Raw genomic sequence first — 1,100,494 nt, forward strand, 5'->3', positions numbered from 1 at the left:
ACCAAAGAAATATTTGAAACCCTGTCAATGTCTGGACAATATTTTCTATTCATTTGCTACTCATTTGAAAAATAAAAGTGTGAGTTTTCATGGAAAACACAAAATTGTCTGGGTGACCCCAAACTTTTGAGCGCCAGTGTAAACTTCTCACTGACAGAAGACTTTTAGCTAGTGTATGGTGCACACCTGCTAATAGTCCCAAAACTGCTATCATTGTCCCATATTTTGAGCAAACTTTTCGTGGGCCTGGGCTGTGCACACACATTTTTAGTGCAACATAAGAAAATGTTATCATTAGTAAATGTTATTGTCCATTGGGACTGTTCCATAGGCCTCAATTATCAAGAAAAACAGTGTAGGCCTCATTGCACAAAGCGACCAATCACAGTGCTGCTTATACTGTTCAAGAGAAGTTTGAGAAATGACAGCAGAGCTCTGATTGGTTGCTATGAACATCAATGCCTGTTCTCGGTTACTATGGGCAGCTAAGGCCTTTCACGCTGATTTTTTTGAAGAAGGCCTCAAATGCGGAGTCCTGGTTGCTATGGAACATGAGGCCTTCTGCCCTGGGTTGTATTTTTGTGTTTCTCTTCATGTGGGATGTAAACAATATGGCCGCCACCACTGTTATTGTGGACAAGATCCCTTTAAAGAGGAGACTTTATCAATTTTTCTTATTTTTCAATTTCTCCCGCACTGATAACATAAAATAACAGAGGAGACAACATTATGGAAGCGTAAAGTTAATAACAATCGGGATACCAGTGATGAATGGCGGCCATTATTCTGCATAGTCATACTCGCTCTCATGTCTACATTTATCATGAGGCGCGCAGGATACAGCGATGCCCTCTGTATACGAGGTGCTGCACACAGGGCCCGGCTGCTAAATTGTGGTCCTCTCTCAATTTCCTCTGCATTTAACTAGTTTTACAGCATTTGGCTCCCGTTCTGACATTTACGGCGCAGGGTAATTTTCCCTTGAATTAGTTATGATGGGTTGTAAATGCCCGAAATTATTTAAAAAAAACTCCTGTATTTCCAACCCAGCAGGATAACAGGATGATATAGGAGCGGAGGAGAGAAACTCGTCCCAGCCTCAATGCAGCATCAACGCCTCGGAGCAAGGAGGAAATACGATAAACACCGACCAAACTGGCACAGGGGGCACAAAAGAGATTAGGGATGGCAACCACATACATAGTGCCAGGAACATCACTTATTACAGGGACCAAAGGGGACGATATTCCAAATATAACACTGTACAAGTAGGAATGATATTAAAAGTAGATCACTAATTGCGCATAGGGATCAGTATTATAATAGTTATATTCTTGTACATAGGGGCAGTATTATAGTAGTTATATTCTTGTACATAGGGGGCAGTATTATAGGAGTTATATTCTTGTACATATGGGGCAGTATTATAGTAGTTATATTCCTGTACATAGGGGGCAGTATTATAGTAGTTATATTCCTGTACATAGGGGGCAGTATTATAGTAGTTATATTCTTGTACTTAGGGGGCAGTATTATAGTAGTTATATTCCTGTACATGGGGGCAGTATTATAGTAGTTATATTCTTGTACATAGGAGGCAGTATTATAGTATTTATATTCCTGTACATAGGGGGCAGTATTATAGTAGTTATATTCTTGTACATAGGGGGCAGTATTATAGTAGTTATATTCCTGTACATAGGGGGCAGTATTATAGTAGTTATATTCCTGTACATAGGGAGCAGTATTATAGTAGTTATATTCTTGTACATAGGGGGCAGTATTTTAGTAGTTATATTCTTGTACATAGGGGGCAGTATTATAGTAGTTATATTCTTGTACATAGGGGGCAGTATTATAGTAGTTATATTCTTGTACATAGGGGGCAGTATTTTAGTAGTTATATTCTTGTACATAGGGGGCAGTATTTTAGTATAGGGAATCTCTTCTCATTTTTGAAGTATAATGGAAGGAGCTTTCTTGGATGATATGTATATGAATATAGAAAAAGCTTATTATTAGGTGTCTCTACCATTTGACTTGGAAACGTGTTGCTAATTTTAATATGAATAAGGAGCAGAATTGGCCTTTGATCCTGGTCTTTGTGTAGATGACAGGTCTCACCAGTACACGGGTTCCTCTTCATGACACTTCAGTATGTGGCGCTATGTTATGGGAGTATGGTTGGTGGTAATAATAGTACTGATAAGAGACTCGGATTCCTTATTGTATATTGGACAGGCCATTTAATATGATTGGGTGTGCAGCCGCATGAAATAGCCGGAGTTCATTTCCCTGGATAGGAAGGACGAGGATTAGCAGATTGCAAGTTTAGAGACGCTCCTCATAATTGAGAAACCACAAGCTTTTCTTGCAGTAATTGGAAATACTTTTAGCGAGATGAGTTTGGCTGGGCATTGCTATGACTTATATATACAGAGTCGATGTAAGACAATGCGACTCTCTGGTGCTCGTACACATCAGGTGATCTCCAGGAGATAGGCTGCAGTGTAAAGCATGGAGGAGACATCAATAACAAATGAGCAGCAGGAGGATAAGCTTAGATACACCGTCTTTCCACAGGGAACCTGTCTAGGTGATTTGGGACACAAAGCCGCTCTCAGGTCCTTATGGATTGGTGACTTAAGTGCCCAAAATTACCATATATTGCCACTGTCCAGAGATGGGTTATAAAAAGTTAACGGTACCTAAAGATGACTCGGATGAGCTGGTGCTCCCGATGTCTGCGCTGTAATACACATGCACCATAGGGCCGGCCATAGCCACATACTAAACCTCTGCTCCTTAGTTTATGGTTCAAAAGCCCTGACTGCTTTACTTTCAAGGGATTTTCCAAGAAATCTGGAACATCCTGTGGGGTCCAAGGTTTAAAAAAGGACCAGAGTGTATTTACCTTTTTTCTGGTTCCCACATTACTCTGATACTCATGGTCTTCTTCATCTCCTCCTAGTTGGACTTGTTTTGGCCAATCATTGGACCATCTCAGACCACAGGACATCATCTGACAAGAGGTAATGGGATCCGCTTCGGGTAAGTCAATGGGCACCACAGTCAAAAGTGGGTTACGTCACCCCCTGGTAGTTAAACCACGATAAGTACACACTGGGGCACATTTACTTACATTGTCACTCAACTTCACTAAAAGTGCATTGTCCATCTATAATGTGTGTGCGGTGATTCATTAAGACCGTGCACCAGAAATAATGAATAATGTTGCTTCTAAAATCAGGTCCAACAGAGTTCACCATCTTGGCTGCTTTCAATCTGCTGTTTCAGGACCTCTGGAAGACTTTCAAAAGTCCTGAAATGGCTCTTGTGTACACATGTATTGAAAGCAGAAAAAGATGTAGACGGATTTCATGGGTGAAGGTCCTTCTCAGTACAAAATTTGGTAGGAGTTTGTGTGGCCAAGGGCCCCCTAGAAGCCTTGGCTCCCTGGCTGCCGCTGAAAACAGCTTATATTATAATCTACTACTGCAGTGATGGCTAACCTATGGCACTGGTGCCAGAGGTGGCACTCAGAGCCCTTTCTGTGGGCACTCAGGCCATCACCAGAGATGACTCCAGGTATCTTCCTGCAGTCCCAGACAGCCCAGGACTTGCTGTGCACAGAGCTATATTAAAGTGACAGCTCTACCTGGGACTATTTTCTGCTTTATTGGTGCCTCAGGTGCTGGTATCAATGAAAACCGTGACAGAGCAGGGAGTATAAATCACAAATTAAATTTCTGTGTTGGCACTTTGCGATAAATAAGCGGGTCTTTGTTGTAGTTTGGGCACTCGGCCTCTAAAAGGTTTGCCATCACTGTACTACTGTTTGGCACATGGTGGCGCGGCGCATGACCAGGAATCGTAACAACACTAGAAAACTAGTGTACAAGCTCTGATTAATCTGCTCCTTGCAAGCCCGGAGGCGTATAGCCGTTGGGCTAATGACTGCACAAAGGTGTCTTGGTTAACTGGGTTATAAGTACAGGAATAGGCCCTCTTTGACTGAGGTGGTTTTTCCTTTCCTTTCTGTCTCCCTGCGTATCCGAGGGAGGTGGGGGATACGTGACTAGGGGCGGGCTTGTGTGTGGGTGGTACAGGAAGTGAGCATAGCTTAAATAGGGGCTGCAGACGTCACTCACCCTCTTTCCGGATTGCGTTTCCCACCCACCCTCCCTTGTGAAAGGTATTTTCGGCGTTACGATTGTCACAGCTGGCGGTTAGTTGGGTTATTTGGCCTACATGCCCATTGGCTGGCAGGCATAAAGGTGGGAGGGTTTGTTGCACTTTTGTTTTTTGTTATTTAAATTTGTTTACCTGTTCAAATTATGTTTTAAGATAATACAAAAAATATTATTAAAAAAGAAAGAAAAGAAATGTTTATATGATGGTTTAACCTATATAAAGCTGTGGCCGACCCTTATGTCAACCCATATGTTCAACTTAAATACAAGTCTCTGTGTCTTTTTTTTAACAGCGAATATTGGTTCAGGGTTAATGGGGCCTGTGCTCCCGGTGGTTTGTGGCTTAACTTTATTTGGGCAGTCAATGAGTTCCCTACAAACCGTTTCCTCCTGCAGGCCACGTATGGTGTCCTGTACCTTGTCCATACACCCCGGCTGTGGACGTATATTATGGAATTTATGTATCAAATCAAGTGCCCGCCCCAACAAAAAATTATAATTTTTTCCCCCATATTTTTGCACTTTCATTCTTTTTTTTTAAATTCTATATATATCGCACTAATTGAGCTGTTGACACCAACGAGATACTAAAGATGTCAAGATGTTAATGACAAGTGTGAGCAATATTCCGCTGGCTCTAAACGTGTCACAGTAGGTACGACCATTGTCTTCCGATTCATGTACTATGCAAAGAGGTGACGAGAGCGACAATGTATGAAGGGGTGAACACAATACTAATCAATGCCCTGGAGGGATCCCCCTCCCCTCCCCCCATGACTCCCCTCCCCATTCTAACTTTGGGTCCCCTCCTATTTCGCTTCCCTATTGTTGAATGATCGACACGGGCCGAGAGACTGGGACCGGGGAGCTGACATCTTCTTTTGTGTGAATCTTAGTAATTTACAGTGATTTTTTTTTTTCCTGACTCGTTTTTATGCAAATATTCCTGTGCTACAAATGACAGTCAGGAGGTGAGGAATAATTTTAGCGGAGAGAACGCGTCTCCTGACCCTCAGCCCTAAGTAAGCGTCTAGGATTTATAGAAATAGTCTTATCTGTTTGGAAAATTTTGGGCTCCCCACCGATGCCCACTCTCCGGACAATTAGTACTGGAGGTGGGGGAGGGGGGATTACAGATTTGCGGAGGGAATAAGTGGTCAGCGACGGATAAGAATTGATGGGAATAAAAAAAATCTATAATATAGAGAAAAAAAAAAAAATCCCTCCTCCGGATTCTCCGGCCACTGGAAGACTCTCATCCACTTCACTTAATGACTCCGGAGAAATGATTTTTAAAAACACATTTTCAAGGAGATAATTTGCATCCGCAATTTTCCGAGACCACGCCGTGTCAATTAGAGAATGGAGGGGGGGGGGGGGGGTAATGGTAAAAATATCAGGACGGATCTCGCGAACAAAGCGTTAAGAACGCGGACGCAGGAATCCACGGCGACAGCGGCTGCGAGAACATTTGTGGAGGAGTCATTACCGCTCATTGTAGGCCGCGGCGTTAGTAATGCCCATATTCCATCACTGAGCGCAAGAGGTCAAGTGCGAATTACAACCTGAGGGCAACAAGGACTCCGGGGAATTGTTGTATTCCATCGGTCGGCACATCGCTGGCGCTCAGGATTATACTTAGAATTTTCTCTCTGTATCGTCAGAGCAAACAATATGGCGGCGGAGATGTGACCTGTAGCAGAGGGGGGAGGGGTATAAAGGGTCACCCCGCTGTCATCTTCTACTTACTGAACGGCCACTTACAACTCTATTATTGATAGAAAACATCGGTAAGTGTCGCTTATCACCGAGAAAGTGGAGAAGGGAGAATAAAGCCGACACATTGTAACAAAGAGACACTTTAACTTCTGTCCTAGAAATGTTGTTTGAGAAAAGTGGTAATTATATCCACAAAAACATCAGCGCGATAAGACGGGAATATCGTGTCCAACACCTGGAAAAGGGACAGACATGGCCGACTTTTATAGCGGCAGTAATACAATAGTTATGTATTCTTGTACACAGGGGGCAGTATTATAGTAGTTATATTCTTGTACATAGGGGGCAGTATTATAGTAGTTATATTCTTGTACACAGGGGGCAGTATTATAGTAGTTATATTCTTGTACATAGGGGGCAGTATTATAGTAGTTATATTCTTGTACATAGGGGGCAGTATTATAGTAGTTATATTCTTGTACATAGGGGGCAGTATTATAGTAGTTATATTCCTGTACATAGGGGGCAGTATTATAGTAGTTATATTCCTGTACATAGGGAGCAGTATTATAGTAGTTATATTCCTGTACATAGGGAGCAGTATTATAGTAGTTATATTCCTGTACATAGGGGGCAGTATTATAGTAGTTATATTCCTGTACATAGGGTGCAGTGTTATAGTAGTTATATTCCTGTACATAGGGTGCAGTGTTATAGTAGTTATATTCCTGTACATAGGGGGCAGTGTTATAGTAGTTATATTCCTGTACATAGGGGGCAGTATTATAGTAGTTATATTCTTGTACATAGCGGGCAGTAGTATAGTAGTTATATTCTTGTACATAGCGGGCAGTATTATAGGAGTTATATTCTTGTACATAGGGGGCAGTATTATAGGAGTTATATTCCTGTACATAGCGGGCAGTATTATAGTAGTTATATTCTTGTACATAGGGGACAGTGTTATAGTAGTTATATTCTTGTACATAGGGGGCAGTATTATAGTAGTTATATTCTTGTACATAGGGGGCAGTATTATAGTAGTTATATTCTTGTACATAGGGGGCAGTATTATAGTAGTTATATTCTTGTACATAGGAGGCAGTATTATAGTAGTTATATTCTTGTACATAGGGGGCAGTGTTATAGTAGTTATATTCTTGTACATAGGGGGCAGTATTATAGTAGTTATATTCCTGTACATAGGGGGCAGTATTATAGTAGTTATATTCCTGTACATAGGGGGCAGTATTATAGTAGTTCTAGTCTTGTACATAGGGGGCAGTATTATAGTAGTTCTAGTCTTGTACATAGGGGGCAGTATTATAGTAGTTATATTCTTCTACATAGGGGGCAGTATTATAGTAGTTATATTCTTGTACATAGGGGGCAGTATTATAGTAGTTATATTCTTGTACATAGGGGGCAGTATTATAGTAGTTATATTCCTGTACATAGGGGGCAGTATTATAGTAGTTATATTCCTGCACATAGGAGGCAGTATTATAGTAGTTATATTCTTGTACATAGGGGGCAGTGTTATAGTAGTTATATTCTTGTACATAGGGGGCAGTATTATAGTAGTTATATTCCTGTACATAGGGGGCAGTATTATAGTAGTTATATTCTTGTACATGGGGGCAGTATTATAGTAGTTATATTCCTGTACATAGGGGGCAGTATTATAGTAGTTATATTCTTGTACATAGGGGGCAGTATTATAGTAGTTCTAGTCTTGTACATAGGGGGCAGTATTATAGTAGTTCTAGTCTTGTGCATATGATGTAGTGTTTGATCATGCTCTGTTAGCGATAGTTGTCACTACCCTCTCCCTACCTTTTACAACTTATTAACTGTACATTATTTTGATTTTGGCGGCCATAAGTACAATAAATCACATTTTGCCTGTAATGTTTTTGGATGATGATGGTGATTTGTTACTTGCATATAATAATAATACTCTATATAGTGCCATCATATTCTGCAGCGCTTTATAAATCAAATAGAGGGTCGTTATCACTTGTGACCCTTTTGTCTGTTCCTGCCTCTGGCTTTCGGGGGGTTAACACGACAATAACAAACAATCCTTCAGAAAACTAAACAAGATTTTCGCGGTGCGCTGCGGAGACGTATAATAGGCAGGTTTAATCCTCCATAATTCTGCTTTTTATCCAACCTGCACTTGTACGGCAGAAAACAAAACCCTGGCATTGTAACGAGCGTCAGACAAAGGCAGAAATAAATGAACCCCCCCCCCCTCGCCCTCTCCGCGCCACGCGCCCATTGTGTTGTTATCATCGCGCAAAACTGTTCTGGCGAAGAAAGGATTGAGCCTGGTACAACAAAATGTGACAAACGTCTATCCTCCATCCAGAGCGGGAAGGTTCGCAGACACGGGGGCCGGGGGGCCGCGGCTTAGCTGACCCCAGATCACGAGAACGAGATGAGAAAACTCAAGCCAGAAGATTATACGAGATGTCAGGACGGATTGGAAAAAAGTTAATCTCCCAGAAAACATCATTCCCCTTTAAATGAGTTAAAATCTGCAGGAAATTTCTGACCTTGACTTGTCCTCCACTAATTGAATGTCGCTATCTATGCTGAGTGACGTTCCCCAGAACTGAGATTGGAGCGGAAATACAGTTGTCATTGTTCCTAAATGTACCAAAAATTAGTAATTTGTAGTGAACATCACAAAGTTCCGCTCTAGTTACTTGCAATCAGAGTTTAGACCTGTAGATATTGCTTGTTGTGGTGTCCTCACACTGCTGTGTAGCTCTCTGCATCGATCTTCTCCACCCACAGCCCCGCCTACTCTAATTTATTACTGTAGCATCCAACCAGAAGCCTGCTGCAGTTGTCACTCAGCAGAGGGGAGGGGCTGAAAATCAGAGAGCACAGAGCTAAGAAGTGTGAGGACAAGAATTGGGGTCTTATAGTGGGTAAGCTGTACCCCTGAGCTATACCCCATCCCCTTTTGCTTCCTGGTGTTATTCCAGGTTCTGCTTAGTTATATTTCAGCCGCTATAGTTTTGAGAAAGTAAAGATTTTGCATTGACCCGGGGTCATCAATCACCTGCAGAGAACACGTCTCCAGTCTCAGCTGCTTCTCTGTTTCTGTGTATCGCTCTCCTCTCATAGATTTTCTATTACCGTGTTCCGAGCTGAAGTTGTTAAAACGCTTCTGATTCTTTATAATTAGTGAGTCCATGAGCGGCGCGGATCATTTTCCTATAATCCAAGGGCAATGAGTTATGTGCCCGGCGCTGGGGCGTCTATCACAATGTCCCTGGCAGCCAAGCGAGCAAAACAACAATATTAATATTTCACGCTGCATTTGTAGGGGACTGTACGTTCCGTTACATCTGGTTCTGGAAAAGTTGAGTGGTCACCAGCAAGAGCCATTGATACTTCGGGTCTCTCTTTATACTGGTTCTGCTCCACGCTTGAGAACATATGTCTGTATACAGAGTGTCCTAGCACATTGATATATATAGAATCTTCCACGCAATTTGGAAAAAATGGGGGGTTATATGGTGCTTTGACTTTGCACCAGTCTCTGTCACTCATCATTAGGATTGTCTCTTGTAATTCTTCCCTTAGTTGGTATTCTGAGGCTTCCTACGCAATTCGGCGTGCACAAGGTTAATCTCTATTGTGAGCCCTCTCCCTATAAATAACCGCGCTCTCATTACCAATTAATTAGCTTTCGCCGGTACCCGCCGTATTAATCATGATGGATTTGTTTGGTTTTCATGAGGACGGGACATTTGAATTCGATAAGAACTTCATTATCGTTTAACAGTTCATTATACCGCCATTATGACGATGACTTTCCCCCCCCTCGTTCTGCCGCAGCTGCTCTGACATGGCGACGCAGTAAATCATACTTATTTTCTATACAAACACTGGCTGGGTCCATGTGGCTGCCATATGCTGACGACACGGAAGACGCTACCTGTTAGCGATGAAGGATTTAGGCCCCGGGTGAAAATATCAATCAAGACAAAAACTGGTGGAATTTTGTGGTTGATAATGCAACGTCCTCGCACCGGGGCATGACCTAATGGCGCGGGGCAGCTGGATTCCCATGGTACCTGAGTGCCTTGCACTGGACTGGTCATGGTCGCTTGGTCCTGGTGGAACAGAACTTGTCCACACTGAGCAGATCCAGAAAGGGGATGCAAGAAGAGGGGGAGGTCACAATAAGATGCAAAGTTTTTTTCTCTGGGGTATATATGTGTGATGTAGGAATCCCCAGGTAGATAGGAGAGGGGGAGGCCCATGATATTAGTGGCAGCCAGGTAGCGCACATGGAGACAAGATGTAGAACATCAAACTTAGTCTACAAAACTTTAATGCGGCAAGCAGGCCCGGCGCCAGCACCCGGCCAACCCGGGCAAGTGCCGGGGCCCCGGGGTACTGGAGGGGCCCACTCGGGCCCCCGGATCAATTGTACCAGTGTCGCTATAAGACACTGGTACAATTGATCACCATCGGGATCGATCGCTTTTCTGCCTCTATGCTGCGCTGGTCGGGAGCGCAGCATAGAGGCACAATCTAAAACTCGCCTGTCCCGGTTCCCACGATGCAGCGCTCCGCAGGGTATGCGACGGCTTTGAAGCCGGCGCACATGATGGCGTCATCGGATCACGTTTGCCGGCTTCAGAGCCGGCGCGTACGGGAGGCCCAGGCCGAAGACGGCTGCAGGCGCTGCTCCGGGGGGACCAGGAAAGGTGAATTTTTTCTTTTCCGGAGGGGAGTCAGTGTGTATACGGGGGGGGGGGTGATAGTGTGTCAGCAGGGGGGGTCATTGTGTCCACAGGGGGAGGGGGGGGTTCAATGTGTCTGGAGGGGGTCATTGTGTCCGCAGGGGAAAGGGGGGTTTCGGTGTGTCCGCAGGGGGTGGGATCAGTGTATCCCCGGGGGGGGGGGTGGAGGGGGATCAGTGTGTCCCCAGGGTCAGTGTGTCCGCAGGGGGAGGGGGCGCAGTGTGGTCACTGGAGGGTGATCCAAGGAGGGGCCCACTAAGGCTCTGTCGCCCAGGGGCCCACTGAAACCTGGAGCCGGCCCTGATGGCAAGTGTGGTAGTGTCCTATCTGCCAACATCCGAGGTAGTCGGTTGGATGCAGTCTGGTGTAGGAAGCTCACAGTCCAGATTCAAAGCCTGGAAAAGGTCAGGCTCTGTAAGGTAGAGGCTTGCCAGCCTGAAGGAGGGAGATTATCCTCGGGTAGGAGATTATCCTGGGCTGCTGTTCTCTCAGAAGGATCTGGAGCTTCAGCCGGAGGGACACATACCAATCTAACAGGAGCAGAATATTTCGTAATGACCACATTTACGGAGCCATTACAAAACAACAAAAAAAAACAAAAAGTGGGAATGTCATTTGCACCAATTTTATAAGGTGTGTTAAAAATTAGAATAAAGGGTCGGAGCAAATAGATGAAAAATTATCTTATTATCTAATTATTATTATGACAGACATTATGCAAAATTCTAAAATCTAAAACAAAGAAAACGGTCAACCGGTGCAGCAGGAGAAGTATCAGACACATCTAACAAGTTCTACACAAATTTGCCCAAAATTGAGGATTTTTTAAACTTTAATTCTCTCCATAGAAACCAGATTTCTTTTTTTTGTCACATTGATACAATATATTATATTTTTATATTACACCTGAGCTCCAAAAACATCAGTGCAATATTCTCTGTTTTATAATTTATTCTCCGTCATACAACCTAAAATCTCGCAAATTTTCGCAATTTTATTTTCCAAAATTTAGTTTTTAGGTCATACGGTGGTACAAAGCCATAAAAGGACAACATAATAGGTAACGCCAAAGAAATATCATTGTAATAGCCTGATAAAAAAAACAATAATAGACACATTGGGGCACATTTACTTACCCGGTCCCATTGCGATATCTGCTGTGCGTTGTCCGTTTAGGATTCGGGTCTGCCGCAATTCACTAAGATCGTGCGTCCAATTTCCTGCATTTGTCGCTTCCCCACTCAGGTCCGCAGGAGTTCACCTTCTTCTTCCCGGTGCATGTAAGTGCTGATCTTGCAACACAATTTGCTTTTTAAATTCCGCAGTTTGTCCGAATTCAGTCGGGTTGTCCGACGTCCACGCTCCCGATTTGTGTCGCATGAAAGCCGACACCGATGCTCCACAATCCGATCGCGTGCGCCAAAAACCCGGGGCAATTTAACGAAAAACGGGAAAAAAATGCGAAACCCGACGAAAATGCGTCCGACGGACCCTTAGTAAATGAGCCCCATTGTAAGATACCACCTAAACTTGAGTTTCTTGAAGTTCAGAGTGCGGATGGCAACGTCTTATGGCGCCTCATTATATAATACCGCTATATCATACTCTGTTTACATCAGGTGCCCCATGACCTCTGCTATACAGGTGCCTAGGTCACTATTAAACATTGCATCATGGTAGGATGCTTCCCAGAGACCCAGCACCAAATATGGGATTAGAGATTTGGGTCCCCCTGTCCATCAGGACCATTGGCCCCCCATTACATCATTGGAGGCTCTGCCCTCTGTATTGTACACCTATACAATGAGTAGACCGTGTAATTCAAAATGGCCGCCCCATAGTCTGCCGCTAAGTCCGGAGCTAAGATTGTGATAGCTTGAAATAATGTTCACTTTTTCCCTCTTTTTATATTTTCTTATATAAATTTTTTTCACTTTTTCTAAATGAAGATGTTCTTGAATAATTACGGTTTAGACATCACAAGAATAATCAAGGAAGAGAAATCTCATTACATCTTAAGGCATAGGTTTAGATAATGAGTTTTGCAAATGAGGCTTTGCTACATAATTCTTGGGTTTCATATCACCCGGACCGCTGATTAAGATTCTGTTTCCCAGCCTATAACATACAGAGAAATGGCCAAGAGAGACCAACAGCTGAGATATATACTCTGTACACCTACCATACATGTAGTGCAGTCACTGTGTACATACATGACATTACTTATCCTGTACTGATCCTGAGTTACATCCTGTATTATACTCCAGAGCTGCACTCACTATTCTGCTGCTGGTGCAGTCACTGTGTACATACATGACATTACTTATCCTGTACTGATCCTGAGTTACATCCTGTATTATACACCAGAGCTGCACTCACTATTCTGCTGCTGGTGCAGTCACTGTGTACATACATGACATTACTTATCCTGTACTGATCCTGAGTTACATCCTGTATTATACCCCAGAGCTGCACTCACTATTCTGCTGCTGGTGCAGTCACTGTGTACATACATGACATTACTTATCCTGTACTGATCCTGAGTTACATCCTGTATTATACACCAGAGCTGCACTCACTATTCTGCTGCTGGTGCAGTCACTGTGTACATACATGACATTACTTATCCTGTACTGATCCTGAGTTACATCCTGTATTATACTCCAGAGCTGCACTCACTATTCTGCTGCTGGTGCAGTCACTGTGTACATACATGACATTACTTATCCTGTACTGATCCTGAGTTACATCCTGTATTATACTGCAGAGCTGCACTCACTATTCTGCTGCTGGTGCAGTCACTGTGTACATACATGACATTACTTATCCTGTACTGATCCTGAGTTACATCCTGTATTATACTCCAGAGCTGCACTCACTATTCTGCTGCTGGTGCAGTCACTGTGTACATACATGACATTACTTATCCTGTACTGACCCTGAGTTACATTCTGTATTATACCCCAGAGCTGCACTCACTATTCTGCTGCTGGTGTAGTCACTGTGTACATACATGACATTACTTATCCTGTACTGATCCTGAGTTACATCCTGTATTATACTCCAGAGCTGCACTCACTATTCTGCTGCTGGTGTAGTCACTGTGTACATACATGACATTACTTATCCTGTACTGATCCTGAGTTACATCCTGTATTATACCCCAGAGCTGCACTCCCTATTCTGCTGGTGTAGTCACTGTGTACATACATGACATTACTTATCCTGTACTGATCCTGAGTTACATCCTGTATTATACCCCAGAGCTGCACTCACTATTCTGCTGCTGGTGCAGTCACTGTGTACATACATGACATTACTTATCCTGTACTGATCCTGAGTTACATCCTGTATTATACTCCAGAGCTGCACTCACTATTCTGCTGCTGGTGCAGTCACTGTGTACATACATGACATTACTTATCCTGTACTGATCCTGAGTTACATCCTGTATTATACCCCAGAGCTACACTCACTATTCTGCTGCTGGTGCAGTCACTGTGTACATACATGACATTACTTATCCTGTACTGATCCTGAGTTACATCCTGTATTATACCCCAGAGCTGCACTCACTATTCTGCTGCTGGTGCAGTCACTGTGTACATACATGACGTTACTTATCCTGTACTGATCCTGAGTTACATCCTGTATTATACCCCAGATCTGCACTCACTATTCTGCTGCTGGTGCAGTCACTGTGTACATACATGACATTACTTATCCTGTACTGATCCTGAGTTACATCCTGTATTATACTCCAGAGCTGCACTCACTATTCTGCTGCTGGTGCAGTCACTGTGTACATACATGACATTACTTATCCTGTACTGATCCTGAGTTACATCCTGTATTATACCCCAGAGCTGCACTCACTATTCTGTTACTGGTGCAGTCACTGTGTACATGCATGACATTACTTATCCTGTACTGATCCTGAGTTACATCCTGTATTATACCCCAGAGCTGCACTCACTATTCTGCTGCTGGTGCAGTCACTGTGTACATACATGACATTACTTATCCTGTACTGATCCTGAGTTACATCCTGTATTATACTCCAGAGCTGCACTCACTATTCTGCTGCTGGTGCAGTCACTGTGTACATACATGACATTACTTATCCTGTACTGATCCTGAGTTACATCCTGTATTATACTCCAGAGCTGCACTCACTATTCTGCTGCTGGTGCAGTCACTGTGTACATACATGACATTACTTACCCTGTACTGATCCTGAGTTACATCCTGTGTTATACCCCAGAGCTGCACTCACTATTCTGCTGCTGGTGCAGTCACTGTGTACATACATGACATTACTTATCCTGTACTGATCCTGAGTTACATCCTGTATTATACCCCAGAGCTGCACTCACTATTCTGCTGCTGGTGCAGTCACTGTGTACATACATGACATTACTTATCCTGTAGTGATCCTGAGTTACATCCTGTATTATACTCCAGAGCTGCACTCACTATTTTGCTGCTGGTGCAGTCACTGTGTACATACATGACATTACTTATCCTGTACTGATCCTGAGTTACATCCTGTATTGTTCTCCAGAGCTGCACTCACTATTCTGCTGCTGGTGCAGTCACTGTGTACATACATGACATTACTTATCCAGTACTGATCCCGAGTTACATCCTGTATTATACCCCAGAGCTGCACTCACTATTCTTCTGCTGGTGATGTTACTGTGTACATACATGACATTACTTATTTTGTACTGATCTTGAGTTACATCCTGTATTATAGTCCAGAGCTGCACTCACTATTCTGCTGGTGTAGTCACTGTGTACATACATGACATTACTTATCCTGTACTGATCCTGAGTTACATCCTGTATTATACCCCAGAGCTGCACTCACTATTCTTCTGCTGGTGATGTTACTGTGTACATACATGACATTACTTATCCTGTACTGATCCTGAGTTACATCCTGTATTATACTCCAGAGCTGCACTCACTATTCTGCTGCTGGTGCAGTCACTGTGTACATACATGACATTACTTATCCTGTACTGATCCTGAGTTACATCCTGTATTATACCCCAGAGCTGCACTCACTATTCTGCTGCTGGTGCAGTCACTGTGTACATACATGACATTACTTATCCTGTACTGATCCTGAGTTACATCCTGTATTATACTCCAGAGCTGCACTCACTATTCTGCTGCTGGTGCAGTCACTGTGTACATACATGACATTACTTATCCTGTACTGATCCTGAGTTACATCCTGTATTATACCCCAGAGCTGCACTCACTATTCTGCTGCTGGTGCAGTCACTGTGTACATACATGACATTACTTATCCTGTACTGATCCTGAGTTACATCCTGTATTATACTCCAGAGCTGCACTCACTATTCTGCTGCTGGTGCAGTCACTGTGTACATACATGACATTACTTATCCTGTACTGATCCTGAGTTACATCCTGTATTGTTCTCCAGAGCTGCACTCACTATTCTGCTGCTGGTGCAGTCACTGTGTACATACATGACATTACTTATCCAGTACTGATCCCGAGTTACATCCTGTATTATACCCCAGAGCTGCACTCACTATTCTTCTGCTGGTGATGTTACTGTGTACATACATGACATTACTTATCCTGTACTGATCCTGAGTTACATCCTGTATTATACACCAGAGCTGCACTCACTATTCTTCTGCTGGTGATGTTACTGTGTACATACATGACATTACTTATCCTGTACTGATCCTGAGTTACATCCTGTATTATACTCCAGAGCTGCACTCACTATTCTGCTGCTGGTGCAGTCACTGTGTACATACATGACATTACTTATCCTGTACTGATCCTGAGTTACATCCTGTATTATAGTCCAGAGCTGCACTCACTATTCTGCTGGTGTAGTCATTGTTTTTCACACCGTACATGGTATAGACAGCTGTACGGTTTTTGCGGCCTGGCGGGGGATAAATGAGGGATATTATATGACCGCCAGACTTGCATTGTTCTTTTTTTTTTCTAGTTATTACAAAAATTCTTGTCCTATTTTATTCTTCCCATCTGTAAAGCACCAGAGTTCTGCTTTTTCAGATGCAAATCACTCCGTGTTATCCCCTGGTGACAGGAGGGTTTTTTTCCCTTGTAATATGGCGAGATCAATGGAAGATATTACCATGCGAATAAGTCACTCCTGACTGTGCATTGCTTCCCGAGCGGGAGTGGCAGGATTAGCCTTGACACCGCGATTCAGATATGTTCTAGTAGCTCAGCGTGCGCTGGAGATCTATGTATAGATCTGTATAGGCGGGAGGCTAAGTCTGCACTCAATCCTCCAAATCCATCTGTGAGACCGCCGCATAGAGCCACAGCCATGACGCGGGGGCTTGAAGATGGCCGCCCTTTTGGAAACGTCTTCTTTATTCATGATATCGGCCAGGGAAAGGGACGCAATTATGTCGCATCTAAAGAAGAAATGATATGTTAATGGGAAAGTATTGGTTCACTGGAGCGGGACGAGATTGAGGCCTTTAAGAGCCTTCAATGGCGAAGCGGATTCAGTCGTTGCGGCTCAGTACAATCGGGGCCTATAACGGAGCAAGGCGAGAATCAAGGTGAAGGGTTCTGGTTAGAGACAGATTATCAGTAATATTCTGAATAAACATAAACATTTATAATCATATTTTGTAACTGCATAATCCGTGCCACGACTGAGAGCGGGAGTCCCATATACCTGGGCAGGACAGAGAGCGGGAGTCCCATATACCTGGGCAGGACAGAGAGCGGGAGTCCCATATACCTGGGCAGGACAGAGAGAGCGGGAGTCCCCTATACCTGGGCAGGACAGAGAGAGCGGGAGTCCCCTACACCTGGGCAGGACAGAGAGAGCGGGAGTCCCCTACACCTGGGCAGGACAGAGAGAGCGGGAGTCCCCTACACCTGGGCAGGACAGAGAGAGCGGGAGTCCCCTACACCTGGGCAGGACAGAGAGAGCGGGAGTCCCCTACACCTGGGCAGGACAGAGAGAGCGGGAGTCCCCTACACCTGGGCAGGACAGAGAGAGCGGGAGTCCCCTACACCTGGGCAGGACGGAGAGAGCGGGAGTCCCCTACACCTGGGCAGGACGGAGAGAGCGGGAGTCCCATATACCCGGGCAGGACGGAGAGAGCGGGAGTCCCATATACCCGGGCAGGACGGAGAGAGCGGGGGTCCCATATACCCGGGCAGGACAGAGAGAGCGGGAGTCCCATATACCCGGGCAGGACAGAGAGAGCGGGAGTCCCATATACCTGGGCAGGACAGAGAGCGGGAGTCCCATATACCTGGGCAGGACAGAGAGAGCGGGAGTCCCATATACCCGGGCAGGACAGAGAGAGCGGGAGTCCCATATACCCGGGCAGGACAGAGAGAGCGGGAGTCCCATATACCTGGGCAGGACAGAGAGAGCGGGAGTCCCATATACCCGGGCAGGACAGAGAGAGCGGGAGTCCCATATACCCGGGCAGGACAGAGAGAGCGGGAGTCCCATATACCTGGGCAGGACAGAGAGAGCGGGAGTCCCATGTACCCGGGCAGGACAGAGAGAGCGGGAGTCACATGTACCCGGGCAGGACAGAGAGAGCGGGAGTCCCATGTACCCGGGCAGGACAGAGAGAGCGGGAGTCGCATGTACCCGGGCAGGACAGAGAGAGCGGAAGTCCCATGTACCCGGGCAGGACAGAGAGAGCGGGAGTCGCATGTACCCGGGCAGGACAGAGAGAGCGGAAGTCCCATATACCCGGGCAGGACAGAGAGAGCGGGGGTCCCGTATACCTGGGCAGGACAGAGAGCGGGAGACATTTAGATGGTCTGTGTCGCCTGTTTAGTCTTGGGACACGTTTCGCAAGGGACCTGACCCCTTCCTCAGGCCTCCATCAGCCAGGACATGGCTTTCCCTGTAGATGGTGAAGCTGTACATTACCTCCGGCGTCCATCCCCTGCCCCGTGCATCATCCTGATTGAAGCCGTCTGATCACGGAGACAGCCGAGTGTCAATGTGGCTTATTGTGTAGCGGAGCGGCCACCACTGAATGAGATATCTATTAACCTTCACTGTCAAACCAAACTCCAAAATCCTTCACGATTCATCAAAGTACAAATTCAAAGCTGTCAAAAAAGTCAAAATCTCAGACGTTTCACCGTTTTAAAATATGTCAAGGGATTTGCAGGGGAACAGGATGAGCGCGAGGGGGAAGGGGACGCGGTGGAGCGAGGTCACTGGCGGAAAGATCTAGAAGTGGCGAATGTTAATGTATACGCCGAGCGGCTCAGGGGGATGGAAATGACGCGTAATACAGGAGCAAAGATCTGGACGGAACTGAAATCCTAAATTTTCAAAAATAAACAGGATCCACGGTCCTACAGCACTACCCTCCATGAGATATAACACTGTATAATGCCTCCTCATCACACTCACATAACCCATTATTGACTCCTCCCCCTTGACTCGCAGCATGACTCCTACACTCTTAGCTGTCAGTATGGCAAATGATCCGGGCCAACTCTTTTACATGAATGACAGGAGTCGACTCCCTGCAATGAGCTGTTGGGTCACTTAGCCCCGCCCCTAATCGGGCAACCAAGTCCCCTTTAACCCGATGAAAAGTGGAGTGGGGGGACTGGCTGGACTGACACTCCCTATTATACATTTTATAGTGAGCCGTTCAGGAGCCACAAGAGCCTAATGATCCAGCTCACTAAGAAGAGCCGGACTTCCCATCACCAGTGAGCTGGTTCATGACACACATGTATTATTATTGACCTTTCAGGACCAGTGAGGGAGTCATCAACAGGTCCTGCTCGTGCAGTAATACTGAGGGGAGACTGAGCCTATGTAATTATAAGTTTTCTGTGTGTTTGCTCACTCTTTAGGCACAGAACGCTACTACTACCCCTATCATGTATACAAAGGCAAATCTTATTACTACTACTACTACCCTGTTTATATGGGCACAGATCAGTACTACTACTCCTATCCTGTATATATGGGCACAGCACAGTAGTACTACTCCTATCCTGTATATATGGGCACAGAACAGTACTACTACTCCTATCCTGTATATATGGGCACAGTACTACTACTCCTATCCTGTATATGGGCACAGCACAGTACTACTACTCCTATCCTGTATATATGGGCACAGCACAGTACTACTACTCCTATCCTGTATATATGGGCACAGTACAGTACTACTACTCCTATCCTGTATATAGGCACAGTACAGTACTACTACTCCTATCCTGTATATATGGGCACAGTACTACTACTCCTATCCTGTAATTATGGGCACAGTACTACTACTCCTATCCTGTATATATGGGCACAGTACTACTACTCCTATCCTGTATATATGGGCACAGTACTACTACTCCTATCCTGTATATATGGGCACAGTACTACTACTCTTATCCTGTATATATGGGCACAGTACTACTACTCCTATCCTGTATATATGGGCACAGCACAGTACTACTACTCCTATCCTGTATATATGGGCACAGCACAGTACTACTACTCCTATCCTGTATATATGGGCACAGTACTACTACTCCTATCCTGTATATATGGGCACAGCATAGTACTACTACTGCTATCCTGTATATATGGGCACAGCATAGTACTACTACTGCTATCCTGTATATATGGGCACAGCACAGTACTACTACTCCTATCCTGTATATATGGGCACAGCACAGTACTACTACTCCTATCCTGTATATATGGGCACAGCACAGTACTACTACTCCTATCCTGTATATATGGGCACAGCACAGTACTACCACTCCTATCCTGTATATATGGGCACAGCACAGTACTACCACTCCTATCCTGTATATATGGGCACAGCACAGTACTACCACTCCTATCCTGTATATATGGGCACAGTACTACTACTCCTATCCTGTATATATGGGCACAGCATAGTACTACTACTGCTATCCTGTATATATGGGCACAGCACAGTACTACTACTCCTATCCTGTATATATGGGCACAGTACTACTCCTATCCTGTATATATGGGCACAGCACAGTACTACTACTCCTATCCTGTGTATATGGGTACAGCACAGTACTACTACTCCTATCCTGTATATATGGGCACAGCACAGTACTACTACTCCTATCCTGCGTATATGGGTACAGTACTACTACTCCTATCCTGCGTATATGGGTACAGTACTACTACTCCTATCCTGTATATATGGACACAGCACAGTACTACTACTCCTATCCTGTATATGGGCACAGTACTATTTCCTGCAGACCAGCCACAGAGATCTCCCTTCCTCATCATTGGGCGACCTGGGGACATGCAGCCATCTGGTATTGTGGGTCGGCACCAGAATTCCTGTGCTGTCCTGACGAATTTGGGACATCGGAATTTATGGTTTAAAGGGTAAAAATAAGAGGAGCGCCTCACACAAAGTTGACCTAAAAAATTACAAAAGAGTAAAAAAAAATGCAATCCTGAACAAAATAACAATAAATATCAAAAATATCAAATTAAAAAAAACCCAGAACTTTTTATTTATTGTGAAAGCCTAAAACAGTCTTACATGGAGGTGATAATTGGAGGCACTTATGGAGCGGTAGCGCAGCCCCGGGGCAGGTGGTTGGGGGGGTCGGTGCCCCGGGGCGGGGGGTGTCGCGTGCTCCGGGGTCACGTCGCTCCGGGAATGTATAAAGTTTATTATTTATATATTTTACATAAAGATGCAGAATCCACACTTTCCTCTATGTGTGCTCTATTGTCTGCTGTTATCAGCCAACTCAGAATAGGAAGAGGCGTTGGTTGTTTTTTTGGGGGGGTCATAGTTTTCTAGCCCCCTTTCTAGGCTGAAGAGATTCCCCCAGTATTTGGGGTCCCGGGGGGTCACATTGTCACTAAGTTACAGCCAAGTCCTAGGATGTATGGATAGAATTGGGTCATCAGTGTGGGGGGTGTGACGGGGCCGGTCTGGGCCCCTCGTGGCCCCCGACGTCCTTGTTCCAGTCCTCTCCGTGTATCTCGCTCACCCTGGGAGCCCCATTATGGCTGCAGCTGTGATGTGACATCCGGTCCCCCAGGAGCCACTTATCTCTCGGATGGCCACAGGCATATTCCGGGGCCTCCCTCCGGAGGGGGCCCATGTCAGACTCCCCTATGGCCCCTCTCACTGTCAGCTCCAGAGGAAGAAGCCAAACTCTCCTCGTTATACTAATTGCCTGGAACTTGTCATCCAGGAGGAGATATTTTTACAATAACCCTTAACCCTTCCCCTGCTGCAGGGAACTGAGCAAATTCCCCTCCGCTCACCAAACTTATCCAATGTGTGGCTAATGGGGAGAAATAATGGACCGAACACGTGTTCTGTGCTCCTGCCAAACACCGGCATTAGCCTAAGACTCACAGGTGTCCTGACTGCAGAGTGATCTCTACAGGAAGGAAGCATCTGATACGTGGGTCACAGCCAACCTGACAGCAATTAGTCATTGTATCTGCACCCCAGTCCTGGTGTCTGCTACACAGGGATAATACACACAGTGATGTCACAGTACAGGGATAATACACACAGTGATGTCACAGTACAGGGATAATACACACAGTGATGTCACAGTACAGAGATAATACACACAGTGATGTCACAGTACAGGGATGATACACACAGTGATGTCACAGTACAGGTATAATACACACAGTGATGTCACAGTACAAGGATAATACACACAGTGATGTCCCAGTACAGGGATAATACACACAGTGATGTCACAGTACAGAGATAATACACACAGTGATGTCACAGTACAGAGATAATACACACAGTGATGTCACAGTACAGGGATAATACACACAGTGATGTCACAGTACAGGGATAATACACACAGTGATGTCACAGTACAGGGATAATACACACAGTGATGTCACAGTACAGGGATAAATACACACAGTGATGTCACAGTACAGGATAATACACACAGTGATGTCACAGTACAGGGATAATACACACAGTGATGTCACAGTACAGGGATAATACACACAGTGATGTCACAGTACAGGATAATACACACAGTGATGTCACAGTACAGGGATAATACACACAGTGATGTCACAGTACAGGGATAATACACACAGTAATGTCACAGTACAGGGATAATACACACAGTGATGTCACAGTACAGGGATAATACACACAGTGATGTCACAGTACAGGGATAATACACACAGTGATGTCACAGTACAGGGATAATACACACAGTGATGTCACAGTACAGAGATAATACACACAGTGATGTCACAGTACAGGGATAATACACACAGTGATGTCACAGTACAGGGATAATACACACAGTGATGTCACAGTACAGGGATAATACACACAGTGATGTCACAGTACAGGATAATGCACACAGCGATGTCACAGTACAGGGATAATGCACACAGTGATGTCACAGTACAGGGATAATGCACACAGTGATGTCACAGTACAGGGATAATACACACAGTGATGTCACAGTACAGGGATAATACACACAGTGATGTCCCAGTACAGGGATAATACACACAGTGATGTCACAGTACAGGGATAATAGGATAATACACATAGTGATGTCACAGTACAGGATAATACACACAGTGATGTCACAGTACAGGGATAATACACACAGTGATGTCCCAGTACAGGGATAATACACACAGTGATGTCACAGTACAGGGATAATAGGATAATACACATAGTGATGTCACAGTACAGGGATAATACACACAGTGATGTCACAGTACAGGGATAATACACACAGTGATGTCACAGTATAGGGATAATACACACAGTGATGTCACAGTATAGGGATAATACACACAGTGATGTCACAGTACAGGATAATACACACAGTGATGTCACAGTACAGGGATAATACACACAGTGATGTCACAGTACAGGGATAATACACACAGTGATGTCACAGTACAGGGATAATACACACAGTGATGTCACAGTACAGGGATAATACACACAGTGATGTCACAGTACAGAGATAATACACACAGTGATGTCACAGTACAGGGATAATACACACAGTGATGTCACAGTACAGGGATAATACACACAGTGATGTCACAGTACAGGATAATGCACACAGCGATGTCACAGTACAGGGATAATGCACACAGCGATGTCACAGTACAGGGATAATACACACAGTGATGTCACAGTACAGAAATAATACACACAGTGATGTCACAGTACAGGGATAATACACACAGCGATGTCACAGTACAGGGATCATACACACAGTGATGTCCCAGTACAGGGATAATACACACAGTGATGTCCCAGTACAGGGATAATAGGATAATACACATAGTGATGTCACAGTACAGGATAATACACACAGTGATGTCACAGTACAGGGATAATACACACAGTGATGTCCCAGTACAGGGATAATAGGATAATACACATAGTGATGTCACAGTACAGGATAATACACACAGTGATGTCACAGTACAGGGATAATACACACAGTGATGTCCCAGTACAGGGATAATAGGATAATACACACAGTGATGTCACAGTACAGGGATAATACACACAGTGATGTCACAGTACAGGGATAATACACACAGCGATGTCACAGTACAGGGATAATACACACAGCGATGTCACAGTACAGGGATAATACACACAGCGATGTCACAGTACAGGGATAATACACACAGCGATGTCACAGTACAGGGATAATACACACAGCGATGTCACAGTACAGGGATAATACACACAGCGATGTCACAGTACAGGGATAATACACACAGTGATGTCACAGTACAGGGATAATACACACAGTGATGTCACAGTACAGAGATAATACACACAGTGATGTCACAGTACAGGGATAATACACACAGTGATGTCACAGTACAGGGATAATACACACAGTGATGTCACAGTACAGGGATAATACATACAGTGATGTCACAGTACAGGGATAATACACACAGTGATGTCACAGTACAGGGATAACACACACAGTGATGTCACAGTACAGGGATAATACACACAGTGATGTCACAGTACAGGGATAATACACACAGTGATGTCACAGTACAGGGATAATACACACAGTGATGTCACAGTACAGGGATAATACACACAGTGATGTCACAGTACAGGAATAATACACACAGTGATGTCACAGTAGAGGGATAATTAATGTCTCCTTCCTTATGTCAGATGTTGAGCCCTGGTAGATGCACCACATTGCGTGTACCTCTCCTTATACTGGAGTCTTGTGCACCTGTGTCCTGATGTGCTATCACACCAATTTCTTCCATGCATGCACCAGGAGGCTCAGGATGAATATGTGTAGTTGTAAATGTGGGAAGACCATAAGATTAATATGAGAAGATGTACATCACACATGTGAATACTATTAGCAGCTGATGCTACATCTGTAAGTAAGATCTCGTGGAATTAGATTTCTTCCTCCATTATATTTAATGACTCTCACCCAATGTGAACTAAAAACATCTGCAGCAGAGGAGGGACCTCTAAAAGTAAGTGCCCCCCTGAGAGGGGTCCCGGGAATGAGGAAATCCTGGAAATCTTCTACTTGTAAGGCATTTCCTCTCTTATGGGAAGTTGTGTCTTCTCTCGTGCTGCACCTGTTCTCTAGGATGGTCATAAATATCCAAATCCAAACCTCCTGTCCTATAGGAGAGGTATGATCGGGGTTGGGATGGGGAAGGGGCTTAAATAACCCCTTAGCGGCCATATTGATTGTCAGATTACGGTTCATAGAAGGAGAAGATCTCAATTTTTGAGTAATTATATGAATGTGATTGTAAGCTCCTAGGATCATGAGACATGGCAGCTCAGGTTAGTGGAGGAACTGCTGGTACTTGTTGTCCCCCACATTTGTTCCGTGTCTTGAAGACTCTTTGAAGGCGCCAAGTTCCTGGTAAATATATTTATGTGTCTCTGTCAGATCATCGTCATTAATGATTAGTAATTAGATGTAGATTAATTTTCCCATTGGGAAGAGAAACGCAGGAATTCCTACTAAAAAAACTAAATAAATCCGCAGGGAATTGGCGACATATGTGGCGGTAATGAGCGGCACGTTACACTCTCCTGTGGCATCACTGTGATTAATTCATAAACCGCTCCTCCAGATATCAGGAGATTAGGATTTTAATTTTCCTTTTACAGTAAATATTTTTATTTCTATTTTCTTGATCTAATATGTAATTTATGTGCAACAAGTCACATGACCGATGGGTGACGAGCTACGAGCGTCAGGCTGGAAGATTACGGGCAACTGGGTGACTGTGCCAAGGGGCAGCCGGCGGCTATGGGAGGAGGGGAACATGGGGCTGTAGGAATGGGACTGGAAGCATAAAGGGAGCGGGCGTGGGGACGGCAACATGGGAGCGGGCTATGGGACCAGCATGAAGGGTGAGTACCTTGGGAATGGCACAAAAAGTGTGTGGTCATTTGGAAGGGCATGACGAGAGTTTGGGTTGTGTGGATGGCATGAAGGGTGCAGGCACTGGGGATAGCACGAAGAGTGTACCTTAGGGATGGCATGAAAGATGTGTGGTCATTGGGGATGGCAGGAAGGGTGTGGAGTTTGGGGTCAGCATGAAGGGTGCAGGTTTTGGGGGGGTGGCATGTATGATGTCTTGGCATTGAAGATGGCATGAAAGGTGCAGAGTTTGGGGATGGCATGATTGGTGTCTGGGCATTGGGGATTGCATGAAGGGTGAGGGCGTTGGAGAGGGCAAAAAGAGTGCAGGCGCTGGGGACAGTATGAAGGGTATGTGCCCCCGCCATCCATGTCTTGGATCGTAGGCACACCCCTGCCCCTCTCCGTGGAGCTGCCCCACCCCCACCCCCCCGGCTCTCAGCAGCAAACTCGCCTCTCCACACTCCTGCTCCCATCCGGCCTGGTTGTCACGCATATCCCCACTCCCTAGGGCCAGCGCATCTCTGATTTGGCGCTGGCTCTCCCGGGTTTCCTTAACCCCTTAAGGACGGAGGGTTTTCCGGCTAATTTCTCGCTCTCCAACTTCAAAAATCCATAACTTTTTCATTTTTCCGTGTACAGAGCTGTGTGAGGGCTTATTTTGTGCGTAACAAATTTTACTTTCCCGTAATGTTATTTATTTTAACATTCCGTGTACTGCGAAGCTGAAAAAAAATTCCAAATGTGGAAAAATTGAAAAAAAACCGCACGTGCGTCACGTTCTTGTGGGCTCAATTTTTACGACTTTCACTCTTCGCTCCAAATAACACGCCTACTTTATTCTTTGGTTCGGTGCGATCGCGGTGATACCAAATTTATATAGGTTTTATTGTGTTTTAATACATTTTCAAAAATTAAACGAATGTGTACAAAAAAGAAAAAAAAATTTTTGCCATCTTCTGACGCTAATAACTTTTTCATACTTTGGCGCACGGAAATGTGTGAGGGGTCATTTTTTGCGAAATGAGGCGACGTTTTCATTGCTACCATTTTGAGGTCTGTGCGACATTTTGATCATTTTTTATTTCATTTTTTATGTTATGTAAAAAGGTGTAAAAGTCGCATTTCGGACATTTGGGCGCCATTTCCCGCCTCGAAGGTCACCGCCGGCCGTAACCGTTTTTATATTTTGATAGATCGGGCATTTTGGGACGCGGCGATACCTAATATGTCTGTGATTTTTACTGTTTGTTATGTTTTATATCCGTTCTAGGGAAAGGGGGGTGATTTGAACTTTTAATATTTTATTAATTTTTTTTATTTTTTAAACTTTTTTTTTTCTTTTTTTTTTCACTATTTTTTAGACCATCTAGGGTACAATAACCCTAGATGATCAGATCGCTCCTACCATATACTGCAATACTACAGTATTGCAATATATGGCGTTTTTGCAGGTCTTACATTACAATGAGCCACTGGCTCATTGTAACGAACCTGCATAAACCATGTAGCCTCGTGTCAAGAGAAGACCCGAGGCTACCATGGTAACCGATCGCCGCCCCCCGATGACGTTCGGGGGCGTGGCGATCGAAAAAAAGATGGCGGCGCCCGCGCGCCGCCGTCTTTTAAACGCCGCCCGCAACTTTGCGGGTGGCGTTTAGAGGGTTAATAGCCGCGATCGGTGCAAGCACCGACCGCGGTTATTAGCGGTGGGGGTTTTGTGCAAAATGCAAAAACCCCCACCTCTGTATGAAGAGGACTCAGCCCGTGAGCCCTCTTCATACTTCCCTTATACCTCTGCGCCGTAGAGCTACGGCGCAGAGCGTTAAGGGGTTAAAGGATTCCCTGCTGGATCTTTGAGCTCTCTTGTGTTATTCCCGGCGTTCTTGTACCTGCCTGCCTTGATCTCCCGTTGCCGTTCCTGGACCTGACTTCTGCATCTCTGCCGCCTGCCCTGACTCCGTACCTATTCCTGACATTGAGCCTGGACTCCGAATTTGTTCCGCAACCTTGTCTGCCACCGTGGGCTAGTCGCACCTATAGAACGAACTGGTGGCTCCCCGCCGCAGCAAGGCCATCCCGCTCTGGTGAAGACCAGGTGCCACTTAGACTCCGGTCCCAGGTGTCGGCTCGTATCACCTCCCGCAGTGGTCCAGAGGGTCCACTGACCCTGAACCCTGACAATTGGAAAGGGGAATGAAGGGTGAGTGGGCTTTGGGGACAGCATGAAGGGTGCAGGTGATGGGGGATAGCATGAAGGGTCCCAAAGAGAATGAATAACATGGCGGCTGTTGACATTCGGGTAACACTGGAGACGCCATGGAGATTGTAGGCATTGTGGACACTCTGCATCCCCTTAAGTTATACCTTGGGGTATACCGAGGGGAGACCTCGGAGGCTGCCCCTGCTGCCCACCCCTGTACACTGTACAGATTCTTCTGGCTCCATGGACTCCCTGGTGTCTTGTCTCCTCATATTCCATCATTCTCCATGAGGTCCAGGGGTCACATCCTCCATAGTCCGGGTGCCCCCATAATGCCCCTGCCTCCTGCAGAGAGCCGCTGTCAATCACAGTTAATAATCAGAGACACAATGTAGCGAGGAGGCAGCTGTAAACAGGAAACGCTGAGGCGTTTAATAGGATATAGATTTTTATGGTCAAAACAAACACATTTCTTACAGTCGGATTCTCCGCTCTCGCACACACGGCATCGCCTCATTTACCAGCGCAGTCAGATATAGAGGGGAAGTCTAATCATGGCAGACCCCCGCTTGTCCCTGCAGGGGGCGCCCCGGAGCCTGAGTATGTCCTCACCTGGACCTGCTCACCCAGCGCTGGGCTTCATAATTATCCTCAAGACCATTCCATTCACTGTCAGCAAGCAGAGATGAAAATAACAATGCTCTCGGCTGTGTCTCAGCATAGCGCTGTTATTTGTTCACCGTATTATTACTATGCTATACAATCTATGGGTACAGGTTATAATAATAATAATAATAGTTCCTTTATTTATATAGCGCACAGATTATGCAGCGCTGCACAGAGCTTGTCACATTAGTCCCTGTGGCTCACTATCTAATCAATGGGGCTCAAAATCTAATCAACCTTCCAGTGTTTAGGAGTGTGGGAGGAAACCGGAGGACCCAGAGGAAACCCACACAAACACAGAGAGAACATACAAACTCTTTGCAGATGTTGACCCTGGGACTTGACCCAGGACCCCAGCGCTGCAAGGCTGTAATGCTAACCACTGAGCCACCATGCTGCCCCTCAGTTTGTCAGTAAATTGTACAGTACTATATAGCATAATTGTCTGAGCACTGTATGGCAGTTTTACATGTTTAGCATATGGCGGCATTATTAAGCTCTGTATGTCGGTGGACTGTTTCTCGGGGCTTTAGCTGAGCACCGTATGTACATATTACTAGGGATGGCGGTACTACTGGATAATACCTCCATTCAGTGCTTACTATTATGTAGGTGCGGTATAGTTAGGTAGCACTTTATGACGGTGTTATTTACAGTAAGTGCAGTACAGCAGTGTGTCTGGCTGGTATTACTATATGGGGGGTATTATTTACATGCAGTATAGTTAGTAATACAAATATTAGGCACTGTATAAGGGTATTATTGGCAGTACTATATAATAATAATAATCTTTATTTATATAGCGCACACATATTACGCAGCGCAGCACAAAGCATGTCAATATAACGGTATTATTGGCAGTACTATATGAGGGTATTATTGGCAGTACTATAGGAGGGTATTATTGGCAGTACTATAGGAGGGTATTATTGGCAGTACTATAGGAGGGTATTATTGGCAGTACTATAGGAGGGTATTATTGGCAGTACTATAGGAGGGTATTATTGGCAGTACTATATGAGGGTATTATTGGCAGTACTATAGGAGGGTATTATTGGCAGTACTATAGGAGGGTATTATTGGCAGTACTATAGGAGGGTATTATTGGCAGTACTATAGGAGGGTATTATTGGCAGTACTATAGGAGGGTATTATTGGCAGTACTATATGAGGGTATTATTGGCAGTACTATGGGAGGGTATTATTGGCAGTACTATAGGAGGGTATTATTGGCAGTACTATAGGAGGGTATTATTGGCAGTACTATAGGAGGGTATTATTGGCAGTACTATTTTTAAGCCTGCAGTAAATGTAATGTCTATATATGACTATGCTGTTATGTATGGCGGTATTATAGTCTCCATGAGGTTGCTGATGGACGCCAGTGCTTTTAGCTTGTGGATCCATAGGATTAGGGAACTTGTTGTCGGATCTGGAGGCAAGGAGTTTCCCAAGTATCACCCGGTGCCAGGAGGAAGAGCGGGCAGATTGTGCGAGCATATGTCTATATACCGGCCCTGAGTGACAGCCAGCATGGCTATTTGTTTTCACTAGCGATATGCAAATGCTGGGAGCCACGTGGCGTGTAACCTGCGCTCCTACAAGATGTAGGCAGCCATCAACCTGTCGTGTAACATCTCACATAGGGAGGGGGAGGGGGGTGTATGCAATTAGTGGTTCATCAGCCTCAATGACAGGTCCCTGCTGCAGCCTGCGCGGCCATCTGCTCCACGTGAACCAAACGCCGGCCCCGATCTGCGACCACAGGAGGCGTCCCACTCATCGCGGCTTAACCCCTAGTGTACCAAGGAAATAGTAATGAGGCAGAGCTGAGCTGCAGTCAGATGTTATCTCACCAACACGTCATATATCATTAGTCCATGGTGAAGCCCCTGGTGGTCTAGGACAATGGAAGGGTCCATGGTGAAGCCCCTGGTGGTCTAGGACAGTGGAATGGTCCATGGTGAAGTCTCTGGTAGTCTAGGACAATGGAAGGGTCCATGGTGAAGCACCTGGTGGTCTAGGACAGTGGAAGAGTCCATGGTTAAGTCCCTGGTTGTCTAGGACAGTGGAAGGGTCCATGGTGAAGCCCTTGGTGGTCTAGGACAGTGGAATGGTCCATGGTGAAGTCTTTGGTAGTCTAGGACAATGGAAGGGTCCATGGTGAAGCACCTGGTGGTCTAGGACAGTGGAAGAGTCCATGGTGAAGTCTCTGGTAGTCTAGGACAATGGAAGGGTCCATGGTGAAGCCCCCTGGTGGTCTAGGACAATGGAAGGGTCCATGGTGAAGCACCTGGTGGTCTAGGACAGTGGAAGAGTCCATGGTGAAGTCTCTGGTAGTCTGGGACAATGGAAGGGTCCATGGTTAAGTCCCTGGTTGTCTAGGACAGTGGAAGGGTTCATGGTGAAGTCTCTGGTAGTCTAGGACAATGGAAGGGTCCATGGTGAAGCCCCTGGTGGTCTAGGACAGTGGAAGAGTCCATGGTGTAGTCTCTGGTAGTCTAGGACAATGGAAGGGTCCATGGTGAAGTCCCTGGTTGTCTAAGATAGTGGAAGGGGTCCATGGTGAAGCCCCTGGTGGTCTAGGATAGTAAAAGGGCCCACGGTGAAGCCCCTGGTGGTCTAGGACAGTGGAAGAGTCCATGGTGTAGTCTCTGGTAGTCTAGGACAATGGAAGGGTCCATGGTGAAGTCCCTGGTTGTCTAAGATAGTGGAAGGGTCCATGGTGAAGCCCCTGGTGGTCTAGGATAGTAAAAGGGCCCACGGTGAAGCCCCTGGTGGTCTAGGATAGTGGAATGGTCCATGGTGAAGCCCCTGGTGGTCTAGGATAGTGGAATGGTCCATGGTGAAGCCCCCTGGTGGTCTAGGAGAGTGGAAGGGTCCATGGTGAAGCCCCTGGTGGTCTAGGAGAGTGGAAGGATCCATGGTGAAGCCCCTGGTGGTCTAGGACAAGTGATAAATGGTAAAGTGATTGGTGGTCCCAGGCAGTGGAGGTATTAATAATGGTCTTTCTGGTTCATGGTAAGTCACCTGGTAGTTCAGGGCAGTGGAGAGGTTATATGTAAATTCTGTGGTTCACAGCTTTAAAGGGATTTGTTGTTAAGTCCCTAGTGGTCTTGGGGAGGGAAAGAGTTTGTGTTAAAGTCCCTGAAGTTCTTGGGCAGTGGAGAAGTTTGTGGTGAAATCTCTGGTGATGGAGGGATTAATGATATAGCCACTGGTGGTTTTAGGGTGTATGTTAAAGTCCCTGGTGGTCTAGGGAAGTGAAAGAGTTCACAGTAATAGCACTTTTGGTAGTAGGGGAGCTTGTTGTAATCTCTTTGGTGGTCATGGGTAATAGAAGGTTTTATGATTAAGTTTCTGGTGCCCCAGGGTTTATGGTAATGTCCTTTGTGGTCTAGGGTTAGAAGAGGAGTTTTTGGTAGTGTCTCGGTGGTCTAGGGACAGAGGAGGAGTTTGTGGTAATGTCTCGGTGGTCTAGGGAAAGAGGAGGAGTTTGTGGTAATGTCTTGGTGGTCTAGGGAAAGAGGAGGAGTTTGTGGTAATGTCTTGGTGGTCTAGGGACAGAGGAGGAGTTTGTGGTAATGTCTTGGTGGTCTAGGGAAAGAGGAGGAGTTTGTGGTAATGTCTCGGTGGTCTGTGGACAGAGGAGGAGTTTGTGGTAATGTCTCGGTGGTCTGTGGAAAGAGGAGGAGTTTGTGGTAATGTCTCGGTGGTCTGTGGACAAAGGAGGAGTTTGTGGTAATGTCTCCGTGGTCTAGGGACAGAGGAGGAGTTTGTGGTAGTGTCTCAGTGGTCTAAGGACAGAGGAGGAGTTTGTGGTAATGTCTCAGTGGTCTGTGGAAAGAGGAGGAGTTTGTGGTAATGTCTCGGTGGTCTAGGGACAGAGGAGGAGTTTGTGGTAATGTCTCCGTGGTCTATGGACAGAGGAGGAGTTTGTGGTAATGTCTCGGTGCTCTGTGGACAGAGGAGGAGTTTGTGGTAGTGTCTCGGCGATTCTAGGGACAGAGGAAGAGTTTGTGGTAATGTCTCCGTGGTCTATGGACAGAGGAGGAGTTTGTGGTAGTGTCTCGGCGATTCTAGGGACAGAGGAGGAGTTTGTGGTAATGTCTTGGTGCTCTGTGGACAGAGGAGGAGTTTGTGGTAAAGTCTCGGTGGTCTAAGGACAGAGGAGGAGTTTGTGGTAATGTCTTGGTGGTCTAGGGACAGAGGAGGAGTTTGTGGTAATGTCTCCATGGTCTAGGGACAGAGGAGGAGTTTGTGGTAATGTCTTGGTGCTCTGTGGACAGAGGAGGAGTTTGTGGTAGTGTCTCAGTGGTCTAAGGACAGAGGAGGAGTTTGTGGTAATGTCTTGGTGGTCTAGGGACAGAGGAGGAGTTTGTGGTAATGTCTTGGTGGTCTAGGGACAGAGGAGGAGTTTGTGGTAATGTCTCAGTGGTCTGTGGAAAGAGGAGGAGTTTGTGGTAATGTCTTGGTGGTCTAGGGACAGAGGAGGAGTTTGTGGTAATGTCTCGGTGGTCTAGGGACAGAGGAGGAGTTTGTGGTAATGTCTCCGTGGTCTATGGACAGAGGAGGAGTTTGTGGTAATGTCTCGGTGGTCTAGGGACAGAGGAGGAGTTTGTGGTAATGTCTCCGTGGTCTATGGACAGAGGAGGAGTTTGTGGTAATGTCTCGGTGCTCTGTGGACAGAGGAGGAGTTTGTGGTAGTGTCTCGGCGATTCTAGGGACAGAGGAAGAGTTTGTGGTAATGTCTCCGTGGTCTATGGACAGAGGAGGAGTTTGTGGTAGTGTCTCGGCGATTCTAGGGACAGAGGAGGAGTTTGTGGTAATGTCTTGGTGGTCTAGGGACAGAGGAGGAGTTTGTGGTAATGTCTCCATGGTCTAGGGACAGAGGAGGAGTTTGTGGTAATGTCTTGGTGCTCTGTCGACAGAGGAGGAGTTTGTGGTAGTGTCTCAGTGGTCTAAGGACAGAGGAGGAGTTTGTGGTAATGTCTTGGTGGTCTAGGGACAGAGGAGGAGTTTGTGGTAATGTCTTGGTGGTCTAGGGACAGAGGAGGAGTTTGTGGTAATGTCTCAGTGGTCTGTGGAAAGAGGAGGAGTTTGTGGTAATGTCTTGGTGGTCTAGGGACAGAGGAGGAGTTTGTGGTAATGTCTCCGTGGTCTAGGGACAGAGGAGGAGTTTGTGGTAATGTCTCAGTGGTCTGTGGAAAGAGGAGGAGTTTGTGGTAATGTCTCGGTGGTCTAGGGACAGAGGAGGAGTTTGTGGTAATGTCTCCGTGGTCTATGGACAGAGGAGGAGTTTGTGGTAATGTCTCGGTGCTCTGTGGACAGAGGAGGAGTTTGTGGTAGTGTCTCGGCGATTCTAGGGACAGAGGAGGAGTTTGTGGTAATGTCTTGGTGCTCTGTGGACAGAGGAGGAGTTTGTGGTAAAGTCTCGGTGGTCTAAGGACAGAGGAGGAGTTTGTGGTAATGTCTTGGTGGTCTAGGGACAGAGGAGGAGTTTGTGGTAATGTCTCCATGGTCTAGGGACAGAGGAGGAGTTTGTGGTAATGTCACGGTGGTCTAGGGACAGAGGAGGAGTTTGTGGTAGTGTCTTGGTAGTCTGTGGACAGAGGAGGAGTTTGTGGTAATGTCTCGGTGGTCTGTGGACAGAGGAGGAGTTTGTGGTAGTGTCTCGGTGGTCTAAGGACAGAGGAGGAGTTTGTGGTAATGTCTTGGTGGTCTAGGGACAGAGGAGGAGTTTGTGGTAATGTCTTGGTGGTCTAGGGACAGAGGAGGAGTTTGTGGTAATGTCTCCATGGTCTAGGGACAGAGGAGGAGTTTGTGGTAATGTCACGGTGGTCTAGGGACAGAGGAGGAGTTTGTGGTAGTGTCTTGGTAGTCTGTGGACAGAGGAGGAGTTTGTGGTAATGTCTCGGTGGTCTGTGGACAGAGGAGGAGTTTGTGGTAAAGTCTCGGTGGTCTAGGGACAGAGGAGGAGTTTGTGGTAATGTCTCGTGGTCTGTGGACAGAGGAGGAGTTTGTGGTAATGTCTCGGTGGTCTAGGGAAAGAGGAGGAGTTTGTGGTAATGTCTCGGTGGTCTAGGGACAGAGGAGGAGTTTGTGGTAATGTCTCGATGGTCTAGGGACAGAGGAGGAGTTTGTGGTAGTGTCTTGGTGGTCTGTGGACAGAGGAGGAGTTTGTGGTAATGTCTCGGTGGTCTGTGGACAGAGGAGGAGTTTGTGGTAATGTCTTGGTGCTCTGTCGACAGAGGAGGAGTTTGTGGTAGTGTCTCAGTGGTCTAAGGACAGAGGAGGAGTTTGTGGTAATGTCTCGGTGGTCTAGGGACAGAGGAGGAGTTGGTGGTAATTTCTCGGTGGTCTAGGGACAGAGGCGGAGTTTGTGGTAATGTCTCGGTGGTCTGTGGACAGAGGAGGAGTTTGTGGTAATGTCTCGGTGGTCTGTGGACAGAGGAGGAGTTTGTGGTAATGTCTTGGTGGTCTAGGGACAGAGGAGGAGTTTGTGGTAATGTCTCGGTGGTCTAGGGACAGAGGAGGAGTTTGTGGTAATGTCTCGGTGGTCTAGGGACAGAGGAGGAGTTTGTGGTAATGTCTCGGTGGTCTGTTGACAGAGGAAGAGTTTGTGGTAATGTCTCGCTTGTCTAGGGACAGAGGAGGAGTTTGTGGTAATGTCTCGGTGGTCTAGGGACAGAGGAGGAGTTTATGGTAATGTCTCGGGGGTCTAGGGACAAAGCAGGAGTTTATGGTAATGTCTCGGGGGTCTACGATTGTAGTGGGTTTACGATGAAGCTTATTTGCTGAAATCTCACAGCATGCTCTTCTTGTTCAGTGTCTGCACAGACCAATGTTTGATGATTTGCATTTGGGAAGTCTTCTCCTTACATCATTCCTGCGATGTAGGGAAAATAAACTTCTTAGGGGAGTGTTTGGTCTACATGGCTGATGTACAGTGGTTTATATGAGTATAATAGTTGTATTGTAGTCTGGATTATTATTACCACCAGGGGCTTCTGTGTGAGGGCTACAGATCGGTTTTCTAAGCTTTAGGACCAGGGTCTTGCTGGATCTGATTCTTCTTCTGTGGGATCAGTAAATCTCCTGGTCCATATATACAGTAGGTGCAGGGAGCGAGGACATCCCCCCCCCCCCACCGTGTACCCGCTGCAGGGGGCTCTCGGGTGGGGACAGGTGGAGGAGAGGCTGATTATATGATCTCATTTTGGAGAAGCCACAGATTTCACTTGGTAATAATGGGATTTACTGGTTAATGAAGATTTCAAACTCATCAGCGGCTAAATCCCATTATTACCCCTGTAGTTCATCCTATTACAGCATTATCCCCCGAAAAGCATGTGGAGCAAGCGGATGGTAGAGAAGGACTGACTGATTCTGTGTATGGATTCATTACCCAGGAGATCCCCAGGTTATACCGACTGCACATATATATTATATACAGGAGATCCCCAGGTTATAGCGGCTGTACATATATCATTATATACAGGGGATCCCCAGGTTATACCGGCTGTACATATATCATTATATACAGGGGATCCCCAGGTTATACCGGCTGTACATATATCATTATATACAGGAGATCCCCAGGTTATACCGGCTGTACATATATCATTATATACAGGAGATCCCCAGGTTATAGCGGCTGTACATATATCATTATATACAGGAGATCCCCAGGTTATACCGGCTGTACATATATCATTATATACAGGAGATCCCCAGGTTATACCGGCTGTACATATATCATTATATACAGGGGATCCCCAGGTTATACCGGCTGTACATATATCATTATATACAGGAGATCCCCAGGTTATACCGGCTGTACATATATCATTATATACAGGAGATCCCCAGGTTACACCGGCTGTACATATATCATTATATACAGGAGATCCCCAGGTTATACCGGCTGTACATATATCATTATATACAGGAGATCCAGGTTATACCATCTGTACATATATCATTATATACAGGAGATCCCCAGGTTATACCGGCTGTACATATATCATTATATACAGGAGATCCCCAGGTTATACCGGCTGTACATATATCATTATATACAGGGGATCCCCAGGTTATACCAGCTGTACATATATCATTATATACAGGAGATCCCCAGGTTATACCGGCTGTACATATATCATTATATACAGGACATCCCCAGGTTATACCGGCTGTACATATATCATTATATACAGGAGATCCCCAGGTTATACCGGCTGTACATATATCATTATATACAGGGGATCCCCAGGTTATACCAGCTGTACATATATCATTATATACAGGAGATCCCCAGGTTATACCGGCTGTACATATATCATTATATACAGGAGATCCCCAGGTTATACCGGCTGTACATATATCATTATATACAGGGGATCCCCAGGTTATACCGGCTGTACATATATCATTATATACAGGAGATCCCCAGGTTACACCGGCTGTACATATATCATTATATACAGGAGATCCCCGGGTTATACCAGCTGTACATATATCATTATATACAGGAGATCCCCAGGTTATACCGGCTGTACATATATCATTACATACAGGAGATCCCCAGGTTATACCGGCTGTACATATATCATTATATACAGGAGATCCCCAGGTTATACCGGCTGTACATATATCATTATATACAGGAGATCCCCAGGTTATACCGGCTGTACATATATCATTATATACAGGAGATCCCCAGGTTATACCAGCTGTACATATATCATTATATACAGGAGATCCCCAGGTTATACCGGCTGTACATATATCACTATATACAGGAGATCCCCAGGTTATAGCAGGTAGCAGCACAGGGTCTTGTACATATATAGTGGGGGCTGTGATGTCTGGTTCTTGAATAGTTTCTGTTGTACATTTGGGGTCCAGGGGAGGAAATTATTAGCGGAAGCAGAATTCCCTTATGATCCAATTCACGTTAGGAGGGAAGTCGGAAATGGAGGCTTTGGGGCTGTGGGAGAAGCCTGTATGTAACATGTGGGGGTCCGTCCAGCAGCTGCAGGACCCCTATAGTGAGGGTCATGTCATACTATGAATATTATGTTGATATTCTCTGAGACTCCTCCACTGTTAAAATGATCTGGCAATTGCTTTCTTAGCAATTCCCCGCCATGCGATTGCCCCTGCTCTGCTGCAGTTCCCTGCCTCCACCACTAGGGCTTAATTGTTTCCATATTATTTTAGTTGCGATTCCCAGGACATTGTGCTCCTGCGTCTGCAGAGCGTCGCGCTTTGGCATTTCCTTGAAATATGTTTTTCATTAAGTGTGAATGAGCCTCTGCGCCAGTCCGTGCATCGCAACGCGGCGCATCCCATAACCCAGCCCCTGCATGTGCCCCCTCTGCCAGGATCTGGTGCCCCCCACCGCCTGGGCATGGTCCTGCTCTTCACCACTCAGGTTGTCGGCGCCATCTAGTGTCCACAGACGCCGGTGCCACCTGTCACCCCTTCACATTGGATGTTTGATCTGGTTTCTATGGAAACTGATTTTTCATAAAAAACCTCCCTTTTAGCACCGGAGACCTGAGCAGACACATTTTTATTATATTCCTTGTATCCGTGCATAGAAACGAAGCGCGCAGCTTTAACCCCTTCCTCGCCGCAGGGCCGCCGCAGACAATCGCCTTGTTCGTCGCCGCTGTCTTCTCATGCAGATGATGGACATTTTTCCTGCTGATTAAATTCCGATTTTTTTTTTCTCCCCCTCCGATCTGTAGCTGTAAAATAGATAAAGGGAGAACTCGGCCGCTCAATTATCCGCAGGAGCAGCTGCCGGCGGAGGCCGCAATCTATTAGACGCTGAATTTGAATATCTTTGGTGCCAGGATACAGATCGCTGCTTGGATTTGAGGAATAAGTGGAAGTTATTACGGTCAATATTATCTTCCTACAGGCAGCGGGTGACGCCGGTGCATAACCATCTTTTACCCGACTGTGATTGAGACCTGGCACCAGGGAGGGCAGCGCTGCGGGCACAGGAGGATGCCCATGTAATAATAACCATTGTGCCACCCATAGAGGGTCCTTCACACTCTGCCCCTATGACAGTTCCTGTATCTCTATATCATCCTCATCAGTCTCTTGTGCCACCTTATTGGGCACAGTGCTCCATGCCAGCCTGCTCCCCCTGGTGGTCAGCGCCGGAGGGACATTGGTCCTGCAGTCTAATGTCACACACATTCATGAGAATAAGAGGTGTAATGAATTGTACAATTTGGTGCATGTGTCACTCTCATCATTCTCGCTTGTGGGGCTCGTACTGGACAGTTTTGAGGTTTTGCTGGTCTTCTGTAGTGCAGCTGTGCGACTGTGCTGCTCAGTGGTGGGTTGTGTGGTCCTGCCGCTCAGTGGAGGGTTGTGTGGTCCTGCCGCTCAGTGGAGGGTTGTGTGGTCCTGCCGCTCAGTGGTGGGCTGTGCGGTCCTGCTGATCAGTGGTGGGCTGTGCGGTCCTGAAGGGTGCCCCCGACTGCATAAGGAGGGCGCCCACTGACTGGGGGTGTCCTAGTGTTGCAATTTATTACATGGGACGTTTGCACTTTAAATAGGGGTGGAATTTGCTTCCTTTCTCCTCCCATAGCTGAGCCTTTATAGGGCAGGCTCTGGGCCTGCACTTCCTCTTGCCCGCGCCATCTTCAAGCTGTCCCTCCCTCCCTCCCTACTGTTACTTGGTTTTTGTTTTTTGATGTTTTCGGTTTTCAGTGATCATTTCAAGTCCCAGCTGACGGAAAATGTGAATTGATGTGGATTTTGCCCGGAAGTCGAAGTGCTGATTCGGGAGTCCGGTTGAGCAAACCGCTTCGGGCAGCTATGGTTTACAAAGAGACGGACGGAGATTGTGGTTAATTTTGAGTATTAAAGTAATAATGGTTTTCGGTGATCATCTCAAGTCACAGCTGGCGGAAAAGAGAATTGATGTGGATTTTTTCGGAAGTCGAAGTGGTGGTTCGGGAGTCCGGATGAACAAACCACTTCGGCAGCGATGGTTTCCAAAGAAACGAACAGAGATTGCGGTTGATTTTGAGAATATTAAAATAATAATAATTGTGTTTATCAGCAATAAATAGCTGTGACCTTTTCTGCCCAACAGGAGCCTCGTGTCATCATTTCTTAGTTATGTTTAGTTATAACTGGTTTATGGGGTTAATGTTACGGGTAGGATTATGTATCTTTACTAAAGTGCCTTAATGTGGAGTTAAATGGGCAATGTTTACTACCTCCCAGTCTCTCTCTCAGTGGGGGGTTGTGTGGTGTTCTCTCTCAGTGGGGGGTTGTGTGGTCCTGCCGCTCAGTGGTGGGCTGTGCGGTCCTGCCGCTCAGTGGTGGGCTGTGCGGTCCTGCCGCTCAGTGGTGGGCTGTACGGTCCTGCTGATCAGTGGTGGGCTGTGTGGTGTTCTCTCTCAGTGGGGGGTTGTGTGGTCCTGCCTTTCAGTGGTGGGTTTTGTGACTGTGCCGCTCAGTGGTGGGTTGTGTGGTCTTGCCGCTCAGTGGTGGGTTGTGTGGTCCTGCTGATCAGTGGTGGGCTGTGTGGTCCTGTCTCTCTGTGGTGGGTTGTGTGGTCCTGCTGATCAGTGGTGGGCTGTGTGGTCCTGTCTCTCTGTGGTGGGTTGTGTGGTCCTGCTGATCAGTGGTGGGTTGTGTGGTCCTGTTGCTCAGTGGTGGGTTTTGTGGTCCTGCCGCTCAGTGGTGGGTTGTGTGGTCCTGTTGCTCAGTGGTGGGTTGTGTGGTCCTGCTGATCAGTGGTGGGTTGTGTGGTCCTGTTGCTCAGTGGTGGGTTGTGTGGTCCTGTTGCTCAGTGGTGGGTTGTGTGGTTCTGCTGATCAGTGGTGGGTTGTGTGGTCCTGCCGCTCAGTGGTGGGTTGTGTGGTCCTGATGCTCGGTGGTGGGTTGTGTGGTCCTGCTGATCAGTGGTGGGTTGTGTGGTCCTGCTGATCAGTGGTGGGTTGTGTGGTCCTGTTGCTCAGTGGTGGGTTGTGTGGTCCTGTTGCTCAGTGGTGGGTTTTGTGGTCCTGCCGCTCAGTGGTGGGTTTTGTGGTCCTGCCGCTCAGTGGTGGGTTGTGTGGTCCTGTTGCTCAGTGGTGGGTTGTGTGGTCCTGTTGCTCAGTGGTGGGTTGTGTGGTTCTGCTGATCAGTGGTGGGTTGTGTGGTCCTGCCGCTCAGTGGTGGGTTGTGTGGTCCTGCCCGCTCAGTGGTGGGTTGTGTGGTCCTGCCCGCTCAGTGGTGGGTTGTGTGGTCCTGTTGCTCAGTGGTGGGTTGTGTGGTCCTGTTGCTCAGTGGTGGGTTGTGTGGTCCTGTTGCTTAGTGGTGGGTTGTGTGGTCCTGCCGCTCAGTGGTGGGTTGTGTGGCCCTGTTGCTCAGTGGTGGGTTGTGTGGTTCTGTTGCTCAGTGGTGAGTTGTGTGGTCCTGCCGCTCAGTGGTGGGTTGTGTGGCCCTGCCGCTCAGTGGTGGGTTGTGTGGTCCTGCCGCTCAGTGGTGGGTTGTGTGGCCCTGTTGCTCAGTGGTGGGTTGTGTGGCCCTGTTGCTCAGTGGTGGGTTGTGTGGCCCTGCCGCTCAGTGGTGGGTTGTGTGGTCCTGCCGCTCAGTGGTGGGTTGTGTGGTCCTGCCGCTCAGTGGTGGGTTGTGTGGCCCTGTTGCTCAGTGGTGGGTTGTGTGGCCCTGTTGCTCAGTGGTGGGTTGTGTGGCCCTGTTGCTCAGTGGTGGGTTGTGTGGCCCTGCTGCTCGGTGGTGGGTTGTGTGGTCCTGCTGATCGGTGGTGGGTTGTGTGGTCCTGCTGATCGGTGGTGGGTTGTGTGGTCCTGTTGCTCAGTGGTGGGTTGTGTGGTCCTGTTGCTCAGTGGTGGGTTGTGTGGTCCTGTTGCTCAGTGGTGGGTTTTGTGGTCCTGCCGCTCAGTGGTGGGTTGTGTGGTCCTGTTGCTCAGTGGTGGGTTGTGTGGTCCTGTTGCTCAGTGGTGGGTTGTGTGGTTCTGCTGATCAGTGGTGGGTTGTGTGGTCCTGCCGCTCAGTGGTGGGTTGTGTGGTCCTGCCCGCTCAGTGGTGGGTTGTGTGGTCCTGCCCGCTCAGTGGTGGGTTGTGTGGTCCTGTTGCTCAGTGGTGGGTTGTGTGGTCCTGTTGCTCAGTGGTGGGTTGTGTGGTCCTGTTGCTCAGTGGTGGGTTGTGTGGTCCTGTTGCTCAGTGGTGGGTTGTGTGGTTCTGCTGATCAGTGGTGGGTTGTGTGGTCCTGCCGCTCAGTGGTGGGTTGTGTGGTCCTGCCCGCTCAGTGGTGGGTTGTGTGGTCCTGCCCGCTCAGTGGTGGGTTGTGTGGTCCTGTTGCTCAGTGGTGGGTTGTGTGGTCCTGTTGCTCAGTGGTGGGTTGTGTGGTCCTGTTGCTCAGTGGTGGGTTGTGTGGTCCTGTTGCTTAGTGGTGGGTTGTGTGGTCCTGCCGCTCAGTGGTGGGTTGTGTGGTCCTGTTGCTCAGTGGTGGGTTGTGTGGTCCTGTTGCTCAGTGGTGAGTTGTGTGGTCCTGCCGCTCAGTGGTGGGTTGTGTGGCCCTGTTGCTCAGTGGTGGGTTGTGTGGCCCTGTTGCTCAGTGGTGGGTTGTGTGGCCCTGCCGCTCAGTGGTGGGTTGTGTGGTCCTGCCGCTCAGTGGTGGGTTGTGTGGCCCTGTTGCTCAGTGGTGGGTTGTGTGGCCCTGTTGCTCAGTGGTGGGTTGTGTGGCCCTGTTGCTCAGTGGTGGGTTGTGTGGCCCTGCCGCTCAGTGGTGGGTTGTGTGGTCCTGCCGCTCAGTGGTGGGTTGTGTGGCCCTGTTGCTCAGTGGTGGGTTGTGTGGCCCTGTTGCTCAGTGGTGGGTTGTGTGGCCCTGTTGCTCAGTGGTGGGTTGTGTGGTTCTGACGCTCCTTGGTGGGTTCTGTGACTGTGCTGTCAGTGGTGGGCTGTGTGGTCCTGTTGCTCAGTGGTGGGTTGTGTGGTCCTGCCGCTCAGTGGTGGGTTGTGTGGTTCGGCTGATCAGTGGTGGGTTTTGTGGCATCTGGGGACTACCCCTCATATGAGACATCCGAATAAGCGGTCTCGGGCCTGGAGCGGCGGTCTCGTCCTCGGCGGAGCAGTCTCTCTCCCCTGGAAGATAAGCTGCTGGTAGATGTCACCGCAGCCTCAATCCTTGAAGTCAAAATTCTATCAAAATGTCATTTTTCTTGTCCAAAACGCTGAAATCTCGTCTCCGGGATGCAAAGACCTTGACAGTCGTACGTGCGGCGGCTTCTTCTCTGCCTCAGAACAAGGAAGGAAAATCTGAAGACGCTACAAAGGAAACAGAGATGCGCAGAGAATATCTATGAAAATCCAGGAAGCGCCCGGAATGAGGCTCCGAGGATTAACCCTCAGCGTCCCGCTCTCCACTTCTGTCACATAAAACGTTCTGCTTAAGATCTCTGCTTGCTTCCTTTAACTGCTCCTTTATAGAGGGGTATTCACACGCAGCAGATTTTTTCAGTTCCATTCATCTTCATGGAGAGGATTTAAAAGGCAGAAATTCTTGTAACGTGCGACTGTACCGTATACTACTCGCAGCTGGATGACTTCAGTATTTGCTACATTGTATCAGTGCAGGGAAATGTATCATTCTCAGTCTTCGGTTGGAGACAGAAATGCACAAATTCAATGACCGCAAGCAGAGTGATTGAAAACTGTAAAGAGTCCCCTGTGGATGATCCATTAATGAGTCCCCCATTATTAGCTTGTATGGAACTCTACATCATGGGGGGCACCCAGCCTGCAGATGTGGGTGGTCCTAGTCCCAGGCTGGTCTTCAGTCCCTGGGTGCCTTGTATGATGGGAGGGGGTCCTAGCCATGGGGGGCACCCAGCCTGTAGATGTGGGTGGTCCTAGCCCCAGGCTTGTTTTCAGTCCCTGGGTGTCTTGTATGATGGGAGGGTGTCCTAGCCATGGGGGGCACCCAGCCTGTAGATGTGGGTGGTCCTAGCCCCAGGCTTGTCTTCAGTCCCTGGGTGTCTTGTATGATGGGAGGGTGTCCTAGCCATGGGGGGCACCCAGCCTGTAGATGTAGGTGGTCCTAGCCCCAGGCTTGTCTTCAGTCCCAGGGTGCCTTGTATGATGGGAGGGGGTCCTAGCCATGGGGGGCACCCAGCCTGTAGATGTGGGTGGTCCTAGCCCCAGGCTTGTTTTCAGTCCCTGGGTGTCTTGTAGGATGGGAGGGGGTTCTAGCCATGGGGTGCACCCAGCCTGTAGATGTGGGTGGTCCTAGCCCCAGGCTTGTCTTCAGTCCCTGGGTGCCTTGTATGATGGGAGGGGGTCCTAGCCATGGGGGAACCCTCTGTATAGATGCATGTGTGCCCCCCCAGGAGCTGTCAATCAGGATTAGGAGGTGCCAGGTTAGCTCCTATGGGGAATACATAGCTGGAAGGTCATGGCGGAGCTGGTTAGAGCAGGTAGAGCGCAGGATAATTTGGGAATCGCTAATAGGAGCGCGGATATTAATGAATAGACCAAATGGCGTCTGCCTCGGCTCCATCTGCTGCATTGTGCGAGCGCTGGAAATCAAAGGCAGCCGCAGCAGAGATGAGGTTTTACTACCTCGCGGGATGTGACAATATCTGCGGCTCAGACAGCAGCTGCACCCCACTGATGGCACCCCAGAGATGAAAGCATGTACATTATGTCTATGAGTGCTGGCGCCGTGCCCAGCCTGGCACAAGCTGTGGGCAGAGCTGCCATTTAGATGGGATTTTTATTTTTTCCTTTTTTACTGAATTTCTCATCTACATTTATGGCCCGGTGCATCTTGGGAGTTGTAGTTATGGACTCATTAAGTTTGGGCAGTTACAATATATTGTACTTACCCCCCTGAGGAGGAAGTCTGGAGAAGGTGAGCGGGCGCCAACAACTTACCTGCATTATCCATTAACTCTTACAAGGGGAAAGAGTGTAGGAAAAGCACAATGATCTGCGCCTTCAGACCACTTTGACTTATATATGATTCCTCCACACCTGGCAACCATTTGTGAGCCCCCAGGACTTGTTACCATATATAAGACTTTAACCTTTTATCGATCACAGAAATATATTTGCACATGCACCATCAGACAACTTTAACTGCATTGGCATTTGGAAAAAAACTGATTTATCCAGGTCTGCAGAACTCGATTGGGAACCATACACTTACATGAATTAGCCATGTCCTCCTTGTAGGGCAAACAGTGTAGGAAAGGTATTTATGATCTGCACCTTCAGACCACTTTGACCCATATCTGATTGATTGACAGTCATGATATTCAGGGCTTGATAGAAATGAGGACTTGCCTTAACTAGTGAATAAAGCGTTAACTATTTATAAGGTAATCCATGTAGAAACATCTCTCTGATCTGCACCATCAGACGACATTAACTGTAATGACTTTTACCAAAAATCATATTTATCGGCCAACCTTGAGTGGGACCCATCTAGATGATTCCCAATCATGGTTGGCCGACTTTGATAAATATGATTTTTGGTAAAAGTCATTACAGTTAATGTTGTCTGGTGGTGCAGATCCTACAGAGCTTCCTACATAGTTCACCTTCAAAATAGATAATAGTTTTCACAAGTCAAGGTAAGTAATAATTTCTATCAAGCCCTGAGTATCATGAAGACTGTCGATGCATCGGATATCTGTTGAAGTAGTCTGATGGCGCAGATCATAAATACCTTTTCTACCTTTTCCCCTACAAGGAGGATATGGCTAACAGTGTACGAAAGGTATTTATGATCTGCACCTTCAGTCTACTTTGACTAACACCTGATTCATCAGCAGGCCGTTACTTAACTTGACTAGTGAATAAACAGTTATCTATTTAACCATGTAGAAACATCTCTTAGATCTGCACCATCCGACAACTTTAACTTTTACCAAAAACCTGATTTATCACTATCTACCTTCACAAGAGGCTATCTTCTTAAGTGTTTTAACCATCAACTTTTTTTAGTGTCGGAAAAGGTTATAAACTGCGCCTTCAGACCACTTTAACTGTGTAGACATTTCCCAGAATGCTGAGTAATTCAAATCAGCAACATTTAGTTATTTTTACGGTATGAGAACTATGTGCCAGAAGCAGGGAGGGTGTTACTAAAAATAAGTAGCCAAAATGTGATGGTCTGGGGCACGTTATGTGTATGGGTGGAGCTTTCGTCACTGTATTTACATCATGTGACTATGTTCTGCCCTGGGTCAAGCAGTTGTGCGCTTGTGTATGGGGTCACTGCACCTGATATTGCCCCCTGTAGGGTATATCTGTGGGGTATGTGGCATTGCAGAGGGTCCGGCCACCCCTGCGAGGGGGGATGTACACATGATGTGACTTTGTGCGGTCACCTCTTAGTTTGTGTCGCCTGTCAGCCCTCGCCGCTCCTCCGTCACTCATCTGTTTTGCCAAACCATTAAATTCTATTCCCATTAGCGAGGGAGCAGCGTGCGGCACGGGGGGCGCTCCTGATTGTGGCCCTGGCAGGGGAGCGGCGGTGCGCCCATGTGATTGATAAGACAAGGACATAGTCATCGCTCCTCACAGCAGCCATCATGTCCAACATGGAAGAGAGAATATACCGGAACTTCTGTATACAATGTATCCATCACCTAAGGATCCACGTGTGGGGGTCACTTACTTATCCTGCAGCTCCTTCTGTCCCATTCCCTCTCCTTCATCCGTGGCCGACTGTCCCATGAAATGTAAGTCCGTCCTCATCCTTAGCTAAGGCACCTTCCTCTATAGGGAACCCTAATGCTCAGGAACTTTCCCATCTTCCTTCATGGTTTTTCCCGTGTTTCTGACCTTTTTGGTTTGACTTTTTTTTTCAATGTGTCATTCTGACCAACTGACCTCCTGTGTTGACCCCTGGTTACTTCTGATCACAAATCTTTGTCACTAACCCCCATCTGTGACCTGACTCATGACCTTGGTTGCACTCTGCCTGCCCTTTCCTCAGCCTGACCCCACACCAATCTCCTTTGGCCGTAGTCTGGCAAGACCACTTCAGAAATGATCCCCCTGGAGTGAAGGGCAGATTCCTGTACAAGGATCATAGATTTAGGAGCAACAGGGTCAGAGCATGTCCAGAGCAGGTGAAACAGTAGGTTTCCTACTATAAGCACCCACTGATCTGTAACGATACAAAGTACCAAATCCCCTGCACAGACCTAAATAATGACTTCTCTCTGCCTGCAGTCACCACAAGGGGGAGCTCAGGAGCACGCCGCATACTGTGCATCTATGGAATTAGACAGTGAGCTCCTCCTAGTGGTGGGAGCCGGTATCACAAATTCCTTCCCATGTCTCAGTCTTCCCTTCCTAACACCTTCTGAATAAAGTTTCTCGGGGGAGACGGATTTAAAGTTCAGTTTCTAATTTTTCTCTGGTAATTGTCTCCTTTTCTATTATCTTTGGAGACTAATTGCCCTGAGATCATTAACCGCACACAACAACAAGAGGAAAATACTTCAGATGATAATAATCCCAGGAGACTGAAGATGCCGAAACTTCCAGAGTGACTTATCGGCCGCGGTGTACGGCTGTGCGGGGGCCCCGGGGGCGGCTGGATGTCACCCCCTGCGTTACGTCCTATATGTGGGGGATCCGCTGCCTCATCATTCTCCGAGGAAATCTTGTATCCCAGGAGAATTGATATTTCAGGCACAGTTATCCTAGTGACCATAGATGAATCCAGGGATAGTCATATCTCAGGGTGCACGGACCACCAGGACTGCTAGGAGGACTGTGCACAATGACAAGAAGAAGGAACCTGTCAGCAGGTGTGACCATACAGACTGCAGCCAGTGTTATGTAATGTCCCTGGAGAGATGTGTAATCAGACCTTTGTGTATGTTGTTAGTAGCAGCAGGACTGTGATATATAGATTTATATTCCAGGATTGTAGCTGCTACAAGTGTCCTCACACTGCTGTGCTCTGTGCAGTGAGCAGCTCCACGGCTCTCCCCATGCTGTAGCAGGCTTCTGGTTGACCTGCTATAGCCTCTGTTTAGACCAGTAGCAATCGACCAGAGGCCGCCTTTTACTCAGAGCTGGGGGTAAGAGCGGTAGAGCTGCGCCATGCAATCCATATATCACAGTCCTGCTGCTACTAATAAGATACACAAAGGTCAGATTACACACCTCTCCATATACAATACATAGCACTGGCTGCAGTCTGTATGGTCACAGCTGCTGACCGGTTCCCTTTAGATTACTTTTTCTCGGCAGTTCTATTCTTCTGGTATAGACGGCGGCTAGAATCGGAGTGTTAGGTTTGTGCATGGATTCTTCCCCCTGTAGCCCCCCGGGACGTGTTGTAAGGACCCCCGTCCTGTGGCTGGGTCACCTTGCTGCATCCTCAGTAGTTCCCTGCTGGGACCATGGCTGAGCCTGTGACATGAGATGGATGAGCGCTCGCTCTCCTCGCAGTCACCTGCAGCTGTAGAGGTGAGCGCCGCGTCCTTCTCCGGCTCATCATGTCCTCCCACCATCTGCGACCAGGAGACGAGGACACCGCCATCCGAAGACAACACAAGGGGCGGCCATGGTCTGTACCTCCGGAGACACCTAGAGGTCAGGACAGGAGCTGCAGGCACAGAGCGGGGGGAAGAACCTATGAGCAAATGTACTAATCTAGTACCAAGGTCACAGGATAGGAGTAGTAGTGCTGTGCCCATATATGCAGGATAGGAGTAGTAGTACTGTGCCCATATATACAGGATAGGAGTAGTAGTACTGTGCTGTGCCCATATATACAGGATAGGAGTAGTAGTACTGTGCTGTGCCCATATATACAGGATAGGAGTAGTAGTACTGTGCCCATATATACAGGATAAGAGTAGTAGTACTGTGCCCCTATATACAGGATAAGAGTAGTAGTGCTGTGCCCATATATACAGGATAAGAGTAGTAGTACTGTGCCCATATATACAGGATAGGAGTAGTAGTACTGTGCTGTGCCTATATATATACAGGATAGGAGTAGTAGTACTGTGCTGTGCCCATATATACAGGATAGGAGTAGTAGTACTGTGCTGTGCCTGTATATACAGGATAGGAGTAGTAGTACTGTGCTATGCCCATATATACAGGATAGGAGTAGTAGTACTGTGCTGTGCCCATATATACAGGATAGGAGTAGTAGTACCGTGCTGTATCCATATATACAGGATAGGAGTAGTAGTACCGTGCTGTGCCCATATATACAGGATAGGAGTAGTAGTACTGTGCTGTGCCCATATATACAGGATAAGAGTAGTAGTACTATGCTGTGCCCATATATACAGGATAGGAGTAGTAGTACTGTGCTGTGCCCATATATACAGGATAGGAGTAGTATTACTGTGCTGTGCCCATATATACAGGATAGGAGTAGTAGTAGTACTGTGCTGTGCCCATATATACAGGATAGGAGTAGTAGTACTGTGCCGTATCCATATATACAGGATAGGAGTAGTAGTACTGTGCCGTGCCCATATATACAGGATAGGAGTAGTAGTACTGTGCTGTGCCCATATATACAGGATAGGAGTAGTAGTACTGTCTGTGCCCATATATACAGGATAGGAGTAGTACTGTGCCTTATCCATATATACAGGATAGGAGTAGTAGTACTGTGCTGTGCCCATATATACAGGATAGGAGTAGTAGTACTGTGCTGTGCCCATGTATACAGGATAGGAGTAGTAGTACTGTGCTGTGCCCATATATACAGGATCGGAGTAGTAGTACTGTGCTGTGCCCATATAAACAGGATAGGAGTAGTAGTACTGTGCTGTGCCCATATATACAGGATAGGAGTAGTAGTACTGTGCTGTGCCCATATAAACAGGATAGGAGTAGTAGTACTGTGCTGTGCCCATATATCCAGGATAGGAGTAGTAGTACTATGCTGTGCCCATATATACAGGATAGGAGTGGTAGTACTGTGCTGTGCCCATATATACAGGATAGGAGTAGTGGTACTGTGCTGTGCTCATATATACAGGATAGGAGTAGTAGTACTGTGCTGTGCAAATATATACAGGATAGGAGTAGTAGTACTGTGCTGTGCCCATATATCCAGGATAGGAGTAGTAGTACTATGCTGTGCCCATATATACAGGATAGGAGTAGTAGTGTGCTGTGCCCATATATACAGGATAGGAGAAGTAGTACTGTGCTGTGCCCATATATACAGGATAGGAGTAGTAATACTGTGCCCATATATACAGGATAGAAGTAGTAGTACTGTGCTGTGCCCAGATATACAGAATAGGAGTAGAAGTACTGTGCTGTGCTCATATATACAGGATAGGAGTAGTAGTACTGTGCTGTGCCCAGATATATAGGATAGGAGTAGTAGTACTGTGTTGTGTCCATATATACAGGATAGGAGTAGTAGTACTGTGCTCATATATACAGGATAGGAGTAGTAGTACTGTGCCCATATATACAGGATAGGAGTAGTAGTACTGTGCTGTGTCCATATATACAGGATAGGAGTAGTAGTATTGTGCTGTGTCCATATATACAGGATAGGAGTAGTAGTATTGTGTTGAGCCCATATATACAGGATAGGAGTAGTAGTACTGTGCTGTGCTTATATATACAGGATAGGAGTAGTAGTACTGTGCTGCACCCATATATACAGGATAGGAGTGGTAGTACTGAGCTGTGCCCATATATACAGGATAGGAGTAGTAGTACTATGCTGTGCCCATATATACAGGATAGGAGTAGTAGTACTGTGCTGTGCCCATATATACAGGATAGGAGTAGTAGTACTGTGCTGTGCCCATATATACAGGATAGGAGTAGTAGTACTGTGCTGTGCCCATATATACAGGATAGGAGTAGTAGTACTGTGCTGTGCCCATATATATATACAGGATAGGAGTAGAAGTACTGTGCTGTGCCCATATATACAGGATAGGAGTAGTAGTACTGTGCCCATATATACAGGATAGGAGTAGAAGTACTGTGCTATGCCCATATATACAGGATAGGAGTAGTAGTACTGTGCTGTGCCCATATATACAGGATAGGAGTAGTAGTACTGTGCTGTGCACATATATACAGGATAGGAGTAGTAGTACTGTGCTCATATATACAGGATAGGAGTGGTAGTACTGTGCTGTGCCCATATATACAGGATAGGAGTAGTAGTACTGTGCTGTGCTCATATATACAGGATAGGAGTGGTAGTACTGTGCTGTGCCTATATATACAGGATAGGAGTAGTAGGACTGTGCTGTGCACATATATACAGGATAGGAGTAGTTGTACTGCGCTGTGCCCATATATACAGGATAGGAGTAGTAGTACTGTGCTGTGCCCATATATATATACAGGATAGGAGTAGAAGTACTGTGCTGTGCCCATATATACAGGATAGGAGTAGTAGTACTGTGCCCACATATACAGGATAGGAGTAGAAGTACTGTGCTATGCCGCATATACAGGATAGGAGTAGTAGTACTGTGCTGTGCACATATATACAGGATAGGAGTAGTTGTACTGTGCTGTGCCCATATATACAGGATAGGAGTAGTAGTACTGTGCTGTGTCCATATATACAGGATAGGAGTAGTAGTACTGTGCTGTGCCCATATATACAGGATAGGAGTAGTAGTACTGTGCTGTGCCCATATATACAGGATAGGAGTAGTAGTACTGTGCTGTGCCCATATATACAGGATAGGAGTAGTAGTACTGTGCTGTGCCCATATATACAGGATAGGAGTAGTAGTACTGTGCTGTGCCCATATATACAGGATAGGAGTAGTAGTACTGTGCTGTGCTCATATATAAGGGATAGGAATAGTTGTACTGTGCCCATATATACAGGATAGGAGTAGTAGTACTGTGCTGTGCCCATATATACAGGATAGGAGTAGTAGTACTGTGCCCATATATACAGGATAGGAGTAGTAGTACTGTGCCCATATATACAAGATAGGAGTAGTAGTACTGTGCCCATATATACAGGAAAGGAGTAGTAGTGCTGTGCCCAGATATACAGGATAGGAGTGGTAGTACTGTGCCCATATATACAGGATAGGAGTGGTAGTACTGTGCCCATATATACAGTATAGGAGTAATAGTACTGTGCTGTGCCCATATATACAGGATAGGAGTAGTAGTACTGTGCTGTGCCCAGATATACAGGATAGGAGTGGTAGTACTGTGCCCATATATACAGGATAGGAGTGGTAGTACTGTGCCCATATATACAGTATAGGAGTAATAGTACTGTGCTGTGCCCATATATACAGGATAGGAGTAGTAGTACTGTGCTGTGCCCATATATACAGTATAGGAGTAGTAGTACTGTGCCCATATATACAGGATAGGAGTAGTAGTACTGTGCTGTGCCCATATATATACAGGATAGGAGTAGTAGTGCTCTGCTGTGCCCATATATACAGGATAGGAGCAGTAGTACTGTGCTGTGCCCATATATACAGGATAGGAGTAGTAGTACTGTGCTGTGCCCATATATACAGGATAGGAGTAGTAGTACTGTGCTGTGCCCATATATACAGGATAGGAGTAGTAGTACTGTGCTGTGCTCATATATAAGGGATAGGAATAGTTGTACTGTGCCCATATATACAGGATAGGAGTAGTAGTACTGTGCTGTGCCCATATATACAGGATAGGAGTAGTAGTACTGTGCCCATATATACAGGATAGGAGTAGTAGTGCTGTGCCCATATATACAAGATAGGAGTAGTAGTACTGTGCCCATATATACAGGATAGGAGTAGTAGTGCTGTGCCCAGATATACAGGATAGGAGTGGTAGTACTGTGCCCATATATACAGGATAGGAGTGGTAGTACTGTGCCCATATATACAAGATAGGAGTAGTAGTACTGTGCCCATATATACAAGATAGGAGTAGTAGTACTGTGCCCATATATACAGGATAGGAGTAGTAGTGCTGTGCCCAGATATACAGGATAGGAGTGGTAGTACTGTGCCCATATATACAGGATAGGAGTGGTAGTACTGTGCCCATATATACAGTATAGGAGTAATAGTACTGTGCTGTGCCCATATATACAGGATAGGAGTAGTAGTACTGTGCTGTGCCCAGATATACAGGATAGGAGTGGTAGTACTGTGCCCATATATACAGGATAGGAGTGGTAGTACTGTGCCCATATATACAGTATAGGAGTAATAGTACTGTGCTGTGCCCATATATACAGGATAGGAGTAGTAGTACTGTGCTGTGCCCATATATACAGTATAGGAGTAGTAGTACTGTGCCCATATATACAGGATAGGAGTAGTAGTACTGTGCTGTGCCCATATATATACAGGATAGGAGTAGTAGTGCTCTGCTGTGCCCATATATACAGGATAGGAGCAGTAGTACTGTGCTGTGTCCATATACACAGTATAGGAGTAGTAGTACTGTGCTGTGCCCATATATACAGGATAGGAGTAGTAGTACTGTGCTGTGCCCATATATACAGGATAGGAGTGGTAGTACTGTGCCTATATATACAGGATAGGAGTAGTAGTACTGTACTGTGCCCATATATACAGTATAGGAGTGGTAGTACAGCACATGTAGATATAATGGACTTGTGTTATTCCTCCTGGCTCGGGTCGCTCCTCACGTTATATTTTGATGGGAAGACTACATGGAGCCTTCAGCTGTGAGAGAAAAAATTCCTAAGAAAAAAGAGGAAATTAAAAATTACTGATGCCTGGGCGAGTCTTTGGTGATCTGCGCTGGAGCAGCCCCTCTCCCTGCGCTCGTGTTGTTATTTTCCTTTGATTCCGCCGTATCCTTCCCTTAACAGATTTCACCCACCGCTGATTCTCATAAATAGCTGAGCGCCGCGCAGGTGACGGCGACCGCATCTCACACTCCGGAAACTTTGAAGATTTCAAAGGGAAGACGTTCAAAAGAATAAAATCCTCCAAATCAACTTTTTACACTTATTTTTATCGGAAAAAAAGTTCTGAGTCTAAAATTAAAACAGTAAAAAGACTGAAGAAGTTTATCAACTTTTCAAAAGAAAAAAAAAAATTTGCAGCGGCCAATTTCAGTGATTACAGGGTGTTATCACCTAAAGGGAACCTGTCAGAAGGAGTGGGGCTGCTTAACCTCCAGCATGACCTGGTGAACTTGGGATATAAAGGTCATTGTACAGGGAGGGGGAGGATATAAGCTGTGACATCATCTATTGTCAGTAGTGATGTAATGATGGGTCAGTGTTATCTATATAGAGGTCATTGTACAGGGAGGGGAGGAGATAAGCTGTGACATCATCTATTGTCAGTAGTGATGTAATGATGAGTCAGTGTTATCTATATAGAGGTCATTGTACAGGGAGGGGGAGGAGATAAGCTGTGACATCATCTATTGTCAGTAGTGATGTAATGATGGGTCAGTGTTCTCTATATAGAGGTCATTGTACAGGGAGGGGGAGGAGATAAGCTGTGACATCATCTATTGTCAGTAGTGATGTAATGATGAGTCAGTGTTATCTATATAGAGGTCATTGTACAGGGAGGGGGAGGAGATAAGCTGTGACATCATCTATTGTCAGTAGTGATGTAATGATGGGTCAGTGTTCTCTATATAGAGGTCATTGTACAGGGAGGGGGAGGAGATAAGCTGTGACATCATCTATTGTCAGTAGTGATGTAATGATGGGTCAGTGTTATGTATATAGAGGTCATTGTACAGGGAGGGGGAGGAGATAAGCTGTGACATCATCTATTGTCAGTAGTGATGTAATGATGAGTCAGTGTTATCTATATAGAGGTCATTGTACAGGGAGGGGGAGGAGATAAGCTGTGACATCATCTATTGTCAGTAGTGATGTAATGATGAGTCAGTGTTATCTATATAGAGGTCATTGTACAGGAGGGGGAGGAGATAAGCTGTGACATCATCTATTGTCAGTAGTGATGTAATGATGGGTCAGTGTTATGTATATAGAGGTCATTGTACAGGGAGGGGGAGGAGATAAGCTGTGACATCATCTATTGTCAGTAGTGATGTAATGATGAGTCAGTGTTATCTATATAGAGGTCATTGTACAGGGAGGGGGAGGAGATAAGCTGTGACATCATCTATTGTCAGTAGTGATGTAATGATGGGTCAGTGTTATGTATATAGAGGTCATTGTACAGGGAGGGGGAGGAGATAAGCTGTGACATCATCTATTGTCAGTAGTGATGTAATGATGAGTCAGTGTTATCTATATAGAGGTCATTGTACAGGGAGGGGGAGGAGATAAGCTGTGACATCATCTATTGTCAGTAGTGATGTAATGATGAGTCAGTGTTATCTATATAGAGGTCATTGTACAGGAGGGGGAGGAGATAAGCTGTGACATCATCTATTGTCAGTAGTGATGTAATGATGGGTCAGTGTTATGTATATAGAGGTCATTGTACAGGGAGGGGGAGGAGATAAGCTGTGACATCATCTATTGTCAGTAGTGATGTAATGATGAGTCAGTGTTATCTATATAGAGGTCATTGTACAGGGAGGGGAGGAGATAAGCTGTGACATCATCTATTGTCAGTAGTGATGTAATGATGGTTCAGTGTTATCTATATAGAGGTCATTGAACAGGGAGGGGGAGGAGATAAGCTGTGACATCATCTATTGTCAGTAGTGATGTAATGATGGTTCAGTGTTATCTATATAGAGGACATTGTACAGGGAGGGGGAGGGGATAAGCTGTGACATCATCTATTGCCAGTAGTGATCTAATGATGGGTCAGTGTTCTCTATATAGAGGTCATTGTACAGGGACGGGGAGGAGATAAGCTGTGACATCATCTATTGTCAGTAGTGATGTAATGATGGGTCAGTGTTATCTATATAGAGGTCATTGTACAGGGAGGGGGAGGAGATAAGCTGTGACATCATCTATTGTCAGTAGTGATGTAATGATGGGTCAGTGTTCTCTATATAGAGGTCATTGTACAGGGAGGGGGAGGAGATAAGCTGTGACATCATCTATTGTCAGTAGTGATGTAATGATGGTTCAGTGTTATCTATATAGAGGACATTGTACAGGGAGGGGGAGGGGATAAGCTGTGACATCATCTATTGCCAGTAGTGATGTAATGATGGGTCAGTGTTATCTATATAGAGGACATTGTACAGGGAGGGGGAGGAGATAAGCTGTGACATCATCTATTGTCAGTAGTGATGTAATGATGGTTCAGTGTTCTCTATATAGAGGACATTGTACAGGGAGGGGGAGGGGATAAGCTGTGACATCATCTATTGCCAGTAGTGATGTAATGATGGGTCAGTGTTATCTATATAGAGGTCATTGTACAGGGAGGGGGAGGAGATAAGCTGTGACATCATCTATTGTCAGTAGTGATGTAATGATGGTTCAGTGTTATCTATATAGAGGACATTGTACAGGGAGGGGGAGGGGATAAGCTGTGACATCATCTATTGCCAGTAGTGATGTAATGATGGGTCAGTGTTATCTATATAGAGGTCATTGTACAGGGAGGGGGAGGAGATAAGCTGTGACATCATCTATTGTCAGTAGTGATGTAATGATGGTTCAGTGTTATCTATATAGAGGACATTGTACAGGGAGGGGGAGGGGATAAGCTGTGACATCATCTATCGTCAGTAGTGATGTAATGATGGGTCAGTGGTATCTATATAGAGGTCATTGTAGAGGGAGGGGGAGGAGGTAAGCTGTGACATCATCTATTGTCAGTAGTGGTGTAATGATGGGTCAGTGTTATCTATATAGAGGTCATTGTACAGGGAGGGGGAGGAGATAAGCTGTGACACCATCTATTGTCAGTAGTGATGTAATGATGGTTCAGTGTTATCTATATAGAGGACATTGTACAGGGAGGTGGGAGGAGATAAGATGTGACATCATCTATTGTCAGTAGTTATGTAATGATGGGTCAGTGTTATCTATATAGAGGTCATTGTAAAGGGAGGGGGAGGGGATAAGCTGTGACATCATCTATTGCCAGTAGTGATGTAATGATGGGTCAGTGTTATCTATATAGAGGTCATTGTACAGGGAGGGGGAGGAGATAAGCTGTGACATCATCTATTGTCAGTAGTGATGTAATGATGGTTCAGTGTTATCTATATAGAGGACATTGTACAGGGAGGGGGAGGGGATAAGCTGTGACATCATCTATCGTCAGTAGTGATGTAATGATGGGTCAGTGGTATCTATATAGAGGTCATTGTAGAGGGAGGGGGAGGAGGTAAGCTGTGACATCATCTATTGTCAGTAGTGGTGTAATGATGGGTCAGTGTTATCTATATAGAGGTCATTGTACAGGGAGGGGGAGGAGATAAGCTGTGACACCATCTATTGTCAGTAGTGATGTAATGATGGTTCAGTGTTATCTATATAGAGGACATTGTACAGGGAGGTGGGAGGAGATAAGATGTGACATCATCTATTGTCAGTAGTTATGTAATGATGGGTCAGTGTTATCTATATAGAGGTCATTGTAAAGGGAGGGGGAGGAGATAAGCTGTGACATCATCTATTGTCAGTAGTTATGTAATGATGGGTCAGTGTTATCTATATAGAGGTCATTGTACAGGGAGGGGGAGGAGATAAGCTGTGACATCATCTATTGTCAGTAGTGATGTAATGATGGGTCAGTGTTCTCTATATAGAGGTCATTGTACAGGGAGGGGGAGGAGATAAGCTGTGACATCATCTATTGTCAGTAGTGATGTAATGATGAGTCAGTGTTATCTATATAGAGGTCATTGTACAGGGAGGGGGAGGAGATAAGCTGTGACATCATCTATTGTCAGTAGTGATGTAATGATGGGTCAGTGTTATGTATATAGAGGTCATTGTACAGGGAGGGGGAGGAGATAAGCTGTGACATCATCTATTGTCAGTAGTGATGTAATGATGGGTCAGTGTTATGTATATAGAGGTCATTGTACAGGGAGGGGGAGGAGATAAGCTGTGACATCATCTATTGTCAGTAGTGATGTAATGATGAGTCAGTGTTATCTATATAGAGGTCATTGTACAGGGAGGGGGAGGAGATAAGCTGTGACATCATCTATTGTCAGTAGTGATGTAATGATGAGTCAGTGTTATCTATATAGAGGTCATTGTACAGGAGGGGGAGGAGATAAGCTGTGACATCATCTATTGTCAGTAGTGATGTAATGATGGGTCAGTGTTATGTATATAGAGGTCATTGTACAGGGAGGGGGAGGAGATAAGCTGTGACATCATCTATTGTCAGTAGTGATGTAATGATGGGTCAGTGTTATCTATATAGAGGTCATTGTACAGGGAGGGGGAGGAGATAAGCTGTGACATCATCTATTGTCAGTAGTGATGTAATGATGAGTCAGTGTTATCTATATAGAGGTCATTGTACAGGGAGGGGAGGAGATAAGCTGTGACATCATCTATTGTCAGTAGTGATGTAATGATGGTTCAGTGTTATCTATATAGAGGTCATTGAACAGGGAGGGGGAGGAGATAAGCTGTGACATCATCTATTGTCAGTAGTGATGTAATGATGGGTCAGTGTTATCTATATAGAGGTCATTGTACAGGGAGGGGGAGGAGATAAGCTGTGACATCATCTATTGTCAGTAGTGATGTAATGATGGTTCAGTGTTATCTATATAGAGGACATTGTACAGGGAGGGGGAGGGGATAAGCTGTGACATCATCTATTGCCAGTAGTGATCTAATGATGGGTCAGTGTTCTCTATATAGAGGTCATTGTACAGGGACGGGGAGGAGATAAGCTGTGACATCATCTATTGTCAGTAGTGATGTAATGATGGGTCAGTGTTATCTATATAGAGGTCATTGTACAGGGAGGGGGAGGAGATAAGCTGTGACATCATCTATTGTCAGTAGTGATGTAATGATGGGTCAGTGTTCTCTATATAGAGGTCACTGTACAGGGAGGGGGAGGAGATAAGCTGTGACATCATCTATTGTCAGTAGTGATGTAATGATGGGTCAGTGTTCTCTATATATAGGTCATTGTACAGGGAGGGGGAGGAGATAAGCTGTGACATCATCTATTGTCAGTAGTGATGTAATGATGGTTCAGTGTTATCTATATAGAGGACATTGTACAGGGAGGGGGAGGGGATAAGCTGTGACATCATCTATTGCCAGTAGTGATGTAATGATGGTTCAGTGTTATCTATATAGAGGACATTGTACAGGGAGGTGGGAGGAGATAAGATGTGACATCATCTATTGTCAGTAGTTATGTAATGATGGGTCAGTGTTATCTATATAGAGGTCATTGTAAAGGGAGGGGGAGGAGATAAGCTGTGACATCATCTATTGTCAGTAGTTATGTAATGATGGGTCAGTGTTATCTATATAGAGGTCATTGTACAGGGAGGGGGAGGAGATAAGCTGTGACATCATCTATTGTCAGTAGTGATGTAATGATGGGTCAGTGTTATCTATATAGAGGTCATTGTACAGGGAGGGGAGGAGATAAGCTGTGACATCATCTGTTGTCAGTAGTGATGTAATGATGGGTCAGTGTTATCTATATAGAGGACATTGTACAGGGAGGGGAAGGAGATAAGCTGTGACATCATCTATTGTCAGTAGTGATGTAATGATGGGTCAGTGTTATCTATATAGAGGTCATTGTACAGGGAGGGGGAGGAGATAAGCTGTGACATCTATTGTCAGTAGTGATGTAATGATGGGTCAGTGTTATCTATATAGAGGTCATTGTACAGGGAGGGGGAGGAGATAAGCTGTGACATCATCTATTGTCAGTAGTGATCTAATGATGGGTCAGTGTTCTCTATATAGAGGTCATTGTACAGGGAGGGGGAGGAGATAAGCTGTGACATCATCTATTGTCAGTAGTGATGTAATGATGGGTCAGTGTTCTCTATATAGAGGTCATTGTACAGGGAGGGGGAGGAGATAATCTGTGACATCATCTATTGTCAGTAGTGATGTAATGATGGGTCAGTGTTCTCTATATAGAGGTCATTGTACAGGGAGGGGGAGGAGATAATCTGTGACATCATCTATTGTCAGTAGTGATGTAATGATGGGTCAGTGTTCTCTATATAGAGGTCATTGTACAGGGAGGGGGAGGAGATAAGCTGTGACATCATCTATTGTCAGTAGTGATGTAATGATGGTTCAGTGTTATCTATATAGAGGACATTGTACAGGGAGGGGGAGGGGATAAGCTGTGACATCATCTATTGTCAGTAGTGATGTAATGATGGGTCAGTGTTCTCTATATAGAGGACATTGTACAGGGAGGTGGGAGGAGATAAGATGTGACATCATCTATTGTCAGTAGTGATGTAATGATGGGTCAGTGTTATCTATATAGAGGTCATTGTAAAGGGAGGGGGAGGAGATAAGCTGTGACATCATCTATTGTCAGTAGTTATGTAATGATGGGTCAGTGTTATCTATATAGAGGTCATTGTACAGGGAGGGGGAGGAGATAAGCTGTGACATCATCTATTGTCAGTAGTGATGTAATGATGGGTCAGTGTTCTCTATATAGAGGTCATTGTACAGGGAGGGGGAGGAGATAAGCTGTGACATCATCTATTGTCAGTAGTGATGTAATGATGAGTCAGTGTTATCTATATAGAGGTCATTGTACAGGGAGGGGGAGGAGATAAGCTGTGACATCATCTATTGTCAGTAGTGATGTAATGATGGGTCAGTGTTATGTATATAGAGGTCATTGTACAGGGAGGGGGAGGAGATAAGCTGTGACATCATCTATTGTCAGTAGTGATGTAATGATGAGTCAGTGTTATCTATATAGAGGTCATTGTACAGGGAGGGGGAGGAGATAAGCTGTGACATCATCTATTGTCAGTAGTGATGTAATGATGAGTCAGTGTTATCTATATAGAGGTCATTGTACAGGAGGGGGAGGAGATAAGCTGTGACATCATCTATTGTCAGTAGTGATGTAATGATGGGTCAGTGTTATGTATATAGAGGTCATTGTACAGGGAGGGGGAGGAGATAAGCTGTGACATCATCTATTGTCAGTAGTGATGTAATGATGAGTCAGTGTTATGTATATAGAGGTCATTGTACAGGGAGGGGGAGGAGATAAGCTGTGACATCATCTATTGTCAGTAGTGATGTAATGATGGGTCAGTGTTATGTATATAGAGGTCATTGTACAGGGAGGGGGAGGAGATAAGCTGTGACATCATCTATTGTCAGTAGTGATGTAATGATGAGTCAGTGTTATCTATATAGAGGTCATTGTACAGGGAGGGGGAGGAGATAAGCTGTGACATCATCTATTGTCAGTAGTGATGTAATGATGAGTCAGTGTTATCTATATAGAGGTCATTGTACAGGAGGGGGAGGAGATAAGCTGTGACATCATCTATTGTCAGTAGTGATGTAATGATGGGTCAGTGTTATGTATATAGAGGTCATTGTACAGGGAGGGGGAGGAGATAAGCTGTGACATCATCTATTGTCAGTAGTGATGTAATGATGGGTCAGTGTTATGTATATAGAGGTCATTGTACAGGGAGGGGAGGAGATAAGCTGTGACATCATCTATTGTCAGTAGTGATGTAATGATGGTTCAGTGTTATCTATATAGAGGTCATTGAACAGGGAGGGGAAGGAGATAAGCTGTGACATCATCTATTGTCAGTAGTGATGTAATGATGGTTCAGTGTTATCTATATAGAGGACATTGTACAGGGAGGGGGAGGGGATAAGCTGTGACATCATCTATTGCCAGTAGTGATCTAATGATGGGTCAGTGTTCTCTATATAGAGGTCATTGTACAGGGACGGGGAGGAGATAAGCTGTGACATCATCTATTGTCAGTAGTGATGTAATGATGGGTCAGTGTTATCTATATAGAGGTCATTGTACAGGGAGGGGGAGGAGATAAGCTGTGACATCATCTATTGTCAGTAGTGATGTAATGATGGGTCAGTGTTCTCTATATAGAGGTCATTGTACAGGGAGGGGGAGGAGATAAGCTGTGACATCATCTATTGTCAGTAGTGATGTAATGATGGGTCAGTGTTCTCTATATAGAGGTCATTGTACAGGGAGGGGGAGGAGATAAGCTGTGACATCATCTATTGTCAGTAGTGATGTAATGATGGGTCAGTGTTATCTATATAGAGGACATTGTACAGGGAGGGGGAGGGGATAAGCTGTGACATCATCTATTGCCAGTAGTGATGTAATGATGGGTCAGTGTTATCTATATAGAGGACATTGTACAGGGAGGTGGGAGGAGATAAGATGTGACATCATCTATTGTCAGTAGTTATGTAATGATGGGTCAGTGTTATCTATATAGAGGTCATTGTAAAGGGAGGGGGAGGAGATAAGCTGTGACATCATCTATTGTCAGTAGTTATGTAATGATGGGTCAGTGTTATCTATATAGAGGTCATTGTACAGGGAGGGGGAGGAGATAAGCTGTGACATCATCTATTGTCAGTAGTGATGTAATGATGGGTCAGTGTTCTCTATATAGAGGTCATTGTACAGGGAGGGGGAGGAGATAAGCTGTGACATCATCTATTGTCAGTAGTGATGTAATGATGGTTCAGTGTTATCTATATAGAGGACATTGTACAGGGAGGGGGAGGGGATAAGCTGTGACATCATCTATTGCCAGTAGTGATGTAATGATGGGTCAGTGTTATCTATATAGAGGACATTGTACAGGGAGGTGGGAGGAGATAAGATGTGACATCATCTATTGTCAGTAGTTATGTAATGATGGGTCAGTGTTATCTATATAGAGGTCATTGTAAAGGGAGGGGGAGGAGATAAGCTGTGACATCATCTATTGTCAGTAGTTATGTAATGATGGGTCAGTGTTATCTATATAGAGGTCATTGTACAGGGAGGGGGAGGAGATAAGCTGTGACATCATCTATTGTCAGTAGTGATGTAATGATGGGTCAGTGTTCTCTATATAGAGGTCATTGTACAGGGAGGGGGAGGAGATAAGCTGTGACATCATCTATTGTCAGTAGTGATGTAATGATGGGTCAGTGTTCTCTATATAGAGGTCATTGTACAGGGAGGGGGAGGAGATAAGCTGTGACATCATCTATTGTCAGTAGTGATGTAATGATGGGTCAGTGTTATCTATATAGAGGACATTGTACAGGGAGGGGGAGGGGATAAGCTGTGACATCATCTATTGTCAGTAGTGATGTAATGATGGTTCAGTGTTATCTATATAGAGGACATTGTACAGGGAGGGGGAGGGGATAAGCTGTGACATCATCTATTGCCAGTAGTGATGTAATGATGGGTCAGTGTTATCTATATAGAGGACATTGTACAGGGAGGTGGGAGGAGATAAGATGTGACATCATCTATTGTCAGTAGTTATGTAATGATGGGTCAGTGTTATCTATATAGAGGTCATTGTAAAGGGAGGGGGAGGAGATAAGCTGTGACATCATCTATTGTCAGTAGTTATGTAATGATGGGTCAGTGTTATCTATATAGAGGTCATTGTACAGGGAGGGGGAGGAGATAAGCTGTGACATCATCTATTGTCAGTAGTGATGTAATGATGGGTCAGTGTTCTCTATATAGAGGTCATTGTACAGGGAGGGGGAGGAGATAAGCTGTGACATCATCTATTGTCAGTAGTGATGTAATGATGGGTCAGTGTTCTCTATATAGAGGTCATTGTACAGGGAGAGGGAGGAGATAAGCTGTGACATCATCTATTGTCAGTAGTGATGTAATGATGGGTCAGTGTTATCTATATAGAGGTCATTGTACAGGGAGGGGGAGGAGATAAGCTGTGACATCATCTATAGTCAGTAGTGATGTAATGATGGGTCAGTGTTCTCTATATAGAGGTCATTGTACAGGGAGGGGGAGGAGATAAGCTGTGACATCATCTATAGTCAGTAGTGATGTAATGATGGTGTTGTGTTCTTTTGTCATCCAGTCTCTGATGTAAATGATAGACCTTACAGCAGTGTCAGTCTAGTACTAAGCCTAGTGGCTAGAAGTGGAATTGCAGGATTTAGTATTTTTTATTTAATATAGTTGGAAACTGTTAAAGAATGAATGTTAAAAAATACTTGGTTAACAACTGGGTGACCCCTGGTGACCTCTTCCCTATCCTGGAGGTGTCATGAGTTTTGGGCATAGTGCTGGGGCGGAGGTCTGGGTCACTATACGGCGGTCGCCCCTGTGTCTTCCTGTAGATCTTTCTATACAGTCGCTGCTTCCTTATTACATGGAGATAACATTTTTTTAGGAGTATCTGAAATTGAACGTGCAGAGCCGGGGCCCCCGCCAGGCGTCCCCAATTATAGCTGCCTCCCGCTATATCATTGCGCTTGTTAGCTGAGCGGCCGGGGAGAGATATTGAACATTGATCCACAGCGGCTGGAGGTGCAGCCTTGTATCAGGAGCCGCGTGGGGAGCGTCTGATGTATCGGGGAAGAGTACACAGAGACAGACGCTGCGCTCCTCATATCAGCCGCGCTTAACCCCTCGACTGCTGTGTGCTTTACAACCCGGTGTCAAAGACGTGTACAAGACCCCCACCAGGACGCCTGATTAACAAGATTATTCTGTATGGAACAAGCCCGAGACAGCTCCGACCCAGACATGAAAGATACAGACAGATGGGCACAACTCATTACATGTACATAGGGGGCAGTATTATAGTAGTTATATTCTTGTACATAGGGGGCAGTATTATAGTAGTTATATTCTTGTACATAGGGGGCAGTATTATAGTAGTTATATTCTTGTACATAGGGGCAGTATTATAGTAGTTATATTCCTGTACATAGGGGCAGTATTATAGTAGTTATATCCCTGTACATATGGGGCAGTATTATAGTAATTATATTCTTGTACATAGGGGGCAGTATTATAGTAGTTATATTCCTGTACATAGGGGGCAGTATTATAGTAGTTATATTCCTGTACATAGGGGACAGTATTATAGTAGTTATATTCTTGTACATAGGGAGCAGTATTATAGTAGTTATATTCCTGTACATAGGGGACAGTATTATAGTAGTTATATTCTTGTACATAGGGGGCAGTATTATAGTAGTTATATTCTTGTACATAGGAGGCAGTATTATAGTAGTTATATTCTTGTACATAGGGGGCAGTATTATAGTAGTTATATTCTTGTACATAGGGGGCAGTATTATAGTAGTTATATTCTTGTACATAGGGGGCAGTATTATAGTAGTTATATTCCTGTACATAGGGGACAGTATTATAGTAGTTATATTCCTGTACATAGGGGACAGTATTATAGTAGTTATATTCCTGTACATAGGGGACAGTATTATAGTAGTTATATTCCTGTACATAGGGGGCAGTATTATAGTAGTTATATTCCTGTACATAGGGGGCAGTATTATAGTAGTTATATTCTTGTACATAGGGGGCAGTATTATAGTAGTTATATTCCTGTACATAGGGGGCAGTATTATAGTAGTTATATTCTTATACATAGGGGGCAGTATTATAGTAGTTATATTCTTGTACATAGGGAGCAGTATTATAGTAGTTATATTCTTGTACATAGGGGGCAGTATTATAGTAGTTATATACCTGTACATAGGGGGCAGTATTATAGGAGTTATATTCTTATACATAGGGGGCAGTATTATAGTAGTTATATTCCTGTACATAGGGGGCAGTATTATAGTAGTTATATTCTTGTACACAGGGGGCAGTATTATAGTAGTTATATTCTTGTACACAGGGGGCAGTATTATAGTAGTTATATTCTTGTACATAGGGGGCAGTATTATAGTAGTTATATTCTTGTACATAGGGGGCAGTATTATAGTAGTTATATTCTTGTACACAGGGGGCAGTATTATAGTAGTTATATTCTTGTACACAGGGGGCAGTATTATAGTAGTTATAGTCTTGTACATAGGGGGCAGTATTATAGTAGTTATATTCCTGTACATAGGGGGCAGTATTATAGTAGTTATATTCTTGTACATAGGGGGCAGTATTATAGTAGTTATATTCCTGTACATAGGGGGCAGTATTATAGTAGTTATATTCTTGTACATAGGGGGCAGTATTATAGTAGTTATATTCTTGTACATAGGGGGCAATTTTTATTAGTAAAAAACAAACAAAATACATTTTACATTCTTATCAGAATTTACAAGAAATCATACATCAAAATTCCATTTATAATAACTTAAATGTCCATCACTGGTTTAAGGGGGAAAAAAAATAAATAAATAAATAAATAAAAATTAAAAAAATCAGAAATAAACAGAATTACATGATGCATCAGTATAGACTTATGTTCCTCCATAACTTCCTATTCCCATCACTTTTCCCAATCTCTATGGATCTGATCCACCTGAGCTCAGACATGATCAGTGTGACTGCGGTCATGTGCTGGAAGGTCTCATTGTGGATGGAGACTCGGGTCCTGTTGTGCCAGTGGTAATACTTAATGATGGTGATAATGAGGTACATGGTCCCCCGGTCAATGTCCGTTATGTGTGATGTTACCCCATAGATGGTATCTGGGTATCTGAGAGACTGTAGACGTGGTATATTCAGCCTGCAGGACACCTCCTGCCATATCTGCCTCCCTCCCTGGCACTCGGTGGTAAAGTGCTCCATAGTCTCCTCCTGCTGACATCCTAAGGGGCACAAACGATCAGAAAGACTCAGGAATTTTACATTTCCTCTAACAAAAAGCTTCCCATGCAGAGACAACCAGGCGATGTCAAAGAATTTGGCTGGAAGCCTCGGTCCATTAAGGAGCTTCAGGCTCTCCTGCAGGGTGGCCGTTGTGCAGTCCCTCAGAGCTGGCTGTAACGAATAAAAGGTCCTACAGACACTGGTATAGAGGTCCTTCCTGGTCTTACTCTCCAATAATGTTTTGTCTAGCCTCCACTTTTTCATGCACCTGAGACCATACTCCAGATACTGGGGGAGGAAGCCAGGAGTCCATCGGCCCCTCTTGAGACTGCCGCCTCGCACCCAAGACTCTGCAAAAGGCAATATCCAGTCCCTGACACTACTTACCCACAGGAGACCATTGTTTGAGTCCAGGCAACCAAAATTAACTTTCAGAAACATGGAGTCAAAGAACACCCTTGGATTTAACATATCCAGTCCACCCTCTCTCCTCTGCAGGTAGGTGATCCCTCTTTTTACTGGGTTCAGCCTGTTCCCCCACAAAAGCTGGAAGAACAGGCTAAAGAGCCTAGCGGAGAAAGACTCTGGCAAAGGAAAGACGACAGAGACGTAGAGGAAGACAGGGACCAGGTAAGTCTTCATCAGAGTAACCCTTTCTCTATAGGTCAGCCTCCAGTTCTTCCATCGCTGAACCTTTGCATTTCCGGCTTCCAACTTCTCTTCCCAATTTAGCTTGGCATTATCTTCCCTCCCAAATTTCACCCCAAGGATCTTAATATGGGTGGAGGCCTTGGCGAACTGTGGCAGATCAAAGCCAGGAGTAGTATCCAATGTCCAGAAAGCTTGACTCTTCTCAAGGTTAACCAGAGACCCGGAGGCCTCTGAGTAACTTCTGATGGCTGCAGATAACATCTCCACCTCACGAGGTTCAGATATCACCACAGTCACATCATCCGCGTAGGCGACTACCTTCAAAGGCAAGCAATGGGGGACCGGCACCCCCCGAAAATCACACCGCTGCAGTGATCGCAGAAACAAGTCTATGGCAAACACATACAGCAGTGGACTCAGGGGGCAGCCCTGTCGCACCCCGGCCTCTACTTCAAAAGTGTCCCCCTGCCAACCATTGATCAGAGGAAAGCTCTTCGCCTCTCTGTACAAAGTTTTCAGCCAATCTATAAATTGTCCCGGAATACCGTACTTTGACAAAGTGGCCCATAGATAATCGTGGTCAACCCTGTCAAAGGCTTTAGCCTGGTCCAGACCTACAACATATCTCCCACACCTCAGAGCTTTACATCTCTCAAACATCTCTCTTATGGAGATGACTGCTCCAGAGATGTTCCGCCCTCTTACCGTGCCGTACTGAGAGCCTGCCAACAGTGCCGGGGACAAACAGACTAACCTAGAAAACAGAATCTTTGCCAGAATCTTCCTGTCGACATTCAAGAGGGCGATCGGCCTCCAGTTCTTGATGTCACTAGGCTCTTTCCCTTTGGACAGCAGAATAAGGGAGGACACTCTCATGGATGGAGGCATCAGGTGATTTTCTAGACAATTAGTAAACACATCCACAAGGATCGGGGCTAAGAGGTCTCTAAATTTCTTATAGAATTCACATGTTATACCATCAGGACCTGGTGCCTTCTTCAGATGTAACTTATCAATGGCCTCTTTAACCTCCTCCTCTGTTATTCCTGCTGTCAAAGGAGAAAAGTCCAAATCTTTAGTGTCAGGGCCCGGAGTTGCCTCCAAGAATTGAGCCATTTTCTCTTTATCCAAAACCTTCCTCTGAAATAACTCAGCATAGTAGGATCTCACCACCCCCAGGATACCCTCCCGAGATTCCTGTAAAACTCCCTGGGAGTCAGTGAGACCTGTGATCGATTTCTTGGCCACACGTTCCCGGCAATTTTCATACGGATCGGGAACACCCAGTTTTCCGTAATCTCTTTCTATTACCAGGGACGTGTAGCGGCTGTACTGATACTGCTTTATTTCAGACTTCAGTCGGTCAATCTTTTGTTTGTCATCCCCACCCGCCGAATACAGTGACTCCAATTCTTTCCGCAGCTTGAGATACTGGCTGTACTTACTCTTACCCTTCTTCACTGACAGTCTCTTTAAGAGGGACCTGATCTCCTCCTTGACGTTTTCCCACCAGTCAGATATGTTATCATAGAAGTCCTGTCTCTGGAGCTGGTCCTGAAAAAGGGAGTGGATACAATTCTGGACACAGACATCATCCAGGATGCTAGAATTGAGCCTCCATAACCCCCGACCAATGTCCGAGCGGTTAGAGGCTCCCATACAAAAAAATAACGCCAGGTGATCAGAATATGGGACGACTCTCTCGCTCATCCCACTAACAGTCTCCGAGGGACTCACAAAAGCCATATCGATCCTGCTGTGTCTGTCAGCACAGGAGTAGGTGTACTTGGGTGTCCTACCATCCAGGGTGAATACATCACATAAATGGGCCTGTGATATGATGCTCTTTAGGACTTTGGAGTCTCTGACCACTGCTCTGCCCGAGGACCTGTCACCTGATGTCATGGTAACATTGAAATCACCCGCCATTATCACAGGGATAGAGGTAAAAAGATACTGCTTCACCTCATTGAACAGCTGGATTCTCTCTGTCACTGTCTGTGGGCCATAGATGTTGATCAGCCGGAGCCGCCTACCATGGATGGTCACCTCTAGCACCAGGCACCTCCCCATAGCGACCTCCGTCAGCCTGTGCACCGTCACGTCTGTGGTGTTAAACAGTATGGCGACCCCGGCGTACGGCTCCACAGCCAGTGACCAGTAAGAAGGACCAGACCGCCACTCACGCTCAGCCTCACGGAGATGCCCTAAGGTGGTCAGACGGGTCTCCTGCAGGAAGATGACATCAGCGCCCAGATATCTTAGGTGGTCATATACAGCGTGTCTGGTCCTTCTTACTTTAATGCTGTTGACGTTGCTGGAAGCAACTTTTAGAGAGAACCCAGCCATCACAATGATAAAGAGCAGAGCAGCGACCCCCATCATCATATGTCAGAGTCATCCTCCCCCTGTCTTCCACCTGTCTCCATGTCTGACTCTACAGCGGTATCTTCAGGAGGGGGCTTCTTTTTAGTTGGGGGGTCCCCTATGTCCACCTCACACTCATTGTCAATACGTTCCAGCTCTCGCTCATAATCCCCATCTGACTCTGACAGAGCATCAAACCGGTTGCCAAGGACCATGACCCCGTTATCACCAATGGACTTTCTCCTGGTCTTAGGTTCCGCACCGTACTCCTCAGGCTTACGGGAGGATTTATCTTTTTTCTTTCTTTTTTTCTTCTTTACCTCCTCATAATCATCAGGTGCTACAGAGGTGGCTGCCTGAGGCTGCTCCTGGGTGACAACCTCCATACTCCCTGACCGCTGAGGTTCTTGAGCAGTTTTACCTGAGCCCTGTTGTACTTCCCGCCTAGTCAGAATTTGTCCTGACAGCATGGCCTCCTCCTCTAAGGCGTCTGCCTCCTGGACTATCTCATCATCTGAGAAGTCTCTAGCAATGTTATGCCAGGCCTCCGGGCAATCCTTGTGTGGGTGGCCCATCTCACCGCATAGATTACACTTGACCTTCTCACAGGTGGCACTGAGATGGCCGACCTCCCCGCACAGATTACATTTTACCACTGTACATATTTTAGCCACATGCCCGATCTTACCACATCTGAAGCACTTCCGTGGCTGCCCTGGGTAGAAACAGACGCCTTTCTCTCTACCAATGAAGAAGGAGTTGGGGAGGTGCAGGGTGATGTTATTGTACTGTCTCAGCTTTACTAGAACCTTCCACCCTCCAGTCCAGATACCGTCGGCGTCTCTATTCTTGATGAGGTCAGACACAAGATCACAATGGCGCCTGAGCCACACTAGAATGTCCTGGGGAGGAACCGACTCGTTCCAAAAGATGATATTCACCACTACAGTACCTGGCCTGGATATGGGGACAAACGTGAACTTACACCAGCCATCCTTGTCCCTGAACCGGGGGAGTTTATCCCAGAACCTGTCCAGACTAGACATGAGCTTGAAGCTGACATCATAGCCCTGTCTGTCTGGAAGGTTTATGACCGCCAGGATGTCATCTGGGGAGAACCCCATTTGGCCGCACAGGAGATCCCGGACCACAAACCTCCTATCCGGGAGATCTTCCTTAGCGCCTCTGATCTTAAAGCGCACCACGTTCCTCCTCTTAAACGCCTGCCCTGAGTATTGTGCGCCAGAGGTGAAGGAGGGAGCGCCGCGGCTCCAGGCGTTTTTAGGAGGCTCCTGACGGGGCTCACTCTGGGTATTGGGGGGAGGGTCTGAAGTAGAGGGACCTGACTCATCTGGGGGGCTCCATGTTAAAGGGGGGAAGTCACACACATCATCCTGTACAACCCCCTGCCCCCCATCCACCGGTGGCTGCACCTCCCAGATAGACTGAGGGTCCCCTCCATCCCCCAACCCCTCAGCCACATCAATACGTCCAGCAATGTCCCCAGTCTCTGTCACTACAGCACAATTCTGGGTCACCGCATCACCATGACGCATGGATGGAAGTCCACTGTCTTGCTGCACAGTCTCTGCTGGGACCTGTGGTACTACAGCATTTTTATTCAGGCCTGCTGCGGGGATCTGCGGCTGCTCTTGTGTCTGTCCCTTCTGGAAACTTGCAGGTTTCAATACTTGGGGTGACACTTTGTGGGGTGCATCAAGTCCTGCTTGTGCTGCAGGGGCCCGGGGTCCAGGGTTACAGCTCTGCTTCTGCTGGGCAAAGCGCTCCCTGTTCTTATAGGACTCGGCCAGTGGTCCCATCCTCTCCAGAACACAGTCCATGTCCCTGACCACCACCGCCAGCTCCTTACTTAGCGCCTGCAGCTTACTATTATACAGGGCGCTGCTCTCAGGGTGCGCAGTCCTCAGGCTATACATACAGTCTATCTGCATCTGCAGCATCTGCTTGTGGTGACTTAGCTCCCCCATCCTCCTTACCAGTGCCGGGATCTCCTCCGCCATCTGCAGCTCAGGTGCACGTGTGCTCTCCTTCAGCTGCCATGCTGGTCGCTGTAGTCCTCCAGGCTGCTTGGGTGTAACCATCTCCTGCCTTGGCTTCTCAGGTTTGCTGCCTGTAATGGCCGGGCCTGAGACTGAGGCTGAATCACTCTGTGCAGAGACACTCTGCGGCTTTGCTGCTGACCTGGTGCGGCCTGTAGCGGCCATGCTGGACACAACCTCTCTCTGCTGCAGGTTTTCTTGCAGGGTTTGTCTTTCCAGGGATCTTCTCCGCTGTCTGGGTGCAGGAGTGGGGGGCTGTGCACCTGCTGCCTGACCTGTACTCAGCTGCTTCATTATCTGTACTCCATGCTGTCCGGGCTGGGATCTGGCTTCACTTTCACTCAATTTCTTTTCTTCTTTCTTCATAACATTAACGTCACTCACAAACTGACTGCTGCTCTGCTGGCGGATAACTCTGGGATTTACATCCCCATCAGAATTAGTGAGGGAGATTTCTCCCGGTGTAGGCCTGGAAGCCTGGGCCTTGCTTGGGGAAGTTCCCCACCCAGGGTGGCCCCGCCCTGGGCTGTCTCCAGGCATCAGGAGACTCAGGAGCACAGCTCACACACAACCTCCCAGCAAGGGGGCAGTATTATTGTAGTTATATTCTTGTACATAGGGGGCAGTATTATAGTAGTTATATTCTTGTACATAGGGGGCAGTATTATAATAGTTATATTCCTGTACACAGGGGGCAGTATTATAGTAGTTATATTCTTGTACATAGGGTCAGTATTATAGTAGTTATATACTTGTACATAGGGGGCAGTATTATAGCAGTTATATTCCTGTACATAGGGGGCAGTATTATAGTAGTTATATTCCTGTACATAGGGGGCAGTATTATAGTAGTTATATTCCTGTACATAGGGGGCAGTATTATAGTAGTTATATTCCTGTACATAGGGGGCAGTATTATAGTAGTTATATTCCTGTACATATGGAGCAGTATTATAGTAGTTATATTCTTGTACATAGGGGGCAGTATTATAGTAGTCATATCCCTGTACATAGGGGGCAGTATTATAGTAGTTATATTCCTGTACATAGGGGGCAGTATTATAGTAGTTATATTCCTGTACATAGGGGAGCAGTATTATAGTAGTTATATTCTTGTACATAGGGGGCAGTATTATAGTAGTTATATTCCTGTACATAGGGGGCAGTATTATAGTAGTCATATCCCTGTACATAGGGGGCAGTATTATAGTAGTTATATTCCTGTACATAGGGAGCAGTATTATAGTAGTTATATTCTTGTACATAGGGGGCAGCATTATAGTAGTTATATTCTTGTACATAGGGGGCAGTATTATAGTAGTTATATTCTTGTACATAGGGGGCAGTATTATAGTAGTTATATCCCTGTACATAGGGGGCAGTATTATAGTAGTTATATTCTTGTACATAGGGAGCAGTATTATAGTAGTTATATTCTTGTACATAGGGGGCAGTATTATAGTAGTTATATTCTTGTACATAGGGGGCAGTATTATAGTAGTTATATTCCTGTACATAGGGGGCAGTATTATAGTAGTTATATTCCTGTACATAGGGGGCAGTATTATAGTAGTTATATTCCTGTACATAGGGGGCAGTATTATAGTAGTTATATTCCTGTACATAGGGGGCAGTATTATAGTAGTTATATTCCTGTACATATGGAGCAGTATTATAGTAGTTATATTCTTGTACATAGAGGGCAGTATTATAGTAGTTATATTCCTGTACATATGGAGCAGTATTATAGTAGTTATATTCTTGTACATAGAGGGCAGTATTATAGTAACCATCATATGTGATGTCTGTGTTTGGGGTCTTTCTCGTGGTCTGTGTTGTGCAGTGATGTATTTGCTGGTGTAGACCCCATTCAGGATTTGCTTCCTCTGAGACTCCGGCTGTTAAATGTTTCTGGCTGATTGAATGGAGACATTTCAGTCTCACATCTTTATGGTCTCGGGGCTTCCAGCCATTGCACTCGGTCACAGCAGGTCACAAAGGTACAAATTAATAAGAGAGTCGCATTCAGCGGGTTTAATGGGCTCGGCCCTTCTTAAAATAATTGCATTGATCTTGGGGGCCATTGACGGAGCGGTCTGTGGGGATTTGCTCCTGGGAAGTTATTGATTCCTGGTTGGATATTTGCAGTGAGTCACCGGTCTGAGAGCGCAGGAAATACACGGCTGAGGGGCAGCAGCGCAGCATATGGGGGGGGGGGGGGGGCTGGAGAGTAAATGACTGTCACTGGCCCATATAACAGGATGTCAATAGTCCTCATGGGTCCTGAGGAGCGACGGCAAAGCTACAGTCTCATGTGCATAATGGATAGAAAATGACGGGACCCGCTGACACTTGGGGGGACAGGACAGGGACACGCCGACACTTGGGGGGACAGGACAGGGGCATGCTGACACTTGGGGGGACAGGACAGGGACATGCCGACACTTGGGGGGACAGGACAGGGACACGCTGACACTTGGGGGGACAGGACAGGGACACGCCGACACTTGGGGGGACAGGACAGGGACACGCTGACACTTGGGGGGACAGGACAGGGACACGCCGACACTTGGGGGGACAGGACAGGGACACGCTGACACTTGGGGGACGGGACAGGGACACGCTGACACTTGGGGGGACGGGACAGGGACACGCTGACACTTGGGGGGACAGGACAGGGACACGCTGACACTTGGGGGACAGGACAGGGACACGCTGACACTTGGGGGACAGGACAGGGACACGCTGACACTTGGGGGGACAGGACAGGGACACGCTGACACTTGGGAGGGGACAGGACAGGGACACGCTGACACTTGGGGGGACAGGACAGGGACACGCTGACACTTGGGGGGACAGGAGAGGGACACGCTGACACTTGGGGGGACAGGACAGGGACACGCTGACATTTGGGGGACAGGACAGGGACACGCTGACACTTGGGGGGACAGGACAGGGACACGCTGACACTTGGGGGTACAGGACAGGGACACACTGACATTTGGGGGACAGGACAGGGACCCATAATACCTAGGCAGTGTACAGTCTCCCCTCGTAAGGTCAGAGGTTGTAGTGTTGAAGCCCTCGGTGTGTCCTGAACCTTCCCGCAGTCCGCCTCCTGCCTGCGCTATAACTACTGGCGGAACCTTCCAAAATCAATATCTGTCCGGCGGCGGCAGCGATCCTTCCTATAATGAGGCTCTATCCTTATTTCCCCTGTGGGTGCTTGTAGCAGCTATTGAGAGGTGAAGATTAATGTTGGGGTTCAGCACAGGGCGAGCGCTCCCCTGATCCAATTACCTGCGGTGTCTACATGTTTACATACAGCAGTTATCCTGGTGGGTATGTGAAGGGTTAAGGCCGCAGTGTAGCCAGATATACGGATGAGGTGTGTAGTACATAGAATTGTTACCTTGTAGTAACTCTGAGACATCTTACTATGAGATGTTGTGGTGTCCTCAGTTAATCACCCTGGAAATGCATCAATGCTGGCCAACACAGGGTTAAAGACTGTACACCAGGTATCCAGAATATACACAGGATGGGGAATAACATCCTGATAGGTGGGGGTCCCAGTGGTAAGACCCCCCTCTATGATCACCAGAATGTGAGGCCGGTTCTCCTACTGAATGGACCTGCAACAACACTATTCATTATCGGGGACAGAACCCACAATTTTTACATTGCTAAAAAGTCTGACTGCTAGAACCCACCTAGCTGCCAAAATGTGATGGGACCCAGGGCCGGTTCTAGACAAAGTGGGGCCCTGGGCAAAACTAAAAGTGGGGGCCCCAAAATAAAACTATTTTATGACCAGTCACAGTCAGCAAGAGGCTCCTTTAGTATGGTAAAACAAACTGTACTATGGGAGAATTTTATAGGAGATAGATAAATGATAGGGAGATTTATGGGCAGCATGGTGGCTCCGTGATTAGCACTATAGCCTTGCAGCGCTGGTCAACATCTGCAAAGATTTTGTATGTTCTCTCTGTGTCTGCGTGGGGTTCCTCCGGGTCCTCCGGTTTCCTCCCACACTCCAAAAAATTACTGGTAGGTTGATTAGACTGTGAGGCCCATTGGGGAGAGGGACCGATATTTTCTGAAAGCAGACACTTGCCCCATTTTCAAAATTGCATCAAAGAGTTTATAGACATAGGCGCCTTCATGCAATTTTGATTCCAATTGAAACATTTTATTAAAAATACTTAAAATTTGACTTTGATGGCAAAAAAATTGATCCAAACAGAAAATGTTTACCTTCGCATCTCCTAAATGTAATACATGGACATTTGTAGAGTTCACAAATGTGCCCTATTGTTCACATAAATAAATCCACATAATATCACTGCAACTGTAATAACTAGATATCTGCTTTTCAGCTAGAAATTTAAAGACAGTCAAAACCTGCAAAAATATATCAATAAATCTGAATAAAAAGTAAAGGCGCCATAAAACCTGTAGAATTTTGAAAGCAGACAACCAGGCAATGCATTTGGCAATTATCATTCAAAATTTCCTCTAAAATATGTACAAATCCAGATACTTATATAAAGAAAATCTACTTTCCTAAACCAGTAAGATGTGAGGAGATGATACAGACCCCACATGTGGATAGTCACCAAAATATGCAGCAAAGTGAACTGCAGAAAATTCACACAGATGTATCATTGTCTGTTCCTTACACAATGGTAACACAAATAAATAACTATATATCCATAAACCTCTCTAATGAGATAATAAAAGTCACGTTTAGATGTCGCCATTGTATTAGCTGCACAATAACAGAATCCTCTGCGCTTCATAAGAATGAGAGTGAGAACGTCATAACATGGGTGTAATTAATGGAGGATGATGGGAAATAAAAACTTTATTCCAGGACATGTGAGTGTTTTTGGTGTTACATATAACTTTATGGACTTGTCGCGGTGTAGTCAGATTAGGCGAAGAGGATTGAATGTTCATCGTATCAGTCAATTTTCCCAACAAAAAATAACTATCACAAAATAAAAGGGAATAAGAGAGAAAGGGCCACATTTATCACTTTTGTGCGCCTAAGTGTAGTAGTTGCGCCTAAATTCTGGCGCACTGTTTTCCAGAATTATCACAAGCTACAACCATGATAAGGTAATTTCCTGCCTCTTATTAATGACTTTACTTTAACACAGTTTAGACACAATTTTGGCGCAGTTTAGGCGCAATGTTAGATTCAGGCACTTACATGTCATCCTGCTACAAGCTCCTCTCTGCTTCTCCCACAGCCCAGAATGGAGATAACACTCACAGCAGCACCCAGGTGTGTGACACCCAGCACCCAGTGTTCTCCTCAACAGGGGCTTCTCCTGGAGGGGATCCCCCAGTGCTGGTCTCCTGCTGCACCCCTGTAATGCTGCACAGTATCCCCCTCAGATACACTGGTGATACTGTGCAGAATTACATGTGGGACACTTGTCAGCAGTATCTGCAACATTCTGTAATGTTCTCTTCTCTCTTGCTGTGAGCTCAGGATCTGCAAGAATGTTTTGTAAGTAGAAGGTGATGAACTGTAAATAGAGTCTGCAGCTCCTGTCTGTAATGTCTGTACTAGTGTCTGCAGTGTCTGTATTATCTGTTCTAGTGTCTGTATTATCTGTTCTAGTGTCTGCAGTGTCTGTATTATCTGTTCTAGCGTCTGCAGTGTCTGTATTATCTGCACTAGTGTCTGTAGTGTATGTAATGTCTGTATTATCTGTTCTAGTGTCTGGCTGAGCTTCGCTGCTAGAAATGAGCTGTTCTGCACAGGGGCTCAGTGCTTTCTTCTCAGTTAACGCCACCTTCGGGCTGGAGTGTTTTTGCGCCTAAACGAAAAATCGCAAGTGATGAATATCATTAGGCGCAGCAAAACATCTGGATTGCTAGGATAAATGAGGGAAAGCTGGTTATTTTTGCTGCGCAGCTAGTTTGGCGTTTAGTCACAAAAATTGCACAAAAATGGTGCGCCTGAATGTAAAGGTGCAAAAACAACAGAAAAAAATGATTGATATATGTGACCCAAGTGTGTTCTTAGATAGTTCTGCATAGAGAAGGGTTAAAAACATGAATATTAGTTGATATTATCCCTTCTCACAATGTAGTAACATATAAAGTGAATATTTCCATTATCTGTGAGGTGCAGCAGCTCCTGTGTGCAGCAAATGCTCCCGCAGCCTGATGGCTAAGAATCTGGATTGGGGGAGAGGGGGGGTTAATTTCAGGGGGCTGTATCACTGGCTCTGTGACACATAGAACCTCACTTCTTTTTTCCTATGAAAGAAGAGAGTCTCCTCTTTTATATGAATCTAAATTTGTGTTTCTAAAATGTAGGAAAACGGAGATATTAACTGTTAAACTGCCATTGGGAGTGATTTTTATATATAAAAATGGCACCTGATATTCTCACTTTAAACCTGAATATCTCTGGATCCATAGCACCTAGAAACAAAATTCAAGATTCCTTTGAAAGAAGAGATTCTCCCCTTTCTCCCAGGGGCCCTGGGCAATTGCCACCTTTGCCTACCCATAGCGCCGGCCCTGATGGGACCCCCCACCCACCAATGGCGACTCCCAGCTGTCCATGTAGATTAGCTCTCCTCTAGAAGGAAAAATCCTGCCTCTCTAGTGTCCCCTATAGGCAGCTAGGGGTCACTACCAGACACGGCTCTCCTCTAGAAGGAAGAAGCCTGCCGCTCTAGTGTCCCCTATAGGCAGCTAGGCGTCACTACCAGACACGGCTCTCCTCTAGAAGGAAGAAACCTGTCTCTCTAGTGTCCCCTATAGGCAGCTAGGAGTCACTACCAGACACGGCTCTCCTCTAGAAGGAAGAAACCTGCCGCTCTAGTGTCCCCTATAGGCAGCTAGGAGTCACTACCAGACACGGCTCTCCTCTAGAAGGAAGAAACCTGCCTCTCTAGTGTCCCCTATAGGCAGCTAGGCGTCACTACCAGACACGGCTCTCCTCTAGAAGGAAGAAGCCTGCATCTCTAGTGTCCCCTATAGGCAGCTAGGGGTCACTACCAGACACGGCTCTCCTCTAGAAGGAAGAAGCCTGCCGCTCTAGTGTCCCCTATAGGCAGCTAGGCGTCACTACCAGACACGGCTCTCCTCTAGAAGGAAGAAACCTGTCTCTCTAGTGTCCCCTATAGGCAGCTAGGGGTCACTACCAGACACGGCTCTCCTCTAGAAGGAAGAAACCTGCCTCTCTAGTGTCCCCTATAGGCAGCTAGGAGTCACTACCAGACACAGCTCTCCTCTAGAAGGAAGAAACCTGTCTCTCTAGTGTCCCCTATAGGCAGCTAGGGGTCACTACCAGACACGGCTCTCCTCTAGAAGGAAGAAACCTGTCTCTCTAGTGTCCCCTATAGGCAGCTAGGGGTCACTACCAGACACGGCTCTCCTCTAGAAGGAAGAAACCTGCCGCTCTAGTGTCCCCTATAGGCAGCTAGGAGTCACTACCAGACACGGCTCTCCTCTAGAAGGAAGAAACCTGCCGCTCTAGTGTCCCCTATAGGCAGCTAGGCGTCACTACCAGACACGGCTCTCCTCTAGAAGGAAGAAACCTGCCGCTCTAGTGTCCCCTATAGGCAGCTAGGAGTCACTACCAGACACGGCTCTCCTCTAGAAGGAAGAAACCTGCCTCTCTAGTGTCCCCTATAGGCAGCTAGGGGTCACTACCAGACACGGCTCTCCTCTAGAAGGAAGAAACCTGCCGCTCTAGTGTCCCCTATAGGCAGCTAGGCGTCACTACCAGACACGGCTCTCCTCTAGAAGGAAGAAACCTGCCGCTCTAGTGTCCCCTATAGGCAGCTAGGAGTCACTACCAGACACGGCTCTCCTCTAGAAGGAAGAAACCTGCCTCTCTAGTGTCCCCTATAGGCAGCTAGGGGTCACTACCAGACACGGCTCTCCTCTAGAAGGAAGAAACCTGCCGCTCTAGTGTCCCCTATAGGCAGCTAGGCGTCACTACCAGACAAGGCTCTCCTCTAGAAGGAAGAAACCTGTCTCTCTAGTGTCCCCTATAGGCAGCTAGGCGTCACTACCAGACACGGCTCTCCTCTAGAAGGAAGAAACCTGCCTCTCTAGTGTCCCCTATAGGCAGCTAGGCGTCACTACCAGACACGGCTCTCCTCTAGAAGGAAGAAACCTGCCGCTCTAGTGTCCCCTATAGGCAGCTAGGCGTCACTACCAGACACGGCTCTCCTCTAGAAGGAAGAAGCCTGCCTCTCTAGTGTCCCCTATAGGCAGCTAGGAGTCACTACCAGACACGGCTCTCCTCTAGAAGGAAGAAACCTGCCGCTCTAGTGTCCCCTATAGGCAGCTAGGCGTCACTACCAGAGACGGCTCTCCTCTAGAAGGAAGAAACCTGCCTCTCTAGTGTCCCCTATAGGCAGCTAGGAGTCACTACCAGACACGGCTCTCCTCTAGAAGGAAGAAACCTGCCTCTCTAGTGTCCCCTATAGGCAGCTAGGTGTAGACAGATACGGGTTGACGAAGCGCAGGAGTGCGCGAAACGGCCCGTCGCCGAAGTCTTTCTTGTGCTGCACCTCCCTGTCACATGCATAAAGCAGAATAAAGAAGATTCCTGGGTGAGTGCCGCTACCTCTTGTCTTTATTTGTATGGATCTTCTATCTGGTGTAAGAAGCAGTGCACCACTCACACAGTCTCATCTACCCGGCCCCAAGTATTGTGTCCGTGCCTCTCCATTAATTGATCGCGTCTTGGTCTGGCAGTGCCGACATTCTAATCGGGTGACTTGGTAGCCCCCGACATTCCATTTTTACAATTGACTAGGTGTAGACACAGCTTTCCTAAAGAAGGAAGAGAACTAATATGAATAAATTACCTTTAAGACTCCCTCTACCATCCAGATCTAAATTACATACAAGCCCGAGGAGCATGAACATGCAAATTCTGTCACTTTATTTCATTTTTAATAGTTATACAAAAAAAACCTGTGGCAACATTGTGGCAATGACGATATATGGTGGCGATATACAAGGCGGCTCAGGGAGAGGAAGCCATAATGACAACTACAATCCTTAGTCTTTGGCACATGCAGAACCCATCAGACGGAGGAAACTCCCTACACCCTAATGGATCAAGGATATGGGGTCACACGCAGGCCCGGAGCTGCAGCTCTGAGCAGTAATGGGCGAAGAATACGGGGATATGGGGTCACACACAGGCCCGGTGCTGCAGCTCTGAGCAGTAATGGGCGGAGAATACTGGGATATGGGGTCACACACAGGCCCGAAGCTGCAGCTCTGAGCAGTAATGGACGGAGAATACGGGGATATGGGGTCACACACAGGCCCGGAGCTGCAGCTCTGAGCAGTAATGGACGGAGAATACTGGGATATGGGGTCACACACAGGCCCGGAGCTGCAGCTCTGAGCAGTAATGGACGGAGAATACGGGGACATGGGGTCACACACAGGCCCAGAGCTGCAGCTCTGAGCAGTAATGGACGGAGAATACTGGGATATGGGGTCACACACAGGCCCGGAGCTGCAGCTCTGAGCAGTAATGGACGGAGAATACTGGGATATGGGGTCACACACAGGCCCGGAGCTGCAGCTCTGAGCAGTAATGGACGGAGAATACAGGGACATAGGGTCACACACAGGCCCGGAGCTGCAGCTCTGAGCAGTAATGGACGGAGAATACGGGGATATGGGGTCACACACAGGCCCGGAGCTGCAGCTCTGAGCAGTAATGGCGGAGAATACAGGGATATGGGGTCACACACAGGCCCGGAGCTGCAGCTCTGAGCAGTAATGGACGGAGAATACGGGGACATAGGGTCACACACAGGCCCGGGGTCATACATCATGTGACCGCAGAGATGACCCCAATCTGGCTGCCACAAGTACCACCCAGCTTTCCCAAGGTAAGAGTGGACTGCGGGAATGTATTAATAAGGCAGAACTACCATTCAGGACGCTGGGAAAGCTGGGTGAGGATGTGGTCTGCAGGACAGATATAACTAGTACAACATGTGAGGAGGCGGCCAGTGTGTGTGATACCCAAATATAAGGTGCAGAGATCAGGCTAGCCCTCATAAAGAGTCTGAGGGGCGGAGCATGACTCCTTTCGCTATAGTGTTCTCCTAATCCATGCGAGTGTCACACCTGGAGAGCTCCATGAATAGATGAGAACTGATGACATCACTGATACAAACCATGATGTCACCACTGCAGAAGCAAAGAGGGAAACCATCAGCAGGTGTGACCATACAGAGAGATGGAGAGACCATGGAGAGATGTGTAATGAGAACGCTGTGTATATCAGTAGCAGCAGGACTGTGATATATGGATTTATATTCCTGGATTGTACTGGGGTCGTGTCCTCACACTGCTGTGCTCTGTGCGCTCTGCAATGAGCTGCCCTGAGTGACTGCTGTGTAGTATTCAATGAGAAATATTCTACAGACTTTATGCAGAAGGAGCACAGCAGTGTGAGGACACATATCCCCAGAATCACAGTCCTGCTGCTAATAACAACACACACAAAGGTCTGATTACACATCTCTCCAGGGACAATACATAACACTGGCTACAGAGAGCACAGAGCACAGCCGTGTGAGGACACTCCCTTGGTATAATCCTGGAATGTAAATCCACATATCACAGTCCTGCTGCTACTAACACCATACACAGAGGTCTGATTACACGTATCTCCAGGGATAATACATAACACTGGCGGCAGCTGCTGACAGGTTCCCTATAAGTGACTTGCTCAGTCTCTGTAGTCTATATGGACCTCCACTACACAGTGGCCGCCTCCGGGGTTAATAATAGAATTCATATAATGCAGCGTTCCTGGTATATAATGTACATTAACCCTTGGAGAGCCTGCAGTCAGTCTTCGGGTCGTCCTCTCGCTCTCTCTGGGCCGCCGGCGCCGCTCACAATGGGAGAATTATCGGTGATTGAAGAGCAGGTTCTGTAAGAGACGGAGGAGAGTTGAGTCGTAACATTTCCACGTTAACAAGAATATAATTACAGCGGAGAAGTCATCTCCTGGAATCGCTCATTTACAAAGTTTCCTCGGGTTCGGATCCGTGTAATCAGCGGCTGTGGATACAGGAGCCATGACAACCGCAGCGGCTACATCCACCGGACTCATAGCCCGGAATACAACTAGGAAGTTACTGGATACATCCCCTTTAAGGCGGGTGGTCGATATCATGTCAGGGGATATGAAGCAGTGGCGTCCCCCCCCCCCCCCAATATCCCATCTATCAGTCACATGATCTGCTTATTATACCCTCCCATTCCAGTGACTCGGACTGAGCTGCACTACCAGACACGGCCACTACACAACACATGGCGCTGTGACTAGAGCAGTCCATAGGAGAGGTTATCAGTGTGCACATCCTGGAGGACCCCCCATAACATCATAACCACATGTAGCTTATTAAGGATTATATCCAGCCTGATGATCATTCATTCGCTATTCATACACATGGGGGTCCGGAGCAGATTAGTGGAGGTCCGACACTGCCGGAAACCCCCACAGATGTTCGGTGCTGCTCGCTGTGTACTGGTCAGACCAGGGTATCGCAGCTCAACTCTTTTATTTAAAAGGACACTCCAGTCACAGCTGATTCATTGCATTCTACCTCCCTGGAGTCCAGCTCCTCCCTCCAGGCCCTGCACAAGGTAGAATTCAATGAATCAGCTGTGGCTGGAGGATCCCTTTAATGGGAGTCAGGCTGCAATACTCAGTTCAGCCACTACACAGATAATGGCACTGTGTCTGATTAAACAGCTCAACCAACTCTCCCTTAGAGAGCGATAGTGGAGAAGTTCACTAGGGAACAGAGCACAGCAGTGTGAGGACACAGCTCAAGTACAATCCTGTAATCTAAATCCTGTAATGTGTCACAGTCCTGCTGCTACTAACAACATACACAAAGGTCTGATTACACATCTCTCCAGTGACAATACATAACTCTGGCTGCAAAGAGCACAGCAGTGTGAGGACACCGCCCCCAGTGTACTTGGAGGAGATACAATCCTGGAATATAAATCCGTATATCACAGTCCTGCTGCTACTAACAACATACACAAAGGTCTGATTACACATCTCTCCAGTGACAATACATAACTCTGGCTGCACAGAGCACAGCAGTGTGAGGACACCGCCCCCAGTGTACTTGGAGGAGATACAATCCTGGAATATAAATCCGTACATCACAGTCCTGCTGCTACTAACAACATACACAAAGGTCTGATTACACATCTCTCCAGGGACAATACATAACTCTGGCTGCACAGAGCACAGCAGTGTGAGGACACCGCCCCCAGTGTACTTGGAGGAGATACAATCCTGGAATATAAATCCGTATATCACAGTCCTGCTGCTACTAACAACATACACAAAGGTCTGATTACACATCTCTCCAGTGACAATACATAACTCTGGCTGCACAGAGCACAGCAGTGTGAGGACACCGCCCCCAGTGTACTTGGAGGAGATACAATCCTGGAATATAAATCCGTACATCACAGTCCTGCTGCTACTAACAACATACACAAAGGTCTGATTACACATCTCTCCAGGGACAATACATAACTCTGGCTGCACAGAGCACAGCAGTGTGAGGACATGCCCCCAGTGTACTTGGAGGAGATACAATCCTGGAATATAAATCCATATATCACAGTCCTGCTGCTACTAACAACTCACACAAAGGTCTGATTACACAACTCACATGTCCTGTGATATCACCGGTGCAGAACGTCTCAGACATCGCAGAAATGTGTAATATTAGAGGAATGTACAAATCTCTCCCAGCAAATCACTGACTCGGATCATTCCACAACGGATACAAACGTTCCGGCCGGCGGCTCCGGAAGGTTCTGCTTCATCTGATGTGCTGGGTTTATGCAGTGCACCAAGGAATATCAATGACCTTCATCCTGAGGGCCGGCTACCACCCGCCACAGGGGGAGAAACACACAGCAAAGGGTTAATAGTATTCTAGGCAGAGGTCTCCATGTGGGGGAACTACAACCCCCAGCATGCCTGAACACAGACCACAGGGGTGTACAGGCACTTCTTACCATATAGAAAAACCATGTAAAAATTTATATATCCACCTATTTAGACCATATATATCTATCCAAACCACAAAATCATTAATTGGAGGTGACCACCATGGTAGAGGGTGTGAATACTTATACAACCACGACATTATACTGCTCCCATACATCCACAATATAAAATGGAGAAACCCGCTCAATAATCCGGGCTTAAACATGTCTTCCATCACTTTGCGTCTACAGCTCCAGTACAGATCTAATGCGTTTCCATAGATACAGACTACAGCAAACACTGTGTAGTCTGATCCCGCCTCCATCTTTTTCTTTTCTTACTTGCTCTAACATAGTAGAAAAGTGGATGGAAGGAAGGAAGGAAGCAACGCATCCCAGCAGAATCTGTCAGAACCTGCACAGGAGCTGCATACATAAAACGAGAGACTTATTTTTTTTTTGTAGTTTAAAAAAAAAAAACACAGTAGAAAAATTCCGATATTTCATAAAGGAGACACTCTGATAGCAGAATCAGTGTCCTCTTACACCAAGGTCCATATAGTCAGGGGTAGAACAACCTACGTCCCAACTCTCTGGATGGAAGAGGATGGAGCAGGAAGCTGGTGGCACAACCATTAGTCGTGCAGGAATGTAGGACATACTGCATCTCTCACCTTCTACAGTCCTGCAGATTTCTAGCCACGTGCTGGGTGGTGGCAGGTAAGTAACTAGAGCGCGGTGGCTCAGTGGTTAGCATTACAGCCTTGCAGCGCTGGGGACCTGGGTTTAAATCCCAGGGTCAACATCTGTAAAGTGTTTGTATGTTCTCTCCGTGTTTACGTGGGTTTCCTCCGGTTTCCTCTCACACTCCAAAACATACTGGTATGACCTTTAGCTGCCGGGTATCACATGCGCTGAGGATGACACGTGTCGCTTTATATGGCGGTTTCTCCCGTAAGCGAGGACGCTGCGTCAGCGAAACAAATGGACGAATAAAAACCCCCAAAATTTGTAGTTATTCTACATCACACCTGGTGTACATTCACTGTATACAATCCGTACATATGGGATAAATGACCCGTGCTGCAGAGTCTTTCTATGAGCCCCTTACACGTGCGGCGACAGAAATGACAGATGTGCGCAGTTTAAGCCAAACACGACCCATTAAAACTAAACCTGATGTATACAAGTGAAATCTGTCACGCTTAAAATAGCAAAAACTGCCCCGGGGGGAAGCGCCATTGTAGTCCTAATAATACACCGCACTCACTGCCACCAAAGACCAGCCGCTTCCCTGCAGCAGGGTGTCCATGCATCGCCCCGGATCCGCTCACTGCCCCCACCAGAACACCTGACTCCAAGCTCAGCTGGGAGGGACCCCAAACCGTGGTGGAAAATTCACCCAAACTCCATGTCACGCAGAATGGCGGCATTACCCCTGCCAGGGAGCAACACAGTATCTATTGCAGAAACAGTCCAGTCTTGTGTTATGGAGCCAGATTTTGCCCATGTTCCTGCCTGTGCTGCTCCATGGTTACTCGATGTTGTGATACAGGAGATGGAGACGTCTCTGGATACATGTATAATAGCGGTATAAGTACCTGCGGTAGAGAGCTCCCACGGTGTAAATAACAGTGAATGGCTGGCGCCCTGCGGAGAGCACAGAGATGGAAGACGTTGTGTCTACCTCACAATAAAGGACATGGTAGCGGGTGGGGGGGGGATTCCTCCTGCATCGGGGGGGCTCGGGATAATAAAGTATGGAGAAGTGGTCACTCATTTAGTAAGATTGTGGATACATTGAGAGTGTTCAACTTGTCGCCTATTCAGACTGTGACCTCGCATTGGAGGCGGAATAGTAAGAATGTAACCGCCGCTGCTAATGTGCGAGAAAAAAGGCAAGAAATAAAGTCTTGGAGAACTTTCCTGGAGCTGCGGGTCTGGCCCGATTTCCGCAGCAGAAAGCTTTGAATGGGAGGCGCGCGGTGCGCCTGGTGACACTTCATAAAAGGGGCTTTGTTCTGTAAGACGCCAGTACCGTACACTTAGCTCCGGCACCACACGCCGCCATGTGTCACTCTCCGCGTTACAAGACGTTTTCAAGTGAGAGGACAAAAAAAATTAAAGCCGGACGCCATTGTCTCGCCGTCGTACGCCGCGGTCTGTAGTGGGGGCCGCACCGCTGCGAGGTACAAAGAGCCAGGAAACGATTCAAAAGGAGGAGAGCGCAGCCGTCTATCCTCGCCAATGATTTAAGTGTCGTTACTCTTAATTGCTCGGCTCCGGGGTGGGGGGGAAGGGGGGGGGGGGAAATGGACTCCGGAGAACCTGTTAATTCTTATTAAATTGAAAAGCGCCAGCGGGGGGGAGATTATACCAGAAAGAAGGAAACTTGTTACTATAACCACCGACAAGATGGAAGCCAAGTCTCTGCCCCCGCGCGGTGCTCAGGATTATGGGGATCAGTCACCGTGTCATGGAGGATGAGGCTCCTGTGCGCTGGAGACGTCACATGATGCTGTGATATCGACACGACGCAGGAAATGAATGTCAGACTATTGGGTGTTTCTCGGGGTGAATCTTCAGGGCTATGGAGGTCTATGGAGGCGACCACGGGGCTCCTGCAGGTGTGGCCCTAACATCATGCTGAGGGGGTCCGACATTGGACCCCAAAATCTCCTCCTGTGATCACCTAATGAAGTTAGGTTCAGCTTTTTACATCAGTGACTTGCTTACTTTGATAGGTGATTGCAGGAGGAGTCTGTGAATTGCGTTTAAAACGCCAAATACGAACACGTCCTATCCCTGGAGCTCATTTTTGCCCAAACACTGGAGGAGGTCAGGGCAGCCAGGGCGCAGGAGGAGGTCAGGGCAGCCAGGGCGCAGGAGGTGGTCAGGGCAGCCAGGGCGCAGGAGGTGGTCAGGGCAGCCAGGGCGCAGGAGGTGGTCAGGGCAGCCAGGGCGCAGGAGGAGGTCAGGGCAGCTAGGGCGCAGGAGGAGGTCAGGGCAGCCAGGGCGCAGGAGGAGGTCAGGGCAGGCAGGGCACAGGCAGAGGTCAGGGCAGCCAGGGCGCAGGAGGTGGTCAGGGCAGCCAGGGCGCAGGAGGAGGTCGGGGCAGCCAGGGCGCAGGAGGAGGCCGGGGCAGCCAGGGCGCAGGAGGAAGTCAGGGCAGGCAGGGCACAGGCAGAGGTCAGGGCAGCCAGGGCGCAGGAGGTGGTCAGGGCAGCCAGGGCGCAGGAGGTGGTCAGGGCAGCCAGGGCGCAGGAGGAGGTCAGGGCAGGCAGGGCGCAGGAGGAGGTCAGGGCAGCCAGGGCGCAGGAGGTGGTCAGGGCAGCCAGGGCGCAGGAGGAGGTCAGGGCAGGCAGGGCACAGGCAGAGGTCAGGGCAGCCAGGGCGCAGGAGGTGGTCAGGGCAGCCAGGGCGCAGGAGGTGGTCAGGGCAGCCAGGGCGCAGGAGGAGGTCAGGGCAGCCAGGGCGCAGGAGGAGGTCAGGGCAGGCAGGGCACAGGCAGAGGTCAGGGCAGCCAGGGCGCAGGAGGTGGTCAGGGCAGCCAGGGCGCAGGAGGTGGTCAGGGCAGCCAGGGCGCAGGAGGAGGTCAGGGCAGCCAGGGCGCAGGAGGAGGTCAGGGCAGGCAGGGCACAGGCAGAGGTCAGGGCAGCCAGGGCGCAGGAGGTGGTCAGGGCAGCCAGGGCGCAGGAGGAGGTCAGGGCAGCCAGGGAGCAGGAGGTGGTCAGGGCAGCCAGGGCGCAGGAGGTGGTCAGGGCAGCCAGGGCGCAGGAGGTGGTCAGCGCAGGGCACAGGAGGAGGTCAGTGCAGCCTCAGAATTTTACTCAAAAGCCGCCTTTATTTAACAATGATTTGTGATTTAAATTGATCTAACTTATGGGGCTAATCCTCAAGAGGTTATCAAAGCAATCACCTGGTGTTGGAATCTGGACAGTGCTACAGGGAGACCACCGAGTTGCTACCTCTTGGAATAGTCTCCATTGAGTGGCAGGTTGAGAGAGAGCGATGCAGGGAACCCGAGTGACAGGTGAAGATGTGGTCAGAAGACAAGCTGAGGTCAGAACAGGAGGCGGAGTGAGCAGTCACTCAGGCCGAGGTCAGGGCAGACTACACACAGGCCGGAAGGGTGCAACTCTGTTGGATACTATAGGGTTAGGAAGTTTTGCTCAGGAAAGTTCCTATGGAAACAAGGCGCCTTAACACTCCAGAGGTGCAGGTTCTTAAAGGGCCACTACACCCTGCTGATCCCTCTGTGCGTGGCCGAGGGGGGCGCTGCTCGGTCATTACCGCGCAGTCATGTGTTACCAGTCGTCTGTTAATGATACAATGTGTATTGTCGAGTAGATCCACGTCCTTCACGCTCGGCCTGCGGAACAATGTGCTCATGTGTGACACTCATTCTATATTTATAGATACAAGACGCGGATAAAACACACAAACAAACCGCTGATAAGGATTCAATTATGTATCATGCCCCGCGCCTCCTGACCTCTCGCCTGGGAAATGTGAGATGAGACTCATTTGGAGGTCGTTCTCCGCACGTTTCTCCCGGACCAGGGCGCTGTGCTCAGCAGGCGATTAGCGGCGGCCACAATACAGGAGATTACAAAATATGCAGTTTTCTATACATCTGCGCTTTCTAATGCTGGGCCATTTACTGGAGCAAAAATACAGAGAGTAACAACGGAGCAGAACCGCCGCCCCCTATATACTGTATATATATGTCACCGATCCAAACGGAGAACCATTGTAGCCTGATCACAGCGGGACCGGAGTGCTCTGTAATAGGAACTGGTGTCCAAGAGATGAGACCCCCCCCTCCAACGGATGTATTATAATACACAGTGATGTCACAGTACAGGGATAATACACACAGCGATGTCACAGTACAGGGATAATACACACAGTGGTGTCACAGTACAGGGATAATACACACAGTGGTGTCACAGTACATGGATAATACACACAGTGATGTCACAGTACAGGGATAATACACACAGTGATGTCACAGTACAGGGATAATACACACAGCGATGTCACAGTACAGGGATAATACACACAGCGATGTCACAGTACAGGGATAATACACACAGTGATGTCACAGTACAGGGATAATACACACAGTGATGTCACAGTACAGGGGATAATACACACAGTGATGTCACAGTACAGGGGATAATACACACAGTGATGTCACAATACAGGGATAATACACACAGCGATGTCACAGTACAGGGATAATACACACAGTGATGTCACAGTACAGAGGATAATACACAGTGATGTCACAGTACAGGGATAATACACACAGTGATGTCACAGTGCAGGGATAATACACACAGTGATGGCACAGTACAGGGATAATACACAGCGATGTCACAGTACAGGGAGAATACACACAGTGATGTCACAGTACAGAGATAATACACACAGTGATGTCACAGTACAGGGATAATACACACAGTGATGGCACAGTACAGGGATAATACACAGCGATGTCACAGTACAGGGATGATACACACAGCGATGTCACAGTACAGAGATAATACACACAGCGATGTCACAGTACAGGGATAATACACACAGCGATGTCACAGTACAGGGATCATACACACAGCGATGTCACAGTACAGGGATCATACACACAGCGATGTCACAGTACAGGGATAATACACACAGTGATGTCACAGTACAGAGATAATACACACAGTGATGTCACAGTACAGGGATAATACACACAGTGATGTCACAGTACAGGGATAATACACACAGTGATGTCACAGTACAGGGATAATACACACAGTGATGTCACAGTACAGGGATAATACACACAGTGATGTCACAGTACAGGGATAATACACACAGCGATGTCACAGTACAGGGATAATACACACAGCGATGTCACAGTACAGGGATAATACACACAGCGATGTCACAGTACAGGATAATACACACAGTGATGTCACAGTACAGGGATCATACACACAGTGATGTCACAGTACAGGATAATACACACAGTGATGTCACAGTACAGGGATCATACACACAGCGATGTCACAGTACAGAGATAATACACACAGCGATGTCACAGTACAGGGATAGTACACAAAGTGATGTCACAGTACAGAGATAATACACACAGTGATGTCACAGTACAGGGATAATACACACAGTGATGTCACAGTACAGGGATAATACACACAGTGATGTCACAGTACAGGGATAATACACACAGTGATGTCACAGTACAGGGATAATACACACAGTGATGTCCTAGTACAGGGATAATACACACAGTGATGTCCTAGTACAGGGATAATACACACAGTGATGTCACAGTACAGGGATCATACACACAGCGATGTCACAGTACAGAGATAATACACACAGCGATGTCACAGTACAGGGATAGTACACAAAGTGATGTCACAGTACAGAGATAATACACACAGTGATGTCACAGTACAGGGATAATACACACAGTGATGTCACAGTACAGGGATAATACACACAGTGATGTCACAGTACAGGGATAATACACACAGTGATGTCACAGTACAGGGATAATACACACAGTGATGTCCTAGTACAGGGATAATACACACAGTGATGTCACAGTACAGGGATAATACACACAGTGATGTCACGGTACAGGGATAATACACACAGTGATGTCACAGTACAGGGATAATACCCACAGTGATGTCACAGTACAGGGATAATACCCACAGTGATGTCACAGTACAGGGGACAATACACACAGTGATGTCACAGTACAGAGATAATACCCACAGTGATGTCACAGTACAGGGATAATACACACAGTGATGTCACGGTACAGGGATAATACACACAGTGATGTCACGGTACAGGGGTAATACACACAGCGATGTCACAGTACAGGGATAATACACACAGTGATGTCACAGTACAGAGATAATACACACAGTGATGTCACAGTACAGGTATAATACACACATTGATGTCACAGTACAGGGATAATACACACAGCGATGTCACGGTGCAGGGATAGTACACACAGCGATGTCACGGTGCAGGGATAATACACACAGTGATGTCACAGTACAGGGATAATACACACAGCGATGTCACAGTACAGGGATAATACACACAGCGATGTCACAGTACAGGATAATACACACAGTGATGTCACAGTACAGGGATCATACACACAGTGATGTCACAGTACAGGATAATACACACAGTGATGTCACAGTACAGGGATCATACACACAGCGATGTCACAGTACAGGGATAATACACACAGCGATGTCACAGTACAGGGATAATACACACAGTGATGTCACAGTACAGGGATAATACACACAGTGATGTCACAGTACAGGGATAATACACACAGCGATGTCACAGTACAGGGATAATACACACAGTGATGTCACAGTACAGGGATAATACACACAGTGATGTCACAGTACAGGGATAATACACACAGTGATGTCACAGTACAGGGATAATACACACAGTGATGTCACAGTACAGGGATAATACACACAGTGATGTCACAGTACAGGAATAATACACACAGTGATGTCCTAGTACAGGGATAATACACACAGTGATGTCACGGTACAGGGATAATACACATAGCGATGTCACAGTACAGGGATAATACACACAGCGATGTCACGGTACAGGGATAATACACACAGTGATGTCACAGTACAGGGATAATACCCACAGTGATGTCACAGTACAGGGGACAATACACACAGTGATGTCACAGTACAGAGATAATACCCACAGTGATGTCACAGTACAGGGATAATACACACAGTGATGTCACGGTACAGGGATAATACACACAGTGATGTCACGGTACAGGGGTAATACACACAGTGATGTCACAGTACAGGGATAATACACACAGTGATGTCACCGTACATAGATAATACACACAGTGATGTCACAGTACAGGGATAATACACACAGTGATGTCACAGTACAGGATATTACACACAGTGATGTCACAGTACAGAGATAATACACACGGTGATGTCACAGTACAGAGATAATACACACGGTGATGTCACAGTACAGGGATAATACACACAGTGATGTCACATTACAGGGATAATACACACAGTGATGTCACAGTACAGGGATAATACACACAGTGATGTCACACTACATAGATAATACACACAGTGATGTCACAGTACAGGGATAATACACACAGTGATGTCATTGCTCTGTCTGCTCTCCTGGTAGTTCGGCCCTTTAGTAAAACGGATGGATAGTAAAATGCTGTTTACTGGAACCTTACACCAGAAATCAGTCAGGTAAGTAGCATATGAGGCAGTGAGGATGAGGCAGTGAGGTAAGTAGCATATGAGGCAGTGAGGTAAGTAGCACATATGAGGCAGTGAGGTAAGTAGCATATGAGGCAGTGAGGTAAGTAGCACATATGAGGCAGTGAGGTACAAGGCTGCGCGGTGCGGTTGGTGGACGCAGCCGGATTGGTGCAGTGCGTCGCCAGGAAACTCGCAGTAACATCTTCGCCAGTGATCTGTGACTGATACACAAATAGTGGCGGAGCCGGAATATGAATAAGGTGAATAGCGGAGAGCGGCCGGAAGAGGAGCCGCAGCAGCTTTATTCAATCTTATAAGTAAATGAGATTTACAGTTTTCAGAACAACAAGGCGACCGGCGCTGAGCACACGTGATTACTAATACCCCGGGGTAACGAGTCCGGTGAGATCCATGGCCCCCGGCGCACACCTCCGCACCGGGACAGGTAATTGGCTAATAACCGCAGGTGGAGAAGGTCCATCTTCCGGCTGATTGGTGATTGTGAAGATATTGATTGCGGTGCTTACACCTAATAATCTGCAACAATGTGTCAATATTAAAAGGAAAGTAACAAAGGGAGAAGATACAAAGTGATAAACAAGTCACAACATCCGCTCCAACCAATCACTGACCGCCTGAGGCTGATGGGGCACGATGAGAGTTGTAGTACTGAAACAGTCTCATGAGAAACGTTACCATACAGACTGCAGCAGGACTGTGAAATATGGATTTATATTCCAGGATTGTAGCTGGGGGACGTCCTCACACTGCTGTGCTCTCTGCACTTGCCCGTCCCATACTACCTTCCTTCTAACTGATGTAGGGTTTAACTCAAAGCCTGAAACCTTTAGGGTGGTGGCACACGTCGCGTTTTGAACCCGTTTTTAGGTCGTTTTTAAGCAGACCGTTACAAACCGCATCCGTTTTTTGACCGTGTTAATTAAGATAATTGGGGAAAACTGTCAAAAACGGATGCGTTTTTTTAACGGAACGCTTACAAATGCAGAGTGCACAGAGCACAGCAGTGTGAGGACACCCTTCCCCCTTAGTGCACTTGAAATAGCTACAATCCTGGATGATAAATCCATATATCACAGTCCTTCTGCCGATAACATACACAAAGGTCTGATGACACATTTCACCAGGGACAATACATAACTGCAGTCTGCATGGTCACACCTGCTGACAGGTTCCCTTTAACCATTAGTCCTCACCCTGGCTATTGAGCCCCTTATCTACCCTGGACTTCTTTTTGTAACCTTTCTGTTTGCTCTTGCATCAATGTAGAAACAATCCCCCTATTGTTCCGGCCTCCTATGGACCCTCCAGTTATTCCTGCAGCACACGCGTTCCGTCACCCGACCAGGAGAACACGGGGAGTTTATTACTTTTGGCATCACATTTCCAATGACTCATTGTTTCTGAAAACGGCAAATCTCCAGAAGACGCCGATCCCTGGCAAACACCTTCCATTCTGCAGTAAACATTTTTTTTTTCCCGGAAATAATAAAAAATAATGAGGATGGATCTCGGCAGCGGATTATAACGCCGGCCCTTGTGTGTAATGAGGAAGTCAGTGATACATGGTGACGGAAAGCTGCTCTTAGCAGCCAATAGGAGTGAGCGGGGGCCCTGGGGTCTGTTATAACACCCCTGGATGATGACCTGTTTTTGTCATGCCACACATGGCGTTTTTGATCCGTTTTCAGTCCGTTTTTGACCTTTTACCATGCGTTTGGCTGCTTACAACCTGTTTATCTATTAAGATAATTGGGAAAAACGGACCAAAAACGCCATGTGTGGCATCACCCTTAAAGGTGAAATAAGAACATTTTAATAAAAGTGGCCGTTTCCTAGAGGGTTAAGGCGGAGCTTAACATTGTGCCGCGATGGAGTAGTCGTGTGCTGCAAAGACCTATATCATAAATGCGGGTCCTCGTCTGCAGAGACTTACCTCTACTGTGCAGGCCTATTATTAAGGCTCCTAATCACTTAAAGGGGTTTTCCAAACCCGACGCAGGTTCATATGGACCTAGACAATCTGGTATTCTGGGTCGCGCCACTTATATTGTGCAGGTGCCTCATCAGTTCCTTGCTGTTCATTAAGTTGTGACAAATGAGACCGATGATTTACTAAGCCATCACGTCTTCATGACGTCATCACTTAAAGGGGTTTTCCCACCATACAAGATAGGGCCCAACTTGCTGATCAGTGGGGGTTTCAGTGATGACACCCCCATAGATCACAAGAACGGGGGGTCTGAGTTATCTCCATCAAACCCCCGTTCTCGTGATCTGTGGGGTCTCATCACTGAGACCCCCACCGATCAGCAAGTTAGGCACTATCCAGGATAAGGCCTAACTTTAAGATCCAAAGGGAACAAAATCTGCAAAGGCCGGAATCACAAGCTCCCTCTGGACCTTTCTTCTCCTAGTGGTAAACACTGATCACTGCAGGTTCAGTCAAGATTCTAACTTACTTAAAGGGAGTCTCCACCACCTTCAACAAGCGTTATCATCTGCTGGCAGCTGGTTGTATAGTAATACATTGTGATCCCAAGATAGCATCATGTATTTAAATTATAAAGTTATTTGCAAAATATTCCCAGTTTAATCTGTATGCAAATGAGGCAGTTGGTGCACCCGAGTGTGTCCACAGCACCCGATGAAATGCTGTTCCTGCCTAGACTTTCCTCTCTCTTTCCAGTGTTGCCCCCATATGTCTCACAAATCTTCTGCTTATCTGTTGGAGAGGATGGTGGTCCAGGCAGGAACAGCAGTGTTATGGGTGCTAAGAACATGACCCAAGTGCACCAACTGCCTCATTAGCATATGGATTCAATTGGGAATTTCTTAGAGCAAAACAGACAGAAATAATAAAGATATTTCTGACATCGCAGGGCATTTCTCTACAACATGTTGGCAGCAGATTATAATAATTGGGGAGGTAGTAGACTCCCTTCAAGATAGACCCAAGATAGCACCGAAAGGAACACACAGGACAGGAGGGATATGCAGGACACCGCACGGTGGAAGTAATATTTAAAGGGATGTCCAGATGATCCCTGTGTACTGCTCGAAGCTGTTATACCAGAATCGCCTGTAGTGTTCCTTTAAGATGATTTACAACCCGAAAAATGAGCAACGTAGCCGCTCGTAGCGAGAGCCGAAAGATCAAACTTCAGAGACTCTGCTATTTTATGAACTGCTGCTTGGTGCTCGCTGATAAAGACACATCTGCTCTGCCTTCCCGCACTGTCCGCCGCGCCGTAATGGATACGACGAGGCCTCCGGGAGCATTTGTCATAAAACTGACAAATCCTGACGTGACTTTGGCATGAGGATAGCGGCAGATTGATGCCAAGGCAGGGAGGATCCGCCATTCTTCAGCGGGCGATGGGCACATCTTTCAGCAGGGTGTCCCTAATTAAAGGAAGGAAGGAAAAGACGGCCGCAGATTGATGGCTTTTGTGGGACGTCTTTTCACGCTCAATTTACGGGAGTATAAATCGTTCCGGGAACTTAAGAGGGGAAGAAGAGAGGAAGCAGAAAAGGCACTCAGAAGAGACTCTGAAAGTTTACGCACCCCCCCCCCCCCCCCTCTGCCGAGTGTTTGGTACATGAAGGGTCGCGGAGCGATCACAGAGCGGGCGTCAGCCGCCAGATGAAGGGGAGAGACGGATTCTAGGTGAGGCAAGGATCCGAGGCGAGATCTAGAGCGCTCCTGTCAGGAGGAACCACAAAAACGCCCAGAACTTCACAGAACTCGGAGGGAGAGAATAGAAGTAAAGATCGGATAGAGAATAGAGAATAACACGGGAGGAGAAGAAATGAGGAGTCTATGAATATAGGAGGGGGGACACTTATAGGGGGATTCTAAGGAAGAGAGAAACCCACCGGGAAAGGAATAAAATAATAAAACAAAACAACTTCCTAGCAAAGGTTTTTGGTTGCCTGTTCTTTCAGACCCGAAGCCATCCCTTTAGTCCCTGGGGGTCTCCTGGGGAAATTCCTTTGGTATCTGGGGGTCTCCCAGAGCCATCCCTTTTGGTCTCTGAGGAAGGGGGTCTCCAGGAACCATCCCTTTGGTCCCTGTGAGCCATCCCTTTGATCTCGGAAGGTCCGCGGGAACTATCCCTTTGGTCCCTTGGGGTCTCTCGGCCCATCCTTTGGTCCCTGGAGGTATTCAGGAGCCATCGCTTTGATCACTGGGGGTCTACTGGCCCATCCTTTGGTCCCTGGGCTATTCAGGAGCTATCCCTTTGGTCCCTTGGGGGTCTCCCGGCCCATCCTTTGGTCCCTGGGCATCTCCCGGCCCATCCTTTGGTCCCTGGGCGTCTCCTGGCACATCCTTTGGTCCCTGGGCATCTCCCGGACCATCCTTAGGGGTCTCCCGGACCATCCTTTGGTCCCTGGTGGTTTCCTGGCCCATCCTTTGGTCCCTGGGGGTCTCCCGGATTATCCTTTGGTTCCTGGGCGTCTCCCGGCCCATCCTTTGGTCCCTGGGCATCTCCCGGACCATCCTTAGGGGTCTCCCGGACCATCCTTTGGTCCCTGGTGGTTTCCTGGCCCATCCTTTGGTCCCTGGGGGTCTCCCGGATTATCCTTTGGTTCCTGGGCGTCTCCCGGCCCATCCTTTGGTCCCTGGGCGTCTCCCAGACCATCCTTTGGGGTCTCCCGGACCATCCTTTGGTCCTTGGTGGTTTCCTGGCCCATCCTTTGGTCCCTTGGGGGTCTCCTGGCCCATCCTTTGGTCCTTGGGCGTCTCCCGGCCCATCCTTTGGTCCTTGGGCGTCTCCCGGCCCATTCTTTGGTCCTTGGTGGCTTCCCGGCCCATCCTTTGGTCCCTGGGGGCAGCCTCCTATCTGTTACTACATACTACAGTCTCGTTGTGATAATGGACAGCGGTAGTTTTCAGGAACATTGGGCTTTATATTGTGTTTATCTTCACCTTCAGGATCAGATACACTCTGAGTAAGACACATTGACACGAGAGCCTCAGCTCTGCTGCTCCCCAGTCTCCAGATAAGAGGCGTCATTAAGCTTCTTAAGTAATAAAACCTGATAAATTGCTAATGTGCACACAACAAGCCGGGAAGTATGTGCCGAGAGGTTTTATCAGATCTCTTCACTTTTACCTGCTGCTAATCGTCATGTCCAGGAGAGAAACCTCAGCGGCCAATCAGATCACAGGACTGGTCACAGCAGCACAGAGTATTTCAGGAGGTTACAGAGCGAGTAGTGGGCTGATAGAGATACAGAACTCCTCCATCAAGGTTAATACATGCAACTTGTTTCAGATCAGTTTACACAATTAAAGGGATGTTCCTGACGGGTAGCGGCCCATTTGTCATTAGAATGAAGATGTAGCTGTCAGATCACAAGCTGCAATTGTAATTCCCCAGGTCCAATCGCCGGCGCCTGCTGAGCTTGTAATATCTCTCAGGTCCGCTTCCCTGCAAATGAATCCTGCAACAAGACAGTTTTGGCTAATCAGCTAAAATCTGTAACGAGAAAGATACGGAGCCTTAAAGGGAAAAGCCGCGCAAACAGATCGCAACTAATTACAATTATTTCTCTAGACAAACTTATTTGCATAGACCCGGAAAACTTGTAATGGAACATCTGCCAGAAAGTGAGACGTGTTCTGCTGCTCATTACCCTCCATTACCGGGATCTGCAGAGGAGGCCGCGCGGCTGTCACCCCAATGCTTCACCTTCTCACTATCTCATGGACCTGCACACTCAGCAGTGCATGCATGTCATTACCATAGGTAGTGGGGAATACACATATATATCCATCATTACATCACTACTGACAATAGATGATGTCACAGCTTATCTCCTCCCCCTCCTGTACAATGACCTCTATATAGATAACACTGACCCATCATTACATCACTACTGACAATAGATGATGTCACAGCTTATCTCCTCCTCCCTGTACAATGACCTCTATATAGATAACACTGACCCATCATTACATCACTACTGACAATAGATGATGTCACAGCTTATCTCCTCCTCCTCCCTGTACAATGACCTCTATATAGATAAGACTGACCCATCATTACATCACTACTGACAATAGATGATGTCACAGCTTATCTCCTCCTCCTCCCTGTACAATGTCCTCTATATAGATAACACTGACCCATCATTACATCACTACTGACAATAGATGATGTCACAGCTTATCTCCTCCCCCTCCCTGTACAATGACCTCTATATAGATAACACTGACCCATCATTACATCCCTACTGACAATAGATGATGTCACAGCTTATCTCCTCCCCCTCCTGTACAATGACCTCTATATAGATAACACTGACCCATCATTACATCACTACTGACAATAGATGATGTCACAGATTATCTCCTCCCCCTCCCTGTACAATGTCCTCTATATAGAAAACACTGACCCATCATTACATCACTACTGACAATAGATGATGTCACAGCTTATCTCCTCCCCCTCCTGTACAATGACCTCTATATAGATAACACTGACCCATCATTACATCACTACTGACAATAGATGATGTCACAGATTATCTCCTCCCCCTCCCTGTACAATGTCCTCTATATAGAAAACACTGACCCATCATTACATCACTACTGACAATAGATGATGTCACAGCTTATCACCTCCCCCTCCTGTATAATGACCTCTATATAGATAACACTGACCCATCATTACATCACTACTGACAATAGATGATGTCACAGATTATCTCCTCCCCCTCCCTGTACAATGACCTCTATATAGATAATACTAACCCATCATTACATCACTACTGACAATAGATGATGTCACAGATTATCTCCTCCCCCTCCCTGTACAATGTCCTCTATATAGAAAACACTGACCCATCATTACATCACTACTGACAATAGATGATGTCACAGCTTATCACCTCCCCCTCCTGTATAATGACCTCTATATAGATAACACTGACCCATCATTACATCACTACTGACAATAGATGATGTCACAGATTATCTCCTCCCCCTCCCTGTACAATGTCCTCTATATAGAAAACACTGACCCATCATTACATCACTACTGACAATAGATGATGTCACAGCTTATCACCTCCCCCTCCTGTATAATGACCTCTATATAGATAACACTGACCCATCATTACATCACTACTGACAATAGATGATGTCACAGATTATCTCCTCCCCCTCCCTGTACAATGACCTCTATATAGATAACACTGACCCATCATTACATCACTACTGACAATAGATGACGTCACAGCTTATCTCCTCCTCCTCCCTGTACAATGACCTCTATATAGATAACACTGACCCATCATTACATCACTACTGACAATAGATGATGTTACAGCTCATCTCCTCCTCCTCCCTGTACAATGACCTCTATATAGATAACACTGACCCATCATTACATCACTACTGACAATAGATGATGTCACAGCTTATCTCCTCCCCCTCCCTGTACAATGTCCTCTATATAGAAAACACTGACCCATCATTACATCACTACTGACAATAGATGATGTCACAGCTTATCTCCTCCCCCTCCCTGTACAATGACCTCTATATAGATAACACTGACCCATCATTACATCACTACTGACAATAGATGATGTCACAGCTTATCCCCTCCCCCTCCCTGTACAATGACCTCTATATAGATAACACTGACCCATCATTACATCACTACTGACAATAGATGATGTCACAGCTTATCTCCTCCCCCTCCCTGTACAATGACCTCTATATAGATAACACTGACCCATCATTACATCACTACTGACAATAGATGATGTCACAGCTTATCTCCTCCCCCTCCCTGTACAATGACCTCTATATAGATAACACTGACTCATCATTACATCACTACTGACAATAGATGATGTCACAGCTTATCTCCTCCCCCTCCCTGTACAATGACCTCTATATAGATAACACTCAGCCATCATTACATCACTACTGACAATAGATGATGTCACAGCTTATCTCCTCCCCCGCCCTGTACAATGACCTCTATATAGATAACACTGACCCATCATTACATCACTACTGACAATAGATGATGTCACAGCTTATCTCCTCCCCCTCCCTGTACAATGACCTCTATATAGATAACACTGACCCATCATTACATCCCTACTGACAATAGATGATGTCACAGCTTATCTCCTCCCCCTCTCTGTACAATGACCTCTATATAGATAACACTGACCCATCATTACATCACTACTGACAATAGATGATGTCACAGCTTATCTCCTCCCCCTCCCTGTACAATGACCTCTATATAGATAACACTGACCCATCATTACATCACTACTGACAATAGATGACGTCACAGCTTATCTCCTCCTCCTCCCTGTACAATGACCTCTATATAGATATCACTGACCCATCATTACATCACTACTGACAATAGGTGATGTCACAGCTTATCCCTTCCCCCTCCCTGTACAATGACCTCTATATATATATAACACTGACCCATCATTACATCACTACTGACAATAGATGATGTCACAGCTTATCTCCTCCCCCTCCCTGTACAATGACCTCTATATATATATAACACTGACCCATCATTACATCACTACTGACAATAGATGATGTCACAGCTTATCTCCTCCCCCTCCCTGTACAATGACCTCTATATATATATAACACTGACCCATCATTACATCACTACTGACAATAGATGATGTCACAGCTTATCATTACCATAATCTCAGACAGAAGGCAGTAGATTGTAGAGATAAGACCTGAATAGATCCGGTCACTGGAGAAAACTTCTGAGTTTTCAGCAGCCGATTTCAGACACACAACTTGTCCCCTACGCGGGGATCGGCTCGTGTTCTGCGCTTATGTAAATGAGGCCCCTGCTGAATTAATTAGCATTAAGAGTTTAATTAGGGGACCATTTCCGAAAGGTTAGACCTTAATTTATTGAATTATTTCATTATTATTGCGATTCTGCTTTAACCTCGGGGCTGCGGATACTTAACTACATAAAGATGGAGGATCCTGCTGGCGCCGCGTAATCTCTGCCTGCACCATAATTTACACCACTTTCTAGTTATAATTACTTTTACTTTACAATTTATGCTTTTATTGAATTATGTGCATTTTTTTCTTCCATCTATAGGGAGGAGCTTGTAGACTTGTCCATGGAGAACTTTGGCCAATCAGCTGTCGGCACCAACACGAAACGGTAGTAAAGGGGGTGGAGCTTCCATTAAATACGGAGATGGTCAGGGGCGTTGTTCGGTCTTATAAATTCCCGCCCAGTCATGATATATGGATATAATATTATGGGCTTGTCCTCACACTGCTGTGCTCTGTGCACATAGTGGAGTAATTTTTAGCAAGCTGGTAGCAGCAGGACTGTGATACAGCATTTATAACTGAAGACTGTAGACTCGGGAGTGTTTCACACTGCTGTGCACTTTGCTCAGCTATAGCTGGCTTTTGGCTGAATAGCAAAACTGCTATGCAGAGAGCACAGCAGTGTGAGGGCAAACCCCCAGTGCCCCCCCAAAAAGAAGCTACAATTCTGCTGCTACTATCAATATACACAGAGGTAGGGTTAGACATCTCTCCGGGGACAATACCTAGCACTGCACGCAGAGATCACAGAGAACAGCAGTGTGAGGACACATCCCCAGTACGCATGGAGAAGCTACAATCCTGAAATATGGATCTATATTTTAGAGTTCTGCTGCTAACAACATACCGAGAGGTAGGAATACACATCTCTCCAGGGACAATACCTAGCACTGAAAGAACACAGCAGTGTGAGGACACCCCCCCCCCTCCCTGTGCATTTGGAGAAGCTACAATCCTAGAATAAAAATCCATATTTCACAGTCCTGCTGCTACAGACAACATACACAAAGTTATTATTCCACATTTTTCCAGGGACAATACCAAACACTACCTGCAGAGAGGACAGAGCACAGCAGTGTGAGGACACAACTTGGAGAATTGGAGAGACTGTACTGGGGGTGTGTCCTCACAATTCTGTGCTCTCTACAATCCTCTACAAAACCATATTTCACAGTCCTGTTGCTACAAATCACATACACAAAAAGATATGATTACACATCTCTCCAGGGACAATACCTAACACTGGCTGCAGAGAGCACAGAGCACAGCAGTGTGAGGTCTGATTACACATCTCTCCAGGGACAATACAGAACACTGGCTGCAGAGAGCACAGAGCACAGCAGTGTGAGGACACAACCACAGTACAATCCTGGAATATAAATCCATATTTCACAGTCCTGCTGCTACAAACAACATAAACAATGGTCTGATTACACATCTAATAAGAATAATAATTCTTTATTTATAAAGCACCTACAGATTACGCAACGCTACACAGAACTTGCCAAAACAGTCCCTGTCCCCATGGGGCTCATAATCTAATCACCTACCAGTATGTTTTGGAGTGTGGGAGGAAACACGGAGAGAACATACAAACTCTTTGCAGATGTTGACCTGGATAGGACTTGAACCCAGGACTCCAGCACTGCAAGGCAGAAGTGCTAAACACTAAGCCACCGTGCTGCAGCGAGGGCCATCTCCCTAAGAACAATACCGATTATTGGCTGCAGAGCACAGCAGTGTGAGAATCCCTAGTACAATCCTGGAATATATTCATATTTCACAGTCCTGCTGCTACAAACATAAACAACGTTCTGATTACACATCTCTCTAGGGACAAAGCCTAACACTGGCTGCAGAGAGCACAGCAGTGTGAGAACACAACCCCCAGTACGCTTGGAGAAACCACAATCCTGAAATATAAATCCGTATATGACAGTCCTGCTGCTACTAACAACACACACAAAGCTCTGATTACACTGTCAAAACTGCTAACACATTCACTTACAGTAAAGCTGACATGCAGCAGGATAACAATGCAGGTTAATTGAAGTATAATACCGTCACGTGGTGCACAGGAATTATTGTTTAGTCTCAGTCTTCCTGAGAGAAGTAATGTATAGACGAGGCTGCGGGTCTCCCACGCATCGCACACCCACCAGGGATGTAAATCAGTGGGATCGGGGCTGATGTATATATCCACCACCTGTGACATCACCATCGCAGTATACAGCGGTCTGTACCACGAGCTTTCGCTCACCTTTCTGCAGTGACTTTGTTGCAATGTGTCAGTACGGAGATCAGATTTCCGGGCGTCACGTACAGAGCACTCACCTGCCGCCATATAACAATAATGTCACGCCATAAAAGTTTAAAGTGGCGAGAAGCGGCTCGTAATCTTCTCCGGCGGGAGGGTCAGCGGCGCTGGAGGACGGGTGATTTATGGCCGGGCCTCCGGCTTTCCTGCCACTCACGGGTTTATTAATGCACGACTTGACGGGATCCGTAATAGCGACGCGCGGTATGTTGTGATCCGATACGCCGCGTGACGGGGAGCAGTCACATACCGTCGTTAGCCTTTCTAATGCAAATGAGGAAGACGTATCCAAGGAGGGCGAGATTAATGAGGAGAATGACGGAGATTAAATATTATGTCAGATTTATTGGAGGCGTAAATACAAAGTAGCGGTATTATAAGTGCCCCATGGCTGCCATCTTCTGCCAAGCTACATCACGTAACATTTGCTGATCAACTAATGATGTATAACATTTGCAGGAAAAAAACTAGGAGGCAGCACTATCTGTACCATTTACATGGAGAGAATAGGAGGCAGCACTATCTGCACCATTTACAGGGAGAGAATAGGAGGCAGCACTATCTGCACCATTTACAGGGAGAGAATAGGAGGCAGCACTATCTGCACCATTTACAGGGAGAGAATAGGAGGCAGCACTATCTGTATCATTTACAGGGAGAGAATAGGAAGCAGCACTATCTGTATCATTTACAGAGAGAGAATAGGAGGCAGCACTATCTGTATCATTTACAGGGAGAGAATAGGAAGCAGCACTATCTGTATCATTTACAGAGAGAGAATAGGAGGCAGCACTATCTGTAACATTTACAGAGAGAGAATAGGAGGCAGCACTATCTGTTCCATTTACAGGGAGAGAATAGGAGGCAGCACTATCTGTACCATTTACAGGGATAGAATAGGAGGCAGCACTATCTGTACCATTTACAGGGATAGAATAGGAGGCAGCACTATCTGTACCATTTACAGGGATAGAATAGGAGGCAGCACTATCTGTTCCATTTACAGGGAGAGAATAGGAGGCAGCACTATCTGTACCATTTTCAGGGAGGACTAGGAGGAAGCACTATCTGTTCCATTAAAAGAGAGAGAATAGGAGACAGTACTATCTGTACCATTTACAGGGAGAGAATAGGAGGCAGCACTATCTGTTCCATTTAAAAAGAGAGAATAGGAGGAAGCACTATCTGTACCATTTGCAGGGAGGAGTAGGAGGAAACACTATTTGTACCTTTTACAGGGAGAGAATAGGAGGTAGTATTATCTGTTCCATTTAAAGATAGAGAATAGGCGGTGTTACTATCCTGCATGTGTCGCTTCACCGCTCAGGTCCGCCGGAGTTCACCTTTTTCTTGGTACAAGTAAGTGCACACAATTTGAATCTTAGATCCTGCACTCAGTCCGAATCAGTCGCATCGTCCGATCGCCACGCCCCCCGATTTCTGTCGCACGAAATCTGACCGTGTGCGACACAATCCCCTGCTAAATACCTGTCCCAGTGGCGCAAATCCTGAAAACTTTGAAAATCTGATGAACGTGTGATCCGCGTACCCTTAGTAAATAAGTCCCAGTATTTTCTGTGTGTACATGATTTGGATAGAGATAGGGAGGTAGCACTATCTGTGCCTACATTATTTCTAGAAACCAGGCAAGGGACAATACAATCCATGCCTAGACGATAGACAAATGGAGGTAACACTATTGGAGCCCACGCTATTTACAGGGATATACAATACTTTGTTTAGATTATTTCCAGGAAGAGACAGGGAGGCAGCACTATCTGTACCGTAAATAAAACTCGGCACAAGATTAATTCCCAATGGGAGCCTGACGTTTTTTGAGTAACGACTCGATACAATTTTGCTTGACAGATTAGCCTCTCCAGGCATCTCCCTGTATATATTGTAAGAACAGATATTACTTCTTCCCCTACTCTTTCACCCTCTTACATCATCTTAGCAATACTAGAACTGTACACTTTCAATCACTGTAAATTATGTCGCCACAGTATCATTTCCTTCCCTCTTCCTGTAAAATATAAAAGGCTCAGACAGTAATGTGTCCCTGTCTCTCATCTGAAATGGGACAGATAGTGCTGCCTCCTAGTTATACATATATATATCACACAGAGAGGGGTCTACATCATTAGCAGAGGGCTGTGACTGATGTCCTCTATTTGTTACCTTCCAGGCTGACACTGTACTGAAGATATGGGAATATTTCGGATCCTGGACTCCGGGGAGACTGTAAATGTCAGGAAACTGGGTCAGAGAAGAAGGTGTATGTGACATGTAAGGTGCAGGGAGACTTCTGTGGTCGCAGCGTGGGTGAGAGGAGGCAGCGGGTGTAATTATAGCGGGGTCATTAAAGACAATGAATATCATCCCCCATAAGACACTATGACCATAATAATAGCAGGACCGGGTCTGATAAGTCGTGACATCCACCTTCCACACCGCGCACAATCTGGACTCTTGGCCGCAGAGCTTGCGATCCACTAACGCGGTTTAATTCATTGCCTGGCAGACGATGGCCATCAGCAGATACAATAAGAAAACTCCCGGATAATTAATTAGATAAAGACTGTTAATGGCTCGCACCAGATGAAGGAGCCGCACAGATGGCTAAACATTTGGCTGAAGGAAGCGACACGAGAAGACTGTATCCGAGTATCCGAGCTTCTCAGACAGCGGAATAGGCAAATGGGGATGTGCGCAAGAATGTGTTGGAGGAAAATCTGCAGGAGGCAATAAAGTCAAATCTGACAAGTCGCAGGCAACAGGAGGAGCTGCCATTTATTCATTATCTGCTGAGACCCTACAACTCCCTCAATGCAGCAGATGTCCCCGACTATGAGAAACCCATGTCCTAACGAGCCGTAAGAATAGCCCTTTAAATTAGCAATAGGCAAGAAATATCTTGTATCTACACAATGACTGCACCAGCGGCAGAATAGTGAGTGCAGCTCTAGAGTATAATACAGGATGTAACTCAGGATCAGTACAGGATAAGTAATGTCATGTATGTACACAGTGACTGCACCAGCAGCAGAATAGTGAGTGCAGCTCTGGTGTATAATACAGGATGTAACTCAGGATCAGTACAGGATAAGTAATGTCATGTATGTACACAGTGACTGCACCAGCAGCAGAATAGTGAGTGCAGCTCTGGGGTATAATACAGGATGTAACTCAGGATCAGTACAGGATAAGTAATGTCATGTATGTACACAGTGACTGCACCAGCAGCAGAATAGTGAGTGCAGCTCTGGGGTATAATACAGGATGTAACTCAGGATCAGTACAGGATAAGTAATGTCATGTATGTACACAGTGACTGCACCAGCAGCAGAATAGTGAGTGCAGCTCTGGGGTATAATACAGGATGTAACTCAGGATTAGTACAGGATAAGTAATGTCATGTATGTAAACAGTGACTGCAGCAGCAGCAGAATAGTGAGTGCAGCTCTGGAGTATAATACAGGATGTAACTCAGGATCAGTACAGGATAAGTAATGTCATGTATCTACACAATGACTGCACCAGCGGCAGAATAGTGAGTGCAGCTCTGGAGTATAATACAGGATGTAACTCAGGATCAGTACAGGATAAGTAATGTCATGTATGTACACAGTGACTGCACCAGCAGCAGAATAGTGAGTGCAGCTCTGGGGTATAATACAGGATGTAACTCAGGATCAGTACAGGATAAGTAATGTCATGTATGTACACAGTGACTGCACCAGCAGCAGAATAGTGAGTGCAGCTCTGGGGTATAATACAGGATGTAACTCAGGATCAGTACATGATAAGTAATGTCATGTATGTACACAGTGACTGCACCAGCAGCAGAATAGTGAGTGCAGCTCTGGGGTATAATACAGGATGTAACTCAGGATCAGTACAGGATAAGTAATGTCATGTATGTACACAGTGACTGCCCCAGCAGCAGAATAGTGAGTGCAGCTCTGGAGTATAATACAGGATGTAACTCAGGATCAGTACAGGATAAGTAATGTCATGTATGTACCCAGTGACTGCACCAGCAGCAGAATAGTGAGTGCAGCTCTGGGGTATAATACAGGATGTAACTCAGGATCAGTACAGGATAAGTAATGTCATGTATGTACACAGTGACTGCACCAGCAGCAGAATAGTGAGTGCAGCTCTGGGGTATAATACAGGATGTAACTCAGGATCAGTACAGGATAAGTAATGTCATGTATGTACACAGTGACTGCACCAGCAGCAGAATAGTGAGTGCAGCTCTGGTGTATAATACAGGATGTAACTCAGGATCAGTACAGGATAAGTAATGTCATGTATGTACACAGTGACTGCACCAGCAGCAGAATAGTGAGTGCAGCTCTGGGGTATAATACAGGATGTAACTCAGGATCAGTACAGGATAAGTAATGTCATGTATGTACACAGTGACTGCACCAGCAGCAGAATAGTGAGTGCAGCTCTGGGGTATAATACAGGATGTAACTCAGGATCAGTACAGGATAAGTAATGTCATGTATGTACACAGTGACTGCACCAGCAGCAGAATAGTGAGTGCAGCTCTGGGGTATAATACAGGATGTAACTCAGGATCAGTACATGATAAGTAATGTCATGTATGTACACAGTGACTGCACCAGCAGCAGAATAGTGAGTGCAGCTCTGGGGTATAATACAGGATGTAACTCAGGATCAGTACAGGATAAGTAATGTCATGTATGTACACAGTGACTGCCCCAGCAGCAGAATAGTGAGTGCAGCTCTGGAGTATAATACAGGATGTAACTCAGGATCAGTACAGGATAAGTAATGTCATGTATGTATACAGTGACTGTACCAGCAGCAGAATAGTGAGTGCAGCTCTGGGGTATAATACAGGATGTAACTCAGGATCAGTACAGGATAAGTAATGTCATGTATGTACACAGTGACTGCACCAGCAGCAGAATAGTGAGTGCAGCTCTGGGGTATAATACAGGATGTAACTCAGGATCAGTACAGGATAAGTAATGTCATGTATGTACACAGTGACTGCACCAGCAGCAGAATAGTGAGTGCAGCTCTGGAGTATAATACAGGATGTAACTCAGGATCAGTACAGGATAAGTAATGTCATGTATGTACCCAGTGACTGCACCAGCAGCAGAATAGTGAGTGCAGCTCTGGTGTATAATACAGGATGTAACTCAGGATCAGTACAGGATAAGTAATGTCATGTATGTACACAGTGACTGCACCAGCAGCAGAATAGTGAGTGCAGCTCTGGGGTATAATACAGGATGTAACTCAGGATTAGTACAGGATAAGTAATGTCATGTATGTAAACAGTGACTGCAGCAGCAGCAGAATAGTGAGTGCAGCTCTGGAGTATAATACAGGATGTAACTCAGGATCAGTACAGGATAAGTAATGTCATGTATCTACACAATGACTGCACCAGCGGCAGAATAGTGAGTGCAGCTCTGGAGTATAATACAGGATGTAACTCAGGATCAGTACAGGATAAGTAATGTCATGTATGTACACAGTGACTGCACCAGCAGCAGAATAGTGAGTGCAGCTCTGGTGTATAATACAGGATGTAACTCAGGATCAGTACAGGATAAGTAATGTCATGTATGTACACAGTGACTGCACCAGCAGCAGAATAGTGAGTGCAGCTCTGGGGTATAATACAGGATGTAACTCAGGATCAGTACAGGATAAGTAATGTCATGTATGTAAACAGTGACTGCAGCAGCAGCAGAATAGTGAGTGCAGCTCTGGAGTATAATACAGGATGTAACTCAGGATCAGTACAGGATAAGTAATGTCATGTATGTACACAGTGACTGCACCAGCAGCAGAATAGTGAGTGGAGCTCTGGGGTATAATACAGGATGTAACTCAGGATCAGTACAGGATAAGTAATGTCATGTATCTACACAATGACTGCACCAGCAGCAGAATAGTGAGTGCAGCTCTGGGGTATAATACAGGATGTAACTCAGGATCAGTACAGGATAAGTAATGTCATGTATGTACACAGTGACTGCACCAGCAGCAGAATAGTGAGTGCAGCTCTGGAGTATAATACAGGATGTAACTCAGGATCAGTACAGGATAAGTAATGTCATGTATGTACACAGTGACTGCACCAGCAGCAGAATAGTGAGTGCAGCTCTGGGGTATAATACAGGATGTAACTCAGGATTAGTACAGGATAAGTAATGTCATGTATGTAAACAGTGACTGCAGCAGCAGCAGAATAGTGAGTGCAGCTCTGGAGTATAATACAGGATGTAACTCAGGATCAGTACAGGATAAGTAATGTCATGTATCTACACAATGACTGCACCAGCGGCAGAATAGTGAGTGCAGCTCTGGAGTATAATACAGGATGTAACTCAGGATCAGTACAGGATAAGTAATGTCATGTATGTACACAGTGACTGCACCAGCAGCAGAATAGTGAGTGCAGCTCTGGTGTATAATACAGGATGTAACTCAGGATCAGTACAGGATAAGTAATGTCATGTATGTACACAGTGACTGCACCAGCAGCAGAATAGTGAGTGCAGCTCTGGGGTATAATACAGGATGTAACTCAGGATTAGTACAGGATAAGTAATGTCATGTATCTACACAATGACTGCACCAGCAGCAGAATAGTGCGTGCAATCTCATTCTGCTGTGTGCTACTGAAGGGTGTGGTTGTTGCTGCTGAGCTCCTGCACCACCTGGTGGAAGACCAATCCACCCAGGCCTGCTCTCTCCTCCCCAGGGAGGGAGTGGGTTTTCTGGGATGAGTGAACCAGGCAAATCCCGGGCTTCTGCCTCTCGGACCAGGCCGGCGGGGGGCAGGAAAAGCCAGATACCGGCCAACATGGAGGGGGTGAGAATATCTGCCCGAACCCAAGGACGCAGTGATGTGACCTCGGCTGCCACCCCCAAGACCCAGGGAAGCCGCAAGGTCTCCGGTTCACAGAAGATCAAGGCAAGTAACATCAGCCTGAGTGCTCCTCCTGGAAAGCTGAGTGACTGTGCGGGAAAGTTGGGTGGTTCAGCTGGAAAGCTGGGTGCTCACGGAGGTGTGCAAAAAGCATGGGGACATCTAAAGGCCCGGGAGTCTGCTACCATCTATGGCTCCCGGATTGCTGAGCACCTCCGTGAGTACGAGGAAGCTGGCAAGGCGATGAATAGGCTCCAGGAGGAGATAAGGGAGACCTTGGCCCTAGCGGGGGTGGCTACACAGAAGAAAAAGTCTGATTTTCTTAACACCATTGACAGACTTAAAGCCGAGGTCACCGCTCTGCAGGAAAAGCGTCATCTTATCCGTGAGCACAGCGGTCCGTTCAGGGAAAAGTTGGAGAACGACGCCAGATTTGATGACATGCGCCAGGAGCAGCTGAGAAAGCTGAAGGGGCTTCAGACCCAGGCGGATGAAGGCGATGGCGATGATGAGGAGGATGAGGAAGACCTGCCGTGTCCGTCTGGTGGCCTGCACCAACACCAGCAGGCCTCGCACGACAGGCTGCCTGCAGAGCAAGCGCCATTACCATCAGGCTGCGGCTCTGCCAACCTGGAGGAGGAAAGTGATGACAGCGGCCAGGGGGGGGGGCGCTAATGGCTCAGATCCGTTAGCTTGAGTCCCCAGTTCACCTCCAAAACTTCTCCTTCGGCGATGATATGCCAGATGACGACCTAAAGAGAAAGAAGAGAGCCAAGAAGACCAAGGCGTCTCAGGAGGTGAATCTGGTGTTTCGTCCCCTCCCTGTTTCCTCCGGGCGGGCAGCAGTGTCAGCCTGTCGTGTAGGCCCCGTTACCCAGCCCAGCACGAATCCTGCAGTGGACTCGGTGCAAGGGTGCGGGGAGATTGCAAAGCCACGTTCCACCATGGCGCAGAGCACCAGCCTTGCTTGTAGTAGCAAGGATGGTGCAGGGAAGGCATCGGCCGAAAGGCCGGACAGTGAGGGCGATCCAGCAGGTCCTGGTACTGTGCGCTGCCCCCCAGTGGGAGGGGGGGGGTGGCCCGGTGCCAGGGGCAGTGGCGGTGGCTCCTGTGGCTCCTAGCGCTGTGGCTGCATCTAGCTCCGGTGGGCAGCGGCAGTGTGATGGGGCTGCTGGGGCTTGTGGTGCGGCGCCTCCCAAGCGTCCTGTGCAGCCTGTGGGAAAGGGCGCAGGAAAAGTTTTATTTTGTATCGGTGCATCTGACCCTGGAGATGACCATAAGAGACTGTCCGGAGTCAATAAGGACAAGCGGCCTCTTTCATCCAGCGAGCAGCGATGCTCAAACCTTAGAAAAACTGCGGGACAACAAGGGGTTAATGCCAATGAGGCAGAGGGCACAAGTAAGATCGGGGTTGGAGCTGCCTCTTCTCAGGCTGTATCAGCTATGGAGGTGGCTCTACCCCCAGTGCCCAGTGACGCCGAGGCAACCCCAGGTCCTCCTGGCCCAGCTGGTGTGAGTGATGCAAGGAAGCGAGGCAGTGATGCAAGGAAGCGAGGCAGTAATGTACATAGTGTGGTGAATGTGGGGGTGGTGAATGGTGATGGGGGGGATCCTGGTAGGAGTGCTGGTCCATCTGCACCCCCAGTGGTGGCCGCTCCCATAAGGAGCTATGCGAGTGTCACCGCTGGGGCAAGTGGGGTTAACTCCTTGTCTCCTGGCTCTGGGAATAGCGTTTTGCAAAGGCGTCTTCTGGAGGCTCTCAGGAGAGGGGAAAAGTCAATCACTGTAGAGGGGAGAGAGGTTGATCTGTCCTTCTGGACAGACAGGCATGGCCTGGCAGCCTTCCAAGAGCAAAGGGGGGGAGAGACTGTATGGTCTTTACCCACAACTGGGCCCGGAGCTGCCCGTAGGAATGTGGTTCGTCTTCGCTGGAGGGGCAGTGACGCATGCCCACCCAGGTCAAGGGTGGTGGAGCTCCTCCTGAAGATGAACTTCAGGGCTAGTGACATCTTTGCCCTGATACATCCTTATGGTACTCCGGAGTTCGACGTCAGCTTTGTCCGGCCGGAGGGCTTAGAGCTCTTCTGGTCGAATTATGAGCTGGCAAAGAACGAGCCCGCATGGCGAGACTTTGCTGTGCAAGCAGTGTCTCGCCAAAACACAGTCAAGAAGGTGACCGTTTTGACCCGTAACGAGTCACTTTCTTGCATGGACATCATGACTTGGCTCAGTCGTTATGGTGAGGTTGTACAGGTACCTCAGAAAAACCGCGATGAATTTGGCATTTGGTCTGGAGCTTGGACCTTCATGATGAAGTTGAAGTGTTCAGGCGGCACAGTCGCCCACATTCCCTCTTCAGCCTTTCTTGGACGGGACAGAATCCTGATTTTCTACCAGGGGCAGCCGAAGGTCTGTCACAGGTGCGGTGACCCCACACACTTTAGCGCCAGCTGCCAAGTGCAGAAGTGCGCTTTGTGTGGTGGGCTAGGTCATCTCGCTGCATCCTGTAAGGACATTAGGTGTAACCTGTGTGGTGAGCTCGGTCACCCTTTCAGCCATTGTCCTCGCTCCTTTGCCAATGCGGTTGTGACCCCAGTGGAGGAGAGCCATGAGGTTGCTTCTGCTGGGGAAGGTACCAGCAGAGGTGGAGGAGCTGAGGGGCCTGTGAAGAAAAGTAAGAATAAGTCACCTTCTCAGTTGAGGCGGCTTGAAGCCAGACAAAAAGGGAGAGAACTGGGGAAGCCTCAGGTTGCTGGGGTGACCCTTGGTCCTTCCTCAGAGGCTGGTCATGCTACTGAGGCCCTGAGGGATGATGAGTTGGATGAGGAGGTCAGGAGGATGGAGCGCGAGAAAGGTGCCATGTCCTCCACGTCCTCCCATTATGAGAGTATGGATGAGGATAACAGGATTTGGCTAGAAAATAAGCGCAAGCAGAAAAAGAAAAAACGCGGCGTATCTAAGGTACCTAAGGAAGGGAAAACTTCCTCCCCTCTGGTTGAGCTTTCCAACCAGTTCCTCACCCTCGATGAGATCGCCTCCTCGGGAAGAGAGGCTGAGGGTGGGGTTCTGGAGGTGGCAGCGGAGCAGCCTGCAGGGGGCGCCGAGTCTCTATCCTCTGGGGAAGCCGGGTCCTCAGAGTGGGAGACTGACTCAGAGTCAGGAGACAAGGACGAAGGAGAGGGTGGTCCGGGTGGGTCCTTGGGGGCCAGTAATAACATGGACACCACAATTTCATTAAAGAGAAGTTGCCCCAATTCTGAAGGGAAAAAAGAAAGGGGATCATCTTCAGAGGACAGTAGAGGGAAGGGAAATAGTAAGAAAAAAGCCGTCTAACTCAATCACTCATGATGGCGGCACCCACTCCGTTGACACTGGCGTCCATTAATGTCGCCAGCATTAAGTCTGATGCGGCTAGATTTGCGGCCTTTGATTTTCTCGGCCGTGTTGAAGCCGACATTTTATTTTTGCAGGAGACCAGGCTGCCAGATTTGGCGGCCGTGTTTAAAGCTAAGAGGGAATGGAGACACGGGCCTTCCTATTGGTCTCTTGCGGCCGAGCCGTATAGCGGAGTTGCGGTCCTTTTTACCGCACCGGTAGAATGCCGACGAGTTATTGAGTTAGAAATGGGGAGGTGCCTGATCCTGGATGTCCTCATGATGGGACAAGAACTTCGTCTTATTAACATCTATGGTCCCCAGTCCAAGTGGGACAGGAAGTGTCTCTTTATGAGGATCAAGCCCTACCTTTTTACAAGTCGGCAGGTGGTCTTTGGAGGGGACTTCAATGCTGTCACGAGGTCCCAGGATAGGGGGGGTTCCAGAGACAAGCTGACTTATGATAGCGTCGCTCTTAATAGCATAGCTAGTGAGGCTCGCCTGGTGGATGTCCACATCCGGCACACCCCAGGCCACGCGGGGTTCACCTATTATAGGGGTAGCTGTAGGTCTAGAATAGACAGGTTTTATTTAAAGGAGGAAGCCATTTCTTCACCAGTGTCCGTTGTTGAGGTGGAGTTCTCCGACCACTGTCTAATTTTGTTTTCTCTGAATGTTACAGAGACCCCCCGGATGGGAAGAGGCTACTGGAAGCTCAATTCGTCTCTCCTGGAAGAAGCGGAGATAAGACAATCCTTTGAGGACTTTCTTCAGAGCCAGGTACCATTGCTGGGCCTTTGTAGCAGTAAGTCAGAGTGGTGGGAGATGCTCAAGAAAAGGGTGGCGAGATTCTTCCGCCAGCTCTCGAGCCTCAGGAGCCTGGACAGGTACCGCCTGTATCAGGGCCTGAGGAGGAAACTCGAGCATCTCGTCTCGACTGGAGGTAGTCGTGAGGACATCTCCAGAGTGAAATCCTTGCTGAAGAGGTGTCAGTACGATAGACACGCATCTTTGGTTTTTGAGAGGGATTACGGGAAATACCGCTCGCCCGACCCTTACAGAAACTGCAAGATGTCAGTGAATGGTAAAGTTGTCACAGGACTGGTTGACAGTACGGGATCCCTGAAAAGGTCCAGATCAGGGATTCTGGAGGTCGTCAGATCCTTCTACTCGCACCTCTTGGGCAGGAAGGATCTAGATCGGGATGTGATGTCGGGTTTCCTGGCTGAAACTGTCCCTGAGCCAGGAGTAGACCCTTCTCTTGATGTTTTGACAGAGATGATTAGGGAAGAGGAAGTCAGCCGGGCGATTGAAGGGCTCGCCCTCAAGAAATCGCCGGGTCCGGATGGCTTAACATCCGAGTTTTATAAGACCTTTAAGGACGCCCTGGTTCCCCTCTTGACTGAGGTATTCAATGAGTGTCTTTCCTCGGGCGCTCTGCCGAAGTCAATGAGGAGGTCTGCCCTGATCATCCTGTCAAAGGGTAAGGACCGATCTCGTATTGAGAACTGGCGTCCCATAGCGCTTCTCAATACGGACAGAAAGGTTTTGGCAAAGGTGCTGTTTAATCGGCTGGTGCAGTTTGCAACCCGGCTCCTTTCGGGGACCCAGCACTGCTCTGTTCCAGGCCGCAGTACATTTAGTGCTGTGCTGTGTGTCCGGGAGGCAGTGGAGCAGGGCAGGGCTGGTAACTGGAAGGGGTACTTGCTGTCCTTGGATCAGGCAAAAGCGTTTGATCGGGTTAACCACGAGTACCTCTGGTCTGTCCTTCTGAGGTATGGCCTGCCGGGTGGGTTTGTCAATTGGCTGAAAGTTTTGTACGCAGGGGCAGAGAGTTTCCCGCTTGTGAACGGTTGGATTGGCCGCTCTTTTGAGGTTGGGTCTGGTGTTCGCCAGGGTTGTCCTCTGAGCCCACTACTGTACGTGTTCGCGATTGACCCATTCCTTAGGAGGGTTGATCGTGGGCCGTTGGTGGAAGTCGGGATGGACCGGGCAGCACCGGAAGCCACTCTAAGAGTGGTAGCGTATGCCGATGACGTCACTGTTTTTGTGTCCTCGAGAGGGGAGGCGCAATGGGTGATGTCAGAGGTTGACCGCTACTCAGAGGCTTCTGGGTCCAAGATCAACCGGGATAAGTGTGAGAGTCTCTGGCTGGGAGAGGGAGGTCCAGGCTTTGATCTCCCGGACACTCTTCCAGGGCCCCAAGACTCTGCCAAAGTTCTCGGCATCGAATTTGGCCAGGGGGATTACCCCATGCAAAACTGGGACGGCAGGCTTAAGATCGCCGCTCAGAGGGTGGACCAGTGGAAGGGTTGGTCTTTGACCCTCAGAGAAAGGGTTAATCTGATCAAAACTTACCTGCTCCCATTGCTGATATATCTGGGCAGTGTGTGCATGTTGCCAGAACCCCTCTGGACTCGGGTCTACAGTCTGTTCTTCCAGCTGTTATGGGGGAATAGGCTGAACCTTATCAAGAGGGAGGTTACTTACCGCACGAGGAGACAAGGAGGGTTGTGTATGGTCAACCCTGTGGTGTTCCTAGTGAATACCTTTCTTAAGATCAATGTAGCAAACCTCTGGAAAGAGAGGGCTCCTCCGTGGGTATACTCCTGCAGGGGATGGTTTCGGCCTTTCTTCCAGGAATGGGAGACAGGAGGACAAGTGAAGGATCTCCGTACACCACATGGGCATCTTCCGGCTTACGCTACCCCAGTTCTGAAGGTGATTCGCCGGTGGGGTCTGGGAATGTGGGAGATCAGGACCATGTCGAGGAAACTCCTTGACAAGAGGGTTCTGTTGACCCATTTCCAGAAGCCTCTGGCCCTCAGGGATTGCCCAAGTCGGGATCTTGGGGTGGGTTTGAGTTTATTGAATTCTATCCGGATCCCCTTGAAGTTTTGGGACGTGACTTGGCGCTGCTTCCATGGAAAGCTGTGTGTGAGGGACAATCTGAAGTGTAGGAGCTCTGAGGAAAGGGGTTGTCCCCGGGAGGAGTGCGGTGGCCTGCTGGAGAGCATGGACCACTTCCTGCTTCAGTGCCCCTTTAACACAGAGGTGGGCGCTTCCATCCATTGGCCCGGGTTGGCCGGTCTCTCCTATGCGGAGTGGGCCTATGGAGCATTCAGAGGCCTGGGTGGCCGGGACCGCTGCACGTTATTTCTAGTCAGTCTAGTGGTCAGGTACCACGCGTGGAACGCACGGTGCTTAGTTTCGACGCAGCGTAAAATCCTCCCGGTGGATGAGGTGGTTAGGAACATTCTGGGTGACCTGGTGAAGGTGCGCTCTCTGGAGTATGAGAGGCTGGGCACGGGGAGGGCCTCTCTCCTTTGGAGGGGGTTCTCCTTTAGTGTCCCTTAGTCTGTCATCTCCGCTCCTGGTGTTGGGCTGAAGCTGACACTGTAGATTTTTGTTTTGTGTTATGAACATATAGAGATGTAGGGGCTTGCAGGCGCCGAACCTGGGCTTTATGTGGTTTTGATATATGTTGATATGTTTAATGTGTTTGTATCTTATGTACAGTGTATATAGTTATATGTAGTTATAGTTCTTGTGTGTTTATAGGTTGGTTGGTTTTGGGGTGTTGGTGTTAGGGTGTTAGGTTGGGAGGGGGTGGACGGGACTTGGACTGTACGATCCTGGGCACTGGTCTGGACTATATAACGCGAACTTTGGACGTTAGACCAGTGTCTGGGTGGGAGGGTGATGGGCGTGGGATTTAGTTTAGTTATATTTAATGTTATTTTATGTTATTTAATGTTATTAATGTTATTTCCGTTATATTCATTGTTATTTCTGTGTTTATTTATTGTTTATTTATTTATGTGTATTTTGCTGTGTATTTCGATATTAAAAAAAAAAAAAAATAAATAAAATTTTAGGTGGTGGGACTGGGTGAAGGTTTTGTTTGTTCTCACGCTGAGTGTGTGGTGTGTGTGTGGCTGGGCCAGGAGGTTTTGTAAGTTTATTTTCGTTTATATTTGTTCTTTTGTAATTCTTTTGCCAGAAGTTATGGCTTTATTTATGTTTATTATTGTTATGTTTTTCACTTTTATATAAAATAAAAGATTTACAGGATGTAACTCAGGATCAGTACCGGATAAGTAATGTCATGTATGTACACAGTGACTGCACCAGCAGCAGAATAGTGAGTGCAGCTCTGGAGTATAATACAGGATGTAACTCAGGATCAGTACAGGATAAGTAATGTCATGTATGTACACAGTGACTGCACCAGCAGCAGAATAGTGAGTGCAGCTCTGGAGTATAATACAGGATGTAACTCAGGATCAGTACAGGATAAGTAATGTCATGTATGTACACAGTGACTGCACCAGAATAGTGAGTGCAGCTCTGGGTAATAATACAGGATGTAACTCAGGATCAGTACAGGATAAGTAATGTCATGTATGTACACAGTGACTGCACCAGCAGCAGAATAGTGAGTGCAGCTCTGGGTAATAATACAGGATGTAACTCAGGATCAGTACAGGATAAGTAATGTCATGTATGTACACAGTGACTGCACCAGCAGCAGAATAGTGAGTGCAGCTCTGGAGTATAATACAGGATGTAACTCAGGATCAGTACAGGATAAGTAATGTCATGTATGTACACAGTGACTGCACCAGCAGCAGAATAGTGAGTGCAGCTCTGGAGTATAATACAGGATGTAACTCAGGATCAGTACAGGATAAGTAATGTCATGTATGTACACAGTGACTGCACCAGAATAGTGAGTGCAGCTCTGGGTAATAATACAGGATGTAACTCAGGATCAGTACAGGATAAGTAATGTCATGTATGTACACAGTGACTGCACCAGCAGCAGAATAGTGAGTGCAGCTCTGGGTAATAATACAGGATGTAACTCAGGATCAGTACAGGATAAGTAATGTCATGTATGTGCACAGTGACTGCACCAGCAGCAGAATAGTGAGTGCAGCTCTGGGGTATAATACAGGATGTAACTCAGGATCAGTACAGGATAAGTAATGTCATGTATGTACACAGTGACTGCACCAGCAGCAGAATAGTGAGCGCAGCTCTGGAGTATAATACAGGATGTAACTCAGGATCAGTACAGGATAAGTAATGTCATGTATGTACACAGTGACTGCACCAGCAGCAGAATAGTGAGTGCAGCTCTGGGGTATAATACAGGATGTAACTCAGGATCAGTACAGGATAAGTAATGTCATGTATGTACACAGTGACTGCACCAGAATAGTGAGTGCAGCTCTGGGTAATAATACAGGATGTAACTCAGGATCAGTACAGGATAAGTAATGTCATGTATGTGCACAGTGACTGCACCAGCAGCAGAATAGTGAGTGCAGCTCTGGGGTATAATACAGGATGTAACTCAGGATCAGTACAGGATAAGTAATGTCATGTATGTACACAGTGACTGCACCAGCAGCAGAATAGTGAGTGCAGCTCTGGGGTATAATACAGGATGTAACTCAGGATCAGTACAGGATAAGTAATGTCATGTATGTACACAGTGACTGCACCAGCAGCAGAATAGTGAGCGCAGCTCTGGAGTATAATACAGGATGTAACTCAGGATCAGTACAGGATAAGTAATGTCATGTATGTACACAGTGACTGCACCAGCAGCAGAATAGTGAGTGCAGCTCTGGGGTATAATACAGGATGTAACTCAGGATCAGTACAGGATAAGTAATGTCATGTATGTACACAGGGACTGCACCAGCAGCAGAATAGTGAGTGCAGCTCCGGGGTATAATACAGGAGGTAACTCAGGATCAGTACAGGATAAGTAAATGTCATGCATATACACAGTGACTGTATCGGCTACTGTAGGACCCATGTGACTGTATTGGCTACTGCGGAGGCACTACTACTACATCACAGCTCTAATGTGCAGTGATTGTGGGATGCAAAATTACCAAGTCAGGGGTCTCCCAAATTCCTAGTGCTGTCCCTGGCTATGTCTATAAGTGGAAGCCTCGTTCTGTAACACAGCAGGTAAGTAGCCGCCTCCTGATTACCGGTTGCTCTTACCGTCTAAAAATTATAAAACCAAAATAAAAAAAACAATTTGTCCTGAGCGTTTCCCCAGTCACTGCCGCAGACTTTGGCGCAGGAGAACGCCCACCCCTTCTCCCGGGGAGCACAATTTCTACAGTTATTTCAGATTGCTATTTTCTGTGCTGTATAAAGGAGCGCGGCGCCCCCCGGGGGCGCGAGGTGAAAGCCCAATAGCGCCGGCATGAAGCACAAAGCAGCAAATGTTCCACCACGGGGGGGGGGGATTGATTAACATGAAAAGATATTTACAAACCTGACCCCCCGCAGATCATCGCAGCCACCGCGCACCCGCAGCGACAAAATTCACGTACAAAGAGTATTTTTGGAAGAGGAAAAAAAGTAAAAAGTTATTGTGTTATTTCTCATCTGTGATCAAACCCCGGGGTGTAACGAACGGGAAAAAACCCTCCTAATCATCAAAGGATCCAAACCCATAAATGTGAGTCTCCTGACGATCGGTAGTCAGGGGGCGGAGCAGTCGGGGGGCGGAGCAGTCAGGGGCGGAGCAGTCGGGAGCAGTCAGGGGCGGAGCAGTCGGGAGCAGTCAGGGGCGGGGCACAGCCGGATCGGCGGCTCTTCTGCAGATACAATGTATAGAACACTCAGAACCCACACACTGATTGTTACAATGTAACTTGATTGGGAGAGCGAAGAAAAGAAGTAAATTCCGTACAGGTGGTAGCCCCCTGAAGACGCCGCTCTTCTTAAAGGGGGTCTCTGGTTTTCCCCTGATGCTTATACATATTTTGCTGTAATCTCACACAGTGGGAGGGGGGAGGAGCTCCTGCAGAGTATAGCATAATGTGAAACTACAGTATGGAGGGGCTCTGGTAACACACCCTCTCATTAGCATGATTTTAAATGTTGATTTTAGAAGGCGGGAAGCCATGGATAATACATATAAGAAGACTGGATCTATGTGCCCCTGGTTTATCATGATGGATGTTTATGGTAAATTTCCTTTATGGTCCTTTCACAATGTAAAAAGTTGGTATCGAGATTCTGTTCCCACCATAATACCCCCGGGGGCTGCGGTCATGATACCCCCGGGGGCTGCGGTCATGATACCCCCGGGGGCTGCGGTCATGATACCCCCGGGGGCTGCGGTCATGATACCCCCGGGGGCTGCGGTCATGATACCCCCGGGGGCTGCGGTCATGATACCCCCGGGGGCTGCGGTCATGATACCCCCGGGGGCTGCGGTCATGATACCCCCGGGGGCTGCGGTCATGATACCCCCGGGGGCTGCGGTCATGATACCCCCGGGGGCTGCGGTCATGGTGCTCCCGGGTGATTTCCTGCCTCCTTTCTTTGTATCTCACGTACTTCGCCATTAGATGCGGTCAGTGATGTACAGAGGGTGATGGGTGCTTACACTGCTGTGTTCTGTGCTCTCTGCAGCCAGTGTTATGTATTGTTCCTGGAGAGATGTGTAATCAGACCTTTGTGTATGTTGTTAGTAGCAGCAGGACTGTGATATATGGATTTATATTCCAGGATTGTAACTTCTCCGACTGCACTGGGGGCGTGTCCTCACACTGCTGTGCTCTGTGCTTTCTGCAGCCAGTATTAGGTATTGACCCTGGGGAGATGTGTAATCAGCCCTTTGCGTATGTTATTAGTAGCAGCAGGTCTGTGATATATTTATTTATATTCCAGGATTGTTGTTTTTCTGAGTGCACTAGGGGAGTGTCCTCACACTGCTGTGCTCTTCAGCTCTTAGTAAAATATACACCAGGCTTCCGGTTGAATGCTACAGCAGTATCTAAATATGCTCTAAAACAGCTTAATGCAGCGATCAGGGCACAGCAGTGATGGGAAGACAATTCATGGAATACAAAACCATATATCACAGTCCTGCTGCTACTAACAACACACACAAAACTCCCATTATACATCTCTCCAGGAATGAAACACAACACTGACTGCAGACAGTAGTGTTAAGGACATGCCCTAGTCTACTTTACTATAAATTTATATCTCACAGTCCTGCTGCTACTAACAAACCCAAAAGTACAATTACACATTGGACAATGCTTAACATTATCTGCAGTGAGCACAGAGCACAGCAGTGTGAGGACACAAACTCAGTACAATCCTGGAATAAACATCCATATATCACAGTCCTGCTGCCACCACCCCCACACACACACAAAGGTCCGACCACACACCTCACCAGGGACAATACATAACACTGGCTGCAGTCTGTATGGTCACACCTGCTGACAGGTGTAAACTTATTTATAATGGGAACAGGATAGTAGTCTAGGAATCTGCATGTTTTTACCTAGAGGTAAACGCGGTTCATCCTGAGCCTCCTGGTTCATGAACGGAATTCCAGAAGTAAAAGTGATGACTAGACAGAGAACATTAATATTTCCGAGCAGTAAAATGTAAGATTTTGGGGAAATTCATCTGCAGAAAGTTGTGTTTCTGTCCTGGAGTGAAGCCGGGAGTAATTAGTGAGGTAACGATGCGTCAGCCTCATTGATCTGAGTCATCGCTATAATTACCATCGTCCTGTAATAACGTTTTCACACGTCTGAGTATGAATAGCGCACTGACCCGCTCCTCTGAGGAGTCCGTGCTGTCATCCCCACCATTAGTCAGACGTGACGCGGTCCGCCATCCGCAGAGCGGCCTGACCCTGTGCGCGGGGTGAGGATGAAGCTGAGCTGGCGGGGGGCGACATGTCACTACACAGGATCTACTACACGTGGGTGTCATGGTGGGACCCGGAAACTGCAGCGATATATATAATAGCAGCAGGTCAGTATACAGTCACGTCATTGAGGCTGATCCCAAATCTGCAGCTGGAAGGGTTACACTATTCTCCTACTACATTCAGTAGTATAGCTGTATCTAAGCTGCCATTATATATAGGCATCTACCTACATAGAGCTTAGCTGCTGTATCTAAGCTGCCATTATATATAGGTATTTAGCTTACATAGAACCAAGCTGCTGTATCTAAGCTTCCATTATATATAGGCATCTACCTACATAGAACTGAGCTGCTGTATCTAAGCTTCCATTATATATAGGCATCTACCTACATAGAGCTGAGGTGCTGTATCTAAGCTTCCATTATATATAGGCATCTACCTACATAGAACTGAGCTGCTGTATCTAAGCTTCCATTGTATATAGGCATCTACCTTACATAGTACCAAGCTACTGTATCTAAGCCACCATTATATAGGCACCCTCCTTACAAAGAATTGAGCTACTGTATCTAAGCTGCCATTATAGAGTTATGATCTCACATTATGCTGAGCTGCTGTATCTAAGCTGACTCCTTAGAAAAGAGCTATTATTGATATCCTAACTTTTAGAACCCTAGGCTGGCGCTGTATCCCCGGGTCGGGAGCATTGCTGAAAGGTCCTGATGGGTTTGGGGGACCCGTGTGCCCAACTACTACAATGTTAGTAAGTTGCGTTGGTCTAGGAAGCGGTACCTGTGCCCTGCAGCGTCCCGGGGACGCGGTATAGACGCAGCGGTACCTGTGCCCTGCAGCGTCCCGGGGATGCGGTATAGACGCAGCGGTACCTGTGCCCTGTAGCGTCCTGGGGGCGCGGTATAGACGCAGCGGTACCTGTGCCCTGCAGCGTCCCGGGGACGCGGTATAGACGCAGCGGTACCTGTGGCCTGTAGCGTCCTGGGGGCGCGGTATAGACGCAGCGGTACCTGTGCCCTGCAGCATCTCGGGGACGCGGTATAGACGCAGCGGCACCTGCGCCCTGCAGCATCTCGGGGACGCGGTATAGACGCAGTGGTACCTTTGCCCTGCAGCGTCCCGGGGATGCGGTATAGACGCAGCGGTACCTGTGCCCTGCAGCATCTCGGGGACGCGGTATAGACGCAGCGGCACCTGCGCCCTGCAGCATCTCGGGGACGCGGTATAGACGCAGCAGTACCTGTGCCCTGCAGCATCTCGGGGACGCGGTATAGACGCAGCGGTACCTGTGCCCTGCAGCGTCCCGGGGATGCGGTATAGACGCAGCGGTACCTGTGCCCTGTAGCGTCCTGGGGGCGCGGTATAGACGCAGCGGTACCTGTGCCCTGCAGCATCTCGGGGACGCGGTATAGACGCAGCGGCACCTGCGCCCTGCAGCATCTCGGGGACGCGGTATAGACGCAGTGGTACCTGTGCCCTGCAGCGTCCCGGGGATGCGGTATAGACGCAGCGGTACCTGTGCCCTGCAGCATCTCGGGGACGCGGTATAGACGCAGCGGCACCTGCGCCCTGCAGCATCTCGGGGACGCGGTATAGACGCAGCAGTACCTGTGCCCTGCAGCATCTCGGGGACGCGGTATAGACGCAGCGGTACCTGTGCCCTGCAGCGTCCCGGGGATGCGGTATAGACGCAGCGGTACCTGTGCCCTGCAGCATCTCGGGGACGCGGTATAGATGCAGCGGTACCTGTGCCCTGTAGCATCTCGGGGACGCGGTATAGACGCAGCGGTACCTGTGCCCTGCAGCGTCTCGGGGACGCGGTATAGACGCAGCGGTACCTGTGCCCTGCAGCGTCTCGGGGACGCGGTATACACGCAGCGGTACCTGTGCCCTGCAGCGTCTCGGAGGCGCGGTATAGACGCAGCGGTACCTGTGCCCTGCAGCGTCTCGGGGATGCGGTATAGACGCAGCGGTACCTGTGCCCTGCAGCATCTCGGGGACGCGGTATAGACGCAGCGGTACCTGTGCCCTGCAGCATCCCGGGGACGCGGTATAGACGCAGCGGTACCTGTGCCCTGCAGCATCTCGGGGACGCGTATGAACGCAGCGGTACCTGTGCCCTGCAGCATCCCGGGGATGCGGTATAGACGCAGCGGTACCTGTGCCCTGCAGCATCTCGGGGACGCGGAGTAGACGCAGCGGTACCTGTGCCCTGTAGCGTCTCGGGGACGCGGTATACACGCAGCGGTACCTGTGCCCTGTAGCGTCTCGGGGACGCGGTATAGACGCAGCGGTACCTGTGCCCTGTAGCGTCTCGGGGACGCGGTATAGACGCAGCGGTACCTGTGCCCTGTAGCGTCTCGGGGACGCGGTATACACGCAGCGGTACCTGTGCCCTGTAGCGTCTCGGGGACGCGGTATACACGCAGTGGTACCTGTGCCCTGCAGCGTCTCGGGGACGCGGTATACACGCAGCGGTACCTGTGCCCTGCAGCGTCTCGGGGACGCGGTATAGACGCAGCGGTACCTGTGCCCTGCAGCGTCTCGGGGAAGCGGTATAGACGCAGCGGTACCTGTGCCCTGTAGCGTCTCGGGGACGCGGTATAGACGCAGCGGTACCTGTGCCCTGCAGCATCTCGGGGACGCGGAGTAGACGCAGCGGTACCTGTGCCCTGTAGCGTCTCGGGGACGCGGTATAGACGCAGCGGTACCTGTGCCCTGCAGCGTCTCGGGGACGCGGTATACACGCAGCGGTACCTGTGCCCTGCAGCGTCTCGGAGGCGCGGTATAGACGCAGCGGTACCTGTGCCCTGCAGTGTCTCGGGGATGCGGTATAGACGCAGCGGTACCTGTGCCCTGCAGCGTCTCGGGGATGCGGTATAGACGCAGCGGTACCTGTGCCCTGCAGCATCTCGGGGACGCGGTATAGACGCAGCGGTACCTGTGCCCTGCAGCATCCCGGGGACGCGGTATAGACGCAGCGGTACCTGTGCCCTGCAGCATCTCGGGGACGCGTATGAACGCAGCGGTACCTGTGCCCTGCAGCATCCCGGGGATGCGGTATAGACGCAGCGGTACCTGTGCCCTGCAGCATCTCGGGGACGCGGAGTAGACGCAGCGGTACCTGTGCCCTGTAGCGTCTCGGGGACGCGGTATACACGCAGCGGTACCTGTGCCCTGTAGCGTCTCGGGGACGCGGTATAGACGCAGCGGTACCTGTGCCCTGTAGCGTCTCGGGGACGCGGTATAGACGCAGCGGTACCTGTGCCCTGTAGCGTCTCGGGGACGCGGTATACACGCAGCGGTACCTGTGCCCTGTAGCGTCTCGGGGACGCGGTATACACGCAGTGGTACCTGTGCCCTGCAGCGTCTCGGGGACGCGGTATACACGCAGCGGTACCTGTGCCCTGCAGCGTCTCGGGGACGCGGTATAGACGCAGCGGTACCTGTGCCCTGCAGCGTCTCGGGGAAGCGGTATAGACGCAGCGGTACCTGTGCCCTGTAGCGTCTCGGGGACGCGGTATAGACGCAGCGGGCACCGGTACAGCACACTCATCGATTGGCGCTTTCCTACCACACTTTATTTTCATCTGAAGTGACAACCGAGATGAAAACAAAGTGAAAATAATGAATCAGAGATGTAAATATCAGGAGTCTCCGTGCGCTCGCTCCCGTATGTTACCCGTCTGCTTGCAGTCACTCAGCGCTGGCACGGGGGTGGGCACGGGACCAAAACTCCTCGCTGCAGGCGTTAGGTAAGAGATCCGGCACATGTACCGGAGACGGCGCCCGCTGACAGGTGAAACGCGTCCGTGCTCAGCGTCCGCAGCGCAGAAAAATTATATATATATAATAATAATAATAAAATAAACGGAGGAAGTGTCGCCGCTGTCAGGACCCGTCAGACTAATTGCCGGCCTCTGCAGAGCCCCACAGACTGCATTACCCTCTGCCACCTCCCGGCGCCTCGCACCGCCGCTGCCTTGTGGGTGAGTGGAGACTTCAGATCTGGCAGGTACCACACAAAAGCCGCGCTTGAGGTAATTGCCGAAACCGATTACCGTGAAAGATGATTGGAGGGGAGAGGGTTAATAACAATAGGGTCCTGATTATAATCTCCGAAATGGACAGTGTGTGAGTGCTGGGGAGCAGGGGGATAACAGTGTTATGTATTGTCCCTGGAGAGACGTGTAATGAGACTTTTGTGTATGTTGTTAGGAGCAGCAGGACTGTGATATATGGATTTATATTCTAGGACTGTAACTTCTTCAAGTTCATTGAGAGTGTGTCCTCACACTGCTGTGCTCTGTGGAGCCAGTGTTATGTACTGTCATTGGAGAGATGTGTAATCAGACCTTTGTGTATGTTGTTAGTAGCAGCAGGACTGTGATATATGGAATTATATTCCAGGATTGTAGCTTCTCTCAGCTGTGTTCTCTGCATCCAGTGTTATACATTGTTCCTGGAGAGAGGTGTAATCAGTGTATGTTGTTGGTAGCAGCAGAACTGTGAAATATGGATTTATATTCTAGGATTGCAATTTCTCCAAGTGTAGTAGGGTCATATACTCACACTGCTGTGCTCTGTGCACTCTGGAACTAGTGTTTTGTATTATCCCTGGAGAGATGTATAATCATATCTTTGTATATGTTTTTAGTAGCAGCAGGACTGTGATATATATTCTAGAATTGTAGTCTAAACTAAAGCATCTTGCTCCGAGTGACTGCTGTATGCAGTTTCTGGTTAGGGCGGCCGGGATAGCATGCAGAGCGGTGACATGTATCAGAGATCCTGCCCTTAACCCCTTCTCCGCAGCCCCTGCCCTCTGCTCAGAGCGATTGCTGCAGTATCTAACTAGAAATAGAGCAGTCACGCTGTGGAACATCAGAAAGCAGAGAGCTAAGTGCCTAACAGTGTGAGGACACAACCCCCCTACCCCACCCAGTGCACTTGGAGAAGCCAAATCCAGCAACATAACTTCATTTTTCACAGTCCTGCTGCTACATCAACATACACCAATGTATGATTACACATCCGACCAAGACAATATCTAACACTGGCAGCACAGAGCACAGCAGTGTGAGGACAAGTCCCAATTGCACTTAGAGAAACAATCTGGGAACGCAAGTCATTATTCCACAGTCCTGCAGCTACTAATAACATAGACAAAGGTTTGACCACACTTCTCTCCAGGGACAATACATAGCACTGGCTGCACTAATAACTGGACTCAGGAGTAGCTGGACTAATCATGACAGCTCCAGGGCAGGAGGCAGCGGACCCTCCCTCAACAGCGCCCCCCAGTGCACACCCCCAGCAGTACCAGCAAGGACCGTACAGTAAGACTGCAGCAAAGAATTGGCTCCGACAAGCAGAAAACAGCTCCGGCGCCAGCGGATCGGGCCAGATGGAAAATGTGGGTGCAGTGGAGCCTACAGAACCGAGCAGCTGCCAGAACTCTGCCTACAGGCCCACCTCTGAGTGTGCTGGGATTTAACCCCCTCATCACCTGATGAAGAATCCGAGTAATATGACTGGAGTATTCACTCTTCTATAAACCAGCAGATTCCTACTCCAGTCACATACAAAGCTGCAATCACATTTCACAGGAAAGCAGGAAAGCTTTGATAAGCATCAGATCACTTCACATTGTCTGGGAGTATAAAAGTGATGTCACAGTACAGGGATAATACACACAGTGATGTCACAGTACAGAGATAATACACACAGTGATGTCACAGTACAGGGATAATACACACAGTGATGTCACAGTACAGGATAATACACACAGTGATGTCACAGTACAGTACAGGGATAATACACACAGTGATGTCACAGTACAGGGATAATACACACAGTGATGTCACAGTACAGGGGATAATACACACAGTGATGTCACAGTACAGAGATAATACACACAGTGATGTCACAGTACAGGGATAATACACACAGTGATGTCACAGCACAGGGAAAATACACACAGCGATGTCACAGTACAGGGATAATACACACAGTGATGTCACAGTACAGGGGATAATACACACAGCAATGTCACAGTACAGGGATAATACACACAGTGATGTCACAGTACAGGGATAATACACACAGTGATGTCACAGTACACAGATAATACACACAGTGATGTCACAGTACAGAGATAATACACACAGTGTTGTCACAGTACAGGGATAATACACACAGTGATGTCACAGTACAGGAATAATACACACAGCGATGTCACAGTACAGAGATAATACACACAGTGATGTCACAGTACAGGGATAATACACACAGTGATGTCACAGTACAGGGATAATACACACAGTGATGTCACAGTACAGGAATAATACACACAGCGATGTCACAGTACAGGGATAATACACACAGTGATGTCACAGTACAGGGATAATACACACAGTGATGTCACAGTACAGGGATAATACACACAGTGATGTCACAGTACAGGGATAATGCACACAGTGATGTCACAGTACAGGGGATAATACACACAGTGATGTCACAGTACAGGGATAGTACACACAGTGATGTCACAGTACAGGGATAATACACACAGTGATGTCACAGTACAGGGATAATACACACAGTGATGTCACAGTACAGGTGATAATACACACAGCGATGTCACATTACAGGGATAATGCACACAGTGATGTCACAGTACAGGGATAATGCACACAGTGATGTCACAGTACAGGGATAATACACACAGTGATGTCACAGTACAGAGATAATACTTACAGCGATGTCACAGTACAGGGATAATACACACAGTGATGTCACAGTACAGGGGATAATACACACAGCGATGTCACAGTACAGGGATAATACACACAGCGATGTCACAGTACAGGGATAATACACACAGTGATGTCACAGTACAGGGATAGTACACACAGTGATGTCACAGTACAGGGAGAATACACACAGTGATGTCACAGTACAGGGATAATACACACAGCGATGTCACAGTACAGAGATAACACACACAGTGATGTCACAGTACAGGGAGAATACACACAGTGATGTCACAGTACAGGGATAATACACACAGCGATGTCACAGTACAGAGATAACACACACAGTGATGTCACAGTACAGGGACAATACACACAGTGATGTCACAGCACAGGGATAATACACACAGTGATGTCACAGTACAGAGATAATACTTACAGCGATGTCACAGTACAGGGGATAATACACACAGTGATGTCACAGTACAGGGGATAATACACACAGTGATGTCACAGTACAGGGAGAATACACACAGTGATGTCACAGTACAGGGAGAATACACACAGCGATGTCACAGTACAGGAATAATACACACAGTGATGTCACAGTACAGGAATAATACACACAGTGATGTCACAGTACAGGGGTAATACGCACAGTGATGTCACAGTACAGGGATAATACACACAGTGATGTCACAGTACAGGGGTAATACACACAGTGATGTCACAGTACAGGGATAATACACACAGTGATGTCACAGTACAGGGATAATACACACAGTGATGTCACAGTACAGGAATAATACACACAGTGATGTCACAGTACAGAATAATACACACAGTGATGTCACAGTACAGAGATAATACACACAGTGATGTCACAGTACAGAGATAATACACACAGTGATGTCACAGTACAGAGATAATACACACAGTGATGTCACAGTACAGGGATAATACACACAGTGATGTCACAGTACAGGGATAATACACACAGCGATGTCACAGTACAGGATAATACACACAGTGATGTCACAGTACAGAGATAATACACACAGTGATGTCACAGTACAGTATCGGATACTGATGACATTTCCTAATGACAGCCCTCAATATGAAATCCCAGACAACCCCTTTACACGTCCTATTCCCGGCTGTTACACTCCAGGGACGTCGCCCTCCATCCCGTCCTGTGCACATCACATAACGCCTTATAATATACGACCCAGGAAGAAGAAGGGGATAAAAGAGAAGTAGCAGAGCCACACATTACAAGCAGCGCTGCAGCAGACACGGCCGCCGGGCTGAGGAATGGCAGAGACATCTTATAGACGCTCCAGAAAAATATTCTACACGCAAAATCCTCCGAAACTAAAGCGACCGGAGAACGGGATGAGGCTGGAAGGGAAGTGCTGGTCCATGTAGTGCACCCCATAACACAGCCCTAATATACAGGGAGAGGGATAATATACAGGACGTCTCTATAATATACAGGGAGGGGGGGATAATATACAGGACGTCTCTATAATATACAGGGAGAGGGGGGGATAATATACAGGACGTCTCTATAATATACAGGGAGAGGGGATAATATACAGGACGTCTCTATAATATACAGGGAGGGGGGGATAATATACAGGACGTCTCTATAATATACAGGGAGAGGGGGGGATAATATACAGGACGTCTCTATAATATACAGGGAGAGGGGATAATATACAGGACGTCTCTATAATATACAGGGAGAGGGGGGGATAATATACAGGACGTCTCTATAATATACAGGGAGAGGGGATAATATACAGGACGTCTCTATAATATACAGGGAGAGGGGGGGATAATATACAGGACGTCTCTATAATATACAGGGAGAGGGGATAATATACAGGACGTCTCTATAATATACAGGGAGAGGGGATAATATACAGGACGTCTCTATAATATACAGGGAGAGGGGATAATATACAGGACGTCTCTATAATATACAGGGAGAGGGGATAATATACAGGACGTCTCTATAATATACAGGGAGAGGGGATAATATACAGGACGTCTCTATAATATACAGGACGTCTCTATAATATACAGGGAGGGGGGGATAATATACAGGACGTCTCTATAATATACAGGGAGAGGGGGGGATAATATACAGGACGTCTCTATAATATACAGGGAGAGGGGATAATATACAGGACGTCTCTATAATATACAGGGAGGGGGGGATAATATACAGGACGTCTCTATAATATACAGGGAGAGGGGGGATAATATACAGGACGTCTCTATAATATACAGGGAGGGGGGGGATAATATACAGGATGTCTCTATAATATACAGAGAGAGGGGATAATATACAGGACGTCTCTATAATATACAGGGAGAGGGGGGATAATATACAGGACGTCTCTATAATATACAGGGAGAGGGGGGGATAATATACAGGACGTCTCTATAATATACAGGGAGGGGGGGGATAATATACAGGATGTCTCTATAATATACAGGGAGAGGGGATAATATACAGGACGTCTCTATAATGTACAGGGAGGGGGGGATAATATACAGGACGTCTCTATAATATACAGGGAGAGGGGGATAATATACAGGACGTCTCTATAATATACAGGGAGAGGGGATAATATACAGGACGTCTCTATAATATACAGGGTGGGGGGATAATATACAGGACGTCTCTATAATATACAGGACGTCTCTATAATATACAGGGAGAGGGGATAATATACAGGACGTCTCTATAATATACAGGGAGAGGGGATAATATACAGGACGTCTCTATAATATACAGGACGTCTCTATAATATACAGGGAGAGGGGATAATATACAGGACGTCTCTATAATATACAGGGAGGGGGGGATAATATACAGGACGTCTCTATAATATACAGGGAGAGGGGGGATAATATACAGGACGTCTCTATAATATACAGGGAGAGGGGGGGATAATATACAGGACGTCTCTATAATATACAGGGAGAGGGGGGATAATATACAGGACGTCTATATTATAATATACAGGGAGAGGGGGGATAATATACAGGACGTCTCTATAATATACAGGGAGAGGGGGATAATATACAGGACGTCTCTATAATATACAAGGAGAGGGGATAATATACAGGACGTCTCTATAATATACAGGGAGGGGGGATAATATACAGGACGTCTCTATAATATACAGGGAGAGGGGATAATATACAGGACGTCTCTATAATATACAGGGAGAGGGGATAATATACAGAGAGGGGGGATAATATACAGGACGTCTCTATAATATACAGGGAGAGGGGGGGATAATATACAGGATGTCTCTATAATATACAGGGAGAGGGGATAATATACAGGACGTCTCTATAATATACAGGGAGAGGGGGGGATAATATACAGGACGTCTCTATAATATACAGGGAGAGGGGGGGATAATATACAGGACGTCTCTATAATATACAGGGAGGGGGGGGATAATATACAGGATGTCTCTATAATATACAGGGAGAGGGGATAATATACAGGACGTCTCTATAATATACAGGGAGGGGGGGGGATAATATACAGGACGTCTCTATAATATACAGGGAGGGGGGGGGATAATATACAGGACGTCTCTATAATATACAGGGAGAGGGGGATAATATACAGGACGTCTCTATAATGTACAGGGAGGGGGGGATAATATACAGGACGTCTCTATAATATACAGGGAGAGGGGATAATATACAGGACGTCTCTATAATATACAGGGTGGGGGGATAATATACAGGACGTCTCTATAATATACAGGACGTCTCTATAATATACAGGGAGAGGGGATAATATACAGGACGTCTCTATAATATACAGGGAGAGGGGATAATATACAGGACGTCTCTATAATATACAGGGTGGGGGGATAATATACAGGACGTCTCTATAATATACAGGACGTCTCTATAATATACAGGGAGAGGGGATAATATACAGGACGTCTCTATAATATACAGGGAGAGGGGATAATATACAGGACGTCTCTATAATATACAGGACGTCTCTATAATATACAGGGAGAGGGGATAATATACAGGACGTCTCTATAATATACAGGGAGGGGGGGATAATATACAGGACGTCTCTATAATATACAGGGAGAGGGGGGATAATATACAGGACGTCTCTATAATATACAGGGAGAGGGGGGGATAATATACAGGACGTCTCTATAATATACAGGGAGAGGGGGGATAATATACAGGACGTCTATATTATAATATACAGGGAGAGGGGGGATAATATACAGGACGTCTCTATAATATACAGGGAGAGGGGATAATATACAGAGAGGGGGGATAATATACAGGACGTCTCTATAATATACAGGGAGGGGGGGGATAATATACAGGATGTCTCTATAATATACAGGGAGAGGGGATAATATACAGGACGTCTCTATAATATACAGGGAGAGGGGGGGATAATATACAGGACGTCTCTATAATATACAGGGAGAGGGGGGGATAATATACAGGACGTCTCTATAATATACAGGGAGGGGGGGGATAATATACAGGATGTCTCTATAATATACAGGGAGAGGGGATAATATACAGGACGTCTCTATAATGTACAGGGAGGGGGGATAATATACAGGACGTCTCTATAATGTACAGGGAGAGGGGATAATATACAGGACGTCTCTATAATATACAGGGAGAGGGGGATAATATACAGGACGTCTCTATAATATACAGGGAGAGGGGATAATATACAGGACGTCTCTATAATATACAGGGAGGGAGGGATAATATACAGGACGTCTCTATAATATACAGGGAGAGGGGGATAATATACAGGACGTCTCTATAATATACAGGACGTCTCTATAATATACAGGGAGAGGGGATAATATACAGGACGTCTCTATAATATACAGGGAGAGGGGATAATATACAGGACGTCTCTATAATATACAGGACGTCTCTATAATATACAGGGAGAGGGGATAATATACAGGACGTCTCTATAATATACAGGGAGGGGGGGATAATATACAGGACGTCTCTATAATATACAGGGAGAGGGGGGATAATATACAGGACGTCTCTATAATATACAGGGAGAGGGGGGGATAATATACAGGACGTCTCTATAATATACAGGGAGAGGGGGGATAATATACAGGACGTCTCTATAATATACAGGGAGAGGGGATAATATACAGGACGTCTATATTATAATATACAGGGAGAGGGGGGATAATATACAGGACGTCTCTATAATATACAGGGAGAGGGGGATAATATACAGGACGTCTCTATAATATACAAGGAGAGGGGATAATATACAGGACGTCTCTATAATATACAGGGAGGGGGGATAATATACAGGACGTCTCTATAATATACAGGGAGAGGGGATAATATACAGGACGTCTCTATAATATACAGGGAGAGGGGATAATATACAGGACGTCTCTATAATATACAGGGAGGGGGGGATAATATACAGGACGTCTCTATAATATACAGGGAGAGGGGGATAATATACAGGACGTCTCTATAATATACAGGGAGAGGGGATAATATACAGGACGTCTCTATAATATACAGGGTGGGGGGGATAATATACAGGACGTCTCTATAATATACAGGGAGAGGGGATAATATACAGGACGTCTCTATAATATACAGGGAGAGGGGATAATATACAGGACGTCTCTATAATATACAGGGAGAGGGGATAATATACAGGACGTCTCTATAATATACAGGGAGAGGGGATAATATACAGGACGTCTCTATAATATACAGGGAGGGGGGGATAATATACAGGACGTCTCTATAATATACAGGGAGGGGGGGATAATATACAGGACGTCTCTATAATATACAGGGAGAGGGGATAATATACAGGACGTCTCTATAATGTACAGGGGGAGGGGGGGATAATATACAGGACGTCTCTATAATATACAGGGAGGGGGATAATATACAGGACGTCTCTATAATATACAGGGAGGGGGGGATAATATACAGGACGTCTCTATAATATACAGGGAGGGGGGGATAATATACAGGACGTCTCTATAATATACAGGGAGGGGGGATAATATACAGGACGTCTCTATAATATACAGGGGGAGGGGGGGATAATATACAGGACGTCTCTATAATATACAGGGAGGGGGATAATATACAGGACGTCTCTATAATATACAGGGAGGGGGGGATAATATACAGGACGTCTCTATAATATACAGGGAGGGGGGGATAATATACAGGACGTCTCTATAATATACAGGGAGGGGGGGATAATATACAGGACGTCTCTATAATATACAGGGTGGGGGGGATAATATACAGGACGTCTCTATAATATACAGGGAGGGGGGGATAATATACAGGACGTCTCTATAATATACAGGGAGAGGGGATAATATACAGGACGTCTCTATAATATACAGGGAGGGGGGGATAATATACAGGACGTCTCTATAATATACAGGGAGGGGGGATAATATACAGGACGTCTCTATAATATACAGGGAGAGGGGATAATATACAGGACGTCTCTATAATATACAGGGAGGGGGGGGATAATATACAGGACGTCTCTATAATATACAGGGAGAGGGATAATATACAGGACGTCTCTATAATATACAGGGAGGGGGGGGATAATATACAGGACGTCTCTATAATATACAGGGAGGGGGGGATAATATACAGGACGTCTCTATAATATACAGGGAGGGGGGGATAATATACAGGGAGAGGGGATAATATACAGGGAGGGGGGATAATATACAGGACGTCTCTATAATGTACAGGGAGAGGGATAATATACAGGACGTCTCTATTATATACAGGGAGGGGGGGATAATATACAGGGAGAGGGGATAATATACAGGGAGGGGGGATAATATACAGGACGTCTCTATAATATACAGGGAGAGGGGATAATATACAGGACGTCTCTATAATATACAGGGAGAGGGGATAATATACAGGACGTCTCTATAATATACAGGGAGAGGGGGGGATAATATACAGGACGTCTCTATAATATACAGGGAGGGGGGGATAATATACAGGACGTCTCTATAATATACAGGGAGAGGGGATAATATACAGGACATCTCTATAATATACAGGGAGAGGGGATAATATACAGGACGTCTCTATAATGTACAGGGAGAGGGGGATAATATACAGGGAGAGGGGATAATATACAGGACGTCTCTATAATATACAGGGAGAGGGGATAATATACAGGACGTCTCTATAATATACAGGGAGAGGGGATAATATACAGGATGTCTCTATAATATACAGGGAGAGGGGATAATATACAGGACGTCTCTATAATATACAGGGAGAGGGGATAATATACAGGACGTCTCTATAATATACAGGGAGAGGGGATAATATACAGGACGTCTCTATAATATACAGGGAGAGGGGATAATATACAGGACATCTCTATAATATACAGGGAGAGGGGGGGATAATATACAGGACGTCTCTATAATGTACAGGGAGAGGGGGATAATATACAGGACGTCTCTATAATGTACAGGGAGAGGGGATAATATACAGGACGTCTCTATAATGTACAGGGAGAGGGGATAATATACAGGACGTCTCTATAATATACAGGGAGAGGGGATAATATACAGGACGTCTCTATAATATACAGGGAGGGGGGGGATAATATACAGGACGTCTCTATAATATACAGGGAGAGGGGATAATATACAGGACGTCTCTATAATATACAGGGAGGGGGGGATAATATACAGGACGTCTCTATAATGTACAGGGAGAGGGGATAATATACAGGACGTCTCTATAATATACAGGGAGGGGGGGATAATATACAGGACGTCTCTATAATATACAGGGAGAGGGGGGGATAATATACAGGACGTCTCTATAATATACAGGGGGAGGGGATAATATACAGGACGTCTCTATAATATACAGGGAGAGGGGATAATATACAGGACGTCTCTATAATATACAGGGAGAGGGGATAATATACAGGACGTCTCTATAATATACAGGGAGAGGGGATAATATACAGGACGTCTCTATAATATACAGGGAGAGGGGATAATATACAGGACGTCTCTATAATATACAGGGAGGGGGGGATAATATACAGGACGTCTCTATAATATACAGGGAGAGGGGGGGATAATATACAGGACGTCTCTATAATATACAGGGGGAGGGGGGATAATATACAGGACGTCTATATTATAATATACAGGGAGAGGGGGGATAATATACAGGACGTCTCTATAATATACAGGGGGAGGGGATAATATACAGGACGTCTCTATAATATACAGGGAGAGGGGATAATATACAGGACGTCTCTATAATATACAGGGAGAGGGGGATAATATACAGGACGTCTCTATAATATACAGGGAGAGGGGGGGATAATATACAGGACGTCTCTATAATATACAGGGGGAGGGGATAATATATAGGACGTCTCTATAATATACAGGGAGAGGGGGGATAATATACAGGACGTCTCTATAATATACAGGGAGAGGGGGGATAATATACAGGACGTCTCTATAATATACAGGGAGAGGGGATAATATACAGGACGTCTCTATAATATACAGGGAGAGGGGATAATATACAGGACGTCTCTATAATATACAGGGAGAGGGGATAATATACAGGACGTCTCTATAATATACAGGGAGGGGGGGATAATATACGAGGACGCGCCGGCCCCCCAGGATATGGATGTCTCTCCCTCTGGGAAGATTTGTCGGAGGTTTCCGCAGCTTCCAGCTCTGCTTAACTAACATGACACGTGTTATATATGATGGGGCCCCCGGCGCCGTCCGCACACGATTAATTGCTCTGCGCGCGCAGAAGGTGAGGCGATACAGGTAACTGGAGCAGCGCTGATAATGCCAGGGATCTAGGACACCCCCAGGATATCCCTGCAGGACCCCGCTCCACACTCCGGGATTCCTGCAGACGTGCGCAGAGCGCTATCCAGGCGGTACGCTTCCGGGACAGTGACATTATCATGGGCTTCGTATAAATATATTTTAGGCGATTATGTTCTGAAATGATAAATCCAGGGGGCGCCACTACAGAACAAGGACCCTTCCCCCTCTGCCACATGTGATCTCCTCTCATTATGAACAGAATGCAAGAATCCGAAGTCAAGACCGACACAAGGGGGAAGAAAGAGAGCAAGATAATCCTAATACTTCTCACAGCTGAGGGTTTGTTACAATTGTATCCACTAACAAGGATCACATTCTGATAGTGTTACAATGTTATAATGTGCGATTTTGCTTTCTGGACTGCAGAGATCATACTATTTAACCTGGAGACAATAGTAACAAACCCTCAGCTGTGATAAGAAACGCACAAATGTGTTCAATTCAGCTCACGACATTGTAAAAAAAACTGTAACGAATCCTCAGCTGTGATAAGTACCATATTAGGAGAGGGAGGAGAGATGTATCCTCACACCATTGCCTAAATTGGAAACAAATGTAACGGACCCTCAGCTGTAAGAACAACCAGATGTGGAGAGAGAAGTATACCGCTGATTGCTTAGACTGGAAACAACTGTAACAAACCTGCAGCTTTAGGAAGCGCCGTCACAGAAAGAAGAGGATTCTGTTCACATGACATTGTTTCTGTTTGATACAAATGTAGCAAATCTTCAGCGTTTAAAAGGCCGATCTCAAAATAGGAGAGACATAAGGAAATTTAAAGGGGCGTTACATCTTATAACCAGTCTTAAAGGGATATTCTTATCTTATAAATAGAGCAAATAAACATGAGCTTCACCAATGTTAATCCTCACAAATAGATCTGCAACAAACACGACATCCTGATGAATTCATGTAATGACTTTACAGAGCAGCGCCGGCTCCCGGCTACACAGAGGTGAGCGCCGCAGTGTACACACAGTCCTCTGCGTCGGGCCTGCGTACTCACAGCTATTAGTCACAGGTAATCCCATTGTGCTAGAGAGTAATAAAGATATATGGTCACAGGAAGATGTACGAGCGCCACAGCCACAACAACATTAAGAGACACAAAGTAACCGCGCTAATTGGTCCTGGCAACATGTAACACGTCCACAATCCCATCATCCCACACATCACCGGATCCACCAGGGACAGCAATGCTACACTGACAAACACATACTGCCCCCTATATACAAGAATATAACTACTATAATACTGCCCCCTATATACAAGAATATAACTACTATAATACTGCCCCCTATGTACAGGAATATAACTACTATAATACTGCCCCCTATGTACAGAAATATAACTACTATAATACTGCCCCCTATGTACAGAAATATAACTACTATAATACTGCCCCCTATGTACAGAAATATAACTACTATAATACTGCCTCCTATGTACAAGAATATAACTGCTATAATACTGCCCCCTATGTACAAGAATATAACTACTATAATACTGCCCCCTATGTACAAGAATATAACTACTATAATACTGCCCCCTATGTACAAGAATATAATTACTATAATACTGCCCCCTGTGTACAAGAATATAACTACTATAATACTGCCCCCTATGTACAAGAATATAACTACTATAATACTGCCCCCTGTCTACAGGAATATAACTACTATAATACTGCCCCCTATGTACAAGAATAGAACTACTATAATACTGCCCCTATGTACAGTAATATAACTACTATAATACTGCCCCCTATGTACAAGAATATAACTACTATAATACTGCCCCCTATGTACAAGAATATAACTACTATAATACTGCCCCCTATGTACAGGAATATAACTACTATAATACTGCCCCTATGTACAGGAATATAACTACTATAATACTGCCCCCTATGTACAGGAATATAACTACTATAATACTGCCCCCTATGTACAGGAATATAACTACTATAATACTGCCCCCTATGTACAAGAATATAACTACTATAATACTGCCCACTATGTACAGGAATATAACTACTATAATACTGCCCCCTGTGTACAGGAATATAACTACTATAATACTGCCCCCTATATACAGGAATATAACTACTATAATACTGCCCCCTATGTACAGGAATATTACTACTATAATACTCCCCCCTATGTACAAGAATATAACTACTATAATACTGCCCCCTATGTACAAGAATATAACTACTATAATACTGCCCCCTATGTACAGGAATATAACTACTATAATACTGCCCCCTATGTACAAGAATATAACTACTATAATACTGCCCCTATGTACAAGAATATAACTACTATAATACTGCCCCCTATGTACAAGAATATAACTACTATAATACTGCCCCCTATGTACAAGAATATAACTACTATAATACTGGCCCTATGTACAAGAATATAACTACTATAATACTGCCCCCTATGTACAAGAATATAACTACTATAATACTGCCCACTATGTACAGGAATATAACTACTATAATACTGCCCCTATGTACAAGAATATAACTACTATAATACTGCCCCTATGTACAAGAATATAACTACTATAATACTGCCCCCTATATACAAGAATATAACTACTATAATACTGCCCCCTATATACAAGAATATAACTACTATAATACTGCCCCCTATATACAAGAATATAACTACTATAATACTGCCCCCTATGTACAGGAATATAACTACTATAATACTGCCCACTATGTACAGTAATATAACTACTATAATACTGCCCCCTATATACAGGAATATAACTACTATAATACTGCCTCCTATGTACAAGAATATAACTACTATAATACTGCCCCCTGTGTACAGGAATATAACTACTATAATACTGCCCCCTATATACAGGAATATAACTACTATAATACTGCCCCCTGTGTACAGGAATATAACTACTATAATACTGCCCCCTATATACAGGAATATAACTACTATAATACTGCCTCCTATGTACAAGAATATAACTACTATAATACTGCCCCCTATGTTCAGGAATATAACTACTATAATACTGCCCACTATGTACAGGAATATAACTACTATAATACTGCCCCTTTATACAGGAATATAACTACTATAATACTGCCCCCTATGTACAAGAATATAACTACTATAAAGACTGTCCCCTATGTACAAGAATATAACTACTATAATACTGTCCCCTATGTACAAGAATATAACTACTATAATACTGCCCCCTATGTACAAGAATATAACTACTATAATACTGCCCCCTATGTACAGGAATATAACTACTATAATACTGCCCCCTATGTACAGGAATATAACTACTATAATACTGCCCCCTATGTACAAGAATATAACTACTATAATACTACTCCCTACGTACAAGAATATAACTACTATAATACTGCCCCCTACGTACAAGAATATAACTACTATAATACCGCCCCCTATGTACAGGAATATAACTACTATAATACTGCCCCCTATGTACAAAAATATAACTACTATAATACTGCCCCCTATGTACAGGAATATAACTACTATAATACTGCCCCCTATGTACAAGAATATAACTACTATAATACTGCCCCCTATGTACAAGAATATAACTACTAGAATACTGCCCCCTATGTACAAGAATATAACTACTATAATACTGCCCCCTATGTACAAGAATATAACTACTATAATACTGCCCCCTATGTACAAGAATATAACTACTATAATACTGCCCCCTATGTACAAGAATATAACTACTATAATACTGCCCCCTATGTACAAGAATATAACTACTATAATACTGCCCCCTATGTACAAGAATATAACTACTATAATACTGCCCCCTATGTACAAGAATATAACTACTAGAATACTGCCCCTATGTACAAGAATATAACTACTATAATAGTGCCCCCTATGTACAAGAATATAACTACTATAATAGTGCCCCCTATGTACAGGAAAATAACTACTATAATACTGCCCCAATGTACAAGAATATAACTATTATAATACTGCCCCTATGTACAAGAATATAACTACTATAATACTGCCCCCTATGTACAAGAATATAACTACTATAATACTGCCCCCTATGTACAGGAATATAACTACTATAATACTGCCCCAATGTACAAGAATATAACTATTATAATACTGCCCCTATGTACAAGAATATAACTACTATAATACTGCCTCCTATGTACAGGAATATAACTACTAAAATACTGCCCCTATGTACAAGAATATAACTACTATAATACTGCCCCCTATGTACAGGAATATAACTACTATAATACTGCCCCCTGTGTACAGGAATATAACTACTATAATACTGCCCCCTATGTACAGGAATATAACTACTATAATACTGCCCCCTATGTACAGGAATATAACTACTATAATACTGCCCCTATGTACAAGAATATAACTACTATAATACTGCCCCCTATGTACAAGAATATAACTACTATAATACTGCCCCCTATGTACAAGAATATAACTACTATAATACTGCCCCCTCTGTACAAGAATATAACTACTATAATACTGCCCCCAATGTACAAGAATATAACTACTATAATACTGCCCCCTATGTACAAGAATATAACTACTATAATACTGCCCCCAATGTACAGGAATATAACTACTATAATACTGCCCCCTATGTACAGGAATATAACTACTATAACACTGCCCCCTATGTACAGGAATATAACTACTATAATACTGTCCCCTATGTACAAGAATATAACTACTATAATACTGCCCCCTATGTACAGGAATATAACTACTATAATACTGCCCCCTATGTACAGGAATATAACTACTATAATACTGCCCCCTATGTACAGGAATATAACTACTATAATACTGCCCCTATGTACGAGAATATAACTACTATAATACTGCCCCCTATGCACAGGAATATAACTACTATAATACTGTCCCCTATGTACAAGAATATAACTACTATAATACAGTCCCCTATGTACAGGAATATAACTCCTATAATACTGCCCCCTATGTACAGGAATATAACTCCTATAATACTGCCCCCTATGTACAAGAATATAACTACTATAATACTGCCCCTATGTACAAGAATATAACTACTATAATACTGCCCCTATGTACAGGAATATAACTACTATAATACTGCCCCCTATGCACAGGAATATAACTACTATAATACTGCCCCCTATGTACAAGAATATAACTACTATAATACTGCCCCCTATGTACAAGAATATAACTACTATAATACTGCCCCCCTATGTACAGGAATATAACTACTATAATACTGCCCCCTATGTACAAGAATATAACTACTATAATACTGCCCCCTATGTACAAGAATATAACTACTATAATACTGCCCCCTATGTACATGTATATAACTGCTATAATACTGCCCCCTATGCACAGGAATATAACTACTATAATACTGCCCCCTATGTACATGTATATAACTGCTATAACACTGCCCCCTATGTACAAGAATATAACTACTATAATACTGCCCCCTATGTACAAGAATATAACTACTATAATACTGCCCCTATGTACAGGAATATAACTACTATAATACTGCCCCCTATGTACAGGAATATAACTACTATAATACTGCCCCCTATGCACAGGAATATAACTACTATAATACTGCCCCCTATGTACAAGAATATAACTACTATAATACTGCCCCCTATGTACAAGAATATAACTACTATAATACTGCCCCCTATGTACAGGAATATAACTGCTATAATACTGCCCCCTATGTACATGTATATAACTACTATAATACTGCCCCCTATGTACAGGAATATAACTGCTATAACACTGGACCTGTCTGGGTTTCCTCCCCTATGACCTTCCTTTCCTATAATTAGGAGGTTCCTCTGGATATTTGGGATATTACACAGATGACTTGTTACATGAAGATGAATATTATTAATCAACACTTCGTCTCGGTTACACTTTCTGTGTGAATAAAGTCTAACGGTAAAAATTTGGGTGCAAAACCTAAAATATGATGCACTAAATGTTTGTGCAAATTACTGCTGATCACACATGAGGCTTCGCGCATTTTGGGGACATATTGGTAATAACTTTACATTTCAGAAATGAGACATTTTGCAAGTTTTTCTAGCACTCGCTCGGAGTCTATCACTTCCACTGCTGCCGGAGTGACGCACATGTTCATCGCTGGTCCATAGGACAGATCATTGGGCAGTTACATTTTAAAGGGAACCTGTCAGCAGGTGTGACCATACAGACTGCAGCCAGCGTTATGTATTGTCCCTGGAGAGATGTGTAATCAGACCTTTGTGTATGTTGTTAGTAGCAGCAGGACTGTGATATATGGATTTATATTCCAGGATTGTATCTCCTCCAAGTACACTGGGGGCAATTCCTCACACTGCTGTGCTCTGTGCAGTCAGTGTTATGTATTATCACTAGAAAGATGTGTTAGCAGACCTTTGTGTGTGTTGTTAGTAGCAGCAGGACTCCGATAAATGGATTTATATTGCAGGATTGCAGCTTCTCCAAGTGCACTGTGCAGCTAGTTTTAGGTGTTGTCCCTGTAGAGATGTGTAATTATACTTTTTGTATGTTAGTAGCAGGACTGTGAGATATGGATTCATATTCCAGGATTGTAGCTTCTCCAAGTGCACTGGGGGGGTGTCCTCACACTGCTGTGCTCTTAGCATTCTGCATTGAATTGATCCAAAGCCACCCCCTCTTCCCTGAGTACAATCTATAGCAAACTACTCAGGGCTGTGGAGTAATTCAATGCATCAGCTTGGTGTTCAGTCTGTAAATACAGTGGTGCGATCCACCCTCACACTGCTGTGCTATAATCTCTCCACAGTAACCTGCTCCTCCGTACCCTCTTATCATATCCAATTTGCAGAAAGTTTATTGTTGGTAAACTACAGCAAGTGCAAAGAGGAGATGGGCTGCGAATTAGTGCAAAACAGAAACACAGAGCACAGCAGTGTGAGGACACAGCCACAGTGTTATGTTTGCAGATACCAGCGCAATGCTTTATTTAGTTGTGTTGATGCTACTGGGAAAATGGACATTCGCTGGCAATATAGTTAACACTTGCTGCACAGAGCACAGCAGTGTAAGGAGACCCCCCAGTGCACTTGGAGAAGCTACAATCCTGGAATAATAAATGCATTTTAACTGTTCTGCTGCTACTAAGAACATACATAAAGGACTAATTATAAATCTCTCCAGGGACAATATATGACAATGGCTGAAAAAAAAGCATAGAGCACAGCAGTGTGAGGACATCCTGGAATATACAGCCATGTTTCACAGTCCCGCTGCTACTAACAACATGCACAAATGTAGGATTACATAGTTTTTCAGGGACAATACATAACACTGAGCGCAGAGAGCACAGATCACAGCAGTGTGAGGCCATCCTGGAACACAAATCCATGTTTCACAGTCCTGCTTCTATTAACCACATGCACCAATGTAGGATTACATAGTTATGCAGGGACAATATATAACACTGAGTGCAGAGAGCACACATCACAGCAGTGAGAAGCCATCCTGGAACATAAAGCCATGTTTCACAGTCCCGCTGCTACTAACAACATGCACAAATGTAGGATTACATAGCTCTCCAGGGACAATACATAACACTGAGTGCAGAGAGCACAGATCACAGCAGTGTGAGGACATCCTGGAACACAAATTCATGTTTCACAGTCCTGCTTCTATTAACCACATGCACCAATGTAGGATTACATAGTTATGCAGGGACAATATATAACACTGAGTGCAGAGAGCACACATCACAGCAGTGAGAAGCCATCCTGGAACATAAAGCCATGTTTCACAGTCCCGCTGCTACTAACAACATGCACAAATGTAGGATTACATAGCTCTCCAGGGACAATACATAACACTGAGTGCAGAGAGCACAGATCACAGCAGTGTGAGGACATCCTGGAACACAAATTCTTGTTTCACAGTCCTGCTTCTATTAACCACATGCACCAATGTAGGATTACATAGTTATGCAGGGACAATATATAACACTGAGTGCAGAGAGCACACATCACAGCAGTGAGAAGCCATCCTGGAACATAAAGCCATGTTTCACAGTCCCGCTGCTACTAACAACATGCACAAATGTAGGATTACATAGCTCTCCAGGGACAATACATAACACTGAGTGCAGAGAGCACAGATCACAGCAGTGTGAGGACATCCTGGAACACAAATTCTTGTTTCACAGTCCTGCTTCTATTAACCACATGCACCAATGTAGGATTACATAGTTATGCAGGGACAATATATAACACTGAGTGCAGAGAGCACAGATCACAGCAGTGAGAAGCCATCCTGGAACATAAAGCCATGTTTCACAGTCCCGCTGCTACTAACAACATGCACAAATGTAGGATTACATAGCTCTCCAGGGACAATACATAACACTGAGTGCAGAGAGCACAGATCACAGCAGTGTGAGGACATCCTGGAACACAAATTCTTGTTTCACAGTCCTGCTTCTATTAACCACATGCACCAATGTAGGATTACATAGTTATGCAGGGACAATATATAACACTGAGTGCAGAGAGCACACATCACAGCAGTGAGAAGCCATCCTGGAACATAAAGCCATGTTTCACAGTCCCGCTGCTACTAACAACATGCACAAATGTAGGATTACATAGCTCTCCAGGGACAATACATAACACTGAGTGCAGAGAGCACAGATCACAGCAGTGTGAGGACATCCTGGAACACAAATTCTTGTTTCACAGTCCTGCTTCTATTAACCACATGCACCAATGTAGGATTACATAGTTATGCAGGGACAATATATAACACTGAGTGCAGAGAGCACACATCACAGCAGTGAGAAGCCATCCTGGAACATAAAGCCATGTTTCACAGTCCCGCTGCTACTAACAACATGCACAAATGTAGGATTACATAGCTCTCCAGGGACAACACATAACACTGAGCGCACAGATTACAGCAGTGTGAGGACACATCCCTAGTGCACTTGCAGAAGCTACAATCCTGTAATACGAATCCATGTTTCACAGTCCTGCAGCTACTAACAACATACACAGCGGTATGATTACACATCGCTCCAGGGACAATACATAACACTGTCTGCATTCTTTATGATTTATGCATTGCACACCTGCTGACAGGTTCCCTTCAGTGTTTAGTCTCCCATAAGAGCTCGCGGAGTAAGGGTTACCCTACTTGAAATCCCATTACTGTGAGTAGTAAGTCTGGAGGATGCAGCCTGTGATTGGCCTCTCTATGGTAAAGACATATCCCCCCTCCCTCCCCGCAGACTCTGACAGGGGAACATGTATTTTCTAAGTGGATGTTACAGTCTTCAAGATTTAAAGACAAGCAGTGACCTTCTCGGTAAACAGCAAATAGGAAGGGAAGAGAAGTAAGTTGTGTTCCCGTGGGGCGCGGGGCGAGCAGCGCCGCCGCTAACAGAAGCTGACAATTTTCTCATCTCATTTTTCGGAGCGTTTCTGCGGGGAGCGTCGCTGGCAGCTGGTCTCACGCAAGACTTTAATCATGGAAACGCGGCTTCTCTGGACATGCTAATGGAAATGAGAGATCCTCAGACATCAGACGAGATGGCAGGACCCCTCCAGGGACCCCCCCTCCTCTGTGATACCGTGTAGGGGCACCCGCTGCCCACCCCGCATCGTGTCAGCTCTCATTTACATATTCCTTCTACGAGTTACTTGTAGGGAGAATCAAAACCTTCTCAACACTCAAAGGAAAACAGATACATAATATAATATGTGTATAATAAAGCAAAATGGGGCTCATTTACTAAGGGTCAGAACCGCGCACTTTCGTTGGGTAACCCGACGATTTCTGTTTTGCGCCGAATTGCGGCGGGATTTTGGTGGACGCGATTGGATTTTGGCGCATCGCTGGCGGCTTGCACGCGAAAGAAATCGGGGGCCTGGACGTCCTTCCGACAACCCAACGGAATCAGACAAACCGCGGAATTTAAAAAAGGAATTGTGTAGCAAGATCAAGCATTCACATGCATCGGGAAGAAGAAGGTGAACTCCGGCGGACCTCAGCGCGGAAGCGACGGATGCAGGAACTCGGGCGCACGATCTTAGTGAATCGCGGCAGACCCGAATCCTCGTCGGAGAATGCATCGGGATCGCGACAGGATCGGGTAAGTAAATCTGCCCCAATGGGGGTCATTTACTAAGGGCCCGATTTGCGGTTTCCTGACGTGTTACCCGAATATTTCCGATTTGCGCCGATTTTCCCTGAATTGCCCCGGGATTTTGGTGCACGCGATCGGATTGTGGCGCATCGGCTCCGGCATGCACGTGACGGAAATCGGGGGGCGTGGCCGAACTATAACCCGACGGATTCGGAAAAACCGCCGCATTTAAAAAAAAAAAAAAGTGTCACGGGACTCGCGCTTACCTTCACTAGGAATAGGCCAGTGAATTTCAGGACATTCCGGCAGGCCTCGGGGGAACTTCAGCGCAGCAGCGCCACCTGGTGGACGTCGGAGGAACTACCTTAGTAAATCCGGAAGACCCGAATCCACCGCAGAGAACGCGCCGCTGGATCGTGAATGGGCCGGGTAAGTAAATCTACCCCAATGTGTCAATTCCAGTACACTATGGGCATGGCCCCGCTTTCTGGTGCGCCCGGCACCGCAGCCAGTGTCGTGCTCAGACTTTCTGTATTTTGTGTATACGGATTATATTTTGCTCCCCTGATCAACGCTACAAAATCTCAATTCCTCACTCGTCCACAGAACCCACGGATAGGACTCTGTACACACTGGATTTTTCGCCCTCCATGGCTGACAGATTGGACGGCAGATTCTATCACTCCTGCATTTATTTACTGCTGACATTAATGGGTGGGAAATACAACGGATCACGACTGATCATGATGGATCCGATTCCAAACCGCTGACAGAAGAATTTATGTTTTGGTTGGGGGGGGGGGCATTGATTTTTCTTTTCCCAAACAGAATGAGAAGGGATTAAATGTCTGATACAAAGTGATGTCACTCAATCATCCTTCATCCAATTCAATTTTTAAAAATACCAAAAAGTTGCAACATAAAAAAGGTCCAACCCAGACTTTATGTTACACAGTGTCAAATGGGAAATGAGTGTCTGATAAAGTCATTGGAGTATTCCTGGGGGTCCGTCCTCTAGGGTCTTCACCCATCCTAAAGATGGAGAGGACACAGAGCACTGGACGGTGGCAAGTCGTCTCATATTAATGATCTATTATTTTTGTACAAGTGTCTCCATGGTTACAGACTACAAACCACCCCGTGTAGTCTGACCTTGCAGTTATGTCTAGCTCCTCCCTCTCTCCGCCTCTTTTTTGATACTTTAGTTCGTAATATAAACTCCTTCTCACCAGGGTTGTTCTGGAGGTGGAAGGTCACATTGGGGACACCCTGGAAGTCCTTGGTGTTGAATCACCGCTAATACATAGACAAATGTAATGCATAGACTAATTCTGTATAAGGGAAGGGTCTTGCTGAATTCTGTACACAAAACAAGAGAAATAAAAATGTTGTGCTCAGAAATACACGGGTCTTATAGTCTGAGTGTAGCTGAATTGATGTGCAGCTTCGTATAGGACACAAGTTTAATTCAGCCTTACTTTAGTCACCACTAGGTGGAGCTCACAAGTTTCTTGCATACTTCATATCATCAGGTCAGATCACTACCCTTTCTGATTATGACTGGTCTGGTGAAGAAGAGTAGGACCATGTGGTCCCATCTTCTAGAATGATTGAGGTTCACCGAGGCTGAACAGCCACAAAGTTCTGAATTTCCCATTAGGCTCTTATTTACTTTAAAGGAATTTAAAAGGGGTTGGCCACTCTTTCATGTTCATCAAGCGATTCAGCAGTCCTGTTACTTACTTGTGTGCTGTGTGCAGACTCTCTGTGTATTTATGTTTACATGCCTGAGCTCTGCTGAATAGGAGGAGCTGTAGTTATGACCCATCCTGTTCCCTCCCACTCCCCTCTCCCTGTATCGGTCAGTGAGGGTGGACTGTGAAAAGAAAGATACAGTGGGAGAAGCCCATGAGGACGTCCCAGAGCAGTGAGAGAGGAAGCTGCGTATATATGGGCAGAGGGCAGCATGGGGAGATCAGGGAAAGGCTGCAGCTCTCAAAGGAGGCAAAGACACCAGTACATGCAGAGACATGTCTAATGGGAGAGATTTATTAAAAAGTGGCCAACCCCTTTAAGCTAAATTTACTTGGCCCGGGCCTTCAATATAAATCAGAGCTTTGCTTCTGGCCTCCTTTGCCAGAGGTCACAGGAATCATATGATCGGTGGGGGTCCGACACTCAGGACCCCCACCGATCTGATAATGATGATACTTGATCGGTCATCAAAGTCAATGAAGCCGGGAAACCCCTTTAAGAATCGTCACATTCTTATTCCATCCTTGTATCGCTGAGCTTTCTGATCCTGGTCTCCGTTCACTTTCACAGTATAAGAGTCAAAGAAAAGACTCCCGGGTGGCAATCTCAGATTTTCCAGAATAAAAAATAAAAATCTCCTTGAAGGAGGGAAGCGGCGGAAGACGTCTGCGGTGCAGGGAGGGCAGGAGAATTAGACGCACTCAATTGCACATGAAAACAACTCAAAGAGACGGAGCGAAGCCTCCAACAGATCCACTCAAGGAGGAATTGATCTACTGCCTATTGTATCCGCGGAGAACGGCAGTGACCGGAACAAGTCGGGAGACCTCCCCGGAGAGTGGGAGAAGGTGGCGGGATTATCCGTACACAGCGAGGGCGTAACTACAGGGGTAGCAGCCATAACAGCTGCTATGGGGCCCACAGTGTCAGGGGGCCCCGGCACCTAGAGTATTGGATGTGAGTATGCTGTATGGGGGTATTTGTGATATTTATATGCTCTAAATGAGTATGTTGTGTATATACTGGTATGTATGTGTGTATATGTTGTATTTATGTATATATGGTGTATATACTGTATGTATAGTTTTTTTTAAATGGGGCCCCATTCCAAAGTTCGCTATGGGGCCCTGCCTCTCCTTGTTACCCCACTGGTACACAGATACACGACTAACACCAGATATACAGGGGACCCTCAGTCAGTCTTATGGGCCTATAATCCAAGTTCTTCCTGGGCTTTTGTTACAGTGTAAAGAGTAGAGACTCTACAATGGACGCGCTGTACTACTGCCCTGCCAGGACCTTCCTCTTCAATGATATCATCCCCATCTCTCTGCATTATCACGATTATATAAATCACAAGTCTATAATGTGTACAGTGTACAAGAAGGAGCAAACACAGATATCTGGAGCCTCTGCATAAGTATGCAGGTAACTACTGCCCTGCCAGGACCTTCCTCTTCTATGATGTCATCACCATTATATAAATCACAAGTCTATAATGTGTACAGTGTACAGGAAGGAGCAAACACAGATATCTGGAGCCTCTCCATAGGGATGTATGTAACTACTGCCCTGCCAGGACCTTCCTCTTCTATGATGTCATCACCATCTCTCTGCATTATCACGATTATATAAATCACAAGTCTATAATGTGTACAGTGTACAAGAAGGAGCAAACACATATATCTGGAGCCTCTGCATAAGTATGCAGGTAACTACTGCCCTGCCAGGACCTTCCTCTTCTATGATGTCATCACCATTATATAAATCACAAGTCTATAATGTGTACAGTGTACAGGAAGGAGCAAACACAGATATCTGGAGCCTCTCCATAGGGATGTATGTAACTACTGCCCTGCCAGGACCTTCCTCTTCTATGATGTCATCACCATTATATAAATCACAAGTCTATAATGTGTACAGTGTACAGGAAGGAGCAAACACAGATATCTGGAGCCTCTCCATAGGGATGTATGTAACTACTGCCCTGCCAGGACCTTCCTCTTCTATGATGTCATCATGGAGCTGTTCAGGATGGATGCAGCCCTCTCCATGCGTCCAAGAGTGCGGCCCCCCCTGTATAATCCTGGGTGCGAGTAGGAAGTAGTTGGCGCACAGACCAGTCGCTAAGACCTCCAAAAACCTAATTGATAGTCCTGTGGCTTTCATAGCAGGATCTGCCAGATATATTAAATAAGTGATCAGACCCCCTAGAGTTCAATTAACCTAGAGGTCCTAAAAACATAGTAAATACATTTAAAAACACCCTTTCTGTAGAACGCATATGAAAATAAACAAACATAACCGTAAAAATGTTAGGTATCGTATTGTCCCAAAATGGCCAATCTATCGAAATACAACAATTATATCTGAATTTCGGAACAATTAAAAATCACACTGACACTAACGATGGAGGCCACGTGTAATTTGGGGCGCACTGTGAAAGTGGTGGAAGATGGCGCAAATGCGGTTTTCTCCGAAACAAGATGGAAACCAGGAGAGCGAAGTGTGGAAATCTTATACAGGATGCTGGTCTTGCATGTAGGATAATTTGGGAGCTGGCAGACCCCTATAACCCCATGGAGAGTGACCCTAGGAGTAGCTTACCTTCTGAGCCTCCCGCACGCAGCTCCGGTACTCTTTGGCGAGGTCGCTGCAGTTGAGAAGCTCCTGGCGGTTTTCTGTATAACACTTGAGAATATCGGACTGGAGGTTCATGCAGACCGGGTCATAACTTCTCTTCCTATAGAGATGAGAGAAGGCAATGAGTGACAGCACACAAAGGGTAAAGAGAGAACAAGATTCAGCACCATGGACAGCGCCTCGAAATCATCTCAGCACAACACAATGGGGCACAAGTACTTACCCGGTCCATTCGCGATCCAGCGGCGCGTTCTCTGCGGTGGATTCGGGTACGGCCGGGATTCATTAAGGTAGTTCCTCCGACATCCACCAGGTGGCGCTGCTGCGCTGAAGAGCATCGGAACGCACTCAAGTTCACCGGCCTATTCCTAGTGAAGGTAAGTGCAAGCTCCGCAACACTTTTTTTTTTTTAAATGCAGTGGTTTTTCTGAATCCGTCGGGTTTTCGTTCGGCCAATACAGGGAAAATCGGCGCAAATCGGAAATATTCGGGTAACACGTCGGGAAAATGCAAATCGGGCCCTTAGTAAATGACCCCCAATCTATTATAGGAAAATCCTGAATCAGATTAACCAATGTCCTGGATTTTAATATCAACTCTGGGAGGACCTGACGTGTTACTAATGAGCATGAATGCTGTGTAATGCTGTAGTCTGTCTGCGAGGGCGCTGCAGGGAGATGGATAACCATAGAGCACAGCTTCATGCTGGAGGTCTCAATATAGGACGACACATTACAATTAGCTTATTGTTAATAGATCCTTCATACAAATAGGTAATGTCCAAATACTGATTAGAAAGCAACACAATATCTAATTGGTTGGGGTCCAACACCCAGCACCCACTACAGGTTGAGAAAATGAGATGGAATAGGAAGCAGACAGCGCCGTTCTCTGTGTAGTGGCTGAACTGAGTCACTGCAACTTAGCTCAAAAGATTAGGAGGCGATATGTAGTAACCTGGTCTGACCACTACACGGAGAGCGGCGCTGTTGCCTCGTATTGAATGCAAGAAGCCTACAGAATAGATGGAGCCATGAACTTCTAGCTCAGCCAATCACATAGAAGTCTGTCATGACCCACCCCATCAGTCCCATATTCCACAGAAAGCCTGGAAACCCCCTTTAAGTACAACCCTAGACAAGAGCAACTGTTTCTAGGCAACAGTAGCTAGATTTTTTTAATTTTTTTTTTCGTGAAACTCTCCATGTTAGAAATACATTATGCCGTCTTCCGAAAACAGCGCCTCTTCTGTCCGCTGGTTCTATCTGGTATTGCAGCTCAGACTAGTGAAGTTAATATGATGTAACAGTTACACCAGACACGACCTGTAGACAGAGAAAAAAAGACAAGAGCTTGTCCAGGACTAAAAAAAAGCACGACCCCGCTCCTTCAGTAACAGCGCCACACTGCTCCGCAGGCTGTGAGCGGTACTGCAGCCAGTAAATAGGACTGACCTGCAATAGAAGACGCAATCTGTAGACTCATGTGGTGCTACACAACCCAACCCCAAAGCATTGCTGCGCCCCCGGAGAAAGTCGCCATATTACACAATACCGGTTGTAATGTACGACGTCTATTAACACGCAGTGAAATCCTTTTAGGTAAATCCTAGTATATTAGTGGTTACAAGGGAAAGAAGGATTTAGAAGGTGGATATTGTGTATTTGAGGAAACGCTGTTCGGATTAAAATCCCATCTAAATATAAGTCTTGTATTTCTCTCCTCTAATTTCTCTCTAAAACTCTGCCGCCGCGCCGAGAAATTGGCGGTTTTGTGTCAGTCTTCGAGCTCATTTCGCTCACAATGTGGATTGCCAGCGCACTGTGTAAATAAATCATGGTTCTCCTGCGGTTCTGTTCTGCCAGAGAGAAATAGATTTGATTGTTCATTTATTTCCTTTCTCAATTTATCAGCCGAGACTCGGAGCGAAGTGCGAAACCGGCAAACTGGGATCTCGCAGAAGAATTTACAAGGGGAAGGGAAGAAGCTGCAGATAAGAGAGCGGGGGGGGGGGGGGGGGGGGGCGCGGATATTTGGGCCAGGGGTTTTCTTTCCATAGCTGAACGCGTCCGGATTTTATAGGAAGATAATTTATCTTCATGATGATGACATTTATTAATTTACTGGAGGAAAAAAAGAAAAAACGGAAATAGCGATGAGGTGCGAGACGCGCGAGACGTGACTAGTGTCTCGGGGAGGAGTGTAGGACAGGACTTACTTTATAGCTTCAAGGGACTAAAAGCGATGATGTCCATAATCCTTGATAAGAATTTTATATAGACACTTGTCTCCATGGTTACAGACTACAAACCAACCATTGTAGTCAGACTGCTGCAGTCTCAGTTGAGGCCAGACAGCAGATCCCTATGTCAGATGACTACATACAGTACAAATAAAAGTACAAAAGAAACAATAAAGTTTAGACATTTCGTGGCTGAAAAATACATCGGTCTCATAGATTGAGTCCGGCAGTATTCATAAGATAAGTGTGCCTTTGTAATGATGATTGAAAAGGCTGTCAGGAAGAGGAACACAGCGTCCTCCGTAGGAGAGGGCGCAGGGGCCGGAACTGTGCATCCTCCGTAGGAGAGGGCCCAGGGGCCGGAACTGTGCGTCCTCCGTAGGAGAGGGCGAAGGGGCCGGAACTGTGCGTCCTCCGTAGGAGAGGGCGAAGGGGCCGGAACTGTGCGTCCTCCGTAGGAGAGGGCGAAGGGGCCGGCGCTATGCGTCCTCTGTAGGAGAGGGCGAGGGGCCGGAACTGTGCGTGCTCTGTAGGAGAGGGCCCAGGGGCCGGTGCTGTGCGTGCTCTGTAGGAGAGGGACCAGGGGCCGGCGCTGTGCGTGCTCTGTAGGAGAGGGACCAGGGGCCGGCGCTGTGCGTGCTCCGTAGGAGAGGGACCAGGGGCCGGCGCTATGCGTCCTCCGTAGGAGAGGGCCCAGGGGCCGGCGCTGTGCGTGCTCCGTAGGAGAGGGCGAAGGGGGTGGTGCTGTGCGTCCTCCGTAGGAGAGGGCCCAGGGACCGGCGCTGTGCGTGCTCCGTAGGAGAGGGCCCAGGGGCCGGCGCTGTGCGTGCTCCGTAGGAGAGGGCCCAGGGGCCGGCGCTCTGCTTCCTCCGTAGGAGAGGGCCCAGGGGCCGGCGCTGTGTGCGCTCCGTAGGAGAGGGCCCAGGGGCCGGCGCTGTGCGTGCTCCGTAGGAGAGGGCCCAGGGGCCGGCGCTGTGCGTGCTCTGTAGGAGAGGGCGCAGGGGCCAGCGCGGTGCGTCCTTCATAGTAGGGGGCACAGAGGCCGGCGGTGTGCGTCCTCCATAGTAGAGGGCCAGCCTCGTGCTCCGGGGGAATTAGTCATTCATCTTAGTCACAGCCGATCTCGGGATTCCAGGAAGATGTATCATTAACTCACGAGAGGCTGTTGAGCTTAGAGCAGTCGGGCAACAACAGAAAATCATAGTAGGATTTAGAGACTCCGACTAGAGGGGGAATGTCAAGACGCGGGCGGGATGAGCGGAGGGGAGCCACTCGCAGCCCTGTACACATGGATTTACAATAGGAGGGGTGTTTACTGTCATTATTCCCAGAAAGTGTCTCTTTTGGGATAATCCCAAAGCCCCGGATAAACTGAACTAAAAACATACATTACACAAGGACCCTGAAACGTGTAACATTCAGCGGAGCGCGGCGCGACATCAGGACTCATACAATAGTCACACACGCGGCTGCACTGGTCTCCTCTCACCCCCTGCTGGTTCAGTGTCTCCAAGCTGCAGGGGATAATTATAGGGGATGTGGGGCTGTGGAGTACAGGCACCAGTACTAGGGGATTCCAGGGTTTTGTTCATCGATTCATTGCTAAAATAATCCAGGAGTCACATACATGGTTGTGCCTGGCAGATTCCCATCTAGTATATAGATAGGGGGTCACTGGGGAGCAGCCACTTAGCATAAAGGAGCCTGTATAGGGGGGGGGGGTATATCATCTGTGTATGTTGTTAGTAGCAGCAGGACTGTGACATATGGATTTACATTCCAGGATTGTACCGGGGTGTATCCTCACACTGCTGAGCAGTTACATCTTTGATTTGCCCACTCCGTCAGTCCACTTGTAGAAGCTAAAAACCTGTAATATAAACCCTTACATCACTGTTCTGCTGCTGCTACTAACAACATACACAAAGGTCTGATTACACATCTCTCAAGGGACAATATATAACACTGCCTGTAGACAGCACAGAGCACAGCAGTGTGAGGATATGTCCCTAGTGCACTAGTAGAAGTTACAATCCCGGAATCTAAATCCATATTTCACAGTCCTGCTGCTACTAACAACATACACAAAGGTCTGATTACACATCTCTCAAGGGACAATATATAACACTTGCTGCAGGGAGCACAGCAGTGTGAGGACAACCCCCAGCACAGGTAGAGAAAATACTATCCTGGAATATAAACCCATATATCACAGTCCTGCTGCTACTAACAATATACAGAAAGGTCTGATTACACATCTATCCAGGGACAATATATAACACTGGTTGCTTTCTGTATGGTCAACTTTCCCATAGAGAGAAACTGCATTTGCTCTGCAGATTACAAGATCTCTGCTTGCTGAACAAATATATACTGGTTCTGGAGATTGTAAGGGTGCTGACACACGTCGTATTCTTGGACCGTTTTTAAACTGACTGAAAACACATGCTTTAAAATGGTCCAAGAACGCAACGTGTGGCAGCACCCTTAGTCTGCAAACTTCTAATCTTGCTTAAATTTTGCTACATTTGTATCCAGTCTTGACAATACGGATTGCAGACTGATACATGTAACTTCCAGGTTACTAGGATAGTGGAGAGCCTTGTACTAATGATGTGTCCGATACACTGCACAGAAGCTTCAGCTCTGCGAAAACCCTGATCTGACAGCAGAGATCAAAGAAATGATTTTTAAATGAATTTTGCACCTATGAGAGTCCATAATATCTGTGTAACTGGCCGTGCACCTTCTATAGCAGTCACAAGCTATTCCTCCAATTCCCCGCACACATGCACTCCTGGCCATCATGGATATTAGATGGTCAGGATACAGGGAGCAGGACACTCACCGATTGGCTCTGCATTTTCTGTTTGGTAAATAACATTGACGGTTATGTTATATATAAGTGTTTCCCCTAGATCCCTTCCTCATCCAATCCCTTCCCTTCCTTATCCAAACCCTTCCCTTCCTTATCCAATCCCTTCCCTTCAAAGTCTGATTCGTCAATTATTTAGATATATAGTGAGGATCCATCATCCTCCGGGACCTGCACCTTTATGGCTCATGTGTTAACAAACAAGAACGTAAAGAAATGATAAAAAAATAAACATAAATAGCAATTCCAGTATATACATCATGGTACCGGCCGCCCATCCATGGCTACCTATATTCTGATACATATGAAAGGAGGCAGCACAGAGGTGTAGGGCGAGCACTAGGGACACCCCCCAAATCCTGAAAGTCAGTATTGGGGGACTATCCCAGCAATTGTACAATCCGGTGTGAGCTAGCAATGTGCACCCTCAGCCAGGTCTATTAGATTGCCATGGAGCTGGTTGGTGGTCTGATATACTGCACAAGCCCCCCTATCCCATATACACACACACCTGGATCTGCTGAGCATGCACTTTCAATAGGAGAATAAAATATTGATTTACAGTGGGACATGCACTCTTGGCATCTGAAGCCTTCATCTCCTGCAGGTTAATAAGGTCACCATAGAGCAGTGATGGCGAACCTTTTAGAGCCTGAGTGCCCAAACTTAAACCAAAAGCCACTTATTTATTGCAAAGTGCCAGCACAGCAATTTAAGCAGTAATTTATTTCTCCTTGTTCTTTGACAACTTTCAATCGTTCAGCCTCCTAAAGACACCAATGCATTTAAAAGGAGGAGGGCAAATTCCCCTATCATTGTAGGAAGATTCTGTAGGAAGATTCTTTGAGTCCTGTCTGGTGAACTTCATGATGAGGTGATGGCCTGGGTGCCCACAGAGAGGGCTCAGAGTGCCGCCTCTGGCACCAGTGCCATAGGTTCGCCACCACTGCCATAGAGGGTATATATAAATATTATATATATACATACACATGCACCCCCGGCTCTGCTGAGCTTATATGCCCAAGAGGGGACCAAGCAGCAGACGTCTCTGGCATTGGCATAATCTTATGAGGATCAAAGGATTGACCATGTTGAAATACAACATGTCCAATCCTTCTTCCAATATGGGCCAGTTGGATCGCCATTCATCTCCGTATGGTCAGCTTTCCAGTATAGGAGATGAGATTGCCGGCGCCGAGATGTGTCTGTGGATTGATTTGGCGACATCCATTGCCAGGAGGAGCAATAGAGGAGAACTCACCTCTGACCTCTGTACGTTCTTCTACCTGCTGGCAATGGATAGAATAAAGTATATGTGATCTTTCTTAAAGGGGAAATGGCTTATGAATGGACTAGAGAGCACACAGGAGCGCGCAGCCGCCGTCTATCCGGATTATCCGCGTCTCAGGTACAGGCTTCGTCAAGTATAATCAGTTCTTAAATCCAAAAAAGCAGAACCCGATCCGGCTCCCAGAATGCAACGAGACGCGATCTTGCCTGGATGTGGAAACAGGACATTCATCTCATTAATCTTGTTACTGATTCAGGACAGTCCCCAGGGCAGAGGGAATCGCAGAGACTTCTCCTCTCAACCTGATTGTGTCACTCTGCACAAGAGAATGAGGAGAGGTAATAAAACAGATGGCGGCTACAGCGGGGGCAAAGAGGAGAGGAGTAAAATATCTCCAAGGAACCGCCAGGAAATGATGCTGCTCCGCAATCCTGAGAGTGCAACAATGTCACTACATGCAAGGGGAAGGGGAGATACAGGCAAAGGAATAACCAGAGTCTGCGGGAGGAGGGAGGGGGCAGGAGAATCCATTACATGAGAGAATATAGGAACAAAATAATCATATAACTCAGGATCAGTACAGGATAAGTAATGTCATGTATGTACACAGTGACTGCACCATCAGCAGAATAGTGAGTGCAGCTCTGGAGTATAATACAGGATGTAACTCAGGATCAGTACAGGATAAGTAATGTCATGTATGTACACAGTGACTGCACCAGCAGCAGAATAGCGAGTGCAGCTCTGGTGTATAATACAGGATGTAACTCAGGATCAGTACAAGATAAGTAATGTCATGTATGTACACAGTGACTGCACCAGCAGCAGAATAGTGAGTGCAGCTCTGGGGTATAATACAGGATGTAACTCAGGGTCAGTACAGGATAAGTAATGTCATGTATGTACACAGTGACTGCACTAGCAGCAGAATAGTGAGTGCAGCTCTGGGGTATAATACAGGATGTAACTCAGTATCAGTACAGGATAAGTAATGTCATGTATGTACACAGTGACTGCACCAGCAGCAGAATAGTGAGTGCAGCTCTGGGGTATAATACAGGATGTAACTCAGGATCAGTACAGGATAAGTAATGTCATGTATGTACACAGTGACTGCACCAGCAGCAGAATAGTGAGTGCAGCTCTGGGGTATAATACAGGATATAACTCAGGATCAGTACAGGATAAGTAATGTCATGTATGTACACAGTGACTGCACCAGCAGCAGAATAGTGAGTGTAGCTCTGGGGTATAATACAGGATGTAACTCGGTATCAGTACAGGATAAGTAATGTCATGTATGTACACAGTGACTGCACCAGCAGCAGAATAGTGAGTGCAGCTCTGGAGTATAACTGTTAGGCTACATTCACACACATGTATGGGGGACGTATATACGGGCGATATACGTTCCCCATACACTTCTATGGGCTCACGGCCCTGTACGGGAACGGTACGGTGCCGCACACGTGCGGCACCGTACCGCTCCGTAGCCCGGGGAAAGATAGGACATGTCCTATCTTTCCCCGTATTACGGCCCCGTGCGCCATTAATTCCTATGGAGAGGGGCGGGGGTGAGCGGCGCTCACCTCCTCCTCCTCTCCCCGCGCTGCCGTGTGCCCGCCGTGCTACGGTGCGGCGGGCTCACGGCAGTGTGAATTTAGCCTTAGAGTGGATTTATGATGTATAAATCCTGTAATATTAGGATATATGTAGACGGTATATTTGCCCCCTGGTATCACGGTATCGGCTCGTACATCTGAATGTTACTATGTTGCATCGTTACTGGCGACAAAACCCAGGCCTAATATCCTACAGAAAAGTAATGTTTTTCCCCGTACAACAAACTCTGCCCAACCCCCCAGCAATCAGTTTCTATTCTTAGTCCAGCCATTTCTCTCCGCTCTCGTAGACCCCTTTAAATATGTAAATGAGCGCTGGCGGATGTAAAAGGTCGCGGTGGATAAATAGGGAGAGATGAGTTGGAGTCGTCCGGATACGTTACATTTTCCTATTGCTTATTCCATCTACAAAACGGGGACAAAGGATTTAATGAGGCTGAATGCGATTGACTAATTGTTTTCCTCATTTTATATGCATAAAGGGAACGAGAAGTGAGGTTAATAATCAACTTCCAGTCCGCGGAGCGGGAGGCTCGCCATTAATTAAGTGTCGTGTGCTCCCAGTCCAATAAAAGAAGCCGGATCCGAGAGCGAGTAACATCACTCAGGGGCAACAGTGACACTACAAGTGCAGGCACGTACTTACAGCAGAGGCCGGGGGTGGGAGGTTATAATGGGGCCTATGCTGGGGGAACCTGTCAGCAGGAGTGACCATACAGACTGCAGCCAGTGTTAGGTATAATCCCTGGAGAAATGTGTAATCAGACCTTTGTGTATGTTGTTAGTAGCAGCAGGACTGTGATACATGGATTTATATTCCAGGATTGAACTGGGGGGGGGGGGGGTGTCCCTGTTGAGTTGTGTAATCAGACCTATGTGTATGTTATTAGTAGCAGCAGGACTGTGATACATGGATTGATATTCCAGGATTGTAGCTTCTCCAAGTGCGCTAGGGGGTTGTCCTCACACTGCTGTGCTCTCTACAGCCAGATTTATGTAGTGTCCCTGTTGAGATGTGTAATCAGACCTATGTGTATGTTATTAGTAGCAGCAGGACTGTGATATATGGATTTACATTCCATAATTGTACTGGGGGTGGGGGGTGTCCTCGCACTGCTGTGCTCTGTGCAGCCAGTGTTATGTATTGTCCCTGGAGAGATGTGTAATCAGAGATTTGTGTATGTTGTTAGTAGCAGCAGGACTGTGATATATGGAATTATATTCCAGGATTGCACTGGGGGGATGGGGTGTCCTCACACTGCTGTGTTCTGCCCTGTAGCATTCTAGGAATGCTCTTGATGCCTCCCATAGACCAAAAGTGACCAAAATTACATGTTGCTTTCTTCCGAAATGGTACCACAGCAGGTCACGTGTGGTAGTTTAGCTCTCATTAATCAGGTTGTAATACCAGATACAACCAATAGAGAGGTGTGGCGCCGTTTCCCCTAGACCGTAGTCACGTCTTACTGACCTCCTGCAGCCCCCACTCCTGTATATGCTCCATATAATGATTTCCTCTAATGGAAAGCCTCGATCCTCGCTGATGCCAATTCAACCTTCAAGAAATAAGTCAGAAGATTATTACCTCTACATAAAGTTGGCTAAATCTGAGTGAAATCCAGCAAAGCTGCCATTAGCCTGAGAAGCGGCAGCCGGCGCCCAGCACTTTATGTCTAACATTTAAAGAAGGGGCCATTTGGATTGGCGGAGTAATAAAGGGGCTTATGGATCTCCGGGACGGGCAACGAGGGCTTCGAGTTCAGGCAAATACTGGAATCAGACGCACTTGTCGGAGCTTCGAGACCCGGACAGTTAATGAAACCTCTATTAAGGCAAAGAAGCTCTCGGCATCTAATCATCGGGCCGAGGCTTCGGGGACTGGTAGAGCCAGACGAGCCATTAAGGGAGGCTGATGGGAAGTGGAAATGTGTGTAAGGTTGGCTGCAACATCAGATTTTCATTGACACCGCGGAGCATCTGCTCGGTTATTGAACGATGACAGATACAAAGGGAAGGAATGGCTGCTGTCCAGGGTGCTGGAGGAGGGAGGCGCGAGGTACAATGGGAGATGGAGGAGAAGAAGCAGCGTGATCATGGAGGTTCTGCAGAAATATGGCGGCTGTATACAACCTAATACAACGAGGATCCGGCACGTTTGGGTCGTAGTCTACAGCAATTTCTAGGATGAGATAGACAAACCTTCACGAGTCTTGGTTGACCATGGAACTGTCACAAGTTCACCAATGGTCCTTCCCTGGACCATTATCAGTAAATACTAACCATGAGAACACCCTACAAGGTCTGCTATTCTTCTTAAAGGTGACCTGTCAGTAGAGACTGACCTAATAAACCACCAGAAGTTTGTGGTCAAGGTAAATAACACCTTCCAGATGATATTTCATTTCAGAGCTGTGCTGTGAGGATGAGGAGCCAAAGACGGGGAAGCAATTTTTATTTTATTTTCAAGTCTAAATGTGTTTCCTATTTACACTAGAACTCAAAGAAATTTCCCTGTAAGGACACGAGAGCGGTGCCACGCCCTGCGCCACGTCCATGCCATCTGCCGCATTTCCTGATTCGGAATCTCATCTTTAGAGACCCAAGTAAATCTTCTCAAAATCATCGCAACCAACCGGAGAAACTTGACCAAGAACAGGCAGCAATTACTATTCCAGGGAGCAGGACAGCGCTGAATTAATGTCCTGATTGCCGGGAGAAGGAGCCCGGCCTCGCCTGGGGCGGGTAATTACCAATCAGGTCACTGCCGGCCATTGTAAACAAGTGATTTCTCAAGTGCTGCTTCTGATGGAGCCGGCCGACGAGGCGCTCAGATTGTTTCTCCTTCTGCAGAATCAGTGACTATTCTCCAAGACGTCGGTGGCCTGACAGGACATATTTAGGATTTGGCTCTACCCAAATATTATGGGATGCCGGAAAAAACTGCAACTCCAGGACACAACGGGGAAAACTTTTCATGTTGTAGATGGTAAGAGCAAAGGGCTTGTGCCTGATGAAGGTGAAGGGGAGCTGCCGGGCCACACCAAGAGAAGGGGAGCTGCCGGGCCACACCAAGAGAAGGGGAGCTGCCGGGCCACACCAAGAGAAGGGGAGCTGCCGGGCCACACCAAGAGAAGGGGAGCTGCCGGGCCACACCAAGAGAAGGGGAGCTGCCGGGCCACACCAAGAGAAGGGGAGCTGCCGGGCCACACCAAGAGAAGGGGAGCTGCCGGGCCACACCAAGAGAAGGGGAGCTGCCGGGCCACGCCAACAGAAGGGGAGCTGCCGGGCCACGCCAAGAGAAGGGGAGCTGCCGGGCCACGCCAAGAGAAGGGGAGCTGCCGGGCCACGCCAACAGAAGGGGAGCTGCCGGGCCACGCCAAGAGAAGGGGAGCTGCCGGGCCACGCCAAGAGAAGGGGAGGTGCCGGGCCACGCCAAGAGAAGGGGAGCTGCCGGGCCACACCAAGAGAAGGGGAGGTGCCGGGCCACACCAAGAGAAGGGGAGGTGCCGGGCCACACCAAGAGAAGGGGAGGTGCCGGGCCACACCAAGAGAAGGGGAGGTGCCGGGCCACACCAAGAGAAGGGGAGCTGCCGGGCCACGCCAAGAGAAGGGGAGCTGCCGGGCCACGCCAAGAGAAGGGGAGCTGCCGGGCCACGCCAAGAGAAGGGGAGCTGCCGGGCCACGCCAACAGAAGGGGAGCTGCCGGGCCACGCCAAGAGAAGGGGAGCTGCCGGGCCACACCAAGAGAAGGGGAGCTGCCGGGCCACACCAAGAGAAGGGGAGGTGCCGGGCCACACCAAGAGAAGGGGAGCTGCCGGGCCACACCAAGAGAAGGGGAGGTGCCGGGCCACACCAAGAGAAGGGGAGGTGCCGGGCCACACCAAGAGAAGGGGAGGTGCCGGGCCACGCCAAGAGAAGGGGAGCTGCCGGGCCACGCCAACAGAAGGGGAGCTGCCGGGCCACGCCAACAGAAGGGGAGCTGCCGGGCCACAACAACAGAAGGGGAGCTGCCGGGCAGTGGCTTAACTAGAAGCTGATGGGCCCCAGTGCAAGGTCTTTATGGTTTCTACAGAAGCCACAGTCTGAACTGGGAATCTGAAGCTCTGCCTGCCTCTCTCCCAGCGGGAAGTCACAGAAATATCTCTCAATAAGCAAGATGGCGTTGAGATATTCTTTAGGCCTGTTCACATCTCTGTTTAGTATTCAGTTGTTTGCCTCAGTTATTGTGAGTCAAATCCAGGTGAGACACCTAATAAGGTATAATGGAAAGACTCCCACCTACTCTACTTGTTTGACGACAACTAGTTTCGCCTCAAAGTACCCGAAGACGTGGACACTGTGTTTAAAAAGTAAGACATGTATAATATTAAAAAAGACGGGGGGTGTTTACACTTTGTGTTCGCTATCTCATTGTAAACGCATTCTGTAAACATCACACTGACACGACATGTACATCATGTTAACCTCAAATTTCACGTGAATGCGATGTTAATGTGTTGGTTAACGCGATGTAAACGCAACATGTGAACAAACCTTCCGGCTTACAAAGTTTTTGCGTTCAGTTTTCCACTGTAGGTTTTTATGCACACAGCTGTGCGCTCGCCCGGGAGAAGGAAAGTGCTCACCCCTCCTCTCTCCGAAAGTAAAGGATCCGACCCCGTAAAACGGCAAAATATAGAACATCTCCTGGTGCAGTCATCCGGCTCTGTGTGCCACAGACCTCTATGGTGCCGTGGTACGGCTGCATATTGTGCACTCATATCACGGACCCCCATGTGGTCATCTGCATGGGGCCTAACAGTGTATGCTTCTCTACAGCCATGAAACTGAGAATGCAAAGCTCTGCCTGTCTCTCTCCCAGCAGGAAGTCACAGCATCATCTCAACTACCAACCAGCATCACTAGTCACCAATCTTTCAGGACTATGCTTGGTAGTACTCAGATATTCTTGCGCTCAGAAGTACAGAACTAAAATACTAATAAAATAGTAATGTGTCTGGAATAGAACTTCAGATTTACCAGGTTTATTTAGTCAGTTTTACAGCGAATGGTTTCTACACAAAATCTAGACTGGGAATTGGAAGTTCTTCCCTGCCTCTCTCCCAGCAGGAAGTCTCAGCATAATCTCAGGCAACATTCGACAGCTCCAGTCTCTGTTCCATCATGCGTAGACAAGGTGACATATCCTTGTTCGCAAAATTGAGTTTTTTGGGGATTTTTGACAAACAGGACAGCATTTCAAAAACCCAAAAAATACCCCGTTACGATTAATAGTAAAATAACCAACTAAAACCTCCTCTGGTTGTGGCTGACAGCCGTTACCCAACGCGGCGGAGGCCTCTATATGCTCCAGCTCTGCGCACAATTAAAAAAAAGGAAAAAATAAATAAATTAAAGGAGAGGGAAAAAAAAAAAAAATAGCGCCTCTCGAAAGAAGGCTCAGCCATCCATTCATAATGAGACGCGAGGACGGAAAAACATAATTTAGCTCTGAATAATTTTATCGCTTAACAACTTCTTAATCCTCTCTCTGTACAGCGCTTTACCTTTTAGAAAAAAAGTAATAACGAAAGCATCGCACGGTAACACGTAGACGGCGAACCGCGCAAGCCCGGTGCAAGACGTGGAAAAGATAAGACGAGGGAAGGAGAAGAAGAAAAAAAACGTAGGTGGGGGGGGGGGGATAAAAAGCCGAGAGCACTTTAAGGGAAGGTTTTATATTTTTTCCGTAGCGTCTGCAATAAGCTCCGTCCTCTTCACTGATTTTATTTTACTGATTCAGCAGCGGTAATAAGGTTTAATCCGCGGCAAACTAATCTAAATGTAACACTCAAAAGGAGACAAAGGGGGACGCAAAACATTTGGCCGGAGCCTTTTGGGAGCCGTGCTTTATCCTCGGATCCGGCACATTAATAGAGCTGGAAATGAAATGGCATTTTATTCCCTGTGGCTGGGGGGGGATTAGAGAACTGTCCTTTCTGAAGCCCAGACTGAGTCATGGATCCCTGAGCACTGAGAATAGGCAGAGTGCATCGAGATTCACTCCATTTTGGGAGGGGGGGGGGACTGTTTATTGTCTGGACTGTTTTACCGGTGCCAGAGGCTGCGTCCAAAAGAGAGAGCGAAATGTATGTATTCATACAGCCGCGAGGATGACCCCCGGGGTCCCAGAGAGGAGACCAATCAGCCATTGTTACTGGAGATGGAACAAAAAGGGTTGTTGATTTTTTTTCTACTATTCCCAAATTATAAAAAGGTCATCTTTTTGCCCTACTTTCATCATTTGCCCAAATCCATCATCATAAACCAGGCCCCCAGTGACTGCGGTAATCTTCTTTTATTTGTTATATTTGCTTATCTTTTAAAATTATGCTAATGAGCCAGAAAGCCCTTCTGACTGATTAGCATAATTTTAAAATGATTGGCGGTGTGACCAGAGAACCTTTGTGCTGTAGCTCCACAGGCTGTTACACTGTCTAAAAGCACTTCCATTTCCCACTGTGCAGAGGGAGCAGAGTGGTAGGGTGAGACTGTGTTACAGCCTGGGAAACTGCAGCACAGAGGGGCTCTGGTAACACCCCCTGGTAATTAGCAAACATTTTTAAAAGATGATTTTAGAAGGAGGCCATGGATAACAAATATAAGAAGATACCACAGTCCCGGTGCCTGGATCTATGAGTAATGTCCCTGGTTTATCAGGATGGATTCGGATGATAGATTTCCATTAAAGGGTTTGTCCAGGCTTTACAAGACTGGGGGGGAGATACATATTGAAAGCGACGCTGTATTAGGTGTGTAGCAGAGGACGGACAGGAGCGTCCACCTCTGTAAGCAAACAGGGTCATGGCAGGACATTGGGAGTACTGGAGGAGGCAAAAATAAATTTTTTTACAGTTTTCATAGTTCACCCAAGTCTGCTACGCATTTTTTTTGTAAAGCTTTGACATCCCCTTTAAAATGCAATCACTGTCTGTAGACATATTAACTTCAGCTGTCCTGTAGATGTCAGAAGGGGAAGCAAAAGTTACACATAACTGCAGGGTCTGACTACACCGTTTTGTTTCTGTAGTCTGTTACCATGGTGATGTATAGTTCTGCATGGGGGATGCAGACAAAAAAATTACGGAAGGTTTCTTTTAGGTTTCTATTCACCCCATTTTACTGAAAAGTTTTTTGACTTGGCCCGAGGTTAACATTTAGTTGGTCTAGTATTAACTTTATGAAATTAGCCCAATATTAAGCTGTATTCCATACAGGGGAGCAGCGCAGCACATATAGAGACCTGGACTGTACCTATAGCCGTGACTCCAGTCCTTGACTATATTTCACTTCTGATGATCCCAGGACGCGGCGCTCCTGGTCCGGCTCCGCTGAGTGTTTGTATAGCATCCAGAGCCGCTCATCTCCGCACTAACCTTTCCTTCTAGGAAACGCTCTGCCCGCTCGCCTGACGCTCTCACAGCATTTACTTGGCCTTTTTACTTATAATGTGCAGCGCAAATTATCCGAACAAATAAAAACCTTGGTTTATGGCTTGGAGGTTAAGCGTCGCTGCCTTCCTGCACAATGTGAAGAACCGCTACACTTACCACTACAACAACAAGAACCTACCTAATACGGAAGACAATGGTAACCCATTCACAGGCTCCGAGGGGTGTATAACCCTGCACAGCCACCCCCTATGTTCACTCTCCCAAACTGAACGTCCATCCTCAAACACCCCTTATATGAGCCTAAGAGAGATGTCTCTTCCTATATGATGACAGTTACATATGGGGCGGGGGGTCAGGTATAGATGGTGAATTGGGGCCTTGTAACACTACTGCTACTATCCTGGTGTAATATGGGGGTGTAGTAAACCAAGAGTGCCCAAAAAGCTCTGGCCTCTCACATACACATCTTCATTACAGGAAATAAAGGGTTAAAGCCACTGCCAGACGCTTCTTGTGGCGGCCCATTTCCCTTTCAATGGATCGTTCATGTTGAAATCTGGTGTGCGTGGGGTCTTATAGAGGGAGGTCCGGTGACATCCATGTACCTCCTAACTCTAAGCATGCGGAATGGAGCGGGGCGTTACGGATCTTGGTTACACCTGTGCTTTCGAGGGTCTGTAGATGACTCAGGTCACCAGATCCCGGCTAACCAATCCCCTTCTGTAACTCAAGAGGTGCATAAAACTTGGGACATTGAGGGGGGCCCGCAGATGAACAAGGAATGGAATACCCCCCCTTCTAGGCCCAAACTAGTATCTGTGGTCTGTGTGATCACATGTGGTAATTGTATAACTTTATGGAATGCAGTTGACATCAGGTAGAGTTAGTAAACCTCGACCCGCTTCCCCATACCTGCGCCCCAAAGTGTGCGTAGACCTCGGGTGCCTTCTTCCATCTGTTGCCGTCCTGTCATGAGGGGATTTTTGGACCAGTTTCTCTTTGACAGTACGACCCCAAAAGTGCTTACTCCTGAACCCTGAATAGTTCTAGTCCACCTTGGAGAGGATCTTCCTTACGGAAACTGTGGTGAGGCTCTGGATGTCCAGCCACCCACCAGCCCTCCGCAACTGGATTAAGGTCAAAGCTACCCTTTCCCCTCAAAAAATGGATCTTTATTCATAGAGAGAAAGAGCGGCAAGAGGTTACATGCCGTATGGTACAGGTGCTACACGAATACATGTCCGTCTCTAGGACCTTCTTATAGCAGTAGGCCCGGAGTGGTGGGGCAGCAAAGGTGCATTGCTTGAGTTCGGTTTTATATTGTTTGAGTTCGGAAAAGCTGAATATAACACTTACACCTAACTCCAGAATCCTGCGGCTTCTAATGTTCTTGTTCTATGTCTATCCTGGTTCTACGGAGCGGACTCCGATTATACGCTGTGCCCATTTATCTGTACTTGGCCCTTTTGTACTCTTTGGATCTGTTTGGTGACCAACCTGTAGGTGCCTTTCTTCTTGTAGCACCTTACTTAATAAAGTTTACTGTTGATTTGAAGGGGAAAAAAAGTGCATAAAGGAAAGATGGTGACTTAGGGAACCCAGAACCCTAAGAAAGACCTGGACAGCCTTCACCTAAAAGTGAAAAGTAGGACAAGTTTTGGCTACGACATGTTAGGGTTTTGTCCATTGTACCAGCCAACGGGCATTGGTCTTGAAGGAATTTTTGCCTTCTGCTGGATCAGCACCTTAATATTGTAAAATGAATAAAGACACAAGTTGGTCAAGTCCAATCTAACGCTATAAAATGTCACAGTCTTTGGCCAGGAGGCATCTAGGGAGGCTCTTAGGAGCTGGACAATCTATATCTTAGAATAAGTCCTCTCTAATACACAAGGGCTCGCGTTGCGTGCGGGTACACAGCCTCGGATTAATAACTACTGCATTCCTCTCCATTTCTTGAAGATTTCAGTCTCAGAAGTAAAAAGAAGAAGGAAAACCACGTCAGGAAGCAACCTAGCAACGAAGCGCCTCCTCCGACCTGACCACCGGGAGCTGCGGCTCTGAAGTAAGGATCTCATTCTTTGAAATGACTTTGGAGCACCTCTTATGGCGCGCTTCCGCACAAGGGTTAAGATACAATTAACCACTAGCGGGGACGGCGGTCCATAAACCCGCTCTTCATTTGCTTCTATGACTACTGGAGTAACTTAGTTGCCTGGCAACCTCCTCTCCCGACGCTTTTTTTTGTGCAATGCGGTGGCATCGGGGGCATGGAGGGGGCTGCGGAGGATGGTGGGCACACAGGGGGTTAACCTGCAGGATACAAAGTCTCGAGGGTCTCAAAGGGACGAGGTTTTTGTGTTGAGCTCGGCTGCTTCTTCGCTATGTACATCTATTTATCTACGTGCCGTTACGATCGAGCCCCTCGCTGGGGTCAAGGGTTCTTAAGGGGCCGCAATTTGCCTGAATAGGAAAACATAAATTTGTGTTTCCTTTGTAATGGCTCGTGTGACTGAGAGGAAGGGAAAAGCACACAAGTAGATAATGTGACACGTACATCAGCCCGGGAGTGGTACATGCATCCTCGGATCATATAACCATAATGCCAAGTAATGAGCAAGGTACCAAAACAGGGAGAGGAGACGTCATTGGGGACTTATGATGTCACCAGAGCGTTGGAGGTCACCCTGTAAGGAAAAGTTTTAGAAGGTCACACACACAATCGCAACACGTAGGTAACTCGGAGGAGGGTCAATCTAATTGGCCGATGTATGAATGGGATAAACCAAATGTGTAAGAAAGTGCTATTCCCCGCTGGTCTTTATCCATGTGCTGTACATCCATGTGACTATTGTGGCAAATCACTGGCCTCAAAGGTCACGTCGGTGCCTCAGGGGTCACGCAGAGACCTCCCTCGTCACATGGAAGCTTATGACAAGTAACAGATGGAGCAGAGATGAATTGACAAGGCAAGAATCAACTGTTTTTTAACATCATCTCGGTTGGGGGAGACACTGGGGTCCTAGTGGCTAAATGGATCAACATGGAGAAATAGAAGAGACTGGTGCCATAAATGTCACAGTATAAAAGCCTCCGTGGTAGATTCTGGCTTAGCGGATCCATATTTTAGAATCCAAGGATGGAGGTATCAGCTGACAAATGAGACACATCATTCAGAGCGCAGCGCTGCTCAATGCACAGGGCCAAACGTAGTGCCGCACAATGCACAGGGACAAGCACAGTGCCGCACAACACGCAGAGCCAAGAGCAGTGCCACACAACACGCAGGGCCAAAGGCAGTGCCACACAACACGCAGGGCCAAGAGCAGTGCCACACAACACGCAGGGCCAAAGGCAGTGCCACACAACACGCAGGGCCAAGAGCAGTGCCACACAACACGCAGAGCCAAAGGCAGTGCCACACAACACGCAGGGCCAAGCGCAGTGCCACACAACACGCAGGGCCAAGCGCAGTGCCGCACAACACGCAGGGCCAAGCGCTGTGCCGCACAACGCACAGGGCCAAACGCAGTGCCGCACAATGCACAGGGACAAGTGCAGTGTCGCACAACACGCAGGGACAAGTGCAGTGCCGCACAACATGCAGAGCCAAGAGCAGTGCCACACAACACGCAGAGCCAAGCGCAGAGCCACATAACACGCAGGGCCAAAGGCAGAGCCGCCAAGTGCAGCGCTGTACAATGTGCAATGGTTGTGCAAACACCTGTGGGATGACTAATATGAGGGATTCTTCCAAGTCAGAATATCACATGTGTATAGGCAGCCTAAGAGGAGTCGCCTCCAAATAACTTGACCTGTGAGTCAATAAAGTTTTGTGAGACGGCCATGTGAAATCCCATCTCAGACGGTGAAATAAAAGCTTTATCCCCCTTACTCTATATGGGTCATGTTCCCTTTAAGCCACCTGCCTACATGAAGATTATCCCTTATGAATAGAGCGGCAGAGGAGAGGACGCGTCTGAATGCATCGCGCTCACGGACACCGGCCTCTACATTTATTACCTTTGATGGCGACTGCGAGGAGTACCACAGGAGAGTAATTAAACCTGTTACTGTACATCTCCTTTCATTATTATAAATAGGCAGAACACCTGAAGAGCGGAGCCTCGCGCACATCTACACCAAACGGGGGGAGACGCCAAACTCTGCAACTTATCACTGATTAAAAGGATGATGCATGTTTCTTAATCAAGGAAGCAGTCAATTATTACCGGCACATAATTATCTATCTGCATAATTACTAAGGAAACTGTACATTAAGGTGATTCCTACCAGGATCTCCCAGTCACTGGGCTACATGATCCCCAGCCCTGCAACACCTCCAGGCCAAAGGGGAAAGGAACATAAAGGGAGTCAGGGAAAATATGTACAAAAAATGTGTAACCTACTTGACTCTGAACTCGGCGTTGGTTGCAGCCGTATGGAACTGCTCAGCCGTCATCTTGTAGATTTCCAGGTTCTAGAAGAGAGTAAAACCAAAATTATTATGTTCCCTTCAACTGATCCTGAGTTACATCCTGTATTATACTGCAGAGCTGCACTCACTATTCTGCTGCTGGTGCAGTCACTGTGTACATACATGACATTACTTATCCTGTACTGATCCTGAGTTACATCCTGTATTATACCCCAGAGCTGCACTCACTATTCTGCTGCTGGTGCAGTCACTGTGTACATACATGACATTACTTATCCTGTACTGATCCTGAGTTACATCCTGTATTATACCCCAGAGCTGCACTCACTATTCTGCTGCTGGTGCAGTCACTGTGTACATACATGACATTACTTATCCTGTACTGATCCTGAGTTACATCCTGTATTATACTCCAGAGCTGCACTCACTATTCTGCTGCTGGTGCAGTCACTGTGTACATACATGACATTACTTATCCTGTACTGATCCTGAGTTACATCCTGTATTATACTCCAGAGCTGCACTCACTATTCTGCTGCTGGTGCAGTCACTGTGTACATACATGACATTACTTATCCTGTACTGATCCTGAGTTACATCCTGTATTATACCCCAGAGCTGCACTCACTATTCTGCTGCTGGTGCAGTCACTGTGTACATACATGACATTACTTATCCTGTACTGATCCTGAGTTACATCCTGTATTATACTCCAGAGCTGCACTCACTATTTTGCTGCTGGTGCAGTCACTGTGTACATACATGACATTACTTATCCTGTACTGATCCTGAGTTACATCCTGTATTATACTCCAGAGCTGCACTCACTATTCTGCTGCTGGTGCAGTCACTGTGTACATACATGACATTACTTATCCTGTACTGATCCTGAGTTACATCCTGTATTATACTCCAGAGCTGCACTCACTATTCTGCTGCTGGTGTAGTCACTGTGTACATACATGATATTACTTATCCCGTGCTGATCCTGAGTTACATGCTTTATTAAGCGGCACTCACTATTCTGCTGATGGAGAGGAGGATATTCCATGCAGAATGGCGAGTTTGGCTCCTGTCTATAACACTCCATGAAGATTATAATTCATCCTTGCTCATTTCTGAACACTGACCGAACCCAAAGACTAACCACTGTCTAGCAGAGAACAGGTTAGGCCTGTGAATGAAAGGTTAGAAGCTAGCTTTCTGTATGTTCTGCAGTGATCAGGGAGGCCGTGTAAGAAGGGATCATGTGGTCAGGTCACTAAAATATGGAAAGGGATCAGAGTCTCACGGAGGGGAAATGTGGTACTACACAAAGACCGGGTGACCATGTAATGCACACAAGACCATCTGAGCTGTTAGTATCTCATTAGGACCCAAGACCCTTCTATAATAAATCTTCAACCTGACACCTGTGACCTGTCACCATCTATACAGGCCCCAGCCCTATGGGGTAATAGTCTAATCACCCTTCCCTGGACCGCCCCACTCTTACCCTCCCTCCTCCGGAGCCTCTCCCCCTCCCTCCTTTGGAGCCTCTCCCCCTCCCTCCTCCGGAGCCTCTCACCCTCCCTCCTCCGGAGCCTCTCACCCTCCCTGCACCGACTCATTGTTAACCTCTCTCCTCTGGACCCTCTCACCCTCTGGAACGCCTCAATCTCACCCTACCTCCTGTCGCCCGTCTTATTATCAACCTTCCTCCTGTGACCCCTCCACCCTCCCTCCTCCGGACCGCCTACTCTCACCCTCCCTCCTCCGGACCGTCTCATTAGACCCTCCTCCGGACCGCCTACTCTCACCCTCCCTCCTCCGGACCATCTCAGACCCTCCTCTGGACCGCCTTACTCTCACCCTCCCTCCTCCGGACCGTCTCATTAGACCCTCCTCTGGACCGCCTTACTCTCACCCTCATCCAGACCGTCTCATTAGATCCTCCTCCGGACCGCCTCAGTGGATCCTCCCACCACAGGACTGTGACCCTCTCATTTAGACCCTTAAAACTGTTAATTAAAATTTGCCATTAAAAATTAAATGTTCATAGCGAGACTCCTCGTCTCCACCTCGAGATCCATAAATCAAATCGTTTTTTCTCTCTGTTACTTCCACAGGAGTTTCCATCCTTCATCCTGTCTGATTTCTCAAAGGAACCAAATTCAAGATAGAAAAAAAAGAGAGACAAGGAGAAGAATTAATTTATTTCCGAAAATTATTTTACTTCTTGACGAAGCTCAGAACAAGGGATGGTATATTCCACAGGCGGCAGAACACGGAGCGATAAAAGGATCAGGAAGAGGCTGCACATGAGGAAAACTAGCAGAGCTGCAGGAAGAGGCTGCACTACTGCAATATGAAGAAAACGAGCAGAGCTGCAGGAAGAGGCTGCACTACTGCAACATGAGGAAAACGAGCAGAGCTGCAGGAAGAGGCTGCACTACTGCAACATGAGGAAAACGAGCAGAGCTGCAGGAAGAGGCTGCACTACTGCAACATGAGGAAAACGAGCAGAGCTGCAGGAAGAGGCTGCGCTGCTGCAACATGAGGAAAACGAGCAGAGCTGCAGGAAGAGGCTGCACTACTGCAACATGAGGAAAACGAGCAGAGCTGCAGGAAGAGGCTGCACTACTGCAACATGAGGAAAACGAGCAGAGCTGCAGGAAGAGGCTGCACTACTGCAACATGAGGAAAACGAGCAGAGCTGCAGGAAGAGGCTGCACTACTGCAACATGAGGAAAACGAGCAGAGCTGCAGGAAGAGGCTGCGCTGCTGCAACATGAGGAAAACGAGCAGAGCTGCAGGAAGAGGCTGCACTACTGCAACATGAGGAAAACGAGCAGAGCTGCAGGAAGAGGCTGCGCTGCTGCAACATGAGGAAAACGAGCAGAGCTGCAGGAAGAGGCTGCACTACTGCAACATGAGGAAAACAAGCAGAGCTGCAGGAAGAGGCTGCACTACTGCAACATGAGGAAAACGAGCAGAGCTGCAGGAAGTGGCTGCACTACTGCAACATGAGGAAAACGAGCAGAGCTGCAGGAAGAGGCTGCACTACTGCAACATGAAGAAAACGAGCAGAGCTGCAGGAAGTGGCTGCACTACTGCAACATGAGGAAAACGAGCAGAGCTGCAGGAAGAGGCTGCACTACTGCAACATGAGGAAAACGAGCAGAGCTGCAGGAAGAGGCTGCACTACTGCAATATGAGGAAAACGAGCAGAGCTGCAGGAAGAGGCTGCACTACTGCAACATGAAGAAAACGAGCAGAGCTGCAGGAAGAGGCTGCACTACTGCAACATGAGGAAAACAAGCAGAGCTTCAGGAAGAGGCTGCACTACTGCAACATGAGGAAAATGAGCAGAGCTGCAGGAAGAGGCTGCGCTGCTGCAACATGAGGAAAACGAGCAGAGCTGCAGGAAGAGGCTGCACTACTGCAACATGAGGAAAACAAGCAGAGCTGCAGGAAGAGGCTGCACTACTGCAACATGAGGAAAACGAGCAGAGCTGCAGGAAGAGGCTGCACTACTGCAACATGAGGAAAACGAGCAAAGCTGCAGGAAGAGGCTGCACTACTGCAACATGAGGAAAACGAGCAGAGCTGCAGGAAGAGGCTGCACTACTGTAACATGAGGAAAACGAGCAGAGCTGCAGGAAGATGCTTCAGTACTGCAACATGAGGAAAACGAGCAGAGCTCCAGGAAGAGACTGCACTACTGCAACATGAAAAAAACGAGCAGAGCTGCAGGAAGAGGCTGCACTACTGCAACATGAAGAAAACGAGCAGAGCTGCAGGAAGAGGCTGCACTACTGCAACATGAAGAAAACGAGCAGAGCTGCAGGAAGAGGCTGCACTACTGCAACATGAAGAAAACGAGCAGAGCTGCAGGAAGAGGCTGCACTACTGCAACATGAAGAAAACGAGCAGAGCTGCAGGAAGAGGCTGCACTACTGCAATATGAGGAAAACGAGCAGAGCTGCAGGAAGAGGCTGCACTACTGCAACATGAGGAAAACGAGCAGAGCTGCAGGAAGAGGCTGCCCTACTGCAACATGAGGAAAACGAGCAGAGCTGCAGGAAGAGGCTGCACTACTGCAACATGAGGAAAACGAGCAAAGCTGCAGGAAGAGGCTTCAGTACTGCAACATGAGGAAAACGAGCAGAGCTGCAGTATAGAGTAAGGTATCAGGACAAAGGAGCAGCATGGTCTTCTAATTTAGGGGTCTAAGCATTAAGCCCCATGCCCTAAACAGGATGGAGGTGTCAAGCCCGCTATTCCCGTTATAGAAGTGACCAACCCCTGATACACTATGCAATGGGCAGTTTCTGTAGGTTTCTTAAGAAAATTACTTACAAACATTTCTAAATAACTGGTAGGATGCCTTTAAAAAAAACTGGCTGCTCACAATGGGGACTTACCCCTCCCTTTGCGATCCCTGAGGTGCGTTGTCCCACGAGGATTCGGTACTACCACGATTTACTAAGATCGTGTGTCCGATATCCTGCATGTGTCGCTACCCCGCTGAGGTCCGCGGGAGTTCACCATCTTCTTCCCGGTGCATGTAAGTGCATGTCTTGCGAAACAATGTTGAATGTTAAATCCCGCACTCAGTCCGATTCAGTCAGGTTGTCCGACAGCCAAGCCTACCCCGATTTGTGTCCCTTGAAAGTCAACGCGATAGTGCCAAAATCCGATTGCGTGCGCCAAAAACCCCATTTAAATGTGGCGCAAATCGGAAAAAGTCGAGAAACCCGACGAAGATGTGGTCCGTTTACCCTTAGTAAATGTGCCCTAATGTGTCCTGCTGAGACTTCCGAAGGATCAACTGTGATCTGTCAGGAAACAATAAAAATTTCATTTGCCTACAGTGCCTCCACAGGTGAAATGAGGTATTACACACGGTCAATTAGAATGAATGGATTTTCTGTACAATGCAGGACAGGGCAGGTCCTCCAGAGCCAAAGTTACTACTCCGTACAATAGAGGAGAATACTGAACACCTCCCCCTTTATTATCTAGTGCCTCCACAGGTTAAAGAAGGTACTACAGAGTGTCCATTCTAATCAATAGGTTGTCTATGATGTAAACAGGACAGGATAGATCCTCCAATGAAAGAGATGCATCCTGGGTAACCTTGGAGAATACTGAACAGTGCTCCCTTTATTATCCAGCGCCTCCTCAGGTGAATTAAGGTACTACAAAGCGCCCATTCTAAACAATGCATTGCCTATAATGTGCTGGACACAACAGGTCCTCCAAAGTGACACTAGGCAAGAGAGACTACTGATAAGGAGATCTCACAGACTGTATAGATATGGGTTGTGCTGGATATAATGGACCACTGCTCCTCCTGGGAGTTGTAGTGTCACCCGTTAGATGTCCTATATCTTTACCTATTACGGAGGCACCAGGGACATGATACGACTGTTCTCCGTGGACAGGCAGCGTGCGCCTCCTCAGGACCAGTTTGCATTTTGTGATTGCGGGTGGTGACTGTGACGTGCACGGTGGTGCGATCGATGTGGTGTGACAGGTACAGGTGCGCAGGCTGAGCACCAGGACAGCGCGGGATAACACAGAGCATCAGGACGTAGCCCGAGAGGAGCCCGAGGCAAGAGAGGAAACGCTTTCATTTTCTGACGTCTCTTCTCTCGGCTTTATTTCATCTTCTGCTGAGAAACACCAGGTCCAGCATTAACCGAAAATGCCCCGATCACTGCGAGGGGGACTGGCCGCGTGTATTAACCACTTCATCACTATATTTGTGTAGGCTGTGGTGTAAAGTTTTATCTGGATCTAGAAAAGCTGGGTAGCAACCAACATGCCTCATTTACACAAGCTGTAGACATCCCATCTACTGTGCACGGCTTATGTCTTGTGCCCAGAGTATAAACACCCGAACTTTCAGGTCTGTATGATGGGGACCAACTGCAGGACACATTTGTCCCATGAGATGCCAAAGATTATGGTCCGAGTGTGGCCAAAGACAAACATGACGAGCAGACAAACCACAGCCTGCAGTGATCTGCACCCACAAAGAGTCCACAGAAAACTCACCACTGCTGGCAAAGACATGAGGCAACACGGACATGACCGTGCTCCAGGATCCATCCCCAGGACCCAAGAATCTCCAAGGAGAGAAAATAGGAGGAAATAACAGGGAAACAAACTCTACTGCAGAAACCCGGGTACTACTGTACCTAACATCAATCATCATCCTACAAAGCACCAATAAGAGGTCAGTTTCCAAATCCCTGAAGGACAAGAAGAACAATTAGAGACAGGCAGATTTACATTGTATTCTGTATTATACTCCAGAGCTGCACTCACTATTCTGCTGCTGGTGCAGTCACTGTGTACATACATGACATTACTTATCCTGTACTGATCCTGAGTTACATCCTGTATTATACCCCAGAGCTGCACTCACTATTCTGCTGCTGGTGCAGTCACTGTGTACATACATGACATTACTTATCCTGTACTGATCCTGAGTTACATCCTGTATTGTACTCCAGAGCTGCACTCACTATTCTGCTGCTGGTGCAGTCACTGTGTACATACATGACATTACTTATCCTGTACTGATCCCGAGTTACATCTTGTATTATACTCCAGAGCTGCACTCACTATTCTGCTGCTGGTGCAGTCACTGTGTACATACATAACATTACTTATCCTGTACAGATCCTGAGTTACATCCTGTATTGTACTCCAGAGCTGCACTCACTATTCTGCTGCTGGTGCAGTCACTGTACATACATGACATCACTTATCCTGTACTGATCCTGAGTTACATCCTGCATTATACCCCAGAGCTGCACTCACTATTCTCCTGCTGGTGCAGTCACTGTGTACATACATGACATTACTTATCCTGTACTGATCCTGAGTTACATCCTGTATTATACCCCAGAGCTGCACTCACTATTCTGCTGCTGGTGCAGTCACTGTGTACATACATGACATTACGTATCCTGTACTGATCCTGAGTTACATCCTGTATTATACTCCAGAGCTGCACTCACTATTCTGCTGCTGGTGCAGTCACTGTGTACATACATGACATTACTTATCCTGTACTGATCCTGAGTTACATCCTGTATTATACCCCAGAGCTGCACTCACTATTCTGCTGCTGGTGCAGTCACTGTGTACATACATGACATTACTTATCCTGTACTGATCCTGAGTTACATCCTGTATTATACACCAGAGCTGCACTCACTATTCTGCTGCTGGTGCAGTCACTGTGTACATACATGACATTACTTATCCTGTACTGATCCTGAGTTACATCCTGTATTATACTCCAGAGCTGCACTCACTATTCTGCTGGTGCAGTCACTGTGTACATACATGACATTACTTATCCTGTACTGATCCTGAGTTACATCCTGTATTATACTCCAGAGCTGCACTCACTATTCTGCTGCTGCTGCTGGTGCAGTCACTGTGTACATACATGACATTACTTATCCTGTACTGATCCTGAGTTACATCCTGTATTATACCCCAGAGCTGCACTCACTATTCTGCTGCTGGTGCAGTCACTGTGTACATACATGACATTACTTATCCTGTACTGATCCTGAGTTACATCCTGTATTATACCCCAGAGCTGCACTCACTATTCTGCTGCTGGTGCAGTCACTGTGTACATACATGACATTACTTATCCTCTACTGATCCTGAGTTACATCCTGTATTATACTCCAGAGCTGCACTCACTATTCTGCTGCTGGTGCAGTCACTGTGTATATACATGACATTACTTATCCTGTACTGATCCTGAGTTACATCCTGTATTATACTCCAGAGCTGCACTCACTATTCTGCTGCTGGTGCAGTCACTGTGTACATACATGACATTACTTATCCTGTACTGATCCTGAGTTACATCCTGTATTATACTCCAGAGCTGCACTCACTATTCTGCTGCTGGTGCAGTCACTGTGTACATACATGACATTACTTATCCTGTACTGATCCTGAGTTACATCCTGTATTATACTCCAGAGCTGCACTCACTATTCTGCTGCTGGTGCAGTCACTGTGTACATACATGACATTACTTATCCTGTACTGATCCTGAGTTACATCCTGTATTATACCCCAGAGCTGCACTCACTATTCTGCTGCTGGTGCAGTCACTGTGTACATACATGACATTACTTATCCTGTACTGATCCTGAGTTACATCCTGTATTATACCCCAGAGCTGCACTCACTATTCTGCTGCTGGTGCAGTCACTGTGTACATACATGACATTACTTATCCTGTACTGATCCTGAGTTACATCCTGTATTATACTCCAGAGCTGCACTCACTATTCTGCTGCTGGTGCAGTCACTGTGTACATACATGACATTACTTATCCTGTACTGATCCTGAGTTACATCCTGTATTATACTCCAGAGCTGCACTCACTATTCTGCTGCTGGTGCAGTCACTGTGTACATATATGACATTACTTATCCTGTACTGATCCTGAGTTACATCCTGTATTATACCCCAGAGCTGCACTCACTATTCTGCTGCTGGTGCAGTCACTGTGTACATACATGACATTACTTATCCTGTACTGATCCTGAGTTACATCCTGTATTATCCTCCAGAGCTGCACTCACTATTCTGCCGCTGGTGCAGTCACTGTGTACATACATGACATTACTTATCCTGTACTGATCCTGAGTTACATCCTGTATTATACCCCAGAGCTGCACTCACTATTCTGCTGCTGGTGCAGTCACTGTGTACATACATGACATTACTTATCCTCTACTGATCCTGAGTTACATCCTGTATTATACCCCAGAGCTGCACTCACTATTCTGCTGCTGGTGCAGTCACTGTGTACATACATTACATTACTTATCCTGTACTGATCCTGAGTTACATCCTGTATTATACCCCAGAGCTGCACTCACTATTCTGCTGCTGGTGCAGTCACTGTGTACATGCATGACATTACTTATCCTGTACTGATCCTGAGTTACATCCTGTATTATACCCCAGAGCTGCACTCACTATTCTGCTGCTGGTGCAGTCACTGTGTATATACATGACATTACTTATCCTGTACTGATCCTGCTTATAATTTACACAACAAAAAGACAAATAAAGTATTTTTGCAAAAAAGTCCCCTGAAGGGTTAATCGGCAGTGACATAGGGGTGTATATGGACGATTCCTTCCACTCCGCTCTTTCTGATCCCTTGGGCTCTAGGCTGAGCAGGAACCATTGGCGTCTGCAGTTTGCGGCTGCTGGTAATTAGGAAGCTTAAACTCCTCATATTGGTGGAGCGATGGCTTTATGGGGAGGCTGTAAAAGAGGAGCCATAAAGGAGATCGGGAGAAGGGGGGGACTCAAGGAATGTATTTTACTCCAAGGACACAATTTAAGATAAAATAAAAGAGGAAATCCGGAGAATAAAGAGGCGAATGCTTAGCGGTTATTTGCATGCGAGCGCCATGTAATTTGATGTAATGTACTGTACATCAGTCAAGCAGGCACTTAGACGGGCAGATACGAGCCGAGCGCCATCTGACATCTGCCTCGTTTTATTTATCCTAATAGAAGCGTTTCTTGACTTCATCGAATTACCAGCCATTTTCTCTGCTAATGCTTTGAAAGCAAACGTGCCGCTCGTTCTCCCCACTTCCAACCAACTTTATGGCGCTCAGAAAAATATTTGCTAATGGCGGAATTAGGGAGATGGCGCCCTAAGCCGGAATTTTTTTTTTTTTTAATTCTGACCAATCATTGCCTGGCTCTTTAGCGGGACACGGAATCTAATAAAATATAAAAAGGTGCAAAAAAGAAAAAAAAATTGGTGAAATGACTATGAATTGCTCTGGAAATAAAGTAGCGAGAATATTACCGGATGATTAGTAACGCCTGGATGAGAAGATGGATGGAAGCGCCGGATGGCAACTTTGTAGTAAAAGCGATAGAAGCGGCAGGAAGAAGGCAGGAAGGACAAGTTAAGGATGAGCCCCGAAGCCAAGAACAATTCTCTACTTTCAATACCCGGCAATACGATTCTATGGGGACATAACTATACAGGCAGTACCCGGGTTACATACAAGATAGGGTCTGTAGGTTTGTTCTTAAGTTGAATTTGTATGTAAGTCGGAACTGTATATTTTATCATTGTAATCCCAGCCAGAACTTTTTTGGTCTTTGTGACAATTGGATTTAAAAATGTTGGGTTGTCATAAGAATCAGTATTAACACTAAAGCTTAATTGCTGACACATTTAATAACTGTTACAGCTGATTATTGTAGCCTAGGACTAAAGTACAATAAATTACCAACATCCATTGGTCCGTTTGTAACTACGGGTCGTATGTAAGTTGAGTGTTCTTAAGTAGGGGACCGCCGGTATGTAAAGAGAGGACGTCCATCTTTGAAAACTTTGTTGTTCCCCCTATTATGGCACAGCTGAAATTTTGGATGTAGCCTCCGACATTTCCATGCATTTGGTCCCATTAGTAGAGAGCCTAAGGGGTGATGAAACGGTCAGGTGGGAGGGCCTCTGCCCATGTAACATTAAAGGACCCAATTAGCATATTGGGTGCAAAAACGGACTGTAGTGATTGTAGCGACTAAGGAAAAAATTCTAACTGCACTGGAACCGGTGGAACAGCACCGATTAAAGGGCACAAAGCGTTGGAGCAGGTAAAAGATACATCTTAAAGGGGTTTTCCATATTAATGGGGAGCACTAGTTCCCGTTTCCTGTGTCACTCCAATACTTCCAGCATTTTCGGGTGTCAAAGGATTTGCTTCATTTCATGGGGCATGAGGCATCACTTTCTGTACTGTCCCCCGGTCTGGGATGGTCGGTCATTGACTCTCCAGATCTTCAGGTCGGGCTCAGAGCCTGAATGCTACGTGGGAAATCGGGAGCTGGAGCGGGGGCAAGTGTTATACTTCTTTCTTACCCCATGCGAGTAAGTTTTCAGACCAGGGATTGGCTACGATTACAATTCAATCATCGGTTTGATTGGCAAATTACTTGGATTTATCATCCGGGCCCTACTACGCTACGAGTATCCGATCTGGCTCTAGTGTGCCAAGGGCAGTGCCAGCCTTCGGAGGCCTTGGAGTGACTGTATCATCATACGATAGGAAAAAGATGGTATTTGACATTTATATATTAAGCCCCCTCTCAAATCCGTATGTATCCCCTATGTATCACTCTAATATCCAGTGCAAGAAGCCTTTGAAGAGACACGAAGGGCACGAGATCTCCATTATCCGGCGTCTTCCGCGGAGGGTCTAGGGAGCACCGCATGAATTTTCAATTAAGGATTTTCGATGACCACGAGGCAAGTCTCAGTGTGAACCTCTTCCAGCAGGATAATGATATCTCTATAGGAGGGGAACAAACGTGAATCCTAATTTTACCCTCCTCCCGAGACGGGAAAGAAATTATCATATCATTTCATCCCAAGGACAGGCCTCCGAGAAGATTTAGCGCTGGCATCCCTGAAGGCAAGTCTATACCAGAGATAGATCTTATAACCCCAGCACCAAGGCCCCGGCCCGCGCCTCTCCTCCGGCGTCATCCAGTAATGTCCACGACCTCCGAAGGAACCGAGAGGAAATGAAGGAATTGCTTAATTTATTGAAATTTGACATCCAGAGAGAGTTTTCAATTACGAGTCAGAATGTTCTGTATCATTTCCTGTAAGGAAGCGGCTCGGGTCATTTCCTCCATAAATGTGTATCCCGCTATCCGCCATCTATAGAGGCCTACTGGGAAATATCTCAAGTCCTCCACGTTATTAATCCAGGTGATTTCTCCCTTAAAGCAACGGCAAGAGAGTTTCATGAAACTGCTGGACTGTGAAGAGTTAGAGCAGGGGAAATTGTCACTCTTCCAAAAAGTTTCTAGGGAAAAATAAAAAACTTATAGTTCATTATGCTGATGTCGCTCGTAGGGCACTTTACAGGATACTATGTATCTATGCAAATGAGCCGCTTAGAGCAATGGAGGCGGGGCCATTGCGGCTGGGGCACTAATAACTTCTATGGGACCTCCTAGAAGCCTAGTCTATATGGGGTGGGATAGGGTCCAGGCTGACTCACCATAACCTCTCTGTACTTTTACTTTAATGCAAATTAGTAAAAATATTACAAACGATCGGCTTGTAGCGCAGTTACGGCGCTTGCAGAACTCTTCGGGAGAAGATGTCTGAGAGGAGAAGTCTATCAGTCACGGTGCTAACGTGCAGAACGGTGGAGGAAGCCAAGCCAGGGGTATGCGAGGGATGATAAGCAGGACGCCGCGCTGTAGCCAATGCCAAGTATCTGTAGACGCAACCGCGCTTCTAGGATTTTCAAACATTCAGGCGATAAGTTCCTCATTGTGCCGTAAATCATGTTATTGCATAATTCCATTATCAACCCAAAAAAGTTACAGTTTAAACTTTTCTTACGGTTGGAAAAGGAGCAAACCAATCTTGTTGCGTTCTCTGCAAAAAAGGAAACGTTTCTCTGGAATTGATTCGGAATGTTCAAAGTAAATTTCATTCTGCATCTGCTCTTCCTCCCCTCTCACAGCATACAGTCTCAGATACAGAGCTGCTGCAGTTACATCTCCCTCCTCCCTACCTTCTATGGTTTTACTCTAGAAGTATATTATGGCGACGAATGGGAAAGTGAACCTACAGGCTGCTGAGAGGGGATGAACAGTATACTACCCCCTGCAGGTTTCTTATGACATTGCTGACGTGTCAGACAAATCTTTATAGAGGCTGAAGGTGAGGCCATTTTTCTGCATCCAATATCCATAAAAAAAACTCCTGCTCTTATTCTGAAATCTGAAATGACAGGCTGGTGACAACACAGGAGGACTGCCAGAACCGGAAGTGGACTAGAATAAAGCCTCAATACTTTTTGTTTTGTGGTTGGACCTGAAAATCTTAAAGAATACTCCGGCACAGACAAGTTAGCTGACCCGCAAGCCGGAACCAGCCGCGTTGTTGTTTGAGCATAGGCCACTGTCTGGCTTACTATCGGTCTCCCTCCACTACATCCTATACGGGGAGGAGGAGACACTATTTGCCATCCTGTATATCTATGTATATCCCCTGATGACCCCCACTCACTGTGGGAGGAAACGTATTGGGATGTTATATTAGTTAGCCCCATACACGCTTTTTTCTATACTATAGGGACAGTGTAGTGATTAGGGTCAGTCTGGGACCACCCTTGTAAATGCAGGAGTTTCATACCGGGGACTAGGTACAGTCATAATAGGGACCTAGCGGGCATCTTTGTACTAGGAGCCTGACTGATATCCCCCTACCTGGACGGAAGCAACCGACACTACAGGAAACAGTGAGCTCCGAAATTATGGATGAAATATCCATGAACCAAGCAAAACAAAGTGTCTCTACCCAGTTACAGTATGTTTTATCATATGAGGCAACCTGAATACCCCAAAACCCTATGTCTAACTCCTGTCCCCAATTGGGGTCCTCACACTGGGACTGCAAAGCAATGGTGTAATGCTGTATAACCCTAGAGGAAATTCAGGATTACACCAAGCCCATGCAAGAGTGGGCAGGCTGAGACAGGCCAGAGGATGAGATACAAGTCAGGATTGTTACTAAGGAGAAATACCAGGAGAGTGGGCAGGCTGCAGCAGGCTAGAGGAAGACATAGGAGCGTAGTCAGGATTATAACATATTGTTATACCAGGAGAGAAGACAGTGTGCAACAAGCTGGAGTAGGAGCACTGTCAGGATTATCACTGGAGAGCGCCAAGGACACAACAAACCGGGTAAGAGACCCAAATACAGTCAGGAGCATAGTCTAAGTTTGTCCCCTGGATTCCAAAAAACATGCAAAATTAATCACTAAAAGACAGGTCAACATACCCAATACACAAGACGGGAGCGTAGTCAGGAATAGAAAGTAAAGCTCGTCATCAGGAGAGGGCTGGAGGCCACAGAAGTCCGAGTGTACTCGTCACCAGGAGAGGGCTGGAGGCCACAGAAGTGCGCGCGTCCTCATCACCAGGAGAGGGCTGGAGGCCACAGAAGTGCGCGCGTCCTCATCACAAGGAGAGGGCTGGAGGCCACAGAAGTCCGAGCGTACTCGTCACCAGGAGAGGGCTGGAGGCCACAGAAGTGCGCGCGTCCTCATCACAAGGAGAGGGCTGGAGGCCACAGAAGTGCGCACGTCCTCGTCACCAGGAGAGGGCTGGAAACCACAGAAGTGCGCGCGTCCTCGCCACCAGGAGAGGGCTGGAGGCCACAGAAGTGTGCGCGTCCTCGTCACCAGGAGAGGGCTGGAGGCCACAGAAGTGCGAGCGTCCTCGCCACCAGGAGAGGGCTGGAGGCCACAGAAGTGTGCGCGTCCTCGTCACAAGGAGAGGGCTGGAGGCCACAGAAGTGTGCGCGTCCTTGTCACAAGGAGAGGGCTGGAGGCCACAGAAGTGTGCGCGTCCTCCTCACCAGGAGAGGGCTGGAGGCCACAGAAGTGCAAGCGTCCTCGCCACCAGGAGAGGGCTGGAGGCCACAGAAGTCCGAGCGTCCTCGTCACCAGGAGAGGGCTGGAGGCCACAGAAGTGCACGCGTCCTCGTCATCAGGAGAGGGCTGGAGACCACAGAAGTGCGAGCGTACTCGTCACCAGGAGAGGGCTGGAGACCACAGAAGTGTGTGCGTCCTCGTCACCAGGAGAGGGCTGGAGGCCACAGAAGTGCGAGCGTCCTCGCAACCAGGAGAGGGCTGGAGGCCACAGAAGTGCGAGCGTCCTCGCCACCAGGAGAGGGCTGGAGGCCACAGAAGTGCGAGCGTCCTCGCCACCAGGAGAGGGCTGGAGGCCACAGAAGTCCGAGCGTACTCGTCACCAGGAGAGGGCTGGAGGCCACAGAAGTGTGTGCGTCCTCGTCACCAGGAGAGGGCTGGAGGCCACAGAAGTGCGCGCGTCCTCATCACAAGGAGAGGGCTGGAGACCACAGAAGTGTGCGCGTCCTCATCACAAGGAGAGGGCTGGAGGCCACAGAAGTGCGCACGTCCTCATCACAAGGAGAGGGCTGGAGACCACAGAAGTGTGCGCGTCCTCATCACAAGGAGAGGGCTGGAGGCCACAGAAGTGCGCGCGTCCTCGCCACCAGGAGAGGGCTGGAGGCCACAGAAGTGTGCGCGTCCTCGTCACAAGGAGAGGGCTGGAGGCCACAGAAGTGTGCGCGTCCTCGTCACCAGGAGAGGGCTGGAGGCCACATAAGTGCGTGCGTCCTCATCACAAGGAGAGGGCTGCAGACCACAGAAGTGTGCGCGTCCTCATCACAAGGAGAGGGCTGGAGGCCACAGAATTGCGCGCGTCCTCATCACCAGGAGAGGGCTGGAGGCCACAGAAGTGCGCGCTTCCTTGTCACCAGGAGAGGGCTGGAGGCCGCAGAAGTGTGCGAGTCCTCGTCACCAGGAGAGGGCTGGAGGCCACAGAAGTGCACGCGTCCTCGTCACAAGGAGAGGGCTGGAGGCCACAGAAGTCCGAGTGTACTCGTCACCAGGAGAGGGCTGGAGGCCACAGAAGTGCGCGCGTCCTCATCACAAGGAGAGGGCTGGAGGCCACAGAAGTGCGCACGTCCTCGTCACCAGGAGAGGGCTGGAGGCCACAGAAGTGCACGCGTCCTCGTCACAAGGAGAGGGCTGGAGGCCACAGAAGTCCGAGCGTACTCGTCACCAGGAGAGGGCTGGAGGCCACAGAAGTGCGCGCGTCCTCATCACAAGGAGAGGGCTGGAGGCCACAGAAGTGCGCACGTCCTCGTCACCAGGAGAGGGCTGGAAACCACAGAAGTGCGCGCGTCCTCGCCACCAGGAGAGGGCTGGAGGCCACAGAAGTGTGCGCGTCCTCGTCACCAGGAGAGGGCTGGAGGCCACAGAAGTGCGAGCGTCCTCGCCACCAGGAGAGGGCTGGAGGCCACAGAAGTGTGCGCGTCCTCGTCACAAGGAGAGGGCTGGAGGCCACAGAAGTGTGCGCGTCCTTGTCACCAGGAGAGGGCTGGAGGCCACAGAAGTGCGCGCGTCCTCATCACCAGGAGAGGGCTGGAGGCCACAGAAGTGCGCACGTCCTCGTCACCAGGAGAGGGCTGGAGGCCACAGAAGTGCACGCGTCCTCGTCACAAGGAGAGGGCTGGAGGCCACAGAAGTCCGAGCGTACTCGTCACCAGGAGAGGGCTGGAGGCCACAGAAGTGCGCGCGTCCTCATCACAAGGAGAGGGCTGGAGGCCACAGAAGTGCGCACGTCCTCGTCACCAGGAGAGGGCTGGAAACCACAGAAGTGCGCGCGTCCTCGCCACCAGGAGAGGGCTGGAGGCCACAGAAGTGTGCGCGTCCTCGTCACCAGGAGAGGGCTGGAGGCCACAGAAGTGCGAGCGTCCTCGCCACCAGGAGAGGGCTGGAGGCCACAGAAGTGTGCGCGTCCTCGTCACAAGGAGAGGGCTGGAGGCCACAGAAGTGTGCGCGTCCTTGTCACAAGGAGAGGGCTGGAGGCCACAGAAGTGTGCGCGTCCTCCTCACCAGGAGAGGGCTGGAGGCCACAGAAGTGCAAGCGTCCTCGCCACCAGGAGAGGGCTGGAGGCCACAGAAGTCCGAGCGTCCTCGTCACCAGGAGAGGGCTGGAGGCCACAGAAGTGCACGCGTCCTCGTCATCAGGAGAGGGCTGGAGACCACAGAAGTGCGAGCGTACTCGTCACCAGGAGAGGGCTGGAGACCACAGAAGTGTGTGCGTCCTCGTCACCAGGAGAGGGCTGGAGGCCACAGAAGTGCGAGCGTCCTCGCAACCAGGAGAGGGCTGGAGGCCACAGAAGTGCGAGCGTCCTCGCCACCAGGAGAGGGCTGGAGGCCACAGAAGTGCGAGCGTCCTCGCCACCAGGAGAGGGCTGGAGGCCACAGAAGTCCGAGCGTACTCGTCACCAGGAGAGGGCTGGAGGCCACAGAAGTGTGTGCGTCCTCGTCACCAGGAGAGGGCTGGAGGCCACAGAAGTGCGCGCGTCCTCATCACAAGGAGAGGGCTGGAGACCACAGAAGTGTGCGCGTCCTCATCACAAGGAGAGGGCTGGAGGCCACAGAAGTGCGCACGTCCTCATCACAAGGAGAGGGCTGGAGACCACAGAAGTGTGCGCGCCCTCATCACAAGGAGAGGGCTGGAGGCCACAGAAGTGCGCGCGTCCTCGCCACCAGGAGAGGGCTGGAGGCCACAGAAGTGTGCGCGTCCTCGTCACAAGGAGAGGGCTGGAGGCCACAGAAGTGTGCGCGTCCTCGTCACCAGGAGAGGGCTGGAGGCCACATAAGTGCGTGCGTCCTCATCACAAGGAGAGGGCTGCAGACCACAGAAGTGTGCGCGTCCTCATCACAAGGAGAGGGCTGGAGGCCACAGAATTGCGCGCGTCCTCATCACCAGGAGAGGGCTGGAGGCCACAGAAGTGCGCGCTTCCTTGTCACCAGGAGAGGGCTGGAGGCCGCAGAAGTGTGCGAGTCCTCGTCACCAGGAGAGGGCTGGAGGCCACAGAAGTGCACGCGTCCTCGTCACAAGGAGAGGGCTGGAGGCCACAGAAGTCCGAGTGTACTCGTCACCAGGAGAGGGCTGGAGGCCACAGAAGTGCGCGCGTCCTCATCACAAGGAGAGGGCTGGAGGCCACAGAAGTGCGCACGTCCTCGTCACCAGGAGAGGGCTGGAGGCCACAGAAGTGCACGCGTCCTCGTCACAAGGAGAGGGCTGGAGGCCACAGAAGTCCGAGCGTACTCGTCACCAGGAGAGGGCTGGAGGCCACAGAAGTGCGCGCGTCCTCATCACAAGGAGAGGGCTGGAGGCCACAGAAGTGCGCACGTCCTCGTCACCAGGAGAGGGCTGGAAACCACAGAAGTGCGCGCGTCCTCGCCACCAGGAGAGGGCTGGAGGCCACAGAAGTGTGCGCGTCCTCGTCACCAGGAGAGGGCTGGAGGCCACAGAAGTGCGAGCGTCCTCGCCACCAGGAGAGGGCTGGAGGCCACAGAAGTGTGCGCGTCCTCGTCACAAGGAGAGGGCTGGAGGCCACAGAAGTGTGCGCGTCCTTGTCACAAGGAGAGGGCTGGAGGCCACAGAAGTGCAAGCGTCCTCCTCACCAGGAGAGGGCTGGAGGCCACAGAAGTGCAAGCGTCCTCGCCACCAGGAGAGGGCTGGAGGCCACAGAAGTCCGAGCGTCCTCGTCACCAGGAGAGGGCTGGGGGCCACAGAAGTGCACGCGTCCTCGTCATCAGGAGAGGGCTGGAGACCACAGAAGTGCGAGCGTACTCGTCACCAGGAGAGGGCTGGAGACCACAGAAGTGTGTGCGTCCTCGTCACCAGGAGAGGGCTGGAGGCCACAGAAGTGCGAGCGTCCTCGCAACCAGGAGAGGGCTGGAGGCCACAGAAGTGCGAGCGTCCTCGCCACCAGGAGAGGGCTGGAGGCCACAGAAGTGCGAGCGTCCTCGCCACCAGGAGAGGGCTGGAGGCCACAGAAGTCCGAGCGTACTCGTCACCAGGAGAGGGCTGGAGGCCACAGAAGTGCGAGCGTCCTCGCAACCAGGAGAGGGCTGGAGGCCACAGAAGTGCGAGCGTCCTCGCCACCAGGAGAGGGCTGGAGGCCACAGAAGTGCGAGCGTCCTCGCCACCAGGAGAGGGCTGGAGGCCACAGAAGTCCGAGCGTACTCGTCACCAGGAGAGGGCTGGAGGCCACAGAAGTGTGTGCGTCCTCGTCACCAGGAGAGGGCTGGAGGCCACAGAAGTGCGCGCGTCCTCATCACAAGGAGAGGGCTGGAGACCACAGAAGTGTGCGCGTCCTCATCACAAGGAGAGGGCTGGAGGCCACAGAAGTGCGCACGTCCTCATCACAAGGAGAGGGCTGGAGACCACAGAAGTGTGTGCGTCCTCGTCACCAGGAGAGGGCTGGAGGCCACAGAAGTGTGTGCGTCCTCGTCACCAGGAGAGGGCTGGAGGCCACAGAAGTGTGTGCGTCCTCGTCACCAGGAGAGGGCTGGAGACCACAGAAGTCCGAGCGTCCTCGTCACCAGGAGAGGGCTGGAGGCCACAGAAGTCCGAGCGTCCTCGTCACCAGGAGAGGGCTGGAGGCCACAGAAGTGCGCGCGTCCTCATCACAAGGAGAGGGCTGGAGACCACAGAAGTGTGCGCGTCCTCATCACAAGGAGAGGGCTGGAGGCCACAGAAGTGCGCACGTCCTCATCACAAGGAGAGGGCTGGAGACCACAGAAGTGTGTGCGTCCTCGTCACCAGGAGAGGGCTGGAGGCCACAGAAGTGTGTGCGTCCTCGTCACCAGGAGAGGGCTGGAGGCCACAGAAGTGTGTGCGTCCTCGTCACCAGGAGAGGGCTGGAGACCACAGAAGTCCGAGCGTCCTCGTCACCAGGAGAGGGCTGGAGGCCACAGAAGTCCGAGCGTCCTCGTCACCAGGAGAGGGCTGGAGGCCACAGAAGTGCGCGCGTCCTCATCACAAGGAGAGGGCTGGAGACCACAAAAGTGTGCGCGTCCCCTCACAAGGAGAGGGCTGGAGGCCACAGAAGTGCGCACGTCCTCATCACAAGGAGAGGGCTGGAGGCCACAGAAGTGTGTGCGTCCTCGTCACCAGGAGAGGGCTGGAGGCCACAGAAGTGTGTGCGTCCTCGTCACCAGGAGAGGGCTGGAGGCCACAGAAGTGTGTGCGTCCTCGTCACCAGGAGAGGGCTGGAGACCACAGAAGTCCGAGCGTCCTCGTCACCAGGAGAGGGCTGGAGGCCACAGAAGTCCGAGCGTCCTCGTCACCAGGAGAGGGCTGGAGGCCACAGAAGTGCACGCGTCCTCGTCATCAGGAGAGGGCTGGAGGCCACAGAAGTGCGAGTGTCCTTGCCACCAGGAGAGGGCTGAAGACCACAGAAGTGCGCGCGTACTCGTCACCAGGAGAGGGCTGGAGGCCACAGAAGTGCGCGCGTCCTCGTCACCAGGAGAGGGCTGGAGGCCACAGAAGTGCGCGCGTCCTCGTCACCAGGAGAGGGCTGGAGGCCACAGAAGTGCGCGCGTCCTCGTCACCAGGAGAGGGCTGGAGGCCACAGAAGTGCGCGCGTCCTCGTCACCAGGAGAGGGCTGGAGGCCACAGAAGTGCGCGCATACTCGTCACCACCATCCGTTGGTCCTGGAGTTAAGGCCAACGGCTGAGTTACGACAACTTGCTCCATAGGGAAGACCAAAACCAGAGCTGATAAGGAGAAAAAGTTGTTAACGACCAGCACCGAGAATCAATCTCCACCCGAGGCTGAATGTGACCCGGTCCTGAACAATCCGATTCTGCCCCGTAACCAGAACGGCCCTTTCAACAAACTTTATCGAAACTTTTTCCAAAGATGACAAACCGCAGAATCATCACAGGAAGCAGACGCCATAAGGAAGACTATTATTCAGAATATATACGATCCGATTTAATCCTTGAACGCCCTTTCAATCAGCTGCACCTCCAGCCTCCCACTTACAGAGAAAGAACAAAATATAAATTAACATGCCAAAACGTATAGAATAACAGCATTAAGCCGCGAGCCTGAACGGTAATTAGCAAAAAGCCTTTTATAATGCGAAAAATTCTAGGGTGATTTTTTTTTTTTTTCTTTCACATTTTCCTTGAAAACAGCGAGTACTCGGGACTAGGATGAGATTGGGTTATGTTTACCACCACCAAGCCAAGTGCGAGGACACCGAGTAATGGCAGAGGAGGGGAGGGGGGAGGGGAACGGCAGAGGAAAAAGGGGAAAATACAATAAGGATTCGGAGAAGCTTTATGGTTGTGACTATAGAAACAGAAAATGTCAAGGTCTGTGTACACTCCGTAAATGAAAGTGAAATTATATAAAAGCAGCAGCTAATAAAAAAGAAAGACTGCGCTGTGTCTGACGCTTTCATTTAGAAGAATAAAAACCACAAAAAGAAAAAAGACGCTTGTTGTTTCTTTCGGGTTTTTTTTTTTTACAGAATTACACTTTATTGTAGGATTATGAGAAACGCCGTCTGGGTTTTTCATTTCCCCCTCACAGCCAACAGGCCCTTACCCCCGATTTACAGACCTTGTAAACTCACGTCTGGATTTCAGGAGTTAAGAACAAAGTTACCTGATAAACTGAACAGCCATCAACCTGCGGCTCCAAAATCACTGCACTGCAAGTCACAGGACGGATATAAATCACAGGGCACAGAGGCACGGGGAACAGAGGAAATTAAGTTTTAACAATTATTTCCGTGATCTCAGAGAAAGTAATACTGCCTCCTATGTACAAGAATATAACTAGTATAATACTGCCCCCTATGTACAAGAATATAACTACTATAATACTGCCCCTTATGTACAGGAATATAACTACTATAATACTGCCCCCTATGTACAGGATATAACTACTATAATACTGCCTCCTATGTACAAGAATATAACTACTATAATACTGCCCCCTATGTACAAGAATATAACTACTATAATACTGCCTCCTATGTACAGGAATATAACTACTATAATACTGTCCCCTATGTACAGGAATATAACTACTATAATACTGCCCCCTATGTACAGGAATATAACTACTATAATACTGCCCCCTATGTACAAGAATATAACTGCTATAATACTTCCCCCTATGTACAAGAATATAACTACTATAATACTGCCCCCTATGTACAGGAATATAACTACTATAATACTGCCCCCTATGTACAAGAATATAACTACTATAATACTGCCCCCTATGTACAGGAATATAACTACTATAATACTGCCCCTATGTACAAGAATATAACTACTATAATACTGCCTCCTATGTACAAGAATATAACTACTATAATACTGCCCCCTATGTACAAGAATATAACTACTATAATACTGCCTCCTATGTACAGGAATATAACTACTATAATACTGCCCCCTATGTACAAGAATATAACTACTATAATACTGCCCCCTATGTACAGGAATATAACTACTATAATACTGCCCCTATGTACAAGAATATAACTACTATTATACTGCCTCCTATGTACAAGAATATAACTACTATAATACTGCCCCCTATGTACAAGAATATAACTACTATAATACTGCCTCCTATGTACAGGAATATAACTACTATAATACTGCCCCCTATGTACAGGAATATAACTACTATAACACTGCCCCCTATGTACAAGAATATAACTACTATAATACTGCCCCCTATGTACAGGAATATAACTACTATAATACTGCCCCCTATGTACAAGAATATAACTACTATAATACTGCCCCCTATGTACAAGAATATAACTACTATAATACTGCCTCCTATGTACAAGAATATAACTAGTATAATACTGCCCCCTATGTACAAGAATATAACTACTATAATACTGCCTCCTATGTACAGGATTATAACTACTATAATACTGCCCCCTATGTACAAGAATATAACTACTATAATACTGCCCCCTATGTACAGGAATATAACTACTATAATACTGCCCCTATGTACAAGAATATAACTACTATAATACTGCCTCCTATGTACAAGAATATAACTACTATAATACTGCCCCCTATGTACAAGAATATAACTACTATAATACTGCCTCCTATGTACAGGAATATAACTACTATAATACTGCCCCCTATGTACAAGAATATAACTACTATAATACTGCCCCCTATGTACAAGAATATAACTACTATAATACTGCCCCCAATGTACAGGAATATATCTACTATAATACTGCCCCCTATGTACAAGAATATAACTACTATAATACTGCGCCCTATGTACAGGAATATAACTACTATAATACTGCCCCCTATGAACAAGAATATAACTACTATAATACTGCCCCCTATGTACAGGAATATAACTACTATAATATTGCCCCCTATGTACAAGAATGTAACTACTATAATACTGCCCCCCATGTACAAGAATATAACTACTATAATACTGCCCCCTATGTACAAGAATATAACTACTATAATACTGCCCCCTATGTACAAGAATATAACTACTATAATACTGCCCCCTATGTACAGGAATATAACTACTATAATACTGCCTCCTATGTACAAGAATATAACTACTATAATACTGCCCCCTATGTACAGGAATATAACTACTATAATACTGCCCTTAATGTACAGGAATATAACTACTATAATACTGCCCCCTATGTACAAGAACATAACTACTATAATACTGCCCCCTATGTACAAGAATATAACTACTATAATACTGCCCCCTATGTACAAGAATATAACTACTATAATACTGCCCCCTATGTACAGGAATATAACTACTATAATACTGCCCCCTATGTACAGGACTATAGCTACTATAAAACTGCCCCCTATGTACAAGAATGTAACTACTATAATACTGCCCCCTATGTACAAGAATATAACTACTATAATACTGCCCCCTATGTACAGGCATATAATTACTATAAAACTGCCCCCTATGTACAGGAATATAACTACTATAATACTACCCCCTATGTACAGGAATATAACTACTATAATACTGCCCCCTATGTACAGGAATATAACTACTATAATACTGCCCCCTATGTACAAGAATATAACTACTATAATACTGCCCCCTATGTACAAGAATATAACTACTATAATACCGCCCCCTATGTACAAGAATATAACTACTATAATACTGCCCCTATGTTCAAGAATGTAACTACTATAATACTGCCCCCTATGTACAAGAATGTAACTACTATAATACTGCCCCCTATGTACAAGAATATAACTACTATAATACTGCCCCCTTTGTACAGGAATATAACTACTATAATACTGCCCCCTATGTACAGGAATATAACTACTATAATACTGCCCCCTATGTACAGGAATATAACTACTATAATACTGCCCCCTATGTACAAGAATATAACTACTATAATACTGCTCCCTATGTACAGGAATATAACTACTATAATACTGCCCCCTATGTACAAGAATATAACTACTATAATACCGCCCCCTATGTACAAGAATATAACTACTATAATACTGCCCCTATGTACAGGAATATAACTACTATAATACTGCCCCCTATGTACAAGAATATAACTACTATAATACTGCCCCCTATGTACAAGAATATAACTACTATAATACCGCCCCCTATGTACAAGAATATAACTACTATAATACTGCCCCTATGTACAAGAATGTAACTACTATAATACTGCCCCCTATGTACAAGAATATAACTACTATAATACTGCCCCCTATGTACAAGAATATAACTACTATAATACTGCCCCCTTTGTACAGGAATATAACTACTATAATACTGCCCCCTATGTACAGGAATATAACTACTATAATACTGCCCCCTATGTACAGGAATATAACTACTATAATACTGCCCCCTATGTACAAGAATATAACTACTATAATACTGCTCCCTATGTACAGGAATATAACTACTATAATACTGCCCCCTATGTACAAGAATATAACTACTATAATACCGCCCCCTATGTACAAGAATATAACTACTATAATACTGCCCCTATGTACAGGAATATAACTACTATAATACTGCCCCCTATGTACAAGAATATAACTACTATAATACTGCCCCCTATGTACAAGAATATAACTACTATAATACTGCCCCTATATACTAAAGCCTTTCTCACATATATAATGTATATTAAAAGCTCTTTCCCTTACTGTACAGAATATATTGGATATGGGTGTGATGAGATACTAATGACTGGTGACATGTGTAGTGATGTATAATACATAAGAATAATCTTGCTCTCTGCGCTATTGTGCTCCATAAACAGCAGTGAGAATCATTCGCTGCATTTGTCCGTTTATACAACACTGGTGTATCCGTGGCGTTATCCGTGGCGGCCCTGAAGGCAGATACCAGCGTGTAGGTGTCACGGTTGTGGCTAAACTTTGATGCCTTTTTTTTTTCAGGGAAGGAATATATGGAAACAATAATGGGGCGCACCATTCAGATTCCACAACACCCTCATTCCAGGGCATGATACCCTCCGGATGGGGTAGACATCTTTGTAGCTCAAAAATCTCAAGGGGAAGGACTCAAAAAGAATAGCCAGAAAAGGAAGTGGAGGGGGCTCCATTGGGGGTGGCTCAGGGGTCGTCTTAACCTGGTAGATCTGCTCAAATTTTCTTCCAAAAACAGCGCCACTCCGCACTATGGTGCTTGCCGGTACTGCAGCTCAGCTGTATAAAGATAAATGGAGTCTAGTTGGAACTACCAACGGTCAGGTGTGTTGCGGTTTTAGGAAGAAAGCAGCCATGTTTCTCAGCCTCTGGACAACCCCTTTAAATAGTCAAGCGGACAGTGACTCACAGCAGCATAGGGGATCATGTGACTCCAGATCCCGGGCAGTGTTCAGTCTGGAAGTGGTAGGTGACGGGGCCAGAAGCAGGGCGCCATGTCGAGGCCTGGAAGCCATAACTGCACCCAGGTCTTGGTCACCCAGGGATCTAATATAATCCGGACACATTACAGCCTTGTAGACTCTCACCTTCTTCTCAATGCTAGACAGCTGCTCCTTGTGGAAAGCATCCAAGTTTTTAAGCTCTTCCTCCTTGCGTTGAAGTTCCTTGGCCTGAAAAAAAAGCAAAGAGACCAGTCACAACACGGGACAGAGCGGGATAGTCCATCATATTGCCATCCAATACTCCATCCTGATACAGTGCGTATAAGCAGCTGCCAGACGCAATACGACTACATGTATGTTCTGCCTCTCTGCAGGGGACAATGACCCCGGTACAATGGTGTTGCTAGATGATGATGCAACCTCTACATGGAATTTTCTCACTGAAGGGGTATTCCCATCATCTCTTTATGATCGGTGAGAGCCTGACCTCTAGGGCCCCCCACTGATCCTGAGAATAATGGGGCTGCAGAGCCGAACCTCCCCGACAGTGAATGGGGCCGCCCTACACGACGGAGTAGCAGGTAGCACTGCTGTGTGGGGAACAATAGCGAGGGGCCTCAGCACCGAATCCCAGGATCGATGGGGGGTCCTAGAGGTCAGACCACCACAAATTACACAGAGATGCCACAGCCTAGTGACAGGCATCGCAGAATGAGCTATGGCCATATGAGGGGAGGCGGAGGGGGAATGGGACTTCTGGAAGTTTAACAAGTTTAGGCCCCTTCAAGATTTTATCTTCTAAAATTGCAAACTTGTACACAGGGTAAGGTCACTTTCTCATTGACGTATGATGGCCCGGCCGTAGCCCTGCCGGCCCCAGGCTGTAAACACGGGAAAACATAGAGAATGTTCCATCTCTTCCCCATGCACGGTACAGAGCCATATGTGGAGGGGGCGCGCGGGAGCCAGGATCGTGGAAGGGGCACCCGGGAGCCAGGATCGTGGAGGGGGCACCCGGGAGCCAGGATCGTGGAAGGGGCACCCGGGAGCCAGGATCGTGGAGGGGGCACCCGGGAGCCAGGATCGTGGAGGGGGCACCCGGGAGCCAGGATCGTGGAGGGGGCACCCGGGAGCCAGGATCGTGGAGGGGAGCCCAGGAGCCAGGATTGTGGAGGGGGTTCCCGGTAGCCAGGATTGTGGAGGGGGTTCCCGGTAGCCAGGATTATGGAGGGGGCACCTGGGAGCCAGGATTGTGGAGGGGGTTCCCGGTAGCCAGGATTGTGGAGGGGGTTCCCGGTAGCCAGGATTGTGGAGGGGGCGCCCGGGAGCCAGGATTATGGAGGGGGCACCTGGGAGCCAGGATTGTGGAGGGGGTTCCCGGTAGCCAGGATCGTGGAGGGAGCGCCTGGGACCCAGGATTGTGGAGGGAGTGCCCAGGACCCAGGATCATGGAGCTTTGCTGTACATGGAGACGACACTGTGTATTAAATTTCTACAATACCCGGATTTACAGAAATGTCTTATGAGAAAGGCCTGCACCTCCGGCCTGAACTTTCAAAAACATTGAAGGCGTTGGGGTGAAAATGACATTGCAAAGTGATAAAGTGTCCTGGACGGTAGCGATCCCCGCGGGTCGGGAGCTGTCGTTCTAGGGCTGGCAGGGGTCGTTAGGAAGAAGGATTGGATCTGAAGGCTGACTGCTTCCCGTATCCTTCCCAGGAGCGGCGCACAATGGGTAAACTGGGACACTTGATGAAGTTTAGGCTGAGCGGATCTGGCAAGGACTGGAGCCCTGTCTGGCTCGCCGTATTTTAAATGTCAGCTTCATCTGACGCTCAATGAGCCTGACAGGATCCTGCAGAAGACCTGGAGGCCAGGCAGTGCTTCAGCGGGAAGGGACCCGAGTAAAGATCACTGGGGCTACCGGATGCCTTGTCTAATTCAGATCAAGATGCAGGGGTGCTCCGATCATCCCAAAATGATGGGGGCTCTAGTTCTCATCCTGCAGTCACAACCTGTGTGATAAGGAGAGGACCTTTAATTCGCTAGGATCGCTGCGATGCTCTGCAGTCACATGTCTGGGCTGATTATGATGAATAATGACTCTAGAAACTGCCTTCAACTGCCTGGAAACTATGATATGTGTGGAGACTGCGTCATTCAGATAAGCGCTTCACCCTGTACTGAGCGTAACGCCAAACATTCTACAGTGGCTGTGTCTGGTACTGCACCTCAGCCTCATCCACCATCAAGATCCATCCTGATAAACCAGGGACACTTCTTCTTACCTCCAGGCACTGTGACTGTGGGAATCTGTTGATTATCCACTGCATCCTTCCCTCTTCAATCTACTTTTAAAATTATGCTAATGAGCCTGAAGGGCTCCTGGGGAGGAGTTACCAGAACCCCTTTGTGCTGTAGCTTCACAGTATGTTATACTGTCTCCCCTCCCCCTGCTTGATGTAATCTCACACAGTGGGAGGGGAAATGCCCCTGCACAATGTAACAGCCGATGAAACGGCAGCTCGGGGGGGCTCTGGTAAAACCTCCAGAGCACGTCTGGCTCATTAGCATAATTTTAAAAGTAGATTTTAAAAGGAAGGAGGCCATGGATAACAAATATAATTGGATTACCACAATCACGATGCCTGGATCTATATATCCCGTCCCTGGTTTTTCATGATGGATTTTGATTATATTTCCTTTAAAGGGAACCTGTCATCAGTAATTGGCCTAATAAACCACTACCAATATATTTCCCTGCAGCGTAACACCTACTAGTTTTAGTTTTTTTCATGGTCCAGTGTGATGGAATCATCCAGAAAATCAACTTTGAAGTCAGATGTAAATTGATTGTATAAAGTCAAGGAGGAGGAGAGTTTTACACTGAAGTCAGGGTGTGGAGCTCTGATCCCCTCCTCCTCTGTGACTGAGGTCATGTATCAGACTTCAGGAGATCTGGTTAGTGATGTCTCTGGATGCAGGACCATCAATCACAGTGAAGGGGCTTCTAGAGGAAGAGAGAGCTTGACTTCAGTGTTAAACTCTCCGCCTCCTTGACTTTATACACGCAATTTACATCTCACTTCAGAGCAGATTTGCTGGTTGATGCCACCGCACTGGGCTAAGAAAGAAACACATGAAAGGAGTGTCAGCTGCTTCCCTTTAAATATTACCACCACTCCCAACTTACCGATTCAGATTTTTTATTAGGCCCCATCATTCTCATGTCATTATCTTAGACTAATTAGCATATTGGTAACTAAAACTCCTCTCACCAATGCTAATTAGGCTCTCTACAGTCAGATGGGTGGTCCTGAACTGAGGCAGACATCCTGGCTCCTCCTATCTGACAGTAGAGGGCCTAAAATAGTACCAAGCAGTGCATGAGAATGGCGGCGGTTGTGCCATATTGATAGAAAGGATAACTCTTATTTGGGAGTAAAGAGTTGGGGGTTGCTAAAGGAGGTGACCAGTCCGCTTTAATTAAAGGGAGTGACCTACGACAAAGTCATGTGACGTCATCGTAGGGTGATGACTTCTCAGTGGGGGTGTTGGATGGATATTGATCAAAAATGAGCAAATACTTGTATTTCCCATAGAGGGATGAGTCCGGTGAATCTGCTCCCCTATACAAGTGACCGGGATATCACAGGAGCGATCACTAAGCAATTATCCGGCACTAACGAGACAGGACGCTTGGAAAGCTTGGTGCCCACGGTCTCCCCCCTGGGTCCTGTATCGCAGCCCCTCTGGCACATAAAGGGTTGAGCCCAATAGTCGTTGCTGCTAATTAAGTCGCACGTGTGCATCTGCATATGGTTTTCCGGGCCGGTGCACATTTATGGGAGGGGGGGGGGGGGGGGGGATGTAAATATTTCTCTCTGCTAATGGTTAATAATAGGCACATGGGGCTTTCTCCGTTCCGTGTAATTGGGATGTGTATTTTTTACTTGTGCCAACAATAAATTTGTCGCAACAATGGGCGGAATGATTTATCACACCCCCTTCCAAACAAACGGCGGCGGCGAGGTTGTGACTGGCGCTGCGGCGGTAAGAGGTTGACGTCAGTGCGTGTAGCGGCGGATTTAAAGGGGGAGGACGAGATACGGGCGGTGACGTCGCTGACCGCGACAATGGAAGCCAGACGGCGTTTAACCTTTCCTGCCAGCGCCAGGCTTGATTGGGAAGAAAAGTAAAAATGCTGCCGGATTTAATGACGATTATGTATGCAGAAACTCGTTAGGGAGAGCGACCTGTGATCCGCAGCCGCAGACGCCGTCCAATAGGAAGGCGATTCCTGGTAAATCGCCGGCCGGTGCCAACAAGGGTGCGAAACCTGCGCCAGCAATTAACGAGCGCTCGTTTAGGAAGAGCTCGTCTGACTTTCATTATTCGCTCTTCAGCACTTAGAGAGTTTAGCCATGAGGAGGATCCGTAGGAGGTCAGGCTGCGGGGGTCTGGGGGCTATGCTATGGACCTACCAATGTATACTGTATATATATCATGCGACGGTCTGGGGGCTATGCTATAGACCTACCAATGTATACTGTATATATATCATGCGGGGGTCTGGGGGCTATGCTATGGACCTACCAATGTATACTGTATATATATATCATGCGGGGGTCTGGGGGCTATGCTATGGACCTACCAATGTATACTGTATATATATATCATGCGGGGTCTGGGGGCTATGCTATGGACCTACCAATGTATACTGTATATATATCATGCGGGGGTCTGGGGGCTATGCTATGGACCTACCAATGTATACTGTATATATATCATGCGGGGGTCTGGGGGCTATGCTATGGACCTACCAATGTATACTGTATATATATCATGCGGGGGTCTGGGGGCTACACTCTGGACCTACCAATGTATACTGTATATATATCATGCGGGGGTCTGGGGGCTATACTCTGGACCTACCAATGTATACTGTATATATATCATGCGGGGGTCTGGGGGCTATACTCTGGACCTACCAATGTATACTGTATATATATCATGCGGGGGTCTGGGGGCTATGCTATGGACCTACCAATGTATACTGTATATATATCATGCGAGGGTCTGGGGGCTATGCTATAGACCTATTAATGTATACTGTATATATATCATGCGGGGGTCTGGGGGCTATGCTATGGACCTACCAATGTATACTGTATATATATATCATGCGGGGTCTGGGGGCTATGCTATGGACCTACCAATGTATACTGTATATATATATCATGCGGGGTCTGGGGGCTATGCTATGGACCTACCAATGTATACTGTATATATATATCATGCGGGGTCTGGGGGCTATGCTATGGACCTACCAATGTATACTGTATATATATATCATGCGGGGGTCTGGGGGCTATGCTATGGACCTACCAATGTATACTGTATATATATATATCATGCGGGGTCTGGGGGCTATGCTATGGACCTACCAATGTATACTGTATATATATATCATGCGGGGTCTGGGGGCTATGCTATGGACCTACCAATGTATACTGTATATATATATATCATGCGGGGTCTGGGGGCTATGCTATGGACCTACCAATGTATACTGTATATATATATCATGCGGGGGTCTGGGGGCTATGCTATGGACCTACCAATGTATACTGTATATATATATCATGCGGGGGTCTGGGGGCTATGCTATGGACCTACCAATGTATACTGTATATATATATCATGCGGGGTCTGGGGGCTATGCTATGGACCTACCAATGTATACTGTATATATATATCATGCGGGGTCTGGGGGCTATGCTATGGACCTACCAATGTATACTGTATATATATCATGCGGGGTCTGGGGGCTATGCTATGGACCTACCAATGTATACTGTATATATATCATGCGGGGTCTGGGGGCTATGCTATGGACCTACCAATGTATACTGTATATATATATCATGCGGGGTCTGGGGGCTATGCTATGGACCTACCAATGTATATACATATATATTATGAGGGTAGTCACACAATGCATGTGCTGCACCGACCATTGAAGGTGTATTCCACATCTCATGAAGCGATGCTCTGTTGCTAGGATGCAATGTGCTGCAGTCCAAGTGTTTCCCTGCACCCGGCTGTGCAGGGACAGAATCAGTGCAGCAGGTCCCAGAGTGAGGAGAGCCTGGATGTGCAATTATTTTTTAAGGATTGGAACGCACCTTTAAAATGAAATTGCCAGTATTGGATATTTTCCCTGGAGAGATGTGTAATCAGACCTTTGTGTCTGTTGTTAGTAGCAGCAGGACTGTGATGTATGAATTTATAATCCAGAATTGTAGCTTCTCCAAGTGGATTGGGGGCATTTCCTCACACTGCTGTGCTCTGTGCTGTCTGCCTTCAGCCTCTTTTTGTAGAAGGTTTCTGGGTAAGAGCAGAGGGATTGTAGAGGTAAGAGCACAGCGGTGTGAGGGCAGATTAGGAGGCACTGTCCACATTGGACCCACGAATACAGACTGCAGCCAGTGTTATGTAATGTCCCTGTAGAGATGTGTGATCAGACCTTTGTGTATGTAGCAGCAGGACTGTGATATATGGACGGATTTGCGCTGCATAATCTTAGTGCGCAAAATATTATTATTATGGATTTATAATCCAGGATTGTGTCGTACACTGGGGGTGCGTCCTCACACTGCTGTGCTCTGTACAATGAGATGCTCCACAGCCCCTCCCCTATGCATTGTTATTTGTTAAATGCTACAACAATTACTTGTGAAAGAAAGGACAGGGGTGAATATTATGGCCCCTAAAAGTCTGCAATCAGTTCCTACATTTGGTACTAGAATCAGTTTCTTGGAAAATGGAGGATGTGCCCCTTTTGTCTGCTTGCAATCTGCAGTTTCAGGACCTTTGGAGGACCTTCACAGCTCCTAAAATGTGTACAAGTGTATTGAGAGCAGGAACAGATGTACAAGGATTCCATGGGTGAAGGTCCTTCCTAGCATAAAATTTGGTAGGTGGTTTGGGTGGCCATGGACATTAACATTTGCTTTTTGTCTCCTCTCCTCAGCTATTGAGTTTCGGAATGTAAATGGCGCATGTGAACGCAGCCTCATCATCCGCCCTCTCCTGTGCCCGGATTCTGGGTCTCTCTAGGGTCCTGTGTGACATTATATACCAGCAGCTTCTGACCGGCACAATGTGGACAGACCTACCTGTAGCTGCTAACATGATGGTGGACTATGGGGGAGGGGCGATGGGTCAAATAGAGGAATAATGTTATCATGCGGATGATGGGAGTGATGTCTGCTGGAGTCACAGATTTACGGATTACAGCCCTGTGCATATGGAGGCGAGAGTAACATGAATATGGCCGTGAAAGATGAAAGACTGAGGGTGCAGCCACACGTTGCGGTTAGCATCTTTAGGACAAAGCCCTTTTCCGTTTTTGACTTTTTCATACCCCACTTTCAAAAATCCATAACTTTTTAGTTTTTCTGTGTGAGGGCTTGTTTCCTGCATAAAAAAATTGTACTTCCTAATGATCTTGTGTCCCCCCTCATCCTCATAGACCGTAAGCTCTTGTGTCACCCCCTCATCCTCATAGACTGTAAGCTTGTGTGTCACCCCTCATCCTCATAGACTGTAAGCTCTTGTGTCCTCCCCTCATCCTCATAGACTGTAAGCTCTTGTGTCACCCCCTCATCCTCATAGACTGTAAGCTCTTGTGTCCCCCCTCATCCTCATAGACTGTAAGCTCTTGTGTCAACCCCTCATCCTCATAGACTGTAAGCTCTTGTGTCACCCCCTCATCCTCATAGACTGTAAGCTCTTGTGTCACCCCCTCATCCTCATAGACCGTAAGCTCTTGTGTCCCCCCTCATCCTCATAGACTGTAAGCTCTTGTGTCAACCCCTCATCCTCAGACTGTAAGCTCTTGTGTCACCCCCTCATCCTCATAGACTGTAAGCTCTTGTGTCAACCCCTCATCCTCAGACTGTAAGCTCTTGTGTCACCCCCTCATCCTCATAGACTGTAAGCTCTTGTGTCCCCCCTCATCCTCATAGACTGTAAGCTCTTGTGTCACCCCCTCATCCTCATAGACTGTAAGCTCTTGTGTCACCCCCTCATCCTCATAGACTGTAAGCTCTTGTGTCACCCCCTCATCCTCATAGACCGTAAGCTCTTGTTTCCCTCCTCATCCTCATAGACTGTAAGCTCTTGTGTCCCCCCTCATCCTCATAGACTGTAAGCTCTTGTGTCACCCCCTCATCCTCATAGACTGTAAGCTTGTGTGTCAATCCCTCATCCTCATAGACTGTAAGCTCTTGTGTCAATCCCTCATCCTCATAGACTGTAAGCTCTTGTGTCACCCCCTCATCCTCATAGACTGTAAGCTCTTGTGTCACCCCCTCATCCTCATAGACTGTAAGCTCTTGTGTCAACCCCTCATCCTCAGACTGTAAGCTCTTGTGTCACCCCCTCATCCTCATAGACTGTAAGCTCTTGTGTCCCCCCTCATCCTCATAGACTGTAAGCTCTTGTGTCACCCCCTCATCCTCATAGACTGTAAGCTCTTGTGTCACCCCCTCATCCTCATAGACTGTAAGCTCTTGTGTCACCCCCTCATCCTCATAGACCGTAAGCTCTTGTTTCCCTCCTCATCCTCATAGACTGTAAGCTCTTGTGTCCCCCCTCATCCTCATAGACTGTAAGCTCTTGTGTCACCCCCTCATCCTCATAGACTGTAAGCTTGTGTGTCAATCCCTCATCCTCATAGACTGTAAGCTCTTGTGTCACCCCTCATCCTCATAGACTGTAAGCTCTTGTGTCACCCTCTCATCCTCATAGACTGTAAGCTCGTGTCACCCCCTCATCCTCATAGACTGTAAGCTCTTGTATCACCCCCTCATCCTCATAGACTGTAAGCTCTTGTGCCACCCCCTCATCCTCATAGACTGTAAGCTCTTGTGTCACCCCCTCATCCTCATAGACTGTAAGCTCTTGTGTCCCCCCTCATCCTCATAGACGGTAAGCTCTTGTGCCACCCCCTCATCCTCATAGTGTAAGCTCTTGTGTCACCTCCTCATCCTCATAGACTGTAAGCTCTTGTGTCCCCCCTCATCCTCATAGACTGTAAGCTCTTGTGTCACCCCCTCATCCTCATAGACTGTAAGCTTGTGTGTCAATCCCTCATCCTCATAGACTGTAAGCTCTTGTGTCACCCCCTCATCCTCATAGACTGTAAGCTCTTGTGTCACCCCCTCATCCTCATAGACTGTAAGCTTGTGTCACCCCCTCATCCTCATAGACTGTAAGCTCTTGTGTCACCCCTCATCCTCATAGACTGTAAGCTCTTGTGTCACCCCCTCATCCTCATAGACTGTAAGCTCTTGTGTCATCCCCTCATCCTCATAGACTGTAAGCTCTTGTGTCACCTCCTCATCCTCATAGACTGTAAGCTCTTGTGTCACACCCTCATCCTCATAGACTGTAAGCTCTTGTGACACCCCCTCATCCTCATAGACTGTAAGCTCTTGTATCACCCCCTCATCCTCATAGACTGTAAGCTCTTGTATCACCCCCTCATCCTCATAGACTGTAAGCTCTTGTGTCACCCCCTCATCCTCATAGACTGTAAGCTCTTGTGTCACCCCCGCATCCTCATAGACTGTAAGCTCTTGTGTCCCCCTCATCCTCATAGACTGTAAGCTCTTGTGTCACCCCCTCATCCTCATAGACTGTAAGCTCTTGTGTCACCCCCTCATCCTCATAGACTGTAAGCTCTTGTATCACCCCCTCATCCTCATAGACTGTAAGCTCTTGTGCCACCCCCTCATCCTCATAGACTGTAAGCTCTTGTGTCACCCCCTCATCCTCATAGACTGTAAGCTCTTGTGTCACCCCCTCATCCTCATAGACTGTAAGCTCTTGTGTAAGACCCTCATCCTCATAGACTGTAAGCTCTTGTGTAAGACCCTCATCCTCATAGACTGTAAGCTCTTGTGTCACCCCCTCATCCTCATAGACTGTAAGCTCTTGTGTCACCCCCTCCTCCTCATAGACTGTAAGCTCTTGTGTCACCCCCTCATCCTCATAGACTGTAAGCTCTTGTGTCCCCCCCCTCATCCTCATAGACTGTAAGCTCTTGTGTCCACCCCCTCATCCTCATAGACTGTAAACTCTTGTGTCACCCCCTCATCCTCATAGACTGTAAGCTCTTGTGTCCCCCCCTCATCCTCATAGACTGTAAACTCTTGTGTCACCCCTCATCCTCATAGACTGTAAGCTCTTGTGTCACCCCCTCATCCTCATAGACTGTAAGCTCTTGTGTCCCCCCCTCATCCTCATAGACTGTAAGCTCTTGTGTCCACCCCCTCATCCTCATAGACTGTAAGCTCTTGTGTCACCCCCTCATCCTCATAGACTGTAAGTTCTTGTGTCACCCCCTCATCCTCATAGACTGTAAACTCTTGTGTCACCCCTCATCCTCATAGACTGTAAGCTCTTGTGTCACCCCCTCATCCTCATAGACTGTAAGTTCTTGTGTCACCCCCTCATCCTCATAGACTGTAAGCTCTTGTGTCACCCCCTCATCCTCATAAGCTCCTGTGATCAGGACAGTTTGTACTCTGTAATGCAATATTATATATGTCCCCTATGATTTGTAAACTACAGAATATGTGGGGCTTATTGCCAATTGCACACGTTTCAGTGGAAACAAATCTCTCCAAGCCTCTTTCCATCGTGTTTGAGTTCCTTTGTAGGATGCAACATGTGACCCCGGTCTTACAGTGTGACCCCGGTCTTACAGTGTGACCCCGGTCTTACAGTGTGACCCCGGTCTTACAGTGTGACCCCGATGAGGACACCATCAGTCCCTGGTTTTCCTAGTCCCTGCTGTAGTCAAAGCCGAGTGATCCCGATCTCTCCTCGGACTGTGTCTATGTGACTGTCCATGTAACCTCAGCGCTTCTTACGTAGCTTCAGTGAGATCCCACAGCGCACCCAGTGACCTCCGTGGCCTCTCCTCCAAACCCTTCCCAATGGAGGGAGAAAAAAAGATCCAAAATGTAAATGGAAGAGGAGATAGTGAAGGAAATGAAATAGACTACAATTTCCACAAACAATCCCCACACAGTGACAATATGACAAGCGAAATAAGCAGGAACACAAGCCAAACAGCGCTTACCCATTCATCCAAATCCTCCGGCTTTGCAAAATGAAAAAGGGGAGAGGGAAAGAAGAAAAGGAGGGGAAAGATAGAGAAAAAGGAAAATGTCAGTGATTTATTGAGGCAGCATTTCTACGGCACAAATCCTTGTGTTCATCCAATGTAGAGAGAAGCTTAAGGAATAGAAAAGAGCAAAGCGGCTGAGCGCACCACTCCTACAAAGCCTCCGACGCTGGCAACATGGCTGAGCGCACCTCTCCTACAAAGCCTCCGACGCTGGCAACATGGCTGAGCGCGCCGCTCCTACAAAGCCTCCGACGCTGGCAACATGGCTGAGCGCACCTCTCCTACAAAGCCTCCGACGCTGGCAACATGGCTGAGCGCGCCGCTCCTACAAAGCCTCCGACGCTGGCAACATGGCTGAGCGCACCTCTCCTACAAAGCTTCCGACGCTGGCAACATGGCTGAGCGCCGCTCCTACAAAGCCTCCGACGCTGGCAACATGGCTGAGCGCACCACTCCTACAAAGCTTCCGACGCTGGCAACATGGCTGAGCGCACCTCTCCTACAAAGCTTCCGACGCTGGCAACATGGCTGAGCGCCGCTCCTACAAAGCCTCCGACGCTGGCAACATGGCTGAGCGCGCCACTCCTACAAATCCTCCGACGCTGGCAACATGGCTGAGCGCGCCGCTCCTACAAAGCCTCCGACGCTGGCAATATGGCTGAGCGCGCCAATCCAACAAAGCCTCCGACGCTGGCAACATGGCTGAGCGCGCCACTCCTACAAAGCCTCCGACGCTGGCAACATGGCTGAGCGCACCTCTCCTACGAAGCCTCCGACGCTGGCAACATGGCTGAGCGCGCCACTCCTACAAAGCCTCCGACGCTGGCAACATGGCAGAGAGCGCCGCTCCTATAAAGCCTCCGACGCTGGCAACATGGCTGAGCGCGCCGCTCCTACAAAGCCTCCGACGCTGGCAACATGGCTGAGCGCGCCGCTCCTACAAAGCCTCCGACGCTGGCAACATGGCTGAGCGCCGCTCCTACAAAGCCTCCAACGCTGGCAACATGGCTGAGCGCCGCTCCTATAAAGCCTCCGACGCTGGCAACATGGCTGAGCGCACCTCTCCTACGAAGCCTCCGACGCTGGCAACATGGCTGAGCGCGCCACTCCTACAAAGCCTCCGACGCTGGCAACATGGCAGAGAGCGCCGCTCCTATAAAGCCTCCGATGCTGGCAACATGGCTGAGCATGCCGCTCCTACAAAGCCTCCGATGCTGGTAACATGGCTGAGTGCGCCGTTCCTGCAAAGCCTCCGATGCTGGTAACATGGCTGAGTGCGCCGTTCCTGCAAAGCCTCCGATGCTGGTAACATGGCTGAGTGCGCCGCTCCTACAAAGCCTCCGATGCTGGTAACATGGCTGAGTGCGCCGTTCCTGCAAAGCCTCCGATGCTGGTAACATGGCTGAGTGCGCCGCTCCTACAAAGCCTCCGATGCTGGTAACATGGCTGAGCATGCCGCTCCTACAAAGCCTCCGATGCTGGTAACATGGCTGAGTGCGCCGCTCCTACAAAGCCTCCAATGCTGGTAACATGGCTGAGTGTGCCTCTCCTACAAAGCCTCCAACATGGCTGAGTGTGCCGCTCCTACACAGCCCCCAACATAGCTGAGCACGCTGCAGCTACAAAGGTTGGAAACGCGTCGCACTGGAAGCCGCGTTGCGGGTGCTGGACCGGGCAAAGCGTCAGGGATTTATCTTATCGCCACATTCTTATTTATAGATAAAAGATACAAACTTTGAAGCATGAAAAAGCGACAAGAATAAAAAAAAATCTTTTCTAGAACATTTTTTTTGATCCAGTGTTGAGGAGGGGGCTGCAGGGAGTAATGTATTCAGAACCCGACCTAGAAATGATAGAAAGGGCCAGAAATATCAGCGGAGAAGAGCAGCGGTTACGGCTTCTGACAGAGTTTGCTGCGGAAGCTTCGTGGCGCGCTTAGACCTTTCGGATGAGGTTAGACGTCTAGTTCTCCATGAGCGCCGCTGTCCGACATTGCCAAGTGAAGCGGAAGGAAGAAACGTGGGGGGGGGGGGGGGATAATGAATATCCCACTAGGACACCGAACAAAAGCGGAAAAGTAAAAAAATGGAAGAAGAAACAAGTGAAGATTTTTGATCATTTCCACTTAACCTTAAAAGGGGCTGTCGGGGGCTTTAAAAAATTGCGCTGTTAAAAAGTAACAAAAGAAAACTCGATCCTTAACTCTCTCCTCCCGAATGATCCAGCAATGACCAGTCATGATGCTCAGCAACAACTGAGGTCTCCATGTAACGACCACAACGTCATCTCCACCAGTCACATAGTCCGAGCGAAGGCGACCGAGCTACAGTATCAGGCACAGCCGCCATGCAACGCACCGGCCATCTACCATCAGGGGCAATAACTCATAAATCAAGGCACCAAGACTGCAGGAATCTTCTTATATTTGTTATCCATGGCCTCCTTCCATCTAAAATCAACTTTGAAAATGTTGCATTACCAGAGCCCCTCCATACTGTGCAAGACTAAATCAGGCAGATGGAAGGGAGGTACTGATGGGGAAGTGGGAAACAGTGTAACAGCTTCGGAAGCTGAATCGTGGAGGGGCTCTGGTAACACCACCAGAAACCATTCTGGCTTATTAGCATAATTTTCAAAATTGATTTTAGAAGGAAGGAAGCCATGGCAGATTACCACAGTCACTGTGACTGGATCTATTAGTAAGTGTCCCTGGTTGATGTTAGATTTCTTTTATAAAAAAAGTTTCAAAACCCTTTTCAGAGGGCATGTCCACATTTAAAAGTTCAGTACCAGTTTTCTATGCCAACTCTTTCTATCATCAGTTGTTCACAGAGATCATTATCTAATCGTCTTATACATGACTTCACGCCCCTATGTAGATGACAACATTTTTCCTGCCTTCAGCCGCCACTAGGGGGGGCACAATGCATACAGATTTACGAATTTGATTTAAGATACATAAAATCAGTAATCAGTCTGCCAAACTCACTCACCATCCAATGTGTAAGAGGGACTCCCTATGGAAGGGTTAGTTTATTGAAAGTGAACACATGTGTTCCTTTGTTTTTTTTCTGGAAGATTGGCTAAGGATTGTGTCACATTCTCCCCATCCAGAAGACGTGCACACTCAGCCGAGCTCAGCATTTATGTGTATAGAGGAATGGCGATCGGTAAAACAAACTGACCACTAGGTAAGGGGTCACCCGCAGCTTATATAGCAAATACATGACCCGCGCTCTCTCTATAAGGTGTCAGGACCTTCAGTCTGCTATACAGTGGACTGCCTCTCCATTCTGCACACCAATATATCAGGAACGGGCATTCTAACGATATATTGATCAAGTCGTAAGGACCCGCCGGAGGGACTCCTCCAGCCCTAACTCCGCAGCAGATATTTATAACCGGTAACCGCATAAAACACGAAAACCTCCTCCCAATAAATCACACGTTTAACAAAATAAAACGGAATTTACACGACTTTCATAAATCAGCCCACCCCCCAAAAAAATCATCTAAGGAGGAGGAAGAGTGACGGAGCGTTGCGAGGTGCTGAAAACTATGAGAAATAACCCGAATCTGCATAAATCCTCCGCTACCTGCCCCGAATTTACTAACCCGGTTAATCAATCCTTAAAGTTAAAAGCTCCATTTATCAGAACCTGCCAGACGTGGGGGGAGGGGGGGCGCGAAGGAAGAGAAATGGCGAAAAAAAAAATTGTAATTACACAAATGGCGATGGGTGTGAAGTTCGGGACAAATGACGACACGGATGAAAGTGGTAAATCATCGCGCCGCCGCGTCGGATCCAGTCACATCCCACGACGACGGCTTAATTGCCCCCCTAGGGGGTGTCATGCAGAGCTGGGGGCGACCTATCTGCAGCACCTTTCCCGAATTACCATATCGGTGGCGTTCCAGGACATCAAAATTCATAATCCTTCACACCTTTCCACTCGGCGGAGACAATCTGCGCTGACAGTAGGCTCCTCGACCGCCCACCCACCTCCCACCCGGGACGTCTCTCCCTCGCTAATTCTCCGCTCAACTCTATCAAGCGCAAAATTACAGACATTTCAAATTAAAGAGGGAGAAAAAGCAAAGGAACCTTATCAAATCAGCATTAGCATCATCCCGGCTATGGAGGCAATAAGGCAGTGAGATATTACAAGCTAGGTTAAGCAAAAGGAGGTGGAATTAACCGAGAACGAGTCCGACTGCTGAAGACCAGCGCAACGCAACGCGTCCGCCATAGACGCCATCACCCAGACGAGAATAAGAAGTGCAGGGCTACAAAGTGTCAACACGTCTGGATACAATGGTCCACATTTATTATCGATGTATTTATCAAGTGTTTGCGCCAGTACTGCCTTGCTCAGACAACCCTGCACCTAAGGGGGCGCTCCGATGCGCATTCGCACCGCGCACCACGTTTATGCCAGTAAATCCGACATAAATGTGGCGCGTGCCTGTTAAAAAAAAAAAAAAAAAACAGGTTCACTCAGTTTATGCGATTTGTGCGCCAGATTCATTAGAAGCGTAGGGTGCAGACTGTGCGTAGTTCACACTGCGCCTCTAATAATAAATGCGGGTCCCCACATCCAATAGTGCAGGCAGTTACAGGGAATGTGTCACCAGTCCCAGACCTCAGGGACCTGCGCCAGTGTTCATTATTGCCACCAGGATTTGTGTATGTGATTGGTAGCAGCAGGGCTGTGAAATATGGATTTATATGTCCTCACACTACTGTGTTCTGTGCTCTCTGCAGCAAGTGTTAGATATTGTCCATGGAGAGAAGCAGGACTGTGAAATATGGATGTATAATGCAGGATTGTACTGGGGGCGTGTCCTCAAACTACTGTGTGTTAGGTACTGTCTCCTGGAGAGATGTGTAATCATACCTCACACTGCTGTGCTCTGTGCAGCCAGTGTTAGGTACTGTCCCTGGAGAGATGTGTAATCATACCTCACACTGCTGTGCTCTGTGCAGCCAGTGTTAGGTACTGTCCCTGGAGAGATGTGTAATCATACCTCACACTGCTGTGCTCTGTGCAGCCAGTGTTAGGTACTGTCCCTGGAGAGATGTGTAATCATGCCTTTGTTCATGTTGTTAGTGACAGCAGTACTGTGAAATATAGATTTATAGAAGGGCTGTGGAGCAGCTCAGTGCAAAGGACTAGGAGCACAGCAGTGTGAGGACATGTCTCCAGCACACCAAATCCAAGGCAGCTGCCTGGTACTTTGTGTAGTTTTAAAGTTTTGTGAAAATTGTTATATAAAAAGGTTTCACCAGTAAATTTGGTAAAAAATGATTGTGGACGCCGACATCTGCCTTTACAAGCTGTTACCTGCGCCACACACAGAGTGTTCTACATAATAGGGGCATCACCCAGGGCACCATCCTTGTAGCTGGCATATCAGGCTGCCACTCACAGTATACAGCGTATACCGGGACGATGCTCCTGCCAGCTCACCTCCCTGCAGATGCCCAGCATGAATCCAGCCCTGGCATCATCCTGGGCACCTTCCTTGTAGCTGACATATCAGGTTGCCACTCACTGTATACAGCGTATACCAGGACGATGCCCAGCATGAATCCAGTCCAGCCCTGGCACGTGACAAAGGGTTAAATGTCAGCCATATTTGCGGCAGGGATAGTGATGGATACAGATGGACAGATAATGGTGGTTTATCTTCTCCCAATCATTATACACGGATGCCCTAAGCTGTAATGAATGAGGCGCCGCAGCGGCCGCTCCAGGGGTTATCGCAGAAGCTTTCCGCAGATTTACACACTAGAGCAAACTGGATGATTACAGTGAGAAGTCATTCCCAAATGTTCCATTATTTCCACAATTGTTCCCCTTGATATCACTGCAGACATAATACAAGCACCACGCATGACTGCCAGCTGATATACAGGGCCCCAGCTTCACCAAACATCAAAGGGGCCCTGCGAGCTCCGCCAGACACCAGGGGTACCCTGCGAGCTCCGCCGCCCTGCGAGCTCCGCCCAACACCAGGGGTACCCTGCGAGCTCCGCCCAACACCAGGGGGCCCTGCGAGCTCCGCCAAACACCAGGGGTACCCTGCGAGCTCCGCCAAACACCAGGGGGCCCTGCGAGCTCCGCCAAACACCAGGGGGCCCTGCGAGCTCCGCCAAACACCAGGGGGCCCTGCGAGCTCCGCCAAACACCAGGGGGCCCTGCGAGCTCCGCCAAACACCAGGGGGCCCTGCGAGCTCCGCCAAACACCAGGGGGCCCTGCGAGCTCCGCCAAACACCAGGGGGCCCTGCGAGCTCCGCCAAACACCAGGGGGCCCTGCGAGCTCCGCCAAACACCAGGGGGCCCTGCGAGCTCCGCCAAACACCAGGGGGCCCTGCGAGCTCCGCCAAACACCAGGGGGCCCTGTGAGCTCCGCCAAACACCAGGGGGCCCTGCGAGCTCCGCCAAACACCAGGGGGCCCTGCGAGCTCCGCCAAACACCAGGGGGCCCTGCGAGCTCCGCCAAACACCAGGGGGCCCTGCGAGCTCCGCCAAACACCAGGGGGCCCTGCGAGCTCCGCCAAACACCAGGGGGCTCTGCGAGCTCTGCCAAACACCAGGGGGCCCTGCGAGCTCCGCCAAACACCAGGGGGCCCTGCGAGCTCCGCCAAACACCAGGGGGCCCTGCGAGCTCCGCCAAACACCAGGGGGCCCTGCGAGCTCCGCCAAACACCAGGGGGCCCTGCGAGCTCCGCCAAACACCAGGGGGCCCTGCGAGCTCCGCCAAACACCAGGGGGCCCTGCGAGCTCCGCCAAACACCAGGGGGCCCTGCGAGCTCCGCCAAACACCAGGGGGCCCTGCGAGCTCCGCAAAACACCAGGGGGTCCTATGATCTCCCCCAAACATCAGGGGGTCCTGCGAGCTCCGCAAAACACCAGGGAGTCCTATGATCTCCCCCAAACATCAGGGGGTCCTATGATCTCCCCCAAACATCAGGGGGTCCTATGATCTCCCCCAAACATCAGGGGGCCTTCGAGCTCCACCAAACACCAGGGGGCCCTGCGTGCTCCGCCAAAAATCAGAGGACCCTGCAAGGGGGCCCCGGGGATTACGCCATGAATCAGAGGGCACTGCGAGCTCAGCCAAACACCAGGGGGCTTTTCTTTCCTAAAATATTCTGTGCTGAAGACCTTGCACCTTTCACATAGGTCTGTACATGACCTCCCTTTTATCTTTCTCTCCTTTTCCTGTTGATTTGCACCCATCCTGGTCATCACATCCAACACATCCAGTTCATTTGCCTCCTGAAATACTCTGTGCTGCAGAAAACCATCTCAGTGTCAGATCTGTATGTTATGTCCATTCTCCTCCTCACCTGCTGACAGGTCAGTAACCTGCCTGACACCGGGTTCCCCTGAGAGGTCAGTGCTGCCAGGTATTCCCCCCTCCCTCTGGAAGCGACATGCATGCTCGGCTGCAAGTGTCAAAAATTGACACGGATAACAGCAACTTCCCGTCAAGGTCGGACGCTGCGCCTCTGACACGGTCAGAATAGATGTCCCTGAGCTGGAAGGGTTAACCCCAGCCTGGCCGCTCTGCCACCATAACGGCGCGGAGTGAAGGAGCGTCTTATGATTAATTGCCCTTTTTAAATTGCAATTATGTCATTCAACAGGAGCCATGAACAATCATTTACAATTTGCTGAGTGAATAATTGAATAATTACCGGCTCCCTGAATCCGCCGCACCCTCCGAGCCGCAAAAACACACAAAAGGGAAAAAAGGACGGAAATTATACAAAAGAAAAAAAGGTGAAAATTGCTGCTGGTTGCGTCTGCCTGGATGGGCGCTGATCCGGCACACACACACGGGTGCTGCCATGTAGAAGAGATTGTGCAGCGCCGTGTGAACACAGCCGTAACGCCAGAGCCGGGGGATAAACAGGACGCAACGTGTTAAGCCGCAGGATAAAAATAACACAAAAACACAATGCAACGAGGCGCAGGCGACCTAAGAGGGTGCTCCATGTCAACATACCCCAACAAGGGTGACTGTGGAGCACTGGAGGTGTCCTCACACTGCTGTGTCCTCTGCAAGGAACCACTCCCTTCTGGAGATATAGCAGGACACTAGGTGAATACTACTTAAAATCCATCATGCACAGAGATAAGAACACAGCAGTGTGAGGAAACATCCCTGGTTTATCCCAACTTTTAAAAAAATAGACAATAGTGCACTTGGGGTGTCCTCACACTTCTGTGCTCTCTGCACGGAGACGGTAATCTCTGCTCCAAGACGAAGTGGGACTCTAGGCGAGTACTACTAAATAGCTGCAATGGGGCCTTGGAACAGAGATAAGAACACAGCAGTGTGAGGAAACATCCCTGGTTTATCCCAGCTTTGTAAAATAGACAATAGTGCACTAGGGGTGTCCTCACACTGCTGTGCTCTCTGCAAGGAGCTGTTAAAACGTTGACTCAGAGCAGAAGTATAGAGGACACTAAATAGCCATCATGCAGAGTAAAGGGGCTCAATGCACAGAAATAAGAACACAGCAGTGTGAGGAACAATCCCAGCTTGGAAAAATGGACTATAGAGCACTGGGAGCTTCCTCACACTGCTGTGCTCTCTGCAAGGAGCTGGTAATCTCTGCTCCAAGATGAAGTGGGACTCTAGGCGAGTACTACTAAATAGCTGCAATGGGGCCTTGGAACATCTCAAGGCACAGAGATAAGAACACAGCAGTGTGAGGAAACAACCCCAGATGGGGAACACATTTTTTTTAAAGGGAGTAAGCAAAGTCAAAAATAGCTATAAAATTAATCATAGTGATGTGTAGAGGAGTAGAAACAAACCATTGAGGGCATTAACAGATGTAGCTATGCGGAGAATTTTTTAATGTATATGCAAATTGACCAATAAGTGCATCGGGGGCGGAGCTCCGTTCCCATATTGGGGTTCAGCAACGAGGACACGGGTAGAATCTCTAAAAAAGTTAATCATTTAGTCAATTATTCCAGAAGGGACCCAGGGCAATTTTCTATAGGCAGCTATGGCATGTTGGCTCCACCCACATTGCACTTGCAAGCAAATCATAAAGTAGTAAGCGCACAGATTATGGGTAATTAACCCCTGATTTCCAAAGGCAAAAATTAACCATAGTATCTAAGGTATTGGATTTAACTAGGGCAGTGGTTCTCAACCTGTGGGTCGGGACCCCAGCGGGGGTCGAACGACCAAAACCGGGGGTCGCCTAAAGCCATCGGAGCCGAAATTTTACTGTGTTTTTACTGCGAGTTGCATGGTTTGGGGTCACCACAGCATGAGGAACTGTATTGCGGGGTCACAGCATTAGAAAGGTTGAGAACCACTGAACTAGGGGTTTCCCCATAGGTGACCTGGAGTATCCTGGCACTTATAGGCACAGGAATGACAGGTATATACTGTATACGATATTCTACAGCTAGACGCAGTATTAACCCCGTATGTGCGAACAGCTGGCGCGCTTCTATACAGCACGGAACGCAAAGGGTCAGCACATCCTGAAAGGGGAATTCACGAAAAAATAAGGATAAAAATACACTGCACCCAGTGAAAAACTTGTCACAACATCAGCAGATGGGAAAGGTGACGGCAGGGACATCTCTCACATCCCACCAGCCACCAGGACTCATCAGTAGCACACAGACAGGGAAAAAACATACAAATTAAAAGAAAAAAAATAATAAAAAATAAATCAGACATCTCTGGAATCCCACAGCAGACGACAATCAGAAGCGAGACCGTTACATGACACATTAGTGGACTAATTATTAGGACGTATTAAAGATCCTTCTGGGAGATGCCGGGGGTTTTACACTCTCCCCCCAGGGACGGAGGACGTCACAGATCTCACACGAGACGCACAGACGGACGGTCTGAGGAATCATTAACAGATCAGCCCCATACTAGCACCTGCCAGGGGGGAACATGTACCCCGTGTATCTGATACATGTGTACACAGGGGGCAGTATTATAGTAGTTATATTCTTGTACATAGGAGGCAGTATTATAGTAGTTATATTCTTGTACATAGGGGCAGTATTATAGTAGTTATATTCCTGTACATAGGGGGGCAGTATTATAGTAGTTATATTCTTGTACATAGGGGGCAGTATTATAGTAGTTATATTCTTGTACATAGGGGGCAGTACTATAGTAGTTATATTCCTGTACATAGGGGGCAGTATTATAGTAGTTATATTCCTGTACATAGGGGGCAGTATTATAGTAGTTATATTCCTGTACATAGGGGGCAGTATTATAGTACTTATATTCTTGTACATAGGGGGCAGTATTATAGTAGTTATATTCCTGTACATAGGGGGCAGTATTATAGTACTTATATTCTTGTACATAGGGGGCAGTATTATAGTAGTTATATTCTTGTACATAGGGGGCAGTATTATAGTAGCTATATTCCTGTACATAGGGGGCAGTATTATAGTAGTTATATTCCTGTACATAGGGGGCAGTATTATAGTAGTTATATTCCTGTACATAGGGGGCAGTATTATAGTAGTTATATTCTTGTACATAGGGGGCAGTATTATAGTAGTTATATTCCTGTACATAGGGGGCAGTATTATAGTAGTTATATTCTTGTACATAGGGGGCAGTATTATAGTAGTTATATTCCTGTACATAGGGGGCAGTATTATAGTAGTTATATTCCTGTACATAGGGGCAGTTTTATAGTAGTTATATTCCTGTACATAGGGGGCAGTATTATAGTAGTTATATTCCTGTACATAGGGGAAGTTTTATAGTAGTTATATTCTTGTACATAGGGGGCAGTATTATAGTAGTTATATTCTTGTACATAGGGGGCAGTATTATAGTAGTTATATTCCTGTACATAGGGGGCAGTATTGTAGTAGTTATATTCCTGTACATAGGGGGCAGTATTATAGTAGTTATATTCCTGAGCATAGGGGGCAGTATTGTAGTAGTTATATTCCTGTACATAGGGGGCAGTATTATAGTAGTTATATTCCTGAACATAGGGGGCAGTATTGTAGTAGTTATATTCCTGTATATAGGGGGCAGTATTATAGTAGTTAAATTCTTGTACATAGGGAGCAGTATTATAGTAGTTATATTCTTGTACATAGGGGAGGTATTATAGTAGTTATATTCCTGTACATAGGGGCAAGTTTTATAGTAGTTATATTCTTGTACATAGGGGGCAGTATTATAGTAGTTATATTCTTGTACATAGGGGGCAGTATTATAGTAGTTATATTCTTGTACATAGGGGGCAGTATTATAGTAGTTATATTCCTGTACATAGGGGGCAGTATTATAGTAGTTATATTCCTGCACATAGGGGGCAGTATTGTAGTAGTTATATTCCTGTAAATAGGGAGCAGTATTATAGTAGTTATATTCTTGTACATAGGGGGCAGTATTATAGTAGTTATATTCTTGTACATAGGGGGCAGTATTATAGTAGTTATAGTCTTGTACATAGGGGGCAGTATTATAGTAGTTATATTCTTGTACATAGGGGGCAGTATTATAGTAGTTATATTCCTGTACATAGGGGGCAGTATTATAGTAGTTATATTCCTGTACATAGGGGGCAGTATTATAGTAGTTATATTCCTGTACATAGGGGGCAGTATTATAGTAGTTATATTCTTGTACATAGGGGGCAGTATTATAGTAGTTATATTCTTGTACATAGGGGGCAGTATTATAGTAGTTATATTCTTGTACATAGGGGGCATTATTATAGTAGTTATATTCTTGTACATAGGGGGCAGTATTATAATAGTTATATTCTTGTACATAGGGGGCAGTATTATAGTAGTTATATTCTTGTACATAGGGGGCAGTATTATAGTAGTTATATTCTTGTACATAGGGGGCAGTATTATAGTAGTTATATTCTTGTACATAGGGGGCAGTATTATAGTAGTTATATTCCTGTACATAGGGGGCAGTATTATAGTAGTTATATTCCTGTACATAGGGGGCAGTATTATAGTAGTTATATTCCTGTACATAGGGGGCAGTATTATAGTAGTTATATTCTTGTACATAGGGGGCAGTATTATAGTAGTTATATTCTTGTACATAGGGGGCAGTATTATAGTAGTTATATTCTTGTACATAGGGGGCAGTATTATAATAGTTATATTCTTGTACATAGGGGGCAGTATTATAGTAGTTATATTCTTGTACATAGGGGGCAGTATTATAGTAGTTATATTCTTGTACATAGGGGGCAGTATTATAGTAGTTATATTCCTGTACATAGGGGGCAGTATTATAGTAGTTATATTCTTGTACATAGGGGGCAGTATTATAGTAGTTATATTCTTGTACATAGGGGGCATTATTATAGTAGTTATATTCTTGTACATAGGGGGCAGTATTATAATAGTTATATTCTTGTACATAGGGGGCAGTATTATAGTAGTTATATTCTTGTACATAGGGGGCAGTATTATAGTAGTTATATTCCTGTACATAGGGGGCAGTATTATAGTAGTTATATTCTTGTACATAGGGGGCAGTATTATAGTAGTTATATTCTTGTACATAGGGGGCATTATTATAGTAGTTATATTCTTGTACATAGGGGGCAGTATTATAATAGTTATATTCTTGTACATAGGGGGCAGTATTATAGTAGTTATATTCTTGTACATAGGGGGCAGTATTATAGTAGTTATATTCTTGTACATAGGGGGCATTATTATAGTAGTTATATTCTTGTACATAGGGGGCAGTATTATAATAGTTATATTCTTGTACATAGGGGGCAGTATTATAGTAGTTATATTCTTGTACATTGGGGGTGGTATTATAGTAGTTATATTCCTGTACATAGGGGCAGTATTATAGTAGTTATATTCCTGTACATAGGGGGCAGTATTATAGTAGTTATATTCTTGTACATAGGGGGCAGTATTATAGTAGTTATATTCTTGTACATAGGGGGCAGTATTATAGTAGTTATATTCCTGTACATAGGGGGCAGTATTATAGTAGTTATATTCCTGTACATAGGGGGCAGTATTATAGTAGTTATATTCCTGTACATAGGGGGCAGTATTATAGTAGTTATATTCTTGTACATAGGGGGCAGTATTATAGTTAGTTATATACCTGTACATAAGGGGATGTATTATAGCAGTTATATTCCTGTACACAGACATCTTGTAGCTATAGGAGTATAATAGATCCCTATAGATTGTATGTGTAATTTAGGAACATATGATAATATTACCTGCAGTATGATGTCAGGTAACTGAATATGTTTTTACCTTCATCTCTTCACATTTCAATGACAAGGTTCCCGGGATCCTTTATAGTAACAATCAGGCGGCCGGCGTTTATTTCAGATGTGGCGCGGCCGGTGACGCTCCGTTTTCTGTGTGGAATTCTGGTCTTTGAAGTTGACATTCACTGAATTCACCTTAATCTTCCCGCTGAGCAGAACAGCCAATTATTAGCTCCGGCTCATGAATAAAAACACATTATTATTAAGAAGGGAGATTAATTACATTTTTAAAACATCCCTAATGTGAATGCCGGAGAATTCAGACAATATCTCGTTAATGAATGGGGAGCGAAAAACGACAGAAATATCCCGGCTTTTGGGATACACGGGGGGCGGCGCGGCCCCATTAGCCGGCAGTGGGGCTTTTATTTTACATGTGATGTCACTTAGACACCTACATGGACCCGGGCACAGGCGGAGGCTTATAGGAAGGCGGAACATCCATTTATAGAAAGAACAGGAATTAGTAACATGATGGTAATTATCTTGTTCTTTTAGTTAAGACACAATAACCTGGTAGGTACAACATATTGCTAAGGGGACTAGCAGCCCCCTAAGGTGGGGTATGAATTGTCCTTTCTAGAATTCCTTATTTTATGCGAAATCTCACCCTATAAAAAAAAAAATCTTCACCAAAGTCATGTGAAAATGAGCAGAAAAGAGTAATTTTTTTTCAGAGAGGAGTCAAATGTGGAGGCTGCAGGGGTAGTGTAACTTCAGATGCCTCTATCTTCAATTCTATACACTAGATATATGGGGCTGGTGTCGTAGTAAAGCTAAGAATTTCTGACCGCTACAGAATTCCATCAGGATACAGGCGATTAAAGACATAGCTGAAACATAAATTCACATGTGAACTGAAAGAGAAGATTCTTCTCTTTAATACGACACCAAAACTCTGATTCTAGATGCTATAAAACTGAATATAGGCAGATTTAGCAATTCAGCCTCTAAGATTGATTAATCTCTGGCAAATATGACTCTTCTCTGCTCATTTTCACATGATTTTGGAGGAGAGGGCGGAGGACAAAAAAAAACCATTCCCTTCTATAATCTCACGGTGCAGGTAAGTGGTTGGCACCAGACACCTGATAATCAGATAACGATCACATATTCTTTGTCTAGCAATCTAAGAAACCTGATATATTCATTTTAGGGGAACCTGTCATATTTTCACATATACAGCAAGCGACAGGTTCCCATAGAGCCCTATTAACTAAAAAATTTTAGCCCTTTAGCTAGAAATTGTTTCCTTCACATCTTAATAAATTTATCCTATATGCCATGGCATCAAAGGGGGCGTGTCCTGCTCAGCTGGCCCCTCCCGTCTACTTCTCCCTATGTCCCATGCCTCTTCTCTGGCACGTGAACAGGGTGCCATCATCGAAGATTCTTTTACATTTGCATTACATACATTTACTCCATGTATGTATCTGATCACATGAAATCACAGAAGCCTTTATGGATTTCTACTCCTCCCCATTCTCCATAGAGGCGATTTCATGTGATCACATACATACATGCAGATATAGTCATGTGACCTGGATGATGTCATTAAAGGTCCTGTTACAAGTGCCAAAAAATTTAACAGAGCTCCCCATACAGCAGAATATATATGTCAATCAGGAAGAAGGCGGGGCAATGCAAGTAAATTTAAATATACAGGACTCACTCACAGTATATGACTCCGTTGCATCTAAGATTACAAACTGATTTAACATTGCAGCCATGGAAAGGGATAAGTGCAATGATTTTTAATCATAGTTTTAATGAAGTTTTTATTTTGGGTAGGCTAATGTGTATGACAGGTTCTCTTTCGCAAAATCTTTAACAGCTCTCAACTATAAAGAATTTCTTATGGTACAGGTATCCTTTACCTTAACTATGCCCCCAAGGCTCGCATTACACCCCCTTAAAGGTGTCAGTCACTCTTTTACATAAGTTGCCCGTGTAGCTTTTCTGCCTTAATAACCATCGCCAAATTTTCATCAGGTGATTCAGCAGTCCTGCTACTTACATTTGTGCTGTGTGCAGACTCTCCGTGATTCTTTGCTTACATGTCTGACATCTGCTGAATAGGAGGAGCTGTAGCAGCAGAGTTATGATTCATCCTGCTCCACCCCCGCCCCTCCCCATTTCTGTCAGTGAGGACAGACATAGAGACACAGTGGGTGATGCCATGACAATGGGCAGGGACGGAGAGAGGAAGCTGTGTATACATGCAGGAGGCAGCATGGTGAGAACAGGGAAAGGCTGAACCTACGAAAGAGGCAAAGACATAGATACATATACATGCAGAGACCTGTCTAATGGAAGAGATTATTCAAAAAGTGGCCAACCCCTTTAAGCTCTTCTACCTATCTCTGGACTGCACTTGGGGCTAGAAGTAATGACATCACCATGTGCTGGATTGTGGCAGAGCCTCTTCTATGACTACTTTATACAGAGCGATGCCCACCGCTGGTTAACTACATCTCCCAGCATGCCCAGGGCACAGAGAGTGGTGACCCTGCCAGGGCCTTGCAAGGTGATTTGGACTGTAAGTTGCCGCTATCATTGCATTAAGGATCCGAATGCCCTTTAATAAGTGCAGAGACCCCTTGAGCAGCACGAGCGCTCTATATCCTACAGCGGAGGCTCGCAGCATTGAGACAATACAGAGAAATTCTCAATACCTGCAAATGTATATAGTCTGCGGACCTCGCTGACAGCCAAATGGTTAAGTACCGCGCCGAACAAAGCAGCTGCTTGAAGCCTTTGAAGTCAGGCGTGTAAATAGCAGAAGCCAGAGTCAACATTTCGGGGTCTCTCCCAGTTATTACTCTTCTCCAAATTAAAGCGGAATTGTCCCTTCAGCCGTGTCCTTGGGCTGCCATCTAGTGGCGAGAGGGGAGAAGCGCATCATGTAGCATCGGAATGCGTCACACATCAATGTCAGGACTTCAAAACTTCTATGGGGAAGCTGCACCCTATGAGCCCCTCTATGAGGGGAGGGGGGGTTGGCCATTTCTGGGGCCCCACTAATGCACAGCTCAGCTGATAATAGCAGATCAATGACTATACTGCTCCATAACTATATACTGGCCCCATGTGGACATAGCACAAGGTTATCCTCCTCACACAACCTGCGGGGCCCCTGGCACTGGCCCGAGTTGCATTATGGGTAAATCAACCCCATCACACACACAATATAGTGAATGGATCCGCACAGAAGCCCAGCAGGGTGACAGTCCTGATGTGGGTGACAGTCCTGATGTGGGTGACAGTCCTGATGTGGGTGACAGTCCTGATGTGGGTGACAGTCCTGATGTGGGTGACAGTTCTGATGTGGGTGACAGTCCTGATGTGGGTGACAGTCCTGATGTGGGTGACATCACATGACGAGATGACGCTATACCGGGGGAGAGCTCACATGGAGGAGATCTGCAGCAGAAGGTCTCTGACTGTTCCAGAATATGGAAATATTGGTTGGAATAAAAAAGGGAAAACTGCTCCTCCAGCGCCACCTATTGGAGAAATCCGTGTGTTTATCACCAAAGAAACTCATGAGGGTGATCGGAACTCAATTATGAAGAATTGTCTGCAAATAAATCCTTATTATAAGCAGATTATTCACAACAGTCAAGCCTCCTCCTCTATACAGGGGGTAAGTAAGTTTCTGACCGCCACTGGAGACCCCTGCAAATGACAGATGGGGGGACTTAAAGTCCCCTGATCCCTCTTATACTACTAAAGACTGCTACACACCCAAGGACTACTACAGAGGCCTTCAACATCCAAAAGACTATTACTAAAGTTCTGCTACATCAAAGGACTACTGTTAGGGTCTTCAATACCCAAGGACTACTACTAAATGTCTACTGCATGCAAGGACTACTACTGAAGGGGTATATCTACAAAGAGATTCTTAAATGTACGGTACTCAGGGTCACAAAATAACACTAATTCACTGTCATTAACAAAAATACAGCATTTCACAGATATAAGTGCAACCTGTCTCTATCAGTCCTGGTCTTTATATTTTGGTTGCCCTTAGATACGACCATAAACTCCTGACTATGGCCTCTGGCATGAATAGCTTCTCTTGTACTACAGACAGAGGCACTTCGTGTCCAGCAGCAGGTTTGCCTATTCTACTACTGGAGTCTTCTACATCCAAGGACTACTATCATGGTCTTCTACATCCAAGGACTACTACCATGGTCTTCTACATCCAAGCACTACTACCATGGTCTTCTACATCCAAGGACTACTATCATGGTCTTCTACATCCAAGGACTACTACCATGGTCTTCTACATCCAAGCACTACTACCATGGTCTTCTACATCCAAGCACTACTACCATGGTCTTCTACATCCAAGCACTACTACCATGGTCTTCTACATCCAAGCACTACTACCATGGTCTTCTACATCCAAGCACTACTACCATGGTCTTCTACATCCAAGCACTACTACCATGGTCTTCTATATCCAAGCACTACTACCATGGTCTTCTACATTCATGGACTGCTACAATGATCTTCCAAACCCTAGTCCTTGCCTTCTCAATTGATTGTTATGGCACTTCCAGGATGGCTGAAGGGCTGAAGTGATTACGGGCTTACGTTGCTACATTGTGCCAATCGCAGGGGGTCTCGGCTTTCAGACCCTCATGATACAAGGCCCCTTCTATATGATACAAGAATAAAGTCTAGCTATAGAAACAATGAAGATAACCCTAGCACCCTAGAAGCAGGAGGAGGATGGTGACCATTTAGGGAGCTCCTGCACCTTCTCACTCAACTGTTACATTGTAACAAAAAGCAGCACATTCCTTAACTCTTCCAGCACCAATTATTGACTCCCTACACTTCCTCTTCCGATTTATTGATCCTGGTAATATCACACCCTCAATTAAGTTACTGCATCACCCTGAGGTCCTGGAAACGGGCAGAGGTCAGGGGTCAAGTACTTCCGACTCGGAATAAACACTGAGTCAACACAAAACGGTTATTGCTATTCATTGGCTGAGAATCGCTCTGTGTACGAGGCTCATATAACACAATGTGATCTCTCTCATCTATTGGAACGAGGCCCAAACCACAGGGAAGGGGGGGGCTGCAAGCCGCGGACCCTTCTCTCTGCGAGTTAATATGTTGCTAGGAGACGGCGGTACCCCCACCGCCAAGTGACTGCCGCTTTAAGAGAATGGGGGCTGATGAACAAGATGCAGGATGAAAAGGCACGTTTTATTGTTTTGGGTTTGGGGTGGGGGGGGGTTGTATTTTAGATTAAATGCATTGCCAGAAATACATAGTGACCGTCATTTATCACGCGCGACATCCGGGGAATTCGGATACAATTTATGAGAATCGCGGAGATGACTGACACATTGTAACGAGAGCCATCCGGACTCTGGGGCTCAGTCTGGAGAGGGAGGAGGATGATGGGAGTCATATAAATTATGATAAGAGGTGTGGGAGCAGATTTAATATTCGCACGTTTAAAAGAGGAAAGTCCATATAAATAATTCAGGTGGAGGGAGGGGAACATTACAGGGGAAAGGCTCCGGATTCCGGGAAGAAATCCGAAGATTCCGACATTCTAAAAGAGAACAAACAAATGAAACATTCATGTCCTGAGAGAGATCCGACCGCTCCTGTATTAACCCCTTAGGACCGGAGCTGGTAAACATGGCCATATGATAATTAGGAAAAGGGGCGGAGCTTTAGACTACAAATAATAAGGCTTTGGGTTATTGTCAGAGATACAGAAGATCAATCATCCCCCCGTCACCAGCAGCTCCACCTCATACAAGGAGCGGGACAAAGCCAGAGATTCTGCTGACTTACACAACTTTATAATTACCCCAGAGATCTAATATATCTAATAGCGGAGAACTCGTTATAATCTTACATTGTCTAGACATTACCACGACAAATACACTCACTGCACCCCAGACTGACAAATAATAGAAACACAAGACTCACTTCTTATATTCTTGTACATAGGGGCAGTATTATAGTAGTTATATTCCTGTACATAGGGGGCAGTATTATAGTAGTTATATTCCTGTACATAGGGGGCAGTATTATAGTAGTTATATTCCTGTACATAGGGGACAGTATTATAGTAGTTATATTCTTGTACATAGGGGCAGTATTATAGTAGTTATATTCCTGTACATAGGGGCAGTATTATAGTAGTTATATTCTTGTACATAGGGGGCAGTATTATAGTAGTTATATTCCTGTACATAGGGGGCAGTATTATAGTAGTTATATTCCTGTACATAGGGGGCAGTATTATAGTAGTTATATTCCTGTACATAGGGGGCAGTATTATAGTAGTTATATTCCTGTACATAGGGAGCAGTATTATAGTAGTTATATTCTGGTACATAGGGGGCAGTATTATAGTAGTTATATTCTGGTACATAGGGGGCAGTATTATAGTAGTTATATTCCTGTACATAGGGGGCAGTATTATAGTAGTTATATTCTTGTACATAGGGGGCAGTATTATAGTAGTTATATTCTTGTACATAGGAGGCAGTATTATAGTAGTTATAATCTTGTACATAGGGGGCAGTATTATAGTAGTTATATTCCTGTACATAGGGGGCAGTATTATAGTAGTTATATTCCTGTACATAGGGGGCAGTATTATAGTAGTTATATTCCTGTACATAGAGAGCAGTATTATAGTAGTTATATTCTTGTACATAGGGAGCAGTATTATAGTAGTTATATTCCTGTACATAGGGGGCAGTATTATAGTAGTTATCGTCCTGTACATAGGGGGCAGTATTATAGTAGTTATATTCTTGTACATAGGGGGCAATATTATAGTAGTTATATTCTTGTACATAGGAGCAGTATTATAATAGTTATATTCCTGTACATAGGGGGCAGTATTATAGTAGTTATATTCTTGTACATAGGGGCAGTATTATAGTAGTTATATTCTTGTACATAAGGGGCAGTATTATAGTAGTTATATTCTTGTACATAGGGGGTAGTATTATAGTAGTTATATTCTTGTACGTAGGGGGCAGTATTAGAGTAGTTCTATTCTTGTACATAGGGGGCAGTATTATAGTAGTTATATTCTTGTACATAGGGGGCAGTATTATAGTAGTTATATTCCTGTATATAGGGGGCAGTGTTATAGTAGTTATATTCCTGTACATAGGGGGCAGTATTATAGTAGTTATATTCTTGTACATAGGAGGCAGTATTATAGTAGTTATATTCTTGTACATAGGGGGCAGTATTATAGTAGTTATATTCTTGCTTGTACATAGGGGGCAGTATTGTACTAGTCAGCACAGTATGAATGGTTATGACACAACCACTTTTGAGAGCTTGAAATGAATAGTGACGCTCTGTCATTATCTTGTCACATGACGTCATGACAACATACAATTCCTTATTCCTTACTATGATGTGATCCATGCTGATCTCTCTGCCAGGGATTACTCTGGATAATAGTTGTGCCAACATTTAATTTCTAATATTGTGATCCTGTGGGGAGATATTGTTAGGGGCCAGAGAAGCACTTTAATCTGTGGAACAATGAGAGATGGAATAGAAGAGGCAGCGGCGGAGCGCTATATGCGCCTATGTGTGACCGCGGCAAGATAAATGGCACACGATTAATCACACGCAGGAAATGTGAGCGTTTCAGGTGAAAAGAAAAAAGGACTAAAAATCTCATAAATGTGGGATTAATATCCTGCCCGAGTGAAATCTGTGAAAGTGATAAATCATTAAAAGTTTTCACAATGAGATTAAATTGTGACATTGTGTGACTTTACATGATAATCGCGCGCAAGGAGATTAAATATCTATTCTGTGTCAGATCATATAGAAAATAGTTTCAGTGTTACATAAACCAGGGACGGATTATGTAGAGAGTCCAGGTAATGCTGAGGGAGGCCAGATCGGGCCCTGTCTGAGGGCGGCCAAGGTGGTGTCAGCTTGGGTCCCACCTGGGGGCGGCCAAGGAAGCCAGCTCGGGCCTTGCCTGGGGCGGGGGGGGGGCAAGGAAGCCAGCTCGGGCCTTGCCTGGGGCGGGGGGGGGGGGGCAAGGAAGCCAGCTCGGGCCTTGCCTGGGGCGGGGGGGGGGGGGCAAGGAAGCCAGCTCGGGCCTTGCCTGGGGCGGGGGGGGGGGGGGGGCAAGGAAGCCAGCTCGGGCCTTGCCTGGGGCGGGGGGGGGGGCAAGGAAGCCAGCTCGGGCCTTGCCTGGGGCGGGGAGGGGGGCAAGGAAGCCAGCTCGGGCCTTGCCTGGGGCGGGGGGGGGGCAAGGAAGCCAGCTCGGGCCTTGCCTGGGGCAAGGGGGGACCCGAGCTCGGGTCCTGCCTGCGGGAGGTCAGCTCGGGTCCTGCCTGCGGGAGGTCAGCTCGGGTCCTGCCTGGGAGAGGTCAGCTCGGGTCCTGCCTGGGAGAGGTCAGCTCGGGTCCTGCCTGGGAGAGGTCAGCTCGGGTCCTGCATGGGAGAGGTCAGCTCGGGTCCTGCATGGGAGAGGTCAGCTCGGGTCCTGCATGGGAGAGGTCAGCTCGGGTCCTGCATGGGAGAGGTCAGCTCGGGTCCTGCATGGGAGAGGTCAGCTCGGGTCCTGCATGGGAGAGGTCAGCTCGGGTCCTGCATGGGAGAGGTCAGCTCGGGTCCTGCATGGGAGAGGTCAGCTCGGGTCCTGCATGGGAGAGGTCAGCTCGGGTCCTGCATGGGAGAGGTCAGCTCGGGTCCTGCATGGGAGAGGTCAGCTCGGGTCCTGCATGGGAGAGGTCAGCTCGGGTCCTGCATGGGAGAGGTCAGCTCGGGTCCTGCATGGGAGAGGTCAGCTCGGGTCCTGCATGGGAGAGGTCAGCTCGGGTCCTGCATGGGAGAGGTCAGCTCGGGTCCTGCATGGGAGAGGTCAGCTCGGGTCCTGCATGGGAGAGGTCAGCTCGGGTCCTGCATGGGAGAGGTCAGCTCGGGTCCTGCATGGGAGAGGTCAGCTCGGGTCCTGCATGGGAGAGGTCAGCTCGGGTCCTGCATGGGAGAGGTCAGCTCGGGTCCTGCATGGGAGAGGTCAGCTCGGGTCCTGCATGGGAGAGGTCAGCTCGGGTCCTGCCTGGGGGAGGTCAGCTCGGGTCCTGCCTGGGGGAGGTCAGCTCGGGTCCTGCCTGGGGGAGGTCAGCTCGGGTCCTGCCTGGGAGAGGTCAGCTCGGGTCCTGCCTGGGGGAGGTCAGCTCGGGTACTGCCTGGGGGAGGTCAGCTCGGGTCCTGCCTGGGAGAGGTCAGCTCGGGTCCTGCCTGGGAGAGGTCAGCTCGGGTCCTGCCTGGGAGAGGTCAGCTCGGGTCCTGCCTGGAGGAGGTCAGCTGGGATCCTGCCTGGGGGAGGTCAGCTGGGATCCTGCCTGGGGGAGGTCAGCTCGGGTCTTGCCTGGGGGAGGTCAGCTGGGGTCCTGCCTGGGGGAGGTCAGCTGGGGTCCTGCCTGGGGGAGGTCAGCTCGGGTGCTGCCTGGGGGAGGTCAGCTCGGGACCTGTCTGAGGGCTTCTAAGGTAGCCAGCTGGGGCCCCGCCTGTGGGCGGCCAAGGGGGGGGGGCGGCTCAGGCCCATCTGGGGGCGGCCAAGGAACCCTAATCAGACCCCACCTGGGAGCGGCCAAGGAACCGTAATTAGGCTCCACCTGGGGGGGGGGGGGGTCAGCTTGGGTCCAGCTTGAGAGGCGGCCAAGGGGGCCAGCTCGGGCCCCATGTGGGGGCGGCCAAGGCTAAGGCATCCAGCATTGAGATTGGGTACAGACAGGGCCAGGTCAGGTAGAGCGTTCGGCTGTTGTGTATTTGGGCGAGTCTGATGGGAAGCTAACATGGAGAGCCGCGGGGGAGATCATTCCTGTACATAGGTGAGTGACTTCTATGTTCTGCCATATACATCAGCGCTCTATAAAAATAGGTTAATAAATAGATGATGAGGTTGAGCCTCCGCATGAGAATCACTAGTGCGCAGCGTAAAATATAATCGTTACCCTCTTAGGGCCGTCCAATCATTGTCACCATTGTCTATTTCTCCATTTAATTATGTATACATTGTGAGAACCTCTTGACTGTTTCCACTTGACTCGGAGGAGATAGATCATCGCTCCTCGCTCTGACAGGAAACCTTCTCATGTGGTTTTAATTAGAACGTATACAAGACGGGTGTCAGGGTGTTGTGATCATCTATCAGAGGCAAATCACAGGCGGATAATATTTATAGACATATTACTGTATTATCAGTCAGCGGGAGGCGAGACCCAAGTCACCTCCACTACTCACCCCTGTATCCCCACATAGAGGAGGATGGGATACCCATCACCGCCATCACATGGTCATATAGTAGTTATATTCTTGTACATAGGGGCAGTATTATAGTAGTTATATTCCTGTACATAGGGGGCAGTATTATAGTAGTTATATTCCTGTACATAGGGGGCGGTATTATAGTAGTTATATTCTTGTACATAGGGGGCAGTATTATAGTAGTTATATTCTTGTACATAGGGGGCAGTATTATAGTAGTTATATTCTTGTACATAGGGGGAGTATTATAGTAGTTATATTCTTGTACATAGGGGGAGTATTATAGTAGTTATATTCTTGTACATAGGGGGCAGTATTATAGTAGTTATATTCTTGTACATAGGGGGCAGTATTATAGTAGTTATATTCTTGTACATAGGGGGAGTATTATAGTAGTTATATTCTTGTACATAGGGGGCAGTATTATAGTAGTTATATTCTTGTACATAGGGGGCAGTATTATAGTAGTTATATTCTTGTACATAGGGGGCAGTATTATAGTAGTTATATTCTTGTACATAGGGGGCAGTATTATAGTAGTTATATTCTTGTACATAGGGGGCAGTATTATAGTAGTTATATTCTTGTACATAGGGGGCGGTATCATAGTAGTTATATTCCTGTACATAGGGGGCGGTATCATAGTAGTTATATTCTTGTACATAGGGGGCAGTATTATAGTAGTTATATTCTTGTACATAGGGGGCAGTATCATAGTAGTTATATTCTTGTACATAGGGGGCAGTATTATAGTAGTTATATTCTTGTACATAGGGGGCAGTATTATAGTAGTTATATTCTTGTACATAGGGGACAGTATTATAGTAGTTATATTCTTGTACATAGGGGGCAGTATTATAGTAGTTATATTCCTGTACATAGGGGGCAGTATTATAGTAGTTATATTCTTGTACATAGGGGGCAGTATTATAGTAGTTATATTCTTGTACATAGGGGGCAGTATTATAGTAGTTATATTCTTGTACATAGGGGGCAGTATTATAGTAGTTATATTCTTGTACATAGGGGGCAGTATTATAGTAGTTATATTCTTGTACATAGGGGGCAGTAGTATAGTAGTTATATTCTTGTACATAGGGGGCAGTAGTATAGTAGTTATATTCTTGTACATAGGGGGCAGTATTATAGTAGTTATATTCTTGTACATAGGGGGCAGTATTATAGTAGTTATATTCTTGTACATGGGGGGCAGTATTATAGTAGTTATATTCTTGTACATGGGGGGCAGTATTATAGTAGTTATATTCCTGTACATAGGGGGCAGTATTATAGTAGTTATATTCTTGTACATAGGGGCAGTATTATAGTAGTTATATTCTTGTACATAGGGGCAGTATTATAGTAGTTATATTCTTGTACATAGGGGGCAGTATTATAGTAGTTATATTCCTGTACATAGGGGGCAGTATTATAGTAGTAATATTCTTGTACATGGGGGGCAGTATTATAGTAGTTATATTCCTGTACATAGGGGGCAGTATTATAGTAGTTATATTCCTGTACATAGGGGGCAGTATTATAGTAGTTATATTCCTGTACATAGGGGGCAGTATTATAGTAGTTATATTCCTGTACATAGGGGGCAGTATTATAGTAGTTATATTCCTGTACATAGGGGCAGTATTATAGTAGTTATATTCTTGTACATAGGGGGAAGTATTATAGTAGTTATATTCCTGTACATAGGGGGCAGTATTATAGTAGTTATATTCCTGTACATAGGGGGCAGTATTATAGTAGTTATATTCTTGTACATAGGGGGCAGTATTATAGTAGTTATATTCCTGTACATAGGGGGCAGTATTATAGTAGTTATATTCTTGTACATAGGAGGCAGTATTATAGCATTAATATTCTTGTACATAGGAGGCAGTATTATAGCAGTTATATTCTTGTACACGGGGGGCGGTATTATATTATATGATGTATATTGCTAATTAACAAATAAATAAACTCTACGTCATCCATTTTACTAGTAGCATTGTGTGAAGACTGGGGTCGGGAGACACTGAAGTCAGCACTTGACTGATCCGGTCTGTAGGAGAGAACCTCATTGAGATTCTGCACACAGCACGGACACATGTTTTTCTATTAATGTCCAATGTGTGTCAGCGCTCAGATAAGGCTCCTACATCGTGTCCGAGCAGTCATCTAGAGAATGGGACTCTGTGTAAGCCATTGCCCAGCACTTAAATCCCAAGGAAGAAGTCACTGAGCTATCTCCCGGACACACGTGCAGGTGGCCCCAGATAAGGCCTGTGAAGAGAGGGGCCGAGGGGGAAGGGGACAAAATTAATGATGTGACGGTTTTGGGGAGAGAAAGAGGAGAGAGACACAAATCAATGTCGTGGCCGGGCACAAGCGTGCGTTGTGTGTCACGCAGACCGTGGTCAGAGGAGCGCAGAACAGACGTCCGATAGTCCAGGAGTAACCTCCATATTGATCTATGGCATTGTGCACGGCCACACAAAGCGGCATAAATTCGGATGAATAATATTATTCGGGTTAAGCTTATCCCCCTTTTCATGTGCATCAGGCTATTAACCCTCTCAGGGGCATCAGGCGTTCTTATTATCTATTGTACGTGTATTAGGGCGATGGATGGAGAGAATACTAATAGCGATGATGGCGCGGCTACCACATCATTACATGACTGTATTCTGGGGTCTCCATACCAGTATAGTGGGGTCCATAAAGCAATGATTGGTCCATGAATGGAGAAGAGTAAAACTCAGCAACATTTTTTACATTTTAGATGTCTCCGATATTGGCTGTAGATGTCCGAAAATCACTTTCCGTACCATTATTGATCACCAGTGCAGACTGATGATGTTCCTCATTGGAGCGTCAGCCTTCTAAGTCAAAGCTTGGTGAAACCCGGGATCCTCTAAACTCAATTTAAGACTTCTCCCGTGCTGCACCTAGTCTCTGGATGATCCCGAAGGGTAATGAGCATCAGCTTGAGGGCCCACAAACTTGACTTTGGGTGTAATCTAGGGAACCATGTTGGTCAACATGGATATGGACATGGATGGGATCACTGGGTCGTTACGTCTCCGAAGAACCCTGGTATAGGTGGCTCGTGACTATGTGGGGCCTATCCACTGACTCCTAAATTCAGGGGAATCTACCTAATACCCAATATTTTAGATTTTGAGAAGATTCCCTTCAAATTTCACCCACCCAAGTAGACAAAGGCAGGCAATTTAGGCCAGTAACCATAGCCAAATGGCCAACAGCTTGTAGTAGGAGCAGCCAACCATCTAATGTGTATGGATGACTTCAAAGTCTCCGCCAGTGGCCAGCAATGAGGAGAAACACAAGGGTCACATTGAACTTCAACATTCTCAATCATTTTGCTGCTATTATCAACTAATTAATCAAACCCCAGGTCTATAAAGATTAACAATTTGGTCAGAACCCAAATTCCATCAAGACCCAGTTGACATGATTTATGCTACGTGCCAATTTAGTGGCTAGTTAGTCAAAATTGGTGACTCCCTTTTCTTGGTCAAGACCAGGATCTGAAAAGTTAATTTAAAAACTTCTCCCGTGCTGCAGTAAGTTACTGGAATGGGCTTCCTTAAACAAAGAGAACATCTTCAACACTTGCTCATTAAACAAATACAATTATTTTTTTGGAAACCTTCCACGTGCTGTGCTAGGTGGTACAGGCCACCGTTCTTTCATCTGTTCCCGTTAAAAGAGTGCGGCAAGTTTTCGGATATCTCTTATCTTCACGATTCCTTCAAGCGTGAGCAGTGTTCAAGTTCATCTGATGGCGCCTGAAAGTTGATAATTGACATCTTGAAGGTTGACGAGTCATTTCCTCACCAGCCCCGATTCTGCTTACGGTGAAGAAAGCGACGCGATTATTTTATGGAGGACACGACTACGCGCGACGCTTCCGCTTTGAAAAATCGGGATCTGAGCAGGGAGGATAAATTTCTGACTTCAAAGAAAGACAAAAGCTTTATTTTCACAGAGAGTGCAGGGTGCAACACAGCGAAGCGCGGACGGGGGGAGGGGGGGGTCCACAATAACTCGCGGAGCTCCACCAGTTATTAAAGTCACTGCAAGAACATCAGCTGCTGAAATCTGCAAAAACCCTCCACACGCAAATTAACCTTCAGAGCGACGAGATAACAGTCTGAGCCGAGCACAAACCGCTGCCGAGAGATTCTTGTAAATGTCTTAGACAAATCAACTGAAGCCGGATAGAAGAGAGGAAACGCACAGCGCCACTCCGCTCCTCCAGTGTTACGCTGGGTCACTTTCCGGTCATCTCCAAAAATCATAGGATTCTGGGTTTTTTGTACGTACAGGGTGGAGGAAAAGACAGAGATCCAACCTATAGGTACCATGTCCCTATTTATCCTGCAGTGGTTCCTGCCAACGGCCTGGTGTTACCCGGTGGGCTCTGTCAATGAACCCACTGTGGCAAGCTGGTTTCCTCAGCCGGTGGCCCCGGGGAACATCACATGACCGGCCTCTTCCGGGCCCTGGGGGACGTCACATGACCGGCCTCTTCCGGGCCCTGGGGGACGTCACTGGGCGGGCCTCAGCAGGGTCTTGGGGGCATCACTTGACAATCCTCATCTGAGCCTCCAGGGAGATCACTTCATAGGCTTCAGCAGGTCCTGTTTTTATTACCCCCGAAGAAGGGTTTCCAACAGAAGGAGCCATTTAAAGGGTTTTCCCAGAGCAGACAGCCATTACAAAGACCCTCTCCTTGACAGTCTTAGAGGGGGGTTGTTAGGTCCCAAATATTAACATGAATATTGCTGTGCAGGGAGTTTTAATCGGAGCAAAAACAAGTCCTCGTGGTCCCAAACCAATAATACATGGCACACACCATCATCTCTCTTTTTAGAGCCTCACTTTTTTCTTGCAGCCTCTTGAAGATATAACTGCACCATAAAGGGTGGACACCATGATAAAACAGAAACAAGTGACTGTAAATCATTTATAGGATATCCACGGCCTCCTTTGTTCTAAAATCTACTTTTAAAATTATGCTAATGAGCCTGAAGGGCTTAGGGTAGTATTACCATCTTGGTAGCAGAATGGCTCCTGGGGTGTTACCAGAGCCCTTCTGTGCTGCAGCTTCACAAGCTCATACACTATGCAGGAGCGCCGAGGGGGGAGACCTTGAAGCCGTTGAAGCTACAGCTCAGAGGGGCTCTGGTAACACCCCAGGAGCCATTCTGGCTCATTACCCTAATTGTAAAAGTTGATTTTAGAAGTAAGGAGGCCGTGGATAACAAATATAAGAAGAATTCCGGTGCCTGGATCTAGGAGTAAGTGATTTTCATGGTAGATTTCCTTTAATTTCCTCTTTTCCAGTCATTTCCCATTTACCTATTGAAAGCCCAGACCCTGCAACTTTCGGATGAAGGGAGATGGACCTGAGCAGCAGTACACAGATCTGTCCTTTACACGGTAGAGGGTCCACTCCATACTAACCCTTTAGTGCTGTACGTGACCTTCCCTCGCATCTTTTATCATTGATGGCAGAGACCCAGCTCTTCATGCAAATCCCGAGCTTCTCCCTTGGAGCGGCTGCCATATTTTTGGTTCTGTCCACATAAATATTTCCCATGAAAGCTTCTGGTGGCCAGACCTCCGGTCCGGGAAGATTCATTAGACCCCGATCTCCATCTGCCAAGTTCTGCCCGATACAACCTCATAAATGTATCAGCGCTGGACGCTCCTTAGTCTGCGGGATGCTCCTGCCTCCACCTCCCGGCCCGCAGCAGTAAATCCACCTCCTCACACATCCATCTCCCATATCCCCGCAGCATTTACCGCCCAGGATTTACTTCTTAATATTTCTTTTGTCTTTAGCTTTTTTATAACTTTTTGCTTGCACCTTATATCTCACCCGATTGTACGTGTACAGCCCCCAGCTATTTCACACCCCACATAAAAGAGCAACGTCTGCTGCCGCTAATATACAAGCTGATAATTACCTATTATAATGGTGAATATTAACACGACTCAGAACCATACTTATCAATTCTGTCACAAGGAGAGCGGCCATGAGATCCCCACCGGCTACAAACACAGACACAGGAAAAGAAATACATCCTGTATTATACTCCAGAGCTGCACTCACTATTCTGCTGCTGGTGCAGTCACTGTGTACATACATGACATTACTTATCCTGTACTGATCCTGAGTTACATCCTGTATTATACTCCAGAGCTGCACTCACTATTCTGCTGCTGGTGCAGTCACTGTGTACATACATGCCATTACTTATCCTGTACTGATCCTGAGTTACATCCTGTATTATACCCCAGAGCTGCACTCACTATTCTGCTGCTGGTGCAGTCACTGTGTACATACATGACATTACTTATCCTGTACTGATCCTGAGTTACATCCTGTATTATACCCCAGAGCTGCACTCACTATTCTGCTGCTGGTGCAGTCACTGTGTACATACATGACATTACTTATCCTGTACTGATCCTGAGTTACATCCTGTATTATACCCTAGAGCTGCACTCACTATTCTGCTGCTGGTGCAGTCACTGTGTACATACACGACATTACTTATCCTCTACTGATCCTGAGTTACATCCTGTATTATACCCCAGAGCTGCACTCACTATTCTGCTGCTGGTGCAGTCACTGTGTACATACATGACATTACTTATCCTCTACTGATCCTGAGTTACATCCTGTATTATACCCCAGAGCTGCACTCACTATTCTGCTGCTGGTGCAGTCACTGTACATACATGACATTACTTATCCTGTACTGATCCTGAGTTACATCCTGTATTATACTCCATAGCGGCACTCACTATTCTGCTGCTGATGCAGTCACTGTGTACATACATGACATTACTTATCCTCTACTGATCCTGAGTTACATCCTGTATTATACCCCAGAGCTGCACTCACTATTCTGCTGCTGGTGCAGTCACTGTGTACATACATGACATTACTTATCCTGTACTGATCCTGAGTTACATCCTGTATTATACTCCAGAGCTGCACTCACTATTCTGCTGCTGGTGCAGTCACTGTGTACATACATGACATTACTTATCCTGTACTGATCCTGAGTTACACCTTGTATTATACTCCAGAGCTGCACTCACTATTCTGCTGCTGGTGCAGTCACTGTGTACATACATGACATTACTTATCCTGTACTGATCCTGAGTTACATCCTGTATTATACTCCAGAGCTGCACTCACTATTCTGCTGCTGGTGCAGTCACTGTGTACATACATGACATTACTTATCCTGTACTGATCCTGAGTTACATCCTGTATTATACTCCAGAGCCTGGGGACTGCCTCCTCTCGCCATCGGCTCCTACAGCCGATATCCTTGTACCAATCACTTCCCATCATGCATTTCCCATGCCATATATTGAAGCGCCGGTATCTCCCCCCACGTCGGTACTCTACGAACCCTCACGCTTCTAGTAATCTCCTCCACAATCCTATCGCTGCTTAATCCCTGAAGTTTGACTTATTCATTAAAAAAAAAAAAAAAATTCAAAAAAATATACAAAAAAAAAAAAAAGTGTCCGAGTTCATAGAATTATTTATTTATTTTCCTGAAATCTAAGAATTGCATTTATCCGTTTGGGGATTAAACTCCTAGAGATAACCACCCAGCGCCCGTCTACAATCCTATTAGCTCCTCTGTAAATCCGGCACAAGGCCTCATCTCCCGGAATTAATTTCCATTGTTCTATTAGGTAGATACATTTCCGGATAAGATCTATCTTCAAAAGGGAAAGCGCTGTCAGCTCAACCAGCTGGAAATACATTACCCGGCCCGATTTCAAAGGGCCTAATCCTCGCTGTGTACATCTCAGAACCGCCGTGATTAGACGCGCTGGCGGCTCCCCTCTAATCATGGCGCACTTCAGTGGTGCCGTTACCCGTCCAAAGCGCCGGTACCGACGCCGAGTAATTATCGCAATTAAAAAAAAGAGAGACTGAATTTCTAAGCGACTGCGTTTTCCCCGTTTTGGAATTACATCCAAAAATTTAAAGCGACATCAAAAACGAAGACGGCTACGGGGCCGCCGATTGATGATGAAAGGAAATTTTTGTTGTAAGAAAAAGTCTGATTGGGGAGATGCCTAAAGAATATAAAAACCTCAGGAAATCAGAGGACTAGTTAAATAAAAGTTTATTTTACCGTGTCCATGTTTTAAACAAGATGGCCGCCATCATAGCCGCTACATTGTGCCGGAAGGTCCGCCATGGCGTTGTAGGGGGGGCCGAGACCTCAAGACCAAAGTCAGCATCATTCATCTGGTCAATAGGGTTCCTCATTGCGCCTGCATCAGAGCATTCAGAAAGGTTCCTTAAAGGGGAAGTCCAGCACCACTCTCTTCTTGGGACCGTGTCTATTATTTTTCCATGAACAAACCCTTAATTGAAAGGGTCTGTCAACCACAACAGACAACTTCCGTGGCCTATTGACACTATACCAAGCATGGTGCTATACTACGTATAGTGGCTGTTCTTGGCATTGCAGCTTATCCCCATTCACGTGAATTGGTCAGCAAAAAAGGCAATGATGCGATGATGTGACTGATGGTTGTCACAAAGTTCTCATGAGTGCAATGCTGGCAATTTAACCAGCTGGTTCTAGGAGGTTCTGGGTGTTGGACCATCTTCAACTGGATATGGATGACCAGTCATTAAAGGGGTTTTTCCATGAAGAAAAGTTAGGCCCTATCCACAGGATAGAGCCTAACTTGCTGATCAGTGGGGGTCTCAGTGCTGAGACCTCCGCAGATCGCAAGAATGAGGGGTCCGACCGACCCCTAATGGAGCAGACGGCTGCACATGACCGTTCTGCTTCATTAATCTCTTTGGAGCTGCCGGAATCTAAGGAGCGGCAAGTTAGGCCCTAAATTGCCTTTGTGGGAAAACCTCTTTAAGGATGTATATCTATATATATGTATTGACAGATAGATATGAGATAGGACACCCCGGGCCGGGGTTTGGACCATACGCGGCGTGTGATGTGCAAGCATATCATACAATCCCCCCATAGTTGGATAGGTTAGCTTCAGACTGGACCACCGCGGACGATGACACAAGGCGACACCTGGGACCGGAATCTAAGTGGTACCCGGTTTTCACCAGAGCCCGCCGCATAGCAGGTTGCTGTGGCGTGGTACCACCAGGTCGTTCCACAGGTGTAACTTTGTCCGCAGTGGCAGCCAAGGCGAAGTACAGTGACGTTGAGTAGAATCGTAGTCTGTGACAGGCAGGAGTCAGGACGGGTAGCACAGGATCAGAGTCGGGAACGGAACCGGGAAATCATTGTAATAGTGCAGAGCATGAGACTCTTTAAATTTTCTGATGGCGGCGCGCGCGCCCTAGGAGCCGGGGACGCGCGCGCGCGGCCGGAGGATCGGAACAGGGACAGGTAAGAGGCGAGAGCGCTTCGCTTGCAGGTACAGAGCGGCACGGGTGAGCCTGACATAAGGGTCGCAGGAGCACCCTTGCCTATTTTCAACTTCCTCCATCACTGGTTCTGTAGCTCAATGAACCACAAACCTGAGGCAATCTGAAAGATGAGATTCTTATCTTTAATATGTCACCAGCAGCATGTTACTAGGTGCTATAGGACTGACTCTCATCCTGAAACCTCTAAACTTGACTCATCTCAAGTGAAAATGAGGAGAGAAAAGTTTGTTGGACTTTGGAGTATGGGTAAACTGCCCTAGAGATCGGAGGCAGGGGGATAGTTATAAGATGGATAGACGGAAAGACATAAAGACAACTCTGGCAGAAATATAAATAGCACCTACTTCATGCGCCGCTGTCCCCGTTTCTGCCTGGTAAAATGATGACGCGCTTGGCCGCCGCTCAGCCATGTAAATATTAATCATGTCACAGGAACAGAAGAAAAAGTTGCATGGTTCAGCCAATTTTCTCCAGCTGCTGCTACAATCCGGGTCACGGAGACAAGACAGGTGAGAAATATGTATTAGCACAGCCGGCGCCGCCATCCGGGCATCTGACGCGGTATAATTCCAGCTAGACGCGCGGGGGTAAGTGATAATTACATGGAAGCTAATAACATTTAAGAAAGGAATAAGATTATCTCTACGAGCCGCAATTAATTTTTCAGACGGAGGTTGGAGGAGGCCGCGCTGACAGGCGGGGGGAGCGGTCCGTCCTTGGTGGAGGCGCGGGGGTCCCCATCCTGTGGGTGACGAGTGATAACGTGTGTCAGGTGAAATGAATAAATGATAATGTAAGAGCGGCCAGCGCTACTGACGACACGGAGACGGACCTGCTTACTAAGCAACACCCGGAGGAATATAGTGATCCGCATTAAAGGGATAGGGGATGAGTGCAAAGGCAAACTACAGTGGTAGCAGCCGCTATGGGGCCCGCAGTGTTAGGGGGCCCAACCATCTGACACACTAAAGAATGGAGGATGTGCACCATTATATACATAATATGCTACACATTGTACATCATAATATGTATATATATAGCATACATGTGACATATATATACTGCATATGTGTGTGTATCTGCGTGTGTATATATAGCACTGTATGTATGAGTTCCTGCAAGTGTGAACAACGCCCTATTCCCATCTAAGGGGCTTCCACAACAGAGAGAAGTGTCTGTAATCCTGTCATTAATTCATATATGATCATATAGGGGCAGATTTACTTACCCGGTCCATTTGCGATCCAGCGGCGCATTCTCTGCGCTGGATTCGGGTCCGGCCGGGATTTATTAAGGCAGTTCCTCCGCCGTCCACCAGGTGGCGCTGTTGCGCTGAAGAGCATCGGAACGCACTGGAATACACCGAGCCGGGCTGAGTGAAGGTAAGTGCAATTCGCGACACTTTTTTTTAAAAGCGGCGGTTTTACCGAATCCGTCGGGTTTTTGTTTGGCCACGCCTCCCCCCCCCCCCCCCGATTTCCGTCGCATGCATGCCGGCGCCGATGCGCCACAATCCGATCGCGTGCGCCAAAATCCCGGGGCATTTCAGGGAAAATCCGCGCAAATCGGAAATATTCGGGTAACACGTCGGGAAAACGCGAATCGGGCCCTTAGTAAATGACCCCCATTATCTTCATCTTTTGGAACATCATCCTAAATCTCCAAACCCTGAATTCCATTGGCAATTTCTTTTCACTCTATTGCTTTCAGAATCATTCGCCACAATTTCTCATGTCTAGTAATGACACTTTCCCTACACTCGCCCAAGTAGAGGTTTGTAGCCATTGTATCTGTCAGCTCCCTCTTCCCTGCAGCTCCCTCCTCCTCCTTCTCCATGCTGCCTTCAGCTTACAGGCTGGAGGAGGTCAGACTTCAGGCGGCTAGATCTTCGGAAACAAACCTAAAAACACTATTCTTGTGACATTTTAGGGTGGAGCCACACATTCAGGTTTTCAGATGGCATTTTTTAAGGGAAAAAGCAGGTGTGGATGATAATGAGTGGAGATAAATAATTGAAAGGTGATGGTTCTCCTCCTACTTCTACTTCATTCCAGGTTTGGGCATCAAAAACTGCATTTAAAAAACTTTTCCGTGAAAACTCACACTTTAATTTTTCATATGAGCTGCAAGATGAATAGAAAATATCGTCCAGACATTTCGAAGGTTTGAAATATTTGTTTTTTCATTTGAAATAATAATTTTCTCCTGCCCCTTTGCTCCTTTGCTGCAGTCCCAGTATTGCTGACCTTTGGCCTCTAGCTGGTAATTTGCTGAGGTCGTCTGCAGAAATCCGCCCCTTCTAGTAGCTCCTCCCACAAGATGAATCGGCTTGATGGACACATTTTTTCGGACATGCTACTCCCACAACAGCTCAATGGAGTAAGATCTGGTGACTGGGCCCCTCCATTACAGATAGATACCGGCTGCTGCTTCTTCCCTATATAGTTCTGCAGAATTTGGAGGCTTTGGAGCCAATTTCATCCTACAACAGGACAATGACCCAAACAATTGCTGTCCACAAGGTACGGCATGGCGCTGCCGAGTGATATCCTTCCTTATTCCAAATCCCTCTGACCTCATACCAATCTCCCACTTTACCCCCAGATTATCATGTGACCTCCACCATCACGTGACCGATCTTCGAGCATCTTTGCAGTTGTTCTGCGTCTCACAAATATTCTTCTGTGTGATCCAAACACCTCAAGCTTAGGTCTCTCTGTCCATAACACTTTTTTCCAATCTTCCTCTGTCCAGTGTATGTTCTTTATTAATCCTTTCCTTTTATTAGCCAGTCTCAGATTAGGCTTTTTCTTTGCCCCCCAGCCCTGAAACCTGCATCCAGGAGTCGTCTCTTCACTGTAGAGGGTTACACTGGCGTTTGGCGGGTGCTATATAATGGAGCTGCCAGTTAAGGACCTGTGAGGCGTCGGTTTCTCAAACTAGAGACTCTAATGTACCTATTTTGTTGCTTAGTTGTGCAGCGGGGCGTCCCACTTCTCTTTATACTCTGGTTAAAGCCTGTTTGTGCTCTCCTGTAATGGTTGTAGTACACACTGTTGTAGGAAATCTTCAGTTTCTTGGCAATCTGGAGCATGGAATGGCCTTCAGAACAAGAATACACTGTCGAGTTTCACATGAAAGTTATTTTTTTTCTGGCCATTGTGAGAGTTTCATAGGACAGAAATTTCTCAAGATTCTCAACCGGCTCAAAGGAAGGTCAGTTTTATAGCTTCTCTAATCAGCCAAACTGTTTTCAGCTGTGCTAGCATACTGGGACACAGCGATCAAACCCAATGTACCATTAAAACCACTGGATCGGTGGTTGTTGGAAATGGGTCTATATACATCTATGTAGATATTGCATTAAAAACCAGATGTTTGCAGCTAGAATCGTCATTTACCACATTAACAATGCGAAGAGTTTAGTTATGATTCATTCAATGTTTGCTTTATTGGAGGAAAATGTGCTTTTCTTTCAAAAATAAGGAAATTTCTAAGTGACCCCAAACTTTTGAGCAGCCGTGTATACATAGCTACATGCTCATCTGGGCGTGTGCCAGCACAAATCGTGGGTATTAACTCTAGGTGCTTGCTGCTATATGCGGCGCAGCAAACATCTTCTCTGTATGGAGAGGGATCAGTCCGTGGGCGTGGCCTCCTGGGGCTAAATCCAGCAGCTCCTCCCTAATGCTTTCTCTGCATGCAGCAGTAATGTCATATAACCAGGATGACATCATTGCAGGTCCTTTAGCCTCCAACATTAGCAAACTGTACACCAAGGATATGTCTCACAAAATGCTGTGATTTTTTATCTGGTCAGATATGTGCATGGGGTACAATTTGCTAATATTAATAGGCTAAAGGACCTGTGATGATGTCACCCTGGTCACATGACATTAGGCCACGCCCCAGACTCGCTCTATAGATCCCTAGATACCAGGAAAGTTTATAACTCTGACTTTATGGGGATGTCGGGGAAACAATTTTGAGCTAAAAGATGGGTGTCACATAGTTACTAGCAGGATCCAACCACTGGGACCCCCTGCTGCTCCATTCATTTTATAAGGCTGCCCCATAAATTGTGAACCACTGCACATGACTGATCCCACTACATTTATTAGGGGGAATAGGACCCTCGTTCAGTGGGGGCCCAACCGCTAACTAGCAAAACACTAGGGTGTCCTCCATGACCTCCACAGCACGCATGCTATGTATTTGGATGGTTCCATTTACCATTACACTAGTCAATGGAGTCTTCCTGGATATTGATGAGGTCAGAATAACTTCTGCTGATAGACAATATTCTCACATACAGGACATTTAGTACACAAACCCATCCCCCTCCCAAGCAGATATTTATTACTGAACCACAGAGCTCAGGCCATGGGGACTGATCATACCGTAATTCAGCTTGTCACCGCCCTGGCGTGTTTGTCTTTATAATAAATCCAAGGCGCCGAGTAATGATGGAGAGACCCAATCAACAAGGGGCTGCCGCACGAGGCTCGCATGTTAATATCTCCCAGGGCCCTGGGGCGGCTGCAATTACAAATCTGCACAAACCCAAGCGTTTACCAGCGCGACGCTCATCCCCAACATTACGTTATATTTATGTCTTTTGGAACGGAGACAGACATTGGCCCCAAACCAGACAACAAAAAGAAGATGGATATTTGTCAGTGTAAGTGGCAGATCCGTAATAGATGTCTGATCGCAGTCCTTCCAAGCGCATTATAGGTGTAATTAGAGGAGGTGGGATCAAGAAGTCCAATCAATGGGATAGAAGTAGGAAAAAATATCACAAGAAGTAATATTCTTTATAGCCAGCAGGCGTCACTGTACTTGGAGTAGCCGAGGGGAAACACTATCAGGGTGCATCCACACGTGGCGTCCTGGCGCGGGCGTTTTTCAGCTTTTAAAGGGTTTTTCTTCATTGCTGGAAGAGTGATCGGCTGTGTTGACTTTGGGATACAGCTCCTTAAACTTCACCAATGAAGGAAAAACATTTTCAAAGCTGGAAAACGCATAGCAACGTAAAAACGCACGCGTTTTAGAGGCAAGCGTCCGGAGGCCATATGAGAGGATTGTCTACATCAAATCCAGGAGAGATCTTATACTAAGAATTGGTCATCAATATTAGATGCAATGCAGGTCTCTAAATTCCACACCAAGAACAGCGCCATACAATGTATAATGGTTATTCTTGGTATTGCAGCTTTGTTTCACTCACTTAAAGTGGACAGAGCTGCAAGCAGGTCACATGTTGAAGGAACAAAACATCAGAAGCCTGAGATTTTGTAGCGCAGAAACTTTTGCAGGTACTCGCGACATCAGGTCAGGAATACAGAACTCTCACGCATCCAAACTGCCGTAGGCTGCGTTCACACGTTGTGTTTTTTTTTGCATTAACGCACGCATTTTCAAAGGCGTCAAGACAGCTGAGAAGAGGATATTTGCCTAAATACGTTGTTGTAAACATTGCGTTTACGTTACGCAAGCTTTAACATTCGTGTTTTGGAAATGCAACGTCGACAGCAATGTTATTAGGCAAATCTCTTATCAGCTGTTGTAACGCTTTTGAAAACGTATGCGTTAACGCAAACAAAACGCAACGTGTGAACGCAGCCTCAAAGATAGTACTTGTAAATACATCCGCTTCTGTATTCAAACTTCTAAGGCCTGCTAAACGTACTGCTTAAAAACGGCCCAAAAACTGGCGCCTCTAGCCTAAATCCACTTTGTGGGACCAGTAGAGTACACATTGGGGTGGGAGTGGGGTGGTTTACCCTCCTCCTGCTGCCCTGGAGGCTGGAGTATTCAGTATGTACTGCATTAAGCGACCGCTCACCAGTTGCTCTGCCCTTCTGCGTTCCTGGTTCGTGTAGTTCTTCTCGCGGAGTATGGCAGAGCTGTACCTCTCCTGAGCTGCGTCACGTTCCCTCTTGGCAAGGCGGGCCAGCTCCTCCTGGATGATGGCTTGCTCCTTCTCGTATCTGCACATATAGAGAGATATCTGTCAAACATTGCCGAGACGTATCAGATTTATAAAGTAATAAGTGCCCGGCCCAGCGTTACAGGGTCCGTGTCTGTGAATACGGAATGAAATCTCTCACACATTTCAAGTTAGGCTGCGGTCACATGTGGCGTTTCGAACCTGTTTTTGGACCATTTTTAAGCAGTCCGTTTAAAAACCCATGCGTTTTGGATAGGTTTTACCAATTATCTTAATTAAAGCTGGTCAAAAACGGATGCATTTTTTTGACGGACTGCTTAAAAATGGGCTAAAAACGGGTTCAAAACGCAACGGGTGACCGCAGCCTCACTCTCACGTTAACACTTTGTGTTCAGTAAGTAGATCTAAACTGGCAAAACATGCATTGCTACTCCCCAAACCCAAGTGTTTGGATGTAAAAGCATGTGCATTCTGGGAGTAACTTCTGATGCTCTTGAAATGAGTTTCTAAACACAATTCAAGCACATAAGGTGGAAGACCACCTCTTAGAGAGACTACCCCCCATATGCAGGTCTGCAGTGGCAGTTTTAATCTCCACCATATATTATGAAATACTGCTCATTTTCCTCACCCCTTCCATACCAGACAACTATACAATACAATTGTGGGTAGTCAGCTGGAAGAGGTTTCCTTCTCATTCCCATAAAGTTCTCAGTCTGTATCCTCCTCCCTCTGGCAGCTGTACATACTTCCCTGGCAGCTGTATAATCATTGCATAATGGAGTCCAGGGCAAAGAGATGGAATTGCAATGTCCATAAGCCAGACAAATCTTCTTATTTACCACCAGGTACTGCAGAGTCTCTGCTCCTCTCCTGACAAGCAGGGCAAGAAGCTATTCGTATTGGCTGCCCTGCTGTGTATAAAGCTCACTATGCAGTGACCTGGCTGTGGGGGGGAGTGACTGAGCATGTGCGACCACCAGCACTCAGATCAGGAGGTGCATGTGTACATAACATTTCTATAGACTGAACACTAGGGGGTGCTAAAAATGTCAAGAAAATATTCATAACTCTTCAATGGGTCATCCTTTTAATGTTAAAATGCAAATATTAATTCATTATGATCAATAAATTGGAAACAAGGCTACCCAGTAATTATAAATCCTCTAGACACCTACCTCCTGTATAGCTCATCCTCTGCATACGTGGACTGTCTGCTTCCATCTGAACTGGGTCGCTGAGAACCTTTAATTAAAGGGAAACTCATTACTCCATGAATCATACAGAAAGCCTCACTGGGTCCAGTGTTCAGATATCCCCTACCCTTAGCTCCGGATGCAGACTCTGCCCTAGGAGGGGACGTCTGAGCCGATGAGGTGGTCCCGGGCCCCTGTTCTGCTTTGTGTAGCGCGGACTCCTTCATACGCTTTACTATGTCATCTGACAGCTGCAAGGAAGAGAAGAGGAGACATTTGATCCCGGATTTTTTTTGGGGGGGGGGGGGGTGTCAGACCTTTTGGGCAGCAAACGTTCATGAGAATCGGGGTCCCCCAGAGTAAAGTAGCGGCGTGCATGTGTGACCACTATATTATTCAGAGTGTAGATTTGTACCGTGTTACAGATGGAGAGCAGAAGAAGAGTGAAGAAATCAGTCAATACCTTTTTGAGGCTGAACTGAGTATATTTGATGTTGAGCTTTAAACTAGTTCTCTCCGCCAGACACGATGTTATACTCAGCCTCAAAAAGGTATCGTCTGATTTCTTTACTCTTCTTCCACTACATTATTCCTTCTTTAGTGTAATACAATATACAACCTCTAGTAGGAGTGAGAAGACCTCCTATACACATTACCAGTCTATGCATCATCTCCATCCTGTCCTGACAGTTTGTTACAATGTATCAGTGCAAGTAAAGCATATATCTGAAGATATAATAAATATATTAGCCCTGTTTGGCCCAGACTGGATACAACGGTAACAATCCCTCCGCTATAAGTAACAGTCAGACATAGTAGTCAGACCTCAACCATTGCGTCGGCATATACAGTCCACTACGTATTTTCCGCAGGAGTGCGCGGTTCACCATCAGGCGCACCATTGTGCATGGTGATAATTTACTAAGCTCGCATACCACGCCCCCTTGTGCATCTCTGGCCGTCTGCCGGGAAGCCGCAGGGCGAAAACATTTTTGAGGGGGCTGCACAGGGGACATTACTTTTGGGGGCTGCAGAAAAGGGGGCATTTTAGATCGGGGTCTGTAGGAAATGACAATTTAAAGGGTTGGGGTTAGATATGGGGTATTTGCTGGGCACACTATTTTTTTTTCCCCAGCGACCATGGTTCTGGCCCTGGACACCACTGCACTAGAGACTATGGACTTAACGGTAATCAATGGGAGGATGTTCTCTCACTAGAGCTTAGGGTGATGTCACACATGTCGTTTTTGGTCCGTTTTTAGTCCATTTTTCCCAATTATCTTAATAGATAAACAGGTTGTAAGCAGCCAAATGCGTGGTAAACTGCCCAAAACGGATTGAAAACGGATGTTTAAAAACGGACCAAAAACGCCATGTGTGACATCACCCTTAGAGATAGACTGTGACACAAGCTCCATGCACTGGTACATAGAGATGGATCTGCTCTGTATATCATTAAATTATCTTATTTTTAAACATATAATTAAAGGGGTTGTCTGAGACCTCCCGGCGTCACACACTGCCGTTTCTCCGGTCCATGGTCCTGTTCGTTTACTACAGGTTCAACCGGCCGAGATGGCCGCCCACCCGTCCCTCAGCACATGATACAGTGCTGGGAATAGAGATCGGTGGGCGTGGCCAGAAGCCGAACTCAGCGGAACTTCTGTCCCCTGTAACCGAACGGTTAAATTGAATTCATAAAAATGTGCAAGACACAAAATAAACTATACATTTTGTATTATCATTCCCAGGGCGGCCTTCACAACACAAATAATAAACTGTCATAGAAAAACAAAACTCTCCACGCAAAATGCTGGTTATGTGATTGGGCTGAGCACTGGCCAGATGGTTGCAATGCGTTCGTATCGTGATACTTCTCCGGGGATCCGTATCGAGTGTCGTGATACTTCTCCGGGGATCCGTATCGAGTGTCGTGATACTTCTCCGGGGATCCGTATCGAGTGTCGTGATACTTCTCCGGGGATCCGTATCGAGTGTCGTGATACTTCTCCGGGGATCCGTATCGAGTGTCGTGATACTTCTCCGGGGATCCGTATCGAGTGTCGTGATACTTCTCCGGGGATCCGTATCGAGTGTCGTGATACTTCTCCGGGGATCCGTATCGAGTGTCGTGATACTTCTCCGGGGATCCGTATCGAGTGTCGTGATACTTCTCCGGGGATCCGTATCGAGTGTCGTGATACTTCTCCGGGGATCCGTATCGAGTGTCGTGATACTTCTCCGGGGATCCGTATCGAGTGTCGTGATACTTCTCCGGGGATCCGTATCGAGTGTCGTGATACTTCTCCGGGGATCCGTATCGAGTGTCGTGATACTTCTCCGGGGATCCGTATCGAGTGTCGTGATACTTCTCCGGGGATCCGTATCGAGTGTCGTGATACTTCTCCGGGGATCCGTATCGAGTGTCGTGATACTTCTCCGGGGATCCGTATCGAGTGTCGTGATACTTCTCCGGGGATCCGTATCGAGTGTCGTGATACTTCTCCGGGGATCCGTACCGAGTGTCGTGATACTTCTCCGGGGATCCGTACCGAGTGTCGTGATACTTCTCCGGGGATCCGTATCGAGTGTCGTGATACTTCTCCGGGGATCCGTACCGAGTGTCGTGATACTTCTCCGGGGATCCGTATCGAGTGTCGTGATACTTCTCCGGGGATCCGTATCGAGTGTCGTGATACTTCTCCGGGGATCCGTACCGAGTGTCGTGATACTTCTCCGCGGATCCGTACCGAGTGTCGTGATACTTCTCCGGGGATCCGTATCGAGTGTCGTGATACTTCTCCGGGGATCCGTATCGAGTGTCGTGATACTTCTCCGGGGATCCGTATCGAGTGTCGTGATACTTCTCCGGGGATCCGTATCGAGTGTCGTGATACTTCTCCGGGGATCCGTATCGAGTGTCGTGATACTTCTCCGGGGATCCGTATCGAGTGTCGTGATACTTCTCCGGGGATCCGTATCGAGTGTCGTGATACTTCTCCGGGGATCCGTATCGAGTGTCGTGATACTTCTCCGGGGATCCGTATCGAGTGTCGTGATACTTCTCCGCGGATCCGTACCGAGTGTCGTGATACTTCTCCGGGGATCCGTATCGAGTGTCGTGATACTTCTCCGGGGATCCGTATCGAGTGTCGTGATACTTCTCCGGGGATCCGTATCGAGTGTCGTGATACTTCTCCGGGGATCCGTATCGAGTGTCGTGATACTTCTCCGGGGATCCGTATCGAGTGTCGTGATACTTCTCCGGGGATCAGTATCGAGTGTCGTGCTTCTTCTCCGGGGATCCGTATCGAATACAAAATGCTAGTGTCGTATCGATGCATCGTACAATTACGAGTCCTCAGAAACTTTAGCAGGAGGCAGGAGAGGGACGTGTGGAGGATGATGGGGCGGCGCTGCGCCTTGTGGTGCCCCCTGCGCTTTGAATCCTGATATTCTGTGCATCTTATTTGGTAAATTTTAGAGTTTTACTGAAATTTGCAGTTTTTTTCATAAGATGCTCACACACGTCTCCCCCTCAGCATCCTCATGTGTGCACACCCGTCACATACATGTCATACATCACACATGTCTCACCCGGACTCCGCGCAGGACCCGCACCCTGTCCTCCTCATCCAGCCCGAAGGACACCCTCCGCCCGGTGCTCTCGCTTCCCCCCATTATTTTCTTATCACCAGGGTAACCACCGCCAGAAGTACCCCAGAAAGACAACCTTTCCGCATGCGCAGTAGGCCCGCTGTCCATTGGAAACCATGACAGGACGCCGGCCAATCAAGGCGCCGCGGCGCCCATCAGCCAATCACAACAGAGGAGGGGGAAGCGAGGCATGCCGGGAGATGTAGTTTCTGTAAGCTGTGGCTGGGTGAGGGTTATAATAGCTGTGTGGCTGGTTGTGACTCACAGGGAGAGAATAACAGTCATGGCGTGATACTATGTTCTTGCTGTTGTTCCCATTAACCTGTATTGTAAATGGTGTCAGATTAGAGGCTTATCACGATCCTAGTGGAAAACGTGTCCGATGGGAGATTTATGATATGAATTTGTTGCCTGTAGCAACATCGCATGATTTATTTTGCATTCTAAGCTTTAACCATTTCTGTCACTGTGTGCTCTATATATATATATATATATATATATATATATATATATGGCTGGTACATCCCAACCCTACACATACATATCTGGTACCCCCACCCCTCTACCCATACATATCTGGTACCCCCAACCCTCTACACATACATATCTGGTACCCCCACCCCTCTACCCATACATATCTGGTACCCCCAACCCTCTACACATACATATCTGGTACCCCCACCCCTCTACACATACATATCTGGGACCCCCACCCCTCTACACATACATATCTGGTACACCCACCCCTCTACACATACATATCTGGGACCCCCACCCCTCTACACATACATATCTGGGACCCCCAACCCTCTACACATACATATCTGGGACCCCCACCCCTCTACACATACATATCTGGTACACCCACCCCTCTACACATACATATCTGGTACCCCCACCCCTCTACACATACATATCTGGTACCCTCACCCCTCTACACATACATATCTGGTACCCCCACCCCTCTACACATACATATCTGGTACCCCCACCCCTCTACACATACATATCTGCTACCCCCAGCCCTCAACACACACATATCTGGTACCCCCACCCCTCTACACATACATATCTGGGACCCCCACCCCTCTACACATACATATCTGGTACACCCACCCCTCTACACATACATATCTGGGACCCCCACACCTCTACACATACATATCTGGTACCCCCAACCCTCTACACATACATATCTGGGACCCCCACCCCTCTACACATACATATCTGGTACACCCACCCCTCTACACATACATATCTGGTACCCTCACCCCTCTACACATACATATCTGGTACCCCCACCCCTCTACACATACATATCTGCTACCCCCAGCCCTCAACACACACATATCTGGTACCCCCACCCCTCTACACATACATATCTGGGACCCCCACCCCTCTACACATACATATCTGGTACCCCCACCCCTCTACACATACATATCTGGTACCCCCACCCCTCTACACATACATATCTGGTACCCCCACCCCTCTACACATACATATCTGGTACCCTCACCCCTCTACACATACATATCTGGTACCCCCAGCCCTCTACACATACATATCTGGTACCCCCACCCCTCTACACATACATATCTGGTACCCCCAGCCCTCTACACATACATATCTGGTACCCCCACCCCTCTACACATACATATCTGGTACCCCCACCCCTCTACACATACATATCTGGTACCCCCACCCCCCTACACATACATATCTGGTACCCCCAGCCCTCTACACATACATATCTGGGACCCCCACCCCTCTACACATACATATCTGGTACCCCCACCCCTCTACACATACATATCTGGTACCCCCAGCCCTCTACACATACATATCTGGGACCCCCACCCCTCTACACATACATATCTGGTACCCCCACCCCTCTACACATACATATCTGGTACCCCCACCCCTCTACACATACATATCTGGTACCCCCACCCCTCTACACATACATATCTGGTACCCCCACCCCTCTACACATACATATCTGGTACCCCCACCCCTCTACACATACATATCTGGGACCCCCACCCCTCTACACATACATATCTGGGACCCCCACCCCTCTACACATACATATCTGGTACCCCCACCCCTCTACACATACATATCTGGGACCCCCACCCCTCTACACATACATATCTGGGACCCCCACCCCTCTACACATGCATATCTGGTACCCCCACCCCTCTACACATACATATCTGGTACCCCCACCCCTCTACACAAACATATCTGGGACCCTCACCCCTCTACACATACATATCTGGGACCCTCACCCCTCTACACATACATATCTGGGACCCTCACCCCTCTACACATACATATCTGGGACCCTCACCCCTCTACACATACATATCTGGTACCCTCACCCCTCTACACATACATATCTGGTACCCTCACCCCTCTACACATACATATCTGGTACCCCCAGCCCTCTACACATACATATCTGGGACCCCCACCCCAGAGTTTAGGGATTACCTTAACCTGGTAGCTGTACACACATTCTTAGGGGTAGAAAACATGGTGGCTTTGTTCCAAACCAGCACCACCCCTGATGGCAATTCCACAAACTACCAATAGTGAGATGTGGAGCTGTTTTTGGAACATTTAATGGCTCCAGTAGAGAAAAAAAATAGTAGGACCCCAGGCAGCTGGCAACCTCAAATAAAGGCAATATGAAGCAGACACCCACCACCCCAAAACAACAGTCCTTATTCACTAACTGTTAACATAGACATAGAATTGTGGCACAAGCCACGCCCCCTGACTATTCTCACAACATTCAAAGACACGCCCCCTGACTATTCTCACAACATTCAAAGACACGCCCCCTGACTATTCTCACAACATTCAAAGACACGCCCCCTGACTATTCTCACAACATTCCAAGACACGCCCCCTGACTATTCTCACAACATTCCAAGACACGCCCCCTGACTATTCTCACAACATTCTAAGACACGCCCCCTGACTATTCTCACATTCTAAGACACGCCCCCTGACTATTCTCACAACATTCTAAGACACGCCCCCTGACTATTCTCACAACATTCCAAGACACGCCCCTTTTATGAGCTAATCTAAAGGAATAGAAGCCATATATAACACCTCGTTCTGGGTGCACCTTAGTAAATAAGTCCCAATTTATGGTCTCTTTCCTATGAGCACCCAGTTATCAGGAATGTTAGTCCTAGTCTGCTGGTAATTTCGATATGGACTTGATATCACCAGGACTCTATGAATATGAAACGCGGCAGTCCGCCTTCCTCTGCACATTTTGTGATTTGCCGTCATTAATTATCGGAGGAGGTGGCGGCAGACGGCAGCGAGATGAAGGGTTTGATTTACGGATGTAGCGAGATGAACATCTGTTAAATATGACTGTGATCTCCCGCTGGATTTTAACGCAATCCATTTTATTAATGCAAAGGCCAAAAGACGAAGCAAATCTACAGATGGAGGCGCGTTGCCTCTCCGCCGCGTGCAGACGCCATCTCTTTGATGCATGTGATGTAGAAACTGTGACAAATGGCTTTTTTTTTTTTTCTTTTCGGTCTTTTTTCGCCACTTTGGAGTCATAAAATGAGAAAGTCGTGTGACTTCTGCTTATCCCAGCAAGAAAATGTACAAGTAAACAGAAGCGCGTCTGCTCGTTACAGAGAGCGCCGCTATTGTACAACGCATGACAAATTAAAGGGATTTTCTGGAAATCGATCTAAACGCTTGTTATATAGAATCTTCTGCAGTTCTGTAATATCCATGGTGTCAATTACTATCTACTATAAGATCTCTGCTTGCTGCCAATTAATTCTGGTTAGCCAGGCCTTACAGTGTCGCATTTGTAAAGTGAATAAAAATGGGCGGAGTTTACCTGGTGGCTAACATATTTCCAATATCATCCCTTTAAATATTGCAAAAATCTAAGCGTATTCAACCTGCACCCCCTCTTTTTTGGCTATACCACCCGATTTTTCCTCTCCATTCTGCCATTCATTGAAGATAACATTCTCTGACCTCCCAGACTTTTCTCCTGCTGCACTAGTCCTTTGGATTGTGCTACCCTAAACATGACCACTGAAATCAACATCAAATCTATTGTGTCCCCCATCTTCTCTTATAGATTGTAAGCTCTTATGTGCAGGGCCATCGCTTCTTCTGTGTCCCTATCCCTTCATATATTGTTAGATCTTGTAATCAGGACCCTAAATGCTTACGTCCCCTTATCTCCTCCTAGATTGTAAGCTCTTGTGAGCAGAGACCACACTCCTCTTGTCCCTCCTCCCTTATCTCCTGCTAGATTGTAAGCTCTTGTGAGCAAGGCCTTTGCTACTCTGTATCCTCCTAGATTGTAAACTCTTGTGAGCAGAGACCTCACTCCTCTTGTCTCTCCTCCTAGATTGTAAGCTCTTGTGAGCAGAGACCTCACTCCTCTTGTCTCTCTTCCTAGATTGTAAGCTCTTGTGAGCAGAGACCTCACTCCTCTTGTCTCTCCTCCTAGATAGTAAGCAGAGACCTCACTCCTCTTGCCTCTCCTCCTAGATTGTAAGCTCTTGTGAGCAGAGACCTCACTCCTCTTGTCTCTCCTCCTAGATTGTAAGCTCTTGTGAGCAGAGACCTCGCTCCTCTTGTCTCTCCTCCTAGATTGTAAGCAGAGACCTCACTCCTCTTGCCTCTCCTCCTAGATTGTAAGCTCTTGTGAGCAGAGACCTCACTCCTCTTGTCTCTCTTCCTAGATTGTAAGCTCTTGTGAGCAGAGACCTCACTCCTCTTGTCTCTCCTCCTAGATAGTAAGCAGAGACCTCACTCCTCTTGCCTCTCCTCCTAGATTGTAAGCTCTTGTGAGCAGAGACCTCACTCCTCTTGTCTCTCCTCCTAGATTGTAAGCTCTTGTGAGCAGAGACCTCGCTCCTCTTGTCTCTCCTCCTAGATAGTAAGCTCTTGTGAGCAGAGACCTCACTCCTCTTGTCTCTCCTCCTAGATAGTAAGCTCTTGAGAGAAGGGACTTTTCTATTCTGTGTCCTCCCCATAGATTGTAAGCTCTTGTGAGCAGAGACCTCACTCCTCTTGTCTCTCCTCCTAGATTGTAAGCTCTTGTGAGCAGAGACCTCACTCCTCTTGTCTCTCCTCCTAGATTGTAAGCTCTTGTGAGCAGAGACCTCACTCCTCTTGTCTCTCCTCCTAGATTGTAAGCTCTTGTGAGCAGAGACCTCACTCCTCTTGTCTCTCCTCCTAGATTGTAAGCAGAGACCTCACTCCTCTTGCCTCTCCTCCTAGATTGTAAGCTCTTGTGAGCAGAGACCTCACTCCTCTTGTCTCTCCTCCTAGATTGTAAGCAGAGACCTCACTCCTCTTGCCTCTCCTCCTAGATTGTACGCTTTTGTGAGCAGAGACCTCACTCCTCTTGTCTCTCCTCCTAGATTGTAAGCTCTTGTGAGCAGAGACCTCACTCCTCTTGTCTCTCCTCCTAGATTGTAAGCAGAGACCTCACTCCTCTTGCCTCTCCTCCTAGATTGTAAGCTCTTGTGAGCAGAGACCTCACTCCTCTTGTCTCTCCTCCTAGATTGTAAGCAGAGACCTCACTCCTCTTGCCTCTCCTCCTAGATTGTAAGCTCTTGTGAGCAGAGACCTCACTCCTCTTGTCTCTCCTCCTAGATTGTAAGCTCTTGTGAGCAGAGACCTCGCTCCTCTTGTCTCTCCTCCTAGATAGTAAGCTCTTGTGAGCAGAGACCTCACTCCTCTTGTCTCTCCTCCTAGATAGTAAGCTCTTGAGAGAAGGGACTTTTCTATTCTGTGTCCTCCCCATAGATTGTAAGCTCTTGTGAGCAGAGACCTCACTCCTCTTGTCTCTCCTCCTAGATTGTAAGCTCTTGTGAGCAGAGACCTCACTCCTCTTGTCTCTCCTCCTAGATTGTAAGCTCTTGTGAGCAGAGACCTCACTCCTCTTGTCTCTCCTCCTAGATTGTAAGCTCTTGTGAGCAGAGACCTCACTCCTCTTGTCTCTCCTCCTAGATTGTAAGCAGAGACCTCACTCCTCTTGCCTCTCCTCCTAGATTGTAAGCTCTTGTGAGCAGAGACCTCACTCCTCTTGTCTCTCCTCCTAGATTGTAAGCAGAGACCTCACTCCTCTTGCCTCTCCTCCTAGATTGTACGCTTTTGTGAGCAGAGACCTCACTCCTCTTGTCTCTCCTCCTAGATTGTAAGCTCTTGTGAGCAGAGACCTCACTCCTCTTGTCTCTCCTCCTAGATTGTAAGCAGAGACCTCACTCCTCTTGCCTCTCCTCCTAGATTGTAAGCTCTTGTGAGCAGAGACCTCACTCCTCTTGTCTCTCCTCCTAGATTGTAAGCAGAGACCTCACTCCTCTTGCCTCTCCTCCTAGATTGTAAGCTCTTGTGAGCAGAGACCTCACTCCTCTTGTCTCTCCTCCTAGATTGTAAGCTCTTGTGAGCAGAGACCTCGCTCCTCTTGTCTCTCCTCCTAGATAGTAAGCTCTTGTGAGCAGAGACCTCACTCCTCTTGTCTCTCCTCCTAGATAGTAAGCTCTTGAGAGAAGGGACTTTTCTATTCTGTGTCCTCCCCATAGATTGTAAGCTCTTGTGAGCAGAGACCTCACTCCTCTTGTCTCTCCTCCTAGATTGTAAGCTCTTGTGAGCAGAGACCTCACTCCTCTTGTCTCTCCTCCTAGATAGTAAGCTCTTGTGAGCAGAGACCTCACTCCTCTTGTCTCTCCTCCTAGATAGTAAGCTCTTGAGAGAAGGGACTTTTCTATTCTGTGTCCTCCCCATAGATTGTAAGCTCTTGTGAGCAGAGACCTCACTCCTCTTGTCTCTCCTCCTAGATTGTAAGCAGAGACCTCACTCCTCTTGCCTCTCCTCCTAGATTGTAAGCTCTTGTGAGCAGAGACCTCACTCCTCTTGTCTCTCCTCCTAGATTGTAAGCAGAGACCTCACTCCTCTTGCCTCTCCTCCTAGATTGTAAGCTCTTGTGAGCAGAGACCTCACTCCTCTTGTCTCTCCTCCTAGATTGTAAGCTCTTGTGAGCAGAGACCTCGCTCCTCTTGTCTCTCCTCCTAGATAGTAAGCTCTTGTGAGCAGAGACCTCACTCCTCTTGTCTCTCCTCCTAGATAGTAAGCTCTTGAGAGAAGGGACTTTTCTATTCTGTGTCCTCCCCATAGATTGTAAGCTCTTGTGAGCAGAGACCTCACTCCTCTTGTCTCTCCTCCTAGATTGTAAGCTCTTGTGAGCAGAGACCTCACTCCTCTTGTCTCTCCTCCTAGATTGTAAGCAGAGACCTCACTCCTCTTGCCTCTCCTCCTAGATTGTAAGCTCTTGTGAGCAGAGACCTCACTCCTCTTGTCTCTCCTCCTAGATTGTAAGCAGAGACCTCACTCCTCTTGCCTCTCCTCCTAGATTGTACGCTTTTGTGAGCAGAGACCTCACTCCTCTTGTCTCTCCTCCTAGATTGTAAGCTCTTGTGAGCAGAGACCTCACTCCTCTTGTCTCTCCTCCTAGATTGTAAGCAGAGACCTCACTCCTCTTGCCTCTCCTCCTAGATTGTAAGCTCTTGTGAGCAGAGACCTCACTCCTCTTGTCTCTCCTCCTAGATTGTAAGCAGAGACCTCACTCCTCTTGCCTCTCCTCCTAGATTGTAAGCTCTTGTGAGCAGAGACCTCACTCCTCTTGTCTCTCCTCCTAGATTGTAAGCAGAGACCTCACTCCTCTTGCCTCTCCTCCTAGATTGTAAGCTCTTGTGAGCAGAGACCTCACTCCTCTTGCCTCTCCTCCTAGATTGTAAGCTCTTGTGAGCAGAGACCTCACTCCTCTTGTCTCTCCTCCTAGATAGTAAGCTCTTGTGAGCAGAGACCTCACTCCTCTTGTCTCTCCTAGATAGTAAGCTCTTGAGAGAAGGGACTTTTCTATTCTGTGTCCTCCCCATAGATTGTAAGCTCTTGTGAGCAGGGCTGTCACTCCTTCTGTGTCTCCACTATTAACCTGATATATTGTGAGTTCTTGTGATAAGGACCCTCTAGTGTTCTCCTCTCTCCTTATAGATTGTAAAGATTCTTCACCAAGATCTTGATTTTGAACACAGACACACATTACCTGCCCCCTCATCACCTGGATGTCTGTCTGTACAAAGTTGGGGGGGGGGGGGGGGGTCAGCTGTTCAGTACAGTGAGGATCAATAATAGATGGACTCCCTCAAAAATTTCATCAAAGCAGCTTTTATTTTTTTTAATCTTTTACAACCATAAAAATATATACTATTTACATTTCATAAAGTATCTTCATATTTACACTCACATCAATAGATTCTCTGTAATATCTCTGTGCAGCCTCAGGACAAAGAGCGACGAGCAGGATCCGAGCCATGTGATCCAAACGGAGAAGGAAAAAATCTACTCTACAGCAATTGCATCGTTTATACCAAAAGGGGAGGAGTTCGACGCTGAAACAAAGATGGCCGCCTCACGTTGGCGATTCTTATAAAAACGGCAAAAAAGCAACTTTGAAACAAATTTACACAAGAGGATGAAAAAAAATTTGCAACATCTGCCAAATTCACACAAGATACATTTTGCAACACATTAGACCAAAAATCAGAAACATAAACCAGATCCAGGATGTCCAAGATTTCACTATTTGGACCTTCATGGAGAGATGATGCCAAGGTCACGGGCTACCATGCAGGCAAAACTAAAAGGTCACATTATTGGGGTATACAAAAATAGACGAGGACCCGACCTGCTCCAAAAACGTCCAAGAGAGTAGAAGTTCTGGTGTGGTCCTCAGCTATGAGGTTATCGTGGGGCAAATAATGTGTCCTCCATTGCTACTTTCATTACAGTAAAGGTGGAATATGTCCAAATTTGGCCCAAAAATCCTAATTGTCACCTAAAAAACACCCAACTTTTATAGGGGTGGATACAGCAAAACATAAAATACATTTCTATGGCGGCAGAGGACAGTGAAGCCCTCGTAGTCGGGGGACTCTAATATTTTCTGTCTAGTTTTGACTTCCATACAGGAACCTGCAACGATTGTGACACTACAACTCCCATCATATCCTGGTTGCTATGGTTCCCAGACTTCTGCAGCTTTCAGATTATCATCGTTATACAATTTTGATGAGATGTCACTTAGTGTCCTCAATACAATAAAAATACAGCATAATACTAGATCCATCATATAAATGCTCAGATTATGATCTCCTCCTCCTCCAAGTGTAAACATTGCCTTTAAATACTGCAAACTGCAGACGATCCCCTTAAGGCCGAGTCCTCTGTGCACACATAATATTGCAGTAAGGAGAGACATCTGCACAGATCAGCCCATTATTACAACTACTACTCTCAACATGGAAGTTTAATTTATTCCCCCCCCCCCTTTCCCTGCTCCGGGGTCTTGTGGGGTTTTCCAGACTTTCACAATTTACGTAGATTAAACGCAATACTGTTCAGCGGTGACAGAGGCTGTGAGAAATATTAAGAAAAAAACCTTGATAAAGGCTTAAACATAATAATAAACACTAGTAAAATAATTTCATGATATTGCAGGGTCCTAAAGTTCTCATGTCATAATGTGGTGGCAGCTATTGGGCCATCACGTTCTGATCACTGGGGGGAGGGGGGGGGGGGGGAGAGGGGGTATTAAACCTCTAGGACGACAATCGTGAGAATACAGCGGCCACTGTGTCATTTGTCTCACAATGCAGCCCCCCGACCACCCGTCTGTCCATATAACCACAGCCACCCCATCCTGCATGGGTCCGGCTGCAGTTCCCCTGCACAGAGGGTGGCTGGTGCGCCACTATGGTGCAAAAATCAATTCAGCAGCCGCTTCATTCTTAGCAAAGAGGTCAGACCCCCAACTCGTAGTAAAACGATGGCATCTGCCCATCACTTTACAACATGAGATAACCCTTTAAGAAAAAAAATAAAAAAAAATCAGCAGTTCTGTCACTTCTCCAAAACAAAAATAATCTCCTACGTTATTTATAGACAATAATCTCAGCTCAGGAAGCAGGCGGCGACCAAGGCAGGAAGAGCGGCCAGGCGTGGGGTGACCTGACCTATCGCTAGTGGGAGGGAAGATTTACCTATATTCTGCCTCCGGGGTGAAGTAAAAAGTTTATTTTTAGGTCTAGAGAACAATTGTGGAACTTTATAAAAAATTTTTTCCCGATTCCCCATCTTTTATGCTTGCAGTCAGTGAATAGAACCATTACTTTATCCATTCTGGAGCTGAATACTTTGTGTCATACATTGATTACACTTTAAATATCTTTTAAATTTAAAAAGCGGAACTTTTTTTTTTTTAAACCTCAGTTATGCCGTGTTGCTGCCGGCTTTCAAGATACTTGTTCCTACAAAAGTTGATTGAATGTGAGGAGTCATAGTCAGTACAACCTGGCACAGCTTTGGGCCTCCTGTGCCATAGGTAGGGTCTCTTAGTCCAGCCAGGTGACAGCAATGACCTCTGCATGCTACCTGGCAGGCATTTGGATTTCTGAGCGGATAATGGTGGCACCTTTGATCCAAGATCAACATTTTTACTCCTCCTTAGAACTGTAAGAACTTAGCAGCATTAATGTCTCTGGTATAATCGGTCAGATTTCCATAGGAGATTCTACAAAAGAGCAAAGTTCATAGAGAAGGAAAAAAAATATACATATATATCTTCGAGATTTGGGCTCTGAAGAACTTCTGCATCTTTTACCGACATTTGTAAGTCCAGAGATTGGAGGCGGAGCCCCGGTGAGATGAGGTCAGACTGTGCAGGGGCTCAGGCGTTGATAGATTTCCAGCGGTCGCTGTCGATGCTGTTTATGCTCCCGATGTGCGGCATGGAGGCCACGTCGTCTAGGTAGGCCGCCGTGTCGATCTGAGTGCTGGAGTAAAATCCCGAGTCTGTGCCCTCTTTCCTCGCCACGGCATAGGGATGCGGCAGATGGACATCGGTGTCGTCCGGTTCGTCCACTTGGGATTTGTAGGAGAAGAGGATTTTGGGTTCGGAACTTGAAAATGAAAATAAAAAAATTAAAAGGTGAGACACACCGATTTAAAGGGATATTCCCACCTTGAGAAGTTATGGTATAGCATTAGTGAGAGTCTGACCTCTCGTTGTGCAGCGCTGCATAAGGGTGATGCCACACATGGCGTTTTGAAACCGTTTTTTGGTCTGTTTTTTAAGCACTCCGTTAAAAAACGCATGCGTTTTTGTCCTTTTTTTTATTGCCTAAATTCGGAAAACCTGTCAAAAACAGATGCGTTTTCACCCTTAGGTTCTTCTAAGGCGGTGGAGGGGACTGTACCTGACACCATTCACTTGTATGTGCCCTCACTGCAGTGTACGAGCCAAAAAATACTACCGCCAATTATCACTGCACCCCCCCTTCATTTTAGGATCAGAGATCATATACTGGTGGGACTCCTTCATATTAGAAAACAGTGGCAAGCCCTAATAATATAAGGATGTCCCTTATAGGGATATTCCCATTTTGGAAAATGAATGCTATTGTTTTTATGATAAAAAGTTATACAATTTTCCAATATACTTTCTGTATCAATTCCTCACGGTTTTCTAGATCTCTGCTTGCTGTCATTCTATGGGAAGCTTCTATGTTCACCACCAGTGGATAGAAATCTGGCCATGAACACAGAGGTGCACGGCTCGTTATATATCAGAGTACCGTATTTTTCGGATGATAAGGTGCACCGGACTATAAGGCGCATTATGAATAAAGGGCAGCTACGACGTCTAGGTGCATATATAAGGCGCACCGGACTATAAGGCACAGGTTCCGGGTGGCTGCTTGGGTTAGAAGGGGGTCCGGTGGCGTGATTTGGATGCAGAGCGGAGAGGTGCAAGCAGCTCTGGTAAAGCAATTCTCCACAGCAGTGACCCGGCAACTGTCAGCACCCCGAATAGCCGCGGACCGTATTCGGCACCATCCTCCCCAAGCAGCAGCAAGGACACAGGGAGCAGAGGTGAGCGGTCACACAAGGAGATATCACCGGGTTAGAAGGGGGTCCGTGCACGCGGCAGAAGTTGGTTCGCGCTATGGCGCCTATTGTTCGCCCCCTGCGTGGTCTGCAAGTAGGGTTCGCTGCCCTCCTCCGCCTTGCCTCCTCCAGAGTCACTGCCGAGTCCCCCTCTGGTACTGCCGGCCAGGCAGGGTCGCGGACGCGGCTCTGGTTTCTTCCTGCTACTGCCCTGCTCCGATGCACAGAGGGGCACGATGTTGTTATCGCGGTGCCAGGGCACCGATGTGGACTATTGTGCCAGTGTGCAGGGTGTTGGCAAAATATTGCTGGCGTGGCCCGGAACTTGTTTCATATATAAGGCGCACTTTGGATTTCTAAGAGAATCTTAGGTTTTTATGAGCGCCTTACAGTCCGAAAAATATGGTAATCAGCGCTGTGTGATATAACGAGCCGTGCACCTGTGTGACCATGGTCAGATTTCTGTCCACTTGTACTAAACATGGAAACTTTCTATAGAATGACAGCAAGCAGAGATCTAGACAACTCTGAGGAATTGATACGCAGTATATTGGAAAATTGTATAACTTTTGATAATACAAACAATAACATTAATTTGCTGTAATGGGAACACCCCTTTAAGAAGTCTTTGCAGGAGACTTGTCTTCCCTACTCTCAGAGCTTTCTTTCATATTTTCAAGTGTGAACAGAGCTTAAACCGTGTTAATGGTCCATTTAAAGGGATTGTCAAATCCAAACACACTGATGCCTGAATGCAGCTAAGTTTTCAGCAAATAGAAAAAAAAACCATGTACTTACCTACCTGTTACCCTATAGGTGCCCCAGTTACTGCTACAGCAACAATGGCTCACCTGCGGAGCAACAGGAGGTCTGTAGGAAGATCCCTTAAGGACCAATCACTGGCTTTAGAGGTGACCTACCCACAGAAATGGCGTGTGATTGGTTCAGCAGTGACGCACATTGCTCCACAATAGCACCTATGAAGTCGCAGTGGATGGACATGGCTTGAGATGGACAATCCCTTTAATGTTGATAGCTTTTCTTTAATACTCACCCAAAGAAGCTTTTCAGGAACGCCACATACATGAGAGGAGCAAACAGGCTGAAGTATAAAAATGTGGTGAGGTCGACAAGACTGCAGAAAGAAGAGATGGAGCGGTTAGTATCGAGAGGCAGATCTGTAAAATGAATTCCTGGACACTTAAAGTGAACCCGTCAGCAGGATTTACCCCACTAAACTACTGATCCTCAGTCAGGTATAAATTGTCCTTTCTAGATTTCCCTCTTTTATGTGGAATCTCATCATTTTAAGCTAAAATATAGCTTATATACATCTCCTCCAAAGTCAAGCAAATATGACTCTTCTCACTTCATTTTCCCATGAGATGAGTCAAGTTTTGTAGTTGCAGGAGAAGTATCACATCAGAAGATGAGGAATCTCATCTTTCAGATGCCATCAGGCTTATGGTTTTGCGAGCTACAGAACTGGAGATTCATACAGCTATAGACATAGAAATGATCATGGAAATGCAAACTGCAGATAAAGATCCAGGTCCCACCAATTTTTTACTTCATGTATGTCCAATTCACAGAACCATAAGCTATGTGCAATCTTAAAGATGAAATTCTTATCTTTAATGTGACACCAGCAGCACGCTTCTAGGTGCTATAGAACATAAAATAGGGGCTTCTGACTTGACACTACCACTATAATCAGAAAACTTGACTCATCTCATGTGAAAATAAGGTGAGAAGAGTCATATTTGCCCATTTTTTTTTTATAGGTAAACAGGTGAGATTTCACATAAAAAGAGAAAATTCTAGAAAGGACATTTCCTTACCAGAAGGGGCTAGTAGTTTGTGGGATAAAATTCGGTGACAAAATATCTGCAATAATAACTGATACAAAGTTGTCATTCGTCTTTATACTGTTCTGTGTACGCAGCTCCTGTGCAAAACTATGCTGCAGCAAACCCTATGCGATATTATTCTGCTGCGATGTGTCGCTCCACTCCCATTGACTAACTCTACGGACGGCAAACAAGAGAAAGATAGAAAAGTATCACATGTGACAGCCTGAGGTGTAGCCATTAAGATACATGGGTCTGCATAGGAGCTGTATACCCAAATAGGTAGAGATGTGCAAATCAAGACTATTCATTAAGTTTCTTTGTATGTAATAGTGTTCGCCCTCTCCCCCCAGTACAGATCTACAGTCACAGGTAACACTTTAGTATTTGTTCTGTAATTTGGAATAAACGTTGTGTCGGAGTCGCATTCATCATCAGATTACTTTCCCTCCCGCCGTCTTGTACACTTCCATTTACCGCTAACAGTCTGCGGCTGAGAATCTGATGACGGGGTGTCATATAATATTTGCGAGATGAATGTACTCGGCACAAGATATCACCAAGATGCCACCGCTGAGCAACGGCCCCATCCGAAATAATAACATGGCGTTAACCATTTGCTGCAATGCACAAAGTCTTAACACAAGGTGATGGATTATATATATGTATATATGTATAATTTACTCTTAAAGGGGTGATTCCACATTAGGCATTTTCAATATACCTGCAGGATAAATCATGAATACATACAAATCTTTTCACATTGATGCCTGATCTCCCATCACAATCCATCCTGATAAACCCAGGACATTACTCATAGATCCAGGCACCGGAAATGCGGTATCTTCTTATATTTGTTATTTATGACCTCAGGCCTTCTAAAATCATCCCATAAAATGATACTTCTGAGCTTTCTGAAGCCCCTCTATGCTGCTGCATCACAGGCTGTTACACTGATTCCCCCTGCTCCCTCAGCAGTTCCCCCCCTACCTCTTACTATAGAAAATGCCTTTCCAGCTCACCCAATTGGCCACTAGCCGTTTTGTAATGTAAAGTCCTCCAGCAGAACCCAATAGTGCATCAAAGAAAAAGGGTTGAAACATCCAGCTACATAAAACAGCTTGGTCCTTTATTGATCCATTTGTAGATACATAGAACACATCAAGTAAAAAGCTGACGCGGGGAGAAGTTTTCCTGCACAGTGTAACAGCCTGTGAAGCTACAGCACAGAGGGGCTTTTCTAACGACCCCACAAGAGCCCTTCTAACTTATTAGCATTATTATAAAAGTTGATTTTTAGAAGGGAGGAGGCCATGGATAACACATATAAGAAAATTCCCACAGTCCCGGTGCCTGGATCTATGAGTAATGTCCCTGGTTTATCAGGATGGATTGTGATGGGAGATTTCCTTAAACATACAAATCCCTTTTCCGTCACAGCCAGACTGGAAGTGGCGACATTTCTGTGTTAGTGTTGTAGATGCAGTCAATCACAGGTCCTAGTAGTCAGCTAAACCAAAATGGCAGCTGCCTAGCTGGCCTCAGCATCGTCAGGCTCTCACCGCTGAGGCCAGTGACTGCAGCAGTGACACATTATTAGCAAAGGACCAGAAAACATCAGGGACTGGGCTGTCAGACCAGGACCAGATCTGGCAAATTCCCATAACATTGTGCTTACCACAGTCCATTAATGACATCTGCGCACAGCAGAGCGCTTCCCACTCCTTGCACCAGGTTGAGCACAGCCAGGATTATTGCATACACATAAAAACTTTTCCTTGCTATGGGAGACATCATTGGAAACAAAGACAAGTAAATCAACCAGTGAGTGATAAATGCAATGCATGACTAGGACTATGCAAACCCCCAAATCTGACTGCAAGATCTGCTATTAATGCACATATGACTGCCAGAGCCTCCATGTATGTATTCAGGTACATTACCGCCCCCCACACCTGCCACTCACATGGTAAAGAGATGCGATCTTTCAGTGGGGTTTTAGGGAGTATAGAAACCAATGTATAAACCTGTAGAGAGAACAGGAGAAGGAAGTTACATACAGGTGTAGGGAATGCCATGCAACCTAATGATGATCATGGAAAACATATACAAGCATTTTTGTGCTTGTATATTTTTTGTTTTTTTGAACCAAAGTTTTTTTTAACCAAAGTGTGACCTTTATACATTGTACATGTAAAATTGTGATGAGTCGAGACCCCCTTTGATCTGTGACCTCTACTAACCCGCTCCTTACCAGTGGGACTTCCAGATATTGGACGTCCAGTAAATCGATCTCAAAGTCTCTTCCTAAACCTGACATTCCAATATGGATGAAGCTGGTTAGAGGGAACTTGTGATCCCCCTTCATGTACATTACATGAGCTGTCAGATTCCCTCCCCCGCAATCAATAGATATCGTTTGTGTAACAAAAAGTTATAAAATTTCCCAATATCCTTTCTGTATTAATTCCTCACAGTTTTCTAGATCTCTGCTTGCTGTCATGGAACAGGAAGCTTCATCGTTTACTTCCTGTAGGTAAACACCGGTCCATGTCATGTGATGTGTCACAGGTGAACGGCTCGTTATAACACACAGTGTAATCATAGCTGTGTGATACTAACGAGGCATACACCTGTGGGACATCACATGACCATGGACTGGTGTCTAGCTTACAGGAAGTAAAGATTGAAGTCTCCTATAGAAGGTCAACAAGCGGAGATCTAAAAACTGAGGAAATCGATTCAGAAAATAACTTTTCATTACACAAACTATGCACATTATTTGCTGTAATGTGGACAACCCCTTTAAAGGAAACCTACCACATCATGTGGTAGGTTTCCTTTAAGCCTGGATGAGCCTTGTAAAGATGGCTGAAGGATTGGTACAACTGTGTATTATACACATGGCTATTTCTGTTAATAGACGTCGGATACTTTTTCATTGATATACACCATTATCTGGCGAATGTATCTGACAGCGGGGGATACAACAACTGGACCTGCAGCTATAAGTAGGGGTCCTGCTGCGGAAACCTCCATGATCATTAACATTGCCCAGTTACTATTGGGGAAAATCACTGACTGATTATACTGTAACAGACGTCGGCAATACTGTCATTAATGGAAGATGACATAATGGATCATCTACATACCAAGAAGAAGAAGCAGGAGCTGGCCAGCCAGAAGTGGCGGCCGCCATGTCCGTAGATGTTGAAGTCCTCTGCTGAGAGATGGGCGTCTGGGTACAGGATTTCCAGAGTTCCCTGAATAAAGAAACACATAAGATACATATTTATCTACATAAGATACAACCAGAGGGACCTCGTCTTATTCTTCTAGAATTTCAGGACAACTTACCTGTGTTACAGAGTAACCAAGCGACAGGACGGCGGTGATCGCCAGCACTCGCTTTATACTGGATTTACTCTCGAGATGTCCTGCAAAACACAGCGATAGGATCATCTAATAATCCAAGGTTATTACCCGAGCTCCGGATAAAGATAACCTTGTATAAGGGGCAGTACAGAATGTATTTTCTTTTATATTTAATATCAAAGTTAGGCATCAGTATTGGATTGGCAGAGGGTGGGGACAACACCTTCTACACCTCCACGTGTACCGGTGCTGCTTATACATCGTATGTTATTCCCAATCCTGGAGGTAGGGGATGACATATCATCCTAGAACAATGACAAGGCACAAAGTAACTCACCAAATGCTATGCCAAGGATGATGACGCTCAGTTCTATGGCCAGAAGAAAGAACCTGGTGATTTCCCACAAAACCTTCAAAAAAACCCAAAAGTATAAGAACTTGGCTGAACACTGTGGACCCCTCTCCTCCATAGACGGGTAGATATACCGGATTTCACGAGGAGAGGCTCTTACCTTGTCTGTGACAGTGGCCGCACTGGACGAGCTGACTGTCATGGACACAATCGCTCGTGTAATACCCACGAAGGACACTACAAACACCTGCGTGATACATCACAGAATATCAGTTCTACCCACATTAACCTAAATACATTCAAAGATTTTATAGTGGTTATAGCAAAGGTTAAAAATCCTCTGCTATCCTCAACACACCCATAGAGATGAAGAATAAACATATTCTGTCTACCCACAGCCACCACTAGGGGGAGACTTACCAGGATATAGAAAGTGGTAAAGATGGGACTGGATGTGACTCGGATCTTTGCTCTGGCAGAGGGAAGCTTCCACAGCAGGAACACGAAGAATAGGACATTGGGGATTAGAAGTAAGAGGTCCCAATATCGCACCCTGAAAGGAAGGACTTTATATTAGACACACAGCCAAGGGTCAGCTAGTGAGCTTGGCTTTTCACATTGATAGTGTGGTTGCCATATGCTCATACATATTTCGTCACCGAATGGTTAACACACATACAGGTGCCCCCATGAACCAGGCAGTATTCAGGAGGCCAACATCTATTGAACTACAACCTTCTCTCCCTCACGCTGAAAGTCTTTACTTCTCACTGATATAGCACATATAGGAAGGTTTTCTGTTTTGGTATTTTAATAAATGAAATAACTAAATGAAGTTACCGTATTTTTCGGATTATAAGGAGCACCATCAATAAATGCCTGCAAAAAAGTCTAGATTCATATATAAGGCGCACCGGATCATAAGGCGCACCGGATCATAAGGCGCACCTGATCATAAGGCGCACCTGATCATAAGGCGCATCTGATCATAAGGATGAATGACCAGCAGGTGGCAGACCTGTGCATAGTTCAAGGCAGCTGTTGTCTGTAAGTACAGTTCATATCAAATCCAAGGATTTTTTGTGCGCCTTATAGTCCGAAAAATACAGTACTTTTTAGTGGTGCAAAAGGGTTAAATTTGCCTATTGGCATTTTTGTCTTCTATGTACATACCTCCCTATCAAGCCTAGACCTGCTCCCAGACCTGGATTAAAGCATCAGATCACTCCTGGACAGTCTGTGGTGTAAGGTGACGTTGGTTGATGGAACTAAACATGATGTCCCATTGTATTCAGGTCTGGGGAAGGGGTAGGTCAGTCCATAGCCTCAATGTCTTCATCATGCAAAAACCGCTGACACACTACGACCACATGAGGACTAGCATTGTCCTGCATCACAAGGAACCCACTGTCCCATCATAAGGCATCTCGGTGGGTCTGAGGACCTCATCCTGGTGCCTAATGACAGTCACAGGGTCGCTGGCGAGCACATGGAGGGGTGAACAGCCCACCAAGGAAAGGCCTCCCACTCTATCACTGACAGACCAGTTATGCTGCAGGATGTTGCAGGCAGCAGAACGTTCTCCATGGCATCACATCTGTCACATGTGCTCAGTGTGAACCTGCTCTTACCTGTGTAAAAGCACAGCGTGCTAATGTAGAATCTGCCAATCATGGTGTTCTCAGGCAAATGTGAGAATTGTGAGTACAGCTCTGTAATGTTATATGATGGAATGCATGTCCTGTACCTGGAGCTCCTTATGTCTTCATACAAGATGACGAGACACACATGGGGCACGGAGACGTTGGCGCCGCTCATTTCAGCCGTCGTTGGCTGCACTGATGTCACATTTGATGCTGCAGTGAAGGGCGAGGAGGTGACGTCAGGGACCGAGCTGTTCGGGGTCTCTGAAAACATCCTGAGGGAGGCCGGAGCGGGACACAAGTGTGAGCGCAGGCTGAGGGAGTCACACAACTTCACTTCCTGCAAAGATAACGGCAAACTGAAAATGTGTCCTCACAACCTAATCTTCCGACTAAAGAGCAACGGGTCAGTGCACAGCGAGGATAGCAGGAGCACAGGAGGCCATGCTGGGATGTCTTCATAGTTACATGGGGAAAGTGATGTTTACACAATAAAGATCATTTTTAACCCCTTACTTTATAGTTTTAGCTCCCATCACTCAGTGATGGTCAGTGTAAGGCTACATGCACACTGCCGTGTGCCCGCCGCCCTGTAGCACGGCGGGCACACAGCAGCGCGGGGAGAGGAGGTGAGCGCCCCTCTCCACAGGAAGTTATGGCACACGACGCCGTAATACGGGAAAAGATAGGAATGCAGCCTAAGATTGAGGTGTGAGCAGGGACTCTCTCAGCAGACACTTCATGATCCCTCTGTGCTATGAGATGCTGTGTTCTGACAATGTGATAAGATTATCAGCATAGAGGGTTTATCTACACTTTCATTTAGCTTTTGAACATTCACTAGTATCTAACACATAGAAAGAGAGATATGAGACAGATCAGAGATTATAAGATCCATATGACACTCTCAGCCCTGCTAACTCACCTATAACACACAGTCAGCACTGCTATATGCCTACCTACAGAATAAAGACCTTTTGTGTCTGTAGGTTGTAGAGTAAGTCTGACTCTGCTGCTTGCTGTCAGGAAGTGCCTGTGTCTGAGCTGGTCTTGTAATGCAGGGGGGGGGGGGGACGAGGCAGAGAACACTGCAGTGTGCAGACCAGAGAAGCTATTCATGAGAAGAATCTGATCATAATCAGAAGATTTACGGTTCGGATCCTAGGACAAACAAAATTGTAAACGCCAAAACCGATTGTGAAATGCTGTATTTTTGGTAAAAACAGTGAATTAGAGAATGTGTTATTTTGTTATCCGGAGGAGATATAAGAATCTTGTCTTTGTGGGAATACTCATTCAGAATTTTAGGGCACAGAGTAGAGCAGTGTGAGGACACGCCCCCAGTGCACTTGGAGAAGCTACAATCCTGGAATATAAATTCTGTTTGCCGTCAGTGAATGGATGCTATAACCATTTTCTAGTCGCAAGCTGAACAAGAAGTATTATTATCAGTGATTACTGTGATTACATCTTGGTTTATGTCGCTATAATGGTCCCAAACACCGAAAGTAAGCAGAGATCTGGGGAACAGCAAAGGCCTTGAAGCATAAAGTATATCAAAAAGTTACAATGTAACAGCTACATTTAAAGGCGGATTTACAGGTATGTAATCAATGGGGGGCCGGCTGCTAAGACCCCCAACCAACCGCTGTACCTACCTCCTGAGTCTGAGCCTTAATGTGAAATATTCTACAAGCTGGAAACCCCCACAGCCGGACTGTACAGACACAAAGCAACAACTGAAACTAAAACAGCGTCCCGCAGGGTTCTCAGGCTGCAGGAATGAGGAAATCACCTGATGAAACACTGAAGTGTCAGTAATTGTGTGCGGTGCAGGAGCACTGCTTATTACAGGACAGTAACCCATTAGAGACCAGTTTATGACTCAGTTTTACTTCCGTAAAACATACAGGTTAATTAGGGAGATATTTGGAGGATAAGTAAGGATCTCTAGTGTCTGTGACATCCTCTGCTGCCCAAACTAATATCATCTGTACTCACATCTCAGCTACATACTGCTCTACGCTCTGTCTCCTCTCTCAGACTCAAACTGCTCTACCTGCCCTCACCCCTAAACTGGTCACCTATGCTGTGCCCGTCTCTGTGTTCAGTCCCATACTGCTCCCCTCCTGACCGCAAACCGGACTCCTCCATGTCCCCTTATAATGCCCATAGGGACCATACTGGTACAGCCACAAACTACTCTCTTCTATACTCACTCTTCATCCCAAATCAATATTATCTGTGTCGCCTCTTCACATAGCCCTAATTGTTCTCTCTATCCAAACTGCTCTCTGTACCCGCTCCTCAGTTCCCTCCCAGTCCACTCCACCCCCCTTACTTCTGTACCAATTTTTCAGTCACCTCTGCACCCCCTCCTCATCCCTAAGTTCACCTGTATGTACCCTTTATTGGTCGCAAACTGGACTCAGCTCTGATTCCTCCTCTAGCCCCAAACCTGTCTCCTGTGTGACCCCTCCTCTAGCCCCAAACCTGTCTCCTGTGTGACCCCTCCTCTAGCCCCAAACCTGTCTCCTGTGTGACCCCTCCTCTAGCCCCAAACCTGTCTCCTGTGTGACCCCTCCTCTAGCCCCAAACCTGTCTCCTGTGTGACCCCTCCTCTAGCCCCAAACCTGTCTCCTGTGTGACCCCTCCTCTAGCCCCAAACCTGTCTCCTGTGTGACCCCTCCTCTAGCCCCAAACCTGTCTCCTGTGTGACCCCTCCTCTAGCCCCAAACCTGTCTCCTGTGTGACCCCTCCTCTAGCCCCAAACCTGTCTCCTGTGTGACCCCTCCTCTAGCCCCAAACCTGTCTCCTGTGTGACCCCTCCTCTAGCCCCAAACCTGTCTCCTGTGTGACCCCTCCTCTAGCCCCAAACCTGTCTCCTGTGTGACCCCTCCTCTAGCCCCAAACCTGTCTCCTGTGTGACCCCTCCTCTAGCCCCAAACCTGTCTCCTGTGTGACCCCTCCTCTAGCCCCAAACCTGTCTCCTGTGTGACCCCTCCTCTAGCCCCAAACCTGTCTCCTGTGTGACCCCTCCTCTAGCCCCAAACCTGTCTCCTGTGTGACCCCTCCTCTAGCCCCAAACCTGTCTCCTGTGTGACCCCTCCTCTAGTCCCAAACCTGTCTCCTGTGTGACCCCCTCCTCTAGCCCCAAACCTGTCTCCTGTGTGACCCCTCCTCTAGCCCCAAACCTGTCTCCTCTGTACCCGCTCTTCAGCATAAATCAATCTTCTCTGTGCCCCCTCATCAGCCCTAATGTAAAGGCACCTCCGCTGTACCGACCATTAGCCGCAAGCTGGTCTTATCCGTGCCCCAGACATGTCTCTGCTGCCCCCCGGCCTCCTCTGTGCCCCTCCCCCGGTTACCTCTCATGCGCACGGGGTCTCCTCGCCCCCTGTAATCCGGTGTACCCGGGATCCAGCACTCGGCACTCTGCTAGAAGCACTGTCCGCAGACTCAGTGCGGAGCGCCGAGCTATGGATGCAGCCGCTTCCGGATCACACGGCGGTCACGTGAGCCGCGGCTCCAGGAGAGGAGAATGAGTCACGTGCGCAGCCAGGGACAATGGAAAACTGCGATCATCCAGCAAAAACCCGGAGCGCACGTGACCCAGTATGGTGGAAATACAGAGGATGAGGCCTGTGCGGTGGCTACATAGGGCTGAGAGAGGGGTCAGGGGGAATATAAGAGGCCAAACTACTGAGGAAGATGGAAAGTTATAACATCCCACCCCAATATGTACACAAAACCGAACCCCATTCTCCATCCTGGAAGCTGTACTGCCCTTAGGGGTCAGTGCACACCCTGCAGATGCCGCAGTGACATATTCTGACACCCGTGACTTCTACCTCTGTGTAGGGAGCTGTGTGCGGCTGAGTGCGGGACGAGCTGACGTTTCCATTGCTTCCATTCTGGGGACTGCACAACTTTCATTTCAGTTTTCATTCAGATTATTAAATATGGCTAAATGGCAAAAAAACATGAGTGATTCCAGAAATGTGGAGGTTTTGCTCTGTTTTGGAGTAATGGTTGTTATAATTTGATACATCGGAGGATTATGGGACTCGCTGACACCTCACATGTTTATATAAAAGTTCTAAGGAAAGGAGGCGATTAGGATTTTTTTTAGATTATTTTCATTTTTGCCGTACATGAGCACTTCCCCCTTACACAGTGTGAGATTACATCACACAGAAGGAGAGGGAAGTGCTGAGAAGGAGACAGTGCAACAGTCTGTGAATCTGCAGCATGGAAGGGCTCTGTTCACACGCCTCAGGCCGGCGCCACACAGGGCGCTTTGTCTGCGCTTGCAAACGCAAACGCAGACAAAGTCGCGCCCACCGGGGCGGGCCTCGGCCCGATCGCATCGGCGTTTCTATGGAAACGCCTGCGATCGGGAACGAGCCGCCGGTGTTTTGCGTTAATTTAATTTAACGCGAAACACCGGCGACTCGTTCCCGATCGCAGGCGTTTCCATAGAAACGCCGATGCGATCGGGCCGAGGCCCGCCCCGATGGGCGCGACTTTGTCTGCGTTTGCGTTTGCAAGCGCAGACAAAGCGCCCTGTGTGGCGCCGGCCTCAGAGTCCTTAAGGCTCATTAGCATAATTATCAAAGTTGATTTTAGAAGGAAGGAGGCCATGGATAACAAATATAAGAAGATACCACAGTCCCGGGGCCCGGATGTATGAGTAAGGCCACATTGCAGATCACGTCAGCGTTTGATCAAAGAGCAATTAGGGCGGTTTCCCACGTGCCGTTTTCAACACGTTTTTAAGCGCATCCAAAACCACTTGCACTTTGGATGCGTTTAAAAACGTGACAACAGTATATTTGGTTCCATAATTGGCGTTCTTCCTAAAACAGCGCCTCCTCTGCCTGCTGGTTGTCTGCGGTATTGCAGTGCAGCTCTATTAAAGTGAATGAAGCTGAGCTGCAATTCCAAACGCAACCTGTAGGTGCCATTTAGAGAAGACAACTGCCCCGTTTTTGTAATTGTGGACAACCCCTTTAAGGGAGTAGGGCAGAGTTGTAGTACCACATACATCCTGCAGAGGGTTGTGGCGCTGTATCTGGTATATCACACTCTTGGTTTTCTTATCCTGTACAATCACTTTTTATAGGTCTGTACTGTACGTATCATAAGTCAGAAACCTGATGTAAAACTACAACTCCAACATCCGATCTCCTCCCCCCTCCTCTTATTACAATATCGCTTACTTATTCATGACCTGTCTAACTCCGCCTCCTCCTACAACCACCAACCGGAGATCTCCTACCAACGCGAGCACCGCCCATATCACCATGCAAACTAGTACGGAGCGGGCGGGGAATATGCAAACGAAGAGAATTTCGCGGGCTTGGACCGGTCACGTGGTAATTTTCGCGCCACACCGCGGGAAGGAGAAGGACTGAGCTGCGTGTGTACGGAGACTGTGGCTGCTGCAGCGTTATGGCGGTGAGAGCCGGGGATGGGGGTCACTGACAGCAGCGGGGCGGGATTCAGGGACTACAACTCCCATCGTGTTATGTTATTGTTAAGGGCGAGAAGAAAGATTATATGTATTTTGTGTAGAATTGTTACTTTTATAGTAAATAATTTAGTCTGTAGTTACATAAAAAGTTATGGATTACTACTCCCATCATCTGCTTAGTGTCTCTTATGTGATCCGGGTGTCATGTGAGCCACGCTTGCTGCGCTATGGTATAGGCTTCCGATACTTACAGTAGAGAATATCGCCACATACCTGTCACGCATACATGCGGTTTCTTTATACGTCTTTCTATAAACAAGCTATGTCCCTGTATTGGTCATCTGCAAGCTGTGGAACTACTACTCCCAGCATGCGCTGACCTGTTTCTGTGGTCTTGAGATTCCTGGCTGGGACTGTAAGGCTGCGTTCACTCGGGGCGTTTGCTTTGCACTTCAAAATGCAATGCACAGACACCTATAGGAGTAAGGTTGCATTTGCATAGCGATCTCCCACAATGCAATGGTAATTTCGGAGCATCGGTATAATAGATCTACCAGCACTGGATGTGTATCATGCAGTTCCCTCTTAATGACTGATGGGGGTCCTAAACACCCCCCCCCCCACCCCAGTAATCACATGACTGATCTGCCCATTATCAGGGAATGCTGGGAGTAGTAGTCCCGCAGCACTGAGAGATGCTCTTGTAGATGTTGGGGACCATGTTTTGTCCGTGCTATCTGCCATCGCTCTAGGCAGAAGTGTTCTGTGATGTCTTCTCCACCCTCCATATGGTAATCCACATCTACTGACCCGTTAACCCTTGTGCTGCAGGATTCCTCAGAATCATTCACTATTGCCACAAGTCCCAGGACGGGCTCCAGGCGCGGAGATGCCCTCACATCCAGCCCCGGGCGAGATCTTCCTCCCTTTGAGGACGAGTCTGAAGGCATCTTGGGAGATGAAGGTCTCCCGGTGGACGAGGAGGAAGATGGAGAGGAGCTGATTGGAGACGGAATGGAAAGGTACCAGGAAATCTCACGCTGACTGATGTGGTGATGGGACGGGTCAGACATGAAGTTCTGTCTAATCTCCTGTTCTGTGGATTTCAGGGATTATCGCCCGATATCTGAGCTGGACGTGTACGAGGCTGAAGGCTTGGATGATGAGGACGATGTGGACGATCTCACGGCCAGCCAGAGAGAAGCCGCTGAGCAGGCCATGAGGATGAGGGACCGAGAGACGGGCCGGGACATGGGGCGCATGCGCAGGGGACTGCTTTATGGTAGGTTTACTCATGTACATAAAGGGAACCATTCCCTTCAGACTGCAACCAGCTGTATATATTGATGTGTGTAATTAGAACTTTATGTAAATTGATAGTAGCAGCAGGACTGTGAAATATGCATTTAAAATTCCAGATTGTAATAACTTCAAGTGCACTGGTGGCCTGTCCTCACTGCTGTGCTCTTAAGTCATTATGTATTTTCCTTTGAGAGTAGTGTAATTATAGCTTTTGTGTATGTCTAGCAGCAGGACACTGAACTATGGATTTGGCTTCTCCAAGTGCATGCTCACACTGCTGTGCTCTTGGCACTGTGCATTCAACTGTCTGCTTTGAGGGCCTGCTGATGAATAGCTCTTAAATGAAGCCTTCAGGGCCTCATTTTATATTTCTAGGACTCTTGAGTAATGCTCCTTCCTGGTACAAGGAAGAAATTGATGAATCGGTTGTGACTGTAGTGTCCCTTTAAAGATGCACTTTACAAGTCCGGCTGATCTTAGTGGTTTTCTTTCCTGTGATTAGACAGCGATGAGGAGGAGGAGGATCGCCCCGCTCGTAAACGTAGACTGGCGGAGCGTGCCGCAGAGGGCGCCGCTGATGAGGACGAAGAAATGATCGAAAGTATTGAGAACCTGGAAGATATGAAGGGTCACTCTGTGAGAGAGTGGGTGTCTATGGCGGCCACACGCCTGGAGATCTACCATCGGTTCAAGAACTTCCTGCGGACCCACGTCGATGAGAATGGACACAACGTCTTCAAGGAGAAGATCAGTGACATGTGCAAAGGTAGGAGGGAGTCATAGTGGAATACGCACCTACACCTGAGGTCTATACCCTCTATAATGTACTGATGTGTGTTCTCTGCTCAGACAACAAGGAGAGTCTGGTGGTGAACTACGAGGACCTGGCCGCCCGGGAGCACGTCTTGGCTTATTTCCTCCCAGAAGCCCCTGCTGAAATGTTGAAAATCTTTGACGAGGCAGCTAAAGAGGTCGTCCTGGTCATGTACCCCAAGTACGACCGCATTGCCCGTGAAATCCACGTCCGTATCTCCCACCTCCCGCTGGTGGAGGAGCTGCGATCCCTCAGGTGAGTTTCTAGTACTAGCATTGGGTCAAAAGCTGGTGATGTATTGGTGCTGTGACCTGAGTTTGGGTCTTCTATGTCTCTTCTAGGCAGCTGCATCTGAACCAGCTGATCCGCACCAGCGGCGTGGTGACCTGCTGTACCGGGGTCCTGCCGCAGCTCAGTATGGTCAAGTACAACTGCAACAAGTGCAACTTCATCCTGGGGCCCTTCTTCCAGTCCCAGAACCAGGAGGTGAAGCCAGGGTCCTGTCCAGAGTGTCAGTCCCTGGGACCATTCGAAATCAACATGGAGGAGGTATGACGGTTTTCATTTTTTGTTGGAAAATGCTCAGCACTTGTAAAGAGTTCTCCTAAAATTCTAAATTTGTATCTATTGTTGCTCTTATCCTCAGACCGTGTACCAGAACTACCAGCGTATCACCATACAGGAGAGCCCTGGTAAAGTGGCAGCGGGCCGACTGCCTCGCTCCAAAGACGCCATCCTCCTCGCAGACCTGGTGGACAGCTGTAAACCCGGAGATGAAATAGTGAGTGCAGTCATTACCACAAAGTAGGAAGCAAGTAGTCTAATATCTGGGACCCCCACATCTGGAAGTGGATTATCTCTGTCCTCAAGACTGAGCTATGGAAGCCTTAAAGGAACACCCCAGTCAAAGCTGGTTCATTGAGTTCTACATGGCACATGCCCTGGAGGGAGGAGCATGACTCCAGGTTCTAGTAATTCAATGAAAATGAGTCCTGCTCCTCCCCTCAGGCCCTGCACCACATATTCATCAATGATCTAGCTTTCACAGGAGTGTTTCTTTAAAGGGGGAAGATACAGCAATGATCTAATACAGAATTCCCCTAATTTATGGGATTGATATCCGAGAAGTCAGACTTTTAGGGATTATTAATCCGCTTCTTGCCGGCACTAGTTGTGTAATATATTCTTGGGCTGTGATATGTAATATGTGGAGGTTGCACTTCCTTACTTTGTATATCTTATTACAGGAACTGACTGGTATTTACCATAACAACTACGATGGATCCCTCAACACGGCTAACGGCTTCCCGGTGTTTGCCACTGTGATTCTCGCCAATCACATCACCAAGAAAGACGACAAAGTGGCGGTGGGAGAGCTGACCGATGAGGATGTCAAAGCCATCGTGTCCCTTTCCAAGGATGAGCGGATTGGAGAGAGGGTAAGGGAGATAAATGGTTTGGGGGCTTTGACTGCTTGCTTTCTATATGGTTATCTTGTTAAAGAAGAGTGATATATCTGCTCCAGCACCATCTGTAATGGCTGTACCTGAAATGTTAATGACTCCCAGGCGTCTGGAGGACTTATCCTACTTGTGGTGTCATGGTTGTCTCTTTTACCAGGATCCAGTATCTAACATGTGCATTGGTTTGTGTTGCAGATTTTCGCTAGTATTGCTCCTTCCATCTATGGACATGAAGACATCAAGAGGGGCCTTGCGCTTGCTTTGTTCGGAGGAGAACCAAAGAACCCAGGTGGGTACACGGGACAAGGTCCTTGTATGCTTAATAATTGGAAATTGTGGAGACTAAGTTATTGGCTTTTAAAGGGGTTGTCCCGTAACCGAAACGGATCATTTGTCAGATTGCTGAGGGTCTAACTTGTTCTGATTCCCTGCACCCACACGAAAGGGGGTGCTCACGTATGGTCACTGCTCCCCATGTATTCTATAGATGTGTGTGTGGGACAAATCCTTTTAAAGCAGTCTACCTGCAAGTTTATTAGTGGCTATCCGTCTACGGGGACAAGAGCAGGGATCCCGTTCTTGCTAATGGCTGGTGAGACAGTACGAGCATGTGCCCTGTCACTCCATTCGGGCTCCCGATTTTATTGGTCCGGGTACCAGCATTCGAATACTTAGGTTGTTATCCCCTATCCTGTGGATAGCGTCTAAACTTGGGACATTTGGCAGATAATGTCAGATCATATTTCTTACCTGAATATCATGTAATGAGTGACTCTCCTCTTTCCAGGTGGAAAGCACAAAGTGCGTGGGGACATCAATGTCCTGTTATGTGGTGACCCTGGAACTGCAAAATCTCAATTCCTGAAGTATGTGGAGAAAGTGGCGAGCAGAGCCGTGTTCACTACCGGCCAGGGAGCTTCTGCCGTAGGTCTGACGGCTTATGTCCAGCGTCATCCAGTGACCAGGGAATGGACGCTAGAAGCAGGAGCTCTGGTCCTGGCCGATAGGGGAGTGTGTCTGATCGATGAGTTTGATAAGGTCAGTAATCGGTGGATGTAGACGGGGGCGAGGCTGGGGTGCAGAACAGGACTGAATGCTTCTTACTTACAGATGAATGACCAAGACAGGACAAGTATCCATGAAGCCATGGAGCAGCAGAGCATCTCCATCTCTAAGGCCGGCATAGTCACGTCCCTGCAGGCGCGCTGCACAGTCATCGCCGCCGCCAATCCCATTGGTAGCTAGTTTTTTTATTTTTAATATGTAATATAATTTGCACCGGACAAAACTTTCATTGAGTTTTATCAATTTTAATTCAGGAGGACGTTACGACCCATCATTAACGTTTTCTGAGAACGTGGATCTGACTGAGCCTATCGTGTCTCGATTTGACATCTTGTGTGTGGTGAGGGATACAGTGGACCCTGTCCAGGTAAGGAAGAATAACTTTGTGCAATTATGGGTTAATGCCTTCAGTATTACAGCATTGATCCCGTGGGCTCACCCCGAGGTGTAGTCCAGCTTCTGGGTGTATAGAAGTCATGGTAATCTGGGGGTTCTGTTATTTGTAGGATGAGATGTTGGCCAGGTTTGTGGTTGGCAGCCATATTAAGCATCATCCAAGCAACAAAGACGTTTTAAACGGAGATGGAGAAGAACACGTTTTACCGAATACGTTTGGCGTGGATCCTCTGCCTCAGGAAGTGCTGAAGAAGTACATCATCTATGCCAAGGAAAAGATCCGGCCAAAGCTGAACCAGATGGACCAGGACAAAGTGGCGAAGATGTACAGCGATCTCAGGAAAGAGTCCATGGTAAGACAATGCTTGGTGTACCAGTAATTTTATTGATGCTGCTGTATTCTTCTAATCCACCATCGGGTGGCACTGTTGTCCTCCCTATACTTCTAGTTCTTGGTGTTTTAGTATAGTTCTCCTCGATGACCTCTTCTGTCCCCTGCAGGCCACCGGCAGCATCCCCATCACCGTACGACACATCGAATCAATGATTCGTATGGCAGAAGCCCATGCGCGGATGCATCTGCGGGATTACGTGGTGGAGGATGATGTGAACATGGCCATACGAGTGATGCTGGAGAGTTTTATCGACACGCAGAAGTTCAGTGTTATGAGAAGCATGAGGAAGGTGCGTTGTACAATACACATGGGGTGGCTGGCATCTATGGGGTGTAGGGTCAGGCTGAGTGGGAATGTAATGTGATGATTATTATGTCCGCAGACGTTTGCCCGATACCTGGCATTCAGGAGAGACAACAACGAGCTACTACTCTTTATCCTGAAGCAGCTGGTGGCTGAACAGGTGACGTACCAGAGGAACAGATACGGCGCACAGCAGGACGCCATCGAGGTGTCTGAGAAAGATCTGGTAGACAAGGTGAGTGCGACCAGGGGGGTGTACAGGATTATTGTGCGATGGGCAAGTTCTTATCATAGGTGACACATCCTCTAAAGAGCAATGGCCGAACAAGCACGACAGTCCTCCATGCACTTCAGGAATATCCATCACCTCTAATCCTATAGACGTGACTGGAGCGGAGGCTTGGCATATGCACCAAGATTATAAGAAAGTATTATTGGAATATGCGTCCAACTACTGGGATTGGTGCTGTGCAGGGAAAACCTTTTAAAGATGCCACAATAACGAAATCTGCTTCACCCACTGATACTAAGGCTACATTCACACGACCGTATGATTTCTCCAGTCCCGTATTTACGGGCCGTATATACGTGACGTTTTTCATCCGTATGCAGCATGTATGTAACCCGTATTTTATACGTCCCCATAGACTTCTAGGGCATACGGAACTGAAATACGGGAGAAAATAGGACATGCTCTATGTTTTTATACGGCTAGTATACGGTACAGTACATAACGGAGTTAACAACGGCAATATAAATGGTCAGACGTATTGTCCATTGAAATGAATGTGGCCGTATGTAATCCGTAAAAAAACGGTACGGTACGGATACGGCTGTTTTCATACGTCCGTGTGAATGTAGCCTAAGAATGTTGGAGGTTGTAGCAATAACTCATGTATCCTGCATAAAGTAAAGCAATTTGCAGCTTCCATTACTAGTGTCGGCTGCAGTTCCCCTGTTCAGACACGAGAGGTGCTACTGAGCAGTAATAACTTGGCAGAGGATGCAGCTGTAGATTATAATCCTTCAAAGGATTTATTGGGGTTCTGGAATAAAGGACCCCCTAAAGAGTCATCAGTCTAGTCCTTGCTCCTATCTGCACAGTCATCCTCCACCTTTCCTTTCTAGGCTCGGCAGATCAATATCCACAACCTTTCAGCATTTTATGACAGCGACTTATTCAAGATGAACAGATTTGCACACGATGTGAAGAAGAAACTCATTATCCAGCAGTTCTGATCCGGCACGCTCTATGGAAAGGATGCGGGGCCCATGGACGCTTTCAGCTTATGTCAGCAGGAGCTCATGACTCCTCTACTTCTGCACCAGAGGGTAACACCTGGGGTGTGAGAACAAAGCCCAAACCAGAACTATCCTGCAGCCAATGCAAAGTATCTGCCACCATGTACCTGGCCTGGAGCCATCGCAGAGCATTGCGGCTATCCTCTTATCCATGACTGGGCCCTGGCGCGTCGCTGATCATCTCGCCTTAATGACTTTGGTTTCTCAGACATCGGGTTGCCTGCTCTGAGAAGTTGTCACTTCTACCTTTAGTACTTTTGTATATTTGAAATTGTTGCATTGTGTAATTTTGTAGTTAAATATAAATTTCTTTGCTACATGGTTTCTTGTTTCCTGGGTCTGCAGTGGGATCCCAACAATCTTGGGGGTGCACGTGTGACAGTATGATGGGTGCAGGTGGTTTTTGGGTTCATACTGAAACTTCATCCACAGAATTCTCATCCTTCCTCTTTACTGCTCTTATATTTGATACAGAGAGGCCTATAGTGTCCTATCTTTGTCAGGCTTACTATGTTCAGGAAGGAAACCTGCTGGGTCTTGCTGGACCGTCCTCTGAAAGCTCTCTGCCCTCCAGAACCTAAGGGATTTTTAGTTGCCACCACTTGACATGGGGCTGGCACACCTTACAATAGTCTATGCCCCTATAAATATGGTACTGCTGTATGTGTGACCCAGAAGTTATTTAGGTGCAAAGAGACTGAAAAATATCATTAGAAAAAGTCATATTTGTATTTTTTTTTTTTTAATATACTTCACATAAATGGTTAATACAAGTTAACAGTAGGACACAAGAAACCCAAAATTGCTATTAAAAACCTGTGATGGAATAGTAAAGTTCTAGCTTGTAGAAGGAAAGGATAAAAGGAAAAATACTGAAATAGCCTGGGCATTAATATGGAAAACAGGTTTGGAAATAAAGGGTTAAACAAATTGGGGCCGGGAGTCACCACTATAATAATGGGATAACAGAAATACAGGCGGTCCCCTACTTAAGGACACCCGACTTACAGACAACCCATAGTTACAGACAGACCCCTCTGACCTCTGATGAAGCTTTCTGAATGCTTTACTATAGTCCCAGGCTGCAATGATCAGCTGTAAGGTGTCTGTAATGAAGCTTTATTGATAATCCAGGGTCCCATTACAGCAAAAGATGTTGAAACTCCAATTGTCACTGGGGCCAAAAAAATTTTTGTCTGGATCTACAATTCTAAAATATACAGTTTCGACTTACATACAAATTCAACTTAAGAACAAACCTCCGGACCCTATCTTGTACATAACCCGGGGACTGCCTGTACAGGGAGATGGGTCTGCGATATAATATGGCAATGTCAGAACGTCAATAAAACATTAAGATAGAAAACCAACCTTGGATGAAAAGGTGGGGGGTGTCGGAAGGAGGCGGGGGGATTGATTTGAGTTGTTTCCTTGCACCCTACTACTTCTCATAATGGTTATACTTTTCATACACTTGTCACTGCATTTCACTATTCAATGCATAGTTTCTAAAATATGACCTATAGATCTAGATGCTAACCTACACACAGGTCTGTTTATACAGTGCCAATACTCTGCACAGAGCACAGCAGTGTGAGGACACCCCCCCCCCCAGTGTACTTAAAGAAGCTACAATCCTGGAATATAAATCTATATATCATAGTCCTGCTGCTACTAACATACACAAAGGTCTGATTACACATCACTCCTGGGACAATGTGATTTGGGTCACTAAACCACCCATAGCTTATGGACTGTTGGTTTAGAGTCCCAAAACGCCCTTTAGTTTGTCTCTCCATGGGCGCTGAAAAAAAAATATATATATATTTGCCTAGAGATGATTCCGATGAGATGCATTGGACCCATCACTTGTGATACCTATGCAGTACTTTTATGAAGCCGGAGCTGTACCCCCTCCACCCCCCACCCCCAGCTTCACTACACAACTGTGCAGGTAAGTATAAATGGTTTTTAATTTAATAGTGGGTACATAGGGATTTGCTTAAGGGCAATTTGGTCCTTATGGACCTGTGGGTGGTTTAATGTTCCAAATTGCCCTGATAGGTCCTATTTAAGACTGGCTGCACAGAGCACAGCAGTGTGAGGAGACGCCCAAGTGCACTTGGATAAGCTACAATACTGGAATATAAATCCATATATCACAGTCCTGCTGCTACTATCAGTATACACATAGGTCTGATTACACATCTCTCCAGGGACAATACATAGCACTGGCTGCAGTCTGTAGGGTCACATGTGTGTCCTGCGCTTGGTTCTGGTGTGTTACCCTGGGCTCTGTATTCGGGGTGTAGTACAGACTGTAGCGGTGATAACTGCTTTTCGGCAGGAGATTGATGTGAAGCTTAAGCTCTGAAGATTCTCCATAGCAGATGGGTAATTAGAGGTGAACTACTACAGGGATTTGTTAATGGGGTCAGGCGTCTGCTGGCGGTGACTGTGATCGTACAGTCTGCTTATTGGGACACGTTACATGGATCAGACTGCACCTAAAATACCAGTGATCAGTCCTGCTCACCCTGCCTTAAAGGGGCGGTTATGGCTCATGTAACACTGTGGCCTTAAAATATACGAGGTATACAGTGCTATTATGTAGCCCAACAATAATGATACATTGTAGCTAACTATCAATGTGTGTGTCAGTGCAGGTAAAAACATTTTGTCTTCCGAAGTAATAAAGTGTAAGATATAACTGTATAGAGTCCGGGCTGTTGGTTTGGAGACAACCTAAAACTTTCCTACCAGTCAATGTAAGAACCTTACATGTTACTCCAGGTCTGATAAGTGATATTTCTCATCTTCCAGTTTTAAAGGGCATCAACCACCAGCATGAAGGACTGTATGCAGATGAGCCTGAGGGGCTCCAGGCTCCGTAGGTGTTAATGGAGCCGGGAGCCCCTTAGGCTCATTTGCATACAGTCTTTCATCCTGGTGGTAGACGTCCTTTAAGACCTAGAACTGAGTTGCAATACTGTATCAATTTGCAGGGAAATCCTATAGGCAAGTGCATTACATCTAGAACTACAACTCCCAGCATTACCCTGTGCTGTGGATTTTCACCCCCATGAGAACTTGGAAGCCACATGTTGCAGAACACAAAGCCTTTATTTAGTACCGTAGATCAGCCAGCAGGTGGTGCTGCTGCACCTGATAATATTTACTATGGGCGATAAAATTGGGCAAATTCTACCAAAAAAAGTAACTGTGTATTAGGAAATATATACATGTAACTTACATGTGATATGATGGATGGATTAATAATATATTTTTCTAGCGTCCACCATCTAATATATAGTATTTTTATATATATATATATATATATATATATATATATATATATATATATATATATATACACACTGACACAATCAGGAGTATAAGTGACATCATCAATAGGTTTAACTAAAAGTTGCTTCAGTGACATCACACAGGACAGTAAGTCATGTGTCTGTGACATCACACGTGTCTGGTGTTGGGGTTCAATCAGGTCATCTGTTGTGACATCACTAGTACGTTACAGTTCGATACCACCTGCTAAGCAACTATGACATCACAAGTAAGGTTTAGTCCTCTTAGCTGCTGTGACATCAGAAGTAGATGACGTAACATCATAGATGGGATTCTACCAGGTAAATCCCTGTGACATCACATGTGGGTATCAGTCAGGTGTCCTGCTGTGACATCATTAGCAGGTAGATGTTAGCTCAGCATCAGTGACATCATATCTGTATTTCCATAAACTTTGCACAGTGACATCATAAATGTGTTTAGGTGAAGTTACTTAATGTGACATCATACGTGATTTTTTTTTATCTACATCGGCTTCTGTGACATCACAAGTAGATATTTAAGTCATCTGAAATGCAGTGACATCACTGTTAGGACATCACCAGTGTTTAAGTGACCTCCCATGACATCACAACTGGGTCGCTGTGACATCATTGGCCGGCTTCCATCATGTAGACAGCTATGACATCACAAGTTTCATTTCTTCTGGCTTTGATGACATCACAAGTTGATCTCGGTAATCTCAGGCTGTGTTCACACAATACATTTGCTTTGCATTTTAAACCGCATTGAGGAAAAACTGTAAATTTTTACAAAACCTGCGAAAACTCGCATGCATTTTTTTTTTTTAAAGGGGCGCATGTGATTTCCATCCCTTTAAGGTAATGATACTTAATAATCCATGTGTGTTTTAATGAACACACAAGAATTAATTAAATTTCATGAATGTTTTTTGGGCGCTGCAGCAGAAGCTCAGTGCCCCCCGCTGTAGTCAATGGGTTCAGGGCTCAGTTTGTGGCAGTTATTGCAGAACAACAGACTCAGGTGTGGGCTTATCCCCCCGTTGTCTCTATCTATAAACCCCGTATAGTGAGACATTACACAGTGGAGGTATAGGAGTTTCGGTGGCAGCCCCCCTCTCACAGAGAACTCCTTCCCTATTATTGGTGGAGGAGGAGCAGGATGCGGGCAGTAGGACCATGCGGGCGAGAGGAGATCTGCAGCCAGACACTGCGCCAGCCCTGCAGGGAGGAGGTGAGTGACTATGTATATGTGCTGTATACTATGTATCAGGGTAATGTATCAGTCACCCCTGAGCACTACAGAGCCTGTGCTTGGGCATGGGCACATTAGGTTATACCCTCACCCCCTGATCCTGGCATCCCTTATGCCAGAAGATATAGCAAGTGACTGGAGATCTGTCCATATACCCCCCCCCTCCGGCTAAGATCCTGACCCCTATACTAATGCCCGCATCTTCCACATCATGCCCGCTGTGAATGCCAGTGCTGCCAGTAAATGTCACCCACCCTGCTTCTTTCTCCACAGGAATCTGCAACGTGACACTTGGGAGGGGGCAGTCCTTGTGAGACACCTGTAGATTGGCTTCATCTCGCCCTGCAGAGAGACCTGGGTATAGGACAAGCTGGCATCACGGTGCCCTTCATCAAGTCGCCGGCTCTAGGGATGCCCTCTGCTGCCAGGTTGTACATTATCTACTGACGTGAACATGCTGCGAGCCTGGCACCTCTGGTTGGGTAAGATCTGCATTCTGCATGGCACAGGGGGGTACGGTGGTGCAGAGGCTGACACTGGGCAGACTGGTTTAAAAATTCATGCAGCAAAGGGAGGGCACATCTGACAATGGCACCTTGGGCAGAGTCCAGAGGAGGCCTGGCAGCCAGTACCGCACCTCGTCATCTGTGGACCTGATACATAGAACCGCTCCACAATACGAGGCTCACATAGGAGCCGATCCTGCAATGTCACACAGTATACCTAGATTGCAAGCTCTTCAGCCAAGAGACTGGCTGACATGGCAGAGGTGCCCACCCCCCGTCTATTAGGGAGACGACATTTGGCACACGTCCTTCTGTTTGGGAACAATCTCAGCCGTAATGAGATTAAGAATCTGTGGCGGCTGCGAGACATCACGCTAAACAGGCCCCCGAGGATCAGAGAATTAATTTAGTCATGTTTAGACGTGGCACTGGCGCGCCGTCTCCCATCACTCCCGTAATTGAGATGAGGAGCTCTATGGGACACAGATAGCTCATGCTGGTCTATTGTACTATATAGTATTGGGGACACTGTATGGCGGTAGTACAAATGCATGGTGTAGGTGAATGTGTGCACTGTATGTCAGTATTACAAATGCATGGTGTATCTGAATGTGTGTACTGTATGGCGGTATTACAAATGCATGGTGTAGGTGAATGTGTGCACGGTATGGCGGTATTACAAATGCATGGTGTAGGTGAATGTGTGCACTGTACGACTATTACAAATGCATGGTGTAGGTGAATGTGTGCACTGTATGTCAGTATTACAAATGCACGGTGTATCTGAATGTGTGCACTGTACAACTGTATTACAAATGCATGGTGTAGGTGAATGTGTGCACTTTACGGCGGTATTACAAATGCATTGTGTAGGGAAGTTTGTGCACTGTATGGCGGTATTACAAATGCATTGTGTAGGGAAATTTGTGCACTGTATGGCGGTATTACAAATGCATGGTGTATCTGAATGTGTGTACTGTATGGCGGTATTACAAATGCATGGTGTATCGGAATGTGTGTACTGTATGGCGGTATTACAAATGCATGGTATAGGTGAATGTGTGCACTGTACGACTGTATTACAAATGCATTGTGTAGGGAATTTTGTGCACTGTATGGCGGTATTGCAAATGCATTGTGTAGGTGAATGTGTGTAACTGTATGGCGGTATTATGTAAGCACCATATGGCAGTATGTGTATTCTGAATAATGATATTATATAAGTATTATATATTATGTGAGTGCTGTATTATTAACACTATACGCCATTATGAGTGCACTGAATGAACTACATAGTATTATGTGTGCACTGTATGGTGGTCTTATGGTGGTTTTATAAGGACTATATAGTATATGTCCACTGTGTGGCCCTATCATATGGATGCTATATAGCATTATGTGTGCACTGTATTGCGGTATTATGTAAGCTCTTTTATGATGTGCAGGAGTTGTTTTGTCTTGTTTGGTGTCTATCACTGACTTGCTCTCCCCCTGCAGGGTTCTCCTGCTTCCTTGTAGTCACCTGTGAGGACCCGCACTCAGAAGGCCTCTCCTCCACCATCTTGGAAGTGTCATCGCTTTCTAACCTAGAGAGTGCGGACTCCAGCGAGCGCGGCAGTGACAGCTACCCGGACCCCGACTATCAGCACTCCCTCATACATACCCCTCAGGGCTCCGGCTTCTCCAGCCAAGAGACAGAAGAAATCTCCATCTTCCAGTCACCAAAATACTACTGGGATGATGAAGCAAGGAAATCCAATGCAAGCAGTGAAGACGACAGAGCTCAGACAGGTGGGGGTGCTACTCTGAGCAGAATAGTGAGTGCAGCTCTGGGGTATAATACAGGATGTAACTCAGGATCAGTACAGGATAAGTAATGTCATGTATGTACACAGTGACTGCACCAGCAGCAGAATAGTGAGTGCAGCTCCGGAGTATAATACAGGATGTAACTCAGGATCAGTACAGGATAAGTAATGTCATGTATGTACACAGTGACTGCACCAGCAGCAGAATAGTGAGCGCAGCTGTGGAGTATAATACAGGATGTAACTCAGGATCAGTACAGGATAAGTAATGTCATGTATGTACACAGTGACTGCACCAGCAGCAGAATAGTGAGCGCAGCTGTGGAGTATAATACAGGATGTAACTCAGGATCAGTACATGATAAGTAATGTCATGTATGTACACAGTGACTGCACCAGCAGCAGAATAGTGAGTGCAGCTGTGGAGTATAATACAGGATGTAACTCAGGATCAGTACATGATAAGTAATGTCATGTATGTACACAGTGACTGCACCAGCAGCAGAATAGTGAGTGCAGCTCTGGGGTATAATACAGGATGTAACTCGGGATCAGTACAGGATAAGTAATGTCATGTATGTACACAGTGACTGCACCAGCAGCAGAATAGTGAGTGCAGCTCTGGAGTATAATACAGGATGTAACTCAGGATCAGTACAGGATAAGTAATGTCATGTATGTACACAGTGACTGCACCAGCAGCAGAATAGTGAGTGCAGATCTGGGGTATAATACAGGATGTAACTCAGGATCAGTACAGGATAAGTAACGTCATGTATGTACACAGTGACTGCACCAGCAGCAGAATAGTGAGTGCAGCTCTGGGGTATAATACAGGATGTAACTCAGGATCAGTACAGGATAAGTAATGTCATGTATGTACACAGTGACTGCACCAGCAGCAGAATAGTGAGTGCAGCTCTGGAGTATAATACAGGATGTAACTCAGGATCAGTACAGGATAAGTAATGTCATGTATGTACACAGTGTCTGCACCAGCAGCAGAATAGTGAGTGCAGCTCTGGAGTATAATACAGGATGTAACTCAGGATCAGTACAGGATAAGTAATATCATGTATGTACACAGTGACTGCACCAGCAGCAGAATAGTGAGTGCAGCTCTGGGGTATAATACAGGATGTAACTCAGGATCAGTACAGGATAAGTAATGTCATGTATGTACACAGAACATTAACCAATAGTAATGATAACATTTATTTCCCAGATGGAGCAGATACTACAAGTCATACAATCTATAGTGACAACCAAGAAGAGACTCCAGAGAGCAGCAGAAAGTTCCCTAAAGACCTCGTAGAAACATCTACAATATTGTGGCCTACAGATCCTGAAGAAACCTCCAGATGGTCTTCCCCGGCCTCTGAGGTCCCAGGAGGAGAAGATACAAGCCACACGACAGCACAAAATGAGAAGATAACCCCAAACACTGAGGAGAGGACACACCACAGAATGTCAGGCACTTCCACTATTCATCCAACAACCAAATCTCCCAGGAAGAACAGGAAGCACCCATGGTCCAAGAACCACCACGTGAGCCACGATCAGGTGTCAGACTCTCGGCCCGGACCTCCGGCTGATTCATGGGGGCTTCCCGCAGGACATGCCCATGGACCTGGGTACCATGAAGATGAAAGCCTATCCACCCAGTCATTGCACATTGCCAGTGAAGAAGGAAAGATCAGGTTCTCCACCCAACGAGATAATTACCCCACCAAGGCGGCGGCCCCCAGTGAGGTATCAGTGGCATCACATCAGGTATCAGCTACTTACTTATGTACTCTGAGAGAGCGCTAAAGTACTGCAATGTGTAAACTTTGTGTATGTTGTTAGTAGCAGCAGGACTGTGAAATAACAATTTCAGGATTGTAGTTTATCCAAGTGCACTGTGGGCTGCTGTGCTCTGTGATCTCTGCAGCCAGTGTTAGGTATTGTCCATGGAGAGATGGGTAATCAGACCTTTGTTAGTAGCAGCAGAACTGTGAAATATAGATTTATATGCAAGGATTGTAGCTTCTCCACGTGCACTGGCGGATGTACTTTCACTGCTGTGCTCTCAGCTCTGTGCTTTCAGCTGCTCCACAGTCCTTTAGTCTGAGTAAAAGCTGTAGCAGGCTCGTAGACGAAGTGAGCAGTTCTATTCAAAGATCACAGAGAAAAGCAGTGAGGTCACACCACAGCAACAATCCTGGAATATAAAATCCATATTTTACAGTCCTGCAGCTAATACCAACATAAACAAATGTATAATTACACAACTCTCCAGGAACATTATTTAAAGGGGCTGTCCGAGAGTAATGAAAAAAAAAACTAAAGGTAGCTGCTTAAAAAAATAAAGATCTACTCACCTTCCGGTGCACTCCGGTGTCCCGCACTGCTGTCGCTCTGGACCGGGCGCCATGTAAACAAACATGGCCGCCGGAGCAGCGCAGGACCCAGCTTCCTGCCGGGCGTGGCCAGCCACGCCTACCCGTCCCTATTCACAGCATTGTGTATGGGGGCCGGAAGGTTGTCGGGTCCGGCCGGAAGCTGAGTCCTGCACTGCTCCGGCGGCCATGTTTGTTTACATGGCGCCCGGACCGGAGCGACAGCAGCGCGTGACACCGGAAGGTGAGTAGATCTTTATTTTTTTAAGCAGCCCCCTCCGGCCACCTTGAGTTTTCTTTTCATTACTCTCAGACAACCCCTGTAACACTGTCTGTAGAGATCCAAGAGCACAGCAGTGTGAGGACATGCTGCACTTGTGGCACTTAGAGAAGAGGAAAGGGGCTGTGGAAAAGTAGAATGCGGATAGCAAAGAGCACAGCAGTGTGAGGAGTAGTTCTACCAACATACACAAATGCATGATTACCCATTTTAGCAGGGACATAACCCAGGCTGCAGAAAGGATAAAGCACAGCAGTGTGAGGACAAACACACAGCTCACTTGGAGATCCTGGAATATAAAACCAATTTTTCACAGTCCTGCAGCTACTAACAACATACACAAAGTTCTGATTACACATCTCTTCAGGAACAATACCTAACACTGGCTGCAGTCTGTATTGGCACACCTGCTGATGGGTTCCCTGCTGATGGTTTCCAGTGTGAAATACCACTTCAATGTCTGTAATTGCGTCATTTTTCTTTAGGTCATCTGCAAGGATTGGATCAATCTGGCTGGGAAGAACTATGTTATCCTGAACATGTCGGATGACATTGACTGTGTGAGTACCTATATGGGTGTTCACTTACCCCTCATTTTCCAAAATACTTAAAATGAAATCTACCCCCAGGATAAAGAATTGTAGACCAAGCGCACTGACATACTGGTGATTGCCCCCTCTGACAGGTTCTGCTTTCTTTTAGCTTCTTAGGACTTTGTTTTTCCAATAAAAATGTTTCAAGAATTATGCAAATGAGCCTTAGGGGCTCTCGGCTCAATAGATGTAAATGGAGTTTGGAGCACTGGAGGCTCATTTGCATAATTTGTAAAACCTAATTTTCAAAGACATATGAAGCTACAAGAAGAGCAGCTTCTGCCAGAGGGGGCACACACCAATATGTCAATGTGCTGGGTTTACAATCCTTCATCCTGGTGGTAGATTTCCTTTAACACCAGTGTAATGGCAGACCTTGTACCTAGTGATTTTAGGTCATACACCACCTGTATCCAGTCCATACTCCTCATATTGATCCCTACGAAATGGTTTCATATATATTTACTGTCTAATTTGATTCACATTTGCATAAACTCCGCCCCTTTTCATGATCCGTTTATCGGATCCATTTACTATATCCAATTCCGTAAAGGAGCAGTGGGACTGATCGGTTCCGAAACGCCAAAACAGGCAGATAACCGCCCTCAGAGATGACCCCCTATCCAACGAGGTGGCCAAACGCGGCCAATTCATCATCGATTCATTCATCATCGAGTCGATGTAAATGAAATAATTCACAAAATCACAATGATCTGACAGAAATCTGTGGTAGATTTATTTTTTGTTGCCGCCTGAGCTGCCGAGGACAGGATTTTGTAGCAAATTGTATTGTTGACAGAGCAGGCCGAAGCCTGCCCTGAGATTTAGCAGTCTCCATGACAACTGTCGGCTGTCTTTATTAACCATCTCCAGGGTTTCCACGTTACCATGGCAACAGCAGCTGGGATTAGAGGAATGTGGAAGCGCGGCGTGACCTTTCCATGAGGCATTGACTCTTTCATCACCACAGAGTGATGGCGCGCGCTGGTCACGTCTCATTAGCAGCCATGGAATAGCCGCCATTTACACTGACACAGCCGTTTAAATCATGTCATGTTACTGTTCACATCTGATTTATGCTCCAAATGTATGTGAACCCCCCTGTATGTGAATTTCCCTCTTTTAAGGCTGCATTTAGACGAACGCGTCTGGCGCGATGGCGAGGAAGAGGGGTGACTCCTCGCCTTTCCATAGAAATGTACGGTGTACGGGTTCTATCTTTTCCCCGTGTACGGAACGGTACAGTGACGCGCGTATTTGGCACCGTATGACTCCGTGCGGCCATTGCCATCTATGGGGGAGATATGTACGTCCTCAGGCTTACGGCCATACATACGTCCCCCATGAATGTGGCTCAAGTAAAATCTCTATAAAGAAAAAGTCTCCTCCAAAGTCACGTGAAATGAAGCTGACAAATTTTTGCGTCAGATGAGTCACTTTTAGGCATGGCTGAACATGCTGCGGATCGCCATGTGGGAAAATCTGGACCAAATATGTGCGTGTTTTATGTGCATTATTTTCCCCAGATTTAGGTTTCATTCACGCGGCCGTGGCCCGCCGTACCATAGCGCTGCTCACCCCCGCCCCTCTCCATAGGAATATATGGCGCGTGGCGCCGTATTCCGAAAATAATCTCTCTACGGGGTACGGAGCGGTACGGTGCTGCACCGTACCACTCCCGTTGGGCGCTGTGAGTCCATAGCGATGTATGGGGGATGTATATTGGCCATATATATGTTGGCTGTATATACATCCCCCATACATTCGTGTGAATATGGCCTTACATGTGGTTTTTTCCGTATGCTTTTTTTTTTTTTTTTTACCTCTTGTGATACAAAGTCATTTCAAGAAAAAATCTGCATCAAATCTGTACCTTGACGCAAATTTGATGCAGATTTCCATCCTTCCATAGACACTGCTAGAATGATGGTGATATACACTCACCGGCCACTTTATTAGGTACACCATGCCAGTAACGGGTTGGACCCCCTTTTGCCTTCAGAACTGCCTCAATTCTTTGTGGCATAGATACAACAAGGTGCTGGAAGCTCCTCAGAGATTTTGCTCCATAGTGACATGATGGCATCACACAGTTGCCGCAGATTTGTCGGCTGCACATCCATGATGCGAATCTCCCGTTCCACCACACCCCAAAGATGCTCTATTGGATTGAGATCTGGTGACTTTGGAGGCCATTTGTGTCCAGTGACCTCATTGTCATGTTCAAGAAACCAGTCTGAGATGCTTCCAGCTTTATGACATGGCGCATTATCCTGCTGAAAGTAGCCATCAGATGTTACAGGGTACATTGTGCTCATAAAGGGATGGACATGGGCAGCAACAATACTCCGGTAGGCTGTGGTGTTGTACCAAGGGGCCCAAAGAGTGCCAAGAAAATATTCCCCACACTATGACACCACCACCACCAGCCTGAGCCGCTAATACAAGGCAGGATGGATCCATGACACCACCACCACCAGCCTGAGCCGCTGATACAAGGCAGGATGGATCCATGCTTTCATGTTGTTGACGCCAAATTCTGACCCTACCATCCGAATGTCGCAGCAGAAATCGAGACTCATCAGACCAGGCAACGTTTTTCCAATCTTCTACTGTCCAATTTCGATGAGCTTGTGCAAATTGTAGCCTCAGTTTCCTGTTCTTAGCCGAAAGGAGTGGCACCCGGTGTGGTCTTCTGCTGCTGTAGCCCATCTGCCTCAAAGTTGGACGTACTGTGCGTTCAGAGATGCTCTTCTGCCTACCTTGGTTGTAACGGGTGGCGATTTGAGTCACTGTTGCCTTTCTATCAGCTCAAACCAGTCTGCCCATTCTCCTCTGACCTCTGGCATCAACAAGGCATTTCCGCCCACAGAACTGCCGCTCACTGGATGTTTTTTCTTTTTCGGACCATTCTCTGTAAACCCTAGAAATGGTTGTGCGTGAAAATCCCAGTAGATCAGCAGTTTCTGAAATACTCAGACCAGCCCTTCTGGCACCAACAACCATGCCACGTTCAAAGGCCCCAAATCACCTTTCTTCCCCATACTGATGCTCGGGAGAACTGCAGGAGATTGTCTTGACCATGTCTACATGCCTAAATGCACTGAGTTGCCGCCATGTGATTGGCTAATTAGAAATTAAGTGTTAACCAGCAGTTGGACAGGTGTACCTAATAAAGTGGCCGGTGAGTGTATATCTTACAAAGCCACACTCTCCACTACTCTGTGGACAACCCCTTTAAAGTGACACTATACAGGAAACTACATTTTCTAGGTGGAGGGTCTGGCCTCATAGTGACAACTAAGCCTCTAACCACCCTCATACACAATCTCCTGGACTGAGCATGCATGTGGTCTCAGGGAGTAGAGAGGCATTACTAATAGACTCCTTATCTCTTATAGGAAGAGTTCCGATGGCAGAGGGGGCAGCACCTACTGTCGCTGCTGGAGGGTGCACTAGCATGGAAAACAGACCCACCACAGAGGGACTGGGTGATCTTCCTGAGCAAACCTAACGAGAACGATAACCACTTACTAATGACAATCACAGATGAGGAACGTAAGTTATGCCCCCACTACGTGAGGCACCTATAAAAATGCCATGATGTGCCCACCAGCATGACCCCCATTGTAGTGCCCTATCCCGCTCAAAGGGTCTCAAGTACTTCTTCAAAATGTTTTGCAGTGTTATAATTTACACAGTGATCAAGATCTCTTCTTGCTGTCAGTGAACCAGTCCATTGTCGGTTATATTCAGAGGCGGAAAACTGCTACTTCTCACAACTGAGGCTTCGTTTCAATTGTATCAAGTCTAGACAAATCACTAATGTGCACCAGTGAATACCTATACAGGCTTTCCCCTACTTAAGGACACCCGACTTACAGACGACCCCTAGTTACAGACAGACCCCTCTACCCGCTGTGACCTCTGGTGAAGTCTCTGGATACTACTATAGTCCCAGACTGCACTGATCAGCTGTAATGTGTCTGATATGAAGCTTTATTGATAATCCTTGGTCCCATTACAGCAAAAAATTTTTAAACTCTGATTGTCACTGGGGCAAAAAAGATTTTTTGTCTGGATCTACAATTATAAAATATACAGTTTCGACTTGCATACAAATTCAACTTAAGAACAAACCTACGGAACCTATCTTGTATGTAACCCGGGGACTGCCTGTAGGTGCATACATACGATACAATATTACTTTATTGATCCCCTGGGGGTACAACCTCATATGTAAAACACATCAGTAGCAAACATCCCTGCGCTGATACATGTAACAATCTAGACTCCATATTATATCAAGAATAAGATGATGCCCAACCTTCTGCCTGACTGGGGTCCCTGGGGTAAATTTTGTGTGGCCCCCAGCTATGTACATGCAAAATTGCTTGTGTGTGCAGTTCTAGTCTACACTGAACAACTGTAACAAACCCTCTGCTGTGAGAAATGTATTATGCTATTATAAGGACTGGGGTAAATGTTTTAGATCTGCCTTAAATCTGCCTGCACCTAACAAAGTCACCTGCTTCTTAAAGGCGTGGTTCCTGTAAAAGACGTCTTCACAGCACTTGGAGACATAAAGAGGAGTCTTGCAGAGGTTAGTGCTATATATGACTGATGTATCTTAATATAAAACTTATTATAAATCTTTGGGATAGGTGTAGACATAATGTGGAGCTCCTCCATTTACCATCTTTTGTATGTAGATGTGACCAATTTGGAGAATGTATCACATGTTATAATAGTGGATGTCCACAAGAGGGCGGCAGTGTACAGACAGATGTGTAGTACCACTTCACACCATGTTGCATTGGTCTCTATTTTGCATACAGAGACATGCAACAGCGCCCCCGCCTGTATCCAGCGCTGTCAACAAGTAGTGAAGATCATAGGAATATAATTGAAACTTTATGAGGCACATGTATCATAAGTTCAGCTTTGTCCATCTGTTTTTTGTGTTTTTCCTCATCGATACATGTGGCGTTTAGTCTTAAGTGAATTTGCAACTTTTTAAACAAGTCGCAGTCAGACTTTCACATCTGGATTTAAGTAATAACTTAGGGAACAACACTGCAGAAAAATAGACAATGGCCAACGTCGGAGGGAGACTTTCTTAGGCGCAATAAAAGTCGCAAATGAGCACAAGCAAAATATAAAGTCTCAAAAATGAAAGAAAAAGTTAAGCCAAAACTTTGGTACATGTCCCCCTACATGTTGTCACCTTTATCTCTTTGCAGATTGGGATTGAAAGCTACTCCAGCACAGTCACCTGTCAGTCCAGGCCCAGCCCTCCCCGGAGCGACTACGGGAAACTCTTTATTGTTCTGGTGATTATTGGCTCCATCTGTGTCATGATCATCGTCGCAGGACTCATCTACATCTGCTGGCAGAGACGCCTACCCAAACTGAAAAACATGGTGAGAACCTACAACATCTATTACATCATAATGACCTATAGTAGTTATATTCTTGTACATAGGGGCAGTATTATAGTAGTTATATTCTTGTACATAGGGGGCAGTATTATAGTAGTTATATTCCTGTACATAGGGGGCAGTATTATAGTAGTTATATTCCTGTACATAGGGGGCAGTATTATAGTAGTTATATTCCTGTACATAGGGGGCAGTATTATAGTAGTTATATCCCTGTACATAGGAGGCAGTATTATAGTAGTTATATCCCTGTACATAGGGGGCAGTATTATAGTAGTTATATTCCTGTACATAGGGGGCAGTATTATAGTAGTTATATTCTTGTACATAGGGGGCAGTATTATAGTAGTTATATCCCTGTACATAGGGGGCAGTATTATAGTAGTTATATTCTTGTACATAGGGGGCAGTATTATAGTAGTTATATTCTTGTACATAGGGGGCAGTATTATAGTAGTTATATTCTTGTACATAGGGGCAGTATTATAGTAGTTATATTCCTGTACATAGGGGGCAGTATTATAGTAGTTATATTCCTGTACATAGGGGGCAGTATTATAGTAGTTATATTCTTGTACATAGGGGGCAGTATTATAGTAGTTATATTCCTGTACATAGGGGGCAGTATTATAGTAGTTATATTCTTGTACATAGGGGGCAGTATTATAGTAGTTATATTCCTGTACATAGGGGGCAGTATTATAGTAGTTATATTCCTATACATAGGGGGCAGTATTATAGTAGTTATATTCCTATACATAGGGGGCAGTATTATAGTAGTTATATTCCTGTACATAGGAGGCAGTATTATAGTAGTTATATTCTTATACATAGGGGGCAGTATTATAGTAGTTATATTCTTGTACATAGGGGGCAGTATTATAGTAGTTATATTCCTGTACATAGGGGGCAGTATTATAGTAGTTATATTCCTGTACATAGGGGGCAGTGTTATAGTAGTTATATTCTTATACATAGGGGGCAGTGTTATAGTAGTTATATTCCTGTACATAGGGGGCAGTGTTATAGTAGTTATATTCTTGTACATAGGGGGCAGTATTATAGTAGTTATATTCTTGTACATAGGGGGCAGTATTATAGTAGTTATATTCTTATACATAGGGGGCAGTATTATAGTAGTTATATTCCTGTACATAGGGGGCAGTATTATAGTAGTTATATTCTTATACATAGGGGGCAGTATTATAGTAGTTATATTCTTGTACATAGGGGGCAGTATTATAGTAGTTATATTCTTGTACATAGGGGGCAGTATTATAGTAGTTATATTCCCGTACATAGGGGGCAGTATTATAGTAGTTATATTCTTGTACATAGGGGGCAGTATTATAGTAGTTATATTCTTGTACATAGGGGGCAGTATTATAGTAGTTATATTCCTATACATAGGGGGCAGTATTATAGTAGTTATATTCCTGTACATAGGAGGCAGTATTATAGTAGTTATATTCTTATACATAGGGGGCAGTATTATAGTAGTTATATTCTTGTACATAGGGGGCAGTATTATAGTAGTTATATTCCTGTACATAGGGGGCAGTATTATAGTAGTTATATTCCTGTACATAGGGGGCAGTGTTATAGTAGTTATATTCTTATACATAGGGGGCAGTATTATAGTAGTTATATTCCTGTACATAGGGGGCAGTGTTATAGTAGTTATATTCTTGTACATAGGGGGCAGTGTTATAGTAGTTATATTCTTGTACATAGGGGGCAGTATTATAGTAGTTATATTCTTGTACATAGGGGGCAGTATTATAGTAGTTATATTCTTATACATAGGGGGCAGTATTATAGTAGTTATATTCCTGTACATAGGGGGCAGTATTATAGTAGTTATATTCTTGTGCATAGGGGGCAGTATTATAGTAGTAATATTCCTGTACATAGGGGGCAGTATTATAGTAGTTATATTCTTATACATAGGGGGCAGTATTATAGTAGTTATATTCCTGTACATAGGGAGCAGTATTATAGTAGTTATATTCCTGTACATAGGGGGCAGTATTATAGTAGTTATATTCCTGTACATAGGAGGCAGTATTATAGTAGTTATATTCTTATACATAGGGGGCAGTATTATAGTAGTTATATTCTTGTACATAGGGGGCAGTATTATAGTAGTTATATTCCTGTACATAGGGGGCAGTATTATAGTAGTTATATTCCTGTACATAGGGGGCAGTATTATAGTAGTTATATTCTTATACATAGGGGGCAGTATTATAGTAGTTATATTCCTGTACATAGGGGGCAGTGTTATAGTAGTTATATTCTTGTACATAGGGGGCAGTATTATAGTAGTTATATTCTTGTACATAGGGGGCAGTATTATAGTAGTTATATTCCTGTACATAGGGGGCAGTATTATAGTAGTTATATTCTTGTGCATAGGGGGCAGTATTATAGTAGTAATATTCCTGTACATAGGGGGCAGTATTATAGTAGTTATATTCTTATACATAGGGGGCAGTATTATAGTAGTTATATTCTTATACATAGGGGGCAGTATTATAGTAGTTACATTCTTATACATAGGGGGCAGTATTATAGTAGTTATATTCTTGTACATAGGGGGGCAGTATTATAGTAGTTATATTCTTGTACATAGGGGCAGTATTATAGTAGTTATATCCTTGTACATAGGGGGCAGTATTATAGTAGTTATATCCCTGTACATAGGGGGCAGTATTATAGTAGTTATATTCTTGTACATAGGGGGCAGTATTATAGTAGTTATATTCTTGTACATAGGGGGCAGTATTATAGTAGTTATATTCTTGTACATAGGGGCAGTATTATAGTAGTTATATTCCTGTACATAGGGGGCAGTATTATAGTAGTTATATTCCTGTACATAGGGGGCAGTATTATAGTAGTTATATTCTTGTACATAGGGGGCAGTATTATAGTAGTTATATTCCTGTACATAGGGGGCAGTATTATAGTAGTTATATTCTTGTACATAGGGGGCAGTATTATAGTAGTTATATTCTTGTACATAGGGGGCAGTATTATAGTAGTTATATTCTTATACATAGGGGGCAGTATTATAGTAGTTATATTCTTATACATAGGGGGCAGCATTATAGTAGTTATAGTCTTGTACATAGGGGGCAGTATTATAGTAGTTATATTCCTGTACATAGGGGGCAGTATTATAGTAGTTATATTCTTATACATAGGGGGCAGTATTATAGTAGTTATATTCTTATACATAGGGGGCAGTGTTATAGTAGTTATATTCCTGTACATAGGGGGCAGTGTTATAGTAGTTATATTCTTGTACATAGGGGGCAGTATTATAGTAGTTATATTCTTGTACATAGGGGGCAGTATTATAGTAGTTATATTCCTGTACATAGGGGGCAGTATTATAGTAGTTATATTCTTATACATAGGGGGCAGTATTATAGTAGTTATATTCTTGTGCATAGGGGGCAGTATTATAGTAGTAATATTCCTGTACATAGGGGGCAGTATTATAGTAGTTATATTCTTATACATAGGGGGCAGTATTATAGTAGTTATATTCTTGTGCATAGGGGGCAGTATTATAGTAGTTATATTCCTGTACATAGGGGGCAGTATTATAGTAGTTATATTCTTGTACATAGGGGGCAGTGTTATAGTAGTTATATTCTTATACATAGGGGGCAGTGTTATAGTAGTTATATTCCTGTACATAGGGGGCAGTATTATAGTAGTTATATTCCTGTACATAGGGGGCAGTATTATAGTAGTTATATTCTTATACATAGGGGGCAGTATTATAGTAGTTATATTCTTATACATAGGGGGCAGTGTTATAGTAGTTATATTCCTGTACATAGGGGGCAGTGTTATAGTAGTTATATTCTTGTACATAGGGGGCAGTATTATAGTAGTTATATTCTTGTACATAGGGGGCAGTATTATAGTAGTTATATTCTTATACATAGGGGGCAGTATTATAGTAGTTATATTCCTGTACATAGGGGGCAGTATTATAGTAGTTATATTCTTATACATAGGGGGCAGTATTATAGTAGTTATATTCTTGTACATAGGGGGCAGTATTATAGTAGTTATATTCCTGTACATAGGGGGCAGTATTATAGTAGTTATATTCTTATACATAGGGGGCAGTATTATAGTAGTTATATTCTTGTGCATAGGGGGCAGTATTATAGTAGTAATATTCCTGTACATAGGGGGCAGTATTATAGTAGTTATATTCTTATACATAGGGGGCAGTATTATAGTAGTTATATTCCTGTACATAGGGGGCAGTATTATAGTAGTTATATTCCTGTACATAGGAGGCAGTATTATAGTAGTTATATTCTTATACATAGGAGGCAGTATTATAGTAGTTATATTCTTGTACATAGGGGGCAGTATTATAGTAGTTATATTCCTGTACATAGGGGGCAGTATTATAGTAGTTATATTCCTGTACATAGGGGGCAGTGTTATAGTAGTTATATTCTTATACATAGGGGGCAGTATTATAGTAGTTATATTCCTGTACATAGGGGGCAGTGTTATAGTAGTTATATTCTTGTACATAGGGGTCAGTATTATAGTAGTTATATTCTTGTACATAGGGGGCAGTATTATAGTAGTTATATTCTTATACATAGGGGGCAGTATTATAGTAGTTATATTCCTGTACATAGGGAGCAGTATTATAGTAGTTATATTCCTGTACATAGGGGGCAGTATTATAGTAGTTATATTCCTGTACATAGGAGGCAGTATTATAGTAGTTATATTCTTGTACATAGGGGGCAGTATTATAGTAGTTATATTCTTATACATAGGGGGCAGTATTATAGTAGTTATATTCCTGTACATAGGGGGCAGTGTTATAGTAGTTATATTCTTGTACATAGGGGGCAGTATTATAGTAGTTATATTCTTGTACATAGGGGGCAGTATTATAGTAGTTATATTCTTATACATAGGGGGCAGTATTATAGTAGTTATATTCCTGTACATAGGGGGCAGTATTATAGTAGTTATATTCTTGTGCATAGGGGGCAGTATTATAGTAGTAATATTCCTGTACATAGGGGGCAGTATTATAGTAGTTATATTCTTATACATAGGGGGCAGTATTATAGTAGTTATATTCTTATACATAGGGGGCAGTATTATAGTAGTTATATTCTTATACATAGGGGGCAGTATTATAGTAGTTATATTCTTGTACATAGGGGGGCAGTATTATAGTAGTTATATTCTTGTACATAGGGGCAGTATTATAGTAGTTATATCCTTGTACATAGGGGGCAGTATTATAGTAGTTATATTCTTGTACATAGGGGCAGTATTATAGTAGTTATATCCTTGTACATAGGGGGCAGTATTATAGCAGTTATATTCCTGTACATAGGGGGCAGTATTATAGTAGTTATATTCCTGTACATAGGGGGCAGTATTATAGTAGTTATATTCTTGTACATAGGGGGCAGTATTATAGTAGTTATATTCCTGTACATAGGGGGAAGTATTATAGTAGTTATATTCCTGTACATAGGGGGCAGTATTATAGTAGTTATATTCCTGTACATAGGGGGCAGTGTTATAGTAGTTATATTCTTATACATAGGGGGCAGTATTATAGTAGTTATATTCCTGTACATAGGGGGCAGTGTTATAGTAGTTATATTCTTGTACATAGGGGGCAGTATTATAGCAGTTATATTCCTGTACATAGGGGGCAGTATTATAGTAGTTATATTCCTGTACATAGGGGGCAGTATTATAGTAGTTATATTCTTGTACATAGGGGGCAGTATTATAGTAGTTATATTCTTATACATAGGGGGGCAGTATTATAGTAGTTATATTCTTATACATAGGGGGCAGTATTATAGTAGTTATATTCTTATACATAGGGGGCAGTATTATAGTAGTTATAGTCTTGTACATAGGGGGCAGTATTATAGTAGTTATATTCTTATACATAGGGGGCAGTATTATAGTAGTTATATTCCTGTACATAGGGGGCAGTATTATAGTAGTTATATCCTTGTACATAGGGGGCAGTATTATAGTAGTTATATTCCTGTACATAGGGGGCAGTATTATAGTAGTTATATTCTTGTACATAGGGGGCAGTATTATAGTAGTTATATTCTTATACATAGGGGGGCAGTATTATAGTAGTTATATTCTTATACATAGGGGGCAGTATTATAGTAGTTATATTCTTATACATAGGGGGCAGTATTATAGTAGTTATAGTCTTGTACATAGGGGGCAGTATTATAGTAGTTATATTCTTATACATAGGGGGCAGTATTATAGTAGTTATATTCCTGTACATAGGGGGCAGTATTATAGTAGTTATATCCTTGTACATAGGGGGCAGTATTATAGTAGTTATATTCCTGTACATAGGGGGCAGTATTATAGTAGTTATATTCCTGTACATAGGGGGCAGTATTATAGTAGTTATATCCCTGTACATAGGGGGCAGTATTATAGTAGTTATATTCCTGTACATAGGGGGCAGTATTATAGTAGTTATATTCTTGTACATAGGGGGCAGTATTATAGTAGTTATATTCTTGTACATAGGGGGCAGTATTATAGTAGTTATATTCCTGTACATAGGGGGCAGTATTATAGTAGTTATATTCTTGTACTGTATTATATTAAATACGTTATTTCATGTTTTTTTGCAGGAGTTGCATTTTGTGGAGAACGGCTGCCATGATAACCCTACCCTGGACGTGGCAATGGACGGCCAATCAGAAATGCAGGAGAAGAAGACAAGCCTTAATGGCGGCACGTCTCACCGGGCGGATGGTTGGGAGACATTAATCAACAAGACGAACAAAGATGAAACAGAGACCATGGAAGAAGACACTCACCTGTAGAGAGCATAGGGGGTTATCCCTGAGGGCAGGGACGTTCCGGATTGTTGGGCACGTGGGGTATCAATGTCTTAGTTCACAGTCTTTACCTGTAACTAGATTGGGTGACACAGTTGGGTTGTTGGTCTGTAGCAGCACAGCAGTAATTAGCACACGGTATCGTTGGGTGCCCCCCGCCGCCGCCATCGCCCTCCGGCCGCTCTTCAGTTTACAACGTTTGATATGATTGCACTTTATTCTTCCAAAGATGACGTTCTGAGGCCGCGCTTGGCGCGAGGCCGGTACCTGCCGGTGCATTGGGCGGGCGCCATACAGTATTGTTGTATTTTTATTTTTTCCGCGTGTCGTGATGTAGGACCAGAATTTGTCGCCTCCTCCACTCGTCCGCTTCCCGATTCCACCCGCATGCAATGTGGATCGTTACCGCTTGACTCAATGAAAAAAAAAAAAAAATTCAAAGTAAAAACAAAACGAAAAAAAATAAAATAAAAGTAAGTAATAAAAAAAATAAAATTGAGCCAATAAATAAAGCACAAGGAGGAAGGGACGTGCACTGGGATTGTTTTGTATTACCGTAAAAACATAAAAAAGTTGTGTCTGAAAATTATGTGTTTTGATAAACAGCGCCGCATCCTTGTATGTGGCGGAGTCTGGTATTGCAGCTCAGTTTCATTGAAGTGTATGGGGTGAGCTGCAATACCAGACACAACCATAGACAAGGGTGGCGCCAACTGGAAATACATGAATGTACAGAAGAGTCCATATGCTGAGAGACTCCTGACCATGACGTAAAGGGGAAGTTCTTAAAGGGGCGTCTATCTATCCATCCATCTATGCAAGTCCTATCACTGTCCACAATAGCTGGACCCTCTGTAGTTCTGCTAGGTCGCCCCAATAACAGCACAGAACCCTGACAATAATTATGTAATGTGGGCGGAGCTCTTCTTAAAGGTGCAAATTTATGGTAAAAGCTGGAGACATTAAACATATCAATCGTCCTGAGGTCTGCGGTCGTTATTATAACCAGTGCAGGGTGAGGGACATCAGGCAGCAGGGGGCTCCCCGGGAGCCTACGGTCACATGTGGCGTTTACATCGGGTTTTCAAGGAGGAGAGGAGATTTGCCTAATTACATTGTGTTAACATTTGTGTTTACAAAATGCATTGTAAACACATTGCGTTAATATACCATTTTGTAAACACCACATGTGAACACAGCCTTAGGGTCAATTGAATCCAGTTGTGTTTACACAATAAAAACATTGTGTTAACAAGCCGTATGTAAAAACACGTGTTAACTTACTGTAAACGCAACCTAATGGCAACGCTTGAACGCATCTCTGGAAGTCCTGGATCCAGAGGGATAGTGCTAGTTTTTCGGGTGCTGTCTCACCGTCTTTCATGTAATCTGTGTCCTGATGAAGGAAGAGGCTATAGCGCCATCACCTGCCCCACCGGAGGAGACCTTCAGATGCCACCACTTCTCCAGGGGCCACTATATTATATGTGCACTAAGGGGCTTCACAATGTTTAGGGGGAGCACTTATTGTATACACGCTATAGTATGTGAGGGCCAGTGAATGAGGGGGGTCATTATGCAATGTATACTACCCAACAGTCCCGGATGAGTGTGACGATCCTGGAATTTGGGGTCTGTCCCCTGAATGAAGATGTGGGTGCAACGGTGACCAGACAAGGCACTTGTGTGTGTTAGAGACTGGCAGGCGCCATGTGATGATGTCATAGCACCGCAGCAGCGAGAGGAGAGGGGAGCACTGCTGCAGGGAAAGGCGAGTATTAGAGGTTTTCCCCCATCTTTTTATCTTTGAAAAAAAATAAGAGGGAGGCGGGGGTAACAAAACTGACAAAATAAAACGGCGGGGGCTACAGAGTAGAGGGAATTATACAGTGAGCGGGCACAGGAAGGGGGCAGGATACTTAGAGGCGGAACAGTATTTTCCATTTCCATGGGACGGGGACAGTATTTTGCTTATTCTTAGTGGGGGCCAGTAATTATACTAATACAAGAGGGCGGAGCCAGTAATTATGCTTATACAAGGGGGTGGGGTCAGTAAATATGCTGCTATGGGGGGGCAGTATAATACTTATACAAGGCTGTGAATCAGTTTAAAGGACATCTACCAATAGGATGAAAAACTGGGCTCCAGGCTCCATTTACACACAGTCCTTCATCCTGGTCGTAGATTCCCTTTACAAAATGTCTCCCATGTGAAGGGAACTCTAGATTCTAGTATGGAGCAGGCAACGTACTGTATGGGGAACTAAAAAATCATTGTATAGTGTGGGGACATTACATTATATAGGGGGCACATAGAGGGTGCATTACAATGTGCTACAGAATAGTGCCACAAAGGGTGTGGTTGGTGGGTGGCCAGGGTCAAGTGTGACCTGAGTAGGCTTAGGCTTCATGCACACGTGGCACATTTATCTTATAAACACAATGTTGACCGCAATGTTTTGTTAAGCGATGTTAACAAGTTGTTGACACATTGTGTTAACATTGCATTTTGTGAACTAATGTGGACAGCAATGTAATTAGGATAAATTTCCTCTTCTCAGCTGTTGTATTGTGATTCAAAATCCAATACAAACGCAGCTTTAAAGGGGTTGTCCAGTTTCTGTCACTTTCATACCATTCATACCTCTTAAAGCCCTGACCTCCCACACACAGACATCAGGTCCGGGAGCCCCCCGCGTGTTGTACGCCCCGCACAGCACAGTCTGTATTTACCTGCCGTACATTCACGTCCCTCGTGTTTACATTGCTGAGGTCACATGCAGGGGCGGAGCTAACACAGCCCCTCCTCTTTTATGTAAGTCTTCGCCGGAGGGCGGGCTATCATGTAACAGGGAGGAACCAGTGGGCGGAGTTAACGAAGCAGCTAAGGAGACGTCTCGCTATTCGTCCATGATTTGTATTGTGGGCGTAATTTGCAATCCAGGGGCGGGGTTGCGGTGACTGTGTCAGTGCGGCAGTCAGCTGTTGTTTGTATCCGCCGTGTGCGCCGCTTCCTCGGCCTCAGACCGGAGCCTCCGCCGCCCGCAGCCTCCCGGTGCTTCTAGTCTCTGCGTCCGAACCCGCCGGGTCAATGAGCCGTAAGCTCCGCCCAGCGCCGGGCCCGGGCCAATGGACACCAGCGACCTGTTCAGTAGCTGCAGGAAGGGAGACATCAGTAGAGTGCGGTAAGTGACAGCCCGGGGGCAGAGTGCACAGGAGGTCAGGGGTCACAGGGAGCAGAGGGGTCTCCCTTACTGAAGAACAGGGGCACACACTTGTTTTACTGATTCTGCAACTTCATAACGACACCAATATCTCACAGTCTATATTATACCCCAGAGCTGCACTCACTATTCTGCTGCTGGTGCAGTCACTGTGTACATACATGACATTACTTATCCTGTACCGATCCTGAGTTACATCCTGTATTATACCCCAGCGCTGCACTCACTATTCTGCTGCTGCTGCAGTCACTGTGTACATACATGACATTACTTATCCTGTACTGATCCTGAGTTACATCCTGTATTATACCCCAGAGCTGCACTCACTATTCTGCTGCTGGTGCAGTCACTGTGTACATACATGACATTACTTATCCTGTACCGATCCTGAGTTACATCCTGTATTATACCCCAGAGCTGCACTCACTGTTCTGCTGCTGGTGCAGTCACTGTGTACATACATGACATTACTTATCCTGTACTGATCCTGAGTTACATCCTGTATTATACCCCAGAACTGCACTCACTATTCTGCTGCTGGTGCAGTCACTGTGTACATACATGACATTACTTATCCTGTACTGATCCTGAGTTACATCCTGTATTATACCCCAGAGCTGCACTCACTATTCTGCTGCTGGTGCAGTCACTGTGTACATACATGACATTACTTATCCTGTACTGATCCTGAGTTACATCCTGTATTATACCCCAGAGCTGCACTCACTATTCTGCTGCTGGTGCAGTCACTGTACATACATGACATTACTTATCCTGTACTGATCCTGAGTTACATCCAGGGGCGCACCTACCATGAGGCGAGTTGAGAAACTCGCCTCAGGCGGCGCCTCCTGGTGGACGGTGGGGGCGGCATAAGGAGGTCACTTACTCCCAAGACGGCTCCATCCCCGGTCACTTGGGCTGCCCCTTCTGTATGCAGCCGCCTTCCGACCTGCTTCTCTTGGACCCCCGGCCCGCCTCTCCCGTCCGCGGCCCGCCTCTCCCGTCCGCGGCCCACCTCTCTCATTCATCGCCCGCCTCTCACATCTGCCCAACCCACATCTCCCATCCGAGTCCCGCCTCCCCTGTCCGCGTCCCGCCCGCCTCCCCTGTCCGCGTCCCGCCCGCCTCAGCCGTCCGCGTCCCGCCCGCCTCAGCCGTCCGCGGCCCTCCCGCCTCAGCCGTCCGCGGCCCTCCCGCCTCAGCCGTCCGCGGCCCTCCCGCCTCAGCCGTCCGCGGCCCTCCCGCCTCAGCCGTCCGCGGCCCTCCCGCCTCAGCCGTCCGCGGCCCTCCCGCCTCAGCCGTCCGCGGCCCTCCCGCCTCAGCCGTCCGCGGCCCTCCCGCCTCAGCCGTCCGCGGCCCTCCCGCCTCAGCCGTCCGCGGCCCGCCGTCATGGTAAGTATGTATATTGTATATATGTATATTTAGATCTCTGTGTACATGTATATACTGTATAGTGAGTGTGTGTGTATGTATACTGTATGACTGTATAAAAGTGTGTGTATACTGTATGTGTGGTGTGAGTGTGTATATATGCATGCTGCATGAGTGTATATGCTGTATATATGTGTACATGCTGTATGAGTGTGTATACTGTGTGTGTGTGTATGTGTATATATATATATATATATATATATATATACATACATACATAACGGCACGCTGTATGTATTATATGGTATATGGCGGCACGCTGTGTGTATTATATGGTATATGGGGGCACGCTGTGTGTATTATATGGTATATGGCGGCACGCTGTGTGTATTATATGGTATATGGGGGCACGCTGTATGTATTTTATGGTATACGCCGGCACACTGGATCTATTATATATTACATGAAGGACGCTGTATGTATTTTATAATATATGGTGGCATGATGTATTGATTTTATATTATATCGCGGATTGTTGTATGTATTTTGTTCTTTGTGGTAGCTTGCTTTGTTTATTATATAGTACATGGAGGGATGCTCTTATGTATTTTGCATTGCTTTATTTCCGAAGTAAACCAATATGATTTGGGTCTGGTTCTGACACTCCTTGATATATTACATATATGGAGTGGGGGGGGGGGGCGTCTTTCTATAGCTCGCCTCAGGCAGCAGAAAGGCTAGGTTCACCCCTGGTTACATCCTGTATTATACCGCAGAGCTGCACTCACTATTCTGCTGCTGGTGCAGTCACTGTGTACATACATGACATTACTTATCCTGTACTGATCCTGAGTTACATCCTGTATTATACTCCACAGCTGCACTCACTATTCTGCTGCTGGTGCAGTCACTGTGTACATACATGACATTACTTATCCTGTACTGATCCTGAGTTACATCCTGTATTATACCCCAGAGCTGCACTCACTATTCTGCTGCTGGTGCAGTCACTGTGTACATACATGACATTACTATTCCAGTACTGATCCTGAGTTACATCCTGTATTATACTCCAGAGCTGCACTCACTATTCTGCTGCTGGTGCAGTCACTGTGTACATACATGACATTACTTATCCTGTTCTGATACTTATATCAGTGGTTGGGAACCTGTGGCACAGGTGCATGTGGTGGCACTCAGAGCCTCTGCTGAGACAGGACACAAGGCGTCTTAATAATTCTTTATTTATGTAGCGCACACAGATTACGCAGCGCTGCATAAAGCATGTCAAAGTGGCCCCTGTCCCCATGGGGCGCACAATCTAAACAACCTAACAGTATGTTTTTGAGTGTGGGAGGAAACCGGAGTACCCGGAGGAAAAGCACTGCAAGGCAGAAGTGCTACTCACTCAGCACAGATCAGTACAGGATAAGTAATGTCATGTATGTACACAGTGACTGCACCTGCAGCAGAATAGTGAGTGCAGCTCTGGGGTATAATACAGGATGTAACTCAGGGTGAGTACAGGATAAGTAATGTCATGTATGTACACAGTGACTGCACCAGCAGCAGAATAGTGAGTGCAGCTCTGGGGTATAATACAGGATGTAACTCAGGATCAGTACAGGATAAGTAATGTCATGTATGTACACAGTGACTGCACCAGCAGCAGAATAGTGAGTGCAGCTCTGGGGTATAATACAGGATGTAACTCAGGATCAGTACAGGATAAGTAATATCATGTATGTACACAGTGACCGCACCTGCAGCAGAATAGTGAGTGCAGCTCTGGGGTATAATACAGGATGTAACTCAGGATCAGTACAGGATAAGTAATGTCATGTATGTACACAGTGACTGCACCAGCAGCAGAATAGTGAGTGCAGCTCTGGAGTATAATACAGGATGTAACTCAGGATCAGTACAGGATAAGTAATGTCATGTATGTACACAGTGACTGCACCAGCAGCAGAATAGTGAGTGCAGCTCTGGAGTATAATACAGGATGTAACTCAGGATCAGTACAGGATAAGTAATGTCATGTATGTACACAGTGACTGCACCAGCAGCAGAATAGTAAGTGCAGCTCTGGGGTATAATACAGGATGTAACTCAGGATCAGTACAGGATAAGTAATGTCATGTATGTACACAGTGACTGCACCAGCAGAATAGTGAGTGCAGCCGTGCCGCCCTTCTTCCTGGAGTCCTAGGCAGGCCAGGTCTTTTGAAATGATGTTCTGAATTAATCTTCATCATATTTGTGTCCTCAGGGCTCTTAAATGATTTAAAGGGAACCTGTCAGCAAGGAGCTAATGGCATTACAGCACATCTGCTTTTCTGCTTACTCTGAGCGTTTGCATTACAGTATAATTGTGTGTTATAACCTTACATCCTGACAGAATCCTCTGTTACGTCCCAAGAGGTTAGTGAAGGGTCATTTGTGAATGAGTCGGCATGGAGAGCCGACTCTGTCTGCTCTCTTAACTCTGTCCCTTTTAGGCTCACCATGCCCCCTTTAACCTGATAAAATCTGGATAGCAGTAGAGTGGGGTGCCTGGCCGGACTGAGGCTCCTAATTATGTATATAATAAGGAGCCAGAAGAGCCTAATGATCCAGCTCACTATAAAGAGCCGGACTTCCCATCACTATAGTGGTTGGGCTTTGGTTTGGATACATTTCAAAATACAACATGTGACTTGTCTGTGCTGCAGACTCCTCAGCTCTCAGCCCCCACCTTTGTGCTCCTGTACAGCTCCTCCCTCCTGCTCCTTCACAGAGGTCACAGCCTGGTGAGATTACATCAGTGGGGGAGGGAGGAGACTAGTGAGCTGACATCAGTGGGAGAGGGAGGAGCTGTACAGGAGCACATAGGTGGGGGCTGAGTGCTTAGGAGTATGCAGCACAGGCAAGTGATGTGTTGTTTTTGGGAATGTATCCAAACCAAAGCCCAACCCCTGGGACTACACAGAGGATTATGTCTGGGTGCAAGGTAAGTTATAACACACAATTATATTGTAATGCAAATGCTTAGAGAAAGCAGAAAGACAGATGTGTCATGGGCTTCTGTAACCTGTCTTTAGTGAAAATCAGGTCACTGCTGACAGGTTCCCTTTAAGGCTGAGGCAGCACAGTTAAAACCAGGTTACTGCTTAGATTGCCGTGGGTTTTGGCTGGAGTTTGGGCACTTGGGCTGTGAAGGGTTCACCGTCACTGTCCTATATTATACTTGGAAGCTGCGCTCTGAGTCTTGAGGTTCTTCATTGCTCTCTCTGGTGACGTGAGATCTCCTCTGTGCTGCACTGTGCACCTCCTCGCTGCTGTCTCCCCCTGCAGGTTGTGTTCTCCATCTGCAATGTCTTCTGTTTCTTCTTCCAGATACCTTGTGGAGCAGAGAGACGTGGAACTGAACGTGAGGGACAAGTGGGACAGCACCCCCCTGTAAGTGTCACCACCTGTCACCTATTCGAGGGGTTGTACCAAGATTCAGACATGTATCTCCAACTCGTACGACCCCCAGCAGAAGTCCCTCTCTCCATTTACTGCTGATGAATGAAAACATAATAATAAAACCAGTGTTATGTACTGTCCCAGGAGAGATGTGTAATCAGACCTTTGTGTATGTTGTTAGTAGCAGCAGGACTGTGAAATATGCATTTATATTGCAGGATTGGAGCTTCTCCAAATAAATTGGGGGCGTATCCTCGCACTGCTGTGCTCTGTACTCTCTGTATAATCCTCAGAGAGATATGTAACCATAGATTTGTGTATCGTTAGTAGCATTTGGACTGTGATACTTGACAGTCCTGCTGCTACTAACAACTCCTTGTTGGAGCAGAAGTTCCACCTCTATGTATATAGATGTATTCTCCATTTGGGGGTCCTGAGAAGGGGACCCCGCTACTGCCTTGTATGGAGATGTGTGATCTGATACTATTCCCTCTCTTCTAGATACTATGCCTGTCTTTGTGGACATGAAGAACTTGTCCGTTACCTTTTAGCTAATGGTAAGTCCACACAGTCGGTCTCAGAGCTCCCCCTAGTGGTGACTACTGCAGTGTATGAATGTATCAGTAGAGTATTTTACATTCCATTGATCAGCTCAGAATATGGGAGATGGAGAGTTAATACAATTTGTATCTGGAATTGATTGTTCTGTCCCCGGCGCAGGAGCTAAATGTGAGGTGAACACGTTTGATGGCGAGCGCTGTCTGTACGGAGCCCTGAGCGACACCATCCGCCGACTGCTGAAGGACTACAAGCAGATCACAGCCAAGTGCATGCAGAGGGATTACTACGATGACTTCCTGCAGAGGTGAGGGGGCCTCCCCTGATAATCCAGACACCCGACAGTCCAGACACCCGACAGTCCAGACACCCGACAGTCCAGACACCCGACAGTCCAGACACCCGACAGTCCAGACACCCGACAGTCCAGACACCCGACAGTCCAGACAGCCGACAGTCCAGACCAGCCGACAGTCCAGACCAGCCGACAGTCCAGACCAGCCGACAGTCCAGACCAGCCGACAGTCCAGACCAGCCGACAGTCCAGACCAGCCGACAGTCCAGACCAGCCGACAGTCCAGACCAGCCGACAGTCCAGACCAGCCGACAGTCCAGACCAGCCGACAGTCCAGACCAGCCGACAGTCCAGACCAGCCGACAGTCCAGACCAGCCGACAGTCCAGACCAGCCGACAGTCCAGACCAGCCGGGGATTGCTGAGATTGGGGCTGTCTTCTGCATGCTATGGTCATTACGTTGTCTAATCTTCCCTTCCGCTCTCTGCAGACTCCTGGAGCAAGGCTCCTATAGCGACACCACGTTTCTGGTCCACGGAGAGTCGTTCTGTGCCCACCGCTGCATCCTCAGTGCCCGCAGCCCCTACTTTGCTGAAATGTTTGAGACCAAGTGGAAGGGGAAGAAGATGATTGCTCTGAAGCATCCGCTGGTAGGATAGTGTCACAGCAGTATGTAATGGCATGTGTAGTACCGGATGTTGTCCACTAGGTGTCACCTGGAGCATTAGTTCTGCAGAGTCAGATAATATATGGATACAAGTAACAAACACTCAATACAGCGGGTGATACATGATAGGCTGGTATAGACTTTACTTCTAAAGGGAACCTGTCAGCAGCTGTAGACTGCAGACACTGTTATGTGTTGTCCCTGGGCAGATGTGTAATCAAACCTTTTTGTGTATGTTGTTGTTGGTAGCAGCAGGACTGTGAAATATGGATTTATATTCCAGGATTGTAGCTCTTCTAAGTGCACTAGTGGCATGTCCCCACACTGCTGTGGGCTGTGCCCTCTGTATTGAACTTTTCCACAACCTCTCTCCGCACTTATGAATAAAAGCTGTTGCTAAATTTTGGTTAGATCTCTGCAGGTCAGTACAGAGATCACAGAGTACAGCAGTGTGAGGGCGCCCCCTAGTGCAATATAAATCCATATATCACAGTCCTGCTGCTACCAACAATATACACAAAGGAATGATCACACACCTTTCCAAGGACAGTACATAACACTGGCTGCAGAGAGCACAGAGCACAGCAGTGTGAGGTCAGATTACACATCTCTCCAGGGACAATACATAACACTGGCTGCAGAGAGCACAGAGCACAGCAGTGTGAGGTCTGATTACACATCTCTCCAGGGACAATACATAACACTGGCTGCAGAGAGCACAGAGCACAGCAGTATGAGGTCAGATTACACATCTCTCCAGGGACAATACATAACACTGGCTGCAGAGAGCACAGAGCACAGCAGTGTGAGGTCTGATTACACATCTCTCCAGGGACAGTACATAACACTGGCTGCAGAGAGCACAGAGCACAGCAGTGTGAGGTCTGATTACACATCTCTCCAGGGACAATATAGAACACTGGCTACAGAGAGCACAGAGCACAGCAGTGTGAGGTCAGATTACACATCTCTCCAGGGACAATACATAACACTGGCTGCAGAGAGCACAGAGCACAGCAGTGTGAGGTCAGATTACACATCTCTCCAGGGACAATACATAACACTGGCTGCAGAGAGCACAGAGCACAGCAGTGTGAGGTCAGATTACACATCTCTCCAGGGACAATACATAACACTGGCTGCAGAGAGAACAGAGCACAGTAGTGTGAGGAAATATCCCCAGTATCCTCCTGGAATATAAATCCTGTACAGTTCCCGGACCAGTTTCCCGCTGTGAGGGGATATCCAGGACTGATGGCAAAAAATCCTGGGGCATGGACCCCGAATCATTAGACCTAGTGACGCCCCTGCTGGCTGCAGCTTGTATGGTCACGTCTGCTGATACATCCCTCTAAGTGAGATTGTAGATAATGGTCATTAATCTGTCAGTTCTGTCTCTACAGATAAATCCCGCTGCCTTTAGCTCCATTCTCCAGTACTTATACACAGGTAAGTGACCGTCCATGGGGGATTTGTTATACTTACACCCAATCTCCTGATGGCAAAGTGCCTGAAACTCCACATAGAGACACGTTCCCTCCGCTGATACACTGTAACGACCCATCAGTTCTCAGCTGTGACGCCCTCTGGTGTTTGTGCTGTGGATCTGATTGGATCCAGTTCTTGGTTTTGGGGTCTTTGAGGTTTTGTGCAGTAGTTGTGGGGTGTGAATACTTATCGCAGCCGTTGTCCTCCAGGTCGGATGGACATCGATGTGGAACACGTGGAGGATTGTAAGCGACTGGCCAAGCAATGCCGACTGCAGGACCTCATCGAGGAGCTGGAGGAGAAGTGCAAGAAAGTCTATGAGTTTGGTAGGTGGTCCGGGGTGAGGCCTTTAAGATGTGGTCCCTTTAAAAGGTTTTCCTTATTGCTGTGACTTGTCCTTTCTTTAGAATCAGGGGGGTCCAACCTTAGGCTCCTAATAATGAATGGGGGGCATTGTCCCCCCATGTTCTACATTGTAGCCTTCTCCGGATTATTGGGGGTCCTGCAGGTCGTATGCCCACCGATACATACCGGATAAAGTAGGGATGAGCCGATCCATACAAAATATCACTGTAACGTTCCATCTCCTCCTCAGTTTCATCCAAGCCTGGAACGTGTGTGAAGGTCCTGACCGTCGAGCCCTCAGGGAACGGGCGGCTGCACGAGGACCTGGCTATGCTCGCTGACTGCGCCCTGCCGCCTGAGCTCCGGGTAAGCCTCCTGCCTAAAAATTGAGTTTTCAATTTTCTATAGTCTTTTTAAGACCTCTGCTTGCTGTCAGTGACTGGGAAACCAATCCTGACTTAAAGGGGTCCTCCGTATATTGGTGCGTCTCCTACACCATGGTCATTTGCGAGGACCGAATCAGAAATCTGTTACAATGTATCAGTGTGTGTTAAGACATCCAGGAGGGGACAGAGATTATCTGGACTGATACATAGTGACTGTAGGTTACAAATGAGAGGGAAATTTACTGGAAACATGAATGTTTCCATATACTGACAGGCAGCAGAGATGTTGAAAGTGGCAAGAAATTATTGTCATAAAACTGGACCCTGCTGCGCTGGGGACTAACAAGGAGCCGTGGTATTAGGATTGGGATCAGGCTTTGTCCCGTTAGAGCCCTCACACAGCAGTGACGGGGTTAATGTGCGCCCCCTGTGTGTGTAGGAGTTGGTGCGCGGTGCCCCCCGCTGGCAGACGTTTGTGCACGGCGCACTCCGGTGATTGCCCTCTTACAGCATTTGGCAATTTAATGTAAAATAAAATCCCATTTTTTTGTTGTTGTTGTTTTCTCTGGGATTTTTTCGATTACAGGAGTTGTGTGTTTTCCCTCAGCGGGGGCCCAGTCCGCGGACGCTATTATTGGTTCCACTTGACCCGAGAGTCCCAGCTGCTAAATATAACACAGGGCGGAAAGATTAAGGAACAGAATGTTTTATAATTCTGAGGAAGGGGGGGGTGATGTTATTGTGCAGGGTCTGCGACCGTAGGGTCCATGTATTATGTGTATGGAGGAGGCCGTGCGTTACGTGTATGGAGGAGGACGTGCGTTACGTGTATGGAGGAGGACGTGCGTTGCGTGTATGGAGGAGGCCGTACGTTACATGTATGGGGGAGACCGTGCGTTACGTGTATGGAGGAGGCCGTGTATTATGTGTATGGAGGAGGCCGTGCGTTACGTGTATGGAGGAGGCCGTGTATTATGTGTATGGAGGAGGCCGTGTGTTACGTGTATGGAGGAGGCCGTGCGTTACGTGTATGCAGGAGGCCGTACATTACATGTATGGAGGAGGCCGTGCGTTACGTGTATGGAGGAGGCCGTGCGTTACGTGTATGGAGGAGGCCGTGCGTTACGTGTATGGAGGAGGCCGTGCGTTACGTGTATGGAGGAGGCCGTGCGTTACGTGTATGGAGGAGGCCGTGCGTTACGTGTATGGAGGAGGCCGTGCGTTACGTGTATGGAGGAGGACGTGCGTTGCGTGTATGGAGGAGGCCGTACGTTACATGTATGGAGGAGACCGTGCGTTACGTGTATGGAGGAGGCCGTGTATTATGTGTATGGAGGAGACCGTGCGTTACGTGTATGGAGGAGGCCGTGTATTATGTGTATGGAGGAGACCGTGCGTTACGTGTATGGAGGAGGCGGGATGTATTATGTGTATGGAGGAGGCCGTGTATTATGTGTATGGAGGAGGCCGCGCATTATGTGTATGGAGGAGGCCGCGCATTATGTGTATGGAGGAGGCCGCGCATTATGTGTATGGAGGAGGCCGCGCATTATGTGTATGGAGGAGGCCGCGCATTATGTGTATGGAGGAGGCCGCGCATTATGTGTATGGAGGAGGCCGCGCATTATGTGTATGGAGGAGGCCGCGCATTATGTGTATGGAGGAGGCCGCGCATTATGTGTATGGAGGAGGCCGCGCATTATGTGTATGGAGGAGGCCGCGCATTATGTGTATGGAGGAGGCCGCGCATTATGTGTATGGAGGAGGCCGCGCATTATGTGTATGGAGGAGGCCGCGCATTATGTGTATGGAGGAGGCCGCGCATTATGTGTATGGAGGAGGCCGCGCATTATGTGTATGGAGGAGGCCGCGCATTATGTGTATGGAGGAGGCCGCGCATTATGTGTATGGAGGAGGCCGCGCATTATGTGTATGGAGGAGGCCGCGCATTGTGTATGGAGGAGGCCGCGCATTATGTGTATGGAGGAGGCCGCGCATTATGTGTATGGAGGAGGCCGCGCATTATGTGTATGGAGGAGGCCGCGCATTATGTGTATGGAGGAGGCCGCGCATTATGTGTATGGAGGAGGCCCCGCATTATGTGTATGGAGGAGGCCGCGCATTATGTGTATGGAGGAGGCGGGATGTATTATGTGTATGGAGGAGGCCGCGCATTATGTGTACGGAGGAGGCCGCGCATTATGTGTACGGAGGAGGCCGCGCATTATGTGTACGGAGGAGGCCGCGCATTATGTGTACGGAGGAGGCCGCGCATTATGTGTACGGAGGAGGCCGCGCGCCGTGTGTACGGAGGAGGCCGCGCGCCGTGTGTACGGAGGAGGCCGCGCGCCGTGTGTACGGAGGAGGCCGCGCGCCGTGTGTACGGAGGAGGCCGCGCGCCGTGTGTACGGAGGAGGCCGCGCGCCGTGTGTATGGAGGAGGCCATAGATTCCATATGGAGGAGGCCGTGCACCGTGTGTATGGGGGGAGTGTCTTCTGCTTATGCAGAACATCTGCCTGCTGGGAGTTGTAGTTCTATACATGCACAGGATGGAGATATAAGGTGCCGCTCTGTGCTCGTGTTTCCAGCAGCACATCCCGGTGATTATTGAGGCGCTCTGTGTAATTACGGATGATGCGTCTCTCTTCTTGTCACACGTTGTGCTGTATAATATTGCGCTGCTTTTCTTCCTGTTCACGACACGTTTTTCCATAACAACTTATTTTCCTGAGAAGCCATGGAGCGCGCCGGATCATGTGTACATTTAAAGGAGTGCATGCCTATAAGTAAAGGTGTCCTCACACTCGGTGTATGTCATTAGTAGCAGCAGGACTGTGAAATTTGGAATATATATTCCAGGACTGTACTGGGGGTGTGTCCTCACACTGCTGTGCCCTGTGCTGTCTGCAGCCAGTGTTGGGTATTGTCCCTGGAGAGATGTGTAATCAGACCTTTGTGTATGTTGTTAGTAGCAGCAGGACTGTGATATACGGATTTATATTCCAGGCATATCCTTACACTGCTGTGCTTTAAACTAAACCACGGCTGCTCCTCTTTGCTTGGATTGCCTGCTGTAGCATCCGGCCAGAGTTCTGGTGTAGTCGTAAAGGAGGATGTTGTGGAGCAGTTGGTTGCATGGCTGGTTACGCTCCTCTGTGCTGCCTCGTATAACCTCCCCCTCTTTCTTGTAGGTTGGATTCGGGGAGCTCCCTTTCGACAGCACTGATAATTTCTCCAGTTACCCCGACGTCTGCTTCCAGATCACAGGCTGCAACTTCCTCTGTCACAAGGTAACAACTCCAGGGCATGATGGGAGTTGTAGTTTCCCCTACAGGCGGAGAGGTACAGATTGGATAACATGGCAGTAATAGTTGCAGCAGTGATGCCTCCTCTGGTACGGAGTGGTCCCAGATTAGTCCCATTGGTCCCTGATGGTTAACCCTTCCTTCCCCTGCTTTTCCAGTTGTTTTTCTGTGGCCGCAGCGACTACTTCAAGGCTCTGCTGCAGGATCACTTCTGTGAGAGCCAGGAGCTGCAGACACAGCCCAGCATCCCGGTCATCACCCTGCACAACATCAGCGAGGAGACCTTCACCCGGGTGCTCTACTACATGTACACGGATGACACAGAGGTGAGGCTTCTGTACTATGTGCAAGCGCAGATTCATAGGTCTTACTGCTAGAATGAAGGGACATAGGAAATACCTAAAGGGATTTTCCAACGCTGATAATTATTGTCTGGTCGTAAACTGGAGTCACCCAGACCCTACATAAAACAACTTTCCCTATAGAATTATTCCTATAGGTGACCTCCTTTCAAGGAAATCTACCATCAGAATCCATCCTGATAAACCTGGGGCACCGGGACTGTGGTATCTTCTTATATTAGTTATCCATGGTCTCCTTCGTTATAAAATCAAATTTTAAAATTATTGTAATGAGCCAGAAGAGCTCCTTGGTGGTGTTACCAGAGCCCCTCTGTGTTGTAGCTTCACAGGCTCTTACAATGAGCAGAGCAGGACTTGCTCCCTGCACTTCCTGCTTCTGCTAGATTACACAGGCAGAGGGAGGAGGGGACACGTGTTCTGCTCATTGTAATAACCTGTGAAGCTGCAGCATGGATGGGCTTTGGTAGCGCCCCCCAGAGCCCTTGAGACTCATTAGCAGAATTATAAAGGTTGATTTTCGAAGGAAGGAGGCCAAGGATAGCAAATATAAGATGATTACCACAGTCCCGGTGCCTGGATCTATGAGTCATGTCCCTGGTTTATCAGGATGGATGTTGATGATAGTTTTCCTTTAAGTTGGGGGGGGGGGGTCTATAACATTTGCATTCACACAATATTATTAAAACTAACAATTAGCTCCCCAAGGCCTCCTGGTGCTGAGAGGTGACATCTCATGTTATACCAGCAGGGGGCAGTAGTGATGAGGTCACCACGGTGATATTCATTGCCTTTAATATTCAGTGTCTCAGATGGAAAGTGGAATGTAACAAATCCCAAGCCGGAGTAGGGACATTACAGAGCACTGGCTGCAGTCTACATGAGCACAGCTGCTGACAGGTTCCCTTTAAGAGTCTCCAGTGACTGTGGTTTTCTCTTGTTTCCTCTGTGTCTGCTCTCGGACCCCACAGCTTTCTCCGGAGAACGCGTACGAGGTTCTGTGTGTAGCGGACATGTATCTGCTCCCGGGACTGAAGCGACTTTGTGGGAAGATTTTGGCGCAGATCCTGGATGAGGACAACGTGATCACGATCTGGAAGACGGCGAAGCTTTTCCAGCTGACGCGGCTGGAGGATCAGTGCACGGAGCACATGGCCCGGATTATCGAGAAGGTACGGACCCTGCCGGACACACCGGGGCCACCCCTGGCCATTATACTCCCTGCAGGAGACTGTTATAAGGTTCTGCTCAGCAATACATTGTATCAATATCTGTGTCACTAAATGGGAAGATTTACACTGGATACAACTGTAACAAAACCTCAGCTGTGACAAGTATTAGGTTAGTATAGGTGAGTAGCACAAGCATCTCTCCCCTCCTTCTAGTTTTGTTACTATGTATCAGTCTGGAATTCAGGCTCTTGCGCTCACTGAAGGTTATATAGACTGGTTACAATTGTTGCAAACCCTCAGCTGTGACAGGTATTAGGTTAGCATAGGTCAGTAGCACAAGTCTCTCTCCCCTCCGTCTAGTTTTGTTACTATGTATCAGTCTGGAATTCAGGTTCTTGCGCTCACTGAAGGTTATATAGACTGGATACAATTGTTGCAAACCCTCAGCTGTGAGGCTGAATTGGTTTTCATGGTACAATATTTTAATTCAATGACTGCAAGCAGAGATATTGGGGGTCATTTACTAAGGGCCCGAATCGCATTTTTACGGCGGGTTACACGAATTTTACCGTTTTGCGCCGATTTTCCCTGAATTGCTCCTGGTTTTTAGCGCATGCGATCGGATTGTGGCGCATCGGCGCCGGCTGGCACGCGACGAAAAAAGGGGGGCAAAAACCGAACGGATTCCGAAAAACCTCCGCATTTAAAAAAAAAAAAAGTGTCGCTGGACACGCGCTTACCTTCACCCAGCAACGGATTGTGAACTCCGGCGGACTTCAGCGCAGCAGCGACACCTGGTGGACGTTGGAGGAACTGCCTTAGTGAATCGCCGGAAGACCCGAATCCACTGCAGAGAACGCGCCGCTGGACCGGGTAAGTAAATCTGCCCCATTAAGTGTAATACAAAAGTTCCAAGCCTATTCTTGACACATTGATGACCTCTTAAAGTGACCTCACCCCTTTTTATCTGCCGCAGCTCGTGGATTCGGATGAGTTTGCTTCGGCGGTACAAGAAGACGCGGCGGCGGTAGAAGAACGCCAGGAGACGGACTCCATCCCGCTGATTGATGATATCCGCTTCCACATCACTAGCAACGTACAGACCTACAGCGCCATCGAGGAGGCCAACCAGCGGCTGGAGGCCCTAGAGCAACTGCTGGGCAGCCTGGGGCTAGAGTGCTGAGCACAGCAGAAGATCTGCTTCATTGTGTCACTCACCTACGTTTGTCATGGCATGCCGTGTACCTCCTGCCACTGCTGCAGAAATAAAGTTCTGGCACATCACTGCTCCTGTGCATTAGAGGGAACCTGTCAGCAGGCGTGGCCATAGAGACTGCAGCCAGTTATGTATTGTCCCTGAAGAGATGTGCAATCTTACCTTTTTACATATTGTTAGTAGCAGCAGGACTGTGATATTTGGATTTATATTCCAAAAGTGTGGTGTCATGCTGCTACTGTGCTGAAAGCTCCCTGTTGCATATAAAAGTTGTAGCATATAGCTGAATACCGGCAGCCACTGGCAGGGTCCGGGTTGTGGAACAACTCTATGCAGAGAGCACAGTGCACAGCAGTGTGAAGAAACACCCACAGTGAACTTGGAGAGATTACAATCCTGGAAAATAAATCCATGTTTCACAGTCCTGCTGCTACTAAGAACATACACAAAGCTATGATTACACATCTTTCTAGGCTGGCTGCACAGAACATAGCAGTGTGAGAACATGACCCCAGTGCATTTATACAAGCTACACTCCTGGAATATGAATCCACACATGACAGTCCTGCTGCTACTAACAACATACACAAAGGTCTGATTACACATCTCTCCAGTGACAATACATATCACTGGCTGCACAGAGCACAGCAGTGTGAGGACACGCCCCTAATGCACTTGGAGAAGCCACAATCCTGCAATATAAATCCATATATCACAGTCCTGCTGCTACTAACAGCATACACAAAGGTCTGATTACACCTCTCTCCAGGGACAATACATAACACTGGCTGCAGTCTGTATGGTCACACCTGCTGACAGGTTCCCTTATGTACTGATGAAACGGCTGCAGTAGTTTATAGGGTCTTCCATGATCCCTACTATTCCTTGTACAGCCTGGGGCCGAGCAGCCGTGTCCCTGCTCCATGTGACATCTGATGCCCGGCTAGAAGCTGCATTGCTTTACCTTTACCCATGATAGGGGGCGCTACGATTTCTGCAGATTATTCTTCACTATAATGAAAAACAATAGATTGACTGTATCAATTGTTCATTGTTTTCAAGACCTCTGCTTGCTGTCATTCAATAGCAGCCTTCATTGTAGGGGTAGAGTGGAGCACTGCAACAGTCCTTCTGTCCTGGGTAGGACTACATATTAACCACCGTGATGATTCCTTTTCAGTGACAGCAAGCAAAGATCTTGAAAGTCACATGATACAGAGATATATTGTGTAACTTTGTAGCACTTCTAATTATACAAAGTATCAGCTCCAACTGCTTGGAATCCCAGGACCCCTTAAAGGAAATCTAACACCAGGATGAAGGATTGAAAACCAAGCACACTGACATACTGGTGTGTGCCCAGTCTGCCAGAAGATACTCTTGTAGCTTTGTATGCCTTTGTTTTTTTTTAAGAAAAAGAGGTTTTAAAAATTATGCAGATGAGCCTTCGGGGCTCCATCTCCATTGACATCTATGGAATCTGGAGCCCCCGAGGCTCATTTGCATCATTTGTGAAACCTTTTTTTTTTTATTGTGAAAACAAAGAAGCTAAAAGAAAAGCAGAAAAAGTCCTACCAGAGGGGGGCGCACACCAGCATGTCAGTGTGCTTGGTTTACAATCCTTCGTCCTGGTGGTAGATTTCCTTTAAGCTGCTCCTATAGCGGTCACTATATAATGTGTATGGACGCTGCATGTACAGAGGTTTTTGTTGTACTTTTTATGTTGCTGTTTACATCTCGGAGAAGAAGCCGCAACCAGAGGACGCGCAGAATCTCCGAGAGATTAGCTGCTTTATTTTTTGGCCTTATAAATTCTGATGTCTCCATCACATTATAAGATTTCACTCCGTTTCTATTTGTTTCTGAATTATTTTATTCCACAAATCACTTTACTAACAGAAATATAACAACTCACAATCCTATAATATATCATCCATACACATCACTACTGACCTGTACTGATACATACACAATGGGGCTCATGTATCAAGCTGTCTAAAAGTAAGAAGGATTCTAAGTTACCGATGACAACCAATTACAACTCAACTTTCATTTTACCCTTACTAATGAATATTATAAAGGGGAGCTGTGTACATACATGACATTACTTATCCTGTACTGATCCCGAGTTACATCCTGTATTATACTCCAGAGCTGCACTCGCTATTCTGCTGCTGGTGCAGTCACTGTGTATATACATGACATTACTTATCCTGTACTGATCCTGAGTTACGTCCTGTATTATACCACAGAGCTGCACTCACTATTCTGCTGCTGGTGCAGTCACTGTGTACATACATGACATTACTTATCCTGTACTGATCCTGAGTTACATCCTGTATTATACCCCAGAGCTGCACTCACTATTCTGCTGCTGGTGCAGTCACTGTGTACATACATGACATTACTTATCCTGTACTGATCCTGAGTTACATCCTGTATTATACCCCAGAGCTGCACTCACTATTCTGCTGCTGGTGCAGTCACTGTGTACATACATGATATTACTTATCCTGTACTGATCCTGAGTTACATCCTGTATTATACTCCACAGCTGCACTCACTATTCTGCTACTGGTGCAGTCACTGTGTACATACATGACATTACTTATCCTGTACTGATCCTGAGTTACATCCTGTATTATACTGCAGAGCTGCGCTCACTATTCTGCTGCTGGTGCAGTCACTGTGTACATACATGACATTACTTATCCTGTACTGATCCTGAGTTACATCCTGTATTATACCCCAGAGCTGCACTCACTATTCTGCTGCTGGTGTAGTCACTGTGTACATACATGACATTACTTATCCTGTACTGATCCTGAGTTACATCCTGTATTATACCCCAGAGCTGCACTCACTATTCTGCTGCTGGTGCAGTCACTGTGTACATACATGACATTACTTATCCTGTACTGATCCTGAGTTACATCCTGTATTATACTCCACAGCTGCACTCCCTATTCTGCTACTGGTGCAGTCACTGTGTACATACATGACATTACTTATCCTGTACTGATCCTGAGTTACATCCTGTATTATACTGCAGAGCTGCGCTCACTATTCTGCTGCTGGTGCAGTCACTGTGTACATACATGGCATTACTTATCCTGTACTGATCCTGAGTTACATCCTGTATTATACCCCAGAGCTGCACTCACTATTCTGCTGCTGGTGTAGTCACTGTGTACATACATGACATTACTTATCCTGTACTGATCCTGAGTTACATCCTGTATTATACCCCAGAGCTGCACTCACTATTCTGCTGCTGGTGCAGTCACTGTGTACATACATGACATTACTTATCCTGTATTATACCCCAGAGCTGCACTCACTATTCTGCTGCTGGTGCAGTCACTGTGTACATACATGACATTACTTATCCTGTACTGATCCTGAGTTACATCCTGTATTATACCCCAGAGCTGCACTCACTATTCTGCTGCTGGTGCAGTCACTGTGTACATACATGACATTACTTATCCTGTACTGATCCTGAGTTACATCCTGTATTATACTCCAGAGCTGCACTCACTATTCTGCTGCTGGTGTCATTGTGTACAATGGTATTAGTAATCTCCTTGGTGCAGGCAGGGTTAAATATTAGCGCTGATGGAGTCCTATATCCCCTCCGGCGTTCTCATTCATTCCCGCCATGTCTTATTAATTCGTTAGGAAATGACTCGTTTGGTAACAGATTCTTTGCCTCTTCTCTGTGGATGCCCGTAGGAGGCGACGGCTCTTTCTCTCCTGGGGAGATGGGGGGCGGCGCCGCGTCTTCATTAAATCTACTACGTAAATGTTTAGAAGCGAGAAAAGCAAAAAGATCTTTAAAAATTCTTCCAAACCTTCCGCCACCTCTGCTGGTTTCTTCTCCGCTTTGCAGCCGGTCTGGCGTCTAATTAGCGCACGGCGAGGACGGCTATTTTTACAAGACTCGCGCGCTTCCCTGCGGTTCTTCTGTGCCGTGAGGAAACCTGTTTCGCTGTTTGACATCTCTGGGGAAAAATAATAATAATTTTTTTTCCTCCATTTTGCTTTATTTTGTATTTTTGTTCTGGCAGCGATGGAAAAAATATAAAAAAAAATTGAAAATATCACAAATTTTGTGATTTTTTTTTCTGTTTTAATGATGCTGCGTGCTACGGTCCATACATTATAGATGGTCCCTAAGGGAGAAGTTCACCTTGGATTATTCATGGAGGAGGGGGGCCGCTTATTAAGGGCTCCGCTGATTTGATTGACACTCCAAGGTCGGAGGCGTCACGGATCTGTAGACGGCGGCGCCATAGATTAGTCCGTTTGATGGGTACAGATGTCTCTATAATCTTCATGTATAAAACACAACTTGTGATACAAGGTTACATTCCGCTTGGTGGTTGTATCACAGCCGGTATTATACCTAGAATCCCTGGAAACCCCCTTTAAATAATACAGGATGTAATACAACCACCAAGCGTGATGTGTGTGGTCCACAGAAGTCATGACAATCCGTGCCCCAGGAAGAGTAAAGTCACCCATTCTCCATCAGCGGAGGTCACCGATTGCCCGTTGCGGTTCCCCTGACCGTGGGCGGCACAAGCAACAATCAAACCAGAACCAGAGGAGGGTAAGTATCTCTTATATTTGGTTACTTACTCCGGACTTAGCTCCCAGGAATTCTAGAAAACGCCTGTTTAAAATTCTGGTTGTTGTTGGAAACAGACTACAAGATTGTAGTCAGACACACCTCTCCGGATAGAATTTTTCTAATGTGTGGTAGTCATTTTTAGTTACATGAGGTCCATCAGTAACCAAATGGACCTCCGGGAATCGGAACAACCCATTTTATCTGCCATCTGACCCGGCCCACAGGAGTCTGTAAAGTACTGTAAAATTTGGCCCAACCACGGAAGGGAGAAATGCAGACGCCTCTCATTGATCACTGATTCACTTAGCTCATGTACAATGGTGAGAATGTATAGAAATTGCAGCCCTATGTCTCCAGGGTCTCCCGGTGCTGACCTGTGGACAATCCTTTATAATATTCACTCGGCTGATGTCCCTGATCCGCACCTTCCAGAACGTTGTATCAGATGCTGGATTTAGACTTTGAGTCCCTATTTCCTGCAATGAAACTGAGTTGTGAACCAGTCACAACCTGGAGACAGGGGGCAGCACCAGACACAACCTGGAGACAGGGGGCAGCACCAGACACAACCTGGAGACAGGGGGGCAGCACCAGACACAACCTGGAGACAGGGGGGCAGCACCAGGCATAACCTGGAGACAGGGGGGGGGGGAAACCAGCCACAACCTGGAGACAGGGGGGCAGCACCAGACACAACCTGGAGACGGGGGGGGGGGGGGGAGGGCAGCACCAGGCACAACCTGGAGACAGGGGGGCAGCACCAGACACAACCTGGAGACAGGGGGGCAGCACCAGACACAACCTGGAGACAGGGGGGCAGCACCAGGCACAACCTGGAGACCGGTGCAGCTGTTTTCTACTCCCCTGTAACTACTGTAGATGCGGGTATGTGAAGCAGACTGGTGAGACGTGGTGTGAACACGGCCTTACAAGTACCCAGCGCCAGCCTCAGCCCCAACACATACCGCTACTTAAAGTCTCTGCTCCTTTGTCTTATGTTCTCATTGTCACAAAGTGGTTGTGTTGTCCCCGCGGTTCTCATCCTACAGGGAACGGCTCCGTCTTTTATCCACCATCTCCGCAGAATCTTTCTGTTCTATTCTTCTTGCTGGAGTTTTGGCTGCAGACTCAGGAGACTCTTTGATCTTGTGTTACAAAAAAAAGAGAATCTGCAGGGAACGAGCCGCGAGACGAGAGGAGGATGTGGCCCTGCTGAGGAATCCGTGTCTCTGTATCCATGTGGGATCATCCGGCTTTATCCACCAGATAATGGGGTCAGGGGACAGGCAGCATTCCCTTTAACCCTTTCATGTCACAGGAATCCTTTACCACCTGAGGATGAACAATATCTATCTATCTATCTATCTATCTATCTATCTATCTATCTATCTATCTATCTATCTATCTATCTATCTCATATCTATCTATCTATCTATCTATCTATCTCATATGTATCTATCTCATATGTATCTATCTATCTATCTATCTATCTATCTATCTATCTATCTATCTATCTCCTATCTATCTATCTATCTATCTATCTATCTATCTCCTATCTATCTCATATCTATCTATCTATCTATCTATCTCCTATCTATCTATCTATCTATCTATCTATCTATCTATCTCATATCTATCTATCTATCTATCTATCTATCTATCTATCTATCTATCTATCTATCTTCTATCTCATATCTTTCTATCTATCTATCTATCTATCTGCAACATCCCCCACCGGGGCCTAGCCTTAAAGGGGAGGCCTGGAGACAGCCGGGGCCCGCTGTACCGGAGTGGCTGGCGGTTGCGGCCTAAGCACGCTATTGTCACGGTGCTTGGTACGGGGGAACCGGAGGGCTGTCCTACAGCCTGGCAGGTCTCCAGCAGGGTGGTGTTGGCAAGAAATGATGAGGGAGCGGCTGCTATAGCGGATCTCCCTGGGGCAACCCCTTAATGTCCCGAGTGTGAGTCTCTGTGTGATGGACAGGGTGCTGGTGATGAGGGTAGTTGTAGTAGCAGGGACCAGACGGAGACAGAGGTTGAAGAAAACAACTTACAGTTCGTTTATTGCAACCGGCAGGAACTGCAGAAAACGTGTCTTTAACAGGTGGAGTACTGGAGAGGTATTTGGAGGGAGCCACAGGATGTATTTCACCAGCCTGGATGTATAGGGCAGGCTGGGAGGCAGCTGTGTCCTTAGAGGAGGCTTCAGCTCGGTCCTGGATCTCTTCAGGTATCACCCTTGAAGGTAGGAGTGATACCCCTTTTCCTCACTACACTACCTCTAGTCTAATCTTCCACTTCAGGCAGGGGCTAGGCTCTTCCTGCACTGGTCTGGTATGCTAGAGACTCTGAGCTGCTGCTCAGCTAACTACTCTCTGCTTACGTCCTGCAGACCCAGAGGGCCTGACTAGGACCGGTCTCTCTCCTGAGAGAGATTTCTCTCTAAGACCTCATACTGGAATCCCCCAGAACATTCTGGGCTAGGGGGTTTTATTACCTCCCTTTGGTCAGGTGGTGGCTGCTCCTCCAATTACCTCTCAGTGCACAAAGACAGGATGTAACACAGACATTGGTTGACATAATTACATCACAGATTAACATCTGCCTTGCCAGGCAGGATTAACCACTGCAATTTCCCCTTGATCCTATAAGGACCATGTAGTGTAATGTGGTGTTACCTACAGGTGGGACGTATTCGCAAACCCTACCTCGCCATTGCATCGGCGAGGGTGTTGCATACCCCGGGGGCAATTGAAAGAGCCGCCCTAGGCTCGACTATAGATGTTTTGGGGCACAGAGGGGGCTAAAGGCACTTCTGGGAAGTGCAGGCTGTGTGAGGTGTAGGGACAAACCGCCCATGGTCCTGGAGGCAGGCACCTGGGTTGGTGTCGGACTAAGACAAAAATATGTAAGATCTGTATGACAGTTGGTCGCTGACGCCATTAAACCGAACTGTACAGTAGGAAAGGTGTGGTGTCATGTCCTGTAATCCACTCCTTGCACCAAGGCCTGTATATTTGTTTGATCAACGCTTCTTCCCTGGCGGCAATTATATGGTGTCTATCTGCATTGCATGAGCATATGCGACACGAGTACCTCCTGACTGACAACCTTACCCATGTATGAGTGGCATCCAGGTGCTATCTGTGTAACACCCCCGGTCCCCTAAAGACCCGCAGTTTACGGACTACCCCCATGTGCAAACCTCAGTTTGAGGGATCAGGTAGCGGTCAGTGTTTTACATAAAAAGACGGTCCGACACAGCCACACTACAACCTGAAAAGCCTATGAAAGGGTTAATGCAGACTACTGGCATATATGACAGTGTGCAACAGGTTAGCAAAATCACATTGGCTTAGCAGCCCAATGGGTACACATCTTATAACATAACGTTACAGATAGATAGGCTACTCAGAGTAGCACGGTAGCAAATGTCTCTTTTCCTGAAAAGGAAAGGCATAAAAAGTGCAAGCAGAATGTCCATACCTAAAAAAGGAAGGCATTAAGTGCAAAATAATAATCAATAGACATAGCAACTTTTCCCTGGTAGTATCTGGCAAAAGTCTCACAGAAGGTCTCTAATGACAAAGTCCATCTTCTGGGTACAGCCCTTGAGGTGGGGAAAAGTGCAATGAAGAAGCAAAGGGTCTCCTCTATGTGTAGAGGGACAGAGTCCTTTGAAGAAATCTCTGCTGTGGCAGAGGAAGGGTGCTATCATAGCACATGACAGTGTATAATCTCTTGACTGAGATAAATAAGGGTAAGAGTCTCAGGACTGTCTCTGGCTCTTTGGGGAAAGTGGAAAAATATACACAATATGTACAAAGTGCAGTACCTGAAGCGGGCTACAGCCCTTCAGGGATTAGTCTGTATCGCTGGGTTCAGCAAAGACAGGATCCAGCTCCTGCAGGGAATCCTGTGCATCCTCAGCGGGAGTAGGTGCCGGCTGGGGACACCCAGTGGCAGTAGTGGGTACTGCAGGTGCAGCAACATCCTCCGGACCTTCAGGGGGAGGAGCGCTGTCGCCCGGGGTGTCGGCTGTTCCAGCCGGGGGCTCAACTGAGCCAGGGACCACAGAGGGGTCCAGGAAAAAATAAACGGAGTCCAGCGGCCGTGCCGCGGCTCCTTCCAGCTCCGGTTCTTCCGGGGCCGGGTCATCACCCCATTGGTAACCGGCAAGGGGAGATGCGGGCCTAGATGGAACCTCCGGACAAGGTTCACTAGCCGGGATGTCCTCACCCACAGAAGAGCCGCGGGACCTGACAATACTCCCGGCAGGGGAACCGGTGGGGGTGGCGCCCTGTATCATGCCCGGCCCATGGATGGCAATGGGACCCGTACTCACAATTACTGTGGATGGGGCATTCACGTGGGTCACCGCCCGGGGACTTGCAGCCGAGGAGGAAGAGGTGTTCGGAGACTCCGGCCACTCATCGTCCTCATACCAGTCGTCCTGCGGGAAGTAACGGTCCTCGACGGAGTCGGGGATCCGGAGCACGCCAGCCGCCCAGGGTCCTCGGGGTCCTTCCTGCAGGGAGAACTCGATACACTCGCCTGGCTTGAGGTTGTGCAGGCTCTCCGGCAGATCAGGCCTCTTGACGGACCGGCGGGGTATAAATACTTCCCGTCCGGTGTAGTCCTGGGTAGCGAAGCCATAGCCCTTCCGCTTGTCGAAGAACCGGACCATGCCGGTGGTGCGATTCTTCTCGACCCAAGCTCCAGCTGTAGACCGGCCGGCCATGTACCGCTGGGCCTCCTTCTCTCTGCGTCGCTGGTCCGAGACAGCGTCTCGGAGTCGCCGGCGGGCGGCCTCACCTCGGCCTTGAGGCTGCGGAGGTGCCGGTGCTCGTGGCTCCGGTGCAGGCTCGGATCTCCTTGGGCGACAGGTAGGTGCCGGAACAGGAGCAGGAACCACCGGAGGGTCAGGAACCACCACCGCGGGGCTAGCAGGCCGCGCAGCAGGTGGAGCGGCAACACTAGGCCCAGGCGTTGGCTCAGCAGGAGTCGGGGCCTCCCCACGTGGCGCCTCCACGTGGACCCGCGGTACCGGGATGGTAGCCGGGACAGGGACGAGGAACCGCCCGGGTGGGATTTGATTTGCGTCACCGTTTGGTAGCATGTCCTGGTGACGAAGGCCCGAGTCAATCCTCGGTGCAGCCGATGTCCAGCGGAGGGTCTTCGGACAGGCTGCGCAGAGACCACCACCATAGTCTCTAGGACCTCGTAAAACTCCGGACGCTCCACAGGAGGGAAAGGCGGAGGACCCCACATGGCGTTGTCCTCGCTGTCCAAAGTCCACTCCAGTTCTGTCGCTTCTCTGAGGCAGGGCAGGAAGTCCGCCTCGAGCCAGTGGGAGGAGTCCAAGTCCTTCCCGCCAAGAGCTGTGGCGGGCTCTAATTTTTCCTGCGCCACAGGATGCGGGGTTCGCGCCCTTCGCGCGTGGGTGGAGCTTGATGCGTCATCTGGGTTTCCCGCCAGTGAAGGTTTTGGCGGGCTTGAATTATTTGCTGCGCCACAGTTCCTGAGGTAAAAATCTTCAGGCACGGCAGCACCGGATGTAGCAGAGCTGGTACAGTTCTTGCAGGGATTAACTTCTGGAGTGCGGGAGCGGCGCTCGACCGCACGTGGCAGCAGTATAACACAGTTCATTCCAGAAACACACAAGTCCTTGGGCCTAAACCCGGATGGCAGCTGGGTTAGGCAGCACAGTCTTTTAATAAAGGAAAGTCTTTAATGCCGTAATAAGGCACAGAAGTCTATATCCTGTTCGTGACGCCACTTGCAACATCCCCCACCGGGGCCTAGCCTTAAAGGGGAGGCCTGGAGACAGCCGGGGCCCGCTGTACCGGAGTGGCTGGCGGTTGCGGCCTAAGCACGCTATTGTCACGGTGCTTGGTACGGGGGAACCGGAGGGCTGTCCTACAGCCTGGCAGGTCTCCAGCAGGGTGGTGTTGGCAAGAAATGATGAGGGAGCGGCTGCTATAGCGGATCTCCCTGGGGCAACCCCTTAATGTCCCGAGTGTGAGTCTCTGGGTGATGGACAGGGTGCCGGTGATGGAGGCAGGGGTAGTAGAAGGGACCAGACGGAGGCAGAAGTTGAAGAAAACAACTTACAGTTCGTTTATTGCAACCGGCAGGAACTGCAGAAAACGATGCCTTTAACAGGTGGAGTACTGGAGAGGTATTTGGAGGGAGCCACAGGATGTAGTTCACCAGCCTGGATGTATAGTGCAGGCTGGGAGGCAGCTGTGTCCTAGAGGATGCTTCAGCTCGGTCCTGGATCTCTTCAGGTATCACCCTTGAAGGTAGGATGATACCCCTTTCCTCACTACACTAGCTCTAGTCTTATCTTCCACTTCAGGCAGGGGCTAGGCTCTTCCTGCACTGGTCTGGTATGCTAGAGACTCTGAGCTGCTGCTCAGCTAACTACTCTCTGCTTACGTCCTGCAGACCCAGAGGGCCTGACTAGGACCGGTCTCTCTCCTGAGAGAGATTTCTCTCTAAGAACCCCCCAGAACATTCTGGGCTAGGGGGTTTTATTACCTCCCTTTGGTCAGGTGGTGGCTGCTCCTCCAATTACCTCTCAGTGCACAAAGACAGGATGTAACACAGACATTGGTTGACATAATTACATCACAGATTAACATCTACCTTGCCAGGCAGGATTAACCACTGCAATTTCCCCTTGATCCTATAAGGACCATGTAGTGTAATGTGGTGTTACCTACAGGTGGGACGTATTCGCAAGCACTACCTCGCCATTGCATCGGCGAGGGTGTTGCATATCTCATATGTATCTATCTATCTCATATCTATCTATCTATCTATCTCCTATCTATCTATCTATCTATCTATCTCCTATCTATCTATCTATCTCCTATCTATCTATCTATCTATCTATCTATCTATCTATCTATCTATCTCCTATCTATCTATCTCCTATCTATCTATCTCCTATCTATCTATCTATATATCTCCTATCTATCTATCTATCTATCTCCTATCTATCTATCTCCTATCTATCTCCTATCTATCTATCTATCTATCTATCTATCTCCTATCTATCTATCTATCTATCTCCTATCTATCTATCTATCTATCTATCTGCATCACCTCTTCAGATGCAAAGGGTAAGGTAAGTGTCCCTCTCCATGTAAGTAATTAACCAATGAGTTGGCTGTATTGTAAACTGGGGTGTGATTGGAGCGGTGCCACCACCTGACCAGGGGGAGTATAAAACCCCTGTGCAGGGGGAGCACATGGTCCAGACCTCAGAGGGTCTCCTATGCCTGTCAGCAGTCCAAACCTCATGGTCTGAGTGAAGAGAGAGAGAGAGACAGTGCAGTGCACCTTCAGTGCTGCCACAGATACCAATCCCAGGGACTGAGTCAGGAGACCCTAACCCAGAGCTGCAGCTTCCACAGTTTCCACAAGACTCCTCTTGTTCGCCTGAAAGAGCCGGCACAAAGAGCGACTCATCACTAGTGATAACAAGGAAAGGCTGAAGCTCTCAAAGGAGGCAAAGGTGCAGGTATGTAAATGAGTTTCCATCTGGGGGTAGGTCCAGGACAGTCAGTGGCAGGCGCTATTACAGTGGAGATAAGAATCACTTCCATTGTCATTGACTTAATCATTTACTAAAGAAAAGGAGGTTCCTTAAAACTCAGAAACCAACCTGGTTTGGGCCAAACTGGTTCCATCCTGAAGGTCTCATGTAGCCGTGCAGAGTTGTAATATAAGGTCCAGGTATGAATTTGATGTGTCTTCCAGGTAGTTGGAGACACGCCTTAGATCATTGCATGGATTTTATTATTGTGTTGTTAAAGGGGTTGGCCGCTCTTTTACATAAGTTGCTCATGTGCCTTGTGGATAATCCCTGAGTGTTCATCAGGTGATTCAGTAGTCCTGCTACTTACTTTTATGCTGTGTACAGACGCTCTGTGATCATTTACATGTCTAAGCTCTTCTGAATATCCTGATCCTGCTCCATCCCCCTCCACTCTTCCTGTCTTTGTCATTGAGGACGGACTGTGAGAAGAGAGATGCAGCGGGAGACGCCATGAGGACGGTTTGGAGCAGGGAGAGAGGAAGCTGTATGTATGCAGAGGGGAGCATGTGGGAGACACAGGTGCATGTACATGCAGAGATGTATGGAAGAGATTTATTGAAAAGTGGACAACCCCTTTAAGCAGTTTGCTGCCGCTCCTGCTGACTGTGCTGTCATACACTTCTGTGTGTATGGGGCTATTACATCCAGTCTCTGCTCCAATCACGTAGATCATCTCTTATCCATCATCGCAGCAGTACAGGTAAATCAGCGCACTGTACACGTTATACAATGTAACAGGGGTTTCCTTATTCTGCAGAAACTTGTAATCCCCATCCAGGGAGTTGTAGTAGCAGCTCCATCCAGCAGGTGGTGCTCTGAGGCCTGGCAGCTTCTGGCCCTCGTCCTGTCACAGATGATATCATTGGCTTCTGCACTGTCCATTACCATCAGCACTTATCATTGGTCGGTGCAAAACCGTGGAGCCTAAAGGGTTACAACCAACCTGAACGTTCCTAACTTATTTACAGGCCACATCATATTTGATTGTTTGATTTAAAATGTCTAATAATTTTTTTTGAACACAGCTCTTGTGCACACCTATGTGTCTCCATGGTAACAGACTACAACACAGCTCTGTGTAGTCTGGGCTTGTATTCTACTATTATTTGGTTACACCTGTTACAAGGCTGAATACCACAAAGACACATGGCTGTGCATGGGAGCTGTGTACCGTATAAGGCGCACCAGATTAGAAGGCGCACCATCAATAAATGCCTGCTAAAACGTCTAGGTTCATATATAAGGCGCACCGGATTATAAGGAGCACCTGATTATAAGGATGAATGACCAGCAGGTGGCAGACCTGTGCACAGTTCAAGGCAGCTGTTGTCTGTAAGTACGGTTCATATATAAGGCGCACCGGATTATAAGGCGCACCTTTGATTTCTCAAAAAATCAAACTTTGAATAAGGAATTTATTTTGCATTTGTCAATGAAAACTAAAATGAATCATTGATAGGGAAGCGCGATTATAATATTTGAGATTTCTTGTTCTGTAACATTTAGTATCTATTGGTAACTGTAGAACCTTATGCTTGAAACAGCTGAAGTTTTGGCACAATTGCATCCATTTACATACTAACTTGTGGTTTTTGGCCCTGTCTCTTATTGGGCAAATTTACTTAAGTTTATTCACTGAAAATATGGGACTCATCATTCAATGTAGACAGATCTCATGTGGGTTTGTTACATTGTGTTAGTGCAGTTAATATAACTATATTGTTGATCCCAGCGGCTGTGACTGGATGCAACTGTAGCAAACCTTCTTCTGTATTAGATTAGAAGCATTAGATTTGTGCTGGTTTTCTGGATCTAATCAGGGCTGTTTCTATTTACTCACAGCAAGCAGAGATCTTGAATATCATCAGGAATTTGGAGATGTTCCTTTTATTCCAAGTGAAAAAGTGAAAAATCGAATATAAATAATGTGATATACAAAAATCAGGTGTCCACCCCCTATACCCACAGGACATTAGGCAGGTCCTGGAGACCACCACACCCCCCTGCAGAGGCCCAGAACACAGCGCCAGGGTGCTCCGGACTGAATGTCAGCTGCAAATTCTGAATGAATTGGGGGGAGGGGGGAGGGGTTAGATGCAGCTTCTCCTGAGAGGGAGGGGGCGCAGAGATTGTGCTGCTACACATAGAAAAATGGAAACATAGAAAAAAAAATATCGCTGAGGCAGCCACGGAGGAAAAAGAGGAAGATGATTAGCGGTAAACAGAGCGATGCACGGGATCAGGAGGAGAAATGCCTTATGAATTTCAAAAGGGAACGTTGTCATGCATCATAATATTCATATCATCCGCACAACAGCATTAACCCTACAGGGGAAAGATGTAATGTACAACCGTATTAACGTAGTTATATTCTTGTACATAGAGGGCAGTATTATAGTAGTTATATTCCTGTACATAGGGGGCAGTATTATAGTAGTTATATTCTTGTACATAGGGGGCAGTATTATAGTAGTTATATTCTTGTACATAGGAGGCAGTATTATAGTAGTTATATTCTTGTACATAGGGGGCAGTATTATAGTAGTTATATTCCTGTACATAGGGGGCAGTATTATAGTAGTTATATTCTTGTACATAGGGGGCAGTATTATAGTAGTTATATTCTTGTACATAGGGAGCAGTATTATAGTAGTTATATTCTTGTACATAGGGGGCAGTATTATAGTAGTTATAGTCTTGTACATAGAGGGCAGTATTATAGTAGTTATATCCCTGTACATAGGGGGCAGTATTATAGTAGTTATATTCCTGTACATAGGGGGCAGTATTATAGTAGTTATAGTCTTGTACATAGAGGGCAGTATTATAGTAGTTATATCCCTGTACATAGGGGGCAGTATTATAGTAGTTATATTCCTGTACATAGAGGGCAGTATTATAGTAGTTATATTCTTGTACATAGGGGGCAGTATTATAGTAGTTATATTCTTGTACATAGGGGGCAGTATTATAGTAGTTATAGTCTTGTACATAGAGGGCAGTATTATAGTAGTTATATCCCTGTACATAGGGGGCAGTATTATAGTAGTTATATTCCTGTACATAGGGGGCAGTATTATAGTAGTTATATTCTTGTACATAGGGGCAGTATTATAGTAGTTATATTCCTGTACATAGGGGGCAGTATTATAGTAGTTATATTCTTGTACATAGGGGGCAGTATTATAGTAGTTATATTCCTGTACATAGGGGCCAGTATTATAGTAGTTATATCCCTGTACATAGGGGGCAGTATTATAGTAGTTATATTCCTGTACATAGGGGGCAGTATTATAGTAGTTATATTCCTGTACATAGGGGGCAGTATTATAGTAGTTATATTCTTGTACATAGGGAGCAGTATTATAGTAGTTATATTCTTGTACATAGAGGGCAGTATTATAGTAGTTATATTCTTGTACATAGGGGGCAGTATTATAGTAGTTATTTTCTTGTACATAGGGGGCAGTATTATAGTAGTTATATTCCTGTACATAGGGGGCAGTATTATAGTAGTTATATTCTTGTACATAGGGGGCAGTATTATAGTAGTTATATTCCTGTACATAGGGGCCAGTATTATAGTAGTTATATCCCTGTACATAGGGGGCAGTATTATAGTAGTTATATTCCTGTACATAGGGGGCAGTATTATAGTAGTTATATTCCTGTACATAGGGGGCAGTATTATAGTAGTTATATTCCTGTACATAGGGAGCAGTATTATAGTAGTTATATTCCTGTACATAGGGGGCAGTATTATAGTTGTTATATTCTTGTACATAGGGGCCAGTATTATAGTAGTTATATCCCTGTACATAGGGGGCAGTATTATAGTAGTTATATTCTTGTACATAGAGGGGAGTATTATAGTAGTTATATTCTTGTACATAGGGGGCAGTATTATAGTAGTTATATTCTTGTACATAGGGGGCAGTATTATAGTAGTTATATTCTTGTACATAGAGGGCAGTATTATAGTAGTTATATTCCTGTACATAGGGGGCAGTATTATAGTAGTTATATTCTTGTACATAGGGAGCAGTATTATAGTAGTTATATTCTTGTACATAGGGGCAGTATTATAGTAGTTATATTCCTGTACATAGGGGACAGTATTATAGTAGTTATATTCCTGTACATAGGGGGCAGTATTATAGTAGTTATATTCTTGTACATAGGGGGCAGTATTATAGTAGTTATATTCTTGTACATAGGGAGCAGTATTATAGTAGTTATATTCTTGTACATAGAGGGCAGTATTATAGTAGTTATATTCTTGAACATAGGGGGCAGTATTATAGTAGTTATATTCTTGTACATAGGGGGCAGTATTATAGTAGTTATAGTCTTGTACATAGAGGGCAGTATTATAGTAGTTATATTCTTGTACATAGAGGGCAGTATTATAGTAGTTATATTCTTGTACATAGGGGGCAGTATTATAGTAGTTATATTCTTGTACATAGGGGCAGTATTATAGTAGTTATATTCTTGTACATAGAGGGCAGTATTATAGTAGTTATATTCTTGTACATAGGGGGCAGTATTATAGTAGTTATATTCTTGTACATAGGGGGCAGTATTATAGTAGTTATATTCCTGTACATAGGGGCAGTATTATAGTAGTTATATTCTTGTACATAGGGGCAGTATTATAGTAGTTATATTCCTGTACATAGGGGGCAGTATTATAGTAGTTATATTCTTGTACATAGGGGGCAGTATTATAGTAGTTATATTCCTGTACATAGGGGCCAGTATTATAGTAGTTATATCCCTGTACATAGGGGGCAGTATTATAGTAGTTATATTCCTGTACATAGGGGGCAGTATTATAGTAGTTATATTCCTGTACATAGGGGGCAGTATTATAGTAGTTATATTCTTGTACATAGGGTGCAGTATTATAGTAGTTATATTCTTGTACATAGAGGGCAGTATTATAGTAGTTATATTCTTGTACATAGGGGGCAGTATTATAGTAGTTATTTTCTTGTACATAGGGGGCAGTATTATAGTAGTTATATTCCTGTACATAGGGGGCAGTATTATAGTAGTTATATTCTTGTACATAGGGGGCAGTATTATAGTAGTTATATTCCTGTACATAGGGGCCAGTATTATAGTAGTTATATCCCTGTACATAGGGGGCAGTATTATAGTAGTTATATTCCTGTACATAGGGGGCAGTATTATAGTAGTTATATTCCTGTACATAGGGGGCAGTATTATAGTAGTTATATTCCTGTACATAGGGAGCAGTATTATAGTAGTTATATTCCTGTACATAGGGGGCAGTATTATAGTTGTTATATTCTTGTACATAGGGGCCAGTATTATAGTAGTTATATCCCTGTACATAGGGGGCAGTATTATAGTAGTTATATTCTTGTACATAGAGGGGAGTATTATAGTAGTTATATTCTTGTACATAGGGGGCAGTATTATAGTAGTTATATTCTTGTACATAGGGGGCAGTATTATAGTAGTTATATTCTTGTACATAGAGGGCAGTATTATAGTAGTTATATCCCTGTACATAGGGGGCAGTATTATAGTAGTTATATTCTTGTACATAGGGGGCAGTATTATAGTAGTTATATTCCTGTACATAGGGGCCAGTATTATAGTAGTTATATCCCTGTACATAGGGGGCAGTATTATAGTAGTTATATTCCTGTACATAGGGGGCAGTATTATAGTAGTTATATTCCTGTACATAGGGGGCAGTATTATAGTAGTTATATTCCTGTACATAGGGAGCAGTATTATAGTAGTTATATTCCTGTACATAGGGGGCAGTATTATAGTTGTTATATTCTTGTACATAGGGGCCAGTATTATAGTAGTTATATCCCTGTACATAGGGGGCAGTATTATAGTAGTTATATTCCTGTACATAGGGGGCAGTATTATAGTAGTTATATTCTTGTACATAGGGGGCAGTATTATAGTAGATATATTCTTGTACATAGGGGGCAGTATTATAGTAGTTATATTCTTGTACATAGGGGGCAGTATTATAGTAGTTATATTCTTGTACATAGGGGGCAGTATTATAGTAGTTATATTCTTGTACATAGGGGGCAGTATTATAGTAGTTATATTCCTGTACATAGGGAGCAGTATTATAGTAGTTATATTCTTGTACATAGGGGCAGTATTATAGTAGTTATATTCCTGTACATAGGGGGCAGTATTATAGTAGTTATATTCTTGTACATAGGGAGCAGTATTATAGTAGTTATATTCCTGTACATAGGGAGCAGTATTATAGTAGTAATATTCCTGTACATAGGGAGCAGTATTATAGTAGTAATATTCCTGTACATAGGGAGCAGTATTATAGTAGTTATATTCCTGTACATAGGGGCAGTATTATAGTAGTTATATTCTTGTACATAGGGAGCAGTATTATAGTAGTTATATTCTTGTACATAGGGGGCAGTATTATAGTAGTTATATTCTTGTACATAGGGGCAGTATTATAGTAGTTAAATTCCTGTACATAGGGGGCAGTATTATAGTAGTTATATTCTTGTACATAGGGAGCAGTATTATAGTAGTTATATTCCTGTACATAGGGAGCAGTATTATAGTAGTTATATTCCTGTACATAGGGGGCAGTATTATAGTAGTTATATTCTTGTACATAGGGGGCAGTATTTTAGAAGTTATATTCTTGTACATAGGGGGCAGTATTATAGTAGTTATATTCCTGTACATAGGGGGCAGTATTATAGTAGTTATATTCCTGTACATAGGGGGCAGTATTATAGTAGTTATATTCCTATACATAGAGGACAGTATTATAGTAGTTATATTCTTGTACATAGGGGCAGTATTATAGTAGGTATATTCCTGTACATAGGGGGCAGTATTATAGTAGTTATATTCTTGTACATAGGGGGCAGTATTATAGTAGTTATATTCCTGTACATAGGGGGGCAGTATTATAGTAGTTATATTCTTGTACATAGGGGCAGTATTATAGTAGTTATATTCCTGTACATAGGGGGCAGTATTATAGTAGTTATATTCCTGTACATAGGGAGCAGTATTATAGTAGTTATATTCTTGTACATAGGGGGCAGTATTATAGTACTTATATTTTTGTACATAGGGGCAGTATTATAGTAGTTATAGTCTTGTACATAGGGGGCAGTATTATAGTAGTTATATTCTTGTACATAGGGGGCAGTATTATAGTAGTTATATTCTTGTACATAGGGAGCAGTATTATAGTAGTTATATTCCTGTACATAGGGAGCAGTATTATAGTAGTTATATTCCTGTACATAGGGGGGCAGTATTATAGTAGTTATATTCTTGTACATAGGGGCAGTATTATAGTAGTTATATTCCTGTACATAGGGGGCAGTATTATAGTAGTTATATTCCTGTACATAGGGAGCAGTATTATAGTAGTTATATTCTTGTACATAGGGGGAAGTATTATAGTAGTTATATTCTTGTACATAGGGGCAGTATTATAGTAGTTATAGTCTTGTACATAGGGGGCAGTATTATAGTAGTTATATTCTTGTACATAGGGGGCAGTATTATAGTAGCTATATTCTTGTACATAGGGGCAGTATTATAGTAGTTATATTCCTGTACATAGGGGGGCAGTATTATAGTAGTTATATTCTTGTACATAGGGAGCAGTATTATAGTAGTTATATTCCTGTACATAGGGAGCAGTATTATAGTAGTTATATTCCTGTACATAGGGGGGCAGTATTATAGTAGTTATATTCTTGTACATAGGGGCAGTATTATAGGAGTTATATTCCTGTACATAGGGGGCAGTATTATAGTAGTTATATTCCTGTACATAGGGGGCAGTATTATAGTAGTTATATTCCTGTACATAGGGAGCAGTATTATAGTAGTTATATTCCTGTACATAGGGGGCAGTATTATAGTTGTTATATTCTTGTACATAGGGGGCAGTATTATAGTAGTTATATTCTTGTACATAGGGGCAGTATTATAGTAGTTATATTCCTGTACATAGGGGGCAGTATTATAGTAGTTATATTCTTGTACATAGGGGGGCAGTATTATAGTAGTTATATTCCTGTACATAGGGGGCAGTATTATAGCAGTTATATTCTTGTACATAGGGGGCAGTATTATAGCAGTTATATTCTTGTACATAGGGGGCCAGTATTATAGTAGTTATATTCTTGTACATAGGGGGCAGTATTATAGTAGTTATATTCTTGTACATAGGGGGCAGTATTATAGTAGTTATATTCTTGTACATATGGGGCCAGTATTATAGTAGTTATATTCTTGTACATAGGGGGCAGTATTATAGTAGTTATATTCTTGTACATAGGGGCCGTATTATAGCAGTTATATTCTTATACATAGGGGGCAGTATTATAGTAGTTATATTATTGTACATAAGGGGCAGTATTATAGTAGTTATATTCTTGTACATAGGGGCAGTATTATAGTAGTTATATTCTTGTACATAGGGAGCAGTATTATAGTAGTTATATTCTTGTACATAGGGAGCAGTATTATAGTAGTTATATTCTTGTACATAGGGAGCAGTATTATAGTAGTTATATTCTTGTACATAGGGGGCATTATTATAGTAGTTATATTCTTGTACATAGGGGGCATTATTATAGTAGTTATATTCCTGTACATAGGGGGCAGTATTATAGTAGTTATATTCCTGTACATAGGGGGCAGTATTATAGTAGTTATATTCTTGTACATAGGGGGCAGTATTATAGTAGCTATATTCCTGTACATAGGGGGCAGTATTATAGTAGTTATATTCCTGTACATAGGGGGCAGTATTATAGTAGTTATATTCTTGTACATAGGGGGCAGTATTATAGTAGTTATATTCCTGTACATAGGGGGCAGTATTATAGTAGTTATATTCCTGTACATAGGGGGCAGTATTATAGTAGTTATATTCTTGTACATAGGGGGCAGTATTATAGTAGTTATATTCCTGTACATAGGGGGCAGTATTATAGTAGTTATATTCCTGTACATAGGGGGCAGTATTATAGTAGTTATATTCTTGTACATAGGGGGCAGTATTATAGTACTTATATCCCTGTACATAGGGGACAGTATTATAGTAGTTATATTCCTGTACATAGGGGGCAGTATTATAGTAGTTATATTCCTGTACATAGGGGCAGTATTATAGTAGTGATATTCCTGTACATAGGGGGCAGTATTATAGTAGTTATATTCCTGTACATAGGGGGCAGTATTATAGTAGTTATATTCCTGTACATAGGGGGCAGTATTATAGTAGTTATATTCCTGTACATAGGGGGCAGTATTATAGTAGTTATATTCCTGTACATAGGGGGCAGTATTATAGTAGTTATATTCTTGTACATAGGGGGCAGTATTATAGTAGCTATATTCCTGTACATAGGGGGCAGTATTATAGTAGTTATATTCTTGTACATAGGGGGCAGTATTATAGTAGTTATATTCCTGTACATAGGGGGCAGTATTATAGTAGTTATATTCCTGTACATAGGGGCAGTATTATAGTAGTGATATTCCTGTACATAGGGGGCAGTATTATAGTAGTTATATTCTTGTACATAGGGGACAGTATTATAGTAGTTATATTCCTGTACATAGGGGGCAGTATTATAGTAGTTATATTCCTGTACATAGGGGGCAGTATTATAGTAGTTATATTCCTGTACATAGGGGGCAGTATTATAGTAGTTATATTCCTGTACATAGGGGGCAGTATTATAGTAGTTATATTCTTGTACATAGGGGGCAGTATTATAGTACTTATATCCCTGTACATAGGGGACAGTATTACAGTAGTTATATTCCTGTACATAGGGGGGCAGTATTATAGTAGTTATATTCCTGTACATAGGGGCACCATTTATTCTTGCCCATGGCTGCAGTATTACAGTAGTTTTTGTATCTCCTATTCCTTTATGTAGGTGATGCTATTCTTGTCCATGGAGATGACTCCTTTATCCTTCATGCATACAATCCTCCAGGTTCTGTCACCTGTCTCTCTCTCTCTCTCTCTCTCTCTCCCTCTCTTCGCTGTCACCAGGTGCCTTATAAATAAACATCACACGGTTGTCACCTGCGCTTCCAGATTTCACATCTGAACTTCTAAAAGCTCCACAATGACTGCATCCTGAAAGAGGCTTGAAGTAGATAATCCCTGTACAGAGATGTTCAGTAGAAGATTCTGGATAAAGTTATTAGTGTTAATGATTTCTTACAGATGTAACATGAATGGCAGACAGGGATCTTATAACTGGTATATGTGCAGCAACTGAGTGTTACCATTCCTCCTGTCACTAGGCTGTGTATAACCATAACCTACATCCCCTGGGCAGCGTGTGCCAGGAGCCTGGTATGGGGGGACACTTGTGCCAGGAGCCTGGTATGGGGGGCACTTGTGCCAGGAGCCTCGTATGGGGGGCACTTGTGCCAGGAGCCTCGTATGGGGGGCACTTGTGTCAGGAGCCTGGTATGGGGGGCGCTTGTGCCAGGAGCCTGGTATGGGGGCGCTTGTGCCAGGAGCCTGGTATGGAAGAGCCTGGTATGGGGGCGCTTGTGCCAGGAGCCTGGTATTGGGGGCGGTGTGTGCGAGGAGCCTGGTATGGGGGGCAGCGTGTGCCAGGAGCCTGGTATGGGGGGCAGCGTGTGCCAGGAGCCTGGTATGGATGGTGCTTGTGCCAGGAGCCTATTATTGGGGGCGGTGTGTGCGAGGAGCCTGGTATGGGGGGCAGCGTGTGCCAGGAGCCTGGTATGGGGGGCAGCCTGTGCCAGGAGCCTGGTATGGGGGGCAGCGTGTGCCAGGAGCCTGGTATGGAGGGTGCTTGTGCCCGGACACTGGTATGGGGGGCGGTGTGTGCCAGGAGCCTGGTATGGGGAGCGGCGTGTGCCAGGAGCCTGGTATGGGGAGCGGCGTGTGCCAGGAGCCTGGTATGGGGAGCGGCGTGTGCCAGGAGCCTGGTATGGGGGGCGGTGTGTGCCAGGAGCCTGGTATGGGGGGGCGCTTGTGCCAGGAGCCTGGTATGGGGAGTGGCGTGTGCCAGGAGCCTGGTATGGGGTGCAGTGTATGGAGGAGCCTGGTACAGGATGCGGTGTGTGCAGGAGCCCGGTCTGGGTGTAGTGCATGGCAGCGCCTGCAGATAGATGCCGCAGCTGTGCTGTTGTGTTCTGTGCAGGAGAAGATGATACTTTATAATAAAGACAATTTACATTATAACTGCTGCACTGAATACGTCTCATCGCTCCTACACAGAGAAAACCTCTAATAGAAACCGCAGCAGCTTCCCTGTAATCACACTGAGGTGAGAAGAGGCGCCTGCTAGAATCCGGGCCGGACCCAAACTTCAAGGAAAACTATAGCTAAGGAGAAGAAGATTCCCAGATAATACCAGAATAATATAATATACATACATATAGAGATGCCCGGGTTATACCAGCTGTACATATATCATTATATACAGGAGATCCCCAGGTTATACCGGCTGTACATATATCATTATATACAGGAGATCCCCAGGTTATACCGGCTGTACATATATCATTATATACAGGAGATCCCCAGGTTATACCGGCTGTACATATATCATTATATACAGGAGATCCCCAGGTTATAGCGGCTGTACATATATCATTATATACAGGAGATCCCCAGGTTATACCGGCTGTACATATATCATTATATACAGGAGATCTCCATGTTATACCGGCTGTACATATATCATTATATACAGGAGATCTCCAGGTTATACCAGCTGTACATATATCATTATATACAGGAGATCCCCAGGTTATACCGGCTGTACATATATCATTATATACAGGAGATCCCCAGGTTATACCGGCTGTACATATATCATTATATACAGGAGATCCCCAGGTTATACCGGCTGTACATATATCATTATATACAGGAGATCTCCAGGTTATACCGGCTGTACATATATCACTATATACAGGAGATCTCCAGGTTATACCAGCTGTACATATATCATTATATACAGGAGATCCCCAGGTTATACCAGCTGTACATATATCATTATATACAGGAGATCCCCAGGTTATACCAGCTGTACATATATCATTATATACAGGAGATCCCCAGGTTATACCGGCTGTACATATATCATTATATACAGGAGATCCCCAGGTTATACCAGCTGTACATATATCATTATATACAGGAGATCCCCAGGTTATACCGGCTGTACATATATCATTATATACAGGAGATCCCCAGGTTATACCGGCTGTATATATATCATTATATACAGGAGATCCCCAGGTTATACCGGCTGTACATATATCATTATATACAGGAGATCCCCAGGTTATACCGGCTGTATATATATCATTATATACAGGAGATCCCCAGGTTATACCGGCTGTACATATATCATTATATACAGGAGATCCCCAGGTTATACCGGCTGTATATATATCATTATATACAGGAGATCCCCAGGTTATACCGGCTGTACATATATCATTATATACAGGAGATCCCCAGGTTATACCGGCTGTATATATATCATTATATACAGGAGATCCCCAGGTTATACCGGCTGTACATATATCATTATACACAGGAGATCCCCAGGTTATACCAGCTGTACATATATCATTATATACAGGAGATCCCCAGGTTATACCGGCTGTACATATATCATTATATACAGGAGATCCCCAGGTTATACCGGCTGTACATATATCATTATATACAGGAGATCCCCAGGTTATACCGGCTGTACATATATCATTATATACAGGAGATCTCCAGGTTATACCGGCTGTACATATATCATTATATACAGGAGATCCCCAGGTTATACCGGCTGTACATATATCATTATATACAGGAGATCCCCAGGTTATACCGGCTGTACATATATCATTATATACAGGAGATCCCCAGGTTATACCGGCTGTACATATATCATTATATACAGGAGATCCCCAGGTTATACCGGCTGTACATATATCATTATATACAGGAGATCCCCAGGTTATAGCAGCTGTACATATATCATTATATACAGGAGATCCCCAGGTTATACCAGCTGTACATATATCATTATATACAGGAGATCCCCAGGTTATACCGGCTGTACATATATCATTATATACAGGATATACCCAGGTTATACCGGCTGTACATATATCATTATATACAGGAGATCCCCAGGTTATACCGGCTGTACATATATCATTATATATACAGGAGATCTCCAGGTTATACCAGCTGTACATATATCATTATATACAGGAGATCCCCAGGTTATACCAGCTGTGCATATATCATTATATACAGGAGATCCCCAGGTTATACCAGCTGTACATATATCATTATATACAGGAGATCCCCAGGTTATACCAGCTGTACATATATCATTATATACAGGAGATCCCCAGGTTATACCGGCTGTACATATATCATTATATACAGGAGATCCCCAGGTTATACCGGCTGTACATATATCACTATATACAGGAGATCCCCAGGTTATACCGGCTGTACATATATCACTATATACAGGAGATCCCCAGGTTATAGCGGCTGTACATATATCATTATATACAGGAGATCCCCAGGTTATAGCGGCTGTACATATATCATTATATACAGGAGATCCCCAGGTTATAGCGGCTGTACATATATCATTATATACAGGAGATCCCCAGGTTATACCGGCTGTACATATATCACTATATACAGGAGATCCCCAGGTTATACCGGCTGTACATATATCACTATATACAGGAGATCCCCAGGTTATACCGGCTGTACATATATCATTATATACAGGAGATCCCCAGGTTATACCGGCTGTACATATATCATTATATACAGGGGATCCCCAGGTTATACCGGCTGTACATATAACATTATATACAGGAGATCCCCTGGTTATACCGGCTGTACATATATCATTATATACAGGAGATCCCCAGGTTATACCGGCTGTACATATATCATTATATACAGGAGATCCCCAGGTTATACCGGCTGTACATATATCATTATATACAGGAGATCCCCAGGTTATACCAGCTGTACATATATCATTATATACAGGAGATCCCCAGGTTATACCGGCTGTACATATATCACTATATACAGGAGATCCCCAGGTTATACCGGCTGTACATATATCATTATATACAGGAGATCCCCAGGTTATACCGGCTATACATATATCATTATATACAGGGGATCCCCAGGTTATACCGGCTGTACATATAACATTATATACAGGAGATCCCCTGGTTATAGCGGCTGTACATATATCATTATATACAGGAGATCCCCATGTTATACCGGCTGTACATATATCATTATATACAGGAGATCCCCAGGTTATACCGGCTGTACATATATCATTATATACAGGAGATCCCCAGGTTATACCAGCTGTACATATATCACTATATACAGGAGATCCCCAGGTTATACCGGCTGTACATATATCACTATATACAGGAGATCCCCAGGTTATACCGGCTGTACATATATCATTATATACAGGAGATCCCCAGGTTATACCGGCTGTACATATATCATTATATACAGGGGATCCCCAGGTTATACCGGCTGTACATATAACATTATATACAGGAGATCCCCTGGTTATACCGGCTGTACATATATCATTATATACAGGAGATCCCCAGGTTATACCGGCTGTACATATATCATTATATACAGGAGATCCCCAGGTTATACCGGCTGTACATATATCATTATATACAGGAGATCCCCAGGTTATACCAGCTGTACATATATCATTATATACAGGAGATCCCCAGGTTATACCGGCTGTACATATATCACTATATACAGGAGATCCCCAGGTTATACCGGCTGTACATATATCATTATATACAGGAGATCCCCAGGTTATACCGGCTATACATATATCATTATATACAGGGGATCCCCAGGTTATACCGGCTGTACATATAACATTATATACAGGAGATCCCCTGGTTATAGCGGCTGTACATATATCATTATATACAGGAGATCCCCATGTTATACCGGCTGTACATATATCATTATATACAGGAGATCCCCAGGTTATACCGGCTGTACATATATCATTATATACAGGAGATCCCCAGGTTATACCAGCTGTACATATATCACTATATACAGGAGATCCCCAGGTTATACCGGCTGTACATATATCACTATATACAGGAGATCCCCAGGTTATACCGGCTGTACATATATCATTATATACAGGAGATCCCCAGGTTATACCGGCTGTACATATATCATTATATACAGGAGATCCCCAGGTTATACCGGCTGTACATATATCATTATATACAGGAGATCTCCAGGTTATACCGGCTGTACATATATCATTATATACAGGAGATCCCCAGGTTATACCGGCTGTACATATATCATTATATACAGGAGATCCCCAGGTTATACCGGCTGTACATATATCATTATATACAGGAGATCCCCAGGTTATACCGGCTGTACATATATCATTATATACAGGAGATCCCCAGGTTATACCGGCTGTACATATATCATTATATACAGGAGATCCCCAGGTTATACCGGCTGTACATATATCACTATATACAGGAGATCCCCAGGTTATAACGGCTGTACATATATCATTATATACAGGAGATCCCCAGGTTATACCGGCTGTACATATATCATTATATACAGGAGATCCCCAGGTTATACCGGCTGTACATATATCATTATATACAGGAGATCCCCAGGTTATACCGGCTGTACATATATCATTATATACAGGAGATAGTATATAGGTACTGTATATAGACTGTATATATATCACTATATAGAACACACATGGAGCAGGTGTAACAGTCAGAATTTATTAGACAGAGCTGCAGTGTTGCTTCTGTGTTACAGGTATAAAAGTTACATATATTGTGCCTTTTCTTGTTACAAAGTGCAATATCGGTTATAGAAATGTGCGGTTGGGGTACAGAGCGTTACTGAGACGTGTTTTTTCGGGGAGGCGATGTGTCCCCCCCGGTCCTATACAGAAAGGGTTCAGGTTCTCTCCATTTGTTTGTAGCTGGTGGGGAACTACAAGTCCCAGCGTGGTCCCTCATGCTTCACATTCCATGGAATGCTGGGACTTGTAGTCCCCTTTAATCCACATATCCAGACATTCTAGTTTTGCAGAGTTACATTCAAGACAAGATCTGCTTAAGTCTGGTATTAAAGGGAATGTGGCCTTGTTAAAGGGATGGAGCTGGACCAGGATCCCAAAATCACATAAAATGATGGGAGTGGATTCTCCCGGCCCCCGGAGGGCTGGATTGTTAACTACTTCATAGCAGAAGAGGAATGTTTCAGTGCATCCTTAAAGGGGCAGCTAATTTTTCATCTACTCTATTCACAGCCAAAGCTGCATACAAAATCCTGGTGGCTATGACCATACAAACTGCAGCCAGTGTTGTTGTATTGTCCCTGGAGAGATGTGTAATCACACCTTTGTGTATGAATTTAGCTTTTCCGAGTTTGTAGCTTTTCCAAGTGCACCGGGGGGGGGGGGGGGGGGGGGTTGTCCTCACACTTCTGTGCTCTGTGCTTTCTGCATTAAACCTCTCCACAACCTTTCCCCTCCTCTGAGTAACAGCTGTAGTAGATTTGTGACGACATAGTACATCAGTCCCTCGGAGCAGAGGAAAGAGGATCAGTACAGAGAGCACAGAGCACAGCAGTGTGAGGACAACCCGCCCCCAATGTATTTGTAGATTACAATCTAGGAATTTAAATTCATAAATCACAGTCATACACAGAGTTATGATTACACATCTTTCAAGAGACAACAGGTGCTGCAGTCTGTGCGGTCACACCTGCTGACAGTTTCCCTTTAATGCACAAAATATTTGCCTGTAACCAACACTAGGGGGAGCATACGACAGATTTAGCATTGACTATAATGTACAAACTGTATGCAGTAAGCTCCTGAGCTCCCCCTAGTGGTGGCCTCAGGTAGACAGAACCGTGTCATGTGATGCTATGGCCGTGTGAGGGGAAGCAGGGGTCTATAGTTTATCAGGTAGCAAAATTATGGCCCCCCCCCAAAAAAAAACTTTATAATATTACATTCACTGTGGTCATTCGCTTAGAGGATGTCGCTTTAATAGGATCATGGGCATCTATTCCTTGAAATGGTTCATGAAGTGGGTTGGGACTTGAACGCATTTGCATAAAGATGGGCGTGGTCAGACAGTGCTGGATAGGCTGGAGGCGGGGCTTAAAATTGGTTTTGGTTGGGAGGTATCTTTATAGTAGGGGTGATCTTCAATACTATAGGGGGGGTCGTACAGTGATCCTGACCCAGATACATTTGGGGGTCACATAATAAGATATCAGTAGTATAAATATTAGGTAGCAGTGGGTCAGGGGGGGTTCTGTTTCACATTTTACAAATATCTCTGTATTCCTACATCTCTGGCTTCTGCCAGGGACAAAGATGGCCGCCGGCTATCACTAAGGGGGGAAGGGGGGGGGGGTGCAGGAACTTTTTGTCTGTAGTTACACCTGTCACCACCGGGAACACACAGACATGAGAGGATAGAGGACACGTTACAGACCGTATATAATCAGGCAGAAAGGCCACAAAGTTCACATTTTCTAGAATGTAAAAAATAAGCTAAAAAAAACTACTGGAACCGATCCGGCAGTAAATATATTAAGATATTAAATATTGTATTATAATGTGTAATAAAATCTATTAAAACCGGAGGAGGAGGGTGGTATGTACAAGGGGTCCTTCACTCCTTACACCGAGTCGTTCAATTGGATCGTATTGCTTTGTGCTTGCCGGAGAAGAGTCCAGGAGGCGTGTCTTCTAGAAAGGTTCTGCTCCTCAGGGTCCAAAGCAGGAGCCAGAGTCAATCCTTCACTCATCAGGAACGTGGACGCAACTGGGAAAATTATTGCTGAGAACGGTTAATGCCCAAATCCTCCCTGGACAACAGTCTTCACCGCGCCAGGACCTCCGAAGGTCCTTGAGAAGGTCAATGCTTTTCTTGTGCTTTCTCTAAATTCTTAAAAAAAAAAAAAGTTACATTAGAAGTAAAAGGAAGTTCCTTCATCTCGAGAAGTTCTGCTGGAGGACACCGGGAAGGAGTCACACTTGGGGCTCGGTTGGGAAGAGTCAAGGACGGGTCAAGTTTGGGATGGGTCAAGGTGATCAGGAAGAAGACCACTCTGGCTGGAGGCTTATTCCGAGGGAGACTTGAGAGGACGTTCCTAGGTGCTATGGGTCGGAGACGCATTGGATGGAGCCGCTCCCGTAGCTTCTAACCTTTGAAGGATCCATCTCTCGATTTCTTGGAACACAGAAGTAGTCACCTCGGGAAGTTCTTTGTGCAGAGCGTGGAATCCTTGATCATAGATCTGCAAGAAGGACAAAAATACTTAAAGTACAATAATAGGTCGCTCACTGCTGTGCTCTTACCTCCAGTGCCCCCAGCTACTACCCTGGAATGTTTCACAGTCCTGCTGCTACAAACAACATATACAAAGATCTGATTAGAAATCTCTTTAGGGACAATACCTAACACTGGCAGCAGAGTGCACAGAGCACAGCAGTGTGTGGATATGCGCCCAAGTGCACTGGGAGAAGCTACAATCCTGGAGCATAAATATATTTTTCATAGTCCTGCTGCTACTAACAAACATATACAAAGGTCTGATTAGAAATCTCTTTAGGCCGGCGGCATACGTGGCGTTTTAAACCAGTTTTTTGACCATTTTTGTCCGTTTTCCAATTCCCCTCATTAAGATAATTGGAAAAAACTGTCAAAAACGGATGCAGTTTTTAACAGACTGCTTAAAAATGGACCAAAAACGGGTTCAAAACGCCACTCGTGGCGACGGCCTTAGGGGCAATACTGTACACTGGCAGCAGAGTGCACAGAACACAGCAGTGTGTGGATATGCGCCCAAGTGCACTGGGAGAAGCTACAATCCTGGAATATAAATATATTTTTCACAGTTCTGCAACACACACAAAGGTCTGATTACACATCTCTCCAGGGACAATACATAACACTGGCTGCAGAGAGCACAGAGCACAGCAGTGTGAGGTCTGATTACACATCTCTCCAGGGACAGTACATAACACTGGCTGCAGAGAGCACAGAGCACAGCAGTGTGAGGTCTGATTACACATCTCTCCAGGGACATTACATAACACTGGCTGCAGAGAGCACAGCAGTGTGAGGTCTGATTACACATCTCTCCAGGGACAATACATAACACTGGCTGCAGAGAGCACAGAGCAGAGCAGTGTGAGGTCTGATTACACATCTCTCCAGGGACAGTACATAACACTGGCTGCAGAGAGCACAGAGCACAGCAGTGTGAGGTCTGATTGCACATCTCTCCAGGGACATTACATAACACTGGCTGCAGAGAGCACAGAGCACAGCAGTGTGAGGTCTGATTACACATCTCTCCAGGGACAATACATAACACTGGCTGCAGAGAGCACAGAAGTGTGAGGACTTGAAGAAAGTTTCAATCCTGGAATATAAATATTTTTCCACCAGCAAGGATATATCTGACTCTGATAGGATAAAAAAACATACAAAGTCTGTAGTAAGGTAAGAAAAATAAGGGAAGGATAATGAACAACACAGAAACCTTCCCTGCAGGGCGAGAAAAAACAGACAGGTGTCAGGCTGCGAGGGCAGGGGGGGAGGGGACCTCGGCTTCTCTGCACCGCCGCTTATCAATCTACCTTCACAAGTGAGAATTCTACTGCAATCGTTGTGAATAGAAGGCCGGTGACATCTGTGGCGTTTTTGTTGCGTTTTCTTCATTGCGTGCCTGAAAATCGCATCATAATTGCATATTCGCTTTTTTCAATGGGTTCTAGGTTAAAGTGTCTTAACTTGGCGTTTTCTCCCATGCGTTTTATTTTGTCTGCGTTTTTGAGGTACACATCAAGCATTGTGTTTTTAAAAAACGCAAACACATGCAAACATTTGAAAAACGCATGCATTATCAATGCATTTGAAATTGCAGCAGAAACGCGACAAAAACGCCACGTGTGGTACCGGCCAAAGATAACATAAAAGTTTGGTGAATGCCCCCCGTGCTTTGCATGCACCAGCGCCCCCTACCTTTAGTGTCTTGTCCTCGCTGGGCACGGTGTCCATCATGAGCTGGGAGCCCCGGATGTCGCACAGCTTGTCCGCCGTGCCATGGAAAAGTAACAGAGGCAGCTTGAAATGAGGAAGAGCTTTCTCCACCCGCGATGTGGCATTGAGCAGCTGTACCCCGAAACAAACCTTCATGGATCCATGATAAACCAGAGGGTCCCGGGCATAAGACTCCACCTACAGGAAGAAACACGGTATTACCATTCATTAACTTTATTTTAGGAAAATCTGATTAATAAAGCCAGAAGGAGGCAGAAAGTCAATTATATATAATCATGGGGAACTATATTAGAGAGGCTAAGGGGGGCTCTACTCCACAGATGTCATCATTGAGGTACCCTGTGCCTCCTGCCTTTGTATAATAGAGGTCATAAAGGACTCGATTCAGATTTGGATTCAGGTCCATGGCGCGTGGCAGCACAGGTGAGAGCGGAACACAACGTCCACATCAACAGCTGTCACACTGGGTTAGTCCGAAAGCACAAGGGCTGTCAGCTGCTTCACAGCCGTGAAATGACTCCCCCCAGCATGTCAGACAGCTGCCGACTATGGACACAACCCACTTCAAAGTGACTCAGCCAAAAAGTTAACTCGTACGTGACCAAAACCACCCAGAGCATTCTGGAAGTTAAAAGATGACCCCCGACACACTGGACACACAGGCTGCGGTATAAGATGCATTGGAAACACTTCAAGGAAAAACGTTATCAGTGCATTTACACCAAGTACACACCGTGTGACAGCAGACTAAGGGTGAAGACACACGTGGCGTTTTGAACGCGTTTTTGGCCTGTTTTTAAACAGTCCGTCAAAAACCGCATGCATTAAAAAACGCATGTGTTTTTTAAAACGCATCCATTTTTGACCAGTTTGAATTTAGATAACTGGTCAAACCTGTCAAAAACGCATGCATTTCAAAAAATGCATGCGTTTTTTGACAGACTGCTTAAAAATGGGTTCAAAACGCCATGTGTGGCATCAACCTAAGGCCGGCGGCACATGTGGCGTTTTGAACCTGTTAATGGTCCGTTTTTAAGCAGTCCATTAAAAAACGCATGCAGTTTTTGAAAACACATCCATTGATTACCCGTTTTAATTAAGGTAATTGGTAAAACCGGTCAAAAACACATGCATTTTTAACGGACTGCTTAAAAACGGACCAAAAACGGGTTCAAAATGCCACATGTGCCGCCGGCCCAAGCCTATACTATGTGGGTCTGCCTTGTAAGTGTATCTAATGCCCTTTGTATCTAAGCCTGTTGTGATACTGTCCGCTGACCCCATGCATCAAAGCATCATAAAGGACAAGGTCTGTGGAGTTTGCTGGATACTGTATCCATAGCCAGTGGGGGACATTTACTTAAAGTGTCGGTGTCTGCATTGGCTTTGTAACCGACCTGCTCTGGGAAAGAAGATACACATTTAATATTGTAGAGATGTGCAGAGACATTTCTGGCGCCGAAACCATTTTCTGTCCCGGGACCAAAATCTGTCCCGAGCACCAGAAATGTGTCCAACAGTCCCTGCTAGACCAGTTTTCTTTTGGTCTACTTTCCGCCAGTTTACAGCGCCCAAAAAGGTCTGCGACGCATATTAATTGTGTCTGAGTTTCCACTCCGCCAAAGCCACGCCCCTTTTCGGAGAAGAGTCGGAGCAGACGGAAAAAGTCATTTTTTCTGGCGCCGCCAGCTAATAAATAGGTCTGAGAGCAGAACATGTGGTGAGAGCGCCACAAAACTGGCGGAAACGCCATAGTAAATGTCCCCCAGTGTATCTAACCCTACCATGAGTGATACTTTCCCATGACATACTCTTAGGGGGTGACACTGAGGAGGACAGGAGCCAGTAAGGGGTCCCCAGATCTGCATTTATACACAGAGAGGCGCAGCCGAAAGACAGACGCGCCATAATGAGCCGTCCACTCAGATCTGAGCCTGTAAAATATGGATGAGGATGTATAATTTACAGCCGCGTGACCTTTTTTACCCCTTGTATCCCCGGCTGCAGCAGAAAGTGATGGAGATAGCTCAGGTATAGGGTACATGTGCTGCTACATTAAATATGTGGGAGAAGTATAACAACTACTGCACAGGGAGGATGGGGGGAGTAGTCAGCACTATTCTCTTGTATCTGAGTACTGATGAGTGGCTTCAGACAGATGTCTCTGCTTTGGAAAATATCTAGTAAGAGAAGGTCAGGTCTCTGACTGCACATAGTGTTTTGTGGAAAGCTGTTTAAGTGCACTGGGGGCGTGTCCTCACACTGCAGTGCTCTTATCTCTCTCCACTGAGCTGCTATACAGCCCCTGTGCTCTAAGTGACTTCTGTAATAGGTTGCTGTTACTCAGAGCAGAGGGAAAGAGCTATTGCTATTTCTCTATTGCACAATAACGTAAGGACACGCCCCCAGTGCACGTGCACAGCTACAATTCTGGAATATAGATCCATCTGACTCTGAGAAGCTGTGCATTAAACTGCTCCACAGCTCCTGTAGCAAGTCTTTTGTTGGAGTCTCTTAGAGAAGAAGGAAGAGGCTTTTGGGCAATTCAAAACATAGACAACTATAACATAATAATTTTAAAAATTTTTAACAAAAAAAAACAGAGCAGTGTGAGTGAACTTGGAAAATATAAATCCATATTTCACAGTCCTGCTACTACTACAAACATACACAAAGTTATGAATAAACATATTTCTAGTGACAATACCTAACACTGGCTGCAGAGAGCACAGGGCCCAGCAGTGTGAGGAACCGCCCCCAGTAGAATCATGGAATATAAATCCGTATATCACAGTCCTGCTGCTACTAACAACATACACAGTGGTGCGATTACACATCTCTCCAGTGTCAGTCTGTATGGTCACAACTGCTGATCGGTTCCCTTTAATGGAGATTTAAAAAATAAACTAGCCCCTGACTAGTAAAGTACATTGTATACTCACCTCCTGCTTATTCCGCGTCACAGAGTTTGGGTCGATGCAGCCGAGAGAAAAGTTGGGCAGAACATGGTTGAGAATTTTTGCTGCAAAAACCTGTGAAGAACACAAATATATATACATGAAGGCGATGTGTTCACATTGTACATGGACCGACTGTTTTTTAAGTTGTCTTCTATCCACAGGATAGGGGATCCCTTTCTTTCTGGGGTCCACTATGCCCCCAAATCAATGCAGCACGTAATGGCACATGCACAGGGGGTCTGCTGGGGTGACAGACTCGCCACTCTGGTGGTCCTATAGATGTGAATGTGCCTTTCATTTTAAGAGCCCAATAAATCCCCAATTTGGTAATAAGGACCATAACGTCCCTTTAAGAACCATAAGAATCATCTATATCCAATATTTGTAGGAAGTATCCAAAAAGATCTGTATTCCAGGAAGTCTGGCCTGAAAAAGGGGTGTAGTTTAAACTATCACACCCCCAATTTTTTAATTTTTTTGGGGAGGGAGGGGGTGTCAGTTTTAGGTGGACCAGAAAAAATTATGTTTATTAGGAAAAATAGTTGAATTTGTATGAATCCCATCTTCATTGCCCACAGCATCCAATCACAGCGAGGCTTACATTTTGTAATCTGCTCTAGAAAAATTAACGCTATGCTGTGATTGGTTGCTAAGGGTAACAAAGATAGTTTAGAAATTTCTTTAAAAATCTACCCCAATAAGTGTAGGCCGCTGCTCCCATCACAGTAAATCCTTTAGGGCGCGGTCCCACGTTGCGTTTGCAAACGCAGACGCAGACCAAACCGCGCTCCACCGGGCGGTCCGCGGTCCAATCGCATCGGCGTTTTCAATAGAAACATAGAGAAACGCCGATGCGATTGGACCGCGGACCGCCCGGTGGGCGCGGTTTGGTCTGCGTCTGCGTTTGCAAACGCAACGTGGGACCGCGCCCTTAGGGTGAGGCCACACATGGCGTTTTTGGTCAGTTTTTAAACATCCGTTTTCAGTCCGTTTTTGGCTGTTTACCATGCATTTGGCTGCTTACAACCTGTTTATCTATTAGGATGACTGGGAAAAACGGACTAAAAACTGACCAAAAACGCCATGTGTGACATCACCCTTAGACCTCCACACGGTAACTCACCTTAAACGATGTGGCTGATTCGGGATTTGGTAAAACTAATGGGGAAATCAAGATGAGACCCGAAAATTCAGCCGGCCGCTCGTTAGCCATTAAAATGCTAATTGCTCCTCCCTGAAATAAGAAAAAAACATAGAAAAAAACACTATTATTTCTGGCGCAGATGTATAAAAATAAGTATATAGGAAAACCAGTCTTTGTTGTTCATATCAGCCAATCGCAGCGCCGCTTTCATAATCCTAGAGCATAATATGACATTGTAGCTGCGCTGTGATTGGTTGTTATGGGAATGGGAAACAAAGATGGCTTCCTGTCCTCTTAGAAGCGTTTGATGACTGCGAAAACGCCGCGTCTGTACCACGGGTCCACATGGGATCTCAGGTTCGGGTCGGCCTCAGCTAGGGCTCTACCCATAAAGTCCAAGACGTGTCTCACGCCTGATCACCCGCTCATCATTAATTAATGGTCACGTCTGAGCCTTCATGTTTAAAATTTCATTAGGCACCGCAGACATGATAATCCTCACAGGCCAGATGAAAGGGAATGCTGGGGAGCGGCCATGTTACCCCTTATTTCTAGTAAAGGGGGTCCCTGGTTTATTCACATATTAAAACTTTCATTTTTTGCTGTCTTCAAGCTTCAAGCTTCTGCTTGCTGTCAACACGTAAATATATTTCTTGAAGATTTAAGAAAAATGGCAACTTTTTCCCTGATTAGGGGCATGGTACTGTCTCCATTTATGTCAATAGGGCAATGCTGCAGTACCACACACAACCAATGGACAGGTGTGGCGTTTTTTCTAAAAGTTTCTCGTGGCAGATATGTTTTTCCAATCCTGTGTAACCCTTTAACTCATCGAATCCAGTGTAGACAGCACCAGGGTCTATATAGGTCTATGAGGGGAGGGGGGTCTTACCATGGAGTGTCCACAGATAAACATAGGAAGGTCCGGAAAGGTTTTCCTCACAATGTCCACGTGCTGCAGGCAGTCCCTTACGTAAATTTGGAAGTCGGACACGATCATCCTCTCCCCTTCGCTCTGACCATGGCCGACTGTATGGGAAAGAAAAACACAATGATTGTCATTCCATATAAAGATAAGAGATAACAATGTAGTAAACAGTAAATATATGACCTTGAGGCTGCGTTTTGTTTGCGTTAACGCATGCGTTTTAAAAAACGCATGTAAACAGCTGAGAAGAAATTTTCCTAATTACATTGCCATCAACAATGCGTTTACAAAACTCATGTGTTAATTAACAACATTGGGTCACATTTACTTACCCGTCCCGTCGCGATCCCTGATGTGCGTTGTCCTACAAGGATTCGGGTCTGCCGCGATTCATTAAGATTGTGCGTCCAATTTCCTGCATTTGTCGCTTCCCCGCTGAGGTCCGCCGGAGTTCACCTTCTTCCTCCTGGTGCATGTGAGTGCTGATCTTGTTACACAATTTGCTTTTTAAATTCCACGGTTTGTCTGAATCAATCGGGTTGTCCGACCACCACACCCCCGATTTGTGTCTCATGCAAGCCAGCGCCGATACGACAGTAAATGTGCCCCATTGTGTTAATGCATGTGTTAACACACTATGTTAACACCACGTTAACACTTGCGTTTGTTTTTAACATTGCGTTTACCAATGTCATTAGGCAATTCTCTTCTCAGCTGTTGTGATGCGTTTGAAAACGCAAGCACCACGCAACGTGTGAACGCAGCTTAAATATTCATTGTTTCTGGGAAAACTGAACCAATGGGGCTTATTTACTAAGGGTCCTGCGGAACGCACTTTCGTCGGATTTTCCGGGTTTCCCCTGTGACAGGTATTTAGAAGGGGATTGTGTCGCACGCGGTTTGTCTCGGATTTTGGCGCCACCGTGCAGGCTTTCATGCAATAGAAATTGGGGGGCGGGCTGTCGGATGATCCGACGGATTCGGACTGAGTGCGGGATTTAATATTCAGATTGTGTTGCAACCAATGCACTTACATGCACCAGGAAGAAGATGAACTCCGGCGGACCTGAGCGGGGAAGCGACATAAACGGAATGTTAAACCAGGTAAACACAACATGCAAACTAAACCCTCGGAAGACAATTCACAAGACTATTGGCCAGTATGGGGCTGGCACCAGGTGGTCACCCATGTAGGGTTCTAGCCATAATGGTTGCCACTCAGCTTTGCCAGGTGAAGGGGGATGGGTCACTACACAACCAGTCAGACACGGTGTTCAGAGTCTGATGGGAGTAGTTGTATAGCAGGATCAATCACTACATGCCCGTGTCATGCAGGTTTACATTGTATTTAAGTTAAAATTGTATTTACAACACATTTCCATCACGTTTACATAAACACAATGTTAACACAACATGTTATCACAGCCTGAGAGGTCCAGACTGGAACCATCGCACCAAGCCGAGCTGGCATGGAAGAGGCAAAGGAATTCTCCCAGGAACAGAGGGGAATTTCACAAGTTTCCAGATGTTGATAGCAAAACACTGAAGATGTTATAGAAACTGCAAAGACATCTAAAAATATGAATACACTGTATCTATAGGGGATGTATGGGTAGCAGTCACGCTCAGCGTGCAGGAGCCTAAAGACCCCCACATCACATAAGAAAACCCCCAAAACAGTCCCCTGGTCAGATCCCCTAAACAATCCTATAAATATATCCAGACCCCAAACCGGAAAAATGAAATACAGACAAAAGTAAGACCTCCCTAAATAAGCCGAGACCCCAAACCCCTGATGTAAACATAACAGACCCCAAAAAACACAAAACTTTGGGAGGTTTAAGGATGATAAAGTCGCACCCGCCCTGATACATAAGAGCTTAACAGTAAGTGAAACCGGTTACAGTGAATTTCCCATTTTTAGTTTTTGATGAAAGTTTTGACAACTTCTGTAAATATTCAGCGGTAAACCTTACACCTGCAAAATCTATAACGAGAGATGATAAGGACGTGCTAATTAATACGTGGCGCCCGCTCAGGGCCTAGACTGCAAATTAGCCAGAAGTTACCGCTCTACTGCTGGGAATAACGGTAAAAGAAATGACAGTGCAGATATCCGAGTCATGTGTCAATGTTATGTAAGTCACCCAGCTCTCCCAAACACTGAACGGCAAAATCAAGGGAAACTATCAGCATGAAGACAGCAGTCAGTACTAAGTATTATCCCTGGGGAGATGTATCATAATAGCTTTGGTGTATGATGTTAGTAGCAACAGGACTGTGAAATATGGAGTAATATACCAGAATTGTACTAAAGGCGTGTCCTCACACTGCTGTGCTCTCTGCAGGCAGTATTAGATATTGTCCCTGGAGATATGTGAAATCAGACCTTTGGGTATGTTTTCAATAGCAACAGGAATGATATATGGATTACTTTTCAGGGATTGTACTGGGGGTGTACTCACACTGCTTTGCTTTGTGCACTGCAGTGTGAGGAATCGCTACAATCAAGGTATGTAATTCCATATTTTACAGTCCTGCTGCAACAACATGTACAAAGGTCTTATTACACATCTCTCCAGGGACAATACCTAATAGCTCATTGGGGGTCATTTATTAAGGGCCCGATTCACGTTTTCCCGACGTGTTACCCAAATATTTCCGATTTTTGGCGATTTTCCCTGTATTGCCCCGGAATTTTGGCGCACGCGATCGGATTGTGCCGCATCGGCGCTGGCATGCACGCGACGGAAATCGGGGGGCGCGGCCGAACGCGAAACCCGACGGATTCGGAAAAAAAACGCTGCATTTAAAAAAAAAAAAAAAAGTCGCGCGACTCACGCTTACCTTCACCAGGTATAGGCCGGTGTACTTCAGTGCATTCCGGCGGGCCTCAGGGAACTTCAGCGCAGCAGCGCCACCTGGTGGAGGTCGGAGGAACTACCTTAGTGAATCCCGGCCGGACCCGAATCCACCGCAGAGAAGGTGTCGCTGGACCGCGAATGGACCGGGTAAGTAAATCTGCCCCATTGTCTTCAGAATGTGCTAGGTGGCACGCAACGGCCTGTCGCCAGGCCCCACACTAACCCTGTACAGCACCTACGTAATAAAGGATTTTGCACATATCTGTGAGTGCCTTTTTTTCTCATTCCGCTTGGACAATACCTAACATTGGCTGCAGAGCGAACAGAGCACAGCAGTGCATATGGAGAAGCTACTAACTTGGAATATACATCCATATATCACAGTCCTGCTGCTACTAACAACATACACAAAGATCTGATTACACATCTCTCCAGGGGAAATACATAACACTGCCTGCTGTCTGTATGGTCACACCTGCTGACAGGTTCCCTTTATATATAATATAGTCCTATTCCCTACTGAGCAGGAGATTAGCTTCTAAATGGCTAAGGCCGAAGTTGCAACTTAGCCCCGATATCATGAATTGTATATTTTAGGGGTGACGTTAAAAATGATCCAAAAGCTCATAATTTGGTTAAAATTTGGGAAAAATGTAGTAGTGAGAGAAATTGTGACACTAAAAAAAGCACCCGAAGAAACACCTTACACACCCACAGCCATGTCACAAAGGGTTAACACGTAATGGTTAAGAATAATGATCCCATTTGGTATAAAACAGCCGACAATGCACAAATGGCGTCCCGCTCGTTTAATGAGCTGCTGTAACGAGTCCGATCCTCCATGTTTAGTTCTCACTTGGTCAGCACCATCAACCGTAATTTACTGCCTGGCCGGAGCGTCCATCTCTGTAGAGACCGCGCAACTTTCTGTATTTTACTGCAGAAGCAGGAGACATACCGAACTCCAGAAAGTATTATATGCATCATGATAGACGTAGTCGAAAAGTGGACCCAATGGGGCACATGTACAAGGATTGCTGGAACCTGCAATAAATCTGCTCTTTCCGTGTATAATGATGGGTGCGCCCGATTCATTAAGACCGCGCACCAGAAATCATGAATCTGGCGCTTCCCTGCACTGGCCCAACAGAGTTCACCAACTATTTTGTGGTGCACCTTTAACATAGTGGGGCAGATTTACTTACCCGGTCCATTCGCGATCCAGCGGCGCTTTCTCTGCGGTGGATTCGGGTCCGGCCGGGATTCACTAAGGTAGTTCCTCCGACGTCCACCAGGTGGCGCTGCTGCGCTGAAGTTCCCCGAGGCCCGCTGGAACGCTCTGAAGTTCACTGTCCTATTCCTAGTGAAGGTAAGTGCAAGTCCCGCAACACTTTTTTTTTTTTTAAATGTGGCGGTTTTTCCGAATTCGTTCGGCCACGCCCCCCGATTTCCGTCGCGTGCATGCCAGCGGCGATGCGCCACAATCCGATCGCGTGCGCCAAAATCCCGGGGCAATACAGGGAAAATCGGCGCAAATCGGAAATATTTGGGTAACACGTTGGGAAAATGCGAATCGGGCCCTTAGTAAATGACCCCCACTGTATGGCGTGCGACACACTTTGTATGTAATATCCGACGCACGGTCCGACTTAACGCCCCCTAATTTGTGTTGCATGATGACTAGTGCAGTTGCGCCACAAAAGGAATGAATGCAACACAATAGCAGCGCAGACACTGCTTATAGTTGTGCAAGCAGTTTACACCTAAAAGAACGTGCAAAGTCCGTCATAAAACTGGCTCAAAGCCCTTAGTAAATGTGCCCCATTGTATAAGTAATTTATCTACACAGTGACTGCACCATCAGAATAATGAGTGCAGCTCTGGAGTATAATACAGGATGTAACTCAGGATCAGTACAGGATAAGTAATGTCATGTATGTACACAGTGACTGCACCAGCAGCAGAATAGTGAGTGCAGCTCTGGAGTATAATACAGGATGTAACTCAGGATCAGTACAGGATAAGTAATGTCATGTATGTACACAGTGACTGCACCAGCAGCAGAATAGTGACTGCAGCTCTGGAGTATAATACAGGATGTAACTCAGGATCAGTACAGGATAAGTAATGTCATGTATGTGCACAGTGACTGCACCAGCAGCAGAATAGTGAGTGCAGCTCTGGGGTATAATACTGGATGTAACTCAGGATCAGTACATGATAAGTAATGTCATGTATGTACACAGTGACTGCACCAGCAGCAGAATAGTGAGTGCAGCTCTGGGGTATAATATAGGATGTAACTCAGGATCAGTACAGGATAAGTAATGTCATGTATGTACACAGTGACTGCATCAGCAGCAGAATAGTGAGTGCAGCTCTGGGGTATAAAACAGGATGTAACTCAGGATCAGTACAGGATAAGTAATGTCATGTATGTACACAGTGACTGCACCAGCAGCAGAATAGTGAGTGCAGCTCTGGAGTATAATACAGGATGTAACTCAGGATCAGTACAGGATAAGTAATGTCATGTATGTACACAGTGACTGCACCAGCAGCAGAATAGTGAGTGCATCTCTGGAGTATAATACAGGATGTAACTCAGGATCAGTACAGGATAAGTAATGTCATGTATGTACACAGTGACTGCACCAGCAGCAGAATAGTGAGTGCAGCTCTGGACTATAATACAGGATGTAACTCGGGATCAGTACAGGATAAGTAATGTCATGTATGTACACAGTGACTGCACCAGCAGCAGAATAGTGACTGCAGCTCTGGAGTATAATACAGGATGTAACTCAGGATCAGTACAGGATAAGTAATGTCATGTATGTACACAGTGACTGCACCAGCAGCAGAATAGTGAGTGCAGCTCTGGAGTATAATACAGGATGTAACTCAGGATCAGTACAGGATAAGTGATGTCATGTATGTACACAGTGACTGCACCAGCAGAATAGTGAGTGCAGCTCTGGAGTGTAATACAGGATGTAACTCAGGATCAGTACAGGATAAGTAATGTCATGTATGTACACAGTGACTGCACCAGCAGCAGAATAGTGAGTGCAGCTCTGGGGTATAATACAGGATGTAACTCAGGATCAGTACAGGATAAGTAATGTCATGTATGTACACAGTGATTGCAGCAGCAGCAGAATAGTGAGTGCAGCTCTGGAGTATAATACAGGATGTAACTCAGGATCAGTACAGGATAAGTAATGTCATGTATGTACACAGTGACTGCACCAGTAGCAGAATAGTGAGTGCAGCTCTTGGGTATAATACGGGATGTAACTCAGGATCAGTACAGGATAAGTAATGTCATGTATGTACACAGTGACTGCACCAGCAGCAGAATAGTGAGTGCAGCTCTGGAGTATAATACAGGGTGTAACTCAGGATCAGTACAGGATAAGTAATGTCATGTATGTACACAGTGACTGCACCAGCAGAATAGTGAGTGCAGCTCTGTTATTTTTTACCGTACAATATTTGGGGTACTGAACGCAGACCTGAACCAGGATCTATCTGTTCTGTCTGTGTTTCCCCGTAGTAGACAATTTTCCTCCTGCACTCGGTGATAGGTTATTGAATTTCCATGAAAATGTCCGGCACGTGTATGGATGTATGAGCTGTAGAGATGTGACTGTAGGTGACAGGTTTGCTTGCAGCTTCTTCTAGGCTATGAGCCTGTATGACCAGGGGGGCTCAGCCACCATACAGTGTCCATACACACCAATGGCTTCGGTAAGGACCCTCAGGGCTATCGCCTAGTGAGTCACGCAGCTGGACCAGGGGAAACCCATTTCCTATAGCGCCAGTGATGGAGAACGTTGCTGATTCATCCTGGTTAATGGGGCCTCTGCTGAGTGACAGCGCTGGGGGTCCGCTCATAGTGTAAAGTGGGATGCGGTCTGCCAGTCGGAGGGGCAGGAGATGAACGATTGTCATCACATCAGAGAATGAGACTGTATGAGATGACAAGTCACACAGTGCAGTGTAAGGTGATAGGAGCCCTGGGTGCTGCACGTGGCACCCTGGGCACTGGCCGTCCTGGCCCGGGCATCAGTGTCTCATGAGGGAACATCAGTAGATACAGACACTCTTGATATTTGAACATGTTCTTGACTGGTATCTGTGCCCCTTCAGGAAACTGGCCAAAAACTTCTGTTGTGTGTAACACACCCCATGTCATACCTGGTGTATGGGCGATGGCTGGGGCATGACATGGGTGCTGCTCCATACCCTCAGGTTCTGCCTTAAAAGGAACCTGTCAAACCAATGACAGTGCGGGGTAGTGGTCAAGGGAGGCTGCACCAGAACTTGAAGCCACACCCACAGTGCACTGAAAGATGAATTTCCATATGAATACAAATAAAATTCGACTGCATTTCACTGCTCAATTAAGATATGTTTATGACACAGGGAGCTTCACCTCCAAGGACATACATTAAAGGGAACCTGTCAGCACATTTTCCCATAGAGCCTGGATAACTAAATGCCACCCTTCTTTTAGCTAAAAATTGTTTCCCTCATATCCCCATAAAATCAACTTTGTCATCTTACTTGGCATCAGCAGCGAGTCAGAGTGGGCGTGTCCTCCCATCCTCACTTCTTTCTACTCCTCCCCATGCCTCATTCATACATGTAATGTGACTAAAGTGATGTTATCTAAGGTCCTAACTAACTTTGCAAAATGGACCCCATGTATGTATCTGATCACATGAAATCACAGCAGCCTCCATGGAGCTGGGGAGGAGTAGAAGTCCATAAGGGTTGCTGTGATTTCATGTAATCAGATAGATTTTTCAAATATTAGTGGATAAAGGACCTTAAATCACATCACTCTGGTCACATGACACGAAGTGGTGAATGGGGAGGACACACCTCCTCTGCCTTGCTGCTGATACCAAGTAAGATGACAAAGTTGATTTTATGGGGATGTGAGAGATACAACTTTTAGATAAAAGAAGGGTGGCATTTAGTTAATAGAGCCCTATGGGAGCCTCTGTCACTAGCTGTACTGACAGGTTCCCTTCAAGTTAATGTGTGGCAGAACCCAAGATGAGCAGAACCAATGAGGCCTACAGCCTCCATGCCGCAGGGCCTGGTGTATCCACCACATCTGAAGGTACATTGGGGCAGTGCCGGGGCTATTACACCATCACGACTCCACCATCCAACCCCTTTCTGCAGCAATTTAGGAAAATTAAATCCCTCAGCAGCCGGCAGCATTGCAGCGCGCAAACTTCTGAACTTGACTTAATGTGATTACATTTAATTAGGGGTTTTAATAATATCCTCCAATTAACAAAGGGTCGTTTATCACCCGGCTCTGAGCTCCCCCATGGCTCCAGGCGCACACGCACCCGGGCCCCTGTCTCCCCACCAGGAGAGCGATCATGACAGAGGTCCCTGCGGGCCGAGTACAGAATCCTGCAATGCAATTACCCAGAAGATAGAAGAGACTTGTATGAGGCAGGGGACGCGTCAGAGGGAGGGGGGGGAGGAATCAATATTCATGCAAAAAGCCCCGAAAGAAATGGGATGTAAAACTCTGCAGCAAAATGTGACATTGAATGGTTAGGAATCACAGGGAATTAGTGCAAACTACTGATCGGATCAGGGCCCATAAGTGGTCATGTGTAAATTAGAGGGGTGCTGATGTCCAGTATGGGAGCAGGAATGTGTCAGATGCTTGGATCCTAAGTGGCACAGCCCCTTTAATAACATAATAATAATTATTTATTTATATAGCGCACACATATTCCGCAGCGCTGCACAGAGTTTGCCAAATCGGTCCCTGTCCCCAAAGGGGCTCACAACCTACCAGTATGTTTTGGAGTGTGGGAGGAAACCGGAGGACCCGGAGGAAACCCACACAAACGCAGAGAGAACATACAAACTCTTTGCAGATGTTGACCTGGGTGGGACATGAATCCAGGACCCCAGCACTGCAAGGCTGTAGTGCTACCCACTGAGCCACTGTGCTGCCCCAGCCCCTTGTGATGTAGCATATAGCTAATGGACTGTATGCAAGCATTTGGGCATAACTATAGGGTACAGGTTATACTTACAACCTACTCGTAGATGGTTACAAGAAACATCTACTCTACAGCAGCCATTGTGAGTAGCTATCTTTTAGCCCAAGCAACGCAAAATCTGACAGTGCCCCACTCTATCCTCTCCTTTCCATACTGTGCCATTAGGAATTTAGCTTGGTCCCTGATCTATAGCATACAGACAGTTCATGTTTGCACTAAAGTCAGACAGTGTAGAGGTAGATGGGGCATCAGGGGCGTAACTACAGGGGTAACAACCAAAGCAGCTGCTATGGGGCCCACAGTGTCAGGCGGCCCTGGCATCTGGGGCATTGCGTGTGAATATGCATATGTGATGTGTATATGATGCATGGAGACATAGGTCTACTATGGGGCCCTGCTTCCCCTAGTTATGGCACTGTCAGAGTGCCTAATGACGTCCAGCAGCCATAGGAAGACGCCAGTATTATCAATATCACATAACGGGTCCAAATTGGACTCATCTCACCTAATTTTCACATGAGATCAAGTTAAGTGGTGGCAGGGGTAGTGTCAATACAGAGGCCCCTATCTTGTGTCCTATAGCACCTAGAAACATGCTGCTGTTGTCATATTAAAGATAAGAATCTTACCTTTCAGACCACATCAGGCTTATGGCTACAAAAACCGGAGATACATACAACTAAAGACACAGTTGGATCCAAGCTGCATTTAGAGATTTGATTCCTGTCTATTTTTTAACTTGCCCGTATGTCCTGCTCTATAGCACTCAATATCATAAGCCTGATGGGATGTGAACGATGAGATTCTGATCTTTGACATGACACAAAAAGCCTGTTTCTAGGTACTAGAGAACAGGAGATTGGGGCTTCTAAAATGACGCTACTCTGCAACCTCTAAATTTGACTCATCTCATATGCAAATGAGTCATATTTACCTTACTTTAGGGGAGATTTTTTAAAGGTAGACAATGAGATTTCACATAATAGAGGGAATTCTAGCAATGACACTGTATACTGTACAGTAAAATCTGGTGACAAGTCCCCTTTAAAGGTGCACAATAGCATTGGGGAAGCAGTGACCCTATTACCAGATAAGGGGCCTTGGGGAGTCTGCTCCAGATTGTGTCAGGCTGTAGTACCAGGCTTCACGCTGGCACATTCTGACCCGTCTTCGCACCTTCTTTTCCCTTCTGAATTATGAGCAAAAAAAAAAAAAACCTCAAACGCAATCTTCCTTTAATAAGCAAGAATTATAATTGCAGGGGCACATCAAAGGAAGAGCCCTGTAATCACAATCCTTCAAAGGCGCGCTCCATCTTCTGTTATTTAGAGCGAAATGTTGCATTAGAGAGAATGTCATTGTGAAGGCAGGAGATTAGACTCCCCCTCTGCCGCTCAAGGGTTAATCCCCTAATACTCCCTTATGAATGTTCCTTTTTTTTTTTTCCCGGATGGTGTTGATGGATTATTATCCATCTGCCGCAGCAGTCGGAGTAGTTATTTTACATTTATTAGACGGCGGCTGTTTATGGAAACAGACCTGAGATTCTCATCTTGTGCCCGGAGAGATTGTATGAAGTGGAAGGCTCCCGGCCGTCACACAGCTGAGCTCACACTCTGCACTTCCACGGCTTTTAGAGCCCGAGAATAAACCCTACCACATCCCGGAGGGCGATTTAAAAGCTTCTACAGGCTCCTAGTAAACAAGGGAATGAGGTGGTAGAAGAGAAGTGTAATCAGACATTAGCTGTAGCTGTTAGTAGCAGCAGGACTGTGAAATATGGATTTACATTCCAGGATTGTAGCTACTCTAAGCGCGATGAAGGGGTATCCACACACTGCTGTGCTCTGTGCTCTCTGCTGCCAGTGTTATATATTGTCCCTGGAGAGATGTGTGATCAGACCTTTGTGTATGTTGTTAGTAGCAGCAGGACTGTGAAATATGGATATATATTCCAGGATTGGAGCTTCTCCAAGTGCACTCTGGAAGTGTCCTAACACTGTTGTGTTCTTTCCTCTCCGCAGCCAGTGTTATGTATTGTACCGTACTGTATATTCATACCTTTGTGTATTTTGTTAGTAGCAGCAGGACTGTGGAATATGCATTCATATTCCAGGAGTTTAGCTTCGGGGGGAGGGGTGTCCTCACGCTGCTGTGCTCTGTACAGCCAGTGTTAGGTATTGTCCCTGTAAAGATGTGTATTTATAGTGTTAGTAGCAGCAGAACTGTGAAATATAGTTTAATATTTCATGATTATACTGGGGGTGTGTCCTCACACTGCTGTGCTCTCTGCAGCCAGTGTTATGTAATATTCCTGAAGAGTGTGTCCTCACACTGCTGTGCTATTTGCAATGAACTTCAGTTCCTCTCCCCTTCTCTTTTTACAGAGGGGATGAGCTATCGAGTAGTACAATGCAGAGATCCCAGAGCACAGCAGTGTGAGGGAACACCCCCATATGCACTAGGAGAAGCTACAATCTTGGCCACCACCTATAATGTCTGTCTTCCTCTGTGGCAGAGGGATCTGTGTATGACTGCTACCTCAGTACCCCTATGACTGTAGACCCAATGACCGCATTGTACAGCCCTGCCCTATTATACCCCCAATAATTACTAAATCGGGGGGCTACATCATATATCTGACTGTGATGGGGTCCTTGTATAGAAGACCATCCCCTGCTTGGTCCTATTCCTTTATTACTTAGTTGTAGGATCCCTGTTCTATAGGGAGTGAATTGGAGGAATAACAATGGGGCCCCATTTAGCCCTTTGTTATGGGCCCCCTACACGTGTCCAGAGACTACAGGGTGGAATAGAAGCAATAAAGAGTTAAGCACAATGGCCCAGACACGGCTAGACCATATTAGCGCTCCTCTTCTTGGAAGGAAGCTGGCATGTCTGCGCCTGGCACCATCCTGGGATCCCGCGCCAAGCGATGTCAGATTAGTAAATACAGAACAGGGCGAGCGCCAGCAGGAACCTTCTCCCCGAAGGATCTGGATTCATACCTGCACCCGCACATGTACCAGGTCCACAGAGCCCGGCGCCATCTGTCAGCCCAGCTCATCTTCCCAGTGTGGCTTCCAGGACTTGGGGCTTACACGTTGACATCAGAGATCAGCGATTGCTGCCGGGTTCTCCCGAAAACTGTCATTTTATTGGCAGATTCTGGTGCAATGCAGAAATAGAGTGAAATATATCAACTCCCCCCGGAAGAACGAGGCAAAAATGACTATTTATTCCAGGGTAACAAGGTAACAGCCAAGCACCACGGGAGCCCGGTGATTGGTGCTGGTTCTTCCCATCACAACCCACCTGCCCCGACCACCATGACCATGGACTTTCACTTATTACTGCAATGATTACTATGACTACCTATGGGACCTCATTACTGAGGATCTGCCATGGGTAAGTGGCCGTAGTGTTGTAGGTATACAGGGTTCATAGGTAGCAATAACAGATGTCTAGACCCTTGCACAGGGATTTCTGGGGTACCAGGATATATCAGAATGGGTCCATCCAAATAGAAGAACAGGCAGTCAATTGGTAATATCTCTGTATTGCTTTAAAGCAGCGGTTCTCAACCTGTGGGTCGCGACCCCAGCGGGGGTCGAACGACCAAAACACAGGGGTCACCTAAAGCCATCAAAGGCCACAATTTTATTGCGTTTTTGTAGAGAATCACATGGTTTGGGGTCACTGCAACATGAGGAACTGTATTGCAGGGTCACAGTATCACAAAGGTTGAGAACCACTGCTTTAAAGGGAACCTGTCATCAGAAATTGACCTAATAAACTATTACCAGAATGTTGCCAAGCAGCTGAACATCCTGTTCCTTTCATGGCCTAGGTCGGTGCCATCATTCAGAAAATCAACTTTGTAATAAGATGTAAGTTGGATGTATAAAGTCAGGGAGGCGGAGAGTTTAACACTAAAGTCAAGCTCTCCCTGCCTTGGAACACCTCCACTTATGTGACTGACATCATGTGAATGCGGCATTCTGAGGCAGGGAGAGCTTGACTTTAGTGTTAAACTCTCCGCCTCCTTGACTTCACTAAACCAATTAACATCTCACCTCAAAGTTGATTTTCTGGATTCATGCCACCAAGATGGACCATGAAAGAAACATCTGGAAGGTGTCAGGCTGCTCGTCAACATACTGGTAGTGGTTTATTAGAGGAATTTCTGATGACAGGTTCCCTTTAAACTATATTGACATCCTGAGGCCGGTGATACAGTTCAAAACGATGCAAGGAAGCAATGCAGATCTGGATCCCACATTTTGATTTCCTAGTGGTTTGCATCCCACCACTATCGGGGGCCCCACCTGATCTAAAGGGGTCCATTCAGTTATGTTATGGGCAGCACTTTAAATAATAAATTGAATGTGCCCCTTTAAATCAGATGGGTCTCAGAGAGTGCTGGGTGCAATCCATTAGGAAATCAGAAAGTGGGATCCAGATCCCTATTCCTTTCTCTTTTGAGTTTGAAGGTCCTGCTCAGAATTTGTAAAATCCAGGCCCCCTATACCACCAGGACCTGGGTGCAACTGCAACCTCTCCATAACTGTGCCCCTAAATACACTACTGAACATTTCCAGACAATTTTTGGTCTTTGCTTTACTGCACGCTGCAAAACAGGCCAGGATCCGGGGTCAAGGATATTTCTAGGAAAAGTTAAAAAAAATTCTATAAAATCTCCGTCAGCTCAAAAACGGTTATAAAAACATAAGAATAGACGGGTAAGACGAGAAAATCAGAGAATGGATTCATAGTACGGAGCGAGGGAGTCACCGCGCTCATTTCCTGCCGCGCACCCACGATACGTTTACTTAGTGGAGCTCAGTCCCGACACTGGTGATTATAAGGGGAGTGGTCCGTAATTTCCTGCGCAATGTAATTATGAAAGTCTGGAGCTCGACGATTTAACCATAGAAAGTAAAAACTAGGAAAAGTTCTTGGATCTTCAGTGTAATACTGCCAAGTGCACGAGATTATAGAGACAGCGCCACTTTTGTCTGTAGGCTGTGTCTGGTATTGCAGCTTGAACTTACCTTAAAGCTTAGTATTCCAGCTCAGGCTGCAATACCAGACACAACCTGTGGGCAGGAGTGGTGCTGTTGTGTCAGTCTGTAGTTGAAACTTTAAGTTGTTGTCCTAACATTAATAGTTAACATGTATCCATGAGATCTCCCCCAATCTCAAGAATAGGGGTCCTGTTCCCCCGCTGCTCCGTTAATTACAAGATCGCTGCAGTTGGACCTGCACCAATCAGCCGTCGCTCTGATAATCGTTGGGGTAGTCCAGGAATCCACACATTATCGCCCATTCTGTGTATAGGGATAATATAAAGCATTGATACAACCCCTGCTAAGCTCCAATTCTGGACAAAGCTTATAGACAACAGCGCCACACCTGCAATACAGGTTCTGTCTGGTACTGCAGCTCTGCTTTAGTGAAGTGAATGGGTCTGAGCGGTAATATTAAACACAGTTTCCCATGTCACGTGTCCCATAAAATAAAACCGTAAACTGGCGACTGTTAAAAAACAAGTCATTATCGTATCAGGCGCTTTTTCCTTCAAGGGTGTGATGACTTAATTCACAAAACTGTCTCGAGTGATTCATGTGAGGCTCATTAACTAAAGGGGCATTCCAAAAATCCTGTAACAAAGTCACTTCAAAGTTTCCTCGAAGCTCCGAGCGTCCTGGACAGGAAGGAATTAAATCCCCATTTTATTGCGGAATCCTCCCTGCAAGACTGTAACCACAACATCTCATCCTGACAAGTAACATATTATGTTTTCTTACTATAATTGTAACCAGCCTCCGGGGCGGGGGTGTGAGTACTAAGACTAGTCATGGAGGGGACCCGCCTTATAGAACAATATACAAGGCAGTATTATAGTAGTTATATTCTTGTACATAGGGGGCAGTATTATATTAGTTATATTCTTGTACATAGAGAGCAGTATTATAGTAGTTATATTCTTGTACATAGGGGGCAGTATTATAGTAGTTATATTCTTGTACATAGGGGGCAGTATTATAGTAGTTATATTCCTGTACATAGGGGGCAGTATTATAGTAGTTATATTCTTGTACATAGGGGGCAGTATTATAGTAGTTATATTCTTGTACATAGGGGGCAGTATTATAGTAGTTTTATTCTTGTACATAGGGGGCAGTATTATAGTAGTTATATTCCTGTACATAGGGGGCAGTATTATAGTAGTTATATTCTTGTACATAGGGGGCAGTATTATAGTAGTTATATTCTTGTACATAGGGGGCAGTATTATAGTAGTTATATTCCTGTACATAGGGGGCAGTATTATAGTAGTTATATTCCTGTACATAGGGGGCAGTATTATAGTAGTTATATTCTTGTACATAGAGAGCAGTATTATAGTAGTTATATTCTTGTACATAGGGGGCAGTATTATAGTAGTTATATTCTTGTACATAGGGGGCAGTATTATAGTAGTTATATTCCTGTACATAGGGGGCAGTATTATAGTAGTTATATTCTTGTACATAGGGGGCAGTATTATAGTAGTTATATTCTTGTACATAGGGGGCAGTATTATAGTAGTTATATTCTTGTACATAGGGGGCAGTATTATAGTAGTTATATTCCTGTACATAGGGGGCAGTATTATAGTAGTTATATTCTTGTACATAGGGGGCAGTATTATAGTAGTTATATTCTTGTACATAGGGGGCAGTATTATAGTAGTTATATTCTTGTACATAGGGGGCAGTATTATAGTAGTTATATTCTTGTACATAGGGGGCAGTATTATAGTAGTTATATTCTTGTACATAGGGGGCAGTATTATAGTAGTTATATTCCTGTACATAGGGGGCAGTATTATAGTAGTTATATTCCTGTACATAGGGGGCAGTATTATAGTAGTTATATTCTTGTACATAGGGGGCAGTATTATAGTAGTTATATTCCTGTACATAGGGGGCAGTATTATAGTAGTTATATTCTTGTACATAGGGGGCAGTATTATAGTAGTTATATTCCTGTACATAGGGGGCAGTGTTATAGTAGTTATATTCTTGTACATAGGGGGCAGTATTATAGTAGTTATATTCCTGTACATAGGGGCAGTATTATAGTAGTTATATTCTTGTACATAGGGGGCAGTATTATAGTAGTTATATTCCTGTACACAGGGGGCAGTATTATAGTAGTTATATTCTTGTACATAGGGGGCAGTATTATAGTAGTTATATTCTTGTACATAGGGGGCAGTATTATAGTAGTTATATTCCTGTACATAGGGGGCAGTATTATAGTAGTTATATTCCTGTACACAGGGGGCAGTATTATAGTAGTTATATTCTTGTACATAAGGGGCAGTATTATAGTAGTTATATTCTTGTACATAGGAGGCAGTATTATAGTAGTTATATTCCTGTACATAGGGGCAGTATTATAGCAGTTATATTCCTGTACATAGGGGACAGTATTATAGTAGCTATATTCTTGTACATAGGGGGCAGTATTACAGTAGTTATATTCCTGTACATAGGGGGCAGTATTATAGTAGTTATATTCCTGTACATAAGGGGCAGTATTATAGTAGTTATATTCTTGTACATAGGGGGCAGTATTATAGTAGTTATATTCCTGTACATAGGGGGCAGTATTATAGTAGTTATATTCTTGTACATAGGGGGCAGTATTATAGTAGTTATATTCTTGTACATAGGAGGCAGTATTATAGTAGTTATATTCTTGTACATAGGGGGCAGTATTATAGTAGTTATATTCCTGTACATAGGGGGCAGTATTATAGTAGTTATATTCCTGTACATAGGGGGCAGTATTATAGTAGTTATATTCTTGTACATAAGGGGCAGTATTATAGTAGTTATATTCTTGTACATAGGGGGCAGTATTATAGTAGTTATATTCTTGTACATAAGGGGCAGTATTATAGTAGTTATATTCTTGTGCATAGGGGGCAGTGTTATTTTGTATATATTTTTGTCAATAAGGTTAAAGCTCCATCAAAGGGAAAGGGAATAACAATATGATTCACCTTCTACTATAAGTATATATATATATATATATATATATATATATATATATATACATATATGTAGTTATATTATCGAATAATAAACAATAATCGGCAAATTCCTTGTTTCCTCTATTAATGATTATAAAGCAGGTAGAGATATTACACTGGAGCGATGGGTTAAATATCAGGACGTACTGCGTTTCCATTTTAATTGATTCCAAGAATCTGATTCCCGGCAGTAACGCTGCGCTCGTCGCGGCAGGTTGAAAATAATTCTCTTGCCAACAAAATTGCATGGAGACGCAAACCGATGGCATTTCACTTAGCAACATAAACCGGACTCACAATACGAGCAAATGATTTCACCGGCTCCCCATTGATTCTCCCGGAGAAGAAAGACATTGCCAAAACTTAACCCCGTCACTACCAGCTGTGCACCTACCGTGGTCATGGGCGAATACAAAGAAGTTCAGGGCTGATAAGACCTGGGCCAGGTCATCATATCGGCAGCAATGCTCCCCGGCACCGTGCACCACAAACACCAGCGCCCTGTAGGGAAGATAGAAGCCAGGTAAATAACCAAAATCACACAGTCCTACACAATCCAAGTGAGAATCTATCAACAATACTATATGGTATCTACATATGTGTCCACGGGTGCAGACAACACCCCTTTAAAGGGAACCTATCAGCAGTTGTGACCATAGGGACTGCAGCCAGTGGGAGGTAATGTCCCTGGAGAGATGTGTAATCACACCTTTGTGGATGCTGTTAGTAGCAGCAGTACTGTGTAATGTGGATTTATATTCCAGGATTGTACTGGGGGGTGGGTCCTCACACTGCTGTGCTCTGTACTCTCTGCAGCCAGTGTTAGGTACTGTCCCTGGAGAGATGTGTAATCAGACCGTTGTGCATGCTGTTAGTAGCAGCAGTACTGTGTAATGTGGATTTATATTCCAGGATTGTACTGGCGGTGGGTCCTCACACTGCTGTGCTCTGTACTCTCTACAACCATTGTAATTTCCTGGAGCGCTGTATAATCATACCTTTGTGCATGTTGTCAACAGAAGCATGACTGTGATTTATATTCCAGGATTGTAGCCTCTTCAGGTGTACTGGGGGCATGTCCTCACACTGCTGTGCTCTGTTCTCAGTTACTACACAGTCCCTCCCCTCTGCTTTGAGGAAAACCTGTAGTATTTAACCAGAAGACTGTTGCAGCGGTTAAATAGGAGCAGAAAGGAGGTCTGCGGAACTAAGCTAAGAGCACAGCAGTGTGAGGACCATTCACAGTCAGAACCCTTCGATTCTCTTAGTAGATAGCAGAGACATCTTTATGTATATAGCTATATTGGGGTCTGGCCCTCTTCATTTTACAGTATAATCATTATGTCCTCACCCTGTTGTGCTCTTAGCTCTCTGCACTGCACTGTCATGTAATCTAAGAAAGTCAATGGTTAAGAGTCACTCAGAGCAGAGGGATGGGAATGTGTAAAAGCTTAGTGCAGTGAGCTAAGCGCACAGCAGTGTGAGGACACCCCCCCAGAGCACTTGGATAAGCGATTATCCTGCAATATAAATCTCTGATACCTGTTAGGGTGTGGCCCAATTATGGCAGAACCTTTGACCTCTCAGCGCATTCTTAATGTAGCTGACCTCCCAATGCGCAGTGTCATTTGTGTGATTGGAAATTCTTTTTGATGTCAGTAAAGTTATACAGAAACAAAAAGTTGCATCTTGTGTTGTCCCTTCCCTACCAGGACACAACGAGAGCCATTTATAAGGAGCAGATGTCCAGGTCCTGACCTCAGGCACCCGTGTTACCCCACATTGCCGGGTGCCCCCGCATCACACGACTCGATTATTTTGACCTTTTATCAAGAAGTTTAGTCATCCTCATCAAAACTCACGTTCAGTCGATTCTGGGAAAACAACCAACATGGCTGTTCCAGAGCTCGAAGGCTGTCACTGAGCTGTCTAGACTCCTGAATCCTAAGATAAATATCATATTGGGGGGTGTCCGACTCTCTGCACCCTGGGGGTCAGCTGTATAGACGACTATGGGAGAGCTGAAGGGTGACGGAGAAAGTGCTGCAGGTTCTAGTGCATAGATTAAGCTACATCCCTAACTCTTCCCCCATAGTTTAGTGCCCCCATACACTACAATGCCCTGTTTAATGCCCCCATACACTACAATGCCCTGTTTAATGCCCCCATACACTACAATGCCCTGTTTAATGCCCCCATACACTACAATGCCCTGTTTAATGCCCCCATATACACTACAATGCCCTGTTTAATGCCCCTATACACTACAATGCCCTGTTTAATGCCCCCATATACACTACAATGCCCTGTTTAATGCCCCCATACACTACAATGCCCTGTTTAATGCCCCCATACACTACAATGCCCTGTTTAATGCCCCCATACACTACAATGCCCTGTTTAATGCCCCCATACACTACAATGCCCTGTTTAATGCCCCCATACACTACAATGCCCTGTTTAATGCCCCCATACACTACAATGCCCTGTTTAATGGCCCCATACACTACAATGCCCTGTTTAATGCCCCCATACACTACAATGCCCTGTTTAATGCCCCCATACACTACAATGCCCTGTTTAATGCCCCCATACACTACAATGCCCTGTTTAATGCCCCCATACACTACAATGCCCTGTTTAATGCCCCCCATACACTACAATGCCCTGTTTAATGCCCCCATACACTACAATGCCCTGTTTAATGCCCCCATACACTACAATGCCCTGTTTAATGCCCCCATACACTACAATGCCCTGTTTAATGCCCCCATACACTACAATGCCCTGTTTAATGGCCCCATACACTACAATGCCCTGTTTAATGCCCCCATACACTACAATGCCCTATTAAGTGCCTCCATTCTCTACAATGCCCTGTTTAATGCCCCCATATACACTACAATGCCCTGTTTAATGCCCCTATACACTACAATGCCCTGTTTAATGCCCCCATATACACTACAATGCCCTGTTTAATGCCCCCATATACTACAATGCCATGTTTAATGCCCCCATACACTACAATGCCCTGTTTAATGCCCCCATACACTACAATGCCATGTTTAATGCCCCCATACACTACAATGCCATGTTTAATGCCCCCATACACTACAGTACCCTATTAAGTGCCCCCATACACTACAATACCCTATTAAGTGCCCCCATACACTACAATGCCATGTTTAATGCCCCCATATACACTACAATGCCCTGTTTAATGCCCCCATACACTACAATGCCCTGTTTAGTGTCCTGAGACAGTACAATGCCCTGTTTAGTAGTAGTGGAGGAGGGTACTACATTACAAATATTATGTCACATCCCTAATCCCTCCATACTGTTTATTGCCCCCATGCACACAATGCCACATGTAGAGCCCTAATACAGTACACTGCCCCGTATAGTGCCCCCATACAATACAGCGCCCTATTAAGTCCCCCCATACACTACAATGCTCTGTTTAGTGCCCCCATACAGTACACTGCCCCGTATAGTGCCCCCATACACTACAATGCTCTGTTTAGTGCCCCCATACAGTACACTGCCCCGTATAGTGCCCCCATACACTACAATGCTCTGTTTAGTGCCCCCATACAGTACACTGCCCCGTATAGTGCCCCCATACACTACAATGCTCTGTTTAGTGCCCCCATACAGTACACTGCCCCGTATAGTGCCCCCATACACTACAATGCTCTGTTTAGTGCCCCCATACAGTACACTGCCCCGTATAGTGCCCCCATACACTACAATGCTCTGTTTAGTGCCCCCATACAGTACACTGCCCCGTATAGTGCCCCCATACACTACAATGCTCTGTTTAGTGCCCCCATACAGTACACTGCCCCGTATAGTGCCCCCATACACTACAATGCTCTGTTTAGTGCCCCCATACAGTACACTGCCCTGTATAGTGCCCCCATACACTACAATGCTCTGTTTAGTGCCCCCATACAGTACACTGCCCCGTATAGTGCCCCCATACACTACAATGCTCTCTTTAGTGCCCCCATACAGTACACTGCCCCGTATAGTGCCCCCATACACTACAATGCTCTGTTTAGTGCCCCCATACAGTACACTGCCCTGTATAGTGCCCCCATACACTACAATGCTCTGTTTAGTGCCCCCATACAGTACACTGCCCCGTATAGTGCCCCCATACACTACAATGCTCTGTTTAGTGCCCCCATACAGTACACTGCCCCGTATAGTGCCCCCATACACTACAATGCTCTGTTTAGTGCCCCCATACAGTACACTGCCCCGTATAGTGCCCCCATACACTACAATGCTCTGTTTAGTGCCCCCATACACTACAATACTATCTTTAGTGTCCCCATACACTACACTGCCCTGTTTAGCTTCCCAATAATCAGACTCAAATGGATCACAATAATATAACGTCCCCTTGAAGCCACCACACTATACAATGCCCCTCCCATATGGCTCTATAATACCTGTCCTTATTGCTCCCCATACTTCATTTTGCCTCTCTTTTGACCCCCCATTCTATAATGATGAAGCGGGAAGCTGATGGCCTCCTGATTTTCAAATGTAGCTCAGTAAGTCAGTGATGGGACAGGACTAGAAATCCAGAACCGTCTTTGCTTAAGCTTGGATGGTTGCCAAGTATGGCCAAATGGAGGAAATTTTGGTACATGCAGTGCATACGGCAGACCGGTCCAATGTCCCCCTCAAATTGTAGGAGTGAAGAGAGTAGTGGCCATCATGTAATACCACATTTGCCCTGTAGTGGTCACTGCAGCGCTTCTACTCTGGAAAAATCAGTTGTGTGGCAGGAGGGAAGGAGGTTCTTAAGGAGCCCCTATATTAAAGGGAATGTGTATTAATAACTGTATATTCTCTAATAATGCCTAGTGATTAAATCTTGCATAATAATTTGTGATTTTTCTGTGCAGCCTTCTTTCTGATGGTAAAATTGGGAAATTATACTGCACTCCGTTTCATGATTGCACATTGTCCTATAAGCCTTTGGGTGTACAGAGTGTAATCCCATAGCGATACAGTAGGTACACTGCCGGCAGGGGTCCGCCACATGGTTTGGACTCTTGATGATTCTTGGTTTTGAGGAATATTTTAAAGAAAATGGTTTTTAAAAAGCCGAAAAAAAGGACGAAAAATGCTAATTCTTTAGCTGCTTCCGCATTGGAAAGGAAGGCAGAAGCCAATGGAGCCCAGGTGCTGGATGAACATTGCACAGCAGAGTGTTTAAAGCTGCATCACAATGGCGCGCTCCCTAATCTGACAGCTCCACAATGCAATTTAAACATCCATATTGATTTATCCAGCAGCCGGTGAACTACGGCGGAGGCACGTGCTAGGACTGAATGCCACGCTGACTTAACCCACTACATGCTGGATTGTCTAGAAACCACAGCGCTGCAAAGTACTGACTGATAATATCTAAAATGATACAATGTGTCCTGTAATAATCAACTTCTAAAACATCTTCCATTTGCATCTATCTATCTCTTATGTATCTATTTCTTATCTCTTTATCCCCAATCCCATCAAAATAAGTCCAGTCTCCCTGTAGTGGATGTTCCCTTAGTCCCCTGAATCCATCTGTACACAAATACTCAACTGTGGCCCCTCACTGCAATAACTACATAGACTTAAAGGAAAGCTACCATTTGATTTGATGCATTATGAAGCATACATTGAGAATGCTGTAGCTACACTGATGCAGAAACATATCTTGTTTTATCCCTGAGCTGAGTGGTTTTGCTGAAAAAACTATTATAACATTCAGGACCTTGGGAAAGCTGGGTCAGGCTGGCTGCCTAGATGAACACATTAGACACGGAGCTTGTAATTACTAATGGAGGTTAGTCAAGACATGACTAATCAATCTGAGCTGGATCACTCATACACAGCGCTGGGGGATGGTGCAGCAATTGATTATTCTGCCCTCAGGCACAACCCAGAGATTACATCATCCTCTCCTGCAGTGAATAACTCACATGCTAGGAGAAGCGCTGAACCAGCCATAGAAGGGACAGAGCTTCATTATCAGAATGTTATATCTGTTTTATCAGCAAAACCACTCAGAACAGGGATTAACCAAGATATGATCCTGCATCAGTGTAGCTACAGCAGTCTCAAGGTATGTTTGCTTCATCATGCATCACATCAAATGGTAGGTTTCCTTTAAGTATTACCCTAACATCCTGATTACCTCATTTTAGGATTTTCAGGGGTCCTCCAAAACAGCGACACATACAAACCTTAGTGCCTAGACTCCTATCCCTAAATTCTCAAATCCCTTCATCCTTGCTCCCCCAATGCTTACTCTAAACCCTTTTTTATCTGCATTCACACATCAGGGGTCTTCTAATTATCAAAGGAATTCCCTTGTATTGCACAGTTCCCATAAACTATTGTACTTAGAAACATGTCCCCAAATTCTCAATGGGGTGTCCTCAATCCCCTCTGATTCTTCCAGTACTGCATACTTTCTACAGTGCTTGTCCCCAGGAACTTTAATCATCTGGATCCACACACTTCTAGTTATTAAATGAGTTGCCTTTTTTTGCCTTCCCCATATACTTCTTACAAACTGTTGCACTTAGATCCATATCCCTAAATTCTCAATGGGGCACCATCAATAGCACATCGTCTTATTCCAAACCCTCATCCGCAGGAGTCTTCATCATCCACATATCAGATTCTCTTTATTCCCAGTGTCCCTCTCCTGCCTTCTATCTCCATGTACTAACTGCAACCTATAAATCAATGTCCTTGGATGAATATCCTAAAATTCACATGGGGTCTCCAGTACCACTCAAGCTTCCTCCAGTACAAAACGCAAGAAGCCTAAATAATTTTCATTCAAGCGTCGGAGCAGGAGGGGGTGTTCCGATTTAGGAGGAGTTCTCCCAAACCTCAACATTTGGGGGTTACATTGGCTTCCACATACTGGATGAGATCTGCTTCTGCACATAGGGGTCAGATTATCCCAAATGAAGCCCTTAGATTGCATTATACCTCCTTGTAGTGGATACCTTCTATAAACCATGGTAACTCCGATCCATATTCCTAAATTCTCAGTACCCTTTCTTCACTGGAACCTTAATTACCTGCACCCACCCATCGGGGGTCTCCTGAACCCTTATCTCCTTCTACTTGTTCCATATTATCTGTTGGGGATTCTTCGTTCTTATTTCATCATGTGGTTACTCCTGCACCCCAAAACCCTTTACCATTGTCATCCATGAATTGGGTTCCCCTTAATTTTAGAATGAATGTCCTCAAATTGCATCTACCTTCTAGCATTGGATCCTTTCTATGTACCCCTAGAAGATCCATCAATATCCTCCAGTCGTCGTGTACTGCACGCTTACTCCTGCACCCCAAAACCCTCTATCACTTGCGTCTACATTTCAGGGGTCACTTTATCCTCAAATAAATGCCCTCCTATGACATCTACCTCCCTGTATCGGACACTTTTCACACATTCCCTACATATTCTTCCTGTGTTCTTAATCTCCATCCGTTATTGGCACATCAGAGGACCCCTTTACGCCCCATCCAGCGCTCGTCTCTTCTTGGAATCCTTCTTCTATTTTTGTTTCAAATGACACTAAAAAGAGAAGAAGGATTACAGAGCTGTCATTATGTAACACCGCAGGCGGAAGTGGCTTCTCTGGGCTCCATAAACTAGTAATATTCCTGGAGAATTGGGTAGTGGGGGAGGGGAGAGGTGCCGTCAATTCATTTCTCCACACATATCAATTCTAGGGAAGCGGCAGGACGCGGCGGGTGATGGACAGCTCCGGTATTGAGTCTTTCCAACCGCTATCTCCATAAACATCTCTGTCACATCGCGGTGACTTGAAGCGACAGCTCCGCAGAACTGGCTCAGGCGTTTAGCCGTGACCTTGAGCGAGAACGGTGACCTTGCAGCGTCCAGCGAAGGTCATCACAGCCGACATTCCTCTGCTCCGAGTAAAATAAATGTTTTTTTTTCTCATAATCCTTTGATGAAGCTGCTGCTGATATATAAGGCACCTGTCATCTTCTACAAGGGATGAGGCCCATTATCCCATTATTCACAAACTGTCACAGGTTTACAGATCGGCACAAATAAAAGCTGATTCTGCACAAAAATCTTAACGCATGAAGTGAGCAACAAAGTACAGCTTTCTACGTGTTTATATAGGTAACAATATTACCCAGATGAATGCAGGATACAATGTCACAGAGTATCCAGATAGTTAGGGTACATATAATGTATAGGATGTCAGAGAGTATATAGATAGTAAGGACATATATAATGGATACGATGTCAGAGAGTATATAGATAGTAAGGACATATATAATGTATAGGATGTCAGAGAGTATATAGATAGTAAGGACACATATAATGGATACGATGTCAGAGAGTATATAGATAGTAAGCACATATATAATGGATACGATGTCAGAGAGTATATAGATAGTAAGGACATATATAATGGATACGATGTCAGAGAGTATATAGATAGTAAGGACATATATAATGTATAGGATGTCAGAGAGTATATAGATAGTAAGGACATATATAATGTATACGATGTCAGAGAGTATATAGATAGTAAGGACATATATAATGGATACGATGTCAGAGAGTATATAGATAGTAAGGACATATATAATGTATAGGATGTCAGAGAGTATATAGATAGTAAGGACATATATAATGTATACGATGTCAGAGAGTATATAGATAGTAAGGACATATATAATGGATACGATGTCAGAGAGTATATAGATAGTAAGGACATACATAATGTATAGGATGTCAGAGAGTATATAGATAGTAAGGACATATATAATGGATACGATGTCAGAGAGTATATAGATAGTAAGGACATATATAATGGATACGATGTCAGAGAGTATATAGATAGTAAGGACATATATAATGTATAGGATGTCAGAGAGTATATTGATAGTAAGGACATATATAAGACATATAGTACCGGGACTGCTCCTTATGCGCAGGTTCTGTTCTTCATAGTAAGTAACTGGCAAAGCTCCGGCGCAGGATCACAGAACATGAGTCACTATCAGGCAGTATCAGTCACTATCAGGCAGTATCAGTCACTATCAGGCAGTATCAGTCACTATCAGTCACTATCAGGCAGTATCAGTCACTATCAGACAGTATCAGACAGTATCAGTCACTATCAGACAGTATCAGGCAGTATCAGTCACTATCAGACAGTATCAGTCACTATCAGACAGTATCAGCCACTATCAGACAGTATCAGTCACTATGAGACAGTATCAGGCAGTATCAGTCACTATCAGACAGTATCAGTCACTATCAGACAGTATCAGACAGTATCAGTCAGTATCAGACAGTATCAGACAGTATCAGACAGTATTAGTCACTATCAGACAGTATCAGACAGTATCAGCCACTATCAGACAGTATCAGACAGTATCAGTCACTATCAGTCACTATCAGACAGTATCAGACAGTATCAGACAGTATCAGTCACTATCAGTCACTATCAGACAGTATCAGACAGTATCAGTCACTATCAGACAGTATCAGACAGTATCAGCCACTATCAGACAGTATCAGTCACTATGAGACAGTATCAGACAGTATCAGTCACTATCAGACAGTATCAGGCAGTATCAGGCGAACCCTAGACTGACATCATGTTTTGGAGGATCACATGACATTATTTTGCGGTGCTGAGGGCTGATGCAGCAGCTGTTACTGGAATGTGATCCCTTCATTTGTAACCCGCAAATATGCAGGTCTGGTTATTGTGTCCCATCTGGAGTCAGCGTGTAACATGTAACATGTAACGTGTCGCTCTGGAGCAGTCACCTAGAAATCAGGTGAGCATATGTTACAGGTACATCAGGGATGGAGTCTTGTTTAGAAACCCTATAAGTAAATGTATAGGGTACTTAGAGTTAAAGGGAACCTGTCAGCAAGTGTGACCACACAGACTGCAGTCAGTATTGGTATTGTCCCTGGAGAGATGTGTAATCATACCACTGTGCATGTTGTTAGTAGCAGCAGGACTGTGAAATATGGATTTATATTTAATGATTGAAGTTTCTCGCAAGTTCGCTGCGGGTGTGTCCTCACACTGCTGTGCTCTGTGCATAGAACTGCTTCACAGCTCCCCCTATCCAAGTGGCCGCTGTATTATCCAACCAGGAGCCTTCTGTAATTTTTACTAAGGGCTGAAGTGACCCTTTTGGTAAAGCTCAATTTAGAGATCTTGTCAGGACAGTGGTGTGAGATCACTTGCTAGAGTGCAGTAGAAGAAGCTACAATCCATCACAGTCCTGCTGCTACTAACAGCATTCACAAAGGTCTGATTACACACTTCTCTAGGGACAATACCTAACACAGGCTGCAGAGAGAACAGAGCACAGTAGTGTGAGGACACACTCGCCAGTGCCTTTAGAAAAGCAACAATCACGGAATATAAATCCATATTTCACAGTCCTGCTGCTACTAACAACATACACAAATTTATGATTACACATCTCTCCAGGGACAATACTGAACGCTGACTGTAGAGATTACAGAGCACAGCAGTGTGAGGACACACTCGCCAGTGCACTTGGAAAAGCAACAATCCTGGAATATAAATCCATATTTCACAGTCCTGCTGCTACTAACAGCATACACAAAGGTATGATTACACCTATCAAGGGACACTGGCTGCAGTCTGCAGGGTCACACCTGTTAGCACTTTCCCTTTAAGGCAGGGGGAAGGGCACAAATCCTCTCCTGGGAGGACCCAGCATGTACCTGCATTAAAGGGACAACATGTTCAGATCACGTGTCACCTAATTGCAGATATATTAATCCCTTGCAATCAGATCCATGCAAACTTTATCAGATCAAAAGAGGTTCTCTAAGAAAACCCTTTAAACCACACCCCCTTTTCTATTAAACCCCGCCCCTATTGCACACATCATCCCTACTATGAGCTGTGCTGAGGTCCTATGTAGCAGATAGTTACAGGACCCAATAACTTGGCTGCATCACACCCAGAGCTGTGGTCACAGGGTCAATGACCCTCTTACGCTGGGATTTTGGCGGTGACATTGTGTACACATTACAGTCCCATCACGCGGGGGTCACATCAACCTGCACAGGACTCTTCTATGGCCGGAGCTGAACTTTGACACACTGACCCCCTCTCCTACGGCAATGCAATCGCTAAAAACATTGACTCAGAACCTCAATGTAGCCAGAACAGAGTAATATATGTAACATCGACATCACTAGATTCAGATTTAAATACCTGGGCAGAATTTGTGCCCAAATTCCGAATTTAAAGGGAACCTGTCATCAGCAATCGGCCTAATAAACCACTATCAAGTGTAACACCTTCTAGTTTTTGTTTCTTTCATGACCCAGTGCGGTGACATCATCCAGAAAATCAACTTTGAAATGAGATGTAAATTGGTTGTATAAAGTCAAGGAGGCGGAGAGTTTAACATTGAAGTCAAGGTGGGGAGCTCTGAGCCCCCCCTCCTCCTCGACTGAGGTCATGTATAGGACTTTAGGAGATCTGGGTAGTGATGTCTCTGGATGCAGGACCATCAATTACAACGAAGGGACTTTCTGAGGAAGAGAGAGCTTGACTTCAGTGTTAAAGTCTCCGCCCTCTTGACTATATACAACCAATTTACATCTCACTTCACAGTAGATTTTCTGGATGATGCCACAACACTGGGTTATGAAAGAAACCGGATCTGGCAGGTGTTCAGCTGCTTTACAACATCCTGGTAGTGGTTTTTAGGTCAATTTCTGCTGACTGGTAGCTAAACATTAAAGAAAATTTATCATCAAAACCTATCATTATAAACCAGGGACATTACTCATAGATCCAGGCACCGGGACTGTGGTATCTTCTTATTTTTCTTATCCATGGCCTCCTTTATTCTAAAAAGCAACTCTGGAGGTGTTACCAGTGCCCCTCTGTGCTGTCACACTGTGCAGGAGCACTTCCCCCTATCCTTGTGTGAGATTACATCAGGCAGAGGGATTTGAAAAGTGCCAAAGGAGCTATGGAGAAAGTATAACAGCCTGTGAAGCTACAGCACTTAGGGGCTCTGGTAACACCCCCATGAGCCCTTCAAGTTCATTAGCATCATATTGTAAAGTTGCTTTTAGAAGGAAGGAAATATAAGAAGATTCCCACAGTCCCGGTGCCTGGAGCTATGATTTTGGTAGCAGATTGTGCATCCTATTGGATCATTATCTCATGTATAACAATATATCTATATAATGTGCAGTAGGTTTTACTGAGCGCAATTGGAAACCCTATAAGGACACAATTACATTCACACATTCACTAGATGTGGGGCCCCCAATAACCCCCCCCCCCCCCCCCCCCCGAGGACAGAAAATGAAAGACAGTCCATCCTGGAGAGACTCAGATGGCTGCCAGGTGTTGTAAGGGCTTGTGGTGGGGGTCCTGCTGCCGAGACCCCCTGAGATCAGCCGCAGTCAGTGGGGGACCTGCCTAATGTTATCAGGATGCTGAGAGGGGAATCAATGTCGCTGCCGATCCCCTCCCCGACTAATAGAGGGCAACCGGACCACTGCCCCCATTATTACCTCCATATGCTTTAACCCCTTACCAACCAGACCACTGCCCCCATTATTACCTCCATATGCTTTAACCCCTTACCAACCGGACCACTGCCTCCATTATTACCTCCATATGCTTTAACCCCTTACCAACCAGAATCCTCTATGGCTGCTGCTCTGTGCCATTTTACGGTTCTAAATTTTCTCTCTTTTCACTATTACGGGGTTTACAGTTTTTGCTGAATAATTAAAAAAAAATATATAATTATGTTTTAGTTCATTTATAAATATATATATATTTTTTTTTTTTTTTAATGCCTTAAAATAGATTTTTTTTTACTATTCGTGTGGATTAGACGTGTAACATGTATAGATCAGGTGACCTGTTTATGTGTTCCGTTTTTTTGTTGGTTTTTACTTTATTTTTGTAGATTTCTGAATAGTTTTTTTCTTTATTCTATAGAAAACTTTTTTTTTACGCTTTTGTAAAGCTGAAGTCACCCGTGGCGTTTACATTGCGTTTTCAAATGCAACACAACAGTTGAGGAGACTTACCTAATTACATTGCTGTTTACAAAACGCAATGTTAACATTGTGTTAACATTTGTGTTTTTTTAAAAGCAAACGCTACCAGCAATGTAATTAGGTAAATCTCCTCACCTCAGCCGTCATATTGGGGCTCATTTACTTACCCGTCCTGTGCGATCTCTGAAAGTGCATTGTCCGACCGGAATGCACATCTGCCGCGATTCACTACCCGCCCGATATCCTGCAAGTGTCGCTTCCCCACTCAGGTCCCCGGAGTTCACCTTCTTCTTCCTGGTGCATGTAAGTGCATTGTTCGTGTATAATGCGCTGTGCGGGGAGTCACTAAGATCCTGTGCCCGATATCCTGCATGTGTCGCTTCCCTGCTCAGGTCCCCGGAGTTCACCTTCTTCTTCCTGGTGCATGTAAGTGCATTGTCCGTGTATAATGCGCTGTGCGGGGAGTCACTAAGATTGTGCGCCCGATATTCTGCATGTGTCGCTTCCCCGCTCAGGTCCCCGGAGTTCACCTTCTTCTTCCTGGTGCGTGTAAGTGCATTGTCTTGCGACACAATTTGAATGTTATATCCTGCGCTCAGTCCGAATCAGTCAGGTTGTCCACATGAAAGCAGCGCAGTTGCACCAAAATCCGATCACGTGCAACAAAATCCCCTGTTAAATACCTGTCACAGCGGCGCAAATCCCAAAATTTCTAAAATCCGACGAAAGTGTGATCCGCGGACCCTTAGTAAATAAGCCCCATTTTGTTTCAACGTAAACGCCACATGTCAAAGCAACCTAAGCCTCTAACAACCAGGCCGATAACTTTAGTCATTGTGAGGCCCCTTTCACAAGAACATATTTGTGGTCCGTTTTTGAGGACCTGTACGTAGGATTCATTCTCACTAATATTTATATCCCTGCGCTGTATTTGTTTGGCCGTTATCTCAGGTCCTGTCCTATTTTTCGCTAAGTTTGCGTCTAGCGCCTTCTCCATTGAAGTCTACGGGTCTCACGTTTTTGCGGATTCCATTCAAGTTCATCATTTTTTTTTTCGATCCGTTGCTTAGATACAACACACCCGTCCAGAAAATTATCACACGACCAAGTTCAAGTTTGGCAAGAAGCCATCAGCTTTTGATTTTGCAGATCAGCAAAAAACGGATGACTTACGGATGGCGGCGAAGGTCGAAGAATGAGACAAAAGATGATTAAAAAAGGGCTGCAAAACACGATGTAAAAACAGACCTACAAGGGTGCGGACCATGGAAAGAAACGCTCTATATGGTGAGACAATCCCTTTAATTTAAAGGGGTTATCTTAGTTTTCCTGTGCATGCATTTCCCACCTAAGTGGATTTGCGTGACTCATGCGACTTCTGTGACCAATCTCTGGCCATGACAGTCACGGGGTGTATGATCTCACCATTCCTGGTCCTGTAACCACTGAGGTCACTGATTGGCACCTCTGTTCTGCCTGTGGGTGTTGAGGCTGAGGTCACACGTGGTGTTTTGAACGTGTTTTGGGCCCGTTATTAAGCAGTCCGTTAAAAAACGCATTCGTTTTTGACAGGTTTTACCAATTATCTTAATTAAAACTGGTCAAAAATGCATGCGTTTTTTAACTGACTGCTTTAAAACGGGTTCAAAACGCCATGTGTGACCGCAGCCTAACATGGGTGTAACGATGCTGGATCAGGGAGCAGGGGTAAGGTAGGTATGTGCTTGTAGGTTTTCTAGAGACCCCCTTTAATCTTCCTGTGTATCAGATATTTCTGTGGGTCTCGCTGGCGGCTTTCATGTGTTATCCTCGTAGTGTCCTAGCGCTGCAGGAGACCCGGCGTCCTCCATGTGCACGGCCAAACGAAATACTCCATTTCACGTGTGTTTATTTTGTCGCTGCACCTTCCAGTAACACCAGCTGATAATTTTCCATGTTGGATTTTCTCGCATGTCCGTCCTCTTTGTCCTTTTCCATCGCAAAACATACGGGCATCAACAGGTTAAAAGTGGCGTAACAGGCAAGTGCCCCAATCACTACTGATTAACCAGAGGGGTAGGAGACGTCGCCCGATGCCATTGTCGAGCCACATTCCAAGAGAGACAAATAAATACAATAACCGGCTCCACGAGTGCGGCCTGACAGGTGAGGGCACCTTGACATCTCCAGAATAGCCGCATTCCGCACGTCCGGCTCTGCTATGTATATACTACTCCTTCCAGCCGCCATCAATGTACCGGACCTCTACATGTACCCAGAGAGACGCCATCCAGCTCCTCCACCTGCGTCACTCATACAAGTCGTCTTAACGAGATTTAATTACAATCCTCATTAATTTCCAGCAGCAGAAATCATCTCATTCTCCAGCATTTCATTTACATAAGGAGCCCACTGTGTAATACCGCCATATAGTGAGCGCAGCACTACTGCAGCTGCTACCGGGGTGACGGAGAGGGGAGCTACCTGATAAACATCTGACTTAGAGGGGCTCTGCCTAACATAGAGGGGCTCTGCCTGACATAGAGGGGCTCCGCCTGACATAGAGGGGCTCCGCCTGACATAGAGAGCCTCTGCCTGATCTAGAGGGGCTCCGCCGAACATAGAGGGGCTCCGTCTGACACAGAGGGGCTCCGCCGAACATAGAGGGGCTCCGTCTGACACAGAGGGGCTCCACCAAACATAGAGAGCCTCTGCCTGATCTAGAGGGGCTCTGCCTAAAATAGAGGGGCTCTGCCTAACATAGAGGGGCTCTGTCTGATCTAGAGGGGCTCCGCCTAACATAGAGGGGCTCCGCCTAACATAGAGGGGCTCTGCCTGATATAGAGGGGCTCTGTCTGACATAGAGAGGCTCTCCCTGACACAGAGGGGCTCCACCAAATATAGAGGGGCTCTGCCTGATCTAGAGGGGCCCGGTCTGACACAGAGGGGCTCTGCCTGACATAGAAGAGCTCTGCCTGATACAGAAGAGCTCCACCTGACATAGAGAGGGTCCACATGATATATAGGGGCTCCGCCTGACATAGAAAGGGTCCACATGATGTAGAGGGGCTCCGCATCATATAGAGGGTCTCTGTCTGACATAGAGGGGCTCTCTATGAGTACATAGAATGCAGAGCACAGCAGTGTGAAGATATGCCCCATCGTGCAATCTACTATACGGAAACATAAAACTACGGTATATATCACAGTCCTGCTGCTACTAACAACATACACAAAGGTCTAATTACACATCTCTGCAGGGACGATACAGAACACTGGCTGCAATCTACAAGGTCGAAATGGCTGACCTAATGTCCAAACACCAGCTCATTTTACTTGCAGAGATTCTCATGAAATAATGCGCCTTATCAATGTGGGACTTATTCTGCCTTATAAGTTGCCATGAGACTTACCTGGGGTGACCTGTGGGTTTCCAGGCTTTGCAGTAGATTCGCTGTCCGTCCGCATTGGTGTAATGCTCCAGATCTGTGTGTGCGCCATCCTGCGGACTGACCCCGGGGGATCCGTCTTCAGGCATCATTGGGGTACTGCCCAAAAGGAGAGAAAATAAATCCAAATTAAGAACAGATTTCCAGGAACACGTCATAAACTTATTTCATGAAGCATCACTTGTAACAATGTGTAAACCAGTCAGGGGCTTGGGAAAGCTGGGTGTACATACCCTTTAAAGGGAAAATGCAGTAAGTAAGAGCTTGCAGACTGCAGCCAGTGTTATGTATTGTCCCTGGAGAGATGTGTAATCAGACCTTTGTGTTTGCTGTTAGTAGCAGCAGGACTGTGATATATGGATTTATATTCCAGGATTGTAGCTTCCCCTAGTGCACTGTGGGTGTGTCCTCACACTGCTGTGCTCTTAGGTCTCTTCACTGAACTGTTCTTTAGATCTTTTTCCTCTCCTTGGATTGACTACTATAGCTCCAATAGCTTCCTCCTGGTTCAATAATACAGAGGGACTGTGAAACCTTTCACTGCAGTAGGAACTAAGAGCACAGCAGTGTGAGGAGATGCCCCCAGTGCAATCCTGGAAAACAAAACCATATTTTGCAGTCCTGCTGATACTAACAAAATACACAAAGGTCTGATTACACATCTCTCCCGGGACAATACATAACACTGGCTGCAGAGAGCACAGAGCACAGCAGTGTGAGGACATGCCTCCAGTGCACTTTGTGAAGCTACAATCCTGGAATGTAAATCCATATATCACAGTCCTGCTGCTACTAACAATACACACAAAGGTCTGATTACACATCTCTCTGTGGGCATTACATAACACTGGCTGCAGAGAGCACAGAGCACAGCAGTGTGAGGTCTGATTACACATCTCTCCATGGACATTATATAACACTGGTTGCAGAGAGCACAGAGCACAGCAGTGTGAGGTCTGATTACACATCTCTCCATGGACATTACATAACACTGGTTGCAGAGAGCACAGAGCACAGCAGTGTGGGGACACGCTGACAGAACAATCCTGGATTATAAAACAATATTTCATAGTCCTGCTGATACTAACAAAATACACAAAGGTCTGATTACATATCTCAATGGATGTTACATAATACTAGCTAGAGAGAGCACCGAGCACAGCAGTGTGAGGACATGCAGCCAGTACAATCCTTGAATATCCTGCGGATACAAAGGTCTGGTTATACACCTCCTTAAGGATGATACATAACACTGGCTGCAGAGAGCACAGAGCACAGCAGTGTGAGGTCTGATTACACATCTCTCCAGGGACAATACATAACACTGGCTGCAGAGAGCTCAGAGCACAGCAGTGTGAGGACATGCTGCCAGCACAATCCTGGAATATCCTGCTGATACAATGGTCTGGTTATACACCTCCTTAAGGATGATACATAACTCGCAGCTTTGCATGATCACTGCCTGATTCCCTTTAAGGGTTTTATAATGAACTCCATTTGTAGCTGTCACCCGGCTGCGTTTAGTGTCTGCAGAACACATCAGGTAAATCCCCACTTGTGAACCCATTGCAGAATTACTCAAAAGCTTTCCATGTTTGTACATAGAAGCCAACGCCGCCTCTTAAAGGGATATACACACCCAAATACATTTAGCATTCACAATGCGGAAACAGCTGCAGGTGGCAGGACAGGGTTAAACTTTCCTGCGGTCGCACATAATAATCGGCCCATTAGCTCTCACAGTCATTCATTGAGGTCAGGAGTTCCTGCCTTTAACCAGAGATCCCTATGAAGAACACTAAGCGAGCGACCACAAGCTTTTATTAGAAAGCAGGCAGGGAGACGCTCTACAGGGACCGGGTGGCGGAGGAAAATGATTGCTACCGGCTGGCACTCATAGGGTTAAAACGCTATTCAGGCTATCCCTTTAAGAGAGAGTAGCATACACCCCAAAATCCTGGGACAGATAAACAGACAGCAGCCACGATACACCAATTATATATATATACTACAGTATACACCTGTGATACATGGGGTGTATACAATTATAGATTAGATACAGTATACAGCAGCTGTGATACATGGGGTGTATACAATTATAGATTAGATACAGTATACAGCAGCTGTGATACATGGGGCGTATACAATTATAGATTAGATACAGTATACAGCAGCTGTGATACATGGGGTGTATACAACTGCTGATTAGATACAGTATACCGCAACTGTGTTACATGGGGCGTATACAACTACTGATTAGATACAGTATGCAGCAGCTGTGATACATGGGGTGTATACAACTTCTGATTAGATACAGTATACAGCAGCTGTGATACATGGGGTGTATACAACTTCTGATTAGATACAGTATACAGCAGCTGTGATACATGGGGTGTATACAACTTCTGATTAGATACAGTATACTGCAGCTGTGATACATGGGGTGTATACAACTTCTGATTAGATACAGTATACAGCAGCTGTGATACATGGGGCGTATACAACTACTGATTAGATACAGTATACAGCGGCTGTGATACATGGGGCGTATACAACTACTGATTAGATACAGTATACAGCAACTGTGATACATGGGGCGTATACAACTTCTGATTAGATACAGTATACTGCAGCTGTGATACATGGGGTGTATACAACTTCTGATTAGATACAGTATACAGCAGCTGTGATACATGGGGCGTATACAACTACTGATTAGATACAGTATACAGCGGCTGTGATACATGGGGTGTATACAACTACTGATTAGATACAGTATACAGCAGCTGTGATACATGGGGCGTATACAACTACTGATTAGATACAGTATACAGCGGCTGTGATACATGGGGCGTATACAACTACTGATTAGATACAGTATACAGCAACTGTGATACATGGGGCGTATACAACTACTGATTAGATACAGTATACTGCAGCTGTGATACATGGGGTGTATACAATTATAGATTAGATACAGTATACAGCATCTGTGATACATGGGGCGTATACAACTTCTGATTAGATACAGTATGCAGCAGCTGTGATACATGGGGCATATACAACTTCTGATTAGATACAGTATACTGCAGCTGTGATACATGGGGCGTATACAACTACTGATTAGATACAGTGTGCAGCAGCTGTGTTACATGGGGCGTATACAACTACTGATTAGATACAGTATACAGCAGCTGTGATACATGGGACGTCTACAACTACTGATTAGATACAGTATACAGCAGCTGTGATACATGGGGCGTATACAACTACTGATTAGATACAGTATACAGCAGCTGTGATACATGGGGCGTATACAACTACTGATTAGATACAGTATACAGCGGCTGTGATACATGGGATGTATACAACTACTGATTAGATACAGTATACAGCAACCACTAATGCTTAGATACAGTACATAGCGCCTGTGACACATTGGATATATACGTGCACAAGCCTATAGATACAATGGCATCAGAGTACACTGGCACTACAACACCCAGCATGTACATGTGATGGGTCGTATGATGGGTGGTACACTGCTATTGCTTAGATACACTGTGTAGCTAGTGTGATACGTGAGATGTGCACACCTATGTAACGAGATACAAATAATATTATAGCATTAGAGTTGGGCACAGTGATGCAGCGGGTAAGTCAGAGCACTACAACACCCAGCAGGTACATGACGTAGCGGATATCATATAGAATATATGTGTGTTGTACACAGGTGAAGCACGTGGCATGTAGAGGGTGAGGGCACCAGGAGGCCACACCGTGGAGTAAAGAGAACATCACAGTCTGTGGTCAGATGCCGGTGATGCCACCTGGTAGTGCCACAAAAGCATAAAGACCATATAAAGTAGAGCTCCGACCCCTGAATGGCGAGAGGTAGAGCTGCACTCACTGCACTCAATAATCAATGCCACAAGCTGCCAAGTGATCAATATTAAAAACACACGCTCTGCCCTATCTGCTCCCACATCAATAACTGGCAGGATTATCCTGCGGATCATGGGAGGAATATGAGGAATGCAGGGCAGGAATGTACAGCCAGAGCCGCCGCTCAATACAGGCTCTGCTACAGGCTGCTGGCTTATATTATACGGAGAGTCAGCTCTGCAGCCAAGAGATAGCACGGACCTATAGAATATTATAAAAACAAGTATAACCACAAGAATGGGAAGAGAGAGTCAGCTCTGCAGACAAGAGAAGTCATAGACCGATAGACTATGATACCAAGAAATATAGGTACAAGCATGGGAATAGAGAGTCAGCTCTGCAGCCAAGAGATAGCACAGACCTATAGAATATTATAAAAACAAGTATAACCACAAGAATGGGAAGAGAGAGTCAGCTCTGCAGACAAGAGAAGTCATAGACCGATAGACTATGATACCAAGAAATATAGGTACAAGCATGGGAATAGAGAGTCAGCTCTGCAGCCAAGAGATAGCACAGACCTATAGAATATTATAAAAACAAGTATAACCACAAGAATGGGAAGAGAGAGTCAGCTCTGCAGACAAGAGAAGTCATAGACCGATAGACTATGATACCAAGAAATATAGGTACAAGCATGGGAATAGAGAGTCAGCTCTGCAGCCAAGAGATAGCACAGACCTATAGAATATTATAAAAACAAGTATAACCACAAGAATGGGAAGAGAGAGTCATCTCTGCAGACAAGAGAAGTCATAGACCGATAGACTATGATACCAAGAAATATAGGTACAAGCATGGGAATAGAGAGTCAGCTCTGCAGCCAAGAGATAGCACAGACCTATAGACTATGATAACAACAAGTATAACCACAAGAATGGGAAGAGAGAGTCAGCTCTGCAGACAAGAGAAGTCATAGACCGATAGACTATGATACCAAGAAATATAGGTACAAGCATGGGAATAGAGAGTCAGCTCTGCAGCCAAGAGATAGCACAGACCTATAGACTATGATAACAAAAGGTATAACCACAAGAATGGGGAGAGAGAGTCAGCTCTGCAGACAAGAGAAGTCATAGACCGATAGACTATGATACCAAGAAATATAGGTACAAGCATGGGAATAGAGAGTCAGCTCTGCAGCCAAGAGATAGCACAGATCTATAGACTATGATAACAAAAAGTATAACCACAAGAATGGGGAGAGAGAGTCAGCTCTGCAGACAAGACATGGTATAGACAGATAAACTACAATGCCCAGTAATATAAGCAAAAACATGAGAATAGAGAGTCAGCTCTGCAGACAAGAGAAGTCATAGACCGATAGACTATGATACCCAGAAATATCAGCACAATCATGGAAATAGAGAGTCAGCTCTTCAGACAAGACATGGTATAGGCCAATAGACTTTGATACACAGAAATATAAGCACAAGCAATGAAACAGAGAGTCAGCTCTGGAGACAATGGATGAAATACGCTCCATATACCGATACCAAACAATATATTTACAAGTACAGAAAGGGAATGTCAGCTCTGCAGCCAAGAGATGTTACATGTATATACACTACCAATAAAGGTACAGCCAATGGAAGGGAGTGTCAGCTTTGCAGACAAGGGATTGCACAAGCATATAGATTATCATACTAAGCACAAGGGAAGGAAGTGCCCTGCAGCCAAAGAGATATTCAAAGTGTATTTTCTATTCTGTCCCTCAGGTACAGTAAGGAAGTGTCAGCTCTGGAGCCAAGAAATATTACAAGTATGAACACTATGATACCCACAACCATAGGCAAAAGCATCAGAAGAAAGTAAGCTCTGCAGCCAAGTGATGGCACAAAGCTCTACTTTATGATTCCCACCAATATAGGCACAGGCATAGGAAGGGAGCGTCAGCTCTGCAGACTAGAGACTGAGGCGAGCATGTAGCTGGCGCAGCTGCAGAGGAGGGGGCAGGGGGTCCGCACTAACCACAGGGGGCTTTAAAACAAGTTGTCAGCAAACCCCCTCCTCTCACATTCCCCATAGACTGCACTACATCAGACCATTCAGAAAATTGGATTTTTGAGATATTACTATTTAACCCTTTCACCAGTGATGAAACCATTAACCCTTACTGTATCATAGACCGCAAGTTCTATTAACCCCTTCATTACCCAATGCTACCACTTTATATCTGGAGTGTAAAGAAAATCATTCTACAGCATGATTCAACATAGGCACATGCATGGGATAGGAATGTCAGCTCTGCAGCCAAGAGATGGTACAAACCCATAGACTATGATACTTGATCATATCTGGAGTGTCAGCTCTGCAGCCAAGTGGTGGTACAAACCTATAGACTACGATGCCCAATCATATATGGAGTGTCAGCTCTGCAGCCAAGAGATGGTAAGGACCTGTAGACTACAATACCCGATCATATCTGGAGTGTCAGCTCTGCAGCCAACAGATACTACAGACTTATAGACTACAATACCCAATCCTATCAGAGAGTCAGCTCTGCAGCCAAGAGATGGTACAAACCTATAGACCATGATACCAGATCATATCTCGAGTGTCAGCTCTGCAGCCAAGAGATGGTAAGGACCTGTAGACTACAATACCCGATCATATCTGGAGTGTCAGCTCTGCAGCCAACAGATACTACAGACTTATAGACTACAATACCCAATCCTATCAGAGAGTCAGCTCTGCAGCCAGGAGATGGTACAAACCTATAGACCATGATACCAGATCATATCTCGAGTGTCAGCTCTGCAGCCTAGGGACAGTACAAACCTATAGACTACAATACCCGATCATATCTGGAGTGTCAGCTCTTCAGCCAAGAGGTGGTACAAACCTATAGACTACAATACCCGATCATATCAGGAGTGTCAGCTCTGCAGCCAAGAGATGGTACAAACCTATAGACTACGATACCCGATCATATGTGGAGTGTCAGCTCTGCAGCCAAAAAAGGTACAAACCTATAGACTACGATACCCGATCATATCTGGAGTGTCAGCTCTGCAGCCAAGAGATGGTACAAACCTATAGACTACGATACCCGATCATATCTGGAGTGTCAGCTCTGCAGCCAAGAGATGGTACAAACCTATAGACTACAATACCCGATCATATCTGGAGAGTCAGCTCTGCAGCCAAGAGATGGTACAAACCTATAGACTATGATACCCGATCATATCTGGAGAGTCAGCTCTGCAACCAAGAAAAGATAGAAGCTGTCCTAATAATATGTGCACATGCCATACTGTTTGTCAATTTAGGCATGAAAATGAAGTATCAGCTCTGCAGCCAAGATATGTCACAAGTATATACACTATTGTCACCCATTATAATAGGAGTGTAAGCTCTGCAGTCAAAAGATGACAAAATCCATAGGTGCAGCAATGAGGAGGGAGTGTTAGTTCTGCAGCCAAAACTTGACACAATCCTTTACAATATGACACCCAGTATAATAAGTCCGGTCATAGAAATTGAGTGTCAGTTCTGCAGCCAAGATATGTCACAAGTAAATACACTATGATGCCCATTATAGTAGAAGTGTAAGCTCTGCGGCCAAGAGATTACAAAATCCTATACGCTACAATACCAATCAGAATAAGTGCCGTCAGAGAAATGGAGTGTAAGCTCTGTAGCCGAGAGATGTCACCTTTATATACACGATGATGCCCTTTATAATAGGAATAGGTTGTGGTGTAGCCATGGGGAGGGAGTGTCAGCTCCGCAGCCAAAATAACATCCGTTCACCCTCATGTACATGGGCACCTGCAGAGGGCAGGAGTGTCAGCTCCGCAGCCAAGAGCTACAATGTCATATTAGTCAGTGCCCTTCGCATAATGTAGTGTCAAGAGTGTCAGCTCCGCAGCCAAGAACTACAATGTCTCATTAGTCAGTGCCCTTCACATAAATGCCCACACCAACCTCTGCACCCACTGAGTGCTGCTGCCACTCTGCCAGCCTCCAATCTTCTCATCAAACAGATGATCAACTCTGCAGCCAAGACCCTGGCACAGTGTGTCAGCAGTGCCCTCTCATGCCAGTCACCAGCCTGCTGCCACCCTTCCATGCCCACCCACCCTATAGGTGCAGCATCTGTGGAGCTGTGCTGGCAGTGCCCATCAGCACAAGCAGAGGGTGCTGTGCCAAGCCCCTGCACTGATGCTGCTGCCACCCAGATGCCCAGCACCTGCCCGTGAAGATGTGATACCCACCAGCAGTGCGGGGTGAGGGTGGGCATCAGCCGCGGGGGGTCATGCTGTGCCCGCTCCTGCCCGTGTGCCCAGCGCCGGAGTCTGACAGCGAGTGCAGCCCGAGCAGATGATCAGGGGCGAGGGGGCGGCGCCGCGCACATCCTCGGGGCGGGGGCAGAGGCGTGTGCGGGGCGGTCAATGGGCGGGGGCAGCGCGGCGCTGGGTGGTCTGAGGCACGCCCACTTTTTCTCGAGCGAGACTGCGCGGCTCCTGTGCGAGGGGCGCTCAATGTTCTGCGAGGGTCTGGGGGTAGCCCTAAACCACGGGAAGACCCCCACACAAACAGTGGCGACTTATAATAGGGTCGCGTTATTTACCAGAATAAGGGTCTGTTCACACCTTCCATTAAAAATCACAAGAAAAAAAGTAATGGAGGACTTTTTTTGCCCTAAACTTGATGGGAGGCAGTAATTGCACGGGAGTCTTTACACCTAACTCAGGTTTAGCCATTAATGGGCACCTGGACAGTCCAGGTTCATAGTAAAATATGTGATCTGCTAATTTATTTAGTATGGTGCCACCTAATGTTCAGAGAGTATAGTAAGGTGAATGTCCACCTCCTGAGCTGAGTGCTGGTGGTCGCACATGCTCAGTCGCTCCCCCCACAGCCAGGTCTCTGCATAGTGATCAATAGGAATAGCTTCTTGCCCTGCTTGTCAGGAGAGGAGCAGAGCCTCTGCAGTACCTGGCGGTATACCTGAGAAGACTCCTCCTCCAGGGGAAGTACAAAGGGCAGTGTCGGACTGGGGTCCTTTGTACCCACCAGATATAATCCCCAAAGAAATTGACCCACTCAGCCTCCAATTTAAAGGAACCCTTCAGTCAAAGCTAATTCATTGAATAATTCATGAGCCTGAAGGGAGGAACAGGACTCATTCTCATTGTATTGCTAAAACTTAGAGTCAAGCTCCTCCCTTCAGGCCCTGCACAAGGTATCATTGAATGAATCGGCTGTAACTGGAGTGTTCCTTTCAGATGTCATCTTCTGTATCTATGGGTTCTATTATTATACTGCAGCCTGGGCCCACTGGAGGATCCTGTGTTTCTCTGGTGGACCAGTCTAACACTGCCAGAGGGGTAAGGAGACTGATTATGTCCATTGTTGATAAGTAGCAGAGTGGGAAAAAGGCCTTTGACCAAATTTAGAACTGCTATAATTTCAACTGGACTAAATCTGTCTCAAGCTCAAACTCAGCAGCTGTTAGGGGGGGACTGTATATGTCCCAGGTCCTACCTAGAAGCTGCCAGAGTGGGAAGAAGACATATTCTTCCTAAAGCCTTCACCTAGCAAGAAGAAAGCATGTGGAAGGAAGATACCCTCTGCATTATATGAAAAGTAAAACTGCCATGACTTCTGTAAGAGATCAAGGTTGGCCCATAGTGTCAGCTGCCAGTGGGGGAAGTAGATTGATTCTGCACAGAAACTCTGCAGTATTTGGCAGTATAGACTGCAGAAGAATTAGGTTGGGCAGCAAGGGCCATATTTTCAGCATCTATAGCTCACTACTGACAGCTGCCAGTGGGGGAAGGAGACTGATTCTGCACAGAGACTCTGCAGTCCATGGAAGTATAGACTATAGAATAAGTAGTTAGGGCAGCAAGGGTTATACTTTCAATTGCCATAGTGGAGAGCTAACTGAATCTGTCTGTAGCCCACTACCAAGATCTGCCAGTGGGGGAAGGAGACTGATTCTGTCCAAAGCCTCTGCAGTACATGGTAGTATAGACTGCAGGGGAAGTAGGTAGGACAGCAACGGTTATATTATCAACAGGCAGAGATGATAGGGCACTGATTATGTCCGGAGCCCACTCCCGGCAGCTGCCAGGGGGGGGGGTGAGACTGATTCTGCACAGAGCCTCTGCAGTACATGGCAGTATAGACTTCAGGGGAAGTAGGTAGGACAGCAATGGTTATATTATCAACAGGCAGAGATGATAGAGTACTGATTATGTCCGCAGCCCACTCCCGGCAGCTGCCAGGGGGGAAGGAGACTGATTCTGCACAAAGCCTATGTAGTACATGCCAGTATAGACTGCAGGGGAAGTATGTAAAGCTATATCTTTAGATGTCAGGGAGGGCAGAAAACTGGTAGTGCCTCAAACAGACCGAAGGGAAGTAGAAAGTGATGAAAATCTACATTTATGCCGAGGACACTTACCGTAACATATCTATGTACAGCCTTCTAGTATGAAATTGGCCGGGGGGAGAGCCCCTTTAAGCCAGCCAAGAAATCAGAAAATCAGTGTGACCATACAATGTCATCGCTTCCTATCCTTAGAGAAGAGGATGGAATCACGTGCACACTAACTGGAGCTTGAGATTCTTATGGAAAATTTCGCCAACTTGAATCCCATCATGTGACATAACGTGACTTTATTTTCCCAGTTCTCCGTGGCCGGGTTGTACTTGTCACTAGTGCAAAGGTGTCCTGACTACAGACCATATCAAGTATCTGCAGGGAATGTCCACATGCGCTGATATCCTATGGTGCAGCCGTGGGGTTCCGCGGGAATTCCAGATTCCTGATACTTATTGTGGGATCTGGGATGGATTCTAGTCCCTTGTCACAATGACTCACTGAATAACATGGAGACTCCTGTCATATGATAACTGGGTGTATATTACATAATAGATGGGTGTTCTCACTCTCGGTATAAGATGTCATAGGATTCTTAAATAACCTCACCCACAAATCACATCATTAATGGGATGGGACTACAACTCCCAGCATTGAACTTGATTTGAAGTTCTTCAACAGTTGTAAACCTAGAGACCCTTAAAATATGATCTCATCACAATGTATACCCCCTTATGGAAGGAGCTGCAGTACCAGGCTCAGCCTCATGGTTAAGGGTGGCGCTGTTTCTAACAACAACAAAAAAATAATAATATTGCAGTATTTCGAATCCCACTTCAAATTAATATATCCCAACTATTTAAGGTGACCCTGCAGGGCTATAGGAAAGTTGGGTCACACCTTTGTTATGAGTTTTTAAAGCCTTGTGTGCTTGGCAGTGAAGGGGTTAAGTTCCAGTGCTGTAATAATTGCATTACAAGCATTACCCATGACAAGAGCCATGTACAGTGTATATGACCTCAGCTAATGCATCTGTATCAGCACACAGCAGCCTGACAGCGCCTGGGGTGGAGGCCCAGGCACAGTATACATCACAGGGGTGTATTCTGCGGAAATGTGATATGGTTTATATGAAACATTTATATAGCATGTCAAGATTTAGGGCAGTTTCCGGAATCTTATGTAGATAAGTCGAGCAAGGTCTGTAATAGAGTCCCTATAGATCACTGTGTGTATTATCCCTGTACTGTGACATCACTGTGTGTATTATCCCTGTACTGTGACATCACTGTGTGTGTTATCCTGTACTGTGACATCACTGTGTGTATTAGCCCTGTACTGTGACATCACTGTGTGTATTATCCCTGTACTGTGACATCACTGTGTGTATTATCCCTGTACTGTGACATCACTGTGTGTATTATCCCTGTACTGTGACATCACTGTGTGTATTATCTCTGTACTGTGACATCACTGTGTGTATTCTCCCTGTACTGTGACATCACTGTGTGTATTATCCCTGTACTGTGACATCACTGTGTGTATTATCCCTGTACTGTGTGTATTATCCCTGTACTGTGACATCACTGTGTGTATTATCCCTGTACTGTGACATCACTGTGTGTATTATCCATGTACTGTGACACCACTGTGTGTATTATCCCTGTACTGTGACATCACTGTGTGCATTATACCTGTACTGTGACATCACTGTGTGTATTATCCCTGTACTGTGACATCACTGTGTGTATTATCTCTGTACTGTGACATCACTGTGTGTATTCTCCCTGTACTGTGACATCACTGTGTGTATTATCCCTGTACTGTGACATCACTGTGTGTATTATCCATGTACTGTGACACCACTGTGTGTATTATCCCTGTACTGTGACATCACTGTGTGTATTATCCCTGTACTGTGACATCACTGTGTGTATTATCCCTGTACTGTGACATCACTGTGTGTATTATCCCTGTACTGTGACATCACTGTGTGTATTATCCATGTACTGTGACACCACTGTGTGTATTATCCCTGTACTGTGACATCGCTGTGTGTATTATCCCTGTACTGTGACATCGCTGTGTGTATTATCCATGTACTGAGACATCACTGTGTGTATTATCCCTGTACTGTGACATCACTGTGTGTATTATCCCCTGTACTGTGACATCACTGTGTGTATTATCCCTGTACTGTGACATCTCTGTGTGTATTATCCCTGTACTGTGACATCACTGTGTGTATTATCCCTGTACTGTGACATCACTGTGTGTATTATCCCTGTACTGCGACATCACAGTGTGTATTATCCTTGTACTGTGACATCACTGTGTGTATTATCCCTGTACTGTGACACCACTGTGTGTATTATCCCTGTACTGTGACATCACTGTGTGTATTATCCCTGTACTGCGACATCACTGTGTGTACTATCCCTGTACTGTGACATCGCTGTGTGTATTATCCCTGTACTGTGACATCGCTGTGTGTATTATCCTTGTACTGTGACATCACAGTGTGTATTATCCTTGTACTGTGACATCACTGTGTGTATTATCCTCTGTACTGTGACACCACTGTGTGTATTATCCCTGTACTGTGACATCACTGTGTGTATTATCCCTGTACTGCAACATCACTGTGTGTGCTATCCCTGTCCTGTGACATCGCTGTGTGTATTATCCCTGTACTGTGACATCGCTGTGTGTATTATCCTTGTACTGTGACATCACTGTGTGTATTATCCCTGTACTGTGATATCACTGTGTGTATTATCCCTGTACTGTGACATCACTGTGTGTATTATCCTGTACTGTGACATCACTGTGTGTATTATCCCTGTACTGTGACATCACTGTGTGTATTATCTCTGTACTGTGACATCACTGTGTGTATTATCCCTGTACTGTGACATCACTGTGTGTATTATCCTGTACTGTGACATCGCTGTGTGTATTATCCCTGTACTGTGACATCACTGTGTGTATTATCCCTGTACTGTGACATCACTGTGTGTATTATCCCCTGTACTGTGACATCACTGTGTGTATTATCTCTGTACTGTGACATCGCTGTGTGTATTATCCCTGTACTGTGACATCACTGTGTGTATTATCCCTGTACTGTGACATCACTGTGTGTATTATCCCTGTACTGTGACATCACTGTGTGTACTATCCCTGTACTGTGACATCGCTGTGTGTATTATCCCTGTACTGTGACTTCGCTGTGTGTATTATCCCTGTACTGTGACATCGCTGTGTGTATTATCCCTGTACTGTGACATCACTGTGTGTATTATCTCTGTACTGTGACATCGCTGTGTGTATTATCTCTGTACTGTGACATCACTGTGTGTATTATCCCTGTACTATGACATCACTGTGTGTATTATCTCTGTACTGTGACATCACAGTGTGTATTATCCTGTACTGTGACATCACAGTGTGTATTATCCCTGTACTGTGACATCACAGTGTATATTATACCTATACATCGCTTCCATTGTATAATTCTTTGGGTTCCCCTTAGTAGGTGTCCTGGATTCTGTCTCCTCTTCCTACATTTGGTAACATGAAGCTGGTTTTGCGCTGCAGATAATCCGGTTTATGTTGTACATTAATTGTAGGAGCTGCCAAAGTACATGATGTTTACTAACAATACACTGCACATTCTAGCCCGCGATTTAACCCTTTCCTGCCCTTCCCTGCCTGATAAGAGCTGGAGCCTTCACTAGAGGTAATGATGTGGCGTCACTTCATTCTGCAGTTCTAGGAGAAATCATTTAGTCGTAGACCCTGGGGCTTAAAATATGAGATTTCTATGTAGTTATATGGAAGATTGAAAAAAAATTGAATTCACTCTCACGTGTGCTACAAGATTACAACAACCACAGAAACCTGCTCTGTATGGAAGGTGGTTACACACCTGTCAGCTCTGCACCTGCCCCTGACGCCTGCCCCAGCCGCCCACAAATACATCATGGCAGCCCATCACACAATGCACAATGAGTCCTGGTACATGGGGGGCATCTAACAGAATAGAGAAGGGTGCACTCATTTATATCACTGAAAAGAGCAGGGGGAGAAGGATGTCTAGTGAGACCAACAAGGCAAGGTCCAGTAAGAGCATTAGTAGGAGCAGAAGGGGGTCCAGAAAAAGCAAGAAAAGGTCCAGCAAGAGCAGCAGGAGAAGGTCCAGCAAGAGCAGCAGGAGAAGGTCTAGCAAGAGCAGCAGGAGAAGGTCCAGCAAGAGCAGCAGGAGAAGGTCCAGCAAGAGCAGCAGGAGAAGGTCTAGCAAGAGCAGCAGGAGAAGGTCTAGCAAGAGCAGTAGGAGAAGGTCAAGCAAGAGCAGCAGGGGAAGGTCAAGCAAGAGCAGCAGGGGAAGGTCAAGCAAGAGCAGCAGGGGAAGGTCAAGCAAGAGCAGCAGGGGAAGGTCCAGCAAGAGCAGCAGGGGAAGAGGAGAAGGTCTAGCAAGAGCAGCAGGATAAGTTCCAGCAAGAGCAGCAGGGGAAGGTCCAGAAAGAGCAGCAGGAGAAGGTCAAGCAAGAGCAGTAGGAGAAGGTCAAGCAAGAGCAGCAGGGGAAGGTCAAGCAAGAGCAGCAGGGGAAGGTCAAGCAAGAGCAGCAGGGGAAGGTCAAGCAAGAGCAGCAGGGGAAGGTCCAGCAAGAGCAGCAGGGGAAGAGGAGAAGGTCTAGCAAGAGCAGCAGGATAAGTTCCAGCAAGAGCAGCAGGGGAAGGTCCAGAAAGAGCAGCAGGAGAAGGTCAAGCAAGAGCAGTAGGAGAAGGTCAAGCAAGAGCAGCAGGGGAAGGTCAAGCAAGAGCAGCAGGGGAAGGTCAAGCAAGAGCAGCAGGGGAAGGTCAAGCAAGAGCAGCAGGGGAAGGTCAAGCAAGAGCAGCAGGGGAAGGTCAAGCAAGAGCAGTAGGAGAAGGTCAAGCAAGAGCAGCAGGGGAAGGTCAAGCAAGAGCAGCAGGGGAAGGTCAAGCAAGAGCAGTAGGAGAAGGTCAAGCAAGAGCAGCAGGAGAAGGTCTAGCAAGAGCAGCAGGAGAAGAGGAGAAGGTCTAGCAAGAGCAGCAGGATAAGTTCCAGCAAGAGCAGCAGGGGAAGGTCAAGCAAGAGCAGCAGGAGAAGGTCAAGTAGGAGCAGTCAAAGGGAGTACAGCAACCTGCAAGAAAAATAGTGGAAGGTCCAGCAAGAGCAGCATGATAAGGTCTGCCTAGAGCAGTAGGAAGAGTTTCATCAATAGTAGTAGGCTGAAGTCAAGCAAGAGTAGCAGCATTAGGTTCACCAAGAGCAGTAGGTCCAGAAAGATCAGTAGGAGAAGGTGAAGCAAGAACAGTAGAGAAAGGTCCAGCAAAAGCAGCAGGAGAAGGTCCAGCAAGAGCAGTAGCGGAAGGTCCAGCAAGAGCAGCAGGAGAAGGTCCAGCATGAGCAGTAGCGGAAGGTCCAGCAACAGCAGTAGCGAAAGGTCCAGTAAGAGCAGTAAGGCAGATCCAGCAAGAGCAGCAGGAGAAGGTCTAGCAAGGACAAAAGGAGAAGGTCAAGCAAGAGCAGGACATGATAAGGTCTGCCAAGAGCATTAGGAAGAGGTCCAGCAATAGTAGTAGCATTAGGTTCAGGAAGAGCAGTAGGAGCTGGTCCAGAAAGGGCAATAGGGGAAGGTCAAGCAATATGATGAGGTCCAGAAGGAGCAGTCAAAGGGAGTACGGCAAACTGCAAGACACTAGTGAAGGTCCAGCAAAAGCAGTAGTAAGAGGTCCAAGCCAGGGCAGTTGGAGGAAGTAAGGGGACTGACTGATTTCTTTAATGCATATTCTTGGTTTAAGAGATAAAATTGAACGACTCAATGAAAATATATAAGACAAGTACAGCAAACCATGTTTGCCCTTTGCATTTAAAGCCCTGGTGTCTGAGGGCCCTAAATTCCCTTTGTGATTATAGAACACCCTTGCTATACATGGCTCATGGTGGCTCCGCGCCTCTCTTACAGATTCTGCCTTGTGGTCCAGGATCTTCAGGTTCCACCTTTGGCAGTAGATGTAAACACACAGCAGAAGTTCCAAGCACTCATTATCCAGATCACAAAAAGTCCTCCCAAAACAATGGCAAAAACATGAAAGGCACAAACTGGCCAGGAAGGATGCTTACCTCATGAGCGGAGCGCAGCTCCTGGATACTGGGATTTCCTGTCTACTTCCTAAACCTGGACAATGGAAGACGTCAGTAGGTACGCTGTTATGTCTCCGCTCGGAAAGGTTACACAAAGACACACACGCAAACTGTACAGAAAATGGAAAATGAAGCCACTTTGTAAATAGTCCCGGTAAGGAATCTCCTACCGTTTTGTGTATGCAGCTGCCATGCAAACCAATGAGTCTCAATGGTAACAGACTACAAAGACAGAGTCCATCACATCCATCTGAAGACAGGAGGACACACAAATACCTGATACCCCCAAGGCACTAGATCATAAGGGGAGGCCACAGAAAAGGTTTGGATCCATCAGCTGTAATCCGCTCGCTGGTTCCCACCCATAGGTAGTGGAGGAGACACATCAGCAGATATGGATTTTTTTGGTTTTACTCTCTTCCTCTTCCATCATAAAAGGGAAGTGACAGAGGAAGTGAAACTTCTCTATGGGGCTGATTGTGTCACCTGACCTGTGTAACGTTAGGTGCCCCTGGATGTCACCAGTGGTTTGTGTTCAGTGTTTATGGAGGTCACTGGCGCAGGTCATATGAAGGAGGGCTTCCGATTTTTGGTAAATAAAGCATGATCATTGCGTCTTCATCATTTTACAAGAGCTTGTTGTCGGACAGGTTGACCTGACCATATCCACTCACTGTTACCTGATCTCTGATACAGACTCAAACCTCCGGAGACAGCCCTGGATAAAAATTTTCGACAGCATAATCTCCCTGCTTAATCTTCTGCATGGCAGTGAGGTCTGGGGTCCACATACATACAAAGACTGGTCTGAGCCGAAATTTTATGGAATTCTGCAAACACCTTTTCCAAGTCCATCGGAGCAGCTTAAACAGCGGCTGTGGAGGAGAACTGGGAAGATCCCCTTACATATTACAGTCCATAAGAGGGCGCTATCATTCCTGGCACCTACAGAACAGCAGTCCGGATTCCTTCCACCGTAAAGCAAAAGGGGAACACTGGGAACCCAAACCCAGCCAGACACAAACATGGAGCAACCACAACTGACCAAGGCCAAAATCACGGTGATGGTAAACAAGGTCCAGGAGGAACATGTCAGTGACTGGAGGACCACCATAGACTCATCCCAGAAGCTGACCGTCTACCAGAGAGACTACAGACTGGCCCCACTCCTGGAGAAACTTACGGACCCAAGATACCGTCAGAACATAAGCCGCTACAGACTGAGCGCACACAACCTGGCCATGGAGTCCGGGCGGCAAGGACAGACGGATGTGCCCAGGGAGAGCAGGCCATGCTCCGACTTTTCGGGGATCGCGCCGCCTGGACAAGCATTTAAAAGGGGATTGTGTTGCACTCGATCGGATTGTGTCGCAATCTCGGCGGCTTTCATAGGAACACAAATCTGGGGGACGGGCCGTCGGACGATCCCACGGATTTGGAAAGACTGCGGGATTTAACTTAAAAATTGTGTCGCAATCCAAGCACTTACATACACCGGGAGGAAGATGGTGAACTCCGGCGGACCTGAGCGGGGAAGCGACATATGCAGGAAATCGGGCACACAATCTTTGTGAAACGCTCCTGAGTGCATGATCGTCGGACACTCGGTAACTCCTGTGGCCGGGTAAGTAAATGTGCCCCATAGTGTTAGCTTTTGTCTCTGGAGAGATGTGTAATCATACTTTTGTGTATGTTGTTAGTAGCAGCAGGACTGTGAAATATAGATTTATTTTCCACAAATTTAGCTTCACCAAGGGCACTGGGGGCGTGTCCTCACACTGCTGTGCTCTCTGCTCTCTACAGATAGTGTTAAGTTTTGTCCCTGGAGATATGTGTAACCATACATTTGTGTATGTAGTTAGTAGCAGCAGGACTGTGAAATATGGTTTCATAATGCAGGATTGTAGCTTCTCCAAGTGCACTGTGGGAGTGTCTCTTATCTCTCTACATTGAACTGCTCCACAGCACCTCTCCTTAGATGAAGGACTGCTGTAATATTCATGAACCAGCCTGCTACCGCTCTCAGCATGGGAGAGAGCCTGTGGAGCCGCAGAAGGCAAAGAACTAAGAGCACAGCAGTGTGAGGAAATTCCCCCAGTGAACTATGGACTATAAATCCATATATCACAGTCCTGCTGCTACTAACAACATACACAAAGGTCTGATTACACATCTCTCCAGGGACAATATCCTACACTGGCTGCAGTCTGTATGGTCAGAACTACAGACAGATTGTTATGGCTTGCAATATCAGGCATTGGCCATGCACAGGGGGGGAGCTGTTTCCGAAAAAAGAATAAAATCTTACTTTATAGTTTCCGTCAATCCATTTCATATGGAGTGTGCAGATATTTGGGGGCTGATGCTCGGCCCCGCTGATCTTTGGGGTGTCCTGCCACAGCTATGGTGAGGGCTGGTAGGTAGACATACATGAGACGTGCCAATTTTAGTTGCTCTGATTGATTGGAGATGTGTTCTACCACAATCAGCGATAATGAACTCAGGAGGAGCAGCGTTAATGTCCCCCCACCCCACCCCTACTCCCCATTACAGCCATGCATGGGCAGAGCGGGCACAGTGGGCACATTTCTTCTCCTGCTGATGAGATTGTAAAATTAATCTCTGTTGAAAACACATTATTAAAGATTTTGCCTTTTTGCGCTTCTCTATGGTTGTAACGTTCGGTAATCGAGTTCTCCAGAGCTCGGAAAATCTCATTACTGACTGCAGCGGTTATCAGCGCTCTCACATCTGACTGCATTCACCTTCCTCTGCTGCCGCGGATCCAGAACTCATTGTATTATATCAGCCGCCTGGCGCTTCCCTTGTAACTGGTGTTATACAAGAAGATCCGGGCCACAAGTGTTGCTGCTGCTCCTTATTACTGGGTGTAATGTACGACATATGGCCTGTAACTATAAGGCCTGAGATCAGAGGCGTAACTACCGGGAGAACCGGAACCGGGGACCAACAACTAAAGAACTAATAACTATTACATATTAGTACTAATGAAATATTACATATCACTATTCTTCATTCCATCTTCATATCACTTCCATCGTTAAAATGTGTGTATTTTCGCTGCACTGAGAGATCAGTGTGTCTATTATTCTGTACTGTGACATCACTGTGTGTATTATCCCTGTACTGTGACATCACTGTGTGTATTATCTCTGTACTGTGACATCACTGTGTGTATTATCCCTGTACTGTGACATCACTGTGTGTATTATCTCTGTACTGTGACATCACTGTGTCTATTATTCTGTACTGTGACATCACTGTGTGTATTATCCCTGTACTGTGACATCACTGTGTGTATTATCCCTGTACTGTGACATCACTGTGTGTATTATCCCCTGTACTGTGACATCACTGTGTGTATTATCCCTGTACTGTGACATCACGGTGTGTATTATCCCTGTACTGTGACATCACTGTGTGTATTATCCCTGTACTGTGACATCTCTGTGTGTATTATCCCTGTACTGTGACATCACTGTGTGTATTATCTCTGTACTGTGACATCGCTGTGTGTATTATCTCTGTACTGTGACATCACTGTGTGTATTATCTCTGTACTGTGACATCGCTGTGTGTATTATCCCTGTACTGTGACATCGCTGTGTGTATTATCTCTGTACTGTGACATCTCTGTGTGTATTATCTCTGTACTGTGACATCACTGTGTGTATTATCCCTGTACTGTGACATCACTGTGTGTATTATCTCTGTACTGTGACATCACTGTGTCTATTATTCTGTACTGTGACATCACTGTGTGTATTATCCCTGTACTGTGACATCACTGTGTGTATTATCCCTGTACTGTGACATCGCTGTGTGTATTATCCCTGTACTGTGACATCACTGTGTGTATTATCCCTGTACTGTGACATCACGGTGTGTATTATCCCTGTACTGTGACATCACTGTGTGTATTATCCCTGTACTGTGACATCTCTGTGTGTATTATCCCTGTACTGTGACATCACTGTGTGTATTATCTCTGTACTGTGACATCGCTGTGTGTATTATCTCTGTACTGTGACATCACTGTGTGTATTATCTCTGTACTGTGACATCGCTGTGTGTATTATCCCTGTACTGTGACATCGCTGTGTGTATTATCTCTGTACTGTGACATCTCTGTGTGTATTATCTCTGTACTGTGACATCACTATGTGTATTATCTCTGTACTGTGACATCACTGTGTGTATTATCCCTGTACTGTGACATCGCTGTGTGTATTATCCCTGTACTGTGACATCACTGTGTGTATTATCCTGTACTGTGACATGACTGTGTGTATTATCCCTATACTGTGACATCACTGTGTGTATTATCCCTGTACTGTGACATCACTGTGTGTATTATCCCTTTACTGTGACATCGCTGTGTGTATTATCTCTGTACTGTGACATCGCTGTGTGTATTATCTCTGTACTGTGACATCACAGTATTATCCCTGTACTTTGACATCACTGTGTGTATTATCCCTGTACTGTGACATCACTGTGTGTATTATCCTGTACTGTGACATCACTGTGTGTATTATCCCTGTACTGTGACATCACTGTGTGTATTATCCCTGTACTGTGACATCACTGTGTGTATTATCTCTGTACTGTGACATCACTGTGTGTATTATCCCTGTACTGTGACATCACTGTGTGTATTACCCCTGTACTGTGACATCACTGTGTGTATTATCCCTGTACTGTGACATCACTGTATTACCCCTGTACTGTGACATCACTGTGTGTATTATCCCTGTACTGTGACATCACTGTGTGTATTATCTCTGTACTGTGACATCACTGTGTGTATTATCCCTGTACTGTGGCATCACTGTGTGTATTATCCCTGTACTGTGACATCACTGTGTGTATTATCTCTGTACTGTGACATCACTGTGTCTATTATTCTGTACTGTGACATCACTGTGTGTATTATCCCTGTACTGTGACATCACTGTGTGTATTATCCCTGTACTGTGACATCGCTGTGTGTATTATCCCTGTACTGTGACATCACTGTGTGTATTATCCCTGTACTGTGACATCACGGTGTGTATTATCCCTGTACTGTGACATCACTGTGTGTATTATCCCTGTACTGTGACATCTCTGTGTGTATTATCCCTGTACTGTGACATCACTGTGTGTATTATCTCTGTACTGTGACATCGCTGTGTGTATTATCTCTGTACTGTGACATCACTGTGTGTATTATCTCTGTACTGTGACATCGCTGTGTGTATTATCCCTGTACTGTGACATCGCTGTGTGTATTATCCCTGTACTGTGACATCGCTGTGTGTATTATCCCTGTACTGTGACATCGCTGTGTGTATTATCCCTGTACTGTGACATCGCTGTGTGTATTATCTCTGTACTGTGACATCTCTGTGTGTATTATCTCTGTACTGTGACATCACTGTGTGTATTATCCCTGTACTGTGACATCACTGTGTGTATTATCTCTGTACTGTGACATCACTGTGTCTATTATTCTGTACTGTGACATCACTGTGTGTATTATCCCTGTACTGTGACATCACTGTGTGTATTATCCCTGTACTGTGACATCGCTGTGTGTATTATCCCTGTACTGTGACATCACTGTGTGTATTATCCCTGTACTGTGACATCACGGTGTGTATTATCCCTGTACTGTGACATCACTGTGTGTATTATCCCTGTACTGTGACATCTCTGTGTGTATTATCCCTGTACTGTGACATCACTGTGTGTATTATCTCTGTACTGTGACATCGCTGTGTGTATTATCTCTGTACTGTGACATCACTGTGTGTATTATCTCTGTACTGTGACATCGCTGTGTGTATTATCCCTGTACTGTGACATCGCTGTGTGTATTATCTCTGTACTGTGACATCACTGTGTGTATTATCTCTGTACTGTGACATCACTGTGTGTATTATCCCTGTACTGTGACATCGCTGTGTGTATTATCCCTGTACTGTGACATCGCTGTGTGTATTATCCCTGTACTGTGACATCACTGTGTGTATTATCCTGTACTGTGACATGACTGTGTGTATTATCCCTATACTGTGACATCACTGTGTGTATTATCCCTGTACTGTGACATCACTGTGTGTATTATCCCTTTACTGTGACATCGCTGTGTGTATTATCTCTGTACTGTGACATCGCTGTGTGTATTATCTCTGTACTGTGACATCACAGTATTATCCCTGTACTTTGACATCACTGTGTGTATTATCCCTGTACTGTGACATCACTGTGTGTATTATCCTGTACTGTGACATCACTGTGTGTATTATCCCTGTACTGTGACATCACTGTGTGTATTATCCCTGTACTGTGACATCACTGTGTGTATTATCCCTGTACTGTGACATCACTGTGTGTATTATCTCTGTACTGTGACATCACTGTGTGTATTATCCCTGTACTGTGACATCACTGTGTGTATTACCCCTGTACTGTGACATCACTGTGTGTATTATCCCTGTACTGTGACATCACTGTATTACCCCTGTACTGTGACATCACTGTGTGTATTATCCCTGTACTGTGACATCACTGTATTACCCCTGTACTGTGACATCGCTCTGTGTATTACCCCTGTACTGTGACATCACTGTGTGTATTATCCCTGTACTGTGACATCACTGTGTGCATTATCCCTGTACTGTGACATCACTGTGTGTATTATCCCTGTACTGTGACATCACTGTATTACCCCTGTACTGTGACATCACTGTGTGTATTATCCCTGCACTGTGACATCACTGTGTGTATTATCCCTGTATTGTGACATCACTGTATTATCCCTGTACTGTGACATCACTGTGTATATTATCTCTGTACTGTGACATCGCTGTGTGTATTATCTCTGTACTGTGACATCACTGTGTGTATTATCCCTGTACTGTGACATCGCTCTGTGTATTACCCCTGTACTGTGACATCACTGTGTGTATTATCCCTGTACTGTGACATCACTGTGTGTATTATCCTGTACTGTGACATCACTGTTTTGTATTATCTATGTACTGTGACATCACTGTGTGTATTATCCCCTGTACTGTGACATCACTGTGTGTATTATCCCTGTACTGTGACATCACTGTGTGTATTATCCCTATACTGTGACATCGCTGTGTGTATTATCCCTGTACTGTGACATCACTGTGTGTATTATCCCTGTACTGTGACATCACTGTGTGTAATACCCCTGTACTGTGACATTACTGTGTGTATTATCCCTGTACTGTGACATCACTGTGTGTATTATCCCTGTACTGTGACATCACTGTGTGTATTATCCCTGTACTGTGACATCGCTGTGTGTATTATATCTGTACTGTGACATCGCTGTGTGTATTATCCCTGTACTGTGACATCACTGTGTGTATTATCCCTGTACTGTGACATCACTGTGTGTATTATCCTTGTACTGTGACATCACTGTGTGTATTATCCCTGTACTGTGACATCACTGTGTGTATTATCCCTGTACTGTGACATCACTGTGTGTATTATCCCTGTACTGTGACATCACTGTGTGTATTATCCCTGTACTGTGACATCACTGTGTGTATTATCCCTGTACTGTGACATCACTGTGTGTATTATCCCCTGTACTGTGACATCACTGTGTGTATTATCCCTGTACTGTGACATCACTGTGTGTATTATCTCTGTACTGTGACATCACTGTGTGTATTATCCCTGTACTGTGACATCACTGTGTGTATTATCCCTGTACTGTGACATCACTGTGTGTATTATCTCTGTACTGTGACATCGCTGTGTGTATTATCTCTGTACTGTGACATCACTGTGTGTATTATCCCTGTACTGTGACATCACTGTGTGTATTATCCCTGTACTGTGACATCACTGTGTGTATTATCCCTGTACTGTGACATCACTGTGTGTATTATCTCTGTACTGTGACATCACTGTGTGTATTATCCCTGTACTGTGACATCACTGTGTGTATTATCCCCTGTCCTGTGACATCGCTGTGTGTATTATCCCTGTCCTGTGACATCACTGTGTGTATTATCCCTGTACTGTGACATCACTGTGTGTATTATCCCTGTACTGTGACATCACTGTGTGTATTATCCCTGTACTGTGACATCACTGTGTGTATTATCCTTGTACTGTGACATCACTGTGTGTATTATCCCTGTACTGTGACATCACTGTGTGTATTATCCCTGTACTGTGACATCACTGTGTGTATTATCCCTGTACTGTGACATCACTGTGTGTATTATCTCTGCCCTGGGGTTCAGGAGCGGTAATCTACTCCTGGGGCCTCTGTTGCTGTGTTTAGCTTCTAGCTCCTCTATTACTGACTTTCTAATTTGCTTCAGCTACATTGTTATTTTATTATTTGCTCATTATTTCTCCCTCATTGTACATTAGAGGTAATAGGACGTGAAAGAGATGAGATAAGGAATGCAGGGATAATTGCACATAAGATAAAGTTATTATATAGAATAAGGTTTGGCACATTGGGGGTCATTTACTAAGGGCCCGATTCGCGTTTTCCCGACGTGTTACCCGAATATTTCCGATTTGCGCCGATTGTACCTGAATTGCCCCGGGATTGTGGCGCACGCGATCGGATTGTGGCGCATCGGCGCCGGCATGCGCGACGGAAATGGGGGGGCGTGGCCGAACGAAAACCCGACGTATTCGGAAAAACCGCCGCATTTAAAAACCGAAAAAGTGTCGCTTGGGGAGCGCTTACCTTCACCTGGTCCGAGGTGGTGCATTCCGGCGCGATGAGATGACTTTCAGCGCAGCATCGCCACCTGGTGGACGGCGGAGGAACTACCTTCTTAAATCCCGGTCGGACCCGAATCCAGAGCAGAGAATGCGCCGCTGGATCGCGAATGGGCCGGGTAAGTAAATTTGCCCCATTTACTTACCCGACCGCTGGAGTTCACCGAAAGTGCATTGTCCATGTATAATGCGCTGTGCGGCGATTTACTAGGATCGCGCGCCCGATATCCTGCATGTGTCACTTCCCCGCTCAGGTCCCCGGAGTTCACCTTCTTCTTCCTGGTGCATGTAAGTGCATTGTCCGTGTATAATGTGCTGTGCAGGGAGTCACTAAGATCCTGCGCCCGATATCCTGCATGTGTCGCTTCCCCGCTCAGGTCCCGGAGTTCACCTTCTTCTTCCTGGTGCATGTAAGTGCATTGTCCGTGTATAATGCGCTGTGCGGGGAGTCACTAAGATCGTGCGCCCGATATCCTGCATGTGTCGCTTCCCCGCTCAGGTCCCTGGAGTTCACCTTCTTCTTCCTGGTGCATGTAAGTGCATTGTCCGTGTATAATGCGCTGTGCAGGGAGTCACTAAGATCGTGCGCCCGATATTCTGCATGTGTCACTTCCCCGGTCAGGTCCCCGGAGTTCACCTTCTTCTTCCTGGTGTATGTAAGTGCATTGTCTTCCAACACAATTTGAATCTTAAATCCCGCGCTCAGTCAGAATCAGTCGCATCGTCTAACGGCGTCCCCCAATTTCAGCAAAAATTCCAAAAATGCAGAAAACCTAGAGAGGTTTAGATCCTGCAAAACCCCATTAAGATGGTCCTAGATATCAGTCAGATATGGAAGTAACGGCTATTAAAGGAACCAACATTTCTAGAGTAGAAAATGAGTTAAGCCCCTCCTCCTATTAGATACAAAATTATTATACAATGAGACATGATTTACTACTTTACTAGGAATCTGACTTAGACCCCACCATCTATTTCAAGCGATATGATTTAGCCCCCTCTTCCTATTCAATAAGATATCATTTAGGCCCCTCTTCTTTTTCAATAAGATATGGTTTAGGCTCCTCCTACAATTATCAGTAATATCTTCCTGGCCCCTCCTTCTGGTTAAAAATATGATTTAATATCCTCCACTTATTACCAGGCGTATGATATAGGCCCCTCCTCCCTTTACATGAGCTATGATTACGTCTCCTCCTCCACAAACAAGATATAGGCTCCTCCTATGATTTATATCACTCCTATTTCCTGGAATATGATTTAGGCTCCTCCTCTTATTCTCAGGAATATCATTTAGGCCCCTCCTCCTATTACATGTGTTATGATTTAGGCTCCTCTTATTCTCAGGAATATTATTTAGGCCCCTCCTCCTATCACATATGTTATGATTTAGGCTCCTCCTCTTATTCTCAGGAATATCATTTTGGCCCCTCCTCCTATTTCCTGGAATATGATTTAGGCTCCTCCTCTTATTCTCAGGAATATCATTTAGGCCCCTCCTCCTATTACATGTGTTATGATTTAGGCTCCTCTTATTCTCAGGAATATTATTTAGGCCCCTCCTCCTATCACATATGTTATGATTTAGGCTCCTCCTCTTATTCTCAGGAATATCATTTTGGCCCCTCCTCCTATTACATGTGTTATGATTTAGGCTCCTCCTCTTGTTAACAGGAATATTATTTAGGTCCCTCCTCCTATTACATGTGTTATGATTTAGGCTCCTCCTCTTATTAACAGGAATATTATTTAGGTCCCTCCTCCTATTACATGTGTTATGAATTAGGCTCCTCTTATTCTCAGGAATATTATTTAGGCCCCTCCTCCTATCACATATGTTAAGATTTAGGATCCTCCTCTTATTTTCAGGAATATTATTTAGGTCCCTCCTCCTATTACATGTGTTATGAATTAGGCTCGTCCTCTTATTCTCAGGAATATTATTTAGGCCCCTCCTCCTATTACATGTGTTATGATTTAGGCTACACCTACTTCCCCGGAATATGATTTAGACTTCTCCATTTTTTTTCCTCAGGAATATTATTTAGGCCCCTCCTCCTATTACATGTGTTATGATTTAGGCTCCTCCTCTTATTTTCAGGAATATTATTTAGACCCCTCCTCCTACTACACATGTTATGATTTAGGCTCCTCCTCTTATACTCAGGAATATTATTTAGGCCCCTCCTCCTATCACGTAAGTTATGATTTAGGCTCCTCCTATTCCCCTAGAATATGATGAAATCTCCTGATATTCCTTGGGAAATTATGATTTAGGCTCCTCCCCCTGTCTTCTTCCAGTCATCTGACCGCAGTTTCCCAGTATTTGATTATCCAGTATTTTTAGCGATTATTTACATAAATTTTCAGATCTTTGAGGAGATTATTTTTCAGCACTGATTAAGGTGACCTTAGTCATTAGTATTTGATTTGAGTTGCGCACTCCAATGTATTTCTAGTAAGAAGAAGTTTCCATCCCTCTTATTATGAATCCGGGAAATGTTATCACTCCTCATTTTTACACAGAAATAGAGAAACAGATTCAGGAAAACTAAACCAAACATTAAAGATTCATACCTCAGCACCGTCACTATTAAATAATGGATTTTTTTAGTGCTGCTAAATATTTTCATGTATTTTCTCCTATTGATGTGAATTCTCAGAATTTTTCGCTTCGTGTTTCTTCTCAAAACACATTTCTTGTGTTTTATTCTTGGTTCATCCCAAATTTTCATAGAAAACATGAGGATTGATCTTTATAATCTGTCTAAAAGTCATGTTTTCTTTGTTGCCCATTACAACCAATCAGCAGGCAGCTTTTATTTCACCAGAGCTATAATATAAATGAAAGCTGCACTCTGATTGGCTCTGATGGGCAACAGAGACAGTGTAAACAGTAGATTGAGGCCTAGTATAAATCTTGTCAAATTTAGGCCTTAAGAATCACAATTTCCTACTTTTTCAGTACAGGATAGTTAAGCACAGGGTCTTGCAAGCCCTGGTCAAGCCCCATTTTCAGGAAGTGTCTACCACACCCATCCATAATAAAAACCCAGGGACATTACTCATATATCCAGGCACTGTGACTGTGGTAATCTTCTTATATTTGTATATCTATGGCCTCCTTCCTTCTAAAATTAACTTTTAAAATTATGCTACTGAGTGAGAAAGTATCTGGGCGACATTATCCCTTTGTGCTGAAGGTTCACAGACTGTTATACTGTGCAGGAACACTTCTCCCAGCTTTTCCCTCAGCGCTCCGTGCCTACTGTAATCTCAAACAGTAGGAGGGAGGAAGTGCTCCAACACAGTGTGACAGCCTGTAAAGCTACAGCATGGAGGAGCTCTGGTAATGTGTCGATTGTGGCTCATTAGCTTCATTTTACAAGTTAATTTTAGAAGGAAGGTGACCATGAATGACAAATATAAGAAAATTACTGCAGTCACGGTGCCTGGATCTATGAGTAATGTCTTGGTTCATCATGATGGATTTTGATGGTAGATTTCCTTGCTACATTGTATAACAAAGATGACAGGGCTTAGGAAATTAGCTAAATTTTCCAGGTAATCGAGAGGTCTCCTCTTTTGTGGAAGCCTCCCAGCAATCCTGGGAGAGCTGTCAAATCTTCTTATAGTAGATGGCTGATTTAAAGGGTCACTCCATGTCATTAAATAAAATGGTGTTAAAAAATGTCCCCAAACCCATTTCAACCATAGGCTCTGAAAAAATCTATTTTTTTTAGATTTTTTTTTTAGAAAATTGAGTACAGTTCTGGCAATTTTATGATAAAAAGCTATGGTTTTAAAGCTTTGTTAGAAAAACAGAGTTCTACAGTGTGCTTAAACATGGTAGTGGTTCTGCTTACTATACCCACTTTAGTTTCCAGCGGGAAACCAATAAAGCAAAAATAAAAAGCAATAAATACTGTAAGGCCCAGATTTTTTCGAGCCGAGGGTCCTGGGAATCGAGAGTAAAGAATGCTGATGAAAAATATAATATAAACGGTTGATAACAATTATCATCAGAGACGCAGTAACTTCATGTTGCGCCAGAGTCAGGGGTGGAATGAGTTTATCTCTTATAATTAGGATTATAGGAAATTCTACAAAAACAAAGCAGAATAAATTTGGCTCCGGGGAGAAACTTTTTGTTTAGCCTATGCAAACTTAAGATGAGTTAAGAAATTTGGGGTAATGGTCATTCCAGGACACAGAAAAAGTCACCCAGCATCAGACAAGAGGTTCAGGTGCTTTACTGCACACTGTCACCCTAGATCACAGGGTTTGAGGCCCACTGTTTGGTGTTTAAACATAAATGTCTCCACGGTAACAGACTACAAACAATTCCTGTGTAGTCAGATCCTTTACTCACAATTATCCTTCCACTACTTCTTGCTAACCTTGAGCATATTGGTGCACATTTACTTACCTGGTCCCTGCGCGACCCCCGATCCGGACTGTCCGACGAGGTTGAACTCTGCCGCGATTCACTAAAACAGAGTATTCCTTCTCCTCTTATTTCTTCCTAAAAGACATTCACAGCTGGAAATGACCAGGCTTATCTGGATACATTTTTCACTTTCTGGAGTCCAGGAAAGCTGCAGTGACATGTTAAAAGATGCATTGATTGAGAGATTTTATGGCTTTTTGAAATCAGTATTGAATTTATCAATATTTCCTGTAGCCATAAGCGTCTTGAGAATGCTGAAAACACTAACAACGGAAAAAAAAAGTCAAAAAGTCATTGTAACCACGGCAACAAAACCTCCGGAATTGCCGGCCAGATTCAGATGAATGAAGTTTTATGATTGGCCCGTATCCAAAATTTATAGAGACAACCCATTCATATCACGCTGTTCTGCCAAGGTTCATGAAGATGTATTTAGTTGTATTGCCGATTGCTTAGCGCACTAAATAAAAATGTGGAGAAATATAGCGTAACTGCTGGTAACTGCATATTAATCAAATATAAACTCCAGTGTCTTAATAATATATTAATGTCCCCCATTCAGGAGCCTCTGTCACTATGGAGGACCACAAATATCTCTGCACTGCACAGCTAGCCCATTGATTTCAATCAGAAGTGTGTAATGCCTCGCTTCTCCTGTGGTGGCGCTGTGGCAGGATTTAACACTCTTTTTCAGCAATAAAAGTCCAGCAGAACCTAGGAAGCCAAGATATATTTCCATAAGGTCCTTTGTGTTGTTTAGTGTCCGAAAACTATCCCTTTAAGAAAATCTTTCTGAAATGAAAAATTGCACAACCCCCTTTTTAGGACGGCCCCTAAATTCTTTTCTTATTTAACATAATGAAGAAGTCGCTCTGTGATGGTTTATTTTAGTTTGATGAAGGAATTCTGTGTAGTTTATGTTACCCTTCTTGCAGTTTTATAAACTATTCTTCCATTTATCATCCTAGTTTCTTAGCCCTGTCATCTCTAAATTAAGTATAAGGCTGTGATACAATATTTCCGGACAACCAGGATTTACCAAACAAAAAATCCAGACCAGAAAAGAAATGGAAACTGTCTGTGAATTATATATTGTGTATGATGGCTGTTGAAATTAGAACATTTTGAACAGTCACCACCAGAGGGAGCTCAAAAGCTGACTGCATACTTTGTTACAATAGAGTTCTATGTAGAAACTGTTTGCAGTGATCGCCGGAGCTCCCTCTAGTGGTTGCAGCAGGCAGGCAGAATGTTTTTTAAATGAAGCTTGCCTGTAATAAATTGAAGTGCATTTCACAGCCTATTAAAATACCCATTTCTCTCTTCCAGGGCCCTATTGTTGTCGAAGTGGGTGCCTCTTTAGGTCCCCTTAATTAGCTTCGTATAGAACTGTGTTAAATTTGCATTGCTGCCTATGAAGAAAAGTTTTGAGGTTCCAGCTTCCATCAAAGTTTTATGCTTTGTTCTCCGATCTGATCCCTGAAGAGACGATAACTGGTGGCTGTCACTTGAGAGACATCATGCAGAGCGGTATACCCGTCTTGTGACACCATCTCCCATTCGTCTCCCTTGTCAGGGTCTATTTATATCCCAGCCTTGGCTCCGAGAGGTTTCCATATCTGGAGTAAGAAAGGAAAACACAGATCCAACAAAAAGAAGAGGTTTCCCCATGGTGGCAGCACAGGTACATGCCAAATTATGATGTGGGTGGGCGCGGACAGATATACTATACTACACTAGATCTTTGCTGTGCAGATGCAGCAGAGCTGGGTGTGTTATTCCGTACTGGTGATAATGTGGCTTTGGTTGTATTGTAGGTAATGGCATATACTGGAATATAATAAACCTTCTATAATCCTTACCCAATAATAAGCGCATTGCAGTGCCTGAGCCATAATTGACAAACTCGGCTCTGCTACATCTGTGTTTCTTAGTGCATTTTGTTGATTCTGTGCTACGATAATTACTTCTTGCAGTAAGGGAGCAGCGGCGTCTTGCATACAAATACACATCTGTGGGATTGTCTTGGATCTCGGGCCTGAAAAAGGGAGGATTGTGCAATTATGTCCGAAAATGGTTGTTTTGTAGCCAGTGTGTAGGTGTTTGGAGGGTGGTGCTTAGGTTCCCTCTTATATATTCTGGTCAGGAGCCTGTAAGAACACAGGGTCGTAAATCGCTAAGTATTTGGGATGTTAAGTGGAACATGTGGGTTTATGTCTCCATACATTCCAATGGCTCCCCACAGGAAAATCCGTCTAGCTATCCCTGGTGATTTGGCAAGGTGTTCTGGGGGTCACAGACCCTGCTGCAGCCTCCTTGGACCATGGAGCATCAACTCTTCCAACTCCACAAGTGACTTCCCATTGTCCAAGGCGGCCACTGACTGGTCAACGCCGGTCCCCAACCCCTATCACTTCTAGACGGAGGTGCTGAACCCTGGCAGTGCTGTGGAGGAACCACGAGTACACTTTCTTTTAAGGCTCCCCTAGCCCGGCCCCCAGAGGATTTTCCAAAATTAATGGATAACCAATTTAATTTCCATGCAGAATCGTTCTTATCTGTATGTAGAATCTGCAGCATTAGTTGTGGGAAAGACGTGGATTTACTTAAAACAAATCTACCATCAAAATCCATCAGATCATCTACTTATATTTGTTATCCATGGCCGCCTCCTTCTAAAATCAACTTTTGTAATTATGCTAATGAATATGAAAGGCTCTGAGGGTGTTTCCAGAGCAACTCAGTGCTGTAGCTTCACCAGCTGTTACAATGACCACAGCAGCTCTCCTATCCCAGGGGGAGTAGGATTTTAATGGTAGATTGGGGCGTTTTTACTAAGGGTGGTGGTTTGCACTTTTCACTGGACTTATCTCCGTTTTTGGGATTTGCACGCCGTTGATAGGTATTTAACAGGTGTCTGCGCTTGGGATTGTGTTGCACGCGATGGGTTTTTGGCGCAGATTTTGGCTTCCCTGCGACACAAATTGGGGGGCGTGGCGATGATCCGACTTTAACTTTAAGATTGTGTCGCAAGACAATGCACTTACATGCACCAGGAAGAAGCGACACATGTGGGATATCGGGAGCACGATCTTAGTGAATCGCGGCACAGTGCATTATTGTCGGACAATGTACATTCGCTGGACTCCGCGGACAGGGTAAGTAAATGAGCCCCATTATCTTTAAAGGGCATCTACCCAGGCTCCATAGGGGTTTATGGAGCCTGGAGCCTCTCAGGCTCATTTGCATACATTATTTCATCCTGGTGGTAGATGCCCTTTAATGTAACCCAACATTTCACCCACTTTACGACCACTGTAATTACATACTAAAATTCTGTATTGTTTCAATCTCGTGGGAACATACCCTTAAGGATTTTCCCAGATCCATTTAATAAAGTTTATTCTTTGTATGATGAAAAGCTGTACAGTTTTCCAAAATACTTTTTTTTTACCAAATTCTGAGTAATAAAAAAAAAAAAGGAATCAAAGCTCTCTGAAATTATAGTATTATGAACTGGGTTTGTAGATAAATAGACTGCACTCCGGATACCTCATGGGGCTCATTTCAGGAGAGGCGCAGCTTCCGCGGGTGAGTATAACCGCTCCGTTAGATTATAGCCGTCCACTGGGGCCGCTGCATCTCCTCGTTTTCTCCTTGTTTTGGTTGAGATTTATGTCTGCAGGATCTCATCGCATGAAGTTTATTACTTTCTGTACATTAGATACAATATAAAACCATAATGTGACAATTGCGAGGCTCCTGACGGCTCAGTCTACAGGCGGGAGCTGAATGTGGTCTCTTTAAAGCACAGGTAGAATAATCTTTCTTTGTAAGTATATCCCAGAATCTCAAGAAAAAGCCACATTACAAAAAAGGAACAATAGACAACAAAAGTGTTTTCAAATTGGTAAACAGAATGTCCTGGATGCTGATATGTATCATTATATTGGGGATTGGTGGCAGAGAGGGAGAAGATGAGAGGTTTGGAGGAGTCTGTTGGAGTCTGTAGGAAGAGGACAGAGGGGTCTGGAGGAGGAGGAGGAGGACAGAGGAGTCTGGAGGAGGGAGGACAGAGGAGTTTGGAGGAGGACAGAGGAGTCTGGAGGAGGAGGACAGAGGAGTCTGGAGGAGGAGGAGGAGGACAGAGGAGTCTGGAGGAGGAGGACAGAGGACTCTGGAGGAAGAGGACCCTGGAGGAAGAGGACATCAGGATCTGGAGGAGGAGGACAGGAGGGTCTGGAGAAGGACAGAGGAGTCTGGAGGAGGAGGATAGGAGGGTCTGGAGGAGGATAGAGGAGGATAGAGGAGTCTTGAGGAGGAGGACAGAGGAGTCTGGAGGAGGAGGACAGAGAGGTCTGGAGGAGGTCATAGGAGTCTGGAGGAGGAGGACAGAGGAGTCTGGAGGAGGAGGACAGAGGAGTCTGGAGGAGGAGGACAGAGGAATCTGGAAGGAGGAGTACAGAGGAGTCTGGAGGAGGAGGACAGAGGAGTCTGGTGGAGGAGGACAGAGGGGTCTGGTGGAGGAGGACAGAGGGGTCTGGAAGGAGGAGTACAGAGGAGTCTGGAGGAGGAGGACATAGGACTCTGGATGAGGAGGAAATAGAAGTTTGGAGGAGGAGGACAGAGGAATCTGGAAGGAGGAGTACAGAGGAGTCTTGAGGAGGAGGACAGAGGAGTCTGGTGGAGGAGGACAGAGGGGTCTGGTGGAGGAGGACAGAGGGGTCTGGAGGAGGAGCACAGAGGAATCTGGAAGGAGGAGTACAGAGGAGTCTGGAGGAGGAGGACAGAGAAGTCTGGAGAAGGAGGACAGAGGGGTCTGGTGGAGGAGGACAGAGGGGTCTAGAGGAGGAGGGCAGAGGAATCTGGAAGGAGGAGGACAGAGGAGTCTGGAGGAGGAGGACAGAGAAGTCTGGAGGAGGAGGACAGAGGGGTCTTGAATAGTCAAGGGGAGACAGAAGATACCGGAGAGGAACAGAGGAGTCTGAAGGGGACAGATGGGTCTGGGAGAGTGTACAAAGGAGTCAAAAGGAGAGCAGGGGATTATTGAGGAGAGCAGAGGAGTCAGGAGGAGACAGAGGAGTCTAAAGAGGGACAAAGAAGCTTGAAGGTGGCAGTGTAGTCTGGAGGAGAGCAGAGGTGTCTGGAAGTGAGGACAGAGTGGTCTGAGGGAGAGGGCAGAGGAATCTGGAGCGGCATATAGAGGTCTGGAAGAAAGGATAGAGGAGACAGGAGGGAACAGAATGGTGTGGGGAAGGACAGAGGAGTCTACAAGAGAGGACAGGTGGTTATGGAAAAGTACAGAGGAAACAGAAGGGGAAAGAAAAGGACAGAATATTCTGAGAGGTCTGGAGAGAAATTCTTCAAGTTTCACCCTGCTCTCAGTCCAATACACCTGCACACTGCTTTGCATGGCTGACTATGTGTGTGTATGGGGGAGTTGGGCCAGGACAACTGTTTATATAGTCATCTTAGATATTATCTGGGTAATTTGCACATTGTAAATGGAAAATACTTTAACCCATAGGACCTGACAAGATGTGTAATTTATCCTTGCATGGCTGTACATGACCCATATATATAGCTCATATATAGTCGCTCTTCATAAAGGTGTGACTGTACAGCTCATTGTCTGATTCCTCCATTATTGCCCTATTGAATTGGCTTCCATACAAGAATAACCACATCTGTAAACCTTAATAAGAGTTGCAGATGTTGTGATGTCCTCATCCTGCCTGAAGCCTAACCGTCTCATTCCTTATATACCGAGCTCTTTTATGTCAGATGAAACTGCGTCCCAGGTATTGTGGGGCCGTCTGGCCATGTAAAGAGTTAATTTTCAGCACTGGATTCATCATTCAATAACAACAAATTGCAAATAATGTTTCCGGTGACATTTTCCACATTTCTTCTAAATGTCAATGAATGGAGGCTCCAGGGGCTAAAACTTCTCCCAGCTCAGGGTTTGCTATAATTTTACCCTCTGTGTTCAGACACATCAGCAGCAGGACAAATGTTTGTTGAAAGTTTGCTACAATGTATCAACCTCTAGATACATTAGATCCCCTTTAAAATAATTTCCAACTTGGCATTGTAATTCTTCTCATTGTCTGTACTGTTTATGTTATTATTATCTTTATTTACGATGTGTGATGAGATATTTGATTTCAGGATCAACCTGTTTGATGTAAGGTGACCCTGTTGAGCCTCGCCCTATATTGGGACATTTGTAATCCTTCTCTATTACCCGAGTGACGTTGGCCCGTCACCACCTTGTTTAAATCAAACAAAATTGGTGTCAAATATTTGTGCTATGTTTGTGCTGGTTTGTGCAGCAGAAATTTTTGTTTGTGCCCCTATCGTTTTTAAGATATTAATAAAAGTTTCCAGTTGTCATCGGAGGTCAACCAGCCCCCACATTGCCTAAATCAAACAAAACTGGTGGCAATCAATTGTTCTACGTTTGTGCGGCTTTTGTTTTGAATATATTAACAAAATTGTAAAGGTCAAAAGGTCATCCATCTCCCCCCCTCCAACATTAACTTTCACGCGACAGAAATCGGGGGGGGGGGCATGGCCGTCGGAAAATCCATTGGATTCGGAAAACCCGCGGAATTTAAAAAAAATTTGTGTCACAAAAATAGCACTCACATACACCGAGACGGAGAAGGTAAATTCCGGCGGACTTCAGCGCAGCAGCGACACCTATTGGACATCAGGCGCACGACCTCAGTGAATCCCAGCAGAACCCGAATCAGCGTCGGAGAACGCGCCACTGAATCGTGACTGGACCGGGTATGTAAATCTGCCTCATTGTACTGTGGAAGGAATGAACTCTGCTGTCCTCTGGAAAAAAAATGAACATATTAAAAATGATAGCAGCACAAACAAAGATTTTTGCTGCACAAACCACCAAAAACTTAGAACAAACATTTGATTCGGTTAATGTGTGTGTGTGAGGGAGGGGGGCTCATTGACCTTTAAAATGTTGTTAATATATTCAAAACAAAAGCAGCACAAACAAAAATTTGAGCAGCACAAACTTAGAACAATTCATTGGCACCAGTTTTGTTTGATTTGGGTAATGTAGGGGGGCTGGTTGACCTCTGATGACCTCTGGAAACTTTTATTAATATCTTAAAAATGATAGTAGCACAAACCAAAATTTCTGCTGCACAAACCAGCACAAACATAGCACCAATGTAACACAAACGTGTGAATGGGGGGGGGGGGGGCAACTTAACTCAGGTTTCTGACCCAGAGAGCCATTGGTGTTAGGGTCCAGCACTAAGCTTCTCCCACTGCTTACCTTAACATCCTTTTAAAGGGGATGTCCATAATAGGACAAAATCTAGCCAAAACAGGGTAAATTAAAAAAATTAACAAAACAAATCCCCAAAGACTTGTGACCAATAATAATGACCTGTGCTAAGGAAAAGTCATCAGTATAAAGAATAAGTCCACAATTCCCCATTAATGTAATTGAGAGCACCGAGCGGCAGTCATGTGACTGTATAGTGTCCTGCTCCATCTGCAAGGGTTAAACTAGCGCATGACATGTCTCATATGAGCCTCAACATTCTCCGTACTGCAGAGCAGGATCTGGGAGTATTGAGGAAGAGGCATCCTACAACAGAAACCAAACCAATCATGACTTAAAGGGGATTTCCATTCTCATGTAATAAACGGGAATCATTGTCACTGGTAATAATAAACCTGGGTTTCAATTCCTCATCATTTACCTAATTTTAGAAATATTGAATCTCTAGACCGCACTCTCAACCTATTGGACATCACCATGGACAGGGGGCATCTTCTTTGTCTACAGGAGAGGCGGCTCTACCGTAGGATTCTTTACTGTAAGAGCAGTGAGACTATGGAGCTCTCTGCCGCAGGAGGTTGTTATGGAGGGCTCTATGTACATGTTCAAGAGAGGCCTGGATGTCTTCCTGGAGAGCAATCTATCTATCCATCCCATATCTATCTATCTATCTCATATCTATCTATCTATCTATCTATTTATCTATCTATCTCCTATCTATCTCCTATCTATCTATCTATCTATCTCCTATCTATCTATCTATCTATCCATCTATCTATCTATCTATCTATCTATCTATCTATCTCATATCTATCTATCTATCTATCTATCTATCTATCTATCTATCTATCTATCTCCTATATATCTATCTATCTATCTATCTATCTATCTATCTCCTATCTATCTATCTATCTATCTATCTATCTCCTATTAGTCCACTAATATATGTTTAAAACTAAAGTTAGGGGCTCCATTACACCCATGACACTAAGTCCTGCCCCCTGGACTCCTGCTACAATGGCTATGTAACTAGTCAATGAGCAGGAACATGTTACACTCTGTAATTTCCCCTTTCATTAGAAGTTTACCGCGGACATGGATATTCCATACGACTGCACATCTCTATCCTGTTATCTCAGTAGGGGGACGGGGCGACTGTGGAGCCTCATTAAAAACAACGTCTTCATTTATTCCAGAAACATAAGTGTAACGTTATAGCAATTATATCACAAAAACAAAGAGAGTAAAAAGTAACATCTCATGCGCGATCCGCCCGGGTGCACTGTCAGAAAGGAAGAAATAATCATCTCTCCTGAGGATTGTGAGGGGCTGAAACTGTGATGGGTTTATTAGCCGCTTGCCATATGTTTTTGCAGATTTCAGATCATAAAAAAAGAGAGATAATTGTTAGGTCAGGCACAGATACACAGATAAATCTGTTGTTATTATTATAACTGCATTGATACATATATATATATAGATGAGAGATAGATATGAGATAGATAGATAGATAGATAGATAGATAGATAGATAGATAGATAGATAGACAGATATGAGATAGATAGATAGATAGATATGACATAGATATGAGATAGAGAGATAGATATGAGATAGATAGATAGATAGATAGATAGATAGATAGATAGATAGATAGATAGATAGATAGATAGATATGAGATATATATGAGATAGATAGATATGACATAGATATGAGATAGAGAGATAGATATGAGATAGATAGATAGATAGATAGATATGAGATAGATATGAGATAGATAGATAGATAGATAGATAGATAGATAGATAGATAGATAGATAGATATGAGATATATATGAGATAGATATGACATAGATATGAGATATATATGAGATAGATATGACATAGATATGAGATATATATGAGATAGATATGACATAGATATGAGCTAGAGAGATAGATATGAGATAGATAGATAGATAGATAGATAGATAGATATATAGATAGATATGAGATATATATGAGATAGATAGATAGATAGATAGATAGATAGATAGATAGATAGATAGATAGATATGACATAGATATGAGATAGATAGATATGAGATAGATAGATAGATAGATAGATAGATAGATAGATAGATAGATAGATATGACATAGATATGAGATAGATAGATAGATAGGAGAGAGATAGGAGATAGATATGAGATAGATAGATAGATAGATAGATAGATAGATAGATAGATAGATAGATAGGAGATAGATAGGAGATAGATAGGAGGTAGATATGAGATAGATAGATATGAGATAGATAGATAGATAGATAGATATGAGATAGATAGTCCAGCTGCACCAGTTATATAAGAAGGGGCTCAGCCACAGATTGATTCGGTCCGTTGACAATATAGGAATAGAAAAATGGCGGCACTCCAAAAGTGACTGATTTGGCAAGGTCTGTGAAGCACTGTGTAATTGGTGTGCGCTATATAGTATAAAGGAATTATTAAAAGTTATTATTAAAAAAGGATTTAAAAAAAAAAGGGGGTTACTTTATTCCAGGGTGCAACGTTTCAGCTCTTGTTCAGAAGACTTTTTCAAGCAAAGTGAAAATGTATTTTAATTCCCCTTGTTTTATTGGTCAGAACAAAAAACGGACTTCGCATTTTGGAGATGAACCATCCCCTTCATCAGGTCCTAGAGCAGTGGTGGCGAACCTATGGCGCGGGTGCCAGAGCACCTTTCTGAGAGCACTTTCTGTGGGCACCCAGGTCTTCACCCTAGCACAGAATTTGCCAGACAGGACTCAAGGCTTCCTCCTGAAGTCCAAGGACTCGCCATGCTCAGCGCTATTTTAAAGCGACGCCTCCTTGGCTGCCAGGACTACAGGAGGAGAGGTGTGGATAGAGATGGATTATTGTTGGAGCTCCTGCTCTGGCTCTCCTGATTCTTCCTCTTCAGGAGGCCTTGGAGAGAAGCTACAATCCATATTTCTACATCTTCTTTCTATTGTATTGGTATCCTCAGGACGCCAATACGATTTAGCAGGAATCTATAGGTTACAATGTGGGCCAATGTATGTGCAAAATATGAGATAGACAAGATGGACAGATAGAAATGAGATAGATAGATAGATAGATAGATAGATATGAGATAGATAGATAGGAGATAGATAGATAGGAGATAGATAGATAGATAGATAGATAGGAGATAGATATGAGATAGACAGATAGAAAAAAGATAAATAGATAATTCTGACAATCTATATTGTTGCATATTATTATTATACACTTCTAACATTATATTGTATCCATATTCTAGGATCCAGATCACATGATCTTACACGTTATCTGAACAGGTTGTAATCTTCGTTTTTGGATGCGCCATTTCTCATCATGGAGACGGACTTTGATATTAGAAGTAAATATCAACACAGCAATAAACTGTTGGAACACATCAACCGGATGCGTGAATCTGCAGAGCTCATTGACATAGTCCTGGTCGCAGAGGGACAGAAGTTTCCGTGCCATCGGGTGGTGCTGGCCTCTTTCAGTCAATATTTCAGGGCCATGTTTACCTGCGGTTTGGTGGAATGTAACCAGACAGAAGTGACTCTCCATGACATCAATGCTGGAAGCGTCTCAATCATCTTGGAATATATGTACACGTCACAACTCTACATCAACAACCTAACTGTCCAGGGAGTGGCCACCGCCGCCTACTTCATGCAGATGGATGAGGTCTTCAAGATGTGTCAGACTTACATGATGGATCATATGGATGCCTCAAACTGCATTGGAATATTCTACTTTGCCAAGCAAATATGTGCAGATGACTTAGAAGAAAGGTCTAAAAAGTACTTATATCAACACTTCACGGAGGTTGGTCTCCACGAGGAGATCCTAGAAGTTCACTGTCAACAGTTGATGGACATGATTGTGTCCGATGACCTCAATGTTTCTCGAGAAGAAAGCATCCTAGACCTCGTTCTTAGATGGGTGAACCATGAGAAAAATCTAAGATCTCAACACCTCATAGATCTTTTGAAACAAGTTAGGTTACTACTCGTGAGTCCATCTTTCCTTCGAGAAGCTAGGAAGAGGAACACCATACTCTTGTGTAACGCCCAGTGCTATGACATGGTTGAACAGGCTCTAGAAACCATTGAGAAATCTAGTCAGGTCTCTCTAAGTCTCCGCTATGGGATGGAAACCACAAGTCTTCTCCTCTGTCTTGGCAATAATGCGTCTGGAATTAGGTTAAAATATGGGAATTATGGAGATGCCAGTTTTTGTTTTGCACCTTCAACTGGGAAAATATGTTACATACCCTCTCCAAAACAAGGAGAAGTGTTGGGCACAGTAATGACTGGCGTGGTGACCGAAAACAATGATATCATACTGGCCGGTGAAGCAACAGTGGTAAGGTTGTCCAGGCAGAAGAACACTTGTATCGAGATCTGCAGGTCAGTAGAAGCCAAATGGTCAGCAATACCATAAAAGTTGGTTCCAGCCCCAGCTGAGGTTGGACTTGTTTGTCTTGTGAAGCCCAGCTTATACCCCAAAAAAGGGGTTATCAATGGGAAATTGGGTCACATGACCTCCTCTCCTACAAAGGGGGGTCATTTACTAAGTGCCCGAATCGCGTTTTTCCGTCGCATTACCCGAATATTTCCGATTTGCGCCGATTTTCCCTGAATTGCCCCGGGATTTTGGCGCACGCGATCGGATTGTGGTGCATCGGCGCTGGCATGCATGCAACGGAAATCGGGGGGCGTGGCCATAAGAAAACACGACGGATTCAGAAAAAACGCCATATTTTTTTAAAATGTGTCGCTTGACACGCGTTTACCTGCACCCAGGGTAGGACGGTGAACTTCAGTGAACTCCGACGGAATTCAGCGCAGCAGCAACATTGGGCGCACTACCTTAGTGAATCGCCAGAAGACCCAAATCCTCCACTGGATCGCGCCGCTGGATCGCGACAGGGCCGGGTAAGTAAATCTGCCCCACAAACTCCATGTAAATGCTCCCCTGGCTAGATTCCAGCAGGAACATCTTCCCTGATATCCTATTAATTAGGGTATCATTACAATTAGATGCTTAGAAGATAAGAGAGCGAGGGGGGGGTGAGAGAAGGATGTTGGATGACTAGATGGGAATTACCCTAGCAGGACACATGGGAGCACTAAGCAAGCAAAACATCAGCGTTATAGGAGCAAGTTATGAGAACACGCTCAGCACTAAAAATAAAAAGCACCATAAATAATATTCAGTGATGGCAGCAAATCCTAAAGGAATAGGTTATATTCTTATTAATTTTTGTTATTCGCTAAAAATCGGCTGAAGGCAATTATTCCTCCCTCCATCTACGTGTGGGAATTGGTTATCTGTGTCTGGATCTTTCTAATATTCAGTTCAAGTTCATTTAAGCTATGAGAACAAATTTACCAGGAACAATCCATTATTTGCTTTTTATCTCACAATGACAATCAGAAGGGTCATCGTGCTTCTCATATGTCCCCATTATTTATTTCAGTACGGTCACCATCATTGCCTTCAATATGATCAATATTACTACTCCCAATATGGTTACATCGTAGTCTTTAGTATGGTCCTCATCAATGCTTCCAATATGGTCACCAATATTGCACCAACCCCAACATATCGGTGTCTCTATTATGGCTTCCATCAGATCACCACCATAAACTCCCACATGGTCACCATCATTGATCATGGCCACAATGATAGTTTCCTTCATAGTTTTATAATTGGTGTCAATATGGTAACATCGCCGATCCGGGATGTCCACCGAGGAATCAGAGCTGCCGCGATTCACTAAGATTGTGCGCCCGATATCCTGCATGTGTTGCTTCCCCGCTCAGGTCCGCCGGAGTTCACCTTCTTCTTCCTGGTGCATGTGAGTGCATTGTCTTGCGTCACAATTTGGTTTTTAAATTCCGCGGTTTGTCCGAATCAGTCAGGTTGTCCGACGTCCACACCCCCCGATTTGTGTCGCATGCAAGCCGGCGGTGATGCACCACAATCCGATCGCATGCAATTCAGGGCAATTCTCAAAAAAGTCGTGAAACCGACGAAAATGCGGTGTTCGGACCCTTAGTAAATGTGCCCCATTATCTCCTATATAGCCACCATCGTTGATATGGTCAATAGGATGGTATCTAATGTGGTCACTATTGCTTCCATAAGGCCACCAAGCTCCACTATGGTCACCATCTTTGTCAAACTCAAAATTATCACTTCCAATATAGTATTCATCATAGATTCTAATGTTCACCATCATAAGCTCCACTATGGTCACCATCTTCGGTATGGTCACAATCATGACTTCATAAAAGTTTCTAATGTGGTCACCATCATTGGTTCCTTTATCATATTCACCATTGTTACCTCCAATATAGTCACCATCCTTGATATGGTCACTATCATTGACATGGTCCCATTCATGGCTTCTCTTCTAGTCTCCATCATTGAATCTAATATGTTGACCACCATAAGCTCCAGTATGGTCATCATCTTTGGTATGGTCACAATCATGACTTCCATTATAGTTTTCATATTATGTACTAATCTGCTCACCAGCTTGTGTTATCATATTAACCATCATTATCTCTAATACGTATAATCATCATTGATATGGTCTCAATCTTGGCTCACCATCGTTGCTTCCAATATAATCAACATTGTGGCATCCATGATGGTCGCTTCCATTGCTACCATTGTCTCCAACATGATCATCATTGCTGCTTCTTCCAATGCTTCCATCACTATAGTCACCATCATAGAGCCACCATTTTCACACCTCTGATACGTCTACTCCAGATTTTGCAGGGTCATCTACCTAGTTTGGCACCATAATATCCATCATGGAAACATTAATTGCCAGTGGGAATGTGATAAATGCACTTGGATGAGCGTTGTAAAATATAATCTAATCTTTTCCCTAACCAGGTACCACAACCGAGGCAACTACTGCTGGGAGAAGCTCTGCACCGCTGAGTACCGGGAGCTGTATGCTTTGGGCACTGTTCAGAATGACCTGTACCTGATTGGAGGTCAAATGAAGCTGAAAAACCAATACGTCATTACCAACTGTGTGGAAAAATACTTTGCTGATAAGGGCACCTGGAGGAGCGTGGCGCCGCTGCCCCTTCCATTGGCCTGCCATGCCGTGGTCACCCTTAACAATAAGCTCTATGTGATGGGTGGCTGGACCCCACAGGTAAGTGAAAGGTACCTTCTATTTACTATACTGTGATGTAATCTCTCTTTTCTCCTGCAGGGGTGCTGCAGGAGACAAAAATATTGCTGCCGCGAGACCAGTGATTGACAAAATGAAGTTATTGGGATTCAGTGAACAATGGGGCTCATTTGCTAAGGGTCGGCGGACCACACAAACGTCGGATATTCCAACGTTTTTCCGATTTGTGCCGCATTCAAATCGGTGGGCAGGCTGTCGGACAATCCGACGGATTCGGACAAACCGCGGTATTTAACTTAAAAATTGTGTGGCAAGCCAAGCACTTCCATGCACCAGGAAGAAGAAGGGGAACTCCGGCAGACCTGATCGGGGAAGCGACACATGCAGGATATCGGGCGCATGAGCTTAGTGAATCGCGGCAGAGTTCATTATCGTCAGACAACGCACCTCGGGGATCGCGCAAGGGACAGGTAAGTAAATTTGCTCCAATATGTTACACAGAACGGAATATTCTCCTAGTATTAGAGTCGGACAATACACAGAGAGGGACGACACAAGTTTTAGTTTTTCTTAAAGTGACAGAACCAATAAATCGTTTCCTGCTTCTAGCCCAGACCTGTATGCAAACAATGTGAGTCCCAGCGTAGCATAACGTATATATATAAATCCTGACAGTAAAAGAAAGCAGATCGGAAGGAAGATCAATACGTCATGACAGCCTGGACCTAGGAGCTGGAAAGCTGCCTGCCTTGTGTATACTATAGACGTCACCCTATACATTCACTTCCAGGCTTATTATACATTCATTTGGTAAAATGATCGTTGGCTCCATCCGAGCTGCATTGAGCAGTGGAGTCCGTATTTTCCGTATGCTAGCCTTGAAAAAAATATTGCGCGATGGCCAGCAAATACGGTCCTGTGCACGTAATCTTAGGCTGTATTCACACCGCCAAAGGCATTTCGATTTGCAGTCCAAAGGCTCCAAACATGGTCAAGTGTTGCGGTAACATTGCGTTTCCATTACATTTACCAAATGCGATAGAAACGCTACGGTATCTCAACATGTGATCACTAGGGGAAGTGCTTTGGATTGTGTCTCAAAGCACACCGTGTGAATGTGGCCTAAGGCATTTTCTGGCTGTGTGTCGCAACGCAACGTTTTTTCAGGGCTAGCATTGTTTTCAATAAAAAATAAGTTTTGATTGACCATATTTCTGACTTAACTGTATTTCCGCCACGCTCATCTTTCTATGGAGAGGGGGAGGAACAAGTACAGGTTTCTCATTGAGTCAATCATAAGACAAATGGGGAGACCGTAGGTAACAATTATATGTGAACTGAGAGAGGGGCGATCTTGTAGAGGTTCTGCTCTAGTGCCCCCCGTTTCCATTGTTGGGGCTTATGATGGCAAGTGTAATGGGGCCAAGATATTTCTTATACCTACAGACATTTGTAACTAATGTGTCAAGATGTAACAATATGTGATAATACATAACAATACAGGAGAAGGAAATATATCACTGTATAACATGGGAGATGTATGGAAGGGTAACAGTTCTAACACGACTCTTAGGGGGTCATTTATCTTGGGATTTTTCCCCCTCTCTCTTATATTTGCACCAAGTTTTGTGACATTTTCAATTTCCTGGCAAAGTTAGCCGTGCCAGAAATTTTTCAGTGTTCAACCGTGAAATATATTTAAAATCCTGATGTGGACAGATGAAGAAGTTGCACTTTTGGGCCAAATTTGGTGCAACTCCAATTCCGAGCAGGTGAAGGAAAAAGTTTAAAAAGGGAAATAGGAGATTTAGCAATTTTTGTACGACGATAATGCACCCTTCTTCTTCCTGGTGCATGTCCGTGTATAATGCGCTGTGCGGGGAGTCACTAAGATCCTGCGCCCGATATCCTGCATGTTTCGCTTCACCGCTCAGGTCCCTGGAGTTCACCTTCTTCTTCCTGGTGCATGTAAGTGCTTTGTCTGTGTATAATGCGCTGTGCGGGGAGTCACTAAGATCCTGCGCCCGATATCCTGCATGTGTCGCTTCCCCGCTCAGGTCCCTGGAGTTCACCTTCTTCTTCCTGGTGCATGTAAGTGCATTGTCCGTGTATAATGCGCTGTGCGGGGAGTCACTAAGATCCTGCGCCCGATATCCTGCATGTTTCGCTTCACTGCTCAGGTCCCCGGAGTTCACCTTCTTCTTCCTGGTGCATGTAAGTGCATTGTCCGTGTATAATGCGCTGTGCGGGGAGTCACTAAGATCCTGCGCCCGATATCCTGCATGTTTCGCTTCACCGCTCAGGTCCCTGGAGTTCACCTTCTTCTTCCTGGTGCATGTAAGTGCTTTGTCTGTGTATAATGCGCTGTGCGGGGGGTCACTAAGATCCTGCGCCCGATATCCTGCATGTGTCGCTTCCCCGCTCAGGTCCCCAGAGTTCACCTTCTTCTTCCTGGTGCATGTAAGTGCATTGTCCGTGTATAATGCGTTGTGCGGGGAGTCACTAAGATTGTGCGCCCGATATCCTGCATGTGTCGCTTCCCCGCTCAGGTCCCTGGAGTTCACCTTCTTCTTCCTGGTGCATGTAAGTGCATTGTCCGTGTATAATGCGCTGTGCGGGGAGTCACTAAGATCGTGCGCCCGATATCCTGCATGTGTCGCTTCCCCGCTCAGGTCCCCGGAGTTGACCTTCTTCTTCCTGGTGCATGTAAGTGCATTGTCTGTGTATAATGCGCTGTGCAGGGAGTCACTAAGATCCTGCGCCCAATATCCTGCATGTGTCGCTTCCCCGCTCAGGTCCCTGGAGTTCACCTTCTTCTTCCTGGTGCATGTAAGTGCATTGTCCGTGTATAATGCGCTGTGCGGAGAGTCACTAAGATCCTGCGCCCGATATCCTGCATGTGTCGCTTCCCCGCTCAGGTCCCTGGAGTTCACCTTCTTCTTCCTGGTGCATGTAAGTGCATTGTCCGTGTATAATGTGCTGTGCGGGGAGTCACTAAGATCGTGCGCCCGATATCCTGCATGTGTTGCTTCCCCGCTCAGGTCCCTGGAGTTCACCTTCTTCTTCCTGGTGCATGTAAGTGCATTGTCCGTGTATAATGTGCTGTGCGGGGAGTCACTAAGATTGTGCGCCCGATATCCTGCATGTGTCGCTTCCCCGCTCAGGTCCCTGGAGTTCACCTTCTTCTTCCTGGTGCATGTAAGTGCATTGTCCGTGTATAATGCGCTGTGCAGGGAGTCACTAAGATCCTGCACCCTATATCCTGCATGTGTCACTTCCCCGCTCAGGTCCCCGGAGTTCACCTTCTTCTTCCTGGTGCATGTAAGTGCATTGTCCGTGTATAATGCGCTGTGCGGGGAGTCACTAAGATCCTGCACCCGATATCCTGCATGTGTCACTTCCCTGCTCAGGTCCCTGGAGTTCACCTTCTTGCTGGTGCATGTAAGTGCATTGTTCGTGTATAATGCGCTGTGCGGGGAGTCACTAAGATTGTGCGCCCGATATCCTGCATGTGTCGCTTCCCCGCTCAGGTCCCCGGAGTTCACCTTCTTCTTCCTGGTGCATGTAAGTGCTTGATCTTGCGACACAATTTGAAAGTTAAATCTCGCGCTAAATCCGAATCAGTCGGATCGTCAGACAGCACGCCCCCTGATTTTTGTCGCATGAAAGCCGGTGCCGCAGCACAATCCCCAGCTAAATACCTGTCACAGCCGTGCAAATCCCAAAGACATTGGAAAATCCGTCGAAAGTGCGTCCACGGACCCTTAGTAAAAAAGTCCCATTATGAGAGATGAAAGATAAGACACAATCCGGGAGTCGTCTCGGATATAATTTCATGAACACAACTACTGTACATGAGGAGTGTTCTCCTAGAAGCTTCCAGCACGCAGGGGGTTAAGGCATTACAATAAAGTGACAGCTTGTCAAGTGCCAGGAGTTATTTATACAGCAAGGAAAACAAGAAGGCGACAAACTCTGCCCACTCTTTACCTGCCAGAGGCAACATGGAGCAGGGCGGCCGGGGGGGCATTGGACCATCCGCACCCTCATGGGACCCTGCAGCTAAGCTGATAGACACTCAGGATAATGAGCTGGACAGTATCACCGGGTTCTGTACTGTTAACCCTTAATGGTATCAGCTGTCAACAGATGCAGTCACTTAATGGTCCATCTGCAACACAGGAAGACATCAGTGTTATAAATGGCACATGGCCGGTGTAGGACCCAATTGCAGATCTTGAATTATTGCCCAGAAGCTTAAAGGGGTTGTCCATGTTGTTTAGCAGCACCCCATTGATAATGAATGGAGGAGCAGACTACGTTAATTCGGTATGGTGCTGGTAGAGACCCCATAGAGAGGGAATGGAGAGGTGCGGCACATGCTCATTGTGCCGCTCGTGTCATTATGGGTAGCAGGACCCTCTTTCTAACCATCCTTGGAAATCCGAGTAGTCAGACCCCCAGGTTAATCTTATAGTTTAGGACAACCCTGTTAATGTTGCACCTATGGCTGTCCATGATGATGGTCTCCTACAAGCTTATGATAATACTGGTGGTGGTCTATGGTGCAGAGGGGTCTTCGAGCCCCAGAGCTGAGAAATGGTCCTCACCACTGCTCACTTCTCCATGCCCAAACCATAAGAGGCAGAGGGGCTTCCATCACATCCAGGTGGGCGTTTATTGATGAACCAAGACTGGCATTAATATTAGACATTCTGCTTTTGTCAGTCGCTACTCAAAACAGATGGCAGGAAGGAAGGCAGAGCTCCCCGGCTCCAGCGGCCGCTCCATCAGCTCCGCACACTCCGCCTGGTGCTTTGCAAATTGGTAGAACATGTTTTCCTTCAAGTAGGATAAAGATGATTTTCATTGTGTAGAAATGACTATTCTCTGCTGAAAGGTAAATGACAGACCTAAATTAGGAGAACAATAATACCGGTAGACGTGTGGGAGTGGAGGGGATCCTTAGAGTTATTCTGAGATAGCAGGGAGACCAGAATGGAAGTAAGACTAATATCCCATATTATACACTAGAGCTACACTCACTATTCTGCTGCTGTTGTAACTCAGGATCAGTACAGGATAAGTAATGTCATGTATGTACACAGTGACTGCACCAGCAGCAGAATAGTGAGTGCAGCTCTGGGTATAATACAGGATGTAACTCAGGATCAGTACAGGATAAGTAATGTCATGTATGTACACAGCGACTGCACCAGCAGCAGAATAGTGAGTGCAGCTCTGGAGTATAATACAGGATGTAACTCAGGATCAGTACAGGATTAGTAATGTCATGAATGTACACAGTGACTGCACCAGCAGCAGAATAGTGAGTGCAGCTCTGGAGTATAATACAGGATGCAACTCAGGATAAGTACAGGATAAGTAATGTCATGTATGTACACAGTGACTGCACCAGCAGCAGAATAGTGAGTGCAGCTCTGGAGTATAATACAGGATGTAACTCAGGATCAGTACATGATAAGTAATGTCATGTATGTACACAGTGACTGCACCAGCAGCAGAATAGTGAGTGCAGCTCTGGGGTATAATACAGGATGTAACTCAGGATCAGTGCAGGATAAGTAATGTCATGTATGTACACAGTGACTGCACCAGCAGCAGAATAGTGAGTGCAGCTCTGGAGTATAATACAGGATGTAACTCAGGATCAGTACAGGATAAGTAATGTCATGTATGTACACAGTGACTCCACCAGCAGCAGAATAGTGAGTGCAGCTCTGGGGTATAATACAGGATGTAACTCAGGATAAGTACAGGATAAGTAATGTCATGTATGTACACAGTGACTGCACCAGCAGCGGAATAGTGAGCACAGCTCTGGGGTATAATACAGGATGTAACTCAGGATCAGTGCAGGATAAGTAATGTCATGTATGTACACAGTGACTGCACCAGCAACAGAATAGTGAGTGCAGCTCTGGGGTATAATACAGGATGTAACTCAGGATCAGTACAGGATAAGTAATGTCATGTATGTACACAGTGACTGCACCAGCAACAGAATAGTGAGTGCAGCTCTGGAGTATAATACAGGATGTAACTCAGGATCAGTACAGGATAAGTAATGTCATGTATCTACAGTGACTGCACCAGCAGCAGAATAGTGAGTGCAGCTCTGGAGTATAATACAGGATGTAACTCAGGATCAGTGCAGGATAAGTAATGTCATGTATGTACACAGTGACTGCACCAGCAGCAGAATAGTGAGTGCAGCTCTGGTGTATAATACAGGATGTAACTCAGGATCAGTACAGGATAAGTAATGTCATGTATGTACACAGTGACTGCACCAGCAGCAGAATAGTGAGTGCAGCTCTGGGGTATAATACAGGATGTAACTCAGGATCAGTACAAGATAAGTAATGTCATATATGGACACAGTGACTGCACTAGCAGCAGAATAGTGAGTGCAGCTCTGGAGTATAATACAGGATGTAACTCAGGATCAGTACAGGATAAGTAATGTCATGTATGTACACAGTGACTGCACCAGCAGCAGAATAGTGAGTGCAGCTCTGGGGTATAATACAGGATGTAACTCAGGATCAGTACAGGATAAGTAATGTCATGTATGTACACAGTGACTGCACCAGCAGCAGAATAGTGAGTGCAGCTGTGGAGTAGTGTACAGGAAGTAATGACATCATTCTCTTATATATACACAGACTGATCACCCTGACGATGAACCCGATCGTTTGAGTAACCGATTATTACAATATGATCCCGTTACTGATAAATGGAAACAACTGACTCCGATGACGTTCTCCAAGTACCGATTCAGCGTCGCTGTGTTGAACAGTGAGATCTACGTCTTGGGTAAGTGAATGCGGGGCAGCGGGGATATTCAGTGCAATATGTTTGTTGGTTGAGCCGGCACCGGGTTCTTCTCCATCCTGGTGGACCTTTTAGTACTGAAGAAGGAGCCATGTTTTGTAACCTTGTACACCCCCTTTAAGTTCACAGGTAGATGCCGTATTCTTCCCTCCCCTTCCCCTCCCATCCTAAGACGTCTTGAGCAGGAGATTCATATCCGTAAGGAAAGTTCTACTTCTTCGGCATCCAAAAACATTTCAATTATTTACCAAAAAATGTTTCCCTTTAAGCGGTGACTGCGCTTAATTATGCAGCGACTGTACTATACATCCTTCCTCGCCGTTGTATCTCTGTCTGGGTATAAATAGCTGCTCAGTCACATCTACTGCTCCCAAACCATTAACACTACATAGCCGGCGCGCTGCTGGTGTCACGCATCAGCGAGCCTCCCAGGCAAGTGCACGCTGAAGGACGTTCTGCCAGCAGAGGCTCTAATGGAGCTGAATTTAACATGAGGTTCTGCTCGTACCGGGGCAGATTTGTTTTACCAGTCCGCCTGAGGGACGGATTCATTTGTAAAAAAAAACGTAAAGCGATTCCCTGCTTTTTATCATCGTGTCATTTTGAAGTCTATATTCTGCGCTGTGTTCATACATATTTATAGCACATGCCGTTCCATTTTCTCATGCAAAGCAACAAATTCCCTGCACAGACTTAGAAAATTACATGCTGACTTCTGACAGTCACCACTAGGGGGAGCTGAGAAGCCTAATGCATACATCAACCACTGAGTTCAACGTATGAACAGTACAAAGTGAGAGATCTTAAGTTCCTTCGAGGGGTAACTTCAAGTAGAATTATGTTATTCATGACAGAGGGGCCTATTTACTAAGGGTCCGCGGATCGGACTTTCGTCGGATTTTTGAAAATTTTGGGAATTTGCGCCACTGTGACAGCTATTTAGATGGGGATTGTGTAACACACGACCGGATTTTGGCGAAGCGGCGCTGGCTTACATGAGACAGAAATTAGGGGCCGTGTCGTCGGATGATCCGGGACGGCGCGGGATTTAAGATTCGATTTGTGACGCAAGCCATGCACTTACATGCACCGGGAAGAAGAAGGTGAACTCCGGGGACCTGAGCGGGGAAGCGACACATGCAGGATATCGGGCGCAGGATCTTAGTGACTCCCTGCACAGCTCATTATACACGGACAATGCACTTACATGCACCAGGAAGAAGAAGGAGAACTCCGGGGACCTGAGTGGGGAAGCGACACATGCAGGATATCGGGCGCACGATCTTAGTGACTCCCCGCACAGTGCATTATACACGGACAATGCACTTACATGCACCAGGAAGAAGAAGGTGAACTCCGCGGACCTGAGCGGGGAAGCGACACATGCAGGATATCGGACGCAGGATCTTAGTGACTCCCCGCACAGCGCATTATACATGGACAATGCACTTACATGCACCAGGAAGAAGAAGGTGAACTCCTGGGACCTGAGCGGGGAAGCGACACATGCAGGATATCGGGCACAGGATCTTAGTGACTCCCCGCACAGCGCATTATACACGGACAATGCACTTACATGCACCAGAAAGAAGAAGGTGAACTCCGGGGACCTGAGCGGGGAAGCGACACATGCAGGATATCGGGCACAGGATCTTAGTGACTCCCCGCACAGCGCATTATACACGGACAATGCACTTACATGCACCAGGAAGAAGAAGGTGAACTCCGGGGACCTGAGCGGGGAAGCGACACATGCAGGATATTGGGCGCAGGATCTTAGTGACTCCCAGCACAGCGCATTATACACGGACAATGCACTTACATGCACCAGGAAGAAGAAGGTGAACTCCGGGGACCTGAGCGGGGAAGCGACACATGCAGGATATTGGGCGCAGGATCTTAGTGACTCCCCGCACAGCACATTATACACGGACAATGCACTTACATGCACCAGGAAGAAGAAGGTGAACTCCGGGGACCTGAGCGGGGAAGCGACACATGCAGGATATTGGGCGCAGGATCTTAGTGACTCCCCGCACAGCACATTATACACGGACAATGCACTTTTGGGGATTGCGCAGGACGGGTAAGTAAATGTGCCCTAATATGTCTATGCATATAAATATATGTGTAATTATTGCAGAATATGAGACTTATTTAGATATTATTCACTTATACTGCAGCCAGTGCTATGTATTGTCCCTGGAGAGATGTGTAATCAGACCTTTGTGTATGTTGTTAGTAGCAGCAGGACTGTGAAATATGGATTTATATTCCAGGATTGTAGCTTCTTAAAGTGCACTGGAGGTGTGTCCTCACACTGCTGTTCTCTGTGATATAACAATTCCCCCCCCCCCCAACTCTAATAGGAGTTAAAAATACAACAATCTCACAGCAAGGTGAAGTGGCTGAGGAATTGTTTAATTCAGAGAGCTAATAACACAGCAGTGTGATACACTCCCTCAATGCACTCTCGGATACGAGTACATTTTTCACAGTGCTGCTGCTACTAACAACATATACAAAGGTATAATTACACTTCTCCCCAGGGACAAAAACTAATGCTGGCTGCAAATAGAACAGAGCACAGCAGTGTGAGGACAAGCCCCCAGTGCACCAGGAGAAACTACAATCCTGGAATACAAATTTATATTTCACAGTCCTGCTGCTGCTAACAACATATAGAAAGGTATAATTAGACTTCTCTCGGGGGACAATAACTAATTCTGGCTGCAAAGTGCGCAGAGTACAGCAGTGTGAGGACAAGCCCCCAGTGCACTTGGAGAAGATACAATCCTGGAATACAAATCCATATTTCACAGTCCTGCTGCTACTAACAACATATATAAAGGGACAATAGGTTTAGATCAGTATAAAAGCCACAAATGAAAAAAACATTCTCAAATACAAGGTACAGGCGGTCCCCTACTTAAGAACACCCAACTTACAGACGAACCCTAGTTACAAACGGTCCTCTGGATGTTGGTAATTTATTGTACTTTAGTCCTAGGCTACAATAAGCAGCTGTAACAGTTATCACAGGCGTCTGTAATGAAGATTTATTATTAATCCTGGTTCTTATGACAATCCAACATTTTTAAAATCCAATTGTCACAGAGACCAAAAAAATTTGGCTGGGGTTACAATGATAAAATATACAGTTCCGACTTACATACAAATTCAACTAAATATCAAACCCACAGAACCGATCCTGTACGTAACCCGGAGACTGCCTGTAATATGTCATTGTTCTCTGATTTCAGAGATGGAAACATTTTATTCCAACATTCTATCTAATCTCAAATCGGAAACTTCCCTCCTCAGGGACACTTAGGGACAATCTATGTCCCCTCACGACCCACCGTCCCCATCCCCCTCCTTCTCTCGCAGTCACTGGCCCCTATGACAACTCTTACGACCCTACAGTATGTCACACAGTCACAATCCCAATCCCGTCTTCTATTTATAAAAACCCACCCGGACCAAAATTCTTGGAGCGGAGATCAATTCCGTTTCCCAGAAGGATGCGAAAAAAAACGAAAATACACCCAAAATAAGAAGAGGAAGTTGATTTTTTTGCATAATGAAGAAGATTGTGTCTTAATTTGATTCTATTTAAGGACCAGAAGTTGTTTTTATACAAGAAAATGAAAAAAAAAACTCTTGGAGAAGAAGGAAATAAGACGGGACGAGAACAAGGCGGCTTTGATTCTCCGGGTAATAGGATCTCCCCCGTCAATAGACGCCTTTCACTTTTTTGTTTAGGCGCAGCGAGGATTAGGGGGCGCCAAAGACAATGGGGGTCTTATGTAGGTTTTAAAAAATGTCACGAGAATTAGGGTTTTTTTTTTTTTCATTTTCTTACAAGTTCTTCAATGCGTTTTGTTGCACAGCGAGTAAATAAGATGAAGGGGCCCCGTCTTTGGGATTAGGGTTGTGAGGCGTCTTTATTGAGCACATTCCATTCCCGTCCTCTCCGCCTCGGGTTTTGGGGCCCATCCAAGAGCCTTTGAATTGTCCCTCTCATTACCGGGACAATGGCGTTCCCAAATTAGAGCATTTCACTTGAAAACAATTCCAGCCTGAGAAAGGACGGAGATCAGGATGTGGATGGAGTCGAGGGCTTTAAACTTAGTGATATAACTTGACTGTTTAGAAGGACATGGCTGCTTTGTGCAAGAGACAGCGCCACACCTGTCAACAGGTTGTGTGTGGTAATGCAGCTCAGCTCCATTCACTTCAATGGAACTGAGCTGCAATACCAGTCATGACCTATACATAGACGTGGCGCTGTTTCTGCAGGGATATAGTCATCGAAGGACATTATCTGGACTTCCACTTATGTAGAAGCCCTGAAATAATCGCAACGCCTTGTGAACCGCCATTATTATCCCTTCTACTAAGGAGGCACGGCCGGCGGTGGAGTGGATAACCTAGACCATGCGAATGTTCACCTTGAGCGTTCGCATGGTTTTTACGCAAAACCCCTCCAGCTAGCTGCCTGAGGGGCAGGTTTTCTGTAATACATCGGCGCACAAGCGTACATTTGGCAGGGGGTATTGAAAAGTTGAAAAAGACCAATCACAGTGCAGCTTTCAAATGTTAAGAACATTACAAGAAATGAAAGCAGTGATCTGATTGGTTGCTTCCATTTATAAGTGTACATTTCCATCTCATGCAGGAGGCATCGGCTGCCTTGGCCCAGACAAAGGACAAGTCCGAAAGTGTCTTGATGCTGTGGAGATATATAATGTGGATGGGGATTTCTGGAGAGAAGGTCCCGCCATGCCCTACCCGCTCCTCTCCCTGAGAAGTAACGCGAGCAGTGCCGGAGCCGTGGACGGGAAGCTCTATGTCTGTGGAGGGTATCGGGGAGCAGGTATGAGACGTCTATTGTTACTCCTAAGGAATAACACAACTTTACACATGTCAGAAATCGGTCACAAAATCCATATTATTCACTGCTCGTATACATTTCTGTGTGCTGTATATTCACCACTGGTATATATTTCTGTGTGCTTTATATTCAACGCTGGTATATATTTCTGTGTGCTGTATATGCACTGCTGGGATATATTTCTGTGTGCTGTATACTCATCTCTGGTATATATTTCTGTGTGCTGTGTGCTCATCTCTGGTATATATTTCTGTGTGCTGTATGCTCATCTCTGGTATATATTTCTGTCTGCTGTACACTCATCTCTGGTATATATTTCTGTGTGCTTTATATTCAACGCTGGTATATATTTCTGTGTGCTGTATATGCACTGCTGGTATATATTTCTGTGTGCTATATATTCACTGCTGGTATATGTTTCTGTGTGCTGCATATTTATTGCTGATATATATTTGCATGTGGTTTATTCACTGCTGGTATATTTTTGTGTGCTGTATATTCACTTCAGGTATATATTTATGTGTGCAATATATTCACTGGTGTATATTAATGTGTACAGTATATTTAGTGCTGGTATATATATATATTTGTATGGCATATACTCTTGGTATATGTTTATGAGTTCTGTATATGGAGTATTTATTTTGTATCTGATAAATTCCTTTATTTGTGCAGCATATTCTTGCTAGTATATACTTGCTTGTAATACATTCACTGCAGGTATAGATTTATATATGGAGTATACGTCCTGCTGTTCTTTATTTATATGTTTAGTATAGTCAATGCTGGTATATGTCAATATCTTTTTATATAAATAATCCAATATTAGGATTGAAGCTGTTCCGATTTATTTCTGATTATTTCTTAGTAGAATGAGACGGCACCATTTCATTTTTCTCCTCCAGCAGCACAAAAGGTAAAATTGTCCCTGCTTCTTTCCCCTTGAAGTAGAGCCCCTTGTGCTATCGAGCCTCTATGACAAGGATCTTCAGAACTTCTTTAACAAATTCTAGAAACTTGCATTAAAACAGAGACGGCAGGGAAGGGATCTTTTCCAAGAAGGCTTTGGAATAGTAATTCCAGGTCTTTTATTAAGCAAAACCAAAGAACTTGTAGTGAGTGGCGGGTCCATTATTCTGCCCTGAATGGGTGAACTTTGTTGTGGGTTCATCCTCTATGACGATCCTATTGTGAATAAAAATGTTTTATTGCAATCTACGTAGCGCTGACGCATTCCATGTGTCCAGAGACAAGAAACGGATCATAGCAACTACATCCCCTTCATCCCATTGCTGACCACTGTATAGGAAACCTGGGTGGCAAGCAGTATGGCGGCTTCTATAGCTATGTGTTGCATAATTCTGCATCGTGAAAAAACTTAAAGGGAACCTGTCACCACATTTTCACATACACAGCTAGTGACAGGTTCTTATAGAGCCCTATTAACTAACTGATAGCCTTCTTTTAGCTCCAATTTTTTACTATACATCCCCATAAATCAACTTTATATCATATTTCATGGCATCAGAGGGGGCGTATCCTGCTTGGCTGTCCCCTCCCATCTACTCCTTCACATGTCCCATGCCTCTTCTCAGCAAGTCATAAGACCAGAGTAATCGCATCTAAGATCCTTTACCTAGTTACATTTGCAATGTGTACCCCATGTATGTATCTGATCGCATGAAGTCGCAGCAACGACGTCCATGGACTTCTACTCCTCTCTATCCTCCACGGAGGCTGCTGTGATTTCATGTAATCAGATACATACATGGGGTACACGTTGCAAATCAGACACTTACACGGGTTAGACTATGAAAATGTAACAGAACCTTAGATGACATCACCCTGGTCACATGACATGAAGTGCCCTATAATGTAACTAAGTTCTCTCAATGTTCCACATAGCAACAGTAACAGTGCGAGCAGTCAACCAGGAATAGGGAGGGCAGTGCAGTAACCACTGACTATGCAGGACCTCATCAGGTGAGTCTTAGGAGTGGGGGGTGGGGGACATAGACACAGTGTAACAGTCTGTGTAGGTGCAGCCTCTAGGGACTCTGATAGACCACTTCAGACTCATTAGCGTCATTTTGAAAGTTGATTTTATAAGGAAGGAGTGGGAGATTTTTAATTAAACATTCAAAACATCTGGAGCAAATTCTAATATTAAAATGAAGCATTAACTTTGATTTAATCCTGTCCCTTTAAGTAAATCCTCCCCTTGTATTACGGTATTAAATATGGATGATGACTACTACAATTATTCTGCTATAAACCTTCATTTATATTCAATTATTAATCACCATAATGGACACGTCTCCCAAACAATCCTCCTGTTATTCCTTTTGATTTAGTTTTATTTAACCTCCAATAATCCCCACCTCCCTCCTCCGAAATATTGTGATGTAGCTTCACCTCTCTGAAAGGGATTAAATCTGCACTCGCTGATAAAATTAGACTTTAATCCCTCGCTCTGCACATCTCTGCTATGATCGTGTCCGGCCAAAGAGATGTCTTGGTATAGAACAAATGTACGCAGGTAAAATAGACAACTGTTTTGCGTACACAGCTCCTATACAGACCAATGAGTCTCCATGGTTACAATAACTGGGTAACTCATAGCTTCTACCTTACACATCAAGAAGGAGAAGAGCAGCAGACAGCATGACAGCAGGATCAGACTACACAAAACACTTGTTTGTAGTCTGTAACCCTGGAAACACATAGGGACACATTTACTTATCCGTTCCTTGGAGTTTGCAAAAGTGCATTGTCTGACGATGATGCACTGTGCCGCAATTCACTAAGATCGTGCGCCCGATATCCTGCATGTGTCGCTTCCCCACTCGGGCCCGCCAGAGTTCACCTTCTTCTTCCTGGTGCATGTAAGTGAATTGTCTTGCGACACAATTTGAATTTTCAATCCTACGCTCAGTCCGAAGCAGTCTGTTGCCATGTCCCGGATCGCAGGTGCCCCTGTGCCCCTCTCTGTTCCCCAGTACCTCCGCAGCTGGATGACACACCTGACTGCGCTCCTGCGATGGCTCTGGCGGTCCGACACGCGCAGCCCCCTCTCCTAGGGTGCATGCGCCGGCTTCCGCAAATTTAAAGGGCCAACGCAGCTCTAATTGGTGCTGGTCACCTGCTAATTTAATAAATAGCCAGCCTCTTCCCACATTCCCCGTCGGATCTTTGTGCTCTCATGCCATTGAGAAAGCTGTGTCCCATAACTTGTGCGTTTAGACTGATTTCCCGTTGTGACCCCGACTTCGCTCCTCTGCTGCCAGCCCTGACCTTCTGCTTTGCTCATGACTTCAATCCTGTGCTGCCTGTCTTGCCTGACCTCCAGCCACGTCTCTGTCTCATGACTCTGCATCGTGCCCACAACAGGGGCAAAGTCGCACCAGTGGAGCAACCTGGTGGTACCACACCGCAGCAAGACCAACCCGCTTTGCTGCGGGCTCTGGTTAAAACCAGGTGCCACTTAGACTCTGGTCCCAGGTGTCGGCTTACGCCACCCTCCGCAGTGGTTCAGTGGGTCCACTACCCCTGATTCCTTAGAGTAAGATCCGGCCATGGATTCTTCCAAGATCTCAAGAAAAAACTAATGGGGTAACAAATGGAGGTAAATAAGCACATCCAATACGAAATTGTAAATTTAAAAAGAGAGAAAAGGCAGATGTGATGTGAAAATACAAATCTTTATTATGCGATCAAGTGTTAAAACCATTTAAAACATCCCATTAAAGGGAGAAACAAGCAAAGAAAATCCCCCTATCCCCATATGCATGGATGGATAAATAAATACAGAAAGATGTAAAAAAGTATATATGATGGCCACAACTCCCAGTGTAATGTAAACAACAATTATATTGCAAAAGACAAACCACCTGCGGTGAGGCAGGCAAATATAGATGCAAATATGAGCACAAATGCAGTGATTATAGAGAGGTATAAGACAACATTACCACCGGAGATGGGACCTGGGGGGAAGGCGGGATCACAGATGCCCCACGCGTATCGCCCGTCAAGCGGGCTTCCTCAGGGGATAACATGCGAGTGTAACTCGCACGCTTAAATGGAGTGTGTCTGTCCTGGCCGAGCGCGGACACCGAGCAAAGAAACGCCCACTTCCGGTTAGGCGGCCGGAAATGACGCCTGGATGGTGCGTTCCACCTGTATGTCAAAGGAGTCATCTATCTTTCTTCTATCAAGCCCTTCCTTTGCCTGTGGGACTTGTTCTATGACGCTTATGTATAATTTGTGTAACCTATGTCACCGCTTATGCTTACCATCTGTGGCTGTCCTTGCTGCTTACCCCACATCTTCTGGTCCTTTAGCCTTGTCCTATAATTGTATATATTCACACTGTACTATTTATTTGAAATTTTGCTTACATGGTCCATGGGACACACTTACTCTACTTATTGACTGATTATATGCTATCATATTTTGTCCTTATGTCGTGTGTCTGTTCTGGCGGGGCGTGGCCCTCGGCCCTTCGTCCTTTCCACCGTTCATTGTTCGCCAACCTGCAGTTTCACATTTGATTTTATCGTATATCCTACACCGGCATACTCTCTACTTCCTATGTGCGCACAGGCATGACTCATAATTGATTTTACTCGCGGCACTTTGATCATTTGATGTACCTTTTGACTCATTTTCTATAAATAAATGTATCTTAAAATTATTTCTTATGGTATCTGCCCTGTGCGCATCATTCGTCTATGCCTTGGCGCATCCAACATAATACCTGGATTTCATAATAGTGGGTGATATTCACATTTTTTGTATATTGATCTCCATTTATTGATATGATCTTGTGGGCCTTCACTTGTCCAATTATCGCATAATATCTCGGCTCTCTGGTAGTTCGTCTGATATTTATCCGGTCTATATGCAGCCTTTTGGTCTCATCGCTTTTGCACATAAAGTTTTTACTTACCATTTTATTGTTTATTTTCCAGGCGCCTCGATAGTTCGTCCGATACATTCTCTGTTTATGTTTATCATGCATGCTCGCCGTCTCTAGTTCTGATCGTCTGGTTCACTCATTCCCCAGCGCTTGATTTATTTCACTTACACCAGCTCGACCTGGTGGCACTACACCAGTTTTTGTTATATTTATTTCTTTGTACCATTTGGTTACTCACACTCTCTCCTTTGTTTGCCTCCACACACTTTTTGAACTCGAATTTGTGGACCACTTACTCGTTCTATGGTCCGTTTATTACAATGGACACTACTTTTGTGAACCTTACTTTATAATAAAATATTTCTTTAACACATCATATTTGTATTCGATCCGAATTATATAGCATTTGGGTTCATGTATATGTATGACACATTGTTTGATCACCTCTTTGGTAAAATCTCTGCAAGGGAAACTTAATAATTTTTCTAGTTTTCATCATTTTACTTTCTATGTTTATTATTTCTATCATACAGGCTTTCAGTAGAACTATGACATTTTATGTGGGCATTGTGTGCGCTTTTGTCATACATACTTTACCAGGGAATTTAGTCGCGTCCTGGAGCTCTTCTAAAATACAGGTGGAACGCACCATGTGACATTTAAATATCACTTCCGGCTCCTTTGACATACAGGTGGAACGCACCATCCAGGCGTCATTTCCGGCCGCCTAACCGGAAGTGGGCGTTTCTTTGCTCGGTGTCCGCGCTCGGCCAGGACAGACACACTCCATTTAAGCGTGCGAGTTACACTCGCATGTTATCCCCTGAGGAAGCCCGCTTGACGGGCGATACGCGTGGGGCATCTGTGATCCCGCCTTCCCCCCAGGTCCCATCTCCGGTGGTAATGTTGTCTTATACCTCTCTATAATCACTGCATTTGTGCTCATATTTGCATCTATATTTGCCTGCCTCACCGCAGGTGGTTTGTCTTTTGCAATATAATTGTTGTTTACATTACACTGGGAGTTGTGGCCATCATATATACTTTTTTACATCTTTCTGTATTTATTTATCCATCCATGCATATGGGGATAGGGGGATTTTCTTTGCTTGTTTCTCCCTTTAATGGGATGTTTTAAATGGTTTTAACACTTGATCGCATAATAAAGATTTGTATTTTCACATCACATCTGCCTTTTCTCTCTTTTTAAATTTACAATTCTTCCAAGATCTCACCACCATCGTGGCCCAGCAGTCTCAGCAGATTGCTGTGCAGGGTCAGCAACTCAGACAGTTCTTCGCCATCTTGCAGCAAGTGTTGCCTTTGCAGTTCGTCTATGAACACTCTTAAGTGGCTTTCATGATGAGTCTTCTCTACGGGAAAGCCCTGGCATGGGCTACCCCCCTCTGGGACAGGAGTGACCCGGTCATGGCTAATATCACCACCTTCCTCGCTGAATTTCGGCCAGTCTCCGAGGAATCTGCCCGGGCTTCCTCTGCTGAGACCTCCCTGCTTAACTTACGTTAAGGTGATTCCTCAGTAGGTGACTTCATGGTGCAGTTCCGCACTCTCACTTCCAAACTCGCATGGAATGAAGCGGCCTTGGTCGCCACATTTAAAAAAGGACTGTCTAGCCAGATCAAAGAGGCCCTGTCTGCATGGGACCTGCCGTCTTCCCTGAGCGCCCTGATCTACCTGGCCACTCGGATAGACATCCGCTTCTCTGAGCGCTCGGAGGAGCACGGAGTTGAACAAGCGCAAACCAGGATCTGACATTTACCCCACTTGGGCCCAGTGTTCCACAGATCACCTCAGCCGTGTCTGCTACCGAGGAACCTATGCTATAAAGCTGGGACCCCAACAGCGCTCCATGCAAAGACAGGAGAACCTCTGTCTCTATTACGCTAGCCCAGAACACTTTCTTCAGTCTTGTCCAGTCCGTAAGGGAAACACGTGCACCTAGGGTTTTTGGGAAAAGCGTAGGTGAAGGCAAAGCTTCTCTATGCCTAAACAAACTTATTCTACTCAGCTCGAGGACAGGTACCCAATTTCAAGTTTCACCCTTCCTGGATTCTAACCCTGCAGGAAACTTTGTGGATGCTGCCCTGGACTTTGACTTTGATCCCGAGCTGCCTGTCCTGTCCAAGACTCTGTCTCTGCCTCAGTAATCTGTACCTCGCCTTGGCCACCACCGCGGGCAAAGTCGCACCTGTGGAGCGACCTGGTGGTACCATGCCACAGCAAGTCCAACCTGCTTTGGGGCAGGCCTGGAGAAAACCGGGTACCACATAGACTCCGCTCCCAGGTGTCATCATCCGCGGTGGTTCAGTGGGTCCACTACCCCTGACTCCTGACATCTATTGGTATGTCAGGGGTTAATCCCCTTCTCTCCCCATCACAGAAGCCATTATGTGAATTAGACAAAGGGACATTATTGAGATCTCTGGGATTGTTAGATGTAAAGTATGACAGCGGATTACATTTAATAGGAATCTGCCACGTGGGATTAAGAGATTCAGGTTCTCTAACTCCCGGGGTAATTTTTGTTTTTGGTTCTCTTCCTCAGGGGACGCTGTGCACGTTTTAGACTTAACTCATCACAAATTAGATTTCCAAGAGGCTGACTATGAGAAAGATGCAATTATCCAAATCCAATTATTATATTCATATTTCATTTCATCCTTCTACATAAAAGAGTTACGGCTCCAGTCACCTCCAGAGCAGCATTCAAAACTAAAATGCACCAGGAGGGAGGGATGTAAAGTGTCATCTATGGGATGACTGGAGATCACTACAGGATGGAAAAATAAAAGTTACTGAAGATATTATGTATACTGTATATATATATATAACACACAGACAAAACATAACATGGTGGGCGTATAATAAAATCGTCTTTGTCCTGTAAGTGACCACTCAGGTTTAATTAAGGACTTTCAAGGAGAACAGACTCTTATAATACTGACAGTCAGCAGGTTATCTATCTAATGGAATTCTCCAAAGTAAATAAACTCAGCTGAGACAGTAATTCTTCTTAATTGAGAAGTTCCATATCACTTAATAATTTATATCCTCCTGTCTGTACCGAATTCACTTCCTTCACTTCCTTATAAAGTATATGCAAGAAAATAACTACTATAAAACGTATCTATATATCTACTATAATACTGCCCCCTATGCACAGGAATATAACTACTATAATACTGCCCCCTATGCACAGGAATATAACTACTATAATACTGCCCCCTATGTACAAGAATATAACTACTATAATACTGCCCCCTATGTACAGGAATATAACTACTATAATACTGCCCCCTATGCACAGGAATATAACTACTATAATACTGCCCCCTATGCACAGGAATATAACTACTATAATACTGCCCCCTATGTACAGGAATATAACTACTATAATACTGCCCCCTATGCACAGGAATATAACTACTATAATACTGCCCCCTATGCACAGGAATATAACTACTATAATACTGCCCCCTATGTACAAGAATATAACTACTATAATACTGCCCCCTATGTACAAGAATATAACTACTATAATACTGCCCCCTATGTACAGGAATATAACTACTATAATACTGCCCCCCTATGTACAGGAATATAACTACTATAATACTGCCCCCTATGTACAAGAATATAACTACTATAATACTGCCCCATATGTACAAGAATATAACTACTATAATACTGCCCCCTATGTACAGGAATATAACTACTATAATACTGCCCCCTATGTACAAGAATATAACTACTATAATACTGCTCCCTATGTACAGGAATATAACTACTATAATACTGCCCCCTATGTACAAGAATATAACTACTATAATACTGCCCCATATGTACAAGAATATAACTACTATAATACTGCCCCCTATGTACAGGAATATAACTACTATAATACCGCTCCCTATGTACAGGAATATAACTACTATAATACTGCCCCCTATGTACAGGAATATAACTACTATAATACTGCCCCCTATGTACAAGAATTTAACTACTATAATACCGCTCCCTATGTACAGGAATATAACTACTATAATACTGCCCCCTATGTACAAGAATATAACTACTATAATACCGCTCCCTATGTACAGGAATATAACTACTATAATACTGCCCCCTATGTACAAGAATATAACTACTATAATACCGCTCCCTATGTACAGGAATATAACTACTATAATACTGCCCCCTATGTACAGGAATATAACTACTATAATACTGCCCCCTATGTACAGGAATATAACTACTATAATACTGCCCCTATGTACAAGAATATAACTACTATAATACTGCCCCCTATGTACAAGAATATAACTACTATAATACTGCCCCCTATGTACAGGAATATAACTACTATAATACTCCCCCTATGTACAAGAATATAACTACTATAATACTGCCCCCTATGTACAAGAATATAACTACTATAATACTGCCCCCTATGTACAAGAATATAACTACTATAATACTGCCCCCTATGTACAAGAATATAACTACTATAATACTGACCCCTATGTACAGGAATATAACTACTATAATACTCCCCCTATGTACAGGAATATAACTACTATAATACTGCCCCCTATGTACAGGAATATAACTACTATAATACTGCCCCCTATGTACAGGAATATAACTACTATAATACTGCCCCCTATGTACAGGAATATAACTACTATAATACTGCCCCCTATGTACAAGAATATAACTGCTATAATACTGCCCCCTATGTACAAGAATATAACTACTATAATACTGCCCCCTATGTACAAGAATATAACTACTATAATACTGCCCCCTATGTACAAGAATATAACTACTATAATACTGCCCCCTATGTACAAGAATATAACTACTATAATACTGACCCCTATGTACAGGAATATAACTACTATAATACTCCCCCTATGTACAGGAATATAACTACTATAATACTGCCCCCTATGTACAGGAATATAACTACTATAATACTGCCCCCTATGTACAGGAATATAACTACTATAATACTGCCCCCTATGTACAGGAATATAACTACTATAATACTCCCCCTATGTACAGGAATATAACTACTATAATACTGCCCTCTATGTACAGGAATATAACTACTATAATACTGCCCCCTATGTACAAGAATATAACTACTATAATACTGCCCCCTATGTACAAGAATATCACTACTATAATACTGCCCCCCTATGTACAAGAATATAACTACTATAATACTGCCCCCCTATGTACAAGAATATAACTACTATAATACTGCCCCCTATGTACAGGAATATAACTACTATAATACTGCCCCCTATGTACAGGAATATAACTACTATAATACTGCCCCCTATGTACAAGGATATAACTACTATAATACTGCCCCCTATGTACAGGAATATAACTACTATAAATGAATGCAGGGTAATAGGTGTAGGGCCTAATGCCTCAGTAGGAGGAGGGGATGGAATAATAATGGGGTGACATTTGACTTAATTATTATATTGCAGATATAATGTCCCGTCGGCATCTTCCCAGAATGCTTTGCAGGGCGGTACGGCTTCTATTTGTCAGTGTCAGTCTGCGATGCGGTCGCTGGTTTCCCCAATGTCGACGCCTTCTCCTATTCTGAGTGTGTAATAAATCACAGAAATCTCCTTGTACATTATAGAAAACATGTAAAATGCTAATATTTCAATGTTCTGATTTTCTTTGCTGTAGTCAGTGTCCAGTATTAAAGGGACAGTCCCCTCTCCAATGGCTGCACTAGGGATTTTATAAATGCAGTATAAATATATATGTGATATTTTTAGACCTCACACACCCCCAGATTAAACCGTTTTGGGACCCGTAAAATGGTTTGTGGAGGGCGGGGGGTGACATATGATGCTATGAATATGGCGCTGGTCATAGGATTGCAGTATTATGTGGTGTGTGTTGAGGCACTAGATGGCGCCATTAATGGGGCACTGAATGGGGATAGTAATGCAGAATATTTGGTGTTGTATATTGAAGCTCTGCAGTATTGTGCACCGTATGGTCATATTATTGAAGTATTACGTTCCATGGCGGTATTCAGCCCTAATACGCTGATGAATATAAGTATAAATCTATGTTGTGATACAGTTGAAAGGAATTGATAGCACGGTGGCTCGGTGGTTAGCACTACAGCCTTGCAGCACGGTGGATCAGTGGTTAGCACTACAGCCTTGCAGCACGGTGGCTTAGTGGTTAGCACTACAGCCTTGCAGCACGGTGGCTTAGTGGTTAGCACTACAGCCTTGCAGCACGGTGGCTCAGTGGTCAGCACTACAGCCTTGCAGCACGGTGGCTCAGTGGTTAGCACTACAGCCTTGCAGCGCTGGGGTCCTGGGTTCGAGTCCCATCCATGTCAACATCTGCAAAGAGTTTGTATGTTCTCTCCGTGTTTGCATGGGTTTCCTCCGGGTCTTCCGGTTTCCTCCCACACTCCAAAACATACTGGTTGGTTGATTAGATTGTGAGCCCCATTGGGGACAGGGACCGATTTGTCAAGCTCTGTGCAGCGCTGTGTAATCTGTGTGCGCTATATAAATAAAAGTATTATTATTAGAAGGGAATCTAGACAGCAGAACTATGGAAAGATGGAGGACAGCCTCCTATACAGAGTCACCATCTAACTTTCCCAAGAACATAAGTTTTCACCGCGTCACCTATGATGAGGACTCAGGTGTTTGGATTTGTGGGGGATGTTTTTTTTTTTTACTTTGGGGCCTTTTTTTACATCATGCAGTAAGTTTTGATGGATCGCTACGCTCCATGGTAATCCCTATAATGCATGTGTTTATATAACCCGGATTAGGAGGCACCAGAGTGTCCCTATAGATGTATGTGACTATGAGCCGCGCATTGTGACCGGTATAAGCCATAGAGGAGACGCGGATCAGCTGCTCACATACCAGGAGGGTGCACTATGTAACCTTCTCCCTACATTCACAGGCTCCATCACCTCCTCACCCCATTAAGGTGGTAACTGATACAATCACAATGACCTTGAGAGAAGATTATAGACTCCAGTAATAGGGACAGAGAAGAGTCAGCCAGGAGACATGGACCTCCAGACATTGCAATCTACTGCAGAGAGACGTCTCAGCCCATCCGTCCATCGCCCTACACAGGAAAGAGAATTATAACAGCTGGAAACATGGGAACAGCACATCAACATTTCCAGCCGTCATAGAAGGTAGCACAGAGTGTACACACAAGCAACGCAACCAGAGCCGAGGGATCAGGACAGGGGACTGCACAAAGGACACGTACATACTAAAGGGAAAGTACACAAACACAATATAACTCATATAATACTGCCCCCTATGTACAGGAATATAACTACTATAATACTGCCCCTTATGTACAAGAATATAACTACTATAATACTGCCCCCTATGTACAAGAATATAACTACTATAATACCACCCCCTATGTACAAGAATATAACTACTATAATACTGCCCCTTATGTACAAGAATATAACTACTATAATACTGCCCCCTATGTACAGGAATATAACTACTATAATACTGCCCCCTATGTACAGGAATATAACTACTATAATACTGCCCCCTATGTACAAGAATATAACTACTATAATACTGCCCCCTATGTACAAGAATATAACTACTATAATACTGCCCCCTATGTACAAGAATATAACTACTATAATACTGCCCCTATGTACAAGAATATAACTACTATAATACTGCCCCCTATGTACAAGAATATAACTACTATAATACTGCCCCCTATGTACAAGAATATAACTACTATAATACTGCCCCCTATGTACAAGAATATAACTCCTATAATACTGTCCCCTATGTACAAGAATATAACTCCTATAATACTGTCCCCTATGTACAAGAATATAACTCCTATAATACTGGCACCTATGTACAAGAATATAACTCCTATGATACTGTCCCCTATGTACAAGAATATAACTCCTATAATACTGCCCCCTATGTACAGGAATATAACGACTATAATACTGGCACCTATGTACAGGAATATAACTACTATAATACTGCCCCTATATACAAGAATATAACTCCTATAATACTGCCCCTATGTACAAGAATATAATTCCTATAATACTGCCCCCTATGTACAGGAATATAACTACTATAATACTGCCCCCTATGTACAAGAATATAACTACTATAATACTGCCCCCTATGTACAAGAATATAACTACTATAATACTGCCCCCTATGTACAAGAATATAACTACTATAATACTGCCCCCTATGTACAGGAATATAACTACTATAATACTGCCCCTATATACGAGAATATAACTACTATAATACTGCCCCCTATGTACAAGAATATAACTACTATAATACTGCCCCCTATGTACAAGAATATAACTACTATAATACTGCCCCCTATGTACAGGAATATAACTACTATAATACTGCCCCCTATGTACAAGAATATAACTACTATAATACTGTCCCCTATGTACAAGAATATAACTACTATAATACTGCCCCCTATGTACAAGAATATAACTACTATAATACTGCCCCCTATGTACAGGAATATAACTACTATAATACTGCCCCCTATGTACAGGAATATAACTACTATAATACTGCCCCTATATACGAGAATATAACTACTATAATACTGCCCCCTATGTACAAGAATATAACTACTATAATACTGCCCCCTATGTACAAGAATATAACTACTATAATACTGCCCCCTATGTACAGGAATATAACTACTATAATACTGCCCCCTATGTACAAGAATATAACTACTATAATACTGTCCCCTATGTACAAGAATATAACTACTATAATACTGCCCCCTATGTACAAGAATATAACTACTATAATACTGCCCCCTATGTACAGGAATATAACTACTATAATACTGCCCCCTATGTACAGGAATATAACTACTATAATACTGCCCCCTATGTACAAGAATATCACTACTATAATACTGCCCCCTATGTACAGGAATATAACTACTATAATACTGCCCCCTATGTACAAGTATATAACTACTATAATACTGCCCCTATGTACAGGAATATAACTACTATAATACTGCTCCCTATGTACAGGAATATAACTACTATAATACTGCCCCCTATGTACAGGAATATAACTACTATAATACTGCCCCCTATGTACAAGACTATAACTACTATAATACTGCCCCCTATGTACAGGAATATAACTACTATAATACTGCCCCCTATGTACAAGAATATAACTACTATAATACTGCCCCTATGTACAGGAATATAACTACTATAATACTGCCCCCTATGTACAGGAATATAACTACTATAATACTGCCCCCTATGTACAAGAATATAACTACTATAATACTGCCCCCTATGTACAGGAATATAACTACTATAATACTGCCCCCTATGTACAGGAATATAACTACTATAATACTGCCCCCTATGTAAAGTTATACTGTCAGCTTTCTATACTGAATCTTGCATTTCAGATGACCCTTATGTATCTGCGCTATCAGTCACAGCTTGTAGGTAGAAGTGATCGTCCCACTATCCGCCCTTAAAAAAAAAAACTTTTGGATCTACTTTCATTATTTTTTCCCAGGAGCTCATCTTGCACATTGTGGGTCTAGTGCTTTGGCTGCAGAGGGGTTACTTGGCCAGAGCCGGAATCTGTTGTTTTGCTCACAATCCAGGCCTAGTAATAGCTTTGCAGGTAATTATATACTCGCTTCAGTGCACAATTAAATTCCCTGGAGACCTTCCATGCATTACACAGCCTGTTTCTGGGGAGAATTCAAAGCCAAAGCTGGACCAAAGGAAAAACAATCAATGGCTCTCCTGGTAGACCACCAGCCACATTGTGGTAGCCCTAACATCCTTAACCCAGTGACACCAGATCCATATACCACAATATATTAGTAAAAATGTAATTAAACGTGTTAATATTCACTTATTACATAGATGGTCATCTATGTCCGATACTGATCCGGAGTTACATCCTGTGTTATATTCCAGAGCTGCACTCACTATTCTGCTAAACCAGGATGTAACTCAGGATCAGTACAGGATAAGTAATGTCATGTATGTACACAGTGACTGCACCAGCAGCAGAATAGTGAGTGCAGCTCTGGGGTATAATACAGGATGTAACTCAGGATCAGTACAGGATAAGTAATGGCATGTATGTACACAGTGACTGCACCAGCAGCAGAATAGTGAGTGCAGCTCTGGGGTATAATACAGGATGTAACTCAGGATCAGGACAGGATAAGTAATGTCATGTATGTACACAGTGACTGCACCAGCAGCAGAATAGTGAGTGCAGCTCTGGGATATAATACAGGATGTAACTCAGGATCAGTACAGGATAAGTAATGTCATGTATGTACACAGTGACTGCACCAGCAGAATAGTGAGTGCAGCTCTGGGGTATAATACAGGATGTAACTCAGGATCAGTACAGGATAAGTAATGTCATGTATGTACACAGTGACTGCACCAGCAGCAGAATAGTGAGTGCAGCTCTGGGGTATAATACAGGATGTAACTCAGGATCAGGACAGGATAGGTAATGTCATGTATGTACACAGTGACTGCACCAGCAGCAGAATAGTGAGTGCAGCTCTGGGGTATAATACAGGATGTAACTCAGGATCAGTACAGGATAAGTAATGTCATGTATGTACACAGTGACTGCACCAGCAGCAGAATAGTGAGTGCAGCTCTGGGATATAATACAGGATGTAACTCAGGATCAGTACAGGATAAGTAATGTCATGTATGTACACAGTGACTGCACCAGCAGAATAGTGAGTGCAGCTCTGGGGTATAATACAGGATGTAACTCAGGATCAGTACAGGATAAGTAATGTCATGTATGTACACAGTGACTGCACCAGCAGCAGAATAGTGAGTGCAGCTCTGGGGTATAATACAGGATGTAACTCAGGATCAGGACAGGATAGGTAATGTCATGTATGTACACAGTGACTGCACCAGCAGCAGAATAGTGAGTGCAGCTCTGGGGTATAATACAGGATGTAACTCAGGATCAGGACAGGATAGGTAATGTCATGTATGTACACAGTGACTGCACCAGCAGCAGAATAGTGAGTGCAGCTCTGGGGTATAATACAGGATGTAACTCAGGATCAGTACAGGATAAGTAATGTCATGTATGTACACAGTGACTGCACCAGCAGCAGATAGTGAGTGCATCTCTGGAGCTCGTTACATCGTTAAGCTCTGTCTGTTGCTGTGAGAGGCTGTGTGCTGCTGCTGCTCTGAGCTCCAGGAATAATCCACCTCCACCTGGGGCCTGCTCTCTCCCTTCCCAGGGAGGGGGTGGGTTTCCAGGCATGAGCCAGAGCGGCAAGCCCCAGGCTTCTGCTTCCCGGGCCAGGCCGGCGGGGGGCAGGGGTAGCCAGCTACCGGCCAGCGCTATGGAGGACTCAGGGGTGAGACGATCCACCAGGAGTCGTAGTAATACAGCTCCTACTCCCCCTGAGTCTAGTGTTAAGAGGCAAACCCAGAAGCTGGATGTCCATGATGGTGCGGGTGAGAGCGGTCCTTCCGGGGCTGGAGCCATGAAGCGGAGTGCTCACAGAGGTAAGGCTGACCATGCGGGGGGAGGCTGGGCGGTGCAGGGGCCCCGGGAGTCTTTGTCCACCTATGCCTCCCGGGTCCAGAGCCACCTCTGTGAGTACGAAGAGGCGACCAAGACCATCAGGAGGCTCCGGGAGGAGCTGCGATGTGCCCGCGCCAGGGCGAACACAGCGCCAAAGAAGCGCAAGATGGAAATTAATGGAGAAATTAACCACCTGAAGGCAGAGATTGCTAAACTTGATAAAAGAAAAACTTTCATATTAGATAATAGCGGCCCGTTTAAAGAAAAACTTGTTAATGATGACCGATTTGCTCAGATGGCTGATAACAGAGAGCAAAGGCTGAGGGGGTTGCAGCCTGCGAGCCAGGTGGAGGAGGAGGATGATGATGATGATAACGAGCAGCAGTTCCCACCTGGCGGCCTGCAGGAAGATCAGCAGGCCTCGTGCAGTGGGCCCCCTGCAGGACAGCCAGCAGTAACACCTCGCTCGGGGGAGGACAGTGACACCGGCAGCCAGGGAGGGGCGCTCATGGCTGAGATCCGGCTGCTCGAGTCCCCAGTGTGCATGCAGAACTTTTCGTTTGGTGATGAACTCCCAGAGGAAGCCGCTGGGGGGAGCAGCCGGAGGAAGAGTAAGAAGACCAGGCCAAAGCAGCAAGAAGAGGTACGTTTCATCTTTACCCCCCTCCCTGTGCACCCCCCCGGGCAAAGCGCAGGGTCAGCTCACTGTGCAAGCCCTGCTACCCAAACCCCCCCGAGTTCTGCTGTGGACCCGGTGCAAAGGTGCAGGGAGATTACAGGTGTGACATCTGATGTGGCGATGGGCTCCGTCTCTGTTTGTGGTAACAGTGGGGGAGCAGAGGAGGCATCGGCCGCAAGGCCGGACAGTCAGGGCGGCTCGGATGTGGCGATACGATCAAAATCCAGTGCTGTGGTGCGTCCCCCAGTGGGAGGGGGGGATAGCCCGGCACTGGTGGCAGCTTCCGGTGCCTCGGCGCCTCTTCATGCTGTTGCTGCTGATCACCCAGTTGAGAGGCGGGGGCAGTGTGGAGGGGTCGCTGAGGCTGAGGGCTCCGGACCTCCCAGACAAAAAGTGTTATTCTGTGTCGGTGTTGGAGATAATGCACATTCTGTGGAGACTGAAAATCAGCGGCGCCTCACACCGGCTAAAGAGCACCGGCGAATGTTACCAAGTCCCAGAAAAAGCAAAATAACATCTGCTACCGATGATGCGGAGGGCACAAGTGCGACAAGAGTTGTGGTCCCCTTTGGGCGATGCTCTGCGAGGAGACCCCCGTCCCTTGTGCCCGAAGATGCGGAGGTGGTCATGTCCCCTGATGTTGGTGCTGGTCCAGCCAGTGTGAATGTTGTCAGTAATGTTGTGGTGGCTGGTGTGAATGGTGTGAGTGATGCAGAACCGTTACCAGTTATGGGAGTGAGTGATGGAGTGACTGGTGGTGCGGGTGGCATGGAGGTGGGTAGTGTTAATGTGGTGGGTGCAGGGGTTGGTCCGGTTGCTCCCCCAGTGGCGGACCCTGTTAAGAGCTATGCCAGTGTCGCTGCTGGGGGAAGTAGGGGTCCATCATCCTCGTCTCTGGGCTCTGGGGACGGCTTTTTGCAACGGCGCCTCCTGCAGGCCTTACAGAAGGGAGAAAGGACGATCAATGTAGCGGGGCAGGAGGTTGATTTGTCGTTTTGGATAGAGAGGCACGGCCTTTCTGCCTTCCGAGAGCAAAGAGGCAGGGAGACATCATGGTCGCTCCCGACAACCGGGCCGGGTGCTAACCGTAGGAATGTGGTCCGTCTTCGGTGGCGTGGCAGTGATGTGTGTCCCCCTCGGGCACGGGTAGTTGAGCTGCTGCTGAAGATGGACTTCAAGGCGGCTGACATCTTTGCCTTGATCCATCCCTATGGTACATCTGAGTTTGATATCAGCTTTGTTCGGCCGGAGGGGCTTGAGCTCTTCTGGTCCAACTATGAGCTGAAATACAACGAGCCCGAGTGGCGGGACTTTGCTGTGCAAGCAGTGTCCCGCCAGAGCGAAGTCAAGAAAGTGACCGTTCTTACCCGTAACGAATCACTATCTTGCTTTGACATCATGACCTGGATGAATCGTTATGGAGAGGTACTGGGAGTACCAGAGAAAAATAGAGACGAGTATGGTATCTGGTCAGGGGCCTGGACCTTCATGGTGAAGTTGAGACGTTCAGGTAACTCAGTCGCCCACATCCCTTCATCAGCCTTCCTGGGGAGGGATCGGATCCTGATCTTCTACCGGGGGCAGCCTAAGCTGTGTCACAGGTGCGGTGACCCCACACATTTCAGCGCAAACTGCACCGTGCAGAAGTGTGCGTTGTGTGGGGGTGTCGGCCATCTCGCTGCATCCTGTACGGGACAGATTAGGTGTAACCTGTGTGGTGATCTCGGTCACCCGTACAGTCGTTGTCCTCTTTCCTTCGCTAATGCAGGCTCAGCCTCAGCGGATGAAAGCCATGAGGCTGAATCTGCTGGGGAGGGGACTAGCAGAGGCGGAGGAATGGAGGGGCCAGGGAAGAAAGACAGGAAAAAGACGCCTGCCCAGCTAAGGCGTCTAGAGAAGCGTCAACAGGAGAGAGAGCGGGGGGAGTCTCGGGCCGCTGGGACAACCTCTGGCGCTATCCTGGAGACCACACCTGTCACTGAGGCCCCAGGGGATGATGAACTGGATGAGGAGGTCAGGAGGATCGAGAGAGAGGAAGGTGCCACGTCCTCAGACTCCTCCCATTATGAGAGTATGGATGAGGATAATAGGGCGTGGCTAGAGGAAAAGCGTAAGCGTGGCGCCAAAAAGAAGAAAAAGGGTAAAAAGAAAGGAGGTGTAAGATCTGCTCCCACCCTGACTAAGGTACCCAAGGAAGGTGCAACCAACCCCCTGCTGGTCGAACTTTCAAATCGATTCCTGGCCCTGGATGGAGCCTCTCCTGCCGATGGAGGGGCTGAGGGTGAAGGGCCAGAGGTGGCGGAGCTTGCAGGAGGTGCCGAGTCTCCCCCTGGGGAGTCAGGGTCCTCAGGAGGGGAGACTGGCCCAGAGTCTGGAGACGAGGATGAGGGGGCAGGTCCTGGATCTGCCCCTGAAGCATTAGAGGTGAGGGAGATGGACACCACAATATGCCTAAAAAGGGGGTGTTCATTTCCCGAGGGTGGTGGTAAGATGGGTAAAAAGAAAGCCGTCTAACTCAATCACTCATGATGGCGGCACCCACTCCGTTGACGCTGGCGTCCATTAATGTCGCCAGCATTAAGTCTGATGCGGCTAGATTTGCGGCCTTTGATTTTCTCGGCCGTGTTGAAGCCGACATTTTATTTTTGCAGGAGACCAGGCTGCCAGATTTGGCGGCCGTGTTTAAAGCTAAGAGGGAATGGAGACACGGGCCTTCCTATTGGTCTCTTGCGGCCGAGCCGTATAGCGGAGTGGCGGTACTTTTTACCGCACCGGTAGAATGCCGACGAGTTATTGAGTTAGAAATGGGGAGGTGCCTGATCCTGGATGTCCTCATGAAGGGACAAGAACTTCGCCTAATTAACATCTATGGTCCCCAGTCCAAGTGGGACAGGAAGTGTCTCTTTATGAGGATCAAGCCCTACCTTTTTACAAGTCGGCAGGTGGTCTTTGGAGGGGACTTCAATGCTGTCACGAGGTCCCAGGATAGGGGAGGTTCCAGAGACAAGCTGACTTATGATAGCGTCGCTCTTAATAGCATAGCTAGTGAGGCTCGCCTGGTGGATGTCCACATCCGGCACACCCCAGGCCACGCGGGGTTCACCTATTATAGGGGTAGCTGCAGGTCTAGAATAGACAGGTTTTATTTAAAGGAGGAAGCCATTTCTTCAGCAGTGTCCGTTGTTGAGGTGGAGTTCTCCGACCACTGTCTAATTTTGTTTTCTCTGAATGTTACAGAGACCCCCCGGATGGGAAGAGGCTACTGGAAGCTCAATTCGTCTCTCCTGGAGGAAGCGGAGATCAGACAATCCTTTGAGGACTTTCTTCAGAGCCAGGTACCTTTGCTGGGCCTTTGTAGCAGTAAGTCAGAGTGGTGGGAGATGCTCAAGAAAAGGGTGGCGAGATTCTTCCGCCAGCTCTCGAGCCTCAGGAGCCTGGACAGGTACCGCCTGTATCAGGGCCTGAGGAGGAAACTCGAGCATCTCGTCTCGACTGGAGGTAGTCGTGAGGACATCTCCAGAGTGAAATCCTTGCTGAAGAGGTGTCAGTACGATAGACACGCATCTTTGGTTTTTGAGAGGGATTACGGGAAATACCGCTCGCCCGACCCTTACAGAAACTGCAAGATGTCAGTGAATGGTAAAGTTGTCACGGGACTGGTTGATAGTACGGGATCCCTGAAAAGGTCCAGATCAGGGATTCTGGAGGTCGTCAGATCCTTCTACTCGCACCTCTTGGGCAGGAAGGATCTAGATCGGGATGTGATGTCGGCTTTCCTGGCTGAAACTGTCCCTGAGCCAGGAGTAGACCCCTCTCTTGATGTTTTGACAGAGATGATCAGGGAAGAGGAAGTCAGCCTGGCGATTGAAGGGCTCGCCCTCAAGAAATCGCCGGGTCCGGATGGCTTAACATCTGAGTTTTATAAGACCTTTAAGGACGCCTTGGTTCCCCTCTTGACTGAGGTATTCAATGAGTGTCTTTCCTCGGGCACTCTGCCAAAGTCAATGAGGAGGTCAGCCCTGATCATTCTGTCAAAGGGTAAGGACCGATCTCGTATTGAGAACTGGCGTCCCATAGCGCTTCTCAGTGCGGACAGAAAGGTTTTGGCAAAGGTGCTGTTTAATCGGCTGGTGCAGTTTGCGCCCCAGCTCCTTTCGGGGACCCAGCACTGCTCCGTTCCAGGCCGCAGTACATTTAGTGCTGTGCTTTGTGTTCGGGAGGCAGTGGAGCAGGGCAGGGCTGGTAACTGGAAGGGGTACTTGCTGTCCTTGGATCAGGCAAAAGCGTTTGATCGGGTTAACCACGAGTACCTCTGGTCTGTCCTTCTGAGGTATGGCCTGCCGGGGGAGTTTGTCAATTGGCTAAAGGTTTTGTACGCAGGGGCAGAGAGTTTCCCGCTTGTGAACGGTTGGATTGGCCGCTCTTTTGAGGTCGGGTCTGGTGTTCGCCAGGGTTGTCCTCTGAGCCCACTTTTATACGTGTTCGCGATCGACCCATTCCTTAGGAGGGTTGATCGTGGGCCGTTGGCGGGAGTCGGGATGGATCGGGCAGCACCGGAAGCCACTCTTAGAGTGGTAGCGTATGCCGATGATGTCACCGTTTTCGTGTCCTCGGGAGGGGAGGCGCAATGGGTGATGTCAGAGGTTGACCGCTACTCAGAGGCTTCTGGGTCCAAGATCAACCGGGATAAGTGTGAGAGTCTCTGGCTGGGAGAGGGGGATCCAGGCTTTGATCTCCCGGACACTCTTCCAGGGCCCCAAGACTCTGCCAAAGTTCTCGGCATCGAATTTGGCCAGGGGGATTACCCCATGCAAAACTGGGACGGCAGGCTTAAGATCGCCGCTCAGAAGGTGGACCAGTGGAAGGGTTGGTCTTTGACCCTCAGAGAAAGGGTTAACCTGATTAAAACTTACCTGCTCCCGTTGCTGATATATCTGGGCAGTGTGTGCATGTTGCCAGAACCCCTCTGGACTCGGGTCTACAGTCTGTTCTTCCAGCTGTTATGGGGGAATAGGCTGAACCTTATCAAGAGGGAGGTTACTTACCGCACGAGGAGACAAGGAGGGTTGTGTATGGTCAACCCTGTGGTGTTCCTAGTGAATACCTTTCTTAAGATCAATGTTGCCAACCTCTGGAAAGAGAGGGCTCCTCCGTGGGTATACTCCTGCAGGGGATGGTTTAGGCCTTTCTTCCAGGAATGGGAGACAGGAGGACAAGTGAAGGATCTTCGCACACCGCATGGGCATCTTCCGGCTTACGCTACCCCGGTTCTGAAGGTGATTCGCCGGTGGGGTCTGGGAATGTGGGAGATCAGGACCTTGTCGAGGAAAATCCTTGACAAAAGGGTTCTGTTGACCCATTTCCAGAAGCCTCTGGCCCTCAGGGATTGCCCAAGTCGGGATCTTGGGGTGGGTTTGAGTTTATTGAATTCCATCAGGATCCCCTTGAAGTTTTGGGACGTGACTTGGCGCAGCTTCCATGGAAAGCTGTGTGTGAGGGACAATCTGAAGTGTAGGAGCTCTGAGGAAAGGGGCTGTCCCCGGGAGGAGTGCGGTGGCCTGCTGGAGAGCATGGACCACTTCCTGCTTCAGTGCCCCTTTAACATAGAGGTGTACAACCGGGTGGGCGCTTCCATCCATTGGCCCGGGTTGGCCGGTCTCTTCTATGCGGAGTGGGCCTATGGAGCATTCAGAGGCCTGGGTGGCCGGGACCGCTGCACGTTATTCCTAGTTAGTCTAGTGGTCAGGTACCACACGTGGAACGCACGGTGTTTAGTTTCGACGCAGCGTAAAATCCTCCCGCTGGATGAGGTGGTTAGGAACATTCTGGGTGACCTGGTGAAGGTGCGCTCTCTGGAGTATGAGAGGCTGGGCACGGGGAGGGCCTCTCTCCTTTGGAGGGGGTTCTCCTTTAGTGTCCCTTAGTCTGTCATCTCCGCTCCTGGTGTTGGGCTGAAGCTGCACAGTAGATTTTTGTTTTGTATCTGAGCAAGAAGTGATGTAGGGCTTGCAGGCGCCGAACCTGGGCTTTATGTGGTTTGTATTTATGTTGTTCAAGTTTTATTTGTATTCTGTTTTCTTTATGTTATGTTGTAATCAGTGTATATATTGTATATATTGTATATAGTGGGGTTTGGGACATAGTGTTAGGTTGGGAGGGGGGTGATGGTGGTGGGATTTTGGGATTTATGAACTGACCTTGGACTCTATGACCCTGGGCACTGGTCTGGACTACTTAACGCAAACTTTGGACGTTAGACCAGTGTCTGGGGGGAAGGGGAGGGTGCGGGCGAGGGATCTAGTTTAGTGTAGTGATGTGTGTATTATGTGTTTGTTATTATATATTTATATTTATAAAAAAAAAAAAAAAATGGGTGTGGGATGTGATCTGTGTGGGGTGGTTTGTTATTAGAGGGTGTGGGGTGGGTTTATGTATATTTATAGTCATTTATGTTTATTTGTGGGTGTGGCTTGTCTTATTGTTTATTGGTTTGCTTGAGGATGTGACAATCGGTTGGGTGGGGGTTGTGATATTTGGTGTTTATTTATTTTTGGTGTATTTTAAATTATTGTTTTTGCTAGGAGTGAATGTGGCTGGACCAGCAGGTAAGACATTGTATATATTTTGTATATATTGTATATTATGTTTGGTTTGTATTGTTATGTTTTTTTATTTTTATATAAAATAAAAGATCTACAGGATGTAACTCAGGATCAGTACAGGATAAGTAATGTCATGTATGTACACAGTGATGGCACCAGCAGCAGAATAGTGAGTGCAGCTCTGGGGTATAATATAGGATGTAACTCAGGATCAGTACAGGATAAGTAATGTCATGTATGTACACAGTTACTGCACCAGCAGTAGAATAGTGAGTGCAGCTCTGGGGTATAATACAAGATGTAACTCAGGATCAGTACAGGATAAGTAATGTCATGTATGTACACAGTGACTGCACCAGCAGCAGAATAGTGAGTGCAGCTCTGGAGTATAATACAAGATGTAACTCAGGATCAGTACAGGATAAGTAATGTCATGTATGTACACAGTGACTGCACCAGCAGCAGAATAGTGAGTGCAGCTTTGTTTATGTATCTATACATAGATTGTAAATAATGCAGAAAGGTGGAAATAGAACCCAAGAAATATGATATGACATATTAAGGGACATTTACTAAGAATGTGGGAAACTGCAGTAAAAGTTCTCTGCCGTGTATAATGTTCATTAAGATCGTGCGGCAGAAATCATGAATTTGACGCTTCCCTGCACTGGCCGGACAGAGTTCTCCAACTTTTTTGTGGTGCACCTTTATCATAGGGCGACAGAAAACTGGCGCAAATCCCATTTTAAAGTAAATGTTCCCCATTTAGTTGCCGTGTGCGCAGGATGCTGCAGGTTTAGTGATGATACATCTACAATTCGCTGTTATAGGGAGACGATATTATTACCGCTATATGGTATAGAATGTAAATTTTAGGAAGTGTTGGTCCTGGATCAGGGAAGGATTCAGCATGTAATGAATTATGGCTTCTCCCATGCCGGCCTCTTCCCCCCCACAGACAGGTGATAGCAGTCATTTCTATTTTGGCGCCTGCTGTTATCGTGTCGTCTTTTATTAGAAGATTAGATGGCGGGGTTTTTTTATCATTGCTGAATGGAGGTGGCTCCACTATTGTCACTTGTGAATGAGCTTCTGCCTGAAAAGAACATTAATAAACGAGAAATAAGTCTTGATAAGAAAAAAAAGACATAATGGAGTGCAGGTATTCCCAGCATGCCCTGCTTCTGCAGAAATAAAAGGGCTCGCTGGCTACCTGCTGACACTGGGATGGATGATCAAAGGTCTAAAATGAAGAGGAAACTTATGGAAGTTACAAAGCTCAGTCCTGTTCCCTCTGACAGGGACTGGATACTTTGTATCTCACTGTAGATCTCCTGACAATTGTATCATGTGGGAGTAGACCACACTGGGGGCTCCGGCAGGGGCTACTGTTACAGGGGGGGTAACTATGTATCAGTTCTTCAGACATCCATTACTGTTAAGAACACAGTTATGAATGGATACAGTGGGGCACATTTACTAAGGGTCCGAATTGCGCAATTTTGCTGGGTTTCCTGAATATTTCCGGCTTTCACGTGACAGAAATCGGGGGAGTGGGCGTCGAACAACCCGACGGATTCGGAAAAACCGCAGAATTTTTTTTAAAAATTGTGTTGCAAGAATAGCACTCACATACATTGGGACGAAGAAGGTGAACTCCGGCGGACTTTAGCTCAGCAGCGACACCTAGTGGATATCGGGCGCACAAACTTATTGAATCCCGGCAAGCTCCGAATCAACGCCGGAAAACGCGCTGCTGGATCGTGAATGGACCGGGTAAGTAAATGAGCCCCAGTCTGTTTAGTTATTCTCCAATCTGGGAAAGTTGGGTGGCTACACTTGGCAAAGCATTGGCCTCTTAGACATCATTTGGGTCCCAGCAGCCATCAATATCAACATTGCAAAACTGTCTTGATGGGAAACTGTAAGCAAGTATGATCATACACACTGCAGCATTGTTAGTTATTGGTCCTGGAGAGAGGTGTAATCAGAGTTTTGTTTGTGTTAGTAGAAGCAGGACTGTGATACTTGGATTCATACTAAAGGTTTGTACTGGGGGCGTGTCCTCACACTGCTGTGCTCTGTGTTTTCAGCAGCCAGTGAGGTGTGCAATTATACCTTAATGTATGTTGTTAGTAGCAGCAGGACTGTGATATACAGATTTATATTACGGGATTGTAGCTTCTCCGTGTGCAATGTGGGGGAGGTATCCTCACACTTCTGTGCACCTCTAAACAGCTCCTTAGCCCCCCCCCCCCCCATCACTCAATGAAAAGTGTGAGGACACCTCCCCCAGTGCACTAAAAGTAGTTACAATCCTGGATTATAGATTCATATTTCAACAGTCCCACAGCTACTAATACCACATACAACGGTGTGATTAGACATTTCTCCAGGTACAATACAAAACACTAGTTCCAGAGAGCACAGAGCACAGCAGTGATGATATACCCCCAGTGCACTTGGAGAAGCTACAATACTGAAATTTAAATACATATATCACAGTCCTGCCTCTACTAACAACATACACAAAGGTCTGATTACACATCTCTACAGCGCCAATACCTAAACAGGCTGCAGAGAGCAAAGACCACAGCAGTGTGAGGAAGTACCCCGAGTGCACTTGGAGAAGCTACAATCCTGGAATATAAATTCATATTTCACAGTCCTGCAGCTACTAACATACACAAAGGTCTGATTAAACAGCTCTCCAGGGACAATACCCAACACTGCCTGAGGACTGCATGGTCAAACTTCTTGTTGACAATTTCCCTTAGAGGGATTGTTCAAATAAGAATCTGCTCTTCTTCTCTATTTAATTCATGTGAGCTGAGCTGCAGTACCCTATATAGCCAATGGATAACAGAGGCCCTATCTCTGAAGCATCTTTCGTTTCTCTTGTTTCTCCTCTTTGCTGCAGGGAACATCTCTCCTAACCCAGACCCACCTCATTATAACCCTGTGCTCATTTTTAATACTTCACACAGAAGCCCTGTTAACCTTAGATTCAGCGTATCCCCTCTTGTCTTTCTTCTCCACCCTTAACCCCTTTTAAATGTGCCCTCTGGAACGCCCCCGCTCTGTGTGCAATAAACTAGAATCTGTTCATTACCTCTTTCTTTCTAAATCCTTTGACCTGCTGGTCTTCACTGAAACATAGATCAAGCTGGATGACTCTGCCTCACCCACTGCTTTGTCTTATGGCGGCTTACACTTTTGTCACTGCTCCAGACCTAAAATAGGCACAGAGGCGCGGTAGGCATACTACTCTCTCCATGATGCACTTTTCATTCCTCCTGTACCCTCTTTCACTTTCTCATTTTTTGAGGTCCTCACCCTCAGTTCCTTGACCACTTTGCCTCTTAGCTCCCTCATTTTCTATCCTGTGAGATTCCAACCATCACCATGGGAGACTTTACCATCCCTATTAACACTCCTATTTCCCCTCCTGCCTCTCAGCTCTTATCACTAACTCCCTAGGTCAGTGATGGCGAACCTTTTAGAGACCAAGTGCCCAAACTTATTGCTCCCAGCTCTGTCACAGCTTTCAATCGTATTAGCATCCCGAGAACACTAATACAGTAGCTTGAGAAGAAGAATTGCAGGGGCTTGGAAAAGAAGATGTAGTGATAGTCTGCACTTCCTTCTTCCTCTTGTATTCCCAGGCAGCTGGGAATGAGGCACCTTAACTTGACTTCCTTGATTCTTTTTGGCGAATTCTGTGCTGGAGTCACAGCTCAAGTGCCCAAAGAGAGGGCTACGAGTGCCACCTTTGGCACGCGTGCCATAGGTTCGCCACCACTGCTCTATCTCTATCTCTAACTCTAGGGTTCTCCCACTCATATTGAGGGAAAAATCCAGGACTTGGTCTTCTCCTGACTTAATTCAATATCTAATTTTACCAAATCTTCCTTTCCACTTTCAGACCAATACTTTCTTTCTTCTACTTTTAACAATCCTTCACCTTCTCAGAATCCATCCATCCATCGCTTGTACCAGAACCCACGTGGCATTGATACTCACCAACTCATAGAAACCTTACAGCCATCACTGTCCCCAGTGAGGCACCACACTCAATCCCAAATTTTCATCACGGACGCAGGCAACCTTGTCACATGGACAAAACCTGTTTCCTTTGGCAGATTCCAGGATTTCCGGACGTCTGTGGAGAAAATCGTGCACATCTTCTGACTTTCTTCACTTCAAATTTATGCTCAGAACCTATAACTCTGCCCTTCACCTTCTATTTCACAAATCTAATATCCTTTCTTCCTAACTACCCCAAAAGGTTCTTCGTACTCTTCACTCCTTACCAACACCAAAGGTGCAGCCACCTGTCACAAACCTTGGGGATGAAGATCTGGCCGCCTACTTGATTGTATTAGCCAGGAAATAATTGCTCAGTCCTCTCACCCCACTAATCCCCTTCCCTCTGGTACCTCACCCTGTTAACTCTGATCCTTTGATCCAGTCACAGAGAAAGATGTGTCTAGGCTCCTTTCCTCTGCTCGCCCCACTACCTGCATCAGTGACCCCATGCCCTCACATCTCATACAGTCTCTCGCCCCAGCAGTCACTTCTCACCTTCCCTGGACCCATTCAGTACCAGCTACTGACCAGTCTCTAGTCTCCCTTTCATCTCCAAACTCCTGGTCTATTCTCTATAACCCGTGACCCGGCCGTAAACCAGGGAGACTCCTCTGCAGCTCCTGATAGTTGTGTTGGGGTTAGGATGGCAACACAGTCAGAGGCCACATTGTTGCTGCCTTGTGTGATGTCCCAGCAGCTGCCACCTCTACACTGACCAGCTCCAGAGCAGGGATGAGGGAGGACAACCACTCCCATCATACAGTAAGTAAGGTCAGTGCACTGTATGATAGAAGATAGTCATCAGGGCTTGTGTGTCAGTTTTGTGACGTACAAGCCCTGAAATAATCGTAACGCCTTGCAAATCACCAGACATTGCGATTATTTTGCTCCGCACACATTCTCCATGCCAAGAGGGCATAAGGGAGATGCAGACAGCGGCACCTGCGCCCTCGCTATAACCTGTGAACTTTCATGACTGAAAGTTTGCAGGTTACTAAGCATTTCCACACCTGTCTGATTGTATGGCAGTACATGGTAGGATCAATCAGACAATCCACGGTTAAAGTACCCTAGAAGTTAAATAGTATACATATTTGTTATTTAAACTATAAATATCACAAAAATATGTTTTTTTGTCAAGGTGACACACCACCCGAGTTATGCTCGGTTTTTTGGCGAATTTTGACACACCAAGCTCAAAAGGTTGCCCATCACTGTCATAGACTGTAAGCTCTTGTGTCACATCCTCATCCTCATAGACTGTAAGCTCTTGTGTCACCCCTTCATCCTCATAGACTGTAAGCTCTTGTGTCCCCCTCATCCTCATAGACTGTAAGCTCTTGTGTCCTCCCTCATCCTCATAGACTGTAAGCTCTTGTGTCCCCCTCATCCTCATAGACTGTAAGCTCTTGTGTCACCCCTCATCCTCATAGACTGTAAGCTCTTGTGTCACCTCCTCATCCTCATAGGCTGTAAGCTCTTGTGTCCCCCTCATCCTCATAGACTGTAAGCTCTTGTGTCACCCCCTCATCCTCATAGACTGTAAGCTCTTGTGTCACCCCCTCATCCTCATAGACTGTAAGCTCTTGTGTCCTCCCTCATCCTCATAGACTGTAAGCTCTTGTGTCACCCCCTCATCCTCATAGACTGTAAGCTCTTGTGTCCCCTTCATCCTCAGACTGTAAGCTCTTGTGTCACCCCCTCATCCTCATAGACTGTAAGCTCTTGTGTCGCCACCTCATCCTCATAGACTGTAAGCTCTTGTGTCACCCCCTCATCCTCATAGACTGTAAGCTCTTGTGTCGCCCCCTCATCCTCATAGACTGTAAGCTCTTGTGTCGCCCCCTCATCCTCATAGACTGTAAGCTCTTGTGTCGCCCCCTCATCCTCATAGACTGTAAGCTCTTGTGTCACCCCCTCATCCTCATAGACTGTAAGCTCTTGTGTCACCCCTCATCCTCATAGACTGTAAGCTCTTGTGTCACCCCCTCATCCTCATAGACTGTAAGTTCTTGTGTCACCCCCTCATCCTCATAGACTGTAAGCTCTTGTGTCACCCCTCATCCTCATAGACTGTAAGCTCTTGTGTCACCCCCTCATCCTCATAGACTGTAAGCTCTTGTGTCACCCCTCATCCTCATAGACTAAGCTCTTGTGTCACCCCTCATCCTCATAGACTGTAAGCTCTTGTGTCACCCCCTCATCCTCATAGACTGTAAGCTCTTGTGTCACCCCTCATCCTCATAGACTGTAAGCTCTTGTGTCACCTCCTCATCCTCATAGACTGTAAGCTCTTGTGTCGCCCCCCTCATCCTCATAGACTGTAAGCTCGTGTCACCCCCTCATCCACATAGACTGTAAGCTCTTGTGTCACCCCCTCATCCTCATAGACTGTAAACTCTTGTGTCACCCCCTCATCCTCATAGACTGTAAGCTCTTGTGTCACCCCCTCATCCTCATAGACTGTAAGCTCTTGTGTCGCCCCCCTCATCCTCATAGACTGTAAGCTCTTGTGTCACCCCCTCATCCTCATAGACTGTAAGCTCTTGTGTCACCCCCTCATCCTCATAGACTGTAAGCTCTTGTGTCACCCCCTCATCCTCATAGACTGTAAGCTCTTGTGTCATCCCCTCATCCTCATAGACTGTAAGCTCTTGTGTCACCTCCTCATCCTCATAGACTGTAAGCTCTTGTGTCCCCCCTCATCCTCATAGACTGTAAGCTCTTGTGTCCCCCTCATCCTCATAGACTGTAAGCTCTTGTGTCACCCCCTCATCCTCATAGACTGTAAGCTCTTGTGTCACCCCCTCATCCTCATAGACTGTAAGCTCTTGTGTCCCCCCTCATCCTCATAGACTGTAAGCTCTTGTGTCCCCCCTCATCCTCATAGACTGTAAGCTCTTGTGTCTCCCCCTCATCCTTATAGACTGTAAGCTCTTAGTCAGGGCTATAAGGGTAACTATGAGATACAGTGTATATACTTCTGCCCTAGGAGAGGAGTAAAGCGCCGGACACTATACACATATGATGAGTAGTGCGGCCCCCGATGTTTACACTGCAGTTATTTGCTCATAAACATGGCCGACTATCAGAATGTAACAGTCTAAACACTGACGTGTGATTGTGCCAAGTATGAAGTCGCGGGGCTTAAATGTTTGACATCTTCTCCTCTGTGTTTACTTAACACTGAATTAGTGATGTAAAAAATATTAGAGAAAATCCTCGTCCCACCAGATGTTTGTGCCGCCAGCGGTAACGTGAATCCACAACGTTCCTCGTCCGATATGTTTCTCTAATCCATCTCTTGTTATGTCTTTATAGTGATGGAGCTTCTCTTATACAGAGTATCAGATCCCCTGCACAGATAAAAAGATAATAGAAAAAAATTCTGGTGACCTGCAGCTGCCACTAGGGGGAGCTCTGAGGAGAGCTATGGCACCAGATTTCAGCTACAGGCAGACCCTGGGTTACGTACAAGATCGGTTCCAAAGGTTTGCTCTTAAGTTGAATTTATATGTAAGTCGGAACTGTAAATTTTATAATTGTAGTTCCAGACAAAAATTTTTTTTTTGGAGTTTCAAAATTTTTTGCTGTAATGCGACCAAGGATTATCAATAAAGCTTCATTACAGACACCTTACAGCTGATTAATGCAGCCTGGGAGTATAGTAACATCCAGAGAGCTTTACCATCATAAGGGGCAGAGGGGTCCCGTCTGTAACTAGGGGTCGTCTGTAAGTCGGGGACCGCCTGTAGTAGCATACATAGGGGGTCATTTACTAAGGGCCCGATTCGCGTTTTCCTGACGTGTTACCCGAATATTTCAGATTTGCGACGATTTTTCCTGTATTGCCCCGGGTTTTTGGTGCACGCGATCGGATTCTGGCGCATCGGCATGCACGCAACGGAAATCAGGGGGGCGTGGCCGAACAAAAACCCGATGGATTCGGAAAAACCGCCGCATTTAAAAAAAAGGGTCGCTGGACACGCGCTTACCTTCACCCAGCAATGGATCGTGGACTCCGGCGGACTTCAGCGCAGCAGCGACACCTGGTGGACGTCGGAGAAACTGCCTTAGTGAATCGCCGGAAGACCCGAATCCACCGCAGAGAACGCGCCGCTGGATCGTGAACGGACCGGGTAAGTAAATCTGCCCCATAGTATTCATACATTATTGCTAAGACACCTCAAGAAGCTCGTCCCAAGTTTGATTACCATCTGTGGTGTCACTCCAGGTGAAGATGTATCAAAAAAAGTTGCGAAAACGCTCAAATCTGTGGGGATCAGTTATAGATCAGACCCAAATTATCAGCAGTAATTGAGAGGACCTGTAAGCAAATCTCCCTACAGCTCCCCCGAAGGACAAATAAAGTATTACACCATTTCTACTACATCAATGGTTTATTTCAATGTAGAGGGTTTTATATAAAGTTTTTGTGTTCGTTTTTGGAATAGGTATAATGAGCACCAGCAGCGCCTGATACCATGGGCCAGGTAATTACTCCTGGGGGCAGGGCACTGGCAGATTCACACATTAGTTGGACATCAGGGATGACCTGTGTATCCTGCAGGATTTACCTTTCGTGTATGTTGATGTTTACAGATTTTGCTTCTGGTTCTCGGAAGATTTGGAGCATGTGGGAATTGCAGCTGCCCTCCTCTGTTGGGGTTTTATATCTAGGAACAGGCATTAATTAACCTCCAGCCTCTCGCTGACGACATCCCATGAAACACCCAACAGCTGTTGTCCAAGAGTTTTATATCACTGGATATTGTATAGTGGATATCACAACTGACTGGGAGCTACAGAGAAGCCCGATAGAAGCCTGGAGTCCAAAAGTGTGGTTTTTACTCCTATGTACAGGAATATAACTACTGTAATACTGCCCCCTATGTACAGGAATACAACTACTATAATACTGCCCTCTATGTACAAGAATATAACTACAATAATACTGCCCCCTATGTACAGGAATATAACTACTATAATACTGCCCCCTATGTACAGGAATATAACTACTATAATACTGCTCCCTATGTACAAGAATATAACTACTATAATACTGCCCCTATGTACAAGAATACAACTACTATAATACTGCCTCCTATGTACAGGAATATAACTACTATAATACTGCCCCCTATGTACAGGAATATAACTACTATAATACTGCCCCCTATGTACAAGAATATAACTACTATAATACTGCCCCCTATGTACAAGAATATAACTACTATAATACTGCCCCCTATGTACAAGAATATAACTACTATAATACTGCCCCCTATGTACAGGAATATTACTACTATAATACTGCCCCCTATGTACAAGAATATAACTACTATAATACTGCCCCCTATGTACAAGAATATAACTACTATAATACTGCCCCCTATGTACAGGAATATAACTACTATAATACTGCCCCTATGTACAAGAATATAACTACTATAATACTGCCCCCTATGTACAAGAATATAACTACTATAATACTGCCCCCTATGTACAGGAATATAACTACTATAATACTGCCCCCTATGTACAAGAATATAACTACTATAATACTGCCCCCTATGTACAGGAATATAACTACTATAATACTGCCCCCTATGTACAAGAATATAACTACTATAATACTGCCCCCTATGTACAGGAATATAACTACTATAATACTGCCCCCTATGTACAAGAATATAACTACTATAATACTGCCGCCTATGTACAGGAATATAACTACTATAATACTGCCCCCTATGTACAAGAATATAACTACTATAATACTGCCACTATGTACAGGAATATAACTACTATAATACTGCCCCCTATGTACAAGAATATAACTACTATAATACTGCCCCTATGTACAGGAATATAACTACTATAATACTGCCCCCTATGTACAAGAATATAACCACTATAATACTGCCCCCTATGTACAAGAATACTGCCCCCTATGTACAAGAATATAACCACTATAATACTGCCCCCTATGTACAGGAATATAACTACTATAATACTGCCCCCTGTGTACAGGAATATAACTACTATAATACTGCCCCTGTGTACAAGAATATAACTACTATAATACTGCCCCCTGTGTACAAGAATATAACTACTATAATACTGCCCCCTATGTACAAGAATATAACTACTATAATACTGCCCCCTATGTACAGGAATATAACTACTATAATACTGCCTCCTATGTACAAGAATATAACTACTATAATACTGCCCCCTATGTACAAGAATATAACTACTATAATACTGCCCCCTATGTACAAGAATATAACTACTATAATACTGCCCCTATGTACAAGAATATAACTACTATAATACTGCCCCCTATGTACAAGAATATAACTACTATAATACTGCCCCCTATGTACAAGAATATAACTACTATAATACTGCCCCCTATGTACAGGAATATAACTACTATAATACTGCCCCCTATGTACAGGAATATAACTACTATAATACTGCCCCCTATGTACAAGAATATAACTACTATAATACTGCCCCCTATGTACAAGAATATAACTACTATAATACTGCCCCCTATGTACAGGAATATAACTACTATAATACTGCCCCCTATGTACAGGAATATAACTACTATAATACTGCCCCCTATGTACAAGAATATAACTACTATAATACTGCCCCTATGTACAAGAATATAACTACTATAATACTGCCCCCTATGTACAAGAATATAACTACTATAATACTGCCCCCTATGTACAAGAATATAACTACTATAATACTGCCCCCTATGTACAGGAATATAACTACTATAATACTGCCCCCTATGTACAGGAATATAACTACTATAATACTGCCCCCTATGTACAAGAATATAACTACTATAATACTGCCCCTATGTACAAGAATATAACTACTATAATACTGCCCCCTATGTACAAGAATATAACTACTATAATACTGCCCCCTATGTACAAGAATATAACTACTGTAATACTGCCCCCTATGTACAGGAATATAACTACTGTAATACTGCCCCCTATGTACAGGAATATAACTACTATAATACTGCCCCCCATGTACAAGAATATAACTACTATAATACTGCCCCCTATGTACAGGAATATAACTACTATAATACTGCCCCCATGTACAAGAATATAACTACTATAATACTGCCCCCTATGTACAGGAATATAACTACTGTAATACTGCCCCCTATGTACAGGAATATAACTACTATAATACTGCCCCCTATGTACAGGAATATAACTACTATAATACTGCCCCTATGTACAAGAATATAACTACTATAATACTGCCCCCTATGTACAAGAATATAACTACTATAATACTGCCCCCTATGTACAGGAATATAACTACTATAATACTGCCCCCTATGTACAGGAATATAACTGCTACAACATATAGATGTCTGTGCAGGAGCAGAGCATTATGGGTGATGTAGTATTGTAGCCGCACTCTTTCCCCCTTGTTGTTCTGCAGTAAAGTAAACCTGTAATTTGAGGTTGATATAACCAGAGCGCTGAACATTCTAATCTTAGCGCAATTAAAATTTATTTTTCCAGTTTTATTTTTAACAAGCTCAGTAAGCACACCTGTCTGGATGTCTGCGCACATCTGCCTACACATTACCCAGAAAAGAATCTCCGATCTCTGCCAAGTAAAGAAGAAATTATTACTAGCGCAATTATCTATAGAATATAAACAATGTAACCGTTTAAGGGCCAGAAGGTAAAAAGTGACTTCTGTGAATCGGATACAATGGGGGTCATTTACTAAGGGCCCGATTCGCGTTTTCCCGGCGTGTTACACGAATATTTCCGATTTGCGCCGATTTCCCCTGAATTGCCGCATGATTTTGGCGCATGCGATCGGATTGTGGCGCATCGGCGCTGGCATGCACGTGATGGAAATTGGGGGGCGTGGCCGAACAAAATCCCCACGGATTCGGAAAAAACGCCGCATTTTAAAAAAAAATTGTTGCAGAGCTTGCACTTACCTTCACTCAGCCCGGCTCGGTGAACTCCAGTGCGTTCCGATGCTCTTCAGCGCCACCTGGTGGACGGCGGAGGAACTACCTTATTAAATCCTGGCCGGACCCGAATCCAGCGCAGAGAACGCGCCGCTGGATCGCGAATGGATCGGGTAAGTAAATCTGCCCCAATGTAACTAGGATCCGCCGTTGCTGTGATGCCAGGACCTCCTGCTGTGGTCACTATATACAGTATATGGATTCCTAATGTTTGATTATATATTACTATTATATCTTTATATTCTTTTTACAGATCGGCATGAGGTGATCACCAAGGAAATTTTGGAGTTGGACCCTTGGGAGAACCAGTGGAATGTGGCGTGTAGTAGGGCCCCTATGCACGACTCCTATGATGTCTGTCTGGTGGCAAGACTGAACCCCCGGGACCTGCTCCCACCACCACGGGACCTTCTGGAGAGGTGACATTTTATACAGACATATCTTAAATCCCCAGAAGTGGCTTTTTTATGGTTTTGGTGAAGCTGTGTCCTCAGTCATGGTGGCTTCAGCTGAGCATGAGATGTTGCTGTGAAGACTTTTTAATGGGTCGTTAACATGAAGATGCTGGATCCAAACTCCAAATCTCTAACCCGCTCCCCACCCGCCTTGTAGCATTTAGAATTGGTATAATCTTACATTACAGGGGGTCCATAGCGCCCAGGTGGGAGTGCTCGCTCTGTATACCCTATACCACTGATGGCGAACCTTATAGACATCAGATGCCCAAATTACAACCAAAACCTGCATATTTTTTTGCAAGGTGCCAATACAGCAATTTAAGCAATAACTTATCACACCTTGATTTACGTAGGCAACATTGACTTCATCCTTTCAGAGGAGAGGTAATATGCATACATTGGGGCTTATTTACTAAGGGTCAGATTGCTTCCATGCGACAGAAATCAGGGGGCGTGCCGTCGGACGATCCAACTGATTCGGACTGAGCGCGGGATTAAACTTTCAGATTGTGGCACAAGACAATGCACTTACATGCACCAGGAAGAAGAAGGTGAACTCCGGGGACCTGAGCGGGGAAGCGACACATGCAGGATATCGGGGCACGATCTTAGTGAATCGCGCCGGACTTCATGCTCGTCGGGACAGGACTGGGTAAGTAAATGTGCTTATTTAGTAAGGGTGATGCCACACATGGTGTTTTGAACCCGTTTTTGGTACGTTTTTAAGTAGTCCGTCCATGTTAACGCATTTTTTTGAAACCGCATCCGTTTTTGACCAGATTTAATTAAGATAATTGGTAAAACCTGTCAAAACGCATGCGTTTTTTAATGGACTGCTTAAAAACGGACCAAAAATGGGTTCAAAATGCCATGTGTGGCATCACCCTAAGGGTCGCGGATCACACCTTCGATCGGATTGTGGCGCATCGGCGCCGGCTTTCATGCTACAGAAATCAAGGCAGTGGGCCGGGGGTCGAAACCGACTGATTCGGTCTGAGCGCAGGATTTAAGATTCAAATTGTGTCGCAAGACAATGCACTTACATGCACCAGGAAGAAGAAGATGAACTCCGGGGATCTGAGCGGGGAAGCGACACATGCAGGATATCAGGTGCATGATCTTAGTGACTCCCCGCACAGCGCATTATACACGGACAATGCACTTACATGCACCAGGAAGAAGAAGGTGAACTCCGGGGACCTGAGCGGGGAAGCGACACATGCAGGATATCGGGGGCACAATCTTAGTGACTCCCCGCACAGCACATTGTACACAGACAATGCACTTACATGTACCAGGAAGAAGAAGGTGAACTCCAGGGACCTGAGCGGGGAAGCGACACATGCAGGATATCGGGGGCACAATCTTAGTGACTCCCCGCACAGCACATTGTACACAGACAATGCACTTACATGTACCAGGAAGAAGAAGGTGAACTCCGGGGACCTGAGCGGGGAAGCGACACATGCAGGATATCGGGGGCACAATCTTAGTGACTCCCCGCACAGCACATTGTACACAGACAATGCACTTACATGTACCAGGAAGAAGAAGGTGAACTCCAGGGACCTGAGCGGGGAAGTGACACATGCAGGATATCGGGGGCACAATCTTAGTGACTCCCCGCACAGCACATTGTACACGGACAATGCACTTACATGCACCAGGAAGAAGAAGGTGAACTCCGGGGACCTGAGCGGGGAAGCGACACATGCAGGATATCGGGGGCACAATCTTAGTGACTCCCCGCACAGCACATTGTACACAGACAATGCACTTACATGTACCAGGAAGAAGAAGGTGAACTCCAGGGACCTGAGCGGGGAAGCGACACATGCAGGATATCGGGGGCACAATCTTAGTGACTCCCCGCACAGCACATTGTACACAGACAATGCACTTACATGTACCAGGAAGAAGAAGGTGAACTCCAGGGACCTGAGCGGGGAAGCGACATATGCAGGATATCGGGGGCAGGATCTTAGTGACTCCCCGCACAGCGCATTATACACGGACAATGCACTTACATGCACCAGGAAGAAGAAGGTGAACTCCGGGGACCTGAGCGGGGAAGAGACACATGCAGGATATCGGGCGCACGATCTTAGTGACTCCCCGCACAGCGCATTATACACGGACAATGCACTTACATGCACCAGGAAGAAGGTGAACTCCGGGGACCTGAGCGGGGAAGCGACACATGCAGGATATCGGGCGCAGGATCTTAGTGACTCGCAGCACAGCGCATTATACACGGACAATGCACTTACATGCACCAGGAAGAAGGTGAACTCCGGGGACCTGAGCGGGGAAGCGACACATGCAGGATATCGGGGGCACGATCTTAGTGACTCCCCGAACAGCGCATTATACACGGACAATGCACTTACATGCACCAGGAAGAAGAAGGTGAACTCCGGGGACCTGAGCGGGGAAGCGACACATGCAGGATATCGGGCGCACGATCTTAGTGACTCCCCGCACAGCGCATTATACAGGGACAATGCACTTACATGCACCAGGAAGAAGAAGGTGAACTCCAGGGACCTGAGTGGGGAAGCGACACATGCAGGATATCGGGTGCAGGATCTTAGTGACTCCCCGCACAGCGCATTATACAGGGACAATGCACTTACATGCACCAGGAAGAAGAAGGTGAACTCCGGGGACCTGAGCGGGGAAGCGACACATGCAGGATATCGGGCGCAGGATCTTAGTGACTCCCCGCACAGCGCATTATACACGGACAATGCACTTACATGCACCAGGAAGAAGAAGGTGAACTCCGGGGACCTGAGCGGGGAAGCGACACATGCAGGATATCGGGCGCAGGATCTTAGTGACTCCCCGCACAGCGCATTATACACGGACAATGCACTTTCGGTGAACTCCGCCGGACGGGTAAGTAACTGTGCCCCTTTTCCCCCCATGTAACATTGCCTTTAAGACTCCATACACCAGCCGGATCTCTTGAAGAAAGCCTGGAGCAGTATTTTCAGGTCAGAATATTGCGATGGTTTTTATACAAGAAAAATGTAATATTAAAAATAACTCGAAACATAGAAGCCACAGAATGTCACCTCTCCTGAGATACAGAGACGTGTCCTGAATCTATCTCAGCCCACGACAGGAATATCTTACTATGTGCATTAAGTGAGCCGTCTCCTCAGGGGTTAAGTAGTCACATGCTGGTCATTCATCATTCCCGGCAGATGTGGTGGAGGCGATCATGTGGTCATTGTGATTACAGGCCTTGTGCACGGTCATTTCACATAAAATGGAAACATCTGCTGGAATCTGAGAAGAGACAATTCTGGAATATGGAGGAGATGGGTCTATGACAGGTTACTTCATTGTCCGTGTGTCTTCTTCCATAACCTCAATGTAGTTACAGGGAAGACAATACAACTGCTACATGTAGGAAGCTCTAGCCTTGATTTCATATGTACCAGTTACAGGTTCATGCTGGGTTCCCATAGCACAGGGGGACGTGCAGGTACCACCCAGCATCCATGGACCTGTACATCCCCTTGTAGGATGTGTCATTAATAGGTTCTTCTCATTCATACTATTACATTACGCTATAATATCCCCCAGTGCACGCGATTGATTCCACAAATAGGTTTGTCTTCTAGTGGACCTTGAAGGAGGCCAACTATAATGCGTCATATGTCCAGCTCAATGGAGGATCTTCTGGTGGGCCAGTACAAACCTGCCTGTGACAGGCTATAGAGGCTTTTATTGTAGAAGGAGGAAAGAGACTTCCCTATAACTGATATATAGCTTTCACAGTTGAGAAGATATCGATGTCCTCTCTAATTGATGAGAAGATAGCTACTTTCTCTCTCGTCCCGATGAGAAGATAGCTACTTCCTCTCTCGTCCCGATGAGAAGATAGCTACTTCCTCTCTCGTCCCGATGAGAAGATAGCTACTTCCTCTCTCGTCCCGATGAGAAGATAGCTACTTCCTCTCTCGTCCCGATGAGAAGATAGCTACTTCCTCTCTCGTCCCGATGAGAAGATAGCTACTTCCTCTCCCGTCCCGATGAGAAGATAGCTACTTCCTCTCCCGTCCCGATGAGAAGATAGCTACTTCCTCTCTCGTCCCGATGAGAAGATAGCTACTTCCTCTCTCGTCCCGATGAGAAGATAGCTACTTCCTCTCCCGTCCCGATGAGAAGATAGCTACTTGCTCTTTCCCTGATGAGACGATAGCTACTTCCTCTCTCCCCCCATTAAGAAGATACCTACTTCCTCTCTCTCCTCGTTGAGACGATAGCTACTTCCTCTCTCGTCCCGATGAGAAGATAGCTACTTCCTCTCTCTCCCTGATGAGACGATAGCTACTTCCTCTCTCTCCCTGATGAGACGATAGCTACTTCCTCGCTCCCTGATGAGCCAATAACTATCTTCTGATCAGTGTAAAAGTAGCTACTTCATATCTCCCTGAAGATAAGTTATCTCCTCATAAGGGAGAGGAAGTAGCCAACTACTTCCTCTCTCTCTGCAGAGAAGATAGCTACTTCCTCTTTCTCCCTGTGACTATAACTACTTCCTCTCTACGGTCTCTAACTGATGAGAAGACAGCTATTTCCCCTCTCACTTAAAACAGACAGCTCCTCACTCAATGATGAAAATGATAACTGTCCCCTCTCATTGATCTGACTAGTTACTTCCTCACTCACTGACAAGATACTTTTGGTCACTGATGAGAAGATGGCATTGAGAGAGGAAGAAGCTAATAATATAGCTACTTACTTTCTATGATGAGAATAATTACTTATTTGCTTACTGACAAGAAAGCCATGCCCACGCTCACTGACGAAAAGATAGCTACTTCCTCTCTCGCTGACAAGAAGTTCTCTACTTCCTCTATTACTTCCTCTCACTGATAAAAAGGCGTCTAGTGGGAAGGAAAAGTTAGCAGCAACCCCTCTCACTAACCAGGAGAAATGGGGGGGAAGAAGTAAAATTGATGGCAAATTTCTCAAAGTCTTGAATAGAAATTTCTTAAAGGGAACCTGTCACCTTAATCTACCCCACCAAACTCCCATCCTCCTCCTGTAGGAGGTGAAATGTCCTTTCTCGAATTCCCTTTATCAAGTGAAATCTCACCCGTTTACCTATTAAAAAAAAACTCTCCTCCAAAGTCATGCGGCAATGAGCAATAGTCATATTTTACCTCTTTAGTTCTATAGCACCTAGAAACATGCTGCTGGTGACATTTTTAAGATGAGACTCATCTTCCAGGCTTGAAGAAGTAATAGGATGAGATGTCATATAAAAGAGGAAATACTAGAATATCGAGCGCCGCGTTGGCAATCTCCAATGTGCGGCCATCTTTCTATTCATTACGGCACCCCCCCCCTGTTCTCGTAATCTGTGGGGGTCTCATCACTGAGACCTCCACCAGTCAGCAAGTTAGGTGGGAAAACCCCTTTTAAATGTGGTTAAATCTGGTAACAGGTTCCCCTTTACCCTGATAAGAAGCGACAAATTCTACTCCATCCGTATTTTTGATTCTTTGTATCTTCCATTTTCAGTGTACTTCCCCTTTAAGTGCCCTGTGTAATAATGACAGCTCGCGGATCTTCTTGGCGGGGTGCGCGCTATAGAAGCGTCTTGCCAGTTGATTCTTGAGAACTCTCCATACGCTGCTGCTATGTAATTAGGAGCGGAGAATATAGGTTCTGTTGTTTCACATAAACACGGAGACAGATGCAGCCTGGTGGGATACCGCCGCGATCATAATGGCGGACGCTCTAATGTCACGCCATTATTCCCGGAAAAAAATACACGTGTGACAGATCCGGAGGTCGCCAAGGAGCCCTGGGTTATTTCTGGGAATGTTAGAATTTACCAAAAATGTTGCAAATTTCAAATCTATTGGGCACAGCCCAAAGCAATCAATCAGATCAGCGATCACACTGATGGATGCTGCATCCCACTACTTATCAAAGGGGATGTATAGGGTTATACTGTATATGTGTAGGACCAGGACGCCATATTATAGGGGACACACTGCTAGACTGGATGTGGTATTACAGCCGACTCCATCCTCTACTCCTGCGTGGCCCCGGTTATGGAATAAAACAACTATTTTTCCTGATGGGGGATCTGATCCTGCACTAAAGTCCCCGTCCAAAAATTCCCCGGATTGTCGCTGTGTAGAAGATGACTCAAAGGGGTTGGTAAAGTATCATGGTCTTGTCATACAAGATGTCATTTACCATGAAAAGTGGGAAGTAAGAGGCAAACAGAGGTAAACCAAAAGCTATATCAAAAAGGATATCACAAGCCATGCACCTGTGTGACATCACATGACCAGGGATATAACGAGGCGTGCACCTGTGTGACATCACATGACCAGGGATATAACGAGGCGTGCACCTGTGTGACATCACATGACCAGGGATATAACGAGCCTTGCACCTGTGTGATATCACATGACAAGGGATATAACGAGCCGTGCACCTGTGTGACATCACAAGGCCAGGGATATAATGAGCTGTGCACCTGTGTGACATCACATGACCAGGGATATAACGAGCCGTGCACCAGTGTGACATTACATGACCAGGGATATAACGAGCCGTGCACCTGTGTGACATCACATGACCGGGGATATAACGAGCCGTGCACCTGTGTGACATCACATGACCAGGGATATAACGAGCCTTGCACCTGTGTGACATCACAAGGCCAGGGATATAACGAGCTGTGCACCTGTGTGACATCACAAGGCCAGGGATATAATGAGCTGTGCACCTGTGTGACATCACAAGGCCAAGGATATAATGAGCTGTGCACCTGTGTGACATTACATGACCAGGGATATAACAAGCCATGCACCCGTGTGACATCACATGACCAGGGATATAATGAGCCGTGCACCTGTGTCAAATCACATGACCAAGGATTTAATGAGCCGTGCACCTGTGTGACATCACATGACTAGGGATATAACGAGCCGTGCACCCCCGTGACATCACATGACCAGGGATATAACAAGCCGTGCACCTGTGTGACATCACATGACCGGGGATATAACGAGCCGTGCACCTGTGTGACATCACATGACCAGGGATATAACGAGCCTTGCACCTGTGTGACATCACAAGGCCAGGGATATAACGAGCTGTGCACCTGTGTGACATCACAAGGCCAGGGATATAATGAGCTGTGCACCTGTGTGACATCACAAGGCCAGGGATATAATGAGCTGTGCACCTGTGTGACATTACATGACCAGGGATATAACAAGCCATGCACCCGTGTGACATCACATGACCAGGGATGTAACGAGCCGTGCACCTGTGTGACGTCACATGACCAGGGATATAATGAGCCGTGCACCTGTGTCAAATCACATGACCAAGGATTTAATGAGCCGTGCACCTGTGTGACATCACATGACCAGGGATATAACGAGCCGTGCACCTGTGTCAAATCACATGACCAAGGATTTAATGAGCCGTGCACCTGTGTGACAAGACTGACTACAAGAGACTAATCTTTGATACAAGTTTTCTTTACAACTTAAAAAAGGCAGAGTCATAATGAAAAAGATTTGGGAATGTGCTTACAAGCGTCTATGGGGACATGGGGGGAATAATAAAGGGGTCGTGGGGACAGGTTCCTGTAAAAGTCTTGCGTGCCTCCTACAGGACCTCCCTATGACCTGCGACTCCTCTCCTGTGTAACACTGGGCACATTCAGGTGTTGTAGAAAGTTTAGTGAAACCCAAGATAGGACTGTGCTGCCATCTAGTGACTGCAGGGGATCACTACACCACACAGTGTGGATTTCTTCCTTCTGTCCAACACGTTAGAGATACTACAGCTAATTTGGGATAACGACGTAATATCAGATAATTAAAGGCCACCATCTCCATACCCTGACGCTGTGGTCTATACGTGGTGCTGATTATTTCTAATGCCCACATACAAAATGGGCCACAAATGTAGTCACCTGCATGAGGAATAACGTTGTCTAGTCATGCGGCGGTGTATATCACTCGTCATATTTCGGCACATTGTGGTCCAGGTTATTTGGTAGTATTGTAGATTGTGTGAGGATTCCATTCATTCCTATATGAAATATGCAGCGCCCCCTGTGGTCCCCAGATATAGCAGCATCACCAGAGCCGCCTGCACCCTGCATGTGACATATGAGCGTCCCGATGGCCCCACTGCATGTAATGCATCGCCCTCCATAGTAATTACATCTAATGAGCCAGAAGTGATTAATACAGACGCCGCATCCTCCATCATCCACCATGGAGAATTCCTCCAAATAGCTCTCAGTTATAATTAGTCTGGAGTTTCCACTGATTCCCCAATGGCCGCCGCTTCCATCTCCTTCCATTATTAACCACAGACGAAGCGTTTAATTATATCAACGGAGCCGCGGCGTCATTCACTTCAGTCATATCCCCAGGATCTCATGTCCATGGATGCAGCACTAGATCCTTAAAGGGGCGCTCTGTGCTATCTGAGGCCTGTAAGGAATACCAACAGTAAAGCAAGGGGTGAAACTGCTGCAAAATCAGCAGATGTTGCTGTAAATGCGCAGCCATATTCTCCAAATACCCCAATACTAAGGATAGGGGGTCAATATGTTACTCCCGACACTGTGGGGAGCACCACTTAAACTTCATAGGAGCATGTGATGTCACACAGGTGCGCGGCTCGTTATATCCCTGGTCATGTGATGTCACACAGGTGCATAGCTCGTTATATCCCCGGTCATGTGATGTCACACAGGTGCACAGCTCGTTATATCCCCGGTCATGTGATGTCACACAGGTGCACAGCTCGTTATATCCCTGGTCATGTGATGTCACACAGGTGCACGGCTCGTTATATCCCTGGTCATGTGATGTCACACAGGTGCACGGCTTGTTATATCCCTGGTCATGTGATGTCACGCAGGTGCACGGCTCGTTATATCCCTGGTCATGTGATGTCACGCAGGTGCACGGCTCGTTATATCCCTGGTTATGTGATGTCACGCAGGTGCACGGCTCGTTATATCCCTGGTCATGTGATGTCACACAGGTGCACGGCTCGTTGGATCCCTGGTCATGTGATGTCACACAGGTGCACGGCTCGTTATATCCCTGGTCATGTGATGTCACACAGGTGCACGGCTCGTTATATCCCTGGACATGTGATGTCACACAGGTGCACGGCTCATTATATCCCTGGTCATACAATGTCACACAGGTGCACGGCTCGCTATATCCCTGGCCATGTGATGTCACACAGGTGCACGGCTCGTTATATATCCCTGCTCATACGATGCCACAAAGTTGCAACGCTCTTTATACATCCCTTGTCATACAATGTTCAGGCAACGAGCTGTGACATCATGTGACCAGGGATATGAGCCGCGCACCTGTGTGACATCACATAATCGGGGTTATAACGAGCCGTTCACCTGTGTGACATCACATGACCAGTTATGACGAGCTGTGCACCTGTAAGACATCACATGACCAGGGATGACAAGCCGTGCACCTGTGTGACATCACATGACCAGTTTTATGACAAGCTGCACACCTGTGTGACATCACATGACCTGGGATATATAACGAGCCGTGCACCTGTGTGACATCACATGACCAGTTTTATGGCGAGCTGCGCACCTGTGTGACATCACATGAACAGGGATATAATGAGCCATGCACCTGTGAGACATCACATGAACAGGACCCTCACCCGTGTCGACCGGAGTAGGAGTATTTGGTCGTATGGTGCCGGGACGCTGTGCTCTTTCCACATTGAACAGGGATATAATGAGCCGTGCACCTGTGAGACATGACCAGGGATATAACGAGCAGTGCACCTGTGTGACATCACATGACCAGGGATATAACGAGCCGTGCACCTGTGTGACATCACATGCCCAGGCACCGCTTTTTATCCACAGGAAGTAAACAATGAAGTGTCCAATAGCAGGACAGCAAGCAGAGATCTAGAGAACTGTAAGGAACTGATACAAAAAGTATATTGGAAACTTACAGAACTTTCCATGAAAAAAAACATTATCCATTTTCAGAAAGTGGACAAACCATTTTAATGTTTAGGTTCTGAGCCTAACTGGTATAAACATGACAAAAGAGAACAGAACCTAAACCATACAGAATGTACGAGCGACAACCCACATACAGAGACTCCAGGATCCAAGAGGCAGGAATCAAGGTTCAAGGTTACCGGCTCAGAGAAGCTGCGGCTGTGCTCAGGTTATCGCTCTAGTGCTCTGCTCTACATAACACTTGTGTACAATATAGCACTAACACACAGAATGCTAGAATTACACATCTCTCCAGGGACTATACCGGATACTGGCTGCACAGAGCACAGCAGTGTGAGGACACCCCCCCCCCCCCAGTGCACTTGTAGAAGATGCAATCCTGGAATATAAATCCATATATCACAGTCCTGCTGCTACTAACAACATACAAAAAGGTCTGGTTACACATCTCTCCAGTCTGGGAGATGGTTGGAGTATGATATGGCTGCCATTACGTCTATAGGCTCCTAGCCAACGATTAGACAGGCACTACCCTATAATATCCAATCCCCGCATCCACAAAATACAATATAACCCAAAAAAGAAAGCAGAAGACCCGTATAATGGACTCGAAAAGGAAAATAAAACTTTATTAGAAATATACAACTACATACAATAAATGGGACACAATTAAAACCATCTAAAATTACACCACAGGGTGCAACAATGCCACCCAGGGCCTAGAGGCATGCATAGCCCCTGTACCCCTATAACCCTGCAGCCTAAATATACTAAAACAATGGCCCAAGGAGAACACAAAAAGACGGAATATGGAGGAAGTCCTACATACCAAGGAGCTAATAGATGTAACATAAACAAGTAACCAGGTATAGCCTGCAAATAAAATCCAAAAAGAAGAACACCCAAAGTTGGATGTACAGGCAGTCCCCGGGTTACATACAAGATCGGTTCTGTAGGTTTGTTCTTAAGTTGAATTTGTTTGTAAGTCGGAACTATATATTTTATCATTGTAATCCCAGCCAGAACTTTTTTGGTCTCTGTGACAATTGGATTTTAAAAATGTTGGGTTGTCATAAGAACCAGGAGTAACAATAAAGCTTCATTACAGACACCTGTGATAACTGTTACAGGTGATCATTGTAGCCCAGGGCTAAGTTAACAATATCCAGAGGTCCGTTTGTAGCTAGGGGTCGTCTGCAAGTCGGGTGTTCTTAAGTAGGGGACCGCCTTTATACACAAAATAGACCTAGTAAGAAGCTGTGAGGAGGGGGAGGCAAAGAAACCCTGAGCGACTTCCTCAGGGGTAAGGGGAAGGGCTACTTCCCTGTGACTCCATATTCCGTCTTTTTGTGTTCTCCTTGGGCCATTGTTTTAGTATATTTAGGCTGCGGGGTTATAGGGGTACAGGCCTGATGCATGACTCTAGGCCCTGGGTGGCATTTTTGCACCCTGTGGTGTAATATTAGATGGTTTTAATGGTGTCCCATTTATTGTATGTAGTTGTATATTTCTAATAAAGTTTATTTTTCTTTTCAAGTCCATTATACGGGTCTTCTGCTTTCTTTTTTGGGTTACATTGTATTTTGTGGATGCGGGGATTGGATATTATAGGGCAGTACCTGTCTAGTCGTTGGCTAGGAGCCTATAGACGTAGTGGCAGCCATATCATACTCCAACCTTCTCCAAGACTGTGTTATGTATTGTCCCTGGAGAGATGTGTAACCAGACCTTTTTGTATGTTGTTAGCAGCAGCAGGACTGTGATATATGGATTTATATTCCGGGATTGTAGCTTCTACAAGTGCACTGGGGGCGTGTCCTCACACTGCTGTGCTCTGTGCAGCCAGTATCCGGTATAGTCCCTGGAGAGATGTGTAATTCTAGCATTCTGTGTGTTAGTGCTATATTGTACACAAGTGTTATGTAGAGCAGAGCACTAGAGCGATAACCTGAGCACAGCCGCAGCTTCTCTGAGCTCATAACCTTGAACCTTGGTTCCTGCCTCTTAGATCCTGGCGAGTCTCTGTATGTGGGTTGTCGCTCGTACATTCTGTATGGTTTTGGTTCTGTTCTCTTTTGTCATGTTTATACCAGTTAGGCTCAGAACCTAAACATTTAAAGGGTTTGTCCACTTTCTGAAAATGGATAGTTTTTTTTTTCATGGAAAGTTCTGTAAGTTTCCAATATACTATTTGTATCAGTCTATAGGTTCTTATACATTGTACAGCATTTTGGGGGATTTTATTGGCAATACCAAGTATTGGGCCTGCGTCCTGACTGCTGCTGTCCTGTACATGCAGCGCATGTTCTTACTATTCCTTCGTATAGCGGGTACAGCCCAGCAATTAGTACACATGGCGCAGCGCCAGACCACAGGGTGTACGGACGCCCAACAGTGTTTACCATCCAAACTTCTCTACTTCTACCGGGAATCACACCAGCTAAGTGTGCACTCACACTCCACTTACAGTGCACTTTAGGACTGTGCTCCAGGGAGTCCGGGGTTTTGTTCCCCGGTGCCGTCTCAGTGCAAAGAAATGTCTGCATTTAGAATAACCAGAGACCTGAATGATACGGATTGTATACTGGGCCCTCACGATGTGTGATGGCGGGGGGGTCACGATGTGTGATGACGGGGGGTCACGATGTGTGATGGCGGGGGGTCACGATGTGTGATGGCGGGGGGTCACGATGTGTGATGGCGGGGGGTCACGATGTGTGATGGCGGGGGGTCACGATGTGTGATGGCGGGGGGTCACGATGTGTGATGGCGGGGGGTCACGATGTGTGATGGCGGGGGGTCACGATGTGTGATGGCGGGGGGTCACGATGTGTGATGGCGGGGGGTCACGATGTGTGATGGCGGGGGGTCACGATGTGTGATGGCGGGGGGGTCACGATGTGTGATGGCGGGGGGGTCACGATGTGTGATGGCGGGGGGGTCACGATGTGTGATGGCGGGGGGGTCACGATATGTTATCACATTGTGATCGCAGGGGATCCAGTCTCTGGGACCCCACGATCCGCAGACTGGAAGCGCTGCCATAGGATATAAGGTGACCAGCGTGTTATCTCACATAACACTGGCCACTATGAAGGGCCACGGATCCGTGGGTCGCACACATGTATTAATAGCAGCCTGCAATAGTAAGACTAGCGCTCCGCTCCATACAATGTGAACACGTCCCAAATGATCTGCTGCAAAAAAACTGCTGCGGACACCGATCTGGTGGATGCCCCCTCACAGCTTACACCACAGAGAGGAGATTTTACAGCTTTTCCATCTTTTCCGCAAGGTGTGAATAGAGTTTACAATAATCTCGTAGCTCTCCGTAATCTCCTCACTAATGCTGCAGGGAATATTACAATAATCACATAATATCTGACTTTATCCTCCCCCATCAGCTCCAGGGCCCCCTCCTCTAATACAGCACAACAGATACGTGTTCTTCCTGCAACTGCCCAAAACCAACATGGCCGCCCCGCTCCGGACGATGACGACTCTCTTCCAGCCAATCACAGAAGCGCTAGTCAGCGCTCTCCCCCTGCAACCTTTAAACTCGGGACGGAAATGACGTCAGAGGCTTCGAGCTGCACCCACCCGACATCTTAGAAGAGGGCACGTGGAAGGCGGGATTATTTCATAGACCTGCACTAATTCCCCTGTGCGTCACAATTTCAGAGCCGCCGTTCATTCCCGTTCACTGCACTTACCGAATGATTGGCATTTGTCTCCATACTCGTATTTATTAAGACTTATCCGATGTTAAATTGCCAGCACCTAAGATGGCCGCCCGAGCGTCCAGTCAGCGTCCTGCTGTGGAATGCCGCTAAGCGTGGCAGGAAGCGGAAGTGGCCGTGCTCGCTCTCTTCCGGTGACTGACGTGTGGGTGAGCGGTGTTCGGTGACGTGTCTAGGGAGCTTCTTCAGTGCTGAGAGCGGCGGCGGCCAGTCAGTCCGAAGAGAGAGCGCCGAGCATCCAGACCGCAGCACCCCGGCCCCTGCAGCCCCACACCCGCTCCGGCCATGGGCAGTGAGTATCCGCCGCGCCTCCAGGGGGGGAACCAGGGGGAGAGGAGCCTCCGAGCCGGGGGAAGGGACCGAGCTCATCCCGGGGAGCAGAGGAGTAATGGAGGCCACAGCCAGCGGGGAGTATACACAGCATTCACACATGTATATAGTATATACCGCACTGTACATGTATATACTGTATATATTACACATCTATTATACATGTATACAGTATATACTGTATATATTACACATCTATTATACATGTATACAGTATATACTGTATATATTACACATCTATTATACATGTATACAGTATATACTGTATATATTACACATCTATTGTACATGTATACAGTATATACTGTATATATTACACATCTATTGTACATGTATACAGTATATACTGGCACAGTACATATTTGCTGTATATACGCATCTATTATACATGTATACAGTATATACCGGCACTGTACACGTATATATTGTATATATTACACATCTATTGTACATGTATACAGTATATACCGCACTGTACATATTTGCTGTATATACGCATCTATTGTACATGTATACAGTATATACCGGCACTGTACACGTATATATTGTATATATTACACATCTATTATACATGTATACAGTATATACCGGCACTGTACACGTATATATTGTATATATTACACATCTATTGTACATGTATACAGTATATACCGCACTGTACATATTTGCTGTATATACGCATCTATTGTACATGTATACAGTATATACCGGCACTGTACACGTTTATATTGTATATATTACTCATCTATTGTACATGTATACAGTATATACCAGCACTGTACACATACTGTATTATATGTGTATGTAGATACACTTTTATACATTTTATACATATATACTGTACATATACATGTGTATATACACACATCTATGTATACGGTATATACTGGTACTATACATATACTGTATATACACACAGCTATTGTGTATATAGAACTGTTCACACAGATATAAATACTGCACATACTATACAAGTATATACTGTGTTCAGCTATAGGGTAATGTTATATATACACAGGGATAAAGGGCATCACCTATACATACTATATATTACATATACATAGGATACACTATTATCTACAGGTATGAATGGAGCCTATATATAGGTCATATAGAGCTTGTGTATATACGGCTCGTGTAGGACGTACAGCTTATCCTCTATACACACTACACACAGATTCCTCCTCAATATAAAGTTACTGAAGGGTGTGAATACTTTTTCAGTGATGACCATGGCTGTGTCACCCATTACCCTCAGGGACGCGTTTTGTATCCGCGTTTAGGGACAAGATAAGGTTGTATATGATGATGGGCAGGTTATTGCCCTCTGCTGTGTTAGGGATTCCTCTGTCTGTGTCCATGATGAACTAGAGAGGATTAATAACTCCCTGGGGTAATATGGAAGCATCTCCTGAGTCTCTGGTTTGCAGGGTCCGTCCATATGTCCCAGTGATGCTTATGGACTCTATAGAAGAAGATGTCCTACTACTAAGGGAATATTACATCATTGGGTTTCTGCCGTCTCTACAATTGATGCTGCACTGACTCCATGCACTAATAGATTAGAACTTTATTAATCACCCAAAAGGAAATTGTCATTTGTAAATTCCTTATTAAAAGAAATACACAAGACAACAACTAATGGCCAATGCCTGGCTCTCACCCTCTGGTCCCTGGACTATTAGTCTCCAGCAGCCCCTCACACCAGGACTAGATATAGTGTAGGTTATGCTGCATAGAGCTGTGACTCCTGTGTTCACAACATGCAAAGACGATGTAGAAATATGTGCATGTAGCCCCAGGCCGTGTAACGTCATCTAGTAGGGAGGATACTCGATAAATCTTATGTGATATTTTCCTTCCAAATCCTGATCCATTCCCTCATCACCTGCATAGTCTGCACCACCTATTTCACTACAACTCCTAGCTGCCACAAGCTCAAAGGACACCTATCTCTTTTTTCAGCCTCCTATGCCTTTGTTTTTAAGATAAAAAGCCTTTAAAATGTATGCAAATGAGCCTGAGGGTCTCCAGGATCCAGTAACGCTTACGGAGCCTGGGGTCCCTCAGGTTCATTTGCAGAATTTTAAAAGCCTTAAAAAGAAACATGGGGAATAAGAAGCTTAAATAAGAATAGAACCTGTTAAAGGGGCGTCACACCAGCATGTCAGTGTGCTGGGTTTACAATCCTTCATCCTGGTGGTAGATTTCCTTTAAAGAACACGCTGGCCATTTTGGGCTTGCAGAGTCATTGGAAGGAGCAGTGAGAATCTATGACCTGTCTTTAAAGGGGAGGTCAGAGTTGAACCATTTTTACCCAGTAGCAGGGTCAGCTCAAAAATAATGTAAGTTACACTTCTCTCCCATCACTACTGGTCTATGTGTAGATATGGAGGTTCCCGGAGGGACCTCACACCTGGTTATGTTTTTGATAGAAACAGCACTACAACTCTGCACAGGTTGTGCCTGGTATTGCAGGTCACCCCCATTCACTTGAATAGGGTTGTGCTGGAATATCACAAATTATAGATTTTTTTTTCAAAAACTGCCCCCCATATGTTCATAATAGTTTCCATTCCTGGACAACCCCACTAAATTGAATTCATATTGAAGTAAGTTGATGGATCAGCGACTATTGAATGAACAGGGATCTACAGATGCAGCAACATTATAGCCTATGTCATAGTCCTTCACATTGGTCAAGCAGGTTCTGCGACACTAGGCCAAAGGATGGACGATCTTTTTGGGATTGGTCATGGGTGAAATATCCAACAAATAGTAGAAAGTATCTATTGTCCTTAGGGCTATAATCCATGTCTGCGGTTGGTCAGTGAATCCTGTTATAAGGACCATCCCCGTACAGAGGCCAGAACTCTGAATTATACATGGAGTCCCATCCTCTGCCATATAACAGGACAAACTGCATGGACCGAAGACCACACTTGGTGTGACCACCTTTATATGGCTGTGGGCCGAGTGCTCTTTGGGCTGACATCTAACCATTTAATCTTTCCCTCAATATTAACATTGGGGTCGAGTTTGGACGCCCACACATCCAGATGTTTAGCAACGTTAGGTCTAATATGTATGACCTTAAAATGGTTGGCACTACATGTCTCCATGGGTTGTGGCGTCTCTTCAGGTATTGTAGGTCATCCCCATTCACTTCAGCCACAAACTGTGCTCAGGTTTAGTGCTGTTTCTGGAAAGAGCTCAGCCATGTTTTCTTAACATTGACAATCCCTTTAAATACAGTGATTGTCCTCTGCGGATATTGGCTGATCTGCTGGGTCGTTAATGGACGTGTACATACAGCAGTGAGCTATCTGCTATCACCGGGCACACGTCAGTCCTCAGGCCGCGCTTCTACAAATATTTGTTTCCTCTCTGATACGTCGGCTTATCAGCTGTATGTAATACAGTGCGGGAACGGAGCTTTATACCAGAGCTGTGTCCCTAAAGAGGGGGGCAGTGATATAAACATCAGCCCCAGACCTCCCGGGATTAATGCTTCCTGTGTCCTCATGTAAAATACTGCAGCAGATTTGTACGTAATCATAATCCGTTTATCGGAAAATGACTAAAACTCAATTTTCTTTCTCTCCCGACAGTCAAATTTCTTGAAGTAATTAAACCGTTCTGTGCAATCCTGCCAGAAATCCAAAAGCCAGAAAGAAAGGTACGTGACATTGTGTGGTGAGATAATACCATGTGATTCTTCTGTGTTACCATGTGGACTACAAGCCCCATCATCACCAGGGCTGACTAAGGACATCCCCAGGCACCTGCTGTCACTCTGTATGGGGGATTATTTAGTGCTGTAGGTGGCACCTGGATGTTCTTGTATATGGAACACAAAGTGCCACGTTGCCGCTTCTTATGTTTACATGAGATTTACTTATTTACTTTTGTACTTTCTCTCCAGATCCAATTTAAAGAAAAAGTATTATGGACGGCGATCACCCTGTTCATCTTCTTAGTATGCTGCCAGGTAAGGACAGCGGGGTGGTGTAGCATATTCCTCCTTCCACAGTGCGTCAGGGGGGTATTCCATGACCCTGTGACTCCTTAGGAGAGTCATAGGGTCCACACGCTGATAGATCAGCACAACCGTGGCGTTCCAGTAAGCGCTGCCTCCCATTCACAGGCCATTGACGTCACATCCGTGTGTTGCATATCGTGGTCATCGCATCCATCAGTTATATATCTAGCTCAGTCCCATTTAAGTTGATGCTTTTGAGATGCAATACCAAGCAAAGCCACTAAACGATGTACAGCACTGTGCTTTGAGATGGATGAGACCTCGTCAGACATATATCCAAATGATATAAGTGATCAGTAATAGTTTCCCTGTTAGGCAGTGAGTGGCACAATAGCCACGTCGCTGTGTCCAGTAGGGGGCAGTAGCGCTGCCTTGTCACAGCCAATAGAAATACATTCTTCATCTTTAATTAATTGTTTTGGGTTTGTTTGGTTTTTCTTTTTAGATTCCTCTCTTTGGTATAATGTCTTCAGACTCTGCAGATCCTTTTTATTGGATGAGAGTTATCCTGGCTTCCAACAGAGGTAAGTAACAGAGTCCGTACATTGTATGGGCAGTGAGATACTTGATGATGGCGTTGCCAGGTTCTTAGTGGGTACTGGATCAGCAGAACATGCAATGTTTTTGTAACATGGTCTTCCTTGTATCTTAGGTACATTGATGGAACTGGGTATCTCTCCCATCGTCACCTCTGGTCTGATCATGCAGCTCCTGGCTGGTGCTAAGATCATTGAGGTTGGAGACACACCAAAAGACAGAGCCCTCTTCAACGGAGCCCAGAAACGTAAGTCAGTCCTATAAGATATATGTCCAGGTACATATGATGTTAGATCTTTGTTTCATTGACTTGTTACTAAACCTATTTCTTCCTTCCCCCCCAGTGTTCGGTATGATCATCACTATCGGCCAAGCTATTGTGTACGTCATGACTGGCATGTATGGAGACCCCTCTGAGATGGGTGCTGGCATCTGTCTGCTCATCACTATCCAGGTAAACCAGCGTGTCCAACTTCTAACCTATATATAAATTCCTTATGTCCTTGGAATAACCCAAATGCATTTCTTCCCTCCAGCTTTTTGTTGCCGGTCTTATCGTTTTACTTCTGGATGAGCTTCTACAGAAGGGCTACGGTCTGGGCTCTGGTATCTCTCTCTTCATTGCTACTAATATCTGTGAGACCATTGTATGGAAAGCTTTCAGCCCCACCACAGTGAACACTGGCAGAGGTAAGAGATAGGACATACATAAGAACACATACAAGAGCCTTGATATAATACAATGGACTCCAAAGGTAGCAAAACTACTGTTCCCAGCATTCCCTGAGACACACTGGGAGTTGTAATTGTGCATTAGTCAGATGAGCCCTGTGTTTTATAAGATCATTGAAGTCCTCCTTCTGATCTGTGTTTATCTTCATTTTCCAGGCACAGAGTTTGAGGGAGCCATCATTGCTCTGTTCCATCTCCTCGCTACGCGTACTGATAAGGTCCGCGCCCTCCGGGAAGCCTTTTATCGCCAAAATCTGCCCAACCTGATGAATCTGATCGCCACAATCTTTGTCTTCGCTGTAGTGATATACTTCCAGGTGCGTTGGGTCACATAATGTGTAAGATTACAATTTCTGTGGGCGATCGCTGCTATAGGGGAATTAAATCCTATATCATGGGCATGTCCTATATATGACTCTAATGTATTTTGTGTATTCCAGGGCTTTAGAGTTGACCTCCCCATCAAGTCTGCACGTTACCGTGGACAGTACAACACTTACCCCATCAAGCTGTTCTACACCTCCAACATCCCCATCATCCTGCAGTCCGCCCTAGTCTCTAACCTGTACGTCATCTCTCAGATGCTCTCTGCACGTTTCAGTGGAAACCTCCTCGTCAACCTCCTGGGGACCTGGTCTGTAAGTATCCATAATAATAATACTTTTTAAATAGCGCCTACGGATCAGTACTCCTGCAACCTTAACTTATGCTTAAACCAAGTTAGGATTGCGCGTCTTCTGTAGCATATCTCAATCTTATCTAACCTCCCCTTTCAATGTTTAGGACACCTCAACCGGTGGACCGGCCAGAGCCTATCCTGTGGGTGGACTTTGCTATTACCTCTCTCCGCCGGAGTCGTTTGGTTCGGTACTGGATGATCCGGTTCATGCTGTAGTCTACATTGTGTTCATGCTGGGCTCCTGCGCTTTCTTCTCCAAGACCTGGATTGAAGTCTCCGGCTCATCTGCAAAGGACGTAAGTGCTGGCCTCCATTTATGGTGCAGGAGGATACATGGATATTAGGCTAAGCATATAAGCAGAATTAGTCACATATATATGCATACACATGCACCAGGGCACAGAGTACTCTGCTGTCTTAGACATGCTGTGGCTGGATCCTATACCTAGTGTTTAGGTCTATTATTGTGCATGTTCTACTATAATTGTCCTCTTCGGTCTCTTATGAATGGTTGTATTGACGCTGCTGTTGTCTGCAGGTTGCAAAGCAGCTTAAAGAGCAGCAGATGGTGATGAGAGGCCATCGGGAGACGTCCATGGTGCACGAGCTGAACAGGTGAGAGGCTGCCGCCAGCTATAGACAGTGACGAGAAGAAATCCTCATTAAAGGGAGATTTTATTTTAAAATGTATTTGTCCTTCTTAAACTATGCAGGACTCTAAGGATTGTTTTGATGGGGGTCACTTAAATGGACCGGAGGAGAAAATTGTCCAAGACTCTAGAAGTCTCTAGCTGTATATACCCACAGCTCCCCGTCCTGCTGTAGGGCAATATATAAATATTGCCCTATTAATAAAGCAGCTATTCCACGGTCCCAGGTCCCACTTAGTCTTCAATGATCTGTTACCCCAATCGGTCTTGGTATAAGCAGTGACTGGTCACATGATCCGTTGGATGCAGCAGTGAGGTCCAGTCTTTGTATTCCCTACCGTGTAATATCTGAACCCATTCCACTAGTTATCTTGTTTCTGATGTTTGTTTAGTAGCCAATAAAGTTGAGTCTGGGATGCAGTACTATCTGTGCCCATATAAATACACTGCTCCCCCTAGCAGGGGGTCTAAGTTCTGGATGTCACAGACCGTCTACATCTCTGCATTCGGATCAGTACATCCAGTAGTGATCGCCATCCTGGCACTATATGATCTGAATGTGTTGTACTGATTTGCATATTTTGCTCCTCCCTCTCTAGGTACATCCCCACAGCCGCTGCCTTTGGCGGTCTCTGTATCGGAGCGCTCTCCGTCCTCGCTGACTTCCTGGGTGCCATCGGTTCTGGAACCGGTATCCTGCTGGCCGTCACCATCATCTACCAGTACTTTGAGATCTTCGTCAAGGAGCAGAGCGAGGTCGGCAGCATGGGCGCCCTTCTCTTCTAAAAAAAAAATCCATTGCGTTGTGTTTTCTTTTATGCGGTCATTCTGCAGAGCCGAGATGTGCGCTGATCATGTGACTCAGAGGACTCGGTTCAGATTGCGGGGGTCAGGCACATCGAACGGTTGGTGTCCGTTCACCAGTGACGTCCTCACACAAACACTATCATGTTTTTTTTCTTTTTACCAGTTTCGGCCCATTTTTATAAAATTGTGGACAATGTGCAAGGACAGGTTTTTTTGGTTTTCTCTCCATCCCCCTCCCCCCACCCTCAGGAGGTATTTTAATTTTTTCCAATTACATGAGCATGAACACAAACAGGACATCTCCTCATAGACTGCAGTCATCGGTCGGGTAATACGTCTGTACAGTTTGGAGCAGAGCTGATGGGTATTATCATTTTTTTTTTCAATAAAACCTTTGAAAACTAATTCTGCCCCCAAGTTTTTATTTGCCCAGGACAACGGTTAGTGCGACCCTGAAAAACTGGAGAAATGTGTAGTAAGGCCTCTGTATGTAGGTAGCAGCAGGACTGTGAAATGGAGAAGCTAAAAACTTGGAACATAAATCCCTAAGTGTATCCTCACACTGCTGTGCTCTGTGTAGCCTTTGTTATGTATTGTCACTGGAGAGATGAATAATAAGATCTTTGTGTATGTTAGTAGCAGCAGGACTGTGATGAAGTAATGTAGTAATAATCTGCTACAGCAGTGTCTCGGGGGTAGGTGCTATGGAGCACTTCAGGGGCGATACATAACACGGGCTGCAGGGAGTACAACAGTGGATATGGATAACTATATGAAGGGATAAGAATAAGTCATTTTACTTGCTGACCACTAGAGGGCACAATTACACTGGTAACGACAACCAGACCGCTGTGATCCAGGGAAAGCGCTTTATACTGTGACAGAACATACAATTACTGAGGGAAGAAGAAAGTTATACAGGAGCAGGGTCTTATGTACAAGAATATAACTAGAATACTGCCCCCTGTGTACAAGAATATAACTACTATAATACTGCCCCCTATGTACAAGAATATAACTACTATAATACTGTCCCCTATGTACAGGAATATAACTACTATAATACTGCCCCCTATGTACAAGAATATAACTACTATAATACTGACCCATATGTACAGGAATATAACTACTATAATACCGCCCCCTATGTACAAGAATATAACTACTATAATACTGCCCCCTATGTACAGGAATATAACTACTATAATACTGCCCCCTATGTACAAGAATATAACTACTATAATACTGCCCCCTATGTACAAGAATATAACTACTAGAATACTGCCCCCTATGTACAGGAATATAACTACTATAATACTGCCCCCTATGTACAAGAATATAACTAGAATACTGCCCCCTGTGTACAAGAATATAACTACTATAATACTGCCCCCCTATGTACAGGAATATAACTACTATAATACTGCCCCCTATGTACAAGAATATAACTACTATAATACTGCCCCTATGTACAAGGATATAACTACTATAATACTGCCCCTATGTACAAGAATATAACTACTATAATACTGCCCCCTATGTACAAGAATATAACTACTAGAATACTGCCCCCTATGTACAGGAATATAACTACTATAATACTGCCCCCTATGTACAAGAATATAACTACTATAATACTGCCCCCTATGTACAAGAATATAACTACTAGAATACTGCCCCCTATGTACAAGAATATAACTACTAGAATACTGCCCCCTATGTACAAGAATATAACTACTAGAATACTGCCCCCTATGTACAAGAATATAACTACTAGAATACTGCCCCCTATGTACAGGAATATAACTACTATAATACTGCCCCCTATGTACAGGAATATAACTACTATAATACTGCCCCCTATGTACAAGAATATAACTACTATAATACTGCCCCCTATGTACAGGAATATAACTACTAGAATACTGCCCCCTATGTACAAGAATATAACTACTAGAATACTGCCCCCTATGTACAAGAATATAACTACTAGAATACTGCCCCCTATGTACAAGAATATAACTACTAGAATACTGCCCCCTATGTACAAGAATATAACTACTAGAATACTGCCCCCTATGTACAGGAATATAACTACTATAATACTGCCCCCTATGTACAGGAATATAACTACTATAATACTGCCCCCTATGTACAAGAATATAACTACTATAATACTGCCCCCTATGTACAAGAATATAACTACTATAATACTGCCCCCTATGTACAAGGATATAACTACTATAATACTGCCCCTATGTACAGGAATATAACTACTATAATACTGCCCCCATGTACAGGAATATAACTACTATAATACTGCCCCCTATGTACAGGAATATAACTACTATAATACTGCCCCCTATGTACAGGAATATAACTACTATAATACTGCCCCCTATGTACAAGAATATAACTACTATAATACTGTCCCCTATGTACAGGAATATATCTACTATAATACTGCCCCCTATGTACAGGAATATAACTACTATAATACTGCCCCCTATGTACAAGAATATAACTACTATAATACTGCCCCCTATGTACAGGAATATAACTACTATAATACCGCCCCCTATGTACAGGAATATAACTACTATAATACCGCCCCCTATGTACAGGAATATAACTACTATAATACTGACCCATATGTACAGGAATATAACTACTATAATACTGCCCCCTATGTACAAGAATATAACTACTATGATACTGCCCCCTATGTACAGGAATATAACTACTATGATACTGCCCCCTATGTACAAGAATATATCTACTATAATACTGCCCCCTATGTACAGGGATATAACTACTATAATACTGCCCCCTATGTACAGGAATATAACTACTATAATACTGCCCCCTATGTACAAGAATATAACTGCTATAATACTGCCCCCTATGTACAAGAATATAACTACTATAATACTGCCTCCTATGTACAGGAATATAACTACTATAATACTGCCCCCTATGTACAAGAATATAACTACTATAATACAGCCCCCTATGTACAAGAATATAACTGCTATATTACTGCCCCCTATGTACAGGAATATAACTACTATAATACTGCCCCCTATGTACAAGAATATAACTATAATACTGCCCCCTATGTATAAGAATATAACTACTATACTACTGGCCCCTATGTACAAGAATATAACTACTATAATACTGCCCCCTATGTACAGGAATATAACTACTATAATCCTGCCCCCTATGTACAAGAATATAACTACTATAATCCTGCCACCTATGTACAAGAATATAACTACTATAATCCTGCCCCCTATGTACAAGAATATAACTACTATAATACTGCCCCCTATGTACAAGAATATAACTACTATAATACTGCCCCCTATGTACAAGAATATAACTACTATAATACTGCTCCCTATGTACAGGAATATAACTACTATAATACTGCCCCCTATGTACAGGAATATAACTACTATAATACTGCCCCCTATGTACAGGAATATAACTACTATAATACTGCCCCCTATGTACAAGAATATAACTACTATAATACTGCCCCTATGTACAAGAATATAACTACTATAATACTGCCCCTATGTACAAGAATATAACTACTATAATACTGCCCCCTATGTACAAGTATATAACTACTATAATACTGCCCCCTATGTACAAGAATATAACTGCTATAATACTGCCCCCTATGTACAGGAATATAACTACTATAATACTGCCCCTATGTACAAGAATATAACTACTATAATACTGCCCCCTGTGTACAATAATATATCTACTATAATACTGCCCCCTATGTACAGGAATATAACTACTATAATACTACCCCCTATGTACAAGAATATAACTACTATAATACTGCTCCTATGTACAAGAATATAACTACTATAGTACTGCTCCCTATGTAAAAGAATATAACTACTATAATACTGCCCCTAAGTAAAATATATTGTAATACTGCCCCCTATGTACAAGAATATAACTACTATAATACTGCCCCTATGTACAAGAATATAACTACTATAATACTGCCCCCTGTGTACAATAATATATCTACTATAATACTGCCCCCTATGTACAGGAATATAACTACTATAATACTACCCCCTATGTACAAGAATATAACTACTATAATACTGCTCCTATGTACAAGAATATAACTACTATAGTACTGCTCCCTATGTAAAAGAATACAACTACTATAATACTGCCCCCTATGTACAAGAATATAACTACTATAATACTGCCCCCTATGTACAAGAATATAACTACTATAATCCTGCCCCCTATGTACAAGAATATAACTACTATAATACTGCCCCCTGTGTACAATAATATATCTACTATAATACTGCCCACTATGTACAGGAATATACTATAGTACTGCCCCCTATGTACAGGAATATAACTACTATAATACTGCCCCCTATGTACAAGAATATAACTACTATAATCCTGCCCCCTATGTACAAGAATATAACTACTATAATACTGCCCCCTATGTACAAGAATATAACTACTATAATACTGCCCCCTGTGTACAAGAATATAACTACTATAATACTGCCCCCTATGTACAAGAATATAACTGCTATAATACTGCCCCCTATGTACAGGAATATAACTACTATAATACTGCCCCCTATGTACAAGAATATAACTACTATAATACTGCCCCCTATGTACAGGAATATAACTACTATAATACTGCCTCCTATGTACAAGAATATAACTACTATAATACTGCCCCCCTATGTACAATAATATATCTACTATAATACTGCCCCCTATGTACAGGAATATACTATAGTACTGCCCCCTATGTACAGGAATATAACTACTATAATACTGCCCCCTATGTACAGGGATATAACTACTATAATACTGCCCCCTATGTACAAGGATATAACTACTATAATACTGCCCCTATGTACAAGAATATAACTACTATAATACTGCCCCCTATGTACAGGAATATACTATAGTACTGCCCCCTATGTACAGGAATATAACTACTATAATACTGCCCCCTATGTACAAGAATATAACTACTATAATACCGCCCCCTATGTACAAGAATATAACTACTATAATACTGCCCCCTATGTACAGGAATATAACTACTATAATACCGCCCCCTATGTACAAGAATATAACTACTATAATACTGCCCCCTATGTACAGGAATATAACTACTATAATACTGCCCCCTATGTACAGGTATATAACTACTATAATACTGCCCCTATGTACAGGAATATAACTACTATAATACTGCCCCCTATGTACAAGAATATAACTACTATAATACTGCCCCCTATGTACAAGAATATAACTACTATAATACTGCCCCCTATGTACAAGAATATAACTACTATAATACTGCCCCCTATGTACAAAAATATAACTACTATAATACTGCCCCCTATGTACAAGAATATAACTACTATAATACTGCCCCCTATGTACAAGAATATAACTACTATAATACTGCCCCCTATGTACAAGAATATAACTACTAGAATACTGCCCCCTATGTACAGGAATATAACTACTATAATACTGCCCCCTATGTACAAGAATATAACTACTATAATACTGCCCCCTATGTACAGGAATATAACTACTATAATACTGCCCTCTATGTACAAGAATATAACTACTATAATACTGCCCCCTATGTACAGGAATATAACTACTATAATACTGCCTCCTATGTACAAGAATATAACTACTATAATACTGCCCCTATGTACAGGAATATAACTACTATAATACTGCCCCCTATGTACAGGAATATAACTACTATAATACTGCCCCCTATGTACAGGAATATAACTACTATAATACTGCCCCCTATGTACAAGAATATAACTACTATAATACTGCCCCCTATGTACAGGAATATAACTACTATAATACTGCCCTCTATGTACAAGAATATAACTACTATAATACTGCCCCCTATGTACAGGAATATAACTACTATAATACTGCCCCCTATATACAAGAATATAACTACTATAATACTGCCCCCTATGTACAAGAATATAACTACTATAATACTGCCCCCTATGTACAAGAATATAACTACTATAATACTGCCCCCTATGTACAAGAATATAACTACTATAATACTGCCCCCTATGTACAAGAATATAACTACTATAATACTGCCCCCTATGTACAGGAATATAACTACTATAATACTGCCCTCTATGTACAAGAATATAACTACTATAATACTGCCCCCTATGTACAGGAATATAACTACTATAATACTGCCTCCTATGTACAAGAATATAACTACTATAATACTGCCCCTATGTACAGGAATATAACTACTATAATACTGCCCCCTATGTACAGGAATATAACTACTATAATACCGCCCCCTATGTACAAGAATATAACTACTATAATACTGCCCCCTATGTACAGGAATATAACTACTATAATACTGCCCCCTATGTACAGGTATATAACTACTATAATACTGCCCCTATGTACAGGAATATAACTACTATAATACTGCCCCCTATGTACAAGAATATAACTACTATAATACTGCCCCCTATGTACAAGAATATAACTACTATAATACTGCCCCCTATGTACAAGAATATAACTACTATAATACTGCCCCCTATGTACAAGAATATAACTACTATAATACTGCCCCCTATGTACAAGAATATAACTACTAGAATACTGCCCCCTATGTACAGGAATATAACTACTATAATACTGCCCCCTATGTACAAGAATATAACTACTATAATACTGCCCCCTATGTACAGGAATATAACTACTATAATACTGCCCTCTATGTACAAGAATATAACTACTATAATACTGCCCCCTATGTACAGGAATATAACTACTATAATACTGCCTCCTATGTACAAGAATATAACTACTATAATACTGCCCCTATGTACAGGAATATAACTACTATAATACTGCCCCCTATGTACAGGAATATAACTACTATAATACTGCCCCCTATGTACAGGAATATAACTACTATAATACTGCCCCCTATGTACAAGAATATAACTACTATAATACTGCCCCCTATGTACAGGAATATAACTACTATAATACTGCCCCCTATGTACAGGAATATAACTACTATAATACTGCCCTCTATGTACAAGAATATAACTACTATAATACTGCCCCCTATGTACAGGAATATAACTACTATAATACTGCCCCCTATATACAAGAATATAACTACTATAATACTGCCCCCTATGTACAAGAATATAACTACTATAATACTGCCCCCTATGTACAAGAATATAACTACTATAATACTGCCCCCTATGTACAGTAATATAACTACTATAATACTGCCCCCTATGTACAAGAATATAACTACTATAATACTGCCCCCTATGTACAGGAATATAACTACTATAATACTGCTCCCTATGTACAAGAATATAACTACTATAATACTGCCCCCTATGTACAGGAATATAACTACTATAACACTGCCCCCTATGTACAGGAATATAACTACTATAATACTGCCCCCTATGTACAAGAATATAACTACTATAATACTGCCCCCTATGTACAAGAATATAACTACTATAATACTTCCCCCTATGTACAGGAATATAACTACTATAATACTGCCCTCTATGTACAAAAATATAACTACTATAATACTGCCCCCTATGTACAGGAATATAACTACTATAATACTGCCTCCTATGTACAAGAATATAACTACTATAATACTGCCCCTATGTACAGGAATATAACTACTATAATACTGCCCCCTATGTACAGGAATATAACTACTATAATACTGCCCCCTATGTACAGGAATATAACTACTATAATACTGCCCCCTATGTACAAGAATATAACTACTATAATACTGCCCCCTATGTACAGGAATATAACTACTATAATACTGCCCTCTATGTACAAGAATATAACTACTATAATACTGCCCCCTATGTACAGGAATATAACTACTATAATACTGCCCCCTATATACAAGAATATAACTACTATAATACTGCCCCCTATGTACAAGAATATAACTACTATAATACTGCCCCCTATGTACAAGAATATAACTACTATAATACTGCCCCCTATGTACAAGAATATAACTACTATAATACTGCCCCCTATGTACAGGAATATAACTACTATAATACTGCCCTCTATGTACAAGAATATAACTACTATAATACTGCCCCCTATGTACAGGAATATAACTACTATAATACTGCCTCCTATGTACAAGAATATAACTACTATAATACTGCCCCTATGTACAGGAATATAACTACTATAATACTGCCCCCTATGTACAGGAATATAACTACTATAATACCGCCCCCTATGTACAAGAATATAACTACTATAATACTGCCCCCTATGTACAGGAATATAACTACTATAATACTGCCCCCTATGTACAGGTATATAACTACTATAATACTGCCCCTATGTACAGGAATATAACTACTATAATACTGCCCCCTATGTACAAGAATATAACTACTATAATACTGCCCCCTATGTACAAGAATATAACTACTATAATACTGCCCCCTATGTACAAGAATATAACTACTATAATACTGCCCCCTATGTACAAGAATATAACTACTATAATACTGCCCCCTATGTACAAGAATATAACTACTAGAATACTGCCCCCTATGTACAGGAATATAACTACTATAATACTGCCCCCTATGTACAAGAATATAACTACTATAATACTGCCCCCTATGTACAGGAATATAACTACTATAATACTGCCCTCTATGTACAAGAATATAACTACTATAATACTGCCCCCTATGTACAGGAATATAACTACTATAATACTGCCCCCTATGTACAGGAATATAACTACTATAATACTGCCCCCTATGTACAAGAATATAACTACTATAATACTGCCCCTATGTACAGGAATATAACTACTATAATACTGCCCCCTATGTACAGGAATATAACTACTATAATACTGCCCCCTATGTACAGGAATATAACTACTATAATACTGCCCCCTATGTACAAGAATATAACTACTATAATACTGCCCCCTATGTACAGGAATATAACTACTATAATACTGCCCTCTATGTACAAGAATATAACTACTATAATACTGCCCCCTATGTACAGGAATATAACTACTATAATACTGCCCCCTATATACAAGAATATAACTACTATAATACTGCCCCCTATGTACAAGAATATAACTACTATAATACTGCCCCCTATGTACAAGAATATAACTACTATAATACTGCCCCCTATGTACAGTAATATAACTACTATAATACTGCCCCCTATGTACAAGAATATAACTACTATAATACTGCCCCCTATGTACAAGAATATAACTACTATAATACTGCCCCCTATGTACAGGAATATAACTACTATAATACTGCCCCCTATGTACAGGAATATAACTACTATAATACTGCCCCCTATGTACAAGAATATAACTACTATAATACTGCCCCCTATGTACAAGAATATAACTACTATAATACTGCCCCCTATGTACAGGAATATAACTACTATAATACTGCCCCCTATGTACAAGAATATAACTACTATAATACTGCCCTCTATGTACAGGAATATAACTACTATAATACTGCCCCCTATGTACAGGAATATAACTACTATAATACTGCCCCCTATGTACAGGAATATAACTACTATAATACTCTCTTTAGTAGGGAATGGACCAGGGACCTAGTCTGTGTAAGTTACATAGTTACAACCTTCTTGAGAATCCTTTTGATGTCTAACTGATATATAATTAGTTAGTTTGGGTCTCTTCGTCAGGCCGGTATTACAGGCTTTTTGAATTGACAGATTTTCTACGCAAAAAGACAATAGCAATAATAACGCAGCCCCGAAAGCTTGTATCTTGTGTATATATCCGCTAGAAGCTGTCACCATCTCGAGAATGTGACTCTTTGACTTTTTTTTTGACCTTTCAAAAGCAACAGGAATTTCTTCATCTGGTTAAATCGATACAAAACCTTTTTTTTTTTTGTTACATAGTTGCTTATTGTGTATCTGATGCAGCACATATTGTGTGTCGTTGTTCTGGTTCTGGTGTCAGTACAAGGGCAGTCGGTGCTGATATGAGATCTATGATGAAGCGCACGAGGTGATACACGGCTCCGGCTGCCGGTGACCTCCACACTTTGTGCTGAAGTTTTCTATTACAGAATATATTTAGGAGCGCGGTGCTGACAGCCTCCTCCTAAATCATCTCTAACAGCGTCGTCCAGGTACAGGTTGTTGTGTTGGACATTAGGGGCCTCCTGCTGGTGATGGATGGAGGTCGGACAAGAAATGTTCTAATACTTTTGGTGCGGAGGAGATGGGTGCATGATATTACAGTACAAGGAACATTTAAAGGGGTCCCGACTTTAACCTTAAACTAATGAAGGGCATTTATCAATCTAGAACATTCTGCAACTTCCTATCATCAAGTCTAAAATCCCTGCTTTATGTCAGTGAATAGAAATCACTCACAGATCTCACGGCTGAGGGTTTGTTACAGTTCTAGTCATCCCATATTACGGTCCAGTTATCCGTACTGACACATTGTTACGAATACTCAGGAGAGAGATTTGAGCTGCCGCGGATTGCGCTACAAAATATAATGGGCTATATGAAGATAATAATAATTCCTTATTATAGCGCACACAGATTACTCAGCGCTGCACAGAGCTTGTCACATCCGTCCCTGTTCCCAATGGGGCTCACAATCTAATCAGCCTACCAGTATGTTTTGGAGTGTGGGAGGAAACCGGAGGACCCAGAAGAAACCCACACAAACACAGAGAACATGCAAACTCTTTGTAGATGTTAACCCTGGAACTTGAACCCAGGACCCCAGCGCTGCAAGGCTGTAATGCTCACCACTAAGCCACTATGCTCCAAGGCTGTAATGCTCACCACTGAGCCACTATGCAAGATTTATTATTTATTACAATAAAAAGAGCGTTTTTAGGGTAGTTCCATTATATAGGCCCTGGCACAGAGCTCCAAATCCCCTTCATAGCATATAATGCATAGATTCTGGATGACCAGTACTACCACTAGGGGGAGCTCAATGAATGAATATGTATACAGCTCCCAATGAACTCAACACATCTGTCAGTTAGCTCCAAAGTGCCCCCTAGTGTCGACTGTAGATTATTATACAAATGGCAGGTAATAAGTAGCAGATTTGACACATAAATACATGGATATGGGTCCCTTTTATAGAACTTCAAGATGAGGACCCAGAACATCTCCTCTTCTCTGTCTTATCAAATTAAATCCTGTAGCATCTTGTCTTATAAGTCTGCATTATGCTGGTCCTCAGTTATTCCTCTGGGAAATAAATGTATTACTGTATTTGTCAGAGGGGCGTGTCTATGCAGTCAGCACTGATAGGACCGTGTTACACCGTGTAGGGACACGCCCCATTGGTGAAACACACAGTTGTCAATCGCTTTGTGTATTGACATGAGGAATAACAGAGGGACAGCACAATGCAGGAGGATATCCATTCAGTGACTTCTCCGCAGAGTAACTGTAAGGGGTAAAATATTGAGGACTTATACATAAAATAAGTGAATGATGGGGACCCCGCGCCCCTAGACAGGAAGAAAATAGTGCCGTACTATCGGTAGTGGTCAGAGCAGGTCACTGCAGAACATCTTCTATTTATATGAAGGGGATCTAAGCTGCAGTCACTCAGAGCCGCTACACAGGGACCAATCTGCATTACACTACACCACATGGACCTCACGATCCTATGGCTAAGTCATCAATATCTGACCTGCAGAACCCCCAACACATCAGTTGCCGCACAGAAAATGGACCAGGAAGCAGCCAGCGCCGTTCTCCGTATAGTCGTGCAGTGCTGCATCTTAGTCTCCATTTATCGGAAATCTACCATCAGGATCCATCATGATAAACCAGTGATAATAATCTTATATTTGTTATCCATGGCCTCCTCCCTTCTGTATTCCAAATGTTTTCATTATGCTAATGACCCCGAAAGGCTCTAGGGGTGTTACCAGAGCCTCTCCGTGCTGTAGCTTCACAGGCCGTTACACTGTGCAGGAGCATTTTTCCCACCCACTGTGAGAGATTACATAAGTCAGCGGGGGAAAGTGGTGCAAAGGGTGGCAGAGACACTGTAACAACCTGCAAAGCTACAGCACGGAGGGGCTCTGGTATCACCTCCCAGTGCACTTCTGGCTCTGGAATCATTTTAAAAGTTGATTTTAGCACAGGAAGGAGGATAGGGATAATAAATATAAGGCTGGATGATGGATTCTGATGTTAGATTTCCTTTATTATGATTTGCCCTGCAGTGAGCGGGTTTGACCACTACACATGGAATGGCGCTGATCTGATGTGGAAGGGCCTATACCAAGGATAAGTTATCAGCCCGCGGCTATGAGTGTGTGTAACACCATCCATGTATCTGTAGGCAATGCAGTGAGCGCTTCCCCCCAGAGTCTCAGGAGAGGGAGGGGGGAGGATATTATAAGGAAGAGACAGTCCGGAGGAGGAGGTGACTGACAGATTAATAACTTGCTTGAGATGCATTTCTCCCCTAAACCCTCCTGCACCTTCGTGGATCCGCGTGGCAGGCGACCAGCGCAACGAAAATATTATCAGCCGTGTCCCCTTCAACAATGATTTATTATTAGCATTTAGTTATTACAATGTGGCAGCGCTCGGCTCCGTCGCCCCTGGAGTCATTTATATTTAGTCATGAGGCTAATATGATTGGGGGGTCCCGGGCAGCCCCCTCCCTCCTCCCGCAGCAGACGCTGTATTGTTGTGCTGCGCTGCTGACAGCCCTTGTAAAAGGGAAGAAAAAAAAGAAAGAGAGTACAGGAGTCGATCTTGCTTTGGCTTTTCACCATTAATCAAAGTGGCGGGGGATGGCGGAGTACCGGTGACAGGCTTTATCTGGCGGGGGGGAAGCGCTGGCAGATGGGTTTTATTAGAGACGAGACTTCCATTAGATGTGGTGCGCTGCGGCCGCGGTGGAGGGGGGATGGCGCAGGGACGATGCTGGGATGCTGAAGGTGGCGGTGGTGACGGTAGAAGGATGGAGGTGGGGAGCCGCAGATAGATAGATCAGTCACTCAGCCGGAGAGGTCCCGGCCGCTGGAAGCCATTGTGGGTGACAGTAAGACCAATCAAAGGAGGACGGAATCAAAAGGTACATCTTATCTGCTGCGGCCCAGCTGGACGTCCCCTGCTCCGCCAGGACCCTCCGAGGGCAACACGAATTAATCGTGCTGTCTAGCCGTGAGAAATTGTACCCGCTCAGGGGCTTCAAGTTCAAGTCAAGGCAGATATGATTAACCCCATCAACAGCGCCACAAAAGCCCCCCCCCCCACCGCCGTGGGCTGCGCCAGATAAGAGCCGCCGACTTGGCGAGCAACATGTTAAAATAGCGTCTCCTACCTGCAATTATTACCGGGTATAATACGGCTCTGTCAGGCAGGACGCCCCCCGCCCCCGCTGATGGAAAGATACATCCGTAATAAGGAAGACGACGGGGAAACGGGAGAAGTTTTTGAAGACCATTAATCAAAAAGTTGAGAGCGGCCGAGTGACAGCGCCATCAATACCGCACACCCCACCGGCCCCTCCGTGTGACGGCCCCCGGAGAGGAGCTTTATTATACTTATTTATGGGTTACCGGAGTCTTGTGCCGCTAATAACGATTTTATGGTAATTTGTGATTTTGATATCGATGAGTTTTAGGCTTTGCGGTGGTTTTTCGAGTCGATGATAAATGATGTAACCGGAGCGGGAAAGGATCAGGGATTTACGTTACGGATTAGGGAAGGGGCTGCACGGAATCTCCTATTATAAGGATTAGTAGAGGATGTGCAGTGACCTGGTCTGACCACTGCAAACGACGCGGCGCTGTCTGCTTCCTGCTCCATTCGCTATTTAATTGCTGCGGGAGCGCTGTGCCCCCTCCAATACCAGATTAAGGGCCTATTCTAAGGAGAAGGCCATTTTTTTTTTTTAGCCTTAAAACACCCTAATGATATAAGTGTCCCCTCCCCTCACATTTATTACTGTACGTCGCCTCCACTGTGTTCTCCAGTCACCGGGGCCCGTCAAAGTTCTCAGCGCCGGGGACTCCATAAGTTCCTAGAGGTCGGACAAAATATGGGGTCCCCTATTTAGCATTGGATTCATGTTCTTAAAGGGGTGAACACTGCTGATCCCCGGCGGCCGCCCCTCACTGACGGTATGCCCTCCCCGGCGGCCGCCCCTCACTGACGGTATGCCCTCCCCGGCGGCCGCCCCTCACTGACGGTATGCCCTCCCCGGCGGCCGCCCCTCACTGACTGCATGCCCTCCCCGGCGGCCGCCCCTCACTGACTGCATGCCCTCCCCGGCGGCCGCCCCTCACTGACTGCATGCCCTCCCCGGCGGCCGCCCCTCACTGACTGCATGCCCTCCCCGGCGGCCGCCCCTCACTGACTGCATGCCCTCCCCGGCGGCCGCCCCTCACTGACTGCATGCCCTCCCCGGCGGCCGCCCCTCACTGACTGCATGCCCTCCCCGGCGGCCGCCCCTCACTGACTGTATGCCCTCCCCGGCGGCCGCCCCTCACTGACTGTATGCCCTCCCCGGCGGCCGCCCCTCACTGACTGTATGCCCTCCCCGGCGGCCGCCCCTCACTGACTGTATGCCCTCCCCGGCGGCCGCCAGGGGCTCTTCATATCTGCCTCCAGAGCTGCAGTCCTCCCTAACTCACTGTATGCTTTATGTTGCAGCCGCCCCTCACTCACTCACCGTACGCCCACCCCAGCGGCTGCCCCTCACTCACCGTACGCCCACCCCAGCGGCCGCCCCTCACTCACCATACGCCCACCCCAGCGGACGCCCCTCACTCACCATACGCCCACCCCAGCGGACGCCCCTGCCTCTTCACCTCCGCCAACATCTTACCCTTCCTTGTTTTCCTACTTCTGTGAAATGTGAGAATATATGTGTCTGCTGTAATTGTTGCTAGATTAGGTGTCAGGCTGATAAGATGTAACAAATACTTGGATTTCGGCAGGGCCCGGCTCCCCGCACATAATGAATCGGGCGGCTTCTCACCAGCCTCAGCTATTTGGTTGTAAAAACTTCACGGCGGAGATGGATTTGATAACTGCACAGGTGCCGGGGAATAAACTCCGGAGAGAGGCGCCCGCACCCCATCCCTCTTCTGCTGCAGGTTGTGTCTGTGTGTTAGAGGGGCAGGAGACAGATGTGCCGCACCATTATCCATCTCCTCATTACTCCTTTACCTGCCTCATTGGATTTAAAGGGAATCTATTATCAAAGACCATCCTGATAAACCAGGGACACTACACATAGGATCCAGGCAGCGGGGCGGTGGTATCTTATATTTCTTATCCAAGGCCTCCTTTCTTCTTAAATCAACTTTTATAATTATGCTAATGAGATAGAAGGGATCTGGGGTGTTACCAGAGATCCTCCATGCTGCAGCTTCACAGGCTGTTATATTGATGTAATCTAACAGTGGGAGGGGTGGGAGTGCTCATGCAGGCAGAGGAGAGGGTGAAAGTGCTGAGGGAGCCAGTGTAGCAGCCTATGAACCTACAGCAAGGAAGGGCTCTGGTAATGCCCTAGTTAAAAGTGGATGTTGCCAAAGTCATGGTGCCTGGATCTATGAGCAAGTACCCCTGGTTTACCATGATGGTAGGATTCCTTTAGAAGGAAACTGTCAGCAGGTCTGTGGCTCAAACCTTCATGGAGTTGGCATTTAGTGTCCCTGATCTTTGTACCTTGTCTGTCTGCAGAAGGGAAGGCATTGGGTGTCCCTGGATAGAGTTCTCTTAAACCCCTCCCCCAGGGCATCCGCATCGCAGCCGTGGCCTGAACGTCTTCACAGCGCTTCCTCTGGAAACCAGGCGCATGCAGGGAGTGTCGGGCCCCCAAACCAACTGACAGGTTCCATTCCAGAAGAATCAAAACCAAACACTTTTTACTTTTCAATATAAAACATTTATGGCAGAAAAATTACAAATTAAATACGTTCAACCAAATCTCATTTCTTCCGTCGCAGCCGGAGGGGAAGAGGGGGCGGAGCCGCTGTACGTTCAGGTCAGGTCACAGATGATGGAGCGGGAAACACGTAACTTTCAGGTGTGACTCTCGCATTTCCTCATTTCATGTATTTTTCCTGCTGCTCCGCCAATATTTTAGCCGATGATTTTGCATCGTAGAACAGTTCATTGATCTCCTCCACGTGCTCCTTCTCGATGCTGTCTTTGCCGTTGATTTTGGCGAGGAGGTTGGCCGGGGTCAGCAGCTGCACCGAGTACCTGCCGGGGACAGAAGGTTAAAGGTCAGCTGTGAGCAGGGGGATTGATAGAGGTGTGATATTAAAGGAGCCTCCTGGTATATCATTACCAGGTCAGTGGGGGTCAGACACAGCTGCTGACCAATGGGGTGCTGGGGGTCAGGTCCTAACAATGTAATGCGAGCTGTACCGGCAGATAGCATACAGCCGCCATGGAAGCTGCAACACGCACACTCACCATCTTTTGCTGTATGTACGACCCGGCAGCATACCTGCCTATGGAGAGGGGCGCTCACACCCCCACCTCTCCAGCCAAATGTATACTGGTCCAGCCCAGGAATAGCATACGTTCGTGTGCAAGCCACCTAAGGCTACAAACTACAATCCCATGGACCGTTATCTGCAACATATTTAACGGACTACAACCAAGCGAACAGCTCATGCACGGGGATAAGAAATCAGGTTGTGAAATCCACATGTGCACGAGCCCATAGGAAAACATGGAGACGTGTGCGAGCTGCAGAAAATACAGCCAGCACATGACTGGCACATCTTAGTGTGGATGTAGCCTTGTAGTTCACGATCCGAAGGACGAATGGTCAACTGTTTAGATCGCCAAAATATTGACAAATAAATAACACTCGGGGTCTCCCACCATTGTGTGCAGGGGCCAGAGCCTAGAGTATTCAATCCAGACAGGCCACCACCATGGACATACTGGGCACTTACAATGCTGAGTGGTGCTCCTGGTGTGAGCGATACCTGTAGTAGGGGAATGCACACAGGTGCGATGAGCACTTCCCTAAACCTTTATAGCTCCGGAGGCAGTCATCAGCAGCCTCAGGGGGTCCCTCAAACCCCCCTGACCCACAAGTAGCCTCCCAACTTGCATATAAGTAATACAAAGAAATAACAGGTCACATTTTAGAAAATATTAAAAAGTGTACAGGGACAAGTTAGATTTGGGGAATCTGCTGCCTGGATGCATTAAGCAAGTAGATTCCCTCTAAAGAATTTCTTGGAGATGGAGTGGTGACGGATAAGGCAGTGACGGTAGGAAACATTAGGTTTAGGTCGGGGGGGAAAGAAAACACCATTTCATCAAGAACCAAGATGTAGCTGGTCCTTTCCTTAGGTTAAAGGATGATTGTGCGGCCCCGGTGCCATCACATATGGAGGGTAATGCACCTGAGCTGCTCACACACCTGACAGCCGCCATCCATCCCCCTGAGCGGTGAGGTCCAGCCTGGACGTTACTCAGCCGCTCCGTCCTTTAGTGCCCTCTCAGAGAGGAGAGCGATGACCGCCGGAGCCTGCACATCATTTACCTCAATGTTGTCTTGGTGCCGATCTCTCCCAGGTGATTTAAGGCTTCCTCGCTGATGTTAATCCCCTCCGTCTGTGCTCGGATCTTTATAATCTGGGAATCGGGAAATCAGAGGTCAAATAAGAAACCAATGGACACAAAACTAGCATCAATCTCACCTCCCAAACTATTCATCCATTTATCTTACCCCCCTGCTCTCCATGTGTGCAGGTGTATGGGAGAGTCAGGAGGAATAGCTGTGACCTGAACCATTGAATGTTTTTCTGACACCGTTTGCTCCAGTAAAATATCCAACCCACTTAGGTTCTGTTCATATTCTTTTCTGGATTGGAGCCACAACACAGATAGACCCTAGTGGTGGTGACATTAGATAATTATACTTCCAGCCACTGGCACCACCTCTAGATGTCCAATTATCATAAGACACTTCCATATTATTAAGTAATCAGATGGATTGAGGGTCCGGTGCCAGGCTTCGCCCATCTTCTGTAAGACACGGAGACGAGGTGCCGCACATAATAAGCGCGGAGCTGGCACCGGGCGCCATGAAGCCAGTCCTCAGCGCTGAGTGATAAGGGGGAGAGTCGGGATAATGCTATTGTGTGTGTTGTACTGCTGAGATAGCAAGTCTCATATAATACAGGTATTTTTCACTTTGGCAGCTCCGTAAACAAGATAGCAGGAGGCGCCTGCTTAAATTAAAACTGGGAATGTGCACAACAAGTAGACGGAGAGCGAGCGCCTGCAAACTTTACAGACGGGAGAATAAATGCCGGGGCTCTTATCCATTCCAGGATCTGAATCTCTTGCCTTAACCATTTGGTGCAGGGACCTTCATAACTGCAGAACCTCCCAGTGGTAATCCGGGACATGCAGGGGAATACAGGGGGTCTCATGACATGTAAGGGTTAATTCAGGTTCCCATTGAGACAGACTGTATGAAATCTCAGTAATGCCCCAAAAAACAGCCTCAGTCGTATAGAACGCTGGGAGTCCTAGCCTCCATGTAGTCTATGATGCAGGGACTCCCAGTGTCTTAGTCCTATATTATATTAGGAGTCTGTATCCTGTAGCCTGGGAGATACACCAGTTATATGGTCTGAACCTACAGAGGAAAAAGGATCCTACACTAGAAGTAGTAGTTCAGGTAATTTGTGAGCCATTTTCAGACCAAGGTCATCAATGTCAGACCGTCAAGCAGCCTCGCTGATCGCCTGTATGAAGGTCAATGACAGAATTGTGCACTGGCTGTATGTACACCGTTGCTTCAAGTACATCCATCTGTGCAGTAGCAGCTACTACATAGTCTGCGAGCATGTACATGACGCAGGCACTGGGTAAGCACAAGCCAAGCAGACCCTTAGGAGGTGCCAGGAGTCAATTTCCTGACCCCAAACCACCCATCCACAGATCTCACCTGCTTCATCTCCTGTGGGGTGTAGAGCATGGTGCGGATGATCATCACTCTGTCCAGGAGATCCAGAGGGATCCCATGAGGGGAGACCACATCTTCTGTGCCCCTGCAGTGAGACCATAGTATTAGAAGACCACACATTTAATGGCACAAGTCCCCGATACAAGCATCCGGAGCCACTCAGTACCTAATGACGCAGTTGCCTCGGTTAGTAGCGAAGATGACGATGGGGGCGAGAGATGATTCCAGGGCTCGATGGAGGTAAGTGAAACATTCAATATCCAGCATGTGAACCTCATCAATGAACAGCACCCCGGGCACCAGCTCTGCAATCCCCTGGTCAATGTATTTGTTCACCACTTTGTTGATTTCACCTCTCAGTTTATCTGAAAAATAGTAGTAAGATTATATTCTTATTCTACAAGCCTGATATTTACAGTCTCACCCCATGATCAGAGCAACTCCCGGCGCACCTACAGTCAGGACACTTACCTGTAATCTCCGTTTTCTTCGGCTTCATCAGTTGTCCCATCATGGACAGAATGTCTTGTCCTCCCTACAAAATAAGAGGAGTACAAATGTCTAGTAATCTGAATGATCTGAGATGTGAGGTCTGCGGTTGTGCCAATATTTAATGGCAGCCTCTATCTACAGGATAACACACAATGATGGGGGTTTCACTGCTACGACGCCCTAATTAAAGGAGTTGTAGTGTCAGTATACACACCGCTACTCCATTAAGGTGCACATTACTCGAGAAGGTAGTGAATGCTTCATTCATTCAGGTGAAGGGGACCTAGAGCGGAATCCCAGCAACATATTGGATGTCCCTTTAAAGAAATTAAGGGCTATAGGCCCTCATATCAAAGCGTATAAACACCCCTACTGCACCTGCAGCCGATACCATTGCCATTAATGTATAAAACGTCCAACACTTGTGGCGACTTCCAAGAAACCTTTTGGAAAACATAACTTAGAACGATTTTTTGGTTCTCAGCAAACCTCCTGTTCGGAGTTGCTAATCTACCTGCACAGCGATCAGAGGTAAGTCGTGCTATATATTATTCATGTAGAACTCTGTGGCGACATCTAGTGGCAGAAATAATAAATGCTCTGATCTCCTTCAGTATATTTTCCATATATGAAAGAGACCATAACGGAAGGAAGAAATAAAGGACCTCTAATGTAACGTCAGTGTCCGGGTAACTCACCTGAGGCCTGGCATTGGCCACATCCAGGTCGTGTAACGTGACGTCCTGAATCACCTCTTTCTTCTTGTGGACGTCGCCTTTGGGCAAGGGCACGTACTCCTCCGCTTCAAGGTCAAACTCTGTGGCGTAGGTGTCACACCTGCCCTGCCTCTGCACGGGGGGAACACAATCTGGGTTAGTGAGAGGACGGCAGGTGCATCGCCTCGGCCGCTGCCAAATCCCTGACTGACGGCCCGCTGATAGCAGGGAGAGGGCTCCATTCCTCCAATTTCAGTATCGCTGAAAGCTTCTCTTTTAAAGTAAAAGGTTTTCTTAAAAATGTTATATTTTAAAGATGCAACTTTTCCTTTACCCTTCCGAACAGACTCATAATTCAGGATGCAGAGACAGAACCCCCCAATCATCCGGGGACAATGTCATATACAGCATTGGGGACACTTACCTTTACTGCGCCGCTGTTTGCTTCAATGTAGATGACATCCCCAACTTCTACTCGCTCCTTCTGTAAACTTTCATAGATGCTGGGATCCAGCTAGAGGAGGGAAAGAAAAGAGAGTCCGGTGGATTTATGAAACAAGATTCTCCCCCCCCCCCCCCCGCAGAGTGACGGCTGCCATGTATACACATCACTGGCCCAAGGGGAGAGTAACATGAATTCTGAGAGTATTAACCTCCCCTTTAAGAGCCCTTTCACAAAATCCTATTGGGCCAAGAAATATCCACAGTCCATATCCCCAGCAGTGACACTATGCAGTCACAGATCTCATAGGAAACATGGCCGACGCGCACTAGTCCATTACTAGGTAACGCACCTTTAACTGTTTGGTCCCCTTGGCGGTTTTGAGGCCTATAATAACGTGGCTGATAGTTTTGCCGTAGCCTCCCATCGGATTCTCAGTCTCGCACGGGGTTAATTCGGTCACCTCTCCTTCATAGACTTCTTTTGTTTCACGAATTCGAAGACCTGCAGAAAACAAACAAAACAAAAACGGAAATATTCAGTAAAAAGGGACTGACCCCTAGAAGGAAAATAAAAACTATTACTTCAGATGCAGTGCTGCAGTGTAAAGCATCATCAGGAGGCCTTACTGACCATCACATGCTCAGGTGCAGATGTGACATCACGGATGAGCCGGGGAGAGGCGAGTAGATCACATCTATTCCCAGAAATCCCTTTAATTGCTTCCTCATCCAGCAGTGCATATTGTACAGTGGGGGAAGGTCCTCCGCACATAAACAACCAACCAGATGCTTCAGCCTCCATCACACCAACGGCGCCTTATTCAGCGAGTTTAGACAAACCTGATAACGTGCCGTGGGCCAAAGCGTCAGAGTTACGACTGCTGTAGAGCTTCTGAGGCTACACAAGATGGCCGCCAGTACACAACTCACCACCAGCGCAGGATAGCGGCTAAAATCACTGGCAAAGACTATTTTCGGCTGCCCTTGGGGAGGAGAAGAGAAAACACCTCCTGTAACTGAAGAACCCGGACAGGAAGGAACAAGATCTACACTTCTACAAGACGAGGACCGACAGAAATCCCTTCTCCGAATTATTTATATAGGCCACCATTCTTTCTGGCCCCCCACCATCATACTACCTGTCATAGTACCTCCCCCTCCCATAACACTGTGCCCCCTACCATCATTCTACCTACCACTGGCCGGCTGGGTGGAAAGAACAATAGCCAGGTAGTATGGAGGCCTAGGTAACAGGATGGTAGCTGGGACAATGGTGGAGGCCTAGATATAGCAATAGCCAGGTAGTATGGAGGCCTAGGTAGCAGGATGGTAGCTGGGACAATGGTGGGGGCCTAGATATAGCAATAGCCAGGTAGTATGATAGTAGAGGGCACAGTGATGGGGGGGCTAGAAAGAATGATGGCATAGTGGCATGATAGTAGATGGCCAGATCAATGGCGGAGGGCCAGAGAGAATGATGAGCAGGTGGTACGATGGTGGTTGGCACAGTGGTCATGTAGGACAATGTTCCTGTACTGCCCCTATACTTTACAGTGCAGCTCCGCTCTCTGTGTGTAGTACAGACCTTCTTATACCCATCTAGGAACTCAATAAATTGAGAGGTGTATCCACAGACACAGGGAGAGCACAGGACTATAATGACATCATTCAGCAGCGGGATGTACCCGAGCCCCGGACGCCCTCCTGCCATTGTCCGTGTGATGTAATCCCCCCATAATCCACACCATTACTTATGGAGCCCTCTCTATGCTCCGAGGAGCGACAGAAACATCTGCAATTAAATACGTTCCGCACCCGGCGCTGAAGGTGCTGCTAGAATTAGATGTGTAATTTAGGCCGGGTGAAGGAATCCTATTAGGATCTCTCCCCTAATCCCAATCCGTGGATGAAATTGAATTCCTTAAAGCCTCCCCCCCTCCCCCCGTGACACCCCCTCCTCCTGTCTTTCAGTAAATCCAATATTTGTTTCGCTCTTCCCCGTGCGCTGCTGACATATAAAGAATGTTCCCCGGTAACAAAAGCTGCGGCTGTTCCTGATGATTTCCCCCTCGCCTGTGATCCGGAGGGGGGTGGGGGGTGGGGGGGTGACACAGGTTTCATCTCTTGGTTCAAATTTCCAAATCCCTGACAGTCAACTTCATCACATCAAGGAAATATCGCAGACGCTTCTCTTTTCATTTCTGCTCCAGAGGTTTCGGCCGCGTTCCCTCCCCGGTTACATATAACAATCAATAAGAGGTCAGGGCTTCATTTGTCTCCGGGATTTGGGGATTTGTCTCGTCCGCCGCTCTGCAGATGATCGCGCTCCATTTTAATCACGGAGACGTCCTGCTGATCTTATTGATAGCGACGTCCCTGCAACGCCCGTTTGGCACCTCATCGCCCTTTATAGGTTTTTTTCCTTAACCGCTACATTCTCCACTGCGGTTTATACTGAGATTTTAGGATGTTAAGAAATAATTGGATGCATCAGTCTGTCTTTATTAGTAAATATAATGCGAGATAAGAATGTGGCCCCTGCAGCGATAATCTGACCCGCTCCAAGCACCAGGAGGTCACAGCCAATGAGGCATCTCCTCTACTGCGACCACTACAGGCGAAATGCAGTATTACATCCCACCACAAGGACAACTCACATTAAAGGAAACCTACCTCCAAAATCCATCATGATAAACCAGGGGCATTTACTCACTTACACTGTGACTGTGACACCATCTCATATTTATTATCCATGGCCTCCTTCATTCTAAAATCAACTTTGAAAATTATGCCCTTTCAGAAAGGCTCCTAGGGGTGAAACCAGAGCCTCCCATGCTTCAAAGGCTGTTACACTGTGCAGGAGCATATATCCTTCCCACTGCATGAGATTACATCAGGGATAGGGAGCATGTTAAACCATTGAGCAGTATTCAGCTTCCCCCACGTGGAGACACCTTGGTAAGGTCCACCGACAGCTGCATACACAGCAAGAAGCAGGATTTGTCACTTACCAATCGCCCTTCTGAAATTCTCCATTAACACTTCGGTCTTCTTGATCTCCGTGGAGTAGACTTCACTCCCGACCATGGGGCAGAACGGAACTTTACTGCCCAATTCCTGAGCGATGGCCAGAGCCAAAGCCGTCTGCAATACAATCATGTGATCACTATACAAGCGGAGGAAATTGGTGGAGTCCTTACAGATCGCTAGGGGGTCCCCAATGACTGAGAAAGAGAAACCCCTTAATACCACATCCCATAATTCCTTCATTAACATCTTCCTTACCCATTTCTTTCATTCACTTTTACCACCACCTAGTGGTCAGACAAAGTAATAGAATAAAGGGGTTCTCCAATATCACCAAGCGGGGGCCTGTACAAAGGGTCCACAGAGCCTCCATCAGCTGACTACAGCGTTGTTACCCCACCGCGGGCCCGTGGATCCCTCATTACAATGTGATGATGCAGCAGCAATTGAGCCGTATATTAATGTGGTAGCATCACAGACAGCAGTGCGGGAACGGGGAAGGAGAGTATTGGATTTTTTATTTTTTTTCGGCATGGAAAGGGGGAATTGGAAGTGGGGGGTGGGGGCAGCAACAGTAAAATGGACATGGGAGGGAGGTAGTTACAGAAAACCTCCTCCCCCACGTGTGCAACTACAGCTCAGCTCTTATTCAGATGAATGGGATGTGATGACGCAGCACAGCCACTGCAGTGTGTATGGAGCTGTCTGCTTGTAGCCCATGTACATCAGCTGACATCACAACCCTCTGATCTCCTACTCATTGATCAGTATTGGAGAACCCATATAAAGGACATTTACCACCAGATTCCTACACGTGTCCCAAATAGGCTGCTTGTTCAGTCTAGGGGGACAGTTTTTTATTGTTTTTTTTTTAAACATGTTTGCTGGCATCTTTAACAACGCAGTAATAACTTTGTAAAACAGCTAAAGGCGCCTGAGTGCCACTCTGCTTTTTAATTTATGCACGCGCCGTCCCCACCCCCCGCGAGCCTCCACCCGGCCAGGGAGAGCACGCGCCCGGCTCTGACATCACCGGATCCAGATTCCACAGGCGGCTTGGAGACAGGGAAGCTGAGAGGCACTCGGGCGCCTTCAGCCTGAGCGCCTCCAGCTAATTAAAAAAGTTATTACTGCGTTGTTAAAGATGCCAGAAAACTTGTTTAAAAAAATTTTTAAAAAAAAAATGTCCAAGCAGCCTATTTGGGACACTTGCAGGAATCTGTTAAGTTAATATTATTAAAGATGCCAGAAAACTTGTATAATAACAGTCAACCCCTCCCATAGACGGAACGAGCAGCCTAACTAGCACACTACCACCAGTAATATGGCAATAAATGTCCTTTAGAGTAAAGCTACCATCAAAATCCATCCTGATTAACCAGGGACATTCCTCATAGCTCCAGGCACTGGGATTGTGTTATCTGCTTATATTTGTTATCCATGGCCTCCTTCCTTCTAACATCAACATTATAAATTATGCTAATGAGTCTGAAAGGCTACTGGGGAGGTTTCCAGGGCTCCTCCATGCCGTAGCTTCACAGACTGTTACACTATGCAGGAGCACTTCCCACCTCCACTGTGTGAGATTTCATCAGACAGAAAAGTGCTGAGGAAGCAGGTAAACCGTGTAACAGCTTGTGAAGTTACAGCACAGAGAGGTTCTGCTAACCCCTCAGAGGCCTTCTGGCTCATTAACATAATTTTATAAGTTGATTTTTAAAAGGAACCACAAAAATGGTGCCTGTATCCATGAGTAAGTGTCCCTGGTTTATCAGAATAGATTCCTTTTAAACCACACAGCACATGCACATTCCCAGCTACTTCATCTTTTATCTTGTGGTTTAGTTCCCCAGATCCAGTTTATTTAGCGCTGGGTGATGGGAGGACCGGCTCAGCACTCGGGGGCACTGCCAGCTCCTGTACTTGTCGGGAACGCTCAGATTTTCGTGCCTAACATTTTCCACAGTTAAATAGGATGCAGGTGAAATCCAATGTACCTTGCCAGTCCCGGGAGGTCCGGCGAGCAGCACCGCGCGTCCTGCCATTTTCTTGCTTTTAATTAACTCTACGATTACTCCGCAGGCCTGCGATAAAAGAGAAAAACCTGTTATAGAGACTGACAGAGAGGAATGAGGCGACTAAAAAATGGAAACATAACAAGTACAAGATTCCCCCATCACCTTCCCATTACAAAACCTACTCGACTATTGTGTGTCCACCTCTGGGCGCAGCGCTAATGTGGGCTGGGAGTTACAGGGGTTCTCCAGCTACAGCTTCTCCCCATCGTGGGGAGATAACAGTGACCAATGAGGGTCACTGGTGGGACGCCCACAGATCATGGGAACAGGAGTCTATCCACAAATGAATGGACGAGCGTTCACACCACTGCTCCATTCACCGATCCCCCAATAAACACTTTGTTATGACCAGGGAAACCCTTTAAAGGTGGATCAAACCCAATAGATAGCTCTGAGCCAAAGATAATCCTCCAGAGCCTCTTCCAAGTGCGAATTCTCAATTGGAAGAGGGGAATAAAATATACCCCAAGGACATTGTATGGCCCCATTGGGGATGTAAGGTATTTCATGTATCCCCAGTGTATACATTAGGAGTGATCATACCCTGTATATGGGCAGCTATGAACTAACAATATAATAGGAGGGAGCAGAACGTGACAGTAGGACCCCAGGGGATGATGGACAACTGGGGCAGTTTCAATTTTAGGTTAGAATTAAGCTACCATTAAAAACCATCCTAATAATCCAGGGGCACTAAGCATAGCTCCAGGAACAGTGACTGTGCTAATCTCACACTTGTTATCCATGGCTTTCTTCTAAAATTAACTTTTATAATTATGCTAATGAACTACAAGGGCTCAGGGGGGTGTTACCAGAGTCCATTTGTGTTGCAGCTCATTTAAGCATAATTCTAAAAAGGCAATATTAGAAGGAAGGAGGCCATGGATAGCAAATATAAGAAGATACAACAGTCATGGTGCCTGGATCTACGAGTAACGTCCCTGGATGGATTTTAATGGTAGATTCCCTTTAACCCATGGTGGCCCGGTCACAGGTCCTCGCACGACTGTACAGCCCCTCATCACTCCCTGTGGTGTCGGTGGACGCCCATGAAAGCTTCTGCATAATGAACTTTCTCTTAATGGATAATTTACATAAATAAAATCTGAAATCCTATCCCAAGACTCCTTGGCTGTAATCATCGGAAAACTGAAATCTTTATTCCAGTAATTGGAGGTGATGGCCTCGGCCGTCTGCCCCCAATCCGACCGGCCCCCACATTTCCAGGCACTGCCAAGGAATACGGTTGAGTTGCATTTGCCGGGTAAGAACGGAACGCGCCTGGACGGCTTTGATCCTGCAATTTCTCCGTCTATAAATAAAAGCCCCAATCACTGGTTCACGGCACATTTTCTGCTGCCATCAGATAACCCCTCGGCTCAGCCCACACGGACCAGACTTGTCAGAGGACTTTCCAACTTGTGCATTGCTTCACTGCCAGCGCTCGCAAACATCTGAAAAACGGCTCCGGAATTAAAACCAGGCCGCTCCTAGGAAAATCCATCCGATACATGAGCCGCAAACAAATCAACTTCTGCAGCGACTGAAAAGTTTACAGTGTGATCCAATGCGGGAGGAAAAATGTGCAACGCAGGAGGCTGAGCCGAAAGTCATGGGAGAGCAGGGACACAACCCCACCTGCCGATGCTGCGCGCAGATTATGTTCTTTCCTTGTTCCCGGACAATTAGGACCAGGGCAAAGGTTGGGAACAGTCACACTACAGAGATGATGGGATGTGCAGAGACCGTGGGGAATAATCACCAGTGGTGCAAGAGAACCAAAGGCCCCGGAAAGTTGAAGTGACCTGACCAACCTATAGACTACTGAGGTTGGTTGCCCATAGTGACTCCGGTCTGAGAACCGCTCCGTGCACTGGTGGGAATTCCCTGACCAGACAGAACTCAGTAGGGCCGTTCAGTCCAGCAGTGGAAATCTCTCCAGTGCACAGAGCTTGGACCAACCTCACTCATCAGCAACCGGCCTAAGACTATAAGCCCACGACCATAGTTGGTGCATGAATCCCGGAACGTGCATGGGCAACGGACCAACCACAGCGCAGAGGATGGGACTCTAAGCATCATGGTGAGAAGTAATCATTGCAGAGAAGTAGGAGGGGCCTCCTTGTATCTTATACCATTATGATGCGCAGAGTCCCATCCTCCGCACCTTAGTTGTGAAATCCGGCACACGGTGCGTGATTAGAGGGGATTTTCCCACAAACACAAGTTAGGGCTTAACTTGGATGAGACCCCCACAGATCACAAAAACGAGGGGTCTCCGTCAGCTCCAAAGAATAATGGTGCGGAACGCTCATGCGCGGCCGTCTGCTCCATTAATCTGATGGAGCAAAGGGGTCCGACGGAGGTAAGTGGGGGGTCTAATCATTGAGTAAAGTACATGTGTCACCAGGGGCTCTCGAGGGAAGCCACCTACAATGTCCATTATGTGACAGCACAGCCTAGTGAACAAAAGAACATCCCTTAAAGGAGTTGTCCTCTTTCAGCCAATAATTGATGTTTATGTAATGAAGAGTCATATACAATTTTACAAAATACTTTCTGAATCAATTCCTCGCAGATCTCTGCTTGGTTTTTCTATAGGAGGATTCATTGTTTACTTCCTGTGGATAAAAACTGGTCCCTAGTTATGCGAGGTCACACGAGCCGTGCACCCGTGTGACATCAGACGACCAGGGGTATAACGAGCCGTGCACCCGTGTGACATCAGACGACCAGGGGTATAACGAGCCGTGCACCCGTGTGACATCAGACGACCAGGGGTATAACGAGCCGTGCACCCGTGTGACATCAGACGACCAGGGGTATAACGAGCCGTGCACCCGTGTGACATCAGACGACCAGGGGTATAACGAGCCGTGCACCCGTGTGACATCAGACGACCAGGGGTATAACGAGCCGTGCACCCGTGTGACATCAGACGACCAGGGGTATAACGAGCCGTGCACCCGTGTGACATCAGACGACCAGGGGTATAACGAGCCGTGCACCCGTGTGACATCAGACGACCAGGGGTATAACGAGCCGTGCACCCGTGTGACATCAGACGACCAGGGGTATAACGAGCCGTGCACCCGTGTGACATCAGACGACCAGGGGTATAACGAGCCGTGCACCCGTGTGACATCAGACGACCAGGGGTATAACGAGCCGTGCACCCGTGTGACATCAGACGACCAGGGGTATAACGAGCCGTGCACCCGTGTGACATCAGACGACCAGGGGTATAACGAGCCGTGCACCCGTGTGACATCAGACGACCACGGGTATAACGAGCCGTGCACCCGTGTGACATCAGACGACCACGGGTATAACGAGCCGTGCACCCGTGTGACATCAGACGACCGGGGATATAACGAGCCGTGCACCCGTGTGACATCACACGACCGGGGATATATCGAGCCGTGCACCCGTGTGACATCACATGGCCAGGGATATAACGAGCCGTGCACCTGTGTGACATCACATGGCCAGGGATATTACGAGCCGTGCACCTGTGTGACATCACACGGCCAGGGATATTACGAGCCGTGCACCTGTGTGACATCACACGGCCAGGGATAAATGACAGCAGGCAGAGATCGAGAAAACCATGAAGAAGCGATACAGAAAGTATATTGGAATATTGTACAACTTTACATTAGACAAACAATATATAATGTATAATAAGTTCTGATATACTATAGGCTTCATGTCCTAACAAATTTCCAAACCTCGGCTTGCTTATGGTGAATGGTTAAACATAAAAGAGCAGGATTTCTGTTACAACTGCATCAAGTGTAGAGGACTGGGGCACATTGCCTGTACTGATACATTGTAACAAACTGAGATTCAGGAGATTCATGCTGCTGCACCAACAGAAGATGCAATTGTAGCAAAACCACAGATGTGACAAATGTTTCCATTCACTGACAGGAAGCAGGAGTCATGAAGACAGGGACACGTGTGAATATGAAAGAGGACTCTGCAAAACGTTATATTAAAGGGGGTGTCCCTGGTTAGACGGTTATCCCCTATCCAGGGGCTTCTGGGGTGCACTAGGGGTTCCTAGCCATTACACCCATCATCCTGCAAATACTTGGGACCAGCCCTAACATAACAGCGCTGCAGACATCGAAGCAGTTGAAAAACAATCTACATGACAGGTTACTAACAGGCAGCGGATCACACTGGGAGTTGTTGTTCCACAATAAATACTGAGGAGTCCACTGTCTATTTGCAAGGAACTACAACTCCCAGCATGCCCAGGCACGGAAATCCCGACTCGTTCACAGCAGCCAATCACAGCGCAGTTTTCATTTGCGATTCTGTCAAGTAGAAATTAAATCCGTGCCGTGATTGGCTGCTCCGGGCATCAGTTTCCGGAGGGCTGCGCGCTGGGACTTGTAGTTCTCCTCCCCGTGCTGTGACATAGTCCTCACCTCCCGGGCGTTCTCCTGCCCCACCAGCCCCGCGGCCGCCTGCTTGGCCAGGCCGTTCTCATCCAGGCCCAGGCCTTTGACATGGCTGTGGGTGGCGATGCGCTGGGTCTTCGTGGTGCTCTTCACCTCCTCGATCTTCATGCTGACTGCCGGCTGCGTCTCCTTCCGCCGAACGTGAGCGGGAACGTCTTGCTCTACGGCCGTTTACCACGCGGTTACCAAGGCCGCGGGAGGACACGCCCACCTAACTGACACTTGCCTCGCGACTGGCGGCTGCCGGGCGCCGCGCGTACTGATTGGACAAGAGAACTGCCAATCTCCATTATGGGGGCGGCAGCTTCCGGTTGCGTCGCTATGAGGCTTTTCTACAGGGGCCCTAGCAACGAGGCCTGGAGGCCACAAACAAACGCGGAGGAGTCACGTGACGACCCGGATATAACGGACTTCGGCTTATAAGAAAACGTAGCTAAAATAATGGGGTTATTAACCCTTAGAAGACCAGCTTTATTCATATATGTCACTTCTTTTTATTTTATTTTTTAAAACAAGGTGTACTTATTTATTTTTATTTTGGGGGAGGGGGCGGGGCTATAATATATTGATTGGATTTTATTAACTCTTTTAATATAAGATTTTGTACCATTGGCTTTATTCTGCATGTCTGTAGGATTTGGATGGTACGACACACGGACAATGGCGCTATAGTGCGCTGTGGTTATACTGTCCTAGAAAAATCCAGCCAATACATGAGCCGCAAACAAATCAACTTCTGCAGCGACTGAAAAGTTTACAGTGTGATCCAATGCGGGAGGAAAAATGTGCAACGCGGGAGGCTGAGCCGAAAGTCATGGGAGAGCAGGGACACAATCCCACCTGCAGATGTCCTGGTGCTCGGGAGCAAAGGATATCCCGGGATATCCGGACAGCCAGGCTCCTGACACACAGCCGCAGAGGGAGTAATCAAAATATACCCCGTTTCCCTAGAGACGATAAATAATGTAGTCCCAAAAGTCATAAAATGTACACTGAAGTATGAAATAATTATTAGTATCAGAATATGGCAAGACTTTTGTATAAAAGTTTTACATTTTTTAAAATGTATTAGGGGAAGAGTCATTTGGAGAGCATAGTGACAGCCATAAACACAGAGATGACCAATTTCACGGAATAGTAAATACCATCACTAGGAAGTACAAGTTGTTACGACCTCCTATTGCTCCGTGCACTGAAAAATAAAGAGGTTAGGACTGATTTGGTTAAGTCTTAAAAATGCAAACACAAAATAAAAAATGGCTGTGGCATTGAGGGGTTAATATATACTTTTAAACTTCTTTTTACTTTTTTTTACATTTTGTCCCAGGAGGGGATTAGAAGGGGTGATACCTTAATCGCACCTTCAGTGCACTGCAATGTACACTCACTGGCCACTTTATTAGGTCCACCATGCTAGTAACGGGTTGGACCCCCTTTTGCCTTCAGATCTGCCTAAATTCTTCGTGGCATAGATACAACAAGGTGCTGGAAGCTCCTCAGAGATTTTGGTCCATATTGACATGATGGCATCACACAGTTGCCGCAGATTTGTCGGCTGCACATCCATGATGCGAATCTCCCGTTCCACCACATCCCAAAGATGCTCTATTGGATTGAGATCTGGTGACTGTGGAGGCCATTTGTGTCCAGTGACCTCATTGTCATGTTCAAGAAACCAGTCTGAGATGATTCCAGCTTTATGACATGGCGCATTATCCTGCTGAAAATAGCCATCAGATGTTACAGGGGACATTGTGCTCATAAAGGGATGGACATGGTCAGCAGCAATACTCAGGTAGGCTGTGGCGTTGTACCAAGGGGCCCAAAGACACCATGACACCACCACCACCAGCCTGACCCGCTGATACAAGGCAGGATGGATCCATGACACCACCACCACCAGCCTGAGCCGCTGATACAAGGCAGGATGGATCCATGCTTTCATGTTGTTGTACCAAATTCTGACCCTACCATCCGAATGTCGCAGCAGAAATCGAGACTCATCAGATCAGGCAACGTTTTTCCAATCTTCTACTGTCCAATTTCCATGAGCTTGTGCAAATTGTAGCCTCAGTTTCCTGTTCTTAGCTGAAAGGAGTGGCACCCGGTGTGGTCTTCTGCTGCTGTAGCCCATCTGCCTCAAAGTTGGACGTACTGTGTATTCAGAGATGCTCTTCTGCCTACCTTGGTTGTAACGGGTGGCGATTTGAGTCACTGTTGCCTTTCTATCAGCTCGAACCAGTCTGCCAATTCTCCTCTGACCTCTGGCATCAACAAGGCATTTCTGCCCACAGAACTGCCGCTCACTGGATGTTTTTTCTTTTTCGGACCATTCTCTCTAAACCCTAGAGATGGTTGTGCGTGAAAATCCCAGTAGATCAGCAGTTTGTGAAATACTCAGACCAGCCCTTCTGGCACCAACAACCATGCCACGTTCAAAGGCCTCAAATCACCTTTCTTCCCCATACTGATGCTCGGTCTGAACTGCAGGAGATTGTCTTGACCATGTCTACATGCCTGAATGCACTGAGTTATCGCCATGTGATTGGCTGGTTAGAAATTAAGTGTTAACGAGCAGTTGGACAGGTGTACCTAATAAAGTGGCCGGTGAGTGTATATTCACAGGACGTAATATACAGTTCACATGGGTTCATTGTTTGCATCTTGTGCTATGCACATCTTCTTCTACAATGACATCACTCCTATTAGACTCTGCCTCTTGCTGGGTCTAATAGGCTTCCATTCTTAGTGGAACCCGGAAGCAATGATTAGCCTCATGGTACCCCACAATTGCAATGGGGGTGGTGACCCACTGTCTCCCTTGATTGCAGCAGTTAACAAGTTAAATTGCCCCGAACTAAGCTTCAGGAGCAGGTTTTACACAACACATGGATTGGATTGACGTAAATCCCACCAATGATTCTGCTGCGGTTAAGGACTCTTTCACACTGGCGCTGTTTTTCACGTCTGTTGTTCAGTGATTTCAACGGATGCCTCACAAAGCCAATGATTTCTATGGAAGTTTTCACATTGGCTTGTATTTTCATTGATCCTATATTTTTCACGGATGTGGATCACGGAAAGCAATAGAAGTCTATGGGGCCGCAAAAAAACAGATGAAACATCCGTTTTTTTTTCACTGAAAAACCAGGTGTGATGTTTTCAAAGCAATGTTAAACCTTTAGTTTTTTATTTTTTTGCGGACACGGAGACAAAACGGATGCATCACGGAAACAAATGAGAAGAAAAACGGAGATACAACAAAGATACATAACGCAACAGATACACAACTGAAGCTGCGGAAGACGCCAATGTGAAAGAGCCCTAACCCTCAGCAATTGTGTTCCGTATGAAGGGTCCATTAAATACACAAAAGAAGAAATCTAAATTTCTTTCTAGTGCCTCTCAGCGCTACGTCTCCGTCCGCCCGTCATGAGATACCTGAGGGGGGCCAATGTGTTTATAGAATGGGAATAGCCGCGTCCGCAGAACGCGCTCATGTTCTCCTCCACCATTTAAATATCCTTGAAGTTTGATGGATTCAGACTGTCAAGAACATTGTTATTTTTGGAGCCTGTCCCCCTCAGTATAAATATGGAAGAATATGTGTGAGACCTGAACATTTAACCCCGACCATTCCTGGCAATATCACATCCTGCGCTTATTCTAGGATCGCTATAGGAATGAAAACAACGTCTCCATGATAAAGGAAATCTATTCTGCGGGTCGGTGTTGGGTTTCTCCGGGGTAAGTGCTTCATGCACTAAACATGTCGAATTTATTTGTAGTCGTGGATTGAATTTCGACAAAAGGGAAAGGTACAATCTATGGACACGGACCAAGGTCTTACACAGGACTCCTGAGTAATGAACGGCTTATTTATATGGGGGAAATTTATTTAGTTTGGACGCGGCTAATACTTATTTTACACTTAAGGTTTAGGTAGAAGCGCACACACGCATTAGAATTGGAGGAAATTATGCCTTCATTCCCACAGCAGAATAATCCTATTTATGGGAGTTCATTGAGATATTATTATGATTATAAACAGCTGGGGGTTAATATGATAATGTGGGGTTGTTAATCATCGGAGGATTGGAAGGCGTCTGCACACACTGGTAACGTTATGTATTGCAACTTGGCCTCAGACCTATACAGGGTAAATGTCACTTCTCAGACTATATGACACTTGTAGGGTTACCCGAGGAAATATATAGATATTAATGTGTGGTCCTCTTCTCCCAAGTCCTACACACCCCTAAGCATTGGATGGGGGTGACATCTAGATCGCTCAGACCACCCGATCTTGGGGCAGGAGACCTAAGCCTCTCTTTTCTAATGGAATGATGGTCGCACTAAACTTCATGTAAAGGAGAAGAGTTGATGGAATGGTGAAGATGGAATGGTGCAGCCTTGGGTGAGACTAAGTTTCATTGATATCCACTACCCGCAGGTTGGGGTCCGTTCTCGTAATCGGTGAGGGTTCCAAGAGTTGGACCTCAATAGATGATAACAGGGGTCCTGTGTGTCTTGCTGCTCCATTCAATACTCTGAGAATGTTGGAAATTACCAAGCTCAGCGCTTGGGTATCTCCATCATGTGTATAGACGAGGAATAGGAGTAACCAGAGGGCTGTGTTTGGCCATTTCCGACACTCTCATATAGCATGGAGTGTCAGCATGCATGCTCGATTCACTACTGGACCTCCATTCTCGTGATCGGTGAAAATCCCAGTCCTCGGAGATAACAATCAAACTTAGTACAACCCCTATAAAAGTCTAGATGTTCAGGTCTGTATGTATGGGCCTGCGCACCCAGGACCAGCCTCTACACATGTGATGGCGCCTTATTTCCAGATCTGTACAAGCTGCCAGGATCAGCTGATCAGCAGGGGTGACAGTATTGGCGTCATATCACTTTGATATTGATGAACTGTCTTATGGAAATGGTCAATTGTCATCTCAAAAATAAAAACAACAAACAAAATATATGTAAAGAAGTCCTGGGTTTGCTCTAGCTCATGTTTTCATCCCCTATTCACAGGAGTGGAAAGAGCGTCCGCCAATCAGGGGTGGATAAGACTGCCATGGGCCCTGGTCTGTATGAATGTTATGGCCCCTACAAGTCTGGAGTCACTTCCTGTATATGGTGCTAGAATCAGCTTCTTGGGGAATGGAGAATGTGTCCCTTTTGTCTGCTCTCAATCTGTGATTTAAATGGCTCTTGTGTACAAGTGTATTGAGAGCAAGAACAGATTACGAGGATCTCAGTATAAAATTTGGTGGGTGGTTTGGTGCCCATGGCCCCCTGGAAGGCTTAGGCCCCGGGCTGCCACCCAAACCCCCCATATTATAACCCACTACCGCCGGCTATGGCACAGGTAGCGCCAGTACATTCATGTATAGTGAAGATAGATAGTGCCAGAGATACCTGAGTGCTGTGCTTGGCAATTGTACCCATTGTATGCTTTACCTACTGCTACATCAATTAGAGAGAAAAGGACCCTCATTTCGGTGATTGCGGAGTCCCAGCATTCAGACCCTCACCATTCTGACGATTATCCTTATTCTGTAGCTAGGGGATAACAATCAAAGCAAATGCAACCCCTTTAATTCTGTGACCCCTAATAATTTACCCCTTCACCCTCCTCCTTGAATGGTCGCTCGGATTCTGACCATTAACATAAATTAGTTTATACATTGGATAATTTTACAGCTAATTATATCATGAATTATACACTGAGTTTATCGGAGTATTTGTTAGCGCCGGTACTTTTCTATATATGAGAAGAGCCACAAATGATTCTTATTCTCATGTATTTTTTTGCTGTAGCAGTGGATTTTCCCCACTTTCCTGCATTGAGGCGCCCACAACATGAAGTTTATGGCGCAGTCTCGGCCTGAACTTTATTAATATTTAATCATGAAGGTTTTTTAGTGATATTTTAACAGAAAACGTGAAATAAATCGCGTAATGTGAAGGATTTGGTGCCTTTTAGTCTCTGGGAACTGATTGGCTCCGTCTTTTGTTTCCTGTGGGGAGAGATTAGTGGCGCACAACGCGGAAGTAGAGCGTTTCATCGTGGAACGCATGCATGGCGGCCCCCATGGCTCCGGTTGGGGAGACTTTGAACTTTAATGTCGGGGTGCTGGGGCACATTGACAGCGGGAAGACCTCCCTGGCCAAGGCGCTCAGCACCACAGCGTCCACCGCTGCCTTTGACAAGAACCCGCAGAGCCGGGAGCGGGGCATCACCCTGGACCTGGGTTTTTCCTCCTTCACGGTCCCCCTGCCCGAGCAGCTGAGCCATACCGGCTACCGGAAGCTGCAGTTCACCCTGGTAGACTGTCCGGGCCATGCCTCCCTCATCAGGACCATCATAGGGGGTGAGTGGCTGCCGGGGAGGCTGAGGGTCGTAGTCCTATTCCTGACATATGGCTGCAAATTTCTTATAGACTTGTGTCTCTGCTTGCTGTCAGTGAATAGTAACACGGCTGTTTACAACCACAAGTTGAAAACTAGTCCTGACATAATGCCTTTCACAGCTGAGGGTTTGTTATAATCCTGAATGATTTTCTATGATCCAAACACACGATCTGCTGATCCTTTAAATCTCTATGAGAGGCCGGAGATCACTGAGCGCTGTGCTCAGCTATTTCCCACTCCCTAATTTAGACACTGAATGGAGCGGCGGGATTCATGCTGCTCCGCCAATTACATAATTCGCACTCCAACTGAACAGATTGCATCTCTTATCCTCACACTGCTGTGATCTTGGCTCTCTGCATTGAGCTGCCACACAGATCCCTTATGCTCTGATCTGAGGGAGACCTATCAGAATTTGTATGGTGAAAGAGCTTTTGGCTGTTGGCATTGCTGAGTGAGTTTAGAGCAAGTAGGTGCAGAGAGCAAAGAGCACTGCAGTGTGAGGACACGCCCCAAGTGCACTTGGCGCAGCTGCAATCCTGGAATATAAATCTCCTCTACTTACAACACACACAAAAGGTCTGATTATATATCTCTCCAGGGAAAAAACTGACACTAGCCACAGAGAGCACAGAGCACAGCAGTGTGAGGATTCGTCCCCGGTGCACTTGGAGAAGCTCAAATCCAACATATGTCATCCAAACAACATACACAAAGATATGATTACACATCTCTCCAGGGACAATACCTAACATGGTCTGCCCAGAGCACAGCAGTGTGAGGAGTAGGACACGCCTCCAGTGCACTTGAGAAGTTGCTATCCTGGAATATAAATCTATATTTCACAATCCTGCTGCTACTAACATACACACAAATATTAGTGATTCACTAATAAATCGCTATGTAGCCCCCAACATATGGAACTGATGCTACTGCTTTTTTTCCCCTCCCCAATCAGCTGCAGTTGTGGGTGGAAACTTGTGTCCTGAGGCATCAGAATCTCCCCTAAATTCATTGGGTTCTGTTCTTGGGTTGCAAAATATTGACCCGGCTCTTACACCGGGACATGGGAACGTGTGTGTGATCCCAATGAATAGTCTTTGTCCATCCCCTATCCGCTGACTCGGCATAGAGCGCACAGACAATCTCTATGTCTGTGGTAGCCTTAAAGGCAAAGGCTGTCAGACCGTGTACGGCGACCCCGTGTGCGGCGCTCTGGATAGTGCTGAAGACTTCTGCAATTTACATTCCACAGAGTTAAAGAGAATCTACCACCAGAAATCCATCATTTATTGACTCATAGATCCACGCACCGTAACTGTGAGGAGACCTCCAGCCTGTGAAGCTACAGCACTGAGGGGCTCTGGAAACACCCATCAGAGCCATTTGGGCTCATTAGCATAACTTTAAAAGTTGATTTTTAAAAAGGAGGAGGTCATGGATAACAGATATAAGAAGATCCCACAGTCCCAGTGCCTGTAGCTATGAGTAATGTCCCTGGTTTATCAGGAAGGATTTTGGAGGTTCCTTTAAAGGGATGATGTAATGTTGAATTTTCTGATGATATGACCTCATATAAACGGGGTCTCCCTTATACTAAAATGAATGCAACGACTGATCACACACGTGTAGCTGCTCTAGGACAACCATGAGCCTATGTGCAGTGCCCCCTCATCTCCACCATCACACATCCATGTTGCAGCGTCATTGTTGACTCGTCAGGTGTCATCATCATATTTAAAAAAATGCCCTCCAAATTTTATTTATTTTTCAATTTTGTTTTTCCCACGGAATAAAAAAATTCCGGGAGACAATAGTCCATTCTGTGAAGAAGCGAGTCTCTCCTGAGTGGGAGCAGGTCACGGTGACACATCAATGAATCCTTGGTGCCGCCTGGTTCCCTCCTTTGTTTCCCCGGCATGTCATGAATGTAATCAGCCGCCGCCATCGTGTTTCTCCATTATTATTTTCTTCTCAGTTTGTTCTTCCTGCCAACAACAGTTTAAATGTCCGCAGAAGGAGATGTGAACAGTCGCCACTGCCGAGAATGCGTGTCCCCCGTGTGTGTCGCCCATTGTTGGGTCCGGGTTCTCTCTTAATTTATACTAATTGTGACTGAAGACGGCGCTAGAACCTTCTGCATCTCGTTTCATCGTGTAAAATATCAAAGTATTAACAAGTTCCCTGTGTATGGGAATGTAACGTTCCCTTAAAGGGGTCTTCCAGCTCCCAAATTAGCCCCCAGTAAAATCAGCCTTGTGTAGAGCACCACATGAGCTTTCCACATGCATCTTTCTTGTTTTACAGCAATTTGTGGTTTTGAAGCTAATTTATGTTTTTATTTTTATGCAAATGAGCTCCTCAGTGCTCTAGGGGCGGGGCTGACACAGCCGTAATCTTCTTTCCACATCTTATTCCTATGGAAAGTGTAAAAAACTGAATAGAATAGATGGAAGAAAATGGGAGCACCAACCGGTATAGCTCAGCGAAAATGGAATTGTCTTTAAAATTTGTAGGAAACTGGAAAGGTCTGGAAAGTATATACAGTGTTCATCCGCTTCGCCCCCAGAGGGGGTGTTAGATGAGGACCCCCTCTATGATGATAGGGGATGGCTGTTATTAAGGTGACTGAACTGGTTGTGTCTTTACAACACTGCCTAAAAACGAAGCTCATTTGCAGCTCACATGCAGAGCTCTGTGTCTCCATGGCAACAGACCCCAAACATGTTGCTGGTATGGTATTAAATAAAAGGATCTCATCTTTCACATCACAACAGGCTTTTGGTTCTATGAACAGATACAGTTAAAGACATAGCGGGAAATAATAGCTGCAGATAAAGTTCTTGCATATTTTTTTTACCTGCCTGTATGTCCAGTGTTGTAGATCATAGAACAATATGCCTGAACTTCTATTTAATATGACACAAAAAGATTGTTTCTAGGTGCCATAGAACAGGGTCTTCTGAAGTGACACTATCCCTCCAATCACCAAACTTGACTCCTCTCATGTGAAAACGAGTCATATTTGCCTGACTTTGGGATTTCACATGAAAGAGGGACTCCTAGAAGGAACATTTCATCCTATATTTGAGGGGCTGGTAGTTTAGTGGTGTAAAACTTGCTGACAGGTTCCCTTTTAAGGTTCACATTATAGTAGATAGTCAGTGTCTTTATGTTGGTTTGTACGGACTCTTTAGGTGATCTCCCAGTAGAGCCCCCCAGGCCCCTCTGCGGAGGTCTCCAGCGATTCCTGCCCTCAGACTTGTCTCTTAAGCCGCCGCCTGCAACAAATTAAGATTTAAAGTGAATAGAGAAGGAACGAAGCATTGCCCCCGGTGATCTAATCTGTCATATCTCCTGACGCCTGCCTTTGCACCGGGCGCAGCTACTTTTTGGCTATGGATCAGAGAGGTCCCTCGATTAGGGCAAATGTCTTGGGGTAACTTAATTTCTAGGAGTTTTTGTTGTAGGTATTTGGTGTTTGCCTCTGGGCGGGATGTCTGAGCCTCTGCTTTATGTGATATCTTGTAGAGATGAGACATTGTATGCTATTCCTCATAGGGGCTTTGACTTTGTTGCAAAATTGATATGTTTCATAATTGTTACTACTTTAAACGAAACCTTGTCTTTAAAGGGGTGGTCCAAACCTTTTGTAGTGAGAGAGAGCTGAGCTGCAATACCCCAGTACAGCCACTACTTAGGGTACTGGCCGCTTAAAGGGAACCTGTCTGGGCGATTTGGGACACAAAAACCACCCACAGGTCCTGATGGTGTCCTCATTCGCCCTGTATGAGTTCCAGGGTGGGGACAGTAAAAAAAGAAAAAAACCAATAATACTTTGCTGCTCTGGAGCTCTCTGCTCCTGCGCGTTGCGGCAATGAAGCCGGAGTAGTACACCCCAGCTTCAATGCGCATGCTCTATGGGTACAGCGCATGCGCAATGAATAGGTGGTCGTCTCCCGGCATCACGAGAACTTCAGATGTGAGTCTCGAACTCGCATCTAGGTAAGTATATATGTTCATTTTTTTTATGTTGGCCCCCATCATGAGAGCTATTAAAGGTCGTTTTGGGACTGTAAACCACATACCATATGGACGTGTATTTGGTTTAAAGTCCCAGAACTGGTGACAGGTCCTCTTTAAGTCTCTAAGTGTCGGATTTTGGACCCCACCAATCGGATATTGCCATGACATGTCGCCTATGTATATGAATGGCGCCAGCAGGAGATGGATCAGTGTCAGCCATGAGGTCACACCCCTAAATTCTAGTGCAATGCTTTCACTTCATTATGTAGGAATATCACTACAAGTTTAGGGAAGAGGCTCTGCCACCACTAGTGCCTAAAGGTAGGGGATGAATTTCCCTTCTAGAAAAAAAAATGTGCACATGAGTTGAAAAGAGTCATATTTGCCAGTGGTGAGTCAGGTGTAGAAGTTGCAGGGGGAGTGTCAATTCAGACACCTCTATGTACAGATCTATCGATCCAAAAAACATGTAGTTGGTGACATTTAAAAGATAAGAATCTCCTCTTTCAGAACACATCAGGCTTGTGGTTCTGAGTGCTACAGAACAGGAGATACAGGCAGTTAAAAACATATGTGAGCTGCAGATAAAAATCAGATTCCTGCCTCCTTTTGTTCACCTGTCTGTGTCTTCACCTCTGTAGCTCCAAGGACCGCAAGTCTAATGTGACCTGAAAGATGAGATTCTTATCTTTAATATGACACAAGCTGCACATTTCTAGGTGTTATAGCTGAAGATAGAGGCTTGTAAAATGACGCTACCCCCAACCACTAAACTTGACTTTTCTCACCTTATTTTTACATGAAAAGGGAATTTTTGGTAAGGACATTTCATCCCCTAACTGGTAGTTTGGTGCGCTAAAATCAGCTGACAGGTTCCCTTTCGCATTAGCTCCTTGTTCTACTGGCTGCAGCCTATTCCAGCACGTTAAGGGTCAAAACGAAAATTTCCTTTTGTAAATTCCACAAATATTTGTCCCGTGTAGTTTTGATTCCTGTCCCCACATGATATCTGTGTGCGGAGTTGAGCGCTCGTATGTTTCCACTTTCCAGCGTCTCTTCTGTTAACTTAAAATTTTTTTTTTTGAACTCTTGTAAATGCCCGAGGGAGACAAGATTAGGGGCAGCGGGTGTATCCGACGCATCTGTGCCGAGGTATTCAACCAGGTGACGCAATGATGGAGGAAAACAGACGGAGCCCCAAGATCAAGGGATGAGTAACCTCATTAGTTGGGTTCAGGACCAGGCCAATATCGGAAGGGGATTATACAAGACGTTTCCTAATTCCGTAATGTTGTGGGGTCAGGAAAAAGACAAAGCTGCGCCGATCCCAGGATAAGGGCCGGGTTATTGAAAAATACACTGCGGGCCACATGTGCCGAGACCAAGTAGATACAATCTGGGTCCATTTTTCCAGGGATTCAAAAGCAACGATCTGGTTGGTTGATAGAAGCGGCGCCTCTGCTCCCCTCTTACATTACCCTAGTCTTACTGATTGTGCTGCTTAGTAGCAGCAGGACTGTGAAAATGGATGTATATTCCATAGTGTGCTGGTGGCAAGTCCTCACACTGCTGTGCTCTTGGCTCTGTGCTCCACACTGCTCCAAAGCTCCTTCCTTCTACTCTGAGTAACTGCTGTAGCAGGATTTGGGTTGAATGCTACAGTGGGCACTCGGAGCAGAAGAGAGGGACTATGAAGAAGCTTAAAAGGGATATTCCCATTTCGGCAAATTGATGTTATTGTTTGTATGATGATGGAATTATACAATTTTCCGATATACTTTATCAATTCCTCGCACCTTTCTAGATCTCTGCTTGCTGTCATTCTATAGAAAGCTTCTATGTTTACTTCCAGGAAACAGAAATCTGACCGTGGTCACACAGGTGCACGGCTTGTTATAACCTGCGGCTCTGATTACTCTCTATGGTACTAATGAGCCGTGCACCTGTGTGACCGTGGTCAGATATCTGTTCACTGGAAGTAAACATAGAAGCTTTCTATAGAATGACAGCAAGCAGAGATCCAGAAAACTGATACAGAATTTATATTGGAAAATTGTATAACTTGTCATTATACAAACAATAACATTTGTTTGCTGAAATGGGAGCAGAGAGCTCAGAGCACAGCAGTGTGAGGACACGCCCGCAGTGCAAAAGCGGTAATATAAATCCATATTTGACAGTCCTGCTGCTACTAACAACACACATAAAGATCTGATTATAGGTACAATAAAGCTCCAGGTACAATAACTAAGACTGGCTGCAGAGAGCACAGCAGTGTGAGGACACGCCCGCAGTGCACTTGAAGAAGCTTTAATCCTGTAATATCCATATATCACAGTCCTGCTGCTTCTAACAACACACACAAAGGTGTGACTACACATCTCTCCAGGGACAATACATAACACTGACTGCAGTCTGTAGGGTCACACCTGCTGACAGGTTCCCTTTTATTAAGGGGCATTCAACCATGAAGTTTAGACCATGTAAGAAATTGGCTGATAACAGGGATCAATAGATTGTATGCAGGAAAATACATGTAACCAGTATAATAATCGCTGCTGTGATTGCATTTGGGGGCACAAGGGGGCGTTGTGCCTTCCGCAATTTGACTCCTACCTGGAATTTCAGGGGTCAGAAGGTCGGGGATGATTATTTGACCCTTTCGTGGTGTTTAACCAAGTCCATGGTACATTGTGCACGGACAGCTCTGTCCTCTGACATGGCTTGGCCTCTAGATCAGAGTCCTGAGATGTGTCCAGACATCTGTGCGGTGGCGATGACGGCTCACCCCTTGACCAGGTCATAAATGGTCTCTGTAACCTCTTCCCCCACCACTAGTTCTCATATATCAGCTATGCCTTGGAAAGCTGGGTGATAACCCATATGGCCGCCTTTATAGCATTGTTATACAGCTTTCCTGGAGTCCTGGCTGGTGCTGACTACATAGGGGCTCCTGATGTGGGGAGGGGCAATGTATAGGGGTGACTAATGACTAATTACAGTCATTAGGAGGGAAGTAAGGTGATGGCTGCCCATCTCCCCGGGCCATAGACCTGTCAGCAGTGACTGCGGCTCTGCCCGGGTGCATGTAGCCAGGTCTGTGTCATCATGGGCAGAGTCGCCCCCCCCCCCGGCCTCGCACGGGCCGCAGATGAAATATCAGAAGCTGCTGAAATGTCAGTGACAGTAATTGTTTCCTCCCTTCATGTACATCAGACCCATCATCAAAGGCCCCTGTGGCAGCGAGGAATTCCCAGGCGGCGATGCAGGGGTCAGGGTGATTGACAGCCGGGAGCCAAAATGGGGGACTACCGCTCCCAGAATGGATCAGTGGTGCTTGATAAAATCCCTTCTGCTTGTTGGTGGCCTCCGTCTATGATAAAATCCCTTTTTCTGCCCTTCAGCAGCTTCGTGGGGCCTTGGTTTTTGTATGACATATCGTTATTTGTACCAGCTCAGAAAACACAGAAGAGAGTTCACATTTTTATTTTGCTTGTGTGGTTTTTGAGTTTGCTATCGATGACCTTAGATCCTTAGCCCCGGTCCTGTATGTCAGATCGTGGGGGGGTGTACTGGCTCCATAAACTGAATAATGAGCTCTTGGATCGGGCCCCTGTGATACGACTAGTCTTGGTCACAAGAGAAATGCATCACAGTATAACAGCTGATCACCAGCGGTGATGTGACTCAGACCCTCAATGATCCTAAGGGTAGGCCATCAATAGTTAAAGGGATCCTGTCACCAGGAATGTGATTTTCAGCTGGTGACAGGTTCCCCTGACAATCCCTTCCCCCTCACTGTGTATGATTACATCATGCAAAGAGAGGGGAAGTGCTGAGGGAGAAGGGTGAGGGTGCGATAGTGTAACAGCAGCATAGAGGGGCTCTGGTAACACCCCCCTGAGTCCTTCTGGCTCATAATTTTAGAAGGGAGGAGGCCATGGATAACAAATATAAGAAGATTCCCTCAGTCCCGTTGCCTGGATCTATGAGGGAGTGTCTCTGGTTTATCAGGATGGATTTTAATGGGAGATTTCCTTTAATGTGGTACTGAAAGGGTTAACTAGCATTTTTTATTTTTTCCTCAACCATGCCGGACTATAGTTTTGTCTCCAGTTGGGGATCACACAAGTGCGATGGCAGCGCCCGTTACCTGGATGTAGTAATCCTGCAAGGTGATGTGTGGTCCTGGTGTGAGAAGGGGTTAATCCTGGGTCAATGGGACTTCTAGAATGAGATAGATCAGTATTAGAGGAATAACGTCTCTCCAGTTTCTGGCTATGAAGGGCAGATGCCGGATCAGGAGACTTTTAGGGTTATTGCTGGATTGATGGAATTTCACTACATTACAAATCTTTGTGATATTTCCTGTGTTCCTGCTTCTGTCTTGTCAAATTAAGAGAATAATTCCACGGGGCACATGTATGACGAGTCCGGCTTTGTCCTTGTTTTTTGGGACTTTACTTGCCTTTTCTGGAGGTCAGATTTATTTTACGGCTTTTTCATTATTGATGCATGTGGCGTTTTGATCTTTAGCTAATTTGCAACTTTTTAAACCAAAAGTTTCCAAAAGTCGCAGTCAGTTCTAAGCTAAGATCTACGCCTGGTCAGGGGCAGCTGTAGACGTGCACCAAGCTTAAAACTTTTTTGCAACTTATAAGAAAAAAAAAAACTGTATGCAAACCAGCCTGAGGGGCTCCAGGCTCCATTGACACCTACGGTCAAAGGTTGCCAGATCTCTCCCTGTCCCCAATGGGGCTCACAATCTAATTAACCTACCAGTATGTTTTGGAGTGTGGGAGGAAACTGGAGGACCTGGAGGAAACCCACGGGAACACGGAGAGAAAATACAAACTTTGCAGATGTTGACCCTGGTACATGAACCCAGGACCCCAGCGCTGGAATGCTAACCACTGAGCCACCGTGCTCCAAGGCTGGAATGCTAACCACTGAGCCACCGTGCTCCAAGGCTGGAATGCTAACCACTGAGCCACCGTGCTCCAAGGCTGGAATGCTAACCACTGAGCCACCGTGCTCCAAGGCTGGAATGCTAACCACTGAGCCACCGTGCTCCAAGGCTGGAATGCTAACCACTGAGCCACCGTGCTCCAAGGCTGGAATGCTAACCACTGAGCCACCGTGCTCCAAGGCTGGAATGCTAACCACTGAGCCACCGTGCTCCAAGGCTGGAATGCTAACCACTGAGCCACCGTGCTCCAAGGCTGGAATGCTAACCACTGAGCCACCGTGCTCCAAGGCTGGAATGCTAACCACTGAGCCACCGTGCTCCAAGGCTGGAATGCTAACCACTGAGCCACCGTGCTCCAAGGCTGGAATGCTAACCACTGAGCCACCGTGCTCCAAGGCTGGAATGCTAACCACTGAGCCACCGTGCTCCAAGGCTGGAATGCTAACCACTGAGCCACCGTGCTCCAAGGCTGGAATGCTAACCACTGAGCCACCGTGCTCCAAGGCTGGAATGCTAACCACTGAGCCACCGTGCTCCAAGGCTGGAATGCTAACCACTGAGCCACCGTGCTCCAAGGCTGGAGTGCTAACCACTGAGCCACCGTGCTCCAAGGCTGGAGTGCTAACCACTGAGCCACCGTGCTCCAAGGCTGGAGTGCTAACCACTGAGCCACCGTGCTCCAAGGCTGGAGTGCTAACCACTGAGCCACCGTGCTCCAAGGCTGGAGTGCTAACCACTGAGCCACCGTGCTCCAAGGCTGGAGTGCTAACCACTGAGCCACCGTGCTCCAAGGCTGGAGTGCTAACCACTGAGCCACCGTGCTCCAAGGCTGGAGTGCTAACCACTGAGCCACCGTGCTCCAAGGCTGGAGTGCTAACCACTGAGCCACCGTGCTCCAAGGCTGGAGTGCTAACCACTGAGCCACCGTGCTCCAAGGCTGGAGTGCTAACCACTGAGCCACCGTGCTCCAAGGCTGGAGTGCTAACCACTGAGCCACCGTGCTCCAAGGCTGGAATGCTAACCACTGAGCCACCGTGCTCCAAGGCTGGAATGCTAACCACTGAGCCACCGTGCTGGCCATAAAAATTCTTTTTAGGAATTTTTCTAAAACATCAGGGCCTGATGTTATAGCCACCGCGTCGAATACCAACCACTTCATCCTGGTGGTAGATGTCCTTTAAAGAAAAAGGCAAAACAAAAGTTTGATACATGTGCTCCAATGAGTATCACTACCACTGCCCCTGGGCCTCACAGTCACCGGTCAGTGCTGTGGGTGACACGTCTGAGCCCCCCGGGATTGTCTAGGTCTGTCTGTTGTCTATAGCCCCATGTGTAAGGAGAGCACTGCGGGGCGATGGATGAGGGGGGGGGGGGGAATAAATAGTTACTTTTCTTGAATGTTCCAGTTATGTAAAACAGTGGCAACAAGTTCTGTAAATATGTTACAAAAAGTTATTAAAAGTTCATAGAAAAGTTTTTAAAAATGTTAAAATAAAAAAAAAAGCTTAACTTAATTTAAAAGCTAAATCGGTCACTAAAAAGTGAGATAAAATGTTTCTCTTTTTGTAAACTCTACAAATAGTCGTATAAATATTATCAAAAAGTTTTCTAAAAAGTTTCAAATGGCAAAATTCAGAGATGGAGCTGGAAGTCCTGGACACGTAGATGCCGGCGCTCCAGTGTAACGCGCTGTATCCCCCGGGTCGGTTCTGATCTGTATGTGTGTGAATGGGGCGGCCGCTGTGTCGCCAGCCTGTCCTGTCCCCCCGGCAGACCCCTCCCCACATAACAATGAGCACATTCAGGTCCCGGCTTGTGTTTTCAGTTATTAAGAAAACAGTCGCCTGTCTCTGCTCGTGACTTTAATCTTTAGGAGTCTGTATCACGGATCGGATGCCTTATCCTCCCCCCCCCCTTTATTTTTTTGTTTTATAAATTCTGTTGTTTGGTGAAAGTTCTGAAAAAAAAAAAGTTTATGGGGTTAACTCTTTATTTGCTTCTAAAGGTATTTCAGATTTTAATGCTATTGAATTTCCATTTGGGAGCCAAATGATGTTGTGAAATTGATCTGTGCAGCAATGGGGGAGGGGTGGAGGGAGCGGGGGGGCGGGTGGTTTACTGTGACTGAGGGGGTTTTGTTAATATATTATAAGATTATTATAATAGCTTATGGCCAGGAGATGTGATTGTGACCTCGAATTGAGAGACCTAATAATAATAATTCCTTTATTTATATAGCGCTCACAGATTACACAGCGCTGCACAGAGTTTGCCAAATCAGTCTCTCTCCCCAATGGGGCTCATGATCTAATCACCTACCAGTATGTTTTGGAGTGTGGGAGGAAACCGAAGGACCCGGAGGAAACGCACGCAAACATGGAGAGAACATACAAACTCTTTGCAGATGTTGATCCTGGGACAGGAACCTAGGACCCCAGCACTGCAAGACTGTAGTGCTAACCACTGAGCCACCGTGCTCCAAGGTTGTAATGCTAACCACTGAGCCACCGTGCTCCAAGGTTGTAATGCTAACCACTGAGCCACCGTGCTCCAGGGCTGTAATGCTAACCACTGAGCCACCGTGCTCCAGGGCTGTAATGCTAACCACTGAGCCACCGTGCTCCAGGGCTGTAATGCTAACCACTGAGCCACCATGCTCCAAGGCTGTAATGCTAACCACTGAGCCACCATGCTCCAAGGTTGTAATGCTAACCGCTGAGCCACTGTGCTGCCCATAAAAATTCTTCTTAGAAATTTTTCTAAATAGGGTCCGATGTTATAGCCACCGAATTGAATACCAACCTCAGCTGGACACTAATGAGGCCAGTGATAGGATGGGGTTACTATCTGTCATTACCCTGTTACATACATATAGAGATATATAGATATATACACTCACTGGCCACTTTATTAGGTACACCTGTCCAACTGTTCGTTAACACTTAATTTCTAATCAGCCAATCACATGGCGGCAGCTCAGTGCATTTAGGCATGTAGACATGGGCAAGACAATCTCCTGCAGTTCAGACCGAGCATCAGTATGGGGAAGAAAGGTGATTTGTGGCCTTTGAACGTGGCATGGTTGTTGGTGCCAGAAGGGCTGGTCTGAGTATTTCAGAAACTGCTGATCTACTGGGATTTTCACGCACAACCATCTCTAGGGTTTACAGAGAATGGTCCGAAAAAGAAAAAACATCCAGTGAGCGGCAGTTCTGTGGGCGGAAATGCCTTGTTGATGCCAGAGGTCAGAGGAGAATGGGCAGACTGGTTCGAGCTGATAGAAAGGCAACAGTGACTCAAATCGCCACCCGTTACAACCAAGGTAGGCAGAAGAGCATCTCTGAACGCACAGTACGTCCAACTTTGAGGCAGATGGGCTACAGCAGCAGAAGACCACACCGGGTGCCACTCCTTTCAGCTAAGAACAGGAAACTGAGGCTACAATTTGCACAAGCTCATGGAAATTGGACAGTAGAAGATTGGAAAAACGTTGCCTGGTCTGATGAGTCTCGATTTCTGCTGCGACATTCGGATGGTAGGGTCAGAATTTGGTACAACAACATGAAAGCGCGGATCCATCCTGCCTTGTATCAGCGGCTCAGGCTGGTGGTGGTGGTGTCATGGATCCATCCTGCCTTGTATCAGCGGCTCAGGCTGGTGGTGGTGGTGTCATGGATCCATCCTGCCTTGTATCAGCGGCTCAGGCTGGTGGTGGTGGTGTCATGGTGTGGGGAATATTTTCCTACCTGAGTATTGTTGCTGCCCATGTCCATCCCTTTATGACCACAATGTACCTAACATCTGATGGCTACTTTCAGCAGGATAATGCGCCATGTCATAAAGCTGGAATCATCTCAGACTGGTTTCTTGAACATGACAATGAGGTCACTGGACACAAATGGCTCCACAGTCACCAGATCTCAATCCAATAGAGCATCTTTGGGATGTGGTGGAACGGGAGATTGGCATCATGGATGTGCAGCCGACAAATCTGCGGCAACTGTGTGATGCCATCATGTCAATATGGAGCAAAATCTCTGAGGAGCTTCCAGCACCTTGTTGTATCTATGCCACGAAGAATTGAGGCAGTTCTGAAGGCAAAAGGGGGTCCAACCCGTTACTAGCATGGTGGACCTAATAAAGTGGCCGGTGAGTGTACAATAAATATATATGGACTGTTGCTTGAGCTGAACATAGGAGATGATAACTATGGCTTATTTGTTGTTCATTTACTTTACTGTAAATATAATGAATGATCCTGGACAACCCCTAAATTTCCTAGTTATGGCTTTAATCATTAATCTGTATTTTATTTATTTTGCCATATGAAATATCTACGTCTTAGTTACACCTATATAAATATACACTCCTACACACATGTCCAGCCAGTCGGGGGTTAAACAGTTTATTTTCCTATGTCATTACCCCAGGTAGATGGAGCCGCTGCAGCAAATAAACACAATAACCCAAGGATGTGCCTTTAATTCCTTCCCAAAGCATAAAATCTAATTACATCGATGGGGTGGAAAGGTCAGGGCCCCCTCGCCGTGTATCCCCGGGTAGGGATCAGCGCGGCTGCGGTTTGGCGTCCTGTCTGCCGGATCCCTAATTGCATCAATTCAAGTAAAAAAAGTTATAAAATCAGCCGCACGTTGATTGCAGAATTCTCCCAAGTCGTCAGTCGTCCTCCGGGAGCACCAAAACCCCCCCCAAAATATTCTCTGTTGTTCTAATTGTATCTGGTGATGGGAAAGCTGGGTGACGGCAGGCAGGGGGCGCCATCACGGATATTGTTCCCTCATGAATCCTCAGTTAATAAAAATTGTTAGACTCTTAAGAGTTCACCAGGGACAAGAACAGCACGAAATATAAAATAATCATCACTGCCGACCCAGGAAATGTCTCTCCGGTCCACTGCTGGCGCTGGCAGTACCAGCCGAGGGCGTAGATTGTTACATACCAGATCTGCACAGTCCCTGGTGGACCCACTGTGGTGGTGGTGGACAATGAGTGATGATTGTTGTGGGACCAGCCAACCGCCCAGCATGTAAGTCCAGACTCTTTCCTGGATGCAGATGGCAGGGGGTGTAGCATCAATTTTTTTTAGGATGCAAAACTGCAGCCAGCGTTGGGTATTCAAGTGCAATCAGGTCATGTCCTCACACTGCTGTGCTCACTGCAGCCAGTGTTGTGTATTGTCCCTGGAGAGATGTGTAATTATACCTTTCTGTATGTTGTTTGTAGCAGCAGGACTGTGATATATGGATTTAAATTCCAGGATTTATGCAGGGGGAGTTTCCTCACACTGCTGTGCTCCGTGCTCTCTGCAGCCAGTGTTGGGTATTGTTCTTGGAGAGATGTGTAATCATCTTTGTGTGTGTTGTTAGTAGCAGCAGAACTGTGATATTTGGATTTATATTCCAGGATTGTACTTGGGGTGTGTCCTCACACTGCTGTGCTCTGTGCAACCAGTCTTGTGTATTGTCCCTGGAGAGATGTGTAATCATTTTTATGTATGTTGACTGTAGTCGCAGGACTGTGAAATATGGATTTATATTCCAGGATTGTATCAGGGGTTGTTTCCTCACACTGCTGTGCTCTCTGCAGCCAGTGTTATGTATTGTCTCAGGAGAGAAGTGTAATCAGACCTTTGTGTATGTTAGGAGCAGCAGGACTGTGAAATATGGATTTATGTTCCAGGATTGTACCAGGGGGCATGTCCTCACACTGCTTTGCTCTGTGCTCTTTGCAGCCAGTGTTGGGTATTGTCCCTGAAGAGATGTGTATGTTGTTAGTAGTAGCAGCAGGACTTTGATTTATAGATCTACTTTCCAGGATTGTAGCGTTGGGGATCTTGTGCCCCGGAGGAATGGCTGCACCTTGTCCCACGGGGGTATGGCTAGACCTTGTGTTGTCCTGCGGGGGCATGGGCAGGTCTTGTCTTGCGGGGCCAGGTCTTGTTCTATGGGGGGGCGCGGCCAGGTCTTGTTCTATGGGGGGGCGCGGCCAGGTCTTGTTCTATGGGGGGGGGGCGCGGCCAGGTCTTGTTCTATGGGGGGGGCGCGGCCAGGTCTTGTTCTATGGGGGGGGGGCGCGGCCAGGTCTTGTTCTATGGGGGGGGGGCGCGGCCAGGCCTTGTTCTATGGGGGAGGGCGCGGCCAGGTCGTGTTCTATGGGGGTGGGGGAGCGGCAAGGTCTTGTTCTATGGGGGGGGGGGCGCGGACAGGTCTTGTTCTATGGCGGAGGGCGCGGCCAGGTCGTGTTCTATGGTGGTGGAGCGGCAAGGTCTTGTTCTATGGGGGGGGGGGGCGCGGCCAGGTCTTGTTCTATGGGGGGGGGGCGCGGCCAGGTCGTGTTCTATGGCGGAGGGCGCGGCCAGGTCGTGTTCTATGGCGGAGGGCGCGGCCAGGTCGTGTTCTATGGGGGGGGGGGGCGCGGCCAGGTCTTGTTCTATGGGGGGGAGCGGCCAGGTCTTGTTCTATGGGGGGGAGCGGCCAGGTCTTGTTCTATGGGGGGGGGGGCGCGGCCAGGTCTTGTTCTATGGGGGGGGGGGCGCGGCCAGGTCTTGTTCTATGGGGGGGGCGCGGCCAGGTCTTGTTCTATGGGGGGGGCGCGGCCAGGTCTTGTTCTATGGGGGGGCGCGGCCAGGTCTTGTTCTATGGGGGGGGGGGGCGCAGCCAGGTCTTGTTCTATGGGGGGGGGGGTGGCCAGGTCTTGTTCTATGGGGGGGCGGGGCCAGGTCTTGTTCTATGGGGGGGAGCGGCCAGGTCTTGTTCTATGGGGGCGTAGACGGATCCTGTTAGCAGGAAGCCCCTTTAAGTCTTAATGCAGATAACCCAGACCATGACTCGGCACAGGTCTCGCTCTCTGTTGTCTCTATCAGTCTCCCGGCAGCCGCCTGCGCTCATCCTCGCACAATGCCGGCGCCCAGTGAACCATAACTAAGTCTCGTAAACCGCATTGATTTCCCGCGTTGCGACTCGTAGATCCGTTAACCACAATAACTTCGAAGAGCATTTAGAAAAATGGAAGAAGAAAGAAAAAAAAGAAAAAGCATAAAGTCAAATCCTGGGATAATGGGAGAAGTATTACACCCAGCGCCTGCGCCAGGACGTCGCTAGTAAAGCGCGGTCTGTTCCCAATTCCCTCTCCGATCAAGGGGATTATCTTATTTCAAGGCTGGTAGTCATGGATAGTTGGGAAGCAATAGCCGCTCCCGAGCCTCTGCTTTCAATCAGCCGCGGTTTCTCTGTTTTGGAATTTTGTTTTGCTGCCCAAATTAACGGCAGCGCACCGCTAATAATCCTGCGCAAACGGCGGTCACATGACACCGAGCCAAAGCTGTAAGACCATGAGGAATTATCTGCTGTATGCTGAGTCAGGTATTCCTATGCCCTAGAAGGATCCAGTGTGTGGTCAGAGCGGCCACCAAAGACCACCAGGAGCATAATGCAATATACCGTGGATCGTAGCCCGTAGCTGGCACCTTACCATAAGATACGGGTCTAGCTGGCACCTTACCATAAGATACGGGTCTAGCTGGCACCTTACCATAAGATACGGGTCTAGCTGGCACCTTACCATAAGATACGGGTCTAGCTGGCACCTTACCATAAGATACGGGTCTAGCTGGCACCTTACCATAAGATACGGGTCTAGCTGGCACCTTACCATAAGATACGGGTCTAGCTGGCACCTTACCATAAGATACGGGTCTAGCTGGCACCTTACCATAAGATACGGGTCTACCTGACCTACCTGAGCAACGGCTGCCGAAATTTATTTTAAACCGTGGATCTACTTGGTGATCGGCTTTGATCACTTCGGGCGAGAAGCTGCTGATATAGCGGCCACTACAGGTGAAAGGTGGTATTGTTCAATCAAAGTCCTCCAAAGTTTTTTTTTGCTTTTGCCCTCCCTAAAAGGGCTCCATGACGTCCGTACGGCTCCTTTAACATTACTAGACTCTGACACAGCTGCAACATTTATAAGATTAGTATCTGTGCCCCATAGTATGGGGAGGTGCTATGTCTCTAAGGAGACAACCTACGCAGGTGTGTAGAGTCTTACAGGTCGCTTCACTAAGAATTCTGGGAAAGGGAATATGCAAGTCTTGGATTGCCTCTTACCACACTTTATGGAATACAGCACCATGTGGCTCAGTGCCGGGGACTTTGTAGTTAGACTAGAGGACGAGGACATATTTGAAAAGGAAAAATGCCTTGGGATATCCACAGAATAGGGGGTAACAATCTGAGCGGAGGGTGTCCCAGTGCTGGGACCCCTACCGTACACCAACAGTTCATGGTGGTCCCATTCTCAATAAGTGAACGAAGCGGGAGGTCAAACATGCGGTAGAGCCCTCCATTCACTGTATAGGGAAGTGCCGGAAGTTACTTGACCTAAGGACGGGACCTGCTGGGTTCTATTGTTTTGATCAATGGCGTCCTACCGAGCAGACCCAACCCCCTCACTGATAAGATTGTGAGATCAATTAGACTAAGGAGCACCCCTTTAAATCTGTTGATCTACATGAAGGGTTTTCCGCTTACCTGCTCTGCACTGATGAGGAGCAAAAAACGGCAGACTGCATTTAACTAGTTTGGGTCATCAACTTCCTAAAGACGTCACTAGGGACTCGGATTTCTCTAGCCATGACGGAAAACTGGATAACTCTCCTAGTATTTTTGGAGCTGGAGAAGACCCCCTTGGTGACTGACAAGGGACTTGACCTCATCCTGGGTGCTTGGGCAGGGTCTACATGACCTACTCTGGTTCCAAGGTCATGGCAATCTCCCAGTCTTCACCACTTAGTTGCGACGTCCAGGTGGTCGAGGCCGATCCATCGCCATTGGGTGATGACTTCTTCCCAAAATATTACTGAATAATCTGCAGATTGCCAGGATTTTCCGGCTATAATATATCACATTATTCGGTAATATTTTGATAATAATTTCATCACTCAATGGCGACGGATCGGCCACGACCACCTGAACGTCACAACTGGTGAAGACTGGGAGACCGCCACGAACGCTTGCGACCTAAAGGAACTCTAGCTTTTTTTAGGTCAACCTTGCCCCGGCTCCCAGGATTGGTGGAAAACCCCTTCTAAAAAAAATAGATCCCAAAAAAATTTTTTCAAAAAATTCCCCGACAATACATGAAATAATGTAATGTACATGGGATGACGTCTCCTGATAGGTCGGTTAGTCCGGTAAGTGAGTAGCCTTTGCAGATTCCCAACATTTTTCAGCTATAATATTCCGAGGGCTACTCACTTACCGGATTAACCTACCTAACATATATTATTTCATGTTTTGTCTGGGTATTTTTTTAATTTTTTTTTTTTATGGTGGTGTAAAACAAAGCTGTGCTGTGCGCACCCTCACCCCTTCTCCATCCCTTTCTCTGTTTCGGAGAAGGTCTGATTTCCGTGTAATCCTCGGAGTGCTGTTGTCAGCGCCGGCTGTAAGCGGGTCAGGAGAATGGGCCCCGGCTATTGGCCGTTATCTCTGTGGTCAGCAGTAAATGGCGAAGCTTAAGCCGCGGCTCCCCCGAGCCTTATCTCCTCATGACTCAGGCTCTTCCTCTATTATTCCTTATGATCTATCTCTGGAAATTTGGCAGAAGATCATTGAATGGGGAGACCAGAGGCCATTCACTAAATGCTGATTTTTTTTTTTTTATCGTTATTTTTACTTTTATTGACCCGTTTCTAAGGTTTTTACGAAACAAAATGTGATATCTGCTTCTGAACCGCAGACACATGACACCCGCAGGCCCGCCGGGCTCTAAGTGAGGCTTCATAGCAGCAGACACGAGACCCCGTAACTCTATCGGGCTCTGTGTTTCATTTTTTTTTTTTTTAGAGAAAAACAAAAATTTTTTAATAAATTACTTAAAAACTGTAAAAATGTGCTTTGTCCCTAATGATGCCCCTCTAGAAAACGAAGGAAACACCCCTGTCTAATTATCTGGGATCTCTGTATAACTGGGCATCAGGTGTTGAGTTTCCCTGCAGCGCCTCCGCAGGATGAGAGGAGTATTACACACTGCCAGGGAGCACAAGTCCTCCAAAGAGGTAACTGCCCATGAGATATACAGTAGATCCAGAACTTGTGGACCCCCTGGGGTGAGCTAGACTGCACAGACCCTTCAATTTTTGCTCTGTACTAGGAAATTATTAATAACTGGACGGTCAGACATTGGTAATTGTATAGATTTTTGGGAATTTCTCCCCCCTCTATATTGTGACTTATTTGTGTTCTCCCCCGGCAGGTGCCCAGATCATCGATCTCATGATGTTGGTGATCGACGTCACCAAAGGCATGCAGACCCAGTCCGCCGAGTGTCTGGTCATCGGGCAGATCGCGTGCAACAAGATGGTCGTCGTCTTAAACAAAACCGATTTGCTGGCGGAAAGCAAGAGGCAGGCGGCTATCGAGAGGATGACCAAGAAGATGCAGAAGACCCTCGAGAATACCAAGTGAGTGGTAGCAGGTGGGGGAGCTAAAAGATCCAATGAATTATTCACAGAAGAAGAACCTGTCAGCAGGTGTGACCCTACAGACTAAAGCCGTTGATATAGTGGGTGTTGTTAGTAGCAGCAGGACTGTGAAATATGTATGTATATTCCAGGATTGTACTGGGGGTGTGTCCTCACACTGCTGTGCTTTGTACACTCTGTAGCCGGTGGTAGGTATTCTCCCTGGAGTGTAATGTGCGATGTGTAATGTGATAGCTTTGTGTATAGTATTAGTATCAGCAGGACTGTGAAATATGGATTCCTATTTCAGGACTGTAACTTATCCAAGTGCACTGGGGTTGTATTGTCACACTGCTGTTCTCTATGCTCTCTGCAGCCAGTGTTTGGGTTTGTCCCTGAAGAGATGTGTAATCAGATCTTTCTGTATGTTAGTAGCAGCAGGACTGTGAAATATGGATTTAAATTCCATGGTTGTAGTTTCTCCAAGTGTACTGGGGACATATCCTCACACTGCTGTGCTCTGTACTCTCTGTTGTCAGTGTTCTATTTTGTCTCTGGAGAGAAGTGTAATAAGAACTTTGTGTATGTTCTTAGTAGCAGCAGGACTGTGATATATGGATTCATATTCCAGGATTGTAGCTTCTCCAAGTGCACTGGGAGCGTATACTCACACTGCTGTGTTCTGTGCATAGAACATTTCCACAACTCCTTCCCTCTACTGGATTATTTAATCGGAAAACTACTGAAGCTTTTACTAAAAGCAGAGGGGAGAAGCTGTGTAGCTGTGCAGTTTAATGCAGAGACCTAAGAGCACAGCAGTGTGAGGACATGATCCCAGTGTACTTTTAATGCTCTGTAGTTGAACCTTGTTGCTGCTACGTGAGCCATTCAGTGTCTGTGGGAGTACTGGTAGTCTAATAGACGAGCCAAAAGAGTCAGAGATACTGTAGCGCTGTGCTCGGCAACATTTGGCGCTCTTATAGCAATGAATAGAGCCTTGAGATGCTCCTTTAGTGAGTAATAATGGGTCCCAGTATTTGGAACCCCATTGATAATGTGAATAGGGGATTACTACATTATGGGGGATAACTGCTCTGGAATACCCCTTTAAGGACAGTCGTCACAATACGTGGGATCTGGGGCTTTGCGGCAGTCGCGCTCTCCACACTCCATTCACCGCTTTATTATTATTTAGTTAAAATGAATTCACCTGTTTCAACATTTGTTCCTGTTCCACGCAATGTTCATTTTTCGTGTGTTTGGATTAAGTGTAATTGAATTTCCCCGAGCTTTGTTGTTAATCTCTTTGACTCTCAGTACGAATGTTCCCAATCACAGCCGCGGGCGGGAGGATTACAGGCATTGCAAGGCTCTCTGTAACATCCAATATGTATCAGAAAGGCTGCAGCCCGGTGAGATTCTTCAGTAATCCATCTATGTTCTGCTTCTCCTGGAGCAATGGAGACCGGACCTCCTACCCCCGGGGGCAGGGAACAAGGAGCAGCCACTACACTGTCCCCTCCAGAGGAGAGATGATAATTTACCCTGGACACCAAAACTTATGAAATTGGTAAAAGATTAACATAATGTTCCTAACACCGGCATGTACAAGAATATAACTACTATAATACTGCCCCCTATGTACAGGAATATAACTACTATAATACTGCCCCCTATGTACAGGAATATAACTACTATAATACCGCCACCTATGTACAAGAATATAACTACTATAATACTGCCCCCTATGTACAAGAATATAACTACTATAATACTGCCTCCTATGTACAGGAATATAACTACTATAATACTGCCCCCTATGTACAAGAATATAACTACTATAATACTGCCCCCTATGTACAGGAATATAACTACTATAATACTGCCCCCTATGTACAAGAATATAACTACTATAATACTGCCCCCTATGTACAAGAATATAACTACTATAATACTGCCCCCTATGTACAAGAATATAACTACTATAATACTGCCTCCTATGTACAGGAATATAACTACTATAATACTGCCCCCTATGTACAAGAATATAACTACTATAATACTGCCCCCTATGTACAAGAATATAACTACTATAATACTACCCCCTATGTACAGGAATATAACTACTATAATACTGCCCCCTATGTACAAGAATATAACTACTATAATACTGCCCCCTATGTACAGGGATATAACTACTATAATACTGATCCCTATGTACAGGAATACAACTACTATAATACTGCCCCCTATGTACAGGAATATAACTACTATAATACTGCCTCCTATGTACAGGAATATAACTACTATAATACTGCCCCCTATGTACAAGAATATAACTACTATAATACTGCCTCCTATGTACAGGAATATAACTACTATAATACTGCCCCCTATGTACAAGAATATAACTACTATAATACTGCCCCCTATGTACAGGAATATAACTACTATAATACTGCCCCCTATGTACAAGAATATAACTACTATAATACTGCCCCCTATGTACAAGAATATAACTACTATAATACTGCCCCCTATGTACAAGAATATAACTACTATAATACTGCCTCCTATGTACAGGAATATAACTACTATAATACTGCCCCCTATGTACAAGAATATAACTACTATAATACTGCCCCCTATGTACAAGAATATAACTACTATAATACTACCCCCTATGTACAGGAATATAACTACTATAATACTGCCCCCTATGTACAAGAATATAACTACTATAATACTGCCCCCTATGTACAGGGATATAACTACTATAATACTGATCCCTATGTACAGGAATACAACTACTATAATACTGCCCCCTATGTACAGGAATATAACTGCTATAATACTGCCCCCTATGTACAAGAATATAACTACTATAATACTGCCCCCTATGTACAAGAATATAACTACTATAATACTGCCCCCTATGTATAAGAATATAACTACATAACTACTATAATACTGCCCCCCTATGTACAGGAATATAACTACTATAATACCGCCACCTATGTACAAGAATATAACTACTATAATACTGCCCCCTATGTACACGAATATAACTACTATAATACTGCCCCCTATGTACAAGAATATATCTACTATAATACTGCCCCCTATGTACAAGAATATAACTACTATAATACTGCCCTCTATGTACAAGAATATAACTACTATAATACTGCCCCCTGTCTTCAAGAATATAACTACTATAATACTGCCCCCTATGTACAGGAATATAACTACTATAATACTGCCCCCTATGTACAAGAATATAACTACTATAATACTGCCCCCTATGTACAGGAATATAACTACTATAATACTGCCCCCTATGTACAAGAATATAACTACTATAATACTGCCCCCCATGTACAGGAATATAACTACTATAATACTGTCCCCTATGTACAGGAATATAACTACTATAATACTGCCTCCTATGTACAGGAATATAACTACTATAATACTGCCCCCTATGTACAAGAATATAACTACTATAATACTGCCCCCCATGTACAGGAATATAACTACTATAATACTGCCCCCTATGTACAGGAATATAACTACTATAATACTGCCCCCCATGTACAGGAATATAACTACTATAATACTGCCCCCTATGTACAGGAATATAACTACTATAATACTGCCCCCCATGTACAGGAATATAACTACTATAATACTGCCCCCTATGTACAGGGAATATAACTACTATAATACTGCCTCCTATGTACAGGAATATAACTACTATAATACTGCCCCCCATGTACAGGAATATAACTACTATAATACTGCCCCCTATGTACAGGAATATAACTACTATAATACTGCCTCCTATGTACAGGAATATAACTACTATAATACTGCCCCCTATGTACAAGAATATAACTACTATAATACTGCCTCCTATGTACAGGAATATAACTACTATAATACTGCCCCCTATGTACAAGAATATAACTACTATAATACTGCCTCCTATGTACAGGAATATAACTACTATAATACTGCCCCCTATGTACAGGAATATAACTACTATAATACTGCCCCCTATGTACAGGAATATAACTACTATAATACTGCCCCCCATGTACAGGAATATAACTACTATAATACTGCCCCCTATGTACAGGAATATAACTACTATAATACTGCCTCCTATGTACAGGAATATAACTACTATAATACTGCCTCCTATGTACAGGAATATAACTACTATAATACTGCCCCCTATGTACAAGAATATAACTACTATAATACTGCCTCCTATGTACAGGAATATAACTACTATAATACTGCCCCCTATGTACAAGAATATAACTACTATAATACTGCCTCCTATGTACAGGAATATAACTACTATAATACTGCCCCCCATGTACAGGAATATAACTACTATAATACTGCCCCCTATGTACAGGAATATAACTACTATAATACTGGTGAGTAAAGTCTGTAAATTTGGCTTCTACAAGAAAATCGAATTCATCTTCTGATTCTTATAAAGAAACATTTTATATGTTACAATCTGTATATCCCGGGCCGCGTTCCCCAGGGTTTTCTCATAAGAAAACTGCATATGGAGTCAATAACATTTTGAAGCCTAATAACAATAAGATTTGGGGAGCGGGGGGGGGGGGGGCGGGGGGACATTGTCTTTACATTGGTCCTTATGTTAACCCCTGTGCTGCTGGTTAGTCTTCATGTTTGTCTTATAGTGCAGGGGTCGCAGGAACACAAAGAGCAGAACGCTGCATTATATGGAATTTTAAATATATTTATTTTTGTTTTATATTATTTTTACCTTTTTAACCCTTTAACTGTTTGTTTGACCTTGACATTTCTATCCTGAAGGTTGGAGATTTGCCCGGACGTGGTTCACCTCCTATGTCAATGTATTTTCTTTCTTTCTATAGATTCCACGGTTGTCCTATTATCTCTGTGGCGGCAAAACCGGGAGGACCTGAAGCCCCAGAGTCTGAGAGCGCTCAGGGAATCTCCGAATTAATAGAGGTGTGTACTGGGATACTTCATCTCGCTTTTCAGATTGATATTAGGCCTGCCGTCTGTCACCACTAGGGGGAGCTCACAGTATAGTAACATATACATGGAATGTAGAACTTTAAAAATTGATTGCTTATCCTCGGGGGAGGGACTTAGTATCAGATTGGTGACACCCATGTCCATTATGACTTCTACTTCACTAGCCAATGATGTCCTGTACCTGAGTCACATGACCTATTTGCAGCTCACTCCCATACAGATTATTGTGGCTTAGCTGCATTATCAAGTCCAGCCACTATGTGGCTTTATGGCTCTGTGCTCAGTAGGAAGTGAAGACCCTGCAATACTAAGACTAGGCAAATCTTGACTCCCACTATTTTTTAGTACCGCCTGTTGACAACAGCCAAAACTTTAGAATTTGACTTTCTATATCTTTGTTTTCACCGCAGGCTAGGACTATTATTATTATTATTATGATTATTATTATTATAATTTTTTTTTTTTTTTGACCTTGCCCTTTAAATGTATGATGTCACCATACGGGTCCGGGAGGGAGGGGATGCGTTTCTGCTTCTTTGTATTTAGCCTCCTGTAATATTCTGAAGGTTTAGGACTCTCCTTTTCCAGTAGGTGGCACTAGAGGAACAGCGTTTTGTTTGGAGGCAGAGTTGATTTGCATATTTTTTTCCCATGGGGCATTGGGCCCTCCCTAAGAGTAACAGTACTCCCATGATTGAAACTCAAAAATTCAATTTTATTTTTCTTTTTTTAAATTGGGGACTGAGAATTTTGTTAATCCACTTTTTTTTTCTCAATGGTAAATTTTATGTTTTGGGGATTTTTTTTTTTTTTTTGGACCATACAAATGTCATTGATTCTCTGCTGCCTACAGGAAGTCAGTAGAGAGCGAGTAGTTTGTGGGCTGCGGCACCTCATGCTGCTCCTACATCCTTCAGACACCCATCTGATATTTACTTCCCCTCTTCTGTTTTCCGCTTAAGATTTTAGATCTTACAAAGTGATTTGTGTCTCCCCTTGGAAAATCTTTTTTTTTTTTTTTTTTTTTTTTTTTTAATGACCTTTCTGATCCAAATTTCCTTAAATGAAATTTTAAGATGATCAAATTACATTTTTTTACATTTTCACATACTGTATAAATAAAGTTGCTTAATTAAATTGATTTAATTGATTTTATTTATTACTTTATTTTGTAATTTTTAACAAAATTTGGTGGAATTTTTTTTTTTACAAATTATAAACTTGACGACTTCATTCAGGTCTTCTAAAAAAAAAAAAACTTTTGACGGGGATATGTCTCAATTATTACCTTCTTTCACCTCTATGATGGCTTTGCGTTTTTTTTTTTTTTTTTTTTTTACATTGTTTTTTTTAGTCCCTCCCCCTTCACCTCCCAAAAACAGAGTCAGCTAAATTCTGAATATGATGCCCAGCAGCCATCAAATACATAGATGTAGAATGTCAAAAACCTAAAATGTGATAAAATATCAGTAAATTTTTACCCATTTTTTTTGTACAAGTTGCAGGAGGGTTCTGTAATTTGTGTCAGTTTAAACAGAATAAAAAAAAATTGTAAAAAAAGAAAATTTCAGCAATGATGAAATAATGTGAATGTAGTTTTCTTCTACTATTAGGAGTAGTTGTTCTAGCTTTGGTGGTATTAACCTCCTACGCATGGTCATACCCTCCATAGACGATCGCCTACTGCTCCTGGCGACACTGTATTTACTATGCTCGGCACTCTCAATGAACCTTTGTGTTTTTTGTCTTTTTTTTTCTTCCCCTCCCGATCCAGCTCTTGAAGTATCAGGCCTACTTGCCTCGCAGAGATCCCTCCGGGCCTTTCCTCATGGCTGTTGACCACTGTTTCTCCATCAGGGGTCAGGGCACGGTGATGACAGGCACCATCCTCTCTGGATCCGTCAGCCTCAATGACAACGTGGAGATCCCGGCTTTAAAGGTAACCAAATCCTCCACCACTAGGGGGCAGCCTTGTCCCAGCTGTACCGTCCCATGCAGATTACACCAGACGTGGTTTGTTGGGGGGGGGGGCGCATTTTTAAAGGATACTTATTCGGAGTGTTAAAAATGATTGAATATTACAAAATTAATTGTTCTGTTTTCGGTTGATGAATTATTTGCTCTTTGTATGTCGGCATTAAATTTTTTTTTTTTTTTTTTTAGATGCGTGAAATTTCTAAATTAGTTTAAACCCCCCCTAAAAATAGAAGTAAATACCTTCAGGAAAAAATTATTCGCTGCAGGCTTTTATAGAATGCGAGAAATTATACTTTTTTTTTTTTTTTTTGCTGTTTTAAAATGTATTTGTTTGTAAAAATTGCAGATTACAAAAAAAAAAAATTCTGTAAATTTTAAAAGTTTTTCCGTATTTTCCATTAACGAAAAAACAACAAAGATAAAGCCTAAATATCGAAGAGTAACAAGTGCAAATACAGGCCCATTCCTAGAACTTACAGAATTTACAATTCTAAATTTTACTTGCCCGGGGGGAAAAAAATCTCTTGTTGTGTGTGTTTTTTTTTTTTTTTTTTTTTTTTTTTTTAAGCTGTTTAAATGCCATTAGGTAATTTTAGAAATATTGGTCACTTTTTTTTTATTTTTTTTTTCTCCCAATCTATACACTTTTCAAACTTTTTGTATTTTCGAAAGGGAAATTTATTATTTTAGCTTAAAAAGCAAAAGTTATTCCGGAAGACTTGCATGTAATTAGGCAATTTTAATTTTTATTATTGTTCTCTTATTTACTTATCAGTTACAGGCGGTCCCCTACTTAAGGACACCCGACTTACAGACAACCCATAGTTACAGACAGACCCCTCTGACCTCTGGTGAAGCTTTCTGGATGCTTTACTATAGTCCCAGACTCCAATAATCAGCTGTAAGGTGTCTGTAATGAAGCTTTATTGATAATCCTTGGTCCCATTACAGCAAAGAATGTTTAAACTCCAATTGTCACTGGGGCCAAATTTTTTTTGTTTGGATCTACAATTATAAAATATACAGTTTCGACTTCCATACAAATTCAACTTAAGAACAAACCTCCGGATCCTATCTTGTACGTAACCCAGGGACTGCCTGTATTTATTAGAAATTTTTAGTATTGATACGCCTGTACTGTACTGTACCCAATTACCTTGTAGAGACGTTAAAAAAATTGAGAAAAAGTGAGTGATAAAATGTATCAAGTTTCTAAATCGCCTCCTAAAGTATAAAAATTACAGGAATGAACAAGATTCTGCATAAATGACACAAACATAAGAAATAAAATTGAGTTACATTTCTGAGAGGATGAAGTATTAAAACCTTAATGAAAATATTTTTTATTTTTAGAAAAATTTAATAGATCCCCCCCCCCTATTTAATTATATTTATTGTTATTATTATACTATTATATTTTATTTGTTCATATTTATATTATTACTGTGTTATTTTTTTTTATACTTGCATTAAAATAAATTCTCGATAATTTAACATTTACTAAATTAACCCCTCACTTATATTTAGAAATTTTTTTTTTTTAGTTATCTAATTAAAAGAAATGATATAAAAATCCCATCCCCGCTCCCTGCCTGGTTGTATAATGGTATAATATAAGATTTTGGGTAAGTTGTTGTGTGGATTAGAGTCTGGGATACATGATGGAATGGAGTTGACATCTTGGGAGGCTCCGTGGCCTCGGTGTGAGCCTCGGCTCTGACCCCAGTATTTACCCCGTACCCGGAGCCGTGACTGACAGGCCATGTCCACAGGGGACGGGACGTCGTGTTTAAAAAAAGAAACTATTCCTACAAGGAAAACAAATCGGCGACTTCTCTATGGAAAGTGTCTCTGCCGCCCTCAAGATCCACTAATAGATTGTGACACCAGTGACCGAATGAACCCGTGTATAGAGGGGTCACTCCATAGACCCCCACCCCAGCCCGCCACCTACTGTGTGATATACTAATGGCGGGGAATGGACACAGGTCATACATATTACATCTAATACTGACCCTACTGATCACACAAATACCACCAGAAATCCATCAGCTACTTATCCATCTCATGTATTTAAACTATCTATCTATCTATCTATCTATCTATCTATCTATCTATCTATCTATCTATCTATCTATCTGTGTATCTCCATCTATCTGTGTATCTATCAGTATGTCTATGTCTCTCTATCTGTGTATCTCTATCTATATGTGTATCTCTATCTATATGTGTATCTTTATCTATCTGTGTATCTCTATCTATCTGTGTATCTATCAGTATGTCTATGTCTCTCTATCTGTGTATCTCTATCTATATGTGTATCTCTATCTATATGTGTATCTTTATCTATCTGTGTATCTCTATCTATCTGTGTATCTCTATCTATCTGTGTATCTATCAGTATGTCTATGTCTCTCTATCTGTGTATCTCTATCTATCTGTGTATCTATCAGTATGTCTATGTCTCTCTATCTGTGTATCTCTATCTATCTGTGTATCTATCAGTATGTCTATGTCTCTCTATCTGTGTATGTGTATAGAAGTGTGAGAGTCCAAGGCCGCTCTGTGTGACCAATGAGGCTGGGTGCAGCTCTGTGGGTTTTCGGGCATAAACCTCTTCATGTAAAAACCGGAAAATAAATTTCACCTGAATTTTCACTGAAATCTGGGAGTGCTGCCTGTTTTTTTTTTTTTTTTTTCTATGTATTTATGGTATATCTCTAAGCTATCGATCTATCTGTATATCTATCTATATAACTATCTATATATCTGTATTTATATCTCTTAGGTAGTGATAGATATACAGATAGTGATCTGTAGCTCTACCTGTTTGTGTGTATCTTTCTGTATATCTATATCTCTATCTAAGTGTCCATCTGTATATCTTTCTATCTCTTAGCTATCTGTATATCTCTATCTGTTATCTATCTATCTCATATCTATTCATCTGTATATCTATCTCTTAGCTAATGATCTGTATGTATATCTATCTATCTATGTATCTATCTCTGTGTCCATCTGTATATCTACTGTATCTGTATATCCATCTCTTAGCTACTGATCTATATGTATATCTATCTATCTATCTATCTATCTATCTATCTATCTATCTATCTATGTATCTATCTCTGTGTCCATCTGTATATCTACTGTATCTGTATATCCATCTCTTAACCAATAGAGATATACAAATAGCTATCGATCTCCTATCTCGTATCTCCCTCGTATCTATCTCTTGGCTATCTGTTATCTATCTGTATATCTCTTATCCTGCACATACATTGTCTCTCTGAATACATGTTGTACAGTTCTGTGGATGTCTGTTTTGTCCTATACAGAGGTTCCCTATATATTACCCATGGGGGTCTATGTATGACGTGTACGGCTGCATAATATATCAGAGACCTCTGGATTATCGCCCTGTATTATGCAGAACGTTGGAGCTGTAGGATGACTCCATCATGTATCCATCACCCGGTGCTTCCATGTTGTGTGTATGATACATAGTAACGCTACTACTACTACGTGTAACCCTTCATCACTTCCCATAGACTATGACCCGGAGGAGGTCACGTTGGTGTCAGATCCCTGGACCCTTCTGACATCCCGGGAGATTTTCCGTCTTTTGAAGAAGAAAGTATCACGTAAAGTTATAAGGTTCTAGAATCTTGGGAACAGAATCTCGGAGACGAGATAAAAGCTGATGTGACCTGCTAATTGGTGTCATTAGCCAGAATAATGCCCCAAGTTTAGGGATTAGTCTGAGCGATGAACTCATGGGGACGATTATACCCTTCACATGTACGCGGGAGGTTGTGGCGGCGCTCTCCAGAAATTAAAATCGAGCTACGCAGAGAATGGGGTATTGTATGACGGAGCCGGACATGAAAGGCGGATACTCGGAGATACAATCACCAATGATGGGCGCTCTCTGAAAGATTGATTGTCCGTCTATGGGAGAGGATACGGAGGAGGCCGCTCGCTCTCACACCCTCCTTTGTGTCCGGCGCTGGGGTCAGACCGCAGGCTTTATCTGCTCATGTCCTGGCATTGGGATGATTTAACATCTACAATTGTCTTATGGGGGTCTTCTATGTCCCTCATCAATAATCCCGGATTGTTGCAGTGTAAATGCCGTTGTATTTTAGCCTCTGAAAACTGCATGAAAATAGTTTTTGCGTTCAGTTTATTTAAATTTTTAAAAATGACAAGCCCCCCCCCCCCCCCTCCAGAAAAGCCTTGGTCCCCGCACAGCAGTTAGTCAGCACCCATGGGTGACATGAAGCAGCTGGCGACCAGTAATGACCGCACTCATCCTGTATCATCGCATTTACTCATCTGCCTCAGTTTTTAGTTCCATCTTTAGATCCATTAAGTTCTACAAAGCACAAAGAGACAACATCAAAGTCCCTGTCATGGAGCTGAGCTCTGACTTATCGTCCCATTGAATTATGTTCCTCCCTGTCCAAGGAGGGAGAAGACACATTGCATGTTTAATAAAAATCTACAAGGACACCTGGATGGTGGGGTGCAGGACAGGGACACGCTGACACTTGGGGGGGACAGGACAGGGACACGCTGACACTTGGGGGGGGACAGGACAGGGACACGCTGACACTTGGGGGGGGACAGGACAGGGACACGCTGACACTTGGGGGGACGGGATAGTGACACGCTGACAATTGGGGGGACAGGACAGGGACACGCTGACACTTGGGGGGACAGGACAGGGACACGCTGACACTTGGGGGACAGGACAGGGACACGCTGACACTTGGGGGGGACAGGACAGGGACACGCTGACACTTGGGGGACAGGACAGGGACACGCTGACACTTGGGGGACAGGACAGGGACACGCTGACACTTGGGGGGACAGGACAGGGACACGCTGACACTTGGGGGACAGGACAGGGACACGCTGACACTTGGGGGGGACAGGACAGGGACACGCTGACACTTGGGGGGGACAGGACAGGGACACGCTGACACTTGGGGGACAGGACAGGGACACGCTGACACTTGGGGGGCAGGACAGGGACACGCTGACACTTGGGGGACAGGACAGGGACACGCTGACACTTGGGGGGACAGGACAGGGACACGCTGACACTTGGGGGGACAGGACAGGGACACGCTGACACTTGGGGGGACAGGACAGGGACACGCTGACACTTGGGGGGACAGGACAGGGACACGCTGACACTTGGGGGGACAGGACAGGGACACGCTGACACTTGGGGGACAGGACAGGGACACGCTGACACTTGGGGGACAGGACAGGGACACGCTGACACTAGGGGGCAGGACAGGGACACGCTGACACTTGGGGGACAGGACAGGGACACGCTGACACTTGGGGGGACAGGACAGGGACACGCTGACACTTGGGGGACAGGGCAATATCACTTTTGACCCACCTGAACTTTGAAGAACTTTTCTAACCCCTATTGCTTATTTTGTGTTTCTGGGACCATGACACCCTGGACTTGTTCATTCCCTCTACCTCTGTGTTGCTTCCATCACTCGGGCTGTGAACTCCCCCAGGGGCTCATAACCTTTTTTTTACTTGAACCCACCGACTATTACTGAAAATCCCAAGAATGTGAGAGAAACCTAAACAATTTGTGAGGAGGGCAGGGATGTGCTGTGAGGGGAGAGGGTTATACAGAGGTTGCCCTCACAGCTCTGTGCTGCCCCTGGGCAACCGTTGACCCAAACATCTAGAAAATCCCTTGTACAATTTTCGGGTTAAAGGTTGTCCAGCTGCTGAAGGAAAATACAATAATCTGTTATTCTAGAAAGTGAAGCGATGGTTGTCAGGTCATAGAGACTTATCCCTCATATTACCCTGAGCCCCGAGTTATAACAACATGTATGCATTATATTATTCCGGGGCACAGGATTATAGGTATGAAACACAAATACCCCTAATACTAAGGATGTATACAGTGACCAAATAGTGAGTGCAGCTCTGGGGTATAATACAGGATGTAACTCAGGATCAGTACAGGATAAGTAATGTCATGTATGTACACAGTGACTGCACCAGCAGCAGAATAGTGAGTGCAGCCCTGGGGTATAATACAGGATGTAACTCAGGATCAGTACAGGATAAGTAATGTCATGTATGTACACAGTGACTGCACCAGCAGCAGAATAGTGAGTGCAGCTCTGGGGTATAATACAGGATGTAACTCAGGATCAGTACAGGATAAGTAATGTCATGTATGTACACAGTGACTGCACCAGCAGCAGAATAGTGAGTGCAGCCCTGGGGTATAATACAGGATGTAACTCAGGATCAGTACAGGATAAGTAATGTCATGTATGTACACAGTGACTGCACCAGCAGCAGAATAGTGAGTGCAGCTCTGGGGTATAATACAGGATGTAACTCAGGATCAGTACAGGATAAGTAATGTCATGTATGTACACAGTGACTGCACCAGCAGCAGGATAGTGAGTGCAGCTCTGGGGTATAATACAGGATGTAACTCGGGATCAGTACAGGATAAGTAATGTCATGTATGTACACAGTGACTGCACCAGCAGCAGAATAGTGAGTGCAGCTCTGGGGTATAATACAGGATGTAACTCAGGATCAGTACAGGATAAGTAATGTCATGTATGTACACAGTGACTGCACCAGCAGCAGAATAGTGAGTGCAGCTCTGGAGTATAATACAGGATGTAACTCAGGATCAGTACAGGATAAGGAATATCATGTATGTACACAGTGACTGCACCAGCAGCAGAATAGTGAGTGCAGCTCTGGAGTATAATACAGGATCAGTGATGTCATGTATGTACACAGTAATATACATGGGACACTCTGTGGTGTAGAGGTCGGTCCCTCGTGTTGTCCTCAGGGGCTCCATCTCCCATGGTCCGGCACTCGCCTGTCTACATGTAATCGTGTTTTTGTATTAACACCACAAGGAAGGTCACGCGTTGTACAAGCTCTGTGACCAGGGCGAGCACGACCAAGAATTTGGGTGGTTGAAGGGGCTCAGGATGAAAGGTAACCAGGAGACTTTAGTTAAAGGGAATGGGGGGGGGGATAAGGGAAGAGAGCCAGAGGCGAAAAAGTCAAACACTAATGCAGACCATACGCTGGCTCTCTTCATCCCGTGTGGTATTGATGGGATATGAACTTCCAGGGATTCGGACTTGGTCGCTGCTGTTTTAAATAAACCAAAAAAAGTGCAGCCCTTTAGCTTTCAAAGCCACAAGTCTCTGCGCTCGCTGTATGATCCGGGTCCGGTAATGTGTGCGCAGCTTATTATGGATCCTGTAATTGGTTTCCATTATAGACTACAGTCCTGCCCGATTCCCTTTTGGGAGTAGTTTTTGATGTCCAAGATTGTGCAGTATTAATCCTTATAGGGGCTCCCCAGCTCCAGACCCCTCACCTTATACGCTTTCTGAAGATACAAGGTTCAGTCATGGGGGTGACTGATTCAGAGCGATATGTGAGTCTTTATTTTCCAGCAGTGGTTATCTGTGAGTTTGCAGTGCACTCTAAGCTGTGGATGGGGACCTAGCTGCTGTGACTCCCAGCTCCCCTACCGTCTCCATAGACTTCCATGTAATCTCCTAGCTGCTGTGTCTCCCAGGTCCCCTACCATCTCCATAGACTTCCATGTAATCTCCTAGCTCTCCCTCTCCATAGACATCTATGTAATCTCCTAGCTGCTGTGACTCATAGCTCTCCCTCTCCATAGACTTCCATGTAATCTCCTAACTGCTGTGACTCCTAGCCCCCCCTCTCCATGGGCATCTATGTAATCTCCTAGCTGCTGTGACTCATAGCTCTCCCTCTCCATGGACATCTATGTAATCTCCTAGCTGCTGCGACTCCTAGCTCTCCCTCTCCATAGACTTCCATGTAATCTCCTAGCTGCTGTGACTCCTAGCTCTCCCTCTCCATGGGCATCTATGTAATCTCCTAGCTGCTGTGACTCATAGCTCTCCCTCTCCATGGACATCTATGTAATCTCCTAGCTGCTGCGACTCCTAGATCTCCCTCTCCATAGACTTCCATGTAATCTCCTAGCTGCTGTGACTCCTAGCTCTCCCTCTCCACGGACATCTATGTAATCTCCTAGCTGCTGTGACTCCCCCCTCTCCCCTACCCTCTCCACAGACTTCCATGTAATATCTTTGCTGCTGTGACTCCTAGCTCTCCTTCCGCCCTTGTCATAGACTTCCATGTACTCTCCTAGTAGCTGACTCCCAGCTTCCCCCTACCCTCTCTATAGACTTTTATGTAATCTCCCAGCTGCTGTGACTCTGAGCCCCCTACCCTCTTCATAGACTTCTATGTAATCTTCTAGCTGCTGTGATTTCCAGCTCCCCCTACCCTCTCCATAGACCTCCATGTAATCTGATGCCTTGACCTGTACTATTGATTTTTTTTATATCAATATTAAAAAATACAAATTAAAAAATGTTTGTTAAAGGGAACCTGTCAGCAGGTGTCATCATATAGACTGCAGCCAGATTTATGTATTGTCCCTGGAGAGATGTGTAATCAGATCTTTGTGTATGTTGTTAGTAGCAGCAGGACTGTGATATATGGATTTATATTCCAGGATTGCAGCTTCTCCAAGTGTATCAGGGGTGTGTCCTCACACTGCTGTGCTCTGTGCAGCCCGGGTTATGTATGATCACTAGAGAGATGTGTAATCAGACCTTTGTGTGTGTTTTGAGTAGCAGCAGGACTGTGAAGATGGTTATGTTCCAGGATTGTAGCTTCTCCAAGTGCGCTCACACTGGGTCCTCACCCTGCTGTTCTCTCTGCATTCAGCTGTTCCACATCATCTCCTAAATGCTCCCAACTGCTTTGAGATTCAGCTAGATGTGGGATGTAGTTTCCACGGAGGGGAGGGGCTGTGGAACATCTCACTGCAGAGAGCTAAGAACACAGCAGTGTGAGGGCAAAACTCTAATGAACGCTGAGACTTATTGACCCTTTTTTAGGATCATGCAGCGTTGCCCTTAAAGGTAACATTGTATATTCGCTTCTTCCTTTGAATACTATGATAATAATCTTTACTTCTATATCGCCATCATATTCTGCAGCGCTGTTACTGAGTGATAAACTTCTCATGCGAAGGCTCCTGCTCACAAGAGCTTACAATCTAAGAGCTTCATCATGGACCGTCCCTTATTCCCAGGTAGAGGATGGGGGTGGTAGTATTTAGCCCCTGCTCATCCTCGCTGCTGTCTTTTTGGGTTGCAGATCTTATTGCTGAAATTATTATTCTCTAGAATTTTGTGAAATTCTGAAATTTGCTGAAATTTCTTGCATCGTTTTTTGTTTGTTTATAAGTGAGGACTTTCTTCTGTCTCTTTTTTCCCTCTATCCCGGCCCGTACTATACTTGTAGCCCTCTATACCAGGGGGCACATACTTTTGGCCCACAATGTATCTTATTGAGTCTTCTTCATGGATACATTTGTGTCCAGGCGCAGGGTTATGGGGCGGCCATGCACATATCGCTCAGCAGATGGCGCCACAGACCTGAGTGTAGAGCGGAGCTGTGTGGCACATGACGCAGGGCCGGGGGGGGGGGGGGAATCGCTTTGCCGTATTAATCATGTGCTTCACGCTTTATTGCCCCAGCACAATACTGTTTATACTGTTAGAAAAATACTGAGAAAATAATGAGAAATTAAATTTACCTCTTCATCTTTTTTCCAGGCTCGGTGCATGTTAATCAATGACAAGCACCCCCCTCCTCCCCCCCACTCTCTCGTCTGATTCTTATGTCAGTACAGAGGGGATTCGGTCCCCCCTGTCACCAGCCCCCCCTCTCCCCGACATCCGGCTTTATCATCAAATCCCCATAATGCAATGGTGGAGGTATTAGGGATATGTTGCATTAGGGGTCATGGTGATAAATGGCTCTGATGCCGCTTATCTCTGGGGGTAAAGGATTGTGGTCAAGGTCTCGCCCTCCCGCAATGACTGGGGCCCATACACATCAGACGGATGTTGGTGCAGGCTGATGGTTCTTCATGGACTGGCTGCCCATGCACTGGGTTTGGCGGATCACGGCAGATGTGGATCCAGCATATTGTATTTCATGTCCAGTGCCTGGGGGAGATGAGCAGCCACCAGTATATTTCACTAATTGATAGAATGTGCATGCTCAGCCGAGCCCAGAGTGCATGTATATAGGGGACAGAAGGTGTAGCTATGGGGCGCTGCTCTTTCATCTTTAACCATTGGAGGCCATGTGCATGCTCAGCCGAGCCCAGAGTGCATGTATGCAGGGGACAGAAGGTATAGCTATGGGAAGCTGCTTATTGATCTTCACTTATGGAGGCCGTGTGCATGCTCAGCCGAGCCCAGAGTGCATGTATATAGAGGGTCGGAAGATATAGCTATGGGGTGCCGCTCTTTCATCTTTACCTATGGAGGCCATGTGCATGCTCAGCTGAGCCCAGAGTGCAAGTATATAGGGGACAAAAGGTATAGCTGCTTATTGATCTTCACTTATGGAGGCCATGTGCATGCTCAGCTGAGCCCAGAGTGCATGTATGTAGGAAATTTGAAGATATAGCTATGGGGAGCTTCCCTTTTCATCTTCACTTATGGAGGGGATGTACATGATTAGCTGAGCCCAGAGTGCATGTATGTAGGGGGTCAGAAGGTATAGCTATGGGATGCCTCTATTCCATCTTCACTTTGCAGAATGCGTGCATGCTCAGCCGAGGCCTGAGTGCATGTATATAGGGGGTCATAGGGTATAGCAATGCGGCGCTGCTCTTTCATCTTCATTTATAATGGGGTTTCAGAAGGATCTGGAGCTTGATATTATTCTTCATTCATTGAGAATGTTTGCATGCTCATCTGAGCCCAGAGTGCGTGTCTATGGGAGGTCGGAAGGGATATCTATCGGGACCTGTGTCATTAGGTGTATGAGTGGCCTACGAGGAAACTTACATCCCGATATGCTGTAGATTTGGGTCCCAGTCTCCCCTTCTATCGCTATGTTCCGCGTGTGAAGACAGCAGTAGTTTTTGGATTCCTTCAAACTTTTTTGACATTGTGAATTCCCCAAAGCCCGAGCCTGGTTCTTGAGTGACCCTCCCCGGATCTGTCCCCCTGCTCTTCTTGTCTGCTCACCCTCTATCATTGCAGCGAGGTCCAGTTTGGGTGATTTTTCCATCTTGTCAGTCCCTCTCCTTTCCTGGTAGTGTCCTGGGAAATGAAGAGGAGATGAGAGACGAGCAGCTCTGTAGCGGTGGCCGCCGGGCTCCGTAGTGCTGGACCCTCCGTATTGGGCAGTGGGTCTGGTACTCGGTGATTCTGATCATACATTGTGTATAGTATTTAATTTTCTGCGATATTTGTGATAGTTTTCCCTTCCGGGGGGTAAGGGAAGGGATGTAAGATCTCCGGATTGATGCTGCGGAAATTGGGGAGATAAAATCCCATTGCACCCAGATTCTGCATCAATTTGGTGTTTATACAATTTGTGCTTCTTTCTCGATGAGCAGTTGTGTCTGCAACACTAGAGCAAGCACCAAAAATCATTTTTCTTCCAGTCTTCCATATGTTTTCTCTTTTACCTGTGTCCTGTCCTGTGTTCAGAAATCCTGCATCTCCACATGATATCGTGAATGGGGTCCGGGTCCTGTAAGTGAATGTTACGATAGGTTGAGCCTCTAGACCAGTGAAGGCAAACCTTTTAGAGACCGAGTGCCCAAACTTCAACAAAGACCCGCTTATTTATCGCAAAGTGCCAACACAGAAATTTAATTTGTGATTTATACTCCCTTCTCTGTCACAGATTTCATTGATACCAGCACCTGAGGACACAATAAAGCAGAAAATAGTCCCAGGTAGTCCTGTCACTTTAAAATAGCTCTTTGCACAGCAAGTCCTGGGCTGTCTGGGACTGCAGGAAGATACCTGGAGTCATCTCTGGTGATGGCCTGAGTGCCCGCAGAAAGGGCTCCGAGTGCCACCTCTGGCACCAGTGCCATAGGTTAGCCATCACTGCTCTACACGATCATAGTACCAGATTTACGGGTGCCTGGAGGGGCCGCGCCGTTGCGGGTGCCTGGAGGGGCCGCGCCGTTGCGGGTGCCTGGAGGGGCCGCGCCGTTGCGGGTGCCTGGAGGGGCCGCGCCGTTGCGGGTGCCTGGAGGGGCCGCGCCGTTGCGGGTGCCTGGAGGGGCCGCGCCGTTGCGGGTGCCTGGAGGGGCCGCGCCGTAGAGTCATGTGGTCATATGTACTCGACTTTGCCTTGTGCATTCAGGAGCGGCGGGTCGAGTACATGCACTGCCGTTCCATCATGATCATGGTTGGTCGCCGTATTCAGATCACGGTCAATCAGCCCAAACACTTTCTTTGCTCCCCAATGGCCGGGCACAGCCGGGTGTGCATGTATTCTGAATAGAGATTGGGGAATCATCTTCTGCTAGACAACATAAGCATTAAACATATTTATTTCCAGAAGCCGGCTCCTACCTCCCCACAAGTATCAGCCATTGGGATACATTCATAGGGTTGGCTTGGGGGCAGAGGATCACCCTCCTCCATAGTGCCCCCTTCTCATCCCTGGATCCCTGCATCTCCACTTTGTGACGCCATTAGGAAGTTCTCTGCCACCAGCGCCGGCCACTGCAAACACAATGTAATCCCCTGGTGCCTGCGAGGAGATGGCGGAGAGGCTTTTACTAGACAGCTGAAGCCCAGGCAGGACCCCCGCTCCCCCAGAGCCCCCTTTAATCAGGTTAATCCCTGACGCTGTGATCAACAAGGGACCCCCCAGCCTTAATAAGGTGTTAAGTGCAAGGTCACTGCATGTTACTCCATAAAGAGAAGACAATAACGAGGTGGAATGACGTGTTTATTGGAAAGGTATGGAAGCGATTATCCGCCGGCCGCTACAATGTTACAGCACAAGCCGCAGGTTCTATTATTAACCTGTGAATTTCCAGGACTATCACACAGGGCTATATTTCTGTTCACACGGACTAGAAGGACTTTCATTTTATTTGTTCCATTTTTTTTATAATGGAGGGGGGGATTAAAATAATTTATAAGAAAGTACAGGCAAAACCAGGACTGTGTTATATAGAATACGGCAGGCAGAGGGCGGGGCCATTGTGCTGCCATGTGTAAAGGGGGCGGAGCTAATGAATTTCTTATGTCATGTCATGCTCCACCTCTGCTATGGGAAGTGGACGGAGCTGATAGATTTGCTGTGTCTTGCTCCTCCTCTTCTATGTGAAGTGGGCGGAGCTGATGGATTTGCTGTGTCATGCTCCTCCTCTTCTATGTGAAGTGGGCGGAGCTGATGGATTTGCTTTGTCATGCTCCACCTCAGCTATGGGAAGTGGGCGGAGCTGATAGATTTGCTGTGTCATGCTCCTCCTCTTTTATGTGAAGTGGGTGGAGCTGATAGATTTGCTGTGTCATGCTCCTCCTCTTCTATGTGAAGTGGGCGGAGCTGATACATTTGCTGTGTCATGCTCCTCCTCTTCTATGTGAAGTGGGCGGAGCTGATGAATTTTCTATGTCATGCCCCTCCCTCTCTCTGAGCTGTCATTTCCTACAGATCAGATTGCACACGTCGCACCTTTATCCATCTCTTTGCGCTAAGACCCTCACCAAACCAGTCAGAGGGTGGAAAGAGCGATCCATAGTCTGTCACCTATGAATGAAGCGGGTCAGTGCTCGGCTCTGTGGTTCTGTCCATATGTGAAGGCCGCATCGTTATTGACCGCAGTGGTCTACAGCGCGTCTAGGGTTAATCCCTGTATAGACCCTTCACATCCCATGACCTCCCGCCCCTCCATAGACTTCATGTATTTGCTGTAATCTGTGACCTCGCGTTTCATTAGGCGACATACAGTAATAATTAGTTCAGCTACGATGATCCAGAACAAAAGCCGCCGCGCGCTCATTTTCAGCTCTTTTTGATCCATCTGAACACATCTGGGATCTTTGGGAAAAGCATCAAGAGAAAAGCAGACACGGCGGAGAGCGGCGAGGCGGGGAGCACAAATCTGATTTATCGTCTCCCATAATACATCACTGTCTGCTGCGGAGACCCTCAGCGCCCGGACCGGGGCAGCAGACCTTACATAGGCCTGGGGGAGTCACCCCCTGCTAATCCTCTCGTATCCAACATCTCCGCAGTGCTGACATACGCCATAGCGCCGCTCACACGGTTAATAACAGGATTGTGGAATGTGTGGGCTCCATCAGGATCAGGATAACGTTTTAGTCTTTCAATACAGACCTGTACCCTTCCATAGAAGGGTAAAGATGGAGGAGATGACGGCCTCCCTGAGTGGAATTTTTGGTAGATGTAGAGAGAATGATAATGACACTGTCCTCCCAGCAGGCAGAGATGCTAACTTCTTTCTGCCCATATGATTTTGTGTTGAAGCTTCATGGGATTGACAGCAGACAGCACAAAACTAGAGAAATCTGTCAGCAAGATGACAGCAGAGCGGGTGGCCAGGCTGCAGGCAGGTCCATATCTCTCACATTTTGTCCTGCTGCAGCCACTTAAGTGGTCATAACAATATGTCCTGCTGCAGCCAGTTTTCTTACAGTCAGACAGCATAAAGTGTAGGTTCTATATAATATAATTCTCAGTTTTGATTGTGAGACAGAACCGGGTCCTGTAAGAAGAGGAAATTATTGGAAGAAATTGTTTCAATCTTTTAGCCAGTTGTCTTTTTTGTGGGGCTTTTGGAGCCCTCCAGCTTGTACTTCGGAGGGCGCATTCACTTGCCTATGGCTCAGCTGCATTGCATTTGTAGCATTTTTCTCTGGAGTTTATTTTTCATATGTGATGTGTCAATAAAGTTGCATGAAGATGCTGCAAACACATCCCTAACAGGGGCATACCAGCTGGGGGAGGGGGGGGGGCCCAAAGAAGCGCACCTGATCTGGGTCCAGAGTCTCCATGATTGTGTAATCTCCCGATCCTCTTCCTCTATGGAAGTGTCGGGGGTCACAGGATCACATCTGGCTACTCCGTGGCCTCAGTGACTTCCTCTACGTCGCGTGCAAAGTTGTGAGCCGACCGAATGGCCAAAGCCGGTCACGTGACTCCTCTTCCGTCAAAGCAAACAGTTTCTCGAAAACCCCTTTAAGTGATCCTGGGTTGAAATTCCCTTTTGGGTTTGAATTTTAAATTTAGGGAATTTTTACTGTTTGGAATTTTCAACTTTGAACTCAACGTCTTAATCTTCATAGTGTCTCCTTGTAGCACATGGATTATAGGAGGGGACTACATGCTGCCCCCCCTTCTTCCGTGTTCTGCTCCGCACTGATAAATGCTCCGCAGTCCGGAATCGGCGTCTTTCATATTAATTAACTATTCGGGGATCAGCGACTGTAGACCAGGTATGGGCGGGATTGGCAGCTTCTCCTCATGTCTCACTACTGTCCCAGGTGGTAAAAATTCTTCATCAAACTTTCGTATCCAAGGATTATTGGTGCGGAATAAAATGGCCCATCAAAGTATAAAAGGATTTACTGATCGGTAGCTGCTTTCTTAAAGGGATATTCCAACATCATAAAATTATGGCAACTTTCTAATACACTTAAATCTGCAATGTACTGACCAGGAGCCAAAGGAATTGGTCCGTAATATAGATCATGTATTGTCCCTGTATTGTCCCTGGAGAGATGTGTAATCAGACCTTTGTGTATGTTGTTAGTAGCAGCAGGACTTTCATATGTAGATTTATATTAGAGGATTGTAGCTTCTCCAGGTGCACTGGGGAAGTGTCCTCACACTGCTGTGCTCTCAGCAACTACTGATAATTATTGGCCCTGGAGAGATGTGCCATTATACCGGTTAATCTACTCATTCCTGGAATATAAATCCATATATCACAGTCCTGCTGCTACTAACAACATACACAAAGGTCTGATTACACATCTCTCCAGGGGCAATGCATAACACGGTCTGTACAGAGCACAGCAGGGTTGGGACACGCCCCCAATGTACTTGGAATAGCTACAATAACAGCATACACAAAGGTCTGATTACACATCTCTTCAGGGACATAACATTACACTGGCTGCAGAGAGCACAGAACACAGCAGTGTTAGGACATGCCCCCAATGTACTTGGAATAGCTACAATCCTGAAATATAAATCCATATATCACAGTCCTGCTGCTACTAACAACATACACAAAGGTCTGATTACACATCTCTCCAGGGACATAACATTACACTGGCTGCAGAGAGCACAGAGCACAGCAGTGTGAGAACCCGCCCCCCAGTACTTCCATCGATTATTATATTCCAGGAACTTATCACAGTCCTGCTGCTACTAACAACATACACGCATAATTATACATCTCTCCAATGACAATAGCTAATGACATTTGTCTTAATGTGTGCAATGGAACTAAGACTACATACAATCCCTGCAGTAGGGGCAGAACAATGTCACCCAATGCCGTGTAACTGGATCAAAGATGCTGACAATTAAAGTTTCTGATTTTTTTTTTTTTTTTTTTAATTCTAAATACTAGTCCAACAAAAGAATTTGGTCAAAACATTAGCCCATTAATATCATCATAAATATTCGTACAGAATAGTGAAGGAAATGAATGAATGAATTACAAAATGAAGGTCCATAATACTAATATTAATGTCACCACCAGGGGGAGCTCCCACACATCAGAAATTGTATTTGTAGACATAGGACTGAGCTGCAGCCTGTAAACCATTGTTGATGTTTTACGCAATGGAAATGGAAACTTTGATGATTATTTTTTAACCTTTTACATAAGAAGTTATGAATCTCTTCTCCTCTGAATATCAATGAGCTGGTGTAACAATTAGCCTGATTTGCATGGATTCATTCCTCCCGCTGCGGGATGCGGAGCTGTGACCTTCCCCTGACCCACAGCTTCCAGTATAAAGTCCTCTTTGACCTCCCACAAAAAAACCATCCCCAGAATAGCGCGGCATACGGGGCGAGCAGATCACTTAATACCCGGGCGAGCGGGCGGCAGCCTCCGGGACGCTGCGCTTTAATCTCTCCATCCACACAGTCGCTCGTTTTTAATTTGCAAAATTGAAGCCAGGTTGAGTGCAGTAAAGCCGGCGCTGAGTAAATATTCATGCACCGCTGATCTAACATGTCTCCATTTCATTTCTGCGATTGCACGAATTACCTTCAGCAGGCCCGGCCGAGACTCTCAGGCTGATCCTATTTGAGATAGGCGAAGGCTCACACTCCGCTACGTGGCACTGGGCAAACAGGAATATATTTTTAGATCCCCCCCACCCCCCCCTTTTGTACCCCAGAGGGGAAGATCCATCACCCGGAGCCGTGATCCATCACTTTCCCTATATTATCCACATTACCGTATGGCTCTGATACAATGTAACAATTCGCTTGCACTCGGCTCTGATGCGGTTGCTACAGGTGACGCACCTTCTTCCATATTTAGTCCACGTCCGGCATAAGCGGCAGGACAGGTGCGCTGCTCCTCTTCTATATTAGACCTGTCACAGGATGGAGATGATCCCGCTTATCGCCGGGTGCCATCAGTTCCATTCGCAGAGGATATTGAATTGTATGAGTTTCTTCTGGAACCTTTCTTCATCTTCCTAATAGATCGGACAGAAGGAGGCGGCAGTGTCTGATCATATATAATCTCCAGCACTATATATAGTGAGTGCAGCTCTGGGGTATAATACAGGATGTAACTCAGGATCAGTACAGGATAAGTAATGTCATGTATGTACACAGTGACTGCACCAGCAGCAGAATAGTGAGTGCAGCTCTGGGGTATAATACAGGATGTAACTCAGGATCAGTACAGGATAAGTAATGTCATGTATGTACACAGTGACTGCACCAGCAGCAGAATAGTGAGTGCAGCTCTGGGGTATAATACAGGATGTAACTCAGGATCAGTACAGGATAAGTAATGTCATGTATGTACACAGTGACTGCACCAGCAGCAGAATAGTGAGTGCAGCTCTGGGGTATAATACAGGATGTAACTCAGGATCAGTACAGGATAAGTAATGTCATGTATGTACACAGTGACTGCACCAGCAGCAGAATAGTGAGTGCAGCTCTGGGGTATAATACAGGATGTAACTCAGGATCAGTACAGGATAAGTAATGTCATGTATGTACACAGTGACTGCACCAGCAGCAGAATAGTGAGTGCAGCTCTGGGGGTATAATACAGGATGTAACTCAGGATCAGTACAGGATAAGTAATGTCATGTATGTACACAGTGACTGCACCAGCAGAATAGTGAGTGCAGCTCTGAGGTATAATACAGGATGTAACTCAGGATCAGTACAGGATAAGTAATATCATGTATGTACACAGTGACTACACCAGCAGCAGAATAGTGAGTGCAGCTCTGGGGGTATAATACAGGATGTAACTCAGGATCAGTACAGGATAAGTAATGTCATGTATGTACACAGTGACTGCACCAGCAGCAGAATAGTGAGTGCAGCTCTGGAGTATGATACATGATGTAACTCAGGGTCAGTACAGGATAAGTAATGTCATGTATGTACACAGTGACTGCACCAACAGCAGAATAGTGAGTGCAGCTCTGGAGTATAATACAGGATGTAACTCCGGATCAGTACAGGATAAGTAATGTCATGTATGTACACAGTGACTGCACCAGCAGCAGAATACTGAGTGCAGCTCTGGAGTATAATACAGGATGTAACTCAGGATCAGTACAGGATAAGTAATGTCATGTATGTACAGTGACTGCACCAGCAGCAGAATAGTGAGTGCAGCTCTGGGGTATAATACAGGATGTAACTCAGGATCAGTACAGGATAAGTAATGTCATGTATGTACACAGTGACTGCACCAGCAGCAGAATAGTGAGTGCATCTCTGGAGTATGATACAGGATGTAACTCCGGATCAGTACAGGATAAGTAATGTCATGTATGTACACAGTGACTGCACCAGCAGCAGAATACTGAGTGCAGCTCTGGAGTATAATACAGGTTGTAACTCAGGATCAGTACAGGATAAGTAATGTCATGTATGTACACAGTGACTGCACCAGCAGCAGAATAGTGAGTGCAGCTCTGAGGTATAATACAGGATGTAACTCAGGGTCAGTACAGGATAAGTAATGTCATGTATGTACATAGTGACTGCACCAGCAGCAGAATAGTGAGTGCAGCTCTGGGGTATAATACAGGTTGTAACTCAGGATCAGTACAGGATAAGTAATGTCATGTATGTACACAGTGACTGCACCAGCAGCAGAATAGTGAGTGCAGCTCTGAGGTATAATACGGGATGTAACTCAGGGTCAGTACAGGATAAGTAATGTCATGTATGTACATAGTGACTGCACCAGCAGCAGAATAGTGAGTGCAGCTCTGGGGTATAATACAGGATGTAACTTAGGATCAGTACAGGATAAGTAATGTCATGTATGTACACAGTGACTGCACCAGCAGCAGAATAGTGAGTGCAGCTCTGGGGTATAATACAGGATGTAACTCAGGATCAGTACAGGATAAGTAATGTCATGTATGTACACAGTGACTGCACCAGCAGCAGAATAGTGAGTGCAGCGCTGGGGTATAATACAGGATGTAACTCAGGATCAGTACAGGATAAGTAATGTCCTGTATGTACACAGTGACTGCACCAGCAGCAGAATAGTGAGTGCAGCGCTGGGGTATAATACAGGATGTAACTCAGGATCAGTACAGGATAAGTAATGTCATGTATGTACACAGTGACTGCACCAGCAGCAGAATAGTGAGTGCAGCGCTGGGGTATAATACAGGATGTAACTCAGGATCAGTACAGGATAAGTAATGTCATGTATGTACAGTGACTGCACCAGCAGCAGAATAGTGAGTGCAGCGCTGGGGTATAATACAGGATGTAACTCAGGATCAGTACAGGATAAGTAATGTCATGTATGTACACAGTGACTGCACCAGCAGCAGAATAGTGAGTGCAGCTCTGGAGTATAATACAGGATGTAACTCAGGATCAGTACAGGATAAGTAATGTCATGTATGTACACAGTGACTACACCAGCAGCAGAATAGTGAGTGCAGCTCTGGGGTATAATACAGGATGTAACTCAGGATCAGTACAGGATAAGTAATGTCATGTATGTACACAGTGACTGCACCAGCAGCAGAATAGTGAGTGCAGCTCTTGGGTTATAATACAGAATGTAAATAAATTCCAAACCCAGATAACCCAATCCTCAATGTAAAACTCCTATTACTATTAGAGACATGCAATACCAATGGAAGTGTATAGGATACCAAAATAACTAACTTAATAAGTACGTAATTCCAAACTTAATCCATATAGAACAATATATACTTTTATTTAATCGGTCATCAAAAACATAAGGTTAAAAACAAACTTTAAAAACCACAAAAGGTGTGGCGGTGGTCAGCTTTACTCTTTCATACGTCTTGTGGCTTTATACTACACCCTGGTGGGTAATACAATTGGTTACAGCCCATTTTTGTGTATATTAATGTTTGTCGAGTACTTGGAATGTATTTACTATGTATTGTAATACTCTTGACCACCGCCACACCTTTTGTGGTTTTTAAAGTTTGTTTTTAACCTTATGTTTTTGATGACCGATTAAATAAAAGTATATATTGTTCTATATGGATTAAGTTTGGAATTACGTACTTATTAAGTTAGTTATTTTGGTATCCTATACACTTCCATTGGTATTGCAATACAGAATGTATACTCTTTGCACATGTACAATATCGGTGTGAGACAAATGATGGCTGTTGATGTATAACCTCACAGACTGCAGAGGCCCCTGGCATGTAGGGGGTTAATCAGGTCCTGTTTGTATCCGGTTAATATTACGTCCCATGTTTCTGTCCCACTATTCTGCATTTGTGGAATTTCCTAAGGAATGTCCTCGCTTGTATCCAGCTTCCTTTCTTTCTTTTCGCTGACTCTTTCATTTTTCCGTGACCTTGTAAGGTGATCCGTGGAATTAATGTTGTTTCCCTTCGTCCTATAATTCCTCGGAATACCAGATTCCCTTCTCCGGCGGACGGGCTATTAACACTGAAGAGGCTTTACAGCGTTCGCAATTAACATTATTAATTGTGGTTTGGATGGAAATGAGGCGGCGATCCGTCATATGAGGCGTAATATATAGCGGGGGACACTGCGGAGCGCGGAGGGGACAGATGTCTCATCACTTATTTTGCAGCTTATGAAAGAATTGCGCTTAAAGGGGTTGTTAAGTATTGAAACCATTGGTGGTGTCTGGTATTGCATCTGGACTCCATTAAAGTGAATAGGGCTGCAATCCCAAACATGACCAGTTGGGGCGCTGTCTTCTGAAGAAAGCAGCCAGGGACAACCCCTTTAAACCTGATCAAGTGTTCTGTCCCTGTTGGATTGTAAGCTCCTCTGCCACAGTATATGATGGAGCAGAATATGCATAGTCTACACGGCACTGATCTAGCGCTGGGCATGCTGGGATATGTAGTGATTCGCATGCGCTCTACAAGGTACAAGAGTGCACAGCATACAGTATTGGTGTCCTGTTATGGCACCACCTAGTGCTCAGAATGGGTTCTGCAGTGTCAGGAGATTTGGATTTCGGTAGTTTAAAGGGGATCACCAACACCTAAAGCCCCGAGAACCCCGAGACATTGCATGGCCGGCCTCATTTCACTGTCATATAGGAGAAAACACTCATCATGAACTATGGGGTGTATTATTGTATTGACACTGTATAGCGGTATTATATATGCATTATGTGGGGGGTTCATGGAAGAATCGTGGATCAATTATGTGAGCAATATAGGGCAGTATTATAGAAACTGTGGTCACTGTATGGTGGCATAGTATAAACACTGTATGGCGGTATTATGGATATGTGCAATAAAGTGAGGTAGAGCAGCGTATGGCGGTTTTATGAAAGCACCGTAGGCCTGTTTTATATAGTGGTATTATGAAAGTGCAGTATTGCGGTATAATATTAATACTGTATGGCAGTATTATGTGTCTGCACAATAAAGTGGGGTAGAATAGTTTTTAGTGACTCTATGGTGGTATTATAGGAACACTGTAAGCTTATGAAAGCGCAGTATTGCGGTATAGTATGAACACCGTATGGCAGTATTATATAAACGTGCAGGAAAGTGGTGTAGATTTTTTTATATGATGGGATTATAGAAACACTATAGGCTTGTAGTATATGTTGGTATTATGAAAGCGCAGTATTGCGGTATAGTATGAACACTGTATGGCAGTATTATGTATACGCAGAGTAAAATGGTGTAGATGAGTATTGGGCGATTATGTGGTAGTATTATAGAAACACTATAGGCCTATATTGTTTGGTGGTATTATAAAAGCACAGTATTGCGGTATAGTATGAACACTGTATGGCAGTATTATGTATACGTGCAGTAAAGTGGTGTATAATAGTTTTTAGTGAGTATATATAGTGGCGCTATAGGAACACTATAGACCTGTATTGTATGGTGGTTTTATGAAAGCGCAGTATAGCGGTATAGTATATACACAGTATTTTAGAAGGAATATATGGCCTCCAGGTAATGGCAGTATTATATCAGGGTGTATTCCCCTCCTTATACACACTAGACCCCCAATGCTTTCCTGGGGACGTATAGATGATCGGTGATGGTGGATACGTGAGCTCGGGTCGTCATCTATCACCCTCTTCTGTCCTGTGGTCAGTATTATTCCTGCCCCCCCCCCCTCCCCGTGTGTGTGGTGCGGTGTTATTTCAGTACCAGGTGCGGTAGATGAATTGCTTTTCTAATGTACTGCTCCTGCGGTAGAGAACACTTACACCGTCTTGTATCGATTGTGGCTTCTCCGGAGTTCTCCCATAGGAATAACTTCATATATTTACCAGCCACAAATTGAATATGGAAAAAAGCTTCGGAGAAGATCTTCCTTTCTGTCTCCACGGACGGATCATCTAAGGGCACCGAGTCCTTGCATCACTTCTAGGCTTCGGCCGGGGTCAGATCTCAATGTGGACATGTAGAAGTGTCCAGTTATCCAAATTCTCTGCTTTGCATCATGAAGCCGTAGAATTACATTGTTACAATTCAGACTGTCAGCTTTCACCACTAGGGGGAGCCTGAGAGCTTGGAAACTACATAAATGTGTCTTCAGTATACGCCATCTAGTGGAGGCTGCAGGCAACCAGAGGTTTGACTTTTTGGTTGTGTTTAAGGCTGTGGGGGATGTGGTTCATGTCATGAGGGGGGTTGTCAGTTCTCTTACCCTGTGCTGACAAGGAGCTGGAACTCTGCACACGGAAGTCTACGGTGCAGCTGATATTCCTTGTCATATTTGGCTTAATAAGGGGTCAGACGTTGACCTCTAAGACTCTCTTCAAGTAGAACCAATATTCCTAAACGCATGTGACATGAATCTGTTTTTATTTCATAGTTTTTACGACATTGACTTGCATAGTATGGCTCCACCTGCTGTTCACAATGCATAGTAATGTGCATGTCCACCTCCTGGGCTGATTTCTGCTGGTCACACATGCTCAGTCGCTCCCTCCACAGCCAGGTCTCTGCATAGTTCTCCCCTGTGCTCTGCAGGGCAGCCAATAGGAATAGCTTCTTGGCCTGCTTGTCAGGAGAGGAGCAGAGTCGCTACAGAACAGTGAGAAAAATACTTGCTGTTTTCCAGATCCTACCCACAGGGGGTTACAGAGGGGGAAGGAGACTGATTTTATCTAGCTCCTACTCCCAGTAGCTAACCGAGGAAGGAGGAGACCGATTTCGTTCAGAACCTACCTCCTGGAACTTACAGAGGGGGAAGGAAACTGATTTTGTCTAGCTCCTACCCCCAGAAGCTAACAGAAGGAGAAGGAGACCGATTCTGAACAAAATTAACCTCCAGGTGCTTACAGAGGGGGAAGGAGACTGATTTTATACAGAGCCTATCCCTGCATCAAGTGGGCTGCAGAAAAACAAAAAATATGTCAAAATAACATAAATACAGTGATTTAAGAATTTTTATTATAAAAATGATTCAAAAAAATATATCCCATGTCAGATATTTTTTGCTGCCTCATATGTGACATTTTTTTATTCTCAATTTTTTTTTAGGTGACTAAGAAGGTGAAGAGCATGCAGATGTTCCACCAGCCGGTCAGCAGCGCCATGCAGGGCGACCGGCTAGGAATCTGTGTGACCCAGTTTGATCCAAAGCTCCTAGAGCGAGGCCTGGTCTGCACCCCCGACTCGCTGACCACTATCCATGCCGCCATCGTATCGGTCACGAAGATCCCTTACTTTAAAGGGTCACTCCACACCAAAGCCAAGTTCCATATCACACTGGGCCATGAGACCGTCATGGGGAGAGTCATGTTCTTCAGCCTCCCTCCTCCTCACCTCAGTGATTCAGAGTCCGCAGAACATTTCGACTATGGGAAGGAGTATTTGTATCAGGACAGTTATGTCACGAAGGACTCGGATAAAGGCGAGGGTCCTCAGGGGGAGGAGCTTATCCCCGGACAGCAATGGGCACTGCTGGAGTTTGAGAAGCCGGTCACATGTCCCAAATTGTGCCTTGTGATTGGATCTAAGCTGGACACTGACATCCATTCCAATACCTGTAGGCTAGCTTTCCATGGAGTCCTCCTCGAAGGGGCCGAAGATAAGAACTACTCCGAAACATTCCTTCCAAAGATCAAGGTGTTCAAGATGAAACACAAGGAAGGACAAGTCGAGAGGGTAAGACCCAACCCAAGGCTAGCGATCAGATCCGTGCAGATCACTTTACTGCTGTTGCAAAGATAAAGGAAGATGCCATTATTTAAAGGGAATCCATCATGATAAACCGGGGACACTTACTCATAGATCCAGGCACTGTGGGTCCCCCTGCTCCCTCAGCACTTCCCTCCTCTCTCTGCCTGATGTAATGTCACACAGTAGAAGGGGGAAAGTTCCCTTGTACAGTGTAACAGCCTGTGAAGCTGGTAGAGATCTTCTGGCTCATTAGCATAATTTTTAAATATAGGGTGCCACAGTCACAGTGCCTGGATCTATGAGGAAGTGTCCGTGGGAGGTTTTTCTCTAAGCACTATGTGGTGGTATTATACAAGCGCTGTAGGTCAGTATTATATAACATGGCAGGGAGTTATTCTGGCCGCCATATGTGGAGTCGGAAAGTTTTCACTCCTTTGGGATTATTGGTATCAGTCGTGTAGGGTTTTGTCTCCTTCCTCTGGATCAACACTAGAATTGTAGGCGGTATTATAGAAGCACCAAAGGGCAGTGCAGTATAATTACTGTAGGACATTATTATATAAGAACTATATGGAAGTATTCAGTGAACACTGTATGACAGTAATAAGTAATGTTAGATGGTATTATGGATGCACTATGTGGTGGTATTATAGAAACACTATATGGCGGTATTATAGAAACACTATATGGCGGTGCACTATAAGTACTTTAGGATGGTATTATATAAGAACTATATAGTATCGTTTAAACGCCATATGATGGTATTTTTTAAGACTGTGTTATAGAAGCACTATATGGTGGTAATGTGGAAGCATATATGGCGGTATGATAGAAGTACTGTAGGTCTGCATTATATAAGCACTATATGGCGGTATGATAGAAGTACTGTAGGTCTGCATTATATAAGCACTATATGGCGGTATGATAGAAGTACTGTAGGTCTGCATTATATAAGTACTATATGGCGGTATGATAGAAGTACTGTAGGTCTGCATTATTGGAGCACTATATGGCGGTATGATAGAAGTACTGTAGGTCTGTATTATAGAAGCACTATATGTCGGTATGATAGAAGTACGGTAGGTCTGTATTATAGAAGCACTATATGTCGGTATGATAGAAGTACTATGGGTCTGCATTATATAAGCACTATATGGCGGTATGATAGAAGTACTGTAGGTCTGCATTATATAAGCACTATATGGCGGTATGATAGAAGTACTGTAGGTCTGCATTATATAAGTACTATATGGCGGTATGATAGAAGTACTGTAGGTCTGCATTATTGGAGCACTATATGGCGGTATGATAGAAGTACTGTAGGTCTGTATTATAGAAGCACTATATGTCGGTATGATAGAAGTACGGTAGGTCTGTATTATAGAAGCACTATATGTCGGTATGATAGAAGTACTATGGGTCTGCATTATATAAGCACTATATGGCGGTATGATAGAAGTACTGTAGGTCTGCATTATATAAGCACTATATGGCGGTATGATAGAAGTACTGTAGGTCTGTATTATAGAAGCACTATATGTCGGTATGATAGAAGTACGGTAGGTCTGTATTATAGAAGCACTATATGTCGGTATGATAGAAGTACTATGGGTCTGCATTATATAGGCACTATATGGCGGTATGATAGTATTGTAGGTCTGCATTATAGGAGCACTATATGGCGGTATGATAGAAGTACTGTAGGTTTGTATTATAGAAGCACTATATGGCGGTATGATAGAAGTACTGTAGGTCTGCATTATAGAAGCACTGTATGGCGGTATGATAGAAGTACTGTAGGTCTGCATTATATAAGCACTCTATGGCGGTATGATAGAAGTACTGTAGGTCTGCATTATAGGAGCACTATATGGCGGTATGATAGAAGTACTGTAGGTCTGTATTATAGAAGCACTATATGGCGGTATTCTATGAACTCTCTAGGTGAGTACATTTCTTGCCATCTCTTTATGTAAGTGGCTCGCCCCATTAGGTGGCAGCACCCGCCATGTCTGCCTGTGATGCTTTTCTCTCTTTGGTGTATTATTTAGGAGCCCTGCTCTCCCTCTCCTGAATCTCCTCTGCCAGGGAGCGGCACGTTCCCTCTGCGCCCGTGTTATAGGTGATACCTGGCAGTGGTGGTACAGCAGCCGGACCGGCACCTCGCTGCTGTCTGCTAGACTTTCTGTATGAACAAGTCTCTACAAGCAGAGGCCGGGCCCCGGGTGAGGACATGGGTGCATATGGCGGCACAGGCCTCCATGTACCCAGGGCTGGCAGCCAAGGCCTCTGCGGATCATAAAGGCGTCTCCCACTAACCCCACCATAGAAAGGGTTAAAGTGTCAAGATTCCCTGTTATTAGTGTAGAAGCATTAACACTGTATAGCAGTATTTATTATATTATTTATTGTGCAGCAGTATTAGGCAATGCATAGTGGTAATTAAGCAGTATTATCTAGGCCCCGTATAGCGGCAGTATTATCTAGGCCCCGTATAGCGGTAGTATTATCTAGGCCCCGTATAGCGGTAGTATTATCTAGGCCCCGTATGGCGGTAGTATTATCTAGGCCCCGTATAGCGGTAGTATTATCTGGGCGCCGTATAGCGGTAGTATTATCTGGGCGCCGTATAGTGGTAGTATTATCTGGGCGCCGTATAGTGGTAGTATTATCTGTACGCCGTATAGCGGTAGTATTATCTAGGCCCCGTATAGCGGTAGTATTATCTGGGCCCCGTATAGCGGCAGTATTATCTGGGCGCCGTATAGTGGTAGTATTATCTGGGCGCCGTATAGTGGTAGTATTATCTGGGCGCCGTATAGCGGTAGTATTATCTGGGCGCCGTATAGCGGTAGTATTATCTGGGCGCCGTATAGCGGTAGTATTATCTGGGCGCCGTGTAGCGGTAGTATTATCTGGGCGCCGTGTAGCGGTAGTATTATCTGGGCGCCGTATAGCGGTAGTATTATCTAGTGCCATATAGCGGTAGTATTATCTAGGCCCCGTATAGCGGTAGTATTATCTAGGCCCCGTATAGCGGTAGTATTATCTGGGCCCCGTATAGCGGTAGTATTATCTGGGCCCCGTATAGCGGTAGTATTATCTGGGCGCCGTGTAGCGGTAGTATTATCTGGACGCCGTGTAGCGGTAGTATTATCTGGACGCCGTGTAGCGGTAGTATTATCTGGACGCCGTGTAGCGGTAGTATTATCTGGACGCCGTATAGCGGTAGTATTATCTGGGCGCCGTATAGCGGTAGTATTATCTGGACGCCGTATAGCGGTAGTATTATCTAGGCCCCGTATAGCGGTAGTATTATCTGGGCCCCGTATAGCGGTAGTATTATCTGGGCCCCGTATAGCGGTAGTATTATCTGGACGCCGTATAGCGGTAGTATTATCTGGGCCCCGTATAGCGGTAGTATTATCTAGTGCAGTTGTCGCCCCTCTCTCCGCGCCTCCTTAGTGAGTGTGAGTCGGTGGTGGAGCCGGCGGCGCACATTATACAATGTCTACAACTGGCAGACACCAGAGGACACACAAAGGTTTACAAGCCCCAGGCTCATAAAACATGGCGCGTTCTCTCTGATGGGAAGGTTTTATTTATTTGTTTCTCGTACTTGGGTTTACGTTGGCCGGGAAATGGTACAATCCCATAAAAGTAAGAAAAAAAATAATCCAGAGAGAAAATATTGTCAGACTAAGCGACTTATATATATGGTACATGGAGTGTAATAAGGGGGAGTCACGTGGGGGAGTCACAGGGGGGTGGGGCGGGAGGTCACGTAGAGTGTGCAGGTCTGGACATAATAGTTGTCACTCCGCTTCCTCCACTAAAATAATAACTAGTTACTCGTCCCTCCTCCTCCTCCCTGGACCGGACACTCGCGGTGACCGATGATCTGGACTTCCTGGGCGTCTCCCGACTTCACAGTAAAGTCACTCAGCCAATCACTGGATGGGGCGGGGCACTGCTCTAACTAGTGATTGGCTGAAGAGCCTCTCTGGCCACTCCTTGTGTTGTCGGGAGTCCAGACCATCGGTAATCGTGACCGGCAGGACCAGAGTGGGGGAGTCATTATTTGGGGGTTCCCTTTTATGTAATATTATCTTACAGCACAATTTGGTTCACGACCCCCTGACACCCCATTAACCCTACATGAGCTCTGGACTTGTGTTCGGGTTTGGCTGGAATAGGAAGAAGACTATGGATGGAGGTGATGTAATTTTTGGAAAAGTTTTTTCTCATCCTGGTCAATCCCTTTAATAGGGAGCCTCCCTAGACTAGACGAATGTGGGTCCTGCTGCTGATTACCGTGACCCATAGTGAGGGCACTTACCTGTGGGGCAGTAAAGCCGCACCCCGACCTCTATGGACGCCGAGTCAGCAGTAGTGAGTAATGATGCCTGTAGGTGGCTCTGACCCACTGGGACGTTAACGGATCTGGAAAGGGGTCAAAACCGGGGGACAGAGTATAAGGGATTATGAGCTCTGCACCCTAAATCCTCACAGGATGATGGGGAGCGCTGAAATCTTGACTGACTACACAGGTCATTGTTTGTAGTCTGTAACCATGGAGACACATGGAGTTCCGCATATAACATTTATAAATATAGCAGGAGATTTGTAACCAAGAACTTTTTGTTTTGTTGCATTTTTTTCAGTGTTTTTCTCTGATGATGTTACAAAGTATCACATTGTATAATACCAGTGGCTGGTATCACCTCTACCTCCCCTCCCGCAGCGCTCGTCTGTGTATGGCCGCACGTTACTTCCCACCGCTCAGCCGCTTCCAGATCATTTATCAGAAGGAGCAGATTGTAAGATGTTACCGCTCTAAGAGACCCGTGATCTCACATTTTTGGGTTCACCTTTCGGGGTTCTCGTTTGGTTCCTCATTAATGCGATGCGGCCCTTCAGCCTGGTGTGAATATACACGAATACTTCTTACACTATGACAATAGTGATGATGATGACCTGATATGTGGCAGGGGGTTAGGGGGTGTATTTATTGTATGGATGGGGAAGCCCCCCTTCCTTTCCCTTTCTCTGCCACTTCCTTCCTGCTAGAACAAGACAGAGAATCGGATAACCTACAAGTCTACAGTGTGGGCTTCTGTCTATAGTAGGTTTCTATCTTACCCCAAGTGCTTTATTCCCATCAGTACAGGTCAGCACTTCTCTATATTGTCCTATATGACCTTGCTGACACTCCTGAGTGATAGAAACTTACTAATATCTCCAGCAGCCTCTGTGCATGTGTCTCTCTTCTATCACTCACAAGCATCAGCAGGGTCACATAGGATATTATAGAGGAGTGCTGACCTGTACTAATGGGAATAAAGCACTTGGGGTGAGATAGAAACATACTAATATCTCCAGCAGCCTCTGTGCATACGTCTCTCTTCTATCTCACCCCAAGTGCTTTATTCCCATCAGTAAGGGTCGGCATACCTCTATAATGTCCTATGTGACCCTGCTGATGCTTCTGAGTGATAGAAGAGAGACACATGCACAGAGGCTGCTGGAGATATTAGTAAGTTTGTATCACTCAGAAGTGTCAGCAGGGTCAAATAGGAGATTATAGAGGAGTGCTGACCCATGCACAGACAGAGGCTGCTGGAGATATTCGTATGTTTCTATCTCACCCCAAGTGCTTTATTCCCATCCGTACGGGTCAGCACTCCCCTATGATGTCCTATATGACTCTGCTGATGCTTCTGAGTGATAGAAGAGAGACATGGGCACAGATAGCAACTAAGGGATCATAGAGGACCTCATAGAGAAGCACTAGCCTGTACTGATGGAAATAAAGCACTTGGGGTGAGATAGAGGCTGCTGGAGATATTAGTGAGGTAGAGCGTTATGGAGCAGATTCTCCTCTCTGTGTGCAGTGTATGGGAGACATCCTAGCAGCCGGTCTCCAGCCTCCAGCTCTGAGACACCTGAGAATTACAGACAGAGGCTACAGAGGGGAAAACTGCTACACACTGCAGAATACAGGTCATATAATGTCCAATGTGATTCTGGTGATGGTTCTGAGTAAGTGAGAGAAGTGTGTAGTAGATTATCCCCTCTGTGTGCAGTGTATGGGAGACATCCTAGCAGCCAGTCTCCAGCCTCCGGCTCTGAGACACCTGAGAATTACAGACAGAGGCTACAGAGGGGAAAACTGCTACACACTGCAGAATACAAGTCATATAATGTCCAATGTGGTTCTGATGAGGGTTCTGAGTAAGTGAGAGAAGTGTGTAGTAGATTATCCCCTCTGTGTGCAGTGTATGGGAGACATCCTAGCAGCCAGTCTCCAGCCTCCAGCTCTGAGACACCTGAGAATTACAGACAGAGGCTGCAGAGGGGAAAACTGCTACACACTGCAGAATACAGGTCATATAATGTCCAATGTGATTCTGGTGATGGTTCTGAGTAAGTGAGAGAAGTGTGTAGTAGATTATCCCCTCTGTGTGCAGTGTATGGGAGACATCCTAGCAGCCAGTCTCCAGCCTCCAGCTCTGAGACACCTGAGAATTACAGACAGAGGCTACAGAGGGGAAAACTGCTACACACTGCAGGGTACAGGTCATATAATGTCCAATGTGGTTCTGATGATGGTTCTGAGTAAGTGAGAGAAGTGTGTAGTAGATTATCCCCTCTGTGTGCAGTGTATAGGAGACATCCTAGCAGCCAGTCTCCAGCCTCCGGCTCTGAGACACCTGAGAATTACAGACAGAGGCTACAGAGGGGAAAACTGCTACACACTGCAGGATACAGGTCATGTGGTGGTTATCTATGGGGTCACCTCGAGAGGTCTCTAAGATTTTAAAAATTGCCTGTGCTCTTTTGGGATTTGTACACAATGTTATTCTCTGGCAAACCAGTGGTTAAACCAAGCCAGTGAGATCTCCCAGCGCCTGCGTTGTGTTACTTGTTTTGTAGGGAGGTGCGAGATGCTACTGATATTATTTGGGCTGCGCCCGGTCATGGAATCTGACACAATTCTCTATTATTTGGGTTTCTCACCTTAGCGGCAGTCACTTTCTGCAAGAGCAAACCGTAATTGATACCAGGAGACGGCGAGAAGCTGCAGACACTAGAAACAACAGAGGCGAAGGATGCAGCGAGGGGAGAGGGTGCCAGCGGGGTCCCATATACCCACCCTGTCATCCCATACCACAGCTGATAGGGGGAGAGGGGCTACAATTAGCCGCTGTCCATAGACGTTCCAGGCAATGCACCACTTAAAGGAAATCTATCACCAGGATAAGGGATTGTAAACCCAGCACGCTGACATACTGTTGTGTGCTCCCTCTGGCAGAAGCTGCTCTTCTTGTAGCTTTGTATGCCTTTGTTTTTAAGAAAAAGAGGTTTTAAAAATTATGCAGATGAGCCCTCCGGGCTCCAGGCTCCATTGACATCTATACAGTCTGGAGCCCCTGGGGCTCATTTGCATAATTTGCTAAACCTTTTTTTTTGTAAAAACAAGGGGGGCCTAAGGAGCTAAAATAACAGCAGAACCTGTCAGAGGGGGGACTCACCAGTATGTCAGTGTGCTTGGTTTACAATCTTTCATCCTGGTGGTAGATTTCCTATAAAGGGATTGTACAGATTATTACCTATAAAGCTAAAGACAAAACAAAGAAACATAAAACTTTTGTCATAGGAGATGACGTTACATAGTTTTGTACATCTCGCCTGCTATAGTGGGCGACGTATCCCATCCATATAGAGCAGAAGTGACTGTAACTAGGGCAGCATGGTGGCTGAGTGAGTAGCACTTCTGCCTTGCAGCGCTGGAGTCCTGGGTTCTAGTCCCACCCAGGTCAACATCTACAAAGAGTTTGTACGTTCTGTTTGCGTGGGTTTTTACTCCAGATCCTCCGGTTTCCTCACACAATCCCGAAACATACAGGTAGGTTTGGATTGTGAGCCCATAGGGGACAGGGTCCGATCTGACAAGCTCTGTGCCCATGCCCAAGCTCTTAAACTCAACCCCCCCGGCGATGCAGCAGAGCTCCACCGCACGTGCAGTCCCATGTAAATCCACAGTTTCCCATCTATACAAAGTTACAATGTGAGCTGATGAGAAGGTGGACATGTTTGTTTTCCCCTCTGAATAATGGCAGCCATATTTCACGGCCTGTGTTCTAGGTGACTGCTCGGGTATAGGAGCGTCTCGGAGGCGGTGGTATAGTGCCCGCGGTGGCCGCCGCCGTTACCTGCGCTGGCAGACGCCAGTATGAATATCTTTGATGTCTGCCCGGCTTTTGTTTGGTTCTGGCTGAGCGCTGCAGGCATGCTAAGTGCTGTCTTGACAGGCGAGAGTCAGGTCCGGGGGGGGGGGGAAGTCGTCGTGTTGTGATCACGTCGCTAGTAAAGACTCGCTGGCTGGAAATAAAAGCCGCGCCGATGTTGACCTAACGTATTTATGAGCTCTCGCTACATTTGTATAGACATCTCTCTCTCTCTCTTTTTGCACAATCGTTTGTTAATATCCTTTTAAACTTTCAACCTTTTGTCTTGGCACCACGTGTACGTCCGACCGGTTCCCAGCGCGGCCGCGGCGCGTCTATGAGGGGGCCTGGGGTGCAGAGCGTTTCAGCTTCTAGGCGGCAGATGACCCCCGATCCTTAAAGTTACAATAGTAAAGACTCTGGAGTGGTCACAGCCGCAGGAGAGGAGTCTGTAGCTCTGACATCCAGGGGTTAATAAACATGGCAGCTTTCTTCCAAACACAGCGCCACGTCTGTCCATGGTCTGCGCTGGTATTGCAGCTCCGCTGTATAGAGATGAATGGAGCTGAGTTGCAATACCATGCACCGCCCATGGTCAGGGGTGGCGCTGTTTTTGGAAGAAAGCTGCCATGTTTATTAACCCCTGGATGTCAGAGCTACAGACTCCTCTCCTGCAAACTCCGTACAACCCCTTTAATAGAGTTTGCCGGGTGAGTGTCATTGATGGCCTCATCATTAGTATCCAATCACTGTGTGTATTTCACGTCTGTACTGACCTATCGGCCTCCTCTCTGTCCTGCAGGTTAATGACGACTACAGCGTCATCGGACGCTCCCTATTCAAAAAGGAGACCAATATCCAGCTCTTCGTGGGACTCAAGGTGAAGCTGTCGACGGGAGAGGACGGCGTGATCGAAGGAAGCTTCGGGCAGAGCGGAAAGTTCAAAGTGCGAATCCCCAGTAAGTCCAAATGACCCTACAAATATATGACCAGCACAAGTACAACATAAAAACCGCAAACTACTGCGACCTTGATTCAGTTTTACAGCAGTAACCGTAAAGCAATGCCGACCGAAGGACATGGAATATTCCAACACATGAACGTAGCATCAGACTACACATGGCTTGTTTGTAGTCTGTTACCAGGGAGACTACAAATCTGGAGATCTTCGATCAACATTCTGTTTCATGTTGATGTGTTCTTCACCTGTAAAGGTTTTCTCATACATGTACATGCATATAGTGTAGACAGCTCCTATTCAGGTTCATGTGTCTCCATGGTTACAGACTACAAACAAGTTCACTCTGTCGTCAGATCCTGCAGCCGTCTCTTCTTTTCTGCCTTGGGGATACCTTGAAAATTAGGGCAGAGGGATTAGTGACACAACTGTAGGGTCAGACACAGAGACGTGTAATTTATAATATATAAAAAATTAGGAGCCTGGTCACGTTTGTTTTCCATGACCTATTTAAGGGGGTCATCAGTTTCCATATATGTGAGCTATCCTCAGGATAGGCCGTCGGTATCCGATTTGCGGCGGTGTGATGCAAGGACCCACGCACCAATCAACTGTATTGGGCACCGATAACAATGTCCTGTATCCATGCTCCTGTTCCCCTGCAGTACCCCAGAATGGCCTCCATACAGCGGATGGCGCCTTTTGCTTGGTGCAGCTTTTTATATTATCGATTTGCCACCGATTGGAAACCCATGTTCGGTCCTGAGGAAAGGCCTTGGGGGCCTGGAAGACCCCTTTAAGGGATGGACGTGGAAAAGTGACTCAGGAGCGGGCACAGCACTTGGGGTCACGGGGGAAGTTTAGACTACTAGAATCGCTTAGTCAGACTATGATGTTGTTCTCTGCGGAGTGGGAGACCCAGGAGTCACCACAACGTATGTGGGGGTGGGGGAGGGGGTGCCGCACCATATGACCGGCAGCACATTCCTGCACAGGTCAGCGCTGCGGATGATGGGGCCGCATCCTGTTTGTGGCTTTTTTTCACATTTCATTTACAGCGATTGATCAGATCCCTCGCCCCGCAGACCGTCCCTCCCGCAGATTACTTCCATATCGCAGCGGAGGGGCCTTTGATGGATCCTCATACCATAGAAGGCTTCATGAGCGCAGGCGGGACGCAGCATTAGGGCTTAAACGCTTCCTCCTCGCTTCCTCTCCGCTCTGTGACCTCAGTGAGCATCGCAACGTCTACTGGGCAGCACAGAGCGTTTAAGGGAGCATTGCTGCAGATTTCACTGTCCTCGCTCTGCAACCACTGAAGACATTACAGGGATCTACTGATCTTTTGCCAATCATAAAATAATAATCGTAAACGTTCTGCAACTTTGTAATGTCATAAAATAGCTGGGAACTAAAGAGAACTTGTCAGCAGGTTCTACCCCATTATACTCCCAGCCCCCCCCCCCCCCTCAGATCAGGTAAGACATGTCGTTCTAGAATTCTCTTTTATGTGAAATCTTTTACCATTTACCTATGAAAAATCTCCCCCAATATCAGGCAAATATGACTCTTCTCGCCTTATTTTCACATGAGACGAGTCAAGTTTAGTGATTGCAGGGGTAGTGTCACTTTAGAAGCCTCTATCTTCTGTTCTATAGCACCTAGAAACATCCTGGTGTCATCTTAAAGATGAGGATCACATCTTTCAGATGACATCGGTGAGATACAGGCAAACAAATTTGGCAGTGCAAGCTGCAGATTAAGATTCAGTTCCCTCCAGTTCTGTAGATCACAGATCCAGAAGCCTAAAGTGATCTGAAAGATGAGACCCTTTTCTTTAATATGACACCAGAAGTATGTTTGTAGGTGCTACAGAACAGAAAACTCAAGTGACCCTACACTTGCAACCACTAAACTTGACTTATCTCATGAGGTGAGAAGAGTCATATTTGCTTTGACATTGGTGGGGATTTTATAGGTAAACTGGAATTATAGAAAAACATTTCATCCCCTACCTGAGGGGGCTAGTAGTTGGTGTTCACAGTGTATGCCTGTCCATATAATGAGGTGGTCTCACATGCTCGGTGACCCCCTCACCTTTATAGCCAGATATCTGCATATTGATCCTCTGTAGGGCAGCCAATAGGAATAGCTTCTTGCCCTTCTTGTCTGGAGAGGAGCAGAGCATCTGCAGTACATGGCAGTATAGCTGAGAACACCCATCCAGCGGGGGAAGGAGACTGATTTGTATCTAATAAAATGATTGTCCGGTCTCTACATGGCCAATAACCCCTTGTACAGCAGAATCTAAATAAGAGCTCCCCCTAGTGGTGGCTGCCAGAAACCAGTCTTTCATTCTCCTCTATTTTGAGCTCTAAGCTTTCCTCTAATAAAGACATATCACAGTTTATAATTGAGACGCTCCAAAATTTCATCTTACAATTGATCCCTTACACGTGACAATGTTACAGAATAACCGAAGAAGTGGGGAAGATAAAGCCGAGTCATTGAGCGCATTCCCGGACTCTATGGAGATGTGTAGGCAGGACGAGCATTGATGTCACATAACGATGTCAGCCGCTAATTCTGCCTTTTCAGTTAATCAATTGGCGTCGAGTGACTTGATGAAATTACGGTGTCACAATGTCGCCGCGGCCTATTGTGGAGATCACATTCTGTATCTGGGCCCCGGCTGATACTAGTCATAGTAATCATGCAATTCCGTGTACAATAGTCGTCTAAAGACTCTGTATCCCCTGAATGGAGGGTTTTATAATCCAGGTTTAAAAATAGTTTCCTGCTCTGGAAGGAAGAGGAGCCGAATGATTAACTCGCAAATGTGCACGGAATCAGATGATGCGGCCATAATATACATTGTAGCCGAATCCAGGATTCCGAGGCCGGGAAGTTCCTCATTGTGGAGCGCGGACGGATAAGATGGATATAGTGCGGGAGAAGGATCAAACTCTTCTCGGCCGCGATCCACTTGTACAAATTGTCTTAGCCGCGGAGTTCAGATAGTATGACATGAAAGGAGATAAGTTCATTAGAGGCTTGTTGAACCAGCTCATGAACATCATCCTTCAGCGCACCAGGAGCACTTTGTGGCGGCAGTCATTTAACCGTATTGATTGCCCAACCAAACAGATATTCCCCGCGCGCCCGAGCTAAAAGGGGGGATTTCATCGGTCTCCTTGGTTGTCAGCTTAATACGGACACATCATATTACCTATTACTAAGAACACAGATTGTTTGCATGAGTCTGGAACTCTCAAATCGACTCCCTGCGTCTTATTGCTGCACCCTCCTGCGACCTTATCCAAGTCGTCCGGCGGTTACTGCGCACTCTGAAAGCCTTTTTACATCTGAGGCCATTTACTACCGGATCTTAAAGGAACCTACAACCTGTAGTGGATGTTCCCTTAGTCCCCTGAATCCATCTGAAAACAAATACTCAACTGTGGCCCCTCACTGCAATAACTACATAGACTTAAAGGAAACCTACCATTTGATTAGATGGATTATGAAGCAAACTTACCTTGAGACTGCTGTAGCTACACTGATGCAGAAACATATCTTGGTTAATCCCTGAGCTGAGTGGTTTTGCTGAAAAAACTATTATGACATTCAGGACCTTGGAAAGCTGGGTCAGGCTAGATAAACACATTAGACACTTAGCTTGTAAATGGAGGTTAGTTAAGACATGACTAATCAACCTGAGCTGGATCACTCATACACAGCGCTGGGGGATGGTGCAGCAATTGATTATTCTGCCTTCAGGCACTACCCAGGGATTACATCATCCTCTCCTGCAGAGAAAAACTCACATGCTAGGAGAAGCCCTGAAGGAGCCATAGAAGAGACAGAGCTTGATTAACGTAATGTTATATCTGTTTTATCAGCAAAACTACTCAGCTCAGGGATTAACCAAGATATGTTTCTGCATCAGTGTAGCTACAGCATTCTCAAGATAAATTTGCTTCATAATGCATCAAATCAAATGGTAGGTTTCCTTTAATGAAATACTACTGTTTCCCCCTGGTGTTCCCAGAGTATAGCCGTGTATCTGTCCATCTAATGCTGGTGGTCGCACATGCTCAGTCACTCCCCACCCCTACAGTCGTGTCTCTGCATACTGATTCTCTATACACCGCGCAGCAGCCAATAGGAATTGCTCCTTGCCCTGTTTGTCAGGAGAGGAGCAGAGCCTCTGCAGTACATGAAAAGACTTCTCCTGCAGAGGATATAGTGTCAGCTGCCAAAGAGTCAGGGCCAATGACTCTATTTGCCGATTTGGATCTGATCTTGGCCTTCAGTTGGTTCATGTGATTTCTTGGTGACCACTTGTATATTACACAACTTCAGGGATCACCATGTCAGGCTTTCTGGAGGATGCACTGGTATGGACTACAATGACAGTGATTGGTTATGGTAGTGGAACTCGTGATCAGCGCTGACACTGATCATGGGTGTTAACTCTTCAAGCCTCCAGAAGCATTTAAACGTCAGTGGTGCATGCATGCCGTTACCTACATGTGGCCAACAGGTGCACCCCACTAATTTCCAGAGGATCGCTGCTCTGCCACTGCCATGATTGGTGCCGGCATCGATCACGGTTGTTACCAGTGAGTGTATTCTGTATCTGAACATTAGTGTTCTTTACCTTAATGTTAGGCCAAGCTCAAACCTTACCAGGTCCACTCATCCCTATTTATGAAGGGACAGACTCCTGTCACACAGTCAAGATGGCAGTTCAGCCTCCCTGACTGTATACTTGTGCTTTCTTAGAATGGGAGGAGGATACAGAGACCTCCTAATATAGTCACTAGCTACACAGGTGATGCTTTGCTGGGGCAAATAAAAGCTTGAAGAAATTTGGATGACCTATAGAGAATGGTGGATAGTAGGTTTACAATTACAGGCCCCATGTATGGGTAATAGGGAAGGCACAGCAGTGGTCCACAATTTGGGGCTCCCTTGGAGTTGTACGGAGTTGGGCAATGTCAGGGCATGCTGGGAATTGTAGTTGTGCAAAAGCTACAGGTTGAAGATCACTGGTTTACGCACCTGATCAACGATTAAGAAACCCAGGACTTCTTTTTATTTCTAGAAACGGCTTCACGCCCAGAATTGTTGCTGGACTTAATTAAAATTGTAGCTTGATTGAATAAAAAAAAATCGGGCTGCAGTACCGGATCCAGCCTGTAGACAGATGTGGCATTGTTTCAGGAAGAAAAACTATTCAGAAAATCCTTTTAACAATGATTCATGTTAATGTGGGAGCCCCCTTGAGTTAGCCGCTGCGGCCCCCTGAGGATAGTCTCTGCAATGTGTTCACAGATCAGACAGGATAATCGTCCGGCCTTGTAAGCTGTCACATGAATTTCTCCTTACAAAAACACTTAATATCTCATCCGTCTCGTTGTCAGCGTTGACAAATGGTCGTATTACAGCCGTAATACTTGGAGGGAAGTTTTAGAGGAGGACGTCCCCGGGGGACAGGACCTTGGCTACACGGCCGCCCTTGCCAGGTGCAGTCCCTCCTGGTCATGCCAGGACCCATTGCACACATTGGAGCAGTTTGGTCTTCCTGCACCTGCGACGTTCAGACTGATGTCCCCCTCCCCATTATTCTCCGCTCTCGCCCTCATTTCCTGTCCAGCTTTGACTCACCAGACAGTCATCCGAAAACATTGACTCGGGAACTTTGTGTTAATGGCAGCAATTGAGATAATTTTAGGAAATGGCTCCTCTGAATCTCGCGGCGGAGAGCGCTCCGAGTGTTTCCCACATAAGCAGACGGGAAAGTTTAGTTTTCAAAGGAGAAAAACATCCACTGGGTTTGTCTGATCCGATGATCGTGAACCGACCGTCTCCTGTGCGGTCACCAGGATCCCTAAGGTTTGCTGACACCTGATGTACAGGGCCTGATAGAGAATTGCTGCAAAGCCTTTGATAAAACTTAAAGGGGTCGACCAAGAAATTGAAATGATCGGGTCTCCAGTCTCAAGCACCTCCAGTCCAGTCCTCACAGCACCAGTCATGTTGAATAGGGAGTTGGGGTATGGAAGGTCTCGCACCACAGTATAGGGGTCGGTGGAGGTGTCAGTGATGGTAAAGTACCCCCATTGTACCCCGTATTCCTCTCTATAGCACTGATGGCGATAGCTGAGCACCGCACTCCATCAGCGATATAGAGGTGAATGGAGCAGCCGCTGCATGTGTGACCGGCTGCTCTCTACATCTCCGAGTACAATGGACCCAGTTCTTGTGATCCATGGGGGTCCCATCACTGAGACCTCCACAAATCCGCAAAATAAAGGGGTATACCAACTTATAAATCCAAGGGATGATTGCATGGACTCACTGACTGCTTATGATTAGTGACCCTCTAGAAGTTCGGCTCACCTATAGTCACCCCCCTCCCGTTAACACCCGTTATGAAGTGTGGGGGCGCTGGTGAGCAGCATTCAAATCCAGGTGTGCATGTGTTACCTGGCCTGGATATTCATGAGCTTAGGAAAGCCTATGAGTATCCAAGCTCGAAAAACGGCTCCGCTCTCCCTGTAGTGGCCAAATGCTGTTAATGCTCACATTCACTTCAAGGAAATTTGCCATCAGAATCCATCATAATAATCCAGGGACATTGTGATAATTTCCTTATATTTGTTATCCATGGCCTCCTTCCTTCTAAAATCAACTTTTACAATTATTCCAATGAGTCTGAAGGGCTCTCCCAGAGTCCGTCCGTGCTGTAAGTGAATGCAGTTACTCAGTATGGCCACTATACTAAGAAGCGAGCTGTTCTTCATGATCTATTCTCTCCGTTGACTTGCATAGAGAGGAAACCAGATACAAATCCTATCCTATGCGGGGTAAAGCAGTGACATATGTGCTTGGCATGAATGAGTGTAGTTCCTGCTGTACCTGGGCACAGGGCCGGGCTCTCCCTGTATGTATATGTTGGGCTGCGGTGAAGCTTATAGGATGCTACATACCAGTTACAATGTATAAACCGTTATACGGAGTGATTTATGTTACGGGAACGTTGCTCCTCATGTGCCGGGCTCAATCTATTCACATTTTCTTGTTTTTCTCAGTTTAGGATCCTGCAATGTGACACCAGGAAAGACCCGGATTATTAGATTAATACAAAAATCCTCCCCAGTCCCTCCCCACAGATTCGCTGTCACTCACAGGGAGGACACGGAGACTAAACCCGGGGATGTGGATGAGGCCGGAGAAAAGGAGGGGGGGGGGGGGTATCTGTACATTCCCAGAGCCGGCATCCGACATCGTTAAGTTGTCATTTTTAATGCCACTATTTGGGTTACGTGATAAATGTAAGGTACAGAACTAGACATACAGGCAGTTAAAAAATAGGTGGGAACAGGATCTTTATCTGCATCTTGCAATTTGCTGCCTGTATGTCCGGTTCTGTAGCTTACAGAACCAGAAGCCTGGTGAGATTCTTATCTTTAATATGACACCAGCAGAATGTTTCTAGGTGCTATAGACCAGATGATAGGAACTTCTGAAGTGACACTACTGCTGCAACCACTAAACTTGACTCCTCTCATGTGAAAATGGTGAGAAGAGTCATATTTTCCTGATATGGGTGAGATTACACATCAAAAAATGGAACTCCTCTAATCCATACATGATTCCGTGCAGTAGACCCTCTATCGGCCAGGAACTTGTGGCAACATTTGTCACTTGGATACTATAAGTTCTGGTCCGATGAGCCTCGGTTGTACCAGTCACGTGGTGGACATAGTGACCATGTAATACTCTTCCTCGAAGAGCGTGATGAGACTCCAGAACCTACATGGGCAGTAACCCGGTGACCCGAAGAGTCTTGTCTGCCTAGGTCCTGCAAACTTGGCGCCAATTATCGTATATACTCTAGTATAAGCCGAGGCCCCTAATTCTACCACAAAAACTTGGTAAAACCTATTTTTTTTTTTTTACTCGAGCATAAACCAAGTTTGGGTTTTTCAGCACATTTTTTTTGTGCTGAAAAACTAGGCTTATACTCGAGTATATATGGTATGTTCCTGGCTGTCAATAGGTCTTTGGTTTGGCCAGGACAATGGCACCTCTGTACAATATTCAGGGTGATAGCAGCTCCCCCGACTTTCCGCAAGGCCGGCCCATTGTATTGGGGTCTTACAGGGGGAGTATCAATGTGCCGGAGACATGACAGGTTACAATAACTCCTAAACAGCCGCGTTCTCATGGTGACGAGCCCCCAGATAAGTGTCTCCTTTGGCAGCCGGGATAACATGACCTGTATATTGATACTTTAGTCTAGCGAGTCCTTCTAATTAAAGCTGTCTGAGTCGCAGAGACTTTCTCTTCTCTATAAGACAAGGCCCATCAGAACTTTCTCTGACCCCTGGCCGCTTGTAAATATGCCGAGGAGAGGGTCTCAGTCAAAGCCATCCCGGATAGCAGGGTCTTGCTTTAATAAGTGTGGGATTGATGTCTTTCACAGTTCAGGGGTTAGGTAAACACGGGGGCTTAGGTTCAAGGCTCTCCATGTTCTACTGTTTATTTATATGGATCTAAAAAGTTAGCAGAACCTTTCTGACATCTCTGGGGAGGCTTCTTGACCAGGCTTTAACCTTCCTCTTGTGTCCAGAAGACCAGGTTCTTGGTGCCATACTCCCTCGGCTTCCCTTCCCTCCCCACCAGAATCCATCCTACTGCCGGTGATCCCATCTATTATTCCAGCTGAGCTGATGGTCGTAAGCAAGAGGCTTAACCAGCCCCGATCACAATCCTAAAGAGCAACAATAACGGAGAGACCATGATCCACACATTACCGTAACGTGCACATAGTGGCGGTATGCTCCACCGCTCATGGACTTGGGTGCACAATGTGGTCAATTACATGGTGACATCTATTCTGGCCGGATATTAAATATTGCTTATATATAGACAGATCTCCTTTTGTAGGGCTTGAACTTTTGTGACTCAGACTATTGTTTCGAAGTCTCATCCCTTTAAGTGATTTTCCTGCAGTGGACTTAAACATGCGATCCTTGTGCCTCCCGCTGTTTCCATGTAATAACGATGCCCCAAAATCCCATGCAAGTGCGAGGCATATAGAAGTGCTGTATGAACCCGTAGGCTTCTAGGGGAACCATGTTGAGGCGTGGACAAGAAGGAACCATAAAAAAAAAACCAAATCTCAAGGTTTATGACTGCACTGGTTGCCTGAAAAGACAGGGCACCTACAGTCTACTGTACATTTACCAATCTCCTATGGAGGGAGCAATCCATGACCCTAATCCCTTCCTACTTGCGTCGCTATATTCTGTACAAATAGGTTGATCGTCGGCGATCATCCTGTTCAGTATTGGGTGATGTACCCGCACTCTTAGGGGGGGCTATTATCATACGTCTGCCCACAATACAACGTTACTTTATTGACCCCATCTTTTGTACACCTCGCTCAGACATACTGTTACAACAGATAGATATACAGCTACATTCATGTTATATATACTATGTTTTGTTTGCTTCACCCCTCCGGCGCACCGGATCAGGAGGTTCTGACGCTATAGGGTGCACAGGCACTACACCGCCGGCCTTGCCCTCCCTTACATACTACGTACAGGGGGAAATAATCGCAATTTTTGGTGTTTTGCGCGGGAATGTGATTATTTCAGTCGTTCTTTGACTCCCTATCCACAGAAGTGTTCAAGAATTGTGAAAAAAACGTGTTCTATTTGTTCCTCGATTGGGGCTTTGACCCACCGTCGTGGACCCTAGTGAACAAGTGATCCTTACACGGGCTGATCCTTGGCCGTGGGATTGGGCCTTGGTCTTCCTTTATCTTCCCGCAGCCACTTATTGGACACCACAATGGTCGCCGCATGTATATCTATAGCTTTATGCACTATGTGTGTGTACGCGGTGTATATACGTAATCTTCACACATACTTTTAAAGTGTTTCATGGAGAAACATCTGACAGAAATAAAAGAAGTAAAAGCGAAAGATAAAAAAAAAAAAAAATTACTAAAAAGTCCCCCCCCCTCCGACCTTTCAAAAGCAGCTTCGCACTTAATAGAAACTTATATTTGTAAGCTAATGCAATCACTTATCCGTAAAGATAACGCCTGCCTATTCCCTTCTCTCTCCTTGTTCCCACTATCGTGCCGAGACTGATAAAACGAAAACAAAAGGAGCAGGTTGTTCTCAGCAGAGCGAACATATTATATTTCCTAAATATTTCCTATCTTGAAGTGGGTGGGTGGGGGGGGGGGGGAGGCGATGGTTTTCTCGAGGTGTTTGCGGTTTCCTATGAATACTGTATCGGAGTGTATCATCTGGTGAAACAAAACGGAATATTAAACCGCACTTCGGAATGGAGCGCGCTGGAAAAAAAATGAGGGAAAACCGAGTTCTCGGGGTAATTGCTGATAGCAATAAAGTTTTCTTTCTCTTGTACGTCGTGTTGTATTTATTCATCTACAAAGTGTTGCCAAAGTTTTTTTTTTTTTTTTTTATAAAATAAATTAGAACAATCTTGTATGCTGAAACTTTTATTTTATTGCGGGATCTTTCCTTTTGTTAGCGGGAGAGAGAGGAGCGGCGTAGATGACGAATGCGCAATTTATAGTTTATCGCTTAGAGGAGTTTCCACTTCTGTCTGTGGATAATGAGAAGTTTTATAACTTGTTAATTGTCTTACGCAGCAGGTTGTGGGTCCGTTGTGTCACCTGAGAACTGACTGACTCTGGGACACCCCTTTTAGAGCGTATGTAAGTGGACTCCCTGGTTTACGCTCTTTGACCCTTGTTCAAGAATTGACACGTGTGCAATGAAATCACCAGGTAAGTACCTCTCAAGTGGTCCCATTGTGGGTGATGCCCATGCTAGGGGCAAGAGAGACTGGTGCAAAGCAGCAGTGGTCAGGCAGAGTTGTGTACAAGTCGGCTATCCTGTGGTCCACACCTCTAATCAGGACAGTATGGGAACTAGGCCAGGCCAATATGGCAGCAGTGGTCAGGTAGGGGTGTCTACATGTTCCTCAGTCAGGTAACCTGGGGTCCACACCTCTAATCAGGACAGTATGGGAACCAGGCCGGGCCAATATGGCAGCAGACGTGAACCCAGTTGTTATGCCAAGTGAGATGGGCATCATGCAAAACACTTGTTTGGCCCCCTGAAGCCAAGTGTGCATGTCTACTAAATGGTTACACAGTGGTGTCTACACTTCTGACCCATCTTTAGCCTGACACAATCAGGAGACAACACCTTACACGTAAGACAGTAGACCGGTGCCGCTACAATGGATTTGTCAGACGTTGATCTTATATGTAGGGGCACCAGTACATCAGGACATGTTCTTGATGGTCCACTTCTATTCCCAAACGACACGACTTCTGGACACCCTTCATGTTTGCATCATGGTCGCTATCCATAAACATTGCGTAAGTTTGTACCATAGTGACGGGGTGCCAGCTGTAGAGCATCACTGGTCAGCACTAGCCTTACGCTCTCTACTTTTGACTCCCACTAATATTAAAGGGGGATCCCATATGGCATAAATTGTTGATATAAGTTGGTTTCACCAATGTTTCCATGTCTAGAAAAGCGATGTGCACCCCATTGCTGCACAACGGAGTGGGGTTTGGTGGGCTTTCATCTGTCCCTCATCTTCAGTCATCTTCAGTCAGTAAGGGGGTGCAGGTCCCATCTTTGGACCACATTCTCTAGTAGTGTCCGTGATGGTTTGGCGCAGACGGCTGGACGATGAAAGTTTTGGTCTCTGTATTTACCCCCTGGTTTTTCTCCGTTGACCTGACTTGGTCCTCTGTGGCACCCAGAGGTGGGTGTAAGAGGGTGCAGGTCCCATAGGTCCCATCTATCAATAACGGTTTGGACCACATTCTCTAGTAGTGTCCGTGAGGGTTTGGCGCAGACGGCTGGACGATGAAAGTTTTGGTCTCTGTATTTACCCCCTGGTTTCTCTCTGTTGACCTGACTTGGTCCTCTGTGGCACCCAGAGGTGGGTGTAAGGGGGTGCAGGTCCCATCTTTGGACCACATTCTCTAGTAGTGTCCGTGATGGTTTGGCGCAGACGGCCGGACGATGAAAGTTTTGGTCTCTGTATTTCCCCCTGGTTTCTCTCCGTTGACCTGACTTGGTCCTTTTGTCTGTATCCAGCGTCTCAGTAATAAACATCACATGATGCGGGCCGGGGTCCATTCTCCCTTCAGCCGGGGTCTGCTGACATCCTATATTGCTGCTCTCTCGCCTTTGAAGATAACTTGATGTAATATTCCCTCATAATGAGGGCGGGGATAATAAAACATGATTTACACATTCCCTGCGGACACGGCTATTCTTGGAGGTTTTTCTTGGAAGTAAAACTAAAACTCAAGTTTTCAGATGAATTGTGAACTCGTGCAGCCCGGATCCCGCTGGATGGGGTCGTAGATCATTCCGTGTGCGCTGGAGCCTCGCAGCTTCATGGGATCTGATCTCTGGCACGTACAAAAAACTCATGGAGAAAGCAAATGTCCTGACCCGGAGAGCTCAGGAGAGAAGGTGGATTTAGAAAAAGTCCCAGAACCTTACTAGAAGGAGATGACACTTATCAGTCCAGATTTTCTACCAGTAACTTTGATTTTTTTCGTTTAATGTAAGGATCCATTGAAGAGGCACCAACTAAGCAAAACTTGTGGCTGTGATCATTTAAAAGGCTTCTTTTTAGATAAGTGGTGCAATCCTAAAACCTTCATCCAAAATCTGCGCCTTTAAAATTTTGAGTTATGATAAATACCACACTCTCCTGAATTCATATAGGGCCAGGAAGCAGAGATTTGTGCTGCTGTAGTGATTCCACAGAATAGTGAGTACAGCTCTGGAGTATAATACGGGATGTAACTCAGGATCAGTACAGGATAAGTAATGTCATGTATGTACACAGTGACTGCACCAGCAGCAGAATAGTGAGTGCAGCTCTGGGGTATAATACAGGATGTAACTCAGGATCAGTACAGGATAAGTAATGTCATGTATGTACACAGTGACTGCACCAGCAGCAGAATAGTGAGTGCAGCTCTGGAGTATAATACAGGATGTAACTCAGGATCAGTACAGGATAAGTAATGTCATGTATGTACACAGTGACTGCACCAGCAGCAGAATAGTGAGTGCAGCTCTGGGGTATAATACAGGATGTAACTGAGGATCAGTACAGGATAAGTAATGTCATGTATGTACACAGTGACTGCACCAGCAGCAGAATAGTGAGTGCAGCTCTGGAGTATAATACAGGATGTAACTCAGGATCAGTACAGGATAAGTAATGTCATGTATGTACACAGTGACTGCACCAGCAGCAGAATAGTGAGTGCAGCTCTGGAGTATAATACAGGATGTAACTCAGGATCAGTACAGGATAAGTAATGTCATGTATATACACAGTGACTGCACCAGCAGCAGAATAGTGAGTGCAGCTCTGGAGTATAATACGGGATGTAACTCAGGATCAGTACAGGATAAGTAATGTCATGTATGTACACAGTGACTGCACCAGCAGCAGAATAGTGAGTGCAGCTCTGGGGTATAATACGGGATGTAACTCAGGATCAGTACAGGATAAGTAATGTCATGTATGTACACAGTGACTGCACCAGCAGCAGAATAGTGAGTGCAGCTCTGGGGTATAATACAGGATGTAACTCAGGATCAGTACAGGATAAGTAATGTCATGTATGTACACAGTGACTGCACCAGCAGCAGAATAGTGAGTGCAGCTCTGGAGTATAATACAGGATGTAACTCAGGATCAGTACAGGATAAGTAATGTCATGTATGTACACAGTGACTGCACCAGCAGCAGAATAGTGAGTGCAGCTCTGGGGTATAATACAGGATGTAACTGAGGATCAGTACAGGATAAGTAATGTCATGTATGTACACAGTGACTGCACCAGCAGCAGAATAGTGAGTGCAGCTCTGGAGTATAATACAGGATGTAACTCAGGATCAGTACAGGATAAGTAATGTCATGTATGTACACAGTGACTGCACCAGCAGCAGAATAGTGAGTGCAGCTCTGGAGTATAATACAGGATGTAACTCAGGATCAGTACAGGATAAGTAATGTCATGTATGTACACAGTGACTGCACCAGCAGCAGAATAGTGAGTGCAGCTCTGGAGTATAATACAGGATGTAACTCAGGATCAGTACAGGATAAGTAATGTCATGTATATACACAGTGACTGCACCAGCAGCAGAATAGTGAGTGCAGCTCTGGAGTATAATACGGGATGTAACTCAGGATCAGTACAGGATAAGTAATGTCATGTATGTACACAGTGACTGCACCAGCAGCAGAATAGTGAGTGCAGCTCTGGGGTATAATACGGGATGTAACTCAGGATCAGTACAGGATAAGTAATGTCATGTATGTACACAGTGACTGCACCAGCAGCAGAATAGTGAGTGCAGCTCTGGGGTATAATACAGGATGTAACTCAGGATCAGTACAGGATAAGTAATGTCATGTATGTACACAGTGACTGCACCAGCAGCAGAATAGTGAGTGCAGCTCTGGAGTATAATACAGGATGTAACTCAGGATCAGTACAGGATAAGTAATGTCATGTATGTACACAGTGACTGCACCAGCAGCAGAATAGTGAGTGCAGCTCTGGAGTATAATACAGGATGTAACTCAGGATCAGTACAGGATAAGTAATGTCATGTATGTACACAGTGACTGCACCAGCAGCAGAATAGTGAGTGCAGCTCTGGAGTATAATACAGGATGTAACTCAGGATCAGTACAGGATAAGTAATGTCATGTATGTACACAGTGACTGCACCAGCAGCAGAATAGTGAGTGCAGCTCTGGAGTATAATACAGGATGTAACTCAGGATCAGTACAGGATAAGTAATGTCATGTATATACACAGTGACTGCACCAGCAGCAGAATAGTGAGTGCAGCTCTGGGATATAATACAGGATGTAACTCAGGATCAGAAATAAGTTTTATAATAGATTTAAGTCACTCAACTTTTTTATGTAGAATAAATTCCTTAATAAACCTGTAATATTGTGTTCTGTCTATTAGGAGAGTCCCTGACTTTCTCCAGTGGTAGAAAACTCAATTTATTAGTACAATGTAGATGTCTGATCTCGTGTCCTTCTATCAGGCTGTGACTCCCCTGTGAGTGGTGCTCGCTGACGTAGTAGAGTTTATTTTCCTTCTGTAGAGTAAACGAACCTTGTTCTGATTGTTAGAGAATGTTTAGTTCATAGTATGGGCTCTTCCTAGACTGACACCTATCTATCTATCTATCTATCTCCTATCTCTTATCTATCTATCTATCTATCTCTTATCTATCTATCTCTTATCTATCTATCTCTTATCTATCTATCTCTTATCTATCTATCTCTTATCTATCTATCTCCTATCTATCTATCTCTTATCTATCTATCTCCTATCTATCTATCTCTTATCTATCTATCTCCTATCTATCTATCTCCTATCTCTTATCTATCTCCTATCTCTTATCTATCTCCTATCTCTTATCTATCTCCTATCTCTTATCTATCTCCTATCTCTTATCTATCTATCTATCTATCTATCTATCTATCTATCTATCTATCTATCTCTTATCTATCTATCTATCTCTTATCTATCTATCTATCTCTTATCTATCTATCTCCTATCTATCTATCTCCTATCTATCTATCTCCTATCTATCTATCTATCTCCTATCTATCTCTTATCTATCTATCTATCTATCTATCTATCTATCTATCTATCTATCTATCTCTCTCTAATCTATCTATCTATCTATCTATCTCTCTCTAATCTATCTATCTCTATCTATCTATCTATCTCTCTCTAATCTATCTATCTCTATCTCTTATCTATCTATCTCTATCTCTTATCTATCTATCTCTCTCATTTCTCTGCCTGTATTTGGCCTCCTGTAGCCCCTTCCTCATGGAGCAGTCTAATATTCGGAGGCTCCGGTAGGAGATTTTCGGCAGACCTGTGTGTTTACATGACAAGGGCAGCTAAAGGACATCCCGGCTCTATTATGGTTTGCTGAGAGCAAACAAGCAGATCTCCCGACTTCCACGTTTCCATCCGTTTTCCAGTGTTTTTTGTTTGCAGATATTTGCTTTTTCTGGACACCATAATAATCATGAAGACGCGGTGTGGGAATGTCTCTCCTAATATGGTAGGTAGTGGGAAAAAAACTAAAAGTCCCAGACAAGAATTATCAAGCGTTTGACATCTGACCTCCCTTTATCTCCAGTCGTTCTTAAGTGACAGCTCGTCTTGAGTGTCGGTGCCCACGTCAGACTATAGAGGCTTTGGCTGAACTGGTCTGTGCCACTTTCTACTGGGAATGAAGGGTTCATGCCCCAGACGCCGAGTCGGAAGTTTAGGGAAGGGGACGTTTGGCTGGAGGCCAAGGGAAGGACTTTACACCAGACAAATGGAGTCTGTGAAGTGGGGCAGTGGTTTCTCATTAGTCCTCAATGTCCTAGTATCACCTCCAGATACAATTACTATGCTTTATAGAGGGCGGGATGAAACAATGTAACGCAAAATATTGTTTTGGGAGGATGCAAAATGGATAACGGATTCCCAACGTATTCGTTCCAAGATTGCATCTGGCCGACTCGTGTTTTGCAAAATTGCATTTGGTTACTATTATAACCGAATGGTAAATATTAGATGGACCTCAAGCCCGACCCCTTATCAACATTCATTGTCGAAACAAGCAGAGATTCTTATTCATTCCAGTCCTTTATGAGTCCTCCTCTTTGATGACGCTTTCTTTTCGGCAGAAGCTGAGAGGCGGCCATGCTGACGTTGTTTTATGATGTCTGACGATGGGGGAAGAGTAAGCTGACCCCTTGACGCTTAAAACTGGTGACATTTTAGGATTTTCAACACCTCATATTGGTGACCCTTCCATAACATAGGTCATTATCGGGGTCTGATTCCTGATACCTTGATACTATTGTCTCTTCTATGGGTTATCTCTGCATCTTACCAAACCTCTGTCCAATTCCCACTACTGGGGGCTCTACAGTATTGTACATGGTAAGACAGGAGCACATCCCTCAGACAGATGATCGATGGGTTACCATGAGCTGGACCCCCATTGATCTCCTCTTGATGATCTGGCTTCCATTCCCAGGCCTGTCCAGATGACACGTAGCCTTTGTAAGTCGTCTCCTTTGTCCATTTTTACTCTGTCCGCTTGCATATATCTGTGTTGTTTCCTCTGTATTATGGGCCCAGCTCCCATGGCCACTAGCATTTGCACTTATCGCTGTAAATCACGACTTCTGTCTTCACCACGAGAGTAGGAAGAGATGGTGTAATGTGCCAGCTCCACGTCTTGTTCCCACCAGATTTCATGCAGCCTATGTGGGTGCAAAATATGCTCTTTGTGATCAATAAGCTTGGCTTTTCATCCGCACAGAAGCTGCTTTTTCACCCCGGCCCAGTCATCTCTCAGTAGACGTCCGTTGTGTGCTCTCTTTGTAGTCGCCTGTCCCCCGGGGCACAAGGATCTCTTCACATTTACAATTGCAAATGTATAAGCCGCCTGTTAAGTAACGTTTTTCCTTTTCTACAGCATTGTGTCTGACTCTGTCCACGCAATCTCTTTTGCTTCGTGGTATATTTTTAGCTGCAAAGAGTCGAATCCTTGAGTTGTCAACAAGCCATTGTATTTCTAGGTATAAATGGGGCCTCGCAGGGAATTTGTTTTCAGTGCAAAGTTTATGTAACGGCCATGATTTATACTGCACACGTCCACAGTGTTTATATGAAATATTCCCGACCTCCGTCAGTCCTTTCCAGAATTGTACCATGTGTCATATTGGCGGAATCGGAGGTTTGGGATGTGCCAGCTCCTTGGTTGACTCTAGGGGCAGTGCAAAGAAGCAACATGTCCCCAAGCTTGAGCAAGGGGAGCAATCGATCCATAATCCATTTTTTAAGTGGTGAGGAAGGTTTACAGTAGAAGACAATGGAGACAACTATGTTTTATGGACTTGCCCGTTGGGTCAAGTGTTTGGGATCGAACTTGGAGACACAAACTGACATCAACTATCAGGCAATGGATATCTAACATGTATTGCCAACCTTGTCTCTATGGCCATCTCTTTGGAGACTATGCTTGAAGTTTCATAGCATTGAGACGAGCCATCATGGTAGATCTTTTAGAACAATACGGCACAATCCCAAAATTTCTTGCCAACCCCAAGTTATTCAGATGTGCTTGTTAAAAAATTTACCAATTTCTTCAAATACACAACTGGTCACGTCTCCTTTTTCGGGCAGATATTAAATGGCATTTTCATCCCTCTCCATATAAGCTCAGAAAACCTCGTAGGTCAATAAGTGCTGGTGAACTTTTGAACTCAACCTTGTCCCAAATTAAGTACATGTGTACAGACCACCGCAGCTCTACGGCCTATCGTGTAGTGCGGTAGACACTACACAAGTGTTGGAATTTTGTAATCAAGGGACAAGGTTTTTTTTTTTTGCAGGCAAACTTTCCTGGTTATGTGATAATATATTCCATATGATGCGTGTTTTAAATTCCATGTGTACACAGAGAGCGGGCTCCAGGTCTGAGACATTGGTGGGGTCGTTATCTACAACATTAGAGCGCGGCTGCGTACGCTGTGAGATATCGCTAAGAAGGTTTGTTGAAAAGATATAAATGGACCGATGGGTTTTATGCTCAGAATCGGAGGCGCGTCATCCTGCTGGAGAAATGACTTCCAGCCTCCGGCACGTCTTCACCATTGCATCGTCTTCCAGTTACTTGTGCTGCGCTACCAGCTTGTAATCATCCATCGCGCGCACACACGTACAGGGGCTGATTTCATGGAAAGCCAGTTTGATAAAAATTTGTTTGACAAAGCAATAGCCAGAAATGTAGCTTAAAGCTTCCTGTTCCAGATAGTAAATGTGTTCCAGATAGTAACGCTTTCATCTTCTATGTTCAGGGAGAAGGATAGAGATTGGACTACAAACCCCAGAACTTATCAAGACTCGTCAACTGATGTACCCGAGAGTCTACACCCGATCCGCATCGGAATCCGGCTGGAATTTTGCCCATGGGGATCCGTTGCCGATTTTTAAAAGTAATTTTGCTGCGGGTTTTATGCTGCATTCACACTACTGTATGGATTGTGGCTGTACATACGCCCCCCCCCCCCCCCATAGACGCCAATGGCCGCACGGAGCGATACGGTGCTGCACACGTGTCCTATCATTCCTAGTTTTACAGCTGTGCCTAATGAATTGCTATGGAGAGGGGAGGGGGTCACCCCACCCTCCTCTCCGTTGAGCCCGACGTATGCCCGTCCGGCCGTAGCCATGTGGTTATACGTCCGTGTAAACGCAGCCTTACAGTGGCTTTCTCTTCTTATAATGAAATCCACAGAAGATCTGCAGCACAAAATAACATTAAAAATTAAGTAGGTCACATCCGTTTCAGTGCAAAAATATTGTGCACGTTAGTAATGAAATTTCATAGTCCTGGTAATCCGGAGCAGATTTTTAGCAAGTTGCGTACAATCTACTCTTAGTTCATCTACTTAAAAGATGGATTCTCTTTATCGTACCCAATGGTCTGAGTGATTGGACATTAGCTGTAATACCAGATACAGCCATTGGACGAGAGTGGCGCACTTCAAATCCTATAAACCTCCTTAGCAAAATTTAAAAAATTTTAGTTGGATTTTTTTTTTTCAGCATTTTTCACAGTAGATTCTATAGGGAATAAAATATTCACCCAAAAAAATATTAATATATTACCCCAAAAATATAAATGCAGTCCTGATCCATCCAGTGGTATTCAGTCCTGTAAGGTCCCGGGGTCACATGTTTTCAGTAATCGGGATGCAGCCGCTGCAGCTCGTTAAATCGCCGCCTCGTATTCTTTTGTTCAATCTTCATTATTTCTGGGGAATTTTTTTTTTTTTTTTTTTGCATTTTTTTTTTTAATATGCAGAAATAAAATAGTAACGAGGAGAAGAATATTCTGGGTCAATAAGCTTTTTCTTGTAGTGACTTATCAGAGTTTTCTGCTCCGGGTATTTTAATTGAAGATTAAATACTGTTAAAGAGTTTGTGGCAATGGAAGGTGCCGTGTTATTCTAAGCGTCGCAATGAGGCTTTTAATAAAAGGGTTTGGATTGTAGAAGTTGTACTTTTAATTTTTTTCCCCATTGTTGCTATAACTGGCCGTTATACTAGAAGTCACCTCTTCATTAGGGCTCAGTGGAGCTGGAATCTCCTGATGCGAGGGTTATATTAATGAAGGCATTATGTAAAATAAATGCTTTCTTACCAGGCGCAGCTAAATTACACGGGCGGCTCCTCTCCTCATCTTCTACCTCTCCTATTAATTTAGGTCATTTTTAAAAAAAAATATTGAAAAATTTATCACGGCTGCGACCGTTGTTCTGCACAACTGCTACTTCATCATCCAGGGGGAATAATATTTATTCTGTGTGAGCGGGTGGGGAGGACCGGGGCATCATCAGATAATCGTCTTCTTTTAAAAGTACAATTTTTTTATTATTTAATCTTTTTCTATATGTTATGCAGTACTTTTTATAATTTATCTATTATTCCTTTTTATATTTAATATTTTTTATTTATTTATTACTTATATATATACCTTATATACTCGAGTATAAGCCTAGTTTTTCAGCACAAAAAAATGTGCTGAAAAGCCAAACTCGGCTTATACTCGAGTAAAAAATATACAGGTTTTACCAGGTTTTTGTGGTAAAATTAGGGGCCTCGGCTTATACTTGGGTCGGCTTATACTCGAGTATATACGGTATATATATTTTATCTTATGCAGTAGATTTTTTTTTTTTTTTTTTTTTATAATTTATGCATCATTACTGTATATATATTATGTAGGAATGCAACTTTTTTCACATTTTATGCCAAAATAAATTTTCAGTTTAAAAAAAAAAATTATAAATAATAATTCTTTATATAGCACACACAGATTGCGCAGAGCTTGCCAAATCGGTTTGAAGTTGAGTTATTACATAAAAATATTGAAAAAAACTTTGTATTTTAACATAAATTGCAAAAAAAAAACTAAAAAATTATGATGAAATATACAATGTTACATTTTGAATGTAATCAACTTTTTACAATTTCTATATACAGTTTATTTTTTATTACAGAATTTGAGACTTCTTGTGATTATTTAAAATTTATAAGTTTTGTAGCAAAATCAAATATATATATATTAGATTTTGCCTCAAAATTAATAAGTTTTAAATAATTACAAGCAAATTATATATATATGTATGTATATATATACACAAATAGTTACATTCCTACAAAATATATACAGTAATGATCCATAAATTCTAAAAAGTGCTACTGCATAAGATAAAAAAAAAATGTAAATTTAATTTAAAAGTAATATATAAATAATAAAATATATAAATATATTATTATTTTTTTTTTTCATTTTTTTTTTTATCCAGATTTGACTTGGAGTTGATTTACTATAATGAATGTGACTTCCAGTTTTCTGGAGGATTTAGAAAAAAAAAAAAAGACAATTGCTTTATTTGGTCTTATGCCGTACGTCCGCCTTGTGGTTTTGCTAAAAAAAAATGGGGTAATTTATTTTTTAACTTGTTTATATGTTTTTTTGGCTGGCTACATTATACCGGCCTAATTTAATTTCCTGACTTCCTAAGAAGCTCGTCCCCCCCCCTGTTCCATCCACTCCGCTGTAGCTATATGGTTTATATTTTTTCCGCAAACAGGCCGAACCGATTATGTGCAACTCAATCGCGCTCAGCCTCTGTAGGGGATTCGTCAAATCTGATGGAAGTGGAACATCATACAATCCTATTATACTGGGGGAAATCTGCAACCCACAAAATCCTTACCTGGTGTTCAGAAAGTGCTATAATTGGAAGTGTGTGCAATGTATGACTGTACTATAGGTATCATAGGCTGGTGCAGGGCATGCTGGGAGGTGTAGTTCTGCAGTAGGATTCCCGACCTTTTGTATTTTCATCACATTACATTACAAATTCTGAATTTTTGCTGAAGAAAAAAGTTCATAGGAGAAATGCATTAGCTAGGACTACTCCCCCCATCATGGTGATGCCTCCCGGCAGGTCATGTGACGCCTGGGTCTGGAATAACCCCGCGCTGACCATTAATCATCACCCTCTCTCCTACATATTTTCCAGCCATGTAAAATATTCAGTAACTTCTTACCTTTCATATGAGAAACGCCTCGTGCCAAAATATACAATGTTAACACCTATTCTCCGCTCTGATGACTTGACAGCCCGGTGATAGAAATGGTTCCTATACATAACATTCTTCCTTGTTGTGAACTTTGCTAAATTTACTTCTGTAGCAAAACCGCGAACTGTAACACAGCACAAGGATACGGATTATAGCTGTTATTTTCGACCTAAGAATATTTGGGTGGAGGACATAGGGTTAATGTTTTAGTATGTTGTGACTAAAAGTGAAGTTGTTGGTTACATCAAAAGGGCCCATAATAATGTTGGAGGAGCTTGGTATAAATCTTGTGTGGCAGGGGCGTAACTACAGTAGCTGTTATAGGGCCCACAGTATCAGGGGGCCCCGGCATCCGATCTGAATGTGCACCATTATATAGCAGCTCAGATAAGAAATGTCAGATAGGAGGGAGGGGACTGCAGAACAACAGGACTAGGGATCTCTCATCTCTATTCCTGCCGTATACTTCCCCATGTGGTCAGCAGCTACTGAGACAGATCTGTGTATGTGTACAAGTGTATAAATATGTATATTTCCGGGAGAGTAGGGGCCCCCATTCAGAAGTTTGCTATGGGGCCCTGCCTCTCCTAGTTACGCCCGTGTTTGTGTCCACCCCTTACAACGTTGGCGTGAATCCCGTGCCCATAGCGGTCCCCTTCATCTATTGGTATATTATATTTTGGAAGGTCATAGTCTTGTGTTCTGAAATTTACATTTTATGCTTTCTAAATTTAGAAGCCAAAACTTTCACCTTCTAAAATAAAATCTATCAAAAGATTAAGGGGACCGCTATGGGCACGGGATTTACGCCAACGTTGTAAGGGGCCGTTTTCAGAGAGAAGATGTAACCGGTATGTCCATTTATGGTTCCAAAATAAAGGGGTTTTTTTAGATGACCTATTTTTTTTTGTTTAGACAAGGGACAGAAGAGAAAATTCGTCAATTGGTTTTGGTACCTTGACATGAATGAATCTGTAAACGAAGCTTCAGGCAAAGATGATTCTCTTCTTCCATTAGCTGTCGGCCAACAACCAATCCTTCGTCTGATTTTTATACACGTGTTCTTGGTGATCTCTGGTGGCAGCTCGTCCTCCTTCACGAATAGGGACCTGTCCAGGTAGTTCCCGGGTTACATACATGATGGGTTCTTTAGGTTTGTTCTTAAGTTGTTACATTTTAGAATTGTAATTCCAGACAACTGTGACAATTAGCACAACATTTTGAAAACCGTCATTGGAACAAGAATTATTGGTAAAGCTTCACTCTGTGGAACATCCACAGAGCTTCACCAGAGGTCACAGTGTGCCGGGAGGTCCGTCTGTAACTAGGTGTCATCTGTAAGTCGAGTGTCCTTAAGTTGGGGACCACCTCTATATGTTTTTTCCAACTTTTGCAAAACTTTCGCCAACACTATACATTGGATGGTCGGCTGGTCTTGACAAAATCAGCTGCACCCTGAGCGTAGTCTGACGTGTACGGGTGCTCTTAGGCAGGGTTCACTTACTACTTACCTATCATGGCTGAAACGGCAACAACCTGACACTATCAGTAATTGTATAAGAGCTCGATCGTTAAAGGAGTTCATTCAAGATTACAGCCGACCCAAGACTCTGTAGGACTGTGATAGAGGAGCGTGTCCACACTGCTGACCGCCATCCTCCTCCGAGGTAGGATACAAGACACTTGTAGAGGGAATACATTGAAAATTTGGTCTGTTTAATAGAATGTTGCGTTTTCCGCCCGTTAACCTATTGAGTACCTTATAATTGCTGATGGGTTCCGATATCTCGGAGGCGTCTGCAGGTCTTCTCACACCCATGACCAAATTCTAGGTCAGTTTACTTGTTGTAGAGGACCTTGGGGTATTCGCTCTTGGTTATCTGCTGTTATACTCTCCATTATTCATCAGTCATCCAGGAGATGCAAGTTGAACAAAAATTTGGTCCAGATTTTGAGTTTGGGATGATTTCCTGTGAGATAATCTATCAGAGAGACAGTTATGATGAGACATGGGGGCACATTTACTTACCCGGTCCATTCTTGATCCAGCGGTGCGTTCTCCAACGCTGATTCGGGTTCTGCCGGGATTCACTAAGGTCGTGCGCCCGATGTCCACCAGGTGTCGCTACTGCGCTGAAGTCCGCCGGAGTTTGCTGGAATTCACCTCCTTCGTTCTGGTGTATGTGAGTGCTATTTTTGCAACACCTGTTTTTTAAAATTCTGCGGTTTTTCCAAATCCGTCGGATTTCCCGATGGCCACGCCCCCCCCCCCCCCCGGTTGCGCCGATGCGCCACAATCCGATCGTGCGTTCCAAAAACCCGGGGCAATTTGGTGCAAAACGGAACTATTCGGGAAACCCGACAAAAGTGTGGCGTTCGTACCCTTAGTAAATGAGCCCCATTCAGTCTACTACTACATTTTCCGATCTTAGCGCGTGGAGCTTGTGGTTATGAACTTTCATTTCAGCTCATTATAGAAACCACAAATGATTGTTTTCCATTAATCGCCTATCAGAATCCACCATGATAAACCAGGGACACTTACCCATAGATCCAGGGACCGTGACTGTGGGCTCCTTCCTTCTAAAATCAGCTTTTACAATTATGCTAATCAGCCTAAAGGGCTCTGGGGGTGTTACCAGAGCCCTCCGTGCTGTAGTCTCACTGGCTGTTACACTGTGCAGGAGCATTTTCCATCCTACTGTGTGAGATTACAGCAGGCAGAGGGAGAGACAGTGTAACAGCCTGTAAAGCTAAGTTAATGTGGGGCCCCCAATTCAAATATATCTGCCTAATCCCCTTCCCAGCCCTTCTCTATTTACATCAAATTTATTGATCTGTGTCATTCCAAAGTTTAGTAAATCTACCTTTGTGACCCCTCACAAAATAATAGGTCGGATCAATGGACCTCTACTCTAGCGGTCGGGGATATTCATAAGGCTTACAGTTCTTGCGCTTGCACACTGTATGCCGGCAATGATGGCGTGTTGTGCACAAGCTCTGGGCCCGTCACTGAAGCCGCCTGCATCGCCGACAAGTATTGCGCTAGAGCTGCGGGCTCTATGATCCGGCCGCGTGCTGCTCTCCCCTCTTTATGACTGCGCCCACGGGGGAACCTACTGCGCATGCGCGACCCCACTGTTTATGGAGACTTATTGCAATCGGAATCACAGATGTAGAAATACTCCCCGAGCCACCCATTGATCTACCACCAATACTTTCTGCCACTATTTGGCCACCAATGAAGTGCATCATACATGTGTCCATGTGGGATGTATTCTGTAGTTACGTGACCAGTGACTTCAAAGCTGATGGGATTTGGGACGAGATTTGGAGAAGAGCTTCAAAAACTGTTGGCTTGCAGGAGCATTGCTGCATATCACAAATGTGAACACGACCATGTCGGGAACCTCCGGATTATGGATTCTGCACCGTTCCCATTTCCATGTACATTTATTTGAATTTTTTTCCGGCCGGAGAATGAAATGTCAGCATTTTATTTCTGTGAGACGGAGGTAACATTTTTCTGAATGTCCCCAAGCTGGGCTGAGAATGTGTCATGTTACCCTCTCTGCAAATTCGCGCTGTAAGAGGACTCGATCCGGTTATGTCTGTGGGGCTTCCGTTTAAGATTACAAAAATATTCAAGGAGGAAAGTAGCAGTTGCATAGCAAGGACCTCTGCGCTCCGGAGCGGTGTCCTGTATCCTGTGATCATAGGCGGCCTGGAGAGGAGGCCGGCCACCGCTTTACTCTAAGCCTCCATCGGAAGCCGGAGGAGGCAGAGAGCCAATGGGCAGAAAGAAAAGACTGGGAAAACAGCACCGGGCTACACGTCTGGCAGCCAATATTTCCAGAAATGGAGGGTGTAAGAGATGCCGCCGTCCCCTCCCTCTTGTGTTGTTGGATGTAGTTTTTTTAGGCAGCGCAGTCTAGGAAGTAACATGGAGCGTCGGGAGACAAAGGAAGGATCCATGGCTTGTGTTTACATTGGTTTCCACGCACGGCCGTGCGCAGGGAATGAAAACATCAGACTGAGACTTCGGCTCCGCAGGCAGTCTGGATCCGAACCAGCGCTGGCTGCCCATCCTGGAGGTGTTAACCCCCGCAGTGTTTCTACCAGCAGGCAAGGGGTTAATGCCAGCTGGTCCAAGGCCCGGAAAATGCTGACAAGTGTTTTTTTTTTTTTCTGTTTCTGTGAATATTGTGACAGCATTTAAAGGAAACCTACCACTTGTAGTGGCAGGTTTCCGATGGCAATATCGGGCACCAGCTTAGGGTGAGGTCAGGCTGAGCTGGTGCCGGAGCTTATTTTAGTTAGTGTTTTAAACCGCGGTATCGCGGTTTAAAACACTTTTTAAACGTTATAGCCGGGCAGGCAGGTACGCGTTCGGCGCTTACCGTGCACGCGGCTCTCATTCACTTCCTATGTATCCGCGCGCATGGTAAGCGCCGAGCGCGTACCTCCCTGCGCCGGCTATAAAGTTTAAAAAGTGTTTTAAACCGCGATACCGCGGTTTAAAACACTAACTAAAATAAGCTCCGGCACCAGCTCACCCTGACCTCACCCTGAGCTGGTGCCCGGCATTGCCATCGGAAACCTGCCACTACAAGTGGTAGGTTTCCTTTAACTAATATGAGAAGGTGGAAGGGATGGAGAGATGTGATTTTTAGGGACTGGATAAAGTCGTCTGCCCCGTCGACTCCTGGCTTTGCCTATTTCTACAAGTTGGGGCGAGTTCTGAAGAAGCCTCAGGGGTGTAACGTAGATCCAACTTGATGATTTATCTTATCTGTTGAGTGCGGCCACACGTGGAGTTTGTATTGCGTTTATAAACGGGGCCCGGCCTCATGGCCCTACATTTCCATTGAACTGTATGCGATTGGTAACCAGCACCCGGTGCCCATACAAAACATTGGGTGCTGGTTACCACACGTGTTGCGTAGACCCAATGTCAACATAATGCAATGGGTCCAAGCTCCTCCTCACAGACATTCAATTGCGTTTAAAACCACAATTCATACACTACATGTGAACGCAGCCTTAGGATTAACCATGGTTAAAGGGGCGGAAAGTTACATCCAACCAGGACCATTATCTGCGTAAGGATTGTATTTACAAGGGGGGGAAAGAATTTATCAAAGGCATTGACATTGCATTTTGAAATGCAGCTCGACGTGTGTGGAGGGGATACTTGCATAATTGCGATGCGTTAGCACTACGTTTTGTTAATGCAACGTTAAAAGCAATGAATTTAGGGAAATCTCTCCTCTCCGCAGCTGTTGAGTTGCACTTCAAAACGCAATGTAAACATCAGGTGTGACCACCACCTTACAAACTCACGTCTTCTAGTCCACTAGGGGTAAGCTGATGGTTGGGTTTGGACATAACACCTGGTCAATCATAGCCAAGGCTCCTTGCTGCCAATATGTCCGGGTCAGGCAGCCGGACCCGACCATCATGTCCGCTCATCTCTACTCGCTACCATTGACTTCAAACTATAACCATGTATTATGCATGTGGAAGGGATGTGCGGTCTCTATGCTCGACCGGTGATTGCTATGATTGCTCGATGGGTAAGGTAATGGCACCAACCAACGAGGAAAGGAGGTTACAAATTACAGGCGGATACGATTGTAGGACAAGGGCAGAACCCCCCATGTCCGGGTCACCACCGCCCCTGAAGCCCTTTCTACACGACGCCGGCCGATCCGATCTCCGTTGCCGAAATAGTTCCCCATTAACTTCTCTTCAGTACGACAATAAGTTGTGCGTTCGCCTCCGTGCATTTTCTTTTTGCGCACATCCTCTCGCAGCCTATTTTTGTTTTCCACCGATTCCTCTCCCGCCGTTTAAGGAGCTTAGCGAAGGTTAAACAAGGTATTAAGCGACATTAAGACATCAGAACAGGCCGCGGTTTTCCTCTCTTTGTGCCGCAGTAAAAGCGAACGCGTCGCATCAAAGACAATCAAAGGCTCGTTTGAGAATATTAAGTATCTGTGCAGCTGTGCCGTGAAGAACCTGGGTCCTAGTAAGGAGATGCCTGTTTTTCTTCGTCCTAATTCGCTTTGTTGTGATGACAACGGAGAACAAACCTGATTTCAAGAAATGAAAAATGTAATCTCCTTATCATCGCGAAGCAAGCGGCACATTTGTTTGTGCACAATGTAGGCTGCATAAAAGTTTCAATGAGGAGGCTCTCCATTCTCCCCTGCTCCGCTTATTAGCACTTATGTTCCATTCTCCGGATGATTGGGATGCGCTTCCAGGCCAGCGTGACACCGGAGCGCACAATGCCGGAGCGGGGGTCAGTCTCAAGTAGCAGATATCAGGGAGAAGTTGGGGAAAATGAAGCCTGGCACCTCCTCCTCGCACCCACTTCAGATGGAGAGAGACGTGCGCCAGATAACACCAGACATTCCCGGACCCTCCGAAACAATAGGAAGATTCTCCACAACAGCAACTTTTCAATGGATTAGCAGTAGGGGGGGGGGGGGGGCTACATTCTAACATACAGGGCAAGAAAATGGAATTCATATCAATTATATGAAGTGTTAGTAAAATGTCATATGCCCAACTAATATGTACAATCTGCTCAGCTCCTGCTGCTCTATAACATGCTGCCTGCAGATAGGACACTATGCACAATCTGCTCAGCTCCTCCTGCTCTATAACACGCTGCCTGCAGATAGGACACTGTGTACAATGTGCTCAGCTCCTCCTGCTCTATAACATGCTGCCTGCAGATAGGACACTATGTACAATCTGGTGAGCTCCTCCTGCTCTATAACATGCTGCCTGCAGATAGGACACTATGTACAATCTGCTCAGCTCCTCCTGCTCTATAACATGCTGCCTGCAGATAGGACACTAGGTGCAATCTGCTCAGCTCCTCCTGCTCTATAACATGCTGCCTGCAGATAGGACACTATGTACAATCTGCTCAGCTCCTCCTGCTCTATAACATGCTGCCTGCAGATAGGACACTATGTACAATCTGCTCAGCTCCTCCTGCTCTATAACATGCTGCCTGCAGATAGGACACTATGTACAATCTGCTCAGCTCCTCCTGCTCTATAACATACTGCCTGAAGATAGGACACTATGTACAATCTGCTCAGCTCCTCCTGCTCTATAACATACTGCCTGAAGATAGGACACTATGTACAATCTGCTTCCCTTCTGCTCTATAACATGCTGCCTGGACAATATTTAACGAGACCTGTTTTCTTTGACACTGTGTTCTGGATACAGTCTTACTATAATCAGTAATTTGGTTTGATTAGAGAAATGATTCTTCTCTGATATTTCTGTAATTTTTAGGACTACCCCATTTGCTTACAGGGGTAACTGTGGGAAGTCAGTGACATCTTCTCATTCACAATAACAGTAAACACTACAGGCGCCATCTTGGTTTCTCATACGCGTTGTCCCTGGGCTGGTGTTATTAGTTATACAAGTCATTTCCCTCTTCAAACAGCAATTGTATATAATGACTTCAATGACAGAGGTCAAGTGTAATGCTTCCCACCTGCCCCTCGCCCCGGTCACTTTGTACGGGCTGCGCGGCTGCTCCAGACTTCAGCCAGGAGAAATACGGAGGTTACATAAATGATGGCGCCATATTTACTCCAGAGATTGTGCTGGATTCAGGTTATATTATATATTGTATATAAGGGCGGTCCGGTCCCTGCTGCCCGTCTGTGGTGTAATGCAGAATACATCATAGGCTGGAGGAAGGTATAAGAGCTTCTTACGGAAGTGCAGGCGGTCCCCTAATTAAGGACACCTGACTTACAGATGACCCCTATGACCTCCGGTGACCTCTCTGGATGTTATTATACTCCCAGGCTGCAATGGTCAGCTATAAAGTGTCTGCAATGAAGCTTTATTAATAATCTTTGGTCCCATTACAGCAAAAAAATTTGAAAATCCAATTATCACTGGAAAATAAAATCTACAGTTTCGACTTGCATACAAATTCAACTTAAGTACAAACCTATGGAACCGATCTTGTATGTAACCTGGGGACTGCCTGGTATATACCTAGTTTTCCAAAAATAATTCCTGGTGTGTTCTATGTAGCCTTTTCAGAGTAGAGTAATTAAAAGTCTCTGACTTTAAAGGGTTAAAAATGTTATCTTTTATTGTATTAACAATAGGGGATTAAAATTTTGAGAATTTTCTTTCATGGGCAAAACCCCCTTGAAGCTACTTGTGGAGACAAAGTGAAGATTATTTTAGTGTATGGTGTACAGGCAGTTCCTGGGTTACGTACAAGTTCTGTAAGTTGAATTTGTATGTAAGTCGGAACTGTATATTTTATAATTGTAGCCCCAGTTAATTTTTTTTTAATGTGACAATTGGATATTAAAAAATGTTGTATTGTCATAAGAACCAGGAATAACACTAAATCTTCATTACAGACACAGTTGATAATTGTTACAATTGTTTCATTGTAAAGTACAGTAAGTTACCAATTACCAGAGGTCCGTTTGTAACTAGGGATCGTCTGTAAGTCGGGTGTTCTTAAGTAGGGGACCGCCTTTACTTACTATACAGGAACATATAAAGAAGCGATTAATCTCCCCTTCTCCTGTAAGGATTGGTCCGGTATTTTCGGCTAGTATTCGCCGCCCCCTTAGTCCAGGCTTTAGGTTGGGGAGAAATCTATGGGAACACAGGAAAGAAAGCTCCATTGCTTTGTATGATGATCCTCTCACTACTAAATATGTCCTGAAACCAGGAAAAACAACATGACTTTAAATGGTGTGTAATGTATACCCAGCGGGACCCCATTACCCTGCAAATTACCCGAGACCCTTCTTTAGGAAGCGCTTGGTTCCCAGTGTAGGAGGCAGGGGTTGGGCCCAGCGCTGGTGATTTCCAGTCTGGCATTTGACATGAAAGTGACGCCGGCAATTGGAAGCAATTTGCAGAACTGTTTGATGATTCTATTAATTATGGCACCAAACAAACAGCTTGGGAAAGGGTTTTGTTTTCTCGCATTCTTGTGTGATTGCTCGCAGCGAGAGCCAAAGCCGAAGACTCGTCTCTCCGGGAACGCAACGCGCAGACCATTGTGTTGTCTGTCTGAATAGCCCCTCATCCTTCTTCAGCTCCAGCCAAGTGACTAGGAGATCCCTGCGCTCCCTACTAGCAGCGCTCACCTGCGAGTACGGGCCGCGCAATCCCCTCTGGCCGCCAATCAAGGCTTCTGCAGCCGCGCCAGAGATCATCGTGCAGTCTCATGAATCCCGCAGCCAGGAGTTATCAGAAATGCACTTTATAGGGGGAGTTTCCATTCTTTTCTAATATTTTTCACTTTTTTTGCTATATTTTTTTTGGGGGGGGGGGGGGGGTCATTGTTGCATTCCAGATGTTGTTTTTTTTTTTTTTTAATTGCAATTTGCAACACAAAAAAAAAAAAACCTCGCTGGTGTAGGAAAAAATTTGAATGGGGGTGCTAAAAAATGTACAAATTTTGTGCTTAAACTTAAAAAAAAAAAAACCTGACTCGGATGCCAGATTAATCACCATCTAAGGGTGATGCCACACATGGCATTTTGGTCCGTTTTTAAGCAATCCATTAAAAAAGGCATCCGTTTTTAAAAAAACTCATTCTTTTTTTGAAAACGCATCAGTTTTGACAGGTTTTACCAATTATCTTAATTAAAAATGGTAAACTGATCCGTTTTCAAAAAAGGCATGCGATTTTTTTTACGGGCTGCTTAAAAACAGACCAAAAACTGGTTCAAAACGCCATGTGTGGTATCGCCCTACGATATACCCCCCCCCAAAAAAAAAAAAAAAAAGACAGGAGCACGTTTCCAGACTAAGCCTCTGCACCTCTCTCTCTTCTTACTCATCCCGACATGAGTATTACTGCAGGACCTAGAGTGATGTCAGGTGACTGATCACATGCTTCCTGCTATACTGCAAGGCTGCGGTCACACGTTGCGTTTTGTTTGCGTTTAATGAATGCATCTTTAAACAGCGGAAGAGGAGATTTGCTTAGTTACATTGTCAACATTGTGTTTACAAAAGGCACATGTTAACACTTTGTTAACACAGATGTAATTAGGCAGTAATTAGAGCAGCGTGTGAGCGAATGTGTGTAGCAGAGCAGCGTGTGAGCAAATGTGCGTAGCAGAGCAGCGTGTGAGCAAATGTGCGTAGCAGAGCAGCGTGTGAGCAAATGTGCGTAGCAGAGCAGCGTGTGAGCAAATGTGCGTAGCAGAGCAGCGTGTGAGCAAATGTGCGTAGCAGAGCAGCGTGTGAGCAAATGTGCGCAGCAGAGCAGCGTGTGAGCAAATGTGCGCAGCAGAGCAGCGTGTGAGCAAATGTGCGCAGCAGAGCAGCGTGTGAGCAAATGTGCGCAGCAGAGCAGCGTGTGAGCAAATGTGCGTAGCAGAGCAGCGTGTGAGCAAATGTGCGTAGCAGAGCAGCGTGTGAGCAAATGTGCGTAGCAGAGCAGCGTGTGAGCAAATGTGTGTAGCGATGTAGCAGAGCTGTGAATTTGGTCTGAAGGATCCTGCAATAATTATATTGCAGACCACTGGGTTACGCACCCTGCATCTCCTATGTGATAAAGAGCTGCTCAATTCAGTCCCTTTTAGAGCAGATTCGCATCAGAGAGAAATGTTTTGCCCCTCATTGAAATGTAGTAAAATCTGCATTATATTCTATGTGAATTTTGCTGCTGATACACAATGGATTTTTTCTACTATATTGAAAGTAGTGACAAATGGGCAACAGAATGAGCGCGCTGGGACCTCTCTAAAATCTCCCTCGACTTATCAGGGTATCTGCACAGGTCCTGTATGTGTGAGCCCGGAGCTGCTCCTGTATCCACTGGACCTGTAACCTGATTATTCCGGGGGGCGCCATCCTCCGCTGTATGTTTGTACACACAGAGATAGGCCGGATATTGCATTTCTTTCTTTGTGACACAAACTCCTCCGAATTTAATCCGCTAACAAAATAAAGTAATTGTTCAGTGGAAACAAAAAAAAAATCTATTAATGTTTTCTGTGAGTGAGCGCCGCAGCCAGGACTTAATTAATGGCAGAGATTTTTTTTTTTTTCCCGGGCCGGCGCAGTCATTGTTCAGCAGAGATTAAACCGTAATGTAAGTTAAACAAGACTTTCCATCTAAAAATCGCCGTCAGCTCCAGCTATTAAGTAGCCGATGTCGTCTTCAGTGACAGATCTATTTCCCTTCATTTCCTTCGCTCTCAAGGAACGTCAGGCGCGTATCGTGTAACGCAAGAATTCCACCGAGAGAGATGGGAGGCAGATTGGGCTGCGTCTGGCTCTTGGGCACCGGCTTTTAGGAGTTTGGTGTAAGGCAGCGCACAGACCTTCTGGCACCACTGAGAAAGGAGAGCGCTCAGTAGCGTGTTGTCAGGCTGTGATGCCATTCACCTGGTGAAGAGCCGGAGCTCTGGGACCGCGATAATGTGCATTGATTGAGTCGACCACTTTGGATGTAACACGGGTCACTGTATGTGCGCATTTACATCAATGGTCCCTAACCTGTGGCTCTCCTTATCCTCAGTAGTGACCTCACAACCCTATGGAAAGCCATATACACAACTAATGCTGACCTAGGGGAACGGGAACAGGGGCAACGGCAATCTAATGCCATCTGCTCCCAAATAAGTTGGTCCAGAGACTTCACCACCACCCACAGAATACCCCTAGGCGCTCACCTGTGCTCAGCCACAGTGAAGTTTATTCTTTCTATCCTGTATTTTGTCATGAAATAGGCGCTGCCAGAACGGATGATCCGTTTATCCAGAATCGGAGACTATTTTTGTCCATAGGTGATGATGATCTGACGCGCACCCTGTCCTCATGGGGGAGGGAGGGGGGGTCCTATCCTTTGGAACATGTTATGTTTCAATGTAAATTCATCCGCTTCATTGTAAATCTGTGAATAGATAAGATTACTTTAATCATAATATCGTCTTTCATCTATTTGCACCCATTTTGGCGAAAGAGCTGATTGTGCCCGTACATTGCAAATTTTTTACGATAAGATAATCGGTGGACACGTGCACTGGATTAAATCACAGATCTGAGGAGCGGCTTTTACCACCCAGAAAGTTGTATGTCTGTGACTGCACCAATTTTTTTTTTGGAGCAAATTTGGTGCAATCTCCTGCGCCTTATCAATCCAGTGCAAATTCTGCAATATAAAGGCGCAATCTGTACATTGCACCAAAACAGGTGCACATGATAAAAGACAGAATTATGATCAATTAACCCACTTAATCTTATGTACTGTCGCCTGTTTCTGAATCATGTGACCCTTTACGGAGTTGGGACAATCTAGTGACCTCTTTGTTTAGCAATGAAAAGCCAAAGGCTGGTAAATGATGTCACGGTCTTGTCTCAGCCACTTGAAGGGTCTTATGATTGTGTTGAACAATAACTAATCCACAGATACGGATATTGTGTGTTTGGCGTCAGTATTTTCCGTGCCCACATAGCCTCATAGCACAGACGGGAAACCGCATTCATGTGTGCGTAGACTTAGACTTCATTCACACGTAGTGTTTGTGTTGTGTTTGGCAAGGCGTTAACATTGTGTTTATGTAAATTCAATCTTAATGCAATATATTTCGGCCAAGCATCTAAATAGTGTTTCTGAATGCAATACAAATGCTACGTGTGAACGCAGCCATAGCCATGGGCAGGTGGTTTATGAACAGTCTGTACCCTAAAGAAGGATCTACTGTAATAATGCATAAAGTTTTAAAGGGGTCCTCCGGTCATAGAAAGTTAGGCCTTATCCACAGGACGCTGAACGGTGGGGGTCTCAGTCCTTTGTACACCCTTTATAACCCGTGATGGAGCTCTGGTCATCTCGGGTGCCACGTGGGTACAATGGACCCCCATTCCTGTGATCTTTGGATTTCCTATCACTGAGACCCCCGGATCAGCGGGTTAAGCTGTGTTATATACATCTAGAAAAAATGTATCTTTTTTTAGAAATGACTAATTTTGAGCTTTTCTTACCCCTTGTAAATGACACGGGAGGGGGCGGGTGTGGAGTGGAGAGACCTGGGTGTTACAGGTAATACGGATGATGGGATAGTATCGGTCTATAGTATATTTTTCTATGAAAACCTTTTATCTCCCGCAGCCATAACATCTCTTAGAGACGAGGCGAAAACACGACACATGCTTTTAACATTGAAGGGTTAATTGGTGTTTGTTTTCGGCGCACATCTAACGCTACCAGCAAGGACAGAGGAGGCCTCTACCCTTACACGCAGTTACCAATACCCCCCTCCACGTCTCTGTAATCACCTGGCTTCGTAGACCTCCTGTCTCCAGCAAATCGTGAGCATCGGAATCCTTTGTCATGTTCTGGAATGGGAATGTCTATCAGGGTTTCTCCATGAGGGCAGAGGCTGATTAAGTGGACGAGATAAGGTTATGTGACACCGGGGGTTTCAGCTGACGGCGGCACCGGCTACACTTCTTGGGTTCTGTCTTCTCCTATCGGAAAGAGAAGAACGAGAGAGTCCAAGACGCTTGCTCCTTGACCCAACGTCTTTGCAACTCTAGACAGTGACTGCGTCTCCTCGTCTGTCTGATGATAGCGCAAGAAAGAAAGAGATGAATGATATCCAACCGAATATGAGAAAGGAGCACAAGGAAGTGACCATGAGCTCCGAAATGTGTCCTGCTCCATAGTAACTTCTATCTGTGAGAGGAGCCATTAACCCAAAGATCTGCAATAAGAAGGGGATGTCCAGGACACAGCCCGGGAGAGGGGCAATAAGCCCCACAGTAGTGTATCTGCTCGGTTTTATATAATAGTTTAATATTTCTTTTAGTTTGAAGAAAATCTTTAGTAAATTGTAAGGCTCAGCCAGCAGAACAAGAGCCACCCTGTTAGGCATGGTGCTCAAAAACCATTTTAACTGTGATATTGCAGTATTTATAGTGTCCAGACCCTTAGTATGTGACTGTATTATACCCCAGAGCTGCACTCACTATTCTGCTGCTGGTGCAGTCACTGTGTACATACATGACATTACTTATCCTGTACTGATCCGGAGTTACATCCTGTATTATACCCCAGAGCTGCACTCACTATTCTGCTGCTGGTGTAGTCACTGTGTACATACATGACATTACTTATCCTGTACTGATCCTGAGTTACATCCTGTATTATACTCCGGAGCTGCGCTCACTATTCTGCTGTGTACATACATGACATTACTTATCCTGTATTATACCCCAGAGCTGCACTCACTATTCTGCTGCTGGTGTAGTCACTGTGTACATACATGACATTACTGATCCTGAGTTACATCCTGTATTATACCCCAGAGCTGCACTCACTATTCTGCTGCTGGTGCAGTCACTGTGTACATACATGACATTACTGATCCTGAGTTACATCCTGTATTATACCCCAGAGCTGCACTCACTATTCTGCTGCTGGTGTAGTCACTGTGTACATACATGACATTACTGATCCTGAGTTACATCCTGTATTATACCCCAGAGCTGCACTCACTATTCTGCTGCTGGTGCAGTCACTGTGTACATACATGACATTACTGATCCTGAGTTACATCCTGTATTATACCCCAGAGCTGCACTCACTATTCTGCTGCTGGTGTAGTCACTGTGTACATACATGACATTACTTATCCTGTACTGATCCTGAGTTACATCCTGTATTATACTCCGGAGCTGCGCTCACTATTCTGCTGTGTACATACATGACATTACTTATCCTGTATTATACCCCAGAGCTGCACTCACTATTCTGCTGCTGGTGCAGTCACTGTGTACATACATGACATTACTTATCCTGTACTGATCCTGAGTTACATCCTGTATTATACTCCAGAGCTGCACTCACTATTCTGCAGGTGCAGTCACTGTGTACATACATGACATTACTTATCCTGTACTGATCCTGAGTTACATCCTGTATTATACCCTAGAGCTGCACTCACTATTCTGCTGCTGGTGCAGTCACTGTGTACATACATGACATTACTTATCCTGTACTGATCCTCAGTTACATCCTGTATTATACTCCAGAGCTGCACTCACTATTCTGCTGCTGGTGCAGTCACTGTGTACATACATGACATTACTATCCTGTACTGATCCTGAGTTACATCCTGTATTATACCCCAGAGCTGCACTCACTATTCTGCTGCTGGTGCAGTCACTGTGTACATACATGACATTACTTATCCTGTACTGATCCTGAGTTACATCCTGTACTATACCCCAGAGCTGCACTCACTATTCTGCTGCTGGTGCAGTCACTGTGTACATACATGACATTACTTATCCTGTACTGATCCTGAGTTACATCCTGTATTATACTCCAGAGCTCCGCTCACTATTCTGCTGGTCCTGTAATAACTTGTAGCAGCTCTGGAGGATCGTACAGCCTTTTACTTTCATAATTTTTCCATTTTTTGAGCTTAAAGATTATACGGGGCAGCATAACATAACTACAAGCTTGTTTCCTAGGATGCACATGCTCTACCATATATCAGTGTGGGGGAAACCAGTGTGATAAAGTGACTTACCGTACACTGAATTTCATTCATTTCTTGTGTTTTTTCCAGATGGTCTGAAGCCAGAAACAAAGCAAGTTCTCGGAGGCTCCTCGAAGAAGAAGACTAAAGGGAGTAAAGGAGACACAGAATCGGCCAAAGAAGAAGAGAGTCGAGCGGACGTTCCCCCTGTACAGATCATCTTGGCCTTTAAAAGATACGTTTTTGACTCACAGAAGAAAATGATTCAGACTTGATTTTGGATTTGGTGGATCTTCTAGTAATCACTGGACCACTGCTGGTTCTGATGGGGGCTGTACCCGAACTTACATGCTGAGAATTATGTTTTCTTTACACAACATGTTAAGATTTTATTTTAAATATAATTATATAGGTAATTCCTTTAATCTGGAATCCACAGGAACAAATAAATGTGGGATTATCAGACAAGTCACTGGAGGGAGAAATCTTACAGTGCGACCCATAATACAGAATGGGTACTGATGAGATGGTCGGACCTTGGCCTGTCGTCTGCTGGTCAGTGATTTATAGATAAATCCCTCAGCAGTGTAAACCATGCAGATTTATATTCCAGGATTGTATCTTTTCCAAATGGACTAGGAGTTTATCCTCACACTGCTGTGCTCTGTGCTCTCCACTAAGTTTCTCCAAAGTCGGTTTGCAGCTTTTTTTTCTTTAATACAACAGTCACTGAGAAAAGAAAGCAGTGGTGCTACTCCATGCACAGAGCAAAGGGCACAGCGGGGTCCTGGAATTAAAATTTTTCTTTTTACAGTCCTGCTGCTACTAAGCACAGCAGTGTGAGGACAAACCCCCAGTACACTCGGAGAGGCTACAATCCTTGACTATATCCCCATAATAATAATAATCTCTATATAGCAGCCCTGCTGCTACTATAAACATGCACACGCCTCCGCATGGACAGTACCTCACACCTGCTGATGCGGTCACGTTCATGCCCCTTTCAGGGCACCCTCCATGGTGTAGGATTGTGGTAAGTTGCTGGACTGACCCGATTTTCTGTGTGAAGAAATAGCAAGTAACTGGATGGTGAATGTGATTTTCTCCTGACCTATTAATATAGAAGCAAATACATGTGCGGCGCATCAATTACTACACGTGTCATGTGATTACCTCTTATTACTGGGCTGCACCTGTATAATATTACCATAACTGCTTGGGGCTGAGTCACGCCATGTATGGCCGCTCTACAAGGGGCTTATGTTAGGAGATGAACACAGATTAGGAAAGGAAGAAAAGATCCTCAGTCTTACCCCATTCTGAGATATATATATATATATATAGGATGATGAGTAAGTCAGGGTGCGGCCATGTTATTCTTCAGCTTGTGGCTACTAACCCCCAAATGATGCATTAAGTATGACCCAATATTCACACGTTGCCTCAATAAATAAAGTGATTATTTTAATAGCGTTCTGTGATATTTATTACTTTTTCTTTCTTACTCTATGGATATTTCTGTCATAGGGCGGGAATGAAGCCAAGTTTCTCTAATGTAAAATTGCAAAGCCCATTAATAGCTGGACAGACACATTACACACCTGCTGGTAGGACAATATGTGGCACATTGCGGATCATTAGCTGCGGCACAGAGGCCCAGCCACAGAAGTATCAAAGTTTATGGTTAGAATCCACATCTATATCATGTACATAGTCACAGAGTTACATTGTAAATGAAAAAACGGAAAGGAATGGAACTTGGAATTCAACTTCCCGATGCAGATTTTGACCCTCAATCCCTTTATTTTTAGTGGATTCCAAAAAAACCCTGATGGCAAAACCCTGAAACGTACCGGGAGATTGATTTTGGCACAGCCATAGGGTTCTATAAATAAAATGTTGGAAGCTGTGGCTGACATGTACAGGATTCACATATTTTTGTATATTTCGGTATTCTGTATGTACCTCCAGGGTTTGTCGTGTTTTCTCTTATGGCTGCTTGATACATGGGGGTGCGCCGAGCTCAGTTTTTTTCTGGCAGGTCTTTTGAAGCCTCCATGTATGGAATCCACCCAGTAGCAGGGAACAGCCTAAACAACCTGGGTCCCATCTTCAGCTATTCACAAAACAAGCGCCTCCAGACTAAACACATGACACATGGCAGCGTGTCCTCCGCTGCAGCCTGCACGACACCTCTTTGAAGATCCTGCATCTATAGTGCTGGTGATACGTGACCCTCTGAAGCTTTAGGTGACTGGGTGCAATATTTACATATAGAGAATCTGACGGAACAGAAACGTTGTTACCTTCAGGAAATCATCATGAGAAGACGGCCATAGCACATAGGAGTGGTACAAGTCCCATGTAACCCCTTCATGGCACCTCCACGGCATGGAGGGGGATATATCCAGTGGTGGAGTGGGCCAAGACCGCACTCACCGGCCCAAACAGTCGCAGGTAACAGCACAATTCTACACCAGCGGACCGGAGCCTCATCCTGTATCTGGCACAGCAGAGGTGTCATCATACAGCGCACAATGCAGGACCCCACAGTCTCTGACATTAGGGGCTCAGTAGTGGCAGCTGTCCCTTCTGCTATTCCTAAGACATAGATATCAGAGGCAGAGGGATCAGGGGTTCTGATTCGAAAGATCTTCAGGTTTGAAGACGTTAGGGGAGGGAGGGAAAGTATTAATCCGTCCCAACTGTCCACGGATATCAGTGGGTGCGGGGTCCCACGAGAGGGAAAAGGAGAAACTGCAGCAATGCCGAAAGAGGTCACTGCATTTTCTCCTGTTCCCCCAATTGCCAGACACAGACGGGGACCCTCAGGACAAGGTAGAAGAGGTTCTGCACCGCACAGCGCTGAAGTATCACTAGGCAGTGAATACAGGAGCCGGGGACTGCCCTCTGCTCTATAGACATGATCGCCGGGTCTGATTAGAAATGCTCTGCCCCAGGCATTTCCCCCCCCCTACAGGAGGTCGTTGTCACCTGTAACTGGGGCTTTTATAGATAAAAAAAAAAATATATAATTTTTTTTTTAATGTCCCCTGGGGGTCTTTTATGGCCTCGGAGGACATATACCGTATCTACTCGAGTATAAGCCAAGTTTTTCCGCAAAAAATATGTGTTGAAAAACCTAATCTCGGCTCATACTCAAGTCAAGAAAACAAACAGTGTACTCACCATGATCAACCTACCAGTATGTTTTGGAGTGTGCGAGGAAACCCACGCAAACACAGAGAGAACTCTTTGCACATGTTGACCGGGTTGGGACTTCAACCCAGGACCCCAGCGCTGCAAGGCTGTAATGCTAATCACTGAGCCACCATGCTCCAAAGCTGTAGTGCTAACCACTGAGCTACCATGCTCCAAGGCTGTAGTGGTAACCACTGAGCCACCATGCTCCAAGGCTGTAATGCTAACCACTGAGCCACCATGCTCCAAAGCTGTAGTGCTAACCACTGAGCTACCATGCTCCAAGGCTGTAGTGGTAACCACTGAGCCACCATGCTCCAAGGCTGTAGTGGTAACCACTGTTCCACCATGCCCCAAGGCTGTAATGCTAACCACTGAGCCACCATGCCCCAAGGCTGTAATGCTAACCACTGAGCCACCATGCCCCAAGGCTGTAGTGCTAACCACTGAGCTACCATGCTCCAAGGCTGTAGTGGTAACCACTGAGCCACCATGCTCCAAGGCTGTAGTGGTAACCACTGTTCCACCATGCCCCAAGGCTGTAATGCTAACCACTGAGCCACCATGCCCCAAGGCTGTAGTGCTAACCACAGCCACCATGCTCCAAGGCTGTAGTGGTAACCACTGAGCCACCATGCTCCAAGGCTGTAGTGGTAACCACTGAGCCACCATGCTCCAAGGCTGTAGAGGTAACCACTGTTCCACCGTGCTGCACCCCTATGTCTGATGCTGGATGATGAATCTGGTGCAGTATAAGATTGGGGACTCCTATTTTTCACCCTTTGCTCCAGAATGCAAACAGCTTGATACATAAGAAGCCCATGGATACAAAGAAGAAACCTATGTCCTGCCTAGGGCTCAGGATCGGAAGCGGCGCTACAATTTGTACCAACTATGGGGCACCAGAATATTTTCCCCCCTCATCTAATGATAGAAGTTGGGGTTCGGTCTTGTAGCTGGTTGGTGTGACACGGGTGATTATCGGGTAAGAATCGTCAGTAACTGTTACATTTGCTTCCTGTTTTTCATGATTTCCCTGGTGCGCCCCTCCGGTTGCATCTGGTCTGTGAGCACTTTCCATGTCTATCTGTTATTCCGAGCTGGTTCACATTAAGTCCCGTGTATTTTATGTTTAGTTTTCTTTCAAACTTATTTTTGGACGGAGTTCCCTTACAGGAAAAAAAAATGCGTATTGGAGCAAAGTTTGGAATCCGTACAATGAAGTCCGACTTCCTCCCGACTGAAGATTGGTTAAAGGCTGTTTTACTATATCTTGTAAAATGCGGAGCAGGTTAAAAAAAAATTAGGAAAAGCCGCGGAGCAGCGTGCACGAGGCGGCGGGGTCAGGGCCGGATCTGCTGTGAATTATCGGGGCATTTCTAGAAATCATACAGAACGCTATGAAAATATCACACGTCAGCGCAATGTGCAGGACCCTCCGGCAGACCCCGCGTGGCTTTGGGTGGGATCTCTCCAGTATGGTGCACGGCCTCCCTAGATCCAACCAAAGGGACAAGTGCAGTCTGTGTACCGAACTAATGGAATCATTCAGCTGCAGATCATTGCACCGATCCAGGTCCTGCCACAAATGCACTGCAGATAGGACTTTTTCCTTTGCATTTGTTTTGTTGTATTTTCAATAGGTTTTCAATTCCTCATCCAATACCGAATCAAACTAACACACGTACGAAAAATGGAGGAGCTACAAATAGGGTGTAAGACAAGAAGAGTAGCAATATCATTGATCTTCAATAAAAATCCAGGGACACTTAGTCCTAGGCACCGCGACTTATATTTGTTATCCATGGCCTCCTTTCTTCTAACATTGACGTTTTAAATTATGCTAATGATCTTGAAGGGCTACCCTAGCCCCTCAGTGTAACAGCCTGTAAAGCCAGATCACAGTCTCACTTCCCACCCCTGCACCCTCAGCACTTGTGCAGTGAGCATTTCCTAATGCTCACTGCCCAACTTCACAGGCTGCTACAGCTCACTGTTACAGCTTCACCGGCTGCTACACTGTGCAAGAGCACTCACACTTTGTGAGATTACATCAGGCAAAGGGAGAAAAGAAGTACTAAGGGGGAGGAGAGACAGTGTAACAGCCTGTGAAGCCAGATCACAGAGAGGCTAGGTTAGCCCTTCTGGGCATATTAGCATAATTGTAAAAGTTGATTTTAGAAGGGAGGAGGCCAGGGATAATAAATATAATCAGATACCACTGTGCCTGAATCTATGAGTAATGTCCCCGGTTTATCAGGATGGAAGTTTGAGGGTAGTTTTCCTGTTACCACTGAGGGTGATTGTGCAAATAAATAAATCCGTTCTGAAACGAACATAATGGAGAGACGACCTAACCCCTCGTTAGGGGACACAGATGTTCCCTAATCCTTGGACGCATTAACACAAGTGGATAATTTCACAGGCTGCGAGAATCTGTTTAGCAGCCAAATTACGCAACAATTTCTGCAATTTTTGCCCCTTAAATTGTTGAAATCCATTTAGTCTTGGCCCCCGTCTGGATGAGGTCTGTTTCCTCCCAGTGCAGCCGGCGGTGAGGATGAAATATAACCAGAGTTTACATAATTGGTAACTAAATCCAGTTATTTAACGCCCCGCAGTATCGGTGACACAGCGCCGCGTCCCGGGCTACGGGTTTTCTGTACATCGCACTTTATAATGTTTTTTCCATATGAAATAGTGAAAGGAGAACTGGACCTGCAGGTGCAGGGATTATAAACAATCCACTCGATCCGGGTCCGCTGAGGCCCAGTGTAATAGTGCCAGGAGAGAAGGCTAGGGAGTCAGATTTAGACAGGAAGCCATGATGGAAAGGACTGAACACCCGCCCTGTCCTCAGATGTGATGGGGTCATCAAAGACACAACAAGGAGGACATGTCCCTACTGGAGGCAATGCACCAGCTGAACAGGAAAGGTAAGGTCCCATCAGAATCCATGTACTTACCTGGTGTTACTGCTGCTGCCATTACTCTATACCAGTAGTGATCAAAGTTTTTCCCAGTGTAACCTCACACTGCTGTGCCCTTGGCTCTCTGCTGCCCCTTCTCTCTGCCTTGAGTGACTGCTGTATTATCCAACCAGAAGCCTGATACAGCTTATCCTCTGAGCAGAGGAAAGGGGCCACGGAGCAGCTCTATGCACAGAGCTAAGAGCACAGCAGTGTAAGAACAGGCCCACAGTGCACTTGGATAAGTTACAATCCATTCAATTCCTTTATTTATATAGCGCACACAGATTACGCAGCGCTGCACAGAACTTGCCAAATCAGTCCCTGTCCCCTATGGGGCTCACAATCTAATCATCCTACCAGTATGTTTTGGAGTGTGGGAGGAAAACGGAGGATCCGGAGGAAACCGACGCATACATGGAGAGAAAATACAAACTCCTTGCAGATGTTGAAGTGGATGGGACTTGAACCCAGGACCCCAGCGCTGCAAGGCTGTAGTGCTAACCACAGAGCCGCCGTGCTATAAATTCCTTTCTCGCTTAACGGCAGTAATTGCAGATGTTGTGCAGGAATTGGGCTCATAAAGGACTCACCAAGACACCCAAGATGTGTAAGCCCTTCATATCCCAGCATGAATGTGATTTAGAACTAAAAGTACAGCAGTGTGAGGAATATACATCCATATTTCACAGTCCTGCTGCTACTAACAACATACACACAGATATATATAGTGTGCCTGGAGAGATGTGTAATCGTAACTATGGCTGAGGATACTACAGAGCACAGCAGTGTGAGGACACGACCCTATTGTACTGGGAGCAGCTACAATCCTGGAATATAAATCCATATTTTTTGTTGCTACTAACAACATACACAAAAGGTATAATACACATCTTTTCAGAGACAACACCTAACACTGGAAGCAGAGAGCACAGCAGTGTGAGGATACAACCCCTGTGCACTTGGAGAAGCTACAATCCTGTAATATAAATCCATATATCACAGTCCTGCTGCTACTAACAACACACACAAAAGGTCTGATTACACATCTCCCAGTGGACAGTACATAGCACTGGCTGCAGTCTGCATGTTTAATCCTGCTGACAGATTCCCTTTAAGCATTCAGAGCTCACAATCCATTAAACTCTGCTGCTTGGTTCAGTCAAAGCCAAACCCGGCAGTGAGCCATGGGGCCCACATCTGCTGCCGGCCTGGTTCTGGTAGTCTGCTGGTCAGTGAACCTTAACTCAATGTATGTTTAATAAAATTCAGCTCTCCCACCCACACGGGCTGAGTGTAGCACTGAGGCCGGATCACAATGGCTGCAGGCTGCAAGGGGTTAAGCCGCATTGTCCGCCTGAACCTATCAGTCCCAGGATCTGATGAGGAATTTTCTGTGGATGAAGCAGAGATGTTTCTCCTCCGTGCTATGCATCTCCCCGCAGCTGACCTCCTCTTCCTCCTACTCTCCGCTCCCTTTAAAGATCCAGGATTTATAAGCGCTGGCAGGACGCTCCCGCCATGTTTATAGCCCCCCCGACCCCCATTACAAAGTATCTTTAAAGACGTTCTATTATTCTTGGCTTGTAACATCCTGGTGGAGCGTCTGTCCGGTGATAACAAGATCCTGGAGGATTCTACTATTCGCTGTCACGGATTTATCATTTACAGACCCGATTGTCGCTGCACTACACGGATCAGGTCTTATAGCATCTCCCCTCTGCACCACATGGTGCGGCCACTGCCAAGTCCAGGTGCAGAACCCAACTTCTGTGACACAGTTCATTATGGGAGGCACAGTGGCTCAGTGGTTAGCATTACAGTCTTGCAGCGCTGGGGACCTGGGTTCAATTCCCAGGGTCAACATCTGCAAAGAGTTTGTATGTTCTCTCCGTGTTTGTGTGGGTTTCCTCCGGTTTCCTCCCACACTCCAAAACATACTGGTAGGATGATTAGATTGTGAGCCCCATTGGGGACACGGACTGATTTGGCAAACTCTGTACAGCGCTGCGTAATCTGTGTGCGCTATATAAATAGATAATTATTATTATATATCTCCTAAATGTCTCAGGTTTGGTGGGACAGTCCCAGATTTCCAAGTCCATCCCCTTACCCCGGGGAGCAGGAGGTATCCTGCGGGCTCCAACTCTATATGTGATCTCCGGGGCTTTATTATATTATAAATGGGGGTGCTACAGGAAATTGGGCACTATAAGGAGGAGGTTACACATAAGGGACCAAAAGTAAAAAGAGCAGCACGGTGGCTCATTGGGTTAGCATTAAAGCCTTGCAGTGCTGGGGACTTGGGTTCGAGTCCCAGGGTCAACATCTTCAAAGAGTTTGTATGTTCTCTCCGTGTTTGTGTGGGTTTCCTCCGGGTCCTCAGTTTTCCTCCCACGCTCCAAAACATACTGGTAGGTTGATTAAATTGTGAGCCCCATTGGGGACAGGGACTGATTTGGCAAGTGCTGTGCAGCGCTGCGTAACCTGTGTGTGCCTATGTATGTCTATATGCATGGAGAGGATGCAAGTCATTTAATGGAAGGTCTCTCTTGGATAAGACTCTGTACACACAAGACAGCTGCTGTATGTGGAGCTATTGAGTTGAGCCACTTGCCTCAGGCTGTACCACCTGCTGCAAGATGGGGGGGGGGAGCATGATCAGGGTCACAATGTAGGACCTGACTCTTAAAATGAATAAATAGCTGGAAATATTAGTACTGGATGGGGCAGGAGAGGTGCCTCAGACAGACGTCAGTCACAGCATGGATGGGGCGAGGTGCTTCCATTATAGGGTGAAAAAAGTGATAAATGAGTAATAAATATTACACAGTAGATAGAAGGTGAATGCGGACATTTCCATACATTCATGTCTTGGTGTTAGAATTATAATGAATTATTCATAAGTGTATCTTATCTGTATTTTTGCCTGGCCTGACTTGTCTAATGTAATCCTGTGACGCGCTGCACCCCCTCCGAGCACAGCACCCAGCACCCTACAAACCGGAACCCTGCTCCAACGTTCCTTCACCACCATCTAACTTCTGTGGCTGGTGGCGGAGGCTGTGATTGACAGCTCCCCAAGATTTCGGTTGCTAATGAAGCAGAAATAAGATAAGGCTTATCAGTAAATGTTCTCTGAGTGGAGACTTTGATGAGAACATGGTCGGGTGTTAATGTACTTTCGGAGAGATAGCACAAAATATTATCAACTATAGCAATGTTTGCTGCAAAAGCGGCGTCCTGCGTGCCACATCTACGAGGTCCTGCGGAGAGGGGACATGATCCGCGCTGCGGCCGCTGATGACGCTGTGTAGGGAATCGCCAGAATACGATTAACCCATTAATGAGCGGAGAGATTCTGATGGCCGACGTGGTGCCCCCGGTGTAAAAGGGCAACCTGTGACATTTACAGATGTAGTGGTCCGGTGACGCCATGTAGGCCCCTTATCTGCTCCGCGGCGAGCCATCATCGCCATCTGTTATCACTCATTTAGGCATCCAAAGATGAAATGGAATTTCTTTCATAAAGGTCACGGACAGGAAGCCTCGGCGTATAACGCACCCCCCCCCCCCCGCATCAAACACGTAACCTACAGATCTGCGCTGCTGATAAGCCCCCAACATTATCTGACTATATAACTTTTATCTAATACATCCTATAACTTACCGTCCATAGGTTAATAAGTTGTAGCATTGAACTACAGATTCAATCCAGAGCTGCATTCACAATTCTGCTTATATTCTGCTTATGCGAAGATACTTCCTTACAGCTTATAGGAAATGGAAGATTTGTTTTTATGCATTGTGAGGCGAACACACCTTGAGAATGCTGTAGCGACACTGATGCAGAAACATATCTTGTTTAATCCCTCAAAAAAACTATTATAAAATTCAGGGCCTTGGGAAAGCTGGGTGAAGACTGCATGCCCATGCATAAACACATTACACAGAATTTCCCTAACTGCCCAGACATGACTAATCAACCTGAGCTGGATGACTCATACACAGCAGCTGGGGGATGGTGCAGCGATTGATTACTTCTGCCTGTAAGGGATAACACGGTGAATACAGAGTTCTCTGGAGCAGCGCATAATTAGGGTAAGAGGAGAAGCGCCGAGCCAGCCACGGGAGCGACAGAGCCTCATTTTGTCAGCTAAACCACTCAATTCAGGGATTAAACAAGATATGTTTATGTGTCAGTGTGGCTACAGCAGTCTCAAGGATAGTTTGGTTCACATTGCAAAAAAAAAAAATCAAATGGTAGATTTTCTTTTAAGGGAGTCTGTCGGGGATGGAAATGACCTCAAACCAATAGTAGAGGCATTCAGTGTCTGAGAATAGCATCGAGAACAGACCATTGATGTACCAAGTATAGGTATTCTTGTTAGGTCCATTAGTCTACAATGATCTTCTAGGAGGCCACGGCTGCAGCTCACAGACTTTATTCTCAAGTCTTGTGGTCACTTTTAGCTCCGCATTGTTCTGATCTCTGCCCATCACAATGACCCCCCGAGGAATTAACTAAAAAGAGGCCAAGACAAGTTTATTTGTATTCATAATGTCAGAATTATTTATAGAGGGGGTGGGGGGGGGAACAGCCCTGCGCAGGGTTATATCTCTACATCTCCTCGATGGAGACTCAGTTATATTTAGTTTTTTTTGTAAAATGTTTTTGCTTCTTGGTATATCTCACAATAAGAAAACCCCCGAGACGTCTTGCGTTATTGCTGGGTATTCTAGAGGAGTTTCTGACTGTACAGACGGAGGAGTTGGAGGGGTGACTTCATTTTTACATCTCATAGAAGCAGATAAGGGGCGCAGATGGTTCCTGCTGGAGTTGGGTCAGGATTTCATTAAATATTTTTTTTTTTTTTTACACAGAGGTTCTTCACCCAAATTTATTTTGAAGGAAAGTCTTATTAATTCTTGAACATGAAATAGCTGAAAAGATACATCTGCTGCCTTTCTGCCACATTGTACATGCAAGTCACGTGTGAAAACCGCGACAGGCCGGTTATTACGGATCAGACTGGCGCAGTCTTTATAATGTCAGCAGCAATTTATAAGTCATGTAGTCAAATTGTTAAGATTGTCCAGTCTAAGGTCTAGGTATGGGTAGATGCCCAATAATAATAAAGCAGCTTTATGTATATAGCGTCATCATATTCCGCAGGGCTGTACACCATGGGGCAGATTTACTTACCCGGTCCATTCGCGATCCAGCGGCGCGTTCTCTGAGCTGGATTCGGGTCCGGCCGGGATTTATTAAGGCAGTTCCTCCGGCGTCCAGCAGGTGGCGCTGCTGCGCTGAAAAGCATCGGAACGCGCTGGAGTTCACCGGCTCAGGCTGAGTGAAGGTAAGTGCAAGCTCCGCGACAGATTTTTTGTTTTAAATGCGGCGGTTTTTCCGAATCCGTCGGGTTTTCGTTCGGCCACGCCCCCCCGATTTCCGTTGCGTGCATGCCAGTGCCGATGCGCCACAATCCGATCCCGTGCGCCCAAATCCCGGGGCAATTCAGGGGAAATCTGCGCAAATCGGAAATATTCGGGTAACACGTCGGGAAAACGTGAATCGGGCCCTTAGTAAATGACTCCCCATGGGTCCATCTACTGTGTATGAAGTTACTAGCGTGAAAAACGACTTATCTGAAAGTCAGGTTTGTTTCAGGCGACCATTGGTCGGTCCGTGATTGAAGTGGCCAGTTTCACATGAGGATGGGAATCTAAGCATCATAGTAATATATGAAGAGCAACGCCAAATTGTAATCACAATTACACATCACGATGATGCTTGGAGTCACGTCCTTGATATTGGGGTCAGTCTGTGAAAGAACATGCAGCCCGTGTCATCGGATACAGGCCATACTTTGTCAGGAGAGGACATTTGTCAGCTCACATATAACTAAAAAGTATTGTATTGTAGCAGGGGTGAAGCTAAATCTCTGCCTGTTTTTAAAAGCCAAGTCGTGCTTTGTAGAAGGGGACCAAGCGCAGGATGCTACCCCCCTTTTTGCTGCAGGCGGTGCTGCCTGGGGCAAGAGGCTCAACTCGCCTCATGGCTGGTGCACCCTTGTAGGACTGAATGTTGAGAAAACTTCATTGTTACCGATATACAAAACAACATTGGGGACAGGTCATTGTCTTTTCATTCATGCTCCAGATTCTCTCTGTTTATGATGCGGGATACTTCAACGACATGACCTACAAGTCACTTTACACCTATATTAACATGTTCCACTTTTCTACAGTGTAAAGGGGAAGGCGGTCCTAAAATAATGGCATTTATCCATCTGCAGGATCCACGTAATCTGTTATATGTCCTGATTTCACATGGAAATCTCGGCCAGTGCCTCCGGACATTGCATGGATAGTAATATAAAAACTAATTAATAATAATTCTTTATTTATATAGCACACACAGAACTTGCCAAATCAGTCCCTGTCCCCAATGGGGCTCACAATCTAATCAACCTACCAGTATGTTTTGGAGTGTGGGAGGAAACTGCACGACCTGGAGGAAACCCACGCAAACACGGAGAGAACAAACAAAGTCTTTGCAGATGTTGACCCTGGGAATTGAACCCAGGACCCCAGTGCTGCAAGGCTGTAATGCTAACCACTGAGCCACCGTGCTGCCCTATGGTACATAGGAAAAGCACATGCCCCAAACTTGTGTGACAGCTCACGATGGAGCCATGAGGCTCTTGTGTACCGCCATATATTGCACACATTTGTACGACATCAGAGGCACGTGGAGATGAAGCACAGGCTCATAGATTTCTATAAGTAGTGATTTAAAGACCCAAACTATGTATCTCTGCTTACAATAAGGGAGTGTGAAAGAGATTCTCGTCAACAGAATCTTGATAAGATACATTCAAAATAGATTGCAAGCTCATGTGGTGCACGGATCTCCTTATGTGCCATATACATAAGTAAGAGAATCAGTGTATAAGCCAGAACTAGCGGCTCGTCTTACTCTATTAACAGCCAGGTAACAATTAGTTAACTTCACTCTCTCCCTCCGCCGCTAATTAAAATCATCATTCTTTTAATACAACATGATGTTTGGACGGTCAAATCCATTTTTTTTTTTCCCCCCTTCCTCTTTTAAGTTGGCGTAATGACAAAGCGGCGAGCGAATTCTTGTTAGCGCATAATTACAACGATGAAAGGGAGAATTTTAATTAAGACAATTCCCTTACACATCCAGCATTCACATCTGCTAATCAAACATCCGCACCTCATCCCTCCTCTTGTCCCTGGAGCTGTCTAGATTATATTACAATATTTAGAGTGCAAGCTCTTGCGCTGGACGTCTCTGTTGTCCGGTGTCAGGGAGTCTGATGGTGCTTGGTAATACTGAATTATTAAGGCGGTGTCCGAATATCCGAGGCTCGGGCTGCGATGGACACTGGAGATGGAAAAATACATGCGGCTCTAAAATTAGCAATTTTACAAAGCAGCTTCCTCTATCTTTCTGCATGAGGCTATACTGCTGCTCCTTCGCAAATGTGACTGGATGGAGTCATGTTGTGACCCCAGGATTTCTTGCATCTAGAAGTCATAACCAATAGTGGATTATAATTGTATTATTGTCATTATTTATAGAGCCCCATTGATTGCATGATGCCCTACACTCAATAAGGAGGGAGGAGGGTGCGGGGGGGGGGGGGGTGCGCATACATTGCATGCTCATTCGAGAATTCCCTGAGATGAGTCAAGTTTAGTTCACTTTAGAAGCCCCAATTTTATATTCTATAGAACCTATAAACATTCTGCTGGTGTCATATTATAGATAATAATCTCATCTTTCAGATTCCATAGTTTGAAATGCAAGATCCAGTTCCCAACTATTTTGTAACTGCCTGTATGTCCAGTTCTGTAGCTCACAGAACCAGAAGCTTTGTTCTGATGTGTTCTGAAAGATGAGTTGCTTATCTTTGATATGACACCAGCAGCATGTTTCTAGGTACTCTAGAACAGAAGCAGATAGAGGATTCGGAATTGTGACTCTCTCACTAAACTTGACTCATCTCATGTGAAAATATGTTGCAGCCTTTGGTGGAAATTTATTTATAGGTATACGGGTAACATTTCACATAGAAAGGGAATTCTAGAAAGGACATTTTATACCTGATCTGAAGAGACTAGTAATTTAGTGGGGTAAAACCTAGTGACAGTTTCCTTTTAAGACCAGAACAAAAGAGACAAAACCACATTGAACCAGTGGAGAGAGGACCTTGCCCATAAGGGGTTAACAATCTGTACATATGTCCTTATTGTCCTTGTCATAATCATATATGTTTAGTTCTTGCATATGGACTCTTACTCTGACACTGGTGATATCTGTAGCATTTTTAGGGTTGTAATGGGACTCAATCACATTAGTGATGATCTTTGATCGCTCCTTGCTGGAGGTGCAGACCTCAGCCTTTATCCTTGACCCCAGCGTCCATGTGTCATGTCCCCAAGCCACCAGGCAGAAGAATATTGTTTGTCTGCCAATTCAATGGACAGCAGATGCACAAATTCATTTCTACAGGTTTGTAAACAAGCAGGTGGTTTCCATGTCCCCATGTACGAGCCGACTCCCTGAGCAGGTCCTAGTTTTGCTTGTGTTAAGCCGACTCCCTGAGCAGGTCCTAGTTTTGCTTGTGTTAAGCCGACTCCCTGAGCAGGTCCTAGTTTTGCTTGTGTTAAGCCGACTCCCTGAGCCAGTCCTAGTTCTGCTCGTGTTAAGCCGACTCCCTGAGCAGGTCCTAGTTCTGCTCGTGTTAAGCTGACTCCCTGAGCCAGTCCTAGTTCTGCTCGTGTTAAGCTGACTCCCTGAGCAGGTCCTAGTTCTGCTGGTGTTAAGCTGACTCCCTGAGCAGGTCCTAGTTCTGCTGGTGTTAAGCTGACTCCCTGAGCAGGTCCTAGTTCTGCTTGCGTTAATTGGACTCTCTGAGCAGGTCCTAGTTCTGCTGGTGTTAATCTGACTCCCTGAGCAGGTCCTAGTTCTGCTTGCGTTAATTGGACTCTCTGAGCAGGTCCTAGTTCTGCTGGTGTTAATCTGACTCCCTGAGCAGGCCCTTATTCTGCTCGTGTTAAGCTGACTCCCTGAGCCGGTCCTAGTCCTGCTCGTGTTAAGCCGACTCCTTGAGCCGGTCCTAGTCCTGCTCGTGTTAAGCTGACTCCCTGAGCAGGTCCTAGTCCTGCTCGTGTTAAGCCGACTCCCTGAGCAGGTCCTAGTTCTGTTTGTGTTAAGCCGACTCCCTGAGCCGGTCCTAGTCCTGCTCTTGTTAAGCGGACTCCCTGAGCCAGTCCTAGTCTTGATCGTGTTAAGCTGACTACCTGAGCAGGTCCTAGTCCTGCTTGTGTTAAGCCGACTTCCTGAGCCGGTCCTAGTCCTGCTCTTGTTAAGCGGACTCCCTGAGCCAGTCCTAGTCCTGCTTGTGTTAAGCTGACTACCTGAGCAGGTCCTAGTCCTGCTTGTGTTAAGCCGACTCCTTGAGCCGGTCCTAGTCCTGCTCGTGTTAAGCTGACTCCCTGAGCAGGTCCTAGTCCTGCTCGTGTTAAGCCGACTCCTTGAGCCGGTCCTAGTCCTGCTCGTGTTAAGCTGACTCCCTGAGCAGGTCCTAGTCCTGCTCGTGTTAAGCCGACTCCCTGAGCAGGTCCTAGTTCTGTTTGTGTTAAGCCGACTCCCTGAGCCGGTCCTAGTCCTGCTCTTGTTAAGCGGACTCCCTGAGCCAGTCCTAGTCTTGATCGTGTTAAGCTGACTACCTGAGCAGGTCCTAGTCCTGCTTGTGTTAAGCCGACTTCCTGAGCCGGTCCTAGTCCTGCTCTTGTTAAGCGGACTCCCTGAGCCAGTCCTAGTCCTGCTTGTGTTAAGCTGACTACCTGAGCAGGTCCTAGTCCTGCTTGTGTTAAGCTGACTCCCTGAGCAGGTCCTAATCCTCCTTGTGTCTGTGTCTTGCACAGTCCTTATTATTGTCATCACCATGTGACTGGACTTCACACACCAATGACACATGGAACACAGATCAGTAGTGAACGTCCCTGTGCATGAAGTCACTATAAATGGTGGTTATCATCTCTTGCCACACGTCTTCATCAGTCTCGGTAGCCGTGGGCATTTGTGACCACTGATCCATTGAAGTCAAGAGAACATGGGACTCCCATTATGATAATTGCCTGAGTGAATAGTGGCCGGGACACCCATCCTTTAACCTGTGGTTACAATCTGCTACAATCTACTTTAAATCTAGAAGATAAATGTTGGGTCATTGGAGGACCCCCTGTTATATCCATGGAAAAAGGGGTCTATGTGATGGACAGTGCGCTGAGCTCAGACTTATTCGGCAGACTACTGCTCCATTCATTTGAAGTACACGGAATTCCTATTGTCTGATCAGTGAAGGTCCCAGCGGTGGGACAACCCTCCCGTGTACTACTGGATACTCTAATATACTAGGCCCCCATGTGTGATCCCAAGTACATCAGCCCCATACAGAGACTTCATGCATCACCCCCATAGTCTGTCCATATGTTCCCTCCTTAGAGAAGTATTTCCTCTGTCTGGGTGAGTACAGTACGAGTGATGTTTTCTCAGCGCAGGTCGGGGGAATTTCTTGGACTGAACAGTTCACTGCAATTCTCTACAGGATATCCTCATTTTGCTTTAATGGAGAGGAAATTAATGAAACATACTGTGCCTGGGGCACCGAATCCTATACATTACTATTACCCCATCTCGTTTCGCTATGTGCTTTGTTTTCACCGTCTGAAGCCAACATTGCCAAAATATATAGAAGTGTGTGTGTATGGGGGGGGCTTTTGGTGAACTTCTAGTTATTGTATATGGACGTATGGAGGTAAATCCAGGAAAATCTGTACCTAGACCATAAGAGTTGCCTGCATGTCCCCTGCTTGGCTTTAATGGCATCTTCATGTACAATGTAATTCTCCCTATATGTGTCATTCATACCATATAACATGAATGACTATATAGTGCACTATGTATGTTACCTACCGAATTCTCTAAGGCCCGTGCTCCAGTTTTCTGTCGGACTTTGCACGCTCCTTCTGGTGCAAGCCGCTTGCACATGTATTTAAGAAGCGTCCACGCGACCGGTTTATGTTGCGGCTGTACTAGTGATAATGCGACACAAATTTCTGCACTGCAGGGGGCGCTCCGGTGCTCAGTCAGACAGTGCACCACATTTATCATGCAAAGTCGGACAGAATTGTGCCCAATGTTAATGGTGCACCAAAAAAAAAAAGTGGTGCCCACTGTCGGAGCAGTGCAGGGGGCACCGGATTTATGAAGAATGAAAAGCGTGCACCATAAATCATGAATCTGCCACCCCCTGCGGGCTACACAGGTAACTGCACTGGTCTTAGTAAATGTGAATCAATGAGATCTCCAAATATCACATGTAGATAGATGCTGCAGTGGGTCTATCTGGAACTATCATTCACTTTGAAATTTGGGATAAAATTACACAAGGGGAATCCATTTGTGTGTTTTTTCGATGCAGATTTTCTTATCTTTATCCTGCATGAAGATCTACATCATCTGTAGCTATCCGAATATACCAGAAAAGCCTTGGTGCCTTGGTGGTCTACATGACAGAAAGCAGAGATCTTGAAGACTGTGGAGAACTGGTGCAGTAGAAAGTATACTGGAAATTTGTAAAACAGGAAAAAATCCATAGGGTCTTCTGACCCAATAGTAGGCAGAATTTTAATCTGACATTTAAAGGGCATCTACCACCAGGGTGAAGGATTGTAAACCAAGCGCACTGACATACTGGTCAGAAGATGCTTTTCATGTAGCTTTGTATGCCTTTGTTTTTAAGAAGAGGTTTTAAAAAGTATGCAGATGAGCCTTCGAGGCTCCAAGCTCCATCGACATCTATGGAGTCTGGAGCCCCTGAGGCCCATTTGCTTAATTTAGGAAACCCTTTTATTGTAAAAACAAGGTCCAAAGAAGCTAAAAGAAAAACAGAACCTGCCAGAGGGGGTCACTCACCAGTATGTCAGTGCGCTTGGTTTACAATCCTTCATCCTGGTGGTAGATTTCCTTTAAATGTCAGATTCTGACTCCTGATCCGAGCTGCGGATCCTTACACAGGAGGTCCGCGTCGGTGGTCAGTTTTGTACATTTCCAAAGAGTATGCTAATCTGTGCATCTGCATATTATCTATTTACTTAGCGGCCTCTAATGTGTTTCTAATTATAGTTTTCATCTTTTGGGCTGTTGCAGATTGTTTGGAGCGCTTTCCCGTGTCTTTTTCAGAAACGTTCTAGACTGTGGGGGAACGTCTGGTCACCTCTGTGTAAACCCTTGGATGACGCACTGCTTTCTAGCCAGGGGGGTCTTGTATTTTTGTTCCAGCTCCTCGTGCAGTTAAAAATACCATCACTGTCTAAACTGGCAGAGGATTCTCACTCAGTGCAATAGGTTTATTCTAGACAACTTATTAGTAAGACAGGATTCATTGGCGCATCCCCATGCCAGCTGACACAAGTTTTGGAAAAAATTCAAGCAAAATTAAGCAGATCTGAAGCTCAATGATTGTAACCAGACCATCAATAGTTACGCAGATTTAGTGTTAAAGGGGTAACGTCATATTTATAACAATGGTGGTATAATACGAAAGTATCCATAGGGGCGGACCTCAGAGTCGGCATTAATCCGGAGAATGAAGAGGGATCAGCATTGATATTGATAGGGATCTGCTGTAGTTCCCCTTGGAGAGAAATATAAACGTATAAATGGGACCGTGCTGCCAGAATGCAAAACCGTGAACGCAACCGGGGACGTAATCTTTGCTAGGACATTGCGAATCCTAGAAATGATGCAAATACTCCTTTACAGTGGGTGGGAAATGTCAATAGTTAAAAGTGTATCGAGATAATAAAAACAGGGAGGGTTCAATTTGGAATTTACGTCCTCAGTTTGTTGTCTGAAAGCTGCTTTATTTCCTTCTTAGCCCAGAGACCATGGTCCTTGCGCTGGGCGGATTTCACACAGCGGCAAGGATGGGACTCCAAGCATCATAATTACAGTATATATGATACAAGGAGTCCCTACTTCCCTGCACCAAATTGTGATCATGATAAAAGAGTCACTTATAACTATAATTCTGGGAGTCGCAGCAGAGTTTGGTCAGAAAATCCTCCCAGTGCACAGTTCTGGCCTTAAAATGTAGCTATATAGATGGGGATGACTGTAGGGGTGGTTACTATTTGGTGACTTTTCCCATTTCGAGACCTTGTACATCTGTAGTTTTAAGTGTTTTTACCTCTTTTGTTGTCATGTCTATTTTTTAGTGCTTTATATTTCTGTATGACGCGCCTCTTTTTGTGTACTTTTATAGCATTGTTTGATGTAGTGCTTATTCCACTCCCCTTTACAATAGAAATGGAGAAAATGGCAGAATACTCATATGGTGCATAATTATGGATACTGTTTTGTTATTGATTACTCTGGTAAACCTGGTATTCCATTAATACGTTACATTTCTTAAAGGAAACCTTGCACTTTATAATGGCAGTTATAACCATTAAATACCTTGCACCAGCTCAGGTGGAGCTGATGCCGGAGCATATCTTCATTATTTGCAGAAACCGCCGTATTCCTTATTAAACTGTTTTATTCTTTATATTTCAACCACGCTTCGGCGCGCCATGATACGTGCTCGACGCACCATGCGCGCGACCGTGCATGCGCCTGATTAGGAGGTTCCGGAGAGCTGGTGACAGCACAGAGTTCTCGGGCACACGCGCGCCTGCGCAACTACGCATGCGAAGCTGGGCAGGATAAAAAATTTGAAGTTGCGCAGGCGCGAGTGTGCCCGAAAGCTCGGTGACGTCATCAGCTCTCCGGAACCTCCTAATCAGGCGCATGCACGGTCGCGCGCATGGTGCGTCGAGCACGTATCATGGTGCGCCGAAGCGTGGTTGAAATATAAAGAATAAAACAGTTTAATAAGGAATACGGCGGTTTCTGCAAATAATTAAGATATGCTCCGGCATCAGCTCCACCTGAGCTGGTGCAAGGTATTTGAGGGTTATAACTGCCATTATAAAGTGCAAGGTTTCCTTTAAAGGAAATCTACCATCAAATTCCATCCTGATAAACCAGGGACATTACTCATATATCCAGGCACCAGGACTGTGGTATCTTCTTATATGTGTTATCCATGGCCTCCTTCCTTCTAAAATCAACTTTTATTTAATCAAATTATGCCAGTGAGCCAGAAGTGCTGTGGAAGGCATTACCAGAGCCCCTCCGTGCTATAGATTCACACTCTGTTACACAGAGCACTTTCCACTCCCACTGTGTGGGATTACGGCAGCCAGAGGGACTGGGGAGTGAAGAGGTAGCGGGGGGAGACAATGTAACTCTGTTAATCTACGATATAGAGGGGCACTGGTAATACACCCTAGAGCACTTAGCATAACTTTTAAAGTTGATTTTTAGAAGGAAGGAGGCCATGGATAACAAATATAAGAAGATTCCCACAGTCACGGTCCCTGGTTTATCATGATGGCTTTTGATGTTAGATTTACTTTAAAATGTTGTTGTTGTCGTTGTGACAAAGTCAATTTCCCCTGTGGGGACAATAAAGTATTCTATAATATAAAAGTGAAAAATGGCAGGACACACATTAAGGCTGCATGCACACGACCCTATATACGTCCCCCACAGAAGGCAATGGGGACACAGACGTCCCCCATAGACGACAATGGGAGCACAGAGATAAGACATGCTATCTTTCCCCGTGTTGTGGCGCCGTGGGCCATGCATCACTTTGGTGATGGGTCACCCCTCCTTCCCTCCATCGCGGTGAAAGTATGGGTGCTCGGCTACGGCCCAGCGGGCATACGTTCGTGTGCATGTAGCCTAAGTTCATACTTATGGCTTTAGGTTTGTTATTAGTTACTGGCATTCTCTTAATGTTACATTGTAAATGAAGGAATTTCCCGCGGTACTGGACACGTGAGGACAGTTGGTCCCGTTACACTGTATCACCTCGTCCATGTTCTCTATCCATTATCCCGTATGGCCTCGCCTGGCCTGACATTAGGATGCAGCGAGTGCTCCTTCCCCTGTTCTCCTCCAGGGTTTTCTCAGATTTATTTGATGTTTTTTCACATGGTGCAGACTCTACCTAGTCCGGGTTTTGCTTTTTTTTCCTATCATGGAGCTGCCAATTTGATTCTAAACGTTTTTGAAGTGAACATTTTTGATGGAAAAGACCACAGATTGAATATTACCATATTTTGCAGAGGGGCTGGCCTTGCCTCGGGACACTGCTCCAATATATTAGTGGAAATATCTTTAATTAATTTGTGCATGAGTTCGTGTTTTCTTTAATTTTTCTCCCCGGGCTCTTGACCCAAGTATAGAAATCTGAGAGCTTTATTGGAAATGACTTTCTCAGCAGTTCTGCTCTTTTTAAGTTGAGTGTATCGCATAATGACCATAAAATGTTAGACTTTATTAAGAACATATTTTAACTCTGAGTCTTTGGTTAGAGTCTAATGTGCGGGAATGTTACCCTGGGTGATTGGACGCCGTCCTCCGCGCATTGACCAATCTGTCCTTATGCCAAAAACAAGAGGTATTTTCTTGTTCTGATTTACACGGAATTGGGAAAAATCCTTTGGGGGAGTTTTTGCCTTTTCTTGAAAGAACATTAAAGAAAAGCATCTCAAATCTTTACAAATATTGACGGACCTTCAAGGAGAAACCTGTGCCATTTATAGCCGTGTTTACCCTTGGTGATTTTTCATCTAAATGTTTACTAAAGCGCCATTATTTCCGCTTGTCTTCCGATTTGCAAGTTATTTCAGTGGCAGATATAAATATTACCCTAGTTTGGACTGAGAAAACAGAAAAGAGATAGATAGAACAGCGCCCCTAGTGATCGGAGGCCAGATGAACAAGAAGCTATAGCGGAGTATTTGAGCTGTAAATGAAAACCCCTTTCAAGCCGAGCTGATCGTCACTAGACACCTCTGAAATGTCCTCAGTATAAGGGGAATATGTCCTAATATAAGAGAATATATGGAAGCATCCAAGAGAAGGGAAATTGAGTGATTTCTTGAGATCAACTGCTATGAGTAAGGACCTTTGTGCGAAACGCGTCAACATGTTATCGACTTATCTGTATGGCTTTTATATGAGAAAATACAGAAATGGCATATTAGGAGATCTCTGCTGCCGGACTTTGTCTTCCCTTTCTGATTTCTAAAGATCTTGTACAATAAAATGTAGATTATTTAAAAGCATTTCTCAAAAAAAGAAAACGAAATTAAGAAAGAAATGAGTTCAGTCCTCTGCTTTGTAGAACACATTTGCTGTTCTCTTCAGCTTGTTCTTTGGTTTTGCGGTTTTGCCTAGGACAGAGTCAGCAGAGTCAGAACATTATGGTTAGAGGGCGGGATGATAGAGGCTCTGATGTACTACTAGGTCTAGATAAGCAGGACACAAACACCGGTACAACTACCTTGCCATCCACTGGACACTGGGAGAGGGACAGTATTCCGAAATTACTATTCATTTCCCTTGTCATGCTCCAGAACAAACACTTACAGATCTCAACAGTACCAAAAAGATCCATATGACTATAATAGGGTCCACTGGGCTAACATGGTGTTGCTGTTATTTCATCAGACAAAGACATTAAATAATTGAGATTTTAGCACCTTTAAAGGAAATCTACAATCACAGTCCATCCTGATAAACCAGGGACATTACTCATGGATCCAGGCACCGGGACTGTGGGATCTTCTTATATTTCTTATCCATGGCCTCCTTCCTTTTATATATTATGCTAAGTAACCATAACTTCTCTAGCGGGACATTACCAGAGCCCCTCCATGCTGCAACATCACAGGCTGTTACACTGTACTGGAGCACTTCCCCTACCCTTCACCTAAAGTGCATTGTCCAGCGATAATTATGGCCCTCCCTCCTATTGTTCCATATGACTGTTTGTACTCTGCAATGTAATATTATATTTGTATCTGTCCCCTATAATTTGTAAAGTGCTGCAGAATTTAATGGTGCAGGGTAAAGATTATTATCATTAACTAAAAAAAGAATAGTTTTTTTTTTAATATCGCTTTATAGTCAGTGGAAATAAAACGCTTTTTCTCTACATATTTAGCTATAGATATTATATTATATTATGATATAATGAAACTACATCTGTCCGGATGACTTACATACAGTATATATGTACATATAGATTAGGTCTTCTGCATTGCCAGATGTATAAGGTCGCAGGGTGTCAGTGCACATTTCCACGTGACTGTATGTGGTTCAGGTAGTGACTAACACTCATGTTATCTCCTACATACAGAAAACAAGATGTAAAATTAGAAAAAGAGAATGTCCTTTATCTCGGGAGATCAGTGCCATCTACAAAGCCACAATCTCGTGATATGAAAACTGTCTGCAGCATCTCTGTAACACAACAGTCCCTTATCTCGGCTCCGGTCTGTGGCCCCTATTCAACTGAGCGACCAGGGGGCGACATGAAAAACATGATTTAGCGCCTCCTCGCTCCCCTCCCTGCCCTTATATCAAGTCCATTATTGCTGAAATGAGAGTAACAATAATAATATTCCAATACGGAGACATGTGACTGTATCATTAGTGTCCTGTTATCTCTCACGTCACACTGCAGCAGAGAAGGAAGCGCAGAGATGTCACATCATGTGAACTGCGCACAACAAGGGGAATGAAAAATTATAAAATTTGGATGAAAAGGTCAAGGAGTTCACTTAGAGGAACTCTCCTCAAATGGAAAATATTTATTGGGGACGATTGTTTTGTTTTTGCAATGTCAGATTTTTCCATAAAATAAAGAAAAACACGGAAGCACAATTCCTGCCGGACCTTATATCTTAACCAGATCTAGATAATCACCAAGGGTTTATTGCTCCATAGAGAATTCAGATGCTTTGAGGATTAAGCAGGAGTTTACTAACCATTAATATTTATGATGTGTGTAATATTGGTAGGAGCCCCATGAAGACTGCAGATTCACTGCGTATGAAGTAATGGCTGAGCATAGAAGCAAAAATGTATAATATATATGCAACTACTTCAGTAATTCAGATAGCAGGTATTATACTCCTGAGCAGCAATCACAATTCTGCAGGATTCAGGGCTGAAATTACCCAGCATTCCCTCCAATGTCTGAACACACAATGCTCTGTTGACAGTCCCCTAGAAAGTGCAGCATTTCTACCAATAACTGTTTGAATAGTTATGTAATCATTGTCATATTTTATTTTAGGAATATAATTTAGCCATGTTGGATTTGCCTGAATAGTGAGTATAATACGGCATGCAACTCATGATAAGTAATGTCATGTATGTACACAGTGACTGCACCAGCAGCAGAATAGTGAGTGCAGCTCTGGGGTATAATACAGGATGTAACTCAGGATCAGTACAGGATAAGTAATGTCATGTATGTACACAGTGACTGCACCAGCAGCAGAATAGTGAGTGCAGCTCTGGGGTATAATACAGGATGTAACTCAGGATCAGTACAGGATAAGTAATGTCACGTATGTACACAGTGGCTGCACCAGCAGCAGAATAGTGAGTGCAGCTCTGGGGTATAATACAGGATGTAACTCAGGATCAGTACAGGATAAGTAATGTCATGTATGTACACAGTGACTGCACCAGCAGCAGAATAGTGAGTGCAGCTCTGGGGTATAATACAGGATGTAACTCAGGATCAGTACAGGATAAGTAATGTCACGTATGTACACAGTGACTGCACCAGCAGCAGAATAGTGAGTGCAGCTCTGGGGTATAATACAGGATGTAACTCAGGATCAGTACAGGATAAGTAATGTCATGTATGTACACAGTGACTGCACCAGCAGCAGAATAGTGAGTGCAGCTCTGGAGTATAATACAGGATGTAACTCAGGATCAGTACAGGATAAGTAATGTCATGTATGTACACAGTGACTGCACCAGCAGCAGAATAGTGAGTGCAGCTCTGGAGTATAATACAGGATGTAACTCAGAATCAGTACAGGATAAGTAATGTCATGTATGTACACAGTGACTGCACCAGCAGCAGAATAGTGAGTGCAGCTCTGGAGTATAATACAGGATGTAACTCAGGATCAGTACAGAATAAGTAATGTCATGTATGTACACAGTGACTGCACCAGCAGCAGAATAGTGAGTGCAGCTCTGGGGTATAATACAGGATGTAACTCAGGATCAGTACAGGATAAGTGATATCATGTATGTACACAGTGACTGCACCACCAGCAGAATAGTGAGTGCAGCTCTGGGGTATAATACGGGATGTAACTCAGGGTCAGTACAGGATAAGTAATGTCATGTATGTACACAGTGACTGCACCAGCAGCAGAATAGTGAGTGCAGCTCTGGGGTATAATACAGGATGTAACTCAGGGTCAGTACAGGATAAGTAATGTCATGTATGTACACAGTGACTGCACCAGCAGCAGAATAGTGAGTGCAGCTCTGGAGTATAATACAGGATGTAACTCAGGATCAGTACAGGATAAGTAATGTCATGTATGTACACAGTGACTGCACCAGCAGCAGAATAGTGAGTGCAGCTCTGGGGTATAATACAGAATGTAATTCAGGATCAGTACAGGATAAGTAATGTCATGTATGTACATAGTGGGGCTCATTTACTAAGGGTCCTGCGGCCACGATTCCAATTTGTGCCATTTTGCGGTGAATTGCCCCAGGTTTTGGTGCACGCGATTGGATTGTGGAATTTAAAAAAAGAATTGTGTCACAAGATCAGCACTTACATTCACCAGGAAGAAGAAGGTGAACTCCGGCGGACCTCGGACACCTGCTGGATATCGGGCACACGGACCTTAGTGAATCCCGGCAGATCCGAATCCTCGTCTGAAAACATGCCGCGGGATCGCGACCAGTGACTCCAAAACCAGCAGAATAGTGAGTGCAGCTCTGGAGCATAATGGACATTACTTATGATATATTCTTTATCTTGTAATATATTTAGACAATTCTCGGCTCCTTTGACAGATTAATTCTTTACGTAAATGATGTTCAAAAGATGAGATACTGTTGATTTAACAGTAATGTAAATTCTCAATAGTTTGTACCATTTAGGCTTCACAGAAAATAATTCCGCTATATGGGCTGTCACCATGTAACACGTCTGTCACGTTCCCATGCCAGCCGAATTATACTGAATAATTAGGGAACATTTAATGAAATTGTCAAGTGACAAAGTCCTCTTCCTGGACTGTAGTGGAAAGAAGAAGAATTTGCGGCAGATACAAGAGTCAGTAATATCTTCAGCCCCTTCCATGATTCATTTGCTGAAGCGATGCCCTCGGATGATGTGATGGCGATACCTTATGTGGCATTTATATCGTAGCCATCAATAACAAATGGCTGGGCATGTATCGATCAGCTCAGCGCTACATTGTTGCGAGAGCACAATAGCGAGGGTCAGGGGTCGCGGCGGAGAGAGTTACTGTTTCTGATCACAGAGAGTGAAGTAAATAATGTTTATCACAGGAGCTCAGCGCCGCTGATGGCAGAGATGGAGAGACGGAGACCGCCGAGAGGGCAACAACAGGCAAAAAAAAAATATAGAATAATAAAAAACTGTCACTTTCCTTATCATTTCTGGACTGCTGCTTTGAGAGATAAAACCGAGAGAGAGGGTGAGAGAAGGCGCGGGAGGGGGGATTCCTATCACAAGATAGATTCGCTGGCCGATTGGAAGACAATATGGATTTACACTGTGTGTTGTGATCCAATAAACGTGGTGCTGGGACGTACACCGACCCTTTAGTGTAAAGGCATGTAAGACACATTGATTGAACCAATAAGATATACCGGCGGTCCCCTACTTAATGACACCCAACTTACAGACAGCCCCTAGTTAAAGACGGCCCCTCTGCCAACTGTGACCTCTGGTGACCTCTCTGGATGCTTTACTATAGTCCACTGATCAGCTGTAAGGTGTCTGTAATGAAGCTTTATTGATAATCCTTGGTCCAATTACAGCAAAAAATTTTGAAACTCTGATAAAATATACAGTTCTGACTTACATACAAATTCAACTTAAGAACCAACCTATAGAACCTATCTTGTCTGTTACCCCGGGAACTGGTGTATATATGATATAGAGGGTATATAGTGGGGCGGGGTCCTGCTTCAGATATCACAATAATCATAGTGATACGGAGTAATGTTCCGGCTTCAAGGGGCAAGCCGGGAATAACAACTCATGGCCTCAGGATAGCTCATCAGTGGGGTAACTACTTCACTTCTAGCGGGAGCTACAATGACGGCGCCTGGCCACTACAGGGACTCCGAGCCAACTGCTTATGGCTCCTTATCTGTTTATGTCGGCCCGTTATCGATGGAGTAAAGGAAATCTACCATCAAAATCCATCATGATAGACCAGGGACATTACTCATAGATCTAGGAATCTCAACTGTGGGATCTTCTTATATTTGTTATCCATGGCCTCCTTCCTTCTAACACCAACTTTCAAACTTATGCTAATGAGCCAGAAGGGCTCATTATCAGAGTCCCTCCATGCTGTAACTTCACAGGCTGTTACACTGTCTCCTCCTCCCCCTGTTCCCTCAACACTTCCTCATCCCTCTGAATGAAGTAATCTCACACAGTGGGAGGGAGGTGAGAGTACTTCTGCGCAGTGTAAGAGCCTCTGAAGCTTTTACACCCCCAGAACCCATCAGGTTAATTAGCATAATTTTAACATTTTCTTTTAGAAGGAATGACAAATATATGAAGATTACTACAGTCACAGCGCCTGGATCTAGGAGTAAGTGTCCCTGGTTTATCATCATGGTAGATTTCTTTTAATTGTAATCCCTGCCCATCCCTTTAACTGGAGTCCCATAAGCAGTACAGATATATCTGTAATATAGACGTGTGCAGTAGAGACTCCATGCACAGGACACTGCAGCAGTCATGGACCTATAATAATAATAATAATAATAATAATAATAATAATAATAATAATAGCGCACACAGATTACGCAGCGCTGCACAAAGCTTGTCAGATCAGTCCCGGTCCCCAATGGGGCTCACAATCTAATCCGCCTACCAGTATGTTTTGGAGTGTGGGAGGAAACCAGAGGACTCGGAGGAAACCCACGCAAACACAGAGAGAACATACAAACTCTTTGCAGATGTTGACCCTGGGACTTGAACCCAGGACCCAGCACTGCAAGTTTGTAATGGTAACCACTGAGCCACCTTTGGCTATATTCATACGCTGCAGAATTGTTTGCAAATTTCACAATGGGGCTTGCAGAAGGCGATGTGCTTCTCCGCAGTATAAAAGGTTTTAGAAGACAGTAAGGGAAGAGGATGTCTGTGAAGCGCTGCAGAACATGTTGGTGCTATAGGAGCAGAGATCTAACTAAATAAACCTTTTCAATTCTATGTAATGGAATCACACTTAGGCCCAGCCATATGAAACTAAACCGGGGCCTTACATACATTGCAGGAGTTTGTACATTGTTGTACCTCACATTCTTAGCACACTCTCCCTAACCCTTACAATCTCATCAATCACTTCACCCCACACACACAGCCCAGATTTTCTTCACCTGCACTTGGCAGGTCCTGAAAAGTAAAAAAACTTCAAGAAATTTCAAAATGAGTTTTTGTTTTTTTATCTTTGCAGAGAGAGAGAGAGAATGTAACGTTTGCTGGAAAAAGAAAAAAGAAACCAGAATGTGAACTTTGTCCGGAAATGCCCTTAGATTCCTACTACATGAATGTACCTCAGCGCTGCCTTGTTCCAGAGGCCGGATCCAGGTCATTCATCAGGACGTTCAGCTTATAAGGAGATGCCCTGGACATTGTATTATATGTGTGATCAATGTAGCAAGTAGTTACAAAACTAAGTGGGAAAATGTAATTCTATATAATGATATATGCAATGCAGCTCTCTAACCATTCCATATTTTGGGGTAAAGAGCACCGGTATGGAGGGGAAAGAGTAACGATTGTGGTCTCCATGGGTGCGACTGCGACCAGGAGCGGGGAAGGAGCGGGCCCACATTTGCAGTCAGGAAGATGACAGACTGAGGGGTTGTAGAAACAATTGTTAATGACAAAAGTGGAGCCAACAAAGACACATCTGTGCTCACTATATGATGTCATCAGGTGGGGCACATTTACTAAGGGTCCATGGACCGCATTTCCGTCGGGTTTCCCTACTATTTCGGTTTTGTGCCGCATTTAACAGGGGTTTTTGGCGCACACAATCGGATTTTGGTGCAATCTTTCCTACGACACAAAACGGGCCGTCGGACAACCCGACTGATTAGGACTAAGCACAGAATTTAAAATTCAAATTGCGTCGCAAGATCAGCACTCACATGCACCGGGAAGAAGAAGGTGAACTCCTGAGACCTGAGCGGTCATTTGGGAGGGCAGGCCGCTGCCAGGGACTTCATTTGGGAGGGCAGGCCGCCGCCGGACGCTTCATTTGGGAGGGCAGGCCGCTGCCAGGCGGTTCATTTAGGAGGGCAGGCCGCAGCCAGGCGCTTCATTTAGGAGGGCAGGCCACCACCGGACGCTTCATTTAGGAGGGCAGGCCGCCGCCGGACGCTTCCTTTGGGAGGGCAGGCCACCACCGGACGCTTCATTTGGGAGGGCAGGCCACCACCGGACGCTTCATTTAGGAGGGCAGGCCGCTGCCAGGCGCTTCATTTAGGAGGGCAGGCCGCCGCTGGACGCTTCCTTTGGGAGGGCAGGCCACCACCGGACACTTCATTTGGGAGGGCAGGCCGCTGCCAGGCACTTCATTTAGGGGGGTAGGCCGCTGCCAGACGCTTCATTTAGGGGGGTAGGCCGCTGCCAGGCGTTTCATTTAGGAGGGCAGGCCACCACCGGACGCTTCATTTAGGAGGGCAGGCCGCTGCCAGGCACTTCATTTAGGGGGGTAGGCCGCTGCCAGACGCTTCATTTAGGGGGGTAGGCCGCTGCCAGACGCTTCATTTAGGGGGGCAGGCCGCTGCCAGACGCTTCATTTAGGGGGGCAGGCCGCTGCCAGACGCTTCATTTAGGGGGGCAGGCCGCTGCCAGACGCTTCATTTAGGAGGGCAGGCCACCACCGTACGCTTCATTTGGGAGGGCAGGCCGCTGCCGAACGCTTCATTTGGGAGGGCAGGCCACCACTGGACACTTCATTTGGGAGGGCAGGCCACCACCGGACGCTTCATTTGGGAGGGCAGGCCGCTGCCAGGCGCTTCCTTTGTGCAGGGGTTTGGGATCTTTGTTAGTTGTGGCGTTTGGTTTACAGATAACAGTAATTTCTAGTCTAGTATCCTTGATTAATCAATACCAGCACAAACCATGGTCAGGTGTGGTGCTGTTTTTGGAAGAAAGCAGCCATGTTTTCAAACTTCCGGACAACCCCTTTAAGCTACTGATCCAAACTTTCAAACCCCAAGACTCCAAGGAAAGAACAAGAATCAAATCCTTGCAGGCCAATTCATAATCTTCTCATATGGAATCAGTGAGGATACAATGTATGATATGGTCCCTAAAGCAAAGACTGGACCCTTTATGATTGTGCTTCTTTATAGACATTGTTACACATACAGGATATACTACACAAACTGGTTTTTAGATTATGTGCACAGAACACATTGGACACTGCAGATTTATAGTAATTCATTTATCAATGTACATTCCACACAAAGCCTAGCAGAGCATGCTGGGACTTGTAGTGCGGTTATGGAGATGTCTATCCTTCCCGCTATAAGATGGGATTGTATTCCAGTCTTATCAGGTACATCTCCTTGCAGAGGGTTGCAGCCCACCTCCGAGATGAGTGCGTCCTTTGTTTTCATTATACCTCTATCCAAAAACCCAAAAGTACAGATATTAAACACTTGTCAGAAACGGCTCATCCCTCAGAATTACTGCCATTTCCTCCTCTCACTCCCTGAAAGGAGAGAGGTAAAAGCCTTAAGATACTCATCTGAATAATAAAAAAAATGTGATATATTTTTTTCCTTTCCTATCTCCCACCAGCATCATAAAAGATGAAAACCCGACTCTGCCTTTGATCATCGCCAAGTGAAGACAATCCTTCATCCTGGAATGTCTTCCTTCCTCCTCCTCTATCCGTGGCTCTTCTCCGTCCTCTCACAAACCTCAGTTTCATTCCATTTTTTTTGGACTTTGATCTTTTCATATTAGAGCTTTTTTTTCCCCCTTCCTTTTTTATGATGTGGGGTTTGTAATTTGAGACTTTTACTTCATAAACAAAGGACGGCGCTTTGATTGGGTTCTTGATGATAGGTGTAATTACCTCTTGTGATACTGTAGATGGAGGAGCTCGTGACGAGCGGCAGTCATGGACGCTTCCATTTTATTTATATGAAGGGATTGTTAACAATCTCAGTATCCACAGATAAGGGGTGTGAAGTATTAAAGGGGTGATCTTATAGTATTCTAATGGTAGACTGCTAGCTTATTTTCGTTGCTTTATGATTGGTTGGGCTCAGACCTCTTGGTCCTATAGCGATCACCATAATAGGTGTCAGAATTAATTTATTTTACACGTCCACTAAATGCAGCCGGTAATTCTACTTGTTCTCGTCTTGTCCCCAAACCCACGATACAAAATGCACCTCCTATGGACATGGTTTGGGGGAACATGTAAAAGATTTTTATCTTGCCCTTTAAAGGGGTTGTCTGGAGGTTCACAAACATGATGCTTTTCTCTATAAACAGCTTGACCTTTGACTGTAGGCAATACATGGTACTGCAACATAATAATATTTCCTTTATATAGCGCACACAGATTACGCAGCGCTGCACAGAACTTGCAAAATCAGTCTCTCTCCCCAATGGGGCTCACAATCTAATCACCTTCCAGTATGTTTTGGAGTGTGGGAGGAAACCCGAGGACCCAGAGGAAACCCACGCAAACACGCAGAGAACATACAAACTCTTTGCAGATGTTGACCTGGGACTTGAACCCAGGTCCCCAGCGCTGCAAGGCTGTAATGCTAACCACCGAGCCACTGTGCTGCAACCAGCATTAACCACAGTCAGGCATGTGGTTTTTTTTAGGAAACTACCATGATTTTTCCAACCACAGGACAACCTTTATCTGAACTGGTATCACAAACCAACTCTAATCTGGAAGGAACCTGTCTGCAGAGGCTTGTCACTGTCCATCAGAACCATACAAGTTTCTTATGACAATGTGAACAATGCAAAGAGTTTGTATGTTCTCTCTGTGTTTGTGTGGGTTACCTCCAGGTCCTCCGGTTTCCTCCCACACTCCAAAACATACTGATAGGTTGATTAGATTGTGAGCCCCATTGGGGACAGGGACTGATGTGACAAGCTCTGTGCAGCGCTGCGTAATCTGTGTGCGCTATATAAAGAATTATTATTATTCTTATTATTAACGCCTAATGTGCAAATGTAGAATTTTGTTCTTACAAAAGAGCATAAAACAGATTAGCGTTACATCATGTTCTTTCCAATTGTCATCCACGAACCCAAATCAAGGAAAACAAAACTATAAAATATGCCCTACAAAAAGCATTGCAAGGCTCCCACATTCATAAGATCCATTACTATAATTCCCTCTTTATATCATTTGCAGGAAGGAGACGAGTCCATCACATTTCCTCTTTGTATAAGTTTAGGGAGAAGTGCACATTATGTCATGTGCTTCTAAAAAAAAAAAGCGAAAAAGCAGTATAATCGAATGACCAGCTACATGTGGTATTAAAAGCGGTTTTGCCCTGGAGCGAACCGTCTAGTGTCCTGAATAGATGTTCCGCCAGCTGCTAGAAGTCACATAAATCTCATTGTCTCCTAAGAAGAGGCTGCGATGTAAGAACAGAACAATCCCGGCCAAAACTCGATGGGACTCGTCATATGCAAATCACTCATAATCCACGCGCCATGTTTACGCTCTTATATTTAATAGGGTTCTGTTCCATTATTTATCCCACTTTTGTTTTTGGGCTACAAATTATTTAATCTCTTAAGAAGGAGAAGAAGAAGAAGAAGAAGAAGATCCCCCCCCACAGTCTTATTATGGGAAAGTCTAACGTATTAGAACCAACATTCATCTATGTCTCTCCGTCTTCAGTCACCAATAATACAAAAACCTAAAAACACCAAAGTATTACACAAGGGGAAAGCAATGAGATTTCTCATTCCCTCCACCCCCACAGATTATTATCTAGTACACCATTTCCCAGATCAATTCATCTGTGTCATGTTTTCACGGCAAAAATATTTTACTGAAGATTTCAAGGGAATGATGTGACAAAGCGAGTCTTGTACGACATCAAAACAATGTATCAATATTCCTCTAACATTCTACAGGAAGGTTCACACGGCGCAGATTGTGAGGCAGATTTTTTAGGCCAATCTGAATAGCGGAAGATAGAAGTTCAGATCTCGGTGACAAAGCAATGTCCGGGGTGGGGTTTTGTACAATCATACGGGATAAGGGGCCCCCCTACACATCAGATGGATTTTGGATGAGTCCATGGTCACCTTTTTAATGCAACTTTCTTGATTGGAAAGATGTTGGAGGAAAGAATAATTAACATGCCTTAAACTATTACAGGCAGTTACATACAAGATGGGGTCTGTAGGTTTGTTCTCAAGTTAAATTTGTATGCAAGTCGAAACTGTATATTTTTTTTGCCCCAGGGACAATTCGAGTTTCAAAATGTTTTGCTCTAATTGTACCAAATATTATCAATAAAACTTCATTAGACACTTTACAGCTGATCATTGCAGACTGGGACTATAATAAAGCATTCATAGAGCTTCACCAGATGTCACAGTGGGCAGAGGGGTCTTTAACTAAGTCGGGTAAATCGGATGTCCTTAAGTAGGGGACCGGCTGTACTCTCAAAGTGGTTTAATCGTTAAAGGGACTGTACACTTTACACAATCAATTATTTGCTGGAATTTGCGTAATGAAAACATATACAATTTTCCAATACACTTTCTGTAACAATTTCTTCATATTTTCCAAGATCTCTGCTTGCTGTCATTCAACAGGAAACTTCATTGTTTACTTCCTGCATATAAACACCGGTCCCGGGTCATGTGATTTCACATCGGTACACGGCTCGTTATAACACGGCGTGTAATGCTAACGAGCTATGCACCTGTGTGACATCACATGGCCATGGTCCAGTGTTTATCCACAGAAAGCACACATAGAATGACAGCAAGCAGAGATCTAGAGAACAGTGAGAATTTTATACAGAAAGTATATTGGTACATTTTATAACTTTTCATTGCACAAACAATATTAATTATTTGCTGTAGATGTGCTAAAAGTGGACAACTCCTTTAACTACATCTCTCCAGTGGATCAGGGAAAAATGTCTAATGGAAGGGGACTGGGACCCCAGGCGATCAGCAACATAAGGGATCACATGTCTTATCAATCTGCCCATTATGGAAGAGGATCAGCAAAGCTGTAAGTGGACCACTGATCTTGCAACGCCTTTGTAGCACACAGCCACTCAGTGGATATACCTTCCTTCCACTTGGGCTCTGCTTGCTCTGACCCCCTTCATAAAGACATGGATTCCCCATTCCTCTGGTAATCCGCTCTCATGGTACCACATCACTTATGCTGCAGACTTTAATCTTGATTTCAACCTTTGCAAGTGGCGTCGATTTGGGGGTATTTTGCTGCAGCAATTCTGCAGTGGGAAACAGCAATATGTTATGAGCACCTGCAGCAGGTCCAATGTGTGAATATGAAGGGGTGTAATCTGGTATTGGACTCTCCTGGTAGCTTATAGCCCATTCCTATTGAGAACACCTATAGGAGTAGGGAGTGCGACTATAACAATTAATTCCATGGATGGCTATGTTTTTGCCCATTAGGAAATTCCTGTATATGCAAATATACACATCCGGCTGATATTTAGGATTCGAGCAGTGTCCCCTTAAATGGCATTGCTTGCCAGCAGATATCACAAGGCATAGGCTGCCAGCAGATATCACATGGCATAGCCTGCCAGCAGATATCACAAGGCATAGGCTGCCAGCAGATATCACATGGCATAGGCTGCCAGCAGATATCACATGGCATAGGCTGCCAGCAGATATCACATGGCATAGCCTGCCAGCAGATATCACATGGCATAGCCTGCCAGCAGATATCACATGGCATAGCCCGCCAGCAGATATCACATGGCATAGCCCACCAGCAGATATCACATGGCATAGGCTGCCAGCAGATATCACATGGCATAGCCTGCCAGCAGATATCACATGGCATAGCCTGCCAGCAGATATCATATGGCATCGCCTGCCAGCAGATATCACATGGCATAGTATCACATGGCATAGCCTGCCAGCAAATATCACAAGGCATAGGCTGCCAGCAGATATCACATGGCATAGCCTACCAGCAGATATCACATGGCATAGGCTGCCAGCAGATAGCCTATGCCATGTGATACTATGCCATGTGATATCTGCTGGCAGCCTATGCCATGTGATATCTGCTGGTAGGCTATGCCATGTGATATCTGCTGGCAGCCTATGCCTTGTGATATTTGCTGGCAGGCTATGCCATGTGATACTATGCCATGTGATATCTGCTGGCAGGCGATGCCATGTGATATCTGCTGGCAGGCTATGCCATGTGATATCTGCTGGCAGGCTATGCCATGTGATATCTGCTGGCAGGCTATGCCATGTGATATCTGCTGGCAGGCTATGCCATGTGATATCTGCTGGCAGGCTATGCCATGTGATATCTGCTGGCAGGCTATGCCATGTGATATCTGCTGGCAGGCTATGCCATGTGATATCTGCTGGCAGGCTATGCCATGTGATATCTGCTGGCAGGCTATGCCATGTGATATCTGCTGGCAGCCTATGCCATGTGATATCTGCTGGCGGGCTATGCCATGTGATATCTGCTGGCGGGCTATGCCATGTGATATCTGCTGGCAGGCTATGCCATGTGATATCTGCTGGCAGGCTATGCCATGTGATATCTGCTGGCGGGCTATGCCATGTGATATCTGCTGGCAGCCTATGCCATGTGATATCTGCTGGTAGGCTATGCCATGTGATATCTGCTGGCAGCCTATGCCATGTGATATTATGCCATGTGATGCCAGCAGATATCACATGGCATAGCCTACCAGCAGATATCACATGGCATAGGCTGCCAGCAGATATCACATGGCATAGCCCGCCAGCAGATATCACATGGCATAGCCTGCCAGCAGATATCACATGGCATAGCCTGCCAGCAGATATCACATGGCACAGCCTGCCAGCAGATATCACATGGCATAGCCTGCCAGCAGATATCACATGGCATAGCCTGCCAGCAGATATCACATGGCATAGGCTGCCAGCAGATATCACATGGCATAGTATCACATGGCATAGGCTGCCAGCAGATATCACATGGCATAGCCCACCAGCAGATATCACATGGCATAGGCTGCCAGCAGATATCACATGGCATAGCCCACCAGCAGATATCACATGGCATAGCCTGCCAGCAGATATCACAAGGCATAGGCTGCCAGCAGATATCACATGGCATAGCCTGCCAGCAGATATCACAAGGCATAGGCTGCCAGCAGATATCACATGGCATAGCCTACCAGCGGATATCACATGGCATAGGCTGCCAGCAGATATCACATGGCATAGCCCGCCAGCAGATATCACATGGCATAGCCTGCCAGCAGATATCACATGGCATAGCCTGCCAGCAGATATCACATGGCATAGCCTGCCAGCAGATATCACATGGCACAGCCTGCCAGCAGATATCACATGGCATAGCCTGCCAGCAGATATCACATGGCACAGCCTGCCAGCAGATATCATATGGCATAGCCCGCCAGCAGATATCACATGGCATAGCCTGCCAGCAGATATCACATGGCATAGCCTGCCAGCAGATATCACATGGCATAGCCTGCCAGCAGATATCACATGGCATAGCCTGCCAGCAGATATCACATGGCACAGCCTGCCAGCAGATATCACATGGCATAGCCCGCCAGCAGATATCACATGGCATAGCCTGCCAGCAGATATCACAAGGCTAAGTAGTAAGATAATTCAGAGGAAACTTTGGAATTGTCCCTCTGGCATCGATACGTTTACAAAATGTGTCAGTCTCGGTGACAGGTGTAATTGTAGAGAAGCCGCTGACAAAGTGTGTAATATAAAATTTCAGAGTGACTGATAAGCTGGTGGCGGAGGGGTGTTTCAAATCCCCGTGACCCCGGGGTGTGTCTGCGTACGAGCCGACGTTCACATTTCAGATTAAACATGATCAGCGGCTGAAAATGGAACAAAAACAGGCAATTTGGGCCGTGTTCATTCCGCCTTTTATTGTTTGCCGAGGTCTATTTGAAATGCTTTTAAAACTGGAAGGAGCTCTTTAAACATTTCATTTATGGGGCAGCGATGCCTCAGTCTATGTCACATCCCTTTGAAGATTTCTGCAATTTTTATTTCCCCTCTTCTCTTTTTTTTTGCATGGAAAATGGAAATTTTTTGTGCATGTTAATAAGTAAACGCCTGCAGCCAGAGAATCTTAAATGGAGCAATGAATTTTTACTACATAAAAAAGGGCTCTCCCACTAGAGTCTATACAAGGGGCAGAGGCGTCACTGTTACCCCCTTGCCCTATGCATACAGGCAGCTAAAACTTCAAATAGGTCCACAGACCATCTGACATGACCGAATACATAAGATAGATGCTGATACTTTCTCCATGACATGTATGATACCAGTTATGACAATATTTGATACAATGGGGCAGATTTACTTACCCGGTCCATTCGCGATCCAGCGGCGCGTTCTCTGCGGTGGATTCGGGTCCGGTCGGGATACGTTAAGGCAGTTCCTCCGACGTCCACCAGGTGGCGCTGTTGCGCTGAAGTTCCCTGGAATGCAATCAAGTTCACCAGCCTATTCCTAGTGAAGGTAAGTGCCAGCTCCGCGACTTTTTTTTTTTTTTTTTAAATGCGGCGGTTTTTCTGAATCCGTCGGGTTTTCATTCGGCCACGCCCCCTGATTTCCGTAGCGTGCATGCCACGCCGATGCGCCACAATCCGATCGCGTGCGGCAAAATACCGGGGCAATTCAGGGGAAATCGGCGCAAATCGGAAATATTCGGGTAACACGTCGGGAAAACGCGAATCGGGCCCTTAGTAAATGACCCCCAATGTTCCATACACTCCAAGGTTAAAGATAAAAAAATATATTGCTTGTTTTTTGCAGCAAGGAAACAGCTATACTTATACCGCGTCTATGCCTGCGTTCACATGTGGCATTTACATTGCGGTTTTTTTTACATCGGCTGTGGAAAGTAGATTTGCCCGATTACCTTGCTGTTAACTTTTGCATTTAAAAACTCAAATAGTTAACGTGTAGTTAACATTGCAATCACACAGTGTTAACAAAACACAAACATTGGGGCTGCACTCGCGCGCTTGCACTGCGTTTAGTAATAGCACGTGTATTTCCATTGAAACAGTTGCGAACGTTAAGTAGAACCTCGTTACCGATCGCATGCGGTTTAATCGCATACGCGACTGGGCCGAGCCCCGCCCACTTGCACTGCCCTTCTAAAAACCTCATACGATGTTAAAACATTGTTAACGTTGCATTTTGTAAATAAAAATGTTAACAGCAATGTATGTATTTAGGGAAATCCTCAGCTGTTGTATTGCATTTCAAAACTCAAATGTAAACACCACATGTAACCACGGCCTGTAGAGGACTCTGGATATACGTTCTCACAACCTATATGTAGCAAACGTTGACATGACATGTTAGGAACTTTGTTGCAGTAATCATTAGAACGACATTCAATGATGCTTGCTGCAGCACGGTGGCTTAGTGGTTAGCATTACAGCCTTGCAGCGCTGGGGTCCTGGGTTCAAGTCCCAGGTCAACGTTTGCAAAGAGTTTGTATGTTCTCTCCTCGTTTGCGTGGGTTTCCTCTGGGTCCTCCGGTTTACTCCCATACTCCAAAACATACTGGTAGGGTGATTAGATTGTGAGCCCCATGGGGGCAGGGACTGATCTGGCAAACTCTGCGCTACATAATCTGTGTGCGCTATATGAATAAATTTATATTGAATATTATTACATCCGTGCAGGAGGTTACATCACAGGTGGAGCACGAGACACAATGGTATTAATACTCTGACTAATGTACAACTGATGAACTGATTTCACTGTAAAACTGCTACAAAAGCGGATGCAAAGTTTGTGATTTTTTTTTTTGCTAATATTTTTTGCTAGCGGTTTTACTACTGGATGCAATAGCTGCATTAATGCTTTGCAATGGATGTGATGTTGCATACTGGATAGCTGAATGTACTGCAGACAAGAGGCCTGAATAGGTTACAGTCTTGGCATTTTATATAAACAGACGGACCCTCACTTAAGAACACCTGACTTACAGACGATCCCTAGTTACAAACGGACCTCTGGATGTTGGTAATTTACTGTACTTTAGCCTTGGGCTATAATAATCAGCTATAACAGTTATCAAATGTGTCTGCTATTAAGCTTGTTAATCCCGGTTCTTACGACAATCCAATTTTTTTAAAAAAATCCAATTGTCAGAGACCAAAAAAAAATTTTTGACTTGGGTTACAAATATAAAATATACAGTTCCGACTTACATACAAATTCAGCTTAAGAACAAACCTACAGAACCTATCCTGTACGTAACCCGGGGACTGCCTGTATATACTTATATGTGATATGTATTATAATTGTAACACTGCATTTGGATAACAGGACCCACAGATTGTGATATATTTTGCTGTAGACTCTTCACAGACAGAGTTAAATCATGTCTCTATCAGAGCAGAGAAGTCTAGTGGAGACGTTGTATCCAGGCTCAGTTCCAGCCAGCTGCAAGGCATGGAGGCTGCTGTCCCAGGCAGACTGTCTGTATCCGCACAGGCCAGAAAGCCCATTAAGCTTAATTCTCCTAATTAAGTACATGCATTGCATACAAGGTGCACCTTTGCTCCTAGTTCATTGGATGTAAATACATTCTAAACTAATTACAGAGCGACATAGCGTACACAGCCTTGAGCAAGCTCAATCCCGTCCTCTCCAAGCCATAAATAACATGTCTCCCTCCCAGGTGTTGTTCAAACCATTTTCTGAATGAAAAATGACTGTAAACAGACAAGACGGCTGCTGACGGGCGCTCAGTGTCGGGAGGACGCAGGCTTCTACATGACAAATATGGCTCTGCCCTGTGAGGCTCATATATAGACATATCACTATCACTATACCTGCCCTGTGCCCGGGGACACAGATACCAAAATGATCCCCCGAAACTTCACAGAACAAAGTTATAGGTGCGTGCACTGAACACACGACAAGTTATAAGATGATGCTATAGGCCAACCAGAATACAAAACAAGTCTGGCCATTGTTGAAAAGCAACCTGTCAGCAAGCTAGACCATGCACAGGGCCGGCGTTAAGGGACAGCAAACTGGGCCTTTGCCCTGGGACCCCTGTCCTAAAGGGGCCCCCTTGCATGTGGAATTTTGCAGGCAGAGGATGTATTCCGCCTTTAATACCCCTGAGCTGAATGCCGGGGGTAGATGCTTATTATCCATCTTCTGTCTATATATCTATTAATCATCTAGTTATTGATCTCCTATAATTTGCCTATTTCCTATCTATATATCTGTCTAACTAACCATTTATCGATCCAGCTTTTTGTCTATGTATCTATCAATCCATTGATCTTCTCTCTTATCATCTGTCTAGTTATGTATCTCCTATAATTTGTCCATTTCCTATCTATATATCTACAAAAGGAAAATCTTGAACAGCACAAATAGATGCAAGGAAATTCTAGATGCTATTCAGGGCCAGGTGATAGGTCCTCCAAAATGTAAGAAAAAAAATAGCAGCACTCCAAGGATGTAAAGTGATGAGGTGGATTTATTCCATGTTAGCAGGCGCTGAGTCCCAAGGATGCGGACACTCTGTGTGTTTTTGCATGTTTACCCTGTGTTTGGCAGGTTTGAATCAGTTTTTCTACTTTTCTGGAAGTGTAAGCAGCTGTGAAAATGTTAACATGACTGCTTACACTTTCCAGTAGTGAAGAAAGCGGATTGAAACCTGCCAAATTGTATGGCAAACACGCTAAAACGCCCTGCGTGACCGCACCCTAAGAGCACAGCAGTCTGAGGACACAATCCCTGTGCACTTGGAGATGGTAAAATATTGGAATATGAATTATTTTAATAAACCCAAAACTGTTAATATTTTTATCTCTTATGTTATGTTCCTAGTTTAACTAAAGGAACCCTCCAGTCACAGCCGATACATTATATTCTAGCTTGTGCAGGACCTGAAGGGAGGAGCAGGACTAAAGGTTCTAGGAAGACAATGAAAAGGAGTCCTGCTCCTCCCCTCAGGTCCTGCACTATGAACTATGAATAATTTAATGAATTAGCTTTGACTGGAGTGCTCCTTGAATAATACCATATATACTCGAGTAAAAGCCTAGTTTTTCAGCACAAAAATTTGCTGAAACCCCAAACTCGGCTTATACTCGAGTAAAAAAATATAGGTTTTACCAGGTTTTTGTGGCAAAATTAGGCTCGGCTTATACTTGGGTCGGCTTATACTCGAGTATATATACGGAAAGAATATTCAGAGTGGGCATTGTTAACATTGCATATTATTGCTAGAGATCCCCAATCACATTCATGCTGGGATATGGAAGGTTTACAGTCATCCAATGTCCATGCGCCTGTATGGACCTTCTGGCATCGTGGGGGTTGTCTTGGAGAGTCCCTTTAAATCTCCAATCCCTGCACAAAATCTGCAATTACTGCTGCTAAGCGAGAAAGGAATTTATAGAAATGAGTGGGACATTCCCTGGAATTCATCATATCCTGGGTGGTAAATGTTCAGAGACTTAATTCTCCTACTAAAGACAAGTTTATTGCAATAAATATTATTCTGAATACATTGGGAGTTCACAGCCTTCACATAACTCACGCTGGAGCGGCTCTGCAAGTGGCGGCTATAAAAAGAGTCAAGTAGTGGGCAGAGGATTAAGGCTTTTAATGAATATTATGGGAAGTAAAATCAAATATGTAGATGGATTGTAATAGTCTAAGGTTATGGATCTTCTGTAGGCATTATCATGGCTGCAGGACATCTACATGTAGAAATCACATCTGTGCCGATTCATTGGTTGCAAGGGCAGTTTGCTGTTGATGAGCTGAGCATGCATGTGCATGGTGGTAGTGGGTCTGACTGCCCGTCGCCCTTAGGTCACATGACTGCTACAAGCAATCGAGGCGACAGGGCTTTTTTACTATGAGAACTGTGAATCTGTGGAATAGCCGAGCTCAGGCGCTGGTCACAGCAGGGACAGCAGAGAGCTTCAAGAAGGGTCTAGATGCCTTTTACACCTAAATAACATTGACGGGTATGTTATATAGAATTGTTTCCCCTAAATCCCTTCCTCATCCAATCCCTTGCCTGGTTAAACATGATGGACATGTGTCTTTTTTCAACCGTATAAACTATGATACTATGAAAGAATCAGGGGTCATGCACCGTACAGGTCTATAACAATAATCAATATTACCCCATAGCACATGTACAACCAGAAGAGTTTTCATGTCACTTTTTAGTATCCCGAGGTCCCAGTGTGTAAATATCTCAATGTCTTACACATCATTTTGTGGTCAAACCACAATCTGTCTTTTTACAGTTTAGGGAAATAGATGAGAGAAGTTTTGTGGTTCTGTGAATTAATAGCTGTATAAGGCCTGGGCACAAATGGTTACATCAATCTTGTATTCTGTTTTATAACCAAAACAAAGAATTGAAAGCAGATTCTAAAAATTTAAAAATTATGCTTACGAGCTGGAAGGGCTCTACCAAAGCCCTTATCTGCTGTAACTTCATAGGCTGGGACACTGTCTCCCCCCTCCGCCTGATGTAATCTCATACAGTGGGAGGGGAGGAAGTGCACCTGCACTCCTGCACAGTGTAACAGCCTGTGAATCTGCAGCACTGAGGGGCTCTAGTAACACCCCCAGAGCACTTTGGACTCATTAAAATAAGAATTTTAATAAGATTTTAGAAAGATGGAGGCCATGGAGAAGAAACATGAGAAGATTACCAAAGACACGTTGCCTGGATCTGCCCCTTGTTTATCATGATAGATTACCTATATAGGGTCTCTTTTTTGGATCCTTAGGTCCACTACCCCACTATATAGAAGTGCACTTATTCTGGGGGTGGGAGACCTGCTTCATCCGTTCCCTGGACTACAGGACGTGCCTTTTGACTTAAATAGTAGGGGACATCCAGTTTTCAGAGTAGACCACAGATTGGCTGAAGAGGGTCGTGTGAAGTATTGTTATATGTTTAATGAAAATGCTTTTACTTTTATATGCTTGCTAAATGCTGAAACTAAGAGGACGCTCATCTGTGGATGAACATTGATAACAGTGTGATAACACCTTTTTATCTTTCACTAACCAAGCCCAGGTCCCGCCCCACTAAAAGTTTCTGTATAGTCCTTTGTGACGCAAATAAAGCATCTCACATCTGCCTAGCCTCATCTCATCAGTGCTCCACAGAGATAGAGATATTATACCATACTTTGTCTTTGTGTGATTTCTTTGAGCTCACTGTGGATTTTATTAGTAATTAGAGAACCTGAAGTTGTGTGAACAGGGGCAGAACTTAACAGTCGTATAAGCCAGGCAGCTGCCCAATTATAAAAGTACTGGTGCAATGCCGAAACTGGGTCCTGGAGCAGGATAAGGTTTGGAGCTTCTCGTCTCCGTGCCCTGAAGGAGAATTTAGAATTCCCGGAAAACCCCATTTGGTGACCTTTATTCAACATGGCAAAGACAGAAATGAAAATAAAATCTAGTTTTATACTCTGGAAGGGAATAGGAGACCATGGAATCGATAGAGCAACAGAGTTTCCATGGAACCATCACATACACCCAGTAAATCTAAGACCCTGCAAATCCCGAGGGGAATAATAGGACCCAGAGTCCTCAATAATCTCTTCTTTCTCCTAAACCCATTCTTACCCAGCCTACGTTATATTTTCAGAAAACCCATTACAACACGTGCCAGGTCCTCTACGCCTCCCTTGATGTCTTTCTGTTCTGCACTCAATTTCCTTCTCACCAAACGGGAAAATTAAAATGCAAAAATCCAACAAAAAAAAAAAATCTCTAAAAACAACAAAACTACTAAGATACACACAAAAACAGCCGGTTAATTGTTCATCTTTCCGGAGGTTTATTAAGTCTTTTGTTCCCAGTTCTATTTGTTCCCAGAAAAAGTGTTTTGATATATAATGTATTTACTTTTGGTAATTAATTTACGCGCCATTCATATGAAAATGCTGACAGATAAAACAACAAGCGCGCAACTTTTAATTACACGTTGAGTGACAGCATTATATAAAACCAAAAAAAATGCTGTCTGAAGGATTTCCTATTTAGTTGTCCGACTTTGGCTCGTTCAGCGGATTAAAGCTCACACTACGTACGCAACGCCGATTCTTCCTTTGCTTATTTTTTTTTCTTTTTAATGAGAAATTAAAAGATTACAAAACAATAACCAGTGAGTCATTGCATACACCAGCTCCAGATGAATGGTAATTAGGCTAAGAATGATTAGGCCCAGATAAATGCTAAAGCAATTAAATTATTTGTTTGGGAAGGTACTAGTGGAGTTGCGGGTGGCATTTTTGCCGTTATCAGATCCCATCGGAAAATAAAAAAAAAAGGTGATTGAAATCCTCCGACTTTTGATGCATGTAAACAGGCGGGAGATTAACAATTTTGGCTCAGCCTACAACAGATTTGATAGATTTTACTTAGATCTACAGTCCCGATTCTGCTCCAATAGTAGACAGACCACCAGAATGGATGGGACTTTGGCAACTTAGGAAGTATATGCCGTCACATTCCTTCCTCCAAGCAACAGAGAATGGGGCACATTTACTTACACGTCAGGAGGAGTACATTGTCCGTGTATAATGCCCTGTGCCGCGATTCACTAACATCCTGCGCCCGATATCCTGCATGTCTCGCTTCCCCGCTCAGGTCCACCGGAGGTCACCTTCTTCTTCCTGGTGCATGTAAGTGCATTGTCCGTGTATAATGTGCTGTGCGGGGAGTCACTAAGATCGTGCACCCGATATCCTGCATGTGTCGCTTCCCCGCTCAGGTCCCCGGAGTTCACCTTCTTCTTCCTGGTGCATGTAAGTGCATTGCCCGTGTATAATGTGCTGTGCGGGGAGTCACTAAGATCCTGCGCCTGATATCCTGCATGTCTCGCTTCCCCGCTCAGGTCCCCGGAGTTCATCTTCTTCTTCCTGGTGCATGTAAGTGCATTGTCCGTGTATAATGTGCTGTGCGGGGAGTCACTAAGATCGTGCACCCGATATCCTGCATGTGTCGCTTCCCCGCTCAGGTCCCCGGAGTTCACCTTCTTCTTCCTGGTGCATGTAAGTGCATTGCCCGTGTATAATGCGCTGTGCGGGGAGTCACTAAGATCCTGCGCCTGATATCCTGCATGTCTCACTTCCCCGCTCAGGTCCCCGGAGTTCATCTTCTTCTTCCTGGTGCATGTAAGTGCATTGTCCGTGTATAATGTGATGTGCGGGGAGTCACTAAGATACTGCACCCGATATCCTGCATGTGTCACTTCCCCGCTCAGGTCCCCGGAGTTCACCTTCTTCTTCCTGGTGCATGTAAGTGCATTGTCCGTGTATAATGTGCTGTGCTGCGAGTCACTAAGATCCTGCACCCGATATCCTGCATGTGTCGCTTCCCCGCTCAGGTCCCTGGAGTTCACCTTCTTCTTCCCGGTGTATGTAAGTGCATTGTCCGTGTATAATGCGCTGTGAGGGGAGTCACTAAGATCCTGCACCCGATATCCTGCATGTGTCGCTTCCCCGCTCAGGTCCCCAGAGTTCACCTTCTTCCCGGTGCATGTAAGTGCATTGTCTTGCGACACAATTTGAAAGTAAAAATCCCGCGCTCAGTCTGAATCAGTCGGATCGTCCGACAGCCCGCCCCCTAATGGAAGCAGTGCAGCTGCGCCAAAATCCGATCGCGTGTGACACAATCCCAGCACAGACACCTGTTAAACACCTGTCCAAACCATGCAAATCCCGAAAAACCGTGCAAAGCCTGATAAAAGTGTGATCCGCAACCCTTAGTATATGAGCCCCGATATGCATGTTGTAGGGTGGAGGCACAAGATTTTAGCTGGTTTTTGAGCATGTGGTGTATGTGAATTGCGTTTCAAATCGCCTTATCATTCTTTTAGAATTCCGATTTCTTGCTAACCTATTACTGCCTATCCCTAGGATAGATCATGAGTGGTTGTTCAGGGAAAGTGCAGCACCAGAAACCTCTGATAATTAGCTGTTAGGCCGCGTTTTAGGTGTGTTAACATTGCGTTTATATCTAGTTTGTGCAAACAATTCAAATGCGTTTACACATTGCTGCTTGTCTAAGTGACCTTAGGCTACATGCATACGCATGTTGCTTTTGTCCAATTATTGGACCCATTCCCATGACTGTATTTGTCACAGATCTGTGTGGAGAGAGCTCAGAACAGGTCCTATTCCCCTGCTTGTTCGCGGCTTGTCCTTCCCAGTTTTTCTTCCCAGTTAAATATAAGGGAACATGAAAACTACGGATTCCAAATGGGTGTCATCCATGAATCGTCCATATTTGCAGGTGCTAGGTAATAGGATCATGTGACCCCCTCCAGAGGTTGGGACAAGCCAGTGACATCATTTGCCAGGCTTACTGATGAATCATGGACTGTTTTTTGGACTACACCCTGATGACACATGGACTGGAAGAAGAACCACTTGTCCGTTGTTTATGACCCAAGTTTGTGTGTAGGCAGCCTTAGATACCTCGAACCAGAAGAGCACCGCTCCATCTGAGTGTATCCACCAGGTGAATCCCTGATTCACTTCTTTGATTGGTTGTGGCTGATAAGCTACAGGGTTGCCCCCGGATCTGACCAAGGTGTACAACAGCTGATTGGTGGAGATGTAGAGCGTCACCCCCACAATCAATAACAGATCTTATATAGAAATTTCATACATTTATTTATAAAGTCCTCTATATCCGGCTATAAGTGTTTAGCGGAGGGCATAACCCCACTCAAGCAACTTCCGGACATTTTCTAATATAGTTCTAACATTTCTTTTTTTTTTTGTTCCTCTAAAGCTTCGATAAAAATCCATTTTTACAGCTGGAGCTAATTTTCTCGCAGAAGCCTTTTCACTTTGGGTTGTCAAGAATCAGGAGGTTTTTCATTAGCATAAACAAAACTAAAAACTCTGGAATTTCCATCAATAGGATCGGAATAAATTGACGGGAATTTGGCAGTTGCTGGAAGCTCCAGAGAAAGACGAGACCGCAAAGTACGGAAAATGTGAAAGCAAAAAGGAAAATTATTCCATTGTTAGAAATCACGTTTGTGGAGTTGATTCCAGTGGCCACACAAACCGAGTGCTAATACATGACAACTAGTAGTATATGGCAGGAAACATATACTATATACTGATTTCTCATGTTGTTAAACATTCTATTACATGTTCCAGATATTTAAAGAACACTTATTTTTATAGCTTTACCTCTAAATGGGTTAAACTGGAGTTGACATCTGCTGAACTGCCAAATATTCTGGATCATAAAGTCTCAAAAAAGTGGAAATATTTACCAAGAGAACAAAATAAAATTTGCTGCTGTCAATTTTCTAATCATCTGAGTCTTGGCTATTATGAGATTCTGGATTTTTGATCAATTCTGAGTGACTCATTGTCTGTGAATCACATTCGAAGGATAACTTCATACTTAATGGGGAAGTATCCAAATATAAGTGACACAGAGCGCAGTTAGATTTGACAGACTTCTGCCGCACCAGACGTATCAAAGTCTCTTATGCTGGATGAAAAATCTCTGTTTTTGAGGAATAGTTTTTGCCAGAAAAATGTGCCAAAAAGTCTGGTGCATTTGACACCATGTCAGGCTACAGGGGTAGTGGACCTACTGGACCACTGCGGACGATGGCGTAAGACGACACCTGGTACCGGAATCTAGTGGTACCCGGTTTTCACCAGAACCCGTTGCAAGGAGATTTGGACTTGTTGCAGTGTGGTACCACCAGGTCGTTCCACCGGTGCGACTTTGTCCGGGATGGCAGCCGAGGCGAGGTACAGAGACGTTAAGCAGCGTCGTAGTCGGGGACAGGCAGGAGATCAGGATGGGCAGCTCGGGATCAGAGTCTGAGACAAAGCAACAGGTCAGGGCAGGCGGAACAGGATCAAAAGTCAAGTACAGAACTGGGGTCACAACGGGAAATCAATCCACAGGCACAAGGCAGGGACACCAGCTTTCTCAGCGACATTGAGCATGTAGATCCGGCAGGGAATGCTGGGAGAGGCCGACTTTTAACTTTATCCTGGAATGGCCAGCACCAATCAGCGGTGCGCTGGCCCTTTAAATCTCTGCGAGCCGGGGCGTGCGTGCCCTAGGAGTCAGGAGCACGCACACAGCCACTGGAGCCGGAAGAGGAACAGGGACAGGTGAGTGGTGCGAGCGCTGCGCTGGCGGGGCAATAGGAGCACCCGTGATATGCACACTCCTACGTCTACATAACCACGCGCCTTGTTGTCATAAACGTCTCTAAAAATAGTTATTAAGCCTTGGTAAATGAGACACATGCCTTTTTTTTTGCACAAATTAAAACAGATTTCTGTTCTCGTCCAATCGATTTGGTCAAGGCTGCCCCCCCACACTAAAATCCACATAGAAAACATCAAAAAGTCTCCTATTGACTCCTAAGGGAAACTTGGCACGTGTTCTATAAGCCTGCACCCTATATACTTTTACTTGTGCTGATCCTAAAGGCTTTGTTTTTCGACCAATCTGACTCCTGACAGGTCCTAATAGTGTTAAAAAGACATAATGGACAAGACATCAGCCACTACAGACCATCACTCTGAATGCCCGGCTGCTGATGCATTAGACCTGCGTTCCTAATGGGCAGCACCTGCCTTGCCAAGGGCAGCGTCAATGAAATATCTTAATGGACAGGAAATCCAGTATACCATCGCTCTGAGCAGCAGCGGTCCAAACTCAATCTGCTCAGCCGGACTGTGTAATATCCATCACAGAAGGCTTCCGCCGAATAGAAAGGCTTATTATTTTAAAAGGCAAATAGTTACAAAGAAATGATAAAACTAATTAGCAAAGATTTGATCAAAAACCATCCCATCTTAATGCGAGCTGCAGATTCACCTAGTGAATTATGATCTTCAGGCGAGGGGGCCATCCTAAGGCTTCATTGTTCAGGGATTTTGGATAAAATAAATATTTTACATGTTAGTTTAATAACAATGTACAGGGCTAATCCATAATCATTCCCCAGTTTCAGAGGCAGAGGGTGCATGTACTTTTGCACAGTGTCTTCTGCAGTTCTTTATGCATTCTATAGGCTGCAGGGGAGCTCAATATAAGCAGTAACATCTCCAGAACCGTGGCATCTAGAAACACAGTTCTGGTGTCCAATTAAAGAGAAATCGTATAAAATCTAAGCCATCCACTGTTACAGATACAACTTTAAGGCTGCATTCAGACGGCTTCACTTTGCATTCCGTTTTGCAGTTTCTTAATATATATATATGTTTGTTTTAATAGAAAGCGGATTGTAATTTAAACAGATTTCTGGACTTATACATTTATGCACGATGGCTCAGTGGTGAGCATTACAGCCTTGCAGCGCTGGGGTCCTGGGTTCAACTCCTAGGGTCAACATCTGCAGAGTTTGTATCTTCTCTCTGTGTTTGTGTGGTTTTCCTCCGGGTCCTCCAGTTTCCTCCCACACTCCAAAACATACTGGTAGGTTTATTAGATTGTGAGCTCCATTGGGGACAGGGACGGATGTGACACGCTCTGTGCAGCGCTGCGTAATCTGTGTGCGCTATATAAAGGAATTATTATAATTATTATGTTTACTATGCAGTGGAATAACGGAAGGTCTAACAGAAGAAGTAAAAACGGATACTAATGGATATCACTGCTATTCTTTTGACATCAATTAGAGAAACCAGATCAGTTTTTAAATGGAGACTGCAAAAAGGAAACCTGAATGTAGATGGGATCTGGTCCTGATCTTCCAGTAACATGTCAGCGGTTCTGTACCTTACAAGAGCATGCGATTATAGCCCAGGACCCATATGGCGAGCCGCATTGCCACAAGTCACCTCCAAGCCACGTGGAGATTAGACTGTGAACCTCAGCAGGTGATGCCAGTGAATACTTTCTGTGTACATGGCTGTGTAATAGGTTGGCGCTATACTACGAAGAGTAAATACCCCTCTGATACAATCCATGGTGTTGCTTATCTAATATCACCAGAGGACATGTCCCTCCATAAGAGTGTCTGTAATCTGTGTATCGCCACATTCACAAATGTCTTCTCTATCTCTATCCTGCGCCCTACAGAAACTTGTGCAGGGGAGCGGCTTGTGAAATGGGGATAATTAGCGGAGGAGCCTTTGCTGTCCGCATCATCCGATCTCATCAACATCTGAGCTTTTTATCAGCAGAAAAAAGCATCTTCTCCAGGCAAGGATCTGATAGAGAACAACTTTACCATAATAGTTGTAATTTTTTTTTGTTGTTATCTCTGCTCCATGTCTCTATCTGAACGCGCGCTACCATCTCCGATGAGGAATCAAGCCAGAGATTATCTAACTAAGAAAGGGCTATCTGCTTATCTAATAGAGCAGCTTTGATATTCTCCAGGCCACGCTGACTAGTAAGTCAAGGGAAAAACTGCAGGCTGCCCGAGCCATGTGCTAATCACTGCTCCAGGCTACCGGGAGGTTTTGTATGGGGTCTATTTTTCGTATGCGCGTTCGGGGGGGGGGGGGGGGGGGGGGAGAACATGGCCCAAAAAAGCAAAATACTTTAATCACGGAACAAAACATTATGATGTGAAAAGTCTTCTTAGGAGTCATAAAGTGAGGATCTGGTGACATCTGCCTTATCAGTGTCTACAGGCAGATATCACAGAGATGGGGAGTGGATGGGGGGAGCTGATAGGGCAGTATGGGACCACAACCCCACAAAACGGGTTTTATCTTCACATTTCAAGCCTTCAACTTGTTACTAAAATATACTTTATTTTTTTGTACTGTTGTATTAGTGACAGCTCCTACTCATCTTACATTCAACAAAACAAAGCTACCTGCACGCAAAGAGTGTGTAGTATCGGGCCGCAAACAACAGACCCACCTGTCATTAGAGTGCGAGGTCTGGTCAGGCACAAACAATAGTATAGTAGGACTAACCCGAGCTGCAAACAGCAAACGATGGGTCATACAAGGAAACTGTGTGATGATCCATTAGCAATTACTTCTGTCCTCTGGGTCCTCCAGTTTCCTCCCACACTCCAAAACATACTGGTAGGTTGATTAGATCATGAGCCCCATTGGGGACAGGGACTGATTTGGCAAACTCTGTGCATCGCTGCGTAATCTGTGTGCGATATATAAATAAAGAATTATTATTATTCACAACCAACCCCCCCACCCCCACCCCCCTTCCACTATTCTACTTCTTCCCAGCCACAGAACAGCTTTTGACGTCACGGCTGTCTAAGTCTCATGATCATAGTATCCAGCCGGCTGTGCTGGATTGCGAGACTTACAGAATGTACTGTACAGACTTACTGACTGTATATGCAGACACATATAAAGCATATACATACACACACAAACCATGACATATACACATAGAATATACATAGATACAGCATATATGTTATATACATTATATACATATTATGCTGTACAACGTGCAGCATTATATGTATATACAGGTGCACATCCTCCATTCTTTGGTGTGTCAGGTCAGATGACATGGGGCCCTCTGACACTGCGGGCCCCCTAGCAGCTGCCCACTGTATTTATGCCCCTGATGGGAAGGAACAACATAGGGATAGTTGTACTGCTGTATAATGACACTTTTCAAAGAAATGATTAGTTACTATGGTAAGTTTAGGAGACAGGCTTCCTTTAAAGGAGTTTCTGGGTAGGTATTATTCAATGACCTATCCTATAAGCCATTAGTATGTGATTGGTGGGGGGCCAACACCCAGATCCTGCACTGATCAGCAGAAGGCTCCACCAACCATACAGTGGAGATACCAGGGAACTGCAGCTCAGGTTTTCCATTATACAGGAGAAACATTCCTATTTCAGTAAATAACAGGCTCTATGTAATTCTACCAGTAGCAGGAAAAAAAGAAAGGAAAACCGGCAATTTTACCCGGCTCTGGTAATTAAAGTATGAAATGCTAATTTATGTATTCCTGCTTTATCAAACACACATGCTGAACGTTTCTTGGCTGACATTTTGTTATTGCTGGATGGTCCGAGACATGGATGGTGAAAGATCTCAGGTGACTGGCAGCGAGTGCATTACCATTCAAGCTATTTGGCCCCATGTAATGAGAATTAAGAGTCTAGTGTAAAATAGAGGCAGACACGGTGACCTCTGGAACAAGGAACATCAGGACATTGTGTGTACCTGGTTATTCTTAATGCACAATAAAAAAAATCACAGCTGCTGCAGTTATTCCCCTCTGGAAGTCAGGCTATGTGACCTCTACAGGCAATGCCAGGCCTCAGGGTATCATATACATTGTAGCATCATGTACAGACAGTAAATGGAGGCAGAAGATTCTGATTTGGCACCTCACATGGCAATTTGTTAAAGGAAAATAAAAGAAGACAAAAAGGAATAATAAAGGAACCACTGCACCAACACTAGAGTATCAAGGCTTTTGGATCTTTAATTCTATAAAATATTCTACATTTAAGTTAATTTCTTAAACTTTTGGACACCCAATTCCAAAGAATTTTCCACTGTACTGATCCCTATCCATTGCACGGATCTTCAGACCCCCATCGACTTTGACCAGTTACAGATGGCCTATCTAATTGATTGGTGTTAAATATGAATTTGCTAAAAAAACAAACAAAAAAAAAAACACTGTAAAGGCTGTACCACACTTACTGGTTATGCCCACAGCCTAGGCAGATTGGGGTCTGATCGCTTTGATCCAAAGCAATCCGGAACGCTATACTCTAAAATGGAGTGGCAAGACACACGCTCGAGCTGCCGCCCTACTCATTCGAGAGAACGCAACCTCCATTTTCCAGACTGATGGAAGTCCTGACATCAGTCCCAGCAGTGGGGCCCTCAATGGTAACCTTATTATCCCCCAACTTGTAGACTTGGTAAACTCCTCTGAGGGTAATCTCACACCCAGTCACCCCATTGTTTTATTTCCATCATGGAAATTTCATAGCGAGCTACTGCTGTAAACATTCAGGAATCCCTCTGGGTCTCACCAAAAAGGAGCAGCACGTATATAGGTCTATGACTACATATCACATATTAATATCAGCTACATGTGGAGCAGGTCAGGTGTGAATAAATTATAGCTCAACTAATAGTGAGAAATGGGAAAGCTCTGATGGTTACTTACGGCACATCTTAAGGTTTCCGCCTTATGACAACGGAATGACATTGTTTAGTCACACGAGATAAGAGGTTGGATCCGCTGTGGGGTTCCTGACATCAGATAAGTTACTAGCATCTAAGTGGTTTCAACAAAGACGACTTATCTAACAGTAAAAAACCCTCAAACATAACCTCAGCTTTTATTTTAAAGCCGTATCTCCGTAAAACACGTAAGTAGTCATATATGCCATCATGTAAAATGACGCATGAGGTGTAACAATGTATCCAAAGATGACCAGCCAAAACTGGAAACCTCTTCTCTACGAAGAACCGAAGCCCTCCCACCCTTAATGGCTGCACACCAGAGCTTGTGATCATCATCTACACGGTGTCGTTATATAAGATATGGCGTGCAGGGACCCCCAGTCGCATCGGGATGACCCTGTGGTGTGACCACCGAATGTCAAGAAACAAAGACATATTGCATTAATATAGCGCACACAGATTCTGCAGCGCAGCACAGAACTTGCCAAATCGGTCCCTGTCCCCAACGGGGCTCACAATCTTATCAACCTACCAGTATGTTTTGGAGTGTGGGAGGAAACCCACACAAACACAGAGAGAACATACAAACTCTTTGCAGATGTTGACCCTGGGACTTGAACCCAGGTCCCCAGCACTGCAAGGCTGTAATGCTCACCACTTAACCACTGTGCTGTTATTCAACTTAATTTTGTGTAGTGCCAAAATTGTAAGCAAGGAGAATTATAAGTGCAATTTCTTACGCAATGCAGAAAAATTCTGATTATTCCGCCGACTACGCCACCTCAAAGCCTCAGGCCTAATACGCAACCTGCTTACCTGCGCAAGTTTTACAAGTCAGTGTATATTCATTGGTGAATGCATAAACTTATGGGGGAAATTGCTCCCATACCTGTGCTGCAGGCGGGCGTCCAGCTCATTGTGGCTGAATCGGTCGTGGCCTGTCCTCAGTTTGCGGTTAGTTACGGCGAACATTCGTGTGCACGTAACCAGGGGCGTTGTGGGAAGGGACGTTGCTGTGTCTTGAAGAAAGCAGCCATGTTCTTCTAATACCATCTTGCTCCTTTAATATTTGTATTTTTAAACATATTTTTTCATTATATTTCTAAATATTATAGGTTTAGGAGGTTTAATTTCACAGGAACTATGGCAAGTCTGGATAGAAGTTATATGTTACATTGTAATCATTATCCATTATTGTATACAACCTATTATACCGGAATACAAGTCACAAGTTTAGATGAAATTCTCCACCGTTCTCTTTACAGTATTCTGAGATGCATTAAAGGGAACCTACCACCACATATCAACCTATAGAACGGGTGGTAGGTGCATCTATAGGACGTGAGGATAGCCCTTTTAAAGGACTAATCCTCACGTCCCCACAATCTTTTGCATACTTTTATTTCACTAATATGTAAATTTTGTAAAGAGGCTACTGGGGCGTGGAGTAGCCGGAGCTGAGGCTTCACATCGTGGCTACCCCACGCCCCAGTAGCCTCTTTGTTCCTACTACCAGAAATTTTCAGCGCTAAGCTCCTTGTAGCTGCCCGCCCTTGTCCCAGAAGCCTCTGGAGCAGTGACTGCACAGCCGAGGGCCTGCTGTTCTGCGCATGCGCAGACATCGGGCTTCGCGGACAAGGGCCCGCAGCTCCGGCTACTCCACGTCCCAGTAGCCCCTTTACAAAATTGACATATTCGCAAAATAAAAGTTAGCAAAAGATTGTGGGGATATGAGGATTAGCCCTTATAAGGGCTATCCTCACGTCCTATAGATGCACCTACCACCCGATCTACCTTTATAGGTAGATATTTGGTGGTAGGTTCCCTTTAAAGGGCCTATAAGGTGCCTATATTGAGACAGTACTATAAGCTATATTACATTGGACCTCAGCTGTTTAGGCCTTCCTCATACAGTAGCCTACATCACTGCCCATGGTAAATTAAAAAGTTTACCACGTAATTAACAGTTTAATATGATTCCTACGTATAGAAAGCATTGCAAAAATATGTATGGCCGGCTCAATGGAAGCAAACACACTCTCTTTTGGTGAATACACTCCTACAAAAGGATTTGCTCTCTATATTAGGCCAATGATTGTATAAAGCAAGGGTTGTAGTTTCATCTTATTACCGCCTGAATAATTCACTAGACCCAACACGACAACAATAACACATAAAGAGTATAACTGTACATGTTCATGGCGCTCACTGGCAGATGCCGGCTACCTGGTGCCGAGGCTCACCTGCTCTGCTGGATTAGTGTCTTATCCCAAGTTCAGACATAGCGAGATTACTCTCCATGACACTGACACTAGCCGGCTACACTGCACTATGTTACTCTATCTCCCCCAAGGGCAGAGCCCAGCCTCCATGCCTAAATTTAACCACAAGTCTGAGGGCACATGCAACTTGTGTCCAATTAATAGGATAAGTGCCGACCCACACACAGCTTAATCACCTGCTTCCGCAAACAACTCGTAGAAGCAAAACTTTATTATATTCTGTATTTCGATTTTTTTTAAAATGGTATTGATAAAGCTGATTTAAAGCGTGTTATAGAGCAGGAGGAGCTGAGCAGATCGTACATAGTGTCCCATATACTGTATATACGGGCAGAATGTTATAGACAAGGAGGATATGAGCAAACTGTACATAGTGTCCTACCCGATGGCAGCATGTTATAGAGCAGGAGGAGCTGGGCAGATTGTACATAGTGCCCCAAATATATACGGGCAGCATGTTATAGACAAGGAGGATATGCGCAAACTGCACATAGTGTCCTACCCGATGACAGCATGTTATAGAGCAGGAGGAGCTGGGCAGATTGTACATAGTGTCCCATATACTGTATATAGGGGCAGAATGTTATAGACAAGGAGGATATGAGCAAACTGTACATAGTGTCCAACCCGATAACAGCATGTTATAGAGCAGGAGGAGCTGAGCAGATTGGACAGTGCCCCATATATATACGGGCAGAATGTTATAGACAAGGAGGAGCTTTTATAGCTATTCAGATATTTTCAGTATCAACTTGTATGTTGTACCTGTAAACGGTATGCTAAAGAGTCAAAGAGGCGGCCCTATCAGAGAATGGTAGCCTGCTCTATATCAGTGCATTGCTGAATTATTTCTGCGTTGTGCCATTCCTCTCGTCATAGGAATTCAACTAGGAATTCCTAGAAACTTACAAATACATTGGCTACTGGGTGTTACTAGTTGTACAGTATATACACTATGTCCCTGCATACTTGCTACTAACACCCAGTTGTAAATACACAATAAATGCTTAGAGAAGCAATAACAACCGTCAAAAGAAGACAAATATATACTAAAGAGTCCAATAAAGCGGTTGGCCATCAATATTTTTTTTGGTAGGGTTCAGTCCCCTGTCCTTGCAGCAACCACATGTTTGGGCCCGGTTCAACACAAATTGTGAAGCTGAAAGCAGATGGCTCAGTATAGCGGTTGTGTCTCATAATTGCACCTCAGCAGCCATTCACTTCAATGGGAGCAAAGCCTTCAGTAACGGCATACGGCCACAACAAAGAGCAAGGCGCCAACCCGTTTCCAAGCTCTTTGTATTGTTGTGACTGGCGGACTGAAAAAGCTTATCGCTGCTGTACCCCAACTGATCAGATATAGATGACCTATTATGAAGAAAGACCATCAATAAAAATAAAAAAGGTTAAAGTGAACTTGTCATTAGTAATGCAAATTTTTAGCTGGTCCCCAATAGCCTATGCTATGCTGATTTCAAAAAAGTACTGTCATTTCAGTTCTTTATAAAACTTTATTTCACATTACCTGGCTCCCTGCTAGCAGTGTGTGGTGAGCCCCAGGGAAGAAACAGCTACAGCCTGTGTGTGCCTGTGTACATCCTCTCTCCTCTGCAGCATCCCCCTCCCTCCCCCTCATCTGTCTGCTCAATGCACATGATAGGAGGAGGGGAGAGGGAGCTGGATGAGTGAGGAGGAGAGGAGACAGACAAACAGGCTGCTGCAGCTGGGTAATGTGAAATAAAGTTTTATAAAGTACTGAAATGATTTAGAATGCTGATTCCAATAGAGTATGCCATGCAGATTATTAAAATGCCTTTACATTTTAATAATCTGCATGGCATAGTCTATTGGAACCTGTCACCAGCTAAAAATGACATTCCTGGTCTTAATATTCATGCATGTAAATGTTACCTTTTTCACTATCTAATCCCGCACATTAAAGGAATATTACAAAATGTAATCATTCTAGATATTCCCTGGCGCCACTGTTGTCCCCCCTTGCGTTCGGCATACAGAATGACTTGCGGACGTAGCGTTTTGACTCATCAAAGTCATTTTGACCTAAGCAGCTTCTCTGTTTATCTCCTCGCTCTTTTTTTTCTCCCCTCCCTGCTCTCAGCACGATCATAAAATATATATTTTTTTTAAAAGGCGGCGGAGACAAAGAAAATTAATTTATTTTGCATTGCGAACACTCTGAGGCTTCCATAAAACTATTTCGACCCGTCTTTCCAATGCTCTCCGCCACTCTTAAATGTTCACCATGCAAGGAAATTAAAAATTAATCTTTATATCCATCTTGGGGTGAAGAAAAACGTTAATTCTCCACGCTGAAATTATATGGGTAATGGCGCGCAATAAATTCTAGGTTTCACACGCAACTAATCACAGCCGGCTCCGCCGAGACACCTTTCATTTTTTCTCACGTCACTCGGCTCCTGTAAAAAGGTAATTTATATGGCAATCTTTTTGCGTTATGATAATGTAAAATCTGTCTTATGAGAATGTAAAGTCAGCAGCTGGGAAAGAGGGGAAAATATATATTTTAACCCCTTTTACTATGAACGGCGGCGGAGCGGCTAGCGCGGCGGAGAGGCGATCATAATCTAGTAAATGCATTTCGCCATAGATTTACATTAACATAGATATTGTCACCGAGGAAGGACTCAGACAACATTTCCCCAAAGGAATAGATACAGTGTGCCCTTTACACGCTCTGCTCTCCTACCAAGCCTGGTGCTGCCTCATACAATAACTTATGCACCCAATTTCAAGCACCACTTTTGGGGTCACCTTAGAATATTACCCAATTGCATTGTGGGATGGTCAATATTATAATTGAATTGACCTCAAACAAGGAGTTTCATTTGATAGTGTACAGGCGGTCCCCTACTTAAGGACACCCGACTTACATTCACACTGCCAAATGGGGGACGTATACATGTCGTACAACAGGACAATGACCCAAAGCCTCCAAATTCTGCAGAACTATTTAGGGAAGAAGCAGCAGCCGGTATATATATGTAATGGAGGGGCCCAGTCACCAGATCTCACCCCATTGAGCTGTTGTGGGAGTAGCTTGACCATGCCTACTTCCTTCTAAAATACACTATTAAAATTATGCTAATGCTCCAGAAAAGCTCCTTGGGGTGTTACTAGAGCCCCCCCTCCATGCTACAGCTTCACAGGATCTTACACTGTGCAGAAGAACATCTTACAGTTGAGGAGCAGGGGGAATATGCTGAGGGAGAAGGAGGGAGGGTAACAGCCTTTGAAGCTCCAGAAAAGAGGGTCTCTAGTAACACCCCCAGGATGTTAGCATAATTGTAAGGAATTCCATAAAAGGAAGGAGGCCATGGATAGCAAATATAAAAAGATTACCACAGTCCCGGTGCCTGGATCTATGAGTAATGTCCCTGGTTGGATTTTCATGGTAGATTTCCTTTTATAAAACAGCCAAAATGATCAACTATTAAAACGAACAAAAACCAAGGTTTGGAGAGCAGTTAAGGGTTAAACAACATACTACCTCATACCATGCTGAGAAAAGGAGAAGAAAACAAAATTACTATGATGGAAATGGGGAGAAACCGCAGCGGATGTGGCCAATACAAGCGTCACCTGCTGAATTGCTCCTGAATTGAGGAAGGACAGAGAGCAATTAATTGCTTGATAGTTTTGTTTTCTAATATTAACTCATCCCTGTGGCTAAGCAGCTGAGCATCCACAGAACAACTGTACAGACCCCCCTACTTATAGCGAAGCTCCGGAGAGCTCCATGCAAGCCAATGCCAATACCATGGTAGAGCAGAGGGGACAGTAATCCTCAATGAAAAAAATACATTTTAAGAACAGTAGAAAAAAAAATTACTTCTTTAAGAGTTTTCTCATGTCCCATGCCTCTTATCTGCATGTCATTGGATCAGGATCATCACAGGTCCTTTAGCCCCCTAACATTAGCAAACTGTACACCATGCATATACTGTATCTGTCAAACATGAAATCACAGCAGCCTCTATGGACTTCTACTCCTCCCCATCCCATGGAGGCTGCTGTGATTTCATGTGATCAGATAGATACAAAAGGTAGATGTTGCAGATGCAACAGGGCCTTACATGATGTCACCCTGGTCACATGACTTTAAATGCATATTGATGTAACAGAGCTATTCTCTTAAAGGAAACCTACCACTTCTGATGGTAGGTAGGAGATGTAAACACCGGGCACCAGCTCAGGGTGAGCTGGTGCCGGAGCTTACCTTAGCGAGTGTTTTAAACCGCTATATCGCGGTTTAAACACATTTTGATTTACCTCTCCGAGGTAGCTTCGGCGCTGCGCGCGGCCGTGCGCCTCCATACGGAGTGCCGGAGGAGTCACGCGCGCACGGCCGCGCGCAGCGCCGAAGCTACCTCGGAGAGGTAAATCAAAATTTGTTTAAACCGCGATATAGCGGTTTAAAACACTCGCTAAGGTAAGCTCCGGCACCAGCTCACCCTGAGCTGGTGCCCGGTGTTTACATCTCATACCTACCATCAGAAGTGGTAGGTTTCCTTTAATGTTCCGCACAGCAGAATGACAGAGCACTAAAAACTGTCAATCGGGAATAAGTAGGCAGGGCAATGCAAGTAAATTTTTTATATGCGCGACTCACTTGGGTGAGTTGCATGTGATTTTTTTAACATTGCAGCCATGGAAAGGAACACTTTAGGGGCAATGGCAATGCCTTTAAAACACAGTTTTTAATGAAGTCTTTGTTTTGGGTGACAGGTTCTCTGTTTATGTTTTCCCTCCACTGACATTAAAAGGGGTTTCCCCGTTTAGGAAATCATGACAGCTTCCTTCTAGCAAAAGCAGAGTTGCAATACCACTCTCAACCTGTAGAAAGCTGTAGTGCTGTAGCTGTTTTTCTTGCCCTTAAAGGATATCTACCACTAGGATGAAGGACTGTATGCAAATGAGCCTGAGGGACACCATGCACCATAGGTATTAATAGAACCTGGAGCATCTTAAGCTCATTTGCATACAATGCTTCATCCTGGTGCTAGAGGTCCTTTTAGATTCCTTTAAATCCAGCCCCTGCACCGCATCAAACCAGTTTCCTCCTTTTCAGCTAATATGCTACCAGAAAAAATGCAACAATCCACGACGAAGCAACAAGAGACAACGCCAACAACTCTTGGCTGTTGGTTGTGGCAGAGCCGGCGGTCAGTCTGACTATCCCAGCTCGCCACACGTACGTGCATATATTATTTTTACTCTTTACATTTGGCATAAGCACAGAAAGCCTGGAATAAGCCAAGAGTGACAAGTAACTCTCCAACTGCTCAGTATTAATGTCCCTCCTTCACACCCAGACCTCTCTGTCGTGCTTCCAATTGTAAAATGTGCCCAAGGTAAGAATTTTCGGATCAAAAGGTCTGTAATTAGCTGCGGGTAGCAGGCAGCCTCCTTCTGAAAGCTGACACTCTTCACCTACTTCCCAAGCCGGCACTTTACACACAAATGCCATCATAAAAAGGATGTAATTATTTTCATTTTTGAAGCTCGCTTCTAATGAGAAGATTTTTCCTGCGGCATGTCTGTTTCATGTAATGCTACCATTTGGATTGTGCAGGAGTGTGGCATCGGTGATAAGGCTCCGACATTATACATTAAACCCCGGCCAGGCTGTGGAACAACAGGGGCGCGGGTATGTCCAGCTCACAGGAGCTTACACTCTAATGCGACATAAATTGGAATGAATTCTAGGACAGGTTCTGCCCACTCCTCGGTTCATTATGTAATTAATTGCTTCTGGTGACATTGCGGCATTATATACTGTGTATATATGGGGGCCATCAGTTATGGTTTTCTCATGTAATTACTGCATCCAGAAGTCAGTGACAAGACCAAAGTATCATGCCCTACCGTAGCAGAACCATACAGAATACAATCACGATATTAAAAATAAAAAAAATTAAAAAAAATTGAAAACTAGCCCATCACTAGAATTAGCCTTTACATTAAGGAAGCATGGGATATGAATTTTGGGACCTCAACACATGTACAAATGTGTACATTCATTTGCTACTTAAAATAAGTAGCAAAATAAAAGTTGGCCAAGAATTGCTCATGGTAGGCCAAGGCAGCAAAAAAGGGGATCTACCACCAGGATGATGGACTGTATGCAATGAGGCTCCAGGTTCCATAGGCGTTTATGAAGCCTGGAGCCCCTCAGGCTCATTTGCATGCAGTCTTTCATCCTGGCAGTAGATGTTCTTTAAAGGCTTAGTCCAGAGACATAGTCCTGCTGATCGGTCGGAGTTACAGTAATGGGAACCCCATGGAATACAAGAACAGAGGTCCGTTGTACCTCTATTGCACCCCAAAAAATTGAGTGGCTGGTAACACATGCACGCTGCAGTTCCTTTCTCTGTCACTGGAATTGCTAGAGATGAGTGATAATAATAATCTTTATTCATGTAGCGCCACATTCCGTAGTTTTACAAATTCTGGGGAACATATACAAATATAATAATATATTACAGAGTATAAACATATGGAACAATAGGAGTGAGGGCCCTGCTCACAAGAGCTTACAGTCTATGAGGATGGGACACAAGAGGTATAAGAGCTTGTATAAAATTGTCCAGCCATTTTTATAAGGCAATGAAATAAAAATAATTTAATGAATAAAAATACTGCTGCTTGAACCAGTTCAAAATCAACGTGACTACAGAGAAGCCTGGAGCTTGGTATCTGGCATTTGCCGGATAACAGACGGGCGGAGTACCCAGAATTGGTTAATAAAGAGAGAATTAAAAATTGCAGTTAGCGAGTGTGATTGGCTGCCTAAATAAATGGGTTTTAAGAGAACTTTTGAAGCTTTATAAGTTGGATATTAGTCTGGTTAGCGTTTTAGAGGTTTCAATTGGAAGAAATGGTTGGATTCTTGAAATGTGATCTAGTGATCACCGTCACTACCATAGATAGAAATAGAGCAGCGTAGGAGCATGTTTGCAGCCTGTGTGTCATTGGTGTGTAGGGTCTGCTTATGCGGCGATGACAGTAGAAAAGACTGACCGCACCCCCAACACAGGTACAAAACATTATACAAATATTATTTTTATTATACACACATAAACACACACACACACACACACTGCATACCTCTTTTTGGATTATGGACAAGCATCCTCTCATCGCACAGATCTTACAACTGGTAGCAGTACAAAGTCCTGTAATGAGAAAGGCACAAAGGCTTTTTCAGGGTTTGAATGACATTGCCACAGAACTGCAAACAGCAAATGGGTCACAGTGAAGGTTTCCTACCCGGGGAAGGAATGACAAGGTGTTAGAGACATGCAGGCTAAGTGTAGGATACAGTTTCAGTCAAACTCCAGGCTACTGAATAAAGCAGACAACTTGACATTAACCCTTTAAATACAGTCCCAAGAAGAGAAGGCCTTTCATTTGCTAAATGTAGATGTTCAAGGTGCAAACCTAATGTATAGGTCAAAAATCTTAACTACTTACCATAAACATGCAACAATAATCTCAAGTGATTGTGTTGCAGCGCTGTCATCTTTCATGTCTTCTCACGTATATAAGTTGACAATATTTCTGTATCTTCATGTAGCAGTTATATACATTATATAAAACCTTGTAACAAAATAATGCAATTTACAAAGAAAACACACATCTTACAGTTTAATTGTATTCAACAAACTACTTCCACTCACCCAAAACTTTATTTGTTTGATAGATTCGCTAACATGTGATTTTAGACATCACCTCTGATCAAGATCAAGGCAAGGTCGCTCATAGTGAGTACAACAGTAAAATAATTCGCCATTGAGCAAATATACACATGGAAATGGTGGCTCTGTGGATTGAGACTAGACTGCCAGCGATGTGGAAATATGTGGCAACTTAGTTTTGGCAAATGAACTGCAACAATTGTGTTGATCTTGTATCATTTGCCTTTGAAAAAACTTTATTGCACCCACTTTATAGAATGCACCAAATTGACATTTTTAGCAGCCTAAAGCCAAATGAATGAATGTTGCGTACTGGGGGATGACACTACAATATCTACAAATATCACACATCCTGAAGGACTTTCCTGAAAGTCTCAGATTTTTAGCAGCACATCTGCCGTGATGTCCGTGAATCTACAACTGCTTACCGCTATTGCATTGTAAAAGTAGAAAGCAGCAGAATGAACCTGCAACATAAATGGACTGCTGCACAATAAAAACTTACTTTTTTCCTGCAGCTTTTAGTTGAAGCTTGTTGAAGAGAATCTAATATATGGCATTAGCCACTGGAAATTAACCTGCTGCATATCCTCCTCTTTTAACCCGCTTCACACACAGCAAATAATTACCCTGCAGGCTAAAATCAGGTCCATCCATAAAAGCCGACTGATGTAGTACAAAACCTGCTGCAATATTAGTGAAGATGAAGCCACTTTCTGCCTTTAATAATGAAAGTTCAACATTAGCAATTCAATTGTAAACATAACAATATATCAGAAGTTATCGATCCCCATTCAATGATTACATTTATTGCATTGTTTAGTTTAGCAACAAATACAGAAGCTAAAACCTGTGATGAGATGAAGTGCGTAACACAGTATACATCCGTCACTCATCCATGGTAGATGACATTGTGTTTGCACAAGAGACACGGCTAAAAGATTAGGATTTGAAGGATGAAATCTTCATCTTACTGTCAGTTTCAAAGCAGTGGCAACTTTATCAGCATTATCATTGACACAACACATCTGAAAGTAATCAGTACAGTTTGTTTCACTAGTAGAGAGAGGGTTACAGAAAAGCTGCTATTTGCGGTTTTGTCACCCAGGGCATTTCATTACTTGAGATCAACCCACTGGCTGTCATGTCTCATTGCTCCTATATTTCATGTGCTTCATAAACTGTGCCTGCAGCATGCTTAGCGTGTGGTCCCGGCTTTCTGACAGCTCTTGCATGGCTCTGTATGTTGAGAGCTACTATTATGTTGCTGGAAAATAAACTTGTGTTTTGTACATTCCATTAGCCTGAGCAGCTTTTATCCCTCCTGGACTGAGGTTACAGCTGTCACAGACATGAACAGAGGTTTACATGTAGATGAACGATGGACACGAGGCCTGTGGAGGTGCCAGCTCTCAGGTTCTCTGCAGACGACAAGCTGTCTCCTACTACTACTCTACAGAGAGCGAATGTGACTCAGAAAAGTTCATTAAACTCTACAGCACAGAGAGTCAGTGGGAGACAGACGGGTGATGTAAGGCTTACAGTAACTACAATTATTGTTACAAACTTCTTAACCTGCAGAGTTAGCAGTCACAACCAGGCCCTCATACCTGAGGTGGTCCAAAGGTCCCTCTGCCACAGAAGACGACATCGATATGGTATGTGGGGGCTATATATAAGAGATTTTATGAAACTTTTATAGCACTAAAATGCTGAATGGCATATATCATACAGATTCATTATATGTTAGCACCTTCTCTGTACAGTGATGCTCCAAACAGGGACCTGAAGCACAAAAATACATTACAATAAATTACCATCACGGAGTAGGTAGGTCCGCTGGCACGTTGCTGTAATAATAACATTTTAATCTGATGTATATGCAAATTTGCTTAAAGGAAACCTACCATTTGATTTGATGCATTATGAAGCAAACATACCTTGAGAATGCTGTAGCTACACTGATGCAGGCACATATCTTGTTTAATCGCTATGCTGAGTGGTCTTTTTTTTAAAAAAAAAAACAATTATAAAATGATGATAATGAAGCTCTCTTGCTCATTTGCCTGGCTCAGTGCTTTTCCTCTCACATTAGTTATGTACTGCACCAGAGTATGATGTTACTATGTTATCCCCGAGAGGCAGAAGTAATCAATCGCTGCACCATCCCCCAGATTCTCTGTACGAGTCATCCAGCTCAGGTTGATTAGTTCTGTCTGCACAATTCAGGAAGCTGCTTGTGTAATGTGTTTATGTATGCATCCAGCTTGCCCAAGGTCCTGAATTTTATAATTGTTTTTTCAGCTCATAGATTAAAAGAAGATATAGTTCTGCATCACTGTAGCTATCGCATTCTCAAGGTATGTTTGGTTCATAATGCATGAAATCAAATGGTAGATTTTCTTTAACAGGCTGCCTGGGCATGGAGTAGCCGCACAGTGGAACGGGAGCTACGGCTACTCCATGCCCGTGGCCTCTTTCCATCCCTCCTACTCCAGTCTACAGCGTGTAGAACTCATTTGGGAAGCTGGAGATCTGCGTATGCGCAGTAGCTCCGACTTAAGGAGCCAAGGGTGCAAAGCTCCTCATCCGAGAAGCTGTAGCTACTGTACAGAACTCTGGCTTCTCAAACGGGAGCCTACCATTAGGTCCAGGGTCCTTCAGACTCCAGCATGTTATTATACAGCTGGGGTTTAGGGTCCCTAGCCTGTTTTACTGCCAGCAGTACCCCGGCGTTTTCCAAAAACACTGTCACACCTGACCATGGTTTGTACTGGTACTGCAGCTTAGGTGCACAGAGATGAACGGAGCTCAGTTGCAATACCACGCAGCACACATGGTCAGGAGAGGAGCATTTTTTGTAATAAAAGCAGCCATGATTTCACACTTGAACAACCCCTTTAAGTCAGCATCAGACCCCTGGCACATTAGCATTGCACAAGTGATTATTCCGCGCTTCACTGCGTTTACCTTATACTGACCTGTGGCTTCAATATGACCAACAGACGACCTGGACCCCCGTCACCTTTACATTCGGATGCTACAGGAACCCAGCAACTGGCAGCAAGTTAAACAGGTTTACGAACCCTAAAATCCCCAGCGCAGTAAGACATGCTGGTGGTTTAGGGGCCTCAAGCTACTGACTGCTTTCCATTCATAACTAAAAAAAAAATTACAAATACAAAAAGTATCATACTACAGGCTGCATGACGCGGATTTATCTTCACTAATGCAGAATTTTGCATCACTCAGCAGATTTGCCCTTGGCAGCAGTTTAGTTAAACAAATGATCGCTATAGTCCTATGTAATTTGCAGTTCTTCTGCCCAAAGCTACAAGAAAAGGTGACATGTAACATAAGCCGCGCAAGAAAGCAGAACAGTGTAACATCAAATTATCTGCCGTCTGCAGAGTTTGGAAACCAACACTATGGCGGATGTGCTGGCCCGGGGGTGAACAGGCCACCCCACTAATACATTTTGTAAAGTAAACTCTTTTAAAGAAACACCATTTATTGCCGGACTATTTTATATCTTCCTAATGGCTCCGGACTGTTTTTCTTGGCTTTGAGTGTTTGGGAAAAGCACAGAGAGATGTTATTTGACTTATGGTCATTCAGTTACAGTAACTTTTTACTAATTTATCTTAAATTATTTGCCGGGCTATATAACCCTTTCATGGAACAAGGGAATTTTGACGTCCGCTTCTGCAGTGTTTGCAGGCCATCAGTATACTGTACATTGCTTTCTGTTGTATAGCAGTGCTCCCCAACATTTTTTTGCCCAGGCGCCGGCAGCGAGTATACATTGTTTCCAGGGACCGGTGAGCATGGGTAGGTGGTCTGGTGTCTAGCCAAAAATGTATGGCTTATAATGTCTGAAGAAGCGCTTTGTAAACATACCTTGAAGGGGTTGGTCCAAATTTTATTGCTATCCCCAAAATAGGGGGTTACAATCTCAGAATCCGGGTTCCATTCTCACTAGGTGATGGAGCGACAGGTTGAACCTGCTATCTGCCCGTCCATTCAGTACTTTGGGAGCAATGGAAATTAGCAAGCACAGTTGCTTGGCTGTCACTGTCGGTAAATGGGAGGGCAGGAGATAGCCGCGCACTGTGCTCAGCAATGTTCACTTCTCCCATAGTATTGAATGGAGAGTAGCAATGGTGGGTTAGTGGTTATCATTACAGCCTTGCAGCACTGTGGACCTGGGTTCAAGTCCCAGGGTCAACATCTGCAAAGAGTTTCTATGTTCTCTCTGCGTTTGCATGGGTTTCCTCTGGGTCTTCCGGTTTCCTCCCACACTCCAAAACATTCTGGTAGGTTGATTAGATTGTGAGCCCCATTGGGTACAGGGACTGGTTTGGTAAGCTCTGTGCAGCGCTGCATAATCTGTATATAATCCTATATAAATAAATAAATAATTATGGAGCAGAAGGACAAACGCTCCTATTCTTGTGATCACTGGGGATCCCAGCAGTCAGACCACCACTGAGCAGATTACTACCCCTTCTCCTGTACAACCCCAATAAAGGCAAGGTCAGGAATTTAGACCTGTGAATTGGAACCCCAAAGGAAACACTTCAGGATATTAGTGTCAGTGTTCAAAGTCATGCAGAAAGTTGGTCAATTAGTCCCTTTTAGGCGACCTGTAAACATAGTTTTTTTTCCCCCTCTGTCCACCAACCACGGATCTTGTTTGTTTTTGCGGTCAGTGTGCCTTCAATATTTTCTACGTTTTTAAAGCGCATGACTGTAAAAACATCCCAAGTGTTACACACAAGCAGACTAAAAGTCACTACCTTATCCGAATCTCTCGAGGTGTCACACGATTGTGTTATCTAGTAACTGATCCCAAATACGGAAGGCACAGGGATGACACTTGTGTGGCCTCTGTAGTTTTCCTGCTCAGACGTGGCGCAATGCAAAGGCTGCCTTGAGGAGATTGGTCTACCTGATTGGCGTTAACATTTCCGGAACAGCAACAATCACATAATGCAATTAGGTGAATCTCCGTAATACAGCCTTTGCATTGCCTTTAAGAACGCAAGGTAAACGCCACTTGTAAACGCACCTTCTTGGGCACCGAGGAAACCACTGATGTGTGTATGAGAACGTGACCTGCATGAAAACACGGCTAGTATGAAAAATAGGTTCCCGATCGCCTGTGTTCCGGGATCTGGTCACACATTTTTGTATGAATAGCATGCGTTTGGCTGCTTTGAATACGTTTTTGGTCATTTCCGTAAGTTTAAGCAGTTGTGTAAACATTTTCAAACAGATTTTCAAAAGAAAAATGGATTCAAACCAGTCGTGTTACACGTAAAACGCACCAAGAACGCACGGTGTGACCGCACCCTTAGGGAGCATTCACACGTTGCGTTTTGGCCTGCGTTTGAAACAGCTGCGCATTACAACAGCTGAGGAGAGGTGAATTGCCTAATTACATTACTGTTAACATTTCTGTTTACAAAACAGAACAGGACAATGTTACACATGCGTTAACAAACGTAAACAGTAATGAAATTAGGCAAATCACCTCTCCTCAGCTGTTGTAATGTGTTTTAAACGCCATGACAACGCAGGCATAACGAGGCCGCGTTCACATGTTGCGTTTTTAAACATGTTACAACAGCAGAGGTGAGGTGATTTGCCTAAATACATAACTGTTAACATTTACGTTTACTAAACGCATAGTAAACGTGATGTAAATGTGTGTGTTAACAACTGTAAACATTAATGTTAATTGGGCAAATTACCTCTGTTGTAATAATGCGTTTCAAAACGCAACGAAAATACAACCCATCTGAGGCCGCGTTCACACGTTGCGTTTTCATTGCGTTTGAAACGCATTACAACACCTGAGGAGAGGCGATTTGCCTAACTTCATTACTGTTAACATTAGCGTTTCAAACGCAAACGCAACGTGTGAACGCGGCCTCAGGTGTAAAACACATATGTAATGGTGTGTAGTTCCTCCTCTTCTTAAAACACATTTCTAACGCACAGTGTGAACCCGGCCATATTTAATCAGGAAAATCCCCTCCCAGTAGCCTTTGATTTGTGTTTCATGATAGAATACAAAGCGTGTGTGTGAACGCAGTCTTAGATTTTTAAAAGTTATGTAATACTGGGACGTTCAATCCACTGCAGAGTTGATGTTTCTACCAAATTATACAGAAATTCAATAGAATTCAATCTGGAGACGCCATTAAAACCTACCATCTTGTTATTTTGACAGGTATATCACTCCTAAATTAGGCAAACACCACATTACAAACAGTAACTCACATGACAAGTACGTGTCCTTGTATATAATATATATAAATTACAGTAATACAGTAATACACTATACACTTACCACAGATCACCAAACAGACCGGCATACAGAACCTCCGGGGTGTAGAGAGTCGGAGCGAAAAGTATTCTGGGAGTTGTAGTTCAGAACTGCTTCTGTTACGTTGCTGTCTTCCTGCTGCTGAACTACACTTCCCATCATGCAGTGGGCTCGATAGACCAGCACTGCGTGACAGGATTGCAGCTTCCCGCCTTATTTTCTAAGTTCTGGTGTGATGAGGTGATTATGAATAGAGATTCTCGCAGAACATTTATGTGTGAAAATTACTGTTTTTGTGGTTATCAATGTTGGGTTTTAAATTTTTTTACTTAATTTCTTGCTAAGTTTCTTTTTTCTTATCCATCAGTAGCTCTCATATAGCATTAATGCAAACAATGTGTGTGTATAGACATGGATATATAACATATATATTCTGTTTGTATATATAGGATTGTGAACTGTTTTTATTCGTGTATGTTCACTATTGGCTTTAAAAAAAAAAAAAAAAAAAAAAAGGTGAAAAACCTCCCAGCTTCTGAAACGCATAAAGGGTGATGCCACACATGGCGTTTTGAACCCGTTTTTGGTCCGTTTATAAGCAGTCCGTTAAAAACGCTTCCGGTTTTTAAAAATGCATCAATTTTTGACGATTTTCAATCAAGATAAATGGTAAAACCTGTAAAAAAAAAAAAGGATGCGTGTTCAGAAAACGGATGCGTTTTTTAACGGACTGCTTAAAAACGGACCAAAAAGGGGTTCAAAACGCCACATGTGGCATCACCGAAAGGGTGATGGCACACGTGGCGTTTTGGAAACGTTTTGTTTACATAGATTTCGGACCGGAAACATGGGAGCGCTGGACACCAGGAGGGACTGCGCAGGTAAGTATGTTTATTTTATTTTTTTTTAACCAGACCCCTCCCAGCAACCAATTTATGCTCTTGGTTTATTTATGCTCTTGGACAGCCCCTTTTAATTTTTGCAACTTTTAGGCTGCATTCACACTACCGCAAGGGGGACGTATATACGGCCGACATACGTCCCCCATAGACGGCAATGGGCGCGCGGCGCCCTACGGGAACGGTACGGTCCTATTTTTTCAGGGCATACGGCGCCGTGCGCCATATATCCCTATGGAGAGGGGCGGGGGTGAGCAGCGCTCTCCCCCTCCTCCTCTCCCCGCACGCTGCCGTGTGCCCGCCGTGCTACGGTCGTGTGAATCCAGCCTTAGACAAATATCAACCACTAAGATAAATCCAGGAAAGCCCAAATCCTTTAAGAAAGAAAAAAAAAAATAGACACACGTTTCCAGACTTAAAGGGAACCCGTCATCAGTAATTGGCCTAATAAACCACTTCCAGTATATTTTCAAGCAGTGTAATACCTTCTAGAGTCCAGTGTGACGGATTCATCCAGAAAATCTACTGTGCAGTGAGATTTATGCGGTTGTATAAAGTCAAGGAGGTGGAGAGTTTAACACTGAAGTCAGGGTGTGGAGCTCTGATCGCCTCCTCTGTGACTGAGGTCATGTATCGCACTTCAGGAGATCTGGGTAGTGATGTCTCTGGATGCAGGACCATCAGTTACAATGAAGGGGCTTACAGAGCAAGAGAGAGCTTGACTTCAGTGTTAAACTTTATACAAGCAATTTACATCTCACTTCACAGTTTATTTTTGATGCCACCGCACTGGGTTATGAAAGAAACACGATTTGGAAGGTGCTCAGATACTTGGCAACCTACTGGTAACCTACTGGTAGTGGTTTATTAGGTCAATTTCTGCTGATAGGTCCCCTTTAAGATAAATGTTTCCCCAGGTACTTGCTTTTCCCTGTTCCCCCAAAGCAGCTCTCCTCCTCTCCTGCTGTGTGTTGTACTGAAGCAGACGGGGAGAATGACATCATCACATTGCGCCGGCCACTGTTGTACACACAGCAGAGGCGATGTAATGGTGCTGAGACCTCTCTGTATTATCTCTGTATTCAGCTCGGGTGATGTCCCGTTACATAACTTCTGCTGCCTGGACAGCGAGACAAAGCCCAAATCCCAGAATGTCCGGCTGGATCCAGGATGGCTGGGAGGTATGCACTTGGTATGCTCTGGCATCAGGAACCACAGCTCTGGTCTTTTGAAGGTCCGAGCATCAGACCCCCCACTCATCAGATTTTGACGACCTATCCAGTGGTTGCCAGTATCTTATACTGAGTTTGTTATTCCCTATCCAAAGAATAGAGCATAGCAATTGGTTTGGTGAGTGTCCGACTGCTGGAACCCAGCAATAGGGGTCCAGTTTTCACAAATTGATGGAGTGACAGGTGCCATGTGTCCTGCCACTCCATTCATTACTATGGAAGTGTTGGAAATTGTGGGGCACAGCGCTCGGGTATCTCCAGCTCTCCCATATTAGGGTGGTGGCACAGGTGGCGTTTTGAACCCGTTTTTAATGCGTAAAAAAAACGCATCCTTTTTTTGTCCGTTTTTAATTAAGATAATTGGGAAAACCGGAAAAAAACGGATGCGTTTTCAAAAACCGCACACGTTTTTTAACGGACTGCTTAAAAATGGGTTCAAACCGCCACGCATGCAACCACCCTAAGGGTGAAGACACCTGTTAAAAAACGCATCCGTTTTTTAAAAAATGGATTCTTTTTTTGAAAACGCATGTGTTTTTGTCCATTTTTAATTGCGCAAATTCGGAAAAACTGACAAAAACGCGTTTTTTTACGATCTGAAAACGCACTAACTAAAAACGGCCAAAAAACTACTTAAAAACACCATGTGTGTCTGCACCCCAATTATCTTAATTCAAACTGGTCAAAAACGCATGCGTTTTTAACGATGTGCGTTTGCAAGCGCAGACAAAAGTGCCACGTGTGGCGCCGGCCTTAGGCTTCTGTCACACGTGGCGTTTTGAACCCGTTTTTAGCCTGTTTTTAAGCAGTCCGTTAAAAAACACGTGTTTTTGGCAGGTTTTACCAGTCATCTTAACTAAAACTGGTCAAAAACTCATGCGTTTTTTGACGGACTGCTTAAAAACGGGTTCAAAACGCCACATGTGACCGCAGCCTAACTCTGGCTGTAGCTTCATATGGTCAGAACTGCTGCTAGACCCTTTAAATCATTTTCTTTTATACTAAAACAACAAATGAAGAGGACACACAAGTGTCATTTATAAAGTAAGTTTTATTATGCTGTATTTTAAAGTAATTTTAAAAAAAAAGGCAAAAAACCTGGACCATTTTGTGTCCCAAGCCTTGACGCTGGTTTTGGATCAAGCCGATAATATAGCTATAATTACTATTAAAATAACAGAAACTATACTATTATTACTACTGGTATATTGTCTTAGATCTAAGTTTAAATTTTTTTTTATCCAAAAGAAGGCAAAAAAACCTGGACACAATATTGTGATGCAGGTAAAAGCAACTTCCAAGGCCGGCGGCACACGTGGCCTTTTGACCCGTTTTAATAAAGATAATCGGTAAAACTGGTCAATAACGCATGCGTTTTTTAATGGACTGCTTAAAAACTGTTCAAAACGCCGGGCCGTAGGGTGATGCCACACATGGTGTTTTGTTTCTTTTTCAAACATGCATTTGCAGTGCGTTTAAAAATGTTAAAAAAAGGCGTTTTTTAAAATGCATCTGTTTTTCACTGTTAACCATGCGTTTAGCTGCTTTGAACTTGTTTATTAAGATAAACAGGTTCTAAGCAACAAACGCATGGTAAACTGTCAAAACCGGATGCGTTTTCAAACAGACTGAAAACACATGCTTAAAAACTAACCAAAAACGTTTGGTTGGCATCGCCCATAACACCGGGAAAAAGGCGATCGGTTCTGAAACCCTGGATTAAATCTATTATTACTAATGTAATTATATTATACAGGCAGTCCCCTACTTAAGGACACTCGACTTACAGACGACCCCTAGTTACAGACGGACCCCTCTGCCCACTGTGACCTCTGGTGACCTCTCTGGATGTTACTATAGTCCCAGACTGCAATGATCAGCTGTAAGGTGTCTGTAATGAAGCTTTATAGACAATCCTTGGTCCCATTACAGCAAAAAAAGTTGGAAATCCAATTGTCACTGGGACAAAAGAAAAAAAATTGTCTGGAGTTAAAATTATAAAATATGCAATTTCGACTTACATACAAATTCAACTTAAGAACAAACCTACAGAACCTATCTTGTACATAACCCGGGTACTGCTTGTACTAGTCTTTCCTTATTGTACATACAAAACACCGGGTGCAGGTTACTGCATGCGTTTCACTGGAACCACAGCTGTGATTGGGCCAAGCCCAGTGCCTGGGCATTTGCAATGTGTTTGAAAATTTTAAGAAAATCTGTGCACCTAAATAAGTCATCAATTCTCAAGGCTCGGTTTTCTTCTCTCTACAACGTCACATGTATCTCTGTGCTCCCTCATGGCCTGGAAAATTACATCAAAGCTGACACGCCCGGTCACTAGTCATTTTGGGAAGTCTGTGGAAATCTAGAATGGAGTTTCAGAACAATTTTAATGAATTTATAATGGTTATCATGGGGTTAACTAGATAGCGCTGCTTGTGTAGCTAATCCCCTCCACGCTTTGCCTTCTTATCTGTCACACAGTAGAAGGTGTGCACAGAATTATAATGCAGATGTTTCCTGTGCATGTATTATTATCCTCCTTGTTATGTCTTATGACTTTATGGTGTCCACAGTTTTGACTGTTTTATTTATGATATCTGCAAAGTAGTAAAGCCTCATGCATCCAATTGTTAGGACTTATTCATAGTTTTTTTTAATATCCTTTAGGCCGCTTACACCTTTACATGGCTGGAACGTCGGGCCCGAATGCTGACAACTGGAACTGAACTGACATGCTGGGTTCAGTTCCGGTTTACTCAGCGTTCGGGATTTGGACGCATCATACCCGCTTGTGTGTAAGGGATAAAACACACACCCATGGTTGGTATGTGAATCACGGAGAGAATGCCCAGCATCATTTCGATATACGATGCAAGGAGTCCCATCTGCGCGTGGGCGCCGCCATCTTGGCTCGGATCGTCGTTCCCCATGACGTCATCTGGGAGCAATGATCTGTTGCCGTGACAGCCTCGGGTCACCCAAAAACCCGAGGCTATCATGCTTTAGGCTATCTATTACAATGTACGATTTCCACATTGTAATAGATGATGTGCAAAATCCCCATATACAGTACTGCCAAACTGCAGAATAATAAAAAAAAGTTAAAAAAGTAAAATTAAAAAGTCGAATCCCCTTTCCCTAGAACTGATACAAATATAAATAAACAGTAAAAATCCTAAACGTTAGACATTGCTGCCTCCCAAAATGTCCAATCTATCAAAATATAATAACGGTTATTTAACCTGGCATTTAACCCGTTTAACGGATAAAAGCGCCAAAAATCGAAAATGCCACTTTTTTGCCATTCTGCAAAATATAAGAAATTCAACAAAAAGTGATCAAAAGGCCGTACAGTCCTTAAAATGGCAGCATTGAAAACTTCATCAAAAGTCACAAAAAAATGACACCACCCACAGATTCGCACCAGAAGATGGGGAAATGAAGAATTTTTTTTTGTTTCGGAGGTTTTAATTTTTGTATTATGAAAATATTATAAAACCTATGCAAATTTGGTATCCCTGTGATCGCAGTGACCCAAACAATCAAATGGACAAGTTATTTGGGGCGCACAGTGAAAGCGATGAAATCCAAGCCCACAACGAAACGGCGCAAATGCATTTTTTTCACCATTTTCACTGCCTTTGGAATTTTTTTTTCCGCTTCCCAGTACAAGTAATGGAATATTAAATACCATCACTATGAAGGGCAATTTGCTTTATATGAAGCTAATGTTATCCTGTAGAGATTTCAACACCCTTTATGTTGATGTTCGGTGATGATGTTCGGCTATCAGGAGTGCTTAAAGGGGTTGTACTGACTTACCAAATCCTGTTGCTCCCTTCAGTACTATGAGACTGGCACACAGCGCTGTGCTCAGCAATTATTCACTCCCTTACTATTGAATGGAGCAGCAGGACGCATGTTGGATCTGCCGCTCCACCCATTTGTGAAAGGGGGGGGGGTTCCCGTTCTCATGGTCGGTGAGGTTTGTGGGGGTACATCTGCTAGTACCCCCATCATTCAGCTGACACACAGAATGGTACAAGGAGCAGACAGTTCTGTTCTCTGGGTAGTGGTCAGACAAGGTTACTGAAGTTCAGCTTCCATTTATTAGAGCTAAACGTCAATGACTCCATTCAACTGAAGTGAACGCACTGTTCTTGTTCCAGTCTCTTTTCCTGGTGGCTGATAATAATGTGTAGATTTTACTATGAGGACCCCTTTAAGTTGACAGATCCACTTAAAGCAAAATCTGCAATCAAAATCCATCATGATAAACAAGGGGCACTTACTCATAGATCCGGGCACTGTGACTTTGATAATCTTCTTATATTTGCTATCCATAGCCTCCTACTTTACAAAAGCAACTTTAAAAATTATGCTAATAAGCCCCTCAGGCTGTTACAGAGCACTTCCCCCTCCCACTGTGTGCTGAAACTTCCTCTGCTGCAGTGAGATTACATCAGGCTAAAGGAGCAGGGGGAGACAATTTAAGCGCCTCTTAAGCTACAGCACATTAAGGGCTCCAGGAGCCCTTCTGGCTTTTTAGCATAATTTTAAAAGTTGATTTTAGAAGGCAGAAAGCCATGAATTACAAATATAAGAATATTTCCACAGTCCCGGTGCCTGGATCTATGAGTGATGTCCCTGGTTTATCAGGATGGGTTGTGATGGTAGATTTCCTTTAAATACGTGTAATATTTAGAGCCCATTTTTTTCCTTCATGGTGTCTATGAGGCTCTTAGTTCCCAGATTTCTCAGGACACCCTATGAAACAGAAATACATTATAAAATAACACATCCATCAACAGCACTTTATTAACAGTCTCCCTGTAGCAACAGAAGGATTTTGTTTGACACTGAACAAAGAATGAAAGAAAAGTAGGTAAAAAAAAAAAAATATATCAAAACCAGCAAAATATTAAATAGCGATATATATTGCAGAGATGTAAGGATGTATATTTGTCTACTAGAAAGCTAATATTAATCAGACATGAAGCTTCCCCCGATTAGAGCCGGATCTGTTTGCGCTGGATCTCCATCCGCATGTGTCTGACACTGAACAGACGATGCAGAATTTATCTCTCCCCTTTTTATATTTTACATAAAGATAAACACAAAGATCCATTCATGCGGACACAGAGTTTAACAGTTCACATAATGAAAAGTTTACTGACTATGTACTTGAAAAAAGACATTCGGGAACAAACAGCCATTATTACTATAAACTAGCCCCAAGTGTGCATTGTACACTTACTCTCTGTGTAAAGTCATCCCGCATGGATATACATAAAAGCTGTTTATTTCAGGACTATTTACATTGTACTAAGTGTCCTTTAATGTCTGGCCTTGAAATGTTCGCAAAAAAATATTGTTTGGAAGGGGAAAAAAAAAAAAAGATAGATACTGATACATTTTATATACACAGTCATGGACAAAGGAAAAGCTGTATTTCACTTTATCTATACAGGCAGGGTTACGTACAAGAGAGGGGCCATAGGCTCTTAAGTTGAATTTGTATGTAAGTCGATACTGTATATATTATTTATAGTTTTATAATTTATAATTGTAGTTCATTTTTGCCCCCGTGACAATTGGAGTTTCAACATTTTTTACTGTAATGGGACCAAGGATTATCAATAAAGCTTTATTACAGGTCAGGAGGTGCTGAGCAGATTGTACATAGTGTCCTATCTGCTCGCAGTGTGCTATAGAGCAGGAGGAGCTGAGCAGATTGCACATAGCGTCCTATCTGCTCGCAGCGTGCTATAGAGCAGGAGGAGCTGAGCAGATTGTGCATAGTGTCCTATCTGCTCGCAGTGTGCTATAGAGCAGGAGGAGCTGAGCAGATTGTACATAGTGTCCTATCTGCTCGCAGCGTGCTATAGAGCAGGAGGAGCTGAGCAGATTGTACATAGTGTCCTATCTGCTCGCAGTGTGCTATAGAGCAGGAGGAGCTGAGCAGATTGTACATAGTGTCCTATCTGCTCGCGGTGTGCTATAGAGCAGGAGGAGCTGAGCAGATTGCACATAGCGTCCTATCTGCTCGCAGCGTGCTATAGAGCAGGAGGAGCTGAGCAGATTGTACATAGTGTCCTATCTGCTCGCAGCGTGCTATAGAGCAGGAGGAGCTGAGCAGATTGCACATAGCGTCCTATCTGCTCGCAGCGTGCTATAGAGCAGGAGGAGCTGAGCAGATTGTGCATAGTGTCCTATCTGCTCGCAGTGTGCTATAGAGCAGGAGGAGCTGAGCAGATTGTACATAGTGTCCTATCTGCTCGCAGCGTGCTATAGAGCAGGAGGAGCTGAGCAGATTGTACATAGTGTCCTATCTGCTCGCAGTGTGCTATAGAGCAGGAGGAGCTGAGCAGATTGTACATAGTGTCCTATCTGCTCGCAGTGTGCTATAGAGCAGGAGGAGCTGAGCAGATTGCACATAGCGTCCTATCTGCTCGCAGCGTGCTATAGAGCAGGAGGAGCTGAGCAGATTGTACATAGTGTCCTATCTGCTCGCAGCGTGCTATAGAGCAGGAGGAGCTGAGCAGATTGTACATAGTGTCCTATCTGCTCGCAGCGTGCTATAGAGCAGGAGGAGCTGAGCAGATTGCACATAGCGTCCTATCTGCTCGCAGCGTGCTATAAAGCAGGAGGAGGAGAGCAGATTGTACATAGTGTCCTATCTGCAGGCAGCATGTTATAGAGCAGGGGGAGCTGAGCAGATTGTGCATAGTGTCCTATCTGCTCGCAGCATGATATAGAGCAGGAGGAACTGAGCAGATTGATATATATGGATTTGAGTAGAAAGATTCAGAATAACTTTAAATCTAAATCCCTGCTCTTTGTATCTATCAGGGATGAGGTTCTATCAGTGGAACATAGTGATATTTCATCTAAGGATGTGAAGTCTTATAGTGCTGAGAAGTGTGTTTCTTCTACTTTTTCGCATATTTTCCTGGGTTTTCATGAGACAACATTTCTATTTTTGTAAACGCTTAATTTCCCATTAAGAAATGGTTATGTTAATGTGGAAGGATTTTTTTCTCCCAGAGCTTCACTTGTCTTGAGACAACTCATTAACTTCGGCAGATACATTGTTGAACAGGTTGGATTTGATCTGACACTGTTGCACCTCTTCACTCCAGATAAGCAAGCAAGGTGTTTGACTGCGACTTATCTACCTCTCTCCCATATTTATGGATAAGATACAGAGGAAAGCTGGTGATCGAGTGTTTGCGTAGTCGACATTTATCTTATTTATCTGTAATTAGTGACATCAATGTTAGTTCGGTTGAAGTCACTCTGGTTGTTCTAAGGTCATTGCCTCAGCCGCTCTTTATTGATAGTTGTATTCTCACTGCGCTCATCTTAGGAAGTGCCATAGGGTATGAATGGAGGAGAAGGGCGACTATGGGACCTGCTGCTCCTTTATTTAGATGGAACAGGACCCCTGTTCCTGTGATGGAGGTCCCAGCAGCCAAATACCTATTAATCTCCATATTATGGTGGATAGAAGGTCATATTAAACTCCTTTAGGATTTTAACTCTTTACCTTGGTAGTGTCAGCTACTAAGATAGGTCAAATATAAAATTAGTGCTGACCCCCTCTACATGATCCGTATCCAAAGTATTCTTTTGCACAGAATTGGTTGGAAAATCGGCTGCAGATTTAAGAATCTTTGACATCAATTTCATTCTAAAGACTCCCCTCTATATTTCTACATAAAAAGTTTACATTGGTGGTGGGTTTTCTGCTTTGGATTCTGTAGACTCTGCAGATCTGTCGTCTCACCATGTAAGGCTATGTGCACATGTATGTATGTATATATGTATGTGTGTATGTATATATGCATGTGCGTATGTATGTGCGTATGTATGTATGTGCGTATGTATATATGCATGTGCACATGTATGTATGTATATATGTATGTGCGTATGTATGTGCACATGTATGTATATATACAGTATATGTATGTGCACATGTATGTATGTATATATACAGTATATGTATGTGCACATGTTGCGGATTGAGAATTTGCATCAAATATATACAGTTTTTACGTGCACTTTTGATGAAGACTTTTCTTCTTCTGTTTCACCTAATCTGACGTAATTTTGCAGATTTTATGCAGATTTGTTGTAGATTTTATGCAAATGTACACATCTTTAATGTAAAGAAAATGCATGCAATACTCTGCAAGTACACACAAGCAAAGTGATGATTATGTTATTTGCTGCACAGAAAAAAACGCATTGTCTAGATAACTATTTTACACATCTGCATTCACTTTAATGTTACCGCATTACGCTGCGGATATTGCATTGTATTGATGTTAATATTAATCCACAATGAGTGCAGATATCCTAAGGATGAGATCAAATGTGGCATTTGCATTGCAATGCAAATGCCCGGAAGCGGGTTGGTCCGATGGCATCTGCGTTTCGAGGGAAAAGCATGCGAACAGCAACAAGCACCCGCTGCGTTGCATTGTTTACATGCAAAATATCGTTTGCCGGTTACCGATCGCATGCATTTCACTGGAATAGAAAACACCCAGTGTGAACACACCCTTCGGGTAGAAACGCGGATCTAGAAATCTAGAGTCCAGTTTGACATTTTGCCAATTAATCCACATATGAACCATGCAAACCTACACTGAATTTTACATGCATATTGGACACAGGGAGTCCATACCTATGTGTATTTACCCTGGGAAAAATGGGTCAGTGCATTCCTTTGTACAGCAACTAACTATATCAGTGGGTTTGTCTAACATAGTAGTTTGCAGTAATGCCATGACTTTTTTAGCAAGTTGAAAATTGTAGTTCCACAGAAGGAGCCACAAGTAGATGATTGTTAGTCTAAAACAACAGTAATGTGAACTCAGCCTAACCTGTGTGCTCTAAAAATAAACTATACTTTCATTGACCAATAGAGGGCAGTAGAGAACTGAAAACCGCTCTATAGCTATCGCTGTACAGTAAATGGCATTGTGCTGCTGAAAATGATGATACAATATGTCAGGAGCAATATGGAGACTACATTTTGCCAGCTTCAGATATATAAGCAGTTAATGGAGTAACAACACTGCTTGGTATTTTAATGTTCTCAACATAACGGGAAAATCAATTTTGGCCATATATTATAATAATTGTGTTTGGATATTTATAATGGAATATAAAAGATACTAATTTTTCCAGCCGGCAGAATAACAAACTTTCCTCAAGAACTCTGCATTCATCCATTTAAACAAGGCGAATAAATATAAGCGCGGAAAGGCCGTGCACTTTTATGATCTAATTCCTTTTGTGACTGAATGATGATTCTACAAAGTGACCACGATTTCACTTTTATAGCCAGAAATGCGATAGGTGGGCAAATCAAAACACTATCCCAGACGCAACTGCAAAAATACCCAGCTCTGTCATGTCAAAAAAATTACAGATTTTCATAAAACATAAGAGTCTGGGATAATAGTTTTCTTTGTTGATCTTTTATCTTTTGTTTCAAATATTACATTTATTGAGATTCTGCTGAGATGTACCGTAGTTGGCATTAATGAATAATCTACGTATCTGTGAATAAGTTCTGTTAAAACTTTTAAGTAACTTTATATCAAGTTTTCAATGATGCTGCGTGTGTGTATAAACCTATTTTTATATATGTATTTGAGTATGTATGTATATTAAATTTATTATTTTTTTTCTCTCCTTAATTCCGTGACTACGGTGGCAAACTCGTGTTATTATATGAGGGCGAAATGTAAACAAGCATTAAAATTCCAAGAATCCATAAACTTCCATCAAAGGAGGAGAAACAAACAAGAACATTATAGTAAGATGCCTGGGCAGATTAGCTCTGGCTACATTTTTCAAACTAGAAAAGATTATAGCACAAGGATATGTGAAGACGTAACAAAAGGTAAAAGTGAAAAAACAACCCCTAAGGTTAACCTTCATGTTTTTTTTGGGTTTTTTTTTTTAACTTTTTACCTTTTAGTCTCCTGACCTCAAGGTTTATATGTACAGATTCTCTGTAACCTCTGATTTCATGCCCATCATCTAATAATATCATATCTGTATATTTGTAAAATTCTGAATCCGCATTTTTAATTTCTGGAGTGAAAAGGACATGAGCAGTCACCACATGATATAATAAGATTAATTTGCCATCGTAGTCCCAATATAATGGAGGGGCTATAGTCACGATATTTGTTGTTTTGTTATCCATTATGTATGTTTTAGTATTACAGGAAGTCCCCGGGTTACGAACAAGATAGGTTCCATAGGTTGGTTCTTAAGTGGAATTTGTATGTAAGTCGGAACTGTATATTTTATAATTGTAGTTACAGACAAAAAAATGTTGTGTCCCAGTGACAATTGGAGTTTGCAGTCTGGGACTATATTACAGCATTCAGAGGGGTCTATCTTTAACTTGTGGTCGTCTGTAAGTCGGTGTTCTTTAAGTAGGGGACCGACTGTATACACTTTCATTATGTAATAAATTATATATATATATAATTTTTTTTTTTTAATGTCAGCAAATATAACAATTTGCAGATATGTGCTCTAAATATGGGACACACTGCATTGCTTAAATAGAAATCAGTGGGTAAGGAAGAAAATCTGTTGACATTGACTTGTGATTTTGCTTAAAATAAATCCGAATGTCACAATGTGAAAGGTGCAAATCAAATATGACAATATATTTCTGTATTTAGAGTCCATATTTCACAACAGTATTGGAATAGGGGCTTGTGTTTAAGGTCTGTGCCATCTCCAAGCTGAGATCTTGTAGATTCTGTGTTAACACTAACTGACTTACACATAGCAAAGATATGGCTGAATAATAGTACTGCACCAGTTTACCTCTGGGTTATCGCCCTCTTTAATGCTATAATTCTTCTTCTTTATTGTTTTGTATAATAAATTTATCAATTATTTGCGTTCTTACTTATCAGCAAACGAAAACGTGACATTTTGCAAAAGACTTGGACAAAATTTCCAAGATATTTCACATTTAATTTGGGAAACTTGCTGGTGACTTGTCGGTTGCATTAGTTATCTTGTGTTTTCCCACAGGTCTGTATAATGTGTGCATCCCATTACGTTGGTGAATGGTGTTCTGCAACATCTGATCCACCTGTTAGCTCAACCTCATTGTAATCAGGTCAGTGACTATGGCATCCCAGGAGTTGTTTTACTTTGCCAAAATATGAACAGATTTGTAGTTTGTAGAAAGTGATGGACGTAGATATTATCTATGTCTTCAGCCAACCGGAATATTAGGCCGAAAAACATATGTGTTCAAAACTTTCCATATCTGATGCCTATTTGTATGCATTGTGCTGATTTGTCAGATGACCAGGTCATACAATGTCCACGCTGTTTCATGGCAGCTGTATGCATCACAACAGTGTGAAATTCTCTGTGTTAACAGCTGGGATTTTTTTTTTTTTTTTGAGAAGCAATCTTTATTTTTTTGGGTAATGTTGCCATCTGCATGTAAGTCGCTGTTTTTATATACTTAACCCTTCTATTTTTGGCGACTTCTCTCTTTCTAGTTGAGACAACAATGACTCGCTTTGTTTTTCTTCGCCAGTCGATAGTGTTGACTATGCCTTTGTGAGGCTCCCTTGGAGCCTGAATTGGTTAAATTGAGCAGAAGACATCATTAGGTGCGACCATCTTGCTTTGTAAGGGGGTAGGGAATCATTTTATAGCTGCGGAGTGGATTATTATACACAGATAACATGTATCTAGAGCGCCTGGTACTTGGCATATCTCACACCTGTCCGTATAATATACCTTTCTTTTTCACTTAGTGACTGCATGCGGTATTATTATTATTTTTTTTTTTTTTCTGTATCTCTCTTGACAATTTTACAGTAATTTAAATAGGTTGCAATATATATCCGGATATCTTCTCTATGTGCCTTTGTTCCCTTCTTCTTGAATTCAAGTTGTTCTTTTATGAATATAAAAATTGAGTCGTAACGTAATTTATTCCAGCAATGTCAGACGACCTCAGGTTAAGAGCGAGATAAGCATCTCGTGTGGGTGTTTTGTAATACCTTAATCCAAAGTTAAAAGTTGGTTAAAAGAACAAAAAAAAAACCCTTGGATGATATAAAACCAGATTTTCTTCTCTCTGGTATACCATATGTATGGACTTTGAGGCTCCCTTGTAGACTTTTTTTTAGGTTTATGTCAGAAGTTGCAGAATTATTTGTAAAGTTACCATCTGCTGCACTATATTACGTGTCAAAAATACCATAAACCTTGTGGAGCCCATTAGATGTCATGGTGCTCCAGTATTATTTACCGGGATATGGATCCATCAAATCTTTCTTGCCTCCATTATCAATTAAACCAATGGATGAATGCAGGTGGTCAGTATCCGCAGCAGAAATTCTGCTGCGGATTACAGTATTTTGGAAATCTGTCCACATTGCTGAATATTTTTGCACAGAAATTTACTTGGCCACAAATTTTAATATCTGCGGTTCATGTTAATGTTCTACAGCGGATTAGGTGATCTTTTCTTTTCAGTCGAATCCTCTGTGAAACTCGCAGCTGAATCAGGATGGAAATCCACTGCGGATCTGTATGTATTACATATATATAAGTATATTCATTACAAATTTACTTTCAGATTTTACAAGCACTTTGGATGTAGAGTCCTTCAATTTTTATTTTATTATCTTTATTTTACATTTTAAATAGCACAGACATATTCAATAGCATTGTTCTCTGTCCCTATTTAGAGGTTACAATCTAAATTTTAAATGAACCTATTATTATTCCTTTACTGTATTACAGTATAAGAAACCAGAATACCTGGAGGAAACCCACACAAAACTCAGAGAGAACAAACTCCATGCAGATGCTGCCCAGGTTTGCATTTCAAACCAGGATCCCAACGCTGGAAGGCAATTGTTCTGCCCACCATGTGGCCCCTTTCACATGACGGTCTTTTGCATGGGTATTTGTCACAAATCTAAGCGTAGAATTGGTGCAAATCTTTCTACGATACTTTAGGTTTTGTGTTTTGATTTGCCTTACAAATACCAATGTAAAGCATTGAGCATAATACTATATGGGAAAATCGCCTAAAATACAATACAAAACAGACAGATGTACATAGCAGAAACTCTATATATTAGGAGAGTACATCCTCCATGTGTTGAGTTTTCCAGCTTCACCATACAGAGGTAGAGATAATCAGCATTAGGCCTCGTGACTGTACATGTGCACGTCTCCTCTAACTTAAGATTTTGTGAAGGAAATCACTATTGAAATGCGCAGATATTGTACACGAGTGTAAAACTACGACCTGTAACAGAGGTACATAGTTTTGTGTCATTACTTGTTACTATATTGACAAATCATCTGTTCGTGACGGGGTTAATAATCCAATTAACCCTCAATGTACCCCAAGTATTACTGCTTAGACAATAGTGGTGTTCACTCCAGTCCCCCCTGCCCGACTAATGTCTTTCACTTCAAACATTACAAGTATGATCATATTACATAGGCGCTGATGATAATCTTTTGTTTTCCCCCCTGCAATAATATTTAACACATGCTCACTTTTTATTGAGCAGCTGAATAACCAGGGCACAAATATCATTTTAACCCCTAGACCGTCGGTGATAAGGCAGAGTTAATAATCAGTGACGTCATCCTGATCGACCCAAAGATGTTTCCGTGAGATGTTTCCTAGCACTAAGAATGGTAACTCTGTGGTAACGCATTGTGTGTGTAAAAATAATTAGTTGGTTTCTTTTCCTGTAGAATTAATGGAAAGAGGCGATGGCTGCAAAATATTATATTATTTATTTAAGGTCTGAAGTCATAAGGTTTCTTGGTTTTATAAAATATAAATCTATCATATATATATATATATATATATATATATATATATATATTAGAGAGAGAGAGATGCAGATATATACATATTTATATGGAGATGGATATATATAGACACACATATATATACACACACCAGGCAGTCCCCGGGTTACGTATAAGATAGGTTTGCTCTTAAGTTGAATTTGTATGTAAGTCGGAACTGTATATTTTATAATTGTAACTCCAGACAAAATATTTTTTTACCCAGTGACAATTGGAGTTTCACCATATTTTGCTATAATGGGACCAATAATTATCAATAAAGCTTCATATCAGACACCTTACAGCTGATCATTGGAGCCTGGGAGTAGAGTAAATAATCCAGAGAGCTTTACCAGAGGTCACAGGGCAGAGAGGGCCGTCTGTAAGTCGGGTGTCTTTAAGTAGGGGACTGCCTGTATGTATATGTATATATGTATGTATATATGCTAGGATTACTATTGTGTATGGCTATCCCACACTGAATATGTCCAGATTGCACAGTGACCTCTCCTCTCTCTCTCTCTCTCTTTTTTTTCTATGCACAATTGGAAGGTCTGAAAGTTTTCCCTGTGTGTATATATAAATAAATATATTAGTTTTTTTTTCGCATTCCTCCAGCTCAACATTGTGGATTATATAGTACAGGTTTGACTTTGATCTGTGTCTTTCTCCAACTTTGACTACTTTTAAAAGTGTACAGTGAACTTTTTTTTCTATACCGTTTCAGAGCATTTGAAAGGCCAAGATTCAAAATATTTGCCTCCTTAACTTATACCAACATTATACAAGTTTGTTCATACAGAGGTAGAAATCTCAGGTTAGTGTGTATCACCGATATGACATAGTGTCAATCCACGTACTCCCTATTCCATCAGCGTAAAAATCTACATCCAGGCCTTTTGCAATAAAAAGAAATAATTCCCAATTGAATAAATTGTGTATGCGTAATAAATGTATAACGAGCTGCATTTTGCATTCTAAGAAGTTTCTCCAGTGCTACAAAATATCTGCCGATTTCCTGCTGCAGGATTTCAGATAGAACTCCCAGAGAAACTGTTGTATAATCCCCTGCCTGTATTTGTACTGACGGAAGTATTGAGGGATAAGACTCTGGGTTACAATTCAGTACCGCTCATTTTAATATATTAACTAAGAACTCCCTCCCTCCCTCCCTTTCTCTCTCTCTCTCTCTCTCTCTCTCTCTCTCTCTCTCTCTGTCTGTCTTTCTTTCTCCAGGTTTGTTCTTAAAGTAAAAAGACTCCTAATAAAATGCTCTCTATAAAAGAGCAAGAAATAGACTTTTAAAGATTCATAAAATCGGGAAAAGAGAAAAGTTGTAGCTGCTGAAGCCACTTGTTAATTGAACACTTCCACTGCAGTAGTTGAAATATTTTCCCCAAGCAAAATAAAAAGTAAATAATATATTGCATTATGTAATAAATATCAGAACATATGATAAAGGGAATAGCAGGAAAATATCACTGGGTAGGAACTTAGATGGAGACTAAGTGAATGAAACCCAATTGAATAAAATCCAGGCTATCCATTTTCTATTCCTCAGAATGGTTGGATTATACCTTGTGTCACCCCCTCATCCTCATAGACTGTAAGCTATTGTGTCACCCCTCATCCTCATAGACTGTAAGCTCTTGTGTCACCCCTCATCCTCATAGACTGTAAGCTCTTGTGTCACCCCTCATCCTCATAGACTGTAAGCTCTTGTGTCACCCCCTCATCCTCATAGACTGTAAGCTCTTGTGTCACCCCCTCATCCTCATAGACTGTAAGCTCTTGTGTCACCCCTCATCCTCATAGACTGTAAGCTCTTGTGTCACCCCTCATCCTCATAGACTGTAAGCTCTTGTGTCACCCCTCATCCTCATAGACTGTAAGCTCTTGTGTCACCCCTCATCCTCATAGACTGTAAGCTCTTGTGTCACCCCTCATCCTCATAGACTGTAAGCTCTTGTGTCGTCCGCTCATCCTCATAGACTGTAAGCTCTTGTGTCGTCCCCTCATCCTCATAGACTGTAAGCTCTTGTGTCACCCCCTCATCCTCATAGACTGTAAGCTCTTGTGTCTCCACCTCATCCTCATAGACTGTAAGCTCTTGTGTCACCCCCTCATCCTCATAGACTGTAAGCTCTTGTGTCACCCCCTCATCCTCATAGACTGTAAGCTCTTGTGTCACCTCCTCATCCTCATAGACTGTAAGCTCTTGTGTCACCTCCTCATCCTCATAGACTGTAAGCTCTTGTGTCACACCCTCATCCTCATAGACTGTAAGCTCTTGTGTCACACCCTCATCCTCATAGACTGTAAGCTCTTGCAAGCAGCACCCTCACTCCTATTGTTCCATATGACTATTTGTCCCTTATGATTTGTAAAGCACTACGGAATATGATGGAGCTATAAGTAGAGATTAAGTAAAGATTATTATTTTAAGTTGTGATACTGTGTTATCCCAATATTATGGAAGCTGCAAATGTAACTGCAGGCAGTCCCTGGGTTACAGATAAGATAGGGTCCATAGGTTTATTCTTAAATTGAATTTGTATGCAAGTCAAAACTGCATATTTTATCATTGTAGCTCCAGACAAAATAAAATATTTTGCCCCAGTGACAATTGGAGTTTCAAAATTTTTTGCTGTACTGGGACCAATACCTCATAGACTGTAAGCTCTTGTGTCGTCCCCTCATCCTCATAGACTGTAAGCTCTTGTGTCACCCCCTCATCCTCATAGACTGTAAGCTCTGGTGTCATCCCCTCATCCTCATAGACTGTAAGCTCTTGTGTCACGCCCTCATCCTCATAGACTGTAAGCTCTTGTGTCACCCCCTCATCCTCATAGACTGTAAGCTCTTGTGTCACCCCCTCATCCTCATAGACTGTAAGCTCTTGTGTCACCCCCTCACCCTCATAGACTGTAAGCTCTTGTGTCACCTCTCATCCTCATAGACTGTAAGCTCTTGTGTCACCCCCCCTCACCCTCATAGACTGTAAGCTCTTGTGTCACACCCTCATCCTCATAGACTGTAAGCTCTTGTGTCACCCCCCTCATCCTCATAGACTGTAAGCTCTTGTGTCACCCTCTCATCCTCATAGACTGTAAGCTCTTGTGCCCCCCCCCCCTCATTCTCATAGACTGTAAGCTCTTGTGTCACCCCCTCATCCTCATAGACTGTAAGCTCTTGTGTCCCTCCTCATCCTCATAGACTGTAAGCTCTTGTGTCACGCCCTCATCCTCATAGACTGTAAGCTCTTGTGTCGTCCCCTCATCCTCATAGACTGTAAGCTCTTGTGTCACCCCCTCATCCTCATAGACTGTAAGCTCTTGCGTCCACCCCCTCATCCTCATAGACTGTAAGCTCTTGTGTCACCTCTCATCCTCATAGACTGTAAGCTCTTGTGTCACCCCCCCTCACCCTCATAGACTGTAAGCTCTTGTGTCACACCCTCATCCTCATAGACTGTAAGCTCTTGTGTCACCCCCCTCATCCTCATAGACTGTAAGCTCTTGTGTCACCCTCTCATCCTCATAGACTGTAAGCTCTTGTGCCCCCCCCCCCTCATTCTCATAGACTGTAAGCTCTTGTGTCACCCGCTCATCCTCATAGACTGTAAGCTCTTGTGTCACCCCCTCATCCTCATAGACTGTAAGCTCTTGTGTCACCCCCTCATCCTCATAGGCTGTAAGCTCTTGTGTCCCTCCTCATCCTCATAGACTGTAAGCTCTTGTGTCACCCCCTCATCCTCATAGACTGTAAGCTCTTGTGTCACCTCCTCATCCTCATAGACTGTAAGCTCTTGTGTCACCTCCTCATCCTCATAGACTGTAAGCTCTTGTGTCACCCCCTCATCCTCATAGACTGTAAGCTCTTGTGTCACCCTCTCATCCTCATAGACTGTAAGCTCTTGCAAGCAGCACCCTCACTCCTATTGTTCCATATGACTATTTGTCCCTTATGATTTGTAAAGCACTACGGAATATGATGGAGCTATAAGTAGAGATTAAGTAAAGATTATTATTTTAAGTTGTGATACTGTGTTATCCCAATATTATGGAAGCTGCAAATGTAACTGCAGGCAGTCCCTGGGTTACAGATAAGATAGGGTCCATAGGTTTATTCTTAAATTGAATTTGTATGCAAGTCAAAACTGCATATTTTATCATTGTAGCTCCAGACAAAATAAAATATTTTGCCCCAGTGACAATTGGAGTTTCAAAATTTTTTGCTGTACTGGGACCAAAGATTATCAATAAAGCTTCATTACAGACACCTTACAGATGATTATTGCAGCCTGGGACTATAGTAACATCCAGAGAGCTTCACCAGAGGTCACAGGGGGCAGAGAAGTCCGTCTTTAACTAGGGGTCGTCTGTAATTTGGGTGCCCTTAAGTGGAGGACCGTCTGTATTAATATTTTCTTTTTTGATGTAACTGTATTTCTATCTTTACTGTGTCTGCTGTATCTCAGATAGGACAGGGCAGATGTATCTCTCTGTATTACTAGAGATGTGACTACTCTATAATGTTTTATTATATTATTCTATTTTATGTGAATATTGGTACATGGGTGCACAACTAAAGAATTATATTGTATACTATTTATTTCTTGTACTGTATATATTGTTATCAGTCTTCTACAATGCAGAATGACCTTCATATAGCTCTGTTTTTTAAATGTGCTTACAATCTCATTCCAGCCCAGGATCCCGCTGCTGCCGGCCTGGTACATGGCACACGACCGTCCATCCAGCCAGGGACTACTGAACTACAACTCTCAGCATGCAGGTTGTAGCTTTATAAAATCAATCAACTTTTTTACTTTTATTTCTCCTATTTTTAAGAAATTCCCTGTGATGTTATGGTTTTTGTCCTGTTATATGTCACACTATTTAAATCAGAGTTATTTGCCAAATAAGGTTCCAATGATTACTTACCGGCGGCTTAGTGGTTAGAATTACAGCCTTGCAGCGCTGGGAACCTGTATTCAACATCTGCAAAGAGTTTGTATGTTCTCTCAGTGTTTGCATGGGTTTCCTCCGGGTCCTCCGGTTTCCTCCCACACTCCAAAACATACTGGTAGGTTAATTAGATTGTGTGCCCCATTGGGGACAGGGATTTGGCACGCTCTGTGCAGCACTGTGCAAGCTGTGTGTGCTATATAAATAAAGGAATTATTATTAATTATTATGATTTGGCTAAATGTTTTTGCGCACCAGTACCCAGAATGCTTAGCAGTTCTGCACATGTCATGCCTATATCGCCATAGAATAAGGTGAATATCACCTGTAGTCTTAATCAAGAAGAGGCCATTAATGCATGTGGGAATACACGGAGGTACATACTTTTCTTATCACCCTTGTAGTTTGATAAGGTGTTTATCAGGGACATGGATTAAACGTGAATCCAGTTCTAAAATATATTGACCGCCTCACAGCAGACGCTGAGCCTCCTCTGTAGAGGATGTGTGCGTAGACTAATGCCTTTCTGGCTCAGTCATGACATGAGGGCTTGTTACCTTGTTGTGCTTATCTATGCCTCTCTTATCTCTAGGGCATTGATTCCTACTTAATGGAGCCAGCAATATACAAATGCAAGCTCCAGATGTGCCATGTTGTAATACCCCTGCCACAAATCAGTTCCTTTCCTTATAAATACACCACAGTCAATTTTTTTCCGAAAGAGAAGAAGTTAAGGAAAGATTTTGGGAAAGAAAAACTCTACTGAATTTTTTTGCAGCTGTTGATATTGATAGTCTGTAATCTATTACCAGATTTATTCATGTCTGATAGATGAAAATCCCACCTTTGGAAACCCATTGTGACTGGTGCCATGGTTATACTCACAGAGAAAGCCACATCTGCATTCACTGTGGTTGTAGGACCAGCAGGGGCGTAACTATAGGGGCAGCAGCCATAGAGTGTCATCATTCTATACATATTATATTGTGCACCATAATATGCATACAACAGTGCGCATCTTCCACAGAACACAGCTTAGCCGGCAGCTCAGATAAGTATTGGACGGCAGGACTAAGAATCTCTAATATCTGCTTCTTGCCATCTACTTCCCCCATATGGTCAGCATCTACTGGGCTGCATAAAGTGAGATCTGTGGCTTCTGACACCTGGGATAAGCAGACTGCCGGACTCATACTTATAAGTGTGTATGAGTGTATACATTAATTGATGAGTGTGTACTGTATGGTGTGTATATGGTACTTTATGTATGAATATATGTTTTATGACTGTAGATGGTACTGTATGTATGTGTGTGTATATGGTGTGTGTAAATACTGTGTGTATGTATGCTGTATGTCTGTGTATGGTACTGCATTTTTGGAATACATGTTTTATGACTGTATATGGTAGTGTATGTATGTGTGTATATTTTGTGTGTATGTATGCTTGTATGTATGCTGTATGTCTGTATGGTACTGCATTTTTGGAATACAGGCGGTCCCCTACTTAAGGACACCCGACTTACAGACAACTCATAGTTACAGACAGACCCCTCTGAAATCTGGTGAAGCTTTCTGAATGCTTTACTATAGTCCCAGATTGAAATCATCAGCTGTAAGGCGTCTGTAATGCATCTTTATATATAATCCTTGGTCCCATTACAGCAAAAAATGTTTAAACTCCAATTGTCACTGGGGCCAAATTTTTTTTTGTCTGGATCTACAATTATAAAATATACAGTTTCGACTTACATACAAATTCAACTTAAGAACAAACCACCAGACCCTATCATGTATGTAACCCGGGGACTGCTTGTACATGTTTTATGACTGTATATAGTAGTGTATGTGTGTGTGTGTGTATATGGTGTGTATATTCTGCGTGTATGTATGCTTGTGTGTATGCTGTATGTCTGTGTACGGTACTGCATTTTTGGAATACAGGCAGTCCCCGGGTTACGTACAAGATAGGGTCTGGAGGTTTGTTCTTAAGTTGAATTTGTATGCAAGTCGAAACTGTATATTTTATAATTGTAGGTCCAGACAAAAAAAATTTTGGCCCCAGTGACAATTGGAGTTTAAACATTTTTTGCTGTAATGGGAACAAGGATTATCAATAAAGCTTCATTACAGACACCTTACAGCTGATCATTGCAGTCTGGGACTATAGTAAAGCATCCAGAGAGCCTCACCAGAGGTCAGAGGGGCCCGTCTGTAAGTATGGGTTGTCTGTAAGTCGGGTGTCCTTAAGTAGGGGACCGCCTGTACATGTTTTATGACTGTATATGGTAGTTTATGTATGTGTCTATATATGGTGTGTGTATATTCTGTACGTGTGTGTATATTCTGTACGTGTGTGTATATTCTGTACGTGTGTGTAAATGCTGTAAGGTGTGTATATGTATGTATGTGTGTGTGTTAATATGGTTTTGTATGTATGTTTATGTGGTATGTGTGTATAAATACTGTATTTGTGATATATATACTATTTGTGTTTAATGTGTAAATGTGTGTAAGAGAGCATAAATGTGTGTATATGTTAAAAAGTGTATAGATGTGTGTAGAACTTTGTATGTGTATCTAAGTTAATTAAATATATTATATTTTGTACACACTTTAACTTTTTTTTTTTTTCAAATTTTTCAACATAAAATTCAAAATCCATAACAATAAAGTGATATGTATAGTTTACAGATATGGCCAATATTCTGACTATGCTTCGACATAACATGAAAGTACATTATGAGTTAACTTTTTTACAGATATGTATATTCTTTAAGGGGAAGGAGGCCCCATTCAGTAGTCTGCTGTGGGCCAAAACTCTCCTAGTTACGCCCATGAGTACCAGTCAGTTGTGGGGTTTATACTACCTACCCAACCACTCAGGAGCTAAATGCAGGCCCAGAGGTAGAACCAAACCCAACATGATATTTCTGCTATATCTTATGGATATACCACAGATGTTCTAAGTGACCCAAATCCATTACAGGGGTATTCAAACCTGAATGTCTATCATATTCAAAAGTGTAATAAAAGTGGGACCACTGGATTATTTTGAACTGGGGTCTTTGGGTGAGAGAGGTGTTCGTAATGAGTGTCAGTCTCTGTATTTTCTAATGTGGCAGTGATGAAATAGCCATTTGTTCTAGTGGTGGGGTTCACATTATGCTATATGACAGGATATAGTATACATTTCTTGGATTGTAATTCCCTTTTTACCACCTAATGACAAGTAGATAACACTTTTTTAAGGACTTGTTCACATCTGCACTTTTTTTTTTTTAGGTATAGTGGCACATATAGTGTTATAATAGTGGGTAATACACAATGGAAACATAAGGGACCCCATAATATTTCAGAGGGGTCTCAAATAAATCTATTACTGTAGCTGCAACATAACTCTGTTGTGAATGGAAGCTGTGGGAACCTCCAACACAATTGTATCCTCTACAGTAGTCCAAAACCTGTGTTGTATGTTTCCAGTCATGAAAATCTGCAATTCTGTGTTCCAGGGATTTGGGTTTTATACAGTTATCCAAATGGTGGGATGTAAGCTCAGAGCTCCAGCTATCAAGTCTCCTGACCCGTCATTGTATGAGGTCAGGAGGTTATTTCATGCTTGACTTCCCCTTTAAGGAGCAAAGAATGTGTTTCGTGAACCTACGCTTATGCGTTGGTAAATTGCCTGTGCCTGCAGATTTGCTGAGAGGGCGCTGCAGGGATTTACAGCTCTATTATCATGTATGTAGTGATTCCAATGACAGATACATGTTGGAGATTTGCAATGTGTGCACTTCTGAGAGCATTGGTTTGCGGTATATGGACTACAGTGTTATTGTGGTCTTACTATTTTTTTTACAGCAAATCAGTTTATTCTTTTCACCTCTTGAACTGCAGTGTGGACACATTTTCCCGGATTTACATTAATGAGGTATGGAATTCTGGGATGTTGCCGCTTGTCCTTCTGACCTCTTGAGTTTTAGCTTTCTGTGGACACACTGACCCCTGGCTGAGCCTAAGGCTGGTCTGACCTGATCCCACCCGGCTCCTGCTCAAGCCATCTCCCTTTGCTGACCAGCTCTGGTATTCCTGCGGCCCAGACAGCACACGGGTCTTACCTGAGATAATTCTGTGTAATTACACCCTTTAACACGCTTTAAACGACCGCTTCTTTGTCTTTACTTGAAAGAAGGGACAGTTAGTCTCTTCTATTCACACCAGCAAAATGCCCAGGGAATGTTATTTGCTGGCCATTTACTTCTAATTAATTCTGTTTCATGATGCCCCAAGACTCTAATGGCTCCCAGGGTGAGGACTACAGATTACTACAATTATGTCTGTCCCAAAATTTACATGGAGGCCTTGATTGGACAGTAACAGTACAGTAAAATATACAGTAATAGTATCCACCTTTTTGCTTACAATGATTTTTAGAAATTGTGATTTTGAAAACTGAGATTAATGTGCATGTTCCAAAATAATAATAATAATTCTTTATTGATATGGCGCCTACAGATTACGCAGCGCTGCACAAAGCATGGGAAATTGTGAGCCCCATTGGGGACAGGGACCAATCTTAACAATCACAGTACAAAATATCTGGTAGACCTTCTCATGGATGAATCAGAAGTAATTGATGAATTAAACTATGGGAGAAGTGGTCTCATCAAATTAACCTTTTTAATAAATTGAAAGGGGTCCTAGTGGCATCATGCAATCCACTGCACATGGTAACATGAAGATTTTGTTGCAAATTTCCCTCTTTGGCCAGTGAAATACTCTGATACACTTGTAGGTATCACTGCTGCAGAATGAATGACTTTCAACTTGAAATTATTAACCGTGCCAGCATCATAGATGGAATTTATACAAATCTCATCTAAATTTATTGCAAAAATGTATAGATTAGTATGACTTACACTGTTGTTTTACAATCTGCTGAATATCAAATACTGCTGCGGATTCCAGGTACAAGAAATTACCTCTGAAACACTCCTGTCGCAGGAAAATCGTCACTGGTTTCTGCTTGTTGTCCAGAATGGATCCAGAATGTCTGCTCCCACGTTTTGCATTTTATTATAGTGTATGTCCCCGGCCTATGCAATGAAAATCTGCATCAGATCTTTGATTAGTTTGAATTAAAAACATAAAGTTTGATCTAGATTTTTGGTATAAAATCTAAAGCAAATGCGCAGCACCTGAATGTGCTCAAAATCTGTTTATGCCTGGGTTCTTATGTTTAGAAATCCCAATTTTTACATAATAAGCAATACCTTTTACTCTGGAGGACCTGTCACAACATTTTAACCAATAATAATAATTCCTTTATTTATATAGCGCACACATATTCTGCAGAGCTGCACAGAGCTCAGTTGGCTATTTCTCTAATTTTGATCCACCTAAAACATACTTTCATACTCAAGATATGGGGAGAAATTGGATCCGTTTTGGATTATTCTTTCTGAATATTCTATTACATTAGAATTATTTCATGGTTGGAAATTCTTAATGATTCAGAAAAATTCACATAAAGCAAGACATTTTTCCATTGAGAATATATTTGTGTTATAGAGGTTGCACCATAAAACAAAGCAGATACTTCCAGAATAATTTTTTAGAAGTTTTTCTTGGGTGGAAATACATTTTACCCTATGTAACCTTTGTTTCTCTGGCCCCATGCACACGACAATTTGCAGCCGCATTACGTCCCTCATAGAAATTTTTGGCACCTGGTCACAATGCAGTGAGCCCACGGTGTCTCACCACACCACGACCAAGCCGGACATGTTCTATATCTTGCCGTTTTTAATCAGGAATGGCTTAGCTTTCAATGGGGAGGAGTGAGGAGCGCTCACGTTCCCCTCCCTCCACCTAACCAGGTCCCATCCACAGACTGAATACTAAATTGGCGATCATTTTGTTCATTTATCTCTAATATTATTGTGTTACATTCACACACACAGTGCCCGCCGTACCGTAGCAATGCAGGAACACGGGAGTGGAGGAGACGGTGAGCGCTGCTCGCCCCCACCCCTTTCCATAGAGATGCATGGCGCACGGCACTGTAATACAGGGAAGGACCATACCGCTCTGTACGGCTCCGCGCGCCCATTGCCGGCCTATGGGGGACGTATATACAGCGGCCGTATATACGCCCCCTAATAGTCGTGTGAATTTGCTCTTAGATTGTAAGCTCTTGTGAGCAAGGCCCTTGCATTTATTTTTTAAACTAATGTTAAAAATATCACCCTATAATGTCTAATTTTGTTTATGTACCCCATCTGCGATTTTTAAAGAATATGTGGAATGTGTAGCTACTATATAGATTATTATTATCATTAAAGGACTTCTCCGATTTCCCTTTCTCTTACAGACCTCCCTTTACAATCTAAATACAAAGTGTCTCCCTGCCATGGACTTTGAGTGATCAGCTGTAATGTTTGGATAAACCCAGTTTAAGAAAATCGTAATGTAATATCTGATACAAAAATTTTAGAATATGGAACCTGTCTGCTTTTATACGTGATTAACATCTAAATAGGTATGTAGTTTATAACCATCCACTATTATATCACGGGTATGTTATTATATTTGTGGTATAATGTTATTCTTTGCACTATGTATACTCTTGCTAGACAGTAAAGGCCAAGCTATTGCTAACTACAATCAGATATTTCAGCCTCTGAAAGGCCCCCTGCAGTGACCTTCAATTGGCTTACAGACAGGAAGTCTGATACGGTTACAGAATCTGCCCCCATGATCACAGCACTAATATCTCTGCTTCTAAGATCTAGGAGCTTGTGCTGGTCTACTTGTGGCTTGGACTGTTTTTACACTAAACTTTAGATAGTGATAACACTTCTTTCAAACACTTCACTGTCATTAAGATAAATTGGAACATGTCCTTCCATGTAGATCGCTGGACGTAGCTGTCTGGCCGGTGACTTATAACAAACGACAATAGAAATCTGTTCCGGGTGAGAATAATAACTGAACATGATTAGAAAAGATTGATTTTCTGCTAGTGCCAATACTAGTTTGTTGAATGGTAAAATGTAGCAATTTAGTGGCACACCAAGGCCCATATTAAAGTGTTGGCACCAGTTTTCTGTCTGACTTTGCACCGAAAAGAATGTGGAAACAGCTTCAACATGTAGTTATAAAGTGTTATACTGTGTCCAACAAAACAGAAAAAATGTGCATCTAAAGGGGCTGTTACTGCTTAGTGTGACCGTGCGCCACATTTATTACTGACGTGCGCCACAATTCTGCAGCATGAACAGAGTGCACACACTAAAAATGGTGACACTTGCCGAGCAGTGCAGGGGGCGCAGGATTCATGAAGAACGTGCACCCAATTCATGAATCTGTCGCACACTTGACAGGCAAAAATGCACCCAGTTTGGGTTTAGGACTATACAAAATTCACAAGGGTGATAAGCTATTCCCCTTTCCTACTAAAGATAATGGTCATCCAGCCATGCATGCATGCTTACAGGGGGTCCAAAGGAATAGCTGGCTGAAAGCTTCTACTATAGGGTCATTGGCTGAATGTTTTCCCCCACGTTTGCAAAAATTCACAAATCACTTTGTTGTCCATTAAAATGGTATAGTTTATGATCTCCTTTAGAATAAGGAGATAAGTATCTGCCAGCGATACCCCAAGTACCTCTTAGGGGATCCCAATAAGTCAAAACTCAGATCCCAAAATGGCATAAATATCATCAATTTTAATGCTAAAAAAATAGCATCACTAATACTATGTTGATGTTAACAGTGGCAAAGGTTCATTTAAGATAAAAAAAAAAAAATAAATTTAAAAAACATCTTTTCCTAGTATATTTGAAACTCTGACTTTAAATTTGGTGGAAACCATTTATTAATCTGCAAAAATTGTATTCCCTTGTAGCATCAACCTTGTTTTGTTGATTGGATCTGATAAGCGCGGCTCCATTCCTGAATGCTGTAACACTAAGGACCGTTCTCACAGCCTGATTGATGGATTTATTGTAGGGATGATCCTTCAGCAGCCATTTTACCGGAGATCTACTGATATGCATCCATAAAAAGTTGTTTTACCTGGAAATATTTGGTAGGACTTTTAAATCCTTTATTTACTGTGGTTTGAGCACAATTCTACAGAAGGTTGAATATTGTATTTCGGTGAATTGTCTCTCTAACATGGTTAGTGGACGCGATCACATATGTCCTAAAATTACAACCACTTGCCCAGATTTACATGTTCTCTGTGTCAGCAAGTTCATTGTATTGGATTTCTTTATCTTGTTATGTATTACTTCATTTGGATTGTAATTGGTTTATAGAATCGTCTTCAAACAATGCCATTCTCTGTAGACAGTATTGCTGAGCACCAGCACTGCTGACACCATTGAGGTTGACGTGCTGCTACTATTAAAGGGAACCCAACAACATGAAACTGGCGTCCAACCTACAGACTTTGTTATGGAGAAGAAGGAGCTGAGAAGACAGAATTAGTTGCCAGTTATTGATTAAGACTCCCCAAAGCACAAGAGGGAATGTTTAAATTAAGATACAGATTATATTGATTTTTTTTCTAATAAATATATATATATTTTTCATTTGCACCATATTCCCCTGCTCCATAACCTCTACCTACGTATAGTAAACGTCACAGTTCCTCCTTTAAAACATGCTGCCTGCAGATAGGACACTATGTACAATATGCCCAGCTCCTTCTGCTGTATAACATTTTGCCTGCAGATAGGATACTATGTACAATCTGCTTGCCTCCTCCTTCTCTATAGCATGCTGCCAGCAGATAGGACGCTATGTGCAATCTGCTTGCCTCCTCCTGCTCTATAGCATGCTGCCAGCAGATAGGACGCTATGTGCAATCTGCTCAGCTTCCCCTGCCCTATAGCATGCTGCCAGCAGATAGGACACTATGTACAATCTGCTCAGTTCCTCCTGCTCTATAGCATGCTGCCTGCAGATAGGACACTATGCACAATCTGCTCAGCTCCTCCTGCTCTATAACATGCTGCCTGCAGATAGGACACTATGTACAATGTGCTCAGCTCCTCCTGCTCTATAACATGCTGCCTGCAGATAGGACACTATGTACAATGTGCTCAGCTCCTCCTGCTCTATAACATGCTGCCAGCAGATAGGACACTATGTACAATCTGCTCAGTTCCTCCTGCTCTATAACATGCTGCCTGCAGATAGGACACTATGTGCAATCTGCTCAGCTTCCCCTGCTCTATAGCATGCTGCCAGCAGATAGGACACTATGTACAATCTGCTCAGTTCCTCCTGCTCTATAGAATGCTGCCTGCAGATAGGACACTATGCACAATCTGCTCAGCACCTCCTGCTCTATAACATGCTGCCTGCAGATAGGACACTATGTACAATGTGCTCAGCTCCTCCTGCTCTATAACATGCTGCCTGCAGATAGGACACTATGTACATTCTGCTCAGCTCCTCCTGCTCTATAACATGCTGCCTGCAGATAGGACACTATGTACAATGTGCTCAGCTCCTCCTGCTCTATAACATGCTGCCTGCAGATAGGACACTATGTACATTCTGCTCAGCTCCTCCTGCTCTATAAAATGCTGCCCCCCCAGGCACTAAGCTTAGTTTTGATTGGCTTATCTTAATTTGGTCATATTTCCGCAGTTGTGCAGTAACAGGATAGGCATAAACATTTCACATGAGATATGTGTATGCATCCTACTTTACAATATGTGTTTCTTCAGGGTCATGGAAGACATGTTGTCTCTTGGAGGTCATACAGTGTTACCTCCTTCTTGAATAACTCTTCTAGAAAATAGTCATGTCCATGACTCAACAGTCGGGATCATTTACACATCGGCCGGACAATATTATGTGCATAATGCTCTTCTAGGTCATAGTTTAGGACTAGTTTATCACTTGGGTCGTTGGTGCGAATGCAAACGCATCCAATAAACTACCAGCAGCCCTCTACTTAAAGGAAACCTACCACTTGAAGTGGCAGGTTTCCGATGGCAATACCGGGCACCAGCTCAGGGTGAGCTCAGGGTGAGCTGGTGCCGGAGCTTATTTTCGTTAGTGTTTTAAACCGCGGTATCGCGGTTTAAAACACTTTTTAAACTTTATAGCCGGCGCAGGCAGGTACGCGCTCGGCGCTTACCATGCGCGCGGCTCTCTTCACTTCATATGTAGCCGCGCGCACGGTAAGTGCCGAGCGCGTACCTGCCTGCGCCGGCTATAAAGTTTAAAAAGTGTTTTAAACCGCGATACCGCGGTTTAAAACACTAACGAAAATAAGCTCCGGCACCAGCTCAGCCTGAGCTGGTGCCCGGTATTTCCATCAGAAACCTGCCACTTCAAGTGGTAGGTTTCCTTTAAGGACACCCGACTTACAGACGAACCCTAGTTACAGACGGACCCCTCTGCCCACTGTGACCTCTGGTGACCTCTCTGGATGTTACTATAGTCCCAGACTGCACTGGTCAGCTGTAAATTGTCTGTAATGAAGCTTTATTGATAATCCTTGGTCCAATTACAGCAAAAAAATTTTGAAATTCCAATTGTCACTGGGGCAAAAAAATTTTTGTGTCTGGAGTTACAATTATAAAATATACAGTTCCCACTTACATACAAATTCACCTTAAGAACAAACCTATGGAACCTATTTTGTACGTAACCCGGGGACTGCCTGTATGTATAATTTTTATGACATTTTTTATTTTAGATTTTCTTAATCTGGATTACTCTTATTTGAATTGCTACTTGCACATCATAGACTTTGAGCCATTGATGTTTTTGCATTGAATGCACTAATACTAAGTATTTTATACCAGGTTCTTTTTCTGAAATATTTCCATGAGGTTATTGACAACATATCCAAAAAAAAAAAAGAAAGTCTGGGATGTCTTTTCTGTGGTGACGTCCTGTGGCTGTAGTAAAGTTTAATGGCAGAGACCAATTCCCAAATTGTTCCTTAGACCTAAATGGCTTAAGTTAGTATCCACCCTGCTTATAACTAATAAAAGGGAGCATTCATAAAAGCCCTTTGTTGGGTGATCTAAGACCATCCAAATCCACTGTTCTAAAGATGCTAATTATAGTAATGTAGAATGTTAATCAGACGCACTGTCCCCCCCCCTGCCATAGGCCCTCTCTCTCTCCAGTGACAGGCACCTGCTGCCTTTATTTCGGATGGGGCTCCCTTTTCACTGTACAAATACAGCTGATCTGTCTGCGTTCCCCAGCTCACGTGCAGGACGAATAAATCTGGATGTGGCCGAGTCTTTCCCTACTCCATGTGTGTGTGCACTCGCTGCAGCTGCGGGCTGAGCAGCCCATGGAAGGTGAGAGGTGACTGGCTCGCCCCTCTTGTTCATTTTGTGCTAACCAGCTCTGCTCACCCAAGCTGACATTTCTCCTGCCATTCCCTTTGTTGCTAGTGCAAATAGACACACTGTTTCCTTCCAAAGGCTAATGAGAAAGCAGCCATCTGAAATATTGCACTGTGCAGTCCCCAGGTTAAAACAAACATAAACACTTGCCTTGAATGCTTTGCCCTGAGAGCCTTTTCTTATGAAGATAAGCTGGTTATCTCATTCATTCAGATTTTAATCTGACAGCTCCTTTGCTCGCTGCCAGCTGAATTTAGGATATGCATACCTCAATTTTGTATTCAAATCTCCCGGTTAGACAAACTCTGGACAACAATAAAAAAAAAAAGAAAAAACAAATACAAAACGCGTCTTGTATCCAGATTCATCTTTTATATCTAATTGACACATTACAAAAAAAAAGTCAACTCAAAGAAAGTGAAATATTCCGGGCTGAAAGTTCTAACATTTTATTATTCTGTAAACGTTTAATGTAGCTGAATTTACTGCGGTTTCTACTATGTGTTGTAAAGTGTTTGTATCTAAACAGTTTCTATTCATTCTTCCAGGGTGGGCGGTAGGGGGGGATACATCTAACATCTAAAAGTTTGTTTACACTGTGGAAGGTCATCAATAGGTGATAAAACTCCTGATCTTTATCAGAGCACCAACATTTAGTTCTGTACAGAGATTAATACACTTCACATTGGGTCATCTCTAAGTAAACGTAGCAGTATGTTTTTGGAGTAGTTACCAGACGTGTGCCCATAGCACCTATCATTCCACCTCCATCATTCCACCTCCAATACTGGAGCAGTGCAAAACATCCAAGGGGTAACAGTCCATAAAGTCAGTTTCATCTACAGACAGGACCATGAAACAGTGAATAGAGCAGAGTTAGTTCTGTCCAAACTTTTATGGTGTACAATTCAGTTATCCAAAATCAAAACGGGGGATTATGCATAAAATACAGCTCTTCTTTCTATAACTATATCATAAAATATCTATGAAATGTATACTATTTTGTGTTACTTTTGTTTTTTAAGTTTGCCTAATTGCCATTATTGATAAAACTCTATTTATAATAACATTTGGTGGGGTGTAATCTCTATATAGGATCTTAATCCCCACTTTACAGAGCATGTGACTATGTTTGCAGTGTATGCCTAATCCACAAGGCTAGGCTAGTTGTTAAGATATACTGTTGTTTAATTATTTTTAATGATTGCAGATACTTTTATCCATTAAAATAAATGAATTTCTGGCTACTGGATAGGTTGTTAGTATTAGACACCAGAGTCATTTTAATAAATTCTAGAGAAGGTGTCAGTACAGGGTTAGGATGTCTGACCCCAATTGAACTGATACTGAACACTTATCCTATGGATATGTTATGAGTATCAAAAATGCATAAGGGGCCAGAAAACCCCTTAGGTGTAGCGATGAGCAGACCCGAACCTGAAGTCTGGGTGCGTCCCGAGCAACCCAGACATATTGCCAGATTGAAGGCCGTGCAAGCACTCCCCCTGATAATAATAATAATCTTTTATTTATATAGCACCCCATAGCGCTTTACAGATTCTGGGGAACACACAAATTAATAACAGTCATGTGAAACAATAGGAGTGTGGGCCCTGAAGAGCTTACAGTCTATGACCAGTCACAGCTATGGTTAGTAGCCGGATTACCTGCACGACCCTCAATCTGGCAATATGTCTGGCTTGCACAAGACTCCCCCGCACTTAGTTTGGGTCCGCTCATCTTTACTTAAGAGCCATGTTATCATATGTGTAAAAGATGTTTGATTCCATAAAATTCTACAGGTGAGTTTTTATGGATTAATAAAACATGGATTTATAGTTCAGAGGTGTCCATAAGGATTGAGGATAAATAATTTGGGTTACAGAGAACCTGTCACATTAAACATGCAGTCTGATCCTGTTACAGAACAAGAAGAGCCGAGCAGCTTCATAGTACGGTGGTCATAGAGTATAACTACAGTATAATTTCTAATTTGTCTATTCCTGGTCATTTGGGGGCTGCCTGTCCTTAATGATCTTGCCTAAAGAAAGCTGTCAATCACCCCCTGACTTTATGGACTATGCCATCTTTGTGCGCATGCCAGCACTGGATATTGCAAATTGTTTTAAAAAGTTGGTCTTAAGGGGAATTCTAGGCTATTCCCCTTTAAGACCAACTTTTCTAAACAATTTGCAATCTCATCCCTCCTCCTTTTATCGTTGTTTTACGTTCCTTCGCTTCTCATCTTATTGTTTAGTAATGTGAAGATAATTTTTTTTCCTCCTTGACAAATATGCAAGCACGTTTCTATACCCGGTGTGAAGCCGGCACCAGCGCTGAATACAGAAGTTTCAAACCATAAAAACAAAAATCAATTTTCTTTCTCCCGAGCTGCTGAGAGATGGTCTCAGGGATTGAATTTTAGTTGATTAAATAGCTTCTCCTCCCCAACATTACAGCGATCCTAAATTATTCTGGCAGAATTTTACAATCAAATTAGATCCTCATCATCAAATGTGCACAGCCTTCTATTCTTCCAGTGGAAATGTAAATCTTGTTGTAATCTCTGTTAGGTTTATGCCGTAATAAAGACGCGGAGAAGCAAAAATGGCTGCGGTGCTTAAAGAAATCTGTGCCGTAGTAACCGGTACGAGTGCAAGGTCTGCAGGGCACTGCAATAAATGTGCAAAACCTAAGCTGGCATTGTAATGCATGCTTATCAGCGCCTCCTAGTGGTGTCCGCAGGTAGACAGGATTTTATCATTTGGGTCCTTAGCTATGCTCTAAAGGCTCGCTCATGTAACTGATTGTGCAAATGAGGTGAATGGGATCAATTCAAATTCCATATTCATGTGGCAGATATCTTATCCTTTTTTCGCTGTAGATTTCTCGTGCGCAATTCAACCTTTGCATAAAGACGTTTGGACCCCCTCATGTCCCACTGTCCTGCCACAGCACAAATACAGCATAAAAACACAACATAAACAAGCTGATTTTGTCTGTTGTGTGGCATTCCACATCCAAAATGAGACCTATTTATTGCTTTATTGCTGCTTTAGTATACTGGGGGAAGCCAAGCATGGTTGTCTGCCAGCGTAACACTAACAAGCAATCCATTTGGTTACATCTGACTTATCACTGTGTCTTGCCAAATAGGCCAGATATCCAAATTAGGCCAGGACCTGTCACCCAAAATTTCGTCACTAAAGTAAGCAGCTCCTAGTGCTTGAACAAATGCCGCAGTGTAAGAAGGATACCGGAGTTTTCCGGTAACGCTATCTAACACTGCGGCGGAGTACAATGTAATCGTCGGACCGCTCGCAAAGCGGTCCGATATATTCATGAGGGGGTGGTCCGAGGCGCTGCCTCTTCCCCGGACCGTTCGCTCTAAAGGGTGGCGGTGACTGCCACGCGGTGACTGCCACACCCCAACCCCGCCCCTTCATGAATACGTTGGACAGCTTTGCGAGTGGTCCGACGATTACATTGTGCCCCGCCGTAGTGTTAGATAGGTTTCCGGTAACGCTATCCTTCTAACACTGCGACTTTAGGAAGCGTCTCCTAGTGCCGAAATTTTGGGTGACAGGTCCTCTTTAAATAATTTCTCTTTTTTTTCTCTATTAAATATTTTTCTATTAAATAATTTAGCACTTAATTTTTCACCTAAAACCAAATGACCCTAAATGTTAAGAGTCCCACTTTCATGCATGAAATATGGCCACACACATGATTAGTGCATCCACTTTCATAGATTTTTTTTTTTTTTTTTTTCACATTTCTAATCTGTATGTGATCCACTCTAAATCCATGTACATTGCAGGACATTGTGTTGTCTACATTGTGTCCTATTGTTGTCCCAGATTATAGTGTATAGAGCGTCTGCAGTCTCCAGCCTGTTGTTTTATCCACTAATGCCAAGAATACCAACTGCAGCCTGCGCAGAGCAGAGGCTGCTTTGTGGTTAGTCATACCCCTATCTCATGATCCGGGGACCTACAAAGCAGCACTTAACTAGGAGACAACCCAAAATGGGCAGGAAACAAAGGCCCCTCTGTGAAGGTTCGGTCAGCAAGGTGAGGCAGCCCCTACATAGAGAGGTTCAGCCAAGATCAATGTGCAGCCAGGGCCTGTCATGTTAATACTTGTACTATTAACACTTGTGTTAACCCCTTCATTGTGCCAGCACTGCATGTATAAAGACTGCGGCTCATAACAGTGGGAAAATAATAATAATTCTTTATATAGTGCACACAGATTACGCAGCGCTGCACAGTGCTTTGCCAAATCAGTCCCTGTCCACATGGGGCTCACAATCTAATCTACCTACCAGTATATTTTGGTGTGTGGGAAATTCACGCAAACACGGAAAGAACATACAAACCTTTTACAGATGTTGACCTGGGACTTGAACCCAGATCCCCAGCGCTGCAAGGCTGTAATCCTAACCACTAAGCCACCGGTGCTGCCCCTAGAAAATGTAAATCTGCAGTTCATAGGAGTCCAACAATAGTCAAGACTATAAGAGTCCTATCTCATATACATCTCTCTATCTCATCTCTCTCTTGCATATCTCTCCCTTATCTATCTCCTATCTCATCTCGTAACTATAGCATCTATCTTATATCATTCTAATCTGCTTATCTATATTCTTGCAGCAGTCTAGTACTGATAACTATCCTCTATGTCTCATCTAATTAATCTGTATCTTAAATCCATCGAACTATATTGATATTTATATCATTCTTGGTGTATTTTCATGTATGTGTCATGTATTTAGCATTTCTATTCCCCACGCTATCTGAATATTCAGCATTTTATCTTTTCATCTCATTCTACCTTCATTAGTTGTTAGCACATTTACTGTGTCTCATTGCAGCAAGAAAAATACAACAAAAATATTGCATCATGTGGCTTATTGTTCACCTCCTTGGCCCAGTTGCCCCCAATACTCCTCATGTCCTTAAAGGATTCTACCACCAGGATGAAGGATTGTAAACCAACTACACTGACATACAGGTGTGAGCCCCCACTGACAGGATCTGCTCTTTTTAGCTTCTTATGCCCTGGTTTGTAAGAAAAATAAGCTTTAAAAATTATGCAAATCAATATAAGGGGCTCCAGGCTCCATTAACACCTATGGAGCCTGGAGCCCCTCAGACTCGTTTGTACAATTTTAAAAGCCTTTTTTTGTTAAAACCAGGGCATAAGAAGCTAAAAGAAGAGCAGATCCTGCCAGAGGGGTCACACATCCACACGTAAGTGTACTTGGTTTACAATCCTTAATCCTGGTGGTAGATTTCCTTTAAGAACATAATTTGTTAAACCGTACTATAAAATGGGTAGACCACCATCCACTTCACTAGCAGAGTGCTCTGATATCCATCTGATTGAACCAAAAATTCCTTTAAGTATTTAGGACAGTCCATAATATTCTCTTATTAGTTTGTGATGCAGAACTTCATAATAATCTAAAATGACCCAAAAGCTGGAGATAATAAACTTGCTGATTGATTTTGATTAAAAAAAGATAGCAAAAAGTCTTCTTGGGGAATTTTCTACTTTTTGCTAGGATTTGCTATACTTTGTAATGGCCAATATTGCCTCACATGACTGCTGTTACTCTGTAATGTCTCATTTTATTGCAAAATGTGTAAAGCCCCACAGAATTTGAATAAAGAAGATTACATAGTGAATGTTAGCTCCATTATTTAATATAAAATTAAATATATTTTTACAATATTTTGTCCGTTTAGTTAGTGACACGTGAGAAGTTCCTTAACAATGTTTTATATTCCTGCCCATAATAATTATGTATATTTTTTTTTCTCTTGTTTGTTGGATTCATTTTTCTTCCATGACAGCCAAAACAAGAAATATTATTTTTTTCGGATTTTTCCAATTAAAATGTTGTGTCGTAATCATTGTGTGCAAATGAAAGGGATACAATTCTAGAATCCCGTCGTCGGAGCATTCAGCTGAGATGTTAATGACTCTGTATTGCTGACAGAGATCTCCGTGACTTTTTGCCCCCTGTCCGTGTATTTTCTTAATTTTCAAAGCGCAAAATAGTGTTTGTTGTTTTTTTTTTTCTGTAATTTGCGGAGCCGGTGAAATCTCCTCAATCTCCATATGAAAAGAAGAAATGCTTTTGTCTTTTGGTCAAGACTTCTCCGTTGGGCTTGGTCAAAAATCTCTTTTCGCCTTAGGGGAACAGTAATAAGTCAAAACTTGTGTAAAGTGTCAGGTGGTCTGGCAGGATTCTGCTACAGTGAACTGGAATACGGAGATTAGGATTTATAGACCCTCTCCACAGAAAGTTTTTTTTCTTTAACATTATTGTCCCATGGGGAAAGTTCTCACTATATTTTATCCTATTGCACTTCAAAAATAGAAATAAGTGAAACTTCATCGATTGCTGATAAAACATTAGGCTTCTTTGGGGTTGTCAACTTTGAATGGGTCTATCAGAATTTCGATATAGATGACCCGATCAGTTGTCATCAGACACTTGGGACCTCTATCGGTCAGCTGATTCTTCTAGTCCCTACTGCCAGAATCAACACAGAGAATGACGCTCGATGAACAGCTCCATTCTCTGTGTTGTGGGCAGGACAGGTAACTGCAGCCTAGCTCTATCACTCGTTAGTGGCTATTTCAGCACTAGCGGTAAAAATCCAAATATATGGCCCTTGTTCTAATCATCTGATGGCCTAGTCAGGAGCGTCAGTGGTCACTAGGCCCCGCCCTCACAGTTCCTTCTTTTGAGGCCATGGACAGGCTATGACAGTCACATGACCACAACACTTTCTTCTCAAGTAACATATGAAAAGCTCTTCGATTTTTGTGTTTTCTTATGGATGTCTATTCTATCTATCTGTATGTATGTATGTGTGTATGTGTATATATATATATATATATATATATATATATATCTATATCCAAATTAAGATCAGCCAATCACAACCAAGCAAATCACCAAGGAGGGCTTCTCCCTCTTAAGGTAGGTAGATTGTCTGTAGTTGAATACTAAAATTAGAGGACTCTGTCACCAGAAACACAGTTTGGTTCTTATACACACATCACTTTATAATTATTTGAAGCAGAGATTAATACATTAAGAGTGGCACACGGGTTTTTGTTTACAATCCAACACTGTGTGTACCCATAAATGGTAGCCTTGTGCACCTTATAACATATTACTATAATAGGGATTCTCCCTTCCCATTTTTATCATCATAGATCATCATTGGTTGGCCGTTCCTACCAGACATTGACTGAAAATTCACCTTGTGGGCACCATTACCCTGGAAGTGCCGAACCCATTGTGTGTTGCTTAAGAAGCCTAAAAATGTAATCATGAAAGGGATTTTCCCATGAATGCAAGTTAGGCCCTATCCAAGGGATAGGGCCTAACTTGCTGTGCAGTGGGGTCAGAGCACAGATCACAAAAGCGCTTAATAGATTAATGGAACGGCGATGTGTCTGACGGAGGTACGTGGAACCCCATTGGAGCTTTTATTTTCTTCATCTGTGGGGGTCTCAGCATTGAGACCCCCACTGATCATTAAGTTAGACCCTATCCTGTGGATAGGGCCTAACGTGCGTTTGTGGGAAAACCCCTTTAAGCCTAAATTCACACTATTGTTCCTTCCCCTTGTTAAAAAAGTGAAGAATGGAGGTTTAACGGAGCCATGGTCAGTTTGTCATGAATTCGTTTTTTTCATGTGGAGGAAAAGTAGTGCAGCCTCATTTTCTTCCAAAAAACGCATGGATTTTGGGTCCCTGCCAAAATGGAACATAACAGATGACACAAAATTTACATTGATGTCAATATGCTTTTTAAGTGATACATTAAAACTCTGTTAAACCTCCATTCTTGCCTTTTTTAACGGAGGAAAGGAACGGCAGTGGGAAGTGAGCCTAAGGCATGATATAAGATTTCTTTGGCAGGCTCGGGGTGTGTCCATGGACGTGCATGTACTGTCACCAGTGTCACTTAAATGATTGGGGGTTTCAGAAACCTAGAAATGGGACGTATTCTTTACCAACATCATGACCGCAGCTGCCAGAGCCCTCTCAGGGTGACTTTTATGGCATGTAAGATTAACATGTCATAAAACTAATTTGTTCTGCCCTTGGGCTAAATCAATTGATGTAATACTATAGTTTGTTACTGGGTTGTTACTATAACGTGTTGCAAGAGTTGTTACACGCACTGCATGTCACCATCAAAGGTTCATGCACACGGCCACATTACAGTGTATATCTGTGCCAACATGCGGGTCAGATACTGTTTTTATTTTTGAGCACTAATTCCATGAGGGGTTCACATACATAAAGATGAGAACAAATAAGTTCCCTGAGATTTTCCTGTTCCCTAATGATGGGATATGATGAGGAAGGGATATGTGAAGTGGCCAAGACAGACAGGGATGATTAGGGTTAAGTTTGGAGGTATTAGGGGGTCATGTTTTTAAGAAGGGAGGGCAGCATATTGGATGCTTGTTGCAAAGGTGTAATGTCAACTACAGGCAGTCCCCGGGTTACATACAAGATCGGTTCCATAAGTTTGTTCTTAAGTTGAATTTGTATGTAAGTCAAAACTGTATATTTAACAGACCAAATTTTCTTTTGCTCCAGTGACAAAAAATTTTTGCTGTAATGCGACCAAGGATTATCAATAAAGCTTCATTACAGACACTTTACAGCTGATCACTGCAGCCTGGGACTATATGACAGCATTTAGAAAGCTTCCCCAGAGGTCACAGTGGTCTGTCTGTAACTATGGGTCGTCTGTAAGTCGGGTGTCCTTAAGTAGGGGACCGCCTGTATATTGTATCTAACTTTACTCCCATAACTATTCAGTGATTTCTTACATCCAGTGGATAGCCAGTTATTATGTTCATGTCTTTCTGGAATCTGGTAGGAATCCAGCATAATCCATTTACATAATGTTATGATTGGAACTGGATCCACAACCACAAGAATAGACGAGAACAGATAAACAATCAGTTACACAAAAGCATTTACTAGTTTATTTTTAGCGCAGACCCTAATCCCCAAGTTTTCATCCCAGAATGTGCATGAGTACTGTATCCCCTATGATGTATGAGCGTGACTACTCGTGTCTCTCCATCACTCACAACTGTAAACACTTCCTAAAGCTGGAGATTGTTAATGTGTCTATTTACTGTGTTACCTGCTTCCTGACCTAGTTCAGTCTCCTCCAGGGGACAGGGAGAAATAAATGGGGACGGTCGTCAGTTCCAGGAATGATGCGTGAGGTGTGTTATGTGCCCTGGAACCACACCATGAAAAGTTTAAAAGGTTGTAATTTCCTCCTAAATGACTACCTTGCTGCATGACTATTTTCCACTTCACGTCACACAGGTGGTTCTTTGCTCCAAAACAAAAAACTAAACAAAAGTTTGCATGATTTTTTTATCCCCCCTCCCCCCCCCCCCCTGTACTGTCTGCCCTCGGCAGAGACTCTGAAGGTGATTCATTGCTACTTTGTGTTACTTTTCTTATTCATTTTGTTTTGACTGACAGAAGACGGAGGGGACGGAGGTCACATTAGGTGCTCAGCCTTGGAATGTTACGTTGTATTTCTATTAATATTTACTAGAAATAATTCACACACACAAACTGCGGAGTACTCTTTTTTTTTTTGTACTTTCATATGTACAGGTAGTTACCATAGGTTTGTTCTTAAGTTGAATTTGTATGTAAGTTGAAACTGTATGTTTTATAATTGTAGCTCCTGACAAAATTTTAGTTTTGATAGTTTCAAAATTTTCTGCTGTAAGGGGACCAAGGATTATCAATAAAGCTTCATTACAGACACTTTATAGCTGATCATTTAAGCCTGGGAGTATAATAAAGCATCCAGAGAGCTTCACCAGTGGTCATGGTGGGCAGAGGGGTCTGTCTTTAACTAGGGGTCATCTGTAAGTCGGTTGTCCTTAAGTAGGGGACCACCTGTATATATGTTCATATATATATATATATATATACATACATACATAGACAGGCAGTCCCCGGGTTACATACAAGATAGGGTCCGGAGGTTTGTTCTTAAGTTGAATTTGTATGCAAGTCGAAACTGTATATTTTATAATTGTAGATCCAGACAAAAATAAATTTTGGCCCCAGTGACAATTGGAGTTTAAGCATTTTTTGCTGTAATGGGACCAAGGATTATCAATAAAGCTTCATTACAGACACCTTACAGCTGATCATTGCAGTCTGGGACTATAGTAACATCCAGAGAGCTTCACCAGAGGTCAGAGGGGTCTGTCTGTAACTATGGGTTGTCTGTAAGTCGGGTGTCCTTAAGTAGGGGACCGCCTGTATATATATATTCATATGTATATTAGGATTTGATGAATATTTATACAGTGAACCTGGAATGATGAACCACAATCTGTGGAGCACATCATTGCTATAAACTTCAAAGGAAAAGAAGATACCCGGACTGTGGTAACTTCTTATATGTGTTATCCATAGCCTCCTTCCTTCGAAGATCTACTGCACAGTGTAACTGCCTGTGAAGCTGCAGCATAGACGTGCTCTAGCTCAGCATAAGTCACAGTCTCGGTGCCTGGATGTATGAGTGTCCCTGGTTTATCATGATGGATTTTGACGGTAGATTAAGTGAAGTCATCTCTTTTTTTATTATTGTACAGCAATCATGTAGTGCAGGTGATAGACTACTGCTCCATAGGGGCCAGTGGGTGGTTTTGTGTCCCAGGTCAGGGTGACAGGTTCCCTGTAACGCTTCGGCAGCAGATGACCAGAAGACGACCAGTTGACCACCCAGTGACAGCTCCGGCTTTTGTCCATTGCATGAAAAGATTTTCCCTTTTTATTGTAGACCTATATACATGGACAGTGCGGGTGAGATGACACTGACATGTCCTGCCTTATCAAAGGGATTCCCAGAAATGAATCTTAATGACGTCAAGGGCTTTTGAGTGGATAAGACCAGGACATGCCACTGCCAGATTCTCATTACAGATAATAGCAGACACTCTGCGCTCCAGGAGCCGTCGTGCTTTGACGATTGTCTTCAAAACCCTGAAATTACTCCAATGACTAAGGTTGAGCTGGGCAAGTTGATTCCTTGAGTGGTTCCTTCAAGTTTTATAGGGCTGCTGACCTTTGTGACCTTTTCACCCCTGTAATATCTCAGTTAGGAAAAAGTGATTATAACATTGAGAGTGACAACTACAACTTGAGATGACTGGAGTGTGAAGTGTTTTATGAAAAATTTTATCGATCGTTAAAGGGTTTCTCCAGTCTTGAAGAAAACCTGCTAGTGCTCCCTATTAGGGATCAGAATATCCTTATCTATCATAGTTGAGATGACACAAAATGTGTCACCAAGGGTCAGTTCACACCTCACACCAAGAGCCAAAGTCACATGTAGAATGTATATGGAGATAATGTATAATGGAAAGGCTCGTACCTGTTTGTGTGAACTGGCCCTTATCTTGGAGATACACATACAGCCTATTGATTTGAATGGGACAGTGTCATTCTTCATTTCCCCTGTGGTGGCGCTGCAAGAAAATTGAACATTTACTGCCAGGTTTCCCCACATATTACAGCTAATTCACTAGTTTTATTGCCGTTTCATAGATGCCTCCATATTGATTCTATACAGCATTGTCTGTTTTGAAGCCTTAATTTGTATACAGGCAGTCCCCGGGTTACACACAAGATTTGTTCTTAAGTTGAATTTGTATGTAAGTCGAAATTGTATATTTTATAATTGTAGATCCAGACAAAAGAAATTGGGCCCCAGTGATAATTGGAGTTTAAACATTTTTTGCTGTAATGGGACCAAGGATTATCAATAAAGCTTCATTACAGACGCCTTTCTAGGGGCGTAACTAGGAGAGGTAGGGCCCCATAGCAGATGTTTGAATGGGGCCCCGTACACCCTTAGTAAATATACACATTTGTATACTCAAACATTTATAACATTTATACTCTCTTACACACATTTCTGCACTGATAAATATGCTGTTCAATGTTCAGTATAATATGTATATAATGGTGCACATCTTACATTCTTTAGTGTGTCAGATCAGATGCCGGGGACCCCTGACACTGTGGGCCCCATGGCAGCTGCTACCGCTGTAGTTACGCCCCTGCACCTTACAGCTGATTATTGCAATCTAGGACTATAGTAAATCATTCAGAAAGCTTCACCAGAGGTCAGAGGGGTCTGCCTGTAAGTCGGGTGTCCTTAAGTAGGGGACCGCCTGTATTTGCAGTGAAAGATTAAAAAAACCCTTAGTGTTAATGTCTGAAGAATCTGGATTTGTTCAGTGTTGTGATTCTTAATGCAGTAGGTCATAGCCCCTGGGGTGTACGCCATTGTGCTTTTCTTCAGGTATTTTGGGCTGTGAAACAAGCTTTCAGAATGGCAGGAAGCAAAGTGTAGGCTGCTCGTCCAAGCTCACTTATTTACAAGGGAAAATATCTGGGAAATAGCGAGAGAGGGACCTGAAAGTGAGAGGGAAAGTGATTCAATCTTGTTGGGGCCAATGCAACCACATGGGAATCTTGAATAGTCACTACCTTTGTGCACCATGGAAATAATGGTGAAAATCCAATCATGTAAGCAGGTTCTACTCCTATCCTATTGTTGTCGTGCTGTCACTGTGTTTACAAAATGCAATGTTAACTCAATAAATGTACATTGTGTTTACGGAGACACAATGGTAACGCAATCTAGGTGGGAAAATCTCCTCTCTGCAAATTTATATACCATGTGTGACCACGCCCACAGCGGCGACCTTCCAAGTATTGGGCAACAGGGGCTCAGCGGTTAACACTACAGCCTTGCAGCACTGGGGTCCTGGGTTGAAGTCCCATCCAGGTCAACATCTCCATAGAGTTTGTATGTTCTCTCAGTGTTTGCGTGGGTTTCCTCCGTGTCCTCTGGTTTCCACCCACCCTGCAAAACATATTGGTAGGTTGCTATGAGCCCCATTGGGGACAGGGACTGATGTGACAAGCTCTGTGCAGCGCTGCAGTTTCTGTGTGTGTTATATACATAAAGGAATTATTATTGTTATTATTATTGAAAAGAATAAGACCTATACTACAGAGTAATGGGATGGGTGCCTGTAGTGTGGGTGCTTCCATTGTGTAAATGAATTAATGGGTAATGTGTTCTGGGTGTCTGACCCCCACTGCTCATTTATTAATGATCCTATAGATGAAACATTCATAGTTTTGGCCTGGACAAACATATAAAGAGCCATAATGTGTTGCATAGATTGCCTACAAGCCTCTTCTATTAAAATCATTGGATTTGGATCCCTGGCATCACCATCAGTCTCCTAAAGAATAGACAGAGCTGGGCCTTCTTCTGATTGGCCCCAATACCCGAGTTTTTAAAGGGGTTTTCCCACAAAGCATGGACAGGATAGGGCCTATCTTGCTGATCGCTGCGCTTCTCACAAATAACAGATGTACCCCCGTCTCACCACCGGGACAGCCCATACATGCACGACCGGCTGCCCTGTTTATCTCGGTGGTGCTATGCGGGGGGGCGCAACGGGATACATCAGACCTCCTTTCTAGTGATTCGTGGGGATCCCATCACTGAGACCCCCACCGATCAGCAAATTAGGCCTTATCCTGGGTATAGGACCTAACTTGCTTTATAGGAAAACCCCTTTAAGTATCATCATAGTAAATAAGGTTAATCAAGTCCAACCTATAAATTATACCACCTTGATCTAGAGGCAAAAACCCTGCAAGGCTGATGCCAATTGGCCCAAAGCAAGGAAAAATGTCTTCCCGACCCCCAATTTGGCGATCAGAATAACTCCCTGGATCAACAGAAACCACTAACATAAAGTTTTATTCTCATACGATGTGATATTATTGCGCTCCAGAAGCATCCGGGCCCCTCTTGTACATATTCACATTATCAGCCATCACAACATCTTGTGGCAGAGAGTTCCATAGTCTAAAGAATCCCAGTCTATGCCGATGAGCTGAATGATGAGGGTCCAACCGCTAGGACCTCCACCACTATGAAAACTGGACCCCCAGCAAAGCAAGGGGGTCATGTACTCACTAATGGCTCCATATAATAGTATAGGATTGTCTGAAGTCTCAGGGCACAATGCTCAACTCTCATTGGCTCCGAATTTCTGACACTCCCATACTATTGAATAGAGTGAATGCTTGTGCGGGCGCTCCATCTATTTTGTGAGAATGGGACCCCACATTTTATTATATTTATTTTTTATTTTATTATATTTATTTATATGTTTTTATATCATATTTTATATATACAGGCGGTCCCCTACTTAAGAACACTCGACTTACATACGACCCCTAGTTACAAACGGACCTCTGGATATTGGTAATTTCTTGTACTTTAGTCCTAGGCTACAATGATCAGCTGTAACAGTTATCAGATGTGTCTGTAATGAAGCTTTAGTGTTAATATTGATTCTTATGACAATCCAACATTTTTAAAATCCAATTGTCACAGAGACCAAAAAAGTTCTGTCTAGGATTACAATGATAAAATATACAGTTCCGACTTACATACAAATTCAACTTAAGAACAAACCTACAGACCCTATCTTGTATGTAACCCGGGGACTGCCTGTATATATAATATATATATATATATACTTATAGCTTCTTATCCTGTGTATAGCACATGCCTAAAAAATTTGGTTTTCTCTTTAAATAAAGGGGGTGCTCGGAGTCAGACCCCACATATCTGATATTATTCTGTAATTTCTCATCATTTAAACCTCAAAATAAACAATCCCGTTGAATATTTTTATCTCTGCAGCCACTCGCCCTATGTATGAGCAGAGTCTAGTGAGCTGCACTTATGTAACAATATGTTACATATGTAACACTTCAAAGATTCTAGAACTCCTTGTGTAAGTGATACAATAATAGTCTTTTTTTTTTTGGTTACATAATGCAAGTTGTTTACCGGCAAGTTAATTTTTAGTTAGTCCAGCCAGGGGATAGAGAGAGAGAGAGAGAGAGAGGTGCTTGTCAATCAATCATGGCTGAGTGCTTTATTGTGATAATATGGAGCGTAATAACATTTTGGGCCCCTGCCAGACCTCTGCTGAAAGGGCCGACTGTTATGTGAAACGGCTCTGAAAAATGGCTTGTTAAATACATGGCAAATATACCACCACTTACCTTCTCGGGGGCTCATTTAAATAGCTGTGGTTTTACTGCGTTAACCTTTTAAGAGTCGTCTGATCTCGCTGTGCAGGGAATGGTTTGTTTTCCAGGTGGCTGACATTCCCCATCATCCTTGTCCAAAAGTTTTGGAGATCACAACTGCTGAAATGACCATTATGGCTATTAATGTGGAGCCTTTTAGATCTTTAAAAGAAAAGTCATGTGTGTATATATTTATAGAGAAAGTAGGGATGAAAATCTGTTTAATATGCGTTCAGCCGCCTCCATAGAAGTTGGATATTTGCCTGCCGTACATTGGCCAGCTAAGATGCAGCCGTCTGGGGAGTTTGGGGAACCCTGTGTTTGCAATTGGGTGCATAGAGAAGAAAATTGATTGCCAAGTGGACTGTAATGTGGACTCGTGTGTTGCCTGTGCATGGTACCCAGAAAGCCTTTTGGCTCACCGGACCATTCACATTTATTGTTGTTTGCCCCTAAATGACCTTTCCTGACCTCCGAGCTCTAATGAGCAGAGACAAAGTACAGACAGTATAACACAGTGTATATTTATGCTGTCGCTGGTGGCTATGCATGTGGTCTTTTGGTTGCAATGTAAAATACCAGCTGAACAAATCTAATCTACGGTACTTGCCGAAATATAAGGCAATTTTTGCCATGATTTTTTCTTTTGCTATATCATATGGACATACCCCTATGGCATATTCCCATAAGTTTGTATATCAAGGAAGGGCCAAAGTAAAATGTGTTAAAGAGTTGCCTTATAATGATAACACCTTATAACATACCCACTAAATGCCAAGCCATGGACCCTAAGTTTCATAGACGGGGTGAGGACTTCTTGGCCTCTTTTAGGCTAGTGGGCATTACAGTTCTAATGGTTAGACACGGGTTTGCTGTGTCCATTGACACCACAGTCCATCCCGCTGCCACACGTATTCCAATCTTCATACCAAACCTACCCATACACAGTGGTGCCTATTAAAGTCAGGCTGCCCCCTACCCCAGTCCCTGAGCTAAGGTTCCTAGCTTGTACTTTATGGTCTACCTCGACTTGCTGTGCTCTCCTGTTGACCCTTGGCTTATTTCCTAACTCTGTTACTGTAATACCCATCATACCACCATGGATTATTTGTGACCCAAGGTCCCATGAGATCTTCCTGCACCCACTGCCTGTTTCCTGTTGAATGCCTGCCCTGACCTACTCCTGTCCATGACTATTCATTTGAATGAGCCTTTGGTGCCACACAAAACTGTCATATGGATGAGATGCTATTCACGTCAGGACCTCCTCTAGAGATAGGGTCTTACCTCGGTTAATACCAAATTAGTATAAGGGTAAAAAGGAGAAGGCTGGAGAGGTTAAATAATAACTCCCAGAGAGGTTTCCCAAATAGAAAAACGATTGAATAGCACAAAGTTTCCACGTCCGCTGGTTAATTATATGATTAAAGGGGTTTTATGGGCCAAATATATTGAAGGAGTCGTCCACTTTCAGCAAATAATTGATATTTGTTTGTGTAATGAAAAGTTATAAAGTTTTCCAATATACTTTCTGTATCAATTCCTCATGGTTTTCTAGACCTCTGCTTGCTGTCATTCTAGTGAAAGCTTCATTGTCCCTGTGGATAACAACTGGTTCCTGGTCATTTGACGTCACACAGGTACATAGCTCATTACAGTAATCAGAGCTGTGTGTTTTGATGAGACGTGCATCTGTGTGACGTCACATGGCCCGGGATATAACAAGCCGTGCACCTGGAAAATAATGATCTGTGCACCTGTGTGACATCACATGACCAGGGGTATAATGAGCCGTGCACCCGTATGACATCACATGACCAGGGATATAAGGAGCTGTGCACCTGTGTGACATCACCTGACCAGGGATATAATGAGCTGTGCACCTGTGTGACATCACATGACCAGGGGTATAATGAGCCGTGCACCCGTATGACATCACATGACCAGGGATATAAGGAGCTGTGCACCTGTGTGACATCACCTGACCAGGGATATAATGAGCTGTGCACCTGTGTGACATCACATGACCAGGGGTATAATGAGCCGTGCACCTGTGTGACATCACATGACCTGGGATATAACGAGCTGTGCACCTGTGTGACATCACATGACCAGGGGTATAATGAGCAATGCACCTGTGTGACATCACATGACCAGGGATATAAGGAGCCGTGCACCTGTGTAACATCACATGACCAGGGATATAACGAGCCGTGCACCTGTGTGACATCACATGACCAGGGGTATAAGGAGCCGTGCACCTGTGTGACATCACATGACCAGGGATATAACGAGCTGTGGATCTGTGTGACATCACATGACCAGGGGTATAATGAGCAATGCACCGGTGTGACATCACATGACCAGGGATGTAACAAGCCGTCCACCTGTGTGACATCACATGACCAGGGATGTAACAAGCCGTGCACCTGTGTGACATCACATGACCAGCGATGTAACAAGCTGTCCACCGGTGTGACATCACATGACCAGGGATGTAACAAGCCGTGCACCTGTGTGACATCACATGACCAGGGATGTAACAAGCCGTGCACCTGTGTGACATCACATGACCAGCGATGTAACAAGCTGTCCACCGGTGTGACATCACATGACCAGGGATGTAACAAGCCGTGCACCTGTGTGACATCACATGACCAGGGATGTAACAAGCCGTGCACCTGTGTGACATCACATGACCAGCGATGTAACAAGCTGTCCACCGGTGTGACATCACATGACCAGGGATGTAACAAGCCGTGCACCTGTGTGACATCACATGACCAGGGGTATAACGAGCCGTGCACCTGTGTGACATCACATGACCAGGTATATAATGAGCTGTGGATCTGTGTGACATCACATGACCAGGGGTATAATGAGCTGTGCACCGGTGTGACATCACATGACCAGGGATGTAACAAGCCGTGCACCTGTGTGACATCACATGACCAGGGATGTAACAAGCCTTGAACCCACGTGACATCACATGACCAGGGGTATACCGAGATATTACTGAAAGTGGACAACCCCTTTAACCTATACAAAGGATGCAGCAACTAACACCCTGTGATGGCAGCAGTTCCTATGCCACTACACAGATGGCAGACAGCTCTGTCCAGTGTCTGGTGGCCATTCAGGCTTACTGCAGCCTTAGCCCCCATTTTGAATATGGGGTATTTTTTTGAATCCAGTTTTGGAACTGTATTATGTCGATTTTGATAGCTCAGCTGTGTATATCCTCCAGTAATGCAATATGCTTTGGGCTCAAAAGTTTTTTTTTGCCTTTACACGTTGGCAGATGGCTCATGTGTGTCCTTTCTTTGCTGACTGCCTTGACACTGATTACAGTAAGTAGGTAAGGGGAGCAGAGATGGGAGAGCAGCCTCAGGTTTTACATACTAACATACTTAGTAGTGGAAACTGTTGCCTAAATTGCATTTTAATTTTCTGGAACTGGTTGCAGAACAAGTGAGTTTGTGGGTTCTGTGACAAGTCGTGATGCATTGTACCTGGGGGAATCCGGGCTTTTCCATAATCCGATTAGCGCTGTTCAATTGTCATTTGTCAGCCTCTTTCCATTATAGAGGTTACATTGTAATCAAATTACTGACAGGGTTGAACAGGTGATTTACTGACTGCTGAAAATACCAATTTAACTCCATCATAGATTTAGAGGGAGGGATTATTGAAAAGCAATATGTTTCAATCTTCTCTTTCCAGTTTTGTTAAAAGTTGAGATAAATGGAGGAACATTGAACAGAAAGGATCAGATGAAGAACTTCATGCTAATGACTGTGGTTGTTAGAAACACTATTAGGGCAGGTCTCCCTCTAGTCGTACTGTGTGCTTTACTTTGATTTTGTAGTATTTGTTTGCAAAATGTGCAAAGATGCAACCATTTTGCACTAAAATCACAATGTGTAAAAGTTTCACTTTTAGAAAAGAAAGATATTATGCAACTTATCTGAGATGCAACCAGGTGTACAATTTAGAAAGTGGAGTCTTACATTGTTACTATTTGTAGCAAGTTTATTTGCTTGCACTTGTGTTGTGCGTCAGATCTGGTAAAGTTCATACCATTTCTACCAACCAAAACCGTGAGCAAAATTCAAACTTTTTAGCATGTTCCTCTATGTGTATGGTATGATTCGTATGTCTTACATATACATTTCAATGGGGTTGTCCCCTGCAATATGAGCGGTAGTTTTTTACAAATCCTACTGAAATGGAGGGAATGGAAGAATATAGAAATTTGGGGCATCATCTACCAGAGCTTATACGCTACCTTTCTGGTGTACAAACCCTGAATTAATTGCAATACATTTCGAACCGCCAGGAATTGTTATTATTTACGCCACCACAGAGTTCACTAAGATCGTGCGGCCGATATCCTGCATGTGTCGCTTCCCCGCTCAGGTCACCGGAGTTCACCTTCTCCTTCCCGGTGCATGTAAGTGCTTGATCTTGTAACACAATTTGAAAGTTAAATCCCACGCTCAGTCCGAGTCAGTGGGATCATCCGACGCCCACCCCCGCCCCCCCCAATTTCACATGAAAGCCAACGCAGCTGCGCCACAATCCCCAGTTAAGTACCTGTCACAGCGGCGCAAATCCCGAAAACAACGGAAAATCCAATGAAAGTGTGATCTGCGGACCCTTAATAAATAAGCCCGCAAGAGTTGCACACTTCTATAGCCTGTGATTTTTGAACAGTTGCATGTAATAGTGCAATTCCAGAACTGCACACCAGCATGCCGGATAAATCAGGAGTCCGGGGCTTTCATCATATGCCGACTCATGATTCGCTGGTGTATGATAAATATCCCCCATTGACTGCATTGCTTGACTTAAAGGGATTTTCTGAAAAACTAACCCACCTTATTTGGATCTCGCTATGCGAGGCAGAACATTGAGACGTTCTGTATGAGCTGCTCCCATTCTAAGGGACTTAAACCATCCTTGTTACATATAAGTTACCACCTTTGTAGTAATTTTTGCAAAGAAATTCATTTCTTCTTCTGGCAGCATTGGCTGTTTCTCAGGAGTAGGAAGTGCAGAAAAGGGACAATCCTCTGGTCCCTTTAACACCTTTAAGGCTTCTTACAACAAAGTTTATATGTGGATACAGTTTTGATGCTCTCTTTTTTCCAATGCTAAACCAGGATTGGTTCTAAAATGCTAAAAGGAGCTGCACTGTCGGAGATGGCGGAATATAGCTGTGGCCGCTGTCACTGGTGCTCCTGTGGTACCACTTAGATTCCGGTCCCAGGTGTCGGCTTAGGTCATCGTCCGTGTTGGTCCAGTGGGTCCACTACCCTAGAAACCTGACATCCGTTCAGGCTCACTATAGGCCAACATCAGCCTGGATACCCCCTACACTAATGCCATAGCTTTGTTGCTAGAGTAGGGGTGCTGCAGGTGATCGGCAGGGGACTGGCTCACACCCCTCCCCATTGATAACTCTTCAATTACCTATCATACAGATACCTCATTAGTAATTAAAGGGAACCTACCACCACAAATCTACCTATAAAGGTAGATTGGGTGGTAGGTGGATCAATGGGACGTGAGGATAGCCCTTTTAAGGGCTAATCCTCACTTCCCCACACTTTTTTGTTAACTTTTATTAAATATATATTCAAATTTACTTATGCGGCTACTGGGGCGTGGAGTAGTCGCATCTGAGGTTACACGAGGCGGCTACTCCACGCCCCGGTAGCCTCTTTTCCCCTCCTACTCACCCATCTTCGGCGCGCAGCTCCGCGTAGCTGCCCGCCCTCGTCCGGCGATCCTGCCGTCTGCGCATGCGCAGAAGAGCGGGCCCGCGCCTGCGTGGTCACTGCTCCGAAACAGCCGCGGGCCCGCTCTTCTGCGCATGCGCAGACGGCAGGATCGCCGGATGAGGGCGCGCAGCTACGTGGAGCTGCGCGCCGAAGATGGGTGAGTGGGAGGGGAAAAGAGGCTACCGGGGCGTGGAGTAGCCGCCTCGTGTAACCTCAGATGCGGCTACTCCACGCCCCAGTAGCCGCATAAGTAAATTTGAATATATGTCTAATAAAGGTTAACAAAAAAGTGTGGGGACGTGAGGATTAGCCCTTAAAAGGGCTATCCTCACGTCCCAATGATCCACCTACCACCCAATCTACCTTTATAGGTAGATTTGTGGTGGTAGGTTCCCTTTAAAACATGGAAAAAGCTCTTTTCTCATTTTGTTTTCAGAGTGCAATATGGGTGCTACCTCAATATTAACCTTGAAATAAGAACATACAGAATATATACTGAAGGTGACCGATGATCTCCATCACACTACATATATATGAGTGACTCTGGTATATATGTATACATTCTTTAGAGTCGTCTTCCAATGTTCTGGCCAGCCTACTTAGTCAATGAAAGTAAGAAGAAAGTGCTCATGATCCATTGCAGAGATATCGCTGGCAGCCTGAGGGTTTACAATGCAGCTGCTAATAACATTCTTGCCTATGATGGAACAAGATTTATACTGCTCCCCTCCTTCAGCCTGCTGGCTCCAGTGAGGTCTGTGTCTCTCCCAACCTGTCCCTGAGATGTAATTGTTCCTCTAATGCTGCCTTTATTTGAAGCAGATCCTCCTGGCTCACAGAACAGAATGTCATTATGTCGTATTTTAGATGTATTTACATTTTCTTTGCCAGGGGGATGACATTCTAATTATTTCTATAGCTGACAGCACAAGAGTCTATTGGCATCATAGGTCCCCCTCCCCAGTCCTGATTACATGCTCTGTTTTCCTTCAAGTCGCCCACAAATGACTCGATGAAACAGTTTTATTCTATGGGATGTACCTAAACTTTCCTTTAAAACCGAATTAAATACTGTATAGATAGTGATAGACTAGGATGGAACATTTACATACTTGACAATCATGTCCTGACAAAGACTCTGTATTACGACTGTGGCTCCATTTGACTCTGATTTGGTATTTTTGTGGTTTCTTTAATGGAAAAAAAATATACAGCTTTTCCCTTTTACGACACATCTGAGCACTCAGAGCTGGACAATTTGGACATTTACCTCAATTGTGCCACCACGGGCTGTCTGTTTCAACGGAAGCATTGCAATCAAGTGAAGTATCACCAGGCATAATTAGGACTGTAGCTAGCCTGCATGTTAGTGGGTTTTAAGGGGTACATTAAAGATGTGACAAGTCAGAATTTCTAATACTACCCAGTACTACTGTTCTGAATCGCACAGGAGTATCAGACAACTCCACATCTAATAAGACCCGGCCGTCCCCCTAAACTCTCATCTCAAAAAAGGAGAAGACTGATCAGAGATGCAGCTAAGAGGCCAATGATCCCAGTGGATGAACTGTAGAGATCTACAAGCTGAGGTGGGAGAGTCTGTCCAAAAAAACAATCAGTCGTACACTGAACAAATCTGCCCTTTATGGAAGAGTTATCCATAAAAGAGACACTAAACATGTAGAAGAAGGTGCTCTGCTCAGAGAAAACCAAAATCCAATTTTTTGCCACAATGCCAAACAATATGTTTGGTGTAAAAGCAACACAAGTCATCACCTTGAACACACCGTCCCCACTGTCACACATGGTGGGGGCAGCATCATGGTTTAGACTTTTCTTCAGCAGGGACAGAGAAGATTGTTACAATTGATGGGAAGATGGAGCCAAATACTGGACCATTCTGGAAGAAAACCTGTTGGAGTCTGCAAAAGACCCGAGATTTGGATGGAGATTTATCTTCCAACAAGACAATGATCCCAAACATAAAGCAAAATCTACAATGGAAGGTTCCCAAATAAACAGTTTGAATAACAAAGTCACAGTCCAGACCCAAATCCAATGGAGAATCTGTGGAAAGAGCTGAAATCTTCTGGTCACAAATGCTTTATCCAATCTCCCTGAGCTCCAGCTGTTCTCCAAGGAAGAACGGGAATCATTGCAGTCTCTCAATGTACAAAACTGATAGAGACCTGATACCCAAAGCTTTTATTGCAGCAAAAGTGGTGCTACAAAGTATTAACTTAAGGGGGGCTAATAATATTGCACAACCCACTTTTCAGTTTATCAGTTTTTAGAAAAATGTAAAATATCCAATAAATTTTGTTCCACTTTTCACTTGTTGAATCCTCACGAAAAAAAATGACAATTTTATAGTATTTATGTTTGAAGCTCAAGGGAACCAAATACTTTCGCAGGGCGCTGTAAGTGGGTTTTGGTTGTAGTTTGGGCAAAGTTCGGCATCACTGCGATACAGCATGCCAAAAATGGCTTTATCTGGAATCTGGTGGCAATGATACCCTGCAGATGCTGTATTATGGCTCTGTGCAACTTGTTGGAGTATCTGTGTCCGTATGGTATTCGGCAGTACCACTACACGCCACTACCACATCACATGCTCCCCGCACCATAGCAAATACGTTGCATATAAATGGTGTACATATTGAACTATGATGAGGAGGATGAAAAAGGAGCATTTTTTCCTCTCCGCTAAACATGAAATGCTGCTTTAATTAGCAAATCCGAAGCTCAGACATTAGGGAGGAAACGCGGAGAAGAAACATAAACATCAAGGACTTGTTAAGTAAATGTAATGTAATTCAGGCCATCTCTTTATTTGATCAGGCTTTAATACTTAGCAGCTCTGTAAGCAAACATTTATAGATCAAATCAAAAGGCTGGCGGAGGAAGCACTCCGGATAAATTAGACGCTAAACTGATTTAAATTGACAGAGATTCGGGGATAACCTTTCCTGGCTAAAAAGCATATCCTATCAGCTGCACACAGATAATTAAATGAATGAGCTCTTTTCTATTGAACAACTGATTGTGAAATTGATAAACTTAATTAATAATTAACTTTTTAATTAAATATCAATTTAAGACAAGTGTGGTAATGTGTCACTTGCATTTAATGTTATGCTACCTTTTCCTCATTTGCGGGGGTTTATCTGCTCGGTGTTATCAGTTTGTAGAGTAACCCTTTGGGCGTTAAAGGGATTGGGTAGATTTCGAAACGGGGAAAAGCTACAAAGGAGAACGGTGTAAGGTACGCGCGACTGCGCGGGAGATAGGAGGGAGAGAATTTCAAAGGGATGCAAGTAGATCCAGACGCAATGCGCAGGATAAACTTCTTCTCGGTGATGGAGGTCAAGTGTTAAGATTGATACTTAGTTGCCGTGACTAGTAACAACCACTTGGTGGCTTCATAACTGGCATCTTAAAGGAAACCTACCACTTGTAGTGGCAGGTTTCCGATGGAAATACCGGGCACCAGCTCAGGGTGAGCTGGTGCCGGAGCTTATTTTAGTTAGTGTTTTAAACCGCTGTATCGCGGTTTAAAACACTTTTTAAACGTTATAGCCGGCGCAGGCAGGTACGCGCTCGGCGCTTACCGTGCACGCGGCTCTCATTCACTTCCTATGTAGCCGCGCGCATGGTAAGCGCCGAGCGCGTACCTCCCTGCGCCGGCTATAAAGTTTAAAAAGTGTTTTATACCGCGGTTTAAAACACTAACTAAAATAAGCTCCGGCACCAGCTCACCCTGAGCTCACCCTGAGCTGGTGCCCGGTATTGCCATCGGAAACCTGCCACTACAAGTGGTAGGTTTCCTTTAAAGTTCTTGTGCCAGGGGTTTATCCAACTTAAATCTGCATGTTCTCGCTTCTTTCTACATGTGACACCCAATAGAGAATGATGGCGGTGAATACAAAGCTACAATAGTGGATCCGCTACAAACTGCTTTTCTCTGAGGGCCATTTCCATCCCCCAAGAGCTCCATCTACTGAATTCATTTGTACCCCAAACACCCCCATATCCAGCCCTTCTCCACCTCATGTCCCAGTGAATCTTATCGGCAAACACCATGATGAACACCAATGGACCCCATTGATATATTATAGATGTTTCGGCTTTTGTGATGGTGTCCAGTGTCGGACTGGAGTTCCTTGGACAGATCAGATCAAATACTGTATATATTTGAGTATAAGGCGACCCGAGTATAAGCCGAGGTACCTAATTTTAACACAAAAAACTATTGACTTGAGTATAAGCCAAGGGTAGGAAATGCATTGGTCCTAGCCCGCCTCCAGTATAGGCTGTATGTAACTGTATTGTATAGACATATACCGTAGTTACACACATTTTGGGGTTGCATTGGACTAGCCACTACAAATAATTGTCAATAGTGGGACGTGTTTAGCCCACAAGTGTCCAAAAACACTCCAGAAAGATCCGTGATCCAGTGACTGTCCCAATACCAGATAAGCACATAATGTTATTTGTGATAAAAAGCAAATCTCTTCACGTTAAACTATTTGTGTGGAATAAGAAAGATTTGCTTTTCCACCAGACTAAACGCCATTGTATATGTATGTATGTACACAGGGAGACCATAAACCCTCCTAAACAGGGTCGTATGTCTCATAATATTCTATTTATGCAAAAGGAAAAAAATTGACATCTGTTACATGCTGATAAACCGTCACAAAATAAACCCGTCCCTATTAAGTATTCAGATAGAATACAAATGACACAGAACTAATGAGCGGCCCGCACCATGTAACATGTGTTCACAGTATTTATCGTGTTTTACAGCTAATCTGTGCAAAGCATGTTTAGAGTGTAAGCTTTTTGCCACACAAATTCTTTCTTGGTGTGTTTTTTTTTTTTTTCTTCTCCTCTAATTAATCCCCGCCAATTAATGTTATGTATAGATTTGTATATAGTGGACGGCTATTATGTAAATTGTGTCCTGTTATAATGTTTGCAATTCATAGACATTTATGACATAATTCCGTCACTTACTACGTCTTTAGGACTTGTTGACTTGGTCTGTGCCCAGCTCTCCTCAGTCTCTGACTCTGATACTAACACTGCCTTTCCACTTTCAGGACAACCTTCTCTCTTTTACTGTAGATAGTTTTTCTCCTTTACAGAATATGCCCATTTACAGTGTTCTGACCCCTTTTACATTTTTCATTCTGTGTTACATGGCTGCCAATTGGTAAGATCAGAAAAGTTCTTTTTGTGCTCATTAATGTGCACTCTGACCGAACCTTGATAGAAAAAAACAGAAATATAGATAATTTGCTAATTTATTAAACAAGAAAAACTGAAATATCACCTGGTCATTAGTATTCAGCCCATTTGCTCCGTATTGAGTAGAAGTAACTTTTGAGCTAGTACAGCCAGGAGTCTGGAAATGATGCAACAAGTTTTTCACTCTTGGATTTTGGGATCCACTGCCTCTTCCTTGCAGATCCTCTCCAGGGCCCTCAGGTTGGATGGTGAACGTTGGTGGAGATATTTTCCGGTCTCTCCAGAGATGATCCATTGGGTTTAGGTCCCGGGTTCTGGCTGGGCCGGTCAGGAATGGTCACAGAGATGTTCTGAAGCCTCTGCTGTGTTATTTTAGCTCTGGGCTTAGCGTCATTGTCTTGTTGGAAGGTTCGGCCCAGTCTGAGGTCCAGATCATCTGGAAGTGGATCTCATCCAGGATATATCTGTACTTGGCCTCATTAATCTTTCCTTCCATTACCCCCAGTGGTCCTGCCCCCCCCCCATATCCTGATGCTGCCCCCCCCCCATATCCTGATGCGGCCCCCCCCATATCCTGATGCTGCCCCCCCCATATCCTGATGCTGCCCCCCCCCATAGCCTGATGCTGCCCCCCCTATATCCTGATGCTGCCCCCCCATATCCTAATGCTGCCCCCCATTCCCTGATGCTGCCCCCCATTCCCTGATGCTGCCCCCCACCATATCCTGATGCTGCCCCCCCCATAGCCTGATGCTGCCCCCCCATAGCCTGATGCTGCCCCCCCCCCCCCCATAGCCTGATGCTGCCCCCCATGTGTCACTGCTGGGATTGTATTTGGGAGGTGATGAGCGGCTCCTGGTTTTCTCCACCACTAAGAATTACACCAAAGAGTTCAATTTCTCCTAGTCTGGATCCTTCATGTGTGTTGCACACTGTGTGCGGCTTTCATATGTCTTACCCTGAGGAGAAGCTTCTAGACTCTGCCATAAAGCCCTGTCTGCTGGAGGCTGCAGTGATAGGAGACTCCCATCTCCCTGCTGCATCTCTGGAGCTCAGCCACAGTGATTTTGGTGGTTCTTCTTTACCTCTCTCGCCACAATTGCGTAGTTTGGCTGGATGGCCAGGTTGAGCGAGAGTTGTGGTCGTCCCAAACTTCTTCCGTTTAAGCATTATGGAGGCCACTGTGCTCTTTGGAACCTTGAGTGCTACAGAAATTCTTTTGTAACCTTGGCCAGATCTGTGCCCTGTCACAATTCTGTCTCAGAGCTCCTTGGGCAGTTCCGTAGACCTCATGATTCTTTGACATGCACTGTGATCTGTGATTTCTTATATAGACAGGTGTGCTCCTTTCCTAATCATGTCCAATTAGTTAAAATGAACACCGCTGGACTCCAATGAAGGAGTAGATCCATCTCCAGGAAGATCAGAAGGAAATGGACAGCATGTGAGTAACATATGAGTGTCACAGCAAAGGGTCTGAATAATTATGTGATCTTCCAATTTTTCCTCTTTTAATAAATTAGCAAAAATATCTACACTTCTGTTTTTTTGTTTCTGTCACGATGGGGGAGTCTACTTTAATTAGCAAAAGAAGAACTTTTTATGATCTTACCAATTGGCTGCAATGAAACAATGAGTGAAACATTGAAAAGGGTCTGAATACTTTCTGTACCCAGTGTATCATACATACCGGAACCCACAGGACATTAGTATTCACCATCTGACATCACTGTCCCCTATCTCATCTCTCTCCTGTCCTAACCTGGCTACCTATCATTACAAAATGTTCTCAAAGTGCCCTGGGGGTCAGTTTTTGTGATTGGTTGGGGTCCTAGCTGTTGGACCTTCACAGATTGTGTGCATAGGGCATAACATACATATACATTGTTGCGGATGGTAGATTTCAGTGTTACTGGTCAACATCCGGGGTGAATGGGCGGCACTCCAAATTTTTGGAGGGGGGGTTCTATCGTAGTGGCCTAAATACATGTAAAAGCTCACATTGAATGCAGGTGCTCAAGCTTGTGTGATGACCTCACAGGCCGCTTCAGTGATGTCATCACATGTTGCTATTTCTCTATGATGTGAACACTATTTCATCTCTGCTTTCATTGCGTTTCGGGTCATGAACATTTTTTTTTCCCTTTTTTCACTTATTTCCATGGCCGGCTCCGGTAACATTACAAAGGGTTGGTGCAGGTTGAGAAACATTTTTGACAGGAAATGATCCTTCCTCCTCCTCCTCTTGGTCTTTCCCTGCGTCCAGTGATTTATTTGGCAGCCCTAGCACAGATATTACACATTACGTGATGTCACCACATTCCAGTTTCATCCACCCAAAGTTTTTAAGTTTTCTTTAGTTTTTTTTTTTTCTCTTTCTTTTCTACATCCCAGTTGTGATTTTCAGCACAAACAACAAAAGCTTTAGCCTTGATCTCATTGTTAATTTGAAGCAGTGCTGAGAGGTTGCAAAGTCAGACACCCCCTTTAATTCACTGGGTAATGTTTATCCCCGGAGCATGTTATGTATATTTTGCTCTTGCTGGTGTTATCTTATAAATGTGACTGAATAATGATATGAACTCTTGGTTCCTTTGAGTATCTGCCAGGAAAGCACTTATATTGGAATATTGTTGTGTTATTTGGCTTGTGCATCACATAATGCTTTTTCTAGCAGCTTGTGTTTGACTGTGTGTTCATCCTGTTTTACTGACGGCTCTGTCAGGGAGTTGCTTGGCGGGATTTTTTTTTTCGTTTGACCTCACCCGGCTGCATGCGGCCACCAGCAGTCATTTTTATGGATGTAAATACTGTACTGACTCTGCCAGCCAAAGGCATCTGTAGGGCCTCGTTCCCATATATCCTGTAATCCTTTTGCTTTTTTTCCCTCCAGCATAGTAGTGAGACACCAGAGGGAAAGTGGTGCCAGAAACCAACTCCATTATTTTTCTCTGGGATTGTTTCTAGTATCCAGTGCATCAGGTTTGAAGCCAGGAGTCTCTGCCGGATGATAAAACAATGCGTAAAGCCTTATACTGTCTGCATTGGGGCAAATACATACTAGGAGTTGTCTCCATGTGCGACATAAAACAGATAATACACATGACAAATAAAAAATAATGATAATAATAAATTCTTTATTTATATAGCACACAGATTACACAGCGCTGCACAGACTTTGCCAAATCAGTCCCTGCTCCAATGGGTCTCACAATCTAATCACCTACCAGTATGTTTCTGGAGTGTGGGAGGAAACCAGAGGACTCGTATCGTAAATGGTGAATGAGAAGTGAAATTTCTAGTGAAGTTATTCAAGGTGTTTACTTTGTAATGACCTCGGAGAGACACTGCGTCTTCCAGGACCTAGAAGGTATATTTTTTCTTGTCTACCATATTGTAAAGTAGAAGCGTATATCTCATGTGACATGTTAGTTATTGTTTATGCCTATTATGCTTAATCGCATATTCGGAGGTAATAATAATAATTCCTTTATTTATATAGCACCTACAGATTACGCAGCGCTGCACAAAGCTTGCCAAATTGGTCCCTGTCCCCATGGGGCTCACAATCTAAACAACCTACCAGTAAGTTTTTGGAATGTGGGAGGAAACCCACGCAAACACGGAGAGAACATACAAAGTCTTTGCAGATGTTGACTTAGGTGGGAATTGAAACCAGGATCCCAGCGCTGCAAGGCAGAAGTGTTAACCACTCAGCCACTGTGCTGGCCACATATTAAGAAGCCAATCGCAACAAAGCGTAGAGCCTGCGCACTTCTCCTAAGTTACATAATTACTCTGTAGTTCAATAATAAATTAGAGAGAATGATTCTTGTATGATTATTTCACATGCACACATTGTGGCCACATTGAATGAGACATTTTTCAGTACTTCCAGGTCAGTTTTCTGGCGTATATTGCACTGAAATCAATGCACTTTCTTGCGCACTGCAAGAAATTGCAATTATTCTGCCGACTATGCCAACTGCGCACCATGTGGGTTTGTGCCGGCATTTGTTAAATCTCCTCCTATATGAGATATTCATTTAGGTTTTACTGTGCAATCCAATAGACACGATTGTGTCTAATATACAGTAGGTGAATGAGTCAACTTAAAAATAATTGAAAATAAATCTACGGTAAAATCTATGTTGCCATCAAAAGATTTACCAAATTATTCCACCGTCCCTTTCCTAACCCCATAAGGCCATAAACATAGGCTGGTATATGACTAAAGAGCAGTTCACATGAATAATATCAATGAGTATTAGGATGGCTGCAGACATGCAGATAACTTGCCCGATACAACAGATAGTAATCTGATTATCTGGGCTGCTCTGATAACAAAACTATCCGTGATGACTGACACTTAGCATTTTGTGTTAAAGGGGGAGAAAAATGGGAGTAATTTCTCCTGAGGGCTTTGCTCTCCCCCGGGCCGCAGCATTCCTCCAGACACATTTCTAGGGCTTGTCCATTGTAACAGAACAGATGATAATCAGCATGTGCAATATTGCAACAAACATTGATGTAAAAGGAAACATTTTATTCTTTTTTTCTCCTGTTGTTATCAGGGTGATTTTTTTTGTTCGCACTGCATCTCTGCCTCTAATTTTTATCTCTTCATTGACCATCAATTGTGACATAGAAACTACCATTGTTTATGTCTTACAGTAGTGACAGACAGCACTGTATTGCATTTGTAGGATTTACTATGTATCACCAAATCGGGTGTATATCCGAAGTGGAATACGTTCCTAAAAATGTCTACAAATGCTGTCAATGTTACTTGAAGGAGCATTCCAGTTGCTGAAATTAAGTTATTCCCTATCCTATAAATATGGGATAAATGCCTGATCCGTAGGGGTCTGGCTGCTAGGAATCCCACTGATCATGAGAACAGGGGTCCATTGTACACCCATATTAATGGAGCACATGGTAGCTTATATACTTCTCCTCCATTCTTTATACAGCTGTAAGCACTGTAGTTATGGGTAGCATATATATATATATATATATATATATATATATATATATATATATATATATTATAATATAGCTCTAGGCCAGTGGTGGCGAACCTATGGCACTGGTGCCAGAGGCGGCACTCAGAGTCCTTTCTGTGGGCACCCAGGCCATGGCCCCAGCACACCAGACAAGACTCAAAGAATCTTCCTGGAGTTCCAAGCAACTTAAAAGATGCTGCTTTTGGTCATATTTTCATACTTACTTCGCTACTTGGGACTGTAGGAAGAGGAAGAATTAGTATACATATCTTTAGAGGACCTCTTTCCAGCCCCACGATTCTCTGTGCATAGAGGGACACTGGAAAGCAGCTAAAATGATGCAAATTTTCCATCTTTCTACTGTGCTGCTGTCCTCAGGAGGCCAATATGATTGAAAGTTGTTGAAGAACAGGTAACAATAAGTTACTGCTTTAATTTTTGGCTGGCACCTTGCAATAAATAAGGGGGGTTTTGGGTTGCTTTTTGTGCACTCGGCTGCTAAAAGGTTTGCCATCACTGCCCAAGGCTGTGCACCCAAGTTTATTACTTGTATCAAGTGCTGCTATTTTGCACATTATATAGATGTATATGAATAGATATATACACTTATATGATATCTTGATATTGGGGGGGGGGGAGAAAGATTGGGCATGTTGACTTTCAGCATGGCTTATCCTTGGCTATAAAATAAGAAACCACCTGATTCTAACAGTAAGTTAGTCTTGAGAATGCATGTGCATGGAAAGTATGGAGGGATAGGCACAGAGAATTTAGCCATGTTGTTGATGGCCATCTCTAGACTACTATCTATCTGTCTTGGGAGATAAAGCAGAGAGTTGTAGCTTACATTATAGATGGAAGCCACTACTTTAGTATCCACATACTTCCAAATATAAGCACCACTCTATGTGCATATTATCTGTCACTTAATTGAACCCGACACAATCTGCTTCCATAGACAGAACTTCTCAGACTACAGGAAAGGATGTAGACAAGTGATGCCTACTGCATCAAACAGCAGCCTGACCCCCGACGCTACGGGCAGCCTGACCCCTGACGCTACGGGCAGCCTCGTAACCTGCAGGTGTTCTATGGGAAGAAATGTACCCGATTCATAAATCACACAGAGGCTCAGCATAGCCCAGTGATAATGACAGGAAGCTATTATGACATCACACATCCAAGGCTGGACCAATTGGGAGTTCAAAGTATCTCACAACAGGTCAATAGCCCGCTCACCCCTGACCTTGTTCGTGAGCAAAGCAAGCATTTAACTCTGCATTAGCCAGTGACAAATAACCCTGACTGCATTATCCACTTGGAAGGCTTGTGAATTCTGCCACTTAAACCTAATTGTTTGGCAACACGGAAACTTGACACTGATTGATAAAATTATAGCGAAACACTGGTTTAACTTACAGAGAAGTGACTGAAATCACTGCCGTTTATTGTAAGGACCTTTGGGAAAGAAGCAGCCATGATTCATCATAAATGTCAGCCGTCCCTCACATTTCCCACAATGGCCCCGGCTATAAATTCAATAAAGACTGCATCAGCTCTGCGACGCGGATGGCTACGCGGCCTTCTAATGGCCGTGCGGTTATGGAAAAGTGTATTTCGCCAGCACTTACTCCAGTCATTAGAGGTTTGTTACAGCGACAGATAATAATATTGTTTATAGAGTGAAGTACTAAGGAATATACTGAGTGGATTACAGGGATAATTTTCTGTTTGTTTTGAGTCATTTATCCAATATTTGTATTGGAGGAGAGAGAAAAACAACCAAATTGCAGGAGATAGTGTTACGTGGTAGTCAAACCCTTTGAGACTTTGTTTGTACTGAGTGATCGTCTCGTTCAGGCATTCATTTTACAGACAATTATGTAACAGCTAACAATGATATATTAGCTAGGCTGATTTTTAGAATTTTTCTGTTTTTCATCAAACTTTTAAAAAATAAATTTTCTGTTGAGTTTGCAAAAATGTTCAAGGATTCTAATCAGCGCCCATTTCATCCAGCTTTGTGCAGGGTGTTTTATAAGATATCCATAAACACCTTTCCTGTTTCCCAGCGAGCTATCATTACAGAGACATTTCAGTTTATATCTATATGCAAATTAGTTTCACACCAGATTTAGCCAAAAAAAAAAGGAAAATATATTTGACACCAATTAGAAAATTCCTTGTTGGTCATACACAAGCCTTACACACCCAGCTCTTCTACAACCATACATTCAGACACACGGCTCTGATTCATCCATTCACTCGCACACACAATACTGCTTCATCCATCCATTCATTCACTCACACGCACATACAGCTCTGATTCATTCACTCACACACACACAGCTCTGATTTATTCACTCACACAGCTCTGCTTTATACATCCACACAGCTCTGCTTCATCTATAAACTCATTAAACAGCTCTGCTTCATCCATACACTCACAAACAGCTCTGCTTCATCCATACACTCACAAACAGCTCTGCTTCATCCATACACTCACAAACAGCTCTGCTTCATCCATACACTCACAAACAGCTCTGCTTCATTCATACACTCATACACACAGCTCTGCTTCATCCATACACTCACAAACAGCTCTGCTTCATTCATACACTCATACACACAGCTCTGCTTCATCCATACACTCATACACACAGCTCTGCTTCATCCATACAATCACAGACAGCTCGGCTATAACCATTAACTGACACACCTCTTGCTACATTCACACGCTCATGCTCTCACTTTCATTAAATCTGCCCCAAACTATGTTTAAGGGAAGCATGGGGCTTGTGTCCCATGAGACTGATATTCTGCTAAATTTCAGGGCACTCGGGCACCGTGCAATTTTTCCTCTCCGTGGAAAGTTTGTTTCCTGCTAGAAGCAATTCCAGAAAGTTTTGTAACCTTAGCCCGAACGTGTCTGTACACCTGCTGTAACCACTTCTCTTCTGCCTAGGAGGTTGTGTCGCTGCGACTTGAAGATCTTTGTATCACGTCTGTGTCTTCTTGTACTGCAACAGAGCAACAATCTTACTGCACACTGCAAGAAAAACAGGGATTTCTCATATAAAATATTGATTTGGGTTAAAGGTTCTAACAAATCAACTCCAGATTGCGGAGAATTCCAGGCAGGACGTGCCCTTGTAGCTGTAAAAGGAAAACGTTAAATTATGAGACAAGCGGAACGGGCCGTGTAGTTCTCATAATACCCAGAGGAAGACCTCACATACAGTGTCAGGTGTTCTGGCCGAGGGCTATCACCATCACTGCACCTAAAAAATACCATTTATCACTACGCAGATATGTAAACAGCGGTGACCTAGACAAAAATGGGAGCGTTCATCACAGACCCACCCTCATCCTGCAAATTGCGGTAGGTCATGTCATAATAAATCCTGCATACAAGAGGTTAGTGAGCCCTTGAAGCAGCAGTGGTGGCCATTTTTGTAAGCCAAAGCAATTGATCCATCCATCTCACCTATGAATGTAATTGGTGTCCGTATGCTGCACATTTTAAGGCTGTCTCTTATCCTGGTCCTTACTACTGAACCACTTACCACAGATCAAGAAATACTGTAATGCCAGTCATGTCTATGGGTTGTGTCAGCTATTGCAAATCATCCCTGTTCAGATGTTAGGCCATAGGGGCAAAAGTGGTGCTTTTTCCAATCCTATATACAATGCATTATTGTTGCTACAGCTTTTGAGTCTAGGGGCTTCAAGTGACACCTCTACCCATGAGATCCACTAAAACTTGTGACTCTATTATCCACCTTCAAAAACAGCAATGAGTCTTTGAAAATGTCAAAAAAAATTTCTAATAAAGGCAACCTGTCATCAGGAAGGTCATTTTTCACATGATGACAGGTTCCAATATTCCACTGTTATGCACCTAAATAATTCCAGTGCTTTTTTGTTTCATTAATATAGCTTGTCTCCCTACCAGCAGTGCGCGGTGAGTCCCGGGGGATGCACTTCAAACAAGAATTGTTTGCGGCGGTGATCAGGTGTAAACAGGAAGAGGGAGCAGGGAAGAGGCTGAAGGAGAAGGAGGCCAATGAGTGAGGAGGCATTGAGAAGACAACTACAGGCGGTACCCTACTTAAGGACACCCAACTTACAGACAACCCCTAGTTAAAGCCGGACCCCTCTGCCCACTTTTATCTCTGTTAAAGCTCCCTGGATGCTTTACTATAGACCCAGACTGCAATGATCAGCTGTAAGGTGTCTATTGAAGCTTTATTGATAATCATTGGTGCCATTACAGCAAAAAATTTAGAAACTCCGATTGTCACTGGGGCAAAAATTTTTGTCTGGATCTACAATTGTAAAATATACAGTTTTGACTTGCATACTAATTCATCCTAAGAACAAACCTATGGACCCTATCTTGTATGTAACCACCACCACCCCCCTCCCCTGGGACTCGGTACACGCTTGCTAGCAGATAGTGTTAAAGAAATTATTAAAATTAGTGGAATTATTCAGATAAACAAAAATACATTTTTAAAATCAACCTGGAACCTGTCACCATATAAAAAAGGACCTTCCTGATGACAGGTTGCCTTTAACTATATTTATTTCCAACCCATAGGAGAGTGTATAAATGTAATGCAAGACCCCCCTGACCTGCACCATGTAGAATAAACTTCCATACTCTCCTGCATTGACTACTATGAGAGATCAGGATTTGCTTTCATAATTGCCAATCCCAAAAATCTCCCATGATACAATTATTTGCTGTCCATCAACTTCAAATATGATGGTCATATTAATATAGCAGTTCCCACTCCCTCAGCCTGATGTAATCTCACAAAGTAGGAGGAGGGGAAGTGCCCCTGCTTCAGTGTAACAACCTGTGAAGCTACAGAATGGAGTAGCTCTGGTAACCCCCTCAAGAGCAGATCAGGCTCATTAGCATCATTTTAAAAGTTGATTAAAGAAGGACCAATTTGGCAAGTTCTGTGCAGCGCTGCGTAATCTGTAGGCGCTAAATAAAGAATTATTATTATGATGCCAGGAATAACAAATATAAGAAGATCATCACGCTCACAGCACCTGGATCCATCATGATGGATTTTTATGGTAGAAATTTTGAGTATTCTGTTGACATTACACCCCAGTCTACACTTTATACTTCTGATAAAACATTGACATTGTGTTAGTATTAATTAGATGGGAATTACATGGGAATAGCAGATGTATTCTCCTGCAGACTGTACACGTTGTATCATTGCCAATATAAAGTAAAGTACAAATGAATGGAAATGTAAATAGACCTCACAGCTCCTTAACCTGGGACTCGAGAGAGGCATCAAGTCAGAGATGAAGGCTCAGCACTAAGTAAATACTTAAGGCTTTGGGGTGGCTTAAGAGGACGGCTTTATGTAGCCGGCTGCCTGGACTCCCGGCCTCTGACACTTTTCTTTTGATACAAATTCAGCTTCCAGTGTTATTTTTCCCTCCGACAAAGCCTCATCTCATATCTGCACGACTCGCGTGGTCCCAATCCACATCTCTACCCCAAAAGTAGCGTTCTCTCCTACTTCCTCTGCCCCTTAGAGTATTCCCTTTTTCCTCTATTATCAAAGCTCCTCCTTCTCTTTATGCCGCCGTTATCTCTGATTTTGGCTAAGAAGCACATTTATTTGGGAGTAATATTCCCATGGCAACCGAGCAGATGGTTACTTCTGATTAGCTATTTCCCCCCCCCTCCCTGCCAAATCACAATCCGTCTTTGAAATTAAATCAGACTGTGATAACATCAGTTGTTCTGGAGAGGGACGAAGTAAATAGGCTTGGATTATTACACTAGCAGGCAGGATCTCATGCAAATTCACTTTCTACCCTTCCATTTTATGCATGTAACAATCCTATATATACATATATAGTGGGGGGTTTTATAGTCCTCTGTCCAATCCACCCGTACAAGAATATTTCTGGATGTTAGCAGCCCTGTGCACATTTGTAGGATTCTCAGACAGTTGGATATTGGATACAAGACTAAGGGTTTGTGCCGTACAAATAGAGGACGAGCAAGAGTTACCATTAGAAACCCACAAAAAGTCGAGAGAATTCTGTCCGAAACCACTAATTTTGTGTATAAGAGGGATCTTCATTGTCTCTTGTTAGATGATATGAGGGGAAAGAAGGATAAGGCACATTGAAAATCATCATGCACAATCATATGTTCCACTGACAGAATGGGACAGATTTACTTACCCGGTCCATTCGTGATCCAGCGGCACGTTCTCTGCGGCGGATTCGGGTCTGGACGGAATTCACTAAGGCAGTTCCTCCGACGTCCACCAGGTGTTGCTGAAGAGCATCGGAACGCACCGGAGTTCACTGGAGTTTTTTTTTTACCCCACCCCCCACCCCATTTCTGTTGCGTGCATGACGGTGCCGATGCACCACATACAGGGAAAAATCGGCGCGAAACGGAAAAAATTCGGGTATCACGTCGTAAAAGCTCGAAACGGGCCCTTCGTGAATGACCCCCATTATCTTCCACCAAAGACAACTGGCAGTGACTGGTCATACAGTAGACGAATGTGGGACAAATTTGCTAATTTTGGAAGTATCTGTCGACAATCCATCATGGATAGGGGCCTCCTAATTGTAGCTCAGTTTTATTGCTGTTTTAGCTCCTATCACACCCTAGGCTGCTCAGTGCAAAATCCCAGGGTGTGGGCGGGGACTCTGTAAGCAGAACATTATCATCCATTTAGTTCTGTGGAGTGACAATGTGGCTACATTATCAGGGTACAGGTCTATTATATGGCTTCTGACCTTGTACTAACACACTGGCACATTGAAAGAGAGATGAGACAGATCAGAGATGCATGAGATTAAACAGAGGCTGACAGACTTTTACACTGTGAGCTCTGCTATATCTCACAGATATGTGCTGCCTCCGCCTTCCCCCGGATCACTTATCTCATTATAGTTTGCATCCTCTCTCTCTGCTCTGCTGACAGGAAGTGATCAGTGAGAGTCTCTGAGCTCCATGCAGAGGGCGGGGCCACAGACAGAAATCTAAACTGCACGATCTCACACACAAATCCAAGATGGCGGCCACCCGACCCTAAGTCAGAAGTTACAGGGTCGTGTCTAGGAGCAACTAAAATTGTGTACAGCAGGACTGATAGAGACAGGATGGACTTATATCTGTGAAATGCTGTATTTTTGTTAATAACAGTGAATTAGAGAATGTGTTATTTTGTTATCTTGAGTACATATAAGAAACTTGTCTCCATGGGAATACCCCTTTAAACAATACAAGACAGCGGGTGCTGGTTAGCCCCCTAATTGTATGCATTTCCATGGAAATGCGATGGGGTAAGGGCTCTCCACTGGGCGCTTTCTAAATGCAACGCAAGCGCCACATGCACCCTAAAATAAATAATCTCTGTCTCTTGGAATCAGCGCAGCTGCAGCACGATCCGATCGCGTGCGACACAATCCCAGCGCGGACACCCATTAAATACCTGTCTTAGCTGCACAAATCCCGAAAAATGGCGAACAGCCTGACAAAAGTGCGATCCGCAAACCCTTAGTAAATAAGCCCCACTGAATAATATAATAGAAGAGTGGATATAGCGAGGCCTCACTACACAATACATTGTACTTGATATTTATATATACTGTCACTAATTTTTTTTTTTTTATTTCCAGATGCTACTAGGTAAGATTTTTGTGCAAATTGGGAAAGTTTTACCAATACCCTTGATGTGCGATGGTCATGTACAATGTAAATCCCACTTTTATATGACCTAACAAAAATAATCATAAAAGGTAACAAAAAGTAACATTATTCTAAGCTCTTATTAATCAGTGTCTCCCGTCTTGGGGATGTAAAGACCAACCAATGTGAGTCACCCAGAGGTAGATATAACCCCCTTATCTGTGCATTAGCTGTACAACCCTGGATGGCAGAGCTGCACAATGTGACTTGTTATGTAAGCAATTTTTTTTTTATTTTTTTGTCTTAAAAAGACTCCTTTGAAGAGTTTGTATAACATAAGTCCTTTTTTTCCTGCCAGGGCAGATGAATAGCGTGATTTGTACAGGGCATTGTCTGTACTCTGAGAGGCGCACAAATGACATTTAGCAGCCTGATTGTAATCATGAGACTCCTCATACATTTGCGTATTGACTTATATTCATTTCTAATTTAATATCTCATGATTCCACAGCAATCCTGGCTGGCTGCTACCGCTTGTTGTAATTATCCCCCCTGCTCCTTTGAAGAGCTTTATAAGCGTGCTTTCCTTTGAACCTCGGGTAGAATCAGCCTTGGTACCGTTCTAACCTCTTGTGTTTACTGTGTGTGGTATGACCTCCCGCGCCCTGATTGGCTGAGCAATGCACCATACAAATAAGTTTAGCTACAACGTTGGCTTGGAACGTCTTGTGCCGCCTTTTTAGATGCAGACATGAATTACTACTGCCTGGGCTGAGAGGTTGTATCCTGGAAAGGATGCCCCACTTATGACCCCACCGATTCTCTAATGACGGGTCAGAAGATGACCCATAACTTAAAGGAGTTGTCCACCTTAAGCACATCACAGCAAATACTTTATATTGTTTGTGTAAGCTTAATTGTTTACTTCCTGTAGATAAACCACAGTCCATGGTCATGTGATGTAACACAGGTGCCCGGCTCATTAGCATTACACTGCTTTTATTACACTCTGTGTTATAACGAGACGTGCACCTGTGTGACATCACATGACCGTGGACCGTTGTTTATCTACAGGAAGTAAACAATTTAAGCTTCCTGTTGCATGACAGCAAGAAGACAGCACACACATCATGTGATTTCACATAGATGCACGGCTCGTTATATCCCTGGTCATGTGATGTCACACAGGTGCATGGCTCGTTATATATCCCTGGTCATGTGATGTCACACAGGTGCATGGCTCGTTATATATCCCTGGTCATGTGGTGTCACACAGGTGCATGGCTCGTTATATATATCCCTGGTCATGTGATGTCACACAGGTGCATGGCTCGTTATATATCCCTGGTCATGTGATGTCACACAGGTGCATTGCTCGTTATATCCCTGGACATGTGATGTGACATAGGTGCACGGCTCGTTATATCCCTGGTCATGTGATGTCACACAGGTGCGCGGCTCGTTATATCCCTGGTCATGTGATGTCACACAGGTGCACGGCTCGTTATATCCCTGGTCATGTGATGTCACACAGGTGCATGGCTCGTTATATATCACTGGTCATGTGATGTCACACAGGTGCATGGCTCGTTATATATCCCTGGTCATGTGATGTCACACAGGTGCATGGCTCGTTATATATCACTGGTCATGTGATGTCACACAGGTGCATGGCTCGTTATATATCCCTGGTCATGTGATGTCACACAGGTCCACGGCTCGTTATATAACAGAGAGTAAACAGAGGTGTATGTTATAAAGAGCCAGGGGATGTAACGAGCCGTGCATCTATGTGAGATCAAATGATTATAAAATGAGCTGTGCGTCTGTGTGACATCACATGACCAGAGATATAATGATCCGTGCACCTGTGTGATATCACATGACCAGGGATATAAGGAGCTGTGCACCTATGTGATATCACATGACCAGGGATATAACTTGCCATGCACCTGTGAGACATCACATGTCCAGAGATATAACAAGCCGTGCACCTGTGAAACATCACGTGACCGAGGATATATAATGAACCGTACAACTGTCTGACATCACATGACCAGGGAAATAACCAGCCGCGCACCTGTGTGACATCACATGACTGGGGATATATAATGAGCTGTGCAACTGTGTGATATCACATGACCAGGGATATAACTTGCTGTGCACCTGTGTGACATCACATCACCAAGGATATAACGAGCTGTGCACCTGTGAAACATCACGTGACTGGGGATATATAATGAGCCGCACAGCTGTGTGGCATCACATGACCAGGGATATAACGAGCCCTGCACCTGTGTGACATCACATGACCAGGGATATAACAAGCCGTGCACCTGTGTGACTTCACATGACCAGGGATATAACAAGCCGTGCACCTGTGTGACATCACATGACCAGGGATATAAGGAGCCGTGCACCTGTGTGACTTCACATGACCAGGGATATAACAAGCCGTGCACCTGTGTGACATCACATGACCAGGGATATAACGAGCCGTGCACCTGTGTGACATCACATGACCAGGGATATAACGAGCCGTGCACCTGTGTGACATCACATGACCAGGGATATTACGAGCCCTGCACCTGTGTGACATCACATGACCAGGGAGATAACGAGCCGCACAGCTGTGTGACATCACATGACCAGGGATATATAACGAGCCGTGCACCTGTGTGACATCACATGACCAGGGATATAACGAGCCGCACAGCTGTGTGACATCACATGACCAGGGATATAACGAGCCGTGCACCTGTGTGACTTCACATGACCAGGGATATAACTAGCCATGCACCTGTGTGACATCACATGACCAGGGATATAATGAGCCGTGCACTTGTGTGACTTCACATGACCAGGGATATAACAAGCCGCACAGCTGTGTGACATCACATGACCAGGGGTATAACGAGCTGTGCACCTGTGTGACATCACATGACCAGGGATATAACGAGCCATGCACCTGTACGACATCACATGACCAGGGATATAACGAGCCATGCACCTGTACGACATCACATGACCAGGGATATAACAAGCCGCACAGCTGTGTGTCATCACATGACCAGGGATATAACAAGCCGTGCACCTGTATGACGTCACATGACCAGGGATATAACGAGCCGTGCACCTGTGTGACATCACATGACCAGGGATATAACGAGCCGTGCACCTGTGTGACATTACATGACCAGGGATATATAACGAGCTGTGCACCTGTGTGACATTACATGACCAGGGATATAACGAGCCATGCACCTGTACGACATCACATGACCAGGGATATAACGAGCCATGCACCTGTACGACATCACATGACCAGGGATATAACAAGCCGCACAGCTGTGTGTCATCACATGACCAGGGATATAACAAGCCGTGCACCTGTATGAAGTCACATGACCAGGGATATAACGAGCCGTGCACCTGTGTGACATCACATGACCAGGGATATAACGAGCCGTGCACCTGTGTGACATTACATGACCAGGGATATATAACTAGCCGCACAGCTGTGTGAACGGTTGATTTATACATTCTGTGGCTCACAGGCTGCAATCGAAAACACTTGGACCACCCGATTCACAACTGAAAACCTAATTAACATATTAATGTTAGATGATGCAAAAGGTTGGAGTTTGGGGAGATTTTGGTAAGATTGACTAAGCTTAATGCAGCTGAATTCTGGCTAATTTATGCTGTAATACTTGTCCACATGCGATCAACCACACTTTTTAGGCACCTTTTATTCATTTCCTCCCCTGGGGGTGGGGCTTAGAACGAGGGGGCGTGTCTTGTGATGTGACACGGTCTCCCAGAATTGCGCCAATATTCTTGTGCAAGTATCTATAGCGTAGTAACTATTATTGAGTATAAACCTATACTAGACTTATCCATCTTTAGTCCTTCATAGAAAGCCGTGCAGCACAGCCATGTAGACATTACATTCTCTGCACTTACTGCTAGAGGGTTAGATATTACATTCCCAACCCTGTAGATTTTTTTTTTTTTTTTTTTAGTAAAAACCTGCCTTAGTTATAATCTTTTTTTAATTTCCTGGGGAGCAGTGTTGTTTGGTTGTATTGATTTAGCCTCTATACAGAGCATTATTGTGCCTCTCCCAATAAGATGAAAGTATAAGAGCGTAGACTATACCCAGTCCTTATCTATCCACTATAGCGGAACTGGCAGCAGGTCGTGTCACGCCGACATTTTCCCCAGCTGCAAATCACTTTCTAATGTTTTCGGCATTAGGATTTTTTTTTTTTTTTTTTACTAACTGCTGAATGTTTAGTACGTGGGATCAGCACTTGTCAAGATAGATAATAGCGATAAGGGATAATAAATTACCAGCAGAAAAATCATAGTCATTAATATTTGCAAAGCAGTCACTTATGAAATAGGAACACATACAGCGCAGCCCATGGATTGTAGCGATTCCTATAGAAAGCACATACGTTTCTGAAATAGGAGATTTTCATCAGAATTGTGGCACTGGCTTAATTGCACATTCATCACATTCTCAATAATGACACATGGATGTGCATGGATTTAGAGCTACCGTATATACTCGAGTATAAGCCGAGGCCCCTAATTTTACCACCAAAAACTGGGAAAAACTATTGCCTCGAGTATAAGCCGAGGGTGGGAAATGCATTGGTCACAGCCTCCCAGTACAGTACAATACAGCCAGCCAGCCCCCTGTAGTATACAGCCAGCCAGCCCCCTGTAGTATACAGCCAGCCCCCTGTAGTATACAGCCAGCCAGCCCCCTGTAGTATACAGCCAGCCCCCTGTAGTATCCAGCCAGCCAGCCCCCTGTAGTATTCAGCCAGACAGCCCCCTGTAGTATTCAGCCAGACAGCCCACTGTAGTATACAGCCTGCCCCCATGTAGTATCCAGCCAGCCTGCCCCCATGTAGTATACAGCCAGACAGCCCCCATGTAGTATACAGCCTGCCAGCCCCCAGTAGTATACAGCCTGGCAGACCCCAGTAGTATACAGCCACCAGCCCCCATGTAGTATAGAGTCAGCCACCCCCAATCTAGTATACAGTCAGCCAGCCCCCATGTAGTATACAGTCAGCCAGCCCCCATGTAGTATACAGCCTGGCAGCCCCCATGTAGTATACAGCCTGGCAGCCCCCATGTAGTATACAGCCTGGCAGCCCCCATGTAGTATACAGCCTGGCAGCCCCATGTAGTATACAGCCTGGCAGCCCCATGTAGTATACAGCCTGGCAGCCCCCATGTAGTATACAGTCATCCAGCCCCCATGTAGTATACAGTCAGCCAGCCCCCATGTAGTATACAGCCAGCCTGCCCCCTGATTATTGTGGCCCAGGGCTAAAGTACCGTAAATTACCAACATCCAGAGGTCTGTCTGTAACTAGGAGTCATCTGTAAGACGGGTGTTCTTAAGTAGGGGACCGCCTGTAATTGGTGATACTCAGAATACATACTCTACCCTTGTGATCCTACATAAAGTAAGAGACGTAACTGCAGGATCAGACTACACTGTGTTTGTCTGTAGTCTGTATCCATGGATATATCAGTAGGTCTGTTTAAGAACTGAATACCTAAACCAAAGGTGGATTTTAAGTGTAGAATTACTTCCAAATTTGTTTCAATTCTTATTTTGCATATTTTGGAGAAATAAATTTTGTCTAAACCACCTTAATGGCTGCCGCATCAGGTTTTTACAGCGACCGTTCAAAGTACTTTTCCTGAAGCAATCAACTGGGGGTCCGGTGTGCAGCTACCGGGGTCCGGTGTGTTATCAGAGACCAGCACTAACATTTGGGATTGGAAAAGATTTGATCCTGGGCGGTTTATCCTTTTAACACCACGGTCAAACATGGACCGGGGTATCTAAGTGAATGCAGAGGGAGTGAGTTCCCTCTGTCACCCATTGGCATCCGGCATCCTCAATATCAGGGTGCCAGTGATGTCACATGACAGCTAGGGGTTCACTGGTTTGTATTTGTTAACTTTCTATTGGCCTAACAGATGTCTGTCAATGACGGGATAATGCACTGCACTACACAGGTAGTTCAGTGCATTATACAACATATCAAACAATCTCATGTCTGTGTCCCCTTGTGGGAATAAATAACATATAAAATGTAATAAAAGGTTTTATGTTAAAAAAAAAAAAAAAGCTTTCTGTATCCCATGTGTGTACATAAAAAACTACAGGCCTTTAAGCCCTCACAAAGCCACATTGACAAAAATTTTCAAAAGTTTTGTCTCCTAGAAGACGACGATGCAATACGTTGTATTTCATTATGGAAATACGCGGGTCTCCGCCTCCTAGGGTGCGGGCTCGGCAGCGCCAATAATTGCCAATGGCTGGCAACCCATATTGCTTACATTTCCAGCCCCTTCCTGTGCCCCCTGCCGGATCTTTGTGCCTCACAGCCTGAGAGAAAGCTTCCTAGCGATTATCCTGCGTTCCTGTGTGTTCCCGTTTTTTCTTGCGTTCCTGTCCCATGTGTTCCTGCTCCTGAGTTCCCGTGTCCTGTGTTCCTGTGTTCCCGTTCCCATCTGCCTGGACCTGACACTGTGCCTGGACCTGACCACGAGACTGTCTCCTGCTAAGGTACCTTGACCTCAGCTGCCACGTGGGCTGGTCGCACCTGTGGAACGACCGGGTGGCACCCTGCCACAGCAATCCAACCCGCTTTGCAGCGGGCTCTGGTGAAGACCAGGTGCCACTTAGACTCCGGTCACAGGTGTCAGCTAGTACCATCTCCCGCATTGGTCCAGAGGATTCACACATCCCGAATCCTGACAATACCTCTGAAGCCATAAATAAATGGCCAAAAATTGTATCCAGATCAAAGCTGAAACTTTTTACTTACACTGCGACTAAATGGCCTCTATGGAGCAAAAGTGGGGCCACGGTTATGCCCCATGTGTGCCCCAAGGTCTGTACCCATCTTTGTGCCAAATATCTTCATCAAATGCACTGTGTGCACTGCTCTATGTGTATTTCTATCATTTGGATATGATGATTATTCTGATTATTATTATTTTGCCAGCATATTTCTCACTGTGCAGGAAACCAGGGAATTAAATCCTATTACACCATCCCTAACAGTGGCCTAGGAGATAAAATATAAAAGCACAAGAGAGAAAACAATGCAGACATTCCCTGGTGGAGATTTAGAGATATTGGTGCATAATTGGATTTTATTAGAAGATGTCATTATTGTTCATCTGTCTTACACTTGATATTTATAAGTTCTCTGCAGATGATGGAGAAGAATATTTAAGTGATACAAAGGTCACATTGTTATTTCCCTGAATGTTATTAGCGGCGATGGAGATGGAGGAGATGTAGACACTGGGAAATCATTTGACTTGTGTATTATATCTTAAACTGCGCTTCATAAGCAGATTATATTTTCATTTCTATGTACTTGGTTTTGCGAAAATATTTGATGGTTATTCATTCTCCGAAACTGCATGCATTCATTTAGTAGAGCTGTTCGTCTACAGATGATAAAAAAAATTACAACCCGAAACATATTTTTCTCATAGGATATAGATATTCATTATGTATAGAGACACAACATGGGACCATAGGGGTGTCATAATTTTTAGGAGTGGGGAGGGAACAGAGTATATAGTAGTGGTGGAGCGAGTTATAATCTATAGAAGTGGGAGCCCTGGTTTATAGTATACAGGCGGTCCCCTACTTAAAGACACCCAACTTACAGACGACCCCTAGTTAAAGATGTAAGCTCTCTGGAAGCTTATTTATAGTCCCAGGCTGCAATGATCAGCTGTACAGTGTCTGTACTGAAGCTTTATTGATAATCCTTGGTCCCATTACAGAAAACATTTTGAAAATCCAATTGTGACTGGTGCAAAAAATGTTTTTGTCTGGAGCTACAATTCTAAAATACACAGTTCCGACTTACATACAAATTCAACTTAATTACAAACCTAAGGAACCTGTCTAGTACATAAACCGGGTGACTGCCTGTATAGGAATGAGGCACAAGAAAAAGTAGCGTTTAGTCGATGGGCATGGAGAGTCTATATAGTAGTCGGGACACAAGTAAGTTGAAGATGAGCGTCATAAAAGGAACACCTAGCATACAGGAGCGCAGGTCACGTGTACAGTAAATGAGCGTTTCTTGGGTGCATGTCCCAGCATTGTGCGGAATTCAGTACATTGCAAAGTTGTTTTGTACATGGAAGCATATTGAAGAAAATCAAACCTCTATATACCTCTATATATAGAAAAATACCTCCATGTATACATCTGGTGCCGTGTGAAGGTATGGAAACCACAACAGGATGACATTACCATACTATTATAAACTTTATTACGGTATATCTTTATGTGGCCATACAACTTATGGTGTGACTGAAATCAGCCGCTGAAAATAAAACTATTGGGCATGTTGCAATCAGAAAAGCTCAACTCCTATCTTCGGCCATCACAAAATTCTATTCTCACTAGGTGGAAGAGAGCCGCTTGTTTTTGATTGTCCCTATCAAATTTGTGGCCTTTTATTTTTGACTTTAGTTAATTGACCCCATGCACACAAACATATACGGTGGATGCGGTGGATGCTAGCCATGTGAACGGAATTGTGCTCGGCATGGGACGGTAACGCACATGCCGATGCTCTATATTTTGTCTTAAATGCGTCCGTCTCCTTATGGAGAGGGGAGAGGAGTGCTTACCCCTCCCCTTCTCCAGCCGACCATATAGTACACCCCAGTTTTGGCTTGGGCATAACATACGTTCATATGTAAGGGGCCTTACACAGGGACCCTGCAGTAAAGGAGACTTTGTATAACAGCTGTAACCTATTTTTACCTGTTGCTTCTTCCCTTTGTTGGTTTCTCATTGATGCTACCCTATATTTCCTAAATTCCCTAAAATAATTTTGAAGAAATGTAATTGTGCAATTACAGATTATGAACTGAGGAGTCTGGGGAGGCTTCTTCAACTCATAGGTCTGACCTATGGAACAGATAACACGGCGCAGGCGGTATGACTCGGGTAGTGAGTAGACGTACTCACGTTTCACAGACAAGTATAACACATACGGATGTGTTAACACTAGCAAGGCAGTTAGATCAAAGTATTGATGAGCTGCAGCAGACAACCGAATATCCAGAACTTGAGTGAGTGGCGGATTGCCGTTTAGGAAGAAGGAAGAAAAAAATTTATAGGCTGATACTGTGCTTCTCGAGATTCACAAACGTTTTATTTGTCAACAAAGTACATTGGTGGAGAACGCGTTTCTGGGGCCTATCGCTCCCTTTGTCAGGTCTGAAAATAGAGCGTCCTGTTGTAACTTGCCTAGATCCACAGTATGCTAAGGTCTAGTAGGGCACGAAAGAGATAGTCTTGGTTCATTTATGCCGGCTCGCATCAGCAAATACTAACTTACCTTCAGACTGCACTAAAGCAAGTTTTAAGGTGCTAAACCAAGACGATCTCTTTTGTACCATACTAGACCTGTGGATCTGGGCAAGTTACAATAGGACACTCTATTTTCAGACCTGACGAAGGGAGCGGTACACCCCCCGAAACGTGTTATCCATCAATGTACCCTGTTGAGAAATAAAACGTTGTGAATCTCAAGCAGCGCAGTATCAGCCTATATTTTTTTTCTTCCTTTTCCCTCAACTCATAGGTGACTTCAAGATCATAATGTGATCCCCCAACAGTAACGTACACTGATCAGGGCCCCTTTCAAGAGCGACATTCGCAATGATGTCTCTCGTTTTGTTGGCGCCCCAATCCCTCCTTGATCCATATTTTTGGGTAGTAAATGACTCGGTTGGAGTGGCACAGCATATTAACCACTGACTGAGGTCAGAAGAGGAAGAGGAGGTGATAATAATAATGATGTGATACTCAAACAACCACTAACCGCCTCACATAACCGCAGCCTCTCCAACAAGGGCCATCTGCCAAGTGGAGCACATGGAATGTATTGCTGAAGTCTCACTGGTAGCTACAAAGTATCACAACGTGTAACATGTGTCGTAATGATAAATTATCACTGTGGCTACATATAACATATTCCCTTGTAATGGAGTCGCATACTGTTTTCTCATGATATTTTCACTGCATTTTGCATGTATATACAAAATATATATGTGACATATACAGATTTTTCATGTTACAAAAAATTAGGGTAAGAGTCTTCTTTCTCTTAATAATCCTGGCACATCCATTGCCTCAGAATTAAATTTCCCCCATCTAGGCCCTGGGATGAGCTTCATTTTTACCCTCCATCAGTTTTCTGGTGCAGGTTTTATTAAATCCATTGGACCAAGGAGTCCCTGGCTTTCGTTTCAACCTGCTCCACAGGTGGCGAGTTTGGCAAAAAAAAAAAATCACAAAACTTGGCATTACACCTGCCAGAATTTGGCACAGAGGAAAGGACAGCCTATAGGACAGCAGTGATCACATCACACCAAATCATCCAATGAGTGTACAAACTGCAACTCTATTGATAGCGCGTGCTTCAGTCTAGGGATCCAACCCAGTCATCTATTATACGTTAAAGACTGCGCACAAAATTTCTTGCTTCAGCGTTTATTGTTAATGTTTACTGTAAACACTGAAAGAATAAATTTTGTTCCATCACAACCAAGTTGTGCACAGTCCTTAACGTATAACTTAAGTCAAGTAACGTAATCACTGACCAAGGTAAGTGCTGTGTCGCTTCATGGTCAATAATTTCGAGGGTCAGAACTGCTTATAGACTCCCTTTAAAGGGGTTTTCCCACGAAAGAAAATTCTCACATCTCAATCCCCTAGTGATTTTAACACCATAACGATCATTTTAACCCCCTACTTTACAATGTTACTCAGTTTTATTGCTGTTTTAGCTCCTATAACACCCTAGGCTGCTCAGTGTAAAATCCCAGGGTGTGGGCGGGGCCTCTCTAAGCAGAACATTATCATCCATCTAGTTCTGTGGGGTGACAGTGTGGTTACATTATCAGTGCACAGGTGTATATGCACTTTCATCTGGTGTCTGACATTCTACTAACACGCTGTCACATAGAAAGAGATGAGACCGATCAGAAATTAATGAGATTACACATAGGCTGACAGACTTTTACACTGTGAGCTCTCCTACATCTCACAGATATGTACTTGCCTCCCCCTTCCCCTGGATCACTTATCTCCTTGTAGTTTGCAGCCTCTCTCTCTGCTCACGATCTCCTGGCAGGATGTGATAAGTGAGAGTCTCTGAGCTCCGTGCAGGGGGCGGGGCTACAGCCACACAGCAATTTCAGCTCCACGATCTCACACAGAAATCCAAGATGGCGCCCTACCCTAGGTCATAAGTTACAGGTTCGTATCTAGGGGCAACTGAAATTGTGTAGAGCAGGACTGATAGAGACAGGTGGGAATTATATCTGTGAAATGCAGCATTTTTGTTAATAGTGAATTAGAGAATGTGTTATTTTGCTATCCTGAGTACATATAAGAACCTTGTCTTTGTGGGAGGAATACCTTCTTTTAAGAGCATCTGTTACCAAGTAACAACATGCTTAGAACATAAGCATCCATTCCATCAATGGTAACCTATTTGTCATATAACCAGATACTCATATATATCATGCAGAGATATAGATGGGCACATACCTGCCCCGCTGTCCATCACATCTAGCAGTGCTCATGCCGGATTGTAGACTTAGCAAGGGATCGTTCTGCTTGGCTTCTCCTGTGGTGTGGGTGGCACAGCGCTCATACAAGGGCCACATACAGCCCCATGGGCCACCAGTTGGTTGCCATTGTATTAGGGGAAACTAATTATACTATTCTGCCATATATTAATATAGGATTAACAAAGGTGCACATACACTTAAAGCATCACATTACTGCACAGGTGACTTTCCCCTGAACCACAGCCATCACAGACATGTGACACCGGGCTATTTGGGCACGGAAGGGGGTCACTTCAAGAATAGAAAAAGTGTTGTTCTTCAAGGTTCTTTGCAGATATTCCCCTACGTCACGGCACAATGCACATGACAGCATAGGCTTTGTCTAAGCTCAATGATTTGGATGACAAGGCCCCATTCTACTCGCTGTCCCCAGAGCTGATGTCAGAAAGGCCTTATGGAAGCATCCCAAAGAGCCCGTCCTTTCACATAACAAATGTTTTGCTCTATCAGATCTGGAGAACAAACAAGAAGAAAGAGAACCGGCCCGGCCCCACCTGTGTTCTTTGAAGAGAAAGTACTAGTGACCTAACCCAGGTTTATCAGCATAGTCATTAAGATAACTCCTCCAGCAGGAAAAAAAATTGAAGGCAACACTTTTCAGATCCCATACAAATCCTTTGCCGAGCCACAAGGCAGAAATCAATAGTAATCTGTTACTGAGACTCCTCCAAAGTGTCCCACTACTGATAGAGGTGAGATTATGGGTGGCAGGGGGCCAGGCCAGGTTTACTCTCCGTCTATTTAATTAATGGAATGGTTTTTAAAAGGATTCTAATCATAGACGATTGTATCTGCTTTATCAACATTTTTTGCTAATGAGATGATACGGAGGCAGTGCACTTTCTAATTCCCTCATCCTAAACAGAATATCCTGCGCAGATAACATTTTTTCCCCCCTAATATATGAAACAATCAGGATTCAAAACAACCTTAATGGTTCTTATTATCTTCCCATCTCGGTTTGTGGGGGGAGCAGTGGCCAAGTTACCGTCTTGATGTTAGAGCGTAACTGCATTAAATCCGGAGGAAGCTTTATTTACTGCGCATGCAGGAGGCGGCTGGGGATGTTAATTGTTGCAGAGAAATGCATGTATGTAAGTCTGAGCCAATCTTACACGGCGTTATCTGACTTTCTCATAATCTGACGTTCTGCAATGAAGTCAACAAAAGCCTTGTCCAATTCAGTGACAACATTGAGGTAATAATGACTTCTCCTGCACCCAACAAATGCCCCCTATATCAACATCCTAAAATTGGCCTTAAAGGAAATCTACCACCAGGATGAAGGACTGTAAACCAAGCACACTGACATACTGGTGTGTGCCCCTTCTGGTGGGATCTGCTCTTTTTTTTTAGCTTCCCGTGCCCTTGTTTTTACCAAAAAAGGGCTTTAAAAACTATGCAAATTAGCCTGTAGGGCTCCAGGCTCAATTAATAGCTAAAGAGCCTGGAGGCCATCAGTCTTACTTTTATAATTTAATGCTGTTAATGTTTGTGTTTACAAAATGCAATGTTAACAAAACACAAGCGTTAACAGCAATGTAATTAAGCAAATCTCCGCTCCGCTGTTATATTGCATTTCGAAATGCAATCTAAACACCACGTGTGAACGCAGCCTAAGTGTAACTGGTTCATTATGATGGTGGATTTCCATTAATATAAAAGCTATAGGGAACCTGTTGGTTTGAGGCTCCAAGACAGCTATTTTTAGGTGTTGGAAATGGCCCAAATCACCAGACCCACCTTTGGATAAACCAGGAACCTGATGACCCACAGCAGTAAGTTAAAGGACATTCTACCACCAGGATGACAGACTGTAAACCAAGCACACTGATACACTGGTGTGCACCTCCTCTGGCAGTATCCGCTCTGCTTTTAGCTTCTTAAAAGGAACCTGTCACCAGAGACTTCATTTTCATTACAGACATGTTACAAAAGCCCATGACACCTGCATTGCACATCTGCCTTTCTGCTTTTTCTGAGCATTTGCATTAAAATATAATCGTGTGTTATAACTTAACTTGCACCCTGACAGAGTCCTTTGTATAGTCCCAGTGGTTGGGCTTCGGTTTGGATGCATTTAAAAAAACAACATATAACTTGTCCTCCCTCCTGCTCCTTCACAGAGCTCACAGCCTGGTGAGCTGACATCAGTGGGAGGAGCTGTACAGGAGCACAAAGGTGGGGCCTGAGAGTCTGCAGCACAGACAAGTCACATGTTGTTTTTGAAATGCATATAAAATCAAAGCTCAACCCCTAGGACTACACAAGACACATAAAGCTGTACTGTCAGTTTAGAGGTCTCAATCCTAATAGGTTTTAGCCGCCATTTACAGTAGATTAGTGTAAGCAATTGATTTCTGCAGAGACTGGTCACCATCTTATATTTTTTAAGTGTATCCTAAAGGCCTGATGTTTGTTCAGGATCAGGCAGTTGCATTTCAGTATGCCCAATCCTTTAGCACTCACTGGATATAAGCTTTATACATGCGGTCTCTGCCTCTCCTCATTATCAGCCAAACATGTGTTTTGTTGACGGCTAGTTAACCGTTTGGTTGGCTTAAGATAACTATAGATTGATAAATGGCAATGGTCAGCAAAAGATCTTCTGCATCTGACATGCACGTTCACAGGGAGCAAATATACATGAGCAAAGATTGAAATCTGTGGTGTAAACTTGCTAGATAATGACCGTACTGATAACTCACAGTATGGAAATCTACCAAATCCATCAGAATCCAGCCGGATAAAACATGGGACACTTACATTGTGACTGTGGTTATCTTGTTTTATTCGTTATCCATATCTTCCTTCCTTCTAAAATTCACTTTTAAAATTGTGCTTAAGAATCAGAAGGGCTCTGGGGGTGTTACTACAGCCCCTCCGTGCTGCACTGTCCAGTAGCACTTCCCCAGCCACCTTCTTCCTTTGCACTTCCCCCTTCCTCTGCCTTCTGTAGTTGGGGGAAGTGCTCATGTATAGTGTAGCAGCCTGTGAAGCTACAGCACGGAGGGCTTCTGGTAATGCCCCCTATAGGAATTCTGACTCATTAGCATAATTTTAAAGTTGATTTTAGCAGGAATAACAAATATAAGAAGATTACCGCAGTCCTGGTGCCTGGATCTATGAGTAATTTGCCATGCTTACTATATTATAATACGTTAGCACATGATTGTTACCTTAGTAATGTCCATATACACAGAGGTTACCTACACCCCAGTCCTCAGTTATTTCGGGTATGGGTTCATTATTCCCTCTCGATTTATGTGGAGTATGACTAGGGATTTACATGATTGAAATAAGGTCAGATTTTTCTTGCTGTTGCTGTTTTCCTGTTGTGTTTGTGTTTTCCGGCGGTTCCCATAGGTGGCATTAAACAAATACAGGCCGGGTGCCTCTGAGCTGAAATGTTGCTTATCAGTAAACTACTGCTTGCAGAGGTGTTTTATGGGCCGTCCCCTTGACCTCTCAGGGAGGCCTTGAAATATTTTATCTAGAGCATCACAGAAAACTTTGGAGGGGGTCTGCTCCAAGCCCTCTGATTGCACTTTAAATAAGCAAGAGCCACACTTCTTGTCACCAATTCAGCTGTCAGCAAGGCCATCAAACAGAGCGGGTCCTCAGCGTGAGGTGCCACCAGGCTCTGTTTGTTTGGAGTAGAACTCAGAGGTCATGACTTTTAAGGTAAATCTATCAGGACATCTCTGCAGGACAATGCCTACTGGGTACGCACTATAGAAATGGGGGTCATTGTGTGTGATCAATGTATCCATTCATTTTATCAATAGAGAGGTAACATATACCACATCGCTGTACAGATATTATAAAGTAAACCTCCTCCCTAAGTTCACATTAGCTGTCACTACAGCTGTCACCAAGTGCAAAATGTTGGATGACCCAGATCGATTTAGTGGTTTTTGAGGTAATGGACCTCAGAAGTTTACATGTGAATTGGCTCCTACCAAACAAGGGCTTGGTAACCTTGGACTTCCTCTGTGTGGGGTGTGCGGCCCTTTTGTCTAATTAGACATCATTCACATATACAGGCGGTCCCCTACTTAAGGACACCCGACTTACAGACAACCCATAGTTACAGACAGGCCCCTCTGACCTCTGGTGAAGCTTTCTGAATGCTTTACTATAGTCCCAGATTGCAATAATCAGCTGTAAAGTGTCTGTAATGAAGCTTTATTGATAATCCTTGGTCCCATTACAGCAAAAAAGGTTTAAACTCCAATTGTCACTGGGGCCAATTTTTTTTTTAATCTTGATCTACAATTATAAAATATACAGTTTCGACTTACATACAAATTCAACTTAAGAACAAACCTCCAGACCCTATCTTGTACGTAACCCGGGGACTGCCTGTATATATATATGTTGGACGGAGTAAACAAAAATTGAGTCAAATTGAACAGTCAGATGTTGTTCTTAACCATATACCGTATGTTTACAATATAGCTTTAAAATCTGGATAGTTTATTACATAATTACTATCTACTGTGACAGCTCTTGTCTGTACAGTACATCAGTCTTAGATGAATTGCTTATAAATTGATGTACAGATCTTGAGATCTTGGTGCCCTTGATGTGTAGATTGATGTCCCCTTGATGTCTGGTACAAAACATGGTATCACATAAAATGTCTCAAAATTGTGCATTAAAATATCGGAACTAACCATTTGTTGTAAGAGTTTACAGGTATCTGTCAGCAGTTTTGGCCATATAAAAATGAATACATTGTTTGGTATTGATGCAGAGGGCTAACAGTCAACTGAGAGCATGTCCTCACACTGCTGTGCTGGTCTCTGCATTGAAATGTTATATAGACCCTATGGGGGGGATTTAACAATGTGTCTCAGGTTGCAGCAGTCTCTAGCTGAAAAACAATGGGGGGGGGGTTTATAATCACATTTGCGCCACAATTCTGGTGGTTTTACGCTCAAAACACTGTCTAAAATGCCTTGCGCCACAATTATCAAGGCTTTCAGACCTATTTTGGGCACTTTTCTGACTTGTACTATTAAGGGGAGTGGCCTTTGGGAAATTGGGCATGGTCTCACGAGAAACGGGCATGGTATGCAGGATATCGACCGTGCACCCAAAATTCTGGCACACAGTGTAGATCAACTAAAAGTTAAGTCTAATGTAGGAACCGACAGTCTTATACCGCACCAGAATCATCACAGAGATAAATCTTGCGCAGCAAAAGACTAGTGTTTTCCAGCTAGAAACTGGAGGAGCCTGAGATACATTGTTGCACCCCTCCCCCCCCTCTCAATGAGTCTTTTGCTGCACCAGATTTATCACCTTGATGATGAATTCTGGTGCAGCACAAGACTGTTGGTTCCTTCTTTAGACCTACTTTTAGTTGGTCTAAACTGTGCACCAAAATTTTGGGCACACGGGCGATATTTCCGCAAGCCACTCCCCTTTCTCTCAATGACACGCCCATTACCAAAGGTCACGCCCCTTAAAGATAAGTTGGGAAAGTGGCAAAAAACGGTCAAAAAGCCTTGATAAATTGTGGTGAAAGCCAATTTGGACAGTTTTTTGTCACAAAACCACTAGAATTCTGGAGCAATCCCCCCACAATGTGTATCTATTGTAGTATTGATGCCTGCTACAGTTTTTACTTACAGCAGAGGGGAGGAGCTGCAGAACAATTCAGTGCTGAGAGAATAAGAGCACAGCAGTGTTAGGATATACCCCCTATGCACCGAGTCCACATACAATGATAGATTATAAATCCACTTTTTATAGTCCTGCTGATTCTATCAACAACATGTATAGGGATAAGTAAACGGGGCTCCAACACCTTTACATGATACAAGCTAAGGTCTGCTACAGTTTTACTCAGAATAGAGGGCAGGAGCTGTGGGACAGTTCAATGCTGAGAGCTAAGAGCACAGAAGTGTTAGGACACAACCGCCAATGCTCCAGGGACAATTATAAATCCATTTTTCTCAGTCGGAATATGTGTTAGTAAACGCTTTCACTTGCTTGGTCAAAACTGATCAACAATTGTGCCCATGTGTATGTAGATAAGGTTCCCAAAATCTTACCTCATTACAGGTTTTGTACTGGGGTGGAATCAGCATTGTAATGGATAACAAGATCATTTGTAACAAAATTGCAAACACAATGACGATTGTCCTTTGTTATCTGGGAGCGGGACACAATACATAGCTCTTCTGTCCATGGCCGGCAAATAACTCATAATAAATATTCATCTTTCCTGGATTTCCCTTTTTTACCTCGGTATAAAAATAAATTGTTGCATTGAATGTGACAGGACACATGGAATGTACGGAAGGGTTTTATTAGGGAATAATAAAAAGCACGTCTCGCAGGAGAGGGCGAGGAGACATAGAAGGAAAAAAAGCTTCCACTGGTAAACGGAGAAGGTTCACAGCGAGGTCGTTTATATCTGTCAGTCCTGACGCTGCGCTCTGTTTACACTGCCAATGTGATGGCTACTTAATTTGGGAAGTAACGAGGAAACAGGAAGAAGGAACAGACATTAAGGCAAAAATCCATCCAAAAACGTGTTTGAGAAAACAAAGGAAATCAAAGTCGTCTTATAAATATTTAGCAAACCTCTGTTTTTATTTCTCTCTTAAAAAGCAGATGTGGAAAACCCTCACTTCCTGTAAGGGAAAACCGAGTCAGTTTATAGAACCATTCAGTCTCCAAGGGATACAATAAGGAATCACAGCGGAAAGCATAAAAAAGTCAATAAAAGGGCACGGCCAGGCGAGACGGCTTGTTGTGTCCGTGCCGCACTATTCCGAGGACGTTACTTTGTATCAGGATATGATATAAAGAGATTGTGATTTATGATGTTATTCCAAAAGATATAATATTGTTATTTCTTATATTTAAAGGGACGTTCTCAGTATCCAGATGGCACTAGATAAGGTTTTGTAGAATGATCCAGTGTAGTGTCCACACACTGGGAAAGCTTTGTACACCAATACTTGACAACACTTGAACCACTATTATATGGGCTTTCAGCGGGTGTTATCCATTGTCCTCCATCCAAGCTTCTAGAAAGCAGATCTAAAAGCATTACAAATGGCCGCTCAACACAAGTGTCATCTGACAAGCTTCATAATGCATAGTATACATAGCAGGCCGGAAGCTGGGGGAAGGAGACTTGTAGAGAGCTACTCAACTTCAGGGTTTTCAGTATTACAAAGTTTTTAAGGGATGGACATTTTCACTATTTTTATTTCACTGGGACCTTTCCTAGGATGTCTCTATCTACGTATCTATGTACAGAAAGCAGATAGTACCCCAATGTCCAGATCCAATTAAAGGTGAAGTTTATTCAAGGCTTGACAAAGGTATAACTCGCCTAAACATTGCCACACTTGAATAAACCTCACCTTTAACTTGATCTGAATCCTAGAGTGCTGCCTGCCTTCTGCACATATATACTCAAGGCCTTAATTGGACCTGCAGACTTTGCACCACTCTAGTTTTTCTCTCATATCCTTCTAATATCTATCTATCTCATATTTATCTATCTATCTAATATCTACCTAATATCTATCTATCTCATATCTATCTATCCATCTATCTATCTCATATCTATCTATCTATCTATCTATCTCTTATCTATCTATCTATCTATCTCATATCTATCTAATATCTATCTATCTATCTCATCTATCTATCTTCTATCTATCTCATATCTATCTATCTATTTCATATCTATCTAATATCTATCTATCTCATCTATCTTCTATCTATCTATCTCATATCTATGTATCTATCTCATATCTATCTAATATCTATCATCTATCTATCTCATCTATTTTTGTCAGATCTATGTATTTATCTATCTCATATCTACCTTTTATCTATTTAATATCTGTCTATATCATATTTATCAACTATCTACTTAATATCTCTTTACCATCCATTATCTTTCTATCATGTCATCTCATACATATCTATATTGTATCCCACAGATATAATAATACTATTTATCATTAAGCCACAATGTTCGGGCCAGGTAGGGGGTCCCCAAAATATGGTATCCTACCCAATTAAATGCTACACCAAACAAATGCAGGCAGGCAGGTTGTCGCTATCCCAAATACCCATAAAGTAAATACATACAAAAACAAACATGCAAACAATCTTTATTCAATATATTAAAATACATACAAATTGCGGACAAGGAGACCCCCCAAAATAACCACAAAGTAACACGAGTCTTGCACATAAAAGTATTGCACATAGCCCTATGCCTCCAAAATCACCCATATTATAATGTCTGTACAACTCAAAAGATAGTAAGGACAAGTAAGTCGTATCATACTGTATCTATTATCTCTATTATCTATCAATCATTTGTATCTATAACGTAATTTTGAAAGCCGGGGTAACCCAATTTACACTTTTCAATGTAAAAATAGTATCTGCAACAGAAGGAAGAAAACAATGTAAGCGAAACAACAATCTGCTTTACTGTGTCCCTATATTCAATGTATCTGTGTCCCTATATTCTATAAGATGTATCTATGTAACAGGTTAGGGATATAACTGTGTATCAGAGCGACATGGATATGTATGCTATAGATAAGTGGCATGTTAATTAAAACTTATTTATCCCGGTGTAAAGATGTAAAGGCATTCCCCTACCGGACTTACAGACGACCCCTAGTTACAAACGGACCTCTGGATGTTAGTAATTTACTGTACTTTACCCTTAGGCTACAATAATCAGCTATAACAGTTATCACAGTTTTCTACAATTGAGCTTTATTATTAATCCTGGTTCTTATGACAACCCAACATTTTTAAAATCCAATTGTCACAGAGACCAAAAAACTTTTTGGCTGGGGTTACAATTATAAAATATACAGTTCCGACTTACATACAAATTCAACTTAAGAACAAACCTACAGAACCGATCTTGTATGTAATCCGGGGACTGTCTGTATATTATACAATCTCATTGCTCCATGCAGATAACAAGTAATTCTGATTATTTAAGAGCCGGTCTGAGTAGGTCACTTCTGCTAGTTATCCTGTTATCTAGATGTCATCTTGGAGGTAGTGTTCATGAAAATCCCCATCAGTTTCCCTTTGGGCCTATAGCCAGATCCTAATCTTCATCATCTCAGACCCTGGATGAGATCTTGGTTATCTGCAAGTTGCAGTGATTCTGCCTTGAGAACCATTATCTTGATGGTGGTTCCATTGTGTTAGAAAGTAATCAAGCCCCCCCCCCCCCAGCTCCCGCCCCCTTCATTGTACAGGGGGGATCATAAATATGTTTCACACACATTACCTACAGGCTGTGAGCAGCATGGGAGCCTGACACAGAGAGATTACCAGGCTACTGGGATGAACCATGCCTGACAGGGATGGGAATGAGTTATTAAAACCGGAACAGCTTCTCTAGGGAGCCCCAGGAGGTTTGGAGGTTCTAACCCTTTATCTGTAACCCTGTAACTATATAACATGTTCTCATTACCCACTATCTACATGTGAATAGCTGCCGCAATGACTGGATGCTTTTTGTGCCATCATGGATAAATGAGTGTGTTCCTGGCCAATGTGTCAGTAATTACAGACAGACGGGGAAAATAAATCAAGAATAATCTGCAAATGTTGACTTGTATTTGCTGAGCAGTGATGCGTCTCCTACTAAATGATGTCATTTAAACAAGTGTATACATATTACTTGTATCATGTAATGTATACAGGGGGAGTCGTATCAAAGTTTAAGTTTCAGCAGTACTGTAGCCAGTGTTAGATGTGTAATTATACCTTTGTGTATGTTGTTAGTAGCAGCAGGACTGTGAAATATGGATTTATATTCCAGGATTGTAGCTTCTCCAAGTGCACTGGGGGCGTGTCCTCGCACTGCTGTGCTCTGTGCAGTCAGGGTTATGTATTGTCCCTGGAGAGATGTGTTATCAAACCATTGGGTATGTTGTTAGTAGCAGCAGGACTGTGAAATATGGATTTATATTCCAGGACTGTATCTTCTCCAAGTGCACTGGGGGCGTGTCCTCACACTGCTGTTCTCTGTGCAGTCAGGGTTATGTATTGTCCCTGGAGAGATGTGTTATCAAACCATTGGGTATGTTGTTAGTAGCAGCAGGACTGTGAAATATGGATTTAAATTCCATTCCATATTGTAGCTTTTACAAATATACTGGGGACGTAGTCTCACATTGCTGTGATCTCTGCTCTCTGTGGCCAGTATTATGACGACAGCCAGAGACAAACCGGGCTAGTGCCAAACTCAGACGCACGGCACATGCCTGAGAAATCGGTACCTGAAGAGGATAATGTCTCCCTATAGGGGCCGGGTTAGGAGTGTAAGAGTAGGCAGGGTTGACAGACACTATCAAGGGGGAATAAAATAGCTTTTTAGAAGAATTTTGGCTTCAAATTATTACGGTATATAAAGCCATAAATGTAAGACCTATACAGTGAGCTATAAGGCACTGTGCGGGGTGTGTAAGGGGTATGTATGGCTGCTGATGGGTTCTCATTTTTTTTTTCATCACAAAAACTTTATTAAGCAGACTCATCCTTATACCAAATGCCCTATCCTTCAACACCGAGGTGGACATTTCTTAGTAACGTCTAGGAAACACAGAGATGTAGTCAATGGTGATTCTGGCGCAGCAGACCGAGTATCACACCTACAACAATCCTATCTATAGCAATAGAAGAAAACGGGTTAAAGTAAACTGAGAACAACAATGGGAAAGGCCACAACGGGATCAATGGAGGAAGGAGCAAGGAAAGTCAGAGGGGATTCTGACACCTTCTCCTTAAAGGACATCTATCACCAGATCAAGGATTGTAAACCAAGCACACTGACATACTGGTGTGCGCCCCCTCTGGCAGGATCTCCGCTTCTTGTAGCTTCTTTTGTCCTGGTTTTTAAGAAATAAAGAGGCTTTACAATTATGCAAATGAGCCTGAGGGGCTCCAGGCTCCATAGGAGTTAATGGGGCCTGGAGCCCCTCTGGCTCATTTGCATAATTTTTTAAAGCCCCTTTTCTGAAAAACAAGGGCATAAGGAGCTAAAAGAACAGCAGAACCTGGCAGAGGGGATGCACACCAGTATGTCGGTGTGCTGGGTTTACAATCCTTGATCTGGTGATAGATGTCCGTAAGTAGCAGCAGGACTGTAAAATATGAATGTGTATTGTGTGATTCTAAGTTATTTGTGAACTGTTAGAAGCTTCTGGTTGAATACGACTGCAGACACTCAGCGGAAGGGAGGGACCTTGAGGCTGTTCAATGCACAGAGCACAGCAGTGTGAGGACACCCGCCAAGTGAGCCTGGAGAAGCTACAATCCTGGAATATAAATGCATATATCACAGTCCTGCTGTTACTAACAACATACACAAAGATCTGATGGCACATCTTTCCAGGGACAGTACATAACCCTGGCTGCAGTCTGTATGGTCAGACCCGCTCATACTCTCTCTTTAAGATTGTTGCTTCCAATGTAGGTGTTTGAGAGATGTGTTTTGCAGGAAGCTGAAATACATGGGCAATGGGTCTGTTTTATAGTTTCCTGCAATGTTCAGTAAGTGGAGACATATCCTCGCAGATGGGAAACTCTTTTCAGGACTGGAGCAGCAGAATAACACATCATCACACAGTGTGACGCCATAAAAACACGGTATTTCCCTATTGAAAGTGAAGTCCAGGATACGACCCTGTGTCTGCTGGATCCCAACATTGCCTGGGGGATTAAGAAAGAAGGTGAATCATGAAGTGAAGGGGATCATGGGAGGAGAGGGGTCCAAAACCATAGGTGGACACGGAGATGGGCAACCCCTACACACACTCGCCCCAACAATGGGGGTTGGGTTCCCCCTTAACAACCCCTCCACCTCTGAAAGCAGATAACTACACAGGTCATGACACCGATACAGGACCACTATAGGGTCTATGGTGTTCCTGTATGGGTGTCTTGGGTAACACCCTAAAAGACATGAAGATGGGCACCCTCCTAGGCATCACACATGGTAATGCGCACCTCATAAAACATGGACAAAGCAGAATAAATTATCTTTAATATTGAACAGTTTGTAGAATTCCCCCCCCTCCCCTCCCCCAATCCTGTAATAGAACCCTAATAAACCGAGTATTGGGGACCTTAATATGTGTGATAATAGGGATCCTAACATACATGGTATTGGGCACCCTAGCAGCTGTGATTATGGTTCATCCTACTCGTTGTGCTGATGGGATGCCATAGAGGTTGTAGTGTAAAATCCTCTACATCTGTTACAACTTGAATGTGACAATGTTGCCATCCATACATTTTATATATACAGACAGTCCCCGGGTTACATACAAGATAGGGTCTGTAGGTTTGTTCTTAAGTTAAATTTGTATGTAAGTCGGAACTGTATATTTTATCTTTGTAATCCCAGACAGAACTCTTTTGGTCTCTGTGACAATTGGATTTTAAAAATGTTGGGTTGTCCTAAGAACCAGGATTAATAATAAAGCTTCATTACAGACACCTGATAACTGTTACAGCTGATTATTGTAGCCTAGGACTAAAGTACATTAAATTACCAACATCCAGAGGGCCGTTTGTAACTAGGGGTCGTATGTAAGTCGAGTGTTCTTAAGTAGGGGACCGCCTGTGGCATCTCAGCTTAATACCCCATCAGCGCCGTGTACAAAATGCAAAAACCCATTCAATGGTTTATCCTCTAGACATGTGATGTAGTTATGCCATGCAGTCATACTGATGACATCATCGGTCACATGACCGCCTTAATACAGACAATATGAATGGTAACATGTGCTATAACCTTTACATTTTATATTCTCATCCTCTAAAGAGGCAGAACTCTGCCGCCTGCAAAATATCAAAACTGATTTGTGTCTGAAATAATGGGGGAAAACATAAACCAAAGAAATGATGAAAACAATGAACTATAAACACTGGGACCAAATCAGTCCTTGTCTCATCTTGTAGAATAGGGTTTCGTATTGAGGTCCGTACAATCTCAGGAAGATTCTGTATTTTGGGTAAGAACCTTCTATCAGATAAGATTTCGGAGAAGTTCCCATTTCAGCATCTCAGTTCATATAATCAACAGGTGAAATCTTTCGCAGAATTGGTCATTATTTGCGGCAAATATTAGTGTTATCTGTGTGTTAACACATTCATTAAAGCCCAAATCACAAGGCCATCAGCGATAAGAGCGATGCTCTGCCAGATACATTTCATTGACCCCAGACAGTGGGAGATGCTTTTTTGGCTTCCTTTCACACAGGGAACAAATGATGCATTTGATTAATGTTTTAGTTTGGGGTTTTGCAGTTCCCTGAGGAACCCTTGGATGAGTTGTGGACTCTTTCTATTGGCAGCATCTGAATGCAGTGTAGGACCAAGCTGTAAATGCTGCCTGTTGCTATGGGGTGGTCTCTACTAAAAACCTTGGCGCTCGTCGAGCTCCCAACTGTTCCTCCAAATCTCACATTGTATTGGGAGTTTTACCATTTCCATAACCTGTTTTACTGCGGTATTATGGGCTAGGAAGCGACAGACCGATACACAAAGTATTGTAGCAAATTGTTCCTGCAACATTGTGTCACCTATTCAGAATGGGCCGTGGAGCATATGTATTGTACAATGTACGTGTATAGGAGAGGAAACCTACATATGTAGTAAGTACAATGCAGACAGGGTTGTGAAAGCTGCTGTGAATGTCTCCTTAGTGAGACCTCAATGGCGAGTTGCTACATCCTGTTTGCAGAAGGAAGTCTGTCTTTGGTGAGTGGAGGATTTACAGAATTAGATCTGGAGCCGGCTTACAATATTTGGGATATCTAGGAATTCATCATTTTGTAGAAGTGACACATTATTGATTATAATCTGTTTACTTGTACTATACACTGGTCATATACATAAGATAAAATGCATAATTTAAGGCTGGCAGCTATCCCTCCTGATACACGCAAGGACTTGTGAGATAAGTTTGGACATATTTACTAAATGTAGAGAGGTTAGTACCAGACCCCTATAGAGATGACCTATATTAGTAAGATCATAGAGCCTGCAGAGAGAGCAAACCTCACTGTGGACTGCAACATTAAGTAAACAAGCTCGCAGCCATACATGCGTCCCCCATAGACGGCAATGGCCGCACAGAGTGATACATGTCCTATCTTTCCCCGTTTTATGGGCCGTACGCCGTGCATTTCAATGGAGAGGGGAGGGGTCACGCCTCCTCCTCTCCATTGCGGCAGACGTATGCCCACCCGTCCGTAGCCGAGCGGGCATACATCAGTGTGCATGGGGCCTAGCAATGATCACATAGGTTCCATTTCAATACCTTACCTATCACCTGATTTTACCCCATTAAACTACTTGTCCCTTTTTTATGTGAAATCACAGACATTTACCTATAAAAAAAATCTCTACCAAAGTCTGGCAAATATGACTCTTCTCACCTCATTTCCCATGAGATGAGTCAAGTTTAGAAATTGCAAGGGAAGTGTCACATCAGAAGCCCCTATCGTCTGTTCTGTAGACCTAGAAACTTGTGGGGCACAATATGACACAAAAATGTTTCAAGGTGTTATAGAACAGAAGCCAGGGACTTCCGAAATGACACTACCCCTGCAACCACAAAACTTGAAAATGAGGTGGGTCACACCTGATTTTTTTGCAGGCGAAATTTCACATAATGAGGGGTCTTTAGAAAGGACATTTCATACCCGACCTAATTTGGCTACTAGTTTAGTGTTATAAAGCCTTGTGACCGGTTCTCTCAAAGGCCTATCCTGCTATCAGCATCTCCCCTGGGTCTTCCTGTAAGAAGTCCTGGGGCAACCCCTTTAAGATAGCACCCATGCAGACCACCTATGCTGCCACTTCTTCGTCTTTCTTCTCTATAGTTCAATATTTCATGGTTTAATCAAATGGGAACAATGAAGGTGAATTAGAAAAACATTTTTGGTTATTTTGTGGTTTGTATAACAGATGATAAATCACAATCACAAAGTAACTATTCAAAAATCCACACAACTATTCCCATTGAGTGAAACTAGGCCAGGGAGGAAATGATTATGTTCTGGTGAGACGAATGATTTTTTTCATGCCCCGGAGTCATCAAAGTGAACATTAGAGTGATAAAGGTTCTAGCCATGATCCTTAAAATGCGTAAAGTGTTAGATGTAAGGTAAACACTGTACAGCTGAAGAGACAAAATATGGTAAGAGATGTACATGAGTGGCAATAAAAAGTCATCATCCTCTCTCCAAACCCTCTCTGTTCCCTTTTAGAATGATTGGACCAAATTTCTTATTTTCAGAGAAAATCTATGGCATCAACATATTTAGCAGCAATGAGGAGCAATAGGTATAAATGGTGGCACTTTTATCTTTATCTACAACATAGGAAATAAGTATCTTGTCATTGGGGATGTCGGGACCATCAGCAATCACTGGTGGAGGGGTTAAAGTCGGGACCATCACCAATCACTAGTGGGGGGGCTAATGCTGCGACCATCACCAATCACTGGTGGGGGGGGCTAATGTCGGGACCATCAGCAATCACTGGTGGGGAGCTAATGTCAGGACCATCAGCAATCACTGGTGGGGAGCTAATGTCTGGACCATAACCAATCACTAGTGGGGGGGCTAATGCTGGGACCATCACCAATCACTGGTGGGGGGCTAATGTTGGGACCATCACCAATCACTGGTGGAGAGCTAATGTTGGGACCATCACCAATCACTGGTGGGGAGCTAATGTCAGGACCATCACCAATCACTGGTGGGGGGCTAATGTCAGGACCATCACCAATCACTGGTGGGGGGCTAATGTCAGGACCATCACCAATCACTGGTGGGGGGCTAATGTTGGGACCATCACCAATCACTGGTGGGGAGCTTATGTCTGGACCATCAGCAATCACTGGTGGGGGGCTAATGTTGGGACCATCACCAATCACTGGTGGGGGGGGTCTAAGGTGGGGACCATCACCAATCACTGGTGGGGGGGTCTAATGTTGGGACCATCACCAATCACTAGTGGGGGGGCTAATGTTGGGACCATCACCAATCACTGGTGGGGGGCTAAAGTCGGGACCATCACCAATCACTGGTGGGGGGCTAATGTCGGGACCATCACCAATCACTGGTGGGGGGCTAATGTCGGGACCATCACCAATCACTGGTGGGGGGATCTAAGGTGGGGACCATCACCAATCACTGGTGGGGGGGTCTAAGGTGGGGACCATCACCAATCACTGGTGGGGGGGTCTAAGGTGGGGACCATCACCAATCACTGGTGGGGGGGTCTAATGTTGGGACCATCACCAATCACTAGTGGGGGGGCTAATGTTGGGACCATCACCAATCACTGGTGGGGGGCTAAAGTCGGGACCATCACCAATCACTGGTGGGGGGCTAATGTCGGGACCATCACCAATCACTGGTGGGGGGCTAATGTCGGGACCATCACCAATCACTGGTGGGGGGCTAATGTCGGGACCATCACCAATCACTGGTGGGGGGATCTAAGGTGGGGACCATCACCAATCACTGGTGGGGGGGTCTAAGGTGGGGACCATCACCAATCACTGGTGGGGGGGTCTAATGTTGGGACCATCACCAATCACTGGTGGGGGGCTAATGTCGGGACCATCACCAATCACTGGTGGGGGGGTCTAAGGTGGGGACCATCACCAATCACTGGTGGGGGGGTCTAAGGTGGGGACCATCACCAATCACTGGTGGGGGGCTAATGTCGGGACCATCACCAATCACTGGTGGGGGGCTAATGTCGGGACCATCACCAATCACTGGTGGGGGGGTCTAAGGTGGGGACCATCACCAATCACTGGTGGGGGGGTCTAAGGTGGGGACCATCACTGGTGGGGGGCTAATGTCGGGACCATCACCAATCACTGGTGGGGGGGCTAAAGTTGGGACCATCACCAATTACCGTTGGGGGGCTAAAGATTCCCAACACAAACAGTAGACATTGCAGACAACACTCTGTATGAGAGCTGGGACTAGTCCTATAGAAGTGAACAGTGGTCATACATGTGCACCAAAGCTTCATTAACATGTGACCTCCATTTACATACATTGTAGTTCCATTTTTGATAATGAATGTGGCTCCTAAAACCTTTTTTTAGCCCATAATTCCCTAAAAGGTCTATGAAAACCAGACAAACTCCATGCTAGTGCAAATGGTACAAGCACAACAAAATGGATTATCATGGAAGTGATTAGGATGTCTAGGCTTAATGATAGCGCGCCGGCATATATAAATAGGCATCACATGCTGGCACATCATTAATGACCCCCATTGGCCATCTACCAATCTCACAATGTACATTGATTCAGCATGTCCCTTGTGCAGGAATATTTTGGATTCTATTCTTCCTTTATATGGTGACTACAGATTTGTACAATTGTAATGTTTTCCTGAGCAGCTGAAATTGCAGTGATATTTGGTAGATGAAATATACGGGGAGATTTTTTTTTATCGGGAAACGTGTGAGATTTCACATACAAGTGGGAATTTAGAATGGGAATTTCCTACTCTACTGCAGGACACCTCTGTGGCTCAGTGGTTAGCATTACAGCCTTGCGGCGCTGGGGACCTGGGTCAACATCAGCAAAGAGTTTTATGTTCTCTCCGTGTTTGCGTGGGTTTCCTCCGGGTCCTCCAGTTTCCTCCCACATTCCAAAACATACTCATAGGTTGATCAGATTGTGAGCCCCATTGGGGACAGGGACCGATCTGAAAAGCTCTGTACAGCGCTGCGTAATCTGTGTGCGCTATATAAATAAAGGTATTGTTAATAATTATTATTTTTAAGCTCCTCCACTTTTCACCCCAAATAATCAGAAAATTGCAAAAATGTGTTAATTGCTAAATAAACATGTGACATGCTTTAATGTAGAACTTTTGTACACCCCAAAATTGATGCAAATGCAAAAAGTTTAATTCTCCCCTATTTGTGTTACAGCTTATAAGGGTCTCGGCACTAGAGATTTGGGCCATAAATAGACTCTGTGGGGGCAGGGAACTTTTTGGACTTCCTGCCCTTCATCCCAATTAAGAACACCAGGCTGATAGCAGGGGGCAATAGATTGCAATCAGTAAGTGACGAGGGGAGTTGATTTTCAATGTCCCTTTAATTCCTAGGTTATTACTATAATGTCGTCTTCTTCTGTTATTGCACTGGTCTGGAGCTGGGATGAAAGCGGATACCAGAAAACCCTGTCTATCTACGAGCCTTGGCCAGTTTTTAATATGCTTGTCTCAGCATTTTTAGTAACTTAACCCCTTTATATGCCACAGAGTCATCGGTTTTCATCCCATCCCGACAGCAAGTGGTTAATGCCCTCTGCTGAACTCCGCGAGGCCAAAGGTGATATCATTTACTGGGGCTTTGATGAATTTGATACAGTTTAAGCGCAGAGGAGGGGCGAAGGAAGGCTTAATCCTGTTTACATTAGAACCGGATTAGTGTAAAATTGACAGACTCATTTTATAGGAGATGGGGATGAATGTAGGGAGAGGGTTTGGAGAGTTGGGGTAAGGTTAGGTTTGTTTGGATTGACAACACAAGAGAACAATACGGGCAGAGGATGCGGGGCGGGCTGCCGAGTGCAGACATCATGGAGCGGAGGGGTCATGTTATGTTACTTATACAGCATGACTAAGTGTGGAAATGGCTTCCACATTTCCTTCTTAGGTTTTAGATGTTGAATGGCATTCAGTCATTAAGTGCCTCTTCTTTCCTGCATGTCACATCAATGCCACCCAGTACATATCCCAAAGGGATGAGCACTGCATGTCACTGGCCAGATAATAAAGTTTCATTGCAAAAGTTAAAGGGGTTGGCCACTTTATCTCACAAGTTTTATATTATATTTGTGTAAGTTTGGAGGGGGGTATGGGGGACAATATTAGGCAATTTACCAATATACATCTATTAAATGTTCTGCACTGCTTTCTTAAAATGTGCAGTAAAGCCCCGTCCACGCCCTTAAGCTTGTATTCACAAATAATATCATAAGGTCCTGGAAGGTAGATCCATGAAACATGCAGGTTTTAGCATCTGTTTTAGGCTACATGCACACTGCCGTGAGCCCGCCGCACCGTAGCACGGCGGGCACACGGCAGCGCAGGGAAAAGAGGAGGAGGTGAGCGCCGCTAACCCCCGCCCCTCTCCATAGGAAGTTATGGCGGACGGCGCCGTAATACTGGAAAAGATAGGACATGTCCTATTTTTTCCCGGGCTGCGGAGCGGTACGGTGCCGCACGTGTGCGGCACCGTACCGCTCCCGTACAGGCCGTGAGCCCATAGAAGTGTATGGGGGACGTATATCGGCCGTATATACGTCCCCCATACATGTGTGTGAATGCAGCCTTACACCTACTATACTGAGGCCTTCTATGTTTTACTTAGACCTTGGATTCAATAGTGGGTCATAATAGAGGGAGCCTGGGGCCCATGGCCACCAAAACCACTCACCATGAAAGGACCCTCACCAATGAAATCTATTCCTGTTCTCAGTACTTATTTGCACAAAATCCTCCAAAGGTCTTGAGACCACAGGTAGAAGTGACACGTCCTCCATTCCCCAAAAAATCTGATTCAAGCACCAGATGTAGGAAGTGATTCCAGACTTGTAGGGGCTGTAATATTCCTACAGACCGGGAGCTATAGAAGTCTTACTGCACCCCTGCTTGGATTGATCTATAAACTATGGGGTACTATACTTGGAGTGACACACAGTAAGTGCATTAACACCTCTTCTGGTGCTTCCGGACCATGTCCGATGATACCTGCATCTGTAATTGACATCTCATGTCCAGTGTTAGGCCCACCACAACGAAAATTATCATGGGACCCGGCTTCTATTATCCCCTATTCAATATACATAAGGAGTCTCCAAATTGGGCTGTCTTCTGCTGGACCTTTGGAGTTCCCCTCTGGTTGACAACCTGGGCTCATCGGAGAATCCTGTCCAACACTGCTGAAACTTTTGAAAGTAAAATGTATTATAACTTGTGTGTTTTGTGTCCTTTCTCAGTGACCATAGTAGGTCATGCCCTGGCACGGTCTATAGACATAATGAAGAGCACGCTTGTATAGCACCAGTCTGGTGCTCTCCTCTCTGATCCCGTGATGACCTGCTCCGCTGGCCGCACATCACAGGCTGCAGCAGACTCCGCTGGTCTGCCTGGAACTGTGACACTGTGACAGGGTCAGGAGACTGTACACTTCACGCCAGTTTTTCACAGTTGACATGATACAATCTTGTGATGTATAATCCTTTGTCAGCACTCGGGCTTTGCTGAAAGAACATTGAGACGTCTTAATAAATGACATATTGTATACTTTACAAACCAAGTTACAAACCTTAAGAAGGAAAATTCACATGTGAAATTGGAACTAATCTTGGAAGCCGCTCTTTGGTTTGTGTAAGTGTTTCATCTGTCTTGGATACGGACGTAGCGCCAACATTGTAAAAATCAGATGCTTGCCACAAATTCACAGATAATTCAGCTTATTGCATTGAGTTTATGCAACTGGCTATAAAGCCACTTACATTACATTGTTGGCCATTTATTTCACTGGTTGTCATGTAATGAAAAGAGGATGTTATTGCGGGAAATGCACAGGGGTGGACACGGAGTAACATATGGGCCCTCTTTTACTGGCATATTAAACTCCAGGACTGCTTTTATATAGCTGCTCGCTTTACATTGGCACATAAAGAGGCATCGTGAACAAGGAACCACATCTGTATCCCCCATGCTGTTCTTAGGCTATTTAGAGATGGACATTACTTTGGCGCACAAGGCATAATATCTGACCCGCTCCCTGCCACACGTCAGGAGAGCAGCATGGGGGCTAGGGTACCTGAGATACTCGCCTTTTCTCGCTCCCCCGCTCAGCTCTGAAGCTAGCAGGCATCACAATGTTTTCCAGCTTCAGAGCCCTGTAAAGCCACTGCACAGGAATAAAGCAGGAGACTGCTGTATCATAGGGGAAGTTGGGAAAGGTGAGTAAATGTGGTTTTTCCCCACAGTGGCATAAATAGGGAGGGGGGATTTTACAGGTATGTGGGCACTCTGTCTGCTGGATTGTGTAGGTGAGTGCAATCTGCCTGCTGATGTGGGTACACTCTGTCTGCAGGCTGGGTTGTCCACACTCACTTTTGCTTGCTGGTGTGGGTGCATTTGGTCTGCCGGCTGGTGTGGGTGCATTTGGTCTACCAGCTGGTGTGGGTGCATTTGGTCTGCCGGCTGGTGTGGGTGCATTTGGTCTGCCAGCTGGTGTGGGTGCATTTGGTCTGCCGGCTGGTGTGGGTGCATTTGGTCTGCCGGCTGGTGTGGGTGCATCTGGTCTGCCGGCTGGTGTGGGTGCATTTGGTCTGCCGGCTGGTGTGTGTGCATTTGGTCTGCCGGCTGGTGTGGGTGCATTTGGTCTGCCGGCTGGTGTGGGTGCATTTGGTCTGCCGGCTGGTGTGGGTGCATTTGGTCTGCCGGCTGGTGTGGGTGCATTTGGTCTGCCGGCTGGTGTGGGTGCATTTGGTCTGCCGGCTGGTGTGGGTGCATTTGGTCTGCCGGCTGGTGTGGGTGCATCTGGTCTGCCGGCTGGTGTGGGTGCATTTGGTCTGCCGGCTGGTGTGGGTGCATTTGGTCTGCCGGCTGGTGTGGGTGCATTTGGTCTGCCGGCTGGTGTGGGTGCATTTGGTCTGCCGGCTGGTGTGGGTGCATTTGGTCTGCCGGCTGGTGTGGGTGCATCTGGTCTGCCGGCTGGTGTGGGTGCATTTAGTCTGCCGGCTGGTGGTGGTGCATTTGGTCTACCAGCTGCTGTGGGTGCATTTGGTCTGCCGGCTGGTGGTGGTGCATTTGGTCTGCCGGCTGGTGGTGGTGCATTTGGTCTGCCGGCTGGTGTGGGTGCATCTGGTCTGCCGGCTGGTGTGGGTGCATTTGGTCTGCCGGCTGGTGTGGGTGCATTTGGTCTGCCGGCTGGTGGTGGTGCATTTGGTCTGCCGGCTGGTGTGGGTGCATCTGGTCTGCCAGCTGGTGTGGGTGCATTTGGACTGCCGGCTGGTGTGGGTGCATTTGGTCTGCCGGCTGGTGTGGGTGCATCTGGTCTGCCGGCTGGTGTGGGTGCATCTGGTCTGCTGGCTGGTGTGGGTGCATCTGGTCTGCCGGCTGGTGTGGGTGCATTTGGTCTGCCGGCTGGTGTGGGTGCATTTGGTCTGCCGGCTGGTGTGGGTGCATTTGGTCTGCCGGCTGGTGGTGGTGCATTTGGTCTGCCGGCTGGTGTGGGTGCATTTGGTCTGCCGGCTGGTGTGGGTGCATTTGGTCTGCCGGCTGGTGTGGGTGCATTTGGTCTACCGGCTGGTGTGGGTGCATTTGGTCTGCCGGCTGGTGGTGGTGCATTTGGTCTGCCGGCTGGTGTGGGTGCATCTGGTCTGCTGGCTGGTGTGGATGGGTCCACACTAACTATTGGTTGCTGGGGTGGATACACCCGGTCTGCCGGCCGGTATGGGTGGGTGCATTCAGTCTGCCAGCTGGTGTGGGAGGGTGCACACTGTCTTCTGGTTGGTGAGGGAGGGTCCACACTAACTACTGGTTGCTGGGGTGGGTGCCTTTGGTCTGCCGGCTGGTGTGGCTGAGACTATTGGCACCAGCACACACTGGCCATGCTGGTGTTTCTGCTTATTTAACAATAATGGTAATACTGTATAATTGTAACTACTTAACAGATCAAGTAGATACATTTATACAGTAATACAATGACATTGTCCCCAGACTTGGTTGTCTAGTGGGTTGAGTGGATGGACCATTGCTCTGCCAGTGGTCTACAGCACTAGAAGATTTATTAGGAATATCCCTTGTGGTGGGAATCCCAGCACCTCTTCTTGTGTGTAGGTAGATAATACCGCTGTAAACCAGTCCTGGAAAGGTAAGAGCAGTGCGTTCAGCCCTTAAACCTACTAATGCTTGTATACTGTTATACTCAAAAGTAAGATCCAGGAAACCAGAATAAACTTATTTATAGAGCTGCAATCCCTGGTACTGTCCATATCTGCTCCACTGGTGTGCGACTGAATTATCAGAGCGGAAATTACATCTACAGACAAGGTCCATGCAGCAAGACATGCGACAATCACAGTGCATATACATTAGATACAACCTACTTATTTTAGACATGACTGTTCCAGTTTATTCAACATATCTGAAGTGTTCTCTCTACCTATTATAGTGCTGTATTTCGGGCAGCATATTACTACAGGTATATAATCCTAGTAGTCAAAGTTGGGGTTCATGGAAAAAATACATATTGATTATGAGTCCCGTGTATTCAGGGGGTAAGTTCTTCCTCTTCTTTCCTTCTCTTCTTAGTTTGGTGATAGCTGATGTGTATTCATTTATTCATACAGTATAGGCAGGAGGAAGGCAGGGACATCATTTCCTTATAAATACACATTTTTGGATAATTTTGCCTGCTAAAAGAACAAATCTGTAGCTATAATGTCTTGGCCTTACATGCATCAGAATATTAGGCTGTGACAGATTGGTTTGTACGAACACATGGTGCATGATCAGCGTGTTCCCTGCAGTAGCCCGGCGCCTGATTAGTAAGTAAAGTTTTTTGACTAATGTGCAAATAGTGTAATTTGAACATTGCAGAGCGACCACCTCTCCAGCCATTCAATGCATCGGATCGGATCACGTATTATGGTATTAGAGACAGAAAATAAACCTTTTCCTGCCCTGATCCTGTTTCTAATACGGCTACTGTATGAAGCCCGAACACCAAGCCTAACTAATGCCTACATGTAATACTGGGGTATACAGCCCCCAGATACAACCGATCTTTGCATAGGATGGGTCATCATTTTGATAAAGGTATATACAGGTGTTTTTGGCCCCAAAAAACTATTAACGTGAACATCAACACAGCCAGTGGTGTCCACAAGCTCCGTGCTGCAGGACTGGGGAGTCAAGGAGTGGCCAAAAAGGATACAACATATTTCTTTTTGTTTAGTTTTTTTTTAGTTTAAATTCTAATATTTGATAACATTGGGAAAATGTTTGAACTTTTTTTTGTGTTCTCTTAATGATAGCACTGAAACAAACGGGGGCTGGAACATGTTAAAGGAAATCTACCATCAAAATCCAGCATGATAAACCAGGGACATTACTCATAGCTCCAGGGAATCTTCTTATATTTGTTACCCATAGCCACCTTTTACAATTTATGCTGTTGAGCTGTTGGGGGTGTTACCAGGGGCCTTCTGCTATAGCTTCACAGGTTGCTACACTGTGCAGGAGCACTTTGCCCCTGAGACTACATCAGGTACAGGGAGAAGTGCTGGTGGGTGCAGTGAGAGGGTGAGACAGTGTAACAGCCTGTGAAGTTTCAGCATGGAGGGGCTCATAAGCATAATTTTGAAAGTTGATTTATGGAGGAAAGAGGTCATGAAAAACAAATATAAGAAGATTACCATAGTCACGGTGCCTAGATCTACGAGTGAGTACATAAGTAAGGTTTTTCATAGTGTATTTTGAGGGTAGATGCCCTTTAAGCTAAAGCGCTGGAGCGTGACTTATATCTTTAGTGTATCTCTTCTCCTGCACTTGGCGTTTTACAGTCTCTCACTTTTTCCTGGAGTGTTACTTTAAATAATTCATCAATTGAATATATATAAGACATCACCGGTTTCTCTTTGCAAGCATCGGCTCCAGCAGTGATGTCATGATGAGCGCACTTGAACCTTATAACCTATGAAGCCAGTGAAATACTGCAGCGGTCACTTTCTGTCACATGGGTGATGGGAGGTCCTGCTCTGGAGTACAGGAGAAAGGTAAGTGATGGCTTGTGTATTATCAGCCCAAATTGATAATCCCAAACCACCCCTTTAATTCCGATTTTGCAATATTGTTGCTGTGGAATCTTCTAATGAAGTTTTAACTGTATCTTAAAGCAAACTAAAGTGCCACTAAGAAGGTAACAGGACATTGATTCTTCATAGCTCTTACCCATCGCTTTGTATCCACTGTATGTCACCACATGTTTTACAGTAAGTAGAATATGTAAGAGAAGGGTTAACCAGGCGGCGAGTGCCATAAATATTTACTTTGCGGCGGAGGCCCTGGTAATCGGAGATAATAAGTAATGAGTAGGACAAGCACCCGACGCTGCTCACAAGTGTAACGTGAATGGTGTCTGCGGTGTCAGGTTTACGTTGTCCCGGGTGATTTCACTCCCTGCGACTTATGGCGCTGGTTTCATATAGATGTCACTACTGCATTATAAGTGTTTTCTCAGCTTGTGCGCTATCAGCGCTGAGTGGCACATTACAGTAATGGGGTAAGTGTATGAAGCACTGAAATCCAATCTCTTTAAACAGATTTGATGTCTGCCTGTAGCACAACATTTCCTGCTAATGGTCTCCTTCATTTTGTAGCAATGTTATCCACCTGATCAGATTACACTTGGTTTTAATTACCCGGCTAATAGAGTCCTTAACCACTGTCCAAGCGCATACACTGGGTAGACCAGGATATACGGCGAAATGGGCATCAGGGAGGTCTCTGGTGTATCCCATGCCCACAAAATGTAATGGGGGAGAAAGAGCCGCCTCTGGTAATATCCACCCTGCTACAGTCTCTAATCTATGTCATGTATATTAGGGCAGCACGGCAGCTCAGTGGTTAGCACTACAGCCTTGCAGCGTTGGGGTTCTGGCTTCAAGTCCCATCCAGGTCAACAACTGCAAAGAGTTTGTATGTTCTCTCCTTGTTTGCGTGGGATTCCGCTGGGTCCTCCGATTTTCTCCCACACTGCAAAACATACTGGTAGGTTAATTAGATTGTGAGCCCCGTTGGGGAAAGAGACCAATTTGGCAAGTTCTGTGCAGCGCTGCGTAATCTGTGCCCCCTATATAAATAAAGGAATTATTATTATGTTATTCAATTAATTATACCGAATATTGTCAACAACTGGGAATCATGAAATGGTTGTGCCATAAAAGGAAATGAGATTGATGGGGGTCCAATTGCCAGCTTTTCTGGGGATCCCATGATCGAAAGTCCCCTACAGTGCCACATACCCAATGGAGGGCAGGTACACATGTCAGCTTCCAAGGAGCCTACAGGACAGGTGTGCTATATACCCCATAAAATAAAGTATAGGTTAAGTATACACACCTATGCTTCTTCCGGTACCATGTACCCATCAACACTGGGATTGGACCCCCAAATATCAGACACTTATAGCACTGTATATTTTGGCAAAACTATTTTTTTGTCATAAAGGATTAGTAAAAGCATGGCCGATACCAGCAGCAGGGAGGGGATCTGGTAAAGCACACTAGAACCCTTCTGGCTCATTAGCATAAATTTAAAAGCTGATTTTAGAAGGAGGGAGGCCATGGATAACAAATATAAGAAGATACCACAGTCATGGCACCTGGATCTATGAGTAATGTCCCTAGTTTATCATGTTGGATTTTGATGGTAGATTTCCTTTAAACTGGTGAATGGCTCGAGGCTTATCAATCAATATGGCTTAGGTTTGCATGTTATCCTCTGTTTACTCCCTTAGTATGGGGAGTGGAAAGATGCTCAGCCCGTTGCTCCATCAATTAGTGAGATCGGGACCCCATTGTCATGATCAGTGGGGGTCCCAGTAGTTGGACCAATCAGCTTGTAATATGGTTAAGAGGGTAACTTGCAAACATGTTACAGCCCATTCAATGCAGACAGGGCAAAGGGAAAGGCTCCTGCTGCAGCCAGTTGTCTTTTCGACACTCAAAGGCAAGAGACATTGGAAATTCTCCTGCAACACATTTCTTTACATATTGCTCAGTTTTATTTGTATAAGGCAAATGGGATAAAGGAAAGTGGAACATTCTTTGGCCTCAATCAGTATAAGATCCGTGTTTGAATTGATAATTTTGAAGATTGCTTAAAAGGGCATCTACCACCAGAATTAAGGACTGTATGCAAATGAGCCTGAGGGGCTCTAGGCTCCATAGGTGTTAATGGAGCCTGGAGCCCCTCAGGCTCATTTACATACATTCTATTATCCGGGTGGTAGATGTCCCGAATTCCTGCCCTCCCCAGGATTGTACCGTAGAAAGCAAATTCTTATAACCTTTTCTGTTACAGGTCTGATGGTGATATAAACTTATGGAAATTACAGTGACTGGACAAGTCTATAGTGGACTCTGATCCAATACTGATAGACAATGCAATGATATTATATAGGAGGTCAGTGACTTACACTGCTGGCTACATATTAGATACATTGTAGTGAATACAGGATGGCTACATCACATTCCAGGAGCCCCATTGGCTACATAGCCCCCATGCAGGCTACGTATTAGATACATAGTAGTGAATACAGGATGGCTACATGACAATCCAGGAGCCCCATTGGCTACATAGCCCCCATGCAGGCTACATATTAGATACATAATAGTGAATACAGGATGGCTACATCACATTCCAGGAGCCCCATTGGCTACATAGCCCCCATGCAGGCTACGTATTAGATACATTGTAGTGAATACAGGATGGCTACATCACATTCCATTCCCAATAAAACTGATTGAGATGATAAGTGACAAAAATATTAGCTCAGCCATTTCCTGATATGCTGTGACTAATAAGGTGAAGCCTCTTATGGCACGGATATGGCTAGTGAGCCTTGGATCATATAACCAGGCCCCTGATAACCTACTAGCCGCTGATGCTACATATCTAGAGTAAGATCTGTATACACAGACTTACAACATTCACAAAAGCCATCAACGGCTGAAACAAAAATTATTAAATTAGAGTTCTCTGAGCAGGAAATGCACATTACAGGAGATCTTTTATGTCACATAATTGTTTAAAAGGTGACCTGCTGACCAGCGCGCTGCTTGTTTAGTCTGTCGTGAGATTAGGAATCAGAGGACCCATAATAACAAATTTTCTCTTGTCAAATATCCGCATATTGATGGATTGGAGTCTGCACTTTTACTGTCTATGCTGTATGGGTGCAGGTTTATCACAGGGGCGATCATACAGAATCCTTCCTATTGAAGTAGGCCCCTTCTCCCCCATAATTTATAGAGGATATTTGGGAGATAGATATAGACCATGGCATTCTTAAAAAAGACTTTACTAGAGTGACATTAAAGGTGTATATGTGTCCTAATATATAGTAGTGAGTAATGTTACCTGTTTGAAGATGCCAAAATTTAGGCTGCGTTAGGTATGGTCCCTGGATGATCTGTGTAATCACACCTTTGTATATGATGTTAGTAGCAGCAGCAGCAGTACTGTAAAATATGGATTTATACTTATATCAAAGGGTAGGTGATGTGGAACAGTAGAGAACATGGAGCACAGCAGTGTGAGGACCCAGTGTGCACTTGGAGAAGCTACACTCCTGGAATATAAATCCATATTTCACAGTCCTGCTGCCACTAACAACATACAAAAAGGTGTAATTACACGTCTCTCCATGAACAATAGATAACACTGGTTGCAGACAGTATAGGCCACAGCAGGGTGAGGACACGCCTACTGTGCACTTGGAGAAGCCACAATCCTGGAATATAAATCCATATTTTACAGTCCTGCTGCTACTAACAACATACACAGCTCTCCAGGGCTGGTATCAGATATTGAATGTAGTTTTGCATAAACTAAACTACTGTCAGATCCTATTTCAGAAATGGGGTTGGCCAATTAATTTTTTTGTAATGTTTTGGTTTCAGGATTTTAGGTACTTTACCAACATACATGTGTTTAATATTTTGCACCATTTCTTATATGTAAATTTAACCCCCAGGTTCAGAGATATATTTTAACTCATCATCTGCCATTCCTGTCCTTAAAATAGTAGGCGATGGGGGGATCATGTGATCCTAATTGCCCATGACCAATCTACCTTCCAGGACCTTAAGCTTGTATTAATGAACAGTATCATAAGGTCCTGGAAGGGAGATTAGTCATGGAAAGTTAGAGATCACATGAAATCTCCATCTCCAACCATTTTATGGACAGTAATGGTTGATGAGGCAAAATATATTTCTGAACCAGGGGCTTTACTTTATATTTCAGCTGAGCAGAACTTTTCATACTTGTACACTGGTAAATTAGATGTAAAGTGGCCAACTCCATTACCGTCCCACTTATCTGAAGGATAAACATAGAGGGGCACATTTACTTACCTGTCCAACAGAGTTCCCGAAAGTGCATTGTCCAACGATCATGCACTGTGCCGAGATTCACTGAGATCGTGCGCCCGATATCCTGCATGTGTCGCTTCCCCGCTCAGGTCCACCGGAGTTTACCTTCTTCTTCCTGGTGCATGTAAGTGCATTGTCCGTGTATAATGCGCTGTGCGGGGAGTCACTAAGATCCTGCGCCCGATATCCTGCATGTGTCGCTTCCCCGCTCAGGTCCACCGGAGTTTACCTTCTTCTTCCTGGTGCATGTAAGTGCATTGTCCGTGTATAATGCGCTGTGCGGGGAGTCACTAAGATCCTGCGCCCGATATCCTGCATGTGTCGCTTCCCCGCTCAGGTCCACCGGAGTTTACCTTCTTCTTCCTGGTGCATGTAAGTGCATTGTCCGTGTATAATGCGCTGTGCGGGGAGTCACTAAGATCCTGCGCCCGATATCCTGCATGTGTCGCTTCCCCGCTCAGGTCCCCGGAGTTCACCTTCTTCTTCCTGGTGCATGTAAGTGCATTGTCCGTTTATAATGCGCTGTGCGGGGAGTCACTAAGATCCTGCGCCCGATATCCTGCATGTGTCGCTTCCCCGCTCAGGTCCCCGGAGTTCACCTTCTTCTTCCTGGTGCATGTAAGTGCATTGTGTTGCAACACAATTTGAAAGTTAAATCCCGCGCTCAGTCTGAATCAGTCGGATTGTCTGACGGCACGCCCCCCGATTTCTGTCGCATGGAAGCAGTGCAGCCGCGCCACAATCCGATCACATGCAACATAATCCCAGCGTGTACACCTGTTAAATACCTGACCAAGCCGTGCAATCCCCGAAAACGGCAAACAGTCCGACGAAAGTGCGATCCCCGACCCTTAGTAAATAAGCCCCAGAATGTCTGTTCTCAATCAAAGGGACACTGTCACCAGGTTTGGGGCCTGTAGACGGCCAGCGAGTCCTTATGCAGACTGCAGTGTAAGCCCCCCCAGCCAGTCTCAGTTTAGGAGACTAATTCCCATTTCCTTGCCTTTCCGAATCGATGGAGCCATCAGAGATGGCTCTTCTCTGGCAAGTTCTAAGGCGTTAAACTAAAAAAAACTGAGCCATGACCAGCACTGACATTGACGGGTTTGACTCATAATTCCTGCTGTATAAAGTGATACTTGTGGTTATTAGTGAACATCATGGAGTCTCTTGTATCAATGGGGCACATTTACTTACCCGGTCCAGTCGCGATCCAGCGGCACGTTTCCAACGACGATTCGGGTCTGCCGGGATTCCTAAGGTTTCTGCTGCGCCGAGGTCCCAGGAGTTCACCTTCTTCTTCCCGCTGCATGTAAGTGCTGATCTTGCGACACAAATTCTTTTTTAAATTCTGCGGTTTTTCCGAATCCGTCGGGTTGTCCTACGGTCACGCCCCCGATTTCTTACGCGTGAAAGCCGGCACTGATGCGACACAATCTGATCGCGTGCACCAAAATCCCGGGACAATTCAGCGCAAATCTGTAATCCTCAGGAAACCCGGCGAAAGTGCGCGATTCGGATCCTTAGTTCCATTTTCTTTCTTTCATGTAAAAACATTGAGAACAAAAGTCAAAAGACGAGGGGACACTGTCTCCGTTTGGAGAAAACAAGGTTTAATCACCAGAGGCGACAGGGCTTTTTTACTATGAGAACTGTCAATCTGTGGAATAGCTGAGCTCAAGCGCTGGTCATAGCAGGGACAGCGGAGAGCTTCAAGAAGGGTCTAGATGCCTTTTTACACCTAAATAACATTTATGGTTATGTTATATAGGATTTTTTCCCCTAAATCCCTTCCTCTCCATTCCCTTCCTTGGTTAAACTTGATGGACAAGTATTTTCAACCATATAAACTATGAAAAGTCAGCTTCAAGCTGAAAGTTGGCTTCATTGCTGCCCAACCAGTGGGTGTAAAATCTCCAACTTATAGGATTTATTGGATTGCTTCTACTACCTTGAGCTACTTCGACTTCATCGGGGTAGAGGATAGAGGTGAGTTTAAGTTCCTTTGACATTTATCTTTTCCCCACCTGCAAAAATAACCTACATGTGGCCTACAATCACAGTGAGACCTCTCTAGATTCCCTGAAACACCAAATTTTTTTTTTCATTGTTTGATTTTTTTCTTCCCCCCATTATATCCCATGGAAGCCACCCCCATCTATGAGCAGAGCATTGCCTTAAAATTGGGGGATCTGCTCAGAGGTTTCCTTGGATATACTGTATATACAGTAACGGCTTTTGTCCCTCTCGCCATAAAGTAGCCCTAATTTCTCACAATGCCCAATTGCTCCACACACACACAAAAAAACGTGAAATAAATAAAATGAATGGCTGCTGCGGACGTTCTGTCAGAGTGCCATATCCTGCCCGAGAGATTGTGTAGGGCGAGTCCATGGGAACGTGACTCCTTGAGCTCTCTGCGGGCTGAGTGGGGAGATGGAAAGGATTTTTTACACAAGGTAAAGTGTTGGGAGTGTAGACTATAAAAGGAAGGCATTTTAATGCCCAGCCGGAGCGCACACACTGCACTCTCTGCCTCACACTGCCGTCTTTGTTCACCTTTCGATCGTTCTGTTTGTTGCACGACTTTTGCTGAGAAGTAAATGGAGCTCTCGCTGTAGTCAAATTCCCCTTTAAATGGAGGCGAACCTGAAACTTCTGTCTAGCCCCGAGAGGGATTCTATTGCACCATTTGCACATAAATTGTAATGGCAACTTAGCTTATGGAAGTTTTAGAAAGTTAACTCTCTCTTTTTTTATACATTAGTAGGTTTAACATCTTGCAAAGCTGCAGGGTTTTTTTTCTCCTCTCGGATGGATGAACACATTGATTGTGCCCTTGGCCGTGCCGTATATATGCTGCCATTGTTCACAACATTTTTGCCGCTGCAGTGACTCAAATTTTAATTTATTACCTTTTTTTTTTTCTTCCTGGTGACTTGTGACAACCAGTTCTTCCGTCCGATCAGACAATTCAGGAGCAAACTGGCTTGAGAAGGTGCAAAGATAGTTTGGCTGAAAGGTCCTTATGACCTTGTGCTGTGGTCAATTTTCGTGATGGAGAGTTTGCCCATTAAGGTCACCTATGAAATATATTATGAATTCATCGAGGGTCCTGCTACACATATTGTATTGGACTCCAAGAGATTTATGTTGTCAGTAGACTGCGATTTAAAGGGAACCTGTCACCAGATTTCACTCCATTTTTACCTATACAAAATCTCCAAAGTCATGTGAAAAATGAGCAGAGAAGAGTCATATTTGCCTGAGATGAGACAAGTGCACTTCAGACCCCCCCTTTATATATTTGTATAGAGCGTAGAAACCTGTTTTGGTGTCATATTAAAGATAAGAATATGTCCTTTTCGACTGCAACAGAACTGAAGATGCAGGAAGTTTAAAAGACGAGAATAGGATATTTATCCACGGTGGCTCAGTGGTCAGCATTACAACCTTGCAACACTGGGGTCCTGGCTTCAAGTCCCAGGGTCAACATCTGCAAAGAGTTTGTATGTTCTCTCCGTGTTTGCGTGGGTTTCCTCTGGGTCCTCCGCTTTCCTCCCACGCTCAAAAACCTACTGATAGGATGATTAGATTGTGAGCCCCATTGGGGACAGGGATTTGGCACGCTCTGTGCAGCGCTGCGTAATCTGTGTGCTCTATATAAATAAAGGAATTATTATTATTATTTATCTGCAGCTCACATTTTCAATTCTTTAACTGCTTGTATCTCCTGTTCTGTAGCTCACAGAACCACAAACCTGATGTGAACTGAAAAATTTGATTCTTATTATCTTATCTTATTCTTAAATATGACGACAGCAGCACATAAGAAGTCTGAATTGACACTCCCCCTGCAGCCTCTAAGACTCATTTCAGGCAAAATATGACTCTTCTCTGCTTACTGTTACATGACTTTGGAAGGAAATTTTCTATAGGTTATATGAATTTCACATAAAAGATGATTCCCTGCCTGGGGGTCTGGCAATTTAATGGGGGGAAATCTGGTAACATTGTCCTTTTTAGGCTTTAAGATGCTGTTGAAAGAGTAGAATCTCTAAGGAATAAGTTCTTCTAAACAAACACATACTAGACTTTTTCTAATCACTTGCACTCATAGTCTTGACATTGACCTTAGCTCGTTCTTGGCTTCTTATGACTTTCCTACTTCCTCTTATTCACTCTCCTATCGCCCTAAACCATCAGTTCAAAAAGTTGTTGTAAATCAAAGTTAGGTTAAGTTGAGATGCATTAAGTGTTTACCAAGCTATTCCCAGAGCCTCTTAAAGGGATTCTATCGCCAGTATTGACAATGCTAAACTGCAGCCAGTGTTGGGTATTGTCCCTGGTGAGAGATATTTAATGTTGTTATTCGCAGCAGGGGGAAAAAATTGATTTATATCAAAAGTCTATGGCTGAATTTGGAAAACACAGTTCTGTGCTCCTGGATTGGTGCGTTGAAGTCTGCTCTGAGTGAGTGTTATAGTATTTTATTTGAAGCTTGCTACAGCTTTTACCCAGAGCAGAAAGGAGGGGCTGTGGAACCTTTCAGTGGAGATTGATACGTTCCCAGTGCATATGAAGAAGCTACATTTATGCTACATCATACACACGTAACATAAGATGAAAGTTGGTTGACCAGTCATACCAAGCTTAAACAGGGTGATTATAACAAACTAATAGGGTCACCCATATTATACTTACCCTGTTATGCAATACCCTGCAATGCATCACCAGGAGCCGGGGGTCACATGGCTTCCGGGCAGCAGGACTTCATGTGACCTCCTGTAACCTGATGGCTTCTGGCCGACGGAGGGGGCAGTGTAGTCATTATTGTCTGCATGCCCCCCTCCCCATCTTAAACTCTCCCTGAAGGGGTGTGCAGATAAATACAGAAATGACTGTCCCCTCCATTGGCAAAAAGCCAGCAGGACATGTCACAAGAAGTTCCAGTCCTGCTGCCCTGAGCTCACATGACCCTTATCATCCAGTGGTGAAGGGCAAACATTAACAAAGTTCAAGTTCAGTGACCCTATAAGGGTCTTATACTTACCCACTTAAAGTTTGGTATAAGCCCTTTACGGCAGCTCTTAATGGCTGCTTCCTATCAGAGAAAATTTCTCCACCTACTTACCTCCTCTCTTAATCCCTACCCTACAGTATATCTCAGAATTATCTGCTGAATTCAGTATTTCAAGCAAAACGGACAGAATGTTACTGAGGATTTCATAGAAGTCTATGGAGGAGGAGGATAAGGGGTGAACAGGAGTTGAGTCACAGCAAGGTACACACACTGGACTACGGATTTATGCACAAGCTGGTAAAAGTTGAGCTCTGAGTGAAGGTGTCCATACGCATCACATAGATTTATATTGGTGTCTTAATAATAGATGTCAGTGGGAAAAACTGCCCAATCCTTAGTTCCTGGTGTTATAGGGGTATTCCTCCCGTGAATACAAGCTTCTTAATTATACTCAGGATAACAAAATAACACATTCTCTAATTAACTGTTATTAACAAAAATCCAGCATTTCACAGAGTCTAATCTCTCTATCAGTCATGTGTATACATTTTTGGTTGCCCTAGGATTTGACCATAAATATACTGACTATGGTCGGGCAGGACAGATTCTTCTCATGAATAGCTTCTTTTGTCTGCACAATGCAGTGTGATCTCTGCCTCCCTCCCCCTCCATTATAAGATGAGCTCAGCCACAGGCACTTCCTGCCGGCAAACAGAGTGCAGAGACTTACTCTACAAACTACAGATAAGATCTTTATAGCAGGGTAAGGAGTTAAAGCAAAGCTGACTGAGTGTGTTATAGCTAAGATGTAGCAGGGCTGAGAATGTCATTGTGTGTTATATGCATCTCATGGAACTCTCATCTCTGATCTGTCTCATCTCTCTTTCTATGTGTCAGATACTAGTGAATGTTAAGAAGCAAAATGAAAGTGTAGATAACCCTGTACCCTGATCATCTAAGCACATTGTCAGTTCACAGCATCCATTAGCACAGAGGAATCATCAGTGAGTCCCTGCTCACACTCTGGAATATTACCCTGACCATCACTGAGTTACAGGAGCTAAAACAGCAATAACACTGAGTAACATTGTAAAGTAAGGGGGTAAAAATGATCTATATTGTGTAAACATCACTAGGGGATTCCAATTTGAGAACTTTGTCTCATTGGCAAACCCCTTTACCAATTAAACATGGTACCCCCCCTTTTAGAGGATAGCGGACCTAGCAGCAGTATTTTACGCATTGATCCTTTGTACTATGGAGCGTCACCTGTCACCTCACAGCAGGTCTCCTTGTACAGTCTCTAACATGATAGAGAGCAGGACAATGGGCTGGATAGGTTCCCTTTTTTTGCCTGCCGAATGCTGCAGAATTTTTGCAACTTTGCAGATGTTAGAAAAATAAACAATTCACTCCGGGGACTACAATAATATACAAGAACTTTGTTGTGCAAAATGTTTGCTAAAGAATTTAACAATCAAGGACTAAATTGGTTTTACAAACATGAAATCAGATAGGACCCGTTTTACCTTAATGTCTTCTGGGTCCAGTGATGACTCTGTATTCATGAGGATTACTAAGGAACACAATCCTGGCTGCCATTACTATCACACCTTACCTCTTGTATTTGCTAATTCCCTTCTCATTAGCTCTATTCCCTTTAACAAAGAATCTTCATGAGATGCAGACATAAGGGATATAGACTCGGTGCCTGGGCCCTAAAAACACATTAACATCTACCCCATAATGAGGACACAGACAAGATAATTGTCACCTATTGTGCAATGGTGATGTACACCTTGTTTGCTTTGAATAATGACACAGTTCCCTATGCTGAACGCACCATAGAGCCAACACTAGTCTTAGGGGGTTGGTCTGTGAAGGTTGACACTCTAGGAGACTTTAAGAGAACCTGTCGCCAGGTTTTACCCCAACTAAACTACTGGACCCCCAGGTCGGGGATGAAATGTTCTTACTAGATTGAATTCCCTCTTGTGCATGAAAACTCTCCGAAATTCAGGCAAATATGATGCAGCTTATGGCTTTGTGAGCTACAGAACTTGACATACAGACAGCTGAAGACATGTTGCTGACATGTTACCTGCCTGTATGTCCACTTCTATAGCCCACAGAACCATAGACTTGGGATCTGAAGGATGAAATGCTTATCTTTTATATGACACCAGTAACATGTTTCTAGGTGCTATACAACTGAAAAAAGGGGCTTCTGAGTTGACATTAACTTGACATTCGGTAAACTTGACTAATCTCATGTGGAAATGAAAATGTATAGGAATTTAGACGTAATATGTCATACCAATACCTGAAGGAATTAGTTTAGTAGGTTAAAACCTGGTGACAGGTTTCCTTTAAGGGAATTCATCAACAGATGGGACTTCTGTAAACTGCAGTGTTATGTAATCATAGCTTTCTATCTATGTCTTTATCTCATAACTACAGTATCTTTATCTCATATATTTATCTATTCATCCCTCTATATTTATCTCACATCCTTCTTTATCTATGTATCTTTAGCTCACATCTATCTATTCATCCCTCTATATTTATCTAATAGCCATCTTTATTTATATGTATCTCATATCTATCTATCTATCTATCTATCTATCTCATATCTATCTATCTATCTATCTATCTATCTATCTATCTATCTATCTCTCTATCTATATATCTATCTCATATCTATCTCCTATCTATCTATCTCATATCTATCTCATATCTATCTATATATCTATCTATCTATATATCTATCTCATATCTATCTCCTATCTATCTCATATCTTTGTCCTATCTATCTCATATCTATCTATCTATCTCATATCTATCTTTATCTATCTATCTCATATCTATCTATATCATTTCTATCTCATATCTATCTATCTCATATCTATCTATCTCATATCTATATATATATATCTATCTTATATCTATCTCCTATCTATCTATCTATCTATCTATCTATCTATCTCATATCTATCTCATATCTATCTATATATCTATATATCTATCTCATATCTATCTCCTATCTATCTCATATCTATCTATCTATCTATCTATCTATCTCATATCTATCTATCTCATATCTATCTATCTCATATCTATCTATATATATATCTATCTATCTCATATCTATCTATCTCATATCTATCTATATATATATCTATCTCATATCTATCTATATATCTATCTATCTCTCTATCTCATATCTATCTATCCATCTATGTCATATCTATCTATCTCATATGTATCTATATATCTATCTATCTCATATCTATCTATCTATCTCATATCTATCTATCTCATATCTATCTATCTATCTCATATCTATCTATCTATCTCATATCTATCTATCTATCTATCTATCTATCTCATATCTATCTAAATATATATCTATCTCATATCTATCTATCTATCTCATATCTATCTATCTATCTCATATCTATCTATCTATCTATCTATCTCATATCTATCTAAATATATATCTATCTCATATCTATTTATCTTATCGCTATCTGATCTGATCTATCCATCTATCTAATATGTATCTATATACTGTCTTATATCCCTCATTCTTTAAATCATTGTTCTCATTTATATCTTTTTATCTACAACTTATAACTTTCCTCAGAACTTCCAAAAACAAATGACTTGGATACAAGAGTCGGAGAGTCTTTCCAGCTTTCTCTCTCCTTGCTGATGACTATGGATTGTACATATTGTTACACTTTATCTCCACACTACATTGTCTTACTTATATGTCATTGTATGTTTGTGTTTCTGAACTTCAGGATATTTTTTTTTGTTGTTTTCTTTTTACAAGCGTGGAAATGGTCACAATATAATTTTTATGTGGAAGCATTTATCTGCGGCGACCGTTTTCTCTCAGTACATTAAGATCTGGAAAAAATTATTTTGCATAAAAGCTGAGCAGAGTGAAAGGATTTTTCAGCAAGGCACATGGGAACGGTCTCAATGTAACAATTATAGCAGAATAAGGTTCTTTATGCGCGGCCGTGGAGTCCTCTTTGATCTAACATTTCTATACACACACGCTGCACAGCGCCCTGAATGGTGATTATCTAGTCCACATGTCCAATGACAATGCAGAGGAATGTGGGAACATATTGCCTGGCTAAGCTGCCCCCTGTGGCATTGAAGAGGTTAACAAGATTAGGCTCACTTTCCGTCAAGGACGGTATTTTTTCATTATTTAAACAAAGCTTTAATGCAAGTCAATCAGCGGACATGATGAAAGGCGCCGAGCGTGAAATTTTACTTCTAGTACCTCCGATAGACGGTGATATTAGGTGGAATATTCAACTTTTGCCTAAAAATACTACAATTAGTAGCAGCTTTGGGTGAGGGCCAGAAGGGCAGAGTAGTTTTAGGCAGGCCCATATATATACAAATGAACGAGTGTTTGACTGATTTACGGAAAAAATGCCATTTTTTGGGTCAATCTTTAACCAAAACTCTATTTTCTATTTTCTCATCCAATGAGGATTGGTATGTGCATGAAATATCTCCATTATCCAAAATAATGACAGTTGTATTTAAAAAATTATCGCAGATTTTAAAGTTAAGGATATTTTCGAGATTTGTTCCATATGTCAATTGCAGGGAGTTAATTTAGGGGCGCAAAGTAATTTTAGCCTATAGATAATATAGGCCATGGGAAATTGTTTCACTTGTATAGCCTCCATCCCTGGCCTCTGCTGATCATACACTCTGGGAGATTACAAATGATGTAACTTCCACTGCCAATGTAAACTCCTCCCACTTTCAGAGGGGAGGAGAAGGACGATGTATCTCACTGTATGAGCATACCATGGGATACGGCCTTACCCTCCATTGTAACGATACAATCTCCATTCTTTTTTTTTTTAAACAGCTTTATTGGACATTGATGAACAATAACAGATACATTGTTCTTAGGCTACATAAGGCATTCAGAAATGTCCAAACTGAAATGCCCAGCTTTCAGTCCATCAGTATCTGTTATTACAGCTGAGACATTTCAATTTTTTTTAAATAGAATAAAGATAAAAAACCAAACTGGATGTATACATTACAGGTCTAATGAAAAAAAAAATCATAAAACGCCTATGGGAGACACATCAAATATTACATGAGTGATATCAGTCGTATCAATATTAGTGGGAATGGAGGGTGAGCTCTTGTGTCACACCCCCCCCCCCCCTCATCCTCATAGACTGTAAGCTCTTGTGTCCCCCCCCCCTCATCCTCATAGACTGTAAGCTCTTGTGTCACCCCCCCCCTCTCATCCTCATAGACTGTAAGCTCTTGTGTCACCCCCCCCCCTCATCCTCATAGACTGTAAGCTCTTGTGTCACCCCACCCCCCCCCCCTCATCCTCATAGACTGTAAGCTCTTGTGTCACCCCCCCCCCTCATCCTCATAGACTGTAAGCTCTTGTGTCACCCCCCCTCATCCTCATAGACTGTAAGCTCCTGTGTCGCCACCTCATCCTCATAGACTGTAAGCTCTTGTGTCGCCACCTCATCCTCGTAGACTGTAAGCTCTTGTGTCCCCCTCATCCACATAGACTGTAAGCTCTTGTGTCTCCTGCTCATCCTCATAGACTGTAAGCTCTTGTGTCACCTCCTCATCCTCATAGACTGTAAGCTCTTGTGTCCCCCCTCATCCTCGTAGACTGTAAGCTCTTGTGTCATCCCCTCATCCTCATAGACTGTAAGCTCTTGTGTCCCCCCTCATCCTCATAGACTGTAAGCTCTTGTGTCACCCCCTCATCCTCAGACTGTAAGCTCTTGTGTCACCCCCTCATCCTCATAGACTGTAAGCTCTTGTGTCCCCCCTCATCCTCGTAGACTGTAAGCTCTTGTGTCATCCCCTCATCCTCGTAGACTGTAAGCTCTTGTGTCCCCCCTCATCCTCATAGACTGTAAGCTCTTGTGTCACCCCCTCATCCTCAGACTGTAAGCTCTTGTGTCACCCCCTCATCCTCATAGACTGTAAGCTCTTGTGTCACCCCCCCCATCCTCATAGACTGTAAGCTCTTGTGTCACCCCCTCATCCTCAGACTGTAAGCTCTTGTGTCACCCCCTCATCCTCATAGACTGTAAGCTCTTGTGTCACCCCCTCATCCTCATAGACTGTAAGCTCTTGTGTCACCCCCTCATCCTCATAGACTGTAAGCTCTTGTGTCATCCCCTCATCCTCATAGACTGTAAGCTCTTGTGTCACCCCCTCATCCTCATAGACTGTAAGCTCTTGTGTCATCCCTCATCCTCATAGACTGTAAGCTCTTGTGTCCCCCCCCTCATCCTCATAGACTGTAAGCTCTTGTGTCATTGTTCAATATGCCCTATGATTTGTGAAGCTACAGAATATGATGGTGATATATAAATAAACATGTTATTAGTACTAGATCTTCACATTTCGGTGTGGTGACACCTCTAATTGATGACACCCCTATGATTGGTGACACTTGAGCCTTTCTCGGAGCCCCCAGTGTGTCAGCGGCACCAGCAGCACAGCAGGGTCGGCAGCCTTAGGTTTTCTCTAAGATAAGAGTAGACAAACATCATTGCAATGAGACTCCTCAACCATGTGCACTACTGTGTGTTTCTGACTTACTAGTGATCTGTAGGCGTCCATACTGACCAGCCTAAGATTGAGCCTGTGTTTGACACGTACATGGGACACATCTCATCTAAACCCCGCATGTATGTGGGGTCTCCTAGGTTCTTAAGATTCACAGATCAATGGAATGTTCCATGTAGTAACAATGTATCACCTATTCTATAAGTGTTACATTACAGATACCTGCCAGTCAGCTGCTGTCTGGTATATCTGGTATATAGGCCATTGATGTAGCATCCATTCGTCACGTGACCTGGCTGCTGATCAGTCCCATTCAAGTGAATGGAGCTGCTATACTAAGCACGGCCATTGTATAATGTATGGTGCTGTGCTTGGTAGGAAGACACCACTGAACACATCTTGAGTAAGTGCAGATCTTGGATGAGGCTTTAAAGGGTTTGTTCCAAGTGTGCCCCTGTAAGTGTGCTTACAGTCTATGAGGATGAGGGGAGGGCACAAGAGCTTACAGTCTATGAGGATGAGGGGTGACACAAGAGCTTACAGTCTATGAGGATGAGGGGAGGGCACAAGAGCTTACAGTCTATGAGGATGAGGGGTGACACAAGAGCTTACAGTCTATGAGGATGAGGGGATGACACAAGAGCTTACAGTCTATGAGGATGAGGAGTGACAAAAGAGATTACAGTCTATGAGGATGAGGGGTGACACAAGAGCTTACAGTCTATGAGGGTGAGGGGGTGACACAAGAGCTTACAGTCTATGAGGATGAGGGGGTGACACAAGAGCTTACAGTCTATGAGGCTGAGGGGGTGACACAAGAGCTTACAGTCTATGAGGATGAGGGGGTGACACAAGAGCTTACAGTCTATGAGGATGAGGGGGTGACACAAGAGCTTACAGTCTATGAGGATGAGGGGGTGACATAAGAGCTTACAGTCTGTGAGGATGAAGAAGGACACAAGAGCTTACAGTCTATGAGGATGAAGGGGGACATAAGAGCTTACAGTCTATGAGGATGAGGGGGGACACGAGTTATAAGGGGTTAGACACGAAGGGGTTGTGGGGAGGACTGGCTGGAGGTGTAAAATGTGAATCTAACGGGAACTTACAGGAACACTTCTGTGCGCCAAATTTAACATTGTTTTGCGCCCACTACACTCCAGTCTGACTATGCGTAGAAAAATCTAATTAAAAAAAACTTTGACAAAGAGCCCAAACGGCAAAGATAAATTGGGCACAAAAAAAGACTCGTTAGAGATGCAAAAAGAGCAAAAGAAATGGAAAAAAAATATTAATGACCCCCAGTATATAACCTGCATCAGTAAAACATTTCAGGTCAATCTATTCCCGCTACAAAAAAAAAACCTAAATACAACCAGGAAACTCAGCTGTAAATGAGCCCTGTATGTTTTTGCACAATTTTTTAAAGATTTGGTTCTTTCCTGTCACTTTTGCGTCTAGGTAACCGGCTGAGCCATAATATCCATAATCTCCCTGACCCTAATTTAGCCCCAATTTGCTAAACAGACGCCTGAGATTCTCCACACAAATTCGTTGATCATCTGCGGCTTTTGTAGCGTGAAAGGCCTACCGCTGTTTTTGTAACACTCCAGCTCCTCATTAGGGCCGGTGCCGTTTGCAAATAGCCCGGGTGCTGGTGCGCCTATCTAAATACAATTACCACATCACTGAGAATATGTAAAACTGTGAGACTTAAACAAACAGACAACTCCCCCAAATAAAGCTCGATAAACACTCTCCGCTCCCGCAGCCTTTGTGCAGGTTTTACATTGCAAAAGCCTCATTGTTTAATGGGATGTCAGCAAGTCTGGCCCCTTTTCTATGCATGTGAAAACAGCGGGGCTAATTACACCCAGTCAGCGGAGGAGCCTTTAAGACAACACAACAGATAACATGGGGCAATGATTGAAAGGGCATCAAGAGAGGAGAACATGACAAATGTGATTTCATTACTGCGTCCTAATCATTTCTTCATTACAAGAAGCCACCAAGGCCGGAAGCTGGAGGACTGCGCATGTACTGGAGCTGTTTCATGCAGTCTCTTTATGGCATAGAATCAGATTGGATCAAAATTTGTAAAAAATAAATAAAATGAATTTATATTATACAGATAAATTAAAAATATACCATATATACTCAAGTATAAGCCTAGATTTTCAGCACAAAAAAAATATGCTGAAAACCCAAACTCGGCTTGAACTCGAGTAAAAAAAATATATAGGTTTTACCGATGCCTCGGCTTATACTTGGGTCGGCTTATACTCGAGTATATACGGTATACATTTTTGAATTCTTGGAATGCACAGATTTTATCTTTCTGACCAAATCTGGGGCATATTATTTCCATTATTTAATAACCGATTGTGGGGATTTGTTAATAGAAAAATTAATTTTAAAGGGTGTTATTAGTAAATATATCACAGGGGCTCTGATGTGGGAAGTGGAATAGGGTCTGCATGTCTCAGTTATGGATAGGACTTGATTTTCTAGTAAGTCATTAGCCAATATTATATGTTGACGCCATAATATAGCTATGGGTTAGTAAAGAGAGAATTGAAATTTTAATGCAGTAAGCAAGTGTGATAGATCTGTCAAAAGAGATGGGTTTTAAGAGCACATTAAAACTTTGGAGGTTGGATATTATCAGGGTAGGGCATTCCAGATAATTGGTGCAGCTCGGGAGAAGTTCTGTAAACTTGAGTGAGAGATTTAAATTAAAGTAGAGAATAATCTAATATCACTAGTGGATCGAAGAGCACAGATTGGTCGATAGACTGAGATACAAGAGGAGAGGTAGGGAGGTACAGCATTGTGCAGAGCTTTGTGGATGAGGGTGATTAACTTAAACTGTATACAGAAGGAGACAGGCAGCCAATGCAGTGACTGGCACAGACTGCCCTGAACGTGTAGCATTTGGTCTGAAGGACAAGCCTGGCTGCTGCATTAAGAATAGATTGGAGAAGAGCGGGTTTAGTGAGTGGGGAGTGGTCGAGAGTGAATCAGAGTGACAATTAGCATTTTAGAGGTTTCAATCGTGAGAAATGGGCGGATTCTAGAGATGTTTCTGAGATGCATGCGCCAATAGAGACGGATATGTTCCATATATACTGTATCTGTTTTGGAACAGTTGATCAATACATTCCGAGTGGCAAACATTCGCATGAGTTGCCTTATACTGCATAGGATTATTAGGACCAACTGGGTCTGTAAGTGGTTTAGGAAGGTCCATAGAAATCAGCGGAGCAGTGTCCCGTGCTCTGATTACTATAGGACCTCAAGGATTGGTCCTCCTGTCCATCCCCAGTCTCTATGGGACAGTCATTCTACCAAGAGCTGTTCCTCCTGATCTTCCCACCCACACACACACGTTCTCATTCAAATTTTGGTTCGGTCATATGAGACCTCATAGAAAGCGAGACAAGGAATAATTCTCCGTGTGGACAGTATTATCACCCTATAGTTCTGTCATGTGGTGTCCACCATATACGATTCTCCCTCCAGTCAAAACTGCAACATCCCTGCTGGGTGACAGGTCTGAATGGCAAACTTGACCTATTCACACACAGTCAGATCTTACTTCTGGATAGCTTGTCATGCCTTCACCTGTAGTTCTGTCGCCTTAAATGTCTTGTTTCCAAATGCCTCAAAATAGGCTGTATTCTATACAGATTTACAGTACCATTTCCATGGATAAATCCATATGTACTGCTGATTTTACATCTACGGCAGAATCCCGGTTTGAGCTGTAGATTTCATATTTAGGCTATTGCAGCTAATGTCCTATGGGTAGACTAATAACAAATTAAAAACATGCACCTTAAATGCATTATAATATGTCATGTAGAACTATGTATCATATAATATGTCATGTAGAACTATGTATCATATACACTCACCGGCCACTTTATTAGGTACACCATGCTAGTAACGGGTTGGACCCCCTTTTGCCTTCAGAACTGCCTCAATTCTTCGTGGCATAGATACAACAAGGTGCTGGAAGCTCCTCAGAGATTTTGGTCCATATTGACATGATGGCATCACACAGTTGGCGCAGATTTGTCGGCTGCACATCCATGATGCGAATCTCCCGTTCCACCACATCCCAAAGATGCTCTATTGGATTGAGATCTGGTGACTGTGGAGCCATTTGTGTCCAGTGACCTCATTGTCATGTTCAAGAAACCAGTCTGAGAGGATTCCAGCTTTATGACATGGCGCATTATCCTGCTGAAAGTAGCCATCACATGTTACAGGGTACATTGTGCTCATAAAGGGATGGACATGGTCAGCAACAATACTCAGGTAGGCTGTGGCGTTGTACCAAGGGGCCCAAAGACACCATGACACCACCACCACCAGCCTGAGCCGCTGATACAAGGCAGGATGGATCCATGCTTTCATGTTGTTGTACCAAATTCTGACCCTACCATCCGAATGTCGCAGCAGAAATCGAGACTCATCAGACCAGGCAACGTTTTTCCAATCTTCTACTGTCCAATTTCGATGAGCTTGTGCAAATTATAGCCTCAGTTTCCTGTTCTTAGCTGAAAGGAGTGGCACCCGGTGTGGTCTTCTGCTGCTGTAGCCCATCTGCCTCAAAGTTCGACGTACTGTGCGTTCAGAGATGCTCTTCTGCATACCTTGGTTGTAACGGGTGGCGATTTGAGTCACTGTTGCCTTTCTATCAGCTCGAACCAGTCTGCCCATTCTCCTCTGGCATCAACAAGGCATTTCCGCCCACAGAACTGCCGCTCACTGGATGTTTTTTCTTTTTCGGACCATTCTCTGTAAACCCTAGAGATGGTTGTGCGTAAAAAACCCAGTAGATCAGCAGTTTCTGAAATACTCAGACCAGCCCTTCTGGCACCAACAACCATGCCACGTTCAAAGGCCACAAATCACCTTTCTTCCCCATACTGATGATCGGTTTGAACTGCAGGAGATTGTCTTGACCATGTCTACATGCCTAAATGCACTGAGTTGTCGCCATGTGATTGGCTGATTAGAAATTAAGTGTTAACGAGCAGTTGGACAGGTGTACCTAATAAAGTGGCCGGTGAGTGTATGTCATGTAGAACTATGTATCATATAATGTGTGATGTAGAACTATGTATCATATAATATGTCATGTAGAACTATGTATCATTTTGAGATTTACAGCCACTTATTGGCAGAATAAGATCATTTCTCCTGCTCTGTGTAGGATGCAGCAAGCAGAGCTACTTCACAGAGCAGTAAGACATCAGTGATATCTCCTTGGCACAGCGCTTGCCTGTTATTTAGGCTTTTGCTCTTCTGGGTATTTCATTAAGCAGCATTTTGTTAGCTCTGCAGCTGGATAAAGCTGTTTTTTTCTTCAAGTGCAGCCTTCTTTTCTTACCCGGGGATAAAGGGCCGCAGTCTCCTTTTCCAGCCTATTCTGGGCACACAATAGGGAGAGAGGGATCAAGACTGGTGTTACAAGTGCGAAGCCTCTATACATCAGCATGAACAATGGCACTCAGAAGCGTCTGGCTCTTGGAATAGGCAGTGTTTTGGGCTGGAGGGGGGGGAGAGAAGACGCTTATTGTCCTACAGAAACCCTCCCCAGAGTAGACATCGGCTCTTTTCTCTTCTGTTCCTAAAAGGAAACAGAACAGCCAACCTTCCCCTCCATTAAACAAACATGCCACTAGCAGAGAGGAACTGGGGGCAACAGATGTGGCGAGGGCACAATATATGACAGAGCAAGACAATCAGAAACCTGTTTAACATGCATAATTATTCACAGATTAGTCGCCGTAAGATCTCTATCCAGAAAAACAATAAATCATACTAGTCTCTGTTTTCTCCTCTAAATCTGGTCTGTTCTTACGGTTGTAAGTGCCTAGAACCCAAACCATTGCAACAAATGGCGATGACCACAAGAAGCTTCACTGATTCCACATCCAACCTTCTCTCTAATGGCACCGATAGACCCTTACAGCTTCTCTAAAAATCTACTGAACACTCGGTAATAGCTAGATGTCAGCCGATTCTCATTCAAATAAGCCCTTGGCTTATACTTGGGTCGGCTTATACTCGAGTATATACGGTATATAGTTTCATATGTAAGTGTTTTATTGCATGCTAAAACCTGTGCGCCGCTCTGAATGTACTGATAAACTACTCCAAATAACATCATTGCAAAGTTATGCATGCGCCCAATGACACCCACAGTCTCTAAGTAAATAATAGTAAATTCTCTCATTTATTATTGACCTGCAGAGTATTTCTGTATTGTAGAGGAAGGCACCCCCCACCCCCAGGTACCACACTTAGTTGGGAATGATTTGTGGTTGGTTATATTTTCACAGTTGCGCAGTAGAAGAATACACATAAACCAGAAAGTAAATAACGTAGCATGTGAAGGATATAGACGCATCTACTTTTAATGGAGCTGTGGCAAGCAATGTACACAACATGCTTCTTCAAGGTCATGGAAGACGTGGTGTCTCACTGTGGTGCCAAAAAAAGGCGAAATAATAGAAAAGCAAGTCATATCCACAACATAATGTTAATGTGGCGTTGCTTATATTAAAGGAAATCTACCACCAGGATGAAGCATTGTAAACCAAGCACACTTACATACTCGTGTGTGCCCCCTCTGGAAGGATCAGGATCTTTTTTCTTTTTTTTTTTTTTTTGCTTTTTATGCCCTTCAGTCTAATTTGCATCATTTTAAAATCCTTTTTTTTTTTTGTTATAACCAGGGCAAAAGAAGCTAAAAGAAGATCAGATCCTCCAATAGTGTGCTGGGTTTACAATACTTCATCCTGGTGGTAGATGTCCTATGAAGGGAACCTGTCAGGGCAATGCGGGACACTAAACCACCCACAGGTTTTTATAGACCTTTGGTTTAGTGTTCAGAATCGCCCTGTATTAGTTCCAAGGTGGGGGAAGTAAAATAATATGAACATTAATACTTACCTGCTCCAGAGCTCTCGGCCCCTGCTTGGTCCTGATGCGTTCACCGAAAGTGCATTGTCCGACCGGAATGCACTGTGACGCTATTCACTAAGATCGTGTACCCAATATCCTGCATGTGTCGCTTCCCCGCTCAGGTCCCAGGAGTTCACCTTCTTCTTCCTGGTGCATGTAAGTGCATTGTCCGTGTATAATGTGCTGTGCGGGGAGTCACTAAGATCGTGCGCCCGATATCCTGCATGTGTCGCTTCCCCGCTCAGGTCCCAGGAGTTCACCTTCTTCTTCCTGGTGCATGTAAGTGCATTGTCCGTGTATAATGCGCTGTGCGGGGAGTCACTAAGATCCTGCCCCCGATATCCTGCATGTGTCACTTCCCCGCTCAGGTCCCAGGAGTTCACCTTCTTCTTCCTGGTGCATGTAAGTGTATTGTCTTGCGACAGAATTTGAAAGTTAAATCCTGCGCTTAGTCCGAATCAGTCGGATCGTCCGACGGCACGCCACCAATTTGTGTAGAATGAAAGCTGCGCCAAAATCTGATTGCGTGCGACACACACCCCCAGTTAAATATCTGTCACAGCGGCGCACATCCCGGAAACTTCTGAAAATCCGACGAAAGTGTAGTCCGCAGATCTTTAGTAAATAAGCCCCAATCTGCCCACGTATGCCCAATCCACACCTACTGCACCCAAGATTCCTCCTAGGGATATTTCCCATCACTTATATACACAATGCTGACATGTAACTTTCTGCAGTGTTTTCTGACCCGGAGATATGTAACTTCAGAAATTAGCTCTGCTCCTAATTAATTGTGGGCTGTAACAGGACACGGTGAATATCAGTGGAATGATATGTAGCCTCTGGGCCAGCGCTGCCATAATTATAGTGCATAAACACTGGCTGCAAGAGTGACATGACACTGGCAGCCGCACAAAGCAGCCATGGTCCACTCAGATGAGGCTGTGAAAATTATTTTGACAATTGTTTAGCCTGCTTTACATTTTATTGCTATTCTGCACAAAGATAACAGTGTGTGCAAGTGAATGTAAGTCACTGTGCCATGACCGGAGATCGTTAGGGGGAAATTAGAGCAATCAATGATTGTGTGAAACATTCTTCTTTTTCCAAAATGAGACGAGTTTTGGCAAAGATCACAAAATCGTGTGATTTCGCTCATTCCTGACGTGTCCCACCCAGCGGGTTTATTAGTCCATCCGAACTCTGGTACCAACTGGGAACATCATTTATATTGGGGCTTTGGATGTAATGTCATGGTGGCCGGCAACAGATACTGTGCTAGGAACCAATAGAAATCATATTTAGAATCATACATATTGTATATATTCGAGTATGTACGCTACTTACATGGATGTGGTGGTATGTAAACGTCTTCCGCGGAATGGGGGACTGATGCCAGACAATATGTGGTCCAGCTGTGTATTGGGGGGGGGGGGTGCAAGTTTCCCTCTCGTTTGCTAATACAGGCAGTCCCCGGGTTACATACAAGATAGGGTCCGGAGGTTTGTTCTTAAGTTGAATTTGTATGTAAGTCGAAACTGTATATTTTAGAATTGTAGATCCAGACAAAAAAAAAAAATTTGGCCCCACTGACAATTGGAGATGAAACATTTTTTTTTGCTGTAATTGGACCAAGGATTATCAATAAACCTTCAGTACAGACACCTTACAGATGATTATTGCAGCCTGGGACTATAGTAAAGCTTCCAGAGAGCTTCGCCAGAGGTCATAGGGGTCTGTCTGTAACTATGGGTTGTCTGTAAGTCGGGTGTCCTTAAAAAGTGGACCGCCTGTAATAATAATAATTCCTTTATTTCTATAGCGCACACAGATTACGCAGCGCTGCACAGAGTTTGCCAAATTTGCCTGTCCCCAATGGGGCTCACAATCTAATCATCCTACCGGTATGTTTATGAGTGTGGGAGGAAACCGGAGGACCCAGAGGAAACACTAAAGTATTGGTTGGATCAAAGGTACAAATGATTACATTTTGGGAAGGTTATCCCTCTTCACAGTTTAGAGGGATTACAGAGGTTTTAAATGTCTGATAAATATCGATATCTGTCTATGAACTTAAAGGGAACCTGTCATCATGAGCCTTTTTTCTGGCTCCCCATGTCCCCATTGAGAATAGTGTACACATTGCCAAAGAGTTTTTATAGTAAAACTGTCTTTTTTTACGGAAAAAAAAGATAAGTTAGATCAAAGTTATCTTTCTGTATTCAGAGCTGTGTCCGTAGTCCCATGGGAGTGGCCAGTTAGGAGTGCCCCCCCCCCCACACACACACACCTTTGGGAAAACGGTGCATTCATGCCTGGATTTCAAATTTTTAAAAACTCCCATGTCCCATTTCAGTATGTTGTAGGAAGTGCACAGTGTAACAGCCTGTGAAGCTGGAGCTTGCAGGGGCTCTGATAACACGCCCCCAGGGACCTTCAGGCTCATGAGCATAATTATAAAAGTTGGTTTTAAAAGGAATAAGGCAATGGATAGAAAATATAAGAATGTTACCATGGTCCCGCTGCCTGGATCTATGAGTAAGTTCCCCCGGTTTATCAGGATGGATTTTGATGGTAGATTCCTTTAAGCACCTAGTGCCATTTAAAAGAGGAGATATTCATCTTCAATATGATATCACAAACCTAGTTCTAGCTATTACAGAGCCCGAGGCAGGAGAGTCTGATGTGACTTTCCCCCTTCAGCCTCTAAAAGTGACTTATCTCTGCTCATTTACATTTTATCCTATGATCACCCCTGCCGTTTCCCATAACTTGTATCAGTACTACCATAGTAGTCGTATATGTTTTTTTTTTTACCATTTACCCAACCAGATTCATTATAGTTCAGCGGTTTTTTTACACGCTTGTTATTAAACCTTGAACTTTGCTTGTAAGCGACACCTTCACATCACCGCTACGGAAACACGAAACATAAAACAAGATTTCACGTCAGGAAACCAAAGAGCAGACGAGCGAGTCCATGGAAATTTCCAATACATGGCAAATACAGCTGCGTGGCCCCAGCCAGGGGCAGTATCTGAGCGCTCGGGGGGCTTTATTACACTGACAGCCAAGATGTCACCGCTGATAAGACACAATATAACACAGTATCAGGCGCTGCTATTGTGTGCGAACAAACAGCAAACTGATAACACTAATCAATATAGTCAATAAGCAGCATCCAATACCTCATCAATCACAAAGCCTCCGCATATAATATGTATCCGAGCTACTTACTGTCCACTATATGAAGACGTTTGGGCTCTTGCTGAATATTCCAGAAATTCCTGTTATTTATATCTGACATTAATTTATGGCATCCCTTGTATGTATGTACCAGAATATGGGTTATGTATGAAGCCCCTTCAGTTAATTCTTATTATATGACGTCCTAAAAATGCCTATAATAGTAGCACCTCCCTGAGTTCTGATAGTGTGTGTGTGTGTGTATATATATATATATATATATATATATATATATATAACTTTATATAGCGCACACAGATTACGCAGCGCTGCACAGTGTTTGCCAAATCGGTCCCTGTCCCCAATGGAGCTCACAATCTAATCACCTACCAGTATGTTTTGGAATGTGGGAGGAAACCCGAGGACCCGGAGGAAACCCACACAAACACGGAGGGAACATACAATCTCTTTGCAGATCTTGACCCTGGAACTTGAACCCAGGACCCGAGCGCTGCAAGGATGTAATGCTAACCACTAAGCCACCTATTTGTGTACATGTCTGTTCTCTCCATGTATGCGTCAGTTTCCTCCGGGTCCTCCGGTTTCCTCCCACACTCCAAAACCTACTGGTAGGCTGATCAGATTGTGAGCCCCATTGGGGACAGGGACTGATGTGACAAGCTCTGTGCAGCGCTGCGTAATCTGTGTGCACTATATAAAGATATTATTATTATCTCAGTAAAAGCATAAAAGTACAATTTTTCATCATTTCCTGCAATTCTTAAGACTCTGCACCTGTACACCTTTGTCTGCTGTAACATCTTCTCAATACAAAGTGCAGCAACATTGTAACTAGTTTTGATTTCAGATAGGGATGAACATGTTCCATTTCAATATTCTGGACGAAAAGATGAGGCTTCATGAAGCTTCTTATTCCCTCTCCCCAGTGAGAATCGTTGCATACTCTTCTAAGCATGCATGTGTATAGGGCAGTCAGAAGGAATAGCGGCAGGCCAATAAGAACTAACTGACCGCTGTCTAATAAATTTATCCCACATTTCCTTAAAGGAAATTTACCATGAAAACCAAGCATGATAAACCAGGCACCGTAACTGTGATAATCTTATGTATTACTGATATCCATGGCCTCCTTCCTTTTAAAATTCATTTTTAAAATGACGCTAATGAGCCTGAAGGGATCCTGGGGGTCGTTACCAGAGCCCCTCTATGCTACGGCTTTACGCTGTCCCCCCCATGCTCCATCAGAACTTCCCCCGCATCTTCTGCCTGGTGTAATCTCACACACTGGGATGGAAGAAGTACTCCTATACATTGTAATAGCCTTGGAAGTTACAGCACAGAGGGGCTCTGTAACACCTCCAGAGCTCTTTTGGCTTATTTGCATCATTTTAAAAGTTGATTTTATAAGTTAGGGGGCCATGGATAGCAAATATAAGAAGATTACCACAGTCCTGGTGCCCGGATCTATGAGTAATGTCCCTGGTTTATCAGGATGGATTTTGGTGGTAGATTTCCTTTAAGGTAATAAGTTTTCATTTTCATTGTATCTCTTCACATATAGATCTGAGACATTACAGTAAGTTTGCATGACATGTGGACGGTCTTTGTGCACCTTTATAGCTTTATACCTAAACAGGAGTCTTTTGTCCGCACACAGAATACAATTTGCCTGTATGGGCGTGTTACCAGCCAGGAGAAAATGGTCCGTTTACATTCAGTAAAACTGCATTATAAAATCCATTAGTGACTTGTGTTAAAGGGTTTGCAGCTCAAACTGGCTGCATTCTTGACATTTTTGCATAACTGCCAAGAAAGTGAAATAAAATGTCCTTTTTAATGCTCCCGCTAAGAATAGGCCCACTGCTTTCTGATTTAAACTAACAAAGTGGAGGGGACAATGTGAAAGCACAAGTTCATGGCTGGGTCGAGCAATTTATGCTGCTGGGAATAGTGGTGCGGGGTATAACTCTGTAAATTTCCGTCATTGGGCTTGTGCCATGGGAAAATGAAATATAGTTGGGGGTCATTTACAACACGGAGGAGAGAAAGTCCAGTACAAAGGCGAATGGCAGGTACCGTGCAGAGATAAAGGTGCAGAGCTGTGTATAGATGGTGATAATGGGGCTTATTTACTAAGGGTCCGCGTATCGCACTTTCGTCTGACTTTCCGACGTTTTCAAATTTTGCACGGCTGTGACAGATATTTAACAGGTGTCTGCGCTGGGATTGTGTCGCACGCGAGTGGATTGTGGCACAGCCGCGCTGCTTTCATGCAACGGGATTTAAGCGCGGGATTTAAGTTTCAAATTGTGTCACATCCAATGCACTTACATACACCGGGAAGAAGGTGAACTCCTGCGGACCTGAGCGGGGAAACGACACATGCAGGATATCGGGCGCACGATCTTAGTGAATCGCGGCACAGGGCATTATCGCCCGACAATGCACTTTCAGGAAAAAGTGCCCTAATATGTCTTGTATTCATGTCCAAGGCAAGCGCAGATAACATAACAATAAATGTAGCCATGACATTATATATACAGCTTCAATCACATGATTGCAGCAACCAATCACTAGCCGCACAGGCAACGCATGATCACTGAGGCCAGTGAATGGCTTAAAGGGGTTGTCAAGTCACAACAATTTGGATAGAGGCTAACTTGCTGATCAGAGCTGGAACCCCCATGGATCACAAGAACAGGGGTCCTTTGCACCCAAAAAGAATGGAGTGGCATGTCGCACACGGGTGCTGTGCTCCATTCACTGTCTATGGAACAGGTCCAGAACCCAACTATCTCCCTCAGCACTATATGGAGCAATAAAGCAGCTCTGTTCAGTTGGGGTACAAGGGACTCCATGATTTGTAGGGATCCCACCATTGATCAGCAAGTTAGCCCCATTTCTGTGCACAGGGGATAACTTGATGTAACTGGACAACCCCTTTAAGCATCCATGTACACAAGTGATGAATGTAATCCAGTATTTATATTGCCCACTCCTAGAAATATTTTCATTGCCGCGGTCATTGTAAACCTATAAAATCCCACAAAACCCCTATACGATCCATACCATGCTTGTAGATGAGGTTGTTTCTGCCCACCCTGTTACATAGGATTTTACAGCCACAAATCTGCCGCGTCTGAGTATATTCTTCGCATTTTTGACGGAATGAATACTCTTCATACCAATTAACAGTGCGAAATACTTGGAATCCGTCCCAAAATCTCAACTCTATACAATGATTTAAATATTTTAAAAAATAAATAAATTAAAAAAAATGAATTCATAGATACAAATGTGTCCAATTGACATCCGGATGAGAGTGATCCATTAATCACTTTGTGTCTCTATTCTATCCGCTTGTCATTATTGGCTTCACATGTTGATTCGGGGGCGCATAAATCAGTGCTTTGTATGGCCCCCCCCCACGGGAATGCGATTGTTGACCCCTTTAAGCTTCGTTAAATGAACAGAATGTATTCATAAATAGGTCCGGTCCCTGAAGTAATGAGCGCTTAGGGAAGCGGATACTGTTGTGATTTGTGGTAGAAGCTACCTGTTGCTGCTGGTGGTGTAATTACACAGCCCCATATGGTCCAGAGTCGTGTCCCCTTCTGGTTCATAGCTATTCCATGCACAGCCTCAGCATATGGACCCCAGCACCCTGTCCTCATCATGCATCGATTACTAGAATGTAATCTTTCTGCTATTACTCTAGGGTGCCCGTAATAGAAATTCTTATAAGGTCCCAGCGGGCTCCTCCATGATGTGAAGGACGTGGGAAGGCAATGAAACATCTCTTCACTGCAGATAAACCTATTGTTGGGGATTTTATCAGACTTTACAACACTGTGTAGCACCCGCGGGGATAACGGGGTTAATTGATTAATCATTTTATCTTATTGAGCATCGAAAATAAATGTGTGGGAGAATATCTAACGCTGGCGACTCATGGTACAGTGTATCGGCCATAGGAGGCAATTGTAATCGTCTTCCTTTTCTTTATATGAACATATACGTCAGGAACTGAATGACTTTGCAGTAGAACATTAGTGATTATTACACTGATAACCCCAGTTCAGAATAGAATAAAAATCAAAAACCAGGAGCTTTTCTGGTTTGTTTTTTAAAAGGAAATCTACCACAAAAATCCATCATGATAAACCAGGGGCAATTACTCACAGATCCAATAATAATAATAATTCTTTATTTATATAGCGCCTACAGATTCAGCAGCGCTGCACAGAACTTCCCAAATCGGTCCCTGTCCCCAATGGGGCTCGCAGTCTGATCAACCTACCAGTATGTTTCTGGAGTGTGGGAGGAAACCGGAGGAAACCCACACAAACACGGAGAGAACATACAAACTCTTTGCAGATGTTGACCTGGATGGGACTTGAAACCAGGACCCCAGCGCTGCAAGGCTGTAGTGCTGACCACTGAGCCCCCATGATCCAGGCACACTGACTGTGGTAATCTTATCATCTTTTTATATCTGTTATCCATGGCCCCATTGCTTCTAAAACCAATTTTTATCATTATAATAAGCCTTTTTGGGTCATTAACAGAGCCCCTCCGTGCTGTATCTTCACAGGCTGTTACACTGTGCAGAATCCCCACTCTCACTGTGTTAGATTACATAAGGCAGAGGGAGGGGGAAGAGCTGAGGGAGCAAGGGCTAGAGGAAACAGTGTAACAGCCTGTGAAGCTATGGCACAGAGGGGCTCTGGTAATGCCCACAGAGCCCTTCTGACTCAACAGCATAATTATAAAAGTTGATTTTAGAAGGATGCAGGCCATAGATAACACATATAAGAAGATACCACAGTCACCAGTGTCCCTGTTTTATCATGTATTCTGGATTAAGAATAAAGGGAAGTACATGTTTAAAGTTAATCCCTGAACCAGTTTCTCCCCAAATATCTTCTACAAGGGCAGTTGCTATGGGTTTTTTCTTTAGAGATTGGATAGTTATCTAATGTATATGATTTGTTATTATTGAATTAGAATTGTTATCCCATACAGAATAGGGGATGAGGATCTGATAATTGGGGGCCGCTCACTAGATCCCCCCAGCGATGGAGAGATCAGGGGTCCATCCCCCAGTATTTGATGCAGAGCATGTGTCATGATACATCACGTTCATATTCCATAGTATAGGATCTGCCCCTGTGTGATTTATCCCGGTGACTTCACCACAAGTATCCCAGGAAAACATCTGCTCCGCGGCCTTGACGCGCTTGAAGTGCAGTTCTTCTTTGCGGCGTTGCGTCTTCCTTTGTCCTCCTGCCAGTGGATTGTTTACTCACCATTTAGTTTTCAGATTTATATTTTCACTTGATATTTCGCCTTATACCTTTGTTTTTAAAGCAATGACGCCAGTAAATTATTAAGTTGAACCTGTTGGTGCATTGTATGCAGAACGGCTGGGTCATCTTAGTTTCCGGGGTCTGGGGGCGGAGGGGGGGAGTTATTTTTGTTTGGACATCCTCTAATAGCAGGAGACATGACTCCTTGGAAGTGTAAATACTATTGTATTCTTAATGGACCTGAATAATTAACCACTGGATTAACAACACAGGGGTGGGGAGCAGTGTGACTGCTGGATGTGAACTTCGCTTTGTCATTTGTAATTTTGGAATCACTCGTCATCACATGTGTAGATTGTAAGTGCAGTAATAATAACAATATATAGCGCCTACAGATTCCGCAGCGCTGCACAGAGTTTCCAAAATCGGTCCCTGTCCCCAATGGGGCTCACAATCTAATCATTTTAACAGTATGTTTTGGAGTGTGGGAGGAAACCGGAGGACCCGGAGGAAAACCACACAAACACAGAGAGAACATACAAACTCTTTGCAGATGTTAACCCTGGGACTTGAACCAGTCACTTAGAGAAGGTGTGACACCTATGGCCCCCGTATACAAGCTGAGCATGTATGTATTCTCACTGGAGACAAGGGGGATAAGTCACTACTGCTGGTGGCTTATCGCTATTAATAATTCAATATGCCAAACTCTCCTATACATTGACATTTACCATTAGGGTACAGAGGGACAGAGGGCCTCCTTCCTTCTAAAATCAACTTTTAAATGATACTAATGAGGCAGTAGTGTTACATCATGCAGAGGAAGGGGGGGGGTGTTGAGGGTGCAGAGCCAGGAAGGAGGGTGAAACAGTGTAGCAGTCTGTGAAGCTGAAGCAGATAGCGGCTGTGGTAACACCCACCCCAGAGCCCTTCTGTCTCATAAGTATATTTTACATTACATAGTAGTCTTTGAGGAGGGAAGGGGGAGCAGCGAAGATTACATAGACGTCTTTAGAGAGGGAAGGGGGAGTAATGAAGATTGCATAGAAGTCTTTGGAGAGGGAAGGGGGAGTAATGAAGATTGCATAGAAGTCTTTGGAGAGGGAAGGGGGAGTAATGAAGATTGCATAGAAGTCTTTGGAGAGGGAAGGGGGAGTAATGAAGATTGCATAGAAGTCTTTGGAGAGGGAAGGGGGACCAGTGAAGGCACCGTGACTGTTGTAATCTTCTTATATTTGTTATTTATGGCCTCCTTCCTTCTAAAAACGACTTTAATTATGCTAATGAGTTAGAAAATCTCTGTGTGCTACTGCTTCACAGGCTGTTACACTTTACAGTTTGTCTCACTGTGTGAGATTACAGCAGGCAGAAGGAGGGGCAGTGCTGGGAGAGCAGGGGGAGGGGAGACAGTGTAACAGCCTGTGAAGCTATAGAATGGGTATGGTGTGGATGGAGGCACTGGCTGTAGTCAGAATTTGTAAAGGTAGTTCAAACGTAAAAGCTCGAGTTTAACCGAGACAAATCACCGGCGCACATCTAACCCATTAACAATTTAATTCATATGTGTCAACTTTATGGGGTAAAACATCGTAACGTGGGACAATAATGATACAATGTATTAAGAGAAGGATACAAGGCGGTGTGTGCAGAGCACCTGGGGAAACACTGTACGGCCTGACATTCCTTCTATGAGTTATTGATATGATTGATGTCTCATTAGTGGAGCCTGGGTGGTCATCGCGGCGTCTTCCCTCGGAGAAGAGACGTCAGACATTCTGCTGCCAGATTTATAGCTGCATGAAGTCCGCAAACCTATATTTATCCAGATGATTTGCTTTCTGAAGAAACGCCATCAGCAAATGATGATCTGTCCCTGTTTGTGTTGAGTCACTGATACAGTATGGAGGCGGATGGTGGAGATGATGTAAGGGGGGGGGGGGGGGGTTGTGGGCTAGTACTGTCACCCCTCCCCTTACCCTGAAGAAGACAATCCTTTACTATGGATATGAAAAAGTTATAGTCAGACAATTAGCACTTAATGGACAATGCCTCAGTGGTTAGCATTACAGCCTTGCTGCGCTGGGGTCCTGGGTTCAAGTACCATCCAGGTCAACATCTGCAAAGAGTTTGTATGTTGTCTCCGTGTTTGGGTGGGTTTCCTCCGGGTCCCCCGGTTTCCTCCCACACTCCAGAAACATACTGGTAGGTTGATTAGATTGTGAGCCCCATTGGGGACAGGGACCAATTTGGCAAGCTCTATGTAGTGCTGTGGAATATGTGTGCGCTATATAAATAAAGAATTATTATTATTGACCTGTTGGATTGGGAATGTTATATTTCAGCAGACATGATCCTTTAGGGTGATGTCACCCTTTAGTTAGTGCGTTTACACATCCGTTTTTTTTTTAATGCATGCGTGTTTGTCCGGTTTTCCAAATCTGCGCAATTAAAAACAGACAAAAACGCATGCGTTTTCATGATCTGAAAACTAAAAACGCCATGTGTGTCTTCACCCTAAGGGTGAAGACACACATGGCGTTTTTGGGCCGTTTTTACTAAGTGCGTTTTCAGATCGTTAAAAACGCATTCGTTAAAAAACGCATCCGTTTTTTAAAAACGCATGCGTTTTTGTCCGGTTTTCCGAAATTGCGCAATGAAAAACGGACAAAAACGCATGCGTTTTCAAAAAACGCATGCGTTTTTAAAAAATGGATGCGTTTTTTAACGCATGCGTTTTTAACGATCTGAAAACGCACTTAGTAAAAACGGCCCAAAAACGCCATGTGTGTCTTCACCCTAAGTCTCCACTCCCTATTGAGAGCACATGCATGCTCAGCTGAACCTAGAAGAGGCACATCTATTATGTGAAATAGTGATTGACCAGTGTTGGGCACCACTAAGTTATCAACATCTGCATACGTATGATTTCATAAAGGCATATGGGATCCAAGAGGAAAAAGTCAAGCCGAGCCCCAATAGATGAGGAGTTACTGAGATATTCTATTACACTGCTAACCATATCCATGATTCTACTGTGAACAGAGCCCATTTCTGATGAGCTTCCAGAAGGGGACAAGACATGTAACCTAAACCTGTATCTCAATGCAAAATCAAACTATAATGTATGATGTATAGTACAGCTATTGTAAAGAGACACCTTAAAGGGATGTTCTCATTTCGGCAAATTAATATTATTGTTTTTATGATGAAAAATTATAACTTTTTCCAATGTACTTTCTGTATGAATTCCTCACAGGATCTCTGCCTGATTTCCTTCTATAGGAAGCTTTTATGTTTACTTCCAGGGGACAGAAATCTGACCATGGTCACACAGGTGCACGGCTCGTTATAACAGACAGCTCTGATTACTCTCTATGATACTAACGAGCCGTGCACCTGTGTGATATAATGAGCCGTGCACCTGTGTGACCATAGTCAGATTTCTGTCCCCTGGAAGTAAACAATGAAGCTTCATACAGAATGACAGCAAGCAGAGATCCAGAAAATCATAAGGAATTGATACAATAAGTGTATTGGAAAACTGTATAGTCAATGACACTCATTTGCTGAAATGGGACTATCCCTTTAAGGTCTCCCTAAGGCAACATCTCCACCCTTTAGAATAATTCCCCTGCATTGAGTCAATTTGCATGTGTTTTGGCTCTTGTAGCCTGCTATGATATCCTTGTATAGGGCATGAAATGTGCCTTTCATTTTGCACCCCCATGTCTATGGGGCAAACAAATCAGACCTGCAATACAAGACTTGGCTACAAAGATGCAAGTGCAGCAAGTATCAGGGTGGTGCTGGAAGACATGGCCTCAATAACAGAGGGATTTCCAAATCCGCCTCTGACCCTAGGACCTTCCCAACACCGGGCAGAGGTAGACGGTCTGCTAGAGCCAGACACTGCAGCCCTGATAATACAGCCTCACCCACCACACCCCAGCTATGGACAGTAATTGTAAGACTTCAAAAGAGACTCGCCCAGCCTGACCAAACCGCACTGTCCAAACCAATATGTCTCTGTGCTCCAGGGGAAACGGATTTGGACGTGTGCTGCCTCCTCTCCTTTAATAGCTTCATCAATATATTCATTGAAAAATTTTGGATAGTTTGGAATAACTTATAGACTAGATATGCCCCCGTCCTTGGCTCTAACCTCCTAGCAGCTGACTATCATGGCATTGCTACAGTATCAACAGTAACATCAAGACACCATCACTCCCTATACACCAAGACACCATCACTCCCTATACACCAAGACACCGTCACTCCCTATACACCAAGACACCATCACTCCCTACACACCAAGACACCATCACTCCCTATACACCAAGACACCATCACTCCCTATACACCAAGACACCGTCACTCCTTATACACCAAGACACCATCACTCCTTATACACCGAGACACCATCACTCCCTATACACCGAGACACCATCACTCCTTATACACCAAGACACCATCACTCCCTATACACCAAGACACCGTCACTCCCTACACACCAAGACACCATCACTCCCTATACACCAAGACACCATCACTCCCTATACACCAAGACACCATCACTCCTTATACACCAAGACACCATCACTCCCTACACACCAAGACACCATCACTCCCTATACACCAAGACACCATCACTCCCTATACACCAAGACACCGTCACTCCCTATACACCAAGACACCATCACTCCCTATACACCAAGACACCATCACTCCCTATACACCAAGACACCATCACTCCCTATACACCAAGACACCATCACTCCCTATACACCAAGACACCGTCACTCCCTATACACCAAGACACCATCACTCCCTATACACCAAGACACCATCACTCCCTATACACCAAGACACCATCACTCCCTATACACCAAGACACCATCACTCCCTATACACCAAGACACCATCACTCCCTATACACCAAGGCACCATCACTCCTTATACACCAAGACACCATCACTCCCTATACACCAAGACACCATCACTCCCTATACACCAAGACACCATCACTCCCTATACACCAAGACACCATCACTCCCTATACACCAAGACACCATCACTCCCTATACACCAAGACACCATCACTCCTTATACACCAAGACACCATCCCTCCTTATACACCAAGGCACCATCACTCCCTATACCCCAAGACACCATCACTCCTTATACACCAAGACACCATCACTCCCTATACACCAAGACACCATCACTCCCTATACACCAAGACACCATCACTCCCCATACACCAAGACACCATCACTCCCTATACACCAAGACACCATCACTCCCTATACACCAAGACACCATCACTCCCTATACACCAAGACACCATCACTCCTTATACACCAAGACACCATCACTCCCTATACACCAAGACACCATCACTCCCCATACACCAAGACACCATCACTCCCTATACACCAAGACACCATCACTCCCTATACACCAAGACACCATCACTCCCTATACACCAAGGCACCATCACTCCTTATACACCAAGACACCATCACTCCCTATACACCAAGACACCATCACTCCCTATACACCAAGACACCATCACTCCCTATACACCAAGACACCATCACTCCCTATACACCAAGACACCATCACTCCCTATACACCAAGACACCATCCCTCCTTATACACCAAGGCACCATCCCTCCTTATACACCAAGGCACCATCACTCCCCATACACCAAGACACCATCACTCCCTATACACCAAGACACCATCACTCCCTATACACCAAGACACCATCACTCCTTATACACCAAGGCACCATCCCTCCTTATACACCAAGGCACCATCACTCCCCATACACCAAGACACCGTCACTCCCTATACACCAAGACACCGTCACTCCCTATACACCAAGACACCGTCACTCCCTATACACCAAGACACCATCCCTCCTTATACACCAAGACACCGTCACTCCCTATACACCAAGACACCATCACTCCCTATACACCGAGACACCATCACTCCTTATACACCGAGACACCATCACTCCTTATACACCAAGACACCATCACTCCCTATACACCAAGACACCATCACTCCCTATACACCAAGACACCATCACTCCCTATACACCAGGACACCATCACTTCATATACACCGAGACACCATCACTCCCTATACACCAAGACACCATCACTCCTTATACACCAAGACACCATCACTCCCTATACACCAAGACACTGTCACTCCTTATACACCAAGACACCATCACTCCCCATACACCAAGACACCATCACTCCCTATACACCAAGACACCATCACTCCCTATACACCAAGACACCATCACTCCCTATACACCAAGACACCATCACTCCCTATACACCAGGACACCATCACTTCCTATACACCGAGACACCATCACTCCCTATACACCAAGACACCATCACTCCTTATACACCAAGACACCATCACTCCCTATACACCAAGACACCATCACTCCTTATACACCAAGACACCATCACTCCCTATACACCAAGACACCATCACTCCCTATACACCAAGACACCATCACTCCTTATACACCAAGACACCATCACTCCCTATACACCAAGACACCATCACTCCCTATACACCAAGACACCATCACTCCCTATACACCAAGACACCATCACTCCCTATACACCAAGACACCATCACTCCCTATTGTTCATGTAGATTTGTGTGAGACTAGAAATCGCCTTTAACACACAGACACTGGAGTACTTTACCATGATGTCATCTTTGCAGAAAATTTATTTTTCAGCCAGAATTTACTTAATACAAATACGTTAATTCTTCATCAACAATTTAATACAAAGGAAAGTTATAGAAAAGATGGATCTGTACAAATATATCAACATTGTATTTATCATGTATTATCCATCAATCCATTATCTACTACTATCTATCGATCTTATCTCCCTGATGCATCCATGATCTCTCCTATCTTTTCCTTCTATCCGTCTAAAGACATGTGATGTGTTACAGTTTGCCAATAATTTCCCAGTTTTTGTCAGGATATTAGGAATGTCAGGCCATTCTGTTATAGAAGACTTGTTCTGTTATTATATGTTGTACCTTTTCACTGTTGTTTTACATATAAAGAGATCCCAGATCTTCCACATTTGATTGTTGTGACGCAATTTGGGACTCTGGGAGGGTGCGGCAGGAGCCAAGGGACCAGTATACATTTAGTTTCATTATATAAAAAGACTTGGTTGCCTCAGTTCTGATTATGTTAACAACCTGTGAATCTGCAGCACTGAGGGGCTCTGGTAATGCCCCCAGAGCCCTTTAGACTCATTAGCATAATTATAACAGATGATTTTAGAAGGAAAGAGGCCACTGAGGGGGTCTGCTAATGCCCCAGAGCCCTTCAGGCAAATGAGCATCATTATAAAAGTGCATTTTACATGGAAGGAGGCCATGGATAACAAATATAAAGTGAAAAATGTGTCCCCCCTCCTATTAGACGCAATAACAAATATTAAAATATTGTTATTTTTTGTTGTGCTGGATCTCAGTACAATTGACACTTTGTTTAATATGTAAATTCTGTTTCCTTTTCATGCTGCGAGTCATTGTTCAGTCTAATTATTAACTGGTGTCTGCAGATTTATCAGTCGCCGCAATCATTTTAATGTACAGGACATAGATTTTGGTTACAAAACAAATGAAGCTTTCCTCATAAAACGGAACGACTATTGAGCATGTGTGGCAAACTTTTCTTTTTAACTTGGATTAGGAGACTTATTTTTAGATGCGTCCAAAAGGCCTAAACATAAAAAACAAGACACAAAGACTTTGCCTCTGAATCAATGAATATAAGAAACCTAAATTGAAATTTAGGTTAAGGTAAATATTTGAATTACCTGAAAGCGGTGGGGGTACAATTGCTTATATAATGTCTCTTCTCAACATGAAAAGATCACGACCATAAAAATATATTAAAGATGGGGACCTGGTACAGATCATTGCAACACAGCAGCTTCAAGTTACTTGTCACGGGGGCTCCTGCCACCCATGTCCCGGGTCGCAGACGCACCTTTGTGCCTCCCTGTGCCCCCTCACGCCAGCATCAGGTTCACTTACCTCCCTGCGCTCCAGCAACGGTCTCCCCACTTCGGCGGGCGTCCCCGCCTCTAAGATTAAAAGGGCAAGCGCACCAAAGATCGGTGCTGGCTGACCACCTTCCCAGATAAATTCCTGGACTCTTCCTGTGTCCCCTGCCGGATCTTTGAGCCTTGGGCCTAAGAAAAAGCTTGTTCCCTATGTCCTGTGCGTTGAGTGCTTTCCCGTTGTGACCTCGATTCCGTTCCAGACTTCGCTCCTGTGCTGCCTGTCCTGACCTTCCGCTACATACCCAACTCTGATCCTTTGCTGCCCGTCCTGACCTCCTGCCTGTCCCTGACTCCGTCTCTGCCTCACGATTCTGTACTTCGCCTTGGCCACCATCGCGTCTGTTAAGCAACCTGGTGGTACCACGTCACATCAAATCCAACCCGCTTTGCGGCGGGCTCTGGTGAAAACCAGGTGCCACTTAGACTCTGCTTCCATGTGACGGCTTACGTCATCATCCACGGTGGTCCAGTGGGTCCACTACCCCTAATCCTGACATTACTTTTTTGCCTAGAAGTTATATTACTCTGCAACCGCACACCAAAATTCCTACTAATCTATGGCACCCAGTGGGCGAGCAGTTTTGTAGAAATACTTCAGTGCTACCTGAAAAATCATGCACCAAGAGTATTCAAAGCCTTGGCCACATGCAGTTGTCATAGTCCCCTAAGATGTAATAAAGAAGAACTATTCGCTCCATTACACTGACACATCACCTAAAGGTTATATGCGCCAATCTGAGAACCCACCTTTCTCAGATCTTCCACATTTGATTGATGTGACGCAATTTGGGAATCTTGGAGGGTGCGGCAGGAGCCAAGGAACCAGTATACATTTAGTTTCATTATATAAAAAGTTTTGGGTGCCTCTGTTCTGATCATGGTAACAACCTGTGAATCTGCAACAATGAGGGGCTCTGGTAATGCCCCCAGAGCCCTTTAGGCTCATCAGCATAATTATAACAGTTGATTTTTAAAAGGAAGGAGGCCACCGAGGGGGTCTAGTAATGCCCCCAGAGCCCTTCAGGCGCATTAGCATAATTCTAAAAGTTGATTATAGAAGGAAGGAGGCCATGGATAACAAATAAAAGAAGATTCCACAGTCACGGTAGTTGAATCTATGAGTAATGTCCCTGGTTTATCATAATGGATTTTGATGCCAGGTTTACTTTAAGTAAACAGTTACAGTTACAATCTGGACTTGATGTTTCCCGTTGATTTCAGTGCCTTTTGTCATGTGATATCAAAGTGCATCATGTTATTGGGTTTGAGTTATAAATGGCCACTTCCATTGTAAAGGAATATTGTAAAATAAATTGCCAAATATTACTTAAAATTACTAAATAAAAAGTAATCTGCGTAATATGACAATAAGTACAGAGATGTAACTATGTTGCCACTTTACTATACATAGCAGTGACTATTGGGAACTACACTGATACTGTGTGTGATGCTCAGGAAATCTCTCACACGTCTCCATGCCAAACTCTATTCACAAGATACAAAAGTTGAGGCCAACAAGGCCCCAGTGCCAGGCCTGCAGGTACCGGGGATAATTTGCTGGGTGGAGATGCACATAAGTAAAGCCTTTCTTTTGTGCCTATTATTTTGATAACAGATGCTAAAAGCCCCATCACAGGTGAGTTGCAGGTGAGCGCACCGTACAGCTTGGCAGTCGGAGCACTCACTTAATTTCTCCTAACAAGACTTCTCCTTGTTAGGGTTTTAGGCCAGTGAACTTCTAGGATTACAGCAGTGTGAAAGGAACATGCTCTTCTAGTATGTAAGACTGATCCACAATAACAGGGCAGCGTTTCACCCTGAGCCTCTCATTTGCATCGCAGGGGGTTTTTTTCACTTTCTCCTTTTCTACCACATTATTACTCACTGGAGCTGCTTGTACGGCGAGGAGAAAAGAGCCGGCTTGTTCTGCTTTAAAGAGCTTAGGAAGAGAGATAAATTTGTCTCTTCTTAGCCTAATTATTCTGTTCAGTTCTGGGCAAGATGCCCGCGTCAACCACAAGGCTGATGAAGGTAGAGCGCCGAGAGGCTGGGTGACACTGGATGCAATCACCCATGTAACACGCACTAAGCACCAGTAGCCTTTGCCTTATCTTACACTTACACATCTATCTATCATCTATCTATCTATCTATCTATCTATCTATCTATCTATCTATCTATCTATCTATCTATCTATCTAATATCTATCTATCCATCTATCTATCATCTATCTATCTATCTATCTCCTATCTATCTATCCATCTATCTATCTATCTCATATCTATCTATCTATCTATCTATCTCCTATCTATCTATCTATCTATCTCATATCTATCTATCTATCTATCTATCTAATATCTATCTATCCATCTATCTATCATCTATCTATCTATCTATCTCCTATCTATCTATCCATCTATCTATCTATCTCATATCTATCTATCTATCTATCTATCTATCTATCTATCTATCTCCTATCTATCTATCTATCTATCTCATATCTATCTATCTATCTATCTATCTATCTATCTATCTATGTATCTATCTATCTATCTATCTATCTATCTATCTATCTATGTATCTGTCTCATATCTATCTATCTATCTCATATCTATCTCATATCTATCTATCTATCTCTTATCTATCTCATATCTATCTATCTCATATCTATCTCCTATCTATCTATCTATCTATCTATCTATGTATCTGTCTCATATCTATCTATCTATCTATCTATCTATCTATCTATCTATCTATCTATCTCTTATCTATCTCATATCTATCTATCTCATATCTATCTCATATCTATCTATCTATCTCCTATCTATCTCAGATCTATCTATCTTTCTGTTTATCTCAAAAGTATTTAGAAAGATCCTGTATAGAGATTAAAACATCATTTTTAGGAACCACAACTTTTTCACTTTCCATTTGTAGTACTGCCTCTTCTGTTTTTAGAAAATAATCGACGTATTATCTATCTCATATTTATCTATCTCATATCTATATCATATTTGTCTATCTATATCTATCTATCTCCTATCTAAAAAAAGCTTGGACACAATATGGCGCACCCTTCATTATTTGGCGCACGCGCCCGTTTGTTTACGTTTGTGCTATTTACGATAACATAGACATGCTTAGTCACGCCTTTCTGACGCGATATGCTATTCTAGCTCCGAATTGGTCAGGAGGGTCCTCGTCACTTCTCACTGATTGCATACATTAGTTTTTATGTATACATGGTTATGCACTGTTCTGCCACTGTTTATGTGATTTGCTGTACATACAACTGTGATGACGTGATTTTTATGCTCTTGTATATTTGTATATATACACTTCTTTGATTGTTTCTCTACATTGTTGCACTAATATGCTAATGACTCACTGATGATGTCACTACATTGTGCCTTTATATGTTTGGTTGTAACACTGCACATGATGCTTGAGAAAGGCTGGGATACAGCTGAAACGTTGCATAGGATGGAATAAACACCCTTTTTTTTCACACTAAAGGAGTGCTGCCAGTTTCTGTTTTCTATCTCCTATCTATCTATTTCATATCTATCTATCTCATATATATATAATATATATATATATATATATATATAGAGAGAGAGAGAGAGAGAGAGAGAGAGAGATATCTCCTATATCTCTATCTATCTGTTATATATTTATTTCATATCTCTCTATAATTCTAACAATCATATCTGTCAATCTATCTGTCTATAAAATGTATCTATTTCATATCTCTCGTTCAGTCTTTACTTCTATCTATCCACTCCATTCAAGAAAAAATCTGTAACAGCAAGTAAAAGGAAGGAACAGATTTATCTTAGTACGATGCTGGCCTTTTGGTTGGTTTTTAGTGATATTTTGGGTGCATTGGTGGCAGGCTCGGAATGTTCCACAGGTGAACAGGTGGATCCACCGGTGGGCCCCCAGACCATGTATAAGTAGTGATGGACAAGGTATCCTCTCTGTAATTTATACATATATTTATCATAGAGCATCTCAACTATCCTATGTATTTATATGATTATAGAAATACATTAGGTAATCTTTGGCGCGCAGCTCGTGCGAATATCCTGCGTTCTGCGCATGCGCAGAACGCAGGCCTATGGGTGCGCGGCCGTAGCTCCGAGGCTGGCGCTACTGCCCATGCGCAGAACGCCGGGTACTCGGACGAGGGCGCGCAGCTACGAGGAGCTGTGCGCCTAAGATTACCTGGTAGGCGGAGGAACGAGGCTACTGGGGCGTGGAGTAGCCGCGACTTGTAGCCTCATGTCCGGCTACTCCACGCCCCAGTAGCCGCTTAAATAAATTAGCATATAAACTCATTAAAGTTTACAAAAGGATAGCCGGGACGTAAGGATTAGCCCAAAAAGGGCTATCCTTACGTCCCATTCATCCACCTACCACCCGTTCTACCTATATAGGTAGAATCGTGGTGGTAGGTCCCCTTTAAAGTAGTTCACGTGTAGCAGTTTCCTGGTTTGTGCCTAATTTGTCTTTTTATTTCTCCTGCTTCCAGGTGTTTGCGCCCGATTTTACATTGTTTGTGCTTAAAAAAGGGCACATAATTGAGCAAAAACACTTCAGTCCTGATCACGTGTAGGAAAGACAATGGTATGCGTTGTGCAAAAAATTGCACCTTTTTTTAAACGTGTGCCTAAAAAGTGTTTTACAAAAACTGAATTTGGCAACGAATTGACACTACAAAGACAAATGAGGCGCAAAAAAAAAAAAGGATACTCCACAAGGTGAAAAAAAGAGCCCAAATAAGGGAGAACATAGATAAATGAGCCCTGTTTATTACAGGTGTGCAGAGCTCTGTTCCCTCAGTAGTTAGGTGTGGATGCAGCTTTGGCAGTGTTTGGAGAGCTCTGGCTGGATTAGACTGTATTTTCGTTGTGGTCTGCTTTGTAACACTGTCATTTTCTGCAGTGTTTTGTCATCTTCAAGGTCCTTCCTCTTTTACAATATATTATTAAATTAAAAACAGGACTTCACTACTGTCCATATTGTTACTGTGTGACTTTTTTGGTCATATAAGTGCATCTTTCAAGTTTTTGTTCTATTTTCTTAAAATCGGCTGTAGATCTGATCTCCTTAGTCTGCGCTGGTGGCACTTTTACTGAATATGGTTCAGTAATTCTGCAAGAACTGACAAACTGACAAAAACGCATGCGTTTTTCAAAAACGCAAGCGTTTTAAAAAAACGGATGCGTTTTTTAACGCATGCTTTTTTAACGATCTGAAAACGCACTTAGTAAAAACGGCCCCAAAACGGCCCAAAAACGCCATGTGTGTCTTCACCCTAAGGGCGTTATCCCTGGACTGCTCCGATATTCACTCTTTTTACCCCTATACAGGGATCTGCAGAGAGATGGCAAGGCCACTACCTCTTGTGATGGCCCCAGTATAGATAGCAGCTGGCCCAGCGGTAACAGTGACACCAGAACGTGGTACCAAGGGGTCAGGCAGAGCGAGTAGTCAAAGTCGCTTGCCAGGTCCACCGTACAGGAAGAGAAACCTATAAAAAGCTGTGGTGGATTATAATATAGGCAAATGTTATACTGAGAAGGACCTTCACCCATGAAATCCTTGTACATCTGTTCTTATTCTGAATACATGTGTACACAAGACCCATTTTAGGACCTTTGAAGTTCCTCCAAAGGTCCTTAAACCGCAGACTGAAAGTAGCAGAAGGGACATATCCTCCATTCCCCAAGAAGCTGATCCTAGTACCAGATGTAGGAAGTGACTCCTAGAATTGTAATATTCATACAGCCCAGGACCTGTGGCAGTCTTAATACACCCCTGATAAACAGCCATATTTTTTTTTATTTTTTTTGTATGGTTTCTGTGACTTTTTCAGAAATTCACCCCTGATAAACATCTATTTTTTGTATGGTTTCAGGGACTTTTTTAGACTGTAAGAAGATATAGCTATGTAACTAACTGATAGCAACAGTTCTAAGAACTTGCAACATTGTATGCTCTTGGTAGTGGTAATTCCCAGGATTGTGGTCGGCGCCAATCACTCTAATTCCAGATGTTTATCGTTCAATTCTTTTATTAATAAGCTGTGCAATACGCGTTTCGAGCCTGAACAAGGCTCTTCCTCACTTACATAAAGCTTCTGCCACTAAATCCAGGACGGCTGCCTAAAAGACTCGACATCAAAAGCGGTTTCACGTGTTGTACCGACTGTACAACCAGGATAGGTGAGCATTATTCTCAGAATATCACCAAATCCCTTCTGTAAACGTTTTTTCACACATGTGGCGCCCACATCGCCTCTCTCTTCTGCTTTAATCTAACTTTGTATGCTGCTACAAGATGCAATGGAGGAAATTCATGAAGCCCCTTTGGCTGGACTTCTAGTGTCATTTACACCAAAAAAATTTACACCAAATTTTTTTTACCCTTTTCCGACCTGTCTGACAAATGGGGGCGTGGCCTAGAAAAAAAAGGGGGAGTGGCGGGTAGGAAATAGTTGGGAAATGTGTGCCGAATTGTGTCGCACAGGTAAAAGCGAATGGAAAAGTACAACTCCACAGACTTAGGCTACATTCACACTGCCGTTGCCCGCCCGTACCGTAGCGGGCAACGGCAGTGGACGGGGAGAGGAGGAGGAGGTGAGCGCCGCTCACCCCCGCCCCTCACCATAGGGATACATAGCGCACGGCGCCGTATTACGGGAAAAGATAGGACATGTCCTATCTTTTTCCCGGGTACGGAGCGGTACAGTGCCGCACGTGTGCTGCACCGTACCGCTCCAGTAGGGCGCTGTGCGCCCATTTGCCATCTATGGGGGACGTATATCGGCCGTATATACGTCCCCCATACGGTCGTGTGAATGTAGCCTTATACTGCAACGATTCACTATCAACATGATGAATCTCTCGAAGCAAAAGACTAGAGCTGCCGATCTCTGCACTGTCAGAACCTGTGAGACTTCAATGAATTGGCCCAATTGTATTGCAGAGTATTTTTTGGAAAACTTTGCATTATTTGGTTGTATTTCCATGCTATGTAGAGAGCATGCTGTTGGCTATACACAGCACTTTGGCGGAGAGGTAAGTCGTGCCGTAGAACTTGTGCTGCCGCATCCTTCATAGAAATACATCTCACATCTTGGCTTTTAATACATTTTAGTCTTGAGGTGTTTTGATGTTTGACATTTAATCAGCCAGAGACTGGTTTATATCCCCTGCACTGTGTCCCGATATCTGATACACTAGACAGCCACAGCCACGTAGCCGCCGCTTCTTTACTTTATGTATCGCACGCAGGTCCATGCACAAAGAGTAAGTCTCTATATATCACAAAGAGTAAAGCAATTACTCTTCACCGGAGCGTGCGCACACATCTACTGAATCATCCTGACATCCACCATTTCTCCCCTCTCCATCTGACACCGCTCTCTCCTAGGAGCCGCCATCGCTGGGTTCTGCTACACAGAAGAATCCTCTGATATTTTATATGTATATCATGTGGAGGTCATCATGTAGTTGCCCAAATTATATTTGCATTGCAAAAATTAATAGATTACAGGTGGTCCCCTACTTAAGGACACCCGACTTACAGACGACCCCTACTTACAGACGGACCCCTCAGCCCCCTGTGACATCTGGTGAGGCTCTCTGGATGTTACTATAGTCCCAGACTGCAATGATCAGCTGTAAGGTGTCTGTAATGAAGCTTTATGGACAATCCTTCGTCCCATTACAGCTAAAAATGTTGAAAATGCAATTGTCACTGGGACAAAAAATGTTTTTGTCTGGATCTACCATTATAAAATATACAGTTTTGACTTGCATACAAATTCAACTTAAGTACAAACCAAGGTAGAAGGTGGAGCTATTACAGAGAAGCAGAGTCAGCAAACCACAATGACAATAAATGTGCCGATCCAGATGGAATCTTAGGACTTGTACTGGTAGATATTGTGTGTGAAATCAGTTTCCTCTACAACTGAGGGGTGTATTATGATGTTCTGCTGCAGATGAGGTATGTGTTATGGGGTTTGGAGGAGCTGTGGTGTGTATTATGTATTCTTCAGCAGTTGAGGTGTGTATTATGGGATTCTGTAGCAGCTGAGGTGTGTATTAAGATGTTCTTCAGCTGCTGAGGTTTTTTATGGGGTTCTGCAGAAGCTGAGGTGTGTATTATGAAGTTTTGCAGCAGATGAGGTGTGTACTTAATGTTCTGCAGCAGATGAGTTGTGTATTATGATGTTCTGTAACAGCTGTGGTGTGTATTATGATGTTCTGCAGCAGATGAGTTGTGTATCATGATGTTCTGTAACAGCTGTGGTGTGTATTATGACGTTTTGCAGCAGATGAAGTATGTGTTATAGGGTTGAGAGCAGCTGAGGTGTGTATTATGATGTTCTGCAGCATATGAGGTGTGTATTATGAGGTTTTGTAACCGCTGTGGTGTGTATTATGATGATCTACAGCAGCTGAGGTTTGTATTATGGGGTTCTGTAGCAACTGAGGTGTGTATTATGAAGTTTTGCAGCACATGAGGTGTGTATTATGGTGTTTGGGGCAGCTGAGTTGTGTATTACAATGGTCTTCAGCAGTTGAGGTGTGTATTATGCAGTTCTGGAACAGCTGAGGTGTGTATTATGGGGTTCTGCAGCAGATGAGGTGTGTATAATGCAGTACTGGAGCAGTTGAGGTGTGTATTATGCAGTTCTGGAACAGCTGAGGTGTGTATTATGGGGTTCTGCAGCAGATAAGGTGTGTATAATGCAGTACTGGAGCAGTTGAGGTGTGTATTATGCAGTTCTGGAACAGCTGAGGTGTGTATTATGGGGTTCTGCAGCAGATGAGGTGTGTATAATGCAGTACTAGAACAGTTGAGGTGTGTATTATGGGGTTCTGCAGCAGCTGAGGTTTGTATAATGCAGTACTAGAACAGTTGAGGTGTGTATTATGGGGTTCTGCAGCAGTTGAGGTGTGTATTATGGGGTTCTGCAGCAGCTGAGGTTTGTATAATGCGGTACTGGAGCAGTTGAGGTGTGTATTATGAGGCTTTCCTGCAGTTAATGTGTGTATTATGTGGTTCTGCAGCAGATTAGGTATGTTTTATGGGGTTTGGGGCAACTGCGATGTGCATGAACTATATAAAGGAAACAGCGCACATATAAAGATATGACTAAGTAGAGCTCGGATTAAAAAGTAAAATGCGTACATACCAGACATATCACATGTGTAATGATAAGAATATTATATATTTTTGATGAACGTTGCTGTATTTAATGTTAAAAAAAACGTATGTAGGAAAAAAAATAAACCTATGGCCTCTACTACCGGTAGCCGCACAGCAATATCCACATGGACAAGTGTGGTCCATAATAAGGAAAGAAACAGAACATGCAGTAAGAAGCATCCCCCCACCATCAGAGGTCGGCCCACCTGGAAAATTCTGGGTTAATTGTATTGCCGTCCGCCCCTGAGTTCACACTTACCACAGAACTATGGATGAATTCTCATAACTTCCCTCTAAGTCTTAGTCAACATAAACTTCTCCTAGTTACGCTATTCCATTACTGGGCTCCATCTTCCGGGCCTGACCCTGCCTAATGTTATAGCCTCCCCTTATGTAATGCTTGTTACATTAGCTCATTGCTACTTCTTCTCCAAGTTGCGACTTCCTATTAATTGAGAAATTTTCCTCATTACAAGATTTTTTTTTTCTCTTGAATCCACATTCGATGATGTTAGTGTTTGCGTCCAACCGCGCCCCCTCCCCCCCCCCCCTTTACATTTTGTGTAACCAGGAAACCCCCACCAGCGACCTATGGGGATGAGTCCTTCTCTCCTCTATCTCATATATTAAGTAACTGTGTAAGGCACTTTACATGTATATGTTCCCTTGTACCCCCTTCCCCATTGATACACCCAAGGTAAAGCTGCCCATACACACTGGATAAAAGTCCGGCAAATCTGTATGGGGCGTCCTTAACTCCACAGCAGATGTTGGGTAAAGAAGGATTAAATACGTTGGATTTCAGTAGATGTTATCCTTTGATGCCAAGAGAGATAAGAGATGTCTGGAAGCAGCTTCTTACTCTTTGCGGAGTCAAGCATCCATGCATGCAGGTCCGGACTGGCCCACAGGTGAACAGGTGGATCCACCGGTGGGCCCCCAGACCCTGCAATGCACCCTCGCTGTAATTTATACATATATTTAGCATAGAGCAATCATTTTTATATAGCCGTGGTGGGCCCCAAAATCAGATTTTACTGGTGGGCCCAAGGTATCCCAGTCCGACACTGCATGTATGTGTCTCCATGCGTGTGTCACCATGTGTTTCTTATGTTTGCATGCAGACCTGGGAATGGTTCCCTAAGCTAAACAATGACAAATTGCATCAGATTAACTGCTTAAGGACACAGGACGAAATAGATTGTCCTAATTAGGGGACGCATTAAGACTATCTATTTCGTCCTGTTGTTCGTGCTGGCAGCTGTTACATACAGTTTGGTACCTGCCGCGTCCTTGCTGGGCAGTTTTAACCCCTTGACTGCCCTGATAATGCTAAGTAGAGAGACAGAGGGAACCCTCTGTCTGCCATGTACGGTGGCCTATTAGGCCCTGTCCAAGACTGGATCTAATAGGCAAACTGTCATTAAATCATTGACAGATACAATACATTGTAGTACAGAAGTACTGAAATGTATTGTATGAGAGATCGAGGTATCACCAATGTAAATCCCTTACGGGACACTAAAAAAAAGTTAAAGTTTTTAAAAATAAATTCACCAAAAAAAAAACTACACAAATCGACTGTTTCTCTAAATAATATTTTGTATTATAAAAAAATAACCCCTCTCCCCAGAAAATTGGTATTGTCGCGTTGGTATTGACCTTGGCCACACAGATATTATAATATCATATTGTGAAGAGTATAAAAAAAATAAAAAAATTAATTCATAATTACAATTTTTGTGCTTCCTACCACCCAGAAATATGTAATAAAAACCAACCAAAAAGTCAGATGTACCAATAATAGTATCAATCTAACCGGTACCTTTTCCCGCAATAAACATGTCCTAATAATCCTCTTTGGATGAAGGAATATAATTGTCGTAGCTCTCACAATATGGAGACACATAGGCATAACCTGTTCATGTTTCATGTCTTCTTAATCATACTACCCTACAGAATAATTTTATCATGTTTATTACACTGTTTTATAAAATAGCTGTTTTATTCTGTTTTGCTGCAGGAAAGAGTTAGAACATTGGAATCATTTTGCTATTGACCCATTGCAAAATACAAATCTCACTGCAAAAACCAAGCCCTCATATGCCGGATAAAATGTCAGATAAAAAAAATGCACTAAGTATTCGTCAGAAATTCTACAGAAGAAATGACATTCTTGACTTCCTCTTTCCTAAGCCACAGAAGTTTTATATGACTTGGAGGAAATAATAACTAAGACAAAGTCTCCCCATTATGTGCACTTCAGGGTCAGAACAAACATTTGTGAACATAGATAGATAAGGGATGACAAAGCCTGGCTCTGCTGAATATTTAGAGACATCACTTTGCATATATGAATGATAATCTTTACATGATACAAAGATGCTGTTTTATGTTCCATAAAACCACCACACACATGCACACTCAGCTGTCAAGTGAAATGCCCAAATACAAATTACATGAAAATCAATTGCATCTGTTTGTTGGGTTCAGTTAGGGCCACATGCGGCTCAGTTGTTAGCATTACAGCCTTGTAGTGCTGGGGTCCTGGGTTCAAGTCCTAGGGTCAACATCTGCAAAGAGTTTGTATGTTCTCTCCGTGTTTGCGTGGGTTGCCACCGGCTCCTCCGGTTTCCTCCCACACTCCAAAACATACTGATAGGATGATTAGATTTTGAGCCCCATTGGGGACAGGGACCAATTTTGCAAGCTCTGTGCAGCGCTCCAGAATCTGTGTGCGCTATATAAATAAAGGAATAATTAGTATTATTACTGCAGGAGGGGCAAGGATGTGTAGACATTGCTGGATTATCATTGGAGTGCCCACTGTTGGTCCCACGATTCTTCCTTTTGAGGGAAACCCTTTTGGGTTGCTATAATGATAATCCAAATTTACCCTCTTTCTTTCACCGCATTGGTGTCCGCATGCTGATTATTCGATGTGAAACGGATGCAGAGCAGTAAAACATAAGTTTTTCCTTAATACATAGGTTTTGGATGTAGTTTCTAAACTCAGACTCAGTATCTAAAAGGTTTGCCATCACTACTCACGACTGAGACAAAACCTTCACTTAGCGGTCACACTTACTGATGATCAATTAATCCAAAGCATCTGAGCAGCAGCCTCCATTGAATATCTACCTCCTGAATTCCTATAGTAGCAGTAAGGGTCTTCTTTAGTTTTCCTGGCGCTGTAAGAGCTATCAGATGTGTCTGCCATAATGATTCATTGTTAATCCTGGTTCTTATGACAACCCAAAAGTTTTAAAATCCAATTGTCACAGAGACCAAAACATTTTTTGGCTGGGGTTACCATTATAAAATATACAGTTCTGACTTACATACAAATTCGACTTAAGAACAAACCTGCAGAACCCTAACCTGGGGACTGCCTGTAAAAGGTCACCACTGATTGGCTGCTGAGGTAAGGTAGACGGAGACCAAGCAATGCTGCAACATTGTATCACCAGAGAAAAGATGAGGTAAGTGTTTTCTTTCTCTTTTGTTACAGAATCTGTGGCTTTGTATAATTATACATTGTATTAGTATTTTAGGGGGGGGGGGGTTCGCACTTCATTAAGTAGACTTGGGATATCTGGAAATTCTCAGTATCTCATGTTTTAAGGTAGACCCTAATATTTCTGACAACCTAAAACGCAGACAAGCGCAGTAATACGTGATGGATAGCACAGCATCAATATGGCTTTGTCTATTACATAACATAAAGAAGAAACGCCGGAGCTTCAAAGCACTTTCAATCCTAGTTAAAACAAAGATTATTTTATGCTCATGTGACGGAGCAGTCGCTACTGTCGTTTTTTAAGTTTGCCTAATTTTGTAGTCCACCCACTGTATGTGCATAAAACCTTCATTGTGCACAAAAACAAAGTGTCTCTGCTTAATAAACTACCACCCGTCCTCGGTTTCCTCATAGCACAGAACATCGAGGAGCAGATGTATATTCTAGGTAACAATGAAAATATACTTGTATTTCATAAAACGTCATTGTCTTTTCACAAAGTTATTGATAGACAATTCAGTTCCTCCTCTTCCGTGCAGGTCACAGAGGAAGCCCACAACAATTTCCCATAGGAATCAGTTGGTCATATCCAAACTACAGGTTTCTCTGGTCCTTTGCTGCTTTTTACCCAACTCAGGCAAGATGGCCGCCTCTTCATTTAAAAATCTACAGATTTGGCTAAAAAAAAAAAGATGTATCAACATTAGAGATGAGTGGACCCAATGTTTGGGTTCATCCGCCTGACCCGGACATGTTGCCGTACTGGCTGCCGAATCGCTAGGACTCAATATGCCCCTGACCAATCATAGCCATGGCTATGTACTAGGGGCGTCCATTTGCCGGATAGGCTCTTGTCTATGCACCTGTTTACTTATTTCTACACCTTGGGGCATGATTTTGCCCACTGGCACCGGATGGATTTATCAGGAGGCTCCATCACTGTGCCGGAGGGGCACAATGCTAGGGCCAGCCTGGCGTACAATTGCACCCTATAGAAAGTGTGCAGGAGCAGGGCATGAGCAGGCCACCGGCCGCACCCCCTTCATGTGGGGTTGGCGTAAGGGGGAAAATTGGTACAATTTCTAGCTGTATGGCATAATTTTCACTAATTTCATGGCTTTTATGCCAGAAAACTGGTGCACAAGCCCTGATAAAGGCGGCCCTTATTTCTACAAATGTATTATGTAAAGTGTCAGTGCTGTGTAGTGAGAAAAAAAAAAAGTAAGCCGGTGCACCGGCAATTATGGCCCCACCCCTTATGCACCCGGAAGCTCATTAGCATAAATGTATGAACACTATTTTCTCTAAATTGATGGATGGGTAGTCATCGGGCATGGTATGCCTGTAAAGCTTATGTAATGCAAATTTGCCTTGTGGATGATTATGGATAGACCCTTTAAGGACTGCCAGCAGTGCTAGTCTATAGATGTAAGCATGTAGCTCAGAGAATCCAGGATCTGCAGTGTCGTTGGGGGATTAATGATAGGACAGACTTGTCATGCTACAATTATTGGGACGAAGGTCATTTGTTAAATGACTGTGCACTATGGCGATAGTCTCTCAGTAGATAAACTTCAGACAGGGATGTATTTGTCTCTCTCTGCGGAGTTAGAGCCTACAAAAACCTCTAGATCGCGCTCCAATTAAAACAACCCACTAATTTGTCACAATTACAGAGGACAATTAGGGGAACTATGTTCTTTATTCCTTTGTAAATCCTCCAAGTGCCGTGAAAGTAACGGAATGCCGGACAATATAATTGTACTATGATTAATTAGGAGACCGGCAATTAGTGAAACTGAGGCTTTTTTACTCTAAACTACAGGTCTCCAACTTACGACGTCTTTCTTAGACTTTGGGAAAAACTCTGGTGTTTTCTAATCTCCAAATTTCACAAGTACCTGTATATGAGTTCTACACCGGATGACATAATGTAGCGCTGGCTGTTTAGTCTGACCTGTCACAGGTCACAAACACTAAGAAGCTAATTACTTTATTAAACCAAGATAATGTATTAAAAGAATTAATACAGAAAAAAAAAATTTCATCCCTGCTCCTCCAAACTCGTTGTACTATACACAATAGAAGGACGGAGCGTAAAAGACCCTCATTTCCCTGCAGCTTCTAAGAGAGATCCTCATTTTCCTGCAGTGTAGCCTTCCCTCTGCGCTGACACCACTGTTAGTGCAAACTGTTATCTATCCCATGATGCCTCAGCACAGCATCACATGGGCAGCTACAGACTAGCCCATCTCTGACCACTGGAGTGACATCATGGTTATCCTTTTCTACATTTCCCTTAAAATATCTAGTTTGTGGAGGCTGAGGTGTCCTCTTCTGCATGATAAGGCCTCACGCCGGCGTTGTTTTTCACATCCATGTTTTTCACGGATCCTTTAACATGCTTTTCACGGATGCCTTACTTAGCCATTATTTTCTATGGGTGTTTTCACATTGGCTTTTTTTTTTTTTTATAACCCGATGTCCATGGAAAAAAAAAAATTTAAGCCTGCCCTATTTTTTTTTCTAGGATGAAGACTACGAATGTAAGTCTAAGGGTCTGCAAAAAAAAACTGGTGACAAGTCCGTTTTTTTTTTTTAACTGAGGACACTGGGAAATAGGTGGTGTGTTTTTTAAGCAATGTTGAACCTTCATTTTTTTCGGATGCAGATACAAATTGGAAGCAAAACAGAGACACAACGCACAACAGGCGCGTAACACACGCGCCAATGTGAATCCACTCTGTGTGGCAGGAGCCGCTCTAATCATCTGCAGTAATTGTGATAATTTGTGATTTCTTATGGAGATGTATGATACAATCAATGCAATTACATCATATGGAAACCAATGTAATCGTATACATCATACTGTGTACTCACACCTTCCTTAGACCCTTTTCGAACAAATGTATGTGTGCAGAATTTTCGACCAGATATTGGTCGCCATAGACGCCTTTGGCTCACGGACATGGTACATTGAGCACACACGAGTGTCACCATTAAGTAACTTCAAGGGGATAAAGATAGAGCAAGATCTATCTGTTCCAATATGTATGCCCGGTCTGCAGGGTTTCCTATGGAGAGGGGAGGGTGAGCATTGTTGCTCCCTATGGAGAGGGGAGGGGTGAGCACTGCTCCCTATGGAGAGGGGAGGGGTGAGCACTGCTCTTCTCTCCAGCGTGCGGCTGTATGCTTACCCAGGCGTTACACGTTCACGTGTAAGAGGCCTTATATTGGATATGCAGGAGTCATGAGGCCCAGTATAAACTAAATAAAAAGAAAACAATGAAATTGCTTGTAGACACCAGAATATCCCTCTAACCCATCAGCTAAAAATCATAATATTACTAAATATTGTAAATTTTAGGAATAGTCTACCTAAGCAGCAACCTAGTGAATGTCCATGGGATTGCTCTGATTCAACTACTATTCCACAGCATTAAAAGAAATCTGTATTAAAAAAAATTAAAAAAAAAAAACTAATCCTTCCTCCAAAAAAAATAAAGCTGATAGCCGAAATGTCTCTACTAACTCCGGATACCTTTGCTGTGAGCCATCACCAACCCCAAGTTGGCCCCTGCCATAAATGCTATAGACCGTCATTACTGCATCGAGTTGATCCTGAACGTCCGTCTTACTATAGTCTAAATGACAGATCTCAGTCCGGTCACGGAGACAGAGATAAGTGTCCATTCAACATATGCAATAAGAGACTTCTAGTTCAGGGAATTTAGGACAATTGTATGTGGGATACAAGCAGAAGACAACGGAGGTCTGATTCCGGAATACCCATCCCATGGATCTTGTTAAACTGGTTCCACCTGGAAACAAAATACTGCAAATGTCCCGGCATGTTTAATAGGCTGCGGCTATGTATGAGTGATCGGAGAACCCTGTGCTGGTCAACAGCAAGACTACATGGTGATAGGAGATAGTGTAACGCAAGGCAAGGGCAAACATAGGCAAGAGATAGAAATGTATCCAGTCCTAAGTAGAATGTTACTGTTTTGTATGAAGATGTATCCTATAGGTAGCTACATTCTGTCATTTGTAAAGGCCCCTTTCAGAAGTCACAACCAAACTTTTGAAACTTTGAAAACTTTTGGCGATCATCCCAGTTTTGAAGAAATGCAAATAGGACTTGTAAAATTATAATAATTTCTAACATAAGTAATTATTTCATATTATCAACCTGAATGTGTTGTATGAACTAAAATAGTGTGACTGCTCCAGGGAGGGGGAGGGGCTGTCTATACACCCCCCATCCCTGGCAGGCAGGCCCCTATATATTCTCTCTTAACCCCTTAACGCTGAAGCCACTTTTCACCTTCCTGACACGGCCCATTTTTTCAAATCTGCCCTGTGTCACTATAAGTGGTTATAACTTCGGAACGCTTTAACATATCCAAGTGATTTTAAAATTGTTTTCTCGTGACACTTTGTACTTCAGGTTATTTGAAAAATTTTGGTGGTATGTTTTGCATTTATTTATGAGAAAATCAGATATTTGGTGAAAATTTGGAAAAATTTTTGATTTTTGAACTTCAAAATGTTCTACTTTTTCCCATACATAGTCATAACCGCAAAAAAACATAATACCTAACATTCACTAAATGTCTAATTTATGTGGACATGGTTTTTTATGCATACTCTTATTTTTGTAGGATGTTATGGGCCTTTGAACGTTGGGTGCGATTTTTCACAAAAAAACGCAAAATCCTGCTATTGAGGGACCTGCTCAGGTTTCAAATCACTTTGAGAGACCTAAATAAAAGTAAACCCCATAAATTACCCCATTATAGAAACTACGCCCCTCAACGTACGTGAAACAACTTTTATGAAGTTTTTTAACCCTTTAATTGTTTTACAGGGGTTAAAACAAAATCAGATGCAATTTTGAAAGTAAATTTTTTTTGGCTAAATTAATATGTTTTTCATAAAATGTACAAATTCTCAGTGGATAAAATACCAAAACGCTCCACAAAATTTGATACCCAATCTCTTCCGTGTATAATAATACCCCATATGTGGTGGTAACCTGCTGTACGGGCACACGCCAGGGCATCGAAGGGAGCTGCGCCATTCAGAGCAGATTATGCATTGTCAATTTTTATTGGCTATACAATCTTTATTTTTTTGGCAATTTGGACATGTAAGGGCTTATTTTCTGCGACATGAGATGCACTTTACAGGTGTCGGCTATAATATATAGCTGACACCTGCAGCTTCTGGCGCCGGCTCCGTTCAGGAGCCGGTGCCAGAAGCTTGACGTAATAGTACTGCATTTTGCGGGAACGCACCTCCCGCGATGCAGTACTATTACGTCAAATGTCGGGAAGGGGTTAAGCAACTTTTTAATCAAAACAAGAAATAAGCTAATTAAATAAAACAAAATGTTGCACTGATAAGGTTTACAGCACGAGATGTAACTTCGCGAGTAAGTGAATAAGGCCAAGCTTTGCTTTTCTTTGGAGATTTTCACTTTTCCAGTTTATTTTTCTTAGAATGATAGTAAATATTTTAATGACCTCTTAATACACAGACAAATATGTGACGCAGATCTGCAGAGTAAATGCCCCTGGTGAACAACCTCTTCTTTACAATCTTATCAGCATATAAATCTTCATAACAAAAATGGAAATCGGACAAACACGATCTGTTTACAGACTTGATGTTCATCTTTGGGGTCAGGCAGGGTTTTTTGGTATTTTCTACAATTGAGTTTAATTAAAAAAATAAAATGCACATAGAAAAAAAGGTTACCAAATTGAAAGCTGCCACTAAAAATGTTGCAATCCTACGGGATTTTTTCCATTGTTTTACAACAACTGGAGTGAATGAGTGTGTGACAAAGCCTTTGTGTTCTTTAGTGTTGTATTAATAAAGAAATTATTATCAATTATCTATTTATTGATCTTTCTGAATAAGGATTTACCAACAAAATATTCTACATCCTCAAAAGCTTATACGTTACTCAGGATATTATCCTGATACTCAGGATTTTATCAAATACCGTATTTCAATTTTTTTTTTTGTTAACATATTCAACTGAAATCCAAAACAAAAAGTTCAAATGAAACGTGCAAATAAAGACCGAGCATCCAAAAATTCCACAAAAAATGTTTTTTTTTATTATTCTTAATATTCACCTTCATTGAATAGGAGGATAGCATACACTTTTTACAGACATTAATATAAACATGGTGTACAGAATCAACAATAACTTAAGGTCACTAAACAAAACAAGGTAAAAAAAAATAAAAAAAAAAATACTGTATAATATTTTTTTTTATGCGGCTACCGATACAAAATAATTTATATTCCGGGCCTCAGACTGAACTGCAGGCTGGCAAGATATTGCACTTTTTTTTTCTTGTATCAGTAATATCTTTTTCTTCAGATTTCCCTCCCAAACCCGTTAAAAAATAAAATAAAAAGGTACAAAAAAAAAATGTACAACTTGTACCATGAACATTAACCCCTCATGCAGCCAGGAGATCAGGACAATTGCTGAAGTGTTTCCTGGCTGCTAAGAGTTTAACGAAATTTTAAAGGACCTTAGGGCGCAATCCCAAACCCCTTATTATTTTTTTTTCCTCCATCAACCATCTTGGTAATGGATGCATCTATGCCTGTCCTGATTATTCACGCTTCCCCTTATATAACCTGGCCCTTATTTTTTTTTTTTTTGTCCAAATATTTGTGTTCTGTATTTATAACATGTGAATATCAGTAATATTTATTAAAAAAAAAAAAAAAAAAAAAAATTCCTTGTACACGGATGGGTTTATTTGCTGTATTGTATCCTCCACCCAGCTTTGCCCCAAGATTAATAATATATACATAACAATGTGATATTAAATTGTTAACATTTAAGATATTTGGGAAAAGGGCAAGCATATGTTACATTTTCACATTAAGATATTTTTTTTTTTTTTTAAATTATGATTTGCCAGTTTTCTAAGTTTTTACTAAAAGATTTTTAAAAAAAAATCATTTTTGCCTCCATATTCTGAAATGTTTAATAGGATCCAAGGTGAAGTTTTGCTACTATTGATCAAATACTTGAGGCCACACGTAGAAGAAGACATTCTGAAATTTTTTTTTTTAAAACCTGTCAGGAGTATAAATATAGTTTTTCTTTGTTGCATGGGAAATATTTGAAATTAAAGGAAATCTGGCACGTGCCAACAAAGAATGTCGGGGACTGGAGCCAATGAACCTTAAAAAATAAAATGCCCTAGAAATCTTGGACCAGGTGAAATCACTTACGGAAAAACCACATAAAACAAAATGTTCAAATGTTTGTTTGCTTTCATGGTCGTTGAGTCCAAATACTCTTCCACCAGCAGCAGAAGGGTTAAGTTCAGGTCAAAGACGGAACGGTGGTCTTGTCCAAAAAGCGGCAACAGCGCAAAAAGCTCAGAACAGATTACACCCCCCAGGACAATGGCATAGACGGATTTGGAGAGAGAAAAAAAAATTCCAGGAGCAAAAAATAAATATTTTTCTTTTTTTAAAATTAAGTCTTAGATTTTTAACTTTGTTTTTTCTATATATAAAGGAGTCCATTTGTAACAAGTCTGCAGTATAAATCCAGCATCAACTACCACTGGGTCTTTTCCACCCTCAAGAGACGTTAATGTATTTACAATATTCACAGTAATTAAGAAACAAAAAAAGAAAGTAACAAGATAAAATCTCACTACGTCCACCTTTTTACCTTCACTGCGGGTTGGTCAGCAAGTGGAAAACAGATTATTCCTATTTCCAGTCCAGGGGGGAGGAAAGTGCTTATCTGGTCCCACCAAAGAGTCCTGTGTAAGTCCAATGTGTAAGTCCTATCAGATGCAACAGGCGAGGTGCAAGCCAGTTCTACATTGTCTTCTCGGAGGACTCCGGGCGCCAACCCAGGCAATGCCCACGTGCTCTTGTATAGTCTGTACATGGATTATATTTATCCCATTGCTGTTACCATGCTGGATGGGTGTGGGTGCCCAAAGGACAAACTAGAGGAAGGGTGGATGGGTGTCGGTGTCTGCAAGATGTGGCCGGAGTGGCTGAAAGGAGGCAAATGCCCCATCGGAGCCATGTGACTAGCCAGGGCAGCTGCGCTGAAGGGGGAGGCCTTCTCCTGCATACACTTTGAAAGTTCCTCAAAACACTCCGAGCCTTTCTTGTTTTTCTTGGACTTGTTGGACATTTTCCTATTCCTGGTCTGAATTCCTTCCTTTTTCATGGTCAGGGGCCTGTTCACCTGTAACAGAATACAAGAACATCAGACTCGGCCTAATTTAAACCATGTACAATACATCTGCACTCCTGCGGAATAGATGTGCTAGGTTAATGCTATTTCCTTGACAATTAAGATGTTAAACAACATGGACGGCAAATAACATCCCATCTATCGAGCGGGGGCTACAGCTGGTTTTTATTTATCAGATTTTTTTTTTTCCTGAATAAAGACCGTCTTATCGTTAGTTGACGAACAATTATCTTGCAAAAATATTCGCACCTGTTTTGTGATGACCAAACCAGCATTCAAGAGTGTACGGAGGCAAGAGTGCGTCACGTTGAGACAAGCGGCACATTGTGCTTCGTGCCTCCGTTAGGTCAATAATACGTAGTTATCCCATGCAGGTCCTGACTGATGACTACATTATAAGTGGTGGAATAAATTGGCGCTATATGAGTATTACTTGGCACAAAGTGGCAAGTTCTCTTGCAAGAAGGGGATGGATTACTATAGGGATTTGACACAAGGGAATTATAGAATTTATAGATGCTGTTTTTTATTATTAGGTCACCAATTTGATGCATAGACTTTAACCACTAGGATAAGCAGCCGAGGGGTTAAACAGTCGTCATCCAGATTAATTCAACAAATTGAAAGAGAAGGGATGATTGTGCGGCTATTGTCTCTCCATCTCCCCTTGGTTTTTACAGGGCTGCAGTAGCCAAGCTGTTGCATTGTTAGGTCACATTGGATGTGGCATTGCTTTGCTGGAGGATGAATGAGGCATTACCCCGGGGAGCACCTAACAGAAACCAATCTCATTGAATTCCAAGCAAGCCAAGCTCCACCATAGCATGCATCCCATTACCAGGGGCAACTTACATTGTGTAATTTGAAGTACAGTCCACAGGCGTTACACACTGGGTCTCCATTTGCATTGCGCCGCCATAAGGTTGTGGTGGTGGTTTGACAGTTCGCACAACAGGTCCCTGCTCTCCGAGCTGCGGACTGTAATAAGACAGATCAAGAGCGGTCAGTATGCGCCTTAACAACAATGTAACAATTACAATATTACCAAATGTCAACATGTCACATGCAAATATTTATAAGCAATGTTCATCTAGCAAAAAGTCATTAAAGTTCAATTTTTTTACATATATACATAAGTAGTGGTGCCCAATACATAGTTTACCTAGCGCCTTTTCCATAATATAATATTCTTGCATATAAAACTTTAAGAGACCCTTCTATTGCAGACTAAACAGCAATTCTCTTTTTGGATTAGTTAAGATTAATTTAGATTAATTAGTTAAATTAGTTTAGATTAATATACAGATTAAATCCGCTAGAGATATATGTCCTAAAATATAATAGATCATGCCCAGTTGGGCACTGGTGATCAAATCATTAGCGTTTGCCCTATTTTACCTATACAGTTTATAATAGTTTAATTTACACACATATCAGATGTTCCCTCAATTATTTACCATTGAACATTACAATCCAATGTACAATTGGAATTGCAAACTTTTATCCCATCCCTTCATGTTGATATAGTTTCACACTGGGGTCTGCCATTCTGTGCATTATTTTAATACCCTTAATAATTTGTTTTTCAGGCTTCTTAACAATGCAGCCACCAGGGAGTTCCCTATTCTAAGCCTGAAAGTCAATTAGGCAGAAGAGCTTAATGTTCTAGGTGACTCAAAGGAATTCCCCTTCTCTGAGTAACCTTCTAGCAGGATGACTTAGAGGTCAGTGCAAAGGCTAAGAGTTGAAGACTGGTACTTTAGGGGTTAATATTTTTTTTTGTTTTCATGTTCTCCCCCCCTTCTCTCTTTAACCTTTCCAAGAAAACGCTCCTCCATTTATTATTATTAACCTCAGAGGCATTATTTGTAAAGTATTGGCCAGCCTCGCCTAGGGTAAACTCTTCTAAACTTTTTATTTTATGTCCGGAAACAGAGAGTCGAGGTTTCCTTATCAGCACAATGCAGATATCCGGATAGGAAGCTTCCATCATGAGCTCACATAGAGCCCTGTACAACAAAGGCAAAGTGGAGAGAGGTGACTCCATGGAAAAGCTAAGAGAGGGGGACTAAAGAGTCACTGTGCTGCCCTAGACTACACAAGACTAGAGACTCCATGCCCTGCACCCAGCCACATTACAGCCAGGGTGTTCCCCTGATTTATGGGGCTGATAAGGGATAGGAGCTGCTGGCAAGGGAGTTTTTTGCATTCTTTTCAAGCTGAGTTTTAACCCGTGGAACTACAAGTCCCAGCAGTGTTAGAGATATGATACAGAAGGTTGTATATATAGGTAGACTAAACATTGCACAGTCCTCAAAGATTATTATGACTGCCCTCATCATGGTAGCAATGCCCCTACCCCATGGGCAATACGAGACTGTCATCTACAGAAACTAAGCAAATACATAGATAAAGTTTCCACCCGATAATGCAAAACCACTTCATCAGGATATGAAGAAAGGTGATGTCATAACTTTACTCTCCAATCCCATCCCCTCACTAACAGATCGCAAGCTCTTCTGCCAATATTGGAATAGATATGGAAACTATTAATCACATCAGGATAAGTCATTTGTAAAACTAAAGAGAGGTCAGTGATATTAAAGAGCTGCTGTGACCAGCATGCTGGGAGTTGTAGTGTTACAAGTGCTCAGGTTGCATGGTTAGGATAACCCCCACCCCAGCACCCAGGATGGCACCTACCAGTCTCCTCTTGGGTTTAATGAGTGGTCTGTTCTGACCATTCATTTTGTGGTAGAGGCCGCAGGCGTTGCACAGATAGTGGCCGGTGCCGTCCCTCCTCCATAGCGGGGTGGCTGTAGCTCCACAGTTCACACACTCTCTCCCTTCTAAATGGAAACACGAAGAAACCGGATTTCTTTCTTTAAAAACAAATTCACAATATTTTTGCACTGATCTCCAGACACAAATCATACAGAAGCAAATGGGGAGAGAGAGGGGGAATCACAGGGGAACACCAAAATATAATATATATAAAATACATGCATCCAGATCAATGTAAAATCAGTGCACCCCCTTATTTCCCAAATAGTGAGAATTGTATCCAAATATAGTACAAAACAATTATTTCACAGTATGCAATTAAAGGAAATGTATTATTTGTAATAGGCTGTAGATATTACAGATACATTGTAACGAAAAACTTCTGACCCCCATCAATAACGATATTTTATTTTTAATACAAAAAAAAACAAAGCAATTAAGAACTCTAAAAACGCAACATAAAAGGAATAGAAACAGATCCATAACCCAATAATAAAAGTAAGTGACACGGATAAAAGACCAGAGAAGAGATTTCCTCCCGGTCTGCACAGGAAGCAGGACTCGTCCTAAGGTTTAGAATTTCCTAATTAAAACTTTTCCTGTTTTTCTTTTTCTTTTTTTGATTACAAATAACAAGCAGTGCGACAAATACATTTATAATAATATATAACGCTATAAGACCTTTCCGATAGCGATTGCTACTGTCAGACCATCATCCTCAGCCACTTATATTCTATGTGGGATATATCATAATAAAATAAATATCTGCAGATTTTATCCTAAATCGGAATTTCTAAAAAAATATATATATTATATATATATAAAACCCAAACTATGGCGCAGATTTTACTAAAAACTTTAGAAATTAATTTAACGCGATTTTACTTCTGTATAGAAAACTTCTGCAATGATATATGGATCATTTGATTAGAATTCTATACCACAATTTTATAGAAGATTTCTATTTTCGATATAGATATATTTATGCAATAATATTTTGTTAATTACGAAAAAAAAAAAATTACATATCTATTTGAGCAGGAATTTTTATTTTTTTTCTGCAGACTGTGGATCTTCATGTATATTCATGAAGTGGAATGTAATGGTAAAGTCATATTTAATCTATTAGCCCAAGTCTCCGAGCCAACAGTCACCCACTAAGCTTCCCCAATGGATGAGGTCATGTTTGTAGTGTGGCCAGTTCCCCCTGAAGGGTCTGTAGCCCACCTATTGATAGTTATTTATCCCTGCCATGTTTAACAAATCCATACAGCTTGTGCCAGTGTGTGTTCCTGAGCCGTATGGATATAGTATATGTATATACAACAGAAGTTACATTGTTTCCTTACATAGAGGGGGGGCGTTATAAGTAGATATCCTGACGTCACACGATGCATATATTATAAGTGAGGTCCTAATAATTCTTGGGATGGGATGGAAAACTTTATGGATCATCTTTGATCAATGTGCAGGTTATTGGAAGTTATTCTGGCACCTCTATATATAGTGACTACTAATCATTTATAGCTGTTTGGAGTTCTTACCTGAACAGGATCTGCTCTTGCTCCTCTGTTTTGGGGTGAAGCTTGAGGCTGGGCCTCCCAGTAGGCTGCCAGGATGGAAGAGGCTGCTGCTGTAGTCATGGGCAGCGGGCACATAGGATGGGTAGGTGGGAATGGGGTGGTGGGTAGAGGGCTGAGTGCCCATGTGTCCTAGGCTGCTCCTCAAGGGGCTTCCCCCCTCCATCTTCATGCCCTCAGACAGGGACACCTGGTATTTGATACTGTCCTTGTCCTCTGCTCTGGAGGATGTGGGGGAGGCTGCGCTGCCCGGATCCGGGGATACATCCTTGGGAGGGGTCGGGGGGAAGCCGAACAGGTGCGGGCTGGAGTGTGAGGTGGATGTAGCCCCTGAGGAGCCCCCACCTGGGTACAGGGAGCCACCGGTGGCTGCAGGGTGCAGGGGGGTCTTTGCGAAGGGGCTGACCGTCCAGGGGTTGTGATGGTGGGCAGCAGACAGGGCAGACTTGCCACTCTCCAACCAGGGCAGTCCAGGGCTGTGCAGGATGTGTGGCCGACACATCTGGCTACTGGTTAGACGAGCTGTAGACACAAGACCCTGGCATTAGTGGTGGTATATAGGAAAACATATACAATATATTGTTTATAAACAAACAATAACTTCATAGTATTCTCACATGAGAAAAGCTAAATCCGAATATCATGCTCTCACATGATCTGCACCATAACATGTCCCCGATCAACCTGATCCAGTCATGTCTATGCGTAGAAAGACCCTCTTCATTATCTTATAATATTTAACTACATTATATCGTATGCTAAGAATAGACAATATATTATATTTCTATAAACATATCAATAGCAGACGCCTGCGACCCCCTTCTCAGATTAAGAAGTTGCTAATACCCTGAGATTATATATAGTATATTACAAAATTCAACAGGCCCCCGCAGAATACAGACATTACCCCTACTCCGGAATCTAATATTAGGCCGAATGTTTCTTTTTGGGATAGAGGAGCAACAATAGATTTATTTCTATTAGTCAAAAAGAAGCAAGTTTCTGCAACAGGTATGAACTTTGGTGGGACCCTCTCTTGTTGACAGTGGCGAAGCAGGGGTTAATAGAAGATAGCAACCAATGCAGAAGGAAGTATTTCAAAGATTGCGCTAAAGCTTAGTGTTCCCCTAAACACGACCACATATACACATCACCCACATACAGGGCATATACATACCGTGTGCCTGGCTGTACGACACCCTGGCCCGGGCATGGGCAGAGTTGGCATAATAAGGATTTCCTTGAGAATCCAGATGATTGAAGAACACATCGACCTCATCAGGAGGTAAAAGCTGTGTTGGCTCCATGTAGTTATGTGCCAGTCCTGGGTGGTGGCTTTCTGGGTGCTGCCCATTAAGCACAGCGTGGTGTGCCATCCAGCGAGGCTGGTCGGTGGCCACTTCCATCATAGTAGAGATTCTCTCCCAAATACACCCAAATCCCTATAGCCTTCTATCACTCAGGCTTCTGAAAGTGAAAGTGAATCCCCTTTAAGTCCTCAAACGAAGAGAAGAAGCAGGAACACCTGTAAAAAGTACAGAGCACATTATACTTCACTTTTCTTATCGTATCAGCCCCACATGCCAGCAAATACCCCAGCCAGGGGCAAATATGTAGCCAGTCACCAACATACACAGCGTCACACCCTGATAACATCTGCTCTTATTATTATTATGATGTAGAGCAGTGACACTGTAATAATCACAACATCGTGAGACTAGATGGAAGAAGTGAATACATTGTATCAGAGCTGATAAACACATTGCAACATCACACTTACTGATTGTAGCACAATGTGGAATAGCGATGGAAGTTACATTGTATCCCTATTACTTGTAGATACATTGTAAAGTAGTAACACAGAGTAGAATCATTAGAGACGTTACGTTGTAGCAGAGTGAAGAATAGTTGGAGAAGTTACATTGTATCCCTATGACTTGTAGATACATTGTAAAGTAGCAACACAGAGTAGAATAATTAGAGACGTTACGTTGTAGCAGGGAGAATAATAGTGAAACAATAGAAGTTACATTGTATCCAGTACAGGGGATGCAGGAGGGTTACTTACAGCAGTCAGCAGTGCAGGCAGAGCAGTGAGTGCAGGCTGTTACTCAGATGGCAGCCTCTTTGGTTCTGGCCTCCCTTGTAACATCCCGCAGCATCCTATGTCAGCCCTGGCGCCAGCTGGACTCCCTTCACTAGACATGAACTAGGACGACTCGCACAGCTAATAACCCCCGGCCAGCCAATCACAGGGCACAGTCACTCAGCCAGCTGCTGCCATTGGTCACTCCCCTGAAAATCCACATTCCCTAATTCACTCCAAACATCTAAAGAGCCCCGGGGGGAGGGGGGCTTCATTATTGGAGGGGGGTTCATTAGTGAGCCCACTAATGGGAGGGATTGTCTGCTGCAGGATTTACATACACTATACATGCTGTAAATGTTTATTGCACTTCTCCATGTATACTCATCATGCATCATTATGGGGGCTGATCATTTATGTATTGTATGTGGGCGGGTGTCAGAATGGATACACATGCAATACATAGATGTAAAGATGGATACACATTCAATACACAGATGTAAAGATGGATACACATTCAATACATAGATATAAAGATGGATACATAAGCAATGCATAGATATAAAGATGGATACACATTCAATACATAGATATAAAGATGGATACACAAGCAATGCATAGATGTAAAGATTGATACACAAGCAATGCATAGATGGATACACATTCAATACATAGATATAAAGATGGATACATAAGCAATGCATAGATGTAAAGATTGATACACAAGCAATGCATAGATGGATACACATTCAATACATAGATATAAAGATGGATACACAAGCAATGCATAGATATAAAGATGGATACACAAGCAATGCATAGATGGATATACATTCAATACATAGATATAAAGATGGATACATAAGCAATGCATAGATGTAAAGTTGGATACACATTCAATACATAGATATAAAGATGGATAGATGTAAAGACAGATGGATACATAGATGAAACAGGATGATTAAACATGTAAATACATAGATGGGATGGATGTAGATGGTAGATGGATACACATGCAATACAAAGCACATAGTAGATTTATACAATAGGATCTTAAATGGTAGATATAAAAATGGTGTGTGTCTATAGATATATCTATGCATACACACGAATAGATAAAGAGATATATGCATAGATAATATGAGATAGAAATTGTTGGTTTTATATTTTATCTATATCTGGCTAATCTCTCATATGCATGTATTATTTATCTCGTCTTTATTATCTATCACATATCTATCTAATCTGTTTTCTCTCACATCTATCTCATTTACTAAACCAAGCATAAGGTTAGAGCGATTGCATTTTTTTCCTAAAACATTTAGTTTCCTATTAATATAGTCTGAATATTTTATTTCTAAATTAATTATAAACATTCAAACACTTTTCTTACGTATGTATCCGGTTAGATATATAAACTAGGCTGAGCATTCATAAAAAATATGTTTAAAGGTGGACAAATTAGCAAATACAACATATAAAAATTAAATATAAAGTGATATAAATAAAAACATAAAATTCGTTTAAAAATTTAATATATTAGATAGATGTAGAGATATTAATATTTCCAAACAGACCCTTGATATGTTACATTTGCGTATCACAGTACAGTCACTCCATATAGTGACCTGCTGTAGCCCTGGATTCATACACACACGATGTGGGGTGAAATATCAGTGTGTTGTGGGGTCCAGGCCATAAGCCCCTGTGCAGCCAGTGAGTGGGGCTGTGACATGTATGGATTACCACATAAATAGTAAAATAAACAATCTAGTCATGAGGGTAAAGTCTGGACAAACCCCTCACAAAGAAGTATTAGAATATGCAAATTGACGCTTTGTAGTGTCCAATTCCCCCCAACACATAAAAACACACAACTAATTAAAGAAAAACATGTTAATTCACCCATTAAACCGGCCTGGTGATGTTGTTTGCAGACAGGGAAGCAGCGAAGGGGTTAATGCTAATAGTGGATTGTATTGTAGGGTGATGATCAATGCAGGGTGTGTATAGGCTGGAGACAGGGACACTACTCTCTGGGCCGGACTGGACCCTTTGTTTGATTTGTAAAGGGGGGGGGGGGGGGGGGGATTTAAAGGGCTGAAAGTTAGTAATTAGGTAATAGGAGGCTGGTTTGGCTTTTGATGCTGTCTCTCTAGTTCGCCAATGCAGCCATCCAGACGCCTGCTCCCTGACGTCACCATCTGCTGCCAAATTTACAAGGAAATGAAGTTTTTCTCCTCTTTTTTAATAAATCTCCAATCAGCCTGTGGCTACAAGAGAAAGATCATTTCAATTATTAATGATTATGGGAATTATGATGATGTTGCTGGTAGTATATAGTGATTTTGTTTTTGTTATAATAACATAATGGCAGCGCCTCTGATATTTCCAAAAAGTTGCAGTTTGTTATATAGACTTTTTTTTTTAGCTGTTGGAGGCTTTTCTACTGGAAGTGCTTGTAGTTGCAGATCTATCGCATTACAAAAGTTCTATGGCATGGAGGGGCTTGCAGCGACGTAGCATGAACTGTCGTGGTAATAAGAGCAGGAAGGAGTCATATTTGTATGATGTGAGCTTTATTAGGATTATTCTGAGAGGACTGGCCGGCGCTGCAGAGGTTAACTCCCCATAGAGTAAGGAGGAAATGCAGCCGCAGACAGACAGAGGTTCTGTGTTCAGGAGAAGGAAGGAGAACCAGGGACCTCCGGACACTGCACTCACACACACTGAGACCTGGACTGGACCCTCTACCCTGGGGTATGGAAGTGCATTGGAGGCTGAGGAGAGAGCACTGGAGACTGCAGCATGAAGGGAGTGCACTGGGGACTGAAGAGAGAACACTGGAGACTGAAGAGAGACCACTGGAGATGGCAGCATGAACAGAATACATTGGAGGCTGCAGCATGAAGAAAGTGCACTGGATACTACAGCATGAAGGGAGTGCACTGGAGTCTGCAGCATGAAGGGAGTGCACTGGAAACTGAAGAGAGACCACTGGAGATGGCAGCATGAACAGAATACATTGGAGGCTGCAGCATGAAGAAAGTGCACTGGATACTACAGCATGAAGGGAGTGCACTGGAGTCTGCAGCATGAAGGGAGTGCACTGGAGACGGCAGCATGAACGGAATACACTGGAGGCTGCAGCATGAAGAAAGTGCACTGGATACTACAGCATGAAGGGAGTGCACTGGAGTCTGCAGCATGAAGGGAGTGCACTGGAGACTGCAGCATGAACAGAATACACTGGAGACTGCAGCATGAAGGAAGTTCAGTGGAGACTGCTGGATGAGGAGAGAGCTTGTAGCATGAAGAGAGTGCACTGGAGACTGTAGCATGAAGAGAGTGCACTGGAGACTGTAGCATGAAGAGAGTGCACTGGAGACTGTAGCATGAAGAGAGTGCACTGGAGACTGTAGCATGAAGGGAGTTCACTGGAGACTGTAGCATGAAGGGAGTTCACTGGAGACTGTAGCATGAAGGGAGTTCACTGGAGACTGTAGCATGAAGGGAGTTCACAGGAGACTGCAGCATGAAGGGAGTATATACTCATGTGGGTATATGGGATATGTAGGTAAGTAACTAATAGGACTGTGAGGCTCCAGATAAAGACAATTAGGATAGCTGCACTGTATACCCACCTCTGTTCCAGATATATGGAAGGTCCTGAGATATGAAAGTGCACTTGAGACTACAACATGTAGGCAATGCAAACACATGTGGATCTACAGTATATAGGTAAGTAACTGATATCAGAGATGTGCATAGCACTGTGAGGCTGTAGATGACTATTATTGTATGCCTTAATATTAGACTAATGTATCCACCTCTGCTCCAGCGTTACAATGTGTCAGACTCCTCTGTCCCAACGTTACTTTGTAGCTTGACAGCACATAGTTCCGCAATACTGATGATATGACACGAATATACAGTAAATATAATATAAACTTCATATTATATAGGGGACTATAGACATTACGCATCAGCGTCTACCTTCAAGGCTGTCACTTCATTGTCACCGCATAAACACTGACACAACAATGACAATACAACCCACCCAAGCCTGAGCCATAGCCCCCTCTTGTTGTATACCCTGTAACTTCGCCTATTGAATGAACAAATGCTGGAATTAAATGCACAATAAATGTGATAATGGAAAAGCTGATCCTGATTATTTATTTCTTGAGTTTGCTCAAAAGTCAGAGGCATAACATTGGGTGTTATAGGTGACACATAGGGAGCTCCTGGCAGTGCCCTCCCTGTGTTATCATGATACAGGGGGTTTAGGTGGATATTGTTCTGTGTCACCCTCCACAATAAAGTCACCAGTGCCGCCGGGTTATGTGCCAGGGAGCTGTCACTGCCCCCTGATAAGTGATGCTTGGATTACATGTTTAGATTGGAATTAAAGCCTCCTCGCTCCCAGATTGTTAACCCTCCCTCCGCCGGTCCTCTATCAATGGGGTGGCAGATGACAGGGCACCAGTCTGGGGCTTTATCCATTCCATTAATTCACTCAACGGGACATGAAATATCTGGCACACGACCGTCTGCGGCGGCTTATCCCAGTCCTGCCTTATTCACACGGCTCCTTACACACGTCTTCTGCCCAATTTATCCGCAGAGAACAGCTCGGCACCCTGTGCAAAAGCGGCCATAGCACGGCTCACATAGGAGGAGATTCAGCCAATTGTATGCAATATATAGGCACATATATACCAGATATATAATCTGTATAACTGGATAATCTATAGGCACATAGATGGAGAAGGATGAATTTAGTAATATGTACATCTCATGCTATTAAAAATTGTTGCAATGTTCAAGATCTGCTCTAAAATCTACTGTATATAATTGTATCGTATCGTAATATCAGTAATAAAAGTATCGTAATATAGAGATGTAGATACATATATCTATACACAATACAGAATATATAAAAACATAACATATATATACATTCTGTATCACTGAACTATATTTACACACTATTATGCACATGGATGGAGCTCTGAATTGACTTTAATATTTGCTCAACTCATGATTTTATAATGTAAAATCGCCACCATCAATTCCAAAATGTACTGTACATACTTATATAAATATTGTAATATAGATAGCGATATTTATATTATACACACAATGCAGAATATACACATATATAATAGATATTAATATAATATTGATGTACACATAAGATACAACCAGCTCCTTTCAGACATCAAAGATATATTGTATTTATGATCTATTTGCTACACATTGCGCTTTATAAGATACATTATTATCATCCTGATGGTCATTACTATATAAATACAGCAGACGCAAATTAAAATATGACGGTGCTTTAAAAATGTTATAATCCGATGAGGGAGAACACAGCAAAGATGAGAAGCGACAGTATACATCGCAAAATAATAATTGTATCATGATAGTATCCTGCTAGTGTATGTGCATGAAGCCACCTGTGTGCCCAGCTCTGAGGGTGCAGATGCCACCTGTGTGCCCAGCTCTGAGGGTGCAGATGCCACCTGTGTGCCCAGCTCTGAGGGTGCAGATGCCACCTGTGTGCCAATCTCTGAGGGTGCAGATGCCACCTGTGTGCCAATCTCTGAGGGTGCAGATGCCGCCTGTGTGCCCAGCTCTGAGGGTGCAGGTGCCACCTGTGTGCCCAGCTCTGTGGGTGCAGATACCACCTGTGTGCCCAGCTCTGAGGGTGAAGACGCCACCTGTGTGCCCATCTCTGAGGGTGCAGATGCCACCTGTGTGTCCAGCTCTGAGGGTGCAGATGCCACCTGTGTGTCCAGCTGTGACGGTGCATATGCCACATGTGTGCCCAGCTCTGAGGGTGCAGATGCCACCTGTGTGTTGTATGGGAATATTGATATTTGCTCTTATGTTGTATAGGAGCATTAATAATTCTGACATTTGCTTTTCTTATCGTGGATGAGGTTATTAGAATGTAGCTTTATTGCAGAGATCTGGGTAGTGGATGATGGCTGCTCATGCAGAGGAGCCCCATGGGCGGTATATGCCTCTCTTGTGTTTGCCTCCATTCTTCTAGCCTTTCCTATGTGCTTCTAATGACAAGGATAGAGGACACCAAGTGCCATCATCCTCATTACATCCTCCAGCAGCATCCACACTCATCTCTGGTGCATGGTGACGGCTACTTACCTGCCTGGACACCCTGCTGCAGGATCCTGGGGTTCAGTGGGAAGCAGCCTTCATTCCAGCTCAGTGTCTGCAGTGTGAGCTGAGCTCCCTCTACACAGGTACAGACACTGCAGGCACGTAGCACTGGCGTCACAGCTGTGCACACCAGGCTCACACACTCACTGATGTGCACCCCCGGCTCTCACACTCACTGCTGTGCTCCCCCGGCTCTCACACTCACTGCTGTGCTCCCCCGGCTCACACACTGACTGCTGTGCTCCCCCGGCTCACACACTGACTGCTGTGCACCCCCGGCTCACACACTTACTGCTGTGCACACTCGGGTCATACACTCCCTCCTATGCACCCCCGGCTCATACACTTACTGCTGTGCACCCCCGGCTCATACACTCACTGCTGTGCACACCCGGCTCACACACTGCTGTGCACACTCGGGTCATACACTCCCTCCTATGCACACCCGGCTCATACACTTACTGCTGTGCACCCCCGGCTCACACACTCACAGCTGTGCACACCCGCCTCACACACTGCTGTGCACACCAGGCTCTCATACTGCTGTGCACACCCGGCTCATACACTTACTGCTGATGAGAATATGGAGCGGACAGTATGCACAATATGTGCACTTAGGCATCCATCCATTGCACATAGACACCGCAAGACCTTGTAGCTGGCTGTAAACACACCTAGTATATAGCCCTGTCTCATAATATGTATCGAGATGAAGTAATATTAAAGATAGCTGTATGGAGAAGTATGAAAAAAAATCAATATAGATACATAAATATTGAGAAGAGTGATGAATAAAACTATGATGATATGAAAGATCATATAGATCTATAAAAAATAACTAGATATATCAGATAAATATAAGAGAAATAAATCCTAATCGTCGTTATTGTATATATATATTTATATATATTATTTTTATATAATATGATTTTATAATAATATAATAATTTAATATAATAAAATGTTATATTAGACCTAGGAAATAAATATTAGGGATATCTAGATACATAGATAAAATAAATATGGAACAGTGATATTGAAGTCAATGGGCACAAAAAGTACAAAAAATAAAACTGACTTTGGAAAAGATGATGGATAGAAAATATTAGATAGATTAGATTAGATTAATTACTATTTTTTTTAAGATAAACTCCTCTTTCTACATAATGGCATTTATTTACTTCCATAATATTGTGTTTTTATTTGGAACTTTTCCTGCACTTCCAATATTATGTATTCTCTCGTGTTTTTCCTTACATGTGTAGTTCTTGCACTGAAGGAATCCTGTAGTAATGATACCCCATGTATCCACATCAATGTCCTCCATCCATTCCCCGGCTTTGTCCCTGTGTTTACACCTCGGGATATCTCCTGCTCCTCCAGATAACATAATGATGATGATTTTAGGATGGGTCTGGAGATGTATAGATATCACCTCTCACTGCGCTGCACTAACACCCGGCGCTAACCAGTCATTGCGCCTGGAAAATCCCTTTATCCCCCCTGCTTCATCTGTGAGACCCCTCAGCTCCTGGGCACGTGTGGAGGGGATCAGCTCACCCTAATGCCAGGGCTGGGGGATCCTGCACACTATTGGGGGGAAGGAGGGGGAGACTTAAAACATGCAAAGCTGTAAATCTCCTGCACGGGACCGGCCTGCACCCATAGAGCAGGTGCTGCCTGCAACATTATCCCTCTACCGGGTAAACACTGCAGGCTCAGGCGGATCCATGTCCTAGATGCAGCTTCAATGCAGCTTTAGATGTGAATAGAGCACGACAGGACACTTTACAACTCTCCATAAATTAGCATAAAACAGCATATTAAATGCAACATTCAGAGTAAAGTGTATATAATATATATATACACTTTGTATATAATTTTAATTTTTATATATATAATTTTAAATTAACCTTTAGATTTGAGTATAAATAAATCCATATCTATCTACCATCTATTAACATTTGTCTATTATCAGTTTGTTTCTTTTTCCATGCACCCTACACAAATATTCTACAATAAATTCTGCAACAATTTCTACTACTATTATTATACACAAAATGTCATTTAAATATTAGTTTGGGTAAATAACTATAACCACATAGTAAATGATGTGCACATTATACCTGTAATACAGAACCGGTATAATAAAACCCCTGCACAGACACATTGCAGACGGATGAGATATTAGATTATATCAGGCTAAAAAAAATGTGCAGAATTTTCTGTGCTAAACAACCTATGTTTCACGTTACTATTCGTTTATATAATAATAGTTGCAAATTTTTAGAACTGATGGAAGGCGACGACGTCCATTTATAAATAAAATAATAATGAATAACAAGAAATAAAATATATATTTTCTTTGTAGATCAACATCTGTGTGTAGCAGCAGGATGATGATGATGATGATGATGATGAAGCAGGAGATGCTGTGAATATCGCAGTATGTGCACAGCCTCCAGCCGCTCTCTGTCACTTCTCATTTACTAACTTCACCAAAATCTGTCCCCCAGGAGAAGCCCCTGCCTGCAGCAATATACTCTGCGCTGTACATATCCCTGTGTATCTACAGCCACATACATCACATCTGTATATAGAAAGAATCCACAGCCCTCATCTGTATCTATGCATATTATACATACATTGTATTCTTCCTATAAATATATATAAATATATATAACTATCCCTGTGTATCTACAGCCACATACATCACATCTGTATATAGAAAGAAGCCACAGCCCTCATATTAATATATACATTGTATTCTTCCTATAAATATATATAGTAACTAAATTAATATTTACTGACATAATATTATAATATAATAGATGTGATTTTCAAACCTATTGAGTACAGAAACACCTACCTAATAAATTCATCTCCATCCGTGAATTGTTATTGTATACATATAGTACACATCTGTATGATCAGTCCATATGTGCAGCTCATATGGATATGATAAATCAGTGTCCATGGAGGGTGTGTTCCTTACCTTGTCTGGCTTCACATCCCAATCTTGTAGTGACACATTGGGGGATCCCTGGACCCTCTTGTAGCTTACACTCTCATCCTATACACCAGCAGCACAGAGGATGCCAAGCAGTGTCTGTGCCTTTCTACAGCTGGCAGCAGGTTTTTTTTCTCTCACTTGCATTGGGGATGGCACAAGGAAGGCTGAGTGTATTTATGTACATAATAAGGCGCTCTGCCCCTGGCCCTCATTTGCATTGTTACAATATCTATACAAGCTCATCGCATTGTCTGCCTCTTGCACCTATTGTTACTGGTTGCTGTCACTGCCTACGCGACTTGACTTTGATATTTGCTGTGGATTGATATTATGGCATCCAAGAGAGGCAGGTCCCAGGCAGGCGCAGTGCAGGCAACAACATACTGCAACCTGTGGCTTCACAGCTCAGGGGGACTACAGATCCCAGGCTACTACTGCTGCCAGGGCAATGTGGCACCTGTGCATCTCCAACAACTACATGCCCCCAATGCAAGTTAAAATGGAATGAAGTAATCAACATCAGGATCTATCCATCTATCTATCTATCTATCTATCTATCTATCTATCTATCTATCTATCTATCTATCTCCAATCTATTTATTTATTTATCTATCTATTAATCTATCTCTCTCTATTTATCTTGACGTGTATAAAGGTAGTTTTTTACATTTATATGTTGTACCAATCTCGAATCTATCTTTGTGTCAACATTTATCTATGTTTGATATTTGTTTCTATCAACTTCATACCGCGTTTTTACTCCTGTATCTGATATATATGTCTGTGTATATATAGATCGCTTTCTCTGTCTCCATTTCAAGATTTTTTTTTTTGTGAGCTGTGCATTTAATCTTACATACCATATACTCGTTATTAATATCGTTAAAATGTGCATGGGATATCTATCTATCTCATATCTATCTATCTATCTATCTATCTATCTATCTATCTATCTATCTATCTATCTATCTATCTCCTATCTATCTATCTATCTATCTATCTATCTATCTATCTATCTCCTAACTATCTCCTATCTATCTATCTATCTATCTATCTATCTATCTATCTATCTATCTATCTCATATCTATCTATCTATCTATCTATCTATCTCTCTCATATCTATCTATTTATCTATCTATCTCATATCTATCTATCTATCTATCTATCTATCTATCTATCTATCTATCTCATATCTATCTATCTATCTATCTCCTATCTATCTATCTATCTATCTATCTATCTATCTATCTATCTATCTCCTATCTATCTCCTATCTATCTATCTATCTATCTATCTATCTATCTATCTATCTATCTATCTATCTATCTATCTATTAGCTTTATCATATTTATTAGCTTTTAGTCCATATGGTTCTATTCTATTGTAAACATCTTGCCATCCATTGGACCTGATATGTCCACCCTAAAAATCTATCTTCAATCAGTTATCAGTTTTTCTCTATATTAAATTCTTATATATTATTCTTATATATTATATTTAATAAATATCTAACATACCCATAACATTGTATGCAACATATATATTGTGCCATTTTCTACAAATCTGTATATATATATATATATATATATAATTCATCCTATCTATCGACCGATCGATATTGTATCTTTCTCATATATGTTTCCATATGTTTCTATCCTTCTCTTCTCCTTTGCCACCGATAATTTGTTCCACTCCAGATGAAATATTTGTCAAGTACAATAAACACAATCATTTGAGCCATTTGCCTGTTGATATATTCCCCCCTCATTATGACTCCATCTTTGCTCATCACTTGTGTACAGACCCCCCCTCCCACCCCATAAGTGGCAGCACATAGAGAATCCATCTGCAGAGCATTGTTCCCTGGCATCAGTGATGAGGGTGCCCGTATTTCATGGCTGATCAGTGCATTGCATCCCCCGCTCCCTCTTTATCTGCTTCTTCCCATTCTCCATTTTTATTTTGCTCTGCGTTTATTTGCCTTAAATTGCTGAACACACAGCAAATAAAATCAGGCGGATGAAGATCCAGCTATCAGCAGAGACATTGTTTAGAAGAAAGAACCCTCCAAATGTTTAAGTCCTATTAAGGAAGCCAGCCATAACTAATATATAAAAGGGAAGGTGTGCTTGTGTATCAGCAACCTGAGCATTCAGCCCCTGATAGCAAGTAACAAGGCTCGTCCCATCAGCCAGATAGACATGCAAATCTGGATCCTGCAGCCTGAAAACACTATTATTAAAATATGAGACCCACACAATTAAAAATTGCCAAAATGCTATCTTGTTCTCTTCTTCACATAGAAAATATACAGCTCTAGAAGAATCAATTCAAAGGCAAAGGCCCTGCAGAGAAAAAAAAAACTTTAATAGGAAAAAATTATCATAATAATGAGGGTGAGGATGTTACAGGAGCAGAATGAGGCCTATTCTACTGGCATTTCTGCCTGGCTTTGTGATAGGGTTCAGGGAAAGAGCTCTTGATATTGTGCAGATAAAGCCTTATCTGTATCACGCAGCACAGATCCAGAATAAGCGGCCTAATTACTCCCCTTCCATTATCAGATGTGTACAAGGAGATGGACACTGGGCCTACACTTGTATTATGCAGACTCCTAGTGCAGGTATGTTCCCATATACTAGATATTTACACCTCACCTAAAGCTTATAATAGTGCAGGAGCCTTAACTGCAATCTGTCCCCCCTGTAGGATCATTTCTGGAAGAAGTGATCTTCAAACAGCTGATAACAGGACAATAGACTCCATTGACCCATAATATCATATTATGATCTATTGTAACGGTAAATACATTGATCAGTGATTAATCGATAACAGCTCTTAATAAAGTATTGAATTAATACAATTTTGATACATTGTAATAAATAGCAGATTTTCTGTTTTAAGTTGTACCCAAACATACCTTAATATTTGCGTAAAAGTCGGCTTCTTTTTTAATTATGATATTAATATTTGTAGTCGATGTAGGAGTAATAATTTTATTAATATTCTCCAAATCACTTTCTAACAAATAACCCATCTTATTGGTGGTCACTTCTGCATAGAAGTCGATATGAAGTAGTTGTAGTCTTGTTAATATCCTTCAAATCACTTTCTAATCTTGTGATCATCTCTGGATAAAAATCGTCTCCTTTTTGTACCATGATATTAATATTATCATTACAGTTATTAATAATCGTGGTAGTGATAGTCTTATCAATATTCTAGAAATCTATGATCACTTTCATCTTATTATTGATCAGTCGGCTCCTTTTTTTTAAATTATATATTCATATTACCATTGAAGTTATTAGTAGTCGTAATAGTCTTATTAATATTCTGGAAATCCAAGATCACTTTCTAAGAAATGACCCATCTTATTAGCGATCATCTCTGCAGAATTGCATGAGGATCTTGTCTCATAAAATCCAATTTCCCCGCTATAAATGATTTCCTATAGGACACAATGTATCAGGTGAATGTATTTGCGGGATAATGATGTCCCCTTCTTTATTTATTATTGCAGTAAAGATGTCATCCTCAGAATGTAACATTGTCTTGTATATTCTTCATCTGCAGGAGGAGTTGACAGCTTTGCCCCCTGTGCCTTCACCTAGTCAGGGGAGGGGGGTAAGTGAGGGTCTCTAGCAGCCCCCCCTTGCTCTTATTATTGGGATCCAGGGGTAATTTTTCATCTCTGCTAGCTAATCTTTGTTCCTGGGGAAGATAATAAATTGACTAATCGTTATCTCTCGGGCTCCTGGAGGCTGCTGGAGAATAGAGTTGAGCGGGGTTGAAAATTGGCTCCAAAGTGCTGCAGAAATAAATGGCGCTGCTTATCTCCACCTTGCAGATAATCTGCGCCTTTCAAAAGCCACACAACAAACAGCACGTCCCCAGCATCACATGCATCATTTACCCGAGCAGATCTCGCCGTTTGATGGCCATATAGACAACATCTATGGATTTTCCTCCTCTTCTTCTTCTTCTCCTGGGCAGGCAGCAGAGGCAGGGCTCGGGGGGCTCTGCGCCTCTAATATATTATAACTGCACTACACACAAGAATGATACAGAATAAATAAATAACACACGAATATGAAGGGGAATATTGGATTTATAATGACTCTGCAGCCAGAAAGCTCCGACATCTCATTTACCATATTAGCCTAAGAGCAGATTAGAAGCTCATTCATTCATTACTTTAGGCTGTGCATTGGATACATTGTAAGATTTGGATACATGTTTACTTTAGTCTCATACTGGGTTCCAATGCATTATAGAAATGCAGACTAGTGGTAGAAGGAAATGGCAATACTGTAATATTTGGATACATGTTTACTTTACACTTACATGAGGTTCAAATGCATTGTAGAAATGCAGATATTGTAGTATTTGGATATTGGAATCCTGTAAGGTTTAGATACATTGTAAAATTTAGATAAAGTGTAAGATTATACGTTGGACACTCATTGGGAATCATTGCATTATAAAACACATAGTATTATTTAGATACAATATAGTAATTGTAATATTTGGATAAATAGTAGTAAATTGAACATAAAATACTTTAATATTTGGATACATCTTTACTCTAGACTCACACTGGGTTCCAATGCATTATAGAAATGCAGACTAGTGGTATAAGGGAATTGCAATCCTATAATATTTGGATACAGCTTTACTTTAGACTAACATAAGGTTCAATAGCATTTTAAAAATGCAGATATTGTAGTATTTGGGTATTGCAATCCTGTAAGGTTTAGTTAAAGTGTAAGATTATATGTTGGACACACATTGGGCATCATTGCATTATAAAACACATTGTATTGTTTAGATACAATATAATAACTGTCATATTTGGATACATCTTTACTCTAGACTCACACTGGGTTCCAATGCATGATAGAAATGCAGGCTAAATAGTAGTATATGGAACATACAATCCTATAATAGGTGGATACATGTTTACTTTAGACTCACATAAGGTTCCAATGTGTTATATAGAAATGCAGAAATATTTGGATATTGAAAATACATTGTAAGATCTGGATAAACTGTAAGATTTGAAAACATTGTTTCCTTGGACACACATTGGGCATCATTGCATTATAAACACATTGTATTATTTATATACAATATAGTAATTGTAATATTTGGATACATTGTACAATTTGGATAAATGTTTATTTTGGACACACACTGGGTTTAAATGCAATTGCAATTCTGTAGTATTTGGATACATTTTTATGGGTTACACATTGGATACATGTTCACTTTAGACACACACTGGGTTCCATTATAGGAATTGCAATACTGTAATATTTGGATACATTTATATGGGTGACGTTTAGATACAGTGTATAAATTGTAATATTTGGTGTATTGTGACATTTGAAAAAATGTTAAAATCTTAATGTAGCAAATGCATTTTATATTAGAACTATTTGACTTGTCAAAATAAAATTAATAAAAAAAAGTCATTCTAATGGAATTATTAGCAATATTCTGTCTTGTGTATACAAAACTGATGTAAACTCAATACATATGTGTTCAAAATACACCTAAAACTGGAATATGATGGAATGTAATTTCACAACCCCTCCCTTCCCTCCAATATCTACTTGTTAATTGATTTTAAATACAGGGAAGAGGTGAAGTTATTTGGTTGAAAAGGGAAGGGGGGATTTGGCAAAGATACAGGAATTGTCTATTTCTGTGGCTCCTGCACCATAAACATTCAGTATTCCCCAGACAAGATAACCTGCAGCCTGCTCTCCTAGTGTCTGCCTGGGACATGACTGGCTGCTGCACATCAGCTAATTGAGGGATGACCAGTATTAATTGCAGCCAAAGAACCTTGTGCTACCCAGATAAGATGCCCTGGATTGTGCAGTGTCAATGGGTCTATGGCAAGTCTGAGGAGGAGCAAGGAACTTAGAATTGTAGCACTAAATATCTATCTGTCAATTATCTATCTATTTATCCATCCATCCTCCTGTCTATCTAACTATTTATATCTCACCTGTTTTTATAACTATCTCTTTCTATCCATTATAAAGCACAGAGCAATACAATATGTGCTTACTCCTTAATTCCCTAATATCTATCAATTTTTCTATATATCTATTTCTCTTATTTGTCTAATATCTGTTCCATAGTTATCTAACATGTCTCATATGTATGTATCTCATATCTATCTATCCATCTATCTCATATCTATCTATCTCATATCTATCTATTTATCTACTATCTATCTATCTATCTCATATCTATCTCATATCTATCTCATATCCATCTATTTATCTACTATCTATCTCCTATCTATCTATCTATCTATCTATCTATCTATCTATCTATCTATCTCATATCCATCTATCTATCTATCTATCTATCTATCTCATATATTTTCTTTCTTTCTCTCTCCTATCTCTTATATATTTGTTTATTATTTGTTTTGTGTTTACTGATCTGTTCAGCGTCTTCATAATTGTTCTAATAATAATTATAATAATTCTTTATTTATAAAGCGCCTACAGATTCCGCATCGCTGCACAGAGATTGCCAAATCAGTCCGATATATATCTGTCTAATAATTATAGTAATCAATACTTTCTTCCTCCCTCTCTTCCTCTAAATAGTTATCTGTTTATTAAGGTATTTCAAATCCATCTATCTATCTATCATCTTTATTTATTATCTATTTCACTCTATTATCTCTCTCCATCTATATGTCTATCTCATATCTATCTGATGTATTTGCGGTATATATAATTATAAAATATTTATAAACAATATGATATGAAATCCCTACAGAGTGTTTTATGTATCCCAAAATGTGATCTGACATGTTCTTCCATTATAATAGGTGTTGTAGTTATACTTTGCTTATATTATGTAACCAATCACTTTTATATACAGTTGTAATGAATTTTGCAGCAGTCTATTTGGAGGTGCAGTACCTCTTTCTGCCCTCAGAATGTAATGGTGGCGCTGTTTGCCATTTATATTCCCTAATCTCCAGCCTTGAATTCATATGGATATTACTAGCTATGTGATCGCACACACATCTTTATTGTCATATCATTATACATTTTATGAAACAATTATCCAGCATTTAACCTCTCAGCCCGGGACGTATAGATTCCAGGCCCATTAGAAGGGCATCATAAAAAATGGTGCCTTGTAATGAAGATACCGGATCTTGACTGGTGGCTTTGGCCATAGCATATCTCACAGATGATAGATTGTATTCTGCCCCCTGCAAAATTAAAAGGAACAACTTATGATTTATCCCAGGAAAGAAACCAAAATATAAGTCTTATTTTGCTTGATGAATTTGAGGATGTTGCTTTGTAGGCGCCGGCGCTTTATTACTGCTATCAGGCTGCACAAACCTCGGAGATGTCTTATTTGTTTGGAATGAAGATGTGTATATGGGATATGCGTATAGGGCCGCAACAAAACGGCCATGTTGCTTTTAGTGGCCAATGAGATTTTGTGTTTTATTCTCTTTATGTTTAGAAGAATAATCCTCAACCTTGGTTGCTTTGGGCAGTGAGGACACATCTAGGCAACATTATATAAGTATTATACATCTGAAGTACAGAGCAAGAAGGGGCCCCATTATGGTGCCCGGTTTTCCTCCCTATAAGAGGGCAGTCTTGTACAGGTCCCTCTTATAGGTGTGGAACCAAAAGTGTCCAAATGACATTGCTTGGGCTGACCAGATGAAACCCTTCTTGAGGCTCAACCTTCCTCATTCCATACATAGCAGCCAGGGGTGCACCAGGCAAGTTGAGCCTCTTGCCTCAGGCAGCACCAAATGGAGAAAAATGGGGGTCAGCATCAGGGTAGCAGTCACCTACTACAAAGCAGGACCTGACTCTTAAAAACAGGGTCTGGAGAACTGCACTGAGAACCTGATTACTAAAAAAACAATCGGATATATATCTACATGAACCCACCCCTCATCAACCCTTAGAGAATAGACCATAGTAGCCTCCAAGTTGGTTTTTTTTTAAGTTGGACTTCTAGACCCACTGGAGGACCCTCTGAAATCCTGATGCACTTGCATAAAGGATGTGAAGTGTACACAGAAGTATGGCACGGATCCATAGATTATGAGTCCAAACAACAATGATGGCACATACCATGTGGTTGCAATGAGGTTCTTGGACAGAAGGGCAGCCCCAGTTCTCCAAGAACCCCATTGCAGCCACATGGTATATACTATACATGTCATTAAGTCATCTATGGATCTGCACTATATCTCTGTGTACACCTTACATCATTTATACGTAATGCATGTGTGTCCTTCAAAGGCGCCTGTTCATTATGATGCTACGTAACTGACAAACAATGTTAAATGTTTTAAAATTCCAATAAATTCCAATAAAAACTATTGAAAAAACAGGCCCCTGTTCACACCTGCATTCTTGATGCTGCTTTATCATAGGAATATAAAAGCATTGCATTACAGGTGCTAACCACAAAATACACTCATCCAGATCGCAACCCACAATCTGATATCATATCTAACCCCCCCATTCATATGTAATATTGTTATAGTAAGTTATAATATTGGACCTGCATAGCCCCGCCCATTTTAGGGCTGTATATTAGAAAATGTGGGCGTAGCCTCAGTAGGGTTGGTGTAGGGAGAGGTATGAGCCCCTCTACGTGTTTAGTGGATGTTACAATGTATCCCTGTTAGAAGGAATTGTAATACATTGTAATATTTGCTTTTCCCCACCTTGTTACAATATATTGTTACATTGTTACAAAATGTTATAAATAGAAAAACCTTGAAATCCCCGGCAGTACATGTTCCCCCCCGACCTGGGATTTTTCTTTTTTTTGCATTAATATATAATTTTTTGTATATTTTTTTATTTTGCAGCTTGAATTCCCGGTTTGCTGTCAAAAGAACGGAACATGTTGTTTTTTTTAATAACCCCAAATATTACGTATTAAAGACTCTGAGTGACTCACAAATGACAAAACGCGGTATTTTTTTTCCAATCCGCAGCAGCACATTTAATAACCTCCCATGCATCTCGCCCGGGCCCCGCTGTCTGATGGTTGCTATGGTAAAGCAGATAAAGCGCAGCCATTTTCCATATCTCTATAAAAGTCTATTATATTGCAGGATTAGTTCATCTTCTCATAAGGTCAAACACAAAGTCACACAACCTGAAATATTTAGAATCTATGTACACTGGATTTTTTTTTTTTTTTTGGCCTTTCAGTATCCACAGAAGGATGGAGGTTTTTTTTTTTCCTGCTGCTTCGACTCTGAAAATGTTAAGCAATAAATTATGATTAATAACTGAGGAAAGACACAATTGTTTTTTTTTTTTCCCCTCCTTAGCCTTTTTAATAGTTAGAGTGCATTATCTATTCATCTCTGCCTGGGAGCCCTGCTGACACCAAGCAAGGGAATGGCACAGTGCAGCCATGAGCAGGTAGACAGCGCCACCCGCTGGACAGAGAGGGAACTACAAGCTCATTCTACAATACACAAAACTACTGAGAAATCTGAAAATACATCAAAAAGAGGTTAGATAATTATAATATATATTGTATATTAGAATATCATTTCGGACATACAAAGAATAATTTTGTGCCAGGACAGGTATAGACTAAGATGTATAGGAAAGACACTGGTGCACATTTATTATCGCATCTGCGCCCAAAAAAATGCCAGGATTTTAATCTTTTTTTGGCGCAGAACTGTTGCGGATCATTTATAATGAGTTTTGCTCCTTCCCTCCGTTAAAAAAGTAAAAAAAAAACGTAACAGTTAAAAATCCCCTTGACATCAATGTAAATCAGTGTAATTAGGAGTCTAATAAATTAGTTACATTTATTTATTCATTGGGGGTCATTTATCTTTTCCTTCCACTGGTGTTTTGTGCCTTTTTGCAGCGTAATGGCTCTTTTGCGCCTATTTTGTGCTTTTTGGGAATGTTACGCCTCAATTCGCCGTGTGTTGTTGCGCCCCCTATTTGCGCCTCTTTATAGATGTTTGCGCCCAATTTATTATACTATTGCTCCTATATTGGCAATAACGCGCCAGTCCTGACAATGCTAAGGAAAGGCGATGGTACAATTTGCACAACAAATTGCGCCTTTTTTGAAATTTACGCAAAAAACCCCCCTGCATTTGACCAAGAGCCAAAACTATGAAGACAAATTAGGTGCAAAAATAGACTCACAACAGGTGCAAAATGAGCGCAGAGAAGGGGGAAATAAGATAAATGACCCCCAAAGAATAATTCTGGGCCAGGACAGGTATAGACTAATCTGTATAGGAAAGAGACGACGTGGTCACCTCCAATCTCTGGGTTTAGCATTTGTAATGTCACTTATAGTGTAATTATAAGTTCTATCAATTGATTACATTTATTTATTATCTGGAAGATGCGGTGAGATTTACATTTCTATGTGGATTTTTTGGGGGGTTATTCTTATATTATTATTATCTGTCTAAGGCTAAATTCACACTGCCGTTCCTTCCCTCCGTTACAAAAGCGAAGAACGGATCCAGGGGAGTAACTTGAGGGGGTGCAGTCGCACCAGGGCCCAAGAGGCTTTGGGGGCCCATAAGGTGTCACTTTCCCATATGAGAAGACTCTTAGTATAAACCATACATTATAGTCCGGGGCCTGGCACAGACTTTGCACTGTGGGCCCATCAGCTTCTAGTTACCCCACGGAACATATCACCTCTCCGTACAGTCTATGAGGATGAGGGGGTGACACAAGAGCTTACAATCTATGAGGATGAGGGGGGGACACAAGAGCTTACAGTCTATGAGGATGAGGAGGTGACACAAGAGCTTACAGTCTATGAGGATGAGGGGGGGACACAAGAGCTTACAGTCTATGAGGATGAGGAGGTGACACAAGAGCTTACAGTCTATGAGGATGAGGGGGTGACACAAGAGCTTACAGTCTATGAGGATGAGGGGGTGACACAAGAGCTTACAGTCTATGAGGATGAGGGGGTGACACAAGAGCTTACAGTCTATGAGGATGAGGGGGACACAAGAGCTTACAGTCTATGAGGATGAGGGGGTGACACAAGAGCTTACAGTCTATGAGGATGAGGGGAGACACAAGAGCTTACAGTCTATGAGGATGAGGGGGTGACACAAGAGCTTACAGTCTATGAGGATGAGGGGGACACAAGAGCTTACAGTCTATGAGGATGAGGGGAGACACAAGAGCTTACAGTCTATGAGGATGAGGAGGTGACACAAGAGCTTACAGTCTATGAGGATGAGGGGAGACACAAGAGCTTACAGTCTATGAGGATGAAGGGTGACACAAGAGCTTACAGTCTATGAGGATGAGGAGGTGACACAAGTGCTTACAGTCTATGAGGATGAGGGGGTGACACAAGAGCTTACAGTCTATGAGGATGAGGGGGTGACACAAGAGCTTACAGTCTATGAGGATGAAGGAGGACACAAGTGCTTACAGTCTATGAGGATGAGGGGGGACACAAGAGCTTACAGTCTATGAGGATGAGGGGCTGACACAAGAGCTTACAGTCTATGAGGATGAAGGGTGACACAAGTGCTTACAGTCTATGAGGATGAGGGGGGACACAAGAGCTTACAGTCTATGAGGATGAGGGGCTGACACAAGAGCTTACAGTCTATGAGGATGAAGGGTGACACAAGTGCTTACAGTCTATGAGGATGAGGGGGGACACAAGAGCTTACAGTCTATGAGGATGAGGGGTTGATACAAGAGCTTACAGTCTATGAGGATGAGGAGCTGCCACAAGAGCTTACAGTCTATGAGGATGAGGGAGTGACACAAGAGCTTACAGTCTATGAGGATGAGGGGGTGACACAAGAGCTTACAGTCTATGAGGATGAGGGGGTGACACAAGAGCTTACAGTCTATGAGGATGAGGGGGTAACACAAGAGCTTACAGTCTATGAGGATGAGGGGTGACACAAGAGCTTACAGTCTATAAGGATGAGGGGGTGACACAAGAGCTTACAGTCTATGAGGATGAGGGGGTGACACAAGAGCTTACAGTCTATGAGGATGAGGGGGTGACACAAGAGCTTACAGTCTATGAGGATGAGGGGGATGACACAAGAGCTTACAGTCTATGAGGATGAGGGGAGGCACAAGAGCTTACAGTCTATGAGGATGAGGAGGTGACACAAGATCTTACAGTCTATGAGGATGAGGGGGATGACACAAGAGCTTACAGTCTATGAGGATGAGGGGAGACACAAGAGCTTACAGTCTATGAGGATAAGGAGGTGACACAAGTGCTTACAGTCTATGAGGATGAGGGGTGACACAAGAGCTTACAGTCTATGAGGATAAGGAGGTGACACAAGTGCTTACAGTCTATGAGGATGAGGGGTGACACAAGAGCTTACAGTCTATGAGGATGAGGAGGTGACACAAGAGCTTACAGTCTATGAGGATGAGGGGGTGACACAAGAGCTTACAGTCTATGAGGATGAGGGGGACACAAGAGCTTACAGTCTATGAGGATGAGGGGGTGACACAAGAGCTTACAGTTTATGAGGATGAGGAGGTGACACAAGAGCTTACAGTCTATGAGGATGAGGGGGTGACACAAGAGCTTACAGTCTATGAGGATGAGGGGGTGACACAAGAGCTTACAGTCTATGAGGATGAGGGGGTGACACAAGAGCTTACAGTCTATGAGGATGAGGGGGACACAAGAGCTTACAGTCTATGAGGATGAGGGGGTGACACAAGAGCTTACAGTCTATGAGGATGAGGGGGTAACACAAGAGCTTACAGTCTATGAGGATGAGGGGAGACACAAGAGCTTACAGTCTATGAGGATGAGGAGGTGACACAAGAGCTTACAGTCTATGAGGATGAGGGGAGACACAAGAGCTTACAGTCTATGAGGATGAAGGGTGACACAAGAGCTTACAGTCTATGAGGATGAGGAGGTGACACAAGTGCTTACAGTCTATGAGGATGAGGGGGTGACACAAGAGCTTACAGTCTATGAGGATGAGGGGGTGACACAAGAGCTTACAGTCTATGAGGATGAAGGAGGACACAAGTGCTTACAGTCTATGAGGATGAGGGGGGACACAAGAGCTTACAGTCTATGAGGATGAGGGGGGACACAAGAGCTTACAGTCTATGAGGATGAGGGGCTGACACAAGAGCTTACAGTCTATGAGGATGAAGGGTGACACAAGTGCTTACAGTCTATGAGGATGAGGGGGGACACAAGAGCTTACAGTCTATGAGGATGAGGGGCTGACACAAGAGCTTACAGTCTATGAGGATGAAGGGTGACACAAGTGCTTACAGTCTATGAGGATGAGGGGGGACACAAGAGCTTACAGTCTATGAGGATGAGGGGTTGATACAAGAGCTTACAGTCTATGAGGATGAGGGGGTGACACAAGAGCTTACAGTTTATGAGGATGAGGAGGTGACACAAGAGCTTACAGTCTATGAGGATGAGGGGGTGACACAAGAGCTTACAGTCTATGAGGATGAGGGGGTGACACAAGAGCTTACAGTCTATGAGGATGAGGGGGTGACACAAGAGCTTACAGTCTATGAGGATGAGGGTGACACAAGAGCTTACAGTCTATGAGGATGAGGGGGTGACACAAGAGCTTACAGTCTATGAGGATGAGGGGGTAACACAAGAGCTTACAGTCTATGAGGATGAGGGGAGACACAAGAGCTTACAGTCTATGAGGATGAGGGGGTGACACAAGAGCTTACAGTCTATGAGGATGAGGGGGACACAAGAGCTTACAGTCTATGAGGATGAGGGGAGACACAAGAGCTTACAGTCTATGAGGATGAGGAGGTGACACAAGAGCTTACAGTCTATGAGGATGAGGGGAGACACAAGAGCTTACAGTCTATGAGGATGAAGGGTGACACAAGAGCTTACAGTCTATGAGGATGAGGAGGTGACACAAGTGCTTACAGTCTATGAGGATGAGGGGGTGACACAAGAGCTTACAGTCTATGAGGATGAGGGGGTGACACAAGAGCTTACAGTCTATGAGGATGAAGGAGGACACAAGTGCTTACAGTCTATGAGGATGAGGGGGGACACAAGAGCTTACAGTCTATGAGGATGAGGGGCTGACACAAGAGCTTACAGTCTATGAGGATGAGGGGGATGACACAAGAGCTTACAGTCTATGAGGATGAGGGGAGGCACAAGAGCTTACAGTCTATGAGGATGAGGAGGTGACACAAGATCTTACAGTCTATGAGGATGAGGGGGATGACACAAGAGCTTACAGTCTATGAGGATGAGGGGAGACACAAGAGCTTACAGTCTATGAGGATAAGGAGGTGACACAAGTGCTTACAGTCTATGAGGATGAGGAGGTGACACAAGAGCTTACAGTCTATGAGGATGAGGGGGTGACACAAGAGCTTACAGTCTATGAGGATGAGGGGGACACAAGAGCTTACAGTCTATGAGGATGAGGGGGTGACACAAGAGCTTACAGTTTATGAGGATGAGGAGGTGACACAAGAGCTTACAGTCTATGAGGATGAGGGGGTGACACAAGAGCTTACAGTCTATGAGGATGAGGGGGTGACACAAGAGCTTACAGTCTATGAGGATGAGGGGGTGACACAAGAGCTTACAGTCTATGAGGATGAGGGGGGACACAAGAGCTTACAGTCTATGAGGATGAGGGGTTGATACAAGAGCTTACAGTCTATGAGGATGAGGGGGTGACACAAGAGCTTACAGTTTATGAGGATGAGGAGGTGACACAAGAGCTTACAGTCTATGAGGATGAGGGGGTGACACAAGAGCTTACAGTCTATGAGGATGAGGGGGTGACACAAGAGCTTACAGTCTATGAGGATGAGGGGGTGACACAAGAGCTTACAGTCTATGAGGATGAGGGGGACACAAGAGCTTACAGTCTATGAGGATGAGGGGGTGACACAAGAGCTTACAGTCTATGAGGATGAGGGGGTAACACAAGAGCTTACAGTCTATGAGGATGAGGGGAGACACAAGAGCTTACAGTCTATGAGGATGAGGGGGTGACACAAGAGCTTACAGTCTATGAGGATGAGGGGGACACAAGAGCTTACAGTCTATGAGGATGAGGGGAGACACAAGAGCTTACAGTCTATGAGGATGAGGAGGTGACACAAGAGCTTACAGTCTATGAGGATGAGGGGAGACACAAGAGCTTACAGTCTATGAGGATGAAGGGTGACACAAGAGCTTACAGTCTATGAGGATGAGGAGGTGACACAAGTGCTTACAGTCTATGAGGATGAGGGGGTGACACAAGAGCTTACAGTCTATGAGGATGAGGGGGTGACACAAGAGCTTACAGTCTATGAGGATGAAGGAGGACACAAGTGCTTACAGTCTATGAGGATGAGGGGGGACACAAGAGCTTACAGTCTATGAGGATGAGGGGCTGACACAAGAGCTTACAGTCTATGAGGATGAGGGGGATGACACAAGAGCTTACAGTCTATGAGGATGAGGGGAGGCACAAGAGCTTACAGTCTATGAGGATGAGGAGGTGACACAAGATCTTACAGTCTATGAGGATGAGGGGGATGACACAAGAGCTTACAGTCTATGAGGATGAGGGGAGACACAAGAGCTTACAGTCTATGAGGATAAGGAGGTGACACAAGTGCTTACAGTCTATGAGGATGAGGAGGTGACACAAGAGCTTACAGTCTATGAGGATGAGGGGGTGACACAAGAGCTTACAGTCTATGAGGATGAGGGGGTGACACAAGAGCTTACAGTCTATGAGGATGAGGGGGTGACACAAGAGCTTACAGTCTATGAGGATGAGGGGATGACACAAGAGCTTACAGTCTATGAGGATGAGGGGGTGACACAAGAGCTTACAGTCTATAAGGATGAGGGGGTGACACAAGAGCTTACAGTCTATGAGGATGAGGGGGTGACACAAGAGCTTACAGTCTATGAGGATGAGGGGTGACACAAGAGCTTACAGTCTATGAGGATGAGGGGGTGACACAAGAGCTTACAGTTTATGAGGATGAGGAGGTGACACAAGAGCTTACAGTCTATGAGGATGAGGGGGTGACACAAGAGCTTACAGTCTATGAGGATGAGGGGGTGACACAAGAGCTTACAGTCTATGAGGATGAGGGGGTGACACAAGAGCTTACAGTCTATGAGGATGAGGGGGACACAAGAGCTTACAGTCTATGAGGATGAGGGGGTGACACAAGAGCTTACAGTCTATGAGGATGAGGGGGTAACACAAGAGCTTACAGTCTATGAGGATGAGGGGAGACACAAGAGCTTACAGTCTATGAGGATGAGGGGGTGACACAAGAGCTTACAGTCTATGAGGATGAGGGGGACACAAGAGCTTACAGTCTATGAGGATGAGGGGAGACACAAGAGCTTACAGTCTATGAGGATGAGGGGAGACACAAGAGCTTACAGTCTATGAGGATGAGGGGTGAAACAACAGAAATTTAGAGCCCTTCCTTTGGATGCTTTCCCCCATAGATGGCAATAGGTGCACGGAGCGATACGTTGCCGCACACATGTGGCACCGTAACGCTCTGTACACGGGGAAAAGATAGTACATGTCCACATCTTTACCCGGTGCACGTCCATGCGGCGTGCATCTCTACGGAGAGGGGAAAAGCAGCCTGGCATATGGTTGTCTGAATTCGTCCTTACTCTGTAATGTCTTCCTGTGTCTCCATAAGTCCCCCATTATCTGTACAGCGCTGCGGAATATGCTGGCGCTATATAAAGATCTATTATTAGTATTATGATTATCTTTGCATTGATTCATCAGGTTGTGGCCAATAAGGTCCCTAGAAAGCACTATTATTATTTTGGAGACATCTTGGACCTGGGATACTCCCTTTAACCATCTATTATTTGGTTGGGTAGAGTCCACCCAAGCGCAGAAGCTCTCTGCTTTCTTATCATATCTCTGCCTGGGAGGCATTGGAAGTCGTGCTATAGGGCATGTGTAAGCCATAATGTATATGGGGTATTCTGAAGAGATAATCCCTGTAACTTTTGTTATACACTCACCGGCCACTTTATTAGGTACACCTGTCCAACTGCTCGTTAACACTTAATTTCTAATCAGCCAATCACATGGTGGCAACTCAGTGTATTTAGGCATGTAGACACGGTCAAGACAATCTCCTGCAGTTCTCCCGAGCATCAGTATGGGGAAGAAAGGTGATTTGATGCCTCTGAACGTGGCATGGTTGTTGGTGCCAGAAGGGCTGGTCTGAGTATTTCAGAAACTGCTGATCTACTGGGATTTTCACGCACAACCATCTCTAGGGTTTACAGAGAATGGTCCGAAAAAGAAAAAACATCCAGTGAGCGGCAGTTCTGTGGGCGGAAATGCCTTGTTGATGCCAGAGGTCAGAGGAGAATGGGCAGACTGGTTCGAGCTGATAGAAAGGCAACAGTGACTCAAATCACCACCCGTTACAACCAAGGTAGACAGAAGAGCATCTCTGAACGCACAGTACGTCGAACCTATCAGGCAGATGGGCTACAGCAGCAGAAGACCACACCGGGTGCCACTCCTTTCAGCGAAGAACAAGAAACTGAGGCTACAATTTGCACAAGCTCATGGAAATTGGACAGTAGAAGATTGGAAAAACGTTGCCTGGTCTGATGAGTCTCTATTTCTGCTGCGACATTCGGATGGTAGGGTCAGAATTTGGCGTCAACAACATGAAAGCATGGATCCATCCTGCCTTGTATCAGCGGGTCAGGCTGGTGCTGGTGGTGTCATGGATCCATCCTGCCTTGTATCAGCGGCTCAGGCTGGTGGTGCTGGTGTCATGGATCCATCCTGCCTTGTATCAGCGGGTCAGGCTGGTGCTGGTGGTGTCATGGATCCATCCTGCCTTGTATCAGCGGCTCGGCTGGTGCTGGTGGTGTCATGGTGTCTTTGGGCCCCTTGGTACAACGCCACAGCCTACCTGAGTATTGTTGCTGCCCATGTCCATCCCTTTATGAGCACAATGTACCCTGTAACATCTGATGGCTACTTTCAGCAGGATAATGCGCCATGTCATAAAGCTGGAATCATCTCAGACTGGTTTCTTGAACATGACAATGAGGTCACTGGACACAAATGGCTCCACAGTCACCAGATCTCAATCCAATAGAGCATCTTTGGGATGTGGTGGAACGGGAGATTCGCATCATGGATGTGCAGCCGACAAATCTGCGGCAACTGTGTGATGCCATCATGTCAATATGGAGCAAAATCTCTGAGGAGCTTCCAGCACCTTGTTGTATCTATGCCACGAAGAATTGAGGCAGTTCTGAAGGCAAAAGGGGGTCCAAGCCGTTACTAGCATGGTGTACCTAATAAAGTGGCCGGTGAGCGTATATCCCATTGCAGGGTATAGTGGTATAACAGGGTATGGAATATTAAAAGACACCTGTCAGGGTGATTTGGGACCACCCACAGGTGCTTATGGACCGATGGTTTAGTGTCCCAAATGGTCCATTAGCTTTTGTTTCCATGGGCTTTATAATATCTGCCGCTTTAACCCATGAGACCTTCTGTCATTTTCATATTAATCGGCTCCTTGTATCTATCCGCCGCTCAGTTTACATTCTCAGGAAGCGTCCGCTCGTTTCAAGGTCCCATTGTAGTCACATGACCTGGCTCCATGCTATATACTGCAGCATGACCTATCACTGTTATATCCAGGAGAGGTGATAGGACCTGTTATTTTCGGGTCCTTTCGCTCTAAGGTCCCATAGCAGCCACATCTCCTGGCTCTATGCTATACACTGCAGCATGACCTATCACTGTAATCTGCAGGAGAGGTGATAGGACCAGTAATTGTCGGGTCCTTTCGCTCTAAGGTCCCATAACAGCCACATGTCCTGGCTCTATGCTATACACTGCAGCATGACCTATCACTGCTATATGCAGGAGAGGTGATAGGACCAGTCATTGTCGGGTCCTTTCGCTCTAAGGTCCCATAGCAGCCACATGTCCTGGCTCTATGCTATACACTGCAGCATGACCTATCACTGTTATATGCAGGAGAGGTGATAGGACCTGTCATTGTTGGGTCCTTTTGCTCTAAGGTCCTATAGCAGCCACATGTCCTGGCTCTATGCTATACACTGCAGCATGACCTATCACTGTTATATGCAGGAGAGGTGATAGGACCAGTAATTGTCGGGTCCTTTCGCTCTAAGGTCCCATAACAGCCACATGTCCTGGCTCTATGCTATACACTGCAGCATGACCTATCACTGTTATATGCAGGAGAGGTGATAGGACCGGTCATTGTCGGGTCCTTTTGCTCTAAGGTCCCATAACAGCCACATGTCCTGGCTCTATGCTATACACTGCAGCATGACCTATCACTGTTATATGCAGGAGAGGTGATAGGACCTGTCATAGTCGGTCCTTTTGCTCTAAGGTCCAATAACAGCCACATGTCCTGGCTCTATGCTATACACTGCAGCATGACCTATCACTGTTATATGCAGGAGAGGTGATAGGAACAGTCATAGTCGGGTCCTTTTGCTCTAAGGTCCAATAACAGCCACATGTCCTGGCTCCATGCTATACACTGCAGCATGACCTATCACTGTTATATGCAGGAGAAGTGATAGGACCAGTCATTGTCGGGTCCTTTGCTCTAAGGTCCAATAACAGCCACATGTCCTGGCTCTATGCTATACACTGCAGCATGACCTATCACTGTTATATGCAGGAGAGGTGATAGGACCTGTCATTGTTGGGTCCTTTCGCTCTAAGGTCCAATAACAGTCACATGTCCTGGCTCTATGCTATACACTGCAGCATGACATAGCACTGTTATATGCAGGAGAGGAGATAGGACCTGTCATTATCGGGTCCTTTCGCTCTAAGGTCCAATAACAGCCACATGTCCTGGCTCTATGCTATACACTGCAGCATGACCTATCACTGTTATATGCAGTAGAGGTGATAGGACCTGTCATTGTAGGGTCCTTTTGCTCTAAGGTCCCATTGTAGCCACATGTCCTGGCTCTATGCTATACACTGCAGCATGACCTATCACTGTTATATGCAGTAGAGGTGATAGGACCTGTCATTGTAGGGTCCTTTTGCTCTAAGGTCCCATAGCAGCCACATGTCCTGGCTCCATGCTATACACTGCAGCATGACCTATCACTGTTATATGCAGTAGAGGTGATAGGACCTGTCATTGTCGGGTCCTTTTGCTCTAAGGTCCCATTGTAGCCACATGTCCTGGCTCTATGCTATACACTGCAGCATGACCTATCATTGTTATATGCAGGAGAGGTGATAGGACCGGTCATTGTCAGGTCCTTTCGCTCTAAGGTCCCATAACAGCCACATGACCTGGCTCTATGCTATACACTGCAGCATGACCTATCACTGTTATATGCAGAAGAGGTGATAGGACCTGTCATTGTCGGGTCCTTTCGCTCTAAGGTCCCATAACAGCCACATGACCTGGCTCCATGCTATACACTGCATGTCCACTAACAATTCCTCCTTATGGACCTTTATTCCTTCCATCCACCATGAATCATTTCATGCGTTTAGATCCCATGATGTCACTTTTATTTTTAGCGCCAGTCGCGTCCTTGTACGTAGATGGAGAGATCGCTCACCTCCACCTTCCTGTTTGGTCATTTTATTTTAGGTGCTTGTATATTTTCCACTACGAGTGAATGGAAAAGCTTTGCCCAAGGCTATGGCTCAGGCCTGCGCGTTCTGTACAGCACAATATCCATCCCGCCATGTATGTAACAATAATAGCCATTAATCATAACTCGCCTCTTGCTGTAGGGAGACTCGCTACACGTGTACTAAACATATGTATAGTAAACCTGGAGCAGGCAGTATGTTACTCAAAAAGATGGCTAACTTGAAGCTGCTGGGCGCCACTACTCACTGGGGCAGATTTACTTACCCGGTCCGTTCACGATCCAGCGGCGCGTTCTCTGCGGTGGATTCAGGTCTTCCGGCGATTCACTAAGGCAGTTCTTCCGACGTCCAACAGGTGTCGCTGCTGCGCTGAAGGCCGCCGGAGTTCACGATCCTATTCTTGGTGAAGGTAAGCGCGTGTCCAGCGTCACTTTTTTTTTTTTTTTTTAAATGCGGCGCTTTTTCCGAATCCGTTGGGTTTTTGTTCGGCCACACCCCGATTTCCGTTGCGTGCATGCCTGCGCCGATGCGCCGCAATCCGATCTCGTGCGCCAAAAACCTTGGGCAATTCAGGAAAAATCGGCGCAAATCGGAAATATTCAGGTAACACGTCGGGAAAATGTGAATTGGGCCCTTAGTAAATGACCCCCATTGTGTACCATCCCCAACTACAATGTATCAACTACAATGTATCTACCATCCCTAACTACAATATGACTCATTTACTAAGGGCTCTGCGGCCACACTTTAGTCGGGTTTCCCGATTTTTTCCGTTTTGCGCGGAATTCCGCCAGGATTTTGGCGCACACGATAGGATTTTGGCGAAATCGCACTGGCTTTCACGCGACAGAAATCAGGGGGCATGGCCTTCGGACAACCTGACGGATTCGGAAAAAATGCGGAATTTAAAAAACTAAATGTGTCGCAAGATCAAGCACTTACATGCACCGAGAAGAAGCAGGTGAACTCTGGCGGACCTCGGCGCTCAGCGACGCCTACTAGATATCGGGTGCACGACCTCAGTGAATCCTGGCAGAACCCAAATCCACATCGGACAACACACCGCGGGATCGCGACAGGACCGGGTAAGTAACTGAGCCCCAATGTATCAATAAGTGTACTGTCAAGCTTACTATGCATTCCTATGCCTCTCCATGGTAACAGACTACAAACACTCCATTTGTAGTCAGATCCTGCAGTACTTAGCCCTGTATCCATCCCCCACTTCTTTCTTACATCTTGTTTTGGTGGAATCACAGGAACCAAGCAGAACTCAGGAAGACTTGGATCAATTGTTCTGGGCAACAAGATCAGCCAATGACTGGCCTTGGGTAGTTACGTGTTATACTCAATGGCATCACCATCGCACCCAACGCCCCTACAGATCGGATATTCTCAGCAGAGGAGGGAACAGGAAGTAGACAGCGCCATTCTCTGTGTAGTGGCTAAACAGAGTAACTGCAGCTGGGCTACTATTGCAATGATTTGCAGTAACCTGGTCTGACCACTACATGGAGAATGGCGCTGTCTGATCCCTGCTCCTTTATCTGAGAACATCCGATCTGTATATCAGATATAAAACTCCATGGGATCTGGTAATGGAGCCTCCTTCTCCTGAGACGACTCCTATCCCCGGTATAGTGAATGTGACAGTCTGGGCATTGTCGCACGCCACGCTTCGTTCCTGGCATACCAGGCAGTAATTGCTGCGCTTGCTAATTGTGCCAGGGCCTCGGCTCATGTATATGCATAAGAAAATTCTCCAGACTTAAAAGTGTACAGTGGGACAGGAGGAATGTGTGCGCCTTTCATCTGCTCACAACTCAGAACAAAGAGTCATAAGAAGCCGGAGCCGCCGCGGTCACCATGGCCGGCCTGGGACTCATTCCCCAGCACTGACCCCGGGCCACAGGACCCCAGCGCAGGGAACAAGGGGCTCACTGACACGGGACATGGTCAGCTGACCCCAGCCCACATGATGGGGAAGGCTACAGCCATGGCGGATAACACTCACTCCACATCTGCTCCGAAGAATATATTAGAAAGCAACAACTAACGTAACAATATGAGGAACTAAACCCGGAAGAAAGGACATCCAGGATGATTATTTATTCCTCAGGGAGACTCAAAGGTTTCATTCATCCTTTCTCCTGTGCTCAATACTGCCCCCTGCTGAGTAATGTGATTTATATGAACTGCAAGTGGGGGATGGGAAGTGACAACTATCCATCTATCTATCTGTCTATCTCTCTTGTATCTATCTATCCATCTTGTATCTATCTATCTCTCTATCTCATATCTATCTATCTATCTTCTATCTCATATCTATCCATCTATCTATCTCATCTCCTATCTATCTCATCTATCTCCTATCTATCTATCTATCTATCTATCTATCTCATATCTATCTCTTTGGCAGAATCCAATGTTTGTATATTTATCAAAAATCCATTTTAAAAGAACTAACAAAAAATAACCCCCCCCCCCCACCCCCGTTCCTGAGTATTGAGGTGCGATGTGTTATTCGGATGCTGCTTGTTATTTGCGGCTCCTTTCAGTAAACAGCATGAGGCGTTGGGCTATTTTGGAGCAGCTGGCCGGGCGCTGTGCGTTCCCCTCCACGTCTGAGGAGTTTGATGGAAGTTTTCATAGAATAGCGGTGTTATGAGAGCCGTCCAATCCCCTCGTTTAGTAACGCAATCCCTCCAGGTCCTGTCATGTTATGGACTGACGTGTTTGTTTTGGCTGAGGGCGAGAGCCACAGAGATGCTTGTAGGTAGGAACTCCATGTATTTGACCTGGCTCCAAAATCTGTTTTCGCCTTTCATCAAATTAGCTCAGCTGCAATGGATAAAAATGTGGCCGGGGTTTTTCTTTGGAATCAGTCAGTTCTGCATAAGAATTAAGAATCTGACAAAATTAGCAACAGGAATGAAAATACTCAGTCATGTAACACAACACACAGGGTTAACCCCTCACTTACAGCCCACGCTGCACCTACACGTGGGGTCAGCCTCCCTGGTTTTAGAATTACCTAAAGGGTAACACCGCCCTTCATAGAAATAGCAGAGGGACTGTCAGAATACTAAAAAAAGAACCTATATGAATCTACTGAGAATTATCTCCCAGAGAATATTGAGCATAATCATTAAGGCAACACATTTTAAAGAATACATTGAAGAATGAGGACGTTTTCTGACATAAGTATGGCGCCACCTGGTGTACACAGCATATAGTAATGTACCCGCCCACCTACTGAGCTAAGTGTTGGTGGACGCACATGCTCAGTCACAGCCAGGTCTCTGCATAGTGATCCTCTGTACACTGCAGGACAACTAATAGGAATAGCTTCTTGTCAGGAGAGGAGCAGAGAATGGATTGCAATATAGCTGAGAAGACTCCTCCTGCACGGGCAGTAAGAAGAGGGCTATAGTGTCATCTGCCAGGGGGGGAAGGAGACTGATTCTGTCCAGAGTTTATAACTAAAGGCTGCCAGTAGGGAAAGGAGACTATATATGTCCAAATCTGACCCCTAGTGGTTGCCAGAGGAATATACATGGAAACAAACAGTAATGAAAAGTTATATTTATTGAAGAAACACAGAAAATTGAACTATTAATATGATTTCAACACATTGGGTGTAGAAATGAATAATAGGATGGGTATTAATAGCATATCCCGGGTTATGATGAGCATAAGAAGCATCCCTTACCTCTCCTCTTATTCTCCACTTGGATGTTATAAACATTGGGGCTCATTTACTAAGGGTCCGAATCGCGCACTTCCTTCGGGTTTCCCCAGGATTTCCAATTTGCGCTGAATTGCCCAGGGATTTTGCCGCACGCGAACGGATTTTGCCGCATCGGCGCCGGCTTTCACGTGACAGAAATCGGGGGGCGTGGCCATCAGACAACCCGGTGGATTCGGAAAAAAATCCGGAATTAAAAAAGAATTTGTGTCGCGAGATCAGCACTTACATGCACCTGGACGAAGAAGATGAACTCCGGCGGACTTCAGCACAGCAGCGACACCTGCTGGATATCGGGCGCACGACCTTAGTGAATCCTGGCAGATCCGAATCAGCGTCGGAGAAAGCGCCACTGGATCGTGACTGGACCGGGTAAGTAAATCTGCCTCATTGTTTCTCTCACCTGCCAGAACAAAGAAGAGGCGAATCCTCTAGCTCAGTGATTTTCAACCTGTGTGCCGCGGCACACAAGGTTGAGTGTGCCGCGGGGAAAGTTCTGCGAACTACGCTGCCCCTGTGTAGAGCTGGCCCGTATTTCTGCGACCATACTTACCTCCAAGCCCCGCGTCGGCGATCCGCCCATCTTTTGTAGCTCCTGCACCGCGCGGCCCATGTCACATGACTGACGCGACCTGACGTCAGGTCGCGTAAGTCACGTGACCAGAGGCGCGCGGTGCAGGAGCTACAGAAGGTGGGCGGATCGCCATTAGGAGTGAAGGTACGTGGAAGAAGACATCAAGGGTAAGTATATAAGGTTATTATTTGTATAGGGAAGGCAGCTAGGGTCTTTTTTTTTTATTAGTAAAGGTAGGCTGGGGCTTTTTATTTGTTAAGGGGGGGCCTCTGGGGCCTTTTAATTAGTAAGGGAGGCCTCTAGGGCCTTTTAATTAGTAAAGGGAGGCCTCTAGGGCCTTTTAATTAGTAAAGGGGGGCTCTAGGGCCTTTTAATTAGTAAAGGGGGGGCTCTAGGGCCTTTTAATTAGTAAAGGGGGGCTCTAGGGCCTTTTAATTAGTAAAGGGGGGGCTCTAGGGCCTTTTAATTAGTAAAGGGGGGGCTCTAGGGCCTTTTAATTAGTAAAGGGGGGGGCTCTAGGGCCTTTTAACTAGTAAAGAGAGGCCGCTACGGGCTCTTAATTAGTAAAGGGAGGCCGCTAGGGTCTCTTAATTAGTAAAGGGAGGCCGCTAGGGTCTCTTAATTAGTAAAGGGAGGCCGCTAGGGTCTCTTAATTAGTAAAGGGAGGGCGCTAGGGGCTCTTAATTAGTAAAGGGAGGCCGCTAGGGGCTCTTAATTAGTAAAGGGAGGCCGCTAGGGTCTCTTAATTAGTAAAGGGAGGCCGCTAGGGTCTCTTAATTAGTAAAGGGAGGCCGCTAGGGTCTCTTAATTAGTAAAGGGAGGCCGCTAGGGTCTCTTAATTGGTAAAGGGAGGCCGCTAGGGTCTCTTAATTGGTAAAGGGAGGCCGCTAGGGTCTCTTAATTAGTAAAGGGAGGCCGCTAGGGTCTCTTAATTGGTAAAGGGAGGCCGCTAGGGTCTCTTAATTAGTAAAGGGAGGCCGCTAGGGTCTCTTAATTAGTAAAGGGAGGCCGCTAGGGTCTCTTAATTAGTAAAGGTAGGCTGCTAGGGTCTCTTAATTAGTAAAGGGAGGCTGCTAGGGTCTCTTAATTAGTAAAGGGAGGCCGCTAGAGGTTTTTATTAGTAAAGGGAGGCCGCTAGGGGTTTTTTATTAGTAAAGGGGGGCCTTTTATGACTGTTTTAGTGTAATTTTGTGCTATTTTGGTTGGTGGTGTGCCCCAGGATTTTCTGAGTATAAAAAGTGTGCCGCGGCTCAAAAAAGGTTGAAAATCACTGCTCTAGCTGATGTCACCCTTGTTACCCTGCTAGTCCCCAGCTACACCTTAGATGACAGCCATGAAGGGCTCAATCATGTACAATATCATATACTGTATGTCTATTGCTGTACATAGGGCAGAGATCGGCCTTTCGTGGGCAGAGGTGTAACTTAAAGTAGCTGTACCCCAATCCAAATCCCTACCTGGATCCCAACTATAGTGAAATCCATACAGTCCTAGTCTCTTTATATAGACAGAATAATGGATTGTATATTACAAATAATAGATCAGTATGTGCAGAAGACTTTTAGCCAACTTTTTTCGAATCCCTTTACAACTCTTCATAACCACGGGGGCAATAGTTAAGGGGTTAAAACCGAATTGACCTTAATCACAATGCTCAGTGGTGGGATTTACACGACCCACCTTGTTGGGAGCCCGCTCTATCAATCTATCATCTCCTGCGTGAGCTCGCACTTCCTCACATTACTCCCGAGCCGCCACCATCCGTCTCCTGACCACGACCTCTCATGTTCTGTGATAAAGCCGGCAGTGTATTATAAGACTGGATTACAGTAGCCGGTCTTCAGGCTGCGTTTGAACGTTTCCCTTTAAAATCCCCTTTTTATTTTTGCATAAAATTACACCCAAGGCGCATATTTCTTTCTCGCACTGAGTGCTTTCTGTTGAGCCATTAGGCCAATAAAACCCCTTTAACCCTCCCACATCCGTCCCAAGGGTCAACGTTAGTGACTCGAGCCCCAGGTATCAAATGCCCCGACCCAATATCTGCACAATCCCGGCCAACACAGGTGTCCTTTCTCTCCTGTCAGGACCCGGGGATGAGGAATTCTAGAAATTACATAAAATCCACATGAAGTCATTTTCTGTTCCGCCACCAGGGGACAGAGAGAGAAAAACTTGTAAGAACTTTTTAAATTTATGTGAAAGACGATTTTTTCCTACGTATATTTTTTTTCCTCCTTAGGTCAATGAGTGATTCACAAGCTTGTTTTTCAATAGGTCTTAACAGATATTTTCATAACTCTGGTAAAAGAGAAATGTGTTGAAATACCCATTAAGATATAGTTTACACTGATCAATCCAAGGCCACAGTCATTCACTCATGTGTCAGGACCTGGAATGTTCTCCAAAACCTCCAGACCCCGTGTTGTAATAGGAAGCAAGAGCCACAACCTGATCTATCTCATATATATCCATCTATCTATTTCATATCTCTCAATCTATGTATCTGTCTCATATCTATCTATCTATCTTCTGTCTATCTATCTCCTATCTCTTATCTCCTACCTATCTATCTATCTCTTATCTATCTATCTATCTATCTCATATCTATCTCCTATCTATCTCATATCTCATATCGATCTCCTATCTATCTATCTCATATCTCATATCTATCTCCTATCTATCTATTTATACATCCATCTCATAGGGCAGTGGTGGCGAACCTATGGCACTGGTGGCAGAGATGGCACCCGGAGACCTCTCTATGGGCACACGGGCTGTCTCCCAGGCACAGAGTTTGCCTGACATGACACCTTCCTGCAGTCTCAGGCAGTCCAAGTAGTGACCCATCCTGTGCTGCTTGGTCCTATCTGAAGAGTGAGGAGGTGTGGACAGGGTCGGACTGGAGCTCAAAGATTCTGGTAGCAATAAGTTTGTTACTGCCTACATTTCGTGTTGGCACTTTGGGAAAAGCTTGTGTGTTTTAGGTCTCATTTTGGGCACTCAATCTATAAAAGCTTCGCCATCACTGTCATAGGGGGTCCTCCCGTTGGTGTTTTTGCACCTTTTTGCTGCGTAATGGCATTTTTGCAGTTTTTTTGGGGAATGCTATGCCTCAATTCACCCTATGTTGTTGCGCCCTATATGTCATTACATTGTGCCTCTTTCCAGATGTTTGCACCCCATTTATTATACTATTGCGCCTATATGGGTGCAAATAATTACGCAATAACACGCCAGTCCTGGCCATGCTTAGGAAAGGCAATGGTGTGCCTTTACCGATGGGGGTGAGCAGTCGGGTACAGAAACCCGAAGCAATCTTTCAGATTTACCTGACAATGTCAGGTCCCTCCATTTCAACACAGTGAACCCTAAACTTACCGGTTCCGCTGATCACTTTTCTTGAGTCTTGATTATGAGCGTCCGGCTGCGTTCACACTTAGCATTTACATTTGCATGACGCAAAGCATTGTGTGGATGCGCCTGGATGTTATGTCATCTGTTATGTTCCGTTTTGGCAGGGAGCCGTCATGCATTTTTTTGGCAGAACTACTGCACTACTTTTCCTCCATTTGAAAAAATGGAGTGGATCCCTGACAAAACTGACCACAATGGGAGACCTAACATTTACACTGATGTCAGTAGGATTTTGAACTGATGCGTTAAACCTCCGTTAATCCTTCATTATTTTTTGGGGGTGCGTTCAAACGTTCAATTTTTCAGATGGAGGAGGAGGAGGAGTAGCACAGGGTGATGCCACGTGGCATTTTTGGCCCATTTTTAAGCATTTGTTTTCAGTCCTTTTAAAAGCGCATCCATTTTTGACCATTTTTGTCAGTTTTTCCCAATTATCTTAAGGGCACTGTCCCACGTTGTGTTTGCAGACGCAGACAAAACCCCGCCCACAGGGGCGGTCCGATCGCATCAGCATTTCTATGGAAACGCCTGCGATCGGTTACGAGTTGCCGGTGTTTTGCGTTAAATTAATGCAAAACACCGGTGGCTCGTTCCCGATCGCAGGCGTTTCCATAGAAACGCCGATGCGATCGGATCGGTGGGCGCGGTTTTGTCTGCGTTTGCAAACGCAACGTGGGACAGTGCCCTAAAAGATAAACTTAACAGGTTGTTAGCAGCCAAATGCGTGTTAAACAATCAAAAACGGATGCGTTTTTAAACAGATTGAAAACGTATGCTTAATGCATGGGTGTGGCATCACCCTTAAACGCGATGTGTGAATACACCCTGAGGGCGCATTCACATGATGCGTTGCGTCGCGCGTGTTTTTGACGCATTCCACTGCCTTGATCACACGCTAAGGTTACATTGTGTTTTAGCAGATGCAGTGGAAACGCAATGTAACCTTATCATGTAATCAAGGCTGAAGCCAGTGGAATGCGCCAAAACGCGACACAACACATCGTGTGACTGCACCCTCAGGGGTAGGTGCTCACCCATTATCATCCACACCTGCTTTTGGTTTTGAAAAACTTACCGTGTGAACACACTTTTAACGGAGGGAAAAAAAAGCAGTAGTGTGAATTCAGCCTAATACTGCACATAGCACAGGACACTGACATCAGCTCCGAGGAATCACCTGGGGAAACATTGTAGTCATTAAGATTCTACTCAGATACAAAGTATCCCTGGTGCGGGCACTTCCTGTGCAGTGAGGCATGCTGGGAAGGGGAGCCTCACAGGAAGTAGCAGAGGAGCTGCCCTGGAACAGTGAGTGCACCACAGGTGAGTGCACTACCTACCTGCTGGTGCTGTAGGTACACACAGGAGTCAGTGGTGGAGATATCCATGTACAGCAGTCACAGACCTGTCAGCACAATGTATACACAGGACTGTAACCTCTATGGCTGCCATGTCCTGCCCTGACCTGTGAGCTGCTGCTGTCCCTGCACAGGAGGCAATGGATATCACTGGGGCTACACAACATCTCACTCACTTCTAATGGGAGACAGACATTTCCTGCATGTAGTAAAGTGGCGCAGAGCCGCTCGTATCTACTTTACAGGATCTTGTAAGACAATCCTTATGTTCTGGTTAGAATAAGGTATACATTATAGACTTTGATGTTTAATAGTGATGCAGCCCCCAGTTTCTTGCTAAAGTCAGGACAATAATGAAAGATTGGCTAGGCAGGATTTAAAGGGAACCTGTCAGCCCTGACGATTAGGCTGGGTTCATGTTATACGCTCAGGGTATACATTGTGCAAAGCTCCCTATGTATACGTTGTGTGGCCATTGATAAATAGTGGCAGAGGGAGGCATAGTATTCCCCTCCATCTCACCAGTATACGTCACATCCGGTGGGAGCAAGCCACGTCTTTCCATCCTTCTGCGTTATGTATGTGCCATAGAAGCCTTTGTGAAGGTCTATGAGAATGAGGGGTTGACACAAGAGCTTACAGTCTATGAGAATGAGGGGGTGACACAAGAGCTTACAGTCTATGAGGATGAGGGGGTGATACAAGAGCTTACAGTCTATGAGGATGAGGGGGGACACAAGAGCTTACAGTCTATGAGGATGAGGGGTGACACAAGAGCTTACAGTCTATGAGGATGAGGGGGGACACAAGAGCTTACAGTCTATGAGGATGAGGGGGGACACAAGAGCTTACAGTCTATGAGGATGAGGGGTGACACAAGAGCTTACAGTCTATGAGGATGAGGGGATGACACAAGAGCTTACAGTCTATGAGGATAAGGGGGGACACAAGAGCTTACAGTCTATGAGGATGAGGGATGACACAAGAGCTTACAGTCTATGAGGATGAGGGGGTGACACAAGAGCTTACAGTCTATGAGGATGAGGGGGTGACACAAGAGCTTACAGTCTATGAGGATGAGGGGGTGACACAAGAGCTTACAGTCTATGAGGATGAGGGGGTGACACAAGAGCTTACAGTCTATGAGGATGAGGGGGTGACACAAGAGCTTACAGTCTATGAGGATGAGGGGGTGACACAAGAGCTTACAGTCTATGAGGATGAGGAGGTGACACAAGAGCTTACAGTCTATGAGGATGAGGAGGTGACACAAGAGCTTACAGTCTATGAGGATGAGGAGGTGACACAAGAGCTTACAGTCTATGAGGATGAGGAGGTGACACAAGAGCTTACAGTCTATGAGGATGAGGAGGTGACACAAGAGCTTACAGTCTATGAGGATGAGGAGGTGACACAAGAGCTTACAGTCTATGAGGATGAGGAGGTGACACAAGAGCTTACAGTCTATGAGGATGAGGAGGTGACACAAGAGCTTACAGTCTATGAGGATGAGGAGGTGACACAAGAGCTTACAGTCTATGAGGATGAGGAGGTGACACAAGAGCTTACAGTCTATGAGGATGAGGAGGTGACACAAGAGCTTACAGTCTATGAGGATGAGGAGGTGACACAAGAGCTTACAGTCTATGAGGATGAGGAGGTGACACAAGAGCTTACAGTCTATGAGGATGAGGGGGTGACACAAGAGCTTACAGTCTATGAGGATGAGGAGGTGACACAAGAGCTTACAGTCTATGAGGATGAGGGGGTGACACAAGAGCTTACAGTCTATGAGGATGAGGGGGTGACACAAGAGCTCACAGTCTATGAGGATGAGGAGGTGACACAAGAGCTCACAGTCTATGAGGATGAGGGGGTGACACAAGAGCTTACAGTCTATGAGGATGAGGGGGTGACACAAGAGCTTACAGTCTATGAGGATGAGGGGGTGACACAAGAGCTTACAGTCTATGAGGATGAGGGGGTGACACAAGAGCTTACAGTCTATGAGGATGAGGGGGTGACACAAGAGCTTACAGTCTATGAGGATGAGGGGGTGACACAAGAGCTTACAGTCTATGAGGATGAGGGGGTGACACAAGAGCTTACAGTCTATGAGGATGAGGGGGTGACACAAGAGCTTACAGTCTATGAGGATGAGGGGTGACACAAGAGCTTACAGTCTATGAGGATGAGGGGTGACACAAGAGCTTACAGTCTATACAACCTTATAGGACTGCTCTCCTCTGGCTGCCTGGTATGAGGGCATCTCTCCCTTTTGTCTCGTCTATACTAATTAACTCTCTTTACCCCAAATTTGTTTTTCCATGCTTAAAATATCCCAAATTCCCCCTAGACGGTATCGTAGCCTGTTTTTCTAAGGTCTTTATTTTGAATAAAAAGCAGAAACGCCCCCCCTCGGCGTGTCCCCGGGTCTGCGGACATAAAGTGATATTGAAGGATTGGGGGTATTAATAGCCATTTCTGGTCTCTCCAGACGCCGTCACTCTCACACCATGTAATTGCAGGCAGATTTGATTTCTCCAGCCGAACACGCTCATAAAATGCATGAATAGCGGTGGTTTTATTAAGTAGCAGCCTAGACATGGATGGTCACGTTCCCCTTTCTAGGTGCGCGCCAGGACAAGAATGTTTTGCCAGTTTCGTGGTAGAAATGGACGCCAGATAGAGAGTGTGTGATTTTTGGCTACTTGGAGCAACTTTTTTGCTTTTGAGAGCGGAGTTACTATTTGCTACATGTAGATGTAGTAACAATGGCTGCATCATCAGAGACAAACCCTGAGCCGGGAGATGCTGCGACCAGTCATGTCATCCCCCTGCCATAGCTTCCGCATGTAAGGGGTAACCCTAAGGAAGGCATGACCCCTAGTACAAAATACAGAGTGACCCTCCCCATGTGATTGCCGCTGCACCCCTGATCAACTTAGTGTCCGGTTTTTAAAAATCCTTCCGTGCTTTCAAAAGATATAACCCCCAGAAGCTTATGTGAGTATTAGCCAAGGGGGTGGTGGCCTGTTGATCTTCCTGGGGGCGTGTCTATGAACATATAAGGTTGCCACCCCCTTGACTAGTTTGAGGTAACTTGCATGTTATCTTCCATGGACCGTGTCTTTTGAATGGGTGGACGGATTTAAAATATCAGAGTTGTCCTTTAAAACTGGAAAATCTGTAAATATCAAATTGCAATTTTTTTTAAAGAATATCTGCTATCAAAATCCTAACATGATAAACCAGGGACATTACTCATAGATCCAGGCACCGGGACTGTGGTAATCTTCTTATAGTTATTATCCATGGCCTCCTTACTTCTAAAATCAACTTTTAAAATTATTCTAATGGGCCTGTTATCAGAGCCGCTTTGTGCTGTAGCTTCACAGGCTGTTACACTGTCACCCCCTTCCCCTGCTCCCCTGCCTGATCACTGCAGCAGAAGAATTTCAACCCACAGTGAAGTCACTGAGTATAGAGGGGCTACAGTAATAGCATAAATGTAAATGTTAATTTTTAGAAGGTAGGAGGCGATGCATAAATATAAGGAGATACCACAGTCCCAGTGCCTGGATCTATGAGTAATGTCCCTGGTTTATCAGGATGGATTCTGATGGTAGATTTCCTTTAAGTCCTCATTGAGTACAGGTAAGTGTTTTTTGGTGTGTAACTCCATTCAAACATCCACCAGTGGGTAAGGGGCTCCCCATCATTCAGCTACAATCTGGGAGTGTCTACCACAGCACCTCCACAGGAGAAATGGAGTATTACACATTATCCTTGTAATGGATGGAATTGTACGAGGATACAAATATATGGCTGCTTATTTTTGGGAATGCCCATTTCTGAGTCCCTTTAAATACGAGCACATTGTAAAGTAGTCCTGTTTCTCCATTATATTTGGATGTCGGGGTCCTCCCATGTCTTCCTGCCAATCCATAGCAGCCAATCACAGGTTTTGTTTTCACGTTCTTAATATATGACCTGATTGGTTCCTGTCATATATCGCCCCTTACCTCCACGTCCACACGGACACCTGTTTACATTAAAACCACCCAAAATGTTCTGGGGTCTGAAGACCACTTCATCATTATGTCTCTTCAGGAGCCCCAGACTTCCTCAAGACGCAGCAGAATTCTCCGGCACAGATGTAGCATATGGGGCTGGTACAGAGCAGCTTGCAGAATATATCCGGCAAGGCAGTTGGTGACTGTGTTTTGCAATCTTGCCAGTTTCCGGAAACCTCTGTGTAGTGTTCATAACATGGAGAGCCGGTCCCTCTGTACATATATCAGCACCAGATGGTGGACCCATGGCTGCGCCACAACCCGACGGGGTCTATGTTGCCCTAATGGACCAGTTCCAGTTTGTTTCCATACACATTTCTATGTGTACAGTATTCACATCACAAGAGGGTTCTGCTCCAAGTAGGGTTTATGGACCTGTAAGACCCGGCATGTCCATAAATGACATGGACGACCAATTGATTGTAGGGTTCAATTATAAACTAAGGCTAAGGCCTCGTAGGTGAAGTGTCCTGGGTGAGGAGCATTAAATTCTGGAGGAAATCTTTGTCCTGAATGCAGAAAATTCAACAGGTTTTTTTAAAATTAGTATTTAACTCAGGTTTTTGGTTGCACCCTTCGCTTGGCCACCAAGTCTGGTGCACCCTCTCTTAGTTAACAGCAGACGAAGGGCACTGTCAGTCGAAGATCAATGTTGTTTTGGGACAAGGGGGGTGCACAAGACCTGAATGTTTTGTATGATTTTAGGATAAATAAATCCTATAATTTGGGATATTAGGACCCAATGTTCCTGTTCAGGGTTCAGGTTCGGCCGACGACCCGGATGTATTTCTGAATTGGTGGCCCAACAGCCAGTCCGGCAAATTGACACCCCTTGTAACTAGCCGTGGCTATTATTGGTTGTGGGGAGGTCGGCAACCGAACCTGAAGCCCAAGGGGGAATGTCGGGTCCGCTCATCTCTACCTATGATATGTGATCACATATGATGCTTTTTCCTGTTGTAGACCTCTTCATAAGATGAGTGGAGAAAAGCCTTCCGTGGCCATTATTGGTGGTGGCATCTCCGGGTTGGTGTGTGCCGCCAGACTATCCCAGCTTGGCATTACCCACTCGACAGTTTTCGACACTGGTAAGCGCGCCTCGGGTGGACGATGCAGCAGCCGATTCATCAGCATTGAAGGTAAACTCCATATATTTGATCATGCCGTCCAGTTCTTCTCCGTCAGCGATCCCAGGTTTGCCAAAATTGTCTCGTTTCTGCACAGCAAAGGGGCGGTGAAAGTGTGGTCTGGTAAAATCGTTCGCCTTAAGCTGGGTCAGAAACCTTCAGAAGTGAAAAACTTACAGGCGTTTATTGGTACGAGGGGGATGCAGTCTGTTCCCGAGTGTCTATCGGGTCTTGTTCACCTGGAAGGAAACAAATGGGTCAGCAATGTTCACTGGGAACCTTCTATGAAAAAGTGGAAAGTTGACGACCACGGCTGGTATGATTATTTGGTCATTGCCCATAATGGGAAATGTGCAGCTCAACTGATGGCTGATGCTGGTGCTCCTATGATTCATAATCTTCTCAAGGTCAAGTTTGGACCTGTCCTTCTGCCAAAGACCAACATCATGCAGTTGTGCTCTCTCTGGGTCCTGATATTTGCTCTTCCTCGGAAGATTGAGGTTGACTTTGATGGAGCTTTTGTGGAGCATTCGGACATATCCTGGATTGGAAATAACACGTCCAAATACAACACGGAAAATCAGATGCAATGTTGGACAATTATCAGCACAAAGACCTTTGGGGCCAACCATAAGGTTCCCCAGGAGTTTATACCACCATCTAAAGAGAAGGAAGTGATTTGTTTGCTTCTAAATGGTTTTGCAGAGATAACAGGCATAAAGCGAGACCTTGTAGCACCATGTTTTACCAAAGTACAGTTGTGGGGTGCGGCTAACCCCCTCAATGTTCTGCAGGACGAGGAGTGCGTCTTCCAGGCAAGTCACAATGTAGGGATATGTGGGGACTGGCTGGTAAGCCCCAGTGTAGAAGGAGCAGCTATTAGTGGCCTGGCCTTAGCGGAGGTCATCAGCCGACATGTCAATGGAGAAAGGAGAGACGTGGGCTTGAAGAAGGGTCTCGAGCCCGTGGAAACAGAAGCTATTGGGGCTTTCCCGACAAACAAAAGTTTATTCTTTAAACCTGCAAAATAATAGTAGTTAAATGTGTGTATCATGTATCTAATGAGGCTAATAATAGTGACTTACTCGCTTCCTGTATCTGTGCAATAAGCATTGATTCTCATAATAGATTCACAAATAAACCCAATGATGAGTGTGAAGTTGTATCATTGTAGTGCCAGTAGTGCCAAGTACATCAGAACTGCATAGACAAAAAGCTAAATGATGAAATCCATTCATCCTCTAGCCACCACTAGGGGGAGCTCAGGAGTTTACAGCAGGCTGATTGAAATCTATAAAAACACAGTATACAGTAAGCTCTGGAGCTCCCCCTATTGGTAATATCAGACAGATTTTATACATTATACATCTGTCTATGTGAAGAATTTAGAAAAACATTCCTTCTTATAATTTAGGCTACATATAAATTAAGAGGTGGCTATTGAATTTTGACAAAAAAACACAAATGTAGCAACTATACCCCTACATTTATATTCTTTGACATGAGGTCCTGACCACATTGAGGTGCCAGTGGTTGCTCACTGTTACACTATATGTCAGTATTGCTCCGTTCTTCACTTTGGATAATTTGTTCTGCTTTCTGTCATGATGTAATATATCAGTTTAGAATAATTATTTACTATAAGAACAGCTCATTAAGATGCAGTCACACACCTACAGTATCTATACAAGACCGCCGAGGTGGCAGCTCCTGCATCAGCTCTGCCTGTCATAGCCATAAGTCATAAGTAACCGCACAGCAGCAGTGATGACAAGTCCTTCATACAGTGCCACATAGTATCCTCAGGAGAACGGCTCTGCAGAACAGAAGAGCATTAGTCACTTCTCATAAAGTGGAGTCAATTTCTATACATGTAAAAGTTTCCAGACAGAGGGATCGGCACTGTACAATAAAGTTATTAATCTACCACCAGGATGAAGAATTGTATACCCAGCACACTGACATACTGGTGTGAGCCCCCTCTGGCAGGATCCACTCTGCTTTAAGCTTTCTATGTCCTTGTTTTTAAGGAAAAAAATAAATATTTATGCAAATGAGCCTCAGGGGCTTTCGGCTCCATTGACACCTATGGAGGCTGGAGCCCCGCAGGTTCATTTGCAAAGCCTTTTTGTGTAAAAAAACAAAACAGGGCATAAGCAGATAAAAGAAGAGCAGATCCTGCTAGAGGAGGAGCACACCAGTATGTCAGTGCGCTGGGTTTACAATTCTTCATCCTGGTGGTAGATGTCCTTTTAGACTTTTAGACTACAGTAACAATCATAGGATTATATATGGATACCACAAATCATTGGCAAAGATCAGAAAATGATCCAACAAGCATCATCATTACTTTCCAGACGAGGATGAATTCATATGGTGTTGAAATAAAACGTATGTGTGTTTTGTTGATATATATTTTTATATATTTGCAAAAACCATCAATGTCGCATGAAGGTTTATCTGGTGCAGTTTTCATGTACCCAACCATTTTATTTGATTCCACCCTTTATAGGAGATTCCACCTGTATCCGTGTTCATGGGCACGAGGGAGATGGCCGCGCACGTGCAGGTCCCTTGTAGGGGACTTCCACATCTGGTAAGGCTCCAGTGTAGGGATCCAATCCCAAAATCTTATGAGTTAAAGACTGTGCATAAGAATAATAGTTGCTGAAATTATCCAAAACGGAGCCTCACTATCTTAAGATCCTCACTACAAGGGAATGGAGGGACCAGCGCATGTACATAGGGTCCTGTTCTCATGATAACGCAGACAATTGTGGCCACTGCCTGGGGATGTTGTATTTAACACAAGACCCCTATACCTAGGAGTCCTGCTTTTCCCTGGTTTCTGTATAACGGCATTTTTTGGGGCCCCATGTATTTCCAGGCGGTTGTGTTGTAGGTAAGAAATAAATAAATAGGTGTTAATGAATTTTCTGTCTCTGCTTCTGGGGATTTCATCTGGAAAAGGCACCAGGATGATCAAAATACTATAACTTTTTGACATACTAGGACTTTTTTGCAACAGAAACAGGCCAAACATCAACTGCCCAGGACCTGCGTATGTTCCTCCATGTTTGGATACAGTTTAGCCTAGCGATTTCGATACATTATTCTCTCCATACGGCACAATTGCAATGATGGATCACTGATATTACTCTCATCCTAGAACATTCATTTGTCTCCATATTATAGACAGTGATTGCTATGTGGCAGTGCTACATAGACAATGTTACAATTTCCATAGTATTAATTTGTTTGAGAAATAAGCAGGTGACCAGTGTATCTCGTGCACTTGAGCTTGTGTGTTGTGCTGGAGTTTTCTCTTTCTGGACTTGTTGGATCGGCCTGGAGCACCCTCCGCTCTCCATTGTGCAGTTATTGGTTTGCTGTCTTACTACCCAGGAATGTGGCGAGGGGTTAATGGTGCAGGTGGTCCGGACTGGTAAAGCCATCATTAACTTAAGTCACTTCTCGGAGCCCTTGTAGAAAGCTGCAGGAAGAGCGTCAGGAAGTGTCTCAGCTCTCCAGGAAGTAGCTGCCGAATGTTCCCAGCCCCTGGAAATCTGAACCGTTCTTCCTGCCTGCTGCTTGGAATATTTGTTGTTCCTTGGAGCGACTTGGATGACCCTCGGAGAGGCTTGTAGTTTGACCTCTTTCATCTGCAGTTTTTTTTTGCATTGTTCTAATGTTCTTTTAATGAGCTTAATACAGAGACCTGGTGGAGGAGGACCAGGTGGAGAAGGACCTTTGTGCATAGCCGCACAATGGAATCTGCCAGAAGTTTTCACCAGGCGACGCTGCTACCTGGACCTCCCAGTGATCATCTGTAACACCCCCAGTGCAGTTGGAAAAGATGGAACATAAACCCACAGTCCTGCTGCTACTAACAACATGCACAAAGGTGTAATTACACATCTCTACAGGGACAATGCATAACATTGGATGCAGGTCCAGGGCAGCAAAGCAAACTTTGGTTGCAAAGCCTTAGACCTTTAGCTCAGGTCCCCAGGTATGTAGCCAGTTCCACAACAAATAGGCAGCACTCCAAGATATAGCATCAAGCTGGGTGTCTTTATTCCAGGTGCAATGTTTTTCGGTGGATTACCACCTTTTTTCAGCTTAATCCAGGTAACATTGGATGCAGAGAGCACAGAGCACAGCAGTGTGAGGACACGTCCCCAGTGCACTCAGAGAAGATACAATCCGGGATTATAATTACACACATCCCAGTCCCTTCCACATATTCCATTCCCTTCCTTGGTTGTACTTGATAGACATGTCTTTTTTTAAACTGTATGAACTATATCACAGTCCTGCTACTAAAGATATTTTTACATGCAGAACATCCAAGAACAATACCTAACCCCGCCTGCAGAGAGCACAGCAGGGACATGCCTCCAGTGCACGTGGATATTCTGCAATCCTGGAATGTAAATCCGTATTTCACAGTCCTGCTGCTACTATACCATATCCAAATGTCTGATTACATAACACTGGCTGCAGTCTACACAGTCAGTTTCTATTGGAACTTTATTTTCTGGAGCCGCTGCTGGGGAACTGATGACTTTCTTTCAGCTTTGTCACAGATTCCAGGAATCACTGGAGGTCCAGGACCCAGGACTACACGTCAGGGAAGTAAAGGACTGGTTACAAAGATACATTAGAGGATAGAATGACCCCCATGCCATGTGCATCTCTATACAATGTTATACGGACAGTGTAGAGGCTCTTTGGCTTCCCTGTTAGTGTCCCCTTGTGTCTGTATAATGTGGGACTTGGCAGGGACTTGTTATTATCAGCGGTCCGTGACGCGAGTCCCCTGGATGCACATCTGACATGGCGTGTGCAATGCTGCAGGAATGTGCCAGTGACTTCACTCCTCCGGATTCCCTTTGTGGTCTCTTCTGTCAGGTTTATCCCGCGGGCTCGCACATGGCTCGTTCTCTGTCACCATTTACAAATGGAAACACTAAGTAAATCGGAGAACCAGAAATACTGCACCCACCTCCTCTATTCTCCTACACACGTCATGGCTTCCAAGATTTCTAGCAAAAGAGGAAACAGCGCCATTCTCAGTGCGGTGGCGGAAATGAGTCACTGCAGCTCAGCTGATGTGAGGGAACTGGTGACTTCTATGACATCCTATGTTAGGGGATCCGGCTAGGGTGACCTCATGGTGTCTCTGTCCCATATAAAGGTCCCATAGATAGGAGGTTGGTACAGAATTTAGTTCTACCTTTCCATCCAGCGTGCGATGACCGCGTTCAGCATGACCATGGAGTCTCTACAGATTGCGTTGCTCTAGTTAGTGACTTTATGGTCTTTATAACTAAGCAAAATGTCAGAAAGTATAAGATGAAGAGGAACATGCAAATAAAATGATACATTGTAGCTAGGAAGGAGCTGGAATACAAGTTCCCGTACGTCGCTGTCCCCATCGGACACTTAACATATACAAGGGAAGTAAGAGAGAAACAAAAGCGATGATGCAACGTCTTCACTTCCCAGAAATGTCTCCTCCTGGAGGGAAAGGGTTAATCCCGAGTCTTGGAGAGTCATCACTTGGTTTCGGCGTGTACCTCGGATATCGCAAACAGGGCTGAGGGCACGGCGCACATGGAGCCGAGGGATCCAATAATTGTTGCCTCCAGGAAGCAGGTGTTGCTGGGAATATTTCCTGCTAACTTTGCTGTGACTTGTGATCTTTTTTTCTTTTTATTATCTGTTATTTTCGAGGCAACAGATGTGGTATCCCTCCAGCTGAAGGGGAAAAATACAGCAAAAACCTGCAGGACTGGCCCTGACAGATGGGGAGCCGACTGAAGTCACCTGCTTTATGTCCTGGACGTAGACCCTAGCAGATGAGCATCTATCCAAAAGCTCTCTCTATTTTTGTCCTTCCCATGAGGTTGACTTATAAGAGGGAGCTGACTTATTGTGTACTGATGTTTCTGGGCATTCAAGTGATTAGACAGTATGCATAATGCTCCTAAGCTCCCCCTAGTGGTAGGTTCAGGAAGCAATAATTACTATTGAGTTATCAAAATGTCTATATGTGACCATGGAGCTGATGGGTTTCCTTTAAATTGTTGGGTTTCCGAATGCTGTGACCCCCATTATAACCAGAGTCCTATTTTTACTAATGATTGGCGCAGCAGATCGGACATGCCGCCTCTTTCTGCTCCACTGTCTATATTGGAAGTTGCTTTATCTGGTCCCTTAATGAGTGCCTGTGATTAGAGATGAATGGACCCGATGGTCGGGTTTGGATTCAGCGCTCTGGTTCTTCCTCTAGACCCTGACTTTCCTCTGTTCAGTCATAGCCATGGCTAGTTGCTAGGGGTGTCAGTTTGCCGGATTGGGACAGCACGGTGGCTTAGTGGTTAGCATTACAGCCTTGCAGTGCAGTGGCTCAGTGGTTTGCACTACAGCCTTGCAGTGCTGGGGTCCTGGGTTCAAGCCCCAGGGTAAACATCTGCATAGAGTTTTTATTTTCTCTCTGGGTCCTCCGGTTTCTTCCCACAATCCAAAAACATACTGGTAGGTTGATTAGATTGTGAGCCCCATTGGGGACAGGGACTTATTTGACAAGCTCTGTGCAGCGCTGCGTAATCTTTGTGCGCTATATGAATAAAGAATTATTATTATTATTTGGACCATCAGGTCCCCTCATATCTACCCGTGATACCTGAGCATTGTGCTCAGCATACTCCTACGCTCCCATAGTGTTGAATGGAGCGGTGGGAAGCATGGCCACCTGCTACTCCATTACTGAAGGCCAGACCCCAATTCTTGTGATCATTGGGATCTGTTCTTGAGATAGCAGACAGATACCCCTACAATCAGATTGTCCTGTGTATAGTGGATAACAATAACTTGGTACAACCCCTCTAAGGTTTTGATTCTAACAATTCCTAGTAATTGACATCTACAATGCACATCCCTTACATTCTCTGTAGATTACATTGTATCTGGACTGTTGTTATCTCCATAACACTTAGAACGATGATCGAAAGGACATGAATAACTTTGACCCCCCGGACCCTCATACACAAGTCTTTCCAGCGTGATGACATGCCTGCTGCTGATATCAGGGGAAAATATCACAGGATTTCTGGAAAATTACTCTACACGAGCCAAAGTAAATGGTTCTGGCTGTAGCAGAAGTCCGCTGTGCATTTCATACGTTTTTTAGATGTATTGCGTAAGTCTGGCCCCCGGCCATCGCTCCCCTCTGTGCCCCCCGTGTTGTTTTCCAACCGTGAGCAGGAAAAATGGCGCGTTGTGTTTGTCATGGGCTTCAGATTCCACAGCAGAGGAATATTGTCCACTTCATAGTTTCCATGAGCCGCGTTCATGTGTGAAACGGTCAGTTCTTGGGCGGAGGCCAGGGAATAATGACCGAAATATATGGCTGATAGGAAATGGGGTGAAGGGGTCAGCGCCAGCACCTTCTCTGGAAATGTGGTGTGCTGTTTTTCTCACTAAATGCTCAAACTTTTCCATTATTATTTGGTTTTTGCAAAACTTCAACACTTTGTCAGCAATATCTGTGCAAAACACAAAACCTGTAACACACTGAGGCTTCTTATAGGACAATTACACCTGACCCAAAAATAATGAGACCCCTAGAACCTGGGTCAACAGGGACACGCTGACACTTGGGGGGACAGGACAGGGACACGCTGACACTTGGGGGACAGGACAGGGACACGCTGACACTTGGGGGACAGGACAGGGACACGCTGACACTTGGGGGACAGGACAGGGACACGCTGACACTTGGGGGGACAGGACAGGGACACGCTGACACTTGGGGGACAGGGACACACTGACACTTGGGGGACAGGACAGGGACACGCTGACACTTGGGGGGGACAGGACAGGGACATGCTGACACTTGGGGGGGACAGGACAGGGACATGCTGACACTTGGGGGGGACAGGACAGGGACATGCTGACACTTGGGGGGGACAGGACAGGGACATGCTGACACTTGGGGGGGACAGGACAGGGACATGCTGACACTTGGGGGGGACAGGACAGGGACATGCTGACACTTGGGGGGGGACAGGACAGGGACACGCTGACACTTGGGGGGGGACAGGACAGGGACACGCTGACACTTGGGGGACAGGACAGGGACACGCTGACACTTGGGGGGGACAGGACAGGGACATGCTGACACTTGGGGGACAGGACAGGGACATGCTGACACTTGGGGGGGACAGGACAAGGACATGCTGACACTAGGGGGGGACAGGACAGGGACACGCTGACACTTGGGGGGGACAGGACAGGGACACGCTGACACTTGGGGGGGACAGGACAGGGACACGCTGACACTTGGGGGGGACAGGACAGGGACACGCTGACACTTGGGGGGGACAGGACAGGGACATGCTGACACTTGGGGGACAGGACAGGGACACGCTGACACTTGGGGGACAGGGACATGCTGACACTTGGGGGAACAGGACAGGGACACGCTGACACTTGGGGGACAGGGACACGCTGACACTTGGGGGGACAGGACAGGGACACACGGACACTTGGGGGACAGGGACACGCTGACACTTGGGGGACAGGGACACACTGACACTTGGGGGGACAGGACAGGGACACGCTGACACTTGGGGGGACAGGACAGGGACACGCTGACACTTGGGGGGACAGGACAGGGACACGCTGACACTTGGGGGGACAGGACAGGGACACGCTGACACTTGGGGGGGGGCAGGATATGGACACGCTGACACTTGGGGGACAGGACAGGGACCAGGGACACGCCGACACTTGGAGGGGGGGGGACAGGACAAGGACACACTGACACTTGGGGGGGGGGGGACAGGATATGGACTCGCTGACACTTGGAGGGGGGGGGGACAGGACAAGGACACGCTGACACTTGGAGGGGGGGGGGGAACAGGACAGGGACACCCTGACACTTGGGGGACAGGACAGGGACACGCTGACACTTGGGGGGGACAGGACAGGGACACCCTGACACTTGGGGGACAGGGACACGCTGACACTTGGGGGGACAGGGACACGCTGACACTTGGGGGGACAGGACGGGGACACGCTGACACTTGGGGGGACAGGACGGGGACACGCTGACACTTGGGGGGACAGGACAGGGACACGCTGACACTTGGGGGGACAGGACAGGGACACGCTGACACTTGGGGGGACAGGGACACGCTGACACTTGGGGTACAGGACAGGGACACGCTGACACTTGGGGGGGACAGGACAGGGACACGCTGACACTTGGGGTACAGGACAGGGACACGCTGACACTTGGGGGAGACAGGACAGGGACACGCTGACACTTGGGGGAGACAGGACAGGGACACGCTGACACTTGGGGGAGACAGGATAGGGACCCCCTGACACTGGGGGGGACAGGACAGGGACACGCTGACACTTGGGGGGACAGGACAGGGACACGCTGACACTTGGGGGAGACAGGACAGGGACACGCTGACACTTGGGGGGTACAGGACAGGGACACGCTGACACTTGGGGGAGACAGGACAGGGACACGCTGACACTTGGGGGAGACAGGACAGGGACACGCTGACACTTGGGGGGACAGGGCAGGGACACGCTGACACTTGGGGGGACAGGACAGGGACACGCTGACACTTGGGGGACAGGACAGGGACACGCTGACACTTGGGGGAACAGGACAGGGACACGCTGACACTTGGGGGACGGGACAGGGACACCCTGACACTTGGGGGGGACGGGACAGGGACACCCTGACACTTGGGGGGGACGGGACAGGGACTTGCTGACACTTGGGGGGGACGGGACAGGGACACGCTGACACTTGGGGGGACAGGGACACGCTGACACTTGGGGGAACAGGGACACGCTGACACTTGGGGGGACAGGGACACGCTGACACTTGGGGGGACAGGGACACGCTGACACTTGGGGTACAGGACAGGGACACGCTGACACTTGGGGTACAGGACAGGGACACGCTGACACTTGGGGGGGGGGGGCAGGACAGGGACACGCTGACACTTGGGGGGGGGGCAGGACAGGGACACGCTGACACTTGGGGGGGCAGGACGGGGACACGCTGACACTTGGGGGGACAGGACAGGGACACGCTGATACTTGGGGGCACAGGACAGGGACATATTGAAACCTGGGTGTTCCCCAATGATATTATTTCTTTCTGTTTATCCTTGTGAGGTTTCCTGATATTCTATGTTATTATCTGGTGGTTACTTTCTATCAGTGAATACACGGCCGGGCAGGTGGGTGATACCCCCCCTGTGCTGTTACATTGGGGTATGGAGTACGTGATCTGATATGATCTCATGACACCATAGGGCGCCTTTTGGTTAACCCACCCAGATCATTAAAAGAGAACGGGAGGTGCCTGGAACAACACAGGGCAGATTAGGGAACAGTCAGAAGTTCTCCTACTGTGTATATGACCCACCAACACCCGCATCCCACACAGCACCTCCGATAGGAGGGACAATACTATTTATGTGCCGTTAAGGATGTCTGGGTGTGCCCGGCTATTTGCAGTCCTCACCAGAGTCATTAGGGGTGGGCACCACAATAGGAAATTACTGTATGCCGAAAAAAAAAAGCTTAATGCTAATAGGTTGATCATTAACCCCTGAATTGCTGAAAGTTTCCATTTTCAGCGTCAATGACATGGGGTGGATGGACTGTTGTGAAAGCCGGATAGTTATGTCTATAATGTGATGGAATACCATGTAATGGTCCTCTGAGACCCCCATAACTCTATGATAAGAGGATAACATCACTAAATCTGGCTTACCCTGCCCAGTTATGCCCAGTCACCCACTGTGCCCCTTCTTACCCAGGATCCTGATATCAACCCTTTAATCAATATAATGGGGCTCATTCATGGGCAAAGTAGTTAATCCAGTCTATGGTCACAAGGGGCCACAGTTTCTGTATCTGATACATTAAAGTTTAAGATATTCCTCCAGGCACCGTGACTGTGGTACCTCCTTATATTTGTTATCCAGGGCCTCCTTCCTTCTAAAATCAATGCTAAAGTTATGTTAAGAAATATAAGAAGATACCACAGACAGGGCGCCTGGATCTATGAGTAAGTGCCCCAGGTTTATTATAATAGCTTTTAATGGTAGATTTCCTTTAAGCTGCAGTGACTCGGTCCAGCCACTACACAGAGAATGGCGCTGTCTGCTTCCTGTTCCATTTTCATGTGAGGGGGTGGTGGGTTTCAGTCCACCACCATATAATCCTTAGGATAGGGATATTTTTAGAAGGAGAACTAGGGGAAGCAAGTAAACTGAGGAGCCGGGGAGTTGGGAGACATGAAATAGAGTTTTATTCTGTGTTTGGGGCACAATGAACTATTGGGAGGTAAGGATTTTGAAAGGGATTTGGGAAAGGTGGGGTTAGGGGAATACTTTAAAATGTCCCCAAATTTCTCCCTTTTTCCTACCTTTAAATGTCCCCCAGTGTCCTCTCCTCTGCTGGTCCCTCAGTGTCCTCTGCCGGTCCCCCAATGTCCTCTCCTCTGCCGGCCCCCCAATGTCCTTTGCTTGCCCCCATTGTCCTCTCCTCTGCCGGTCCCCCCAATGTCCTCTCCTCTGCCGGTCCCCCAGGGTCCTCTCCTCTGCCGGTCCCCCCAGTGTCCTCTCCTCTGCCGGTCCCCCCAGTGTCCTCTCCTCTGCCGGTCCCCCCAGTGTCCTCTCCTCTGCCGGTCCCCCCAGTGTCCTCTCCTCTGCCGGTCCCCCCAGTGTCCTCTCCTCTGCCGGTCCCCCCAGTGTCCTCTCCTCTGCCGGTCCCCCCAGTGTCCTCTCCTCTGCCGGTCCCCCAGGGTCCTCTCCTCTGCCGGTCCCCCAGGGTCCTCTCCTCTGCCGGTCCCCCCAGGGTCCTCTCCTCTGCCGGTCCCCCCAGGGTCCTCTCCTCTGCCGGTCCCCCCAGGGTCCTCTCCTCTGCCGGTCCCCCCAGGGTCCTCTCCTCTGCCGGTCCCCCCAGGGTCCTCTCCTCTGCCGGTCCCCCAGGGTCCTCTCCGCTGCCGGTCCCCCAGGGTCCTCTCCGCTGCCGGTCCCCCAGGGTCCTCTCCGCTGCCGGTCCCCCAGGGTCCTCTCCTCTGCCGGTCCCCCAGGGTCCTCTCCTCTGCCGGTCCCCCAGGGTCCTCTCCTCTGCCGGTCCCCCAGGGTCCTCTCCTCTGCCGGTCCCCCAGGGTCCTCTCCTCTGCCGGTCCCCCAGGGTCCTCTCCTCTGCCGGTCCCCCAGGGTCCTCTCCTCTGCCGGTCCCCCAGGGTCCTCTCCTCTGCCGGTCCCCCCAGGGTCCTCTCTGCTGCCGGTCCCCCCAATGTCCTCTCCGCTGCCGGTCCCCCCAGTGTCCTTTCCTCTTCTGCCGGTCCCCCCGGGTCCCCTCCTCTGCCGGTCCCCCAGGGTCCTCTCCTCTGCCGGTCCCCCAGGGTCCTCTCCTCTGCTGGTCCCCCAGGGTCCTCTCCATCACTGCTTGTGATTACGCTTATCACATCAGATGTCTTAATCCTAATGGACATAATCTGGAAACTTTGTCTCTGACCTAAATACCCGTCTTGAGAGGATCCTTAGGAGGGGAGTGTATTCCCCATGGACGGAGGTGAGCGGACCCTCGTATGCCGGTGTGAAAGTGGACGGACCCATTGTTTGGTCTGTGCAGACACCGTCCTGATGTTACACATCTGCCGAGATGTCCCTCCGTGTAAGAAGCAGGAACCCAGTGTCTGAAAGTTCACTGATTTGGAAATTGTCCTCTTTTCATCGCTTCTCTTATCAGATGAGGCATTTCCTTCATCAGCGCTAATATCCATCCAGAGGAACAATGGACGAGCTTCCTATCAGTCCCAAATAGGACGTGAACAGCTCTCAGCTTTAAGAGTAGAGGATGCGGGAATAGGGCAATGGGAAGCTCCCGAGTCACCGCAATGGATCCTTTATCTCACAGGTCCAAGGCTTCACACAGCAGATGGATGAGATGGGAGAGGGACGTGCAGGTCAGGAAACATCATATATACATGTACTAGACTGCGCCATCCCCACCATTCCCAAAATTTTGATGCGTTTGCATCTGGTGTGATACATCTCCGTCATGGAGTTTCTTTCCAAAAAGTAACATAATTCCTCATCAATACTTAAGCTCTTGAGCCCTTGTTTGAAAACGTTACATGAAGACAGGGAACCTGTCAGCAGCTGTGACCATACAGCCTGCAGCCAGTGTTAGGTATTGTCTCTGGACAGATGTGCAATCAGGCCTTTGTTAGTATCAGCAGGACTGTGAAATATGACTTTATTCCCTTTTCTAGTGTATTTGTGTACACTGGGGAAGTTTCCTCACACCGCTGTGCTCTGTGCTCTCTGCAGCCACTGTTGTGTATTGTCCCTGGAGAAATGTGTAAATATAGATAGCTCTGTGTGTGTTGTTGGTAACAGCAGAACTGTGAAATATGACTTTATTCCCATTTCTAGTGTCTCTGTGCACTGATGGCGTGTCCTCACACTGCTGTGCTTTGTACTCTCTGCAGCCAGTGTTATGTATTGTCTTTGGGTAAATGTGTAATCAGACCTCACACTGCTGTGCTTTGTGCTCTCTGCAAGCAGTGTTATGTATTGTCTTTGGGTAAATGTGTAATCGTACTTTTGTACATGATGTTGTTAGTAGCAGCGGCATCATATACAGTCGGCGGTAAAACGTGGATTTATATTGCAGGATTGCAGCTTCTTTGTTACTTGGGGTGTATCCTCACACTGCTGTGCTCTGTGCTTTCTGTCACCAGTGTCCTATATTGTGCCTAGAGAGACATGTAACCCTTTGTGTGTGTCATTAGTAGCAGCAAGATTGTGAAAAATGCATTTCTATCCATGTCCAGGTTCTCAGAGGGCACTTGGGGTATTTCCTCACACTGTTTTGCTCTTAGCACTCAGCATTGAGCTGCTCCACAGCCATCTACCTTTGTTCAGTGGAACTGGACAGCACAGCAGTGTGAGGGCATGCGCCCAGTGCATGGGGGCTTAGTCCTGCTGCTACTAACAACAATGTATGGTTACACATCTCTACAGGGACAATACTTAACATAGGCTACAGAGCACAGCAGTGTGAGGACACTTGGAGAAGTTACGTTAATCTTGCCCTGTTTTACCTCTGGTTATTCACTATCCAGGAAGCTGCAATGCACCATGCAGGGATAAATAGACTAATGCACGGCTAAATCTATTCTGCCCCATGACTGGCCTCCTTGCCTCCTCATTGAGCACCTTTGGGATCACCACATCCCGTGACCACTACCCTGCTGTGAGTACATGGCTCCTACTAGAGGTCGGTATTCAAAATATGGTCAGCATCTGCAAAGATTTTCTATGTTCTCTCCGTGTCTGTGTGGGTTTACTCCGGGTCCTCCGGTTTCCTCCCACACTCCAAAACATACTGGTAGGTTGATTAGATTGTGAGCCTCATTGGAGCAGGGACTGATCTGACAAGCTCTGTGCAGCGCTGTGTAATCTGTGTGTGCTATATCCAGGAATTATTATTATGATCTGGGGGTCCTAGTGTGTATTTTTCATTCTTTTTTACGTTTGGCTCGTTACGTTGCCCCCTAGTGGACAGCTCCAGCCGCTGCACCTCATTTTTCAGCGCTTTCTCCTGTTCTGCTGATGAATGATCCCAGTAAGAAGCTCTCGGCCTCCCTTCATCTTGTGCGTCGCTTCTATTTGTGGAGCTGAAATCTAAACACAAGCCAAAAAAGGAAACGTGACCTCATTAGTCGCAGCCGTCAGCGCAAAATGGCCTCATTTTTTTCAGTGTAAGAACAATGATTTGTGACAATCGCTGTACAGGGACCTTTGTGCACAAATACATTAATATCAGCGGCCGAGGGGCCTGGAAGCAGATTATATATGCAATGTATTTCCACCCATAAGTGGCCGCTCATCCATCTCCCCCGATACAAGGGGCTGTGATGGTGAGTGACTGGTCTATTGATCCATCGCTTACAATCCCAGAAATCTTTCTTCTTGTAGAGACTGATTGTACATTGTGTCCCCATATCACACGGCCACGATGTGTAAGGACCAGCGACGCCGTTATCACGTGGAACCATCAGGACGCGGACAATGAATACGTGGGAATGGACCTTTTATTTCCCAGGATTGTATGTGACAAGCAGCGAAACGCACACCAGACCCCGGAGGAGACATTGTATCCATGGAGAGCAAACTGCGCTACATTGTCTCATACTCCTATATGTAGTGCAAACTATAGGGGCTGCACAACATAGCTTGTAATATAGCGTTTCATGTATAAGGCGCACTTTTGATTTCTACGAAAATCATAGGATTTTTTTGTGTGCCTTATAGTCCAAAAAATACAGTGATATGTGGAAATGTGAGTATCTTCTAATGATACTGCATTACATCCTGTAACCCCAAGAACTGCACTCACTATTCTGCTGCTGGTGCAGTCACTGTGTACATACATGACATTACTTATCCTGTACTGATCCTGAGTTACATCCTGTATTATACTCCAGAGCTGCACTCACTATTCTGCTGCTGGTGCAGTCACTGTACATACATGACATTACTTATCCTGTACTGATCCTGAGTTACATCCAGTATTATACCCCAGAGCTGCACTCACTATTCTGCTGCTGGTGCAGTCACTGTGTACATACATGACATTACTTATCCTGTACTGATCCTGAGTTACATCCTGTATTATACTCCAGAGCTGCACTCACTATTCTGCTGGTGGTGCAGTCACTGTGTACATACATGACATTACTTATCCTGTACTGATCCTGAGTTACATCCTGTATTATACTCCAGAGCTGCACTCACTATTCTGCTACTGGTGCAGTCACTGTGTACATACATGACATTACTTATCCTGTACTGATCCTGAGTTACAACCTGTATTATACTCCAGAGCTGCACTCACTATTCTGCTGCTGGTGCAGTCACTGTGTACATACATGACATTACTTATCCTGTACTGATCCTGAGTTACATCCTGTATTATACCCCAGAGCTGCACTCACTATTCTGCTGCTGGTGCAGTCACTGTGTACATACATGACATTACTTATCCTGTACTGATCCTGAGTTACATCCTGTATTATACCCCAGAGCTGCACTCACTATTCTGCTGCTGGTGCAGTCACTGTGTACATACATGACATTACTTATCCTGTACTGATCCTGAGTTACATCCTGTATTATACCCCAGAGCTGCACTCACTATTCTGCTGGTGCAGTCACTGTGTACATACATGACATTACTTATCCTGTACTGATCCTGAGTTACATCCTGTATTATACTCCAGAGCTGCACTCACTATCTGCTGCTGGTGCAGTCACTGTGTACATACATGACGTTACTTATCCTGTACTGATCCTGAGTTACATCCTGTATTATACCCCAGAGCTGCACTCACTATTCTGCTGCTGGTGCAGTCACTGTGTACATACATGACATTACTTATCCTGTACTGATCCTGAGTTACAACCTGTATTATACACCAGAGCTGCACTCACTATTCTGCTGCTGGTGCAGTCACTGTGTACATACATGACATTACTTATCCTGTACTGATCCTGAGTTACATCCTGTATTATACCCCAGAGCTGCACTCACTATTCTGCTGCTGGTGCAGTCACTGTGTACATACATGACATTACTTATCCTGTACTGATCCTGAGTTACATCCTGTATTATACCCCAGAGCTGCACTCACTATTCCATGTGATAGTTAATATTGGGATGTTCTGGTCCTCGGTCTCCATCTCTTGCCAGTTCTCCTCATACTCAGCATAAAAGTTTCTACTTTGAAATCAGAAGTAAAGTTTCTGTGTAATAAAGCTGGTGACATGGGGGTGACGAGGGGCTTGTGCATTGTACCTGCGCCTGTCAGGGGTTGTCTTGCTGATGGCTGCTCAGGCCTTTGCTTTCAGGTTGGAGCCAATTCCCCCAGTGACTGACAATAATGGCCTTTATGGAGCAGATTACAGGCGGCGCACGGTCACACAGCACAGGTGACAGCGAGCGAGCCCCCTGCTCCTCCGGGAGAGAAGTGACAGGGCTGGACGGGGACCAATGCCAGCACAAAGGGGCCGCCTGTCCTCACACCTGCTTGGACGTAGCAGAGCGCGGATATTGGTGCGGAGAGAATAGAGCGCAGGCGGGAGGGAGAAGACAAGCAATGACAGAAGCCCGGCGGAAAATAATTCTCGCTGAAAGAAACATGTCACCGGGAGATAGCTGGGCACGACACTTCAAATACAGGGAAGCGGCCGCGGTGACAGTGAGTATTCACTGCTGGGAGCAGCTGCACCCACAGCCCCGCGTGCCAGCACCACCAAAAGAAAGGGAATTTATGTACAAAAAATAATAAAATGATAATTTGAGCAGGTTCTGTATATATATCAGTTGAGTATAATGTATTTTCCTTCTTGTCTTCAGCTACAGCGCCCCCCTTGTTACCAGGTTGGATGAGGTATTGCAGCGCAGACATAGTCATATAGAGGCCAGACACATGTGTAACCAGTAAGTAGAGCGTAATGTCATGTACATAGTGCACAATGCACGGATCAGTGGTCATGTGCTACAGACCCAGACGGGACCACTGGGTCCACGGATCAGCCATCAGGTGCACACACTGGACCTACCTCAGAGGGGTTCTGATGGACCCCTGGGTTCTTAGTATTAAGATACATTGTTAATATCACTGCAGCACAACGGTCCACGTTGTGAATTACACAAGATGTGACCTCATGTCTGCCCCCTGATGCTGTATGATGTCACAGGATGTGTGACATCACAGGATCAGAGGAAGAATGAGAGGTTCCCCTGATCCAGCAGATATTCCGTATCTTCCTGAATGATATTGGTGCGGCTGCACCTGATGCCCCTCATATTAGACGCCTGCAGCTATAAGGTGGGTCTGAGCGCCCCCTTGTGTCTGCTTTTAATAATGGTATCAGAAAATGTTCTCTTCGGAGGTTTTGAGACTTGTGTTCTCCCAAATAACTTCTAGTAACTCCTAGTAATGTGTATTTCATAGTATGAAGAGCAAATCTGAAATCTATCTCTATCTATCGACCTCTTACCTCTCTCTTTATACATTGGGCCTCATTAACGAGATGAATTTATCAGGAAGCTCTTGCCTTCTGCAGCGCAGCGCTACAACTTGCCGGCCGCTGGGACTTTTCTACGGCAAGTCTGACCTACCATAGAATTGTGTTATAGCCCGTGTCTGAAGGTGCGCAGGCTATAGGCAGCGCAACCCCCCACGTCACCCCCCCCCCCCCCGCGCGCAGCCCGGCACCACATTATGTTAATAATTCCTATATTTATACAGCGCACACAGATTACGCAGCGCTGCACAGAGATTGTCACATCAGACCATGTCCCCAATGGGGCTCACAATCTAATCAACCTACCAGTATGTTTTGGAGTGTGGGAGGAAACAGGAGGACCCGGAGGAAACCCACACAAACACAGAGAGAACATAGAAAATCTTTGCAGATGTTGACCCTGGGACTTGTATTTGTCCCATATCTATCTCTTTATTTCCTATCTATCTATATTATACCTCTCTCTCCATATCCATCTATGCTTAACCAGTAGAGCCCCCTAGTGGTATCATTAAAGGAAATCTAGCATCACAATCCATCCTTATAAACCAGGGACATTACTCATAGATCCAGGCACTGGGACTGTGGTATCTCCTTATATTTGGTATCCATGGACTCCTCCCTTCTAAAATCAACAGAAGCAGTGTAACAACCTGTGAAGCTACTGCACCGAGAGGCTCTGGTATCACCCCCAGAGTCCTTTTGGCTAATGAGCATAATTTTAAAAATTGATTTTAGAAGGAAGGAGGTCATGGATAATAAATATAAGGAGATACCACAGTCCTGGTGCCTGGATCTATAAGTAATGTCCCTGGTTTATCAGGATGTAATTTGATGGTAGATTTCCTTTAAAAAAGACCTGTCCTTTAGAACCCTTTAGGGTCTTAAATCGACCTCTTGTAAGTGGAGAAAAATAAAATGAATAAATAAGGGAGCAAGGGCAACTGCTCAAAAAATCATACAGGGCGATTTGGGGCACTAAACTATCAGCCCATAAGGACCTGTGGATGGTTCAGTGTCCTAAATCAACCTGACAGGTTCCCTTTAAGTAACATTTAAGTTTACTGAAAAGTAAACCAAAACAGATTCCCGGACTGACCCTTTAACTTCTACGGCTTAGTTCTCAATGAATTTGGGATGTCGCTATGATCCTGTTTGCGTCTGTTTCGGGGAAAAAAACTGTTCTGCAGTTTCCATCCAATTTTCTGTGCAAATAGCAGAAGTCTTATAGAAGTGGCGAAAACTGACACTAATGGAAGCCATTAAAGGCCACTGACATCAATGTACATTTTAGCGGATCTCTTATCAGCATTTTTGTGATAGAAGTTAATGGCGAAGGACGGAGGTCCAAACGCAGGTCAGAACTGGGCCGAGCAAGGAGGGCATTGTCTGGTTACAAGACTACAACTCCCAGCATGTCTGACAGAAGGTTCCGTGTGATGTGCAGGCGCTGAGCTCTGACCCCCGGGTCATCCCTATAATACATGGACACCTGTAGGATTACACCCACATAAATCTGTAGCATTAGAAGGGATCTGATTAATGAAAGATTATGTATCATCTCTTCCAAATCAGCTTTAATTATGTATTACATCCCCATGTGTGATACTGTCTGCTGAGCTGTGTATCTAATCCTATCCTGGGTGATACTGTCTGCTGAGCTGTGTATCTAATCCTATCCTGGGTGATACTGTCTGCTGAGCTGTGTATCTAATCCTATCCTGTGTGATACTGTCTGCTGAGCTGTGTATCTAATCCTATCCTGTGTGATACTGTCTGCTGAGCTGTGTATCTAATCCTATATGGTGTGATACTGTCTGCTGAGCTGTGTATCTAATCCTATATGGTGTGATACTGTCTGCTGAGCTGTGTATCTAATCCTATCCTGTGTGATACTGTCTGCTGAGCTGTGTATCTAATCCTATATTGTGTGATACTGTCTGCTGAGCTGTGTATCTAATCCTATCCTGTGTGATACTTACTACCGAGCTTTGTATCTAATCCCATCATGTGTGATACTGACTGCTGAGCTTTGTATCTAATCCTCTCCTGGGTGATACTGTCTGCTGAGCTGTGTATCTAATCTAATCCTGTGTGATACTGTCTGCTGAGCTGTGTATCTAATCCTATCCTGTGTGATAGTGTCTGCTGAGCTATGTATCTAATCCTATCCTGTGTGATACTGCCTGCTGAGCTGTGTATCTAATATCCCATCCTGTGTGATACAGTCTGCTGAGCTGTGTATCTAATCCCATCATGTGTGATACAGTCTGCTGAGCTGTGTATCTAATCTAATCCTGTGTGATACTGTCTGCTGAGCTATGTATTTATTCTCATCCTGTTTAATACTGTATGCTGAGCTGTGTATCTAATCTAATCCTGTTTAATACTATCTGCTGAGCTGTGTGTCTAATCTAATCCTGTGTGATACTGTCTGCTGAGCTATGTATCTAATCTCATCCTGTTTGATACTGTCTGCTGAGCTGTGTATCTAATCCTATCCTGTGTGATACCCTCTTCTGAGCTGTGTATCTAAACCCATCCTGTGTGATACTGTCTGCTGAGCTGTGTATCTAATCCTATGCTGTGTGATGCTGTCTGCTGGGCTGTGTATCTAATCCTATCCTGTGTGATGCTGTCTGCTGAGCTGTGTATCTAATCCTATCCTGTGTGATACCCTCTTCTGAGCTGTGTATCTAATCCCACCCTGTGTGATACTGTCTGCTGAGCTGTGTGTCTAATCCTATGCTGTGTGATACTGTCTGCTGAGCTGTGTATCTAATCCTATCCTGTGTGATACAGTCTGCTGAGCTGTGTATCTAATCCTATTCTGTGTGATACTGTCTGCTGAGCTGTGTGTCTAATCCTATGCTGTGTGATACTGTCTGCTGAGCTGTGTGTCTAATCCTATCCTGTGTGATACAGTCTGCTGAGCTGTGTATCTAATCCTTTCCTGTGTGATACTGTCTGCTGAGCTGTGTATCTGAGCCTATCCCTTGTGATACAGTCGTTTAAACTGTGTATCTAATCCCATCCTGTGTGATACTGTCTGCTGAGCTGAGTATCTGAGCCTATCCCTTGTGATACAGTCTGCTGAGCTGTGTATCTAATCCTATCCTGTGTGATACTGTCTGCTGAACTGTGTATCTAATCCCATCCTGTGTGATACTGTCTGCTGAGCTGTGTATCTGAGCCTACCCCTTGTGATACTGACTTCTGAGCTGTGTATCTAATCCCATCCTGTGTGATACTGTCTGCTGAGCTGTGTATCTGAGCCTATCCCTTGTGATACAGTCTGCTGAGCTGTGTATCTAATCCTATCCTGTGTGATACTGTCTGCTGAGCTGTGTATCTAATCCCATCCTGTGTGATACTGTCTGCTGAGCTGTGTATCTGAGCCTATCCCTTGTGATACTGACTTCTGAGCTGTGTATCTAATCCCATCCTGTGTGATACTGTCTGCTGAGCTGTGTATCTGAGCCTATCCCTTGTGATACTGACTTCTGAGCTGTGTGTCTGAGCCTATCCCTTGTGATACTGTCTGCTGAGCTGTGTATCTAATCCTATGCTGTGTGATACTGTCTGCTGAGCTGTGTATCTAATCCCATACTGTGTGATACTGTCTGCTGAGCTGTGTATCTAATCCCATCCTGTGTGATACTGTCTGCTGAGCTGTGTATCTAATCCCATCCTGTGTGATACTGTCTGCTGAGCTGTGTATCTGAGCCTATCCCTTGTGATACAGTCTATAACCTATAAGATGACATGGGTGATGCTGAGGATTACGTGATCCCATATAAGAGGAGATGCCGCTGCGGATTATCCCTTCCCTTGATCTATTAAGGGTCCACGTATGAAGAAGCGGCTTTGCTGACAGATGCTGCGCTGCAGATACTGGGGGATCCGTCCTCACCCTGGACGCACCATAAAAGACATTCTTCACTCTCCTTGATCAGGGTTTATATGGGATGACGCCCTTTTTTCTGGGGTTTTTGGCATTCCACATCGTCCTATCATTACAATAGGGGAATTGAGAGAAGATGCGTCCTCAGCCGCCTGGAGGGGACGACCCTGCACCACTGTCATCTCTCCTAATATTACACATCCCTGTCTATAAGCTGGGTTTCGTCACATCCCTGATGTCATCCTATAATAGTGATGGGAACCAAGAGGCCGAGTGCCGAAACTACAACAAAAACCCTCTACCATCAACATCCATGATAGATCCAGGCACAGTGACTGTGGTATCTTCTTATATTTCTTATGTCTGGCCTCCTTCCTTCTAAAATCAACTATTACAATGATGCTAATGAGCCTGAAGGGCTCTGGGAGGAGTTATCTTCACAGACTGTTACACTGTGCAGAAGCACTACTCCCCTCCCACTCTGTGCAGTGAGATTACAGCAGGAATAGTTGGATGGGAAACATTGTACAACACAGGAGGCTCTGGTAACGCCAGGCTCATTAGCATAATTCTTAAAGTTGATTTTAGAAGGAAGGAGGCCATGGATAACAAATATAAGCAGATACCACAGTCCCGGTGCCTGGATCTATGAGTAATGTCCCTGGTCTATGATGATGGATTTTGATGGTAGATTTTCTTTTCAGTAGTAACTTATTACTCCCTGCTTTGTCACAGATTTCAATCGTTTTGGCATCCTCGGAACGCTAATACAGTGGAAAGAAGGTTGAGAAATTGTGATTAATGTTGTATCTTCCCTCTAGGGTCTGGTGGACAGGGAGAATAGTGGGGCAGGAGCTCCATTGACAATCCCGCTCCTCCTGTATGTCTGGGGGGCCTAGGACTCTTGAGTCCTGTCTGGTGAACTCTGTGCTGGGGTGACAGCCTGGGTGCCCACAGTGATGGCACCTGTGCCATAGGTCAGCCATCTTTGTTCTATTACGTCACATCCATCACTGTCCCTTTCCATGCTTTACACTGCAGCACTGCCACACTGGATACAGAATTTAAAGGGTCTGTCACAAACTGGGGTTTGTGCTTAAAGGGGATTTCCATGAAGACGCACACAATCCTCTGTTCTCGCTCCATAGTCTCTATGGGGCTGCAGAGCACTAATTCTACATAACCCCACAACCTGCAGCTGTAATATTCGTTACAGTGTGGTAGTTCTTGTGTCACAATGGAAGGATACTGTGGTCTGCGCCTCCACTGAAAATCACTGCTCGCCGGGGGCCAATGACTTCCGTCTTGTGGTGAATCTTTCACTGATGGAAGAAATTTGCTCAGTCTCCCTGGAGGTCGGCCAGCGAACTAAAGCTAAATGCAGAGACCATAACCCAAGGGTCTTACACTGGCCGAGCACTGAGGGTCTCCACACACGGACCCCTCAGCCCTCCGCTGTGGTTGGATTGGTTTGGGCCACCAGTTGGGTTTCTGCTTCCAGGGGTGTGGATGGAGGTATATGGGGGTCCATGGATGGTACAATCCACTCATTACATTGCATGACGTTATAAAAAGTTTGACGCAAATAACACAAAGATGACCCAATTTTAGTAAATCTGCGCCCAGGCCTATAATGTATATCTATAGGGTTAAATCTTCTTACCCCACATACCCAGAAGGTCGACCCTTCCAGGTAGAACAGAATAAATGTTGATTACCATAAACCGGGTTTCATTTTGATAACTTATTCCCCCTGATTACTGACTTTCAGTTCCCCAGTTTGGCCACTATGCAGCGGATGGAGCTTTCTGCTAGGTCTGATTACACATCTCTCCAGGGACAATACATAACACTGGCTGCACAGAGCACAGCAGTGTGAGGACATCTCACACTCCCGCCCCCCAGAGATACAATCCTGGAATATAAAAACATATATCACAGTCCTGCTGCTACTAACAACATACACAAAGGTCTAATTATACATCTCTCCAGGGACAATACACAGCACTAGCGTCAGTCTGGACATTCACACCTGCTGACAGGTTCCCTATAAGATCAATGGGGTCCCAGCAGTCGGACCCCAATGTCTATATTGAAGAGAAACATCTTATAATTGTCTTGCTGATCCTCCTCGGGATATTTGATGATTATTGCTCCCTGCAGACACTGTTTTCCGGATTAGTTTGGATCCATGTCCCCCGGTGGCACATACTTGCCTCTTAGCTGAGGTCTGCAGGGGGTCTGTGCCCCCCACCATAAGTGCAGTTCCTGTAGTTGATACTAATAGGCGTCTATTACTCGGGCTCCTGTATTAATAAATAGGATCATTATCGGATCAGGGAGCACTGGGAACACTCCCCATTTATACTGGGAATTCCTGCTTGTGTCAGGACCCGCTCGGCTGATTTACACAGCACCCTGTCCACACGCGCTGGCCGGCTGCCCAAGCAAACAGCGTGCCAGGAAAACGGGGGGCTCTGGAAGTGCCACTGAGACTCTGTATATATTACTGTATTCAGGACTCCCTAATGCCAACAGTGCCAGGTAACACACAGGGGTCGGGATAATGTCCCATTGATGGATTAGATTGGGGGCAGCTCCTGCTATTAATATCCTACAGTAACCCCACTGTTCCGGGACGCTTCCCGCTGCCTCTGGAATGAGCTGCTCCTCATTGAAGACTTGAAAGATTTCCTAAAAAGCGGCACAGATTGATGGAAGTGACCTGGAGAAGGTGTCCGCCCCGGGGATGTGACTGCTGCGTCCGTGCACGGTGACCCATCCGTTCAGAATTGCAGATTTATACTAAATGGTCCAAGTTTTTTTTTTCCAGAAAAATCTTCATGGATGAGAAGAATAAGATTGGGTGCGTAGGGAGCGCTCACGGACACTCACATCATCACAACATAAATTTTAACCTACACCTCTTAAAGGGGCTTTCCCACGATCCCACGTGATAGAGCCTTACTTGCTGATCGGGGGGGGGGGCTCAGTGCTGAGACCCCCACAGATTGCGAAAACGCGGGTCTGTACAATGAGATCAATGAGCGCAGTGCTCGGCAGTTTCCGTCAGCTCCATAGAGATTAATGGAGAAGAACGTTCATGCGCGGCCATTAGTCGGAGTAACAAAGGGTCCAACGAGGGGTCCCCTCTTTTTGCCGATCTGTGGGGGTCTCCGCACTGAGACCCCCTACTGATCAGCATGTTAGGCCCTATCCCATGGATAGGGCCTAACTTTCGTTCGTTGGAAAACCCCTTTAAGTGTAAGATGAATGTTGGTCAAATGGGTTTGGTCATCAGTTTCCTACCTATGGGGCTTTCCGAGCATGCATGTATATAGGAGGAAAGAGGGGAATGGGTTTTGACCAAAGCTCTTGCAAGACAATTAGCCTAAGATTTAAAGGGAATCTACCACCAGGATGAAGGACTGTATGCTGATCAGCCAGAGGGGCTCCATAGTTGTTAATGGAGCCTGGAGCCCCTCAGGCTCATTTGCATTCAGTCTTTCATCCTGGTGGTGATGTCCTTTTAATCTTTTTTTTCCCCCCTAGAAATAGTGCCACTCTTGTCCAGTGGTTGGGAGTGGTATTGCAGTGCTTAACGCATCTGCTTAAAAGTAGATAAGAGATACAATAAAGAATACAACAAAAGAGGAACCAAAATACACATATAAGTCTTTCCTAACTGTAATAATCCCTCATATAATGAGTTTTGTCATGAGCTGGGCTGTTATAACTATTACATCATATAATCCCCATGCAGGTAACAGATCTGCAGCCGCCTGCGCCCTGTCATCTTCTACGCAGCGATATGGATAAAGGTGACCCTCCTAATTTAAGGTAACAATTATCCACTTATTATCATCCTTATGGATATTATTGCTCAGTTCTGCTTCATTATGTTGGCTCATAACATACAAGTAGATATTCTGTGAACTAGTAGCGGCCCCTAGTGGATGTTACATGGACAGCAGGCAGTGCATGCGCCCTGCAGATGCATCTAACACACAAGATGCACCATAAGATGCTACTAAGATTAGACTAATACATTCACATAGAGATTTCATTAGTCCTCTGTTTAGGCTACATTCATAGGGGACAGATTTGCTTTATATACAAATCAGACACATCAAAATCTGTACCAGATTTTCCATCGGATTTGCTTTTTTATGGAAAATAATCAGTGCACTCACCCTAGCAATCCCCTTGTGTTTCTCTAGTCCACCACTAGTAATTTACTCCCATATGCCCCAGTAACATCATTCATATCTGCATCTGTGTGACCTTAGCCTTATAACAATTCTACATGTATAGAGTTATCCATATCATTGTGTTATCAGTATATTGCATATCAATATATAACCAGCTCTACTTCTACTATCTGCTCATACACCTACAATGACGGCCAAGAAAGTTATGCTCAGCATCAACCCTACCAGGAGAAAAAGAAATCTTCTTTTCCTTATTGTAAAAAGTCACTTCTATATATATATATATATATATATATTTAAAAATTTCTCTTAAAGTATTAAATTGTAATACACATTATATTTAAAAAAAAAATCACTACAATTATGAGAATAATTATTTTTTTCAAAAAATTATGATTTTTTAAAATTTTTTTATTAATTTTTATTAATTTAATAATATCATCAGTATAGTTGCAAAAATAACCAAAAAAGTCTTTGCTGTATACAATATCCAAATTAATTGTTTGTTTTTTTTTTAATTTAAAGGGGGAGGTTGGCACTTAGGGGGTTAATTGATGTTTGATTCCGTTAAATGCCACGTTCCCCGCTCCTCCGTTTTTTATAATGATGTATGGCTGAGTATATCTTGCGGTTGACCAAAGTTCTGAAACATACGCCTGTAAACCGGAATTGAAGCAGATTCTGTATCCTGATGTGGTAAGAGCCCCATATCATGTGCTCGGGGAGGGCAATGGGTGACTGGAGTCTGTTGGTGATGAGACAAATGGCTCATAGGACTTTGCCAAGTGAAGGTTAGACAGGAGGAAGGGAACTTTTCTACTAATTCTGAGCCACCGGAAGGTATGGCCTGTCTTTTACGGAACTGTGATAAAACTGATCTTGTCTTGCACATGTGATAGAAAAAAAAAAAGTTTTATGCTCAACTGTCAGGAAGGAGCCGAGTAATGAGGATGACTACAGCGCAGGCAGGAGGCCTGGAAGACTGTGTGACCTTGGACAAGGTCATGGGTCAGGAGTCCAGTTCTTAGAATCCATGACCATAATAATACAAACCTATCAATCGTCTCTGATACATTTTGTAACATTTTATATTCCTCTTAGGCCCCCAGTGTAGATCCACTGCAATGTTTTGCTCTCAATGAACCATCCCTTTAAGATATTTCCCAACACAGCGACATCACCTTGTCCCTCTTACTGCATAAATAGGGAAAATCACTCCAAATAATTTCACTTTTGCCTTTTAGAATTGACTTCCTCAGTATTTTAGCTGCTGTGATGCACTTTGTTACCTGCAACCTTCTGTAACCTGCTCTTACAGCTGCTGAGTAGTGATGTAATAGTCACCCCCGGGCCTATAGGGGGCGCTTCCACCATGCAGAGAGATCAGTACCATAATGAGACATTAGTTTGGGACTCGGGGCAGATTTTGTATTGGGGTTGAGCATCTTCTAGTTGCTGCTGCTGAGGAAAGTGAAAGTCTCCAGGAAGCAGGATAAGAAGATGTACAGCATCTGCAATGCTGTGTATAGTTATAATGTTACCCAATACTTATCCCCATAGTATTCTGCTGGAGGCTGGACCTCGTGAGCAGAGGATATACAATGTATACTTCTTGTTAGTAAGAGAATGTCAGCCATGGATGTATCCTATGAGCCGGAGTGAACCACTGTATCATGTACATACATGGGGCTCCTACTCTAAGGGTTTGTTGTCACACCCGGACGTCTCTTCTAAGGAGTAACCTCATGTATGTGACACACAAGTTATCCTATAACAAGAGTAGGGACAGCACAGTGGCTCAGTGGTTAGCATTACAGCCTTGCAGCACTGGGGTCCTGGGTTCAAGTCCCATCCAGGTCAACATCTGCAAAGAATTTGTATGTTCTCTCCGTGTTTGAGTGGGTTTCCGCCGGGTCCTCCGGTTTCCTCCCACACTCTAAAACATACTGTTAGGTTGATTAGATTGTGAGCCCCATTGGGGAGAGAGACTGATTTGGCAAACTCTGTGCAGCGCTGCGTAATCTGTGTGCGCTATATATATAAATAAATAATTATTATTATTAAAGAGTTAGATCGTATACATATAGACAGGAAACATTGGGAGGAGACAGGTTTCTAGAAGGTAAAATCAAGCTAGAATTTTGTAAGTCCCTTCCCTATTGCTGCAGTCCAGAAATCTTCCCTATTTTGCCATGTGGGTCTTCAATCTGGGACCCTCTGATGTGCCTCACATTTTGCCTCAATCCTCCCCCTAGATCCTCCTTTGTATTTGCCTCCCTTTAACATGAATACATAATGTGATGCTGCATATGAAACTATAAGATAAAGAACTCGGCACCCTATTAGGGCCATTATCAGCTCCTCACGCACCCAATTCTAGGAATATCATCCTGGACGGTCAGGGAGCAGTGCACCTCAAGCATTTCTGTGACTACCCTACCGAGGATCATCTATGTTCTAGAGAGAGACTACGCAGCTCTGCACAGAGCTTGCTAAATCGTTCTAATCTATTTGCGCTATATATAGAATTATTATTATTATTTTGTAAGGAACATAAGGACTTGGATGAGAAGTAGGGACCTTGCCTATAACAGGGGAGACTTGGGAGTTGTGTGATTGCTATAGCATTCGTCGGGGTGGAGGGGACACCTTGTGGCTGAACAGTATATTGACTTTCTTCTCTTATATTATAAAACCTCCTTGATTACTTTTATGTTATAAGTTGTATGTTCTTGTGTGAACCCCATTACCTGATGTATATACCTGTATATAGTGTATACTGCAGCTGCACTCAGGACATGTATGGATCATATACAGTAACTTGCATCATCCATGTCTGATGCCATTACGAGCCTACTGTGCACTCTACATCTGGACCAGAGACTAATCGAAATTGTTCTTTATTGTTTGGAAAATATTAATAACACAATAACAGGGACCTCAGATGGAAATTTCTTTGCCTTTCGATTACTGTAGCGCCCACTTTGGACAATCCTAGGAGATAACTGACCCTCATAGTTCATCATCTGTGATCGATTGAGCCATCAAGTGTTCAGTTCCCCTGCAGCACCACCGCAGGACAGATGAAGTATTACACCGTTCTATTTCTATACTGTAATGTATGGACACGTTGGGTCCTCCAGAGTGAGAGACGCTCTTTGTAGCAGCTCTGTCTTATCCATAAGGCTCCTGAATGGGGTCCCCAAGTAATATTTATTATAGAATTGACATTTTCTTCTATTTTAATAAGTTTTGCCCTTTTACCTAGAATAAGTTTTTCTTCTGGTAATTAGCAACCTGTTACATGATTTTTTTTTAGTAAGTGATGAAAGCGGCTGTAACTTCTCTCCCCTCCTGAAGTTTCCTGTCCAATGCTGTCAATAATCCAGATTGTGCGTGTCAGGCCTCAGCCGCACATTTCCGGAGGAGAGGACTCTAACCCCCAGTCTCCGCTCAGGCTTCATTATCAGCACCATAGCAGATGCTTTGCCAGGATACTGTGGTAAAACTGTACACATATGGGTGACAATTTGGGGTTTTCTTCGTTGTCAACCTTGAAGACAAATGGGACTGGAAAGAACACAGCATGTCATTAATTTTCATTATTTATTTCTTCTGCGAATGGAGAAGTTACTGCGCCCTACATAGAGATGGGCCAAAGAAATGACTTATGTTACAGACCTGGTGGCGGACCCATTACCAAGTAAAGACCCAAAACAACAGGAGCCCCATCTGCCAGGACTAGGATGCCCTCTACAGAAGACTCCAAGACACTGCAGGAACATGCAAACAAATAGCCTTACATTATTATTTTTAAATACATTGTTTACTGATGGTGTTATCCCAAAAAAATCTATTTAGAACCATTAAATGGCAACTATTATTCTCTGTTGTCAGCCATTTCTGTCTAGGGCAAAGCTGGAATGACAGGCGTGAAGTGGAAAGTGCTGACTTTAGGCTTCAGGGCCCATTACTCTGTGATAGACAAGTGATTGCACATCATATTGCCACATTGTGGGCCCTATTTTTTTTTTTAGAAAACCCTAATTTAGGCCTTTATTAACTAACCAAACCCCACCCTTCATCCTAACTTATTGCTAAAGATGTATATGTCCTCATCATAGTCTACGCATCCGGAATAGGACCCCTGGAGAGGGTGGGACTTGTGGATCTCGGCCTCCTTTGTTATGGACCGGCACTGGGATACAATGCAATGGGAGGCATGAAGTCTTAAGAAGTTAGGTGTCTGCTAATGTCAAGAAGCTACTGCCAATGGGCTTCATTTCTGTCTTGTCCACCTCTTACACTCATATTAAATTATTATCAATCATATTGTGGTATAAATGAAGGACAGAGGATTTTCTTTACTTTTTGATTTTTCTTCTGTTATAGCCGGAAACCATCAGAAAGTTGAGACAATTTGACATTATGATGTCTGGATTGATGAAATATTAAGAGATTTCTGTAAATCATTATATTATTACATCTGATAATTCCCCAGGTGATATGATTAGATCCTGTGCTACAGATTGTAGTTCAGAATATGGAAATTACAATGAAGCATCTGGGAAGCGATTTTTATATTTTGGCTGGTCCTAAATCTATTATCACAGGGACTTTTCTGCTCATCTATTAATAAATCGTATCCCTGTTATGGAGTGAGAAGGTGAATCATGTATTGGTTAATGTAGTTTTACACTTTGTCCAGTAGATGGCGCCAGACAGCCACTTATTCTCAGTAATGATACATTGTATCTTCCTGTTATTTTATACATTGACACAAATTATGATTGTAACCTCCATGTTTCCTCCATCACTGCAGATTCATTATAGATGTAAAGTTAATTCATGTGGATAAGGAATGGTATATGTCTTTGCTTGAAAAACAACAAAAAATAGGAGAAAAATAGTATTGGTAGATCTGTACTGGGACATGGTGGAAGCTCAGCTTATGGCGCCTCCTATTGCCAGGCGGCTGAGATCTGCACAACCCGGACTGTATATGGTTTGGAATGTTTGACTACAGGCGGTCCCCTACTTAAGGACACCCAACTTACAGACGACCCATAGTTACAGACAGACCCCTCTGACCTCTGGTGAAGCTTTCTGAATGCTTTCCTATAGTCCCAGACTGCAATAATCAGCTGTAAGATGTCTGTAATGAAGCTTTATGGATAATCCTTGGTCCCATTACAGCAAAAAATGTTTAAACTCCAATTGTCCCTGGGGCCAAAATTTTTTTTTGTCTGGATTTACAATTATAAAATATACAGTTTCGACTTACATACAAATTCAACTTAAGAACTGCCTGTATAGTTATGTCTGGATCACTCTTTCACATATCCTAACCCCTGAGGATTTCTGACTTCTCTGTACTAGACCAGGGGCATTGCTATAAGGGGTGCAGTAGGAGTTGCCCCAGGTCCTGGTGCCTAAAGGGAAGACACCAGGATTATAAAATGTTGTATTGGAGGCCAGATACATCTCTGGACTGCTGGGACATTACTATCCTGATGTCATCCTCAGACATGCTGGTAATCCCAAAGCGTTGAAAGCAGATGGACTTTCTCTTATGTATTCTATATCAAACGGACTTAAAGGGGAAGTCGTCTTCTGACACGGCTCAGCAGTGGACGCCTGAGCTCGCTGATAACCTCCTTTGTGACATGTCAGGAGATTATGGTGGCCTTCCCCTTTAAGTGCTACCGATAACTGCGACTATCGGAGCCCTTTGAGATTGTCCTTTATTTCTGAAGTGACATCTTGGCTGAAGGGTTGCACAGATATGTCGGAAGACATAAATCGCAGCCCCTGCCCCTTTTGAATAGTTCAAAGTCCGGCAGATAGCTTTGTCCTTCAGTGCAGATTTTCGGAAGAGAGTCGTTGCTGGATCGGGACAAGTCTTTGAAGCGCACGTGCTTCTCCTTCATTCAGTCATCGTGTGAACCTCGCCTTTCATCTGACGGGAACTTCCTCAGAACTGACACATCTTTCCTCCCGTTCTCTCCATCATCTCCTCTCCTTAATTTATTTGTTTCATGTTTAGTGGGGACATAAGAGAGTGCTGACAGGTGCATGGATCCGCGACTCCTCCTATATGGACTGATGTGGTGAGCAGAAATTGTTTCATAACCTCTTGGCTGATATTTGGGCTAAAGAAGAGCCCCAACCTCTCCTACATTAGTATTCTCCATAATATAATATATTTGAAGCATCTTCTCATAATTGTGGATTGTATTGTCCCTTTGTAATTCCTCCTAAAATTTTTTCACTATTTAGAGTGTCTGTGTACACTCCTATGCTATCCAGTCACTGTTGAAACTTAATTCCTTTTTAACAAATGGAATGGTAACGCCCAGATGTCAATTTATTCTTTCAGATTTCCAGTAGTAATTTCAGTCCAATGTGTATAGGGTTGCAGTATCCTGTATGGTCTAGTGCTTGTAGGTTTACATAGACAGGAGGAGTACATAGGGCTGGTTAGGGAAAAGACAGCTGATTTTACATGAAGTTAGTGAATGTGATGGGAAGAGATGAGTTCTGTATTTCGGTGCCGTATGAGCCCGTATATAAGCGACGTGTTTCAGCCTTATGCACACGTATTGCACCTTATCCGTATAACTCTGTATAACTCCGTATATATGGCAGCATAAGGTGGCTACAATGTATGACACCCGTATTTTATACATTCCCATAGACTTCAATGTGGCATATGGCTGCAGAGCGTGAGAAAATAGGACATTCTCTATATTTTTATGTGGCTCACATATGTTACGCTACAGTGACAAATACGACCAATGAATGGTAACGTATTCTACCCGTATATATAGCCGTGGGAATGCAGCCTAGGCTACATTCACACTGACGTTTCCCCCCGTACCGTAGCCCGGCAGCACACGCCCCCCTACATAGGAATATGTGGCGCACAGCTGTGTATTCCGGAGAAAGATAGGACATATCCTATCTTTCTACGGGGTTCGGAGTGGTACGGTGCTCCCTTTGGACACTGAGAGTCCATTGCGATGTATGGGGGACATCTATCGGCCGTATATATACGTTGGCTATATATACGTCCCCCATATGTTCTCGTGTATATATAATCTTAGTCTGATAGTCCAAAGCAGTATACTCCAGAGACTTGGTGCAGTTTGGGAGAAGTCTTGGAGGCGTGAATAGTCGAGGTTTGGATTAAAGATCTAATTGAAGATTGCTGGCAGATTGGAGAACATCGGGCGATAGACTGGGCAACCAGTGCATGGACCGGCACAGATTGGAGGCATCTGTGAAGCGTTTGGTCTGAAAGAATAGATTGTAGAGGAGAGAGTTTTTAGTGAGTGGAAATGGAAAGGTTGGATTTGACTTTTGAAAGAATAAACCTTGTATTATTAATAATAAAATAATCTTGCATTGTATTCTACAACTGTTGTATACATTTCCTATTCACATGTATGCGTCCCTATAGAAACAGACTACAAACATTGGGGCACATTTACTAACCCAGCAGCTGGAGTTCAGCTCCGCCGCGATTCCCTAAGATCCTGCTCCCGATATCCTGCATGTGTCGCTTCCCCGCTCAGGTCCCCGGAGTTCACCTTCTTCTTCCTGGTGCATGTAAGTCCATTGTCTTGTGACACAATTTAAATGTTAAATCCCGTGCTCAGAACAAATCAGTCGCATTGTCCGACGGCCGCCCCTCAATTTGTGCCGCATGGAAGCAGTGCAGCTGCGCCAAAAACAGGGTGCGTGTGACACAATACCAGCGCAGACACCTGTTAAATACTTGTCCAAGCCTTGCAATCCCCGAAAAAGGTGCACAGTCCAACGAAAATGATCAGCGGGACCCTTAGTAAATGAGCCCCATTGTGTATAGTCAGATCCTGTGATCCTATGTGCATTATTTCTTCTGCCTCCTCTCTGTCACTAGTAGGCACCATGTGAAATACTTTAGTTCCTTCCTGGTAGCTCTCCACAGAGACTTGACAATTAAGGGAGGCTTAAAGGATCCCACCAGTTTATATTGATTCAAACAAACCATTAAAATTCTATTTTATACAATATTTGTATTTTACTAGATTACTACTAGAAGTGATCACCTAGTGGCTGGAGATGATATTGCAGCTGCTATGCACTCATGCACTTAAATTATGTATATGGTATGATCTATATTTGTACTGTCATGCAGGTAAATTAATATATGAAGAGTGTGTGATCATAATGTATGATCATTGTGTAACTGTTAAAAGTGTTGTCCTGTAATAGACCGTAACTGATTTACACGGCCTCTTGGAGGACGTGTCCTGATCTGTATTATATAGACCAGTGATTTTCAACCTTTTTTGAGCCGCGGCACACTTTTTATACTTAGAAAATCCTGGGGCACACCACCAACCAAAATAGCACAAAATGACACTAAAACAGTCATAAAAGGCCTCCCTTTACTAATAAAAAGCCCCTAGCTGCCTCCCTTTACTAATAAAAAGGCCCTAGCTGCCTCCCTTTACTAATAAAAAGCCCCTAGCTGCCTCCCTTTACTAATAAAAAGCCCCTAGCTGCCTCTCTTTACTAATAAAAAGGCCCCAGCGGCCTCCATTTACTAATTAAGAGCCCCTAGCTGCCTCCCTTTACTAATAAAAAGCCCCTGGCGGCCTCCCTTTACTAATAAAAAGCCCCTAGCTGCCTCCCTTTACTAATAAAAAGGCCCCAGCGGCCTCCCTTTACTAATAAAAAGCCCCTAGCGGCCTCCCTTTACTAATAAAAAGGCCCCAGCGGCCTCCATTTACTAATTAAGAGCCCCTAGCGGCCTCCCTTTACAAATTAAGAGCCCCTAGCGGCCTCTCTTTACTAGTTAAAAGGCCCTAGCGGCCCCCCTTTACTAGTTAAAAGGCCCTAGAGGCCCCCCTTTACTAATTAAAAGGCCCTAGAGGCCCCCTTTACTAATTAAAAGGCCCTAGAGGCCTCCCTTTACTAATTAAAAAGCCCCAGCGGCCTCCATTTACTAATTAAGAGCCCCTAGCGGCCTCCCTTTACAAATTAAGAGCCCCTAGCGGCCTCTCTTTACTAGTTAAAAGGCCCTAGCGGCCCCCCTTTACTAATTAAAAGGCCCTAGAGGCCCCCCTTTACTAATTAAAAAGCCCCAGCCTACCTTTACTAATAAAAAAAGACCCTAGCTTCCTCCCCTATACAAATAATAACCCTATATACTTACCCTTGATGTCTTCTTCCACGTACCTTCACTCCTAATGGTGATCCGCTCACCTTCTGTAGCTCCTGCACCGCGCGCCTCTGGTCACGTGACTTACGCGACCTGACGTCAGGTCGCGTCAGTCACGTGACATGGGCCGCGCGGTACAGGAGCTACAGAAGATGGGCGGATCGCCGACGCGGGGCTTGGAGGTAAGTATGGGAGCGGGGGCGGGCGGCAGCTCGACACCGGGGCAGTTTAGTTCGGGGAACTTTCCCCCGCGGCACACTCAACCTTGTGTCGCGGCACACAGGTTGAAAATCACTGTAGACCACCCATTGCATTGAATGGACACTGTGTAATTCTTCACTTGACCTTTGGTGGCGCTGCAGGGGAATTGAATACTTACTGCCAGGTTTCTTCCCTAATTATTGCCAATCACAAAGGATTCCAGAATGGAGGGTTAACGGACAAGTAGGGATTATCCAAGCGGAGAATCGCCCATGACTATGGATAGACAGTAGTAGACAGTCGCCCTCCTTGTAGATGGATTAACATCATGCTAGTGATATAGTATAAGGCAAAGGCAGAGATATTACTGATATTAAGATCTTATACAGTCAAGACTGATGGGAGGGTTGTGGCATCATTGAACGTTGTCCTTGTGGAATTAGGGAAGGATTAAGTGTCCTGTACATATCCATGGGTTTCCTGACTCAGAGTTGTCCTGATGGTGGGTCACCACGATTGTCAGCTTGATGGTATTTCATGTGCATCTCTGTATTACTAATCTATGGATCCAACATATGAATACATGGCTGAGCACTAGATGGGTTATATCACAGGGTCTGACTAATGGAACCCCAAATGACCCGTAACACATGAGAGGTAAAATTACTGGCGTCTGACAACTGGGACCCCCAATGACCCTAAATACATAAGGGGTTATAGTACTGGGGTCCGACTACTGTGACCCCCAATGGCCCATAGAACAAGAGGGATTATAGCACTGGTGCCTGACTGTGACCCCCAATGACCATGAGAATTAATGAGTAGCAGCACTGGGGTCTGACTGCTGGGACCTTGCTAACCAAAAATTACCCAAAATATTGGGCTCTGAGTTCCGTGAAACATGTATCTTGAGAATAAAGAAGGTCCAGTCCTGGTTTAGCTCCCCTAATCCACTACATAGGGCAGGGGTATAACTTTAGGTGGTGTAGAGGATACAGTTGCAAAAGGACCCAAGAGCCTTAGGGGTCCCATAGGTCATCTCTGTATCATGTAAAGAGACCAGTACTATAAATATATATTAGAGGAACAGAAACTGCATTAGGGCCCATAAGTTACACCTCTGGTACAGGCTATAAGCTTCTGAGTTCTAGGGATGCAATTCTGGCAACGATAAGGGGCCTGGTGTGATTGGAGTGGAGGTGCACATGTGTGGCTACTATAGATCTGCCAGTCCTATGGAAGTGCATGGTGAGGAGCCATCCTTCATAGTGGACCACTGGTGGTCCCAGCAGATGGACCCCTAAGCAGCCTTACAACAGAATCGGGACTGCTGTGGTACCACTAGTTGCTGCTGGCAATGTGATCCAGTTTTCTGTATACACACATATATACAATCATGTTCAGTATCTCATTGTATTGCATCCTCCATGGCTCCATTATCCAGTATAATCCGCGGTATCGGAAGGCGGTATACCTGGGATATTCCCTTCTCTTGGGAATCCACCCTTCCCAGTCAAGTCTTCGCAGGCATAAAGCACACACAATAATAATAATCAGACAGAGGCCTTTCACCTAGACACAACCAAGACGCTCTTCAATGGGCTGCAAGATGCTAATCTTAGTTTGAAGTGTTCTTTATTTGAGACTTTTGCAGTCCCTCCTCTCCCCTCCTGCAGGCGGCTGCCCCCCGAGCCCCCAGCCCCCTCCTCTCTGGTACATGCCTCACACACACACTATCTTCATTTGCTTTGAAGCTCTTTCAGAGGATTTCCCGGTCTGTGAAGGGTTGTGTACAGAGGGACATTGCCCAACCTGTAAAAAGTGAAGAGAGTTTGCACAGGTTATTTTTTTTCCAGTCTGTGCATGCAAGATACCGGCTGAGGGACTAGGAAAAAGTCCTGGAGCAGAGGCAATGAGGATTGTATCATCCCAGAAGATGCTATGGATTGTAGTCCTATTACTGCTGGCGGATATGGAGGCAGCGGACAATCCTGACTGCAGCGACAGGCGAGATGACCCGGCATGCATTGAGCATCTCGTAGCCATGCCTCCGGGAGACTGCGATGGACCTCACGGCTGCAGGCTGCATTTCCTTCTCCCAGACGAGCAGCCGACTCCAGAAGAACTGAAGGAGGTCCACCAAGAAGGGAACCAAGAGTTCAAACAAACCCTAAAACAATCCGGACCCGAAGGCAACGCCAAGCCTCAAAACCCAAAGCCCAAGACTGTAGGCGAGAGGTTGACCTTGTTGGAGTCCAATCTCCAGTCTATGACCTCCTTATTCAATAAGATCCAGGAGGAAAGCAAGATGAACCTCAGCAAGATAGAAGATCGACTCAACTCCCTGGTGGTGCTGCTCCTGGGGATCCTGTCTGGCTGTGAGCTGCCCTGCAATGAGTCTGTGCAAAAACTCTCTGCACTAGGTGAGTCCTGGGGGATTTTTGGGCACTTGTTGACCTGTTTGGTTATGGAGATGATAGAGATGTAAAAGATAAATCTTGTGTTAGATCCATTGATCTCTTAAGTAAGGTGTGAAGAACCCTAACGAAGTACCAAAGAGACAGAGAATTGCAGGGTGAGTATATAATTCTGGGGTCACCTCTACTCAGCTGTCATTTCCTAATCAAGGCACCATCAACTTTCCAGACCTGAGGATGAGGTCCACACATGGTGAGACATACCCGTGCCCTCAGACATCTCACTTTGCTTGGACTTCTACTATTCTAGAAGAGACACCTTGTACCTGTCCATAGCGATCCTTTCATCACACTTATTACATATTATTGTGTCCTGGAACTTATCCTCCGATAATCCTGGACACTCCGCGGACACTTTCCCGGACTATTAGATGAAACCTCTTCTAGTTCTCGGTTCCGGATCAATGAACTTTCTGCAGCTGATGGTAATAAGTCTTATACACAGAGACCGTTGATTCCCTGTACAGTATATTTAGGTCATTTTCGAGGAAATCCGACCCCCCCCCCCCTGTCTGTCACCCTTCCTCTACATTAGCAATGAACTGTAATGACTTAACCCCTTCCTGTATGATGGTCTCCATCTTGGGTCGCGCTGAATCGTTGTATTGTTGGGAGCGGCAGTTACCTCGATTCCCCTCTGAGTGTCTTAGGAGTTTCTATGACATCAGCCGCTGTGAACTTTGAGTTGTGAACCCCCCTTTGAATGGTAGGATTTAATGTCTAAGAGTTTAGAAAGTGAGCGAGGCCAAAAGAGGAAGTCGGGGATGGAAAGTTCTGCGTCATTGAGGCAATTGTTTGGGCAACAGTTCAGCTAAGTTCCAGAGCGATGGATCAGCAGCCCCATAGGTTTCATCCTGCCTGAGGAATATCCAGGACCAGATAAGCAATGGCCCAAAAACTCTGTCCATTGTGCATTACGTTTCTGGTCCTAGGACCTATCATGGTGCCCTCTCTCTTTCCAATGTCTTTCCTGTGCCCTAGCCCTGTCCTAAAACCAGTAAGATATGTAGTCTGCTCCATGTCAATCTCTTGCACATGTGACCTGTACAAGACACCTACCTTCCTCCACAGAACAAAGGTGGCCATCAGTTGTATATCATATTAAACAAACTCTGCCGGTCTTGACCTTGGATTTTCCAGTAACCAGATCCCATTGGTACTGTCTGGGCCAGCTATCAAGCAATGGAGAAGAGGTAGCCACCTGGTGGTTCCCCACAGTGCAGTCCAGACCTCCATACTTGGGTTAAAGGGTGAATACTAGGGCACTACTAAGACAGCACCCTTAAAAGTAGCCCCTAGTCAAATTCATTAATACCCTTTGCATTATTAGGATTCCTAAATTTTGGGCTCGTCCACTTGCATGAAACCTGTAGTAGGGATTGAATAGAGAAACAGCCTGTCCCCAGAAGATGCTGGACGTCCACCTACATATTATAGTTTAATAAAGGGGTTGTCCATCTTTTGTTAGGTCTGGCTGTTGGGATCAGCTAGTGATTCCTTTCCCTGTATACAAGTGGTAGGTCCTCCAGGTACAAGGACTTTCTCTTCACTGTCTCATAGATGAAGGTCCTGAGCTGGGATTTCAGTCTATAATGGCCTCACAATCTTCTCATTTATCTCTTTCCAGAATTGGTTATATTCTGACAGCGTATACATAGGGGAATGGCTAGAGATTCCATCCCTCCCGTTACAGTCATTTCATCATTCCTCCATTGGGACGTCTATGGATTATCCTATAATTATCTCCGTTTTGCCCTGCGTGGCTGCGCTCCCCTCTACAGACGCCAGATTCTCATACAGAGGATTTATAGATTCTAATAATATTTCCTGCACAAAGACGTTACCAATAGATAGAAGAATCCTTCACCGTTCTTCCTCTATGGTATGAAAGCTTTATCCCACTAGGGGAACCTGTTGGCCCATAAATCTGGAGTTGGTGTTGGATGTGTAAGATGGATGAACCCTGGTGTTACCCGAGCTTGTTCAGTGCACTCATACATGGTCCTGCACATCTGCCGTGATACCTTCACCCACATTTATCATCTCCGAGGTGAACCAGAGGTGAAGGAAAAATTGGGAATAAGACATAAATGTGTTCCTGGTTATAAGTGGTAGATACGGAGGAATCTGGCTCAGTCCCTGGTTCCCCGACCCACTTGCTGCCACTTTGTTATATAGATAGTGGATACAGCTGGATAAAGATATAGGTCCATCAAGTCCAACCTATAATCCACTGTGGATAAGCAGGGGTCCTAGATGTCCGATCTGCATCAATCAAGCAACTGTGTCCTACAGAAAGGTCATCAAACATTCAAGAAAGTGACAATTATCCTAGTGATGTGGAGAGATGGGATCTGAGCTGCTGATGAGTCTCCCACCTGATTTATGTAGATCACCTATCCACAGGGGGGCTTCATCTGATCAGGGAGATGGGGGCTACGAGTTCAACATTCTTGACCTCCATCAATCTACTAACACCAAGGCTGATCATTGGGGTTCTCACCAGACCACCACCAGTCTTCTGATTTACTGTTATCCTCTATCCAAAGGGTCCAAAACAATCTGACCACTGGGACCCCACTGATTGAGACCCGGCCTTCCGCTCCCTCAATGGGGTCCCAACGACGTAGAATAACCCAATGGGTTAGGATGCAGTAAAACATCAGTGAAGCAGTAACCGATGGTTTATCCTTCTAACCTACTGATGGGAGCGACTTTCAGACTACAAATTATCAGAGGTGTAACCTGAAGCCCCAGGGCTCCCAGGCTAAAGCTTTAATAGGAGCCCCACCTAACGTGACATTTATATAGGGCCCCCGCGGGCACCAGGTCCTCCGTGCTCCAGCTTTTCCTCCACCTTGATGTTTCTGCAGGATCTTGATACAATGTTATCTTCTCCTCTGTACAATGTAACAATCACTAGAAACATTGTGTCATTCCATTCCCCTTCCCCTCCTCTGGAAGTGCATGAATGACTGGGAGTCTGTGTGAGGGTCCTGACTGCCCACCCTGGCCCTTGTTTGGAGGTGGAAGCCTTTCATGTCTTTACTCTAATGATTTTTCAGTATAATTAATGACTCTTCCAGGATCTCACAGAAGCGGCTCGCTTTGTCTCCTCGGAGGCCGCGGAGTCCATTGTGCCTCTTCTATGTATGTATAGTGCTGGTAATTGGCTGCGCTCAATGTTGGGAGCGAGTAGAATATAATGGCGTTATTGCTGAACTACACGTCCCATAATGCTCCAGGTTATCAATCCAGTGGGACTGTGCCCCATGACAGCAGCGGAGGGTGACTAGTAGTGACCATTATAGACTCCAGATCTTTCACAGGCTCCTGCCTCTACCTAAGGAAGAAACCCGGGCGACTGCTTGTGGTTCCGGAGATCAAAGGGGACCAAAACAATGGAAAGCTATGGGAGCCATAGACCCCCTTACACATGGAGGGCCCCCACACATGGCTTAGAGCTGCAGGTATACAGTGGTACATTGTCTGTCATCCCGGAAGCCTTAATTACTGATAATTACAGGGCAGGTTGTCACACCAGAGGGGATAGAGCGACTGTAAACCTGCTGCCAGGTGATTGTTTTATGGTGGTGATGTTATATAGAAGAAGTTATAGAGCGGGATTATATAATCCAACAGTAATCCTTATGTGACAGCGGGATATAGAGACAGAGCTGGGATTCATTCCATCTATCTTGTATGTACAGTATCTATCTATCTATCTCATATCTATCTATCTATCTATCTATCTAGAAAAGGAAAGTCCAAGCAGCACAGACCATTGGATGGGGTGGGTGCAGGCGTCCTGGGACAGGGCGTAGGTCCCTCAGCAATATATTGAAGAAAGTGGGCAGCACTCCAAATTGTAATGAAAGAAGTGTAAGTTCTTTATTCCATAATCAGCAACAAAACAGCTGTTTTGTTGCTGATTATGGAATAAAGAACTTACACTTCTTTCATCAGAATTTGGAGTGCTGCCCACTTTCTTCTATCTATCTATCCTATCTATCTATCTATCTATCTATCTATCTCTTATATCTAGAAAGTCCAAAGCCTCACCACCGCTAGAATATTGCTGTATCCCTACATAAACAAAATGAGGGTCAGTCCAACCAAAAATATTGCAAAAACCAAAAAGTTCTGACCTCCAGTTCCTCACTATTTTTCTCTTCTCTATATCCAGTTATATCCGTATATCTATGTATCCGCGTGTCTTCCTCTCTTGTATCTATGATGTAGGTCTCTTCTTTGATTTGTCTACGAAAACAAAAAGCCGAGGCGTAGAGAATAATTGGGATTACCCGCGAGTCGCTGAGGTGGAAGGAGGAAAATATAAACAATGGGGAATGATGACTGCGCGGCTCCTTTAATGCGCTCCCATCTTTGATGCTCCGCTGAGCCGCTGTGAGCGCTGACGTCCTCCAGAGTTGGACGAGTTCTGACACCAGTCTCTGATGTGACCGTCCCCGGCTCCCAGCGCTAAACAAAGAGCAGAGCATCCCCGGCTCACACACACAATCCACAGCGCTGTGCACTTGCCAGCTCGCTATTATTAGGGCAGATGTATAGAGAAGACTCCAGCCATTACATCCATGTACAATATGGCCCCTGCACCGTCATCTCCAGGAACGTGTGGAAGAAAGAAGAAATAATTGGGGGTAATAACAGAGGGTTGCTGGGCACCATCCAAAATATGCCAGGGTCTTGGAACAGGGAAAAAGATTGACTACAAATTTCCTGTTGCTATATGCTGACCGCTCCTGTGAAGACCGAGGTGTCTCCACGGTTACAGACTACAAACACACCAAGTGTAGTCAGATCCGGCAGCCACATATAGGTTTTAGAAGATGAGCAGACCCGATGGCCGGGTTCGGGTGCTTGACTCAAACATATTGCCGGATGCATGCCGGCGTAACACGAGGAAAGATCGGACATGTCCTATCGCTCCATGTGCCCATTGCCGTCTATGGGGGACGTATATAAGGCTGCAAGCTTGCGGTCGTGTGAATGCAGCCTCATCCATGTTATCTATTGTCCAATTAGATATGTTTAATCAGACCTTTTGTGTATGTTGTTAGTAGCAGCAGGACTGTCAAATATGGATTTATATTCCAGGATTGTAACTTCTCCAAGTGCACTGGGGATGCGTCCTCACACTGCTGTGCTCTGTGCAGTCAGTGTTATGTATTGTCTCTGGAGAAATGTGTAATCACACCTTTGTGTATGTTGTTCTTAGTAGCAGTTGAGTAACTGCTGTAGTATTCAACCAGAAGCCTACAGAGAAGCTGTGAAGTGACCCATAGCTTTGTGAGGACACACCCCTAGTACAACCCATTCATATGATTCCTTTTCACAGTCCTGCAGCTACTAACATACTAACAACCTACACAAAGGTCTGATTACACATCTCCCCAGGGGCAGTTTTCCATTGAAAAGATGAGATTAATAACACATCTCTGTGTTGTTTTATGCTTATTGCCTTCGCACATTTTTATTGCGTCTCTTATTTTTGCCTTCACTCAAAAAGTTTTTGTTGTAGAAAGTCGACGACTCAGGACCCTGGAGACGAAGGAGGAAATGCCACATATGCTGAAGAGTGTGGGGAACCTGGGCTCGGCAGGTGAGTGCTTACACCACAGAGAGAGAGAGAGGTGTAAAATATAGCAAAAAGACATTTCATACAAATAATTTATAATTATAGTCTATAAAGCATTTTTTTATTTTGTTAGTCCATGTTTTTGTATAAAATATTCTTTTTTATGAATCTGAGCTCCATTTTTTTTTACAGAATCCTCTACAATAGAATATTTTCCACCCGCAGCCGCCACTAGAGGGAGCTCACTGCATACACTGTATATGGAGCTCCCCCTAGTGGTGGCTTGAGGCAGAAACTATTTTGGATTCTGATTTTTTTGCCACTTTTATAACATGAACTTTTACTTCTGATCAGTAGTTGAATCTTCAGAGAAACCAGAGAGACTGTTTCCCCGAGACTGCGCCGATATCTACAAACAAGGAATCCGAGATAACGGGATCTACACCATCCAGCCGATAGCAACGAGGCCGCCTTTCGAGGTATGAGGGGGTGATCCATTCCTGATTGTTTCTCTGTCTAGATCTCTTTAAAATGGTCCATACCCATTAGAAAAAAGGGTTTGTCCTGTCAATGGGGTGGGGCTTGATCATTGAGACCCCCATTGATCACAAGAACGGAGGTCCCACTCCTCTGAATGAATGGAGCAGCTGGTTGACCCCTGATGATCCATTTACTGTCATTGGTATAGATTGGACTAGTACAGCACCCGGCTACCCCTATAGGGAATACATAGTAGCAGTAGGGTGCATAGGGTGCATCTTGCTCCATTGATTAGGGGGATATGTCCGATCCCTGTGCATAGGCATTGCCCTGCAAACTTGTCATCTACTATGGGAAGGGGCGACCTCCAATGTGTATGGATAGTGCAGACTTTCCCCCGATGGCTAGCGTTACACCTTATCCTAGTATAATATGGGTCTGATCTGAGGGAGGCGGAGAGTTGAGCACGGAAGTCAAGCTCTCCTCGCCTCAGAACATCCCCTCTGCTGTGATTGACATCATGCACCAGACTTCTGAAGAGACGTTTAGAGATATGACTGCATGCAAGACCACCAATCACAGCAGAGGGGACGTTCTGAAGAGGGGAGAGCTTGACTTCAGTGCTAAACTCTCCGCCTCCTTGAATTTATACAACCAATTTACATCTTGCTTCAAAGTTGATTCTCGCTTTCTGGATGATGCCACCACGTTGGGCCATGAAAGAGACGTGATCCGGAAGGTGTCCATCTGCATGACAAGAAACTGCTAGTGGTTTATTAGGTCGATTTCTGCTGACAGGTTCCCTTTAAGTAATTGAACGTCCAGGTTTATGTCTGCAGATTCCTAATGGGGCCCCCGATCCATAAGCATCCTGTGAGCCCCTGGTTGGGGAATGCCACCCATGATGTATGCCCATATCAGTATGGGGTCTCTTGGGCTAAAGTAGTGTAGGACCCCCCCACCAATCTGATATTAAGTTTCTACCATTGTTACAATTAGTAACATTTCCACCAAACCTCCTCCAGGCTTACTGTGACATGACCACCGATGGCGGAGGATGGACGGTTTTCCAGAGGCGGCAGGACGGCTCTGTAGACTTTAACCGGACGTGGCAAGACTATAGGCAAGGTTTCGGCAGCCTGCAGGGGGAGCACTGGTTGGGTAACGAGCACCTGCACAGTCTCACCCGCCTGGGACAACACACCCTGCGGATCGAGCTGGAGGACTGGTACGGGGTCAAGCGCCACGCCATCTACAGGAAGTTCAAAGTAGCCAGCGAACAGAATAAGTACCGGCTGACGGCGCGGGAATACCAGGGGAACGCCGGGAACGCCCTCAGCTACAGCCGAAACTACAACCACGACCACAAACACTTCACCACCCACGACAGCGACAACGACAACTATCCGTCCGGGAACTGCGGCACCTACTACGGCTCCGGCTGGTGGTTCGACACGTGTTTAGCCGCTAATCTGAACGGCAAATATCACAAGGGGCGCTACAGCGGCGTGACCAACGGCATCTACTGGGGCACATGGTACATCCTGACAGACAAGAGGACCAACCAGAAATATTCCTTTAAAAAAGTCGAGATGAAAACGAGAATTCTCAACTCCTGAGACTTTTTTTTTTTTTTGTCCTTCACAAGGACCTCAAATGTCTCCTGGTTCTAAGAGTCGTGGAGGAATGACCCCAATGATCCACTGCGTGCGGGAGAGACTGGTTGTACAACCTTTTTGGGTTTTTTTGTATTTCCACCATCTTATGGGTTTAGGACTTTGACTTGTATAAAATGATTTTTATGGATATCGGATATTAGATCAATAAATTATTGATGGTTCTGGAGATAAAGATCCATGTTAAAAAATTACATTATATGATCAAATTCTGGTGACCCACGGTCACCACTAGGGGGAGCTTATTGTATACATTGAACAAGAATATGCGCTCCCCCTAGTGGTGGCTAAAGACAGCAAGAATTTTATATTACAAAGGGGTTTTCCCACATTTAAATATTTATAGATCATCAAAATTGGATTAGTCCTGGTCCAACACCTGGTACCTTCAACAATCATCTACAAACTAAATTCTGTAATTCTTCCCTTTTCACTCAGACCCCTTAGCCTTATATTTGGCTTACACTTCCTGTTCTGTAGAGATTGGGGCAGATTTACTTACCCGGTCCATTCGCGATCCAGCGGCGCGTTCTCTGCGGTGGATTCAGGTCCGGCCAGGATTCACTAAGGCAGTTCCTCCGACGTCCACCAGGTGTCGCTGCGGCACTGAAGAGCATCGGAATGCACTGAAGTTCACCGAGCCATCGTGGGTACAGGTAAGCGCATTTTTTTTTTAAATGCGGCGGTTTTTCCGAATCCGCCGGTTTTTTTTTACGGCCACGCCCCCCGATTTCCGACACGTGCATGCCGGGGCCGATACGCCACAATCCGATCGCGTGCGCCGAAATTTTGGGGCAATATAGGGAAAATCGCTGCAAAAAATTTGGTTAACCCGTCTCAAAAACCCTTAGTAAATGACCCCCATTGTATCTGTAGGCAGAATTACAATGAAAGGTAACACATCTTTAGATAGCCCCCCCCCTTCCACAATGACCCCTGCGGAGGTCACAGAGCATGCCCACAACCCTCTACTACCATAGAAGTCAATGAGCCACCTCCGTTCATCTGCAAGTTATCCACTCCCTTTAAGAAGAGCTCGTGTATTCTGTAGGGAGAACAATGTCCGGCATTCTGACTCTTTAAATAAAAGACAAGGACGCCGAGTAACGACTCTATAAAAGTGACTGCACTCCCTCCGCTCTGGGAAACCCTTCTACTTAACTTTTTTATATGTTTGTATTATATTAAAAATATCTCACGAAGAAATAGTTTCCAGGTGAGTAACGATGGTAAATGTTTCACTTCTCAAGGATATAAGGGGGTAAAAGTCTGGCTACTAGGCTAGGACACATAGCAGCTGGATGGGGCCCTTTAAGGGGGTCACTTAATTTTTAATAATGATAAATTGTTTAGATGAATAGAAGAAACTTTATAATAGAGAAAAATGCTTCTTTCTCCACATATCTGGCTCCTCTCCCTCCCTCACTAATGGACATTCACTCTCTGCTAAATAATATCTTGGTCCCCCAAGACAGATTGTCAGCTCACAGCTCTACATAGATGACCGAGTGAGAGGAAGGGGAGGAAAAACACCCATTACGGAGGCTGCTGGGGTTAATGGTAAGTTTCTATCTCACCCCAAGTGCTTTATTCTTATTAGTACAGGACAGTATTTCTCTATAATGTCATAAATGCTGCTGATGCTTCTGAGTGATAGAGGAAAGAGAGATGAGGACACAGACGCAAGCTGCTGGAGATATTAGTAAGTTTCTATCTTACCCCCAGTGCTTTATTCTTATCAGTACAGGACAGTATCTCTCTATAATATCATATCTGCCCCTGATGCTTCTGAGTGATAGAGGAGAGATAGATGAGGACACAGACAGAGGCTGCTGAAGATATTAGTAAGTTTCTATCTCAACCCAAATGCTTTATTTTAATCAGTACAGGTCAGTAATTTACTCTATAATGTGATATATGCTGCTGATGCTGGTGAGTTATAGAAGAGAGAGAGATGAGGACACGGAAACTTACTAATATCTCCAGCAGCCTGCATCTATCTTACCCCCAGTGCTTTATTCTTATCAGTACAGGACAGTATTTCTCTATAATATCATAAATGCTGCTGCTGCTTCTGAGTGATAGAGGAAACAGAGATGAGGACACAGACGCAAGCTGCTGGAGATATTAGTAAGTTTCTATCTCTCCCCAAGTGCTTTATTTCAATCAGTACGGGTCAGTATTTCTATATAATGTCATATATGCTGCTGATGCTGGTGTGTGTTAGAGGAGAGATAGATGGGGACACAGACAGAGGCTGCTGAAGATATTAGAAAGTTTCTATCTCACCCCAAGTGCTTTATTCCCATCAGTACAGGTCAGTATTTCTGTATAATTTCATATATGCAGCTGATGCTTCTGAGTGAGAGAGGAGAAAGAATAAGGACACAGATGGAGGCTGCTGGAGATAGAAGTAAGTTTCTATCTCACCCCAAGTGCTCTATCCCCATCAGAACAGCTCAGTATTTCTCTATAATATTATAAATGGTGTTGATGCTTCTGAGTGATAGAGGAGAGATGAGGACACAGACTGAGAGACTGGAGATATTAGTAAGTTTCTACTAGTCAGTATTATTCTATAATGTCATATATGCTGCTGATGCTTCTAAATGAGAGAGAAGAGATACAATCACAGAGAGAGGCTGCTGCAGCTAATTGTAAGTTTTCTGTGTCACTTTTACTGCCGATTTCACATCTGTAGTGGATAATCTATTTTCTGTAATGCTCTATATGATACTGCTGAGGCTTCTGAGCGAGAGGAAGATATGGAGCAGATTCTCCTCCACTTTCTGTGTGCAGTGTATGGGAGACATTATAGCAGCTAGTAGCTCCGAGACAACCAAGAATTACAGACGTATTCTGCAGTGTGCAGTAGTTTTCCCCTCTGCAGCCTCCAAGTCATATAATGGCCAGAAATGGTGCTGCATGATAGGTCCTAAAGAGAGAGGTGCTCTTTGTTCTATGTAGTTTGTACCCATGGATACACATAGACGTGCATGGGAGCTGTGTACACAAAATTATAGATGGGTTTGAATGGTAAAAAGGGTAATAATAATATAGAATATTATTTAATAATAATATAATTATACATTATAGAAATAATATTATTTAAATAGCACCATCATATTCCATAGCGCTGTACAAATCAGGAGGAGGAGGCCAACAACTGATAATGACCTTTTTCCTGGCTCCTATTTAGGTAACTGTGGTCATTGACTGGGGCCCCATCTACACTCACCGGCCACTTTATTAGGTACACCTGTCCAACTGCTCGTTAACACTTAATTTCTAATCAGCCAAGGTGATTTGTGGCCTTTGAACGTGGCATGGTTGTTGGTGCCAGAAGGGCTGGTCTGAGTATTTCAGAAACTGCTGATCTACTGGGATTTTCACGCACAACCATCTCTAGGGTTTACAGAGAATGGTCCGAAAAAGAAAAAACATCCAGTGAGCGGCAGTTCTGTGGGCGGAAATGCCTTGTTGATGCCAGAGGTCAGAGGAGAATGGGCAGACTGGTTCAAGCTGATAGAAAGGCAACAGTGACTCAAATCGCCACCCGTTACAACCAAGGTAGGCAGAAGAGCATCTCTGAACGCACAGTACGTCGATCTTTGAGGCAGATGGGCTACAGCAGCAGAAGACCGCACCGGGTGCCACTCCTTTCAGCTAAGAACAGGAAACTGAGGCTACAATTTGCACAAGCTCAGCGAAATTGGACAGTAGAAGATTGGAAAAACGTTGTCTGGTCTGATGAGTCTCGATTTCTGCTGCGACATTCAGATGGTAGGGTCAGAATTTGGCGTCAACAACATGAAAGCATGGATCCATCCTGCCTTGTATCAGCGGCTCAGGCTGGTGCTGGTGGTGTCATGGATCCATCCTGCCTTGTATCAGCGGCTCAGGCTGGTGGTGGTGGTGTCATGGATCCATCCTGCCTTGTATCAGCGGGTCAGGCTGGTGGTGGTGGTGTCATGGATCCATCCTGCCTTGTATCAGCGGCTCAGGCTGGTGGTGGTGGTGTCATGGATCCATCCTGCCTTGTATCAGCGGGTCAGGCTGGTGGTGGTGGTGTCATGGATCCATCCTGCCTTGTATCAGCGGCTCAGGCTGGTGGTGGGGGTGTCATGGATCCATCCTGCCTTGTATCAGCGGCTCAGGCTGGTGCTGGTGGTGTCATGGATCCATCCTGCCTTGTATCAGCGGCTCAGGCTGGTGGTGGTGGTGTCATGGATCCATCCTGCCTTGTATCAGCGGGTCAGGCTGGTGGTGGTGGTGTCATGGATCCATCCTGCCTTGTATCAGCGGGTCAGGCTGGTGGTGGTGGTGTCATGGATCCATCCTGCCTTGTATCAGCGGCTCAGGCTGGTGCTGGTGGTGTCATGGATCCATCCTGCCTTGTATCAGCGGGTCAGGCTGGTGGTGGTGGTGTCATGGTGTCTTTGGGCCCCTTGGTACAACGCCACAGCCTACCTGAGTATTGTTGCTGCCCATGTCCATCCCTTTATGAGCACAATGTACCCTGTAACATCTGATGGCTACTTTCAGCAGGATAATGCGCCATGTCATAAAGCTGGAATCATCTCAGACTGGTTTCTTGAACATGACAATGAGGTCACTGGACACAAATGGCCTCCACAGTCACCAGATCTCAATCCAATAGAGCATCTTTGGGATGTGGTGGAACGGGAGATTCGCATCATGGATGTGCAGCCGACAAATCTGCGGCAACTGTGTGATGCCATCATGTCACTATGGACCAGAATCTCTGAGGAGCTTCCAGCACCTTGTTGTATCTATGCCACGAAGAATTGAGGCAGTTCTGAAGGCAAAAGGGGGTCCAACCCGTTACTAGCATGGTGGACCTAATAAAGTGGCCGGTGAGTGTATGTTTTGCAGTGTGTAATTTTAGATTTTCTACCTAACCTCAGGGGGCCATATATGATATCTAGGGGTGTTTAGTATAACGGGTGCAGCTGCTACCGGGCCCTGGAGCTCCACAATAATAGGACTGGACGTTGATTGGGGTCAGGAGCTTCTTGCTTTGTCTCTGATGTGTTGTTGGACATCGTACTAGGTGGGTGGGGGGGGTCTCCTGCCGGGGACCCCCCTCCATGTGTCAGATCCAACTACTATATAAAGATGCAATACAATCCGGCATCTGCCTGTTGGGTAATACCAGGGTTATAACTTTATCTCCCGACTTCAAAGTCAGAGGCTTTATCAAATCAGTGCCCCCCCTCCTCTAATTCTGCCTAAATATAGAGGAGGAGACGGGTCTTACCCACAGCTGGGGGCAGATGAGACTCTAATGTGATCAAAATGGAGGCGCACCTTTAACGGAACGCGATCCGTATCTGTCGTCTTCTTCTCCTGGTGTTTGGTCTGATGCCAAAAATAGACGAGACGTAAACCCCCCCCCCCCCCCCCTGCGGTGGTGTCACATCATCTGCAGATACGGGGCTCAGACTCCTGAAAGCTTCATAACAATATTTGGTTTCATACCTGGAGGGGGCGGCCGGATGCTCAGACACAAAGCGGGGACTGTGCGAGGAGGACGCTCCACGAACTGCGAGCTTCCTAACGAGGGAGAAAGTGGATACCAGACGCAACGCATCAGCACTTCCCTGACCGAGCCCTTAAGCTCCTGTCACTTTAAACTAAAAAGTTATGTTTTTTTTTTTGTTATATTTAAAGGAATCTACCATCACAATCCATCCTGATAAACCAGGGACTCATAGATCCAGGCTCCGGGACTGTGGTATCTTCTTATATGTGTTATCAATGGTCTCCTTCCTTCTAAAATCAACTTTTATACTTTATGTTAATGAGCCTGAGGGGCTCTGGGCCCATTACCAGAGCCCCTCCGTGCTGTAGCTTCACAGGCTGTTATACTGTCTCCCCTTCTGATCCCTCAGCACTTCCTCCCATCATTCTGCCTGATATAATCTTACATTGTGCGGGAGCACTTCCCCCTCCTCCCACTGTGTAACAGCCTGTGAATCTGCAGCACTGAGGGGTTTTGGTGACACCCCAAGGAGTCCTTTAGGCTAATTTATTTAATTTTAGAAGGATTGAGGCCATGGATAACAAATATACGCAGATACCACAGTCCCGGTGCCCGGAGCTGTGAGTAATGTCCCTGGTTTATCATGATGGGAGTTGAAGATGGATTTCTGGGGTCTGTTTGGATTCTGAGTCGTATTTTGGTGGCCCAGACCCATCACACCAGGTCCTACCCTTAGGGTGTACGCAGATGGTGCAGCTGGAAAGTTAAAACTGCACTAAAAACTATATCCGCTAATAATAGACATAAATAATTGGTGGGCAGTGTCAGATTATTGGTGGTCCGATACCAGAACCCCCATGTGTTTGATATAGAAATAGAGGAGCAGGAAGCAGATAGCGCTGTTTGCTGTGTAGTGGTCAGACCCGGTTACTACAGATTCACTCCTATTTATTTCAATAGCAGTGACTAAGTGGCAGTGACTTAGTTTGACCACTACACGGAGAGCGGCGCTGTCTGCTTCCTACTGCCTCCTCTGCTCAGAAGCTGTGGGGGTCCTGGGTGTTAGCCCCCCCCCCCCCCCAATCTGATATAGAAGATCACTATCTGCCTATTCACTATCACTCTCCTAGATTTCTGGTGATCTGGAGTCATATCTGATATTTTTGGGTCCGATGCCCCGTAGTCTGCGGGTGTCCTGCTGCGCGGCGCCCCCTATCTGGTGTCGGGTAGATGAGCGCTGCCATGCCGTGGTAAGGACCTTGCCCATTGTGGGGCCTGTACTGTTGTTGTACAGGGCACAGGCTGGAGGGGCGCCGAGATTTTCGGATGAAGGGTTAAGTATTTTGCAGTAATCCTGGCAGCCATCACCGCAGACGAGAAGCGTCTAATTATAGGATGGGAGATAATCGCCAACTTCAAAGGAGATTCCCCAACTGCAGAGACGATGGGGGGGCTGGGGGTTGTGATATTTCCCCGAAAAACTGCTCTCGGTTTCCTTCCTTTAGCGGGTCGGGTCATGTCATGGCCACCTGAACCAGGGTGAGAGCGAGGGCTTTGAACTGCTGCGTGCGCCCGGGCCCCCCGTCACCCCGGGCCCCAGGCTCTCCACACTTTGAAGGACGGAATAATTAACGCATTGGGTTGAGGCCTCTGAACTTGAAATGACAGCCTGAGGGTCCGGCGGGTGAGGTGGGTCCTACTGCAGCGCAGGATCGGGCCCTGTACATGCAGAGGAAGGGACTCCAGCTACCTCATTGGTGCTGGTCCGAGTCTCCTGATTTTAGAGGTGCTGCTGCTGGCACAAAGATGGCGACATGGTGGCTCTCACTAGTTCAGAGTAAAGTTATAAGGGTGACACTTAAAGGGATTGTCCACTTTCAAATTTACAAATTAAATACATGTCCAAATCCTCTTAAAATATCTCTACATCTTAATTATTCTCTGAAAGTGGAGAATCACTTGTATAACTTTTCATTACACAAATAATATCAAAGTTTTATGTATATATTCCTTTATATATGTATTCCACATGGTTCTCTAGATCTCTGCTTACTGTCATTCTATAGGAAGCTTCATTGTTTACTGCCTGTGGATGAACACCGGTCCAATTGTCATGTGATGTCACACAGGTGCACGGCTCGTTGTATCCCTGGTCATGTGATGTCACACAGGTGCACGGCTCGTTATATCCCTGGTCATGTGATGTCACACAGGTGCGCGGCTCGTTACATCCCTGGTCATGTGATGTCACACAGGTGCACGGCTCGTTGTATCCCTGGTCATGTGATGTCACACAGGTGCACGGCTCGTTATATCCCTGGTCATGTGATGTCACACAGGTGCACGGCTCGTTATATCCCTGGTCATGTGATGTCACACAGGTGCACAGCTCATTATATCCCTGGTCATGTGATGTCACACAGGTGCACGGCTCGTTGTATCCCTGGTCATGTGGTGTCACACAGGTGCACGGCTCGTTATATCCCTGGTCATGTGATGTCACACAGGTGCGCGGCTCGTTACATCCCTGGTCATGTGATGTCACACAGGTGCACGGCTCGTTAGATCCCTGGTCATGTGATGACACACAGGTGCACGGTTTGTAATATCCCCTGTCATGTGATGTCACACAGGTGAATGGCTCGTTATATCCCTGGTCATGTCATGTCACACAGGTGCACGTCTCGTTATATCCCCGGTCATGTGATGTCACACAGGTGCACGGCTCTGAATTACTCTGTGTTATAATAAGCTGTGCACCACAGGACGTAAACAATGAAGCTTTCTATAGAACGACAGCAAGCAGAGATCTAGAGGACTGTGAGGAACTGATACACAAAGTGTATTGGAAACTTTTCATTAAACAAACTATATAAATTACTTGCAAAGCAACAACCCCTGTAAGTATGATCACTATGTGTGGGCACCATTCTGTAGCACTGATATCTGGGCACTTGTGTCCTGTGGATGGTCCCCACCTCCCGCCTCTTCTGTACAATCAGGCTCCAGATTCCTCTGTGCTGCTGTGAGGTCTGTAATAGCCCACCTGTGCGGGTCTCTATAGGGGGCGCTGCGTTGTTATACATCATTATGGGGAGGTGTCATCTTGCTTGTTGATGTGTTATAAGCCCGGAGCAGGTCCACGAGGTGCTGACAGGTTCACTTTAGGAAGAGGCTCCAATTATCTGCACTCTGTGGCTTCTCTCCTGATGACAGTAATAATGGAGCGAGGAAACTAATTGTCAGCGAGAGGAGCAACAGCAGGAAGTCTCCAGCACCCAGGTCACCCACCATGGAGGAATAGAGACCGGACACTACATGCCAAGAGCTGCCACCAACACAGGAACAAGCTAATATCTAATCATCTCCATCAGATAATAACCAAGATGTCTCCGTATTTATAGAAACTGATCCTCTATATTGTCCCCTATGTACAGGAATATAACTACTATAATACTGCCCCCTATGTACAGGAATATAACTACTATAATACTGCCCCCTATGTACAAGAATATAACTACTATAATACTGCCCCCTATGTACAGGAATATAACTACTATAATACTGCCCCCTATGTACAAGAATATAACTACTATAATACTGCCCCCTATGTACAGGAATATAACTACTATAATACTGCCCCCTATGTACAGGAATATAACTACTATAATACTGCCCCCTATGTACAAGAATATAACTACTATAATACTGCCCCCTGTATACAAGAATATAACTACTATAATACTGCCCCCTATGTACAAGAATATAACTACTATAATACTGTCCCCTATGTACAAGAATATAACTACTATAATACTGTCCCCTATGTACAAGAATAACGTCTATAATACTGCCCCCTATGTACAGGAATATAACTACTATAATACAGCCCCCTATGTACAAGAATATAACTACTATAATACTTCCCCCTATGTACAGGAATATAACTACTATAATATTGCCCCCTATATACAAGAATATAACTACTATAATACTGCCCCCTATGTACAAGAATATAACTACTATAATACTGCCCCCTATGTACAGGAATATAACTACTATAATACTGCCCCCTATGTACAAGAACATAACTACTATAATACTGCTCCCTATGTACAGGAATATAACTACTATAATACTGCCCCCTATGTACAAGAACATAACTACTATAATACTGCTCCCTATGTACAGGAATATAACTACTATAATACTGCCCCCTATGTACAAGAATATAACTACTATAATACTGCCCCCTATGTTCAGGAATATAACTACTATAATACTGCCCCCTATGTACAGGAATATAACTACTATAATACCGCCCCCTATGTACAAGAATATAACTACTATAATACCGCCCCCTATGTACAAGAATATAACTACTATAATACCGCCCCCTATGTACAAGAATATAACTACTATAATACTGCTCCATATGTACAAGAATATAACTACTATAATACTGTCCCCTATGTACAGGAATATAACTACTATAATACTGCCCCCTATGTACAGGAATATAACTACTATAATACTGCCCCTGTGTACAAGAATATAACTACTATAATACTGTCCCCTATGTACAAGAATAACGTCTATAATACTGCCCCCTATGTACAAGAATATAACTACTATAATACTGCCCCCTATGTACAGGAATATAACTATTATAATACTGCCCCCTATGTACAAGAATATAACTACTATAATACTGCCCCCTATGTACAAGAATATAACTGCTATAATACTGCCCCCTATGTACAGGAATATAACTACTATAATACTGCCCCTATGTACAGGAATATAACTACTATAATACTGCCCCCTATGTACAGGAATATAACTACTATAATACTGCCCCCTATGTACAGGAATATAACTACTATAATACTTCCCCCTATGTACAAGAACATAACTACTATAATACTGCCCCCTGTATACAAGAATATAACTACTATAATACTGCCTCCTATGTACAAGAATATAACTACTATAATACTGTCCCCTATGTACAAGAATAACGTCTATAATACTGCCCCCTATGTACAGGAATATAACTACTATAATACAGCCCCCTATGTACAAGAATATAACTACTATAATACTGCCCCCTGTGTACAGGAATATAACTACTATACTACTGCCCCGTATGTATATAGGAATATAACTACTATAATACTGCCCCCTATGTACAGGAATATAACTACTATAATACTGCCCCCTATGTACAGGAATATAACTACTATAATACTGCCCCCTACGTACAGGAATATAACTACTATAATACTGCCCCCTATGTACAAGAATATAACTACTATAATACTGCCCCCTATGTACAGGAATATAACTACTATAATACTGCCCCATACGTACAGGAATATAACTACTATAATACTGCCCCCTATGTACAAGAATATAACTACTATAATACTGCCTCCTATGTACAAGAATATGACTACTATAATACTGCCCGCTATGTACAAGAATATAACTACTATAATACTGCCCCCTATGTACAGGAATATAACTACTATAATACTGCCCCCTACGTACAGGAATATAACTACTATAATACTGCCCCATACGTACAGGAATATAACTACTATAATACTGCCCCCTATGTACAAGAATATAACTACTATAATACTGCCCCCTATGTACAAGAATATAACTACTATAATACTGCCCCCTATGTACAGGAATATAACTACTATAATACTGCCCCATACGTACAGGAATATAACTACTATAATACTGCCCCCTATGTACAAGAATATAACTACTATAATACTGCCCCCTATGTACAAGAATATAACTACTATAATACTGCCCCCTATGTACAAGAATATAACTACTATAATACTGCCCCCTATGTACAAGAATATAACTACTATAATACTGCCCCCTATGTATAAGGATATAACTACTATAATACTGCCCCCTATGTACAGGAATATAACTACTATAATACTGCCCCCTATGTACAAGAATATAACTACTATAATACTGCCCCCTATGTACAGGAATATAACTACTATAATACTGCCCCCTATGTACAGGAATATAACTACTATAATACTGCCCCCTATGGGCCATGATATTAGTAATGTGAGATCAGCCCTGACCTCTCCCAGTGCATTGTGGGATAATACGGTGATGATATAATGGATGTTGCTTCTTGTATTACTTTCCCATAAACTCTGTACATACAAACCATAAACCCCCGGCCTCTGGGGAGGACATTGTGCTGATGAGGCCGGTGTTTGTGCGGTTTATCACCTCGTCATTGTGCGCTTCTGTTGGGTAAACACGGGGCAGTGGAGATGTGTGCACACAGCAGGACGAGGGGCTGAGCAAATGTAGCCAGAAATGTCCGGAATGTCATCACCTGGGAACACAGCGAGGGGGGACCCCGGGGGGCAGTGTATGTGACGGCTCCAGTCATCACCCCAGCCGTGTCATAGGGGGGCACCATAGCTCCATGGACCACCCTGCTGTTAGATACTAGACACTACTGTCTATGATTGTTACTGTGATCTACTATCAGAGCCAATCTGACAGCTGCTCCTGGGTTTGAACAAAGCCTGACCCTGCTCCGGGGATAGATCAGGCATCTAATGTGTAGCAGATGCCGCCACCTGGTGGTCACATCCAGAAATACAAGCAGAGAACTGAGAACACAGGATCTGACCTCAGATGTCATAGAGATGATACCCAATGTATCTAAGTGATGTGTAGGCAGGAAGTGTGCACCATTTAAATCAGTCCCCCTGCAGCAAATTTCTACGGTTTACCTTCTGAGGAGAATTCGCCCCTCATACTTAAGGTTAGGCCTTATAAAATGGTGATAGACATAGGTGCAGAGCACTCCCCGTACATGTGAGGGGGGGCTGTGGGAGACATTTATATACAAGGGTTACAGACAACAGCCGAGTGTATATAACCCTAAAGTATAACAACTCCTATGGGCAGAGGCCACCACAGCTCAGGACATATAAATGGAGTATGGCTGGAGCGAGTCCATACCTCCAAATGTAGGGAAATACAAAGTAACAAAACTATCATAGCCTTCATCCACCACCAGGGGGAGCCCAAAACACATCCAGAGACATCCAGCCACAAATATCTTCAGGGGAGACATTCAGCAGAGCAAAAAACACCCTAACTGATCAGAATAGATTATATACCTGCTATGTTACACCATCACATGGAGGTTGTAGACACTAAGAAGCCTGGACAACCCCTTTAGTGTTGAAGTCTAAACCTGGCGCTGGTCATGACCCTCTTCCCTTCACGGGGTCCAGACAATACTTATAGGAGGGTCCAGTGTGGTTCCCCTTCCCGGCACATATACATATTGTACACTGCACCCCTCCTTCTTTTGGTTCTATGTCTCCGTCTCCTCCTATGGTCGGGCTCAATCATCTCAGGCTGAAGCAACAATGGCCGTTCCCCATAGCAGAGCCACTACCTTATACGGATCCAAGGGTGAATGGGTCCGACCCGGACAGACAAGCAAGTGCATCCTGACCCCACATGTACAGGGCAACCAGTGACCGATCCATCGCCCCTCCATCATCACACCCCATACTCACTGCACGGAGCCGCTGTATCCACAATCCCTTCTTTATTACCTTTTGGTCAAAATGAGCAGAAAAAAAACCCCCCAAAAACAAATCCAGAACTTCACAGGTTTTTCCCAACAATCATAAAGTGTAAAAACTTGGCAGAGACTTTGTATGAAAACGTGCCGCTCGCTGCGAGTAAAAACCCGATACAAAAACAGAAAAAGGTCGCCGTTCCGCGGAAACACAATCTGACTGGGGGATAAAATAAAAAATATTTTAACAAAATCAAGTTTTTTTTAATGAATTTAAGGAACAAAAAAAAGAAGAAAAAAAAAAAGTGTATTTTACTTCACCTCATTTGTGGTTATTACACCCCCCAACCAAAGAAAATGATTGTGATCCCCTGGGAGGGTGTGAGGTACAACCTGCTGGCGGGCAGAGACTGTGCGCTGGTGTTCTCTGGTGTCAGCCGGGCAGTACAAGTCTCCCAGGGGATATGATCATACGGTAAGTACTCGGCGGGGCTCGCTGCACTCAGTGGTGCCTTAATCTCACAAGCTTGACGATTCTTAAAGCAGAAGAGGACAAAAAGTGCAGGACTGACAAAGTGGCAGGAGGGCGCTGGGACCGCTCTGCTGTCAGGCTCCCGAGTTTTGTCCAATCCTGGTCTTAAGAACGCACGACGTTACAACGCGTCCAGGATGTTGTCGATTTTGTTGACCAGCTCCTGGCGCCTGCCGGCGTGCTGCTTCTCGCTCTCGATGTAACTGTCCTTCTTCAGCTTCCCGGCCACCAGGCGCTCGGCCTCCGAGGACGACTTCACCACAATCTCCTTCACCTGACTGTCCAGCTTCTGGATCTCTGCAACCTGCCAGCAGACACAACATCATAAGCACAACAGCGCTGCACACAGGATGAGCCAAGTACTGCAGGTCACTTAGCAGCACAGAGTATTTCAGGATGTTATCCTGTAAGTGTCCCCATCTTACCAATTACACAAGTGATCAGCCCATTACAGCTGAAGTACTCTGTGCTGCGGTGTGATCCGCAAGACTAGTGACCTTTCACTCTCCGTAATGTAGCATATTTACTAACACAAAAATGTTAGTGACTATCCTGCATACACAGCTCCACCCCTGTCCACAGGATGTACAAGGTATTGCAGCTCAGGCATCCACACTACAATAAAGCATCACATACATCCCAAGGACTAGTCTAGAAGAAATCTGCCATGTTTTGTACAAGTCCTGGGACTCACCTTATCACACAGGTCACAGCCCTCGGCCTTCAGCTTGACCTGCAGAGATGTGATCTCATTTGTCAGGTTCTTGTGCTCAGTCTCCAGGGCTTTCTTGCCGCTGTTTAAGGTGGAGATGTCCCGCGACTGCTTGTACTTGTTCACAGCTTCATCAAAGTGTCGGTACAGGCCGAGCCTCTTGTTGACCAGGGTGAGGATCTGCTCTGTGATGCAGGCCACCTTCATCCTGGCTTCAGCCGCAGGGTCCTGTATGTGACACAGAGAGATCAGTCTCCAGCATCAGCAGGGGGCGACACTAAGGAGGTCCCCACAGTAATTGTTATCCCCCATCTACAATGTGTCTGAGTTATTCAGGGACCTCTATACCTCCGATGATCAAAGGAAAACTCCAGTCACAGATGATTCATTGAATGATACCTAGGGCGGCACGGTGGCTGAGTGAGTAGCACCTCTGCCTTGCAGCGCTGGGGACTTGGGTTTGAATCTAACCCAGGTCAACAACTGCAAAGAGTTTGTATGTTCTCTCCGTGTTTGCGTGGGTTTCCTCCGGGTCCCCCCACACTCCCACAGAAGACATACTGGTAGGTTGTTTAGATTGGTCCCTGTCGCTATGGGGCTCACAATTTGACATGCATAGTGCAGCGCTGCATAATCTGTGTGCGCTATATAAATAAAGAATTATTATTATTATTAAAGAGAGGAACAGGACCTATTTACATTGTATTTTTAAAACCTAGAGTCCTGCTCCTCCCTCCCACTTCACCATGCATTCTCTGATACATAAGCTTAGACTGGAGTGTTCCTTGAAGAATGCTGCACATTAGTCATGTTTCTAGGACTTCCAGGACCCACATAAGAGAATGAAGTGCAGGTCACACACACACCTGCCCCCTGTACTGTATGGGGACAATTCATTCTCATAATCACTGGTGGGTCCAGAAGTAGAACTCCCAGGAATCAGAAACCTCAGTCTCATCCTGTGTATAGGGGAGAATTAACGGACCATAAATTCACCAAAAAGACCCGAACCTTTGTGATGGAGAAGTCGAGCCGCACATAGAGGATGACGGTGAAGAAGAGGATGTAGAAGACTCCCACCACCAGCAGCGGCTCCTGCAGCATCAGGATCTTGTTGAACGTGTAGTGCACCACCACGTCCTGGATGTGCTGCTCCACCAGGTTGTTCTTATGGGCCACGATGACTGGTCGGCCGAAGGTGTCCAGATACGTGTAGTGCAGCTCGTCGGGGGCTCGGTTTAGGTCGAAGGGATTTTCTACGTGGATATTTCTGGAAATAATTTGACACGTTATATCGGCTGTATCCTGGCAATGTTATACACCGGTTCTGTCACGGCTCAGGTGCCTTACATCTCTGCAGCACCGTATCACAACTACAGACCCAAAATCCTCCCCTAAGGACAACATGTCCCTAATCTGCGGAAGATAGAAGTTATCCATACGCTGATATCCTTCATAATATAATCATTGACTTTAAGGCCCTTACAGATAGGAGAGCAGAGAGAGACAGAGACAAAGTCCCAACGGAACCGAGCACCGAGAAATAAATCCAGTTTTTTGGATCGGACCTGCCATCATAAAAACAGCAACATCTGGGCCGAATTGTAAAGCAGGTGACTTACCCAACACCCCCACCCCCTCTCACATCACTGCAGGGGGCCGGACGCCCCCTCTGGGAGATACCCAGGCCGGCAGTCATACGAGATATTGGCGATAACATGCGGCTCTCAGTTGAAGCTCCAATGACAAAGTCTGATCCAGAACACAAGTATTTCGGCTTCCTGGATTACCCCCCTTTAACCCCTTACAGACATGTGACAAAGAAAACAAGCCCTCACATGGAAAAATTAACAACATATAGATGTTTAAAGGTGGGGCCAGGTCATGAAGTGTCCGGCCGCACGGTAGGTCCATGCCATGACACGGAGGGTCTCACCCGCTCTTATGCTGGCACTTACTTTGCTCCTTCGGGAAGGATTAGCTTAACCGTCAGGGAATCCACGACCTGTTCATCAAATACGTGATCAATGAACCTCATCTTCAGGGCGTACTGGTCACCTGCCGGATAAAGGGGGCGATGTTTACCATTCCTTATAACCAGATTACAGATTAGGGAAAGCTGCAGCTGGTTAACCATACGGGGTATGGGGTATAGTGACTACAAGCCCCATAATGCTTTCATACCAGGACCTTGCAGAGAGTATAATCAGACGCTCACCCAGGTTGTACAGGTACTCGTAGCTGGGCAGGTTATAACCAATGATGTAGTGAGTCTTCCATCCTCCAAAAAGAGGGAACCTGGGTCTGATCTCCATCTCCACAGAGTCGTCCAGGATCAGCAGGTGGCTGGTAGAGATGTTCCCGATTTCATCCCTGTAGTACACGTCCTGGGCAGCGGCCGGCAGGATGGTCTAGTGAGAGGAAGAGGGTGATGTACAGCCGTGTAGTAGGTAAAAGGACATCTCAGGGTAGTCTAGAGCTACCTAAAGGCTAAACCCATTTTTAGCACTCCCCCGGCCCCCACAGAGCATAGTACATACACTGCCTAAGAGTTTTTGTATAAAAAAAAAAAAAAAAATTAAAAAAACATAGGTTTTACAGGAAAAAAAGATATGATAATATATATGTTATATGGCCTCTGTGACTAGGGAGAGGCTATGGAGGAGCAGCGGGCGTCGTTAAGCCAAGTGATGGGTGTTTTCATACATTTTAAAAGCAAACATGGATGAGCGGGTCGTTTTTTTTTTCTGTAAAACCTATTTTTTTTTATACAAAAACTCTTAGGCAGTGTATGTACCATGTTCTATGGGGCCTGGGGGGTGCTAAAAATGGGTCTACTGGGGACAGGTTCCCTTTTAAGGTTTCTTCCACAAGAAAATCCAGAATGGCAGCATTTTGCCGAAAGTTTTATAAAACATTATGCAAATTAGCAGGAGGCCCCCCCGGCTTATGTTACTAGAGAACCTCCGACCGCTCCAGCTTATAATTATTCACTCCTCCTGGTCCCTGACATCACCTGCTCAAAACCCAGAGCACTCAGGGGACCCTGGTGACATAAGCCGGGGTGCCGCTCAGAGGGGCCCTGGTGACATAAGCCGGGGCGCCGCTCAGAGGGGCCCTGGTGACATAAGCCGGGGCGCCGCTCAGAGGGGCCCTGGTGACATAAGCCGGGGCGCCGCTCAGAGGGGCCCTGGTGACATAAGCCGGGGCGCCGCTCAGAGGGGCCCTGGTGACATAAGCCGGGGCGCCGCTCAGAGGGGCCCTGGTGACATAAGCCGGGGCGCCGCTCAGAGGGGCCCTGGTGACATAAGCCGGGGCGCCGCTCAGAGGGGCCCTGGTGACATAAGCCGGGGCGCCGCTCAGAGGGGCCCTGGAGACATAAGCCGGGGCGCCGCTCAGAGGGGCCCTGGTGACATAAGCCGGGGCGCCGCTCAGAGGGGCCCTGGTGACATAAGCCGGGGCGCCGCTCAGAGGGGCCCTGGTGACATAAGCCGGGGCGCCGCTCAGAGGGGCCCTGGTGACATAAGCCGGGGCGCCGCTCAGAGGGGCCCTGGAGACATAAGCCAGAAGGCCTCCTGCATAATCTTTATATAACTTCTTCAAAATCCTGCTGTTACGGATCATAATAAAAGTTTCTTGCAGAAGAAATCCTAAGGAGTCCGTGACAAGTATTGGAGCAGCTCCAGATTCTTTACCTTAAAGGATTTGACGGATGAGATGCCGCTGTCCGGCTGCCTCTGGTAATCGTATCTGGAGAAGGGCCCCTTCAGATAGGCCCCGGTGTGTTTCAGATCTACGGTCTCTTCTACGGCGATGTTGCCCCAGTGGGAGACCTCTATGATGCGGGTCATGCTGGTGATGGTCAGGAAGGGACTGTTGTTCTCATAGTGAACCTTCAGGGCATCCTAGAAAGAAGAGCAGAGGTCAGGTCACAGGTAGGGACAATGACCCCATACAATGCAGCTCTGGAGAACCTACCTGGCTCCATGCAGGGATATCCTTGAAGGGTCCGTACTCGATGGTGTCATCGGATCGGGAGGGGTTCCCCAGCTTGGTGTAGCTCTCCACATTGCGGGAGGCGAGCTTGACGCGGGTGGTCTGGGATGTGGTGGGGTACGGAGAGTAGAAGTAATGGTTTCCCTCGAAGGTTACAAACTGCTTCTCGGCCTGGGTGATCTGGGTGGGGTAGGGGTGCAGGATGTGGGTGTACACCGCCTCGATGAACACCTTGGTCTTGGCTCCGGGAGACAGAGAAGATGGAAGCTGCACAGAGAAAAGCTTCCCGCTGGTGGAAGAGAACAGGACAGGATAAGGGACAGGATTCCCGGGGGTCCTTGTATGACATCAGAACCACCAGACTACAGAGTGGCCCGAGAGAACACTACTGATGTATGACCCAATCACAGAGGCCGAACTGAGCCGCGCAGCCACTGAGCGATAAAAACCGGGGTATAGTAAACCCTTCGAGTATCTTACGTGTATAAGGACGTGGTACATGCGCGTCCTGGAGGTGTACAGCGCAATCATACATGTATACAGTGAGGTCACATGACCTGGGAGTCCAGCGCTGCCGAATATGTCAGCGTTATAGAAGGATTTTTTATGCTGGGGATCAGGTGCAGTGTACACCGGTACCCCCACATGTCTATCCCCCTGCCTCCCCTGTACCCCCACATGTCTATCCCCCTGTACCCCCACATGTCTATCCCCCTGCCCCCCCCCTGTACCCCCACATGTCTATCCCCCTGTACCCCCACATGTCTATCCCCCTGCCCCCCCTGTACCCCCACATGTCTATCCCCCTGTACCCCCACATGTCTATCCCCCTGTACCCCCACATGTCTATCCCCCTGTACCCCCACATGTCTATCCCCCTGCCCCCCCCCTGTACCCCCACATGTCTATCCCCCTGCCCCCCCCTGTACCCCCACATGTCTATCCCCCTGTACCCCCACATGTCTATCCCCCTGCCCCCCCTGTACCCCCACATGTCTATCCCCCTGTACCCCCACATGTCTATCCCCCTGTACCCCCACATGTCTATCCCCCTGCCCCCCCCTGTACCCCCACATGTCTATCCCCCTGCCCCCCCTGTACCCCCACATGTCTATCCCCCTGCCCCCCCCTGTACCCCCACATGTCTATCCCCCTGCCCCCCCTGTACCCCCACATGTCTATCCCCCTGCCCCCCCCTGTACCCCCACATGTCTATCCCCCTGCCCCCCCCTGTACCCCCACATGTCTATCCCCCTGCCCCCCCCTGTACCCCCACATGTCTATCCCCCTGCCCCCCCCCTGTACCCCCACATGTCTATCCCCCTGCCCCCCCCCTGTACCCCCACATGTCTATCCCCCTGCCCCCCCCTGTACCCCCACATGTCTATCCCCCTGCCCCCCCACATGTCTATCCCCCTGCCCCCCCACATGTCTATCCCCCTGCCCCCCCCCTGCCCCCCCACATGTCTATCCCCCTGCCCCCCCCTGTACCCCCACATGTCTATCCCCCTGCCCCCCCCCTGTACCCCCACATGTCTATCCCCCTGCCCCCCCCCTGTACCCCCACATGTCTATCCCCCTGCCCCCCCTGTACCCCCACATGTCTATCCCCTGCCCCCCCCTGTACCCCCACATGTCTATCCCCCTGCCCCCCCCTGTACCCCCACATGTCTATCCCCCTGCCCCCCCTGTACCCCCACATGGCTATCCCCCTGTACCCCCACATGGCTATCCCCCTGTACCCCCACATGTCTATCCCCCTGTACCCCCACATGTCTATCCCCCTGTACCCCCACATGTCTATCCCCCTGTACCCCCACATGTCTATCCCCCTGTACCCCCACATGTCTATCCCCCTGCCCCCCCTGTACCCCCACATGTCTATCCCCCTGCCCCCCCCTGTACCCCCACATGTCTATCCCCCTGCCCCCCCTGTACCCCCACATGTCTATCCCCCTGCCCCCCCTGTACCCCCACATGTCTATCCCCCTGCCCCCCCTGTACCCCCACATGTCTATCCCCCTGCCCCCCCTGTACCCCCACATGTCTATCCCCCTGCCCCCCCTGTACCCCCACATGTCTATCCCCCTGCCCCCCCTGTACCCCCACATGTCTATCCCCCTGCCCCCCCTGTACCCCCACATGTCTATCCCCCTGCCCCCCCCTGTACCCCCACATGTCTATCCCCCTGCCCCCCCTGTACCCCCACATGTCTATCCCCCTGCCCCCACTGTACCCCCACATGTCTATCCCCCTGCCCCCCCCTGTACCCCCACATGTCTATCCCCCTGCCCCCCCCTGTACCCCCACATGTCTATCCCCCTGCCCCCCCTGTACCCCCACATGTCTATCCCCCTGCCCCCCCTGTACCCCCACATGTCTATCCCCCTGCCCCCCCTGTACCCCCACATGTCTATCCCCCTGCCCCCCCTGTACCCCCACATGTCTATCCCCCTGCCCCCCCCTGTACCCCCACATGTCTATCCCCCTGCCCCCCCCTGTACCCCCACATGTCTATCCCCCTGCCCCCCCTGTACCCCCACATGTCTATCCCCCTGCCCCCCCCTGTACCCCCACATGTCTATCCCCCTGCCCCCCCCTGTACCCCCACATGTCTATCCCCCTGCCCCCCCCTGTACCCCCACATGTCTATCCCCCTGCCCCCCCTGTACCCCCACATGTCTATCCCCCTGCCCCCCCTGTACCCCCACATGTCTATCCCCCTGCCCCCCCTGTACCCCCACATGTCTATCCCCCTGCCCCCCCTGTACCCCCACATGTCTATGCCCCTGCCCCCCCTGTACCCCCACATGTCTATCCCCCTGCCCCCCCTGTACCCCCACATGTCTATCCCCCTGCCCCCCCTGTACCCCCAGGTCCTCACCTCTTTCCTTTGGCTTTGGATTCCCGCACTTCCAGGTATCCTTCCTCCTCATCCTCAGTCTTCACCTGTAACACAGGAGACATGTCACGCGCTGCCGCTTCTCTCCAGGATTTATTAGTCCCTTCCCCTGGGATAGATCATGACATCCCCTCAGCCATTCAACCCAAGCAGAGCGCCACACGTTGTATAGTGGCCATGTGTGGTACTGCAGCTCTGCCCCATTCACTTGGATGAGTGTAAACTACAAACAGGTCGCGTGACAAAGGACGTGACATCACAGGTGGAGAACAAAGGGAGCAGAGACTGCAGCAACCACCCGGAGGTTGACACTGTGACCCCACATCAGTAATCAAACTCCCAAACCCCCGTGCTCGCAGTCACTGAACAGGAACCACTTATAATCACCGCTCATAGTGCGTTACAGTGTGTCGGGGCTCTCTTGCCTCCGTGGGGTGCGTTACAGTGTGTCAGGGCTCTCTGGCCTCCGTGGGGTGCGTTACAGTGTCGGGACTCTCTGGCCTCCGTGGGGTGCGTTACAGTGTGTCAGGGCTCTCTGGCCTCCATGGGGTGCGTTACAGTGTGTCGGGGGCTCTCTTCCTTCCGTGGAGTGCGTTACAGTGTGTCGGGGGCTCTCTTGCCTCCGTGGGGTTCGTTACAGTGTGTCGGGGCTCTCTTCCCTCCGTGGAGTGTGTTACAGTGTGTCGGGGCTCTCTTCCCTCCGTGGAGTGTGTTACAGTGTGTCGGGGTTCTCTTTCCTCCGTGGGGTTCGTTACAGTGTGTCGGGGTTCTCTTTCCTCCGTGGGGTTCGTTACAGTGTGTCGGGGCTCTCTTTCCTCCGTGGGGTTCGTTACAGTGTGTCGGGGCTCTCTTGCCTCCGTGGAGTGCGTTACAGTGTGTCGGGGCTCTCTTGCCTCCGTGGGGTGCGTTACAGTGTGCCGGAGCTTCTCTTGTAACAAGTGACCAGTGAGACTCTATCCCTTTTATAAAGTAGAGGTGACAATCTCAGCTCTGCTGTGCAGGGGGCGGGGCACAGGGAGGAAGTGCATGCTGGGAGATGTAGTTTCCCCAACACCTGGAAGTCACAAGGGACCACTGCCGAAAATCTCAGGTGCCTGGAGGATGGTGATTGGAGGCTGCAGGGAGGGGGCGGGGCTGCTCCCTCTCCAGGAAGTGAATGTGGAGCAAGCGCTGACGTGTCACAATCCTACAGAGCAGGAGGCGACCGCCCAGCGCACTCAGCTCTGCTACATCACTACATGTCCAGAGTGGAGAGGGAGGGTCATGGAAGGACTCAGATGTAGCTGAGCCCATATTGTCTACAGTTTAGTCTCTGCAGCCTTATAAAGGTGACATCATCATGTCGAGCTCTGCTACACCAGGAGACACTATTACAAGTTACACAAAATGTCAAACTCAGTGTCGCTACACCACAAATAAGTAACACCAACAACCTCACCACTACATCACAATACTTTCTCAGCTCTGCTACACCAGTATACTCAGACACAAGGCAATAAGAAAGACCAACAAACTCAACTCTGCTACATCAGACCTGGAGAATACAGACTGCACCGTCTTCAGTCCTATGTAAAATCACAGCGGCTAACAAACTCAACTCTACTACATCTCCAGAGTCTAGAGGTAGCAGAGCCCAAAAAGGTCAATGAAGAAAGATGTCGCAAAACATTTTCAAAGTAGCAGAGCTGAACTAGACAACTCTGTATCAGGAGGACAAACTGATCTCTGCTACATCAGCAGCGTCTACAGAGGTAGCAGAGCCGAGATAACGATGACAGCGCACTAAGGGAGGACACTCTCCACAATCTCAGCTCTGCTACATCTCCAATCAAAGCAAATGAATCAACTTACGACATGCAAAACAAACTCAGCTCCACTACATCCACAATCAGACCCCAGATATAGCAGAGTGGAAGATGCATTTAAGTCACACTCAGCTCTGCCATCTCTGAAGTCTGATGATGTAGCAGAGCTGAGATAGTCAACACACAGGAGTAAGGGGGAAAACTCTCAGCTCTGCTATATCATCATCAGGAGTAGCAGAGCTGAGGTGTCAATGAGCCAACACATACTCCACTCTGCTACTACTGAGCTGGAAATAAGATGTAGCAGAGCTGAGAAGCTAATTCAAGTCCATCCTCAGGGATATGGGAAGCAAACTCATCACTGCTACATCTCTACACCCAGACTGTCAGCTCTGCTACATCCACAATCAGAACCCAGATATAGCAGAGTGGAAGATCCAGCTCTGCCATTGCTGAAGTCTGATGATGTAGCAGTGCTGAGGACTAAGGGAAAAACTCTCAGCACTGCTAAATCACCAGGCTGCAGGAGTAGCAGAGCTGAGGTGTCAATGAGCCAAGACATACTCCACTCTGCTACTTCTGAGCTGGAAATAAGATGTAGCAGAGCTGAGAAGAGAATTCAAGTCCATCTTTAGGGATATGGAAACACTCAGCACTGCTACATCCCCCAGGCAGAGCTGAGTGACCCGGCACAGCAGAGCCGTGTGTGTCGTGTACTGACCCCCAGGTAGGAGAGGCGTCCTGCCAGCTGCGGCTCCAGGGCCACCAGGAAGGAGTGAGCGGCGGCGGCCCCCGGGTTGTGCAGCTTCACCTCGGCCGTCACTTTGGCGAGATGGCTGCTGAGATCCACCGTGCGCTTCACGTCCTCATTCACCAGGTCGTGGGCCGCGGAGGAGACTGCGAGCACCAGCAGCAGGATGAGAGCGCGGGCAGAGGGAGGCTCCATGACCGGGGGGCGCAGGATGGCGGCAGATACACAGCGGAGCCCGGAGCGGCCTCTCACTACACTCATTCATCCGCCAAGCGGGAACAAGATGGCGGCGCAGGACCCCGCCGCTGCCTGACAACAGGAGGCTGCCCGCGCACTGCCTGACAGGAAGGGGACACCCGTGCGGGGGCTTCTGTCTCCACACACAAGATTTATCATTAATATTTCTCACAGTGATAATAATCAGTAAAATCCGTAATATTATATATATATCACACACAGGAACTAAGTCACATCTGTACTTATACCAAACAGGCAAAAGTAAGGACACCCCAAGACAAGGAGCGACGGAGCGTCTGTGGATACAAAACTAGGGATGAGGTGTCCAATACACGTACATAGCGCTACACCCTGCACCGCACAGCTACACTCACTATTACATACAGTATGTACATATACATAGCGCTACACCCTGCACCGCACAGCTACACTCACTATTACATACAGTATGTACATATACATAGCGCTAAACCCTGCACCGCACAGCTACACTCACTATTACACAGCGCTACACCCTGCACCACACAGCTACACTCACTATTACACAGCGCTACACCCTGCACCACACAGCTACACTCACTATTACACAGCGCTACACCTTGCACCGCACAGCTACACTCACTATTACACAGCGCTACACCTTGCACCGCACAGCTACAATCACTATTACACAGCGCTACACCCTGCACTGCACAGCTACACTCACTATTACATTGCGCTACACCCTGCACCACACAGCTACACTCACTATTACACAGCGCTACACCTTGCACCGCACAGCTACACTCACTATTACACAGCGCTACACCTTGCACCGCACAGCTACAATCACTATTACACAGCGCTACACCCTGCACCGCACAGCTACACTCACTATTACATTGCGCTACACCCTGCACCACACAGCTACACTCACTATTACACAGCGCTACACCCTGCACCGTGCAGCTACACTCACTATTACACAGCGCTACACCCTGCACCGCACAGCTACACTCACTATTACACAGCGCTACACCCTGCACCGCACAGCTACACTCACTATTACACAGCGCTACACCCTGCACTGCACAGCTACACTCACTATTACATAGCGCTGCACCCTGCACCACACAGCTACACTCACTATTACATAGCGCTGCACCGCACAGCTACACTCACTATTACATACAGTATATACATATACCTAGTGTACACCCTGCACTGCACAGCTACACTCACTATTACACAGCGCTACACCCTGCACCACACAGCTACACTCACTATTACATAGCGCTACACCCTGCACTGCACAGCTACACTCACTATTTCACAGCGCTACACCCTGCACCGCACTGCTACTCACTATTACATAGCGCTACACCCTGCACTGCACAGCTACACTCACTATTTCACAGCGCTACACCCTGCACCACACAGCTACACTCGCTATTACATAGCGCTACACCCTGCACTGCACAGCTACACTCACTATTACACAGCGCTACACCCTGCATCGCACTGCTACACCCACTATTACATAGCGCTACACCCTGCACTGCACAGCTACACTCACTATTTCACAGCGCTACACCCTGCACCGCACTTCTACACCCACTATTACATAGCGCTACACCCTACACCGCACTGCTACACCTTGCACCGCACAGCTACGCTAACTATTACATAGCGCTACACCCTGCACCGCACTTCTACACCCACTATTACATAGAGCTACACCCTGCACTGCACAGCTACATTCACTATTACATAGTGCCTGGGCGGCAGTTTTCTGTCAGACATACCACGTTCCTTTATGTGTACACTGCTTGCACTTGTATTTAAGAAGTGTCCGCACCATATTTGTGTCACACGTGACTCATTTGTCGCGCGGATGCACTATACCCAATTCGACACAAACTTCTTTAAAGGGAACCTGCCACCACAATTCTACCTATAAAGGTAGATCGGGTGGTAGGTGGATGTAAGGGACATGAGGATAGCTCTTTTTAGAGCTAATCCTCACGTCCCCGCTAACTTTTGGGAAACTTTATTCCCCTAATATGTAAATTTTGTTATGCGGCTACTCCACGCCCCAGTAGCCACGTTACTCCTCCTACCCTGTTGTGTGCGGCGCGCAGCTCCTCGTAGCTGTGTGCCCATGTCCGACAAGCCAGAGTTCTGCGCATGCGCAGTAGCTCCGGCCTCGGAGCTGTGGCTGCTCAGCCGCGGGCCTGCGTTCTGTGCATGCGCAGAACGCCAGCATGTCGGACGAGGGCACACAGCTACGAGCCGCACACAACAGGGTAGGAGGAGTAACGTGGCTACTGGGGTGTGGAGTAGCCGCATAACAAAATTTACATATTAGGAGAATAAAGTTTCCCAAAAGATAGCGGGGACGTGAGGATTAGCTCTAAAAAGAGCTCTCCTCATGTCCCTTACATCCACCTACCACCCGATCTACCTTTATAGGTAGAATCGTGGTGGTAGGTTCCCTTTAATGAAATGGGCGTTCCGGTGCTCAGTTGGACTGTGCGCCACATTTATCATGCAGTGTCTGACAGAGTTTTGTTGCACAACCCAAAAAGGTGCACCAAATAAAGTTGGTGCACTCTGTTGGGGAAATGCAGGGGGCATCAGATTCACGTGAGCCAGAAATCCTGAATCTGGCGCCCCCTGCACACTACACAGGGCACAGCATGTAGTACAGACTGCACTGTTTTTAGTAAATGCGGGCCAATAATTTCCATCCCCCCTCGTACTATCTATAATGGCCAATATTTATCAAAAACAGTGCAGTCTGTGCTACGTGCAGTCACAGCAGCAGAGTGCATTATCCTATGACAATGCACTTTCGGGGATCACGACAGGTAAGTAAATGTGGCCCATTGTATCCTCCTGTCCTTCAGCCTCCCTTATATTGTGCACAATAGAGCACTGCAGGGGGCGCCAGATTCAGGTTTTCTGGTGCACGTTGTTCATGAATCTGGCGCTCCTTGCAGTGCTCTATTGTGCACAATATTAGGGAGGCTGAAGGACAGAAGGATACAATGGGCCACATTTACTTACCTGTCGTGATCCCCGAAAGTGCATTGTCATAGGATAATGCACTCTGCTGCGATTCACGGTGATCGTGCGCCTGATATCCTGCATGTGTTGCTTCCCCGCTCAGGTCCCCAGAGTTCGCCTTCTTCTTCCTGGTGCATGTAAGTGCATTGTCTTGCGACACAATTTGAATCTAAACGGCCGCGCTCAGTCCGAATCAACGTCCCCCCCCCCCCCCCCCCGATTTGTGATGCATGATATCCGGCACATGCGTGCGACACAATCCTCAGTTAAATACCCGTCACAGGAAAGTGCGACGAAAGTGCGATCCGCGGACCCTTAGTAAATAAACCCAATTTTGAGGAGGAGCGAGAACATGTGCCGGCCACACCATGTGAGGAGGGGTGGGGGTAGGAGTACAGATAGTATTATGGAGAAGTTTGGGGAGATAAAATAAAAGTGGAAAACCAATCACAAAGGGAGGATAAAATTAAAGATGGGCCGGTATATGTTGTTAAGTTGTATTAGAGGGTATTATATGGGTCCATATTGGGGTTGGCCACAGTAAGTAGCCTTATATTATGTGGGGGCCATTAAAGGGCATCTACCACCAGGATAAAGTACTGTATGCAAATGAGCCTGAAGGGCTCCAGGCTCCATTAACACTTAAGGAGCCTGGAACCCCTCAGGCTCGTTTGCATACAGTCCTTCATACTGGTGGTAGATGCCCTTTAAAGGGAACCTACCACTACGGATTTACCTATAAAGGTAGATTGGGTGGTAGGTGGATCCATAGGGCTAATCCTCACGTCCCCGCAATTTTTTAATACCTTTTATTTCACACCCACTAGAACACTAACCCCTTTAGAAATAGGAACACAGAACAGTTATAACATAACCTCCGTACATTGCAGGGAATTGAAGCCATTGCATGATGTTTGCATTATTGTGATCTCACCTCTAGGTGGCGCTCTTATTCCGAGACCAGAAAACCTGAGTTCCCCATACACAATGGAGAGCAGGTGCTGGTTCTGGGCTCCAGTCACTTCTATGGGACCCCTGCAGCAGCAATAGAAGTGAACAATCAGATCTCCATTTGTATGCAGAGAGCAACACGCAAATGATTATTCACTGTAAAAAAAGGCCAAATAATGTAAAGCAAAAAAGGGTCAGATTTTAAATTCGGATTTAACCCTTTTATGGCTATAGGCTCTCTAAAGCTTCATGTCCCTTTGGTTGCAGCAGGTTTTTGCTCTAGTGCTTGTGAGGGACCCAACTACCAGACCCTGACGTTTTCCAAATTTCAGGGAAATTTATAGATTTTTTTTTACTTTAAAGCATCATGTTTTAAGATTTCTGTATTCAGCTTTGGAAGTGAACAGGTTGTGGGGCTTTTTGTAGGAGAGTCAATAAGTGATGGAGTGGAGGTGGGCAGCAACGTCCTGCGCTGGTCCGTATCTGCTTCCTTCCTATTGATTGTGGCTGCAAGATAGAATAATGAATGGGAATGGATCTTTAAGTAATTGTGATCGTGACTGACAAATGCGAGACCAAGGCAATCACTGGGGTCTCCAGCCACGTATTGGACATACTGGGATACTATTCTGATTGTCTGCACAATATTCCACATTTTGTTACTTACAGTCAACAGGGGATCCGTAATGTCATGTATGTACACAGTGACTGCACCAGCAGAATAGTGAGTGCAGCTCTGGAGTATAATACAGGATGTAACTCAGGATCAGTACAGGATAAGTAATGTCATGTATGTACACAGTGACTGCACCAGCAGCAGAATAGTGAGTGCAGCTCTGGAGTATAATACAGGATGTAACTCAGGATCAGTACAGGATAAGTAATGTCATGTATGTGCACAGTGACCGCACCAGCAGCAGAATAGTGAGTGCAGCTCTGGGGTATAATACAGGATGTAACTCAGGATCAGTACAGGATAAGTAATGTCATGTATGTACACAGTGACTGCACCAGCAGCAGAATAGTGAGTGCAGCTCTGGAGTATAATACAGGATGTAACTCAGGATCAGTACAGGATAAGTAATGTCATGTATGTACACAGTGACTGCACCAGCAGCAGAATAGTGAGTGCAGCTCTGGAGTATAATACAGGATGTAACTCAGGATCAGTACAGGATAAGTAATGTCATGTATGTACACAGTGACTGCATCAGCAGCAGAATAGTGAGTGCAGCTCTGGGGTATAATACAGGATGTAACTCAGGATCAGTACAGGATAAGTAATGTCATGTATCTACACAGTGACTGCACCAGCAGCAGAATAGTGAGTGCAGCTCTGGAGTATAATACAGGATGTAACTCAGGATCAGTACAGGATAAGTAATGTCATGTACACTCACCGGCCACTTTATTAGGTACACCTGTCCAACTGCTCGTTAACACTTAATTTCTAATCAGCCAATCACATGGCGGCAGTGCATTTAGGCATGTAGACATGGTCAAGACAATCTCCTGCAGTTCAAACCGAGCATCAGTATGGGGAAGAAAGGTGATTTGGTGCCTTTGAACGTGGCATGGTTGTTGGTGCCAGAAGGACTGGTCTGAGTATTTCAGAAACTGCTGATATACTGGGATTTTCACGCACAACCATCTCTAGGGTTTACAGAGAATGGTCCGAAAAAGAAAAAACATCCAGTGAGCGGCAGTTCTGTGGGCGGAAATGCCTTGTTGATGCCAGAGGTCAGAGGAGAATGGGCAGACTGGTTCGAGCTGATAGAAAGGCAACAGTGACTCAAATCGCCACCCGTTACAACCAAGGTAGGCAGAAGAGCATCTCTGAACGCACAGTACGTCCAACTTTGAGACAGATGGGCTACAGCAGCAGAAGACCACACCGGGTGCCACTCCTTTCAGCTAAGAACAGGAAACTGAGGCTACAATTTGCACAAGCTCATCGAAATTGGACAGTAGAAGATTGGAAAAACGTTGCCTGGTCTGATGAGTCTCGATTTCTGCTGCGACATTCGGACGGTAGGGTCAGAATTTGGCGTCAACAACATGAAAGCATGGATCCATCCTGCCTTGTATCAGCGGCTCAGGCTGGAGGTGGTGGTGTCATGGATCCATCCTGCCTTGTATCAGCGGGTCAGGCTGGTGGTGGTGGTGTCATGGATCCATCCTGCCTTGTATCAGCGGCTCAGGCTGGTGGTGGGGGTGTCATGGATCCATCCTGCCTTGTATCAGCGGCTCAGGCTGGTGGTGGTGGTGTCATGGTGTCTTTGGGCCCCTTGGTACAACGCCACAGCCTACCTGAGTATTGTTGCTGACCATGGCCATCCCTTTATGAGCACAATGTACCCTGTAACATCTGATGGCTACTTTCAGCAGGATAATGCGCCATGTCATAAAGCTGGAAGCATCTCAGACTGGTTTCTTGAACATGACAATGAGGTCACTGGACACAAATGGCTCCACAGTCACCAGATCTCAATCCAATAGAGCATCTTTGGGATGTGGTGGAACGGGAGATTCGCATCATGGATGTGCAGCCGACAAATCTGCGGCAACAGTGTGATGCCATCATGTCAATATGGAGCAAAATCTCTGAGGAGCTTCCAGCACCTTGTTGTATCTATGCCACGAAGAATTGAGGCAGTTCTGAAGGCAAAAGGGGGTCCAACCCGTTACTAGCATGGTGGACCTAATAAAGTGGCCGGTGAGTGTATGTACACAGTGACTGCACCAGCAGCAGAATAGTGAGTGCAGCTCTGGAGTATAATACAGGATGTAACTCAGGATCAGTACAGGATAAGTAATGTCATGTATGTACACAGTGACTGCACCATTAGCAGAATAGTGAGTGCAGCTCTGGAGTATAACACAGGATGTAACTCAGGATCAGTACAGGATAAGTAATGTCATGTATGTACACAGTGACTGCACCAGCAGCAGAATAGTGAGTGAAGTATATAGGATGTAACTTATTATGTAATTGATCCTGGTCCTGGGATTAAACAATAAAATGGAGGCAGAACTGATCAGTGATGTTACAATAGGTGAGACCTCCCCTGATGTGATACTGGTAAGCCTGTACTCTATGTGAACCCCATACATTACAATGCTGCTCTATAAATAAGAAATAATAATCAATCCAAAGAAAACCACTCATCTTCTGCTGTAAGTCACAGTCTCTGAGATTTCTGCATTTCCTATGTCAACCAGTCGTATTCCTGACCTCTCGTCCTTGGGTCCAGGGAACATCTGATAATGGATATATGATTATGTCCAACATCTCATCTGTAACATACCTGGAAGCCATCAGTATGTAGGTAGGTTGTTTCTTAAGGGTCTAATATCTTCAATTTATTTATAAATATATCTGATGTTTTTACCAGGATTTTCCCATCATGTGTTCAAAAGCTTCTAGACCTTCCCTGCGCAGCAGCGCCCCCACCACCCAGCTGTACAGGACAGTGTACTGCAGCCCCATTGATTGGTGTGATGCCTTTAATGATGCCATACTACAGCCCCTTAATATCCTAGCCATGAGCCATCATTATACCAGGTGGGATACTCATTTACCACCACCAATTCATAACAAGAACATGGGAGGGAGGGAATATTTTTGGGTTTCTTAACTATGGAAGCAAAGGTGGAGACGCACACGCAGGAGTCTAAAAGTATTAACCCTCTCAATGACACAAAAGGAACCAAAGGGAAATTCCAAAAAATTTGACTCACAGTAAGCTGGAAATGTGATCCGGGAGTGTCGGTTACTGGCACCGACTGCTGGACTGGATATAGAAGATATGAAGCTGCACATTATGTTAGTGACCCAGTTAATGGTACTGGTACCAATGAGGACCTGTATCTTATTGCATCAATAAATCATGGCACTAGATTCAGCAATATTAGTGGCAACTTTTACCCGGTTAAGAACATATTGGACCACAATCGGAACCATATTACCACCAGCTGGCAAGTGACCCATCACCAGAATTTATTTGTCAGAGACATATGGACACAAGCCTTGAAACCAATACCTCTATTACATGGCGCCAGATCTTGTAACACTAGAAGCTGGTGTCAGATTTAGGACCATATCTTAAATATACATGGGGAATAGGGGCTGCTACACAGATTCAGGGGTACTTGTCATTTTCTTTCTAGCCCCCGCGGTTGCGGAGATATCAGTCCCAGTATCTGACCATTGTAATCTGTGTTCAGAGAGGAGGAGCTGGAGCTGGACCTGGGGGTGTGTGTTATGCTAATCCTCTCTTACATTGTCCAATCAGTGGCAAATAGTGTGTGATCTCTCTCTCTATGCTCATCTAGATGCTGTGTATTGTGTTAACATTTGGGTAATATTCCGTTAACATTGCGTTTATAGAGTGTTTCCAAAACCACAATGTTGCAAAGTGTGCTGCAAACGCGATGTTAACGGAAACGCAGCTTAAAAGCTAATGCAATGTAAATGCCATGTAAACGCAAACACCATGTAGATGTAATGTTACACAATGTTAATGCAAAATGCCACACATACGGCATGTAAACGCAACGTAATCACCAAGTAAACGCAAACGCCACACTGCCGTAAATGCAAATGCAACGCAAACAGCAGGTAAGCACAAATGCAACGTAAATGCAACACAAAAGGCATGTTAATGCAAATGCAGCGTAAATGTGATACAAATGGAACACAAACGCAACAACGTGTAAATGTAAATGCAAATACAACGCAAGGGCCATGTTAACATAAATACACCGCAAACGGAACGTAAACGTAAATGCAATATAAGTTCAAATGTTTACATTGCTTTTGCAGTAACTTTGCGTTTTCCGTCTGCGTTCACATCACGTTTACATCATGTCATCGTTTACATTAACACTATGTTTGCGGAATATTAGCAGAATGCGTGTGAACACAGCATCTAGATGCACATAGAGAAATCACAGCTTATTACTGTTCATAGTAGCTTCTCTGACATTGGCTATTGCTGATTGGACAGTATGAGAGAAGATTATCATAACACACACCCCCAGCTCCTCCTCTCTGACAAAACAGATCACAATGGTCAGATACTGGGACTGATACCTCCACAACTATGGGGGCTAGAAAGAGAATCCAAAGTGCCCCTGAATCTGTGTAGGATCCCCTACATAATGCTCATCTATGCCATGTAAGTGAGGTGGTGAAAGGTCTTCTTTAAAAGGAAGCTCTCACCAGGTTTACTGAAATGTCCTTTCTAGAACCCCCTCATTTATGTGAAAGTAGGATAAAAAAGAAGGTAAAATTAGTCTAATCAAAAATTGGACTAATAAACCACGATCAGTATGTTGTCACAAAGCTGAGCAGCTTCTAGTTATTGTTTCTTTCATGGCCCAGTGTGATGGCATCATCCAGAAAATCAACATTGATGTGAGTTGTAAATTGGTTTGTAAAAGTCAGGGAGGTGGAGAGTTTATCTCTCAAGTCAAGCTCTCCCTGCCTTAGAACACTTTTCACTGTAATTATGGTCCTACATCCAGGAAAATCTTGATCAGATCTCCTGAAGTCCCTCGCATGATGTCAATGCCATAGGAGGATGTGTTGAGAGCACGGTCGGCTCCGGGTTTCAGTTGGCCCCTGGGCGACAGGGCCTCTGGTTCAGAGGCAGGGAGAGCTTGACTTCAGTGTTAAACTCTCCGCCACTCTGACTTGATACAACCTATTAACATCTCACTTCAAAGTTGCCACCAAGCGGAGCAATAAAAAAAAACTTGATCTAGAAGCTGTTCAGCTGCTTGACAACCTACTGGTAGTAGTTTATTAGGCCAATTTCTGATGACAGGTTCCCTTTAACTGCATAGAAAAAGGTGAAATAAGGTTCGTCGGAGGTGGTAGTGCTGTGGATAGGCATAACTCTATTTTATGCCTGAGCAGGGTACCATAAGGTGCCGCCTTCTAGGATGGATCGCCAGTCCACACACTCGTCAGGCTCTTTATTTGAGCTAGTAATAGTAATAATCTTTTGGGGCAGTAATAAGGTCCTTGCGCCAGTTTTCTGTTGGACTTTCTGCGTTCCTTTCAGTGCAAACTACTTGCACAGGTATTTAAGAAGGGTCCGCGCCCACATATGTGTCGTGGCTTCAATATTCTCCATGCAACACTGATTTCAACACTGAACTCATTAGCATAATTTTCAAAGTAGATTTTGAAGGAAGGAGGCCATGGATAACAAATACAAGACAATTACCACAGTCTCGGTGCCTGGATCTATGAGTAATGTCCCTGGTTTATCATGAGGGATTTTGATGGTGGATTTCCTCTTAACAGACAGAACAATACTTGATGGTTACAGTACAAGAAATAGAGCTCCGTGGTACAGTCACAAAACGGCAGAAGGCTTGGTGGTTACAGAATCTCTAAAAGAACTTACGTGTGTTCACAGGGCGGCACGGTGGTTCAGTGGTTAGCACTACAGCCTTGAGTCCTGGGTTCAAGTCCCAGGGTCAAAATCTGCAAAGAGTTTGTATGTTCTCTCCTTGTTTGCGTGGGTTTCCTCCGGTTTCCTCCCACACTCCAAAAACATACTGGTAGGTTTAGATTGTGAGCCCCATGGGGACAGGGACTGATTTGGCAAGCTTTGTGCAGCTCTGTGTGCACTATATAAATAAAGGAATTATTATTATTATTATTCATGATGGGAAAAGAATTGGGTTAGTCCCTCTCATACCATCGATACTTGGGGTGGAATGTATCCATTTGCTGCTTACACTGGATAACAGAAGATTGCAGCTCATGATGGTTTGGCACAGTCTCAGTCTCTGGTCACACATTGCAGTATTTTCTGGGGGGTTTCTCAATCCAAGGTCCGGTCACACAGCAGGAGGAGGCCTGGTACTGCTTACAACTAGCCAGTTCCTTGGACGCCATAGTCTCCAGCTCTGCCAGAGCACAATGCAGGTGAACATGTACAGACCTCAGGATTATGTGGTGCACCAGCTGCACCCTCCCAGACCGTGCCAATCTGTGCCATGCCCTGCAATCTTTAGTCACATGACTGATATTGCAGCCACATTTCCTGTGTAATCCTGTGATACAATGTTGCACAGCGACATTGCGATCTTTGTATCATTACATAGATCAAGTCTTAAAGGGGATGTCTGGGCTTTCAAAACTTGGCCACAATGCTGCGTTGAGTGCCCGTTTCGTTTCACAGGCCACAGACGTTCATTTGTCTCGTAGCCTGTGTGCAGCACTCTTTTCATTTCTCTGTGTTTGCGTGGGTTTCCTCCGGGTCCTCCGGTTTCCTCCCACACTCCAAAACATACTGGTAGGTTGATTAGATTGTGAGCCCCATTGGGGACAGGGACTGATGTGACAAGTTCTGTGCAGCGCTGCGTAATCTGTGTGCACTATATAAATAAAGGAATTATTATTATTATAATTATTATAACCGTGTGACCAACTTCAGGTCATGTTTATGGTTTCTTGTCAGGATTTTCCTCCAAATTTTGTCCATGATTCATAAAACCATTTTAGATTTTGAAAGACCATGCTGTGTGAATATGGCCTTATAACAAAGAATTGTCATAAATGTTATCTCCCTGTAAGGACATGGACCCCTATGGTTCAAATGGACTGATCTCAGATATTATGAACCCAATGGAGATCTTGGATTATCCCACTAGTGTAATAGGGGGGAGGTCCAGTTCTCTAATATGTACTGTACTAGATTGTCAATGGGATTTCCCACAGCGGCAGCCGCTCTCCAATCACAGCTCATTCACAGTCTCTCAGCAGACAAACAAGATAAGACCCGGCCCCGCCCTCTCCCATAATGTGACACTTCGCCTCAGGTAATATGGCAGCTAGAAAGTGACACAGCACATCATGTGATATGCCCTTATCCCCGCCTCCTTCTCCGCATCCACCAATCGACGTGGAGAAGTAGGAGGTGACGTCAGCAGCCCCATGACTGCTTGTCACTTCCGCTGGGAAGAGAAGGGTTGGCAGGGAGGAAGCGGAGAGCAGCAGCGGCGGCGGCAGAGCACAGCACAGCGGGCCCGGAGGAGGACAGCAGCGGCCCGGCACAGCGCGCACAGGCCCCCGGCATCTACTCACCGCGGGTAAGAGGAGCGGCGCCTCCCCGGGGAGGGACGGTAGGCAGAGGAGCGGCCGGGGGAGGCCCCATCCCAGTGCACGACCCCCGGGAGGCCCGAGACATACAGGAGGCCCTGGGCGGGGAGACCCCGGATACACTGATACATCACCGCCGCATCCACAGCATCACTGCCCGGGAGCAGCGCCCGGACATCCCCGACCCCATCCCCATGTATCCCCGCCCTGTCCCTGCCCGAGCCCACCCCATACCGCCCCCTACAGGACGCCCCGCACACTGCCCCACACATCACCATGTACAAGAGTATAACTACTATAATACTGCCCCCTATGTACAGGAATATAACTACTATAATACTGCCCCCTATGTACAAGAATATAACTACTATAATACTGCCCCCTATGTACAAGAATATAACTACTATAATACTGCCCCCTATGTACAAGAATATAACTACTATAATACTGCCCTCTATGTACAAGAATATAACTACTATAATACTGCCCCCTATGTACAAGAATATAACTACTATAATACTGCCCCCTATGTACAGGAATATAACTACTATAATACTGCCCCCTATGTACAGGAATATAACTACTATAATACTGCCCCCTATGTACAGGAATATAACTACTATAATACTGCCCCCTATGTACAGGAATATAATTACTATAATACTGCCCCCTATGTACAGGAATATAACTACTATAATACTGCCCCCTATGTACAGGAATATAACTACTATAATACTGCCCCCTATGTACAGGAATATAACTACTATAATACCGCCCCCTATGTACAGGAATATAACTACTATAATACCGCCCCCTATGTACAGGAATATAACTACTATAATACCGCCCCCTATGTACAGGAATATAACTACTATAATACCGCCCCCTATGTACAGGAATATAACTACTATAATACTGCCCCCTATGTACAGGAATATAACTACTATAATACTGCTCCCTATGTACAAGAATATAACTACTATAATACTGCTCCCTATGTACAGGAATATAACTACTATAATACTGCCCCCTATGTACAGGAATATAACTACTATAATACTGCCCCCTATGTACAGGAATATAACTACTATAATACTGCCCCCTATGTACAGGAATATAACTACTATAATACTGCCCCCTATGTACAGGAATATAACTACTATAATACTGCCCCCTATGTACAGGAATATAACTACTATAATACTGCCCCCTATGTACAGGAATATAACTACTATAATACTGCCCCCTATGTACAGGAATATAACTACTATAATACTGCCCCCTATGTACAGGAATATAACTACTATAATACTGCCCCCTATGTACAGGAATATAACTACTATAATACTGCCCCCTATGTACAGGAATATAACTACTATAATACTGCCCCCTATGTACAGGAATATAACTACTATAATACCGCCCCCTATGTACAAGAATATAACTACTATAATACCGCCCCCTATGTACAAGAATATAACTACTATAATACTGCCCCCTATGTACAAGAATATAACTACTATAATACTGCCCCCTATGTACAAGAATATAACTACTATAATACTGCCCCCTATGTACAAGAATATAACTACTATAATACTGCCCCCTATGTACAAGAATATAACTACTATAATACTGCCCCCTATGTACAAGAATATAACTACTATAATACTGCCCCCTATGTACAAGAATATAACTACTATAATACTGCCCCCTATGTACAAGAATATAACTACTATAATACTGCCCCCTATGTACAAGAATATAACTACTATAATACTGCCCCCTATGTACAAGAATATAACTACTATAATACTGCCCCCTATGTACAAGAATATAACTACTATAATACTGCCCCCTATGTACAAGAATATAACTACTATAATACTGCCCCCTATGTACAAGAATATAACTACTATAATACTGCCCCCTATGTACAGGAATATAACTACTATAATACTGCCCCCTATGTACAGGAATATAACTACTATAATACTGCCCCCTATGTACAGGAATATAACTACTATAATACTGCCCCCTATGTACAGGAATATAACTACTATAATACTGCCCCCTATGTACAGGAATATAACTACTATAATACTGCCCCCTATGTACAGGAATATAACTACTATAATACTGCCCCCTATGTACAAGAATATAACTACTATAATACTGCCCCCTATGTACAGGAATATAACTACTATAATACTGCCCCCTATGTACAAGAATATAACTACTATAATACCGCCCCCTATGTACAAGAATATAACTACTATAATACCGCCCCCTATGTACAGGAATATAACTACTATAATACCGCCCCCTATGTACAGGAATATAACTACTATAATACTGCCCCCTATGTACAGGAATATATCTGCTTTCAGTTTCGCTTCTGGTTTTTGGTGCAGTTGCACAATGTTGGTTCTTTGTGGTTGTACCCGGGTCTTTGTTGTGGAGATGTGTCGTGACATTTGCAGTCTGTATATTGTACTGTTATCATGGTGTCTGGTGAATACTGTTGTACACTCCCCTTATCCTGAGTAATACAGATCTATTAGATTGGGGGGCACATGACCCCCTATAACTTGGCCGAGCCCCTCGTCACATTGCAGCTATTACACGGAGTGGCTGCGCTTTTTGTTCTGCTCTCGGTGCCAGTTCACATAATGCAGCATATGGCGCCTATTGATTTACATCAGGGGGGAGGGGGAGGTGCGGTGGTGGTGGTTGGGGGTCTTCCAAATTTTGAGTTTCTTCCTCAGTCAGCTGCACACACATTTGACCCTTTCATTCCTCCTGTGACTTTTGGTTCATCTTAGTTTTTCCTTTGTCCTTTCCTTGTTCCCTGACCCCGCCCCTTACTATTTGCTTCCTTGTAACTTCTATTAGTAGATGGCGGTATTATTTTATGGCACGGCAGTGCTCGCCTCCTCTGGCCTCTCCCGGTTGGGGGCAGGGTCCTTCCTCCTCTATACTTCCCCTTTTTCTGCAATGTGAGCACAGTTACATGGGTTTGGTTCGCTTTGGACAATCCACGTTTATTAAAGTGCCCCCTACTGGTCTGATCAGTGTCCTGCAGCTCAGCTTCAATCTGTGCTTGTGTTTATTTTCCTGCAGCGCCTCCACTGGAGAAATGAGGCATTACACAGAGTTTAGTGGATGTCTATGATCAGACATGCTGGGTCCTCCAGACTCTCTTCTCAGACTGGAAGCTAGCATTGGGTATTTTCACTGGAGAGATGTGTAATCAGACCTTTGTGTATGTTGTTAGTAGCTGCAGGACTGTGATATATGGATTTATATTCCAGGTTTCTAGCTTCTCCAAGTGCTCTTGGGTTTTGTCCTCACACTGCTGTGCTCTGTAGCCGGTATTGGGTATTGTCCCTGGAGAGATGTGTAATTCGATTTTTATGTTTGTTATTAGTAGCAGCAGGACTGTTATTTTATATTCTAGGACTGTTCTTGGGGTATTTCCTCACACTGCTGTCCTGTTAGTTTTCTGCATTGAACCTTTCTGATGTATATAATTTCCAGATTTGCTGTGGCAGCGCATTTATTTGTTATTTTTCAGACATATGTGTATGAGAATGTCAATATAACTTGTATTACTACTGTATTAGGTGATGTGTGCAGAGCACAGCAGTGTGAGGACAGGTGCTCAGTGCACTACAATGCTGGAATATAAATACATGTGTAATCAGACCTTTGTGTATGATGTCAGTAGCATCAGGACTGCGACATATGTATTTATATTCCAGGATTGTAGTGCACTGCAGGGGGATATGTCCTCACACTGCTGTGCCCTGTGCCCTCTGCAGCCAGTGTTATGTAGTGCCCTGGAGAGACATGTAATTAGACCTTTGTGTATGATGTCAGTAGCATCAGGACTGCGACTTGCCAGGGGCACTAAATAAAACTGGCTGCAGAGGGCACAGAGTACAGCAGTGAGAGGACATACCCCCCAGTACACTTAAAGAAGCTACAATCCTGCAATATAAATGCATATTTCACAGTCCTGCTGCTACTAACCTACACAAAGGTCTGATTTCACATCTCTCCATGGACATTACGTAACAGTAGTTGCAGGGACCACCGAACACAGCAGTGTGAGGACACAACCTCAGTGCAATTGGAGAAAACACAAAGGTATCATTACTCTGCTCTCCAGGGCCTCTGTATGATGATTACTGCTGACCGGTTCCCTGTTGTCTTGTGTTTTCTCATCTTTCTCTCAGTGGTGACAGGTTTAACCTCTGATTATAATAATATACAGACCACATAAAGGTGAGAAAACCACCAGTCACCTCCTCAGAGACGCCTCCACGGCCTAGATGTCCTGTGAGGGGGAACTTTAGGCCTTGTAGTCCATAGCATCCAATCACAGCACAGCTTTCATTTACCCAGAGCTGTTTATGAAATGAAAGCAGATCTCTGATTGGCTGTTGTGAAATTCAAAGCCGGTGGTTGTTTTGATTAACCAGGCCTCATGTCTGAGCTCCCCCAACAACCAATCAGGTCACTGCTTTTATTTTTGTGAGATGGAAATACTTAGAAAATCGCTGGATATTTATGGATCTTATGCAGAGCCGCAGCAGTGAGACATTTATACAGATTGTATTGGAAGACTCCTTAAACGTGTGATTGTTGGGGTCCCACCTGGGGGCTCTGCCCCCTCCATGATGTGTACCCGACACATAGGGGGGGATTTATCATAGGTTTCTGAGGTAAAACTGTTCTAGTTGCCCATGGAAACCAATCAGAGCTCAGCTTTCATTTTATAAGCAGCTGTGGGAAAATGAAAGCTGAGCTCTGATTGGTTGGTATGATAAATCTCCCCCATAGAGGGGTTACATCATTACACTGATCATGAAGTGGTCCCTATATGTCGGACACCACTAGACCAGTATCCAACAGTAGCGCCCCCTGCTGCTGAATCTTTTGTGCTGCATGTTCTGGACAATGATGTCAGTAACTTTGCAGCAGGTCATAAATGGAGACCCCAGATGGGGTTGTGGGGGTGGATCAGCCCGGTGCATGACCTGATGACATGTGACTTGATGTGTCGGCTGTGCTGCGGGGGTCCCGTCACCCCGGGGTCTCCCTGCGTGGTCCGCTCCGGGCTCTCCCACCCGATGATTCGGCCTCTTTGTTGACACGTGCTGTCCCCTCCCTTGTGACTGGAGCAGCTGATTAACCACATGATTCTCCGTACAATAATCAAGTCTTGGGGTTTTGGAGGATGAAGCCGGCTGCCCAGGTTTAACCCTTCCAGTGACTGGTTCTGCTTTAGGTGCTGGTGCGTTTAGGTGGCGTCTTTTTGTTCTGATTTTAATCTATCATGTATTTGGTCTTGTGGAGATGAACCTTGGTGCCATTTGGGATGTGATGGGTCTTCCTCATGCCCTCCAGGCTGCCTGGCATAGGCGCCTGCTGGAGGTTGTAGTACTGACACTGGGGGAAGGTTGGGGGTCTTGTCTGTCCATTGTCTGCCATATTCGCGCTTCTTGCCCTCCTGGACTCTGGGATAATCAGAACTGGAAGTCTCCCCCCAATCTGCACATGCGAATTGAGAAGCCCACTCCACTTCGAATGCTGTAATAGTGTATCCATCCCTGTCATCCTCCTCTTACACCCGTGCCGCCATCATGTATACATACCGCCACTATCGAGATTTCTACTGCAACGGCGAAGATCTAATTAGACTCTGATCCTGGCCGCTCAACCGCTCCGATCCCAACGCATCGATTGGCCACGGGATCTGGTTGGTTATGTATTGGTAGGGATCTCCATTATATATACTAATTTGGCAAGCTCTGCGCATTATTATTTATTATAATTACTCCAATATCATGCCATTAAAAAAAATGTATCTAGCCCATAAAAAATTTGTAACTATCAGAAACTAAAGGTGCTGAAGTTTATGGGAAAAAAAATTGGAAAACTCATAATTGGTTTTTCAATAAAAATTTACATGATCAAAAAGAAAAGGTGCTGAAGCTTCACAGGCTGTTACACTGTGCAGGAGCACTCCACCTTCCCTTCCCACTGCTGAAACTTCCAGTGCTGCAGTGAGATTATATCTGGGTGGGGAAGTGCTACTGCACAGTGTAACGGCTTGTAAGGCTACAGCACAGAGGGGCTCTGGTAACGTCCCGAGGAGCCCTTTGGGATCATTGCCATAATTTTAACACTTGGTTATAGAAGGAAGGAGGCCATGGATAAGAAGATCAGCACAGTAAGTGCACTTGGTTTATTATGATCGGATTTTGATGGTAGATTACCCTCAAGGGGTTAATCTTTGGGCGTTGTTATTCCTGATGGCAAATATAGGAGCAGAACTGGATCATAATAAGGGGTTTCGGGGGATTTCCAGGTAACTAGCACCTCTTATATCCTGCGTAGAGGAGCGCTGGTGTTTATCCACACCCTGGACGGGAGGTGCGGCGCGGGCTCTGGCGTCTCCTCGGATGACCCGCAAGGTGACTTTTCGTTTATAGTTGTTTTTCACATGGATTGTTCACAGTTGTCTCAGACAGGGAGATAACACGGTAAATGCACCTTTAAGGTGTGTATTAATTCTTAAAGGAACATAGAGATTTTTAGGCCCAGGGGCCACACACAGGCAACACATTTAATGCATAAGACTGTGTAATATCTCTAGAATCTCCTCCTTCTGTCTGGTGATTGTCCTATAGCTCAGGGCTCTATGGGCGGCCGCCTGGCATTGAGCTCTCTGCGATGTCCATTATTCATGCCGCCGGCAGAACCAGTGTATGATCGTTTGCGCGACCAATTAACATCTTATTTGGTTTACAGCCGATCACTGAGGCTCGGCCCCGAGAACAATGGCGGCATTGATGAGACGTTCACAGCAAGTAACTTCTCTACGGACAGGAGATGCTTTGATTTGGGGAACTGTAGATGACAATTTTTACACATTTTGGGACTGATTTGGGGTTTATAGACTTATATTTCCAGAGTTATATCACCTCCCAGGCAGACTGGGGATGTGTCCTCACACTGCTGTGCTCTCTGCATTGAAGTGTCACACAACCCCATTCCTCTGCCAGAGCAAAGTATAGCTCCCACAGCCAGGTCTCTGCATAGAGATCCTCTGTATAATGCAGATCGGTCAGTAAGAATAGCTTCTTGCCCTGCTTGTCAGGAGAGGAGCAGAGCCTCTGCAGTACATGGCGGCATAGCTGAGAGCTGAGAAGACTCCTCCTGTAGGGGAATTAAGAGTGGCGCTATCTATAGTATCAGCTGCTGGAGGGGGCAGGAGACTGGTGTGAGCTCTGCACAGAATCAACCGCCCTCCCCCTCTGACCACTCTTTAATTCTATGCAGAACATATCCTTAAGAGGGGGAAGGAGACTGATTCTGTCCAGAGCCTACAGAGATGGAGGGATCAGAGCCTCTACAGTTATTCATGTATTGCAACACATCGGAAACTAGATAAGCAGCTGCCAGAGGGGGAAGGAGACCGATTCTGTCCAGAGCCTACAGAGATGGAGGGATCAGAACCACTACACCCCCTGCAGGATGAGTCTTCCTAGTTATTCATGTATTGCAACACAACGGGAACTAGATAAGCAGCTGCCAGAGGGGAAAGAAGACTGATTCTGTGAGAGTTCTATAAGTGTTGAGAGGGGGATAGAGATTGATGCAAACAGGGACTACATTGGCAGCTGCAAGAGGGGGAAGTAGACCATTTTTTTTCGCACAAAGGACGACTCCAGATATAACAAGATGTTATGAAAAAAAGTTTCTCTTATGACTCTGCAGCTTGGTTTTCTACACTGTAACTTCTGAGTAAAGTTGACTTTTCCCCCTTATTCTGACCATCTTTCTCCTATGTGAGTCAGCAGCGCGTGCCGCTTGGCATTGGGTGCAGTGACTCAGCCGGGCAGGGACTACTCCGCACATTCCTGTCTTCTGTCCTATTGTCAGGAGGAGCCGGTGACCGCGTAGCTGAGCTCTGCTTCATGGCCCGGTGTGTCTCCTCTGCAGCTGAGAAGGTGATGATGTATTTTGGGCGGTTCTTTGGTGTTTTTCCGTTCCTCACTTCTTCTGTGTTTTCGCTCGCCTGGACTGATACATTGTAACAGAATTCGGCTCAGTCAAAGTTCCTTGTGTAGTAAAAGGCTGGTGTGACGTCCTTATTACTAGACTCTTGAAAACTCTGAACTCCACTTCTCATGCTACTTCCTAGAAGTGTGACAGAACGCCCCTCTTCAAGAATGGGACAGCGAGGGGGGGGGGGGGTGTTTGCGTAATTCTACTTAATAACCCCCCGAACACTATTGTCAGCAGTAATCTGTGTCACGCAACTAATGCCGGATCTTGGGGAATGATGGGAGTTGTAGTTTAAGTCTCTCACTCTAGACTAGAAATTTAAAGGGTAACTCCAGGAACCACCGCCTCATGAGCTCCCTATGCTGCTGTATACAGAAGAGCTCCCCCTGCTGGAGCCTTGCAGAGGGGCTGTTATTACATAGATGTAATGATTCATGTTGTAGCTTGTGCTGGTTGTAAGGACTCTGGGGTAAAGGGAGCCCCTAAAAATGACTGTACAGATAAGTCAAGGACTAGACCTGGATTTGTTACAATGTGTTGCTGCAGTAAGATCATAACTATGAATTTCCTTATTGTAACATTGAGGTTCTGTAAGGTTCTCGTATACTTTGTGCTTCTGTCTTATTTTACAATCGCTGCTCACACTGCACATGGATTTGTTACAATGTGTCGGCACGGTAAGAGACGCCTTATTAGTGAAAGAAATTGAGATTCTGTGGGTTTCTCATATGCTTTGTGCCTCTACACCCTGCAGTCTCTACTTGTAGTAAGTGAATAGAAACCTGTTTAGACTGTCAATCTAACTTTATCACAGCTGATGGTCTGTTACAATGTGTTGTATTAGGTCAACATATGAAACTAAGCAAAGCAGGTCTGCAGGCAGGAAGTATTTCCCTACACTGATACATTGTAACAAGTCCCTGAGCTGTGTGTGTGTGCAGGATCCTTACTGCAGGTACTGAAGTATTGGACTGTCTGGATGATCTGCTGGTTCTGATACTTGGATCGGATCTGAATTGGTCGTCTTCCAGGTTTAGTTGGGTATATTTAGGACCAGCGTGTTTATGCGAGGGTCACGTTACTCCTTAGGCACAGTTCCTGGAGAGAGTATTTTAGGTAGTGATGACCCAGGGGGGATGTTTACATGGCCAGACAAGTATACAAACATTCAGAGACTATTTGGACCCTGAGCTGCAATACCAGACACTGCCTGTAAGCAGGAGGGGCGCTGTTTTTGCACACTTTTGTGCTTATACAATGTTGCACGCATACGGATTCCTGGCACAGCTGACCGCCGCCATAAGTGTTTGCCCCCGGTGTGTGAAGGGCTCTTATGCCAGGCCGGGCGGACATTCCTCTCCCGCAGGTGTGACGGATGAAAGCCATTTCCATTCAAGTGCCTCCGAGCCCTCAAAGCTTTGAACCTTGGTAATTACTCGCTGTTCCCGAAGACGCGCTCCTTTAATTCCTTTCCCATGCCCTGTGATTGCCTATGGAGGGGGAGGGGTGGCGGATACAAGCGAGCGCTGATTGGCCGGCGGGTGACGGGGGAACATAATTCCAGTGCAAAAAATAACTACAAATCAAAATTCTGCTACAAGCAAGAAACGGCTCTTTACCTCGAACGTCTTGCGGAGTGAATGTAAATGTAAAGTCTGCGCTCAGCCTGCAGGAATGTTGAGCTGCAGTACCGTGTGTGGCCTCAGTGTATGGGGGGGCGCTATACACTGTTCCTAGAATTCCCATATGAGATCTGCTGTATAGTAGTGATCCTGGAGGGCTTGTACTAGGCATCTCACCTGCAGGGCACACAAGGACTACCTACCTATCTCTCTCCCCCTGCTTAGCACTCCGTGAGCAGGTAGGTAGGTATGTGCGTGTGTACACATCACCTATAGACACCCCCTCCCTTCTATAGCTGTTTCCCGGTTGGTGAATGATTAATATCTGTGACGTCACATGTTATTACCTGACACCGCGAGCTGATGTGCATCTCCAACAACAACAACTTGTTTTTGTACCATCCGATACAACATGAACAAACCTGCTTAATATATCTCTACAGCCCTCCTTAAAGGGGTCGTCCACCTTAAGCCAAAACTTGTACTTGTATATAGTTTGCGTAATGAATATTTATACAATTCTCCAATATACTTTGTGTCAATTCCTAACTGTTCTCTAGATCTCTGCTTGCTGTCATTCTATAGGAAGCTTCATTGTTTACTTCCTGTGGGTAAACACCGACCCAGGTTCATGTGATGTCACATACTTGTACAACGAGCCGTGCACCTGTGTGACTTCACATGACCGGGGATATAACGAGCCGTGCACCTGTGTGACTTCACATGACCGGGGATATAACGAGCCATGCACCTGTGTAACATCACATGACCGGGGATATAACGAGCCGTGCACCTGTGCGACATCACATGACCGGGGATATAACGAACCGTGCACCTGTGCGACATCACATGACCGGGGATATAACGAACCGTGCACCTGTGCGACATCACATGACCGGGGATATCGAGCCGTGCACCTGTGCGACATCACATGACCGGGGATATAACGAACCGTGCACCTGTGCGACATCACATGACCAGGGATATAACGAACCGTGCACCTGTGTGACATCACATGACCAGGGATACAATGAACCGTGCACCTGTGTGACATCACATGACCAGGGATATAACGAGCCGTGCACCTGTGTGACATCACATGACCAGGGATATAACGAGCCGTGCACCTGTGTGACATCACACGACCAGGGATATAACGAGCCGTGCACCTGTGTGACATCACATGACCAGGGATATAACGAGCCGTGCACCTGTGTGACATCACATGACCAGGGATATAACGAGCCGTGCACCTGTGTGACATTACATGACCAGGGATATGAGCCGTGCACCTGTGTGACATCACATGACCAGGGATATAACGAGCCGTGCACCTGTGTGACATCACATGACCAGGGATGTAACGAGCCGTGCACCTGTGTGACATCACATGACCAGGGATGTAATGAGCCGTGCACCTGTGTGACATCACATGACCAGGGATATAACGAGCCGTGCACCTGTGTGACCTCACATGACCAGGGATCATTGTCTATCCATGGGAGGTAAACAATGGAGCTTCCTATAGAATGACAGGAGGCAGAAATCTGGAAAATCACAAGGAATTGATGCAGAACGTTTATCGGAAAATTGTTATACTTTTCATTACACAAATGGCAATTATTTGCGAAATGTTTACAACACAAGGTGCGGCCATGTGATCTTCACCTAGTGTTATGTACTGTCCCTGGAGACATGTGTAATGTTGTGTATGTTAGTAGCAGCAGGACTGTGGGATATGGATGTGTTTTCCAGGATTGTACTGGGGCTTGTCCTGACACTGCTGTGCTCTGTGCTCTGTACTGTCTGTGGATTGATGCGTTTCCCTGTAAAACCTTTCTGTGCTGTAGACACCAGTTTGTCGTCTTCCTCTTTCTCACATTCTGGTATTTCCCGTGACCTCGCTGGTGTCATCACATGAATGGGCACTGCCCCCCCGATCCTGTGTCCTGCACATTCAGTCCTCGCTCACAGTCCTCACATCATCCATCTCTTCTTATAAACCACATTAAAATAAATATAAAGAAAAAAATATAAAATTCAAATGGATAATAAAGCAACAAAAAAAAAAAATAAAGTAAAAAAAATAATTGTTTTATTAATTCCCTTGTATTACATTGCGGTGCTGTTTGCACCAGGTATCTATATAGAGATAATACTCCGCCGCCGCCTCCTGATCTGTAGATCTCTGAGCACTTGGTCTGACTGATTGTGTGGATAGGGGGGGGGGGTCCCTGCATCATTATTGTCACCACCTCCTTATGTACCTCCTGTGGGGGCTCAGAGTAGTGGTGACCTGTGTGTACTACTCCTGTCACACCAGGGACTCCTGCTCTAGTGGTTGCTGGGGGTCCTATGGTACGTTGAGGTCAGGGGTCAGACCCCTCCATGTGGATTATATTGTCTCCTCCCGACTAATCTTCCTCTCTCCTTCCTTCTCCTATACAGATATTATTATTATTTTTGAAAGATGACGTCCAGGAAGAAAGTTCTTCTGAAGGTCATCATCCTGGGAGACTCCGGGTGAGTGCACGGGCCATTACTGGGGTCTTATATGTGGAGGGGGGGGGGGTACCCGCCGGCTCCTCTATTGTATCTGTTGTAGGTTATTGGTGTATTCTAGTCATTGTATGTTGTGGTTGTTCTGAATTTAGTTTCAGCCGTGAAACTTGTATGATTGCTGCAGGATTGTAGCACCTTCCTCTCCTCTGCATCGCTCAGACCCCATAGAGGAATATGGAAATTTATCTAATCCCTGTATATTTTTATTTTTTTACTTTTTAGTGTTGGGAAGACTTCGCTCATGAACCAGTATGTTAATAAGAAGTTCACTAACCAGTACAAGGCCACGATCGGCGCCGACTTTCTGACCAAGGAGGTGATGGTGGACGACCGGTTGGTCACAATGCAGGTAACGAGGGTCTGACTAAGTGTCTCTTAAAGGGACGGTGTCCCTCAGACTCGTACTGACTGGGTGAAGTTGCACATGTCTAGCGCAGGAGCAGCAAGGCTCTAATCAAAATCTACCATTAAAATCCATCCTGATAAACTCCAGGAACTGTGACTGTGGTATCTTCTTATATTTGTTATCCAATGGCCTTATTCCTTCTAAAATCAACATTTTAAATTATGCTAATGAGTCAGAAGGGCTTCTGGGGGTTTTACCTGAGTCACTTCATGCTGTTGCTTCACAGCACTTCCCCCTCCCTCTGCCCGCTGTATTCTCACACAGTGGGAAGGGGAAGTGCTCCTCCACGGCCTGTGGGGCAGCATGGAGGGGCACAATCTCCCCCAGGAGCCCTTCAGGTTAATGAGCATGTGTTTAAAAGTTGCTTTTAGAAGGGAGGAGACCTTGGATAACAAATATAAGATTCCCACGGTCACGGTGCCTGGATCTATGATGGATTTTCATGGTAGATTTAAAGGCAATGCACTATTGTGTCTGACATCTACATCTCTAGACTTATAGGTTGTGACTGTCACATAATTTCCCTCGTTGAAGCAGCAGCTTTTTCCTATAAGGTACTGAAGTCATTGCGGTTTTTGGCCATTTCAGATTCATTAGAGATTTAGCCACTGACCTGCCTAAAAGTTGTCGCAGTCGCTACCCTCCTCTCCTCCCAATCTGGTAAATGGTTACTCAGGGGTTAAATGCTTTTGTCCTTGACTCATAGCCCTGGGCATGGAGTTTCCAGCCCAGGTGTGACAGTGGGTCACATGTGTAGACCCTTCACCCTTTATCACATCCATACAATAAGACAGTCTTTTAAGATTGGCGCAAAGGGGGGGGGGAGGGGGAGGTATTGTAGAGCTATGAAGCCCCCCCCCTCCCCCCTCCCCTGCAGTCATGACTATTGATACATTTATGATGTGATCTATTCATTGTGAGAGGGGTTGAGCTGCAGTACTAATCGCAGCCACTATACGATATAAGGCGCTGTGAAGGTACTGATCTGGCACACGGATAACCCCATCTATGGCTTCATAGCCTGAATCATCCGCTTTCATCTCTACATGCGCCATTCCTCACCCATCTGGCTCTGTGTATCCGCCGCCGCTCCTGCTAATCCCTAAAAATACTCTTGTCGGAGCTTTGGCTTCTGTAATCTAGTATTGTTCCCGTCTCTATGGAAACTGTTCCTAAAGAATTGACGTGACACTGAATGTCCCCACTTTTTTTTTTTTTTTTGCTGTTTTCGCTTTGATCAGCAGTTTTGGTTCTTGAGATGTTGCAGATGTAGGCACGGCTGGAGCTGAGCTAAGTGGTGCAATAATCTGCAGTGTTATATCCCTTTAAATTAACCTTGTGAGCGTTTTGTGTCTTGCAGATATGGGACACGGCCGGGCAGGAGCGCTTCCAGTCCCTGGGGGTCGCCTTCTATCGAGGTGCTGATTGCTGCGTCCTGGTCTTCGATGTCACCGCTCCCAACACTTTCAAAACCCTGGATAGTTGGAGGGATGAATTCCTCATCCAGGCCAGTCCCAGGGATCCCGAAAACTTTCCATTCGTTGTCCTGGGAAACAAGATAGACCTTGAAAACAGACAAGTAAGATTTGGGGTATTCGTGATGATGGGACTGAGATAATGGGGCCTTGTGCTCTATTAGAGGGCGGCACACGGAGCAATTACTACATTTTGGTTGCAGGAAACCTTTTCATTTTGGTTATCCTTGTATTGCTAAATGAAGGAAACTGTCAGCAGGTATGACCATGATACAATTCTATGAAAAGCATGTAGCACTACTAGAGCCCCTCACCTGTACTGAATGGCCACTGTAGCTTTCAACCAAAATCCTGCTTCAGATTTTACCCAAACTATGGAGCACAATGCTGACAGCACAGAGCACAGCAGTGTGAGGACACCTCCCCAGGTCACTTGGAGAAGCTACACAACGTACACTAAGGTCTGATTACACCTCTCTCCATGGACAATGCATAACACTGGCTGCAGTCTGTATGGTCACTCCTGCTGACAGGTTCCCCTTTGATGCAAAAATATATTGTAATGTAAAACCAATTGTTTCCACAGGTCACCACAAAGCGGGCACAGGTGTGGTGTCATAGCAAAAATAACATCCCTTACTTCGAGACCAGCGCTAAGGAGGCCATCAATGTGGAGCAGGCTTTTCAGACCATTGCACGGAACGCACTTAAACAGGTAAAATCAGCCGCTGACGCTCTCTCCCTCCGGTGTAAGGCTGCGTTCACACTGGTGTAGCCGGGCGGTCATATTGGATGCATCCTGGAGAGGAGGAGGGGTGAGAGCTGTGCACTCTCTCCAGTGCACACGGGGGAACATGGAACATGCTGCTGGGAGCCTATTGCAGTCTATGCGGACGTGTATATATGTCCCTATAATGGTTGTGTGAGTGCAGCCCAATACTGTACGGAGGCCTGTACATACTTGCAGGGAGTATACACTTCTACAAAGGTTGTGAAAATTAGAATTTTTTTTTTCTGCCTGAAGCCACCACTAGATGGCGCTCACTGCTGATGGAATTTATGTAGCTTAGCACAGACTTCAATGGCAGATGTGTATAAATCTATCCTAGTGGCAGGAGCAGTTGAAAAGAATTAAACCCTATTTCTTGTGGCTGGAAAGTCGCTTTACAGAGTGCAAAGAGGACCCTGGTATATTGTCAAATGAAAGGGCTTGTCCTAGTGATAAATCTCCTTGTTTATAGTGCAGATCATAAATTTAAAACAGTTTTTTTAATCTGCTGTTAAAGTGAGATCTTATTAATACTGACTTTTTCTTATCTGGCGCCCCCTGGTGTTGAAAGTCTGGTGCAATGTATGTCCACCTCTTGAGCTGAGTGCTGGCGGACGCACATACTCACAGTCCCCCACAGATTGGCTAGCCGGCAGTGCAGAGTGCCTATAGGAATAGCTTCTTGCCCTGCTTGGCAGGAGAGGAGCGGAGCCACTGCAGTGCATAGTGTACAGCTGAAAAGACTCCTCCAGCAGGGGAAGTAAGAAGTGGGCTGTAGTGTCCGGGAAGGAGACTGTAACCGCTCTGGGTTCAGAGTTCCAACTCCAGCAGCTGCCAGAGGGGGAGGAGACAGATTCTGTCCAGAACCCACCCCTAGCAGCAGCTCATAGGAGGGGGAAGAGCGTGTCTATAGCCCACCCCAAGTAGCTGCCAGAGGGGGAGGAGACAGATTCTGTCCAGAACCCACCCCTAGCAGCAGCTCATAGGAGGGGGAAGAGCGTGTCTAGAGCCCACCCCAAGTAGCTGCCAGAGGGGGAGGAGACAGATTCTGTCCAGAACCTACCCCTAGCAGCAGCTCATAGGAGGGGGAAGAGCGTGTCTAGAGCCCACCCCAAGTAGCTGCCAGAGGGGGAGGAGACTGATACTGTCTTGAGTCCAGTTGCCACAGGGGGAAACAAAAGACTATTTTAAGAAACGAAAATTAAGTCTAATCGTTCGCTTCTTCTTTTCCCTTTCCAGGAAACAGAGGTGGAGCTGTACAACGAATTCCCAGAGCCCATTAAACTGGACAAGAACGACCGGGCAAAGACGTCTGCAGAGAGCTGCAGCTGCTGAGGGGGGAGCAGGCGATCCCGAGGTCCTTCACTAACAGATATCACACTTAGGCCTTCGAACACGAGACCCTTCCCCCTCCTCCTCCTCCTGCCCAGAGTGTAAAGGATAAATATTAATCGCCTGCACCCTCTCCAGCTCCCAGGCACCGGTCCAAGCGGAAGCAGACACCTGTATAATACAGCAGCAACTCCATCACTACCCCCCTCCCCCTCCCTGTGGACTACGCGCCCATGTTGGGTTAACCCTCGCCCTGCCAAGCGGCCTGCAATCCTCAGCGTTGCAGGCCTCCTTGGGCGGCGCCGACCGGTTAACGCGAGATGCATATATACTGTTTTTTGTTGGAACATAACTTAATTTTTGTGTCTTTTGTGGAGAGACGGGATTTTTTTTCAAATTTTTTTTTTTTTTTGGTTCTTTTTACAGTTTTTTGTGTATAATTAACCTGATATGACATGAAGTTAAATAAAACCTTTTAATTGTTCCGTGTCCCGTTGAAGGCTCTCGCCAGGAAGGCTGCATATCCCATCATACCCCTCCCCCCTCCTCTGCCCTGCCCCCCCCCCCCGGCCTTTGAGTTTTGTATCGTTCTCTGTTAATCGCTTTATTACTTTTAACTAATCCAAACTTTTTACAGAATCCATTTATTGTGTAAGGCTTCATTAGAGCAGGAAAAAAAGTCAGAATCTTATAGTACATGTTAATATATGCAACCGATTAAATGTATAAATTAGTATAAGAATATTATTATTTTTCTTTTTTTTTGTGATTTAAGTGTTAAAGGACCCGTACAAAAAATTCTGGACGCCTCCTTTAAGATCCGCAGCTTTTCGGCTTTTGTTAGGAGCAAGTTCTGGTGGTCTTCATCCTCCTCCTGCTCAGCGGGGGCAGTCACTATCAATATTCGGCCAATCTGGTTCAATGGGAGCTAAACCCCGCCCCTGAGGAACCAGGCTTTCAGTTGATAGGCTGAATGTTGACCCTGCCTACATGGCTGCCTTCACTGTAGTCAATGGGGTACAGTTTAAAGAGACTGTTACTCCATTCATGTCTCGATCCAGACTGTCTATAGCTCCGTGACCACACTTAGGTCTGTAACAATGATGTGAATATTGGACTTGGTATTATTACGTCGTCTTCTTTTTAATTTCCTCTTTTTGTATATTCTTTCCATGTCTGCAGGGGGGGACATTTGCTCAGATATGGGGAATAGATTTCCCCAAATATCTTGTAGAGTTTGTGCAATTCCCGATCCTGTAATGGGTTTCATTCACTGAACACGCAGGTAACATGTAGTATTAGATGCCCCTCCCCCTTTCCCTAGCCCCACCCCTGAGCAGCGGTTCAGACTCTCATTGGTATAAAACCTCGCTTCCCTAATGTCTCTGTTTTCTTGAGTTTGTAGCTCGCTCCCCTATAGCACTTCTATCTTTAATTTTTTTATTTTTGGTTAGATTTTTAGTTTTTATTGTTTTGTTCTCTCTCTCTTCCATGCAGTCTGCATTCTCATGTGTAGGCTGGGTTCTTCTGTAAAGATGAAAATGATGCCAATAAACTTAACAAGAAAAGATTGTGGTTGTGTGATCTTCTTGACATCCTACTCTAGTCACATCCAAAGCAGCATTCAAATCTCTTGTCTTGAGGGGGCAGAACCTCACAGCGCCCCCTAGCGAGCAATTCTTGGGTCAGTCTGAGACTTTACAGAGCATTTTCCTGAGAAATTGTCTTGTACATTTTGTGCTGCATTATTATTGGTTGCTGTGACTGCATTTGTCACCTATACAGCGCCCCCTACAGCAGCCGGAGAAGCTTCATCTTGCATAATGGACTTTACCGGTACCAGGTGCATCAGTCTGTAGAGGAAGGAGGGGATCAGCACAGGTTAAAGGACACCTACCTTCTGATGGTAGGTGGCTTGTAACCCGCTAAACACCAAACTATGTTTACCTAAAATACTTATGGACCTACATTGTAGCTAATATGCTAATTATCTGCTGAGGCTGCTGCGGCGCAGAGCAGCCTCTCTGAGCAGTGGGTGCAAAGGCTAATGGACACCTACCTTCTGATGGTAGGTGGCTTGTAACACGCTAATCACTAAGCTCTGTTTACCTAAAACATTGTTAGTAGCTAAAATGCTAATTCTAGGCAGAGGCTACTGCGGCGCGCAGCAGCCTCTCTGAGCAAAGGCTAGTCCCCGCCCCAGTAGCCTCTGCCAATAATTAGCATATTAGTGCAGTTTAGAAAGTATTTTTAGGATGATGTAAAAATAGTTTAGGACTTTGACATGTAACTAGCCACCTACCATCCGGATTCCTTTAAGAGGAAAAAGTGAAAGTTACATGCGGTTTGGGAATGGGATTGAACTTGCCCGAAAAGATGGGTTTTGAAAGTCCAATAACACAGGGAATTGCTGCAGCTCGGGAGAAGTCCTGGAGATGGAAGTAGGAGGTTAGAAATAAGGAATACAGTAAATCTAAGATCACAGGAGAAAGGAAGAGCACAGGCTGAGCGATAACTGCGAGGCAGGAGGGGGCAGCACTGTGCAGAGCTGTGAGGATGAGGGTGATCAAGTTGAATTGGATACAGAAGGTGATGGCCACCAGTGCAGTGATACAGAACAGAGACATGAGTGTAGGGAAGGGATTGATGGACCATTCTGGCTCCTACTTTAAGAATAGATTGGAGAGGAAAGAGTTTAGTGAGTGGAAGTACCGGGGTTACAGTAGCTGAGACCAGAGGAAATCAGTGCGACAATTGGTGTTTTATAAGGTTTTTCCGTGGTCAGGGAAGGACAGAATTTTTTTTTTTTTATTTTGAGATGCAGGACCATGCAAGTGCTTGTATGGAAGGCTGGAGTCCAACACAACCCAAAGACGGTGGGCCTGCTGCCCTGGAGCTATGGTGATGGCGCACACAGAGATGGAGAGGTCAGGGTTGGGTTCGTTAGTAGATGGTGGAAACACAAGAAGTTTTGTTCTTCCACTAACCGAGATGGGAAGAAAACCAAGGGAGTGCAGTGTCCTACAGGCCAATAGAGCGAAACCAACTGAGAAGCAACTGGTGGTCTACAGTAGGGCAGCACAGTGGCTCAGTGGTGAGCACTACAGCCTTGCAGTGCTGGGGTCCTGCGTTGAAGTCCCATCCAAGTCAACATCTGCAAAGAGTTTGTATGTTCTCTCCATGTTTGTGTGGGTTTCCTCCGGGTCCTCCGGTTTCCTCCCACACTCCAAAACATACTGGTAGGTTGATTAGATTGTGAGCCTCATTGGGGACAGGGACGGATGTGACAAGTTCTGTGCAGTGCTGCGTAATCTGTGTGTGCTATATAAATAAAGAATTCCCGTATATTCCGGTGTATAAGACGACCCCCCTACGTTCCTGTTAAAATATAGAGTTTAAGATATATGCGCCGTATAAGACTACCCCTTTTCCAACGCATACAAAACACGGTAAAAAAAAACAAAACAGATTTGAATTTAACATTTAATTTGAATTTAATTTAATTTGAATTTAGCCAGCTCCCCCTGTATTTTCCAGCCAGTCCCCCCAGTATACAGCCAGTCCCCTATATATAGCCAAACTGCCCCCCCTAGTATACAGCCAGCCCCTCTGTATATTGCCAGCCTGTACCCCCAGTATACAGCCAGCCCCCCTGTATATAGACAAAACTGCCCCCCTAGTATACTGCCAGCCTGTACCCCCAGTATACAGCCAGACCCCCCTGTACATAGCCAGACAACCCTCCCCACACCCCAAGTATACAGCCAGCCCCCCTGTATATAGACAAAACTGCCCCCCCTAGTATACTGCCAGCCTGTACCCCCAGTATACAGCCAGACCCCCCTGTACATAGCCAGACAACCCCTCCCCCCCACACACCCCCAGAATATAGTCAGAAAGCTCTCCCACCCCCAATTATACAGCCTGGCGGCCCCCCCAGTGTGCATCCTTCCGCCTCCCCCTGGGGCCGGTCGAAAAAAAAAACAAACAGCTTCTCACCTTCTCTCCGCTGCTACGCTCCGGCCGGCGGTGACAGCTCATTGAGCGCTGGCGGCTCACAGAATATGACGTCAGCCGCGTGCCGAGGTTATATTCTCTGCGTCACCGGCGGCCAGAGCGTAGCAGCGGAGCTTCGGTGGATCGCGGGAAAGGTGAGAAGCTGTTTGCTTTTTTTTTTTCGACCGGCCCCAGACTCAATTTCTGAAAGTTCAAAAACATTACCGGCGTATAAGACGACTCCAGACCAGAAAGAAGATTTTTCAGTCTTCAAAAGTCGTCTTATACGCCGGAATTTACGGTATAATAAGACCCCTGGAGACCCCCCTTCACTCCAGAAAAACCTATACCCACTGCTGGGCCACAAATTAACCAATTCTCTGCATGCACTAAATATTAACCTTGATGAGCCCAGGATCCATTGAATAGATGTCACACGTTACATGACGCTGCCTCCTAGTGGCAGAAAAAAATGCAGCAAAACTCGCATGATTCCTTGTCATAGGTTTCCTCTAGAATGTAGATGATGTCTTGTTCTGTTTTTTTTTTTTTTTTTTTTTTTGCCCAGTGTAATAATTTTCTGACTATAGCCCCCCCCCCCCCTTAGTTACTAGTGAAGTAATGATGGTGGAACCCCAGAATGATAAAGTGGTGTTAGTGATGGAGACCTGCATATGACGGCGAATGGTGAAGGACAGATGGAAGATGCTTGGAATAAACTTTATTGGAGGTGCGGCTGCATAGAATGACTTCATCTTGAAAACTACCTGCAGCCGCCACTAGGTGGAGCTCTCTGCATACAGACTCATACAGCAACCACTGAAATAATAATAAATAATAATTCTTTATTTATATAGCGCCTACAGATTACGCAGTGCTGCACAGAGTTTTGCCTGTCCCCATGGGGCTCACAATCTAATCATCCTACCAGTATGTTTTGGAGTGTGGGAGGAAACCGGAGGACTCGGAGGAAACCCACGCAAACACGGAGAGAACATACAAACTCTTTGCAGATGTTGACCTGGATGGGATTCGAACCCAGGACCCCAGCGCTGCAAGGCAGAAGTGCTACTCACTCTTGAAGTTCATATAGATGAACTGAGGGAGATCCCACAATCAATCGACTAATTCAGGCTGCCCCTGACACTAAAAGCCATAAGAACAACGGAGCAGTCAATATTGGCTGATGGAAGGGGGGTCCTGAGTGTCAGATCCCTCAGAGATCTGAAATTGATGTCCTATATCAGGGGTGGCGAACCTATGGCACGGGTGCCAGAGGTGGCACTCAGAGCCATTTCTGTGGGCACTCAGGCCATCAGCCCAGGACAGAGTTCACCAAACAGGACCAAATCCACCAAACCTTCCTGCAGTCCCAGGTAACTTTAGAGATGCCACTCTCAGCGCTATTTTTGAGCGACACTTCATTGGCTGATTGGAACTGCAGAAAAGTGAGAAGGTGTGGACAGGGCTGCAGTATCTTTTTGAGGTCCCCCTGCTGGACCCTTCATTCTTTCTCTACAGAGAGACCCTGGTGAGAAGCTACGACGAGAGTCTAAATTTGCACTCTTTCCTTCGACTGTATTGATGGCCTCAGGCAGCCGATACGATTGAAAGATGTGGAAGAACAGGTAGCTATACGTTACTGCTTAAAATGCCTTTTTGGCACATCAGGGTAAATAAGTGGATTTTGGTTGTAGCTTGGGAACTCGGTCTCTAAAAGGTTCGCCATCACTGGCCTATATGATCGACAGAAGTTGTAATACGTCTGTATGGTCAGTAGCTCCACCTAGTGGTTGATTTAGGAAGTCAGAATTCCATTAAAGGGGTCGTCTACTTTCAGCAGAAGGGAACGTGAAAAATACAGATGCAACACAGGTGTCAAACATGTGACGTCCGTATTTGCGGATCAGTTACTTAGTAACACAATCATGTGACGCTCCAAAGGATTGGAACAAACTGCTGACACCATTTACCAGCTGAGGATTTGTGAGAGACAGACCCACAGCTCAGAAAAGTAAAATATACTGAATATGCCCTGACCGCAAAAACAGACGAGGCATCACCGTGTGTATTATCCTGTACTGTGACATCACCGTGTGTATTATCCTGTACTGTGACATCACCGTGTGTATTATCCCTGTACTGTGACATCACTGTGTATTATCCCTGTACTGTGACATCACTGTGTGCATTATCCTGTACTGTGACATCACTGTGTGTATTATCCCCTGTACTGTGACATCACTGTGTGTATTATCCCCGCAATGTGACATCACTGTGTGTATTATCTCTGTACTGTGCCATCACTGTGTATATTATCCTGTACTGTGACATCACTGTGTGTATTATACCTGTACTGTGACATCACTGTGTGCATTATCCCTGTACTGTGACATCACTGTGTGTATCCTGTACTGTGACATCACTGTGTGTATTACCCCTGTACTGTGACATCACTGTGTGTATTATCTCTGTACTGTGACATCGCTCTGTGTATTACCCCTGTACTGTGACATCACTGTGTGTATTACCCCTGTACTGTGACATCGCTGTGTGTATTATTTCTGTACTGTGACATCGCTGTGTGTATTATCCCTGTACTGTGACATCGCTGTGTGTATTATTTCTGTACTGTGACATCGCTGTGTGTATTATCCCTGTACTGTGACATCACTGTGTGTATTATCTCTGTACTGTGACATCACTGTGTGTATTATCCCTGTACTGTGACATCGCTGTGTGTAGTATCCCTGTACTGTGACATCTCTGTGTGTATTATCCCTGTACTGTGACATCACTGTGTGTATTATCCCTGTACTGTGACATCATTGTGTGTATTATTTCTGTACTGTGACATCGCTGTGTGTATTATCCCTGTACTGTGACATCGCTGTGTGTATTATCCCTGTACTGTGACATCACTGTGTGTATTATCTCTGTACTGTGACATCACTGTGTGTATTATCCCTGTACTGTGACATCACTGTGTGTATTATCCCTGTACTGTGACATCACTGTGTGTATTATCTCTGTACTGTGACATCGTTGTGTGTATTATCCCTGTACTGTGACATCACTGTGTATTATCCATGCACTGTGACATCACTGTGTGTATTATCCCTGTACTGTGACATCACTGTGTGTATTATCCCTGTACTGTGACATCACTGTGTGTATTATCCTGTACTGTGACATCGCTGTGTGTATTATCCCTGTACTGTGACATCACTGTGTGTATTATCCATGCACTGTGACATCACTGTGTGTATTATCCCTGTACTGTGACATCACTGAGTGTATTATCTCTGTACTGTGACATCACTGTGTGTATTATCCCTGTACTGTGACATCACTGTGTGTATTATCCCTGTACTGTGACATCACTGTGTGTATTATCCTGTACTGTGACATCGCTGTGTGTATTATCCCTGTACTGTGACATCGCTGTGTGTATTATTTCTGTACTGTGACATCGCTGTGTGTATTATCCCTGTACTGTGACATCACTGTGTGTATTATCTCTGTACTGTGACATCACTGTGTGTATTATCCCTGTACTGTGACATCGCTGTGTGTAGTATCCCTGTACTGTGACATCTCTGTGTGTATTATCCCTGTACTGTGACATCACTGTGTGTATTATCCCTGTACTGTGACATCATTGTGTGTATTATTTCTGTACTGTGACATCGCTGTGTGTATTATCCCTGTACTGTGACATCGCTGTGTGTATTATCCCTGTACTGTGACATCACTGTGTGTATTATCTCTGTACTGTGACATCACTGTGTGTATTATCCCTGTACTGTGACATCACTGTGTGTATTATCCCTGTACTGTGACATCACTGTGTGTATTATCTCTGTACTGTGACATCGTTGTGTGTATTATCCCTGTACTGTGACATCACTGTGTATTATCCATGCACTGTGACATCACTGTGTGTATTATCCCTGTACTGTGACATCACTGTGTGTATTATCCCTGTACTGTGACATCACTGTGTGTATTATCCTGTACTGTGACATCGCTGTGTGTATTATCCCTGTACTGTGACATCACTGTGTGTATTATCCATGCACTGTGACATCACTGTGTGTATTATCCCTGTACTGTGACATCACTGAGTGTATTATCTCTGTACTGTGACATCACTGTGTGTATTATCCCTGTACTGTGACATCACTGTGTGTATTATCCCTGTACTGTGACATCACTGTGTGTATTATCCTGTACTGTGACATGGCTGTGTGTATTATCCCTGTACTGTGACATCACTGTGTGTATTATCCATGAACTGTGACATCGCCGTGTGTATTATCCCTGTACTGTGACATCACTGAGTGTATTATCTCTGTACTGTGACATCACTGTGTGTATTATCCCTGTACTGTGACATCGCTGTGTGTATTATTTCTGTACTGTGACATCGTTGTGTGTATTATCCCTGTACTGTGACATCACTGTGTGTATTATCCATGCACTGTGACATCACTGTGTGTATTATCCCTGTACTGTGACATCACTGTGTGTATTATCCCTGTACTGTGACATCACTGTGTGTATTATCCTGTACTGTGACATCACTGTGTGTATTATCCCTGTACTGTGACATCACTGAGTGTATTATCTCTGTACTGTGACATCACTGTGTGTATTATCCCTGTACTGTGACATCACTGTGTGTATTATCCCTGTACTGTGACATCACTGTGTGTATTATCCTGTACTGTGACATCGCTGTGTGTATTATCCCTGTACTGTGACATCACTGTGTGTATTATCCATGCACTGTGACATCGCCGTGTGTTTTATCCCTGTACTGTGACATCACTGTGTGTATTATCCCTGTACTGTGACATCACTGTGTATTATCCCTGTACTGTGACATCCCTGCGTGTATTATCCCTGTACTGTGACATCACTGTGTGTATTATCCCTGTACTGTGACATCACTGTGTATTATCCCTGTACTGTGACATCCCTGCGTGTATTATCCCTGTACTGTGACATCACTGTGTGTATTATCCCTGTACTGTGACAATACTGTTTGTATTATCCCCTGTACTGTGACATCACCGCGTGTATTATCCCCTGTACTGTGACATCACTGTGTGTATTATCCCTGTACTGTGACATCACTGTGTGTATAATCTCTGTACTGTGACATCACTGTGTGTATTATTCCTGTACTGTGACATCACTGTGTGTATTATCCCTGTACTGTGACATCACTGTGTGTATTATCTCTGTACTGTGACATCACTGTGTGTATTATCCCTGTACTGTGACATCACTGTGTGTATTATCCCTGCACTGTGACATCACTGTGTGTATTATCCCTCTACTGTGACATCACTGTGTGTATTATCCCTGTACTGTGACATCGCTGTTTATATTATCCCTCTACTGTGACATCACTGTGTGTATTATCCCTGTACTGTGACATCACTGTGTGTATTATCTCTGTACTGTGACATCGTTGTGTGTATTATCCCTGTACTGTGACATCACTGTGTGTATTATCCATGCACTGTGACATCACTGTGTGTATTATCCCTGTACTGTGACATCACTGTGTGTATTATCCCTGTACTGTGACATCACTGTGTGTATTATCCCTGTTCTGTGACATCACTGTGTGTATTATCTCTGTACTGTGACATCACTGTGTGTATTATCCCTGTACTGTGACATCACTGTGTGTATTATCCCTGTACTGTGACATCACTGTGTGTATTATCACTGTACTGTGACATCGTTGTGTGTATTATCCCTGTACTGTGACATCACTGTGTGTATTATCCGTGTACTGTGACATCACTGTGTGTATTATCCCTGTACTGTGACATCGCTGTGTGTATTATCCGTGTACTGTGACATCACTGTGTGTATTATCCCTGTACTGTGACATCACTGTGTGTATTATCCCTGTTCTGTGACATCACTGTGTATTATCCCTGTACTGTGACATCACTGTGTATATTATCCCTGTACTGTGACATCACTGTGTGTGTACTGTCCCTGTACTGTGACATCGCTGTGTGTATTATCCCTGTACTGTGACATCACTGTGTGTATTATCCCTGTACTGTGACATCACTGTGTGTATTACACCTGTACTGTGACATCACTGTGTGTATTATCCCTGTACTGTGACATCACTGTGTGTATTATCCCTGTACTGTGACATCGCTGTGTATATTATCCCTGTACCGTGACATCACTGTGTGTATGTTATCCCTGTACTGTGACATCACTGTGTGTATTATCCCTGTACTGTGACATCACTGTGTGTATTATCCATGTACTGTGACATCACTGTGTGTATGTTATCCCTGTACTGTGACATCACTGTGTGTATTATCCATGTACTGTGACATCACTGTGTGTACTATCCCTGTACTGTGACATCACTGTGTGTATTATCCCCTGTACTGTGACATCGCTGTGTGTATTATCCGTGTACTGTGGCATCACTGTGTGTATTATCCCTGTACTGTGACATCACTGTGTGTATTATCTCTGTACTGTGACATCGCTGTGTGTATTATCCCTGTACTGTGACATCACTGTGTGTATTATCTCTGTACTGTGACATCACTGTGTGTATTGTCCCTGTACTGTGACATCACTGTGTGTATTATCCCCTGTACTGTGACATCGCTGTGTGTATTATCCGTGTACTGTGGCATCACTGTGTGTATTATCCCTGTACTGTGACATCACTGTGTGTATTATCTCTGTACTGTGACATCGCTGTGTGTATTATCCCTGTACTGTGACATCACTGTGTGTATTATCTCTGTAATGTGACATCACTGTGTGTATTGTCCCTGTACTGTGACATCACTGTGTGTATTATCCCTGTATTGTGACATCGCTGTGTGTATTATCTCTGTACTGTGACATCACTGTGTGTATTATCCCTGTACTGTGACATCACTGTGTGTATTGTCCCTGTACTGTGACATCACTGTGTGTATTATCCATGTACTGTGACGTCACTGTGTGTATTATCCGTGTACTGTGACATCACTGTGTGTATTATCCGTGTACTGTGACATCACTGTGTGTATTATCCCTGTACTGTGACATCGCTGTGTGTATTATCCGTGTACTGTGACATCACTGTGTGTATTATCCCTGTACTGTGACATCACTGTGTGTATTATCCGTGTACTGTGACATCACTGTGTGTATTATCCCTGTACTGTGACATCACTGTGTGTGTGTAGTGTCCCTGTACTGTGACATCGCTGTGTGTATTATCCCTGTACTGTGACATCACTGTGTGTATTATCCCTGTACTGTGACATCACTGTGTGTATTACACCTGTACTGTGACATCACTGTGTGTATTATCCCTGTACTGTGACATCACTGTGTGTATTATCCCTGTACTGTGACATCACTGTGTATGTTATCCCTGTACTGTGACATCACTGTGTGTATTATCCCTGTACTGTGACATCACTGTGTATTATCCCTGTACTGTGACATCACTGTGTGTATTATCACTGTACTGTGACATCACTGTGTGTATTATCCCTGTACTGTGACATCACTGTGTATATTATCCCCTGTACTGTGACATCGCTGTGTGTATTATCTCTGTACCGTGACATCACTGTGTGTAGTATCCCTGTACTGTGACATCACTGTGTGTATTATCTCTGTACCGTGACATCACTGTGTGTATTATCTCTGTACTGTGACATCACTGTGTGTATTATCCCTGTACTGTGACATCACTGTGTGTATTATCTCTGTACTGTGACATCACTGTGTGTATTATCCCTGTACTGTGACATCACTGTGTGTATTATCCCTGTACTGTGACATCACTGTGTGTATCATCCCTGTACTGTAACATCACTGTGTATTATCCCTGTACTGTGACATCACTGTGTGTATCATTCCTGTACTGTAACATTACTGTGTATTATCCCTGTACTGTGACATCACTGTGTGTATCATCCCTGTACTGTAACATCACTGTGTATTATCCCTGTACTGTGACATCACTGTGTGTATCATCCCTGTACTGTAACATTACTGTGTATTATCCCTGTACTGTGACATCACTGTGTGTATTATCCCTGTACTGTAACATTACTGTGTATTATCCCTGTACTGTGACATCACTGTGTGTATTATCCCTGTACTGTGACATCACTGTGCGGATTATCCCTGTACTGTGACATCACTGTGTGTATTATCTCTGTACTGTGACATCACTGTGTGTATTATCCCTGTACTGTGACATCACTGTGTGTATTATCCTGTACTGTGACATCACTGTGTGTATTATCTCTGTACTGTGACATCACTGTGTGTATTATCTCTGTACTGTGACATCACTGTGTGTATTATCCCTGTACTGTGACATCATTGTGTGTTATCCCTGTACTGTGATATCACTGTGTGTATTATCCCTGTACTGTGACATCACTGTGTGTATTATCTCTGTACTGTGACATCGCTGTGTGTATTATCTCTGTACTGTGACATCGCTGTGTGTATTATCTCTGTACCGTGACATCACTGTGTGTAGTATCCCTGTACTGTGACATCACTGTGTGTATTATCCCAATACTGTGACATCACTGTGTGTAGTATCCCTGTACTGTGACATCGCTGTGTGTATTATCCCTGTACTGTGACATCGCTGTGTGTATTATCTCTGTACTGTGACATCGCTGTGTGTATTATCCCTGTACTGTAACATCACTGTGTATTATCCCTATACTGTGACATCACTGTGTGTATCATCCCTGGACTGTAACATCACTGTGTATTATCCCTGTACTGTGACATCACTGTGTGTATTTTCTCTGTACTGTGACATCACTGTGTGTATTATCTCTGTATTGTGACATCACTGTGTGTTATCCCTGTACTGTGACATCACTGTGTGTTATCCCTGTACTGTGATATCACTGTGTGTATTATCCCTGTACTGTGACATCACTGTGTGTATTATCCTGTACTGTGACATTACTGTGTGTATTATCCCTGTACTGTGACATCACTGTGTGTATTATTCCTGTACTGTGACATCACTGTGTGTGTGTTATCCCTGTACTGTGACATTACTTTGTGTATTATCCCTGTACTGTGACATTACTTTGTGTATTATCCCTGTACTGTGACATCACTGTGTGTATTATCCCTGTACTGTGACATCACTGTGTGTATTATCCCCTGTACTGTGACATCACTGTGTGTATTATCCCTGTACTGTGACATCACTGTGTGTATTATCCCTGTACTGTGACATCGCTGTGTGTACTATCCCTGTACTGTGACATCACTGTGTGTATTATCTCTGTACTGTGACATCACTGTGTGTATTATCCCTGTATTGTGACATCACTGTGTGTTATCCCTGTACTGTGACATCACTGTGTGTTATCCCTGTACTGTGATATCACTGTGTGTATTATCCCTGTACTGTGACATCACTGTGTGTATTATCCTGTACTGTGACATTACTGTGTGTATTATCCCTGTACTGTGACATCACTGTGTGTATTATTCCTGTACTGTGACATCACTGTGTGTGTTATCCCTATACTGTGACATTACTTTGTGTATTATCCCTGTACTGTGACATTACTTTGTGTATTATCCCTGTACTGTGACATCACTGTGTGTATTATCCCTGTACTGTGACATCACTGTGTGTATTATCCCCTGTACTGTGACATCACTGTGTGTATTATCCCTGTACTGTGACATCACTGTGTGTATTATCCCTGTACTGTGACATCGCTGTGTGTACTATCCCTGTACTGTGACATCACTGTGTGTATTATCCCCTGTACTGTGACATCACTGTGTGTATTATCCTGTACTGTGACATTACTGTGTGTATTATCCCTGTACTGTGACATCACTGTGTGTATTATTCCTGTACTGTGACATCACTGTGTGTGTTATCCCTATACTGTGACATTACTTTGTGTATTATCCCTGTACTGTGACATTACTTTGTGTATTATCCCTGTACTGTGACATCACTGTGTGTATTATCCCCTGTACTGTGACATCACTGTGTGTATTATCCCTGTACTGTGACATCACTGTGTGTATTATCCCTGTACTGTGACATCGCTGTGTGTATTATCCCTGTACTGTGACATCACTGTGTGTATTATCCCCTGTACTGTGACATCACTGTGTGTATTATCCCTGTACGGTGACATCACTGTGTGTATTATCTCTGTACTGTGACATCACTGTGTGTATTATCCCTGTACTGTGACATCACTGTGTGTATTATCTCTGTACTGTGACATCACTGTGTGTATTATCCCTGTACTGTGACATCACTTTATGCCCGGTTAGGTAACATCTTTGCCCCTCTGTACTGTATATTAGGGCGAGGTGTGTCCTCTTGTTATATTTAGATTTATTTTTGGTGCTGTGCTGTTCCCTTATTCCACCACCAGAGGGCACAGACTGTGTTAGTTACAAGAAATTAACCATTTAAATGTAAATACCCCATTGTAACGACCCCCCTGCAGTGTGAGCAGGCGGCATCTATGGGGGGATCTGTCTGCACCCCTGCTTCTTATAGCCGTAATAACATGGGGTGTCTGAGAAATACAGCTGCAAAGAAGAGCCCCCCATCCGTTGCTACCACAGACATAGGGAGCTCCTTTTATTTTCCGCCTATGGGTGGTCTCTGGGGGGATTCTGGAGGGGGTCTGTGCTGGGATGCAATGAGAAGTGTCTGGACTACTGGAATTGGGGGTGATCGCTGTGTGGGGGTGTATTGGGGAATGGGGAGAGGGGGGCGAAGGCGAGAGAAGAAACACAAGTTACTGCAGCGAGAGGCTGAGACTGTTGTTGTTCTCAACGTGGTCCGACCAGCGAGTACAAGAGCAGCAGAGCAGAGGCTGGAGCAGCAGAGCCGGAGCGTAGTGCCGCAGCAGAATGTCCCTGGAGCTGGAGGAGACTGTGCCCAGCACCGAGGATGAGGAGGATGAGGCCCCCGCAGGGAAGAGGAGCTCCCGCAGGAACAAGGGCGCAGCTGTCACATCCGCCACCAAGAAGAAGAACAAGAAGAACCAGCCAGGACGCTACAGCCAGCTGGTGGTGGACACCATCCGAAAACTAGGCGAGAGGAACGGCTCCTCCCTGGCCAAAATCTACAGCGAGGCCAAGAAGGTGTCCTGGTTTGACCAGCAGAATGGTCGCACCTACCTGAAGTACTCCATCAAGGCTCTGGTGCAGAACGACACCCTCCTGCAGGTCAAGGGGGTGGGGGCCAACGGCTCCTTCCGACTCAACAAGAAGAAGCTGGAGGGAGGGGGCACCCCCGAAAAGAAAGCACCCCCTGCCCCCAAACCTGCCGCCAAGAAGCCGCCGCCTGCCCCCAAGAAGGCGAAACCCAAAGCCAAGAAGGAGAAACCCAGCAAAAAGAAAGCAGGGGGCAGCGGGGGCAAGAAGGTTAAGAGCACAGGGAACCCTGGGGGCAGGAAGGTCAAGAAGACCAAGTCCAGAAAGGCGTGAACCCCCCCTGTACTCCCCCCAAGGGGGGCGGGACCTGATACAATGTATCCAGCTGTCATTCTTCTCGGAACTTTGAAACAATCAATGCTTGATGATTGGCCGGAGGGCAGCAGTCACCCTGGCTACGGCGTTCGGAGGGCGGGGCGGAGGTGACAGCTGTGACATGGAGGGGGAGGAGCTGCTGGCAGGACACTGCAGGGTCACCGCTGCTGCCCCCTCTTCCCCTTCTAATGGGGGCTTTTTTTTGTATATTTTGTGTTTCTCTTCATTTTGCATATTTTGGACCATTTTCTTTTTCAAATGTATTTTGTGTTTGGTTATTTTTTTTATGCTAAATTAAAGGAAACGTTACTTAACTCTTTGTAGTCATTTTGTAGAAAGGTAATGGGGGGAGGGGGGTAGTGTCACTCATGTCTGGTTAGTGGGGGAGGGGGACAATTCCAGACTATTGTATTCTGTGTCTCATCTGCTACAGTATAGAAGGTGAATGTCCCCTCACTTGGGGAGTGCTGGGGTCCCTTGTGTACCCCTTTAATCATGTCATGGTTATGCTGCTGCACCATTCATTTCTATGAGAGCGCTGAGCAAAGCCGAGTAATATAGGGATCAGTGATAGAAGGGTGAGGACCCCCAATATGCTGAGAAGCAGCAGCGTGTACATGTATAGGGGGCGCATGATTGGGGGGAGCAGGGGACACGTGTCCTTGGAAAACCCAATTAACTTATTAAAATGAAATCTTTGCTTACGTTTGTAATAGAGAAATTGTACAGACACAGAAGTGCAGGTCATGGGTCATCGATTACTATCCTACAGACTGGGGTCACATTGCAGGGTCCCTCAGTAACGGGGTGACCCTTCTCCAATCCCAGGGCTGCTGTGGATGGAAAGGAGGCAGAGAAAAAGTCTACATTCACTTTAATGTCACTACTAAAATATATTGGTGCACCCCCCCCCCATAACATGTCATAAAGGTTCCCAAATATTTACAGGGGTGTCAGGGCAGTAGTTCTCCAAGATGTCACGGTACAGGGATAATACACACAGTGATGTCACAGTACAGGGATAATACACACAGTGATGTCACAGTACATGGATAATACACACAGTGATGTCACAGTACAGGGATAATACACACAGTGATGTCACAGTACAGGGATAATACACACAGTGATGTCACAGTACAGGGATAACACACACAGTGATGTCACAGTCACAGTACAGGGATAATACACACAGTAAAGTCACAGTACAGGGATAATACACACAGTGATATCACAGCACAGGGATAATACACACAGTGATGTCACAGTACAGGGATAATACACACAGTGATGTCACAGTACAGGGATAATACACACAGTGATGTCACAGTGCAGAGATAATACACACAGTGATGTCACAGTACAGGGATAATACACACAGTGATGTCACAGTACAGGGATAATACACACAGTGATGTCACAGTACAGAGATAATACACACAGTGATGTCACAGTACAGGGATAATACACACAGCAATGTCACAGTGCAGGGATAATACACACAGTGATGTCACAGTACAGGGATAATACACACAGTGATGTCACAGTACACGATAATACACACAGTGATGTCACAATACAGGGATAATACACACAGTAATGTCACAGTACAGGGATAATACACACAGTGATGTCACAGTACAGGGATAATACACACAGTGATGTCACAGTACAGGATAATACACACAGTGATGTCACAGTACAGGGATAATACACACAGTGATGTCACAGTACAGCATAATACACACAGTGATGTCACAGTACAGGGATAATACACACAGTGATGTCACAGTACAGGGATAACACACACAGTGATGTCACAGTCACAGTACAGGGATAATACACACAGTAAAATCACAGTACAGGGATAATACACACAGTGATGTCACAGTACAGGGATAATATACACAGCGATGTCACAGTACAGGGATAATACACACAGTGATGTCACAGTACAGAGATAATACACACAGTGATGTCACAGTACAGGGATAATACACACAGCGATGTCACAGTACAGAGATAATACACACAGCGATGTCACAGTACAGGATAATACACACAGTGATGTCACAGTACAGGTATAATACACACAGTGATGTCACAGTACAGGGATAATACACACAGTGATGTCACAGTACAGGGATAATACACACAGTGACATCACAGTACAGGATAATACACACAGTGATGTCACAGTACCAGGATAATACACACAGTGATGTCACAGTACAGGGATAACACACACAGTGATGTCACAGTACAGGGATAACACACACAGTGATGTCACAGTCACAGTACAGGGATAATACACACAGTAAAGTCACAGTACAGGGATAATACACACAGTGATGTCACAGTACAGGGATAATACACACAGTGATGTCACAGTGCAGAGATAATACACACAGTGATGTCACAGTACAGGGATAATACACACAGTGATGTCACAGTGCAGGGATAATACACACAGTGATGTCACAGTACAGGGATAATACACACAGTGATGTCACAGTACAGCATAATACACACAGTGATGTCACAGTACAGGGATAACACACACAGTGATGTCACAGTGCAGGGATAACACACACAGTGATGTCACAGTGCAGGGATAACACACACAGTGATGTCACAGTGCAGAGATAATACACACAGTGATGTCACAGTACAGGGATAATACACACAGTGATGTCACAGTACAGGGATAATACACACAGTGATGTCACAGTACAGCATAATACACACAGTGATGTCACAGTACAGGGATAACACACACAGTGATGTCACAGTACAGGGATAACACACACAGTGATGTCACAGTCACAGTACAGGGATAATACACACAGTAAAGTCACAGTACAGGGATAATACACACAGTGATGTCACAGTACAGGGATAATACACACAGTGATGTCACAGTGCAGAGATAATACACACAGTGATGTCACAGTACAGGGATAATACACACAGTGATGTCACAGTGCAGGGATAATACACACAGTAAAGTCACAGTACAGGGATAATACACACAGTGATGTCACAGTACAGGGATAATACACACAGCGATGTCACAGTACAGGGATAATACACACAGTGATGTCACAGTACAGGATAATACACACAGCGATGTCACAGTACAGAGATAATACACACAGGGATGTCACAGTGCAGAGATAATACACACAGCGATGTCACAGTACAAGTATAATACACACAGTTATGTCACAGTACAGGATATAATACATAGTGATGTCACAGTACAGAGATAATACACACAGCGATGTCACAGTACAAGTATAATACACACAGTTATGTCACAGTACAGGATATAATACATAGTGATGTCACAGTACAGAGATAATACACACAGCGATGTCACAGTACAGGGTTAATACATACAGTGATGTCACAGTACAGGGATAATACACACAGTGATGTCACAGCACAGGGATAATACACACAGCGATGTCACTGTGTGTATTATCCCTGTACTGTGACATCACTGCGTGTATTATCCCTGTACTGTGACATCACTGTATGTATTATCCCTGTACTGTGACATCACTGTGTGTATTATCTCTGTACTGTGACATCACTGTGTGCATTATCCCCGTACTGTGACATCACTGTGTGTATTATCCCATTACTGTGACATCACTGCATGTATTATCCCTGTACTGTGACATCACTGTGTGTATTATCCCTGTACTGTGACATCACTGCGTGTATTATCCCTGTACTGTGACATCACTGCGTGTATTATCCCTGTACTGTGACATCACTGTGTGCATTATCCCAATACTCTGACATCACTGTGTGTATTATCCTTGTACTGTGACATCACTGTGTGTATTATCCCTGTACTGTGACATCACTGTGTGTATTATCCCTGTACTGTGACATCACTATGTGTATTATCCCTGTGCTGTGACATCACTGTGTGTATTATCCCTGTGCTTTGACATGACTGTGTGTATTATCCCTGTACTGTGACATCACTGTGTGTATCTCTGTACTGTGACATCACTGTGTGTATCTCTGTACTGTGACATCACTGTGATGTCACAGTACAGGGATAATAAACACAGTGATGTCACAGTACAGGGATAATAAACACAGTGATGTCACAGTACAGGGATAATACACACAGTGATGTCACAGTACAGGGATAATACACACAGTGATGTCACAGTATTGGGATAATACACACAGTGATGTCACAGTACAGGGATAATACACACAGTGATGTCACAGTACAGAGGATAATACACACAGCGATGTCACAGTACAGGGATAATACACACAGTGATGTCACAGTACAGGGATAATACACACAGTGATGTCACAGTACAGGGATAATACACACAGTGATGTCACAGTACAGGGATAATACACACAGTGATGTCACAGTACAGGGATAATACACACAGTGATGTCACAGTATTGGGATAATACACACAGTGATGTCACAGTACAGGGATAATACAGACAGTGATGTCACAGTACAGGGATAATACACGCAGTGATGTCAGAGTATTGGGATAATACACACAGTGATGTCACAGTACAGGGATAATACACGCAGTGATGTCAGAGTATTGGGATAATACACACAGTGATGTCACAGTACAGGGATAATACACACAGTGATGTCACAGCACAGGGATAATACACACAGTGATGTCACAGTACAGGGATAATACACACAGTGATGTCACAGTACAGGTATAATACACACAGTGATGTCACAGTACAGGGATAATACACACAGTGATGTCACATTACAGGGATAATACACACAGTGATGTCACAGTACAGGATAATACACACAGTGATGTCACAGTACAGGGATAATACACACAGTGATGATGTCATATTATAGGGATAATAAACTTGGTGTATGATGAAATGTCACTCCCTGTGAATGTCCCTCATTCCTTTGTTATGTTGGTGATTGGGGATGAGACTTTATGATGTTGTAAAGTCTTTATTCTATACTCATGTATACTATACATCACACGCTATATTATAGGTATCAGGCAGCAACGCCCTCTGATGGAAGGAAGAGGAAAAGCAAGTATTGATAAAATGTAAATTATTAATCATAAAACTCCCTGTAGTCCATGGAAACCGCAGTAATATAGTAATATACAGAAATAGGAAACCATAATACAGCAGCCACTACAGGGTCACATCTCTAAAAAACACCCTCCACCCCAAAAATTTCCATTATCTCTGCCCACCACCAGCATCTTTATTAACCCTTATTATAACCCATGAGTTTAACCAGGTCCAGTAGTGCATTTGGTTCCGTCCAATGTAACATTGATCTTTATACACCAAAATAAGGGAAGGGGCTCCCTGTCATATCCCACAACAGATGTCTATGGTTTTACATAGGATTATATGTTATTCTTGTACATTTCAGGGCTTATCCTGTAAAAAAATGCTCTGGAAAAAAAGTGTGATTTTTTTTATTGGGGGGGAGGGGGTCTGACAGCTATGGTATGGGTAGACATATATCTATGGTTTTATATAGGGCACATTTATATGTAAGGAATCTATTATATATGTGAAAAACTATTATCGGAGGGGTAAGGAAAATCAAATTTTTTGGGGGGCCGTGGACTGACAGCTGGGACCCCCAGAACAGGTCTATCGGCCCCACAACTATTGTATGGATGGATGGATGTCATGCATGGGCAATAAGACTCTCATCAATGCAGTAAGGACAGATTGGGGGCTTGAGACCCCTGTTCCAGTTTTTAGTGGGGGTCCAAGTGATTGCCCCTTACTCCAGTGATAAAACATGTATGACCTTTCCTGTGACTGGTTAAACAGTTAGTTAATGTCACAACTAAGTCACCATAACAATGCAACACATTCAGCTCTGCTACATTAAAGCCACATAGTAACAATATAGGCACACATGTAGCAGATTTGGGTTATGTCACATTCTATTTTGTGCCTGGATTTAGAATTCGGAAAATCTGTTACATTAATCATCTCTAAGCTGACACAGAACAGTGAGAGGACACATCCAGCTCTGCTACATCACTACATAGTATTCAGGCTAATTACTACAAGATGTTTGCTAATTTCTTCTAGATACCTGTGAGGGGGTCACTGTGTGCCAGGATGCCCCCGATATATCAGGTGTCCCCCATATGATCCCCTCTGCCAACTCCAGGGTCCCCCTCCAGCTGCAGGATCACGTGAGGGGCGCTCTGTGTTACTTGCACCAAATTAAAGACCCTCTAACTCCGGCCCCGCTTCACCAAGACCTCCAAAATAAATATCTATCTGTCCCTTGAATCCTCCTCTTTCATCTCGTGTATGGATCGCCCCAGATCGCTCAGGTTTAGACGGTGAAAATCGCCCCCGAATAGCATGCCTCCCCACCGCTAGGGCTATGACAGGCAGGGGATGCACGGGTTAATCCGCTCATTTCAGGGTTAAAACGGGATGATCGAGTGATCGAGTCCGGGCAGATCGGTGGATGGGGGTCCTGGGTACAGGATGCATCGGGCGTCTCGTTGCCGCGGTTGAACGATTTGCAGAAATCGGCGCAGAATTGAGCGCGAAGAAACACAAGTTGCTGGGAAGTGGCGCAGGGAGCTGTTGTTGTTCTCAACGTGGTCCGCTCTCTACGTATAAAGAGAGGAGGAGCAGAGGGGCAGGAGATCAGACTGATCGTGACCGCCAAATAGATCGCATCGTCTGCACTGAGACCCAGCAATGGCACAGCAAGAAGTAGCACCTGCCTCCCCTAAGAAGAAGGCGACTACACCCTCTAAGAAGTCGTCGGGGGGCAAAAAGAAGAACCAGCCAGGACGCTACAGCCAGCTGGTGGTGGACACCATCCGAAAATTGGGCGAGAGGAACGGATCTTCCCTGGCCAAAATCTACGGCGAGGCCAAGAAGGTGTCCTGGTTTGACCAGCAGAATGGTCGCACCTACCTGAAGTACTCCATCAAGGCTCTGGTGCAGAACGACACCCTCCTGCAGGTCAAGGGGGTGGGTGCCAATGGCTCCTTCAGACTCAACAAGAAGAAGCTGGAGGGGCTAGCAGTGCCCAAAAGAGCAGCCCCTGCCCCTAAACCTGCCGCCAAGAAGGCTGCTGCCCCCAAAAAGGCGACCCCCAAGAAAGCCAAGCCTGCGCCAAAAAAGAGCGCCAAGAAGCCCGCCAAGAGCCCCAAAAAGGCGACCCCCAAGAAGGTGAAGAAGGCGACCAAGCCCAAGGCTCTGCGAGCCAAGAAGGCGTGAGCCGAGCCATAGACACTGACAGAGACTGTGTACATAGCCCCGCCCCCTGCACTGGCTTGTTTATTATTATTTGAAATTTCAAAACAGAACTTGATACATTGTTACCGGACGCCCCGACTACAAAGGGTTAAACCCGCCGCTTTTTCCTTAGGTTTTTTTTTTCGCTGCTCGGGATCCGATGCTGTTGTCCCTGCGGCTTTTCCTGCTACTTGTTTTATTGCTGCATGCGATTTATCCTCGATTATTTTCTACTATTTGTAGAATTTTATTTCTTTGCTTATTTTGATACCTGGAAGAATTTGTTTTTTAATAAAAGCAAAAAAAAAAATGGTTAATGAATCGTTTTTGTCAAGTGTTTGACTTGCTGGGACCTGTGGTTCTTAGGAGTGATGGCACTACAACTCCCAGGTGATTGTTGTAGCTGGGGGTTGTAGTCTTATCACAGGTAGGTAACAACTTAGTAGTAATATTTATATATTATAAGTGTGATGTTGCCATTATGGGTATTTAAAGGGCCATACACCTCATATGTGCGATTATTTGTATGTGTGGGGGTCTCTATAGAAAAGGTGTGGGGGGGGGGATGCAGGATCAGACTTACAGGGGGGTCCTGGTCACTACATATCTCCCCAATTCTGTTGAACTTGCTGATTTGTATCCTAAAAGAAGCTACTCATCTCTATGGCACTGACAGATAGCAGAGCGCAGTATTAGCACCATAGACTGTGAATGGAGCAGCATTTGAGGCACAACAGATCCAGCCCCATTCTCATGATCTGCGGGACCCCCCCCCCCCCCCCACCAATCAGCAAGTTTGACCACTAGGACATAATTTGTAGGGGGCAGACGACCTCTTTCTTAAAGGGGTTAAACAACATGGTTGCTTTCTTCCATGAACAGCTCCTCTCCTGACCACTGGTAGTGCCTGGTATTGCAACTAAGCTTTATTTGTCTCTATACAGCTGATCTACAGTACCAGAAGCAACCAGGAATGGCGCTGTTTATTTAATTTTTTATTTTTGGAAGAAAACTGCTACAGTTGTTCAATCTTTTTTGGGCAGCCCATTTAAAGGACAGCTACCACCAGGATAAAAGATTTGTATGCAAATGAGCCGGAGGGGCTCCAGGCTCCATTAACACCTATGGAGCCTGGAGCCCCTCAGCCTCATTTGCATACAGTCCTTCATCCTGGTGGTAGATGTTCTATAAGTTGGTATATAGAAATATATCTCATAAATGGGGGGAGCACCCACAATCTCGTGTACAATGTCAATGAGGAGAGACGGCCAGAATAGGTGATGGACCTAGAGGTGAGGTATCTGGTGGATGACTTTGTTGCTAGGAATATTTCCTTCCTTTAAAGGGTCAGCACTAGAATTTTACATACCCCCCCCCCCCCCACCTCACACAGCGCCGCTCCTGTCTACAGGTTTTGTCTGGTATTGCAATTTAGCCTCATATTCTTTCTTCAAGGGCATCTACCCCTCAGGCTCATTTGCATACAGTCCTTCATCCTGGTGGTAGATGCCCTTTAAGGCAAATGCCCCTGGACAGAAGTTGCTATGACACTTCCCCCTGATCCTTCACGGCCCCTTTAAACATTTTCTGCCCTCCTGGACCCATCTCCATCAGGGCAATCCAGAGTCAGAGGTCATGCAGGTGGTTGGTATTAGGGGTTGGGGTCCACTTTCTCCTGCGCTCCCCCCCCCCCCCCCATTTATGTGGGTCACAATATCTAATTTTACATGATAAAGACCCATAACTGCTGCTGTAGCACTGGGGGGGTTGCAAGAGTTTTTGGGTTTTCGTTCGTTAGCAGGTGCCACCCTCTTACATCTTCTGGGTCTTGTCATTTCGATGCCCTATTTCTGGGTTCATTGACCCAGAAAATACAAAAACAAAGGGTCGTGGAGGAAAATTGCTAGTTTTTGGTTTCTTTGTGAACATCAGTTTTGTACAGATACATAACATATGGGGAACCACAGCTTCTCTACACAGGCTCAGACTATGATACATCATGGTGACCCTTTAAATGGGTCCTTTTATGATAGATGGGTGGGGGTCCAATGCCTGATCAGCTGACTCTAGGTACCGCGATTCTGCGGATGTTGGGAGTTCTTTGAGTTGGACCCAGAAATTGATAGGATAGGTAAGTACCTTTAATCTAATCACATGACAATGGCTCCCTGCTTGTTCAGTGTCTGTAGAGGGCACAGCGGTGCTCCCCCCACTATACATGACACAGTCACTGTCTATGGAGTTGTTATATTTGGGGCACAGCTGGGTTTATTTATGATGGTGGCACCAATCCCCCAGGGAAACTCCACATAAGACGACATAGTGTCTTCACCCAGAGCACATTGACACGGAACACAGCTGTGAACAACACGGAACAGTGAAGCATAGACATCCCCCGGCCTGTGCACTAGAGCGGACACTGACCTCCTACAATGACAGGTGACACCAGAAGGACATCTACTGCCTGCAACTACAGGGCACCGCCATGGGGTCACCCTCTATGCCCAATACCAGGATAATCTACTTTAAGAGTTTGTATGTTCTCTCCGTGTTTGCGTGGGTTTCCTCCGGGTCCTCCAGTTTCCTCCCACACTCCAAAACATACTGGTAGATTGATTAGATTGTGAGCCCCATGGGGACAGGGACCGAATTAGCAAGCTCTGTGCAGCGCTGCATAATCTGTGTGCAGTATATAAAGGAATTATTATTATTAAAGGGCTATTCCCATCTCCAATAGAAAAGGTATTTTTATTATGATTATGAGAGGAGTCTCTTGTAGGCCACCCCCCCTGCCACTACAGGGGCACCGCCATGGGGTCACCCTCTATGCCTAATATCAGGATCTTTGACTTGCAGAGGGTTTTTGGCACAGCCATGAGGGGCTATTCCCATCTAAGGCCCTGGATGACCTCTTCATCACGACACAGACAACGCATTTCAGTTTAAAACAGGGGGAAGTTTTTATTGACACATTAAATAGAAAAAGACATTTTCCCATATAAAGAAACAATATTGCACACTATTCAGTAAAGTGCCTCTAAAAAACAACGCAACGTACAGCAACGCGAGAACCGGAGAAATCTCAATCACTTCTATCACCATCTTCATCGACGGACCCTAACAAGACATGGGGGGAGCACCAGAAGATAGACACAGCTATGTCTCAAGTAGGACACACAGTATAGGGGAGACCAGGCAAGAAGATGGGGGGGGGGGGGTCCCGGGAGCGATAAAGGTGGAGCTGGTGATGAGGTGGGGGTGAGCAAGACAACACCCCCCCCAAAAGGTATCCCACCCATAATATACTATAGAAGGCCGGGTTCACAGAGGGCAATAGGTGTGGCTTCTGCTTCAAAATATTGGAATTGGACATAGTTGAACCCCACTGATCAAACTCGTATGCCCCATTCATTCTCTATGGCACGGCTATAACCACCAACCCCTGCTGTGCCATGGAGAAGGAATGGAGCACCAGGGACCCCCCTTAGGGACCCCTAATCTATCCTATAGTCAGACCATCACCGATCAAGTGAACTCTGTGCAGTTCCAGCCAACCCCTTTAAGGGTTTGCACATACAGGGCACATTCATGGTGAACCTCATCCCCTATGTAGCACATCACCAGTGCAGCAGAGGCGATTTTACCAATGAATTGTACCAAAATCTGGGGTTTTGACACTAGCGACTCCATGTCCTTGTGTGCCCCCGGCCTTGCCCCCCCCCCCCCAGACACCCCCCCGCATCTTCTTTGACAATTGTAAACCCAGCCCGTGGCCTAAATAAAAGAGAACCCCTCCCGGAAATGCTACAACTTATGAAATGTGGTGGCGGAAGCCCTGCAGTCTACAGGAGCTCGCCCAGGAGCTGACGCTCTATCGAGGACAGTCATGGGATCCTCTACTATAAATAGAAGTGTTATAGGGTCTCATCAAGGGTGCGAAGATTTAGGATTTTTCTTCTTTTTGGGAGATTTGTAAAACATATAAAGTGCGAGGATTCCTCGGAGAGGAGTAAATCCGCATTAAAGGTGCTTTCTAGCAGCTCTACAGAAGACCCCAGAGGCGAGCGCGTTACCCCAGACCAAGCGCTTCCCAAATTCCAGCTCGAGAAGTTGGAGAACTACATTCTGCACCCAAAAAACTGGCTCCTGGGATAAGTCCCCCTCTGGGTTACTTGCCATACAAGCAGCAGTACAATACAATGTCATGGCGACTAAACCGAGTCTTTAGATGTAGCAGTGCTGGTGCGGCTCCCTTATGCACATCATCAATTTGGAGATCCCCCTCCATCAGTTTTGGTTGATGAAAAACAACCCCTTCTAGAAGATAACAGTCTCCGTAACTTCATCCACCACTAGAGGGAGCTCATTGTATAATCTGTATACAGTAACCTCCATGAGCTCCCCCTAGTGGCGAAATGCAGTAGACGGAATTGTATAATTCCTTTTTATGCAGGGGATTTGCTCCAGCCACAAGAGAGATATCAGAAGAGTTTATAAAATATAGAATTTCAGACCGAATATTGGGGGGGGGGGGGGTGTCAAAGGTGAAGGTTCACCGATCTTTTCACTGCAGACGCGGCTGGATGTACAGGGGACCACCGCTGTCCTGTCACTGCTACATGACTCCAACTCGGTGACTAATACTCTCAGGGAGCAGTAAAGTGCTGAATAATATACAATACCATGAGAACCCCAAAAATTAGAATAACGAAAACGCCACCCTTGGTAATTATGCTCAGTGCACAAAGGGTTAAGCAGCTGCGATGTCCGTGATTACGGCTTCTTCCCCCCCTGACAGACTAGTGAAACTTTACGACACGTCACAACAAAACAGAAGTGTCACCCCTAAAAACACGACGACCGGGGGAACTAAGGAGGGAACAGTCTAAAAGGTCGAGAATTTGTAAAGTCAAATTGTGTGAACCATTAACCCCTCGTGAACCATTAAAGGATAAAGAGACGGGGATCGCCGTACCGCCATGCCAGCACACGACTATTAACCATTGCAAGGCTGCACCTCTAATGGGGGCAGAAAATTAGGGGGTAAAATTGCATGAAAGGGTATTGGCCCATTCCATCTTTAGATTATACCATAAATACAGGGGGGGGGGGGGGGGGTCTTTACCGATAACTAGTTGCCTGTCCCAATATTTAGCACCAATGTGTGTTATGGTGACGGATCATACATGACCCAATAGGTTCTTAGATCCCGGCTCATGGACAGTCCATTTTACAACAGGAGTAGAGATGAGCGGATCCAACGTCCCGGTGTGGCCGCGCGAGTTCCCTCTGGCCAATCCTAGTCATGCCCAGTAGTGTTCCTTAGCCGGATTGGCTGTTCGGTTGCCAATCTGTCCAGGTCGGGCAGCTGAACCAGCACGTTGGGTCGGCTCATCTCTAAAAATGAGACAATGTTTCGGGGTTCCAAAATTCCAGCTGCCCTTTTGGCGCTATATCGGATCATACGACGCACAGTGGACGACCTAGTTACATAGTCGAAAAAAGAATCACCCCTCAATGTTATTGATACGCTGCAAGTGATTCACAGCGAGGCAGCCAAAAATTTAAAAGGGTTAAAATAAATTTAAAAAAGACGGCGGCTACCTTCCAAAAACAGTACCACGGTTTGTTACGCTAGTAGTGATACCGCTCACCATCCACAAACAGGAGAGGAGATGTTTTTAGAAAAATCCCTCTACCACCAGGATCTATACAAATGAGGCTGAGGGGCTCCAGGCTCAAGTGTTAATGGAGCCTGGAGCCCCTCAGGCTCATTTGCATATAATATTTCATCCCGGTAGTAGATATCTTTTAACTCCGTATTTAGGGGGTGGGGGGGGGGCACAACTTTTTAGGGCTAATTAACACTTTAGGTGCTGGAATGGGGGTATAAAAGACTCAGCCCTGCTTCCTATCCTACAATGACTAAGTACCCTCCCCTCCCGACCACCCTGGCTGTAGTCGGGTCTCATTTCTTGGAGGTCTGGGTCTTCTTGGGCAGCAGCACGGCCTGGATGTTGGGCAGGACGCCCCCCTGGGCTATGGTCACCCCTCCCAGCAGCTTGTTGAGCTCCTCGTCGTTGCGGATGGCCAGCTGCAGGTGGCGCGGGATGATGCGGGTCTTCTTGTTGTCCCGGGCCGCGTTCCCCGCCAGCTCCAGGATCTCGGCGGACAGGTACTCCAGCACGGCGGCCAGGTACACGGGGGCGCCGGCCCCCACCCGCTCGGCGTAGTTTCCCTTCCGCAGCAGCCGGTGGACGCGGCCTACGGGGAACTGCAGGCCGGCCCGGGAGGAGCGGGACTTGGCCTTGGCCCGGGCTTTGCCTCCGGATTTCCCTCGTCCTGACATGTCTCACACCTGCGGGGGAGGAGGAGAGAGCAGCGGTTAGTGTCAGCGGGCGGCCCCGCGCCGCCTCCCGCCCTCCTTCCCTCGTACCGTGCTCGGTCTCCTGGTCCCCGCTCTATGGATCAGCCGCAGACAGCTCTGCCCTCCGCCACAGCCAGCGCCGCACTGACGCCAAGCTCCGCCCACAACGGACTAGCCCAGCGCGCTCGCCGCTCTGATTGGCCGCCGCTGGCGCACTCCCGCTCTCTCACTGGACGCACCGTCAGGAATTCATTTGCATGGTCACGCCCCCTCTTTAGTCGCACAGCGCTCTGCTCAGTGTGAGTAGCGGAAGCCACTGATGAAAGGGTTAAACAAGGTATCACAGAGACAAGAGGGGAGGGGACATAGAGGGGGCGGGGACACAGAGAGAGAGAGAGAGAAGGGGAGGCACAGAGAGAGCGAGAGAGGGGAGGGGCCAGAGAGAGAGAGAAGGGGGAGGGGCCAAAGAGAGAAATAATGGAGAGGGGCCACAGAGAGAAAGAGATAAGGAAGAGGGGCCACAGAGAGAAGGGGGAGGGGACAGAGAGAGGAAAAAAAGGGGGAGGGAACTCAGATAAAAGTGGGAGGGGACTCAGAAGGGGGAGGGGACAGAGATAGAGAAGAGGGAGGGGACAGAGAGAGAGAGGGGAAGGGACAGAGAGAGAGAGAGAAGGGGGAGGGGGACACAGAGAGAAAGAGAACAGACAAATTTAAAAAAAAAATTCTGTTGTTTTTCTGCTTCCCTGTAACTTAGAGAAAAACCTGTAGTCAGGTATGCTGTATGTGTGTGTATATGATGCAGGATGGTACTCTATGTATGTGTGTATATGCGGTATGTGTGTATAAGCTGTGTATATATATATATATATATTATGTGGGATTGTAGCTCACATGTGAGTATACAAATATGTATATTTTTTTAAAAGGAGGAAGGGGGCCCCACTGATATGGGGCCCTGGGTCTTCTAGTTACACCCCTGCCTGTAGTATTTTTTTTCAATGATATGGGGAGAACTGTAAAAGCAACTCTGAGAGCACAGAGCACAGCAGTGTGAGGACAGCCCACCAGTGCACATGGAGAAGCTACAATCCTGGTATGTAAATCTGTATTTCACAGTCCTGTTGCTACAAAAAAAGGTCTCTCCAAGGAAAATACATAACACTGGCTGCAGAGAGCACAGAGCACAGCAGTGAGAGGACATGCTGACATGTTAAACAGACCCTTTACACTCACAATTGATTTATTTAGAAGTTCAAGTCGCACAGTGATTTGGCTAAACTGAGAGATCGGATATTTAACCAATCAGAACACTTGGCTGAATATCTGGGTTCACTAATTATTACACACTGGGGATCATTTACTAAGGGCCCGATTCACGAATATTTCAGATTTGCGCCGATTTTCCCTGTATTGCCCCGGGATTTTGGCGCACGCGATCGGATTGTGGCACATCGGCGCTGGCATGCACGCGATGGAAATCGGGGGGCGTGGCCGAACGAAAACCCAAACGGATTTGGAAAAACCGCCGCATTTAAAAAAAAAAAAAAAAGTGACGCGGGACTCGCACTTACCTTCACTAAGAATAGGTGTACTACAGTGCATTTCTGAGGGCCTCGGGGAACTTCAGCGCCAACTGGTGGACGTCGGAGGAACTGCCTTAGTGAATCCCGGCCGGACCCGAATCCACCGCAGAGAACGCGCCGTTGGATCGCGTATGGGCCGGGTAAGTAAATCTGCCCCATTATCTTTGTATGGGGGTAATAAGCTACAACCACTTACCCCTTACAGAGGCCTATAAGAGGGTATCACCACTCAGACACAAATGAAAAAAATTTTACAAACATATTTTTTATTAAACATAATAACTTGTGCAAATGGAACAGAAATATAAAAGGCTATTAAAACGAATCAGCATCAGGTAAGTCGCCTCCAGAGGGCGAACACAGGGAGAACCCACACCCGAAATGGCAACAATAGAATCAGGAAAATTAAGAAAACAATAAATTTCAAACTAATGCCATGAGAGGCTGAATACTGCAGGTATCTGACTAAAACGGACAAGAGGGAGGAGCCTCCACCCAGCGCTACTAAAAACCATTGGCTTAAGTCAGATCCCTGGACACAGGCGGGAGGACGCCCCCTCTAAAAACAAGGGGGATGCCTTAGTACCCCTTTTTGGCTAAGAATTTTGTGGAGAGATCCTATATGACTAGGGAGGGAGCAGGTGGGCCAAAAAGAAAGAAGGGAAGATTCTAGAGAATCTCTGGAGCACAACCAGAAAGGGTGGGAGGAGCTTTGTAGGCCAAAGGAAGGTAAATAAAGGATCCCTGATGAGTTTTTCGATCATCCAGGTTACCACAATGTGACCCCTCCAGCCCAACAAACAACCACAAGAACAAAACATACAGAACCTCAATAACAAAGTATATAAACAAGGCGACGCAGAGAAGGTAGTGCTGAGCCGTAATGGTATTTGTAGTGTCTTCTGGGGTTCATGTCCTTTGCCTCTTGGGTGACGGTTCCCCTTCCTTCTTCAGCCACTGATGCATTAACCCTGCACTCGTCTTCTTGGGTGACAAAGCCAACTGAGAAAGCTTGGCCGGTTTAACCCCTTCTTTTTCTTCCTTTTTCGGAGACTTACTTTGTAGCCATGCCAACATCTTCTTACTGCTGGCGCTCAGAGCCGGCTCCTACGGGAACATACAAGAAGCAAACGTCACTCACATCTGAACTCATCAAGAAGTGATAAGACATGACATTAGATGGGAAGATTATGAGATGAAAGTGGCTGTGTCCTTCCCAAAGCAGCGCCACTCTTTGCCTGTAGGCGGTGTAGGGTATTACATCACAGTCTAACCTCACACAGCCCATGAACAAGTGAGCCGGCGTTTCAGAACTGAGGCAGCCTTGTTGTTTTTGTCGTATAAGCCCCTTTTAGAAGTATTTTGCAGACTTACCTTCTTCTTTTGCAGGATGATGGGGGCGATGCATTCTGGGGTGTTGTTTCGGGAGTTGTTCACTATAGTGGACACAGGGTGGTACGTGATGTTTTCGATGGGGTAAATTAGCTTAAGGGCTTCTTTTGCAGGGACCTCTCCAAAGTCCAGCCACTTCTGGATCTCCTCATCGCCGTCCAGTATAGCCGGCATCCTGACAACCGAGAGGAGACAAACATGAAACTGCATGAATTTTATCATATCTCATCAGGATGTGAGGGGATTGGCAGGAGGTTTCTCTCTTCTTTCCTTTCAGACCAATCTAGCAGTCAGCCATCTAAAGTGTATGGTTGTCTTCAACAAAACTACCATTGAAATCCATGCATCCAGGCACCGTAACTGTGGAAATCTTCTTATATTTGTTTTCCATGGCCTCCATCTCTCTAAAAACAACTTTTAAAATTATTTAATGAAGAGCTTGTGCTCAGTGTAATAGCCTGTGAAGCTGCAGCACAGATGGGCTCTGGAAACACCTCCCAGAGCCCTTCTGGCTGATTGGCATAATTTTAATTGTTGATTTTAGAAGAAAAAAGGCCATGGATAACAATATAAGTCACAGGGCCTGGATCTATGAGCAAGTAAGTGGTTTATCATGATGGATTTTAATTAAATATTTTCTTTAAAGCTTATAATCTACAAGCTTAACATATGAAATGGAGTCATATAATCAGGCAATTTAGGATAAAACTAATCTGGGTATAGAAAAAGGAAATGAGAGGCGCACAATTAGTGATGGGTAACAAGGAGACGTTCTCCGCTTCACTGGGTCTGAGTCAACAAGAGAAGCTGCTGCACCACCAGAGGAAGAACAAACTGGATACAGAAGACTGCGGTGGGTTACAGTTTTACAAGTGCCATGACCTTAACATGAACTAATATAAATGATCTGAATGAGAGTGAGCTGCAGTACCAGACACAGCCACAACTGTGTGCATGGTGCTAGACCATTGACACATTACATGGTTTCCTCACCGGTCATGAATCCAGTTCATACTCTTGGAGGCGTCCACGGTGATGACAGTATAAGAATAAAGCGTTTCTCCACCTCCAGGAGGTTCCCAACAGTCAAACAGTCCGGCCATGGTGAGCAGCCTCCGACTCCCTGCATCGGAATCATCCTTAGAATCTTCAGACTGGAGAAAGAATGTTTCCAAGAGGTCATTTTATACATAATAGGAATTAGGAAACGGTTTCCTTATTCCCAGGCTGAGATCACTTGAAGTCACAGATTCAAAAGCCTGAGGCTGCACTACTGAGAAAATCCAAAGACAACATACGTCTTGGGTGCTGTATAGGCCACACCCCCTTCTCAGTTTTCTGGGAGTGCAAACCATTACTACTGAGATATCATTGATGTACCTGTTCTGATTTGACGGGTGGGAAGTATATAAAGTATGGCTGCTTCTCCCCGTCCTGTCTTCTCCACTCGTAGAATCCGTCTGCGAGAACCACACATCTCCTGCCTTTAAAGAAAGGCCCCTGCGAGAAGGAGGAGGCGAGACCTTCATATGGAGCTGTTCACACCATCCCAACCAAATCACTGGAGACCAAAACAACACACTTGCCTTGTACATCGCCTTCTCGCTCATGGTGTCGCTGCGGCAGTTGCTTGTGTTAAATTGCATTTTAGATGGGTTCGTCTCGGTGAACCAGGACGGGATAAGACCCCAGCGCATGGCGGCCAGGACTCGCTCCGAAGAGTCAGCATCCTGTACAAAAGAAAGTGATCACACCTGTGATTATGTTGTTAGTAGCAGCAGGACTATGAAATATGGGTTTATATTCCAGGAGTTTATCTTTTTACAAATGCACTGGGTTATGTTCTCACACTGCTGTGCTCTCTGCAGCCAGTGTTAGGTATTGTCCCTGGAGAGATGTGTAATCATACATTTGTATTAGTAGCAGAAGGACTGTGAAATATGGATTTATATGCCAGGATTTTAGCTTCTGCAAATTCACTAGGGGCATGTCCTCACACTGCTGTGCTCTGTGGTTTCTGCCACCAGTGTTAGGTATTTTTCCAGGAGAGATGTGTAATCAGACCGTTGTGTATGCTGTTGGTAGCAGCAGGACTGTAATATATAGATTTATATCCCAGGATTGTAGCTTACACATGTGCAATGGGGGCGTGTCCTCACACTGCTGTGCTCTCTGTGTCGCTGCAGGCCACGTTTATATATGCAATGTAACATGTGATCTCAATACAAACGCCAGTTCTCCCTAGAGTGCTGATAAAAATAAAACTGCAGCAGTCTTCTGGGTGAAATCAATGAGCACAGCAGTGTGAGGCCACACCCAAAGAAGTTATAATTCTGGAATATGATGAAATATCCTACGGACCCCAATATTTTCTATTCTGATATGTTTGGAGCATGGACTCTCATCCTACCTTCTGAAGATGCTTCATAGAGAGCAGGACGGGGCTGTTGGACTGGGGGCTTTTATTGTAGGATGGGTGGTATTTATCTGCGTCGCCATCTCTCCAGTGGGGTCGCTTTTTATGTCCTTGCTTGTCTTTGTATTCACAAGATTTGCTGACATCCTCTGGAGCCAGAGTGCAAGCTGTGCGTCCACACATCTCGTATCCGGTCCTTCTGTGACAGAGAGATATACACTGTTACAATGGGCTTGTAGGTAATAACTATGTGTGTAGAGGGGCTGTATCTCCTCTTGAGGATCAGGTCTGCAATTACAACTACAAAAAGATTAGCAACTTTGTAATAAACTTTGAATTTGACTGCCTCACAATTTTCAACATCTCTGCTCACTGTCTGTGAATAGAAAAATGCTTACAACCAGAAAACCTGCTAAAAACGTTTCACAGCTGAGGGTTTAGTTGCAAACATATACAATCTAGGTAATTGCTGGTGCAGTGGGGGGTCGCAGTTATGTTTTGAGTCTATTGTTTTACTCAATTTTTAGCCTTAAACACTGGATTTGTGTTGCTGATGTATCTTGCTCTCATAGAACTGCCTAGACTGCATACAATTGTAGCAAAATCTCAGCTGTGAGATGGTCGTTCTGCACCTGGACAAATAAACAGCCTTTCTATTGAAACAAAAGTGTTTCCATTCACTCACAGCAACTAGAGATCTAGAAAATAGAGAGAACAATAGTGTTGCACAGTCTTTTTATTCTCTATATAAAACATTCTAAAATCTATGACTAAATTACCTGGTGGCGGTAGAGTTACATAATACGGCAGGAGCTCGGTCTGTCACTATACACGTCTGCAGTCATATAGAAACCACGCTGAAACCAATATATAGGATACTGGCGACAAGTGCACAGGAAGCTGTTACTCTCAGATACACAGAACTGATACCTAAACCCCTGGGGATTTATGTGAAACCCCAAAAGAGTCGCACCGACCCCTGACCCGGGCAAAAAGGAGGTTTCAGAAGGATAAAGTGAAAGTTACTCAGATTTACAGAAACCTCCAAAATAAACTCAGAATCCCTGGAAAAAAAAAGGTTTTGCAGTATTGATTATATCTGCCATTGACAATGTTCCTGGTTCCCCAAATCAATGTTTGTAGAATTATCTTGCTTTGTTTGTAGCCAGAGGTGAAAGCTTTATATAACTTTCATAGAACTACAAGTCCCAGCATGCCTTTCTCATAATAACCTGGTATACAATGCTGGGAGTGGTGGCAAACAAACAGACAGAACAAAAAAAAACCCAAAACACCTCTATAAGATGTTCTGCAGCAGTCTGCACCCTGTAGCTCTCAAGTTGTTTTTGGACACTACAACTCCCAGCATGCCATGACAGCCGGCATGCTGGGAGTTGTAGTTTCTCGGAAAAAAATGTGTCAAACCAACGCTGTAATGTGAAGAACAGACAATAGACTGTAAAATCCGATGTAATAGATTATACCAACAACAAGCGCACTGACCTGCACAGTAATACGCCTATAATTGGTACCCGGAACTGATCACACGGCCACCATGTTGCAGGAAGCGGGATATTCCTGCGCGCCCGTTTACATAACTGGTCATGTGATCCCTAGTCACCTGACCAGGACCCTGTCAGCTAAGTGGGCGGGGCTAGATAATGATCGACAGTTATGAGCACAGGGCAGGTAATAGCCAGGTAGCTCTATGCTTCCCGGCTGTCGTGATTTTCTCACTGGATTGGGACATCCACTAGTCGTCCAGGGATGAGTGCTAGAGGTTACAGCAGTTATCTCCAGGACTACAACTCTCAGTGTATTAGAAACTGTTGGGAATTGTAGTCTTACAATATAATGTATTATGGTTATTATGTATCATATGATTGATTTATAGATAGATATGTATTCATTATGTCTCCTCTGGTTCAATTTCTCTAGTTTGGAGTCCATCAGACACATCTGGTGCCACTTATCCTATAGACGAGTGATGGTCCAAGTGCCCAAACTACGCCCAAAAACCCACTTATTTATCACAAAGTGCTGACAAGGCAATTTAACCAGCAACTTTTTGCTCCCTGCTCCACCACAGCTTTCAATTGTATTGGCGTCTTAAGGACACCAATACGGTAGAAAGTAGGAAAATTCGGATTATCATTGTAGCTTCCCGCGAGGACCCCCATGTACAGGAAGAATCGTAGGGCAGGAGCTCCAATGATGATCCAGCCCTGTCCACATCACCTTGATCCTTCTGAAGTCCCAGGAAGTGTTGCTTTAAATAATGCTGAATGTGACACATCCTGGGCAACACAGAACTGCAGGAGGAACTGCAGAACTTACCGTTCAAGCTCTGTGGTGGGGAAAAGGCCTGAGTGCCCACATGGATGGCTCCGAGTGCCACCTCCAGCACCCGTGCCGTAGGTTCACTACCACTGCTATAGACCGTACATCCACACATTGTAATCCAGCTTGCGCAATCCTTATCATGTCAGCTGGGATTTCCAGAAAAACCCTAAAATATCCACAGTATTAGGGCCGCTGCTTCACATAGTAGGAAGGGCACCCACCCACATAGGTCTGTAACACTGCCAGGCTGCACCCTTCTAGAGAAGAAAATGCCAACTCACACGAGGGCGGAATTATATATAAAAAAAAATTATGCACGTTTAAAACTGACAGGACAGTCAGTCCATCTACAAAAAAAAATCCATCTACTTCCCATCAAAGTCAACACTGCTGCCCTGTCCCCTCCTCATGGTTTACTTGGCCCATAGAGAAGTCCATCCATTGCTCCAAGTCCTTCTTTTTTTATAGGGATAACCAAGGTATAGCACTCGTAGCAACCAAAATGCAAGCTGCTGGTATGGAGCGAGACCAGGTTCTAGATCATAGAGGTGGGTCTTCAGGTAGGAAACCCCTTCTATGATATCCATATAACATAAATACTTATTGGATAGCGGTTTCAATTAGCTGTCTCAATGTCTATGCAGGGATGAACAGATACTGAACATTCACAGGTTATGTGCTTTGGATCTGCAGTCCATATGTGATCATTAGGGCAGCACGGTAGCTTATTGGGTTAGCATTACAGCATTGCAGCACTGGGGACCTGGGTTCATGACCCAGGGTCAACATCTGCAGAGTCTGTACGTTCTCTCTGTGTTTGCGTGGGTTTCCTCTGGGTCCTCCCACACTCCAAAACATACTGGTAGGATGATTAGATTGTGAGCCCCATTGGGGACAGGGACCGATTTGGCAAACTCTGTGCAGCGCTGCCTAATATGTGTGCGCTATATAAAGAATTATTATCATGTAATGAGCCGTTTATCCAAAAAAACAGTCCATGTTCATGTAGCCTTACTATGTCAAGACTGAGGAAACTGAAAACACCTTTGTACTGGTTATGTAATGAACATGACTGGCGTCCTATAGACGTACTATAAATATCTCTGATGAAAAAGCACTTTATGTCACCGTTAACACCTTATTCTGATTCTGTTATATACCTGCACTAACCGGATGAGCCATATACCTGCATAACGTTCATCCAGTTATATAGTATATACTATTAATAGAGGTATCACCCCGTAGGGACACTTCACATTTGGGCACAAGTCACCAAATTACACCAGTGACAACTATTTCTCAGTCATTTGGAATTTCCAATTGCACCGGTGCTTGTTTTTTGTTCTGATACAATGATGGAAAATGTTACTGAATGCTTAATACGGGTGCAAGACCCCGGGGACCCGAGTGATCGGGAGACGCAGAATCAAGGACACAATACAACAGAATCCGATTCATTATTTTATTGTGATGTGTCACAATAGCCTCTTATTTTGCATACAAAAAAAGCAAAAGTCTGAGTATACAGGATACATGAGCGGATGTTCTCCAGGGCGCTGGATGTCACGTCTTATGATCCCAGCTAACACATTCCCATAAGATGCCCGATGCCTTCATCCCAGAATGATACCAGATGAGATTCCTTGAAGCACACGGCAGACACGAGGCAGTGCATGGTCTCACAGGACACAAGGGACAACTCAGGAGAGGAATGAAACGTCTATTTGGCTATACAAAAATTCCTTCACCTAATGTCATGGGTGCTTTATAAATTACGTCCTGACCCTAAAATACAGGTAGAATCCAAGCTATAATTATTAGACCAGTTGATCTGTTAGCTGGGAAAGAAAAGCTCCAAACTAAACATAATCCCCTCCTGGTAGGGCAGAGGGATGACTCTGGACATCAGGGCCAAATGTTTAGGAAATTGGTGTGGATCCAACCTCACAGACCACTATATACAGCTGAAATATACCACTGTCAGCAGGTGTGACCATAAAGACTCCAGCCAGTGTTCTGTATTGTCCCTGGAGAGATGTGTGATCAGACCTTTGTGATCAGGACTGTGATATATGGATTTATATTCCAGGATTGTAGCTTATCCATGTATACTGTGTGTGTGTCCTCACACTGCTGTGCTCTGTGCATCCCTTCTCATATGTTATGATAGATTGCTGTAATATCCAGTCCTGCTACAGCTTTTACTCAGAACAGAGGGGAGGGGCTGTATAGGAGTTCAAAGCACAGATCACAGCAGCGTGAATGACAACCACCCTCTCGTGCACTTGGAGAAGCTACAATCCCAGAATATATATCCATATGTCACAGTCCTGCTGCTACTAATCATATACACAAAGTTTAGATCACACATCTCTGCAGGGACAATACAGAACACTGGCTGCAGTCTACATGTTCACATGTGGTGATAGATTTCCTTAAGGGAATGTAAAATGTAACCATTAAAGAAAATATGTGACTTCAATTTATATTTTCCAGGATAAAATTCCTTATTATTGGTACTTATGAAACATAGTGAAGCCGTGACCAATATCCCTCCCAATGAATTTTTCCACTAATTTGCCTTGTAACGCGAGGACTACATACACTGAAACTAGGTCTTGCACCAAAGGGAAGAGGGTGGGGGGCACTTATAGAGGGAAGGGAAACTATAGAAGGAAATCAATACCTAGAATCAATAATTTATCAGAAAGTAAAGACAGGTTTTCTCTCATTAAGAAAGCAGAACCAATGATTACAGGATTCCCATAGACCTTAATTCATATTCCCCTGCCCAACTCCCAGAAAGGCAGATGTCCTCCTTTTTATATATATTTTTTTTCTTTTTTTTTGTTTTATTAATGATAAAATCACTAATAAACTGCAAAAGGAGGATTGAAGTATACTATGCCGTAGTGTTCCCATATGTTCAAGGCACCCTCTGGCTGTGAAGGGTTAATGTACTGTACAATGTAACTCCCGTTCTATCTAAATAGGCGGCTACTCTTAGCCCACTGATGCCATGATGGCGTCGACTGGATACTCCTCCTTGCTCCGGGCTGTAACTTGCATTGTCACTGTGTCTGTCAGTACCAGCTTTGCACGTACTAAGATGTCATGGCCGCCCCGAAACACACCTGTATAAGGAACAGAAAGAATGGTTAGAGAAAAACGCATCTATTTTACTATTTATATACAAACGTATCACTCTGGAAATACATAGCTATAATTATCCTGCACTGATCCTGAGTTACATCCTGTATTATGCCCCAGAGCTGCACCACCTGGAGCTCTGGAGTATAATACAGGATGTAACGCAGGATCAGTACAGGACAAGCAATGTCATGCATGTACATAGTGACTGCACCAGCAGCAGAATAGTGAGTGCAGCTCTGGAGTATAATACAGGATGTAACTCAGGATCAGTACAGGACAAGCAATGTCATGCATGTACATAGTGACTGCACCACCAGCAGAATAGTGACTGCAGTCACCGTGTACATACATGACATTACTTATCCTGTACTGATCCTGAGTTACATCCTGTATTATACTGCAGAGCTGCACTCACTATTCTGTGCTGGTGCAGTCACTGTGAACATACATGACATTACTTATCCTGTACTGATCCTGAGTTACATCCTGTATTATACTCCAGAGCTGCACTCACTATTCTGCTGCTGGTGCAGTCACTGTGTACATACATGGCATTACTTATCCTGTACTGATCCTGAGTTACATCCTGTATTATACTCCAGAGGTGTTACAAATACATTTAGCCTTGTGGAAGGGAACTCACCAGCCAGGTACAGAGTGTGTGCATTTTTGTTTTCTGGTACTTTATCGGACCTCTCACATGGCTGCATTCCCAGGAACTTTATTACATTTCCTACTGCATCTGTGGAAAAGAAGATATATCCCATAATACAACATGGAGTGGATTCTGCAATCACTCAAAGAATAACACATACACCTGTACACCTGAGTCTACAATAACACACATACATTGCCAAATCCAGCTCCAGTCGCACTCATGTTTTACCTTCCAAAGTTTTTATTGTGGACAAGTTGAAAGTTTCTTCTTTTTCATAATCGTCTCCCACCTCGTCCCAAGCGGCTCCAAAGTTTGGCTTCAGAACCTTCTGTATATGATCCACCACAGTCACCTCAACGTCTTCCAGCTGCCAAAAAGGAACAAAATTACTTATCCATGCCTCTAAACAAACATGGTCATAAAATTACAAATAATAATCTAACAGTGGATTCCTATTATACACTTACATAAGTATGCTAATACATTACAGCAGACTTGGGTGTCTAAGGCTGCATTCACACGACCGTAGGGGGACATATGTACGGCCTCAAGCCTGCACCCTTACATACTTTCCCCCATAGACTGGCAATGGCCGCACGGAGCGATATGGACATGTCCTATCTTTCCCCGTGTTATGGGCCATGCACCTTGGATCGCTATGGAGAGGGGAGGGGGGAGGGAGCTCTTATTGTAAGATAAAGTCCTGACATTGTCCATTTGGCGGGCCATCTGACGTCACCTACTTACCACATACTCATCGTCGTAACCCTCCTCATCAGCTTCGCCAGTGTTGGGATCACAATCCTTCACAGTAAACTTTAGCATGCAGCTAAATGTGCAGGAATCTGCACAAAAAGGAGCAAAAGATTTTGAATTGCCTTCCAAAAAAAGGTTGATATCACAAAGATACAATGTGAAATCCATGATGATAATGCCATGTTACAAGGTTGTATTACAGGACTTTAGGACGATCATAATGGGGATGACACAGATGAAATATCACAGTAGAAATACCAATAATCTTTATAGGAGGCTGTTACAATATTAAATGTTATGTCCTCTCCATAGGTCATGCTGATCAAGACCACCACTAGTCACAGGAAAAGGCTCCCGTTTCCCTATTGGGAATGTTGTGCCTTACTGCTATGGCACATACATGCTCAACCTGACTCTTCAGACCCACATCCTATTGTCAATGTGTTGCCCAGCATTTAGATTCCTACTGATCAGCATATAACTTGTGGATAGGAAATAGCACTACCCCCTTTAAAGGTTATCCATCTAGTCCTTACATGCAGAGAGATCGTCTTCAGGTATAGAGACCAGGGTATAACAGGTTCCAGGCTGGTTGTAGGACAGAGACTTCACCGGTACATAGCACATGACTTCAAATCCCTCTATGGGCTCCATCTGTACAGTGACGTTCTCCAGGATCTGATCGTTCAGTGTATTGGTGCAATCAAACTATGAAAGAGATGGACGTCAGTACTTGACACCAGACCACCAGCAGCTAAAAAGTGTCCGTGCTAAACAAGTGACCCTCACCTGGAATACAATGTGATTAGCAAATGTGTGTTTGGTGCATCGGACAACGTATTCTGTCTCAGATTCTGTAAGGGCAACAGGTTCTGGAGACGACTTGAATAAAGCGCCAAGACTCTTAAACTCTGGAACAGCAGCCAGTTGTTCTGAAAAAGGGGAAAGAGGTCATTTAGCTACAATGATTTACAGGTACAGGCGGTCCCCTACTTAAGAACACCTAACTTACAGACAACCCCTATTTACAAACGGACTTCTGTATGTTGGTTATTTACTGTACCTTAGCCGTAGGCTACAATAAACAGTTATCTCAGTTGTCTGCAATTAAGTTGTATTGTTAATTCTGGTTCTTATGACAATCCAACATTTTTAAAATCCAGAGACAAAAAAAAAAAAAAAATTTGGCTGGGGTTACAATTATAAAGTATACAGTTCCGACTTACATACAAATTCAACTTAAGAACAAACCTATAGAACCTATCCTGTATGTAATCCGGGGACTGCTTGTATATTTGTAAAATATCATGTATTAATAATCATGTGAAGAGCAGGATGATTTAGCACAAGATCACACATAGGTGCAGCTTCTGCTGCAATTTGTGATCCTTGTCATATAACATACAGCTACAATAGTAATTTACTAGAAATAATATGTTTAACTTACCTTGGAAAATGTCCTGTCTACTGGACACCACTTTCTCGGGTTGCCTCACTGCGGCGGTAGGAACATTTTCTAATACAAAACAGACACTAGTCAGAAGACAAATCTAATAAAGCTCACATACATCATATGTATGATCTATGTGGGCCCTCAGCTACAATACGAGACACAGTGTAAAGTTATAGGGATGTTGATAAATCGGATTACAGACCTGCTCTCTGCTCTGTTAATGGTGTTGTAGCCAATGGTACAGACTTGAGGTCAAAAGGCTTGTCAGTAGGCTCCAGCGTGTACTGATGTAATGCCCGCTCTAATCCTGGGATGGACACGGTTAACCCTGTAATCATGGAAGAATTAGAACAAGTTGCAATCACTTTTTGGAACAGTCAGTGGTCCTGAATACAGTTACAGAAATTCAATGGACGCACCATTCAGGATGTATGAAGAATTCAGAGCCTTTTGTCGTTGCTCCAATATACTAAGATAGAACGTGGCCCGGTCTCTTACTTCATTATCGTCGTCCATTACACACCTAGGAGTGAGCAGACAAATACTCTGTATGAAATGAACAGGGACTAAATTCTGACATCGCTCACACAATGGGGGTCATTTACTAAGGGCCCGATTCGCGGTTTCCCGACGTGTTACCCGAATATTTCCGATTTGCGCCGATTATCCCTGAATTGCCCCGGGATTTTGTCGCATCGGCGCTGGCATGCACGCGACAGAAATCGGGGGGCGTGGCCAAACGAAAACCCGATGGATTCGGAAAAACCGCCGCATTTAAAACAAAAAATTGGTCGCACGGGCCATACTCACATGCACCAGGAAGAGATCAGTGAACTCCGACGCAACTCGGCGGACCTCGGCGCAGCAGCGATACCTGGTGGACATCGGGCGCAGGACCTTCATGAATCGCCGGAAGACCCGAACGCTCATGCGAGAAGCCGCCGCTGAACGCGAATGGACCGGCTAAGTAAATGTGCCCCAGTGAGTTATATTGAATGCTACTCTGATATAATATCAAGAAATGGGGCCACCATGTGGACTGTGGCTGATATTGCAGCCCCACTGATGTTAAAGGGATATTCCAGGAAATCGAATCTGAAGAGCCAAACTTGTGTACAAAATGAAGAAATTAATTGCACTGGAGCACAATCATTCACATACCTTCTCAATAACACCAAAACACTGGGCAGCATGTCTTCATTCTGAGCACCAAATTTGGCCAATGCACTGACAGCACCTAAGGAGCAAAATTAGAAAAAAATTGTTTAAATAGCAAAAGAAGAACTAAAGTCTAAATTTCCCCCAAAAAAACTCATATCATGTGCAGCGCTCACCTGCCCGGACCTCCTCGTTTTCCAGTATAACTCTGTTATAAATGAAGCGGATGTATTTGGAAGGACTAGAGGTCCTGGGTCCTTCCTGCCCGAGGAGGTGGAGGATGCGAGTGGCCAGAACAGTGAACTCACAATCCTCTATGAACTCGCACAGATGGGACAGTCCGGTCTCTTTGCTTTCTGGATTTTCTTCAATGATACTAATGATACAGTCCACTATGGCTCTCTTGTACTCAAAGCCGCCCTGCTTTCAGAGAGATTGCAATTAATATGCAAATTACAGAGTATTCCTATAAATATGCTGCCCATAACTTACTATACAGTCTGCAACACAATAGTCTCACCTCTTCCCTGAGCATTGTGAATAGGAAGTTCATCATGACGGCATGCTTACGAGGATACTTATGACACAGGGCGTTAATGGCTTGTACAACCACCACCTAGAAAACAATACACAAATATATGAAGTATTAAATATTACAAGAGTTCATTGTGCAACAAAGTTGAGTGGTCACTGAGAAGAAATATGAATTGAGTTTTGAGGGTCTAAACCCTCATAAGGTCTCAAAATCAATACAGTTGTAAAGTGTGACAATATGATAACAATTTGGAATACATCTTTACACCGTGAATGACATCACATCTGTCCATGTTAAATGTCACAGTTCTTTCTTGCAATACCAAGCGAGGTCAGGTTTCATACCTTGAACTCATCAGAGATTTCAGACATGAAAGAGGATATCTGTTTCATGAGTCGATCGATGCTGCTCTCGCTGCCGGTCTTTAGCAGGGTGGTGATTGCCAAGGTGGCGATACTGCGGTTAGAGTCTGTCACCAGATTCTCCAAGTCCAAGTTGCAGGCGGTTACAGCTGATGGGTGTTTCATGGCCACCTTTATCAATGCAAAACATATTTATATAAAGTGATGACAGCTCTATATTTAGATGCATCAGGCTGTGCAGTGTCAGATAAGGGCTACGTACCTTGTTGAGGGTTCTTACTGCGGCATAGCGGAGGGCAGCTTTTGGAGAACTGCAAAACAGCTGCAACACTGCAAAAAAAAAAGTTTTAAAAAACTTAAGGGCTCTCTGTGGAACTGGAACACTAAAAAGCCCATGCCCTGGGTAATCCTACTCACCAGACACAGCAGGTGCCAGCTCTTTGGCAGTGCAGGAGGGCAGGTTAACAATGGCAGAAGCAGCTTCATAGACGACCATCTCATGCTTATTCCTCAGGCAGCTCTCAATGAAGTCAAACAGGGGGCTGTCCCGGCTGGAAAAATGTATAATGTTACTAAACATCTTTGCAAACAATAACCAGGGATCAAGCAATTACTGTGTCACTTACTTTCCATCTTCCTCCTCCAGGAGTTTGCTGGCCACCCGAATCATCATACAATAGGCGAATGGAGACTTTAGGCCATGGCGCATAAACTTACTCAGCATCTTGTTGACGGAGAGACGATCGTTCTTACGGACATGATACAGCAATCCAAGAGCGTGGTACTGGGGAGCAGCAAGACAGTAGATTAGGATTACTTCATATGCTTTCAGATTCTTCTGGGACTATAGGAGCAGAAATAGAAAACTCACCTGCACCATGATGTTATCACTGGAGGCGGCTTCTTGTGCTTCATTGACCCAGCGCTTCACTACATCAAAACTGGTCTTCAGCAGGTGCTAATGGGGTAATTAAAAATAAAAGAATTAAGATATATATATATACCTGTAAAATAAAATGCCCAATATAAATGTGTAGCACTATCAGAGATGAAATACAACATGGAAGACACTGTAAATGGTCTGAATAATCATAATAATTTAGACCATGTTCATATCACAGTTTTCTCTTTTATTTGATATACTTTAAGATATTTTCTCCTATGGATGATATCCCTGTGGCCAACTTCTTATATAGTATGGCTAATATTGTATAAAGAGGTCTATACATTAATGACATCTACAGGACAGAGAATACACGGCTGATCCCAGGTAGTCTGACTGTCAAGACCCCTTCACAATCATCAAATCAGGGGAATAAAAAGCAACACAGGGCAGCTGCCGAGTCTTGCTCCCTCCGCTAGACACGCCAGAAGTCACAAAGCAATCACTGCACAATCAGACATTTATCATCTATACAGTGGATCAGAGCAACATTGTTAACCTAATGCTATATTTGTTAGGACAAACAGAACCCCCATTCTTTTTATCTATGCGGGTCCCAGCAATGACCATCAATCAGCGTCTCATCCCTAATAAACATTAGCATCATCGAGTGGTGTGTCACCTGGGAATGAAATCAACATTCTATAAATGCCCCCCAGTGTATATAGTGGGATATTATAACTTACCAGTGAAGAGACAAGTGCAGAGCTGGAGACACTTGGCACTTTGTCCACGATGGCTTGTTTCATGTAGCGCTCGATGGCCTGTAGCATGGTGCTCTGAACAGACATAGACATAGGATAATGGGACACTGATCTTACACTATTCAGCTAAAGGGAGGATATCCTTACTGACTTACATCAGTGATCTTACACAGGGCTCTCACTGCTGGACCTCTGTAGCTGTCTTCTTTCCCAGTCATGTCTTTGGTTAAACTACAAACAAAGCATCAACCATTAAAGGGGGTTTCCCATCTGGGCATTAACATTTAATTTAATTCATTTGCCATGTGTAAACATTTCTTCAATTGAATGTTATTAAAAAAAATGTTCCTGTGTGAACAGGACTACATTTATGAGAAATTATGTTGTCCCTTGGCTTCCTCTGATACGACCACCTCACACTCTGGCAGCAGTGGCCAGAGATGTGCTATAGAGCCCTCCCTGACCTCCTGGATTCTGCAATCATTACCACAGGACGGCTGCGGGACATGTAGTAACTTCCTGACATTTTATATATAAAAACTTTTTGTTCCTTTGCGCAGGGACTACATTTGTAATAAATTATATTCACACAGGGATTTTTTATTTATTAACATCTAATTGAAAAAAATAAATAAAAAAAAATAAATAATATTATACATACACACACACACACACACACATATATATATATACACACACATATATATACATTCTTGAACTCACCTACTGGTGACAATGATCACATCCTCAGAGATACTCGCCATCTCCTTTATGGTGAGGTAGCACATCCTGCGCAGTGTTGGCTGGGGAGAAACACATGATCAAATAGAACAGGATTGTCTTAATTTAGACCAAAAACTGTGTGTCACTCCCTTACACAAAGGACTAAGCTGCAGACTTGAAGTTATACTAAAATTGTATATCTATTGCATACAGTTAAAATAGTGTCAGTATGTAGCAGGTATCACTCACATCATTTGACTGGAACAGCTTGGTCATAGCAAAGAAAGCTTCTGTGGCCTCCGTGGCTCCCATGTGCTCACCCTGAAAAAATGAGAAAAGAACAGGGAATCAGGAAGAGATAGAAAAGAGGAACTGCTCACAGCAGCCAGATTCCAACTCTCATCTTCTATTCTTTCTTTGTAACCATATTTAGGGTAATTCTACTATTTAGCATACGAGATAACATTATTCTATCTGATCTCCCAGTATTTCCTGGGTGTCAGATGTCACAAGAATGAGGAATGACACTGGTTCCAAAGGGGAAACGGATCATGGAAAGGTAAAGATTGGTCATATTAAGATCCCTCCCCCACCCCCGGTTTTTAACAACATTGGGGGGAGATCAGGACTGAAAATAATCACAATTACCTGTGAAGTGACAGTAAATGTGATTATTTCCCCTTCTTTATGCCATCTCTACCCCAGGTGGGCGAGGAGAGGCATAAAAGGAGCCAGCTGCAGAGTGGGGTGGCAAAGGCGTTCAATACACTACACATACCTGGTTGATGAGGTAAAGGATCTTGGTCAAGATGTGAGCGCATTTTCGGGGGTTGATGGGAGTCTCATTAAACAAACGAGCCTACAATAAGAACATACAAAGTGATTCGCAGAAGTTAAATGTAATGGGGAATTTTCCCTGATTATTGGATTCTATTTGTGTCATATGGTAATAAAAAGCAAAGGGGAACGTGACCTTCTACATGGGATTTATTTTTATAAATTTTATATTATAGCTTAAAAAATTCTAATGATGGTCAGGATCCCTGCTTAGGGTCAGTGAACAGTGAACTATACAACAAGGCTGAACATGTGTTCTGATGATACAGCTGTACAGCCATGTCTCTGCAGGAAATGATCTTCAAAGTTTCAAAATTTTCATTAACTACAAGATTTTGTTTGGGTCACGGGAATTGATGTAAACTCACCTCCTGGAGAACTGCACTTTTCTCCAAGTGCTGGAAAGGATTGGAGCCACCTCCTGAAATCACAAAAATTATCACTCAGCGCCAATGGTGACAATAGGGATTTGTACTGAGCAGGGAAACTTCAGGTCTTGATATTAATTAAGACACAATGGGCCACATTTATTACAGTGTTTGCACCAGTTTTCTGTCTGACTTTGCACTGAAAAGAACGTGGAAACTGCTTGTACATGTATTTATAAAGTGTCTGCGCCAGTTTTGTGTCGCTGCTGCTCTGTGTCCGACAAGATAAAAAACGTGCAGCTAAAGGGGCTGTCACTGCTTATTCAGAGTTTGCAACATGTTTAATACAGCGACTCGATAGAATTGTGTCGCACGCTCTATGTTAAAGTTGCGCCAAAAATAAGAAGGTGCCACGTCCCCGAGTAGTGCAGGGGGCGCAAAAAAATTGAAGACCCTGAGCCAGAATTCAGTAATCTGCAGCTCCCTGCACACTCAAAAGGCAAACTGCACTATAACTGATAAATCTGGGCCAATAGGTTTACATGAAACACACAGTAGACATTGAAGATCCGGATTATGAGACCAGATTATGAGGTTATAGTCTTCTTATCTATTGCCTTTCCCATCTATAAAAGTAGTTTTATGGGGATATGTCAAATTGCTTTCAATAAAGTCTGGGATACCCTCATTTACTAATCATAAAAGGGAACCTGTCAGCAGGTGTGACCATGTAGGCTGCAGACAGTGTTATATTTTGTCCTTGTTTATTAGATCCAATATCCATGATGTCATGGTGAACGGCTCAAACTTGTTGTTTTTTTTTCCAGATGACATAAATACCCCGTGTTTAAATCAAGAAGTGCCCAAGTGTTTTTTGTTCTCCTATGGCAGTGATGGCGAACCTTTTAGCGGCCGAGTGCCCAAACTGCAACCCAAAACCCCCTTATTTATTGGGAGGTGCCAACCAAAAATTAAAGCAGTAACTTATTGCTCCCTGTTCAACAACTTTCAATCATATTGGCCTTCTGAGGACAACAACACAGTAGAAAGATGGAACATTTTCATCACTTTAGCTTCTTTCCAGTGTCCCTCTGTACAGAGAAAATCGTGGGGCCAGCAGGAGATCCTCCAAAGATAATTTGGCCCTGTCTATTCATTCTCCCTCTTCCTACAGTACCAAGTAGCAAAGTCAATATCAAAATATCACTGAAAGCAGCTTTTAAGTTGCTTGGAACTGCAGGAAGATTCTTTGAGTCCTGTCTGGTGTGTTGGGGTGATGGCCTGAGTGCCCACAGAAAGGGCTCTGAGTGCCGCCTCTGGCATCCGTGCCATAGGTTCGCCACCACTGTATGGTTTTCCTGACCAGACTCAAGTATCATATAGCCTGAGCCGACTCAGGAATTCCACAAGCCTGCTCCACGACGCATCCTTACTCACTTTGTTTAGTTGAGACATTTCACAACCATAAAGAGCTGAGCTTCATACTCCTTCTATATGAAATGTATCCATTGATTCTATAAAAGATACTGCACTTATTGTTGCGCTTTTGATTTTTTGTCTTCCATTTTTTTTCTATTCGAACCCCTAGGCATTGTCCCTGGAGAGATGTGTAGTCAGACCTTTGTGTATGTCGCCCCTTGAGGAAGCGGGGAGCAGCGAAACTCACGTCGGGGTACTTCACCTACATACACTTTACACCATGGGTAAGCGAATTTAGGATAATAGATATAATAAGATTATTGGAAAGTTACATGTTTGCACTTTCTAAACCATGGGCTGCTGTAACTGTGCATTAATATGGCAGGTTGACGTGTACTGGGAGCACGTTCTTGTGAGATACAGCGATTTGCACATATTGATGAGCTTTATGCAGCTACGAATTGTCTAGTGTTATGGTGATGAATCATATGGACCTTCAGGAATGATCTAATATTTTCTTATGGTAATTTACAAATGTTGTAATGAGATTTTTAGATTATTTTCAATAATTATATTTTTTAACTTTTTTTGCGATTTAATGTGTATGAACCAATTCACACTCTTGTATTTTTGGATTGCTTTGTGTATGTTGTTAGTAGCTGCAGGACTGTGCTATATGGATTTATATTCCAGGATTGTAGCTACTCTAAGTGCACTGGGGTGTGTCCTCACACTGCTGTGCTCTGTGCAGCCAGTGTTAGGTATTGTCCCTGGAGATATGTGTCATCAGACCGCTGTGTATGTTGTTAGTAGCTGCAGGACTGTGATATATGGATTTATATTCCAGGATTGTAGCTACTCTAAGTGCACTGATGTCTGGCCCGGGTCTCTGCATACCCTATGTCTGGGGGTAGACGTGTGTGATCACTGCCATGATGGACCTAATGGTGATCTCCTTCAATCCCATAGAAGTGGATGGGCCCTCTCCCCTATCATGATCCTCCTATTAGTGACCCCTGGGAGTCAGACAATTATTTGGAGGACCCCTCTGTATAGGTGACACATCACTACAGATAACGCAGCGAAATACAGTCCTGTACAAAGCTAAATATTTTGTATTTTGGAGTTTTTTTTAGAATAACCCTTTAAACCTAAATAAGGAAGTACTACAGGTCCCAGCCTGTCCTGGTAGGGTTGTCAGACAGCATGCTGGGACTTGTAGTCCTCCTGGCTCAGGTATAGTCCATACAGGAGGCCTGACACCACACAGACACCTGAGCCGCAGCCATGACTGTCGTGTACACCTGCAGCCAGGCCTCGGCCTCCGCCCCGGCCCGCGTCCCGCTCTCTTACCGGACTCCTCGTCCTTCTTATCGAACTTCTTGAGCATCTCTACGACTCCCTGTTCCGCGCTCCGCCACTTCCTGCCAGCCTGTCACCGGGACACGTCACCCCTGACAACACAGTGCGCGCATGCGCGGTGCCACAGTAGGGCGGAACGCCGGGATTCTGGGTCCTGCGTCTCCCGCGCATGCGCCCGTCACCGCTCTTTACGACACTGACGTACGTGTAAAGTACGCCTTCCACGTAATACCAACACGCATGCGCAGTGCTCTGGCGTCTCACAATACATTTTAGGATTTTTTTTGTGCACATTTTTTGGTTATGTAGTGTAGGTCAGATAATGCTTGGCTCGGTTATACACCCACCTACAACTAATTAATTCAGATATACGAAGAAATACGTGAAATAAGTTACAGATGTATTTACACTCAGCTTATCGCCTTAAAATTTTCCTTTCAGGGTCAAGAGAATTTTTGTAAATCAAAAAATTAGAGGCAGTGAGTCCAAAATTGTGTCCCAGTGACAATTGGAGTTTCAAATTATTTTGCTGTTTGGGACCAAGGATGATCAATAAAGCTTCATTACAGGCAACTTAGGGTGATGGCACACGTAGCGCTTTATCTGCGCTTGCAAACGCAGACAAAGACGCGCCCACCGGGGCGGGCCTCGGCCCGATCACATCGGCGTTTCTATGTTTTGCGTTAAATTAACGCAAAACACCGGCGGCTCGTTCCCGATCGCAGGCGTTTCCATAGAAACGCTGATGCGATCGGGCTGAGGCCCGCCCCGGTGGGCGAGACTTTGTCTGCGTTTGCCTTTGCAAGCGCAGACAAAGCGCTACGTGTGGCACCAGCCTTACAGCTGATCATTGCAGTCTGGGACTATAGTAACATCCAGAGAGCTTCACCAGAGCTCACAGTGGGTAGAGAGGTCCGTCTTTAACTAGGGGTCGTCTGTAAGTCGGGTGTCCTTAAGAAGGGGACTGCCAGTATATTTAGTCCTATTTTCTGAAACAAGATGGCTTCCCAGCTTTCTTTATGTATTCCTCCAAGTCTCCATCAAAATCAGTAGTCCTACGCCTGTTGTTAATGAGGAAGCTTGCTAAATTTATTGGACTGTATCTAGAACCGCTAGAACTGATCTCAGCATGTCCGCTCTGTTTAATGACTCTAGGTTCAATCCAGTAAATCCCACAAAGTTCATGGAGAGATTTGTTTTATGAAAATCATTGGGCCACTTGTATTGAAAGTTGTACAAACTGCCCTTTGTGTATTTCCCTGTGTAGTGTGCAGGGGGCGCCAGATTAATCAAAAGTGGCGCACGGTCTTCATGAATCTGGCGCCCCCTGAACTGCTCTGGCAAAGTTTCCAATTTCTTTTTGGTGCACCTTTAACATAAAACATGCAACACAATTCTGTCGAGTGTCAGTAATAAATGTAGTGCACAATCCGAGTCTGTACCAGACGCAGAATGCAGAATTTTGTGGACACAGAGCAAAAATGGTGCAGACACTTTATAAATACATGTATAAGCAGTTTCCACGTTCTATTCAGAGTCGGACAGAAAACTGGTGCAAACACTATAAAGTATGTTGGCCATTGGGACTTACTTACTAAGGGTCCGCCGCTGCATTTTTATCTGATTTTCCGGCATTTTCGGGATTTGCGCTACTGTGACAGGTATTTAACTGGGGATTGTGTCGCACGCGATTGGCTGTGGCGCTAGCTTTCATGCGACAGAAATCGGGGGGAGGGGCCGTCAGGCGATCCGACTGATTCGGACTGAGCGCGGGATTTAACTTAAATTGTGTCGCAAGACAATGCACTTACATGCACCGGGAAGAAGAAGGTGAACTCCGGGGACCTGAGTGGAGAAGTGACACATGCAGAATATCGGGCACATGATCTTAGTGAATCGTGGCAGAGTGCATTCTGGTCGGACAATGCACTTTCGGGTAAGTAAATGTGCTCCATTGGGGCAGATTTACTTACCCGGCCCATTCGCGATCCAGCAGCGCGTTCTGTGCGGTGGATTCGGGTCTTCTGGCGATTCACTAAGGTAGTTCCTCCGGCGTCCACCAGATGTCACTGCTGTGCTGAAGTTCCCCGAGGCCCGCCGGAATGCACGAGCCTATACATGGTGAAGGTAAGCGTCAGTCCCGCGACACAATTTTTTTTTTAAATGCGCCAGTTTTTCCGAATCCGTCGGGTTTTCGTTCGGCCACGCCCCCCGATTTCTGTCGCGTGCATGGCGGCACCGATGCGCCACAATCCGATCGCGTGCGCCAAAATCCCAGGGCAATACAGGGAAAATCAGCGCAAATCGGAAATATTCGGGTAACATGTCGGGAAAACGCGAATCGGGCCCTAAGTAAATGACCCCCATTGTGTCTGTGGCAGTGACGCACAACTTGAAGCTCTGTTACGGAACTACAACTCCCAGCATGACCTGACAGCCATTGATAGGATGGGGGTTCTTGTTCTACACTAATGGCACAACCATTGCACAGTAAAGATAATGAAAGCAACATGAATTTTTCTTTTTTGGTTACATTCGTCTCAAAGTATTCCCAATAAAAGAAATTATGTTGTATGTGATCTCCTTTAGTTTTCCTTTACTACAGTTTGCCAGACTTGGAAATGTACAATCTATCTCCTTAGATGTGACAGATGTAACCAAAATATTCACAATTTCGACTTAGTATATATGAAGGTGTGGACCTACCGTAGGGGTGGTCTAGTAGGTACATGGTTTCCAGAATTAAATGCCCCCCGGAGCCGCTAGTTCGGACATTGCCTGTGGGGCCTTCCGTCCTCCAAGCGTCTGTACTTTGAACAATGTCTCGCTGTGTCACCTAAGACTACCTGTTATCTGAACCTGGAAATTTACCCTTTCATGTCTGACAGTGAGAGGTCGTATGAATGATCGCCTCGGCTGACTGTAGTTTGGCAACATTATTTGCTGAAAGTCATATTTGCTGTTTTATGCAACAAGCATAACATGTGTCCCCTGTGCTTTACACTGCAGCTCTGCTTCTTTTTATAGTTTTTTTCATGTAGGGGCAGTGAATTCTCAGTGCATTGTTGTAAGGATATCTAATTTCTATTGCAGGTGGGAAAGTATAATAATATACTACTAGCAACAAAGAGAGAAACATATGATCGCCAGGTATGTCCTGCTTTGGTCTGTTTCCCCCTGTTGCATCTTGTACCATTGTTTTGGAACAAAGGATAAGAAAGAAGCAGAAGCACAGGAACTAATGGACCACAACCCTATATTGGTATGGATTTAAAGAGGACCTGTCACCCTCAAAAACGGCACTAGGAGCTGCTTACAAAAGTAAGTAGCTCCTAGTGCTAAAACAGACGCAGGAGTGTTACACTGCTAGCGTTATTGGGAACCTCTGATAACGCTAACAAACACTGCTGGAAGCGGTCCAGTGTATTCACGAGGGGGCGGGTTTTTAGTAAGCAGCTTCTAGTGTCGTTTTTGTGGGTGACAGGTCCTCTTTCAAGGAAATCTACCATCAAAATCCATCCTGATAAACCAGGGACATTACACATAGATCCAGGCCCCGGGACTGTGGGAATCTTCTTATATTTGTTAACCATGGCCTCCTACCTTCTAAAGCAACTTTTAAAATTATGCTAATGGTAATAAAGTTCTTACCAGGGGGTGTTACCAGAGCCCCTCTATTCTGCAGCTTCACAGAAGCGCTTCCCTCCTCCCACTTTGTGAAATTACAGAAGGCAGAGGGAGGGGGAGCAGGGAGGTGAGTGAGACGGTGGAACAACCTGTGACGCTGCAGGACAGAGGGGCTCTTGTAACACCCCCAGAGTCCTTCAGACTCATTAGCATAATTGTAAAAGATTGATTTTAGAAGGCAGAAGGCCCTGGATGACAAATATAAAAAGATACCACAGTCCTGGTGCCTCGATCTACGAGTATGTGCCACTAGTTTATCATGATGGATTATGATGGTAGATTTCCTTTAAAGTGCATCTACCACCAGGATGAAGGACCCTATGCAAATGAGCCTGAGGGGCTCCAGGCTCCATAGGTGTTAACGGAGCCTGAGGCCCCTCAGGTTCATTTGTATACTTTTCCATCACGGTGGTAGTCCTTTAAGCAGTAGTCACAGGAAGACAAACAATGTTCATGTGTCCTATAAAGAAATATGATTGTCACGGAAGGCCCCCTCTAAGATTTAGATGACCCCACTATAGGTGGACGTTTGTGCCATTCTATGGCAATCACAAGTCTGATGACCCAAATTGAAAGCATTATAGATGAAGGGTCTTAGTCTAGGACACTGGACCCTGCCATGGGCCACCATTTAACGTGGGGCCTCGATATAAAAATCATTATTCTGGGAAACAGCGTACAAATAATACCAAATATCACAGTGTTTAAATAAAATCTTTTATTTCAGGCAGTAGTTCAGAGGTTGTAAATGTAGACGAAAGCCAAAAAAGCCAGAAAGTCCATGTTCCCACACATACATAGTACATAGTATCAACCAATGAGATAAAGAACAACTCCTGTCACACGGATAAATATACCATCGCCAGTTTTTCTAATGAATGCATCTTATATAAATAAAACCGCCATACCACACATTAATATTACCTCTATGCAGTATACAGATAATACTTCCATATAGTACCCACATAACACTGATATATGCATGTGAGAGGGTAACTGATAAATGTTTTTCCTGTTACCTGCTGCACTTAAAGGTGTTAAAATTACGATAAAACAGGGACAACATTGTGTGTAATATTTGTCCTTTGTATCCCAGGCCTAATCCGGCCTTCTAAGGTTAGGGATATCAATGTTTTATCTCTTCCACAGCACGGTGGCTTAGTGGTTAGCATTACAGCCCTGCAGCGCTGGGGTCCTGGGTTCAAGTCTCAAGGTTAACATCTGCAAAGAGTTTGTATGTTCTCTCTGTGTTTGCGTGGGTTTCCTCCGGTTTCCTCCCACACTCCAAAACATACTGGGAGGTTGATTAGATTGTGAGCCCCATTAAGGACAGGGACCGATCTGACAAGCTCTGTGCAGCGCTGCGTAATCTGTGTGCGCTATATAAATAAAGGAATTATTATTATTATTTATGGACACGAGTAGAATTAATTATAATTACTGCCCCTGTGGACTAGAATGGAAGTAATGCATCACTGCCCCCTAGGGACAAGAATAGGAACAGTTTTCTCGTGTGACTGGCGTTGCCCTTTAACTCAAGATACAATGTATAATTTTAGCAGGAAATGTAACGGATCGACTGGTCATGAACTATTGGACATTTTCATGTTCAGATACTTATATTTATAGTGGTCTCTTTAGCTAAAAATAACTAAAACATCACAGGTAATAGTATAAAAGTCTAAACTTTGCTATGGTAAAAACAGTGGACTGGATGTTCATTGCATTCAGAAATAGTTTTTATTAGCATTTTAGACCTAAACTCCACTTAGAACCTAAATATTTAGGAGTGACTCAACAATGTGCCAATCCCAGCGACCGGGAAGCTGCACTATAGGAAATAGGGTCATAACTTGTGCCGGTGGAGGGGGCACCCAGACCCAGGAGGCCGATACATTTGGGCCGAGCGCCTTTGAGTTACATCAAACTCCTTATATCTCAGCTTCCAGGATTCGTAGTAAATGGAATATTCCGGATTTAGAGTGGAGTGAGGATAGTTTAGCAGCGGATGAGATGAGCACAGATACCTGATGGATAAAGATAATATAAAACACTAAGCGATTAGAATAATCTGCAATACTATTGCAAGCAATATGCTTGGCCGGAGTTCATCATAGCACCATATCACAGTCCCTGAATTCTTTTTTTCGTTTTTTTTAATTATGGTTGTCAACCATTTTCTTATATAAAGCATTATTATAGTATATATTGTATATTTACATACGGATATGTGACCCATAGGTTGTAGGTAATGCTCTAGGTAGATAGAAGCATCTTTAAAGGAAATCTACCATCAGAATCCATCATGAAAAACCAGGGACACTTATTACTGGATCCAGACACCGTGACTGTGGTATCTTCTTATATTTCTTATACATGGCCTCCTTCCTTCTAAAATCAACTTTTAAAAATTATGCTAATGAGCATGAAGGGCTTATGGGGTGTTACCAGAACCCCTCCTTGCTGCGGATTCACACTGTAAACAGTAGGAGGTGGAGGGGGGAGTGCTCCTGCACAGTGTAACAGCTTGTGAGGCTACAGCATGGAGGAGCTCTGGTAACACCCCTTCTCCAGAGTCCTTTTGATGGTAGTTTTCCTTTAAAGGGGGCGGTTGATAAATTAACGGGAATAGAACTAGGATGCTGGTGATTTTTGTAAGCCTTACTGTTTTGTCACTGGTTTCCAGTAAGTCACCAAAAATCTATGGTTTTCACTAGGTCTGATTTCAAACTTTGTATTTAGAAAAATCTGATTAATAAGGCAGACCAAATTGGTGATGATTTCTGTGCTCCTGATTGGCTATTTAAGTCCAATTAGTGGATATGGATATGTTGTTTAACAGCAAGTCTTTAGTAACCAGTCTCTCCTTTGTCAAATCTTTTTACTTAAAGGGGAACCCCTGCATGATAAGAGGATAAGACGGACCACTGGAATTTCCATCAGTAATGACAATGGAGGTTACATGTGATGGGAACATTGGTCCACATTATATAAGGCATTGAGAACCACTTATTGTGAGGTCTTAGCTGTTGAATCCCCTGGAATTAGACATTTATTCCCCATATAATTGATACAACCAGTCGGACCTCCTATAGATCCACAACTTATGGCCAAAGGTCTTAGAAGACTTACCATCCCATTCTTTTCCTGAGGTCTTTTTGCCATATTAATCAGATTTTTCATAGAGAACCTCCTACAACCAGTTCTACATTCAATGACAAATGATGCTCCTTCTCTAATGTAACCTACAACACGGATAATGTTCTGTGAATTTAAAAAAAAAAAAAAATTCCCTTTCGGTAGAAAAAAAATAGTATAAAATATAGCACCAATTCTCTGCTACGAAAAAAAAAATAAGTTCTATGCACCATATAATAGGAGATACAGAAGTCATCATTCTATTAACAATAAAAAAAAAAAAATTACAAATATTTCCCAGATGTAACGGCAGCGGAACGCGATTTGGACCCTGTAAATTGCAAGGTTTTTTTTTTTTTGTTTTGCCTTTCTAAAACTTAGCGAATCTTACAAAAATATTACAATATACATCGATCTTTCTAGTTCTCCGCGGTGACTTAGCTTCCATCTTCTTGAGGTTTATCTGCAAAATGAAATAATAAAAAATTATAATATATTGTGGGGGGGGGGGGGGGGCTATGCACGAAAACTAAATGCATAGAGGAGACGTTAAGATTCCCCCCAATGGATAACCATAAAATTTTGGAGCATTTTTATTTTTTTTTTACAAATTTTCGGCACTGACCTTCTCCTTTCCTGCGCACACATTGTAGTTCGCATTGATCCTGCTCGTCGAAGCGGTTGAGATTTCCGCCGCAGCCGCTGTACACAAACGGGCGACATTGCCGCACCCGCTGATTGTAATACCATTTTAGTGTATATTTGGTGCATTCCCCTTCCAGCATTGGGAGATAACATATATCTGAAAAACAAAATGAGACTTAACAATACAGGCAGTCCCCGGGTTACGTTCAAGATACTGTAAGTTCTGTAGGTTTGTTCTTAAGTTGAATTTGTATGTAAGTCGGAACTGTAGATTTGTATAATCGTAACCCCAACTAGGAATCTTTTTGGTCTCTGTGACAATTGAATTTTAAAAATGTTGGGTTGTCATAAGAACCAGGAGTAACAATAAAGTTTAATTTCAGATGCCAATGATAACTGTTATAGCTGTTTATTGTAGCCTAGGGCTAAAGTACAGTAAATTACCAACATCCAGAGGTCTGTATGTAACTAGGGGTCGTATGTAAGTCAGGTGTTCTTAAGTAGGGGACCGTGACTGGTTTGTCACCCAGTGGGGCACATGTATCATGGTTTTTCGGCGTCCACTTTTTCCAGTTTACTGAAGTTGGCTACTTAATCATTGCAATGTATCTTAAGTATTTTCCCTTTGTGATACATGTGATGAGTTGCCTGTGTATTCTCACTTTTGTGACTTTTTAGTACTTGAAAGTAAGTCACAAAACTGTGAAGAACCTTTCCAGCACTCCAGAAATGTTGTAAAAAATGGAAAAAAACTTATCTAAACATTAAAATTGATGTACATTCAAGTGAAAAAAAAGTAGCCAGACCTACGCGTTTCATGCAATTACCATGACTAAGAGTAGAATGTAATTGCTTTAAACATGTAGGTCTGCATACTTTTTTTTCACTTCAATGTACATCAATTTCAATGTTTAAATAAAAGTTATTTTTCCTATTTGTACAACATTCTTGGATTGCCGGAAAGGTTCTACTTTTTTCACATTTTTGTGATCATCTGGACCGTTACCGGTGCTGTTTTTCCCTGCACTGTGACCCCCTCCTCTCCTTCCGTGCACCGCATCTAGGGACATGGAGCTACAAAATAATTGAAATGTGGTGAGCTATTTTTTCTTTTTCTATTTCCTACTGGAGAGTACGCCTGGGTCTAGAAAGCTCAGTTTTGCGACCTTTTAGGCACAAAAATGGGACAAATTGGGATTCTTACAGTCACAGAAAAGGAACTAACAGCTCGAGTGTAAAGATACATACGCCACACTGCATGAAATCTTTGGAGCAGCGAAGTTTACTATGCTGCTAGCAAATGCGACTACTTAGTCGCAAGTCGCTTAAAGTTGCAGAAAAAGTTGCAAATTAAAGTAAATAAAGCTGAGCTGCAATACCAGGCATAGCCACTATACTACCTACAGCACTAGGCATTTAAGATTGTATGAAGAATCTGTACTCGCCAAAACGCTGTGGACTAATCCAACACCCACCACACTCATCAACTTGAGAAAGGGTTTGTACCAAGTTTACAAGTTATCCGCTATCTACAGGCTAAATGGTGAGGGTCTGACTGCTGGTATGCCCACCGATCACCAGAACGGGACCCCCAGCAATTCATAGTAGGTGGGTCCCATGCTCACTAATGGATGGAGTAGCAGGACAAGCATACATCCTGCCACTCCACTAATTAGTATGAGAATAGTTGGAAATCTGAGCACAGCGCTCAGGTATCTCTAGTACATTCATTCTCTGTGAGTGCCAGAGATTGCTGAGCGCTGCACTCCAACACACTCATACTATTGAATCATTCACACCCGACCTGCCGCTCCACACGTTTGTCTGCAGAGGACCCGTTCTCCAGATCGCTGTGGGTCTTGTGATCAGTGGGGGTCCCAGCAGTAAGACCCCTCACTGATCAGTTAGGACATAGCTTGCAAACTTGGTACGGCCCCTTTAATAAATTCCGGGATCCCCCTTCAATAGAGCTGAATGCGTCTATGTAAAATACTGTAACCGTATATCATCATTGTATAATAAGTCATAGATACCATGTTTCGAAGTGTCTCTCTTGTTTCGAAGATTGACCTCAGATACTGTTGGGTTTGTCATATCTATAAAAGAAATGATACATATACAAGGGATACATCGTTTAGAGTTACTCTAGGTTTCGTTTTAGTTTTCATGCACAGATTACATAAGGAGTTGCACAGGATTAAAAAAACATGGCTGCTTTCTTTCTAAAAATCTTGCTAAACCAGGTGTCCTGCGATACCATGCACAACCTGACGCCAGTTGTGGCGCTGTTGTGTTCCAAAAAAAATGAAGACAGCTCTGTTTCTCTAATCTTGAACATGAGATACTATACTGACCGTCTGACAGCAGAGTGGCCTCTGTCCCATCCTCATCCGGATCTTCCTTATAATCGTCCACCGTGTAGATATGCTCATAATCAGGGTCATTGGTGTTTACCACCACCCTCAGTTCACGTCCTAAATGATATCATAGAAAAATATGTAAAGAAACTATAAAGTATTGAAGGGGTTTTTCCGCAAAACAAGATGGGCCCTATCCACTGGATAGGGCCTAACTTGCTGATCTCAATGATGAGACCCCCACGGATAACGAGGAAGGGGGGTCCGATGGTGTCCGCTGTAACTCTGTCTGACCCCTCGTCGCTCCCCGAGATAAGCAGAACAGACGGCCGTGCGTGTCCGTTCTTCTTTATTCATCTCTATGGAGCTGACGGACCGCCCATTTTCGTGATCTATCGGGGTCTCATCACTGAGACCTCCACCAATCAGAAAGTTAGGCCTTATCCAATGGATAGGGCCTAACTTGTTTAGTGGGAAAACCAATTTAATTGAATATGGAAGTATAGAAAGCATGAGAAAGATGCTAAACATAAAAAAAGCAACCAAAACCAATACCACTGGCCAACCATGCCCGTACCCTGGGAACAGAGGTGCATAGGTGATGAAAAAGGATCGGCTAGGATGATATGATATTTTCCATCTTTGAAGCTAATCTACTATTCACATGAATCCTTGGCCTAGAATATACTCGGCCACCAGAACCAGATCCAATAGATTATTCCTCAGGTCTAGTTCCTTGGTGGATAGTGTGATGCCCAGGGGCTAAGCTTCGGGATTGGGCAGCTCATTAACCATGATATGCCTTCCCTGTCATAACAAAAAAGTAGTGAATCTCCAGCAACGGAGGGATGAGCGAGAGACATGGGTTAGTTGACACAATGGTGGACACATCCATACAGGATGGACAGGACAACGCAAGAATCCACCTCTGTCACCATAGTCCTGCTGTCTTCTTCTTCTTCTTGCATATTATTGGGTGAGACAATTACGAAAAACATCATAACACAAAACATAGAACTAAGGATAAGAACCACCAGCGTTCTCCTTTCCAGGTGCAGTCTATGGCGGAGACCACCACATGACAAGTCAGAGCAGTTTTTAGGAACATCTTGACATATGTTGATGACCACGGTCAACGTCCTGTATGTTTAGTTGATTTTAAAGTGGACAACCATTGCTAGAGTCATCCAAGGGATATTTCAATTACTCACGGAGACCTTGGTGGACCAAAATCTTCCAAAGTCACTGCTCGGACCTATCACAGAGACACGCTATAGGGGAAGGCTGGCAAGGAATGTGGAGCTACTCTTGGCTTTATAGACGATGGTTGGCACTGGTTGTACGGTGGGGTTGGCCGGTTGTACGGTGGGGTTGGCCGGATGTACGGTGGGGATGGCCGGTTGTACGGTGGGGATGGCCGGTTGTACGGTGGGGTTTGCCGGTCGTACGGTGGGGATGGCCGGTTGTACGGTGGAGATGGCCGGTTGTACGGTGGTGATGGCCGGTTGTACGGTGGGGTTGGCTGGTTGTACGTTGGGGTTGGCCGGAGGACGGTGGGGTTGGCCGGTTGTACGGTGGGGTTGGCCGGTTGTACGGTGGGGATGGCCGGTTGTACGGTGGTGATGGACGGTTGTACGGTGGGGCTGGCCGGTTGTACGGTTGGGGTGGACGGTGGGGTTGGCCGGTTGTACGGTGGGGTTGGCCGGTTGTACGGTGGGGTTGGCCGGTTGTACGGTGGGGTTGGCCGGTTGTACGGTGGGGATGGCCGGTTGTACGGTGGGGTTGGCCGGTTGTACGGTGGGGTTGGCCGGTTGTACGGTGGGGTTGGCCGGTTGTACGGTGGGGATGGCCGGTTGTACGGTGGGGATGGCCGGTTGTACGGTGGGGTTGGCCGGTTGTACGGTGGGGTTGGCCGGTTGTACGGTGGGGTTGGCCGGTTGTACGGTGGTGATAGCCGGTTGTACGGTGGGGTTGGCCGGTTGTACGGTGGGGTTGGCCGGTGGACGGTGGGGTTGGCCGGTTGTACGGTGGGGTTGGCCGGTTGTACGGTGGGGTTGGCCGGTTGTAAGGTGGGGATGGCCGGTTGTACGGTGGGGTTGGCCGGTTGTACGGTGGGGTTGGCCGGTTGTACGGTGGGGTTGGCCGGTTGTACGGTGGGGTTGGCCGGTTGTACGGTGGGGTTGGCCGGTTGTACGGTGGGGATTGCCGGTTGTACGGTGGGGTTGGCCAAGCATCTCAGCCCCCTCTCTGTACACTGTGTTCTATCATTGGTCATCTGTAGCCATTGACCACTGCTTCCACTTGATGAACCTTTTCCAGCCGTCCCCGTATAGCGCCTCACCCCAGCAAGTATTAGCAGCCCCCAAGCCAGCAGAGAGGACGCATCACCAGATGGGTTTAGTATTCGTGTGGATAATTTGTGAAGCAGAAGAGACTTGTGGTGTGGACAGAATTATGCAACTAAACCGTCTGCTGCCGCAGTGTGAATCCTGCCGAAGCCAACTCACCCTCATCTTCATCAATGTGAGAGAACTTTAGGGCTGGGACTGGGACTAAACGAGGGTTAGATGGATGCGATGGGGGAGATGGATAGTTGGAAACAGAACCTGGGAGGTGCAAGGACATAACAAGAGATTCAGATGGGCACAAGACAAGCCAAGTTAAAGGGATCTGTCAGCAGATGTGACCATACAGACTGCGGCTAGTATTATGTATTGTCCCTGGAGAGATAGCGGCAGGACTGTGATACATGGATTTATATTCCAGGATTGTAGCTACTCTAAGTGCACTGGGGTATGTCCTCACACTGCTGTGCTCTCTGCAGCCAGTGTTATGTATTGTCCCTGGAGAGATATTTAATAAGACTATTGTGTATGTTGTTAGTAGCAGCAGGACTGTGATATATGGATTTGAGATGATTTTAAATACACAAACTGGAATGGTCTTGTGTTTCTGCACTCTGTGGATTAAAGGGGTTTTCCCTCAAAACAAGTTAGATTATCTGTGGGGGTCTCAGTAATGAGACCCCCACATATCACGAGGACAGGGGTGCTATGTACCCCCTTTGGACCCCTTGACTGTCCCGTTCATCTCTATGGATGTGACAGAGATTGCCAAGTATGGTGCTCAACAATCTCCGTCAGCTCCATAGAGATGATCATGGCAGCCCGGCCATGTGTGACCCGCTCCTCTGCTCATCTCAGGGAACAACATGGGGTCAGGCAGGGGTACATCGGACCCCCGTCCTCATGATATGTTTGAGACCCCCCCGATCAGAAATTTAGGCCCTATCCGGTGGATAGGGTGTAACTCGTTTTGTGGGAAAACCCCTTTAAGCGTCGTCAAAGCCCCTCACTCCTGTGAGAGAAGTCTGCTGTAATTATGCCACAACATTTACTCCGGAGAGGGCTGTGATCCATTTCAATGCATGGAGATAAAGAAACCTACCATCAGGGATCTACCTAGATACTATGTTAGGTTGCTACTATATAATAATCTTTATTTATATAGCGCCATCATATTCTGTAGCGCTTTACAAATCATAGGGGACATATACAAATATAATATTACATCACAGAGTACAGACAGTCATATGGAGCAATAGCAGTGAGTGTCTGACTCTTCCCCATGGTGTCTCTGTCTGATGTGAGTGTTTTGTAGAAGCAGAGAAAAACATATCTCTAAGTTATGCAAATTATCCGCTGGGGCTACTGGGGCGGGTTTTAGCTCCTCCAGGGAGAGACTACTCCATGCCCCAGTAGCCTCTGCCCATGCCGCCTACCGCTCCTGTCTTTACTTTGCATCCTTGTGCTGAAGTAGGAGTTCTGCGCATGCGCATCCACGCCCTATTACCCACGGCCGATAAATTGCATAAGTAAAAGATACGTTTTTCTCTGCTTCTACCAAACACTTTGGGATAGGGACATAGGGATAAGTCATATAATAGCAACCTAATATAAGATCTACCTTATTAGATAGATTCCTGATGGTCGGTTTCCTGTAAGAGCACAGCAGTGTGAGGACATGTCCCCAGTTCACTTGGAGAAGCTACAATCCTGAAATATAAATGCATACTTTACAGTCCTGCTGCTACTAACAACATACACAAAGGTATAATGATACATCTCTCTAGGAACAATACATAACCCTGGCTGCACAGAGCACAGCAGTGTGAGGACATGTCCCCTGTGCACTTGGAGAAGCTACAATCCTGGAATATAAATGCATTCTTTACAGTCCTGCTGCTACTAACAACATACACAAAGGTATAATGATACATCTCTCTTGAGACAACACATAACACTGGCTGCAGAGAGCACAGGGGACAGCAGTGTGAGGACATACCCTCCAGCTAATATCCTGGAATATAAATCCATATATCACAGTCCTGCCGCTACTAACAACATACACAAAGGTCTGATGACACATTTCTACAGGGACAATGCATAGCACTGGCTGCAGTCCGCATGCTCACACCTGCTGAGGCATTCCCTTTAAGATGGCGATGATGAGAGATAATCACATGCTTTATCACGTGCCATAAGTCAGAAAACAATGATAAATGGATGCAAATACATAATCTACAATTTTAAAGGGCACCTGACTAAGATAGGAAAACAATATGCAGCATGAAGTCATTTCCCTTTAAAATAGATTTTGGGTGCAGTACCAGGTATAGCCAGTGGGGTGCACTGTTCCTGGACATAAAGCAAAACTTAACATTTTTTAACATGGGCAGTACCTTTAACTTAGTTTGCAGCTGCCCTTTAAATACAGTCTATAAAAAACAGAGGTGCATGCATGATCACCGAGGGGCAAATACTGCTAAACCTGCTGCATGATAGCCATGGTTAATGCCGCCAAACCCTGTAATGCCTCAAGCAGGTTACGCTAGTATTAATCAGGATTTAACACTATTTGCCACCAGAAAATGCATGAAAATACATATATACATCATAGGATAATATGGAGAATAT

The 1,100,494-nt window shown here is 45.0% G+C and overlaps 21 protein-coding genes and 5 long non-coding RNA genes across 45 annotated transcripts; 13 read left to right on the forward strand and 13 right to left on the reverse strand.

The window, feature by feature from the left end:
* The first annotated feature begins 495 nt into the window (after positions 1–495).
* On the forward strand, positions 496–107,157 carry LOC140103789 (uncharacterized). Of its 2 annotated transcripts, none has more exons than XR_011850179.1 (4): positions 496–570; positions 2,972–3,051; positions 102,329–102,394; positions 106,575–107,157. It is a non-coding gene; the product is annotated as an uncharacterized lncRNA (long non-coding RNA). The 2 variants fall into 2 exon arrangements; XR_011850180.1 differs by having other exon boundaries at positions 106,911–107,157.
* Positions 80,699–254,255, reverse strand: CHCHD6 (coiled-coil-helix-coiled-coil-helix domain containing 6). Of its 3 annotated transcripts, XM_072127026.1 has the most exons (9): positions 254,122–254,255; positions 250,652–250,775; positions 250,507–250,573; positions 249,224–249,368; positions 210,217–210,237; positions 199,203–199,286; positions 173,638–173,708; positions 153,730–153,865; positions 80,699–82,744 (listed from the first exon to the last, which is right to left on the reverse strand). In XM_072127026.1, exons 1-9 carry the CDS (start codon positions 254,203–254,205, stop codon positions 82,721–82,723), a joined length of 756 nt encoding a protein of 251 aa, XP_071983127.1. In that variant the 5' UTR covers positions 254,206–254,255; the 3' UTR covers positions 80,699–82,720. The 3 variants fall into 3 exon arrangements, with proteins under 3 accessions (XP_071983127.1, XP_071983125.1, XP_071983126.1); XM_072127024.1 differs by having other exon boundaries at positions 250,507–250,775; XM_072127025.1 differs by lacking the exon at positions 210,217–210,237 and having other exon boundaries at positions 250,507–250,775.
* An 8,154-nt stretch (positions 254,256–262,409) lies between these two features.
* On the reverse strand, positions 262,410–276,975 carry TPRA1 (transmembrane protein adipocyte associated 1). Of its 2 annotated transcripts, none has more exons than XM_072129086.1 (11): positions 276,794–276,975; positions 273,530–273,765; positions 272,203–272,335; positions 271,943–272,029; positions 271,768–271,840; positions 271,413–271,492; positions 271,208–271,318; positions 270,022–270,082; positions 269,734–269,836; positions 267,260–267,340; positions 262,410–265,217 (listed from the first exon to the last, which is right to left on the reverse strand). In XM_072129086.1, exons 2-11 carry the CDS (start codon positions 273,697–273,699, stop codon positions 264,986–264,988), a joined length of 1,131 nt encoding a protein of 376 aa, XP_071985187.1. In that variant the 5' UTR covers positions 273,700–273,765; positions 276,794–276,975; the 3' UTR covers positions 262,410–264,985. The 2 variants fall into 2 exon arrangements, with proteins under 2 accessions (XP_071985187.1, XP_071985188.1); XM_072129087.1 differs by lacking the exon at positions 276,794–276,975 and adding an exon at positions 275,084–275,752.
* Positions 276,976–278,737: 1,762 nt separating this feature from the next.
* Positions 278,738–286,258, forward strand: MCM2 (minichromosome maintenance complex component 2). The gene is made up of 16 exons (XM_072127195.1): positions 278,738–278,885; positions 279,733–279,923; positions 280,011–280,183; positions 280,706–280,969; positions 281,053–281,272; positions 281,359–281,566; positions 281,664–281,798; positions 282,265–282,456; positions 282,676–282,769; positions 283,268–283,518; positions 283,591–283,717; positions 283,800–283,912; positions 284,052–284,294; positions 284,443–284,625; positions 284,719–284,874; positions 285,768–286,258. Exons 1-16 carry the CDS (start codon positions 278,880–278,882, stop codon positions 285,876–285,878), a joined length of 2,667 nt encoding a protein of 888 aa, XP_071983296.1. The 5' UTR covers positions 278,738–278,879; the 3' UTR covers positions 285,879–286,258.
* A 4,106-nt stretch (positions 286,259–290,364) lies between these two features.
* Positions 290,365–309,422, forward strand: PODXL2 (podocalyxin like 2). Of its 2 annotated transcripts, XM_072128152.1 has the most exons (9): positions 290,365–290,501; positions 290,796–291,004; positions 292,526–292,819; positions 294,062–294,609; positions 295,983–296,057; positions 299,492–299,648; positions 300,632–300,693; positions 301,334–301,513; positions 308,233–309,422. In XM_072128152.1, the coding sequence occupies exons 2-9, from the start codon at positions 290,977–290,979 to the stop codon at positions 308,425–308,427; spliced, it is 1,539 nt and encodes a 512-aa protein (XP_071984253.1). In that variant the 5' UTR covers positions 290,365–290,501; positions 290,796–290,976; the 3' UTR covers positions 308,428–309,422. The 2 variants fall into 2 exon arrangements, with proteins under 2 accessions (XP_071984253.1, XP_071984254.1); XM_072128153.1 differs by lacking the exon at positions 290,365–290,501 and having other exon boundaries at positions 290,569–291,004.
* On the reverse strand, positions 301,189–311,405 carry LOC140104568 (uncharacterized). Of its 3 annotated transcripts, none has more exons than XR_011850362.1 (4): positions 311,176–311,405; positions 309,727–309,838; positions 308,422–308,519; positions 301,189–301,501 (listed from the first exon to the last, which is right to left on the reverse strand). It is a non-coding gene; the product is annotated as an uncharacterized lncRNA (long non-coding RNA). The 3 variants fall into 3 exon arrangements; XR_011850361.1 differs by having other exon boundaries at positions 308,422–308,855; XR_011850363.1 differs by lacking the exon at positions 309,727–309,838 and having other exon boundaries at positions 308,422–308,855.
* Positions 311,406–311,489: 84 nt separating this feature from the next.
* ABTB1 (ankyrin repeat and BTB domain containing 1) lies at positions 311,490–328,135 on the forward strand. Its single transcript, XM_072128154.1, has 12 exons — positions 311,490–311,627; positions 316,419–316,481; positions 316,992–317,047; positions 317,211–317,355; positions 317,834–317,993; positions 319,414–319,459; positions 319,708–319,824; positions 320,094–320,209; positions 323,422–323,520; positions 323,694–323,861; positions 324,866–325,066; positions 326,043–328,135. Exons 1-12 carry the CDS (start codon positions 311,572–311,574, stop codon positions 326,247–326,249), a joined length of 1,434 nt encoding a protein of 477 aa, XP_071984255.1. The 5' UTR covers positions 311,490–311,571; the 3' UTR covers positions 326,250–328,135.
* Positions 328,136–354,416: 26,281 nt separating this feature from the next.
* On the reverse strand, positions 354,417–405,649 carry MGLL (monoglyceride lipase). Of its 2 annotated transcripts, none has more exons than XM_072128218.1 (8): positions 405,493–405,649; positions 397,292–397,426; positions 381,177–381,283; positions 363,744–363,880; positions 362,831–362,941; positions 361,690–361,779; positions 358,709–358,924; positions 354,417–356,975 (listed from the first exon to the last, which is right to left on the reverse strand). In XM_072128218.1, exons 1-8 carry the CDS (start codon positions 405,516–405,518, stop codon positions 356,829–356,831), a joined length of 969 nt encoding a protein of 322 aa, XP_071984319.1. In that variant the 5' UTR covers positions 405,519–405,649; the 3' UTR covers positions 354,417–356,828. The 2 variants fall into 2 exon arrangements, with proteins under 2 accessions (XP_071984319.1, XP_071984320.1); XM_072128219.1 differs by lacking the exon at positions 405,493–405,649 and adding an exon at positions 405,203–405,261.
* LOC140104603 (uncharacterized) lies at positions 354,417–567,689 on the reverse strand. Its single transcript, XR_011850377.1, has 2 exons — positions 567,657–567,689; positions 354,417–354,993 (listed from the first exon to the last, which is right to left on the reverse strand). It is a non-coding gene; the product is annotated as an uncharacterized lncRNA (long non-coding RNA).
* Positions 428,573–490,203, forward strand: KBTBD12 (kelch repeat and BTB domain containing 12). The gene is made up of 6 exons (XM_072127948.1): positions 428,573–428,714; positions 437,648–438,791; positions 441,298–441,568; positions 448,237–448,387; positions 453,087–453,284; positions 489,560–490,203. The coding sequence occupies exons 2-6, from the start codon at positions 437,722–437,724 to the stop codon at positions 489,727–489,729; spliced, it is 1,860 nt and encodes a 619-aa protein (XP_071984049.1). The 5' UTR covers positions 428,573–428,714; positions 437,648–437,721; the 3' UTR covers positions 489,730–490,203.
* On the forward strand, positions 503,655–511,725 carry SEC61A1 (SEC61 translocon subunit alpha 1). Its single transcript, XM_072126741.1, has 12 exons — positions 503,655–503,835; positions 507,485–507,552; positions 507,799–507,864; positions 508,361–508,439; positions 508,568–508,699; positions 508,797–508,906; positions 508,989–509,142; positions 509,341–509,501; positions 509,625–509,822; positions 509,968–510,159; positions 510,402–510,478; positions 511,113–511,725. The coding sequence occupies exons 1-12, from the start codon at positions 503,829–503,831 to the stop codon at positions 511,297–511,299; spliced, it is 1,431 nt and encodes a 476-aa protein (XP_071982842.1). The 5' UTR covers positions 503,655–503,828; the 3' UTR covers positions 511,300–511,725.
* Positions 527,379–541,935, reverse strand: RUVBL1 (RuvB like AAA ATPase 1). Its single transcript, XM_072126760.1, has 11 exons — positions 541,658–541,935; positions 537,138–537,224; positions 535,125–535,257; positions 532,464–532,615; positions 532,094–532,183; positions 531,652–531,801; positions 530,933–530,996; positions 530,628–530,826; positions 530,444–530,546; positions 529,028–529,119; positions 527,379–527,721 (listed from the first exon to the last, which is right to left on the reverse strand). The coding sequence occupies exons 1-11, from the start codon at positions 541,796–541,798 to the stop codon at positions 527,562–527,564; spliced, it is 1,371 nt and encodes a 456-aa protein (XP_071982861.1). The 5' UTR covers positions 541,799–541,935; the 3' UTR covers positions 527,379–527,561.
* Positions 547,711–647,919, forward strand: EEFSEC (eukaryotic elongation factor, selenocysteine-tRNA specific). Of its 2 annotated transcripts, none has more exons than XM_072128217.1 (7): positions 547,711–548,076; positions 567,390–567,597; positions 572,523–572,619; positions 574,424–574,588; positions 598,758–599,384; positions 608,433–608,589; positions 644,073–644,798. In XM_072128217.1, the coding sequence occupies exons 1-7, from the start codon at positions 547,785–547,787 to the stop codon at positions 644,132–644,134; spliced, it is 1,608 nt and encodes a 535-aa protein (XP_071984318.1). In that variant the 5' UTR covers positions 547,711–547,784; the 3' UTR covers positions 644,135–644,798. The 2 variants fall into 2 exon arrangements, with proteins under 2 accessions (XP_071984318.1, XP_071984317.1); XM_072128216.1 differs by lacking the exon at positions 644,073–644,798 and adding an exon at positions 646,540–647,919 and having other exon boundaries at positions 547,713–548,076.
* Positions 615,390–716,879, reverse strand: LOC140104602 (uncharacterized). Its single transcript, XR_011850376.1, has 11 exons — positions 716,704–716,879; positions 713,327–713,505; positions 709,756–709,823; positions 647,417–647,508; positions 646,501–646,593; positions 644,240–644,431; positions 642,634–642,854; positions 632,679–632,901; positions 631,876–632,028; positions 630,887–631,043; positions 615,390–615,697 (listed from the first exon to the last, which is right to left on the reverse strand). It is a non-coding gene; the product is annotated as an uncharacterized lncRNA (long non-coding RNA).
* On the forward strand, positions 716,841–880,060 carry LOC140104601 (uncharacterized). Of its 3 annotated transcripts, XR_011850373.1 has the most exons (12): positions 716,841–716,919; positions 728,569–728,648; positions 729,896–729,983; positions 731,366–731,420; positions 731,636–731,710; positions 732,459–732,550; positions 733,437–733,526; positions 737,419–737,506; positions 744,052–744,219; positions 745,588–745,770; positions 778,497–778,717; positions 778,850–779,164. It is a non-coding gene; the product is annotated as an uncharacterized lncRNA (long non-coding RNA). The 3 variants fall into 3 exon arrangements; XR_011850374.1 differs by lacking the exons at positions 731,366–731,420; positions 778,497–778,717; positions 778,850–779,164 and adding an exon at positions 879,583–880,060; XR_011850375.1 differs by lacking the exons at positions 731,366–731,420; positions 778,497–778,717; positions 778,850–779,164 and adding an exon at positions 758,302–758,514.
* A 3,980-nt stretch (positions 880,061–884,040) lies between these two features.
* GATA2 (GATA binding protein 2) lies at positions 884,041–901,247 on the reverse strand. 5 transcript variants are annotated; one of them, XM_072126905.1, is made up of 6 exons: positions 900,956–901,247; positions 890,860–891,207; positions 889,647–890,204; positions 888,022–888,200; positions 886,171–886,296; positions 884,041–885,309 (listed from the first exon to the last, which is right to left on the reverse strand). In XM_072126905.1, the coding sequence occupies exons 2-6, from the start codon at positions 891,089–891,091 to the stop codon at positions 885,010–885,012; spliced, it is 1,395 nt and encodes a 464-aa protein (XP_071983006.1). In that variant the 5' UTR covers positions 891,092–891,207; positions 900,956–901,247; the 3' UTR covers positions 884,041–885,009. The 5 variants fall into 5 exon arrangements, with proteins under 5 accessions (XP_071983006.1, XP_071983007.1, XP_071983008.1 ...); XM_072126906.1 differs by lacking the exon at positions 900,956–901,247 and adding an exon at positions 897,946–898,045; XM_072126907.1 differs by lacking the exon at positions 900,956–901,247 and adding an exon at positions 893,674–893,815.
* A 29,357-nt stretch (positions 901,248–930,604) lies between these two features.
* Positions 930,605–937,281, forward strand: LOC140103805 (renalase-like). The gene is made up of 2 exons (XM_072127051.1): positions 930,605–930,743; positions 935,818–937,281. Exon 2 carries the CDS (start codon positions 935,831–935,833, stop codon positions 937,010–937,012), a length of 1,182 nt encoding a protein of 393 aa, XP_071983152.1. The 5' UTR covers positions 930,605–930,743; positions 935,818–935,830; the 3' UTR covers positions 937,013–937,281.
* A 36,134-nt stretch (positions 937,282–973,415) lies between these two features.
* On the forward strand, positions 973,416–982,114 carry LOC140103804 (fibroleukin-like). 2 transcript variants are annotated; one of them, XM_072127050.1, is made up of 4 exons: positions 973,416–974,092; positions 979,689–979,769; positions 980,103–980,224; positions 981,251–982,114. In XM_072127050.1, the coding sequence occupies exons 1-4, from the start codon at positions 973,582–973,584 to the stop codon at positions 981,842–981,844; spliced, it is 1,308 nt and encodes a 435-aa protein (XP_071983151.1). In that variant the 5' UTR covers positions 973,416–973,581; the 3' UTR covers positions 981,845–982,114. The 2 variants fall into 2 exon arrangements, with proteins under 2 accessions (XP_071983151.1, XP_071983150.1); XM_072127049.1 differs by having other exon boundaries at positions 973,417–974,092; positions 980,100–980,224; positions 981,251–982,113.
* Positions 982,115–995,017: 12,903 nt separating this feature from the next.
* On the reverse strand, positions 995,018–1,005,998 carry RPN1 (ribophorin I). Its single transcript, XM_072129144.1, has 9 exons — positions 1,005,676–1,005,998; positions 1,003,132–1,003,196; positions 1,000,230–1,000,536; positions 999,947–1,000,156; positions 998,470–998,662; positions 998,210–998,309; positions 997,263–997,521; positions 996,234–996,479; positions 995,018–995,843 (listed from the first exon to the last, which is right to left on the reverse strand). The coding sequence occupies exons 1-9, from the start codon at positions 1,005,964–1,005,966 to the stop codon at positions 995,661–995,663; spliced, it is 1,854 nt and encodes a 617-aa protein (XP_071985245.1). The 5' UTR covers positions 1,005,967–1,005,998; the 3' UTR covers positions 995,018–995,660.
* An 11,891-nt stretch (positions 1,005,999–1,017,889) lies between these two features.
* RAB7A (RAB7A, member RAS oncogene family) lies at positions 1,017,890–1,035,879 on the forward strand. The gene is made up of 6 exons (XM_072126622.1): positions 1,017,890–1,018,053; positions 1,030,216–1,030,290; positions 1,030,552–1,030,678; positions 1,032,096–1,032,314; positions 1,032,797–1,032,925; positions 1,034,219–1,035,879. Exons 2-6 carry the CDS (start codon positions 1,030,238–1,030,240, stop codon positions 1,034,312–1,034,314), a joined length of 624 nt encoding a protein of 207 aa, XP_071982723.1. The 5' UTR covers positions 1,017,890–1,018,053; positions 1,030,216–1,030,237; the 3' UTR covers positions 1,034,315–1,035,879.
* Positions 1,035,880–1,049,200: 13,321 nt separating this feature from the next.
* Positions 1,049,201–1,050,186, forward strand: LOC140103959 (histone H1.10-like). Its single transcript, XM_072127274.1, has one exon. The coding sequence runs from the start codon at positions 1,049,252–1,049,254 to the stop codon at positions 1,049,828–1,049,830; it is 579 nt and encodes a 192-aa protein (XP_071983375.1). The 5' UTR covers positions 1,049,201–1,049,251; the 3' UTR covers positions 1,049,831–1,050,186.
* Positions 1,050,187–1,056,545: 6,359 nt separating this feature from the next.
* On the forward strand, positions 1,056,546–1,057,480 carry LOC140103954 (histone H1.10-like). The gene has a single exon (XM_072127268.1). It carries the CDS (start codon positions 1,056,614–1,056,616, stop codon positions 1,057,139–1,057,141), a length of 528 nt encoding a protein of 175 aa, XP_071983369.1. The 5' UTR covers positions 1,056,546–1,056,613; the 3' UTR covers positions 1,057,142–1,057,480.
* Positions 1,057,481–1,060,094: 2,614 nt separating this feature from the next.
* LOC140105070 (histone H2A type 2-B-like) lies at positions 1,060,095–1,063,737 on the reverse strand. Its single transcript, XM_072128961.1, has 2 exons — positions 1,063,596–1,063,737; positions 1,060,095–1,063,517 (listed from the first exon to the last, which is right to left on the reverse strand). Exon 2 carries the CDS (start codon positions 1,063,506–1,063,508, stop codon positions 1,063,128–1,063,130), a length of 381 nt encoding a protein of 126 aa, XP_071985062.1. The 5' UTR covers positions 1,063,509–1,063,517; positions 1,063,596–1,063,737; the 3' UTR covers positions 1,060,095–1,063,127.
* Positions 1,063,738–1,065,354: 1,617 nt separating this feature from the next.
* On the reverse strand, positions 1,065,355–1,070,562 carry HMCES (5-hydroxymethylcytosine binding, ES cell specific). 3 transcript variants are annotated; one of them, XM_072127495.1, is made up of 7 exons: positions 1,070,421–1,070,562; positions 1,068,912–1,069,116; positions 1,068,088–1,068,231; positions 1,067,882–1,068,001; positions 1,067,495–1,067,655; positions 1,066,484–1,066,676; positions 1,065,355–1,066,216 (listed from the first exon to the last, which is right to left on the reverse strand). In XM_072127495.1, the coding sequence occupies exons 2-7, from the start codon at positions 1,069,098–1,069,100 to the stop codon at positions 1,066,019–1,066,021; spliced, it is 1,005 nt and encodes a 334-aa protein (XP_071983596.1). In that variant the 5' UTR covers positions 1,069,101–1,069,116; positions 1,070,421–1,070,562; the 3' UTR covers positions 1,065,355–1,066,018. The 3 variants fall into 3 exon arrangements, with proteins under 3 accessions (XP_071983596.1, XP_071983598.1, XP_071983597.1); XM_072127497.1 differs by having other exon boundaries at positions 1,068,912–1,069,113; positions 1,070,421–1,070,516; XM_072127496.1 differs by lacking the exon at positions 1,070,421–1,070,562 and adding an exon at positions 1,069,697–1,069,855.
* Positions 1,070,563–1,072,708: 2,146 nt separating this feature from the next.
* On the reverse strand, positions 1,072,709–1,085,861 carry COPG1 (COPI coat complex subunit gamma 1). Of its 2 annotated transcripts, none has more exons than XM_072129230.1 (24): positions 1,085,683–1,085,861; positions 1,082,911–1,082,963; positions 1,082,484–1,082,564; positions 1,081,955–1,082,026; positions 1,081,706–1,081,785; positions 1,081,138–1,081,213; positions 1,080,965–1,081,057; positions 1,080,207–1,080,293; positions 1,079,962–1,080,119; positions 1,079,753–1,079,886; positions 1,079,598–1,079,665; positions 1,079,318–1,079,506; positions 1,078,959–1,079,054; positions 1,078,615–1,078,861; positions 1,078,442–1,078,517; positions 1,077,700–1,077,803; positions 1,077,483–1,077,608; positions 1,077,275–1,077,343; positions 1,076,617–1,076,759; positions 1,076,364–1,076,535; positions 1,075,819–1,075,916; positions 1,075,300–1,075,438; positions 1,075,057–1,075,155; positions 1,072,709–1,074,394 (listed from the first exon to the last, which is right to left on the reverse strand). In XM_072129230.1, exons 1-24 carry the CDS (start codon positions 1,085,717–1,085,719, stop codon positions 1,074,264–1,074,266), a joined length of 2,628 nt encoding a protein of 875 aa, XP_071985331.1. In that variant the 5' UTR covers positions 1,085,720–1,085,861; the 3' UTR covers positions 1,072,709–1,074,263. The 2 variants fall into 2 exon arrangements, with proteins under 2 accessions (XP_071985331.1, XP_071985332.1); XM_072129231.1 differs by having other exon boundaries at positions 1,078,615–1,078,858; positions 1,085,683–1,085,860.
* A 4,215-nt stretch (positions 1,085,862–1,090,076) lies between these two features.
* On the reverse strand, positions 1,090,077–1,098,277 carry LOC140105274 (collagen alpha-1(VII) chain-like). Its single transcript, XM_072129232.1, has 5 exons — positions 1,098,026–1,098,277; positions 1,095,516–1,095,635; positions 1,095,195–1,095,257; positions 1,093,142–1,093,318; positions 1,090,077–1,092,979 (listed from the first exon to the last, which is right to left on the reverse strand). Exons 1-5 carry the CDS (start codon positions 1,098,141–1,098,143, stop codon positions 1,092,954–1,092,956), a joined length of 504 nt encoding a protein of 167 aa, XP_071985333.1. The 5' UTR covers positions 1,098,144–1,098,277; the 3' UTR covers positions 1,090,077–1,092,953.
* Positions 1,098,278–1,100,494: the final 2,217 nt, after the last annotated feature.

The sequence above is a fragment of the Engystomops pustulosus genome, chromosome 10 (genome assembly GCF_040894005.1).
Source record: "Engystomops pustulosus chromosome 10, aEngPut4.maternal, whole genome shotgun sequence".
Lineage (NCBI taxonomy): Eukaryota > Metazoa > Chordata > Amphibia > Anura > Leptodactylidae > Engystomops > Engystomops pustulosus.

Coding starts and splice junctions, on each gene's coding strand:
- CHCHD6 (XM_072127024.1), bottom strand. CDS start 254,205: ATGGGGGGAAGCGAGAGCACCGGGCGGAGGGTGTCCTTCGGGCTGGAT. Junction 249,369..250,506: donor GAGGATGAGCTATACAGGAG/GTAGGTGTCTAG, acceptor CTATATGTGCAG/ATACGAGAAGGAGCAAGCCA. Junction 199,287..210,216: donor CGGAGGATTTGGATGAATGG/GTAAGCGCTGTT, acceptor CTTTTTTTTCAG/GCCAAGGAACTTCAACGCAA.
- TPRA1 (XM_072129086.1), bottom strand. CDS start 273,699: ATGTTTTCAGAGACCCCGAACAGCTCGGTCCCTGACGTCACCTCCTCG. Junction 267,341..269,733: donor GATGTCATTAATGGACTGTG/GTAAGCACAATG, acceptor TTCTTTCTGCAG/TCTTGTCGACCTCACCACAT. Junction 265,218..267,259: donor TTCCTGAAAAGCTTCTTTGG/GTGAGTATTAAA, acceptor TTCATTTTCAAG/TTCCGAACCCAAAATCCTCT.
- MCM2 (XM_072127195.1), top strand. Junction 283,913..284,051: donor ATACAGTGGACCCTGTCCAG/GTAAGGAAGAAT, acceptor TGTTATTTGTAG/GATGAGATGTTGGCCAGGTT. Junction 284,626..284,718: donor TTATGAGAAGCATGAGGAAG/GTGCGTTGTACA, acceptor TTATGTCCGCAG/ACGTTTGCCCGATACCTGGC.
- PODXL2 (XM_072128152.1), top strand. CDS start 290,977: ATGCTGCGAGCCTGGCACCTCTGGTTGG. Junction 294,610..295,982: donor TATCAGTGGCATCACATCAG/GTATCAGCTACT, acceptor ATTTTTCTTTAG/GTCATCTGCAAGGATTGGAT. Junction 299,649..300,631: donor GACAATCACAGATGAGGAAC/GTAAGTTATGCC, acceptor TGCTTCTTAAAG/GCGTGGTTCCTGTAAAAGAC.
- ABTB1 (XM_072128154.1), top strand. CDS start 311,572: ATGGACACCAGCGACCTGTTCAGTAGCTGCAGGAAGGGAGACATCAGT. Junction 316,482..316,991: donor AAGTGGGACAGCACCCCCCT/GTAAGTGTCACC, acceptor CCTCTCTTCTAG/ATACTATGCCTGTCTTTGTG. Junction 325,067..326,042: donor TGGCCCGGATTATCGAGAAG/GTACGGACCCTG, acceptor TATCTGCCGCAG/CTCGTGGATTCGGATGAGTT.
- MGLL (XM_072128218.1), bottom strand. CDS start 405,518: ATGCCCACCCTCACCCCGCACTGCTG. Junction 363,881..381,176: donor TGTATTCGCCCATGACCACG/GTAGGTGCACAG, acceptor TTTCCCATACAG/TCGGCCATGGTCAGAGCGAA. Junction 358,925..361,689: donor TGACGCGGAATAAGCAGGAG/GTGAGTATACAA, acceptor TTCTTCCTGTAG/GTGGAGTCTTATGCCCGGGA.
- KBTBD12 (XM_072127948.1), top strand. CDS start 437,722: ATGGAGACGGACTTTGATATTAGAAGTAAATATCAACACAGCAATAAA. Junction 438,792..441,297: donor ACTTGTATCGAGATCTGCAG/GTCAGTAGAAGC, acceptor TTCCCTAACCAG/GTACCACAACCGAGGCAACT. Junction 453,285..489,559: donor TGGAGGGTATCGGGGAGCAG/GTATGAGACGTC, acceptor TTCTTTTTACAG/ATCGGCATGAGGTGATCACC.
- SEC61A1 (XM_072126741.1), top strand. Junction 508,440..508,567: donor TATCCTGGCTTCCAACAGAG/GTAAGTAACAGA, acceptor CTTGTATCTTAG/GTACATTGATGGAACTGGGT. Junction 509,143..509,340: donor CACAGTGAACACTGGCAGAG/GTAAGAGATAGG, acceptor TTCATTTTCCAG/GCACAGAGTTTGAGGGAGCC.
- RUVBL1 (XM_072126760.1), bottom strand. CDS start 541,798: ATGAAGATCGAGGAGGTGAAGAGCACCACGAAGACCCAGCGCATCGCC. Junction 532,616..535,124: donor GAATTTCAGAAGGGCGATTG/GTAAGTGACAAA, acceptor TGTTTTCTGCAG/GTCTTCGAATTCGTGAAACA. Junction 529,120..530,443: donor CCCCACAGGAGATGAAGCAG/GTGAGATCTGTG, acceptor CCCGATTCCCAG/ATTATAAAGATCCGAGCACA.
- EEFSEC (XM_072128216.1), top strand. CDS start 547,785: ATGGCGGCCCCCATGGCTCCGGTTGGGGAGACTTTGAACTTTAATGTC. Junction 572,620..574,423: donor GAATCTCCGAATTAATAGAG/GTGTGTACTGGG, acceptor CTCCCGATCCAG/CTCTTGAAGTATCAGGCCTA. Junction 599,385..608,432: donor AGGAAGGACAAGTCGAGAGG/GTAAGACCCAAC, acceptor TCTGTCCTGCAG/GTTAATGACGACTACAGCGT.
- GATA2 (XM_072126905.1), bottom strand. CDS start 891,091: ATGATGGAAGTGGCCACCGACCAGCCTCGCTGGATGGCACACCACGCT. Junction 886,297..888,021: donor TTAAACCCAAGAGGAGACTG/GTAGGTGCCATC, acceptor GTCTTATTACAG/TCCGCAGCTCGGAGAGCAGG. Junction 885,310..886,170: donor TGTACTTCAAATTACACAAT/GTAAGTTGCCCC, acceptor ATTCTGTTACAG/GTGAACAGGCCCCTGACCAT.
- LOC140103805 (XM_072127051.1), top strand. CDS start 935,831: ATGAGTGGAGAAAAGCCTTCCGTGGCCATTATTGGTGGTGGCATCTCC.
- LOC140103804 (XM_072127049.1), top strand. CDS start 973,582: ATGAGGATTGTATCATCCCAGAAGATGCTATGGATTGTAGTCCTATTA. Junction 974,093..979,688: donor GCAAAAACTCTCTGCACTAG/GTGAGTCCTGGG, acceptor TTTTTGTTGTAG/AAAGTCGACGACTCAGGACC. Junction 980,225..981,250: donor CAACGAGGCCGCCTTTCGAG/GTATGAGGGGGT, acceptor AACCTCCTCCAG/GCTTACTGTGACATGACCAC.
- RPN1 (XM_072129144.1), bottom strand. CDS start 1,005,966: ATGAGTGTAGTGAGAGGCCGCTCCGGGCTCCGCTGTGTATCTGCCGCC. Junction 1,000,537..1,003,131: donor TCCAAAGCCAAAGGAAAGAG/GTGAGGACCTGG, acceptor CTCTTCCACCAG/CGGGAAGCTTTTCTCTGTGC. Junction 998,310..998,469: donor CGAGTACCTGTACAACCTGG/GTGAGCGTCTGA, acceptor TTTATCCGGCAG/GTGACCAGTACGCCCTGAAG.
- RAB7A (XM_072126622.1), top strand. CDS start 1,030,238: ATGACGTCCAGGAAGAAAGTTCTTCTGAAGGTCATCATCCTGGGAGAC. Junction 1,030,291..1,030,551: donor ATCATCCTGGGAGACTCCGG/GTGAGTGCACGG, acceptor TTTACTTTTTAG/TGTTGGGAAGACTTCGCTCA. Junction 1,032,315..1,032,796: donor TAGACCTTGAAAACAGACAA/GTAAGATTTGGG, acceptor TTGTTTCCACAG/GTCACCACAAAGCGGGCACA.
- LOC140103959 (XM_072127274.1), top strand. CDS start 1,049,252: ATGTCCCTGGAGCTGGAGGAGACTGTGCCCAGCACCGAGGATGAGGAG.
- LOC140103954 (XM_072127268.1), top strand. CDS start 1,056,614: ATGGCACAGCAAGAAGTAGCACCTGCCTCCCCTAAGAAGAAGGCGACT.
- LOC140105070 (XM_072128961.1), bottom strand. CDS start 1,063,508: ATGTCAGGACGAGGGAAATCCGGAGGCAAAGCCCGGGCCAAGGCCAAG.
- HMCES (XM_072127495.1), bottom strand. CDS start 1,069,100: ATGTGTGGACGCACAGCTTGCACTCTGGCTCCAGAGGATGTCAGCAAA. Junction 1,068,002..1,068,087: donor GCGAGAAGGCGATGTACAAG/GCAAGTGTGTTG, acceptor TCCTTCTCGCAG/GGGCCTTTCTTTAAAGGCAG. Junction 1,066,217..1,066,483: donor TCATCCTGCAAAAGAAGAAG/GTAAGTCTGCAA, acceptor ATGTTCCCGTAG/GAGCCGGCTCTGAGCGCCAG.
- COPG1 (XM_072129230.1), bottom strand. CDS start 1,085,719: ATGCTCAAGAAGTTCGATAAGAAGGACGAGGAGTCCG. Junction 1,080,120..1,080,206: donor GTGATAACATCATGGTGCAG/GTGAGTTTTCTA, acceptor GCTGCTCCCCAG/TACCACGCTCTTGGATTGCT. Junction 1,075,156..1,075,299: donor CACAATAAAAACTTTGGAAG/GTAAAACATGAG, acceptor TCTTTTCCACAG/ATGCAGTAGGAAATGTAATA.
- LOC140105274 (XM_072129232.1), bottom strand. CDS start 1,098,143: ATGTCCTTGCACCTCCCAGGTTCTGTTTCCAACTATCCATCTCCCCCA. Junction 1,095,636..1,098,025: donor TCACATTGATGAAGATGAGG/GTGAGTTGGCTT, acceptor GATATCATTTAG/GACGTGAACTGAGGGTGGTG. Junction 1,095,258..1,095,515: donor GGCCACTCTGCTGTCAGACG/GTCAGTATAGTA, acceptor TTTCTTTTATAG/ATATGACAAACCCAACAGTA.